This window comes from Dipodomys merriami, unplaced genomic scaffold (assembly GCF_024711535.1).
Source record: "Dipodomys merriami isolate MVZ:Mamm:240054 unplaced genomic scaffold, mDipMer1.0.p SCAF_115, whole genome shotgun sequence".
In the NCBI taxonomy this organism is placed as follows: Eukaryota; Metazoa; Chordata; class Mammalia; order Rodentia; family Heteromyidae; genus Dipodomys; species Dipodomys merriami.
In genome coordinates, this window is record NW_027202438.1 from 1,717,840 (window position 1) to 2,787,071 (window position 1,069,232).

Sequence of the window (1,069,232 nt, forward strand, 5' to 3'; positions counted from 1 at the left end):
CTAAAGGTGAGGTTTAGGGTGACGGTGAGGGTTAAAATAAGGGTGAGTGTTAGGTTTAGGCTTAGGTTTAGAGTAAGGTGTAGGATTAGGGTCAGGGTGATTGTTAGATTTAGGATTAGGGTTAGGGTTAGTGTGAGGTTTAGAGTGAGGATGAGGTTTAGGGTAAGGGTGAGGGTAAGGGTTAGAATTAGGGTTAGGGTGAGGGCTAGGGTGAGGGTGAGGGTTAGGGTAAGGGTTAGGCTTAGACTTAGGATTAGGCTGAGCGTGAGGTTGAGGGTGAGGGTTAGGGTTAGGGTGATGGTTAGGTTTAGGTTAGCTTAGGTTATGGTGAGGGGTTAGTATGAGGGTTAGAGTTAGGGTGCAGGTTAGCCTGGGTGTGACGGTAAGGGTAAATGTGATGGTTAGGATGAGGGTGAGGATTCCGGTATGGGTGAGTGTTAGTGTTAGGGTGAGGGTTAGTGTTAGCATTAGATTGAGGGTGAGGGTTAGATTGAGGATTAGTGTTAGGGTTACTGTGAAATTTAGGGTGAGGATGAGGGTTAGAGTTAGGGTGAATGCTAGGGTGAGTGTGAGGGTTAGGGTTAGGTTTAGGGTGAGGGTAAGTGTTAGGGTGAGGGTTAAGTTTATGGTGAGGGTTATGGTTAGGTTGAGGGTTAGGGTTAGGATTAGGTTTATTGTTATGTTTAGGGATAGGGTTACGGTTACTGTGAGGGTGAGGGTGAGGATTAGGGTTAGGGTTAGGTTGATGTTTAGGTTTAGGGTTAGGGTTAGAGTTAGGGTTAGGGTGAGGGTTAGGGTTAGGCTTAGGCTTAGGCTTAGGCTTAGGCGGAGCATGAGGGTGAGGGTTCGTGTTAGTGTTCGGGTGAGGGTTAGGGTTAGGTTTAGGGGTAGGTTGGAAGTTAGGTTAAGGTTTAGGGTTAGGATGTTTAAGGGTGAGGGCTAGGCTTAGAGTTAGCATGAGGGTTAGGGTTAGGGTTTGGGTTAGGGTGATGTTGAGGCTGAGGTTTAGTGTTAGGTTTAGGGTTAGGTTTAGGGTTAGTGTTAGTGTTAGGGTTTTGGTTAGGGTTAGGGTTAGGGTGAGGGTTAGGGTGAGGGTTATGGTTAGATTTAGGATTAGGGTTAGGCTGAAGGTTAGGGTGAGGGTGAGGGTTAGGGTGAGGATGAGGTTAGGTTTAGGGTGAGGGCTAGGGTTGGGTGAGGGTTAGGGATAGGGTTAGCGTGAGGTTTAGGGTTTGGGTAATGGTTAGTGTTAGTGTGAGGGTTAGTGTTAGGGTTAGGGTTATTGTTAGGGTTTGGCTAAGAGTTAGGGTGAGGGTTAGGGTTAGGGTGAGGTTTATGGTTAGGGTGAGGGTTAGGGTTATGCTTAAGGTTATTGTTAGGGTTAGCGTTAGGGTTACGGTTACGGTGAGGGTGAGGTTGGGGTTTACGGTTAGGGTTTGGGTTAGGGTTAGGTTGAAGGTGAGGTTTAGGGTTAGATTTAGGGTTAGTGTTAGGGTGAGGTTTAGTGTTAGAATTAGGGTTAGGGTGAGGCTGAGGGTGAGGGTTAGCTTTAGGATTAATGTTAGGGTTAGGCTTAAGGTGAGGGTTAGGTTGAGGGTGAGAGTTAGGGTTAGGTTTAGGAGTAGGATTAGGGTTAGGGTTAGGGTGAGTGTGAGGTTTAGGGTTAGGGTTAGGGTTACGGATAGGCTTAGGTTTAGGCTGAGGTTGAGGGTTAGGGTTGGGGTTAGGGTGAGGTATAGGGTTAGGGTTAGGGTGAGTGTGAGGGTTAGTTTTAGGGTTAAGCTTAGGTTTAGGCTGAGGGTGAGGGCATGGGTTAGGGTTAGGATGAGGGTTAGGGTTATGTTGAGGGTTAGGATGAGGGTTAGGGTTAGGATTAGTTTTGGGGTGCGGGTTAGTGTGTGTTTTAGGGTTAGGTTTATGTTTAGGCTTAGGTTTAGGCTGAGCGTGAGTTTGAAGGTTAGGGTTAGGGTTAGGGTAAGGGTTAGGGGGTGGGTTAGGAAGAGGGTTAGGGTTAGGTTTAGGGTTGGGTGAGGGCTAGGGTGAGGGTGAGGTTTAGGGTTAGGTTTGGGGTGAGGGTTAGGGTAAGGGTGAGAGTTAGGTTTCGGGATAAGTTTAGGGTTAGGTTGAGTGTTATGGTAAGTGTTATGGTGAGGGTGAGGGTTAGGGTTAGGTTGAGGGTTAGGGTTGGGATTAGGGTTAGGGTGAGGGTGACGGTGAGTGTTAAGTTTAGTGTTAGGGTGAGGGTTAGGATGAGGGTTAGCGGTAGGATTAGGGTTAGGGTGAGGTTGGGGGTGAGGGTTAGGTTTAGGGTGAGTGTGATTGTTAGGGTTAGGGTCAGGGTTCGGGTTAGGGTTACAGTGATTGTGAGGATTAAGGTTAGGTTGTGAGCTATGGTTAGAGTTAAGGTTAGGGTGAGGGTTAAGGTTAGGCCTAGGGTGAGGGTAAGTATGAGGATTAGGGTTAGGATTATGGTTAGGGTGAGGGCTAGGGTGAGGGTGAGGGTTAGGGTTAGTATTAGATTAAGGTTTAGGGTTATGGTTAGGGTTAGGGTGAGGATTAGGTTGAGGATTAGGGTTAGAGTGAGTGTGAGGATTAGGGTTGGATGAGGGTTAGGGTTAGGATTAGGGTTAGTTTGAGGGTGAGTGTTAGCATTAGGGTTAGTGTTAGGATTAGGTTTAGGGTTAGGATTAGTGTTATTATTAGGGTTAGGGTTAGAATTATTGTGAGGGTGAGGGTGAAGTTGAGGGTTAGGGTTAGGGTTAGGGTGAGGTTTAGGGTTAGGTTTAGGATTAGGGTTAGGGTGAGGGTGAGGTTTAGGGTGAGATTTAGGGTTAGTTGGAGGTTTAGGTCTAGGGTGATGTTTAGGGTTAGTTTTAGGGTTAAGGTTAGGGTGAGGGTTAGGTTGAGGTTTAGGCTTTTGGTTAGGATTAGGGTTAGGATTAGGGTGACGGTGAGGTTGAGTGTGAGGGATAGGAATATTGTTAGGCTTAGGTTTAGGCTGAGCGTAAGGGTGGGGGTGAGTATTAGGTTTAGGGTGATGGTTAGGATTAGGGTTACGGTGAGGTTTAGGATGATGGTTAGGATTAAGATTAATGTTAGGGTGAGGGCTAGGGTGAGGGTGAGGGTTAGGGTAAGGTTTAGGCTTAGGCTTAGGTTTAGGCTGTGTGTGAGGTTGAGGGTGAGGGTTAGGGTTAGGGTGATGGTTAGGTTTACAGTTAGGGTGAGAGTTAGATTGAGGTTTAGGTTTAGGGTGAGGGTTAGGGTGAGGTTTAGTGTTAGGGTTAGGGTTAGACTTAGGGTTATGGTGAGGGTGAGGTTCAGGAGTACAGTTAGGGTTAGGATGAGTTTTAGGGTTAGGGTGCAGGTTAGCCTGGAGTGACGGTAAGGATAAAAGTGAGGGTTATACTGAGGGTGAAGGTTCCAGTAAGGATGAAGGTTAGGGTTAGGGTTAGGGTTAGTGTTAGCGTTAGGGTGAGGTTGAGGGTTAGATTGAGGATTAATGTTAGGGTTAGTGTGAGGTTTATGGTGAGGATGAGGGTTAGGTTTAGGGTGAAAGCTAGGGTGAGTGTGAGGATTAATATGGTTAGTTTTAGGGTGAGGGTAAGTGTTAGGGTGAGAGTTAAGGTTAGGGTGAGGGTTATGGTTAGGGTGAGGGTTAGGGTTAGGGTTAGTTTTATTGTTAGGTTTAGGGGTAGGGTTACAGTTATTGTGAGGGTCAGCGTGAGGATTAGGGTTAGGGTTAGGATGAGGTTTAGGTTTAGCATTAGGGTTAGTGTTAGGGTTAGGTTGTGGGTTACCGTTAGGGTTAGGCTTAGCCTTAGGCCGAGCATGAGGGTGAGGGTGAGGGTGAGGGTTCCGGTGAGGGTAAGGGTTAGGTTTAGGATTAGGTTGAGAGTTAGGTTGTGGTTTAGGGTTAGGGTTAGGGTGAGGGTAAGGTTTAGAATGAGGGTTAGATTGAGGGTGAGGGTTAGGGTTAGGATAAGTTTAAGGGTGAGGGCTAGGCTGAGGGTTAGGGTGAGGGTTAGGGTTAGGGATAGGGTTAGATTTAAGTTTAGGTTTAGGGTGAGGGTGAGTGTGAGGTTTAGGATTAGGGTTAGGGTTAGGGTTAGGGTTAGGGTGAGGGTTAGGGTTAGGGTTTGTGTTAGGGTGAGGGTTAGTGTTAGGGTGAGGGTTATTGTTAGGTTTAGGCAAAGTGTTAGTGTGAGAGGTAGGGTTAGGGTGAGGGTTATCCTTAGGGTGATGTTTAGGGTTATGGTTAAGGTTATAGTTAGGGTTAGGGTTAGGCTTAGGGTTAAGGTGAGGGTGATGATGAGGGTTACGCTTAAGGTTAGGTTGAGGTTAAGGTTTAGAGTTAGGGTTAGAATTAGGGTTAGGGTGACAGTGAGTTTTAGGATTAGAGTTAGGGTTTGTAATAGGGTTAGTGTTAGGGTGAGGTTCAGGGCTAGGATTAGGCTTAGGCTTAGGCTTAGGTCGAGCATGAGGGTAAGGTTTAGGGTTAGGGTGATGGTTCTGTGTAGGATTAGTGTTATTGTTAGGGTTAGGTTTAGAGTTACGGTGAGGGTGAGGGTGCAGGTGAGGTTTAGGTTTAGGGTTAGGGTGGGGTTTACGGTTAGGGTTAGGGTTAGTGTTAGGTTGAGGGTGAGGTTTAGGTTTAGATTTAGGGTTAGTGTTAGGGTGAGGGTTAGTGTTAGCGTTAGGTTTACTTTTAGAGTGAGGCTAAGGGTTATGGTGAGGGTTTGGGTTAGGGTGAGGGTTATGGTTAAGCTGAGTGTTAGGAATCGGTTTAGAGTTATTGTTAGGGTTCGGTTTAAGTTTACGGTTACAGTGAGGGTGAGGATGAGGGTTAGGGTTAGGCATAGGTTGAGGTTTAGTGTGAGGGTGAGGTTTAGGGTTAGAGTCAGTGTGAGGGTTAGGTTGAGGTTTTGGGTTAGGGTTAGTGTTAGTGTTAGGCTTATGATGAGAGTTAGGGGGAGGGTAAGGGTTAGGGTTAAGTTTAAGATTAGGTTTAGGATGAGGGTGAGTGTGTATGTTAGGGTTTGGTTTAGGGTTAGGCTTAGGGTTAGCCTGAGGGTGAGGTTGAGGGTGAGGTTTAGGGTTAGGGTTAGGGTTAGGATTAGGGTTAGGTGGAGGGGTAGGGTGACGGTTAAGGTTAGGATTAGGGTTAGGGTGAGGGCTAGGTTGAGGGTAAGGTTTAGGGTTAGGGTTAGGGTGAGGGTTAGGGTTTTGTTTAGGGTGAGCGTTAGAGTTCGGGTTAAGTTTAGTGTTAGGGTGAGCGTTAGGGTAAGGGTTACATTGAAGGTGAGGTTTAGGCTTAAGTTGAGGGTTAGGGTTAGGATTAGTGTTAGTGTGAGGGTGTGGGTAAGGGTTAGGGTTAGGGTTAGGGTGAGGGTTAGGATGAGGGTTAGGGATAAGATTAGGGTTAGGGTGAGGGCTAGGGTGAGGGTGAGGGTTAGGGTAAGTGTAAGGCTTAGTCTTAGTGTTAGGCTGAGTGTGGGGTTGAGGGTGAGGGTTAGGGTTAGGGTGATGGTTAGGTTTACAGTTAGTGTTAGAGTTAGTATGAGGTTTAGGGTTAGGGGGATTTTTAGGGTGAGGATGATGGTAAGGGTAATGGTGAGGTTTAGGCTGAGGGTGCGGGTTAAGATAAGGGTGAGCGTTAGGGTTAGGTTTAGGGTTAGATTAAGGGCTAGGGTTAGGGTTAGTGTGAGGTTTAGAGTGAGGATGAGGGTTAGGGTGAGGGTTAGGGTTAGGGTGAGGTTTAGTGTTACGGTTAGGGTTAGAGTTAGGGTTAGGGTGAGGGTGAGGTTTTAGGTGGAGTTAGGGTTAGGGTGAGGGTTAGGATGAGGGTTAGTGTTAGAGTTAGGGTTAGGGTGAGGGTTAGGTAGAGTTTGAGGGTTAGGCTTAGGGTTAGGATTAGGATTTCTGTAAGGTTTAGGCTGAGTGTGAGGGTTAGGGTTAGGCTTAGGCTTAGGCTTAGATTTAGGCTGAGGCTGAGGGTGAGGTTGAGGGTTATGGTAAGTGTGAGGGTTTGGTTTAGGGTTAGGTGAGAGTTAGGGTTCGGTTAAGTTTAGGGTTAGGGTGAGGGTTAGGGTTAGGTTTAGGATGAGGTTTAGGTTTAGGATTAGCGTTGGGGTGAGGGCTATTGTGAGGCTTAGGGTGAGGGTTAGGGTTAGGGATAGGGTCAGGTTTAGGATTAGGTTTAGTGTGAGGGTGAGTGTGAGCATTAGGTTTAGGGTTCGGTTTAGGCTTAGGGTTAGAGTGAGGGATAGGGTTAGGGTTTGGGTTAGGGTGAGGTTGCGGCTGAGGATTAGGGTTAGGTTTAGGATTAGGGTTAGGGTTACATTTAGGGTTACAGTGAGGATTAGGGTTAGGTTAAGGTTGAGGGTTATGCTTAGTGTTAGGATTAGGATTAGGGTAAGTGTTAGGGTGACTGTGAGGGTTAGGGTTAGGTTTAGGGTTAGGCTTAGGTTTAGGCTGAGGGTGAGGGCGAGGGTGAGGGTTAGGGCAAGGGTGAACGTTAGGGTTAGGGTTAGGGTGAGAGTTAGGGTTTGGATAAGTTTAGGGTTAGAGTGAGGGTTAGGGTTATGGTATTGTTAGGGTTAGGGTTAGGGTTAGGTTTACAGTTACAGTGAGGGTGAGGGTTAGGGTTAGCGTTAGGATGAGGTTTAGGTTTAGGGTTAGGTTTAGAGTTAGGTTTAGGATGAGGGTGAGATTTAGGGTTAGAGTTAGGGTTAGTGTTAGAGTTAGGTTTAGGGTGAGGGTTAATGTTAGGGTTAGGCTTAGGCTTAGGCTTAGGACGAGCATGAGGGTGAGGGTTAGGCTTTGGGTTAGGGTGAGGGTTAGAGTTATGGTTAGGGTGAGGTATAGGATGAGGTTTAGGATTAGGATTAGAGTAATCGTGAGGGCTAGGGTGAGGGTTAGGGTCAGGGCTAGGGATAGGGATAATGTTAGGTTTAGGAATCTGGTTAGGGTGAGTGTGAGTGTGAGAGTTAGGGTTAAGGTAAGGTTTAGGCTTAGAGTTAGGGTGAGGGTTAGGGTTAGGGTTTTGGTTAGGGTGAGGGTGAGGCTGAGGATTAGGGTTAGGTTTAGGGTTAAGTTTAGAGTTAGGTTTAGGTTTAGGGTTAGTGTTAGGGTGAGGGTTTGGGTTAGGGTTACGGTGAGGGTTAGATTTAGGGTTAGGGTTAGGGTTCGGCTTAGGCTTAGGTTTAGGCTGAGGTTGAGGGTTATGGTGAGATTTAGGGTTAGGGTTATGGAAAGGGTTAGGGTTAGGGTGAGTGTTTGGATGAGGGTTAGGTTTAGGGTGAGTGTTAGGGTCAGGGTAAGGGATAGATTGAGTATTTGGGTTAGGGTTAGTGTGAGGTTTAGGGTGAGGATGAGGGTTAGGGTTAGGGTGAGGGTTAGGGTTAGAATTAAGATTAGGGTGGGGGCTAGGGTGAGACTGACGGTTAGGGTTAGGTTTAGGGTGAGTTTTAGGGTTAGGGTGAGAGTTAGGGTTACTGTGAGGGTTAGTGTTAGAGTTAGGGTTAGTGTTAGGGTGAGGGTAAGTGTTAGCGTGCGGGTTAGTGTTAGGTTGGGGGTTATGGTTAGCCTGAGGTTTAGGGTTAGTTTTAGGGTTATTGTTAGGTTTAGGGTACGGTGAGGGTGAGGATGAGGGTTAGATTTAGGGGAGTTTTAGGGTTAGGGGTAGGGTTAGAGTTAGGGTTAGGGAGAGTGTGAGGTTTAGGGTTAGAGTTAGGGTTCAGGTTATGGATAGGATGAGGGTTAGGGTTAGGGTTAGTTTTAGGTTTAGGATTAGGGTTAGGGTTAGGGTTAGTGTTAGATTTAGGGTGAGGGTGAAGGTTAGGGTTAGTGTTAGGGTGAGGGTTAGGATGAGGGCTAGGCCTAGGATTAGGGTTAGGGTGAGGGCTAGTGTGAGGGTGAGGTTTAGGTTTAGGGTTAGAGTGAGGTTTAGATTTAGGGTGAGGGTGAGATTTAGGGTTAGAGTTAGGGTTAGGGTTAGGTTTAGGGTTAGGTAAGGGTTACGGTGAGGGTGAGGGTTAGGTTTAGGTTGAGGGTTTGTGTTAGGATTACGGTTAGGGTCAGGGTGAAGGTTAGGGTTAGTGTTAGGGTGAGGGTTAGGATGAGGGTTAGGTTTAGATTTATTGTTAGGGTGAGGGCTAGTTTGAGGTTGAGGTTTAGGGTTAGCGTTAGGGTGAGGTTTAGGCTTTGGGTTAGGGTTAGACTGAGGGTTAGGTTGAGGTTGTGGGTTAGGGTTAGTGTGAAAGTTAGGGGGAGGGTTAGGGTTAGTGTTAGGGTTAGGTTAGCCTTTGGATTAGTGTGAGGTTGAGGTTAAGGGTTAGAATTAGGGTTAGGTTGAGGTTGAGGGAGAGGGTGTGGGTTAGGGTTAGGATTAGGATTAGGATTAGGGTTAGGGTTAGGGTGAGTGTGAGGGTTAGGGTTAGCCTTAGGTTTAGGCTGAGGGTGAGGGTGAGGGTAAGTGTTAAGTTTAGGGTTAGGGTTAGTGTTAGAGTTAAGGTTAGGTTGAGGGTGAGGTTTATGGGTAGAGTTAGGGTTAGGTTGAGGGTTAGGTTGAGTGTTAGGGTTAGGGTGAGTTTTAGGGTGGGGGTGATGGTAAGGGTAAAGGTGAGGATTAGGCTAAGGGTGATGGTTACTGTAAGGGTGAGGGTTAAGGGTTAAGGTGAGGGTTAGGGTCAGGGTTAGGGTGAGAGTTAGGGTTCAGGTTAAGTTTAGGGTTAGGGTGAGGATTAGGGTTAGGGTTACGGTGAAGCTTACAGTTAGGGTTAGGTTGAGGGTTAGGGTTAGGATTAGGGTTAGGGTGAGGGTGAGGGTTAGGGTTAGTGTTAGGGTGAGGGTTAGGATGTGGGATAGTGTTGGGATTAGGTTTAGGGTGAGGGCTAGGATGAGGGTGAGATTTAGGATTAGGGTTAGGGTGAGGTTTCGAGTTAGGGTGAGGGTTAGGGTTAGGGTGAGGTTGAGGTTTAGGGTTAGATTAAGGTTAGGTTGAGACTGAGGTTGAGGTTTATGGTTAGGGTTAGTGTTAGTTAGGGTTAGTGTGAGGGTTAGGTTGAGGGTGAGGGTTAGGCTTAGGTTTAGGATTAGGATTAGGGTAAGGGTTACGGTGAGTGTGAGGGTTAGGGTTGGGGTTAGGGTTAGGCTTAGGTTTAGGCTCAGGGTGAGGGTGAGGTTGAGGTTAGGATAAGTGTGAGGGTTAGGTTAGAGTTTTGGTGAGGGTTAGGGTTCGGATTAAGTTTAGGGTTAGAGTGAGTGTGAGGTTTAGGGTTAGGTTTAGGGTTATTGTTAGGGTTAGGCTTAGGGTTAGGGTTACAATTACAGTGAGGGTGAGGGTTAGGGTTAGGGTTAGGATGACGGTTAGGTTAAGGGTTAGGTTTAGAGTTAGGTTTAGGATCAGGGTGAGATTTATGGTTAGAGTTTGTGTTAGTGTTAGGGGTAGGCTTCGGGTTAGGGTGAGTGTCTGTGTTAGTGTTAGGTCGAGGTTTAGGATGAGGTTTAGGGTTAGGATTAGGGTAAGGGTGAGGGCTAGGTTGAGTGTTAGGGTTAGGGATAGGGTTAGGGATAGGGTTAGGTTTAGGATTAGTGTTAGGGTGAGGGTGAGTGTGAGAGTTAGTGTTAGGTTTAGTGTTAGGCTTAGAGTTAGGGTGAGGGTTAGGGTTAGGGTTTCGGTTAGGGTGAGGATTAGGCTGTGGATTAGGGTTAGGTTTAGGGTTAGGGTTAGTGTTATGTTTAGGGTTACAGTTAGGGTTACGTTGAGGGTTAGGGTTAGGTTTAGTGTTAGTTTTAGGGTTAGGCTTAGAGTTAGGGTTATTGTTAGGGTTATGTTTAGGTTTAAGTTTGCGGTGAGTGTGAGGCTGAGTGTGACCGTTAAACTTATGGTTAGGGTTATGGTTAGTGTTGTTACCGTTAGGTTTAGAGTTACGGTGAAGTTGAGGGAGAGTTTGAGGGTTAGGGTTATGGTGAGGTTTAGGATAAGGGTTAGGGTTAGGGTGAGGGTGAGGTTTAGGGTTAAAGTTAGGGTTAGGGGGAGTGTTAGGGAGAGGTTTAGGATTAAGGTTACTGATTTGGTTAGTGTGAGGGTGAAGGTTAGGTTGAGGTTGAGGGATAGGTTTACCTTTAGGATTAGGGTTAGGTTGAGGGTGAGTGTGAGGGTTAGGGTGAGGGTTAGGTTTACGGTTAGGGTGACGGTTAGAATGAGGTTTAGTGTTAGGGTGAGGTTAGGTTGAGGATGATGGTAAGGGTAAAGGTGAGGCTTACGCTTAGGGTGAGGGTGAGGTTTAGATATACAGATAGGGGGAGGGTTAGGGTGAGTGTTAGGACTAGGGTTAGTGTTAGGGTTAGGTTGAGGGTGAGGTTTAGGTTGAGGTTTAGGGTTAGGGTTAAGTTTAGGGTTAGTGTGAGGGTTAGTGTTAGGGTTAGGTTTAGTGTTAGGATGAGGGTGTTAGGTTTAGGATATGGGTTAGGGTGAGTGTTACGGTAAGGGTGAAGGTTAGGATTAGGGTTAGTGTTATTGTTAGGGTTAGGTTGAGGGTTACAGTTACTGTGAGGGTGAGGGATAGGGTTAGGGTTAGGTTGAGGTTTAGGTTGGGGTTAGGGTTGGAGTTAGGGTTTGGGTGAGGGTGAGGTTTAGGGTTATAGTTAGGCTTAGGGTGAAGTTTAGGGTTAGGGTTATGGTGATAGTTAAGGGGAGGGTTACAGTTAGGGTTAGGGATAGGATTAGGATTAGGTTGAGGGTGAGTGTGTGTGTTAGGGTTAGGTCTAGGGTTTATACTTAGGTTTAGGCTGAGGGTGAGGGTGAGGGAGGGTTAATATGAGTATTAGGGTTAGGATTAGGGTTAGGGTAAGGTCTAGGGTGAGGGTGAGGTTTATCGTTAGGGTTAGGGTGACGGTGAGGTTTAGGATTAGCGTTAGGTTTAGGTGAGGCTGAGGGTGAGGTTTAGGGTTAGGGTTACTGTTAGTTTTATGGTTAGGGTTAGGGTGAGGTTGAGGGTCAGGGATAGGTTTAGGATTAGGATTAGGGTTAGGGTTAGGCTGAGGGTGAGGGTGAGTGTGAGGGTTAGGGTGAGGATGAGGGTTAGTGTTAGGGTGAGGGCTAGGGTGAGGGTGAGGGTTAGGGATAGGGTTAGAGTGAGGGTTAGGGTTAGGGTGATGGTAAGTGTTAAGGTGAGGTTTAGGTTTAGGATGAGGGTTATTGTTAGAGTTAGGGTTAGGGTTACGGTTATGTTGAGGGTGAAGTTGAGAGTTAGGGTTAGGTTTAGGATGAGGTTTAGGTTAAGCTTTAGGTTTAGGGTTAGGTTTAGGGTTAGGTTGAGGTTTAGGGTTTGGATTAGGGTTAGAGTTAGGTTTAGGGTGAGCAGGAGGTTTAGGGTTAGAGTTAGGGTTAGGGTGACGGTTAGGTTGAGGGTTAGGGTTAGTGTTAGCATTAGGGTTATGGTGAGAGTTAGGTGGATGTTTAGGGTTAGGGTTAGGTTTGGTTTAGGATTAGGTTTAGGGTGAGGGTGAGTGTGTGTGTTAAGTTTATGTTTAGGGTTCGGCTTAGGTTTAGGCTGAGGGTGAGGCTGAGGGTGAGAGTTAGGGTTAGGGTGAGGGTTAGGGTTTGGGTTAAGTTTAGGGTTAAGGGGAGGGTTAGGGTAAGGGTTATGTTGAGGGTGAGGGTTAGGGTTAGGTTGAGGGTTTGGTTTCAGATTAGGATTAGGGTGAGGGTGAGGTTTAGGGTTAGAATTAGGGTTAGGGTGAGGCTGAGGGTGAGGATTAGGGTTAGGGTTAGTTTTAGATTTAGGGTTAGGTTGAGGGTTAGGGTGAGGTTTAGGGTTAGGGTTAGGCTTAGGGTTAGAGTTAGTGTTAGGGTGAAGGTGAGGATGAGTATTAGGATTAGGCTTAGGAATATGGTTTTTGTTATGGTTAGGTTTAGCGTTAGGGTGAGGGAGAGGGTTAGGTTTAGGTTTAGCGTTAGGATTATTGTTAGGTTTAGGGTTAGGGTGAGGATGAGGGTTAGGTTTAGTGTGAGAGTTTGGTTTAGGGTTAGGTTTAGGGTGAGGGTAAATGTTAGGGTGAGGTTTAGGGTAAGGTTGAACTTTAGGTTTAGAATTAGGGTGAGGGTTAAGGTTAGGGTGAGGGTGAGGGTGAGGGTTAGGTTTAGGGTGATCTTTAGGGTTAGGGCAAGGTTTAGGATTAGGTTTAGTTTTAGGATGAAGATTAGGCTGAGGGTTGGGATTAGGATTAGGATTAGGGTGAGGTTTAGGGTTAGGGTTATTGTTAGGGTTAGGCTTAGGGTTAGAGTTAGTGTTAGCGTGAGGGTGAGGATGAGTGTTAGGATTAGGCTTTGGAATATGGTTTTGGTTATGGTTAGGGTTAGGGTTAGGGTGAGGGTGAGGGTTAGGTTTCGGGTGTAAGATAGGGTTAGGGTTAGGTTTAGGGTGAGGGTAAAGGTTAGGTTGAGGGTTGGGGTAAGGTTGAGCTTTAGGGTTAGCATTAGGGTTAGGGTTAGGGTTAGTGTGAGTGTTAGGGTTAGGTTTAGGGTTAGGGTGAGGGTGAGGATGAGGGTTAGGGCTAAGTTTATGGTGAGGGTTAAGTTTAGGGTGAGGGTTAGGGTTAGGTTTAGTGTTAGGGTGAGGGTGAGGATGAGGGTTAGTGTGAGGGTGAGGTTGAGGGTGAGGGCTAGGTTTAGGTTAAGGGAGAGGGTGAAGATGAGGTTTAGGGTTAGGATTAGGGTTAGTGTTAGGATGAGGTTGAGGGTTAGGTTAAAGTTTAGGTTGAGGTTTAGGGTTAGTTTGAGGTTTGGGTGAGCGTGAGGGTAAGGGTTAGGTTGAGGGTTAGGGTGAGGGTGAGACTTAAGGTTAGGGTTAGTGTTAGGGTGAGGGTCATTATGAGGGTAAGGGTTAGGGTTTTGTTTAGGGTTAGTGTGAGGATTGGGATTAGGGTTAGGGGGAGGGGGAGGGTTAAGTTTAGTGTGAGGAATAGGGTGACGGTGAGCATAAGGGTTAGGGTGAGTGGTAGGGTTAGGTTTTGTGTTATAGTGGGGGTTAAGGTGATGGTTGGGGTTAGGGTTAGGGTTATGTTTAGCATGAGGTTTAGGGTGAGGGTGAGGGTTAGGGTTAGGGTGAGGTTTAGGGTTAGGATTCGCGTTAGGATGAGGGCTAGGGTGAGGGTGAGGGTTAGTGTTAGGGTTAGGGTTAGGTTGAGGGTTAGGGTTAGGTTGAGGGTTAGGGATAGGGTGAGGGTTCGGTTGAGGTGTACTTTTAGGGTTAGGTTTAGGGTGAGGGTAAAGGTTAGGATGAGTTTTAGGGTGAGGATGAGGTTTAGGGATAGGGTTAGGGTTAGGATGAGGGTTGGGGTTCGGATTATGGAGAGGGTATGTGTTAGGGTGAGGGTTAGGGTGAGGGTTAGGGTGAGGGTGAGGGTTAGGGATACGGTTAGGGTTATGGTTAGGGTAACGGTGAGGTTGAGGGTTAGTTTTAAGTTTAGGTTCAGGGTGAGGGTGAGGTTCCGCTTTAGGATTTGGGTTAGGGTCAGGATTAGGCTGAGGGTGAGGGTGAGGGTGAGTGTTAGGGTTAGGGAGAGGTTAAAGGAGAGGTTGAAGATGAGGTTTCGGGTTAGGATTAGGGTTAAGGTTACGGTGAGGTTGAGGGTTAGGGTTACCATTAGGTTGAGGTTTAGGTTTAGTTTGAGGGTTGGGTGAGTGTTACGGTAAGGGGTAGGGTAAGGGTTTTGGTGAGGGTGAGACTTAGGGTTAGGGTAAGTGTTAGGGTGAGTGTTAGTGTGAGGGTAAGGGTTAGGGTTAGTGTGAGGTTTTGGGTTAGGGTGAGGGTTAGGGTTAGTGTGAGTGGTAGGGTGACGGTGAGGGTAAGGGTTAGGTTGAGGGTCAGGGTGAGGCTGAGAGTTAGGGTTATTGTTAGGGTTAGGGTGAGGGTTAGGGTTAGCTTTAGGGTTAGAGTGAGGGTTAGGGTTAGGATTAGTGTTAGAATGAGGGCTAGGGTGAAGGTGAGGTTTAGGGTTAGGGTTAGGGTGAGGGTGAGGGTTAGGGTTAGGGTGAGGATTTGGATGAGGGGTAGGTTTAGGGTGAGGGTAAGCGTTCGGGTGAGGTTTAAGATGAGGGTGAGGTTTAGGGAGAGGGTCGGTGTTAAGGTGAGTGTTAGGGTGTGGGATAGCGTTAGGATTAGGATGAGGGTATGTGTTAGAGTGAGGGTTGGGTTTAGGGTTAGGATGAGGGTTAGCGATAGGCTTAGGTTTATGTTTTGGGTGACGATGAGGGTGAGGGTTAGTTTTAGGGTTAGGTTCAGGGTGAGGGTGAGGTTCAGGTTAGGATTAGGGTTAGGGTTACGGTTAGGCTAAGGGTTAGGGTAAGGCTGAGTGTTAGGGTTAGGGTGAGGGTGAGGATTAGGGTTGGGTTTAGGGTGAGGGTTAGGGTTAGTATGAGGATTAGGGTTCGGGATAGGGTGAGAGTAAGGGTTATGGTGAGGTTTAGATTTAAGGTTAGCGTTAGGGTTAGCATGAGGGTGAGGGAGAGGTTTAGGTTTAGAATTAGGGTTAGGTTTATGGTTAGGCTTAGGGTGAGTGTCATGGTGAGGGTGAGGCTTAGGGTGAGGGTTAGGGTTAGGGTTAGGGTGAGGGTTAGGGTTAGGGTGATACTTAGGGTGAGGGTTTGGGTTATGGTGAGGGTGACAGTTAGGGTGAGTGTGAGGTTTAGGTTGTGGGTTAAGGTTAGTGTGACGGTGAGGGTTAGGGTGAGGGTGGGGGTGAGGGTTTGGGTTAGCATTAGGGTGAGGGTTAGGGTTAGGGTGAGGGTGAAGGTTAGGATTAGGGTTAGGGTTATGGTGAGGTTTCGGGTGAGGAGTAGGTTTAGAGTTAGGGTTAGGGTGAGGGTAAGGGTTCGGGTGAGGTTTAGTGTGAGGGTGAGGTTTAGGGAAAGGATTAGGGTTTAGGTGAGGGTTAGGGTGAGGAATAGTGTTAGGATTAGCGTGCGGGTATGTGTTAGAGTGAGGGTTAAGGTTAGCGTTTGAATGAGGGTTAGGGATAAGTTTAGGGTTAGGGTTGGGGTGATGATGAGTGTGAGGGTTAGTTTTAGGGTTAGGATAAGGGTGAGGGTGAGGTTCAGGGTTAGGATTAGGGTTAGGGTTAGCGTTAGGCTAAGGCTTGAGGATTAGGGTTAGGGTGGGGGTGAGGGTTAGGTTTAGGTTTAGGGTGAGGGTTAGGGTGAGGGTTAGTGTGAGGATTAGTGTTAGGGTTAGGGTGAGAGTAAGGGTTATGGTGAGGTTTAGGGTTTAGCTTAGCTTTAGGGTTAGCATGAGGGTGAGGGAGAGGTTTAGGTTTAGGATTAGGGTCAGGTTTACAGTTAGGCTTAGGGTGAAGGTCATGGTGAGGGTGATGCCTAGGGTCAGGGTTAGGGTTAGGTTTAGGGTGAGGGTTAGGCTTAGGGTGATACTTAGGGTGAGGGTGTGGGTTATGGTGAGGGTGACGGTTAGAGTGAGTGTGAGGGTTAGGGTGTGGGTTGGTGTTAGGGTGATGGTGAGGGTTAGGATGAGGGTGAGGGTGATGGTGAGGGTTAGCATTAGGGTGAGTGTTAGGGTTAGGGTTAGAGTGAGGATGAGGGTTATGATGAGGGTTAGGGTTAGGGTTAGGGTTAGTGTGAGGATTAGAGTTAAGGTGAGGGTAAGTTTTAGGGTTAGATTTAGGGTAAGGTTTAGTGTGAGAGTTAGGCTGAGAGTGTGGGTTAGGTTTAGTGTGAGTGTTAGGGTGAGTGTTAGGGTGAGGGTGAGGGTGAGGGTTAGGGTTAGGGTGAGGCTGAGAGTAAGGGATAGGTTTAGGGTTAGTTTTAGGGGTATTGTTAGGGTTAGGGTTAGGTTTAGGGTTAGGGTGAGGGTGGGGGTTAGGGTTAGGGATAGCATTAGGGTTAGCATGAGGGTGAAGGAGAGAATTAGGTTTAGGATTAGGGTTAGGTTTACAGTTAGGCTTAGTGTTAGGGTGATGGTTAAGATGAGGTTTCAGGTCAGGGTTAGGGTTAGGGTTAGGGTGAGGGTTAGTGTTAGGGTGATATTTAGGGAAAGGTTGAGGGATAAGGAAAGTGTGAATGTTAGGGTGATTGTGAGGGATAGGGTTTGGGTGAGGGTTAGGGTGACGTTGAGGGTTAGTGTGAGGTTGAGGGTTAGGGTTAGCGTTTGGTGAGCGTTTGGGTTAGGGTTATGTTGAGGGTGAGTTTTAGGGTTAGGTTTATGTTGAGGGTGAGGGTTAGGGTTAGGGTTAACATTAGGGTTAGTGTGAGGGTGAGGGAGAGGGTTAGGTTTAGGATTAGGGTTAGGTTTGGGGTTAGGCTTAGGGTGAGGTTGATGGTGAGGGTGAGGCTAAGGGTCAGGGTTAGGGTTTGTGTTATGGTAAGGGTTAGTGTAAGGGTGATATTTAGGGAAAGGGTGAGGGTTAGGGTGACGGTGAGGGTTAGGGTTAGGGTGAGGTTTAGGGTAAGGGTTAACATTAGGGTGAGGGTTAGTGTTAGGGTTAGTGTTAGTGTGAGGATAAAGGTTAGGGTTAGGGTTATGGTTAGTGTGGGGGTAAGGTTTAAGGTGAGGTTTAGGTTGAGAGTGAGGTTTAAGGAGTGGGTTAGGTTTAAGGTGAGGGTTAGTTTTAGGGTTAGGTTTAGGATTAGGTTGAGGGTATGTGTTAGGGTGAGTGTTAAAGTTAGGGTGAGGGATAGGGATACGGGTAAGTTTAGGGTTAGGGTGATGGTGAGGGTGAGTGTTAGTTTTAAAGTTAGTTCCAGGGTGAGGGTGAGGTTCATGGTTAGAATTAGGGTTAGGGTTAGGGTTAGACTAGGGTGAGGGTGAGGGTGAGGGTTAGGGTTGGGGTGATCTGTAGAGTTAGGCCGAGGTTTAGGATTAGGTTTAGGTTTAGGATGAGGATTAGGCTGAGGGATGGGGTTAGTATTAGGGTTAGTGTGAGGGTTAGGGTTAGGGTTAGGGTTATTGTTAGGGTTAGGCTTAGGGTTAGAGTTAGGGTTAAGGTGAGAGTGAGGATGAGTGTTAGGATTAGGCATAGGAATAGGGTTTTGTTATGGTTAGGGTTAGCATTAGGGTGAGGGTGAGGGTTAGGTTTAGGGTTAGCGTTAAGATTATTGTTATGGTGAGGGTTAGGGTGAGGGTGAGGGTTAGGTTTAGTGTGAGGTTTAGGTTTAGGGTTAGGTTTAGGGTGAGGGTAAGGGTTAGGTTCAGGGTTAGGGTGAGGGTTAGGGTTAAGTTTAGGGTGAGGGTTAAGTTTAGGGTGAAGGTTAGGGTTAGGGTTAGTGTTTGGGTGAGGGTGAGGGTGAGTGTTAGGGTTAGGGTGAGAGTGAGGTTGAGGGTGTGGGTTAGGGTAAGGGAGAGGGTGAAAATGAGGTTTAGGGTTATGATTAGGGTTAGGGTTAGGGAGTGGTTGAGGGTTAGGTTAATGGTTAGGTTGAGGTTTAGGGTTACTGTGAGGGTTGGGTGAGCATGAGGGTAAGGGTTAGGGTGATGGTTAGGGTGAGTGTGAGACTTAATGTTAGGGTTAGTTTTAGAGTAAGGTTTAATGTGAGGGTAAGGGTTAGGGTTTGGTTTAGGGTTAGTGTGAGGATGAGGGTTAGGGTTACGGTTAGGAGGAGGGTTAGAGTTAGTGTGAGGGGTAGGGTGAAGGTGAGGGTAAGGGTTAGGGTGAGGGTTAGGGTTAGGTTTAGGGTTATGGTGGGGGTTAGGGTGAGGTTTGGGATTAGGGTTAGGGTTATGTTTAGGATGAGGTTTAGGGTGAGGGTGAGGGTTAAAGTGAGGGTGAGGGTTAGTGTGAGGGTGAGGGTTAGGGTTAGGGTGAGTGTTAGGGTTAGGATTAGGGTTAGGATGAGGGCTATGGTGAGGGTGAGGGTTAGTGTTAGGGTTAGGGTTAGGTTGAGGGTTAGGGTTAGGGTGAGGGATCGGGTGAGGGGTACGTTTAGGGTTAGGTTTAGGTTGAGGGTAAAGGTTAGGATGAGTTTTAGCCGGAGGATGAGGTTTAGGGAGAGGATTTCGGTTAGGTTGAGGGTTAGGGTTAGGATTAGGTGATGGTATGCTTTAGGGTGAGGGTTAGGGTGAAGGATAGCGTTAGGGTGAAAGTTAGGGATACGTTTAGGGTTATGGTTAGAGTGACAGTGAGAGTGAAGGTTAGTTTTTAGATTAGGGTTAGGGTTAGGGATACGGTTATGGTTAGGGTTAGGGTGACGGTGAGGGTTAGGGTTAGGTTTAGGGTTAGGGTGAGGGTAAGGTTTAGGGTGAAGTTTAGGGTGAGGTGAGGTTTAGGGTGAGTGTTAAGGTGAGGGTAAAGGTGAGGGTGAGGGTATGTGTTAGATTGAGGGTTAGGTTGAGGGTTAGGTTTAGGGTGAGGGTTAGTGATAGGTTTACGGTTAGGATTAGGGTGAGGGTGAGTGTGAGGTTTAGGGTTAGGGTTAGGTTCAGGGTGAGGGTGAGGTTCAGGGTTAGGATAAGGGTTAAGGTTAGGGTTAGGCTTAGGCTGAAGGTGAGGGTGTGGGTGAGGGTTAGGGTTTGGGTGAGGGTGAGAATTAGGGTGAGTTTTAGTGTGTGGGTTAGTGTTGGGGTTAGTGTGAGGATTAGGATTAGAGTTATTGTTAGGGTAAGGGTTAGGGTTAGATATAGGGTAAGGTTTAGTGTTAGGGTTAGGGTGAGAGTGAGGGATAGGTTTAGTGTGAGTGTTAGGGTGAGGGTTAGGTTTAATGTTAGCTTTAGGGTGAGGGTGAGGGTTAGGGTGAGTGTGAGGTTTAGGTTTTGGCTGAGGGTTAGGGTGAAGGTGAAGTTTACAGGAAGGGTGAGACTTAGAGTTAGGGTTAGGTTTAGGGTGAGGGTTAGTGTGAGGATAAGGGTTAGGGTTAGGTTTAGGGTTAGTGTGAGGATTAGGGTTAGGGAGAGGGTTAGAGTTATGGTGAGTGTGAGGGTTATGTTTAAGGTTGTGTGAGGGGTAGGGTTAGGGTGAGGGTTAGGGTTAGGTTTTGGGTTAGGGTGAGGGTGATGGTGATGGTGAGGGTTAGAGTGAGAGTGAAGTTGAGGGTGATGGTGAGGGTTAGGGTTAGGGTTAGGTTGAGGTTTAGGCTTAGTGTGAGGGTTGGGCGAGCATGAGCTTAAGGGATAACGTGAGGGTTAAGGTGAGGGTGAGAGTTAGGGTTAGGGTTAGTGTTTGGGTGAGGGTTCATGTGAGGGTTAGGGTTAGGGTTAGGGTTAGGGTTAGTGTGAGGATTACGGTTAGGGTGAGGGTAAGTGTTCGGGTGAGGGTTAGGATTAGGGTGAGTGTTATGATTAGGGTGAGGGTTTGGGTTAGGGTTATTGTTAGGGTAAGGTTTAGGGTTACAGTTACGGTGAGTGTGAGAGTGAGAGTTAGGGTTAGGGTTAGGGTGAAGTTTAGTGTTAGGGTTAAGGTTAGAGTTAGGGTTAAGGTGAGGGTGAGGTTTAGGGGTAGAGTTAGGATTAGAGTGAGGTTTAGGGTTAGGGTGTGTGTTAGGTTGGGATTGTAGGTAAGGGTAAATTTGAGTGTTAGCTTGAGGGTGAGCGTTACAGTAAGGGTGAGGGTTAGGGTTAGGGTGAGGGTTAGTGTTAGGATTAGGGTGAGGGTGAGGGTTAGTTTGAGGATTAGTGTTAGGGTCAGTGTGAGGTTTAGGGTGAGGATGAGGGTTAGGATTAGTGTTATGGTGAGGTTTACAGTGAGGGTGATGCTTAGGGTTAGTGTGAGTGTTAGTGTTAGCATTAGGGTTTATGTTAGGTTGATGGTAAGTGTTAGGGTGAGGGTTAGGATTAGGGTGAGGATTATGGTTAGGGTGAGTGTGAGGGTTAGGGTTAGGGTTATTGTTAGGTTTAGGGTTAGGGTTAGGGTTATGGTTATGGTTAGGGTTAGGGTGAGGTTTAGGGTTAGGGTTAGGATGAAGTTTAGTTTTAGGTTTATGGTTAGAGTTAAGGTTAGGGTGAGGGTGAGATTTAGGGTTAGAGTTAGGGTTAGTGTTAGTGTTAGGGTTAGGGTTCCGTTTAGGGTTCGGGTTAGGGCGAAATTTAAATTGAGGTTTGGAGTTAGGATTAGGGTAAGGGTGAGGGCTAGGGTTAAGCTTAGGATGAGGGCTAGGATTAGGGATACCGTTAGGTTTAGGATTAGGGTTAGGGTTTGGGTGAGTATGAGGTTTAGGGTTAGGGTTAGGCTTAGAGTTAGGGTGAGGATTAGGGTTAGGCTTTGGGTTAGTGTGAGGGTGAGGCTGAGGATTAGGTTTAGGGTTAGGTTTACTATTAGGGTTAGGATTAGGATTAGGGTGAGGGTATGTTTGAGGGTGAGGGTTAGGGTGAGGGTTAGGGTTAGGGATACGGTTAGGGTTATGGTTAGAGTGATGGTGTGAGTGAGTGTTAGTTTTAATGTTAAGCTAATGTTTAGTGTTAGGGTTATGGTGAGAGTGAGGGTTAGGCTTAGTGTGAGTGTTTGGGTGAGGTTTAGTTTTAGTGTTAGCTTTAGGGTGAGGGTGAGGTTTAGGGTGAGTGTGAGGGTTAAGGTTTGGGTGAGGGTTAGGGTTAAGGTGAAGGTTAGGGTGAGGGGGAGACTTAGAGTTAGGGTTAGGGTTAGGGTGAGGGTTAGTGTGAGCATAAGTGTAAGTGTTAAGTTTAGGGTTAGTGTGAGGATAAGGGTTAGGGTGAGGGTTAGGGTTAGGTTTTGGGTTAGGGTGAAGATGAGGGTGAGGGTGAGGGTTAGAGTGAGGGTGAAGTTTAGGGTGATGATGAGGGTGACAGTTAGGGTTAGGTTGAGTTTTAGGCTTAGTGTGAGGGTTGGGTTAGCATGAGTTTAAGGGATAGGTTGAGGGTTAAGTTTAGGGTGAGGGTTATGGTTAGGGTGAGTGTGAGGGTTAGGGTTATTGTTATGGTTAGGGTTAGAGTTATGGTTATGGTTATGGTTATGTTTAGTGTTAGGGTTAGAATGAAGTTTAGTTTTAGGGTATGTGTTAGAGTTAAGGGTAGGGTGAGGGTGAGATTTAGGGTTAGAGTTAGTGTTAGTGTTAGTGTTAGGGTTAGGGTGAGGTTCAGGCTTAGGCTTAGGCTTAGGCTTAGGCTTATGCGGAGCATGAGGGTTCGGGGTAGGGTTCGGGTTAGGGTTCGGGTTAGGGTGAAGGTTAGATTGAGGTTTAGGGTTAGGATTAGGGTAAGGGTTAGGGCTAGGGTTAGGTTTAGGGTGAGGGCTATGGTTCGGGATAGGGTTAGGTTTAGGATTAGGGTTAGGGTGAGGGTGAGTGTGAGGTTTAGAGTTAGGGTTAGGCTTAGAATTAGGGTGAGGGTTAGGGTTAGGCTTTGGGTTAGTGTGAGGGTGAGGCTGAGGATTAGGCTTATTTTTAGGGTTAGGTTTATTGTTAGGGTTAGTGTTAGGGTTAGGGTTAGGGTTATGGATAGAGTTAGGGTTAGAGTTAGGATTAGCCTTAGGGTTAGGATGAGGGTGAGGGTGGGTTTGAGGATTAGAGTTAGGGTTTGGGTAAGGCTTAGGTTTAGGCTTATTGTTAAGGTTATGCTTAGGGTTAAGTGACCATGAGGTGAGCATGAGGCTGAAGGTGAGGTTTATGGTTAGGGTTAGGGTTAGAGATACGGTAAAAATAAGGTTGAGGGTGAGGGTTAGGGTTAGGGTGCAGTTTAGGGATAGGTTTATGGTAAGGGTTAGGGTGAGGGTGAGGTTTACAATTAGAGTTATACTTAGGGGGAGGGTTAGGGTTAGGGTTTGGGTTAGGGTGAGGTTGGGGGTGAGGATTAGGGTTAGGTTTAGGGTTAGGGTTAGGGTTAGGTTTTTAGGTTAGGGTTAGAGTTAGGGTTATGGTGAGGGTTAGTGTTAGGGTTAGGTTTAGGGTTAGGCTGAGGGTGAGGGTGAGGGTGAGTGTTAGGATTAGTTTGAGGGTTAGGGTTAGGGTTAGGGTGAGGATTAGTGTTAGGGTTAGTGTTAGAGTTAGGGTTAGGGTGAGGGTGAGATTTTGGGGTAGAGTTAGGGTTAGGGTGAGAGTTAGTTTGAGTGTTAGGGTTAGGGTGAGGATTAGGATGGGGGTGAAGGTAAGGGAAAACGTGACGGTTAGGCTGAATGTGAAGTTTATTGCAAGGGTGAGGGTTAGGTTTAGTGTAAGGGTGAGGTTTAGAGTTAGTGTGAGAGTTAGGGTTTGGGTTAATTTTAGGATTAGGGTTAGGATTAGGTTAAGGGTTACGGTGAGGGTGAGGGTTAGTGTCAGTTTGAGAGTTAGGGTTAGGATTAGGGTTAGGTAGAGGGTTAGGGTTAGGGTTAGTGTTAGGGTGAGAGTTATGATGAGGGTTAGGGTTAGGATTAGGTTTAGGGTGAAGGCTAGGGGCGGGTGAGGTTTAGGGTTAGGGTTAGGGTGAGGTTTTCTGTTAGGGTTAGGGTTAGTTTGAGGGTTAGGATGAGAGTTAGGGTTACGGTGATGTGAGGGTTAGGGTTAGCGTGAGGTTTAGGTTTAGTATTAGGTTAGGGTGAGGGTGAGTGTTAGGATTAAGGTTAGGGTTAGTGTTAGCTTTAGGGTTAGGATTAGTGTTATTGTTAGGGTTAAGGTCACAGTAACAGTGAGGGTGAGGATGAGGATGAGGGTGAGGTTTTGGGAGAGTGTTAGGGTGAGGTTTAGGTTCATGGTTAGGATTAGGGTTAGGGTGAGGGTGAGGTTTAGGGTTAGATTTAAGTTTAGGGGGAGAGTTAGATCAAGGGTTAGGGTTAGGGTTAGTGTTAGGGTTAAGGTTAGGGTGAGGGTTAGTTTGAGGTTTAGGGTTAGGGTTATGGTTAGTGTTAGGATTAGGGTGAAGGTGAGGGTGATTGTGAGGGTGAGGTTTAGGCTTAGGCTTAGGCTTAGGGTTAGCCTGAGGGTGAGGATGGGATGAGGATTAGGGTTAGGGTGATGGTTAGGATTAGGGTAAGTGTGAGGGCTCGGGGGAGGGTGAGGGTTAGGGAAAGGCTTAGGCTTAGGCTTAGGGTTAGGCTGAGGGTGAGTTTGAGGATGAGCGTTAGGGTTACCGTGATGGTAAAGTTTACGGTTAGGGTGAGGGTTAGGATGAGGTTTAGGGTTAGGCTGAGGTTAGGGTGAGGATGATGGTAAGGGTAAAAGTGAGGTTTACACTGAGGGTGAGGGTTAATATAAGGGTGAGGGTTGGGTTAGGTTTAGGGTTAGTGTAAGGGTTAGGGTTAAGGATAGGATGAGGGTTAGAATGAGGATTAGTGTTATGGTTAGTGTGAGGATTAGGGTTAGGATGAGGGTCAGGTTTAGGGAGAGGGTGAGGGTTAGAATTAGGGTTAGTGTGAGGGCTAGGTTGAGGGTTAGGGTTAGTGTGAAGGTTAGTGTTAGCGTTAGGGTTAGTGTTAGGTTGACGGTTAGTGGTAGGGGGAGGGTTAGGGTTAGGGTGAGTGTTATGGTTACGGTGAGGGTTAGGGTTAGGTTGAGGGTGAATGTTAGGTTGAGTGTTAGGGTGAGGGTTAGGGTTAGGGATAGAGTTAGGTTTAGGATTAGGGTAAGGGTGAGGTTGGGTGTGAGGGTTAGGGTTAAGGTTAGGCTTAGGGTTAGGGTGCGGGTTAGGGTGAGGGTTTGGGTTAGGATGAGGGTGAGGCTGAGGATTAGGGTTAGGTTTAGGGTTATGGTTAGGGTTAGATTTAGGGTTAGGGTTAGGATTATGGTTAGGGTTAGGGTAAGGCTTAGGCTTATGGTTAGGCTGAGGTTGAGGCTGAGGGTGAGGGTTATGGTTATGGTTAGGGTTAGGATTAGGGTTAGGGGAAGTGTTATTGTTAGGGTTAGGGTTAGAGTTATGATGAGTTTGAGGGTGAGGGTTAGAATTAGAGTTAGGGTGAGGGCTAGGGTGTGGGTTAGTGTTAGGGTGAAGGTTAGGCTTAGGGTGAGGGTTATGATTAGGGTGAGCGTAAGGGTTAGGGTTATTGTTAGGGTTAGGGTTAGGGTTATGGTTACGGTGAGTGTGAGGGTGAGAGTTAGGGTTAGGGTTAGGGTGAAGTTTAGTGTTAGGGTTAGGGTTAGAGTTAGGGTTTAGGTGAGGGTGATGTTTAGGGGTAGAGTTAGGGTTAGGGTGAGGGTTAGGGTCAAGGTAAGTGTTAGGGTGAGGGTTAGGGTGGGGTTGAAGGTAAGGGTAAATTTGAAGGTTAGCCTGAGGGTGAGGGTTACAGTAAGGGTAAGAGTTAAGGTTAGGGTGAGGGTTAGTGTTAGGGTTAGGGTGAGGGTGAGGGTTAGATTGAGGATTAGTGTTAGGGTTAGTGTGAGGTTTAGGGTGAGGTTGAGGGTTAGGGTTAGTGTTAGGGTGAGGTTTATGGTTAGGGTGATGCTTAGGGTTAGTGGGAGCGTTAGTGTTAGCGTTAGGGTTTATGTTAGGGTGAGGGTAAGTTTTAGAGTGAGGGTTAGGGTTAGGGTGAGGTTTATGGTTAGGGTGAGTGTGAGGGTTAGGGTTAGGTTTATTGTTAGGGTTAGGTTTTGGGTTAGGGTTATGTTTAGGGTTAGGGTTAGGGTTAGGGTTAGATTGAGGTTTAGTTTTAAGGTTAGGTTTAGAGGTAAGGTTAGGATGAGGGTGAGATTTAGGGTTAGAGTTAGGGTTAGTGTTAGTGTTAGGGTTAGGGTGAGGTTAGGGTTAGGGTTAGGCTTAGGCTTAGGCTTGGGCTTAGGCCGAGCATGAGGGTGAGGGTTAGGGTGAGGGTTAGGGTTCGGGTTAGTGTGAAGGTTAGATTGAGTTTTAGGATTAGGATTAGGGTAAGGGTGGTGGCTAGGGTTAGGGTTAGGGTGAGGGCTAGGGTTAGGGATAGGGTTAGGTTTAGGATTAGGGTTAGATTGAGGGTGAGTGTGAGGTTTAGGTTTAGGGTTAGGCTTAGAGTTAGAGTGAGGGTTAGGGTTAGGGTTTGGTTTAGGGAGAGGGTGAGGCTGAAGATTAGGGTTAGGTTTATGGTTAGGTTTAGGATTAAGGTTAGTGTTAGGATTAGGGTTAGGGTTAGGGTTATGGTGAGGGTTAGGGTTAGAGTTAGGATAAGGCTTATGGTTAGGATGAGGGGGAGTGTGGGTTTGAGGATTAGAGTTAGGGTTAGGGTTAGGTTTAGGTTTAGGCTTATTGTTAGTGTTATGGTTAGGGTTAAGTTTGTGGTGAGCATGAGCCTGAAGGTGAGTGTAATAGTTAGGGTTAGGGTTGGGTTAGGGTTATTGTCATTCTTAGGGTGAGGGTTAGGGTTAGGGTGTGGTTTAGGGTTAGGTTTAGGGCTAGGTTTAGTGTGATGGTGAGGTTTAGGATTAGAGTTAGTGTTAGGGGGAGGGTTAGGGTTAGGGTTGGGGATAGGGTGAGTGTGGGGCTGAGGATTACGGTTAGGTTTAGGGTTAGGTTAAGTGTTAGGTTTTGGGTTAGGGTTAGGGTTATGGGGAGGGTTAGGATGAGAGTTAGGGTTAGGATTAGGGTTAGGCTGGGGTTGAGGCTGAGCGTGAGGCTTATGGTTAGGGTTAGGATTAGGGTTAGGGTAAGTGATATAGTTAGGGTTACGGTTAGACTTATGGTGAGGTGGAGGTGAGGGTGAGGTTTAGGGTTAGGGTGAGGTTTACGGTTAGAATTTGGGTTAGGGTTAGTTTTAGGTTGAGGGGGTCGTTAAGGTTAAAGGTGAGGGTTAGGCTGAGGGTGAGGTTTACGGTAAGGGTGAGGGTTAGGGTTAGGGTGAGGGTTAGGGTTAGGGTTGGGGTGAGTGTTAGGGTTCGGGTTAAGTTTAGGGTTGGGTTGAGGGTTAGGGTACGGGTTACGGTGAGGATGAGGGTTAGGGTTAGGTTGAGGGTTAGTGTTAGGATTAGGGTTAGGGTGAGGTGAAGTTTAGGGTTAGTGTTAGGATGAAGGTTATGATGAGGGTTAGGGATAGGATTAGGGTTAGTGTGAGAGCTAGTTTGAGGTTAAGGTTTAGGGTTAGTGTTAGGGTGATGTTTAGGGTTAGGGCTAGGGTGAGGGTGAGGGTGATGTTTACGGTTAGAGTTAGGGTTAGGGTGAGGCTGAAATTGAGGGTTAGGTTTATGTTAGTGTTAGAGTTAGGGTTAGTATGAGGGTTAGGTTGAGGGTGAGGGTTAGGCTTAAGGTTAGTATTAGGATTAGCATAAGGGTTAGGGTGAGTGTGAGGGTTAGGGTTAGGCTTAGGTGTAGGGTTAGGCTGAGGGTGAGGTTGAGAGTGAGGGTTAGGGTTAGGTTTATGGTGAGAGTTAGGGTTCGTTTAAATTTAGGGTTAGGGTGAGGGTTAGGGTTAGGTTTAAGGTGAGCTTGAGTTTTAGGGTAAGGTTGAGGCTTAGGGTTAGGATTAGGTTTAGGGTAAGGGTTAAGGTTAGGGTTAGGGTGAGGTTAAGGTTGAAGACTAGGGATAGGGTGAGGGTTAGGTTGAGGGTGAGGTTTAGGGTTAGTGTTAGATTAAGTTTGAGGGTTAGATTTAGGGTTATGGTGAGGGTTAGGTTGAGGGTTAGGGTGAGGTTGATGGTAAGGTTAAAGGTGAGGTTTAGGCTGAGGTTGAGGGTTAGGGTGATGGTTAGTGTTTGGTTTAGGGTAAAGGTAAGGGTGAGGGTTAGGGTCAGGGTGATTGTTAGATTGAGGATAAGGGTTAGGGTTAGTGTGCGGTTTAGGGTGAGGATGTGGGTTAGGGTTAGGGTGAGGGTGAGGTTTAAAATTAGGGTTAAGGTGAGGGCTAGGGTGAGGGTGAGTGTTAGGGTTAGGGTTAGGTTTAGGGTGAGGTTTAGGATTATGGTGAGGGTTAGAGTTAGTGTGAGGTTTAGTGTTCGGATTAGGGGCAGTGTTAGGGTGAGGGTAAGTGTTAGGGTGAGGGTTAGGTTTAGGGTGAGGGTTATGGTTAGGGTGAGGCTTATGGTTAGTGTTATTGTTAGGGTTAGGGTTACGGTTACGGTGAGTGTGACGGTGAGATTTAGGGTTAGGGTTAGGGTGAAGTTTAGTGTTAGGGTTAGGGTTAGATTTAGGGTTAAGGTGAGGGTGGGGTTTAGGGGTAGAGTTAGGTTTAGGGTGCGAGTTAGGGTCAGGGTTAGGGTTAGGGTGCGGGTTAGGGTGGGGTTGAAGTTAAGGGTAAATTTGAGGGTTAGGCTGAGGGTCAGGGTTACAGTAATGGTGAGGGTTAGGGTTAGGGTGAGGGTTAGTGTTTGGGTGAGGGTGATGGTGAGGGTTAGATTGAGGATTAGTGTTAGGGTTAGTGTGAGGTTTAGGGTGCGGATGAGGGTTAGGGTTAGTGTTAGGGCGAGGTTTATGGTTAGGGTGATGCTTCGGGTTAGTGTGAGCGTTAGAGTTAGCATTAGGGTTTATGTTAGTGTGAGGGTAAGTGTTAGGGTGAGGGTTAGTGTTAGGGTGAGGGTTATGGTTAGGGTGAGTGTGAGGGTTAGTGTTAGGGTTATTGTTAGGGTTAGGGTTAGGGTTATGGTTAGTGTTAGTGTTAGGGTTAGGGTTAGTGTTAGGGTTAGGATGAGGTTTAGTTTTACTGTTAGGGTTAGAGTTAAGGTTAGGGTGAGGGTGACAGTTAGGGTTAGTTAGGGTTAGTGTTAGTGTTAGGGTTAGGGTGAGGGTTAGAGTTAGGTTTAAGCTTAAGCTTAGGCTTGGGCTTAGGCCGAGCATGAGGCTGAGGGTTAGGGTTTGGGTTAGGGTTCGGGTTAGTGTGAAGGTTAGATTGAGGTTTAAGGTTAGGATTAGGGTAATGATGAGGGCTAGGGATAGGGTTAGGGTATGGTCTAGGGTTAGGGAAAGGGTTAGGTTGAGGATTAGGGTTAGGGTGAGTGTGAGTGTGAGGTTTAGGGTTAGGGTTAGCCTTAGAGTTAGGGTGAGGGTTAGGTTTAGGGTTTGGGTTAGTGTGAGGGTGAATCTGAGGATTAGGGTTAGTTTTAGGGTTAGGTTTAGGGTTAGAGTTATTGTTAGGCTTAGGCTTAGGATGAGGGTGAGGGTGGGGTTGAGGATTAGAGTTAGGGTTTGGGTTAGGCTTAGGGTTAGATTTATTGTTAGTGTTATGTTTAGGGTTAATTTTGCTGTGAGCATGAGCCTGAAGGTGAGGGTTATGGTTATGGTTATGGTTAGGGTTAGGGTTAGGGGGAGGGATAGGGTGATGTTTAGGGTTAGGGTTAGTGTTAGGGTAAGTGTGATGGTGAGGGTTAGGTTGAGGTTTAGGGATATGGTTAGGTTTAGGTTTAGGGTTAGGGTGAGACTGAGTGTGAGGTTTAGGGTGAGGATTAGGCTTCGGCTTATGGTTAGGCTAATGGTGAGGGCGGGGGTGAGGATTAGGGTTAGGGCTAGGCTTAGGCTTAGGTTTAGGCTGAGGGTGAGGGTGGTGGTGAGGTTTAGGGTTAGGGTGATGGTTAGGATTAGGGTAAGGGTGAGGGCTCCGGTGAGGGCTAGGGTTAGGGTAAGGCTTAGGCTTAGGCTTTGGGTTAGGCTGAGGGTGATTTTGAGGGTGAGGGTTAGGGTTAGCATGATGGTTAGGTTTACTGTTAGTGTGAGGGTTAGGATGAGGTTTAGGGTTCGGGTGAGGTTAGGGTGAGGATGATGGTAAGGGTAAAGGTGAGGTTTACGCTGAGGGTGACTGTTAAGATGAGGGTGAGGGTTAAGGTAAGCGTGAGGGTTAGTGTTAGGGTGAGGCTGAGTGTGAGATTTAGGGTGAGGATTAGGCTTAGGCTTACAGTTAGGCTAAGGGTGAGGGTGGGGGTGAGGATTAGGGTTAGGGTGATGGTTAGGGTTAGGGGTAGTGTTATTGTTAAGGTTAGGGTTAGAATTACCGTGAGGGTGAGTGTGGGGGTGAGGGTTAGTGTTAGGTTTAGGTTTAGGGTGGGGTTTAGGGTTGGTTTAGGATTATGGTTAGGGTTTGGGTGTGGTTTAGGGTTAGATATAGTGTTAGGGGGAGGGAAAGGGTGAGGGTCAGGGATAGGGTTATTGTTAGGGTTAGGGTGAGGGTGAGGGTTAGTTTGAGATTTAGGGTTAGGGTTAGGATTAGGGTTAGTGTGAGGGTTAATGTTAGGGTTAGGGTTAGTTTTAGGGTGAGGGTTGGTGTTAGGGTGAGGGTTTGGGTTATTGTGAGGGTTAGGGTTAGGGTGAGGGTTAGGATAAGGATTAGGGTTATTGTTAGGGTTAGGTTTAATGTTTCAGTTATGGTGAGGGTGAGGATGAGGGTTAGGGTTAGGGTTAGGTTGAGGTTTAGGTTTTGGTTTAGGGTTAGAGTGAGGGTTAGGGTGAGTGTGAGGATTAGGGTTAGATTTAGGGTTAGGGTGAATGTTAAATTGAGTTTTAGGGTTAGGGTTAGTGTTAGGTTTAGGGTTAGGGTGAGAGTAAGGGGTGGGTTAGGATTACAGTTTGGGTTAGGTTTATGGTAAGGGTTAGCCTTAGGGATAGGTGAGGCTGAGGTTTAGGGTTAGAATTAGGGTTAGGGTGAGGCTGAGGGTGAGGGTGAAGTTAGGATTAGGGTTAGGATTAGGATTTGGGTTTTGGTTAGGGTTAGGGTTAGCCTTAGGTTTAGGCTGAGGGTGAGGGTGCGGGTGAGGGTTAGGGTCAGTTTGAGGGTTAGGGTTAGGGTGAGGTTTAGTGTTAGGGTTAGTGTTAGAGTTAGGGTTAGATGGAGGGTGAGTTTTAGGGGTAGAGTTAGGGTTAGGGTGAGGGTTAGGTTGACGGTTAGGGTGAGGGTTATGCTGGGGGTGAAGGTAAGGGTAAACGTGATGGTTAGGCTGAGTGTGAGGGTTATGGCAAGGGTGAGCATTAGGGTTAGGGTGAGGGTTAGTGTTAGGGTTAGTGTGAGAGTTAGGGTTCGGGTTAAGTTTAGGGTTAGGGTTAGGGTTAGGGTAAGGGTTTCGGTGCCGGTGAGGGTTAGTGTCAGTTTGAGAGTTAGGGTTAGGCTTAGGGTTAGAGTGATGGTCAGTGTTAGGGTTAGTGTTAGGGTGAGGGTTAGGATGAGGGTTAGGGTTAGGATTATGGTTACGGTGAGGGCTAGTGGCAGGTGAGGTTTAGCGTTAGGGTTAGGGTGAGGTTTATGGTTAGGGTTAGGGTTAGGGTTAAGGTGAGGTTGAGGTTTAGGGTTAGAGTTAGGGTTAGAATGAGGCTGAGGTTGAGTGTTAGGGTTAGTGTGAGGTTTAGTGTTAGGATTAGTGTTAGTGTTAGGGTTAGAGCGAGGGTTAAGTTGTGGGTGAGGTTTAGGCTTAGCGTTAGGATTAGGTTTGGGATGAGGGTGAGGGTGAGTTTGAGGGTTAGGGTTAGGTTGAGGGTTAGGGTTAGGATTAGGGTTAGATTGAGGGTTAAATTTAGGGTTAGGGTGAGGGTAAGAATGAGGATTAGGGTTAGGATTAGCATTATGGTGAGGGCTAGGGTGAGGGCGAGGGTTAGGGTTAGTGTTAGATTAAGGTTTAGGGTTAGATTTAGCTTTAGGGTGAGGGTTAGGTTGAGGGTTAGGGTTACAGTGAGTGTGAGGGTGAGTGTTAGGGTAAGGGTTAGGGATAGGATTAGGGTTAGGGTGAGGGTTAGTGTTAGGATTAGGGTTAGGATTAGGGTTAGGTTTAGGTTTAGGTTTGGGATAAGGGTTAGGTTGAGGGTGAGGTTTAGGTTTAGATTTTGGGTTAGTTTGAGGTTTAGTTCGAGGGTGAAGTTTAGGGTTAGTGTTAGGGTTAAGGTTAGGGTGAGGTTTAGGTTGAAGTTTAGGGTTATGGTTAGGGTTATGGTTAGGATTAGGGTGAGGGTGAGGGTTAGGTTGAGGATTAGGGTTAAGGTGAGAGTGAGGGTTAGGGTTACAGTGAGTGTTAGGGTGAGGATTAGGGTTAGGGTGAGGGTGAGTTTTAGGATTATGGTTAGGGTTAAGGTTAGGTTTAGGGTTAGGATTAGGGTTAGGGTGAGGCTGAAGTTTAGGGTTAGGGTTAGGTTTAGTTGGAGTGTTAGGTCAGGGGTTAAGGTTAGGTTTAGTGTTAGGGTTAAGGTTAGGGTGAGGGTTAGGATGAGGTTTAGGGTTAGGGTTAGGGTTAGGGTTAGTGTTAGGTTTAGGATTAGGGTGAGGGTGAGTGTGAGGATTAGGGTTAGGGTTAGACTTAGGTTTAGGGTTAGGCTTAGGGTGAGGGTAGAGGTGAGGATTAGGGTTACGGTGATGGTTAGGGTTAGGGTGAGTGTTAGGGTTAGGATGAGGGTTAGGTTTAGGATTAGGGTTAGGGTGAGGGCTAGGGTGAGATTGAGGATTAGAATAAGGTTTAGGGTTAGGGTGAGGGTTTGGGTGAGCATGAAGGTAAGGGTAAAGGTGAGGTTTAAGGTGAGGGTGAGGGTTAAGATAAGGGTGAGGGTTAGGTTTAGGATTAGGGTTAGAGTAAGGGGACAGTTTAGGGTCAGGTTGATTGTAAGATTGAGGATTAGGGTTAGAGTTAGTGTGAGGTTTAGAGAGAGGATGAGGTTTAGGGTTAGGGTGAGGGTGAGGGTTAGAATTACGGTTAGGGTGAGGGCTAGGGTGAGGGTGAGGGTTAGGGTTAGGTTTAGGGTGAGGGTGAGGGTGAGGTTTAGGGTTAGGGTTAGTGTTACAGTTAGGGTGCGTTTGAGGGTTAGTTTGAGGTTTAGGGATAAGGTTAGGTTTAGGATTAGGGTTCGATTGAGGGTGAGTGTGAGGGTTAGGGTGAAGGTTAGGCTTAGGCTTCTGGTTAGGCTGAGGGTGAGGGTGGGGGTGAGGATTATGGTTAGGGTGATGGTTCGGGTTAGGTTTAGTGTTATTTTTAGGGTTTGGGTTAGAGTTACTGTGAGGGTGAATGTGCAAGTGAGGGTTAGGGTTAGGTTTAGGGTGGGGTTTAGGGTTAGGGTTAGAGTTAGGGTGAGGCTGAGGTTTAGGTTTAGAAATAGGGTTAGGGGTAGGGTTAGGGGGAGGGTTAGGCTTACGCTTAGGCTTAGGCTTAGGTCGAGCATGAGGGTTCGGGTAGGGTTCGAGTTTAGGTTCGGGATAGGGTTAGGTTGAGAGTTAGGTTGAGGTTTAGGGTTAGGATAAGTTTAAGGGTGAGGGCTAGGCTGAGGGTTAGGTTGAGGGTTATGGTTAGGGATAGGGTTAGGTTTAGGATTAGGGTTCATTTGAGTTTGAGGGTTAGGATTAGTGTTAGGGTTAGGCTTAGAGTAAGAATGAGGTTTAGGGTTAGGGTTTGGGTTAGGATGAGTTTGAGGCTGAGGATTAGGGTTAGGTTTAGGGTTAGGTTTAGGGGTAGTGTTAGTGTTAGGGTTAGGGTTAGGGTTAGGGTTAGGGTGAGGTTTAGATATAGGGTCAGGGGGAGGGTTAGGGTGAGGGTTACGATTAGGGGTAGTGTAAGGTTTAGGTTGAGGGTGAGGGTTAGGTTGACGTTTAGGGATAGGGTTAGGGTTATGGTCAGTTTGAGGCTTAGTGTTAGTGTTAGGGTTAGTGTTAGGGTGAGGGTAAGTGTTACGGTGAGGTTATAGGTTATGGTGACGGTTATGGTTAGGGTGATGGTTAGGGTTATGGTTAGGTTTATTGTTAGGTTTAGGTTTAGGGTTATGGTTACAGTGAGGGTGAGGGTGAGGGTTAGGGTTAGGGTTAGTTTGAGGTTTAGGGTTTGAGTTAGGGTTAGGGTTAGGGTGAGGGTGAGGGTGAGGTTTAGGGTTAGAGTTAGGGTTAGGGTGAAGCTTAGGGTTAGGGTTAGGGTGAGAGTTAGGGGGAGGGTAAGGATTATTGTTATGGTTAGGGATAGGATTAGGGTTAGGATTAAGTTGAGGGTCAGTGTGTTTGTTAGGGTTAGGTCTAGGGTTAGGCTTAGGTTTAGGCTGAGGTTGAAGGTGATGGTTAGGGTTAGGGTTAGGGTTAGGGATAGGGGGAGGGTTAGGATTAGGGTTAGGTTTAGGATTAGGGTTTCAGCAAGTGCTAGCGTGAGGGTGAGGCTTAGGGTGAGAGTTAGGGTGAGGTTTATGGTTAGGGTTAGGCTTAGGGTGAGGGTGAGCGATATGGTTATGGTTAGGGTTAGGCTTAAGGTTAGACTGAGGGTGAGGGTGGTGGTGAGGTTTAGGTTTAGGGTGAGTGTGAGGGTTACGGTTAGGTTGAGAGTTAGAGTTAGAGTTAGGGTTAGGGTGAAGGTTAAGGTTAGGGTTAGGGTGAGGGTAAGGATGAGGATTAGGGTTAGGATTAGGGTTAGCTTGAGGGCTAGGGTGAGTTTGAGTGTTAGGGTTAGTGTTAGATTAAGGATTAGGGTTAGGGTTAGGGTTCCGGTGAGGATTAGGTTGAGGGTTAGGGTTACAGTGAGGGTGAGGATTAGGGTTAGGGTGAGGGTTAGGATTAGGATTAGGGTTAGCTTGAGTGTGAGTATTAACATTAGGATTAGGGTTAGGGTTAGGATTAGTGTTATTTTTAGGGTTAGTGTTACCGTTATTGTGAGGGTGAGGGTGAGGGTGAGGGTTAGGGTTAGGGTTAGGTTGAGGTTTAGGGTTAGGGATTAGGATTAGGGTTAGGGTAAGGGTGAGGTTTAGGGTTAGATTTAGGGTTAGTTGGAGGGTTAGGTCGAGGGTGAGCCTTAGGTTTAGTTTTAGGATTAAGGTTAGGGTGAGCGTTAGGTTGAGGTTTAGGGTTACGGTTAGGGTTAGGGTTAGGATTAGGGTGAGGGTGAGGGTGAGTGTGAGGGTTAGGGTTAGGCTTAGGCTTAGGCTTAGGGTTAGGATGAGGGTGAGGGTGGGTGTGAGGTTTAGGTTTAGGATGATGTTTAGCGTTAGGGTTAGAGTGAGGGTTAGGATTAGGATTAGGGTTAGGGTGAGGGCTAGGGTGAGGGTGAGGTTTAGGGTAAGGGTTATGCTTAGGCTTAGGGTTAGGCTGAGCTTGAGGTTGAGGGTGAGGGTTAGGGTTAGGATGATTGTTAGGTTCACAGTTAGGGTGAGTGTTAGGATGAGGTTCAGGGTTAGAGTGAGTGTTAGGATGAGGTTTAGGGTTAGGGTGAAAGTTAGACTCAGGTTATGGTGAGGGTGAGGTTTAGGGGTACAGTTAGGGTTAGTATGAGGGTTAGGGTTAGGGTGCAGGTTAGCCTGGGAGTGATGGGACGGGTAAAGCTGAGGTTTAGGCTGAGGGTGAGGGTTCAAGTAAGGGTGAGGGTTAGGGTTAGGGTGAGGGTGAGTGTTAACATTAGGGTGAGAGTGAGGGTTAGATTGAGGATGAGCTTTAGGTTTAGTGTGAGGTTTAGGGTAAGGATGATTGTTAGGGTTAGGGTGAAGGCTAGGGTGAGTGTGAGGGTTAGGGTTAGTGTTAGGGTGAGGGTAAATTTTAGGGTGAGGTTAAGGTTAGGGTGAGGGTTATGGTTAGAGTGAGTGTTAGGTTTAGGGTTAGGTGTATTGTTAGGTTTCAGGGTAGGGTTACTGTTACTGTGAGGGTGAGCGTGAGGATTAGTTTAGGGTTAGGATGAGGTTTTGGTTTAGGGTTAGGGTTAGAGTTAGGGTTAGGGTGAGGGTTAGGGCTAGGGTTAGGCTTAGGTTTAGGCTTAGGCTTAGGCCAAGCATGAGGGTGAGTGTTCCGCTTCGGGTCCGGGTGACAGTTAGGGTTAGGTTGAGATTTAGGTTGAGGTTTAGGGTTAGGATAAGTTTAAGGGTGAGGGCTAGGCTGTGGGTTAGGGTGAGGGTTAGGGTTAGGGATAGGGTTAGGTTTAGGATTAGGGTTAGGGTAAGTGTGAGGGTTAGCATTAGGGTTAGGGTTAGGCTTAGACTTAGGATGAGGTTTAGGGTTAGGGTTTGGGTTAGGATGAGTTTGAGGCAGAGGATTAGGGTTAGGTGTAGGGTTAGGTTTAGGGGTATTGTTAGTGTTAGGGTTAGGGTTAGGGTTAGGGTGAGGGTGAGGTTTAGATATAGGGTTAGTGGGAGGGATAGGGTGAGGGTTAGGGTTAGGGGTAGTGTTAGGTTTAGGTTGAGGGTGAGGGTTAGGTTGAGGTTTAAGGGTAGTGTTAGGGTTAGGGTCAGTGTGAGGGATAGTGTTAGTGTTAGGGTTAGTGTTAGGGTGAGGGTAAGTGTTAGGGTGAGGTTATGGGTTAGGGTGACGGTTATGGTTAGAGTGAGGGTTAAGGTTAGGGTTAGGGTTATTGTTAGGTTTAGGTTTAGGTTTACAGTTAGGGTGAGGGTGAGGGTGAGGGTTAGGGTTAGGGTTAGGTTGAGGTTTAGGGTTTGGGGTAGGGTTAGATTTAGGGTTAGGGTGAGAGTGAGGTTTAGGGTTAGGGTGACGCTTAGGGTTAGGGTTACGGTAAGAGTTAGGGGAGGGTAAGGGTTAATGTTAGGGTTAGGGATAGGATTATGTTTAGGGTTAAGGTGAGTGTCATTGTGTTTGTTAGGGTTAGGTCTAGATTTAGGCTTAGATATAGGCTGAGGGTGAGGGTGACGTTTTAGGGTTAGGGTTAGGATTAGGGTTAGGGGGAGGGATAGGATTAGGGTTAGGGTTAGGATTAGGGTTTCAGCAAGCGCTAGGGTGAGGGTGAGGCTTAGGGTTAGAGTTAGGGTGAGGTTTATGGTTAGGGTTAGGGTTAGGGTGAGGGTGAGGTTTAGGGTTGGAGTTAGGGTTAGGGTGAGGCTGAGGGTGAGGGTTAGGGTTAGGGTTAGTGTTAGGTTTAGGTTTAGGGATAGGATGAGGGTTAGGGTGAGGGTTAGGGTTAGGTTTAGGGTTAGGGTTAGGCTGAAGGTGAGGATGAGGGTGAGGGTTAGGTTGAGGAATAGGGTTAGGGTTAGGGTGAGGGCTAGGGTTGGGTGAGGTTAGGGATAGGGTTACCGTGAGGTTTACGGTTACGGTGATGGTTAGGGTTAGTGTGAGGGTTAGTGTTAGGGTTAGGGTTATTGTTAGGGTTAGGGTAAGTGTTAGGGTGAGGGTTAGGTTTAGGGTGAGGGTTATGGATAGGGTGAGGGTTAGGGTTATGGTTAAGGATATTGTTAGGGTTAGGGTTATGGTTAAGGTGAGGGTGAGGGTGAGGGTTACAGTTAGGTTTAGGATGAGGTTTAGGTTTAGGGTTTTTGATAGAATTAGGGTTAGGGTGACAGTGAGGTTTAGGGTTAGAGTTAGGGTTTGTGATAGGGTTAGGGTTAGGTTGAGGGTTACGGTTTGTCTTAGGCTTAGGCTTAGGCTTAGGCTGAGCATGAGGGTGAGGGTTAGGGTTAGGGTGATGATTCTGTTTAGGATTAGTGTTATTGTTAGTGTTAGGGTTAGAGTTATGGTGAGGGCGCAGGTGCAGGTGAAGTTTAGGGTTAGGCTTAGGGTGGGGTTTACGGTTAGGGTTAGGATTAGGGTTAGGTTGAGAGTGAGGTTTAGGTTTAGATTTAGGTTTAGTGTTAAGGTGAAGTTTAGTGTTAGAGTTAGGGTTAGGGTGAGGCTGAGGGTGAGGGTTAGGTTTAGGATTAATGTTAGGGTTAGGCTTAAGGGGAGGGTTAGGTTGAGGGTGAGGGTTAGGGTTAGGGTTAGGAGTAGGATTAGGGTTAGTGTTAGGGTGAGTGTGAGGGATAGGGTTAGGGTTAGGGATAGGCTTAGGGTTAGGCTGAGGTTGAGGGTTAGGGTTATGGTTAGTGTGAGGTATAGAGTTAGGGTTAGGGTGAGTGTTAGGGTTAGGTTTAGGGTTAGGCTGAGGATTAGGCTGAGGATGAGGGTGTGGGTTAGGGTTAGGATGAGGGTTAGGGGAGGGTAAGGGTTAGTGTTAGGGTTAGGGATAGGATTAGGTTTAGGATTAGGGTGAGGGTCATTGTGTTTGTTATGGTTAGGTCTAGAGTTAGGCTTAGGTTTAGGCTGAGGGTGAGGGTGATGGTTATTGTTAGGGTTAGGGTTATTTTTAGGATTAGGGTAAGTGTTAGGGTGAGGGTTAGGTTTAGGGTGAGTGTTATGGTTATGGTGAGGTTTAGGGTTATGGTTAAGGTTATTGTTAGGGTTAGGGTTACGGTTAAGTTGAGGGTGAGGGTGAGGGTTACGGTTAGGGTTAGGATGAGGTTTAGGTTTAGGGTTAGGGATAGAATTAGGGTTATGCTGACAGTGAAGTTTAGGTTTAGTGTTAGGGTTTGTGATAGGGTTAGGTTTACGGTGAGGTTTAGGGTTAGGGTTAGGCTTAGGCTTAGGCTTAGGCCAAGCATGAGGGTGACGTTTTGGGTTAGATTGTTGGTTCTGTTTAGAATTAGTGTTATTGTTAGTGTTAGGGTTAGAGTTACGGTGAGGGTTAGCGTTAGGGTGCCATTTAGGGTTAGGGTTAGGGTGAGGGTGAGGTTTACGATTAGAGTTAGGGCTAGGGTGAGGCTGAAATTGAGGGTTACGTTTAGGGTTAGTGTTAGAGTTAGGGTTAGTGTGAGGGTTATGTTGAGGGAGAGGGTTAGGCTTAAGGTTAGGATTAGGATTAGCATATAGGTTAGGGTGAGTGTGAGGGTTAGGGTTAGGGTTAGGCTTAGGGTTAGGCTTAGGGTGAGGTTGAGAGTGAGGGTTAGGATTAGGTATACGTTGATTGAGGGTGACGGTGAGGGTTAGGTTTAGTGTTAGGGTGAGGGTTAGATGAGGGTTACGGTTAGGATTAGGGTGAGGATGAGGTTTAGGGTTAGGGTTAGGGTGAGGTTTAGGGTTAGGTTTAGTGTTAGGGTTAGGGTGAGTGTAAGGTTTAGGGTTAGAATTAGGGTTAGGGTGAAGCTGAGTTTGAGGTTTAGGTTTAGTGTTAGATTTAGGGTTAGGGTGAGGTTTAGTTTGAGTGTGAGGGTTAGGCTTAGGGTTAGGATTAGGTTTAGGATAAGGTTTAGGGTGAGTGTGAGCGATAATATTAGGGTTCGGTTTAGGCTTTTGGTTAGATTGAGGGTGAGGGTGGGGGTGAGGGTTAGGTTTACGTTGAGTGTGAGGCTTAGGGTTAGGTTGAGGGTTAGGGTTAGGGTTACGGTGAGCGTGAGGGTTAGGGTTAAGTTGAGAATTAGGGTTAGAGTTAGGGTTAGGGTGAGGGCTAAGGTTAGGGTTAGGGTGAGGGTAAGGATGAGGATTAGGGTTAGGATTAGGGTTAGGGTGAGGGCTAGGGTGAGGTTGAATATTAGGGTTAGTGTTCGATTATGATTTAGGGTTAGGGTGAATATTAGGTTGAGGGTTAAGGTTACAGTGAAGGTGAGGATTAGGGTTAGGGTGAGGGTTAGGGTTAGGGTTAGGCTTAGGCTTAGGCTTATGCTTAGGCCGAGCATAAGGGTGAGGGTTCGTGTTCGGGTCCGGGTGAGGGTTAGGATTAGGTTGAGAGTTACCTTGAGGTTTAGGGTTAGGATAAATTTAAGGGTGAGGGCTAGGCTGAGGGTTAGGGTGAGGGTTAGGGTTAGGGATATGGTTAGGTTTAGGATTAGGGTTAGGTTGAGTGTGAGGGTTAGGATTAGGGTTAGGGTTAGGCTTAGAGTTAGGATGAGGTTTAGGGTTTGGGTTTGGGTTAGGGTGAGGTTGAGGCTGAGGATTAGGGTTAGGTTTAGCGTTAGGTTTAGGGGTAGTGTTAGTTTTAGGGTTAGGGTTAAAGTTAGGGTGAGGGTTAGGTTTAGATATAGGGTTAAGGGGAGGGAGAGGGTGAGGGTTAGGGTTAGGGATAGTGTTAGGTTTAGGTTGAGGGTGAGGGTTAGGTTGAGGTTTAAGATTAGGGTTAGGTTTAGGGTCAGTGTGAGGGATAGTGTTAATGTTAGGGTTAATGTTAGGGTGAGGGTAATTGTTAGGGTGAGGTTTGGGATGGGGTGACGGTTATGGTTAGGGTGAGGGTTATGGTTAGGGTTAGGGTTATTGTTCGGTTTAGGTTTAGGGTTACGGTTACAGTGAGGGTGAGGGTGAGGGTTAGGGTTAGGGTTAGGTTGAGGTTTAGGGTTTGGGTTAGGGTTAGATTTAGGGTTAGGGTGAGGGTGAGGTTTAGGGTTAGGGTGATGCTTAGGGTTAGGGTTAGGGTCAGAGTTAGGGGAGGGTAAGGGTTAGTTTTTGGGTTAGGGATAGGATTAGGTTTAGGGTTAAGGTGAGGGTCAGTGTGTTTGTTAGGGTTATGTCTAGATTTAGGCTTAGTTTTAGGCTGAGGGTGAGGGTGATGGTTAGGGTTAGGGTTAGGGTTAGGGTGAGGGTTAGGATTAGGGTTAGGGTTAGGATTAGGGTTTCAGCAAGCGCTAGGGTGAGGGTGAGGCTTAGGGTTCGAGTTAGGGTGAGGTTTATGGTTAGGGTTAGGGTTAGGGTGAGGGTGAGTTTAAGGGTTAGAGTTAGGGTTAGCGTGAGGCTGAGGGTGAGGGTTAGGGTTAGGGGTAGTGTAAGGTTTAGGATGAGGGTTAGGGTGAGGGTTAGGCTGAGGGTTATGTTTAGGGTTAGGGTTAGGCTGGGGGTGAGGATGAGGGTGAGGGTTAGTGTGAGGATTAGGTTTAGGGTTAGGGTGAGGGCTAGGGTTGGGTGAGGGTTAGGGATGGGGTTAGCGTGAGGTTTAGGGTTATGGTGATGGTTAGGTTTAGTGTGAGGGTTAGTGTTAGGGTTAGGTTTATTGTTAGGTTTAGGGTAAGTGTTAGGGTGAGGTTTAGGTTTAGGGTGAGGGTTATGGTTATGGTTATGGTGAGGGTTTGGATTATGGTTAAGGTTATTGTTAGGGTTAGGGTTACGGTTAAGGTGAGGGTTAGGGTGAGGGTTACGGTTAGGGTTAGGATGAGGTTTAGGTTTAGGGTTAAGGATTGAATTAGGGTTAGAGTGACAGTGAGGTTTAGGGTTAGAGTTAGGGTTTTTGATAGGTATAGATTTAGGGTGAGTGTTAGGGTTAGGCTTAGGCTTAGGCTTAGGCTGAGCATTAGGGTGAGCGTTAGGGTTAGGGCGATGGTTCTGTTTAGGATTAGTGTTATTGTTAGTGTTAGGGTTAGAGTTACAGTGAGGGTGAGGGTGCAGGTGAGGGTTAGGGTTAGGGTTAGGGTGGGTTTTACTGTTAGTGTTAGGGTTAGGGTTAGGTTGAGGGTGAGGTTTAGGGTTAGATTTAGGGTTAATGTTAGGATAAGTTTTAGTGTTAGAGTTTGGGTTAGGGTGAAGCGGAGGGTGAGGGTTAGGGTTAGGATTAATGTTAGGGTTAGGCTTATGGTGAGGGTTAGGTTGAGGGTGAGCGTTAGGTTTAGGTTTAGGAGTAGGATTAGGGTTAGGATTAGGGTGAGTGTGAGGGTTAGGGTTAGGGTTAGGGATAGGCTTAAGATTAGGCTGAGTTTGAGGGTTAGGATTAGGGTTAGGCTTAAGATTAGGCTGAGGGTGAGGGTGTGGGTTAGGTTTAGGATGAGGGTTAGAGTTAGGGTTTGGGTTAGGGTGAGGTTGAGGCTGAGGATTAGGTTTAGGTTTAGGGTTAGGTTTAGGGGTAGTGTTAGTGTTAGTGTTAGGTTTATTGTTAGGGTGAGGGTGAGGTTTAGATATAGGGTTATGGGGAGGGATAGGGTGAGGTTTATTGTTAGGGGTAGTGTTAGGTTTAGGTTGAGGGTGAGGGTTAGCTTGAGGTTTAAGGTTAGGGTTAGGGTTAGGGTCAGTGTGAGGGATAGTGTTAGTTTTATGGTTAGTGTTAGGGTGAGGGTAAGTATTAGGGTGAGGTTTTGGGTTAGGGTGAGGGTGAGGGTTAGGGTTAGGGTTATTTTGAGGTTTAGGGTTTGGGTTAGGGTTAGATTTAAGGTTAGGGTGAGGGTGAGGTTTAGGTTTAGGGTGATGCTTAGGGTTAGGGTTAGGGTGAGAGTTAGGCGAGGGTAAGGGTTAGTGTTAGGGTTAGGGATAGGATTAGGTTGAGGTTTAGGGTGAGGGTCAGTGTGTTTGTTAGGGTTAGGTATAGAGTTAGGCTTAGGTTTAGGCTGAGGGTGAGAGTGATGGTTAGGGTTAGGGTTAGGGTTAGGGGGAGGGTTAGGATTAGGGTTAGGGTTAGGATTAGGGTTAGGGAAAGCGCTAGGGTGAGGGTGAGGCTTAGGGTTAGAGTTAGGGTGAGGTTTATGGTTAGGGTTAGGCTTAGGGTGAGGGTGAGGTTTAGGGTTAGATTTAGGGTTAGGGTGAGGCTGAGCGTGAAGGTTAGGTTTAGGGTCAGTTTGAGGTTTAGCGTTTGGGTTAGGGTTAGATTTAGGGTTAGGTTGAGAGTGATGTTTAGGTTTAGAATTACGTTTAGGGTGACGCTTAGGGTTAGGGTTAGCGTGAGATTTAGGGGGAGGGTAAGGTTTAGTGTTAGGTTTTGGGATAGGATTAGGATTAGGTTTAGGGTGAGGGTCAGTGTGTTTGTTAGGGTTAGGTCTGGGGTTAGGCTTAGGTTTAGGCTGATGGTGAGGGTGATGGTTAGGGTTAGGTTTAGGGTTAGGGTTTGGGGGAGGATTAATATTAGGGTTAGGGTTAGGATTAGGGATAACGCCAGGGCTAGTGTGAGGGTGAGGTTTAGGGTTAGAGTTAGGGTGAGGTTTATGTTTAGGGTTAGTGTTAGGCTGAGGTTGAGGTTTAGGTTTAGATTTAGGGTTAGGGTGAGGCTGAGGGTGAGGGTTAGGATTAGGGTTAGTGTTAGGTTTAGGTTTAGGGTTAGGGTGAGGGTTAGGGTGAGGTTTAGGGTTAGGGTTAGGCTGAGGGTGAGGGTGAGGGTTAGGGTGAGGAAGAGGGTTAGGGTTAGGGTGAGGGCTAGGGTTGGGTGAGGTTTAGGTATAGGTTAGTGTGAGGTATAGGGTTAGGGTGATGGTTAGGGTTAGTGTGAGTGTTAGTGTTAGGTTTAGGGTTATTGTTAGGGTTAGGGTAAGTGTTAAGGTGAGGGTTAGCTTTAGGGTGAGTGTTACGGTTAGGGTGAGGGTTAGAGTTATGGTCAAGGTTGTTGTTAGGGTTAGGGTTAGGCTTACGGTTACGGTGTGGGTGAGGGTGCGTGTTACGATTAGGGTTAGGATGAGGTTTAGGTTTTAGGATTAGGGTTAGATTTAGGGTTAGGGTGAGGGTTAGGGTTAGGGTTAGGCTTAGCCTTAGGCTGAGCATGAGTGTGAGGGAGAGGGTGAGGGTTCCGGTGAGGTTTAGGGTTAGGATTAGGGTCATGTTTAGAGTTAGGTTGAGGTTTAGGCTTAGGATAAGTTTAAGGGTGAGGGCTAAGCTGAGGCTTAGGGTGACGGTTAGGGTTATGGATAGGATTAGGTTTAGGAATAGGGTTAGGGTTAGGGTGAGTGTGAGGATTAGGATTAGGGTTAGGGTTAGGCTTAGAGTTATGATGAGGCTTACTGTTTGGGTTAGGGTGAGGTTGAGGCTGAGGCTCAGGGTTAGGTTTAGGGTTAGGTTTAGGGTTAGTGGTAGGGTTAGTTTTAGGGTTAGGTTAGGGTGAGAGTAAGGTTGAGGTTTTGATATAGGGTTAGGGGGAGGGTTAAGGTGAGGATTAGGTTTAGGGGTAGTGTTAGGTTTAGGTTGAGGGTGAGGGTTCGGTTGAGTTTGAGGATTTTGTTTGGGTTAGGGTCAGTGTGAGGGTTAGTGTTAGTGTTAGATTTAGTGTTAGGGTGAGGGTAAGTGTTAAGGTGAGGTTATGGGTTAGGGTGATGGTTATGGTTAGGGTGAAGGTAAGGGTTAGGGTTTTGGTTATTGTTAGGTTTAGGTTTAGGGTTACGGTTAAGGTGAGGGTAAGGGTGATGGTGAGGGTTAGGGTTAGGTTGAGGTTTAGGGTGTGGCTTAGGTGTAGAGTTAGGGTTAGTGTGAGGGTGAGGTTTAGGGTTAGAGTTAGAGTTAGGGTGACGGTTAGGGTTAGGGTTAGGGTGAGAGTTAGGGGGAGAGTAAGGGTTAGTGTTAGGGTTAGCTTAGGGTGAGGGTGAGTTTGTTTGTTAGTGTTAGGTCTAGGGTTAGGCTTAGATTTAGGCTGAGGGTGAGGGTGATGGTTAGGGTTAGGGTTAGGGTTAGTGTTAGGGGGAGGGTTCGGATGAGGCATAGGTTTAGGATTAGTGTTAGGGCAAGTGCCCTGGTGAGGGTGAGGTTTAGGGTTAGAGTTAGGGTGAGGTTTATGGTTAGGGTTAGGATTAGGGTGAGGGTGAGGCTTAGGGTTAGAGTTAGGGTTAGGTTGAGGCTGAGGTTGAGGGATAGGTTTAGGGTTAGTGTTAGGTTTAGGGTGAGGGTTAGGGTTAGGGTGAGTTTTAGGGTTAGGTTTAGAGTTATGCTGAGTGTGAGGCTGGGGGTGAGGGATAGGGTGGGGATGAGGGTTAGGGTTAGGGTGAGGTCTAGGGTTGGGTGAGGGTTAGTGAAAGGGTTAGCGTGAGGTTTAGGGTTAGGGTGATGGTTAGGGTTAGTGTGAGGGTTAGTGTTAGGGTTAGGGTTATTGTTAGGGTTAGGCTAAGTGTTAGGGTGAGTGTTAGGGTTAGGTTGAGGGTTAGGGTGAGGGTTAGGGTTATGGTTAAGGTTATTGTTAGGGATAGGGTTAGGCTTATGGTTTCGGTGAGGGTGAGGGTGAGGGTTACAGTTAGGGTTACGATGAGGTTTCGGTTTAGGTTTAGGGTTAGATTTAGGGTTAGGATGACAGTGAGTTTTAGGGTTAGAGTTAAGGTTTGTGATAGCATTAGGGTTAGGGTGAGGGTTAGGGTTAAGCTTAGGCTTAGGCTTAGACCGAGCATGAGGGTGAGGGTTAGGTTTGGGGTGATGGTTCTGGTTTGGATTAGTGTTACTGTTAGGGCTAGGTTTAGAGTTACGGTGAAGGTGATGGTGCAGGTGAGGGTTAGGGTTAGGGTTACTGTGGGGTTTATGGTTAGGGTTACGGTTAGGGTTATTGTTAGGGTTAAGGTGAGGATTAGGATTAGGATGAGGGTGAGTGTGTGTGTTAGGTTTAGGTTAGGGTTAGGGTTAGGGTTAGGGTTAGAAATAGGATTAGGGTTAGGGTGAGGGTGAGTTTGAGGTTTAGGTATAGGGTTAGGCTTAGGCTTAGGGTTAGGCTGAGGGTGAGGGTGGAGGTGAGGATTAGGGTTAGGGTGATGGTTAGGGTTAGGGTTAGGGTGAGGGTTAGGGTTAGGGTTAGGGTTAGAGTTAGGGTTAGGGTGAGCTTGAGGTTTCAGGGTAGAGTTAGGGTTATGGTGAGGGTGAGTGTTAGAGTGAGGGTTAGGGTGGGGGTGACAGTAAGTGTAAAGGTGAGGGTTAGGCTGAGGTTGAGGGTTACAGTAAGGGTGAGGGTTACCGTTATGGTGAGGGTTAGGGTTAGGGTTAGGGTGAGGGTGAGGGTTAGATTGAGGATTAGTGTTAGGGTTAGTGTGAAATTTAGGGTGAGGAAGAGGATTAGGGTTAGGGCGAGGTCTATGGAGAGGTTGAGGTTTAGTGTTAGTGTTAGTGTTAGGGTTAGGGTTAGGGTTATGGTGAGGGTTATGTTTAGGGTGAAGGTTAGGGTTAGGGTTATTGTTAGTGTTAGGCTTAGGGTTAAGGTTATGGTGAGGGTGAGGTTGAGTGTTAGGTCTAGGTCTAGGATGAGGTTTAGGGATAGGGCTAGTGTTAGGGTTAGGGTCAGGGTGAGCTTTAGTGTTAGGGTTAGGGTGAGGTTAAGGGTCAGGGTTAGGTTTAGGATTAATGTTAGGGTCAGGTTTAAGGTGAGGGTTAGATTGAGTGTGAGGGTTAATGTTAGGATTAGGGGCAGGCTTAGGGTTAAGCTGAGGTTGAGGGTGAGGCTTAGTGTTAGGGTGAGGTTTAGGTTTAGGGCCAGGGTGAGTGTAAGGGTTAGGGTTAGTGTTAGGCTTAGGATTAGGCTGAGTGTGAGGGTGTGGATTAGGGTTAGGGTTAGTGTTAGGGTGAGGTTTAGGGTTTGGGTTAGGGTTAGAGTTAGGGTTAGGGTGAGGGTGAGGTTTAAGGTTAGAGTTAGGGTTAGGGTGAGGTCTAGGTTGAGGGTTATGGTAAGGGTTAATTTTAGGGTTAGGTTTAGGGTGAGAGTTAGGGGAAGTGTTAGGGTTAGGGTTAGGGTTAGGGATAGGATTAGGGTTAGAGTGAGGGGGAATGTGTGTGTTAGGTTTAGGTTTAGGGGTAGGCTTAGGGTTAGGCTGAGGGTGAGTTCAGTGTGAGGGTTAGGGTTAAGCTTAGGCTTAGGGTGAGGCTGTGGGTGACGGTGGTGGTGAATATTAGGTTTAGGGTGATGGTTAGGGTTGGGGTTATGGTGAGTGTTAGGATGAGTGTTAGGTTTAGGATTAGGGTTAGGGTGAGGGCTAGGGTGAGGGTAAGGGTAAGTGTAAGGGTTAGACTTAGGTTTAGGGTAAGGCTGAGCATGAGGTTGAGGGTGAGGGTTAGGGTTAGGGTGATGGTTAGGTTTACGGTTAGGGTGAGGATTAGGATGTTTAGGGTTAGGGTGAGTGTTAGGGTGAGGATGATGGTAAGGGTGAAGGGGAGGTTTAGGCTGAGGGTGAGGTTTAAGATAAGGGTGAGCGTTAGGGATAGGGTTAGTGTAAGTGTTAGGGTTACGGTTAGGGTGAGGGTGAGGGTTAGATTGATTATTAGGGTGAAGGTTAGTGTGAGGTTTAGGGTGAGGATGAGGGTTAGGGTTAGGGTGAGGTTGAGGGTTAGAATTAGGGTTAGGGTGAGGGCTAGTGTGAGGATGAGGATTAGGGTTAGGCTTAGATTTAGGGTGAGGTTTAGGATTCGGTTGAGGGTTAGGAAGAGGGGTAGGGTTAGGATTAGGTTTAGGGTGAGGGCTAGGGTGAGGGTGAGGTTTAGGGTTAGGGTTAGGATTAGGGTTAGTGTGAGGGAGAGGTTAATGGTTAGATTTAGGTTTAGTTGGAAGGTTAGGTAGAGGGTTAGGGTTAGGTTAAGTGTTAGGGTTAAGGTTTGGTTGAGGGTTAGAATGAGGTTTAGGGTTAGGGTTAGGGTTAGGATTAGGGTTAGGGTGAAGGTGAGTGTGAGGTTTAGGGTTAGGGTGAGGCTTAGAATTAGGTTAAGGCTGACGGTGAGGGTGGGGTGAGGATTAGGGTTAGGGTGATGGTTAGGGTTAGGGTTAGGGTGAGGTTAGTTTGAGAGTTAGATTTAGGATTAGGGTTAGGGTGAGGGCTAGGGTGAGGGTGAGGGTTAGGGTTAGGGTGATGGTTAGGTTTATGGTTTGGGTGAGGGTTAGGATGAGGTTTAGGGTTAGGGTGAGGGTGATGGTAAGGGTAATGTTGAGGTTTATGCTGACGGTGATGTTTAAGATAAGGGTGAGTGTTAGTGTTAGGATTAGGGTTAGGGTAACGGTTAGGGTTAGGATTAGGGTGAGGGTTAGATTGAGGATTAAAGTTAGGGTTAGTGTGAGGTTTAAGGTGAGGATGAGTGTTAGGATTAGGTTGAGGGTGAGGGTTAGATTTAGGGTTAGGGTGAGGGCTAGGATGAGGGTGAGGATTAGGGTTAGGGATAGGGTTAGGGTGAGTTTTAGTATTAGGGTGAGGTTTAGGGTTAGTGTGAGGGTTAGTGTTAGGTTTACGGTTAGTGTTAGGGTGAGGATAAGTGTTAGCGTGAGGGTTAGGTTTAGGGTGCGGGTTATATTTAGGGTGAGGGTTAGGGTTAGGTTTAGGGTTATTGTTAGGTTTAGGTTTAGGGTTAAGGTTACACTGAGGGTGAGGGTTAGGGTTAGGGTTACAGTGAGATTTAGTATTAGGGTTAGGGTTAGAGTAAGGGTTAGGTTAAGGGTGAGGTTTAGGGGTACAGTTTTGGTTAGGGTGAGTTTTAGGTTTAGGGTGTGGGTTAGCGTGGGGGTGACGGTAACGGTAAAGCTGAGGGTTAGGCTGAGGGTGAGATTTACGGTAAGGGTGAGGGTTAGGGTTAGGGTGACGTTTAGTGTTAGCGTTAGGGTGAGGTTGTGGGTTAGATTGAGGATTAGGGTTAGGGTTAGTGTGAGGTTTAGGGTGAGGATGAGCATTAGGGTTAGGGTGAGGGTGCGGGTTAGAATTAGGTTTAGGGTGAGGTTTAGGATTAGGGTGAGGTTTAGGGTTAGTGTGATGGTTAGTGTTAGGGTCAGGGTAAGTGTTAGGGTGAGGGGTAGAGTTAGGGTGAGTGTTATGTTCAGGGTGAGGTTTTGGGTTAGGTTTAGGGTTATTGTTAGTTTTAGGGTTAGGGTTACGGTTACGGTGATGGTGAGGGTTAGAGTTAGGGTTACAGTATGGTTTAGTGTTAGGGTTAGGGTTAGAGTAAGGGTTAGGGTGAGGGTGAGGTTTAGGGGTACAGTTTTAATTAGGGTGAGGTTTAGGGTTAGGGTGCGGTATAGCCTGGGGGTGACGGTAAGGGTTAGGTGAGGGTGAGGCTGAGGGTGAGGGTTACGGTTAGGGTGAGGTTTAGGGTTAGGGTGAGGGTTAGTGTTAGCGGTAGGTTGAGGTTGAGGGTTAGAGTGAGGATTAGTGTTAGGGTTAGTGTGAGGTTTATGGTGAGCATGAGGGTTAGGGTTATTCTGAAGCCTAGGGTGAGGTTGAGGGTTAGAGTTAGTGTTAGGGTGAGTTTTAGGGTTAGGGTGATGTTTAGCGTTAGTGTGAGTGTTAGTGTTAGGTTTAGTGTTAGGGTGAGCGTAAGTGTTAAGGTGAGGGTTAGGGTTAGGGTGAGGGTTATGTTTAGGGTGAGGGTTAGGGTTAGGATAAGTGTAAGGGTTAGGGCTAGGCTGAGGGTTAGGGTGAGGGTTAGGGTTAGGGATAGGGTGAGGTTTAGTATTAGGTTTATGGTGAGGGTGAGTGTGAGGGTTAGGATTCCGGATAGCATTAGGCTTAGAGTTAGGATGAGGGTTAGGGTTAGGGTTTGGTTTAGGGTGAGGGTGAGGCTGAGGATTATTGTTAGGTTTAGGGTTAGTGTTAGTGTTAGGTTTAGTTTCAACGTTACAGTGAGCGTTGGGGTTAGGGTTAGGGTTAGGGTTAGGCTTAGAGTTAGGGTGAGACTTAGGATGAGGATTAGGTTTACAATTAGGTTTAGGGTGAGGGCTAGGGTGAAGGTGAGGATTAGGGTTAGTGTTAGTGTAAGGTTTAGGGTTAGGTTTAGGGTTAGGGTGAGGGTTAGGATGAGGGTTAATGTTACAGTGAGGGTGATGGTTAGGGTTAGGGTGAGGGTCAGGGTTAGGATTAGGGTTAGGGTGAGGTTAAGTGTTAGCTTTACGGTTAGGGTTAGGGTTATGGTTAGGATTACTGTCATTGTTAGGGTTAGGATCAGAGTTATGGTTAGGGTGAGGATGAGGGTGAGTGTTAGTGTTAGGGTGAGGTTTAGTGTTAGGGTTAGGTTTAGGGTTAGGGTGAGGGTGAGTTTTATGGTTAGATTTAGCTTATTTGGAGGGTTAGGTGGAGATTTAGGGTTAGGGTAAGTGTTACTGTTAAGGTTAGGTTGAGGGTTAGGTTGAGGCTTAGTGTTAGGTTTAGGGTTAGGGTTAGGTTTAGGGTTAGGGTGAGGGTGAGGGTGAGGTTTAGGGTTAGGCTTAGGCTTAGGCTGAGGGTTAGGCTGAGGGTGAGGGTTTGGGTGAGGATTAGGGTTAGGCTGATGGTTACGGTTAGCGTTAGGGTGAGGGTTAGTGTTAGGGTTAGGGTTAGAGTTATGGTTAGGCTGAGGGTGAGGTTTCAGCGTAGAGTTTTGTTTATGGTGAGGGTTAGGGTTAGAGTGAGGGTTATCGTGGGGGTGACGGCAAGGGTAAAGTTGAGGTTTAGACTGACGTTGAGGGTTACGATAAGGGTGAGGGTAAGGGTTAGGGTGAGGGTTAGTGTTAGTGTTAGGGTGAGGTTGAGGGTTAGATTGAGGATTAGTGTTAGGGTTAGTGTGAGGTTTATGGTGAGGATGAGAATTAGGGTTAGGGTAAAGGCTAGGGTGAGGGTGAGGATTAGGTTTAGTGTTAGGGTGAGGTTTAGGGTTAGGGTGATGTTTAGGGTTAGTGTGAGTGTTAGGGTCAGTGTTGGGTTGAGGGTAAGCGTTAGGGTGAGGGTTAGTGTTAGGGAGAGGTTTATGGTTAGGGTGAGGGTTAGGGTTAGGATAAGTGTATGGGTGAGGGCTAGACTGAGGGTTAGGGTGAGTGTTAGGGTTATGGAAAGGCTTAAGTTTAGGATTAGGTTTAGGGTGAGGGTGAGTGTGAAGGTTAGGATTAGGGTTAGAGTTAGGCTTAGAGTTAGGAGGAGGGTTAGGGTTAGGGTTTGGGTTAGGGTGAGGGTGAGGTTGAGGATTAGGGTTAGGTTTAGGGTTAGGTTTAGGTTTAGTGTTAGTGTTAGTGTTAGTGTTAGTGTTACAGTGCGGGTTGGGCTTAGGATTATCGTTAGGGTTAGGCTTAGAGTTAGGGTGAGGGTTAGGATGATTATTAGGTTAAAATTAGGGTTAGGGATAGGGCTAGGGTGAAGGGTTTAGGGTTAGTGTTAGGGTAAGGTTTAGGTTTAGGGTTAGGGTGAGGGTGAAGGTTAGGATGAAGGTTAGGGTTACAGTGAGGGTGATGGTTAGGGTTAGGATTAGCATGAGGGTTAGGAATGGGGTTAGGGTGAGGTTGAGTGTTAGCATTAGGGTTAGGGTTAGGGTTAGGATTACTGTTATTGTTAGGGTTAAGGTTAGAGTTATGGTGAGGGTGAGGGTGAGGGTGAGTGTTAGTGTTAGGGTGAGGTTGAGGGTTAGTGTTAGGATTAGGATTAGGATTAGGGTTAGTGTAAGGGTGAGTGTGAGGGTTAGGGTTAGGGATAGGCTTAGGGTTAGGCTGAGGTTGAGGGTGAGGGATAGGTTTAGGGTGAGGTTTAGGGTTAGGGATTGGGTGAGTGTGAGGGTTAGGTTTAGGGTTAGGCTTAGGATTAGGCTGAGGGTGAAGGAGTGGGTTAGGTTTAGGGTTAGTGTTAGGGTGAGGTATATGTTTTTGTTTAGGGTTAGAGTTAGGGTTAGGGTGAGTGTGAGCTTTGGGGTTAGAGTTAGGGTTAGGATGAGGTTTAGGTTGAGGGTTATGGTAAGGGTTAGTTTTAGAGTTAGGGTTGGGGTGAGACTTAGGGGGAGGGTTAGGTTTAGAGTTACGTTTATGGATAGGATTAGGGTGAGAGTGATGGGGAGTGTGTGTGTAAGGTTTAGGTTTAGGGTTAGGGTGAGCTATAGGCTGAGGGTGAGGGTTAGGTTTAGGGGGAGTGTTAAGGTAAGGGTTAGGGTTAGGGTAAGAGCTAGGGTGAGTGTGAGGTTGAAGTTTAAGGTTCGGCTTAGGTGTAGGGTTAGGGTGAGGGTGAGGTTTAGGGTTAGAGTTAGGGTTAGGGTGAGTGTGAGGGTTAGGGTTAGGGTTAGGCTTAGGATTAGGCTGAGGGTGAGGGTGAGGGTTAGGCTTAGGTTGAGGGTTATGGGGAGGTTTAGGATGAGGATTAGGTTTAGGATTAGGGTTAGGGTGAGGGTGACTGTGTGTTAGGGTTAGGTTTACAGTTAGGCTTAGGGTTAGTCTGAGGGTGAGTTTGAGGGTTAGGGTTAGGGTGAGGTGAGGGTTAGGGTAAGAGTTAGGGGGACAGTTAGGAAGAGGGTTAGGGTTATGGTTAGGGTTCGGTGAGGCCTAGGGTGTGGGTGAGGTTTAGGTTTAGGTTTGGGGTGAGGGTTAGGGTTAGGGTATGGATGATAGTTAGGGTTCGGTTTAAGTTTAGGGTTAGGTTGAGCGTTAGGGTAAGGGTTATGGTGAAGGTGAGGGTTAGGGTTCGGTTGAGGGTTAGGGTTCGGATTAGGGGTTGAGTGAGGGTGATGGAGAGGGTTAGGTTTAGTGTTAGGGTGAGGGTTAGGATGAGGTTTACGGTTAGGATTAGTGTGAGGGTGAGGACTAGGCTGAGGGTGAGGTTTAGGTTTAGGGTTAGTTTTAGATTTAGGGTGAGGGTGAGGTTTAGGGTTAGAGTTAGGGTTAGGGTGAGGCTGAGTTTGAGGGTTAGTGTTAGCGTTAGTGTTAGATTTAGGGTTAGGGTGAGTGTTAGGTTGAGTGTGAGGGTTAGGCTTAGGGTTAGGATTAGGTTTAGGGTAAGGGTTAGGGTGAGTGTGAGCGATATGGTTAGGGTTCGCTTTAGGCTTAGGGTTAGATTGAGGGTGAGGGTGGGGGTGAGCGTTAGGTTTAGTGTGAGTGTGAGGGTTAGGGTTAGGTTGAGGGTTAGGGTTAGGGTTACGGTGAGCGTGAGGGTTAGGGTTAGGTTGAGAGTTAGGGTTAGAGTTAGGGTTAGGGTGAGGGTTAAGGTTAGGGTTAGGGTGAGGGTAAGGATGAGGATTAGGGTTAGGATTAGGGTTAGCGTGAGGGCTAGGGTGAGGTTGACGGTTAGGGTTAGTGTTAGATTAAGGTTTATGGTTAGGGTTAGGGTGAGTATTAGGTTGAGGGTTAGGGTTACAGTGAAGGTGAGGATTAGGGTTAGGGTGAGGGTTAGGGTTAGGGTTAGGCTTAGGTTTAGGCTTAGGCTTAGGCTGAGTATGAGGGTGAAGGTTCGGGTTCAGTTCCGGGTAAGGGTTAGTGTTAGGTTGAGAGTTAGGTTGAGGTTTAGTTTTAGGATAAGTTTAAGGGTCAGGGCTAGGCTGAGGGTTAAGGTGAAGTTTAGGGTTAGGGATAGGGTTAGGTTTAGGGTTAGGGTTAAGGTCAGTGTGAGGGTTAGGATTAGGTTTAGGGTTAGGTTTAGATTTAGGATGAGGTTTAGGGTTAGGGTTTGGTTTAGGGTGAGGTTGAGGCTGGGGATTAGGGTTAGGTTTAGGGTTAGGTTTAGGGGGAGTTTTAGTGTTAGTGTTAGGGTTAGCGTTAGGGTGAGGGTGAGGTTTAGATATAGGGTTAGGCGGAAGGATAGGGTGAGGGTTAGGGATAGGGGTAGTGTTAGGTTTAGGTTGAGGGTGAGGGTTAGGTTGAGGTTTAAGGTTAGGGTTAGGGTTAGGGTCAGTGTGAGGGATAGTGTTAGTGTTAAGGTTAGTGTTAGGGTGTGGGTAAGTGTTAGGGTGAGGTTATGGGTTAGGGTGACGGTTAGGGTTAGGGTAAGGGTTATTGTTAGGTTTAGGTTTAGGGTTACGGTTATGGTGATGGTGAGTGTGTGGGATAGGTTTAGGGTTATGTTGAGGTTTAGGGTTTGGGTTAGGGTTAGATTTAGGGTTAGGGTGAGGGTGAGGTTTACTTTTAGGGTGACCCTTAGGGCTAGGTTTAGGGTGAGTGTTTTGGGGAGGGTAAGGGTTAGTGTTAGTGTTAGGGATAGGATTAGGGTTAAGGTTAGGGTGAAGATCAGTGTGTTTGTTAGGGTTAAGTCTGGGGTTAGGCTTGGGTTTAGGCTGAGGGTGAGGGTGATTGTTAGGGTTAGGGTTAGGGTTAGGGTTAGGGGGAGGATTAAGATTAGGGTTAGGGTTAGGATTAGGGTTAGGGAAAGGTCTAGGGTGAGGGTGAGGTTTAGGGTTAGAGTTAGGGTGAGGTTTATGGTTAGGGTTAGGGTTAGGGTGAGGGTGAGGTTTAGGGTTAAATTTAGGGTTAGGGTGAGGCTGAGTGTGAGGATTAGGTTTTGGGTTAGTTTGAGGTTTAGGTTTGGGTTAGGGTTAGAGTTAGGTTTAGGGTGAGCTTGAGGTTTAGGTTTAGATTTAGGGTTAGGGTGATGCTTAGGGTTAGGGTTAGGGTGAGAGTTAGGGGGCGGGCAAGGGTTAGTATTAGGGTTAGGAATAGGATTAGTGTTAGGGTGAGGGTGAGGGTCAGTGTGTTTGTTAGGGTTAGGTCTGGGGTTAGGCTTAGGTTTAGGCTGAGGGTGAGGGTGATGGTTAGGGTTAGGGTTAGGGTTAGGGGAAGGATTAAGTTTAGGGTTCTGGGTTAGGATTAGGAATAGGGCCAGGGCTAGAATGAGGGTGAGGTTTAGGGTTAGAATTAGCGTGAGGTTTATGGTTAGGTTTAGGGTTAGGGTGAGAGTGAAGTTTAGGGTTAGATTTAGGGTTATGGTGAGGCTGAGGGTGAGGGTTAGGGTTAGGGTTAGTGTTAGTTTTAGGTTTAGGTTTAGGCTGAGGGTGAGGGTGAGGGTTAGGGTGAGGATGAGGGTTAGGGTTAGCGTGAGGGCTAGGGTTGGATGAGGGTTAGGGATAGGGTTAGTGTGAGGTTTAGGGTTAGGGTGATGGTTAGGGTCATTTTGTGGATTAGTGTTAGGTTTAGGGTTATTGTTAGGGTTAGGGTAATTGTTAGGGTGAGGGTTAGCTTTAGGGTAAGTGTTATGGTTAGGGTGAGAGTCAGGGTTATGGTTAAGGTTGTTGTTAGGGTTAGGGTTAGGGTTACGGTTACGGTGTTGGTGAGGGTGCGGGTTACGGTTAGGGTTAGAATGAGGTTTAGGTTTAGGGTTAGGAATAGAATTAGGGTTAGTGTGACAGTGAGGTTTAGGGTTAGAGTTAGGGTTTGTGATAGGGTTAGGGTTACGGTGAGGGTTAGGGTTAGTCTTAGGCTTAGGCTTAGGCTTAGGCCTAGCATGAGGGTGAGGGTTCGGGTTAGGTGATGGTACTGTTTCGGATTAGTGTTATTGTTAGTGTTAGGGTGAGAGTTACGGTGAGAGTGAGGGTGCAGGTGAGGGTTAGGGTTAGGCTGGGGTTTACGGTTAGGGTTAGGGTTAGGTTTAGGTTGAGGGTGAGGTTTAGGGTTAGATTTAGGGTTAGTGTTAGGAAAAGGTTTAGTGTTAGAGTTAGGGTTAGGGTGAGGCTGAGGGTGAGGGTTAGGGTTAGGATTAATGTTAGGGTTAGGCTTATGGTTAGGGTTAGTTTGAGGGTGAGGATTAGGGTTAGGTTTAGGAGTAGGATTAGGTTTAGGATTAGGGTGCGTGTGAGGTTTAGGGTTAGGTTTAGGGATAAGCTTAGGGTTAGGCTTAGGTTGAGGGTTAGGGTTAGTGTTGGCGTGAGGTATAGGGTTAGGGTTAGGGTGAGTGTGAGGGTTAGGGTTAGGGTTAGGCTTAGGATTAGGCTGAGTCTGAGGGTGTGGGTTAGGGTTAGGATGAAGGTTAGGGTTATGGGGAGGGTTAGGATGAGTGTTAGGGTTAGGATTAGGGGTAGGATGAGGTTGATTGTGTGTGTTAGGGTTAGGTTTAGGGTTAGGCTTAGGGTTATTCTGAGGGTGAGTTTGAGGATTAGGGTTAGGGTTAGGGTGAGGGTTTGGGTAAGGGTTAGGAGGAGGGTTAGGAAAAGGGTTAGGGTAAGGATTAGTGTTTGTTGAGAGCTAGGGTGAGGATGAGGTTTATGGTTAGGTTTGGAGTGAAGGTTAGGTTTAGGGTAAGGGTGAGAATTAGGGTTTGGTTTAAGTTTAGGGTTAGGTTGAGGGATAGGGTAAGGGTTATGGTGAGGGTGAGGGTTAGGGTTAGGTTCAGGTTTAGGGTTCGGATTAGGGTTGGGGTGAATGTGACGGTGAGGGTTAGGTTTAGTGTTAGGGTGAGGGTTAGGATGAGGGTTAGGCTTAGGATTAAGGTTTTGGTAAGTGCTAGGGTGAGGGTGAGGTTTAGGGTTAATGTTAGGGTGAGGTTTAGGGTTAGGGTTAGTTTTAGATTTGGGGTGAGGTTGAGGTTTAGGGTTAGAGTTAGGGTTAGGTTGAGGCTGAGTTTGAGGGTTAGTGTTAGTGTTAGTGTTAGATTTAGGGTTAGGGTGAGGGTTAGGTTGAGTGTGAGGGTTAGGTTTAGGGTTAGGATCATGTTTAGGGTAACGCTTAGGGTGAGTGTGAGCGATATGGTTAGGGTTAGGGTTAGGCTTATGATTAGGCTGAGGGTGAGGGTGGGGGTGAGGTTTAGGTTTAGGGTGAGTGTGAGGGTTACGGTTAGGTTGAGAGTTAGGGTTAGATTTAGGGTTAGGGAGAGGGTTAAGTTTAGGGTCAGGGTGAGGGTAAGGATGAGGACTAGGGTTAGGATTAGGGTTAGGGTGAGGACTAGTGTTAGTTTGAGGGTTAGGGTTAGTGTTAGATTAAAGGGTTAGGGTTAGGGTTAGGGTGAGGATTAGGTTGAGTGTTAGGGTTACCGTGAAGGTGAGGATTAGGGTTAGGGTGAGGGTTAGGGTTAAGGTTAGCCTTAACCTTAGGCTTAGGCTTAGGCCAAGCATGTGGGTGAGGGTTCGGGTTCGTGTCAGGGTGAGGGTTAGGGTTAGGTTGAGAGTTAGGTTGAGCTTTAGGGTTAGGATAAGTTAAAGGGTGAGGGATAGGCTGAGGGTTAGGGTGAGTTTTAGGGTTAGGGATAGGGTTAGGTGTAGGATTAGGGTTAGGGTGAGTGTGAGTGTTAGGATTAGGGTTAGGGTTAGGCTTAGAATTAGGATGAGGTTTAGGGTTAGGTTTTCGTTTAGGGTGAGGTTGATGCTGAGGATTAGGTTAAGTTTAGGGTTAGGTTTAGGGGTAGTGTTAGTGTTAGTGTTAGGGTTAGGGTTAGGGTGAGGGTGAGGTTTAGATATAGGGTTAAGGAGAGGGATAGGGTGAGGGTTAGGGTTAGGGGTAGTGTTAGGTTTAGGTTGAGAGTGAGGGTTAGGTTGAGGTTTAAGGGTAGTGTTAGGGTTAGGGTCAGGGTGAGGGATAGTGTTAGTGTTAGGGTTAGTGTTAGGGTGAGGGTAAGTGTTAGGGTGTGGTTATGGGTTAGGGTGACGGTTAGGGTTAGGGTTAGGGTTATTGTTAGGTTTAGGTTTAGGGTTATGGTTACAGTGAGGGTGAGGTTGATGGTTAGGTTTAGGGTTATTTTGAGGTTTCGGGTTTGGGTTAGGGTTAGATTTAGGGTTAGGTTGAGGGTGAGGTTTAGGGTTAGGGTGATGCTTAGGGTTAGGGTTAGGGTGAGAGTTAGGGGAGGGTAAGGGTTATTGTTAGGGTTAGGGATAGGATTAGGGTTAGGGTTAAGGTGAGGGTTAGTGTGTTTGTTAGGTTTAGGTCTAGGGATAGGCTTATGTTTAGGCTGAGGGTGAGGGTGATATTTAGGGTTAGGGTTAGGTTTAGGGATAGGGGGAGGGTTATGATTAGGGTTAAGATTAGGATTAGGGTTAGGGCAAGGCCTAGGGTGAGGGTGAGGTTTAGGGTTAGAGTTAGGGTGAGGTTTATGTTTAGGGATAGGGTTAGGGTGAGGGTGAGGTTTAGGGTTAGATTTAAGGTTAGGGTGAGGCTGAGGGTGAGGGTTAGGGTTAGGGTTAGTGTTAAGTTTAGGTTTAGGGTTTGCGTGACGGTTAGGGTGAGGTTTAGGTTTAGGGTTAGGGTTAGGCTGAGGGTGAGGTTGAGGGTTAGGGTTAGGCTGAGAATTAGGGTGAGGGTAAGAGTTAGTGTTAGGGTTAGGGATAGGATTAAGCTTAGGGTTAGGGTGAGGGTCAGTGTGTTTGTTAAAGTTAGGTCTGGGGTTAGGCTTAGGTTTAGGCTGAGGCTGAGGGTGATGGTTAGGGTTTGGGTTAGGGTTAGGGTTAGGGGGAGGATTAAGATTAGTGTTAGGGTTAGGATTAGGGATAGGGCCAGGGCTAGGATGAGGGTGAGGTTTAGTGTTAGAGTTAGGGTTAGGTTTATGGTTAGGGTTAGGGTGAGGGTTAGGGTTAGGGTTAGTGTTAGGTTTAGGTTTAGGGTTTGGGTGAGGGTTAGGGTGAGGTTTAGGTTTAGCGTTAGGGTTAGGCTGAGGGTGAGGTTGAGGGTTAGGGTGAGGATGAAGGTTAGGTTTAGGGTGAGGGTTAGGGTTGGATGAGGGTTAGGGATAGGGTTAGTTTGAGGTTTATGGTTAGGGTGATGGTTAGGGTTAGTGTGATATTTAGTGTTAGGTTTAGGGTTATTTTTAGGGTTAGGGTAAGTTTTATGGTGAGGGTTAGCTTTAGGGTGAGTGTTATGGTTAGGGTGAGGATTAGGGTTATGGTTAAGGTTGTGGTTAGGGTTAGGTTTACGGTTACGGTGTTGATGAGGGTGCGGGTTATGGTTTGGGTTAGGATGAGGTTTAGGTTTAGGGTTAGGTATAGAATTAGGGTTAGGGTGACAGTGAAGTTTAGGGTTAGAGTTAGGGTTTGTGATAGGGTTAAGTTTAGGGTGAGGTTTAGGGTTAGGTTAGGCTAATACTTACGCACAGCATGAGTGTGAGGGTTAGGTTTAGGGTGATAGTTCTGATTAGGATTAGTGTTATTGTTAGTGTTAGTGTCAGAGTTATAGTGAGGGTGAGGGTGCAGGTGAGGGTTAGGGTTAGGGTTAGGGTGGGGTTTACGGTTAGGGTTAGGGTTAGGGTTAGGTTGAGGGTCAGGTTTAGGGTTATATTTAGGGTTAGTGTTAGGATAAGTTTTATTGTTAGAGTTAGGGTTAGGGTGAGGCTGAGGGTGAGGTTTAGGGTTAGAATTAATGTTAGGGTTAGGCTTCTGGTGAGGGTTAGTTTGAGGGTTAGTGTTAGGGTTAGGGTTAGGAGTAGGTTTAGGGTTAGGATTAGGGTGAGTGTTTGGTTTAGGGTTAGGGTTAGGGATAGGCTTAGGGTTAGGCTGAGGTTGAGGGTTAGGGTTAGGGTTAGCGTGAGGTATAGGGTTAGGGTTAGGGTGAGTGTGAGGGTTAGGATTAGGGTTAGGCTTAGGATTAGGCTGAGGGTGAGGGTGTGTGTTAGGGTTAGGATGAGGTTTAGGGTTAGGATTAGGGTTAGGATGAGTTTGATTGTGTGTGTTAGGGTTAGGTTTAAGGTTAGGCTTAGGGTTATTCTGAGGGTGAGTTTGAGGGTTATGGTTAGAGTTAGGGTGAGGGTTAGGGTAAGGCTTAGGGGTAGGGTTAGGAAGAGGGTTAGGGTAAGGATTAGTGTTTGGTGAGGGCTAGGGTGAGGGTGAGGTTTAGGGTTAGGTTTGGAGTGAGGGTGAGGGTTAGGGTAAGGGTGAGAATTAGGGTTCGGTTTAAGTTTAGGGTTAGGTTGAGGGTTAGGGTAAGGGTTACGGTGAGGATGAGGGTTAGGGTTAGGTTGAGGGTTAGGGTTCGGATTAGGGTTAGGGTGAAGGTGACGGTGAGGGTTAGGTTTAGTGTTAGGGTGAGGGTTACAATGAGGGTTAGGCTTAGGATTAAGGTTTTGGTGAGTGCTAGGGTGAGGGTGAGGTTTAGGGTTAGGGTTAGGGTGAGGTTTAGGGTGAGGGTTAGTGTTAGGGTTAGGGTGAGGGTGAGGTTTAGGGTTAGAGTTAGGGTTAGGTTGAGGCTGAGTTTGAGTGTTAGTGTTAGTGTTAGTGTTAGATTTAGGGTTAGGGTGAGGTTTAGGTTGAGTGTGAGGGTTAGGCTTAGGGTTAGGATTATGTTTAGGGTCTGGGTTAGGGTGAGTGTGAGCGATATGGTTAGGGTTAGGGTTAGGCTTAAGGTTAGACTGAGGGTGAGGGTGGGGGTGAGGTTTAGGTTTAGGGTGAGTGTGAGGGTTATGGTTAGGTTGAGAGTTAGGGTTAGAATTAGGGTTAGGGTGAGGGTTAAGGTTAGGTTTAGGGTGAGGGTAAGGATGAGGATTAGGATTAGGATTAGGGTTCGGGTGAGGGCTAGGGTGAGGTTGAGGTTTAGGTTTAGTGTTAGATTAAGGTTTAGGATTAGGGTTAGTGTTAGGGTGAGGATTAGGTTGAGGGTTAGGGTTAGAGTGAGAGTGAGGATTAGGGTTAGGCTGAGGGTTAGGGTTAGGATTAGGGTTAGCTTGAGTGTGAGTATTAGCATTAGGGTTAGGGTTAGGGTTAGGATTAGTGTTATAGTTAGGGTTAGTGTTAGAGTTATTGTCAGGGTGACAGTGAGGGTGAGGGTTAGGGTTAGGGTTAGATTGAGGTTTAGGGTTAGGGTTTAGGATTAGGGTTAGGGTGAGGTTGAGTTTTAGGGTTAGATTTAGGGTTAGTCGGAGGGTTAGGTCGAGGGTGAGGGTTAGGTTTAGTTTTAGGATTAAGGTTAGGCTGAGTGTTAGGTTGAAGTTTAGGGTTACGGTTAGGGTTAGGTTTAAGATTAGGGTGAGGGTGAGGGTGAGTGTGAGGGTTAGGGTTAGGGTTAAGCTTAGGCTTAGGGTGAGGATTAGGGTTAGTGTTAGAGTAAGGTTTAGGGTTAGGGTTAGGATTAGGGTGAGGATTAAGATGAGGGATAGTGTTACGGTGAGAGTTAGGGTTAGGGTTAAGGTTAGGGTTAGGGTTAGGTTTAGGTTGAGGTTGAGTGTTAGCATTAGGGTTAGGTTAGGGTTAGGGTTAGGTTTAGCGTTAGGATTACTGTTATTGTTAGGGTTAGGGTTAGAGTTATGTTGAGGGTGAGGGTCAGGGTGAATGTTAGGATTAGGTTGAGGTTTAGGTTGAGGCTTAGGGTTAGTGTTAGGGTTGGGGTTAGGATTCGGTTAGGGTGAGCCTGAGTTTGAGGTTTAGGGTTAGGCTTAGGCTTAGGCTTAGGGTTAGGCTGATGGTGACGGTGGGGGTGAGGATTAGGGTTAGGGTGAAGGTTACACTTAGGCTTCAGGTGAGGGTTAGTTTTAGGCTCAGTGTTAGAGTTAGGGTTAAGGTGAGGTTGTTTTTAGCTGTAGAGTTAGGGGTAGGGGGAGGGTTAGGCTTAGAGTGAGGGTTAGGGTGAGGGTGACGGTAAGGGTAAAGTTGAGGGTTAGGCTGAGGGTGAGGGTTACGGGAAGGGTGAGGTTTAAGGTTAGGGTGAGTGTTAGGGTTAGGGATAGGGTGAGGGTGAGGGTTAGATTGAGGATTAGTTTTAGGGTTAGTGTGAAGTTTAGGGTGAGGATGAGGGTTAGGGTTAGGGCGACGTCTAGGGAAAGGGTGAGTTTTAGGGTTAGTGTTAGGGTGAGGTTTATGGTTAGGGTAATGTTTAGGGTTAGTGTGAGGTTTAGTGTTAGGGTTAGGGTTAGTGTTAGGGTGAGGGTAAACGTTATGTTGAGGGTTAGGGTGTTGGTTAGGGTTAGGGTTAGGGTTAATGTTAGTGTTAGGGTTAGGGTTAAGATTATGGTAAGGGTGAGGGTGAGGGTTAAGATTAGGGCAAGGATGAGGTTTAGTTATAGGGTTAGCGTTAGGGTTAGGGTCAGTGTGAGTTTTAGTGTTAGAATTAGGGTTAGGGTGTGGCTGAGGGTGAGAGTTAGGGTTAGGATTAATGTTAGGGTTAGGCTTATGGTGACGATTAGTTTGAGGGTGAGGGTTAGAGTTAGGGTTAGGAGTAGGATTAGCGTTAGTGTTAGGGTGAGTGTGAGGGTTAGGGTTAGGGTTAGTGATAGGCATAGGGTTAGGCTGAGGTTGAGGTTGAGGGTTAGTTTTAGGGAGAGTTTTAGGGTTAGGGTTAGGGTGAGTGTGAGGGTTACGTTTAGGGTTAGGCTTAGGGTTAGGCTGAGGGTGAGGTTGATGGTAAGTTTTAGGGTTAGGTTGAGGCTTAGGGTAAGGGTTACTGGGAGGGTGAGGAAGAGTGTTAGGGTTAGGATGAGGGTTGGGTGAGGGCTAGGGTGAGGGTGAGGTTTAGGTTTAGGTATAGGGTGAGGTTTACTGTTAGGGTTACGGTGAGAGTTAGGGTTCGGTTTAAGTTTAGGGTTAGGTTGAGTGCTAGGGTAAGGTTTTCTGTGAGGGTGAGGGTTAGGTTGAGGGTTAAGGATTCAGATTAGGGTTAGGGTGAGGGTGAGGGTGAGGTTAAGTTTTGTGTTAGGCTGTGGGTTAGTTTGAGGGTTAGAGTTAGGATTAGTGTTAGGTTGAGGGCTAGGGTGAGGGTGAGGTTTAGGGTTAGGTTTAGGGTGAGGTTTAGGGTTATGGTTAATGTTAGGTTCAGGCTGAGTTTTAGGTTTAGAGTTAGGGTTAGGGAGAGGCTGAGGTTGAGGGTTAGGTTTAGAATTTGTGTTAGATTTAGGTTTAGGTTGAGGTTGAGGGTTAGGCTTAGTGTTAGGATGAGGTTTAGGGTAAGGGTTAGGGTGAGTGTGTGCGTTAGGGTTAGGGTTAGGGTTAGGCTTAGGGTTAGGCTGAGGGTGAGGTTGAGTGTGAGGGTTAGGGTTAATGTGAGGGTTAGGTTTAGGGTGAGAGTTAGGGTTCGGTTATGTTTAGGGTTAGGGTGAGGGTTAGGGTCAGGGTTACGATGAGCTTGAGTTTTAGGGTTAGGTTGAGAGTTAGGGTTAGGGTTAGGGTATGGGTGAGGGTTAAGTTTAGGTTTAGGGTGAGGGTTAAGGATAGGATTAGGCTTAGGGTGAGGGCTAGGGTGAGGGTGAGGGTTAGGGTTAATGTTAGATTAAGGTTTAGGGTTTGGTTTAGTGTTAGGTTTGGGTTAGGTTTAGGTTTAAGGTTAAGTTGAGGGTGAGGATTAGGGTTATGGTGAGGGTTAGGGTTAGGATTAGTGTTAGCATGAGGGTGAGTGTTAGTATTAGGGTTAGGGTTAGGGTGAGGGTTACGTTTAGGGTTAGGATTAGTGTCATTGTTAGGGTTAGGGTTAGAGAAATGTTGAGGGTGTAGGTGAGGGTGAGGGTGAGGTTTAGGGTTAGGGTGAGGTTTAGGGATAGGGTTAGTATGAGGGTTAGGGTAAGCTTGAGGTTTAGGGTTAGATTTACGGTTAGTTGGAGGGTTAGGTCGAGGGTTAGGGTTAGGGTTAGTTTTAGGGTTAAGGATGGGGTGAAGGTTAGGTTGAGGTTTAGGGTTGTGGTTAGGGTTAGGGTTAGGATTAGGGTGAGGATGAGGATGAGTGTGAGGGTTAGGGTTAGGGTTTGGCTTGGGCTTAGGTTTAAGCTGAGGGTGAGGGTGGGGGTGAGGATTAGGTTTAGGGTGATGGTTAGGGTTAGTGTTAGGGTGAGTGTTAGGATGAGGGTTAGAATTAGGATTAGGGTTAGGGTGAGGTCTAGGGTGAGGGTGAGTGTTAGGTTTAGGGTGATGTTTAGGTTTATGTTTAGGGTGAGAGTTAGGATGAGGTTTAGGTTTAGGGTGAGGTTTAGGGTGAGGATGATGGTAAGGGTAAAGGTGAGGTTTAGGCTGAGGGTGAGGTTTAAGTTAAGGGTAAGGGTTAGGGTTAGGTTTAGGGTTAGGGTGAGGTTTAGATTGAGGATTAGTGTTAGGGTTAGTGTGAGGTTTAGGGTGAGGATGAGGGTTAGGGTTAGTGTGAGTGTGAGGGTTAGTGTTAGGGTTAGGGTGAGGTCTAGCGTGAGGGTGAGGGTTAGGATTATGGTTAGAGTTAGGGTGAGGTTTAGGATTAGGGTGAGGTTTAGGGTTAGTGTGAGGGTTAGTGTGAGGTTTAGGGTTAGATTTAGGGTGAGATTTAGTGTTAGGGTGAGGGTTAGGGTTAGGGTGAGGGTTATGGTTAGGGTGCGGGTTAGGGTTATGGTTAGGGTTATTTTTAGGTTTAGGGTTATGGTTAGGTTGAGTGTGAGGGTTACGGTTAGGGTTAGGGTTAGCCTTAGTTTTAGGATGAGGGTTTGGGTGAGGGTGAGGGTTAGGGTTAGTTTGAAGGTAACGGTTAGGGTTAGGTTTAGTGTTAAGGATACGGTTAGAGTTATTGTTAGGGTGAGGGGGAGGTTTAGGGGTAGGGTTAGTTTTAGACTGAGGTTTAGGGTGAGTATTAGGGTTAGGGTGTTGGTTAGGGTAGGGCTGACGGTAAGGGTAAACGTGAGGGTTAGGTTGAGGTGAGGGTTACGGTCAGGTTGACTATTAGGGTTTAGTTGAGGGTTAGGTTTAGTTTTAGGGTGCGAGTTAGGGTTTGCGTTAAGTTTAGGGTTAGGTTGAGGTTTAGATTAAGGATTACAGTGAGGGTGAGGGTTAGGGTTATTTTGAGGGTTAGGGTTAGGATTAGGGTTAGGGTTAGGGTGAGGTTTAGGGTTAGTGTTAGGGTGAGGGTAAGGAAGAAGTATTGGGTTAGAATTAGGGTTAGGGTGAGGCCTAGGGTGAGGATGAGGTTTAGGGTTAGGATTAGGGTGAGGTTTAGGGTTAGGGTTATTGTTAGGGTGAGGGTGAGGGTTAGGTGTAGGGTTAGTGTTAGGGTTAAGGTTAGGGTGAGAGTTAGGTTGAGGTTTAGGGTTAGGGTTAGGATTAGGGTTAGGGTGAGAGTTAGGGTTAGATTGAGGATAAGTGTTAGGGTTAGTGTGAGGTTTAGTGTGAGGCTGAGGGTTAGGGTTAGTGTGAGAGCTAGGGTGAGGCTGAGGTTTAGGGTTAGTGTTAGGGTGAGTTTTAGGGTTAGGGTTATGTTTAGGGTTAGTGTGAGGGTTAGTTTTAGGGTGACGGTTAGTGTTAGGGTGAGGGTTACGGTTAGGTTGACGGTTATTTTTAGGGTGAGGGTGAGGGTTAGAATTAGGTTTAGGGTTATTGATAGGGTTCGGGTTAGGTTGAGGGTGAGATTTAGGGTTAGAGTTAAGGTTAGTGTAAGGGTTAGGGTTAGGGTAAGTGTTAGGGTTAGGATTAGGCTTAGGCTTATGCTTAGGCCGAGCATCAGGATGAGGGTTAGGATTCAGAATAGGGTGAGGGTTAAGGTTAGGGTTAGGGTGAGTGTTAGGATGAGGTTTAGGGTTAGGATTAGGGTTAGAGTGAGGGGTAGGGTGAGGGTTAGTGTGAGGCTTAGGTTTAGGGATGTGGATAGGTTTAGGATTAGTGTTTGGGTGTGGGTGAGTGTGAGGGTTAGGGTTAGGGTAAGGGTTAGGGTGAGAGTTAGGGTTCGGTTTAAGTTTAGGGTCAGGGTGACTTTTAGGGTAAGTGTTACGGTGATGGTGAGTGTTAGGGTTAGGTTGAGGGTTAGGGTTAGGATTAGGGTTAGGGTGAGGTTGAGGGTGAGGGTTAGGGTTAGTGTTAGGGTAAGGGATAGGATCCGGGTTAGGATTAGGATTAGGGTGAGGGCTATGGTGAGGGTGAGGTTTAGGTTTAGGTTTAGTGTGAGATTTAGGGTTAGGGTTAGGGTGAGGATGAGATTTAGGGTTAGACTTAGGGTTAGTGTTAGGGTTAGGATAAGGGTGAGCATTAGGGTTAGGGTTAGTGTTAGGCTTAGGCTGAGGCTTAGGCTGAGCATGAGGGTGAGGGTTAGGGTTAGGGATAAGGTAATGTTTATGGTTAGGGTAAGGATTAGGTTTAAGATGAGGTTGAGGTTTATGTTTATATTTAGGGTTACTTGGAGGGTTATGTCGAGGGTGAGGGTTAGGGATAGTGTTAGGGTTAAAGTTAGGGTGAGGGTTAGGATGAGGTTTAGGGTTATGCTTAGGGTTAGGGTTAAGATTAGGTTTAGGGTGAGTGTGAGGGTTAGGGTTAGGTTTCGGCTTAGGGTTAGGCTGAGGGTGAGGATGGGGGTGTGGATTAGGGTTAGCGTGTTGGTTAGGTTTAGGGTTAGAGTGAGGGTTAGGATGAGGGTTAGGTTTAGGATTAGGGTTAGGGTGAGGGCTAGGGTGATGGTGAAGGTTAGGTTAAGGGTTAGGCTTAGGCTTAGGATTAGGCTGAGCGTGTGGTTGAGGGTGAGGTTTAGGGTTAGGGTGATGGTTAGGTTTACGGTTACGGTGAGGGTTAGGATGAGGTTTAGGGTGAAGATGATGGTAAGGATAAAGTTGAAGTTTAGGCTGAGGGTGAGGGTTAAGATAAGGGTGAGTGTCAGGTTTAGGTTTAGGTTTAGGGTAACTGTTAGGGTTAGGGTTAGGGTGAGGGTTAGATTGAGAATTAGGGTTAGGGTTAGTGTGAGTTTTAGGGTGAGGATGAGGGTTAGGGCGAGGGCTAAAGGTGAGGGTGAGTGCTAGGTTCATGGTTAGGGTTAAGGTGAGGTTTAGGATTAGGGTGTTATGTTTAGTGTGAGGGTTAGTGTTAGGGTTAGGGTTATTGTTAGTGTGATTGTAAGTGTCAGGGTGAGGGTGAGGGGTAGGGTGAGTGTTATGATTAGGGTGAGGGTTAACGTTAGGTTTAGGGTTATTGTTAGGTTTAGGGAAAGGTTTACGGTTACAGTGAGGGTGAGGGTGAGGGTTAGTGTTAGGGTTAGGGTGAGGGTTAGTGTTAAGGTTATGGTTAGAGTTAGGGTTAGGGTGAGGTTGAGCTTTAGGGGTAGAGTTAGGGTTAGGGTGAGAGATAGGGTGAGGGTTAGGTTTAGGGTGCGGGTTTGGGTGGGGGTGACGTTACGGGTAAAGGTGAGGGTTAGGCTGAGGGTGAGGGTTACGGTAAGGGTGAGGTTTAGAGTTATGGTGAGGTTTAGAGTTAGGTTTAGGGTGAGGGTGAGGGTTAGATTGAGGATTAGTGTTAGGGTTAGTGTAAGGTTTAGGGTGAGGATGAGGGTTAGGGCTAGAGTGAGAACTAGGATGAGGGTGAGGGTTAGGTTTAGTGTTAGGGTGAGGTTTAGCGTTAGGGTGATGTTTAGGGTTAGTGTGAGGGTTAGTGTTAGGGTTAATGTTAGAGTTAGGGAGAGGGTAATGGTTAGGGTGAGGGTTGGGTTTAGTGTGAGGATTATGTTTAGGGTGAGGGTTAGGGTTAGGGTGAGGGTAAGGGTTAGGATTAGGGTTATTGATAGGGTTAGGTTTAGGGTGAGGGTGAGGGTGAGATTTAGGGTTAGAGTTAGGGTTAGTGTTAAGGTTAAGGTTAAGGTTAGGCTCAGGCTTTGGCCTAGGCTGAGCATCAGGGGTAGGGTTAGGGTTCGGGATAGGGTGAGGGTTAGGGTTAGGGGTAGTGTGAGGGTTGAGATGAGGTTTTTGTTTAGGATTAGTTTTAGGGTGAGGGCTAGGGTGAGGGTTAGGGTGAGGGTTAGGTTTACAGTGACAGATAGGGTTCGGGTTAAGTTTATGGTCAGGGTGACTGTTAGGGTAAGGTTACTGTTAGGGTGAGGGTTAGGGTTAGGTTGAGGGTTAGGGTTAGGGTGAGGGTGAGGGTGAGGGTTAGGGTTAGTGTTAGGGTGAAGGATAGGATGAGGTTTAGGATTAGGATTAGTGTGAGGGCTAGGGTGAGGTTGAGGTTTAGGGTTAGGGTTAGGGTGAGGTTTAGGTTTAGGGTTAGGGTTAGGCTTAGGATGAGGATGAGGTTTAGGGTTAGAGTTAGGGTAAGGGTGAGGCTGAGGTTGAGGGTTAGTTTTAAGGTTAGTGTAAGAGATAGGGTTAGGGTGAGTGTTAGGGTGAGGGTTAGGTTAAGGGTTAGGGTAAGGTTTAGGATTAGGTTTAGGATGAGGGTTAAATTTAGGTTTAAGTTTAGGATTAGTGTAAGGTTTAGTGTGAGGATGAGGATTAGGGTTAGGGTTAGGGTGAGGCTGCGGTTTTGGGTGGCATTAGGGTTAGGTTGATGGTTAGCGTGAGGGTTAGGGTTAGAGTAAGGTTTAGTGTGGGGGTGATGGTAAGGGTAAACGTGAGGGTTAGGCTGAGGGTGAGGTTTACATTGGGGTGAGGTTGAGGGTTAAGTTGTGGGTTAGGGTTAGGGGAAGGGTGTGGGTGAGGGTTAGATTGAGGATTAGTTTTAGGGTTAGTGTGAGGTTTAGGGTGAGGATGAGAGTTAGTTTTATTGTGAGGGCTAGGGTGAGGGTGAGGTTTAGGTTTAGGTTTAGGGTGAGGTTTAGTGTTAAGGTGATGATTAGGGTTAATGTAAGTGTTAGTGTTAGGGTGAGGGTTATGGTTAGGTTGAGGGTTAGGGTTAGTGTTTGGTTATTGTTAGGGTTAGGGTTACGGTTACGGTTACGGTGAGGGTGAGGTTGAGGGTTAGGGTTAGGGTTAGTATGAGGTTTAGGTTTAGGATAAGGGTTAGAGTTAGGGTTAGGGTGAGAATGAGGTTTACGGTTAAAGTTAGGGTTAGTGTTAGGGTTAGTATTAGGCTGAGGGTTTGGGTTAGAGTTAAGCTTAGGCTTAGGCTTAGGCCAAGCATGAGGGTAAGTGTTAGGGTTAGGTTTAGGGTTAGGGTTAGTGTTATTTTTAGGGTTAGGTTTAGAGTTATGGTGAGATTGAGGGTGAGGGTGAGGGTTAGGGTTAGGGTGAGGTTTAGCGTGAGGTTTAGGGTTAGGGTTAGGGTGAGGGTGAGGTTTACGGTTAGAGTTAGTGTTAGGTTAAGGGTTAGGGAGAGGTTTAGCGTTATTGTTAGTGTTAGGGTTACGGGGAGGTTGAGGGTTAGGTTGAGGTTTAGGGATTGGGTAAGGTTTAGTATTAGGGTGAGTTTGAGGGTGAGTGTGATGGTTAGGGTGAGGGCTAGGCTTAGGCTTAGGGTTAGGCTGAGTGTGAGGGAGGGGGTGAGGATTAGGGTTAGGGTGATGGTTTGGGTTAGGGTTAGTGTTATTGTTAGGGTTAGGGTTAGAGTTACGGTGAGTGTGAGGGTGCGGGTGAGGGTTAGGGTTAAGGTTAGGGTGGGGTTTAGGGTTAGGGTTAGGGTTAGTGTGATGGTGAGTTTTAGGGTTAGATATAGGGTTAGGGGGAGGGTTAGGGTGAGGGTTAGGGATAGGATTAGTGTTAGAGTTAGGGTGAGGGTGAGGGTTAGGTTGAGGTTTAGGGTTAGGGTTATGGTTAGGGTTAGTGTGAGGGTTAGTGTTAGGGTTAGGGTTAGTTTTAGGGTGAGGGTAAGTGTTAGGCTGAGGGTTTGGGTTAGGGTGAGTGTTATGGTTAGGGTGAATGTTAGGATTAGGGTTAGGGTTATTGTTAGGGTTAGGTTTAGGGTTTTGGTTATGGTGAGGGTGAGGTTTAGGGTTAGAATTAGGATGAGGTTTAGGGTTTGGGTTAGGGTTAGAGTTAGGGTTAGGATGAACGTGAGGTTTACGTTTAGAGTTAGGGTGATGGTGAGGGTTAGGGTTAGGATTAGGGTTTGGGTGAGGGTGAGTGTGTGTGTTAGGGTTAGGTTTAGGTTTAGGCTAAGGGTTAGGCAAAGGGTGAGGTTGAGTGTGAGGGTTAGGGTTAGGATTAGGCTTAGTGTGAGAGTGAGGGTGAGGGTTTGGTTTAGTGTTAGGGTGAGGGTTAGGATGAGTGTTAGGAATAGGGTTAGGGTTATGGTGAGCGTTAGGTTTAGGTTTTGGTTGAGGGTTTGATTTAGAATAAGGATGAGGGTTAATTTTAGGGTTAGGGTGAGGGTTAGGATGAGGAATAGGTTTACTATTAGTGTTAGGGTGAGTGCTAGAGTGAGGGTGAGAACTAGGATTAGTGTTAGGGTAAGTTTTGGCGTTATAGTTAGGGTTAGGGTGAGGGTTAGGATGAGGTTTAGGGTTAAGGTGAGGGTGAGGGTTATGGTTAGAATGAGGGTTAGGGTTAGTTTTAGGGTAAGGGTTAGGATGAGGATGAGGTTTAGGGTTAGTGTTAGGGTTAGGGTGAAGCGGAGGCTGAGTGTAAGGGTGACAGTTAGTGTTAGGTTTAGGGTTAAGGTAAGGTTCAGTGTTAGGGTGAGTGTGAGGATGAGGGTTAGGGTTACCGTGAGGGTTAGGTTTAGGGTTAGGAGGAGGGTTAGGGTGAATTTTAGGATTAGGATTAGGGTTAGGGTGAGGGCTAGGGTGAGGGTGAGGTTTAGGGCTAGGGTTAGGGTGAGGTTTAGGTTTAGGGTTAGGGTGAGGTTTAGTGTTAGGGTTTGGGTTAGGGTTAGGGTGAGGGTGAGGTTTAGGGTTAGAGTTAGGGTTAGGCTTAGGCTTAGGGTTAGGCTGAGAATGAGGGTGAGGCTGAGGGTTAGTGTTAGGGTGAGGGTTAGGGTAAGAGTTAGGGGTTGGGTTAGTGTTAGGGTGAGGGTGAGGTTTACGGTTAGAGTTAGGGGTAGTAGGATGAAGCTGAGGTTGAGGGTTTTGGTTAGGGTTAGTGTTAGATTTAGGGTTAGGGTGAGGGTTAGGTTGATGGTGAGTGTAAGGCTTAGGTTTAGGATTAGGTTTAGGGTAAGGGTGAGGGTGAGTGTGAGCATTAGGACTAGGGTTAGGGTTTGGCTTAGGGTTAGGCTGAGGGTGATGGTGAGGGTTAGGGTAAGTGTTAGATTAAGGTTTAGGGTTAGGGTTAGGGTGAGAGTTAGGGTTTGTGTATGTTTAGGGTTAGGGTGAGGGTTAGGATTACGGTTAAGGTGAGCTTGAGGTTTAGGATTATGTTGAGGATTAGGCTTAGGGTTAGGGCTAGGGTGAGGGTTAAGGTTCGGGTTAGGATGAGGGTAAGGATGAGGATTAGGGTTAGGAATAGGGTTAGGCTGAGGGCTAGGGTGAGATTGAGGGTTAGGGTGAGGGTAAGTTTGAGGGTTAGGTTTACCGTCAGGGTGATGATTAGGGTTAGGGTGAGGGTTAGGTTTAGGATTAGGATTAGCCTGAGGATGAGTGTTAGGATTAGGGTTAGGGTTAGGGTTAGGGTTAGGTTTCGGGTTAGGATTAGTGTTATTGTTAGGGTTAGGGTTAGAGTTATGGTGAGGGTGAGTGTGAGGGTGAGGGTGAGGATTAGGGTTAGGGTGAGGTTTAGTGTTAAGGTTAGGATTAAGGTTAGGGTGAGAGTGAGGGTTCGGGTTAGTGTGAGTGTTAGGGTTAGGGTTAGGGTGAGAGTTAGGGTTCGCTTATGTTTAGGGTTAGGGTGAGGGTTAGGGTTAGGGTTAGGGTGAGAGTTAGGGTTCAGTGATATTTAGTTTTAGGGTGAGGGATAGGGTTAGGGTTACGGTGAGCATGAGGTTTAGGGTTAAGTTGTGAATTCGGCTTAGGGTTAAGCCTAGGATGAGGGTTAAGGTTAGGGTGAGGGTGAGGGTAACGGTGAGGTTTAGGGTTAGGATTAGGGTTAGGGTGAGGGTGAGGTTTAAGCTTAGAGTCAGGTTTAAGCTGAGGCTGAGGGTGAGTGTTAGGGTTAGGTTTAGGATTAGCATTAGGGTAAGGTTTAGGGTGAGTGTGAGTGTTAGGGTTAGGGTTAGGCTTAAGGTTACATTGAGGGTGAGGGTGAGGGTGAGGTTAGGGTTAGGATTAGGGTTAGGGTGAGGGTGAGTGTGTGTGTTAGAGTTAGGTTTAGGGTTTGGCTTAGGGTTAGGCTGAGGGTGAGGTTGAGGGTAAGTGTTAGTTTTAGGGTGAGGGTTAGGGTAAGGGTTAGGGGGAGGGTTAGGATGAGGTTTAGTGTTAGGATTAGGGTTAGGCTGAGGGCTAGGGTGAGGGGGAGGTTTAGGTTTAGGGTCAGGGTGAAGTTTAGTGTTTGGGTTAGGGTTAGGGTGATGCTGAGGGTGAGGGTTAGGGTTTGGATTAATATTAGGCTTAGGCTTAAGGTGAGGTTTAGGTTGAGGGTTAGGGTGAGGGTTAGGAGTAGGATTAGGGTTAGGGTGATGGTGAGGATTAGGGCTAGGGTTAGGGAAAGGCTTAAGGTTAGGCTGAGGTGGAGGGTGAGGGTTAGGGTTAGGGTGAGGTTTAGGGTTAGGGTTAGGGTGAGTGTGAGGGTTAGGGTTAGGCTTAGGCTTAGGATTATGCTTAGGGTGAGGGTGTGGTTAATGTTAGGGTTAGGGTTAGGGTTAGGGGGAGGTTTAGGATGAGGGTTAGTGTTAGGGTGAGGTTTAGGGTGAGGGTGAGTGTGTGTGTTATGGTAGGTTTATGGTTAGGCTTAGGGTTAGGCTGCGGGTGAGGTTGAGGCTGAGGGTTAATGTTAGGGTGAGAGTTAGTATAAGGGTTAGGGGGAGGGTTAGGAAAAGGGATAGGGTCAGGATTAGGTTTGGGTGAGACTAGGGTGAGAATGAGGTTTAGGGTTATTGTTAGCTTGAGGGTTAGGATTATGGTAAGGGTGAGAGTTAATGTTTGGGTTAAGTTTAGGGTTAGGTTGAGGGTTAAGGTAAGGGTTACGTTAAGGGTAAGGGTTAGGGTTAGGATGAGGGTGAGGTTTCGGATTAGGGTTAGGGTGAGCGTCAGGGTTATGTTTAGTGTTAGGGTGAGGGTTAGGATGAGGGTTAGTGTTAGGATTAGTGTTAGGATGAGGGCTAGGGTGAGGGTGAGGTTTAGTGTTAGGGTTAGGGTTAGGGTGAGGTTTGGGGTTAGGGGTAGGGTTAGTGTTAGGTTGAGTGTGACGTTTACGTTTATAGTTAGGTGTAAGATGAGACTGAGGTTGAGGGTTAGGGTTAGGCTTAGTGTTAGATTTAGGGTTAGGGTGAGGATAAGGTTGAGGGTGAGGGTTAGGATTAGGTTTAGGGTAAGGGTTACGGTGAGTGTGAGCATTAGGGCTAGGGTTAGGTTTTGGCTTAGGGTTAGGCTGAGGGTGAGGGTGAGGATGAGGGTTAGGGTTAGTGTTAGTTTAAGGTTTAGGGCTAGGGTTAGTGTTAGGGTGAGGGTTAAGTTAAGCATGAGGTTTAGGGTGACGTTGAGGATTAGGCTTAGGATTAGGGCTAAGGTTAGTTTTAAGGTTAGGGTTAGGGTGAGGGTTAGGATGAGGATTAGGGTTAGGGTGAGGGCTAGGGCTAGGGTGAGTGTGAGGGTTAGGGTTAGTGTTAGATTAAGGTTTAGGGTTAAGTTTAGGGTTAGGGTGAAAGTAAGTTTGAGGGTTAGGGTTAAGGTCAGGGTGATGATTAGGGTTAGGGTGAGGGCTAGGTTTAGGATTAGGTTTAGCCTGAGGATGAGTGTTAGGATTAGTGTTAGGGTTAGGGTTAGGGTTAGGTTTCGGTTTTGGATTAGTGTTATTGTTAGGGTTAGGGTTAGAGTTATGGTGAGGGTGAGGGTGAGGGTGAGGGTGAGGGTTAGGTTTAGAGTGAGGTTTAGCGTTAGGGTTAGGATTAGCGTTAGGGTGAGGATGAGGGTTAGGTTTAGGGTGAGTGTTAGGGTTAGGGTTAGGGTGAGAGTTAGGGTTCGGTTATGTTTAGGGTTAGGGTGAGGGTTAGGGTTAGGGTTACGGTGAGCATGAGGATTAGGGTTAAGTTGAGGATTAGGCTTAGGGTTAATGCTAGGATGAGGGTTAAGGTTAGGCTTAGGATGAGGGTAAGGATGAGGATTAGGGTTAGGGTGAGGGCTAGGGTGAGCTTGAGGGTTAGGATTAGTCTTAGATTAAGGTTTAGGTTTAGGGTTAGGGTTAGGGTGAGGGTTAGGTTGAGGGTTAGGGTAACAGTGATGGTGAGGATTAGGGTTAGGGTAAGGGTTAGAGTTAGGATAAGAGTTAGCATGAGGTTGAGTGTTAGGATTACAGTTAGGGTTAGGGTTAGGGTTAGGTTTCGGTTTAGGATTAGTGTAATTGTTAGGGTTAGGGTTAGAGTTATGTTTAGGGTGAGGGTGAGAGTGAGGGTTAGGGTTAGGGTTATGGTGAAGTTTAGGGTTAAGGCTAGGATTAGGGTTAGTTTGAGGGTGAGGTTTAGGGTTAGATTTAATTTTAGTTGCAGGGTTAGGTCGAGGGTTAGGGTTAGGTTTAGTTTTAGGGTTAAGGTTAGGATGAGGGTTAGGTTGAGGTTTAGGGTTATGGTTAGTGTTAGGGTTAGGATTAGGATGAGGGTGAGGGTGAGTGTTAGGGTTAAGGTTAGGGTTAGCCTTAGGCTTAGGGTTAGGCTGAGTGTGAGGGTGGGTGTGAAGATTAGGTTTAGGGTGATGGTTAGCATTAGGGCTAGGTTGACGGTTAAGATGAGGGTTAGGATTAGGATTAGGGTTAGGATGAGGGCTAAGGTGAGGGTGAGGGTTAGGGTAAGTTTTCAGCTTAGGCTAAGAGTTAGGATGAGCATGAGGTTGAGGGTGAGGGTTAGGGTTAGGGTGATGGTTAGGTTTATGGTTAGGGTGAGGGTTAGGATGAGGTTTAGGGGAAGGGTGAGGGTTAGGGTGAGGATGATGGTAAGGGTAAACATGAGGTTTAGGCTGAGGGTGAGGGTTAAGATAAGAATGAGTGTTAGGGTTAAGTTTAGGGTTAGGGTAAGGGTTAAGGTTAGGGTTAGATTGAGGGTTAGATTGAGGATTAGGGTTAGCGTTAGTGTGAGCTTTAGGGTGAGGATGAAGGTTAGGGTTAGGGTCAGCATGATGGTTAGAATTAGGGTTAGGGTGAGGGCTAGCGTGAGGGTTAGAATTAGGGTTAGGGTTAGGGTTAGGGTGAGGTTTCTGATTAGGGTGAGGTTTATAGTTAATTTGAGGGTTAGTGTTAGGGGTAGGGTTAGCGTTAAGTTGTGGGTTATGGTTAGTGTGAGGGTTAGGGTTAGGGTTAGGGTTATTGTTAGGTTTAGGGTTAGGGTTACGGTTATGGTGATGGTGAGGGTTAGGGTTATGGTTAGGGTGAGGTTTAGTGTTAGTGTTAGGATTAGAGTTAGGGTTATGGTGAGGGTGAGGTTTAGGCGTACAGTTAGGGTTAGGGTGAGGGTTAATGTTAGGTGCGGGTTAGCGTGGGTGTGACAGTAAGGGTAAAGTTGAGGGTTAGGCTGAGGGTGAGGGTTACACTAAGGGTGAGGGTTAGGGTTAGGGTGAGGGTTAGTGTTAGCTTTAGATTGAGGTTGAGGGTTAGATTGAGGATTAGTGTTAGTGTTAGTGTGAGGTTTAGTGTGAGGATGAGGGTTAGGATTAGGGTGAAGGCTAGGGTGAGGGTGAGGGTTGGGGTTAGTGTTAGGCTGAGGTTTAGGTTTACGGTGATGTTTAGGGTTAGTGTGCGGGTTAGTGTTACGGTTAGGATTAGTGTTAGGTTGAGGGTAAGAGTTTGGGTGAGCATTAGGGTTAGGGTGAGGGTTATGGTTAGGGTGAGTGTTAGGGTTAGGTTTATGTTTATTGTTAGGGGTTGGGATAGAGTTACGGTTACTGTGAGGGTGAGGGTGAGGGTTAGGTTTAGGGTGAGGTTTAGGGTTATGTTTAGGGTTAGGGTGAGGTTGAGGTTTAGGGTTAAATTTAGGGTTAGTGTTAGTGTGAGTGTTAGTGTTAGCATTAGGGTTAGTGTTACAGTCAGGGTAAGTCTTAGGGTGAGGGGTTGGGTCAGGGTGAGGCTTATGGTTAGTCTGAGGGTTAGGATTAGGGTTAGGGTTATTGTTAGGGTTGCGTTTAAGTTTATGGTTATGGTACGGGTGAGGGTGAGGTTTAGTGTTAGGCTTAGGGTGAGGTTTAGAATGAGGGTGGGGTTTAGGGTTAGAGTTAGGGTTAGGGTGAGGGTTAGCTTCAGGGTTAGGTTTAGGGCTAGTGTTAGGTTTAGGGTTAGGGTGAGAGTTAGGAGGAGGTATAGGGTTAGTGTTAGGGTTAGGATTAAGGTTAGGGTGAGGGTGAGTGTGTGTGTTAGGTTTTGGTTTAGGGTTAGGCTTAGGGTTAGGCTGAGGGTGAGGTTGAGAGTGAGGGTTAGGTTTAGGGTTAGGGTAAGGGTGAGGGTGAGGTTTAGGGTTAGGGTTAGGGTGGGGTTAGGATTAGGGTTAGGGTGAGGGTGAGGGTGAGGTTTAGGTTTAAGGTTAGGATGAGGGTTAGGGTTAGGATTAGGTTTAGGGTGAGTACTAGGGTGAGGGTGATGGTTAGGTTTACGGTGACGGTTACTTTTACGCTTAGGGTGAAGTTTAGGATGAGGTTTAGGGTTAGGAGGAGGTTTAGGGTGAGGATGATGGTAAGGATAAAGGTGAGGTTTAGGCTGGGGGTTAGGGTTAAGATAAGGGTGAGTGTTAGGGTTAGGTTTAGGGTTAGGTTAATGGTTAGGATTAGGGTTATGATGAGGGTTAAATTGAGATTTAGGGTTAGGGTTAGTGTAAGGTTTTAGGTGAGGTTGAAGGTTAGGGTTAGGGTCAGGTTTAGGGTTAGGGTGAGGTTGAGTTTCTGTGGTGTCATTAGGGTTAGGGTGAGAGTTAGGGTGAGGGTTAGGTTTAGGGTAAGGGTTTGCGTGGGGGTGATGGTAAGGTTAAACGTGAGGGTTAGGCTGAGGTTCAGGGTTACAGTGGGGTGAGGTTTAGGGTTAGGGTGAGGGTTAGGGTTAGGGGAAGGGTGTGGGTGTGGGTTAGATTGAGGATTAGTGTTACGGTTAGTGTGTGGTTTAGGGTGAGGATGAAGGTTAGGGTTAGGGTGAGGGCTAGGGTGAGGGTGAGGGTTAGGTTTAGGTTTAGGGTGAGGTTTAGGGTCATGATTAGGGTTAGTGTGAGTGTTAGTGTTAGTTTTAGGGTTAGTGTTAGGGTGAGGGTAAGTGTTAGGGTGAGGGTTAGGGTCAGGGTGAGGGTTATGGTTATGTTGAGTGTTAGAGTTAGGGTTAGGGTTATTGTTAGGGTTAGGGTTACGGTTACGGTGAGGGTGAGGGTGAGGGTGAGGGTTAGGGTTAGTATGAGGTTTAGGTTTAGGGTATGGGTTAGAGTTAGGGTTAGGATGAGAGTGAGTTTTACGGTTAGAGTTAGGGGTAGTGTTAGGGTCAGTGTTAGGGTGAGGGTTTGGGTTAGAGTTACACTTAGGCTTAGGCTTAGGCTTAGGCCAAGCATGAGGGTGAGGGTTAGAGTTAGGGTTAGGGTGCGGGTTAGGGTTAGTTTTAGGGTGAGGTTTAGGATGAGGTTTAGGGTTAGGATTAGTGTTAGGGTGAGGACTAGTGTGATGGTTAAGGTGAGGGTTAGTTTTAGGAATAGGGTAAGTTTAGGGTTAGGGTTAGGTTGAGGATGAGTCTGAGGGTCAGTGTTAGGGTTAGGCTTAGGGTTAGGGTGAGGGTAAGGTTATGGTTTTGGTTAGGATGTGGGTGATGCTGAGGATTAGGGTTAGATTTAGGGTTGGGTTTAGTGTTAGTGTTAGGGTTAGGGTTATGGTTACAGTTAGGTTAGGGTTAGGGTTAGGCTTAGGTTTCGGCTGAGGGTGAGGGTGGGGTTGAGTATTAGGGTTAGGTTTAGGATTAGGGTTATTGTTAGTGTTATGGTTAGGGTTAAGTTTGCACTGAGGTTGAGGCTGATGGTGAGGATTATGGATAATATTAGGGTTAAGGTTAGGGTTAGTGTTATTTTTAGGGTTAGGTTTAGAGTTACGGTGAGATTGAGGGTGAGGGTTAAGGTTAGGGTTAGGGTGAGGTTTAGCGTGAGGTTTATGGTTAGGGTTAGGGTGTGGGTGAGGTTTAACGTTAGAGTTAGTGTTAGGGGGAGGGTTAGGGGGAGGTTTAGGGTTATTGTTAGTGTTAGGGTTAGGGGATGATGAGGGTTAGGTTGAGGTTTAGGGATAGGGTTAGGTTTAGTATTAGGGTTAGGGTGAGGGTGACTGTGACCGTTAGTGTGAGGGCTAGGCTCAGGCTTAGGGTTAGGCTCAGGGTGAGGGTGGGGGTGAAGATTAGGGTTAGGGTGATGGTTTGTGTTAGGGTTAGTGTTATTGTTAGGGTTAGGGTTAGAGATACCGTGAGGGTGAGGGTGAGGGTTAGGGTTAGGTTTAGGGTAAGGTTTAGGGTTAGTGTTAGGATTAGGGTTAGGGTGAGGGTGAGGTTTAGGTTAGATTTAGCGTTAGTTGGAGGTTTAGGTCGAGGGTTAGGGTTAGGGTTAGTTTTAGGGTTAAGTTTAGGGTGAGGGTTAGGTTGAGGTTTAGGGTTATGGTCAGGGTTAGTTTTAGGAGTAGTGTGAGTGTGAGTGTGAGGGTGAGGGTTAGGGTTAGTCTTAGAATTAGGCTTATAGTTAGGCTGAGGGTGAGGGTGGGGTTGAAGATTAGGTTTAGGGTGGTGGTTAGGGTTGGGGCTAGGGTGAGGGTTAGGATGAGGATTAGGTTTAGGATTAGAATTAGGGTTAGGTTGAGGGCTAGGGTGTGGGTGAGGTTTAGGGTAAGGGTTAAGCTTAGGCTTAGGGTTAGGCTGAGCGTGACGTTGAGGGTGAGGGTTAGGGTTAGGGTGATGGTTAGGTTTAGGGTTAGGGTGAGGGTTAGGTTGAGGTTTAGGGATAGTGTTAGGTTTAGTATTAGATTTAGGGTGAGGGTGAGTGTGACGGTTATGGTGAGGGCTAGGCTTAGGCTTAGGGTTAGGTTGAGGTTGTGGGTGCGGGTGAGGGTTAGGGTTAGGGTTAGGGTGTGGTTTAGGGTTAGGGTTAGTGTTAGTGTGAGAGTGAGGTTTAGGGTTAGATATAGGGTTAGGGGGAGGGTTAGGGTTAGGGTTAGGGATAGGGTTAGTGTTAGAGTTAGGGTGAGGGTGAGGGTTAGGTTGAGGTTTAGGGTTAGGGTTATGGTTAGGGTTAATATGAGGGTTAGTGTTAGGGTTAGGGTTAGTGTTAGGTTGAGGGTAAGTTTTAATGTGAGGTTTTGGGTTAGGGTGAGTGTTATGGTTAGGGTGAGCGTTAGGATTAGGGTTAGGGTTATTGTTAGGGTTCGGTTTAGGGTTTTGGTTACGGTGAGGGTGAGGCATAGGGTTAGGGTTAGGGTGAGGTTTAGGGTTTGGGTTAGGGTTAGAATGAGGATTATGATGAAGGTGAGGTTTGGGGTTAGAGTTAGGGTGACGGTGAGGGTTAGGGTTAGGATTTGGGTTAGGGTGAGGTTTAGTGTGTGTGTTAGGTTTAGGTTTAGGCTAAGAGTTAGGCTAAGGGTGAGGTTGAGGGTGAAGGTTAGGGTTTGGATTGGTGTTAGTATTAGAGTGAGGGCGACGGTTTGGTTTAGTGTTAGGGTGAGGGTTAGGGTGAGTGTTAGGATTAGGGTTAGGGTTATGGTGAGCGTTAGGGTTAGGGTTAGGTTGAGGGTTTGGATTAGGGTAAGAGTTAGGGTTCAGAAAACCCAGAAATGAACCTACAGACCTATAGCCATCTAATCTTCGATAAGGAAGCTAAAACAATAGAATGGACGAAAGACAGCCTCTTCAGTAATTGGTGCTGGTAAAATTGGTTAACTACATGTAGAAAACTAAAGCTAGCTCCTTATATATCACCCTGCACCAGAATCAACTCCAAATGGATCAAAGACCTTGAACTCAAAGCAGACACTCTGAAAACATTACAGGATGGAATAGGAGAAACCCTAGGTCTCCTTGGCTCAGGCCGAAATTTTCTGAATAGAGACCCAGAAACACAACAAATCAAAGAAAGGTTGGACAAATGGGATTACATAAGGTTGCAGAGCTTCTGCAGGGCAAATGACATAGCTAGCAAGATCAATAGAAAGCCCACCGATTGGGAGAAGATCTTTACTAGCCATACAACGGACAAGGGTCTCATATCTAAAATATACTTGGAACTCAAAAAATTAAGCCACCCAACAACAAATCCTCAAAGAAACAACTGCCCAATAAATAAGTGGGCGAAAGACTTAAAGAGAAGCTTCTCTGAAGAAGAAAGAAGGATGGCCAATAGACACATGAAGAAATGTTCAACATCCCTAGCCATAAAAGAAATGCAAATCAAAACAACATTGAGATATCACCTCACTCCAGTTAGAACAGCAAAAATCAAGAACTCTAACAACAACAGATGATGGAGGGGATGTGGACAGAAAGGAACCTTACTACATTGTTGGTGGGAATGTAAACTTGTTCAACCACTTTGGAAAGCAGTATGGAGGTTCCTCAAAAGACTTCACATAGATCTCCAGTATGATCCAGCAATCCCACTTTTGGGCATTTACCCAAATGTATACAAACAAGACCACACTAAAGCTACCAGCACAACTATGTTTATTGCAGCATTATTTACTATAGCTAAGATTTGGAACCAACCCAGATGCCCCTCAATAGATGAATGGATCAAGAAAATGTGGTATATATACACAATGGAATTCTATGCCTCCATCAGAAAGAATGACATTTCCCCATTTGTTAGGAAATGGAAAGGCTTGGAAAAAATTATATTAAGTGAAGTAAGCCAGGCCCAAAGAAACATAGGTCCCATGGTTTCCCTTATTTGCAATATCTAGTATAGGTATGAGTCAAGCAGAAAAGGTCAGATAATGTGATGTTAGGAAAATGAATCCTTAGTTATGTATTTTAATGTTTTCGTTTCTTTCATGCATGTGTTTCTAACGCATTTATAAGATTATTTTTTTGTTGCTTTGTATGTCCCTCCCCCACAGTGTAACCCCCGCTTTCACTTTATTTGATGTCAGTATAACATGTGGAGGAGATGGGGACAACAAGTCGTTTAAGGATTCAGGTGGACCTGTTGCAACAAGGAGAATTACAAAATGTCATGTCAAAGCAAGCTTTACAATGTCGGTGTGGGGGGGGGAGGGGGGTATGATTGGGTGGGGGGGGAGGGGGGAGGCTGAGAAGGGAGGTGAAGGGTAAACAAAGGAGGAGGCTGCAATGCTTGGTAAGAAATGTATGCATTATCCTGCCAATGTAATTGTAACCCCTCTGTACAGTATGTTCTCAAATAAAATAAAATTAAATTAAAAAAAAAATAGTTAGGGTTCAGTTAAGTTCAGGGTTAGGGTGAGGGTTAGGGTTAGGGATATGGTGAGCATTAGGGTTAGGGTTAGGTTGAGGTTCTGGTTTAGGTTAAGGATTAGGGTTAGTTTTAGGGTTAGGATGAGGGTTAGGATGACGATTAGGGTTATGATTAGTGTTAGGGTGAAGGATAGGGTGAGGGTGAGAACTAGGGTTAGTGTTAGGTTAAGGCTTAGGGTTAGGATTAGGGTGAGGGTTAGGATGAGGTTTAGGGTTACAGTGAGGGTGAGGGTTAGGGTTAGGGTGAGGGTTAGGGTTAGGATTAGGGTTAGGGTTAGGGTGAGGGTGAGGTTTACGGTTAGAGTTAGGGTTAGGGTGAAGCTGAGGTTGAGTGTTAGTTTTCCAGTTAGTGTTAGGTTTTAGGTTAGTGTAAGTGTCAGTGTTAGAGTGAGGGTAAGGGTGAGGGTTAAGGTTAGGGTGAGGGTTAGGGTTAAGGTTAGGGGGAGGGTTAGGATGAGGGTTAGGATTAGGATTAGGGTTAGGGTTAGGGTGCGGGCTAGGGTGAGGGTGAGGTTTAAGGTTAAGGTTAGGGTGAGGTTTAGGGTTAGGGTTAGAGTTAGGGTTAGGGTGAGGCTGAAGTTTAGAATTAGAGTTAGGGTTCAGGTGAGGCTGAGGGTGAGGGTTAGGATTAGGTTTAGGATAAGGATTACGGTAAGGGTTAGGGTGAGTGTGAGGGTTTAATGTTAGGGTTAGGGTTAGGCTTAGGGTTACACTGAGGGTGAGGGTGAGGGTTAGGGTTAGGATTAGGGTTAAGTTGAGGTTGAATGTGTATGTTAGTGTTAGGTTTAGGGTTAGGCTTCAGGTTAGGCTGAGGGTGAGGGTGAGGGTGAGGATTAGGGTTTGGGTGAGGGTTAGGGTAAGGGTTTGGGGGAGGGTTAGCATGAGGGTTAGTGTTAGGATTAAGGTTAGGGAGAGGGCTAGGGTGAGCGTGAGGTTTAGGTTGAGGGTCAGGGTGAGGTTTAGTGTTAGAGTTAGTGTTAGGGTGAGGCTGAGGGTGAGGGTTAGGGTTAGGATTAATGTTAAGCTTAGGCTTAAGGTGAGGGTTAGGTTGAGGCTGAGGGTTAGGATTAGGGTTAGGAGTAGGATTAGGGTTAGGGTGAGGGTGAGTGTGAGGGTTAGGCATAGGTTTAGGGATAGGCTTAGGGTTAGTCTGAGGTTGAGGGTGAGGGTTAGGGTTAGGGTGAGGTTTAGGTTTAGGGTTACGGTGAGTGTGAGGGTGAGAATTAGGGTTAGGCTTAGGATTAGATTGAGGGTGAGGGTGTGGGTTAGTGTTAGGGTTAGGTTTAGGGTTATGTGGAGGGTTAAGATGAGGGTTAGGGTTAGGGTGAGGTTTACGGTGAGGGTGAGTTTGTGTGTTAGGGTTAGGTTTAGTGTTAGGCTTAGGGTTAGTCTGAGGGTGAGGTTGAGGCTGAGGGTTAGTGTTAGGATGAGGGTTAGGGTAAGGGTTAGGGGGAGGGTTAGGAAAAGGGATAGGGTTAGGTTTAGGGTTGGGTGAGGCTAGAGTGAGGATGAGGTTTAGGGTTAGGTTTAGCTTGATCATTAGGATTATGGTAAAGGTGAGAGTTAGTGTTTGGGTTAAGTTTAGGGTTAGGTTGAGGGTTAGGGTAAGGGTTATGGTGAGGGTGAGTGTTAGGGTTAGGTTGAGGGTGAGGGATCGGATTAGGGTTAGGGTGAGGGTGAGGGTTATGGTTAGTTGTAGGTTGAGTGTGAGCGCTAGGGTGAGGGTGAGGTTTACGGTTAGGGGTAGGGTTAGTGTTAGGGTGATGGTGAAGTTTAGGGTTAGAGTTAGGGGTAGGATGAGGCTGAGGTCGAGGGTTAGGGTTGGGGTTAGTGTGACATTTAGGGCTAGGTTGAGGGTTAGGTTGAGGGTGAGGGTTAGGCTTAGGGTTAGGGTTAGGTTTAGGGTAAGGGTTAGGGTGAGTGTGAGCGTTAGGGCTAGGGTTAGGTTTTGGCTTAGGGTTAGGCTGAGGGTGAGGATGAGGGTTAGGGTTAGTGTTAGATTAAGTTTTAGGGTTAGGGTTAGGGTTAGGGTGAGAGTTAGGGTTCAGTTATGTTTATGGTTAGGGTGAGGCTTAGGGTTAGGTTTAAGGTGAGCATGAGGTTTAGGGTTACGTTGAGGAATAGGGTTAGGGTTAGGGCTAGGGTGAGGGTTAAGGTTAGGGTTAGGGTGAGGGTAAGGATGAGGTTTAGGGTTAGGATTAGGGTTAGGGTGAGGGCTAGGGTGAAGTTGAGGGTTAGGGTTAGTGTTAGATTAAGGTTTAGGGTTAGGGTGAGAGTTAGGTTGAGGGTTAGTGTTATGGTGAGGGTGATGATTAGGGTTAGGGTGAGGGTTTGGTTTAGGATTAGGGTTAGTGTGAGGATGAGTGTTAGGATTAGGGTTAGGGTTAGGTTTCGGTTTAGGATTAGTGTTATTGTTAGTGTTAGGGTTAGAGTTATGGTGAGTGTGAGGGTGAGGGTGAGGGTTAGGGTTAGGGTGAGGTTTAGGGTGAGGGTTAGGATTAGGGTGAGGTTAAGGGTGAGGGTTAGGGTAAGGATGAGGGTTAGGGTTATGGTTAGGGTGAGAGTTAGGGTTTGATTATGTTTAGGGATAAGGTGAGGATTATGGTTAGAGTTATGATGAGCATGAGTTTTAGGGTTATGATGAGGATTAGGCTTAGGGTAGGGCTACGGTGAGGTTTAAGGTTAGGGTTAGGGTGAGGGTAAGGATGAGGATTAGGGTTAGGATTAGGGTTAGGTTGAGGATGAGGGTTATGGTGAGAATGAGGATTAGGGTTAGGGTGAGGGTTAGGGTTAGGATTAGGCTTAGCATGAGAGTGAGTGTTAGGATTAGGGTTAGGGTTTGGGTTAGGTTTAGGGTTAGGATTAGTGTTATTGTTAGGGTTAGGCTTAGATTTGTGATGAGGGTGAGGGTGAGGGTGAGGGTTAGGGATAGGGATAGGGTGAGGTTTAGGGTTAGGGTTAGGATTAGGGTTTGGGTGAGGGTGAGATTTAGGGTTAGATTTAGGGTTATTTGGAGGGTTAGGTCGAGGGTTAGGGTTTTAGGTTTAAGGTTAGGGAGAGGTTTAGGTTGAGGTTTAGTGTTATTTTTAGGGTTAGGGTTAGGATTAAGGTGAGGGTGAGGGTGAGTGTGAGGGTTAGGGTTAGGTTTAGGCTTAGGCTAGGGTTAGGCTGAGTGTGAGGGTGGGGGTGAAGATTAGGTTTAGGGTGATTGTTAGGGTTAGGGCTAGGATGTGTGTCAAGATGAGGGTTAGGATTACGATTAGGGTTAGGTTGAGGTCTAGGGTTAGGGTGAGGGTCAGGTTAAGGGTTAGGCTTAGGCTTAGGGTTATGCTGAGGGTGAGGTTGAGGGTCAGGTTTAGGGTTAGGGTGATTGTTAGGTTTACGGTTGGGTGAGGGTTGGAATGAAGTTTAGGGTTAGGGTGACGGTTAGGGTGATGGTGATAAGGGTAAAGGTGATGTTTAGGTTGAGGTTGAGGGTTAAGGTAAGGGTGAGGGTTAGGTTAAAGTTTGGGGTTAGGGTAAGGGTTAGGGTTAGGGTTAGGGTGAGGGTTAGATTTGGGAATAGGATTAGGGTTAGTGTGAGATTTAGGGTGAGGATGAAATTTAGGGTTAGGGTGAGGGTGATGGTTAGAATTAGGGTTAGGGTGAGGGCTAGGGTCAGGGTGAGGATTAGGGTTATGTATAGGGTTAGGGTGAGGTTTAGGATTAGGGTGAGCTTTATTGTTAGGGTTAGGGTTAGCGTTAGTGTTAGGGTGAGGGTATGTGTAAGGGTGAGGGTTAGGGTTAGGGTGTGGGTTATGGTTCGTGTGAGGGTTAGGGTTAGGTTTACGGTTATTGTTACCTTTAGGGTTAGGGTTACGGTTATGGTGAGGGTGAGGGTTAGGTTTAGGGTTTGGGTCAGGTTTAGTATTAGGGTTAGTGTTAGAGTTAGGGTTATGTTGAGGTTGAAGTTTAGGGGTAGAGTTAGGGTTAGGGTAAAGGTAGGTTTAGGGTGTGCATTAGCGTGGGGGTGACAGTAAGGGTAAAGGCGAGGGTTAGGCTGAGGGTGAGGGTTATGGTAAGGTTGAGGGTTAGGGTTAGGGTGAGGCTTAGTGTTAGCTTTAGAGTCAGGTTGAGGATTAGATTGAGGATTAGTGTTAGAGTTAGTGTGAGGTTTAGGGTGAGGATGAGGGTTAGGGTTAGGATGAAGGCTAGGGTGAGGGTGAGGGTTGGGATTAATGTTAGGCTGAGGTTTATGGTTCGTGTGATGTTTAGGGTGAGTGTGAGGGTTAGGGTTAGGGTGAGGTTTAGGGTTATGGTTAGGGTTAGACTTAGTTAGGGTGAGGTTGAGGATTAGAGTTAGATTTAGGGTTAGTGTTAGTGTGAGGTTAGTGTTAGCATTAGGGTTAATGATATGGTGAGCGTAAGTCTTAACTTGAGGTTTTGGGTCAGGGTGACGGTTATGGTTATTGTGAGCGTTAGGATTAGGGTTAGGGTTATTGTTAGGGTTTGGTTTAAGGTTATGGTTATGGTGCGGGTGTGGATGAGGGTTAGGGTTAGTGTTACGGTGAGGGTGAGGTTTAGGGTTACAGTTAGGGTTAGGGTGAGGATTGGGATTAAGGTTAGGCTTAGGCTTAAGCCGAGCATGAGGGTGAGTGTTAGGGTTCGTGTTTGGGTGAGGGTTAGGGTTAGTTTAGGATTAGCGTGAATGTTAGTATGAGGTTTACGGTTAGGATAAGTGTAATGGTGAGGGCTAGGCTGAGGGTTAGAGTGAGGGTTAGGGTTAGGGATAGGGTGAGGTTTAGGATTAGAGTTAGGGTGATGGTGAGTTTGAGGGTTAGGATTAGGGTTAGGGTTAGGATTAGAGTAAGAATGAGGGTTAGGGTTTGGGTTAGGGTGAGGGTGAGTCTGAGGATTAGGGTTAGGTTTCGGGTTAGGTTTAGGGTTAGTGTTAGTGTTAGGGTTAGGGTTAGGGTTACAGTGAGGTTTGGGGTTAGGTTTAGGGTTAGGCTTAGAGTTAGGGTAAGGGTTAGGATGAGGATTAGGTTTACGATTAAGGTTAGGGTGAGGGCTAGGGTGAAGGTGAGGATTAGGGTTAGTGATAGGGTAACGTTTAGGGTTAGGGTTAGGGTTAGGGTGAGTGTTAGGATGAGCGTTAGGTTTACGATGAGGGTGAGGGTTAGGGTTAGGATGACGTTTAGGGTTTGGATTAGGGTTTGGGTGAGGTTGAGTTTTAGCATTAGGGTTAGGGTTAGGGTTAGGGTTAGATTTAGGGTTAGGATGTTAGGATTACTGTTATTGTTTGGGTTAGGGTTAGAGTTATGTTGAGAGTGATGGTGAGGGTGAGGATTAGGGTTAGAGTTAGGGTTAGGTTTAGGGTTAGGGTTAGTGTTAGGGTGAGGGTGCGGTTTATGGTTAGATTTAGGTTTAGTTGGAGGGTTAGGTCTAGGGTTAGGATTAGGGTAAGTGTTAGGGTTAAGGTTAGTTTCAGGGTTAGATGGAGGTTTAGGGTTAGGGTTAGTGTGAATTTTAGGGTGAGGATGAGGGTTAGGGTTAGGGTGAGGTTTATGTGTAGGGTGATGCTTAGGGATAGTGTGAGGTTTAGTGTTAGGGTTAGGATTCATGTTAGGGTGAGGGTAAGTGTTAGGGTGAGGGTTAGGGTTAGGGTGAGGGTTATAGTTATGGTGAGGCTAAGGGTTAGGTTTAGGGTTATTGTTAGCGTTACTGTTAGGGTTAAGGTTATGGTGAGGGTGAGGGTGACGGTTAGGATTAGGGCTAGGATGAGGTTTAGGGTTAGGGTTAGGGTTAGGTTTAGAGTTAGCGTGAGGTTTAGTGTTAGAGTTAGGTTTAGGGTGAGGCTGAGGGTGATGGTTAGGGTTAGGATTAATGTTAAGTTTAGGGTTAAGGTGAGGGTTAGGTTGAGGGTGAGGGTTAGGGTTAGGGTTAGGAGTAGGATTAGGGTTTGTGTTAGGGTGAGTGTGAGGGTTAGGGTTAGGATTAGGGATAGGCTTAGGGTTAGTCTGAGGTTGAGGGTGAGGGTTAGGGTTAGGTTGAGGTTTAGGGTTAGGTTTAGGGTGTGTGTGAGGGTTAGGGTTAGGCTTAGGATTAGGATTAGCCTGAGGGTGAGGGTGTGAGTTAGGGTTAGGATTAGTGTTAGGGTGATGTTTAGGGTTTTGGTTAGGGTTTGGGTGAGGTTGAGGTTTAGGTTTAGAGTTAGGGTTAGGGTGAGGTTTAGGTTCAGGGTTAGGGTAAGTGTTAGTTTTAGGTTTAGGGTTAGAGTGAGAGTCAGGGGGAGGGTTAGGGTTAGGGTTAGTGTTAGGGATAGGATTTGGGTTAGAGTGAGGGTGAGTGTGTTTTAGGTTTACATTTAGGGTTAGGCTTACGGTTAGGCTGAGGGTGAGTTTGAGGTTGACGGTTAGGGTTAGCCAGAGGTTTTTGGATGAGGGTTAGGGTTAGGATTAGAGTTAGAGTAAGGGCTAGGGTGAGTGTGAGGGTGAGGTTTAAGGTTAGGGTTAGGGTTAGGGGGAGGTTTAGTGTTAGGGTTAGGTGGTGAGGTTTAGGGGTACAGTTAGGGTTAGGGTGCGGGTTAGCTTGGGGGTGACGGTAAGGGTAAAGTTGAGGGTTAGGCTGAGGGTGATGGTTTCGGTAAGGGTTAGGGTTAGGGTTAGGGTGAGGGTTAGTGTTAGCTTTAGGGTGAGGGTGAGGGTTAGATTGAGGATTAGTGTTAGGGTTAGTGTGAGGTTTAGGGTGAGGATGAGTGTTAGGCTTAGGGTGCGGGCTAGGAAGAGGGCGAGGTTTAGGGTTAGTTTTAGGGTGAGGTTTAGTGTTAGGGTGATGGTTAGGATTAGTGTGAGGGTTAGTGTTAGGGTTAGAGTTAGTGTTAGGGTGAACGTAAGTGTTAGGGTGAGGGTGAGGGTTAAGGTGAGTGTTATGGTTAGGGTGAGGGTTAGGATTGTTTTTAGCATTAGGGTTAGGGTTACGGTTATGGTGAGGGTGAGGGTGAAGCTTAGATTTAGGACTAGGATGTGGTTTAGTTATAAGATTAGGGTTAGGGTTAGGGTCAGGATGAGGTTTAGTGTTAGAGTTAGGGTTAGGATGAGGCTGAGGGTGAGAGTTAGGTTTAGGATTAATGTTAGGGTTAGGCTTAAGGTGAGGGTTAGGTTGAGGGTGAGGGTTAGAGTTAGGGTTAGGAGTAGGATTACAGTTAGGGTTTGGGTGTGAGGGTTAGGTTTAGGGTTAGGGATAGGCTTAGGGTTAGGCTGAGGTTGAGGGTGAGTTTTAGGGTAAGGGTGAAGTTTAGGATTAGGGTTAGGAATAGGGTTAGGGTTAGGGTTAGGGTGAGTGTAAGGGTTAGGGTTAAGTTTAGGGTTAGGCTTAGGGTTAGGCTGAGGATGAGGGTGAGGGTGAGGGTTAGGTTTAGGGTGAGGGTTAGGGTTAGGTTTATGGGGAGTGTTAGGATGAGGGTTAGGTTTAGGATTAATGTTAGAGGTTGAGGTTAGGGTCAGGGTGAACTTTAGGGTTAAGTTTAGGGTTAGGGTTCTGTTGAGTGTGAGGTATAGGGTTAGAGTTAGGGTTAAGCTGAGGCAGAGTGTGAGGCTTAGGGTTAGGGTTAGGATTAGGATTATGGTAAGGGTTAGGGTGAGTGTGAGGGTTAATGTTCTGGTTAGGGTTAGGCTTAGGGTTACACTGAGGGTGAGAGTGAGGGTTAGGATTAGGATTAGGGTTAAGGTGAGGGTGAGTGATTGTGTTAGGTTAGGTTTAGGTTTAGGTTAAGGGTTAGGCTAAGGATGAGGTTGAAGTTGAGGGTTAGGGTTAGGGTATGGTTTAGGGTAAGGGTTAGAGGGAGGGTTAGGATGAGGGTTAGGGTTAGGATTATTGTTAGGGTGATAGTGAGGGTGAGGGTTAGGCTTAGTGTTAGGGTGAGGGTTAGGATGAGGTTTAGGATTAGGGTTAGGGTGAGGGGTAGGGTTAGGGTGAAGGTTAGGGTGAGTGTGAGGAATAGGGTTAGGGTTAGGATTAGGATTAGAGTAAGGATTAGGGTGAGTTTGAGTTTTAGGGTTAGGGTCAGGTTTAGGCTTAGGTTTAGGCTGAGGCTGAGGGTGAGGGTGAGGGTTAGGGGTAGGGTTAGGGTGGGGTTTAGGGATAGGGTTAGTGATAGGTTGGGGATTAGTGTGATTGTTAGGGTTAGGGAGAGTATTACGGTTATGGTGAGGGTGAGGGTGAGTGTGATGGTTCTGGTTAGAGGGATAGTTAGGTTTCGTTAAGTTTAGGGGTAGGGTGAGGGTTAGGGTTAGGGTGTGCGTCAGTGTTAGTGTTAGGTTGAGGTTTAGGGTTAGGGTGAGGATCAGGGTTAGTGTTAGGTTTAGGCTGAGGGCTAGGGTGAGCGTGAGGATTAGTGTTTGTTTTAGGGTAAGGTTTAGGGTTAGGGTTGGGGTTAGGTTGAGGGTAAGGATGAGGGTTAGGGTGAGGGTAAGGATGAGGGTTAGGGTTACGGTGAGGGTGAGGGTTAGGGTTAGGGTGAGGTTTACGGTTAGGATTAGGGTTAGGGTGAGGTTGAGTGTTAGCATTAGAGTTAGGGTTAGGGTTACGGTTAGGTTTAGGGTTAGGATTAGTGTTATTGTTAGGGTTAGGGTTAGAGTTATGGTGAGGGTGAGGGTTAGGGTTAGGGTTAGGGTTAGGGCAAGTGTTAGGGTGAGGGTTAGGGTTAGGGTGAGGGTTATGGTTAGGGTGAGGGTTAGGGTTAGCGTTAGGATTATTGTTAGCATTAGGGTTAGGGTTTCCGTTATGGTGTGGGTGAGGGTTAGATTTAGGGATAGGATGAGGTTTGGGGATAGGGTTATGGTTAGGGTTAGGGTCAGGTTGAGGTTTAGTGTTAGAGTTAGGGTTAGGGTGAGTCTGAAGGTGAGGGTTAGGTTTAGGATTAATGTTAGGGTTAGGCTTAAGCGAGGGTTAGGTTGAGGTTCATGGTTAGAGTTAGGGTTAGGAGTAGGATTAGGGTTAGGTTTAGCGTGAGTGTGAAGGTTAGGGTTAGGGTTAGGGATAGGCTTAGGGTTAGGCTGAGGTTGAGGGTAAGAGTTAGGGTTAGGGTTAGGTTTAGTGTGAGTGTGAGGGTTATTGGTAGGATTAGGGTTAGGGTGAGGGTTAGTGACTGTGTTATTGTTAGGTTTAGGGTTAGGCTTAGGGTTAGGCTGAGGATGAGGTTGAGGGTGAGGGTTAGGTTTAGGATTATGGTTAGGTTGAGGGTTAGGGTTAGGGTAAGTGTGAGAGTTAGGGTTCAGGTTAAGTTTAGGGTTAGGTTGAGGGTTAGGGTAAGGGTTAGGGTGAGGGTAAGGTTTAGGGTTAGGTTGAGGGTTAGGGTTCGGATAAGGGTGAGGGTGAGGTTTAGGTTTAGTGTTAGGTTGAGAGTTAGGATGAGGTTAGATTTAGGGTTAGGGTGAGAATTAGGGTTCGGTTATGTTTAGGGTTAGCGTGAGGGTTAGGTTTAGTGTTAGGGTTCGGTTGAGAGTTAGGGTTAGGTTTAGGGTTAGGGTGAGGGTTAAGGTTAGGGTTAGGTAGAGGTTAAGGATGAGGATTAGGGTTAGATTGAGGGCTTGGGTGAGGGTGAGGGTTAGGGTTAGTGTTAGATTAAGGTTTAGGGTTAGGGTTAGGGGTAGTGTGAGGGTTAGTTTGATGGTCAGGGTTACTGTGATGGTGAGGATTAGGGTTAGTGTTAGATTTAGGGCTAGGATTAGTGTTATTGTTAGGGTTAGGGTTAGAGTTACGGTGAGGGTTGAGGTTGAGGGTGAGGGTGAGGGTTGGTGTTAGGGTTAGAGTGAGGTTTAGGGTTAGGGATAGGATTAGGATTAGTGTAAGTGTGAGGTTTAGGATTAGATTTAGGGTTAGTTGGAGGGTGAGTTCGAGGCTTAGGGATAGGGTTAGGGTTAGTTTTAGGTTTAAGGATAGGGTGAGGGTTAGGATGAGGTTTAGGGATATGGTTAGGGTTAGGGTTAGGATTAGTGTGAGGGTGAGGGTGACTGTGAGGGTTTTTGTTAGGGTTAGGCTTAGGCTAAGATTTAGGCTGAGTGTGAGAGTGGGGGTGAGGATTAGGTTTAGGGTGATGGTTAGGGTTAGGGTTAGGGTGAGGTTTAGGATGAGGGTTATGCTTAGGCTTAGGATTAGGCTGAGCATGAGGTTGAGGTTGAGGGTTAGGGTTAGGGTTATTGTTAGGGTTACGGGGAGGGTGAGGGTTAGGTTGAGGGTTAGGGATAGCGTTAAATTTAGTATTAGGGGTATGGTGAGTGTGAGTGTGACAGTTATGGTGGGGGTTAAGCATAGGCTTAGGGTTAGGCTGAGGGTGAGGGTGGGGGTGAGGATTAGGGTTAGGTTGATGGTTTGGGTTATGGTTAGTGTTATTGTTATGGTGAGGCTTAGAGTTACTGTGAGGGGGAGGGTGCAGGTGAGGGTTAGGTTTAGAGTGAGGGTGAGGAATAGGGTTAGAGTTAGCGTTAGGGTGAGGCTGAGGGTGAGGGTTAGGGTTAGGGTTAGTGTTAGATTTAGGGTTACGGTGAGGGTTAGGGTGAGGTTGAGGATAAGGCTTAGTGTTAGGATTAGGATTAGGGAACTCTTAGGGTGAGTGTGAGGGTTAGGGTTAGGGTTAGGGTTAGGCTTAGGGTTAAGTTTAGGGTGAGGCTGAGGGTGAGTGTTAGGGTGAGGGTGAGATTTAGGCATAGGTTTACGGTGAGAGTTAGGGTTCGGGTTAAGTTTAGGGCCCAAGTGACGGTTAGGGTTAGGGTTACAGTGAGGTTGCGGGTTACGGTTAGTTTGAAGATTAGGGTTAGGCTTAGGATTAGGGTGAGGGTTACTGTAAGTGTTAGGGTGAGGGTTTGGGTGAGGATTAGGGTTATGATTAGGGTTCGGGTGAGGGCTAGGGTGTGGGTGCATGTTAGGATTAGTGTTTGGTTGCGGATTAGGGTTAAGTTTAGGGCGAGATTTAGGATAAGGCTTAGGGTTACAGTGAGGGTGAGGGTTAGGGTTAGGGTGAGGTTTAGGGTTAGTATTTGGGTTAGGGTGAGGGTGAGTTTTAGGATTATATTTAGGGTTAGGGGGAGGGTTAGGTGAACGGTTAGTGTTAGGGTTAGTGTTAGGGTTAAGGTTAGGTTGAGGGTTAGGTTGAGGTTTAGGTTTAGGGTTAGGGTTAGCATTAGTGTTAGGGTTGGGCTATGTGAGGGTTAGTGTTAGGGTTAGGGTTAGGGTTATGCTGAGGGTGAGGCTGGGGGTGAGGATTAGGGTTAGGGTGATGGTTAGGGTGAGGGCTAGGGTGAGGGTGAGGGTAAGGGTAAGGGTTAGGCTTAGGCTTAGGTTTAGGCTGAGCATGAGGTTGAGGGTGAGGGTTAGGTTTAGGGTGATGGTTAGGTTTACGGTTAGGTTGAGGGTTAGGATGAGGTTGAGGGTTAGGGTGAGTATGATGGTAAGGGTAAACCTCACGTTGAGGCTGAGGGTGAGGATTAAGATAAGGGTGAGGGTTAGGATTAGGTTTAGTGTTAGTGTTAGGGTTAGAGTGAGGGTTCGATTGAGCATTAGGGTTAGGGTTTTGGTTAGTGTGAGGTTTAGGGTGAGGATGAGGGTTAGGGTTAGGGTACGGGTGAGGGTTAGAATTAGCGTTAGGTTGAGTGCTAGGGTGAGGGTTAGGGATAGGTTAGGTTTACGATTTTTATTAGTTTGAGGTTGAGTGTGAGGGTTAGGGTTAGGGTTAGGGTTAGGCTTAGGGTTAGGGTGAGGGTTAGTGTTAGGGTTTGGGTTAGGGTTAGGTTGAGGCTGAGGCTGAGGGTTATGGTTAGGGTTAGGATTAGGGTTAGGTTTAGTGTTATTGTTAGGGTTAGGGTTAGAGTTACAATGAGGTTGAGGGTGAGGGTTAAGTTAGGGTGAAGTTTAGGGTTAGACTTAGGGTTAGGGGGAGGGTTAGTGTGATGTTTAGGGTTAGAGTTAGTGTTAAGGTGAGGTTGTGTGTTTGGTTGAGGTTTAGGGATAGGCTTAGGGTTAGGATTAGGTTTAGGGTGAGCATGAGTATGAGGGTTAGGTTGAGGGTTAGGCTTAGGCTTAGGGTTAGGCTGAGGGTGAGAATGGGGGTGAGGATGAGGGTTAGGGTGATTGTTAGGGTTAGTGTTATTGTTAGTGTTAGGGTTCGAGTTTCGGTGAAGATGAAAGTACGGGTGAGGGTGAGGGTTAGGGTTAGGGTGGGGTTTAGTGTTAGGTTTAGGGTTAGGGTGAAGGTGAGGGTGAGGTTTAGGGTTAGATATAGGGTTAGGGTGAGGGTTAGGGTTAGGGTTAGTGTTAGGGTTAGGGTGAGGATGAGGTATAGGCTTAGATATAGGGTTAAGGGGAAGGTTAGGGTTAGGGTTAGGGTTAGGATTGCGGTTAGGGTGAGGTTTAGGGTTAGGGTTAAGGTTAGGGTTAGAATTACAGTGAGTGTGAGGGTGCAGGTTAGTGTGAGGTTTAGGGTTAGAGTTAGGTTTAGGGTTAGGCTGAGTGTTAGGGTTAGGGTTAGTGTTAAAATTAGGGTTATGGTGAGGGTTAGGGTGAGGGTGAGGGTAAGGCTTAGTGTTAGGATTAGGATTAGGGTAAGGGTTATTGTGAGTGTGAGGGTTAGGGTTAGGGATAGTGTTAGGCTTAGGGTTAGGCTGAGCATGAGGTTGAGTGTGAGCATTAGGGTTAGGGATAGGGTGAGGTTTAATTTTAGGGTTAGGGTTAGACTTAGGGTTAGGTTGAGGGTGAGGTTTAGGGATAGGTTTCGGGTCAGGGTGGGGGTTAGGGTTAAGGTGAGGGTTAGGGTGAGAGTCAGGGTGAGGGTTAGGCTTAGTGTGAGAGTTAGGGTTCGGGTTAATTTTAGGGTTAGGGTGAGGGTTAGGTTAATGTTTACAGTGAAGGTGAGGATTAGGGTTAGGTTGAGGGTTAGGGTTAGGGTTATTGTTAGGGTGAGGTTTAGGATGAGGTTTAGGGTTGGGATTAGGTTTAGGGTGATTCCTAGGGTGAGGGTGAGGTGTTGGGTTAGGGTTATTGTGAGGTTTAGGTTTAGGGTTAAGGTTAGCATTTGGGTGAGGGTTCGATTGAGGATTAGGTTTCGGGTTAGGGTTAGTGTTAGGTTTAGGGAGAGAATGTGGATAGGGATAGGGTGAAGTTTAGGGTTAGTGTTAGGATTAGTGTTAGGGTGAGTGTGAAATTTAGGGTTAGATTTAGGGTTATTTGGAGGGTTAGGTCGAGGGTTAGGGTTAGGGTTAGTTTTAGGGTTAAGGTTAGGGAGAGGGTTAGGTTGAGGTTTAGCGTTATGGTTAGGGTTAGGGTTAGGGTAAGGGTGAGGGTGAGTGTGAGGGTTAGGGTTAGGGTTAAGCTTAGGCTTAGGGTTAGGCTGAGTTTGAGGGTGGGGGTGAAGATTTGGTTTAGGGTGGTGGTTAGGGCTAGGGCTAGGATGAGTGTCAAGATGAGGGTTAGGATTACAATTAGGGTTAGGGTGAGGTCTAGGGTTAGGGTGAGGGTTAGGGTAAGCATTAGTCTTAGGCTTAGGCTTAGGCTGAGCGTGAGGTTGAGCGTGAAGGGTAGGGTTACGGTGATGGTTAGGTTTACGTTTAGGGTGAGTGTTGGGATGAGGTTTAGGGTTAGGGTGAGAGTTAGGGTGATGAGATAAGGGTAAAGTTGATATTTAGGTTGAGGTTGAGTGTTAAGGTTAGGGTGAGTGTTAGGTTAAAGTTTGGGGTTATGGTAAGGGTTAGGGTTAGGGTTAGGGTGAGTGTTAGATTTAGGATTAGGATTAGGATTAGGGTTAGTGTGAGGTTTAGGGTGAGGATGAAGGTTAGGGTTAGGATGAGGGTGCTGGTTAGAATTAGGGTTAGTGTGAGGGCTAGGGTCAGGGTGAGGATTAGGGTTAGGTTTAGGGTTAGGGTGAGGTCTAGGATTAGGGTGAGGTTTAGGGTTAGTGTGAGGGTTAGTGTTAGGGTTAGCGTTAGTGTTAGGGTGAGGGTATGTGTTAGGGTGAGGGTTAGGGTTAGGGTGCGGGTTATGGTTCGTGTGAGGGTTAGGGTTAGGGTTAGGGTTATTGTTACCTTTAGGGTTAGGGTTACGGTTATGGTGAGGGTGAGGGTTAGGGTTAGGGTTTGGGTCAGGTTTAGTATTAGGGTTAGTTTTAGAGTTAGGGTTATGTTGAGGTTGAAGTTTAGAGGTACATTTAGGGTTAGGGTAAGGGTTAGGTTTAGGGTGCGCATTAGCGTGGGGGTGACGGTAAGGGTAAAGTCGCGGGTTAGGCTGAAGGTGAGGGTTACGGTAAGGGTGAGGTTTAGGGTTAGGTTAAGGGTTAGTGTTAGCTTTAGGGTGAGGTTGAGGATTAGATTGAGGATTAGTGTTAGGGTTAATGTGAGGTTTAGGGTGAGGATGAGGGTTAGGGTTAGGGTGAAGTCTAGGTTGAGGGTGAGGGTTGGGGTTAGTGTTAGGCTGAGGTTTATGGTTCGGGTGATGTTTAGGGTGAGTGTGAAGGTTAGGGTTAGGGTTAGGTTTAGGGTTACGGTTAGTGTTAGGTTTAGGGTGAGGTTGAGATTTAGGGTTAGATTTATGGTTAGTGTTAGTGTGAGGTTAGTGTCAGTGTTAGGGTTAGTGTTATGGTGAGCGTAAGTCTTAGGGTGAGGGTTTGGGTCAGGGTGACGGTTATGGTTAGGGTGAGCGTTAGGATTAGGGTTAGGGTTATTGTTAGGGTTCGGTTTAAGGTTACGGTTATGGTGCGGGTGCGGGTGAGGGTTAGGGTTAGTGTTAGGGTGAGGTTTAGGGTGAGGGTGAGGTTTAGGGTTACAGTTAGTGTTAGGGTGAGGATTGGGACTAAGGTTAGGTTTAGGCTTAGGCTTAGGCTTAGGCAGCATGATGGTGAGTGTTAAGGTTCGTGTTTGGGTGAGGGTTAGGGTTAGGTTTAGGGTTAGGTTGAATGTTAGGATGAGGTTTACGGTTAGGATAAGTGTAAGGGTGAGAGCTAGGCTGAGGGTTAGAGTGAGAGTTAGGGTTAGGGATAGGGTGAGGTTTAGAATTAGAGTTAGTGTGAGGGTGAGTGTGAGGGTTAGGATTAGGGTTAGGGTTAGGATTAGAGTTAGGATGAGGGTTAGGGTTTGGGTTAGGGTGAGGGTGAGGCTGAGGATTAGGGTTAGGTTTAGGGTTAGGTTTAAGGTTAGTGTTAGTGTTAGGATTAGGGTTAGGGTTAAATTGAGGGTTGGGGTTAGGGTTAGGGTTAGGCTTAGAGTTAGGGTTAGGGTTAGGATGATGATTAGCTTTACGATTATGGTTAGGGTGAGGGCTAGGATGAAGGTGAGGATTAGGGTTAGTGATACGGTAACGTTTAGGGTTAGGTTTAGGGTTAGGGTGAGGGTTAGGATGAGCGCTAGGGTTTCGGTGAGGGTGAGGGTTAGGTTTAGGGTGAGGTTTAGGGTTTGGATTAGGATTTGGGTGAGGTTGAGTGTTAGCATTAGGGTTAGGGTTATATTTAGGGTTAAGATTACTGTTATTGTTTGGGTTAGGGTTAGAGTTATGTTGAGATTGATGGTGAGGGTGAGGATTAGGGTTAGAGTTAGGGTTAGGTTTAGGGTTAGGGTTAGTGTTAGGGTGAGGATGAGTTTTATGGTTAGATTTAGGTATAGTTGGAGGGTTAGGTCTAGGGTTAGGATTAGGGTAAGTGTGAATTTTAGGGTGACGATGAGGGTTTGGGTTACTGGTTAGTTTCAGGGTTAGGTTGAGTTTTAGGGTTAGGGTTAGTGTGAATTTTAGGGTGAGGATGAGGGTTAGGGTTAGGGCGCGGTCTAGAGAGAGGGTGAGGTTTAGTGTTAGTGTTAGGGTGAGGTTTATGGTTAGGGTGATGTTTAGGGTTAATGTGAGGTTTACTGTTAGGGTTAGGGTTAGTGTTAGGGTGAGGGTAATTGTTAGGGTGAGGGTTACGGTTAGGTCGAGACTTATGGTTAGGGTGAGGCTTAGGGTTAGGGTTAGGATTATTGTTAGCGTTAGGGTTAGCGTTAATGTTATGGTGAGGGTGAGGGTGAGGGTTAGGGTTAGGGCTAGGATGAGGTTTACGGTTAGGGTTAGGGTTAGGGTTAGGGTGAGGTTTAGTGTTAGAGTTAGGGTTAGGGTGAGGCTGAGGGTGAGGTGTAGGGTTAGGATTAATATTAGGGTTAGGCTTAAGGTGAGGGTTAGGTTGAGGGTGAGAGTTAGGGTTAGGGTTAGGAGTAGGATTAGGTTTTGTTTTAGGGTGAGTGTGAGGGTTAGGGTTAGGATTAGGGATAGGCTTAGGGTTAGGCTGCGGTTGAGGGTGAGGGTTAGGGTTAGGGTGAGGTTTAGGGTTAGGGTTCGGGTGTGTGTGAGGGTTAGGTTTAGGCTTAGGATTAGCCTGAGGTTGAGGGTGTTGGTTAGGGTTTGGCTTAGTGTTAGGGTGACGTTTAGGGTTTGTGTTAGTGTTAGAGTTAGGGTTAGGGTGAGGTTGAGGTTTAGGTTTAGAGTTAGGGTTAGGGTGAGTTTTAGGTTGAGAGTTAGGGTAAGGGTTAGTTTTAGGTTTAGGGTTAGAGTGAGAGTTAGGGGGAGGGTTAGGGTTAGTGTTAGGGATAGGATTTGGGTTAGAGTGAGGGTGAGTATGTGTGTTAGTTTTAGGTTTAGGGTTAGGCTTATGGTGAAGCTGAGGGTGACGTTGAGGTTGACGGTTAGGGTTAGCAGGAGGTTTAGGATGAGGGTTAGTGTTAGGATTAGAGTTAGAGTAAGGGCTAGGGTGAGTTTGAAGGTGAGGTTTAAGGTTAGGGTGTTGGTTAGGGTTTGGCTTAGTGTTAGGGTGACGTTCAGGGTTTGTGTTAGTGTTAGAGTTAGGGTTAGGGTGAGGTTGAGGTTTAGGTTTAGAGTTAGGGTTAGGGTGAGTTTTAGGTTGAGAGTTAGGGTAAGGGTTAGTTTTAGGTTTAGGGTTAGAGTGAGAGTTAGGGGGAGGGTTAGGGTTAGTGTTAGGGATAGGATTTGGGTTAGAGTGAGGGTGAGTATGTGTGTTAGTTTTAGGTTTAGGGTTAGGCTTACGGTAAAGCTGAGGGTGACGTTGAGGTTGACGGTTAGGGTTAGCAGGAGGTTTAGGATGAGGGTTAGTGTTAGGATTAGAGTAACAGTAAGGGCTAGGGTGAGTTTGAAGGTGAGGATTAAGGTTAGGGTGAGGGTTAGGGTGAGGTTTAATGTTAAGGTTAGGGTTAGAGTTACGGTCACGGTGAGGATGAGTTTTTGGGGTACAGTTAGGGTTAGGTTGCGGGTTAGCTTAGGGGTGAAGGTAAGGATAAAGTTGAGGGTTAGGCTGAGGGTGACGGTTACGGTAAGGTTTAGGGTTAGGGTTAGGGTGAGGGTTAGTGTTAGCTTTAGGGTGAGGGTGAGGGTTAGATTGAGGATTAGTGTTAGGGTTAGTGTGAGGTTTAGGGTGCGGATGAGGGTTAGGCTTAGGGTGAGGGCTAGGAAGAGGGTGAGGTTTAATGTTAGTGTTAGGGTGAGATTTAGGGTTAGGGTGATGGTTAGGGTTAGTGTGAGGGTCAGTGTTAGGGTTAGAGTTAGAGTAAGGTTGAAGGTAAGTGTTAGGGTGAGGGTTAGGTTTAAGGTGAGTGTTATGGTTAGGGTGAGGATTAGGATTGTTTTTAGCATTAGGGTTAGGGTTACGGTTATGGTTAGGGTGAGGGTGAGGCTTAGGTTTAGGACTAGGATGAGGTTTAGTTATAAGGTTAGGGTTAGGGTTGGGGTCAGGGTGAGGCTTAGTGTTAGAGTTAGGGTTAGGATGAGGCTGAGGGTGAGAGTTAGGTTTAGGATTAATGTTAGGGTTAGGCTTAAGGTGAGGGTTAGGTTGAGGGTGAGGGTTAGAGTTAGGGTTAGGAGTAGGATTAGGGTTAGGGTTTGGGTGAGTTTGAGGGGTAGGTTTAGGGTTAGAGATAGGCTTAGGTTTAGGCTGCGGTTAAGGGTGAGGTTTAGGGTTAGGGTGAGGGTTAGGGTTAGGGTTAGGATTACGAATAGGTTTAGGGTTAGGGTGAGTGTGAGGGTTAGGGTTAGGTTTAGGGTTAGGCTTAGGTTTAGGATGAGGATGAGTGTGAGTGTGAGGGTTAGGGTTAGGGTGAGGGTTAGGTTTAGGGTTATGGGGAGGGTTAGGATGAGGGTTAGGGTTAGGATTATTGTTAGAGTGAGGGCTAGGAAGAGGTTGAGGTTTAGGGTTAGGGTTAGTGTGAGGTTTAGGGTTAGGTTTAGGGTTAGGGTTAGGGTGAGTGTGAGGTATAGGGTTAGAGTTAGGGTTAAGCTGAGGCAGAGTGTGAGGCTTAGGGTTAGGGTTACGATTAGGATTATGGTAAGGGTTAAGGTGAGGGTGAGTGAGTTTGTTAGGTTAGGTTTAGGTTTAGGTTAAGGGTTAGGCTAAGGATGAGGTTAAAGTTGAGGGTTAGGGTTAGGGTAAGGTTTAGGGTAAGGGTTAGGGGGAGGGTTCGGATGAGGGTTAGGGTTAGGATTAGTGTTAGGGTGATAGTGAGGGTGAGGGTTAGGCTTGGTGTTAGGGTGAGGGTTAGGATGAAGTTTAGGATTAGGGTTAGGGTGAGTTTTAGGGTTAGGGTGAAGTTTAGGGTGAGGGTGAGGATAAGCTTTAGGGTTAGGACTAAGATTAGAGTAAGGGTTAGGGTGAGTTTGAAGGTTAGGGTTAGGGTTAGGTTTAGGCTTAGGGTTAAGCTGAGGCTGAGGCTGAGGGTGAGGGTTAGGGGTAGGGTTAGGGTGGTGTTTAGGGATAGATTTATTGTTAGGTTGGGGATCAGTGTGAGTGTTATGGTTAGGGTGAGTATTATGGTTATGATGAGGGTGAGAGTGAGTGTGATGGTTAGGGTTAGGGTGAGAGTTAGGGTTCGGTTAAGTTTAGGGTGAAGGTGAGGGTTAGGGTTAGGGTGAGCGTCAAGTTTTAGGGTTAGGTTTAGGGTTAGGGTTAGGGTAAGAATGAGGGTTACTGTTAGGGTTCAAGTGAGGGTTAGGGTGAGGATTAGGGTTGCGATTAGGGTTAGGGTGAGGGCTAGGGTGAGCATGTGGATTAGGGTTTGTTTTAGGGTAAGGTTTAGGGTTAGGGTTGGGGTTAGGGTGAGGGTTAGGATGAGGGTTATGGTTACGGTGAGAGTGAGGGTTAGCGTTAGGGTGAGGTTGAGGGTTAGGATTAGGGTTAGGGTGAGGTTGAGTGTTAGCATTAGGGTTAGGGTTAGGGTTAGGGTTAGGTTTAGGGTTAGGATTAGTGTTATTGTTAGGGTTAGGGTTAGAGTTATGGTGAGGGTGAGGGTTAGGTTGAGGGTGAGGTTTATGTTTAGATTTAGGTTCAGTTGGAGGGTTGGTTCTAGGGTTAGGGTTAGGGTTAGTGTTAGGGTTAAGGTTAGGGTGAGGGTTAGGTTGAGGTTTAGGGTTAAGGTTAGGTTTAGGTTTAGGATTAGGGTTAGGGTGAGGGTGAGTGTAAAGTTTAGGGTTAGGGTTAGGGTTAGGCTTAGGGTTAGGCTGAGGTTTAGGGTGGGGGTGAGGATTAGGGTTAGGGAGATGGTTAGAGTTAGGGTTATGGTGAAGGTAAGTGTTAGGATTAGGGTTAGAGTTAGGGTTAGGGTGAGGATGAGGTTTAGGGGTTGAGTTAGGGTTAGGGTGAAGGTTAGCGTTAGAGTGAATGTTAGGGTGGCGTTGACAGTAAGGATAAAGGTGAGGGTTAGGCTGAGGGTGAGGGTTACAGTAAGGGTGAGGGTTAGGGTTAGGGTGAGGGTTAGGGTGAAGGTTCAGGTGAGGGTGAGGTTTAGATTGAGGATTAGTGTTAGGGTTATTGTGAAGTTTATGGTGAGGATGAGGGTTAGTGTTAGGGTGAGGGCTAGGGAGAAGGTGAGGTTTAGGGTTAGTGTTAGGGTGAGGTTTAGGGTTAGGATGATTGTTAGGGTTAGTGTGAGGATTAGTGTTAGGGTGATGGTAAATATTAGGGTGAGGGTTAGGGTTAGGGTGAGTGTTAGGGTTAGGGTGAGGGTTAGGGTTAGGGTTAGGATTATTGTTAGCATTAGGGTTAGGGTTTCAGTTATGGTGTGGGTTAGGGTTAGGGTTAGGGTTAGTTTGAGGGTTAGGGTTAGGGTTAGGGTGAGGTTTAGTGTTAGGGTTAGAGTAAGAGTTATGGTTAGTGTGAGGGTGAGATTTAGAGGTAGAGTTCGTTTTAGGCTTTGAGTTAGTTTGAGTGTTCCGGTTAGGGTTAGTGTTAGGCTAGGGGTGACGGTAAGGGTAAACGTGAGGGTTAGGCTGAAGGTAATGGTTACGGTAAGGTTGAGGGTTAGGGTTAGGGTGAGTGTTAGGGTTAGGGTTAAGGTGAGAGTTAGGGTTCGGTTTAAGTTTAGGGTTAGGGTGAGGATTAGAGTAAGGGTTATGGTGAGGGTGAGGGTTAGGATTAGGTTGAGGGTTATGGTTAGGTTGAGGGTTAGGGTTAGGGTTAGTGTTATTGTTAGCGTTAGGCTTAGGGTTACCGTTACGGTGAGGGTGAGGGTTAGGTTTAGGATTAGGATGAAGTTTAGGTTTAGAGTAAGGGTTAGAGTTAGGGTTAGTGTGAGAGTGAGGTTTAGGGATAGAGTTAGGGTTAGTGTTATTGTTAGGGTTAGGGTTAGGGTGAGGGTTTGGGTTAGAGTTAGGCTTAGGCTTAGGTTTAGGCCAAGCATGAGGGTGAGGGTTAGGGTTAGGGTTAGGGTGAGGGTTAAGTTTAGGGTTAGGGTGAGGGTTAGGATGAGGTTTAGATTTAGGATTAGTGTTAGGGTGAGGACTAGGGTGAGGGTTAGTGTGAGGGTTAGGTTTAGGGATAGGGTTAGGTTTAGAATTAGGGTTCGGTTGCGGGTCAGTGTGAGAGTCATGGGTAGGGTTAGGCTTAGGGTTAGAGTGAGGGTTAGGGTTACGGTTTTGGTTAGGGTGAGGGTGAGGCTGAGGATTAGGGTTAGGTTTATGGTTAGGGTTAGAGTTAGGGTTAGGGTTAGAGTTATTTTTAGGGTTAGGGTTAGATTTACGGTGAGATTGAGGGTTGGGGTGAGGGTTAGGGTTAGGGTGAGGTTTAGGCTGAGGTTTAGGGTTAGGGTTAGGGTGAAGGTGAAGTTTAGGGTTAGAGTTAGTGTTATGGGGATGGTTAGGTTGAGGTTTAGGGATAGGGTTAGATTTAGTATTAGGGGTATGGTGAGGGTGAGTGTGACAGTTAGGGTGGGGGTTAGGCATAGGTTTAGGGTTAGGCTGAGGGTGAGGGTGGAGGTGAGGATTAGTGTTAGGGTGATGGTTTGGGTTAGGGTTACTGTTATTATTACGGTTAGGCTTAGAGTTACTGTGATAGGGAAGGTGCTGGTGAGGGTTAGGGTTAGGTTTAGGGTGGGGTTTAGGGTTAGGGTTAGGGTTAGTGTGAGGGTGAGGTTTAGGGTTAGAAATAGCGTTATGGGGAGGGTTAGGATGAGGGTTAGTGATAGGGTTAGTGTTAGAGTTAGGGTGAGGCTGAGGGTTAGTTTGAGGTTTAGGGTTATGGTTTTGGTTAGGTTTACTGTGAGGGTTAGTGTTAGGGTTAGGGTTAGTGTTAGGGTGAGGGTAAGTTTTAGGGTTAGGGTTTGGGTTAGGGTGAGTGTTTGGATTAGGGTGAGGGTTAGGATTAGTGTTAGGGTTATTGTTAGGGTTAGGTTTAGGCTTTTGGTTTCCGTGAAGGTGAGGGTGAGGTTTAGGTTTAGGGTTAGGATGAAGTTTAGGGTTAGGGTTAATGTTAGGGTTAGGGTTTGGGTGAGAGTTAGGTGAAGAGTTAGGGTTAGGGTTAGGCTTAAGGTTAGAGTTAGGTTTAGGGTTTCGGTTACGGTGAGGGTGAGTTTCAGTATTAGGGTTAGGGTGAGTGTAAGGATTAGGGTTAGAATTAGGGTTAGAGTGAGGCTGAGCGGGAGGGTGAGGGTTAGGGTTAGGGTTAGGATTAGGTTTAGGGTTAGGTTTAGGGTGAGTGTGAGGGTTATGGTTAGGGTTAGGGTTAGCCTTAGGTTTAGGCTGAAGGTTTGCGTGAGGGTGAGGGTTATGTTTAGTTTGAGGGGTAGGGTTAGGGTCAGGGTGAGTTTTAGTGTTAGGGTTATGGTTAGAGTTATGGTTAGGGTGAGGGTGAGGTTTAGGGTAGAGTTAGTTTGAGGGTGAGGGTTATGGTGAATGTGAGGGTATGGTGAGGGTTAGGGTAGGGTGAAGGTAAGGGTAAACGTGAGGGTTAGGCTGAGGGTGAGGGTTACGGTAAGGTTGAGGGTTACGGTTAGGGTGACCGCTAGGGTTAGGGTTAGTGTGCGAGTTAGGTTACAGGTTAAGTGTAGGGTTAGGATGAGGGTTAGGGTAAGGGTTACGGTGAGGGTGAGGGTTAGGTTTAGGTTGAGGGCTAGGTTGAGGCTGAGGGTTAGGGTTAGGGATAGGGTGAGCGCTAGGGTGAGGGTTAGGGTGAGGGTTAGGTTTAGGGATAGGGTTAGGTTTAGGATTAGTGTTAGTTTGAGGGTGAGTGTGAGGGTTAGGTTTAGGGTTAGGGTTAGGCTTAGAATTAGGGTGAGGATTAGGGGTAGGGTTTGGGTTAGGGTGAGGCTGAGGCTGAGGATTAGGGTTAGGTTTATGCTTAGGGTTAGGCTGAGGGTGAGTGTGGTGGTTAGAATTAGAGTTAGGGTTAGGTTAGGCTTAGGTTTAGGGTTATTGTTAGTGTTATGGTTTGGGTTAAGTTTGCAGTGAGGGTGAGGCTGAGGGTGAGGGTTATGGTTAGAGTTACGGTTAGGGTTAGGGTTAGTGTTATTGTTAGGTTTAGGGTTAGATTTACGGTGAGGTTGAGGGTGAGGGTGATGTTAGGGTTAGGGTGAGGTTTAGGGTTAGGGTTTCGGTTAGTGTTAGGGTGACGGTGATATTTAGGTTTAGAGTTAGAGTTACGCGGAAGGTTTGGGTGAGGTTAGGTTTATGGTTAGGGTTAGGGATAGAATGAGGATTAGTGTTAGGGTTAGGGTGAGGTGAGGGTTAGTTTGAGGTTTAGGGTTAGGGTTAGGTTTACTATTAGGGTTAGGGTGAGGTTTAGGGTGAGGGTTAGGCTGAGGGTTAGGCTTAGGCTAATGGTTCGACTGAGGGTGATGGAGGGGGTTAAGATTACGGTTAGGGTGATTGTTTGGGTTAGGGTTAGGGGGAGTTTTAGGGTGAGGGTTAGGGTTAGGTTTAGTGTTAGGGTTAGGGTAAGGATGAGGGTTAGGGTTCAGGTTAGGGTTAGGGTTAGGGTAAGGGTGAGGTTTATGGTTATGGTTAGGGTTAGGGTTAGATTTATGGTGAGGGTGACGGTGCGGATGAGTGTGAGGTTTAGGGTTAGTCTTACGGTTAGGCTTAGGGTTAGTCTAAGGGTGAGGGTGAGGTTTAGGGATAGGGTGAGTGTTAGGGTTAAGGTTATGGGGGGGTTAGGATGAGGGTTAGTGTTAGGATTAGGTTTAGGGTGATTGCTAGGGTGAGGGTGAGGTTTAGGGTTAGGTTAGGGTGAGGTTTATGGTTAGGGGTAGGGTTAGGTTGACGTTGAGGTTTAGGGTTAGAGTTAGGATTAAGGTGAAGCTGAGGGTGAGGGTTAGAGTTAGGGTTAGGATTAGGATTAGGGTAAGGGTTAGGGTGAGTGTGAGTGAAAGAGTTAGGGTTAGGTTTAGGCTTAGGGTTACACTGAGGGTAAGGGTGAGGGTTAGGGTTAGGGTGAGAGTTAGGGTTCAGGTTAAGTTTAGGTTTAGGATGAGGGTTAGTGTTATGTTTAGGTTGAGTGTGAGGTTTAGAGTTAGGTTGAGTGTTAGGGTTAGGGTTAGGGTTGGGGTGAGGGGTAGGATTAGTGTTAGGGTGAGGTTTAGGGTTAGGGTTAGATTTAGAGTGAGGGTTAGGATGAGGGGAAGGTTTACGGTAATGGTGAGGGTTAGGGTTAGGGTGAGTTTGAGTGTTAGGATTAGGGTTAGGGTTAGGGTTATTTTTAGGGTTACGGTTACGGTGAGGGTGAGAGTGAGGGTTAGGGTTAAGGTTAGGTTCAGGTTTTTAGTGTTAAGGTTAGGGTTAGATTTAGGGTTAGGGTGAGGTTAGGTTTATGGTTAGTGTGAGGGTTAATGTTTGGGTTATGGTGTGCGTTACGGTGAGTGTTGTGGTTAGGGTTTGTGTTAAGATAAGGGTTAGGGTTACACTAATGGTGAGGTTTAGGGTGAGTGTGAGGGTTAGTATTAGGTTTAGGGTTTGGGTGAGTTTCAGGGTTAGGATAAGGGTTAGGGTTAGGGTTATTGTTAGGGTTAAGTTTATGGTGAAGTTGCTGGTGAGGATTAGGGTTAGGGGTATGTTGAAGTTTTTAGTGTTAGGGTTAGGTTTAGAGTTAGGGTTAGGGTGAGGTTAGGGTTAGGGTTAGTGTGAGGCTTAGTGTTTTGGTTAGGGTATGGGTTATGGTGAGGGTTGTGGTTTGGGTGAGGTTTAGGATTAGGGTTAGGGTTATTGTTAGGGTTAGGTTTAGGGTTACGGTTACGGTGAGGGTGAGGTTTAGGGTTAGGTTTAGTGTTAGAGTTAGGGTTATGGTGAGGGTTAGGGTGAGGGTGAGGGTGAGGCATAGTGTTAGAATTAGGATTATGATAAGGGTTAGGGTGAGTGTGAGGGTTAGGTTTAGGGTTAGCCTTAGGGTTAGGCTGAGCATGAGGTTGAGGGTGAGGGTTATTGTTAGGGATAGGGTGAGATTTAGTGTTAGGGTTAGGGTTAGAATTAGGGTTAGGTTGAGGGTGAGGTATAGGGGTAGGGTTAGGGTCAGGGTGAAGTTTAGGGTTAGGGTGAGGGTTAGCGTGGGTGTGACGGTAATGGTAAAGGTGAGGTTTGGACTGAGGGTGAGGGTTATGATAAGGGTGAGGGTTAGGTTTAGGGTGAGGGTTAGGGTTAGGATTAGGGTGAGGGTGAGGGTTAGATTGAGGATTAGTGTTAGGGTTAGTGTGAGGTTTGGGGTGAGAATGATGTTTAGGGTTAGGTTTAGGGTTAGGATTAATATTATGTTTAGGCTTATGTTGAGGGTTAGGGTAAGGGTGAGGGTAAGGCTTAGTGTTAGGATTAGGATTAGGGTAAGGGTTAGGGTGAGTGTGAAGGTTAGGTTTAGGGTTAGGGTTAGGTTTAGGGTAAGGCTTAGGGTGAGGGTGAGGGTGATGGTTAGGGATAGGGTGAGAGTTTGGGGTAGGGTTTTTGTGAGAGTTAGGGTTCGGGTTAAGTTTAGGGTTAGGGTGAGGGTTAGGGTTAGTGTTACAGTGAGGGTGAGTGTTAGGGTTAGGTTGAGGGTTAGGGTTAGGTTTAGGATTAGGGTGAGGGTTAGGGTTAGGGTTAGCATGAGGTTTAGGCTTAGGGTTAGAGTTAGGGTGAGGTTTAGGATGAGGGTTAGGGTTAAGGTGAGGGTGAGAGTTAGGGTTTTTTTGAGGGTTAGTGTTAGGATTAGGGTTACAGTGAGGGTGAGGGTTATTGTTAGGGTTAGCAATAGGGTTATGGTTACTGTGAGGGTGAGGGTTAGGTTTAGGGTTAGGGTGAGGTTTAGTGTTAGGGTTAGGGTAAGAGTTAGGGTTAGGGTGAGGGTTAGGGTGAGGGTGAGGGTGAAGGTGAGGGTGCGGGTTAGGCTTAGGGTTAGGATTAGGATTAGGGTAAGGTTTAGGGTGAGTGTGAGGGTTAGGGTTACACTTAGGCTTAGGCTTAGGGTTAGGCTGAGAGTGAGGGTGAGGGTGAGGGTTAGGGTTGAGGTGAGGGTTAGGGATAGGTTTAGGGTGAGAGTTAGGGTTCGGTTAATTTTAGGGTTAGGTTGAAGGTTAGGGCTAGGATTAGGGTTAGGGTTAAGATTATGGTTGGGGTGAGGGTGAGTGATAGGATTAGGGTTAGGGTTAGGGTTAAGTTTAGGGATAGGATTAATGTTATTGTTAGGGTTAGGGTTAGAGTTATGGTGAGGTTGAGGGTGAGTTTGAGGGTAGGGTTAGGGTTAGATTTAGGGTTAGTTGAAGGGTTAGTTCGAGGGTTAATGTTAGCATTAGTGTTATGGTTAAGGTTAAGGTAAGGTTTAGGTTGAGGTTTAGGGTTAGGGTAAGGATTAGGGTTAGTGTGAGGGTGAGTGTGAGGGTTATGGTTAGGGTTAGGCTTAGGCTTAGGATTAGGCTGAGTGTGAGGGTGAGGGTGAGGATCAGGGTTAGGGTGATGGTTATGGTTAGGGTTAGTGTGAGGGTTAGGATGAGGGTTAGGGGTAGGATTAGGGTTAGGGTGAGGGCTAGGGTGAGGGTGAAGTTTAGGGTAAGTGTTAAGCTTTGGCTTAGGGTTAGGCTGAGCATGAGACTGAGTGTTAGGGTTAGGTATAGGGTGAGGTTTAGTGTTAGTGTTAGGTATAGGGTGAGGTTTAGTGTTAGGGTTAGGGTTAGAGTTAGGGTTAGGTTGAGGGTGAGATTTAGGGGTAGGGTTAGGGACAGGGTGAGGGGTAAGTTTAGGGTGAGGGTGAGGGTGGGGGTGATGGTAATGGTAAAGATGAGAGTTAGGCTGAGGGTGAGGTTTATGGTAAGGGTGAGGGTTAGGTTTAGTGTGAGGGTTAGGGTTAGAGTGAGGGTGAGGTTTAAATTTAGGATTTGTGTTAGGGTTAGTGTGAGGTTCAGGGTGAGGATGAGGGTTAGGGTTAGGGTGAGGGCTAGGGTGAGGGTTCGGGTGAGGGTTACATTCAGGATTAGTGTTAGGGTTAGTGTGAGGTTTAGGGTGAGGATGAGGTTTAGGGTTCGGGTTACGGTTAGGATTAATGTTAGGGTTAGGCTTAAGTTTAGGGTGAGGTTGAGGGTGAGGTTTAGGGTTAGTGTTAGGATTAGGATTAGGGTTAGGGTTAGGGTGAATGTGAGGTTTAGGGTTAGGTTTAGGGTTAGGCTTAGTGTTTGGCTGAAGGTGAGGGTGAGGGTGAGGGTTATGGTTAGGGTGAGTGTTAGGGTTAGGGTGAGAGTTAGGGTTCAGGTTAAGTTTAGAGTTAGGGTGAGTGTTAGGGTAAGGTTAAATTGAGGGTGAGGGTTAGGGTTAGGTTGAGGGTTAGGGTTAGGTTTAGTTTTAGCGTTAGGGTGAGGGTGAGGGTGAGGGGTAGGTTTATTGTTAGGGTGAGGATTAGGATGAGGGTTAGCATTAGGATTAGGGTTAGGGTGAGGGTTAGGGTGAGGGTGAGGTTTAGGGGTAGGTTTAGGGTGATGTTTAGGGTTAGGTTTAGGGTTAGGGTTAGGGTGAAGTTGAGGTTTATGTTTAGAATTAGCGTTAGAGTGAAGCTGAGGGTGAGGGTTAGGGTTAGGGTTAGTCTTAGAGTTAGGTTTACGGTGAGGGTTAGGGTGAGGTTGAGGGTAAGGCTTAGTGTTAGGATTAGGATTAGGTTAAGTGTTAGGGTGAGTGTGAGGGTTAGGGTTAGTGTTATGGTTACGCTTAGGGTGAGGGTGACGGTGAGTGTTAGGGTTAGGGTGAGAGTTTGGGGTAGGGTTAGGGTGAGAGTTAGGGTTCGGGTTAAGTTTAGGGTCAGAGTGACGGTTAGGTTTAGGGTTACATTGAGGGTGAGGGTTAGGGTTAGGGTTAGGTTGAGGGTTAGGATTTGGCTTAGGATCAGGGTGAGGGTTAGTGTAAGTGTTAGGGTGAGGGTGAGGATGAGGTTTAGGGTTAGGGTTAGGGTTTGGGTGAGGGCTAGGGTGAAGTTGAGAGGTAGGGTTAGGGTTAGGGTGAGGTATAGGGTTAGGTTTAGGGTTAGGGTGAGGGTTAGGATGAGGGTTATGTTTAAGATGTGGGTGAGAGTTAGGGTTATGTTGAGGGTTAGGGTTAGGATTAGGATTACAGTGAGGGTGAGGGTTATTGTTAGGGTTAGGTTTAGGGTTATTTTTACTGTGAGGGTGAGGGTTAGGGTTAGGGTTAGGGTGAGGTTTTGTCTTAGGAAAAGGTTTAGTGTTAGGGTTAAGGTGAGCGTGAGGTTTAGGTTTAGAGTTAGGGTAAAGGTGAGGCTAAGGTTGAGGTTTTGGTTTAGGTTTAGTGTTAGAGTTAGGGTGAGGGTTAGGGTGAGGGTGAGAATTAGCCTTAGCGTTAGGATTAGGATTAGGGTAAGGGTAAGGTTGATTGTGAAGGTTAGGGTTACGTTTAGGCTTAGGCTTAGGGTTAGGCTGAGTGAGGGTGAGGGTGAGGGTTAAGGTTAAGGTGAGAGTTGGGTTTAGGTAAGGTGAGAGTTAGGGTCTGGTTAAGGTTAGGGTTATGGTGAGGGTTAGGGTTAGAATTAGGGTTAGGGTGAGGGCTAGGTTGAGGATGAGGTTTAGGGTTAGTGTTAGGGTAAGGTTTAGGTTTAGGGTTAGGGTTTGGGTTAGGGTTAGGATGAGGGTTAGGGTTAAAATTATGGTTGGGGTGAGGGTGAGTATTAGGATTAGGTTTAACGTTAGGGTTAGGTTTAGGGATAGGATTAGTGTTATTGTTAGGGTTTGGGTTAGAGTTATGGTGAGAGTGAGGGTGAGGGTGAGGTTGAGGGTTTGGGTTAGATTTAGGGTTAGTTGAAGTGTTGGTTCGAGGGTTAATATTAGCGTTAGTGTTAGGGTTAAGGTGAAGGTTAGGTTTAGGTTTAGGGTTAGGGTTAGGCTGAGGATTAGGGTTAGGGTGAGGGTGAGTGTGAGGCTTAGGGTTAGGATTAGGCTTAGGATTAGGCTGAGGGTGAGGGTGGGGATGAGGATTAGTGTTAGGGTGATGGATATGATTAGGGTTAAGGTGAAGGTTAGGATGAGGTTTAGTGTTAGGATTAGAGTTAGGGTGAGGGCTAGGGTGAGGGTGAAGTTTAGAGTAAGGGATAAGCTTAGGCTTAGGGTTAGGCTGAGCATGAGGTTGAGGGTGAGGGTGAGGTTTAGGGATAGGGTGAGGTTTAGTGTTAGGGTTAGGGTTAGAGTTAGGGTTCGGGTGAGGGTGAGGTTTAGGGGTAGGGTTAGGGTCAGGGTGAGGGGTAGGGTTAGGGTGGGCGTGTCGGTAAGTGTAAGGTGAGAGTTAGGCTGAGGGGGAGGGATATGGTAAGGGTGAGGGTTAGGTTTAGGGTGAGGATGAGGGTTAGGGTTAGGGTGAGGGCTAGGGTGAGGTGAGGGTGAGGGTTAGATTGAGGATTAGTGTTAGGGTTAGTGTGAGGTTTAGGGTGAGGATGAAGTTTAGGGTTAGGGTTAGGGTTAGGATTAATGGTAGGGTTCGGTTTAAGGTAAGGGTGAGGGTGAAGGTGAGGTTTAGGGTTATTGTTAGGATTAGGATTAGGGTTAGGGTTAGGGTGAGTGTGAGGTTTAGGGTTAGTTTTAGGGTGAGTCTTAGTGTTTGGCTGAAGATGAGGGTGAGGGTGAGGGTTATGGTTAGGGTGAGTGTTAGGGTTAGGGTTAGGGTGAGAGTTAGGTTTCACGGTAACTTTAGGGTTAGGCTGAGGGTAAGGGTAAGGGTAAATTGAGGGTGAGGGTTAGGGGTAGGTTGAGGGTTAGGGTTAGATTGAGGGTGAGGGTGAGGGTGAGAGTGAGGGTTAGGGTTAGGGTTAGGGTGAGGTTTTGATAAGGGTTAGGGTTAGGATTAGGGTTAGTGTGAGGGCTAGGGTGAGGGTGAGGTTTAAGGTAAAGGTTAGGGTGAGGTGTACGGTTAGGTTTAGGGTTAGGGTTAGAGTGAGGGTGAGGTATAGTGTTAGAGTTAGCGTTAGGGTGAGGTTGAGGATGAGGGTTAGGGTTAGGGTTAGTGTTATAGTTAGGGTTACGGTGAGGGTTAGGGTGAGGTTGAGGGTAAGGCTTAGTGTTAGGATTAGGATTAGGGTAACTTTTAGGGTGAGTGTGAGGGTTAGGGTTAGGCTTAGGGTTAAGTTTAGGGTGAGGCTGAGGGTGAGAGTTAGGGTTAGGGTGAGATTTAGGGATAGGGTTAGGGTGAGAATTAGGGTTCGGGTTAAATTTAGGGTCAGAGTTACGGTTAGGGTTAGGGTTACATTGAGGTTGAGGATTAGGGTTAGGTTGAAGGATAGGGTTAGGCTTAGTATTAGATTGAGGATTAGTGTAAGTGTAAGGGTGAGGGTTAGGATGAGGATTAGCATTATGATTAGGGTTCGGGTGAGAGCTAGGGTGTGGGTGAGTGTTAGGATTTGTGTTTGGGTGAGGTTTAGGGTTAGGATTAGGGTTATTTTTATGCTGAGGGTGAGGCTGGGGGTGAGGATTAGGGTTAGGGTGATGGTTAGGGTGAGGGCTAGGGTGAGGGTGAGGGTAAGGGTAAGGGTTAGGCTTAGGCTTAGGTTTAGGCTGAGTGTGAGGTTGAGGGTGAGTGTTAGGGTTAGGGTGATGGTTAGGTTTACGGTTAGGGTGAGGGTTAGGATGAGGTTGAGGGTTAGGGTGAGTATGATGATAAGGGTAAACCTCACGTTGAGGCTGAGGGTGAGGATTAAGATAAGGGTGAGGGTTAGGATTAGGTTTAGTGTTAGTGTTAGGGTTAGAGTGAGGGTTCGATTGAGCATTAGGGTTAGGGTTTCGGTTAGTGTGAGGTTTAGGGTGAGGATGAGGGTTAGGTTTAGGGTGAGGGTGAGAGTTAGAATTAGTGTTAGGTTGAGTGCTTGGGTGAGGGTTAGGGATAGGTTTAGGTTTACGATTTGGATTAGGGTGAGGTTGAGTGTGAGGGTTAGGGTTAGGGTTAGGGTTAGGCTTAGGGTTGGAGTGAGGGTTAGTGTTAGGTTTTGGGTTAGGGTTAGGTTGAGGCTGAGGCTGAGGGGTATGGTTAGGGTTAGGATTAGGGTTAGGGTTAGTGTTATTGTTAGGGTTAGGGTTCGAGTTTCGGTGAAGATGAAAGTACGGGTGAGGGTTAGGTTTAGGGTTAGGGTGGGGTTTAGGGTTAGGTTTAGTGTTAGGGTGAAGGTGAGGGTGAGGTTTACTGTTAGATATAGGGTTAGGGTGAGGGTTAGGGTGAGGGTTAGGGTTAGGGTTAGTGTTAGGGTTAGGGTGAGGATGAGGTTTAGGGTTAGATATAGGGTTAGGGGGAAGGTTAGGGTTAGGGTTAGGGTTAGGATTGCGGTTAGGGTGAGGTTTAGGGTTAGGGTTAAAGTTAGGGTTAGAATTACAGTGAGGGTGAGGGTGCAGATTAGTGTGAGGTTTAGGGTTAGAGTTAGGTTTAGGGTTAGGCTGAGTTTTAGGGTTAGGGTTAGTGTTAGAATTAGGGTTATGGTGAGGGTTAGGGTGAGTGTGAGGGTAAGGCTTAGTGTTAGGATTAGGATTAGGGTAAGGCTTATTGTGAGTGTGAGGGTTAGGGGTAGGGATAGTGTCAGGCTTAGGGTTAGGCTGAGCATGAGTTTGAGTGTGAGCGTTAGGGTTAGGGATAGGGTGAGGTTTAATTTTAGGGTTAGGGTTAGAGTTAGGGTTAGGTTGAGGGTGAGGTTTAGGGATAGGTTTCAGGTCAGGGTGAGGGTTAGGGTTAAGGTGAGGGTTAGGGTGAGAGTCAGGGTGAGGGTTAGGCTTAGGGTGAGAGTTAGGGTTCCGGTTAAGTTTAGGGTTAGGGTGAGGATTAGGTTAAGTTTTACAGTGAAGGTGAGGATTAGTGTTAGGTTGAGGGTTAGGGTTAGGGTTATTGTTAGGGTGAGGGTTAGGATGAGGTTTAGGGTTAGGATAAGGTTATGGTGAGGGCTAGGGTGAGGGTGAGGTTTAGGGTTAGGGTTATTGTGGGGTTTAGGTTTAGGTTTAGGGTTAAGGTTAGCGTTAGGGTGAGGGTTGGATTGAGGACTAGGGTTCGGGTTAGGGTTAGTGTTAGGTTTTGGGTGAGCATGAGGGTTAGGGTTAGGGTGAGGTTGAGGTTTAGAATTAGGCTTATGGTGACTGCTAGGGTGAGAGTTAGGATGAGGGTGAGGGTGGGGATGAGGATTAGGGTTAGGCTTAGAGTTATTGTTAGGGTGAGGGTGAGTTTTAGGGTTAGAGTTAGGTTTGGGGGGAGGGTTTGAGTGAGGTTTAATGTTAGGGATAGTGTTAGGGTTAGGGTGAGGGTGAGGGTTAGGTTGAGGTTTAGGGATAGTGTTAGGTTTAGGATTAGGGTTAGGGTGAGCATGAGTATGAGGGTTAGGTTTAGGGTTTGGCTTAGGCTTAGGGTTAGGGTGAGGGTGAGGGTGCGGGTGAGGATTAGGGTTAGGGTGATGGTTAGGGTTACGTTTAGTGTTATTGTCAGGGTTAGGGTTTGAGTTCCGGTGAAGGTGAGGGTGGGGGTGAGGGTTAGGCTTAGGGTTAGGGTGGAGTTTAGAATTAGGGTTAGTTTTCGAATGAGGGTGAGGTTTAGGGTTAGATATAGGGTTAGGGTGAGGGTTAGGGTTAGGGTTAGGGTTAGCGTTAGGGTGAGGGTGAGGGTTAGGGTTAGGTTTAAGGTTAGGCTTAGGGTGAAGTTTAGGGTTAGGGTTAGGGTTAGGGTTAGGGTGAGGGTGAGGGTTAGGGTTATGTTTAAGGTTAGGCTTAGGGTGACGTTTAGGGTTAGGGTTAGAGTTAGGTTTAGAATTTCGGTGAGGGTGAGGGTGCGGGTGAGTGTGAGGTTTAGGGTTAAGTTTATGGTTAGGCTTAGGTTTATGCTTAGGGTTAGGCTGAGAGTGAGGGTGAGTGTGAGGTTTAGGGTTAGGGTGAGGGTTAGGGTTAGGGTTATGGGGTGGGTTAGGATGAGGGTTAAGGTTAGGATTAGGGTTAGGGTGAGGGTTAAGTTTATGGTTAGGGTTAGGGTGAGGTTTAGGTTTAGGTTTAAGGTTAGGGTTAGGGTTAGGTTGAGGTTTAGAGTTAGAGTTAGTGTTAGGGTGAGGGTGAGGTTTAGGGTTAGAGTTAGGTTTAGGGTGAAGGCTAGGTTGAGGGTTAGCTTTAGGGTTAGTGTTAGGGTTAGGTTTAGAGTGAGTGTTAGGGAGAGGGTTTGGGTTAGGTTTAGGGTTAGGCTTAGGCTGAGGGTAAGGGTGAGGTTGAGGGTCAGAGTTACGGTTAGTGGGAGGGTTAGGATGAGTGTTAGTGTTAGGATTAGGGTTAAGGTAAGGACTAGGGTGAGGGTGAGGTTTAGGGTGAGGTTTAGCTTTAGGGTTAGGGTTAGGGATAGGGTCAGGTTGAGGTTTAGGGTTAGAGTTATGGTTAGGGTGAGGCTGAGTTTGAGGATAAGGTTTAGGGTTACAGTTAGAATTAGGGTGAGGTTTAGAGTGAGGGTGAGGGTTAGGGTTAGGGTTAGGTTTAGTGTGAGATTTAGGGTTAGGGTTAGGGTTAAGGTGAGGGTGAGGGTTAGGGTGATTGTTAGGGTTTTAGGGTTGGGGTGAGGGTTAAGGTTATGTTTCGGTTTAGGTTTAGGATTAGGGCTAGGGTGAGGGCTAGGGTGAGGCTGAGGGTTAGGTTTAGCATTAGGGTGAGGCTTATGGTTAGGGTTAATTTTAGAGTTACGGTGAGTGTTAGGGTTAGGGTTATGGTGAGGGTGAGGTTTAGGGTTAGATTGAGGGTTAGGGTTAGGGTTAGGGTGAGTTTTAGTGTTAGGGTTAGAATTAGGGTTAGGGGGAGGGTGAGGTTTAGGGTTAGAGTTAGGGTTAGGGTAAGGTTTAGGGTGAGTGTTAGGGTTAGGGTTATGGTGAGGGTTTGGGTTAGTGTTAGGGTTACGGTGAGGGTGAGGGTTAGGGATAGAGTTAGGGTAAGTTTTAGTGTTATTGTTAGGGTTAGTGTTAGAGTTACAGAGAGTGGGAGGGCGAGGGGGAGGTTTAGGGATAGAGTGAGTTTTAGGGTTATGGTTAGGGTTAGGGTGAGGGTGAGCGTGAAATTTAGGGTTAAAGTTAGGGTTAGGTTGAGGGTTATGGTGTGCGTTAGGGTAAGGGTTAGTGTAATCGTTAGGGTGGATTAAGGTTAGGGTAAGGTTTAGGGATAGGATGAGGGTTAGGGGGAGGGTGAGGGTTAGGATTAGTGTTAGGGTGAGGGCTAGGGTGAGGTTGAGGATTAGGTTTAGGTATAGGCTTAGGCTTAGTGTTAGTCTGAATGTGAGGTTGAAGGTGTGGGTTAGTGTTTGGGTGATGGTTAGGTTTAAGGTTAGAGTGAGGGTTCGGGTGAGGGTTAGGGTTAAAGTGAGGGTGATGTTAAGCCTAAAGGTGAGGGTTTGGCTGAGGGTGAGGGTTAAGATAAGGGTAAGGGTTATTGTTAGCGTGAGGTTTAGGGTAAGGGTTACGGTTAGGGTAGGGTGAGGGTGAGGGTTACATTGAGAATTAGGGTTAGGGTTAGTGTGAGGTTTAGGGTGAGGATGAGGGTTAGGTTTAGGGTGAGGGTTAGGGTTAGAATTAGGGTTAGGGTGAGGGGTAGGGTGAGCGTTAGGTTTAGGGTTAGGGTTAGGGTGAGGTTTAGGTTTAGGTTGAGGGTTAAGATTAGTGTGAAAGTTAGTTTTATGGTTAGGGTTAGTGTAATGGTGAGGGTAAGTGTTAGGGTGAGGGTTAGGGTTAGAGTTCTTTTTAGGGTTAGGGTTAGGGTTACCCTTACCGTGAGGCTGAGGTTTAGGGTTAAGTTTAGGGTGAGGTTTAGGATTAGGGTTAAGGTTAGAGTTTGGGTTAGGACTAGGATTAGGATTAGGGTGAAGGCTAGGTTGAGGGTGATGGTTAGGATTAGGGTTAGGCTTAGGATTAGGGTGAGGGTGAGGGTGAGTGTGTGGGTTAGGGTTAGGTTTAGGGTTGGGCTTAGGGTTAGGCTAAGGGTAATGTTGAATGTGAGGGTTAAGGTTAGGTGAGGGTTAGGTTTAGGGTTAGGGTGAGGGTTAGCATGAGGGTTAGGTTTAGGATGAGGGTTAGGGTGAGGATTAGGATTTGGATGAGGGCTAGCGTTAGGGTGAGGGTTAGGGTGAGGGTTACGGTGAGGTTTAGGTTTCGGATTAGGTTTATGGATAGGGTGAGGGTTAGGGTTAGAGTTACGGTGAGGGTCAGGTTTAGGGTTAGGTTGAGGGTTAGAATTAGGTTTACGGTTAGGAGGGTTAGGTTTAGGGTGAGGGTGAGGGTTAGGATGAGGGTTAGGGATACAATTACGGTTAAGGTGAGGGCTGGGGTGAGTGTGAGGGTAAGTGTAAGGGTTAGGGTGAGGTTTAGGGTTAGAGGTAGGGGTAGGTTTAGGTTTTAGTTTAGGGTTCAGGTTAGGGTTAGGCTTAGGGTGAGGGCTAGGGTGAGGGTGATGTTTTAGGTTAGGGTTAGGGTGAGGGTGAGGCTGAGCTTTAGGGTTAGAGTTAGGGTTAGGGTGAGGGACAGCGTGAGTTTTAGGTTTAGGGTTAGTGTTAGGGTTAGGGTTAGGGTGAGGGTTAGGGTTAGGGTGAAGGTTAGGTTTAGGGTTAGGATTGGGTTTACGGTTAGGGTGAGGGTGAGTGTGACGGTTAGGGTTAGAGTTAGTGTTAGGCTTAGTGAAACGCTGAGCATGAAGGTGAATGGGAGGGTTAGGGTGAGATTGAGGTTTAGGGTTAGAGCTAGTGTTAAGGTGAGGGATAGTGTGATGGTTAGTGTTAAGTTTAGGGTTAGGGTTAGGTTTAGAGTGAGGGTTAGGGTGAGGGTTAGGGTTAGTATAGGGTTAGGTTTAGGATTAGGGTTTTGGTGAGGGTGAGGATGAGGGTGAGGGTTAGGGTTAGGGTTCGGGTTAGGGTTAGCATTTAGGTGAGAGTTAGGTTTCGGGTTAAGTTTAGGGTCAGGGTGAGGGTTAGGGTTAGGGTTATGGTGAGGGTGAGGGTTAGAGTTAGGGAGAGGGTTAAGGTTAGGATTAGGGTTAGGGTGAGTGTTAGGGTTAGGGTTAGAGTAATAGTTAGGATGAGGATTAGGGTTAGGATTATGTTTAGGGTGAAGGCTAGGGTGAGGGTGAGGGTTAGGGTTAGTGTTAGGGTGAGGTTTAGCGTTTGTGTGAGGGTTAGGGTCAGGGTTAGGATGAGGGTTAGGGTTACGGTGAGGGTTAGGGTTAGGGTTAGGGTGAGGGTTAGGGTTAGGAATAGTGTTAGGGTGAGGGTGAGGTTTAGGATTAGGGTTAGGGTTAGGATTATTGTTATTGTTATGATTATGGTGACATTGCAGTGAGGGGGAGGCTGAGGAAGAGATTTATGGATAGGATTAGGGTTAAGGTTAGTTTTAGGGTTAGGATTAGTGTTATTGTTAGAGTTAAGGTTAGAGTTAATTGAGCGTGAAGGTGAGGGTAAGGGTGAGGATTAGGGTTAGGCTTAGGGTTAGGTTTAAGTTGAGGGTGAGTGTGAGGGTTAGGGTTAGTGTTAGGGTTAGGCTTAGGGTTAGGGTGAGGGTTAGGACTAGGGTTTGGTTTAGGGTGATGGTGAGGTTTAGGGTTAGGGTGAGGTTTAGGGTTAGTTTTAGGGTGAGGTTTAGGATGAGGGTTAGGGATACAATTAGGGTTAATGTGAGGGCTGGCGTGAAGGTTAGGGTAAGTGTCAGGGTTAGGGTAAGGTTTATAGTTAGGGGTAGGGTGAGGGTGAAGGTGTGGTTAAGGGTTAGGGTTTGGTTCAGGGTGAGCTTTTGGGTTATGGCGAGGGTGTGGGTTAGGTTTGGATTGAGGGTTATTGTGAGGACTAAGGTGAGGGTTAGGGTTAGGGTTAGGGTGAGGGTTAGGTTGAGGTTTAGGTTTAGGGTTAGGGTTAGGCTTAGGATTAGGGTTAGTGTGAGGGTGAGTGTAAGGTTTAGGGTTAGGGTTATCCTTAGGTTTAGGGTTAGGCTGAGGGTGAGTTTGGGGATGAGGCTTAGGTTTAGAATGATGGTTCGGGGTATGGTTAGGTTGAGTGTTATGATGAGGGTTAGGGTTAGGATTTGAGTTAGGGTGAGGGCTAGGGTGAGTGTGAAGTTGAAGTTTAGGTTTAGGTTTAGGCTTAGGGTTAGGCTGTGGCTGAATGTGAGGGTGAGGGTTATGGTTAGGGTGATGGTTAGTGTTACAGTAAGGGTGAGGGTTAGGATGAGGGTTAGGATTAGGGTGAGGGTTAGAATGAGGGTGACACTAAGAGTAAAGGTGAGGGTTAGGATGAGGGTTAGGGTTAGCATTAGGGTTAGGGTGAGGGCTAGGGAGAGGGTGAGGGTTAGGTTTAGGGTCATGGTTAGGTTTACAGTTAGGGTGACTGTTAGGATGATGTTTAGGGTGAGGGTGAGGATGATGGTAAGGGTAAAGGGGAGGTTTAGGCTGAGGGTGAGGGTTAAAATAAGGTTGAGGGTTACAGATAGGTTTAGTTTTAGGGTTAGTGTTAGGGTTAGGGTGATGGTTAATTAAATGATTAGGGTTAGGTTTAATGTGAGGTTTAGGGTGAGGAATTGGGATAGGGTTAGGTTGAGGGTGAGGGTTAGAATTAGGCTTAGGGTGAGGGCTAGGGTGAGGGTGAGGGTTAGGGTTAGAGTTAGGGTTAGGGTGAGGTTTAGGATTAGGGTGAGGGTGAGGGTTAGGGTTAGTGTAAGGGTTAGTGTTAGGGTTAGGGTTAGGGTGAGAGTAAGTGTTAGGGTGAGGGTAATGGTTAGGGTGAGGGTTAGGGTTAGGGTTATCATTAGGGTTAGGGTTAGGTTTACGTTTATAGTGTGGGTTAGTGTGAGGGTTAGGGTTAGCGTTAGAATGAGGTTTAATGTTAGGTTTAGATTTAGAGTTAGGGTTAGGTTGAGGGTGAGGTTTAGGTGTAGAGTTAGGGTTAGGGTGAGGGTTAGGTGAGTTTTAGGGTTAGGGTAAGGGTTAGGGTTGGGGTGACAGTAAGGGCAAACTTGAGGGTTAGGCTGAGGGTAATGGTTACGGTCCGGTGAGGGTTAGGGATATGGTGAGGGTTAGGGTTATGGGAAGGATGTGGGTGAAGGTTAGATTGAGGATTAGTGTTACGGTTAGTGTGAGGTTTAGGGTGAGGATGAGGGTTAGGGTTAGGGTGAGGTGTAGGGTGAGCGTGAGGGTTAGTGTCAGGGTTAGGGTGAGGTTTAGGGTTAGGGTGATGGTTAGATGTAGTGTGAGGGTTAGTGTTAGGGTTAGGGTTAGTGTTAGGGTGAGGGTAAGTGTTAGAGTGAGGGTTACGGTTAGGGTGAGGGTTATGGATAGGTAGAGGTTTAGGGTTAGGTTTAGGGTTATTGTTATGTTTAGTGGTAGGCTTATGGTTACAGTTAGGGTGATGCTGAGGGTTAGGTTAGGGTTAGGATGAGGTTTAGCTTTAGGGTTAGGGTGAGAGTTAGGGTTAGGTTGAGAGTGAGGTTTACAGCTAGAATTAGCGTTAATGTTACGGTTAGGGTGAGGGTGAGGTTTAGGGTTAGGCTTAGGCTTAGGCTTAGGCTTAGGCTTAGGCCGAGCATGAGGGTGAGGGTTAGGGTTAGGGTTAGGGTGAGGGGTAGTGTTAGGGTTAGGGTGATGGTTAGGATGAGGTTTAGGGTTAGGATTAGGGTTAGGGTGAGGGCTAGGCTGAGGTTTAGGGTGAGGGTTAGGTTTAGGTATAGGGTTAGGTTAGGATTAGGGGTAGGGTGAGAGTGAGGGTGAGGGAGAGGGTTAGGGTTAGGGTTACCATTAGGCTTAGGGTTATGGTGAGGTTTAGGGTTAGGTTTTGGGTTAGTGTGAGGGTGAATCTGAGGATTAGTGTTAGGTTTAGGGTTAGGGTTAGGGTTAGATTGAGGGTTACGCTTAGGGTTAGAGTGAGGGTTACGATGAGGGTTACAGATAGGGTGAGGGTTAGGCTTAGGGTTAGGCTGAAGGTGAGTGTGAGGGTTTGGTTAAGGGTTTGGGTTAGGGTGAGGGAGAGGCTGAGCATTACTATTAAGTTGATGGTTAGGCTTAGGGTTAGGTTTAGGTTTAGGGCTAGCGTTAGGTTGAGGGTTTGGGTTTGGGTTAGGGTTAGGGTTAGGTTTAGGATTTTGGTGAGGATGAGGTTTAGGGTTAGAGTTAGGGTTAGGGGCAGAGTTAAGGTGAGGTTTGGGGTTAGGTTTAGTGTTAGGGTGAGGGTGAGGGTGGGGGTTAGTTTGCGATTTAGGGATAGGGTTATGTTTAGGACTAGGGATAGTGTGAGGGTGAGGGTGTGGGTTAGCCTTAGGCTCAGGGTTAGCCTGAGGGTGAGGGTGGGGTTGAGGATCAGGGTTAATTTTAGGGTTAGGTTTAGGGTTAGGCTGAGTGTGAGTGTGGATGTGAGCATTAGGTTTAGGGAGATAGTTCGGGTTATGGTTAGTGTTATTGTTAGTGTCAAGGTTATAGTTACAGTGAGTTTGAGGGTGAGGGTGAGGTTTAGGGTTAGGGTTTGGGTGGGGTTTAGGGTTAGGTTTAGGGTGAGGGTGAGGTTTCGGTTTAGATATAGGGTTAGGTAGAGGGTTAAGGTGAGGGTTAGGGATCGGGTTAGTGTTAGGGTTAAGGTGAGGTTGAGGGTTAGGTTGAGGTTTAGGGTTAGGGTTAGTGTTAGTGTTAGCTTTAGGTTGAGAGTTAGGGGGAGGTTTAGGGTTAGGGTTAGGGTTAGGTTAGCATTAGCATTAAGATGTGGGTGCGGTTTAGTGTTAGAATTAGGATTCGGGTAAGGCTGAGGTTGAGGTTTAGGTTTAGGGTTAGTGTTAAGGTTAGGGTGAGGGTGAGGGTTAAGGTAAGGGTGTGGGTTAGGGTTAGGGTTAGGATTAGGGTTATGGTTAGGGTGAGTGTGAGGGTTAGGATTAGGCTTAGGCTTAGCCTTAGGTTTAAGCTGATTGTGAGGGTGAGGTTTCGAGGTAAAGTTAGGTTTAGGGTGAGGGTTAGGGTTAGGGTTAGGGTGAGGGTTAGTTTGAGGTTTAGGGATAAGGTGAGGTTTAGGACTAGGGTTAGGGTGAGGGTGAGGGTGAGGGTTAGGCTTAGACTTAGGGTTGGCTGAGGGTGAGGGTGGGAGGTGAGGATTAGGGATAGTTTTAGGGTTAGGTTTAGGTTTAGGCTGAGGGTGAGGGTGGCGGTGAGCATTAGGGTTAGGGTGATGTTTCGGGTTAGGGTTAGTGTTATTGTTAGGGTTAGGGTTAGAGTTACAGTGATGGTGAGATTGCGGTTGAGGGTTAGGTTTAGGGTTAGAGTGGGGTTTAAGGTTAGGGTAAGGGTTAGGTTTAAGGTTAAATATAGGGTTAGGGAGAGGGTTAGGGTGAGGGTTAGGGATAGGTTTAGTGTTAGGTTTAGGGTTATGGTTACTGTGAGGGTGAGGGTGAAGTTTAGGTTAGGGTCAGGGTGAGGATTAGGGTTTGGGTTTGGGTTAGAGTGAGGGTTAGGGTGAGGGTGAGGTTTAGGGATAGAGTTAGGGTTAGGGTGTGGGTTAGGTTTAGGTTTAGGGTTAGTGTTATTCTTAGTGTTAGGGTTAGGTTGAGAGTTAGGGGGAGGGTTAGGGTTATGGTTAGTGTTAGGTTAGGATGTGGTTGAGGTTTAGTGTTAAAATTGGGGTTAGTATGAGGCTGAGGTTGAGGGTTAGGTTTAGGGTTAGGAATAGGGTTAGGGTGAGGGTGAGGGTTAGGTTTAGGGTTAGGATAAGGATTAGGGTTAGTGTTAGGCTAAGTGTGTGGGTTAGGGTTAGGGTCAGTGTTAGCCTTAGGTTTAGGCTGAGGGTGAGGGTGAGGATGAGGGTTAGGTTTAGGGTGAGGGTTAGGTTTAGGTTGAGGGTGAGGTTTAGTTTTAGGTTTAGGGTTAGAGTTAGGGTTATGGTGAGGGTGAGGTTTAGGGGTAGAATTAGAGTTAGCGTGAGTGTTATGGTTAGGGGAAGGGTGTGGGTGAGGGTTAGATTGAGGATTAGCTTTAGAGTGAGGGCTAGGGTGAGGGAGAGTGTTAGCATTTGGGTTAGTGTGAGGTTTAGTATTAGGGTTAGGCTGAGGGTGAGGGTGGGGGTGAGGATTAGGGATAGTGTTAGGGTTAGGTTTAGGGTTGGGCTGAGGGTGAGGGTGGCGGTGAGCATTAGGGTTAGGGTGATGTTTTAGGTTAGTGTTAGTGTTATTGTTAGGGTTAGGGTTAGAGTTACAGTGAGGGTGAGGGTGCGGGTGAGGGTTAGGGTTAGGATTAGGGTGGGGTTTAGGGTTAGGGTTAGGGTTATGGTGAGTGTAAAGTTTAGGGTTAGATATAGGGTTAGGGAGAGGGTTAAGGTGAGGGTTAGGGATAGGGTTAGTGTTAGGGTTAGGGTGAGGTTGAGGGTTAGGTTGAGGTTTAGGTTTAGGGATAGGGTTAGTGTTAGTGTGAGGGTTAATGTTAGGGTTAGGGTTAGTGTTAGGGTGAGGTTAAGTGTTAGGGTGAGGGTTTAGGTTAGGGTGAGGATTATGGTTAGGATGAGGGTTAATATTAGGGTTAGGGCTATTGTTAGGGTTAGGTTTAGGGTTACGGTTACTGTGAGGGTGACAGTGAGGGTTAGGGTTAGGGTAAGGGTTAGGGTTGGGGTTTGGGTTAGGGTGAGGGTGAGGCTGAGGACTAGGGTTACGTTTAGGGTTAGGTTTAGGTTTAGGGTTAGGGTTAGGGTAACAGTGAAGGTTAGGGTTAGGCCTAGGGTTAGGCTTAGGTTTAGGCTGAATGGGAGGGTGGGGTGAGGATTAGGGTTAGAGTTAGGGTTTAAATTAGGGTTATTTTTAGTGTTATGTTTTGGGTTAAGTTTGTAGTGAGGGTGAGGCTGAGGGTGAGGGTTATGGCTAGGGTTAGGCTTAGGCTTATGGTTAGACTGAGGGTGATCTTGGAGGTTAGGAATAGGTTTTGGATGATGGTTAGGATTAGGGTTAGGGTGAGGGTTATGATGAGGGTTAGGGTTAGGATTAGGTTTAGGGTGAGGGTGAGTGTTAGGGTTAGGCTTTGGCTTAGGCTTAGGTTTAGGCTGAGGTTGAGTGTGAGGGTGAGTTTTAGGGTTAGGATGATGGATAGGGTTAGGTTTAGGGTGAGTGTTTGGATGAGGGTTCGGTTTAGGGTCAGAGTTAGGGTGAGGGTGAGGGATAGATTGAGCATTAGGGTTAGGGTTAGTGTGAGGTTTAGAGTGAGGATGAGGGTTAGGGTTAGGGTGAGGTTTAGGGTTAGGGTGAGAGTTTGGGTTACTGTGAGGGTTAGTGTGAGAGTTAGGGTTAGTGTTAGGGTGAGGGTAAGTGTTTGGTTAGGGTTAGGGTTAGGTTTAGGATTAGGGTTAGGCTGACGGTTAGGGTTAGGGTTTGGGTAAGGGTGTAGGTGAGGCTGAGGTTTAGGGTTAGGGTTAGGGTTAGGGTTAAGGTTAAGGTTAGGATTATGGTGAGGGTTAGGGTTAGGGTTAGGCTTAGGTCTAGGGTTAGGCTGAGGGTGAGGGTGAGGGTGCGGGTGCGGGTTAGGTTTAGGGTTAGGGTTAGGGTTTGGTTCATTGTTAGTGTTATGATTAGGGATAAGTTTGCGGTGAGGGTGAGGCTGAGGGTGAGTGTTATGGTTAGGGTCAGGTTTAGTGTTAGGGTTAGGGTTAGTATTAATGTTAGTTTTAGGGTTAGAGTTACGGTGAGGTTGAGGGTGAGGATGAGGGTTTTGGTTAGGGTGAGGTTTAGAGTGAGTTTTAAGGTAAGGGTTAGGGTTAGGGTGAGGGTGAGGTTTAGGGTTAGAGTTAGGGTGAGGGGGAGGGTTAGGGTGAGGGTTAGGGTTAGGGGGAGGTTGAGGGTTAGGTTGAGGTTTAGGGATAGGTTTAGGTTTAGGATTAGGGTTAGGGTGAGGGTGAGTATGAGGGTTAGTGTGAGTGTTAGTCTTAGGCTTAGGGAGAGGGTGGGGGTGAGGATTACGGTTAGGGTGATGGTTTGGGTTTGGGTTAGTGTTATTGTTAGGGTTAGGGTTAGAGTTACGGTGAGATGTAGGGTTAGATATAGTTTTATGGGGAGGGTTAGGGTGAGGGTTAAGTTTAGGGTTAGTGTTAGGGTTAGTGTGAGGGTGAGGGTTAGGTTGAGGCGTAGGGTAAGGATTCGGGTTAGTGTGAGGGTTAGTGTTAGGGTTACTGTTAGTGTTAGGTTGAGGGTATTTGTTAGGGTGAGGGTTTGGGTTAGGGTGAGGGTTATGGTTCGGGTGAGGGTTGCGGTTATTTTTAAGGTTAGGGTTAGAGTTACAGTTATAGTGAGGGTGAGAGTGAAGGTTATGTTTTGGTTTAGGATGAGGTTTAGGTTTAGGGTTAGGGTTAGAGTTAGGGTTAAGGTGAGAGTGAGATTTAGGGTTAGAGTTAGCCTTAGTGTTACAATTAGGGTTACGGTGAGGTTTAGGGTTAGGATTAGGCTTAGGCTTAGGCTTAGTCCGAGAATGAAGTTGAGGGTTAAGGTTAGGGTTAGGGTGAGGGTTAGGGTGAGGGTTAGGGTGAGGTTTAGGTTTAGAATTAGGGTTAGGATTAGGGCTAGGGTGAGTGTTAGGGTGAGGGTTAGGGTTAGGGATAGGGTTAGGGTTAGGATTAGGTTTAGGGTGAGGGTGAGGGTGAGGGTTAGGGTTAGGGTTAGGGTTAGGCTTAGGTTTAGGGTGAAGGTTAAGTTTAGAGTTTGGGTTAGGGTGAGGGTGAGGATGAGGTTTAGGATTAGGTTTAAGTTTATGGTGAGGTTTTGGGTTAGGGTTAGTGTTAGGGTTAGGCTTTCATTGAGAGGGTTAGGGTTAGGGTTATGGTTTGCCTGAGGGTGAGGGTGGGGTGAGGATTAGGATTAGGTTTAGTGTTTAAATTAGTGTTATTTTTAGTGTGATGTTTTGGGTTAAGTTTGCAGTGAGGGTGAGGCTGAGGGTGAGGGTTATGGCTAGGGATAGGCTTAGGCTTAGGGTTAGGCTGTGGGTGATCTTGGGGGTTAGGAATAGGTTTTGGGTGATGTTTAGGATTAGGGTTCGGGTGAGGGTTATGATGATGTTTAGGGTTAGGTATTGGTTTAGGGTGAGGGCTAGGGTGAGGGTGTGGGTGAGGTTTAGGGTTAGGGAGATGGATAGGGTTAGGGTTAGGGTGAGTATTTGGATGAGGGTTAGGGTTAGGGTGAGTGTAAGGGTGAGGGTGAGGGATAGATTGAGGATTAGGGTTAGGGTTAGTGTGAGGTTTATTGTGAGGATGAGGGTTAGGGTTAGGGTGTGGGTTACAGTTAGAATTAAGTTTGGGGTGGGGACTAGGGTGAGGCTGAGGGTTAGGGTGAGGGTGAGGGTTAGATTTAGGGTTAGGGTGAGAGTTAGGGTTACTGTCAGGGTTAGTGTTAGAGTTAGGGTTAGTGTTAGTGTGAGGGTAAGTGTTAGCATGAGGGTTAGTGTTAGGTTGGGGGTTATGGTTAGGGTGACGTTTAGGGTTAGTTTTAGGGTTTTTGTGAGGTTTAGGGTTAGGGTTACGGTGAGAGTGATGATGAGGGTTAGATTTAGGGGAGGTTTAGGGTTAAGGTTAGGGTTAGAGTTAGGGTTAGGGTGAGTGTGAGGTGTAGGGTTAGAGTTAGTGTTCAGATGAGGGTTAAGGATGAGGGTTAGGGTTAGGGTTAGTTTTAGTTTTAGGGTTAGGGTGAGGTTAAGTGTTAAAGTTATGGTTAGGATTAGGGTTAGGTTGAGGGTGAGTGGGTGGGTTAGTGTTAGGTTTAGGGTTAGGCTTAGGTTTAGGCTGAGGGTTAGGTTGAGGGGGAGGGTTAGGGTTCGGGTGAGGGTTAGGGTTAGGGTTAGAGTTAGTGTGAGGGTTAGGATGAAGGTTAGGTTTAGGATTAGGGTTAGGGTGAGGGCTAGGGAGAAGTTGAGGTTTATGGTTAGGGTTAGCGTGAGGTTTAGGGTTAGAGTTAGGGTCAGTGTGAGTTAGAGGTTTAGGGTTAGAGATAGGGTTAGGGTAAGTGTTAGGGTGAGCGTTTGGCTTAGTGTTAGTGTTAGAGTTAGGGTTAGGGTGAGGGTTAGGGTGAGGTTGTGTGTTAGGGTTAGGGTTAGGATTAGGATTAGGGTTAGGGAGAGGGGGAGTGTGAGGGTTAGAGATAGCCTTAGGTTTAGGCTGAGGGTGTGGGTGAGGGTGAGTGTTACGGTTAGTTTGGGGGTTAGGTTTAGCGTTAGGATGTGGTTTAGTGTTAGGATTAGTGTTAGAGTTAGGGTTAGGGTGAGGGTGAGGTTTAGGGGTAGAGTTAGGGTTAGGGTGAGTGTTAGATTGATTGTTAGGGTTAGGGTGAGGTTTAGGGTGGGGGTGACGGTAAGGGTAAACGTGAGGGTTAGGCTAAGGGTGACGGTTAGCGTTAGGGTTAGGGTGAGGGTTAGGTTTAGGTTTAGGGTTAGGGTGAGGTTTAGGATTAGGTTTAGGGTTAAGGAGAGGTGTAGGGTTTGGGTTAGGGTTAGGCTGAGGGTAAGTGTGGGGGTGCGGATTAGGGTTAGGGTGATGGTTAGGATTAGGGTAAGGCTGAGGGCTCGGGTGAGGGTGAGGGTTAGGGTAAGACTTAGCTTAGGCTTAGGGTTAGGCTGAGGGTGAGGTTGAGGGTGAGGGTTAGGGTTAGCGTGATGGTTAGGTTTACGGTGATGGTGAGGGTTGGGATGAGGTTTAGAGTTAGGGTGAGGTTAGGGTGAGGATGATGGTAATGGTAAAGGTGAGGTTTATGCTGAGGGTGAGGGTTAAGATAAGGGTGAGGGTTAGGGTTAGGTTTAGGGTTAGTGTAAGGGTTAGGGTTAGGTATAGGATGAGGGTTAGATTGAGGATTAGTGTTAGGATTAGTGTGAGGTTTAGTGTGAGGATGAGGGTCAGGTTTAGGGTGAGGGTGAGGGTTAGAATTAGGGTTAGGGTGAGGGCTAGGGTGAGGGTGAGGTTTAGGGTTAGTGTGAGGGTTAGTTTTAGGGTTAGGGTTAGTGTTAGGGTGACGGTAAGTGGTAGGGTGAGGGTTAGGGTTAGGGTGAGGGTTATAGTTAGTGTGAGGGTTAGGGTTAGGGTGAGGGTAAATGTTATGGTGAATGTTAGGGTGAGGGTTAGTGTTAGGGATAGGGTTAGGTTTAGGATTATGGTTAGGTTGAGGGTGAGTGTGAGGGTTAGGGTTAAGGATAGGCTTAGGTTTAGGGTGAGGGTTAGGTTTAGGGTTTGGGTCAGGGTGAGGGTGAGGCTGAGGATTAGGGTGGGTTTAGGATTAGGTTTAGGGTTAGGGTTAGGGTTAGATTTAGGGTTAGGGTTAGGATTATGGTGATGGTTAGGGTAAGGGTTAGGCTTAGGCTTACGTTTAGGATGAGTTTGACGCTGAGGGTGAGGTCTATGGTTAGGGTTAGGGTGAGGGTTAGGGTTATGGTGAGGATTAGGGTTAGGGTTAGGGTTAGGGTTAGGGTTATAGTGAGGGTAAGTGTTAGGATGAGGTTTAGGGTGAGGATGAGGTTTAGGGATAGCGTTAGAGTTAGGGTGAGGGTTAGGGTTAGGGTGAGGGGTAGGGTGAGGTGTAGGGTTAGGGTTAGTGTGAGGGTTAGGGTTAATGTGAGGATTAGGGTTAGGGTTAAGGTTAGTGTGAGGATAAGGATAAGTGTGAGGATTGGGATGAGATTGAGGTTTAGTGTTAGTGTTAGGGTTACGGTGAGTTTTAGGGTGAGGGTTAAGGTGAGGGTTAGTGTTAGTATGAGGGTGAGGGTTATAGTTAGGTTTAGGGTGAGGGTTAGGTTTAGGGTGAGGTTTAGGGTCGGGTTAGGGTGAGGGTTCGGGTTCGGGTTCGGGTGAGTTTTAGGGTGTGGGTGAGGGTTAGGGTTAGTGTGAGGGTTAGGGTTATGGTGAGGATTAGGGTTAGGGTTAGGGTTATAGTCAGGGTAAGTGTTAGGATGAGGTTTAGGGTGAGGGTGAGGTTTAGGGATAGCGTTAGAGTTAGGTTGAGGTTTAGGGTGAGGGTTAGGATCCAGGTTAGGTTAGGTGAGGGTGAGGGTTATCGTTCGGTTTAGGGTTAGGTTTAGGGTGAGGGTATGGTTTAAGGTGAGGGTTAGGGTGAGGGTGAGGGTTAGGGTTAAGTTGAGGGTTAGGGTGAGCGTTAGTTTGATGGTTCAGTTGAGGGTTTGGTTTAGGGTTAGGGTGACGTTGAGGGAGAGGGTGAGACTTAGGGTTAGATTCAGGGTGAGGATGGTGTTTAGGTTTAGTGTTAAGTTTAGGGTTAGGGTGAAGGATAGGGTCAGGGTAAGGGTTATAGGGAGGTTTAGCGGAAGGGTGAGGGTTAGGGATAGCATTAAGGTTAAGGATAGGTTTAGGGTGAGGGTTAGGGTTAGTGTTAGGGTTACGGTGAGGGTGAGGGTTAGGGTTAGGTTTAGGGTGAGGGTTAGGTTTAGGGTTAGGGTGACGGTGAGGGTAAGGGTTAGGTGAGTACTAGGGTTAGGGTTAGGGTTAGGGTAAGGTTTAGGTTTAGGGTGAGGGTGAGAGTGAGAGTTAGGTTTAGGATTAGGCTTAGGTGTAGGGTTAGGCTTAGGTTGAGGGTGAGGGTGAGTCTCAGAGTTAGGTTTAGTGTGAGGGTTAGGGTTATGGTTATTTTTAGGGTGTGGGTGAGGGTGAGGGTTAGGGTGAGGGTCAAGGTGAGTTTGAGGGTGAGGTTGAGGGTTAAGGTTTGGGTGAGGGATAGTGTTAGAGTTAAGGTTAGGGTGAGGATTAGGGTTATGGTTAGTGTTAGGATGAGGGTTAGGTTTAGGGTTAGGGTGAGGGTAAGTTTTAGGGTGAGGGTGAGGGTTAGGGTTATAAATAGGGTTTGGGTTAGGGTGAAGGTCAGGGATGGGTTAGGATTAGGGTGAGGGTTTTGTTTAGGGTTAGATTGAGAGTTAGGTTGAGAGTGAGTGTGAGGGTTAGCGTTTGGATTAGTGTTAGGGTTAGGGTTAAGGTGAGGTTGATTTTGAGGATGAGGTTTAGGGTTAATGTGAGGTTTAGCGTTAAGGTTAGTGTGAGGGTTAGGTTTAGGTTTAGGAAGAGGGTAAGGGTTAGTGTGAGGGCTAGGGTGAGGGTGAGGGTTAGGGATAGGGTTAGGTTGAGGTTTAGGGTTAAGGTGATGGTTAGGGTTAGTGTGAGGGTTAGTGTTAGGACTAGGGTTAGTTTTAGGGTGAGAGTTAGTGTTAGGGTGAGTTATAGCGTTAGGGTGAGGGTTATGGTTAGGGTTAGGGTTAGTGTTAGCTTTAGGATTATTGTTTGGGTTAGGGTTAAGGTTACGTTGAGGGTTAGGGTGAGGGTAAGTGTTAGGGTGAGGGTTACCGTTAGGGTGAGGGTTATGGTTAGGGTTAGGGTTAGTGTTAGGTTTAGGGTTTTTGTTAGGGTTAGGGTTAGGGTTAAGGTTACGGTGAGGATGAGGGTGATGTTTTGGTTTATGGTTAGGTTGAGGTTTGGGTTTAAGGTTAGGTTTACAGTTAGGGTTAGGGTGAGGGTGAGGTTTACGTTTAGAGTTAGTGCTGCGGGGAGGGTTAGGGTGAGGGTTAGGGTTAGGGTTAGGGTTAGTGTTAGGATTAGGGTTAGGATGAGGTTGAGTGTGAGGGTTAGGGTTAGGGTTAGTCTGTGGGTGAGGATGATTGTTAGGTTTAGGATTAAGGTGAGGTTTAGGATGAGGTTAAGGTTAGGATTAGGGTTAAGATGAGGTCAAGGGTGAGGGTGAGGGTTAGGGTTACCATTATGGTGAGGTTTAGGATTAGGATTAGGTTTATGGTTAGGGTGAGGGTTAATGTTAGGGTTACAGTGAGGGTGAGGTTTAGGGTTAGTGTGAGGGTTAGTGTTAGGGTTAGGGTGAGGGTGAGGTTTAGGGTTAAAGTGAGGGTTAGTGTTAGGTTTAGGGTTAGGGTGAGGGTTAGAGTTCGGGTTAGGCTTAGGCTTAGGCTTTGGCCGAGCGTGGGGGTGAGGGTTAGGGTTAGGGTTAGGGTGAGGGTTAGGGTTAGGTTTAGGGTGACTGTTAGGATGAGGTTTGTGGTTATGGTTATGGTTAGGGTTAGTTTTAGGGTTAAGATTAGGGTTAGGTTTAGGGTTAGGGTTAGGCTGAGGGTTTGGGTTAGGGTTAGGGTTAAGTTTAGGATTAGGGTTAGGGTTAGGGTTATTGTTAGTGTTATGGTTAGTGTTAAGTTTGCAGTGAGGGTGAGGCTCAGGCTGAGGGTTATGGTTAGTGTTAGGGTTTGGGTTAGGGTTAGTTTTATTCTTAGGGTTAGGTTTAGAGTTATGGTCATGGTGAGAGTGAGGGTGAGGGTTACGGTGAGGTTTAGGGTGAGGTTTAGCATTAGGGTTAGGGTTAGGATTAGGGTGCTGGTGAGGTGTAGGTTTAGAGTTAGGTTGAGGGGGATGGATAGGGTGAGGGTTAGGGTTAGGTTTAGTGTTAGCATGAGGGTGAGGGGGAGGGTTAGTTTGAGGTTTAGGGATAGGGTTAGGATTAATATTAGGTTTAGGGTGAGGGTGAGGGTTAGGGTTAGGTTTAGGCTTAGGGTTAGGCTGATGGTGAGGCTGGCGGTGAGGATTAGGGTTAGGGTGATGGTTAGGCTTAGGGTTAGTGTTATTGTTAGGGTCAGGGTTAGAGTTAAATTGAGGGTGAGCGTGAGGGTAGGGTTAGGGTTAGGTTTAAGCTGAGGTTTAGGGTTAGGTTTAGAGATAGGGTTAGGGTGAGGGTGAGGTTAGGGTTAAAGTTAGGGTTAATGTTAGGGTTAGGCTTAGAGTTAGAATGAGGCTGAGCGTGGGCGTGAGGATTAGGGTTAGGGTTAGGGTTAGAGTTAGGGTTAGGGTTAGGGTTATGGTTACGGTAAGGGTTAATATTAGTGTTATGGTTAGTGTTAGGTTTAAGTTTGCAGTGAGGGTGAGGCTGAGGGTGAGGTTTAGGGTTAGGGTTAGGGTTATGGTTAGTGTTATTTTTAGGGTTAGGTTTAGAGTTACGGTGAGGGTGAGGTGAGGGTGAGGGTTAGGGTTAGGTGAGGTTTAGGGTGATGTTTAGGGTTAGGGTTAGGTTGAGGGTGAGGATTAGGTTTAGAGTTAGGGTTAGTGGGAGGGTTAGGGTGAGGGTTAGGGTTAGGTTGATTTTTAGGGCTAGGGTTAGGGTTAGGATTAGGGTTAGGGTGAGGGTGAGTGTGAGGGTTAGAATTAGGGTTAGGCTTAGGATTAGGGTTAGGCTGAGGGTGAGGTTGGGAGTGAGCGTTTGTGTTACAGTGAGGGTGAGGATTAGAGTTAGGGTGAGCGTTAGGATGAGGTTTAGATTTACAGTGAGGGTGAGGGTTAGGGTTTAGGGTGAGGGTTAGGGTTAGGATTAGGGTTAGGGTGAGGGTGAGGGTTAGGATTAGGGTTATAGTTAGGTTTATTGTTAGTGTTATGGTTAAGGTTATTTTTGGAGTGAGGGTGAGGCTGAGGGTGAGGGTTAGGGTTAGGATTAGGAATAGGGTTAGGGTGAGTGTGAGATTGAGGGTGAGGGTGAGGGTTAGGGTTAGGGTTAGGGTGAGATTTAGGTTTAGGATTAGGGTTAGAGTTTGGGTTAGGATTAGGGTGAGGGTAAGTGTTAGGGTGAGGGTTAGGTTTAGGGTTAGGGTTACAGATAGGTTGAGGGTTAGGTTTCCTGCTAGGATTATTTTTAATTTTAAGTTTAGGGTTACTTTGAGGGTGAGGGTGAGGGTGAAGGTTAGGGTTAGGGTTAGGGTGAGGTTTAAGGTTAGGATTAAGGTTAGAGTTAGGGTTAGGGTTAGGGTGAGGTTTAGGGTTAGAGTTAGGCTTAGGGTGAAGGTTAGTGTGAGGGTTAGGGTTAGGGTTAGTGTTAGGTTAGGGTTAGGGTTAGGTTTAGGTTGAGGTTTAGGTATAGGGTTAGGGTTAGAGTTAGGGTTAGGTTGATTGTGAGGTTTAGGGTTAGAGTTAGGGTTAGTGTTAGGGTTAGGTTTAGGGTGAGGGTTAGGGTGAGGGTTAGAGTTCGGGTTAGGCTTACGCGGATTGTGAGGGTGAGGGTTAGGGTTAGGGTGAGGGTTAGCGTTAGGTTTAGGGTGAGGGTTTGGATGAGGTTTTGGGTTATGGTTAGGGTTAGTGTTACTTTTAGGGTTAGGGTTAGGGTTAGGGTTAGGTTTATGGTTAGGGTTAAGGTGCGGGTTAGGGTTAGGCTTAGGCTTAGGGTTAAGGTTAGGTTTATTGCTAGTGTTATGTTTAGTGTTTAGTTTGCAGTGAGGGTGAAGCTCAGGTTGAGGGTTATGGTTAGTGTTAGGGTTAGGGTTAGGGTTAAAGTTAGTGTTATTGTTAGGGTTAGGGTTAGAGTTACGGTCACGGTGAGAGTGAGGGTGAGGGTGCGGGTTAGAGTGAGGTTTAGGGTGAGGTTTAGGTTTAAGGTTAGTGTTAGGGTGCTGGTAAGCTTTAGGTTTAGAGTTAGGGTTAAAGGGAGGGTTTGTGTGAGGGTTAGGTTTAGGTTTAGGGTTACAGATAGGTTGAGGGTTAGGGTTCCTGCTAGGGTTATTTTCAATTTTAAGTTTAGGGTTACGTTGAGGGTGAGGGTGAGGGTTAGGGTTAGGGTTAGGGTGAGGTTTAAGGTTAGGATTAGTGTTAGAGATAGGGTTAGGGTTAGGGTGAGGTTTAGGGTTAGAGTTAGGCTTAGGGTAAGGGTTAGTGTGAGGGTTAGGGTTAGGGTTAGTGTTAGGTTAGGGTTAGGGTGAGGGTTAGTCTAAGGGTTAGGGTTAGGTTTAGGTTGAAGTTTAGGTATAGGGTTAGGGTTAGAGTTAGGGTTAGGTTGATCGTGAGGTTTAGGGTTAGAGTTAGGGTTAGTGTTAGGGTTAGGTTTAGGGTGAGGGTTAGTGTGAGAGTTAGAGTTTGGGTTAGGCTTAGGCGGATTGTGAAGGTGAGGGTTAGGGTGAGTGTTACTTTCAGGGTTAGGGTTAGGGTTAGGGTTAAGTTTACGGTTAGAGTTAAGGTGAGGGTTAGGTTTAGGGTTCGGCTTAGGGTTAAGGTTAGGGTTATTGTTAGTGTTATGGTTAGTGATAATTTTGCAGTGAGGGTGAGGCTCATTTGAGGGTTATGGTTAGTGTTAGGGTTAGGGTTAGGGTTAAGGTTAGTGTTATTGTTAGGTTTAGGCTTAGAGTTAAGGTCACGGTGAGAGTGAGGGTGAGGGTGAGGGTTAGGGTGAGGTTTAGGGTGAGGTTTAGGTTTAAGGTTACGGTTAGGGTGCTGGTAAGGTTTAAGTTTAGAGTTAGGGTGAGGGGGAGGGTTAGGGTGAGGGTTAGGTTTAGGTTTAGTGTTAGCTTTAGGGGGAGGGGGAGGGTTAGGTTGAGGTTCCGGGATAGGGTTAGGGTTAGGGTTAGGATTAGGGTCAGTGTGAGGGTGAGGGTTAGGGGTAGGGTTAGGCTTAGGCTTAGGCTTAGGCTAAGGGTGAGGATGGGAGTGATGATTAGGGTTAGGGTGATGGTTAGGCTTAGGGTTAGTGTTATTGTTAGGGTTAGGGTTAGAGTTACGGTGAGGGTGAGGGTGCGGGTGAGGTTTAGGGTTAGGGTTAAGGTGAGGTTTAAGGTTAGGTTTAGAGATAGAGTTAGGGTGAGGGTGAGGTTTAGGGTTAGAGTTAGGGTTAGTGTTAGGGTTAGGCTTAGGGTTAGGCTGAGGCTGAGGGTGGGGGTGAGGATTAGGGTTAGGTTTAGGTTTAGGGTTAGAGTTAGGGTTAGGGTTAGAGTTAGGTATTGGGTTATTGTTAGTGTTATGGTTAGGATTAAGTTTGCAGTGAGAGTGAGGCTGAGGGTGAGGTTTATGGTTAGGGTTAGGGTTAGGATTAGGGTTACTGTGACTGTGAGTGTGAGGGTTAGGGTTAGGGTTAGGCTTAGGCTCAGGGTTAGGCTGAGGGTGAGGGTGGGGGTGAAGGTTAGTGTCTTGTTGAGGATGAGGATTAGGGTTAGGGTGAGGGTTAGGATGAGGGTTAGTGTTATGGTGAGGGTATGGTTTAGGGTTAGGGTGAGTTTTAGGGTTAGGATTAGGGTTAGGGTGAGGGTTAGGGTTAGGGTTAGGGTTAGGGTTATTGTTAGTGTTATGGTTAAGGTTACCTTTGCAGTGAGGAGGAGGCTGAGCGTGAAGGTTAGGGTAAGGATTAGGGTTAGGTTGAGGTTGAGGGTTAGGGTGAGGTTGAGGGTTAGTGTGAGGTTTAGGGTTAGGGTGAGAGTTAGGGTTATTGTGAGGGTTAGTGTTAGGGTTATGGTTATTGTTAGGGTCAGAGTTAGGGTTAGGGTCAGGGTTAGGTTTAGGGTCAGGGTTAGGGTTATGGTTAGTGTTAGGGTTAGGGTTAGAGTGAGGGTTAGTTTGAGGTTTAGGGTTAGGGTTAGGTTTAGGATTAAGTTTCGGTGAGGGTGAGTGTGAGGGTTAGGGTTACCCTTGGGCTTAGGCTGAGGGTGAGGGTGGGGGTGAGGATTAGTTTTTGGTGATAGTTAGGTTTAGAATTAGAGTCACGTTTAGGATGAGGTTTAGGGTTACGATTAGGGTGAGGGCTAGGGTGAGGGTGAGCGTTACTGGTAGGGTTAGGCTTAGGCTGAGGTTTAGGCTGAGGGTGAGATTGAGGGTGAGAGTTACGGTTAGGTTGTTGGTTAGGGTTACGGTTAAATTGAAGGTTAGAATGAGGTTTAGGGATAGGTTGAGTGTTATGGTGAGGGTGATGGTAAGGGGAAAGATGAGGGTTAGGCTGTGGGTGAGGGTTAAGATAAGGGTGAGGGTTAGGGTTAGGGTGAGGGTTAGGGTAAGTGTGAGGGTTAGGGGTTAGGGTGAGGATGAGGGTTAGGTTTAATGTGAGGTTTAGGGTGAGGATGAGGGTTAGGGTTAGGTGAGGGTAAGGGTTAGAATTAGGGTTAGGGTGTGGGCTAGGGTGAGGGTGAGGGTTAGGGTTAGGGTTAGGGTTAGGGTGAGGGTTAGGGTTAGGGTGAGTGTTAGGGTTAATGTGAGGGTTAGTGTTAGGGTTATGGTTAGGGTTTGGGTCAGGGTTATGGTTAGGGTCAGGTTTAGGTTTTCGGGTCAGGGTTAGGGTTAGGGTTAGTGTTTGTTTTAGGGTTAGGGTGAGGGTTAGTTTGATGTGTAGGGTTAGGGTTAGGTTTAGGATTAGGTTTGGGTGAGCGTGAGTGTGAGGGTTAGGGTTACGCTTAGGCTTAGGCTGAGGGTGAGGGTGGGGGTGAGTATTAGTGTTTGGTGATAGTTAGGTTTAGAATTAGAGTGACGGTTAGGATGAGGTTTAGTGTTAGGATTAGGGTTAGCATGAGGGCTAGTGTGAGGGTGAGGGTTAGGGTTAGAATTATGGCGAGGTTTAGGATTAGGGTTAGGTTTAGGGTTAGGGTGAGGGTTAGGGTTGGGGTTAGTTTTAGGGTGAGGGTGAGGGTTAGGATTAGGTTTAGGGTTAGGGTTATTGTTAGTGTTATGATTAAGGTTAAATTTAAGGTGAAGGTGAGGCTGAGGGTGAGGTTTAGGGTTAGGGTTATGGTGAGGTTTAGGGTTAGGGTTAAGGTTAGGTTTAGGGTGAGGGCTTGGGTTGGGGTTAGGGTTACGGTGAGGGTAAGTGTTAGGGTTAGGCTTAGGCTTAGGGTTATTTTAGGGTTTGGGTAACGGTTAAGCTGAGGGTGAGGGTGAGGGTTAGGTTAAGGTTAGGGTGAGGTTTAGGTTTAGGGTTAGGGTTAGAGTTAGGTTTAGGGTGATAGTGAGGTTTAGGGTTAGAGTTAGGGTTAGTGTTAGTATTATGGTTAGTGTGAGGGTTAGAGTGTGGGTTAGGGTTAGGTTGAGGGTGATGGTTAGGGTTATGTTTAGGGTGAGGTTTAGGATGAGGTTTAGGGTTAGGTTTAGGGTTAGGGTTAGTTTTAGGGTGAGGGTTAGGGTGAGGGTGAGGGTTAGGGTAAGGGTTAGGGTTTGGCTTAGGGTTAGGGTTAGGGTTATTGTTAGTGTTATGGTTAGTGTTAAGTTTGCGGCGAGGGTGAGCTCAGGGTGAGGGTTATGGTTAGTGTTAGTGTTTGGGTTAGGGTTAGTATTATTATTAGGGTTAGGTTTAGAGTTACGGTCATGGTGAGAGTGAGGGTGAGGGTTAGGGTGAGGTTTAGGGTGAGGTTTAGGGTTAAGGTTAGAGTTAGGTTTAGGGTACTGGTGAGGTTTAGGGTTAGAGTTAGGGTGAGGGGGAGGGTTAGGGTGAGGGTTAGGGTTAGGATTAGGGTTAGGGTGAGGGTGAGGGTGAGGGTTATGGTTAGGCTTAGGCTTAGGGTTAAGGTGAGTGTGAGGCTGGGGGGTGAGGATTAGTGTTAGGTTGATTGTTAGGGTTAGGGTTAGTGTTATTGTTAGGGTTAGGGTTAGAATTACCATGAGGGTGAGTGTGTGGGTAGGGTTAGGGTTAGGGTTAGGCTGAGGTTTAGGGTTAGTGTTAGGGTGAGGGTAAATGTTAAGGTGAGATTTAGGGTTAGGGTGATGGTTATGGTTAGGGTTAAGGTTAGGGTTAGGGTTATTGTTAGTGTTCGGGTTAGGGTTATACGTTTAAGGAGAGAGTGAAAATGTGGGTTAGGGTTAGGGTGAGGGTGAGGTTTAGGGTTAGAGTTAGGGTTAGTGTTAGGGTTAGGGATAGGGTGAGGGTTAGGGTTAAGCTTAGGCTTAGGCTTAGGCTTAGGTCGAGCATGAGGGGGAGGTTTAGGGTTCGGGTTAGGGTGAGTTTTAGGGTTAGGTTTAGGCTGAGGGTTAGGATGAGGTTTAGGGTTAGGATTAGGTTTAGGGTGAGGGCTAGGGTGAGGGTTAGGGTTAGGGTTAGGGTTAGGATAGGGATAGGTTTAGGATTTGGGTTAGGGTGAGTGTGAGTGTGAGGGTTAGGGTTGGGTTAGGCTTAGGGTTATGGTGAGGGTTAGGGTTAGAGTTTGGGTTAGGGTGAGGGTGAGGCTGAGGATTAGGTTTAGATTTAGTGTTTGGTTTATGGTTAGGGTTGGTGTTACTTTTAGGGTTAGGTTAGTGTTAAGGTGAGGTTTAGGGTTACCTTTAGGGTTAGGGTTAAGTTAGGGTTAGGCTGAGGGTGAGGGTGGGGGTGAGGATTAGGGTTATGTTTAGGGTTAGGATTAGGGTTAGGGTTATTGTTAGTGTTATGGTTAGGGTTAAGTTTGTAGTGAGGATGAGGCTGAGGATGAGGGTTATGGTTAGGGTTAGGGTTACTGTTATTGTTAGTGTTAGGGTTAGAATTACAGTGAGGTTGAAGGTGAGGGTGAGGGTTAGGGTTAGTGTTAGAGTTAGGGTGAGAGTGAGGCTTAGGTTGAGGTTTAGCGATAGGGTTACGTTTAGGTTTAGGTTTAGGGTGAGCATGAGTGTGAGGGTTAGGTTGAGGGTTAGGCTTAGGCTTATGGTTAGGCTGAGGGTGAGGGTAGGGGTGAGGATTAGGGTTAGGGTGATGGTTAGGGTTAGAGTTACTGTTATTGTTAGGGTTAGGGTTAGCGTTTCGGTGAGGTTGAGCGTGGGGTTGAGGGTTAGGGTTAGGGTTAGGGTGAGGTTTAGGATTAGGGTTAGGGTTACGGTGAGGGTCAGGTTTAGGGTTAGATATAGATTTAGGGGAAGCGTTAGGGTGAGGGTTAGGTTTAGGGTTAGTGTTAGGGTTAGGGTTAATGTTAGGGTTAGGGTTAGGGTTAGGGTGAGGGTTTTTGTGAGGGTGAGGTATAAGGTTAGGGTTAGGATTAGGATTAGGGTTAGGGTGAGGGTTTTTGTTAGGGTTAGGGTTTGGTTTGGGCTTAGGGTTAGGCTGAGGGTGAGGGTGAGAGTGAGGGTGAGGGTTAGAATTTGTGTGATGGTTAGCATTAGGGTTACTGTGACAGTTAGGGTTTGGTTAAGTTTAGTGTTAGGGTGATGATTAGGTTTAGGATTAGGGTTAGGGTGAAGGCTAGGGCAAGGGTGAGGGTTTGGGTTAGTGTTAGGGTAAGGTTTAGGGTTAGGGTTAGGGTTCGGGTGAGGGTTAAGATGAGGGTTATGGTTACGGTGAGGGTGAAGGTGAGGGTTAGGTTTAGGGTAGGGTGAGGTTAAGTGTTAGGGTAGGGTTAGAGTTAGGGTTAGGGTGAGGGTGAGGTTTAGGGTGAGGATTAGGCTGGGGGTGATGTTAAGGGTAAAGTTGAGGGATAGGCTGAGTGTGAGGGTTAAGGTAAGGGTGAGGGTTAGGATTAGTGTTAGGTTGAGGGTGAGATTTAGATTATTAGTGTTAGGGTTAGTGTGAGGTTTAGGGTGAGGATGAGGGTTAGGGCTCGTGTGAGGGCTAGGATGAGGGTGAGGGTTAGGGTTAGTGTTAGGGTGAGATTTAGGGTTAGGGTAATATTTGGGTTAGTGTGAGCGTTAGTGTTGGAGTTTCGTTAGTGTTAGGATGAGGGTAAGAGTTAGGGTGAGAGTTAGGGTTAGTGTGAGGTTTATGTTTAGGGTGAGGTTGAGTGTTAGGGTTAGGTTTAGGAAGAGATTAAGTTTAAGGTTAGGGTTAGAGTTAGGGTTATGGTGAGGGAGAGGTTTAGGGTTATAGTAAGGGGTAGTGTTAGGGTTTGGGTGAGGGTGAGGGTTAGGGTTAGGGTTAGGCTTAGGTTTAGGCTTCGGCTGAGCATTAGGGTAAGGGTTCAGGTTCGGGTTAGGGTTCGGGTTTGGGTTCGGGTTAGGGTGAGTGTTAGGATGAGGTTTAGGGTTAGGATTAGGATTAGGGTGAGGGCTAGGGTGAGGGTTAGGGTGAGGTTTAGTGTTAGGGATATTGTTAGGTTTAGGATTTGGGTTAGGGTGAGGGTGATTTGAGGGATAGGTTTAGGGTTAGGGTTATGGTAAGGGTTAGGGTTATTGTTAGTGTTATGGTTACGGTTAAGTTTACGGTGAGGGTGTGGCTGAGGGTGAGGGTTATGGTTAGGGTTACTGTTAGGGATAGTGTTAGGGTTGTTGTTATTGTTAGGGTTAGGGTTAGAGCTAAGCTGAGGTTGAGGGTGAGGGTGAAGATTAGGGTTAGGGTGAGGTTTAGGGTTAGGGTTAGGGATAGGGTGAGGGTGAGTTTTAGGGTTAGAGTTAGGGTTAGGGGGAGGGTTAGGGTGAGGTTGAGGGTTAGGGTTAGTGTTAGGGTTAGGGTGAGGGTGAGGGTTAGGTTGAGGTTTAGAGATAGGGTTAGGTTTAGGATTAGGTTTATGGTGAGGGTGAGTGTGAGGGTTAGGGTGAGGGTTAGGCTTCGGCTTAGGTTTAGGCTGAGGGTGAGTGTGGGAGTAAGTATTAATGTTAGGGTGATGATTAGGGTTAGGGTTAGTGTTATGGTTAGGGTTAGGGTTAGAGTTACAATTAGGTTGAGGGTGCGGGTGAGGGTTAGCTTTAGGGTTAGGGTGGGGTTTAGGGTTAGGGTTAGGGTTAGGGAGAGGGTGAGGTTTAGGGTTAGATATAGGGTTAGGGGGAGGGTTAGGGTGATTGTTAGGGTTAGGGTTAGTGTTAGGGTTAGGGTGAGGGTGAGGTTTAGGTTTAGGTTTAGGGTTAGGCTTTGGTTTAGGCTGAGGGTGATGGTGAGGGTTAGGGTTAGGGTGAGGGTTAGGGTTGGGGTTATGGGGAGGGTCATGATGAGGATTAGGTTCAGGATTTGGTTTAGGGTGAGGGTTACGCTTACAGAAGGGTGAGGGTTAGGGTTAGGGTTAGGATTAGGGTTAGGGTTAGGGTTAGGGTTATTGTTAGGGTTAGGGTTAGGGTTATGGTTACAGTGAGGGTGAGGGTTAGGGTTAAGGTTAGGGTGAGGTTTTTAGTGTTAGGGTTAGGGTTAGAGTTAGGGTTAGGGTGAGGGTGAGGTTTAGGGGTAGAGTTAGGGTTAAGGTGAGGGTCAGAATGAGGGTTAGGGTTACTGTGAGGCTTAAGGTGGGGGTGATGTTAAGGGTAAAGATGAGGATAAGGCCTAGGGTGAGGGTTAGAGTTAGGGTGAGGGTTACAGTTAGGGTGAGGGTGAGGGTTAGGGTTAGGGTAAGAGTTAGTGTTCAGGTTAAGTTTAGGGTTAGGGTGAGTGTTAGGGTGAGGATGAGAGTTAGGGTTAGGGTGAGTGCTAGGGTGAGTGTGAGGACTAGGTTTAGTTTTAGGGTGATGTTAGGGTTAGTGAGGGTTATGGTTAGGGTTAGGGTTAGGGTTAGGTTTAGGTTTAGTTTTAGGGTTAGGTGTAGGGTTAGGGTAGGGTTAAGATTAGGGTTAGGGTTATTGTTAGGGTTAGGGTTAGGATGAGGTTTAGGTTTAGGTTTCGGGTTAGAGTTTGGGTTAGGGTAAGGGTGAGGTTTAGGGTTAGAGTTAGGGATAGTGTTAGGGTTAGGTTTAGCGTGAGGTTTAGGTTTAGGGTTAGGCTTAGGCTTTGGTTTATGCTTAGGCCCAGCATGTCGGTGAGGGTTAGGGTTAGGGTTAGGGTGAGGGTTATCGTTACGGAAGGGTGTGGGTTTGGGTTAGGGTGAGGGTTAGGGTTAGAATTAGGGTTAGGGTGAGGGTGAGGGTTAGGATTAGGGTTAGAGTTAGGGTTATTGTTAGGGTTAGGGTTAGGGTTACGGTGAGGGTGACGTTCAGGGATAAGTTTAGGGTGAGGTTTTTAGTGTTAGGCTTAGTGTTAGGGTTAGGGTTAGGGTTAGGGTGAGGTTTAGGGGTAGAGTTAGGGTTAGGGTGATGGTTAGGTTTAGGGTGATGGTTAGGGTGAGGGTTAAGTTGGTGTGACTGTAAGGCTAAAGATGAGGGTTAGGCCTAGGATGAGGGTTATGGTAAGGGTGAGGGTTAGGGTTAGGGTTAGGATTAGGGTGAGAGTTAGTGTTCAGGTTAAGTTTAGGGTTAGGGTGAGTTTTATTATGAGGATGAGGGTTAGGGTTAGGGTGAGGGCTAGGGTGAGCGGGAGGATTAGGGTTAGTGTTAGGGTGAGGTTAGGGTTAGGGTGAGGGTTATGGTTAGGGTTAGGATTAGGGTTAGAGTTAGGGTTAGGTTTAGTGTTAGGGTTAGGGGTAGTGTTAGGGTAGGGTTAAGGTTAGGGTTAGGGTTAGAGTTAGGATGAGGTTTAGGTTTAGAGTTAGGGTTAGTGTTAGTGTTAGGGTAAGGGTGAGGTTTAGGGTTAGAGTTAGGGTTTGTGTTAGGGTTAGGGTTAGGGTGAGGTTTAGGGTTAGGGTTAGGCTTCGGCTTTGGTTTAGGCTTAGGCCCATCATGTGGGTGAGGGTTAGGGTTAGGTTTAGGGTGAGGGTTAAGTTTAGGGTTCAGGTGAGGTTTAGGATGATTTTTAGGGTTAGGATTAGTGTTAGGGTGAGGGTTAGGATGATTATTCGGGTTAGGGATAGGGTTAGATTTAGGGTTAGCTTGATGGTTAGTGTGAGGGTTAGGGTTAGCATTAGGGTCAGGCTTAGGGTTATGGTGAGGGTTAGGTTTAGGGTTTGGTTAGGGTGAGGGTGAGGCTGAGGAGTAGGGTTAGGTTGAGATTTAGGTTTAGGGTTAGGTTTAGGGTTAGGTTTAGTGTTATGGTTAGCGTTAAGGTTAAGTTGAGGGTTAGGATTAGTGTTATTGTTAGGGTTAGGTTTACAGTTACAGTGAGGTTGAGGGTGAGGGTGAGGATTAGGTTTAGGGTGAAGTTTAGGGTTAGTGTTATGGTTAGGGTTAGGGTGAGGGTGAGGTTTAGGGTTAGAGTTAGGTTGAGAGGGGAAGGTTAGGTTAAAATTGAGGGCTAGGTTTAGTGTTAGGATTAGGGTGAGTGTGAGGTATAGGTTGAGGTTTAAGGATAGGGGTAGGTTTAGGATTAATGTTAGGGTGAGGGTGAGTGTGAGGGTTAGGTTGAGGGGTAGGCTTTGGCTTAGGTTTAGGCTGAGGGTGAGGGTGGGTGTAAGGATTAAAGTTAGGGTGATGATTAGGGTTAAGGTTAGTGCTATTGTTAGGGTTAGGGTTAGAGTTACAGTGAGGTTGAGGTTGCGAGTGAGGGTTACCTTTAGGGTTAGGGTGGGGTTTAAGGTTAGGCTTAGTGTTAGGGTTAGGGTGGGGGTGAGGGTTAGCTTTAGGTTTAGGGTTAGGCTTAGGGTTAGGCTGAGGGTGATGGTGAGGGTGAGGGTTAGGGTTAGGGTGAGGGTTAGGGTAAGGGTTATGGGGAGGGTTATGATGAGGGTTAGGATTAGGATTAGGCTTAGGGTGAGGGTTAGGATTACGGAAGGGTGAGGATTAGGTTTAGGGTGAGGGTTAGGGCTAGGATTCGGGTTAGGGTGTAGGTGAGGTTTAGGATTACGGTTAGGGTTTGGGTTATTGTTAGGGTTAGTTTTAGGGTTATGGTTACAGTGAGGGTGAGGGTTAGGTTTAAGGTTAGGGTGAGGTTTATATTGTTAGGGTTAGGGCTAGGATTAGGGTTAGGGTGTAGGTGAGGTTTAGGATTACGGTTAGGGTTTGGGTTATTGTTAGGGTTAGGTTTAGGGTTATGGTTACGGTGAGGGTGAGGGTTAGGTTTAAGGTTAGGGTGAGGTTTATATTGTTAGGGTTAGTGTTAGAGTTAGGGTTAGGGTGAGGGTGAGGTTAAGGGGTAGTGTTAGGGTTAGGGTGAGGGTTAGGGTGAGGTTTAGGGTTAGGGTGAGGGTTAAGGTGGGGGTGAGGGTAAGGGTAAAGATGAGGGTTAGGCCTAGGTTGAGGGTTATGGTATGGGAGAAGGTTAGGGTTAGGGTGAAGTTTAGGGATAGGGTTAGGGTGAGAGTTAGTGTTCAGGTTAAGTTTAGGGTTAGGATGAGGTTTAGGTTGAGGGTGAGAGTTAGGGTTAGGGTGAGAGCTAGTGTTAGTGTGAGGATTAGGGTTAGTTTTAGGGTGAGGTTAGGGTTAGGGTGAGGGTTATGGTTATGGTTATGGTTAGCGTTAGGGTTAGGTTTAGTGTTAGGATTAGGGGTAGGGTTAGGGTAGGGTTAAGGTTAGGGTTAGCTTTATTGTTAGGGTTAGGGTTAGGATGATGTTTAGGTTTAGGGTTAGGGTTAGAGTTAGGGTTAGGGTAAGGGTGAGTTTTAGGGTTAGAGTTAGGGTTAGTGTTAGGGTTAGTTTTAGGGTGAGGGTTAGGGTTAGGGTTAGGCTTAGGCTTTGGTTTAGGCTTAGGCCCAGCATGTGGGTGAGGGTTAGGGTTAGGGTTAGGGTGAGGGTTAGGGTTAGGTCGAGGGTTAGTGTTATTAGTAGGTTTAGTGTTAGAGTTGCGGTGAGGTTGAGGCTGAGGTTTAGGGTTAAGGTTAGGGTGAGGTTTTTAATGTTAGGGTTAGTGTTAAAGTTAAGGTTAGGGTGAGGGTGAGGTTTCGGGGTAGAGTTAGTGTTAGGGTGGGGTATAGGGTGAGAGTTAGGGTTAGGGTGAGTGCTAGGGTTAGAGTGATGGGTAGATTGAGGATTAGTGTTCGGTTAGTGTGAGGTTTAGGTTGAGGATGAGGGTTAGGGTTAGGGTGAGAGTTAGGGTTAGGATTAGGGTGAGGTTTAGGGTTAGGGTGATGTTTAGTGTTAGTGTGAGTGTTTGTGTTATGATTAGGGTTAGTGTTAGGGTCAGGGTAAGTGTTAGGGTGAGGGTTTGGGTTAGGATGAGTGTTATGGTAAGGGTGAGGGTTAGGATTAGTGTTAGGGTTACTGTTAGGGTTAGGTTTAGGATTTGGGTTGTATTGAGGGTGAGGGTGAGGGTTAGGGTTAGTGTTACTGTGAGGTTTAGTGCTTGGGTTAGGGTTGAGTTAGGTTTAGGGTGAGGGTGAAATTTAGGGTTATACGTAGGGTTACGGTGAGGGTTAGGATGAGGGTTGGTTTTAGGGTTAGTTTTATGGTTAGGTTAGTGTTAGGCTTAGGCTTAGCACGAGCATGTGGGTGAGGGTTAGGATTAGGGTTAGGGTGAAGGTTAGGTTTACGGTTAGGGTGAGGGTTAGGATGATGTTTATCGTTAGGATTAGGTTTAGGGTGAAGGCTAGGGTGAGGCTTCGGGTGAGGGTTAGTGGTAGGTATAGTGTTAGGTTTAGGATTAGGGTTAGGGTGAGGGTGAGGGTGAGGGTTATGGTTAGGGTTTGGCTTAGGGTTAGGGTGAGCGTTATGGTTACGGTTAGGTTTAAGGTGAGGGTAAGGCTGAGGATTAGGATTAGGTTTAGGTTTACGGTTAGGGTTAGTGTTATTGTTAGGGTTAGGGTTAGAGTTACGGTGAGGGTGAAGGTGAGGGTGAGAGTTAGGATGAGGGTTAGATTGGGGTTTAGGGTTAGGGTTAGGGTTAGGGTTAGTGTGAGGGTGAGGTTTAGGGTTAGATATAGGGTTAGGAGGAGGGTGAGTGTGAAGTTTATGGTGAGGGTCAGTGTTAGGGTTTGGGTTAGGGGGAAGTTGAGGCTGAGGATTAGTGTTAGGTTTAGGGTTTGGTTTAGGGTTACAGTTTGTGTTAGGTTAAGGGTTAGGGTTAGGGTTATGGTGAGGGTTAGGGTTAGGGTTACGGTTATGGTCAGGGTTAGGATTAGGGTTAGGGTTAAGTTAGGGTCAGGCTGAGGGTGAATGTGGGGGTGAGGATTAGGTTTATGGTTAGGGTTAGGGTTATTGTTAGTGTTATGGTTAGGGTTAAGTTTGCAGTGATGGTGAGGCTGAGGGAGAGGGTTATGGTTAGGGTTAGGGTGAGGGTTAGGGTTACTTTTATTTTTAGGGTTATGGTTAGAATTACAGTGTGGTTAGGGTTAGGGTGAGGGTTAGGGTTACTCTTACTTTTAGGGTTATGGTTAGAATTACAGTGTGTTTAATGTTGAGGGTGAGGGTTAGGGTTAGTGTTAGGGTGAGGGTGAGGTTTAGGTTTAGAGTTAGGGTTTGGGGGAGGGTTAGGGTGAGGGTTAGGGTTAGGGTTAGGGTTAGGGTGAGGGTGAGGTTAGGTTGAGGTTTAGGGATAGGGTTACGTTTAGGTTTAGGCTTTGGGTGAGCGTGAGTGTGTGGGTTAGGTTGAGGGTTAGGCTTAATCTTTGGGTTATGCTGAGGGTCAGGGTGGGGGTAAGGATTAGGGTTAGGGTTAGTGTTACTGTTAGGGTAAGTGTTAGAGTTACAGTGAGGGTGAGGGTGCTGGTGAGAGTTAGGGTTAGGGTTAGGGTGGGGTTTAGGGTTAGGGTAAGAGTTAGGGTTAGAGTTACTGTTAAGGTGAGGGTGCGGTTGAGTGTGAGGCTTAGGGTTAGGTTTAGGTTTAGGGTTAGAGTTAGGGTGAGGGCTAGGGAGAGGTTTAGGGTTAGGGTTAGGGTGAGGTTTAGGGGTAGGGTTAGATTTAGAGTTAGGGTTAGTGTGAGGTTTAGGGTTAGATTTAGGGTTAGGGTGAGGATGAGGGTGAGGTTTAGGGTTAGGGTTAGTGTGAGGCTGAGGGTTAGGGTTAGGGTTAGGGTGAGGTTTAGGGTGAGGGTGACGTTTAGGTTTAGGGTTAGGATTTGGGTTAGTGTTAGGGTGATTGTGAGGGTTAGGTTTAGGGTTAGGGTTAGGGTTAGTGTTAGGCTGAGGGTTAGGATTAGTGTTAGGGTTATTGTGAGTGTGAGGGTTAGGGTGAGGGTTAGGGTTAGGGTTAGGGTGAGAGTTAGGGTTCAGTTAATTTTACATTTAGGGTGAGGATTAGGGTTAGGATTAGGCTTAGGGTGGGGGCTAGGGGGATGGTGAGGGTTAGGGTTAGTTTTAGGGTAAGGTTTACGGTTAGGGTTAGGGTTCTGGTGAGGGTTAGGATCAGCTTTAGGTTTAAGGTGAGGATGAGGGTTAGGGTTAGGTTGAGGTTTAGGGTAAGTCTTAAGCTTAGGGTTAGGCTGAGCATGAGGTTGAGGGTGAGGGTTAGTGTTAGGGTGCTGTGTAGGTTTTAGGTTAGGGTGATTGTAAGGATGAGATTTAGGGTTAGGGTGAGGTTTAGCGTGATTATGATGGTAAGAGTAATGGTGAGGTTTAGGCTGAGGGTGAGGGTTAAGGAAGGGTGAGTGTTAGGGTTAAGTTTAGGGTTAGGTTAAGGTTTAGGTTTAGGGTTAGGGTGCGGGTTAGATTGAGGATTCGGTTTAGGGTTAATGTGAGGTTTAGGGTGAGGATGAGGGTTAGGGTTAGGGTGAGGGTTAGCATTAGAATTAGGGTGAGGGCTAGGGTGAGGGTGAGGGTAAGGGTTAGGGTTAGGCTGAGGGCTAGGGTGAGGGTTAGGGTGAGATTTAGGGTTAGTGATAGGGTTAGGTTTAGGGTTAGGGTTAGGGATAGGGTCAGGGTTACGGTGAGGGTTAGTGTTAGGGATAGGGTTAGGCTTAGGGTTAGGCTGAAGGTGAGGTGGGGTTGAGGATTAGGGTTAGGGTTAGTTTTAAGGTTATCGTTAGTGCTATGGTTAGGGTTAAGGTTGCTGTGAGGTTGAGGCTGAGGGTGAGGGTTATGGTTAGGGTTAGGGTTAGGTTTAGTGTTATTGTTAGGGTTAGGGTTAGAGTTACGTTTAGGTTGAGGGTGAGGGTGAGGGTTAGGGTTAGGGTGAGGTTTAGGGTTAGGGTTAGGTTTAGGGTGAGGGTGAGGGTGAGGGTTAGGGTATGGATGAGGTTTAGGTTTCTAGTTAGGGTTAGGGGGAGTGTTAGGGTGAGGTTTAAGGTTTGGGTTATTGTTAAGGTTAGGGTGAGGTTGAGGGTTAGGTTGAGGTTTAGGGATAGGGTTAGGTTTACGGTTAGGGTTAAGGTGAGGGTTACTGTGAGGGTTCGGGTGATTGTTAGGCTCAGACTTAGGGTTAGGCTGAGGGTGAGGGTTGGGGTGAGGATAGGGGATAGGTTGATGGTTAGGGTTATTGTTAGTCTTATTTTTAGGGTTAGGAATAGTGTTATGGTGAAGATGAGGTTGCGGGTGAGGTTTAGGGTTAGGGTTAGGGTGGGCTTTAGGGTTAGGGTTAGGGTGAGGTTGAAGTTTAGGGTTAGATATAGGGTTAGGGGGAGTGTTAGGGTGAGGTTTAGGGTTAGAGTTAGTGTTAGGGTTAGGGTGAGGTTGAGGGTTAGGTTGAGGTTTAGGGTTGGTGTGAGGGTTACGGTTATTGTGAGGGTGAGTGTGAGGGTTAGGGTTAGGGTTAGTGTGAAGATTAGTGTTAGGGTTAGGGTTAGTGTTAGGCTATGGGTAAGTGTTAGGTTGAGGGTTAGGGTTAGGGTGAGGATATTGTTAGGGTTAGGGTGAGGGTTACGGTTACTGTTTGGGTGAGTGTGAGGGTTAGGTTTAGGGTGAGTTTTAGTGTTAGGGTTATAGTTAGAATTAGGGTTAGTGCGAGAGTGAAGTTCAGGGGTAGAGTTATGTTTAGGGTTGGGGTTAGGGTGAAGGTTAAGGTTAGGGAGAAATTTAGGGTGGGGGTGATGATAAGGGTAAAGGTGAGGGTTAGGCCGAGGGTGAGGGTTAAGGTAAGGGTGAGGGTTAGGGTTAGGGTTAGGGTGAGGGTTAGGGTAAGGGTTAGGGTGAGGGTGAGGATTAGATCAAGGATTAGTGTTAGGGTTAGTGTAAGGTTTAGGGTGAGGATGAGGATTAGGGTTTGGGTGAGGGCTAGGGTGAGGTTGAGAGTTAGGGTTACTGTTAGGGTGAGGTTTACGGTTAGGGTGATGGTTAGGGTTAGTGTCAGGTTTAGTGTTAGGGTTAGGGTGAGTGTTGGGTTAGGGTTAGGGTTATTGTTAGGTTTAGGGTTAGGGTTACGGTTATGGTTAGGGTAAGGGTGAGGGTTAGGTTTGGGGTTAGGATGAGGTTTAGGTTTAGGGTTTTGGTTAGAGTTAGGGTTAGGGTTAGGGTGAGGGTGAGGTTTAGGGTTAGAGTTAAGTTTAGTGTTAGGGTTAGGGTTAGGGTGAGGGTTAGGGTTCGTCTTAGGGAGAGAGTTAGGATGAGGTTTAGGGTTAGGATTAGGGTTAGGGTGAGGGCTAGGGTGAGTATTAGGGTGAGGGTTAGGGTTAAGGATAGAGTTAGGTTTAGGATTAGGGTTAGCGTGAGGGTGAGTGTGAGCGTTACATTTAAGGGTAGGGTTAGGCTTAGGGTTAGGGTAAGGGTTAGGGTTTGGTTTTGTGTTAGGGTGAGTTTGTGGCTGATTATTAGGGTTAGGTTTAGGATTAGGGTTAGGGTTAGGGTTACGGTGAGGGTTAGGGTTAGGCCTAGGTTAGGCTTAGGGTTAGGCTGAGGGTGAGGGTGGGGGTGAGGAATAGGGTTAGGCCAAGGTTTAAAATTCGGGTTATTGTTAGTGTTTTGGTTTGGGTTTAGTTTGCGGTGAGGGTGAGGCTGAGGGTGAGGGTTAGGGTTAGGTTTAGGATTAGGCTTAGGTTTAGGCTGAGAATGAGGTTGGGGGTGGGGAATAATTTTTGGTTGATGGTTTGTTTAGGGTTAGGGTGAGGTTTAGGACGAGGGATCGGGTTAGGATTAGGTTTACGGTGAGGGCTAGGGTGAGGGTGAGTGTTAGGCATAGGGTAAGGCTTAGGCTTAGGTTTAGGTTGAGGGTGAGGGTGAGGGTGAGGGTTTGGGTTAGGGTGATGGACAGGGTTAGCGTTAGGGTGAGTGTTAGGATGAAGGTTAGGGTTAGGATGAGGATTCGGGTGAGCGTGATGGTAAGAGTAAAGGTGAGGCTTAGGCTGACAGTGTGTCTTCCCCTAAGGGTGAGGGTTAGTTTAGGGTGAGGGTTAGGGTAAGGGTTAGGGTGAGGGTTAGGATGAGGGTGAGGGTTAGATTGAGGATTAGGGTTAGGGTTAGTGTGAGTTTTAGGATGAGGATGAGGGTTAGGTTTAGGTTGAGGGTTAGGGTTAGAATTAGGATTAGGGTGAGGGCTAGGGTGAGGCTGAGGTTTAGGGTTAGGTTTAGGGTGAGGTTTAGGGTTAGGGTGAGATTTAGGGGTACTGTGAGGGTTAGTGTTAGAGTTAGGGTTATTGTTAGGGTGAGGGTAAATGTTAGGGTGAGGGTTAGGGTTAGGTTGAGGGTTTTGGTTAGGGTGAGGGTTATGGTTAGGGTGAGGGTTATGGTTAGGATGAGGGTTAGGGTTATGGTGAGGGTGAGGATGAGGGTTAGGGTTAGGGTGAGGTTTAGGGTTAGGGTTTGGGTTAGAGTTAGGGTTAGGTTGAGGGTGAGGTTTAGCGTTAGAGTTAGGGTTCGGTTGAAGGATAGGATGAGGGTTAGGGTTAGGGTTAGTTTTAGGTTTAGGGTTAGGTTGAGGTTTATGATTAGGGTTATGGTTAGGATTAGGGTTAGGGTGAGGGTGAGGGTGTGGGTTAGGGTTAGGTTTAGCGTTAGGCTTAGGGTTAGGCTGAGGATTAGGTTGAGGGTGAGGTTTAGGTTTAGGGTGAGGGTTAGGGTTAGGGTTAGGGAGAGTTTAAGGTTTAGGGATAGGTTGAGAGTTAGGTTTTGGGTTAAGTTTCGGGTTAGGGTGAGGGTTAGGGTGAGGGTGTCAGTGAGGTTAAAGGTGAGGGTTAGTCTGAGGGTGAGGGTTACGGTAAGTTTGAGGGATAGGGTTAGGGTGAGGTTTAGAGTGAGGATGAGGGTTACGTTTAGAGTGAGGTTTAGGGTTAGAGTTAGGGTTAGGTTGAGGGTTAGGGTTAGATTTAGGGTGAGGTTTAGGGTCATGTTGAGGTTTAGCATTAGTGTGAGGGTTAGTGTTAGGGTGAGGGTAAGTGTTATGGTGAGGTTTAGGGTTAGGGTGAGGGTTATGGTTAGGGTGAGGTTTAGGGTTGTGTTTAGGGTTATTGTTAGTGTTAGGGTTATGGTTAGTGTGAGATTTATGTTGAGGTTAAGGTTTAAGATTAGGGTGATGGTTAGGGTTAGAATTAGGGTTAGGTTGAGGGCTAGGGTGAGGGTGAGGGTTAGGGTTAGGATGAGGTTTAGGGTTAGGGTGAGAGTTAGGGTAACTGTGAGGGTTAGTGTTAGAGTTAGGGTTATTGTTAGGGTGAGGGTAAATGTTAGGGTGAGGGTTAGGGTGAGATTTAGGGTTACTGTCAGGGGTAATGTTAGAGTTAGAGTTAGGGTAAGGGTGAGGGTAAGTGTTAGGGTGAGTGTTAGGTTTAGGGTGAGGGTTATGGTTAGGGTGAGGGATAGGGTTAGGTTTAGGGTTATTTTTAGGTTTAGAGTTAGGTTTATAATGAGGGTGAGGGTGAGGGTTGGGGTTAGGGTGAGGTTTAGGTTTAGGGTTAGGGTTTGAATTAGGTTTAGGGTGAGTGTGTGGTTTAGGGTTAGAGTTAGGGTTAGGGTGAGTGTTAGGATGAGGGTTAGGGTTAGGGTTAATTTTAGGTTTATGTTTAGGGTGAGGTTTTGGGTGAAGGTTAGGGTTAGGTTTATGGTTAGGATTAGTGTTAGGGTGAGGGTGAGTGTGTGGGTTAGGGTTAAATTTATTGTTACGCTTAGGGTTAGGCTGAGCGTTAGGTTGAGAGTGAGGGTTATTGTTAGAATGAGGATTAGGGTTAGGGTTATAGTTACGGTTTGGTTGAGGGTGAGGGTGAGAGTTAGGGTTAGGGTTAGGTTGAGGTTTAGGTTTAACGTTAGGATTAGGGATAGGGTGAGGGTGAGGTTTAGAGTTAGATTTAGGTTGAGGGGGAGGGTTAGGGTGAGGGTTATGGTTAGGGTTAGTGTTAGGGTTAGTGCTAGGTTTAGCGCGAGGTTTAGGTTGAGTTTTAGGGTTAGGATTAGGGTTAGGATTAGGTTTAGGGTGAGGGTGAGTGTGAGGGTTAGGGTTAGGATTAGGCTTAGACTTAGGGTTAGGCTGAGGGTGACTGTGGGGGAAAGGATTAGATTTAGGGTGAGGGTTAGGATTAGGGTTAGGGTGGGGATTAAGGTGAGGGTGAGAGATAGGTTTAGGGTTAGGCTTAGGCATAGGTTTAGAATGAGGGTAATGGTTAGGTTGGGGTTAGTGTTATGGTGATGGATAGGGTTAGGGTTAGGGTTCGGGTTATTATGAGGGTTCGGGTTAGAGTTCGGGTTAGGATGAGCATGATGGTAAGAGTAACGGTGAGGGTTAGGCTGAGGTTGAGGGTTAGGTTAAGGGTTAGTGTTAGGGTTAGATTGAGGATTTTGGTTAGGGTTAGTGTGAGGTTTAGGGTGAGGATGAGTGTTAGGGTTAGAATTATGGTTAGGGTGAGGGCTAGCGTGAGGGTGAAGGTTAGGGTTAGGGTTAAGTTTACGGTGAGGGTTAGGGTGATGGGTAGGGTTACTTTTAGGGTGTGTGTTAGATTTAGTGTGAGAGTTACCGTTAGGGTGAGGGTGAGTGTGAGGTTAACGGTTATGGTGAGGGTTAGGGTGAGGGTGAGGGTTAGGCTTAGGATTAGGGATAGGGTTAGGGTTAGGCTGAGGGTGAGGGTGAGGGTGAGCGTAAGGTTTAGGGTTATGGTTAGGGTTATGGTTAGGGTGAGCGCTAGGGTGAGGGTGAGGGTTAGGGTGAAGTTGAGGGTTAGGCTGAGGGTCTTCGTTAGGTAATGTTTAGGGTTAGGGTGAGGATTAGGTGACGTTTAGGGTGAGGGTGAGCTTGAGGGTTTGGGTGTGGGTGTGGGTTATGGTTAGGGTGATGGTGAGGGTTAGGGTGATGTTGAAGGTTAGGGTTAGGGTTAGGTGAGGGTTAGGGTTAGGGTTAGGGTTAGAGTGAGAGTGAGGGTTAGTATTAGGTTTAGGGTTAGGGTGAGGTTTAGGGTGAGGGTGAGGTTTAAGGTTAAGGTTATGTTTGTGGTGTGGGTAAGTGATAGCATGAGGGTTAGGGTGAGTGTTAGAGTTAGCATTAGGGTTAGGGTGAGGGTTTGGGTGAGGGTGCGGGCGAGAGTGAGTGTTAGGGTGAGGATTACAGTGAGTTTTAAGGTTAGGGTGAGGGTTAGGTTTAGGGTGAGTGTTAGGGTGAGGGTTAGGTTTATGGTTATGCTTAGGGTTAGGGTGAGGGTTAGGCTGAGGGTTAGGGTTAGGATTAGGTTGAGGGTTATGGTGAGGGTGATTGTTAGGGTTCTTATTAGTGTTAGAGTAAGGTTTAGGGTGACAGTGAGGTTTAGGGTGAGGGTTGGGGTGAGGGTTAGTTTTAGGGTTAAGGTGAGGGTTAGAATAAGGGTTAGGGTTACCGTTAGGGTGAGGGTTAGGTTTAGTGTGAGAGTTAGGGTTAGGGTTAGGGTTAGGATTAGTGTGAGGGTAAGAATTAGGGTGATGGTTAAGGTGAGGGTGAGGTTTAGGTTTAGGAATAGTGATAGGGTTAGTGTTATGCTGCGGGTGAGGGTGAGGGTGAGGGTTACGGTTAGGGTTAAGGTGAGGGCTAGGGTGAGGGTTAGGGTTAGGGTGAGGGTAAGGGTGAGGGTGATGGTAAGGGTAAAGGTGAGGGTTAGGCTGAGGGTGAGCTTGAAGATAAGGGATAGGTTTAGGGTTAGGGTGAGGGTTAGGTTAAGCGTTCCGGTTAGGGTTAGGGTTAGGGTTAGATTGATGATTAGGGTTAGGGTTAATGTGAGGTTTAGGGTGAGGATGAGGTTTAGGTTTAGGGTTAGGGTTAGGGTGAGGTTTAGGGTTAGGGTGAGGGTGAGGTTAAGGTTCAGGGTGAGGTTTAGGCTGCGGGTGAGTGTTAGGGTTAGGGTTAGGGTGAGGGTAAGGGTGAGGGTTAGGGTGAGTGTTAGGGTGATGGTGAGGGTGAGTGTTAGGGTTGGGGTTAGGGTTAGGTTGAGGCTTAGGATTAGGGTTAGGGTGAGGATTAGGCATAGTGTGAGTGTTAGGGTTAGAGTGAGTTTAAGGGTTAGGGTGAGGGTTAGGGTTATGGTGAGGGTTAGCGTTAGGGTTAGGGCGAGGGTTAGTGTTAGGTTGGAGGTTAGGGTTATGTTGAGGTTTAGGTTGAGTGTTAGGGTTAGGGTGAGTGATAGGATTAGGGTTAGGGTCAGCGTTATGGTTAGGGTGATGTGTAGAATGAGAGTGAGGGTTAGGGTGAGGGTGAGAGTGAGGGTTAGGTTATGGATGAGGGTTAAGGTTAGGGTGAGGGTGAAGGTAACGTTGAGGGTTAAGGTGAGGGTGAGGTTAAGTTTTAGGATTCGGTTGAGGGTTGGGTTAGATTTAGGGTTATAGGTAGGGTGAGGGGTAGGGTGAGGAGTAGGGTTAGAGTTAAGGTTAGAGTTAGTGTGAGGGTTAGGGTTAGGGTGAGGATAAGGTAAGGGTGAGGGTTGGGGTGAGGGTGAGCGTTAGGGTTACACTTAGTGTGACGGTTAGGATTAGGGTTATGGTGAGGGTTAGGGTTAAGGTTATGTTTAGGGTGAGGGTGAGTGTTAGAGTGAAGATAAGGGTTCTGGAGAGTGTGAGGGTTAGGGTTTCAGTGACGGTTAGGGTTAGGGTGAGTGTTAGGGTGACGGTGACGGTGAGGTTTAGGGTTGGGATTAGGGTTAGAGTGGGGGGTAGGATTATGTTTAGGGTGAGGGTTAGGGTTACTGTGAGGGTTAGGATGAGGTTTAGGGTTACTGTGAGGGTTCAAGTTAGGGTTAGGCTTAGTGTTAGGGTGAGGTAAGGGTTAGGTTGAGAGGTAGGGTTAGGGTGAGGGTTAAGGTTAATGTGAGGGCTAGGTTTAGGGTGAGTGTTAGGTTTAGGATGATGTTTAGGGTGAGGATAAAGGTTAGGGTGAGGGTGAGGGTGAAGTTTCGGTTGAGTGTTTGGGATAGGGTTAGGCTGAGGTTGAGAGTGAGGGTGAGGCTTAGGGTTAGTTTTATGGTCATGGTGAGTGTGAGGGTGAGGGATAGTGTTAGGCTTAGGCTGAGGGTGAGGGTGAGGGTGAGGGTTAGGGTTAGGGTGAGGGTTAGCTTTAGGTTTATGGTGAGGGTTAGGGTTAGGTTGGAGGTTACGGTTAGGGTGATAGTCAGGGTTAAGGATAGGTTTAGGTTGAGGGTGAGGGTGAGGTTTCGTGTTAGGATTAGGATAAGGGTTATGTTGAGCCTGAGGGTGAGGTTGAGGGTGAAGATTAGGGTTAGGTTGAGGGTTAGGCTAAGGGTTAGGGTGAGGGTTAGGTTTAGGTTGAAGTTTAGGTTGAGTGTGAGGGTTAGTTTGAGTTTGAGGGTGAGGGTTCGTTTGGGAGTTTGCGTTAGGTTTAGGGTGAGGGTGAGGGTGAGGGATAGCTTTTGGGTTAGGGTTAAGCTTAGGTTGAGGGTGATTGTGAGGGTTAGGGTTAGGGTTATTGTTAGGCTTAGGTTTAAGCTGAGGGTGAGGTTGAGTGTGAGGGTTAGGGTTAGGGTGAGTGTGAGCGTTAGAGTTAGGGTTAGGGATAGGCTGAGGGTTAGATGAGGGTGAGGGTTAGGGTTAGAATGAGTGTTATGCTTAGGGTTAGGGTGAGGGTGAGCGTGAGCGTGACTGTTAGGTTGCAGGTGAGGTTTAGGGTTAGTTTCAGGGTCAGGATGGGAGTTTAGTTAGGGTTAGGATGATGGTTAGGATGAGGGGCAGGGTTAGAGTTAGGGTGAAGTTCAGGGTTAGTTTAAGGGTTATGGTTAGGGATTGGGTTAGGGTGAGGTTTAGGGTTAGGTTTAGAGTTAGGGTGAGGGTTAGGGTGAGGATAAGTTTTAGGGTGAGGGTTAGGGTGAGTGTGAGGTTAGGGTTAGGGTGAGGGTTAGTGTTATTGTTAGGGTTAGGGTTACGATTACGGTTAGGGTGAGGTTGCGGGTGATGTGAGGTTTAGCGTTAGCGTTAGGGTTAGGGTGAGGGTTAGGGTGAGGGTAAGTGTTGGGATGAGGGTTAGGGTTAGGGTGAGGTTTAGGGTGAGGGTGAGGGTTAGTTTTAGGGTTAGGGTTAGGATGAGGTTAAGGGTTAGGGTTAGGGTGAGGGTTAGGTTTAGCATAGGGTTAGGGTGAGGGCTAGGGTGAGGGTTAGGGTTAAGTTAGGATGAGGGTTAGGGTTAGGGTGAGGGTTAGGATGAGGGTAAGAATAAGGGTAAGGCTGAGTGTTAGGGTGAGTTTGAGGGTTACGGTAAAAGTGAAAGCTATGGTGAGGGTGAGGGTTAGGTTGAGGGTTAGGGTTAGGATGAGGGTGAGGTTGAGGGTTAGGGTGAGTGGTAGGGTTAGGGTTAGGGTGAGGGTTAGATGAGGGTGAGGGTTAGCGTTAGGTTGTGGGTTAGGTTTACGGTGAGGGTTAGGGTTAGGATTAGGGTTATTGTGAGGGGTAGTGTTAGGGAGAGGGTTAGGGTTAGGGTTAGGGTGAGGGTTAGGGTTATGGTGAGGTTAAGAGTTAGTGTGAGCCTTAGTGTTAGGGTTAGGCCTAGTGTTAGGGTGAGGGTAAGGGTTAGGTTGAGGGTTAGGGTTAGGTTGAGGGTTACAGTTAGTGTGAGGGTTAGGGTTGTGCTGAGGATTAAAGTGAGGGTTAGGGTTAGGCTGATGTTTAGGGTGAGGGATAGGGTTAGTGTGAGTGTCAGCGTAAGGGTTGTTTTGAGGGTTTGGGTTAGGGTTAGGGTGAGGTTGAGGGTGAGTTTGAGGCTTAGGGTTGGGGTTAGTGTGAGGGTGACTGTGAGGGTTAGGGTTAGGTTTAGGCTTAGGCTTAGGATTAGGCTGAGGGTTAGGGTTAGGGTGAGGGTTAGGGTTAGGGTTAATGATAGGGTGATGTTTAGGATGAGGATTAGTGTGAGAGTTAGTGTTAGGGTTAGGCTTACCGTTATGGTGAGGGTAAGGGTTAGGTTGAATGTTAGGGTAAGGGGAGGGTTAGGTTTAGGGTTAGGGTGAGGGTGAGGGTGAGGTTTAGGTTAAAGGTTAGGGTTAGTGTTATTTTTAGGTTTATGGTTACGTTGAGGGTGAGAGTTAGAGTTAGGGTGAGGTTTAGGTTTAGGGTTAGGTTTAGGGTTAGGGTTAGGATGAGGTTTAGGGTGAGTGTTAGGGTTAAGGTTAGGGTGAGGGTTAGGGTTATTGTGAAGGTTAGGGTTAGGGTTAGGGTGAGGTTTAGGGTGAGGGTAAGTTAAAGGTAATGGTGAGGTTTTTGTTGAGGTGAGGGTTACGGTAAGGGTGAGGGTTAGTGTTAGAGTGAGGGTTAGGGTTAGCAATAGGGTTAGTGTGAGGGCTAAGGTGAGTGTGAGGGTTAGGGTTAGGGTTAGGTTTCGGGTGAGGTTTGGGCTTAGGCTGAGGGTTAGGGATAGTGGGATGGTTGGTGTTAGGGTTAGGCTTAGTGTTAGGGTGAGGGCAAGGGTTAGGGTGAGAATTAGGTTTAGGGTGAGGTTCAGGATTAGGGTTACGGTTAGGCTGAGTGTTAGGTGAATGTTAGGGTTAAGATGAGGTTTAGGTTTAGGGTTAAGGTTAGGGATAAGGTGAGGGTTTGGGTTAAGTTAAGGGTTAGGATGAGGGTTAGGCTGAGGTTTAGGGTTAGGGTTAGGGTGAGGGTTAGGGTTAGTGTGAGGGTTAGGTTTAGGTTTAGGGTGAGGGTTAGTGTTAGGGTTAGGTTTAGGGTGAGGGTTAGGGTTAGGCTTAGGCTTAGTATTAGGCTGAGGGTTAGGGTGAGGGTTAGGTTTAGGTTTAATGATAGGGTGATGTTTAGGATGAAGGTTATTGTGAGAGTTAGTGTTAGGGTTAGGCTTACTGTTATGGTGAGGGTAAGGGTTAGGTTGAATGTTAGGGTAAGGGGAGGGTTAGGGTTAGGGTTAGGGTTAGGATGAGCGTGAAGGTTAGGGTAAACATTAGGGTTAGTGTTATTTTTAGGTTTATGGTTAGGTTTATGGTTACGTTGAGGGTGAGGGTTAGGGTTAGGGTGAGTTTTAGGGTTAGGGTTAGGTTTCGGGTTAGGGTTAGGATGAGGTTTAGGGTGAGTGTTAGGGTTAAGGTTAGGGTGAGGGTTAGGGTTATTGTGATGGTTAGGGTAAGGGTTAGGGTAAGGTTTAGGGTGAGGGCAAGGTAAAGGTAAGGGTGAGGTTTTTGGTGAGGTGAGGGTTATGGTAAGGGTGAGGGTTAGTGTTGGAGTGAGGGTTAGGGTTAGCAAAGGGCTAAGGTGAGTGTGAGGGTTAGGGTTAGGGTTAGGTTTAGGGTGAGGGTTAGGCTTAGGCTGAGGTTTAGGGTTAGTGGTAGGGTTGGTGTTAAGGTTAAGCTTAGTATTAGGGCGAGGGCAAGGGTTAGGGTGAGGGTTAGGGTTAGGGTGAGGGTCAGGATTAGGGTTGCGGTTAGGCTGAGGGTTAGGTGAGGGTTAGGGTTAGGGTTAGGGTAAGGGTTAGCGCTAGGTTGGGGTGTAGCGGTAAGATAAGTGTTAGAGTTAGGGTTAGGGTTAGGGTGAGGGTTTCGGATTAGGGTTAGGGTTAGGGCTAGGTTGAGGGTTACGGTGAGGGTGAGGGTTAGAGTTAGGTTTAGGTTTTTCGTGTGGATAAGTGATAGCATGAGGGTTAGTATGAGTGTTAGAGTTAGCATTAGAGTTAGAGTGAAGGTTAGGGTGAGGGTTAGGGTTAGGGTTTAGGTGAGTTTTAGGGTTAGGGTGAGGGTTAGTGTTAGTGTTAGCGTGATGGTAAGGGTGAGGGTGATGGTTAGGGTTAGAGTTAGGGTGAGGGTTGGGTATAGTGTGAGGTTTAGGGTGAGGATGAGGTTAAGGCTTAGGGTGAGGTTTAGGGTAAGGGTGAGGGTTAGGGTTAGGGTTAGGGTTAGGGTGAGGGTTAGGGTGAGGGTTAGGGTTAGGGATTGGATTAGGTGTAGGGTGAGGGTTAGGGTAAGGGGTAGGGTTATGGTTAGGGTGAGGGTTAGTTTTATTGTGAGTGTTAGGGTTAGGGTTAGGGTTAGGATTAGTGTAAAGGTAAGAATTACGGTGACGGTTAGAGTGAGGGTGAGGTTTAGGGTTAGGATTAGGGTTATGATTAGTGTTATGCTGAGGGTGATGGTGAGGGTGAGGGTGAGTGTGAGTTTTAGGTTTAGGGTTAGGGTGAGGGTTAGAGTGAGGGTTAGGGTTAGGGTGAGGTTAAGGTTAGGGTGAGGGTTAGGGTTATGGTTAGTTTGAGGGTGGTATGAGGTTGAGATTTAGGGTGAGGGAAAGGGTTAGGGTGAGGGCTAGGGTGAATGTGAGGGTTAGGTTTAGGATGAGGGTTTGAGTTAGGTTTAGTGTGAGGGTAAGGGAGAGGGGTAGGGTTAGGTTTAGGGTGAGGGTTAGGTTTAGTGTGAGGGTTACGGTTAGGGTTAGGGTGAGGTAAGGGTTATGGAGAGGTTGAGGTTGAGTGTGAGGGTTAGGGTTAGGATTAGGGATAGGGTTAGGGTTCGGCAGAGGGTGAGGATGAGGGTGCGGGTGAGGTTTAGGGTTACGGTTACGGTTAGGGTGATGGCTGGGCTGTGGGTGAGGGTAAGGGTGAAGGTGAGTGTGAGGGTGAGGGTATTGGTTAGGTAATGTTAGGGTTAGTGTGAGGATTAGGTGAGGGTTAGTGTGAGGGTGCAGGTTCGGGTGATGGTGAGGGTAAGGGTGAGGTTGAAGGTTAGGGTTAGGGTTAGGTGAGGGTTAGGGTTAGGGTTAGGTGAGGTTTAGGGTTAGGGTTAAAGTAAGGTTGAGGGTTAGGGGTAGGGGTAGGGTTACGGTTAGGGTGAGTATTAGTGTTAATGTGAGGGTTAGGGTTAGGGTGAGGATAAAGTAAGGGTGAGGGTTAGGGTGAGGCTGAGGTTTAGGGTTACTGTTAGAGTGAGGTTTAGGGTTAGGATTAGTGTTAAGGTGAGGGTGAGGGTGAGGGTTAGGCTTAGGCTTAGGTTGAAGGAGAGGGTGAGTATGAGCATGAGGGTTAGGGTTAGGGTGAACATTAGGGTTACGGTGGAGGTTAGGATTAGGGTTATGGTGAGGTTTAGGCTTAGGGTTAGGGTTGGGGTTAGGATTAGGGTGTGGGTTAGGCTGAGGATTATGGTTAGGATTAGGGTGAGGTTTAGGGTGAGGGTTAGGGTGAGGGTGAGGGTTAAGTTTAGGGTGAGGATTAGGGTTAGGATTAGGGTTAGGGTCAGGTTTAAGGTGACATTGAGGTTTAGGATGAGGGTTAGGGTTAGGGTTAGGGTGAGGTTTAGGGTAAGTGTTAGGGTTACAGTTATGAAGAGGGTTAGGTTTAGAGTGAGAGTTAGGGTTAGGGTTAGGATTAGTGTGAGGGTAAGAATTAGGGTAAGGGTGAGGTTTAGGTTTAGGAATATGGATAGGATTAGTGTTACGCTGAGAGTGAGGATGAGGGTGAGGATGATGGGTTAGGTTTAGGCTTAGGGTGAGGGCTAGGCTGAGGGTTAGGGTTAGGGTGAGGGTTAGGGTTAAGTTTAATTTGAGGCTGGTGTGAGGGTGAGGTTTAGGGTGAGGCTTTGGGTTAGGGTGAGGGCTAGGTTGAGGGTGAATTGTAGGGTTATGATGAGGGTTAGGGTTATGTTTAGGGTGAGGGTTAAGGTAAGGTTTAGGTTTAGTGTGAGGTTTACGGTTAAGGTTAGGGTGTGGGTGAGGGTAAGGGTTATGGTGAGGGTTAGGGTGAGGGTGAGGGTTAAGGTTATGATTAGAGATAGGGTTAGATTTAGGCTGAGGTTGAGGGTGAGGGTGCTGGTGAGGTTTAGAGTTAGGGTTAGGGTTAGGGTGAGGGTTTCCGTTAGTTTTACTGTTAGGGTGAGAGTGAGGGTTAAGATTAGGTTTAGGGTTAGGGTTATTGTTAGGGTTAGAGTGAGGGTTACAGTTCAGTTTAGGGTGAGGATGAAGGTGAGCGTTATGGTTAGGATGAGGTTTAGGGTGAGCCTGAGGGTGAGGGTGAGGGTGAGGGTTAGGGTTAGGGTGAGGGTTAGGCTAACTGTTAGGACGAGGGTTAGGTTTAGGGTGATGTTTATGTTGAGGGAGAGAGTTAGTGTGAGGGTGAGGGTGAGGGTTCGTTTGAGGGTTAGGTTTCGGGTTAGGATTAGGGTGATGATAAGGTTGAATGAGAAGGCTAGGTTTAGGGTTAGGATTAGTTTTGGGGAGAGGGTGAGTGTGAAGGTTAGGGTTATTTTTAGGCTTAGGTTTAAGCTGAGGGTGAAGGTGAGTGTGAGGGTTAGGGTTAAGTTGAGTGTGAGCATTAGGGTTAGGGTTGGGGTGAGGGTTAAGGTTAGGATTAATTTTAGGTTTAGGCTGAGGGTGAGGTTGAGGGTGAGGGTTATGTTTAGGTAAGTGTTAGACTTAGGGTTAGGGTGAGGTTTAGGGATAGGGTGATGGTTAGGGTGAGGGTGAGGCTTAGGGTGAGGGTGAAGGTGATGGTGAGTGTTAGGGTGCGGATGAGGTTTAGGGTTAGGTTTAGGGTTAGGGTGAGGGTTAGGGTTAGGGTTAGGATAATGGGTAGGATGAGGGGTAGGGTTAGGGTTAGGGTGAGGTTCAGGTTTAGTTTGAGGGTTACCATTAGGTTTGGGGTTAGGGTGAGGGTTAAGATGAGGGTTAGGGTTAGGTTTAGGGTTATGGTGAGGGTTAGGGTGAGGGTAAGTTTTAGGATGAGGGTTTGGGTGAGTGTGAGGGTTAGGGTTAGGGTGAGGATTAGGGTTATGGAAAGGGTGAAGGTTAGGTTTAGGGTGAAGTTGAGGTTGAGGGCGTGAGTTATGTTTAGGATTAGGTTTAGGTTTAGCGTTAGGTTTATTGTTAGGGTTAGTGTTAGGGTTACGGTTAAGGTGAGGCTTACGGTTAAGGTGAGGGTTAGGGTGAGGGTTAGGGTTAGGTTTAGGGTGAGGGTTAGATGAGGGTGAAGGTTAGGGTTAGGTTGAGGGTTAGTTTTAGGGTGAGGGTTAGGGTTAGGATTAGGGTTAGGGTGAGGGCTAGGGTGTGGGTGAGGTTTAGGGTGAAGGTTAGAGTTAGGGTTAGGGTGAGGGTGAAGTATAGGGTTAGTGTGAGGGTTAGTGTTAGGGTTATGCTTAGTGTTAGGTTGAGGGTAAAGGTTAGGTTGAGGGTTAGGGATAGGTTTAGGTTTTGGGTGAGGATAAGTGTTAGGGTGAGAATTAGGGTCAGGGTGTGTGTTAGGGTTAGAATTATGGTTAGGGTGAGGGTTAGGATAAGGGTTAGGGTTAGGTTTATTTTTAGGTTTAGGGTTAGGTTTAGGGTTATGTTGAGGGTGAGGGTGAGGGTGGGTGTTAGAGTTAGGGTGAGGTTTAGGGTTAGGGTTAGGTTTAGGATTAGAGTTAGGATGAGGTTTAGGGTGAGGGGTAGGGTTAAGGTTAGGGTGAGGGTTAGGATAACTGTGAAGGTTAGGGTTAGGGTTAGGGTTAGTGTGAGGGTTAGGTTGCGGGTTTGGGTTTAGATTAGGGTTAGGGTGAGAGTCAGTGTTAGGGGGAGGTTAAGGGTTAGCTTAGGGTTAGGGTTAGGGTGAGGGTTATTGTGAGGGTAAGGGTTAGGGTGAGGGTTAGGCTTAGGGTGAGGTTTAGGGTGAGGTTGAGGGTTAGGGTTAGGGTTATGGTGAGGTTAAGGGTTAGGGTGAGGTTTAGGCTGAGGGTGAGTGTTAGGGTTAGCATTAGTGTTAGGGTGAGTTTTAGTGTGAGTGTTTTGGTTAGGCTAGTGTGAGGTTTTGGGTTAGTGTGAGGGTTAGGTTGAGGGTAAGGTAAGGGTAACGGTGAGGTTTTTGGTGAGGGTGAGGGTTACGGAAAGGGAGAGGGTTAGGGTTAGGGTGAGGGTTAGGGTTAGGGTTAGGAAAAGGGTTAATGTGAGGGATAAGGTGAGGGTGAGGATTAGAGTTAGGGTTAGGTTTAGGTTGAGGGTTAGGTTTAGGCTGAGATTAAGGGTTAGTGTGAGGTTTGGTGTTAGGGTTAGGCTTAGTGTTAGGGTGAGTGTAAGGTTTAGGGGGAGGATTAGGTTTAGGGTGAGGGTTAGGGTAAGGGTGAGGATTAGGGTTAGTGTTAGGGTAAGGGTAAGAGTTAGGGTTAAGGCTAGGTTTAGGGTTATTGAGGGTTTTGGTGAGGTTTAGGGTTAGGGTTAGTGTAAGGGTTAGTGTTAGGGTTAGTGTGAGGATTAGTTTGAGGGTTAGCGTGAGCATTAGGGTTAGTGTGAGGGTTAGGGTTAGGCTGAGGGTGAGGGTGAGGATGAGAGTTAGGGTTAGAGTTAGGGTTAGAATTATGATGAAGGTGAGGGTTAGGGTTAGGATTAGGGTTAGGGAGAGGTTTTGGGTTAGGTTTAGGTTTAGGATGAGGGTTAGGGTGAAGGATAAGGTTAGGTTTAGGGTGATGTTAGATTTATTCTGAGGGTTAGCGTTAGGGTTAGGGTTAGGGTGAGGGTGAGGATAAGGTTTAGGGTGAGCGTTAGGGTGAGGAATAGGGTTAGGGATAGGGTGAGGGATAAGGTGACTGTTAGCTTGAGGGTTAGGTTTAGGTTTAGGGTTAAGGTTTCGGGTAAGGGTTAGGGTTCAGTTTAGGGCTAGGTTAAGGGTTTCGTGTTTGGGTTAGGGTTAGGGTTAGGGTGAGGCTTAGGGTGAGGGTGAGGGTGAGGGTTAGGTTTAGGTTCATGGTGTGGGTAAGTGATATCGTGAGAGATAGGCTGAATGTTATAGTTAGCAGTAGGGTTGTGGTGAGGGTGAGGGTTAGGTTTAGGGTTAGAGTGAGTTTTAGGGTTAGGGTGAGGGTTAGGGTTAGGGTTAGCGTGAGGGTGAGGGTGAGGGTGACGGTTAGGGTTAGAGTTAGAATGAGGTTTTGGTTTAGTGTGAGGTTTAGGGTGAGGATGAGGTGAAGGTTTAGGGTGAGGGTTAAGGTAAGGGTGAGGGTTAGGGTTAGGGTTAGTGTTAGGGTGAGTCTTAGGGTGACGGTTATGGTAGAATTAAATTTAGAGTTAGGGTGAGGGGGAGGGTTAGGCTTCGGGTTATGATGAGGGTTAGGTTTAGGTTGAGGGTTAGGGTTAGGGTGAGTGTTAGGGTTAGGGTTAGTGTTAGGGTTAGGGTTAGTTTGAGTGTGGTGTGAAGGTGAGCTTTAGCATGAGGGTTAGGATTAGGGTGAGGGCTAGGTTGAGGGTGAGGGTTAGCGTTAAGGTGAGGGTTAGGGTTAGGTTTAGGTCAAGGATTGGGGTGAGGGGTAGGGTTAGGTTTATGGTGAGTGTTAGGTTTAGTGTTAGGGTTACAGTTAGGTGTAGGGTGAGGGTGAGGGTAAGGGTTATGGTGAGGGCTATGATGAGGTTGAGGGTTAGGGCTAGGATTAGGGGTAAGCTTCTGGTAAGGTTGAGCATGAGGGTGATGGTGCGGGTGAGGTTTAGGGTTACGGTTACGTTTAGGGTTTGGGCTAGGGTGAGAGTGAGGTTTAGGATGAAGTTTAGTGTGAGGGTGAGGGTCTTTGTTATCTAATGGTTAAGGTTAGGGTAAGGATTAGATTAGGGTTAGGGTGTGGTTGAGCTTTAGGGTTAGGGTGTGGGTTTGTGTTAGGGTTAGGGTGAGGGTTCAGGTGATGGTGAGGGTTAGGGTAACGTTGAGAGTTAGGTTTAGGTTTAGGTGAGGGTTAGGTTTAGGGTTGGGTTAGAGTTAGGGTTCGGGTTCGGTTGAGGTGTACTGTTAAGTTTAGGGTGAGCATTAGGGTTAATGTGAGGGTTAGGGATAGGGTGAGGATAAAGTAAGGTTGACGGTTAGGGTGAGGGTTAAGGTTAGGTTTATTGTTAGGGTGAGGGTTAGAGTTAGCTTTAGTGTTAAGGTGAGGGTGAGGGTGAGGGTTAGGATTAGGCTTAGGGTTAAGGTGAGGGTAAGGGTGAGGACTAGGGTTAGCGTGAGTGTTAGGCTTAGGTTGAGGGTTAGGTTTAGGATTAGGGTTAGGGTTATTGTTAGGGTTAGATTTAGGGTGAGGGTGAGGGTGTGGGTTAGGGTTAGGGTTAGGTTTAGGGTGAGGGTGAGGGTTTGGGTTAGGGTTAGTGTTAGGCTTAGGGTGAGTGTTAGGTTTAGTGTGAGGCTTAGTGTTAGGGTTAGGATTAGTGTTAGGGTGAGTGTAAGGGTTAGGGTGAGGGTTAGGTTTAGGTTGAGGGTTAACATTAGGGTTCGGGTTAAGGTGAGAGTGAGGGTGATTCTTAGAGTTAGGGTTAGGTTGAGGGATAGGGTGAGGGTTAGGTTTAGGGTGAGGGTTAGGGTTAGGGTGAGAGTTAGCCTTAGTGTTAGTTTGAGGGTGGGGTGAGTGTGAGGTTTAGGGTGTGGGTTAGGTTTAGGGTGATGGCTAGATGAGGGTGATGATTAGTGTTAGGGTGAGGGTTAGGTTTAGGTTTAGGGAGAGGGATACAGAGAGGGTTAGGGTTAGGTTTAGTGTGAGGATTAGGGTTAGGGTTAGGGTTAGGGTGAGGGTAAGTGTTAAGGGTGAGGGTTAGGGTGATGGTGAGGGTTATGGTTAGGATTAGCTTTAGGGTTAGGGTTAGTCTGAGGGTGAGGGTGAGGGTGAGTATGAGGTTTAGGATTAGGGTTAGGTTTAGGGTGAGGGGTAGGGTGAGGGTGAGTGTTAGGGTGAAGGTGAGGGCGAGGTTGAGGGTGAGGGTCTCAGGTAGGGGTTAGGGTTAGGGTGAGGATTAGCTGAGGGTTAGGGTGAGAGTGAGGGTTATGGTTAGGGTTAGAGAGAGGGTTAGGTTAGGGGGTAAGGTTAGAATTAGGGTGAGGGTTAGGTTGAGGGGTAGGGTTAGGGTTAGATTGAGCATTATGGTTATTGTGAGGGTTAGGGTTAGGGTGGGGATAAAGTAAGGGTGAGCGTTAGGGTTATTGTTAGAATGAGGTTTAGGGTTAGGTTTAGTGTTAAGGTGAGGGTTAGGGTGAGGGTTAGGGTTAGGTTTAGGATTAATATTAGGGTGAGGGTGAGGGCGTGGGTTAGCGTGAGGGTTAGGGTTAGGGTGAGGGTTAGGTTCAGGGTTAGGTTTAGGGTCATTGTTAGGGTTACGGTTAGGATGAGGGTGAGGATAAGGGTGAGTGTGAGGGTTAGGGTTAGGATTGGGGTTAGGGTGAGCCTGAGGGTGAGGGTGAGGGTGAGGATTAGGGTGAGGGTTAGGCTAAGGGTTAGACTGAGGCTTAGGTTTAGTGTGATGTTTAGGGTGAGGGTGATGGTTACCGTGAGGGTGAGGGTGAGGGCTTGGTTGAGGGTTTGCCTTATTTTTAGGGTGAGGGTGAGTGTGAGGGTTAGGGTTTGGGTTAATGTTAGGCTTAGGTTTAGGGTGAGGGTGAGGGTTAAGGTTAGGGTTAGGGTTAGGATTAGGGTTAGGGTTAGGCTGACGGTGAGGGTGAGGGTGAGGGTGAGGTTTAGGGTTAAGGTGAGGGTTAGGCTTAGGGAGAGGGTGAGGGTTAGGGATAGGGTGATGGTTAGGGTGAGGGTGAGTGTTAGGGTGAGGGTTAGGGTGAGTGTTATGGTGCGGGTGAGGTTAAGGGTTAGGTTTAGGGTGAGGTTGAGGTTTAGGTTTAAGGTTAGGATGATGGTTAGGATGAGGGGTAGGGTTAGGGTTAGGGTGAGGGTTAGGGGTAGGGTGAGTGTTAGGGTGAAGTTTAGTGTTAGGATTAGGGTTAGGGTTAGGCTGAGGGTGATAGTGAGGGTGAAGTTTAGGGTTAGGGTGAGGGTTAGGCTTAGGGTTAGGGTGAGGGCTAGGGATAGGGTGATGGTTAGGTGAGGGTGAGCGTGAGTGTTAGGGTGCGGGTGAGGTTTAGAGTTAGGTTTAGGGCTGGGTGAGGGTTACGGTTAGGGTTAGGATGATGGTTAGGATGAGGGGTAGGTTAGGGTAAGGGTTAGAGTTAGCGTTAGTGTTAGGTTTAGGGTTAGGGTGAGGGTTAGGGTTAGGGTGAGGTTTAGGGTTAGGACTGGGATTAGGTTTAGGGTTAGGGTGAGGGTGAGTGTGAGGGTTAGTGTTAGGGTTAGGGTTAGGCTTAGGTTTCAGGTGAGGTTGAAAGTGAGGTTTAGTGTTAGGGTGAGGGTGATGTTTAGGGTTAGAGTTAGGGATAGGGTGAGGGCTAGTGTGAAGGTTAGTGTTGGGATTAGTGTTAAGGTTAGGGTTAGGGTGAGGGTTAGGGTGAGGGTTAGGTTTAGGAACAGGATTACATTTAGGATTATGGTTAGGGTGAGGGTGAGGGTGAGGGTTATGTTTAGGGTTAGGCTTAGGCTTAGGGTTAGGCTGAGGGTTAGGGGAGGGTTAGGGTTAGGGTGAGTGTTAGGGTTAGGGTTAGGGTGAGGGTTCAGATGAGGTATAGGGTTAGGATTCTGGTTAGGTTGAGGACTAGGGTGAGGGTTAAGGTTAGGGTTAGGTTTAGTGTAAGGTTTAGGGTTCGGGTTAGGTTTAGGGTTAGGGTGAGTGTTAGGGTTAGGGGTACTGTATGCGTGTGTGTTAGGGTTAGGTTGAGGGTTAGGGTTAGGGTTAGTGTGAGGTTTAGGTTTAAGGTTTAGGGTGAAGGTAGAGATGAGGGTTATGGTTTGGATTAGGGTTAGGGTGTGGACTAGGGTGATGGTGAGGGTTAGGGTTAGGCTTAGTCTTAAGCTTAGGATTAGGCTGAGGGTTAGGCTGGGGTGAGGAATAGGTTTTGGGTGATGGTTAGCGTTAGGGTTTGGGTGAGGATTAGGATGAGGGTTATTGTTAGGATTAGGTTTATGGTGAGAGCTAGGGTGAGGGTGAGGGTTATGTTTAGGATTAGGCTTAGGCTCAGGGTTAGGCTGAGGGTGAGGGTGAGGGTGAGGGTTAGTGTTAGGTTGATGGATAGGGTTAGGGTTAGGGTGAGTGTTAGGATGAGGGTTAGAATTAGGGTGAGGGTTAGGGTGAGGGTGATGGTAAGAGTAAAGTTGAGGGTTAGTCTGAGGGTGTGTTCCCCTAAGGGTGATGGTTAGGATTAGGGTGAGTGTTAGGATAAGGGTTGGGGTGACGGTTAGGGTGAGGGTGAGGGTTAGATTGAGGATTAGGTTTAGGGTTAGTGGGAGGTTTAGGGTGAGGATGAGGGTTAAGATTAGGGTGAGGTTTAGGATTAGAATTAGGGTTCGGTTGAGGGCTAGGGTGAGGGTGAGGTTAGGTTTAGGGTGAGGTTTAGGATTAGGGTGAGATTTAGGGTTACTGTCAGAGTTAGTGTTAGAGTTAAGGTTAGGGTAAGGGTGAGGGCAAGTGTTAGGGTGAGTGTTAGGTTTAGGGTGAGGGTTATGGTTAGGGTGAGGGTTAGGGTTAGGTTTAGGGTTATTTTTAGGCTTAACATTAAGGTTACAGTGAGGGTGAGGGTGAGGGTTAGTGTTAGGGTAAGGTTTAGGGTTAGGGTTAGAGTTTGAATTATGGTTAGGGTGAGTGTGAGGTTTAGGGTTAGAGTTAGGGTTAGTGTGAGGGTTAGGATGAGGGTTAGGGTTAGGGTTAATTTTAGGTTTATGGTTAGGGTGAGGGTAAGGGTGCAGGTTAGGGTTAGGTTTATTGTTAGGATTAGTGTTAGGGTGAGGGTGAGTGTTTGGGTTAGAGTTAGGTTTAGGGTTAGGGTTAGGGTTAGGCTGAGGGTTAGGTTGAGGGTGAGGGTTATTGTTAGAATGAGGATTAGGGTAGGGTTACGGTGAGGTTAGCGTTATTTTTAGGACTAGGGTTAGGGTGAGGGCTAGGGTGAGGTTGAGATTTAGAGTTAGGGTTAGGGTGAGGTTTAGGGTTAGGGTTAGGGATAGGGTCAGGGTGAGTTTGAGGGTTAGGGTTAGAGATAGGTTTAGGGTGAGGGTTGGGGTTAATGTTAATGTTAGTTTTAGGTTTAGCCTGTGGGTTAGGGTGAGGGTGTGTGTTAGGGTTAGGGTTAGAATTAGGATTAGGGTTAGGGAGAAGGTGAGTGTGAGGTTTAGGGTTAGGTTTAGGTTTAGGGTTAGGCTTAGGGTTAGGCTGAGGTTGTCGGTGAGGGTGAGGGTTAGGGTTAGGTTGAGGGTTAGGATTAGGGTGAGGGTTAGGGGAAGGGTTAGGGTTAGGTTAAGTGTGAGGGTGAGGGTTAGATTGAGGATTAGTTTTAGGGTTAGTTTGAGGTGTAGGGTGAGGATCAGGGTTAGGGTTAGGGTGAGGGTTAGGGTTACAATTAGGGTTATGGTGAGCGTTAGGGTTAGGGCTAGGGTTAGGATGAGGTTTAGGGTTATGGTGAGGGTTAGGGTTAGTGGAAGGGTTAGTGTTAGGGTGCGGGTAAGTTCTAGGGTGAGGGTTAGAGTTAGGGTGAGGGATATGGTTAGTGTGAGGTTTAGTGTTAGGGTTAGTGTTATTGTTAGGGTTAGGGTTAGGGTTAAGTTTATTGTGAGGGTGAGGTTGAGGGTGAAGGTCAGGGTTAGGGTTAGGGTATGATTTAGGGTTAGGGTTAGCGTTAGAGTTAGGGTTAGGGTGGCTGTGAGTTTTAGGGTTAGTGTTAGGGTTAGGGTGACTGTTAGGTTGAGGGTTACGGTTAGGGTTAGTGTTAGCGTTAGGGTTAGGGTTAGCATTAGGGCTAGGGTTAGGGTTAGGTTTAGGGATAGGTTTAGGATTAGGGTTAGGGTGAGGGTGAGTGTGAGGGTTAGTGTTAGGGTTAGGCTTTGGGTTAGGCTGAGGGAGAGCGTGAAGTTAAGTTTTAGGGTTATGGAAAGGTTTAGGCTTAGGGTTAGTGTAAGTGTTAGGCTTAGGGTTAGGGTTAGACTTAGCTTGAAGGCGAGGTTAGGGTTAGGGTTAGGGTTCTGGTAAGTGTGAGGTTTAGAGCTAGCATGAGGTTTAGGGTGAGGGGTAGGGTTACGGTTAGGGTGAGAGTTAGGTTTAATGTGAGGTTTAGGGTTAGGTTTAGGGTTAGGGTTAGGCTGAGGGTTAGGTTGAGCTTTAGGGTTTGGGTTACGATTAGGATGAGTGTAAGGTTTAGGGTGAGGTTTAGGTTAGGCTTAGTGTTAGGATTAGGGTGAGGTTAAGGGTTAGGGTGAGGGTTAGGTTTAGGGTTAGGGTGAGGGTTAATATGAAGGTTAGGGTTACAGTGAGGGTCAGGGTTATGGTTAGGGTGAGGGTGAGGGTTAGGCTTAGGGTTAGGGTGAGGGAGATGGTTAAGATTAGGGTTAGGGCCATTGTAAGTGTTATGGTTAGGGTTAAATTTGCAGTGAGGGTGAGGCTGAGGGTGAAGGTTAGGGTTAGGGTTCAGGTTAGTTTTAGGTTTAGGATTAGTGTTAATGTTAGGGTTAGGGTTATAGTTATGGTTTGGGTGAGGGTGAGGATGAGAGTTAGAGTTAGGGTTAGGGTGAGGTTAGGTTTAAGGTTAGGATTAGGGATAGGGTAAGGGTAAGTTTTAGAGTTAGAGTTAGGTTGAGGGGGAGGGTTAGGGTAAGGGTTATGGTTAGGGTTAGTGTTAGGTTTAGGGTGAGGTTTAGGTTGAGGTTTAGGGTTAGGTTTAGTGTTAGGATTAGGTTTAGGGTGAGGGTGAGTGTGAGGGTTAGGGTTAGGATTAGGCTTAGACTTAGGGTTAGGCTGAGGGTGACGGTGGGTGAGAGGATTAGGCTTAGGGTGATGGTTAGCCTTACGGTTAGGGTTAGAATTAGGGTTAGGGTTAGGGTTAGGATTAGGATTAGGGTTAGAGCTAAGGTGAAGCTGAGGGATAGGGGTAGGTTTAGGCTTAGGCATAGGTTTAGGATGAGGGTTCAGGTTAGGGTGAGTGTTAGGGTAAGCATGACAGTAAGAGTAACGGTGAGGGTTAGGCTGAGATTGAGGGTTAGGGGAAGGGTTAGGGTTAGGGTTAGATTGAGGATTAGGGTTAGGGTTAGTGTGGGGTTTATGGTGAGGATGAGGGTTAGGGTTTGAATTAGGGTTAGGGTGAGGGCTAGCTTGAGGGTGAAGGTTAGTGTTAGGGTTAAGTTTAGGGTGAGGGTTAGGGTGAGGGGTAGGATTAGGTTTAGGTTGAGGGTTAGGTTTAGTGTGAGGGTTACGGTTAGGGTGAGGGTGAGGGTGAGGTTAAGGGTTATGGTGAGGGTTAGGGTGAGGGTGAGGGTTAGGGTTAGGATTAGGGATAGGGTTAGGTTTAGGCTGAGGGTGAGGGTGAGGGTGAGCGTAAGGTTTAGTGTTAGGGTTATGGTTATGTTTAGGGTGAGGGCTAGGGTGAGGGTGAGGGTTATGGTGAAGTTGAGAGTTAGGATGAGGGTCTTGGTTAGTTAATGTTTAGGGTTAGGGTGAGGATTACGTGAGGTTTAGGGTGAGGGTGAGCTTGAGGGTTAGAGTGTGGGTGAGGGTTAGGGTTAGGGTTCGGGTACGGTTGATGGTGATGGTTAGGGTGACGTTGAAGGTTAGGGTTAGGTTTAGGTGAGGGTTAGGGCTAGGGTTAGGGTTAGAGTGAGGGTGAGGGTTAGGATTAGGTTTAGGGTTAGGGTGAGGTTTAGGGTGAGGGTGAGGTTTAAGGTTAAGGTTAGTTTTGTGGTGTCGGTAAGTGATAGCATGAGGGTTAGGGTGAGTGTCAGAGTTAGCATTAGGGTTAGGGTGAGGGTTAGGGTGAGGGTGTGGGTGAAATTTAGGGTTAGGGTGAGGATTACAGTGAGTTTTAGGGTTAGGGTGTGGGTTAGGTTTAGGGTGAGTGTTAGTGTGAGGGTTAGGTTTATGGTTATGCTTAGGGTTAGGGTGAGGGTTTGGCTGAGATTTAGGGTTAGGATTAGAGTGAGGGTTAGGGTGAGGGTTAGGTTTAGGAACAGGATTAAATTTAGGATTATGGTTAGGGTGAGGGTGAGGGTGAGGGTTATGTTTAGGGTTAGGCTTAGGCTTAGGGTTAGGCTGAGGGTTAGGGGAGGGTTAGGGTTAGGGTGAGTGTTAGGGTTAGGGTTAGGGTGAGGGTTAGAGTTAGGGGTAGGGTTAGGCTAAGGGTTAGGGTGATGGTTAGGTTTACCGTGATGTTTAGGTAGAGGTTTAGGGTGAGGGTTCGGGTTCGGGTTCGGTTGAGGGTATGGGTTAGGTTTAGAGTGAGGGTGAGGGTGAGCGTGAGTTAGAGGGTTAAGTTTAGTGTTAGGATTAGGTTTAGTGTGAGGGTGAGTATGAGGGTTAGGGTTAGGGTTATTGTTAGGTTTAGGTTTAAGCTGAGGGTGAGGGTGAGTGTGAGGGTTTTGGTTATGTTGAGTGTGAGCATTATGGTTAGGGTTATGGTGAGGGTGAGGGTTAGGGTTAGGGTTAGGATTGGGGTTAGGTTTAGGCTGAGGGTGAAGGTGAGGGTTATGATTAGGGGGAGTGATAGGCTTAGAGTTAGATTGAGGGTTAGGGATAGGGTGATGGTTAGGGTGAGTTTGAGTCTAAGGGTGAGGGTGTGGGTGAGTGTGAGTGTTAGGGTGCAGGTGAGGTTTAGGGTTGGTTTAGGATTAGGGTGAGGGTTAGGGTTAGGGTTAGGATGATGGTTAGGGTGAGGGGTAGGGTTAGGTTTAGGGTGAGGTTCAGGGTTAGTTTGAGGGTTACCGTTACTGTTGGGTTTAGGGTAAGGCTTAAGGTGAAGTTTAGGGTTAGGTTTAGGGTTAGAGTGAGGGTTAGGGTGAGGGTAAGTGTTAGGGTGAGTGTGAGGGTTAGGATTAGGGTGAGGATTAGGGTTATGGAGAGGGTTAGTGTTAGGGTTAGGGTGAAGGTGAGGGTGAGTGTGTGGGTTAGGGTAAGGATTAGGTTTAGGGTTAGGGTTATTGTTAGGGTTAGGGTTACGGTTAAGGTGAGGTTGCGGGTTAGGTGAGGTTTAGCGTTAGGGTTAGCGTTAGGGTGAGGGTTAGCGTGAGGGGAAGTGTTGGTGTGAGGGTTACGTTTAGGGTGAGGCTTAGGGTGAGGTTGAGGGTTAGTGTTAGAGTTAGGGTTAGGGTGAGGTTAAGGGTTAGGTTGAGGATTAGGGTGAGGGTAAGGTTTAGGGTTAGCATTAGGGTTAGGGTGAGGTTTAGGGTGAATGTTAGGGTTATGATAGGTTGAGGGTTAGGGTGAGGGTTAGGGTTAGGGTTAGGGTGAGGGTTGGATGAGGGTTAGGGTTAGGGTTAGGTTTAGGGTTAGGTTTAGGGTGAGGGTAGAGGTTAGGATTAGGGTTAGTGTGAGAGCTAGGGTAAGGGTGAGGGTTAGGTTGAGGGTTAGTTTTAGGGCTAGGGTGAGGGTTAGGTTGAGGTTGAGGTTTAGGGTTGGTGTGAGGGTTAGTGTTAGGGTTAGGCTTAGTGTTAAGTTGAGGGTAAGGGGTAGGTTGAGGGTTAGGTTTAGGTTCAGGGTTAGGGTTAGGGTGAGGGTTAGTGTTAGGTGAGGATTAGGGTGAGGTTTAGGGTTAGGGTTATGTTTGGGATGAGGGTTAGGGTGAGGTTGAGGGTGAGGGTTGGTTTGAGGGTTTGGGTTAGGGTTAGGGTGAGGTTGAAGGTGAGGGTGACGAGTAGGGTTATGGTTAGGGTGAGGGTGACTCTGAGGGTTAGGGTTAGGGTTAGGCTTAGGCTTAGGGTTAGGCTGAGGGTGAGGGTTAGGATGAGGGTTAGGGTTAAGGTTAGGGATAGGTTGATGTTTAGGGTGAGTGTTAGTGTGAGAGTTAGTGTTAGGGTTACGCTTAGTGTTAGTGTGAGTGTAAGGGTTAGGTTGAGGGTTAGGGTTAGGGTGAGCGTTAGCGTTAGTGTGAGGGTTAGGGTTACGGTAAGGGTTAGGGTGAGGTTTCGGGTGACGGTGAGGCTTAGGGTTAGGGTTAGGGGGAGGGTGAGTGTGAGGGTTAGGGTTAGGGTTAGGCTTAGGCTTAGGGTTAGGCTGAGGGTGAGGGTGAGGGTTTGACTGAGGGGTAGTGTGTGGGTAAGGGTTAGGTTTAATGAAAGGTTAAGGGTTACAGTGAGTGTTAGGGTGTAAGTGAATGGTTAGGGTTACAGTTAGGGTTAGAGTCAGGGTTAAGTTTAGGGTATGGTTGAGATTCAGGATGAGGGTTAGGGTGAGCATTAGGGTTAGTTTGAAGGTTAGTGTTAGGGAAAGAGTGAGGGTTAGGATGAGGGTTAGGGTGAGGGTAAGATTCAGGGTGAGGTTAGTGTGAGTGTGAGAGTAAGGGTTAGGGTAGGGTTAGGGTAAGGGTGAAGTTTAGGGTTACGGTTAGGGTTAGAGTTAGGGTTAGCATGAGGGTTAGAGAGAGAGTTAGGATTAAGGTTAAGGTTAGGGTTAGGGTGAGGGTTAGGGTTAGGGTGAGGGTGAGGGTGAGGTTGAGTGTTAGGATTAGGGTTAGGGTGAGAGTTAGGATGAGGGTGAGGGTTAGGGTTAAGATTAGGGTTAGGGTTAAGCTGAGGATTAGGGTGGGGGTGAGGGTGAAGTTTAGGGGTAGGGTGAGTGTTAGGGTTAGGGTTAGGGTGAGGTTTGGGGTTAGTGTTAAGTTTAGGATGTGTTAGGTTGAGGGGTACGGTTCATATTAGGGTGAGTGTTAGGGTGAGCGTTTTGGTTAAGAATAGGTTTAGGGTTAGGGTGAGGTATAGGATGAGGGTTAGGGTTAGGGTTAGTGTTAGGGTGAGGTTTAGAGTGAAGGTTAGGGTTAGGGTTAGGGTCAGGGTTAGGGTTAGTGTGAGGGTTAGTGTTTAGTTAGGGTTTGGGTGAGGGTTATGGTGAGGTTTATGGATAGGGTTAGGGTTAGGGTTATAGTTAGGCTGAGGTTGTGGGTCAGGATGTGGGTGAAGATTAGGTTCAGGGTGAGCTTTAGGGTTAGGGATAGCATTAGGATGTGGGTTTGGGTTAGTTTTAGGTTTAGTATGAGGGTTAGGGTGAGGGTTAAGTTTAGAGTGAGAGTAAGGGTTAGGGTGAGGGTTAGGATGAGGGTTAGGTTTAGGAATAGTTTTAGGGCTAGGGTGAGGTTTAGGGTGAGCGTTAGGGTTAGGGTTAAGGTGAGGTGTAGGGTGACGCTAAGGGTTAGGGTGAGGGTGAGGGTTAGGTTTTGGGTGACGTTTAGGGTTAGGTTTAGAGTGAGGGTGAAGGTAAGGGTTAGTGTGAGGGTTAGGGTGAGGGTAAGGGTTAGAATTAGCATTAGGGTTAGGGTGAGGTTTAGGGTGAAATTTAGGGTTAGGGTGAGGTTTAGGGTTAGGGTGATGGTTAAGTTTAGGGTCAGGGTTAATGTTAGTGTTAGGGTTAGCGTGAGGGTGAGGGTGATGATGAGGGTTAGAGTTAGGGTGAGGGTTAGGGCTAGGGTTAGGGTGAGAGTTACGGATAGGCTTAGGGTGAGGTTTAGGGTTAGATTTATGGTGAGGCTGAGGGTGAGGGGTAGGGTTAGGGTTGAGAGAGTGTGAGGGCTAGGGTGTGTGTGAGGGTTAGGGTTAGGGTTGGGGTGAAGATTATGGTGTGGGTGAGGGTTAGAGTTAGGGTGAAGGTTAGGGTTAGGTTTAGGGTGAGGTTTAGGGTTAGGGTTAGTGTGAGGGCTAGGGTGAGGTTGAGGGTTTGTGTTAGGGATAGGTGATGATTAGGGTTAGAGTTACGGTTAGGGTGAAGTTGAGGGTGAGGGTGAGTGTAGGTTTAGCATTAGGATTAGGGTGAGGGTGAGGGTTAGGGTTAGGGTTAGGGTGATAGCTAGGGTGAGGGTGAGGCTTAGGTTTAGGGTCAGGGATAGAGTGAGGATTAGGGGTAGGGTTAAAGTTAGGGTGAGGGTTAGGTTGAGGGTGAGGTTTAGGGTTAGCATTAGGGTTAGGGTTAGTATTAGGTTGAGGGTTAGTGATAGGTTTAGGTTTAACTTGAGGGTGAGGGTGAGGTTTAGCCTTAGAGGTAGAGTGAGGGTTAGGTTTAGGATGAGGGTTAGGGTCAGTGTTAGGGTGAATGTGATTTTGAGGGTTAGGGTTAGGGTGAGAGTGAGTGTGAGGGTGAGTGTTAGGGTTATCATTAAGGTTAGGGTGAGGTTGAGTTTTAGTGTTAGGGTTAGGATGAGGTTTAGGTTTACGGTGATGGTTAGGGTTAGTGTGAGGGTTAGTTTAAGGGTTAGGGTCAGTGTTAGGGTGAGGGTAAGTGTTAGTGTGAGGTTTAGGATTAGGGTGAGGTTTAGGGTTAGGGTTAAGTTTAGGATTAGAATGAGGGTGATGTTTAGGGTTAGAGTTAAGATTAGCGTGAGGGTTAGAGTAAGGGTTAGTGTTAGGGTTAAGGTTATGGTGAGGTTTAGGTTGGTGGTTAAGGTTAGGGTTAGGATTAGGATTAGGGATAAGGTGAGGGTGAGTGTGAGGGTTAGGGTTAGGGTTAGGGTTAGGATAAGAGTTATGAGTTAGTGTTAGTTTCAGGGTTAGGATGAGGGTTAGGATTAGGCTTAGGGTTAGGGCATGGGCTAGGGTGAGGGTGAGGGTTAGGGTCATGGTTAGTGTGAGGGTTAGTGTGAGGGTTAGGTTTAGGGTTAGTGTTAGGGTTAGGGTTGGGGTTAGGGATAGGCTTAGTGTTAGGCGGAGGGTTTGGGTGAGGGTAAGGTTTAGGGTTAGGGTGAGGATGAGGTTTAGGGTTAGAGTTAGCATTAGGGTGAGGGTTAGTGTTAGGGTTAGGGTTAGTGTTACAGTTAGGGTTAGAGTGAGTGTTAGGGTTAGGGTTAGACTTAGGGTGAGGGTGAGGGTTAGTGTTAGGGTTAGTGTGAGGGTTAGGGTGAGTGTGAGGGTTACAGTTAGTCTTAGGCTTAGGCTTAGTTTTAGGCCGAGCGTGAGTGTGAGGGAGAGGGTTAGGGTTAGGATGAGGGTTAGGGTTTTAGGGTTATGGTGAGGTTTAGGATGAGGTGTAGGGTTAGAATTAGGGTTAGGGTGAGGGCTAGAGTGAGGGAGAGGGTTAGGGTTAGCGTTAGGGTAAGGTTTAGGGTTAGGGTCAGGGTTACGTTGAGGGTGAGGGTTTGGGTTAGGGTGAGGGTTAGGGTTAGTGTTAGGGTGAGGGTGAGGGTTAGGATTAGGTTTAGGGTTAGGGTTATTGTTGTTTTATGGTTAGGGTTAAGTTTACAGTGAGGGGGAGGGGAAGGTTGAGGGTTAGGGTTAGGGTTAGGGTTAGGGTTAGGGTTAGGGTTAGGGTTACGGTGAGTGTGAGGGTTAGGTTTATGGTTAGGCTGAGGTTTAGGTTTAGGGTTAGGGTTAGCGTGAGGGTGAAGTTTAGGGTTTGAGTTATGCTTAGGGGAAGGGTTAGGGTGAGGTTTAGGGTTAGTGTTAGTCTTAGTGTTAGGGTTAGGGTGAGGGTTAGGTTGAGGTTTAGGGTTAGGTTTAGGGTTAGGTTTAGAATTAGGGTTACAGTCAGGGTGAGTGTGTGGATTAGGGTTAGGGTTAGGCTTAGGCTTAGTATTAGGCTGAGGGTGAAAGTGGAGATGAGGATTAGCTTTTGAATGATGGTTAGAGTTATGATTAGGTTGAGGGTTAGGATGAGGGTTAGGGTTAGGATTAGTGTTAGTGTGAGGGCTAGGATGAGGGTGATGTTTAGGGTTAGGGGTAGGCTTAGACTTAGGGTTAGGCTGAGGCTGAAGGTGAGGGTGAGGTTTAGGGTTACAGTTAGGGTGAGGGTTAGGATGAGGAGTAGGGTTAGGGTGAGGTTTAGTTTGAAGGGGACAGTAAGGGTAAAGTTGAGGGTTATGCTGAGGGTGAGTGTTATGGTAATGGTGAAGGTTTGGGTTAGGGTGAGGGTTAGGGTGAGGGTTAGGGTTAAGGTTAGGGGGAGGGGGAGGGTTAGTTTGAGTATTAGTGTTAGGGTTAGTGTGAGGTTTAGGGTGAGGATGAGGGTTAGGGTTAGGATGAGGGCTAGGTTGAGGGTGAGGTTTAGGGTTAGGGTTAGGGTGAGGTTTAGAGTTAGTTTGATATTTAGGGTCACTGTGAGGTTTAGTTTTAGGTTTAGGCTTAGTGTTATGTTGAGGGTTAGTGTTAGGGGGATGGTTAAGGTTAGGGTGGGGGTTATGGTTAGGGTGAGTGTTAGGGTTAGGGTTAGGGTTATTGTTAGGATTAGGGTTAGGGTTACATTTTCGGTGAGTGTGAGTGTGAGGGTTAGGGTTAGAGTTAGGGTGCGGTTTAGGTTTAGGGTTAGGGTTAGAGTTAGAGTTAGGGTGATGTTGAGGTTTAGGATTAGAGTTACGGTTAGTGTTAGGTTTATGGTTAGGGTGGGGGTTAGGGTTACGGTTATGGTTAGGCTTAGGCTTAGGCTTAGGCCGAGCTTGAGGGTGAGGGTTAGGGTGAGGGTTAGGGTTAGGGTTAGGATTAGGGGTAGGATGAGTTTTAGCGTTAGGGTTACGCTTAGGGTTATGTTTAGGGTTAGGATTAGGGTTAGAGTTATGTTTAGGGTTATAGTTAGGGTTAGGGTGAGGGTTAGGGTTAGGGTTTAGGTTAGGGTGAGCGTGAGGGTAACGATTAGCATTAGGGTTAGCGTTAGGTTTAGGTTAAGGGTTAGTGTTATGAGTAGGGTTAGTGTTAGGGTTAGGTTTAGGTTTATGGTGAGGGTTAGGGTTAGGGTTAGGGTTGTTGTTAGTGTTATGTTTAGGGTTTATATTGCGGTGAGGGTGAGGCTTAGGGTGAGGGTTATGGTTAGGTTTAGGGTTAGGGTGAGTGTGAGGGTTAGCGTTAGTATTAGGCTTATGCTTAGGCCTAGGCCCAGCTTGGGGGTGAAGGTGAGGGTTAGGGTTAGGGTGAGGGTCAGGGTTAGGATAATGGTTAGGGTTATGGCGAGGTTGAGGGTTAGAGTTAGGGTGGGTTTTAAGTTTAGGGTGTAGTTTTAGGTTAGTGTGAGTGTTAGGGTTAGGGTTAAGGTTAGTTTTATGGTGAAGGTAAGTGTCAGGGTGAGGTTTAGGGTTAGGGTGAGGTTTAGGGTTAGAGTTAGGGTTAGGGTGAGGGTTAGGTTTAGGATTAGTGTTAGTGTTAGGGTTAGGGTGAGGTTTAGGGTGGGTGTGAGTGTTAGGGTTAGGGTTAGGATTAGGATAACATGAGGGTGAGTGTGAGGGTTAGTGATAGGTTTAGGATTAGGATAAGAGTTATGGTAAGGGTGAGGGAGAGGGTTAGGTTTAAGGTGAGGGTTGGGGTTAGGGTTAGAGTGAGGGTATGGGCTAGGGTGAGGGTGAGGGTTAGGGGCAGGGTTAGAGTGAGGGTTAAAGTGAGGGTTAGGTTTAGGGTTAGTGCTAGGGTTAGGGTTGGGGTTAGGCATAGGATTAGTGTTAGGCAGAGGGTAAGGTTGGGGGTGGGGTTTAGGGTTAGTGTGCGGGTTAGGTTTAGGGTTAGTGTTAGTGTTAGGGTGAGGGTTAGTGTGAGGGTTCGGTTAGGGTGAGTGTTACTTTTAGGGTGAGGGTGAGTGTGAGAGTAAGGGTTAGTCTTAGTCTAAGGCTTAGGCTTAGTCTGAGCCTAAGGGTGAAGGTGAGGGTGAGGGTTAGGGTGATGGTTAGGGTTAGGGTGAGGGTTATGGACAGGGTGAGGGTTAGGGTTATTGTTAGGATTAGGGTTAGGTTTAAAGTTACTGTGAGGGTGAGGTTTAGGGTTAGGGTAAGGGTGAGGTTTAAATTTAAGGATAGGTTTAGAGTTAGCGTTAGGGTAAGGGTGAGGTTTAGCGTTAGAGTTAGAGTTAGTGTTAGGGTTAGGGTGAGTGTTAGAGTGAGGGTTAGGGTTATGGTTAGGCTTAGGCTTAGGCTCAGGCTTAGGCCGAGCATGAGGGTGAGGGTTAGGGTTAAGGTTAGTGTGAGGGTTAGTGTTAGGGTTAGGTTGAGGGTTAGGATGAGGTTTAGGGTTAGGTTTAGGTTTAGGTTCATGGTTAGGGTTAGGGTTAGGGTTAGGGTTAGGGCGAGGGTTAGGGTTAGGGTGTGGGTTAGGGTGAGGATGAGGGTGATGATTAGTGTTACTGTTAGTGTTTTAGTGTTATGTTTAGGGTTAGGGTTAGGGTTACAGTGAGGGTTAGGGTTAGGGTTAGGGTTAGGGTTAGGGTTAGGGTTATTGTTAGTGTTATGTTTAGGGTTAAAGTTGCGGTGAGGTTGAAGCTGAGGGTGAGGTTTCTGGTTAGTTTTAGGGTTAGGCTTAGTGTTAGGGTTAGGGTTAGGCTTAGTGTTATGGTTAGTGTTAGGGTGAGGTTTAGGGTGAGGTTTAGGGTTAGGGTTAGAATTAGGATTAGGGTTAAAGTGAAGGTGAGTTTGAGGATTAGGATTAGGGTTACACTTAGGATTATAGTTAGGGTGAGGGTGAGGGTTGGGATTAGGGTTAGAGTGAAGGTTAGGGTGAGGGTTAGGCTTAGGCTTAGGGTTAGGGTATGGGCTAGGGTGAGGGTGAGGATTAGGGTTAGGGTTAGGGTGAGGTTAGGGTGAGGGTTAGGGTTAGAGTTAGGGTTAGTGTTACGGTTAGGGTTGGGGTTAGGTTTAGGCTTAATATTAGGCGAAGGGTTAGTGTGAAGTTGAAGGTTAGGTTTAGGGTGAGGTAGAGGTTTAGGGTTAGAGTTAGGGTGAGGGGGAGGGTTAGGCTTAGGGTTAGGGTTAGGTTGATGGTGAGGTTGTGGTTTAGGGTAAGGTTTAAGTTTAGGCTTAGGGTTAGGCTGAGGTTGAGGTTGAGGTGAGGGTTAGGGTTAGGGTGAGGCTGAGGGTGAGGGTTGGGGTTAGGGTTAGAGTTAGGGGTAGGGTAAGGGTTAGGGTGAGGGTGAGGGTTAACCATAGGTTTAGGATTAGGTTTAGGGTGAGTGTGAGGTTTAGGTTTAGGGTTAGGGTTAGAGTTAGGATAAGGGTTAGGGTGAGGGTGAGTGTGAGGGTTAGGTTTAGGGTTAGCCTTAGACTTAGGGTTAGGCTGTGGGTGAGGTTGGGTGTGAGGATTAGGGTTAGGATGATGGTTAGGGTTACAGTTAGGGTGAGGTTTAGGATGTGGTTTAGGGTTAGGGTGAGGTTGATGGTAAGGGTAAAGGTGTGGTTTAGGCTGAGGGTGAGGGTTAAGATAAAGTTGAGAGATAGGGTTAGGTTTAGGGTTAGTGTAAGGGTTAGGGTTAGGTTTAGGGTGCGGTTGAGGGTGAGGGTTAGGTTGACATTTAGGGTTAGGGTTAGGGTTATGGTGAGGGTTATAGTGAGGATTAGGTTTAGGGGTAGGGTAGGGGTTAGGGTGAGGGTGAGGGGTAGGATTAGGGCTATGGTTAGGTTTATGGTGGTGGTTAGAGTTAGGGATAGGTTTAGGGTTAGAGTTACAGTTAGAGTGGAGGTTAGTGTGAGGGTGAGGAATAGGGTTAGGTTTAGGGTTAGGGAGAGCTTAAGGGTTACTGTGAGGGTTAGGGTTAGGGTTAGCGTTATGGTTAGGGATAGAGTGAGGGTGAGGGTGAGGTTTATGTTGAGAGTTAGTGATAGGGTTAGGCTAGGGGTTAGGGTGAGGGTTAGTGTTATGTTTAGGCTTAGCCTTAGGGTGAGGGTGAGGGTTAGGATTAGGGTTACGGTTAGGGTTTGGGTTAGCGTTATTGTTAGGGTTAGGGTTAGGGTTAGGTTGAGGGTGAGGGTGAAGGTGAGGGTTACAGTTAGGGTTAGGTTTAGGATGAGTGCTAGGTTGACGGTTACAGTTAGGTTTAGGGTGAGGGTAAGGGTTATGGTGAAGGTTACGGTGAAGGTGAGGATTAGGGTAAGGGTAAGGGTTATGGTGAGGGTTAGGTTGAGGGTTAGGTTTTGGTTGAGGGTTAGGATGAGGCTGAGGTTTATGGGGTGGGTTAGAGTTAGGGTTAGTGTTAGCGTGAGGGTTAGTGTGAGGGTAAGGTTTAGGGTGAGTGTTTTGGTTAGGGTGAGGGTTAGGGTTAGGATTATTGTTATGATGAGGGTGAGTGTGAGGGTTAGGGTTAGGCTTAGGCTTAGGCTTAGGGATAGGCTGAGGGTGAGGGTGGGAGTGAGGATTAGGGTTAGGATGATGGTTAGGTTTTCGGTTAGGGTGAGGTTTAGGATGAGGTTTAGGGTTAGGGTGAGGATGATGGTAAGTGTAAAGGTGTCGTTTAGGCTGAGGGTGAGGGATAAGATAAGGTTGAGGGTTAGGGTTAGGGTTAGGGTTAGTGTAAGGGTTAGGGTTAGGTTTTGGGTGCGGTTGAGGGTGAGGTTTAGGTTATCATTTAGGGTTAGGATTAGGGTTATGGTGAGGGTTATAGTGAGGGTTAGGTTTAGGGGTAGGGTAGGGGTTATGGTTAGGGGGAGGGGGAGGGTTAGGGTTAGGGTTAGGGTGATGGTTAGAGTTTGGGATAATGTTAGGTTAGAGTTACGGTTAGAGTGAAGGTTAGTGTGAGGGTGAGGAATAGGGTTAGGTTTAGGGTTAGGGTGAGCTTAAGGGATAGTGTGAGGGTTAGGGTTAGGGTTAGCATTATGGTTAGGGATAGGGTGAGGGTGAGGGTGAGGTTTATGGTGAGAGTTAGTGATAGGGTTAGGCTAGGGGTTAGGGTTTGGGTTAGGGCTAGGGTGAGGGTTAGGGTGAGGGTTAGGATGAGAGTGAGGGTTAGGGTAATCGTGAGTGTTAGGGTGATGGTTAGAGTGAGGGTTAGGGTAAGGGTTAGGCTTAGGGTGAATTTCAGGGTTAGGGTTTGGGTGAGGGTGAGTGGTAGTGTTATGTTTAGGGTTAGCCTTAGGGTGAGGGTGAGGGTTAGGATTAGGGTTAGGGTTAGGGTTTAGGTTAGGGTTATTGTTAGGGTTAGGGTTAGGGTTAGGGTGAGGGTGAGGGTGAAGATGAGGGTTATGGTTAGGGTTAGGTTTAGGATGAGTGCTATGTTGAGGGTTACGGTTAGGTTTAGGGTGAGGGTTAGGGTTAGTGTGAGTGTTAGGGTTAGGGTTAGGGTGAGGGTAAGGGTTATGTTGAGGGTTACAGTGAGGGTGAGGATTAGAGTAAGGGTTAGGGTTATGGTGACGGTTAGGTTGAGGGTTAGGTTTTGGTTGAGGGTTAGGATGAGTCTGAGGTTTATGGGGTGGGTTAGGGTTAGGGTTAATGTTAGCATGAGAGTTAGTGTGAGGGTAAGGGTAGGGTGAGTGTTAGGGTTAGGTTGAGGGTGAGGGTTAGGGTTAGGATTAGGGTGAGGTTAAGGGTTATTGTGAGTATTAGGGTTAGGTTGAGGGTTAGGGTGAGGGTGAGCTTTAGGGTTAGGGTTAGGCTGAGGTTGAGGGTGAGGGTTAGGGTTAGGATTTGGGTGAGGGTTAGGATGAGGGTTAGGGTTAGGAATATTGTTAGGGTTAGGGTGAAGGTGAGGGTTATGTTTATCTTTAGGGTTAGGGTTATGGTTAGGCTGAGGGTGAGCGTGAGGGTTAGTATTTGTGTGAGGGTTAGGGTTAGAATTAAGGTTAAGGTGAGGGTTAGGTTTAGAATTAGGGATAGTATGAGGTTTAGGGTAAAGGGTAAGGTTGGGTTTAAGGTTAGGGTTAGGGTTAGTGTCAGGGTTAGGTTAAGGGTTAGGTTTAGAGTTAGGTTGAGGTTAAGGGTTAGGGTGAGAGTTAGGGTGAGGGTAAAGGTTAGGTTTAGGGTTAGGGTTAGGGTGAGGGTTAGGGTGAGGGTTATAGTGTTAGGGTTAGGATTAGGGTGAGTGTTAGGGAGAGGGTTAGGGTTAGGGATAGGGTGAGGGTTAGGTTGAGGGTAAGAGTTCAGGTGAGGATTAGGGTGAGGGTGAGAGTTAGGGTTAGGGTTAGGGTGAGGGGTAGGGTGAGTTGTCGGATTAGTGTTAGGGTTAGGGTAAGATTTAGGCTGCGGGTTTTGCTTAGTGGTATGGTTAGGTTTAGGGTCAGGATTAGGTTGAGGGTGAGGGTTTGGGTTAGGGTAAGTGTAAGGATTAGGTTGAGGGTTGGGGTTAGGTTGAGGGTTATGGTGAGGGCTAGGGTGAGGGTGAGGGTTAGGGTTAGGGTTAGGGATAAGGTGATGATTAGGATTAGGTTTAGGTTTAGGGTTAGGTTAAGGGTTAAGGTGAGGTTTAGTGTTAGGGGAATGGAGAATGTTAGGTTTAGTGTTAGGGTGAGATGTAGGTTTAGTGTGAGGGGTAGGGTTAGGTTTAGGGTTAGAGTTAAGGTGAGGGTAAGTGTTCGGGTGAGGGTTAGGGTGATGGTGAGGGTTAGTTTGAGCATTAGGGTTAGGGTCAGGGTAGGTTTAGCTTTAGGTTTAGGGTGAGTATTAGGGTTAGTGTGAGGGCTAGGGTGAGGTTGAGGGTAAGGGTTAAGGTGAGGGTTAGGTTGAGGTTGAGGGTTACGGTAAGGGTGAGCTTTAGGGTCAGGGTTAGGGTTAGGATTAGGTTGAGTGATAGGCAGAGGGTTAGAGTTAATATTAGGATTAGGGTGAGGGTGAGGGTTAGGGTTAAGATTAGGGTGAGGTTAAGGGTTATTGTGAATATTAGGATTAGGTTGAGGGTTAGGGTGAGTGTGAGGGTTAGGGTTAGGCTGAAGGTGAAGATGAGGTTTAGGGTTAGGGTTTGGGTTAGGGTTAGGATGAGGGTTAGGGTGAGGAGTACGGTTAGGGTTAGGGTGAGGGTGAGGGTTACGTTTAGCTTTAGGGTTAGGGTTAGGGATAGGCTGAGGGTGAGGTTGAGGGTTAGGGTTAGGGTTAGGATGAGGGTGAGGGTTAGGGTTAGGGTGAGGGTGAGGGTGAGTTTTAGGGTTAGGGTTTTTTTTAGGCTGGGGGTGAGGGTGAGGGAGAGTGTTAGGGTTGGGGTTATGTTGAGGGTTAAGGTTAGTGTGATTGTTAGGGTGAGGGTGACTATAACGGTTAGGGTGATGATTAGGGTGAAGTGAGGGTTAGAGTTAGGGATATGGTTAGGGTGAGGGTTTGTGTTAGGGTGAGGGTTAGGTTGCATGTGAGGGTTAGGGTTAGGGTTAGGTTTAGGATGAGGGTTAGGGTTGGTGAGAGGGTTAGGGTGAGGGTGAGGGTTAGGGTTAGCATTAGGGTTAGGATGAGGGTGAGGGATAGGGTTAGTTTAGGCTGAGGGTGAGGGTGAGGGTGAGTGTGAAGGTTAGGGTTGGTGTTAGTTTTAGTGTTAGGGTTAGGGTGAGGGTTAGGGTGAGTTTGAGGGTTAGGTTTAGCATTAGGGTTAGGGTGAGGGTGAGGGTTACGGTTAGCATTAGGGTTAGGGTGAGCGATAGGGATAGGTTTAGGGTTAGTGTTAGGGTGAGGGTGAGGGTTAGGGTGAGGCTGAGTGTGAGGTTGAGGGTTAGGATTATGGTTAGGGTGAGGGTGAGGGTGTAGGTGAGGGTTAGGGTTAGGATTAGTGTTATTGTTAGGGTTAAGCTGAGGGTGAGCTTGAGGGTGAGGGTGAGGGTTTGGTTTACGTTTAAGGTGATGGTTAGGGTTAGTGTGAGGGTTAGGGTGAGGGGGAGGGTTAATGTTATGGTTAGGGTGAGTGTTAGTGTGAGGGTTAGGGTTAGGGTTAGGATTATTTTTATGTTTAGGGTTAGGGTTAGGTTTAGGTTGTGGATAAGTGTTGGAGTGATGGTTAGGATGAGGGTTAGGGTTAGTTTGAGGGTTAGAGTTAGGGTTAGGGTTAGGGTGAGGGTTAGGGTTAGTGTGAGCGTTAGAGTTAGGGTTAGGGCTAGGATGAGGGTAAGGCTTAGGTTAGGTTTAGGGTGAAGGTGAGGGTTAGTGTGAGGGTTATTGTTTGGTTTATGGTAAGGATTATGGTGAGGTCTAATGTGAGGTTGAGGGTTAGGGTGAGGCTGAGGGTGAGGGTGAGCGTTTCGGTTAGGTAAGGGTTAAGATTAGGGTTAGGGTGAGGATTAGGGTGAGGGTCAGGGATAGGATGAAGTTTAGGGTTAGAGTGATGGTTAGGGTTAGTGTGAGGTTTAGGGTTAGGGTTAGGGTTAGGGTGAGGTTTAGGGTTCGGGTTTGCATTAGGGTTAGGGTGAGGGTTAGGGTGTTTTTGAGGGTTAGGGGTAGGCTTAGGGTTAGTGTTAGGGTGAGGGTGAGGGTTAGATTTAGGGTTAGGATGAGGGTTAGGTTAAGGTGTAGGGTTAGGAGTAGGGTGAATGTTAGGATTAGGGTGACGGTTAGGTTAATGGTAAGGGTTAGGGTTAGGGTGACGTTAAGGATTAGGGTGAGGCTTAGGGTTAGTGTTAGGTTTAGGGTGATGGTGAGGGTTAAGGTTGAGGGTGAGGCTGAGGGTGAGTGTTAGGGTTAGGGTAATGATTAGTGTTAGGGTTAGTTTGAGGATTAGGGTGAGGTTTTGGGTTAGGGTGACTGTTAGGGTTAGGCTGAGTGTTAGGTTTAGGGTTAGGGTGAGGGTTAGGTTTAGTGTGATGTTTAGGGTGAGGGTTAGGGTGAGGTTGAAGGTTAGGGTGAACATGAGAGTTAGGGTTACGGTTTGGGTGAGGTTTAGGTTTAAGGTTAGTGTTAGGTGAGGGTTACAGGGAGGGATAAGGTTAGGGTTAGGGTGAGAGTTAGGATTACTGTGTGGGTTAGGGTTATGGTTAGGGTGAGGGTAAGGTTAGGGTTAGGTTTAGGGTGAGGTTGAGGATTAGGGTTAGGGTTATGGTGAGGGTTAGGGTTAGGTTTAAGGTTATGTTTAGGGTGAGGGTTTCAGTGAGGGTTAGGGTTAGGGCTAGGTTGAGGGTAAGGTTTAAAGTGAGGGTTAGAGTAAGGGTGATGCTTAGGGTTAGGTTTAGGGTGAGGGGTAGGGTGAGGGTTAGGGTTAGGGTGATTGAGAGGCTTAGGGTGAGGCTTTTGGTTAGTGTTAGGGTTAGTGTTAGGGTTAGGGTGAGGGTAATAGGGTTAGTGTTAGTGTTAGGGTGCGGTCTCGGGTGAGGGTGAGTGTTAGGGTTAGGGTTAGAGTTAGGGATAAGGAGAGGATTGGTGAGGGTAAAGGTTAGGGTGAGGGTTTGGGTGAGGGTGAATGTTAGGGTTAGCATTAGGGATAGGGGGAGGGTTAGCATGTGGGTAAGGGTTTGGGTAAGTGTTTGGGTGAGGGTGAGGGTGAGGTTTAGGGTTAGGGTTTTTGTTAGGCTGAGGGTGAGGGTGAGGGTGAGTGTTAGGGTTGGGGTTAAGGTGAGGGTTACGGTTAGTGTGATTGTTAAGGTGAGGGTGAGTCTTACGGTTAGGGTGATGGTTAGGGTGAAGTGAGGTTTAGGGTTAGAGATAGGGTTAGGGTGAGGGTTTGTGTTAGGGTGAGGGTTAGGTTGCATGTGAGTGTTAGGGTTAAGGTTAGGTTTGGGATGAGGATTAGGGTTGGTGAGGTGTTTTGGGTTACGGTGAGGGATAGGGTTAGCCTTAGGGTAAGGATGAGGTTGAGGGTTAGGGTTAGGTTAGGCTGAGGGTGAGGGTGAGGGTGAGGGTTAGGGTTGGTGTTAGTGTTAGAGTTAGGGTTACGGTGAGTGATAGGGTGAGGGTTAGGTTGTGGGTAAGTGTTAGAGTGAGGGTTAGAATGAGGGTGAGGGTTAGGGTTAGGGTGAGGGTAAGGGTTAGTGTGAGGATTAGGGTGAGGCTGAGGGTTAGGGTTAGCATTAGGGATAGGTTGAGCGATAGGAATAGGGTTATGGTTAGGGTTAGTGTAAGGGTGAGGTTTAGGGTGAGGCTGAGGTTGAGGTTGAGGGTTAGGATTAGGGTTAGGGTGAGGGTGAGGGTTTGGATTAGTGTTAGAGTTAGGGTTAGGCTGAGAGTGAGCTTGAGGTTTAGGGTGAGGGGTAGGGTTAGGGTTAGGATGAGGGTAAGGATTAGGGTGAGGTTTAGGGTGAGGGTGAGGGTTAGGGTTAGGATGAGGGTAACGGTTAGTGTGAGGGTTAGAGTTAGGGTTAGGTTTAGGGTGAGTGTAAGGCTTAGGGTTAGGTTTATGGTGAAGGTGATTGTTAGTGTGAGGGTTATTGTTAGGTTTAGGGTAAGGTTTATGGTGAGGTCTAATGTGAGGTTGAGGGATAGGGTGAGGGTGAGGGTGAGCGTTTCGGTTAGGTAAGGGTTAAGAGGGTTAGGGTGAAGATTAGGGTGAGGGTCAGGGATAGGATGAAGTTTATGGTTAGAGTGATGGATAGGGTTATGGTGAGGTTTAGGGTTTGGGTTTGCATTAGGGTTAGGGTGAGCGTTAGGGTGTTTTTGAGGGTTAGTGGTAGGGTTAGGGTTAGTGTTAGGGTGAGGGTTAGGGTTAGGGTTTGGGTTAGGATGAGGGTTAGGGTAAGGGGTAGGGTTAGGGTTAGGGTGAATGTAAGGATTTGGGTGAAGGTTAGCTTAAGGGTAAGGATTAGGGTTAGGGTGAGATTAAGGATTAGGGTGTGGGTGAGGGTTAGTGTTAGGTTTCGGGTGACGGTGAGGGTGAGGGTTAGGGCTAGGTTTAGACTTAGTTTGAGGGTTAGGATGAGGGTTTTGTTTAGTGTTCGTGTTAGGGTTAGCATGAGGTTTAGGGTTAGTGTGAGTGTTAGGGTGAGGGTGAAGGTGAGGGTAAGTGTTAGGGTGAGGGTGATGGTGAGGGTTAAAGTTCGGGCTAGGGCTAGGGTGATGGTTAGGGTTAATGTTATGTTTAGGGTCAGGGCGAGGGTGGGGGTGAGTATTAGGGTGAAAATGAGGGGTAGGGTGATGGTTTTGTTTAGGTAAGGATTAGGGTTAGGGTTAGGGTGAGTATTAGGGTGAGGGTTAGGGTTAGGATGAATGTTAGGGTTAGGGTGAGCATTAGGGTTAGGATTAGAGATAGGGTGAGGCTTAGGGTGAGGGTGAGGGTTAGGGTGAGAGTGAGCGTGAGGGTTCGGGTAAGGTTCAGGATTCGAGTTTGGGCTAGTGTTAAGTTTAGGGTGAGGGTTAGGGTGACGGTGAGGGTTAGGATTAGGGTTAGGTTGAGGGTTAGGTTTATGGTGAGGTTTAGGGTCAGGTGTAGGTTTAGGTTTAGGGAGAGGGTTAGGGTTAGTGTAAAGGTTAGGGTTAGTTTGAGGGTTAGGGTGAAGGTGAGTTTGAGGTTGAGGATTAGGGTGAGGGTGATGGTGATGGTGAGGGATAGGGTTAGGTTTCGGGTTAGGTTTAGGGTGAGGGTTAGGGTTAGGGTTAGGGTTAGGGTGAGGGTGAGGGTGAGGGTTAGGGTTAGGGTTAGGGTGAGGGTGAGGGTTAGGTTGTGGGGTAGGGTTAGGGAGAGCATAAGGTTTAGGGTTAGGGTGAGTGTTAGGGTTAGGTTAGGGTTAGGGTGAGGGTGAGGGTGAGGGTTAGGGTTAGGGTTAGGGTTAGGGTGAGTGTGATGCTGAGGATTAACGTTAGGGTTAGTGTGAGGTTAAGTGTTAGGGTGAGGATTAGGGTGAGGGTTAGGATTAGCATAAGGTTTAGAGTGAGGTTTAGGGTTGGGGTTAGGGTTACGGTAAGAGTTAGGGTTAGGGTAAGAGTTAGGTTTAGGCTTAGCGTTAGGGTTAGGGTTAGGTTTAGGCTTAGGGTTAGGGTTAGGGTAAGGGTTAGGTTTAAGGTTAGGTTAAGTTTAGGGTTAGCGTGAGGGTTAGGGTTAGGGTGATGTTTAGGGTGACGGTGAGGGTTAGGGTGAGGGTGAGGTTGAGTGGGAGGGTGTGGGTGAGGGTTAGGGTTAGGTTTAGGTTTAGTGTGAGGATTAGGGTGAGGGTGAGTGTGAGGGTTAGGCGTAGGTTGAGGATTAGGGTTAGGGATAGGTTTAAGGTGAAGTTTAGGGTGAGAGGTAGCGTTAGGGTTAAGATGAGAGTTAGGTTTATTGTGAGGGTTACGGTTAGGGTTTGGGTTAGTGTGAGGATAAGGTTTAGGGTGAGGGTTAGGTTGAGACTGAGGGTTAGGGTTAGCTTTACTGTAGGGTGAAGATTAGGTTGGGGGTTAGGGTGAGGGTTGGTGTTCGGGTTAGGGTTGGGTGAGTGTTAGGGTGACCGTAAGGGTTAGGGTGAGGGCTAGGTTGAGGGTGAGGGATAGGGTTATGGTGAGGGTAAGGATTAGGTTTAGGGTGAGAGTGAGGGTTAGGGTAAGGTTAAGGGTTAGGGTCAGGGTTAAGTTGAGGGTGAGGGTTAGGGTTAGCATTAGGGTTAGGGTTAGGTTTAGGTTGAGTGTTAGGGTTATTGTTAGGGTTATGGTGCAGATTAGGGTGAGGCTGAGGGTGAGGGTGAGGGTGAGGGTTAAGGTTAGGGTTAGGTTTAGGGTGAGGGCAAGGGTGAGGGTGATGTTTTTGTTTAGGAAACGTTTAGGGTTAGGTTTAGTGTGAGGATTAGTGTGGGGGTGAGGTTTAAGGTGAGGGTTAGGGTTAGGGAGAGGGTTAGGGTTAGGGTTAGGGTGAGGGTTAAGGTTAGGGTGATGTTTAGTGTGAGGGTGAATATGAGAGTGAGGGTTTTGGTGAGGGTTTGGGTTAGGTTGAGGGTTAGGGTTAGGGTTACGTTTTGGGTTAGTGTGAGGGTAAGGGTTATATTGACAGTTAGCTTGAGGGTGAGTTTTAGGGTTAGGTTTAGGCTTAGGGTGAGGGTGAGGGTTAGGGTTAGGATGAGGTTTATGGTGAGGGCTAGGGTGAAGTTTAGGGTTAGGGTTAGGGTTTGGGTTAGGGTGAGGAGAAGGGGTAGGGTGAGGATTAGGGAGAGGGTGAGGGATAGGATTATGGTGAGGGTAAGTGTTTGGCTGAGTCTTAGGTTGAGAAGGATCATTTGTCTTAGCACAGGGTTGGGTTGAGGGTGAGGGTTAGGGTTAGGCTGATGGGTAGATTTAGGGTTAGGGTTAGGGTTAGGGTGAGGTTAAGGGTTAGGGTGTGAGTGAGCTTGAGGGTTAGGGTTAGGGTGAGGCTTAAGGTTAGGGTTAGGGATAGGGATAGGGTGAGGTTTGGATGAGTGCTAGGGTGAGTGTGAGGGTTAGGTTTAGGGTTAGGGATAGGGTGAGGATTAGGTTTAGGGTTAGGGTTAGGGTTTGGGGTAGGGTTATGGTGAGGGTTAGGGTGAGTGTGAGGGTTAGGGATAGGTTTAGGGATAGGGTGAGGATTAGGGTTAGGGTTCTGGTTAGGGTGAGGTTTAGGCTGATGGGTAGGGTTATAGTTAGGGTGAGGGTTTGGTTGAGTGGAAGTGTTAGGGTAAGGTTTAGGGTGAGGTTTCGGGTGAGGGCTCGGGTTAAGGTGTGGGTGAGGGTTAGGGTTAGTGTGAGGACTAGGTTTAGGGTTAGGGGTACTGTTACGGTTAGGGTTAGGGTGAGGGTAAGGTAAGATTTAGGGTGATTGTGAGGGTAAGGGTTAGGGTTAGTGTTAAGGTTAAAGGTGAGGTTTCAGGTTAGTGTGAGGTTTAGGGTTAGGGTTAGGGTTAGGTGAATGTGAGGGTAAGGGTTAGTGTGAGGGTTAGGGTGAGGGTGAGGGTTATGATTAGAGTTAGGGTTAGGATTAGGGTTAGGGTGATGTTGAGGTTTAGTGTTAGGGTGAGGGTTAGGCTTATTGTTAGGGTTAGGATTCGGTTGAGGGTGAGGGTGAGGGTGAGTGTTAGGTTTAGGCTTAGGCTGAAGGTGAGGGTGAGGGTGAGGTTGATGATTAGTGTTAGGGTTAGGGTGAGTGTGACGTCTAGGGTGAGGGTGAGGGCTAGGGTGAGGGTGAGGTTGAGGGTTTCGTTTACTTCAGGGTTAGGGTTAAGCTGAGGTTAGGGTTAGAGTGATGGTTAGGGTTAGGGTGTGGGTGTGGGTTAAGGTTAGGGTGATGTTTAGGGTGAGGTTAAGGGTGAGAGTGAGGGTGAGGTTTAGGGTTAGTGTTAGGATTAGGGTTAATGTGAGGGTGAGGTTTACGGTTTGAGTTAGGGTTGTGGGGAGGGTTAAATTGAGGGTCAGGTTTAGGGTTAGTGTTAGGGTTAGGGTTAGCATGAGGGTTAGGTTGAGGTTTAGGTTTAGGGTTATGGTTAGGATGAGCGTTAGGCTGAGGGTTAGGGTTAGGGTTAGTGTGTGGGTTAGGGTTATAGTTAGGTTATAGTTAGTGTTAGGGTTCGGTTAGTGTGAAGGTTAGTTTTAGGTTTAGGGTTAGGATGAGGTTTAGGGTGAGGGTTAGGGTTAGGGTTCGTGTGAGGGTTAGGGTTAGGGTTAGGGTTAGGGTGTGGACTATGGTGAGGGTGAGGGTTAGGGTGAGGGTTAGGGTTATTGTTAGGGTTAGGGTCAGGGGTAGGTTGAGGGTTAGGATTAGGGTAAGTAGTAGGGTTATGCTGAGGGTGAGGGTAAGGTTGTGGGTGAGTGTTAGTGTTAGAGTGAGAATTAGAGTGAGGGTGAGGGGGAGGGGGAGAGTTTGGTTTAGGGTTAGAGTTAGTATGAGGGTGAGGGTTAGGTTTAGGCTGAGGCTGAGGGTGAGGTTGAGGTTGAAGTTTAGGGTTAGGGTGAGGGTTAGTGTGAGGGTGAGGGTGAGGTTGAGGGTTAGGGTTAGGGTGAGGGTGAGGGTGAGGTTAGTTTAGAGTTTAGTTAGAGTTAGGGTGAGGCTGAGGGTGAGGGGGAAAGTGAGGATGAGGGTTAGGGTTAGGGCTAGGGTGAGGGTTAGTTTGATAGTGAGGGTTATTGTGATGGTGAGGGTCAGCGTGAGGGTGAGGGTTAGAATGAGGGTGAGGGTGAGGTTGAGGGTTAGGGTTAGGATTAGGGTTAGGGTGAGTTTAAGGTTCAGGGTTAGGGTTAGAGTTATTGTTAGGGTTACTGTTAGGGTTAGGATGTGGGTGAGGGTTATTTTAGGGTTAGGGTTAGGTTTAGGGTAAGGGTGGGGTTGAGGGTTAGGGTTAGGATTAGGGTTATGGTTAGGGTAAGGCTGATGGGGAAGGGGAGGTGGAGGGTGAGAATTACGGTTAAGTTTAGGGTTAGGGTGAGGGCTTGGGTGAGGGTGAGGGTTAGGCTGAGGTTGAGGGTGATGGTTTCGGTTAGGTAAAGTTTAGGGTTAGGGTGAGCATTAGGGTGAGGGTGAGGATTAAGCTGAGGTTAGGTTTATGATGAGGGTTATTGTTAGGGTGGGGGTGAGGGTTAATTTTTTGGCAAGGGTTAGGGTTAGGGTGATGTTTAGGGTGTGGGTTAGGTTTAGGGTGAGGGTGAGGGTTAGGATTAGGAATAGGATGAGGCTTAGGGTTAAGCTGAGGGTGAGCAACAGGGTGAGGGTGAAGGTTTGTGTCAGGTTTAGGGTTAGGGTTAGAGTGAGGGTTACAGTTAGTGTGAGGTTTATTGTTAGGGTTAGGGTGAAGGTAAGTTTTATGGTTAGGGTAAGGGTTAGGTTGAGGGTTAGGGTGAGTGTGAAGGTTTGTAATAGGTTTGTGTTAGGGTTAGGGTGAGGGTTAAGTTTTGGGTGATGATTAGAATGAGGGTGAGAGTTATGGTGAGGATTAGGGTTAGGGTGAGGGTTAGTGTTAGGGGTAGGGTTAGGGATAGGTTGAGGGTTAGGGTTAGCGTTAGGGTTAGGGTGAGGGGTAGGGAGAGGGGAAGGGTTAGGTTTAGGATGAAGTTTAGGGTGAGTGTGAAGGTTAGGTTGAGAGTGAGGGTAGGGTTAGGGTTAGGGTTTGGGTTAGAGTTAGCGTGAGTTTGAGGGTGAGGGTTAGGTTTAGGATTAGGGTGAGGGTTAAGGTTAAGTTGAGGGTTAGGGATAGTGTTAGGGTTAGGATAAGGGTTAGAGTGAGTGTTAGGGTTAGGTTTAGTGTTAGAGTTAGGGTGAGTGTGAGCGGAAGGGTTAGGTTAGGATTAGGGTTAGACTGAGGGTGATGGGGAGGGTGAGGGTGAGGGTTAGGTTTAGGGTGAGGTTTAGGTTAGTGTTAGTGTTAGGGTTAGGGTGATGGTTAAGATTAGGGTGAGGGTTAGGATGAGGGTTAGGCTGAGGGTTAAGTTTAGGGTTAGGGTGAGGTTTAGGGCTAGGTTTAGGGTTAGAATAAGTGTTAGGCTGAGGGTTAGGGTTAGGGTTAGTGTGAGGGTTAGGTTTAGGTTTAGGGTGAGGGTAAAGTTTAGGGTGACGTTTAGGGTGAGTGTGAGGGTTAGGGTTAGGGTGACGGTTAGTTTGAAGTTTAGGTTTAGGGTTCGGCTTAGGGTGAAGGTTAGGGTGTGGGTAAGTGTTAGGGTGAGGATTAGGTTTAGGGTTAGGTTTAGGGTGAGTGTTAGGCGGAAGGGTAGCCTTAGGGTTAGGGTGAGGGTTAGGTTTAGTGTGAGGGTTAGAGTTAGGGTTAGAGTGACGGTAACAGTTAGGGTGAGGTTTAGGGTGAGTGTGAGGATTAGGGTTAGCATTAGGTTTAGCCTTAGGTTGAGGATGAGTGTTAGGGTTAGGTTTAGGGTTAGGGTGAAGGTGAGGGTGAAGGTTAGTAATAGGGTGAGGTTTAGGGTTAGGGTTAGGGTGAGGGTGAGGTTTAGGTTGAGGGTAAGTGTTACGGTGAGGGTTAGGTTGAGGCTGAGGTTTAGGGTTAGCATTAGGGTGAGGGTGAGGGTGAGGGTTAGGGTGAAGTTTTGGTTTAATGTTAAGGATAAGGTGAGGATTAGGATTAGGGTTAGGTTGAGGGTGAGGGTTAGGGTGAGGGGTAACATTAGAATTTGGGTGAGGGTTAGGTTTAGTGTGAGGGTTAGGGTTAGGGTTAGGGTGACGGTAAGGGTTAGGGTGATGGTTAGGGTGAGGGCGCGGTAGGGTGAGGGTTAGGGTTATGGTTAGGATTAGAGTTAGGGTGAGGGTAAGGCTTATGGTGAGGGTTAGGGTGAGGTTGAGGGTGAGGGTTAGGGTAAGGGTGAGGGTGAGGATAAGTGTTATTGTGAGGACTAGGGTTAGGGTTAGGGTTAGGGTGAGTGTTAGGGTTATGGTGAGGGTGAGGGTTAGGGTTAGGTTCAGTATTAGGGTTAGGGTTAATGTGAGGGTTAGTGATAGGGTTATGGTTATTGTGATGGTTAGAGTTAGGGTTAAGGTAAGGGTTAGTCTGAGAGGTAGGGTTAGGGTTAGGGTGAGGGTTAGGCTTAGTGTGAGGATTATGGTTAAGGTGAGCGTTAGGGTTAGGTTCAGGGTTAGGGTGAGGGTGAGTGTGAGGGAAAGGGCTAAGATGAGGTTTTGGGTAAGGGTGAGGGTGAGGTTTTCGGTTAGGTAAGGTTTAGGGTTAGGTTTAGTGTGAGGATTATGGTGAGTTTGTGGGTTAGGGTTAGGGTGAGGGTGAGGGTGAGGGTTAGTGTTAGGATGAGGGTTAGGGTTAGGGTTAGGGTGAGGGTGAGGGTGAGGGTTAGGCATAGGGTTAATGTGAGGGTTAGGGTTACGGTGAGGGTTATGGTTAGGGTGAGGGTTAGGATTAGGTTTATGGTGAGGATTAGGTTTAGGGTGATGTTTAGTGTGAGGGTGAGGGTTAGGGTGAGGGTGAGTATTTGAGTGAGAGTTAGGGTTAGGGTTAGCATTAGGGATAGGGTTAGGGTGAGGGTAAGGTTTAGTGTGAGAATTAGGGTGAGGGTGAGAGTGAGGTTGAGGGTGAGGTTTAGGGTTAGCGAGAGGGTTAGGCTTAGGTTTAGGTTTAGGGTAGTGTGAGGGTTCAGGTTAGGATGAGGGTTAGGGTTAGGTTTAGGGTTAGTATAAAGGATAGGGTGATGGTTAGGGTTACGGTTAGTGTGATTGTTAGGTTTATGGTTAGCATTTGGGTTAGGTTGAGGGTAAATGTTAGGGTGAGGTTTAGGGTGAGGCTGAGGATTAGGGTTAGGGTGAGGGTTAGGTTCAGGGTTAGGATTAGGGTTACGGTTAGTGTAAGGCTGAGGGGGAAGGGGAGGTTGAGGGTGAAAGTTAGAGTTAAAGTTAGGGATAGGGTGAGGATTTGGGTTACAGTTAGATTTAGGTTTAGGGTTAGGCTGAAGGGTAGGGTTAGGGTTAGGGTTGAATGTTAGGTTTAGTGTGAGGTTTAGGGTTAGGGTTAGGGTGAGGGTAAGGGTTAGGGTGAGGGTGAGGTTTAGGGTTAGCATTACGTATAAGGTTAGGGATAGGATGAGGTTTAGGGTTATGGAGAGGGTGAGGGCGAGGTTTAGGGTTAGGATGAGGGTTAGGGTTAGTGTGAGGGTGAAGGTTAGGTTTAGGGTGAGGGTTAGGTTTAGGGTAAGGGTTAGGCTCAGGGTGAGGTTGAGGGTGAGGGCGAGGGTTAGGATTAATGTGAGGGTTAGGGTTAGAGTTAAGGTTAGGGTGAGGGTTAGGGTTAGGTTTAGGTTTAGGATGAGGGTTTGGCTGAGGGTGAGGGTTAGGGTTCGTGTGAGGGTAAGTTTAGGGTGAGGGTGAGGGTTAGGGTGAGGGTGTAGGTGAGTGTTAGTGTTAGGGTGAGGGTTAGGGTGAAGGTTAGTGTTAAGGTTAGGGTGAGGGTTAGGGTGAGGGGAAGTGTTAGGGTGAGGTTAGTGTGTGGGTGAGGGATAGGTTAAGGTGAGTGTAAGGGTTAGGGCGAGGTTTAGTGTGAGGTTGAGGATTAATGTTAGCATTTGGGTTACGGTGAGGGAGAGGTTTAGTGTGAGTGTTAGTGTTAGGGTGAAGGTTAGGGTAAGGGTTAGAGTGACGGTTAGGGTTAGGGTTAGGGTTTCGTTTAGGCTTAGGCTTAGGGTTAGGCTTATGGTGAGGGTGGGGATGAGGATAAGGTTTAGAATGATGGATAGGGTTATGGTTACATTGAGTGTTAAGATGAGGGATTGTGTTAGGATTAGGGTTAAGGTGACTGCTAAGTTGAGGGTGAGGTTTAGGGTTAGGGTTAGGTTTAGGATTAGGGTTGGGCTGAGGCTGAGGCTGAGGGTGAGGGTTAGGTTTAGAGTGATGGTTAGGGTTAACTTTAGTGTGAGGACTAGGATCAAGGTTAGGGTTAGGGTGAGGGTTTGGGTGAGTGTTAGGATTAGGGTTAGGGTAAGTGTTAGGGTTAGGGTTAGGGTGAGGGTGAGGGTTAGATTGAGGGTTAGGGTTATGTTGAGTGTTATATTTAGGGTAAGGGTTAAGATTAGGTTTAGGGTTATTGTTAGCGTTAGGGTTAGGGTTACGGTTAAGGTGAGGGTGAGGGTGAGGGTTATGGTGAGGGTTAGGGTGAAGTTTAGGTTTAGGGTTAGGGTTAGAGTTAGGGTTAGGGTGAGGGTGAGGTTTAGGCTTAGAGTTAGGGTTAGTGTTAGGGTTAGGGTTACGGTGAGGGTTAGGGTGAGGGTTAGAGTTCAGGTTTGGCTTAGGCTTAGGCCGAGCATGAGGGTGAGGGTTAGGGTTAGGTTTAGGGTGAGGGGTAGGATGAGGTTTAGGGTTAGGTTTAGGGTTAGTGTTAGGGTTAGGTTTAGGTTTAGCGTTAAGTTTAGGAATAGGGTTAGGGATAGGTTGAGGGTTAGGGTTAGGGTTTGGGTTAGGGTGAGGGTGAGGTTGAGGATTATGGTTAGGGTCAGTGTTAGGGTTAGGGTTAGATTTAGGGTTAGGGTTAGGGTTAGGGTTACAGTGAGGGTTAGGGTTAGGTTTAGGGTTATTTTTAGTGTTATGGTTAGGGTTAAGTTTGGGGTGAGGGTGAGGCTCAGGTTGAGGGTTATGGTTAGTGTTAGTGTTAGGGTTAGGGTTAGGTTTAGCATTATTGTTGGGTTAGGATTAGAGTTACGGTCAGGGTGAGAGTGAGGGTGAGGTTTAGGGTTAGTGTGAGGTTTGGCGTGATGTTTAGGGTTAGGGTTAAGGTTAGGGTGCTGGTGAGGTTTAGGTTTAGATTTAGGGATGGGGGAGGGTTAGGGAAAGAGTTAGGGTTAGGTTTAGTGTTAGCACTAGGGCGAGGGTGAGGGTTAGGTTGAGGTTTAGGGATAGGGTTAAGGTTAGGATTAGGGTTAGTGTGATAGTGAGGGTGAGGGTTAGTGTTAGGGTTAGGGTTGGGTTTAGGGTTAGGCTTAGTTTTAGTTGGAGGGTGAGGGTGAGAGTTAGGGTTAGTGTTAGTGTTAGGGTGAGGGTGAGTGTTAGGGTAAGGTTTAGGTTTAGGGTGAGGTTTAGGATTAGGTTTAGTGTTAGGGTTAGGGTGAGTGTGAGGTTTAGGGTTAGAGTTAGGGTTAGGGTGTGGTTTCGGGTTAGGGTTAGGGTTAGATTTATTGTTAGCATTAGGGTTAGGCTGAGGTTTAGTATAGGGGTGAGGGTTAGTGTTAGGTTTATGATTAGTGTTAGGGTTAAGGTGAGGGTGAGTATGATGGTTACATTAGGGTTAGGGTTAGGATTAGAGTTAGCGTGAGGGTGAGTGTGAGGGTTACGGTTAGGGTGAGTGTTGGGGTTAGGGTTAGAGTGAGGGTTAAGGTGAGGGTTAGGCTTAGGCTTAGGGTTTGGGTATGGGCTAGGGTGAGGGTGAGGGTGAGGGTTAGGGTTGGGGTGAGGGGTAGGATGAGGGTTAGGGTTAGTGTTAGTGTTAGGGTTGGGGTTAGGGTAAGGCTTAATATTAGGTGGAGGGTGAGGCTGAGTGTGAGGGTTAGGGTTAGGGTGAGAGTGAGGTTTAGGGTTAGATTTAGCATTAGGGTGAGGGATAGTCTGAGGGTTAGGATTAGGGTTAGTGTTATGGTTAGGGTTAAGGTGAGGGTGAGTGTGAGTGTCAGGGTTAATCTTAGGCTTAGGCTTAGGATTAGGCTGAGTGTAAGGGTGAGGGTGGGGGTTAAGGTTAGGGTTTTAGGGTTAGGGTGAGTGTTAGGATAAAGTTTAGGTTTAGCATTAGGGTGAGGGTGAGGGTTAGAGTTAGGGTGAGGGTTAGGGTTAGCGTTAGGGTGAGGTTTATGGTTAGGGTTAAGGTTACAGTGAGGGTGAGGGTTAGGGTGAGGTTGAGGGTTAGGATTAGGGTTAGGGTGAGGGTTTGGTTAGCGTTAGAGTTACGGTGAGGGTCAGGGTTTGGGTTAGGGTTAGGGTTAGTGTTACAGTTAAGGTTAGGGTTAGAGTAACAGTGAGGGTAACGGTGAGGGTGAGGTTTAGGATCAGGGTTAGGGTGAGGTTTAGGATTAGGGTTATGGTTAGGGTGAGGGTGAGGTTTAGGGTTAGAGTTAGGGTTAGGGGGAGGGTTTGGCGGATGGTTAGGGTTAGGGTTAGAGTTAGAATTAGGGTGAGGTTTAGGTTGAGGTTTAATATTAGGGTTAGGGTTAGGTTTAGGATTAGGTTTGCATTGAGGGTGAGTGTGAGGGTTAGGGTTAGGGTTTGGCTTAGGCTTAGGGTTAGGCTTAGGGTATGGGTGGGGATGAGGATTAGGTTTAGAATGATGGTTAGGTTTAGGTTTAGGTTGAGGGCTAGGTTGAGGGTGAGGGTTAGGGTTAGGGTGAGGTTTAGGGTTAGGGTTATGGTTAGGGTTAGTGTGAGGGTGGGTGTTAGGGTGAGGGTTAGGTTTAGGGTGAAGGTTATGGTTAGGATGACGGTTTTTGTTAGGGTTAGGGTTAGGGTTAGGGTTATGTTGAGGGTGAGGGTGAAGGTTACGTTTAGGCTTAGGTTCAGGTTTCTGGTTAAGGTTAGAGTTAGGGTTAGGGTGACTGTGAGGTTTAGGGTTAGAATTACGATTAGTGTTAGTATTAGGGTTATGGTGAGGGTTAGGGTTAGGTTTAGGCTTATGCTTATGCTTAGGCTTAGGCTGAACATGAGGGTGATTGCTAGGGTTAGGGTTAGGGTGGGGTTTAGGTTTAGGGTTAGGGTGAGTGTGAGGGTCAGGTTGAGGGTTAGATATAGGGTTAGAAGGAGGGTTAGGGTGAAGGTTAGTTTTGGGGTTACAGTTAGTGTTAGGGTGAGAGTAAGTGTTAGGGTGAGGGTTTGGTTTTGGGTGAGGGTTATGGTTAGTGTGAGGGTTAGGAAAAGGGTTAGGGTTATTGTTAGGGTTAGGTTTAGAATTACGGTTAGGGTGAGGGTGAGGGTAAGGATGCGGTTTAGGATTAGGGTTAGGGTGAGGGTGAGATTTAGGGTTAGAGTAGGGTTAGGATGAGGGTTAGTTTGAGGGTTAGGGTTAGTGATAGCGTTAGGGTTAGGGTGAGAGTTAGGGGGAGGGTTAGGGTTAGGGTTAGCATTAGGATTAGGGTTAGGGTGAGGGTGAGTGTGTGTATTAGGGTTAGGTTTAGGGTTCGGTTTAGGGTTAGGCTGAGGGTGAGGTTGAAGGTGAGGGTTAGGGTTAGGGTTAGTGTTAGGTTTAAGGTTAGTGTGAGGGTTAGGTTTAGGGTTAGGATTAGGCTTAGGGTAAGGCTGAGGGTGAGAGTGAGGATGAGGGTTAGGGTTAGTGTGAGGGTTAGTGTTAGGGTTAGGGTGAAGTTTAGTGTTAGGGTTAGGGTTAGAGTTAGGGTTAGGGTGAGGGTGATGTTTATGGGTAGAGTTAGGTTTAGGGTGAGGGTTAGGGGTAGGGTGAGGGTTAGATTGAGGATTAGTGTTAGGATTAGGGTGAGGTTTAGGGTGAGGATGAGGGTTAGGGTTTAAGGTGAGGGCTTGGGTGAGGCTGAGGGTTAGTGTTAGGGTTAGGGTGAGTTTTAGGGTTAGGGTGATGGTTAGGGTTAGTTTGAGAGTTAGTGTGAGGGTTAGGATTAGTGTTAGGGTGAGGGTTATGGTTAGGGTGAGGGTTACTGTTAGGGTTAGGGGTACTGTTAGGGGTAGGGTTAGGGTTATGGTTCAGGTTAGGTTGAGGGTGAGGGTTAGGATGAGTTTTAGGGTTAAGGTTAGAGTTAGGGTTAGCGTGAGAGTGAGGTTTAGGGTTAGAGTTCAGGTTATTGGTAGCTTTAGGGTTCTGGTGAGGTTTAGGTTTAGGGTTAGGCTTAGGCCGAGCATGAGGGTGAGTGTTAGGGTTAGGGTTAGGATGAGAGTTAAGATGAGCTTTAGGGTTAGGATTAGGGTTAGGGTGAGGGCTAGGGTGAGGGTTACAGTGAGGGTTAGGTTTAGGGATAAGGTTAGGTTTAGGATTAGGTTTAGGGTAGAGTTTCTTTGAAGGTTAGGATTAGGGTTAGCGTTAGGCTTAGGGTTAGGGTAAGGGTTCGGATTAGGGTTTGCATTAGGGTGAGGGTGAAGCTGAGGATTAGGGTTAGGTTTAGGGTCAGGGTTAGGTTTAATGTTAAGGTTAGGTATAGGGTTAGGGTTAGGGTTAGGGTTATGGTGAGGGTTAGGGTTAGGGTTAGGCTTAGGGTTAGGCTGAGGATGAGGCTGAGGGTGAGGTTTATGGTTACCCTTAGGTTTACTGTTACGGTTAGGGTTAGTGTTACTGTTAGGGTTAGTGTTATTGTTAGGATTAGGGTTAGAGTTACGTTGAGGTGGAGGGTGAGGGTGAGGGTTAGTGTGAGAGTGAGGTTTAGGGTGAGGTTTAGGGTTAGGGTGAGGGTGAGGTTTAGGGTTAGAGTTAGTGTTAGGGGAAGGATTAGGGTTAGGGTGAGGGTTAAGATTAGGCTTAGTGTTAGGCTGAGGGTGAGGGTGGGGGTGAGGATTAGGGTTAGGGTGATAGTTAGGGTTAGGGTTAATGCTATTGTTATGGTTAGGGTTAGAGTTACAGTGAGCAAGAGGGTGCGGGTGAGGGTTAGGTTTAGGGTTAGGGTGGGGTTTAGGGTCAGGTTTAGAGTGAGGGTGAGGGTGAGGTTTACGGTTAGATATAGTGTTAGGGGGAGGGGGAGGGGGAGCTTTAGGGATAGGGTTAGTGTTAGGTTTAGGGTGAGGGTGAGGGTTACGTTCTAGTTTAGGGTTAGGGTTAGGGTTAGAGTTAGTGTGAGGGTTAGTTTTAGGGTTAGGGTTAGTGTTAGTGTGAGTGTAAGTGTTAGGGTGAGGGTTTGGGTTAGGGTGATGGTTATGGTTAGGGTGAGGGTTAGGATTAGGGTTAGGGTTATTGTTAGGGTTAGGTTTAGGGTTTGGGTTAGGGTTAGAGTTAGGTTTAGGGTGAGGGTGAAGTTTAGGGTTACAGTTAGCGTTAAGGTGAGGGTCAGGGTTAGGGTTAGTGTTAGAGTTAAGGTTAGTATTAGGGTGAGAGTTAGGGGGAGGGTTAGGGTAAGGGTTAGGTTTAGGGTTATGATTATGGTAAGGGTGAAGGTGAGTGCGAAGTTTAGGGTTAGCTTTAGGGATAGGGTTATTGTTAGTGTTAGGGTTAGAGTGAAGTTGAGGGTAAGGGTGAGGGTGAGGATTAGGTTTAGGGTTAGGGTGAGGGTTAGGGTTAGGGTTAGGGTGAGGGTTAGAATGAGGATTAGGGTTAGGATTCGGGTTAGGGTGAAGGCTAGGGTGAGTGTGAGGTTTAGGGTTAGGATGAGGTTGAGTGTTTGGATTAGGGTTAGGTTTAGGGTTAGGGCTAGGATTAGTGTTTTTGTTAGGGTTAGGGTTAGAGTTACTGTGAGGGTGAAGGTGAGGGTGAGGGTGAGGGTTAGGGTTTGCTTTAAGGTGAGGTTTGGGGCTAGGGTTAGGATTAGGGTAATGGTGAAGGTGAGGTTTAGGATTAGATTTAGGGTTGGGGGAGGGTTAGGTCGAGGGTTAGGGTTATGGATAGTGTTAGAGTTAAGGTTAGGGTGAGGTTTAGGTTGAGGTTTAGGGTTAGAGTTATGGTTATGGTTAGGATTAGGGTTAGGGTGAGGGTGAGTTTGAGGTTTAGGGATAGGGTAAGGCTTAGGCTTAGGGTTAGGCTGAGGGTGATTGTGGGGGTGAGGATTAGAATTATGGTTAGGGTTAGGCTTAGGGTTAGGGTTATTGTTAGTGTTATGGTTAGGCTTAAGTTTGTGGTGAGGGTGAGGCTGAGGGTGAGGGTGAGGGTTAGGGTTAGGGTTAGTGTTAGTGTTATTGTTAGGGTTAGGGCTAGAGTTAGGTTGAGGTTGTGGGTGAGGGTGAAGGTTAGGGATAGTTGAGTTTTAGGGTTAGGGTTAGTGTTAGGGTGAGGGTGAGGTTTAGGGTTAGAGTTAGGGTTAGCGTTAGGGTTAGGATGAGGTTTCGGGTTAGGGTTAGAGTTGGGGTTATGGTGAGTGTGAGGTTTAGGGTTAGAGTTAGGGTTAGGATGAGGCTGAAGGTGAAGATTAGCGTTAAGGTTAGTGTTAGTTTTAGGGTTAGGGTTAGGGTGAGGGTTAGGTTGAGGGTGTGGGTTAGGGTTAAAGTTAGGATTAGGGTTAAGGTTAGGGTGACTGTGAGGGTTAGGGTTAGGGTTAGTCTTAGGCTTAAGATTAGGCTGAGGGAGAGGGTGAGGGTGAGGGTTAGCTTTAGGTTGAGGGTTAGGGTTAACTTTAGCTTGACAGTTAGCGTTCAGTTTAAGTTTAGGGTTAGGGTGATGGTTAGCATAAGGGTTACAGTGAGCGTGAGGGTTAGGGTTAGATTGAGTGTTAGGGTTAGGTTTAGGGTGAGGGTTACAATTAGGGTTAGATTGAGGGCTAGAGTGAGGGTGAGGATTAGGGTTAGTGTTAGGGTAAGGTTTAAGGTTAGGGTTAGGTTTAGGGTGAGAGTTAGTATGAGGGTTAGGGTTACTGTGAGGGTGAGGGTTAGGGTTAGGAATAGGGTTAGGGTGAGGGTGAGTGTTAGCATTAGGGTTAGGGTTAGGGTTAGGTTTAGGGTTAGGATTAGTGTTATTGTCAGTGTTAGGGTTAGAGTTATGGTGAGAGTGAGGGTGAGGGTGAGGGTTAGGTTTAGGGTTAGGTTGAGGTTTAGTTTTTGGGTTAGGATTAGGGTGAGTCTGAGGGTGAGGTTTAGGGTTAGGTTTAGGGTTAGTTTGAGGGTTAGGTTGAGGGTTAAGTTTAGGGTTAGATATAGGGTTAAGTTTAGGGTGAGGGTTAGGTTGAAGTTTAGGGTTAGTGTTAGAGTTAGGGCGAGGATTATGGTTAGGGTTAGTGTGAGTGTGAGGGTTAGGGTTAGGCTTAGGGTTAGGCTGAAGGTTAGGGTGGGGTTGAGGATTAGAGATAGGGTGATGGTTAGGGTTAGGGTTAGGATGAGGATTAGGATGAGGGTTAGAGTTAGGATTAGGGTTAGGGTGAGGGCTAGGGTAAGGGTGTGGGTTAGTGTAAGTGTTAGGCTTAGGCTTAGGTTTAGGCTGAGCATTTGGTTGAGGATAAGGTTTAGGGTTAGGGTTAGGGTGAGGTTTAGTGTTAGGGTTAGGGTTGGAGTTAGGGTTAGGGTGAGAGTGAGGTTTAGGCATAGATTTAGGGTTAGGTTGAGGGTTAGGGTTAGGGTGAGGGTTATGGTGGGTTTGACGGTAAGGGTAAAGTTGAGGGTAGGCTGAGGTTGAGGGTTATGTTAAGGGTGAGGGTTAGGGTTAGGGTGAGGGTTAGGGTTAGGGTTAGAGAGAGGGTGAGGGTTAGATTGAGGATACGTGTTAGGGTTAGTGTGAGGTTTAGGGTGAGGATGAGGGTTAGGGTTATGGTGAGGGCTAAGGAGAGGGTGAGGTTTAGGGTTAGTGTTAGGGTGAGGTTTAGGTTTCGGGTGATGGTTAGGGTTAGTGTGAGGTTATGTGTTAGGGTTAGTGTTAGGGTGAGGGTGTTAGGGTGAGCTGAGGGTTATGGTTAGGGTGAGAGTTAGTGTTAGGTTTAGGGTTATTGTTAGCGTTAAGATTAGGGTTAGGCTGAGGGTGAGGGTGAGGGTGAGGGTTAGGGTTAGTGTTGGGATTAGGATTAAGGTTAGTGTTAGGGTGAGGATAAGTGTTAGGATGAGGGTTAGGGTTAGTGTGAGGGTTATGGTTATGGTTAGGGTTACATTGAGCGTGAGGGTTAGGGTTAGGTTGAGGTTTAGTTTTAGGGTTAGGGTTAGGGTGAGGTTAGGTTTAGGGTTAGTGTGAGCGTTGGTGTTGGGGTTAGTTTTAGTGTTAGGGTTAGGATAAGTGTTAGGGTCTGGGTTTGGTTTAGAGTGAGGATTATGGTTAGGTTGAGGGTTAAGATTAATGTTAGGGTTATTGTTAGGTTTAGTTTTAGGGTTAAGGTTATGGTGAGGGTGAGGGTGGGGGTTACGGTGATGGTTACGGTGAGTTTTAGTGTTTGCATTAGGGTTATAGTTAGGTTTTGGGTGAGGGTGAGGTTTAGCATTAGTTAGGGTTAGGGTGAGGGTTAAGTTGAGGGTTAGATTTAGGGTTAAGTTTAGGTTTAGGATTACAGTTAGGGTGAGGGTGAGTGTGTGTGTTAGGGTTAGGTTTAGGCTTAGGCTTAGGGTTAGGCTGAGGGTGATCTTGAGGGTGAGGGTTTGCGTTAGGGTGAGGGTTAGGGTAAGGGTTAGGTGGAGGGTTAGGATTAGTGTTAGGGTTAGGATTAAGGTTAGGGTGAGGGCTAGGGCGAGGGTGAGTTTTAGGGTTAGGGTTAGGGTGAGAGTTAGGTTTAGGGTTAGGGTGAGTGTTAGAGTTCGTGTTAAGTTTAGTGTTAGGTTGAGGGTTAGGTTAAGGGTTATGTTGAGGGTGAGGGTTAGGGTTAGGTTGAGGGTTAGGGTTAGGGGAAGGGTTAGGGTGACGGTGAGGGTGAGGGTGAGGGTTAGGTTTAGTGTTAAGGTGAGGATTAGGATGAGGGTTCCGGTTAGGATTAGGGTTAGGGTGCGGGCCAGGGTGAGGTTGAGGTTTAGAGTTAGGGTTAGGGTTAAGTTTCGGGTTAGGGTTAGGGTTAGAGTGAGTGTGAGGGTTAGGGTTAGGGTTAGGGTTAGGGTAAGGTTTATGCTGAAGGTGATAGTGAGGGTTACGTTTAGGGTTAGGGTAAGTGTTAGGGGTAGGGTTAGGGTAAAAGTTAGGGTTCAAGTTATGTTTAGGGTTAGGTTGAGGGTTAGGGTTATGGTTACGTAGAGTGTGAGGGTTATGGTTAGGTTGAGGGTTAGGCTTAGGCTTAGGTTTAGGATTAGGGTGAGGGTTAGGGTTAGGGTGAGGATTAGGATGAGGATTAGGGTTAGGGTTAGGATTAGGTTTAGGGTGAGGACTAGACTGAGGGTGAGGTTTAGGGTTAGTTTTTGGGTGAGGTTTAGGGTTCGCGTTAGGTTTAGGATGAGGGTTAGGGTTACGGTGAGGGTGAGGGTTAGTGTTAGGGTGAGGGTTAGGGTTAGGATTTGGGTTAGGGTTAGGGTGAGTTTTAGGGTTACATTTAGGTTTAGGGGGAGGGTTAGGTCGAGGGTTAGATTTAGGGTTAGTGTTAGGGTTAAGGTTAGGGTGAGGGTTAGCTTGAGGTTTAGGGTTAGTTTTAGGATTAGGGTTAGCATGAGGGTGAGTGTGAGGGTTAGGGTTAGGGTTAGGCTTAGGCTTAAGGTTAGGCTGAGGGTGAGGGTGGGGGTGAGGATTAGGGTTAGGGTGATGTTTAGGTTTAGGGTTAGGGTGAGGGTTAGGATGAGTATTACGTTTAGGATTAGGGTTAGGCTGAGGGCTAGGGTAAGGGTGAGCTTTAGGATTAGGGTTAGGGTGAGGGTTAGGCTGAGTGTGAGATTGAGGGTGAGAGTTAGGGTTAGGGTGATGGTTAGGTTTAAGGTTAGGGTGAGGGTTAGGATGAGTTTTAGGGCTAGGGTGAGGATGATGGTAAGGGTAAAGGTGAGGTTTAGGCTGAGGGTGAGGGTTAAGATAAAGGTGAGTTCTAGGGTTAGGTTTAGGGTTAGGGTTAGGGTTAGGGTAAGGGTTAGATTGAGGATTAGTGTTAGGGTTAGGGTTAGTGTGAGATTTAGGGTGAGGATGAGGGTTAGGGTTAGGGTGAGCGTGAGGGTTAGACTTAGTGCTAGGTTTAGGGTGAGGTTTAGGATTAGGCTGAGGGTTAGGGTTAGTGTGAGTGTTATTGTTAGGGTTAGGGTTAGTGTTAGGGTGAGGGTAAGTGTTAGGGTGAGGGTTTTGGTTAGGGTGAGGGTTAGGGTTAGCGTTATTGTTAGGGTTAGGGTTAGGGTTAAGGTTACGGTGAGGGTGATGGTGAGGGTTAGGTTTAGTGTTAGGGTGAGTTTTACTGTTAGGGTTAGTGTTAGAGTTAGGGTTAGGGTGAGGGTGAGGTTTAGGGTTAGAATTAGGTTTAGGGTGAGGGTTAGGGTGAGGGTTAGGGTTAGGGTGATGGTAAGGGTGGGGGTGATGGTAAGGGTAAAGATGAGGGATAGGCTGAGTGTGAGCGTTAAGGTAAAGATGAGGTTTAGGGTTAGGGTGAGGGTTAGGTTTAGGGTTAGGGTGAGGTTGAAGGTTAGATTGAGGATTAGTGTTAGGGTTAGTGTGAGTTTCAGTGTGAGGATGAGGGGTAGGCTTAAGGTGAGAGCTAGGGTGAGGCTGAGGTTTAGGGTTAGTGTTAGGGTGAGGTTTAGGGTTAGGGTGATGGTTCGCGTTAGTGTGAGCGATAGTGTTAGCGTAAGGGTTAGTGTTCGGGTGAGGGCAAGTGTTAGGGTGAGTGTTAGGGTTAGGCAGAGGGTTATGTTTAGGGTGAGGGTTAGGGTTATTTTTAGGGTTAGGGTTAGGGTTAGAGTTAGGGTTCGCATGAGGGTGAGATTTAGGGTTAGATTTAGGGTTAGGGTTAGGGTTAGAGAGGGTTAGGCTTAGGCTTAGGCTTAGGCTTAGGCTGAGCATGAGTGTGAGGATTAGGTTTTGGTTTAGGCTGAGGGTTAGGTTTAGGTTTAGGGTCAGAGTTAGGATGAAGTTTAGGGTTAGGATTAGGGTTTGGGTGAAGTCTAGGGTGAGGGTTAGGGTTAGGGATAGGGTTAGGTTTAGGATTAGGGCTAGGGTTAGAGTGAGTGTGAGGGTTAGGGTTAAGGTTAGGGTTAGACTTAGAGCTCAGGTGAGGGTTAGGGTTTGGGTTAGGTTGAGGGTGAGGCTGAGGATTAGGTTTAGGTTTATGGTAAGATTTAGGGCTAGGTTTAGGGTTAGTGTTTGTGTTAGGGTTAGGGTTATGGTGAGGGTTAGGGTTAGGGTTAGGCTTGGAGTTAGGCTTAGGGTTAGGCTGAGAGTAAGGGTGGGGTTAGGATTAGGGTTAAGTTTAGGGTTAGGCTTAGGGTTAGGGTTATAGTTAGTGTTATGTTTAGGGTAAAGTTTGTGGTGAGGGTGAGGCTGAGGGTGAGGTTTGGGGTTAGGGTTAGTGTTATTGTTAGTGTTAGGGTTAGAGTTACTGTGAGGTTGAGGGTCATGGTGAAGTTTAGGTTTAGGGTGGGGTTTAGGGTGAAGTTTAGGGTTAGGCTTAGGGTTAGGCTGTGGGTGAGACTGTGGGTTCTGGTTAGGGTTAGGGTGATGGTTCGGGTTAAGGTTAGTGTAATTGTTAGTGTTAGGGTTATACTTACAGTGAGGTTGAGGGTGCGGGTGAGGGTTAGATTTAGGGTTAGGGTGGGGTTTAGGGTTAAGGTTAGGGTTAGGGTGAGGGTGAGCTTTAGAATTGGGGTTAAGGTGAGGGCTAGGGTGAGGTTGAGGGTTGGGGTTAGGGTTAGGGTGAGATTTAGGTTTAAGGTGAGGGTTAGGGTTAGTGTGAGGTTTAGTGTTAGGATTAGGATTAGTGTTAGGGTGAGGGTAAGTGTTAGGGGGAGGGTATGGGTTAGGGTGAGGGTTATGGTTAGGGTGAGGTTTAGGATTAGGTTTAGCGTTATTGTTAGGATTAGGTTTAGGGTTAAGGTAGGTTGAGAATGAGGGTGAGGGTTAGGGTTAGGGTTAGGGTGAGGTTTAGGGTTTGGGTTAGTGTTAGAGTTAGGGTTAGGGTGAGGGTGAGGTTTAGGGTTAGAGTAAAGGTTAGGGTGAGGGTTAGGTTGAGGGTTAGGGTTAGGGTTATTGTTAGGGTTAAGGTTAGGGTGAGAGATAGGGGGTGGGTTAGGGTTAGGGATAAGATTAGGTTTAGGGTGAGGGTTAGGTTGTGTTTTAGGGTTAGGTTTAGATTTAGGCTTAGGGTTAGGCTGAGGGTGAGGTTTTGGGTGAGGGTTAGGTTTAGGGGAAGGGTTATGATGAGGGTTAGGGTTAGGATTAGGTTTAGGGTAAGGGCTAGCGTGAGATTTAGGGTTAGCATTAGGGTGAAGTTTAGGGCTATTTTAGGGTTAGGGGTAGGGTGAGGGTGAGGTTTAGGGTTAGAGTTAGGGTTAGGGTGAGGCTGAGGGTGAGGGTTAGGGTTAGGGTTAGTGTTAGGTTTAGGTTTAGGGTTAGGGTGAGGGTTAGGCTGTGGGTGAGGGTAGGGTTAGGGTTAGGATTAGGATTAGGGTTAGGGTTAGGGTGAGTGTGAGGGTTAGGGTTAGGGTTAGGCTTAGGCTTAGGGTTAGGCTGAGGGTTAGGGTGAGGGTGAGGGTTAGGGTTTGGGTCAGGGATAGTGTTAGGGTTATGGGGAGGTTTAGGGTGAGGATTAGGGTTAGGATTAGAGTTATGGTGAGGGCTAGGGTGAGGGTGAGGTTTAGGTTTAGGTTTAGGGTGAGGTTTAGGGTTAGGGTTAGGTTTAGGGGTAGGGTGAGGGTGAGGTTTAGGGTTAGAGTTAGGGTTAAGGTGAGGCTGAGGGTGAGGGTTAGGGTTAGTGTTAGGATTAGGATTAGGGTCAGGTTTAGGGGGAGTCTTAGGATGAGGGTTAGGGTTAGTATTAGGGTTATGGTGAGCATGAGAGTGAGGGTGAGGGTTAGATTGAGGATTAGTGTTAGGGTTAGCGTGAGGTTTACCGGGAGGATGAGTGTTAGGGTTAGGGTTAGGGCTAGGGTTAGGTTGAGGTTTAGGGTTAGTGTTAGAGTGAGGTTTAGGGTTAGGGTGATGGATAGGGTTAGTTTGAGGTTTAGTGTTCTGGTTATGGTTATTGTTAAGGTGAGGGTAAGTGTTAGGGTGAGGATTAGGTTTAGTGTTACGGTAATGGTTAGGGTGAGGGTTAGGGTTAGGTTTAGTGTTTTTGTTCGGTTTAGGGTTAGGGTTACAATTACTGTGAGGGTGAGGGTTAGGTTTAGGGTTAGGGTTAGGATTAGGGTTAGTGTTAGGGTGAGAGTGTTAGGGTGAAGGTTAGGGTTATGGTGAGGGTTATGGTTAGGTTGAAGGTCAGGTTTAGGGTTATGTTGAGCATGAGGGTTAGGCTTAGGTTGAGGGTTAGGCTTAGGGTTCGGGTTAAGGTGAGGTTAGGGTTAAGGTTAATGTGAGGGTTAGTGTTAGGGTTAGGGTTAGTGTTAGGGTGAGGTTAAGTTTTAGATTGAGGTTTAGGGTTAGGGTGAGGATTATGGTTAGGGTGAGTGTTAGAGTTATTGTTAGGGTTAGGTTTAGGTTTAGAGTTAGGGTTAGGGTTATTTTGAGATTTAGGGTTAGTGTTAGATTTAGTGTTAGGGTTAGTGTTAGGGTGAGGGTTAGGGTTAAGCTTAGGCTTAGGTTTAGGCTTAGGCGGAACATGAGGGTTAGGGTTAGGGTTTGGGTTAGGGTGAGGGTTAGGGTTATTGGTATGGTGAGGGTGATGTTTAGGGTTAGGTTGAGAATTTGCATTAGGGTTAGGGTGAGGGTGTCGGTTAGGGTAAATGTTCGGCTTAGGCTTAGGTTTAGGCTGAGGATTTGGTTGAGGATAAGGGTTAGGGTTAGGGTTAGGGTGAGTTTTAGTGTTATTGTTAGTGTTCGAGTTAGGGTTAGAGTGAGGGTGAGGTTTAGGGGTAGAGTTAGGGTTATGGTGAGTGTTAGGGTTAGGGTCAGGGTTAGGGTGGGGGTTACAGTAAGGGTAAAGGTGAGGGTTAGACTGAGGGTGAGGGTTAATGTAAGGTTGAGGGTTAGGGTCAGGGTGAGGGTTAGGGTTAGGGTTAGAGTGAGGGTGAGGGTTTGATTGAGGATAAGTGTTAGGGTTAGTGTTAGGGTGAGCTTAGGGTTAGGGTGAGGGTTATGGTGAGGGTGAGGGTGAGGGTTAGGGTTATTGTTAGCGTTAGGGTTAGGGTTATGGTGAGGGTAAGTGTTAGGATGAGGGTTAGGGTTAGGGTGAGGATTATGGTTAGGGTTAGGGTTAGGATTATTGTTAGGGTTAGAATTACAGTTAGAGTTAGGATTAGGGTGAGGGTGAGGGTGAGATTTAGGGTTAGAGTTAATGTTAGTGTTAGGGAAGGGTTAGGGTTCGGGTTAGTGTGCGGGTTAGGGTTATGATTAGTGTCAGGTTTAGGATGAAGTTTAGGGTTAGGGTGAGGTTGAGGGTGAGGGGTAGGGTTAGGGTAAGGGTTAGGGTTAGGGATAGGGTTAGGTTTAGGTTTAGGGTTAGGGTGAGGATGAGTGTGAGGCTTAGGGTTAGGGTTAGTGTTAGGCTTAGAGTTAGGGTGAGGGTTAGGTTTTGGTTTAGGGTGCAGGTGAGGTTGAGGATTAGGGTTAGTTTTAGGGTTAGATTCAGGGTTAGGTTTAGGGTTGGGGTTAGTGTTAGTGTTAGGGTTAGGGTTAGGGTTATGTTTAGGCTGAGGGTGATTGTGGGGGTGAGGATTAGAGTTAGGGTTAGGTTTAGGTTTATGGTTAGTGTTAATGTTATTGTTATGTTTAGGGTTAAGTTTGCGGTGAGGGTGAGGCTGAGGGTGAGGGTTAGGGTTTGGGATAGGGTTAGTATTATTGTTACGGTTAGGGCTAGAGTTACAGTGAGGTTGAGGGTGAGGGTGAAGTTTAGGGTTAGAGTAAGTTTTAGGGTTAGGGTTAGGGTTAGGGTGAGGGTGAGGTTTAGGGTTAGAGTTAGGGTTAGGGTCAGGTTTAGGGTGAGATTTCGGGTTAGGGTTAAGGTTGCGGTTATGGTGAGGGTGAGGTTTAGGGTTAGAGTTAGGGTTTGGGTGAGGCTGAGGGTGAGGGTGAGGGTTAGGGTTAAGGTTAGGATTAGGATTAGTGATAGGGTTAGGTTGAGTGTGAGGGTTAGGGTTAGGGTGAGTATTAGGGTTAGGCTTAGGGTTTGGCTGAGGTTGAGGTTGAGTGTGAGGAAAAGGGTTAGCGTGAGGGTTAGGTTTAGGATTATGGGGATGGTTAGGATGATTGTTAGAGTTAGGATTAGGTTTAGGGTGAAGGCTAGGGTGAGGGTGAGTTTTAGGGTTAGGGTTAGGGTAAGGGTGAGGGTGAGTTTTAGGTTTAGAGTTAGGCTTAAGGTGAGGCTGATGTTGAGGGTGAGGGTTAGGGTTAGGATTAGGATTAGGGTAAGGGTTAGGGTGAGTGTGAGTGTTAGGGTTAGGGTTAGGATTAGGCTTAGGGTTACACTGAGGGTGAGGGTGAGGGTGAGGGTAAGGGTTAGGTTTAGGGTTAGGGTGAGGGTGAGAATTATGGTAAGGGTTAGGGGGAGGGTTAGGATGAGGGTTAGGGTTAGGATTAGGGTTAGGGTGAGGTCTAGGGTGAGGGTGAGGTTTAGGGTTAGTGTTAGGGTGAGGGTTAGGTTTAGGGTTAGGTTTAGGGTGATAGTTAGGATTCGGGTTAAGTTTATATTTGGGGTGAGAGTTAGGTAAGATTTACGGTGAGGGGAGGGTGAAGGTTAAGGTTAGGTTGAGGGTTAGGGTTAGGATTAGGGTTTGGGTGAGGGGTAGGGTTATTGTTAGGGTGAGGGTTATGATGAGGGTTAGGATTAGACTTAGGGTGACGGCTAGGCTGAGGGTGAGGTTTAGGGTTAAGGTTAGGGTGAGGTTTAGGATTAGGGTTAGGGTGAGGGTGAGGTTTAGTTTTACAGTTAGGGTAAGGGTGAGGCTGAGGTTGAGGGTTAGGGTTAGGGTTAGTGTTAGAGTTAGTTTTAGGGTGAGGGTTAAGGAGAGTGTGAGGGTTAGGCTTAGGGTTATGTTTAGGATTAGGTTAATGTTTAGGGTGAGTGTGAGGTTTAGGGTTAGGGTTAGGCTTAGGCTTAGGGTTAGGCTGAGGGATAGGGTGAGGGTTAGCTTTAGGTTGACGGTTAGGGTTAGTGTTAGCTTGAGAGTTAGGTTTCAGGTTAAGTTTAGGGGTAGGGGTAGGGTTAGGGTTAGGGTTATGGTGAGGGTGATATTTAGGGTTAGGTTGAGAGTTTGCATTAGGGTTAGGGTGAGGGTTAGGTTTAGGGTTAGGGTGAGGGTTAGGATGAGGATTAGGTTTACGATTAGGGTTAGGTTGAGGGCTAGGGTGAGGGTGAGGCTTAGGGTTAGAGTTAGGGTAAGGTTTAAGGTTAGGGGTAGGTTTAGGGTGAGGGTTAGGATGAGTGTTTGGGTTACGGTGAGGGTGAGGGTTAGGGTTAGGATTAGGGTTAGGGTGAGGGTGAGTTTTAGCATTAGGGTTAGGGTTAGGGTTAGGTTTAGGTTTAGGGTTAGTGTTATTGTTAGGGTTAGAGTTTGAGTTATGGTGAGGGTGGGGGTGAGGGTGAGGGTGAGTGTTAGGTTTAGGGTTAGGGTGAGGTTTAGGTTTAGTGTTAGGATTAGGATTAGGGTGAGAGTGAGGTTTAGGGTTAGGTTTAGGGTTAGTTGGAGGCTTAGGTCGAGAGTTAGGGTTAGGGTTAGTTTTAGGGTTAATTTAGGGGGAGGGTTAGGTTGAAGTTTAGGGTTACTGTTAGAGTTAGGGTTAGGATTAGGTTTAGGCTGAGGGTGAGGGTGGGGGTGAGGATTAGCATTAGGGTGATGGTTAGGGTTAGGGTTAGTTTGAGAATTAGGATGAGGGTTAGGGTTAAGATTAGGGTTAGGGTGAGGGCTAGGGTGAGGGTGTGGGTTAGGGTAAGTGTTAGGCTTAGGCTTACGGTTAGGCTGAGCATTTGTTTGAGGATAAGGGTTAGGGTTAGGTTAGGGTGAGGTTTAGTGTTAGGGTTAGAGTGAGGATGAGTTTTAGGTGTAGAGTTAGGGTTAGGGTGAGGGTTAGGGTTAGGGTTAGGCTTAGGCTTAGGGTTAGGATGAGGTTGAGGGTGAGGTTTAGCTTTAGGTTGACAGTTAGGGTTAGGGTTAGCTTGACAGTTAGGGTTCAGGTTAAGTTTAGGGTTAGTGTGAGGGTTAGGGTTCGGGTTACGGTGAGGGTGCTGTTTAGGGTTAGGTTGAGGGTTAGGATTAGGGTTAGGGTTAGGGTTAGGATTAGAGTTAGGGTGAGGGTTAGGATGAAGATTAGGGTTAAGATGAGGGTTAGGTTGAGGGTGAGGATTAGGGTTAGTGTTAGGGTAAGGTTTAAGGTTACGGTTAGGTTTAGGGTGAGGGTTAGTATGAGGGTTAGGGTGATGGTGAGGGTGAGGGTTAGGGTTAGGGTGAGGGTCAGTGTTAGGATTAGGGTTAGGGTGAGGGTGAGTGTTAGCATTAGGGTTAGGGTTAGGGTTAGGTTTAGGGTTAGGATTAGTGTTATTGTTAGGGTTAGGTTTAGATTTATGGTGAGGGTGAGGGTGAGGGTGAGGGTGAGGGTTAGGTTTAGGGTTAGGGTGAGGTTTAGGTTTAGGGTTAGGATTAGGGTTAGGGTGATGGTGAGGTTTAGGGTTAGGTTTACGGTTAGTTGGAGGTTAGGTCGAGGGTTAGGCTTAGGGTTAATTTTAGGGTTAAGGTTAGGGTGAGGGTTAGGTTGAGGTTTAGGGTTAGTGTTAGAATTAGTGTTAGGTTTAGGGTTAGGGTGAGGGTGAGGGTGAGGGTTAGGCTTAGGCTTAGGTTTAGGCTTAGGGTTAGGCTGAAGTTGAGAGTGGGGCTGAGGATTAGATTTAGGGTGATGGTTAGGGTTAGGGTTAGGGTGAGGTTTATGATTAGGATTAGGGTTAGGGTGAGGGCTAGGGTGAGGGTCTGTGTTAGGGTAAGTGTTAGCCTTAGGCTTAGGGTTAGGCTGAGAGTTTGGTTGAGGATAAGGTTTAGGGTTAGGGTTAGGGTGAGGTTAAGTGTTATGGTTAGGGTTAGAGTGAGAGTGAGGTTTAGGGGTAGAGTTAGGGTTAGGGTGAGGGTTAGGGTTAGGGTCAGGATTGGGGTGGGGGTTACGGTAATGGTAAAGGTGAAGGTTAGACTGAGGTTGAGGGTTATGGTAAGGGTGAGGGTTAGGGTTAGGGTTAGAGTGAGGTGAGGGTTAGATTGAGCATAAGTGTTAGGGTTAGTTTGAGGTTTAGGGTGAGGATGAGTGTTAGGGTTAGGGTGAGGGCTAAGGTGAGTGTTAGGTTTAGGGTTAGTGTTAGGGTGAGGTTTAGGGTTAGGGGGATGGTTAGGGTTAGTTTGAGGGTTAGTGTTAGGGTTAGGGTTAGTGTTAGGGTGAGGGTAAGTGTTAGGCTGAGGGTTAGTTTTAGGTTGAGGCTTGTGGTTAGGGTGAGGCTTAGGGTTATGTTTAGGTTTATTGTTTGCGTTATTGTTATGGTTATGATTACGGTGTGGGTGAGGGTGAGGTTGAGGTTGAGGGTTAATGTTAGGGGAAGTGTTAGTATGAGGGTTAGGGTTAGGGCTAGGGTGAGGGTGAGCTTTAGGGTTAGCGTTAGGGTGAAGTTTAGGGTTAGGGTTAGATTTAGGGTGAGGGTGAGGTTTAGAGTTAGAGTTAGGTTTAGGGTGAGGCTGAGGGTGAGGTTTAGGGTTTGGGTTAGTGTTAGGTTTAGGGTTAGGGTTAGGGTGAGGTTTAGGCTGAGTGTGAGAGTTAGGGTTAGGATTAGGATTAGGATTAGGGGTAGGGTTAGGGTGAATGTGAGGGTTAGGGGTAGGGTTAGGGTTAGGGTTAGGCTTAGCGTTAGGCTGAGGGTTAGGTTGAGGGTGAGGGTTAGGGTTAGGGTGAGGGTTAGGTTTATGGTTATGGGGAGGGTTAGGACGAGGGTTAGGTTTAGTATTAGGGTTAGGGTGAGGGCTAGGGTGAGGGTCAGGTTTAGGGTTAGGGTTAGGGTGAGGTTTCGGGTTAGGGTTAGGTTTAGGGTTAGGGTGAGGGTGAGGTTAGGGTTAGAGTTAGTGTTAATGTGAGACTGAGTTTGAGGGTTAGGGTTAGGGTTAGGATTAGGATAAAGGTGAGGTTTAGGGTAATTGTGAGCCTTAGGGTTAGGGTTCTGGTTTGGCTTAGGGTTACACTGATCGTGAGGGTGAGGTTTAGGATTAGGGTTCAGGTGAGGGTGAATGTGTGTTTTAGGGTTAGGTTTAGTGTTAGGTTCAGGGTTAGTCTGATGGTGAGGTTGAGGTTGATGTTTAGGGTTAGTTTAAGGGATAAGTTAAGGGTTAGTGGGAGGTTTAGGATGAGGGTTAGGGTTAGGATTAGGGTTAGGGTGATGGCTAGGGTTAGGTTGAGGTTTAATGTTAGGGTTAGGGTGAGAGTTAGGGTTAGGGTTAGTGTGAGGTTTAGTGTTAGTTTTAGGGTTACAGTTAGGATTAGGATGAGGGTGAGGTTTAGGGTTAGAGTTAGGGTTAGGGTTAGGGTTAGGATGAGTGTTAGGGTGGGGGTTTCAGTAAGGGTAAAGTGAGGGTTAGGCTGAGGGTGAGGGTTATGATAAGGGTGAGGTTTATGTTTAGAGTGAGGGTTGGGGTTAGTTTTAGGGTGAGGGTGTGGGTTAGATTGAGGATTAGTGTTAGGGTTAGTGTGAGGTTTACCGTGAGGATGAGTGTTAGGGTTAGGGTTAGGGCTAGGGTTAGGTTGAGGTTTAGGGAAAGTGTTAGGGTGAGGTTTAGGGTTAGGGTGAAGGTTAGGGTTAGTGTGAGGCTTAGTGTTCGGGTTACGGTTAGTGTTAAGGTGAGGGTAATTGTTAGGGTGAGGGTTAGGTTTAGGGTAAGGGTAATGTTTAGGGTGAGGGTTAGGGTTAAGGTTAGGGTTTTTGTTAGGATTATGGTTTGGGTTACTGTTACTGTGAGGGTGAGTGTTAGCGATAGGGTTAGGATTAGTATTAGGGTTAGTGTTAGGGTGAGGGTAAGTGTTAGGGTGAGGGTTAAGGTGAGGGTAAGGGTTATGGTTAGGGTGAGGGTCAGGGTTAGGGTTAGGGTTACATTGAGCGTGAGGGTTAGGTTTAAGTTGAGGGTTAGGTTTAGGGTTAGCGTTAGGGTGAGTTTAGGGTTAGCCTTAGTGTGAGGGTTAGTGTTAGGGTTAGGGTTAGTGGTAGGTGAGGGTAAGTGTTAGTGTGAGGTTTAGGGTTAGGGTGAGGATTATGGTTAGGGTGAGGGTTAGGGTTATTGTTAGGGTTAGGATTAGGGTTAGAGTTAGGGTTAGGGTGAGGATAAGATTTAGGGTTAGAGTTAGGATTAGGGTGAGTGTTAGGGTTAGGGTTAGGGTTAGGCTTAGGCTTAGGCCAAGCATGAGGGTGAGGGTTAGGGTGCGGGTTAGGGTGAGGGTGAGGGTTATGGTTAGTGTCAGTTTAAGGATGAGGTTTCGGCTTAGGGTTAGGGTTAGGGTGAGGGCTAGTGTTAGGGTTAGGGTGAGGGTTAGGGTTAGGGATAGGTTTAGGTTTAGGATTAGGGTTAGAGTGAGGGTGAGTGTGAGGCTTAGGGTTAGGGTTAAGTTTAGGCTTAGAGTTAGGGTGAGGGTTAGGATTAGAGTTTGGGTTAGGGTGCAAGTGAGGCTGAGGATTAGGTTTAGGTTTAGGGTTAGATTTAGGGTTAGGTTTAGGGTTAGGTTTAGTGTTAGATTTAGGGTTACGGTGAGGGGTAGGGTAAGGGTGAGTGTTAGTGGTAGGGTTAGGTTTACTATTAGGGTTAGTGTTAGGATGAGGGTAAGTGTTAGGGTAAGGGTTAGGTTGAGGCTGAGGGTTATGGTTAGGGTGAGGGTCAGGGTTAGGTTTAGGGTTACATTGAGCCTGAGGTTTAGGGTTAGGTTGAGGGTTAGGTTTAGGTTTAGGGTTAGGGTGAGTTTAGGGTTAGGCTTAGTGTGAGGGTTAGTGTTAGGGTTAGGGTTAGTGGTAGGTGAGGGTAAGTGTTAGTGTGAGGTTTAGGGTTAGGGTGAGGATTGTGGTTAGGGTGAGGGTTAGGGTTATTGTTAAGGTTAGGTTTAGGGTTAGAATTAGGGTTAGGGTGAGGATAAGATTTAGGGTTAGAGTTAGGGTTAGGCTAAGGCTTAGGCTTAGGCTTAGGCTTAGGCTTAGGCCAAGCATGTGGGTGAGGGTTAGGCTGCGGGTTAGGGTGAGGGTTAGGGTTATGGTTAGTGTCAGTTTAAGGATGAGGTTTCCGCTTAGGGTTAGGGTTAGGGTGAGGGCTAGTTTTAGGGTTAGGGTTAGGGTTAGGGTTAGGGATAGGGTTAGGTTTAGGTTTAGGGTTAGGGTGAGGGTGAGTGTGAGGCTTAGGGTTAGGGTTAGGATTAGGATTAGAGTTAGGGTGAGGGTTAGCGTGAGAGTTTGGGTTAGGGTGCAGGTGAGGCTGAGGATTAGGTTTGGGTTTAGGGTTAGATTTAGGGTCAGGTTTAGGGTTAGGTTTAGTGTTAGGTTTTGGATTAAGGTGAGGGTTAGGGTGAGGGTTAAGGTTAGGGATAGTGTTAGGTTTAGGATTAGGGTTAGGGTTAAGGTTAGGGTGAGTGTGAGGGATTAGGGTTAGGGTTAGGGTTAGGGTTAGGGTTTGGCTGAGGGTGAGGGTGAGTGTGAGGATTAGGGTTAGAGTGAGGGTTAGGGTTAGGATTATGGGGAGGGTTAGGATGATTGTTAGATTTAGGATTAGGGTTAGGGTGAGGGCTATGTTGAAGGTGAGGTTTAGGGTTAGGGTTAGGGTTAGGGTGAGGGTGAGTTTTTGGGTTAGAGTTAGGCTTAAGGTGAGGCTGAGGGTGAGGGTGAGGGTTAGGGTTAGGATTAGGATTAGGGTAAGGGTTAGGATGAGTTTGAGTGTTAGGGTTAGGGTTAGGATAAGGCTTAGGGTTACACTGAGGGTAAGGGTGAGGGTAAGAGTAAGGGTTAGGTTTAGGGTTAGGTTGAGGGTGAGTGTGTGTGTTAGGGTTAGGTTTAGGTTTAGGCTTAGGCTTAGGGTGAGGGCTAGGATGAGGGTGAGGTTGAGAGTTAGGGTAAGGGTGAGGCTGAGGTTGAGGGTTAGCGTTAGGGTTAGTGTTAGGGTTAGGGTTAAGGTGAGGGTGAGGGTTAGGCTTAGGTTTAGGTTTAGGATTGGGGTAACGGTTGAGTGTGAGGTTTAGGGTTAGGGTTATGCTTAGGCTTAGGTTTAGGCTGCGGGAAAGGGTGAGGGTTATTTTAGGTTGACGGTTAGTGTTAGGGTTAGCTTGAGAGTTAGGGTTCAGGTTAAGTTTAGGGTTAGGGTGAGGGTTAGGGTTAGGGTGAGGGTTAGGGTTAGGATTAGGTTTAGGGTGAGGGTGAGTTTTAGCATTAGGTTTAGGCTTAGGGTTAGATTTAGGGTTAGGATTAGTGTTATTGTTATGGTTAGAGTTATGTTGAGGGTGAGGGTGAGGGTGAGGGTTTGGTTTAGGGTTAGGGTGAGGTTTAGGTTTAGGGTTAGGATTAGGATTAGGGTGAGGGTGAGGTTTAGGTTTAGGTTTAGGGTTAGTTGTAGGCTTAGGTCGAGGGGTAGGGTTAGGGTTAGTTTTAGGGTTAAGGTTAGGTGAGGGTGAGTGTGAGGGTTAGGGTTAGGCTTAGGCTTATGCTTAGGATTAGGCTGAGGGTGAGAGTGGGGTTGAGGATTACAATTAGGGTGATGGTTAGGGTTAGGGATAGGATGAGGATTAGGATGAGGGTTAGGGTTAGGATTAGGGTTAGGGTGAGGGCTAGGGTGAGGGTCTGGCTTAGGGTAAGTTTTAGGCTTAGGCTTAGGTTTAGGGTGAGCATTTCGTTGAGGATAACGGTTAGGATTAATGTTAGGTTGAGGTTTAGTGTTAGGATTAGTGTTAGGTTTAGAGTGAGGGTGAGGTTTAGGGGTAGAGTTAGGTTTAGGGTGAGGGTTAGGGTTAGGGTTAGGCTTAGGCTTAGGTTAGGATGAGGGAGAAGGTGAGGGTTAGCTTTAGGTTGTCGGTTAGGGTTAGGGTTAGCTTGACAGTTAGGGTTCAAGTTAAGTTTAGGGTTAGGGTGAGGGTTAGGGTTAGGGTTGCGGTGAGGGTGATGTTAAGGGTTAGGTTGAGGGTAAGGGTTTGGGTTACGGTGAGGGTTAGGATTAGGGTTAGGGTTAGGGTTAGGATGAAGATTAGGGTTACGATTAGGGTTAGGTTGAGGGCTAGGGTGAGGGTGAGGATTAGGGTTAGTGTTAGGGTAAAGTTTAAGGTTAGGGTTAGGTTTAGGGTGAGGGTTAGTATGAGGGTTAGGGTTACAGAGAGGGTGAGGGTTAGGTTTAGGGTGAGGGTTAGGGTTAGGATTAGGGTTAGGGTGAGGGTGAGTGTTAGCATTTGGGTTAGGGTTAGGTTTAGGGTTAGGATTAGTGTTATTTTTAGGGTTAGTGTTAGAGTTATGGTGAGGATGAGGGTGAGGGTGAGGGTGATGGTTAGGGTGAGGTTTAGGTTTAGGGTTAGGATTAGGGTTAGGTTGAGGGTGAGGTTTAGGGTTAGGTTTAGGCTTAGTTGGAGGGTTAGGTCGAGGGTTAGGCTTAGGGTTAATTTTAGGGTTAAGGTTAGGGTGAGGGTTCGGTTGAGGTTTAGGGTTAGTGTTAGAATTAGTGTTAGGATTAGGGTTAGGATGAGAGTGAGTGTAAGGGTTAGCGTTAGGCTTTGGCTTAGGCTTAGTGTTAGGCTGAAGGTGAGGGTGGGGCTGAGGATTAGATTTAGGGTGATGGTTAGGGTTAGGGTTTGGGTGAGGGTTAGGATTAGTATTAGGGTTAGGGTGAGGGCTAGGGTGAGGGTGTGTGTTAGGGTAAGTGTTAGGCCTAGGCTTAGGGTTAGGCTGAGAGTTTGGTTGAGGATAAGGTTTAGGGTTAGGGTTAGGGTGAGGTTTAGTGTTAGGGTTAGGGTTAGAGTGAGGGTGAGTTTTAGGGGTAGAGTTAGGGTTAGGGTGAGGGTTAGGGTTAGGGTCAGGATTAGGGTCGGGATTACGGTAATGGTAAAGGTGAAGTTTAGACTGAGGGTGAGGGTTATGGTAAGGGTGAGGGTTAGGGTTAGGGTTAGAGTGAGGGTGAGATTTAGGAGTAGAATTAGGTTTAGGGTGAGGGTTAGGGTTAAGGTCAGGGTTTGGGTGGGGGTTATGGTAAGGGTAAAGATGTAGTTTAAACTGAGGGTGAGGGTTATGGTAAGGGCGAGGGTTAGGGTTAGGGTGAGGGTTAGGGTTAGTGTTAGAGTGAGGGTGAGGGTTAGATTGAGGATAAGTGTTAGGGTTAGTGTGAGGTTTAAGGTGAGGACGAGGGTTAGGGTTAGGGTGAGGGCTAAGGTGAGGGTTAGGTTTAGGGTAAGTGTTAGGGTGAGGTTTAGGGTTAGGGTGATGGTTAGGGTTAGTGTGAGGGTTATTGTTAGGGTTAGGGTTAGTGTTAGGGCAAGGGTAAGTGTTAAGGTGAGGGTTAGTTTTAGGGTGAGGTTTATGGTCAGGGTGTAGGTCAGGGTTAGGTTTAGGGTTACATTGATCGTTAGAGTTAGGGTTAGGTTGAGGGTTATGTTTAGGGTTAGGGTTAGGGTGAGTTTAGGGTTAGGCTTAGTGTGAGGGTTAGTGTTAGGGTTAGGGTTAGTGGTCAGCGAGGGTTAGTGTTAGAGTGAGGTTTAGGGTTAGGGTGAGGATTATGGTTAGGGTGAGGGTTAGGGTTATTGTTTGGGTTAGGCTTAGGCTTAGAGTTAGGGTTAGGGTGAGGATAAGATTTAGGGTTAGAGTTAGGGTTACTGTTAGGGTTAGGGTGAGGTTTAGGCTTAGGTTTAGTTTTTGGATTAGGGTAATGGTTAGGGTGAGTTCGAGGTTTAGGGTTAGGGTTAGGCTTAGGCTTAGGCTTAGGCTGAGGGAAAGTGTGAGGGTTAGCTTTAGGTTGATGGTTAGGGTTAGGGTTAGCTTGAGAGTTAGGGTTCAGGTTAAGTTTAGTGTTAGGGTGAGGGTTAGGTTAAGGTGAGGGTTAGGGTTAGGATTAGGGTTAGGGTTAGGGTGAGGGTGAGTTTTAGCATTAGGGTCAGGGTTAGGTTTAGGGTTAGGATTAGTGTTACGGTTAGGGTTTGGGTTAGAGTTATGGTGAGGGTGAGGGTGAGGGTTAGGTTTAGGGTTAGGGTAAGGTTTATGTTTAGGGTTAGGATTAGGATTAGGGTGAAGTTGAGGTTTAGGGTTAGGTTAAGGGTTAGTTGGATGCTTAGGTCGAGGGGTAGGTTTAGGAATAATTTTACGGTAATGTTAGGGTGAGGGTTAGGTTGAGGTTTAGGGTTCAGGTTAAGTTTAGTGTTAGGGTGAGGGTTAGGGTTAGGGTGAGGCTTAGGCTTAGGTTTAGGCTGAGCATTTGGTTGAGGATAAGGGTTAGGGATCGGTTAGGGTGAGGTTTAGTGTTAAGGTTAGAGTTAGGGTTAGAGTAAGGGTGAGGTTTAGGGGTACAGTTAGGGTTGGGTGAGGGTTAGGGTTAGGGTTAGGCTTAGGCTTAGGGTTAGGATGAGGGAGAGGTTGAGGGTTAGCTTTAGGTTTACGGTTAGGGTTAGGGTTAGCTTGAGAGTTAGGGTTCAGGTTAAGTTTAGGGTTAGGGTGATGTTTAGGCTTAGGGTTATGGTGAGGGTTAGGATTAGGGTTAGGGTGAGGGTTAGGATGAGGATTAGGGTTACGATTAGGGTTAGGTTGAGGAATTGGGTGAGGGTGAGGATTAGGGTTAATGTTAGGGTAAGGTTTAAGGTTAGGGTTAGGTTTAGGGTGAGAGTTAGTATGAGGGTTAGGGTTACTGTGAGGGTGAGGGTTAGGGTTAGGATTACGGTTAGGTTGAGGGTGAGTGTTAGCATTAGGGTTAGGGTTAGGGTTAGGTTTAGGGTTAGGATTAGTGTTATTGTTAGGGTTAGGGTTAGAGTTATGGTGAGGGTGAGGGTGAGGGTGAGCGTGAGGGATAGGTTTAGGGTTAGGGTGAGGTTTAGGTTTAGGGTTAGGATTAGGGTTATGGTGAAGGTGAGGTTTAGGGTTAGGTTAAGGTTAGTTGAAGGGTTAGGTCGAGGGTTAGGGTTAGGTTTAATTTTAGGGTTAAGGTTAGGGTGAGGGTTAGGTTGAGCTTTCTGGTTAGTGTTAGAGGTAGGGTTAGGATTAGGGTTAGGGTGAGGGTGAGTGTGAGGGTTAGGGTTAGGGTTAGGCTTAGGTTTAGGGTTAGACTGAGGGTGAGGGTGGGGTTGAGGATTAGAGTTAGGGTGATGGTTAGGGTTAGTGTTAGGGTGAGGGTTAGGATGATTGTTAGGATTAGGATTAGGGTTACGTTGAGGTTTAGGGTGAGGGTGCGGGTTAAGGTAAGTGTTAGGCTTAGGCTTAGGGTTAGTCTGAGCGTTTGGTTGAGGATAAGGGTTAGGGTTAGGCATAGGGTGAGGTTAGTGTTAGGGTTAGAGTTAGAGTTAGGGTTAGAGTGAGGGTGAGGTTTAGGGGTAGAGTTAGGGTTAGGGTGAGGGTTAGGGTTAGGGTCAGGGTTAGGGTGGGGGTTACAGTAAGGGTAAAGGTGAAGGTTAGACTGAGGGTGAGGGTTATGGTAAGGGTGAGGGTTAGGGTTAGGGTGAGGGTTAGGGTTAGGGTTAAAGTGAGGGTGAGTGTTAGATTGAGGATAAGTGTTAGGGTTAGTGTGAGGTTTAGGGTCAGGATGAGGGTTAGGGTTAGGGTGAGGGCTAAGTTGAGGGTTAGGTTTAGGGTTAGTGTTAGGGTGAGGTTTAGGGTTAGGGTGAGGGTTAGGGTTAGGGCTAGGGTTATTGTTAGCGTTATTTTTAGGGTTATGGTTACGGTGAGGATTAGGGTGAGGTTGAGGGTGAGGGTTAGTGTTAGGGGAAGTTTTAGGATGATGATTACAGTTAGGATTAGGGTTAGGGTAAAGGCTAGGGTGAGGGTGAGCTTTAGTGTTAGTGTTAGGGTGAAGTTTAGGGTTAGGGTTAGGTTTAGGGTGAGGGTGAGGTTTAGAGTTAGAGTTAGGTTTTGGGTGAGGCTGAGGGTGAGTGTTAGGGTTAGGGTTAGTATTAGTTTTAGTGTTAGGGTTAGGGTGAAGGTTAGGCTGAGGGTGAGGTTTAGGGTTAGGTTTAGGATTAGGATTAGGGGTAGGGTTAGGGTGGATGTGAGGGTTAGGGTTAGGGTTAGGGTTAGGCTTAGCGTTAGGCTGAGGGTTAGGGTGAGGGTGAGGGTTAGGTTAGGGTGAGGGTTAGGTTTATGGTTATGGGGAGGGTTAGGATGAGGGTTAGGGTTAGTATTAGGGTTAGGGTGAGGGCTAGGGTGAGGGTCAGGTTTAGGGTTAGGGTTAGGGTGAGGTTTAGAGTTAGAGTTAGTGTTAAGGTGAGGCTGAGGGTGAGGGTTAGGGTTAGAGTTAGGATTAGGATTAAGGTGAGGTTTAGGGTGATTTTGAGGCTTAGGGTTAGGGTTCGGGTTTGGCTTAGGTTTACACTGAGGGTGAGGGTGAGGTTTAGGGTTAGGATTAGGGTTCAAGTGAGGGTGAGTGTTTCTTTTAGGGTTAGGTTTAGGGTTAGGTTCAGGGTTAGGCTGATGGTGAGGTTGAGGGTGATGTTTAGGGTTAGTTTAAGGGTTAGGTTAAGGGTTAGGGGGAGGTTTAGGATGAGGGTTAGGGTTAGGATTAGGGTTAGGGTGAGGGCTAGGATGAGGTTGAGGTTTAATGTTAAGGTTAGTGTGAGAGTTATGGTTAGGGTTACTGTGAGAGTAGGATTCGAGTTAAGTTTAGGGTTAGGGTGAGGGTTAGGGTAAGGGTTACGGTGAGGTTGAGGGTTAGGGTTAGGTTGAGGTTTAGGGGTTAGGGTTAGGGTAAGAGTTACGGTGAGGGTGAGGGTTAGGGTTAGGTTGAGGGTTAGGGTTGGATTTGTGTTAGGGTGAGGGATAGGGTGAGGGTGATTGTTAGAGTAAGGGTTTGACTTAGGGTTAAGCTGAGCATGAGGTTGAGGGAGAGGGTTAGTGTTAGGGTTAGTGTGAGGTTTAGTGTTAGTTTTAGGGTTACCGTTAGGATTAGGGTGAGGGTGAGGTTTAGGGGTAGTGTTAGTGTTAGGGTGAAGGTTAGCGTTAGGGTGAGGGTTAGGCTGGGGGTGACAGTAAGGGTAAGGTGAGGGTTAGGCTGAGGGTGAGGGTTATGGTAAGGGTGAGGTTTAGGTTTAGGGTGAGGGTTAGGGTTAGGGTGAGGGTGAGGGTGTGGGTTAGAATGAGGATTAGTGTTAGGGTTAGTGTGAGGTTTACCGTGAGTATGAGTGTTAGGGTTAGGGTTAGGGCTAGGGTTTAGTTGAGGTTTAGCGTTAGTGTTAGGATGAGATTTAGGGTTAGGGTGATGGTTAGGGTTAGTGTGAGGCTTAGTGTTCAGGTTAAGTTTAGTGTTAAGGTGTGGGTAAGTGTTAGGGTGAGGGTCTGGTTTAGAGTGAGGTTAAGGGTTAGGGTGAGGGTTAGGGTTAATGTTAGGGTTTTTGTTAAGATTATGGTTAGGATTACTGTTACTGTGAGGGTGAGTGTTAGGGATAGCGTTAGGATTAGTTTTAGGGTTAGTGTTAGGTTGAGGGTAAGTGTTAGGGTGAGGGTTAGGGTTAGGGTGAGGTTTATGGTTAGGGTGAAGGTCAGGGTGAGGGTTAGGGTTACATTGAGCGTGAGTGTTAGGGTTAGGTTGAGGGTTAGGTTTAGGGTTAGGGTGAGTTTAGGGTTAGGGTTAGTGTGAGGGTTAGTGTTAGGGTTAGTGTTACTGGTAGGGTGAGGGTAAGTGTTAGTGTGATGTTTAATGTTAGGGTGAGGATTATGGTTAGGGTGAGGGTTAGGGTTATAGTTAGGGTTAGGGTTAGGTTTAGAGTTAGGGTTAGGGTGAGTGTGATATTTAGCGTTAGAGTTAGGGTGAGGTTTAGGGTTAGGGTGAGGGTTAGGGTTAGGCTTAGGCTTAGGCTTAGGCCGAGCATGAGGGTGAGGATTAGGGTGCGGGTTAGGGTGAGGGTTAGGGTTATGGTTAGTGTCAGGTTTAGGATGAGGATTAGGGTTAGGGTGAGGGTTAGGGTGAGGGTTAAGGTTAGGGATAGGGTTAGGTTTAGGATTAGGTTTAGGGTGAGGGTGAGTGTGAGGCTTAGGTTTAGGGTTAGGATTAGGCTTAGAGTTAGGGTGAGGGTTAGGGTTAGAGTTTGGGTTAGGGTGCAGGTGAGGCTGAGGATTAGGGTTAGATTTAGGGTTAGGTTTAGCGTTAGGGTTAGTGTTAGGTTTAGGGTTACGGTGAGGGTTAGGGTAAGGGTTAGGGTTAGGCTTAGGGTTAGGCTGAGCGTGTCTGTGGGGGTGAGAATTAGAGTTAGGGTTAGGGTTAGGCTTAGGGTTAGGTTTATTGTTAGTGCTATGGTTAGGGTTAAGTTTGCAGTGAGGGTGAGGTTGAGGGGAAGGGTGAGGGTTAGTGTTAGGGTTAGTGTTATTGTTAGGGTTAGGGCTAGAGTTATGGTGAGGTTGAGGGTGAGGGTGAAGGATAGGGTTAGGGTGCGTTTTAGGGTTCGGGATAGGGTTAGGGTGAGGGTGAGTTTTAGGGTGAGGGTGAGGTTTAATGTTAGGGTAGGGTGAGAGTTAGGGTTAGGGTTAGGGTGAGAGTAGGATTCAGGTTAAGTTTAGGGTTAGAGTGTGGGTTAGTGTAAGGGTTACGGTGAGGTTGAGGGTTAGGGTTAGGTTGAGGTTTAGGGATAAGATTAGGTTTAATGGTGGGTGAGGGTTAGGGTTAGGGTAAGGTTTACGGTGAGGGTGAGGGTTAGGATTAGGTTTAGAGTTAGGATTTGTGTTAGGGTGAGGGCTAGGGTGAGGGTGAGGGTTAGGGTAAGGTTTTGGCTTAGGCTTAGGTTTAAGCTGAGCGTGAGGTTGAGGGTGAGCTTTAGGGTTAGTGTGAGGTTTAGTGTTAGGGTTAGGGTTAGAGTTAGGATTAGGGTGAGGTTTAGGGGAAGAGTTAGTGTTAGGGTGAATTTAGGCTTAGGGTGAGGGTTAGGTTGTGGGTGACTGTAAGGGTAAGGTGAGGGTTAGGCTGAGGGTGAGGGTCACGGTAAGGGTGAGAGTTAGGGTTAGGTCGAGGGTTAGGGTTAGGGTTAGGGTTAGGGTGAGGGTGAGGGTTAGATTGATGATTAGTGTTAGGGTTAGTGTGAAGTTTAACATGAGGATGAGTATTAGGGTTAGGGCTAGGGTTAGGTTGAGGTTTAGGGTTAGTGTTAGGGTGAGGTTTAGGGTTAGGGTGATTGTTAGGGTTAGTGTGAGGCTTAGTGTTTGGGTTAAGCTTAATGTTAAGGTGAGGGTAAGTGTTAGCGTGAGGGTTAGGTTTAGGGTGAGGGTAATGATTAGGGTGAGGGTTAGGGTTAGGGTTAGGGTTTTTGTTAGGTTTAGGGTTAGGGTTGTTGTTAGGGTTAGGGTTCCGGTTAAGGTGAGGGTGTGGGTTATTGTTAGGGTTAGGATTAGGGTTAGTGTTAGGGTGAGGGTAAGTGTTAAGGTGAGTTTTAGGGTTAGGGTGAGGGTTATGGTTAGGATGAGGGTCAAGGTTAGGGTTAGGGTTACTTTGAGCGTGAGGGTTAGGGTTATGTTGAGGGTTAGGGTTAGGGTGAGGTTAGGGTTCGGGTTATTGTGAGGGTTAGTGTTAGGGTTAAGATTAGGGGTAGGGTGAGGGTAAGTGTTAGGGTGAGGTTTAGGGTTAGGGTGAGGATTATGGTTAGGGTGAGGGTTAGGGTTATTGTTAGGGTTATGGTTAGGTTTAGATTTAGGGTTAGAGTGAGGGTGAGATTTGGGTTTAGAGTTAGGGTTAGTGTTAGGGTTATTGTTAGGGTGAGGGTTAGGGTTAGGTTTTGGCTTAGGCTTAGGCTTAGGCCGAGCATGAGGGTGAGGGTTAGGGTGAGGGTTAGTGTTAGGGTTATTGTTAGGGTGAGGGTTAGGGTTAGGTTTTGTCTTAGGCTTAGGCTTAGGCCGAGCATGAAGGTGAGGGTTAGGGTGAGGGTTAGGGTTTGGTTAGTATCAGGTTTAGGATGAGGTTTAGGGTTAAGGTTAGGGTTAGGGTGAGGGCTAGGCTGAGGGTTAGGGTTAGGGATTGGGTTAGGTTTAGGATTACGGTTAGGGTGAGGGTGAGTGTGAGGCTTAGGGTTAGGGTTAGGGTTAGGCTTCGAGTTAGGGTGAGGGTTATGGTTAGGGTTTGGTTTAGGGTTAGGGTTAGGGTTATGGTGAGGGTTAGGCTTAGGGTTAGGGTTAGGCTTAGGGTTAGGCTTATTGTTAGTGTTATGGTTAGGATTAGTGTTATTGTTAGGGGTAGGTTTAGAGTTATGGTGAGTGTGAGGTTGAGGGTGAGGGTAAGTATTAGTGTTAGGGTTAGGGTCAGGTTTAGGGTTAGGGTTAGGATTAGGACAAGGGTGAGGGCGAGGTTTAGTTTTAGATATAGTGTTAGGGGGAGGGTTACTTTGAGGGTTAGGGTTAGGGTGAGTGTCAGGGTTAGGGTAAGGTTGAGGGTTAGGTTGAAGTTTAGGGTAAGGGTGAGTGTTAGGGTTAGAGTTAGGCTTAGGCTTAGGGTTAGGCTGAGTGTGAGGATGGGGTGAGGATTAGGGTTAGGGTGATGGTTAGGGTAGGTTAGGGTGAGGGTTAGGAGGAGGTTTAGGGTTAGGATTAGGGTTAGGCTGAGGGTGAGGATGAGGTTATTGTTACGGTGAGGGTTAGGGTTAGGGTTATTGTTAGTGTAATGTTTAGGGTGAAGTTTGCGGTGAGGGTGAGGCTGTAGGTGAGGGTCATGGTTATGGTTATGGTTATGGTTAGGGTTAGGGTTAGAGTTAAGGTTAGGTTGTGGGTGAGGTTGAGTGTTAGGGTTAGGGTGAGTTTTAGGGCGAGGTTTAGGGTTAGGGTTTGGGTTAGGTTTAGGGTGAGGGTGAGGTTTAGGGTTAGAGTTAGGATTGAGGGGAGGGTTAGGGTGAGGTTTAGGTTTAGGGTTATGATGAGGGTGAGGGTTAGGTTGAGGTTTAGGGATAGGGTTAGGTTTAGGATTAGGGTTAGGATGAGGGTGAGTGTGAGGGTTAGGTTGAGGGTTAGGCTTAGGCTTAGGGTTTGTCTGAGGGTGATGGTGGGGGTGAGGATTAAGGTTAGGGTGATGGTAAGGGTTAGGGTTAGTGCAATTGTTAGGATTAGTTTTAGGGTTAGGATTAGGGTGAGGGTGAGGTTTAGGGTTAGAGATAAGGTTAGGGTGAGTGTTAGGCTTAGGGTGAGTGTTAGAGTGGGGGTGACGTTAAGGGTAAAGGTGAGGTTTAGGCTGAGGTTGAGGGTTACGGTAAGGGTTAGGTTTAGGGTCGGGGGAGGGATAGGGTTAGGGTTAGGGTGAGGGTGAGGGTTAGGGTTAGATTGGGGATTAGTGTTAGGGTTAGTGTGAGGTTTAGGGTGAGGATGCGGTTTAGGGTTAGGGTGAGGTCTAGGGTGAGGATGAGGGTTAGGGTTAGTGTTAGGGTGAGGTTTAGTGTTAGGGTTAGGGTTAGGATTAATGTGACGGTTAAGCTTAAGGTGAGGGTTAGGGTGAGGGTGAGGTTTAGGGTTAGGGTTTGGATTAGGAATAGGGTTAGGGTTAGGGTGAGTGTGAGGTTTAGGTTTAGCGTTAGTGTTAGGCTTAGGGTTAGGCTGAGGGTGAGGGTGAGGGTGAGGGTTATTGTTAGAGTGAGGGTTAGGGTTAGGGTTAGGGTGAGAGTTAGGGTTCGGGTTAAGTTTAGGGTTAGAGTGAGGATTAGGGTAAGTGTTACAGTAAGGGTGAGGGTTAGTTTTAGGTTGAGGGTTAGGGTGAGGGTTAGGATGAGGGTTAGGGTTTGGATTAGGTTTAGGGTGAGGGCTAGGGTAAGGGAGAGGTTTAGGGTTAGGGTTAGGGTGAGGTTTAGGTTTAGGTTTAGGGTTACGGATAGGGTGAGGGTGAGGTTTAGGGTTAGAGTTAGGGTTAGGTTGAGGCTGAGGGTGAGGGTTAGGGTTAGGGTTAGTTTATGGTGAGGGTTAGGGTGAGAATGAGGGTTAGGCTTAGTGTTAGGATTAGGATTAGGGTAAGGGTTAGCATGAGGGTGAGGGTGAGGGTGAGGGTGAGGGTTAGGGATAGGGTAAGGTTTAGGGATAGGGTTAGTTTGAGATTTAGGGTTCGGGTTAAGTTTAGGGTTAGGGTGAGGGTTAGGGTTAGGGTTATGGTGAGCGTGAGGGTTAGGGTTAGGTTGAGGGTTAGGGTTAGATTTAGGATTAGGGTGAGGGTTAGGTTTAGGGTTTGGGTGAGGTTTAGGGTGAGGTTTTGGGTTAGAGTTAGGTTTAGAGGCAGGGTTAGGGTGAGGTTTAGGGTTAGGGTTTGTGTTAAGGTTAGGGTGATTGTTAGGGTTAGGGTTAGGATTAGGGTTATTGTTAGTGTTATGGTTAGGGTGAAGTTTGCGGTGAGGGTGAGGCTGAGGGTGAGGTTTATGGTTATGTTTATGGTTAGGGTTAGGGTTAGTGTTATTGTTAGGGTTAGGTTTAGAATTAAAGTTAGATTGAGGGTGAGGGTGAGGGTGAGTGTTAGGGTTAGAGTGAGTTGTAGGGTGAGGTTTTGGTTTAGGGTTAGGGTTAGGGTTAGGGTGAGGGTGAGATTTAGGGTTAGAGTTAAGGTTGAGGGGAGGGTTAGGGTTAGGTTTAGGGTTTGGGTTAGGATAGGGTGAGGGTTAGGTTGAGGTTTAGGCATAGTGTTAGGTTTAGGATTAGGGTTAGGTTGAGGGTGAATATGAGGGTTAGGGTGAAGCTTAGGGTTAGGCTGAGGGTGATGTGGGTGAGGATTAATGTTAGGGTGATGGTAAGGGTTAGGGTTAGTGTTATTGTTAGGGTTAGGTTTAGAGTTAGGATTAGGGTGAGGGTGAGGTTTAGCGGTAGATATAGGGTTAGGGTGAGTGTTAGGCTTAGGGTGTGGGTTAGGGTGGGTGTGAGGGTAAGTGTAAAGGTGACGGTTAGGCTGAGGGTGAGGGTTACCGTAAGGGTTAGGGTTAGGTTTAGGGGGAGGGATATTGTTAGGGTTAGGGTGAGAGTGAGGGTTAGATTGAGGATTAGTGTTAGGGTTAGTGTGAGGTTTAGGGTGAGGATGCGGGTTAGGATTAGGGTGAGGTCTAGGGTGAGGATGAGGTTTAGGGTTAGTGTTAGGGTGAGGTTTAGGGTTAGGGTGATGGTTAGGGTTAGTGTTATGGCGAGGTTTAGTGTTAGGTTTAGGGTTAGCATTAATGTTAGGGTTAGGCTTAAGGTGAGGTTTAGGGTGAAGGTGAGGTTTAGGTTGAGGGTTAGGATGAGGGTTAAGGTGAGAATTAGGGTTAGTGTGAGGGCTAGGGTGAGGGTGAGGTTTAGGGTTAGGGTTAGGGTGATGTTTAGGGTTAGGGTTAGGGTTACTGATTGGGTGACGGTGAGGTTAAGGGTTATTGTTAGGGTTAGGGTGAGTCTGAGGTTGAGTGTTAGGTTTAGTGTTAGTGTTAGAGATAGGGTTACAGTGAGGATAAGGGTGAGGGTGAGGGTTATGCTTAGTGTTAGGATTAGGTTTAGGGTAAGGGTTAGGGTGAGTGTGAGGGTTAGGGTTACAGTGAGCATGATTGTTAGGGTTAGGTTGAGGGTGAGGGTTAGGCTTAGGATTAGGGTGAGGGTGAGGGTGAGGCTTAGGGTTATGGTAAAGGATAGGGGTAGGGTTAGGGTGAGAGTTAGGTTTCAGGTTAAGTTTAGGGTTAGGGTGAGGATTAGGTTTAGGATTAGGGTGAGCCTGAGGGTTAGGGTTAGGTTGAGGTTAGGGTTAGGCTTAGGATTATTGTGAGGGTTAGGGTTAGGGTTAGGGTGAGGTTTAAGGTGAGATTTTGGATTAGGGTTAGGGTTAGGTTTAGGGTGAGGGTGAGGTTTAGTGTTAGCGTTAGGTTTAGGGGCAGGTTTAGGGTGAGGTTTTAGTTTAGGATTACGGTGAACGTGCGGTTTAGGGTTAGGTTGAGTGTTAGGGTGAGGCTTAGGATTAAGGTGAGGGTTAGGTTTAGGGTTAGGGTGAGATTTAGGGTTAGGTTTTGGATTAGGGTTAGGGTTAGGGTTAGGGTGAGGGTGAGGTTTAGTGATAGAATTAGGTTTAGGAGCAGGTTTAGGGTGAGGTTTAGGGTTAGGGTTAGTGTTAGGGTTAGGGTGAGGTTTAGGGTTAGGGTTATTGTTTGGGTTAGGGTTATTGTTAGTGGTATGGTTAGGGTTAAGTTTGTGGTGAGGGTGAGGCTGAGGTTGAGGTTTATGGTTAGGGTTAGGGTTAGGGTTAGAGTTAAGGGTAAGTTGAGGATTAGGGTGAGGGGAGGGTTAGGGTGAGGTTTAGATTGAGGTTTAGGGTTAATGTTAGGATTAGGGTAAGCGTGAGGGTGAGGTTTAGGGGTACAGTTAGGGTTAGGGTGAGGTTTAGGTTTAGGGTTAGGTTGAGGATGAGGGTTCCCATGAGGTTCAGGGATAGGGTTAGGTTTAGGATTAGGGTTCAGGTGAGGGTGAGTGTGAGGGTTAGGGTGAGGGTTAGGCTTAGGCTGAGGTTTAGTCTGAGGGTGAGGGTGGAGGTGAGGATTAGGGTTAGGGGGATGGTAAGGGTTAGTGTTAGTGATATTTTTAGGGTTAGAGTTAGAGTTACTCTTAGTGTGAGCGTGGGGGTGATGGTTAGTGTTAGGGTTAGTGTGAGTTTTAGGTTTAGGGATATTTTTAAAGTTATTGTGAGGGTGAGGTTTAGCGTTAGTTATAGGGTTAGGGGGAGAGTTAGGGTGAGGGTGACGGTTAGGGTTAGTGTTAGGGTTATGGTGAGGTTGAGGGTTAGGTTGAGGTTTAGGGTTAGAGTTAGGGTTAAGGTTAGTGTGAGGGTTAGTGTTCAGATTAGGGTTATTTTTAGGGTGAGGGTTTGGGTTAGGGTGAGGGTTATGGTTAGGGTGAGGGTTAGGGTTAGGATTATTGTTAGGGTTTGGTTTAGGGTTATTCTGAGGGTGAAGGTGAGGATGAGGGTTAGGGTTAGGGTGAGGTTTATGGTTAGGGTTAGGGTTAGGGTTAGTGTTATTGTTAGGGTTATGGTTAGAATTAAGTTTAGGTAGAGGGTGAATGTGAGTGTTAGGGTTAGGGTGATTTTTAGGGTGAGGTTTAGGGTTAGGGTTAGGGTTAGGGTTAGGGTGAGTGTGAGGTTTAGGGTTAGAGTTTGGGTTGAAGAGAAGGTTAGGGTGAGATTTAGGGTTAGGGTTAGGATGAGGGTGAGGGTTAGGTTGAGGTTTAGGGATAGGGTTAGGTTTAGGATTAGGGTTAGGGTGAGGGGGAGTGTGAGGGTTAGGGTGAGGGTTAGGCTTAGGCTTAGGGTTAGGCTGATGTTGATGGTGTGTGTACGGATTAAGGTTAGGATGATGGTAAGGGTTAGGGTGGGTGGGACAGTAAGGGTAAAGGTGAGGTTTAGCCTGAGGGTGAGGGTTACTCTAAGGATTAGGGTTAGGGTTCGGGGGAGGGATAGGGTTTGGTTTAGGGTGAGGGTGAGGGTTAGATTGAGGATTAGTTTTAGTGTTAGTGTGAGGTTTAGGGTGAGGATGAGGATTAGGATTAGGGTGAGGTCTAGGGTGAGGATGAGAGTTAGGGTTAGTGTTAGGGTGAGGCTTAGGGTTAGAGTGATGGTTAGGGTTAGTGTTATGGTGAGGTTTAGTGTTAGGGTTAGGGTTAGGATTAATGTGAGGGTTAAGCTTTAGGTGAGGGTTAGGGTGAGGGTGAGGTTTAGGGTTAGGTTTAGGATTAGGAATAGGGTTAGGGTTAGGGTAAATGTGAGGTTTAGGGTTAGCGTTAGTGTTAGGCTTAGGGTTAGGCTGAGGGTGAGGGTGAGGGTGAGGGTTATTGTTAGGTTGAGGGTTAGGTTTAGGGTTAGGGTGAGAGTTAGTGTTCGGGTTAAGTTTAGGGTTAGAGTGAGGATTAGGGTAAGGGTTACCTGGAGGGTGAGGGTTAGGGTTAGGTTGTGGGTTAGGGTTAGGGTGATTGTTAGGGTGAGGGTGAGGGTGAGGGTTAGGGTTAGTGTTAGGGTGAGGGTTAGGATGAGGGTTAGGGTTCGGATTAGGGTTAGGGCGAAGGCTAGGGTGACGGTGAGGTTTAGGTTTAGGGTTAGGGTGAGGTTTAGGTTTAGGTTTAGTGTTAGGGAAAGGGTGAAGTTTAGGGTTAGAGTTAGGGTTAGGTTGAGGCTGAGCGTGGGGGTTAGGGTTAGTGTTAGTGTTAGAGTTAGTGTTAGAGTTAGGGATATGGTGAGGTTTAGGGTCAAAGTGAAGTTTAGGCTTAATGTTAGGATTAGGATTAGGGTAAGGGTTAGGGTGAGGGTGAGGGTGAGGGTTAGGGTTAGGGTAAAGGTTAGGGGTAGGGTTAGGGTGAGATTTAGGGTTCTGGTTAAGTTTAGGGATAGGGTGAGTGTTAGGGTTAGGGTTACGGTGAGCGTGAGGGTTAGGATTAGCTTGAGGGTGAGGGTTAGGCTTAGGATTTGGGTTAGTGTTAGGGTTAGGGTTAGGGTGAGGTTTAGGGTGAGGTTTTGGGTTAGAGTTAGGTTTAGGGGCAGGGTTAGGGTGATGTTTATTGTTACGGTTAGTGTTAAGGTTAGGGGGAGGGTTACCGTTAGGGTTAGGGTTATGGTTACTGTTAGTGTTATGGTTAGGTTGAAGTTTGCGGTGAGGGTGAGGGTTATGGTTATGGTTATGGTTATAGTTAGTGTTAGTGTTATTGTTTGGGTTAGGGTTAGAGTTAAGGTTAGGTTGAGGGTGAGGTTGAGTGTTAAGGTTAGGGTGAGGTTTAGGGTTAGGGTTAGGGTGAGGGTGAGGTTTAGGGTTAGAGTTAAGGTTGAGGGGAGGCTTAGGGTTAGGTTTAAGGTTAGGGTTAGGATGAGGGTGAGGGTTAGGTTGAGGTTTAGGCATAGGGTTAGGTTTAGGATTAGGGTTAGGGTGAGGGTGAGTATGAGGGTTAGTGTGAGGGTTAGGGTGAGGCTTAGGGTTAGGCTGAGGGTGATGTTGGGGGTGAGGATTAAGGTTAGGGTGATGGTAAGTGTTAGGGTTAGTGTTATTGTTAGGGTTAGGGTTAGAGTTAGGATTAGGGTGAGGGTGAGGTTTAGGGGTAGAGATAGGGTTAGGGTGAGTGTTAGGCTTAGGGTGAGGGTTAGGGAGGGTGTGAGGGTAAGGTTAAAGGTGAGGGTTAGGCTGAGGGTGAGGGTTACGGTAAGGGTTAGTGTTAGGTTTACGATTAGGGTTATGGTGATTGTGAGTGTGAGGGTTAGGGTGAGGGTTACCCTTAGGCTTAGGTTTAGGCTGAGGCTGAGGTTGAGGGTGAGGGTTAGCGTTAGGGTGAGGGTTAGGGTAAGGTTTAGAGGGAGGGTTAGGATGAGAGTTAGGGGTAGGATTAGGGTTAGGGTGAGGGCTAGGGTTAGGGTGAGGTTTAGGGTTAGGGTTTATGTTAGGATTAATGTTAGGGTTAGGCTTAAGGTGAGGGTAAGGGTTATGGTTAGAGTTATGGTGAGGGTGAGGTTTAGGGTTAGGGTTATGGTTACATTGAGCGTAAGGGTTAGGGTTAGGTTGAAGGTTAGGTTTAGTGTTAGGGTGAGGTTAGGGTTAGTGTGAGGGTTAGAGTTGGGGTTATGGTTAGTGTTACGGTGAGGGTAAGTGTTAGGGTCAGGGTTTGGGTTAGGGTGAGGGTAATGGTTAGGTTAGGGTTAGGATTAGGGTTAGGGTTATTGTTTGGGTTCGGTTTAGTTTTAAGGTTACAGTGAGGGTGAGGATTATGGTTAGGGTTAGGGTGAGGTTTAGGGTTAAAATTAGGGTTAGGGTGAGGGTTAGGTTGAGGGTTAGGTTTAGGGTTAGTGTTAGGGTTAGGGTTAGGGTGAAAGTTAGTAGGAGGGTTAGGGTTAGGATTAGGGTTAAGATTAGGTTAGGGTTAAGTTGAGGGTGTGTGTTAGGGTTAGGTTTAGGCTTAGGCTTAGGTTTAGGATGAGGGTGAAGTTGACGGTGAGGGGTAGGGTTAGGCTGAGGTTAAGGTTAAGGGTTAGTTGGAGGCTTAGGATGAGTGATAAGGTTAGGATTAGGGTTAGGGTGAGGGCTACGGTGAGGGTGAGGTTTAGTTTTAGGGTTAGGGTGAGGTTTAGGGTTAGGGTTAGGGTGAGAGTTAAGGTTCGGGTTAAGTTTACGGTTAGGTTGAGGGTTAGGGTAAGGGTTATTTTCAGGGTAAGGGTTAGGGTTAGGTTGAGGGTTAGGGTTAGGATTAGGGTTAGGGTGAGGGTGAGGGTGAGGGTTAGGGTTAGTGTTAGGGTAAGGATTAGGATGAGAGTTAGGGTTAGGATTAGGGTTAGGGTGAGGGCCAGGGTGAGGTTGAGTTTTCGGGTTAGGGTTAAGGTGAGATTTAGGGTTAGGGTTAGTGTTAGGGTGAGTGTGAGATTTAAGGTTAGAGTTAGGGTTAGGGTGAGGCTGAGCGTGAGGGTTAGGTTTAGGGTTAGTGTTAGAGTTAGGGTTAGGGTGAGGGTTAGGTCGAGGTTTAGGGTTAGGGTTAGTGTTATATTTAAGTTTAAGGTGAGGGTTAGCTTGAGGTTTAGGTTTAAGGTTAGGGTTAGGGTTATGATTAGGGTTAGGGTGAAGGTTAGGGTGAGTGTGAAGGTTAGGGTTAGGGTTAGGGTTAGACTTAGGTTTAGGCTGAGGGTGAGGGTGAGGGTTAGGGTTAGGGTGAGGGTTAGGTGTATGGTTAGGGTGAAATTTAGGGTTCAGGTTAAGTTTAGGGATAGGGTGAGGATTAGGGTTAGGGTTATGGTGAGGGTTAGGATGAAGATTAGGGTTAGGATTAGGCTTAGTGTGAGGGCTAGGGTGAGGGTGAAGCCTAGGGTTAGTTTTTCGGTGAGGTTTAGGTTTAGGGTTAGGAGTAGGATGAGGGTTAGAGTTACGATTTGGGTGAGTTTTAGGGTTAGGCTGAGGGTTAGGGTTAGGATTTGGGTTAGGGTAAGGGTGAGTTTTAGGGTTACAGTTAGGGTTAGGGGCAGTGTTAGGTAGAGGATTAGGGATAGGTGTAATGTTAGGGTTAAGGTTAGGGTTAGGGTTAGGGTCAGGGTTAGGGTTAGGATAAGGGTTAGGGTTAGGGTTAGGGTTAGGTTGAGGTTTAGGGTTAGGGTTAGGTTTTGCTTTAGGGTTAAGGTGAGTGTGAGGGTTAGGGTTAGGGTTACGCTTAGGCTTAGGGTTAGGCTGAGGGTGAGGGTGTGGGTGAGGATTAGGGTTAGGGTAATGGTTAGGTTTAGGGTTAGCGTGAGGGTTAGGATGAGGATTAGGGTTAGGGTGAGCGTTAGGTTGAGGGTGATAGTAAGTGTAAAGGTGAGGGTTAGGCTGAGGGTGAGGGTTAAGATAAGGGTGAGGGTTAGGATTAGGGTGAGGGTGTGGGTAAGGGTTCGGTTTAGGTTTAGGGTGAGGGTTAAATTGAGGAATAGGGTTTGGGTTAGTGTGAGATTTAGGGTGAGGATGAGGAATAGGGTTATCGTGAGGGTGAGGGTTAGAATTAGGTTTAGCATGAGGGATACCGTGAGGGTGAGGGTTAGGGTTAGGGTTAGGCTTAGGGTTAGGGTGAGGTTTAGGATTAGATTGAGAGTTAGGGTTAGTGTGAGGGTTAGTGTGAGGGTTAGGGTTAGTGTTAGGGGAGGGTAATTGTTAGGTTGAGGGTTAGGTTTAGGGTGAGGGTTACGGTTAGGGTTAGGTTTGGGGTTACATTTACGTTGAGGGTGAATGTGAGGGTTAGGGTTAGGCTTAGGTTTAGTGTTAGAGTATGGGTTACATTTAGGGTTAGGGTGAGGGTGAGGTTTAGGGGTAGAGTTAGAATTAGTGTGGGGGTTAGGGTGAGGTTAGGGTTAGGGTGGGGGTGACGGTAAGGGTAAAAGTGAGGGTTAGGCCGAGGATGAGGGTTAGGGTTAGGGTCAGGGCTAGGGTGAGGGTGAGGGATAGGGTTAGTTTTAGGGTGAGTTTTAGGGTTAGGTTGATGGTTAGGGTTGGTGTGAGGGTTAATGTTAGGGTTAGGTTAATGTTAGGGTGAGGGTTAGTCTTAGGGTGAGGGTTATGGTTAGGGTGAGGTTCAGGGTTAGTGTTAGGGTTAGAGTTAGGGTTAGTGTGAGGGTTAGGTTTATGGTGAGGGTAAGGTTGAGGGTTAGGGTTGGGGTTAGGATGAGGTTTAGGTTTAGGTTTAGGGTTAGAGTTAGGTTTAGGGTGAGGGTGATTTTTAGGGTTAGAGTTAGGGTTAGTGTTAGGGTTAAGGTTAGGGTGAGGGTGAGGGTGAGGGTTAGGCTTAGGCTTAGGCCTAGGCTTAGGCTTAGCCCGAGCATGAGGGTTAGGGTTAGTGTTAGGGTGAGTGTTATTGTTAGGGTGAGGGTTAGGGTTAGGGTTAGGTTTAGAGTTAGGTTTAGTGTTAGCGTTAGGGTTACGGTGAGGGTAAGTGTGAGGCTTACGGTTGGGGTTAGGATGAGGTTTAGGATTAGGTTTAGGGTTAGAGTTAGGTTTAGGGTGAGTGTAAGTTTTAGGGTTAGAGTTAGGGTTAGGGTTAGTGTTAAGGTTAGGGTTAGGATGAGTGTTAAGTTTAGGATGAGGTTTAGGGTGAGGGCTATTGTGAGGGTGAGGTTTAGGGTTAGGGTTAGGGTGAAGTTTAGGGTTAGGGTTAGGTATAGGGTGAGGGTTAAGTTTAGGGTTAGAGTTAGGGTTAGAGTGAGGCTGAGGCTGAGGGTTAGGTTTAGGGTTAGTGTTAGATTTAGGGTTAGGGTGAGGGTTAGGTTGAGGTTGAGGGTTAGGCTTAGAGTTAGGATTAGGATTATGGTAAGTGTTAGGGTGAGTGTGAGGGTTAGGGTTAGGGTTAGGGTTAGGCTTAGGGTTAGGTTGAGGGTGAGGGTGAGCGTGAGGGTTAGGGTGAGGGTTAGGGTTAGGGTTAGGGTGAGAGTTAGGGTTCAGGTTAAGTTTAGGGTTAGGGTGAGGGTTAGGGTTAGGGTTAGGTTGAGGGCTAGGATTAGAGTTAGGGTTACGGTGACGTGAGGTTTAGGGTTAGGGTGAGGCTTAGGTTTAGAATTAGGGTTAGGGTGAGCGTGAGTGTTAGGATTAGGTTTAGGTTTAGGGTTAGGGTTAGGTTTAGGGTTAGGATTAGTGTTATTGTTAGGGTTAGTGTTAGAGTTACAGTGAGTGTGAGGGTGAGGTTGAGGTTTAGGGTGAGGTTTAGGGTTAAGGTAAGGATTAGGGTTAGGGTGAGGTTGAAGTTTAGGGTTAGATTTACGGTTATGGGGAAGGTTAGGTAGAGGGTTTGGGTTAGGGTTGGTGTTAGGGTTAATGTTAGGGTGAGGGTTAGGTTGAGGTTTAGGGTTAGGGTTAAGTTTAGGATTAGGTTTAGGCTGAGGGTGAGGGTGCGCGTTACAGTTAGGCTTAGGCTTAGGGTTAAGCTGAGGGTGAGGGTGGGTGTGAGGATTAGGGTTATGGTGATGGTTAGGTTTAGGGTTAGGTGACGGGTAGGGTGAGGGTGAGGGTTAGGGTAAGGCATAGACTTAGGCTTAAGTTTAGGTTGATCTTGAGGTTGATGGTGAAGGTTAGGCTTAGGGTGATGTTTAGGTTTAAGATTAGGGTGAGTGTTAGGATGAGGTTTAAGGTTAGGGTGCGGGTCAGGGTGAGGATGATGGTAAGTGTAATGGTGACTTTTACGCTGAGGGTGAGGGTTAAGATAAGGGTGATGGTTAGGGTTAGGTTTAGGGTTAGGGTTAGGGTTAGGGTGAGGTTTAGATTGAGTATTAGGGTTAGGGTTAGTGTGAGGTTTACAGTGAGGCTGAGGGTCAGGGTTAGGTTGAGGGTGAGCATTAGAATTAGGGATAGTGTGAGGGCTAGTGTGAGGATGAGAGTTAGTATTAGGGTTAGGGTTAGGGTGATGTTTAGGGTGAGGGTGAGGTTTAGGGTGAGAGTTAGGGTTCAGGGAATGGGTAGGGTTAGGGTGTAGGTGAGGGTTAGTGTAAGGGTGAGGCTTAGGGTGACCATGAGGGTTAGGGTTCAGGGGAGGATTAGGGTTAGGGTTAGTGTTCGGGTTCAGGTTAGGGTGAGTGTTAGGGTTAGGTTTAGGATGAGGGTTAGGCTTTTTGGGAGGATTAGGGTTAGGGTTCGGTTTAGGGTTAATGTGAGGATAAGGGTTAGGGTAAGGGTTAGGGTGAGACTGAGGGTTAGGGTTAGCCTTAGGGTTAGGGTTAAGGTTAGGGTGGGGGTTAGGGTGAGGGTTAGTATGAGGGTTAGGGTTGGGTGAGGGTTAGGGTGATTGTAAGGTTTAGGGTGAGGGTTAGGTTGAGGTTGAGGAATAGGGTTTGTTTTTTTTTGTCTTTATTTTTTTAATTGTATTTTATTTTATTTGAGAACATACTGTACAGAGGGGCTACAATTACATGGGCAGCATAATGCATACATTTCTTACCAAGCATTGCAGCCTCCTCCTTTGTTTACCCTTCACTTCCCTTCCCCACCTCCCCCCTCCCCCCACCCAATTTTACCCCCCTCCCCCCACCCAAATATACCCCCCTCCCCCCCACACCGACATTGTAAAGCTGGTTTTGACATGACATTTTGTACTTCTCATTGTTGCAACAGGTCCACCTGAATCCTTAAACGACTTGTTTGTCCCCATCTCCTCCACATGTTATACTGACATCAAATATAGTGAAAGCGGGGGTTACACTGTGGGGGAGGGACATACAAAGCAACAAAGAAATAATCTTATAAATGCGTTAGAAACACATGCATGAAAGAAACGAAAACATTAAAATACATATTTAAGGGTTCATTTTCCTAACATCACATTATCTGACCTTTTCCGCTTGACTCATACCTATACTAGATATTGCAAATAAGGGAAACCATGGGACCTATGCTTCTTTGGGCCTGGCTTACTTCACTTAATATAATTTTTTCCAAACCTTTCCATTTCCTAACAAATGGGGAAATGTCATTCTTTCTGATGGAGGCATAGAATTCCATTGTGTATATATACCACATTTTCTTGATCCATTCATCTACTGAGGGGCATCTGGGTTGGTTCCATATCTTAGCTATGGTAAATAATGCTGCAATAAACATAGTTGTGCTGGTAGCTTTAGTGTGGTCTTGTTTGTATACATTTGGGTAAATGCCCAAAAGTGGGATTGCTGGATCATAGGGGAGATCTATGTGAAGTCTTTTGAGGAACCTCCATACTGCTTTCCAAAGTGGTTGAACAAGTTTACATTCCCACCAACAATGAAGTAAGGTTCCTTTCTGTCCACATCCCCTCCAGCATCTGTTGTTGTTAGAGTTCTTGATTTTTGCTGTTCTAACTGGAGTGAAGTGATATCTCAATGTTGTTTTGATTTGCATTTCTTTTATGGCTAGGGATGTTGAACATTTCTTCATGTGTCTATTGGCCATCCTTCTTTCTTCTTCAGAGAAGCTTCTCGTTAAGTCTTTCGCCCACTTATTTATTGGGCAGTTGTTTCTTTGAGGATTGGTTGTTGGGTGGTTTAATTTTTTGAGTTCCAAGTATATTTTAGATATGAGACCCTTGTCCGTTGTATGGCTAGTAAAGATCTTCTCCCAATCGGTGGGCTTTCTATTGATCTTGCTAGCTATGTCATTTGCCCTGCAGAAGCTCTGCAATCTTATGCAATCCCATTTGTCCAACCTTTCTTTGATTTGTTGTGCTTCCGGGTCTCTATTCAGAAATTTTCGACCTGAGCCAAGGAGACCTAGGGTTTCTCCTATTCCATCCTGTAATGTTTTCAGAGTGTCTGCTTTGAGTTCAAGGTCTTTGATCCATTTGGAGTTGATTCTGGTGCAGGGTGATATATAAGGATCTAGCTTTAGTTTTCTACATGTAGTTAACCAATTTTGCCAGCACCATTTACTGAAGAGGCTGTCTTTCTTCCATTCTATTGTTTTAGCTTCCTTATCGAAGATTAGATGGCTATAGGTCTGTAGGTTCATTTCTGGGTTTTCAATTCTATTCCATTGGTCCTGAGGTCTGTTCTTATGCCAATACCACGCTGTTTTGATTACTATGGCTTTATAGTAGAGTTTGAAATTTGGTATTGATATTCCTCCAGCAGTGTTCTTTCCGTTGAGGAGCGTTTTTGCTATTCGGGGTCTTTTATTGTTCCATATGAATTTTTGGATTGCCTCCTCTATTTCCTTGAAGAATGAGGGTGGAATTTTGATAGGTATCGCGTTGAATTTGTAGATAGCCTTGGGAAGTATTGCCATTTTCACGATGTTAATCTTGCCAATCCAGGAGCATGGGAGGTTTTGCCATTTTTTAAGTTCTGTGTTGATTTCCTTTTTCAAGATTTTAAAGTTTTCATCATAGAGGTCCTTCACTTCTTTGGTTAAGTTAATTCCTAGGTATTTTATTTTTTGTGGGGCTATTCCAAATGGAGTTGCTTTCCTAATTTCAGCCACACTTTTCTCATTGTTGGCATATAGAAAAGCCATTGATTTTTGGGGGTTAATTTTATAACCTGCTACTTTGCCAAAGTTTTGAATCAGCTTGAGTAATTTGGGAGTGGAGTCTATGGGATTCTTTAAATACAAGATCATGTCATCTGCAAAGAGGGAGAGTTTTATCTCTTCTTTCCCTATTTGGATCCCCTTTATGTCTGCATCTTGTCTTATTGCTCTAGCTAGGCATTCTAATACTAGATTGAAGAGAAGTGGAGAGAGTGGGCATCCTTGTCTTGTTCCTGAGTTAAGAGGAAATGGCTTTAGTTTTTCACCATTGAGTATAATGCTGGCTGTAGGTTTGTCATATACAGCCTTTATTGTATTGAGGAATGTTCCATGGATTCCTAATTTTTCCAGAACCTTCATCATAAAGGGGTGTTGGATCTTGTCAAATGCTTTTTCTGCATCTATTGAGATAACCATGTGGTTCTTATTCTTGCTCCTGTTGATGTGATGAATAATATTAATTGATTTGCGTATATTGAACCAGCTTTGCATCCCTGAAATGAATCCTGTTTGATCATGGTGTATGATTTTTTGGATGAATTGTTGAAGTCGATTGGCCAAAATTTTGTTGAGAAGTTTTAGGGTTATGGTTAGCATTAAGGGTAGTGTGAGGTATAGGGTTAGAGTTCGGGTGTTGGTTAGGTTGAGGGTGAGAGTTAGAGTTAGGGTTAGGGAGAGGGTTAGGGTTGGGGTGAGTGTTAGTGTTACAGTTAGGGTGAGGGTTTGGTTTCGGGTGAGGGTTAGGGTGTGGGTTAGGGTTAAGGTTGTGGTGAGGGTAAAGGTTAGGGTGAGATTTAGGGTGAGGGTTAGGGTTAGGTTGAGGGTTAGGGTGACGTTGAGGGTTAGGGTGACAGTGAGGATTAGGGTCAGGGTTAGGCTTAGTGTGAGGGTTAAAGTGAGGGTTAGGGTTAGGGTTGGAGTTAGTTTTAAGTTTATAGTGAGGGTAAGGGTTAAGGTGAGATTTAGGCTGATGGGTAGGTTTAGGGTAAGGGTGAGGGAGAGGGTGACGGTAAGGATTAGAGTGAGAGTTAGGGTGAGGTTGAGGGTTAGGGTTAGCATTAGGGTTAGGGTTTGGGTTAGGGTGAGGGGTAGGGTTAGGGTTAGGGTGAGGATGAAGTTTAGGGTTAGCATTAGGTTTAGGGTTAGGTTGAGGGTGAGGGTTAGGGTTAGGTTTAGGGTGAGTGTTAGGTTCAGGTTTAGGGTCAGGGGTAGAGTGAGGGTTAAGATTAAGGTGTGGGTTCCAATTAGGGTGAGGGTGAGGCTAAGGATTCGGGTGAGGTTTAGGGTATGGGTGAGGGTTAGGGTTTGAATTAGAGATAGGGTTAGGGTGAAGGTGAGGGTGAGGGTTAGGGTTAGAGTTAGGGTTTAAGTGAGGGTCAGGGTGAGGGTGAGGGTTAGGTTTAGGGTTCGGATTAGTGTAAGGTTGAGGGCTAGATGAGGGTGAGGGTTAGGGTTTGGGTTAGGGTGAGGGTAAGTATTAGGGTGACGGTTAGGGTTAGGGTTGGGATGAGGTTGGGGGTTAGGTTTAGTGTGAGGGTGTGGGTTAGGGTTAGGGTAAGGTTAAGGTTTAGAGTGAGGGTTAGGGTGAGAGTGAGTGTTAGGGTTAGCGTGAGTGTGAGGGTGAGGGTTAGGGTGATGTTTAGGGTGACAGTGAGGGTTAGGATGAGGGTTAGGTTTAGGTTTAGTGTTAGCGTTACAGTGAGGGTTAGGGTCAGGGTTAGGATTAAGATGAGGGTTAAAATGAGGGTGAGGGTTAGGTTTAGGTTTAAGGTGTGGGTTATGGTTAGGGTTAGGATTAGGGTGAGGTTTAGGGTGAGGGGTTGGGTCAGGGTTAGTGTGAGGTTTAGGGTTAGTGTGAGGTTTTGGGTTAGGGTTAGGGTAAGTATGAGGATAAGGGTTAGAGTGAGGGATAGGGTTATTTTTAGGGTTAGGGTGAGGGTGAGGTTGAGGGTGAGGTTTCGGTTAGGGTGAGGGTTAGGGTGAGGGTTAGGGTTAGGGTTAGGCACAGGGTTGGGGTTAGGGTAAGGGTGCGTGTGAGAGTGATGGTTAGTGTTAGGTTTATGGTGAAGGTGAGCGTTTGGTTTAGGATTAGGGTTAGGGTTAGTTTTAGGGTGAGGGTGAGGGTTAGGTTTAGGATTAGGGTTAGGGTTAGGCTTAAGGTGAGGGTGAGGGTGTGGGTGAGGGTTAGGGAGAGGATTAGGGTTAGGTTTAGGGTTAGGGTGAGAGTGAGGGTTAGGTTGAGGTGAGGGTTCGGGTTTGGGTGAGGGTGAGGGTTAGGGTTAGAGTTAGGGTGAGGATAGGGTTAATGTGAGGGGTAGGGTTGGGGTTAGGGTGAAGGTGAGGTTTAGGTTTAGTATGAGGGTTAGGGTTAGTATTAGGGTTATGGTAAGGTTAAGGGTTAGGGTGTGGTTTAGGGTAAGAGTGTGGGTTAGGGTTAGCGTGAGTTGGAGGGTGAGGGTTAGGGTTAGGGTGAGGGTTAGGGTGAGGGAGAGGCTTATGTTTATGGTTAAGGTGAGGGTTAGGATGAGGGTGAGGTTTAGGGTGAGGTTGAAGGTTAGGGTGAGGGTGAGGTTTAGGGTTAGGGTTAGGTTTAGGGTGTGGGTTAGGTTTAGGGTTAGTGTTAGGCTGATGGTTAGGTTTGGGGTTAGGGTAAGGGTGAGGGTGACGGTGAGGGTTAGGGCTAGGTTTAGGGTGAGTGTGAGGGTTAGGTTTAAGATTAGTTTTAGTATGATGGTGAGGGTGAAGTTTACAGTTAGTGTTAGCTTTGCGGCGAGGGTGAGCCTGAGGGTGAGGTTTAGGGTGTGGGTGACAGGTTTAGGGTAAGGGTTAGGGTGATGGTGAGGGTTAGATGAGGGTGAGATGTAGGTTTAATGTTAGAGTTAGGCTGAGGGTTAAGATCAGGGTCAGGATTAAGGTGAAGGTTAAGGTGAGGTTTAGGGTTAGGGTTAGGTTTAGGGTTAGTGTGAGGATTAGGTTTAGGGTGAGGGTAAGCTTTAGGGTGAGGGTTAGACTGAGGGTGAGGGATAGGTTTAGTGTTAGTGTTAGGGTGAGCATTTGGGTGAGGGTTAGGTTCAGGGTTAGGGTTAGGGTGAGTGTTAAGGTGAGGGCAAGTGTTAGGGTTAGGTTTAGGTGGACGGTGAGGGATAGGGTTATGGTGAGGTGAGGGTGAGAGTGAAGGTAAGGATTAGGGTTAGCGTTAGGTTGAGGGGAAGGTATAGGTTGAGGGTAAGTACTAGAGTTAGGCTGAGGGTGAGGGTGATGTTGAGGTTTAGGGTTAGGGTAAGGGTTAGGTTTAGTGTGAGGGTTAGTGTTAGTGTTAGGGTTAGGGTTAGTGTGAGGGTAAGTGTTAGGGTGAGGGTTTGGGTTAGGGGGAGTGTTATGGTTAGGGTGAGGGTTAGGGTCAGGTTTATTTTTAGGGTTAGTGTTATGGTAATGGTGAGGGTGAAGGTGAGGGTTAATGTTAGGGTTAGGATGAGATTTAGGTTTAGGGTTAGGATTAGCGTTATGCTGAGGGTTAGGTTTAGGGTTAAATGTGAGGGTTAGGGTTAAGGTTAGGGTGATGGGGAGGATTCGGGTTAGGGTTAGCTTGAGGTTAGGGTTAGAGTTAGGGTGAGCGTGAGGGTTAGGGTGAGGCATAGGGTTAGGGTTAGGGTGAGGGTGAGGGTTAGGATTAGGGTGAGGGTTACGGTTAGGTTTAGGGTGAGGGTCAGGGTTAGGTTTAGGGTGAGGGTTAGGGTTAGGGTTAGGGTGAGGGTGAGGGTTATGGTTAGGGTAAGGGTAAGGGTGAGGATGAGGGTGATTGTTAGGGTTAGGTTTAGGGTGAGGGTGAGCGTTAGATTTAGGATGAGGTTTAGGGTGAGGGTGAGGGTGAGGGTTCCGGTTAGGATTAGGTTTAGGGTGAGGCTTGGGATTCGGTTTAGGATCAGGGTTAGGGTTAGGCTTAGGGTGAGGGTCAGGGTGAGGGTGAGGTTGACGGTGAGGGTTAGGGTAAGGGTTAGGGTTACGGTAAGGGTGAGGGTGAGGGTTAGGGTTAAGGTGAGTGTGAGGTTTAGGGTTAGAGTTAGGGTTAGCGTGAGGGTTTTGATTAGGGTTAGGGTTAGGGTAATGGAGAGGGTTAGGGTGAGTTTGAGGTTGAGGTTTAGGGTGAGGGTGAGGGTTAGGGTGTGGGTTAGGGTTAGGGTTAAGGTGAGTGTTAGGGTTAAGGTGAGTGTGAGGGTTAGGTTTAGAGTTAGGGTTAGCATGAGGGTTATGGTTAGGGTTAGGTTTAGGGCGATGGTGAGGTTGAGGGTGAGGTTGAGGGTGAGGGTGAGGACGAGGGTTAGGGTGAGGGTGAGCGTTAGGGTGAGAGTGTGGTTTCCGGTGAGAGTGAGGCGGAGGGTTATGGTTAGTGTTCGGTTTAGAGTTAGGTTGAGGGTGTGGGTGAGGGTTAGGTTTAGGATTAGGGTTAGGTTTAGAGTTAGGCTGAGGGTGAGTGTGAGGGTGAGGTTAGGGTTCGGATTAGGGGGAGGGTTAGGTTAATGTTAGCGTTAGTGTTAGGGTGAGGGATAGGGTTAGGGTTAGGGTTAGGGTTAGGATGAGGGTTAGGCTGTGGGGTAGGTTTAGGGTTAGGGTGAGGGTTAGGTTTAGTGTGAGTTTTAGGGTTAAGGTTAGGTTCAGGGTTAGGTTTATGGTGAGGAGAAGGGTTAGGGTGAGGGTTAGGTTTAGTGTGAGGTTTAGGTTTTGGGATAGGGTTAGGGTATGTTTAGGGTGAGGGCTAGGGGGGGTGTGAGTGTTAGGGTTAGGGTTAGGGATAGGGCGAGAATTAGGTTTAGGTTTAGGGTTAGAGTTCGGGTGAGTCTTAGGCTGAGGGGTAGGTTTACGGATAGGGTGAGGGTTAGGTTTAGTGTGAGGTTTAGGGTTAGTGTTAGGATTAGGGTTAAGGGGAGGGTTAGATTGAGGGTCAGGGTTAGGGTTAGTGTTAGGGTTATGGTGAGGGTGATGTTTAGGGTGAGGGTGAGGGTTAAGGGGACGGTTAGATTGTGGGTCAGGGTTAGGGTTAGTGTTAGGGTTAGGGTTAGGATGAGGGTTAGGTTGACGTTTAGGGTTAAGGTTATTGTTAGAGTTAGGGTGAGGGTTAGGCTTAGGTTTATGGTTAGGTTGAGGGTTAGGGTTAGGGTTAGGATTATGGTAAGGGTTAGGGTTAGAGTGAGAGTTAGGTTTAGGGTGATGTTAAGGGTGACTTTGAGGGTTACGGTTAGGGTGAGGTAGAGCGTGAGGATTAGGGTGCGGGTGAGGGTGAGTGAGAGGGTGATGGTGAGGATTAGGGTTAGGGTTAGGTTTAGGTTGAGGGTAAGAGTTAGGGTTTGGATTAGGGTTAGTGTAAGCGATAAGCTGAGGTTGCGGGCGAGGGTGAGGTTAAGGGTGAGGCTTTCGTTTTGGTAAGGGTTAGGGTTAGGTTCAGGGTGAGGATTAGGGTGAGGGTGAGGGTTAAGGTTAGGTTGAGCGTTACGGTTAGGGATAGGGTTAGGGTGAGGGTTTGGGTGAGAGGTAGGGTTAGGGTTAGGATGAGGGTTAGGCTTTGTGTGACCGTTACGGTAAGGGTTAGGGTTATTGTGAGGATAAGGTTTAGGGTGAGGGTTAGGTTGAGACTGAGGGTTAGGGTTAGCGTTAGGGTTATGGTGAAGCGTTAGGTGGGGTTTAGGGTGAGGGTTAGGGTTTGGGTTAGGGTTGGGTGAGGGTTACGGTGAGCGTAAGAGTTAGGGTGTGGGTTAGGTTGAGGGTTAGGGATAGGGTTATGGTGAGGGTTAGGGTTAGGGTGAGAGTAAGGGTGAGGTTTAGGGTGAGGCTGAGGGTGATGCTAAGGGTGAGGGTGAGGATTAAGTTTAGGGTTAGGTTTATGGTGAGGGCTAGGGTGAGGGTGATATTTTTGGTTAGGAAAGGTTTAGGGTTAGGTTTAGTGTGAGGTTTAGGGTGAGGGTGAAGTTTAAGGTGAGGGTTAGGTTTAGGGTGAGGGTTAAGGTTAGGGTTAGGGTGAGGTTGAGGGTTCGGATGACAGTTAGGTTGAGGGTGAGGGTTAGGCTTAGGTTTAGTGTTAGGGTGAGGGTTAGGGTTAGGGTTAAGTTGAGGGTTAGGTGGAAGTTTAGGGTTAGGGTTAGGGTTCAGGTTAGGGTGAGGGATAGGGTGAGGGGAAGGGGTAGGGTGAGGGTTAGGGAGAGGGTGAGGGATAGGGTTATGGTGAGGGTAAGGGTTAGGCTGAGGCTTAGGTTGAGAGTGAACATTTGTGTTAGCATCAGTGTTGGGTTTAGGGTGAGCGTTAGGGTTAGGCTGAGGGGTAGTTTTAGGGTTAGTGTGAGGGTTAGGGTTAGGGTTAAGGTTAGTGTTAGGGTGAGGTTAAGGGTTAGGGTGAGTGTGAGGGTGAGGGTTGGTTAGGGTTAGCCTTAGTGTGAGGATGAGGGTTAGGGTTAGGTTTAGGGTGAGTGCGAGTGTGAGGGTTAGGTTTAGGATTAGGGTTAGGGTTAGGGTTAGGCTGAGGTTGAGGGTATGAGTGAGGCTCACGCTAGCCCTCATGGCTAGGGTTAGGGTGAGGGGTAGATTTAGGGTTAGAGTTAGGGTGAGGCTTTTGTTTAGTGTGAGGGTTAGGGTTTGGGTAAGGGTTAGGGTGATGGTAAATGTTAGGGTGAGAGTGAAGGTTAAGTTTAGCCTAAGTGTCACGTTGTGTGTTAGGGTAAGGGTTAGTGTTAGGGTTAGGGTTAGGGTGAGGGTGAGGGTTATGGTTAGGGTTAGGGTGAGTGTTAGGGTTAGGGTGATTTTTAAGGTGAAAATGAAAATTAGGGAGAGTGAGAGGGTTCGGGTGAGGGTGAGGGTTAGGTTGTGGGTGAGATTGAGGGTTTGGGTTTGGGTGAGGGTGAGGGTTAGGGTGATGTTTAGGTTGAGGGTGAGGTTTAGGGTGAGAGTTAGGCTTCAGGGAATGGAAAGGGATAGGGTGTATGTGAGGGTGAGGCTTAGGGTAACCATGAGTTTTAGGGTTCGGGGGAGGATTAGGGTTAATGTTATGGTTCGGGTTAGGGTTAAGGTTAGGGTTAGGGTGAGTATTAGGGTGAGAGGTAGGGTTAGGTTTAGGATGAGGTTTAGGCTTAGTGTGAGGGTTACAGTTAGAGTTAGTGTGAGAATAAGAGTTAGGGTGAGGGTTAGGGTGAGACTGATGTGTAGGGTTAGCCTTAGGGTTAGGGTGAATGTTAGGGTGGGGGTTAGGGTGAGGTTTAGGGTTAGGGTTACGGTTGGGTGAGGGTTAGGGTGAGTGTAAGGGTTAGGGTGAGGGTTAGGTTGAGGTTGAGGGATAGGGTTATGGTGAGGGTAAGGGTTAGGGCAACGGTTAGGATGAGGTTGATGTTTAGGCTTATCATTAATGTTAGGGAGATGGTGAGGGTTAGGGTGAGGATGAGGGTTAAGCTGAGGGGTAGGATTAGGGTTAGGGTAATAGTTAGGGTTAGGGTGAGTGTTAGGGTTACGGATAGGATGAGGGTGAGGGTTTGGGAAAGGATTAGGGTCAGGGTTAGGATGAGGGAGAGGGTTAGGGTTACCATTAGGGTTAGGGTTAGGTTTAGGTTGAGTGTTAGGGTTAGGGTTAGGGTGAGGTTGAAGGTTAGGGTTAGCATTACTGTTAGGGTTAGGCTTATGTTGCAGGTTAGGGTTAGGTTTAGAGTGAGGGTGAAGGTCAGGGTTAGGATTAGTATTAGGTTGAGTGTTAGGGTGACGCTGAGGGTGAGGGTGAGGGTGAGCGTGAGGGTGAGGGTTAAGTTTAGCGTTAGGTTTAGGGTGAGGGCTAGGGTGAGGGTCAGGGCTAAGGTGAGGGTTAGGGTGAAGGTGAGGTTTTCGGTTAGGAAAGGTTTAGATTTAGGTTTAGGGTGAGTATTAGGGTGAGGGTGAGGTTTAAGTTTAGGGTTAGGGTTATGGGGAGGGTTAGGGTTAGGGTTAGGGTGAGGGTGAGAGTGAGGATTCGTTTGAGGGTGTGGCTAAGGGTGTTGGTGAAGGTTAGGGTGAGAGTGAGGGTTCGGGTGAGGGTGAGAGTTAGGGTGTTGGTGAGGGGTAGGGTTAGGGTGAGGGTTAGGGTGAAGGTGAGGATTACGTTCAGGTTGAGGGTTAGGATAAGTGTAAGAGTGAGGGTTAGGTTTAGGCTGAGGAGTAGGGTGAGGGGTAGGGTTAGGGTTAGGGAGAGGGTTAGGTTTAGGGTTAGGATTATGGTGAGTGTTATGGTTAGAGTTAGGGTGACGGTTGGGGTGAGTGTTATGTTTAGGTTTAGGGTGAGGATTAGGTTTAGTGTAAGGGTTAGTGTTAGGGTTAGTGTAAGGATCAGGGTTAGGTTGAGGATTAGGGTGAGAGTGAGGGTGAGGGTTAGATTAAGGTTTAGGGTGAGGGTTAAAGTTAGGGTTAGCATGAGGGTTAGGGTTGGGGTGAGGGTTAGGGTTAAGGTGAGGGTGAGGTTTAGGGTGAGGGTGAGGGTTAGGGTTAGAGTGAGCGATAGGGTGAAGTTTAGGGTTAGGGTGAGTGTGAGAATTAGGGTTAGGGTTACTCTTAAGGCTATGGTGAGGGTTTGGTTTAGGGTGAAATTTAGGGTGAGGGTGAGGTTTAGGGTTAGCGTTAGGGTTAAGGTGAGAGTTAGGGTGAGAGTTAGGGTTAGGGTGAGGTTAAGGGTTAGGGTTAGGGTTAGGTTTAGGGTAATGTTTAGGGTTAGGGTGTGCATTAGGGATAGGTTTATGGTTAGGGTGAGGGTTAGGTTTACGGTTAGGGTTCAAGTTAAGGTGAGTGTGAGGGTGAGGGTTAGGGTTAGGCTTAGGGTTCGGGTTAGTGTTAGGCTGAGGGTGAGTGTGAGCGTTAGGGTTAGGGTAATGTTTTGGGTTAGGGTTAGTTTGAGGGTTAGGTTTAGGGTTAGGATAAGGTTTAGGGTGAGCATTATGGTTAGGGTTAGGGTGAGGGTTAGGTTTAATGTGAGGGTTATGGTTAGGTTTAGGGTGAGGGTGTGGGTAAAGGTTAGGGTGAGGGTCAGGGTGAGGGTGAGGTTTAGGGTAAAGTTTAGGGTGAGTGTTTGGGTGAGTTTTAGGTTTAGGGTTAGGGTTAGGGTGAGGGTTAGGATGAGAGTAAGGGTTTGGGTGAGGTTTAGGTTGTGGTTGAGTATTAGGGTTAGCATTAGTCTTAGGGTGAGGGTTAGGGTTGGGTATAGCATTAGGGTTAGGGTTAGGGTTAGGGTGAGGTTAGAATTAGGGTTAAAGTGAGGGTGAGGTTTAGGGTTAGCATTAGGTTTACAGTTAGGGTTAGAGTGAGGGTGAGGCTGAGGTTTAGGGTTAGGAATATCTTTAGGGTTAGGGTGAGGCTGAGGTTGAGGATGAGGTTGAGTTTGAGGGTTAGGGTTAGGGTTTGGCTTAGTGTGAGGGCTAGAGTGAGGGCGACGGTTAGGGTGAGGGTTAGGGTGAGGGTGCGGTTTTTTGTTAGGAAAGGGTTAGGTTTAAGTTTAGGGTGAGGATTAGGCTGAGGGTGTGGTTGAAGGTGAGGGTTAGGGTTAAGGTAAGGTTTAGGGTTAGGGTTAGGCTGAGGGTTAGGGTTAAGGTGATGTTTAAGGTGAGGATGAGGTTGGGGGTGAGGGAGAGGGTTAGGGTGTAGGTGAGGGTTAGGGTTAGGTTGATGCTGAGGGTTAGGTTGAGGGTTAGGGTTAGTGTGAGGGTTAGGATTAAGGTTAGTGTGAGGAAAGGGTTCGGGTGAGGATGAGGATTAGAGTAAGAGTTAGGGTTAGGTTTAGCCTTAAGGTTAGGGTGAGGTATAGGGTTAGAGTTCGGGTTAGGCTTAGGTTGAGGGTGAGGGTTAGACTTAGGTTTAGGGTGAGGGTTAGGGTTGGCGTGAGTCTTAGGCTTACAGTTAGGGTGAGGGTGAGGGTGACGGTGAGGATTCTGTTGAGGTTTAGGCTGTGGGTTAGGGTTAAGTTTATGGTTAGGGTAAGGGTTAGGGTGAGGTTTAGGGTGAATGTTAGGGTTAGGGTGACATTGAGGGTTAGGGTGACAGTGGGGGTTAGGGTGAGGGTGAGGTTTAGGTTTAGTGTTAGTGTTACAGTGAGGGTGAGGGTCAGGGTTAGGATTAGGGTGAGGGTTAAAGTGAGGTTTAGGGTTAGGCTTAGGTTTAGGGTTAGTGTGAGGATTAGGGTTAGTGTTAGGTTTATAGTGATGGTAAGGGTTAAGGTGAGGGTTAGGCTCATGTGTATGTTTAAGGTAAGGTTAGGGAGAGGGTGAGGGTAAGGGTTAGGGTGAGGATTAGGGTGAGGGTGAGGGTTAGGTTTAGCATTAGGGTTAGCTTTTGTGTTAGGATAAGTGGTAGGGTTAATGTTAGGGTGAGGATGAGGGTTAGGGTTAGCATTAGGTTTAGGGTTAGGGTGAGGGTGAGGGTTAAGGTTAGGGTTAGGGTGAGTGTGAGATTGAGGGTTAGGGTTAGGGGTAGGGTGAGGGTTAAGGTTAAGGTGTGGGTTCCGTTTAGGGTAAGGGTGAGGCTAAGGATTAGGGTGAGGTTTAGGGTCTGGGTAAGTGTTAGGGTTTGAATTAGTGTTAGGGTTAGGGTTAGGGTGAGGGTGAGGGTGAGGGTTAGGGTTAGGGTTAGGTTTAGGGTTAGGGTGAGGTTCAAGGTGAGGGTTAGGGTGAGAGTTAGTTTTAGGGTTAGGGTTAGGGTTAGGATTAGTGTTAGGGTGAGGGCTAGGTTGAGGGTGAGGGTTAGGGTTTGTGTTAGGGTGAGGGTAAGTGTTAGGGTGAGGGATAGTGTGAGGGGTAGGGTTATGGTTAGGGTTAGGGTGAGGGTTAGGGTTAGCGTGAGTGTGAGGGTCAGGGTTAGGGTGAGGGTTCGTGTTAAGTTTAGGATTAGGGTTGGGTTGAGGGTGAGGGTTATGTTTAGGGTTAGGGTGAGGGTTAGGTTTAGGGTGATGTTTAGGGTGAGGTTGAGGGTTAGGGTGACAGTGATGTTTCGGGTGAGGGTGAGGATTAGGGTGTGGATGAGGGTTAGGGTGAGGGTGAGGGTTAGGGTTAGATTTAGGGTGTAGGTTAGGGTTAGGATTAGGATTAGGGTGAGGGGTATGGTCAGGATTAGGGTGAGTTTTGGGGTTAGTGTGAGGTTTAGGGTAAGTGTGAGGATAACGGTTAGGGTGAGGGATAGGGTTATTGTTAGGGTTAGGGAGAGGATTAAGGTTAGGATTAGGGTTAGGGTGAGAGTGAGGGTTAGGTTGAGGTGAGGGTTCGGGTTTGGGTGAGGTTTAGGGTGATGGTGAGGGTTAGCGTAAATGTGAGGGTGAGGATCAGAGTAATGGTTAGTGTTAGCTTTAGGGTGAGGGTGATGTTTAGGTTTTGGATTAGGGTTAGGTTTAAGCTTAGTGTGAGTGTGAGGGTGAGGATGAGGGTCAGGGTTAGGATTAGGGTGAGGGTTAGGGTTATGGTTAGGGTTAGGGTGAGGATTATGGGTATGGTTAGGGTTAGGATTAGCGTTATGCTGAGGGTTAGGGTTAGGGTTAGTGTGCAGGTTAGGTTTAGGGTTAAGGTTAGGGTGAGGCTGAGGGTTTATTTTAAGTAAAGTTTAGGGTAAGATTAGGGTGACCTTTAGGATGAGGTTGAGGGTTATGGTGAGGGTTTCGGTTAGGGTGAGCGTTAGGGTTAGGATTAGGGTGAGGGTTATTGTTAGGGTGATGTTTATGGGGAGGGTGAGGGTGAAGGTTCGGGTGAGGGGGAGGGTTAGGGTTAGGGTGAGGGTTAGAGTGAGGGTGAGCGTTACGGTGAGAGTGAGGTTTCGGGGGAGGGTTCGAAGGAGGGGGAGGGTTATGGTTAGGGTTCTGTTTAGAGTTAGGGTGAGGGTGTGGGTGAGGGTTAGGTTTAGGATTAGGGTTAGGGTTATGGTAAGGCTGAGGGTGAGTGTGAGGGTGAGGGTGAGGGTGAGGGTTAGGGTGAGGGTTAGGGTTAGGGTTAGGGTTAGGTTGAGGGATAGGGTTAGGGTTAGGGTTAGGATGAGGGTTAGGCTGTGGGGTAGGGTTAGGTTTAGAGTAAGGGTTAGGTTTAGTGTGAGTTTTAGGGTAAAGGTTAGGGTCGAGTTAGGATTAGTGTGAGGAGAAGGGTTAGGGTGAGGGTTAGGATGAGGGTGAGGTTTAGGGTTAGTAATAGGGTTAGGGTGAGGTTAGGTTGAGGGCTAGGGTGAGTGTGAGGGTTAGGGTTAGGGTTTGGGATAGGGTGAGGTTTAGGTTTAGGGTTAGGGTGAGTCATAGGCTGAGTTTTAGGGTTAGGGATAGGGTGAGGGTTATGTTTAGTGTGAGGTTTAGGGTTTGGGGTAGGGTTAGGGTGAGGGCTAGGTTGAGTGTGAGGGTTAGGGTTAGGTTTAGGGATAGGGTGAGGTTTAGATTTAGGGTTAGGCTTCGGGTGAGGTTTAGGCTGATGGGTAGGGTTACAGTTAGGGTGAGTGTTAGGTTTAGTGGGAGTGTTAGGGTTAGTTTTAGCGTTAGGGTTAGGGTTCGGGTTCAGGTGAAAGTTTGGGTTAAGGTGTGGATGAGGGTTAGGGTTAGTGTGAGGACTAGTTTTAGGGTTAGGTTTACTGTTAGGGTTAGGGTTAGGGTGAGGGTAAGGGTTAGAGTTAGGGTGATTGTGAGGGTAAGGGTTAGGATTAGTGTTACGTTAGGGTGATGGTTCGGGTTAGTGTGAGGGTTAGGGTTAGGGTTAGGTGAAGGTGAGGGTAAGGGTTAGGGTGAGGGTTAGGGTGAGGGTGAGGGTGAGGATTAGAGTTAGGGTTAGAATTAGGGTTAGGGTGAGGTTGAGGTTTAGTGTTAGGGCGAAGGATAGGGTTATTGTTAGGGTTAGGGTGCAGGGGAGGATGAGGGCTAGGGTTAGGGTAGGGTTAGGTTTAGGCTGAGGGTGAGGGTAAGGGTGAGGTTGATGGTTAGGTTTAGGGTTAGGGTGAGGTTGAGGCCTCGGATGAGGGTGAGGGTTAGTGTGAGATTGAGGACGATGCTTTCTTTTACGTTAGGGTTAGGGTTAGGGTGAGGATTAGGGTGAGGGTGAGGGTGAGGATTTCGTTTACATCAGGGTTAGGATTAAGCTGAGGTTAGTGTTAGTGTGAGGGTTAGGGTTAGGGTTAGGGTATGGGTTAAGTTTAGAATGATGTTTAGGTTGAGGGGGAGGGTTAGGGTCAGAGTTAGGATGAAGTTTAGGGTTAGTGTTAGGATTAGGGTTAGGTTGAGGGTGAGGTTTAGGGTTAGAGTTAGGGTTATGGGGAGGGTTAAATTGAGGGTCAGGGTTAAGGTTAGTGTTAGGGTTAGGGTTAGCATGAGGGTTAGGCTGAGGATTAGGGTTAGGGTTAGTGAGAGGGTTAGGGTTCGGTTAGGGTTAGGGTTAGGGTTTGGTTAGGGTGAAGGTTAGTTTTAGGTTTAGGGTTAGGATAAGGTTTAGGCTGAGTGTTAGGTTTAGGTTTAGTGTGAGGGTTAGGTTTTGGGTTAGGGTGTGGACTATGGTGATGGTGAGGGTTAGGGTGAGGGTTAGGGTTAGGGCTGGGGTTAGCGTCAGGGGTAGGCTGAGGGTTAGGATTAGAGTATAGACTAGGGTTAGGGTGAAGTTGAGGGTGAGGTTAAGGTTGAGCGTTACTGTTAGAGTGAGGGTTAGAGTGAGGGTGAGGGGGAGTTGGAGTGATTTCTTTAGGGTTAGAGTTAGGTTGATGGTGAGTGTTAGGATTAGGGTTAGCACTAGGTTTAGGCTGAGGGTGAGTTTGAGGTTGAGGTTTTCGGTTAGGGTGAGGGTTAGGGTTAGGGTTAGTTTTAAGGTAAGGGTTAGGGTTAGGGTTAGGGTTAGGATGAGCATTAGACTGAGGGTTAGGGTTAGGGTTAGGGTTAGGGTTTGGTTAGGGTGAAGGTTGCTTTTAGGTTTAGGGTTAGGATAAGGTTTAGGATAAGGTGAGGGTGAGGGGTTAGGGTGAGGTTGTGGGTTTGGGTTATGGTTAGGTTTAGGGTTAGGGTTAGGGTGAGGGGAAGGGTTAGAGTGAGCTTTAGGCTGAGGGTAAGTTTTAGGGTTAGGGTTAGGATTAGGGTGAGGGCTAGGGTGACAATGAAGGTTAGTGTGAGGGTTAGGGTGAGGGTTTCTTTTAGCCAAGGTTTAGTGTTATGGTGAGGATTAGAGTGAGGGTGAGGATTAGGGTTAGGGTTAAGGTTATGGTGAGAGTTATGGCAAGGGTTAGGGTGAGAGTTAGGGTTTGGGTGATGTTTACTGTGAGGGTGAGGGTTAGGGTGAGGATGAGGGTTCGAGTGAGGGTAAGGGTTCGAGTGATGGTGAGAGTTAGGGAGTGGGTGAGTATTAGTGTTAGGTTGAGTGTTAGGGTTAGGTTTAGGATTAGTGTTAGGGTGAGGTTTAGGGCTAGGGTCAGGGTTAGGTTGACGGTTAGGATTAGGGTTAGGCTTAGTATGAGGGTTAGGGTGAAGGGTAGGGTTAGGGTGAGGGTGAGGGTTAGGGTGAGGGTGAAGTTTAGGGTGAGGGTGTGGGTGAGGTTTAGGTTTAGGTGTAGGGTTAGGGTGAATTTGAGGTTGAAGCTTAGGTTTAGGATTAGGATTATGGTTAGGGTTAGGAAGAGAGTTTGGGTGTCGGTGAGGGTTCGGGTGAGGGTCAGGGTTACGATGTGGGTGAGGGTTAGGTTTAGGGTGAGCATTAATGTTAGAGTTAGGTTTATGGTGAGGATAAGTGTTAGGGTGAGTTTTAGTGTGAAAGTTAGGGTTAAGTTTAGGCTGATTGTGAGGGTGAGGTATAGGGTTTGGGTTATGGTTAGGGTGAGGGTTAGGGTTAGGTTTAGGGTGAGGGAGAGGGTGAGGGTGAGGGTTAGGGATAGGTTTTGTGTTAGAGTTAGGGTGAGGGTGAGGGTTAGTATTAGGGTTAGTATTAGAGTTAGCCTGAGCGTGAGGGTAAGGTTTAGGTTTAGGGTGAGTGTTAGGGTTAGGGGTACGGTTAGGGTGAGGGTTAGGATTAGGGTTAGGGTTAGGATGAGCATTAGGCTGAGGTTTAGGGTTTGAGTTAGTGTGAGGTTTAGGGTTAGGGTTAGGGTGAGGGTTAGGGTTAGGTTTAGGTTTAGGATAAGGGTTAGGTTGAGGGTTATGTTTAGGGTTACTGTGAGGGTTAGGTTTAGGTTTAGGGTTAGGGTTAGGGTCAGGGTAAAGTTTAGGGTGAGGGTTAGGGTTAGGGTGAGAGTAAAGATTACTGTGAGGCTTGGGGTCAGGGTGAGGATTAGGGTGAGTGTGAGGGGGAGTGTGAGGGTTTGGTTTAGGGTTAGAGGTAGGGTGAGTGTGAGGGTTAGGATTAGGGTTAGCACTAGGTTTTGGGTGAGGGTGAGGGTGAGGTTGAGGGTGAGGTTTAGGGTTAGGGTCAGGGTTAGGGTTAAGATTAGTTTTAGGGTGAGGGTTAGTGTTAGGATTAGGATGAGCATTAGGCTGAGGGTTAGGGTTAGGGTTAGTGTGAGGGTGAGAGTAAGGGTTAGGGTGAGGGTTATGGTGAGGTTGAGGGTTAGGATTAGAGTTAGGGTTAGGATTAGGGTGAGGGTGAGTTGAGGGTTAGTGTTAGGGTGAGGTTTAGTGTTGGGGTGAGGGTTAGGGTTGGGGTGAGGGTGAGGGTGAGGTTTAGGGTTAGGGTTAGGATTAGGTTTAGGCTGAGGTTGAGGGTGAGGTTGAGGGTTATAGTTAGGGTTAGGGTGAGGGTGATGGCTCGGGTGAAGGTGATCGTTAGGGTGAAGGTGAGGATGAAGGTTAGTGTGAGGTTTAGGGCGAGGCTGAGGGTTAGGTTTAGGGTGAGGGTTATTGTGAGGGTTAGGGTGAGGGTAAGGGTTAGGGTGATGGTAAGATTGAGTTTGAGGGATAGCATTATGTTGTGGGTAAGGGTTAGGGTGAGGGTTATGGTGAGGGTTTATGTTAGAGTGGGGGTTAGGGTTAGGATTAGGTTGAGGGTTAGGGTTTAGGTGATGTTTAGTGTGAGAGTATGGTTTAGGGTGAGGGTGAGTGCTCGGGTGAGCATGAGGTTTAGGATGAGGGTGAGCGTTAGGGTTATAGTTAGGGTTAGGGAGAGGGGTAGGGTGAGCATTAGGGTTAGGATTAGGGTTAGGATTAGGGTTAGAGTGAGGATTAGTGTGAGATTTAGTGTGTGGGTAAGTGTTATGGTTAGGGTTAGTGTTAGGGCTAGGGTGAGGGTGAGTGTTAGTTTGTGGGTGAGGGTTTTGTTTAAGTTACGGTTAGGGATAGGGTGAGGATTAGGTTGAGGGTGAGGGTTAAGCTGAGGTTAGGTTTAGGGTGAGGGTTAGTGTTAGGGTGATATTTAGGGTGAGGGTGAGTGTTCCGTGAGGTTGAGGGTGAGGGTTAGTGTTAGCGTTAGGTTTAGGTTGAGGGTGATTGTGAGGGTTAGGATTAGGAATAGGGTTAGGGTTTGGGTGAGGGTAAGTGTGAGGGTGAAGCTTAGGGTTAGGGTTAGGGTTATGGTTATTTTGAAGGTTACGGTTAGTGTGAGGGTTATGATTAGGGTTAGGTTTAGGGTTACAGTAAGCGTAAGGGTTAGGGTGAAAGTTAGGGTGAAGGTGAGGGTTAGGGTTGGGTTAGGGTTAGGGTGAGGGTGATGTTTAGGCTGAGGGTGAGGGTTAGGGTGAGCGTGAGGGCTAGGGTTAGGGTTAGGGTTAAGCTTAGTGTGAGGATCAGGGTGAGGGTGAACGTTAGGGTCAGGTTTAGGGTTAGGGTTAGAGTGAGGGTTACGGTTATTGTGAGTGTTATGGTTAGGGTTAGGGTCAGGGTAAGGGTTAGGGTGAGGGTAAGGTTTAGGGTGAGGGTTAGGGTGAGTGTGAGGGTTTGGACTAGGGTATGTGTTAGGGTTGGGGTGAGGGTTAGTGTTTGGGTGACGTCTTGAGTGAGGGTGAGGGTTAGGGTGAGGATGAGGGTTTGGGTGAGGGTGAGGGCTCGGTTGACTGTGAGGGTTAGGGTGTGGGTGAGGATTAGGCTTAGGGTGAGGGTAAGCGTTAGGGGTAGGGTTAGGGTAGGTTTAGGGTTAGGGTAAGAGTTAGGGTGAGGGTAAAGGTAAGGGTGAGAGTCAGGGGAAGTGTGAGGGTTAGGGTTAGGGTGAGGGTTAGGATAAGGGTGTGGGTAAGTGTTAGAGTAAGGTTTATGGTGACGGTGCGGGTTAGCATCAAGGTTAGGTTTAGGGTTCGGGTTAGGGTGAGGGTTAAGTTTTGGGTAAGTGTTAGAGTGAGGTTTAGGGTGAGGGTTAGGGTTAGGGTGAGGGTAAGTGTTAGGGTTAGGGTTAGGGTGAGTCTTAGTATTAGGGTGAGGGTGAGGGTGAGAGTTAGGGTTAGGATTAGAGTTAGGGTGAGGGCAAGGCTTAGGGTGAGGGTTAGGGTGAGGTTGAGGGTTATGATTAGGGTGAGGGTGAGGGTAAGTGTTAGGGTGAGGACTACGGTTAGGGTTAGGATTAGGATGAGTGTTAGGGTTAGGGTGAGGGTGTAGGTAAGTGTTAGGGTGAGGGTTAGGGCGAGGTTGTGGGTTAGGTTTAGGGTATGGGTAAGGGTTAGGGTGAGGGTAAGGGTTAGATTGAGGGTTAGGTTGAGGGTGAGGGTTAGGGTTAGCATTAGGGTTAGGGTGAGGTTGAGGGTTAGGGTGTGGTTTAGTTTTAGTGTGAGGTTTAGGTTTAGGGTTAGGCTTAGGATGAGTGTTAGGGTTAGGTTGAGGGTGAGGGTGAGGGTGAGGGCTAGGGTTAGTGTTAGTTTGAGGGTTAGTGTTAGGGTGAGTGTTAGGTTTAAGGTGAGAGTTAGGGTTAAAGTAAAGTTTAGGGTGAGGGTTAGCGTTAGGGATAGGGTTAGGGTGAGGATTAGGGTGATTGTTAGGTTTAGGTTGAGGGTTAGGTTTAGGGTGAGGGTTAGGGTTAGGGTGAGCGTTAGGGTGATGTTGAGGGTTAGGGTTAGTGTTAGGGTTAGGGTTAGGTTTAGGGTGAGAGTTAGGGTGAGGTGTCAGGATACGGTTAGTTTGAGGGTTAGGGATAGTGTGAAGGTTAGGGTTAGGGTTAGTGTGAGGATAATGTTTAGGGTTAGGGTTAGTTTTAGGGTGAGAGTTAGATTGAACATTAGGGTTAGGTTAGGTGATGTTTAGGGTGAGGTTGAGGGTTAGTGTGAGGGTGACAGTGAGGTTGAGGTTTAGGGTTAGGATTAGGGTTAGGGTGAGTTTTAGGGTTAGGATTAGGGTTAGAGTTATTGTTAGGGTTAGGGTTTGGGTTAGGATGAGGGTGAGGGTTATTGTTAGGGTTAGGGTAAGGGTGAGGGTGGGGTTGAGGGTTAGTGTTAGGATTAGGGTTATTGTTAGGGTAAGGCTGAGGGGGAATGGGAATTTGAATGTGAGTGTTAGGGTTAAGGTTAGGGTTAGGGTGAGGGCTTGGGTGAGGGTGAGGGTTAGGCTGAGGGTGACGGTGAGGGTTTCGGTTAGTTAAAGGTTAGGGTTATGGTGAGGATTAGGGTGAGGGTGAGGATTAAGCTTAGGTTAGGTTCAGGGTGAGGGTTCGGGTTAGGGTTAGGGTGAGGGTTAGGGTTAGGGTGATGTTTAGGGTGAAGGTGAAGGTGAAGGTTAGAGTGAGGGTGAGGGTTAGGGTTAGGGTTAGGTTTAATGTGAGGCTGAGGGTTAGGAATAGGAATAGGATTAGGGTTAGGGTTCAGCTGAGGGTGAGGATCAGGGTGTGGGTGAAGGTCAGGGTCAGGGGTACGTTTAGGGCTAGAGTGAGGGTTACGGTTATTTTGAGGGTTATGGTTAGGGGTAGGGTGAGGGTAAGGGTTAGGGTGAGGGTAAGGGTTAGGGTGAGGGTTAGGGCGAGTGTGAGGGTTTGGAATAGGGTTTGGGTTAGGGTTAGGGTGAGGGTTAGGTTTTGGGTGATGTTTAGAGTGAGGGTGATGGTTAGGGTGAGGATGAGGGTTTGGTTGAGGGTGAGGGTTCGGTTGAAGGTGAGGGTTAGGGTGTGGGTGAAGATTAGGGTTAGGGTGAGGGTACGGTTGAGAGTGAGGGTGAGGGTTAGTGTTAGGGTTTGGGTTAGAGATAGTGTGAGTTTGAGAGTGAGGGTTAGGTTTAGGATTAGGGTGAGGGTTAGGGTTAGGTTGAGGATTAGGTATATTGTTAGGGTTAAGGTAAGGGTGAGGGTGGGTGTTATGGTTAGGTTTAGGGTTAGAGTTAGGGTGAGGGTGAGGGTGAGGGTTATGATTAGGTTAGGATTAGGGTTAGGCTGGAGGTGAAGGAGAGGGTGAGGGTGAGTGTTAGGTTTAGGGTGAGGTTTAGGTTTACGGTTAGGGTTAGGGTGAGGGTAAGGATTAGGGCTATGGTTAGGATGAGGGTTAGGCTGAGGGTTAGGGTTAGGATTAGGGTGAGGTTTAGGGCTAGGTTTAGGGTTAGGATAAGGGTTAGACTGAGGGTTAGGGTTAGGGTTAGTGTGAGGGATAGGCTTAGGTTTAGGGTAAGAGTTAGGGTGAGGGTAAAGGTTAGGGTGAGAGTTAGAGTGAGGGTGAGGTTTAGGGTTAGGGTAAAATTTAGGTTTAGGGTTAGGGTTAGGGTGAGGTTAAGGGTGTGAGTAAGTGTTAGGGTGAGGTTTAGGGTGAGGATGAGGGTTAGCGTCAAGGTTAGGTTTAAGATGATGGTTAGGGTTTGGGTAAGTGTTAGGGTGAGGTTTAGGGTGAGGGTGAGGGTTAGGGTTAGGGTGAGGGTAAGTGTTAGGTTGCGGGTTAGTGTGAGTCTGGGCGTTAGGGTTAGCATTAGGGTGAAGGTGAGGGTTAGGGTTAGGATTAGAGTTAGGGTGAGAGTAAAGCTTAGTGTGAGGGTTAGGGTGAGGTTGAGGTTTAGTGTTAGGGTTAGTGGGAGGGGAAGTTTTAGTTTGAGGACTAATTTTAGGGTTCAGATTAGGGTGAGTGTTAGGGTTATTGTGAGAGTGTGGGTGAGGGTTAAGTTCAGTATTAGGTTTAGGGTTAGTGTGAGGGTTAGTGATAGGGTTAGGGTTAGGGTGAGGGTCATAGTTAGGGTTAAGGTGAGGGTTAGTCTGAGAGGTAGGGTTAGGGTTAGGGTGAGGGTTAGGCTTAGTGTGAGGGTTAGGGATAGGTTTAGGGTTAGGGTGAGGGTGAGTTTGAAGGTGAGGGTTTGGGTTAGGGTGAGGGTTAGTGTTAGGGGGAGGGCTAGGTTGGGGGTTAGGGTTTGGGTGAGGGTGAGGTTTTCGGTTAGGTAAGGTTTAGGGTTAGGGTTAGGGTGAGGATTAGGGTGAGGTTGTGGGTTAGGTTTAGGGTAAGGGTGAGGGTCAGGCTTAGTGTTAGGATGAGGGTTAGCTTTAGGCTTAGGGTGAGTGTGAGGGTTCGGGTTCGGGTGAGGGTGAGGGTTAGGGTGTGGGTTAAGTTTCGGTTTAGGGTGAGGCTTAGGGTGACGGTGAGTGTTAGGGTGAGGGTGAGGGTTAGGATTTGGTTTAGGGATAGGATCAGGGTTAGGTTTAGGGTAAGGGTTAGGGTTAGGTTGAGGGTTAGGTTTAGGGTTAGGGTGAGCGTTAGGGTTTGGTTTAGGTTTAGGGTAATGGTTAGGGTTAGGATTAGGGTGAGCCTGAGGGTTAGGTTGAGGGGTAGGTTTAGGGATAGGGTAAGGGTTAGGGTTAGGGTGAGGGTTAGGTTTAGGGTTAGGGTTAAGATGAGGGTGAGGGTGAGGATTAGGGTTAGGGCTAGGGTTAGGGTGAGGGATAGTGTGAGGGTTAGGTTTAGGTTTAGGGTAAGGGTTAGGTTTATGGTGAGGTTTAGTTTCAGGTTTAGGGTTAGGGTGAGGTTGATGCTGAGGGATAGGGTTCGAGTTAGTGTGAGGATAAGGGTTAGGGTGAGGATTAGGGTGAGGGTGAATTTTAGGTTTAGCATAAGGTTTAGGGTGAGGGTTAGGGTTAGGGTTAGGGTTAGGGTAAAGGTTAAGGTTAGGGTAAGGGTTAGGGTTAGGCTTATGGTTATGGTTAGTGTTAGGGTTAGGGTGAGGGTTAGGCTTAGGGTTAGGTTTAGGGTGAGGGTTAGGCTGAGGGGTAGGGTTAGGGATAGAGTGAATCTTAGGTTTAGTGTGAGGATTAGGGTTAGGGTGAGGTTTAGGTTGAGGGTGAGGTTGAGGGTGAGGGCTATTGTTAGGGTTAGTTTGAGCGTTAGTGTTAGGGTGAGCGTTAGGTTTAAGGTGAGTGTTAGGGTTAAAGTAAGGTTTAGGGTGAGGGTTAGCGTTAGGGTTAGCGTTAGGGTGAGGGTCAGGGAGAGGGTTATGTTTAGGTTGAGGGTTAGGTTTAGGGTGAGTGTTAGGGTTAAGGTGAATATTAGGATGATGGTGAGGCTTAGGTTTAGGGTGAGAGTAAGTATTAGGGTTAGGGTTAGGATGAGGCTTAGGCTGAGGCTTAGGGTTAGGGTTAGGGTGAGGTTTAGGGGTAAGATAAGGGTTGGGCTGAGGGTTAGGGTTAGGGTTAGTGTGAGGGTTAGGTTTAGAGTTAGGGTAAGTGTTAGGGTGAGGGTAAATGTTAGGGTGAGAGTTAGGGTGAAGGTGAGGTTTAGGTTTAGGGTGAGGGTTAGGGTCAATTTCAAGTTTAGGGTTAGGGTTAGCGTGAGTGTAAAGTTGTTGGTAAGTGTTAGGGTGAAGTTTAACATGAGGGTGAGGGTTAGTGTGAAGGTTGGGTTTAGGGTTAGGGTTAGGGTGAGGGTTAGGGTTTGGGAAAGTTTTATGGTGAGGTTTAGGTGAGGGTGAGGGTTAGGGTTAGGGTGAGTGTAAGTGTTAGTGTGAGGGTTAGGGTGAGTCTGAGGCTTATGGTTAGCATTAGGGTGAGGGTGAGGGTGAGGGTTAGGGTTAGGATTAGAGTTTGGGTGAGGGTATAGCTTAGGGTGAGGGTTAGGGTGAGGTTGAGGGTGAGGGTAAGTGTTAGGGTGAGGACTACGGAAAGGGTTTGGATTAGGGTGAGTGTTAGGGTTATGGTGAGGGTAAGGGTTAGGTTCAGTATTAGGTTTAGGGTTAGTGTGAGTGTTAGTGATAGGGTTACAGTTAGGGTGAGGGTTAGTCTGAGAGGTAGGGTTAGATTTAGCATTAGGGTTAGGGTTAGGTTTAGGTTTAGGGTGAGGGTGAGTGTGAGGGTGAGGGTTAGGGTTAGGGTGAGGGTTAGTGTTGGGGGGGCTAGGTTGAGGGTTAGGGTTTGGGTGAGGGTGAGGTTTTCGGTTAGGTAAGGTTTAGGGTTAGGTTTAGGGTGAGGTTTTTGGTTAGGGTTAGGGTGAGGGTGAAGGTGAGGGTTAGTGTTAGGATGAGGGTTAGGTTTAGGGTTAGGGTGAGGGTGAGGGTGAGGGTGAGGGTGAGGGTTAGGGTGTGGGTTAAAGTTCGGTTTTGGGTGAGGGTTAAGGTGACGGTGATGCTTAGGGTGAGGGTGAGGATTAGGATAAGATTTAGGGTGAGGGTTAGGGTTAGGGTGAGGGTTAGGGCGAGGAGTAGGGTTAAGGTTAGGAAGAGGGTTAGGGTTTGTCTGAAGGTTAGGGTTAGGGTTAGAGTTAGGTTTAGTATGAGAATAAAGGTTAGGGTGAGGGTTAGGGTGAGAGTTAGGCTTAGTGTGAGGGTTAGGGTTAGGGTTAGGGTTAGGGTTAGGTTTAGGGTAAGTGTTAGAGTTAGGGTGAGGGTTAGGTTTAGGGTTAGCGTTAAGGTTAAAGTTAGGGTTAGGTTTAGGGTGAGGGTCAGGGTTAGGGTTTGGGTGAGTGTGAGGTTTAGGTTGAGGGGTAGGGTTAGGGTTAGGGTAAGGGACAGGGTTAGGGTAATGGTTATGTTTAGGGTCAGGTTTAGGGTGAGGGTGAGGGTTAGGGTTAGGTTTACGATTAGGGTGAGGGTTAAGGTTAGGTTCAGGCTTAGAGTCAGGGTTAGGGTTAGAGTGAGGGTTATGTTTATGGTTAGGGTTAGAGTGAGGGTGAGGCCGAGGTTTAGGGTTAGGGTTACTTTGAGGATAAGGATTAGGGTGAGGTTTAGGGTGAGGTTGAGGGTTAGGGTTAGCATTAGGGTTAGGGTGATTTTTAGGGTGATGGTGAGGGTTAGGGTGAGGGTGAGATTGAGCATGAGGGTTAGGGTGAGTGTGAGTGTGACGGTTAGTGTTAGGTTTAGGGTGAGGATAAGGGTTAGGGTTAGGATTAGGGTTAGTGTAAGGGTTACGCTGAGGTTGAGGGTGAGGGTTAGGGTGAGGGCTATGGTGAGAATGAGGGTTAGTGAGAGGATGAGAGTGAGGTTGATTGTTTCGATTAGGTAAGATTTAGGGTTATGGTTAGCATGAGGATTAGGGTGGGGTATGAGGTTTAGGCTGAGGGTTAGGGTTAGGGTGAGGGTTAGGGTGAGGCTGAGGTTTAGTGTGAGGGTTAGAATTACAGTGAGGGTTAGGGTTAGGGTTAGGTTGAGGATGAGGTTTAGGTATAGGTTAAGGGTTCGGTTACGCTGAGGGTTAGGGTTAGGGCAAATGTTAGGGTGAGGATGAGCATTAGGTTTAGGGTTAGGGTGAGGTTTAGGGTTAGGCTTAGGGTTTGTGTAAGAGTTAGAGTTAGGGTAAAGGTTAGGGTTAGGTTTAGGATTAGGGTTAGGGTTAGGGTTAGGGTGAGGGTTAGTGTTAGGGTTAAGGTTGGGGTTAGGTTGAGGGTACGTGTTAGGGTGAGGGTTAATGATAGGGTGAGGGTTATTGTTAGGTTGAGGGTTAGGATTACAGTTATTGTTAGGGTGAGAGTTTGGTTTAGGGTTACGGTTAGGGTAGGGGTTAGGGTTAGCGTGAGGGTTAGGTTTAGAGTGATGTTTAGGATGACGGTGAGCATTAGGGTGAGGGTGAGGGTGAAGGTGAGGGTTAGGGTGAAGGTTAGGGTTAGGGTTAGGGTTAGGGTTAGGATTAGGGTTAGTGTTAGGGTTAGGGTAAGGTTTAGGCTGAGGGTGAGGGAGAGGATGAGGTTGCGGGTGAGTGTTTCGGTTAGGTAAGGGTTAGGTTTAGGTTTAGGGTGAGGATTATGTTGCGGGGCAGGGTTAGCTTGTGGGTGAGGTTGAGTTTTAGGTTGAGGGTAAGTTTTAGGGTGATGTTTAGGGTGAGGGTGAGTTTTAGGGTGAGAGTTAGGGTTCAGGGAAGGGGAAGGGTTAGGGTGCAGGTGAGGGTTCGGGTTCGGGGGCAAATTAGGGTTAGGGTTAGAGTTCAGGTTAGGGTTCAGTTTAGGGTTAGGGTGATTGTTAGTGTGAGAGGTAGCGTTAGGGTTAGGATGAGGGTTATTCTTAGTGTGAGGGTTACGGTTAGGTTGATTGTTAGGGTTAGTGTGAGGATAAGAGTTAAGGTGAGGGTTAGGGTGAGACTGAGGGTTAGGGTTAGCCTTAGGGTTAGGGTAAAGGTTAGGGTGGGGGTTAGGGTGAGGGTTAGTGTTAGGGTTAGGGTTGGGTGAGGGTTTGGGTGAGTGTAAGGGTTAGGGTGAGGGTTAGGTTGAGGTTGAGGGATAGGGTTATGGTGAGGGTAAGGTTTAGGGTGACGGTTAGGGTGAGGTTGATATTTAGGGTTAGCATTAATGTTAGGAAGAGGGTGAGGGTTAGGGTGATGGTAAGGGTTAGACTGAGTGGTAGGATTAGGGTTAGGATTAGAGTTAGGGTTAGGGTGAGTGTTAGTGTTACAGATAGGGTGAGGGTGAGGGTTAGGGTAAGGGTTAGGTTCAGGGTTAGAGTTAGGGTGAGGGTTAGGGTTAACATTAGGGTTAGGGTTAGGTTTAGGTTGAATGTTAGGGTAAGGTTTAGGGTGAGGTTGAGGGTTAGGGTTAGCATTAGGGTTAGTGTTATGCTTATGGTGCAGGTTAGGATTAGGTTTAGAGTGAGGGTGAGGGTCAGGTTTACGGATAGGATTAGGTTTAGGGTTAGGGCTAGAGTTTGGTTTAGGGTTAGGGTGAGGGTGAGGTATAGAGTGAGTGTTAGTGTTAGGGTGAGGGTTAGGTATATGGTTAGGGTGAGTTTCATTGTTAGGTTTAGAGTTAGGGTGAGGGTGAGTGTTAGGATTAGGGTTAGGGTTAAGGTTAAGGATAGGGTGAGGATTAGGGTTAGGGTTAGGTTTAGGGTGAGTGTTAGGCTGAGGGGTAGGGTTAGGGATAGTGTGACTGTTAGGTTTAGTTTGAGGATTAGGGTTAGGGTGAAATTTAAGTTTAGTGTGAGGTTTTGGTTTAGGGTTACGGTTAGGATGAGTTAGGGTTAGGTTGAGGGTGAGTGTGAGGTTGAGGGCTAGGGTTAGGGTTAGTGTGAGGGTTATTGTTAGGGTAAGCATTAGGTTTAGGGTGAGGGTTAGGGTTAAAGTAAGGGTTAGGGTCAGGGTTAGCGTTAGGGTTAGGGTTAGGGCGAGGGTCAGGGTGAGGGTTATGTTTAGGTTGAGTGTTAGGTTTAGGGGGAGGGTGAGGGTTAGTGTAAGCATTAGGGTGATGGTGAGGGTTAGGGTGAGGGTGAGGGTGAGGTTTAGAGTTAGGGTTAGGGTGAGAGTTAGGGTGAGGTGTCGGGATACGGTTAGCTTGAGGGATAGGGTTAGTTTGAAGGTTAGGGTTAGGGTTTGGTTTAGTGTGAGGATAATGTTTAGGGTGAGGGTTAGTTTGTGGGTGAGAGTTAGGGTGAGCGTTAGGGTTAGGTTCATTGTGAATGTTAGGGTTAATGTGATATTTAGGGTGAGGTTGAGGGTGAGTGTGAGGGTGAGTGTGAGGTTGAGAGTTAGGGTTAGGATTAGGGTTAGGATGAGTTTTAGGGTTAGGGTTAGGGTTAGAGTTATTGTTAGGGTTAGGGTTAGGGTTAGGATGAGGGTGAGGGTTATTGTTAGGGTTAGGGTTAGGGTTATGGTGAGGTTGGGGTTGAGCGTTAGTGTTGCGATTAGGGTTATGGTTAGGGTAAGGCTGAGGGTGTAGGGGAGTTTGAGGGTGAGAGTTAGGGTTAAGGTTAGGGTTAGGGTGAGGTCTTCGGTGAGGGTGAGGGTTAGGCTAAGGGTGAGGGTAAGGGTTTCGGTTCGGTAAAGTTTAGGGTTAGGTTGAGGATTATGCTGAGTTTAGGTTCAGGGTGAAGGTTCGGGTTAGGGTTAGGGTGAGGGTTAGGGTTAGGGTGATGTTTAGGGTGAGGGTTAGGGTTAGGGTGAGGGTGAGGGTGAGGATTAGGGTTAGGGTTAGGTTTAGTGTTTAGGGTTAGGGTTAGGTTTAGGGTTAGGGTTAAGCTGAGTGTGATGATCAGGGTGTGGATGAAGGTTAGGGTGAGGGTTAGGGTTAGGGTTAGAGTGAGGGTTACGGTTATTGTGAGGGTTATGGTTAGGGTTAGGGTGAGGTAAGGGTTAGGGTGAGTGTACAGGTGAGGGTGAGGTTTTGGATTAGGGTGTGGGTTAGGGTTAGGTTGAGCGTTAGTGTTTGGGTGACATTTAGTGTCTGTGTGAGGGTTAGGGTGAGGATGATTGTTTGGGTGAGGGTGAGGGTTTGGTTGAGGGTGAGGGTTAGGTTGTGGGTGAGGATTAGGTTAGGGTGAAGATTAGCGTTAGGGATAGGGTTAGGGTTAGGTTGAGGGTTAGTTAGGGTTAGCATTAGGGTTAGGGTGAGGGGTAGGGAGAGGGGTGGGCTTAGGGTAAGGGTGAGGGTGAGTGTTAGGGTTAGGTTTAGGGTTAGAGTTAGGGTGAGGGTGAGGGTGAGTGTTAGGTTTAATATTAGGACGAGCGTTAGTGTTAGGTTGAGGGTTAGTGATAGTGTTAGGATTAGGGTAAGGGTGAGGGTGAGTGTTACGGTTAGGTTTAGGGTTAGAGTTAGGTTGATGGTGAGGGTGAGACTTATGATTAGGTTAGGATTAGGGTTAGGCTGAGGGTGATGGGGAGGGTGAGGCTGAGGGTTAGGGTTAGGGTGAGGTTTAGGTTTACAGTTAGGTTTAGGATGAGGGTTAGGATTAGGGTTAGGATTAGGATGAGTTTTAGGCTGAGGGTTAGGGTTAGGGTTAAGGTGAGGTTTAGGGCTAGGTTTAGTGTTAGGATAAGTGTTAGGCTGAGGGTTAGGGTTAGGGTTAGTGTGAGGGTTAGGTTTAGGGTTAGGGTAAGAGTTAGGGCGAGGGTAAACGTTAGGGTGAGAGTTAGGGTGAGGGTTAGGGTCAAGTTTAGGTTTAGGGTTAGGTTTAGGGTGAGGGTAAGGGTGTGGGTAAGTGTTAGGGTGAGGTTTAGGGTGAGGGTGAGGGTTAGCGTCAAGATTAGGTTTAAGGTTAAGGTTAGGGTGAGTGTTAGGGTTTGGGTAAGTGTTAGGGTGAGGTTTAGGTTGAGAGTAAGGGTTAGGGTTAGGGTGAGGGTAAGTGTTAGGGTGAGGGTTAGGGTGAGTCTGCTGGTTAGGTTTAGCATTAGGGTGAGGGTGAGGGTTAGGGTTAGGATTAGAGTTAGGGTAAGGGTAAGGCTTAGGGTGAGTGTTAGGGTGAGGTTGAGGGTTAGGTTTAGGGTGAGTTTGAGGGTAAGTGTTAGCGTGAGGACTACGGTTAGGGTTAGGAGTAGGGTGAGTGTTAGTGTTATGGTGAGGGTGAGGGTGAGGGTTAGGTTCAGTATTAGGGTTAGGGTTAGTGTGAGGGTTAGTGATATGCTTAGGCTTAGGGTGAGGGTTAGAGGTAGGGTTAAGGTGAGGGTTAGTCTGAGAGGTAGGGTTAGGGTTAGTGTAAGGGTTAGGCTCAGTGTGAGGGTTAGGGTTAAGGTGAGAGGGTTAGGTTTAGGGTTAGGGTGAGAGTGAGTGTGAGGGTTAGGGTTAGGTTGAGCATTAGTGTTAGAGGGAGGGCTAGGTAGAGGGTTAGGGTTAGGGTGAGGGTTACTGTTAGGTTTAGGCTTAGTATATGGGTTAGGCTGAGGGTAAGCCTTAGGGTTAGTTTGAGTGTTAGGTTTAGGGTTAGGGTTTGGCTTTTGTTGAGGGTAAAGGTTAGGGTCAGGGTTAGGGAAAGGGTGAGGATTAGATTTATGGTGAGGGTTCGGGTTATGGTTAGGATTAGGGTTATTTTTAGGGTTAGCGTGTGGGTAAGCGGAAGGTTAGGTTTATTTATAGGGTTAGGGTGATGGTTAGGGTGTCAGTAAGTGTTAGAGTGAGGGTTAGGGTGAGGTTAGTGATAGGGGGAGGGGGAGGGTTAGTGTTAGCATTAGGGTTAGGGTGAGGGTGAGGGTTAGGTTGAGGATTAGGGTTGAGTTTAGGGATAGGGTGTGGATTAGGGTTAGGGTTATATATAGGGTGAGGGTTAGGGTTAGGATTATGGTGAGGGTAAGGGTTAGGTTGAGGTTTAGGGTGAGCGTGAGGTTTAGGGTTAGCATTAGGTTTAGGTTTAAGGTTAGGATGAGGGTTAGGTTTAGGGTGAGGCTGGGTGTTAGAGTTAGAGTGAGGGTGAGGGTGAGGGTGAAGGTTAGGATTAGGGTTAGGGTTAGGGATAGGATCAGGTTGAGGATGAGGATTAGGGTGTTTTTGAGGGTTAGGGTTAGGGTGAGGGTGAGGGTTAGGGTTATGGTTAGGATGAGTGTTAGGGAAAGGGGTAGGGTTAGGGTTAGGCTGAATGTTAGGATTAGGGTGAGGGTTAGGGGCAAGGTAAGGGTTAGGGTTAGGGTGAGGTTAAGGATTAGTGTGAGGGTGAGGGTTAGGGTTAGGGTTAGGGTGAGGGTTATGTTGAGGGTGAGGGTGAGGGTGAGGGTGAGGGTGAGGGTGATGGTGAGGGTTAGGGTGTTGTTTAGTGTTCAGTTTAGGGTGAGGGTTAGGGTGACGGTGAGCGTTAGGGTTAGGGTGAGGGTTAGGATACAGGTTAGGGTGAGGGTTAGAGTGAGGGGTAGGGTTAAGTTTAGGGAGAGAGTTAGGGTTTGTGTGAGGGTTAGGGTTAGGGTTAGAGTTAGGGTGACTATGAGGATAAAGTTTAGGATGAGGGTTAGTGTGAGGGTTAGGGTTCAGATTAACGTTTGGGTTAGGGTTAGGGTTATGTTTAGGGTAAGTGTTAGGGTTACGGTGAGGGTTAGTTTTAGGGTTAGCATTAGGGTTAGAGTTAGGTTTAGGGTGAGGGTCAGGGTTAGGTTTTGGGTGAGGGTGATGTTTAGGTTGAGGGGTAGGTTTAGGGTTACGGTAAGTGTTAGGGTTAGGGTGAGGGTTATATTTAAGCTTAGGTTTATGATGAGGGTGAGGATGATGGTTAGTGTTAGGGTTACGGTTAGGGTGAGAATTAGGGTTAGGTTTGGGTTAGGGTAAGGGTTAGGGTTAGAGTAAGGTTTAGGTTTAGGGTTAGGGTTAGGGTGAGGGTGAGGCTGAGGGTGAGGTTTAGGGTTAGTGTGAGGATAAGGTTTACGGTGAGGTTTAGGTTGAGGTGGAGGGTAAGAATTAGCATTAGGGTTAGGGTGAGAGTTAGGGTTATGGTTAGGGTAAGGGTTAAGTTTTGGGTGAGGGTTAGGGTTAGGGTGATTTTTAGGGTGACGTTGAGGGTTAGGGTGAGGGTGAGGCTGAGCGTGAGGGTTAGGGTGAGGGTGAGTTTGAGTGTGAGTTTGACGGTTAGGGTTAGGTTTAGGGTGAGGATAAGAATTAGGGTTAGGTTTAGGGTTAGTGTTAGGGTTAGGGTTAGGGTGAGGGTGAGGGTGATGGTTAGGGTTAGACTTAGTTTTATTGTTAATGTTATGTTTAGGGTGAGAGTGAGGGTGAGGGTTAACATGTGGGTTAGGGTTAGGGTTATGGTTAGAGTGAGGGTGAGGGTGAGGGTTAGGGTTAGGATTAGTGTTAGGGATAGGTTTAGGATGAGGGTTAGACTGAGTGTTAGAGTTAGGGTTAGTGTGAGGCTTAGGGTTAGGTTTACAGTTAGGTTGAGGGCAAGGGTTAGGGTAAGGTTTAGGGTGGGTTTGAGGGTTAGGGTTAGGGTGAGGTTTATGGTGAGGGTTTGGGTGAGGGTTAGAGTTAGGGTGAGAGTTAGGGTTAGCGTTAGTGTTAAGATGAGAGTTAGGTTGAGAGTTACGGTTAGGGTGAGTGTGAGGGTTAGGGTTAGGGTTAGGGTGGTGTTTAGGGTTAGGGTGTAGGTTAGGGATAGGTTTATGGTTAGGGTGATGGTTAGGGTTAGAATTAGTGTGAGTGTGAGGGTGAGTGTTAGGTTTAGGATTAGGGTTAGGCTTAGTGTTAGGCTGAGGTTGAGGGTGAGGGTGAGGGTGGGGGTTAGGGTTTGGGTAATGTTTATGTTTAGGTTTAAGTTGAGGGTTATGTTTAGGGTTAGGATGAGGGATACGGTGAGGATTATGGTTATGGTTCAGGTGAGGGTTAGAATTAGTGTGAGGGTTAGGGTTAGGGTGAGGGTAAGTGTTAGGGTGAGGGTTAGGGTGAGGGTGAGCGATAGGGTGATTGTTAAGGTTAGGTTGAGCGTATGGATGAGGGCTAGGGTGAGGGTGAGGATTAGGGTTTGGGTTAGGGTTAGGGTAAGTGTTATTGTGAGGGGTAGGGTTAGGGTAATGGTTAGGGTGAAGGTTAGGATGAGAGTGAGGGTTAGGGTTAGTGTGAGTGTGAGGGTGAGGGTTATGGTGAGGGTTCGTGTTAGAGTTAGGTTTAGGGTTGGGGTGAGAGTGAGGGTTATGTTTAGGGTTAGGGTGCGGGTTAGGGTTAGGGTGATTTTCAGGGTGAGGTGAGTGTTAGGGTGACTGTGAGGGTTCGGGTTTGGGTTCAGATTAGGGTGTGGATGAGGGTTAGGGTGAGGGTGAGGGTTAGGGTTAGGTTTACGGTGTGGGTTAGGGTTAGGGTTAGGATTAGGGTGAGGTTTAGGGTGAGGGGTAGGTTCAGGGTTAGGGTGAGGTTTAGGGTTAGGTTTAGGGTAAGTGTGAGGATAATGGTTAGGGTGAGGGATAGGGTTATTGTTAGGGTTAGGGTGAGAATGAGGGTGAGGGTTATGGTTAGGGTAAGGGTTAGGGTGAGGGTTAGGGTTAGGGTAAGGCTTAGGGTTAGGGTTAGGGTAAGGGTGCGTGTGAGGGTGATGGTTACTGTTAGGTTATGGTGAAGGTGAGGGTTCGGTTTAGGATTAGGGTTAGGGTTAGGTTTATGGTGAGGGTGAGGGTTAGGATTAGGATTAGGTTTAGGGTTAGTCTTTAGGTGAGGTGAGGGTGAGGGTGAGGGTTAGGGAGAGGATTAGGGTTAGGTTTATGGTTAGGGTGAGAGTGAAGGTTAGGTTGAGGTGAGGGTTCAGGTTTGAGAGAGGGTTAGGGTGACGGTGACGGTTAGGGTGAGGGTGAGGTTTAGGTTTAGTGTTAGCTTTAGGGTGATGGTTAGGATCAGGTTTAGGATTAGGGGGAGGGTTAAGATGAGGGTTAGGGTTAGGGTTAGGGTGAGGGTGAGGGTTAAGTTTATGGTTAGGTTTAGGGTAAGTGTTAGGATTAGGGTAAGGGTGAGGGCTAGGGTGAAAGTGAGGGTTAGGGTTAGGGTTAGCATGAGGGTTAGGGTTAGGCTGAGGTTTAGGTTGAGAGGTAGGGTTAGGGTTAGTGTGAGGGTGAGGGTTAGGTTTAGTGTGAGTGTCATGGTTAGTGTTAGGGTTATGGTAAGTTTAAGGGTTAGGGTGAGGTTTATGGTAAGAGTGAGGTTTACGGTTAGCATGAGTTTGAGGGGGAGGCTTAGGTTTACGGTTAGTGTTTGGGTGAGGGTGTGAGTTATGTTTAGGTTTAGGGTGAGAGTTAGGGTTAGGGTGATGTTTAGGGTGAGGGTGAGGGTTAGGATGAGGGTGAGGTTTCGTGTGAGGGTGAAGGTAAGTGTGAGGGTGAGGTTTAGGGTAGGGTTAGGGTTAGGGTTAGGTTTAGGGGGAGGTTTAGGGTGAGGGTTAGGGTTATCATTAGGGTTAGGGTGAGGGGGAGTTTGAGGGTTATGGTGAGGGTTAGGGTTAGGCTGAGGGTTAGGTTTGGGTTTAGGGTAAGGGTGAGGGTGAGAGTGAGGGTGAGGTTTAGCGTGTGGGTGAGGGTTAGGTTTAGGGTGAGGGTTAGGGTGACGGTGAGGGTTAGGTGTGGGTGAGGTTTAGGTTTAGTGTTAGAGTTAGTTTGACAGTTAGGGTCAGGGTTAATATTAAGGTGAGGGTTAAGTTGAGGGTTAGGGTTAGGGTTAGGTTTAGGGTTAGTGTGAGGATTAGTTTTAGTGTGAGTGTAAGCATTAGTGTGAGGGTTAGACTGAGGGTGAGGGTTAGGTTTAGTGTTAGGGTTAGGGTGAGCATTTGGGTGACTGTTAGGTTCATGGTTATGGTTAGGGTGAGGGTTAGGGTGAGGGCAAGTGTTAGGGTCAGGTTTAGATTGAGGGTGCCGGATAGAGTTATGGTGAGGTGAGTGTGAGGGTGAGGGTGAGGGTTAGGGTTAGGGTTAGGGTTAGTTTGAGGGTGAGGTACAGGGTGAGGGTTAGGACAAGGATTAGGCTGAATTTGAGGGTGAGGTTTAGGGTGAGGTTTAGGGTTAGGGTGAGGGTTAGGGTGAGTGGGAGTCAGAGGGTGAGCGTTAGGTTTAGGGTTAGAGTAAGGGTTAGGTTGAGGGTTAGGATTAGGTTAGGACTAGGTTTAGGCTGAGGGTGAGGTTGAGGTTGAGGTTGAGGGTTAGGATTAGGGTGAGGTTTAGGGTTAGGGTTAGGGTTAGGGTTTGTTTAGGGTGAAGGTTAGTTTTAGGTTTAGGGTTAGGATAAGGTTTAGGCTGACGGTTAGGGTTAGGGTTAGTGTGAGGGTTATGTTTAGCGTTAGGGTAAGGGTGTGGGCTAGTGTGAGGATGAAGGTTAGGTTGAGGGTTTAGTTTAGGTAAGGGTAAAGGTTATGTTAGGGTGAGGATTAGCGTGAGGTTGAGGGTTAACGTGAGGGTTAGGGTTAGGGTGAGCGTTAGGGTTATGATTATGGTTAGGTTTAGTGTTAGGGTGCTGTTTAGGGTGAGGGTGAGTGTGAAGGTTCGGGTGAGAGGGAGGGTTAGGGTTAGGGTTAGAGTTAGGGTGAGCGTGAGGGTTAGGGTGAGGGGTAGGTTTAGGGTTAAGGTGAGGATGAGGGTTAGGTTTAGTGTTTGAGTTAGGGTTAGGGTGAGGGTCAGGGTGAGGGTTAGTGTGAGGATTATGGTTAGGGTGAGCATGCGCGTGAGATTGAGGGTGATGGTTAGGGTTAGGTTTAGGGTGAGGGTGAGCATTAGGGTGAGAGTGAGGGTTCAGTTGAGGGTGAGGGGTAGGGGGAGGGTTATGGTTTGGGTTCGGGTTAGAGTTAGGGTGAGTGTGAGGGTGAGGGTGAGGATTAGGGTTAGGTTGAGGGTTATGGTTAATGTCAGGGTTAGGGTTAAGTTGAGGGATAGGGTTAGGGTTAGGTTTAGGATGAGGGTTAGGCTGTGGGGTAGGGTTAGGGTTAGGGTGTGGGTTAGGTTTAGTGTGAATTTTAGGGTTAAGGTTAGGGTCAGGGTTAGGATTAGGGTGTAGGTAAGGGTTAGCTTGAGGGTTACATTGAGGGTGAGGTTTAGGGTTAGGGATAGGGTTAGGGTGAGGTTAAGGTGAGAGCTAGGGTGAGGGTGAGGGTTAGGGTTAGGGTTAGGGATAGGGCTAGGATTAGGTTTAGGGTTAGGGTTAGGGTTAGGGTGAGTCTTAGGCTGAGGGGTAGGGTTAGGTATAGGGTTAGGGTTAGGTTTAGTGTGAGGGTTACGGTTTGGTGTAGGGTTAGGGTGAGGGCTAGGGTGAGTGTGAGGGTGAGGGTTAGGTTTAGGGATAGGGTGAGGATTAGGGTTAGGTTTACAGTTAGGGTGAGGTTTAGGGTGATGGGTAGGGATACAGTTAGTGTGAGGGATAGGTTTAGTGGGAGGTTTAGGGTTAGGTTTAGGGTTAGTGTTAGGGTGAGGGTTCGGGTGAGGGTTCGGGTTAAGGTGTGGTTGAGGATTAGGGTTATTGTGAGGACTAGTTTTAGAGTTAGGGTGACTGTTAGGGTTAGGGTTAGGCTGAGGGTAAGGGTTAGAGTTAGGGTGATTGTGAAGGTAAGGTTTAGGGTTAGTGTTACGGTTAGGGTGAGGGTTCGGGTTAGTGTGAGAGTTAGGGTTAGGGTTAGGTGAAGTTGATGTAAGGGTTAGGCTTAGGGTTAGGGTGAGGGTGAGGGTTAGGATTAGAATTAGGGTTAGGATTAGGGTTAGGGTGAGGTTGAGGTTTAGTCTTAGGGTGAGGGTTAGGGTTATTGTTAGGGTTAGGGTGCGAGTGAGGGTGCGGGTGAGGGTGAGGTTTAGGGTTAGGGTAGGGTTAGGTTTAGGCTGAGGGTGAGGTTGATGGATAGTGTTCGGGTAAGGGTGAGGGCTAGGGTGAGGGTGAGGGTTAATGTGAGGGTGAGGGTGAGGGTTTCGTTTATGTCAGGTTTCGGGTTAAGGTGAGGATTAGGGTGAGGGTGTGGGTTTCGTTTACATCAGGTTAGGGTTAAGCTGAGGTTAGGGTTACACTGAGGGTTAGGGTTAGGGTTAAGGTGTGGGTTAAGGTTAGGGTGATGTTTAGGGTGAGGGTCAGGGTTAGGGTGAGAGTTAGGGTGAGGTTTAGGGTTAGTGTTAGGATTAGGGTTTGGGTGAGTGTGAGGTTTAGGGTTAGAGTTAGGGTTATGGGGAGGGTTAAATTGAGCGTCAGTGTTAGGGTAGTGTTAGGGTTAGGGTTAGGATGAGGGTTAGGTTGAGGTTTAGGGTTAGGGTTAGGTTTAGGGTTAGGATGAGCGTTAGGCTGAGGGTTAGGTTTAAGGTTAGTGTGAGGTTTAGGTTTAGGTTAGGGTTAGGGTTAGGGTTTGGTTAGGGTGAAGGTTAGTTTTAGGTTTAGGGTTAGCATTAGGTTTAGGCTGAGCGTTAGGGTACGGGTTAGTGTGAGGGATAGGTTTAGGGTTAGGTTTAGGGTGTGGACTATGGTGAGGGTGAGGGTGAGGGTTAGGGTTAGTGTTAGGGTTAGGGTTAGGTTCAGGGGTAGGTTAAGGGTTAGGATTAGGTTAAGGACTAGGGGTTAGGCTGAGGGTGAGGGTGAGGTTGAGGGTGAGGGTTAGGGTTAGAGTGAGGGTTAGATTAAGGGTGAGAAAGAGGGGGAGATTTTGGTTTAGGGTTAGAGTTAGGTTGAGGGTAAGGGTTAGGATTAGGGTTAGCACTAAGTTTAGGCGGAGGGTGAGGGTGAGGCTGAATGTGAGGTTTAGGTTTAGGGTGAGGGTTAGGGTTAGGGTTAGTTTTAGGGTGAGGGTTAGGGTTAGGGTTAGGGTTAGGGTTTGGTTAGGGTGAAGGTTAATTTTAGGTTTAGGCTTAGACTAAGGTTTAGTCTGAGGGTTAGGGTTAGGGTTAGTGTGAGGGTTAGGTTTAGCGTTAGAGTTAGGGTGTGGGCTAGGCTGACGGTGAGGGTTAGGGTGAGGATGAGGGTGAAGGATTAGTTTAGGTAAGTGTTAAGGTTAGGTTAGGGTGAGGATTATGGTGAGGTTGAGGGTTAAGGTGAGGGTTAGGGTTAGGGTGTGGGGTAGGGTTACTGTGAGGGTTAGGATTAGGGTTAGGGTGAGGGTGAGGGTAAGGGTTAGTGTGAGGGTTAGGGTGAGGGTGCGGTTTAGGGTTAGAGTTATGGTTAGGATTAGGGTGAGGGTGAGGATTAGGATAAGTGTTAGGGTGAGGGTTAGGGTTGGGGTGCAGTTTAGGGTTAGGGTTTGTGTTAGGGTGAGTGTGAGGGTTAGGGTTAGGTTTAGTGTTAGGAATAGGCTGAGGGTGAGGGTTAGGGTGACGTTGAGCGTTAGGGTTATGGTTAGAGTGATGGTGAGGGATAGGGTGAGGGCGATGGTTATTGTGAGGGTGAGGGTGAGGTTTTCGTTTACATCAAGGATAGGGTTAATCTGAGGTTAGTTTTAGGGTGAGGGTTAGGTTTAGAGGTAAGGTGAGGTTTAGTGTTAGGTGATGTTTAGGGTGAGGGTGAGGGTTAGGGTGAGGGTGAGGATTACGGTATGGGCAAGGGTGAGGGTTAAGATTGGGAATACGGTTAGGGTTAGGGTTAGACTGGAGTTGATGGTGAGGGTGAGGGTGAGGGTTTGGTTTAGGTTAGGTTTAGGGTTAGGGTGAGGGTTACGGTTTCTGTGAGGGTTATGGTTAGGGTTAAGGTTAGGGTTAGGGTGAGGGGAAGGGTTCGAGTGAGGTTTAGGGTGAGGGTGAGGTTTAGGGTTAGGGTTAGATTTAGGGTGAGGGCTTGTGGGAGGGTGAGGGTTAGTGTGAAGGTAAGGGTGAGGGGTTCTTTTAGCCAGGGTTTAGTGTTATGGTGAAGATTAGGGTGAGGGTGAGGGTTAGGTTGAGGGTTAGGTTTAGGGTGAGGGTTAGGGCAAGGGTTAGAGTGAGGGTTATGGTTTGGATGATGTTTAGCATGAGGGTGAGGGTTATGGTGAGGATGAATTTTCGGGTGAGGGTCAGGGTTCAAGTGATGGTAAGAGTTAGGGTGTGGTTGAGGATTAGTGTTAGGTTGAGTATTAGCATTAGATTTAGGGTTAGTGTGAGGGTGAGGGTTAGGGCTAGGATTAGGTTTAGGTTGACGGTTAGGATTAGGGTTAGGTTTAGTAGGATTGTTAGGGTGAAGGGTAGGGTTAGGGTTAGGGTTAGGAAGAGTGTTATGGTGTCAGTGAGTGTTGGGGTGAGGGTCAGGGTAAGGGTATGGGTGAGGGTTAGGTTTAGGGTGAGGATTAGGGTTAGAGTTAGGTTAATGGTGAGGGTAAGGGTTAGGGTGAGGTTTAGTGTGAGGCTTAGGCTTAGGGTTAGTGTTAGGGTTAGGTTGAGGGTGAGGGTGAGGTATAGGGTTTGGGTTAGGGTTAGGGTGAGGGTTAGTGATAGGTTTACGGTTAGGGTGAGAGTGAGGGTGAGGGTTAGGGTAAGGTTTAAGGTTAGAGTTAGGGTGAGGGTGAGGGTTAGTATTAGGGTTAATATTTGAGTTAGCCTGAGGGTGAGGGTGAGGGTTAGGTTTAGTGTAAGTGTTAGGGTTAGGGTTACGTTTAGGGTGAGTGTGAGTGTTAGCGTTCGGGTTAGGATGAGCCTTAGGCTGAGGTTTAGGGTTAGGGTTAGTGTGAGGGTAAAGAATTAGGGTTAGGGTTAGGGTTAAGTTGAGGGTTGGGGTTAGGTTTAGGATTAGGATAAGGGTTAGGTTCACAGTTAGGCTTAGTGTTAGTGTGAGGGTTAGGTTTAGGGTTAGAGTTAGGTTTAGGGTCAGGGTAAATGTTAGGGTGAGGGTTGGGGTGAGGGTGAGGGTTAGGGTTAGGGTGAGGGTTAGGGTGAGGGTTAGGGGGAGTGTGAGGGTTTGGTTTAGTGTTAGAGTTAGGGTGAGTGTGAGGGTTAGTAGTAGGGTTAGCTCTAGGTTTAGGCTGAGGGTGAGGGTGAGGTTGAGTGTGAGGTTTAGGGTTATGATGAGGGTTTGGGTTAGGATTAGGTTTAGGGTGAGGGTTAATGTTAGGGTTAGGGTTAGGATGAGTTTGTTAGGCTGAGGGTTTGGGTTAGGATTATTGTGAGGGTTAGGTTTAGGGTTAGGGTTAGGTTGTGGGCTACGTTGAGGGTGAGGGTGAGGGTTTAGTTTATGTAAGGGTTAAGGTAAGGTTAGGTTGAGGATTAGAGTGAGGTTGAGGGTTAAGGTGAGGGTAAGGGTTAGGGTTAGGGTTAGGTTTACTGTGAGATTTAGGGTTACGCTAAGCGTGAGGGTGAGGGTTAGGGTTAGGGTGAGGGTTACGGTGAGGGTGAGGGTTAGGATTAGAGTTAGGGTTAAGATTAAGGTGAGGTGGAGGGTGAGGGTTAGTGTTAGGGTGAAGGTTAGGGTTGGGGTGAGTCATAGGGTTAGGGTTAGGGTTGGGGTGAGGGTGAGGTTGAGGGTGAGCGTGAGGTTTTTGTTTACGTGAGGGTTAGGGTTAAGATGACGTTAGGGTTAGGGTAAGGGTTAGGGTTATGGTTAAGGTGAGGTTTACGGTTAGTGTAAGGTTTAGGGTGAGGGTGAAGGTTAGGGTGAGGGTGAGGGTTAGGGTAAGTGTCAGGGTGAGGGTTTGGATTGGGAATAGGTTAGGTTTAGGGTTGGGCTGAAAGTGAGGGTGAGGGTGAGGGTGAGGCTGAGGGTTAGGGTTAGGGTTAATGTTAGGTTTAGGGTTAGGGTGAGGGTAATGGTTACTGTGAGGGTTATGGTTAGGGTTAGGGTTAGGGTAAGGGTAAGGATTAGAGTGAGGTTTAGGGTGAGGGTGAGGTTTAGTGTTAGGGTTAGGATTAAGGTGATGGCTAAGGTGAGGGTGAGTGTTAGTGTGAGTTTTATGTTGAGGGTTTATTTTAGCCAAGGATTTGGGTTATGGTGAGGAATAGGGTGAGGTTGACAATTAGGTATTGGGTTAGGGTTAGGATGAGGGTTAGGGCTAAGGTTAGGGTGAGGGTTAGGGTTTGGGTGATGTTTAGCATGAGGGTGATGGTTAAGTGAGGGTGAGGGTCAGGGGGTGGGTGAGGATTAGGGTTAGGTTGAGTGTTAGTGTTAGGTTTAGGTTTAGTGTGAGGGTGAGGGTTATGGGTAGCATTAGGGTTAGGTTGAGGGTTTGGATTAGGGTTAGGGTTAGTCTGAGGGTGAGGGTGAATGGTAGGGTTAGGGTTTGGGTGAGGTTTAGGGTGAGGGTGAGTGTTAGGGTGAGGGTATGGGTGAGGGTTACTGTTAGGTGTAGGGTTAGGTTGAGTTTAAGGGTGAGGTTTAGGTTTAGAAATAGGGTTAGGGTTAGGGTGCGGGTGAATGTTAGGTTTAGGGTGAAGATTAGGGTTAGAGTTAGGTTTATGTTGAGGGTAAGGGTTAGGGTGAGGTTTAGTGTGAGGGTTATGGTTAGGGTTAGGGAGAGGGTGAGGTATAGGTTTTGGATTACCGTTAGGGTGAGTGTTAGGTATAAGTTTAGGGTTAGGTTGAGGGTGAGGGTGAGGGTTAGGGTTAGGTTTAGGGTTAGAATTAGGTAGAGGGTGAGGGTTAGGCTTAGTATTAGAGTTAGCCTGAGGGTGAGGGTGAGGGTTAGGGTTAGTGTGAGGGTTAGGGTTAGGGTTAGGGAGAGGGTTAGGTTTAGGGTTAGTGTGAGGGTTAAGTTAAGGGTTAGGGTAGGGTTAGGGTCAGAGTAAAGGTTAGGGTGAGGTTTAGGGTGAGGGTGAGGGTAAAGGTTAGTGTGAGGGTTAGGGTGAGGGTGAGGGTTAGGGTTAGGGTGAGGGTTAGGATAAGGGTTAGGGTGAGGGTACGGGTTAGGGTGACGGTAAGGTTGAGGGTGAGGGATAGGATTATGTTGTGGGTAAGGGTTAGGGTGAGGGTTAGCGTGAGGTTTAGGGTTAGGGTGGGGGTTAGGGTTAGGGTTAGATTGAGGGTTAGGGTTAGGGTGATGTTTATTGTGAGAGTATCCTTTAGGGTGAGGGTGAGTTTTCGGGTGAGCATGAGGGTTAGGATGAGGGTGAGGGTTAGGGTCACAGTTAGGATTAGGGAGAGGGGTAGGGTGAGCATTAGGGTTAGGATTAGGGTTAGAGTGAGGATGAGGGTGAGCGATAGGGTGTGGGTAAGTCTTATGGTTAGGTTTAGGGATAGGGCTAGGGTGAGGGTGAGGGTTAGTGTGAGGGTGAAGGTTTCCTTTACATTAGTGTTACGGTTAGGGTGAGGATTAGGTTGAGGGTGTGGGTTAAGCTGAGGTTAGGATTAGTGTGATGGTTAGGGTTAGGGTGATGTTTAGTGTGAGGGTGAGTGTTCGGTGAGGGTGAGGGTGAGGGTGAGGATTAGTGTTAGGGTTAGGTTTAGGTTGAGGGTGATTGTGAGGGTTAGGATTAGGAATAGGATTAGGGTTAGGGTTAAGCTGATGCTGCGGGTCAGGGTGAGGGTGAAGATTAGGGTCAGGTTTAGGATTAGGGTTAGAGTGAGGGTTACGGTTAGTGTGAGGGTAATGGTTAGGGTTAGGGTGAGGGTAAGGATTAGGGTGAGAGTAAAGGTTAGGGTGAGGGTTAGGGTGAGTGTGAGGGTTTGGATTATGGTTTGTTTTAGAGTTAGGGTGAGGGTTAGGATTTGGGTGATGTTTAGAGTGAGAGTGAGGGTTAGGGTGAAGATGAGGGTGAGGGTGAGGGTGAGGGTTCGGTTGAGGGTGAGGGTTAGGGTGTGGGTGAGGCTTAGTTTTAGGGTGAGGGTTAGCGTTAGGGGTAGGTTTAGGGTTAGGTTGAGGGTTAGGGTTAGAGTTAGGGTGAGGGGTAGGGACAGGGTTAGGGTCTGGTTTAGGGTGAGGTTTAGGGTGAGTGTGAGGGTTTGGTTGAGGGTGAGGGTGAGGGTTAGGGTTAGGGTTTGCGTTAGACTTAGGGTGAGTTTGAGGGTGAGGGTTAGGTTTAAGATTAGGGTGAGGGTTAGGGTTAGGTTGAGGGTTAGGGATAGTGTTAGGGTTAGGGTAAGGGTGAGGGTGAGTGTTAGGTTTAGGTTTAGGGTTAGAGTTAGGGTGATGGTGAGGGTGAGGCTTAGGATTAGGTTAGATTTAGGGTTAGGCTGTGGGTGATCGAGAGGATGAGGTTGAAGGTTAGGGTTAGGGTGAGGTTTAGGTTTCCGGTTAGGGTTAGGGTGAGGGTTAGGATTAGGGTTATGGTTAGGATGAGGGTTATGCTAAGGGTTAGGGTTAGGGTTAGGGTGAGGTTTAGGGCTAGGTTTAGGGTTAGGATAAGGATTAGGCTGAGGATTAGGGTTCGGGTTAATGTGAGGGTTAGGTTTAGTTTTAGGGTAAGAGTTAGGGTGAGGGTAAAGTTTAGGGTGAGGGTTAGGGTGAGGGTGAGGTTTAGGGTTAGGTTGAGGGTTAGGGTCAATTTTAGGTTTAGGGTTAGGGTTAGAGTGAGGGTAAGGGTGTGGGTAAGTGTTAGGGTGAGGTTTAGATTGAGGGTGAGGGTTAGCGTCAAGGTTAAGATAAGGATTAGGGTTAAGGTGAGGGTTAGGGTTTGGGTGAGTGTTAGGGTGAGTTTTGGGGTGAGGGTGAGGGTTAGGGTGAGGCTAAAGTGTTAGGGAGAGGATTACGGTGAGGCTGAGGGTTATGGTTAGCATTAGGGTGAGGGTGAGGGTTAGGGTGTAGTTTTGGGTTAAGGTTAAGGATAGGGTGAGGATTAGGATTAGGGTTAGGTTGAGGGTAAGGGTTATGGTGAGGGGTAACATTAGAGTTTGTGTGAGGGTTAGGTTTAGTGTGAGGGTTAGGGTTGGTTTACGGTGACGGTAAGGGATAGGGTGACGGTTAGGTTTTGTGTGAGGTAGGATGAGGGTTAGGGTTAGGGTGAGGGTTAGGGATAGGTTTAGGGTTAGAGTGAGGGTTAGGGTTAGGGTTAGGATTAGAGTTAGGGTGACGGTAAGGCTTCGGGTGAGGGTTAGGGTGAGGATGAGAGTTAGAGTTAGGGTGAGGGTGAGGGTAAGTTTTAGCATGAGGACTAGTGTTAGGTTTAGGATTAGGGTGAGTGTTAGGGTTATGGTGAGGGTGAGGGTGAGGGTTAGGTTCAGTATTAAGGTAAGGGTTAGTGTGAGGGTTAGTGATAGTGTTAGGGTTAGGGTGAGGGTTAGAGTTAGGGTAAAGGTGAGGGTTAATCTGAGAGGTAGGGTTAGGTTTATGGTGAGAGTTAGGCTCAGTGTGAGGGTTAGGGTTAGGGTGAGGGTTAGGGTTAGGTTTAGGGTGAGGGTAAGGGTGAGTGTGAGGGTGAGGGTTAGGGTTATGGTGAGGGCTAGTTTTGGGGGAGGGCTAGGTTGAGGGTTAGGTTGAGGGTGAGAGTGAGTGTGAGGTTTTCGGTTAGGTAAGTTTTAGCGTTAGGGTTAGGGTGAGGATTAGGGTGAGGTTTTGGCTTAGGGTTAGAGTGAGGGTGAGGGTTAGTGTTAGGATGAGGGTTAGGGATAGGGTTAAGGTGAGGGTGCGGGTGAGGGTGAGGGTTAGGCTTAGTGTTAATGTGAGGTTTAGGGTTACGGTTAGGGTGAGGGTTAGGGTTAGGGTTAGGTTGAGGGTTAGTGTTAGGTTGATGTTTAGTGTGAGGGTGAGGGTTAGGGTGTGGGAGAGTGTTTGGGTAGAGATAGAGTTAGGGTTAGGGATAGGGTTAGGGTTTGGGTAAAGTTTAGGGTGAGGGTGATGATTAGGGTTAGCGTGAGGGTTAGGGTTAGATTTAGGGTTAAGATGAGGTTTAGGCTGAGGGTTAGGGTTAGGTTTAGGGTTAGTGTGAGGGTTCAGGTTAGGGTGAGGGTTGGATTTAGGTTTAGGGTTAGTATAAGGGATAGGGTGAGGGTTAGTGTTACGGTTAATATGAGTGTTAGGTTTAGGGTTATGGTTTTGGTTAGGTTGAGGGTAATGGTTAGGGTGAGGGTTAGGGTGAGGCTGAGGGATAGGTTTAGGGTGAGGGTTAGGTTGAGTGTTAGGATTATGGTTATGGTTAGGGTAAGGCTCAGGGGGAAGGAGAGGTTGAGGGTGAGCATTAGGGTTAAGATTACTGATAGGGTGAGGATTTCGGTTAAGGTTAGATTTAGGGTGAGGGTTAGGCTCAGGGTATAGCGTTAGGGTTAGGTTGAGGGTTAGGTTTAGTGTGAGGTTTAGGGTTAGGGTTAGAGTGAGGGTTAGGTTTAGTGTGTTGGTTAGGGTTAGGGTTAGGTTGAGGGTAAGGGTTAGGGTGAGGGTTAGGGTGAGGCTGAGGTTTAGGGTTAGCATTAGTTTTAAGGTTAGGGTTAGGATGAGGGTTAGGGTGAGGAAGAGGGTGAGGGTGAGGTAAGGGTTAGGATGAGGGTTATATTTAGTGTGAGGGTGAAGGTTAGGTTTAGTATGAGGATGAAGTTTAGGTTTAGGGTGAGTATTAGGGTTAGGGTAAGGGTGAGGGGTAGGGTTAGGGTTAGGGTTAGGGTGAGGGTCAGGGTGAGGGATAGGTTTAGGTTGAGGATTAGATTTAGGGTGAGGTTTAGGGTTTGGATTAGGGTGAGATTTAGGGTTAGGGTGATGTTTATTGTGAGGGTGAGTGTTAGGGCGAGTGTGAGTGTTCGGGTGAGGGTGAGTGTTCGGGTGAGGGTGAGGATTAGGGTGTGCTTGAGGGTTAGGGTTAGTATGAGAGTCAGGGTGAAGTGTAGGGATAGGGTTAGAGTGTGGATTAGGGTTAGTGTGAAGGTTAGAGTTAGGGTTAGGGTTAGCGTTAGTGTGAGGATAAGAGTTAGGGTGTGGGTTAGTGTGAGGGTGAGGGTTAGGGTTAGCGTTAGGGTTAGGGTGAGCGTTACGGTGAGGTTTAGGGGTAAGGTGAGGGTTAGGATTAGGGTTAGTGTGAGGGTTAGTGTTGGGGTGATGTTTAGGGTGAAGTTGAGGGATAGTGTGAGGGTGAGAGTGAGGGTGAGGGTTAGTGTGAGGGTGCGCGTGCGGGTGAGGGTGAGGGTGAGGGTTAGGGTTAGGTTTAGGGTAAGGGTGAGGGTTAGGGTTAGGATTAGTGTTAGGGTTAGGCTGAGGGTGAGGATGAAAGTGAGGGTGAGGGTTAGGGTTAGGTTTAGGGTGAGGATTCGAGTTAGTGTGGGGGTTAGTGTGATGGTGAGGGTCAGGGTGAGGGTGAGTGTTAGAATGAGGGTGAGGGTGAGGGTTAGGGTTAAGATTAGGTTAAGGTGAGTTTTACGGTGAGTGTTAGGGTTAGGGTTTGGGTTAGGTGAGGGTGAGGGTGAGGGTTTGCGTTAGGGTTAGGTTTAGGGTTAGGGTGAGGGTGGGGTTCAGGTTTAGGGTTAGGATTATGTAAAGGGTAAGGCTGAGGGGGAAGTGGAGGTTGAGTGTGAGGTTTTGGGTTAGGGTTACGTTTAGGTTGAGGGTTACTGTTAGGTTTAGGTTTAGTCTAAGGTCTAGGCTGAGGGTAAGGGTTAGATTTAGTGTGAGTGTTAGGTTTAGGGATAGGGTTTGGGTTAGGTTGAGGGTAAAGTTTAGAGTGAGGGTTATGGAGAGGATGAGGGTTAGGGTTACCGTGAGAGCTCGGGTGAGGTTTAGGGTTAGGGTTATGGTTAGGGGTAACGTGAGGGTTAGGGTGAAGGTTAGGTTTAGGGTTAGGGTTCGGGTGTGGTTTAGGGTGTGGGTAAGTGTTAGAGTGAGAGTTAGGGTGAGGGTGAGGGTTAGGAGGAGGGTGATGGTTAGTGTTAGCATTAGGGTTAGGGTGAGGGTGAGGGTTAGGTTTAGGGTGAGGGTTAAGGTGAGGGTTAGGTTTAGTGTGAGGATTAGGGTTATGTTTAGGGTGAAGTTTAGGTTTAGTGTGAGGGTTAGGGTTAGTTTTAGGGTGAGGGTAAGGGTTAGGGTGAGGTTTAGGGTGAGGGTGAGGTTTAGGGTTAGCGTTAGGTTTAGGTTTAAGGTTAGGATGAGAGTTAGGGTGAGGGTGAGGGTGAGAGTGAGGGTGAAGCTTATGTTTAGGATGAGGGTTAGGGTTAAGGTGGGGGTTCGGGTTAGGTTTAGGGTGAGGGTTAGGGTCAGGGTAAGTGTTAGAGTGAGGGTTAGGGTTATGGTTATGTTTAGTGTGAGGGTCAGGGTGAGGGTTAGGGTTAGGTTGAGGGTTAGGGTTAGGGTTAGGGTGAGAGTTAGGGTTAGGGTTAGTGTTAGGTTGAGGGTGAGGGTTATGGTCAGGGTTAGGTGGAGGATTATGGTGAGGTTTAGGGTTAGGATAAGTTTGAGGGTTAGGGTTAGGCTGAGGGTGAGGGTGAAAGTGAGGGTGAGGGTTAGGGTTAGGGTTAGGGTGAGGGTTAGTGTGAGGGGTAGTGTTAGGTTTAAGGTGAGGGTTAGGGTTAGGGTGATGTTTAGGGTGAGGGTGAGGGTTAGGGTGAGGGTGAGGGTGAGGGTGAGGGTAAGGGTTAGGGTTTTGTTTTGGGTGAGGCAGAGGGTTAGTGCTAGGAATAGGATTAAGTTTAGGGTTAAGCAGAGCCTGAGGGTAAGTGTGAGGGTGAAGGTTAGGGTCAGGGTTAGGATTAGGGTTAGAGTGAGGGTTATGGTTAATGTGAGTGTTATGGTTAGGCTTAGGGTGAGGGTAAGGGTTAGGGTGAGAGTAAAGGTTAGGGTGAGTGTTAGAGTGAGTGTGAGGGTTTGGATTAGTGTTTGTGTTAGGGTTAGGGTGAGGGTTAGGATTTGGTTGATATTTAGTTTGAAAGTGAGGGTTAGGGTGTAGGTGAGGATTAGGTTTAAGGTGCGGGTTAGCGTTAGAGGTAGGTTTAGGGTTAGGTTGAGGGTTAGGGTTAGGGTTAGGGTGAGGAGTAGGGACAGGGTTAGGGTCAGGTTTAGGGTGAGGTTTAGGGTGAGTGTGAGGGTTAGGTTGAGGGTGAGGGTGAGGGTGAGGGTTAGGGTTAGAGTTTGCGTTAGACTTAGGGTGAGTTTGAGGGTGAGGGTTAGCTTTAGGATTAGGGTGAGGGTTAGGGTTAGTTTGAGGGTTAGGGTTAGTGTTAGGTTTAGGGTAAGGGTGAGGGTGTTTGTTAGGTTTAGGTTTAGGGTTAGAGTTAGGGTGAGGGTGAGGGTGAGGTTTAGGATTAGGTTATTATTAGGGTTAGGCTGAGGGTAATGGAGAGGGTGAGGTTGAGGGTTAGGGTTAGGGTGAGTTTGAGGGTGAGGCTTAGGTTTAGGATTAGGATTAGGTTTAGGGTTAGGGTGAGTGTTACAGTGAAGGTGAGGTTGAGGGTGAAGGTGAGGGTTAGTGTGTGGGTGAGGGTTAGGGTTAGGGTGAGGATTAGTTTTAGGCTTAGGGTTAAGGTTATGGTGAGGGTAAAGTTTAGGGTTAGGTTTAGTGTGAGGATGAGGGTTAGGGTTAATTTTAGGGTTAGGGTGAGGGTTACGGTTAGGGTTATGGTTAGGGTTAGGGTGAGGGTGAGGTATAGTTTGAGGGTTAGGGTTAGGATGAAGGTTAGGGATAGTGTTAGGTTAGGGTGAGGGTGAGGGTGAGTGTTAGGTTTAGGTTTAGAGTTAGGGTGAGGGTGAGGGTGAGGGTTAGGATTAGGGTTAGGGTTATGGTTAGGTTGAGGGTTAGGCTGAGGGTTAGTGTTAAGGTTAGTGTCACCGTTAGGGTTAGGGTTAGGTTTAGGGTTAGTGTGAGGGTTAGTGTTAGATTTAGTGTTAGCATAAGGTTTAGGCTGAGGGTTAGGGTTAGGTTTAGTGTGAGGGTTAGGTTTAGGGTTAGGGTAAGGATTAGTGTGAGGTTAAAGTTTAGGTTGAGGGTTACGTTGAGGGTGAGGGTTAGGGTCAGTGTGAGCGTTATGGTGAAGGTTAGGGTTAGGGTTAGGTTGAGGGTGAGGGTGTGGGTAAGTGTTAGGTAGAGTGTAAGGGTTAGGGTGAGTGTACTGGTGAGGCTGAGGATTAGGTTTAGCGTTAGGGTTAGGGTTAGGGTAAGGGTTAGTGTGAGGTTTTTTTTTTTTTTCACAGAAAAACAGAATTTATTTAAAATTTAAAAACAACAGTAAATTCTCAATATCATCAAGTGTCCAGATACTGTTGAAATTGTCTCATTTCATGAATCATTTTTTTCCCAGTTCATTTGTGTTATTACCCCCTAATAAACTCTGTAGCCTGCCTTGGCTGATAAATTGCTTAAGTTGCTTTTGATCTACAAGTTTTCTGTGTGTTTGTTACTTGTTTATCATTTGAGAGCTGCTTACAATTCAATTAATGATTGTACCCTTCTGGTGGGGTTTAACATGTTCTTTTTTTTTTTTAATTGTATTTTATTTTATTTGAGAACATACTGTACAGAGGGGCTACAATTACATGGGCAGGATAATGCATACATTTCTTACCAAGCATTGCAGCCTCCTCCTTTGTTTACCATTCCCTTCCCTTCCCCGCCTCCCCCCTCCCCCCACCCAATTTTACCCCCCTCCCCCCACCCAATTATACCCCCCTCCCCCCCCACACCGACATTGTAAAGCTGGTTTTGACATGATATTTTGCACTTCTCATTGTTGCAACAGGTGTGAGGTTTTGCCTTAAGCTTAAGGATATGGTGAGGATTGGGGTTAGGGTTAGGTTTATGGTGAGGTTTAGGCTGAGGGGAAGGCTTAGGGTTAGGGTGAGGGTGAGGTTTAGTGTTAGGTTTAGGGTTAGGGTTAGGGTGACGGTAAGTGTTAGGGTGAAGGTTAGGGTGATTGTGTGGTTTATGGTTTGCATTAGGTTTAGAGTTAGGGTTAGGATGAATGTTAGGGTTATGTTTAGGGTTAGGGTTAAGGTGATGGTGAGGGTTGGGGTTAGGTTTAGTGTTAGGGTTAGTTTTAGGGTGAGGGCAAGGGTGAGGGTGAGGTTTAGGGTGAGGGTGAGGGTGAGGGTGAGGTTTTCATTTAAGTAAGTGTTAGGGTTAGGGTTAGGGTGAGGTGTAGGGTGAGGGTGTGGGTTGGGGTTAGGGTTAGGGTGAGGCTGAGGGTGAAGGTTAGTGTTAGGATGAGGATTAGGGTTAGGGTGAGGGTGAGGGTGAGGGTAAGTGTTAGGGTTAGGATTAGTGTGAGAGTTAGGGTTACGGTGAGGGTTAGGGTTAGGGTGAGGAGTAGGGTTAGGGTTACGGTGAGGGTTAGGGTTGGGTGATGTTTAGTGTGCGGGTGACGGTTAGGGTGAGGGTGAGTGTTCTGTTGAGAATTAGTGTTAGGGTTAGGGATTGGGTTAGTGTGAGGGTAAGTGTTACGGTGAGGGTTAGGGTGAGGGTGAGGTTTAGGGTTAGGGTGAGTGTTAGGTATAGGGTTATGATGAGGGTGAGGGTTAGGGTGAGCCGTAGGTTTAGGGTTAGGGTTAGTTTGCGGGTTAGGGTGAGGGTAAGCGTTAGGGTGAGGTTAAGGGTGAGGGTGAGTTTTAGGGTTAGGGTGAGTGTAAGGTTTAGGGTGAGGGTTAGGGTTAGGGTGAGTGATAGGGTAAGGATTAGTGTTAGTGTGAGAGTTAGGGTGACGGTTAGGATTAGTGTTAGTGTGAGGATAAGTGTTAGGGTGAGGGTTAGGGTGAGGGTGAGGGTTAGGATTAAGTTTATTGTGAGGATAAGGGTTAGGGTGAGGGTTAGAGTAAGGGTGTGGTGTTGGGTTAGTGTTAGGGATAGGGTGAGCGTAAGGGTGAGGGTTAGGTTTAGGGTGAGGGTTATGTTTAGGTTTAGGGTGAGGGTGAGGGTGAGGTTCAGCATTAGGGTTAGGTTTAGGGTTAGGGTGAGGGTCGGTAGAGGGTTAGGGTTAGGATTAGTGTTAGGGTTAGGGTGAGGGCTAGGGTGAATGTGAGGTTTGGGTGAGGGTGAGGGTGAGTGTTTCAGTTATGTAAGTGTTAGGGTTAGTGTGAGGATTAGGGTGAGGGTGAGGGTTAACCTGAGGTTAGGTTTAGCCTGATGGTTAGGGTTAGGGTTAGGGTGAGGTTTAGGGTTAGGGTGATGGTTAGGGTGAGGGTGAGGCTGAGAGTTAGGATTAGGAATAGGGTTAGTGTTAGGGTCAGACTGAGGTGAGGGTCAGGGTGAGGGTGAAGGTTCGGGTTAGGATTAGAGTTAGGGTGAGTGTTAACCTTAGTGTGTGGGTTAGGGTTAGGTTTATGTTTAGGGTGAGGTTTAGGATTATATTTAGGGTTAGCATAAGGGTTAGGCTGAGGGTTAAGGTTAGGGTTAGTCTGAGGGTTAGGTGTAGGGTTAGGGTAAGTCTAACGTTTAGGGTGAGGGTTAGGATGAGTGTGAGGGTTAGGGTTAGGGTGAAGGTTAGAGTGAAGTTTAGGTTTACGGTTAGGGTTAGGGTGAAGTTTAGGGTGTGGGTTAGTGTAAGGGTGAGGGTTAGGGTGAGGGTTAGGATTAGGGTTAGCATTAAGTTTAGGGTGAGCATGAGGGTTAGGGTGAGGGTTTGGGTTAAGGTTAAAGATAGGGTGAGGATTAGCTTTAGGGTTAGGTTTAGGGTGAGGGTTAGAAGGAGGGGTAGGCTTAGGGTTAGGGTGAAGGTTAGGTTTAGTGTGAGAGTTAGGGTTAGTGTTAGGTTGATGGTAAGGTTTAGTGTGAGGGTTAGGGTGAGTGTGAGGTTTAGGGTTAGCATTACGTTTAGCGTTAGGTTTAGGATGAGTGTTAGGGTTAGGTTTAGGGTTAGGATGAGGGTGAGGGTGAAGGTTAGAGTTAGGATGAGGGTAGGGGTTAAGGGTAGGGTGAGGGTTAGGGTTAGGGTTACTGTGAGGGTTAGGATTATGGTGAGGTTTAGGGTGAAGGTGAGGGTTAGGTTTAGCATTAGGGTAAGAGTTAGCTTTAGGGTGATGTTTAGTGTCCGGGTGAGGGTTAGGATGAGGGTGAGTGTTCTGCTGAGATTTAGGATTAGGGTTAGGGTCAGGGATAAGTTTATTGTGAGGGTAAGGGTTAGGGTGAGTGTTAGGGTGAGGGTCAAGTTTAGGGTTAGGGTGAGCATTAGGGTTAGGGTTAGGGTTATGTTTAGGGTGAGGGTTAGGGTGAGCGGTAGGTTTAGGTTTAGGGTTAGTTTGCGGGTTATGGTGAGGGTAAGGGTTAGGGTGAGGTTTAGGTTGAGGAAGAGCGTTAGGGTTAGGGTAAGTGTAAGGGTTAGGTTGAGAGTGAGTGTGAAGGTGAGGGTTAGGGTTAGCATTAGAGTTAGGGTGAGGGTGAGGGTTAAGGTGAGGTTTAGTTTGAGGATGAGGATTAGGGTTAGTGTGAGGGTTAGGGTGAGTGTTAGGGTGAGGGTTAGGTTTAGGGTTTGGGTTAGGGTGAGGGTGAGGTATAGGGTGAGGGTTAGTGTTAGGGTGAGGGTTAGGGATAGGGTTAGGGTTAGGGTTAGGGTTAGGGTTAGGGTTAGGGTTAGGGTTACGGTGAGTGTGAGGGTGAGAGTTAGGATTAGCAATAGGGTTAGGGTTAGGGTTAGGCTGAGAGTGAGGGTCAGGTTTAGGGTGAGGGTTAGCGTTTGGGTGATGTTTAGGGTGAGGATGAGGGTTAGGGTGAGGATGAGGGTTTGGGTGAGGGTGAGGGATCGGGTTAGGGTGTGGGTGGGATTAGGGTTATGGTGAGGGTTAGCATTAGGTTTAGGGTTAGTGTGACAGTGAGGGTGAGGAGTAGGGGTAGGGTTAGATTGAGTGTTAGGGTTAGGGTTAGGGTGATGGTTAGGGAGAGGGGTAATATTAGGGTTAGGGTGAGGTTTAGGATGAGTGTGAGTGTTAGGGTTAGGTTGAGGGTTAGGTTTAGGGTGAGGGTTAGGGTTAGATTTAGGGGTAAGGTGAATTTGAGGGTGAGGGTTAGGTTAAGGTTTAGGCTTAGGGAGTAAGGTTATGGTGAGGGTAAGTGTTAGGGTGAGTTTTAGTGTGTGGATGAGGGTTAGGGTTATTATTAGGGCTAGGGTGAGGGTGAGGGTTAGGGTTAGGTTTAGTGTTAGGGTGAGGGTGAGGTATAGGGTGAGGTTTAGGGTTAGTGTGAGGGGTAGGGATAGTGTTAGGTTAGGGTGAGGGTGAGGATGAGTGTTAGGTTTAGGTTTAGGTTTAGAGTTAGGGTGAGGGTGAGGGTGAGGGTGAGGGTTAGGATTAGTGTTAGGGTTAGGGTTTGGATGAGGGTTAGGCTGAGGGTTAGGGTTAGGGTTAGGGTTAGCATAGTGTTTAGGCTGAGGATTAGGGTTAGGCTTAGGGATAGGTTTAGGGTGAGGGTTAGGCTGACGGTAAGTGTTAGGGTGAGGTTTAGGTTGAGGTTGAGTATTAGGCTTAGCATCATTCTTAGGGTGAGATTTAGGTTTAGGTATAGCATTAGGATTAGGGTTAGGATTAGGTGAGGATAAGGATTAGGGCTAAGGTGAGGGTGAGGTTTAGGGTTAGCATTAGGTTTAGGGTTAGGGTGAAGGTTAGGTTTAGTGTGAGAGTTAGGGTTAGGGTTAGGGTGATGCTAAGGGTTAGTGTGAGGGTTAGGGTGAGTGTGAGGTTTAGGGTTAGCATTAGTTTTAGCATTAGGTTTAGAATGAGTGTTAGGGTTAAGTTTAGGGTTAGGGTGAGGGTGAGGGTTAGGATGAGGTTTAGGCTGAGGGTTAGGATGAGGGTTAGGCTGAGGGTTAGGCTGAGGGTTAGCATAATGTTTAGGCTGAGGGTTAGGGTTAGGCTGTGGGATAGGGTTAGGGTGAGGGTTAGGCTGACGTTAAATGTTAGGGTGAGGTTTAGGGTGAGGTTTCCTATTAGGCTTAGCATCATTCTTAGGGTGAGGTTTAGGTTTAGGTATAGCATTAGGGTTAGGGTTAGCGTGAGGTTTAGGATTAGGGCTAAGGTGAGGGTGAGGTTTAGGGTTAGCATTAGGTTTATGGTTAGTGTTAGGGTGTGGGTTACAGTGAGGGTTACCTTTCATGTGAGGTTTAGGTTTAGGATGAGTGTTAGGGTTGGTGAGAGGGTTAGGCTGAGGGTGAGGGTTAGGGTTAACGTGAGCGTTAGGGTGAGGTTGAGGGTTAGGGTTATGTTAGGCTGAGGGTGAGGGTGAGGGTGAGGGTTAGGGTTGGTGTTAGTGTTAGTGTTAAAGTTAGGGTTAGGGTTAGGGTTAGGGTGAGGGTTAGAGTGAGGGTTAGAATGAGGGTGATGTTTAGGATAAGGGTGAGGGTAAGTGTTAGTGTGAGGGTTAAGGTGAGGGTGAGGGATAGGGTTAGCATTAGGGTTAGGGTTAGGGTTAGGCTGAGCGATCAGGATAGGGTTAGGATTAGGGTTAGGGTGAGGGTGAGGGTTATGGTGAGGCTGAGGGTGAGGTTGAGGGTTAGGGATAGGGTTAGGGTGAGGGTGAGGGTGTGGGTGAGGTTTAGGGTTAGGATTAGTGTTAGGGTTAGGGTTAAACTGAGGGTGAGCTTGAGGGTGAGGGATAGGGTTAGGTTTAGGTTTAGGGTGAGGGTTAGGGTTAGTGTGAGTGTTAGGATTAGGGTGAGGGTTAGGTTTACTGTTAGGGTGCTTGTTAGTGTGAGGTTTAGGGTTAGGGTTAGGTTTAGGTGAGGCTTAAGGTGAGGGTTAGGGTTAATTTTAGGGTTAGGTTGAGGATGAGGGTTAGGGTGATGGTAAGAGTTAGGGTTAGGTTTTAGAGTTAGGGTTAGTTATAGGGTGAGGCTTAGGGTGAGGGGTAGGGTTAGGGTTAGGAAGAGGCTTAGGGTTAGTGTGAGGGTTAGAGTTAGGGTTAGGGTTAGGGTGAGGGTATGGATTAGGGTGAGGTTTAGTGTGAGGGTGAGGGTTAGTGTGAGGGTTTTTGTTAGGTTTAGTGTAAGGTTTATGGTTAGGTCTAATATGAGGTTGTGGGTTAGGGAGAGGGAGAGGGTGAGGGAGAGCGTGTCAGTTAGGTAAGGGTTAGGATTCGGGTCAGGGTGAGGATTAGGGTGAGGGTTAGGGATAGGATGAATTTTAGAGTTAGGCTGATGGTTAGGGTTAGTGTGAGGTTTAGGGTTAGGGTTAGGGTTAGAGTGAGGTTGAGGGTTCGGGTTTGCATTAGGGTTAGGGGGAGAGTTAGGGTGTTTTTGAGGGTTAGGGATAGGTTTAGGGTTAGTGTTAGGGTGAGGGTTAGGGTTAGGATTAGGTTTAGGATGAGGGTTAGGGTAAGGGGTAGGGTTAGGGTTAGGGTGAATGTTAGGATTAGGGAGAGGGTTAGTGTAAGGGTAAGGGTTAGGGTTAGGGTGAGGTTAAGGATTAGGTTGAGGGTGAGGGTTAGTGTTAGGTTTAGGGTGATGTTGAGGGTGAGGGTTAGGGTGAGGGATAGGATGAGGGTTTTGTTTAGTGTTAGTGTTAGGGTTAGGGTGAGGTTTAATATTAGTTGTGAGGGTTAGGGTGAGGGTGAGGGTGAGAGTAAGGGTTTGGGTGAGGGTTAGGGTGAGTTTTAACGTTCCGGTTAGGGCTAGGGTGAGGCTAATGGTGAGGGTCAGGGTTAATGTTATGTTTAGGGTGAGGTTTAGGGTTAGGGTTAGGGTTAGGGTGAGGATTAGGGTGAGGGTGAGGGTTAGGATGAAGGTTAGGGTTAGAGTGAGTATTAGGGTTAGGGTTAGGGTTAGATTAAGGTTTAGGGTGAGGGTTAGGGTAAGGATTAGGGTTAGGGTAAGGGTGAGGATGAGGGTTAAAGTTAGGGTTAGGGTGAGATTTAGGGTTGGGATGAGGGTTAGGGTTTGGGTTAGGGTGAGGCTTTGGGTAAGGTTTCGGATGAGTGTGAGTGTTAGGGTGTGACGGTTAGGGTTAGGGTGAGGGCTAAGGTGACATTGAGGGTTAAGGTGAGGGTGAGGGTAAGGGTTAGGGTGAGTGTGAGGATTAGGGTTAGGGTTACCCTTAGGGTTATGGTGAGGTTATGGGTTAGGGTGAGGTTTAGGGTGAGGGTGAGTGTTAGGGTTAGTGTTATCCTTAGGGTTATGGTGAGGGTATGGGTTAGTGTGAGGTTTAGGGTGAGGGTGAGGGTTAGGGTTAGCGTTAGGTTTAAGGTGAGGGTTAGGGTTAGGGTTAGGCTGAGGGTTAGGGTTAGGTTGATGTTTAGGGTGAGGGTAAGTGTGAGGGTGAAGGTGAGGGTTAGGGAATAGGTGAGGGTTATGTTTAAGGTGAGGGTTAGGGTGACGGTGAGGGTTAGGGTGAGGGTGTTGAAAAGGGTTAGGTTAGGTTCAGGGTGAGGGTTACGGTTAGGTTTAGGGTGAGGGTTTGAGTTAGTTTACGGGTTAGCGTTAGGGTTAGTGTGAGGAAAAGGGTTAGGGTGAGGATTAGGATGAGAGTAAGATTTAGGGTTAGGTTTAGCTTTAGGGTTAGGGTAAGTTTTAGGGTTAGGGTTCGGGTTAGGGTTAAGTTGAGGGTGAGGGTTAGAGTTAGGGTTCGGGTTAGGGTTAGGTTTGGGGTGAGTGTTAGGGTTACGGTTAGGGTGAGGGTGAGGGTGAGTTTTGGGTTTCGGGTGAGGGTTAGGGTGTGGGTGACGGTTAGTGTTAGGGTTTAGAATTAGTGTATTAGGTTTAGGGTTAGGGTTAATGTTATGGAGAGGGTAAGGGTCAGGGTGAGGTTTAGGGTGAGGGTGAGAGTTAGGGTTAGCGTTAGGGTTACAGTGAGGGATAGGGTTCGGGTTAGGGTTAGGGTGAAGTTGAGGGTTAGGATTAGTGTTAGGATGAGGTTTAGGGTTAGGGTGAGGGTTAGGGATAGGGTTAGGGTTATGGTGAGGGTTAGGGTTAGGGTTACGTTTTGTGTTGGGTGAGTATGAGGTTGAGCTTTATGGTTAGGATTAGGGTTAGGGTTAGTGTTAAGCAGACGGTGAGGGTGAGGGTGAGGGTTAGGGTTAGGGTCAAGTTTAAGGATAGGGTTAGTGTGAGGGGTAGGGTTAGGGTTAGGGAGAGGGATAGGGTTAGGGTGAGGGATAGGGTGAGGGTTAGGGTCACGGGTAGGTTTAGGGTTAGGTTGAGGATTAGGGTTAGTGTGAGGGTTAGGGTTAGTGTTAGGGTGAGGGTAAGTGTTACTGTGAGTTTTAGGGTGTGGTTGACAGTTAGGGTTAGCTTTAGATTTAGGGTGAGGTGAGGTTTCGGGTTTGCATTAGGGTTACAGTGAGAGTTATGGTGAGGGTTAGGGTTAGGGTTAGGGTGAGGGGGAGGGTGAGGGTTAGGATTAGGGTGATGGTGAGGGTGAGGGTGAGGTTTAGGTTTAGGTTTAGGGTTAGGGTTAGGGTTAGATTTAGGGTGAGGGTGAGGGTGAGAGTTAGGATTAGGGTGAGGGTGAGAGTGAGGTTTAGGATTAGGGTTAGTATCAGTTTGAGGGTTAGGGTTAATGTGAGGTTTAGGGTGAGGGTGAGGGTAAGGGTTAGTGTGATTGTTAGGGTGAGGGTTAAGTTTAGGATGAGGGCTAGAGGTAGGGTTAGGGTTAGGTTTAGCGTTAGGATTAGGCTGAGGGTGAGGGTGAGGGTGAGGGTGAAGTTGAGGTTTAGAGTTAGGGTTAGGGTGAGGGTGAGGGTGAGGGTTAGGTTTAGGGTTATGGTGAGTGTTAGATTTAGGTTGAGTGTTAGGGTTAGGGTTAGGTTTAGGGTGAGGGTGAGGGTGAGGGTTAGGGTGAGGGTAAGGTTGCAGTTGAGGATGAGGGTTAGGGTTAGGTTTAGGGTGAGGGTGAGGGTGAAGGTAATGGTTAGGTTGAGGGTGAGGGTTAGGGTTAGGGTTAGTGTTAGTTTGAGAGTTAGGGTTAATGTGAGGTTTAGGGTGAGGGTGTGGGTAATGGTTAGTGTGAGGGTTAGGGTGAGGTTGAGGGTTAGGGTTAGGATCATGGTTAGCGTTAGGGTTCGTTTGAGGATTAGGGTGAGGTTTTGGGTTAGGGTGGCCGTTAGGTATAGGCTGAGTGTTAGGTTTAGGTTTAGGGTGAGGGTTAGGGTTAGTGTGATATTTAGGCTGAGGATGAGGCTGAGGGTGAGAGTTCGGGTTCTCTAACGGTTAGCTTTTGGGTGACGGTAAGGGTTAGGGTTAGGGTTAGGGTGAGGTTGAAGGTTAGGGTGAGGGTGAGGGGTAGGGTTAGGGTTAGGGTGATTTTTAGGTTTAGGGTTAGTGTTAGGTGAGGGTGAGGGTGAGGGTGAGGGTGAGGTTTAGGGTTATGTTTAATGTTAAGTTTAGGGTAAGGGTTACGTTGAGGTTTAGCGTTAGGGTTATGGTGAGGGTAAGGTTTAGAATGAGGGTTAGATTGAGGGTGAGGGTTAGGTTAGGGTTTGGGTGAGGGAACGGGTGAGGGTTAGGGTTAGGTTGGTGGTGATGGTTAGGGTGAGAATTTTGGTTAGTGTTAGGGTTAGGGTTAGTGTTAGTGTGAGGGTGATGGTTATGGTTAGGGTTAGTATTAGGGTGAGGTCTAGGGTGATGGTGAGGGTTAGTGTTAGTGTTAGGGTTAAGTATAGGGTGAGTATTAGTGTTATGATTTGGGTGAGGGTTAGGCTGAGTGGTAGGGTTAGGGTTAGGTTTAGTGTGAGGATTCGGATTAGGTTTAGGATTAAGGTGAGGTTTAGGTTAAGGGATAGCGTTAGGGTGAGGGTTAGGTTTAGGGTTACGTTGAGGGTTAGGGTTAGGTTTAGGTTTAGGGTGAGGGTTAGTGTTAGGATAAGGGTGAGGATGAGGGTTAGGTTGAGGGGCAGGTTTAGGGATAGGGTAAGGGTTAGGGTTAGGGTGAGGATTAGGGTAAAGTTTAGGGTTAGGGTGAGGGTGAGGGTGAGGGTTAGGGAGAGGGGTAATGTTATGGTTCGGGTGAGGTTTAGGGTGAGTGTGAGGGTTAGGGTTAGGTTGAGGGTTAGGGTTAGGGTGAGGGTTAGGGTTAGGGTGAGGTTTAGGGTTAGAGTTAGGGGTGGGTTGAGTTTGAGGGTGAGGGTTAGGTTTAGGATTAGGATTAGGGTTAGGGTTAGGGTTAGCTTAAGTGTGTGGGTGAGGGTTAGGTTTAGGGTTAGGATTAGGTTTAGGCTTAGGGTTAAGGTTATGTTGAGGGTAAGTGTTAGGGTGAGGTTTAGTGTGTGGATGAGTGTTAGGGCTATTGTTAGGGTTAGGGTGAGGGTTAGGGTGAGAGTAAGGGATAGTTTTAGGTTAGGGTGAGGGTGAGGGTGAGTGTTAGGTTTAGGTTTAGATTTAGAGTTAGGGTGAGGTTGAGGGTGAGGGTTAGGGTTAGAATTAGGGTTAGGGTTAGGGTTAGGATGAGGGTTAGGATTAGGGTTAGGATGAGGTTTAGGGTTAGGGTGAGGGTTAGGGATAGGGTTAGGGTTATTGTGAGGGTTAGGGTTAGGGTTACGGTTTGAGTTAGGGTGAGTATGAGGGTGAGATTTAGGGTTAGGATTAGGGTTATGGTTAGTGGTAGGCAGATTGTGAGTGTGAGGGTTAGGGTTAGGGTGAGGTTTAGGGTTAGGTTTAGGGTAAGGTTTAGAGTTAGGGTTAGGGAGAGGGATAGGGTTAGGGTGAGGGTTAGGGTCACAGGTAGGTTTAGGGTTAGGTTGAGGGTTAGGGTTAGTGTGAGGGTTAGGGTTAGAATTAGGATGAGGATAAGGGTTACTGTGAGGTTTAGGGTGAGGGTGACAGTTAGGGTTAGCTTTTGGTTTAGGGTGAGGTGAGGTTTCAGGTTTGCATTAGGGTTAGGGTGAGGGTTATGGTGAGGGTTAAGGTTAGGGTTAGGGTGAGGGTGAGGGTGAGTGTTAGGTTTAGGGTTATGTTGAGTGTTCGGTTTAGGGTGAGGGTTAGGGTTAGGGTTAGGATTAGGGTGAGGGTGAGGGTGAGGGTGAGGGTGAGGGTTAGGGTTAGGGTGAGGGTGCGGGTGAGGGTTAGGGTTAGGTTAAGGGTTAGGTTGAGAGTGAGGTTTAGGTTTAGGTTAAGTTTACGGTTAGGGTAATGTTTAGGGTTAGGGTTATCGTGAGGGTGAGGGTGATGGTTAGGGTTAGGGTGAGGGTGAGGGTGAGGGTTAGGGTTAGGGTTAGTGTTAGTTTTTGTGTTAGGATTAATGTGAGGTTTAGGGTGAGGGTGAGGGTAAGGCTTAGTTTGAGGGTTAGGGTGAGAGTTAGGGTTAGGGTGAGGGATAGAGGTAGGGTTAGGGTTAGGTTTAGGGTTAGGATTAGGCTGAGGGTGAGGGTGAGGGTGAGGGTGAAGGTGAAGTTTAGAGTTAGGGTTAGGGTGAGGGTGAGGGTGAGGGTTAGGTTTAGGGTTATGGTGAGTGTTAGGTTTAGGTTGAGGTTTAGGGTTAGGGGTAGGTTTAGGGTGAGGGTGAGGGTAAGGGTGAGGATCAGGGTTAGGTTTAGGGTGAGGGTGAGGGTGAATGTTAGGGTTAGGGTGAGGGTGAGGGTTAGGGTTAGGGTTAGAGTTAGGGTTAGGGTTAGTCTGAGTATTAGGGTGAAGTTTTGGGTTAGGGTGACCTTAGGTATAGGTTAAGTGTTAGGTTTAGGGTTAGGGTGAGGGTTAGGTTTAGTGTGATGTTTAGGGTGAGGGTGAGGCTAAGGGTGAGGGTTCCGTTTCTCATGAGGGTTAACGTTTGTGTGACAGTTAGGGTTAGGGTGCGGGTTAGGGTGAGGTTGAAGTTTAGGGTGAAGGTGAGGTGTAGGGTAAGGTTGAGGTTTAGGTTTAGGGTTAGTGTTAGGTGAGGGTTATAGGGAGTGGTAGGGTTAGGGTTAGGGTTAAGTGTAGGGTGAGGGTTATGGTGAGGGTTAGGGTTAGTGTTAGGGTGAGGGTAAGGTTTAGAGTGAGGGTTAGAGTGAGGGTGAGGGTTAGGGTTAGGGTTTGGGTGAGGGAAAGGGTGACGGTTAAGGTTAGGGTGAGGGTGATGGTTAGGGCGAGAGTTTTGGTTAGTCTTAGGGTTAGGGTTAGTGTGAGTGTTAGTGTGAGGGTGATGGTTAGGGTTAGGGTTAGTATTAGGGTGAGGTCTATGGTGATGGTGAGTGTTAGGGTTAGGGTTAGGGATAGGGTGAGGATTAGTGTTACGATTTGGGTGAGAGTTAGGCTGAGCGGTAGTGTTAGGGTTAGGTTTAGTGTGAGGATTTGGGTTAGGCTTAGGGTTAGGGTTAAGGTGAGGGTAAGGGTTAGGGTTAGATTTAGCATTAGGGATAGGGTGAGGGTTAGGGTGTGGGTAAGGGTCTGCGTAAGGTTTAGGGTGAGGGTGAGGGGTAGAGTTAGGGTTAGGAAGAAGGTTAGTGTTAGGGTGAGGTTTTGCGTTAGTTTGAGGGTTAGGGTGAAGGTGAATTTGAGGTTGAGAGTTAGGGTGAGGGTGATGGTGACGGTAAGGTTTAGGGATAGCAAATGGGTTAGGGTTAGGGTGAGGGTTAGGGTTAGGGTTAGGGTTAGGGTGAGGGTGAGGGTGAGGGTGAGGCTTAGGGTTAGGGTTAGGTTTAGGATTAGAGTTAGGTTTAGGGTAAAGGTTAGGGTTAGGGTGAGGTTTAGCTTTAGGGTTAGGGTTAGGGTTAGGTTTAAGGTGAGGGTTAGTGTTAGGATTAGGGTGAGGATGAGTGTTAGTTTGAAGGGCAGGGTTAGAGAGAGGGTAAGGGTTATGGTTAGGGTTAGGGTTTGGGTGAGTATGAGGGATATTTTTAGGGTGAGGGTTAGTGTGAGGGTTAGTGTGAGGTTTAGGTTTAGGGTTAGGGTAAGGGTTAGGTTTAGGGTGAGCGATAGTTTTACGTTTAGGAATAGGTTGAAGTTAATGCTGAGGGTTATCGTTAGGTTTAGTGTGAGGATAAGGGTTAGGGTGAGGATTAGGGTGAGGATGAGGGTTAGGGTTAGCATAAGTTTTAGTGTGAGAGTTAGGGTTAGGGTGAAGTTTAGGGTAAGGGTTAGGTTTAGGGTAAGGATTAGGGTTCGGCAGGTTAGGGTTAGGGTTAGGGTTAGGGTGATGTTTAGGCTTAGGGTTAGAGTTAGGTTGAGGGTTAGGGTTAAGTTTAGGGTTAGGGTAAGGTTTAGGGTTAGTGTGAGGTTTAGGGTTAGGGTGATGTTTAGGGTGATGGTGAGGGTTAGGGTGAGTGTGAATTTGAGAGTGAGGGTTAGGGTGAGGTTGAGGGTGAGAAGGATGGTGACGGTGAGGATTAGTGTTAGGTTTAGGTTTAGAGTGAGGGTAAGAGTTAGGGTTAGGATTAGGGTTAGGGTAAGGTTTAGGCTGAGGGTGAGGGAGAGGGTGCGGTTGAGGGTGAGGATTTTGGATAGGTAAGCGTTAGGATTAGGTTTAGGGTGAGGATTAGGGTGACTTGAGGGTTAGGGTTAGGTTGAGTGTTAGGGTTAGGGTGAGGGTTAGGGTGTGAGGTAGGGTTAGGGTTAGGATGAGGATTATGTTGAGGGTGAGGAATAGGGTTTTGGTGAGTGTAAGGGTTAGGGTTATGGTGAGAGTGAGGGTGAGGGTAAGGGTAAGGGTTAGGGTCAGGGTTAGGGTGAGGGTGAGGGTTAGGGGTAGCATTAGAGTTAGGGTTAGGGTAAGGTTGAGTGTTAGGATTAGGGTTAGGGTTAGGGTTAGGGTGCAGGTTAGGGTTAGGGTTACACTGAGAGTGAGGTTCAGAGTTAGGGATAGGATTAGGTTTAGGGTTAGGGTGAGGCTGAGGGTGAGGGTTAGAGTGAGGATTAAGTTTAGGGTTAGGTTTAGGTGAGGGCTAGGATGAGGGTGATATTTTTGGTTAGGAAAGGTTTAGGGTTAGGTTTAGGGTGAGGATTAGGGTGAGGGTGAGGTTTAAGGTGAAGTTTAGTGTTAGGGTTTGGGATAGGGTGAGGGTTACGGTGAGGGTTGGGTTGTGGGTAAGTGTTAGCGTGAGGGTTAGAATGAGGTTGAGGGTTAGGGTTAGGGTGAGGGTAAGGGTTATTGTGAGGGTTAGGGTGAGGGTGACGTTTATGGTTAGCATTTGGGTTAGGGTGAGGGTTAGGATGAGCGATAGGGATAGGGTTAGGGTTAGGGTGAGAGTGAGGGTTAGGGTGAGGATGAGGGTGAGTTTGAGGGTTAGGGTTAGGGTTAGGGAGACGGGGAGGGTTTGGATGAGGCTTAGCGTTAGGATTAGTGTTAGGGTTAGGTTTTTGGCTGAGGATGAGCTTGAGGGTGAGGGTGAGTGTTAGGTTTAGGTTTAGGGTGAGGGTTAGTGTTAGTGTGAAGGTTAGGGTTACGGTTAGGGTGAGTGTTAGTGTGAGGTTTAGGATTAGGGTTAGGTTTAGGTGAGGGTTAATGGTAATGTTAATGTTAGGTTGAGGGTGAGGGTTAATGTGACAATGAGAGTTAGGTTTGGGTTTAGGATAGGGTTAGTTATAGGGTGAGGCTTTGGTTGAGGGGTAGGGTTAGTGTTAGGATGAGGGTTAAGGTTAGTATGAGGGTTAGAGTTAGGGTTAGGGTTAGGGTGAGGGTAAGGATTGGTGTGAGGTTTAGGGTGAGGGTGAGGGTTAGGGTTAGCTTTCGGCTTAAGGTGAGGGTGAGGTTTAGGGTTTCCATTAGGGTTAGGTTGAGGGTTAGGGTGAGGTTTAGGTTTGTGTATAGTGTGAGGGTGCGGGTGAGGGTTAGGGTTAGGGTTATGGTGAGGGTTAAGATTAGGGTGAGGGTTAGGTTTAGGGTTAGGGGGAGAGTGAGGGTGAGGGTTAGGGTTAGGGTGATGGTGAGGGTGAGGTTGAGGCTTAGGTTTAGGTTTAGTGTGAGGGTGAGGGTTAGTGTGAGGGTTATTGTTAAGTTTAGTGTAAGGTTTATGTTGATGTCTAATGTGAGGTTGCGGGTTAGGGAGATGGAGAGGGTGAGGGAGAGCGTTTCAGTTAGGTAAGGGTTAGGATTAGGGTTAGGGTGAGGGTCAGGGATAGGATGAAGTTTATGGTTGGGGTGATGGTTACAGTTAGTGTGAGGTTTATGTTTAGGTTTATGTTTAGGGTTAGGTTGAGGTTTAGGGTTCGGGTTTGCATTAGGGTTAGGGTGAGGGTTAGGGTGTATTTGAGGGATAGGGATAGGGTTAGGGTTAGTGTTAGGGTGAGGGTTAGGGTTAGGGTTAGGTTTAGGATGAGGGTTAGGGTAAGGGGTAGGGTTAGGGTGAGGGTGAATGTTAGGATTAGGGTGAGGGTTCGGGTAAGTGTAAGTGTTAGGGTTAGGGTGAGGTTAAGGATTAGGGTGAGGGTGAGGGTCAATGTTAGGTTTGGGGTGATGGTGAGGGTGAGGGTTAGGGTAAGGTTTAGCCTTAGTTTGAGGGATACGATGAGGGTTTTGTTTAGTGTTAGTGTTAGGGATATGGTGAGGTTTAGGTTTAGTGTGAGGTTTAGGGTGAGGGTGAGGGTGAGTGTATGGGTTTTGGTGAGGGTTAGGCTGAGGGTTAAAGTTCGGGTTAGGGCAAAGGTGAGGGTTATGTTGAGGGTTAAAGTTAATGTTATGTTTAGGGAGAGGGTTAGGGTTAGGGTTATGGTGAGGGCGATGGTGAGAGTGAGCGTTAGGGTGCGGATGAGTGTGAGGATGAGGGTTTCGGTTAGGTAAGGATTAGGGTTAGGGTTAGGGTGAAGGCGAGGGTTAAGATGAATTTTAGGGTTAGGGTGAGTATTAGGGTTAGGGTTAGGGATAGGGTGAGCCTTAGGGTGAAGGGTAGGTTTAGGGTTAGTGTGAGGGTTATGGTTAGTGTGAGGGTTAGGGTTAGAGTTAGGGTGTGGGTAAGGGTTAGGGTGAGCTTTAGGGTGAGGGTGACTGTTAGGGTTAGCTTTAGGTTTAGGGTGAGGGTGAGGATTTGGTTTTGCATTAGGGTTAGGGTGAGGGTTATGGAGAGGGTTAGGGTTAGGTTTAGCGTGAGGGTGAGGGTGAGGGTTAGGGTTATTGTGAGTGTTAGGGTTAGGGTTAGGGTGAGGGTGAGGGTTAGGGTTAGGGTGAGTGTGAGGGTGAGGGTGAGGTTGTGGGTTAGGTTTAGGTGTAGGGTGAGGGTGAGGGTGAGGTTTAGGGTGAGGGTGAGGGTTGGAGTTAATGTGAGGTTTATGGTGAGGGTGAGGGTAAGGGTGAGGGTGAGTGTGAGGGTTAGGTTTAGGGGTAGGGGTAGATGTAGGTGTAGTGTTAGGTTTAGGGTTAGTATTAGGGTTAGGGTTAGGATTAGGGTGAGGGTGAGGGTGAGGGTGAGGGTGAAGGTGAGGTTTAGAGTTAGGGTTAGGGTTAGAGGTATAGTTAGGTTGAACGCTAGGATGAGGGTTAGGGTTAAGGTGAGGCTGAGGTTGAGAATATGATTAAGACTCACCCTAGCTTTCATGGTTATGGTTAGGGTGAGGGTTAGGGGGACGGGTAGATTTAGTGTTAGATTTAGGGTGAGGGTTAGGTTTAGTGTGAGAATTAGGGTTAAGGTTAGGGTTAGGGTGATGTTAAGTGTTAGAGTGAGGGTTAGGGTGAGAGTGAGGGTTAGGGTGATGTTTAAGGTGAAGTGAAATTTAGGGAGAGTGAGAGGTTTCGGGTGACGGTGAGGGTTAGGGTGTGGGTGAGGGTGAGGGTTAGGGTGAGCGTAAGTGTTAGGGTGAGGGTCAAGTTTAGGGTGAGAGTTTGGGTTCAGGGTAGAGGAATTGTTAGGGTGTAGGTGAGGGTTAGGGTAAGGGTGAGGCTTAGGGTGACAATGAGTGTTAGGGTTCACTTGAGGATTAGGGTTAGGGTTAGTGTTTGGGTTGGGGTTAGGGTTAGGGTTAGGGTGAGTGTTAGGGTGAGAGGTAGGGTTAGGGTTAGTATGAGGGTTAGGCTTAGTGTGAGGGTTTCGGGTTAGGGTTAGTGTTAGTGTGAGGATAAGGCTTAGGGTGAGGGTTAGGGTGAGACTGAGGTTTAGGGTTACCCTTAGGGTTAGGGTGAAGTTTAAGGTGGGGGTTAGCGTGAGGGTTAGGGTTAGGGCTAGGGTTGGGTGAGGGTTAGGGTGAGCGAAAGGGTTAGGGTGAGGGTTAGTTTGAGGCTGAGGGATAGGGTTATGGTGAGGGTAAGGATTAGGGAAACGGTTAGGGTGAGGTTGAGGATTAGGGTTAGCATTAGTGTTAGGGTGAGGGTGAGGGTTAGGGTGAGAGTGAGGGGTAGGCTGAGGGGTAGGGTTAGAATTAGGGTCAGGGTTAGGGTGAGGGTGAGGGTTAGGGTTAGCATTAGGGTTAGGGTTAGGTTTAGGGTGAGTGTTAGGGTTAGGGTTAGGGTAAGGTTGAGGGTAAGGTTTAGCATTAGGGTTAGGGTTAGGGTTAGGTTGCAGGTTAGGGTTAGGGTTAGAGTGAGGGTGAGGGTCCGGGTTAGGGTTAGGTTTAGGATTAGGTTTATGGTGAGGCTGAGGGTGAGGGTGAGCGTGAAGGTGAGGGTTAAGTTTACCATTAGGTTTAGGGTGAGGTCTAGGGTCAGGGGGAGGGCTAGGGTGAAAGTTAGGGTGAAGGTGAGGTTTTCGGTTAGGAAAGGGTTAGGGTTAGTTTTAGGGTGAGGAATAGGGTGAGGGTGAGGTTTATAGTGAGAGTTAGGGTTAGGGTGAGGGTTAGGGTTAGGGTGAGGGTGATGTTTAGGGTGAGGGTGAGGGTGTTAGTGGGGGTTCGGCTGAGGGTGTGGGTTAGGGTATTTGTGAGGGTTAGGGTGAGGGTGAGGGTGAGAGTGAGGGTTAGGATGTTGGTGAGGTTTCATTTTAGTGTGAGGTTTAGGGTGAGTGTTATGGTTAGGGTTAGGGTGAGGGATAGGTTTAGTGTGAGGGTTAGAGTTATACTTAGTGTAAGGATAAGGGTTAGGTTGAGGATTAGGGTGAGAGTGAGGGTTAGGGTTAGATTAAGGGTTAGGGTTAGGGTAAGGGTTAGGGATAGGGTTAGGGTTGGGGTGAGTGTGAGGATTAAAGGTAGTGTTAGGGTGAGGGTTAGGGTTGGGGTGAGGGATAGATTTAGGGTTAGGGTGAGGGTGAAGGTGAGGTTTCGGGTGAGTGTGAGTGTTAGGGTGTGGGTGACGGTTAGGTTTAGGGTGAGGGTTAAGGTGACGGTGAGGGTTAGGGTGAGGGTGAGGGTTAGGGTTAAGGTGAGCGGTAGGGTGATGGTTAGGGTTAGGGTGAGTGTGAGGATTAGGTTTAGGGTTACCCTTAGGGTTATGGTGAGGGTATGGGTTAGAGTGAGGTTTAGCGTGAGGGTGCGGGTTAGGGTTAGCGTTAGGGTTAAGGTAAGAGTTAGGGTGAGGTTTAGGTTTAGGGTGAGAGTGAGGGTTAGGGTTAGGGTTAGGGTGATGTTTAGGATTAGGGTGTGGGTTAGCTTTACGATTAGGGTTCGAGTTAGGGTGAGTGTGAGGGTGAGTGTTAGGGTTAGGATTAGGGTTAGGGTTATTGTTAGGCTGAGGGTGAGGGTGAGGGTTAGTGTTAATGTAATGTTTAGGGTTAGGGTTTGGTTGAGGGTTAGGGTTAGAGTTAGGAGGAGGGTTAAGGTGAGAATTATGGTTAGGTTAGGGTGAGGGTTAGGTTTAGTGTAACGGTTAGGTTTAGTGTGAGAGTAAGCGTTAGGGTGAAGGTTAGGGTGAGGGTGAGGGTGAGTGGGAGGGTGACGGAGAGGGTTAGGGTTAGGGTTAGGTTTAGGTTGAGGGTAAGAGTTAGGGTTAGGATTAGTGTTAGGGTCAGGGTTAGGCTGAGGGTGAGGGAGAGGGTGAGGTTAATTGTGAGGGTTTCGGTTACGTAAGGGTTAGGGTTAGGTTTAGGTTGAGGATTAGGGTGAGGGTGAAGGTTAGGGTTAGGTTGAGCGTTAGGGTTAGGGTTAGGGTTAGGGTGAGAGGTAGGGTTAGGGTTAGGATGAGGGTTATGCTTTTTGTGAGGTTTATGGTTAGGGTTAGGGTTAGTGTGAGGATAAGGGTTAGGGTGAGGGTTAGGTTGAGACTGAGGGTTAGGGTTAATGTTGGGGTTAGGGTGAAGGTTAGGCTAGGGGTTAGGGTGAGGGTTAGGGTTCCGGTTAGGGTTGGGTGAGGGTTAGGGTGAGAGTGAGGGTGAGGGTAAGGGTAAGTGTTAGGGTCAGTGTCAGGGTTAGGGTGAGGGTGAGGGTTAGGGTTAGGATTAGGTTTAAGGTTAGGGTAAGGTTGAGTGTTAGGGTTAGGTTTAGGGTTAGGGTGCAGGTTAGGGTTAGGGTTACAGTGAGGGTGCGGGTCAGGGTTAGGGTTAGGATTAGGTTTAGTGTTATTGTGAGGCTGAGGGTGAGGCTGAGGGTGAGGGTGAGTGTGATGTTTAAGGTTAGGGTTAGGTTTAGCGTGAGTGCTAGGTTGAGGGTGAAATTTTTGGTTAGGGTTAGGTTTAGGGTGAGGATTAGGGTGAGCGTGAGGTTTAAGGTGAGGGAAAGTTTTATGGTGAGGGTTAGGGTTAGGTTTAGGGTGAGGGTTAGGGTTACGGTGATGTTTAGGGTGAGGGTGCAGGTGAGAGTGAGGGTGAGGGTGAGGGTTAGGGTTAGGGTGAGGGTTAGGGTTTGGGTTAGGGTTAGGGTGAGAGTAAGGGTTAGGATGACAGTTGGGGTGAGGGTGAAGGTTAGGGTTAGGTTTAGGCTGAGGATGAGGGTTAAGGTGAGGGTTAAGTTTAGGGTCAGGGTGAGTGTTAGGGTGAGGTTTAGGGTTAAGTTTAGGGTTCGGGTTAGGGTAAAAGTTAGGGTTAGGGTGAGTGTTAGGGTGAGTGGTAAGCTTAGGGTTAGGATGAGTGTTAGGCCTATTGTGAAGGTCATGGTTACGGTAAGGGTTAGTGTGAGGATAAGGGTTAGGGTGATGGTTAGGGTGAGACTGAGGGTTAGGTTTAGCCTTAGGGTTATGGGGCAGGTTAGGGTGGGGTTTAGGGTGAAGGTTAGGGTTAGGGTTAGGGTTGGATGAGGGTTAGGGTGAGTGTAAGGTTTACGGTGAGGGTTAGGTTGAGGTTGAGGGATAGGGTTATGGTGAAGGTAAGGGTTAGAGCGACGGTTGGGGTGAGGTTGATGGTTAGGATTAGCATTAATGTTAGTGAGAGGGTGAGGATTAGGGTGAGTGTGAGGGTTAGGCTGAGGGATAGGATTAGGGTTAGGGTTAGATTTAGGGTTAGGGTGAGTGTAAGGGTTAGGGATAGAGTGAGGGTGAGGGTTAGGGTAAGGGTTATGGTCAGGGTTATGGTGAGGGTGAGGGTTAGGGTTAGCATTAGGGTTAGGATTAGGTTTAGTTTGAGTGTTATGGTTAGGGTTAGGGTGAGGTTGAGGGTTAGGGTAAGCATTAGGGTTAGGGTTAGGCTTAGGGTGCAGGTTAGGGTTAGGTTTAGAGTGAGCGTGAGGGGCAGGGTTAGGGATAGGATTAGGTTTAGGGTTAGGGTGAGACTGAGAGTGAGGGTGAGGGTGAGGGTGAGCATGAGGGTGAGGGTTAAGTTTAGCGTTAGGTTTAGGGTGAGGTCTAGGGTGAGGGTGAGGGATAGGGTAAGGGTTAGGGTGAAGGTGAGGTTTTCGGTTAGGAATGGTTTAGGATTAGGTTTAGGGTGAGGGTGAGATTTAAGTTGAGGGTTAGGTTTAGGGTGCGGGTTAGGGTTAGGGTTAAGTTGAGGGTTTGCGTTAGGGTGATGTTTAGGGTGAGGGTGAGGGTGAGAGTGAGGATTCGGTTGAGGGTGTGGCTTAGGTTGTTGGTGAGGGTTAGGGTGAGAGTGAAGGTTAGGGTGAGGGTTAGAGTTAGGGTGTTGGTGAGGGTTAGGGTTAGGGTGAGTGTTAGGTTGAAGGTGAGGGTTAGGGTGAGAGTGAGGGTTAGGTTTAGGGTTAGGATTAGGGTGAGGGTTAGGGTTAGGGTGAGGGTGAGGGTTATGGTTAGGGTTAGGGTGAGGATTTGGTTTAGTGTGAGGGTTAGGGTTAGGGTTAGTGTAAGGATTAAGGGTTAGTTTGAGGATTAGGGTGAGAGTGAGGGTTAAGGTTATATTAAGGGTTAGGGTGAGGGTTAGGTTAAGGGTTAGGGTTAGGGTTAGGGTGAGTGTGAGGTTTAAAGTTGGGGATAGGGTGAGGGTTAGTGTCGGTGAGAGGGTTAGGGTTAGGGTTACGGTGAGGCTGAGGGTGAGGGTGAGGGTGAGTGCGAGTGTTAGGGTGTGGGTCATGGTTAGGTTTAGGGTGAGGGATAAGGTGACGGTGAGGGTAAGGGTGAGGGTGAGTGTTATGGTTAGGGTGAGGGTGAGGGTTAGGGTTAGGTTTAGGGTGATGTTTAGGGTTAGGGTGTGGGTTAGGGATAGGTTTATGGTTAGGTTGAGGGTTAGGGTTACGCTTAGGGTTCGAGTTAAGGTGAGTGTGAGGGTGAGTGTTAGGGTTAGGATTAGTTTTAGGGGTAGTGTTAGGCTTAGGGTGCGGGTAAAGGGTTAGGGTTAGGGTGAGGGTGAGGGATACGGTTAGTGTTGGGGTTAGGGTGAGCGTTTGGATGAGGGTTTGGTTTAGGGTTAGGGTGAGGGTTAGGGTTAGGGTTGAGTTTAGGGTTAGAATTAGGATGAGGTGTAGGGTAAGGGTTAGTGTTAGTGTGAGGAAAAGGGATATGGTGAGGGTTAGGGTGAGGGTGAGGAATAGGGTTAGTGTAAGGGTTAGGGTGAATGTTTGGGTGAGCGTTAGGTTTAGGTTTAGGGTTAGGGTTAGAGTTAGGATGAGGCTAAGTGTTCAGGTGAGATTTAGGTTGTGGTTGAGTATTAAGGTCAGCATTAGTCTTAGGGTGAGGATTAGGTTTAGGTATAGCATTAGGGTTAGGGTTAGGGTTCCGGTGTGGGTTAGGATGAGTGTTAAGGTGAGGGTGAGTTTTAGGGTTAGCATTAGGTTTAGGGTTAGGATTAGTGTGAGGGTGAGGGTGAGGGTTAGGGTTAGGATTAGGTGTAGGGTTAGGGTGAGGCTGCGGTTGAGGATGAGTTTGAAGGTGAGGGTTAGGGTTTGGCTTAGGCTTATGGTTAGGGTGAGGGATAGGGTGAGGGCGAGGGTTAGGGTGAGGGTTAGGGTGAGGGTGCGGTTTTCTGTTAGGAAAGGGTTAGGGTTAGGTTTAGGGTGAGGATTAGGCTGAGGGTGAGGTTGAAGGTGAGGTTTAGGGTTAAGGTGAGGGTTAGGGTTAGCGTTAGGCTGAGCGTTAGGGTTTGGGTGATGTTTAGGGTGATGTTTAGGGTGAGGGTGGGGGTGAAGGTGAGGGTTAGGGTGTAGGTGAGGGTTAGGGTGAGGGTGAGGGTTAGGGTGATGGTGAGGGTTAGGTTTAGGGTTAGTGTGAGGAAAAGTCTTAGGGTGAGGATTAGGATGAGAGTAAGTGTTAGGGTTACGGTTAGAGTTAGGGTTAGGGTGAGGTATAGGGTTAGAGTTCGGGTTAGGGTTCAGTTGAGGGTAAGGGTTAGAGTTAGGGTTAGGGTTAGGGTTGGGGTGAGGGTTAGGGTTATGGTTAGGGTGAGGGTGAGGGTGAGGGTTCAGGTGAGGGTTAGGGTGTGGGTTAGGGTTAAGGTTATGGTGAGAGTAATGGTTAGGGTGAGGTTTAGGGTGAGGGTTAGGGTTAGGTTTAGGGTTAGGGTTAGTGGTAGTGTTAGGATGAGTGTTAGGATGAGGGTTCGGTTTAGGGTTAGTGTGAGGGTTAGGGTTAAGGTTAATGTTAGGGTTAGGGTTTGGTTAGGGTGAAGGTTAGTTTTAGGTTTAGGATAAGGTTTAGGCTGATGGTTAGGTTTAGGGTTAGTGTGGGGGTTATGTTTAGCGTTAGGTTAGGGTGTGGGCTAGGGTGAGGGTGAGGGTTAGGTTGAGGGTTTAGTTTAGGTAAGGGTTAAGGTTAGGTTAGGGTGAGGATTAGTGTGAGATTGAGGGTTAAGTTGAGGGTTAGGGTTAGGGTGAGCCTTAGGGTTATGATTAGGGTGAGGGTTAATGTTAGGGTGATGTTTAGGGTTAGGGTGAGGGTGAAGGTTCCGGTGAGGGTGAGGGTTAGGATTAGGGTTAGTGTGAGGGTTAGGGTTAGGTTTAGGGTTAGAGTTAGGGTGAACGTGAGGGTTAGGGTGAGGGGTAGGTTTAGGGTAACGGTGAGGGTGAGGGTTAGGTTTAGTGTGCGGGTTATGGTTAGGGTTAGGGTGAGGTTGAGGGTTAGGTTGAGGGTTAAGGTTAGGTTAAGGGTGAGGATGAGGATGAAGGTGATGGTTAGGGCTACGTTTAGGGTTAGGGTGAGGCTTAGGTTTAGGATCAGTGTGAGGGTGAGTGTTACGGTTAGGATTAATTTTAGGGTGAGGGTGAGGGTTAGGTTTAGGATTAGGCTTAGGGTGAGGGTGAGGGTGAGGGTTAGGGATAGGGTGAGGGTTAGGGTTATGGTTAGGTTTAGGGTGAGGGTTAGGGTTAGGGTTAGGTTTAGGATGAACGTTAGGCTGAGGATTAGGGTTAGCGTTAGTATGAGGTTCGTTTTAGCGTTGGGTTAGGGTGAGGGTGAGGGTTTACATTAGGTAAGGGTTAGGGTAAGTTTAGGGTGAGGATTAGGATGAGGTTGAGGGCTGAGGTGAGGGTTAGGGTTAGGGTGAGTGTTAGGGTTAGGATTAAGGTGAGGGTTATTGTTAGGGTGAGGGTGAGGGTGAAGTTTCAGGGGAGGGGAGGGGTTAGGTTTAGGGTTAGCGTGAGGTTTATGGTTAGGGTTAAGTTTAGGGTGATGGTGAGGGTTAGGGTGAGTGTGAGGTTGATGGTATGTGTGAGGTTTAAGGTTAGGGTGAGGGTTAGGGATAGGGTTAGGGTTAGGGTGAGGGTGAGTATTAGGGTGAGAGTGAGAGTTCGGGTGAGGGGGAAAGGGAGGGGGAGGGTTATGGTTAGTGTTCGGGATAGAGTTAGGGTGTGTGGGTGTGGGTTAGGTTTTGGATTAGGGTTAGGGTGAGGGTTAGGCTTAATATTAGGGTTAGGGTTAGGGTGAGGGATAGGGTTAGGATTAGTTTTAGGATGAGGGTTAGGCTGTGGGGTAGGGTTAGTGTTAGGGTGAGGGTTAGGGTTAGTGTGAGATTTAGGGTTAAGATTAGGGTCAGGGTTAGTTAGGGTGAGGGTAAGGGTTAGTGTGAGGGTTAGGATGAGGGTGAGGTTTAGGGTTAGGGATAGGTTTAGGCTGAGGTTAGGGTGAGGGCTAGGGTTAGTGTGAGGGTTAGGATTAGGGTTAGGGATAGGGTGAGGGTTATGTTTAGGTTTAGGTTTAGGGTTAGGGTGAGTCTTAGGCTGAGGGGTAGGGTTAGTGTTACGGTTAGGGAGAGGGTTCGGGTTAGTGTGAGGGTTAGGGATAGGTTTAGGTGAAAGTGAGGGTAAGGGTTAGGGTGAGGGTTAGGGTGAGGATGAGGGTTAGGATTAGAGTTAGGGTTAGGATTAGGGTTAGGGTGAGGTTGAGGTTTAGTATTAGGGTGAGGGTTAGGGTTATTGTTAGGATTAGGGTGCGGGTAAGGTTGAGGGTTAGGGTTAGGTTAGGGTTAGGTTTAGGCTGAGGGTGAGGGTGAGGGTGAGGTTGATGGTTAGTGTTAGGGTGAGGGTGAGGGTGAGGGCTAGGGTGAGGGTGCCGGTTAGAGTGAGGGTTAGGGTGAGGGTTTCTTTTACATCAGGGTTAGGGTTAGGGTGAGGATTAGGGTGAGAGTGAGGGTGAGGATTTCGTTTACATCTGGGTTAGGTTTAAGCTGTGGTTAGGGTGAGGGTGAGGGTTAGGGTTAGAGTTAGGGTGTGGGTTAAGCTTAGGGTGATGTTTAGGGTGAGGCTGAGGGTTATTGTGAGAGTTAGGGTGAGGTTTAGGTTTAGTGTTAGGATTAGGGATAGGTTGAGGGTGAGGTTTAGGGTTAGACTTAGGGTTATGGGGAGGGTTAAATTGAGGGTCAGGGTTAGGGTTAGTGCTAGGGTTAGGGTTAGGATGCAAGTTAGGTTGAGGTTTAGGGGTAGGGTTACAGTGAGGTTTAGAGTGAGGGTGAGGGGAAGGGGGAGAGTTTGGTTTAGGGTTAGAGTTAGGTTGAGGGTGAGGGTTAGGATTAGGGTTAGCACTAGGTTTGTGCTTAGGGTGAGTGTGAGGTTGAGGGTGAGGTTTAGGGTTAGGTTGAGGGTTAGGGTTAGGTTTAGCGTGAAGGTTAGGGTTATGGTTAGGGTTAGGATGAGCATTAGGCTGAGGGTTAGAGTTAGGGTTAGTGTGAGGGTTTGGGTTAGGGTTTGATTAGGTTGAAGGTTAGTTTTAGCTTTAGGGTTAGGATAAAGTTCAGACAGAGGATTAGGGTTAGGGTTACTGTGAGGGTTAGGTTTAGGGTTAGGGTTAGGGGGTGGGCTAGGTTGAGGGTGAGGTTTAGGGTGAGGGTTTAGTTTAGGTAAGGGTTAAGGTTAGGTTAGGGTGAGGATTAGGGTGAGGTGGAGGGTTAAGGTGAGGATTAGGGTTAGGGTGAGGGTTAGGATTACTGTGAGGGTTAGGGTTAAGGTTAGGGTGAGGGTGAGGGTAAGGGTTAGGTTGAGGTTTAGGGTGAGGGTGAGGGTTAGGATTAGAGTTACGGTTAGGATTAGGGTGATGGTAAGGATGAATGGTTAGTGTTAGTGTGAGGATTAGGGTTGGGTTGAGGGTGAGGGTGAGGGTTAGGGTTAGGTTTAGGGTTAGGTTTATGCTGAGGGTGAGGGTGAGTGTGAGGTTGATGTTTAGGATTAAGGTTAGGGTGATGGTGATGGTTAGGGTGAGGGTAGGGTTAGTATGAGGTTTACGGTGAGGGTTTCATTTACCTCAGGGTTAGGTTTAACCTGAGGTTAGGTTTAGGGTTAGGGTTAGGGTTAGGGTTAGGGTGAAGTTTAGGGTTAGGGTGATGTTTAGGGTGAGGGTGAGGGTTAGGGTGAGGGTGAGGGTTAGTGTAAGGGTGAGGGTGAGGTTTAGGTTTGGGAACAGGGTTACGGTTAGGGTTAGGCTGAAGGTGAGGGTGAGGGTGATGGTGAGGGTGAGGGTGAGTGTTTGGGTTAGGGTTAGGGTTAGGGTTAAGGTGAGAGTTACGGTTACTGTGAGGCTAATTGTTAGGGTTAGGGTTAGGGGAAGGGGAAGGGTTAGAGTGAGGTTTAGTGTGAGTGTGAGTTTTAGGGTTAGGGTTAAGATTAGGGTGAGGGCTAGGGTGAGGGTGAGGGTTAGTATGAGGGTTAGGGTGAGGGATTTTTTTTTTTAATTTTTTTTTGGGTCCGGTCATGGGGCCTGAACTCTGGGCGTGGGCGCTGTCCCTCAGCTCTTCAGCTCAAGGCTAGCGCTCTACCACTTGAGCCACAGTGCCACTTCAGGCTTTTTTCTTTTTGCTTATGTGGTGCTGAGGAATCGAACCCAGGGCCTCAGGCATGCAAGGCAAGCGCTCTACCACTGAGCCACCTTCCCAGCCCAGGGTGAGGGTTTCTTTTAGCCAAGGTTTAGTGTTATGATGAGGATTAACGTGAGGGTGAGGGTTAGGTTGAGGTTTAGGGTTAGGGTGAGGGTTAGAGCAAGGGTTACGGTGAGGGTTAGGGTTTGGTTGATGTTTAACGTGACGGTGAGGATTAGAGCGAGGATGAGGGTTCGGGTGAGGGTAAGGGTTCGAGTGAGGGTGAGAGTTAGGATGTGGGTGAGCATTAGTGTTAGGTTGAGTGTTAGCATTAGGTTTAGGGTTAGTGTGAGGGTGAGGGTAAGGGCTAGGGTTAGGATTAGGTTGACGGTTAAGATTAGGGTTAGGGTTAGTATGAGTGTTAGGGTGAAGTGTAGGGTTAGGGTTAGAATGAGGGTTAGGGTGAGGGTGAGAGTGAAGGTTTAGTTTAGGTAAGGGTTAAGGAAAGGTTAGGTTGAGGATTAGGGTGAGGTTGAGGGTTAAGGTTAGGGATAGGATTAGGTTGAGTGTTAGGGTTACTGTGAGGTTTAGGGTTACACTTAGGGTGAGGGTGAGGGTATGGTTTAGGATGAGGGTTATGGTGAGGGTGAGGGTTAGGATTAGAGTTATGGTTAGGATTAGGGTGAGGGTGAGAGTGAGGGTTAGTGTTAGGGTGAGGGTTAGGTTTGGGGTGAGGGTTAGGGTTAGGGTTAGGGTTGGGGTGAGGGTGAGGGTGAGGTTGAGGGTTATATTTAGGGTTAGGGTGAGGGTGAGGGCTAGGGTGAGGGTGAGGGATAGTGTGAGGTTGAGGGTGAGCGTTTCGTTTACGTCAGGGTTAGAGTTAAGATGAGGTTAGGGTTAGGGTAAGGTTTAGCGTTAGGGTTAGGGTGAGGTTTATTATTAGGGTGATGTTTAGGGTGAGGGTGAAAGTTAGGGTGAGGGTGAGGGTTAGGGTAAGTTTGAGGGAGAGTGTTAGGATTGGGAATAGGGTTAGGGTTAGGGTTAGGCTAAAGGTGAGGTTGATGGTGAGGGTGAGGCTGAGGTTTAGGTTTAGGGTTAGTGTTAGGCTTAGGGTTAGGGTGAGGGTAAGAGTTAGAGTGAGGTTTAGGGTGAGGGTGAGGGTTAGGGTTAGGGTTAGGATTAGGGTGATGGTTAGGGTGAGGGTGAGGGTTAGTGTGAGTTTCAGATTGAGAGTTTCTTTTAGCCAAGCGTTAGGGTTATGTTGAGGAATAGGGTGAGGTTTATGATTAGGCTTTGGATTAGGGTTAGGTGAAGGTTATGGCTAGGGTTAGGGTGAGTGTTAGGGTTTGGGTGATGTTTAGAGTTAGGGTGAGGGTTAAGGTGAGGGTGAGGGTTAGGGTGTGGGTGAGAATTAGGTTTAGATTGAGTGTTAGTGTTAGGTTTAGGTTTAGTGTGAGGTTGAGGGTTAGGGGTAGTTTTAGGGTTAGGTTGAGGGTTTGGATTAGGGTAAGGGTTAGTGTGAGGTTTAGGGTGAAGGGTAGGGTTAGGGTTAGGGTTAGGGTTAGGGTTAGGGTTAGGGTTAGGGTTAGGGTTAGGGTTAGGGTTAGGGTTAGGGTTAGGGTTAGGGTTAGGGTTAGGGTTAGGGTTAGGGTTAGGGTTAGGGTTAGGGTTAGGGTGAGGGTTAGGGTGAGGGTGAGGGTGAGGGTGTGGGTGAGGGTTAGGCGTAGGTCTAGGGTTAGGGTGAGTTTAAGGGTTAGATTTAGGTTGAGGAATAGTGTTAGGGTTAGGGTTAGGGTGAGTGTTAGGTTGTGGGTTAGGGTTCCGCTGGGGGTGAGGTTTAGGTTGTTGGTGAGGGTTAGGTTTAGGGTGAGGATTAGGGTTATAGTGAGGTTTATGGTGAGGGTAAGGGTTAGGGTGAGGTTTAGTGTGAGGGTTATGGTGAGGGTTAGGGTGAGGGTGAGGTATAGTTTTTGGGTTAGGGTTAAGGTGAGGGTTAGGGATATGTTTAGGTTTAGTGTTAGGTTGAGTGTGAGGGTTAGGGTTAGTATTAGAGTTAGCCTGAGGGTGAGGGTGAGGGTTAGGTTTAGTGTGAGTTTTATGGGTAGGGTTTGGGTTAGGGTGAAGGTTAGGGTTAGGGTTAGGGTTAGGATGAGCATTAGTCTGAGGGTTAGAGTTAGGGTTAGGTTGAGGGTTAGGGTTAACCTGATATTGATTGTGAGAGTATCGTTTAGGTTGAGGGTGAGTGTTCGGGTGAGCATGATGGTTAGGATGAGGGTGAGGGTTAGGGATACAGTTAAGGTTAGGGAGAGGGGTAGGGTGAGCATGAGGGTTAAGATTAGGGTTAGGATTAGGGTTAGAGTGAGGATGAGGGTGAGGGTTAGGGTGTGGGTATGTGTTATGGTTAGGGTTAGGTTTAGGGCTAGGGTGAGGGTTAGTGTGAGGGTGAGGGATTCGTTCACGTTAGTCTTAGGGTTAGGGTGAGGATTAGGTTAAGGGTGAGGGTTAATCTGAGGTTAGGTTAGGGTGTGGGTTATGGTTAGGGTGATGTTTATGGTGAGGGTGAGTGTTCAGTGAGGGTGAGGGTGAGGGTGAGGGTTAATGTTAGAGTTAGGTTTAGGTTGAGGGTTAGGAATAGGAATAGGGTTAGGTTTAGGGTTAGGGTTAGGGTTCGGGTTAGGGTTCGGGTTAGGTTTAGGGTGAGGGGTAGGATGAGGGTGAGGGTTAGTGTGAGGGTTAGGGTGAGGGTTCCTTTTAGGTCAGGGTTAGGTTTATGTTGAGGATTAGTGTGAGAGTGAGGGTTAGGTTTAGGGTGAGGGTTAAGGTTAGGGTTACCATGAGGGTGAGGGTTTGGGGGATGTTTAGGGTGAGGGTGAGGGTTAAGGTGAGGGTGAAGGTTATGGTGTGGTTGAGGATTAGGTTTAGTGTTTGGGTTAGGGTAATGGTGAGTGTAAGGTATAGGGTGAGGTTTATTGTGAGGATGAAGTTTAGGTTTAGTGTTAGGGTTAGGGTGAGATTTAGGGTGAGCATTAGGTTTTGGTTTAGGGTTAGGGTGAGGGTGTGGTATAGGGTGAGTGTTAGTGTTAGGGTGAGGGATAGGTATATGGTTAGGGTGAGGTTGAGGGTTAGGGTTAGAGTTAGGGTGAGGGTTAGGGTTAGGATTAGGGTAAGGATTAGGTTTTGGCTGAGTTTGAGGGTGACTGTAAGAGTGAGGGTTAGGTTTAGGGTGAGGGTTAGGGCTAGGGTTAGGGTTAGGGTAAGGGTGAGGGTTAGGGTTAGGGTGAGGGTATGGGTAAATGTTAGGGTGAGGGTTAGGGCGAGAGTGAGGGTTAGGGTTAGGGTCAGGTTAAGGGTTAGGTTGAGGGTAAGGGTTAGGTTGAGGGTTAGGGTGAGGGTGAGGCTTAGGGTTAGCATTAGGGTTAGGGTGAGGGTGAGGGTTAGGGTGAGGGTTAGGGTTAAGGTTAGGGATAGGGTGAGGATTAGGGTTAGGGTTAGGTTTAGGGTGAGGTTTAGGATGAGGGGTAGGGTTAGGGATAGAGTGATTTTTAGGTTTATTTTGAGGATTATGGTTAGGGTGAGGTTTAGTTTTACTGTGAGGTTTAGGTTTAGGGTTAGGGTTAAGATGAGTGTTAGGGTTATGTTGAGGGTGAGGGTGAGGGATAGGGCTAGGTTTAAGGTTAGTGTGAGTGTTATTGTTAGCGTGAGGGTTAGGTTTAGGGTGAGGGTTAGTGTTAAAGTAAGGGTTAGGGTGAGGGTTAGGGTTAGGGTTAGGGTGAATGTTAGGGTGATGGTGAGGGTTAGGGTGAGGGTGACTGTTAGGTTTAGAGTTAGGGTTAGGCTGAGTGTTAGGGTTAGTGTTAGGGTTAGGGTGAGAGTTAGGGTGAGGTGTCGGGATACGGTTAGACTGATGGTTAGAGTTAGTGTGAAGGTTAGGGGTAGGGTTAGGTTTAGTGTTAGGATAATGTTTAGGGTGAGGGTTAGTTTGAGGGTGAGGGTTAGAGTGAGCATTACGGTTAGGTTCAGTTTGAAGTTTAGGGTTAAGGTGATGTTTAGGATGATGTTGAGTGTTAGTGTGAGGGTGAGGGTGAGGGTGAGGCTGAGGAGGAGGGTTAGGGTGAGGGTAAGTTTTGTTTAGGATTAGGGTTAGAGTTAGGGTTGGGCTGAGGGTGAGGGGGAAAGTGAGGGTTAGGGTTAGGGTTAGGGCTAGGGTGAGGGTTAGGGTTAGTGTGTGGGTTAGTGTGATGGTGAGGGTCAGCGTGAAGGTGAGGGTTAGAATGATGGTGAGGGTGAGGTTGAGGGTTAGGGTTAGGATTAGGGTTAGGGTGAGTTTTAGGGTTAGGGCTAGGGTTAGAGTTATTGTTAGGGTTAAGGTTAGGATGAGGGTGAGGGTTATTGTTACGGTTAGGGTTAGGGTGAGGGTGAGGGTGGGCTTGAGGGTTAGGGTTAGGCTTAGGGTTATGGTTAGGGTAAGGCTGATGGGGAAGGGGAGGTTGAGGGTGTGTGTTAGGGTTAATTTTAGGGTTAAGGTGAGGGCTTGGGTGAGGGTTAGGGTTAGGGTGAGGGTGAGGGTGAGGGTTTTGGTTAGGTAAAGGTTAGGGTTAGGGTGAGGATTTGGGTGAGGATGAGGATTAAGCTGAGGTTAGGTTCAGGGTGAGAGTTAGTCTTAGGGTTAGGGTGAGGGTTGGGGTTAGGGAGATGTTTAGGCTGAGGTTGAGGTTTAGGGTGAGGGTTAGGCTGAGGGTGAGGGTTAGGGTTAGCATTAGGGTTAGGTTTAGGATTAGCTTGAGTGTTAAGGTTAGGGTTAGGGTTAGGGTTAGGGCTAGGGTGTAGGTTAGGGTTAGGTGAGTCTGAGGCTGAGGCTGAGGCTGAGGGTGAAGGTGAGGAGGAGGGAGAGGATTAAGGTTAGGGTTAGGTTTAGGGTGAGGACTAATGTGAGGGTGATGTTTTTGTTTAGGAAAAGTTTAGGGTTAAGTTTAGGGTGAGGATTAGGGTGAGGGTGAGGTTTAAGGTGAGGGTTAGGGTTAGGGTCATTGTTAGGGTTAGGGTTAGGGTGAGGGTGAAGGTTAGGTTGATGTTTAGGGTGACGGTGAAAGTGAGACTGAGGGTTCGTGTGAGGGTTAGGGTTAGGGTGAGGGTTAGGTTTAGGATTAGGTTTAGGTTTAGGGTGAGGGTAAGGCTTATGATGACAGTTAGGGTGAGGTTGAGGGTTAGGGTTAGGGTTAGGGTTAGGGTGAGGGTTGGGGTGAGGGTTAGGGTTAGGGTTAGGGTGAGGGTTAGGGTGAGGGATAGGGTTATGGTGAGGGTAAGGGTTAATCTAAAGGTTAGGTTGAGAGTGAGCATTTGTGTTAGCATCAGGGTTGGGTTGAGGGTTAGGGTTAGGGTTAGGCTGAGGGGTAGTTTTCGGGTTATGGTGAGGGTTAGGGTTAGGGTTAGCGTGAGGGTAAGAGTTAGGATGACAGCTAGGGTGAGGGTCAGGGTTAGGGTTAGGGTTAGGTTGAGGGTGAGGGTTAGGGTGAGGGTTAGGGTTAGGGTTAGGGTGAGGGTTAGGGTGAAGTTTAGGGTTAGGGTTAGGGTTTGGGGTAGGATGAGGTTTAGGGGGAGGGGAAGGGGTAGGGTGAGGGTTACGGAGAGGGTGAGGGATAAGGTTATGTTGAGGGTAAAGTTTAATCTAAGGGTTAGTTTGAGAGTGAGCATTTGTGTTAGCATCATGGTTGGGTTGAGGGTTAGGGTTAGGGTTAGTTTGAGGGGTAGTTTTAGGGTTAGGGTGAAGGTTTTGGTTAGCGTTAAGGTGAGGTTAAGGGTTTGGCTGAGGGTGAGGGTGAGGGTTAGGGTTAGTCTTAGGGTGAGGGTGAATGTTAGGGGTAGGGATAGCGTGAGTGTGAGAGTGAGGATTAGGTTTAGGATTAGGGTTAGGGTTAGGGTTAGGGTTAGGCTGAGGTTTAGGCTGATGGGTAGGGTTACAGTTAGGGTGAGGGTTAGGTTTAGTGGGAGTGTTAGGGTTAGGTTTATGGTTAGGGTTAGGGTGAGGGTTCAGGTGAGGGTTCGGGTTAAGGTGTGGGTGAGGGTTAGGGTTAGTGTGAGGACTAGCTTTAGGGTTACGGTTATTGTTAGGGTTAGGATTAGGGTGAGGGTAAGGGTTAGGGTTAGTTTTATGGTTAGGGTGAGGATTCGGGTTAGTGTGCTGGTTAGGGTTAGGGTTAGATGAAGGATCGGGTAAGGGTTAGTGTGAGGGTTAGGGTGAGGGTGAGTATTATGATTAGATTAAGGACTAGGGTTAGGCTGAGGGTGAGGGTGAGGTTGAGGTTTATGATTAGGGTTAGGGTGAGGGTTAGGTTTAGGGTGATGTTTAGGGTGAGGGTGAGGGTTAGGGTGAGGGTGAGGGTTCGGTTGAGGGTAAGGATTAGGGTGTGGATGAGGGTTAGCATGAGGGTGAGGGTTACAGTTAGGTTTAGGGTGTTGGTTAGGGTTAGGTTTTGGATTAGGGTGAGGTTTAGGGTGAGGGGTAGGGTCAGGGTTGGGGTGAGGTTTAGGGTTAGTGTGAGGTTTAAGGTTAGGTTTAGGGTAAGTGTGAGGATAAGGGTTAGTGTGAGGGATAGGGTTATTGTTAGGGTTAGGGTGAGGGTTATGGTTAGGGTTATGGTGAGGGTTAGGGTTAGGCTAAGGTTTAGGGTTGGGGATAGGGTAAGGGTGAGTGTGAGTTTGATGTTTAGAGGTAGATTTAGGGTGAAGTTGAGGGTTTGGTTTAGGATTAGGGTTAGGGTTAGGGTTAGGGTGAGGGTGAGGGTTAGGTTTAGGATTAGGGTTAGGGTTAGGCTTAAGGTGAGGGTGAGGTTGAGTGTTAGGGAGAGGATTAGGGTTAGGTTTAAGGTTAGGTTAAGGGTGAGGGTTAGGTTGAGGTGAGGGTTCGTGTTTGGGTTAGGGTTAGGTTGATGGTGAGGGTTAGGGTGAGGGTGAGGTTTAGGTTTAGTGTTAGCTTTAGGGTGAGGGTTAGGATCAGGGTTAGGATTAGGGTAAGGGTTAAGGTGAGGGTTAGGGTTAGGGTTAGGGTGAGGGTGAGGGGGAGGGGTAAGGTTAGGTTTAGAGTTAGGGTGATGGTGAGGGTGAGGGTGAGGGTTAGGTTTGGGGTGAGGTTTAGTGTTAATGTTAGTGTTAGTGTTAGGGTGAGGGATAGGGTTAGGGTTAGGGTTAGGATGAGGGTTAGGCTGTGGGGTAGGGTTAGCTTTAGGGTGAGGGTTAGGGTTAGTGTGAGTTTTAGGGTTAAGTTTAGGGTCAGGGTTAGGATTAGGTTAAGGGTGAGGGCTAGGTTGAGGGTGAGGGGTAGGGTGAGGGGTAGGGTTAATGTTAGGGTGAGGGTGAGGGTTAGGTTTAGTGTGAGGGTTAGGGTTAGTGTGAGTTTGAGGGTTAGGGTTAGGGTGAGGGTTAGGGTTAGGGTTAGGGATAGGGTGAGGGTGAGCGTTACGATTATGTTGAGGGTTAGGATGAGGGTAGGGTTAGGGTAAGGGTGAGGGTGAGGCTTAGGTTTAGTGTGAGGGTTAGGGTTAGTGTAAGGTTAAGGGTTAGGGTGAGGTTTAGGGTAACAGTGAGGCTTAGGGTTAGGGTGAGTTTGAGGGTGAGGGTGAGGTTTAGGGTTAGGTTTAGCGTTAGGTTTAGGGTTAAGGTGAGGGTGAGCCGTAGGGTGAGAGTGAGGGTTCGGGTGAGGGTTTGCGTGAAGGGGGAGGTATATGGTTACGGTTCGGGTTAGAGTTAGGGTGAGGCTGTGGGTGAGGGTTAGGTTTAGGATTAGGGTTAGTGTTAGGATTAGGCTGAGGGTGAGTGTGAGGGTGATGGTGAGGGTTAGGTTTTGGGTGAGGGTTCAGGTTAATGTTAGGGTTAGGGTTAGGTTGAGCGATAGGATTAGGGTTAGGGTTAGGATGAGGAATACGCTGTGGGGTAGGGTTAGGATTAGGGTGAGGGTTAGGGTTAGTGTGAGTTTTAGGGTTAAGGTTAGGGTCAGTGATAGGATTAGGTTAGGGGTAAGGGTTAGGGTGAGGGTTAGGATGAGGGTGAGGTTTAAGTTTAGGGATAGGGTTAGGATGAGGTTAGGGTGAGGGCTAGGGTGAGTGTGTGGGTTAGGGTTAGGGATAGGGTGAGGATTAGGTTTAGGATTAGGGTTAGGGTTAGGGTGAGTCTTAGGCTGAGGGGAAGGTTTAGGGATAGGGTGAGGGTTAGGTTTAGTGTGAGGGTTAGGGTTTGGGGTAGGGTTAGGGTGAGGGCTAGGATGAGTTTGAGGGTTAGGGTTTTATTTAGGGATAGGGTAAGGATTAGCGTTAGGGTTAGTGTTAGGTTGAGGTTTAGGCTGATGTGTAGGGTTACAGTTAGGGTGAGGGTTAGGTTTAGTGGGAGTGTTAGGGTTAGGTTTAGGGTTAGGGTTAAGCTGAGGTTTCGGGTGAGCGTTCGGGTTAATGTGTGGGTGAGGGTTAGGGTTAGTGTGAGGACTAAGTTTAGGTTTAGGGTTACTGTTAGGGTTATGTTTAGGGTGAGGGTAAGGGTTAGGGTTAGTGGTATGGTTAGGGTGAGGTTTCGGGTTAGTGTGAGGGTTAGGATTAGGGTTAGGAGAAGTTGAGGGTAAGGGTTAGGGTGAGGGTTAGGGTGAGGTTGAGGGTTAGGATTAGAGTTAGTGTTAGGATTAGGGTTAGGGTGAGGGTGAGGTTGAGGTTCAGTGTTAGGGTGAGGGTTAGGGTTATTGTTAGGGTTAGGTTGCGGGTGAGGGTGAGGGTGAGGGTGAGGGTTAGGGTTGGAGTAGGGTTAGGTTTGACTGAGGGTGAGGGTGAGAGTGAGGGTGAGGGTTAAGTTTAGGGTTAGGTTTAGGGTGAGGGCTAGGGTGAGGGTGATATTTTTGGTTAGGAAAGGTTTATTGTTAGGTTTAGTGTGAGGATTTGGGTGAGGGTGAGGTTTAAGGTGAGGGTTAGGGTTAGGGTGAGGGTTAGGGTTAGGGTTAGCGTGAGGTTTAGGGTTAGGGTGATGTTTAGGGTGAGGGTGAAGTTGAGAGTGAGGGTTCAGGTGAGGGTTAGGGTTAGGGTGAGGGTTAGGGTTAGGGTTAGGGTTAGGGTGAGGATAAGGTTTAGGATGACAGGGTGAGGGTGAGGGGTAGGGTTAGGTTTGGGTTAGGGTGATGTTTATGTTGAGGGTGAGGGAAAGAGTGAGGATTCGGTTGAGGGTGTAGCTTAGGGTGTTGGTGAGGGTTAGGGTGAGAGTGAGGGTTCGGATGAGGGTGAGAGTTAGTGTGTTGGTGAGGGTTAGGGTGAGGGTGAGTGTTAGGGTTAAGTTTAGGATTAGGATGAGGGTTAGGGTTAGGGTTAGGGTGAGGGTTAGGGTGAGGGTTATGGTTAGGGATAGGGTGAGGATTAGGGTTAGTGTGAGGGTTAGGGTTAGGGTTGGTGTAAGGATAATGTTTAGGTTGAGGATTAGGGTGAGAGTGAGGGTTAAGGTTAGATTAAGGGTTAGGGTGAGGGTTTGGCTAAGGGTTAGGTTTAGGGTTAGGGTGAGTGTGAGGGTTAAAGTTAGGGTTAGGGTGAGGGTTAGGGTTGGGGTGAGGGTTAGGGTTAGGGTTAGGGTGAGGGTTTGGGTGAGTGTGAGTTTTAGGGTGTCTGTGACGGTTAGGGTTAGATTGAGGGATAAGGTGACGGTGAGGGTTAGGGTGAGGGTGAGGGTTAGGGTTAGGGTGAGTTATAGGGTGAGGGTTAGGGTTAGGGTGAGTGTGAGGATTAGGGTTAGGGTTACCCTTAGGGTTATGGTGAGGGTATGGGTTAGGGTGAGTTTTAGGTTGAGGTTGAGGGTTAGGGTTAGCGTTAGGGTTAAGGTGAGAGTTAGGGTGAGGGTTAGGGTTAGGGTGAGGGTGAGGGTTAGGGTTAGGGTTAGGGTGATGTTTATGGTTAGAGTGTGGGTTAGGGATAGGTTTATGTTTAGGGGGAGGTTTAGGTTTATGGTTAGGGTTCCAGTTAGGGTGAGTGTGAGGGTGAGTGTTAGGATTAGGATTAGGTTTAGGGTTAGTGATAGGCTGAGGGTGAGGGTGAGGGTGAGGGTTAGGTTTAGGGTTAGGGTAATGTTTAGGTTTAGGTTTAGGTTGAGGGTTAGGGTTAGGGTTAGGATTAGGATTAGGGTGAGGATTATGGTTAGGGTTAGGGTGTGGGTTAGGGATAGGTTTATGGTTAGGGTTAGCATTAGGTTTACCATTAGGGTTAGAGTGAGGGTGAGGTTGAGGATTAGGGTTAGGATTAAGTTTAGGGTTAGGGTGAGGCTGAGGTTGAGGATATGTTTGAGGGTGATGGTGAGAGTGAGGGTTAGCTTTAGGCTTAAGGTGAGGGCTATGATGAGGGCGAGCGTTAGGTTGAGGGTTAGTGTGAGGGTGCAGCTTTCGGTTAGTAAAGGTTTAGGGTTAGGTTTAGGGTGAGGATTAGGCTGAGGGTGAGGTTGAAGGTGAGGGTTAGGGTTAAGGTGAGGGTTAGGGTTAGGGTTAGGGTTAGGTTGATGTTTAGGGTGAGGGTGAGGGTAAGGGCTGTGGTTAGGGTAATGTTTAGCCTTAGGGTTAGGTTGGGGGTTAGGTTTAGGGTTAGGATGAGGGTTAGGGTGAGGATTATGGCTAGGGTTAGTGTGTGGGTTAGGTTTAGTGTGACCGTTAGGGTTAGGGTGAGGGTAAGCTTTAGGGTGAAGGTTAGGATGAGGGAGCGGGATAGGGTTAGTGTTAGGGTTAGGGTGAGCGGTTGGATGAGGGTTAGGTGTAGGGTAAAGGTGTGGGTTAGTGTTAGGGTTCAGTTCAGTGTTAGCGTTAGGGTGAGGTGTAGGGTTAGGGTTAGGGTTAGTGTGAGGATAAGGGAATGTTGAGGGTTAGGGTGAGGGATAGGGTTAGTGTAAGGTTTAGGGTGAGTGTTTGTGTGAGGGTTAGGTTTAGTTTTAGGGTTACGTGAGGGTTAGCATGAGGGTAAGTTTTAGGGTGAGGTTTAGTATGAGGTTGAGTATTAGGGTTAGCATTAGTGTTAGGGTGAGGGTTAGGGTTAGGTATAGCATTAGAGTTAGGGTGAGGTTTAGGATTAGGGTAAAAGTGAGGGAGTGGTTTAGGGTTAGCATTAGGTTTACGGTTAGGTTTAGAGTGAGGGTGAGGGTGAGGAATAGGGTTAGGATTAGCTTTAGGTTTAGGGTGAGGCTGAGGTTTAGGGTGAGGGTGAGTGTTAGGGTTAGGCTTAGGGTGAGAGCTACGGTGAGGGCTAGGGTGAGGGCGAGGGTTAGGGTGAGAGTTAGGGTTGGGGTGAATGTTAGGATTACGGTTAGGGTGAGGGTAAGGGTGACGGTGAAGGTGAGGGTTAGGGTGTGAGTTAGGATTAAGGTTATGCTGAGGGTAAGGGTTAGGGTGAGGTTTAGTTTGAGGGTTAGGGTTAGGGTGAGGATTAAGGTGATGTTGAGTGTTAAGGTGACAGTGAGGGTTAGGGTGAGGGTGAGGTTTAGGTTTAGTGTTAGCATTAGGGTGAGGGTTAGGGTCAGTGTTAGGATTAGGGTGAGGGTTAAAGTGAGGGTTAGGGTTCGGGTTAGGTTTAGGGTTAGTATGAGGATTAGGGTTTGGGTTAGGTTTATAGTGAAGGTAAGGGTTAAGGTGAGGGTTAGGCTGAAAGGGTAGGTTTAGGGTAAGGGTGAGGGAGAGTGTGAGGGTAAGGGTTAGGGTGAGGGTTAGGGTGTGGGTGAGGCTTAGGGTTAGCATTAGTGTTAGGGTTAGGGTTAGAGTGAGTGTGAGGTTTAGGGTTAGGGTTAGGGTGAGGGTTAGGGTGAGGGTGAGGTTTAGGTTTAGGTTTAGGGTTATGGTTAGGATTAGTGTAAGGGTGAGGGCTAGTGTGAGGGTGAGGGTTAGGGTTTGGGTTAGGGTGAGGGTAAGGGTTAGGGTGAGGGGTAGGGTGAGGTGTAGTTTTAGGGCTAGGGTGAGGGTTAGGGTTAGCGTGAGGTTTATGGTGAGGGTTAGGGCTAGGGTTAGGTTGTGGGTTAAGGTTAGGGTGATGTTTAGGCTGAGGCTGATGGTTAGGGTGATAGCTAGGGTGAGGTTTAGGGTTAGTGTTAGGATTAGGGTTAGGGTGAGGGTGAGGTTTAGGGTTAGAATTAGGGTTAGGAGAGGTTTAAATTGAGGGTCAGGTTTAGGGTTATCGTTAAAGTTAGGGTTAGAATGAGCGTTAGGTTGAGGTTTAGGTTAGGGTTAGGGTTAGGTTTAGGATGAGCGTTAGGCTGAGGGTTAGGGTTAGGCTCAGGGTTAGGGTTAGGGTTAGTGTGAGGGTTAGGTTTAGGGTTCGGGTTAGGTTGTGGACTGTGGTGAGGGTGAGGGTTAGGGTGATGGTTAGGATTACGGTTAGGGTTAGGGTCAGGTATAGGTTGAGGGTTAGGATTAGAGTAAGGACTTGGGTTGGGCTGAGGGTGAGGGTGATGTTGAGGGTGAGGGTTAGGGTTAGAGTGAAGGTTAGAATGAGTGTGAGGGGGAGGGGGAGAGCTTGGTTTGGGGTTAGAGTTAGGTTGAGGGTGAGGGTTAGGGTTAGGGTTAGCACTAGGTTTAGGCTGAGGGTGAGGGTGAGTTTAGGGTTAGGGTGAGGGTTAGGGTTAGGGTTAGGTTTAGGTTGAGGGTTAGGGTTAGGGTTAGGGTTAGGATGATCATTAGGATCAGGGTTAAGTTTAAGATTAGTGTGAGGGTTAGGGTTTGGGTTAGGGTTAGGGTTTAGTTAGGGTGAAGGTTAGTTTTAGGTTTACGGTTAGGATAAGGTTTAGGCTGAGTGTTAGGTTTAGGGTTAGTGTGAGTGTTAGGTTTAGGGTTAGGGTTATGGTGTGGGCTAGGGTGAGGGTGAGGGTTAGGGTGAGGGTGAGGGTGAGGGTTTAGCTTAGGTAAGGGTTAAGGCTAGGTTAGGGTGAGGATTAGGATGAGGTTGAATGTTAAGGTGAGGGTTAGGGTTAGGGTTAGGGTTAGGGTTAGGGTTAGGGTTAGGGTTAGGGTTATGGTGAGGGTAAGGTATAGGGTGAGGTTTATTGTGAGGATGAATGTTAGGGTTAGTGTTAGGGTTACGGTGAGGTTTAGGGTGAGGGTTAGTGTTTGGTTTAGGGTTAGTTTGAGTGTGAGGTATAGGATGAGTTTTAGTGTTAGGATTAGGGTTAGGGATATGGTTTGGCTGAGGGTCAGGGTGACAGTAAGTGTGAGGGTTATGGTGAGGGTTAGTGTTAGATTGAGGGTGAGGGTGAGGATTAGGGTGAGAGTATGGGTTAGGTTGAGGATTAGTGTGAGGGTGAGGGTTACGGTTAGCCTTAGGGTTAGGGTGAGGGTTAGGGTTAAGGTTAGGGATAGGATGAGGATTAGGGTTAGTGTTAGGTTTAGGGTGAGGGTTAGGCTGAGGGATAGGGTTAGGGATAGAGTGACTGTTATGTTTACTGTGAGGATTAGGGTTAGGGTGAGGTATAGGTTTAGTGTGAGGTTTAGGTTTAGGGTTAGGGTTAGGATGAGTGTTAGGGTTAGGTTGAGGTTGAGGGGGAGGGTGAGGGCTAGGGTTAGGGTTAGTGTGAGGGTTACTGTTAGGATGAGGGTTAGGTTTAGGGTACAGGTTAGTGTTAAAGTAAGGGTTAGGTTGAGGGTCAGGGTGAGGATTAGGTTTAGGTTGAGGTTTAGGTTTAGGGTGAGGGTTAGGTTTAGGGTGAGCGTTAGGGTGATGGTGAGGATCAGGGTGAGGGTGAGGGTTAGGTTGAGAGTTATGGTTAGGGTGAGTGTTAGGGTTAGGGTTAGGTTTAGGGTGAGAGTTAGGGTCAGGTGTCGTGATACGGTTAGAGTGAGTTTTAGGGTTAGTGTGAAAGTTAGGGTTAGGGTTAGTGTGAGGATAATGTTTAGGGTGAGGGTTAGAGGGTGAGGGTTAGGGTGAGCGTTAGGGTTAGGTTCAGTGTAAGGGTTAGGGTTAAGGTTATGTTTAGGGTGAGGTTGAGGGTTAGTGTGAGGGTGAGGGTGAGGTTGAGGGTGAGGGGTAGGATGAGGGTGAGGGTGAGGTTAGTTTAGGTTTAAGGTTAGAGTTAGGATTAGGCTGAGGGTGAGGGGTAAAGTGAGGGTGAGGGTTAGGGTTAGGGCTAGGGTGATTGTTAGGGTTTTTGTGAGGGTTAGTGTGATGGTGAAGGTCAGCGTGAGGGTGAGGGTTAGAATGAGGGTGAGGGTATGGTTGAGGGTAAGTGTTAGGATTAGGGTTAGGGTGAGTTTTAGGGTTAGGGTTAGAGTAATTGTTAGGGTTAGGATTAGGGTTAGGATGAGGGTGAGGGTTATTGTTAGAGTTAGGGTTAGGGTTAGGGTGAGGGTGGGGTTGACGGTTAGGGTTAGGATTAGGGTTATGGGTAGGTTAAGGCTGAGGAAGGGGAGGTTGAGGGTGAAGTTTAGAGTTAAAGTTAGGATTAGGTTGAGGGCTTGTGTGAGGGTGAGGGTTAGGCTGAGGGTGTGGGTGAGGGTTTCGGTTAAGTAAAGGTTAGGGTTAGGGTGAGGATTAGGGTGAGGATGAGGATTAAGCTGAGGTTAGGTTCAGGGTCAGGGTTGGGGTTAGAGTGAGGCTTAGGGTTAGGGTGATGTTTAGGGTGAGGGTGAGGGTGACGGTTAGGGTGAGGGTGAGGGGGAGGGTTAGGGTTAGAGTTAGGTTTAGGGTGAGTGTGAAGTTTAGGATTAGGAATAGGATTAGGATTAGGGTTAAGCTGAGGGTGAGGGTCAGGTTGAGGGTGAAGGTTAGGGTCAGGGTTAGTGTTAGGATTAGAGTGAGGGTTACGGTTAGTGTGAGGGTTTTGTTTAGGGTTAGGTTGAGGGTTAGTGTTAGGGTGAGAATAAGGGTTTGGGTGTGGGTTAGGGTGAGTGTGAGTGTATGGATAGGGTTTGTGTTAGGGTTAGGGTGAGGGTTAGGGTTTGGGTGATGTTTAGAATTAGGGTGAGGGTTAGGGTGAGGATGACGGTTCAGTTGAGGGTGAGAGTTCCTTTGAGGGTGAGGGTTAGGGTGTGGGTGAGGATTAGGGTTAGGGTGAGGTTTAGCATTAGGGGTAGGGTTAGGGTTAGGTTGAGGGTTAGGGTTAGCATTAGGGTTAGATGAGGGGTAGGGAGAGGGTAGGGTTAGATTTAGGGTAGTTTTAGAGTGAGTGTGAGGGTTAGGTTGAGGCTGAGGGTGAGGGTTAGGGTTAGGTTTAGGATGAGGGTTTGGCTGACGGTTAGGTTTAGGCTTATGGTTAGGGTAAGGTTTAGGGTGACGGGGAGGGTTAGCTTTAGGATTAGGGTTAGGGTTAGTGTGATCGTTAGGGTTAGGGTTAGGGTGAGGGTTAAGTTGAGTATTAGGGTTAGTGTTGGGGTGAGGGTTAGGTTGAGGGTTAGGTTTAGAGTTAAGGTTAGTGTGAGGATAAGGGTTAGGCAGAGGGTAAGGGTGAGGGGGAGGATGATGGTGAGGGTTAGGGTGAGGGTGATGGTTACGGTTAGGTTTAGATTTAGGGTGAGAGTGAGGTTAAGGGTTAGGTTTTGGATTAGGGTTAGGCTTAGGCTAAGGGTGAGGCTGAGGGTCAGGGTGAGGGTTAAGGCTAGGGTGAGTGTTCGGGTTAGGGTTAGGGTTAAGGTTAGGTTGAGGGTTAGGGTTAGGGTTAGGATTAGGATGAGGGTTAAGCTGAGGGTTAGGTTTAGGTTTAGGGTGAGGGTAAGGTTTAGGGTGAGGTTTATGTTGAGGGTGAGGGTTAGGATTAGTCTTAGGTTTAGGGTGAGGGTTAGGGTTAGGGAAAGGTTTAGGGCTGAGTGAGGGTTAGGGTGAGGGAAAGGGTTAGGGTGAGAGTTAGGGTAAGGGTGCGGATAGGGTTATGGTGAGGGTAAGGTTTAGGGCAAGTTTTCGGGTGAGGTTGAGGGTTAATGTTAGCATTAGGGTTACGGTGAGCATGAGGGTTATGGTTAGGTTGAGGGCTAGTGTGAGGTGAGGGTTAGGGTGAGGGTGAGGGTTCTGTTGAGAATTAGAGTTAGGGTGATGGTTAGGGATAGGGTTAGTGTGAGCGTAAGTGTTAGGGGCAGGGTTAGGGTGAGGGTGAAGGTTAGGGTTAGGGTGAGGGTTAAGGTTAGGGTTTTGGTTTGGGGGAGGGCTTGGGTGAGCCGTAGGTTTAGGGTTAGGTTTAGTTTGCAGGTTAGGGTGAGGGTAAGGGTTAGGGTGAGGTTTAGGGTGAGGGTGAGGTTTAGGGTTAGGGTGAGGTTAGGGTGAGGGTTAGGGTTAGGGTTAGGGATAGGGTGATGATAAGGGTTAGTGTGATAGTTAGGGTAAGGTTGAGGATAAGTGTTAGTGTGAGGATAAAGGTTAGGTTGAGGGTTAGGGTGAGAGTGAGGGTTAGGTTTAGGGTGAGGTTATGGGTTAGGTTTATGGTTAGGGTGAGGTTTACAGTGCGCCGTAGGTTACGGTTAGGGTTAGTTGGCAGTTTAGGGTGAGGGTAAGGTTTAGGGTGAGGTTTAGCGTGAGGGTAAGAGTTAAGGTTGGAGTGAGGTTAAGGATTAGGGTGAGGGTTAGGGTTAGGATTAGTGATATGGTGAGGATTAGGGTTAGTGTGAGGGTTAGGGTGAGGTTTAGGATTAGGTTCATTGTGAGGAGAAGTGTTAGGGTGAGGGTTAGGGTGAGGGTGAGGTGTTGTGTTAGCATTAGGGATAGGGTGAGCGTTAGGGTGAGGGTTAAGTTTAGGGTGAGGGTAGGGTTAGGTTAAGGCTGAGGGTTAGGGTTAGGTTGATATTTATGGTGAAGTTGATTGTTAGGGTGAGGGTGGGGGTGAAGGTTAGGTTAAGGGTTAGGGTTAGGGTGAGGTGAGGGTGAGGATGAGGGTTAGGTTTAGGATTAGGGTTAGGGTTTTGCTTAGTGTTAATGTTGGTGTGAGGATGTGGGTTCAGGTGATGGTGAGGTTTAGGGTGTGTGTGTGGGTTAGGGTTAGGCTGAGGATTAGGGTTAGGGTTAGGATTATGGTGAGGTTAAGAGTTAGGGTGAGGTTTATGGTGAAGGTGATGGTTAGGGTTAGCATTAGAGTTAGGATGATGGTTAGGGTGAGGGTGAGGTTTAGGGTTAGGGTTAGGGTGAGTTTGAAGGTGATGGTGAGATTTACTGTTAGGATTAGTGTTAGGGTTATGGTTAGAGTGAGGTTGAGGGTTTTGGTTAGGGTGAGGGTTAGGGTGAGGGTTTGTTTAGGGTGAGGGTTAGGGTTAGGTTAAGGGTTAAGGTTAGGGTGAAGTTTAGCATTAGGGTGATGTTTATTGTGAGGGTGACTGTTAGGGTGAGGGTGAGTTTCAGGGTCAGGGTGAGGGTTTGGATGATCGTGAGGGTTAAGCTGTGGTTGAGAGTTAGGGTTAGAGTGAGGTAGGGTGACGGTGAGTGTTAGGGTGCAGGTTAGATTTAGTGTTAGGGTTAATGTGATGTGAGGGTGAGCGTGAGGGTGACGGTTAGGGTGAGGGTGAGTGTGAGGGTAGGGTTTAGGATTAGGGTTAGGGTGAGTTTTAGGGTTAGGGTTAGGGTTAGTGTGAGGATAAGGGTTAGGGTGAGACTGAAGGTTAGGGTTAGCGTTACGGTTAAGGTGAGATTTAGGGTGAAGGTTAGGGTCAGGGTTAGGGTTAGGGTTCGGGTGAGGGTTTGGGTGAGGGTGTTGTTACAGTGTGGGTGAAGTTTAGGGTTAGGGTGATCGTTAAGTTGATGTTGAGTGTTAGGGTGAGAGTGAGTGTTAGGGTTACGGTGAGCGTTAGGGTTAGGGTAAGGGTTAGGCGAAATGTGAGGATTAGGGTTAGAGTTAGGGTTATGGTGAGGGTACGGGTTAGGGTGAGGTTTGTGGTGAGGTTGAGGGTTAGGGTTAGCGTTAGGGTTAGGGTGAGGTTTAGGGTGGGGGTTAGGGTTAGGGTGAGGGTGCCTGTTAGGGTTAAGGTTAGGGTGAGGTTTAAGGTTAGGGTGAGGGCTAGGGATATGGTTAAGGTTTGGGTGAGGGTCAGAGTTAGCGGTAGGGTTAGAGTTAGGGAGAGGGTGAGGGTTAGAGTTAGGGTTAGGATTAGGTATACGGTTAGGCTGAGGGTGAGGCTTAGGTTTAGCGTGAGGGTTAGGGTTAGGTTTAGGGTTAGGGTTAGGTTGAGGGTTGGGGTTAGGTTTAGGATGAGGGTTTGGCTGAGGGTTAGGTTTAGGGTTAGGGTGAGGGTTAGTATTAGTGTGATGGTTAGGGTTAGTGTTTTGTTTACGGTGAGAGTGAGGGTTAGGTTTAGGTTTAGGGTGAGGTGAGCGATAGGTTGAGGGTTTGGGTTAGGTTTAGTATTAGGATGAGGGTTTAGTTAGGGTGAGGGTTAGTGTTAGGTTTAGGGTTTGGGTGAGGGTTAGGGTTAGGGTTAGAGTTCGGATGAGGGTGAGGTTGAGGGTTAGCGTTTGAATTAGGGTTAGGTTTAGGGTTATGCTGAGGGTGAAGTTGAAGGTGAGGGTGAGTTTTAGGGTTTGGGTGAGGGTTAGGGTTATGGTTAGGGTTAAGGTGAGGGTGAGGGTTAGGTTTAGGGTTAGGGTTAGGATGAGGGGTAGGCTGAGTGTTAGGTTTAGGCTTAGCGTGAGGGTAAGGGTTAGGGTGATGGTGAGGGATAGGTTTAGGATTCAGGTTAGGGTTAGGGTGATGGTTAGGGTTAGGGTTAGGCTTAGGGTGAAGGTTAAGGTGAGGGGTAGGGTTAGGGTTAGTGTTAGGGTGAGGATTAGGGTTAGGGTGAGGGTAAGGGTGAGGGGTAGGTTTAGGTTTAGGGTTAGTGGGAGGGTAAGGGTTAGGGAGAAGGTTAAGGTGAGGGTGAGGATGAGGGTGAGGGTTAGTGTGAGGGTGAAGTTAGGGTTAGGTTTAGAGTTAAGATGAGAGTGAGGGTGAGGATTAGGTTTTGGATTAGGGTTAGGTTTAGGTTTACTCTGAGGGTGAGGTTAAGGGTGAGGGTGAGTTTGAGGGTTAGGTTGAGAGTTAGGGTTAGGGTTAGGGTTAATGTTAGGGTGAGGGATAGGGTTAGGGTTAGGGTTTGGATCAGGATTAGGCTGAGGGTTAGGATTAGTGTTAGGGTGAGGATAAGGGTTAGGGTGAGGGTTATGGTGAGGGTGAGGGTTGGGGTTAGCTTAGGGTTAGGGTGAGGGTTAGGGTGAGTTTTAGGGTGAGGGTTAGGGTGAGAGTTAGTGTTAGGGTTAGGGATAGGGTTGGGTGAGGGAACGTGTTAGGGTGAGGGTTAGTGTGGGGATGAAAGATATGGTTATGGTGAGGGTAAGGGTTAGGGCGAGGTTTAGGGTGAAGTTGAGGGTTAATGTTAGCATTAGGGTTATGGTGAGCGTGAGGTTTAGCGTGAGCGTTATGGATAGAGTTAGGGTTAGGGTGAGGGTTAGGCTGAGGGGTAGGGTTAGGGTTAGGGTTATGGTGAGGCTTACTGTGAAGGGTAGGGTTAGGACGAGGGTGAGGGTTAGTGTTAGGGTTAAGGTGAGGTTGAGGGTGAGGGTAAGTGTTAGGGTGAGGGTTAGGTTGAGGTTGAGGTTTAGGTTTAGGATTAAGGTTAGGGTTAGGTTTATGGTAAGGGTTAGGGTTAAGTTTAGGGTAAGGGTGAGGGTGAGGGTGATGGTTAGGGTTAGGGTTAGGATTAATTGCTAGGATTAGGGTTAGCCTGAGTGTGGGGGTGAGGGTTAGGGTTAGGGTTAGGTTTATGGTTAGGTTATGGTGAGGGTGAGGGTTAGAGTTAGGGTGTTGGTTAGGGTGAGTGTTAGGGTGACTGTGAGGGTTAGGGTTAGGGTGAGGGTTAGGTTTAGAGTGAGTGATAGGGTTATGGTTAGGGTTAGGGTGAGGGTGAGGGTGTGGGATTGGGTGAAGGTTAAGTTTAGGGTTTGGGTTTAGGTTAGGTTGAGGGTTAGGCTGAGTGTTAGGTTTAGGGTTAGGTTGAGGATAAGGGTTAGGGTGAGGGTGAGGCTTAGGTTTAGGATTAGGGTTAGTTTTAGGGTGAGGGTAAGGAATAGGGCTAGAGTTAGGTTTAGAGTTAGGGTGAGGGAGAGAGTAAGGTTTAGGTTTTGTATTAGGGTTAGGTTTAGGGTTAAGCTGAGGGTGAGGTTGAGGGTGAGGGTGACGGTTGGGGTGAGGGTTAGGTTTAGGGTTAGGATGAGGGTTAGGCTGAGGTTTAGGGTTAGGGTTCGGTAAGGGTAAGGGTTAGGGTGAGACTGAGGGTTAGGCTTTGGCTTAGAGTTAGGGTGCCGGTTAGGGTGAGGTTTAGTGTTAGTGTTAGGGTTAGGGTTAAAGTGAGGGTTAGGGTGAGGGTAAGGGTTAGGGTTAGGGTTAGGTTGATGTTGATGGATAATGTTAAAGTGAGGGTAAGGTTTAGGGCGAGGTTTAGGGTGAGGCTGAGGGTTAATGTTAGCATTAGGGGTATGGTGAGGGTGATTGTTAGGGTGAGGGTTATAGTTAGGGTTAGGGATAGGGTGAGGATTAAGGTTAGGGTTAGGTTTACAGTGAGGGTTAGGCTGAGGGGTAGCGTTAGGGTTAGTGTTAGGGTGAGGGTTAGGGAGTGGGTTAATGTTAGGGTTAGGGTTAGGGTGAGGTTGAGGGTGAGGGTTAGGGTTAAGGTGAGGGCTATGGAGAGGTTGAGGTTTAGGGTTAGCCTTAGGGTTAGGCTTAGGTTTAGGGTTAGGGTGAGGGTGAGGTCTAGTGTTAGTATTAGGGTTAGGGTTAGGGTTAGGGTGAGGATGAGGTTTAGAGTGAGGGTAAGGGTTAGGGTGAGGTTTAGGGTGAGGTTGAAGATTAATGTTGGCATTAGGGTTACTGGGAGGGTGAGGGTTAGGGTGAGTGTTATGGTTATGCTTAGGGATACAGTGAGGATTAGGGTTAGTGTTAGGTTTAGGGTGAGGGTAAGTCTGAGGGCTAGGGTTAGGTTTAGCGTTACGGTGAGGGTTAGGGTTAGGGTGAGGGTTAGGATTAGGGTTAGGTTCAGGTTGAGGTTGATAATGAGGGTAACGGTTATGTTGAGGGTTAGAGTTAGGTTGAGGTTTAGGGTTAGCATTAGGGTTAGCGTTAGGGTTAGGGTGAGGGTTAGGGTTAGGCTTACGTTTAGGGTAAGGGTTAGGGTTAGGGTGAGGGTTAGGGTTAGGGTGATTTTTAGGGTGACGGTGAGGGTTAGGGTGAGGGTGAGGTTGAGCGTGAGGGTTAGGTTGAGGGTGAGTGTGAGTGTGAGGGTGACGGTGAGGGTTACCGTTAGGGTTAGGTTTAGGGTGAGGGTAAGAGTTAGGGTTAGCTTAGGGTTAGTGTAAGTGTTAGGCTGAGGATGAAGGTTAGGGTGAGGGTTAGGGTTAGGTTTAGGGTGAGGGTTAGGGGTAGTGTGAGGGTTATGGTTAGGGTGAGGTTGAGGGTCAGGGTGAGGTTGAGAGTGACGTTGAGGGTGAGGGTTAGGGTTACGGTTATATTTAGGGTGAGGTGAGGGTGAGGGTTAGGTTTAGGGTGAGGGTTAGGGTTTGGTTTATGGTTAATGTTTCGGTTAGGGTAAGGGTGAGGGTAAGGATTACATTGAGAATTATTTTGCGGGTGAGTGTTAGGGTTAGGGTGAGGGTAAGGGTTAGGCTGAGGGTTATTGTGAGGGTTTGGGTTCGGGTTAGCATTAGGGTTAGTTTGAGGGTGAGGGTTTGGGTGAGGGTTAGGGTTAAGGTTAGGGATAGCGTGAGGATTAGGTTTAGTGTGAGGGTGAGGGTCTGGGTAAGGATTAGGGTTAGATTTAGGGTGAGGGTGAGTGTGAGCATTAGAATTAAGATTAGGGTTAGGGTTAGAGTTAGGTGAGATTGAGGGTGAGGGTTAGGGTTTGGGATAGAATTAGCGTAAGGGTGAGCATGAAGTTTAGGTTTAAGATTAGGGTTAGGGTTATGGTGAGGGTTAGGGTGAGGGTGAGAGTGAGGCTTAGGCTTAGAGTTAGGGTGAAGTTTAGGTTTACGGTGAGGGCTACGGTGCGGGTGCGTTTTAGGGTGAGTGTGCGGGTGAGGTTGAGGTTTTTGGTTAGGTAAGGGTTATGTTTAGGGTTAGGGTGAGGATTAGGGTGAGGGTGAGGGTTAGGGTGAGGCTCAGGGTTAGGGTGAGAGTTAGGGTAACGGTGAGGGTTACGGTTAGGGTTAGGTTGAGGCTGAGGGTTAGGTATAGGGTAAGGGTTAGGGTTAGTTTGAGGCTGAGGGTGAGGTATAGAGTAAGGGTTAGGGTTATGGTGAGGGTTAGGGTTAGGGTAAGTGTTAGGGTGAGGGTGAGGTTTAGGGTTAGGGTTAGGGTGAGGTTTAGGGTTAATGTTAGGGTTAGTGTAAGGGTTAGAGTTAGGGTGAAGGTTAGATTTAGAGTTAGGATTAGGGTTAGGTTAAGGGTTAGGGTGAGGGTGAGGGTTAGGGTTAGGTTAAGGGTGAGGTTGAGGGTGAGGGTTAGGGTGAGTGTGAGTGTGAGGGTTTCGGTTATGTAAGAGTTAGGGTTAGGGTTAGGGTGAGGATTAGGGTGAGGGAGAGGGTTAGGGTTAGGGTTAGGTTTAGGATGAGGTTAAGTGTTAGGGTGAGGGTGAGGGTGAGGGTGAGTGTTAGGGTTAGGGTGAGTGTGAGTGTGAGTGTGAGTGTTTCGTTTAGGTAAGGTTTAGGGTTAGGGTTAGGGTCAGGATTAGGGTGAAAGTGAGGTTTAGGTTGAGAGTTAGGGTTAGGGTGAGGGTTAGGTTTAGGTTTGAGGTGAGGTTTAGGGTGACGTTGAGAGTTAGGATGAGGTTGAGGGTTAGGATTATGCTTAGGGTGAGGGTTAGATTTAGGGTGAGTGTTAGGGTGAGGGTTAGGGTTAAGGTTAGGGAGAGGGTTAGGGTTAGGGTGAGGGTTAGGGTTAGTTTGAGGGTTAGGGTGAAGTTGAGTTTGAGGTTGAGGCTTAGGGTGAGGGTGATGGTGACGGTGAGTGTTAGTGTTAGGATTCAGGTTAGGGTTAGGGTGATAGTTAAGGTTAGGTTTAGGGTTAGGGTGAGGTTGATGGTGAGGATGAGGTTTAGGTGTAGGGTTAGGTTTAGGATTAGGGTGAGATTTAGGTGAAGGGTTAGGGTTAAGGTGAGGGTTAGATTTAGGGTTAGGGTGAGGGTTAGGGTTAGGGTTAGGTTTAGGGTGAGTTTAAGTGTTAGGGTGAGTGTGAGTGTGAGGGTTAGGTTTAGAATTAGGGTTAGGTTTAGGGTTAGGCTCAGGTTGAAAGTATGAGTGAGGCTCACCCTAGCACTCACGGCTAGGGTTAGGTTGAGGGTTAGGATGCTGGGTAGATTTAGGGTTAGAATTAGGGTGAGGGTTAGGTTTAGTGTGAGGGTTAGGGTTAGGGTTAGGGTTAGGGTGATGGTAAGTGTTAGAGTGTGGGTTAGGGTGAGAGTGAGGGTTAGGCTGATGTTTAATGTGAAGGTCGAAGTTAGAGAGAGTGAGAGGTTTCGGGTGAGGTTGAGGGTTAGGATGTGGGTGAGGGTGAGGGTTAGGGTGAGGGTAAGGGTTAGGGTGATGTTTAAGGTGAGTGTGAGGTTTAGGGTGAGAGTTAGTGTTCAGGGAAGGGGAATTGTTAGGGTGTAGGTAAGGGTTAGGCTAAGGGTGAGGCTTAGGGTGACCGGGATGGTTAAGGTTCAGGGGAGGATTAGGCTTCGGGTTAGTCTTTGGGTTCGGGTTCGGGTTAGGTTTAGGGTGAGTGTTAGGGTGAGCGGTAGGATTAGTGTTAGGATGAGATTTAGACTTAGGGTGAGGGTTACGTTTAGGCATAAGGTTAGGGTTAGAGTGAGGATAAGGTTTAGGGTGAGGGTTAGTGTGAGACTGAGGGTTAGGGCTAGGCTTAGGATTAGGGTGAGGGTTAGGGTTAGGGTTAGGTTTCGGTGAGGGTTAGGGTGAGTGAAAGGGTTAGGGTGAGGGTTAGGTTGAGGTTGAGGGATAGGGTTATGGTGAGGGTAAGGGTTAGGGCGACGGTTAGGGTGAGGTTGAGGGTTAGGGTTAGCATTAGTGTTAGGGTGAGGGTGAGCGTTAGGGTGACGGTGAGGGGTAGGCTGAGGGGTAGGGTTAAGGTTAGGGTTAGGGTGATGGTTACATTTAGGGTTAGGGTGAGGGTGAGTGTTAGGGTAATGGTTAGGGTCAGGGTTAGGGTGAGGGTGAGGGTTAGGATTAGCATTAGGGTTAGGATCAGATTGAGTGTTAGGGTTTGGGTTAGGTTGAGGTTGAGGGTTAGGGTTGGCATTAGGGTTACGGTTACGTTTAGGGTGCAGGTTAGGTTTAGGTTTAGAGTGAGGGTGAGGGTCAGGGTTAGGGTTAGGATTAGGTTTAGGGTTAGGGTGAAGCTGAGGGTGAGGTTGAGGGTGAGGGTGAGCGGGAAGGTGAGGGTTAAGTTTAGCGTTAAGTTTAGGGTGAGGTCTAGGGTGAGGGTGAGGGCTAGGGTGAGGGTTAGTGTGAGGGTTATGGTTAGTGTTAGGTGAGTGTTAGGGTTAGGATTAGTGTAAGGATAAGGTTTAGGTTGAGGATTAGCGTGAGAGTGAGTGTTAGGGTTAGATTAAGATTTAAGGTGAGGGTTAAGGTAAGGGATAGGGTTAGGAATAGAGTGAGGGTGAGAGTTAAAGTTAGGTTTAGTGTGAGGGTTAGGGTTGGGGAAAGGGTTAGGGTTAGGGTTAGAGGTAGAGTTAGGGTTAGGTTGAGCAGTAGGATGAGGGTGAGGTTTAGGGTTAGCGTTAGTTTTAGGGTGAGGTTTAGGGTGAGAGTTGAGTGTTAGGGTTAGGGTTAGGGTGATAGTGTGGGTTAGAGTTAGTTTGAGGGTGAGGGTCTGTGTTAGGGTTAGGGTTAGGCTTCGATTTAGGATGAGGGTGATGGTGAGGGTTAGAATTAGGATTAGGGTTAGGGTTAGAGTTAGGTGAGAGTGAGGATGAGGGTTAGGGTTTGGGTTAGAATTAGGGTGAGGGTGAGCATGAGGGTTAGGGTTAGGATTAGGGTTAGAATTATGGTTAGGGTTAGGGTGAGAGTGAGGGTGAGGCTTAGGGTGAGGATGAGGTTTAGGTTGAGTGTTAGGTTGAGGGTGAGGGTTAGGATGAGGGTGAGGGTGAGGGAGAGCATGAGGGTTCGGGTGAGTGTGGGAGTTCGGTTGAGGTTGAGGGTTCGGGTGTGGGTCAGGTTTAGGTTTAGGGTGAGGGTTAGGGTGACGGTGAGGGATAGGGTGAGGGTGAGGTTTAGGATTGGGGTTAGGGTGAGGGTTAGGTTAGGGTGAGTGTTAGGATGAGGGGTAGGGTTAGGGTTAGGCAGAGTGTTAGGGTTAGGGTGAAGATTAGGGTTAGTTTGAGGGTTAGGGTGAAGGTGAGTTTGAGGTTGAGGGTTAGGGTGAGGTTGATGGTGACGGTGAGGGTTAGGGTTAGGATTCGGGTTAGGGTTAGGTTGAGAGTTAGGGTTAGGGTTAGGTTTAGGATGAGGATGAAGGTGAGGGTGAGGGTTAGGGTTAGGGTTAGGTTTAGGATTAGGTTTACGTTTAGGGTAAGTGTTAGGGTTAGGGTTAGGGTGAGGGTAAGGTTTAGGATTAGGGTGAGGGTTAGGGTTAGGGTTATGTTTAGAGTGAGGGTTAGGGTTAGGATTAGGACGAGGGTGAGGGTTAGGTTGAGGGGTAGGGTTAGGGGTCGGTTAAGGCTTAGTGTTAGGGTGAGGGTTAGGTTTAGGGTTAGGATTAGGGTGAGGGTGAGGGTGAGGGTTAGGGTTAGGGTTAGGGTAAGGGTTAGGTTTAGGGTGAGGGTTAGTTTTAGGTTTAGGTTTAGGGTGAGGGTGATGCTGAGGGTTAGGGTTAGGGTTAGGATTAGGGTGAGGGTGAGGGTGAGGGTTAGGGTTAGGGTTAGGGTCAGGGTTAGGTTTAGGGTGAGGGTTAGTTTTAGGTTTAGGTTTAGGGTGAGGGTGATGCTGAGGGTTAGGGTTAGGGTTAGTGTGAGGATAAAGTTTAGGTGAGGATTAGGGTGAGGGTGAGGGTTAGGGTTAGCATAAGTTTTAGGGTGAGGGTTAGGGTTAGTGTTAGGGTTAGGGTAAGGGTTAGGGTTAGGGTAAGGGTTAGTGTTAGGCTTACGGTTAGGGTCATGGTTAGGGTTAGGGTCAGGGTAAGGCTTAGGGTTAGGGTTAGGGTGAAGGTTAGGGTTAAGTTTAAGGTTAGGATAAGGTTAGGTTAGCGTTAGGGTTAGGGTTAGGGTGTTGTTTAGGATGATGTTGAGGGTTAGGGTGAGGGTGAAGTTGAGCGTGAGAGTTGGGTGAGTGGGAGGGTGATGGTGAGGGTTAGGGTTAGGGTTAAGTTTAGGGTGAGAATAAGTATTATTGTTAGGATTAGGATTAGGGTAAGTGTTAGGCTGAGGGTAGGGTGAGGGTGAGGTTTTCGGTTAGGGAAGGATTAGGGTTAGGTTTAGGGTGAGGATTAGGGTGAGGGTGAGAGTTAGGGTTAAAGTTAGGGTTAGGGTGAGGGTTAAGCTTAGGGTTAGGATGAGGGTTAGGCTTAGTGTGAGAGTTACAGTTAGGGTTAGGGTTAGTGTGAGGATAAGTGTTATGGTGAGTGTTAGGTTGAGACTGAGGGTTAGGGTTAGAGTTAGGGTTAGGGTGACGTTTAAGTTGGGTGTTAGGGTTCTGGTTAGGGTTGGGTGAGGGTTAGTGTGAGCCTAAGGGTTAGTATGAGGGTTAGGTTGAGGGTGAGGGATAGGGTTATGGTGAGGGTAAGGGTTAGGGTTAGGGTGAGAGTGAACGTGAGGGTAAGGGAAGGGTTAGGGTCAGGGTTAGGGTTAGGCTGAGGCTTAGGTTGAGAATGAGCATTTGTGTTAGCATCAGTGCTGGGTTGATGGTGAGGGTTAGGGTTAGGCTGAGGGGTAGTTTTTGGTTTGGGTGAGGGTTAGGGTTAGGGTTAGGGTTAGGGTGAGGTTAATGGTTAGGGTGTGGGTGAGTGTGAGGGTTGGGGTTAGCCTTAGGGTGAGTGTGAGGTTTAGGTTTAGGGTTAGAGTGAGTGTGAGTGTGAGGGTTAGGTTTAGGATTAGGGTTAGGGTTAGGATTAGGCTGAGGTTGAGGGTGAGGGTGAGGGTGAGGGTGAAGGTGAGGTTTAGGGTTAGGGTTAGGGTTAGAGTTAGTTTTAGGTTGTGCGCTAGGATGAGGATGAGGGTTAGGGTTAGTATTAGGGTGAGGTTTTTGGTGAGGGTTGAGGGTTAGGGTTAGGGTTAGGGTGAGGGTGAGGGTTAGGGTTAGGGTGATGGTGAGGATTAGGAATAGGGTGGGGGATAGAGTTACAGTGAGGGTGAGGGTGAGGGTGAAGGTTAGGATTATGTTTAGGGTTAGGGATAGTGTGAGTATGAGTGTTAGGGTGTTTTTGAGGGTTAGGGATGGGGTTAGGATTAGTTTTAGGGTGAGGGTTAGAGTTAGGATTAGGGTTAGGATGAGGTTTAGGGTAAGGGACAGGGTTAGGTTTAGGCTGAATGTTAGGATTAGGGTGAGGGTTAGGGTAAGGGTAAGTGTTAGGGTTAGGGTGAGGTTAAGAATTAGGGAGAGGGTGAGGGTTAGCGTTAGGGTAAGGTTGAGGGTTAGGGTGGAGCTTAGGGTTATGTTTAGAGTTACGGTGAGGGTTAGGGTTAGGGTTAGTGTGAGGTTTAGGTTGAGGGTGAGGGTGAGGGTGAGGGTGAGGGTAAGGTTTAGGGTGTGGGTTAGGGTTTGGTTTAAGGTGAGGGTTAGTGTTAAGGTGAGGGTTAGTGTGAGGGTGAGATTTAGGTTATGGTTTAGGGTGAGGGTTAGGGTTAGGGTGAGTGTTATGATGAGGGGTAGGTTTAGGGTTAGGGAGAGGGTTAGGGTTTGTGTGAGGGTTAGGGTTACGGTTAGAGTTAGGTTTAGTATGAGGATAAAAGTTAGGGTGAGGGTTAGGGTTAGGGTTAGGGTTAAGTTTAGGGTTAGGGTTAGGTTTAGGGTAAGTGTTAGGGTTAGGGTAAATATGAGGTTTAGGGTGAGGGATAGCGTTAGGGTGAGTATTATATTTAGGGTTAGGGTTAGGGTGAGCGTGAGGATTAGGTTTAGGGTTAGGGTTAGGGTGAGGGTGAGGGTGAGTTTTAGGGTTAGGGTGAGGATTAGATTTAGGTTTATGGTTAGGTTAAGAGTTAAGATTAGGTTGAGGGTTAGGTTTAGGGTTACGGTTAGGGTGAGGGTGAGTCTAGGGGTTAAGGTTAGTGTGAGGATAAGGGTTAGGGTGAGGATTAGAGTGAGGTTGAGGGTTAGGGTTAGCATTAGGGTTAGGGTGAGGGTTAGGGTTAGGGTTAGTTTAAGGGTTAGGGTTAGGGTTAGGGTAAGGGTTAGGTTTAGGCTTAGGGTTAGGGTTAGCATTAGGGTGAGGGTGAGGCTTAGGGATAGTTTTAGGTGAGGGTTAAGTTTAGGCTTAGGGTTAGGGTAAGGGTTAGGGTTAGGGTGAGGGTTAGGGTTAGGGTGATTTTTAGGGTGACGGTGAGGGTTAGGGTGAGGGTGAGGTTGAGCATGAGGGTTAGGTTGAGTGTGAGTGTGAGTGTGACAATGAGGGTTATGGTTAAGGTTAGGTTTAGGGTGAGGGTAAGGGTTAGGGTTAGGATTAGTGTTATTGTAAGGGTTAGGCTGAGGGTGAGGCTGAGGGTTAGGGTTAGGGTTAGGGTGAGGGTTAGGGGTAGTGTGAGGGTTAGGTTGAGGATGAGGTTTAGGGTCAGCGTGAGGTTGAGGGTGACGTTGAGGATGACGGTTAGGGTTAGGGTTATGGTTAGGGTGAGGGTGAGGGTGAGGTTTAGGGTTAGGGTTAGTGTTATTGTTATAGTTAGTGTTAGGGTTAGGATTAGTGTGAGAGCGAGGGTGAGGGTTAAGTTTAGATTTACGGTTAATGTGAGGGTGAGGGTGAGGGTTAGGGTTAGGATTAGGGTTAGTGTTAGGGTTAGGATGAGGGTTAGGCTGAGGGTTATAGTTATGTTTAATGTGAGGGTTAGATTTAGGGTTACGGTTCGGGTGAGGGCAAGGGTTAGGAAGAGGTTTAGGGTGAGTTTGAGGGTTAGGTTTAGGGTGAGGGTTAGGGTGAGATTTAGGGTTAATGTTAGGGTTAGGGTTAGGGTGAGGTTAATTGTTATAGTGAGAGGTATTTTGAGGGTGAGGTTTAGGGTAAGGGGGAGGTTAAGGGTTAGGGTGAAAGTTATTGTGACGGTTTGGGTTCGGGTTAGCATTCGGGTTAGGTTGAGGGTGAGGATTAGGGTGAGGTTTAGTGTTAGGGTTAGGGATAGGGTGAGGATTAGGGTTAGTGTGAGGGTGAGGGTCTGGGTAAGGGTTAGGGTTAGATTTACGGTGAGGGTGAGGGTGAGCCTTAGAATTAGGTTTAGGGTTAGGGTTAGAGTTAGGTGAGATTGAGAGTGAGGGTTAGGGTTTGGGTTAGAATTAGGGTGAGGGTGAGCATGAGGGTTAGGGTTAGGATTAGGGTTAGGGTTATGGTGAGGGTTAGGGTGAGGTTGAGGTTAAGGCTTAGGTTTAAGGGTAGGGTGAGGGTTAGGGTGAGGTTTAGTGTTAGTGTTGGGGTTACGGTTAGGGTGAGGGTTAGGGTGAGCCTAAGGATTAGAGTGAGTGTTAGGGTGATGGTGAGGTTTAGGTATAGCATAAGTCTTAGGGTTAGGATTACAGTGAGATTTAGGGTTCTGTTTAGGATTAGGTTGAGTGTGAGGGTTTTGGTTATCCTTAGTGTTAGCGTTAGGTTGAGGGTGAGGGTTAGGGTGAGGATTAGGGTGAGGGTTAGGGTTAGGGTGAGGGTTAGTGTTAGGGTGAGGGTGGGGGTAAGGGTTAGGGTGAGGGCTACGTTTAGGGTTAGGGTTATGTTGAGCTTTAGGTTTAGGGTGAGTGTGAGGGTGAGGGTTTGGTTTAGGATGAGGCTTAGGTGTAGGGTTAGGCTTTTGGTGAGGGTGAGGTTGAGGGTAAGTTTTAGGTTTAGGTTGAGGGTTAGGGTTATGTTTATTGTTAGGTTGAGGCTGAGGGTTAGGGTGCGGGTGATGGTGAAGGTGAGGGTGAGGGTGATGGTTAGGTTTAGGGTGAGGGTTAGGGTAATATTTAGGGTCAGGGTGAGGGTGAGTGTTAGGGTGAGGTTGAGGTTTAGGGTTAGCATTAAGGTTAGGGTTTGGGTTAGGCTGAGGTTTAGGGGTAGGGTGAGGGTTAGGGTGAGGTTCAGGGTTAGGGTTTGGGTGAGGTTGAGGTTTAGGGTTAGCATTAAGGTTAGGGTTAGGGTTAGGCTGAGGTTTAGGTGTTGGATTAGGGTTAGGGTGAGGTTGAGGTTGAGGGTGAGGTTGAGGGTGAGTGTGAGGTTTAGGCTGACATGTAGGGTTAGGTTTAGGGATAGGGTGAAGTTTACGGTTAGGGTTAGGTTTAGGGTGAGTGTTAGGCTGAAGGGTAGGTTTAGGGTTAGTGTGAGGGTTAGGGTGAGGTTTAGGGTTAGGGTTAGCGTTAGGGTGAGGTTGAGGGTGTGGGTAAGGTTTAGCGTGATGGTTAGGGTGATTTTGAGGTTTAGGGTTAGCATTAGATTTAGGGTTAGCCCTAGGCTGAGGTTTAGGGTTAGGATTAGGGTTGGGGTGAGGGTGAGGGCTAGTGTTAGCATTATGGTTAGGTTTAGGTTTAGGATTAGGGTTAGTGTGAGTGTTAGGGATAGGGTAACCGTAAGGATGAGGGTAAGGGTTAGGGTTACAGTAAGGGTGAGGGTGAAGGTTAGGTTTAGAGTTAGGATTAGGGTTAGGGTTAGGGTTAGGCTGAGGGTGGGGGTGAGGTTGAGGGTGAGGGTTAGAGTTAGGGTTAGTTTTAGCGTGAGGGCTAGGGTGAGGGAGAGGTTTAGTGTGAGGGTTAGGTTGAGGGTATGGGTTTCGGTTAGGAAAGGCTTAGGTTTAGGGTTAGCTTGAGGATTGGGATGAGGCTGAGGTTTAAGGTGAGGATTAGGGTTAGGGTGAGGATTAGGGTTAGGGTTAGGGTGAGGTTGAGGATTAGGATGATGTTTAGGGTGAGGGTGAGGGTTAGGGTGAGGGTGAGGGCTAGGGTGTAGGTGAGGGTTAGGGTTAGGTTGAGGTCTAGGGTTAGGGTTAGGTTTAGGGTGAGGTTTAGGTTTAGTGTGAGGGTGAACGTGAGGGTTAGGTTTAGGATTAGGCTTAGGTGTAGGGTTAGGCTTAGGGTGAGGGTGAGGGTCAGAGTTAGGATTAGGATGAGGTTTAGGGTTATGGTTAGGGTCAGGGTGAGGGTGAGGGTTAGGGTAAGAGTGATGTTGAGGGTGAGGGTTAGGTTTAGGGTGAGGGATAGTGTTATGGTTAGGGTTAGGCTGAGGGTGAGGGTGTGGGTTATGGTGAGGGTGATGGTGAGGTTGAGGGTGAGGGTGAGGATTAGCTTTTTGGTGAAGGTTAAGTTTAGGGTTTGGGTTAAGGTTAGGTTGAGGGTTAGGGTTAGGGTTAGGATGAGGGTTAGGCTGAGGTTTAGGTTTAGGGTTAGGGTGAGGGTGAGGTTTAGGGTGAGGGTGAGCGTTAGGATTAGGATTAGGGTTAGTTTTAGGGTGAGGGTAAGGGATAGGTTTAAGCTTAGGGTGAGGGTTTTGGTTAGGGTTAGTTTTAGAGTTAGGGTGAGGGTGAGGGTTAGGGTTAGGTCTTCTATTAGGTTTCGGGTTAGTGTTAGGCCGAGGGTGAGGTTGAGGTTGAGGGTGACAGGGTGAGGGTTAGGTTTACGGTTAGGGTTAGGATGAGAGTTAGGCTGAGGATTAGGATTAGGGTTCGGGTAAGGGTAAGGGTTAGGGTGAGATTGAGGGTTAGGTTTAGGCTTAGTGTTATGGTGACGGTTTGTGTGAGGTTTAGTGTTAGTGTTAGGGTTAGGGTTAGAGTGAGGGTTAGCGTGAGGGTAAGGGTTAGGGTGAGGGTTAGGCTGATGGTGAGGGAGAGGGTTAGTTTGAGGGTTAGGGTGAGGGTGAGGGATTTGGTTAGGAAAGGCTTTGGGTTAAGGTTAGGGTGAGTATTAGGGTTTGGGGTGAAATTTAACTTGAGGATTAGGGTTAGGGTGAGGATTAGGGTTAAGGTTAGGGTTAGGGTGATGTTTAGGGTGAGGGTGATGGTTAGGGTGAGGGTTAGGATGAGGGTGAGGGTGAGGGTGTAGGTGAGGGTTAGGGTCACGGTGAGGGTCACTGTGAAGTTGAGGGTTCGGGTTCGGTTTAGGTTTAGGGTAAGTGTTAGGGTTAGGGTTAGGGTGAGGGGTAGGGTGAGGTGTAAGGTGAGGTTTAGGGTTAATGTGAGGGTTAGGGTTAGGGTTAGTGTGAGGATAAGCGTTAGGGTGAGAGTGAGGGTTAGGTTTAGCGTTAGGGTTAGGGTGAGGGTTAAGTTGAGGGTTAGTATGAGTTTGAGGGTTAGAGTTAGGTTTAGGTTGAGGATTAGGTTTAGGGTGATATTTAAGGTAGGGTTAGGGTGAAGGTGAGGGTGAGGGTGAGGGTTAGGGTTATGGTGAGGATTATGTTATGGTTAGGCTTATGGTGAGGGAAATGGTTAGGATGAGGTTTAATGTGAAGGTGACGGTGAGGGATAGCGTTAGATTTAGGGTGAGGGTTAGGGTGAGGGTTAGGTTTCATGTTAGGTTGGGTGAGGGTGAGGGTTAGAGTTAGGTTTATGCTGAGGGTAAGGTTTAGGGTGAGGGTTAGCGTGAGGGTGAGGGTTAGGGTTACGTTGAGGGTTAGGGTGAGCATTAGGGGGAGGGTTAGATTTAGGATTAGGGTTAGGGTGAGGGTTAGGGTGAGGTTTAGTTTTAGTGTTAGGGTTAGGATTAGGGTAGGGGTTAGGGTGAGGGTAAGGGTTAGAGTGAGGTTCATGGAGAGGGTGTGTGTTAGGGATAGCATTAGGGTTAAGTTTAGATTTAGGGTGAGGGTTAGGGTTAGCATTAGTGTTAGGGTTAGGGTTAGGCTGAGGTTTAGGTTTAGGTGTAGGTTGAAAGTGAGTGTTAGGGTTAGGGTTAGGGTGAGGGTGAGGGTTAGGTTTAGGGTGACGGTGAAGGTAAGGGTTAGGGTGAGGGCTAGGGTTAGGGTTATGGTTAGGGTAAGGTTTAGGGTTAGGGTGAGGGTGAGTGTCAGAGTTAGGTTTAGGGGGAGGTTTACAGTAATGGTTAGGGTTAGGGTGAGGGTGAGGGTGAGGGTTAGAGTGACGGTGAGGGTGAGGGTTAGGGTTTGGGTTAGGTTTAGGGTTAAGGTTAGGGTGCGGGTTATTGTTAGGGTTATGGTTAGGATGAGTGTTAGGCTGCGGGTTAGGGTGAGTGTAAGGTTTAGGGTGAGTGTGAGGGTTGGGTTTAGGATTAGAGTTAGGGTTAAGGTGAGGGTTAGGATTAGGGTGAGGGTTTTGTACAGGGTTAGGTTTAGAGTTAGGGTGAGGGTGAGGGTGAGAGTTAGCGTTTGGATTAGGTTTAGTGTTAGGGTTAGGCTGAGGGTGAGTTTGAGGGTGAGGGTGAGGGTTAGGATTAATGTGAGTGTTAGGGTTAGGTTTAGCATGATGCTTAGGGTGAGCGTTAGGGTTAGAGTTAGGATGAGGTTTAGGCTAAGGGTTAGGGTTAGGGTTCGGGTGAGGGTTAGGTTTAGGGTGAGGGTTAGGGTGAGGGTTAGGTTTAGGGTTAGGGTTAGGGTTAGTGTGAGGGTTAGGGTTAGGGTTAGGGATAGGGTGAAGGTTAGGCTTAGGGTGAGGGTTAGGGTTAGCATTAGGGTGAGGGTTAGGTTTAGGATTAGGCTTAGGTGTAGGGTCAGGCATAGGGTGATGGTGAGGGTGAGGGTCAGAGTTAGGTTTAGTGTTATGGTTATGGTTATGGTTTGGGATAGGGTGAGGGTTATGGTGAGGGTGATGGTGAGGGTGAGGGTGAAGGTTAGGTTTAGGGTGAGGATTAGGGTTATGGTTAATGTTAGAGTGAGGATGAGTGTGAGGGTTAGTGTGAGTGTGAGGGTGAGGTTGAGGTTGAGGGTAAGGGTTAGGGTTTAGGTGAGGGTCAGGTTTACGGTTAGGGTAAGGTTAGGTTGAGGGTTAGGGTTAGGTTTAGGGTCAGGATTAGAGTTTGCGTTAAGGTTATCGTGAGGGTTAGGGTTAGGGTTAGGTTTAGGGTTAGGGTGAGGCGTAGAGTGAGGGGTAGGGTTAGGTTTAGGGTGAGGGTTAGGGTTAATGTGAGGATTAGGGTTAGGGTTAGTGTCAGTGTGAGGATAAGGGTAAGGGTGAGGGTTAGGGTGAGAGTGAGGGTTAGGGTTAGCGATAGGTTTAGGGTGAGGGATAAGGTGAGGGTTAGGGTTAGTATGAGGGTGAGGCTTAGAGTTAGGTTTAGGGTAAGGGTCAGGGTTAGGGTGAGGTTTAGGATAGGGTTTGGGTGAGGGTGAGTGTTTGGGTGAGGGTGAGTTTTAGGGTGTGGGTGATGGTTAGGGTTATGGTGAGGATTAGGGTTAGGGTTAGGGTTAGGTTTATGGTGAGTGTAAAGGTTAGAATGAGGTTTAGGGTGAGGGTGAGCTTTAGGGATACCGTTAGATTTAGGGTGAGGGTTAGGGTGAGAGTTAGGATCCAGGTTAGGTTAGGTGAGGGTGAGGGTTAGAGTTAGGTTTAGGGTTAGGTTTAGGGTGAGGGTAAGGTTTAGGGTGAGCATTAGGGTGAGGGTTAGGGTTAGGTTGAGGGTTAGGGTGAGCGTTAGGGTGAGGGTTAGGTTTATGTTTAGGGTTAGTATGAGGGTTAGGGTGAGGTTTAGTGTTAGTGTTAGGATTAGGGTTACTGTAAGGGTTATGGTGAGGGTAAGGGTAAGAGTGAGGTTTAGGATGAAGGTGAGGGTTAGGGATAGCATTAGGGTTAAGGATAGGTTTAGGGTGAGAGTTAGGGTTAGGGTTAGGGTTACGGTGAAGGTTAGGGTTAGCGTTAGGGTGACGGTGATCTTAAGGTTCAGGGTGAGGACTAGGGTTAGGGTTAGGTTTAGGTTAAGGTTTAGGTTTAGAGTGAGGGTGAGAGTGAGAGTTAGGTTTAGGATTCGGCTTGGGTGTAGGGTAAGGCTTAGGGTGAGGGTGAGGGAGTGTGTCAGAGTTACGTTTAGGGTGAGGGTTAGGGTTATCGTTATGGTTAGGGTGAGGGTGAGGGTGAGGGTGAGGATTAGGGTGAGGGTGAGGGTGAGGTTGAGGGTGAGGTTGAGGGTTAGGGTTTGGTTGAGGGTTAGGGTTAGAGTTAGGATGAGGGTAAGGGTTAGGGTGACGGTTAGGGTCAGGGTGAGGGTTAGGGTTAAGCTTAGGGTTAGGGTGAGGGGTAGGGTGAGGGTTAGTGTTAATGTTTGGGTTACGGATATGGTGAGGGTTAAGGTGAGTGTAAGGCCTGGGGTGAACGTTTGGGTGAGGGTGATGGATAGGCTGCAGGTGAGGGGAAGGGTTAGGGAGTGGTTTACGGTGAGGCTGAGTGTTAACATTAGCATTGGGGTGACGGTGAGTGTGAGGATTACGGTGAGATTTAGGGTTATGGTTAGGGATAAGGTGAGGATTAGGGTTAGGGTTAGGTTTCGGGTGAGGATTAGGTTTGAGGGGTAGGGTTAGGGTTAGAGTTAGGGTGTGGGTTAGGGTGAGGGTAAGTGTTAGGGTGAGCGTTAGGGTTAGGTTGAGGTTTAGGGTTATGGTGAGGGTGAGGGTGAGGTTGGGGGTGAGGTTGAGGGTGAGGGTTATGGTTAGGGTTAGTTTTAGGGTGAGGGCTAGTGTGAGGATGAGGGTTAGGGTGAGGTTTAGGGTAGGGTGAGGGTGAGTGTGAGGGTTTGGTTTAGTGTGAGTTTTAGAGTGTGGGTGACAGGGTTAGGGTGAGGGTTAAGGTGACGTTGAGGGTTAGGGTGAGGGTGAGGGTTAGGGTTAAGGTGAGGATTAGGGTTAGGTTTGGTGTTAGTGTTATGGTGAGGGTAAGGGTTAGGATGAGTTTTAGGGTGATGTTGAGGTTTAGGAATAGCTTTAGAGTTAGGGTGAGGGTTAGGGTGAGGGTTAGATTGGGGTGAGGGTGAGGGTTAGAGTTAGGTTTATGGTAAGGGTTAGGGTGAGGGTAAGGTTTTGGGTGAGTGTTAGGGTCAGGGTGAGGGTTAGAGTTAGGTTGAGGGTTAGGGTGAGCTTTAGGGTGAGGGTTTGGTTTAGGTTTAGCGTTAGGGTGAGGGTTAGGGTGAGGTTTAGTGTTAGTGTTAGGTTTAGGTTTAGGGCTTGGGTTAGGGTGTTGGTAAGGGTTAGAGTGAGGGTTAGGGTGAGGTTTAGTGTTAGTGTTAGGTTTAGGTTTAGGGCTTGGGTTAGGGTGTTGGTAAAGGTTAGAGTGAGGGTTAGGGTGAGGGTAAGGGTTAGAGTGAGGGTTAATTTTAGGGTGACGGTGAGGGTAAGGGTTAGTTTGAGGGCTAGTGTTAGGGTTAGGGTAAGGTTTAGGTTTAGGGTGAGGGTGAGGGTTAGGGTTAGGGTTATGGTTTGTTTGAGGGTTAGGGTTAGCGTTCGGGTTAAAATTAGGGTGATGGTTAGGGTTAGGGTTAGGATGAGGGTTAGGCTGAGGGTTAAGGTTAGGATTAGTGTGAGGGTAAGGGTTAGGGAGAGGGTGAGGGTAATGTTTAGGATTAGGGTTAGGCTTAGGGTGAGGGTGTGTGCTAGGGTTAGTATTAGGGTGAGGGTAATGGTTAGGGTTAGGTTTAGAGTTAGGGTGAGGGTGAGGGTTAGTGTTTGGAGTAGTGTTAGGGTTAAGTTTAGTCTGAGGGTGAGGTTGAGGGTGAGGACCAGGGTTAGGGTAAATGTGAGGGTTAGGGTTAGAGTTAGCATTAAGGTTATTGTCAGGGTTAGGGTTAGGGTTAGGTTTAGGATGAGGGTTAGGCTGAGGGTTAGGGTTAGGGTTCGTGTGAGGGTCAGGGTTAGGGTGAGGGTTAGGGTGAGGGTGAGGTTTAGGTTCAGGTTTTAGGTTAGTGTTAGGGTTTGGGTGAGGTTTAGGGTGAAGGTTAGTGTTAGGGTTAGGGTGAGAGTTAGGGTGAGGGTTAGGGTTAGGGTGAGTGTTAGTGTGAGGGTGAGGGATAGGGTTAATGTGAGTGTAAGGGTTAGGGCGAGGATTAGTGTGAGGTTGAGGATTAATGTTAGCATTAGGGTTAAGGTGAGGGAAAGGTTTAGGGTGAGTGTTAGGGTTATGGTTAGGGATACCCTGAGGATTAGGTTTAGGGTTAGGTTTAGGGTGAGGGTTAGGCTGAGGGGTAGGGTTAGGGTTAGGGTGAGGGTTAAGTTGAGGAGTAGTTTTAGGGTTAGAGTTAGGGTGAGGGTGAGTTTGAGGGTGAGGGTAAGGGTTAGTTTGAAGGTTAGGGTGTGGTTGAGGTTTAGAGTTATCATTAGGGTTAGGTTTAGGGTTAGGGTTATGATTAGAGTTAGGGTGAGGGTGAGGGCTAGTGTCAGCATTAGGGTTAGGGTTAGGGTTAAGGTTAGAGTGGGGGTGAGGGTGAGGTTTAGGCTTAGTGTTATGAATAGGGTTAGGGTTACCCTGAGGGTGGGGGTGACTTTGAGGGTGAGGATTAGGTTTAGGGTTAGTTTTATCGTGAGTGCTAGGGTGAGGGTGAGGTTTAGGGTGAGGGTTAGGGTGAAGTTGAGGTTTTTGGTAAGGAAAGGCTTAGGGTTAGTGTTAGTGTGAGGGTGAGGATTAGGGTGAGGGTGAGGTTTAAGGTGAGGTTTAGGGTTAGGGTTAGGATTAGGGTGAGGGTTAAGCTGAGGGTTAGGTTAGGGTGAGGGTTAGGGTGAGGCTGATGGTGAGGGTGTAGGTGAGGGTTAGTTTTAGGGTAAGGGTTAGGGTGAAGGTGACATTGAGGGGTAGTGCAAATTTGAGTGTTAGGGACAGGGCTAGGGTGAGGGTTAGGGTTAGGGTTATGGTGAGGGGTAGGGTGAGGGGTAGGTTTAGGGTGAGGGTGAGGGTTAGCATTAATGTGAGGATTAGGGTTAGGGTTATGGTTAGTGTGAGGATAAAGGTTACGGTGAGGGTTAGGGTGAGAGTGAGAGTTAGGGTTAGCTTTAGGGTTAGGGTGAGGGTTATGGTGAGGTTTAAGGTGAGGGTTTGGGTTAGTATGAGGGTGAGGTTTATAGTTCGGATTAGGGTGAAGGGTAGGGTTAGGGTGAGGTTTAGGGTATGGTTAGGGTGAGGGTTCGGGTTCAGGAGAGGGTGAGTTTTAGGGTGAGAGTGATGGTTTGGGTTAGGGTGCGGGTTAAGGTGACAGTGATTGTTAGGGTGATGTTCAGGCTTAGGGTTACTGTGAGGATTAGGGTGAGGTTTATCGTTAGGGTTAGGGTGAGGGTAAGTTTTAGGGTGAGGGTTAGGGTGAGGTTGTGGTTTAGGTTTAGGTTGAGTGTTAGGTTGAGCGTTAGCGTGAGGGTTAGGTTTAGGTTTAGGGATAGGGTGAGGGTTAGGGTGAGGTTTAGTGTTAGTGTTATGTTTAGGGTTAGGGTGAGGGTTAGGGTTAGGGTAAGGGTTAAGAGTGCGGCTTAGGGTGAGACTGAGGGTTACATATAGTATTAGGGTTAAGGTTAGGTTTAGGGTGAGGCTTAGGTTTAGGGTTATGTTGAGGGTGAGTGTTAGGGTTAGCATTAGAGATAGGGTTAATGTGAGGGTGAGGGTTAGGGTTAGGGTTAGGGTTATGGTGAGGGCTAGGATTATGGTTAGGTTAAGCTTTAGGTTTAGGGTGAGGTTAAGGGTGAGGGTTAGGCTTAGGTATAGGGTTAGGCTTAGGGTGAGGGTGACAGTAAGGGTAAAGTTGAGGGTTAGGCGGAGAATGAGGATTATGGTAAATGTGAGGTTTAGGTCTAGGGTGAGGGTTAGAGTCAGGGTTAGGGTGAGGGTGTGTTTTAGATTAAGGATTAGTTTTAGGGTTAGTGTGAGGTTTAGGGTGAGTATGATAATTATGGTTAGGGTGAGGGTTGGGGTGAGAGTGAGGGTTAAGTTTAGGGTGAGTGTTAGAGTTAGGGTGATGATTAGGGTTAGTGTGAGGATTAGTTTTAGGGTTAGGGTTAGTGTTAGGGTTAGTGTTAGGTTTAAGGTTAGGGTTAGGATGAGGGTTAGGGTTAGGATTAGGGTTAGGGTGAGTGCTAGGGTGAGGGTTATGGTTAGGGTTAGGCTTAGGGTTAGGCTTAGGCTTAGGCTGAGGGTGAGGGTGAGGTTGAAGTTTAGGGTTAGCGTGATGGTTAGGGTTACAGTTAGTCTGAGGGTTAGGCTGAGGGTTAGGGTTAGGGTTAGGGTTAGGGTTAGGATGAGGGTGACAGTAAGGGTAAAGGTGAGGGCTAGGGTTAGGGTGAGGGTTAGGGTGAGGATTAGATTTAGGGTTAGGGTGAGGGTGAGGGTTAGATTGAGTATTAGTGTTAGGGTTAGGGTGAGGGCTAGGGTGAGGGTGAGGGTTAGGGATAGTGTTAGGTTGAGGTTTAGGGTTAAGGTGATGGTTAATGTTAGTGTGAGGGTTAGTGTTAGGATTAGGGTTAGTTTTAGGGTGAGGGTAAGTGTTAAGGTGAGGGTTATGGTTAGGGTGAGAGTTATGGTTAGGTTTAGGATTAGTCTTAGGGTTAGGGTTATTTTTAGGGTTAGGGTTAGGCTTATGTTTAAGGTGACGGTGAGGGTGAGGTTTAGGGTTAGAATTAGGGTGAGGTTTACGTTTAGGGTTATGGTTAGAGTTCGGGTTAGGTTTAGGGTGAGGTTTAGAGTTAGGGTTAGGGAGAGGGTTATGGTGAGTTTTAGGGTTAGGGTTAGGGTTATTGTTAGGATAAGGGTTAGGGTGAGGGTGAGTGTGAGGGTTAGGGTTAGGGTTAGGCTTAGGCATAGGTTTAGGCTGAGGGTGAGGTTGAGGGCAAGGGTTAGGTTTAGGTTGAGTGTTAGGGTTAGGGTTAGGTTGAGGGTTAGGATGAGGTTAAGGTTAGGTTTAGGGTTAGAATGAGGGCAAGGGTGAGGGTGAGGTTTAGAGTTAGCATTATAGCGAGGTTTAGTATTAGGGTTAGGTTTAGGTTTAGGGTGAGGGTTAGGGTTAGGGTTAGGTTTAGAGTGAGGTATATTGTTAGTGTTATGGTTAAGGTTAAGTTTACAGTGAAGGTGAGGCTGAGGGTGAGATTTAGGGTTAGGGTTAGGGTGAGGTTTAGGGTTAGGGTTAGGGTTAGGGTTAGGGTGAGGGCTTCGGTTAGGGTTAGGTTTACGATGAGTGTGAGTGTTAGCGTTAGGGTTAGGGTTAGTGTAACTGTTATTCTTAGGGTTAGGGTTAGAGTTACGGTGAGGGTGAGGGTGAGGGTTAGGTTTAGGGTTAGGCTGAGGGTGAGGGTGGGGATGTGGATTAGGTTTAGGGTGATGGTTAGGGTTAGAGTTAGGTTTAGGGTTAGGATTAGGGTTAGGGTTAAGATTAGGGTTAGGGTGAGGTCTAGGGTGAGGGTGAGGGTTAGGGTTAGGGTTAGGCTTAGGGTTAGGGTTAGGCTGAGGCTGTGGTGTTGGTGAGGGTTAGGGTTAGGTTGATGCTTAGGGTTACAGTCAGGGTGAGGGTTAGGATGAGGGTTAGGGTTAAGGTGAGGGTTAGCGTGAGGGTGACAGTAAGGGTAAAGGTGAATGTGAGGATTACGGTAAGGGTGAGGGTTAGGGTTAGGTTGAGGGTTAGGGTTAGGGTTAGGGTGAGGGTGAGGTTAAGATTGAGGATTAGTTTTAGGGTTAGTCTGAGGTTAGGGTGAGGATGAGGGTTAGGTTTAGGGTGAGGGCTAGGTTGAGGGTGAGGTTTAGGGTTAGGGTTAGGGTTAGGGTTAGGGTGAGGGCTTCGGTTAGGGTTAGGTTTACGATGAGTGTGAGTGTTAGCGTTAGGGTTAGGGTTAGTGTAACTGTTATTCTTAGGGTTAGGGTTAGAGTTACGGTGAGGGTGAGGGTGAGGGTTAGGTTTAGGGTTAGGCTGAGGGTGAGGGTGGGGATGTGGATTAGGTTTAGGGTGATGGTTAGGGTTAGAGTTAGGTTTAGGGTTAAGATTAGGGTTAGGGTTAAGATTAGGGTTAGGGTGAGGTCTAGGGTGAGAGTGAGGGTTAGGGTTAGGGTTAGGCTTAGGGTTAGGGTTAGGCTGAGGCTGTGGTGTTGGTGAGGGTTAGGGTTAGGTTGATGCTTAGGGTTACAGTCAGGGTGAGGGTTAGGATGAGGGTTAGGGTTAAGGTGAGGGTTAGCGTGAGGGTGACAGTAAGGGTAAAGGTGAATGTGAGGATTACGGTAACGGTGAGGGTTAGGGTTAGGTTGAGGGTTAGGGTTAGGGTTAGGGTGAGGGTGAGGTTAAGATTGAGGATTAGTTTTAGGGTTAGTCTGAGGTTAGGGTGAGGATGAGGGTTAGGTTTAGGGTGAGGGCTAGGTTGAGGGTGAGGGTTAGGGTTAGGGTGAGGTTTAGGGTTTGAATGACGATTAGGGTTAGTGTGATGATTAGTGTTAGGGTTAGGGTTAGTGTTAGGGTGAGGGTTAGTGTTAGGGTGAGAGTTAGGGTTAGGGTTAGGGTTAGAATGAGGGTTAGGGTTAGGTTTAGGATTATAGTTAAGGTTAGGGTTAGGGTTACGGTTACAGTGAGGATGATGGTTAGGGTTATGTTTAGGGTGAGGTTTTTGTTTAGGGTTGGGGTTAGGGTGAGGGTGATGTTTAGGGTTAAAGTTAGCGTTAGTGTTAGTGTTAGGGTTAGGGTGACAGTGTGAGGGTTAGGTTAAGGTTTAGAGTTAGGGTTAGCATTACGGTTAGGATTAGTGTTAGGGTGACGGTGAGTGTGAGGGTTAGCGTTATGGTTAGGCTTCGGCTTAGGGTTAGCCTGAGGGTGAGGTTGGGGGTGAGGATTGGGGTTCGGGTGATGGTTAGGGTTAGGGATAGTTTCAGTTATAGGATCAGAGCAAGGGTTAGGATTAGGGTTAGGGTTAGGGCTAGGGTGAGGTTTAGGGTTAGGGTTAGGTTTAGGCTTAGGCTTAGGGTTAGTCTGAGGGTGATGTTGAGGATGAGGGTTAGGGTTAGTGTTAGGGTGAGGGTTAGGCTGAGTTTTAGGGTTAGGGTTAGGGTTAGGTTTAGGATTAGGGTTATGGTGAGGGTGAGTGTGAGGTTTAGGGTTAGGGTTAGGCTTAGGTTTAGGCTTAGGCTGAAGGTGAGGTTGGGGATGAGGATTAGGTTTAGGGTGATGGTTAGTTGTAGGGTTAGGTTTAGGGTTAGCATTAGGGTTAGGGTTAGAATTAGGGTTACAGTGAGGTCTAGGTTGACGGTGAGGTTTAGGGTTAGGGTTAGGCTTAGGTTTAGGATTAGGCTGAGGCTCTGGGTCAGGGTGAGGGTTAGGGTTAATGTGATGCTTAGGGTTACAGTCAGGGTGAGGTTTAGGATGAGGGTTAGGTTTAGGGTTAGGGTTAGGTTGAGGGTGACAGTAAGGGTAAAGGTGAATGTTAGGCTGAGAGTGAGGATTACGGTAAGAGTGAGGGTTAGGGTTAGGTTGAGGGTTAGGGTTAGGGTTAGGGTGAGGGTGAGGTTAAGATTGAGGACTAGTTTTAGGGTTAGTGTGAGGTTTAGCGTGAGGATGAGGGTTAGGGTTAGGGTGAGGGCTAGGGTGAGGGTGAGGTTTAGGGTTAGGGTTAGGATTAGGGTTAGGTTGAGAGGGAGGTTTAGGTTTAGAGTTAGGGTTAGGGGGAGGGTTAGGTTGAGGGTTAGGTTTAGGGTTAGTGTTAGGGTTAGGGTTAGGGTGAGGTTTAGGTTGAGGTTTAGGGTTAGGATTAGGGTTAGGATTAGTATTAGGTTTAGGGTGACAGTGAGTGTGAGGGTTAGGTTTAGGGTTAGGCTTAGGCTTAAGGTTAGGCTGAGCGTGAGGTTTGGGGTGAGGATTAGGGTTCGAGTGATGGTTAGGGTTAGGGTTAGATTGAGGGTTATGATGAGGGTTAGGGTTAGGATTAGGGTTAGGTTGAGGGCTAGGGTGGGGTTGAGGGTTAGGGTTAGGTTTAGCCTTAGGCTTATGTTTATTCTGAGGGTGATGTTGAGGGTGAGGGTTAAGGTTAGTGTTAGGGTTAGGATTAGGGTGAGGGTTAGGCTGAGGGTGATTACTAGGGTGGTGGTTAATGACAGGGTTAGAGTTAGGGATAGGGTTAGGTTTAGGATTAGGTTTAGATTGAGGGTGAGTGTGAGGGTTAGGGTTAGGGTTAGGGTTAGGCTTAGGGTTAGAATGAGTGTTAGGGTTAGGGTTGGGTTTAGGCTGAGAGTGAGGTTTAGGGTTAGGGTGGGGGTGAGGTTGAGGGTGAGGGTTAGGGTTAGGTTTAGTGTGAAAGTTAGGTTTATGGTGAGGGTTATGGTTAGGGGGAGGTTTATGGTTAGGATTAGGCTTAGGGTGAGGGCTAGGGTGAGAGTGAGGGTTAGGGTGAGGGTGAAGTTACGGTTAGGTTTAGAGTTAAGATGAGAGTGAGGGTGAGGATTAGGTTTTGGATTAGGGTTAGGTTTAGGTTTACTCTGAGGGTGAGGTTAAGGGTGAGGGTGAGTTTGAGGGTTAGGTTGAGAGTTAGGGTTAGGGTTAGGGTTAATGTTAGGGTGAGGGATAGGGTTAGGGTTAGGGTTTGATCAGGATTAGGCTGAGGGTTAGGATTAGTGTTAGGGTGAGGATAAGGGTTAGGGTGAGGGTTATGGTGAGGGTGAGGGTTAGGGTTAGGGTTAGTGTGAAAGTTAGGTTTATGGTGAGGGTTATGGTTAGAGGGAGGTTTATGGTTAGGATTAGGCTTAGGGTGAGGGCTACGGTGAGAGTGAGGTTTAGGGTTAGAGATAGGGTGAGTTTAGGGTGAGGGTGAGGTTTAGGGTTAGGGTTAGGGTGAGTTTTAGGGTTATGGTTAGGGTTACCTTTTAGGCGAGGGTGAGGGTTAGGGTTAGATTTAGGATTAGGGTGATTGTTAGGGTGAGGGTTAGGGTGAGGGTTAGGGTTAGTGTTAGTGTTAAGGGGAGGGTTAGGATGAGGGTTAGTGTGAGCGTGAGGGTTAGGGTAAGGTTTAGGATTAGGATTAGGGTTAAGGTGAGGGTGAGTGTGAGGGTTATTGTTAGGGTTAGTATTAGGGGTAGGGTGAGGGTCAGGGTTAACTTTAGGGTTATGTTTAGAGTGAGGGTTTATGTGAGGGTTAGGCTGAGGGTGATTGCTAGGGTCGTGGTTAATATGAGGGTTAGGGTTAGGGATAGGTTTAGGTTTAGGATTAGGTTTAGATTGAGTGTAAGTGTGAGGGTTAAGGTTATGGTTAGGCTTAGGCTTAGGTTTAGAGTGAGTGTTAGGGTTAGGGTTTGGTTTAGGGTGAAGGTGAGGGTTAGGGTTAGGGTTAGGGTGAGGGTGAGGGTGAGGGTGAGGGTTAGGGTTAGTGTGAAAGTTAGGGTTATGGTGAGGGTTATGGTTAGGGTGAGGGTTAGGGTTAGGGTTAGGCTTACGTGAGTGCTAGCGTGAGAGTGAGGTTTAGGGTTAGGGTTAGGGTGAGTTTAGGGTGAGGGTGAGGTTTAGGGTTGGGGTTAGGGTGAGTTTTAGGGTTATGGTTAGGGTTAGAGTTAAGGCGAGTGTTAGGTTTAGGGTTAGATTTAGGTTTAGGGTGAGGGTTAGGGTGAGGGTTAGGGTTAGTGTTAGTGTTAGGGGCAGGGTTAGGATGAGGGTTAGGGAGAGGGTGAGGATTAAGCTAAGGATTAGGATTAGGATTAGGGTTAAGGTGAGGGTGAGTGTGAGGGTTAGTGTTAGGGTTTGTATTAGTGGTAGGGTGAGGGTGAGGGTTAACTTTAGGGTTAGGTTTAGAGTGAGCGTTAGGGTGAGTGTTATGCTGAGGGTTATTGCTAGGGTGGTGGTTAATATGAGGGTTAGGTTTAGGGATAGGGTTAGGTTTAGGATTAGGTTTAGTTTGAGGGTAAGTGTGAGGGTTAGGGTTAGGCTTAGGCTTAGGCTTAGGGTTAGAGTGAGTATTAGGGTTAGGGATTGGTTTAGGGTGAAGGTGAGGGTTAGGGTTAGGGTTAGGGTGAGGGTGAGGGTGAGGGTTAGGGTTAGGGTTAGTGTGAAAGTTAGGGTTATGGTGACTGTTATAGTTAGGGTGAGGGTGAGGGTTAGGGTTAGGGTGAGTTTTAGGGTAAGGGTGAGGTTTAGGGCTAGGGTTAGGGTTAGTTTTAGGGTTATGGTTAGGGTTAGGGTTAAGGCGAGTGTGAGGGTTAGGGTTAGATTTAGGGTTAGGGTGAGGGTTAGGGTGAGGGTTAGGGTTAGTGTTAGTGTTAGGGGCAGGGTTAGTATGAGGGTTAGGGTGAGGGTGAGGGTTAGGGTAAGGGTTAGGATTAGGATTAGGGTTAAGGTGAGGGTGCATGTGAGGGTTAGTGTTAGGGTTAGGATTAGGTATAGGGTGAGGGTGAGGGTTAGCTTTAGGGTTAGGTTTAGAGTGAGAGTTAGGGTGAGGGTTATGGTGAGGGTTAGGGATAGGATTAGCGTTAAGGTATGTGCTAGGATGAGCGACAGTGTTAGGGTTAGGGTTAGAGTGAGAGTTAGGGTGAGGGTTAGGTTTAGGGTTAGTGTTAGGTTTAGGGTTGGTGTTAGGGTTAGGATTAGGGTAACGATGACTGTGAGTGTGACAGTTAGGGTTAGGGTTAGTGTTAGACTTAGGGTTAGGCTGAAGCTGAGGGTGAGGGTGAGGGTTATATTTAGGGTGACCGTGTTGTTTAGGGTTAGAGTGAGGGTTAGGGTGAGGGTTAAGGTTATGATTAGGGTTAGGGTATGTCCTAGGGTGAGGATTAGAGTTAGGGATACGTTTAGGGTAAGGTTTAGCACTAGGGTTAGGTTGAGGGCTAGGGTTAGGGTGAGGGTTTGGGTTAGGGTTAGAGTTACGGTGAGGGTGAGTTTTAAGTTTAGGTTTAGGATTATTGTTATTCTTAGGGTTAGGGTTAAGGTTAAGGTTAAGGTAAATGTGAGGGTGAGGGTGATGTTGAGGGTTAGGGTTAGGGTTAGGATGAGGTTTAGAGTTAGGGTTAGTGTTAGGGTGAGGGTGAGGTTTAGGGTTATTGTTAGGGTTAGGGTTAGGGTTAGTGTGAGTGTTAGGGCTAGGTGTAATGTTATGGTTTGGGTTATGGTGAGGGCTATTGTTAGGGTGAGGGTTAGGGTTAGGGTTAAGCTTAGGCTTAGGGTTAGGCTGAGGGTGAGGATGAGGGTTAGGTTTAGGGTGAGGGTGAGGTTTAGGGTTAGTGTTAGCGTTAGGGTGCGGGTTAGTGTGAGGGTTAGGGTTAGGGTTAGTGTTACGGTTACGGTGAGGGTGAGGGTGACTATGATGGTTAGGCTTAGCCTTAGGCTTAGGCTTATGCTTAGGCCGAGCTTGAGAGTGAAGGTGAGGGTAAGGCTTAGGGTGATTGTTAGGGTTTTAGGGTTAGGGTGAGGGTTAGGGTTAGGGTTAGGGTGAGGTTTAGGGTGAGGTTTAGTTTTAAGATTAGGGCTAGGCTGAGTGCTAGGGTGAGGGTGAGGGTTAGGGTTAGAGTTAGGGTGAGGTTTAGGGTTAGGGTTAGGGTGAGTGTTAGGGTGAGGATTACGGTGAGGGTGAGGGTTAGGGTTAGGGTGAGGGTTAGGGTTAGGGTGAGGGTGATGGTGAGGGTTAGATTAGGGTTAGGGTTAGTGTTATTGTTAGTGTTATGGTTAGGTTTAAGTTTACCGTGAGGGTGAGGCTGAGGGTGAGGGTTAGGTTTAGGGTTAGGGTGAGGTTTAGCTTAGGGTTAGGGTAAAGGTTAGGGTGAGGGTTTGGGTTAGGGTTAGGATTACGGTGAGGGTGAGTTTGAGGGTTAAGGTGATGGTTAGTGTTATTGTTAGGGTTAGGTTTAGAGTTACGCTGAAGGTGAGGGTGAGTGTGAGGGTTAGGGTTAGGGTGAGGTTTAGGGTTAGGGTTAGCTTTAGGGTGAGGGTGAGGATGAGGTTTAGGGTTAGATTTATGGTGAGGGTGAGTTTAAGTTGAGGTTTAGGGTTAGGGTTAGTGTTAGGGTTAGGGTTGGGGTGAGGGTTAGGATGAGGGTGAGGGTTAGGGTGAGGGTTAGGATTAGGATTAGGGTTAGGATTAGGGTTAGTGTTAGGGTGAGTGTTTGGGTTAGGCTTAGGGTTAGGGTTAGGCTTAGTGTTAAGCTGAGGGTGAGGGTGAGGGTGAGGTTTAGGGTTAGGGTTTGGGTTAGGGTTAGCGTTTGAGTTAGAGTTAGAGTTAGGGTGAGAGTTAGGATGAGGATTAGGGTTAGGATTAGTGTTAGGGTTAGGGTTAGGGTGAGGGTTATTTTGAGGTGATGTTTATTATTAGGTTAGGGTGAGTGTGAGGGTGAGTTTCAGGGTTAGGGTAAGGGATAGGGAAAGGTTTAGGGTTATGCTTAGTGTTAGGTTTAGCTTTAGGATGAGGGTTAGTTTTAGGGTGAGGGTAAGTGTTAGGGTGAGGGTTAGGGTTATGGTGACGGTTATGGTTACAATGAGGGTTAGGGTTAGGTTTAGGGTTATTGTTAGGGTTAGGGTTACGGTTAATGTGAGGGTTAGGGTTAGTTTTAGGGTGTGGTTTATATTCAGGGTTAGGGTTAGAGTTAGTGTTAGGGCGAGGGTGAGGTTTAGGATTAGATTTAGCGTTAGTGTTAATGTTAGGTTTAGGGTGAGGGTTAGTGTGAGGGTTAGGGTTAGGGTTAGGGTGAGTGTTAGGATGAGGTGTACGGTTAGGATTAGGGTTAGGGTGAGCGCTAGGGTGATGGTTAATGTGAGGGTTAGTGTTAGGGATAGGGTTAGGTTTAAGATTAGGTTTAGATTGAGGGTGAGTGTGAGGGTTAGGGTTAGGGTTAGAGTGAGTGCTAGGGTTAGGGTTTGGTTTAGGGTGAGGGTGAGGGTTAGGGTTAGGGTTAGGGTGAGGGTGAGGGTGAGGGTTAGGGTTAGGGTTAGTGTGAAAGTTAGGGTTATGATGAGGGTTATGGTTAGAGTTATGGTTAGGGTGAGGGCTAGGGTGAGGGCTAGGGTGAGAGTGAGGTTTAGGGTTAGGGTTAGGGTGAGTTTTAGGGTGAGGGTGAGGTTTGGGGTTAGGGTTAGGATAAGTTTTAGGGTTATGGTTAGGGTTCCGGTTAAGGCGAAGGTGATGGTAAAGGTTAGATTTAGGGTTAGGGTGAGGTTTAGGGTGAGGTTTATGGTGAGTGTTAGGGTTAGGAGTAGGGTTAGGATGAGGGTTAGGGTGAGGGTGAGGGTTAGGGTAACGGTTAGGATTAGGATTAGGGTTAAGTTGAGATTGAGTGTGAGGGTTAGTGTTATGCTTAGGGTTAGGGTTAGGATTAGGGGTAGGGTGAGGTTGAGGGTTAGCTTTAGGGTTATGTTTAGAGTGATGGTTATGGTGAGGGTTAGGGATAGGATTAGCTTTAGGCTATATGCTAGGATGAGCAACAGGGTTGGGTTAGGGTTAGAGTGAGGGTTAGGGTGAGGGTTAGGTTTAGGGTTAGGGTTAGGTTTAGGGTTGGTGTTAGGGTTAGGATTACAGTTACGATGACTGTGAGTGTGACAGTTAGGGTTAGGGGTAATGTTAGGCTTAGGGTTAGGCTGAGGCTGAGGATGAGGGTGAGGGTTAGATTTAGGATGAGGGTTTGATTTAGGGTTAGAGTGAGGGTTAGGGTGAGTGTTAGGGTTAGATTAGGGTTAGGGTATGTCTTAGGGTGAGGATTAGGGTTAGTGTTAGGTTTAGGGTAAGGTTTAGCGTTAGGGTTAGAGTCAGGGTTAGGGTTAATGTGAGGGTTTGGGATAGGGTTAGAGTTACGGTGAGGGTGAATTTTAAGTTTAGGTTTTGGGTTATGGTTATTCTTAGGGTTAGGGTTAAGTTTAAGGTTAAGGTAAGGGTGAGGGTGAGGGTGATGTTGAGGGTTAGGATTAGGGTTAGGGTGAGGGCTAGGGTGATGTTGAGGGTTAGGTTTAGGTTTAGGCTTAGGCTTATTGTTAGTCTGAGGGTGAGGTTGAGGTTGAGGGTTAGGGATAGTGTGATGGGTAGGGTTAAGTTTAGGGTGAGGTTTAGGATGAGGGTTAGGGTTAGGCTGAGTGTTACGGTGAAGGTGATGGTAAGCGTAAAGGTGAGGTTTAGGCTGTGGGTGAGGGTTAAGATAAGGGTAAGTGTTAGTTTTAGGGTTTGGGTTAGGGTAAGAGTTACTGTTAGAATTAGGATTAGGGTGAGGTCTAGAGTGAGGGTGAGGGTTAGGGTTATGGTGAGGTTTAGGGTTAGGGTGAGGTTTAAGATTAATGTGAGGGTTAATGTTAGGGTTAGGGTTAGTGTAAGGGTGAGGGTAAGTGTTAGGGAGAGCGTTAGGGTTAGGGTGAGTATTATGGTTAGGGTGAGTGTTAGAGTTAGGGTTAGGGTTATTGTTAGGGTTTGCGTTAGGGTTACCCTTACAGTGAATGTGAGGGTTAGTGTTAGAGTTAGGGTTAGTATTAGGGTTAGGGTGATGGTGAGTGTGTGGGTTAGGGTTATGTATAGGGTTAGGCTTAGGGTTAGGATAAGGTTGAGATTGAGGGTGAAGGTTAGGGTTAGGGTGAGGGTTAGGTTTAGGGTTAGGTTGAGGGTGAGTGTATGGGTTAGGGTTAGGTTTAGGTTTAGGCTTAGGGTTAGGCTAAGGGTGAGGTTAAGGTTGAGGGTTAGGGTTAGGGTGAGGGTTAGGTTTAGGTTTAAATTGAGGGTTAGGATGTGGGTTAAGGTTAGGATTAGGGTTATAGTGAGGGCTAGTGTGAGGGTGAGGGTTAGGGTTAGGGTTAGGGCGAGGTTTAGCGTTAGGGTTAGGTTTAGGGATAGGTTGAGGGATAGGGTTAGGGTTATGGTGAGGGTGAGGTTTAGGGTTAGGTTGAGGATTTGGATTAGGGCTAGGTTTAGGGTGAGGGTTAGTTTTAAGGTTAGGGTGAGGGTTATCATGAGGGTTAGGGTTAGGATTAGGGTTAGGATGAGGGCTAGGGTGAGGGTGAGTGTTAGGGTTAGGGTTACGCTGAGGTTTAGGGTTCGGGTTAGCTTTAGGGTTAGGGTGAGGGTTATGATTAGGGTGAGGGTGAGGGTTCACGTTAGGTTTAGGGTTAGGATTAGGGTTAGGTTGAGGGTGAGTGTGTGGGTTAGGGTTATGTATAGGGTTAGGCTTAGGGTTAGGCTAAGGGTGAGTTTGATGGTAAGGGTAAGGGTTAGGGTAAGGGTTAGAGTTAGGGTTAGGTTGAGGGAGAGTGTGTGGCTTAGGATTAGATTTAGGGTTAGGCTCAGGGTGAGGTTAAGGGTGAATGCTAGGGTTAGGGTGGGGGTTAGGTTTAAGGTTAGGGTGAGGGTTAGGATGAGGGTTAAGGTTAGGATTAGGTTTAGTGTGAGGGCTAAAGTGAGTGTGATGTTTAGGGTTAGGGTTAGGGGGAGGGGGAGGGAGAGGTTCAGCATTACAGTTACGGTTAGGGTGAGGGATAGGGTGAGGTTTAGGGTTAGGGTTAGTGTTAAGCTTAGGGTTATGGTGAGGGTTAAGGTTAGGGTGAGGGTTAGGTTTAGGGTTAGGATTAGGATTAGGGTTAGGGTGAGGGTGAGTGTGAGGGTTAGGGTTATGGTTAGGGTTAGGCTTAGGGATGGGCTGAGGGTGAGGGTGAGGGTGAGTGTTAGGGTGAGGGTGAGGGTGAGGTTTAGGGTTAGAGTTAATGTTAAGGTGAGGGTTAGGGTTAGGGTGAGCTTGAGGGTGAGTGTTAGATTGAGGATTAGTGTTAGGTTTAGTGTGAGGTTGATGGTGAGGATGAGGGTTACGGTTAGGGTGAGGGCTAGGTTGAAGTTGAGGATTAGGGTTAGGGTTAGGGTGAGGTTTAGTTTTAGGGTGATGGTTAGTGTTAGTTTTAAGGTTAGGGTTAGGATGTGGGTTAGGGTGAGGTTTAGTGTTAAGTATAGGGTTACGTTTAGGATTAGGGTTTGTGTGAGGGTGAGTGTGAGGGTTATGGTTAGGGTTAGGGTTAGGCTGAGGGTGAAGTTGAGGGTTAGGGTTAGAGTGAGGGTTAGGGTTAGGGTTAGGGTGAGGGTTAGGTTTAGGATTAGGTTTAGCAGGAGGGCTAGCATGCTGGTGAGGGTTAGGGTTAGGGTTAGGGTGAGGTTTAGGTTTAGGGTTAGGTTGAGAGTTAAGATTAGGGCTAGGTATAGGGTGAGGTTTAGGGTTAGGTTGAGGGTTAGCATGAGGTTTAGGGTTAGGATTAGGGTTAGGATGAGGGCAAGGGTGAGGGTGAGGGTTAGGGTTAGGGTTATGGTGAGGTTTAGGTTTCGGGTTAGGTTTAGTGTTAGGGTGAGGGTTAAGTTTAGGGTTATGGTGAGGGTCAGTGTTAAGGTATGGTTGAGGGATAGAATTAGTTTTAGGGTTAGGGTGAGGGTTAGGGTTAGGATTAGAATGAAGGTTAGGATGTGGGTTAGGGTTACAATTTGGATTAGGGTGAGGGGGAGTGTTAATGTTAGGGTTAGGGTTAGGTTTAGGGTTAGGGTTAGGGGTAGGGTTAGGGTGAGATTTAGGTTTCGGGTTTTGGGATGAGGGTTAAGTTGGAGGTGAGCTTTAGGATGAGGACTAAGGTGAGGGTGAGGGTTAGGGTTAGTGTTAGGGTTAGGGTGAGGGTTAGGTTGAGGTTTAGGTTTAGGTTTAGGGTTAGGGTTAGGATTAGGATTAAGGTGAGGGTTAGTGTGAGGATTAGGGTTAGGGTTAGGCTTAGGCTTAGGGTTAGGCTGAGGGTGAGGGTGGGGATGAGGATTAGGTTTAGAGTGATGATTCCAGTTATGGTTAGGTTGAGAGTTAGCATGAAGCTTAGGGTTAGGATTAGGTTTAGGGTTGAGAGCTAGGAAGAGTGTGAAGTTTAGGGTTAGGTTTAGCCTTAGGGTTAGACTGAGGCTGAAGGTGAGGGTGAGCATTAGGGTTAGGGTGATGGTTAGAATTACGGTTAGGGTGAGGGTTAGGATGTGGGTTAGGATTAGGGTGAGGGTTAGAATGAGTGTGACAGTAAGAGTAAAGGTGAGGGTTAGGCTGAGGGTGAGGGTTATGTTAAGGGTGAGGGTTCGGATTAGGGTTAGGGTGAGGGTTAGGGTTAGATTGAGGGTTAGTGTTAGGTTTATTGTGAGGTTTAGGGTGAGGATGAGGGTTAGGCTTTGGGTGAGGGCTAGGGTGAAGTTGAGGGTTAGGGTTAGGGTTACTGTTAGGGTTAGGGTTAGTGTGAGGTTTAGTGTGGGGGTGAGGCTTAGTGTTAGGGTTAGGATTAGGCTTAGGGTTAAAGTGAGGGTGAGTGTGAGGGTTACGGTTAGGGTGAATGTTGAGGTTAGGGTTAGAGTGAGGGTTGTGGTGAGGGTTAGGCTTAGGCTTAGGGTTTGGGTATTGGCTAGGGTGAAGGTGAGGGTTAGGGTTAGGGTTAGGGTGAGGTTTAGGGTTAGGGTGAGGATTAGGGTTAGTGTGAGGTTGAGGTTTAGGGTTAGAGTTAGGGTTAGGGGGAGGGTTAGGGTTAGGGTGAGTTTTAGGTTGAGGTTTAGGGTTAGGGTTAGTGTTAGTTTTAGGATTAGGGTTAGGGTGAGGGTGAGTGTGAAGGTTAGGGTTAGGCTTAGGCTTAGGCTCAGGTTTAGGCTGAGGGTGATGGTGGGGGTGAGGATAAGGGTTCGGGTGATTTTTAGGGTTATGATTAGGGTGAAGGTTAGGATGAGGGTTAGGTTGAGTGTGAGGGTTAGGGTTAGGGTGACGTTTAGGGTGACGGTTTGGTTGAAGGTTAGCCTGAGGTTTAGGGATAGGGTGAGGGTTAGGGTGAGTGTGATGGTAAGGGTAAAGTTGAGGGTTAGGCTAAGTGTGAGGGTTAAGTTAAGGTTGATTGTTAGGGTTAGGGTGAGGGTTAGGGTCAGGGTGAGGGTTAGGAGTTAGGGTGAGGGTGAGGGTTAGATTGAGGATGAGGGTTAGGGTTAGGGTGAGGGAAAGGGTTAGAATTAGGTTTAGGGTGAGGGCTAGGGTGAGAGTGAGGGTTAGGGTTAGGGTTAGGGTGAGGTTAAGTGTTCGGGTGAGGGTTATGGTTAGTGTTAGGGTTATTGTTATTGTTAGGTTTAGGTTTACGTTTAGGGTGAGGGTGAGGGTGAGGTTTAGGGTTACAGTTAGGCTTAGGTTGAGAGTTAGTGTATGGGTTAGGGTTAGGGATAGGGTTATGTTTAGGATTAGGGATAGGTTGAGAGTGAGTGTGAGGGTTAGGGTTAGGGCTAGACTTAGGTTTAGGGTTAGGGTTTGGTTTAGGGTGAGGGTGAGGTTTAGGTTTAGGGTTAGTGTTAGTGTTAGGGTTAGGCTTACAGTGATGGTTAGGGTTAGGGTTAGGTTTAGGCTTAGGCTTAGGTTTAGGCTGATGGTGAGGGTGGAGATGAGGATTAGGTTTAAAGAGATGGTGAGTGTTATAGTTAACTTGAGGGTTAGGATCAGGGTTAGGGTTAGGATTAGGCTTAGGCTGAGGCGGAGGTTGAGGGTGAGGTTTAGGGTTAGGGTGATGGTTAGGGTTAGGTTTAGGGTGAGGGTTAGGATGAGGGTTAGGGTTAGGGTGAGGGTGACGGTAAGGTAAAGGTGAGGGTTAATGTTAGGGTGAGGTTTACGGTAAGGGTGAGGATTAGGGTTAGGTTGAGGGTTAGGGTGAGGGTTAGGCTTAGGGTTAGGTTGAGTGTGAGGGTTAGATTGAGGGTTAGGTTTATGTTGAGGGTTATGGTTAAGGTGAGGGTTAGGTTTAGGGTTAGGGTTATTGTCACGGTTATGTTTAGGGTTACGGTTACGGTGAGAGTGAGGGTGAGGCTGAGGGTTAGGGTTAGGGTGAGCTTTAGGTTTAAGGTTCGGGTTAGAGTTAGGCTTAGTGTGAGGGTGAGGTTTAGGGTTAGAGTTAGGGTTAGTGTTAAGGTTAAGGTTAGGGTGAGGGTTAGGGTTTGTGTTAGAGTTCGGTAAGGCTTAGGCTTAGGCTTAGGCTGAGCTTCAGGGTGAGGGAAAGATTTAGGTCAAGGTTTATGGTTAGGATTAGGGTTAGGGTGAGGGTGAGGGTTAGGGTAAGGGTTAGGCTTAGGCTTTGGGTAACCTTAGGTGAGTGTGAGTGTGAGGATTAGCGTTAGGGTGATGGTTAGGGTTAGGATTAGTGTTATTGTTAGGGTTAGGGTTAGAGTTAAGGTGAGGGTGAGGGTGCGGTTGAGGGTTAGGGTTAGGGTTAGGGTGAGGTTTAGGGTTAGGGTTAGAGATAGGGTTAGGGTGAGGTTGAGCTTTAGGGTTAGAGTTAGGGTTAGTGTTAGGGTTAGGCTTAGGGTTAGGCTTAGGGTTAGGCTGAGGGTGAGGGTGGGGATGAGGTTTAGGGTTATGATTAGGGTTAGGGTTAGGTTTAGGGTTAGGGTGAGGGTTAGGTTTGGGGTTAGTGTTAGCCTTAGGGTGAGGGTGAGGGTTAGGTTGAGGTTTAGGGATAGAGTTAGGGTTAGGATTAGGGTTAGGGTGACTGTGAATGTGAGGGTTAGGGTTACAGTTTGGCTTAGGCTTATGGTTAGGATTAGGGTGAGGGTTAGGGTGAGGGTGAGGGTGAGAGTTAGCGTTAGGTTTAGGGTGAAGTTTAGGCTTAGAATACATGTGAGTGTTGGTGTTAGGGTTAGGGTTAGGGTTAGGTTTTGTGTTACGGTTACGGTGAGGGTGAGGGTGAGTGTGAGGGTTAGGCTTAGCCTTAGGCTTAGCCTTATGCTTAGGCCGAGTTTGAGGGTGAAGGTGAGGGTTAGGGTTAGGGTGATTGTTAGGGTTTTAGGGTTAGGGTGAGGGTTAGGATTAGGGTTAGGGTGAGGTTTAGGGTGAGGTTTAGGTTTAAGACTAGGGCTAAGGTGAGTGCTAGGTTGAGGGTGAGGGTTAGGGTTAGAGTTATGGTGAGGTTCAGGGATAGGGGCAGGTTTAGGGTTAGGGTTAGTGTTACGGTGAGGGTTACAGTGAGGGTGAGGGTTAGGTTTAAGGTAAGGTTTAGGGTTAGGGTGAGGTTGAGGGTAAGTTTAGGGGTACGGTTATTGTTATTGTTATGGTCATGGTTAGGTTTAAGTTTACAGTGAGGGTGAGGCTGAGGGTGAGGGTTAGGTTTTGGGTTAGGGTGAGGTTTAGGTTAGGGTTAGGGTAAGGATTAGGGTGAGGTTTTGGTTTAGTTTTATGATTATGGTGAGGGTGAGTGTTAGGTTTAGGGTGAGGGTTAGTGTTATTTTTAGGGTTAGGGTTAGCGTTACGGTGAAGGTGAGGGTGAGTGTGAGGGTTATGGTTAGGGTGAGGTTTAGGGTTAGGGTTAGGTTTAGGGTGAGGGTGAGGGTGAGGTTTAGGGTTAGATTTAGGCTTAGGGTGAGGTTTAGATTGAGATTTAGGTTTAGGGTTATTGTTAGGGTTAGTGTTAGGGTGAGGGTTAGTATGAGGGTGAGGTTTAGGTTGAGGTTTAGAGTTAGGGCTAGGATTAGGATTAGGGTTAGCATTAGGGTGAGTGTTTGGGTTAGACTTAGGGTTAGGGTTTGGCTTAGCATTAAGCTGAGGGTGAGGGTGAGGGTGAGGATTAGGGTTTTGGTTTGGGGTAGGGTTAGCATTTGGGTGAGAGTTAGGGTTAGGGTTAGGGTGACAGGATGAGGATTAGGGTTAGGATTAGTGTTAGGGTTAGGGTTAGGGTGAGGGTTAGGATGAGGGTGATGTTTAGGATTAGGGAAAGTTTTGGGTTGAGGTTTAGGGATAGGGTTAGGGTTAGGATTAAGGTTAGGTTGAGGTTGAGGGTTAACTTTAGGCTTAGGTTTAGAGTGAGGGTAAGGTTGAGGGTTATGGTGAGGGTTAGGGATAGGATTAGCGTTAGGGTATGTGCTAGGATGAGCAATAGGGTTCAGGTTAGGATTAGAGTAAGGGTTAGGTTGAGGTTTAGGTTTAGGTTTAGTGTTAGGGTTAGGGTTGGTGTTAGGGTGAGGAGTAGGGTTACGGTGACTGTGAGTGTGACAGTTATGGTTAGGGTTAGTGTTAGGCTTAGGGTTAGGCTGAGGCTGAGGGTGAGGGTGAGGGTTAGACTTAGGTTGAGGGTTTGGTTTAAGGTTAGAGTGAGGGTTAGGGTGAGCGTTAGGGTTAGATTAGGGTTATGGTATGTCCTAGGGTGAGGATTAGGGTTAGTGTTAGGTTTAGGGTGAGGGTGAGGGTGAGGTTTAGGGTGAGGTTTAGGGTGAGGTTTAGTGTTAGGTTTAGGGTTAGGGTGAGGGTTAGGATGAGGGTGAGGGTTAGGGTGAGGCTTAGTGTTAGGGCTAGGATTAGGATTAGGGTTAGCATTAGGGTTAGTGTTTGGGTTAGGCTTACGGTTAGGTTTAGGCTTAGTATTACGCTGAGGGTGAGGGTGTGGGTGAGGATTAGGGTTAGGGTTAGGGTTAGGTTCAGGATTAGGTTTTGGGTGAGGTTGAGTGTCAGGGTTATCGTTAGGGTTATGATTAGGCTTAGGGTTAGGCTGAAGGTGAGGGTGAGGGTTAGGGTTAGGGTGAGGGTTAGGTTTAGGGTTAGGTTGAGGGTTAGGATGAGGGTTAGGCTTAGGATTAGGATTAGGGTGAGGGCTAGCATGAGGTTGAGGGTTAGGGTTAGTGTTAGGATGAGGTTTAGGCATAGGGTGGGGGTTAGGGTTAAGGTTATGATGAAGATGAGGGTTAGGGTAAGGTTGAGGGTTAGGATTAGGTCTAGGTTTAGGGTGAGGTTTAGGGTTAGGGTGAGGGCTACAGTGAGGGTGAGGTTTAGGTTTAGGGTGAGGTTTAGGGTTAGGGTGATGGTTAGTGTTAGTGTGAGGATTAGTGTTAGGGTTAGGGTTAGTGTTAGTGTGAGGGTAAGTGTTAGGGTGAGGGTTAGGTTTATGGTGACGGTTATGGTTACAATGAGGGTTAGGTTTAGGCTTAGTGTTATTGTTAGAGTAAGGGTTAGGGTTACGGTTACTATGAGGGTGAGGGTTAAGGTTCAGTTTAGGGTGAGGTTTATATTAAGGGTTAAGGTTAGAGTTAGGGTTAGGGTGAGGGTGAGGTTTAGGGTTACAGTTAGCGTTACTGTTAGTGTTAGGGTTAGGGTGGGGGTTAGTGTGAGGGTTAGGGTTAGGCTTAAGCTTAGGGTTAGGCTTAGGCTTAGGCCGAGATTGAGGGTTAGGTTTAGGGTTAGGGTGAGGGCTAGGGTGAGAGTGAGGTTTATGTTTAGGGTTAGGGTGAGGTTTAGGATGAGGGTGAGGTTTAGGGTTAGGGTTAGTGTGAGGTTTAGGTTTATGTTTAGGGTTACGCTTAAGGCGAGGGTGAGGGTTAGGGTTAGAGCTAGGGTTAGGGTGAGGGTTAGGGTGAGGATTAGTGTTAGTTTTAGTGTTAGGGGTAGGGTTAGGCTGAGAGTTAGGGTGAGGGTTAGGGTTAGGGTAAGGGTTAGGATTAGGATTATTGTTAAGGTGAGGGTGAGTGTGAGGTTACTGTTAGTGTTAGGGTTAGGGTTAGCATTAGGGTTAGGGTGAGGGTGAGGGTTACCTTTAGGTTTCGGTTTAGAGGGAGGGTAAGGGTGAGATTTATGGTGAGGGTTGGGGATAGGATTAGCGTTAGGGTATGTGCTCTGATGAGCAATAGGGTTAGGGTTAGCTTTAGAGTGAGGGTTAGGGTGAGGGTTAGGTTTAGGTTTAGTGTTAGGGTTAGGATTAGGGTTAAGGTGACTGTGAGTGTGACAGTTAGTGTTAGGGTTAGTGTTAGGCTTAGGGTTAGGCTGAGGCTGAGGGTGAGGTTGAGGGTTAGATTTAGGGTGAGGGTTTGGTTTAGGGTTAGAGTGAGGGTTAGGGTGAGGGTTAGGGTTAGATTAGGGTTAGGGTATTTCCTTGGGTGACGATTAGGGTTAGTGTTAGCTTTAGGGTGAGGTTTAGCGTTAGGGTTAGGGTCAGGGTTAGGGTTAGGGTGAGGGTTTGGGTTAGGGTTAGAGTTACTGTGAGGGTGAAGTTTAAGTTTAGGTTTAGGTTCATGGTTAATCTTAGGGTTAGGATTAAGTTTAAGGTTAAGGTAAGGGTGAGGGTGAGGGTGATGTTGAGGGTTAGGGTTAGGGTTAGGATGATGTTTTGAGTTAGGGTTAGTGTTAGGGTGAGGGTGAGGTTTAGGGTTATTGTTAGGGTTAGGGTTAGTGTGAGTGTTAGGGTTAGGTTTAGTGTTATGGTTAGGGTTATGGTGAGGGCTATTGTGAGGGTGAGGGTTAGGGTTAGGGTTAGGCTTAAGCTTAGTGTTAAGCTGAGGGTGAGGGTGAGGGTTTGGGTTAGGGTTAGGGTTAGGCTAAGGCTTAGGGTTAGGCTGAGGTTGAGTGTGAGGGTTAGGGTTATGGTTAGGCTTCGTGTTAGGCGGAGTTTGAGGGATAGGGTGTGGGTTAGGTTTAGGTTGAGTGTGAGGTTTAGGGTTAGGGTGAGCGTTAGGGTGCGGGTTAGTGTGAGGGTTAGGGTTAGGGTTAGTGTTACGTTTACGGTGAGGGTGAGGGTGAGTGTTAGGGTTAGGTTTAGCCTTTGACTTAGGCTTATGCTTAGGCCGAGCTTGAGGGTGAAGGTGAGGCTTAGGGTTATGGTGATTGTTAGGGTTTTAGGGTTAGGGTGAGGGTTAGTGTTAGGGTTAAGGTGAGGTTTAGGGTGAGGTTTAGGTTTAAGATTAGGGCTAGGGTGAGTGCTAGGGTGAGGGTGAGGGTGAGGGTTAGAGTTAGGGTGAGGTTAAGGGTTAGGTTTAGGTTTAGGGTTAGGGTGAGTGTTAGGGTGAGGATTACGGTGAGGGTGAGGGTTTGGGTTAGGGTGAGGGTTAGGGTTAGGGTGAGGGTAAGATTGAGGGTTAGATTAGGGTTAGGGTTAGTGTTATTAGTGTTATGGTTAGGTTTAAGTTTACAGTGAGGGTGAGGCTGAGGGTGACGGTTAGGTTTAGGGTTAGGGTGAGGTTTAGGTTAGGGTTAAGGTAAGGTTTAGGTTGAGGTTTTAGGTTAGATTTAGGGTTACGGTGAGGGTGAGTTTTAGGGTTAGGTTGAGGGTTCGTGTCATTGTTAGGGTTAGGGTTAGAGTTATGGTGAAGGTGAGGGTGAGTGTGAGGGTTAGGGTTAGGGTGAGGTTTAGGGTTAGGGTTAGGTTTAGGGTGAGGGTGAGGGTGAGGTTTAGTATTAGATTTTGGGTTAGGTTGAATCTTTTGGTGAGGTTTAGGGTTAGGGTTAGTGTTATGGTTAGGGTTAGGGTGAGGGTTAGGATGAGGGTGAGGGTTAGGGTGAGGGTAAGGGTTAGGTTTAGGATTAGCAATAGGGTTAGTGTTAGGGTGAGTGTTTGGGTTAGGCTTATGGTTAGGGTTAGGCTTAGCGTTAAGCTGAGGGTGACGGTGAGGGTGAGGGTTAGGGTTAGCGTTTGGGTGAGAGTTAGGGTTAGGGTGAGAGTTAGGGTGAGTTTAGGGTTAGTGTTAGTGTTAGGGTTAGGGTTAGGGTGAGGGTTAGTGTTAGGGTGAGGGTTAGGTTTAGGGTTAGGATTAGGATTAGGATTAGGATTAGTGTTAGGGTTAGGTTTAGGGTGAGGGTTAGGATGAGGGTGATGTTTAGGGTTAGGGTTAGGGTGAGGGTGAGGGTGAGTTTAGGATTAGAGTTAGGGTTAGGGTGAGGGATAGGGTGAGGTTTAGGGTTAGTGTTAGTGTTAGGGTTAGGGTTAGGATGAGGGTTAGTGTTAGGGTGAGGGTTAGGTTTAGGGTTAGGATTAGGATTAGGGTTAGTGTGAGGGTGAGTATGAGGGTTAGGGTTAGGGTTAGGTTTAGGCAAAAGGATAGGCTGAGGGTGAGGGTTAGGGTGAGGGTTAGGGTTAGGGTGAGGGTGAGTTTTAGGGTTAGAGTTAGTGTTAAGTTGAGATTTACTGTGAGGGTTAGTGTTATGTTTAGTGTTAGGGTTAGGGTTAGGGTGAGGGTTAGGGTGAGGATTAGGTTTAGGGATAGGGTTAGGTTTAGGATTAGGTTTTGGGTGAGATTGAGTGTGAGGGTTATGGTTAGGGTTATGATTAGGCTTAGGGTTAGGCTGAGCGTGAGGGTGAGGTTTTTTGTTTAGGGTGAGGTTTAGGGTTAGGGTTAGGGTGAGCGTTCGGAGGATGAGGGTTAGGTTTAGGTTTATGGTTAGGGTGTGGGCTATCATGAGGGTGAGGGTTAGGGTTACAGTTAGGGTGAGGTTTAGGGTTAGGATTAGCTTTAGGCATAGGGTGGGGATTAGGGTTAAGGTTATGATGAGGTTGACGGTTAGGGTAAGGTTGAGGGTTAGGATTAGGTCTAGGTTTAGGGTGAGGTTTAGGGTTAGGGTGATGGTTAGGGTTAGTGTGAGAATTAGTGTTAGGGTTAGGGTTAGTGTTAATGTGAGGGGAAGTGTTTTGGTGAGGGTTAGGTTTATGGTGACGCTGAGGGTTACAATGAGGGTTAGGGTTAGGTTTAGTGTTATTGTTAGAATTAGGGTTAGTGTTATGGTTACTGTGAGGGTGAGGGTTAGGGTTCGGTTTAGGGTGAGGTTTATATTAAGGGTTAAGGTTAGAATTAGGGTTAGGGTGAGGGTGAGGTTTAGGGTTTGATTTAGCGTTAGTGTTACTGTTAGTGTTAGGGTGAGGGTTAGTGTGAGGGTTAGTCTGAGGTTTAGGGTTAGGCTTAAGCTTAGGTTTAAGTTTAGGCTTAGGCCGGGATTAAGGGTTAGGGTTATGGTTAGGGTGAGGGCTAGGGTGAGAGTGAGGTTTAGGGTTAGGTTTAGGGTGAGGTTTAGGGTGAGGGTGAGGTTTAGGGTTAGGGTTAGGGTGAGGTTTAGGGTTATGTTTAGGGTTACAGTAAAGGTGAGGGTGAGGGTTAGGTTTAGAGTTAGGGTTAGGGTGAGGTTTAGTGTGAGGATTAGTGTTAGTGTTAGTGTTAGGGGTAGGGTTAGGCTGAGAGTTAGGTTGAGGGTGAGGGTTAGGGTAAGGTTTAGAATTAGGATTACGGTTAAGGTGAGGGTGAGTGTGAGGTTAGTGTTAGTGTTAGCGTTAGGGTTAGCATTAGGGTTAGGGTGAGGGTGAGTGTTAGCTTTAGGGTTAGGTTTAGAGTGAGGGTAAGGTTGAGGCTTATGGTGAGGGTTGGGGATAGGATTAGCGTTAGGTTATGTGCTAGGATGAACAATAGGGTTAGGGTTAGCTTTAGAGTGAGGGTTACGGTGAGGGTTAGGTTTAGGTTTAGTGTTAGGGTTAGGGTTGGTGTTAGGGTTAGGAGTAGGGTTACGGTGATTGTGAGTGTGACAGTTAGGGTTAGGGTTAGTGTTAGGCTTAGGGTTAGGCTGAGGCTAAGGGTGAAGGTGAGGGTTAGATTTAGGGTGAGGGTTTGGTTTAGGGTTAGAGTGAGGCTTAGGGTGAGGGTTAGGGTTACATTAGGGTTAGGGTATGTCCTAAGGTGAGGATTAGGGTTAGTGTTAGGTTTAGGGTGAGGTTTAGCGTTAAGGTTAGGGTCAGGGTTAGAGTTAGGGTGAAGGTTAAGTTTAAGTTTAGGTTTAGTGTCATGGTTATTGTTAGGGTTAGGGTTAAGGTTATGATGAGGGTGAGGGTTAGGGTAAGGTAGGGGGTTAGGATTAGGTCTAGGTTTAGGGTGAGTGTTAGGGTTAGGGTGAGGACTAGGGTGACGGTGAGGTTTAGGGTTAGGGTGAGGTTTAGGGTTAGTGTGATGATTAGTGTTAGTGTGAGGATTAGTGTTAGGGTTGGGGTTAGTGTTAAGGTGAGGGTAAGTGTTAGGGTGAGGGTGAGGGTTATGGTGACGGTTATCTTTACAATGAGGGTTAGGTTTAGGTTTAGTGTTATTGTTAGGGTTAGAGTTAGGGTTACGGTTACTATGAGGGTTCGGGTTAGGGTGAGGTTTAGGGTGAGGTTTATATTAAGGGTTAGGGTTAGAGTTAGGGTTAGGGTGAGGGTGAGGATTAGGGTTAGAGTTAGCGTTAGTGTTAGTGTTAGGGTTAGGGTGAGGGTTAGTGTGAGGGTTAGGGTTAGGCTTAAGCTTAGGGTTAGGCTTAGGCTTAGGCCGAGAGTGAGGGTGATTGTTAGGGTTAGGGTTAAGGGTAAGGGTTAGGGTTAGGGTTAGGGTGAGTGTTAGGATGAGGTGAAGTGTTAGGATTAGGGTTAGGGTGAGCACTAGGGTGATGGTTAATGTGAGGGTTAGGCTTAGTTATAGGGTTAAGTTTAGGATTAGGTTTAGATTGAGGGTGAGTGTGAGGGTTAGGGTTAGTGTTAGGCTTAGGGTTAGAGTCAGTTTTAGGGTTAGGGTTTGGTTTAGGGTGAGAGTGAGGTTTAGGTTAGGGTTAGGGTGAGGGTGAGGTGAGCGTTAGGGTTAGGGTTAGTGTGAAAGTTAGGGTTATGGTGAGGGTTATGGTTAGGGTGAGGGTTAGGGTTAGGTTTAGGGTTAGGGTGAGGGCAATGGTAAGTGTGAGGTTTAGGGTTAGGGTTAGGGTGAGGTTTAGGTTGAGGGTGAGGTTTAGGGTTAGTGTTAGCGTGAGGTTTAGGGTTATGGTTAGGGTTACGGTTAAGGCGAGGGTGAGGGTTAGGGTTAGAATTAGGTTTCGGGTGAGGGTTAGGGTGAGGGTTTGTGTTAGTGTCAATGTTAGGGGTTGGGTTAGGATGAGGGTTATGGTGCGGGTGAGGATTATGGTAAGGGTTAGGATTAGGATTAGGTTTAAGGTGAGGGTGAATGTGAGCATTAGGGTTAGGGTTAGGATTTGCATATGGGTTAGGGTGAGGGTGAGGTTTAGCTTTAGGTTTAGGTTTAGAGTGAGGGTCTGGGTGAGGGTTATGGTGAGGGTTAGGGATAGGATTAGCGTTAGGGTATGTTCTAGGATGAGCAATAGGCTTAGGGTTAGGATTAGAGTGAAGGTTATTGTGAGGGTTAGGTTTAGGGTTAGTGCTAGGGTTAGATTTGGTGTTAGGGTTAGGATTAGGGTTAAGGTGACTGTAAGCATGACAGTTAGGTGTAGGGTTAGTGTTAGGCTTAGGGTTAGGCTGAGTTTGAGTGTGAGGGTTAAGGTTAGGTTTTGGGTTAGGGTTAGGCTTAGTGTTAGGCAGAGGGTGAGGGTGAGCGTGAGGGTTAGGGTGATTGTTAGGGTTTCAGGGTTAGGGTGAGTGTTAGGGTTAGGCTTAGGGTGAGGTTTAGGTTTAAGATTAGGGCTTGGGTTAGTGCTAGGGTGAGGGTGAGTGTTAGGGTTAGAGTTAGGGTGAGGTTTATTGTTAGGGTTAGGTTCAGGGTTAGGGTGAGTGTTACGTTGAGGGTGAGGGTTAGGGTTAGGGTGAGGTTTAGGGTTAGGGTGAGGTTTAGGTTATGGTTAGGGTAAGGGTTAGGTTCAGGGTTAGGGTTAGAGTTACGGTGAAGGTGAGGGTGAGTGTGAGGGTTAGGGTTAGGGTGAGTTTTAGGGTTGGTGTTAGGTTTAGGTTGAGGGTGAGGGTGAGGGTGAGGTTTAGGGTTAGATGTAGGTTTAGGGTTAGTGTTAAGGTGAGGTATAGGGTTAGGGTTAGTGTTAGGGTTTGGGTGAGGGTTAGAATGAGGGTTAGGGTTAGGGTGAGGGTTAGGGTTAGGGTTAGGATTAGGATCAGGGTTAGTGTTAAGGTGAGTGTTTGGGTTAGGCTTAGGGTTAGGGTTAGGCTTAACATTAAGCTGAAGGTGAGGGTGAGGGTGAGGGTGAGGGTTAGGGTTAGGTTTTGGGTTAGGGTTAGCATTTGTGTGAGAGTTAGGGTTACGGTTAGGGTGAGAGTTAGGATGAGGAATAGGGTTAGGATTAGTTTTAGGATTAGGGTGAGGGTTAGGATGAGGGTGATGTTTAGGGTTAGATTTAGGGTGAGGGTGAGGGTGAGGTTTAGGGTTAGAGTTAGTGTTAGGGTGAGGGATAGGGTGAGGTTCAGGGTTAGGGTTAGTGTTAGAGTTAGGGTGAGGGTTAGTGTTAGGGTGAGGGTTAGATTTAGGTTAGGATTAGGATTAGGGTTAGTGTGAGGGTGAGTATGAGGGTTAGGGTTAGGGTTAGGTTTAGGCTTAGGGATAGGCTGAGGGTGAGTGTGAGGGTGAGGGTTAGGGTTAGAGTTAGTGTTAAGTTGAGGTTTAGTGTGAGGGTTAGTGTTAGGGTTAGTGTTAGGGTTAGGGTTAGTGTTAGTGTGAGGGTTAGGGTGAGTGTTAGGGTTAGGGATAGGGTTACGTTTAGGATTAGGTTTTGGGTGAGGTTGAGTGTTAGGGTTATGTTTAGGGTTAGGATTAGGCTTACGGTTGGGCGTAGGGTGAGGGTGAGGTTTAGGGTTAGGGTGAGGGTTAGGATGAGGGTTAGGTTTAGGATTAGGGTTAGGATGAAGGCTAGCATGAGGGTGTTGGTTAGGGTTGGGATTAGGGTGAGGTTTAGGTTTAGGATTAGGTTTAGGCATAGGGTGGGGGTTAGGGTTAAGGTTATGATGAAGGTGAGGGTTAGGGTAAGGTTGAGGGTTAAGATTAGGTCTAGGTTTAGGGTGAGGGTTAGGGTTAGGGTGAGGGCTAGGTTGACGGTGAGGTTTAGGGTTAGGGTGAGGTTTATTGTTAGGGTGATTGTTCGGTGTTAGTGTGAGGATTAGTGTTAGGGTTAGGGTTAGTGTTAGGGTGAGGGTAAGTGTTAGGGTGAGGGTTAGGGTTATGGTGACAGTTATGGTTACAATGAGGGATAGGGCTAGGTTTAGCGTTATTGTTAGGGTTAGGGTTACCATTACGGTTACTGTTAGGGTGAGGCTTAGGGTTCGGTTTAGGGTGAGGTTTATATTAAGGGTTAGGTTTAGAGTTAGGGTTAGGGTGTGGGTGTGGTTTAGGGTTAGAGTTAGCGTTAGTGTTAGGGTTAGGGTGAGGGTTAGTGTGAGGGTTAGGGTTAGGCTTAAGCTTAGGGTTAGGCTTAGGCTTAGGACGAGAGTGTGGGTAATGGTTAGGGTTAGGGTGAGGGTGAGGGTTCGGGTTCGGGTTAGGGTTAGTGTGAGTGTTAGGATGAGGTGTAGGGTTAGGATTAAGTTTAGGGTGAGCGCTAGAGTGATGGATAATGTGAGGGTTAGGGTTAGGGATAGGGTTATATTTAGGATTAGGTTTAGATTGAGGGTGAGTGTGAGTGTTAAAGTTAGGGTTTGTTTTAGGGTGAGGGTGAGGGTAAGGGTTAGGGTTAGTGTGAAAGTTAGGGCTATGTTGAGGGTTATTTTTAGGGTGAGGGTTAGGGTTAAGGTTAGGCTTAGGCTTAGGTTTAGAGTGAGTGTTAAGGTTAGGGTTTGGTTTAGGGTGAGGGTGAGGGTGAGTTTTAGGGTTAGGGTTAGTGTGAAAGTTAGGGTTATGGTGAGGGTTAGGGGTAGGGTGAGCGTTAGGGTTAGGCTTAGGCTTAGGGTGAGGGCGAGGGTGAGAGTGAGGTTTAGGGTTAGGTTTAGGGTGAGTTTTAGGGTGAGGGTGAGGTTTAGGGTTAGGGTTAGGGTGAATTTTAGGGTTATGGTTATGGTTAGGGTTAAGGCGAGGGTGAGTGTTACAGTAAGGGTGAGGGTTAGGATGAGGGTTAGGATTAGGGTGAGGGTTAGGATGAGGGTGAAAGTAAGAGTAAAGGTGAGGGTTAGGCTGAGGGTTAGGGTTATGGTAAGGGTGACGGTGAGGGTTAGGGTTAGGGTGAGTGTGAGGGTTAGATTGAGGATTAGTGTTAGGGTTTGTATGAGGTTTAGGGTGAGGATGATGGTTAGGGTTATGGTGAGGGATAGGGTGAAGTTGAGGGTTAGGGTTAGGGTTTGGGTGAGGTTTAGGTTTAAGGTGATGGTTAGCGGTAGTGTGAGGGATAGTGTTAGGGTTAGTGTTAGTTTTAGGGTTATCGTAAGTGTTAGGGTAAGGTATAGTTTTAGGGTGAGGTTTAGGATTAGGGTTAGGGTTTGGGTTATGGTGAGGGTGAGGTTTAGGGTTAGAGTTAAGTTTAGGGTGAGTGTTAGGGTTAGGGTTAGGGTTAGGTTACTGTTCGGTTAGGGATAAGGTGAGGTTTATTGTGGGGGTGAGGTTTAGTGTTAGGGTTAGGATTAGGATTAGGGTTAAGGTGAGGTGAGTGTGAGTGTTAGGGTTAGGGTTAGGATTAGGATTAGAGTTAGGGTGAGGGTGAAGTTTACGGTTAGGGTGAGTGTTGGGGTTAAGTTTAGTTTGAGGGTTAGGGTGAGGGTTAATCTTAGACTTAGGATTTGGGTGTGGGCTAGGGTGAGGGTGAGGGTGAGGGTTAGGTTTGGGGTGAGAGTTAGGGTGAGGGTTAGTTTCGTGTTAGGTTTAGGATTGGGATTAGGGTTAGGCGAAATGTTAGGCTGAGGGTGAGGTTGAGGGTGAGGGTTATGGTGAGGTTGAGGGTTAGGGTTAGGGTTAGGGTGAAATTTAGTGTTAGGGTTAGGGTTAGTATTAATCTTAGGGTTAAGTTGAGAGTTAGGGGGAGGTTTAGGGTTAGGGTGAGACTTAGGTTTAGCATTAGGGTTAGGGTGAGGTTGAGGTTTAGGGATAAATTAGGGTTAGGGTGAAGCTGAGGGTGATGGTTAATGTTAGGGTTAGTGTTAGGGTTAGGGTTAGGGTGAGGGTTAGGGTGAGGGTGACGATTAGGGTTAGGGTTAGGATTAGGATTAGCGTTAGGGTTAGTGTGAGAGTTAGGGTTAGGGTTAGCCTTAGGTTTAGGCTGAATGTGAGGGTGAGGGTTAGGGTTAGGTTTAGGTTGAGGGTTAGGTTTAGGGTTAGGGTGAGGATTAGTGTTAGGGTTAGGGTTAGAATTAATGTTAGGGTGAGGGTGAAGTTTAAAGGTAGAGTAAGGGATAGGGTGAGGGTTAGGGTGAAGTTTAGGGTTAGGGTGAGGTTTAGGGTGTGGGTGACGATAAGGGTAAACATGAGGGTTAGGCTGAGGGTGAGAGTTACTGTAAGGGTGAGGGTTAGGTTTAGGGTGACGTTTAGGATGAGGATGAGTGTAAGGGTTAGGGTGGGTGCTAGGGTGAGGGTGAGGGTTAGGGTTAGGGTTAGGGTGAGGGTAAGTGTTAGGTTGAGGGTTGTGGTAAGGTTGAGGGTTATGGTTTGGGTGAGGGATAGGATTAGGGTTAGGGTTATTGTTATGTTTAGGGTTAGGGTTTAGGTTACGGTGAGGGTGAGTGTGAAGGTTAGGGTTAGGCTTAGGTTTAGGCTTAGGGTTAGGGTGAGGTTTAGGGTTACAGTTATGGGGAGGGTTAGGATGAAGGTTAGGGTTAGGATTAGGGTTAGAGTGAGGGCTAGAGTGAGGGTGAGGTTTAGGGTTAGGGTTATGGTGAGGTGTAGGGTTAGGTTTAGGGTTAGGGTTAGGGTGAGGTTGAGATTTTGGGGTTAGCATTAGGGTTAGGTTGAGCCTGAGGGTGAGGGATAGGGTTAGGGTTGGTGTTAGGGTGAGGATTAGGTTGAGGGTTAGTGTGAGAGTGAAGGTTAGGGTTAGGTTTAGGATTAGGATTAGGGTTAGTGTCAGGGTTAGGGTTAGGATTAGGGTTAGGGTGAGTTTGAGTGTTACGATTATGGTTAGGTTTAGGGTTAGGGTTATGTTTAGGGTTAGGATTAGTGTTATTGTTAGGGTTAGGTTTAGGGTTAGGCTGACCGTTAGGCTGAGTGTGAGGTTTAGGATGAGGATGAGCGTTAGGGTTAGGGTGAGGGCTAGGTTGAGGGTGAGGGTTAGGTTTAGTGTTAGGATGAGGGTTAGGATTAGGGTGATGGTTAGGGTTAGTGTGAGGGTTAGTGTTAGGGTTAGGGTTAGTGTTAGGTTGAGGGTTAGGGTTAGGGTGAGTGTTATGGTTATGGTTAGTGTGAGTGTTAGGATTAAGGTTAGGGTTATTGTTCGTGTTAGGGTTAGGGTTATGTTTAAGGTGAGGGTAAGGGTGTGAGTTAGGTTTGGGGATAGGATGAGGTTTAGGTTTAAGATTAGAGTTAGAATTAGGGTTAGGGTGAGGGTGAAGTTTAGGGTTAGAGTTAGGTTTAGTGTTAGGGTTAGGGTTAGGGTTAGGGTTAGGCTTAGACTTAAGCTTAGACTTAGGCCGAGCATGAGGGTGACTGTTAGAGTTAGGGTTAGGATGAGGGTTAGGGTTAGGGTTAGGATGAGGTTTACGTTTAGGATTAGGGTTGGGGTGAGTGCTAGGGTGAGGCTTAGCGTGAGGGTTAGGGTTAGGGATAGGGTTAGTTTTAGGATTAGGTTTAGGTTGAGGGTGAGTGTGAGCGTTAGGGTTAGGGTTAGGCTTAGGCTTAGGGTTACGGCTTGGGTTAGGGTGAGGGTGCGGCTGAGGGTTATGGTTAGGTTTAGGGTTAGGGTTAGTGTTCGGTTGAGGGTTACAATGAGGATTAGTGTTACGCCTAGGGTTAGGCTTAGGGTTAGGCTGAGGGTGGGGGTGGGGGTTAGGATTAGGGTTAGGTTTCGGGTTAAAATTAGTGTTATTGTCAGTGTTATGGTTTTGGTTAAGTTTGCGGTGAGGGTGAGGCTGAGGGTGAGGGTTATGGTTAAGTTTAGGCTTAGGCTTAGGGTTAGGCTGAGGGTGAGGTTGGGGGTGAGAAATAGGTTTTGGGTGATGGTTAGGGTTCGGTTTAGGGTGAGGGTTAGGATGAGGGTAAGGGTTAGGATTTGGTTTAGGGTGAGGGCTAGGGTGAGGTTGAGTGTTAGGGTTAGGCTTAGGCTTAGGCTTAGGTTTAGGCTGAGGGTGAGGGTGCGGGTGAGGGTTAGGGTTAGGGTGATGGATAGGGTTAGGTTTAGGGTGAGTGTTAGAATGAGGGTTAGGGTTAGGGTGACTGTTAGGGTGAGCGTGATGGTCAGAGTAAAGATGAGTGTTAGGCTGAGGGTGAATATTCCCCTAAGGGTGAGGGTGAGGATGAGGGTGATTGTTAGGGTAAGGATTAGGGTTAGGGTGAGGGATAGATTGAGGATTAGGGTTAGGGTTAGTGTGAGGTTTAGGGTGAGGATGAGGGTTAGTGTTAGGGTGAGGTTTAGGGTTAGAATTAAGGTTAGGGTGGTGGCTAGGGTGACGCTGAGGGTTAGGGTTAGGGTGAGGTTTAGGGTTAGGGTGACATTTAGGGTTACTGTGAGGGTTAGTGTGAGAGTTAGGGTTAGTGTTAGGGTGAGGGTAAGTGTTAGGGTGAGGGTTAAGGTTAGGTTAAGGCTTAGGTTTAGGGTGAGGGTTAGTGTTAGGGTTTGGTTTAGGGTGTGGGTGAGGCTGAGGATTAGGGTTAGGTTTAGGGTTAGGGTTAGGGTTGGGTTTAGGGTTAAGGTTTGGATTATGGTGAGGGTTAGGGTTAGGGTTAGGCTTAGGCTAAGGGTTAGGCTGAGGGTGAGGGTGAGGGTGGGGGTGCGGATTAGGTTTAGGGTTACGGTTAGGTTTAGGTTTATTGTTAGTGTTATGGTTCGGGTTAAGTTTGCGGTGAGGGTGAGGCTGAGGGTGAGGGTTATGGTTATGGTTAGGGTCAGGGTTAGGGTTAGGGTTAGGGTTAGTGTTATTGTTAGGGTTATGGTTAGAGTTACGGTGAGGTTGAGGGTGAGAGTGAGGGTTTTGTTTAGGGTGAGGGTGAAGTTTAGGGTTAGAGTTAGGGTGAGGGGGAGGGTTAGGGTGAGGTTTAGGGTTAGGTTTAGTGTTAGGGTTAGGGGGAGGGGGAGGGTTAGGTTGATGTTTAGGGATAGGGTTAGGGTTAGGATTAGGGTTAGGTTGAGGGTGAGTATGAGGGTTAGTGTGAGGGTGAGGCTTAGACTTAGGGTTAGGCTGGGGGTGAGGTTGGGTGTGAGGATTAGGGTTAGGGTGATGGTTCAGGTTTGGGTTAGTGTTATTGTTAGGGTTAGGGTTACAGTTACGGTGAGGGTGTGGGTGGGGGTGAGGATTAGGGTTAGGGTTTGGGTGAGGATTAGGATGAGGATTAGGGTTAGGATTAGGGTTAGGGTGAGTGCTAGGGTTTGGGTGAGGGTTAGGGTTAGTGTTAGGGTGAAGTTTAGGATTAGGATTAGGGTTAGAGTGAGGGTGAGTGTTAGGATTAGGGTTGGGTTTAGGGTTAGGTTTAGGTTTAGGGTTAGGATTAGTGTTATTGTTAGGGTTAGGGTTAGAGTTATGGTGATGGTGACGGTACGGGTGAGGGATTGGGTTAGGGTTATGGTGGGGTTTAAGGTTAGGGTTAGGGTTAGGGTTAAGGTGAGGGTGAAGTTTAGGGTTAGATAGAGTTTTAGTGGGAGGGTTAGGGTGAGGGTTAAGTTTAGGGTTATTGTTAGGGTTAGTGTGAGGGTGAGAGTTAGGCTGAGGTTTAGGGTTGGGATTAGGTTTAGTGTGAGGGTTAGTGTTAAGGTTAGGGTTAGTGTTAGGTTGAGGGTATTTGTTAGAGTGAGGGTTTTGGTTAGGGTGAGGGTTATGGTTCGGGTGAGGGTTCGGGTTAGGGTTAGGGTTATTGTTAGGTTTAGGGTTAGATTTACAGTTACGGTGATGGTGAGAGTGAGTGTTATATTTTGGGTTAGGATGAAGTTTAGGTTTAGGGTTAGGGTTAGAGTCAGGGTTAGAGTGAGAGTGAGGTTTAGGGTTAGAGTTAGCCTTAGTGTTACAGTTAGGGTTACGGTGAGGGTTAGGGTTAGGATTAGGCTTAGGCTTAGGCTTAGGCCGAGCATGAAGTTCAGGGTTAAGGTTAGGGTTAGGGTGAGGGTTAGGGTTAGGGTTAGGGTGAGGGTGAGGGAGAGGTTTAGGGTTAGAGTTAGGGTTAGGGGGAGGTTTAGGATGAGGGTTAGGGTTAGGATTAGGGTTAGGGTAAGGGCTAGTGTGAGGGTGAGTTTTAGGGTTAGGGTTAGGTTGAGGTTTAGGTTAGGGTTAGGGTTAGGGTTAGCCTGAGGCTGAGTGTGAGGATTAGGGTTAGGGTGAGTGTTAGGGTTAGGGATAGGTTGAGGGTTTAGCTGAGGGTGAGGGTTAGGGTTAGGGTTAGGATAAGGATTAGGGTTAGGGTTTCAGTGAGTGTGAGGGTTAGGGATAGTATTAGGTTGAGGGTTAGGTTTAGGGTGAGGGTTATGTTTAGGGCTAGGTTTACGGTTATGATGAGGGTGAGTGTGAGGTTTAGGGTTTGGGTGAGGTTTAGTTTTAGGGTTAGGGTTAGAGTTAGGCTTAGGATGAGGGTGAGGTTTAGGGGTAGAGTTAGGGTTAGGGAGGGGGGTTAGGGTGAGGGTTATAGTTAGCGTGCGGGTTAGGGTGGGGGTGACGGTAAGGCTAAAAATGAGGGTTATGCTGAGTGTGAGGGTTATGGTAAGGGTGAGGGTTAAGTTTAGGGTGAGGGTTAGGGTTAGGGTTCAGGTGAAGGTGAGGGTTAGATTGAGGATTAGTGTTAATGTTAGTGTGAGGTTTAAGGTGAGGATGAGAGTTAGGGTTAGGGTGAGGGCTAGGGTGAGGGTGAGGTTTAGGGTTAGTGTTAGGGTGAGGTTTAGGGTTAGGGTGATGTTTAGGGTTAGTGTGAGTGTTACGGTTAGGGTTAGCGTTAGTGTTAGGTTGAGGGTTAGGTTTAGGGTGAGGGTTATGTTTATGGTTATGGTTAGGGTGAGGGTTAGGGTTAGGGTTAGGGTTATTTTTAATGTTAGGGTTAGGGTTATGTTTACCGTGAGGGTAAGGGTGTGGGTTAGGGTTGGGGTTAGAATGAGGTTAGGTTTAGGATTAGGTTTAGAGTTAGGGTTAGGGTGAGGGTGAGGTTTAGGGTTAGAGTTAGGGTTAGTATTAGGGTTAGGGTTAGGGTTAGGGTGAGGGTTAGTTTTAGGATTAGTGTGAGGGTTAGGGTTAAGTTTGGGCTTAGGTTTAGGCTTAAGCTTAGGCTTAGGCTTAGCATGAGTGTGAGAGTTAGGGTGACGGTTAGGGTTAGGGTTAGGATGAGGTTTTGGTTTAGACTTACGGTTAGGGTGAGGGCTAGGGTGAGGGTTAGTGTGAGGGTTAGGGTTAGTGATAGGTTTAGGTTTCAGATTAGGGTTAGGGTGAGGTTTAGTGTGAACGTTAGGGTTAGGGTAGGTTTAGGCTTAGGGTAAGGGTGAGGGTGAGGCTGAGGACTAGGGTTAGGTTTACGGTTAGGTTTAGGGCTAGGGTTACGGTGAGGGTTAGGTTTAGGCCTAGGGTTATGCTTAGGGTTAGGCTGAGGGTGAGGGTGGGTTAAGGTTAGTGTTATTGATAGGGTTAGGGTTAGACTTTGGGTGAGGTTGAGGGTGAGGGTGAGGGTTTTGGTTAGGGTGAGGTTTAGGGTGAGTTTTAGGGTTAGGGTTAGTGTTAGGGTGAGGGTGAGGTTTAGCGTTAGAGTTAGGGTGAGGGTGAGGGTTAGGGTGAGCGTTAGGGTTAGGTTTAGTGTTAGGGTTAGGGGGAAGGTGAGGGTTAGGTTGAGGTTTATGGATAGGGCTAGGTGTAGGATTAGGGTTAGGGTGAGAGTGAGTATGAGGGTTAGTGTGAGGGTTATGCTTAGGCTTAGCATTAGGCTGAGGGTGAGGTTGGGTGTGAGGATAAGGATTAGGGTGATGTTTCGGTTTGGGATAGTGTTATTGTTAGGGTTAGGGTTAGAGTTACAGTGAGGGTGAGGTTGGGGGTGAGGGTTAGGGTTAGGGTTAGGGTGAGGGTTAGAATGAGGATTAGGGTTAGGATAAGGGTTAGGGTGAGTGCTAGGTTTTGGGTGAGGGTTAGGGTTAGTGTTAGCTTGAGGTTTGGGATAGTGTTATTGTTAGGGTTAGGGTTAGAGTTACAGTGAGGGTGAGGGTGGGGGTGAGGGTTAGGGTTAGGGTTAGGGTGAGGGTTAGAATGAGGATTAGGGTTAGGATTAGGGTTAGGGTGAGTGCTAGGTTTTGGGTGAGGGTTAGGGTTAGTGTTAGCTTGAGGTTTAGGGTTAGGATTAGGGTTAGGGTGAGGGTGAGTTTTAGAATTAGGGTTGGGCTTTCCGTTAGGTTAGGTTTAGGGTTAGGGGTAGTGTTATTGTTGGGGTTAGGGTTAGAGTTATGGTGAGGGTGACGGTACTGGTGAGTGTTTGGGTTACTGTTATTGTGTGGCTTAGGGTGAGGGTTAGGGTTAAGGTGAGGGTGAGGTTTAGGGTTAGATCGAGTTTTAGTGGGAGGGTTAGGGTGAGGGTGAAGTTTAGGGTTAGTGTTAGGGTTAGTGTGAGGGTGAGGGTTAGGTTGAGGTTTAGGGTTAGGATTAGGTTAAGTGTGAGGGTTAGTGTTAGGGTTAGGGTTAAGGTTAGGCTTAGTGTGAGGTTTAGGATGAGGATTTGGGTTAGGATTTGGGTTAGGGTGAGTGCTAGGGTGAGGGTGAGGATGAGGGTGTGGGTTAGGGTGAGGGTTAGGGTGAGGTTTAGGGTTAGGGTTAGGATTAGTGTTAGGGTGAGGGTGAGGTTTAGGGTTAAATTTAGGGTTAGGGGGAGTGTTAGGTCGATGGTTAGGGTTAGGGTTAGTGTTAGGGTTAAGGTTAGGGTGAGGGTTAGGTTGAGGTTTAGGGTTAGGGTTATTGTTAGTGTTAGGATTAGGGTGTGGTTGAGGGTGAGTGTGAGGTTTAGGGTTAGGTTTCAGCTTAGGCTTAGGGTTTGGCTGAGGGTGAGGGTGGGGGTGAGGATTAGGGTTAGGGTGATGGTTAGGATTAGGGTAAGGGTGAGGGCTCGGGCTCGGGTGAGGGTTAGGGTAAGGCTTAGGCTTAGGGTTAGGCTGAGGGTGAGGTTGAGAGTGAGTGTTAGGGTTAGCGTGATGGTTAGGTTTACGGTTACGGTGAGGGTTGGGATGAGGTTTAGGGTTAGGGTGAGTTTAGGGTGAGATTTATGGTAAGGGTAAAGGTGAGGTTTACGCTGAGGATGAGGGTTAAGATAAGGGTGAGGGTTAGGGTTAGTTTGAGGGTTAGTGTAAGGGTTAGGGTTAGGGATAGGATGAGGGTTAGATTGAGGATTAGTGTTAGGGTTAGTGTGAGGTTTAGGGTGAGGATGAGGGTCAGGTTTAGGGTGAGGGTGAGGGTTAGAATTAGGGTTAGGGTGAGGGCTAGGGTGAGGGTGAGGGTTAGGTTTAGTGTGAGGGTTAGTGTTAGGGTTAGGGTTAGTGTTAGGGTGAGGGTTATGGTTAGGGTGAGGGTTAGGGTTACGGTGAGGGTTATGGTTAGGGTGAGTGTTAGGGTTTGGGTGAGGGTGAGTGTGAGTGTGAGGGTTAGGCTTAAGTTTAGGTTTAGGGTTAGGGTGAGGGTTAGGGTTAGGGTTTGGGTTAGGGTGAGGGTGAGGCTGAGGATTAGTGTTAGGTTTAGGGTTAGGGTTAGGATTATGGTGAGGGTTAGGGTAAGGGTTAGGCTTAGGCTTACGTTTAGGCTGAGTTTGAGGCTGAGGGTGAGGGTTATGTTTAGGGTTACGGTGAGGGTTAGGGTTAGGGTAAGTGTTATTGTTAGGGTTAGGGTTCGAGTTATGATGAGGTTGAGGATGAGGGTGAGGGTGAGGGTGAGGTTTAGGTTTTGGGTTAGGGATAGATTTATGGTTAGGGTGAGCGGGTCGGAAAGGTTAAAGGTGAGGGTTAGGCTGAGGATGAGGGTTACGGTAAGGGTAAGGGTTAGGTTTAGTGCTAGGGTTAGGGTTAGGATTGGGGTGAGAGTTAGGATTTGGGTTAAGTTTAGGGTTAGGTTGAGGGTTTGGTAAGGGTTACGGTGAGTGTGAGGTTTAGGGTTAGGTTGAGGGTTAGTGTTAGGATTAGGGTTAGGGTGAGGGTGAAGGTTAGTGTTTTGTTAGGGTCAGGGTTAGGATGAATGTTAGGGTTAGGATTACGGTTAGGGTGAGGGCTAGTTTGAGTTTGCGGTTTAGGGTTAGCGTTAGGGTGAGGTTTAGGCTTTGGGTTAAGGTTAGAGTTAGGGTTACGGTGAGTGTGAGGTTTAGGTTTAGAGTTAGGGTTAGGGTGAGGGTTAGGTTGAGGTTGAGGGTTAGTGTTAGTGTTAGGGTTAGTGTTAGGGTGAAAGTTAGGGGGAGGGTTAGGGTTAGGGTTAGGGTTAGCCTTCGGTTTAGGGTGAGGTTGAGGTTTAGGATTAGATTGAGGCTGAGGGAGAGGGTAAGTGTTAGGGTTAGTTTTGGGTTAGGGTGAGTTTGAGGGTGAGCGTGAGGGTTAGGGTGAGTGTGAAGTTGAGGGTGAGGGTGAGGTTTAGGGTGAGGGTGAAATTGAGGGTGAGGGTGAGGGTTAGCGTTAGTGTTAGGTTGAGGTTTAGGCTTAGTGTGAGGGTGGGTTAGTGTGAGTTTAAGGGATAGGGTGAGGGTTAAGGTGAGGGTGAGAGTTAGGTTTAGGGTTAGGGTTAGGGTGAGGGTTCGTGTGAAGGGTAGGGTTAGGTTTAGGGTTAGTGTGAGGATTAGGGTTAGGGTTAGGGTGACAGTTAGGGTTAGTGTGAGGGGTAGGGTGAATGTAAGGGTAAGGGTTAGGGTGAGGCTGAGGGTTAGGTTGATTGTTAGGGTCAGGTTTAGGTTTAGGTTTAGGTTTATGGTGTGGGTTAAGATTAGGGTTGGGTTTAGGGTTGGGTTTATGGTTAGGATGAGTTTTAGGGATAGGGTAAGGGTGAAGGTCAGGGTGAGGGTTAGGGATAGGGTTAGGGATAGGTTTAAGGATATGATGAGGGCTAGGGTGAGGGTGAAGATTAGGGTTAGGGTGAGGGTTCAGGTGAGGGGTACATTTAGGGTAAGGGTTAGGGTGAGGGTAAAGTTTCGGGTGAGGTTTAGGGTGAGGGTGAGGTTTAGGGAGAGGCTGCGGTTAGGGTGAGGGATAGCATTAGGATTAGGGTGAGGATATGTGTTAGAGTGAGGGTTAGGGTTAGGGTTAGGATGAGGGTTAGGGATAGGCTTAGGGTTATGGTTGGGATGATGATGAGGGTAGGGTTAGTTTAGGGTTAGGTTCAGGGTGAGGGTGAGGTTCAGTGTTAGGATTAGTGTTAGGGTTAGGGTTAGGCTGAGGGTGAGGGTAAGACTGAGGGTTAGGGTTAGGGTGAGGGTGAGGGTTAGGGTTAGGTTTAGGGTGAGGGTTAGAGTTAGTGTGAGGATTAGGGATAGGTTTAGGGTGAGAGTAAGGGTTATGGTGAGGTTTAGGTTTAAGGTTAGCGTTAGGGTTAGCATGAGGGTGAGGGAGAGGTTTAGGTTTAGAATTAGGGTTAGGTTTACGGTTAGGCTTAGGGTGAGGGTCATGGTGAGGGTGAGGGTTAGGGTGAGAGTTAGGGTTAGTGTGTGGGTTAGGGTTAGGGTGATGGTAAGGTTTAGTGTGAGTGTTATTGTGAGAGTGTGGGTTAGGTTTAGTGTGAGTGTTAGGGTGAGTGTTAGGGTGAGGGTTAGGTTTAGTGTTATGGTTAGGGTGTGGGTGAGGGTTAGGGTTAGGGTGAGGGTGAGGGTTAGGGATAGGTTTAGGGTTAGGGTTAGGGTTATTGTTAGGGTTAGGGTTAGGTTTAGGGTTAGGGTGAGGGTGAGTGTTAGGGTTAGGGATAGCATTAGGGTTAGCATGAGGGTGAAGGAGAGAGTTAGGTTTAGGCTTAGGGTTAGGGTGATGGTTAGGGTGAGGCTTCAGGTCAGGGTTAGGGTTAGGGTTAGGGTGAGGGTTAGTGTTAGGGTGAGATTTAAGGAAAGGGTGAGGATTAAGGTGAGGGTGAGGGTTAGGGTGATTGTGAGCATTAGGGTTTGGGTGAGGGTTAGGGTGATTGTGAGGGTTAGGGTGAGGGTGAGGGTTAGGGTTAGCATTAAGGTGAGCGTTAGGTTTAGGGTTATGTTGAGGGTGAGTTTTAGGATTAGGGTTATGTTGAGGATGAGGGTTAGGGTTAGGGTTAGGGTTAGGTTTAGCTTTAGGGTTAGCGTGAGGGTGAGGGAGAGGGTTAGGTTTAGGATTAGGGTTAGGTTTGGGATTACGCTTAGGGTGAGGGTGATGGTGAGGATGAGGCTAAGGGTCAGTGTTAGGTTTAGTGTTAGGGTGAGGGTTAGTGTAAGTGTGATATTTAGGGAAAGGGTGAGGGTTAGGTTGACGGTGAGGGTTAGAGTGAGGGTGAGGTTTAGGGTTATGGTTAACATTAGTATGAGTGTTAGGGTTAGGGTTAGTGTGAGGTTTAGGGTTAGGGTTATGGTTAGTGTGAGGGTAAGTTTTAGGGTGAGGTTTAGGTTGAGAGTGAGGTTTAAGGAGAGGGTTAGGTTTAAGGTGAGGGTTAGTTTGAGGGTTAGGGTTAGGATTAGGTTGAGGGTCTGTGTTAGGGTGAGGTTAAAGTTAGGGTGAGGGTTAGGGATACGATTAAGGTTAGGGTTAGGGTGAAGGTGAGGGTGAGTTTTAGTTTTAATGTTAGGTTCAGCGTGAGGGTGAGGTTCATGGTTAGAATTAGGGTTAGGGTTAGGGTTAGGCTAGGGTGAGGGTGATGGTGAGGGTTAGGGTTGGGGTGATCTGTAGGGTTAGGGATAGGTTTAGGATTAGTTTTAGGATGAGGGGTGGGGTTAGGATAAGGGTTAGGGTGAGGGTTAGGGTTAGGTTTAGGGTTATTGTTAGGGTTAGGCTTAGGTTAGAGTTAGGGTTAGGGTGAGGGTGAGGATGAGTGTTAGGATTAGGCTTAGGAATAGGGTTTTTGTTAGGGTTAGGGTTAGCGTTAGGGTGAGGGTGAGGGTTAGGTTTAGGATTAGCGTTAGGATTATTGTTAGGGTTAGGGTGAGGGTGAGGGTTAGGTTTAGTTGAGGTTAGGTTAAGGGTTAGCTTTAGGGTGGGGTTAAGTTTTAGGGTGAGGGTTAGGGTAAGGTTGAGCTTTAGGGTTAGCATTAGGGTTAGGGTTGGGGTGAGGGTTAGGGTTAGGGTTAGGGTGAGCGTGAGGGTGAGGGTTAGGGTGAGGGTGAGGTTGAGGGTGTGGGTTAGATTTAGGTAAGGGAGAGGGTGAAGATAAGGTTTAGGGTTAGGTTTAGGGTTAGGGTTAGGGTGAAGTTGAGGGTTAGGGTAAAGGTTAGGTTGAGTTTTAGGGTTAGTGTGAGGGTTGGTTGAGCATGAAGGTAAGGGTTAGGGAGAGGGTTATTGTGAGGGTGAGACTTAATGTTAAGGTAAATGTTAGGGTGAGGGTTAGTGTGAGGGTAAGGGTTAGTGTTTGGTTTAGGGTTAGTGTGAGGATGAGGGTTAGGGTTAGGGTTAGGGGGAGGGTTAGGGTTAGTGTGAGGGTTAGGGTGAAGGTGAGGGTAAGGGTTAGGGTGAGGGTTAGGGTTAGGTTTAGGGTTATGGTTGGGGTTAGGGTGAGGTTTGGGGTTAGGTTTAGGGTTATGTTTAGGATGAGGGTTATGGTGAGGGTGAGGGTTAAGGTGAGGGTGAGGGTTAGTGTGAGGGTGAGGATTAGGTTTAGGTGAGTTTTAGGGTTAGGATTAGGGTTAGGATGAGGGCTATGGTGAGGGTGAGGGTTAGTGTTAGGGTTAGGGTTAGGTTGAGGGTTAGGGTTAGGGTGAGGGATCGGGTGAGGGGTACGTTTAGGGTTAGGTTTAGGGTGAGGGTAAAGGTTAGGATGAGTTTTAGGGTGAGGATGAGGTTTAGGGAGAGGAATAGGGTTAGGTTGAAGGTTAGGGTTAGGATTAGGGTGAGGGTATGTTTTAGGGTGAGGGTTAGGGTGAGGGTTAGGGTTAGGTTGAGGGTTAGGGATATGGTTAGGATTATGGTTAGAGTGACAGTGAGAGTGAGGGTTAGTTTTAAGGTTAGGGTTAGGATTAGGGTTAGGGTTAGGGATACGGCTAGGTTTAGGGTTAGGGTGACAGTGAGGGTTAGGGTTAGGGATAGGGTTATGGTGAGGGTAAGGTCTAGGGTGAGGTTTAGGGTGAGGGTGAGGTTTAGGGTGAAGGTTAGTGTGAGGGTTAAGGTGAGGGTGAGTTTATGTGTTAGATTGAGGGTTAGGTTGAGGGTTAGGGTTAGGGTGAGGTTAGTGATAGATTTACGGTTAGGGTTAGGGTTAGGGTGAGTGTGAGGGTTAGGGTTAGGGTTAGGTACAGAATGAGGGTGAGGTTCAGGGTTAGGATTAGAGTTAGGTTTAGGGTTAGGCTGAAGTTGAGGGTGTGAGTGAGGGTTAGGGTTCGGGTGAGGGTGAGGATTAGGGTGAGTTTTAGTGTGTGGTTTAGTGTTAGGGTTAGTGTGAGGATTAGGGTTAGGGTTATGGTGAGGGTAAGGGTTAGGTTTAGGTTTAGGGTAATGTTTAGTGTTAGGGTTATGGTGAGAGTGAGGGTTAAGTTTAGTGTGAGTGTTAGGGTGAGGGTTAGGTTTAGCGTTAGCTTTAGGGTGAGAGTGAGGGTTAGGTTGAGTATGAGGGTTAGGGTTTGGGTGAGGGTTAGGGTAAAGTTGAAGGTTAGGGTGAGGGTGAGACTTAGAGTTAGGGTTACGGTTAGGGTGAGGGTTAGTGTGAGGATAAGGGTTAGGGTTATGTTTAGGTTTAGTGTCAGGATTAGGTTTAGGGTGAGAGTTAGAGTTATGGTGAGGGTGAGGGTTACGTTTAAGGTTGTGTGAGGGTTAGGGTTAGAGTCAGGGTTAGGGTTAGGTTTTGGGTTAGGGTGAGGGTGAGGGTGAGGGTGAAGTTGAGGGCGATGGTGAGGGTTAGGGTTAGGGTTAGGTTGAGGTTTAGGCTTAGTGTGAGGGTTGGGTGAGGGTTAAGGTGAGGGTGAGAGTTAAGGTTAGAGTTAGGGTTAGGTTGAGGGTTCGTGTGAGGGTTAGGGTTAGGGTTAGGTTTAGGGTTAGTGTGAGGTTTAGGGTTAGGGTGAGGGTAAGTGTTAGGGTGAGGGTTAGGATTAGGGTGAGGGTTATGGTTAGGGTGATGGTTTGGGTTAGGGTTATTGTTAGGGTTAGGTTTAGGGTTAAAGTTAAGGTGAGTGTGAGGGTGAGAGTTAGGGTTAGGGTTAGGGTGAAGTTTAGTGTTAGGGTTAAGATTAGAGTTAGGGTTAAGGTGAGGGTGAGGTTTAGGGGTAGAGTTAGGATTAGGGTGAGGATTAGGGTGAGGATTAGGGTGAGGGTTAGTGTTAGGTTGCGGGTTAGGGTGGGGTTGAAGGTAAGGGTAAATTTGAGGGTTAGGCTGAGGGTGAAGGTTACAGTAAGGTTGAGGGTTAGGGTTAGGGTGAGCGTTAGTGTTAGCATTAGGGTTTATGTTAGGATGAGGGTAAGTGTTAGGGTGAGGGTTAGGGTTAGTGTGAGGGTTATGGTTAGAGTGAGTGTGAGGGTTAGGGTTATATTATTGTTAGGGTTAGGGTTAGGGTTAGGGTTATGCTTAGGGTTAGGGTTAGGGTTAGTGTTAGGATGAAGTTTAGTTTTAGGGTTAGGATTAGAGTTAAGGTTAGAGTGAGGGTGAGATTTAGGGTTAGAGTTACGGTTAGTGTTAGTGTTAGGGTGAGGGTTAGGTTTAAGCTTAGGCTTAGGCTTAGACTTAGGCTGAGCATGAGGATGAGTTTTAGGGTTCGGGTTAAGGTTCGGTTAGCCCGAAGGTTAGATTGAGGTTTAAGGTTAGGATTAGGGTAAGGGTGAGGGCTAGGGTTAAGGTTAGGGTGAGGGCTAGGATTAGGGATAGCGTTAGGTTTAGGATTAGGGTTAGGGTGAGGGTGAGTGTGAGGTTTAGTGTTAGGGTTAGGCTTAGAGTTAGGGTGAGGGTTAGGGTTAGGGTTTGGGTTCGTGTGAGGGTGAGGCTGAGGATTAGGGTTAGGTTTAGCTTTAGGGTTAGTGTTAGTGTTAGGGTTAGGTTTAGGGTTAGGATTAGGGTGAGGGTATGATTTAGGGTGAGGTTTAGGGTGAGGGTTAAGGATACGGTTAGGGTTATGTTTAGAGTGACGATGAGAGTGAGTGTTAGTTTTAAGTTTAGGGTTAGGGTTAGGCCTAGGGTTAAGGATACGTTTAGGGTTAGGGTGATGGTGAGGTTTAGGGTGAGGTTCAGTGTGAGGGTGAGGTTTAGGGTGAGGGTTAAGGTGAGGGTTAGGGTGAGGGTGAGGGTATGTGTTAGATTGAGGTTTAGGTTGAGGGTTAGGGTTAGGGTGAGGTTAGTGATAGGTTTACGGTTAGGGTTAGGGTGAGGGTGAGGGTGAGGTTTAGGGTTAGGGTTAGGTTCAGAGTGAGGGTGAGGTTCAGGGTTAGGATTAGGGTTAGAGTTAGGGTTCAGCTGAAGGTGAGGGTGTGGGTGAGGGTTAGGATTAGGGTGAGGGTGAGGTTTAGGGTGAGTTTTAGTGTGTGGGTTAGTGTTAGGGTTAGTGTGAGGATTAGGGTTAGGGTTATGGTGAGGGTAAGGGTTAGGTTTAGGTTTAGGGTAAGGTTTAGTGTTAGGGTTATGGTGAGAGTGATGGTTAGGTTTAGTGTGAGTGTTAGGGTGAGGTTTAGGTTTAGTGTTAGCTTTAGGGTGAGGGTGAGGTTTAGGGTGAGTGTGAGGGTTAGGGTTTGGGTGAGGGTTAGGGTGAAGGTGAAGGCTAAGGTGAGGGTGAGACTTAGAGTTAGGGTTAGGGTTAGGGTGAGGGTTAGTGTGAGGATAAGGGTTAGGGTTAGGTTTAGGGTTAGTGTGAGGATTAGGGTTAGGGTGAGGGTTAGAGTTATGGTGAGGGTGAGGGTTAAGTTTAAGGTTGTGTGAGGGTTAGGGTTAGGCTGAGGGTTAGGGTTAGGTTTTGGTTTAGGGTGAGGGTGAGGGTGAGGTGGAGGCTTAGAATGAGGGTGAAGTTGAGTGTGATGGTGAGGGTTAGGGTTAGGCTTTGGTTTAGTTTTAGGCTTAGTGTGAGGGTTGGGTGAACATGAGGTTAAGGGATAGGGTGATGGTTAGGGTTAGGGTGAGGGTTATGTTTAGGGTGAGTGTGAGTTTTAGGGTTATTGTTAGGGTTAGTGTTAGTGTTAGGGTTATGGTTATGGTTAGGGTTACAGTTACGGTTAGAATGAAGTTTAGTTTTAGGGTTTGGGTTAGAGTTAAGGTTAGGGTGAGGGTGAGATTTAGGGTTAGAGTTAGGGTTAGTGCTAGTGTTATGGTTAGGGTGAGGGTTAGGGTTAGGCTTAGGCTTAGGCTTAGGCCGAGCATGAGGGTGAGTGGTAGGGTTCTGGTTAGGGTTCGGGTTAGGGTGAAGGTTAGATTGAGTTTTAGGGTTAGGGTTAGGGTGAGGGCTAGGGTTAGGGATAGGTTTAGGTTTAGGATTAGGGTTAGGGTGAGGGTGAGTGTGAGGTTTAGGCTTAGAATTAGGGTGAGGGTTAGGGTTAGGTTTTGGGTTAGTGTGAGGGTGAGGCTGAGGATTAGGCTTATTTTTAGGGTTACGTTTATTGTTAGGGTTAGTGTGGGGTTAGGGTAAGGGTTATGGTGAGAGTTAGGGTTAGAGTTAGGATTAGGCTTAGGGTTAGGATGAGGGTGAGGGTGGGTTTGAGGATTGGAGTTAGGGTTAGGGTTAGGCATAGGGTTAGGCTTATTGTTTGTGTTATGCTTAGGGTTAAGTTTGCGGTGAGCATGACGCTGAAGGTGAGGGTTATGCTTATGGTTAGGGTTAGGGTTAGTGTTATTCTTAGGGTTAGGGTTAGAGATACGGTGAGGATGAGGTTGAGGGTGAGGGTTAGGTTTAGGGTGCGGTTTCGGGATAGGTTTAGAGTAAGGGTTAGGGTGAGGGTGAGGTTTAGAATTAGAGTTATTGTTAGGGGGAGGGTTAGGGTTAGGGTTTGGGTTAGGGTGAGGGTGGGGGTGAGGATTAGGGTTAGGTTTAGGGTTAGGGTTAGGGTTAGGTTTTTAAGATAGGGTTAGGGTTAGGGTTACTATGAGGGTTAGGGTTAGGGTTAGGCTTAGGGTTAGGCTGAGGGTGAGAGTGGGTGTGAGGATTAGGGTTAGGGTTAGTGTTAGTGTTAGGGTTATTTTTAGTGTTATGGTTAGGGTTAAGTTTGCTGTGAGGGTGAGTCTGAGGGCGAGGGTTTTGGTTATGGTTATGGTTAGGGTTAGGTTTAGAGGTATTGTTAGGATTAGGGTTAGAGTTACAGTGAGGGTGAGCGTGAGGGTGAGGTTTAGGGTTCAGATTAGGGTTCGGGTTAGAGTGAAGGTTAGATTGAGGTTTAGGGTTAGGATTAGGGTAAGTGTGAGGGCTAGGGTTAGGGTTAGGGTGAGGGCTAGGGTTAGGGATAGGGTTTTCTTTTGGATTAGGGTTATGGTGAGGGTGAGTGTGAGGTTTAGGATTAGGGTTAGGCTTAGAGTTAGGGTGAGGGTTAGGGTTAGGGTTTGGGTTAGTGTGAGGGTGAGGCTGAGGATTAGGGTTAGGTTTAGGGTTAGGTTTAGGGTTAGGGTTAGTGTTAGGTTTAGGGTTAGGATTAGGGTTATGGTGAGGTTTAGGGTTAGAGTTAGGATTAGGCTTAGGGTTAGGATGAGGGTGAGGGTGGGTTTGAGGATTAGAGTTAGGGGTAGGGTTAGGCTTAGTGTTAGGCTTATTTTTAGTGTTATGCTTAAGGTTAAGTGAACATGAGGTGATCATGAGGCTGAAGCTGAGGGTTATGGTAAGGGTTATGGTTAGGGTTAGGGTTAGTGTTATTCTTAGGGTTAGGGTTAGAGATATGGTGAGGATGAGGTTGAGGGTGAGGGTTAGGGTTAGGGTGCGGTTTAGGGATAGGTTTAGGGTAAGGGTTAGAGTGAGGGTGAGGTTTAGAATTAGAGTTATTGTTAGGGGGAGGGTTAGGGTTAGGGTTTGGGTTAGGGTGAGGGTGGGGCTGAGGATTAGGGTTAGGTTTAGGGTTAGGGTTAGGGTTAGGTTTTTAGGTTAGGGTTAGGGTTAGGGTTACGGTGAGGGTTAGGGTTAGGGTTAGGCTTAGGGTTAGCCTGAGGGTGAGGGTGGGTGTGAGGATTAGGGTTAGCGTAAGGGTTAGTGTTAGGGTTATTGTTAGTGTTATGGTTAGGGTTAAGTTTGCTGTGAGGGTGAGTCTGAGGTTGAGGGTTATGGTTATGGTTAGGGTTATTGTTAGAGTTATTGTTAGGGTTAGGGTTAGAGTTATGGTGAGGGTGAGGGTGAGGGTGAGGGTTAGGGTGAGGGTTAGGGTTCAGGTTATGGTGAAAGTTAACTTGCGGTTTAAGGTTAGGATTAGGGTAAGGGTGAGGTCTAGGGTTAGGGTTAGAGTTAGGGTTAGGGGGAGGGATAGGGTTAGGTTTAGGGTTAGTTTTAGGGTTAGGGTTAGGATTACGGTGAGGGTTAGGGTTAGGATTAGACTTAGGCTTACAGTTAGGCTGAGGTTGAGGCTCAGGGTGAGGGTTATGGTGATGGTTAGGGTTAGGATTAGGGTTAGGGTAAGTGTTATTGTTAGGGTTAGGGTTAGAGTTATTGTGAGGTTCAGGGTGAGGTTGAGGGTTAGGGTTAGGTTGAGGTTTAGGGTTAGGTTTAGTGTTGGGATAGTGTTAGGGTGAGGGTATCGGTAAGGTTAAAGTTGAGTGTTAGGCTGAGCATGAGGGTTACGGTAAGGGTGAAGGTTAGGCTTAGGGTGAGGGTTAGGGTTAGGGTTGGGGTGAGAGTTAGGGTTCGGGTTCAATTTAGGGTTAGGTTGAGGGTTAGGGTAAGGGTTACGGTGACGGTGAGGGTTAGGGTTAGGTTGAGGGTTAGTGTTAGGATTAGGGTTAGTGTGAGGTGAAGGTTAAGGTTAGTGTTAGGGTGAGGGTTAGGATGAGGGTTAGGGATAGGATTAGGGTTAGTTTGAGGGCTAATTTGAGTTTGAGGTTCAGGGTTAACGTTAGGGTGAGGTTTAGGGTTAGGGTTAGGGTTCGGGTTAGCGTGAGGGTGAGGTTTACGGTTAGAGTTATGGTTTGGGTTAGACTGAAATTGAGGGTTAGGGTTAGGGTTAGTGTTAGAGTTAGGGTTAGGTGAGGGTTAGGTTGAGGGTGAGGGTTAGGCTAAAGGTTAGGATTAGGATTAGCATAAGGGTTAGGGTGAGTGTGATGGTTAGGGTTACTGTTAGGCTTAGGGTTAGGCTGAGGGTGAGGTTGAGAGTGAGGGTTTGGGTTAGGTTTACTGTGAGAGTTAGGGTTCGGGTAAATTTAGGGTTAGGGTGAGGGTTAGGGTTAGGTTTATGGTGAGCTTGAGTTTTAGGGTAAGTTTGAGGCTTAGGGTTAGGATTATGGTTAGGGAAAGGGTTAAGGTTAGGGTTAGGGTGAGGTTAAGAATGAAGATTAGGAATAGGGTGAGGGCTAGGTTGAGGGTGAGCTTTAGGGTTAGATTAAGGTTTAGGGTTAGAGTTAGGGTTAGGGTGAGGGTTAGGTTGAGGGTTAGATTTACGGTGAGGGTGAGGGTTAGGGTTAGGGTGAGGGTTATGGTGAGTATGATGGTAAGGGTAAAGGTGAGGTTTAGGCTGAGGTTGAGTGTTAGGGTGAAGGTTAGGGTTAGGTTTAGGGTTAGGGTAAGGGATAGGGTTAGGTTCAGGGTGAGTGTTAGATTGAGGATTAGGGTTACTGTTAGTGTGAGGTTTAGGGTGAGGATGTGGGTTAGGGTTAGGGTGAAGGTGAGGGTTAAAATTAGGATTATGTTGAGGGCTAGGGTGAGGGTGAGTGTTAGGGTTAGGGTTAGGGTTATGGTGAGGTTTAGGATTAGGTTGAGGGTTAGCGTTAGTGTGAGGGTTAGTGTTCAGGTTAGGGTCAGTGTTAGGGTGAGGGTAAGTGTTAGGGTGAGGGTTATGTTTAGGGTGAGGGTTATGGTTATGGTGAGGGTTAAGGTTAGGGTTATTGTTAGGGTTATTGTTAGGGTTAGGGTTAAGGATACGGTTACGGTGAGTGTGAGTGTGAGAGTTAGGGTTAGGTTTAGGGTGAAGTTTAGTGTTAGGGTTAGGGTTAGGGTTAAGGTGAGGGTGAGGTTTAGGGGTAGAGTTAGGTTTAGGGTGAGGGTTAGGGTCAAGTTTAGGGTTAGGGTGCGGTTGAAAGTAAGGGTAAATTTGAGGGTTAGGCTGAGGGTGAGGGTTACAGTAATGGTGAGGGTTAGGGTTAGGGTGAGGGTTAGTGTTAGGGTTAGAATGAGGGTGAGGGTTAGATTGAGGATTAGTGTTAGGGTTAGTGTGAGGTTTAGGGTGAGCTTGAGAGTTAGGGTTAGTGTTAGGATGAGGTTTATGGTTAGGGTGATGCTTAGGGTTAGTGTGAGCATTGGTGTTAGCGTTAGGGTTTATGTTACGGTGAGGGTAAGTGTTAGGGTTAGGGTTAGGTTTATGGTGAGAGTTATGGTTAGGGTGAGTGTGAGGGTTAGGGTTAGGGTTATTGTTAGGGTTAGGGTTAGGGTTATGGTTAGTGTTAGTGTTAGGGTTAGGGTTAGGGTTAGGGTTAGGATGAGGTTTAGTTTTAGTCTTAGGATTAGATTTAAGGTTAGGGTGAGAGTGAGATTTAGGGTTAGAGATAGGTTTAGTGCTAGTGTTAGTGTTAGGGTGAGGGTTAGGGTTAGGTTTAGGTTTAGGCTTAGGCTTGGGCTTAGGCCGAGCATGAGGGTGAGGGTTAGGGATCGGGTTAGGGTTCGGGTTAGTGTGAAGTTTAGATTGAGGTTTAGGGTTAGGATTAGGGTAAGGGTGAGGGCTAGGGTTAGGGTTACGGTATGGGCTAGGGTCAGGGATAGGGTTTGGTTTAGTATTAGGGTTAGGGTGAGGGTGAGTGTGAAGTTTAGGGTTAGGGTTAGGCTTAGAATTAGGGTGAGGGCTCACACCAATACTCCTCCAACTCTTCAATGAAATTGAAAGAGAAAGCTCACTACCGAACACATTCTATGAAGCCATCATAACCCTCATCCCAAAACCAGGCAGGGACTCATCAAAGAAAGAGAACTATAGACCCATTTCTTTGATGAACATTGATGCAAAACTTCTCAACAAAATTTTGGCCAATCGACTTCAACAATTCATCCAAAAAATCATACACCATGATCAAACAGGATTCATTTCAGGGATGCAAAGCTGGTTCAATATACGCAAATCAATTAATATTATTCATCACATCAACAGGAGCAAGAATAAGAACCACATGGTTATCTCAATAGATGCAGAAAAAGCATTTGACAAGATCCAACACCCCTTTATGATGAAGGTTCTGGAAAAATTAGGAATCCATGGAACATTCCTCAATACAATAAAGGCTGTATATGACAAACCTACAGCCATCATTATACTCAATGGTGAAAAACTAAAGCCATTTCCTCTTAACTCAGGAACAAGACAAGGATGCCCACTCTCTCCACTTCTCTTCAATCTAGTATTAGAATGCCTAGCTACAGCAATAAGGCAAGATGCAGACATAGAGGGGATCCAAATAGGGAAAGAAGAAATAAATCTCTCCCTCTTTGCAGATGACATGATCTTGTATTTAAAGAATCCCATAGACTCCACTCCCAAATTACTCAAGCTGATTCAAAACTTTGGCAAAGTAGCAGGTTATAAAATTAACCCCCCAAAATCAATGGCTTTTCTATATGCCAACAACGAGAAAAGTGTGGCTGAAATTAGGAAAGCAACTCCATTTGTAATAGCCCCACAAAAAATAAAATACCTAGGAATTAACTTAACCAAAGAAGTGAAGGACCTCTATGATGAAAACTTTAAAATCTTGAAAAAGGAAATCAACACAGAACTTAAAAAATGGCAAAAACTCCCATGCTCCTGGATTGGCAAGATTAACATCGTGAAAATGGCAATACTTCCCAAGGCTATCTACAAATTCAACGCAATACCTATCAAAATTCCACCCTCATTCTTCAAGGAAATAGAGGAGGCAATCCAAAAATTCATATGGAACAATAAAAGACCCCGAATAGCAAAAACGCTCCTCAACGGAAAGAACACTGCTGGAGGAATATCAATACCAAATTTCAAACTCTACTATAAAGCCATAGTAATCAAAACAGCTTGGTATTGGCATAAGAACAGACCTCAGGACCAATGGAATAGAATTGAAAACCCAGAAATGAACCTACAGACCTATAGCCATCTAATCTTCGATAAGGAAGCTAAAACAATAGAATGGAAGAAAGACAGCCTCTTCAGTAAATGGTGCTGGCAAAATTGGTTAACTACATGTAGAAAACTAAAGCTAGATCCTTATATATCACCCTGTACCAGATTCAACTCCAAATGGATCAAAGACCTTGAACTCAAAGCAGACACTCTGAAAACATTACAGGATGGAATAGGAGAAACCCTAGGTCTCCTTGGCTCAGGTCGAAATTTTCTGAATAGAGACCCGGAAGCACAACAAATCAAAGAAAGGTTGGACAAATGGGATTGCATAAGATTGCAGAGCTTCTGCAGGGCAAATGACATAGCTGGCAAGATCAATAGAAAGCCCACCGATTGGGAGAAGATCTTTACTAGCCATACAACGGACAAGGGTCTCATATCTAAAATATACTTGGAACTCAAAAAATTAAACCACCCAACAACAAATCCTCAAAGAATCAACTGCCCAATAAATAAGTGGGCGAAAGACTTAACGAGAAGCTTCTCTGAAGAAGAAAGAAGGATGGCCAATAGACACATGAAGAAATGTTCAACATCCCTAGCCATAAAAGGAATGCAAATCAAAACAACATTGAGATATCACCTCACTCCAGTTAGAACAGCAAAAATCAAGAACTCTAACAACAACAGATGATGGAGGGGATGTGGACAGAAAGGAACCTTACTTCATTGTTGGTGGGAATGTAAACTTGTTCAACCACTTTGGAAAGCAGTATGGAGGTTCCTCAGAAGACTTCACATAGATCTCCCCTATGATCCAGCAATCCCACTTTTGGGCATTTACCCAAATGTTTACAAACAAGACCACACTAAAGCTACCAGCACAACTATGTTTATTGCAGCATTATTTACCATAGCTAAGATATGGAACCAACCCAGATGCCCCTCAGTAGATGAATGGATCAAGAAAATGTGGTATATATACACAATGGAATTCTATGCCTCCATCAGAAAGAATGACATTTCCCCATTTGTTAGGAAATGGAAAGGCTTGGAAAAAATTATATTAAGTGAAGTAACCCAGGCCCAAAGAAGCATAGGTCCCATGGTTTCCCTTATTTGCAATATCTAGTATAGGTATGAGTCAAGCGGAAAAGGTCAGATAATGTGATGTTAGGAAAATGAACCCTTAAATATGTATTTTAATGTTTTCGTTTCTTTCATGCATGTGTTTCTAACGCATTTATAAGATTATTTCTTTGTTGCTTTGTATGTCCCTCCCCCACAGTGTAACCCCCGCTTTCACTATATTTGATGTCAGTATAACATGTGGAGGAGATGGGGACAAACAAGTCGTTTAAGGATTCAGGTGGACCTGTTGCAACAATGAGAAGTACAAAATGTCATGTCAAAAACAGCTTTACAATGTCGGTGTGGGGGGGAGAGGGGGGTACAATTGGGTGGGGGGAGGGGGGTAAAATTGGGTGGGGGGAGGGGGGAGGCGGGGAAGGGAAGTGAAGGGTAAACAAAGGAGGAGGCTGCAATGCTTGGTAAGAAATGTATGCATTATCCTGCCCATGTAATTGTAGCCCCCCTGTACATTATGTTCTCAAATAAAATAAAATACAATTAAAAAAAAAAAGAATTAGGGTGAGGGTTAGGGTTAGGGTTTGGGTTAGTATGAGGGTAAGGCTGAGGATTAGGGTTAGTTTTAGGGTTAGGTTTAGGGTTAGAGTTATGGTTAGGCTTAGGCTTAGGATGAGGGAGAGGGTGGGGTTGAGGATTAGAGTTAGGGTTTGGGTTAGGCTTACGGTTAGGTTTATTGTTAGTGTTATGATTAGGGTTAAGTTTGCGGTGAGCATGAGGCTGAAGGTGAGGGTTATGGGTAGGGTTAGGGTTAGGGGAAGGGATAGGGTGAGGTTTAGGGTTAGGGTTAGTGTTAGGGTAAGTGTGAGGGTGAGGGTTAGGTTGAGCTTTAGGTATAGGGTTAGGTTTAGGATTAGGGTTAGGGTGAGACTGAGTGTGAGGTTTAGGGTGAGGATTAGGCTTAGGCTTATGGTTAGGCTAAGAGTGAGGGTGGGGGTGAGGATTAGGGTTAGGGTTAGGCTATGGCTTAGGCTGAGGGTGATGATGGATGTGAGGATTAGGGTTAGTGTGATCGTTAGGATTAGGGTAAGGTTGAGGGCTCGGGTGAGGGTAAATGTTAGGGTCAGGCTTTGGCTTAATCTTCCAGTTAGACTGAGGGTGAGTTTGAGGGTGAAGGTTAGGGTTAGCGTAATGGTTAGGTTTATTGTTAGGGTGAGGGTTAGAATGAGGTTTAGTGTTCGGTGAGGTTAGGGTGAGGATGATGGTAAGGGTAAAGGTGAGGTTTACACTGAGGGTAAGGGTTAAGATGAGGGTGAGGGTTGAGGTAAGGGTGAGGGTTAGGGTTAGGGTGAGGCTGAGTGTGAGGTTTAGGGTGAGGATTAGGTTTAGGTTTACAGTTAGGCTAAGGGTGAGGGTGGGGGTGAGGGTGGGGGTGAGGATTAGGGTTATGGTGATGGTTAGGGTTAGGGTTAGTGTTATTGTTAGGGTTAGGGTTAGAGTTACGTTGAGTGAGATGGTGCGGGTGAGGGTTAGGTTTAGGGTTAGGGTGGGGTTTAGGGTTGGGTTAGGATTATGGTTAGGGTGAGGGTGAGGTTTAGGGTTAGATATAGTGTTAGGGGTAGGGTTAGGGTGAGGGTCAGGGATAGGGTTATTGTTACTGTTAGGGTGAGTGTGAGGGTTAGGTTGAGTTTTAGGGTTATGGTTACGATTAGGGTTAGTGTGAGGGTTAATGTTATGGTTAGGGTTAGTTTTAGGGTGAGGGTGGTTGTTAGGGTTTGGGTTATTGTGAGGGTTATCGTTGGGATGAGGGTTAGGATAAGGGTTAGGGTTATTGTTAGGGTTAGGTTTAGTGTTTCGGTTACGGTGAGGGTGAGGGTTAGGGTTAGGTTTAGGGGGAGGTTTAGGGTTTGGTTTAGGGTTAGAGTGAGGGTTAGGGTGAGTGTGAGGATTAAGGTTAGAGTTAGGTTTAGGGTGAAGGTTAGGTTGACCTTTAGGGTTAGGGTTAGTGTTAGGGTTAGGGTTAGGCTGAGAGTTAGGGGGAGGGTTAGGATTACAGTTAGGTTTAGGTTTATGGTTAGGGTTATCCTTAGTGATAGGGTGAGGGTGAGGTTTAGAGTTAGAATTAGGGTTAGGGTGAGGCTGAGGCTGAGGGTGAGGGTTAGGATTAGGGTTAGCATTAGGATTAGGGTTTGGGTTAGGATGAGTGTGAGGGTTAGGGTTAGGGTTAGGGTTAGCCTTAGGTTTAGGCTGAGGGTGAGGGTGAGGGTGAGGGTGAGGGTTAGTTTAAGGGTTAGGGTTAGGGTTAGGGTGAGGTTTAGTGTTAGGGTTAGTGTTAGAGTTAGGGTTAGAGTAAGGGTGAGGTTTAGGGGTAAAGTTAGGGTTAGGGTGAAGGTTAGGTTGAGAGTTAGGGTAGGGTGAGGGTTAGGATGGGGGTGAAGGTAAGGGTAAACGTGACAGTTAGGCTGAGTGTGAGGGTTATGGCAAGGGTGAGGATTAGGGTTAGGGTGAGAGTTAGGGTTAGGGTTAGTGTGAGAGTTAGGGTTCGGGTTAAGTTTAGGGTTAGGGTTAGGGTTAGGCTAAGAGTTTCGGTGAGGGTGAGGGTTAGTGTCAGTTTGAGTGTTAGGGTTAGGATTAGGGATAGGGTGAGGGTTAGTGTTAGGGTTAGTGTTACGGTGAGGGTTAGGATGAGGGTTAGGGTTAGATTTAAGGTTAGGGTGAGGGTTAGGGTTAGGGTTAAGGTTAGGGTGAAGTTGAGTTTCGGGTTAGAGTTAGGGTTAGGGTGAGGCTGAGGTTGAGGTTTAGGGTTAGGGTGAGGTTTAGTGTTAGGATTAGTGTTAGAGTTAGGGTTAGAGCAAGGGTTAGGTTGGGGGTGAGGGTTAGGCTTAGCGTTAGGATTAGGTTTAGGCTGAGGGTGAGGGTGAGTTTGAGGGTTATGGTTAGGTTGAGGGTTTGGCTTAGGTTGAGGGTTAGGTTTAGGATTAGGATTAGGGTGAGGGTTAAGTTTAGGGTTAGGGTGAGGGTAAGAATGAGGATTAGGGTTAGGATTAGGGTTATGGTGAGGGCTAGGGTGAGCGTGAGGGATAGGGTTAGTGTTAGATTAAGGTTTAGGGTTAGGGATAGCTTTAGGGTGAGGGTTCGGTTGAGGTTAGGGTTATAGTGAGTGTGAGGGTTAGTGTCAGGGTGAGGGTTAGGGTTAGGATTAGGGTTAGGTGAGAGTGAATGTTAGGATTAGGGTTAGGTTTAGGTTTAGGGTTAGGTTTAGGGTTAGGGTGAGGGTTAGGGTTAGGATGATGGTAAGGGTAAAGGTGAGGTTTAGGGTGAGGCTGAGGGTTAAGATAAGGGTGAGGGTTAGGTTGAAGCTTAGGTTTAGAGTAAGGGGTAGGATTAGGGTCAGGGTGATTGTTAGATTGAGGATTAGGGTTAGGGTTAGTGTGAACTTTAGAGTGAGGATGAGGGTTAGGGTTAGGGTGAGGGTGAGGGTTAGAATTAGGTTTAGGGTGAGGGCTAGGGTGAGGGTTAGGGTAAGTGTTAGGCTTAGGCTTAGGATTAGGCTGAGCGTGAGATTTCAGGGTGAGGGTTAGGGTTAGTGTCATGGTTAAGTTTACAGTTAGGGTTAGGGTTAAAATGAGGTTTAGGGTTAGGGTGAGGGTTAGGATGAGGTTTAGTGTTAGGGTTAAGGTTAGACTTAGGGTTATGGTGAGGGTGAAGTTCTGGGGTACAGTTAGGGTTAGGATGAGGGTTACGGTTAGGGTGCAGGTTATCCTGAGGGTGACGGTTAGGGTAAAGGTGAGGGTTAGGCTGAGGTTGAAGGTTCCGGTAAATGTGAAGGTTAGGGTTAGGGTGAGGGTTAGTGTTAATATTAAGGTGAGGGTGAGGGTTAGATTGAGGATTAGTGTTAGGGTTAGTGTGAGGTTTAGGGTGAGGATGAGGGTTAGGGTTAGGGTGAAGGCTAGGGGAGAGTGAGGGTTCGGGTTAGGGTTAGGGTGAGGGTAAGTGTTAGGGTGAGGGTTAAGGTTAGAGTGAGGGTTATGGTTAGGGTGAGGGTTAGGGTTAGGGTTAGGTTTATTGTTAGGTTTAGGGGTAGGGTTACTGTTACTGTGAGGGTGAGCGTGAGGATTATGGTTAGGGTTAGGATGAGGTTTAGGTTTAGGGTTAGGGTTAGAGTCAGGGTTAGGGTGAGGGTTAGGCTTAGGCTTAGGCTTAGGCTTAGGCTTTGGCCAAGCATGAGGTTGAAAGTTCGGGTTCGAGTTCAGGTTTGGTTTAGGGTTAGGTTTAGGGTTAGGTTGAGAATTAGGTTGAGGTTTAGGGTTAGGATAAGTTTAAGGTTGAGGGCTAGGCTGAGGTTTAGGGTGAGGGTTAGGGTTAGGAATAGGGTTATGTTTAGGATTAGGGTTTGGGTGAGGATGAGTGTGAGGGTTAGGATTAGGGTTAGGGTTAGGCTTAGAGTTAGGATGAGTGTTAGGGTTAGGGTTTGGGTTAGGGTGAGGTTGAGGCTGAGGATTAGGGTTAGGTTTAGGCTTAGTGTTAGTGTTAGGGTTAGGTTTAGGGTGAGGGTGAGGTTTAGATATAGGGTTAGGGGGTGGGTTAGGGTGAGGGTTAGGGTTAGGGGTAGTGTTTGGTTTAGGTTGAGGGTGAGTGTTAGATTGAGGTTTAGTGTTAGTGTTAGGGTTAGGGTCAGTGTGAGGGTTAGTGTTAGTGTTAGGGTTAGTGTTAGGGTGAGGGTAAGTGTTCGGGTGAGGTTATGGGTTAGGGTGACGGTTATGGATAGGGTGAGGTTTACAGTTAGGGTTAGAGTTATTGTTAGGTTTAGGTTTAGGGTTACGGTTACGGTGAGGGTGAGTGTGAGGGTTAGGGTTAGTGTTAGGTTGAGGTTTAGGGTTTGGGTTAGGGTTAGAGTTAGGGTTAGGGTGAGGGTGAGGTTTAGTGTAAGAGTTAAGGTTAGGGTGACGGTTAGGGTTAGGTTAGGGTGAGAGTTAAGGGGAGGGTAAGGCTTAGTGTTAGGTTTAGGGATAGGATTAGGGTTACGGTTAGGGTGAGGGTCCGTGTGTTTGTTAGGGTTAGTTCTGGGGTTAGGCTTAGGTTTAGGCTGAAGGTGAGGGTGATGGTTAGGGTTAGGGTTAGGGTTAGTGTTAGGGTTAGGGGGAGGGTTAGGATGAGGGTTAAGGTTAGGATTAGGGTTAGGGCAAGGGCTAGGGTGAAGTTGAGGTTTAGGGTTAGAGTTAGGTTGAGGTTTATGGTTAGGGTAAGGGTTAAGGTGAGGGTGAGGTTTAGAGTTAAAATTAGTGTTAGGGTGAGGCTGAGGGTGAGGGTTAGGGTTAGGGTTAGTGTTAGGTTTAGGGTTAGGGTTAGGGTGAGGGTTAGGGTGAGTGTTAGGGTTAGGTTTAGGGTTAGGTTTAGGCTGAGGGTGAGGGTGAGGGTGAGGGTTTGGGTGAGGATAAGGGTTAGGGTTTGGATGAGGGCTAGGGTTGGGTGAGGGTTAGGGATAGGGTTATCGTGAGGTTTAGGGTTAGGGTGATGGTTAGGGTTAGTGTGAGGGTTAGTGTTAGGGTTAGGGTTATTAGGGTTGGGGTAAGTGTTAGGGTGAGGTTTAGGGTTAGGGTGATGGTTATAGTTAGGGTGAGGGTTAGGATTATGCTTAAGTTTATTGTTAGGGTTAGGGTTAGGATTATGGTGAGGGTGAGGGTGAGGGTTACGGTTAGGGTTAGGATGAGGCTTAGGTAAAGGATAGAATTAGGGTTCGGGGGACAGTGAGGTTTAGGGTTAAAGTTAGGGTTTTTGATAGGTTTAGGATTAGGGTGAGTGTTATGGTTAGGCTTAGGCTTAGGCTTAGACTGAGCATGAGGGTGAGGGTTAGAGTTAGGGTGATGGTTCTGGTCAGGATTATTGTTATTGTTAGGGTTAGGGTTAGAGTTACAGTGAGGGTGAGGTGCAGGTGAGGGTTAGGGTTAGAGTTAGGGTGGGGTTTACCATTAGGGTTAGGGTTAGGGTTAGGTTGAGGGTGAGGTTTAGGGTTAGATTTATTGTTAGTGTTAGGGAGAGGTTTAGTGTTAGAGTTATGGTTAGGGTGAGGCTGAGGGTGAGGGTTACTGTTCGGATTAGGTGTTGGGTTAGGTTGACGGTGAGCATTAAGTTTAGTGTTAGGGTGAGGGTTAGGATGAGGGTTAGGGTTAGGATTAGGGTTAGGGTGAGTGCTAGGGTGAGGGTGAGGTTTAGGGTTAGAGTTATGGTGAGGTTTAGGATTAGGGTTAATGTTAGGGTTAGGGTGAGTGTAAGGTTTAGGATTAGAGTTAGGGTTAGGGAGAGGCTGAGTTTGAGGGTTAGGGTTAGTGTTAGTGTTAGATTTAGGGTTAGGGTGAGGGTTAAGTTGAATGTGAGGGTTAGGCTAAGGGTTAGGATTAGGTTTAGGGTAAGTGTTAGGGTGAGTGTGAGCGATATGGTTAGGGTTAGGGTTAGGCTTAGGGTTAGACTGAGGGTGAGGGCTGGGGTGAGGGTTAGGTTAAGGGTGAGTGTGAGGGTTAGGGTTAGGGTGAGGGTTAGGGTTAGGGTTACTGTGAGCGTGAGGGTTAGGGTAGGTTGAGAGTTAGGGATAGTGTTAGAGTTGGGGTGAGGGTTCATGTTAGGGTTAGGGTGAGGGTAAGGATGAGGATTAGGGTTAGGATTAGGGTTATGGTGAGGGCTAGGGTGAGGTTGAGGGTTAGGGTTCGTGTAAGATTAAGGTTTAGGTTTAGGGTTAGGGTTAGGGTGAGGATTAGGTTGAGGATTATGGTTACAGTGAGGGTGAGGATAAGGGTTAGGGTTAGGGTTAGGGTTAGGATTAAGGTTAGCTTGAGGGTGAGTATTAGCATTAGTGTTAGTGTTAGGGTTAGGGTTAGGTTTAGGGTTAGGATTAGTGTTATTGTTAGGGTTAGGGTAAGAGTTATTGTGAGGGTGAGGGTGTGGGTGAGGGTTAGGGTTAATGTTAGGTTGAGGTTTAGGGTTAGAGATTAGGATTAGGGTAAGTGTGAGGGTGAGGTTTAGGGTTAGATTTAGGGTTAGTTGGAGGATTAGGTCGAGGGTGAGGGTTAGGTTTAATTTTAGTATTGAGGTTAGGCTCAGGGTTAGGTTGAGGTTTAGGCTTACCGTTAGGGTTAGGGTTAGGATTAGGTTTAGGGTGAGGGTGAGTGTGAGCGTTAGGGTTAGGCTTAGGCTTAGGCTTAGAGTTAGGCTGAGAGTGAGGGTGGGGGTGAGGATTAGGTTTAGGGTGATGGTTAGGGTTAGGGTTAGGGTTAGGGTTAGGATGAGGGTTAGGATTAGGATTAGGGTGAGGGTGAGGGATAGGGTGAGGGTGAGGGTTAGGGTAAGGGTTAGGCTTAGGATAAGGATTATGCTCAGCTTGAGGTTGAGGGTGTAGGTTATGGTTAGTATGATGGTTAAGTTTACAGTTAGGGTGATGTTTAGGATGAGGCTTAGGGTTAAGGTGTGGGTTAGGGTGAGGTTTAGTGTTTGGGTTAGGGTTAGACTTAGGGTTATGGTGAGGTTGAGGTTCTGGGGTACAGTTAGGGTTAGGATGAGGGTTAGGGTTAGGGTGCAGATTAGCCTGGGGTTGACGGTAAGGGTAAAGGTGAGGGTTAGGATGAGGGTGAGGGTTTCCCTATGGGTGAGGGTTAGGGTTAGGGTGAGGGTTAGTGTTAGCATTAGATTGAGGGTGAGGGTTAGATTGAGGATTAGTGTTAGGGTTAGTGTGAGGTTTAGGGTGAGGTTGAGGGTTAGGGTTAGGATGAAGGCTAGGGTGAGTGTGAGGGTTAGGGTTAGGGTTAGGGTGAGGGTAAGTGTTAGGGTGAGGGTTAAGGTTAGAGTGAGGGTTATGGTTAGGGTGTGGGTTAGGGTTAGGGTTAGGTTTATTGTTAGGTTTAGGGGTAGGATTACGGTTACTGTGAGGGTGAGGGTGAGGATTAGGGTTAGGGTAAGGTTGAGGTTTAGGTTTAGGGTTAGGGTTGGAGTTAGGGTTAGGGTGAGGGTTAGGCTTAGGCTTATGCTTAGGCCGAGCATGAGGTTGAGGGTTCGGGTTCGTGTTGGGATGAGGGTTAGGTTTAGGTTTAGGGGTAGGTTGGGAGTTAGGTTTAGGTTAAGGGTTAGGATTAGTTTAACGGTGATGGCTAGGCTGAGGGTTAGTGTGAGGGTTTGGGTTTGGGATAGGGTTAGGTTTAGGATTAGGGTTAGGGTGAGGGTGAGTGTGAGGGTTAGGATTAGGGTTAGGGTTAGGCTTAGAGTTAGGATGAGGGTTAGGGTTAGGGTTTGGGTTAGGGTGACGTTGAGGCTGAGGATTAGTGTTAGGTTTAGGGTTAGGTTTAGGGTTAGTGTTAGTGTTAGGGTTAGGGTTAGGGTTAGGGTTAGGGTGAGGGAGAGGTTTAGATATAGGGTTAGGAGGAGGGATAGGGTTAGGTTTAGTGTTAGGTTTAGGTTGAGTGTGAGGGTTAGGTTGAGGTTTAGGGTTAGGGTTAGGTTTAGGGTCAGTGTGATGGTTAGTGTTAGTGTTAGGTTTAGTGTTAGGGTGAGGGTAAGTATTAGGGTGAGGTTATGGCTTAGGGTGATGGTTATGTTTAGGGTGAGGGTAAGGGTTAGGGTTAGGGTTATTGTTAGGTTTAAGTTTAGGGTTATGGTTATGGTGAGTGTGAGTGTGAGGTTTAGGGTTAGGGTTAGGTTGAGGTTTAGGGTTTGGGTTAGGGTTAGAGTTAGGGTAAGGGTGAGGGTGAAGTTTAGGGTTAGAGTTAGGTTTAGGGTGACGGTTAGGGTTAGGGTTAGGGTGAGAGTTAGGGGGAGGGTAAGGGTTAGTGTTAGGGTTAGGGATAGGATTAGGGTTAAGGTTAGGGTGAGGGTCAGTGTGTTTTTTAGGATTAGGTCTAGGGTTAGGGTTAGATTTAGGCTGAGGGGGAGGTTGATGGTTAGGTTAGGGTTAGGGTTAGGGGGAGGGTTAGGATGAGGGTTAGGGTTAGGATTAGGGTTAGGGCAAGGCCTAGGGTGAGGGTGAGGTTTAGCGTTAGAGTTAAGGTGAGATTTATGGTTAGGGTAAGGGTTAGGGTTAGGGTGAGGGTGAGGTTTAGGGTTAGAGTTAGGGTTAGCTTGAGGGTTAGGGTTAGGGTTAGGGTTAGGCTTAGTGTTAGGTTTAGTGTTAGGGTTAGGGTGAGGGTTAGGGTGAGTATTATGGTTAGATTTAGGATTAGGGTTAGGCTGAAGGTTACGGTGTGGGTGAGGGTCAGGGTCAGGATAAAGGTTAGGTTTAGGGTGAGGGCTAGGTTTGGGTGAGGTTTAGGAACAGGGTTAGCGTGAGGTTTAGGGTTAGGTTTATTTTTAGGGTTAGGCTAAGTGTTAGGGTTAGTGTTAGGTTGAGGGTGAGGTTTAGGGTTAGATTTAGGGTGACGGTTAATGTTAGCGTTAGGTTCAGTTTTAGGGTGAGTCTAAGGGTTATGGTGAGGTTTTGGGTTAGGGTGAGGTTTATGGTTAGGGTGATGGTTAGGGTTAGTGTGAGGTTTAGTGTTAGGGTTAGGGTTAGTGTTAGGGTGAGGGTAAGTGTTAGGGTAAGGGTTAGGGTTAGGGTGAGGGTTATGTTTAGGGTGAAGGTTAGGGTTAGTGTTAGGGTTATTGTTAGTGTTAGGGTTAGGGTTAAGGTTATGGTGAGGGTGAGGTTAAGGGTTAGGGTTAGGTCTAGGATGAGGTTTAGGGATAGGGTTAGGGTTAGGGTTAGGGTCAGGGTGAGGTTCAGTGTTAGATTTAGGTTTAAGGTGAGGCTGAGTGTGAGGGTTAGGGTTAGGATAAATGTTAGGGTTAGGCTTAAGGTGAGGGTTAGGTTGAGGGTGAGGGTTAGCGTTAGGATTAGGAGTAGGATTAGGGTTAATGTTAGGGTGAGCCTGAGGGTTAGGGTTAGGGACAGGCTTAGGATTAAGCTGAGGTTGAGGGTGAGGGTTAGGGTTAGGGTGAGGTTTAGGGTTAGGGTTAGGGTGAGTGTGAGGGTTATTGTTAGGTTTAGGCTTAGGATTAGGCTGAGAGTTAGGGTGTGGATTAGGGTTAGGGTTAGTGTTAGGGTGAGGTTTAGGGTTTGGGTTAGGGTTAGAGTTAGGGTTAGGGTGAGGGTGAGTTTTAGGGTTAGAGTTAGGGTTACGGTGAGGTTTAGTTTGAGGGTTATGGTAAGGGTTAGTTTTAGGGTTAGGGTTAGGGTGAGAGTTAAGGGAAGGGTTAGGGTTAGGGTTAGGGTTAGGGATAGGATTAGGGTTAGAGTGAGGGGGAGTTGTGTGTTAGGTTTAGGTTTAGGGATAGGCTTAGGGTTAGGCTGAGGGTGAGGTTGAGGGTGATGGTTAGGGTTAGGGGAGGGTTAGGAGGAGGGTTAGGGTTAGGATTAGGGTTAGGGTAAGGTCTAGGGTGAGTGTGAGGTTGAGGTTTAAGGTTATGGTTAGGGTTAGCGTTAGGGTGAGGGTGAGGTTTAGGGTTAGATTTAGGGTTAGGATGAGGCTGAGGGTGAGGGTTAGAGTTAGGGTTAGGATTAGGTTTAGGGTAAGGCTTAGGGTGAGTTTGAGGGATACGGTTATGCTTAGGGTCAGGCTGAAGGTGAGGGTGAGGGTGAGGGTTAGGGTTAGGGTTAGAGTGAGAATTAGGGTTCATTTATGTTTAGGGTTAGGGTGAGTGTTAGAGTTTTTCGGAGCGTGAGGTTTAGGGTTTTGTTGAGGGTTATGGTTAGGGTTAGGGAGAGGTTTAAGGTTAGGGTTAGGGTGAGGTTAAGGGTGAGGATTAGGTTTAGCATTAGTGTTAGGGTGAGGGCTAGGTTGAGGGTGAGGGTTAGGGTTAGTGTTAGGTTAAGGTTTAGGTTTAGGGTTAGGGTTAGGGTGAGGGCGAGGGTGAGGTTGAGGGTTAGGGTTAGGCTTAGGCTTAGGCTTAGGGTTAGGCTAAGCGTGAGGTTGAGGGTGAGGGTTAGGGTTAGGTTGATGGTTAGGTTTATGGTTAGGGTGAGTGTTAGGATGAGGTTTAGCATTAGGGTGAGGGTTAGGGTGATGATGATGGTAAGGGTAAAGATGAGGTTTCGGCTGAGGTTGAGGGTTAAGGGTCAGGATTAGCTTTAGCACTAGTGTTAGGGTGAGGGCTAGGTTGAGGGTGAGGGTTAGGGTTAGTGTTAGGTTAAGGTTTAGGGTTAGGGTGAGGGTTAGGGTTAGGTTTAGGGTTAGGGTAAGGGTTAAGGTTACATTTAGAGTTAGGGTGAGGTTTAGATTGAGGATTAGGGTAGGTTTATTGTGAGGTTTAGGGTGAGGATGAGGGTTAGGGTTAGGGTCAGGGTGAGGTTTAGGATTACGGTGAGGGTTATTGTTAGTGTGAGGGTTAGTGTTAGGGTTATGGTTAGTGTTAGGGTGAGGGTAAATGTTAGGTTGAGTGTTAGGTTTAGGGTGAGGGTTATGGTTAGTGTGAGGGTGAGGGTTAGGATTAGGGTTAGAATGAGGTTTAGTGTTAGGGTTAGGGTAAGTGTTAGGGTTAGGGAGAGGGTGAGGTATAGGGGTACATTTAGGGTTAGGGTGAGGGTTAGGGTTAGGGTGCGGGTTAACATGGGGGTGATGGTAAAGGTAAAGGTGAGGGTTAGGCTAAGGCTGAGGTTTACGGTAAGGGTGAGTGTTAGGGTAAAGGTGAGGGTTAGTGCTAGCGTTAGGGTGAGGTTGGGGTTTCGATTGAGGATTAGTGTTAGGGTTAGTGTGAGATTTATGGTGAAGATGAGGGTTGGGGTTACCCTGAAGTCTAGTGTGAGGGTGAGGGTTAGGGTTAGAGTTAAGGTGAGGTTTAGGGTTAGGGTGATGTTTAGGGTTATTGTGAGAGTTATTGATAGGATTAGGTTTAGTGTTAGGGTGAGGGTAAGTGTTAGGGTGAGGTTTAGGGTTAGGATGAGGGTTATGGTTAGGGTGAGGGTTAGGGTTAGGATTAGATTAAGGGTGAGGGCTAGGTTAAGGGTTAGGCTGATGGTTAGGGTTAGGGATAGGGATAGGTTTAGGATTAGGGTTAGGGTGAGGGTTAGGACTAGGGTTATGGTTAAGCTTAGAGTTAGGATGAGGTTTAGGGTTAGGGTTTGGGTTAGGGTGAGGGTGAGGCTGAGGATTAGGGTTAGGTTTAAGGTTAGGTTTGGGTTAGGTTTAGCGTTAGTGTTAGTGTTAGGGTTAGTGTTAGGGATCCAGTGAGGGTTGGTGTTAGGGTTAGGGTTAGGTTTAGGCTTAAAGTTAGGGTGAAGGTTAGAATGAAGATTAGGTTTACGATTAGGGTTAGGGTCAGGGCTAGGGTGAAGGTGAGCATAAGGTTTAGTGTTACGGTAAGATTTAGGGTTAGTGTTAGAGTTAGGGTGAGGGTTAGGATGAGCGTTAGGGTTACAGTGAGGATGAGGGTTAGGGTGAGGGTGAGGATTAGGGTTAGGTTTAGGGTTAGGGTGAGGTTGAGTGTTAGCATTAGGGTTAGGGTTATGGTTAGGGTTAGGTTTAGGGTTAGGATTACTGTTATTGTTAGGGTTAGGATTAGAGTTATGGTGAGGGTGAGGGTGAGAGTGAGTGTTAGGGTTAGGGTGAGGTTTAGGGTTAGGGTTAGGATTAGGGTTAGGGTGAGGGTGAGGTTTATGGTTAGATTTAGGATTAGTTGGAGGCTTAGGTGGAGGGTTAGGTTTATGGTAAGTGTTAGGGTTAAGTTTAGGTTGAGGGTTAGGTTGAGGTTTAGGGTTAGGGTTAGGATTAGGTTTAGAATTAGGGTAAGGGTGAGGGTGAGGGTGAGGTTTAGTGTTAGGCTTAGGCTTAGGCTTAGGGTTCGGCTGAGGGTGAGGTTTTGGGTGAGGATTAGGGTTAGGGTGATGGTTAGTGTTAGGGTTAGTTTTAGAGTTAGGGTTAGGGTGAGGGTTAGGGTTAGGATTAGGGTTAGGGTGAGGTTGAGTGTTAGCATTAGGTTTACCGTTACGGATAGGGTTAAGTTTATTGTTAGGATTAGTGTTATTTTGAGGGTTAGGGTTAGAGTTATGGTGAGCGTGAGGGTTGGGGTGAGGGTTAGGGTTAGCGTTAGGGTGAGGTTTAGGGTTAGGGTTAGGATTAGGGTGAGGGTGAGGGTGAGGTTTAGGTTAGATTTAGGTTTAGTTGGAGGGTTAGGTCGAGGGTTAGGGTTAGGGTTATTGTTAGGTTTAAAGTTAGAGTCAGGATTAGGTTGAGGTTTAGTGTTAGGGTTAGGTTTAGGTTTGGAATTAGTGTTAGGGTGAGGGTGACTGTGAGTTTTAGGGTTAGGGTTAGGCTTAGGCTTAGGGTTAGGCTGGGGGTGAGGGTTGGGTTGAGGATTAGGGTTAGGGTGATGGTTAGGGTTAGGGTTATGGTGAGAGTTAGTGTAAGGGTTAGGTTTAGAGTTAGGGTTAGGGTGAGGGTGAGGTTTAGGGGTAGAGTTAGGTTTAGGGTGAGGGTTAGCGTTAGAGTGAGGGTTAGTGTGGGGGTGACGGTAAGGGTAAAGGTGAGGGTTAGGCTGAGGGTGAGGGTTACAGTAAGGGTGAGGGTGAGGGTGAGGGTGAGCGTTAGGGTGAGGGTTAGGGTGAGGGTTAGATTGAGGGTTACTGTTAGGGTTAGTGTGAAGTTTAGGGTGAGTTTGAAGGTGAGGGCTAGGGAGAGGGTGAGGTTTAGGGTTAAGGTTAGAGTGAGGTTTAGGGTTAGGGTGATGGTTAGGGTTAGTGTTAGGGTTAGGGTTAGTGTAAGGGTGAGTGTAGGTTTTAGGGTGAGGCTTAGCGTTAGGGTGAGAGTAAGTTTTAGGGTGAGGGTTTGGGTTAGGGTGAGGGTTATGCTTAGGGTGAGGTTAAGGGTTAGGGTTAGGTCTAGGATGAGGTTTAGGGATAGGGTTAGTGTTAGGGTTAGGGTCAGGGTGAGGTTCAGTGTTAGAGTTAGGGTTAGGTTGAGGCTGAGGGTGAGGGTTAGGTTTAGGATTAATGTTAGGGTTAGGCTTAAGGTGAGGGTTAGGTTGAGGGTGAGGGTTAGGTTTAGGATTAGGAGTAGGATTAGGGTTAATGTTAGGGTGAGCCTGAGGGTTAGGGTTAGGGACAGGCTTAGGGTTAAGCTGAGGTTGAGGGTGAGGGTTAGGGTTAGGGTGAGGTTTAGGGTTAGGGTTAGGGTGAGTGTGATGGTTAGGATTAGGTTTAGGATTAGGATTCGTCTGAGAGTTAGGGTGTGGATTAGGGTTAGGGTTAGTTTTAGGTTGAGGTTTAGGGTTTGGGTTAGGGTTAGAGTTAGGGTTAGGGTGAGGGTGAGATTTAGAGTTAAAGTTAGTTTTAGGATGAGGGTTAGGGTGAGTGTTAGTGTTAGGGTGAGGGTTAGGGTAGGGGTGATGGTAAGGGTAAATGTGAGGGTGAGGCTGAGGGTGATGGTTACGGTAAGGTTGAGGGTTAGGGTTAGGGTGAGGGTTAGATTTAGGGTTAGGGTGAGAGTTAGGGTTCGGGTCAAGTTTAGGGTTAGGGTGAGGGTTAGAGGAAGGGTTATGGTGAGGGTGAGGGTTAGGGTTAGGTTGAGGTTTAGGGTTAGGATTAGGGTTAGGGTGAGGGTGAGGGTTAGTGTTAGTGTTAGGGTGAGGGTACGTGTTAAGTTGAGGGTTAGGGTTAGGTTGAGGGTTATGTTTAGGTTGAGGGGTAAAGTTAGGGTTAGGGTTAATGTTAGGGTTAGGGTTAGGGTTAGGGTTACCATTATGGTGAGGGTGAAGGTGAGGGTTAGGGTTAGGGTTAGGCTGAGTGTGAGTGTGCGGGTGAGGATTAGAGTTAGGGATAGGGTTAGGGTTATTGTTAGTGTTATAGTTAGGATTAAGTTTGCAGTGAGGGTGAGGCTGAGGGTGAGGGTTATGGTTAGTGTTAGGATTAGGGTTAAGTTAGTGTTATTGTTAGGGTTAGGGTTGGAGTTACAGTGAGGTTGAGGTTGAGGGTTAGGTTTAGGGTGAGGTTTAGGTTTAGAGTTAGGGTTAGGGTTAGGGTGAGGGTGAAGTTTAGTGTTAGAGTTAGGGTTAGGGGGAGGATTAGGGTGAGGTTTAGGGTTAGTTTTAGGGTTAAGGGGAAGGTGTGTGTTAGGTTGAGTTTTAGGGATAGGCTTAGGTTTAGGATTAGGGGTAGGGTGAGCGTGAGTATGAGGGTTAGGGTGAGGGTTAGACTTAGGCTTAGGGATAGGCTGAGGGTGAGGGTGGGGGTGATGATTAAGGTTAGGGTGATAGATAGGGTTAGGGTTAGTGTTATTTTTAGGGTTAAGGTTCATGTCAGGGGGAAGATGAAAGTACGGGTGAGGGTTAGGTTGAGGGTTAGGGTGAGGGTTAGGATGAGGGTGAGGATTAGGGTTAGGTTAGGTTTAGGGTGACTTTTAGGATTAGTGTGAGGTTTAGGGTTAGTTTGAGGGTTAGTGTTAGGGTTAGGGTTAGTGTTGGGGTGAGGGTAGGTGTTAGGGTGAGGGTTAGGTTTAGGGTGAGTGTTATGTTTAGGGTGAGGGTTTGGGTTAGTTTTAGGGTTACTGTTAGGTTTAGGTTTAGGGTTACAGTTACGGTGAGGGTGAGCGTTAAGGTTAGGGTTACAGTGAGGTTTAGTGTTCGGGTTAGGGTTAGAGTAAGGGTTAGGTTGAGGGTGAGGTTTAGGGGTACAGTTTTAGTTAGGGGGAGGGTTAGGTTTATGGTGCGGGTTAGCGTGGGGGTGACGGTAATGGTAAAGGTGACGTTTAGGCTGAGGGTGAGGGTTACGGTAAGGGTGAGGGTTAGGGTTAGGGTGAGGGTTAGAGTTAGCGTTAGGGTGAGGTTGAGGGTTAGATTGAGGATTAGTGTTAGGGTTAGTGTGAGGTTTATGGTGAGGATGAGGGTTAGGGTTAGGCTGAAGGCTAGGGTGAGGTTGAGGGTTAGGGTTAGTGTTAGGGTGAGGTTTAGGGTTAGGGTGATGTTTAGGGTTAGTGTGAGTGTTAGTGTTACAGTTAGGGTTAGTGTTAGGTTGAGGGTAATCGTTAGGGTGGGGGTTAGTGTTAGGGTGAAGTTTATGGTTAGGGTGAGGGTTAGGGTTAGGATAAGTGTAAGGGTGAGGTCTAGGGTGAGGGTTAGGGTGAGTGTTAGGGTTAGGGATAGGCTTAAATTTAGGATTAGGTTTAGGTTGAGGGTGAGTGTGAGGGTTAGGATTAGGGTTAGAGTTAGGCTTGGAGTTAGGAGGAGGGTTAGGGTTAGGGTTTGGGTTAGGGTGAGGGTGAGGATGAGGATTAGGGTAAGGTTTAGTGTTAGGTTTAGGGTTAGTGTTAGGGTTAGGGTTAGTGTTAGTGTTACATTGAGGGTTGGGGTTAGGGTTAGGGTTAGGGTTAGGCTTAGAGTTAGGGTGAGTGTTAGGATGAGAATTAGGTTACAATTAGGGTTAGGGTGAGGGCTAGGGTGAAGGTGAGCTTTAGGGTAAGTGTTAGGCTAAGGTTTAGGGTTAGGGTTAGGGTGAGGGTGATGGTTAGGGTTAGGATTAGGGTTAGGGTTAGGATTAGTGTTAGGGTGAGGTTACTGTTAGCATTAGGTTTAGGGTTAGGGTTAGGGTTTGGTTTAGGTTTAGGATTACTGTTATTGTTAGGGTTAGGGTTAGAGTTATGGTGAGGGTGAGGGTGAGGCTGAGTGTTAGGGTTAGGGTGAGGTTGAGGGTTAGGGTTAGGGTTAGGATTAGGATAAGGGTAAGTGTAAGGGTGAGTGTGAGGATTAGGGTTAGGGTTAGGAATAGGCTTAGGGTTAGGCAGAGGTTGAGGGTGAGGGTTAGGGTTAGGGTGAGGTTTAGGGTTAGGGATTGGTTGAGTGTGAGTGTTAGGTTTAGGGTTAGCCTGAGGGTGAAGTTGTGGGTTAGGTTTAGTGTTAGTGTTAGGGTGAGGTTTAGGTTTTTGCTTAGGGTTAGAGTTAGGGTTAGGGTGAGGGTGAGGTTTAGCGTTAGAGTTAGGGTTAGGGCGAGGTTTAGGTTGAGGGTTAGGGTAAGGGTTAGTTTTAGGGTTGGGGTTGGGGTGAGAGTTAGGGGGAGGGTTAGGGTTAGAGTTAGGTTTAGGGATAGGATTATGGTTAGAGTGAGCGTGAATGTGTGTGTTAGGTTTAGGTTTAGGGTTAGGCTGAGGGTTAGGCTGAGGGTGAGGTTGAGGGTGAGGGTTAGGGTTAGGGGGAGTGTTAGGGTGAGGGTTAGGTTTAGGGTAAGGGCTAGGGTGAGTGTGAGGGTGAAGTTTAAGGTTAGGCTTAGGGTTAGGGTTAGGGTGAGGGTGAGCTTAAGGGTTAGAGTTAGGGTTAGGGTGAGGCTGAGGGTGAGGTTTAGCGTTAGGGTTATTGTTAGGTTTAGGGTTCGGTTTAGGGTGAGGGTTAGGGTGAGGGTGAGGTTTAGGATTAGGATTAGGGTTAGGGTTAGGGTGAGTGTGAGGGTTAGGGTTAGGTTTAGGGTTAGGCTTAGCGTTAGGCTGAGGTTGAGGTTGAGGGTGAGTGTTAGGGTTAGGGTGAAGGCTAGGGTGAGGGTGAGGGTTAGGGTTAGTTTTAGGGTGAGTGTTAGGGTTAGGGTGATGTTTAGGGTTAGTGTGAGAGTTAGTGTTAGGGTTAGGCTTAGTGATAGTGTGAGGGTAAGTGTTAGGGTGAGGGTTAGGGTTAGGGTGAGGTTTATGGTTAGGGTGAGGGTAAGGGTTAGGATAAGTGTAAGTGTGAGGGCTAGGCTGAGGGTTAGGGTGAGGTTTAGGGTTATTTATATTGTTAGGTTTAGGATTAGGGTTAGGGTGAGGGTGAGTGTGAGGGTTAGGATTAGGGTTAGGGTTAATCTTAGAGTTAGGATGAGGGTTAGGGTTATAGTTTGTATTAGGGTCAGGGTGAGGCTGAGGTTTAGGATTAGGTTTAGTGTTAAATTAAAGGTTAGGTTTAGGGTTAGGGTTAGTGTTATGGTTACAGTGAGCGTTGGGGTTAGGATTAGGGTTAGGCTTAGAGTTAGGGTGAGGGTTAGGATAAGGATTAGGTTTACAACTAGGGTTTTGGGTGAGGGCTATGGTGAAGTTGAGGATTAGGGTTAGTGTTAGGGTAAAGTTTAGCTTTAGGGTTAGGTTTAGTATGAGGGTTAGTATGAGGGTTAGGGTTACGGTGAGAGTTAGGGTTAGAGTTAGCGTGAGGTTGAGTGTTAGCATTAGGTTTAGGTTAGGGTTAGGGTTAAGTTTAGGGTTAGGATTACTGTTATTGTTAGGGTTAGGGTTAGAGTTATGGTGAGGGTGAGGGTGAGGGTGAGTGTTAGGATTGTGGTGAGGTTTAGGGTTAGGGTTAGGAATAGCGATAGGTTGAGCTTGAGGTTTAGGGTTAGATTTAGGTTTAGTTGGAGGGTTGCGTCGAGGGTTAGGGTTAGGGTAAGTGTTAGATTTAAGGTTAGGTTGAGGGTTAGGGTGAGGTTTAGGGTTAGGTTTAGGGTTAGGATTAGGTTAGGGTGAGGGTGAGTGTGAGGTTTAGGGTTAGGTTTAGGCTTAGGCTTAGGGTTAGGCTGAGGGTGACGGTGGGGGTGAGGATTAGGGTTAGGGTGATGGTTACAGTTAGGGTTAGGGTGAGGGTTAGTTATAGGCTCAGGGTTAGAGTTAGGGTTAGGGTGAGGGTGAGGTTTAGGGGTAGAGTTAGGGTTAGGGTGATGGTTACAGTTAGGGTTAGAGTGAGGGTTAGGTTGGGGGTGATGGTAAGGGTAAAGATGAGGGTTAGGCTGAGGGTGAGGGTTATGGGAAGAGTGGCTTTTAGGGTTAGGGTGAGGGTTAGGGTTAGGGATATGGTGAGGGTGAGGGTTAGATTGAGGATTAGTGTTAGGGTTAGTGTGAAGTTTAGGGTGAGGATGAGTATTAGGGTTAGGGCGAGGTCTAGCAAGAGGGTGAGGTTTAGGGTTAGTATTAGGGTGAAGATTATGGTTAGGGTAATGGTTAGGGTTAGTGTGAGGTTTAGTGTTAGGGTTAGGGTTAGTATTAGGGTGTGGGTAAGCATTATGGTGATGGTTAGGGTTAGGGTGAGGGTAAGGGTTAGGGTTAGGTTTATTGTTAGTGTTATTGTTAGGGTAAAGGTTATGGTGAGGGTGAGGGTGAGGGTTAGGGATAGGGCTAAGATGAGGTTTAGGGATAGGGTTAGGTTTAGGGTTAGGGTCAGGGTGAGGTTTAGTGTTAGAATTAGGGTTAGGGTGAGGCTGAGGGTGAGATTTCGGGTTAGAATTAATGTTAGGGTCAGGCTTAATGTGAGGGTTAGGATTAGGGTTAGTGTTAGGGTTAGGGTTAGGGTGAGTGCTAGGGTGAGGATGAGGTTTAGGTTTAGGGTCAGGGTGAGCTTTAGTGGTATAGTTAGTGTTAGGGTGAGGCTGAAGGTGAGGGTTACGGTTAGGATTAATGTTAGGCTTAGCCTTAAGTTGAGGTTTAGGTTGAGGGTGAGGTTTAGGATTAGGGTTAGTAGTAGGATTAGGTTTAGGGATAGGGTTAGGGTTAGGCTGAGGTTGAGGGTGAGGGTTAGGGTTAGGGTGAGGTTTAGGGTTAGGTTTTGGGTGAGTTTGAGGGTTAGGGTTAGGGTTAGGCTTAGGATTATGCTGGGGGTGAGGGTGTTGGTTAGTGTTAGGGTTAGGGTTAGGGTTATGGGGAGGGTTAGGATGAGGGTTAGGGTTAGGGTGAGGTTTAGGGTGAGGGTGAGTGTGTGTGTTAGGGTTAGGTTTAGGGTTAGGCTTAGGGTTAGGCTGAGGGTGAGGTTAGAGTTAGGGTTAGGCTTAGGCTTAGGCTTAGGGTAAGGCTGAGACTGAGGGTGAGGCTGAGGGTTAGTGTTAGGGTGAGGGTTAGGGTAAGGGTTAGGGGGAGGGTTAGGAAAAGGGATAGGGTTAGGATTAGGGTTGGGTGTGGTTAGGGTGAGAATGAGGTTTAGGGTTAGGGTTAGCTTGAGGGTTAGTATTATGGTAAGGATGATAGTGTTCGGGTTAAGTTTAGGTTTAGGTTGAGGGTTAAGGTAAGGGTTACAGTGAGGGTGAAGGTTAGGGTTAGAATGAGGGTGATTGTTTGGATTAGGGTTAAGGTTAGCGTGAGGGTTATGGTTAGTGTTAGGGTGAGGGTTAGGATGAGGGTTAGGGTTAGGATTAGTGTTAGGGTGAAGGCTAGGGTGAGGGTGAGGTTTAGGGTTAGGGTTAGGGTTAGGGTGAGGTTTAGGTTTAGAGGTAGGGTTAGTGTTAGAGTGAGGGTGACGTTTTAGGTAAGAGTTAGGGGTAGGATGAGGCTGAGGTTGAGGGTTAGGGTTAGGGTTAGTGTTAGATTTAGGGTTAGGGTGAGGGTTAGGTTGAGGGTGAGGCTTAGGCTTAGGGTTAGGATTAGGTTTAGGGTAAGGGTTAGGGTGAGTGTGAGAATTAGGGCTAGGGTTAGGGTTTGGCTTAGGGTTAGGCTGAGGGTGAGGGTGAGGGTTAGGGTTAGTGTTAGATTAAGGTTTAGGGTTAGGGTTAAGGTTAAGGTGAGAGTTAGGGCTTGGTTATTTTTATGGTTAGGGTGAGGGTTAGGGTTAGCGTTAAGGTGAGCATGAGGTTTATGGTTACTTTGAGGATTACCCTTAGGGTTAGGGCTAGGGTGAGGGTTAAGTTTAGGGTGATGGTGAGGTAAGGATGAGGATTAGGGTTAGGATTAGGGTTAGGGTGAGTGCTAGGGTGAGTGTGAAGGTTAGGGTTAGTGTTAGATTAAGGTTTAGGGTTTGGGTTAGGGTGAGGGTAAGTTTGAGAGTTAGGGTTCCGGTCATGGTGATGATTAGGGTTAGTGTGAGGGTTAGGTTTAGGATTAAGGTTAGTGTAAGGGTGAGTGTTAGGATTAGTGTTATGGTTAGGGTTAGGGTTTCGGTGAGTGTGAGGTTTAGGGTTACAATGAGAATTAGGGTTAGGTTTAGGGCTAGGGTGAGGGTTAAGGTTAGGGTAGGGTGAAGGTAAGGATGAGGATTAGGGTTAGGCTTAGGGTTAGGGTGAGGACTAGGGTGAGGTTCAGGGTTAGGGTTAGTGTTAGATTAAGGTTTAGGGTTAGGGTTAGGGTTAGGGTGAGGGTTAGGTTGAGTATTATGGTTATGGTCAGGGTAATGATTAGGGTTAGGTTGAGGCTTTGGTTTAGGATAATGGTTAGCTTTAGGGTGAGTGTTAGGATTAGGGTTAGGGTTAGTGTTAGCGTTTGGATTAGGGTTAGGGTGAGGGTGAGGGTTAGGGTTAGGGTGAGTGTTAGGGTTAGGGTTAGGGTGAGATTTAGGGTTCGGTTATGTTTAGGGTTAGGGTGAGGGTTAGGATTAGGGTTAATGTAAGCATGAGGTTTAGGGTTACATTGAGGATTAGACTTAGAGTTAGGGCTAGGGTGAGGGTTAAGGTTACAGTTAGGGTGAGAGTAAGGATGAGGATTAGGTTTAGGATTAGGGTTAGTGTGAGGGCTAGGCTGAGGGTGAGGGTTAGGGTTAGTGTTAGATTAAGCTTTAGGGTTAGGGTTAGGGTTAGGGTGAGGGTTAGGTTGAGGGTTAGGGTTACCGTGAGGTTGAGGATTAGGGTTAGAGTGAGGGTTAGGGTTAGGATTAGGGTTAGCATGAGAGTGAGTGTTAGGATTACAATTAGGGTTAGGATTAGGATTAGTATTAGTGTTATTGTTAGGTTTAGGGTTTTAGTTATGGTGAGGGGGAGAGTGAGGGGGAGGGTTAGGGTTAGGGTTAGGGTGAGGTTTAGGGTTAGGGGTAGGATTAGAGTTAGAGTGAGGGTGAGGATGAGGGTTATTGTTAGGGTGAGGGTTAGGGTTAGGGTTAGGGGCAGGGTTAGGATGAGGGTTAGGGAAAGGATTAGGGTTAGGGTGATGGCTAGGGTGAGGGAGAGGTTTAGGGTTAGGGTTAGGGTGAGGTTTAGGGTTAGGGTTAGTGTTAGGGTGAGAGTGAGTTTTAGTGTTAGAGTTAGGGTTAAGCTGAGGCTGAGGGTGAGGGTCAGTGTTAGGTTTAGGATTAGGATTAGGGTAAGGGTTAGGGTGAGTGTGAGGTTAGGGTTAGGGTTATGGTTAGGCTTAGGGTTACAGTGAGGATGAGGGTGAGGGTGAGGTTTAGGGTCAGGATTAGGGTTATGGTGAGGTGAGTGTGTGTGTTAGAGTTAGGTTTAGGGTTAGACTTATGGTTAGGCTGAGGTTGAGGTTGAGGGAAAGGGTTAGGGTTAGGGTGAGGGTTAGGGTAAGGGTTAGGGGGATGGTTAGGATGAGGTTTAGTGTTAGGGTTAATGTTAGGGTGAGGGCTAGGTTTAGGTTTAGGTTTAGGGTCAGGGTGAGGTTTAGTGTTAGAGTTAGTGTTAGGGTGAGGCTGACGGTGAAGGTTAGGGTTAGGATTAATATTAGGGTTATCCTTAAGTTGAGATTTAGGTTGTGGGTTAAGATTAGGGTTAGGAGTAGGATTAGGGTTAGGGTGAGGGTGAGGATTAGGGTTAGGGTTAGGGAAAAGCTTAAGCTTAGGCTGAGGTTGAGGGTGAGGGTTAGGGTTAGAGTGAGGTTGAGGGTTAGGGTTAGGGTTAGGATTATGATTAGGGTTAGGGTTAGGGGGAGTGTGAGGTTTAGGGTTAGGTTTAGGGTTAGGCTTAAGATTAGGCAGAGGGTGAGGGTGAGGGTGAGGGTTAGGGTTAGGGTGAGGGTTAGGGTTAGGGTTATGGGGAGGGTTAGGATTAGGGTTAGGGTTAGGATTAGGGTTAGGGTGAGGGCTAGGGTGAGGGTGAGGTTTAGGGTTAGTGTTAGGGTAAGGTGTAGGTTTAGGGGGAGGGTTTGGGTTAGGGTTAGGATGAGGGTTAGTGTTAAGATTATGGTTAGGGTGAGTTTTAGGATTAGGGTTAGGGTTAGGGTTATGTTTAGGGATAAGATTAGTGTTTTTTTTAGGGTTAGGTTTAGAGTTATGGTAAGGGTGAGGGTGAGGGTTAGGGATAGGGTTAGGGTGAGGTTTAAGGTTAGGTTTAGGATTAGAGTTAAGGTGAGGGTGATGTTTAGTGATAGATTTAATGTTAGTTGGAGGGTTAGTTCGAGCGTTAATGTTAGGGTTAGTGTTAGGGTTAAGGTTAGGGTTAGGGTTAGGCTGAGGTTTAGGGATAGGTTTAGGTTTAGGCTTAGGGTTAGGATTAGGCTTAGGGTTAGATTGAAGGTGAGTGTGAGGGTAGGGTTAGGCTTAGGCTTAGGCTTTGGGTTAGGCTGAGGGTGAGGGTGCTGCTGAGGATTAGGGTTAGGGTGATGGTTATGGTTAGGGTTAGGGCGAGGGTTAGGATGAGGGTTAGGGTTAGGATGAGGGTTAGGGTTAGGATTAGGGTTAGGGTGAGTGCTAGGATGAGGGTGAAGTTTAGGGTAAGGGATAACCTTAGGCTTAGGGTTAGGCTGAGCATGAGGTTGAGGGTTAGGGATAGGGTAAGGTTTAGAGTTAGGTTTAGGGTTAGAGTCAGGGTTAGTGTGAGAGTGAGGTTTAGGGATAGGTTTAGGGTCAGAGTGAGGGGTAGGGTTAGGGTGAGGGTTAGGGTGGGGGTGACGGTAAGGGTAAAGTTGAAATTTAGGCTGAGGGTCAGGGTTATGGTAAGAGTGAGGGTTACCTTTAGGGTGAGCGTTAGTGTTAGGGTGAGGGTGAGGGTGAGGGTGAGTGTTAGATTGAGGATTAGTGTTAAGGTTAGTGTGAGGTTTAGGGTGAGGATGAGGGTTAGGGTTAGGGTGATGGCTAGGTTGAGGGTGAGGTTGAGGGTTAGATTGCGGATTAGTGTTAGGGTTAGTGTGAGTTTTAGGGTGAGATTGAGATTTAGGGTTAGGGTTAGGGTTAGGATTAATGTTAGGGTTAGTCTTAACATGAGGGTTAGGGTGAGGGTGAGGTTTAGGGTTAGTGTTAAGATTAGGATTAGGGTTGGGTTTAGGGTGAGTGTGAGGGTTAAGGTTAGGATGAGTGTTAGGGTTAGGGTTATGGTGAGGTTAAGTGTTAGGTTTAGGGTTTGGGTTAGGGTGAGCGTGAGGTTTAGGGTTAGATGTAGCTTTAGGGTGAGGCTGAGGGTGAGGGTTAGGGTTAGAGTTAGTGTTAGAGTTATTGTTACTGTGAGGGTTAGGGTGAGGGTGAGGGTAAGGCTTCGTGTTAGGATTGGGATTAGAGTAAGGGTTTGGGTTAGTGTGAGGGTTAGGGTTAGGGTTAGGGTTAGGCTTAGGGTTAGGCTTAGGGTGAGGGTGAGGGTGAGGGTTAGGGTTAGGGTGAGGGTTAGGTGTAGGGTTAGGGTGAGAGTTAGGGTTCTGGGTAAATTTAGGTTTAGGGTGAGGGTTAGAGTTAAGGTTACAGTGAGGGTGAGGGTTAGGGTTAGTTTGAGGTTTAGGGTTAGGCTTAGGATTAGGGTGAGGGTTAGGGTTAGGGTGAGGGTGAGGTTTAGGGTTAGATATAGGGTTAGGGTGAAGATTAGTGTTAGGGTTAGGGTTAGGGTGAGGTTTAGTGTTAGGGTTAGAGTTAGCGTTAGAATTACAGTGACGGTGAGGGTGCAGGTTAGTGTGAGGTTTAGGTTTAGAGTTAGGGTTAGGGTTATGCAGAGTGTTAGGGTTAGGGTTAGTGTTAGAGATAGGGTTATGGTGAGGGAGTAGGGTGAGGGTTAGGTTAAGGCTTAGTGTTAGGATTAGCAATAGGGTAAGGGTTAGGGTGAGTGTGAGGGTTAGGTTTAGGGTTAGTGTTAGGCTTAGGGTAAGGCTGAGCATGAGGTTGAGTGTGAGGGTTAGGGTTAGGGATATGGTAAGGTTTAGTGTTAGGGTTAGGGTTAGATTTAGGGTTAGGGTTAGGATGAGGGTGAGGGTGGGTCTGAGGATTAGGTTTAGGCTTAGGGTTATTGTTAGGGTGATGGTGAGTTTTAGGGTTAGAGTTAGGATTGGGGGAGGGTTGGGGTGAGGTTTCGTGTTAGGGTTAGTGTTAGGGTTAGGGTGAGGGTGAGGGTTAGGTTGAGGTTTAGGGATAGGGTTAGGTTTAGGATTAGGGTTAGGTTGAGCATGAGTATGAGGCTTAGGGTAAGGGTTAGGCTTAGGCTTAGGGTTTTGCTGAGGGTGAGGGTGGGGGAGAGGATTAGGTTTAGGGTGATGGTTAGGGTTAGGGTGAGTGTTATTGTTAGGGTTAGGGTTTGCGTTCCGGTGACAGTGAGGGTGTGTGTGAGGGTTAGGTTTAGGGTTAGGGAGGGGTTTAGGGTTAGGGTTACGTTTAGGGTGAGGGTGAGGTTTAGTTTTAGATATAGGGTTAGGGGGAGGGTTGGGGGAGCGTTAAGTCTAGGGTTAGTTTTAGGGTTAGGTTCAGGTTGAGGGTTAGGTTTTGGGTTAGGGTTAGGGTGAGGGAAAGTGTGCATATGAGTGTGAGGTTTAGGGTTAGGTTTATGCTTAAGCTTAGGTTTATGCTTAGGGTTAGGCTGAGGGTGAGTGTTAGGGTTAGGATGAGGGTTAGGTTTAGGTTTATGGTTAGGGTTAGGATGAGGGTTAGGGTTAGGATTAGTGTTAGAGTGAGGGCTAGGGTGAGGGTTATGTTTAGGCTTAGGATTAGGGTGAGGTTTATGGTTAGGGTTAGGGTGAGGGTGAGGTTTAGGGTTAGACTTTGGGTTAAGGTGAGGCTTAGGGTGAGGTTTTGGATTAGGGTTAGGATTAGGATTACAGTAAGGGTTATGTTGAGTGTGAGTGTTAGGGTGAAGTTTAGGTTTAGGATTAGGGTTAGAGTCAGGGTTAGGATGAGGTTTAGAGTTACATTGAGGGTGAGGGTTAGGGTTAGGTTGTTGGTTAGGGTTAGGGTTAAGGTGAGGTTTAGGGTTAGGGTTATTGTGAGGGATAGGATGAGTATTAGGGTTACGATTAGGGTTAGGGTGAGAGCTAGGTTGAGTGTGAGGTTTAGTGTTAGTGTTAGGGTGAGGTTTAGGGTTAGGGTTAGGGTTAAGGTGAGGGTTAGGGTGAGAGATATGGTTAGGGTGAGGGTTAGGTTTAGGGTTAATGTTATTGTTAGGGTTAGGGTTACTGTTATGGTGAGGGTGAGGGTTACGCTTAGGGTTAGGATAAGGTTTAAGTTTAGGGTTAGTGTTAGAGTTAGGTTTAGGGTGAGGGTGAGACTTAGGGTTAGAGTTAGGTATAGTGTTAGGGTTAGGGATAGGGTGAGGGTTAGGGTTAGACTTAAACTTAGGCTTAGGCTTAGGCCTAGCATGAGGGTGAGGTTTAGGGTTAGGGTTAGGGTGAGGGTTAGGTCAGGGTTTGGGTGAGGTTTATGATGAGGTTTAGGGTTAGGATTAGGTTTAGGGTGAGGGCTAGGATGAGGTTTAGGAATAGGTTTAGGTTTAGCATTTGGGTTAGGGTGAGGGTGAGTGTGAGGGTTAGGAGTAGTGTTAGGGTTAGGCTTAGGGTTAGGGTGAGGGTTAGTGATAGGATTTGGGTTAGGGTGAGGGTGAGGCTGAGGATTAGGGTTAGGTTTAGGGTTTGGTTTAGGGTTAGGGTTAGGGTTAGGGTTAGTATTACCTTGAGTGTTAGGGTTAGGGTTAGGGTTAGGCTGAGGGTGAGGGTGGGTGTGAGGATTAGGGTTAGGGTTCGGGTTAGGGTTATTGTTAGTGTTATGGTTAGGGTTAAGTTTGCTGTGAGGGTGAGGATGAGTGTGAGGGTTATGGTTAGGGTTAGGATTAGGGTTAAGTTTAGTGTTATTGTTCGGATTAGGGTTAGAGTTAAAGTGAGGTTGAGGTTGAGGGTGAGGGTTAGGTTTAGGGTGAGGTTTAGGGTTAGAGTTAGGGTTAGGGTTAGGGTGAGGGTGAGGTTTCGGGTTAGAGTTAGGGTTAGGGGAAGGGTTATGGTGAGGTTTAGGGTTAGGGTTATGGTTAGGGTGAGGGTGAGGGTGAGGGGTAGGTTGAGGTTTAGGGATAGGGTTAGCGTTAGGATTAGGTTTAGGTTGAGAATGAGTATGAGGGTTACCCTGAGGGTTAGGCTTAGGCTTAGGGTTAGGCTATGGGTGGGGGTGGGGGTGAGGATTAGGGTTAGGGTGATGGTTAGGGTTAGGGTTAGTGATATTGATAGGGGTAAGGTTCGAGTTACGATGAAGTTGAGAGTGCGGTTGAGGGTTAGGGTTAGGGTTAGGCTGGGATTTAGAGTTAGGGTTAGGGTTAGGGTAAGCGTGAGGGTGAGGTTTATGGTTAGATAAAGGGTTAGGATGAGGGTTAGGGTGAGGGTTAGGGTTAGAGTTAATGTTAGGGTTAGGGTGAGGGTGAGTTTTAGGGTTAGACATAGGGTTGGGGGAGGGTTAGGGTTAGGGTTAGGGTTACGGTTAGGGTGAGGTTTAGGGTTTGGGTTAAGGTTAGGGTTAGAGTTACTGTGAGGATGAGGGTTAGGGTTAGGATTAGAGTTAGGGTGAGGTTTAGGGTTAGTGTTAGGGTTAGGTTTAGAATTACAGTGATGGTGAGGGTGCAGGTGAGTGTGACGTTTAGGGTTAGAGTTAGGGTAAGGTTTAGGCTGAGTGTTAGTGTTAGGGTTAGTGTTAGGCTTAGGGTTAGGCTGAGCATGAGGTTGAGTGTGAGGGTTAGCGTTAGGGATAGGGTGAGGTTTCGTGTTAGGGTTAGGGTTAGATTTAGGGTTAGGTTGAGGTTGAGGTTTAGGGGTAGGGTTAGGTTCAGGGTGAGGGTTAGGATTAGGGTGAGGGTGAGGGTTAGATTGAGGATTAGTGTTAGGGTTAGTTTGAGGTTTAGGGTGAGGTTGAGGGATAGGGTTAGGGTGAGTGCTAGGGTGAGTATGAGGGTGAGTGTTAGATTGAGGATTAGTGTTATGGTTAGTGTGAGGTTTACGGTGAGTATGAGGTTTAGGGTTAGGGTTAGGATTATGATTAATGTTAGGGTTAGGCTTAAGGTGAGGGTTATGATGAGGGTGTGGATTAGGGTTAGTGTTAGATTTAGGATTAGGGTTAGGTTTAGGGTGAGTATGAGGGTTCGGGTTAAGGTTAGGGTTAGGCTTAGTGTTAGGCTGAAGGTGAGGGTTAGGGTGAAGGTTAGGGTTAGGGTGAGTGTTAGGGTTAGGATTAGGGTGAGAGTTAGTGTTCGGGTTAAATTTAGGGTTAGGGTAAGTGTTAGGGTATGGGTTACAGTGAGGGAGTGGGTTAGGGTTAGGTTGAGGGTTAGGGTTATGGTTAGTGTTAGGGTGAGGGTTAGGATGAGGGTTAGGGTTAGGATTAGGTTTATGGTGAGGACTAGGGGGAGGGGGAGGTTTAGAGTTAGGGTTAGGGTGAGGTTTAGGGTTAGGTTAAGCGTTAGGGTTAGGGTGAGTGTGAGGTTTAGGGTTAGAGTTAGGGTTAAGGAGAGTCTGAGGGTGAGGGTTAGGGTTAAGGTTAGTTTTAGAGTTAGGGTTATGGTGAGGGTTAGGGTGAGGGTAAGGCTTAGTCTTAGCATTAGGATTAGGGTAAGGGTTAGGGTGAGTGTGAGGGTTAGGGTTAGGGTTAGGCTTAGGCTTAGGGTTAGGCTTATGGTGAGGGTGAGGGTGAGGGTTAGGGTTAGGGAGAGAGTTAGGGGTAGGGTTACGATGAAAGTTAGGGTTCGGGTTAAGTTTAGGGTTAGGGTGAGTGTTAGGGTTAGGGTTCCATTGAGGGTGAGGGTTAGGGTTTGGTTGAAAGTTAGGGTTAGGGTTAGGATTAGGGTGAGTGTTAGGGTTAGGTTTATGGTGAGGGTTAGGATGAGGATTAGGGTTAGGATTAGGGTTCAGGTGAGGGCCAGGGTGAGGGTGAGGGTTAGGTTTAGTGTTTGGGTGAGGTTTTGGATTAGGGTTAGGGTTAGCGTTAGGGTTAGGGTTAGGTTGAGGGTCAGGGTGGGGGTGAGTATTAGGGTTAGGCTTAGGGTTATTGTTAGGGTGAGGGTGAATTTTAGGGTTAGAGTTAGGTTTAGGGGGAGTTTTAGGGTGAGGTTTATGGTTAGGGTTAGTGTTAGGGTTAGGGTGAGGGTGAGGGTTAGGTTGAGATTTAGGGATAGAATTAGGTTTGGGATTACGGTTAGGTGAGCATGAGTATAAGAGTTAGTTTGAGGGTTAGGATTAGGCTTAGGGTTAGGCTGAGGATGAGGGTGGGCGTGAGAATTATAGTTAGGGTGGTGCTTAGGGTTAGGGTTAGTGTTATTGTTAGGGTTAGGGTATTAGTTTTGGTGAGGGTGAGGGTGCGGGTGAGGGTTAGAGTTAGGGTTAGGTTTAGGGTGAGGGTGAGGTTTAGGGTTAGATATAGGTTTAGGGAGAGGGTTAGGTTGAGGTTGAGGGTGCGGGTGAGTGTGAGGTTTAGGGTTAGGTTTATGCTTAAACTTAGGTTTATGTTTAGGTTTACCTGAGGGTGAGGGTGAAGGTGAGGGTTAGGGTTAGGGTGAGGGTTAGGTTTAGGGTTATGGGGAGGGTTAGGATGAGGGTTAGGGTTAGGATTAGGGTTAGGGTGAGGGCTAGGGTGAGGGTGAGGTTTGTTTAGGGTTAGGGTTAGAGTGAGGTTTAGGTTTAGGATTAGGGTGAGGGTTAGGATGAGTGTTAGAGTTACATTAAGGGTGAGAGGTTTACGGTGAGTATTAGTGTTAGGATTAGGTTTAGGGTGAGTGTGAAGTTTAGGATTAGGGTTAGGGTTAGGGTTATTGTGAGGGTTATGGTTAGGGTTACTGTGATGGTGAGTTTGAGGATTAGGGTTAGGGTTGGGTTGAGGTTTAGGGTTAGAGTTAGTATTAGGGTGAGGGTGAGGTTTAGGGTTAGAGTTAGGTTTATGGTGAGGGTTGGGTTGAGGGTTGGGGTTAGGGTTATTGTTAGGGTTTGGTTTAGAGTGAGAGTTACGGGGAGGGTTTGGGTTAGGGTTAGGTTTAGGGATAGGATTATTGTTAGGGTGAGGGTGAGTGTGTGTTTAGGGTTAGGTTTAGGCTTAGGCTTAGGGTTAGGGTGAGGGTTCAGTTGAGGGTGAGAGTTAGGGTTAGGGTGAGGGTTAGGGTTAGGGTTAGGGTTAAGGTTAGGATTAGGGTTAAGTTAAGGACTAGGGTGAGGGTGAGGTTTAGGGTTAGGTATAGGATGAGGTTTAGCTTTAGGGTTAAGGTTAGGGATAGGGTGAGGTTGAGGTTTAGGGTTAGAGTTAGGGTTAGGGTGAGGCTGAGGGTGAGGGTTAGGTTTAGGGTTAGTTTTAGGGTTAGATTTAGGGATAGGGTGAGGGCTATGGTGAGAGTGAGGGTTAGGGTTACGGTTAGGATTACGATTAGGGTTAGGGTTAGGTTGAGTGTGAAGGTGAGTGTTAGGTTTAGGGTTAGGCTTAAAGTTAGGCTGAGGCTGAGGGTGAGGGTGAGGATTAGGGTTAGGGTGAGGGTTAGGGTTAGGGTTATGGGGAGGGTGAGGATGAGGGTTAGGGTTAGGATTAGGGTAGGGTGAGGGCTGGGGTGAGGGTGAGGTTTAGAGTTAGGGTTAGGGTGAGGTTTAGGGTTAGGGTGAGAGTGAGGTTTAGGGTTATTGTTATTGTAAGGTTGAGGCTGAAGTTGATGGTTAGTGTTAGGTATAGTGTTAGAGTTAGCGTTAGGATGAGGGTGAGGGTTAGGCTTAGTGTTACGATTAGGATTAGGGTAAGGTAAGGTTGAGTGTGAGGATTAGGGTTAGGCTTAGGTTTAGGCTTATGTTTAGGCTGAGGGTGGGGGTGAGGGTGAGGGTTAGGGTTAGGGTGATGGTTAGGGTTAGGGCTAGAGTGAGAGTTACGGTTCGGTTAAATTTAGGGTTAGGGTGAGGATTAGGTTTAGGGTGAGGGCTAGGGTGAGGGTGAGGGTTAGGGTTAGTGTTACAGTAAGATTTAGGTTTAGGTTTAGGGTTAGTGTGAGGGTTAGGATGGGGGTTAGGGTTACGGTGAGGGTGAAGTTTAGGGTGAGGGTGAAGGTTAGGGTTAGGATTAGGGTTAAGATGAGGGTGAGGGTTATTGTTAGGGTTAGGGTTATGGTTGGGGTTACAGTGAGGGTGAGGGTTAGGGTTAGGGTAAGGGTCAGGTTTAGTGTTAGGGTAGGGTTAGAGTTAGGTTTAGGGTGAGGGTGAGATTTAGGGGTAGGGTTAGGGTCAGGGTGAGGGTTAGGTTTAGGTGAAGGTTAGGTTTAGGGTTAGGGTGAGGGTGAGGGTTAGGATGAGGGTTAGATTTAGGGTTAGGGTGAGGGTGAGGGTTAGATTGAGGATTAGTATTAGGGTTAGTGTGAGGTTTAGGGTGAGGATGAGGGTTAGGGTTAGGGTGAGGGCTAGGGTGAGGGTTAGATTGAGGATTAGTGTTAGGGATAATGTGAGGTTTAGGGTGAGGATGATGTTTAGGGTTAGGATTAGGGTTAAGATTAATGTTAGGGTTAGGCTTAAGGTGAGGGTTGGGGTGAGGGTTAGGTTTAGGTTTAGTGTTAGGATTAGGATTAAGGCTAGGGTTAGGGTGATTGTGAGGCGTTGGGTTAGGGTTAGGGTTAGGCTTAGTATTAGGCTGAAGGTGAGGGTGAGGGTTATGTTTAGGGTGAGTGTTAGGGTTAGGGTTAGGGTGAGAGTTACTGTTCAGATTAAGTTTAGGGTTAGGGTGAGGGTTAGGGTAAGGGTTACAGTGAGGGTGAGGGTTAGGATTAGTTTGAGGGTTAGGGTTAGGGTTAGGGTGAGAGTGAGGGTTAGGGTTAGGGATAGGGTGATGGTTAGGATGAGGGTTAGGGTTAGGATTAGGGTTAGGGTGAGGGCTATTGTGAGGGTGAGGTTTAGGGTTAGGGTTTGGATTAGGATTAGAGTAAGGGTTAGTGTGAGTGTGAGGGTTAGGATTAGGGTTACAGTTAGGCATAGGATTAGGCTGAGCATGAGGTTTAGTGTGAGGTTTAGGGTTAGGGATAGGGTGAGGTTAAGTGTTAGGGGTAGTGTTAGAGTTAAGGTTAGGTTGAGGGTGAGGTTTAGTGGTAGGGTTAGGGTCAGGGTGAGGTTTATGGTTAGGGTGAGGGTGAGGGTGAGGTTTAGGGTTAGTGTTAGGATTAGGATTAGATTTAGGGTTAGGGTGAGTGTGAGGTTTAGGGTTAGGGTTAGGGTTAGGCTTAGTGTTAGGCTGAAGGTGAGGGTGAGAGTGAGGGTGAGGGTTAGCGTAATGGTGAGTATTAGGATTAGGGTTAGGGTGAGAGTTAGGTTTCGCGTTAAGTTTAGGGTTAGAGAGAAGGTTAGTGTAAGGGTTAGAATGAGGGTGAGTGTTAGGCTTAGGTTGAGGGTTAGGGTTATGGTTAGTGTTAGGGTGAGTGTTAGGATGAGGGTTAGGGTTAGGATTAGGGTTAGGGTGAGGGCTAGGGTGAGGGTGAGCTTTAGGCTTAGGGTTAGAGTGAAGTTTAGGGTTAGGTTTAGGGTTAGGGTTAGGGTGAGTGTGAGGTTTAGGGTTAGAGTTAGGGTTAGGTTGAGTCTGAGATTGAGGGTTAGGTTTAGGGTTAGTGTTAGAGTTAGGGTTACAGTGAGGGTTAGGGTGTGGTTGAGGGTAAGGCTGTTAGGATGAGGATTAGGGTAAGGGTTAGGGTGAGTGTGAGGGTTAGGGTTAGGGTTAGGGTTAGGCTTAGGGTTAGGTTTAGGGTGAGGGTGAGGGTGAGGGTTAGGGTTAGGGTGAGAGTTAGGGGTAAGGTTAGGGTGAGAGTTAAGGTTCGAGTTAAATTTAGGGTTAGGGTAGGGTTAGGGTTAGGGTTACAGTGAGAGTGAGGGTTAGGGTTAGGTTGAGGGTTAGATTTAGGCTTAGGATTAGGGTGAGGGTTAGGGTTATTGTTAGGGTTAGGGTTAGGATGAGGATTAGGGTTACGATTAGGGTTCTGGTGAGGGCTAGGGTGAGGGTGATGTTTAGGATTAGTGTTTGGGTGAGGTTTAGGGTTAGAGTTAGGGTGTGGGTTAGGATATGGGTTAGGGTCACAGTGACGGTGAGGGTTAGGGTTCGGGTGAGGTTTAGCGTTAGGATTTGGGTTAGGGTGAGAGTGAGTTTAGGGATTGTATTTAGGGTTAGGGAGAGGGTTAGGTCAAGGGTTAGTGTAACTGTTATGGATAAGGTTAGGGTGAGGGTTAGGTTGAGTTTAGGGTTAGGGTTAGGGTTAGGATGATGGTTAGGATTAGGGTATATGAGGCTTAGGGTTAGTGTTAGGCTTAGGGTTAGGGTTACTCTGAGGGTGAGGGTGGGTTGAGGTTCAGGGTTAGCCTGTTGGTTAGGGTTAGGGTTAGGGGGAGCGTTAGGATGAGGGATAGGGTTAGGATTATTGTTAGGGTGAGGGCTAGGGTGAGGGTGAGGCTTAGGCTTAGGTTTAGGCTGAGCATGAGATTGAGGGTGACGGTTAGGGTTAGGGTGATGGTTAGGTTTAGTTAGAGTGAGGGTTAGGATGAGGTTTAGGGTTAGGGTGAGGATGATGGTAAGGATAAAGGTGAGGTTTAGGCTGAGGGTGAGGATTAAGATAAGGGTGAGGGTTAGGATTAGGTTTAGGTTTAGGGTTAGGGTTAAGATGAGGGTTCGATTGAGCATTAGGGTTAGGGTTAGAGTTAGTGTGAGGTTTAGGGTGAGGATGAGGGTTAGGGTTATGGTGAGGGTGAGGGTTAGAATTAGGATTAATGTGAGGACTAGGGTGAGGGTATGGGTTAGAGCTAAGGTTAGGGTTAGGGTGAGGTTTATGATTCGTGTGAGGGTTAGTTTTAGTGTGAGGGATAAGGTCAGGGTTAGGGTTAGTGTTAGGGTGAGGGTAAGTGTTAGGGTGAGGGTTAATGTTAGGGTGAGGATTATGGTTAGGTTGAGGATTAGGGTTAGGTTTGGGGTTATTGTTAGGTTTAGGATTAGGGGTAAGTTTACGGTGAGGGTGAGGGTGAGGGTTAGGGTTAGGGTTAGGTTTAGTGTTAGGGTTAGGGTTAGAGTTAGGGTTAAGGTGAGGGTGAGGTTTAGGGGTAGAGTAAGGGTTAGAGTGAGTGTTAGGGTTAGGGTGAGGGTTAGGGTGGGGGTGACGGTAAGGGTAAAGGTGAGGGTTAGTCTGAGGGTGAGGGTTACAGTTAGGGTGAGGGTTAGGCTTACGGTGAGGGTTAGGGTTTGGGTTAGGGTGAGGGTGAGGGTTAGATTGAGGATTAGTGTTAGGGTTAGTGTGAGGTTTAGGGTGAGGATGAGGATTAGGTTTAGTGTGAGGGCTACGGTGAGGGTGAGGGTTAGGGTTAGTGTTAGGGTGAGGTTTAGGGTTAGGTTGATGGTTAGCCTTAGTGTGAGCATTAGTGTTAGCGTTAGGGTTATTCTTAGTGTGAGCGTAAATGTTAGGGTTCGGGTGAGTGTTAGGGTGAGTGTTATGGTTAGGGTGAGGTTTAGGGTTAGGTTTAGGGTTATTGTTAGGGTTAGGGTTAGGGTTACTGTTACGGTGAGGGTGAGGTTTTGGGTTAGGTTTAGGATGAGGTTTAGGTTTAGGGTTAGGGTTAGAGTTAGGTTTAGGGTGAGGGTGAGGTTTAGGGTCAGAGTTAGGGATAGAATTAGGTTTAGGGATAGGGTGATGGTTAGGGTTAGGCTTAGGCTTAGTCTTAGGCTTAGGCCGAGCATGAGGGTGAGGGTAAGGGTTAGGGTTAGGGTGAGGGTTAGGCTTAGGCTTAGGGTTAGGCTGAGGTTGAGGCTGGGAGTGAGGATTAGGGTTAGGGTGATGGTTAGCGTTAGGGTTAGTGTTATTGTTAGGGTTAGGGTTTGAGTTATGGTGACACTGAGGGTGCGGGTGAGGGTTAGGGTTAGGGTTAGGGTGGGGTTTAGGTTTAGGGTTAGGTTTACGGTGAGGGTGAGCTTTAGGGTTAGATATAGGGATAGGGGGAGGATTAGGGTGAGGGTTAGCTTTAGGGTTAGTGTTAGGTTTTCAGTCAGGTTGAGGGTTAGGTTTAAGGTTAGGGTTAGGTTGAGGGTGAGAGTGCGGGTGAGTGTGAGGTTTAGGGTTAGGTTTAGGCTTAAGCTTATGTTTATGCTTAGGGATAGGCTGAGGGTGAGGGTGAGGGTGAGGGTTAGGTTTAGCGTCAGGGTTAGGGTTAGGCTTATGGGGAGGGTTACGGTTAGGATTAGGGTTAGAATGAGGGCTAGGATGAGGGTTATGTTTAGGGTTCGGGTGAGGGTGAGGTTTAGGGTTAGGGGTAGCGTTAGGCTTAGGCTTAGGGTGAGAGTGAGGTTAATGATTAGGGTTAGGGTGAGAGTTATGTGTAGGGTCAGAGTGAGAGTTAGAGTTCGGGTTAAGTTTAGGGTTAGGGTGAGGGTTAGGGTTAGGGTTACAGTAAGGGTGAGGGTTAGGGTTAGGTTGAGGGTTAGGTTTAGGCTTAGGATTAGGGTGAGGGTTAGGGTTAGTGTTAGGGTGATGGTTAGGATGAGGATTAGGGTTATGATTAGGGTTCGGGTGAGGGCTAGGTGAGGGTGAGGGTTAGGATTAGTGTTTGGGTGAGGTTTAGGGTTAAAGTTAGGGTGAGGGTTAGGGTATGGTTTAGGGTCTCAGTGAGGGTTAGGGTTAGGGTTAGGGTGAGGGTTAGGGTTAGGGTTTGGGTTAGGGTGAGGCTGAGTTTTAGGATTATATTTAGAGTTAGGGGGAGGGTTAGGTCAAGGCTTATGGTTAGGGTTAGTGTTAGGGTTAAGGTTTAGGGTTAGGGTTAGGATTACAGTAATTATTAGGGTATGTGAGGGTTGGGGTTAGGGTTAGGCTTAGGGTTATGGTTATGCTGAGGGTGACGGTGGGGATGAGGATTAGGGTTAGGGTGATGGTTAGGGTTAGGGATAGGGTGAGGGTTAGGATGAGGTTAGAGTGAGGATTATTGTTAGGGTGAGGGCTAGGGTGAGGGTGAGGGTAAGCTTAGGGTTAGGCTTAGTCTTAGGTTTAGGCTGAGCGTGAGTTTGAGGGTGAGGGTTAGGGTTAGGGTTAGGGTTAGGGTGAGGGTGAGTTTGAGGGTTAGAGTTAGGGTAAGGTGGCGGCTGAAGTTGTGGGTTAGTGTTAGGGTTAGTGTTAGAGTTAGGGTTAGGGTGAGGTTTAGTTTGAGGGTGAGGGTTGGGCTTAGGGTTAGGATTAGGATTAGAGTAAGGTAAAGGTGAGTGTGAGAGTTAGGGTTAGGGTGAGGGTTAGTGTTAGGATTATGGGGAGGGTTAAGGTGAGGGTTAGGGTTAGGATTAGGGTTAGGTTGAGGGCTAGGGTGAGGGTGATATTTAGTGTTAGGGTTAGGGTGAGGTTTATGTTTAGGGTGAGTGTTAGGATTAGGGTGAGTGTGAGGTTTAGGGTTAGATTTAGGGTTAAGGTGAGGCTGATAGTTAAGGTTAGGATTAGGGTAGGGATTAGGATTTGGGTAAGGGTTAGGGTGAGTGTGAGCGTTAATTTTAGGGTTAGGGTTATGCTAAGCTTTACATTGAGGGTGAGGGAGAGGGTGAGGTTTACGGTTAGGGTGAGGGTTAGGATGAGAGTTAGATTTCAGGTTAAGTTTAGGGTTAGGGTGAGGGTTAGGGTTAGGGTTACGTTGAGGGTGAGGGTTAGGGTTAGGTTGTGGTTTAGGGTTAGGGTTAGGGTTAGGGTGAGCTTTAGGGTTAGGGTTAGGGTGAGGGTTAGGTTGAGGATTAGGGTTAGGATTAGGGTTAGGGTGAGGGCTAGGGTGAGGGGAAGTTTTAGGGTTAGTGTTAGGGTGAGGTTTAGGGTTAGGGTTAGGGTTAGGGTGATGGTTAGGTTGAGGGTTAGGGGTACAGTAAGGGTTAGGGTTAGGGTTAGGATTAGGGTTAGGTTTAGAGTTAGGGTTAGGGTTAGGGTTAGGGTGAGGGTTAGTTTTAGGATTAGGGTTAGGGTGAGGGTGATGGTTAGGATTAGGGGTAGAGTTAGGGTTATTGTTAGGGTTAGGGTTAGGGTTATGGTGAGGGTTAGCGTTAGCGTTATTGTTAGGTTTAGGGTTAGGCTGAGAGTGAGGGTGGGGGTGGGGGTGAGGATTATGGTTAGGGTTAGGGTTATTGTTAGTGTTATTGTTAGGGTTAAGTTTGCGGTGAGGGTGAGGCTGAGGGTGAGGGTTATGGTTATGGTTAGGGTTAGAGTTAGGGTTAGTGTTATTGTTAGGGTTAATGTTAGACTTATGGTGAGGTTGAGGGTGAGGGTGAGGGTTAAGTTTATGGTGAGGTTTAGGGTATGGTTTAGGGTTAGAGTTAGTGTAAGTGTGAGGGTGAGGTTTAGGGTTAGAGTTAGTGTTAGGGTGAGGGTTATGTTGAGGGTGAGGTTTAGGGTTAGTATTAGGGTTAGGTTTAGAGTGAGAGTTAGGGGGAGTGTTTGGGTTAGGGTTAGGGTTAGGGATAGGATTAGGGTTAGGGTGAGGGTGAGTGTGTGTGTTAGGGTTAGGTTTAGGGTTAGGTTTAGGGTCAGGCTGAGGGTGAGGTTGAGGGTGAGGGTTAGGGTTAGAGTGAGGGTTAGGGTTAGGGTTAGTGAGAGGGTTAGGATGAGGTTTAGGGTTAGGATTAGGGTGAAGGCAAGGGCAAGGGTGAGGGTGAGGTTTAGAGTTAGTGTTAAGGTGAGGTTTAGGGTTAATGTTAGGGTTAGGATTAGGTTGAGCTTGAGGTTTAGGGTTAGAGTTAGGGTTAGGGTGAGGCTGAGGGTGAGTGTTATGTTTAGGGTTAGTGTTAGGATTAGGGTTAGGGTTAGGTGAGGGTTAGGGTTAGTGTGAGTCTGAGGGTTAGGGTTAGGTTTAGGGTTAGGGTTAGGGTGCCGTGAGTATGAGGATTAGGGTGAGGGTTTGGCCTAGGCTTAGGGTTAGCCTGAGGCTGAGGGTGAGAGTGCGGGTGAGGGTTAGGTTTAGGATTAGGGTGGGGTTTAGGGTTAGGGTTAGGTTTAGGGTGAGGGTGAGGTTTAGGGTTAGATATTGGGTTAGGGTGAGGGTTAGGGTGAGGGTTAGTGTTAGGGATAGTGTTAGGGTTAGGGTGAGGGTGAGGGTTATGGTTAAGTTTAGGGTTAGGGTGAGGTTTAGGGTTAGGGTTAGTGTTATGGTTAGAATTATGGTGAGAGTGAACGTGCGGGTGAGTGTGAGGGTTAGGGTTAGATTTAGGTTTAGGCTTAGGGTTAGGCTTAGGGATAGGCACTGTGAGGGTTAGGGTTACGGTGAGGGTTAGGGTTAGAGTTATGGGGAGGGTTAGTGTGAGGGTTAGGGTAAGGATTAGGGTTAGGGTGAGGGCTAGCGTGAGGGTGATGTTTATGGTTAGGGTTAGGGTGAGGTTTAGGGTTAGGGTTAGGGTAAGGGTGAGGGTAAGATTTAGGGTTAGACGTAGGGTTAAGGTGAGGCTTAGGGTGAGGTTTAGGATTAGGGTTAGGATTAGGATTAGGGTAAGGTTTCGGGTTAGTGTTTGTGTAAAGGTTAGGGTGAGGGTTAGGTTGAGGTTTAGGGTTAGGGTTAGGGTTAGGATTAGGGTTAGGGTGAGGGTGAGTGTGATTGTTAGGGTTAGGGTTAGGCTTACGCTCAGGCTGAGGGTGAGTGTGGGGGTGAGGATTAGGGTTAGGGTGATGTTTAGGGTTAGAGTTAGGGTGAGGGTTAGGATGAGGGTTAGGGTTAGGGATAGGGTGAGGTTTAGTGTTAGGGTTAGGTTTAGAGTTAGGGTCAGGGTGAAGGTGAGGTTTAGGTGTAGGTTTAGGGTCCGAGTGAGGGTTAGGGTTAGGTTGAGTGTTAGGGTTAGTTTTAGGGAGAGGGTTAGGATGAGGTTTAGATTTAGGATTAGGGTAAGGTTAAGGGCTACAGTGAGGGTGAAGTTCAGGATTAGGGTTAGGGTGAGGTTTAGGGCTAGGGTTACGGTTCAGGTTAGGGTGAGGGTGAGGTTTAAGGTTAGGTTTAGGGTTAGGTTGAGGTTTAGGGTGAGGGTTAGGATGAGGATTAGGGTTAGGATTAGCGTTAGGGTGAGGGCTAGGTTGAGGGTGAGGTTTAGTGTTAGTGTTAGGGTGAGGTTCAGGGTTAGGGTTAGTGTTAGGGTGAGGGTTAGGGTGAGGGTTAAGGTTACAGTAAGTGTGAGGGTTAGGGTTATGGTGAGGGTTAGTGTTAGGATTAGGGTTAGTGTTAGGGTTATTGTTAGGGTTAGGGTTAGGGTTACAGTGAGGGCTAGGGTTAGTGTTAGGGTTAGGTTTAGGCTGAGGTTGAGTGTGGGGGTGGGGTTGAGGATGAGGATTAGGGTTAGGGATAGGGTTATTGTAAGTGTTATGGTTAGGGTTAAGTTTGCGGTGAGGTTGAGGCTAAGGGTGAAGGTTATGTTTAGGGTTAGGGTTAGGGTTAGGGTTAATGCTATTTTTAGGGTTAGGTTTAGAGTTACGTTCAGGTTGAGGGTGAGGGTGAAGTTTAGGTTTAGGGAGAGTTGTAGGTTTTGGGTTAGGGTTAGAGTTGTGTTAGTGTGAGGGTGAGGTTTAGGGTTAGAGTTAGGGTTAGAGTGAGGGTTAAGTTGAGGGTTACGTTTAGGGTTAGTGTTAGGGTTAAGTTTAGATTGAGAGTTAGGGGGAGTGTTTGGGTTAATGTTAGGCTTAGGGATAGGATTAGGGTTAGGATGAGGGTGAGTGTGTGTGTTAGGATTAGGTTTAGGGTTAGGTTAAGAGTTAGGCTGAGAGTAAGTTTGAGGGTGAGGGTTAGGGTTAGGGTGAGGTTTAGGGTTAGTGTTAGGGGGAGGGTTAGGATGAGGGTTAGTGGTAGGTTTAGGGTTAAGTTAAGGGCTATGGAGAGGGTGAGGTTTAGGGTTAGGGTTAGGGTGAGGTTTAGGTTTAGGGTTAGGGTTAGGGTTAGGGTGAGGGTGAGGTTTAGTGGTATGGTTAGGGTTAGAGTTAGGGTTAGGGTGAAGATGAGGTTCAGGGTTAGAGTTAGGGTATGTTGAGGCTGAGGTTGAGGGTTAGATTTAGTGTTAGTGTTAGAGATAGGGTTAGGGTGAGGGTTAGGGTGGGGTTGAGTTTGAGGGTGAGGGTTAGGCTTAGGTTTAGGATTAGGATTAGGGTAAGGGTTAGGGTGAGTGTGATGGTTAGAGTTAGTGTTAGGCTTAGGCTTAGGGTTAGGCTGAGAGTGAGGGTGAGTGTGAGGGTAAGGGTTAGGGTGAAGGTTAGGGTTAGATTTAGGGTGAGAGTTACAGTTCTGTTAAGTTTTGGGTTAGGGTGAAGGTTAGGATTAGGGTTAGGGTGAGGGCTAGGGTGAAGGTGAGGGTTAGGTTTAGTTTTAGGGTAAGGTTTAGATTTAGGGTTAGGGCTTGGGTTAGGGATAGGATGAAGGTTAGGGTTACGGTGAGGGTGAGGGTTAGGGTTAGGTTGAGGGTTAGGGTTAAGATTATGGTTAGGGTGAGGGTGAGTGTTAGGATTAGGGTGGGTTGAGGTCTAAGGTGGGGGTGAGTGTTAGAGTTAGGGTTAGAATTAGGGTGAGGTTTAGGATTAGGGTGAGGGTTAGGGTTAGTGTGAGGGTTAGTGTTAGGGTTAGGGTTAGTGTTAGGATGAGGTTAAGTGTTAGGGTGAGGGTTAATGTTAGGGTGAGGGTTATGGTTAGGGTGAGGGTTAGGGTTAGGGTTATTGTTAGGGTTACGGTTACGGTTACGGTTAAGGTGAGGGTGAAGTTGAGAGTTAGAGTTAGGGTAAGGTTTAGATTAGGGTTAGGGTTAGAATTAGGGTTAGGATGAGGGTGAGGTTTAGGGGTAGAGTTAGGGTTAGGGTGAGGGTAAGGGTTAGGGTGAGCGTTTGGGTGGGGTTATGGTAAGGGTAAAGGTGAGGTTTAGGCTGAGGGTGAGGGTTAAAGTAAGGGTGAGGGTTAGGGTTAGGGTGAGGGTTAGGTTTACGGTTAGGATGAGGGTGAGGGTTAGTTTGAGGATTAGTGTAAGGGTTAGTGTGAGGTTTAGGATGAGGATCAGGATTAGCATTATGGTGAGGGCTAGGGTGAGGTTGAGGGTTAGGGTTATTTTAGGGTGCGGTTTAGGGTTAGGGTGATAGTTAGATTTAGTGTGAGCATTAGTGTTAGTGTTAGGGTTGGTGTTAGGGTCAGGGTAAATGTTAGGATGAGGGTAAGTGTTAGAGTGAGGGTTATGGTTAGGGTGAGGATTAGGAATAGGGTTAGGGTTAATGTTAGGTTTTGGGTTACTGTTACTGTGAGGGTGAGTGTGAGGGTTAGGTTTAGGTTTAGGATGAGGTTTAGGTTTAGGGTAGGGTTAGAGTTAGGGTTAGGGTGAGGGTGAGGTTTAGGGTTAGAGTTAGGGATAGTGTTAAGGTTAGGTATAGGGTGAGTGTTAGGGTTAGGCTTAGGCTTAGGCTTAGGCTTAGGCTGAGCATGAGGGTGAGGGTTAGGTTTAGGGTGAGGGTTAGGATGAGGTTTAGGGTTAGGATTAGGTTTAGGGTGAAGGCTGGGTTGAGGGTTAGGGTAAGGGTTAAGGTTAGGGATAGGGTTAGGTTTAGGATTTGGGTTAGGGTGAGGGTCAGTGTGAGGGTTAGTGTTAGGGTTAGGGTGAGGTTTAGTGCTGGGATTGGTTAGGGTTAGGGTGAGACTGAGGATTAGGGTTAGGTTTATGGTTAGGTTTAGGGTTTGGTTTAGGGTTAGGGTTAGTGTTAGGGTTAGGATTAGGGTTAGGGTTAGGGTTAGGCTGAGGGTGAGGGTGGGTGTGAGGATTAGGGTTAGGTTTAGGTTGATTGTTAGGGTGAGGGTGAGGTTTAGGTTTAGAGTTAGGTTCAGGGGGAGGGTTAGGGTGAGGTTTATGGTTAGGGTTATTTTTAGGGTTCAGGGGAGGGAGAGGGTTAGGTTGAGATTTAGGGATAGTATTAGGTTTAGGATTAGGGTTAGGGTGCGGTGAGTTTGAGGATTAGGGTGAGAGTTAGGCTTAGGCTTAGGGTTAGGCTGAGGGTGATGGTGGCTGTGACGATTAGGGTTAGGGTGATCGTTAGGGTTAGGGTTAGGGTTATTGTTAGGGTTAGGGTTCGAGTTCCGGTGAGGGTGGGGGTGAGGTTTAGGGATAGGGTTAGGGTGAGGGTGAGGTTTAGGGTTAGATATTGCGTTAGGGTGAGGGTTAGTGTTCGGGATAGTGTTAGGGTTAGGGTGAGGGTGAGGGTTAGGTTTAGGGTTAGGGTTAGAATTATGGTGAGGGTGAGGGTGCGGGTGTGTGTGAGGGTTAGGGTTAGGTTTAGGGTTAGGTTTAGGGTTAGGCTTAGGTTTAGGCTGACTGTGAGTTTGAGGGTGAGGTTTAGGGTTGATGAGGGTTAGGGTTAGAATTATGGGGAGGGTTAGGGTGAGGGTTAGGGTTAGTATTAGGGTTAGGGTGAGGGCTAGGGTGAGGGTGATGTTTAGGGTTAGTGTTAGGGGGAGGTTTAGGGTTAGGGTTAGGGTTAGGTTGAGGGTGAGGTTTAGGCTTAGACTTAGGGTTAAGGTGAGGCTTATGGTGAGGTTTAGGATTAGGGTTAGGATTAGGATTAGGGTAAGGTTTAGGGTTAGTGTTTGTGTTATGGTTTGGGTGAGGGTTAGGGTTAGGGTTAGGGTTAGGATTAGGGTTAGGATGAGGGTGAGTGTGATTATTAGGTTTAGGGTTAGGGTTAGGTTTAGTTAGGCTTAGGCTGAGGGTGAGTGTGGGGGTGAGGATTAGGGTTAGGGTGATGTTTAGGGTTAGGGTTAGGGTGAGAGTTAGGATGACGTTTAGGGTTAGGATTAGGATTAGGGTGAGGGTTTGGGTGAGAGTGAGGCTTAGGGTTAGGGTTAGGCTTAGGTTTAGGGTTAGGCTGAGCATGAGGTTGAGGGTGAGGTTTAGTGTTAGGGTTAGGGTTAGAGTTAGGGTTAGGGTGAGGGTGAGGTTTAGGGGTAGGGTTAGGTTCAGGGTGAGGGGTAGGGTTAGGGTGAGGGTTAGGGTGGGGTTGATGGTAAGTGTAAGGTTTAGGTTTAGGCTGAAAGTGAGGGTTATGATAAGGGTGAGGGTTAGGTTTAGGGTGAGGGTTATGGTTAGCGTTCGGATGAGGGTGAGGGTTAAGTTTGAGGATTAGTGTTAGGGTTAGTGTGAGGTTTAGGGTGAGAATGAGGGTTAGGTTTAGGGTGAGGTCTAGTGTGAAGGTGAGGGTGAGGGTTAGATTGAGGATTAGTGATAGGGTTAATGTGAGGTTTAGGTTGAGGATGTGGTTTAGTGTTAAAGTTAGGTTTAGAATTAATATTAGGGTTAGGCTTAAGGTGAGGGTTAGGGTGAGGGTGAGGTTTAGGATTAGTGTTAGGATTAGGATTAGGGTTAGGGTAAGGCTGAATGTGAGGGTTAGGTTTGGGTTAGGTTTAGGCTTAGTGTTAGGCTGAAGGTGAGGGTGAGGGAGGAGGCTTATGGTTAGGTTGCAGGTTAGGATTAGGCTTATGGTGAGGGCTAGGGTGAGGGTGAGGTTTAGGGTGAGCTTGAGGTTTAGGTTTAGGTTTAGGGTTATGGTGAGGTTGAGGTTTAGGGTTAGAGTTAGGGTTAGGGTGAGGCTGAGCTTGAGGGTTAGGGTTAGGTTTAGTGTTAGAGTTAGGGTTACGCTGACGGTTAGGTTGAGGGTGAGGGTTAGGCTTAGTGTTAGGATTAGAATTAGGGTAAGGTTTACGTTGAGTGTGAGGGTTAGGGTTAGGGTTAGGGTTAGGTTTAGAGTGAGGGTTAGGATGAGGATTAGGGTTAGGATTAGGATTAGGGTGAGGACTCGTGTGAGAGTGAGGGTTAGGGTTAGAATTTGCATAAGGTTTAGGGTTAGGGTTAGAGTTAGGGTGAGGGTTAGGATGAGGGTTATGGTTACATTGAGGATGAGAGTTAGGGTTAGGGTGAGCTTTAGGGTTTGGTTTAGGGTTTCGGTGAGGGTGAGGGTTATTGTTAATGTTAGGGTTAGGGTTACGGTTAAGGTGAGGGTGAAGGTTAGGATTAGGGTTAGGGTGAGGTTTAGTGTTAGGGTTAGGGTTAGGGTTAGGGTTAGGGTGAGGGTAAGGTGTAGGGTTAGAGTTAGGGTAAGGGTGAGGCTGAGTTTGAGGATTAGGTTTAGGGTTAGTGTTAGAGTTAGGGTTAGGGTGAGGTTTAGGGTGAGGGTGAGGGTGATGGTGAGTCTTAGGCTTATGTTTACGATTAGGATTAGGGTATGGGTTATGGTGAGTTTGAGGGTTAAGGTTAGGCTTAGGGTTAGGGTTAGGCTGAGAGTGAGGGTGAGAGTGAGTGTTAGAGTTATGTTGAGGGTTAGGTTTAAGGTTAGGGTGAGAGTTAGTGTTCGGTTAAGTTTAGGCTTAGGTTGAGGGTTAGGGTTAGGATTAGGGTTAGGGTGAGGGCTAGGGTGAGTTTGAGGTTTAGGATTAGTGTTAGGGTAAGGTTTATGGTTAGGGTTAGTGTTTGGGTGAGGGTTAGGATGAGGGTTAGCTTTAAGATTATGGTTAGGGTGAGGGTGAATGTTAGGATTAGGGTTAGGGTTAGGGTTAATTTTAGGGTTAGGATTAGTGTTATTGTTAGGGTTAGAGTTAGAGTTATAGTGAGGGTGAGGGTGAGGGTTAGGGTTAGTGTTAGGGTTAGGGTGAGTTTTAGAGTAGGGTTAGTATTAGAGTTAGGGTGTGGGTGAGGTTTAGGGTTAGATTTAGGGTTAGGTGGAGCGTTAGGTCGAGGGTTAATGTTAGGGTTAGCGTTGGGCTTATGGTTAGGGTGATGGTTAGGTTGAGGTTTAGGGTTAGGGTTAGGTTTACGGTTAGGGCTATGGTGAGGGTGAGTTTTAGTGTTAGATTTAGCGTGAGGTTTAGCATTAGGTTTAGGGTTATGGTTAGGTAGAGGTTGAGGTTAAGGTTAGAGTTAGGGTTAGGGTGAGGCTGAGTGTGAGCTTTAGGGTTAGGCTTAGTTATAGAGTTAGGGTTAGGGTGAGGGTTAGGGTGTGGGTGAGGGTTAGGCTTTGTGAAAAGATTATGATTAGATTAAGGGTTAGGGTGTTGTGACAGTTAGGGTTAGGAAGAGGTTTAGGGTTTGGGTTAGGGTTAGAGTTAAGGTAAGGGTGAGGGTGAGGTTTAGGGTTAGAGTTAGGGTTAGTGTTCGGGTTAGGGTTAGGGTGAGGTTTAGGCTTTGGTTTAGGCCTAGGTTTAGGCTTAGGCTTAGTCTTTGGCTGAGCATGAGGGTGAGGGTTAGGGTTAGGGTGAGGGTTAGGGTTAGGGTTAGGGTTAGGGTTAAGATGAGGTTTAGGGTTAGGATTAGGTTAGGGTGAGGGCTAGGTTGAGGCTGACTGTGAGGGTTGGGGTTAAGGATAGGGTTAGGATTAGGATTAGGGTTAGGGGGAGGGTGAGTGTGAGGGTTAGGGTTAGGGTTAGGCTTAGGGTTAGGGTGAGGATTAGGGTTAGGGTTTGGTTTAGTGTGAGGGTGAGGCTGAGGATTAGAGCTAGGGTTAGAGTTGCAGTGATGATTATGGTTATGGTTATGGTTAGGGTTATGTTTAGGTTTACGGTGGGTGTTAGGGCTAGGGTTTGGGTTAGGGTGAGGGTGAGGCTGAGGATTAGGGTTAGGTTTAGGGTTAGGGTTTGGTTTAGGTTTAGGGTTAGTGTTAGGTATAGGGTTAGGGTTACGGTGAGCGTTAGGGTTAGGGTTGGCTTAGAGTTAGGCTGAGGGTGAGGGTGGGGGTGAGGATTAGGGTCCGTGTTAGGGTTAGGGTTATGGTTAGTGTTATGGTTAGGGTTAAGTTTGCTGTGATGGTGAGGCTGAGGGTGAGGGTTATGGTTATGGTTAGGGTTAGGGTTAGGGTTAGTGTTAGGTTTAGAGTTAGAGTTACATTGAGGGTGAGGGGTAGGGTTAGGGTGAGGTTTAGGGTTAGGGTGAGGGTGAGGTTTAGGGTTAGTGTTCGGGATAGGGGGACGGTTAGTGTGAGGTTTAGGGTTAGAGCTAGATTTAGGGTTAGGGTGAGGGTGAGGTTTAGGTTGAGGTTTAGGGATATGGTTAGGATTAAGATTAGGATAAGTATTAGTGTCAGTGTGAGGGTTAGGGTGAGGGTTAGGTTTAGGCTTAGGGTTAGACTGAGGGTGAGGATGATGTTGAGGGTTAGGGTTAGGGTGCGGGCTAGGGTTAGGTTTATGTGGAGTGTTTTGATGAGCGTTAGGGTTAGGATTAGTATTAGGGTGAGGGCTAGGTTGAGGGTGAGTTTTAGGGTTAGGGTTACAGTGAGGTTTAGCATTAGGTTTAGGGTTAGGGTTAGGGTGAAGTTGAGGTTTAGGGTTAGAATTAGGGTTAGGGTGAGGCTGAGGGTGAGGGTTAGGATTAGTGTTAGAGTTAGTGTTAGGGTGAGGATTAGGGTGTGGGTGAGGGTTAGGCTTAGTGATTGGATTTGGATTAGGTAAGGTTTAGGGTGTGTGTGAGGGTTAAGGTTAGGATGAGGTTTAGGTTTATGGTTAGGGTTAGAGTTAGGGTTAGGATGAGGGTGTGGTTTAGGGTTTGAGTAAGGGATAGTGTTAGGGTTAGGGTTAGGGTGAGCGTTAGGCTTAGGCTTAGGCTTAAGTTTAGGCTTAGGCTTAGGCTTAGGCTGAGCATGAGGGTGAGGGTGAGAGTTAGGGTGAGGGTTAGGTTTAGGGTTAGGGTTAGAGTTAGGGTTAGGATGAGGGTGTGGTTTAGGGTTTGAGTAAGGGATAGTGTTAGGGTTAGGGTTAGGGTGAGCGTTAGGCTTAGGCTTAGGCTTAAGTTTAGGCTTAGGCTTAGGCTTAGGCTGAGCATGAGGGTGAGGGTGAGAGTTAGGGTGAGGGTTAGGTTTAGGGTTAGGGTGAGTGTTAGGATGAGTTTTAGGGTTAGGATTAGGGTTAGGGTGAGGGCTAGGTTGAGGCTGACTGTTAGGGTTAGGGTTAGGGATAGGGTTAGGTTTAGGATTAGGGTTAGGGTAAGGGTGAGTGTGAGGGTTAGGGTTAGGGTTAGGCTTAGGGATAGGGTGAGGGTTAGGTTTAGGGTTTGTATTCGGGTGAGGGTGAGGCTGAAGATTAGGGTTATCCTGAGGTTTAGGGTTAGGCTGAGGGTGAGGGTGGGGGTTAGTATTAGGGTTATGTTATGGTTTTGGTTATTGTTATTGTTATGCTTAGGGTTAAGTTAGTAGTGAGGGTGAGGCTGAGGATGATGGTTACGGTTAGGGTTAGGGTTATTGTTAGGATTAGTGTTATTGATAAGTTTAGGGTTAGAGTTATGGTGAGGTTGAGGGTGCGGGTGTGGGTTACGGTTAGGGTGAGGTTTAGCGTGAGGTTGAGTGTTAGGGTGAGGGTGACTGTGAGGTTTAGGGTTAGAGTTAGGGTTAGGGTGAGGGTTAGGGTGAGGTTTAGGGTTAGGGTTAGTGTTAGGGTTAGGGTGAGGGTGAGGATTAGGTTGAGGTTTAGGGATAGGGCTAGCTTTAGGATTAGGGTTAGTGTGAGGGTGAGTGTGAGGGTTAGGGTTGAGGATTAGGCTTTGGCTTAGGGTTAGGCTGAGGATAAGGGTAAGGCTGAGGATTAGGGTTAGTGTGATGGTTAGGGTTAGGGTTAGTGTTACTGTTAGGGTTAGGGTTAGAGTTATGGTGAGGGTGAGGGTGGGGGTGAGGGTTAGGTTTAGGGTTAGGGTGAGGTTTAGTGTAAGGGTTATGGTGAGGGTGAGGGTTAAGATTAGGTTGAGCTTTAGTGTTAGGTTAGGTATAGGGTTAGGGTGAGTATGAGGGTTAGGGTTAGTGTGAGGTTGAGAATTAGGTTGAGGGTAAGGTTTAGGATTAGGGTTAGTGTGAGGGCTAGGGTGAGTGTGAGGTTTAGGGTTAGGTTTAGGATGAGGTTTAGGGTTAGGGTTAGGGTGAAGGTGAGGTTTAGGGTTAGAGTTATTGTTAGGATGAGGCTGAGGGTGAGGGTTAGGGTTAGGGTTAGTGTTAGAGTTAGGGTTAGAGTGAGGGTTAGGATGAGGGTGAGGGTTAGGTTTAGGGTTAGGCTTAGGGTTAGGGTAAGGGTTCGTGTGAGTGTGAGGGTTAGGGTCAGTGTTAGGCTTAGGCTTAGGGTTAGGCTGAGGGAAGGGGGAGGTTGAGTGTTAGGGTTAGGGTGAGGGTTAGGTTTAGTGTTATTGTTAGGGTTAAGGTTAGATTTACTGTGAGGGTGACGGTTATGGTTAGGTTTTGGGTGTGGTTGACGGTTAGGGTTAGGGTTAGGCTGAGGGTGAGGTTTAGGATTAGATATAGTGTTAGGGGCAGGCTTAGGGTGAGGGTTAGTTTTAGGTTTAGTGTTAGTGTCACTGTTAGGGTTAGTGTTAGAGTTGGGATTAGGGTGAGTTTTAGGGTTAGGTTTAGAGTAAGTGTTAGGGTGAGGGTGAGGGTTAAGTTGAGGTTTAGGGAAAGGTTTAGGTTTAAGATTAGGGTTAGGGTGAGGGTGAGTGTGAGTTTTAGGGTGAGGGTTAGGCTTAGGCTTAGGGTTAGGCTGAGGGAGAGGGTGGGGGTGAGGACTAAGGTGATGGTGATGGTTCGGGTTAGGGTTAGTGTTATTGTTAGGGTTAGGCTTAGTGTTAGGGTTAGGGTGAGGGTGAGGGTTAAGTTGAGGTTTAGGGTTAGGGTTACAGTTAGGGTTAGTGTGATGATTAGTGTTAGGGTTAGGGTTAGTGTTAGGGTGAGGTTAAGTGTTAGGGTGAGAGCTTGGTTTAGGGTGAGGGTTGTGGTTAGGGTGAGGTTTAGGATTAGGGTTAGGGTTATTGTTAGGGTTAACTTTAGGGTGAGGTTTAGGGTTTAGGTAAGGTTAGAGTTAGGTTTAGGTTGAGGGTGAGGTTTAGGTTTAGAGTTAGGGTTAGGGTGAGGCTGAGGTTGAGCATTAGGTTTAGGCATAGTGTTAGGTTTAGGGTTAGGGTAAGAGTTAGCGTGAGGTTTAGGGTTAGGGTTAGGGATAAGTTTAGACTTAGGGTGAGGGTGAGTTTGTGTGTTAAGGTTATTTTTAGAGTTAGCCTTAGGGTTAGGATGAGGGTGAGGTTGAGGGTGAGGTCTAGGGTTAGATTCAGGGTTAGAGTTAGTTTTCGGGGGAGGGTTAGTATGAGGGTTAGAGTTAGGATTAGGGTTAGGGTAAGGGCTAGGGTGAGGGTGAGGTTTAGGGTTAGGGTTAGGGTGAGGTTTAGGGTTAGGGTTAGGGTTAGGGTGAGGGTGCGGTTGAGGTTTAGGTTAAGAGTTAGTGTTAGGGTGAGGCTGATGGTGAGGTTTAGGGTTAGGGTTAGTTTTAGGGTTAGGGTTAGGTTGAGGGGTAGGGTGAGGGTTAGGGTGAGGGTGTGGTTTGGGATGAGGATTAGGGTTAGGTTTAGGCTGAGTGGGAGCGTTAAGGTTAGTGTTAGTGTTAGAGTTAGGGTTAACGTGAGGGTTAGTTGAGGGTGAGGGTTAGATTTAGTGTTGGGTTAGGCTTAGGTTTAGGCTGAGGTTGAGTGTGAGGGTTAGGATTAGTGTTAGAGTGAGGGTTATTGTTAGGATCAGTGTTAGGGTGAGGGTTAGGGTTAGGGTTAGGGTGAGTTTAAGGATGAGGATTAGGTTTAGGATTAGTGTTAGGGTGAGGGCTAGGCTGAGGGTTAGGATGAGGGTTAGGGTTACAGTAATGGTGAGGGTTAGGGTTAGGGTGAGGATTATGATTAGGATTACGGTTAGGGTGAGGATGAGGGTTAGGTTTAGGGTTAGTGTTAGGGTTAGGGGTAGGTTTAGGGTTAGGATTAGTGTTATTGTTAGGGTTAGCGTTAGAGTTATGGTGAGGGTGAGGGTGAGGGTTAGTTTTAGTGTGAGGGTTAGTGATAGGGTTAGGGTTACTGTTAGAGTGAGGGTAAGTGTTATGGGGAGGGTTAGGGTTAGGGTGAGGGTTATGGTTAGGGTGAGGGTTAGGGATAGGGTTCGGGTTAGGGTTAATTTTAGGGTTAGGGTTAGGGTTACGGTTATGGTGAGGGTGAGGTCATGGATTAGGCTTAGGCTTAGGGTGAGGTTTAGTGTTAGGGTTAGGGATAGAGTTAGGGTTAGGGTGAGGCTGAGGGTGTGGCTTAGGGATAGGGTTAATGTTAGAGTTAGGGTTAGGGTGAAGGTTAGGTTGAGGGTTAAGTTTAGGGTTAAGATTAGGGTTAGGTTGAGGGTTAGGTTTAGGGTTTGGGTTAGGGTGAAGGTGATGCTGAGTATTAGGGTTAAGTTTAGGGTTAGGGTTAGATTTAGGGTTAGGGTTAAAGTTACAGTGAGGTTTAGGGTTAGGGTCAGGCTTAGGTTTAGGCTGAGGGTGAGGGTGGGGTTGAGGATTAGGGTAGGGGTTAGGGTTAGGGTTAGGGGAAGGTTAGGATGAGCATTACGGTAAGGCTTAGGGTTAGAGTGAGGGCTAGGATGAGGGTGAGATTTAGGGTTAGATTAGGGTGAGGTTTAGGGTTAGGTTTAGGGTTAGGGTGAGGCTGAGGGTTAGGATTAGGGTTAGGGTTAGTGTTAGAATTAGGGTTAGGGTGAGGGTTAGGGTGAGGGTGAGGTTTAGACTTATGTTTAGGATTAGGATTAGGGTAAGGGTTAGGTTGAGTGTGAGGGTTAGGGTTAGGGTTAGGGTTGTGCTTAGGATTAAGCTGAGGGTGAGGTTGAGGGTTAGGTTTAGGGTTAGGTTGAGGGTAAGGGTTAGGGTTAAGGTGAGCGTGAGGGTTAGGTTTAGGTTGAGGTTTAGGGTGAGGGTAAGCGTTAGAGTTAGTGTGAGGGTTAGGTTTAGGGTTAGGGTTAGGCCTCTGGTTACACTGAGGGAGAGGGTGAGCATGAGGTTTAGGGTTAGGGTGAGGTTTAGCGGTAGAGTTAGGGTTAGGGTGAGGGCTAGGGTGAGGGTTAGGGTTAGCGTGAGGATTAGATTAGGGGTAGGGTGAGGGTGAGGGCTAGACTGAGGATTAGTGTTAGGGTTATTCTGAGGTTCAGGGTGAGAATGAGGGTTAGGTTTAGGTTGAGGGTGAGGGTTAGGTTTAGGGTGAGTGTGAGAGTTAGGGTTAGGTTGATGGTTTGTGTTAGGGTTAGAGTTAATATTAGGGTGAGGGTAAGTGTTAGGGTGAGGGTGAGGGTTAGGGTGAGGGTTATAGTAAGGTTGAGGATTAGGGCTAGGGTTAGGGTTACTGTTAGGGTTAGGGCTACGGTTACGGGGAGGGTGAGGGTGAGAGTTAGGTTTAGGGTTAGGATGAGGTTTAGGGTTAGGGTTAGAGTTAGGGTTAGGGTGAGGGCTAGGGTGAGGTTTAGGGTGAGGGATAGGTTTAGGGATAGGGTTAGGTTTAGGATTATGGTGAGGGTGAGTGTGAGGGTTAGGGTTAGGGTTAGGGTTAGGCTTAGGGTTAGGGTGGGGGTTAGGGTTAGTGTTTTGGTTAGGGTGAGGGTGAGGCTGAGGTTTAGGGTTAGGTTTGGGTTAGGGTTTGGGTTAGGTTTAGGGTTAGGTTTAGGTTTAGGGTTAGGGTTACACTGAGTGTTAGGGTTAGGGTTAGGGTTTGGCTTAGGGTTTGGCTGAGGGTGAACATGGGGGTGAGGATTAGGGTGAGTTTTACAGTTAGGGTTATTGTTAGTGTTATGGTTAGGGTTAAGTTTGCCGTGAGGGTGAGGCTGAGGGTGAGGGTTATGGTTAAGTTTAGGGTTAGGGTTTGGGTTAGTGTTATTGTTAGGTTTAGAGTTAGAGTTACTTTGAGGTTTTGGGTGAGGGTGTGGGTTAGGGTTAGGGTTAGGTTTAGTGTGAGTCTTAGGTTTATGGTTAGGGTGAGGGTGAGGTTTAGGGTTAGAGTTAGGGTTAGGGGGATAGTTAGCGTGAGGTTCAGCGTTAAGGTTAGTGTTAGGTTTAGGGTGAGGTTGAGGTTCAGGTTGAGGTTTAGGGATAGGGTTAGGTTTAGAATTAGGTTTAGGGTGAGGGAGAGGTTGAGGGTTAGGGTTAGGGTGAGGGCTAGGGTTAAGCTTATGTGGAGGGCTTGCATGAGCGTTAGGGTTAGTATTAGGGTTAGGGTGAAGGCTAGGGTGAGGGTGAGTTTTAGGGTTAGGGTTAGGGTGAGGTTTAGCGTTAGGTTTAGGTTTAGGGTTAGGGTGAGGTTGAGGTTTATGGTTATAGTTAGGGTTCGGGTGAGGCTGAGGGTGAGGGATAGTGTTGGGGTTAGGGTTAGTGTTAGGATTAGGGTGAGGGTTAGGGTGTGGGTGAGGGTTAGGCTTAGTGAAAGGATTAGGATTAGGGAAAGGGTTAGGGTGTGTGTGAGGGTTAGGGTTAGGATGATGTTTAGGTTTAGGGTTAGGATTAGAGTTAGGGTTAGGGTGAGGGTGAGGTTTAGGGTTAGGGTTAGGGTTAGTGTTAGGTTTAGGGTTAGGGTGAGGGTTAGGCTTAGGGTTAAGCTTAGGTTTAGGCTTAGGCGTAGGCTTTGGCTGAGCATGAGAGTTAGGGTTAGGGTTAAGGTTAGGGTGAGGTTTAGGGTTAGGGTTAGGGTGAGGGTTAGGATGAGGTTTAGGGTTAGGATTAGGTTAGGGTGAGGGCTAGGTTGAGGCTGACTGTGAGGGTTGGGGTTAGGGATAGATTTAGGTTTACGATTAGGTTTAGGGTGAGTGTGAGTGTGAGAGTTAGCGTTAGGGTTAGGCTTAGGCTTAGGCTTAGGGTGAGGGTTAAGGTTAGGATTTTGGTTATGATGAGGGTGAGGCTGAGGATTAGTGTTAGGTTTAGGGTTAGTGTTAGGGTTAGATTTACAGTGAAGTTTATGGTTATGGTTAGGTTTAGGGTTAGGGTGGGGGTTAGGGTTAGGGTTTGGGTTAGGGTGAGGGTGAGGCTGAGGATTAGGGTTAGGTTTAGGTTTAGGGTTTGGGTTAGGTTTAGGGTTAGGTTTAGGTTTATGGTTATGGTTATGGTGAGGTTTAGGTTTAGGGGTTAGCTTACGGTTAGGCTGAGGTTGAGGGTGGGGGTGAGGATTAGGGTTAGTGTTAGGGTTAGGGTTATTTTTAGTGTTATGGTTAGGGTAAAGTTTGCTGTGAGGGTGAGCCTAAGGGTGAGGGTTATGGTTAGGGTTAGGGTTAAGTTTAGGGTTATTGTTAGGTTTAGAGTTAGACTTACTTTGAGGTTTTGGGTGAGGGTGAAGCTTAGGGTTAGTGTGAGGTTTAGGGTGAGGTTTAGGTTTAGGGTTAGGGTTAGGGTGAGGGTGAGGTTTAGGGTAAGAGTTAGAGTTAGGGGGACAGTTAGCGTGAGGTTTAGGGTTAGGGTTAGTGTTAGGTTTAGGGTGAGGGTGAGGTTTAGGTTGAATTTTAGGGATAGTGCTAGGTTTAGGATTAGGGTAACGTTGAGGGTGAGTGTGAGGGTTAGGGTGAGGTTTAGGTTTAGGCTTAGTGATAGGCCGAGGGTGAGGGTGAGTTTGTGGGTTAGGGTTAGGGTGAGGGCTAGGGTGATGGTGAGTTTTAGGGTTAGGGTTAGGGTGAGGTTTAGCGTTAGGTTTAGGGTTAGGGTTAGGGTGAGTTTCAGGTTTAGGGTTGGAGTTAGGGTTAGGGTTAGGCTGAGGGTGAGGGTTAGGCTTAGTGATAGGATTAGGATTGTGGTAATGGTTACACTGTTTGTGAGGATTACGGTTAGGATGAGGTTTCGGTTTACGGTTAAGGTTAGGTTTACGGTTAGAATGAGGATGAGGTTTAGTGTTAGAATTAGGGTTAGTGTTAGGGTTAGGGTTAGTGTGAGGTTTAGGGTAGGGTTAGGGTTAGGGTGAGGGTGAGTTTTAGGTTGAGGTTTAGGGAAAGGGCTAGGTTTAGGATTAGGGTTAGGGTGAGGGTGAGTGTGAGGGTTAGGGTGAGGGTTAGGCTTAGGCTTAGGGTTAAGCTGAGGATGAGGGTGAGGGTGAGGATTAGGGTTAGGGTGATGGTTAGATTTAGGGTTAGTGTTATTGTTAGGGTTAGGGTTAGATTTATGGTGAGTGTGAGGGTGGGGGTGAGGGTTAGGTTTAGGGTTAGGGTGAGGATTAGGGTAAGGGTAACGGTGAGGGTGAGGTTTTGGGTTAGTTTGAGCTTTAGTGTTATGTTTAGGGTTAGGGTGAAGTTGTGGATTAGGGTTAGTGTGAGCGTGAGGGTTAGGATGAGGGTTAGGTTTAGCAATAGGTTTAGGGTGAGGGCTAGTCTGAAGGTGAGGTTTAGGTTTAGGTTTAGGGTATGATTTAAGATTAGGGTTAGGGTGAAAGTGAAGTTTAGGGTTAGAATTAGGGTTTAGCTGAGGCTGAGGGTGAAGGTTAGGTTTAGGGTTAGTGTTAGAGTTAGGGTTAGGTTGAGCGTTAGGATGAGGGTGAGGGTTAGTTTTAGGGTTAGGATTAGGATTAGGGTAAGGGTTAGGGTGAGTGTGAGGGTTAGGGTCAGGGTTAGGGTTAGGCTTAGCTTTAGGCTGAGGGTGAGGGTGAGGGTGAGTGTTAGGGTTTGGGTGAGGGTTAGGGTTAGGGAAGGTTCGGATGAGCATTATGGTAAGGATTAGGGTTAGAGTGAGGGCTAGGATGAGGGTGAGATTTAGGGTTATGCTTAGGGTGAGGTTTAGGGTTAGGTTTAGGGTTAGGGTGAGGCTGAGCGTGAGGGTTAGGGTTAGGGTTAGTGTTAGAGTTAGGGTTAGGTTGAGGGTTAGGGTGAGGTTGAGGTTTAGGCTTAGATTTAGGATTAGGATTAGAGAAAGTGTTAGGTTGAGTGTGAGGGTTAGGGATAAGATTAGGGTTATGCTTAGGAGTAAGCTGAGGGTGAGGTTGAGGGTGAAGGTTAGGGTTAGGGTGAGGGTAAGTCTTAGGGTTATGGTGAGCGTGAGGATTAGGTTTAGGTTGAGGGTTAGGGGGAGGGTAAGCATTAGAGTTAGTGTGAGGGTTAGGGTTAGGGTTAGGGTTAGGCTTAGGGTTACACTGAGGGAGAGGGTGAGCAAGAGGGTTAGGGTTAGGGTGAGGTTTAGCGGTAGAGTTAGGGTTAGGGCTAGGGTGAGGGTTAGGGTTAGCGTGAGGATTAGATTTAGGGGTAGGGTGAGGGTGAGGGCTAGATGGAGGATTAGTGTTAGGGTTATTGTGAGGTTCAGGGTGAGGGTGAAGGTTAGGTTTTGGGTGAGGGTTAGGTTGAGGGTTAGGGTTAGGGTTAGGTTGAGTGTGAGGATTAGGGTTAGGGTGATGGTTTGTGTTAGGGTTAGAGTTAGTATTAGGGTGAGGTTAAGTGTTAGGGTGAGGGTGAGTGTTAGGGTGAGGGTTATAGAAAGGTTGAGGTTTAGGGCTAGGGTTAGGGTTACTGTTAGGGTTAGGGCTATGGTTATGGTGAGGGTGAGGGTGAGGGTTAGTTTTAGGGTTAGGCTGAGGTTTAGGCTTAGGGTTATGATTAGAGTTAGGGTTAGGATGAGGGCTAGGGTGAGGGTTAAGGTGAGGGTTAGGTTTAGGGATAGGGTTAGGTTTAGGATTATGGTGAGGGTGAGTGTGAGGGTTAGGGTTAGGGTTAGGCTTAGGCTTAGGTTTAGGGTTTGGGTTAGGGTTAGTGTTTGGGTTAGGGTGAGGGTGAGGCTGAGGATTAGGTTTTGGTTTGGTTTAGGGTTTGGGTTAGGTTTAGGGTTAGGGTTAGGGTTAGGGTTAGGGTTACAGTGAGGGTTAGGGTTAGGGTTAGGGTTTGGCATAGGGTTAGGTTGAGGGTGATCATGGGGGTGAGGATTAGGGTGAGTTTTACGGTTAGGTTTATTGTTAGTGTTATGGTTAGGGTTAAGTTTGCGGTGAGGGTGAGGCTGAGGGTGAGGGTTATGTTTAGGTTTAGGGTTAAGGTTAGGGTTAGTGTTATTGTTAGGTTTAGAGTTAGAGTTACTTTGAGGTTTTGGGTAAGGGTGAGGGTTAGGGTGAGGGTTAGGTTTAGGGTGAGTCTTAAGTTTATGGTTAGGGTGAGGGTGAGGTTTAGGGTTAGAGTTAGGGTTAGGGGGATAGTTAGGGTGAGGTTCAGCGTTACGGTTAGTGTTAGGTTTAGGGTGAGGGTGAGGTTTAGGTTGAGGTTTAGGGATAGGGTTAGTTTTAGGATTAGGGTTAGGGTGAGGGTGAATGTGAGTGTTAGGGTGAGGGTTAGGTTTAGGCTTAGGGTTAGGCTGAGGGTGAGGGAGAGGTTGAGGGTTAGGGTTAGGGTGAGTGCTAGGGTTAAGGTTATGGGGAGGATTTGCATGAGCATTATTGTTAGTATTAGGGTAGGGTGAGGGCTAGGGTGAGGGTGAGTTTTAGGGTTAGGGTTAGGGTGAGGTTTAGCGTTAGGTTTAGGGTTAGGGTTAGGGTAAGTTTGAGGTTTATGGTTATAGTTAGGGTTAGGGTGAGGCTGAGGGTGAGGGTTAGGGTTAGGGTTAGGGTTAGAGTTAGGGTTAGGGTGAGGGTTAGGGTGTGCATGAGGGTTAGGGTTAGTGATAGGGTGAGAGTTAGGGTGACAATAAGGTTTAGGGTGAGTGGTAGGGTTAGGCTGAGGTTGAGGGTGAGGTTGAGTGTTAGGGTTAGGGTGAGGGTTAGGGTGACAGTAAGGGTAAAGGTGATGGTGAGGATTAGAGTGAGAGTGAGTATTACTGTAAGGGTGAGGATTGGGTGCGAGTGAGGGTTCCGGTGAGGGTTAGAGTTAGGATTAGGCCGAGGGTGAGGGCAAAGGTAAGGGTGAGTGTGAGGGTGAGGGTGAGGTATAGCGTTAGGGTTAGTGTTACAGTTAGGGTGAGGGCTAGAGTGAGGGGTAGGGATAGAGTTCGATTGATGGTTAGGTTTAGTAAGAGCATTAGGGTTACAGTTAGGGTTAGGATTAGTGTGAGGGTAAATGTTTGGGTGAGGGTTAGGGTGAGAGTGAGGGTTAGGGTTACCGTGAGAGTTACGGTGAGAGTTAGTGTGAGGGTTAGGGTTAGGGTTAGTATTAGGGTGAGGGTTCGGGTTAGGGTGAGGGTCAGTATGAGCATTGGGGTGATAGTAACGTTTAGGGTTAGGTTGAGGGTGAGGGTTAGGGTAAGGGTGAGGATTAGGGTTAGGGTGAGGTTTAGGGTAAGGGTTAGGGTTAGGGTTAAATTGAGAATTAGGGTTAGGGTTAGTGTGAGGTTTAGGGTGAGCATGAGGGTTAGGGTGAGGGTTAGGGTAAGAATTAGGGTTAGGGTGAGGGCAGGCGTGAGGGTGAAGGTTAGGGTTAGGGTTAAGTTTGGGGTGAAGTTTAGGGTGAGGGGTAGGGTTAGGTTTAGGTTGAGGGTTAGGTTCAGTGTGAGGGTTACAGTTAGGGTGACGGTTTGGGTGAGGGTGAGGTTTAGGGTTAGGAAAAGTGATAGGGTTAGTGTTACACTGAGGGTGAGGGTGAGTGTGAGGGTGAAGGTTAGGGTTAGGGTGAGGGGTAGCGTGAGGGTTAGGTTAAGGATGAGGGTTAGGGTGAGGGTGATGGTAAGGGTAAAGGTGAGGGTTAGGCTGAGGGTGATTGTTAAGATAAGGTTGAGGGTTAGTGTTAGGGTGAGGGTTCGGTTAAGGGTGCGGGTTAGGATTAGGTTGAGGGTTAGATTGAGGATTAGGGTTAGGGTTAGTTTGAGGTTTATGATGAGGATGAGGGTAAGGGTTAGGTTGAGGGTTAGGGTTAGAATGAGCGTTAGGCTGAGGGCTAGGGTGAGGGTGAGGTTTAGGGTTAGGGTTATTGTTAGGGTGAGGTTTAGGATTAGGGTGAGGGCTATGGTTAGTGTGAGGGTTAGTGTCAGAGTTAGGGTTAGTGTTAGGCTGTGGTAAGTGTTAGGGTGAGGGTTAGGGTTAGGTTGAGGGTTAGGGTTAGTGTTAGGGTGAGGTTGCGGGTGAGAGTGAGGGTTAGCGTGAGGATTAGTGTGAGTTTTAGGGTTAAGGTGAGGGTTAGGGTTAGGGTTAGCGTGTGGGTGATGATGAGGGTGAGATTTAAGGTTAGAGTTACGATGAGGTTTCGGATAAGTGTGACGTTTAGGGTGAGGATGAAGTTAAGGGTTAGGGTGAGGGTTAGAGTGAGGGTGAGGGATAGGGTTAGGTTTGGGTTAGGGTGATGCTTAAGGTTAGGAGTTTGCTTAGGGTTAGGGTTAGGGTGAGGGTGTGGGTGAGAGTGAGGGTTAGCATGAGTGTTAGGGTGAGGGTTAGATTTAAGGTTAAGGTGAGGGTTAGGGTAAGGGTTAGGGTTACTGTTAAGGTGAGGGTTAGGTTTAGTGTGAGAGTTAGGGTTAGGTTTAGGGTTAGGGGTAGGGGTAGGGTTAGGGTTAGGGTTAGGGTTAGGGTTAGGGAGAGCGTTAGGGTGAGGGACAGTTTCAGGGTTAGGGTTAGGGGTATTGTGAGGGTTAGGTTGAGGGTTAGTGTTTGGGTTAAATTTAGTGTGAGGGTTAGGGTGAGGATGAGGATAAGGGTAAGGGTGGGTGTGAGGGTGAAGGTTAGGGTGAGGTTTAGGGTTAGTGTTAGGGTGAGGGGCAGGTTTAGTGTGAGGGTTAGGGTTAGGTTTAGGCTGAGGGTAAGGGTTAGGATGAGGGTTAGGGTGTGGTTGAGTGTTAGGGTTAGGGTAAGTGTTAGGGTGAAGGTAAGGCTTAGGGAGAGCATTAGGATGAGGGACATTTTCAGGGTAAGAGTTAGGGCTATGTTAAGGGTTAAGTTGCGTGTTAGGGTTTGGGTTAAGGTTAGGGTGATGGTGAGGGTGAGGCTTAGGGTTAGGATTAGGTTGAGGGTGAGTGTTAGGTGGAGGGTGAGCGTGAGGGTTCGGTTTAGGTTGAGGTTGAGGGTGAGGCTGAGGGTTAGGGTGAGGGTTAGGGTTAGGATTAGGGTTAGGGTGAGGGTGAGGGAGAGGGTTATATTTAGGATTAGGGTTAGGTTGACCATGAGGGTGATCGTTAGGGTTAGGGTTAGGGTTAGGTTTTTTGTTATGGTTAGGTTTAGGGTGAGGTTGAGGATGAGGGTGAGGTTTAAGATTGGGGTTAGGCTGAGGGTGAGGGTGAGGGTGAGGGTTAGGGTTAGGGTGGAGGTTAGGGTTAGGGTGAGGGATAGTGTTTGGATTAGAGTATTGGTGAGGGTAAGGGTGAAGGTGAGGTTTAGGGTTAGGGTTAGGGATATTGTGAGGGCTAGGGTGAGGGTGAGGGTTAAATGAAGGTGAGGGTGAGGGTTTTGTTTAGGTAAGGGTTATGGTTAAGGTGAGGATCAGGTGAGGGTGAGGGTTAGGGTGAGGGTTAGCTTTAGGATGAGGTTTAGGTTTAGGGTTAGGGTGAGTGTTAGGGTTAGGGTGATGTGTAGGGTGATGTTGAGGGTGAGGGTGTGGAAGATCGTTAGTGTTAGTGTGAGGGTTAGCCTGACAGTGTGAGTTAGGGTGAGGGTGAGGATTATGGTTACGTTTATGGTGAAAGTTAGGTTTAGGGTTAGGGTTAGAGATAGGGTGAGGGGTAGGATGAGGGGTAGGTTTTGGGTTAGTGTTAGGGTTAAGGTTAGGGTGAGGATAAGGTAAGTGTGAAGGTTAGGGTTAGGGTGAGCATTAGGGTTAGTGTGAGTGTTAGGTTTAGGGTTAGGGTTTGGGTAAGGGTTAGGATGAGGTTTGAGGTGAGGGTGAGGGTTAGGGTTAGTGTGAGAGTAAGGGTTGGGGTGAGGGTTAGGGTGAGGGTGAGGTTTAGGCTTAGGGTTAGGGTTAAGGTGAGGGTTAGTTTGAGGGTTAGGGTTTAGGTTAGGGTTAGGGTGAGGGTGAGGGTTAGGGTGAGGTTTTGGGTTCCGGTTAGGTTTAGGGTGAGGGTTAGAGTCAGGGTATGGTTTAGGGTGAGGTTTAGGGTTAGGGTGAGGTTTAGGGTTAGGGTTAGGGTGAGGGCTATGTTGAGGGTGAATTTTAGGTTGAGGGTTATGGTGAGGGTGAGGGTTTGTGTTAGGTAAGGATTATAGTTAGGTTTAGGGTTAGGGTGAGGGTTAGGTTTAGGGTGAGTGTTAGCTTGAGGGGTACGGTTAGGGTTAGGGTGAGGATTAGGTTTAGTGTGAGGGTAAGGGTGATGGTGAGGATTAGAGTGAGGGTGAGGGTTACTGTAAGGGTGAGGATTGGGTGAGGATGAGGGTTAGGGTGAGGGTCAGGGTTAGGATTAGGCCGAGGGTGAGCTCAAGGTTTAGGGTTAGGGTTAGGGTTCGGGTGAGGTTTAGCGTTAGGGTTAGTGTTACAGTTAGGGTGAGGGCTAGAGTGAGGGGTACCGATAGATTTCAATTGATGGTTAGGTTTAGTAAGAGCATTAGGGTTACAGTTAGGGTTAGGATTAGTGTGAGGGTAAGGGTTAGGGTGAGGGTTAGGGTGAGAGTGAGGGTTAGGGTTACCGTGAGTGTTAGGGTGAAGGTTAGTGTTAGGGTGAGGATTAGGGTTAGGGTTAGTGTTAGGGTGAGGGTTAAGGTAAGGCTAAGGGTTAGGGTGAGGTTTATGGTTAGGGTGAGGTTTAGGGTGAGGTTGAGTGTTAGGGTTAGTGTTAGGGTTACGGTGAGGGCTAGGGTGAGAGTGAGAGTTAGGGTTAGGTTTAGGGTTAGGGTGAGGGTGAGGTTTAGGTTTAGTGTGAGGGTTAGTGTTAGGGTTAGGGTGAGTGTTAGGGTGAGGGTAAGGATTAGGGTGAGTGTTAGGGTCAGGGTGAGGTTTAGGTTTAGGATTAGGGTTAGTGTCAGGGTTAGGGTTACAGTGGAGGTTAGGGTTCGGGTGAGACTTAGGGTTAGGGGTAGGATTAGGTTTAGAGTGAGGGTGAGGTTTAAGGTTAGGATTGGAGTTAGGGTTAGGCTGAGGGTGGGGGTGAGGGTGAGGGTTAGGGTTAGGGTGGAGGTTAGGTTTAGGGTGAGGGCTAGACTTTGGGTTAGAATATTGGTGAGGGTGAGGGTGAAGGTGAGGTTTAGGGTTAGGGTGAGGGATATTGTGAGGGCTAGGGTGAGTGTGAGGGTTAAGGTGAAGGTGAGGTTGAGGGTTTAGTTTAGGTAAGGGTTATGGTTAAGGTGAGGATTAGGTGAGGGTGAGGGTGAGGGTGAGGGTTAGGTTGAGTGTAAAGGTTAGAATTTGCATTAGGGTTAGGGAGAGGGTTGGGGTGAGGGTTAGGGTTTAGATGAGGGTGAGAGTTAGGGTTAGGGTGAGGGTTAAGTTTTGGGTGAGGTTTAGTGTTAGGGTTAGGGTTAGGGTGAGGGTGAGGGTGATGGTGAGGGTTAGGGTTAGGGTGAGTGTGAGGGCTAGGGTTAGAGTGAGGGTTATGGTTAGGCTTAGGGTGAGGTTTAAGGTTAGGTTTAGGGTGATGGTTAGGTTGAGGGGTAGGTTTAGGGTTGAGTTAGTGTGAGGGCTACGGTGAGTGTAAGGGTTAGGGTGTGGGGGAGGGTTAGGGTTACGGTGATGGTTTGGGTTAGGTTTAGGCTGACTGTTAGGGTGAGGGTTAGTGTTAGTGTTAGGCTTAGGGTGCAGGTTAGGGTTAGGTTTAGGGTTACGGTTCAGGTGAGTTGTAGGGTTAGGGTTAGTGTTAGTGTGAGGGCTAGGGTGAGGGTGAGGGTTAGGATTAGGAATAGGGTGAGAATCAGGTTTATGGTTAGGGTTAGGGTGAGGTTGAGGGTGAGGGTGAGTGTAAGGGTTAGGATTAGGTTTAGGGTGAGGGTTAGTGTGAGGGTGAGTTTAAGGTTAGCATTAGGGTTAGTGTGAGGGTGAGGGTTAGGATTAGGTTTACGGTGAGAGCTAGGATGAGGGTGAGGGTTAGGGTAGGGATAGAGTGAGGATTAGGGTTAGGGTTAGGGTGAGGGTTAAGGTGAGGGTGAGGGTTATGGTTAGCATTAGGGTTAGGGTTAGTATTAGGCTGAGGGTTAGGGTTAGGTTTAGGTTTAGGTTGAGGGTGAGGGTGAGGTTTAGCCTTAGAGTTAGGTTGAGGGTTAAGTTTAGGATGAGGGTTAGGGTTAGTGTTAGGTTTAGGGTGAAGTTGAGGGTTAGGTTTAGGGTAAGGTTTAGGTTTAGGGTTATGGTTAGGTTAGTGTGAGGGTTAGTGTTGGGGTTAGGGTTAGTGTTAGGTTGAGGGTAAGTGTTAGTGTGTGGTTAAGGATTAGGGCGTGGTTTAGGGTTAGGGTTAAGTTTAGGATTAGGGTGAGGGTGATGTTTAGGATTAGAGTTAAGGTTAGGGTGAGGGTTAGGGTAAGGTTTAGTGTTAGGGTTTGGTTTATGGTGAGGTTTAGGGCGTGGGTGAGGGTTAGGGTTAGGGTTAGGATTAGGATTAGGATTAGGGTTAAGGTGAGGGTGAGTGTGAGGTTTAGATTTAGGGTTAGGATTAGACTTAGGGTGAGGGTGAGGGTGAGGGTTAGGGTGAGGTTTAGGCTTAGGCTTAGGGATAGAGTATGGGCTAGGGTGAGGGTGAGGGTTTGGGTTAGGGTTAGGGTATGGGTTAGGGTGAGGGTTAGGGTTAGGGTTATTGTTGGGGTTAGGTTTGGGGTTAGGTATAGGCTTAGTGTTAGGTGGAGGGTGAGGGTGAGAGTGAGGGTTAGGGTTAGTGTCAGGCTTAGGGTAAGGGTTAGGGTTAGGGTTAGCGTGAGGTTAAGGGTTAGGTTGAGATTTAGTGTGAGGGTGAGGGTTAGGGTTAGGCTAAGGGTGAGGGCTAGGGTGAGGTTTAGGGTTAGGTTTAGGGTGAGGTTTAGGGTGTGCTTTAGGGTTAGGTTTAGGGTGAGCTTTTGGGTAAGGGCAAGTGTTCGGGTGAGGTTTAGGGTGAGGATGAGTGTTAGGTTTACGGTTAGGGGTAGGGTGAGGGTTAGAGTTAGGGTTTAGGGTTAGTGTGAGGGTTTTGTTTAGTGTTAGGGTTACGGTTATGGTGAGGTTTAGGGTGGGGTGAGGTTTAGGGTTAGGATTAGGATTAGGGTTAAGGTGAGGGTGAGTGTGAGGGTTTGGGTTAGGGTTAATGTTAGGATTAGACTTAGGATTAGACTTAGGGTGAGGGTGAGGGTGAAGGCAAGGGTTAGGTTTAGGGTGAGGTTTAGGGTTAGGGTTAGGGTGAGGGTTAGGGTGAGGGTGAGGGTGAGGGTGAGGGTGAGGGTGAGGGTTAGGGTGTTGATGACGGTTAGTGTTAGGGTGAGGTTTAAGGTGACGGTGAGGGATAGGGTGAGGGTGGTGGTTAAAGTTAGTGTGAGTATTAGGTTTAGGGTTAGGGATAAGGTTATGGTGAGGGTAAGGGTTAGGGTTAGGTTTAGAGTGAGGGTGAGGGTTAGGGTTAGGGTTAGGTTTACGGTGAGGTATAGGGTTTGGGTAAGGGTTATGGTGAGGTTGAGTGTTAGATTTAGGGTTTGGATGAGGTTTAGGGTTAGGGTGAGGGTTAGGGATAGGGTTAGGGTTACGGTGAGGGTTATTGTTAGGGTTCGGGTTTGAGTTAGGGTGAGTATGAGGGTGAGGATTAGTGTTAGGATTATGGTTAAGGTTAGTGTTAGGCAGAGGGTGAGGGTGAGGGTGAGGGTTAGGTTTAGGGTTAGGGTTAGGGTGAGTGGTAGGGTTAGGGTTAAGGTGAGGGTTAGGGTTAGGATTCGGGTTAGGGTTAGGTTGAGGGTGAGGGTTGGGGTTAGGTTTAGGGTGAGAGTGAAGGTGAGTGTTAGGGTTAGGGTTAGTTTTAGGATTAGGGTTAGGTTTAGGGTAAGGGTAAGGGTTAGGGTGAGGGTTAGGTTTATGGTGAGTGTGAGGGTTAGGTTTAGGGTTAGGGTTAGGGTGAGGGTGAGGGTTACGTTTATGGCTAGTGTTAGGGTGTGGACTATGGTGAGGGAGAGGTTTAGGGTGAGGGTTAGGGTTAGGGTTAGGGTCAGGGGTAGGTTGAGGGTTACGATTAGGGTAAGGACTATGGTTAGGCTGAGGGTGAGGTTGAAGTTGATGGTGAGGGTTAGGTTTAGAGTGAGGGTTAGTGTGAGGGTGAGGGGGAAGGGGAGAATTTGGTTTTGGGTTAGAGTTAGGTTGAGGGTGAGTGTTAGGATTAGGGGTAGCAGTAGGTTTAGGCTGAGGTTGAGGGTGATGCTGAGGGTGAGGGTTAGGTTAGGGTGAGGGTAAGGGTTAGGGTGAGGATGAGGGTTAGGGTTAGGGTGATTTTTAGGGTGAGGGTGAGTTTGAGTGTGAGGTTTAGGGTGAGTGTGAGGGTGAGTGTGAGTTTGACGATTAGGATTAGGTTTAGGATGAGGGTAAGGGTTATCGTTAGGATTGGGATTAGTGTAAGGCTTAGGCTGAGGGTGAGGGTGAGGGTGACGTGAGGGTTAGGGTTAGGGTTAGGTTGAGGGTTAGGGTTAGTGTGAGGGTTAGGGTGAGGGTGAGCTTGAGGTTCAGGTTGAGGTTGAGAGTGACGTTGAGGTTGAGGGTTAGGGTTAGGATTACGGTTAGGGTGACGGTGAGGGTGAGGGTTAGGGTTAGGGTTAGTGTTATTTTTATAGTTAGGGTTAGGGATAGTAATAGGGTTAGAGTGAGGGTGAGGGTTAGCATGAGGGTAAGGGTTAGGGTTATGGTTAGGGTGAGGGTGAGGGTGATACTTAGGGTTAGGTTTAGGGTTAGGGTAAGGGTTCAGATGAGGGTTAGGTTGAGGGTTAGAGTTAGGCTTAGTGTGAACTTTAGGTTTAGGGTTATGGTTAGGGTGAGGGCAAGGTTTATGGTGAGGGTTAGGTTGAGTTTGAGGGTTAGGGTTAGGGAGAGGGTTAGGGTGAGATTTAGGGTTAATGTTAGGGTTAAGGTTAGGGTGAATCTAATGGTTATAGTGAGAGTTATTGTGAGGGTGAGGGTTTGGGTTAGGGTGAGGGTAAGTGTTAGGGTTAGGGTTAGTGTGAGGGTTTGGTTCGGGTTAGCATTAGGGTTAGGTTCAGGGTGAAGGTTAGGTTGATGTTTAGGGTTAGTGTTCGGGATAGGGTGAGTATTAGGGTTAGTGTGAGGGTGAGGGTCTGGATTAGGGTTAGGGTTAGATTTAGGGTGAGGGTGAGGGTGAGGGTTAGGGTTAGGTAACATTGAGGGTGAGGGTTAGGGTTTGGTTTAGAATTAGTGTGAGGGTGATTGTGAGGGTTAGGGTTAGGATTAGGGTTATGGTTATGGTTAGGTTTAGGATGAGGGTGAGGGTGAGGCTTATGGTTAGGGTTAGGGTGAAGTTTAGGTTTAGGGTGTGGACTATGGTGAGTGTGAGTGTTAGGGTGAGTGTGAGGTTGAGGTTGAGGGTTTCGATTAGGTAATGGTTAGGGTTAGGGTTAGGGTGAGGATTAGGGTGAGGTTTAGGTTGAGGGTTACAGTTAGGGTGAGGATTAGGGTGAGGCTGAGGGTTAGGGTGAGGGTTAGTGTTATGGCGAGGATTAGGGTTAGGCTTATGTTGATGCTGAGGGTTAGGTATACGGTAAGGGTTAGGGTTACGGTGAGGGTTAGGGTTAGGGTTAGGGTTAGGGTGAGGGTGAGGGTGAGGGTGAGGGTTAGGGTTAGGGTGAGGTTTAGCGTTAGGGTTAGGGTTAGTGTAAGTTTTAGAGTTAGGGTGAAGGTTAGGATTAGGGTTAGGGTGAGGTTTAGGGTGAGGGTGAGGGTTAAGGTGAGGGTGAGGGTTAGGGTGTGGGTGAGGATTAGGGTTAGGTTGAGTGTTAGTGTTAGGTTTAGGGTTAGTGTGAGGGTGAGGGTTAGGGTTAGCGTTAGGGTTAGGTTGAGGGTTTGGATTAGGGTTAGGGTTAGTTTGAGGGTTAGAGTGAAGGGTAGGGTTAGGGTTAGGGTGAGGGTTAGGGTGACAGTGAGGTTTAGGGTGAGGGCGTGTGTGAGGGTAAGGGTTAGGTGTAGGGTTAGGGTGAGTTTAAGTGTGAGGCTTAGGTTTAGGAATAGGGTTAGGCTTAGGGTTAGGGTGAGTGTTAGGGTGTGGATGAGGCTAAGGTTTAGGGTGAGGATTAGGGTTAGAGTTAGGTTTATGGTGAGGGTAAAGTTAGGGTGAGTTTCAGTATGAGGGTTAGGGTTAGGGTTAGGGTGAGGGTGAGGTATAGGTTTTGGGTTAGGGTTAGGGTCAGGGTTAGGGTTAGGTTTAGGGTTAGGGTGAGGGTGAGGGTGAGGTTTAGGATTAGGTTTAGGGTTAGAGTTAGGGTGAGGGTGAGGGTTAGGGTTAGTATTAGAGTTAGCCTGAGGGTGAGGGGGAGTGTTAGGGATAGGGTGAGTTTTATGGGTAGGGTTATGGTTAGGGTGAGGGTTAGGGTTACGGTTAGGGTTAGGATGAGCGTTAGGCTGAGGTTTAGGTTTAGGGTTAGTGTGAGGGTTAGGTTTAGGGTTTGGGTGAGGGTTAGGGTTAGGTTTAGGGATAGGATAAGGGTTAGGTTGAGGGTTAGGTTTAGGGCTAGTTTGAGGGTTAGGTTTATGTTTAGGGTTAGCATCAGGGTAAAGGTTAGGGTGAGGATTAGGGTGAGGGTGAGGATAAAGGTTAGGGTGAGGGTTATGGCAAGCGTGAGGGTTAGGGTTAGGGTGAGCGTTAGGTTGCGGGTTAGGGTGAGGGTTCGGGTGAGGGTAAGGGTTTGGATGATTGTAAGTTTGTGAGTGAGGGATAGGAATATGTTGTGTGTAAGGGTTAGAGTGAGGGTTATGGTGAGGGTTAGGTTTATGGTGGGGGTTAGGGTTAGAGTTAGGTTGAGGGTTAGGTTTAGGGTGATGTTTATTGTGAGAGTATGGTTTCGGTTGAGGGTGAGTATTCGGCTGAGCGTGAGGGTTAGGATGAGGGTGAAGAGTAGGGTTACAGTTAGGGTTAGGGAGATGGGTAGTGTGAGCATTAGGGTTCGGATTAGGGTTAGGATTAGGGTTAGAGTGAGGAGGATGGTGAGGGTTAGGGTGTGGGTAAGTGTTATGGTTAGGGATAGGGTTAGTGCTAATGTGAGGATGAGGGTTAGTGTGAGGGTGAGGGTTACATTTACGTTTGGGTTAGGGTTAGGGTGAGGATTAGGTTGAGGGTGAGGGTTAAGCTGAGCTTAGGGTTAGAATGAGGGTTTGGGTTCGGTGAGGGTGAGGGTTAGTGTTAGGGTTAGGTTTAGGTTGAGGGTGATTGTGAGGGTTAGGATTAGGAATAGGTTTAGGGTTACGGTGAGGTTGAGGGTCAGTGTGAGGGTGAAGGTTAGGGTTAGGTTTAGGGTTATGTTTAGGGTGAGGGTTACGGCTAGTGTGAGGGTTATGATTAGGGTTAGGGTTAGGGTCAGGGTAAGGGTAAGGGTTAGGGTGAGGGTTAGGGTGAAGGTGAGGATTAGGGTTCGGGTTACGGTTAGTGTTTGGGTGAGGGCTAGGGTCAGGGTGAGGGTCAGTGTGAGGGTTAGGTTGAGGGTTTCTTTTCGGTCAGGGTTAGGGTTATTGTGAGGATTAGCGTGAGGGTGAGTGTTAGTGTTAGGGTGATGTTTAGGGTGCGGATGAGGGTGAGGGTGAGGGTGAGGGTGAAGGTTCAGGTGAGGGTGAAGTTAGGTGTGGTTGAGGATTAGTGTTAGGGTTAGGGTTATGGGGAGGGTAAGGTATAGGGTGAGGTTTATTGTGAGGATGAGGGTTATGGTTAGTGTTAGGGTTAGGGTGAAGTTTAGGGTGAGGAATTGGTTTTGGTTTAGGGTTAGGGTGAGGGTGACATATAGGGTGAGTTTTAGTGTTAGGGTGAGTGTTAGGGATATGGTTAGGGTGAGGGCGAGGGTTAGGGTTAGGGTTAGAGTTAGGGTGAGGGTGAGGGTTAGGATTAGGGTAAGGATTAGGGTTGGGCTGAGGGTGAGGGTGACTGTAAGAGTGAGGGTTTGGGTGAGGGTTAGGGTTAGGGTGAGGGTTAGGGTTAGGGTGAGGGTGAGGGTGAGGATTAGGGTTAGGGTGAAGGTGTGGGTAAGTGTTAGGGTGAGGGTTAGGGCGAGGGTGAGGTTTAGGCTTAGGGTGAGGGTAAGGTTTAGAGTGAGGGTAAGGGTAAGTTTGAGGGTTAGGGTGAGGGTGAGGGTTAAGGTTATCATTAGGGTTATGGTGAGGGTGAGGGTTAGGGTGAGGTTTAGGGTTAAGATTAAGGATAGTGTGAGGATTAGGGTTAGGGTTAGGTTTAGGGTGAGGGTTAGGCTGAGGGGTAGGGTTAGGCATAGAGTGACTTAGGTTTAGTGTGAAGTTTAGATTTAGGGTTAGGTTTAGGATTAGTGTTAGGGTTAGGTTGAGGGTGAGGGTGAGGGCTAGGGTTAGGGTTATTGTGAGGGTTAGTGTTAGGGTGCGGGTTAGGTTTAGGGTGAGGGTTAGGATTAAAGTAAGGTTGAGGGTGAGGGTTAGGGTTACGGTTAGATTTAGGGTGAGGGTCAGGGTGAGGGTTAGGTTTAGGTTGAGTGTTAGGTTTAGGGTGAGGGTTAGGGTTAGGGTGAGCATTAGCGTGATGGTGAGGTTTAGGGTGAGGGTGAGGGTTAGGATTAGATTTAGGGTTAGGGTGAGTGTTAGGGTTAGAGTTAGGGTGAGATTTAGGTTGAGGTGGAGGGATATGGTTAGGTTGAGGGTTAGGATTAGTGTGAAGGTTAGGGTTAAGGTTAGGTTTAGTGTGAGGATACTGTTTATGGTTAGGGTTAGTTTGAGGGTGAGGGTTAGGGTGAGCGTTAGAGTTAGGTTCAGTGTGAGGGTTAGGGTTAAGGTGGTGCTTAGGGTTAGGTTGAGGGTTAGTGTTAGGGGGAAGGGGAGTTTGAGGGTTAGGGTTAGGGTGAGGGTGCGGGTGAGGTTAGTTTAGGATTAGGGTTAGAGTTAGGGTTAGGCTGAGTGTGATGGGGGAAGTGAGGGTGAGGGTTAGGGTTAAGGCTAGGGTGAGGATTAGGGTTAGTGTGAGGGTTAGTGTGATGGTGAGGTTCAGAGTGAGGTTGAGGTTTAGAATGAGGGTGAAGGCGAAGTTGAGGGTTAGGGTTAGGATTAGGGTTAGGATGAGTTTTAGGGTTAGGGTTAGGGTTAGAGTTATTGTTAGGGTTAGAGTAAGGCTGAGAGAGAAGGGGCGGTTGAGGGTGAGGGTGAGGGTTAAGGTTAGGGTTAGGGTGAGGGCTTCGGTGAGGGTGAGGGATAGGCTGAGGGTGAGGGTGAGAGTTTCTGTTAGGTAAAGGTTACGGTTAGGGTGAGGATTAGGGCGAGAGTGAGGATTAAGCTGAGGTTAGGTTCAGGGTGAGGTTTAGGGTTAGGTTGAGGGTGAGGGTTAGGGTTAGGGTGATGTTTAGGGTGAGGGTGAGGGTTAGGTTGAGGGAGAGGGTGAGGGTGATGTTTAGGGTTAGGGTTAGGGTTAGGTTTAGGGTGAGGGTGAGTGTTAGGTTTAGGAATAGGATTAGGGTGAGGGTCAGGGGGTGAGGGGGAAGGTTAGGGTCAGCGTTAGGGTTAGGGTTAGAGTGAGGGTTACGGTTAGTGTGAGGGTTATGGGTAGGTTTAGGGTAAGGGAAAGGGTTAGGCTGAGGGTTAGGGTGAGTGTGAGGGTTTGGATTAGGGTTTGTGTAAGTGTTAGGGTGAGGGTTAGGGTTTGGGTGATGTTTAGAGTGAGGGTGAGAGGGTGAGTATGAGGCTTCGGGTGATGGTGAGGGTTAGGGTGTGGGTGAGCATTAGGGTTAGGTTGAGGGTTAGCGTTATGGGTAGGTTTTGGGTTAGGTTGAGGGTTAGGGTTAGCATTAGGATCAGGGTGAGGGGTAGGGAGAGGGGTAGGTTTAGGTTTAGGGTGAGGTTTAGGGTGAGGCTGAGGGTTAAGTTGAGGGTCTGGGTGAGGGTTAGGGTTAGGTTTTGGGTTAGAGTTAGGGTGAGTTTGAGGGTGAAGGTTAGGTTTAGGATTAGGGTGAGGGTTAGGTTTATGTTGAGGCTTAGGGACAGTGTTAGGGTTAGGGTAACTGTGAGGGTGAGTGTTAGGTTTAGGTTTAGGGTTACAGTTAGGGTGAGGGTAAGGGTTAGGATTAGGGTTAGGGTTAGGATGAGGGTTAGGCTGAGGGTTAGGAGTAGGTTAGGGTGAGGTTTAGGGCTAGGTTTAGGGTTAGGATAAGGGTTAGGCTGAGGGTTAGGGTTAGGGTTAATGTGAGGGTTAGGTTTAGGGTTAGGGTAAGGGTTAGGGTGAGGGTAAATGTTAGGGTGAGAGTTAGGGTGAGGGTGAGTTTTAGGGTTAGGGTGAGGGTTAGGGTCAATTTAAGTTTAGGTTTAATGTTAGGGTGAGGGTAAGGGTGTGGGTAAGTGTTAGGGTGAAGTTTAGGTTGAGGGTGAGTGTTAGTATCAAGGTTAGGTTTAGGTTTAGGTTTTGGGTGAGGTTTAGGGTTTGGGTAAGTGTTAGGGTGAGGTTTAGGGTGAGGGTGAGTTTTAGGGTTAGGGTGAGGGTTAGGGTCAAGTTTAAGTTTAGGTTTAGGGTTAGGGTGAGGGTAAGGCTGTGGGTAAGTGTTAGGGTGAAGTTTAGGTTGAGGGTGAGTGTTAGCATCAAGGTTAGGTTTAGGTTTAGGGTTTGGGTGAGGTTTAGGGTTTGGGTAAGTGTTAGGGTGAGGTTTAGTGTGAGGGTGAGGGTTAGGGTTAGGGTGAGGGTAAGTGTTAGGGTGAGGTTTAGGGTGAGGCTGAGTGTTAGGGTTAGCATTAGGGTGAGGGTGAGGGTGAGGCTTACGGTGATTTTTGGGTTAAGATTAAGGATAGGGTGAGGATTAGGGTTAGGGTTAGTTTGAGGGTGAGGGTTAGGGTGAGGGGTAACATTAGAGTTTGGGTGAGGGTTAAGTTTAGTGTGAGGGTTAGGGTTAGTTTTAGGGTCACAGTAAGGGTTAGGGTGAGGGTTAGGGTGAGTGTGAGGTAGGGTGAGGGTTAGGGTTAGGGTGAGGGTTAGGGATAGGTTTAGGGTTAGGGTGAGGTTTACGGTTAGGGTTAGGATTAGAGTTAGGGTGAGGGTAAGGCTTAGGGTGAGGTTTAGGGTGAGGTAGAGGGTTATGGTTGGGGGAGTGTGAGGGTGAGGGTGAGGGTTAGTGTTAGGATGAGGGTTAGGGTTAGGGTTAGGGTGAGGGTGAGGTTTAGGGTGAGGGTTAGTGTTAGGGTTAGGGTGAGTGTTAGCTTTAGGGTTATGTTTAGTGTGAGGGTGTGTGTTAGGGTGAGGGTGAGTGTTAGTGTGAGAGTTAGAGTTAGGGTTAGGTTTAGGGATACGTTTAGGGTGAGGGTAAGGTTTAGGGTGAGGGTTAGCTTGAGGGTGAGGGTGAAGGTTAGTGTGAGTGTTAGGGTTATGGATAGTGTTAGGATGAGGTTTAGGGTCAGGGTTAGGTTTAGGGTTAGTGTGAGGATTCCGGTTAGGTTGAGGGTTAGTATAAAGTATAGGGTGAGGGTTAGGTTTACAGTTAGTGTGAGTGTTAGGTTTAGGGTTTGGGTTTGGGTTATGTTGAGGGTAAAGTTTATGGTGAGGGTTAGGGTGAGGCTGAGGGTTAGGGTTATGGTGAGGTTTAGGTTGAGTGTTAGGATCAGGTTTACGGTTAGGGTAAAGCTGAGGGGGAAGGGGAGGTTGAGGGTGAGGATTAGGGTTAAGGTGAGGGATAGGTTGAGGATTTGGGTTACGTTTAGATTTAGGGTGAGGGTTAGGCTGAGGGGTAGGGTTAGGTTTAGGTTGAGGCTTAGGTTTAGTGTGAGGTTTAGGGTTAGGGGTAGGGTGAGGGTTAGGTTTAGGGTGTTGGTTAGGTTTAGGGTTAGGGTGAGGTTTAGGTTTTGTGTGAGGGTTACAGTTAGGGTTAGGGTGAAGGTAAATTTTAGGGTGAGGTTTAGGGTTAGGATGATGTTTAGGGTTAGCTTTAGGTTTAGGTTTAAGGTTAGGATGAGGGTTAGGGTTAGGGTGAGGGTGAGGGTGAGGGTGAGGGTGAGGCTTAGGTTTAGGATTATTGTTAGGGTTAGGTTAAGGGTTCGGGTTAGGTGTAGTGTGAGGGTTATGGTCAGGGTAAGTGTTAGGGTGAGGGTTAGGGTTATGGTTAGGTTTAGTGTGAGGGTCAGGGTGAGGGTTAGGGTTAGTTTGAGGATTAGGGTTAGGGTGAGGTTTAGGGTTAGCATTAGGGTGAGAGTTAAGGTTAGGGTTAGTGTTAGGGTTAGAGTGAGGTTTATGGTCAGGGTTAAGTGGAGGATTACGGTGAGGGATATGGTTAGGGTAAGTGTTAGGGTTAGGGTTAGGCTGAGGGTGAGGGTGAAAGTGAGTGTGAGGTTAGGGTTAGGGTTAGCGTGAGGGGTAGTGTGAGGGGTAGGGTTAGGGTTAGGGTGAGGTTTAGGGTTAGTGTGAGGGTTAGGGTTAGGGTGAGGGTTATCGTGTGGATTAGCGTTAGGGTTAGGTTTAGGGTGAGGGTCGGATTGAAGGTTAGGGATTGGATTAGAGTTAAGGTTAGTATAATGCTGAGGGGGAAGGGGAGGTTGAGGGTGAGGGTTAGGGTGAGGTTTAGGGTCAGGGTGAGGGTGAGGGTTTCGGTTAGGTAAGTGTTAGGGTTAGGATTAGGATGAGGGTGGGGGTTAAGCTGAGGTTAGGTTTAGGGTGAGGGTTTGGGTTAGGGTTAGGGTGAGGGTTAGGGTTAGGGTGATGGTTAGGGTGATGGTGAGGGTTAGGGTTAGGGTTAGGATGAGGGTTAGGGTGAGCGGTAGGTTTAGGGTTAGGGTTAGTTTGCGGGTTATTCTGAGGATAAGGGTTAGGGTGAGGTTTAGGTTGAGGGTGAGGGTTAGTATTAGGGTAAGGGTAAGGCTTAGGTTGAGGGATAGGGTGAAAGTGAGGGTTAGGGTTAGCATTAGAGTTAGGGTGAGGGTGAGGGTTAGGGTGAGGTGTAGTGTGAGGATGTGGGTTAGGTTTAGTGTGAGGCTTAGGGTGAGGGTTAGAGTTAGGATTAGGGTTAGGGTGTGAGTGAGGTGTAGGGTGAGGTTTAGGGTTAGGGTGAGGGTTAGGGATAGGGTTAGGGTGAGGATGAGGGTGAGTGTTAGGGTTAGGTTTAGGGTAAGTGTGAGTTTGAGAGTTAGGATTAGGAATAGGGTTAGGGTTAGGGTTAGGCTGAGGGTGAGGGTCAGGGTGAGGGTGAAGGTTAGGGTTAGGGTTAGGTGAGGGTAAGTGTTACGGTGAGGGTTAGGGTTAGAATCAGGGTTAGGGTGAGGGTTAGGATTTGGGTGATGTTTAGGGTGAGGGTGAGGTTTAGGGTGGGGATGAGGGTTTGGATGAGGGTGAGGTTTCGGGTGATGGTTCCGGTTAGGGTGTGGGTGATGATTAGGTTTAGGGTGAGGGTTAGCATTATGTTTAGGGTTAGTTTGACGGTGAGGTTGAGGGGTAGGTTTAAGGTTAGGTTGAGGGTTAGGGTTATGGTTAGGGTTAGGGTGATGGTTAGGGAGCGGAGTAATGTTAGGGTTAGCATGAGGTTTAGGGTGAGTGTGAGGATTAGGGTTAGGTTGAGGGTTAGTGTTAGGGTTAGGGTTTGGTTGAGGATGAGGTATAGGGTGAGGTTTAGGGTTAGGGTGAGGGTTATGGATAGTGTTAGGTTAGAGTTAGGGTGAGTGTTAGGTTTAGGTTTAGGTATAGAATTAGGGTGAGGGTGACGGTGAGGGTTAGGATTAGGGTAAGGGTTAGGGTTAGTGTGAGGGTTAGGTTTAGGTTTAGGGTTCGTGTGAGGGTTAGGGTTTGGTTGATGTTTAGGGTGAGGGTGAGGTTTAGGGTGAGTATGAGAGTTTGGGTGTGGTTGTGGGTTCAGGTGAGTTTTCGGGTTAGGGTGTGGGTTGAGGATTAGGGTTAGGGTGAGGGCTATCATTAGTTTTAGGTCTAGTGTGAGTGTGAGGGTGAGGGGTAGGGTTAGGTTGAGGGTTAGGCTTAGGTTTAGGCTGAGGTGAAGGTCATCGTGAGGGTGAAGGTTAGGGTTAGGTTTGTAGTTAGGGTGAGGTTTAAGGTTAGTGTAAGGGTTATGGTTATGGTTATGGTTAGGGTTATGGTGAGCGTAAGGTTTAGGGTGAAGGATAGGGTTAGGGTGAGGGGTAGGGTTAGGGTTAGGGTTAGGGTGAAGGTTTGGGTTTGGGTGATGTTTAGGGTGAGGGTGAGGTTTTGGTTGAGGATGAGAGTTTGGGGGTGGGTGTGGGTTCAGGTGAGATTTCGGGTTAGGGTGTGGATGAGGATTAGGGTTAGGGTGAGGGTTCTCATTACGTTTAGGTTTAGTGTGAGGGTGAGGGTGAGGGGTAGGTTTAGCTTGAGGGTTAGGGTTAGGGTGAGGTTTAGGATGATGGCTAGAGTGAGAGTTAGGGTTAGGGTGATGTTTATTGTGACTTTGAGTGTTAGAGTGAGGGTGAGTGTTCGGGTGAGGGTTCGGGTTCGGGTTAGGGTGAGGATTAGGGTGTGGTTGAGGTTTAGGTTTAGGATGAGAGTCAGGGTGAGGTGAAAGGATAGGGTTAGGGTGAGGGTTAAGGTTAGTGTGAAGGTTAGGGTTAGGGTTAGGGTTAGTGTGAGGTTAAGATTTAGGGTGTGGGTTAGTGTGAGGGTGAGGGTTAGGGTTAGCGTTAGGGGTAGGGTGAGGGTTAGGATGAGGTTTATGGTTAGGGTGAGGGTTAGGATTAGGGTTAGTGTGAGGGTTTGAGTTAGCGTGATGTTTAGTTTGAAGTTGAGGGTTAGTGTGAGGGTGAGGGTGAGGGTGAGGGTTAGGGTGAGTGTGTGGGTGCGGGTGAGGGTGAGGGTGAGGGTTAGGGTTAGGTTTAGGGTGAGGGTGAAGTTTAGGGTTAGGGTTAGGGTTAGGATTGGGCTGAGGGTGAAGGTGAAAGTGAGGGAGGGGGTTAGGGTTAGGGTTAGGGTTATTGTTAGTGTTAGGGGTAGTTGAGGGTGAGGGTGAGAGTTAGCATTAGGGTTAGGATTAGGTTTAGGTTTAGGGTAAGGTTGAGGGGTAAGGGGAGGTTGAGTGTGAGGTTTAGGGTTAGGGTTTGGTTCAGGGTGAGGGTTAGTGTTAGGTTTAGGGTTAGTATAAGGGTTAGGCTGAGGGTAAGGGTTAGGGTTAGTGTGTGGGTTAGGTTTAGGGTTAGGGTTTGGGTTAGGTTGAGGGTAAAGGTTAGGTTGAGGGTTAGGGAGAAGGTGAGGGTTAGGGTTACAGTGAAGGTTCGGGTGAGGTTTAGAGGTAGGGTTATATTTAGGGTTGGCGTGAGGGTTATGGTGAAGGTTAGGTTGAGGTTTAGGGTTAGGGTGAGGTTTATGGTGTGGGTAACTGTCAGAGTGAGGTTTACGGTGAGGGTGAGGGTTAGGAGGAGGAGGAGGGTTAGTGTTAGAATTAGGGTTAGGGTGAGGTTGAGGGTTAGGGTGAGGGTTAGGGTTAAGTTTAGGGATAGGGTGAGGATTAGTGTTCGGATTAGTCATAGGGTGAGGGTTATGCTGAGTGTTAGGGTTAGATTTAGTGTGAGGGTTAGGTTTAGTGTGAGGATTAGGGTTAGGGTTAGGGTGAGGTTTAGGTTTAGTGTGAGGGTTAGGGTTAGTGTTAGGGTGAGGGTGAGGGTTTGGGTGAGGTTTAGGGTGAGGGTGAGGTTTAGGATTAGCATTAGATTTAGGTTCAAGGTTAGGATGAGGGTTAGGGTTAGAGTGAGAGTGAGGCTTAGGTTTAGGATGAGGGTTAGGGTTAGGGTGAGGTTCGGGTTAGGTTTAGGGTTAAGGTTAGGGTCAGGGTAAGTGTTAGGGTGAGGGTTAGAGTTATGGTTAGGTTTAGTGTGAGGGTCAGGATGAGGGTTAGGGTTAGGTTGAGGATTAGGGTTAGGGTGAGGTTTAGGTTTAGGGTTAGGGTGAGAGTTAGGGTTAGGGTTAGTGTTAGGGTGAGGGTGAGGGTTATGGTCAGGGTTAGATGGAGGATTAAGTTTAGGGTTAGGGTTAGGTAAGTGTTAGGCTTAGGGTTAGGCTGAGGGTGAGGGTGAAAGTGAGGTTTAAGGTTAGGGTTAGGATTAGGGTGAGGGGTAGAGTGACGGGTAGGGTTAGGGTTAGGGTGAGGTTTAGGGTTAGTGTGAGGGGTAGGGTTAGGGTTAGTGTGAGGATAAGGGTTAGGTTGAGGGTTAGGTTGAGGGTGGGGTTTAGGGTTATCGTTAGGTTTAGGGTGAGTGTTAGTGTGAGGGTTAGGGTTCAGGTTAGTGTTAGGATTCAGGTTAGGGTGAGGATTAGGGTTAGGGTGATGTTTATGGTGAGGGTGAGGGATAGGGTGAGGGTGAGGATTAGGGTTAGTGTTAAGGTTAGGATGAGAGTTATGGTGAGGATTAAGGTTAGGTTTAGGGTTAGGTTGAGGGTGAGGTATAGGGTGAGGGTTAGGCTTAGGGTGAGGGTTAGGGATAATGTTAGGTTAGGGTGAGGGTGAGGGTCAGTGTTAGGTTTAGGTTTACGTTTAGATTTAGGGTGAGTGTGAGGATAAGGGATAGGATTAGTGTTAGGTTTAGGGTTAGGATGAGGATTAGGCTGAGGGTTAGGTTTAGGGTTAGTGTGAGGGTTAGGGTTAGGGTTAGGGATAGATTTAGGCTTATCATAAGGTTTAGGCTGAAGGTTAGAGTTAGGGTTAGTTTGAGCGTTAGGTTTAGGGATAGGTTAAGTGTCACGGTGAAGGTAAGGTTACGGTGAGGTTTAGGGTGAGGGTGAGGGTTAGAATTAGGGTGAGCGTTGTGGTGAAGTTTTAGGGTGAAGTTTTGGGTTAGGTTCAGGGTGAGGGTGAGGGTGTGGGTAAGTTTTAGGTTGAGGGTTGTGTTGAGGGTGAGTTTTAGGTTTAGAGTGAGGGTAAGGGTTAGCGTGAGTGTTAGGGTCAGGGTGAGGGTTAGGGTTAGCATTAGGTTTAGGGTGAGGGTTATGGTGAGTTTTTGCCTTAAGGTTAATGATAGGGTGAGGATTAGGGTTAGGGTTAGGTTTGTGGTGAGCATTAGGCTGAGGGGAAGGGTTAGGTTTAGGGTGAGTGTTAGGTTTATTGTGAGGGTTAGGATTAGGGTTAGCGTGACGGTAAGGGTTAGGGTGAAGGTTAAGGTGAGTGTGAAGTTTAGGGTTAGCATTAGTTTTAGAGTTAGGGTTAGGATGAGTGTTAGCATTAGGTTTAGAGTTAGGGTTAAGGTGAGGGTGAGGATTCGGGTGAGGGTGATTTTTTCATTCAGGTAAGGGTTAGGGATAGGGTTAGGGTGAGGTTTAGGGTGAGGGTGAGGGTTGTCGTTAGGGTTAGATTTAGGGTGGGTGAGGGTGAAGGTTAGTGTTAGGATGAAGGTTAGGGTTAGGGTGAGGGTGAGGGTGAGGGTGAGAGTTAGGGTTAGGGTTATGGTGAGGGTTAGGTTTGGGTGATGTTTAGTGTGAGGGTAAAGGTTAGGGTGAGGGTGAGTGTTCTGTTGAGAATTAGGGTTAGGGATTGCGTTAATGTGAGGGTAGGGGTTAGGATGAGGGTTACGGTGAGGGTGAGGTTTATGGTTAGGTTGAGTGTTAGGTTTAGGGTTAGGGTTATGGTGAGGGTGAGGGTTAGGGTGAGCAGAAGGTTTAGGGTTAAGTTTAGTTTGCAGGTTAGGTTGAGGGTAAGGGTTAGGGTGAGGTTAAGGGTGAGGGTGAGTTTTAGGGTTAGGGTGAGGGTAAGGGTTAGGGTGAGGGTTTGGGTTAGGGTTAGGGTTAAGGTGAGAGCTAGGGTGAGGGTGAGGTTTAGGGTTAGTGTTAGGGTGAGTTTTAGGGTTAGGGTTAGGGTTAGGGTGAGTTTTAGGATGAGGGTTAGGGTTATGGTGAGTGTTAGGGTTAGGGTTAGGGTGAGGGTTAGGGTTAGGATAAGGGTTAGGGTGAGGTTGAGTGTTAGGGTTAGGGTTAGGGTGAGGGTTAGGGTTAGGATAAGGGTTAGGGTGAGGGTGAGTGTTAGGGTTACGGTTAGGGTTAGGATTATTGTTAGTGTTATGGTTATGGTTACGTTTGCAGTGTGGGTTAGGGTTAGGGTTAGGGTTAGGTTTAGGGTGAGGTTAAGGGTGAGGGTGAGTTATAGGATTAGGGTGAGGGTAAGGGTTAGGGTGAGGGTTAGGGTTAGTGTTAGGGATAGGGTGAGGATTAGTGTTAGTGTGAAGGATAGGGAGAGGGTTAGGATTAGGGTTAGTGTTAGGATAAGGGTAAGGTTGAGGGTTAGTGTGAGGGTGAGGGTTAAGGTTAGGGTGAGGGTTAGGGTTAGGGTTATGGTCAGGGTGAGGGTTAGGGTGAGCCATAGGTTTAGGATTAGGGTTAGTTTGCAGCTTAGGGTGAGGGTAAAGATTAGGGTGAGGTTTAGGGTGAGGTGAGGTTTAGGATTAGGGTGAGGTTAAGGGTTAGGGTTAGGGTTAGGTTGAGGGTGATGGTGAGGTTTAGGTTTAGGGTTAGGGTTATGGTGAGGGTTACGATTAGTGTGAGTGTTAGTGTTATGGTGCGAGTCAGGGAGAAGTTGAGGGTTAGAATGAGGGTGAGGGTGAGGGTGAGGTTTAGGGTTAGGATTAGGGTTAGGTTTAATTTTAGGGTTTGGGTTAGTTTTAGGGTTATTGTTAGGGTTAGAGTTTGGGTTAGGGTGAGGGTTAGGGTGAGGTTCAGCATTAGGGTTAGGTTTAGGGTTAGGGTGAGCACGAGGGTGAGTGTGAGGGTTTGGATGAGGGTGAGGGTGTTTCGGTTATGTAAGTGTTAGGGTTAGGGTGAGGATTAGGGTGAGGCTGAGTTTTAAGCTGATGTTAGGTTTAGTGTGATGGTTAGGGTTAGGGTTAGGGTAAGGATTAGGGTTAGGTTGATTGTTACGGTGATGGTGAGGGTGAGAGTTAAGATTAGTAATAGAGTTAGTGTTAGGGTTAGGCTGAGGTGAAGGTCAGTGTGAGGGTGAAGGTTAGGGTTAGGGTTAAAGTTAGGTTCAGGGTTACGGTTAGTGTGAGGGTGAGGGTGAGGGTTAGGGTGAGGTTGAGAGTTAGTTTTAGGGTGAGGGTTAGGATTAGGATGAGTGTTATGGTTAGGTTGAGTATGAGGGTTAGGGTTAGGTTGAGGATTAGGGTTAGGTGAGGTTTAGGGTTAGGGTTATGTGAGAGTTAGGGTTAGGGTGATGTTTATTGTGAGGGTGAGGGTGAGTGTTCGGTTCAGGATGAGGGTTCTGTTGAGGGTGAGAGTTAGGGTGTGGTTGAGGGTTAGGGTTACGGTGAGAGTTAGGTTGAGGTGTTGGGATAGGGATAGGTTAGGGTTTGTGTGAGGGTAAGGGTTAGGGTGAGAGTGAGGGTGAGGGTGCCAGTGTGGGTGAGGGTGAGAGTGAGGGTTATAGTTAGGGTTATGGTGGGGCTGAGGGTTAGGGTTAGGATGAGGGTTCAGGTTAGTGTGAGGGTTAGTGTGATGTTGAGGTTCAGGGTGAGGGTGAGTGTTAGAATGAGGTTTAGGTGAGGGTTAGGGTTAGGATTAGGATTAGGTTGAGTTTTAGGGTTAGGGTTAGTGTTAGGGTTATGGTTATTGTTATGGTTAGGGTTAGGGAGAGGTTGAGTGTGATGCTGAGGTTTAGCGTTAGGGTTAGGGTTAGGGTTAGGGTGAGAGTGGGGTTGAGGGTTAGGGTTAGGATTTGGGTTAGGGTTACAGTAAGGCTGAGGGGGAAGGGGAGGTTGAAGGGGAGGGTTAGGTTTAGGGTTAGGTTTAGGGTGAGGGTTAGGGTTAGGTTTAGGTTTATTATAAGGGTTAGGCTGAGGGTAAGGGTTAGGGTTAGTGTGAGTGTTAGGTTTAGGGTTAGGTTTTGGGTTAGGTTGAGGGTAAAGCTTAGGGTGCGGTTTAGGGAGAGGGTGAGAGTTAGGGTTAGGGTGAGGGTTAGGGTGAGGGTTAGGTTTAGGGTTATGGTTAGGTTTAGGGTGAGGGTTAGGGTGAAGTTTAGGTTTAGTTTTAGGGTTAGCGTGAGGCTTAGTGTGTCGGTAAGTGTTAGGGTGAGTGTTAGAATGAGGATGAGGGTTAGGGTTAGGGTGAGGTTTAGGGTTAGGGTGAGTGTTATGGTGAGGGTAAGGGATAGGGTTAGCATTAGGGTTAGGGTGAGGGTGAGGGTTAGGGTGAGGTTTATGGTTAAGGTTAGGTATAGGGTGAGGATTAGGGTTAGGGTTAAGTTTAGGGGGCGGGTTAGGCTGAGGTTTAGGGTTATGGTTAGGGTGAGGGTTAGGTTTAGTGTGAGGGTTAGGGTTAGCATTAGGTTTAGGGTTAGGTTTAGGATGAGGATTAGGGTTACGGTTAGGGTGAGGTTGAGGGTGAGGGTTAGGGTTAGGATGAGGGTTAGGGTTAGGGAGAGTGTGAGGGATAGTTTTAGGGTGAGGGTTAGGTATAGGATGAGGATTAGGGTTAGGGTGAGGGTGAGGGTTAAGGTTAAGTTGAGAGTTAGGGTTAGGGTGAGGTTTAAGGTTAGTGTTAGTGTGAGAGTTAGGGTTAGTTTGAAGTTTATTGTGAGGGTGAGTGTTATGCTGAGGCTGAGTGTTCCAGTGAGGGTGAGGTTTCGTGTGAGGGTTAGAGTGTGTTTGAGGGTTAGGGTTAGTATGAGAGTTAGGGTGAGGTGTTGGGATAGGGTTAGGTTTAGGGTTAGTGTGAGGATAAGGGTTTGGGTGAGGGTTAGGTTGAGCGTGAGGGTTATGGTTAGCGTTAGGGTTAGGGTGAGAGTTAGGTTTAGGGTGATGTTTAGGGTGAGATTGAGGTTAGTGTGAGGGTCAGGGTGAGGGTGAGGGTTAGGTTGAGGGTGGGGGTGAGTGTGAGGGAGAGGTTGAGGGTGAGGGTTATCTTTCGGGTTATGATGAGGGTGAGGGTGAGGGTTAGGATTAGGTTTTGGGTTATGGTTAGGCTGAGGGTGAGGGTGAATGTGAGGGTGAGGGTTAGGGTTAGGGTTAGGGTGAGGGTTAGGTTTAGTGTGGGGGTTAGTGTGATGGTGAGGGTCAGGATGAGGGTGAGTGTTAGAATGAAGGTGATGGTGAGGGTGAGGGTTAGGGTTAGGATTAGGGTTAGCGTGAGTTTTAGGGTTAGGTTTAGTGTTAGGGTGAGGGTTATTGTTAGGATTAGGGTTTTGGTGAGGGTGAGGGTTAGCGTTAGGGTTAGGATTAGGTATAGTGTGAGGGTGGGGTTGAGGGATAGGGTTAGGATTAGGGTTAGGTTTAGGGTAAGGCTGAGGGGCAAGGGGAGGTTGAGGGTGAGGTTTAGGTTTAGTGTTAGGGTTAGGTTGAGTATTAGGATTAGGTTTATGGTTAGTATAAATGTTAGGCTGAGGGTAAGGGTTAGGGTTAGTGCGAGTGTTAGGTTTAGGGTTAGTGTTTGGGTTAGGTTGAGGATGAGGGTTAGGGAGAGGTTGAGGGTTAGGGTTATGGTTAGGTTTAGGGTTAGGGTGAAGGTTAGGGTGAAGGTTAGGTTTAGGTTTAGGTTTCGGGTGAGGGTTAGGGTGTGGGTAAGTGTTAGGGTGAGTGTTAGGGTGTGGGTGAGGGTTACATTTAGGGTGAGGGTAAGGGTTAGGGTTAGCGTTAGGGTGAGGGTGAAGGTTAGGGTTAGCATCACGGTTAGGGTGAGGGTGAGGGTTAGGGTTAAGCTTAGTGATAGGGTGAGGGTTAGGTTTAGGGTTAGGTTTAAGGTGAGGGTTAGGCTGAGGGGTAGGATTAGGGTTAGGGTGAGGGTTAGGTTTAGTGTGAGGATTAAGGTTATGGTTAGGGTTAGGGTAAGTGTTAGGTTGAGGGTTAGGGTGAGAGTGCGGTTTAGGGTTAGCATTAGGCTTGGGGTTATGGTTAGGATGAGGGTTATGGTAAGTGTGAGGGTGAGGTCGAGGTTAGGGGTAGGATAAGGGTTAGGGTGAGGGTTAGGTTTAGGGAGAGTGTAAGTGTTAGGCTGATGGTTAGGGTTAGGTTTAGGGTGAGGGTCAGGGTGAGGGTTAGGGTGAGAGTTAGGGTTAGGGTTAGAGTTAGCGTGAGGGTGAGTGTTTTTGTCAAGGTTAGGTGGAGGATTAGTGTGAGGGTTAGTGTTAGGGTTAGTCTTAGTTTTAGGGTTAGGCTGTGGGTGAGGGTGAAAGTGAGGGTGAGGGTTAGGTTTAGGGTTAGGGTGAGGGGTAGTGTGATGTGTATGGTTAGGGTTAAGGTGAGGTTTAGGGTTAGTGTGAGGGTTAGGGTTAGGGTTAGGTTTAGGGTTAGTGTGAGGATAAGGGTTAGGTTGAGGGTGAGATTGAGGGTGAGGATTAGGTTTATCGTTAGTTTTAGGGTGAGGGTTAGTTTGAGGGTTAGGTTTAGGGTTAGGGTGAGGGTTACAGTTAGGGTGATGTTTAGGGTGAGGGTTAGGATGAGGGTGAGTGTGAGGGTTAGGGTGAGGGTGAGTGTGAGGGTTAGGTTTATGATTAGGGTTAGGTTTAGGGTTAGAGTTAGGGTGAGGCTTAGGTTTAGTGTGAAGTTAGGGTTAGGGTTAGGGTGAGGGTGAGGGTAAGTGTTTGGGTGAGGGTTAGGGTGAGTGTTAGGGTGATTTTTAGGGTTAGGGATTGGGTTAGGGTTAGGGTTAAGGTTATTGTTAGAGTTAGGTTTATGGTTAGGTTGAGGGTGAGGTTTAGCGTTAGGGATAGGTTTAGGGTTAGGGTGAGCGTGGGATTGAAGGTTAGGGTTAGGATTAGGGTTAGGGTTAGGGTAATGCTGAGGTTGAAGGGGAGGTTGAGGTTGAGGGTTAGGGTTAGGGTTAGGGTTTGGCTGAGGCCTTGGCTGAGGGTGAGGTTGAGGGTGAGGGTTTCGGTTAGGTAAGTGTTAGGGTTAGGGTAAGGATTCGGGTGAGAGTGAGTGTTAAGCTGAGTTTATGTTTAGGTTGAGGGTTAGGGTTAGGGTGACGGTTAACATTAGGTTTATGGTTAGTTTGAGGGTGAGGGTGAGGGGTAGGATTAGGGTTAGGTTAAGGGTTAGGGTTAGGGTTAGCGTTAGGGTTATGGTTAGGGAGAGTGGTAATGTTAGTGTTAGGGTCAGGTTTAGGTATGTGTGCCGGTTAGGGTTAGGTTTAGGGTTAGGTTGAGGGTTAAGGTTTAGGGTTAGGGTTAGGGTGTGGGTTAATGTTAGAGTTAGGGTTAGGGCTAGTTTGAGGTGAGGGCTAGGTTTAGGAATAGGGTTAGGGTGAGGGTTAGTGTTAGTGTGGGATTAGGGTGATGGTTAGGAGAGGGGTAATATAAGGTTTAGGGTGAGGTTTAGGTGAGTGTGAGGGTTAGGGTTAGTGTTATGGTTAGGGTTATGGTTAGGTAGAGGTTTAATGTCAGGATTAAGCTTAGGTTTAGGTGAGTTTGAGTGTTAGCGTTAGGGTTAGGGTTAGGTTGAGGGTTAGGGTTAGTGTTATGGTTAGGGTGATGGTTAGGTAGAGGGGTAATGTTAGGGTTAGGGTGAGGTTTAGGTGAGTGTGAGGGTTCGGGTGAGGGTGAGGTTTAGTGTGTGGGTGAGGGTTAGGGTTAGGGTGAGGATTAGTTTTAGGCTTAGGGTTAAGTTTATGGTGAGAGAAAGGGTTAAGGTGAGGTTTAGTGTGAGGATGAGGGTTAGGATTAGTGTTAAGTTTAGGGTGAGGGTTAGAGTGAGGGTTAGGGTTAGGGTTAGGATGAGCGTGACATATAGGGTGAGGGTTAGGGTTAGGATGAGGGTTAGGAATAGTGTTAGGTTAAGGTGAGGGTGAGGGTAAGTGTTTTGTTGAGGGTTAGGGTGAGGGTGAGGGTGTGGGTTAGTGTGTGGGTGAGGGTTAGGGTTATGGTGAGGATTAGGTTTAGACTGAGGGTTAAGGTTATGGTCAGGGTAAGGGTTATGCTTTCGTTTAGTGTGAGGGTGAGGGTTAGAGTTAGCGTTAGGGTTAGGGTGAGTGTTAGGGTTAGGGTTAGGGTGAGGGTGAGATATAGGGTGAGGTTTAGGGATAGTTTTCGGTTAAGGTGAAGATGAGGGTGAGTGTTAGGTTTAGGTTTAGGTTTAGAGTTAGGGTGAGGGTGAGGGTGAAGTTAGGATTAGGGTTAGGTTTAGGGTTAGGATGAGGGTTAGGCTGAGGGTTAGGTTTAGGTTTAGTGTGAGGGTTAGGGTTAGGGCTAGGTTTAGGGGTTTGGTGAAGGTTAGGGTTAGATTTAGGGTTAGCATAAGTTTTAGGCTGAGGGTTAGGCTTAGGTTAGTGTGAGGGTTAGGTGTAGGGTTAGGGTCAGGGTTAGGGTGAGGGTAACGGTTAGGGTGAGGGTTAGGGTGAGAGTGAGGGTTACGGTTAGGGTGAGCGTTAGGGTGAAGTATAGGTTTAGGGTTAGTGTTAGGGTGAAGGTGAGGGTGTGGGCAAGTGTTAGGGTGAGAGTTAGTGTGAGGGTCAGTTTTAGGTTTAGGGTTAGGTATAGGGTGAGTGTTAGGCTGAGGGGAAGGTTTAGGGCTAGTGTGAGGGTTAGGGTTAGCGTTAGGGTGACTGTAAGGGATAGGGTTCGGGTTAGGGTGAGTGTGAGGTTTAGGGTTAGCATTAGGTTTAGAGTTAGGGTTAGGGTGTGTGTTAGGGTTAGGTTTAGGGTTAGGGTTAGGGTGTGGGTGAGGCTTAGGTTTAGGGTTAGGGTGAGTGTTCGTTTTAGGGTGAGGGCTAGGGTGAGGGTGAGGATTAGGGTGAGGGTGAGTGTGAGGGTGAGGTTTTCAGTTAGGTAAGGGTTAGGGTTAGGGTTAAGGTGAGGTTTAGGGTGAGGGTGTGAGTTGGGGTTAGGGTAAGGTTTAGGGTCATGGTGAGGGTTAGGGTGAGGTTGAGGGTTAGGGTTAGGGTTTGGGTGAGTGTTAGGGTTAGGGTGATGTTTAGTGTGAGGGCGAGGTTTAGCGTGAGGGTGAGTGTTCTTTTGAGAATAAGGGTTAGGTTTAGGGTGAGGGATAGGGTTATTGTGAGTGTAAGGGTTAGGGTGAGGGTTAGGGTTTTGGTGAGTGTGAGGGTTAGGCTGTGCCGTCGGTTTAGGGTTAGGGTTAGTTTGTGGATTAGGGTGAGGGTAAGGGTTAGGGTGAGATTTAGGGTGAGGGTGATGGTTAGGGTTACGGTGCGGGTAAGAATTACGGTGAGGGTTAGGGTGAGGGTTTGGGTTAGGGTTAGGGATAGGGTGAGGATTAAGGTTAGTGTGAGGGTTAGGGTGAGGATTAGGATTAGGGTAAGTGTGAGGATAAGGGTTAGTGTGAGGGTTTGGGTGATGGTGAGGTGTTGGGTTAGTGTTAGGGATAGGGAGGGCATAAGGGTGAGGATTAAGTTTAGGGTGAGGTTTAGGGTTAGGTTTAGGGTGAGGGTTAGGGTTATGGTGATGTTTTTGGTCAGGGTGAGTGTTAAGGTGAGGGTGAGTGTTAGGTTTAGGGTTAGGGTTAGGGTGACGGTGAAGTTGAGGGTGAGGGTTAGGTTTAGGATTAGGGTTAGGGTTAGCGTTACGGTGAGTGTTAGGGTGAGGATAAGGGTTCCGGTGAAGGTCAGGATTAGGGTGTGTGCGAGGGTTAGGGTTAGGGTGAGTATTAGGGTTAGTGTTAGGGTTAAGGTTATGGTGAGTTTAAGGGTTAGGGTGAGATTTAGGGTGAAGTTAAGGGTTTGGGTTATCATTAGAGTTAGGATGAGGGTTTCGGTTAGGGTTAGGTTTAGGGTGAAGTTGAGGGTGAGGGTGAGGGTTAGGATTCGTGTTAGTGTGAGGGTTAGGGTTAGTGTGAGGGTGAGGGTGAGGGTGAGGTTTAGGGATATGGTAAGTGTTAGGATGAGGTCTAGGGTTAGGTTTAGCATTAGGGTTAGGGTTAGGGTGAGGATAACAGTGAGGGTTAGGGTTAGGTTCAGGGTTATAGTTAGGGTAAGGGCTAGCGTTAGCATGATGTTGATTGTGAGGGTGAGGTTTAGGGTGAGGGTGAGTGTTAGGGTGAGGGTGAGGGTTCGGTTGAGGGGGAGGATTAGTATGGGGTTGAGGGTTAGGGTTAGAGTGAGGGTTAGGGTGACTGTGATGGTTAGGGTGAGGGTTAGTGTTAGTGTTAGGGTTAGTGTGATAGTGAGGGTGAGGGTAAGGGTGAGGGTTAGGTTGAGGGTGAGTGTGAGGTTTAGGGTAAGGATTAGGGTTAGGGTGAGTTTCAGGGTTAGGGTTAGGTTGAGGGAGAGGGTTAGGGTTAGGGTTAGATTTATTTTTAGGTTAAGAGTTAAGGTTAGGGTGAGTGTGAGAGTGAGGTTTAGCGTTAGGGTTAGTGTTATGGTTCGGGTGAGGTTGGGGATGAGGGTTAGGGTTAGGATTAGTGTTACGTTTAGGGTTCGGTTGAGTGGAGGCAGAAATTTAGGGTGAGGGTTTGGGATAGGGATAGGGTGAGGGTTATGCTGAGGGTGAGTGTTAGGGTTATCTTAGTGATAGGGTGAGGGTTAGGGTGAGGGTAAGGGTTAGGGCGAGGTTTAGGGTGAGGGTTAGGGTTAGGGCGAAGTTTAGGGTGAGGTTGAAGTTTAATGTTAGCATTAGGCTTAGGGTGAGCATGAGCTTTCGCGTAAGGGTTAGGGTTTGTGTTAGGGATAGGTGATGATTAGGGTTAGGGTTAGGGTGAGGGTGAGGTTTAGGATCTGGGGTAGGGTTAGGGTTAGGGTTAGGGTGAGGGTGAGGGTTAGGCTGAGCGTTAGGGTGAGGGTAAGGGTTTCAGTTAGGAAAGGCTTAGAGTTACGGTTAAGGTGAGGATTAGGTTGAGGGTGAGGTTTAAGGGGAGGATTAGGGTTAGGTTGAGGATTTGTGTTAGGATTAGGGTGAGGGTGAGGATTAGAGTTAGGGTTAGGGTTAGGGTTATGTGAGGGAAAGGGTTAGGGTGAAGTTTAGGGTGAGGGTGAGGGTTAGGGTTAGTGTTAGGGTTAGGGTGAGGGTTAGGGGGAGGGTTTGTGTTAGGGGGAGGGTTACTGTTAGGGTTAGGCTTGGGGTGAGGGTAAGGGTTAGTGTTAGGCTTGGGGTAAAAGTTAGGGTTAGGGTGAGGGTTAGGGTGAGAGTGAGGATTAGGGTTAGTGTTAGGGTGAGGGTGAGGGTTTCCGTTAGGAAAGCCTTAGGGTTAGGGTTAGTCTGAGGGTGAGTATTAGGGTGAGGGTGAGGTTTAAGGTGAGATTTAGGGTTAGGGTGAGGATTACAGTTAGGTTTAGGGTGAGGGTTAGGATTAGGGTGATGTTTAGCGTGAGGGTGAGGGTTAGGGTGAGGGTGACGGTGAGGGTGAGGGTGTAGGTGATTATTAGGGTTAGGGTGAGGGTTAGGGTGACAGTGACATTGAGGGTTAGTGGGAATGTGAGGGTTACGGATAGGGCTAGGGTGAGGGTTAGGGTTAGGGTTAATGTGAGGGGTAGGGTCAGGGGTAGCATTAGGGTTAGTGTGAGTGTTAGGGTTAATGTGAGGATTAGGGTTAGGGTTAGTGTGAGGATAAGGGTTAGGATGAGGGTTAGGGTGAGAGTGAGAGTTAGGGTTAGCTTTATGGTTAGCATGAGGGTTAGGGTGAGGTTTAAGGTGAGGGTTTGGGTTAGTATGAGGGTTAGGTTTAGAGTTAGGGTTTGGGTGAGGATTAGGATTCGGGTGAGGTTTAGGGTAGGGTTAGGGTGAGGGTTCGGGTTAGGGAGAGGGTGAGTTTTAGGGTGAGAGTGACGGTTAGGGTTAGGGTGAGGATTAAGGTGACGGTGAGTGTTAGGGTGAGTTTCAGGGTTAGGGATATGGTGAGGATTAGTGTTAGGGATAGGGTGAGGGTAAGTTTTAGGGTGAGGGTGAGGGTTAGGTTTAGATTTAGGAATAGGGTGAGGGTTAGGGTGAAGTTTAGTGTTAGTGTTAGGGTTAGGGTTAGGGTGAGGGTTATGGTTAGGGTAAGGGTTAGAGTGAGGTTTAGGGTGACGGTGAGGGTTACGGATAGTATTAGGGTTAAGGTTAGGTTTAGGGTGAGGGTTAGGATTAGGTTTACTGTGACGGTGAATGTTAGAGTTAGCATTAGGGTTAGGGTTAAGGTGAGGGGGAGGATTAGGGTTAGTGTTAGGCTGAGGGCTAGGGTTAGGGTTAGGTTAAGGTTTAGGTTTAGGGTGAGGGTGAGGGTGAGGTTTAGGTGTAGGATTAGGCTTAGGTGCAGGTTTACGCTTAGGGTGAGTGTGAGGGTGAGTGTCAGAGTTAGGTTTAGGGTGAGGGTTAGGGTTATGGTTAGGATTATGGTGAGGGTGAGTGTTAGGGTGAGGGTGATGGTAAGGGTGAGGGTGAGGCTGAGGTTGAGGGTGAAAGTGAGGTTTTGGGTGAGGGTTAGGGTTAGGGTTAAGGTTAGGGTGAGGGTTAGGTTTAGGGTGAGGATTAGTTTTAGGATTAGGTTTAGGGTTAGCATGAGGGTTAGGGATAGGGTTAGGTTTAGGGTGAGGGTTTTCGTTAGGTTTAGAGTTAGGGTGAGGTTGAGGGTGAGGGTTACGGTTTGGATTAGGGTTAGGGTTAGGGTTAGACTGAGGGTGAGGTTGAGTGTGAGTGTGAGGGTTAGGGTTAATATGAGGGTTACCTTTATTGTTAGCGTTAAGGTTAGAGTGAAGGGTAGGGTTAGGGCTAGGGTTAGGATGAGGGTTAGGCTGAGAGTTAGTGTTCGTGTGAGGGTAAGGGTTAGGGTGATTGTTAGCGTGAGAGTGAGGTTTAGGGTTAGGCTTAGGGTTAGGGTGAGGGTTAGGGTGAGGGTAAGTGTTAGGGTGAGGTTTAGGGTGAGTGTGAGTGTGAGGGTTAGGGTTAGGGTTAGGCTTAGACTTAGGGTTAGGCTGAGGGTGAGGGTGGGGGTGAGGATTAGGGTTAGGGTCATGATTAGGTTTAGGGTTAGTGTTATTGTTAGGGTAAGGTTAGATTTTCGTTGATGGTGACGTTGCGGGTGAGGGTTAGGGTTAGGGTTAGGGTGAGGTTTAGGTTTAGGGTTAGAGTTAGGGTTAGGTTTAGGGTGAGATTTAGGTTTAGGGTTAGGGTTAGTGTTAGGGTTAGATTTAGGGTTAGGCTGAGGTTGAGGGTGAGGTTGAGAATTACGGTTAGGTTTAGGGTTAGGGTTAAAGTTAGGGTTAGGGTTAGGGTTATTGTTAGTGTTATGGTTAGGGTTTAGTTTCTGATGAGGGTGAGGTTTATGGTTAGGGTGGTTTAGGTTTAGGGTTAGTGTTAGTGTTATTGTTAGGGTTAGGGTTAGAGTTAAGTTGAGGGTGAGGGTGAGGGTTAGGTTTAGGGTGAGATTTATGGTGAGGTTTAGGGTTAGGTTGAGGGTGAGTTTTAGGTTTAGAGTTAGGTTTAGGGAGAGGTTTAGGTGAGGGTCAGGTTTAGGTTGAGGTTTAGGGATAGGCTTAGGGTTAGGATTAGGATTAGGGTAAGCATGAGTGTGAGGTTTAGGTTTAGGGTTAGGCTTAGGCTTAGGGTTAGGCTGAGGGTGAAGGTAGGTGTGAGGGTTAGGGATATGGTTAGGGTGAGGATTAGTGTTAGGGTGAATTTAGAATTTGGATTAGGCTTAAGGTGAAGGTGAGGGTTAGGTTTAGGGTGAGGGTTAGGGTTAGGATTAGGGTTAGGGTGAGTGTGAGGTTTAGGATTAGGTTTTGGGTTAGGGTTATTGTTAGTGTTATGGTTAAGGTTACCTTTACTGTGAGGGTAACCCTGAGGGTGAGGTTTAGGTTTAGGATTAGCGTTAGGGTTAGGGTTAGGTTTAGAGTTAGGATTAGTGTTATTGTTAAGTTTAGGGTTAGAGCTATGGTGAGGGTGAGGGTGAGGGTGAGGGTTAGGTTTAGGGTTAGGGTGAGGGTTTGGATGAGGGTCAGGGTTAGGATTAGGGTTAGGGTGAGGGCTAGGGTGAGGGTTAGGGTTAGGGTTAGGGTTAGGGTTACGGTTAGCTTTAAGGTTAGCATGAGGTTTAGAGATAGGGTTAGGGTTAGGGTGAGCGTGATATAAGGGTAAAGTTGAGGGTTAGGCTGAGGGTGAGGGTTAAGATAAGGGTGAGGGTTAGGGTTAGGGTGAAGGTTACGGTAAGGTTGAAGGTTAGGGGTTAAGGTGACGGTGAGGGTTAGATTGAGGATTAGGGTTATGTTGAGGGATATGGTTAGAGTGAGGGTTAAGTTTAGGGTTAGGGTTATTGTTAGGGTTATGGTTTGGGTTAATTTTGCAGTGAGGGTTAGGCTGAGGGTGAGGGTTATGCTTAGGGTTAGGGTTAGGGTTTCTGTTAGTGTTAGGGTTAGGGTGAGGTTAAGGTGAGGGTGAGGGTTAGCGATAAGTTTAGGATTAGGTCTAGGGTTAAGGTGAGGGTGAGTGTGAGGGTTAGGGTTAGTTAGGGTTAGGATTAGAGTTAGGGTCAGGGTGAGGGTTAGGATTAGGGTGAGGGTTGGGGTTAGGGTTAGAGTGAGAGGGTGAGGGTTAGGCTTAGGCTTAGGTTTAGGGTGTGGGCTAGGGTGAGGTTGAGGGTTAGGATGAGGGTTAGAGTTAGTGTTCGGGTTAGGGTTAGGGTTGGAGTTAGGGTTAGGCTTAGTGTTAGGCAGAGGATGAGGGTGAGGGTGAGGGTTAGGGTTAGGTGAGGGGGAGGTTTAGGGTTAGATTTAGTGTTAGATGGAGGGCTAGTGTGAGGGTAAGGGTTTTAGGGTTAGGGTGAGGGTTAGGATGAAGTTTAGGGTTATGATAAGGGTTAGTATTAGGGTTAGGGTAAGGGCCAGAGTGAGGGTGAGGCTTATGGTTAGCATTAGGGTCTGCTTTAGTTTAGGGTTAGGGTTAGAGTTACTGTGAGTGTGAGGGTTAGGGTTAGGTTTAGGGTTAGGGCTATTGTTAGTGTTAGGTTTAGGGTTTAATTGAGGGTAAGGGTTAGGGTTAGGTTTAGGGTTTGGGTTTCTTGTTAGGGTTAGGGTTAGAGTTAAGTTGAGGGTAAGGTTGAGGGTGAGGTTTAGGTTTAGGGTTAGGGTGAGGGTTAGGGTGAGGGTTAGGGTTATTGTTACTGTTATGGTGTGGGTTAAGTTTGCGGTGTTGGTGAGGCTGAAGGTGAGGGTTATGATTTTGGTTAGGGTTAGGGTTAGTGTTAGGGTTAGGGTTAGGGTGAGGTTTAGGGTTTGGGTTAGGGTTAGCCTTAGGGGTAGGCTGAGGGTGAGGTTGAGTGTTAGAAAGTTAGGGTTACGGTGAGGGTTAGTCATAAGTTTAGATGGAGGTTTAGAATGAGGTTTAGGGTTAGGATTAGGGTTTGGGTGAGGGCTAGGGTGAGGGTGAATGTTATGGTTCGGGTGAGGGTGAGGTTTAGGTTGAGGGTTAGATTGAGGGTTAGGGTGAGTGTTAGGGTTAGCGTTAGGGTGAGGATGAGGTTTAGGATTAGAGTTAGGGTTAGGGTGAGGCTGATTGTGAGGGTTAGGGTTAGGGTTAGTTTTAGAGTTAGGGATAGGTTGAGGGTTAGGATGTGGGTGAGGGTTAGGCTTAGGGTTAGGATTAGGTTTAGGGTAAGGTTAGGGTGTATGTGAGGTTTAGGGTTAGGGTTAGGGTTAGGTTTAGGGTAGGATCAGGGTGAGGGTGAGGGTTAGGGTTAGGGTGAGTGTTAGGGTTAGGGTTATGGTGAGAGTTAGGGTTCAGGTTAAGTTTAGGGTTAGGATGAGGGTTAGGGTTAGGGTTAGTGTTCTGGTGAGGGTTAGGGTTAGGTTTAGCGTGAGTGTGAGGGCTAGGAATAGGATTAGGGTTAGGATTAGGTTTAGGGTGAGGGCTATGATGAGGGTGAGGGTTAGGGTTAGTGTTAGCATGAGGTTTAGGTTTAGGGTTAGGGTGAGTGTTAGGATGAGGGTTAGGGTTACAGTGAGGGTGAGGGTTAGCATTAGGTTTAGGGTTAGGATTAGGGTAAGGGTTAGGGTGAGTGTTTGTATTAAGGTTAGGTTTAGGGTTATATTTAGGGTTCGGATTATTGTTATTTTTATTGTTAGGGTTAGAGTTAAGGTGTGGGTGAGGGAGAGGGTGAGGGTGTGGGTTACGGTGAGGTTTAGGGTTAGGGTTAAGATTAGGGTTACAGTGAGGGTGAGGTTTAGGGTTAGATTTAGGGTTAGGGGGAGGGTTAGATCGAGGGTTAGGGTTAGGGTTAGTGTTAGGGTTAAGGTTAGGGTGAGGGTTAGCTTGATGTTTAGATTTAGGGTTAGGGTTAGGATTAGGGTTAGGGTGAGCATGAGTGTGAGGGTTAGGGTTAGGGTTAGGCTGAAGGTGAGGCTGGGGGTGAGGATTAGGGTTAGGCTAATGGTTAGCGTTAGGGTGATGGTGGAGGTTAGTTTGAGGGTTAGAGTTAGGATTAGGGTTAGGGTGAGTGCTAGGGTGAGGTTGAGGGTTAGGGTAAGGCTTTGGCTTAGGCTTAGGCTTAGGCTGAGTTTGAGGTTGAGGTTCAGGGTTAGGGTTAGGGTGATGGTTAGGTTTACGATTAGGGTGTTGGTTAGGATGAAGTTTCGGTTTAGGGTGAGGGTTAGGGTGAGGAGGATGGTAAGGGTAAACGTGAGGGTGAGGGTTAAGATAAAGTTGAGTGTTAGGTTTAGGTTTAGGGTTAGGGTAAGGGTGAGGTTTAGGGTTAGGGTGAGGTTTAGATTGAGAATTAGGGTTAGGGTTAGTGTAAGGTTTCGGGTGAGAATTAGGGTTAGGGTTAGGGTGAGGGTGAGGGTTAGAACTAGGGTTTAGGTGAGGGCTAGGGTGAGGGTGATGGTTAGTGTTATGCTTAGTGTTAGTGTTAGGGTGAGTGGATGTGTTAGAGTGAGGGTTAGGGTTACGGTGAGGGTTATGGTTAGGGTTAGGTTTAGGGTTTGGGTTAGGGTTTTTGTTAGGGTTAGGGTTACGGTTACGGTTACGGTGAAAGTGAGGATGAGGTTTAGGGTTATTTATAGTGGTAGGGTTATGGTGAGGGTTACGTTGAGGGTTGGGTTTAGGGTTAGTGTTAGTTTTAGATATAGGCTGAGAGTTAGGGGGAGGCTGAGGGTTAGGGTTAGGGTTAGGGTTAGGATTAGTGTTAGGGTGAGGGTGAGTGTATGTGCTATGGTTAGATTTAGGGTTAGGCTTAGGATTAGACTGAGTGTGCGGTTCAGGGTGAGGCTAAGGGTTAATGTGAGGGTTAGGTTGAGGGTTTGGATGAGGGTTAGGGTTACAATGAAGGTGAGGTTTAGGGTTAGTGTGAGGGTTAGGGTTAGGATTAGGGTTAGGTTGAGGGTAGGTTTTAGGATTAGGGTTAGGTTTAGGGTTAGGGTTTGGTTTAGGGTTAGTATTAGTGTTATTGTTAGGGTTAGGATTAGAGTTACTGTGAGGGTGAGGGTGAGGGTGAGCGTTAGGGTAATGTTTAGGGTGAGGTTTTGGGTTAGGCTTAGGATTAGGGCTAGGGTAAGGTTAGGTTTATGGTTAGACTTAGGGTTAGGGGAAGGGTTAGGATGAGTGTTAGGGTTAGGGTTAATGTTAGGGTTAAGGTTAAGTTGAGGGTTAGGTTGAGGTTTAGGGTTAGGGTTAGGGTGAGGATTAGGGTTAGGGTTAGGGTTAGGGTGAGGGTTGGGTTTAGGGTTAGAGTTAGGGTTAGGGTGAGGCTGAGCGTGAGGGTTAGGGTTAGGGCTAGTGTTAGAGTTAGGGATAGTGTGAGGATTATGGTGAGGGTGAGGGATAGGCTTAGGGTTAGGATTTGGTTTAGGATAAAGATTAGGGTGAGGGTTAGGGTGAGGGTTAGGGTTAGGGATAGGGTTAGGTTTAGGATTAGGGTTAGGGTGAGTGTGAGTGTGAGGGTTAGGTTTAGGGTTAGTGTTAGGTTTTGGGTTAGGGTTAGTGTTAGTGTTAAGGTGAGGGTTAGGGTTAGGTTTATGTTTAGCATTAGGCTTAGGTTTAGGCTGAGGGTGACAGTGGGGGTTAGGATTAGGTTTAAGGTTATGGTTAGGGGTAGGGATAAGGTTATTGTTAGTGTTATGGTTATGGTTAAGTTTGTGGTGAGGGTGATGCTGAGGGTGAGGGTTATGTTTAGGTTTAAGGTTAGGGTTAGGATTACAGTTAGACTTAGGCTTAGGCTGAGGGTAATGGTGGGGGTGAGGATTAGATTTAGGGTTAGGGTTATTTTTAGTGTTATGGTTAGGGTTAAGTTTGCAGTGAGGGTGAGGCTGATGGTGAGGGTTATGTTTAGGGTAAGGGTTAAATTTAGGCTTAGTGTTATTGTTAGGGTAAGGTTTAGAGTTATGGTGAGTTTGAGGGTGAGGGTGAGGGTTAGGGTTAGGGTGAGGTTTAGGGTTAGTGTTAGGGTTAGGGTGAGGGTGAGGTTTAGGGATAGAGTTAGGGTTAGGGTGAGAGTTAGATTGAGGTTTAATGTTAGGGTTATTGTTATTGGTAGGGTTAGGGTGACAGTTGGGGGGTTATTGTTAGCGTTAGCGTTAGGGTTACGGTGTGGGTGACGTTTAGTGTTAGAATTAGGGTTAGGGTGAGGCTGAGTGTGAGGGTTAGCTTTAGGGTTAGTTTTAGGGTTAGGGTGAGGGTTAGGGTGAGGGCGAGGGTTAGGTCTAGGGTTAAGATTAGGATTAGGTTTAGGGTTAGAGTGAGTGTGATGGTTAGGGTTAGGGTTTGGGTTAGCCTTATGTTTAGGCTGAGGGTGAGGGTGAGGGTTAGGTTTAGGGTGAGGGTTAGAGTTAGGGTTAGGGTAAGGTTTAGTGTTAGGTTTAGGGTTAGGATGATGGTGAGGTTTAGGGGTAGAGTTAGGATTAGGGTGAGGTTGAGTGTGAGTATTAGGGTTAGGGTTAATATTAGGCTTAGGTTTAGGCTGAGGGTGAGGGTGACTTTTAGGGTTAAGTTTAGGATGAGGTTTAGGTTTAGGGTTAAGGTTAGAATTAGTGTTATGGTGAGATTAATTGTAGGGTTAGAGTTACGGTCAGTGTTAGGGTTAGGGTTAGGGTGAGTGTTAGGGTTAGGCTTAGGCTTAGGCATAGTCCGAACATGAGGGTGAAGGTTAGGTTTAGGGTTAGGGTGATGGTTCGGTTTAGGGTTAGTGTTATTGATAGTGTTAGGGTTAGAGTTATGGTGAGGGTGAGGGTGAGGGTGCGGGTGAGTTTTAGGGTTAGTGTTAGGTTGGGGTTTACGGGTAGTGTTAGGGTTACGGTTAGGGTGAGGGTTATGGTTAGGATTATGGTTAGGGTGAGGGCTAGGGTGAGATTGAGGGTTAGGGTTAGGTTTAGGCTTAGGCTTAGGGTTAATCTGAGGGTGAGGTTGAGGGTGAGGGATAGGGTTAGGGTAATGGTTAAGGTTACGGTTAGGGTGAGGGTAAAGATGAGGGTTAGTGTTAGGGTGAGGTTTAGAGTGAGGGTGATGGTAAGCGTAAAGGTGAGGATTAGGCTGAGGCTAGGGTTAAGATAAGGGTGAGGGTAAGTGTTAGGGTGAGGGTTAGGGTTAGAGTGAGTTTTATGGTTAGGGTGAGGGTTAGAGTTAGGGTTACAGTTATTGTTAGGGTTAGGATTAGGGTTACCCTTACAGTGAGGGTGAGTGTAAGGGTTATGTTTAGGGTGAGGTTATGGTTAGGGTTATGGTTAGAATTTGGGTTAGGTTTAAAGTTAGGGTTAGGGTGAAGGCTAGGGTGAGGATGAGGGTTAGGGTTAGGGTTAGATTTAGGGTTAGAATTAGCTTTAGGGTGAGGGTGAGTGTGTGGGTTAGGGTTAGGGTTAGGGTTAGGCTTAGGGTTAGACTAAGGGTGAGGTTAGGGGTGACTGTTAGGGCTAGGGTGAGGGTTAGGTTTAGGGTTAGGGTGAGGGGTAGGATGAGGATTAAGGTTAGGATTAGGGTTAGGGTGAAGACTAGGGTGAGGGTGAGGTTGAGGGTCAGGGTTAGGGTTACCATGAGTGTCAGGTTTAGGGTTAGAGTTAGGGTTAGGGTGAGGGATAGAGTGAGGTTTAGGGTTAGGATTAGTGTTAGGGTTAGGGTGAGGGTGAGGGCTAGTTTTAGGATGAGGGTTAGGTTTAGGGTAAGGGTTAGGGTTAGGGTTACGGTGGGGTCTGGGTTAGGGTTAGTTTGAGGGTTAGAATTAGGTTTAGGGTTAGGTTGAGGGTTAGGGTTAGGATTAGGGTGAGAGTTTGGATGGGGTTTAAGGTTACAATTAGTTTTAGGGTGAGTCCTAGGGTGAGGGTGAGGGTTATTGTAAGGGTTAGGGTGAGGTTTAGGGTTAGGTTTAGGGTTAGGTTTGCAGTGATGGTGAGGGTTAGGGTTAGGGTTAGAGTTACAGTGAGGGTGAGGGTAAGGATCAGGGTTAGTGTCAGGTTTAGGGTTAGGGTTATGGTTAGGGTGAGGGTGAGGTTTAGGTTTAGTGTTAGGGTTAGGGGGAGGGTTAGGGTGAGCGTTAGAGTTAGGGTTAGGGTTAGGGTTAGGGTTATCGTGAGTGTTAGATTGAGGTTTAATGTTAGGGTTTGGGTTATGTTTAGGATTGGGTTTAAGGTATGGGTGAGTGTGAGGGTTAGGGTGAGGTTGAGGGTTATGGTTAGGGTTACAGTGAGGGTGAGGGTTAGGGTAAGGGTGAGAGTTAGGGTTAGGTTCAGGGTGAAGGTGATGGTTAGTATTCGGGTTAGGTTTAGAGTTACAGTGAGTGTGAGGGTGAGGGTGAGGGTAAGGATCAGGGTTAGGGTGAGGTTTAGGTTTAGGGTTATGGTTAGGGTGAGGGTGAGGGTTAGGGTTAGAGTTAGGGTTAGGGGGAGGGTTTGTGGGAGGGTTAGGGTTAGGGTTAGTGTTAGGCTGAGAGTTCGATTGAGGTTTAATATTAGGGTTAGGGTTACATTTAGGATTAGGTTTACGGTGAGGGTGAGTGTGAGGGTTAGGGTTAGAGTTCGGCTTAGGCTTAGGGTTAGGCTGAGGATATGGTTGGGGATGAGGATTAGGTTTAGAAAGATGGTTAGGTTTATGGTTAGGTTAAAGGTTAGGATGAGGGTTAGGGTGAGGGCTTGGGTGAGGGTGAGTGTTAGGTTTAGATTTAGGCTTAGGCTTAGGTTTAGGCTGAGGCTGAGGGTGAGGGTGTGGGTAGAGTTAGGGTGATGGTTGGGATTCCCGTTAGGGTGAGGGTTAGGATGAGGATTAGGGTTAGGGTGAGGGTTAGTGTGAGGGTGACGGTAAGGTTAAAATTTATCATTAGGCTGAGGGTGAGGGTTATGGTAAGTGTGTGGGTTAGGGTTAGGGTGAGGTTGAGGGTTAGGGTTAGCATGATGGTTAGGGTTAGTGTGAGGGTTAGTGTTAAGGTGAGTGTTAGTGTTAGGTTGAGGGTAAGTGTTAGGGTGAGGGTTAGTGTTAGGGTGAAAGTTATCCTTAGGATGAGGATTAGGGTTAGGGTTAGGGTTATTGTTATGTTAGGGTTAGGGTTACGGTTAAGTTGAGGGTGAGGGTGAGTTTGAGGTTTAGGTTTAGGATGAGGTTCAGGTTTAGGGTTAGGGTTAGAGTTAGGGTTAGGGTGATGGTTAGGGTTTGAGTTAGGTTTAGTGTTATTGTTGGGGTTAGGGTGATGTTTAGGGTTAGTGTTAGGATTAGGCTTAGGCTTAGGCTTAGGCTGAGCATGAGGGTGAGGGTTAGGGTTAGGGTTAGGGCGGGGTTTAGGGTTAGGGTTAGGGTGAGGGTGAGGTTGTTAGATATGGGGTTGGGGGAGGGTTAGGGGGAGGGTTAGGGTTAGTGTTAGAGTGAGTGTAAGTGTTAGGGTGAGGGTTAGGAATAGGGTTAAGGTTATTTTTAGGGTTAGGTTTAGGGTTACGGTTACCTTGAGGGTGAGGATGAGGGTTAGGGTTAGGGTTAGGGTGAGGTTTAGGGTTTGGGTCAGTGTTAGAGTTAGGTTTAGGGTGAGGGTGTGGTTTAGGTTAGAGTTAGGGTTAGGGTAAGGGTTAGGGTGAGTGTTAGGGTTAGTGTTCCTTTTTAGGTTAGGGTTAGTGTGAAAGTTAAGGGTAGGGTTAGAGTTAGGGTTAGGATTAGGAATAGAGTTAGGGTGAGGGTGAGGGTTATGTTTAAGGTGAGTATTGGGATTAGGGTTAGAGTGAGGGTTAGGGTGAGGGTTAGGCTTAGGCTTAGGGTTTGGTTATGGGCTATGTTGAGGGTGAGGGTTACGGTTAGGTTTAGGGTGAGGGTTAGGTTGAGGGTTTGTCTTAGTGTTAGTGTGGGGATTGGGGTTAGGTTTAATTTTAATATTAGGTAGAGGGTGAGGTGACTGTGAGATTAGGGTTAGGGTGAGGGTGAGGTTTAGGGTTAGAGTTAGCGTTAGGGTGAGGGTTAGTGTGAGGTTTAGGGTTAGGGTAAGTGTTACAGTTAGGGTTAGGGTGAGGGTGAGTGTGAGGGTCAGTGTTAGTCTTAGGCTTAGGCTTAGGCTTAGGCAGAGCATGAGGGTGAGGTCAGGTTTAGGGTTAGCATTCGGGTTAGGGTGAGGGTTAGATTGAATGTGACGGTTAAGTTAGCGTTAGTGTGAGGTTTAGGGTTAGGGTTAAGGTTATGGTGAGGGTGAGAGTTAGGGTTAGGGTTAGGGTTAGGGTGAGGGTGAGGGTTAGGATTAGGGAAAGGGTTAGAGTTACAGTGAGGGTGAAGATGAGGGTGAAGGTTAGGATCAGGGTTAGGGTGAGGTTAAGGGTTAGGGTTATGGTTAGGGTGAGGGTGTTGTTTAGGGTTAGATTTATGGTTAGGGGGTGGGTTAGGGTGAGGGTTAGGTTTAGGGTTAGTGTTAAGGTTAGGGTTAGTGTGAGGGTCAGGTTGAGTTATAATGCTAGGATTAGTGTTACGTTTAGGATTAGGTTTACGGTGAGGGTGAGTGTGAGGGTTACGGTTAGGGTTCGGTTTAGGCTTAGGGTTAGGCTGAGGGTATGGGTGGGGATGAGGATTAGGTTTAGAAAGATGGTTAGGGTTATGGTTAGATTAAGGGTTCGGATGAGGGTTAGGGTTAGGATTAGGGTTAGGGTGAGTGTGAGTGTTTGTGTTAGGGTTAGGCTTAGGCTTAGGGTTAGGTTGAGCCTGAGGTTGAGGGTGAGGGTTAGGATTAGGGTGATGGTTGGGGTTACCGTTAGGGTGAGGGTTAGGATGAGGATTAGGGTTAGGCTGAGGGTTAGGTTGAGGCTGAAGGTAAGGGTAAAGGATGAGGGTTAGGCTGAGGGTGAGGGTTAGGGTAAGGGTGAGGGTTAGGGTTAGGGTGAGGGTGAGGGTTAGATTGAGGATTAGTGTTAGGGTTAGTGTGAGGTTTAGGGTGAGGATAAGGGTTAGCGTTAGGTTGAGGGCTAGTTTGAGCGTGAGGTTTAGGGTTAGGGTGAGGTTAAGGTTTAGGGTGAGGGTTAGGGTTAGTGTGAGAGTTAGAGTTAGGGTCAGGGTTTGTGTTAAGATGAGGGTAAGTGTCAGGGTAAGGGTTAGGTTTAGGGTTAAATTTATGGTTAGGGTGAGGGTTAGGGTTAGGGTTAGGGTTATTGTTAGGTTTAGGGTGACGGTTACGGTTACGGTGAGGGTGTGGTTGACGGTGAGGGTTAGGGTTAGATAGAGGCTTAGGTTTAGGGTTAGTGTTAGAGTTAGGTTTAGGGTGAGGGTGAGGTTTAGAGTTAGGGTTTGTGTTAGTGTTCGGGTTATGGTGAGGGTTAGGGTTAGTGTTAAGATTAGGCTTAGGCTTAGGCTGACCATGAGGGTGAGGGTTAGTGTCAGGGTTAGGGTGGGGTTAGGGTTAGGGTTAGGGTGAGGGTGAGGTTGAGTTTGAGGGTTAGGTATAGGTTGAGGGGAAGGGTTAGGGTCAGGGTTATGTTTAGGGTTATTGTTAGGGTTAGGGTTAGGGTTAGGTCTTCGATTAGTGTGAGGGTTAGTGTTAGGTTTAGGGTTACAGTTAGGGTGAGGGTAAGTGATAGGGTGATGGTTTGGGTTAGGGTGAGGGTTATGGTTAGGGTGAGGGATTGGAATAGGGTTAGGGTTACTGTTAGGGTTAGGTTTAGGGTTAGGGTTAGGGTGAGGGTGAGGATGAGGGTTAAGGTTAGGGTAAGGGTGAGGTTTAGGGTTTGGCTTAGGGTTAGAGTAAGGGTTAGGGTTATGGTTAGGTTGAGGGTTAGGGTTAGGGTGAGAGTTAGGGGGAGGGTTAGGGTTAGGGTGAGGGTTACGGTTAGTGTAAGTGTGAGGGTTTGGATGAGGGTGAGGTTTAGGGTTAGGGTTAGTGTGAGGTTTAGGTTTAGGGTGAGGGTAAGTGTGTGTTAGGGATAGGTTTAGGGTTAGGCTTAGGGTTAGGCTGAGGGTGGGGGTGAGGTTGAGGGTTAGGAGTAGGATTAGGGTTAGGGTGAGGTTTAGGGTTAGGATTAGGGTTAGGGTGAGGGCTAGGGTGAGGGTTACGGTGAGGGTTAGGTTTAGGGGTACTGTTAAGTTTACGGGTAGGGTTAGGGGTAGGGTGAGGGTTAGGGTGATGGTTCGGGTGAGTGTGATGGTAAGCCTAAAGGTGAGGATTAGGCTGAGGCTGAGGGTTAAGATAATGGTGAGTGTAAGTGTTAGGGTGAGGGTTAGGGTTAGGGTGAGTGTTATGGTTAGGGTGAGGGTTAGATTTAGGGTTATGGTTATTGTTAGGGTTAGGGTTAGGTTTACCCTTACAATGAGGGTGAGGGATAGGGTTAGGTTTAGGGTGAGGTTTAGGGTTAGGGTTATGGTTAGAGTTTGGTTTAGGGTTAGGATTAGGGTTAGGGTGAAGGCTAGGGTGAGGGTGAGGGTTAGGGTTAGGGTTAGGGTTTGGGTTAGGATTAGGGTTAGGGTGAGGGTGAGTGTGTGGGTTCGGGTTAGGTTTAGTGTTAGGCTTAGGGTTAGGCTAAGGGTGAGGTTGATGATGAGGTTTAGGGTTAGGGTGAGGGTTAGGTTTAGGGTTAGAATGAGGGTGAGTGTGTTGGTTAGGGTTAGGTTTAGGATTAGTTGTAGGGTTAGACTAAGTCTGAGGTTAAGGGTGAGGGTTAGGGTTAGGGTGAGGGTTAGGTTTAGGTTTAGGGTGAGGGTTAGGATGAGGGTTGAGTTAGGATTAGGATTAGGTTGAAGGCTAGGGTGACGGTGATGTTTAGGGTTAGGGTTACGGTTAAGGTGAGGGTCAGGATTAGGGTTAGAGTTATGGTTAGGTTGAGGGATAGGGTGAGGTTTAGGGTTAGGATTAATGTTAGGGTTAGGGTGACGATGAGGGTTAGGGTTAGGATGTGTGTTAGGTTTAGGGTGAGTGTTAGGGTTAGGGTTACGTTGGTGTCTGTGTTAGTGTTAGGTTGAGGGTTAGAATTAGGTTTAGGGTTAGATTGAGGGTTAGGTTTAGGGTTAGGGTGAGGTTTAGGGTTAGATATAGGGTTAGGGGAGGGTTAGGGTAAGGGTTAGGAATAGGGTTAGTGTTAGGGATTGGGTGAGGGTGACGGTTAGGTTGAGGTTTACGGTTAGGGTTAGTGTGAGGGTTAGTGTTAGGGTGAGGGTAAGTGTTAGGGTGAGGGTTTGGGTTAGGGTGAGGGTTATGGTTAGGGTGAGGGTTAGCATTAGCTTTAGGGTTATTGTTAGGTTTAGGTTAACGTTACGGTTATTGTGAGGGTGAGTTTGAGGGTTAGGGCTAAGGTTAGGGTGAGATTTAGTGTTTGGATTAGGGTTAGAGTTGGGGTTAGGTTGAGTCTGAGAGCTAGCGTTAGGGTTAGGGTTAGTGTAAGAGTTATGGATAGGGTGAGGGTTAGGGTGAGGGTAAGTGTTAGGGTGAGGGTTAGGTTTAGGGTGAAGGATATGGTTAGGATGAGGGTTAGGGTTAGGGTTATTGTTATTGTAAGGTTTAGGGCTAGGGTTATGGTTACGGTGAGCGTGAGGGTTAGGATTAGGGTTAAGGTGAGGTTGAGGTTTAGGTTTAGGGTTAGATTTAGGGTTAGGGTGAGGGTTAGGATGAGTGTTAGGGTTAGGGTTAGGGTGAGAGTTACGTGTAGGTTAAGGATTAGGGATAGGGTTAGGATTAGTGTTAGGGTGAGGGTGAGTGTGTATGTTAGTGTTAATTTTAGGGTTAGTCTTAGGGTTAGGCTGAGGGTGAGGGTGAGGGTTAGGGTTAAGATGAGGGTTAGGTTTAGGGTTAGGGGGAGGGTTAGGATGAGGGTTAGAATTAGGATTGGGGTTAGGTTGAGGGCTATGGTGAGGGTGAGGGTGAGGTTTAGGGTTAGGGTTAGGATGAGGTTTAGGGTTAGGGTTAGGGTGAGGGTGAGATTTAGGTTTAGATTTTGTTTTATGTTGAGGCTTAGGGTGAGTGTTATGGTTAGGGTTTGTGTTAGGGTTAGGGTTAAGGTGATGGTTAGGCTGAGGGTGAGGTTTAGGGTTAGGGTTAGGATTAGGTTTAGGGTAATAGGGTGAGTGTGAGGGTTTTGGTTAGGGTTAGTTTTAGGCTTAGGGTTAGGCTAAGTTTGAGGGTGAGGATGAGGGTTAGGGTAAGGGTGAGGGTTAGGGTTAGGGTTAGGGTTAGGGTGAGAGTTTGGGTTCAGGGTCAGTTTAGGGTTAGGATGAGAGTTAGGGTTACAGTTACGGTCAGCGTGAGGGTTAGGGTTAGGTTGTGGGTTAGGGTTAAGATGAGGGTTAGGGTGAGGTTAGGATGAGGATTTGGGTTAGGATTACGGTTAGGGTGAGGGCTAGGGTGAGGATGAGCTTTAGTGTTAGTGTTAGTGTGAGGTTTAGGTTTAGAGTTAGGGTTAGGGTGAGGTTTTGGATGAGGGTTAGGGTAACGATGAGGGTCAGGTTTAGGGTGAGGGTGAAGGTTAGGGCTAGGATTAGGGTTAGGTTGAGGGTGAGTTTTAGGATTAGGGTTACGGTTAGGTTTAGGGTTAGGTTTAGGGTTACCATTAGTGTTATTGTTAAGGTTATGGTTAGAGTTACGGTGAGGGTGAGGGTCAGGGTCAGGGTGACGTTTAGAGTTAGGGTGAGGTTTAGGGTTAGGGTTAGGGTCAGGGTGAGGTTTAGGGTTAGATTTAGGGTTAGGGGGAGGGTTAGTTCGCGGGTTAGTGTTAGTGTTAGTGTTAAGGTAAAGGTTAGGTTGAGGTAAAGGTTTAGGGTTAGTATTGGTTAGGGTGAGGGTGAGTGTGAGGTTTAGTGTTAGGGTTAGGCTTAGGCTTAGGGTGAGGCTGAGGGTGAGGGTGGGGCTGAATATTAGGGTTAAGTTGATGGTTAGGGTTTGGGTTAGGGTTTGGGTTAGTGTTAGAGTTAGGTTTAGGGTGAGGTTGAGTTTTATGTTTAGAGTTACGGTTAGGGTGAGTGTTAGGTTGAGGGTTAGGGTTAGGGTTATTTTTAGGGTTATGTTTAGGGTGAGATTTAGGGGGAGGGTTAGGGTTAGGGATAGGGTTAGGATTAGGGTTACAGTGAGGGTGAGTGTGTATGTTTGGTTTAGGTTTAGGTTTAGGCTTAAGTTTAGGCTGAGGTTGAGGTTGAGGGTGAGGGTTAGGGTTAGGTGAGGCTTAAGGGGAGGGGGAGGTTTAGGGTTAGAGTTGGGGTTAGGGTGAGGGTGAGCGTGAGGTTTAGGGTTAGTGTTAGAATTAGGGTTAAGGTGAGGGTTAGGGTGAGTGTCCTGTTTTGGGTTAGGGTTAGGATTAGGATTAGGATTAGGCTTAGGGTGAGTGTGAGGATTAGGTTTAGGGTTAGGCTTAGGCTTAAGCTTAGGCTGAGGGTGAGGGTGAGGGTGAGGGTTAGGGTTAGGGTGAGGGTTAGGGTTAGGGTTAGGGTGTGAGTTAGGGTTCAGGTTAAGTTTAGGGTTAGTGTGAGGGTTAGGGTAAGGGTTACTGTGAGGTTTAGAGTTAGGGTTTGGTTGAACGTTAGGGTTAGTGTTAGTGTTAGGGTGATGATGAGGGTTAGGTTTAGGATTAGGTTAGGGTGAGGGTGTGTGCTAAGATCAGGATTAGGGTTGTGGTTAGGGTTAGGTTTATGGTTAGGATTAGTGTTATTGTTAGGGTTAGAATTAGAGTTAAGTTGAGGGTGATGGTCAGGGTTAGGTTTAGGTTGAGGTTGAGGTTTAGGTTTAGGGGTAGGATTAGTGTTAGGGTGAGGGTGAGGTTTATGGTTCGATTTAGGGTTAGGGGGAGGGTTAGTTCTTAGATTAAGGTTAGGGTTAGTGTTAGGGTTAAGGTTAGGGTGAGGATTAGGTTGAGGTTAAGGGATAGGGGTAGGGGTAGGTTTAGGATTAGGGTTAGGGTGGGGGTGAGTGTGAGGGTTAGGGTTAGGGTTAGAATTATGCTTAGGGTTAGGCTGAGGGTGAGGGTGAGGGTGAGGGTTAGGGTTAGGTTTAGGGTGAGGTTTAGTGTTAGGTTTAGGATTAGGTTCAGGGTGAGGTTTAGGGTTAGAGTTAGGTTTAGGGTGAGGGTGAGTGTGAGGGTTAGGGTTAGGGTTAATGTTCGGCTTAAGTTTAGGCTGAGGGTGAGGGTGAGTGTTAGGGTTAGTGTAAGGATGAGTTTTAGGGTTAGAGTTAGGGTTAGAATTAGTGTTAGGGTGAGAGTGAGGTTTAGGGATAGAGTTAGGGTTAGTGTTAGGGTTAGGGCTAGGGTGAGGGTTAGGGTTAGGCTTAGGCTTAGTCCGAGCATGAGGGTGAGGGTTAGGGTTAGGGTTATGTGATGGTTTGTGTTAGGCTTAGTGTTATTGATAGGTTTAGGGTTAGAGTTACCGTGAGCGTGTGGGTGCGGGTCACAGTTAGGGTTAGGGTTAGGGTGGGGTTTACGGGAAGGGTTAGGGTGAGGGTTAGGGTGAGGGTTCGTGTGAGTGTGATGGTAAGCCTAAAGGTGAGGTTTAGGCTGAGGCTGAGGGTTAAGATAAGGGTGAGTGTGTTAGGTTGAGGGTAATGGTTAGGGTGAGTATTATGGTTAGGGTAAGGGTTAGAGTTAGTGTTACGGTTATTGTTAAGGGTTAGGGTGAGGTTTAGGGTTAGAGTTAGGGTTAGGGGGAGGGTTAGGGTGAGCGTTAGAGTTAGGGTTAGTATTAGGGTTAAGGTTAGGGTGAGTGTTAGATTGAAGTTTAATGTTAGGTTTTGGTTTATGTTTAGGATTAGGTTTACGGTGAGGGTGAGTGTGATGGTTAGGGTGAGGGTGAGGGTTAGATTGAGGATTAGTGTTAGGGTTAGTGTGAGCTTTAGGGTGAGGATGAGGGCTAGGGTTAGGTTGTGGGCTATGTTGAGGGTGAGGGTTAGGATTAGGGTGAGGTTTAGGGTTAGGGTTATGCTTAGGGTTAGTGTGAGGGTTAGTGCTAGGGGGAGGGTTAGTGTTAGGATGAGGGTAAGTGTTAGGGTGAGGGTTAGGTTTAGGGTGAAGGTTATGGTTAGGATGAGGGTTAGGGTTCGGGTTCGCGTTATTTTTAGGGATAGGGTTAGGGTTACGGTTACGGTGAGGGTGAGAGTGAGGGTTAGTTTTAGGATGAGGTTTAGGTTTAGGGTTAGGGTTAGTGTAAGGGTTAGGGTGAGGGTGAGGTTTAGGGTTGGAGTTAGGTTTAGTGTTATTGTTGGGGTTAAGGTGAGTTTTAGGGTTAGTGTTAGACTTAGGCTTAGGCTTAGGCTTAGGCTGAGCATGAGAGTGAGGGTTAAGGTCAGGGGTAGTGTGCGGTTTAGGGTTAGGGTTAGGGTGAGTGTGAGGTTGAGGGTTAGACATAGGGTTAAGGGGAGGGTTATTGTGTTGGTTAGGGTTAGTGTTAGGGTGAGGGTAAGTGTTAGGGAGAGGGTTAGGAATAGGGTTAAGGTTATTCTTAAGGTTAGGTTTAGGGTTACGGTTACGGTGAGGGTGAAGATGAGGGTTAGGGTTAGGGTTGGGGTGAGGTTTAGGGTTTGGGTTAGTGTTAGAGTTAAGTTTAGGTTGAGGGTGAGGTTTAGGTTAGAGTTAGGGTTAGGGTGAGGGTTAGGTTGAGGGTTAGGGTTAGTGTTCGTGTTAAGGTTAGGGTTAGGGTGAGAGTTCAGGGGAGGGTTAGGGTTAGGGTTAGGGTTAGGATTAGAGTAAGGGTGAGGGTGAGGTTTATGTTTAAGGTGAGTGTTGGGGTTAGCGTTAGAGTGAGGGTTAGCGTGAAGTTTAGGCTTAGGCTTAGGGTTTGGTTATGGGCTATGGTGAGGGTGAGGGTTAGGGTTAGGGTGAGGGTTAGGGTGAGGGTTAGTCTTAGTGTTAGCATTAGGGTTGGGGTTAGGGTTAGGTTTAATATTAGGCAGAGGGTGAAGATGAGGGTGAGGGTTAGGGGTAGATTTAGTGTTAGGGTGAGGTTTAGAGTTAGGAGTAGGGTTAGGGTGAGGGCTAGAGTGAGGGTGAGGTTTAGGGTTAGGGTTGTGGTGAGGTTTAGGGTTAGGGTTAGGGTTAGAGTTAAGGTTAGGGTGAGGCTGATTGTGAGGTTTAGGGTTTGGGTTAGTGTAAGATTTAGGGATAGGTTGAGTGCTAGGGTGAGGGTGAGGGTTACACTTACCTTATGATTATTGTTAGGGTAAAGGTTAGGGTGAGTGTGAAGGTTAGGATTAGGGTTAGGGTTAGGGTTAGTTTGAGGGTGAGGTTGAGGTTGAGGGTTAGGGTTAGGGTGAGGTTTAGGGTTAGGGTTAGGGTGAGAGTTAGATTTCTGGTTAAGTTTAAGATTAGGGTGAGGGTTAGGGTTAGGGTTACGGTGAGCATGAGGGTTAGGGTTAGGTTGAGGGTGAGGGTTAGTGTTAGGGTTAGGGGGTAGGTTAGTGTTAGGTTTAGGGTGAGGGTTAAGAGGAGAATTAGGGTTACCATTATGGTTAGAGTGAGGGCTAGGGTGAGGTTGAGGGTTAGGTTTTGTGTTAGGGTGAGCTTTCGGGTTAGGGTTAGGTTTAGTGTGAGGTTTTGGTTGAGGGTTAAGGTTAAGTTGAGGGTGAGATTTCGGGTTAGGGTTAGGGTTAGGGTTATTGTTAGGATTAGGGTTCAGGTTATGGTTATGGTTAAGGTGCGGGTGAAGTGTAGGATTAGGGTAAGGATTAGGATGAGGTTTAGGTTTAGAGTTAGGGTTAGGGTGAGAATAAGGTTTAGGGTTAGATTTTGGGTTAGTGTTAGGGTTAGCGTTAGGGTGATGGTTAGGGTTAGGGTTCGGCTTAGGCTTAGGCCGAGCTTGAGGGTGAGGGTTAGGGTTAGGGTGAGGGTTTCAATGATGTTTATGGTTAGGATTAGGGTTAGGGTGAGGGCTAGGATGAGGGTTAGTGTGGGCGTTAGGGTTAGGGATAAGGTTAGGTTTAGGATTAGGGTTAGGGTGAGGGTTAGGTTTAGGGTTTTGGTTAGGGTGAGGGTGAGGCTGAGGATTATGGTTAGGTTTAGGGTTAGGGTTAGGTTTAGGGTTATGGTTAGGGTTAAGGTGAGGTTTAGGGTTAGGGTTAGGGTTAGGATTAGGCTTAAGGTTAGGCTGAGGTTGACAGTGGGGGTGAGGATTCGGGTTAGGTTTAGGGTTAGGGTTATTGTTAGTGTTATGGTTAGGGTTAAGTTTGCTGTGAGGATGTGGCTGATGGTGAGGTTTATGGTTAGGTTTAAGGTTAAGGTTAGGGTTAGGGTGAGGCTTAGGGTTAGGCTCAGGGTGATGGGGGTGAGGATTAGGGTTAGGGTTAGTGTTAGGGTTATTGTTAGTGTTATGGTTAGGGTTAAGTTTGCGGTGAGGTTGAGGCTGAGGGTGACGCTTATGGTTAGGGTTAGGGTTTGGGTTAGAGTTAGGGTTATTGTTAGGTATAGAGTTAGAGTTACAGTAAGGTTGAGGGTGAGAGTGAAGGATAGGGTTACAGTGAGTTTTAGGGTGAGGTTTAGGGTTGGGGTTAGGGTTAGGGTGAGGGTGAGGTTAAGGGTTAGATTTAGGGTTAGGGGGAGGATAAGGGTGAGGTTTAGGGCTAGGGTTAGTATTAGGGTTAGGGTGAGGTTTAGGGTTAGTGTTAGGGTTAGGGTGAGGGTGAAGTTTTTAGTGTTAGGCTTAGGGTTAGTGATAGGGTTAGGGTGAGTTTGAGATTTAGGGGTAGAGTTAGGATTTTGGTGAGGGTTAGGTTGAGGGTTAGGGTTAGGGTGAGGGTTAAGCTGGGGTTGATGGTAAGGGTAAAGTTGAGGGTTAGGCCTAGGGTGAGGGTTACAGTAGGGTGAGGGTTAGGTTATGGGTGGGGGTTAGGGTTAGGGTGAGGGTCAGGGTGAGCGTTAGATTGAGGATTAGTGTTAGTGTTAGTGTGCGGTTTAGGGTGAGGATGACCGTTAGGGTTAGGGTGAGGGCTAGGGTGAGGGTGAGGATTAGGTTTAGTGTTAGGGTGAGTTTAGGGTTAGTATGAGGGTTATGGTTAGGGTCAGGGTTAGGGTTAGGGTTAGTTTTAGTGTTAGTGTTAGGGTTAGGGTTAGGTTAAGGTTAGGCTTATGGTTATTGTTAGGCTTAAGGTTAGGATGAGGTTTCAGTTTCGGTTTAGGTTTAGAGTTAGGGTTAGTGTGAGGGTGAGGTTTAGGGTTAGAGTTAGGGTTAGTCTTAGGGTTAGGGTTAGGGTGAGAGTTAGGTTTAGCGTTAGGCTTAGGCTTTGGCTTTGGTTTAGTTAGGCCCAGCATGTGGATGAGGGATAGGTTTAGGGTTAGGGTGAGGGTTAAGGTTAGGGTTAGAGTGAGGATTAGGATGAGGTTTAGGGTTAGGATCAGGGTTAGGCTGAGGGTTAGGGTGAGGGTTAGGATTAGGGATAGTGTTAGGTTTAGGATTAGGTTTAGGGTGAGAGTGAATATGAGGGTTATAATTAGGGTTAGGGTTAGGCTTAGGGTTAGGGTGAAGGTTAGGGTTAGTGTTTGGTTAGGGTGAGGGTGGGCTGAGGATTACGGTTAGGTTTAGGTTTAGGGTTAGTGTTAGTGTTAGTGTTAGGCTTAGGGTTACAGTGAGGGTTAGGCTTAGGGTTAAGGTTATTGTTAGAGTTAGGGTTAGGGTTACAGTTACAGTGAGGGTGCGGGTGAGGTTTAGCGTTAGGATTATGGTGAGATTTAGTGTTAGGGTTAGGTTTAGAGTTAGGGTTAAGGTGAGGGTGAAGTTTAGGGGTAGAGTCATGGTTAGGGTGAGGGTTAGTGTTAGGGTGAGGGTTAGCGTGTGGGTGACGGTACAGGTAAACGTGAGGCTTAGGCTGAGGGTGGGGGTTATCAAAAGGGTGAGGGTTAGGGTTAGGGTGAGAGTTAGGGTTAGAGGTAGGGTGAGGATGAGGGTTAGATTGAGGATTAGTGTTAATGTTAGTGTGAGGTTTAGGGTGAGGATGATTGTTAGGGTTAGGGTGAGGGCTAGGTTGAGGGTGAGGTTTAGGGTTAGGTTTAGGGTAAGGTTTAGGGTTTGGGTGATGGTTAGGGTTAGTGTCAGTGTTAATCTTAGGGTTAGGGTGAGGGTTAGGATGAGGTTTATGGTTAGGATTAGGGTTAGAGTGAGGGCTAGGATGAGGCTTAGGGTGAGGGTAAGGGTAAGGTATAGGGTTATGTTTAGGATTAGGGTTAAGGTGAAGGTGAGTGTGAGGGTTAGGTTTAGGGTGAGGGTGAGCGTTACGGTTAGGGTTGCAGTGAGGTTTCGGCTTAGGGGTAGGGTTAAGCTTAGGGTTAGGCTGAGGGTGAGGGTGGGGGTGAGGATTAGGTTTCGGTTAGGGTTAGGTTTAGGGTTATTGTTAGTGTTAGGGTTAATTTGCGGTGAGGGTGAGGCTGAGGGTGAGGGTTATGTTTGGGTTAGGTTTAGTGTTAGGTTTAGTGGTAATGTTAGGTTTAGGGTTAGAGTTACGGTGAGGTTGAGGTGAGGGTGAGGGTTAGGGTAAGGGTGAGGTTTAGGGTGATGTTTAGGGTGAGTGTTAGGGTTAGGGTTAGGGTGAGTGTAAGGGTTAGGTTGAAGGTTAGGCTTAGGTTTAGGGTTAGGATGAGGGTGAGGGTGGGGGTGAGGATTAGGGTAAGGGTGATGGTTTGGGTTAGTGTTAGTGTTATTGTTAGGGTTAGGGTTAGAGTTCCTGTGAGGGTGAGGGTGCGGGTGAGGGTTAGGGTTAGGGTTTGGGTGGGGTTTAGGGTTAGGGTTAGGGTTAGTGTTAGTTTGAGGGTGAGGTTTAGGTTTAGATATATGGTTCAGGAGAGGGTTTGGTATAGGGTTAGTGTTAGGGTTAGTGTTAGGGTTAGGTTGAGGGTGATGGTTAGATTGAGGTTTAGAGTTAGGTTTAGGGTTAGTGTGATGGTTAGTGTTAGGGTTAGGATTAGTATTAGGGTCAGGGTAAGTGTTAGGGTGAGGGTTTGGGTTAGTGTGAGGTTATGTTTAGGGTTAGGGTGAGGTTTAGGTTTTGGGTTAGAGTTAGGTTTAGGGTGAGTGGTAGGTTGAGGGTTAGGGTTAGGGTTAATGTTAGGGTTAGGGTTATGGTGAGAGTCAGGGGGAGGTTTAGGGTTAGGGTTAGGGTTCGATTAGGGTTAGGGTGAGGGTGAGTGTGTGTGTTAGGGTTAGGTTTAGGTTTAGGCTTAGTTTTAGGCTCAGGGTGAGGTTGAGGATGAGGGTTAGGGTTAGGGTGACGGTTAGGCTTCGGGTTAAGTTTAGGGTTAGGGTAAAGGTTATGGTGAGGGTGAGGGTTAGGGTTAGGTTGAAGGTTATGGTTAGCGTGAGGGTGAGGGTGAGGGTTAGCGTTAGGGTTAACGTGAGAGTTAGGATGAGGGTTAGTTTTAGGACTAGAGTTAGAGTGAGGGCTATTGTGTGTGTGAGGTTTAGGGTAAGGGTTAGGGTGAGGTTTAGGGTTACGGTAAGGGTTAGGGTTAGGATGAGGGTGAGGTTTAGGGTTAGAGTTAGTGTTAGGGTGAGGCTGAGTTTGAGGATTAGGGTTAGGTTAGTTTTAGATTTAGGGTTAGGATGAGGGTTAGGGTTAGGCTTAGGGTAAGGCTTAGGGTTAGGATTAGGATAAGGGTAAGGTTTCAGGTAAGTCTGAGGGTTTGGGTTAGGTTTAGGGTTAGGCTTTGGGTTAGGCTGAGGGTGAGGGTGAGGGTGAGAGTTAGGGTTAGGGTGAGGTTTAGGGTTAGGGTTAGAGTGAGTGTTAGGGTTAGATTGAGGGTTAGGCATAGGGTTATGGTGAGGGTTAGGGTTAGGGTTAGGGTGATGGTTAAGATGAGGATTAGCGTTAGGATTTGAGTTAAGGTGAGGGTGAGGGTTAGGGTTAGGGTTAGGGTGAGGTTTAGAGTTAGGGTTAGGGATAGCGTGAGGGTTAGGATGAGGGTTAGGTTTACGGTGACATGAGGGTTAGGGTTAGGGTGGGGCTTAGGCTTAGGGTTAGGCTGAGGGTGAGGGTGGGGTGAGGATTAGGGTTAGTGTGTTGGTTAGGATTAGGGTTAGGATGAGGGCTAGTGTGATGGTGAGGTTTAGGGTAAGGCTTAGGATTAGGCTTAGGTTTAGGCTGAGTGTGCGATTGAGGGTGAGGCTTAGGGTTAGGGTGATGTTTAGGTTTAAGTTTAGGGTGAGGGTTAGGATGAGTTTTAGTGTTAGGGTGAGCGTAAGGGTGAGGATGATTGTAAGGGTAAAATGAAGTTTAAGCTGAGGGTTAGGGTTAAGATAAGGCTGAGGGTAAGGGTTAGGTTTAGGGTTAGGGTAAGGGTTAGGGTTAGGGTTAGGGTGAGGGTTAGATTGAGTATTAGGGTTAGGGTTAGTGTGAGGTTTAGGGTGAGCATGAGGGTCTGGTTTAGGTTGAGGGTGAGGGTTAGAATTAGGTTTAGGGTGAGGGCTAGGGTGAGGGTGAGGGTTAGGGTTAGGGTGAGGTTTATGAGTAGGGTGAATGTTAGGGTTAGTTTGAGGCTTAGTGTTAGGGTTAGGGTTAGTGTTAGGGTGAGTGTAAGTTCTAGGGTGAGGATTACCGTTAGGGTGAGGGTTATGGTTAGGGTGAGGGTTAGGGTTAGGGTTAATGTAATTGTTAGAGTTAGGGTTAGGTTTAAGGTTACGGTGAGATTGAGGGTGATGGTTAGGTTTAGGGTTAGGGTGAGGTTTAGTGTTAGGGTTAGGGTTAGAGTTAGGGTTAGGTGAGGGTGAGGTTTAGGGGTAGATTTAGGGTTAGGGTGAGGGATAAGGTGAGGGTGAAGTTTATGTTTAGTGTAGGGTTATGGTTAGTGTTAGGGTGAAGGTAAGAGTTAGGGTGAGGGTTAGGGTAGGGTTTAGGGTGAGGGTTAGGCTTATGGATAGTGTTAGGTTTAGGATTAGGGTTAGGGTGAGGGTGAGTGTGAAGTTTAGTGTTAGGGTTAAGCTTAGGGATTTCATTGATGGTGAGGGTGAGGCTAAGGATTAGGGTTAGGTTGAGGGTTAGGGTTAGGATTATGGTGATGGTTATAGTTAGGGTTAGGCTTAGGCTGAGGGTGAGGGTGATGGTGGTGGTGCAGAATAGGGTTAGGGTTAGGGTTAGGTTTATTGTTAGTGTTATGGTTAGGGTTAAGTTTGCTGTGAAGTTGAAGCTGAGGGTGAGGTTTATGTTTAGGGTGAGGGTTAGGGTTAATGATATTGTTAGGGTTAGGGTTAGCGTTCAGATGAGGTTGAGGGGGAGGGGAGGTTTAGGGTTAGGGGGAGGGTTAGGGTGAGATTTAGGGTTAGAGTTAGTGTTAGGGTTAGGGTGAGGGTGAGGTTTAGGGATAGGGTTAAGTTTAGGATTAGGGTTAGGGTGAGGATGAGTATGTGGGTTAGGATGAGGGATAGGCTTAGGCTTAGGGTAAGGATGAGGTTGAGTGTGGGGGTGAAGATTAGGGTTAGGGTGATGGTTTGGGTTAGGCTTAGTGGTATTGTTAGGGTTAGGATTAGAGTTCCGGTGATGGGGAGGGTCCGGGTGAGGGTTAGGGTTAGGGTTAGTGTGGGGTTTACGGTAAGGATTAGGGTAAGGGTTTGGGTGAGGGTGAGATTTAGGGTGAGATATTGCTTAAGGGGGGTTAGTGTTAGGGTTAGTGTTAGGGTTAGGGTGAGGGTCAGGATTAGGTTGAGGTTTTGGGTTAGGGTTAGGGTTAGTTGGAGGGTTAGTGTTAGGGTTATGGTTAGTGTTAGGGTGAGGGTAAGTGTTAGAGTGAGGGTATGGGTTAGGGTGAGGGTTATGGTTTGTGTGCGGGTTAGGATTAGGGTTATGGTTTTTGTTAGGTTTAGGTTTAGGATTAGGCTGAGGGTGATGTTGAGGGTGAGGGTTACTGTTAGGATGAGGGTTAGAGTTAGGGTTAGGGTGATGGTTAGGGTTAGTGTTAGGGTTAGAGTGAGTGTTAGGTTGAGGGTAAATGTTAGGTTGAGGCTTATGGTAAGGATAAGGGTTAGGGTTAGGGTTAGAGATACTGTTAGATTTAGGTTTAGTGTTAGAGTTAGGGTTAGGGTGAGAGTGAGGTTTAGGGTTAGAGTTAGGCTTAGTGTTAGGGTTAGGGTTAGGGTGAAGGTTAGGGTTAGGACTAGGCTTAGGCTTAGGCTTAGGCTTAGGCTTAGGCCGAGCTTGAGGGTGAGGGTTAGGGTCAGGGTGAGGGTTAGGGTTAGGGTTAGGGTTAGGGTGAAGTTAAGGATGATGTTTAGGGTTAGGATTAGGGTTAGGGTGAGGGCTAGGGTGAGGCTTAGGGTGAGGGTTAGGGTAAGGTATAGGTTGACATTTAGGATTAGGGTTAGGGTGAGGGTGAGTGTGAGGGTTAGGGTTAGGATTAGGGTGAGGTTAGGTTTAGGGTTAGGGTTATGGTTACAGTGAGGGTTAAGGTTAGGGTTAGGGTTAGGCTTAGGGTTAAGCTGAGGGGGAGGGTGGCGGTGAGGATTAGGGTTAGGGTTAGGGTTATTGTTAGTGTTATGGTTAGGGTTAAGTTTGCAGTGATGGTGAGGCTGAGGGTGAGGGTTATGATTAGGGTTAGGGTTAGGTTAGGCTTAGGGTTAGGCTGAGGGTGTGGTTGAAGGTGAGGATTAGGGTTAGGGTTAGTGTTAGATTTAGGTTTAGTTTTAAGGTGAGGGTTAGGGTGAGGGTTAGGGTTAGGGTTAGGGTAAGGTTTAGGGTTCGGGTTCAGGTTAGGTTTAGCGTTAGGGTTAGGGTGAGGTTGAGGTTTTGGGTTAGAATTAGGGTTAGGTTGAGGCTGAGGGCGAGGGTCAGGTTTACATTTAGGCTTAGGATTAGGCTTAGGCTTAGGCCGAGTATGAGGGTGAGGTTTAGGGTTAGGGTTAGTTTTAGGGTTAGGGTTAGGTGAGTGTTACGGTGAGTGTAAAGCGTTAGTGTTAAGGTTAGGTTTAGCCTTAGGTTTAGGAAGAGGGTGAGGTTCAGTTTTAGAGTTAGTGTTAGGGTTAGCGTTAGGGTTAGGGTGAGTGTCAGGTTTCCTGTTAGGGTTAGGATTAGGCTGAGGCTTAGGCCAAGCATGAGGGTGAGGTGTAGGGTTAGGGTGAGGTTTAGGGTTGGGTTGTCGGTAAGGGTAAACGTGAGGGTTAGGCTGACGGTGAGGGTTACTGTAAGGGTGAGGTTAGCATTAGGGTGAGGTTTAGGGTTAGGGGTAGAGTGAGGGTGAGGGTTACATTGAAGATTAGTATTAGGGTTAGGGTGAGGTTTAGGGGGAGGATGAGGGTTAGGGTTATGGTGAGGGCTAGGGTGAGGGCTAGGTTTAAGGATAGGGTTAGATTTAGGGTTAGGGTGATGGTTAGGGTTAGTGTGAGGGTCAGTGTTAGTGTTAGGTTTTGTGTGAGGGTGAGGGTAAGTGTTAGGGTGACGGTGAGTTTTAGGGTGAGGGTTAAGGTGAGGGTGAGGGTGAAGGTTAGGATTAGGATTAGGATGAGGTTTAGGTTTAGGTTTAGGGTTAGAGTTAGGGTTAGGGTGAGAGTGAGGTTTATGTTTAGAGTTAGGGTTAGTGTTAGGGTTAGGGTTAGAGTTAGGATTAGTGTTAGGGTTAGGGTTAGGTTTAGGGTTAGGATTAGGGTTAAGATGAGGGTTTGGTTTAGGATTAGGGTTATGTTGAGGGCTAGGATGAGGTTGAGGTTTAGTGTTAGGTTTAGGGTGAGGTTTAAGGTTAGGTTTAAGGTTAAGGTCGGTGTGAGTTTGAGGTTTAGGGTTAGAGATAGGGGAAGGGTGAGGGTTATGGTGAGGGTTAGGGTTAGGGTTAGTGTTAGGGTTAGGGTTAGGGTTAGGGTGAGGGTGAGTGTGTGTGTTAGAGTTAGAGTTAGGATTAGGATTAGGATTAGTGAGAGGGTGAGTGTGAGGATGAGTGTTAGGGTTACGGTGAGGCTTAGGTTTATCGTTAGGGTGAGAGTTAGGGTTAGGGTTTAGGGTTAGGGTGAGGGTTATTTTTAGTGTTATGATTACGGTTAAGTTTGTGGTGAAGGTGAGGCTGAGGGTGAGGGTGAGGGTTAGGTTTATTGTTAAGGTTAGGTTTAGGGTTAGGATTAGTGTTATTGTTAAAGTTAGGGTTAGAATTAGGGTGAGGGTGGGGGTGAGGGTTAGGGTTAGGGTTAGGGTGAGTTTTAGGGTTAGGGTTAGTGTTAGTGTGAGGGTTAGTGTTTGGGTTCGGGTTAGTGTTTGGTTAAGGTAAGTGTTAGGGTGAGGGTCAGGGTTAGGGTGAGGGCTATGGTGAGGGTGAGGGTGAGGGTTAGGGTTAGGCTTAGGCTTAGGGTTAGACTGAGGCTGAGGTTGAGGTTGAGGTTTAGGGTTAGTGTGATGGTTAGGGTTACGGTTAGGGTGAGGGTTAGAATGTGGGTTAGGGTTAGGGTGAGGTTTAGGGTGAGGGTGACAGTAAGGGTAAAGGTGAGGGTTAGGGTTACGGTGAGGATTAGGTTTATTGTTAGGGTGAGGGTTAGGATGAGATTTAGGGTTAGGATTAGTGTTAGGATGAGGGCAAGGGCGAGGGTGAGGTTTAGGGTTAGCATTATGTAGAGGTTTAGGATTAGGGTTAAGTTTAGGGTTAGGGTGAGGTTTAGGGTTAGGGTTACGGTGAGGGTGAGGGTGAGGGTTAGGGTTAGGGTTAGGGTGAGGGTGAGGGTTAGATTTAGTGTTAGGGTTAGGATTTTTGTTAGTGTTATCGTTAAGGTTAATTTTACAGTGAGGTTGAGGCTGAGGGTGAGGGTTAGGGTTAGGGTTAGTTTGAGGTTTAGGGTTAGGGTTAGGGTTAGTGTTAAGGTGAGGGGTTGGGTTAGGTTGAGGGTTATTGTGAGGGTGAGGGTTAGGGTTAGGTTTATGGTTTGTGTTATTTTTAGGGTTAGGGTTAGAGTTACTGTGAGGATGAGGGTGAAGGTGAGTGTGAAGTTTAGGGTTAGGGTTAGCCGTAGTCTTAGGCTTAGGCCGAGCGTTAGGATGAGGGTAAGGGTTAGGGTTAGGGTGATTGTTAGGGTTTTAGGGTTAGGGTGAGGTTTAGGTTTAGGATTAGGGCTATGGTGAGGGCTAGGGTGAGGGTGAGGGTTAGGGTTAGCCTTAGGTTGAGGTTTAGGGTTAGGGTTAGTTTTAGGGTTAGGGTGAGTGTTAGGGTGAGAGTTACGGTGAGGGTGACGGTTAGGGTTAGGATGAGGGTTAGGGTTAGGGTTAGGGTGAGGATTAGGGTTAGGTTTAGTGTTAGGGTTTGGGTTAGGGTTAGGTTAGGATTAGGGTTAGGATTATTGTTAGGGTTAAGGTTAGGATGAGGTTTAGGTTTAGGTTTAGTGTTAGAGTTAGAGTTAGTGTGAGGGTGAGGTTTAGGGTTAGAGTTAGTGTTACGGGGAGGGTTATGGGGAGGGTTATGGTTAGGGTTAATGTTAGGGTTAATGTTACGGTGAGGGTTAGGTTGAGGTTTAGTGTTAGTGTTAGGGTTGGGTTTAGGATTAAGGTTATGGTGAGGCTGAGTGTGTGGGTCAGGGTTAGGATTAGGCTTAGGCTTAGGGTTAGGCTGAGGGTGAGGGTGGGGTTGAGGATTTGGTTAAGGGTGATGGTTAGGGTTAGGGTTAGGGTTAGGATTAGGGTTAGGGTGATGTCTAGGTTGAGGGTGAGGGTTAGGGTTAGGGTTAGGCTTAGGGTTACAGTCAGGGTGAGGGTTAGGATGAGGGTTAGGCTTAGGGTGAGGGTTAGGGTGAGGGTGACATTAATGGTGAAAGTGAGAGTTAGGCTGAGAGTGAGGATTAAGGTAAGGGTGAGCGTTAGAGTTAGGGTGAGGGTTAGGGTTAGGGTTAAGTTGAGGGTGAGGTTTATATTGAGGATTAGTTTTAGGGTAAGTGTGAGGTTTAGGGTGAGGATGAGGGTTAGGGTTAGGGTGAGGGCTAGGGTGAAGGTGAGAGTTAGGGTTAGTGTGAGTGCTAGTGTTAGGGTTAGGTTTAGTGTTATGGTGAGTTTAAATGTTAGGGGGAGAGTTAGGGTTAGGTTGAGTGTTATGGTTAGAATGATGGTTAGGGTTAGGGTTATTGTTAGGGTTAAGATTAGGGTTACGGTTACGGTGAGGGTGAGGGTTAGGGTGAGGGTGAGGGTTAGGTTTATGTTTAGGGTTAGAGTTAGAGTTACTGTTAGGGTGAGGGTGAGGTTTAGGGTTAGTGTTAGCTTTTGTGTTAGGGTTAGGGTTACGGTGAGCGTTAGTGTGAGGGTTAGGGTTAGGCTTAAGCTTAGGCTTAGGGTTAGGCTTAGGCCGAGCATGAGGGTGAGGGTTAGGGTTAGGGTTAGGGTGAGGGTTAGGGTTAGGGTGAGCACTAGGATGAGGTTTAGGGTTAGGATTACGGTTAGGGTGAGCGCTAGGGTGAGGGTTACTGTGAGGGTTATTGTTAGGTTTAGGATTAGGTGTAGATTGAGGGTCATTGTGAGGGTTAGGGTTATTGTTAGGGTTAGGCTTAGGGTTAGAGTGAGGGTTAGGATTAGGGTTTGGTTTAGGGTGAGGGTGAGGGTTAGGGTTAGGGTTAGGGTGAGGATGAGGGTGAGGTTAGGGTTAGGGTTAGTGTGAGTGTTAGGGTTACAGTGAGGGTTATGGTTAGGGTGAGGGTTAGGGTTAGGTTTAGGGTGAGGGTGAGGGATAGTGTGAGGGTGAGGTTTAGGGTTAGGGTGAGGATGAGGTTTAGGGTTAGGGTGAGGATTTGTGTTAGTGTTACCGTGAGGTTTAGGGTTATGTTTAGGGTTAGGGTTAGGGCGAGTGTGAGGTTTAGGCTTAGATGGGTTAGGGTGAGGGTTAGGGTGAGGTTAAGGGTTAGTGTGAGGGTTAGGGGTAGGGGTAGGGTGAGGGTTAGCGTTAGGGTGAGTGTTAGGGTTAGGATTAGGGTTAGGGTATGTGCTAGGTTGAGTGTTAGGGTTAGGGCCAGTGTGAAGTTGAGGGTTAGGGTTAGGGTTAGCGTGCAGTTTAGGTTTAGGGTGATGGTTAGCGTTAGTGTGAGGGTTAGTGTTAGTGTTAGTGTTAGGGGGAGGGTAAGTGTTAGGGTAAATTTTAGGTTTAGGGTAAGGTTTAGCATTAGGCTTAGGGTTAGGGTTTGGGTGTGGGTGAGGTTTAGGGTTAGAGTTAGGGTTAGGGTGAATGTTAGGGTTAGTGTTAGGGTTAGGGTTAGGGTGAGGTTTAGGGTTTGGTTAAGGGTTAGAGTTAGGGTTAGGGTGAGGGTGAGATTTAGGGTTAGAGTTAGGGTTAGGGTGAGGGTTAGGTTGAGGGTTAGGGTTAGGCTTAGAGTTAGGTTAGGGTGAGGGTGAGAGTTAGGGGGAGGGTTAGGGTTAGGATTAGTGTTAGGTTTAGGATTAGGGTTAGGGTAAGGTTGAGTGTGTGTGTTAAGGTTAGGTTTAGGGTTAGGCTTAGGGTTAGGCTGAGGGTGACGTTGAAGGTGAGGGTGAGGGTTAGGGTTAGGTTTAGGGTTCGGGTTAGGGTTAGTTTAGCGTTTTGGTGAGGTTGAGGTTTTGGGTTAGAATTAGGGTTAGGGTGAGGCAGAGCATGAGGATTAGGGTTAGGGTTAGTGTTAGGGTTAGGGTTAGGGTGAGTGTTAGGGTGAGTGTGAGGGTTAGTGTTAAGGTTAGGTTTAGCCTTAGGTTTAGGCTGAGGGTGAGGTTGAGGTTTAGAGTTAGTGTTAGTGTTAGGGTTAGGGTTAGCATGAGGGTCAGGTTTACATTTAGGCTTAGGATTTGGCTTAGGCTTAGGCCGAGCATGAGGGTGAGGTTTAGGGTTAGGGTGAGGGTTAGGGTGTGGGTGACGGTAAGGGTAAAAGTGAGGGTTAGGCTGACGGTGAGGGTTACTGTAAGGGTGAGGGTTAGCATTAGGGTGAGGTTTAGGGTTAGGGGTAGAGTGAGGGTGAAGGTTACATTGAAGATTAGTGTTAGGGTTAGGGTGAGGTTTAGGGGGAGGATGAGGGTTAGGGTTAGGTTGAGGGCTAGGGTGAGGGCTAGGTTTAAGTTTAGGGTTAGCTTTAGGGTTAGGGTGATGGTTAGGGTTAGTGTGAGGGTCAGTGTTAGTGTTAGGGTTTATGTTAGGGTGAGGGTTAGGGTTAGGGTGAGGTTACGGTGAGGGTGAGGGTGAAGGTTAGGATTAGGATTAGGATGAGGTTTAAGTTTATGTTTAGGTTTAGAGTTAGGGTTATGGTGAGTGTGAGGTTTATGTTTAGAGTTAGGGTTAGTGTTAGGTTTAGGGTTAGATTTAGGATTAAGGTTAGGGTGAGGGTGAGTGTGAGGGTTAGGGTTTGGGTTAGGCTTATGCTGAGGGTGAGGATGGGGGTGAGGATTAGGGTTAGGGTGATGGTTAGGGTTAGGGTTAGGTTGAGGGTTAGGATGAGCGTTAGATTTAGGGTGAGGTTTAGGGTGAGGGTGAAAGTAAGTGTAAAGGTGAGGGTTAGGCTGAGGGTGCGTGTTCCCTTAAGGGTGAGAGTTAGGATTAGGGTGAGGGTTAGGGTAAGGGTTAGGGTGAGGTTTAGGGTGAGGGTGAGGGTTAGATTGAGGATCAGTGTTGGGGTTTGTGTGAGGTTTAGGGTGAGGATGAGGGTTAGGTTTAGGTTGAGGGTTAGGGTTAGAATTAGGGTTAGGGTGAGGGCTAGGGTGAGGCTGAGGGTTAGGGTTAGGGTTAAGGTGAGGTTTAGGGTTAGGGTGAGAGTTAGGGTTACTGTGAGGGTTAGTGTTAGAGTTAGAGTTAATGTTAGGGTGAGGGTAAGTGTTAGGGTGAGGCTTAGGGTTAGGGTGAGGGTTATGTTAGGGTGAGGGTTAAGGTTAGGTTTAGGGTGTTTGTTAAGTTTAGAGTTAGGGTTAAGGTGAGGGTGAGGGTGAGGGTTAGGGTTAGAATGAGGTTTAGGGTTAGGTTTAGGGTGCAAGTGAAGGTTAGGATGAGGGTGGGGGTGAGGTTTATTGTTAGGTTTAGGGTTAGGGTGAGGCTTAGGGTTAGGGTGAGAGTTAGGGTTAGTGTGAGGGTTAATGTTAGGGTTTGTGTTAGGGTGAGGTTAATTGTTAGGTTGAGGGTTAGGTTTTGGGTGAGTGTTATGGATAGTGTTAAGGTTAGGGCTACGGTTACGTTGAGTGTGATTGTGAGGGTTAGGGTTAGGGTGAGGTATAGGTTTCGGGTTAGGGTTAGGTTTAGCATTAGGGTTAGTGTGAGGTTGAGGTTTTGGGTTAGAATTAGGGTTAGGGTGAGGCTGAGGGTGTGGATTAGGGTTAGGGTTAGTGTTAGGGTTAGGGTTAGGATGAGTGTTAGGGTGATTGTGAGAGTTAGTGTTAAGGTTAGGTTGAGCCTTAGGTTTAGGCTGAGGGTGAGGGTGAGGGTGAGGTTGAGGTTTAGAGTTAGTGTTAGTGTTACAGTTAGGGTTAGGGCGAGGGTCAGGTTTACAGTTAGGCTTAGGCTTAGGCCGAGCATGAGGATGAGGTTTAGGGTTAGGGTGAGGGTTAGGGTGGGGGTGACGGTAAGGGTAAACGTGAGGGTTAGGCTGAGCGTGAGGGTGACTGTAAGGGTGAGGGTTAGCATTAGGGTGAGCTTAAGGGTATTGGTAGAGTGAGGGTGAGGGTTAGATTGAGGATTAGAGTTAGGGTTAGGGTGAGGGTTAGGGTGGGGGTGACGGTAAGGGTACATGTTAGGGTTAGGCTGAGCGTGAGGGTTACTGTAAGGGTGAGGGTTAGCGTTAGGGTGAGGTTTATGGTTAGGTGTAGAGTGAGGGTGAGGGTTAGATTGAGGATTAGTGTTAGGGTTAGGGTGAGTTTTAGGGGGAGGATGAGGGTTAGGGTTAGGGTGAGGGCTAGGGTGAGGGGTAGGGTTAAGGTTAGGTTTAGCTTTAGGGTTAGGGTGATGGTTAAGGTTAGTGTGAGGGTCAGTGTTAGTGTTAGGGTTTGGGTTAAGGTGAGGGTAAGTGTTAGGGTGAGGGTTAGGGTTAGTGTGAGGGTTACGTTGAGGGTGAGGTTAAAGGTTAGGATTAGGATTAGGATGAGGTTTAAGTTTAGGTTTAGGGTTAGAGTTAGGATTAGGGTGAGAGTGAGGATTATGTTTAGAGTTAGGGTTAGTGTTAGGGTTCGGGTTAGGGTGAGGGTCAGGTGTACGGTTAGGCTTAGGCGTAGGCTTAGGCCGAGCATAAGGGTGAGGTTAGGGTTAGGGTTTGGGTGAGTGTTAGGATGAGGTTTAGGGTTAGGATTAGGGTTAGGGTGAGGGTTAGGGTTAGGATTAGGGTTAGGGTGAGGGCTAGGGTGAGGATGAGGGTTAGGGTTAGTGTGATGGTTAGGTTTACGGTTAGGGTGAGGGTTAGAATGTGGGTTAGGGTTAGGGTGAGGGTTAGGGTGAGGGTGACATTATGGGTAAAGGTGAGGGTTAGGCTTAGGTTGAGGGTTAGGATGAGGATTAGGTTTAGGGTTAGGCTGTGCGTGAGGGTTAGATTGAGTATTAGTGTTAGGGTTAGTGTGAGGTTTAGGGTGAGGATGAGGGTTAGGGTTAGTGTGAGGGCTAGGGTGAGGTTGAGGCTTAGGTATAGGGTTAGGTTGAGGTTTAGGGTTAAGGTGATGGTTAGGGTTAGTGTGAAGGTTCGTGTTAGTATTAGGGTGAGTTTTAGGCTGAGGTTTAGCATTAGGGTGAGGGTTATGTTTAGGGTTATTGTTAGGGTTAGGGTTAGGGTTATTGTTAGGGTTAGGGTTACTGTTACGGTGAGGGTGACGGTTAGGGTTAGGGTTAGGGTGAGGTTTAGGTTTATGGTCAGGTTTAGAGTTAGAGTTAGGGAGAGGGTGAGGTTTAGGTTTAGGGTTAGGCTTAGTGGGAGGGTTAGGGTGAGGGTTAGGGTGAGTGTTAGTGTTAGGATTAGGGTTAAGGTGAGGGTGATTGTGAGGGTTAGGGTAGGCTTAGGATTAATGTTAGGCTGAGGGTGAGGGTGAGGGTGAGGGTTAGGGTTAGCTTGAGGGTTAGGGTTAGGGTTAGGTTGAGGGTTAGGGTTATTGTTAGGGTGAGGGTTAGGATGAGGTTTAGGGTTTGGATTAGGGTTAGGATGAGGGCAAGGGTGAGGGTGAGGTTTAGGGTTAGCATTATGGTGAGGTTTTGGATTAGGGTTGGGTTTAGGGTTTGGGTGAGGGTTAGGGTTAGTGTTATGGTGAGGGTGAGGGTTAGGGTTAGGTTGAGGGTTAGGGTTAGGTTTAGGGTGAGGGTTAGTGTTAGTGTTAATGTTAGAGTTAGTGTTATTATTAGGTTTAGGGTTAGAGTTACGGTGAGGTGGTGGGTAAGGGTGAGAGTTAGGGTTAGGGTGAGGTTTAGGGTGAGGTTTAAGGTTAGGGTCAGGGTTAGGGTGAGGGTGAGGTTTAGGGTTAGAATTAGGGTTAGGGGGAGGGTTAGGGTGAGGTTTAGGGTTAGGGTTAGTGTTAGGGTTAGGGTGATGGTGAGGGTTAGTTTGAGGTTTAGAGATAAGTTTATGGTTCGGATTAGGGTTAGGTTGAGGGTGACTGTGAGGGTTAGGGTGAGGGTTAGTCTTAGGCTTAGTGTTAGGCTGATGGTGAGGGTAGATGTGAGGATTAGGTTTAGGGTGATGGTTAGGTTTAGGGTTAGTGTTATTGTTAGGGTTAGGGTTACAATTATGTTGAAGTTGATGGTGTGGGTGAGGATTAGTTTTAGGGTTAGGGTGGTGTTTAGGGTTAAGGTTAGGGTTAGGGTGAGGGTGAGGTTTATGGTTAGATATTGGGTTAGGGGGAGAGGGAGAGTGAGGTTTAGGGCTAGGGTTAGTGTTAGGGTTAGGGTGAGGGTCAGGGTTAGTTTGAGTTTTAGGGTTAGGGTTAGGGTTAGGGTTAATGTGAGGGTTAGGGTTAGGGTTAGTGTTAGGGTGATTGTAAGTGTTAGGTTTAGTGTTTGGGTTAGGGTGAGTGTTATGGTTAGGGTGAGGGTTAGGATTAGGGTTAGGGTTATTGTTAGGGTTAGGTTTAGGGTTACAGTTACGCTGAGGGTGAGGGTGAGGGTTAGGTTTAGGGTTAAGGTGAGGTTTAGGATTTGGGTTAGGTTTAGAGTTAGGTTTAGGGTGAGGGTGAGTTTTAGGGGTAGAGTTAGGGTTAGGGTTAGGGTTAGGTTGAGGGTTAGGGTTATGGTTAGGGTTAGGGTTAGGGTGAGGGTGAGTGTGAGGGTTAGGGTTAGTGTTAGGGTGAGGGTTAGTGTGAGGGTTAGGGTTAGGCTTAGGGTTATTGTTAGGGTTAGGGTTAGGGTGAGGGTGAGGTTTAGGTTTATAGCTAGGTTTAGGGTGAGGGTGAGGGTGAGGGTTAGGGTTAGGGTTATTGTTGGAATTAGGGTTAGGGTGAGTGTTACGATGAGGGTGAGGGTTAGGCTTAGGGTTAGGAGGAGGGTAAGTGTTAGGGTGAGGGTTAGGGTCAGTGTGATGGATATGGTTAGGATGAGCGTTAGCGTTAGGGTTAGGGTTATTGTTAGGGTTAGGGTTAGTGTTATTGTTAGGGTAAGTTTTATATTTATGGTTAAGGTGAGGGTGAGGTTTTGGTTTATGGTTAAGGTGAGGTTTAGGGTTTGGGTTAGGGTTAGAGTTATGGTTAGGGTTAGGGTGAGGTTTAGGATTAGAGTCAAAGTTAGGTTGAGGGTTAGGTTGAGGGTTAGGGTTAGGGTTAGTGTTTGGGTTAGGGTTAGGGTGAGATTTAGGGGGAGGTTTAGGGTTAGGGTTAGGCTTAGGCTTAGGGTTAGGCTGAGGGTGAGTGTGTGTGTTAGGGTTAGGTTTAGGCTCAGGCTGAGGGTGAGGTTGAGGGTGAGAACGCTAGGGTTAAAGTGAGGGTTATGCTTAGGTTTAGAGGGAGGGTTAGGATGAGATTTATGGTTAGGATTAGGGTTAAGGTGAGGGCTAGGGTGATTTTGAGGTTTAGGTTTAGGGTTAGGGTGAGGTTTAGGGTTAGGTTTAAGGTTAGGGTCAGGGTGACCTTTAGGTTTAGAGTTAGGGTTAGTGTGAGACTGAGGGTGTGGGTTAGGTTTAGGTTTAATGTTAGGGTTAAGGTTAAGGTGAGGGTTAGGGTGAGGGTGAGGGTTAGGGTTATGTTCAGCATTAGGATTAGGGTTAGGGTTAGGGTGAGTGTGAGGGGTAGGGTTAGGGTTAGGCTTAGGCTTAGGCTGAGGGTGAGGGTGAGTGTGAAGTTTAGGGTTAGGGTGAGGGTGAGGGTTAGGGTTAGGGTGAGGGTTAAGGTTCGGATTAGAGGGAGGGTTAGGATGAGGGTTAGGGTTAGGATTAGTGTTAGGGGGAGGGCTAGGGTGAGGGTGAGGTTTATGGTGATGATTAGGGTGAGTTTTAGGGTTAGGGTTAGATTGAGGTTGAGATTTAGGGTTAGAGTTAGGGTTAGGGTGTGGCTGAGGGTGAGGGTTAGGTTTAGGGTTAGTGTTAGGGTTAGGGTTAAGATGAGTGATAGAGTGAGGGTGAGGTTTAGGCTTAGGGTTAGTATTAGGATTAGGGTTAGAGTTAGGGTGAGTGTGAGGTTTAGTGTTAGGGATAGGCTTAGGCTTAGGCTGAGGCTGAGAGTGAGGGTTAGGCTTAGGGTGAGTGTTAGGGATAGGGTTAGGGTGAGAGTTAGGGTTAGTGTTAAGTTTAGGCTTAGGGTGAGGGGTACGGTAAGGGTTTTGTGAGGGTGATGGATAGGGTTAGGGTTAGTGTTAGGGTGAGGATTAGGGTTAGTATTTTCGTTAGGGTGAGGGCTAGGGTGAGGATGAGGTTTAGGGTTAGGGTTATGGTGAGGTTTATGGTTAGGGTTAGGTTTAGGGTGAGATTGAGGTTTAGGGTTAGAGTTAGGTTTAGGGTGAGGCTGATTGTGAGGGTTTGGGTTAGGGTTATTTTCAGATTTAAGTTTTGGGTGAGGTTTAGGGTAAGGGTGAGTGTTAGGCTTAGAGTTAGGATTAGGATTCATGTTAGTGTTAAGCTGAGGGTGAGGGTGACAGTGAGGGTTAGGGTTAGGATGTGGTGTAGGGTTAGGATTAGGGTTAGGGTGAGCACTAGGGTGAGGGTTACTGTGAGGGTTAGGTTTAGGTTTAGGATTAGGTTTAGGTTGAGGGTGAGTGTGAGGATTAGGTTTAGGGTTAGGGTTAGGCTTAGGGTTAGGGTGAGAGTTAAGGTTAGGGTTTGGTTTAGGGTAAGGGGGATGGTTAGACTTAGGGTGAGGGTGAGGGTTAGGGTGAGGTTTAGGGTTAGGGTTAATGTGAGTGTTAGGGTTACGGTGAGGGTTATGGTTAGGTTGAGGGTTAGGGTTAGGGTTAGGGTTAGGGTGAGGGTTAGTGTGAGGGTGAGGTTTAGTGTTAGGGTGAGGGTGAGGTTTAGGGTGAGGTTGAGGTTTAGGGTTAGGGTTCGGGTGAATTTTAGGGTTACGGTTAGTGTTAGGGTTAGGGCAAGTGTGAGGTTTAGGTTTAGAGTTAGGGTTAGTGTGAGGGTTAGGGTGAGGTTTAGGGTTAGTGTGAGGGTCAGGGGTAGGGTTAGGTTGAAGCTTAGCATTTGAGTGAGGGTTAGGTTTAGGTTTAGGTTTAGAGTGAGTGTTAGGGTGAGTGTTAGTGTTAGGATTAGGATTAGGGTATGTGCTAGGGTGAGTGTTAGTGTTAGGGTTAGTGTTATGTTGAGGGTTAGGGTTAGGGTTAGTGTTAGGTTTAGGGTTGGGGTTAGGGTTAGGATTAGGGTTAAGGTGAAGGTGAGTGTGAGGGTTAGGGTTAGTGTTAGCCTTAGGGTTAGGCTGAGGCTGAGGGTGAGGGTGAGGTTTAGATTAAGGGTGAGGTTTAGGTTTAGGGTTAGAGTGAGGGTTAGTGTGAGTGTTAGGGTTAGGATTAGGGTTAGGGTATGTGCTAGGGTGAGGGTTTGGGTTAGGGTTCGGCTGAGCGTGAGGGTGGTGATAAGGATGAGGTTTAGAGTGATGGTTCAGGTTATCGTTAGTTTGAGAGTTAGGATGAGGGTTAGGGTTAGGATTAGGGTTAGGGTGAGGGCTAGGCTGAGTGTGAGGTTAAGGGATAGGTTTAGGCCTAGGCTTAGGTTAGGCTGAGGCTGAAGGTGAGGGTGAGGTTTAGGGTTATTTTGATGGATAGGGTTATGGTTAGGGTCACGTTTAGGATGAGGGTTTGGATTAAGGTGAGGGTTAGGATGAGGGTGACAGTAAGAGTAAAGGTGAGGGTTAGGCTGAGGGTGAGGGTGCGGGTTAGATTGAGGATTAGTTTTAGGGTTAGTGTGAGGTTTAGTGTGAGAGTGAGCGTTAGGGTCAGTGTGAGGGCCAGGGTGAAGTTGAGGGTTAGGGTTAGTGTTAGGGTGAGATTTAGGTTTAAGGTGATGGTTAGCGTTAGTGTGAGGGTTAGTGTTAGTGTTAGTGTTAGGGTGAGGGTAAGTTTCAGGGTAAGGTTTAGGTTTAGGGTGACGTTTAGCATTAGGCTTAGTGTTAGGGTTAGGGTGAGGGTGAGGTTTAGGGTTAGAGTTAGGGTTAGGATGAATGTTAGCGTTAAGGTTAGGGTTAAGGTTAGGGTGAGGTTTAGGGTTTGGTTTAGGGTTAGAGTTAGGGTTAGGGTGAGGGTGAGATTTAGGGTTAGAATTAGGGTTAGGGTGAGGGTTAGGTTGAGGGTTAGGGTTAGGCTTAGTGTTAGGGTTAGGGTGAGGGTGAGAGGTAGGGGGAGGGTTAAGGTTACGGTTAGGGTTAGGGTTAGGATTAGGGTTAGGGTGAGGGTGACTGTGAGGGATAGGTTTAGGGTTAGTCTTTGGCTTAGGGTTAGGCTGAGGGTGAGGGTGGGGATAAGGATGAGGTTTAGAGTGATGCTTCAGGTTATCGTTAGGTTGAGGGTTAGAATGAAGGTTACGGTTAGGATTAGGGTTAGGGTGAGGGCTAGTGTGAGTGTGAGGTTTAGGGATAGTGAGGGTGAGGGTTAGGGTTAGTGTGATGGTTAGGGTTATGGTTAGGTTGAGGTTTAGGATGAGTGTTTGGTTTAAGGTGAGGGTTAGGATGAGAGTGACAGTAAGACAAAAGGTGAGGGTTAGGCCGAGGGTGAGGGATATGGTAAGGGTGAGGGTTCGGTTTAGTTTTAGGGTGAGGGTGAGGGTTAGATTGAGGATTAGTGTTAGGGTTAGTGTGAGGTTTAGTGTGAGGGTGAGGCTTAGGGTTAGGGTGAGGGCCAGGGTGAAGTTGAGGGTTAGGGTTAGGGTTAGGGTGAGGTTTAGGTTTTGCGGTATGGTTAGCGTTAGTGTGAGGGTTAGTGTTAGTGTTAGTGTTAGTGTTAGGGTGAGGGTAAGTGTTAGGGTAATGTTTAGATTTAGGGTGATGTTTAGCATTGGGTTAGGGTTAGGGATAGGGTGAGGGTGAGGTTAAGGTTATAGTTAGGGTTAGGGTGAATGTTAGGGTTAGGGTTAGGGTTAGGGTTAGGGTGAGGTTTAGGGTTTGGTTTAGGGTTAGAGTTAGGGTTAGGGTGATGTTGAGATTTAGGGTTAGAGTTAGGGTTAGGGTGAGGGTTAGGTTGAGGGTTAGGGTTAGGCTTCGTCTTAGGTTTAGGGTGAGGGTGAGAGTTAGGAGCAGGGTTAGGGTTAGGGTTAGGGTTAGGATTAGGATTAGGTTTAGGGTGATGGTGAGTGTGAGGGTTAGGTTTAGGGTTAGTCTTTGGCTTAGGGTTAGGCTGAGGGTGATTGTGGGGATAAGGGTTAGAGTTAGGGTTAGGGTAAATGTTAGGGTTACAGTTATGGTTAGGGTTAGGGTGAGGTTTAGGGTTTGGTTTAGGGTTAGAGTTAGGGTTAGGATGAGGGTGAGATTTAGGGTTAGAGTTAGGGTTAGAGTGAGGGTTAGGTTGAGGGTTAGGGTTAGGCTTAGTCTTAGGGTTAGGGTGAGGGTGAGAATTAGGGGGATGCTCAGTGATAGGGTTAGGATTAGGGTTAGGGTAAGTGTGAGTGTGTGTGTTAGGGTTAGTTTTAGGGTTAGGCTTAGGGTTAGGCTGAGAGTGAGGTTGAAGGTGAGGGTAAGGGTTAGGGTTAATATTAGGGTTAGGGTTACGGTGAGGTTTAGGGTGAGGGTGAGGGATAGGGTTAGGGTTAGGATTAGGTTTAGGTTTAGGGTTAGGGTTAGTGTGAGGTTTAGGGTTAGGTTTAGGGTTAGGCTTAGGGTTAGGCTGAGGGTGAGGGTGAGGGTGAGGGTGAGGGTTAGGGTTAGGGTGAGGGTTAGGGTTAGGGTTAGGGTGAGGTTTAGTTTTAGGGTTAGGGTTAGAGTTAAGGTTAGTGTTAGTGTTAGGGTTAGGGTGAGAGTTAGGGGGAGCGTTAGGGTTTGGGTTAGGTTTAGGGTTAGGTTTAGCATTAGGGTTAGGGTGAGGGTGAGGTTTAGGGTGATAATTAGGGTTAGTGTGAGACTGAGGGTGAGGGTTAGGGTTAGGGTTAGTTTTAGGTTTAGGGTTAGGGTGAGCTTTAGGGTGAGGGTGAGGGTTAGGGTTAGGGTTAGGATTAGGATTAGGGTTAGGGTTATTGTGAGTGTGAGGGTTAGTTTTAGGGTTAGGGTTAGCCTTAGGATTATGGTGAGGGTGAGGGTTAGTGTGCGGTTTAGGTTTGAATTAGGGTTAGTGTTAGGGTTAGGGTAATGTTTAGCTTAGTGTGAGGGTCAGTGTTAGTTTTAAGTTTTGGGTTAGGGTGAAGGTAAGTGTTAGGTTGAGGGTTAGGTTTAGGGTGAGGGTTACGGTTAGGGTGAGTGTGAATGTTACAGTTAGGGTAGGATGAGGTTTAGGGTTAGAGACAGGCTTAGGGTGAGAGTGAGGTTTAGGTTTAGAGTTCAGGTTAGTGTTAGGGATAGGGTTAGGGTGAGGTTCAGGTGTACGGTTAGGCTTAGTTTTGGGCTTAGGCTTAGGCCGAGCATGAGGGTGAGGGTTAGGTTTAGGGTTAGGGTGAGTGTTAGGATGAGGTTTAGGGTAAGGATTAGGGTTAGGGTGAGGGCTATGGTGAGGGTTAGGGTTAGGGTGATGTTTAGAGATAAGGTTAGGTTTAGGATTAGGGTTAGGGTAGAGTCAGTGTGAAGGTTAGGGTTAGGCTTAGGCTTAGGCTTAGAGTTAAGGTTCGGGTTCGGGTTAGGGTTTGGATTAGGGTGAGGGTAAAGCTTAGGATTAGTGTTAAATTTAGGTTTACGTTCAGATTTAGGTTTAGGGTTAGGGTTAGGGTTAAGCTTACTCTGAGGGTTAGGGTTAGGGTTATAGTTAGGCTTAGGGTTAGGCTGAGGATGAGGGTGGGGGTGACGATTAGGGTTAGGCTTAGGGTTATGGTTATTGTTAGTGTTATGGTTAGGGTTAAGATTGCGGTGATGGTGAGGCTGAGGGTGAGGGTTATGGTTAGGGTTAGGGATAGTGTAAGGGTTATGGTTAGTGTTATTATTAGGGTTATGGTTAGAGTTACTTTGAGGTGGTGGGTAAGGGTGAGGGTTAGGATTAGGGTGAGGTTTAAAGTTAGGGTTAGTGTTAGGGTGAGGGTGAGATTTAGGGTTAGAGTTAGGGTTAGGGGGATGTTAGGGTGAGGTTTAGCGTTAGGGTTAGGGTGAGGGTTAGGGTTAGGGTGAGGTTGATGTTTAGGGTTAGAGTTAGGGTTAGGGGGAGGGTTAGGTTGAGATTTAGGGTTAGGGTTAGGGTTAGGTTTAGGGTGAGGGTTAGGTTGAGCTTTAGGGATATGGTTAAGGTTAGTTTTAGGTTTAGGGTGAGGTTGAGTGTGATGGTTAGGGTGAGGGTTAGGCTTAGGCTTAGGGTTAGGCTGAGGGTGAGGGTGGAGGTGAGGATTATGTTTAAGGTGATGGTTAGGGTTAGGGTTAGGGTTACTGTTAGGGTTAGGGTTATAGATATTGTGAAGTTGAGAGTACTGGTGTGGATTAGGGTTAGGGTTAGGGTGGTGTTTAGGGTTAAGGTTAGGGTTAGGGTTTGTGTGAGGTTTACGGTTAGATATAGGGTTATGGGAAGAGGGAGGGTGAGGTTTAGGCTTAGGGTTAGTGTTAGGCTTAGGGTGAGGGTGAGGGCTAGGTTGAGGTTTAGGTTTAGCGTTAGGGTTAGGGTTAGTGTGAGGGTTAGCTTTAGGGTTAGGGTTTGTGTTTGGGTGAGGATAAGTGTTAGGGTGAGGGTTTGGGTTAGGGTGAGGGTTATGGTTAGGGTGAGGGTTAGGATTAGGGTTAGGGTTATTGTTAGGTTTAGGTTTAGGGTTACAGTTACTGTGAGGTTGAGGGTGAGGATTAGGGTTAACGTTAGGGTGAGGTTTAGGGTTTGGGTTAGGGGTAGCGTTAGGTTTAGGGTGAAGGTGAGGTTTAGGGTTACAGTTAGGGTTAGGGTGAGAGTTAGGTTGAGGGTTAGTGTTAGGGTTAGGTTGATGGTGTGGTGAGGGTTAGGTTTAGGGTGAGTGTTAGGGTTAGGGTTAGGTTGAGAGTTAGGATTCAGGTTTAGTTTAGAATTAGGTTGAGGGTTAGGATAAGGGTTATGGTGAGGGTGAAGTTTAGGTTTAGGTTGAGGGTTAGGGTTAAGGTTAGGGTTAGGGTGAGGGTGAGTGTGAGGGTTAGGCTTAAGGTTAGCATTAGGATTAGGGTAAAGTTTAGGGTGAGTGTGAGGGTTAGGGTTAGGGTTAGGTTGAGGGTAAGTGTTAGGGTGAGGGTGAGGGTTACGGTGAAGAATATGGTTAGGATGAGGGTTAGAGTTAGGGTTATTGTTTGGGTTAGGGTTAGGTTTATTCTTAGGGTAAGGTTTATATTTACGGTTACGGTGAGGGTGAGGGTTAGGGTTAGGGTTAGGCTTTGTTTAAGGGTTTGGGTTAGGGTTTGAGTTAGGGTTAGGGTGAGGGTGAGGTTTAGGGTTAGACTCAGGGTTAGGGTGAGGGTTAGGTTGAGGGTTAGGTTTAGGGTTAGTGTTAGGTTTAGTGTTAGGGTGAGAGTTAGGGGGAAGGTTAGGGTTAGGGTTAGGGTTAGTATTAGGTTTAGGGTGAGGGTGAGTGTGTGGGTTAGGGTTATATTTAGAATTAGGCTTAGATTTATGCTGAGGGTGAGTGTGTGTGTTAGGGGTAGGTTTAGGGTTAGGCTTAGGGTTAGGCTGAGGGTGAGGTTGAGGGTGAGAACGTTAGGGTTAAGGTGAGCATTATGCTTAGGTATAGGGGAGGGTTAGGATGAGTTTTACGGTTAGGATTACAGCTAGGGGGAGGGCTAGGGGGAGGGTGATGGTTAGGTTTAGGGTTAGGGTTGGGTTTAGGGTTAGGTTAGGGTTAGGGTCAGGGTGACGTTAATGGTTAGAGTTAGGGTTAGGGTGAGGCTGTGGGTGTGGGTTAGGGTTAGGGTTAATGTTAGGTTAGGGTTAAGGTGAGGGTTTGAGTGAGGGTGAGGGTTAGGGTTAGTGTCAGCTTTAGGATTAGTGTTAGGTTTAGGGTGAGTGTGATGGTTAGGGTTAGGGTTAGGCTTAGGCTTAGGCTGAGGGTGAGGCTGAGGGTGAGAGTTAGGGTTAGGGAGAGGGTTAAGGTTAGGGTTAGGGGGAGGATTAGGATGAGGGTTAAGGTTAGGGGGAGAGCTAGGTTGAGGGTGAGGTTTATGGTTATGGTTAGGGTGAGGTTTAGCGTTAGGGTTAAGGTGAGGGTGAGATTTAGGGTTAGAGTTAGGTCTAGGGTGAGGCTCAGGGTGAGGGTTAGGTTTCGGGTTAGTGTTAGGGTTAGGGTTAAGGTGAGGGATAAGGTGAGGGTGAGGGTTAGGGTTAGGATTAGGATTAGGGTTAGGGTTAGGGAGAGTGTAAGGGTTAGTGTTAGGGTTAGGCTTAGGCTTAGGCTTAGGCTGAGGCTGAGGCTGAGTGTGAGGGTTACGCTTAGGGTGAGGGTTAGTGTTAGGATTAGGGTGAGAGTTAGGGTTTGGGTTAAATTTAGGGTTAGGTTGAGGGGTATGTTAAGGGTTTTGGTGACGGTGAGGTTTAGGGTTAGGGTGAGGGTTAGAATGAGGGTTAGGGTTAGGATTAGGGTGAGGGTGAGGGCTAGGGTGAGGATGAGGATTAGGGTTAGGGTTAGGGTTAGGGTGAGGTTAAGGGTTAGGGTTAGGGTTAGGGTTAGGGTGAGAATCATTTTTAGGGTTAGAGTTAGGGTTAGGGTGAGGCTGATTTTGAGGGTTTGGGTAAGGGTTATTGTTAGATTTAGGGTTAGGGTGAGGGTTAGGGTGATGGTGAGGGTTAGGCTTAGGGTTAGGATTAGGATTAGGGTAAGGGTTAGCGTGACTGTGAGGGTTAGGATTAGGGTTAGGGTTAGGATGAGGGTTATGGTTAGGCTTTTGGTTAGTGTTAATGTTATGGTGATTGTGAGGGTTAGGTTGAGGTTTTGGGGTAGGTTTAGGTTTAGATTTAGGGTTAGGGTAAGGGTGAGTGTGTGTGTTAGGGTTAGGTTTAGGGTTAGGCTTAGGGTTAGGCTGAGGGTGAGGTTAAGAGTGGGGGTTAGGATTAGGGTGAGGGTTAGGGTTTGGGTTAAGTTCAGGATTAGGGTGATGGTTAGGGATAGGGTTATGGTGAGAGTGAAGGTTAGGATTAGGTTGAGGGTTAGGGATAGGGTTAAGGTGAGGGTTAGGGTTAGGGTTAGGGTGAGGGTTATGATGAGGATTAATGTTAGGATTAGGGTGAGGGCTGGTGTGAGGGTGAGGGTTAGGGTTAAGATGAGGTTTAGAGTTAGGATTAGGGTTAGGGTGATGTTTAGTGTTAGAGTTAGGGTTAGTGTTCAGGTTAAGGTTAGGTGAGGGTTACGGTTAGGCTTAGGCTTAGGCTTAGGCCTAGCATGAGGGTGAGTCTTAGAATTAGGTTTAGGGTGAGCGTTAGGCTTAGGGTGAGGGTTAGGTTGAGGTTTAGGGTTAGGATAAGGTTTAGGGAGAGCACTAAGTTGAGGGTTAGTGTGAGGGCTAGGGTTAGGGATAGGATTAGTTTTAGGATTAGGTTTAGGTTGAGGGTGAGTGTGAGGGTTAGGGTTTGGGTGACGCTTAGGGTTAGGGTTTGATTTAGGGTGAGGGTGAGGGTTAGGGTTAGGGTGAGGGTGTGGGCGAAGGTGAGGGTTAGGGTTAGGGTTAGGGTTAGTGTGAGTGTTAGGGTTAGGGTGAGGGTTATGGTTAGGATGAGGGTTAGTGTTAGGTTTAGGCTTAGGCTTAGTCTTAGGGTAAGGCTGAGTGTTAGGGTTAGGGTGAGTGTGACTGTTAGGGTTTGGGTTAGGTTTAAGCTTAGGGATAGGCTGAGGGAGAGGGTGAGGGTGAGGGTTAGGGTTAGGGTGAGGGTGAGGTTTAGAGTTAGAGTTTGTGTTAAGGTGAGGGTTAGTGTGAGGGTTAGTGTTAGGCTTAATATTAGGTTTAGGGATAGGGTGAGTTTTAGGGTGAGGTTTAGTGTTAGGGATAGGGTTAGTTTTAGGATTAGGGTTTGGGTGAAGGTGAGTATGAGGGTTAGGGTTCGGGTTAGTGTTAGGGTTAGGCTTAGGGTTAGGCTGAGTGTGAGGTTGAGGGTTAGGATGAGGGTTAGGTTTAGGATTAGGTTTAGTGTGAGGGCTATCGTGAGGGTGAGGTTTAGGGTTAGGTTTAGGGTGAGGTTTAGGGCTCCGGTTAGGTTTAGGGTTAGGTTGAGGATTAGTGTTAGGGTTATGGTGAGGGTCAGGGTTAGGTTTAGTTTGAGGGTTAAAATTAGGTTTAGGGTTAGGATGAGGGTTCGGGTGAGGGTTAGGATGAGGTATAGAGTTACAATTAGAGTTAGGTTGAGGGCTAGGGTGATTGTGAATTTTAGTGTCAGGGTTAGGGTGAGGTTTAGGGTTAACTTTAGGTGTAGGTTTAGGGTGAGGGTTAAGGTTCGGGTTTGGGTGAGGGTGAAGGATAGGTTTGGTGTGAGGGTTAGGGTGAGGACTAAGGTGAGGGTGAGGGTTAGGGTTAGTGTTAGGTTTAGGGTGAGGGTTAGGTTGAGGTTTAGGTTTAGATTTAGGGTTAGTGTTAGGATTAGGGTTTGGGTGAGGGTGAGTTTGAGCCTTAGGGTTAGGGTTAGGCTTAGGCTTAGTGTTAGGCTGAGGGTGAGTGTGGGGATGAGGATTAGGTTTAGAGTGCTGGTTTAGTTCATGGTTAGGTTTAGGGTTAGGATGAGGGTTAGGGTTAGGATTAATGTTAGGGTGAGGGCTATGGTGAGTGTCAGGTTTAGTGATTGGTTTAGGCTTAGGCTGAGGGTTAGGCTGAAGCTGAAGGTGAGGGTGAGGGCTAGGTTTAGGGTGATGGTTAGGGTTACTGTTAGGCTGAGGGTTAGGGTTAGGGTTAGGTTTAGGGTAAGGGTGACAGTAAGGGTAAAGGTGAGGGCTAGAGTTAAGTTGTGGGTTAGGGTGAGGATTAGGGTTAGGGTTACGGTGAGGGTGAGGGTTAGATTGAGTATCAGTATTAGGGTTAGTGTGAGGTTTAGGGTGAGGATTAGGTGTAGGTTTAGGGTGAGGGCTAGGGTGAGGGTGAGGGTTAGGGATAGGGTTAGGTTGAGGTTTAGGGTAAAGGTGATGGTTAGGTTTAGGGTGAGGGTTAGTGTTCGGATTAGGGTTAGTTTTAGGGTGAGGGTAAATGTTAGGGTGAGGGTTAGGGTTAGGGTGAGAGTTATGGTTAGGGTTTGGATTAGTATTAGTGTTAGGGTTATTTTAGGGTTAGGGATAGGTTTATAGTTACGGTGAGTGGGAGGGGGAGGGTTAGGGTTAGGGTTAGGGTGAGGTTTAGGTTTTGGGTTATGATTAGAGTTAGGGTTAGGTTGAGGGTGAGGTTTAGGTTTAGATTTAGGATTAGGGGGAGGGTTAGGGTGAGGGTTAGGGTTAGGGTTAGTGTTAGGATTAGGGTGAGGGTGAGTGTGAGTGTTAGGGTTAGGGTTAGGCTTAGGCATACGGTTACGCTGAGGGTAAGGTTGAAGGTGAGGGTTACGGTTAGGTTGAGGTTAGGGTTAGGGTTAGGGTGAGGGTTAGGATGAGGTTTAGAGTTAGGTTTAGGGTTAGGATGAGGGCAAGGGTGAGGGTGAGGTTTAGAGTTAGCATTATGGCGAGGTTAAGATTAGGGTTAGGTTTAGGGTTAGTGTTAGGGTTACTGTGATGGTGAGGTTTAGGGTTAGGGTGAAAGTTAGGGTTAGTTTGAGGTTGAAGGTTAGGATTAGGGTTAGGGTTTTGTTATTGTTATGGTTAAGTTTAAGTTCACAGTGAGGGTGAGGCTGAGGTTGAGGTTTACGGTTAGGGTTAGGGTGAGGTTTAAGGTTAGGGTTAGGGTTAAGGTTAGTGTTATTGTTAGAGTTATGTTAGAGTTATTGTGAGGGTGAGGGTGAGGGTCAGGTTTAGGGTTAGGGTTAGGTTTAGGGTGAGGGTGAGATTTAGGGTTAGAGTAAGGTTTAGGGTAAGTGTTATGGTTAGGGTTAGGGTGAGGGTTAGGTTGAGTTTTAGGGTTAGGTTAAGGTTAGGTTGAGGATTAGGGTTATGGTGAGGGTGAGTGTGAGGGTTAGGGTTAGGGTTAGGCTTAGGCTTAGGGTTAGGCTGAGAGTAAGGGTGGGGATGACGATTAGGTTTAGGGTGACGGTTAGGGTTATGGTTAGAGTTACGGTTAGGATTAGGGTTAGGGTTAGGATTAGGGTTTGGGTGAAGGCTAGGGTGAGGGTGAGTGTTAAGGTTAGGTTTAGGCTTAGGGTTAGGTTTAGGCTGAGGCTGTGGGTGAGGGTGAGGTTTAGGGTTACGGTGATGCTTAGAGTTACAGTCAGGGTGTTGGTTAGGATGAGGGTTAGGGTTAGGGTGAGTGTTAGAATCAGGGTGATGGTAAGGGTAAAAGTGAAGGTTAGGCTGAGAGTGAGGATTATGGTAAGTCTGAGGGATAGGGTTAGGTTTAGGGTAAAGTTTAGGGTTAGGGTGAGGGTGAGGTTAAGATTGAGGATTAGTTTTAGGTTTAGTCTGAGGTTTAGGGTGAGGATGAGGGTTAGGGTTAGGGTGAGGGCTAAGGTGAGGGTTAGGGTTAGGGTGAGGTTTATGGTTAGGGTGACGGTTAGGGTTATGGTGAGGATTAGTGTTAGTGTTAGGTTTAGTGTTAGGGTGAGGGTTAGTGTCAGGTTGAGGTTTAGGTTTAGGGTGAGGGTTATAGTTAGAATGAGGGTTAGGGTTTTGTTTAGGGTTATTGTTAGGGTTAGGGTTACGGTTACAGTGAAGGAGAGGTTTAGGGTTAGGTTTAGGGTGAGGTTTATGTTTAGGGTTAGGGTTAGAGTTAGGGTTAGGGTGAGGGTGAGGTTTAGGGTTAGAGTTAGCGTTAGTGTTAGTGTTAGGGTTAGGGTGACAGTTAGTGTAGGGGTAGGGTTAGGCTTAAGCTTAGGTTTAGGCTTAGGCTTAGGCCGAGCATGAGGGTGAGGGTTAGGGTTAGGTTGAGTGTGAGGATTAGTGTTAGTGTTAGTGTTAGGGTTAGGGTTAGTGTTAGGATGAGGTTTAGGGTTAGGATTAGGGTTAGAGTGAAGGCTAGGTTGAGGGTGAGTTTTAGGGTTAGGCTTAGGCTTAGGTTTAGGCTGAAGGTGAGGGTGAGGGTGAGGGTTATGGTCAGCGTGATGGTTAAAGTTACAGTTAGGCTGAGGGTTAGGATGAGGGTCAGGGTTAGGATGAGGGTTAGGGTGAGGGTGACAGTAAGGGTAAAGGTGAGGATTAGGGTTAGGGTGAAGGTTAGGGTGAGGATTAAGGTTAGGGTTAGGGTGAGTGTGAGGGTTAGATTGAGTATTAGTGTTAGGGTTAGTGTGAGGTTTAGGGTGAGGATGAAGGGTAGCGTTAGGGTGAGGGCTCGGGTTAGGTTCAGGGTTAGGGATAGGGTTAGGTTGGTTAAGGTTAGGATTAGTGTTATTTTTAGGGTTAGGGTAAATATTATGGGTACAGTGAGGTTGAGGGTGATCATCAGGGTTATGCTTAGCCTGAGGTTTAGGTTTAGGATTATGGTTAGAGTTAGGGTTAGGTTGAGGGTGAGGTTTAGGTTTAGAGTTAGGGTTAGTGGGAGGGTTAGGGTGTGGGTTAGGGTTAGGGTTAGGGTTAGTGTTAGGATTAGGGTTAGGGTGAGGGTGAGTGTGAGGATTAGGGTTAGCGTTAGGCTTAGGCTTAGGGTTAGGCTGAGGTTGAGGGTGAGGGTGAGGGTTAGTGTTAGGGTGAGGGTGAGGGTTAGGTTTAGGTTTAGGGTGAGTGTGAGGTTTAGGGTTAGGATTAGGGTTAGAGTTAGGGTTAATGTGAGGGTGAGGTTTAGTGTTAGATTTAGACTTAGGGTGAGGGTTAGTGTGAGGGTTAGGTTTAGGGTTAGTGTTAGGTTAGGGTTAGGGTGAGGGTTAGTGTGAGGGTTAGGGTTAGAGTTAGGGTTAGGGTTAGGATTAGGGTTAGGTTGAGGGTGAGTGTGTGGGTTAGGATTAGGTTTAGGGTTAGGCTTATGTTTAGGCTGCGGGTGAGGTTGAGGGTAAGGCTTAGGTTTAGGTTGATGGTTAGGATTAGGGTTAGGGTGAGAGTTAGGATGAGGGTTAGGGTTAGGATTAGGGTTAGAGCTAGTGTGAGGGTGAGGTTTAGGGTTAGGGTTAGGGTGAGGTTTAGGGTTTGGGTTATGGTGAGGGTGAGGTTTACTGGTGGATTTAGGGTTAGGGTGAGTGTTAGGGTTAGGGTTTGTGTTAGGCTTAGGATTATTGTGAGTGTTAGGTTTAGTTTGAGGGTTATGTTTATGGTTAGGATTAGGATTAGGGTTAGGGTGAGGGTGAGTGTGAGGATTAGGGTTAGGGTTAGGTTAGGCTGAGAGTGAGGGTGAGGGTTAGGGTTAGGTTGAGGGTGAGGTTTAGGGTTAGACTTAGTGTTAGTGTGAGCAGTAGTGTGAGGTTTAGTGTTAGGTTTAGGGTGTGGGTGAGGTTTATGGTTAGGGTGATGCTTAGGTTTACGGTCAGGGTGAGGGTTAGGATGAGGGTTAGGGTTAGTGTGAGGTTTAGGGTGAGGGTGACAATAAGCGTAAAGTTGAGGGTTAGGCTGAGAGTGAGGATTAGGGTAAATGTTAGGATTGGGTTTGGGTAAAGGTGAGTGTTAGGGTTAGGGTGAGGGTGTGGTTTAGGTGGAAGATTAGTTTTAGGGTTAGTGTGAGGTTTAGCGTGAGGATGAGGGTTAAGGTTAGGGTGAGGGCTAGTGTGAGGGTGAGGGTTAGGGTTAGGGTTAGGGTGAGTGTTAGGGTTAGCGTGATGGTTAGGGTTAGTGTGAGGGTTAGTGTTACGGTTAGGGTTAGTGTTAGGGTGACAGTAAGTGTTAGGGCGAGGGTTAGGGTTAGGGTTATGGTTATTGTTTGTGTTAGGGTTAGGATGAGGGTTAGGGTTTGGTTTAGGTTTAGGGTGAGGGTGATGGTTAGGGTTAGGGTTAGGCTTAGTGTTATTCTGAGGGTGAGGGTCAAGTTGAGGGTTAGTGTTAGGGTCATGGTTGGGTTACGGTTAGGATGAGGGTTAGAGTTTGTCTTAGTGTTAGTCTGAGGGTGAGGGTCAGGTTGAGGGTTAGTGTTAGGGTGATGGTTTGGGTTACGGTTAGGATGAGGGTTAGGATGAGGGTTAGGTTTAGGGTGAGGGTTAGGGTGAAGGTGACAGCAAGGGTAAAGTTGAGGGTTAGGGTTAGGGTGAGTGTTATGGTTAATGTTAGGGTTAGGGATATTGTTATGGTTAGGGTTATGGTTACTGTTACGGTGAGGGTGAAGGTGAGGTTTAGGGTTAGGGTTAGGGTGAGGTTTAGGTTTAGGGTTAGGGTTAGAGTTAGTGTTTGGGTGAGGGTGCGGTTTAAGGTTTAGAGTTAGAGTTAGGGGGAGGGTTAGGGTGAGTGTTAGGGTTAGGGTTAGTGTTAGGATTACGGTTAGGGTGAGGGTGTGTGTGAGGTTTAGAGTTAGGTTTAAGCTTCGGCTTAGGTTTAGGCTGAGGGTGAGGATGAGGGTGAGGTTTAGGGTTAGGGTTACTGTGAAGTTGAGGGTTAGGGTTCGGGTGAGAGTTAGGGATAGGGTTAGGGTTCGGGTGAGGGTTAGGATTAGGGATAGGATTAGGGTTATTGTTAGTGTTATGGTTAAGGTTAAGTTTACAGTGAGGATGAGGCTGAGGGTAAGGGTTAGGGTTAGGATTACGGTTAGGGTGAGGGCTTGGGTTAGGTTTAGGGTTACGGTGAGGGTGAGGGTTAGGGTTAGGTTTAGGGTTAGTGTTATCGTTAGGGTTAGGTTTAGGGTTAGAGGGTGAGGATGAGGGTGAGGTTTAGGGTTAGGTTTAGATTTAGGGTGAGCGTGAGGTTTAGGGTTAGAGTTAGGTTTAGGTGGAGGGTTAGGGTGAGGGCTAGGGTTAGGGTTAGTGTTAGGGTTAGGATTAGGGTGAGGGTTAGGTTGAGGTTTAGGGTTAGAGTTAGGGTTAGATTTAGGATTAGGGTTATGGTGAGGGTGATTGTGAGGTTTAGGGTTGGGATTAGGCTTAAGCTTAGGGTTAGGCTGAGGGTGAGGGTGGGGATGAGGATTAGGTTTAGTGTGATGGTTAGGGTTAGGGTTAGGTTTAGGGTTAGGATTAGGGTTAGGGTTAGGATTAGGGTTATGGTGAGGGCTAGGGTGAGTGTGAGGATTAGGGTTAGGTTGAGGTTTAAGGTTAGGATGATGGATAGGGTTAGTGTGAGGATTAGTGTTAGGGTTAGGATTAGTGTTAGGGTGAGGGTACGTGTTAGGATGAGGGTTAGGGTTAGGGTGAGGGTTATGGTTAGAATGAGGGTTAGTCTTAGGTTTAGGGTTATTTTTAGGGTTAGGGTTAAGGTTACCGTTTCGATGAAGGTGAGGGTTATTGTTAGGGTTAGAGTTAGGGTGAGGTTTAGGGTTAGGATTAGGGTTAGAATTAGAGTTAGGGTGAGGGTGAGGTTTAGGTTTAGAGCTAGGATTAGGGTGAGGGTTAGTGTGAGTGTTAGGGTTAGGGTTAGTTTTAGGTTAGGGTTAGGGTTAGGGTTAGTGTGAGGGTTAGGGTTAGAGTGAGGGTTAGGGTTAGGATTAGGGTTAGGGTGAGTGTGAGTGTGTGAGTTAGGGTTAGGTTTAGGGTAAGGCTTAGGGTTAGGCTGAGGCTGAGGGTGAGGGTTAGTGTTAGGGTTAGGCTGTGGGTTAGGTTTAGGTTTAAGTTGAGGGTTAGGATGAGGGTTAGGGTTAGGATTACTCTTAGAGTGAGCGCTGGGGTGATGGTTAGTTTGAGGGTTAGTGTTAGGGATAGGATTAAGTTTATGATTTGGGTTAGGTTGAGGGTGAGTGTGAGGTTTAGGGTTAGGGTTAGGGTTAGGTTTAGGATTAGGGTTAGGGTGAGGGCTAGGGTGAGGGTTAGGTTTAGGTTTAGGGTTAGGCTTAGGCTTAGGGCTAGGCTGAGGCTGAGGGTGAGGGTGAGGGTTAGGGTTAGGGTGATGCCTAGGGTTACAGTCAGGGTGAGGGTTAGGATGAGTTTTAGGGTTAGGGTGTGGGTTAATGTGAGGAAAACGGTAAGGGAAAAGTTGAAGTTTAGGCTGAGAGTGAGGATAAAGTTAAGGGTGAGGATTAGGGTTAGGTTCAGGGTTAGAGTTAGGGGTAGGGTTAGGGTGAGGTTAAGATTGAGGATTAGTTTTAGGGTTAGCTTTAGGTTTAGGCTAAGGATGAGGGTTACGGTTAGGGTGAGGGCTGGGTGAGGGTGAGGTTTAGGGTTAGGGTAAGGTTTAGTGTTAGGGTGATGTGTAGGGTTAGTGTGAGGATTAGTGTTAGGGTTAGGGTTAGTGTTAGGGTGAGGTTAAATATTAGGGTGAGGGTTAGGGTTAGGGTGACGTTTATGGTTACAATGAGGGTTAGGGTTAGGTTTAGGGTTGTTGTTTGGTTTAGGGTTAGGTTTACAGTTACTGTGAGTGTGAGGGTTAGGGTTATGTTTATGGTGAGGTTTATGTTAATGGTTAAGTTTAGAGTTAGGTTTAGGGTGAGGATGAGGTTTTGGGTTAGATTTAGCGTTAGTGTTAGTGTTAGGGTTAGGGTGAGGGTTAGTGTAAGGGTTAGGGTTAGGCTTAAGCTTAGGGTTAGGCTTAGGCTTAGGCCGAGAGTGAGGGTGAGGGTTAGGGTTAGGGTTAGGGTGAGGGTTAGGGTTAGGTTTAGGGTGAGTGTTAGGATGAGGTGTAGGGTTAGGTTTAGGGTTAGGGTGAGGGCTAGGATGAGGTTGAGGGTTAAGGTTAGCGGTAGGGTGAGGTTTAGGCTTAGGGTGAGGGTGAGGGTTAGTGTGAGGGTTAGTGTTAGTGTTAGAGTTAGGGTGAGGGTCAGTTTTAGTGTGAGGGTGAGGGTGAGGGTCAGGGTTATAGTTAGGGATAGGGTTAGGTTTAGGTTTACGTTTATTGTTAATTTTAGGTTTTGGCTTATGTTGAGGGTGAGGGTGAGGGTGAGGTTTAGGGTTAGGGTTAGGGTGAGGTTTAGGGTTAGGTTTAGTGTTAGAGTTAGGGTTAGGGTGAGCGTGAGGTTTAGGTTTAGAGCTAGGCTTAGGGTGAGGGTTAGTGTGAGTGTTAGGGTTAGGGTTAGTGTTAGGTTAGTGTTAGGGTGAGGGTTAGTGTGTGGGTTAGGGTTAGAGTTAATGTTATGGTTGGGATTAGGGTTACGGTGAGGTTGAGTGTCTGGGTTAGGTTTAGGTTTAGGGTTAGGCTTGGGATTAGGCTGAGGGTGAGGTTGAGGGTGATGGTTAGGGTTAACGTGAGGGTTAGGATTAGGGTTACTGTGAGGGATAGGACGAAGGTTAGGGTTAGGATTAGGGTTCGAGTGAGGGCTAGAGTGAGGGTGAGGTTTAGTGATAGGGTTAGGGTTAGGGTTAGGATTAGGGTTAGGGTGAGGGTGAGGTTTATTGTTAGAGTTAGGTTTAGGTTGAAAGTTAGGATTAGGATTAGTGTTAGGGTTAGGGTTAGGGTGAGTGTTAGGCTTAGGGTGAGGGTTATGGTGATGGTTTGGATTAGGATTAGGGTAGGGTTAGGGTGAGTGTGAGGGTTAGGGTAAGGGTTAGGCTTAGGTTAGCCTGAGAGTGAGGGTGAGGGTGAAGGTTAGAGTTAGGGTGAGGGTGTGTGTGAGGGTTAGGGTTTGTTTTAGGGTTAGCCTTAGGTTTAGGCTGAGGGTGAGGGTGAGGGCGAGGGTTAGGGTTAGGGTGAGTGTTAGGGTTAGGGTTAGGGTGAGGTTTAGTTTTAGAGTTAGGGTTACAGTAAGGGTTAGGGTGAGGGTGAGTGTTAGGGTTAGTGTTAAAATTAGGGTGTGGGTGAGGTTTAGGGTTAGGGTGATGCTTAGGGTTACGGTCAGGGTGAGGGTTAGGATGTGGGTTAGGTTTAGTGTGAATATTAGGGAGAGGGTGACAGTAAGGGTAAAGTTGAGGGTTAGGCTGAGAGTGAGGATTACGTTAAATGTAAGGTTTAGGGATAGGGTGAGGTTTAGGGTCAGGGTTAGGGTGTGGGTGTGGTTTAGATTGAGTATTAATTTTAGGGTTCGTGTGAGGTTTAGGGTGAGGATGAGGGTTAGGGTTAGGGTGAGGGCTAGGGTGAGGGTGAGGTTTAGAATTACGGTTAGGGTGAGTGTGAGGATTAGGGTGAGTGATAGGGTTAGCCCTAGGTTTAGGCTGAGGGTGTGGGTGAGGGTGAGGTTTAGGGTTAGGTTGAGGGTTAGGGTTAGGGGAATGATGAGGTTTAGTGTTAGTGTTAGGGTTAGGGTGAGGGTGAGGTCTAGGGGTAGAGTTGGGCTTAGGGTGAGGTTTAGGGTTAGGGTGAGGGTTAGGGTGGGGGTGACGGTAAGGGTAAACTTTACGGTTAGGCTGAGGGTGAGATTTACTGTAAGGGTTAGTGTTAGGGTTAGGGTGAGGGTTAGGGTTAGGGGTAGGGTGAGGGTGAGGGTAAGATTGAGGATTAGTGTAAGGGTGAGGTTTAGGGTGAGGATGAGGGTTGGGTTAGGGTTAGGGTTATTGTTAGTGTTATGATTACATTTAAGTTTGCGGTGAGGGTGAGGCTGAGGGTGAGGTTTATGGTGAAGGTTAGGTTTAGGGTTAGGTTTAGGGTTAGTATTATTTTTAGGGTTAGGGTTAAATTTACAGTGAGGGTTTGGTGAGGGTTAGGGTTAGGGTGAGTTTTAAGGTGAGGTTTAGGGTTAGGGTTATGTTGAGGGTGAGGTTTAGAGTTAGAATTAGGTTTATGGGGAGGGTTATGGTAAGAGGAAGGGTTAGGGTTAGTGTTAGTCTTAGGGTGAGGGTGAGGGTTAGGTTGAGGTTTAGGGATAGGCTTAGGGTTAGGATTAGGGTTAGGGTGAGTGTGTGTGTGAGGGTTAGGTTTAGGCTTAGGCTTAGGGTTAGGTTGAGGGTGAAGTTAGGTGAGGGTTGAGGGTTATAGTTACGGTGAGCGTGAGGATTAAGGTTACAGTGAGGGTTAGGTTGGGTTCGGATAAAGGTGAGTGTGAGGGTTAGGGTTAGGGTGAGGTTTAGGGTTAGGATTAGGATTAGGGTGAGGTTAAGTGTGAGGTTAGGGTTAGGGTTAGTGTTAGATTAGGGTTAGGGTGAGGCTTAGGATGAGGGATAGGGTGAGGATTAAGGTTAGTGTGATGGCTAGGGTGAGGGTGAGTTTTAGGGTTAGGGTTAGGGTGAGGTTTAGTGTTAGGGTTAGGGTGAGGGTGAGGTTGAGTGTTAGAGTTAGGGTTACGTTTAGGGTTAGGGTTTGGGTTAGTGTTAGGGTTAGGGTTAGGGTGAGTGATAGGTTTAGGGTGAGGGTTATACTTATGGTCAGGATTAGGATTAGCGTTATGGTGAGGGTGAGTGTGTGGGTTAATGTTAGGTTTAGTGTTAGGCTTAGGGTTATGTTTAGGTTGAGGTTGAGGCTGAGGGTTAGGTTTAGCGTGAGTGTTTGGGTTACAGTGAGGGTTATGTTTAGGGTGACGGTTATGGTTAGGTTTAGGGTTAGGTTCAGGGCTACATTGAGGGTGAGGTTTAGGGTTAGGTTTTGGGTGAGGTTTAGGGTGAGGGTGAGGTTTAGGGTTAGGGTTAGGCTGAGGTTTAGGATTATAGTTAGGGTTAGGGTTAGGGCGAGTGTGAGGTTTAGGGTTAGAGTTAGAGTTAGGATGAGGATTAGGGTAAGGTTTAGGGTTAGAGTTATTGTTAGGTGGAGGGTTAGTGTGAGTGTTAGGTTTACGGTGAGGGCTAGGTTGAGGGTGAGGGTTAGGTTTAGGCTTAGGCTTAGGCTTATGGTTAGGCTGAGGGTGAGGTTGAGGTTGAGGTTTAGGTTTAAGGTGATGGTTAAGGTTACGGTTAGGTTAAAGTTTAGCATGAGGTTTAGGGATAGGGTGAGGGTTAGGGTGAGGGTGATGGTAAGGGTAAAGTTGAGGGTTAGGCTGAGGGTCAGGGTACAGATAAGTGTGAGGGTTAGTGTTAGGGTGAGGGTTAGGGTAAGTGTGAGGGTTAGGGGTAAGGGTGAGGGTGAGGGTTAGATTGAGGATTAGGGTTAGGGTTAGTGTGAGGTTTAGGGTGAGGATGTGGGTTAGCGTTAGGGTGAGGGTTAGGGTTAGAATTAGGGTTAGGATGAGGGCTACGGTGAGGGTGAAGGTCAGGGTTGGGTTAGGGTTAGGGTGAGTTTTAGGGTTAGGGTGAGGGTTAGGGTTAGTGTCAGGGTTAGTGTTAGGGTTAGGTTTAGTGTTAGGGTGAGGGTAAGGGTTAGGGTGAGGGTTAGGGTTAGGGTGAGGGTTAGGGTTAGGGTGAGGGTTAGTGTTAGGGTTATTGTAATTGTTAGGATTAGGATTACATTGCGGGTGAGTGTGAGGGTTAGGGGTAGAGTTAGGGTGAAGTTTAGGTTTAGGATTAGGAGTAGAGTTAGGGTTAGGGTGAGGGTGAGTTTTAGGGTTAGATTTAGGCTTAGGGTGAGGGTTAGTGTTAGGATTAGGGTTAGGGTTAGTGTTAAGTTAGAGTTACGGTGTGGGTTAGTGTAAGGGTTAGGGTTAGAGGGAGGGTTAGGGTTAGGCTGAGGCTGAGGTTGAAGGTGAGGGTAAGGTTTAGGGTTAGGATGAGGGTTAGGTTGAGGGTTAGGTTTAGGATTAGGGTTAGGGTGAGGGTGAGTGTGTGGGTGAGGGTTATGTTTAGAGTTAGGCTTAAGGTTAGGCTGAGGCTGAGGTTGAGGGTGAGTTAGGGTTAGGGTGAGGTTTAGAGTTAGGGTTGGAGATAGGGTTAGGGTGAGGGTGATGTTTATAATTAGAGTTAGGGTTAGTGTTAGGGTTGGGCTTTGGGTTAGGCTGAGTGTGAGAGTGGGGGTGAGGATTAGGGTTAGGGTTAAGGTTAGAGTTAGGGTTTGGGTTAGGTTTAGGGTTATTGTTAGTGTTATATTTAGGGTTAAGTCTGCAGTGAGGGTGAGGCTCAGGGTGAGTTATATGGTTAGGGTTAGGGTTAGTGTTAGGGTTAGTGTTAGTGTTATTGTTAGGGTTAGAGTTACGGTGAGGTGCGCGTGAGGGTGAGGGTTAGGGTTAGGGTGAGGTTTGGGGTGACGTTTAGGGTTAGGGTTAGGTTGAGGGTGAGGTTTAGGTTTAGAGTGAGTGTTAGTGGGAGGGTTATGGTGAGGGTTAGGTTTAGGTTTAATGTTAGACTTAGGGTGAGGGTGAGGGTTAGGTTGAAGTTTAGGGATAGGGTTAGGGTTAGGATTAGGCTTACAATGTTGGTGAATGTGAGGGTTAGGGTTAGGTTTAGGCTTAGGCTTAGGGTTAGGATTAGGATGAGGGTGAGATTTAGGGTTAGGGTGAGATTGAGGTTTATGGTTAGGGTGAGTATTAGGGTTAGTGTGAATGTTAGTGTTAGGGTTAGGTTTAGTGTTAGGGTTAGGGGGAGGGTTAGGGTCAGGTTTAGAGTAAGGTTTAGTGTTAGGGTTAGGGGGAGGGTTAGGGTTAGTTTGAGGTTTCGGGTTAGGGTTATGTTAAGGATTAGGGTTATGGTGAGGGTGAGGGTGAGTGTTAGGGTTAGGGTTAGGCTTAGGCTGAGGGTGAGGGTGAGGGTGACCATTAGTTTTCGGGTGATGGTTAGACTTAGGATTAGGGTGAGGGTTAGGATGAGGGTTAGGGTTAGGATTAGGGTTAGGGTGAGGACTAGGGTGAGGGTGAGGGTTTTGGTTAGGGTAAGGGTGAGATTTAGGGTTAAGGTGAGGGTTAGGGTTAGTGTGAGTGTTAGTGTTAGGGTTTGGTTTAGTGTTACGTTTAGGGAAAGGGTTAGGGTCAGGGTTAGGGTTAGGGTTAGTGATAGGGTTAGGGTTAGGGTGATGGTTAGGGTTACTGTTAGCTTGAAAATTAGGATGAAGTTTCGGGATAGGGTGAGGGTTAGGGTAAGGGTGATGGTAGGGATAAATTTGAGGGTTCGGCTGAGGGTGAGGGCTAAGGTTAGAGTGAGGGTTACAGTTGGGATGAGGGTTAGGGTAAGGGTGAGGTTTAGGGATTAGGGTGAGGGTGATGGTTAGATTGAGGATTAGGGTTAGGGTTAGTATGTGGTTTAGGGTGAGTATGAGGGTTAGGGTTAGGTGAGGGTAAGTGTTAGAATTTGGGTAAGGGTGATGGTGAGGGTTAGGGTTAGGTTTAGGGTGAGGTTTAGGCTTAGGGTGAGGGTTAGGGTTAGTGTAAGGGTTAGTGTTAGTGTTCGGGTTACTGTTAGGGTGAGGGTAAGTATTAGGGTGAGGGTTAGGGTTAGGGTGAGGGTTATAGTTAGGGTGAGGGTTAGGGTTAGGGTTAGGGGAATTAGTTTTAGGTTTAGTGTTACCTTGAGGGTGAGGGTGAGGATGAGGTTTAGGTTTAGGGTTAGGGTAAGGTTTAGGATTAGGATTAGGGTGAGAGTTAGGGTTAGGGTGAGAGTGAGGTTTAGGTTTAGATTTAGGCTTAGGGTGAGGGTTAGTGTTAGAGTTAGTGTTAGGTGTGGGTTAGGGTGAGGGTTAGTGTGAGGGTTATGGTTATGGTTAGGGTTAGGCTTAGCGTTAGGCTGAGGGTGAGGTTGAGTGTTAGGGTTGGGGTTAGGGTTAGGGTTAGGGTTAGGGTTAGGGTGAGGGTTAGGATGAGGGTTAGGGTTATGATTAGGATTGGAGTGAGGGCTAGGGTGAGGGTGACGTTTACTGTTAGGGTAAGGGTAAGGTTTAGTGTTAGGGTGAGGGTGAAGGTAAGGTTTAGTGTTAGAGTTAGGGTTAGGGTGAGGGTTAGGGTTAGGGATAGTCTTAAGGTTAGGGATAGGGTGAGTGTTAGTTTTAGGGTGAGGGTTATGGTTTTGGTTAGGATTAGGATTAGGGTTAGGGTGAGGGTGAGTGTGAGGGTTAAGTGTTAGGCTTAGGTTTAGGTTGAGGGTGAGGGTTAGGTTTAGGGTGAGGGTGAGTGTGAGGGTTAGAGTTAGTGTTAGGGTTAGGGTGAGGGTTAGTGTGAGGGTTAGTCTTAAAATTATGGTGTGGGTGAGGGTTAGGGTTAGGGTGAGGCTTAGTGTTACTGTCAGGGAGAGGGTTAGCATGACGTTGAGAGTTAGTGTGAGGGTTAGGATGAGGGTGACAGTAATGGTACAGTTGAGGGTTAGGCTGAGAGTGAGGATTACCGTAAATGTGAGGGTTAGGGTTAGGGTTAGGGAGAGGGTTAGGGTTAGGGGTAGGGTGAGGGTGAGGGTAAGATTGAGGATTAGTGTTAGGGTGAGGTTTAGGGTGAGGATGAGGGTGAGGGTTAGGGTTATCGTTAGTGTTATGGTTACAGTTATGTTTGCGGTGAGGGTGAGGCTGAGGGTGAGGTTTATTTTTAGGTTTAGATTCAGCGTTAGAGATAGCGTTAGTATTATTTAGAGGGATAGGATTAGATTTACAATGAGGGTGAGGGTGAGGTTTAAGGTGAGGGTGAGTTTTATGGTGAGGTTTAGGGTTAGGTTTACGTTGAGGGTGAGGTTTAGAGTTAGAATTAGGTTGATGGGGAGGGTTAGGGTGACAGGTAGGGTTAGGGGTAGTGTTAGTCTTAGGGTGAGGGTGAGGGTTAGGTTGAGGTTTAGGGATAGTCTTAGGGTTAGGATTAGGGTTAGGGTGAGGTTGATTGTGAGGGTTAAGTTTAGGCTTAGGCTTACGGTTAGGTTGAGGGTGAAGGTAGGTGTGAGGGTTATGGTTACAGTGAGGGTGAGGATTAGGGTTAGGGTGAGGGTTAGAATTTGGGTTAGGATTAAGGTGAGGGTGAGGGTTAGGGTTAGGGTGAGGGTTAGGGTTAGGATTAGGATTAAGGTGAGGGTGAGGGTTAGGATTAGGGTTAGGGTTATTGTTAGTGTTATGGTTAAGGTTACCTTTGCAGTGATGGTGAGGCTGAGGGTGCGGGTTAGGGTTAGTATTAGGGTTAGGGTTAGGTTTAGGGTTAGGATTAGTGATTTTGTTAAGGTTAGGGTTAGAGTTATGGTGAGGGTGAGGGTGAGGGTGAGGGTTAGGGTTAGGGTTAGGGTGAGGTTTAGGGTTAGGGTGAGGATTAGGGTTAGGGTGAGGGTGTGGTTTAGGGTTAGAGTTAGGTTTAGGGCGATGGTTAGGTTGATGGTTAGGGTTAGGGTTAGGGTTTTGTTTAGCTTTAGGATTAGGGTTAGTGTGAGGGTGAGTGTGAGGGTTAGGTTTAGGCTAAGGCTTAGGGTTAGGCTGAGGATGACGGTGGGGTTGAGGATGAGGGTTCAGGTGATGGTTAGGGTTAGGATTAGGGTGATGGTTAGGATGAGGGTTAGGGTTAGGATTAGGGTTAGGCTGAAGACTAGGGTGAGGGTGAAAGTTAGTGTTAGGCTTAGGCTTAGGCTTAGAGTTAGGCTGAGGTTGAGGTTGAGGGTGAGTGTTAAGGTAAGGGTGATATTAGGGTTATCCTTAGGTTGAAGGTTAGCATGAGGTTTAGGGATAGGGTGAGGGTTAGAGTGAGGATGATGGTAAGGGTAAAGCTATGGGTTAGGCTGAAGGTGAGAATTAAGATACGGGTGAGAGTTAGTGTTAGGGTGAGGGTTAGTGTAAGGGTGATGGTTAGGGTTTATGGTGAGTTTGAGTGTTAGATTGAGGATTAGGGATAGGTTTCGTGTGAGGTTTAGGGTGAGGATGTGGGTTAGCATTAGGGTGAGGGTTAGGGTTAGAATTAGGTTTCGGGTGAGGGCTAGGGTGAGGGTGAGGTTTACTGTTAGTGTTAGGGTTAGGGTGAGTTTTAGGGTTAGGATGAGGGTTAGGGTTAGTGTGAGAGTTAGTGTTAGGTTTAGGGTTAGTGTTAGGGTGAGGGTAAGTGTTAGGGTGAGGGTTAGGGTTAGGGTGAGGGTTATAGTTAGGGTGAGGGTTAGGGTTAGGGTTATTGTCATTGTTAGGTTTAGGGTTACGTTGACGGTGAGAGTGAGGGTAAGGGTTAGGTTTAGGGTTAGGGTTAGGGTGAGATTTAGGGTTAGGATTCGGGTTATAGTTAGGGTTAGGGTGAGTGTTAGTGTGAGGGTTAGGTTTAGGGTTAGTGTTACGTTAGGGTTAGGGTGAGGGTGAGTGTGAGGGTTAGGGTTAGGTTTAGTGTTAGGCTTAGGGTTAGGGTGAGGGTGAGTTTGAGGGTGAGGGTTAGGGTTATGGTGAGGGTTAGAGTTAGGGTTAGATTGAATGTTAGGCAGAGGGTTAGGGTTAGGAATAGGGTTAGTTTGAGCGCTGCTGTGACGGATAGTGTGAGTGTTAGGGTTACGATAGGGTTAGGTTGAGGGTGAGTGTGAGGGTTATGGGCAGGGTTAGGGTTAGGCTTAGGGTTAGGTTCGGGTTAGGGTTTGGTTTAGGGTGAGGGTGAGGGTGATTATTAGGGTTAGGGTTAGGGTTAGGGTTAGGGTTAGGCTAAGGGTGAGGTTGGGGGTGAGGATTAGGATTAGGTTGATGGTTAGGTTTATGGTTAGTGTTATTGTTAGGGTTAGGGTTAGAGTTAAGGTGAAGGTGAGGGTGAGGGTGCGGGTGAGGTTTAGGGTTAGGGTTAGGTCAGTTTTATGGTTAGGGTTAGAGATAGGGTTAGGGTGAGGGTGAGGTTTACGGTTAGATTTAGGCTTAGGGTGAGGGTTACTGTTAGGGTTAGGGTTAGGATTAGTGTTAGGTTTGGGTTAGGGTGAGGGTTAGGTTGAGGGTTATGGTTAGATTTAGGGTTAGGGTTAGGATTTGGGTTAGGGTGAGGTTTAGTGTGTGGGTTAGGGTTATGTTTAGGGTTAGGCTTAGCGTTAGGCTGAGCGTGAGGTTGAGTGTGAGGGTTTGGGTTAGGCTGAGGGTTAGGATTAGGGTTAGTGTTAGGGTTAGGATGAGGGTTAGGGTTAGTATTAGGATTAGAGTGAGGGCTAGGGTGAGGGTGCCCTTTACTGTTAGGGTTAGGGTGAGGTGTAGGGTTAGGGTTAGGGTGAGCATGAGGTTTAGTGTTAGAGTTAGGGTTAGGGTGAGGTTTAGGGTTAGGGTTAGTGTTAGTGTTAGGGTTAGGTTGAAGGTTATGGTTATGGTTAGGATTAGGATTAGGGTTAGGGTGAGGGTGAGTGTGAGGGTTAGGGTAAGCTTTAGGCTTAGGGTTAGGTTGAGGGTGAGGGTTAGGTTTAGAGTGTGGGTGAGTGTGAGGGTTAGGGTTAGTGTTAGTTTTAGGGTGAGGGTTAGTGTGAGGGTTAGGTTTAGGCTTAGGCTTAGGATTAGGTTGAGGTTGAAGGTAGGTGGGAGGGTTATGGTTACGGTGAGGGTGAGGATTAGGGTTAGGGTGAGGGTTAGGATTTGGGTTAGGATTAAGGTGAGGGTGAGGGTTAGGATTAGGGTGAGTGTTTGGGATAGGATTAGGATTAGTGTGAGGGTGAGGGTGAGGGTTAGGATTAGGGTTAGGGTTATTGTTAGTGTTATGGCTAAGGGTACCTTTGCAGTGATGGTGAGGCTGAGGATGAGGGTTAGGTTTAGGATTAGAGTGAGGGTTAGGTTTTGGCTTAGTTTTAGTGTTTTTGTTATAGTTAGGGTTAGAGTTATGGTGAGGGTGAGAGTGAGGGTGAGGGTTAGGGTTAGGGTGAGTTTAGGGTTAGTGTGAGGATTAGGGTTAGGGTGAAGGTGAGGTTTAGGGTTAGAGTGAGGGTTAGGGGGAGAGTTAGGGTGAGGGTTAGGGTTAGGGTTAGGGTTAGGTTTAGGATTAGGTTTAGGGTGAGGGTGAGTGTGAGGGTTAGGGTTAGGCTTAAGCTTAACCTTAGGGATATGCTGAGGATGAGGGTGGGGTTGAGGATTATGGTTTGGGTGTTGGTTACGGATAGGATTTGGGTGAGGGTTAGGATGAGGGTTAGGGTTATTATTAGGGTTAGGCTGAGGGCTATGTTGAGGGTGAGGGTTAGGGTTAGGTTTAGGCTTCAGTTTAGGGTTAGGCTGAGGGTGAGGTTGAGGGTGAGGGTTAAGGTTAGGGTGATGTTTAGGGTTACAGTTAGGTTGAAGTTTAGCATGAGGTTTAGGGATAGGTTGAGGGATAGAGTGAGGATGATGGTAAGGGTAAAGTTGAGGGTTAGGCTGAGGGTGAGAATTAAGATAACGGTGAGGGTTAGGGTTAGGGTGAGGGTTAGAGTAAGGGTGAGAGTGAGGGTTAGATTGAGGATTAGGGTTAGGTTCAGTGTGAGCTTTGGGGTGAGGATGAGGGTTAGGGTTAGGTTGAGGGTTAGTGTTAGGTTTAGTGTTATTGTTAGGTTAAGGATTAGATTTACGGTGAGGGTGAGGTTGCGGGTCCTGGTTAGGGTTATGGTTAGGGTGAGGTTTAGAGTTAGGTTTGGAGATAGGGTTAGGTTGAGGGTGATGTTTAGGGTTAGATTTCAGGTTAGTGTTAGGGTTGGGCTTAGGGTTAGGCTGAGGGTGAGAGTGGGGGTGAAGATTAGGGTTGGGTTTAGGGTTAGGGTTAGAGTTAGGGTTAGGGTTAGGTTAGGGATTAGGGTTAGGGTTAGGGGGAAGGTGAGGGTGAGTGTTAGAGTTAGGGTTAGGCTTAGGCTGAGAGTGAGGGTGGGGGTGAGGATTAGTTTTCGGGTGATGGTTAGGCTTAGGATTAGGGTGAGGGTTAGGATGAGGGTTAGAGTTGCGATTAGGCTTAGGGTGAGGGCAAGGGTGAGACTGAGGTTTAGGGTTAGGGTTAGGGTGAGGTTTAGGGTTAAGGTGAGGGTTAGGGTTAGTGTGAGTGTTAGTGTTAGGTTTAGGTTTAGAGTTAGGGTTAGGAGGAGGGTTAGGGTCACGGTTAGGGTTAGGGTTAGTGTTAGGGTTATGGTTAGGGTGATGGTTAGGCTTACGGTTAGCTTGAAGGTTAGGATGAGGTTTAGGGATAGGGTGAGGGTTAGGGTAAGTGTGATGGTAAGGGTAAATTTGAGGGTTAAGCTTTGGGTGAGGGTTAGGATAAGTGTGAGGGTTACGTTTAGGGTGAGGGTTAGGGTAAGGGTGAGGGTTAGGGATTAAGGTGTGGCTGAGGGTTAGATTGAGGATTAGGGTTAGGGTTAGTGTGTGGTTTAGGGTGAGGATGAGGGTTAGGCTTAGGTGAAGTTAAGTGTTAGAATTAGGGTTATGGTGAGGACTAGGGTGAGGGTGAGGGTTAGGTTTAGGGGTAGGGTGAGGTTTAGGCTTAAGGTGAGGATTAGGGTTAGTGTGAGGGTTAGTGTTAGGGTTAGGGTTAGTGTTAGGGTGAGGGTAAGTGTTAGGGAGAGGGTTAGGTTGAGGGTGAGGGTTATAGTTAGGGTGAGGCTAAGGGTTAGGGTTAGGGTTATTGTTAATTTTAGGTTTAGGTTTATGTTGAGGGTGAGGGTGAGGGTGAGGTTTAGTGTTAGGTTTAGGGTGAGGTTTAGGGTTAGATTTATCTTAGGGTTAGGGTAAGTGTTATGGTTACCGTTAGGATTAGTGTTATGTTAGGGTTAGGTTTAGGGTTATGGTGTGGTTGAGTGTGTGGTTTAGGGTTAGGTTTAGGGGTAGGCTTGGGGTTAGGCTGAGGGTGAGGTTGAGGGTGATGGTTACGGTTAGTGTGAGGGTTAGGATTAGGGTTAGTGTGAGGGTTAGGATGAAGGTTAGGGTTAGGATTAGGGTTAGAGTGAGGGCTAGGGTGAGCGTGAGGTTTAGTGTTAGGGTTAGGGTGAGGTTTAGGGTTAGGGTTAGTGTGAGGGTGAGGTTTAGTGTTAGAGTTCGTGTTAGGTTGAGGGTTAGGATTAGGGTTAGTGTTAGTGTTAGGGTTAGGGTGAGTGTTGGGGTTAGGGTGAGTGTTATGGTGATGGTTAGGATTAGGATTAGGGTAGGGTTAGGGTGAGTGTGAGGGTGAGGGTAAGGGTTAGGTTTAGGGTTAGCCTGAGGGTGAGGGTGAGCGTGAGGGTTAGGGTTAGGGTGAGGGTGAGTGTGAGGGTTAGGGTTAGTTTTAGGGTTAGCCTTAGGTTTAGGCTGAGGGTGATGGTGAGGGAGAGGGTTAGGGTTAGGGTGAGGGTTAGGTTAGTGTTATGATGAGGGTTAGGGTTAGGGGTATGATGAGTTTTAGTGTTAGGGTAACGGTTAGGGTGAGGGTGAGGTCTAGGGTTAGAGTTGGGCTTAGGGTGAGGGTTAGCCTGAGGGTTAGGGTTAAGGTGAGGTTTAGGGTGGGGGTGACAGTAAAGGTAAACTTTAGGGTTAGGCTGAGGGTGAGAGTTACTGTAAGGGTTTGGGTTAGGGTTAGGGTGAGGGTTAGGTGTAGGGGTAAGGTGATGGTGAGTGTAAGATTGAGGATTAGTGTTAGGGTGAAGTTTAGGGTAAGGATGAGGGTTTGGGTTAGGGTTTTTGTTAGTGCTATGGTTATAGTTAAGTTTGCAGTGAGGGTGAGGCTGAGAGTGAGGTTTATGGTGAGGGTTAGATTTAGGTTAGGGTTAGGGTTAGTATTATTTTTAGGGTTAGGGTTAGATTTACAGTGAGGGTGAGGGTGAGGGTTAGGGTTAGGGTGAGGTTTACGGTAAGGTTTAGGGTTAGGGTTACGTTGAGGGTGAGGTTTAGATTTAGAATTAGGTTTATGGGGAGGGTTAGGGTGAGAGGTAGGGTTAGGGTTAGTGTTAGTCTTAGGGTGAGGTTGAGGGTTAGGTTGAGGTTTAGGGATAAGCTTAGGGTTAGGATTAGGGTTATGGTGGGGTTGAGTGTGAGGGTTAGGTTTAGGATTAGGCTTAGGTTTAGGTTGAGTGTGAAGGTAGGTTTGAGGGTTATGGTTACGGTGAGGGTGAGGATTAGGGTTACAGTGACGGTTAGGATTTGGGTTAGGATTAAGGTGAGGGTGAGGGTTAGGGTTAGGGTGAGGGTTAGGGTTAGGTTTAGGATTAGGGTGAGGGTGAGAATTAGAGTTAGTGTTAGTGTTAGGTTTAGGGTTAGGCTGAGGGTGAGGGTGGCGGTGAGGATTAGTGTTAGGGTGATGGTTAGAGTTAGGTTTAGTGTTATTGTTAGGGTTAGGGTTAGAGTTACGGTGAGGGTGAGGTTCTGGGTGAGGTTTAGGGTTAGTGTTAGGGTGAGGTTTAAAGTTAGGGTTGGAAATAGGATTAGGGTGAGGGTGATGTTTAGGGTTAGAGTTGGGGTTAGTGTTAGGGTTGGGCTTAGGGTTAGGCTGAGGGTGAGAGTGGGGGTGAGTATTAGGGATACGGTTAAGGTTAGGGTTAGAGTTAGGTTTATGGTTAGGGTTAGGGTTATTGTTAGTGTTATGTTTAGGATTAAGTTTGCAGTGAGGGTGAGGCTGAGGGTGAGGTTTATGGTTAGGGTTAGGTTTTGGGTTAGGGTTATTGTTAGTGTTAGTGTTAGGTTTAGGGTTAGGGTTAGAGTTATGGTGAGAGTGAGTCTTAGGGTTAGGTTGAGGTTTAGGGTGACGTTTAGGGTTAGGATTAGGTTGAGGGTGAGGTTTATGGTTAGAGTGAGGGTTAGTGGGAGGGTTAGGGTTAGGATTAGGGATAGAGTTAGGTTTAGGGTTAGGATTAGTGTTTTTTTTAAGGTTAGGGTTAGACTCATGGTTAGTGTTAGGGTGAGGGTGAGGGTTAGGGTTACGGTTAGGGTGTGGTTTAGGGTTAGGGTGAGGATTAGGGTTAGGGTGAGGGTGAGGTTTAGGGTTAGAGTTAGGTTTAGGCAGAGGGCTAGGGTTGAGGGTTAGGGTTAGGGTTAGGGTTAAGTTTAGGAATAGGGTTAGGGTGAGGGTGACTGTGAGTGTTAGGGTTAGGCTTATTCTTAGTTTTAGGGTTAGGCTGAGGATGAGGGTGGGGGTGAGGATTAGGGTTCGGTTGATTGTTATGTTTAGGATTAGGGTGACTGTTAGGATGAGGGTTAGTGTTAGGATTAGGTTTAGGGTTAAAGCTAGGGGGAGGGTGAGGGTTAGGGTTAGGCTTAGGCTTAGGGTTAGGCTGAGGGTGAGGTTGAGGGTGAGTGTTAAGTTTAGGGTGATGTTTAGGGATACGGTTAGGTTGAAGGTTAGCATGAGGTTTAGGGATAGGGTGAGGGTTAGCGTGAGGGTGATGGTTAGGGTAAAGTTGAGTGTTAGGCTTAGGGTGAGAATTAAGATAAGGGTGAGGGTTGGCGTTAGGTTGAGGGTTAGGGTTAGGGTTAGTGTTAGGGTAAGGATGAGTGTTAGGGTTAGGGTGAGGGTTATGGTTATGTTTAGGATTAGGATTAGGGTTAGGGTGAGGATGAGTGTGAGGTTAAGGTAAGGGTTTGGCTTAGGGTTAGGTTGAGGGTGTGGGTTAGGTTTAGGGTGAGGGCGAGTGTGAGTGTTAGGATTAGTGTTAGGGTTAGGGTGAAGGTTAGTGTGAGGGTTAGTGTTAAAGTTAGGGTGTGGTTGAGGGTTAGGTTTAGGGTCATGCTTAGCGTTACGGTCAGGGAGAGGGTTAGCATGAGGGTGAGAGTTAGTGTGAGGGTTAGGGTGAGGGGGACAGTAAGGGTAAAGTTGAGGGTTTGGCTGAGAGTGAGGATTATGGTAAATGTGAGGGTTAGGGTTAAGGTGAGGGTGAGGTTTAGGGTTAGAGGTAGGGTGAGGGTGAGTGTAAGATTGAGTATTAATGTTAGGGTGAGGTATAGGGTGAGGATGAGGGTTAGGGTTAGGGTTATTGTTAGTGTTATGGTTACAGTTAAGTTTGCAGTGAGGGTGAGGCTGAGGGTGACGTTTATAGTTAGGGTTAGGTTTAGGTTTAGGGTTAGGGTTAGTATTATTTTTAGGGTTAGGGTTAGATTTACAGTGAGGATGAGGATGAGGGTTAGGGTTAGGGTGAGGTTTACGGTGAGGTTTAGGGTTAGTGTTAGGTTGAGCGTGAGGTTTAGAGTTAGAATTATGTTTATGGGGAGGGTTAGGGTGAGAGATAGGGTTAGGGTTAGAGTTAGTCTTAAGGTGAGGGTGAGGGTTAGGTTGAGTTTTAGGGATAGGTTTAGGTTTAGGATTAGGTTTTGGTTGAGGATAAGTGTGAGAGTTAGGTTTAGGCTTAGACTCAGGGTTAGGTTAAGGGTGAAGGTAGGTGTGAGCGTTATGGTTAGGGTGAGGGTGAGGATTAGGGTTAGGGTGAGGGTTAGAATTTGGGTTAGGATTAAGGTGAGGGTGAGGGTTAGGGTTAGGGTGAGTTTTAGGTTTAGGATTAGGATTAAGGTGAGGGTGAGTGTTTGGATTATGGTTAGGGTTATTGTTAGTGTTATGGTTAAGGTTAGCTTTGCAGTGATGGTGAGGCTGAGGGTGAGGGTTAGGTTTAGGATTAGGGTTAGGGTTAGGTTTAGGGTTAGGATTAGTGATTTTGTTAAGGTTAGGGTTAGAGTTATGGTGAGGGTGAGGGTGAGGGTTAGGGTTAGGGTTAGGGTGAGCTTTAGGGTTAGGGTGAGGATTAGGGTTTTGGTGAGGGTTAGGTTTAGGGTTAGAGTGAGGGTTCGGGGGAGGGTTAGGGTGAGTATTAGGGTTTGGGTTAGGGTTAGGTTTAGGAGTAGGGTTAGGTTGAGGGTGAGTGTGAGTGTTAGGGTTAGGCTTAGGCTTAGGCTTAGGGTTAGGCTGAGGATGAGGGTGGGGGTGAGGATTAGTGTTCGAGTGATGATTAGGGTGAGGATTAATGTGAGGGTTAGGATGAGGGTTAGGGTTAGGATTAGGGTTAGGGTGAGGGCTAGGGTGAGGTTGAGGGTTAGGGTTAGGGTTAGGTTTAGGGTTAGGCTGATAGTGACGTTGAGGGTAAGGGTTAAGTTAAGGGTAATGGTTAGGGTTAAGGTTAAGTTGAGGATTAGCATGAGGTTTAGGGATAGGGTGAGGGTTAGAGTGAGGGTGATGGTAAGGGTAAAGTTGAAGGTTAGGCTGACTGTGAGAATTAAGATAAGGGTGAGGGTTAGGGTTAGGGTGAGGCTTAGGGTAAGGGTGTGGGTTAGGGTTTATGGTGAGGGTTAGGGTTAGGTTGAGGGTTATAGTTAGGGTGAGGGTTAGGGTTAGGGTTATTGTTATTGTTAGGTTTAGAGTTAGGTTGAGGGTGAGGGTGACAGTGAGGGTTAGGTTTAGGGTTAGGATTAGGGTGAGATTTAGGGTTAGGATTAGTGTTAGAGTTATGTTTAGTGTGAGGGTGAGGTTTAGGGTTAGAATTAGGCTTCGGTTGAGTGTTAGTGTGAGGGTTAGGGTTAGGGTAAGTGATAGGTTAGTGTTAGGGTGAGGGTTAAGTTTAGAGTGATAATTAGGTGTAGTATTAGGGTTAGGGTGAGGTTGAGTGTGTGGATTAGGCTTAAGTTTAATGTTAGGCTTAGGGTTAGGCTGAGGGTGAGGTTGAGGGTGAGGGTTATGGTTAGGGTGAGAGTTAGAGTTAGGGTTAGATTGAGGGTTAGGATGAGGGTTAGTGTTACGATAAGTGTTAGGTTGAGCGCTGGGGTGATGGTTAGTGTGAGGATTAGGGTTAGGGATAGGGTTAGGTTTAAGATTAGGGTTAGGTTTTGGGTGAGTGTGAGGGTTAGGCTTAGTGTTAGGGTTAGGATTAGGGTTAGGGTTATGGTTAGGGTTTGATTTAGAGTGAGGTTGAGGGTAAGAATTAGAGTTAGTGTTAATGTTAGTGTTAGGGTTAGGCTAAGGGTGAGTGTGGGGTGAGGATTTGGGTTAGGGTGATGGTTAGGGTTAGGATTAGTGTTATTGTTAGGGTTAGGGTTAGAGTTAAGGTGAGGGTGAGGGTGAGGGTGCGGGTGAGTTTTAGGGTTAGTGTTAGGTGAGGTTTAGGGTTAGTGTTACAGATAGGGTTAAGGTGAGGGTGAGGTTTAGGGTTAGAGTTCGGGTTAGTGTTAGGGTTACGCTTACCGTTAGGCTGAGGTTGAGGGTGGGGGTGAGGATTAGTGTTAGCGTTAGGGTTAGTGTTAGAGTTCGGGTTAGGCTTAGGGTTAGGGTTATTGTTAGTGTTATGGTTAGGTTTAGTTTGCAGTGAGGGTGAGGCTGAGGGTGAGGTTTATGGTTAGGTTTAGGTTTAGGATTAGGGTTAGTGTTAGTGTTATTTTTAGGGTTAGGGTTAGAGTTATGGTGAGGATGAGGGTGAGGGTGAGGGTTACGGGTAGGGTGAGGTTTAGGGTGAGGTTGAGGGTTAGGGTTAGGTAAGGTGTGAGGTTTAGGTTTAGAGTGAGGGTTAGTGGGAGGGTTAGGGTGAGGTTTAGGGTTAGGTTGAGGGTTAGGGTTAGTGTGAGTGTTAGGTTTAGGGTTATTGTTAGTCTTAGGGTGAGGGTGAGGTTTAGGTTAAGGTTTAGGGATAAGTTTAGGGTTAGGATTAGGGTTAGGGTGAGGGTGAATGTGAGCTTTAGGGTTAGGGTTAGGCTTAGGCTTAGGTTTATGATTATGGTGAGGGTGAGTGTTAGGCTTAGGATTAGGGTGAGGTTTAGGGTTAGGTTGAGGGTTAGGGTTAGTGTGAGTGTTAGTGTAGGGTTAGGTTTAGTGTTAGGGTTAGGGGGAGGGTTAGGGTCAGAGTTAGGGTTAGGGTTAGTGTGAAAGTTATGGTTAGGGTGAGGGTTTAGTTGAGGTTTAGGGTTAGGGTTAGGGTTAGGTTTAGGATTAGGGTTAGGTTGAGGGTATTTGTTAGTGTTAGGGTTAGGTTTAGGCTTAGGCTGAGGGTGAGGGTGAGGGTGAGGCTTAGCGTTTGGGTGATGGTTAGGGTTAGGATGAGGGTGAGGGTTAGGATGAGGGTTAGGGTTAGGATTAGGTTTAAGGTGAAGGCTAGGGTGAGGGTGAGGGTTAGGTTTAGTGTTAGGGTGAGGTTTAGGCTTAGGATGAGGGTTAGGGCTATTGTGAGTGTTAGTGGTAGGGTTAAGTTTAGTGTTAGGGTTAGGGGGAGGATTAGGGTCAGGGTTAAGTTTAGGGTTAGTGTTAGGAATAGGGTTAGGGTGATGGTTGGGGTTATGGTTAGCTTGAAGGTTAGGATGTTTAGGGATAGGGTGAGGGTTACGGTGAGGGTGATGGTAAGGCTGAAGTTGAGGGTTAGGCTGAGGGTGAGGGTTAAGATAAGGGTGAGGGTTAGGGGTTATGGTGAGGGTGAGGGTTAGATTGAGGGTTACGGTGAGGGCTAGGATCAGGGTGAGGGTTAGGGTTAGTGTTAGCGTTAGGGTGAGGGTGAGGCTTAGGGTGAGTGTTAGGGTTAGTGTGAGGGTTAGTATTAGGGTTAGTGTTAGTGTTAGTGTTAGGGTGAGGGTAAGTGTTAGGTTGAGGGTTAGGGTTAGGGTGAGGGTTATACTTAGGGTGAGGGTTAGGGTTAGGGTTAGGGTTTGTGTTAATTTTAGGTTTAGGGTTATGTTGAGGGTGACGGTGAGGGTTAGGGTTAGGGTTAATATTAGGTTAGGGTTAGGGTGAGTGTGTGGGTTAGGATTAGGTTTAGGGTTAGGCTTAGTTTTTGGCTGAGAGTGAGGTTGAGGGTGAGGGTTAAGGTTAGGGTGAGGGTACGGATTTCGGTTATGGTGAGGGTTAGGATGAGGGTTAGGTGATGGCTAGGGTGAGGGTGAGGTTTAGGGTTAGGTTTAGGGTGAGGTTTAGTGTTAGGGTTATGGTGAGGGTGAGGTTGAGTGTTAGAGTTAGGGTTAGAGTGAGGGTTAGGGATCTGGTTAGTGTTAGGTTTAGGGTTAGGGTGAGTGATAGGGTTAGGGTGAGGGTTATGGTTATGGTTAGGATTAGGATTAGGGTTACGGTTAGGGTTAGTGTGTGGGTTAATGTTAGGTTTAGTGTTAGGCTTAGGGTTAGGCTGAGGGTGAGGTTGAGGCTGAGGGTTAGGTTTAGTGTGAGTGTTTGGGTTACAGTGAGGGTTATGTTTAGGGTGACGGTTACGGTTAGGTTTAGGGTTAGGTTGAGGGCTACGTTGAGGGTGAGGTTTAGGGTTAGCTTTAGGGTAAAGTTTATGGTGAGGGTGAGGTTTAAGGATAGGGTTAGGCTGAGGTTTAGGGTTATATTTAGGGTTAGGGGTAGGGTGAGTGTGAGGTTTAGGGTTAGAGTTAGGGTTACAGTGAGGGTTAAGGTGAGGTTTACTGTTAGAGTTAGGGTTAGGGGGAGGGTTAGGGTGAGGGTTAGGTTTAGGGTGAGGGCTAGGTTGAGGGTGAGGGTAAGGGTTAGTGTTAGGCTTAGGCTTATGGTTAGGCTGAGGGTGAGGTTGAGGGTAAGGTTAGGGTTAGGGTGAGGTTAGGGGTTACGGTTAGGTTGAAGGTTAGCATGAGTTTTAGGGATAGGGTGAGGGTTAAGGTGAGGGTGATGGTAAGGGTAATGTTGAGGATTACGCTGAGGGTCAGGGTAAAGATAAGGGTGAGGGTTAGGGTTAGGGTGAGGGTTAAGGTAAGGTTGAGGGTTAGGGGTTGGGGTGAGGGTGAGGGTTAGATTGAGGATTAGGGTTAGGGTTAGTGTGAAGTTTAGGGTGATGATGAGGGTTAAGGTTAGGGTGAGGGTTAGGGTTAGAATTAGGGTTAGGATGAGGGCTAGGGTGAGGGTGAGGGTTAGGGTTAGGTTGGGGTTAGAGTGAATTTTAGGGTTAGGGTGAGGGTTGGGGTTAGTGTGAGGGTTAGTGTTATGGTTAGGGTTAGTGTTAGGGTGAGGGTAAGTGTTAGGGTGAGGGTTAGGGTTAGGTTTAGGGATATTGTTATTGTTAGGTTTATGGTTACATTGAGGGTGAGGGTGAGGGTGAGTGTTAGGGTTAAAGTTAGGGTGAGGTTTAGGTTTAGTATGACGGGTAGAGTTATGGTGAGGGTGAGGTTTTGGGTTCGAGTTAGGCTTAGGGTGAGGGTTAGTGTGAGGATTAGGGTTAGGGTTAGTGTTAGGTTAGGGTTAGGGTGAGGTTAGTGTGAGCGTTAGGGTTAGAGGGAGGGTTAGGTTTAGGATTAGGGTTAGCGTGAGGTTGAGTGTTTGGGTTAGGGTTAGGTTTAGAGTTAGGCTTAGGGTTAGGCTGAGGCTGAGGTTGAATGTGAGGGTGAGGGTTAGGTGAGGGTTAGGTTTAGGGTAAGTTTGAGGGTTAGGATGAGGGTTAGGGTTAGGATTAGGGTTAGTGTGAGGGTCAGTGTGTGGGTTAGGGTCAGGTTTAGATTTTTGCGTCGTGTTAGGCTGAAGCTGAGGTTGAGGGTGAGGGTTAAGGTTAGTGTGAGGCTTAGGGTTAGGGATAGGGTTAGGTTTAGGATTAGGGTTAGGTTGAGGGTCAGTGTGAGTTTTAGGGTTAGAGTTAGGGTTAGGCTTAGGGTTAGGGTTAGGTTTAGGGTTAGAGTTTGGTTTAGGGTGAGGGGTAGGGTGAGGATTAGGGTTAGTGTTAGTGTTCCTGTTAGGGTTAGGCTGAGGGTGAGGGTGGGGGTGAGTTTTAGGGTTAGGGTGATGGTTAGGTTTAGGGTTAGTGTTATTGTTAGGGTTAGAGTTAGAGTTACTATGAGGCTGAGGTTGTGGGTGAGGGTTAGTGTTAGGGTTTGGGTGAGGTTTAGAGTTAGGGTTGGAGATAAGGTTAGGGTGAGGATGATGTTTAGGGTTAGAGTTAGGGTTAGTGTTAGGATTGGGCTTAGGGTTAGGCTCAGGGTGAGAGTTGGGGTGAGGATTAGGGTTAGAGTTATTGTTAGGGTTAGATGTAGGGTTAGGGTTAGGGTTAGAGTTATTGTTAGTGTTATGTCTAAAGTTAAGTTTGCAGTGAGGGTGAGGCTGAGGGTGAGGTTTATGGTTAGGGTTTGCTTTAGGGTTAGGGTTAATGTTAGTTTTAGTGTTAGTGTTAGGGTTAAAGTTACGGTGACAGTGAGCGTGAGGGTGAGGGTTAGGGTTAGGGTGAGATTTAGGGTTAGATTTAGGTTGAGGGTGAGTTTTAGGTTTAGAGTGAGGGTTAGTGGGAGGGTTAGGGTGAGGGTTAGGTTTAGGGTTAGTGTTAGTCTTAGGGTGAGGTTGAGGGTTAGGTTGAGGTTTAGGGATAGGGTTAGGTTTACGATTAGGGTTAGGGTGAGGGTGAATGTGAGGATTAGGATTAGGTTTAGGCTTAGGCTTATGGTTAGAATTAGGATGAGGGTGAGTGTTAGGGTTAGGGTTAGATTGAGGTTTAGGGTTAGGGTGTGGTTTAGGGTTAGTGTGTTAGTGTTAGGGTTTGGTTTAGTGTTAGGGTTAGGGGGAGGGTTAGGGTCAGGTTTAGGGTTAGGGTTAATATTAGGGTTATAGTTAGTTTAAGGGTTAGGGTTAAGGTGAGGGTGAGGGTGAGTGTTAGGGTTAGGCTTAGGCTTAGGCTGAAGGTGAGGGTGTGGGTCAGGATTCGTTTTCGTGTGATGGTTAGGGTTAGGTTTAGGGTGAGGGTTAGGGTGAGGTCTAGGGTGAGAGTGAGGGTTAGGGTTAGAGTGAGGTTTAGGATTAAGGTGAGGGTTAAGGTTAGTGTGAGTGTTAGTGTTAGGTTTATGTTTAGTGTTACGTTTAGGGGGAGTGTTAGGGTCAGGCTTAGGGTTAGGGTTAGGGTTAGGGTTAGGGTTAGGGTGATGGTTAGGGTTACGGTTAGCTTGAAAGTTAAGATGAGGTTTAGGGATAGGGTGAGGGTTAGGGTAAGGGTGATGTTAAGGGCAAATTTGAGGGTTACGCTGAGGGTGAGGTTTAGGATAAGTGTGAGGGTTATGGTTAGGGTGAGGGTTAGGTTAAGGTTGAGGGTTAGGTATTAGGGTGAGGGTTAGATTGAGGAGTAGGGTTAGGGTTAGTGTTGTTGTTTAGGGTGAGGATAAGGGTTAGGGTTAGGTGAGGGTAAGGGTTAGAATTAGGGTTAGGGTGAGGGCTAGGTTGAGGGTGAGGATTAGGGTTAGGGTTAGGGTGAGGTTTAGGCTTAGGGTGAGGTTTTGGGTTAGTGTAAGGGTTAGTATTAGGGTTAGGGTTAGTGTTATTTTGAGGGTAAGTGTTAGGGTGAGGGTTATAGTTAGGGTGAGGGTTAGGGTTAGGGTTAGGGTTATTGTTAGATTTAGGTTTAGATTTACGTTAAGTATGAGGGTGAGGGTGAGGGTTAGGGTTAGGGTTAGGGTGAGGTATAGGTTTAGGATTAGGGTTAGAGTTAGGGTTAGGGTTTGGGTGAGGTTTAGGGTTAGATTTAGGCTTAGGGTGAGGGTTAGTGTTAGGTTTTGGTTAGGGTAAGGGTCAGTGTGAGGGTTATGGTTAGAGTTCGGTTAGTGTTATGATTAGGGTTAAGGTGAGGTTCAGTGTGTGGGTTAGGGTTAGTTTTAGGGTTACGCTTAGCGTTAGGCTGAGGGTGAGGTTGAGGGTGAGGTTAGGGGTTAGGGTGAGGGTTAGGATTAGGGTTAGTGTGAGGGTTAGGATGAGGGTTAGGGTTATGATTACGTTTAGAGTGAGGGCAAGGGTGAGGGTGACGTTTACGGTTAGGGTTAGGTTGCGGTTGTGGGTTAGGGTTAGGGTGAGGGTGAGGTTTAGTGTTAGAGTTAGGGTTAGGGTGAGGGATAGGGTTAGGGTTAGTGTTAGGTTTAGGGATAGGGTGAGTGTTAGGTTTAGGGTGAGGGTTATGGTTATGGTTAGGATTAGAATTATGGTTAGGTTGAGGGTGAGTGTGTGGGTTGGGGTAAGGGTTAGGGTTAGTTTGAGCATGAGGGTTAGGTTTAGGGTGAGGGTGAGTGTGAGGGTTAGGTTTAGTTTTAGGGTTAGGGTGAGGTTTAGTGTGAGGGTTATTATTAAAGTTAGGGTGTGGGTGAGGGTTAGGGTTAGGGTGATGCTTAGGTTTACGGTCAGGGAGAGGGTTAGCATGAGGGTGAGATTTAGTGTGAGGGTTAGAGTGAGGGAGACAGTAAGGGTAAAGTTGAGGGTTAGACTGAAAGTGAGGATTACTGTAAATGTGAGGGTTAGGGTGAGGGTTAGGGTTAGGGTTAGGGTTAGGGTGAGGGTGTGGTTTAGTTTGAGGATTAGTTTTAGGGTTAGTGTGAGGTTTAATGTGAGGATGAGAGTTAGGGTTAGGGTGAGGGCTAGGGTGAAGGTGAGGGTTAGGATTTGGTTTAGGGTGAGTGTGAGAGTTAGGGTGAGTGTTAGGGTTAGGGTGAGGGTTAGTGTGAGGGTTAGTGTTAAAGTTAGGGTGTGGGTGAGGGTTAGGGTTAGGGTGATACTTAGCGTTATGGTCAGGGAGAGGGTTAGCATTAGGGTGAGTGTTAGGGTGAGGGTTAGGGTGAGGGTGATAGTAAGGGTAAAGTTGAGGGTTAGGCTGAGAGTGAGGATTACGGTAAATGTGAGGATTAGGGTTACGGTTATGGTGCGGGTTAGGGTTAGGGGTAGTGTGAGGGTGAGGGTAAGATTGAGGATTAGTGTTAAGGTGAGGTTTAGGTTGAGGATGATTGTAAAGGTTAGGGTTAGGGTTATTGTTAGTGTTATGGTTACAGTTAAGTTTGCAGTGAGGGTGAGGCTGAGGGTGAGGTTTATGGTTATGGTTAGGTTTAGGGTTAGGGTTAGGATTAGTATTATTTTTAGGGTTAGGGTTAGATTTACAGTGAGGGTGAGGGTGAGGGTTAGGTTTAGGGTGAAGTTTATGGTGAGGTTTAGGGTTAGGGTTAGGTTGAGGGTGAGTTTTAGAGTTTGAATTTGTTTTATTGTGAGGGATAGCGTGAGAGGTAGGGTTAGGGTTACAATTAGTGTTAGGGTGAGGGTGAGGTTTAGGTTGAGGTTTAGGGATAGGCTTAGGGTTAGAATTAGGGTTTGGGTGAGCATGAGTGTGAGGGTTAGGTTTAGGTTTATGCTTAGGTTTAGGTTGAAGGTGAAGGTAGGTGTGAGGGTTATGGTTACAGTGAGGGTGAGGATTACAGTTAAGGTGAGGGTTAAGATTTGGGTTCGGATTAAGGTGAGGGTGAGGGTTAGGGTTAGGGTGATGGTTAGGGTTAGGATTAGGATTAGGGTGAGGGTGAGTGTTTGGATTAGGGTTAGGCTTATTTTTAGTGTTATGGTTAAGGTTACCTTTGCAGTGATGGTGAGGCTGAGGGTGAGGTTTAGGATTAGGATTAGGGTTAGGGTTAGGTTTAGGGTTAGTATTAGTGTTTTTGTTAAGGTTAGGGTTAGAGTTATGGTGAGGGTTAGGGTGAGGGTGAGGGTGAGGCTTATGTTTAGGGTTAGGTGACGGTTTAGGGTTAGGGTGAGGATTAGGGTTAGGGTGAGGGTGAGATTTAGGGTTAGAGTTAGGGTTAGGGGGAAGGTTAAGGTGAGGGTTAGGGTTAGGGTTAGGTTTAGGATTAGGGTTAGGGTGAGGGTGAGTGTGAGTGTTAGGGTAGGCTTAGGCTTAGGCTTAGGGTTAGGCTGAGGATGAGGGTGGGGGTGAGGTTTAGGGTTCGGGTGATGGTTAGGGTTAGGATTAGGGTGAGGGTTAGGATGAACGTTAGGGTTAGGATTAGGGTTAGGGTGAAGGCTAGGTTGAGGGTGAGCATTAGGGTTAGGCTTAGGCTTAGGCTTAGGGTTAGGCTGAGGTAGAGGTTGAGGATGAGGGTTATGGTTAGGGTGATGGTTAGTGTTACCGTTAGGTTGAAGGTTTGCATGATATTTAGTGATAAGGTGAGGGTTAGAGTGAGGGTGATGGTAAGGGTAATGTTGAGGTTTAGGCTGAGAGCGAGAATTAAAATAAGGGTGAGTGTTAGGGTTAGGGTGAGGCTTAGGGTAAGAGAGAGGGTTAGGGGTTATGCTGAGGGTGAGGGTTAGATTGAGGATTAGGGTTAGGTTTATGGTGAGGATGAGGGTTAGGGTTATGGTGAGGGTTAAGGTTAGAATAAGGTTTAGGTTGAGAGCTAAGGAGAGGATGAGGGTTAGGGTTAGTGTTAGGGTTAGGATGAGTTTTAGGATTAGGGTGAGGTTTAAGGTTAGTGTGAGGGTTAGTGTTAGGGTTAGGGTTAGTGTTAGGGTGAGGGTAAGTGTTAGGGTGAGGGTTAGGGTTCGGATGAGGTTTATAGTTAGGGTGAGGGTTAGGGTTAGGGTTATTGTTATTGTTAGGGTTACATTGAGGGTGAGGGTGAGGGTGAGGGTTAGGTTTAGGATTAGGGTTAAGGTCAGATTTAGGGTTAGGATTAGGGTTAGATTTAGGGTTAGTGTGAGGGTGAGGTTTCCGGTTAGAGTTAGGCTTAGGGTGAGTGTTAGTGTGAGGGTTAGGGTTAGGGTTAGTGTTAGGTTAGGGTTAGGGTGAGGGTTAGTTTGAGAGTTTGGGTTAGAGTGATAGCAGTAGTATTAGGGTTATGGTGAGTGTGAGTGTTTGGGTTAGGGTTAGGTTTAGTGTTAGGCTTAGGGTTAGGCTGAGGGTGAGGTTGAGGGTGAGGATTAGGGTTAGGGTGAGTGTTAGAGTTAGGGTTAGATTGAGGGTTAGGATGAGGGTTAGGGTTAGGATGAGGGTTAGGTTGACCGCTGGTGTGAAGTTTAGTGTGAGGGATAGGGATAGGGTTAGGATTAGGATTAGGGTTAGTTTGAGGGTGAGTGTGATGGTTAGGCTTAGGGTTAGGGTTAGGCATAGGGTTAGGGTTTGGATTAGGGTTTGGTTTAGAGTGAGGGTGATGGTGAGGATTAGGATTAGTGTTAGGGTTAGGGTTAGGCTAATGGTGAGAGGGTGGGGTTGAGGATTAGGGTTAGGGTTAGGTGAGGTTTAGGGTTAGTGTTAGAGATAGGGTTAGGGTGAGGGTAAGGTTTAGGGTTAGAGTTAGGGTTATTTTTAGCGTTAGGCTTAGGTTTAGGCTGAGGGTGAGCGTGGGGGTGAGGATTAGGTTTAGGATTAGGGTTAGGGTTAGAGTTCGGGTTAGGGTTAGGGTTAGGGTTATTGTTAGTGTTATGGTTAGAATTAATTTTGCAGTGAGGGTGAGGCTGAGGGTGAGGTTTATGGTTAGGGGTAGGTTTAGAGTTAGGGTTAGTGTTAGTGTTGTTAGGGTTAAGGTTAGAGTTAAGTTTAGGGTGAAGGTGAGGGTGAAGGTTAGGGTTAGGGTGAGTTTTAGGGTGAGGTTTAGGGTTAGGATTAGGTTGTGGGTTAGTGTTATTCTTAGGGTGAGGGTGAGGGTTAGGTTGAGGTTTAGGGATAGGTTTAGGGTTAGGATTAGGTTTAGGGTGAGTGTGAATGTGAGTGTTAGGGTTAGAATTAGGCTTAGGCTTAGGTTTGGGATTATGGTGAGGGTGAGTGTTAAGCTTAGGTTTAGGGTGAGGTTTAGGGTTAGGGTGAGGGTTAGAGTTAGGGTGAGGGTTAGGTTTAGTGTTAGGATTAGGGGGAGGGTTAGGGTCAGCATTAGGGTTAGGGTTACTGTGAGGGTTAGGGTTAGTATGAGGGATAGGTTGAGGTTTAGGGTTAGGGTTAGGGTTAGGTTTAGGATTAGGGTTAGAGTGAGGGTGAGTGTGAGTGTTAGGGTTAGGTTTAGGCTTAGGCTGAGTGTGAGGGTGAGGGTGAGGCTTAGTGTTTGGGTGATGGTTAGGGTTAGGATGAAGGTGAGGGATAGGATCAGGGTTAGGGTTAGGATTAGGTTTAGGGTGAAGGCTAGGGTGAGGTTGAGGGTTAGGTTTAGGGTTAGGGTGAGGTTTGGGCTTAGGGTGAGGTTTACGGTTAGTGTGAGTGTTAGTGTTAGGGTTAAGTTTACTGTTAGGGTTAGGGTTAGGGTTAAGGTTAGAGTGATGGCTAGGGTGAGGGTGAGGTTTAGGTTTAGGGTTAGGGTGAGGTTTAGTGTTAGGTTTAGGGTGAGGTTGAGTGTTAGAGTTAGGGTTAGGGTGAGGGTTAGGGATCGGGTTAGTGTTAGGGTTAGGGTTAGGGTGAGTGATAGTGTTCGGGTGATGTTATGGTTATGTTTAGGATTAGGATTAGGGTTAGGGTGAGGGTGAGTGTGTGGGTTAAGGTTAGTTTTAGTGTTAGGCTTAGGGTTAGGCAGAGGGTGAGGTTGAGGCTGAGGGTTAGGTTTAGTGTGAGTCTTTGGGTTACAGTGAGGGTTATGTTTAGGGTGACGGTTACGATTAGGTTTTGGGTTAGGTTGAGGGCTACGTTGAGTGTGAGGTTTAGGGTTAGGGTTAGGGTGAAATTTATGGTGAGGGTGCTGTTTAGGGTTAGGGTTAGGCTGAGGTTTAGGGTTATAGTTAGGTTTAGGTTTAGGGCGAGTGTGAGGTTTAGGGTTAGAGTTAGGGTTAGGGTGAGGTTTAAGGTTAGAGTTAGGGTTATGGGGGAGGGTTAGGTTGAGGGTTAGGTTTAGGGTGAGGGCTAGTTTGAGGGTGAGGGTTAGGGTTAGTGTTAGGCTTAGGCTTATGTTTAGGCTGAGTGTGAGTTTGAGGGTGAGGGTCAGGGTTAGGGTGAGGTTAGAGTTACGGTTAGGTTGAAGGTTAGCCTGAGGTTTAGGGATAGGGTGAGGGATAGGTTGTTGGTGATGGTAAGGGTAAAGTTGAAGGTTAGGCTGAGGGTCAGGGTAAAGATAAGGGTGAGGGTTAGGGTTAGGATGAGGGTTAGGGTAATGGTGAGGGTTAGGGGTTAGGGTGAGTGTGAGCATTAGATTGAGGATTAGGGTTAGGTTTAGTGTGAGGTTTAGGGTGAGGATGATGTTAGGGTTAGGGTGAGGGTTAGGGTTAGAATTAGGGTTAGGATGAGGGCTAGGCTGAGGGTGAGGGTGAGGGTAAGGTTAGGGTTATGGTGAGTTTTAGGGTTAGGGTGAGGGTTAGGTTTAGTGTGCAGGTTAGTGTTATGGTTGGGTTAGTGTTATGGTGAGGGTAAGTGTTAGAGTGTGGGTTAGGGTTAGGGTGAGGGTTATAGTTAGGGTGAGGGTTAGGGTTAGGTTTAGGTTTAGGGTTAGTGTGATTTTTAGGTTTAGGGTTACATTCAGGGTGAGGGTGAGTGTGAGGGTTAGGGTTAGAGTTAGGGTGAGGTTTAGGTTTAGGGGTAGAGTTAGGGTTAGGGTGAGGGTGAGGTTTAGGGTTACAGTTAGGCTTAATGTGAGGGTTAGTGTGAGGATTAGTGTTAAGGTTAGTCTTAGGTTAGGGTTAGGGTGAGGTTTATTGTGAGGGTAAGGGTTAGAGGGACTGTTAGGGTTAGGATTAGGGTTAGGGTGAGGTTGGGTGTGTGGGTTAGGGTTAGATTTAAAGTTAGGCTTAGGGTTAGGCTGAGGCTGAGGCTAAAGGTGAGGGATAGGGTTATGTTAGGGTTAGGTTTAGGGTAAGGTTGAGGGTTAGGATGAGGGTTAGGGTTAGGATTAGTGTTAGGGTGAGGATGACTCTGTGGGTTATGGTGCGGTTTAGTGTTATGGTTAGGGTTACAGTTAGGGTTATGGTGAGGGTGAGGTTTAGGGGTACAGTTGGGGTTAGGTTGAGGGTTAGGGTGAGGGTTAGGGTTAGCGTGAGTGTTAGGGTGGTGGTGAAGGTAAGAGTAAATGTTATTGTTGGGCTGAGGGTGAGAGTTACTGTAAGGCTGAGGGTTAGTGTTAGGGTGAGGGTTAGGTTTAGGGTTAGTGTGAGGGTGACGTTTAGATTGAGGATTAGTGTTAGGATTAGGGTGACGTTTAGGGTGAGGATTAGGGTTAGGGTTAGGGTTATTGTTAGTGTTATGGTTAGGGTTAAGTTTGCGATGAGGGTGAGGCTGAGGGTGAGGTTTATGGTTAGGGTTAGTTTTAGGGTTAGGGTTTGGGTTAGTGTTATTGTTAAGGTTAGGGTTGGTGTGACAGTGAGGGTGAGGTGAGTGTGAGGGTTAGGTTGAGGGTTAGGTTTAGGATTAGGTTGAGGGTGAAGATAGGTGTGAGTGTTAGGGTTATGGTGAGGGTGAGGATTAGGTTTAGGGTGAGGTTTAGGATTTGGGTTAGGATTAAGTTGAGGGTGAGGGTTAGGGTTAGGGTGAGGGTTAGCATTAGGATTGGGGTTAGGGTAAGGGTGAGGGTTAGGATTAGAGTTAGGGTTAGGGTTATTGTTAATGTTATGGTTAAGGACACCTTTGCAGTGATGGTGAGGCTGAGGGTGATGTTTAGGGGTAGGATTACGGTTAGGGTTAGGTTTAGGGTTAGGATTAGTGTTATTGTTAAGCTTATGGTTAGAGTTATGGTGAGGGTGAGGGTGAGGGTGAGGGTGAGGGTTCGGCTTAGGGTGAGGTATAGGGTTAGGGTTAGTGTGAGTTTTAGGGTGAGGATGAGAGTTAGCGTTAGGTTGAGGGCTAGGTTGAGGGTGAGGGTAAGGGTAAAGGAAAGGTTTAAAGTTAGGGTTATGGTTAGTGTTAGTGTGAGGGTTAGTGTTAGGGGGAGAGAGTGTTAGGGTGAGGGTTAGGGTTAGGGTTAGAGTTAGGATTAGGGAAAGGGTTACGGTGAGGGTTAAGGTGAGGGATAGGTGGAGGTTTAGGGTTAGGGTTGGGGTTAGGTTTAGGATTAGGTTTAGGGTGAGGGTGACTGTGAGGGTTAGGGTTAGGCTTCGGCTTAGGCTGAGGGTTAGGCTGAGGGTGAGGGTGGGGGTGAGGATTAGTTTTTGGGTGATGGTTAGGATTACGATTAGGGTGAGGGTTAGGATGAGGGTTAGGGTTAGGATTAGTGTTAGAGTGAGGGCTAGAGTGAGGGTGAGGGTGAGGGTTAGGGTTAGGGTTAGGCTTAGGTTTAGGCTGAGGGTAATGTTGAGGGTGAGGGTTAAGGTTATGGTGATGGTTAGGGTTACAGTTAGGTTGACGTTTAGCATGAGGTTTAGGGGTAGGTTGAGTGTTAGAGTGAGGATGATGGTAAGGGTAAAGTTGAGGGTTAGGCTGAGAGGGAGGGTTAAGTTAAGCGTGAGGGTTAGGTTTAGGGTAAGCGTGAGGGTTAGGGTTTATTGTGAGGGTGAGGGTTACATTGAGGATTAGGGTTAGGTTTAGTGTGAGGTTTAGGTTGAGGATGAGGGTTAGGGTTAGGGTGAGGGTTAGGGTTAGGGTTAGTGTTATTGTTAGGGTTAGGGTTAGAGTTATGGTGAGGGTGTGGTTGCGGGTCCGGTTTAGGGTTAGGGTGAGGGTGAGGTTTAGGGTTAGAGTTAGGCTTAATGTGAGGGTTAGTGTGAGGATTAGTGTTAAGGTTAGTCTTAGGTTAGGGTTAGAGTGAGGTTTATTGTGAGGGTAAGGGTTAGGGGGACTGTTAGGGTTAGGATTAGGGTAGGGTGAGGTTGAGTGTGTGGGTTAGGGTTAGGTTTAAAGTTAGGCTTAGGGTTAGGCTGAGGCTGAGGCTGAAGGTGAGGGATAGGTTTAGGTTAGGGTTAGGTTTAGGGTAAGGTTGAGGGTTAGGATGAGGGTTAGAGTTAGGATTAGGGTTAGGGTGAGGGTGACTCTGTGGGTTATGGTGCGGTTTAGTGTTAGGGTTAGGGTTAGAGTTAGGGTTATGGTGAGGGTGAGGTTTAGGGGTACAGTTGGGGTTAGGTTGAGGGTTAGAGTGAGGGTTAGGGTTAGCGTGATTGTTAGGATGGTGGTGAAGGTAAGAGTAAATGTTATTGTTGGGCTGAGGGTGAGAGTTACTGTAAGGCTGAGGGTTAGTGTTAGGGTGAGGGTTAGGTCTAGGGGTAGTGTGAGGGTGAGGTTTAGATTGAGGATTAGTGTTAGGATTAGGGTGAGGTTTAGGGTGAGGATTAGGGTTAGGGTTAGGGTTATTGTTAGTGTTATGGTTAGGGTTAAGTTTGCGATGAGGGTGAGGCTGAGGGTGAGATTTATGGTTAGGGTTAGGTTTAGGTTTAGTGTTTGGGTTAGTGTTATTGTTAAGGTTAGGGTTAGACTTACAGTGAGGGTGAGGTGAGGGTTAGGGTTAGGTTGAGGTTTACAGTGAGGTTTAGGGTTAGGGTTAGTTTGTGGGTGAGGTTTAGGTTTCGGGGGAGGTTTAGGGTGAGGGGTAGGGTTAGGGTTAGTGTTAGTCTTAGTGTGAGGGTGAGGGTTAGGTTGACGTTTTGGAATAGGCTTAGGGTTAGAATTATCGGTTAGGGTAAGGGTGAGTGTGAGGGTTAGGTTGAGGATTAGGTTTAGGATTAGGTTGAGGATGAAGATAGGTGTGAGTGTTAGGGTTATGGTGAGGGTGAGGATTAGGTTTAGGGTGAGGTTTAGGATTTGGGTTAGGATTAAGTTGAGGGTGAGGGTTAGGGTTAGGGTGAGGGTTAGCATTAGGATTAGGGTTAGGGTGAGGGTGAGGGTTAGGATTAGATTTAGGGTTAGGGTTATTGTTAATGTTATGGTTAAGGTTACCTTTGCAGTGATGGTGAGGCTGAGGGTGATATTTAGGGTTAGGATTACGGTTAGGGTTAGTTTTAGGGTTAGGATTAGTGTTATTGTTAAGCTTATGGTTAGAGTTATGGTGAGGGTGAGGGTGAGGGTGAGGGTGAGGGTGAGGGTTCGGCTTAGGGTGAGGTTTAGGATTAGGGTTAGTGTGAGGTTTAGGGTGAGGATGAGGGTTAGGGTTAGGTTGAGGGCTAGGTTGAGGGTGAGGGTAAGGGTTAGGTTGAGGTATAGGGTTAGGGTTAGGGTTAGGGTTAGTGTGAGGGTTAATGTTAGGGGGAGAGAGTGTTAGGATGAGGGTTAGGGTTAGGGTTAGAGTTAGGATTAGGGAAAGGTTTACTGTGAGGGTTAAGATGAGGGATAGGTGGAGGTTTAGGGTTAGGGTTGGGGTTAGGTTTAGGATTAGGGTTAGGGTGAGGGTGACTGTGAGGGTTAGGGTTAGGCTTCGGCTTAGGCTGAGGGTTAGGCTGAGGGTGAGGGTGGGGGTGAGGATTAGTTTTTGGGTGATGGTTAGGGTTACGATTAGGGTGAGGGTTAGGATGAGGGTTAGGGTTATGATTAGTGTTAGGGTGAGGGCTAGAGTGAGGGTGAGGGTGAGCGTTAGGGTTAGGGTTAGGCTAAGGGTTAGGCTGAGTGTGACGTTGAGGGTGAGGGTTAGGCTTATGGTGATGGTTAGGGTTACAGTTAGGTTGAAGGTTAGCATGAGGTTTAGGGATAGGGTGAGGGTTAGAGTGAGGGTGATGGTAAGTGTAAAGTTGAGGATTACGCTGAGGGGGAGGGTTAAGATAAGGGTTAGGGTTAGGGTTAGGGTGAGGGTTAGTGTAAGGTTGAGGGTTAGGGTTTATTGTGAGGGTGAGGGTTAGATTGAGGATTATGGTTAGGTTTAGTGTGAGGTTTAGGGTGAGGATGTGGGTTAGGGTTAGGGTGAGGTTTAGGGTTGGGGTTAGTGTTATTGTTAGGGTTAGGGTTAGAGTTACGGTGAGGGTGAGGTTGCGGGTCCGGGTTAGGGTTAGGGTTAGGGTGAGGTTTAGAGTTAGGTTTGGAGATAGGGTTAGGTTCAGGGTGATGTTTAGGTTTAGAGTTCGGGTTAGATTTAGTGTTGGGCTTAGGGTTAGGCTGAAGGTGAGAGTGGAGGTGAGGATTAGGGTTGGTTTTAGGGTTAGGGTTAGAGTTAGCGTTAGGGTTTGGGTCGGGATTAGGGTTAGGGTGAAGGTGAGGGTGAGTGTTAGGGTTAGGTTTAGGCTTAGGCTGAGGGTGAGGGTGGGGGTGAGGATTAGTTTTTGTTGAGGATTAGTGTGAGGTTTAGGGTTAGAATTAGGGTTAGGGTGAGGTCTAGGGTTAGTGTTAGTGTTAGGGCTAGGGTTAGGCTGAGGGTGAGTGTGATTGTGAGGGGTAGGGTTAGGGTTAGGCTTAGGATTAGGCTGAGGGTGAGGGTGAGGGTAAGGTTTAGTGTGAGGGTTAGGGTGAGGGTGAAAGTATGGGTAAAGTTGAGGGTTAGGCTGAGAGTGAGGATTACGGTAAATGTGAGTGTTAGTGTTAGGGTGAGGATTAGAGTTAGGGTTAGGGTGAGGGTGTGGTTTAGATTGAGAATTAGTTTTAGGGTTAGTGTGAGGTTTAGGGTGAGGATGAGGGTTAGGGTTAGGGTGAGGGTGAGGGTTAGGGTTAGGGTTAGGGTGAGTGTTACGGTTAGGGTGATGGTTAGGGTTAGTGTGAGGGTTAGTGTAAGAGTTAGGGTTAGTGTTAGTGTGAGGGTAAGTGTTATTGTTCGGGTTAGGGTTCGGGTGAGGGTTATGGTTAGAATGAGGGTTAGGGATAGGGTCAGGGTTATTGTTAGGGTTAGTGTTCGTGTTAGGATGAGGGTTAGTGTTAGCATTAGGTTTAGGGTGAGGACAAGGGTGAGGGTGAAGTTTAGGGTTTCAGTCAGGCTTAGATTTAGGGTTAGGCTGAGGCTGAGGGTGAAGTTGAGGGTTAGGGTTAGCGTGATGGTTAGGGTTACAGTTAGGCTTAGGGTTAGCATGAGTGTTAGGGTTAGGGTGAGGGTTAGGCTGAGGGTGACTGTAAGGGTAAAGGTGATTATTAGGTTTAGGGTGAGGGTTAGGGTGAGGATTAGGGTAAGGGTTAAGGTGAGGTTGAGGGTTAGATTGAGGATTAGTGTTATGGTTAGTGTGTGGTTTAGGGTGAGGATGAGGGTTAGGGTTAAGGTGAGGGCTAGGGTGAGGTTGAGGGTTAGGAATAGAGTTAGGTTCAGGTTTAGGTTTAAGGTGATTTTTAGGGTTAGTGTGAGGGTAAGTGTTAGGATTAGTGTTACTGTTAGGGTGAGGGTAAGTGTTAGCATGAGGGTTAAGCTTAGGGTGAGGGTTATGGTTAGGTTTAGGCTTAGTGTTAAGGTTAGGTTTATTGTTAGGGTTAGGTTTAGGGTTACGGATACTGTGATGGTGAGGGTGAGGGTGAGGGTTGGGGTTAGGGTTAGTGCTGGGGTTATTGTTAGGGTGAGGGTTAGGTTGAGTTTTAGGGTTAGGTTTCCGGTTAGGTTTAGGATTAGGGTTATGGTGTGGGTGAGTGTGAGGGTTAGGGTTAGGGTTAGGCTTAGGCTTAGGGTTAGGCTGAGGGTGAGGGTGGGAATGAGGATTAGCTTTAGGGTGATGGTTAGGTTTAGGGTTAGGTTTAGGGTTATGGTTAGGGTTAGGATTAGGGTTAGGGTGAGGGCTGGGGTGAGGGTGAGGGTTAGGCTGAGAGTTAGGCTGAGTCTGAGGGTGAGGGTGAGGGTGAGGATTAGGGTTAGGTTGAGGTTTAGGGTTAGGGTTAGGGTGAGTTTGAGGTTAAGAATGAGGATTAGTTTTAGGGTTAGTGCGAGGTTTAGGGTGAGGATGAGGGTTAGGTTTAGGGTGAGGGCTAGGGTGACGTGAGTGTTAGGGTTAGGGTGAGGCTTAGGATGAGGTGTAGGGTTAGGATTAGGGTTAGGGTGAGCGCTAGTGTGATGGTTAGTGTGAGGGTTAGGGTTAGGGATAGGGATAGGTTTAGGATTAGGTTTAGATTGAGGGTGAATGTGAGGGTTAGGTTTAGGGTTAGGGTTAGGCTTAGGGTTAGGGTGAGTGTTAGGGTTAGTGTGAATGTTAAGATTATTGTGAGGGTTATGGTTATGGTGAGGGTTAGAGTTAGGTTTAGGGTTAGGGTTAGGGTGAGGTTTAGGGTGAGGATGAGGTTTAGGGTTAGGGTTAGGGTGTGGTTTAGGGTTATGTTTAGGGTTATTGTTAGGGCGATGGTGAGGGTTAGGGTTAGAGTTAGGGTTAGGTGAGGGTGAGGGTGAGGGTTAGGTTTAGTGTTAGTGTTAGGGGTAGGGTTAGGATGAAGGTTAGGGTGACGGTGAGGGTTAGGGTAAGCGTTAGGATTAGGATTAGGGTTAAGGTGAGGGTGAGTGTGAGGGTTAGTGTTAGGGTTAGGGTTAGGTTTAGGATTAGGGTTAGGGTGAGGGTGAGGGTTAGGGTTAGGGTTGTGTTTAGAGTGAGGGTTAGGGTGAGGGTTATGGTGAGGGTAAGGGTTAGGATTACCATTAGGGTATTTGCTAGGATGAGCAATAGGGTTAAAGTTAGGGTTAGGGTGAGGGTTAGGGTTAGGGTTAGGGTGAGGCTTAGGATGAGGTGTAGGGTTAGGATTAGGGTTAGGGTGAGCGCTAGGGTGATGGTTAGTGTGAGGGTTAGGGTTAGGGATAGGGATAGGTTTAGGATTAGGTTTAGATTGAGGGTGAATGTGAGGGTTAGGTTTAGGGTTAGGGTTAGGCTTAGGGTTAGGGTGAGTGTTAGGGTTAGTGTGAATGTTAGGGTTAAGGTGAGGGTTATGGTTATGGTGAGGGTTAGAGTTAGGTTTAGGGTTACGGTTAGGGTGAGGTTTAGGGTGAGGATGAGGTTTACTGTTAGTGTTAGGGTGTAGTTTAGGGTTATGGTTAGGGTTATTGTTAGGGCGATGGTGAGGGTTAGGTTTAGTGTTAGGGTTAGGTGAGGGTTAGGGTGAGGGTTAGGGTTAGTGTTAGTGTTAGGGGTAGGGTTAGGATGAAGGTTAGGGTGAGGGTGAGTGTTAGGGTAAGGCTTAGGATTATGATTAGGGTTAAGGTGAGGGTGAGTGTGAGGGTTAGTGTTAGGTTTAGGATTAGGGTTAGGGTGAGGATGAGGGTTAGGGTTAGGGTTATGTTTAGAATGAGCGTTAGGGTGAGGGTTATGGTGAGAGTAAGGGTTAGGATTAACGTTAGGTTATGTTCTAGGATGAGCAATAGGGTTAGGGCTAGGGTTAGGGTGAGGGTTAGGTTGAGGGTTAGGGTTAGGGTTAGTTTTAAGGTTAGGGTTGGTGTTAGGGTTAGTATTAGGGTTATGGTGACTGTGAGTGTAACAGTTAGGGTTAGGGTCAGTTTTAGGCTTAGGGTTAGGCTGAGGCTGAGTGTGAAGGTGAGGGTTAGATTTATGCTGAGTTTTTGGTTTTGTGTTAGAGTGAGGGTTAGGGTGAGGGTTAGGGTTAGAATTAGGGTTAGTGTATGTCCTAGGGTGAGGGTTAGCCTAACACTAACGTTTAGGTTTAGGGTGAGGTTTAGCTTTAGGGTTATGATCAGGATTAGGGTTAGTGTGAGGGTTTGGGTTAAGGTTAGAGTTACGGTGAGGGTGAGGTTTAAGTTTAGGTTTAGGGTTATGGTTATTGTTAGGGTTAGGGTTAGGGTTAAGGTTAAGGTAAGGGTGAGGGTCAGGGTGATGTTGAGTGTTAGGATTAGGGTTAGGATTAGGTTTAGTGTTAGGGTGAGGGTGAGGTTTAGGGTTATTGTTAGGGTTAGGGTTAGGTTTAGTGTGAGTGTTAGGGTTAGGTTTAGTGCTATGGTTAGGTTTATGGTGAGGGCTAGTGTGAGGGTGAGGGTATTGTTAGGGTTAGGCTTAGGCTTACGGTTAAGCTGAGGGTGAGGGTTAGGGTTAAGCTTAGGCTTAGGGTTAGGCTGAGGTTGAGTGTGAGGATTAGGGTTAGGGTTTGGGTTAGGGTTAAGCTTAGTGCTAGGCGGAGGGTGAGGGTGAGGGTGAGGGTTATCTTTAGGGTGAGGGTGAGGATTAGGTTTAGGGTTAGCGTTACGGTGCGGGTTAGTGTGAGGGTTAGGGTTAGTGTTACGGTTACGGTGAGGGTGAGAGTGAGTGTGAGGGTTAGAGTTAGGTTTAGTGTTATTTTTAGTGTTATGGTTAGGTTTAAATTTACAGTGAGGGTGAGGATGAGGGTGAGGGTTAGGTTTAGGGTTAGGGTGAGGTTTAGGTTAGGGTTAGGGTAAGGGTTAGGGTGAGGGTTTGGGTAAGGGTTACGGTTACGGTAAGGGTGAGTGTTAGGGTTAAGGTGAGGGTTAGTGTGATTGTTAGGGTTAGAGTTAGGTGAGGGTTTGGATGAAGTTGATGGTTAGGGTCTGGATTAGCTTTAGGGTTAGGACTTGGATTAGATTTAGTGTTAGGTTGAGTGCTTGGGTTAGGCTTAGGTTTAGGGTTAGGCTTAGTGTTAAGCTGAGGGTGAGGGTGAGTTTGAGGTTTAGCGTTAGGGTTTGGGTTAGGTTTAGCGTTTGGGTGAGAGTTAGGGTTCGGGTTAAGTTTAAGTTTAGGGTGAGGGTTAGGGTTAGGGTTATGGTGAGGTTGAGGGTTAGGGTTAGGTTGATGGTTAGTGTTAGGATTATGGTTAGGGTGAGGGTTCCGGTTAGGTTTAGGGTGAGAGTGAGGATGAGGATTAGGGTTAGGATTAGTGTTATTGTGAGAGCTAGAGTGAGGGTGTGGGTTAAGGTTAGTGTTAGAGTGAGGTTTAGGGTTAGGGTGAGGGTTAGGATGAGGATTAGGGTGAGGGTTAGGGTTAGGGTTAGGGTGAGGGTTAGGATGAGGGTGATGTTTAGGTTTAGGGTTAGGGTGAGGGTAAGGTTTAGGGTTAGAGTTAGCGTTAGGGCTTGGGATAGGCTGAGGTTCAAGATCAGGGTTAGTGTTAGGGTTAGGTTTAGCTTGAGGGTTACTGTTAGTGTGAGGGTTAGATTTAGGGTTAGGATTAGGATTAAGGTTAGGGTGAGGGTGAGTATGAGGGTTAGGGTTAGGTTTAGGCTTAGGGATAGGCTGAGGGTGAGGGTGAGAGTGAGGGTGAGGGTGAGGGTGAGGGTGCGGTTTAGGGTTAGAGTTAGTGTTAAGTTGAGGGTTAGTGTGAGGGTTAGTATTGGGGTTAGGTTTAGGGTGAGGGTTAGGTTGAGGGTTAGGGTTAGGGACAGGGTTAGGTTTAGGATTAGGTTTTGGTTGAGGGTGGTTGTGAGGGCTATGGTTAGGGTTAGGATTAGGCTTAAGGTTAGGCTGAGGGTGAGGGTGAGGGTTCGGGTTAGGGTGAGGGTTAGGTTTAGTGTTAGGGTGAGGGTTAGGATGAGGGTTAGGTTTAGGATTAGAGTTAGGGCGAGGGCTAGCATGAGAGTGAGGGTTAGGGTTAGGGTGAGGTTTAGGGTTAGGGTTAGGTTTAGGTATAAGGTGAGGGTTAGGGTTAGGGTTATGTTGAGGGTGAGGGTTAGGGTTAGGTTGAGGATTAGGATTAGGTCTAGGTTTAAGGTGAGGTTTAGGGTTAAGGTGAAGTTTAGCATTAGGGTCGGGGTTAGGATTAGGGTTAGGATTAGTGCTAGATTGAGGCTGAGTGTTAGGGTTAGGGTTACAGTGAGGTTTAGGGTTATGTTTAGGTTTAGGGTGAGGTTTAGGGTGAGTGTCACGGTGAGGGTCAGGGTTAGGGTTAGGGTGAGGGTTAGAACTTGGTTTAGGGTTAGGATGTGGGTTAGTTTTAGGGTTAGGGTGAGGGTTAGTATGAGGGTTAGGGTTACAATTTGGGTTAGGGTGAGGTCTTGGTTGAGGGTGAGGTTTAGTGTTAGGGTTAGGGTGAGGGTTAGGATTAGGTTTAGGGGTAGCGTTAGGGTTCGGGTTACAGTGAGGGTGATGGTTAGGTTTGGGGTGAGGGTTAGTGTTAGGACTAAGGAGAGGGTGAAGGTTAGGGTTAGGGTTAGGGTGAGGGTTGGGTTTAGGTTTAAGTTTAGAGTTAGGGTTAGGGTTAGGATTAGGGTGAGGTTTTGTGTGAATGTGAGGGTTAGTGTTAGAGTTAGGCTTAGGTTAGGGTTAGGCTGAGGGTGAGGGTTGGGATGAGGATTAGGTTTAGAGTGATGGTTCCGGTTTTGGTTAGGTTGAGGGTTAGGATGAGGGTTAGGGTTTGGATTAGGGTTAGGGTGAGGGCTAGGTTGAGTGTGAGGTTAAGGGTTAGGTTTAGGCTTAGGCTTAGGTTTTGGCTGAGGCTGAAGGTGAGGATGAGGGTTAGGTTTAGGGTGATGGTTAGAGTTACGGTTAGGGTGAGGGTTAGGATGAGGTTTAGGATTGGGGTGAGCATTAGGATGAGGTTGACAGTAAGAGTAAAGTTGAGGGTTAGGCTGAGAGTGAGAGTTATGTTTAGGGTGAGAGTTCGGGTTAGGGTTAGGTTGAGGGTGAGGGTTAGATTGAGGTTTAGTGTTAGGGTTAGTGTGAGGTTTAGGGTGAGTATGAGGGTTAGTGATAGGGTGAGGGATAGGGTGAAGTTGAAGGTTAGGGTTATGGTTAGGGTGAAGTTTAGGTTTAGGGTGATGGTTAGCGTTAGTGTGAGGGTTAGTGTTAGGGTTAGTGTTAGTGTTAGGGTGAGGTTAAGCTTTAGGGTAAGGTTTAGGTTGAGAGTGAGGTTTAGAATTCGGGTTAGGGTTAGGTTTAGGGTGAGGGTGAGGTTTAGGGTTAGAGTTAGGGTTAGGGTGATGGTTAGGGTTAGGGTTAGGGTTACTGTTAGGATTAGGGTTAGGGTGAGGTTTAGTGTGGGGGTGAGGGTTACTGTTAGGGTTAGGATTAAGATTAGGTTTAAGGTGAGGGTGAGTGTGAGGGTTAGGATTAGGGTTAGGATTAGGATTAGAGTTTGGGTGAGGGTGAGGGTGAGGGTTCCCGTTAGGGTGAGTGTTGGGTTTAGGGTTAGAGTAAGGGTTAGGGTCAGGGTTAGGCTTAGGCCTAGGGTTTGATTATGGCCTGTTTTGAGGGTGAGGGTTAGGGTTAGGGTGATGGTTAGGGTGGGGGTGACGTTAAGGCTAAAGGTTAGGGTTAGGCTGCGGTTGAGAGTTACTGTAAGGGTTAGGATTATGGTTAGGGTGAGGGTTAGGTTAAGGAGTCGGGTGAGGGTGAGGGTTAGATTGAGGATTAGTGTTAGGGTTAGGGTGAACTTTAGGGTGAGGATGAGTGTTAGGGTTAGGGTTAGGGTTATTGTTAGTGTTATGGTTAGGGTTAATTTTGCGGTGAGGGTGAGGCTCAGTGTGAGGTTTATGGTTAGGGTTAGGTTTAGGGTTAGGGTTAGGGTTAGTGTTATTGTTAGGGTTAGGGTTAGAGTTACAGTGAGTGTTAGGGTGAGGGTTAGGGTTATAGTGAGGTTTACGGTGAGGTTTAGTGTTATGGTTAGGTTGAGGGTGAGAGTTAAGTTTAGAATTAGGTTTAGGGTGAGGGTTAGTGTGAGGGGTAGGGTTAGGGTTAGTGTTAGTCTTAGGGTGAGGGTGAGGGTTAGGTTGAGGTTTAGGGATAGGCTTAATGTTAGGATTAGGGTTAGGGTGAGGGTGAGTATGAGGGTTAGGGTTAGGCTTAGGCTAAGGGTTAGGTTGAGGGTGTAGGTAGGTGTGAGGGTTAGGGTTACAGTAAGAGTTAGAATTCTTGTTTTGGTGAGGGTTAGGATTTGGTTTAGGTTTAAAGTGAGGGTGAGGGTTAGGGTTAGTGTGACGGTTAAGGTTAGGATTAGGGTTAGGGTGAGGGTGAGGGTTACGATTAGGGTTAGGATTAGGGTGAGGGTGAGGGATAGGATTAGGGTTTGTGTTATTGTTATTGTTATGGTTAAGGTTACCTTTGCTGTGATGCTGAGGCTGAGGGTGAGGATTAGGGTTAGGATTAGGGTTAAGGTTAGGTTTGGAGTTAGGATTTGTGTTATTGTTAAGGTTAGGGTTAGAGTTATGGTGAGGGTGAGGGTTAGGTTTAGGGTTTTGGTTAGATTTAGGGTTAGGGTGAGGATTAGTGTTAGGGTGAGTGTGAGGTTTAGGGTTAGATTTATGGTTAGGGGGAGGGTTAGGGTGAGGTTTAGGGTTAGAGGTATGGTTAGGGGGAGGGTAAGGGTGAGGGTTAGGTTGAGGTTCAGGGTTAGGGTTAGGGTTAGGTTTAGGATTAGGGTTAGAGTGAGGGTGAGGGTGAGGGTTAAGGTTAGGCTTAGGCTTAGCGTTAGGCTGAGGGTGAGGGTGGTGGTGAGGATTAGGGTTCGGGTGATGATTAGGTTTAGGATTAGGGTGAGGGTTAGGATGAGGGTTAGGGTTAGGATTAGGATTAGGGTGAGGGTTAGGATGAGGGTTAGGGTTAGGTTTATTGTTAGGGTGAGGGCTAGGGTGAGGGTGAGGGCTAGGGTTAGGGTTAGGTTTAAGGTGAGTTTTAAGGTTAGGGTGAGGGTTAGGGTTAGTGTGAGGGTTAGTGTTAGGGTTAGGGTTAGTGTTAGGGTGAGGGTAATTGTTAGGGTGAGGGTTAGGTTTAGGGTGAGTGTTATAGTTAGGGTGAGGTTTAGTGTTAGGGTTAGGGTTTTTGTTAATTTTAGGTTTGGTGTTATGTTGACGGTGAGGGTGAGGGTGAGGGTTAGGTTTAGGGTTCGGGTGAGTTTTTGAGTTAGGATTAGGTTAGAGTTATGGTTAGGGGGAGGGTGTGGTTTAGGGTTAGATTTAGGCTTAGGGTGAGGGTTAGTGTGAGGGTTAGGGTTAGGGTTAGTGTTAGGTTAGGGTTAGGGTGTGGGTTTGTGTGAGGGTTACGGTTAGAGTTAGGGTTAGGTTTACTATTAAGGGTAGGGTGAGGGTGAGTGTGTGGGTTAGGGTTAGGTTTAGGGTTAGTCTTAGGGTTAGGCTGAGAGTGAGTTTGAGTGTGAGGGTTCGGGTTAGAGTGAGGGTTAGGTTTAGGATTAGGGTTAGGGTGTTGGCTAGGGTTAGGGTGAGGTTTAGGGTTAGGGTTAGTTTGAGGTTTAGTGTTAGGGTTAGGGTGAGGGTGAGATTGAATGTTAGAGTTAGGGTTAGGGTGAGGCTTAGGGATAGAGTTAGTGTTAGGGTTAGGTTTAGGGTGAGTGATAGGGTTACGTTAGGGTTAGGGTGAGGGTTAGGTTGAGGTTGAGGTTTACGGTTAGTGTTAGTGTTAGTGTTAGGTTTAGAGTTAGGGGGAGGGTTAGGGTTAGCGTTAGTGTTAGCATTAGGGTTAGGATGTGGGTGAGGTTTAGTGTTAGAATCAGGGTTAGGGTGAGGCTGAGTGTGAGGCTTAGGTTTAGGGTTACTGTTAGGGTTAGGGTGAGGGTGAGGGTTAGGGTGAGTGTGAGGGTTAGTGTCAGGTTTAGGATTAGGATTAGGGTTATGGTTAGGGATAGTGTTAGGGTTAGGTTAGGGTGAGGGTGAGGGTGAGGGTTAGGTTTAGGGTGAGGGTAAGGGTTAGGGTTAGGTTGAGGTTTAGTGCTGGGGTTTGGGTTAGAGTTAGGGTTAGGGTGAGGGTGAGGTTTAGGGGTAATGTTAGGGTTAGCATGAGGGTTAGGTTGAGGTTTAGAGTTAGGGTCTAGGTTATGTTGGGTGTTACGGTAAGGGTGGTCCTGAGGGTTAGGCTGAGGGTGAGGTTTACGGTAAGGGTGAGGATTAGGGTTAGGGTGAGTGTTAGGTTTAGGGGAAAGTTGTGCTTGAGGTTTTGATTGAGGATTAGGGTTAGGGTGAGGGCTAGGGTGAGGGTGAGGTTTACGGTTAGAGTTAGGGTGAGGTTTAGGGTTAGGGTGATGGTTAGGGTTAGTGTGAGGGTTAGTGTTAGTGTTAGGATTAGTGTTAGGGTGAGGGTTAGGGTTAGGGTGAGGGTTATGATTAGGGTTATGGTGAGCGTGAGTATTAGGTTTAGGTTGATGGTTAGGGTTAGGGTTAGGGTGAGGGTTATGTTTAGGTTTAGGCTGAGGGTTATGAGGAGAATTAGGGTTAGGGTGAGGGCTACGGTGAAGGTTAGGGTTAGGGTGAGGGTTATGATTAGGGTTACGGTGAGCGTGAGAGTTAGGTTTAGGTTGATGATTAGGGTTAGGGTTAGGGTGAGGGTTATGTTTAGGATTAGGCTGAGGGTTATGAGGAGAATTAGGGTTAGGATTAGGGTTAGGGTGAGGGCTAGGGTGAGGGTTAGGGTTAGGGTGAGGGTTATGATTAGGGTTACGGTGAGCGTGAGAGTTAGGGTTAGGTTGATGGTTAGGGTTAGGGTTAGGGTGAGGGTTAGGTTTAGGTTTAGGCTGAGGGTTATGAGGAGAATTAGGGTTAGGATTAGGGTTAGGGTGAGGCTAGGGTGAGGGTTAGGGGTAGGTTTAGCGTTAGAGTGAAGTTTAGGGTTAGGGTTAGTGTTAGGGTCAGGGTTTGGATGAGGGTTAAAGTTATGCTGAGGGTGAGGGTTAGGGTTTGGGTGAGAGTTAGGTTTAGGAATACAGTTAGGTTTAAGGTTAGTTTTAGGATTAGGGTTAGGGTTAGCGTTAGGTTTAGGGTTATAATTAGTGTTATTGTTAGGGTTAAGGTTAGAGTTAAGGTGAGGTTGAGGGTTAGGGTTAGGGTTAGGGTGAGGTTTAGGGTTAGGGGGAGGATTAGGGTTAGAGTGAGGGTGAGGTTTCTGGTTAGGTTTGGGTTAGGGGGAGGTTTCGTTCGTGGGTTATGGTTAGGGTTCGCGTTAGGGTTAAGGTTAGTGTTAGGGTGAGGGTAAGTGTTAGGTTAAAATAAGTGTTAGGGTGAGGGTTCGGGTAAGGGTGCGGGTGAGGGTTAGGGTTAGGGTTAGGGTGGGTTTTAGGGTTAGGGATAGGGTTAGGGTGAGGGTGATGGTGAAGTTTAGGGTTAGATATAGGGTTTGGGAGAGGGTTAGGGTGAGGGTTAGGGATAGGGTTATTGTTAGGGCTAGGGTGAGGGTGAGGGTGAGGTTGAGGTTTAGAGTTAGGTTTAGGGTTAGGGTTAGTGTGAGGGTTAGTGTTAGGTTTAGGGTTAGTGTTAGAGTGAGGGTAAGTGTTAGGGTGAGGGTTTGGGTTAGGGTGAGGGTTATGGTTAGGGTGAGGTTTAGGATTAGGGTTAGGGTTATTGTTAGGTTTAGGTTTAGGGTTACAGTTACTGGGACGGTGAGGTTGAGGGTTAGGTTTAGGGTTAGGATGAGGTTTAGGGTTTGGGTTAGGATTAGAGTGAGGGTTAGTGTGAGGGTGAGGTTTAGGGATAGAGTTATGGGTAGGGTGAAGTTTAGGTTGAGGTTTAGGTTTAGGTTCAGTGTTAGTGTTAGGGTTAGGTTTAGAGTTAGGGGGACGGTTAGGGTTAGCGTTAGTGTCAGGATTAGGGTTAGCATGTGGGTGAGGTTTAGTCTTAGAATTAGGTTTAGGGTGAGGGAGAGGGTTAGGGTGAGGGTGAGGGTTAGGGTTAGGTTTACGATTAGGATTAGGGTTAGGGTTAGGGGTAGTGTTAGGGTTAGGGTTTGGGTTAGGGTTAGGGTGAGGGTGAGGGTTAGGTTTAGGGTGAGGGTAAGGGTTACGGTTATGTTGACGATTAGTGTTAGGTTTTGGGTTAGAGTTAGGGTTAGGGTGAGGGTGAGGTTTAGGATTAGCTTTAGGGTTAGGATGAGGGTTTGGTTGAGGGTTAGAGTTAGGGTGAGGGTTATGTTGGGGGTGACAGAAAGGGTAACCCTGAGGGTTAGGCTGAGGGTGAGGGTAGGGTAAGGGTGAGAATTAGGGTAAGGTTGAGTGTTAGGGTTAGGGGAAGGTTGAGGGTGAGGGTTTGATTGAGGATTAGGCTTAGGGTTAGGGCTAGGGTGAGGGTGAGGTTTAGGGTTAGGGTTAGGGTGAAATTTAGGGTTAGGGTGATGGTTAGGGTTAGTGTGAGGGTTAGTGTTAGTGTTAGTGTTAGTGTTAGGGTTAGAGTGAGGGTAAGTGTTAGGGTGAGGTTTAGGGTTAGGGTGAGGTTTAAGTTTAGGGTTACGTTTAGCGTGAAGGTTATGGTTAGGTTGATGGTTAGGGTTAGGTTTAGGGTGAGGGTTAGTTTTAGGTTTAGGCTGAGGGTTATGATGAGAATTAGGGTTAGGATTAGGGTTAGGGTGAGGGCTAGGGTGAGGGTTAGGGTTAGGGTTAGTGTTAGAATGAGGTTTAGGGTTTGGGTTAGTGTTAGGGTGAGGGTTATTTATATGCTGAGGTTTAGGGTTAGGGTTTGGGTGAGAGTGAGGTTTAGGATTAGGGTTAGCGTTAGGGTGAGTGTTAGGATTAGGGTTACGGTTAGCATTAGGTTTATTGTTAGTATTAGTGTTATTGTTAGCATTAAGGTTAGAGTTAAGGTGAGGGTGAGGGTGAGGGTGAGGGTTAGAGTTAAGGTTAGGGTGAGGTTTATGGTTAGAGGTAGGATTATGGTTAAAGTGAGGGTGAGGTTTTGGGTTATATTTGGTTTAGGGGGAGGGTTAGTTGGTGGGTTAGGTTTCATGTTAGGGTTAAGGTTAGTGTTAGGGTGAGGGTAAATGTTAGGTTGAGGGTAAGTTTTAGGGTGAGGGTTAGGGTTAGGGTGCGGTTTATGGTTAGTGTGAGGGTTCGGGTAAGGGTTTGGGTTAGGGTGAGCGTGAGGCTGAGGATTTGGGTTAGGTTTAGGGTTAGGGTTAGGGTTAGGGTTAGTTTTAGGGTTAGGGTTAGGGTTAGGGTGAGGTTAGGGTTAGGCTTAGGCTTAGGGTTAGGGTGAGGGTGAGGGTGAGTGTTAGGGTTAGTGTTTGGGTTAGGGTGAAGGTGAGGTTGAGGATTAGTGTTAAGTTTAGGGTTAGGGTTAGTGTTAGGTTTAGGGTTAGGGCTAGGGTTAGGGTTAAGGTGAGGTTTAGGGTTAGGGTTAGGGTTAGGTTTAGGGTTAGGGTGAGGTTTAGGGTTAGAATTAGGGTTAGGGGTAGGGTTAGGTTGAGGTTTAGGGTTAGAATTATGGTTAGGGTGAGGGCTAGGCTGAGGTTTAGGGTGAGGGTTAAGGTTAAGTGTAGGGGTAGTTTTAGGATTAGGGTTAGGGTTAGGGTGAGTGTGAGGATTAGGTTTAGGGTTAGGTTTAGGCTTAGAGTTAGGGTGAGGGTTAGGGTTGGGTTTGCTTTAGAGTGACGGTGAGACTGAGGATTAGGTTTAGGTTTAGGGTTAGGTTTAGGGTTAGGATTACTATTAGGGTTTGGGTTAAGGTTAGGGTTACTGTGAGGTTTAGAATTAGGTTTAGAGATAGGCTTAGGGTTATGCTGAAGGTGAGGGTGTGGGTGAGGGTTAGAGTTATGTTTAGGGTTAGGCTTAGGGTTAGGGTTATTGTTAGGGTTAGGGTTAGAGTTACGTTGAGGCTGAGGGTGTGGGTGAGGGTTAGGGTGAGGGCTAGGGTGAGGGTGAAGTTTAGGGTAAGAATTAGGGTGAGGTTTAAGCTTAGGCTTAGGGTGAGGTGTAGGGTGACGGTGAGGTTTAGTGTTAGGGTTAGGGTTAGAGTTAGGGTTAGGGTGAGGGTGAGGTTTAGGTGTAGAGTTTGGGTTAGGGTGATGGTTAGGATTAGGCTGAGGGTTAAGGTGGGGGTGACGGTAACGGTAAAGTTGAGGGTTAGGTTGAGGGTGAGGGTTATGTTAAGGGTGAGGGTTAGGGTTAGGGTGAGGGTTAGGTTTAGAATGAGGTTGAGGCATAGTGTTGGGTTTAGTGTTAGGGTCATGGTGAGGTTTAGTGTTAGACATAGGGTTAGGGTGAGGCTGAGGGTGAGGGTTAGGGTTAGGATTAATGTTAGGGTTAGGCTTAAGGAGAGGGTTAGGTTGAGGGTGAGGGTTAGGATTACGGTTAAGTGTAGGAGTAGGGTTAGGGTTAGGGTGAGTGTGAAGGTTCGAGTGAGGATTAGGGTTAGGCTTAGGTTTAGGCTGAGGGTGAGGGTGAAGTTGAGGTTTAGGGTTAGTGTGAGGATTAGGGTTAGGGTTAGGGTGAGTGTGAGGGTGAGGGTTAGGGTTAGAGTTAGGCTTAGGGTGAGGGTGAATGTTAGGGTTAGGGTGAGGGTTAGGGTTAGTGTTATGGGTAGGGTTAGGATGAGTGTAGGGTTAGGATTAGGGTTAGGGTGAGGGCTGGGGTGAGGGTGAGGTTTAGGGTTAGGGTTAGGGTTAGAGTTAGGGTTAGTGTGAGGGTGAGGTTTAGGGTTAGAGTTTGGGTTAGGGTTAGAGTTAGGGTTAAGCTGAGGCTGAGGGTGAGGGTTAGGGTTAGAGTTACCATTAGGATTAGGGTAAGGGTTAGGGTGAGTGTGAGGGTTAGGATTAGGGTTAGGGTTAGTGTTAGGCTTAGGGTTAATCTGATGGTGAGTTTCAGGTTTAGGGTTAGGGTGAGTGTTAGGATGAGGATTATTGTTAAGAGTAGGGTTAGGGTGAGTGCTAGGGTGAGGGTTAGGTTTAGGTTTAGTTTTAGGGTAAGGTTTAGGGTTAGGGTTATGGTTAGGGTGATGGTTAGGATGAAGGTTAGGGTTAGGATTATGGTTAGGGTGAGAGTGATTGTTAGCATTAGGGTTAGGCTTAGGGTTCGGTTTAGGGTTAGAATTAGTGTTATTGTTAGGGTTAGGTTTAGAGTTATGGTGAGGGTGAGGGTGAGTGTGCATGTGAGGGTTATGGTTAGGGTTAGGGTGAGGTTTAGGGATAGGGTTAGGATTAGGGTTAGGGTGAGGGTGAAGTTTAGTGTTAGATTTAGGGTTAGTTGGAGGGTTAGGTTGCAGGTTAGGTTTAGGGTAAATGTTTGGGTTAAGATTAGTGTGAGGGTTATGTTGAGGTTTAGGGTTAGGGTTAGGGTTAGGATTAGGTTTAGGGTGAGTGTGAGTGTGAGGGTTAGGGTTAGGGTTAGGGTTAGGCATAGGCTTAGGGTTAGGCTGAGGGTGAGGGTGGAAGTGAAGATTAGGGTTAGGGTGATGGTTAGGGTTAGGTTTAGTGTGAGGGTTAGGATGAGCGTTAGGGTTAGGATTAGGTTTAGGGTGAGGGCTAGGGTGAGGGTGAGGGTTAGGGTAAGGGTTAGGGTTAGTCTTAGGAACAGGCTGAGCTTGATATTGATAGTGAGGTTTAGAGTAAGGGTTAGTGTTAGGTTTAGTGTTAGGGTTAGGGTGACGGTGAGGGTTTGGTTTAGGGTTAGGATTAGGATTAGGGTTAGGGTTACTGTGAGTGTGAGGGTTAGGGTTAAGGTTAGTGTTAGCCTTAGGTTTAGGCTGAGGGTGAGGGTGAGGGTTAGATTGAGGATTAGCATTAGAGTGAGGGCTAGGGTGAGGGTGAGTTTTAGGTTTAGGGTTAAGGTGAGGTTTAGGGTTTGGGTGATGTTTAGGGTTAGTGTGAGATTTAGTGTAAGGTTTAGGGTTAGTGTTATTGTGAGGGTAAGTGTTAGGCTGAGGGTTAGGGTGGGTGTGAGGATTAGGGTTAGGATGATGGTTCGGTGTAGGGTTAGTGTTATTGTTATGGTTAGGGTTATAGTTACAGTGAGGGTGAGGATGCGTGTGAGCGTTAGTTTTAGGGTTAGGGTGGGGTTTAGGGTTACGGTTAGGTTAGGGTTAGGGAGAGGGTGAGGTTTAGGGTTAGATATAGGGTTCAGGAGAGGGTTAAGGTGAGGGTTAGGGATAGGGTTAGTGTTAGGGTTAGTGTGTGGGTGAGGGTTAGTTTGAGGTATAGGTTTACTGTTAGGGTTAGGTTTAGTGTGAGGGTTAGTGTTAGGGTTAGGGTTAGTGTTAGGGTGAGGCTAAGTGTTAGGGTGAGTGTTTGGGTTATGGTGACGTTTACGGTTATGGTGAGGGTTAATATTAGGGTTAGGGCTATTTTTAGGTTTAGGTTTAGGGGTAACCTACTGTTACTGTGAGGGTGAGGGTGAGGGTTAGGGTTATAGTTAGGGTTTGGGTTTGGGTTAGAGTGAGGGTTAGGGTGAGGGTGAGGTTTAGGTATAGATTTAGGGTTAGGGTGAAAGTTAGGTTGAGTTTTAGGGTTAGGGTTATTTTTAGTGTTAGGGTTAGGTTGAGAGTTAGGGGGAGTTTTAGGGTTAGGGATAGGGTTAGCGTTAGGGTTACGATGTGGGTGCGGTTTAGTTTTAGAATTAGATTCTGGTAAGGCTGAGGTTGAGGGGTGAGGGTTAGGATAAGCGTTAGGGTTAGGGTTAGGGTTAGGGTTAAAATAAGTGTTATTGTTAGGGTTAGGTTTAGAGTTAAGGTGAGGGTGAGGGTTAGGGTTAGGGTTACGGTAAGGTTTATGTTTAGGGGTAGGATTAGGCTTAGGGTGAGTATGAGGTTTAGGTGTAGAGTTAGGGTTAGGGTGAGGGTTAGGGTGAGCGTTAGGGTTAGGGAACATGTTAGGGTGGGGTGATGGTAAGTGTAAACATGAGGGTTAGGCTGAGTGTAAGGGTTACTTTCGGGTGAGGATTAGGATTTGGGTAATGGTTAGGGTTAGAGGAACGTTGTGGGTGAGGGTTAGAATGAGGATTAGTGTTAGGGTTAGTGTGAGGTTTAGGGTGAGGATGAGGGTTAGGGTTCGGGTGAAGGCTAGGGTGAGGGTGAGGTTTAGGTTTACGTTTAGGTTGAGGTTTGGGGTTAGGTTGATGGTTAGAGTTAGTGTGTGGGTTAGTGTTAGCGTTAGGGTTAGTGTTAGGTGAGGGTAAGTGTGAGGGTGAGGTTTAGGGTTAGGGTTATTGTTATGGTTAGGGTTAGGGTTATGGTTATGGTGAGGGTGATGTTGAGGGTTAGGGTTAGAGTTAGGATTAGGTTTAGATTTAGGGTTAGGGTGAGAGTTAGGCTTAGGGTGAGAGTGAGGTTTACGGTTAGAGTTAGGGTTAGTGTTAGGGTTAGGGTTAGGGTGAGGGTTAGTGTTTGGGTTAGGTTAGGCTTAGGCTCAGGCTTAGGCTTAGGCCAAGCATGAGGTTGAGGGTTAGGTTTAGGGTTAGGGTTAGGGTGAGGGTTAGGATGAGGTTTAGGTTTAGGATTAGGGTTAGGGTGAGTGCTAGGCTGAGGGTTAGGGTGAGGGTTAGGTTTAGGGATAGCTTAGGTTTAGGATTAGGGTTAGGCTTAGGGTGAGTTTGAGGGTTAGGGTTAGGGTCAGGGTTAGGCTTAGGGTTAGGGTGAGGCTTAGGGTTAGGTTTGGGTTAGGGTGAGGGTGAGTCTGAGGATTAGGATTAGGTTTAGGTTTAGGGTTAGGGTTAGGGTTAGGTTTAGGGATAGGGTTAGGGTTATGGTGAGGCTTAGGATTAGGGTTAGGCTTAGGCTTAGGTTTAGGCTGACGGTGAGGGTCAGGGTTAGGGTTTGGTTTTGGGTTAGGGTGAGGTTGAAGCTTATGATTAGTGTTAGGTTTAGGGTTAGGGTTATTGTTAGGTTTAGGGTTACTGCTCTGGTTATGGTTACATTGAGGATTAGGATTAGGGTTAGGGTTTGGCTTAGGGTTAGGGATAGGGTTAGGGTTAGGGTGAGGGTGAGGTTTAGGGTTAGAATTAGGGTTAGGGGCAGGGTTAGGATGAGGTTTAGGGTTAAGGTCAGTGTTAGGGTTAGGGTGAGAGTGAGGCTTAGGTTGAGGTTTAGGGATAGGGTTTGGTTTAGGACTAGGGTTAGGGTGAAGTTGAGGGTGAGGGTTAGGCTTAGGCTGAGGGTGAGGGTGGGGGTGAGGATTAGGGTTAGGGTGATGGTTCGGGTTAGGGTTAGTGTTATTGTTAGGGTTAGGGATAGAGTTACGATGAGGGTGTCGGTGCAGGTGAGGGTTAGGTTTAGGGTTAGGATGGGTTTTAGTGTTAGGGTTAGGGTTAGGGTGAGGGTGAGGGTGAGGTTTAGGGTTAGATATAGGGTTAGGGAGAGGGTTCAGGTGAGGGTTAGGGATTGGGTTATTGTTAGGGTTAGGGTTAGGGTGAGTGTTAGGTTGAGGTTTAGGGTTAGTGTTAGGGTTAGGGTTAGTGTTTGGGTGAGGGTAAGTGTTAGGGTGAGGGTTTGGTTTAGGGTGAGGGTTATGGTTATGTGAGGGTTAGGATTAGTGTTAGGGTTATTGTTAGGTTTAGGTTTAGGGTTACAGTTACTGTGAGTGTTAGGGTGAGGTTTAGGGTTAGGGTTAGGGTGAAGTTTAGTGTTTGGGTTAGTATTAGAATGAGAGTTAGGGTGAGGGTGAGGTTTAGGGATTGAGTTAGGGTTAGGGTGAGGGTTAGGTTGAGGTTTAGGTTTAGGGTTAGTGTTAGGGTTAGGGTTCGGTTTAGAGTTATGGGGAAGGTTAGGGTTAGCGTTAGTGTTAGCATTACCGTTAGGATGTGGGTGAAGTTTAGTGTTAGAATTAGTATTAGGGTGAGGCTGAGGGTGAGGGTTAGCTTTAGGGTTCCTGTTAGGGTTAGGTTGAGGATGAGGGTTAAGGTTAGGTTTAGGATTAGGGTTAGGGTTATGGTTAGGGGTAGTGTTAAGGTTAGGGTTAGGGTTAGGGTTAGGGTGAGGGTGAGGGTTAGGTTTAGGGTGAGGGTAAGGGTTAGGGTTAGGGTGAGAGTTAGGGTTAGGGGAAGGTTGAGGGTTAGGGTTTGATTGAGAATTAGGGATAGCATGAGGGCTAGGGTTAGAGTGAGGTTTAGGGTTAGGATGATGGTTAGGGTTAGTGTGAGGGTTAGTGTTAGTGTTAGGGTTATTGTTAGGGTGAGGGTAAGTGTTAGGGTGAGGGTTAGGGTTGGGGTTAGCATTATGATTAGGGTTACGGTGAGCGTGAGTGTTAGGTTTAGGTTGATGGTTAGGGTTAGGGTTAGGGTGAGGGTTAGGTTTAAGTTTAGGCTGAGGGTTATGAGGAGAATTAGGGTTAGGATTAGGGTTAGGGTGAGATTTATTGTTAGAATTAGTGTTATTGTTAGGGTTAAGGTTAGAGTTAAGATGAGGGTGAGGGTGAGGGTTAGGTTTAGGGTTAGTGTGAGGGTTAGGGTGAGGGTGAGGGTTAGGTTGAGATTTAGGGATAGGTTTAGGTTTAGGGTTAGGTTTAGTGTTAGTGTGAATGTAAAGCTTAGGGTGAGGGTTAGGCTTACGCTTATGGTTATGCTGAGGGTGAGGGTGGGGGTGAGGAATAGGGTTAGTGTGATGTTTAGGGTTAAGGTTAGTTTTATTGTTAGGGTTAGTGTTAGAGTTAAGGTGAGGGTGAGGTTGCGGGTGAGGGTTAGGGTGAGGGTTAGGATGAGGGTTAAGGTTAGGATTAGGGTTAGGGTGAGGGCTAGGCTGAGGGTGAGGTTTAGGATTAGGATTAGTGTGCGGTTTTTTGTTAGGGTTAGGGTGAGGGTGAGGTTTAGGGTTAGATTTTGGGTTAGGGTGAGACTGAGGTTGAGGGTTAGCGTTAGGGTTAGTGTTAGAGTTAGGGTTAGGGTGAGGGTTAGGTTGAGGGTGAGGGTTAGGCTTAGAGTTAGGATTAGGATTAGGGTAAGGGTTAGTGTGGCTGTGAGGGTTAGGGTTAGGGTTAGGCTTAGCTTTAGGCTGAGGGTGAGGGTAAGGGTGAGGTTTTGGGTAAGGGTGAGGGTTATGGTGAGAATTAGGGTTCGGTTAATTTTAAGGTTAGGGTGAGGGTGAGGGTTAGTTTTAGGGTTATTGTTAGGGTTAGGGTTAGGATGAGGTTTAGGTTTAGGTTATGTTTAGAGTCAGGTTTAGGATGAGGGTGAGATTTAGAGTTAGAATTAGGGTTAGTGTTAGGTTTAGGTTTTGGGTGAGGGTTAACATTAGAGTTAGGGTTAATCTTAGGCTTAGGCTTAGGCTGAATATGAGGGTGAGTTTTAGGCTTCGGGTTAGGGTGAGGTTTAGGGTAAGGGTTAGGGTGAGGTTATTTATGAGGATTAGGGTTAGGATTAGGGTAAGGGTGAGGGCTAGGGTGAGGGTTAGGTTAAGGGCTAGGGATAGGGATAGGGTTAGGTTTAGGATTAGGGTTAGGGTGAGGGTGAGTGTGAGAGTTCTGGATAGGGTTAGGTTTAGGCTTAGAGTTAGGGTGAGGCTTAGGGTTATGGTTTAGGTTAGGGTGAGTGTGAGGCTGAGGATTAGGGTTAAGTTTAGGGTTAGGTTTAGGGTTAGGTTTAGGTTTAGGTTTAGTGTCTCGGTTAGGCTTAGGCTTAGGGTTAGGGTTATGGTGAGGGTTAAGGTTAGGATTAGGGTTAAGGTAAGGTTTATGCTTAGGGTTAGGCTGAGGGTGAGGGTGAGGGTGAGGGTTAGGATTAGGGTTAGGGTGAAGTTTAGGATGAAGTTTTGTGTTAGGATTAGGGTAAGGTGGAGGGCTATGGTGAGGGTTAGGGTGAGGTCTAGCGGTAGGAATAGGTTTAGGTTTTGGATTAGGGTTAGGGTGAGGGTGAGTGTGAGAGTGAGGGTTAGGGTTAGGTTTAGGGATAGAGTTAGGGTAAGGGTTAGCGTTAGGGTTTGGGTTAGGGTGTGAGGGTGAGGCTGAGGATTAGGGTTAGGTTTATGGTTAGGTTTAAGTTTAGGGTTAGTGTTAGGGTTAGGGTTTGTGTTAGGCTTAGGGTTACAGTGAGGGTGAGGGTGGGGGGTTAGGATTAGAGTTAGGATTAGGGATAGGGTTAGGTTTAGGGTTATTGTTAGGGTTATGTTTAGGTTTCAGTTTGTGGTGAGGGTGAGACTGAGGGTGAGGTTTATCTTTAGGGTTAGGGTTAGGGTTAGTGTTATTGTTAGGGTTAGGGTTAGAGTTATGGTGAGATTGAAGGGGAGGGGGAGGGTTTGGGTTAGGGTGAGGTTTAGGGTTAGGGTTAGGGTTAGGGTGAGTGTGAGATTTAGGGTTAGAGTTAGGGTTACTTTGAGGTTTAGAGTTAAGGTTAGTGTTTGGGTTAGTGTGGGGTTGAAGGTTAGGTTGAGGTTGAGGGTTAGGGTTAACTTTAAGATTAGGGTCAGCTTGAGGGTTAGTGTGAGGCTTAGGGTGAGGGTTAGGCTTACACTTGGGGTTAGGCTGAGGGTGAGGATGGGGTGAGGATTAGGGTTAGGGTGATGGTTCGGGTTAGGGTTAGTGTTATTTTTAGGGTTAGGTTTAGAGTTAAAGTGAGGGGGAGGGTGCGGGTGAGTGTTAAGGATAGGGTTAGGTTTGGGTTTAGAGTTAGGGTTAGGGTTAGGGTGAGGGTGAGGGTTAGGTTGTGGTTTAGGGTTAGGGTTAGTGTGAGGGTTAGTGTTAGGGTTAGGGTTAGTGTTAGGATGAGGTTCCGTTTTCGGTTGAGGGTATGGGTTAGGGTGAGGATTATGGTAAGGGTGAGGGTTAGGATTAGTGTTAGGGTTATTGTGTTGATTAGGTTTAGTGTTACAGTTAATGTGAGGGTGAGGGTTAGTGTTAGGGTTAGGTTGATGTTTGGTTGGGGTAAGGGTTAGAGTTAGGGTTTGGGTGAGGGTGAGGTTTAGGGATATAGTTAGGGTTAGGATGAGGGTTAGGGTGATAGTTAGGGGGAGGGTTATGGTTAGGGTTAGGGTTAGGGATAGGATTAGGATTAGGTTGAGGGTGTGTGTGTTAGCGTTAGGTCCAGCGTTAGGCTTAGGTTTAGGCTGAGGGTGAGGGTCAGGTTGAAGGTTAGGTTTAGGGTGAGGGTTAGGGTTAGGGTTTGTGGGAGGGTTAGGATGAGGGTTAGGGTTAGGATTAGGGTTAGGGTAAGGGCTAGGGTGAGGGTGAGGTTTAGGGTTAGGTTTAGGGTGAGGTTTATGTTTAGGATTAGTGTTAGGATTAGAGTGACAGTGAGGTTTAGGTTTAGAGTTAGGGTTAGGGTGAGGTTGAGGGTGAGGGTGAGGTTTAGGGTTAGTGTTAGTATGAGGGTTAGGGTTAGGATGAGAGTGAGGTTTAGGGATAGGTTTAGGATTAGGATTAGGGTTAGAGTTAGCCTGAGGGTGAGGGTGAGGGTGAGTGTTAGGGTGAGGATGAGGGTTAGTGTTAAGGTGAGGGCTAGCCTGAGGGTGAGGGTTAGGGATAGGGTTAGAGTGAATGTGAGGGTTGGGTGATGTTTAGGGTTAGTTTGAGGGTTAGTGTAAGGGTTAGAGTTAGTGTTAGTGTGAAGGTAAGTGTTAAGGTGATGGTTAGGGTTAGGCTGATGGTTATTGTTAGTGTTAGGGTTAGGGTCAGGGTTAGGGTTAGGGTTAGTGTTATTGTTTGGTTTAGGGTTAGAGTTATGTTGAGGTTGAGGCTGAGGGTTTTGGTTAGGGTGAGGTTGAGTGTGAGGTTAAGGGTTAGGGTTAGTGTTAGGGTTAGTGTGAGGGTGAGGTTTAATGTTAGAGTTAGGGTTAGGGGAAGGTTTAGGATGAGGGTTAGGGTTAGGATTTGGGTTAGGGTAAGGGTTAGGTTGAGGGTGAGTTTTAGGGTTAGGGTTAGGTTGAGGTTTAGGGTTAGGGTTAGGTTTAGGGTGAGGGTGAGGTTTAGGGTTAGAGTTATTGTTAGACTGAGGCTGAGGGTGAGGATTAGGGTTAAGTTGAGTGTTAGGGTTTGGGGTAGGGTGAGGGTTAAGCTGAGGGTGAGGGTTAGGGTTAGGGTTAGGATTAGGATTAGGGTTAGGGTTTCGGTGAGTGTGAGGGTTAGGGATAGTGTTAGGTTGAGTGTTAAGATTAGCGTGAGAGTTATGGTTAGGGCTAGGAATACGGTTAAGCTGAGGTTGAGTGTGAAGATTAGGGTTAGGTTGAGGTTTAGTGTTTGGTTTAGGGTTAGAGTTAGGCTTAGGTTTAGGGTAAGATTTAGGGGTAGAGTTAAGGTTAGGGAGGAGGGTTTGGGTGAGGGTTATGGTTAGGGTGACGGTTAGGTTGGGGGTGATGGTAAGGATAAATTTTAGGGTTATGCTGAGGGTGAGGGTTACGGTTAGGGTGAGGGTTAGGGGTAGGGTGAGGGTAAGGGTTAGGTTTAGGGTGAAGGTTAGGATTAGATTGAGGATTTGTGTTAGGGTTAGTGTGACGTTTAGGATGAGGATGAGAGTTAGGGTTAGGGTGAGGGCTAGGGTGAGGGTGAGGGTTAGGGTTAGTGTGAGGGTTAGTGTTAGGGTTAGGGTTAGTGTTAGGTTGAGGGTTAGGGTTAGGGTTAGGGTTAGGTTTAGTGGTAGGGTTAGGGTTAGGGTTACGGTGAGGCTAAGCAGGTGGGTTTGGGTTGGGGTTAGGATGAAGTTCAGGTTTAGCATTAGGTTAGGGTTAGGGTTAGCATGAGGGTGAGGTTTAGGGTTAGAGTTAGGGTTAGTGTTAGGGTTAGGGTCCGGTTATTGTTAGGATTAGGGTAAGGGATAGGGTTAGGGTTAGGCTTAGGCTTAAGCTAAAGCTTAGACTGAGCATGAGTGTGAGGGTTAGGATTAGGGTTAGGGTTAGGTTGAGGTTTTGGTTTAGGTTTAGGGTTAGGGTGAGGGTTAGTGTTAGGGATAGGGTTAGGTTTAGGATTAGAGTTAGGGTGAGGTTGAGTGTGAGCATTAGGGTTAGGGTGAGAGTTAGGGTTAGGTTTTGGGTAGGGTGAGGGTGAGGCTGAGGACTAGGTTTAGGTTTAGGTTTAGGGTTAGGGTTAGGGTTACAGTGACGGTTAGGTTTATGGTTAGGGTGAGAGTTAGGGTTAGGTTGAGGGTTAGGGTTAGGATTAGGTTTAGGGTGAGGGTGAGGGTTAGGGTTAGTTTTAGGGTGAGTTTTAGGATGAGGGTTAGGGATAGGATTAAGGTTAGGGTGAGGGCTAGGCTGAGGGTGAGGTTTAGGATTAGGGTTAGGGTGAGTTTTAGTGTTAGTGTTAGGGTTAGGGTGAGGTTTAGGTTTATTGTTAGGTTTAGGTTTGGGGTTAGGGTTATAGTTGTAGTGAGGGTGAGGGTTAGGGTTAAGGTTATGATGAGGTTTAGGTTTTGGGTTAGGGTTAGAGTTAGGTTTAGGATGAGGGTGAGATTTAGGGTTAGAGTTAGGGTTAGTGTTAGGGTTGGGTTTAGGGTGAGGGTTAACGTTTGGGTTAGAGTTAGGCTTAGGCTTAGACTTAGGCAGAGAATGAGGGTGAGGTTTAGGGTTAGGGTTAGGGTGAGTGTTAGGGTTATTGTTAGGGTGAGGCTTATGATGAGTTTTAGGGTTAGGATTAGGGTTAGTGTGAGGGCTAGTGTGAGGGTTAGGGTGTGGGTTACGTTAAGGGGTAGGGTTAGATTTAGGATTAGGGTTAGGGTGATGGTGAGTGTGAGGGTTAGGGTTAGGGTTAGGCTTAGGGTTAGGGTGAGGTTTTGGGTTAGATTGAGGGTGAGGCTGAGGATTAGGGTTAGGGTTAGGGTTAGGTTTAGGGTTAGGGTTAGGGTTAGGGTTAGGGTTAGGGTTAGGGTTAAGTAGAGGGTTAGGCTTAGGCTTAGGCTTAGGCTGAGAGTGAGGGTGGGGGTGTGGATTTGTGTTAGGGTTAGGGTTATGGTTAGGCGTATTGTTAGTGTTATGATTAGGGTTTATTTTGCCTTGTGAGTGAGGCTGAGGGTGAGGGTTATAATTAGTGTTAGGGGTAGGGTTAGGGTTAGTGTTATTGTTAGTGTTAGGGTTAGAGTTACGGTGACTTTGAGCGTGAGGGTGAGGGTTAGGGTTAGGTTGAGTTTTAGGGTGAGGCATAGGGTTAAGGTTAGGGTTAGTGTTAAGGTGAGGGTGAGGTTTAGGGTTAGAGTTAGGGTTAGGGGGAGGGTTAGGTTGAGGTTTAGGGTTAGGGTTAGTGTGAGGGTTAGGGTGAGGGTGAGGGTTAGGTTGAGGTTTAGGGATAGGTTTAGGTTTAGGGTTAGGTTTAGTGTTAGGGTGAATGTAAGGCTTAGGGTGAGGGTTACGCTTACGCTTAGGGTTATGCTGAGGGTGAGGGTGGGGGTGAGGAATAGTTTTAGGGTGATGTTTAGGGTTAAGGTTAGTTTTATTGTTAGGGCTAGTGTTACAGTTAAGGTGAGGGTGAGGGTGCGGGTGAGGATTCGGGTGAGTGTTAGGATGAGGGTTAGGGTTAGGATTAGGGTTAGGGTGAGGGCTAGGCTGAGGGTGAGGTTTAGGATTAGGATTAGTGTGCGGTTTTTTGTTAGGGTTAGGGTGAGGGTGAGGTTTAGGGTTAGATTTAGGGTTAGGGTGAGACTGAGGTTGAGGGTTAGGGTTAGGGTTAGTGTTAGAGTTAGGGTTAGGGTGTGGATTAGGTTGAGGGTGAGGGTTAGGCTTAGAGTTATGATTAGGATTAGGGTAATGTTTAGGGTGGCTGTGAGGCTTAGTGTTAGGGTTACGGTTAGGCTTAGGTTTAGGCTGAGGATGAGGGTAAGGGTGAGGGTTTGGGTAAGGGTGAGGGTTAGGGTTAGGTTTAGGGTGAGAATTAGGGTTCGGTTAAGTTTAGGTTTAGGGTGAGGGTTAGGGTTAGTGTTAGGGTTATTGTTAGGGTTAGGGTTAAGATGAGGTTTAGGTTTAGGTTATGTTTAGAGTTAGGTTTAGGATGAGGGTGAGATTTAGGGTTAAAGTTAGGGTTAGTGTTAGGGTTAGGATTAGGGTGAGGGTTAACCTTTGGGTTAGGGTTAGGCTTAGGCTTAGGCTGAGCATGAGGGTGGGGTTTTGGGTTAGGGTTAGTGTGAGGTTTAGGGTGAGGTCATTGATGAGTTTTAGGGTTAGGATTAGGCTAAGGGTGAGGGCTAGTTTGAGGGTTAGGGTGAGGGCTAGGGATAGGGATAGGGTTAGGTTTAGGATTAGGGTTAGGGTGAGGGTGAGTGTGAGAGTTAGGGTTAGGGTTAGTTTTAGGCTTCGAGTTAGGGGGAGGGTTAGGGTTATGGTTTGGGTTAGGATGAGGGTGAGGCTAAGGATTAGGGTTAAGTTTAGGGTTAGGTTTAGGGTTAAGTTTAGGTTTAGGGTTAGTGATAGGGTTAGGGTTAGGGTTACGGTGAGGGTTAAGGTTAGGGTTAGGGTTAGGTTTAGGCTTAGGTTTACGGTGAGGGTTAAGGTTAGGATTATGGTTAGGCTTAGGGTTAGGCTGAGGGTATGGATGGGGTGATGATTAGAGTTAGGTTTAGGGTTAGGCTTATTGTTAGAGTTATATTTAGGTTTAAGTTTGTGGTGAGGGTGAGGCTGAGGGTGAGAGTTATCGTTAGGGTTAGGGTTAGGGTTAGGGTTAGTGTTATTGTTAGGGTTAGGGTTAAAGTTACGGTGAGTTTGAGGGTGAGGGTAAGGGTTAGGGTTAGGGTGAGGATTAGGGTTAGGGTTTTGGTTAGGGTGAGGGTGAGGTTTAGGGTTAAAGTTATTGTTAGGGGGAGGGTTAGGGTAAGTTTTAGAGTTAAGGTTAGTGTTTATCTTAGTGTGAGGGTGAATGTTATGTTGAGGTTGAGGGATAGGGTTACCTTTAGAATGAGGGTCAGTTTGAGGGTGAGTGTGATTGTTAGGGTGAGGGTTAGCCATACGCTAAGGGTTAGGCCGAGTGTGAGGGTGGGGGAGGATTAGGGTTAGGGTGATTGTTCGGGTTAGGGTTAGTGTTATTTTTAGGGTTAGGTTTAGAGTTAAAGTGAGGGTGAGGGTGCGGGTGAGGGTTAGGGTTAGGGTTAGGTTGGGGGTTAGGCTTAGCATTATGATTAGGTTGAGGGTAAGGTTTAAGGTTAGAATTAGGGTTAGCATGAGGCTGAGGGAGAGGGTGAGTGTTAGGGTTAGGGTTAGGATTAGACTTAGGATTAGGGTTAGGGTGAGTGTGAAGTTTAGTGTTAGCCTTAGGTTTAGGCTGAGGGTGAGGGTGAGGGTGAGTGTTAAGGTTAGTTTGAATGTTAGGGTTAGGGTTAGGGTGTGGTTTAGTGTTAGGGTTAGTGTTAGAGTTAGGGGTAGGGTGAGTGTGAGGTTTAGGTGTAGAGTTAGGGCTAGGGTAAGGTTTAGGTAGAGTGTTAGTGTTAGGGTGAGTGTTAAGGTGGGGGTGATGGTAAGAGTAAACGTCAGGGTTAGGCTAAGGTTGAGGGTTAAGGTAAAAGTGAGGGTTAGGGTGAGGGTTATGGTTAGGGTTATGGTGAGAGTTTGGGTTCAGGTTAAGTTTAGGGTTAGGGTGAGGGTTAGGGTGAGGGTTACGGTTAGGGTGAGAGTTAGGGTTAGGTTGAGGGTTAGGGATACGATTAGGGTTAGGGTGAGGGTGAGGGTTAGGGTTAGTGTTAGGGTGAGGGTTAGGATGAGGGTTGGGGTTAGGATTAGGGTTAGGGTGAGGGCTAGGCTGAGGGTGATGTTTAGGATTAGGGTTAGGGTGAGGTTTCGCGTTAGGGTTAGGGTGAGGGTGAGGGTGAGGGTGAGGTTTAGGGTTAGATTTAGGGTTAGGTTGAGACTGAGGTTGAGGGTTAGGATTAGGGTTAGTGTTAAGTTAGGGTTAGGGTGAGAGTTAGGTTGAGGGTTCAGGTTAGGCTTAGGGTTAGGATTAGGATTAGGATTAGAGTAAGGGTTTTGCTGAGTGTGAGGGTTAGGGTTAGGGTTAGGCTTAGGTTTAGTCTGAGGGTGAGGGTGAGGTTGAGGCTTAGGTTAAGGGTGAGGTTTAGGGTTAGGGTTAGGGTGAGAGTTAGGGTTCGGTTAAGTTTAGGGGTAGGGTGAGGGTTAGGGTTAGGGTTTGGGTTAGGGTGAGGGTGAGGCAAAGAATTAGGCTTAGGTTTAGGGTCAGGTTTAGGTTTAGGGTTAGTGTTAGGTTTATGGTTATGGTTAGGGCTGCGGTGAGGGTTAGGTTTAGGGTTAGGTTTACGGTTAGACTTAGGGTTAGACTGAGGATGAGGGTGAGGGTGAGGGTTAGGGTTAGGGTTAGGGTGAGGTTTAGGATAAGGTTTAGTGTTAGGATTAGGGTATGGGTGAGGGCTATGGTGAGGGTTAGGGTGAGGGCTAGGGATAGGGATAGGTTTAGGTTTAGGATTAGGGTTAGGGTGAGGGTGAGTGTGAGAGTTAGGGTTAGGGTTAGGGTTAGGTTTAGGGTTAGTGTTAGGGTTAGGGTTAAGGTGAGGGTTAGGGTTAGGGTTAGGCTTAGGCTTAGGGTTAGGCTCAGGGTGACGTTGGGGCTGAAGATTAGAGTTAGGGTTAGGCTTAGGCTTAGGGCTAGGCTTCTTGTTAGGGTTATGTTTAGGTTTAAGTTTGCGGTGAGGGTGAGACTGACTGTGCGTGTTATCGTTAGGGTTAGGTTTAGGGTTAGTGTTATTCTTAGGGCCAGGGTGAGAGTTATGGTGAGGTTGAGCGTGAGGGTGAGGGTTAGGGTTAGGTTGAGGTTTAGGGTTAGAGTTAGGGTTAGGGGGAGGGTTAGGGGGAGGTATAGGGTTAGGGTTAGTGTTAGGGTTAAGGTGAGGGTGAGGGTTAGGTTGAGGTTTAGGGATAGTGTTAGGTTTAGGATTAGGTTTAGGCTGAGAGTGAGTGTAAGGCTTAGGGTGAGGGTTAGGCTTAGGCTTAGGGTTAGGCTTAGGGTGAGGGTCGGGGTGGGAATAGGGTTAGGGTGATGATTAGGAATAAGGTTAGTTTTATTGTTTGGGTTAGTGTTAGAGTTAAGGTGAGGGTGAGGGTGCGGCTGAGGGTTACGGTGAGGGTTAGGATGAGGGTTATGGTTAGGATTAGGTTTAGGGTGAGTGCTAGGCTGAGGGTGAGGTTTAGGATTAGGTTTAGAGTGAGGTTTAGGGTTAGGGTTAGGTTTAGGTTTAGGGTTAGGGTTACGGTGAGGGTTAAGGTTATTGTTAGGGTTAGGGTTGGAGTTAGGGTTACAATTGTAGTGAGGGTGAGGGTTAGGGTTAAGGTTAGGATGAGGTTTAGGTTTTGGGTTAGGGTTAGCGTTAGGTTTAGGATGAGGATGAGATTTAGGGTTAGAGTTAGGGTTAGTGTTAGGGTTAGGTTTAGGGTGAGGGTTAACGTTTGGGTTAGGGTTAGGCTTAGGCTTAGACTTAGGCAGAGAATGAGGGTGAGGTTTATGGTTAGGGTTAAGGTGAGTGTTAGGGATAGGGTTAGGGTGAGGCTTATGATGAGTTTTAGGGTTAGGATTAAGGTTAGGGTGAGGGCTAGTGTGAGGGTTAGGGTGTGAGTTACGTTTAGGGGTAGGGTTAGATTTAGGATTAGGTTTAGGGTGAGGGTGAGTGTGAGGGTTAGGGTTAGGGTTAGGCTTAGGGTTAGGGTGAGGTTTTGGGTTAGGTTGAGGGTGAGGCTGAGGATTAGGGTTAGGGTTAGGGTTAGGATTAGGGTTAGGGTTAGGGTAACGGTTAAATTGAGGGTTAGGCTTAAGCTTAGGCTTAGGCTGAGCGTGAGGTTGAGGGTGTGGATTAGGGTTAGGGTTAGGGTTATGGTTAGGGGTATTTTTAGTGTTATGGTTCGGGTTTAGTTTGCGTTGAGGGTGAGGCTGAGTGTGAGGTTTATAATTAGTGTTAGGGGTAGGGTTAGGGTTAGTGTTATTGTTAGTGTTAGGGTTAGAGTTACGGTGAGTTTGAGCGTGAGGGTGAGGTTTAGGGTTAGGGTGAGTTTTAGGGTAAATTATAGGGTTAGGGTTAGGGTTAGTGTTAAGGTGAGGGTGAGGTTTAGGGTTAGAGTTAGGGTTAGGGGGAGGGTTAGGTTGAGGTTTAGGGTTAGGGTTAGTGTGAGGGTTAGGTTGAGGGTGAGGGTTAGGTTGAGATTTAGGGATAGGGTTAGGTTTAGGGTTAGATTTAGTGTTAGGGTGAATGTAAGGCTTAGGGTGAGGGTTAGGCTTACGCTTAGGGTTATGCTGAGGGTGAGGGTGGGGGTGAGGAATAGGGTTAGGGTGATGTTTAGGGTTAAGGTTAGTTTTATTGTTAGGGTTAGTGTTAGTTTTAAGGTGATGGTGAGGGTGCAGGTGAGGGTTAGGGTGAGGGTTAGGATGAGGTTTAGCGTTAGGATTAGGGTTAGGGTGAGGGCTAGGCTGAGGGTGAGGTTTAGGATTAGGATTAGTGTGCGGTTTTGGGTTAGGGTTAGGGTGAGTGTGAGGTTGAGGGTTAGGGTTAGGTTTAGTGTTAGAGTTACTGTTAGGGTGAGGGTTAGGTTGAGGGTGAAGGTTAGGCTTAGAGTTAGGATTAGGATTAGGGTAAAGTTTAGGGTGGTTTTGAGGGTTAGGGTTAGGCTTAGGTTTAGGCTGAGGATGAGGGTAAGGGTGAGGTTTTGGGTAAGGGTGAGGGTTTGGGTAAGGGTGAGGGTTAGGGTTAGGTTTAGGGTGAGAATTAGGGTTCGGTTAAGTTTAGGGTTAGGGTGAGGGTTAGGGTTAGGGTTAGGGTTACTGTTAGGGTTAGGGTTACAGTTACAGTGAGGGTGAGGGTTAGGTTTAGGCTTAGGATGAGGTTTAGGTTTAGGTTATGTTTAGAGTTAGGTTTAGGATGAGGGTGAGATTTAGGGTTAGAGTTAGGGTTAGTTTTAGGGTTAGGTTGAAGGTGAGGGTTAACGTTAGGTTTAGGGTTAGGCTTAGGCTTAGACTGAGCATGAGGGTGAGGTTTAGGGTTAGGGTTAGGGTGAGGGTTTGGGTTAGGTTTAGGGTGAGGTCTTTGATGAGTTTTAGGGTTAGGATTAGGCTAAGGGTGAAGGCTAGTTTGAGGGTTAGGGTGAGGGCTAGGGCTAGGGATAGGGTTAGGTTTAGGATTAGGGTTAGGGTGAGGGTGAGTGTGAGAGTTAGGGTTAGGGTTAGGTTTAGGCTTAGAGTTAGGGGGAGGGTTAGGTTTATGGTTTGGGTTAGGGTGAGGGTGAGGCTAAGGATTAGGGTTAAGTTTAGAGTTAGGTTTAGGGTTAAGTTTAGGTTTAATGTTAGTGTTAGGCTTAGGGTTAGGGTTACTGTTAGGGTTAAGGTTAGGGTTAGGGTTAGGCTTAGGCTTAGGCTTAGGGTTAGGCTGAGGGTGAGGGTGAGGGTGAGGTTTAGGGTTAGGGTTACGGTGAGGTTTAGGTTGAAGTTTAGTGTTAGGATTAGGGTAAGTGTGAGGGCTATGGTGAGGGCTAGGTTGAGGGCTATGGATAGGAATAGAGTTAGGTTTAGGATTAGGGTTAGTGTTAGGGTGAGTGTGAGAGTTAGGGTTAGCGGTAGGTTTTAGGCTTAGAGTTAGGGTGAGGATTAGGGTTAGGGTTTGGGTTAGGGTGAGGGTGAGGCTGACGATTAGGTTTAGGTTTAGCGTTAGGTTTAGGTTTATGGTTAGGGTTAGTGTTAGGGTTAGGGTTACGGTGAGGGTAGGGTTAGGGTTATGGTTAGGCTTAGCGTTAGGCTGAGGGTGAGGGTTGGGGTGAGGATTAGAGTTAGGGTTAGGCTTAGGCATAGGGTTAGGTTTATTGTAAGAGTTATAATTAGGTTTAAGTTTGCGGTGCGGGTGAGGGTGAAGGTGAGGATAATCGTTAGGGTTAGGGTTAGGGTTAGGGTTAGTGTTATTGTTAGGGTTAGGGTTAAAGTTACGGTGAGTTTGAGGGTGAGTGTGAGGGTTAGGGTGAGTGTGAGGTTTCGGGTTAGAGTTATTGTTAGGGGGAGGGTTAGGTTGAGGTTTAGAGTTTAGGTTAGTGTTTTGGTTAATGTGAGGGTGAAGGTTATGTTGAGGTTGAGGGATAGGGTTACCTTTAGAATGAGGGTCAGTTTGAGGGTGAGTGTGAGGGTTAGGGCGAGTGTTAGGCTTACGCTTAGGTTTAGGCCGATGGTGAGGGTGGGGTGAGGATTAGGGTTAGGGTGATTGTTCGGGTTAGGTTTAGTGTTATTTTTAGACTTAGGGTTAGAGTTACGGTGAGGTTGAGCGTGAGGGTGAGGGTTAGGGTTAGGTTGAGCTTTAGGGTTAGAGTTAGGGTTAGGGGGAGGGTTAGGGTGAGGTTTAGGGTTAGGGTTAGGGTTAGGGTTAGGGTGAGGGTTAGTTTGAGGTTTAGCGATAGGGTTAGGTTTAGGATTAGGTTTAGGGTGAGGATGAGTGTAAGGCTTAGGCTTATGCTTAGGTTTAAGCTTAGGGTGAGGGTGGGGGTGAGGAATAGGGTTAGGGTGATGGTTAGGGTTAAGGTTAGTTTTATTGTTAGGGTTAGTGTTAGAGTTAAGGTGAGGGTGAGGCTGCGGGTGAGGGTTACGGTGAGGGTTAGGATGAGGGTTATGTTTAGGATTAGGGTTAGGGTGAGGGGTAGGCTGAGGGTGAAGTTTAGGATTAGGTTTAGGGTGAGGCTTAGGGTTAGGGTTAGGTTTGGGGTTAGGGTGAGGGAAAGGATTAGGGTTAGATTTAGGGTTAGGTTGAGACTGAGGTTGAGGGTTAGGGTTAGGGTTAGTGTTAGAGTTAGTGTTAGGGTGAGGGTTAGGTTGAGGATGAGGATTAGGCTTAGAGTTAGGAATAGGATTAGGGTAAGGGTTAGGGTGACTGTGCGTGTTAAGGTTAGGTTTTGGTTTAGGCTTAGGTTTAGGCTGAGGGTGAGAGTACGGGTCAGGGTTAGGGTAAAGTTGAGGCTTAAGGTTAGTGTTAGGGTGAGAGTTAGGGTTCAGTTAAGTTGAGAGCTAGGGTGAGGTTTAGGATTAGGTTTAGGGTTATTTTTAGGGTTAGGGTTACAATTACAGTGAGGGTGAGGGTTAGGGTTAGGGTTAGGATGAGGCTTAGGTTTAGGTTATGTTTAGAGTTAGGTTTAGGATGTGGGTGAGATTTAGGGATAGAGTTAGGTTTAGTGTTAGGGTTAGGTTTAGAGTGAGGGTTAACATGAAGGTTAGGGTTAGGGTTAGGGTTAGGCTTAGAGTTAGTTTGAGGGTTATGGTTACGGTTTGGTTTAGGGTGAGAGTGAGGCTGAGCTTTGGGGTTAAGTTTAGGGTTAGGTTTAGGGTTAGGTTTAGGTTTAAGGTTAGTGTTAGTGTTAGTGTTAGGGTTAGGGTTAGGGTTACGGTGAGGTTTAGGGTTAGGGTTAGGCTTAGGCTTAGGGTTAGGCTGAGGGTGAGGTTTAGGGTTAGGGTTAGTGTGAGTTTTATGATGAGGTTTAATGTTAGCAATAGGGTAAGGGTGAGATCTATGGTGAGGGTTAGGGTGAGGGCTAGGGATAGGAATAGGGTTAGGTTTAGGATTAGGGTTAGGGTGAGGGTGAGGGTGAGGGTTAGGGTGAGGGTTAGGGTGAGGGTTAGGGTTAGGGTATGGTTGAGGTTGAGGTTTAGGGTTATAGGTTTATAGGGTTAGGGTTAGGGTGAGGGTTAGGGTTAGGGTTAGGGTGATAGTTAGGGGGAGGTTTAGGGTTAGGGTTAGGGTTTGGGATAGGATTAGGATTAGGTTGAGGCTGAGTGTGTGTGTTAGCTTTAGGTCTAGGTTTAGGCTTAGGTTTAGGCTGAGGGTGAGGGTGAGGTTGAGTTTTAGGATTAGGGTGAGGGTTAGGGTTAGGGTTAGTGGGAGGATTAGAATGAGGGTAGGGTTTAGGATTAGGGTTAGGTTAAGGGCTAGGGTGAGTGAGGTTTAGGTTTAGGTTTAGGTTTAGGGTGAGGTTTATGTTTAGGCTTAGGGTTTGGGTTAGGGTGACCCTGAGGTTTAATTTTAGAGTTAGGTTTAGGGTGAGGCTGAGGGTGAGGGTTAGGTTTAGGGTTAGTGTTAGTTTTAGAGTTAGTGTTAAGGTGAGGGTTAGGGTGAGGTTGAGGTTTAGGGATAGGTTTAAGATTAGGATTAGGATTAGGGTTAGGCTGAGGGTGAGGGTGAGGGTTAGGGTTAGGGTGAGGATGAGGGTTAGGGAAAGGGTTAGATTGCGGGTGAGGTTTAGGGTGATGTTTAGGGTTAGTTTGAGGGTTAGTGTTAGGGTTAGAGTTAGTGTTAGTGTGAGGGTAAGTGTTAAAGTGAGGGTTCGGGTTAGGGTGAGGGTTATTGTTAGGGTTAGGGTTTGGGTCTGCGTTAGGGTTAGGGTTAGTGTTATTGTTATGTTTAGGGTTAGAGTTACGTTGAGGTTGAGGGTGAGAGTGAGGGTTTTGGTTAGGGTGAGGTTTAGGGTGAGGTTTAGGGTTAGGGTTAGGGTTATGGTTAGGGTGAGGGTGAGGTTTAGGGTTAGAGTTAGGGTTAGGGGGAGGTTTAGGATGAGGCTTAGCGTTAGGATAAGGGTTAGGGTAAGGGCTAGGGTGAAGGTGAGTTTTAGGCTTAGGGTTAGGTTGAGGTTTACGGTTAGGGTTACTCTTAGGGTGAGGGTGAGTTTTAGGGTTAGAGTTAGGGTTAGCGTGAGGCTGAGGGTGAGGATTAGGGTTAGGGTGAGTGTTAGGTTTAGGGTTAGGGTGAGGTTTAAGCTGAGGCTGAGGGTTAGGTTTAGGGTTAGGATTAGGATTAGGGTTTGTTTTTCGGTGAGTGTGAGGGTTAGGGATATTATTAGGTCGAGGGTTAGGGTTAGGGTGAGGGTTATATTTAGGTCTAGTATTATGGTTACGGTGAGGGTGAGTGTGAGGGTTAGGGTTAGGGTGAGGTTTAGTGTTTGGGTTAGGGTTAGAGTTAGGCTTAGGGTTAGGGTGAGGTTTAGGGGTAGAGTTAGGGTTAGGGAGGAGGGTTTGGGTTAGGGTTATGGTTAGGGTGAGTGTTAGGGTGGGGGTGATGGTAAGCCAAAAATGAGGGTTATGCTGAGGGAGAGGGTTATTGTAAGGGTGAGGGTGAGGGTTTGGGTTTGGGTTAGGGTGAGGGTTAGGGTTAGGGTTAAGGTGAAGGTGAGGGTTGGATTGAGGATTAGTGTTAGGGTTAGTGTGAGTTTTAGGGTGAGGATGTGAGTTAGGGTTAGGGTGAATTCTAGGATGAGTGTGAGGGTTAGGGTTAGTGTTAGGGTGAGGTTTAGGGTTAGGGTGATGGTTAGGGTTAGTGTGAGGGTTAGTGTTAGGGTTAGGGTTAGGGTTAGGTTGAAGGTTAGGGTTAGGGTTAGGGTTAGGGTTAGGTTCAGGGTTACGGTGAGGGTAAGGGTGTGGATTAGGGTTGGGGTTAGGATGAGGTTTAGGTTTAGGATTAGGTTTATGGTTAGGGTTAGGGTGAGGGTGAGGTTTAGGGTTAGAGTTAGGGTTTGTGTTAGGTTTAGGGTGAGGGTTAGGGTTAGGATTAGTGTAAGGGTTAGGTTTAGGGTTAGGGTTAGGCTTAGGCTTAAGCTTAGGCTTAGACTGAGCATGTGTGTGAGGGTTAGGGTTAGTGTTAGGGTTAGGGTTAAGTTGAGGTTAAGGTTTAGATTTAGGGTTAGGATGAGGGCTAGGGTGAGGGTTAGGGTGAGGGTTAGGGTTAGGGATAGGGTTAGGTTTAGGATTAGGGTTAGGGGTAGGTTGAGTGTGAGCGTTATGGTTAGGGTTAGGGTTAGGTTGAGGGTTAGGGTTAGGTTTTGGGTTAGGGTGAGGATGAGGCTGAGGACTAGGCTTAGGTTTAGGGTTAGGGATAGTTTTAGGGTTACAGTGAGGATTAGGGTTCGTCCGAGGCTTAGGCTTAGGTTTAGGCTGAGTGTGAGGGTGGGGGTGAGGATTAGGGTTAGGATTAGGGTTTAAATTAGGGTTATTTTTAGTGTTATGTTTTGTGTTAAGTTTGCAGTGAGGGTGAGGCTGAGGGTGAGGGTTATGGCTAGGGTTAGTTATAGGCTTAGGTTTTGGCTGACAGTGATCGTGGGGGTGAGGAATATATTTTGGTTGATGTTTAGGATTAGGGTTAGCGTGAAGTTTATGATGAGGGTAGGGATAGGATTAGGTTTAGCCTGAGGGCTTGGGTGAGGGTGAGTGTTAGGGTTAGGGTTAGGCTTAGGCTTAGGTTTAGGCTGAGGGTGAGGGTGAGGGTGAGTGTTAGGGTTAGGGTGAAGGATAGGGTTAGGTTAAAGTTGAGTGTTTGGATGAGGGTTAGGGTTAGGGTGAGTGTTAGGATGAGTGTGATCATAGGAGTAAAGGTGAGGGTTAGGCTGTGGGTGAGTGTTCCCCTAAGCGTCAGAGTTAGGATTAGGGTGATGGTTAGGGTAAGGGTTAGGGTGAGGGTTAGGATGAGGGTGAGGGAATGATTGAGGATTATGGTTAGGGTTAGTGTGAGGTTTAGGGTGAGGATGAGGGTTAGGTTATGGTGAGGGTTAGGGTTATAATTAAGTTTATTGTGGGGGCTAGGGTGAGGCTGAGGGGTAGTGTTAGGGTTAGGGTGAGGTTTAGGGTTAGGGTTAGAATTAGGGTTACTGTGAGGGTTAGTGTTAGGGTGAGGGTTATGGTTAGGGTGAGGTTTACGGTTAGTTTTAGAGTTATTTTTAGGTTTAGGGTTAGGGGTACAGTGAGGGTGAGGATGAGGGTTAAGGTTAGGGGAGGTTTAGGTTTAGGGTTAGGGTTAGAGTTAGGGTTAGGGTGAGTGTGAGGTTTAATGTTAGATTTTGGGTTCAGGTGAGGTTTAAGATGAGGGTTAGAGTTAGGGTTAGTTTTAGGTTTAGGGTTAGGGTGAGGTTAAGTGTTAGGGATATGGTTAAGATTAGGGTTAGGGTGAGGGTGAGTGTGTGGGTTAGGGTTAGGTTTTGGGTTAGGCTTAGGTTTAGGCTGAGGGTTAGGTTGAGCGGGAGGGTTAGGGTTCGGGTGAGGGTTAGGGTTAGGGTTAGTGTGAGTGTTAGGATGAAGGTTTGGTTTTGGATTAGGTTTAGGGTGAGGGCTAGGTTGAAGGTGAGGTTTAGGGTTAGGGTTAGGGTGAGGTTTAGGGTTAGGGTTAGGGTCAGTGTGAGTTTGAGGTTTAGTGTTACAGATCGGTTTAAGGTGAGTGTTAGGGTGAGGGTTTGGCTTAGTGTTAGTGTTAGAGCTAGGTTTAAGGTGAGGGTGTCTCTTAGGGTTAGGGTTAGGATTAGGATTAGGTTTAAGGAGAGGGGGAGTGTCAGGGTTAGAGTTAGGGTTAGGTTTAGGCTTAGGGTCAGGGTGAGGGTGAAATTTAGGGGGAGGGTTAGGGTTAGGGTTAAGGTTATGGTTAGGGATAGCGTTAAGGTTAGGGTGAGGTTGAGGTTTAGAGTTAGAATTAGGGTTAGGGTGAGGCTGAGGCAGAGGGTGAGGGTTAGGGTAAGTGTTAGGATTAGGATTAGGGTTAGGGTTAGGGTCAGTGTGAGTTTGAGGTTTAGTGTTACAGATAGGTTTAAGGTGAGTGTTAGGGTGAGGGTTTGGCTTAGTGTTAGTGTTAGAGCTAGGTTTAAGGTGAGGGTGTCTCTTAGGGTTAGGGTTAGGATTAGGATTAGGTTTAAGGAGAGGGGGAGTGTCAGGGTTAGAGTTAGGGTTAGGTTTAGGCTTAGGGTCAGGGTGAGGGTGAAAGTTAGGGGGAGGGTTAGGGTTAGGGTTAAGGTTATGGTTAGGGATAGCGTTAGGGTTAGGGTGAGGTTGAGGTTTAGAGTTAGAATTAGGGTTAGGGTGAGGCTGAGGCAGAGGGTGAGGGTTAGGGTAAGTGTTAGGATTAGGATTAGGGTTAGGGTTAGGGTGAGTGTGAGGGTTAGGGTTAGCCTTAGGTTTAGGCTGAGGGTGAGGTTGAGGGTGAGTGTTAGGGTTAGTTTGAGTGTTAGGGTTAGTTTTAGGTTGTGGATTAGTGTTAGGGATAGTGTTAGAGTTAGGGTTATGGTGAGGGTGAGGTTTAGGAGTAGAGTTAGGGTTAGGGTGAGTGTTAGGTTGAATGTTAGGGTAATGGTGAGGTTTAGGGTGGGGGTGAAGGTAAGGGTAAACGTGAGGGTTAGGCTAAGTGTGAGGGTTAGGGTGAGGTTTAGGGTTGGGGTTACGGTGAGTGTTAGGGATCGGGTTAATTTTAGGGTTAGGGTGAGGGTTAGGGTATGGGTTAGGGTGAGGGTGAGAGTTAGGTTTAGGTTGAGGGTTAGGGTTAGGATTAGGGTTAGGGTAAGGGAGAGTGTTAGGTTTAGTGTTAGGGTGAGGGTTAGGATGAGGGTTAGTGTTAGTATTAGGGTTAGGGTGAGGGCTAGGGTGAGGGTGAGGTTTAGGTTTAGGGTTAGGGTGAGCTTTATGGTTAGGGTTAGGTTTAGGGTTAGGGTGAGGGTGAGGTTTAGGGTTAGGTTTAGGGTTAGGTTGAGACTGAGGTTGATGGTTAGGGTTTGGGTTAGTGTTAGAGTTAGGGTTAGGGTGAGGGTTAGGTAGAGGGTGAGGGTTAGCCTTAGGGTTAGGATTAGTATTAGGGTAAGGGTTAGGGTGATTGTGAGGGTTAGGGTTAGGGTTAGGCTTAGATTTAGGATGAGGGTGAGTGTGAGGTTTAGGGTTAGTGTGAGGGTTAGGGTTAGGGTGAGAGTTAGGGTTCACTTAAGGTTAGGGTTAGGGTGAGGGTTAGTGTTAGGGTTAGGGTTATTGTTAGGGTTAGGGTTAGGGTTAGGGTTACAGTTACAGTGAGGGTGAGGGTTAGGGTTAAGGTTACGATGAGGTTTAGGTTTGGGGTTAGGGTTAGAGTTAGGTTTAGGATGAGGGTGAGATTTAGGGTTACAGGTAGGGTTAGTGTTAGGGTTATCTTTACCATGAGGGTTAACGTTAGGGTTAGGGTTAGGCTAGGTTTAGGCTTAGGCAGAGAATGAGGGTGAGGTTTAGGGTTAGGGTTAGGGTGAAGGTTAGGGTTAGGGTTAGGGTGAGGCTTAGGATTAGTTTTAGGGTTAGGATTAGGGTTAGGGTGAGGGCTAGGATGAGGGTAGTGTGTGGGTTACGTTTAGGGATAGGGTTAGGTTTAGGATTAGCTTTAGGTTGAGGGTGAGTGTGAGAGTTAGGTTTAGGGTTAGGCTTAGGCTTAGGGTGAGGTTGTGGGTTAGGTTGAGGGTGAGGCTGAGGATTAGGGTTAGGTTTAGGGTGATGGTTAGGTTTAGGTTTAGGGTTATGGTTATGGTTAGGGTTAAGTTGAGGGTTAGGCTTAAGCTTAGGCTTAGGCTTAGGCTAAGGTTGAGGGTGGGGTGTGGATTAGGGTTAGGTTTAGGGTTAGCATTAGGGGTATTGTTAGTTTTATGGTTAGGGTTAAGTTTGTGATGAGGGTGATGCTGAGGGTGAGGGTTATGATTAGTGTTAGGGGTAGGGATAGGGTTAATGTTATTGTTAGGATTAGAGTTAGAGTTACGGTGAGGTTGAGCATGAGGGTGAGGTTTAGAGTTAGGTTGAGTTTTAGGGTGAGGTTTAGGGTTAGGGTTAGGGTTAGTGTGAGCGTGAGGTTTAGGATAAGAGTTAGTATTAGTTGGAGGGTTAGGGTGAGGTTTAGGGTTAGGGTTAGTGTTAGGGTTAGGGTGAGGGTGAGGGTTAAGTTGAGGTTTAGGGATAGGCTTAGGTTTAGGATTAGGTTTAGGGTGAGGGTGAGCGTAAGGCTTAGGGTGAGGGTTAGGCTTAGGCTTAGGGTTAGGCTGATGGTGAGGGTGGGGGTGAGTAATAGTGTTAGGGTGATGGTTAGGGAGAAGGTTAGTTTTATTGTTAGCGTTAGTGTTAGAATTAAGGTGAGGGTGAGGGTGCGGGGGAGGGTTAGGGTTAGGATTAGACTTAGCGTGAGGGTGAGGTTTAGGGTTAGATATAGGGTTAGTTGGAGGGTTAGGGTGAGGGTTAGGGATAGGGTTAAGTTTAGGCTTAGGGTTAGGGTGAGGGTTAGGGTTAGGGTTTGGGGTAGGGTGAGGGTGAAGCTGAGGATTAGGGTTAGGTTTAGGGTTAGGTTTATGGTTAGGTTTAGGTTTAGGGTTAGTGTCATGGTTAAGGTTAGGGTTAGGGTTACAGTGAGGGTTAGGGTTATGGTTCGGGTTAGGCTTAGGGTTAGGCTGAGTGTGAGGGTGAGGGTGAGGGTTAGGGTTAATGTCAGAGTGAGGTTTAGGATGAGGTTTAGTGTTAGGATTAGGGTAAGTGTGAGGGCTATGGTGAGGGTTAGGGTGAGGGCTAGGTATAGGAATCGAGTTAGGTATAGGATTAGGGTTAGGGTGAGAGTGAGTGTGAGAGTTAGGTTTAGGGATAGGTTTAGGCTTAGAGTTAGGGTGAGTGTTAATGTTATGGTTTGGGTTAGGGTGAAGGTGAGGCTGAGGATTAGGGTTAAGTTTAGGGTTAGGTTTAGGTTTAGGGTTACTCATAGGGTTAGGGTTAGGGTTAGGGTTCCGGTGAGGGTTAGGGTTAGGGTTAAGCTTAGGGTTAGGGTTATTGTTAGGGTTATGTTTAGGTTAAAGTTTGCGGTGAGGGTGAGGCTGAGGGTGAGTGTTATTGTTAGGGTTAGGGTTAGGATTAGTGTTATTCTTAGGGTCAGGGTTAGAGTTATGGTGAGTTTGAGGGTGAGGGTGAGGGTTAGGGTTAGGGTGAGGTTTAGGGATAGGGTTAGGGTTAGGGTGAGGGTGAGGTTGAGGGTTAGAGTTATTGTTTGGGGGAGGGTTAGGGTGAGGTTTAGGGTTAGGATTAGTGTTTGGGTTAGTTTGAGGTTGAAGTTTAGGTTGAGGTTGAGGGTTGAGGATTAGGGTTAGATTGAGGGTGAGTGTGAGGGTTTGGTTGAGGGTTATGCTTACGCTTAGGGTTAGGCTGAGGGTGAGGGTGGGGTGAGGATTAGGGTTAGGGTGATGGTTCGGGTTAGGGTTAGTGTTATTTTTAGGGTTAGGGTTAGAGTTACAGTGAAGGTGAGGGGGCGGGTGAGGGTTAGGGTTAGGGTTAGGGTGGAGGTTAGGTTTCGATATACCGTTTGGGGGAGGGTTAGGGTGAGTGTTAGGATTAGGCTTAATGTTAGGATTAGGTTGAGGGTGAGGGTTAGGTTGAGGTTTAGGGTTAGGTTTAGGGTTAGTGTGAGGGTTAGTGTTAGGGTTACGGTTAGTGTTAGGATGAGGGTAAGTGTTAGGTTGAAGGTATGGGTTAGGGTGAGGGTTATGGTAAGGGTGAGGGTTAGGATTAGGTTTAGGTTTATTGTTAGGGTTAGGTTTAGGGTTACGGTTAATGTGAGGTTGAGGGTTAGGGTTAGTGTTAGGTTGAAGTCTAGGTTGGGGTTACAGTTATAGTTAGGGTTTGGGTGAGGGTGAGGTTTAGGGTTATAATTAAGGTTCGGGTGAGGTTTAGGGTTAGGGTTAGGGTGATAAGGGGATGGTTATGGTTAGTGTTAGATTTAGGGATAGGATTAGGATTAGGTTGAGGGTGAGTGTGTTTGTTAGGGTTAGGTCTAGGGTTAATCTTAGGTTTAGTCTGAGGGTGAGCATGAGGTTGAGAGTTAGGGTGAGGGTTAGGTTTAGGGTTAGGGGGAGGTTTAGTATGAGGGTTAGGGTTAGGATTAGAGTTAGGGTAAGGGCTAGGGTGAGGGTGAGGTTTAGGGTTAGGGTTAGGGTTGACGTTCGGATTTAGATTTAGGGTTAGGGTGAGGGTGATGGTGAGGGTTAAGTTTAGGGATAGTGTTAGTTTTAGGGTTAGGGTTAGGGTGAGGGTTAGGGTGAGGGTGAGGGTTTGGGATAGGTTTAGGATTAGGTTTAGGGTTAGGGTTAGGCTTAGGGTGAGGGTGAGGTTGAGGGTTAGGGTGAGGATGAGGGTTAGTGTTAGGGTGAGGGCTAGGGTGAGGATGAGGGTTAGGGATAAGGTTAGAATGAGGGTTAGGGTTAGGGTGATGGTTAGGGTTAGTGTGAGGGTTAGTGTTAGGGTTAGGGTTAGTGTTAGTGTGTGGGTAAGTTTTAAGGTGAGGGTTAGGGTTAGGGTGAGGTTATTGTTAGGGTTAGGGTTAGAGTTACGGTTATGGTGAGGGTGAAGTTGAGGGTTCGGGTTAGGGTTAGGATGAGGTTTAGGTTTAGGGTTAGGGTTAGGGTGAGGGTTTGTTTTAGGCTTAGGGTTACGGCGAGGTTTAGGGGTTTGGGTTAGTGTTAGAGTTAGGTTTATTGTGAGCGGGAGGTTTAGAGTTAGTTAGGGTTAGGGTGACGGTTAGGAAAAGGTTAGGGTTAGTGTTAGCATTAGGGTTACAGTGAGAGTAAGGGGGAGGGTTAGGGTTAGGGTTAGGGTTAAGTTTAGGATTTGGTTCAGGGTGAGGGTGAGTGTGTGTGTTAGGGTTAGGTTTAAGTTTAAGCTTAGGGTTAGGCTGAGGGTGAGGTTGAGGGTGAGGGTAAGGGTTAGGGTGAGGGTTAGGTTTTGGGTTAAGTTTAGGGTTAGGGTGAGGGTTATGGTAAGGGTTATGGTGAGGGTGAGGGTTAGGGTTATGTTGAGGGTTAGGGTTAGGTTTAGAGTTAGGGTGAGTGTGAGGATGAGATTTAGGATTAGGTTTAGGGTGAGGGTTAGGATAAGGGTTAGGGTTAGGATTAGGTTATGGGGAGGGCTATTGTGAGGGTGGGGTTTAGGGTTAGAGTTAAGGTGAGGCTTAGGTTTAGGGTTAGGGTTAGGGTGAGGGTGAGGTTTAGGGTTAGAATTAGGGTTAGGGTGAGGCTGAGGGTGAGGGTTAGGGTTAGGGTTAGTTTTAGATTTAGGTTTAGGCTGAGGGTTAGGGTGAGGGTGAGGTTTAGGCTTAAGGTTAAGATTAGGATTAGGATACGGGTTAGGGTGAGTGTGAGGGTTAGGTTTAGGATTAGGGTTAGGCTACCTTTAGACTGAATGTGTGGGTGAGGGTTAGGGTTAGGGTTTGGATGAGAGTGAGGGTTAGGGTTAGGGTGAGACTTAGGGTTCGGGTTAAGTTGAGGGTTAGGGTGAGTGTTAGGGTTAATATTAGGGTTAGGTTGAGGGTTAGGATGAGGATTAGGGTTAGGATTAGGGTTAGGTTGAGGGCTAGGGTGAAGGTGAGGATTCGGGTTAGTGTTAGGATGAGGTTTAGGTTTAGGGTTAGGTTTAGAGTGAGGGTTAGGATGAGAGTTAGTGTTATGGTGATGTGAGGGTTAGGGTTAGAGTGATGTTCAGTGTTAGTATTAGGGTTAAGGTGAGGGTGAGTGTTAGGATTAAGGTTAGTGTTAGAGTTAGGTTTACGTTTAGCGTTAGGATTAGTGTTATTGTTAGGGATATGGTTAGAGTAACAGTGAGTTTGAGGGTGAGGGTGAGGATGAGGGTTAGGATGAGGTTTAGGGTTAGGGTTATTGTTAGTGTTAGGATTAGGGTGAGGGTGAGGTTGAGTGTGAGGCTTAGGGTTAGGTTTAGGCTTAGGCTTAGGGTTAGGCTGAGGGTGAGGTTGGGGGTGAGGTTTAGGGTTTGGGTGATGTTTAGGTTTACGTTTAGGGTGAGGGTTAGGATGAAGTTTAGGGTTAGGGTGAGGTTAGGTTGAGGATGATTTTAAGGGTAAAGATGAGGTTTATGCTGAGGGTAATGGTTAAGATAAGGGTGAGGGTTAGGGTTAGGTTTAGGGTTAGTTTAAGGGTTAGGTTTAGGGATAGGAAGAGTGTTATATTTAGCATTAGTGTTAGAGTTAGTGTGAGGTTTAGGGTGACGATGAGGGTCAGGTTTAGGGTGAGGGTGAGGGTTAGAATTAGGGTTAGGGTTAAGGTTAAGTTTAGGGTTAGGGTTAGGATTATGGTGAGGGTTAGGGTTAGGGTTAGTCTTAGGCTTACATTTAGGCTGAGGTTGAGGCTGAGGGTGAGGGTTTTGGTTAGGGTTAGGGTTAGGGTTAGGTTTAGGGTAAGTGTTATTGTTAGGGTTAGGTTTAGAGTTATGGTGAGGTTGATGGTGAGTGTGAGGTTTAGGGTTAAGGTGAGGTTTAGGGTTAGGGATAGGGTTATGGATAGAGTTAGGGTGAGCGTGTCGGTAAGGTTAAAGGTGAGCGTTAGGCTGAGGCTGAGCGTTAGTAAGGGTTGGGGTGAGAGGGTTCGGGTTAAGTTTACGTTTAGGTTGAGGGTTAGGTTAAGGGTTATGTTGAGGATGAGGGTTAGGGTTAGGTTGAGGGTTAGTGTTAGGATTAGGGTTAGGGTGAATGTGAAGGTTAGGGTTAGTGTTAGGGTGAGGGTTAGGATGAGGGTTAGGTTTAGGATTAGGGTTATGGTGAGGCCTGGTTTGAGGTTGAGGTTTCGGGTTAGCGTTAGGTTGAGGTTTAGGGTTAGGTATAGGGTTAGGGTGAGGGTGTCGGTAAGGTTAAAGGTGAGGGTTAGGCTGAGGGTTAGGGTTACGGTAAGGTTGAGGGTTAGGGTTAGGGTGAGGGTTAGTGTTAGGGTTGGGGTGAGATGGTTCGTGTTAAGTTTAGGGTTAGGTTGAGGGTTAGGGTAAGGGTTAAAGTGAGGGTGATTGTTAGGGTTAGGTTAAGGGTTAGTGTTATGGTTAGGGTTAGGGTGAGGGCTAGTTTGAGGTTGAGCTTTAGGGTTAAAGTTAGGGTGAGATTTAGGGTTAGGGTTAGGGGTAGGGTTAGGGTGAAGGTGAGGTTTACGGTTAGAGTTAGAGTTAGGGTGAGGCTGAGATTGATGTTTAGGTTTAATGTTAGAGTTAGGGTTAGGGTGAGGGTTAGGTTGAGGTTGAGGGTTAGGCTTAAGTTTAGGATTAGGATTAGCATAAGGGTTAGGATGAGTGTGAGGGTTATGGTTAGGGTTAGGCTTAGGGTTAGGCTGAGGGTGAGGTTCAGAGTCAGGGTCAGGGTTAGGTTTATGGTGAGAGTTAGGGTTTGGTTAAGTTTAGGGTTAGGGTGAGGGTTAGGGTTAGATTTATGGTGAGCTTGAGTGTTACGGTTAGGTTGAGGCTTAGGGTTAGGATTAGGGTTACGGTGAGGGTTAAGATTAGGGTTAGGGTGAGGGTAAGGATGAGGATTAGGGATAGGGTGACGGCTAGGTTGAGGGTGAGGTTTAGGGTTAGTGTTAGATTAAGGGTTAGGGTTAGAATTAGGCTTAGGGTGAGGGTTAGTTTGAGGGTTAGGTTTACGGTGAGGATGAGGGTTAGGGTTAGGGTAAGGTTGATGGTAAGGGTAAAGGTGAGGTTTACGCTGAGGGTGAGGGTTAAGATAAGGGTGAGGTTTAGGGTTAGGTTTAGGGTTAGTGTAAGGGTTAGTGTTAGGTATAGGATGAGGGTTAGATTGAGGATTAGTGTTAGTGTTAGTGTGAGGTTTAGGGAGAGGATGAGGGTCAGGTTTAGGGTGAGGGTGAGAGTTAGAATTAAGGTTAGGGTGAGGGCTAGGGTAAGGGTTAGGGTTAGGGTTAGTGTGAGGTTTAGTGTAAGCGTTAGGATTAGGGTTTGGGTGAGGGAGACTGTTAGGATTAGGGTTAGGGTTAGGTTTAGGGTTAGGATTAGTGTTATTGTTAGGGTTAGGTTAGAGTTATGGTGAGGGTGAGGGTGAGGGTGAGGGTTAGGGTTAGGGTTAGAATGAGGTTTAGGGTTAGGCTTAGGATTAGGGTTATGGTGAGGGTGAGGTTTAAGGTTAGATTTAGGGTTAGTTGGAGGGTTAGGTCGAGGGTTAGTGTTAGGGTTAGTTTAAGGGTTAAGGTTGGGGTGACGGTTAAGTTGAGTTTTAGGGTCATGATTACGGTTTGGGTTAGGATTAGGGTGAGGGTAATGGTGAGTGTGAGGGTTAGGGTTAGGGTTAGGTTTAGGCTTAGGATTAGTCAGAGAGTGAGGTTGGGGGTAAGGATTAGGTTTAGGGTGATGGTTAGGGTTAGGATTAGGGTTAGGGTGAGGGCTAACGTGAGGGTGAGGCTTAGCTAAGGGTTAGGCTTAAGCTTAGGCTTAGGGTTAGGCTGAGCATGAGATTGACGGTGATGGTTAGGGTTAGGGTGATGGTTAGGTTTACGGTTAGGGTGAGTGTTAGGATGAGGTTTAGGGTTAGGGTGAGGGTTAGGGTGAGGATGATGGTAAGGTTAAAGGTGAGGCTTAGGCTGAGGGTGAGGGTTACTGTAAGGGTCAGGGTTAGGGTTACGTTTAGGCTTAGGGTTAGGGTTAGGGTGAAGTGTAGGTTTAGGTTTAAGGTTAGAGTGAGGGTGAGGTTTAGGGTAAGAGTTAGGGTTAGGATGAGGCTGAGTTTGAGGGTTAGGGTTACTGTTTGAGTTAGGGTTAGCATGAGGGTTAGGTTCAGTGTGATGGTTACACTTAGGTTTAGGATTAGGTTTAGGGTAAGGGTTAGGGTGAGTGTGACTGTATGGGTTAGGGTAAAGTTTAGGCTTAGGGTTAGTCTAACATAGAGGGTGAGGGTGAGGGTTAGGGTTCGGGTGAGTTAGGGTTAGGGTTAGGGTGAGAATTAGGGTTCGGTTAAGTTTAGGGTTAGGGTGAGGGTTAGGGTTAGGGTTATCGTGAACGTGAGGGTTAGGGTTAGGTTGAGGGTTAGCGTTAGGTTTAGGGTTAGGGTGAGGGTGAGGATGAGGATTAGGGTTAGGATGAGGGCTAGAGTGAGGGTGAGGGTTAGGGTTAGTTTTAGATTAAGGTTTAGGTTTGGGTTAGGGTTAGGGTGAGGGTTAGCTTGAGGGTTAGGGTTACAGGGAGGGTGAGGTTTAGGGTTAGGGTGAGGGTTAGGGTTAGGATTACGGTTAGGGTGAGGGGGAGTGTTAGGATTAGGGTTAAGTTTAGGGTTAGGGTTAGGTTTATGGTTAGGTTAGTGTTGTTGTTAAGGTTTGGGTTAGAGTTATGGTGAGGTTGAGGGTGAGGGTGAGGGTTAGGGTTAGGGTTAGGGTGAGGATTAGGGTTAGGTTTAGGATTAGAGTTAGGATGAGGGTGAGGTTTAGTGTTAGATTTAGGGTTAGTTGGAGGGTTAGTTCGAGAGTTGGGGTTAGGTTTAGTATTAGGGTTAACGTTTGAATGAGGCTTAGATTGAGGTTTAGGGTTATGTTTAGTGTTAGGTTTAGGATAAGGTGAGGGTGAGGGTGAGTGTGAGGGTTAGGATTAGGGTTAGGCTTAGGCTGAGAGTGAGGGTGGGGGTAAGGATTAGGTTTAGGGTGATGGTTAGGGTTAGGGTTAGGGTGAGGGTTAGGATGAGGGTTAGGTTTAGAATTAGGATTAGAGTGAGGGCTAGGGTGAGGGGGAGGGTTAGGGTAAGTGTTAGGCTTAGTCTTAGGGTTAGGCTGAGCATGAGGTTTAGGGTTAGGTTCAGGGTTAGGGTTAGGGTATGGTTTAGGATTTGGGTGAGGGTTAGGGTTAGTGTGAGGGTTAGTGTTAGGGTTAGGGTGAGGGTAAGGGTTAGGATGAGGGTTAGGCTTAGGGTGAGGGTTATGGTTAGGTTGAGGGTTAGGGTTAGTGTTAGGGTTATTGTTAGGTTTAGGGTTAGGGTTTCGGTTACGGTGAGGATGAGGGTTAGTGTGAGGGTTAGGGTCAGGTTTAGTGTTAGGGTTAGAGTTAGAGTTAGGATTAGGTTGAGGATGACGTTTAGGGTTAGAGTTAGGTTTGGTGTTAGGGTTAGGGTGAAAGTTAGGTTTAGGGTTAGGCTTAAGCTTAGGCTGATCATGAGGTTGAGGGTTAGGGTTCCGGTTAGGGTGACGTTTAGGGCTAAGGTTAGGGGAGTTTTAGGATGAGTGTCAGAGTTAGTGTTCGGGTTAAGTTTACGGTTAGGTTGAGGGTTATGATTAGGGTTAGGGTGAGGGTGAGTGTGAGGGTTAGGGTTAGGCTTAGGCTTAGGCTTAGGGTTAGGCTGAGTGTGAGGTTGGGGTGAGGATTAGGGTAAGAGTGATTGTTAGTGTTCGAGTTAGGGTGTTAGGGTTAGAATGAGGGTTAGGGTTAGGCTTAGGGTTAGGGTGAAGGCTAGGATCAGGGTGAGGGTTATGGCAAGGGTAAGGGTAAGGCTTAGGCTTGGGGTTAGGCTGACCATGAGTTTTAGTGTGAGGGTTAGGGTTAGGGATAATTTGAGGTTTAGTGTTAGGGTAAGGGTTAGAGTTAGGGTTAGGGTGAGGGTGAGGTTTAGGTGTAGGGTTAGGGTCAGGGTGAGGGTTAGGGTTCAGGTGAGGATTAGGGTGGGGGTGACGGTAAGGGTAAAGATGAGGGTTAGGCTGAGGTTGAGTGTTATCGTAAGGGTGAGGGTTAGGTTTAAGATGAGCGTTAGGGTTAGGGTTAGGGTGATGGTGAGGGTTAGATTAAGGATTATTGTTATGATTAGTGTGAGGTTTAGGTTGAGGACGAGGGTTAGGGTTAGGGTGAGGGGTAGGGTGAGGATGAGGGTGAGGTTTATATTGAGGACTAGTGTTAGGGTTAGTGTGAGGTTTAGGGTGAGGATGAGGTTTAGGATTAGGGTTAGGTTTAGGATTAATGTTAGGGTTAGGCTTATGGTGAGGGTTACGGTGGGGGTGAGGCTTAGGGTTAGTTGTAGGATTAAGATTAGGTTTAGGGTTTGGGTTAGGGTTGGGGTGAGGGTTAGGTTGACCATTGGGGTTAGGGTTAGTGTCAGGGTTAGGGTTAAGTTTAGGGTGAGGGTTAGTTTGAGGCTGACCTTTAGGGTTAGGGTTATGGGAAGGGTTAGGATGAGGGTTAGAGTTAGGATTAGGGTTAGGGTGAGGGCTAGGTTGAGGGTGAGGTTTAGTTTTCGGGTTAGGGTGAGGTTTAGGGTTAGGGTTAGAGTTAGGGTAAGGTTGAGGTTTAGGTTTAGAGTTCGGGTAAGGGTGATGCTGAGGTTGAGGGTTAGGTTTAGGGTTAGATTTAGAGATAGGGTGAGTGTTAGGTTTGTGGTGAGGGTGAGGGTGAGGGTTAGGTTTAGGGTGAGGGTTAGGGTTAGGATTAGGTTTAGGTTGAGGGCTAAGGTGAGGTTGAGTGTTAGTGTTAGGGAAAGGTTTAGGGTTAGGGTTAGTTTTTGGGTTAGGGTTATGATGAGGGTTAGGGTTACAGTGAGGGTGAGGGTTAGGTTTAGTTTGAGGTTTAGGGTTAAGATTATGGTTAGGGTGAGGGTGAGTTTTAGGATTAGGGTTAGGGTTAGGGTTAGGGTTAGGATTAGTGTTATTGTTAGGGTTAGGGTTAGAGTTATGGTGAGGGGGAGGGGGAGAGTGAGCATGAGGGTTAGGTTTAGGATTAGGGTGAGGTTTAGGGTTAGGTTTAGGGTTAGGGTTAGGGTGAGGGTGAGGTTTAGGGTTAGAGTTAGGGTTAGGGTAAGCCTGAGGTTGAGGGTTAGGGTTAGGGTTAGTGTTAGAGTTAGGGATACGATGAGGGTTAGGTTGAGTGTGAGGGTTAGGGTTATTATTAGGAATAAGATTAGGGTAAGGATTAGTGTGTGTGTGATGGTTATGGTTAGGTTTAGGTTTAGTGTTAGGGTTAAGATGAAGGTGAGGGTTCAGTTTAAGTTTGGGTTAGGGTGAGGGTTAGGGTTAGGGTTAAAGTGAGCATGAGGGTTAGGGTTAGTTTGAGGGTTAGGCTAGGCTTAGGATTAGGGTGATGGTTAGGGTTAGGCTTAGGGTGAGGGTTAGGATGAGGATTAGGGTTAGGATTAGGGTTTGGGTGAGGGCTAGGGTTAGAGTCAATGTTAGGGTTAGTGTTTGGTGAGGTTTAGGTGTAGGGTTAGGGTTAGGGTGAGAGTTAGGTTGAGGATTAGGGTTACAGTGAGGGTGAGGGTTAGGGTAATGGTGAGGGTTAAGGTTAGAATCTGGGTTGTTTTGAGGGTGAATTTTAGGGTTCAATTTAGTTTTAGGCCGAAGGTTTAGAACGAAGGTTAGGGTTAGTGTTAGGGATAAGGTTAGGGTGAGGGTTAGGTTGAGGTTTAGATTTAGGGTTAGGTCTAGGGTTAGGGTAAGGGTGAGGGTATGTGAGGGTTAGGGTTAAGCTTAGAGTTAGGGTAGGTATGAGACTGAGGGTGCGGGTGAGGATTAGGGTTAGGGTGATGGTTAGGGTTAGGCTTAGGGTGAGGGTTAGGATGAGGGATAGGGTTAGAATTAGGGTTCGCGTGAGGGCTAGGATGAGGATGAGGTTAAGAGTAAGGGTTAGGCTAAGGCTTAGGTTTAGGCTGAACGTGAGTTTGAGTGTGAAGGTAGGAATAGGGTGAAGGTTAGGTTTACAGTTTTGGTGAGGGTTAGGGTTAGTGTGAGGGTTAGTGTTAGTGTTAGGGTTAGTATTGGGGTGAGGGTACGTGTTAGGGTAAGAGTTAATGTTAGGGTGAGGTTTATGTTTAGGGTGAGGGTTAGGGTAGGTTTAGGGTTATTGTTTAGGTTAGGGTTCGGTTAAGTTTAGGGTTAGGGTGAGGGCTAGGTTTAGGGTTAGGGTTAGGGTGAGGTTTAGGGTTAGGCTTAGGGTTAGGGTGAGGCTGAGGGTTTGGGTTAGGGTTAGGGTTACGGTGAGGGTGAAGGTGAGGTTTAGGGTTAGGGTGAGGTTTAGGGTTATGGTTAGGGTTAGTGTGAGGGTGAGGGTGAGGTTTAGGGTTAGAGTAAGGGTTAGGGTGAGGGTTAGGGTGAGGGTTATGGTTAGGGTTAGTGTAAGGGTTAGGGTGAATATTAGGATGAGGGTTAAGTTTATGGTTTTGGGAGGTTTAGGGTTCGGGTTACAGTGAGGGTGAGGGTTAGGGTTAGGTTTAGGGTGAGGTTTAGGATTAGGATTAGGGTTAGGATTAGGGTTAGGGTGAGGGCTAGGGTGAGGGTGAGGTTTAGGGTTAGTGTTTGTGTGTGGTTAGGGTGAGGGTGAGGGTTAGGTTGAGGGTGAGGGTTACAGTGAGGGTGAGGGTTAGGGTTAGGGTAATGGTTAGGCTTTGGATTTGGGTTAGGGTGATGGTGAGTTTTAGGGTTAGATTTAGGGTTAGTTTTAGGGTTAGGGTGAGGTTTAGGTCGAGGATTAGGGTTAGGATTAGTGTTAGGGTTAAGTTTAGGTTGAGGGTTAGGTTGATGTTTAGGGTTAGGGTTAGGGTTAGTGTTAGGATTAGGATTAGGGTTAGGGTATGTGAGGGTTAGGGTTAGGTTTAGGGTGAGAGTTAGGGTTCAGTTAAGTTTAGGGTTAGGGTGAATGTTACGGTAATGGTAACAGTGAGGATGAGGGATATGGTTAGGTTGAGGGTTAGGGTTAGGGTTAGGGTTAGGGTGAGGGTGAGGGTGAGGGTTAGGGTTAGTGTTAGGGTGAGGCTTAGGATAAGGTTTAGGGTTAGGATTAGGGTTAGGGTGAGGGTTATGGTTAGTGTGAGGTTTAGGGTTAGGGTTAGGGTGAGATTTAGTGTTAGATTTAGGGTTAAGTTTAGGGTGAGGGTGAGGTTTAAGGTTAGAGTTAAAGTTAGGGTGAGGCTGAGGGTGAGGGTTAGTGTTAGAGTCAGTGTTAGAGTTTGGGTTATGGTGAGGGTTAGGATGAGGATTAGGGTAAGGATTAGAGTTAGGGTGAAGGCTAGTTTGAGTGTGAGGATTAGAGTTAGAGTTTGAGTGAGGTTTAGGTTTGGGTTAGAATTAAGGTTAGGATGAGGGGGAGGTGTAGGATTAGATTTAGGGTTAGATGTAGGGTTAGGTTGAACGTTAATGTTAGGGTTAGTGTGAGGGTTAAGGTTAGCGTGAGGTTTAGGTTGAGGATTAGTGTGATGGATAGAGTGAAATTTAGGGTTTAGGATGAGGTTTAGGGTTAGGGTTAGGGTTAGGATTAATGTTAGGGTTAGGCTTAACTTGAGGGTTTGGGATAGGGTGAGATTTAGGGTTAGGGGTAGGATTATGATTAGGGTTAGGGTTAGGGTGAGGGATGCGATGAGGGTTAGGTTTAGGGATACGGTTAGGCTTAGTGTTAGGCTGAGGGTGAGGGTGAGGGTGAGGGTGACGGTTAGGGTGAGGGTTAGGTTTAGGGTTAGGGTGAGAGTTAGGGTTCAGGTTAAGTTTAGGGTTAAGTGAGGGTTAGGGTAACGGTTACAGTGAGGTTGAGGGTTAGGGTTAGGGTTAGGGTTAGGGTTAGGGTGAGGGTGAGGGTGAGTTTTAGGGTTAGTGTTAGGATGGGGGTTGGGGTTAGGATTAGGGTTAGGGTGAGGGCTAGGTTGAGGGTGAGGTTTAGGGTGAGGATTAGGGTGAGGTTTAGGGTTAGGTTTAGGGTTAGGGTAGCCTGAGGTTGAGGGTTAGGTTTAGGGTTAGTGTTAGAGTTAGGGTTACCATGAGGGTTAGGGTGATTGTGAGGGTTAGGGTTATTGTTAGGAATAGGATTAGGGTAAGGGTTAGTATGAGTGTGAGGGTTAGGGTTATGTTTAGGTTTACCCTTAGGGTTAGGCTGAGGGTGAAGTTGAGGTTAAGGGTTAGGTTTAGGGTGAGAGTTAGGGGTATCGTTAGGGTGAGGGTTAGGGTTCTGTTTAAGTTTAGGGTTAGGGTGAGGGTTAGGGTTAGGTTTACAGTGAGCATGAGGGATAGGGTTAGGTTGAGGGTTAGGGTAGGTTTAGGATTAGGGTGAGGGTTAGGGTTAGGCTAAGGGTGATGGTTAGGATGAGGATTAGCGTTAGGGTTAGGGTGAGGGCTAGGGTGAGGGTGATGGTTAGGGTTAGTGTTTGGGTGAGGTTTAGGTTTAGGGTTAGGTTTAGGGTGAGGGTTTTGAGGGTTAGGGTTACAGTGAGGTTGAGGGTTAGGGTAAGGATTAGGGTTAGGTTTAGGATTTGAGTTGTGGTGAGGGTGAGTTTTAGGGTTAGATTTAGTGTTAGGGGGAAAGTTAGGTCGAGGGTTAAGCTTAGTGCTAGGGATAAGTTTAGGGTGAGGGTTAGGTTGAGGTTTAGGGTTAGGGTTAGGGTTAGCGTAACGGTGAGAGTATGTAATGGTTATGGTTAAGCTTAGGGTTAGGGTTAGGCTGAGGGTGAGGGTGCGGGTGAGGATTAGGGTTAGGGTGATGGTTAGGGTTAGGCTTATGGTTAGGGTTAGGATGAGGGATAGGGTTAGGATTAGGGTTAGGGTGAGGGCTAGGTTGAGGGTGATTGTTAGAGTCAGGGTTAGGCTTAGGGTTAGGTTTAGGCTGAGTGTGAGTTTGAGGGTGAAGATAGGGTTAGGTTGATGTTTAGGGTTACGGTTAGGGTGAGGGTTAGGGTTAGTGTGAGGGTTAGTGTTAGGGTGAGGATTAGGGTTAGGGTTAGTGTAAGGGTTAGGGTGACGATTAGGATGAGTGTTAAGTTTATGGTTTGGGTGAGGTTTAGGGTTTGGGTTACAGTGAGGGTGAGGTTTAGGGTTAGGGTTAGGTTGAGGGTTAAGATGAGGATTAGGGTTAGGATTAGGGGTAGGGTGAGGGTGAGGGTTAGGGTTAGTGTTTGGGTGAGGTTTAGGGTTAGGGTTAGGGTTAGGGTGAGGGTTAGTATGAGGGTGAGGGTTACAGTGAGTGTGAGGTTTAGGGTTAGGGTGAGGGTTAGGGTTAGTATTTGGGTTAGGGTTGGGGGAGGGTTAGGTCGAGGGTTAGGGTTAGGATTAGTGTTAGGGTTAAGGTTAGGTTGAGGGTTAGGTTGATGTTTAGGGTTAGGGTTAGGATTAAGGTTAGGGTATGTGAGGGTTAGGGTTAGGGTTAGGCTTAGGGTTAGGGTGATGCTGAGGGTGAGGGTGGGGCTGAGGATTATGGTTAGGGTGATGGTTAGGGTTAGGGCTAGGGTGAGGGTAAGCATGAGGGATAGGGTTAGGATTAGGGTTCGGGTGAGGGCTAGCATGAGGGTGAGGGTTAGAATAAGATTAGGCTTAGGCTTAGGGTTAGGCTGAGCATGAGCTTGAGGGTGAGGGTTCGGGTTAGGGTGAGGTTTAAGGTTAGGGTGAGGGTTAGGATGAGGTTTAGGATTAGGGTGAGGTTTAGGGTGAGGATGATGGTGAGGCTAATGATGAGGTTTAGACTGAGGTTGAGGGTTAAAATAAGTGTGAGGTTTAGGGTTAGGTTTATGGTTATGGTTAGGGTTAGGGTGAGGGTTAGATTGAGGATTAGTGTTAGGGTTAGTGTGAGGTTTAGGGTGAGGTTGGGTTTTAGGGTTAGGGTTAGGGTTAGGATTAATGTTACGGTTAGGGTTAAGGTGAGGATTAGGGTGAGGGTGAGGTTTAGGGTTAGTGTTAGTATTAGGATTAGGTTTAGGGTTAGCTTGAGTGTGAGGGTTAGGGTTAGGGTTAGGGTTAGGCTTAATGTTAGGCTGAAGGTGAGGGTGAGGGTGAGGGTTAAGGTAAGGGCGAGTGTTAAGGGTAGGGTTAGGGTGAGAGTTAGGGTTCGGGTTAAGTTTAGGGCTAGGCTGAGGGTTAGAGTTAGGGTTACAATGAGCATGAGGGTTAGGGTTAGGGTGAGGGTTAGGATTAGGCTTAGGATTAGGGTGAGGTTTAGGTTTAGGGTTAGGATCAGGGTTAGGATGAGGATTGGGGTTAGGGTTAGGCTTAGGATGAGGGCTAGGGTGAGGGTGAGGTTTAGGGTGAGTGTTTGGGTGATGTTAAGGTTTATGGTTATGTTTATGGTGAGGGTATGTGAGGGTTAGGTTTAGGGTTAGGGTTAGGCTGAGGGTGAGGGTGGGGGTGAGGATCATCGTTAAGTTAGGGTTAGGGTGAGGGTTACAATGTGGGATAGGTTTAGGATTAGGGTTAGAGTGAGGGCTAGGGTGAGGGTGAGGGTTAGAGTAAGGGTTTGGCTTAGGCGTAGGGTTAGGCTGAGCATGAAGTTGAGTGTGAGGGTTAGGGTTAGGGTGATGGTTAGGTTTATGGTTAGGGTGAAGGTTAGGATGAGGTTTAGGGTTAGGGTGAGGATGATGGGAACGGTAAAGGTGAGGTTTAGGCTGAGTGTGAGGGTTAAGATAAGGGTGAGGGTTAGGGTTAGGTTTAAGGTTAGGGTTAGAGTTAGCGTGAGGGTTAGATTGAGGACTAAGGTTAGGGTTAGTGTGAGGTTTAGGGTGAGGATGAGGGTTAGGGTTAGGGTGAGGGTGAGGGTTAGAATTAGGGTTAGGTTGAGGGCTAGGTTAAGGGTGTGGGTTAGAATAAGGGTTAGGGTTAGGGTGAGGTTTTAGATTAGGGGGAGGGTTAGTCTTAGTTTGAGGGTTAGTGTTAGGGTTAGTGTTAGTGTTAAAGTGATGGTAAGGGTTAGGGTGTGGGTTAATATTAGGGTGAGGGTTATAGTTAGAGAGAGGGTTAGGGTTAGGATTAGGGTGAGGTTCAGTGTTAGTGTTAGTGTTAGAGTTAGTGTTAGAGTGAGGGTGAGGTTTAGGGTTAGAGTTAGGGTAAGGGTGAGGCTGAGTTTGAGGGTTAGTCGTAGGGTTACTGTTAGGGTTAGGGTTAGGTTGAGGGTTTGGGTGAGGGTGAGGGTGATGGTGAGGGTTAGGATTAGGTTTAGAATTGGGATTAGGGTAAGGTTTAGGGTGAGTGTGAGTGTTAGGTTTAGGTTTAGGCTCAGGCTTAGGCTTAGGGTTAGGCTGAGAATGAGGGAGATGTTGAGGGTTAGGTTTTGGTTTAGGGTGAGAGTTAGGTTTCGGTTAAGTGTTAGTGTTAGGGTTAGGGTGAGTGTTAGGATGATAGTTAGCATTAGGATTAAGGTTAGGTTTAGGGCTAGGGTGAGGGTGAGGATTAAGGTTACGGTGATGGTTAGGTTAACTGTTAGGGTGAGGGTTAGGATGAGGTTTAGGGTTAAGGTGAGGGTTAGGGTGAGGATGGTGGTAAGTGTAAAAGTGAGGTTTAGGCTGAGGGTGAGGGTTAAGGTAATGGTGAGTGTTAGGGTTAGGTTTAGGTTTAGGGTAAGGGTTAGTGTTAGGGTGAGGGTGAGTTTGAGATTGATGATTAGAGTTAGGGTTAGTGTGAGGTTTAGGGTGAGGAAGAGGGTTAGGGTTAGAGTGAGTGTGAGGGTTAGAATTAGGTTTAGGGTGAGGGCTAGGATGAGGGTGAGGATTAGGGTTAGGGTTAGGGTTAGGGTGAGGTTTAGGATTAGGGTGAGGGTTAGGGTTAATGTGAGGGTTAGTGTTAGGGTGAGGATAAGTGTTAGGTTGAGGGTTAGGGTTAGGGTGCGGGTTATGTTTAGGGTGAGGTTTAGGGTTAGGGTTAGGGTTATTGTTAGGTTTGGGGTTAGGGTTATGGTTACGGTGAGGGTGAGGGTTATGGTTAGAATTACAGTGAGGTTTAGTGTTAGGGTTAGGGTTAGAGTAAGTGTTAGGGTGAGGGTGATGTTTAGTGGTACATTTAGGGTTAGAGTGAGGGTTAGGGTTAGGGTGCGGGTAAGCGTGGGGGTGATGGTAAGGGTAAAGGTGAGGGTTAGGCTGAGGGTGAAGGTTACCGTAAGTGTGAGTGTTAGGGTTAGTGTGAGGGTTAGTGTTAGTGTTAGGGTGAGGTTGAGGGTTAAATTCAGGATTAGTGTTAGGGTTAGTGTGAGGTTTATTGTGAGGATTAAGGTTAGGGTTAGGATGAAGGCTAGGGTGATGATGAGGGTTAGAGTTTGTGTTAGGGGGACGTTTAGGGTTAGGGTGATGTTTATGGTTAGTTTGAGGGTTAGTGTTAGGGTTAAGGTTAGTGTTAGGGTGAGGGTAAGTGTTAGGGTGAGGGTTAGGTATAGAGTGAGGGTAATGGTTAGGGTGAGGGATAGGGTTAAGATAAGTGTAAGGGTGAGGGCTAGGCTGAGGGTTAGGGTGAGGGTTAGGGTTAGGGATAGGGTTAGGTTTAGGATTAGGTTTAGGGTGGGGACGAGTGTGAGGGTTAGGATTAGGGTTAGGGTTAGGCTTAGAGTTAGGATGAGGGATAGGATTAGGTTTTGGGTTAGGGTTAGGGTGAGGCTGAGGTTTAGGGTTAGATTTAGGGTTAGGTTTAGGGTTAGTGTTAGTGTTAGGGTTAGTGTTAGTGTTACAGTGAGGGTTGGGGTTAGGGTTAGGGTTAGGCTTAGGCTTAGATTTAGGGTGAGGGTTAGGATGACGATTAGGTTTTCGATTAGGTTTAGGGTGAGGGCTATGTTGAAGGTGAGGTTTAGGGTTAGTGTTAGGGTAAGGTTTAGGGTTAGGGTTAGGGTGAGGGTGAGGGTGAGGTTAGGGTTAGGGTTAGGAGTAGGATTAGGATTAGTGTTAGGGTGAATGTGAGGGTTAAGGTTAGGGTGAAGTTTAGGGTTAGGATTAGGGTGAGTGTGAGGTTTAGGGTTAGGGTTAGGCTTAGAATTAGGCTGAGGCTGAAGGTGTGGGTTAGGGTTAGGTTTAGTGTTAGGGTGAGGTTTAGGGTTTGGGTTAGGGTTAGAGTTTGGGTTAGAGTGAGGGTGAAGTTTAGGGTTAGTGTTAGGGTTAGGGTGAGGCTGAGAATGAGGGTTAGGGTTAGGGTTAGTGTTAGGTTTTGGGTTAGTGTTAGGTTTAGGGTTAGGTTTAGGGGGAGAGTTAGGGTGAGGGTGAGGTTTAAGATTAGGATTAGGGTTAGGGTTAGGGTGAGTGTGAGTGTTAGGGTTAGATTTAGGGTTATTCTTAGGGTTAGGCTGAGGGTGAGGGTGAGGGTGAGGTTCAGGGTTAGGGTGAGGGTTAGGGTTAGGGTTATGGGGAGGGTTGGGATGAGTTTTAGTGTTAGGATTAGGGTTACGGTGAGGGCTAGGGTGAGGTTGAGGTTTAGGGTTAGTGTTAGGGTGAGGTTTCGGGTTAGGGTTAGGGTGAGTGTGAGGTACAGGGTTAGAGTGAAGGTTAAGCTGAGGCTGAGGGTGAGGCTTAGGGTTAGGGTTAGGATTAGGATTAGCTTAAGGGTTAGGGTGAGTGTGAGTGTTTGGGTTAGGTTTAGGCTTAGGCTTACACTGAGGGTGAGGGTTAGGATGAGGGTTAGGGTTAGGATTAGGATTAGGGTGAGGGTTAGGTTAGTGTGAGGTTTAGTGTTACGGTTAGGTTTAGTGTTTGGATTAGTGTTAGGGTGAGGGTGAGGTTTATGGTTAGATTTAGGTTTAGTTGGAGGGTTAGGTCGAGGGTTAGGGTTAGGCTTATTGTTAGGATTATGATTAGGCTGCGGGTGAGTTTGAGGTTTAGGGTTAGGGTTAGGTTTAGGTTTAGGATAAGGCTGAGGATGAAGGTGGGGGTGAGGATTAGGGTTAGGGTGATGGTTATGGTTAGGGTTATGGTGAGGGTTAGTGTTAGTGTTAGGGTTAGAGTTAGGGTTAGGGTGAGGTTGAGGTTTAGGGGTAGAGTTATAGTTAGGGTGAGGGTTAGCGTTAGAGTGAGGGTTAGTTTGAGGGTGACGGTAAGGGTAAGGTTGAGGGTTAGGCTGAGGGTGAGGGTTACGGTAAGGTTAAGGGTTAGGGTTAGGGTTAGGGTGAGGTTTAGGGTGAGGGTGAGAGTTAGATTGAGTATTAGTGTTAGTGTTAGTGTGAAGTTTAGGGTGAGGATGAGGGTTAGGTTTAGGGTGAGTTCTAGGGAGAGGGTGAGGTTTAGGGTTAGGGTTAGGGTAAGGTTTAGGTATAGATTGATGTTTAGGGTTATTGTGAGGGTTAGTGTTAGTGTCAGGGTTAGTGTTAGGGTGAGGGTCAGTGTTAGGGTGAGGGTTAGGGTTAGGGTAAATGTTAGGGTGAGGGGTAGGGTTAGGGTGAGGGTTATGGTTAGGGTGAGGGTTAGGGTTAGGTTTAGGATAATTGTTAGCATTAGGGTTAGGGTTCCGGTTATTGTGAGTGAGGGTGAGGGTTAGGTTTAGGGCTAGGATGAGGTTTAGGGATAGGGTTAGGTTGAGTGTGAGGGTTAGGGTTAGGTTTAGGCTTACGATTAGGCTGAGGGTGATGGTTAGGTTTAGGTTGAGGGTTAGGGTTATTTGGAGGGTTAGGATGAGGGTTAGGGTTAGGATTAGGGTTAGGGTGGGGGTGAGTGTGTGTGTTAGCATTAGGTTTAGGGTTAGGGTTAGGGTTAGGCTGAGGGTGAGGTTGAGAGTGAGGGCTAGGGTGAGGGTGATTTTTCGGGTTAGGGTTAGGGTGAGGGTTATGGTTAGGGTAAGTGTGAGATTTAGGGTTCAGTTTAAATTTAGGGTTAGGTTGAGTGTTAGGGTACGGGTTATGGTGAGGGTGATGGTTAGGGTGAGATTGAGGGTTAGGTTTCGGATTAAGGTTAGGGTGAGGGTGAGGGTGAGGTTTAGGTTTAGTGTTTGGGTGAGGGATAGGTTGAGGATTAGGGTAAGGATTAGGGTTAGGGTGAGGCCTAGGGTGAGGGTGAGGTTTAGGGTTAGGGTTAGGGTTAGGCTTAGGCTTAGGGTTAGGCTGAGGGTGAGGATGGGGGTGAGGATTATGTTTAGGTTTGATCGTTAGGGTTAGGGTTATGTTGAGGGTTATGATGAGGGTTAGGATTAGGATTAGGGTTAGGGTGAGGGCTAGGGTGAGGGAGAGGGTTAGGGTTAGGATGATGGTTAGGTTTATGCTTAGGGCGAGGGTTAGGATGAAGTATAGGTTTAGGGTGAGGTTGAAGGTAAGGGTAAAGGTGAGGTTTAGGCTGACGGTGAGGGATAAGATAAGGGTGAGGGTTAGGGTTAGTTTTAGGGTGAGGGTTAAAGTTAGGGTACGTTTTATGTTTAGGGTGAGGGTTAGGGTTAGGTTTAGGGTTGTTCTTAGGTTTAGCGTTAGGGTTATGTTTAATGTGAGGGTAAGGGTTAGGTTTAGGGTTACAATGAGGTTTAGTGTTAGGGTTAGGGTTAGAGTTAGGGTTAGGGTGAGGGTGAGGTTTAGGGGTACATTTAGGGTTAGGGTGAGGGTTAGGGTGAGGATGAGTGTTAGCATTAGGTTTAGGGTTCGGGTTAGGTTTAGGTTTAGGATTAGTGTTATTGTTAGGGCTAGAGTTAGGGTTAGTGTGAGGGTTAGGGTGAGGGTTAGGGTTAAAGTGAGGTTTATGGTTAGGATGAGGGTTAGGGTTAGGGTGAAGGACAGGGTGAGGGTGAGGGTTAGGGTTAGACTTAGGGTGAGTTTTAGGGTTAGGGTGATGTTTAGGGTTAGTGTGAGGGTTAGTGTTAGGGTTAGGGTTAGTGTTGGGTGAGGGTAAGTCTTAGGGAGAGGGTTAGGGTTAGGGTGAGGGTTATGGTTAGGGTGAGGGTTAGGGTTAGGATAAGTGTAAGGGTGAGGGCTAGGCTGAGGGTTAGGGTGAGGGTTAGGGTTAGGGATAGGGTTAGGTTTAGGATTAGGGTTAGGGTGAGTTTGAGTGTGAGGGTTAGGATTAGGTTTAAGGTTAGGCTTAGAGTTATTATGAGGGTTAGGGTTAGGGTTTGGGTTAGGGTGTTGGTGAGGCTGAGGATTAGGGTTAGGTTTAGTGTTAGTTTTAGGGTTAGCTTTAGGGTTAGTGTTAGTGTTAGGGTTAGTGTTAGGGTTAGAGTTAGTTTTGGGGTTAGGGTTAGGATTAGAGTTAGGCTTAGAGTTTGGGTGAGGGTTAGGATGAGGATTAGGTTTACCAGTCGGTTTAGGGTGAGGGCTAGGGTGAAGGTGAGGATTAGGGTTAGTTTTAGGGTAAAGTTTAGGGTTAGGGTTAGGGTTAGGGTGATGGTTACGATGAGGGTTAGGGTTACGGTGAGGGTGAGGGTTAGGTTTAGGGTGAGGATTAGGGTTAGGTTTGGGGTGAGGGTGAGGGTGAGTGTTAGGGTTAGCGTGAGGTTTAGGGTTAGGTCTAAGATTAGTGTTATGGTGAGGGTTAGTTTTATGGTTAGACTTAGGTTTAGTTGGAGTGTTAGGTGGAGGGTTAGGGTTAGGGTAAGTATTAGGGTTAAGGTTAGGTTGAGGGTTATGTTGAGGTTTAGGGTTAGGGTTAGGGTTAGGGTGAGGGTGAGTGTGAGGTTTAGGGTTAGGGTTAGACTTACTTAGGGTTAGGATGAGGGTGAGGGTGGTGGTGAGTATTAGGGTTAGGGTGATGGTTAGGCTTAGGGTTAGGTTGTGGGTTATTGTTAGGGTTAGTGTTAGAGTTAGGGTTAGGGTGAGTGTTAGAGGTAGAGTGAGGGTTAGGGTGGGATTGACGATACGTGTAAAGGTGAGGGTTAGGCTGAGGGGGAGGGTAATGGTAAGGGTGAGGGATAGGGTGAGGGTGAGGTTTAGGGTTAGTGTTCGATTTAGGGTTAGGTTGAAGGTGAGGGTTAGGCTTAGGGTTAGGATTAGGTTTAGGGTAAGGGTTAGGGTGTGTGAGCGTTAGGGTTAGGGTTAGGCTTAGGGTAAGGCTGAGGGTGAGGGTGAGGTTGGGGGTTAGGGTTAGGGTGAGGGTTAGGTTTAGGGTGAGGGTGAGAGTTAGGTATAGGTTAAGGGTGAGGGTTAGATTGAGGATTAGGGTTTGGGTTAGTGTGCAGTTTAGGGTGAGATTGAGGGTTAGGGTTAGGGCGAGGTCTAGGGAGAGGGTGAGGTTTAAGGTTAGTGTTATGGTGAGATTTAGGGTTAGGGTGATGGTTAGGGTTAGTGTGCGGTTTAGTGTTAGGGTTAGGGTTAGTGTTAGGGTGAGCTATGGTGAGGGTTAGGGTTAGGGTGAGGTTATGTTTAGGGTGAGGTTTAGGGCTCGGGTTAGGTTTATTTTAGCTTTAGGGTTAGGGTTAAGGTTATGGTGAGGGTTAGGGTTAAGGTTAGGGCTAGGATGAGGTTTAGGGATAGGGTTACGGTTAGGGTTAGGGTCAGGGTTAGTTTTAGTGTTAGAGTAGAGTTAGGGTGAGGCTGAATGTGAGGGTTAGGGTTAGGATTAATGTTAGGGTTAGGCTTAAGGTGAGAGTTAGGTTGAGGGTGAGGTTTTGGTTTTGGGTTAGGAGTAGGATTAGTGTTAGTCTGAGGTTGAGGGTGAGGGTGAGGTTTACGGTTAGGTTTAGGGTGAGTGTGAGGGTTAGGGTTAGGGTTAGGCTTGGATTAGAATGAGGGTGAGGGTGTGGGTTAGTGTTAGGATTAGTGTTAGTGTGAGGTTTAGGGTTTGGGTTAGGGTTAGAGTTAGGGTTAGAATGAGGGTGAGGTTTAGGTTTAGAGTTAGGGTTAGGGTGATGTTTAGGTTGAGGGTAAATCTAAGGGTTAGTTTTAGGATTAGGGTTAGGGTGATAGTTAGGGGGAGGGTTAGGGTTAGGGACAGGATCAGGGTTAGAGTGAGGGTGAGTGTGTGTGTTAGTTTTAGGTTTAGGGTTAGCCTTAGGGTTAGGCTGAGGGTGAGGTTGAGGGTGAGGGTTAGGTTTAGGGGGAGCGTTAGGATGAGGGTTAGGGTTAGGATTAGGGTTAGGGTAAGGGCAAGGGTGAGTGTGAGTGTGAGGTTTAAGGTTAGGGTTAGGGTTAGGTTTACTGTGAGTTTGAGGTTTAGGGTTAGAGTTAGGGTTAGGGTGAGACTGAGGTTGAGGTTTAGGGTTAGGGTTAGGGGTATTGTTAGGTTTAGGTTTAGGTGTAGGGTGAGCGTTAGGGTGAGTGTGAGGGATAGGGTTAGGATTAGGTTTATGGTAAGGTTGAGTGTGAGGGTTAGTGTTAGGTTTAGTGTTAGGCTTAGGTTTAGGCTGAGGTTGAGGGCGAGTTTGAGGGTTAGGGTTAGGGTGAGGGTTAGGGTTAGGGTTATGGGTGGGGTTAGGATGAGGTTTAGGGTTAGGATTAGGGTTAGGGTGAGTGCTAGGGTGAGGTTGAGGTTTAGGGTTAGTGTTAGGATGAGGTTTAGGTTTAGGGTTAGGGTTAAGGTTAAGGTGAGTGTGAGGTATAGGGTTAGAGTTAGGGTAAAGTTGAGGCTGAGGGTGAGGCTTAGGGTTAGGGTTAGGATTAGGATTAGGGTAACGGTTAGGTTGAGTGTGATGGTTAGGGTTAGGGTTAGGCTTAGGTTTAGACTGAGGGTGAGGGTGAGGGTGAAGGATAGGGTTAGGATTAGGGTTAGGATGAGGGTGATTGAGGGTGTTAGGTTTAGTTTTAGGTTTAGGCTTAGGCTTAGGCTGAGGTTCAGGGTGAGTTTGAGGGTTAGGGTTAGGGTGAGGGGTAGGGTTAGGGTTATGGGGAGGGTTAGGATGAGGTTTAGGGTTAGGGTTAGTGTTAGGGTTAAGGTGAGTGTGAGGTATAGGGTTAGAGTTAGGGTAAAGGTGAGGCTGAGGGTGAGGCTTAGGGTTAGGTTTAGGATTAGGTTTAGGGTAAGGGTTAGGGTGAGTGTGATGGTTAGGGTTAGGGTTAGGCTTATTTTTACACTGAGGGTGAGGTTGAGGGTGAAGGTTAGGGTTAGGATTAGGGTTAGGGTAAGGGTGAGTGAGTGTGTTCGGTTTAGGTTTAGGTTTAGGCTAAGGTTTAGGCTAAGGTTGAGGTTGACTTTGAGGGTTAGGTTTGGGTGAAGTTTAGGGTAAGGGTTAGGGGGAGGGTTAGGGATAGGATTAGACTTAGGGTGAGAGTGAGGCTGAGGGTTAGGGTTAGTGTTAGGGTTAGGGTTAGGGTGATAGTTATGGGGAGTGTAGGAGTTAGAGTTAGGATTAGGGTCAGGGTGAGGGTGCGTTTGTGTGTTAGGGTTAGGTTTAGGGTTAGGCTTAGGGTTAGGCTGAGGGTGAGTTTGAGGGTGAGGGTTATGGTTATGGTGAGGGTTATTTTTACGATTAGAGTGAGGGTTAGGATGAGGTTTAGGGTTAGGGTGAGGGTTAAGGTGAGGATGATGGTAAGGGTAAAGGTGAGGTTTAGGCCGAGGGTGAGGGTTAAGATAAGGGTGAGGGTTAGGGTTTGGTTTAGGTTTAGGTTGAGGGCTAGATTGAGGATTAGGGTTAGCGTTCGTGTGAGGTTTAGAGTGAGGATGAGGGTTAGGGTTAGGGTTAGGGACAGGATCAGGGTTAGAGTGAGGGTGAGTGTGTGTGTTAGTTTTAGGTTTAGGGTTAGGCTTAGGGTTAGGCTGAGGGTGAGGTTGAGGTTGAGGGTTAGGGTTACGGTGAGGGTTAGAGTAAGGTTTCGGGGGAGGGTTATTATGAGGGTTAGGTTTAGGATTAGGGTTAGGGTGAGAGTTAGGGTGAGGGTGAGGTTTAGGTTTAGGGTTAGGGTGAGGGTTATGGTTAGGGTGAGGGTTAGGATTAGCCTTAGGTTTATTGTTAGGGTTCGGTTTAAGGTTACGGTTATGGTGCGGGTGAGGGTGAGGGTTAGGGTTAGGGTTAGGGTGAGATTTAGTGTGAGGGTGAGGTTTAGGGTTAGAGTTAGAGTTAGGGTGATGGTTAGGTTGAGGGTTAGGATTAGTGTTAGTGTTAGGGTTAGGGTGAGAGTTAGGGGGAGGTTTAGGGTTAGGGTTAGGATGAGGGTGAGGTTGAGTGTGAGGGTTAGGTTTAGGGTGAGAGTTAGGTTTAGGGTTAGGAGGATGGTTAGGATGAGGGTTAGGTTTAGGATTATGGTTAGGGTGAGTGCTAGGGTGAGGATGAAGTTTAGCGTTAGGGTTAGGGTGAGGGGTAGGGTTAGGTTTAGGGTGAGAGTTCGGTTTTGGGTTAAGTTTAGGGTTAGGGTGCGTGTCAGGGAAAGAGTTACTGTGAGGGTGAGGGTTAGGATTAGGTTGAGGCTTAGGGTTAGGATGAGGGTTAGGGTGAGGGTGATGGTGAGGGTTAGGATTAGGTTTAGGGTGAGGGTTAGGATGAGGGTTAGGGTTTGGATTAGGGTTAGAGTGAGGGCTAGGGTGAGGGTGACGATTATGGTAAGGTTTAGGCTTAGGCTTAGGGTTAGGCTGAGGGTGAGGTTGAGGTTGAGGGTTAGGGTTAGGGTGAGGGTTAGGTTTATGGTTAGGGTGAGGGTTACGATGAGGTTTAGAGTTAGGGGGAGGTTTAGGGTGAGGATGATAGTAAGGGTAAAGGTGAGGATTAGGCTGAGTATGAGGATTAAGATAATGGTGAGTTTTAGGGTTAGGTTTAGGGTTAGGGTAAGGGTTAGGATTAGGGTTAGGGTGAGAGTTAAATTGAGGTTTAGGGTTAGCGTTAGTGTGAGGTTTAGGGTGAGGATGAGGGATAGGGTTAGGGTTAGGGTTAGGGTTAGGTTGAGCGTGAGGTTTTGGGGTGGAATTAGGGTTAGGGTGAGGATTAGGGTGAGGGTTAGGTTTAGGGTAAGGTTTAGCGTGGGGGTGATGGTAAGGGTAAACGTGAGGTTTAGGCTGAGGATGAGGGTTACAGTGGGGTGAGGGTTAGGGTTAGAGGGAGGGTTAGGGTTAGGGGAAGGGTGTGGGTGAGGGTTAGCTTGAGGATTAGTGTTAGGGTCAGTGTGAGGTTTAGGGTGAGGATGAGGATTAGGGTTATTGTGAGGGCTAGGGTGAAGGTGAGGGTTAGGTTTAGGTTTAGGGTGAGGTTTAGGGTTAGGGTGATGGTTAGGGTAAGTGTGAAGGTTAGTGTTAGGATTAGTGTTAGTTTTAGGGTGAGGGTAAGTATTAGGGTGAGGGTTAGGGTTAGGGTGAGGGTTAGGGTTAGGTTGATGATTAGGGTTAGTGTTAGGGTTATTGTTAGGGTTAGGGTTAGGGTTAGGATTACAGTGAGGGTGAGGTTTAGGATTAGTGTTAGGATGAGGTTTAGTTTTAGGGTAAGGGTTAGAGTTAGGGTTAGTGTGAGAGTGAGGATTAGGTTTAGAGCTAGGGTTAGCGTTATGTTGAATGATTGGGTTAGATTTAGGCTTAGCCTTAGGCTTAGGCCAAGCATGAGGGTGAGGGTTAGGTTTAGGGCTAGGGTGAGGTTTAGGGTTACGGTTAGGGTGAGGGTTAGGATGAGGTTTAGGGTTAGGATTAGTGTTAGGGTGAGGGTTAGGGTGAGGTTTAAGTTTAGGGATATGATTAGGTTTAGGGTTAGGGTTAGGTTGAGGGTGAGTGTGAGGGTCAGGGTTATGGCTTAGGGTTAGGGTGAGGGTTAGGGTTAGGGATTTGGTTAGGGTGAGGGTGAGGCTGAGGATTAGGGTTAGGTTTATGGTTAGGTTTAGGGTTAGGGTTACGGTTAGGGTTAGGGTTACAGTTAGGTTTAGGGTTAGGTTTAGGCTTAGGGTTAGGCTTAGGATTCGGCTGAGGGTGAGGGTGGGGTTGAGGATTAGGGTTAGGTTTAGTATTAGGGTTATTGTTTGTGTTATGTTTAGGGTTAAGTTGGAGCTGAGGGTGATTCTGATGGTGAGGGTTATGGTTATGTTTATAGTTAGGGTTAGTGTTAGTGTTAGGTTTAGGGTTAGGTTTAGAGTTATGGTGAGATTGAGGGTGAGGGTGAGGGTTAGGGTTAGGGTGAGATTTAGGGTGAGGTTTAGGGTTAGGTTTAGTGTTAGGGTTACGGGGAGGGGGAGGGTTAGGTTGAGGTTTACGGATAGGGTTAGATTTATTATTAGGGGTAGGGTGAGGGTGAGTGTGACAGTTAGGGTGAGGGCGATGCTTAGGCCTAGGTTTAGGCTGAGTGCGAAGGTGGGGGTGAGAATTAGGGTTAGGCTGATGGTTTGGGTTAGGGTGAGTGTTACTGTTAAGGTTAGGGTTAGAGTTACGGTGAGGGTGAGGGTGGGGGTGTGGAGTAGGGTTAGGGTTAGGGTATGGTTTAGGTTTAGGGTTAGGGTTAGTGTGAGGGTGAGGTTTAGGGTTAGATATAGTGTTATGAGGAGGGTTAGGGTGAGGGTTAGGGATAGGGTTAGTGTTAGAGTTAGGCTTAGGGTGCGGGTTAGTTTGAGGTTTAGGGTTAGGGTTATGGTTGTGGTTAGTGTGAGGGTTAGTTTTACGGTTAGGGTTAGTGTTAGGGTGAGGGTAAGTTTTACAGTGAGGGTTTGGGTTAGGATGAGGGTTATGGTTAGGGGGAGGGTTAGGATTAGGGTTAGGGTTATTGTTAGGGTTAGGTTTAGGGTTTTGGTTACGGTGAGGTTGAGGGTGACTTTTAGCGTTAGGGTTAGGGTAAGGTTTATGGTTTGGGTTAGGGTTAGAGTGATGGTTAGGATGATGGTGAGGTTTACAGTTAGTGTTAGAGTTAGGGTGAGGGTTAGGGTGAGGTTAAGGGTTAGGGTTAGTGTTAGGGTTAGGGTTAGGGTGAGAGTTAGGGATAGGGTTAGGGTTAGGGTTAGGTTAAGTTAAGGGTTAGGTTTAGGTTTTCCGTTATGGTGAGGGTCAGTTTTAGGATTAGGGTTAGGGTCAGTGTGAGGTTTATGGTTAGAATTAGGTTTAGGGTGAGGCTGTAGATTCGGGTTCGGGTTAGGTTTAGGGTTAGGATTAGGATTAGGGTTCGGTTACGGAGAGTGTGAGGCTTATGGTTAGGGTTAGGGTTAGCCTTAGGTTTAGGCTGAGGGTTTGCGTGAAGTTGAGGGTTAGGGTTATTCTGAGGGATAGGGTTATGGTTAGGGTGAGGTTTAGTGTTAGGGTTAGGGTTAGAGTTATGGTTTGGGTGAGGGTGAGGTTTAGGGGTAGAGTTAGTTTTAGGGTGAGGGTTAGGGTGAGTGTGAGGGTTATGGTGAGGGTTATGGTAGGGGTGATGGTAAGGGCAAACTTGAGGGTTAGGCTGAGGGTGAGGGTTATGGTAAGGTTGATGGTTAGGGTTAGGGTGAGTGTTAGGGTTAGGGTTAGAGTGAGAGTTAGGGTTTGGGTTAAGTTTAGGGTTAGAGTGAGGGTTAGGGTAAGGGTTAAGGTGAGGGTGAGGTTTAGGGTTAGGTTGAGGGCTAGGTTGAGGGTGAGGGTTAGGTTTAGGGTTAGGGTAAGCGCTAGGGTGAGGGTTAGGGTGAGGGTTAGGGTTAGGGATTGGGTTAGGTTTAGGATTAGGGTTAGTTTGAGGGTGAGTGTGAGGGTTAGGGTTAGGGTTAGGTTTAGAGTTAGGGTGAGTGTTAGGTTTAGGGTTTGGGTTAGGGTTAGGGTAGGTGTGAGGTTTAGGGTTTAGGTTAGGGTTAAGGTTAGAATGACGGTGAGGTTGAGGGTGCAGATGAGTGTGAGGGTTAGGGTTAGGTTTAGGGTGAGGCTTACGGTTAGGCATAGGGTTAGGTTAAGGGTGAGGGTGAGGTTTAGAGTTAGGGTGACTGTTAGAGTTAGGGTTATGTGGAGGGTTAGGATGAGGGTTAATGTTTGGACTAGGGTTAGGGTGATAGCTAGTTTGACGGTGAGGTTTAGGGTTAGGTTAGGGTGAGGTTTAGGGTTCGGGTTCGGGTTAGGATTAAGGTGAGGTTAAGGTTTAGGGTTAGAGTTAGGGTTAAGGTGAGGCTGAGGGTGAGGGTTAGGGTTAGTGTTAGGATTAGGATTAGTGTAAGGGTTAGGGTGACTGTGAGGGTTAGGGTTAGGTTTAGGCTTAGGCTTAGGGTTACACTGAGGGTGAGGGTGAGGTTTAGGTTTAGGATGAGAGTTAGGGTTCAGGTTAAGTTTAGGGTTAGGTTGAGGGTTAGGGTTAGGTTTACATTGATTGTGAGGGTTAGAGTTAGGGTTAGGGTGAGGTTTAGGGTTAGGGTTAGGGTGAGGGTTAGGATGAGGATTAGACTTAGAGTTAGGGTGAGGGTTAGGATGAGGTTAAGGGTTAAGGTAAATGTGAGGGTTAGGGTTAGGTTGAAGTTTAAGTTTAGGTTTAGGGTTAGGGTAATGGTTATGGTTAAGGTTAGGGTGAGGGTTAGGATAAGGATTAGGTTTAGGATTAGGGTTAGGGTGAGGGCTAGTGTGAGGGTGAGGGTTAGGGTTAGTGTTAGGGTCAGGTTTAGGGTTAGGGTTACGTTTATTTTGAGGGTTAGGATGAGGGTTAGGGTTACGGTAAGGGTGAGGGTTAGGGTTAGGGTGAGGGTGAGCGTTAGGGTTAGGTTTAGGGTTAGGGTGAGGGTGAGGGTTAGGGTTTGGGTTAGGGTTAGGGTTATTTTTAGGGTTACATTTAGGTGAGTTTGAGGGTTAGGGTTAGGGTTAAGTTGAGGTTTTTAGTGTTAGGGTTAGGGTTAGAGTTAGGGTTAGGGTGAAGGTAGGGTTAGTGTTACTGTGAGGTTTAGTGTTTGGGTTAGGCTATGGGTTACGGTGAGGGCTGTGGTTAGCGTGAGGGTTAGGATTAGGGTTAGGGTTTTTATTTGGGTTAGGTTTTGGGTTAAGTAACATTGAGGGTAAGGGTGAGCCTTAGGGTTTAGGGTTAGTGTGAGTTTTAGGTTTTGGGTTAGGGTTATAGTTAGGGTTAGGGTGAGGTTGAGGTTTAGAGTTAGAGTTAGGGTTAGGGTGAGGGTTAGGTTGAGGGCTTGGGTTAGGGTTAGTGTTAGGGTTAGAGTTAATGTTAGGGTGAGAGTTAGGTTGAGAGTGAGGTTTAGGTTTAGGGTTATGGGAAGGTTTAGGATGAGGGTTAGGGTTAGGATTAGGGTTAGGGTGAGTGCTAGTTTGAGGGTGAGGTTTAGTGTTAGGTTTAGGGTTAGGTTTAGGTTTAGGGTTAGGTTACGGTAAGGGTGAGGTTTAGGTTTGGAGTTAGGTTAAGGGTTAGGCTGAGGTTGAGGGTTAGGGTTAGTGTTAGAGTTAGTTTTAGGGTGAGGGTTAGGATTAGGATGAGGATGAGGGTGAGGATTAGGCTTAGGTTTAGGATTCGGATTAGGGTAAGGGTTAGGGTCAGTGTGATCGTTAGGGTTAGGGTTAGGGTTAGGTTTAGGGTTAGGCTGAGAGTGAGGGTGAGGGTTAGGGTTAGGGTGAAAGTTAGGGTTAGGTTTAGGGTGAGAGTTAGGGTTCGATTATATTTAGGGGTAGGGTGAGGGTTAGGGTTAGGATTAGGGTTAGAATGAGGGCTAGGGTGAGGGTGAGGGTTAGGGTTAGTGTTAGGATAAAGTTTAGGGTTAGGGTTAGGATTTGGGTTAGGGTTAGGTGAGGGTTAGTGTTACTGTGAGGATGAGGGTTAGGGTTAGGTTGAGGGTTAGGGTTAATATTATGGTTAGGGTGAGGGTGTGTGTTAGGTTTAGGTTTAGGGTTAGAGTTCGCTTTAGGGTTAGGATTAGTGTTATTGTTAGGGTTAGGGTCAGAGTTATGGTGAGGGTGAGGGTGAGGTTGAGGGTTAGGTTTAGGGTTAGAGTGAGGTTTAGGGTTAGGGTTAGGATTAGGTTTAGGATGAGGGGGCAGTTTAGGGTTAGATTTAGGGTTAGTTGTAGGGTTAGGTTGAGTGTTAATGTTAGGGTTAGTGTTAGGATTAAGGTTAGGGTGAGGTTTCGGTTGAGGATTAGTGTGAGGGTTAGTGTGAGGTTTAGGGTTTAGGCTGAGGTATAGGGTTAGGGTTAGGTTTAGGATTAATGTTAGTGTTAGGCTTAAGTTGAGGGTTAGGGTGAGGGTGAGGTTTAGGGTTAGGGTTAGGATTAGGATTAGGTTTAGGGTTAGGTTGAGGGATAGGATGAGGGTTAGGGTTAAGGATAGGGTTAGGCTTAGGTTTAGGCTGAGGGTGATGGTGAGGGTGAGGGTTAGGGTTAGTGTGACGGTTAGGGTCAGGTTTAGGGTGAGAGTTAGGGTTCGGGTTAAGTTTAGGGTTAGGGTGATGGTTAGGGTAATGGTTACATTGAGGGTGAGGGTTAGGGTTAGGTTGAGGGTTAGGGTTATGGTTAGTGTGAGGGTGAGGGTGAGAGTTAAGATTAGGGTTAGTCTGAGGGTTAGGATGAGTATTAGGGTTAGGATTAGGGTTAGGGTGAGGACTAGGGTGAGGGTGAGGTTTAGGGTTAAGGTTATGTGGAGGGTTAGGATGAGGGTTAGTGTTAGGATTAGGGTTAGTGTAATGGTCAGGGGTGGGTGAGGTTTAAGGTGAGGTTAGGGTGAGGTTTAGGGTTAGGGTTAGGGTTAGGGTGAGGCTGAGGGTGAGGGTTAGGTTTAGAATTAGCATTAGGGTAAGGGTTAGGGTGAGTGTGAATGTTAGGGTTAGGGTTAGGGTTAGGCTTAGGCTTACACTGAGGGTGAGGGTGAGGGTTAGGGATATGGTGAGAGTTAGGGTTCAGGTTAAGTTTAGGGTTAAGTTGAGGGTTAGGGTTAGGTTTACGTTGAGTGTGAGGGTTAGACTTAGGTTGAGGGTTAGGGTTAGGTTTAGGTTTTGGGTGAGGTTTAGGGTTAGGGTTAGGGTGAGGGTTAGGATGAGGATTAGGTTTATGATTAGGGTTAGGTTGAGGGCTAGGTTGAGGGTGAGGGTTAGGGTTAGTGTTAGGGTGAGGTTTAGGTTCATGGGTAGAGTTAGAGTGAGGGTTAGGATGAGGGTAAGGGTTACGATAAGGGTGAGGGTTAGGGTTAGGTTTAAGGTTAGGATGGGGGTGAGTGTTAGGATTAGGGTTAGGGTTAGGGTTATTGTTAGGGTTATGGTTATGGTGAGGGTGAGGGTGAGGGTTAGGGTTACGTTGAGGTTTTTAATGTTAGAGTTAGGGTTAGAGTTAGGGTTAGGGTGAGGTTAGGGTTAGGGTTAGTGTGAGTGTTAGTGTTTGGGTTAGAGTATGGGTTACGGTGAGGGTTCTGGTTAGGGTGAGGGTTAGCATGAGGGTTAGGTTTACAGTAAGTGTGAGGGTTAGGTTAGGGTGAGGGTTAAGTTTCGGTTTAGGGTTAGGGTGACTGTGAGGGTTAGGATTAAGGTTAAGGTTATTGTTAGGGTTACAGTTATGGTGAGGTTGAGGGTGAGGATTAGGGTTAGGGGTAGGTTGAGGTTTTTAGTGTTAGGGTTAAGGTTAGAGTTAGGGTTAGGGTGAGGTTAGGGTTAGGGTTAGTGTGAGGGTTAGTGTTTGGTAAGGGTATGGGTTACGGTGAGGGTTTTTGTAAGGGTGAGGGTTAGGATTAGGGTTATGGTTATTGTTAGGGTTATGTTTAGGGTTACAGTTACGGTGAGGGTAAGGGTAAGGGTTATGGTTTAGGGTTAAAGTGAGGTTTAGGGTTTGGGTAAGTTTTAAATTAGGGTTAGGGTGAGGGTGAGGTTTAGGGTTAGAGTTAGGCTTAGCGTGATGTTTAGGTTGAGGGTTAGGATTAGGGTTAGGGTTAGGGTTAGGGTGAGGGTTAGGTTGAGGGTGAGGGTTAGGATTAGGGTTATGGGGAGGGTTAGGATGATGGTTAGGGTTAGGATTAGGGTTTAGGCTGAGGGCTAGGTTGAGGGTGAGGTTTAGGGTTACGGTTAGGGTGAGGTTTAGGCTTAGGGTTAGGGTTAGTCTTAGGGTTAGGGTTAGGGTTAGGGTTATGGTGAGGGTTAGGGTTAGGGTTACGGTTAGGTTTAGGCTGAGGGTTCATGTGGGATTGAGGATTAGGGTTAGGGTTAGGGTTAGCGTTATTTTTAGTTTTATGGTTAGGGTGAAGTTTGCAGTGAGGGTGAGGCTGAGGGTGATGGTTATGTTTAGGGTTAGGGTTAGCGTTAGGGTTAGTTTTATTGTTAGGGTTAGGGTTAGAGTTACGGTGAGGTTGAGGGTGAGGGTTTGGGTTAGGGTTAGGGTGAGGTTTAGAGTAAGGTTTAGGGTTAGGTTTAAGGTGAGGTTGAGTTTTAGGTTTAGAGTTAGGGTTAGCGGGAGGGTTAGTGTGAGGTTTAGGTTTAGGGTTAGTGTTAGGGTTAGGGTGAGGGTGAGGGTTAGGTTGAGGTTTAGGGATAGGGTTAGGTTTAGGATTAGGGTTAGGGTGAGCATGAGTGTGAGGGTTAGGGTAAAGTTTAGGCTTAGGCTTAAGGATAGGCTGAGGGTGAGGGTGGGGTGAGGATTCGGGTTAGGGTGATGGTTAGGGTTAGGTGTAGTGATATTTTTTGGGTTAGGGTTAGAGTTATGGTGAGGGTGAGGGTGCGGTTGAGGTTTAGGGTTAGGGTTAGGGTGGGGTTTAGGGTTAGGGTTAGGGTTGGGATGAGGTTTAGGGTGAGGTTTAGGGTTAGATATAGGGTTAGGGTGATGGTTAGGGTGAGGGTTAGGGTTAGGTTTAGTGTTAGGGTTAGGGTGAGGATGAGGGTTAGCGTTAGGGTTAGGTATAGGGTAAGGCTGTGGTTTATGGTTAGGGTTAGAGTTATGGTGAGGGTGAGGGTGCAGAATGAGTGTGAGGGTTGTGGTTAAGTTTAGGGTTAGGCTTAGGGTTAGGCTTAGGTTTGGGCTAAGGGTGAGCTTGAGGTTTAGGGTTATTGTTTGGGTTAGAGTTAGGGTTATGGAGAGGGTTAGGATGAGGGTTAGTGTTAGGATTAGGGTTAGGGTAATGGCTACGGTGTGGGTGAGGTTTACGGTGAGGTTAGGGTGAGGCTTAGGGTTAGGGTTAGGGTTAGGGTGAGGGTGAGGGTAACCGTTAGGGTTCGGATTAAGATTGGGGTAAGGGTTAGGGTGAGTGTGAGGGTCAAGGTTAGGGTTAGCGTTAGGCTTAGGGTTACATTGAGCGTGAGCGTGAGGGTGAGGGTTAGGGGGAGAGTTAGGGTTCAGGTTGTTTCGAGTTAGGGTGAGGGTTAGGGTTAGGTTTACGTTGAGTGTGAGGGTTAGGGTTAGGTTGAGGATTAGGGGTAGGGTTTGGGTTAGGGTGAGGTTTAGGGTTAGGGTTAGGGTAAGTGTTAGGATGTGGGTTAGGGTTACGGTAAGGGTGAGGGTTAGGGTTAGGGTGAGTGTTAGGGTTAGGTTTAGGGTTAGGGTGAGGGTGAGGGTTAGGATTAGGGTTAGGGTTAGGGTTATTTTTAGGGTTACCGTTATGGTGAGGGTGAGGGTGAAGGTTGGGGTTAGGGTTAGGTTGAGGTTTTTAGTGTTAGGGTTAGGGTTAGAGTTAGGGATAGGGTGAGGTTAGTGTTAGGGTTACTGTGAGGGTTAGTGTTTGGGTTAGGTTATGGGTTACGGTGAGGGTTTTGGTTAGGGTGAGGGTTAGGATTAGGGTTAGGGTTATTGTTTGTGTTGGGTTTTGGTTTAAGGTAACGTTGAGAGAAAGGGTGAGCGTTAGGGTTTAGGGTTATGGTCAGGTTTAGGTTTTGGGTTAGGGTTAGAGTTAGGGTTAGGGTGAGGGTGAGGTTTAGAGTTAGAGTTAGGGTTAGGGTGAGGGTTATGTTGAGGGTTAGGGTTAGGGTTAGGGTTAGTGTTAGGGTTAGGGTTAAGTTTAGGGTTAGGGTTAGGTTGAGGGTGAGGTTTAGGATTAGGGTTATGGGGAGGGTTAGGATGAGGGTTAGTTTTAGGATTAGGGTTAGGGTGAGAGCTAGGTTGAGGGTGAGGTTTAGTGTTAGGTTTAGTGTAATGTTTAGGTTTAGGGTTAGTGTTAGAGTTAGGGCAAGGGTGAGGTTTAGGTTTAGAGTTAGGGTAAGCGTGGGGCTGAGTTTGAGGGTTAGGGTTAGGGTTAGTGTTTGAGTTAAGGTTAGGGTGAGGGTTAGGATTAGGGTGATTTTGAGGGTGAGGGTTAGGCTTAGGCTTAGGGTTAGGATTCGGATTAGGGCAAGGGTTAGGGTGAGTGTGATGTTTATGGTTAGGGTTAGGCTTAGGCTTAGGTTTGGGCTGAGAGTGAGGGTGAGGGTGAGGGTTAAGGTTACGGTGAATGTTAGGGTTAGTGTTAGCTTGAGAGTTAAGGTTCTATTATGTTTAGGGTTAGGATGAGGGATTGGGTTAGGATTGGGGTTAGGGTGAGTGCTAGGGTGAGGGTGAGAGTTAAAGTGAGCGTTAGGCTTAGGCTTAGGGTTAGGCTGAGCATGAGGTTGACGGTGAGGGTTAGGGTTAGGGTGATGGTGAGGTTTAAGTTTAGGTTGAGGGTTAGGATGAGGTTTAGGGTTAGGGTGACAGGGTGAGGATGATGGTACGGGTAATGGTGAGGTTTAGGCTGAGGTTGAGGGTTAAGATAAGGGTGAGGGTGAAGGTTAGAATTCGGTTTAGGGTGAGGGCTAGGGTGAGGGTGAGGGTTAGAGTTAAGGTTAGGATTAGGGTGAGGTTTAGGATTACGCTGAGGGTTAGGGTTAGTGTAAGATTTAGTGTGAGGGTTAGGGTTAGTGATAGGGTGAGGGTAAGTGTTAGGGTGAGGGTTAATGTTAGGGTGAAGGTTATGGTTAGGGTGAGGGTTAGGGTTAGGGTTATTGTTCGGGTTAGGGTTACGGTTACTGTGAGGTTGAGGGATAGGGTTAGGGTTAGGGTGAGGTTTAGTGTTAGGGTTAGGGTTAGAGTTAGGGTAAGTTTGAGGGTTAGGTTTAGGGTTAATGCTAGACTTAGGGTTACGGTGAGGGTTAGGGTGAGGGTGAGGTTTAGTCTAAGGGTTAGGATTAGGATTAGTGTAAGGGTTCGGATGAGTGTGAAGGTTAGGGTTAGGGTAAGGCTTAGGCTTAGGGTTAGGCTGAGAGTGAGGATGAGGGTGAGGGTTAGGGTTTGGGTGACGGTTAGGGTTAGGGTTAGGGTGAGATTTAAGGTTCGGTTAAGTATAGGGTTAGGGTGAGTTTGAGGGTTAGGATTAGGGTGAGGGTGAGGGCTAGGGTGAGTGTGAGGTTTAGAGTTAGGGTGAGGGTGAGGTTTAGGGTTAGGGGTAGGGTTAGGGTTAGGTTTAGGATGAGGCTGAGGTTTAGTGTTAGAGTTAGGGTTAAGGTGAGGCTGAGGCTGAGGGTTAGGGTTAGGGTTAATCTTGGAGTTAGCCTTACGGTGAGGGTTAGTGTGAGGGTGAGGGTAAGGCTTAGTGTTAGGATTACATATAGGGAAAGGTTTAGGGTGAGTTTGAGGGTTAGGATTAGGTTTAGGGTTAGGCTTAGGGTCAGGGTTATTGTGAGGGTGAGGGTGATGGTTAGGGTTAGGGTGAGAGTTAGGGGTAGGGTTAGGGTGAGATTTAGGGTTTGGGTTAAGTTTAGGGTTAGGGTGAAGGTTAGGGTTAGGGTTACAGTGAGGGTTAGGGTTAGGGTTAGGTTGAGGGTTAGGGTTAGGCTTAGGATTAGTGTGAGGGTTAGGGTTAGGGTTAGGGTGAGGTTTAGGATGAGGATTAGGGTTAATATTAGGGTTAGGGTGAGGGCTAGGGTGAGGGTGAGAGTTAGGGTTAGGGTTAGGGTGAGGTTTAGGGTTAGGGTTAAGGTGAGGTTTAGTATGAGTGTTAGGGTTACGGTGAGGGTGAGAGTTAGGTTTAGGGTGAGGGTTAGGGTTAGGTTTAGGGTTACAGTGAGGGTGCGTGTTATTGTTAGGGTTAGGGGTAGGGTTATGTTTATGGTGAGGGTGAGGGTTAGGGTTAGGTTTAGGGTGAGGTTTAGTGTTAGGGTTAGGGTTAGCGTTAGGCTTAGGCTGAGGGTGAGGTTTAGGTTTAGAGTTAGGGTAATGGTGAAGCTGAGGTTGAGGGTTGGGTTTAGGGTTAGTGTTAGAATTAGGGTTAGGGTGAGGGTTAGGGTGACGGTGAGGGTGAGAGTGAGGGTTAGGCTTAGGGTTAGGTTTAGGATTAGGGTAAGTGTTAGGGTGAGTCTTAGGGTTAGGGATAGGGTGAGGTTTAATATTAGGGTTATGGTTAGGGTTAGGATTAGGGTGAGGGTGAGGTTTAGGAGTAGGTTTAGGGTGAGTGTGAAGGGTAGGGTTAGGGTGAGTGTTAGGGTAGGGTTGACGGTAAGGGTAAAGGTGAGGGTTAGGCTGAGGGTGATGGTTATGGTAAGGGTGAGAGTTAGGTTTAGGGTGAGTGTTAGGGTAGGGTTGACGGTAAGGGTAAAGGTGAGGGTTAGGCTGAGGGTGATGGTTATGGTAAGGGTGAGAGTTAGGTTTAGGGTGAGTGTTAGGGTAGGGTTGACGGTAAGGGTAAAAGTGAGGGTTAGGTTGATGGTGAGGGTTATGGTAAGGGTGAGAGTTAGGTTTAGGGTGAGGGTTAGGGTTAGGGTTAGGGTGAGGGTGAGGTTTAGTGTTAGTGTTAAGTTTAGAGTTAGGGTTAGGGTGAGGGTGAGGTTTAGGTTTAGAGTTAGGGTAAGTGTGAGACTGAGGTTGAGGGTTGGGTTTAGGGTTAGTGTTAGAGTTAAGGTTAGGGTGAGGGTTAGGATGAATGTGAGGGTGAGGGTGAGTGTTAGGCTTAGGTTTAGGATTAGGATTAGGGTAAGAGTTAGGGTGAGTGTGAGGCTTAGGGTTAGAGTTAGGCTCAGGCTTAGTGTTAGGCTGAAGGTGAGGGTGAGGTTGAGGGTTAGGGTTAGGGTGAGCGTTAGGGTTAGGATTAGGGTAAGTGTTAGGGTGAATGTGAGGGTTAGGGTTAGGCTTAGGGTGAGAGTTAGGGGTAGTGTTAGGGTGAGAGTTAGGGTTCGGATTAAATTTAGGGTTATGGTGAGCGTTAGGGTTAGAGTTACAGTAAGGGTGAAGGTTACGGCTAGGTTGAGGGTTAGGGTTAGGCTGAGGATTAGGGTGAGGGTTAGGGTTAATATTAGGGTGAGGGTTAGGATGAGGATTAGGGTTAGGATTAGGGTTCGGTGAGGGCTAGGGTAAGGGTGAGGGTTAGGGTTAGGGTTAGGCTGAGGCTTAGGTTTAGGGTGAGGGTTAGTGTGTGGGTTTGGGTTAGGGTGAGGGTGAGGCTGAGGCTGAGGGTTAGGGTTAGGGTGAGGGCTAGGGTGAGGGTGAGTGTGATGGTTAGATTGAGGATTAGTGTTAGGTTTAGTGTGAGCTATAGGGTGAGGATGAGTTTTAGGGTTAGGGTTAGGGTTAGGATTAATGTTTGAGTTAGACGTCAGGTGAGGGTTAGGGTGAGGGTGAGGTTTAGGGTTAGCGTTAGGCTTAGTGTTAGGCTGAAGGTGAGGGTGAGGGTGAGGTTTAGGGTTAGGGTTAGTGTTATTTTTAGGGTTAAGGTGAGAGTTAGGATTCGGGTTAACTTTAGGGTTAGGGTGAGGGTTAGGGGAAGGGTTACATTGAGAGTGCGGGTTTTGGTTAGGTTGAGGGTTAGGGTTAGTGTTAGTGTTAGGGTGAGGATTAGGATGAGGGTTAGGGTTAGGATTAGGGTTAGGGTGAGGGCTAGGGTGAGGGTGAGTTTTAGGGTTAGGGTTAGGGCGAGGTTTAGGGTTAGGTTTAGGGTTAGGGTTAGGGTGAGTGTGAGGTTTAAGGTTAGAGTTAGGGTTAGGGTGAGGCTGAGGATGAAGGTAACTGTTAGGGTTAGTGTTAGAGTTAGGTTAATGGTGAGGGTTGGGTGAGGGTGAGGGGAAGGCTTAGTGTTAGGATTAGGATTAGGGTAAGAGTTAGGGTGAGTGTGAGGGTTAGGGTTATGGTTTAGGTTTAGTCTTAGGGTTAGGCTTAGTGTGAAGGTGAGGGTGAGGGTTAGGGTTAGGGTGAGACTTAGCGGTAGGTTTAGAGTGAGAGTTAGGGTTCGGATTAAATTTAGGGTTAAGGTGAGGGTTAGGGTTAAGTTTACAGTGAGGGTGGGTTTTAGGGTTAGGTTGAGGGTTTGGGTTAGGCTTAGGATTAGAGTGAGTGTTAGGGATAGTGTTAGGGTGAGGGTTAGGATGAGGATTAGGGTTAGGATTAGGGTTCGGGTGAGGGCTGGGGTGAGGGTGAGAGTTAGGATTAGGGTTAGGGTGAAGGTTAGGTTTAGGGTTAGGGTGAGGGTTAGTATGAGGGATGGGGTAGGATTATTGTTAGGGTGATGGCTAGGGTGAGGGTGAGGATAAGCATAAGGGTTAGGCTTAGGCTCAGGTTTAAGCTGAGCATGAGGTTGAGGGTGAGGGTTAGGATTATTGTGATGGTTAGGTTTATGGTTAGGGTGAGGATTATGATGAGGTTTAGGGTTAGGGTGAGGATTATGGTAAGGATGAAGTTGAGGTTTAGGCTGAGGTTGAGGATTAAGATAAGGGTGAGGGTTCGGATTAGGTTTAGGTTTAGGTTTAGGGTTAGTGTTAGTGTGAGGGTTTGATTGAGCATTAGGGTTAGGGTTAGGGTTAGTGTGAGCTTTATGGTGAGGATGAGGGTTAGGGTTAGGTTGAGGGTGAGGGTTAGAATTAGGATTAGTGTGAGGGCTAGGATGAGGATGAAGGTTAGAGTTAGGGTTAGGTTTAGGGTGAGGTTTAGGATTAGGGTGATGGTTAGGGTTAGTGTGAAGGTTAGGGTTAGGGTTAGGGTTAGTGTGAGGGTGAGGGTAAGTGTTAGGGTGAGGTTTAATGTTAGGGTGAGGGTTATGGTTAGGGTGAGTTTTAGGATTAGGGTTCGCGTTATTGTTAGTGTTAGGGTTAGTGTTACATTTACGGTTAGGGTGAGGGTGTGGGTAAGGGTTAAGTTTGGGGTGAGGTTTAGTGTTATTGTTAGGGTGAGGGTTAGGGTGAGGGTGAGGTTTAGGGGTAGAGTTAGGCTTAGGGTGAGGTTTAGGGTTAGGGTGAAGGTTAGGGTGGGGGTGACGGTAAATGTAAAGGTGAGGGTTAGGCTGAGGATGAGGGTTACAGTAAGGGTGAGGTTTAGGGTTAGGTTTAGGATTAGTTTTAGGTTTAGGGTGAGAGTGAGGGTTAGATTGAGGATTAGTGTTAGGGATAGTGTGAGGTTTAGGGTGAGGATGAGGATTAGGTTTAGGGTGAGGGCTAGGGTCAGGGTGAGGCCTAGGGTCAGGGTGAGGGTCAGGGATAGTGTTAGGCTGAGGTTTAGGTTTAGGGTGATGGTTAGTGTTAGTGTGAGCATTAGTGTTAACGTTAGGGTTAGTGTTAGAGTGAGGGTAAATGTTAGGGTGAGGGTGAGGGTTAGGGTGAGGGTTATGGTTAGGGTGAGGTTTACGGTTAAGGTTAGGTTTATTGTTAGTGTTAGGGTTAATGTTACACTGAGGGTGAGGGTTAGGGTTAGGTTTAGGGTTAGGATGAGGTTTAGGTTTAGGGTTAGGGTCAGAGTTAGGGTTAGGTTGAGGATGAGGTTTAGGGTTAGAGTTAGGGATAGTGTTAGGGTTAGGCTTAGGCTTAGGCTTAGGCTTAGGCTGAGGCGGAGCACGAGGGTGAGGGATAGGGTTAGGGTGAGGGTTAGGGTTAGGGTTAGTGTGAGATTTAGGATGAGGTTTAGGGTTAGGATTAGGTTTAGGGTGAGGACTAGGGTGAGGTTTAGAGTGAGGTTTAGGGATAGGTATAGGTTTAGGATTTGGTTTACGGTGAGGGTGAGTGTGAGGTTTATGGTTAGGGTTAGGGTTACCTTGAGGGTTAGGGTTAGGGTTAGGGTTAGGGTTAGGCTGAAGGTGAGGGTGGGTGTGAGGCTTAGGTTTAGGTTTAGGGTTAGGGTTATTTTTAGTGTCATGGTTAGGGTTAAGTTTGCAGTGAGGGTGAGGCTCAGGGTGAGGGTTATGTTTAGGGTTAGAATTAGGGTTAGGGTTAGTGTTATTGTTAGGGTTAGGTTTAGAGTTACAGTGAGGTTGAGGTTGAGGGTGAGGGTTAGGTTTAGGGTGAGGTTTAGGGTTAGGGTTAGGATTCGGGTTAGGGTTCGGGTGAGGTTTATGTTTAGAGTTAATGGGGAGGGTTAGGGGGAGGTTTAGGGTAAGGGTTAGTGTTAGGGTTAGGGTGTGGGTGAGGGTTAGGCTGAGGTTTAGGGATAGGGTTAGGGTTAGGATTAGGGTTAGGGTGAGCGTAAGTATGATGGTAAGGGTGAGGCTTAGGCTTAGGCTTATGGTTAGGCTGAGGGTGAGGGTGGGGGTGAGGATTAGGGTTAGGGTGATGGTTAAGGTTAGGTTTAGTGGTATTGTTAGGGTTAGGGTTCGAGTTATAGTGAAGGTGAGGGTGCGGGTGAGGGTTAGGGTTAGGGTTAGGGTTAGGGTCAGTGTGAGGTTTAGGGTTAGATATAGGGTTAGGGGGAGGGTTATGGTTAGGTTTAGAGTTAGGGTCACGGTGAGGGTGAGGTTTAGGTTCAGATATAGGATTTGGGGGAGGGTTAGGGTTAGCTTAGGGTTAGGTTTATAGTTAGGGTGAGGTTTACAGTTAGGGTTAGGGTTAGGGTTAGAGTTACTGTGAGGGTGAGGCTTAGGGTTATGGTTACGGTTAGGGTGAGGTTTAGGGTTAGGGTGAGGGTTAGATTTAGAATTACGGTGAGGGTGATTGTGCGGGTGAGTGTGAGGTTTAGGGCCAGAGTTAGGATGAGGGTGAGAATGAGGGTTAGGGTTAGGGTTAGTGTTAGAATTAGGGTTATGGTGAGGGTTAGGGTGAGGGTGAGGGTAAGGCTTAGTGTTAGAATTAGGATTAGGGTAAGGGTTAGGGTGAGTGTGAGGGTTAGGTTTAGGGTTAGGCTTAGGGTTAGGCTGAGTATGAAGTTGAGGGTGAGGGTTAGGGTTAGGGTTAGAGTTGGGGTTTGGTTGAGGGTGAGGTTTAGGGGTAGGGTTAGGGTCAGGGTGAGGGGTAGGGTAAGGGCGAGGGTTAGGGTGGGGGTGACGGCAAGGGTAAAGGTGAGGGTTAGGCTGAGGGTGATGGTTATGGTAAGGGTGAGGGTTAGGTTTAGGGTTAGGTTTAGGGTTAGTATGAGGTTTAGGATGAGAATGAGTGTTAGGGTTAGGGTGAGACTAGGGTGAGGGTGAGGGTGAGGGTTAGATTGAGGATTAGTGTTAGGGTTAGTGTGAGGTTTAGGGTGAGGATGAGGTTTAGGGTTAGGTTTAGGGTTACGATTAATGTTAGGGTTAGGCTTAAGGTGAGGGTTAGGGTGAGGGTGAGGTTTAGGGTTAGTGTTAGGATTAGGATTAGGGTTAGTGTTAGGGTGAGTGTGAGGGTTAGGGTTAGGGTTAGGTTTAGGCTTAGTTTTAGGCTGAAAGTGAGGGTGAGTGTGAGGGTTAGGATTAGGGTGAGTGTTAGGGTTAGGGTTAGGGTGAGAGTTAGGGTTCAGGTTAAGTTTAGGGTTAGGTTGAAGATTAGGGTAATGGTTACAGTGAGGGTGATGTTTAGGGTTAGGTTGAGAGTTAGGGTTAGGGTTAGTGTTAGGCTGAGGGTTAGGATGAGGATTAGGGTTAGGATTAGGGTTAGGGTGAGGGCTAGGGTGAGTGTGAGGTTTAGGGTTAGGGGTAGGGTGAGGGTGAGGTTTAGGGTTAGAGTTAGGCTTAGGGTGAGACTGAGGGTGAGCGTTAGGGTTAGGGTTAGGGTTAGAGTTAGGTTACAGTGAGGATTAAGGTGAGGGTGAGGGTAAGGCTTAGTGTTAGAGTTAGGATTAGGGTGTTAGGGTGAGTGTGAGGGTTAGGGTTAGGCTTAAGGCTAGGATGTGGGTGAGGGTGGGGGTGAGGATTAAGGTTAGGCTGATGGTTAGGGTTAGGGTGAGGGTTAGGATGAGGGTCCGGGTTAGGATTAGGCTTAGGGAGAGGGCTAGGGTAAGGATGAGGTTTAGGGTAAGGGTTAGGCTTAGGCTTAGGTTTAGGATGAGCATGAAGTTGAGGGTGAGTATTAGGCTTAGTGAGGGTGAGGGTGAGGGTTATGGTTATGGTGAGTTTTAGGGTTAGGGATAGGGTGAGGTATAGTGCTAGGGTTAGGTTTAGAGTTAGGGTTAGGTTGAGGGTGATGTTTAGGGGTAGGGTTAGGGTCAGGGTGAGGGGTAGGGTTAGGTTGAGGTTTAGGGTGGGGGTGACGGTAAGGGTAAAGGTGTGGGTTAGGATGAGTTTGAGGGTTATGTTAAGGGTGAGGGTTATGTTTAGGCGGAGGGTTAGGGTTAGGGTTAAGGTGAGTGTAAGTGTTAGTTTGAGGATTAGTTTTAGGGTTAGTGTGAGATTTAGGGTGAGGATGAGTGTTAGGGTAGGGTGAGGGCTAAGGTGAAGGTGAGGGTAAGGGGTAGATTGAGGATTAGTGTTAGGGTTAGTGTGAGGTTTAGGGTGAGGTTGAGGTTTAGGGTTAGGGTTAGGGTTAGGATTAATGTTAGGGTTAGGCTTAAGGTGACGGTTAGGGTTAGGCTGAGGTTTAGGGTTAGTGCTAGGATTAGGATTAGGCTTAGAGTTAGGGTGAATGTGAGGATTACGGTTAGGGTTAGTGTTAGGCTTAATGTTAGGCTGAAGCTGAGGGTGAGGGTGAGGGTTAGATTGAGGATTAGTTCTAGGGATAGTGTGAGGTTTAGTGTGAGGATGAGTTTTAGGCTTAGGGTTAGTGCTAGGATTAATGTTAGGGTTAGGTTTAAAGTGAGGGTTAGGGTGAGGGTGAGATTTAGGGTTAGTGTTAGGATTAGGATTAGGGGTAGGGTTAGGGTAAGTGTGAGGGTTAGGGTTAGGGTTAGGCTTAGTGTTAGGCTGAAGGTGAGGGTGAGGGTGAGGTTTAGGGTTATGGTGAGTTTTAGGGTTTGGGTTAGTGTTAGGGTAAGGGTTAGGATGAAGGTTAGCGTTAGGATTAGGGTTAGGGTGAGGGCTAGGGTGAGGTTGAGGTTAGGGTTTGGGGTAGTTTGAGGTTTAGGGTTAGGTTTAGGTTTAGGATTAGGGAGAGGCTGAGGTTTGGGGTTAGATTTAGGGTTAGGGTGAGACTGAGGGTGAGGGTTAGGGTTAGGGTTAATCTTAGAGTTAGCGTTACGGTGAGGGTTAGGGTGAGGGTGAGGGTAAGGCTTAGTGTTAGATTAGTATTACGGAAAGGGTTAGGGTTAGTGTGAGTGTTAGGATACAGGTTAGGGTTAGGCTTAGGGTTAGGCTTAGGGTGAGGGTGAGGGTGATGTTTAGGGTTAGAGTGAGAGTTAGGTATAGGGTTAGGGTATGAGTTAGGGTTTGGGTTAAGTTTATGGTTAGGGTGAAGGTTAGGGTTAGGGTTAGAGTGAGGGTGAGGGTTAGGGTTAGGTTGAGGGTTTGGGTTGGGCTTAAGATTAGGGTAAGTGTTAGGGTTAGGGTTAGGATGAGGGTTAGGATGAGGATTAGGCTTAGGATTAGGGTTAAGGTGAGGGCTAGGGTGAGGGTGAGAATTAGGGTTAGGGTTAGGGTGAGGTTTAGGGTTAGAGTTAGCATGAGGTTTAGGGTGAGGGTTAGGGTTACGGTGAGGGTGAGGGTTAGGGTTAGGGTGAGGGTTAGGGTTAGGATTAGGGTTACGGTGAGGCTGAAGGTTATTGTTAGGGTTAGGGTTAGGATTATGATTACAGTGTGGGTGAGGGTTAGGGTTAGGGTGAGGGTTAGGGTTAGGATTAGGGTTACGGTGAGGCTGAAGGTTATTGTTAGGGTTAGGGTTAGGATTATGATTACAGTGTGGGTGAGGGTTAGGGTTAGGGTTAGGGCGAGGTTTAGTGTTAGAGTTAGGGTTAGGGTGAGGGTGAGGTTTAAGTTTAGATTTAGGGTAAGGGTGAGGCTGAGGTTGAGTGTTGGGTTTAGGGTTAGTATTAGAGTTAGGTTTAGAGTGAGGTTTAGGGTGGGGGTGAGGGTGAGGGTTAGGCTTAAGTTTAGGATTAGGATTAGGGTAAGTGTTAGGGTGAGTGTGAGGGTTAGTGTTAGGCTTAGGCTTAGGCTTAGGGTTAGGCTGAGAGTGATGGTGAGGGTGAGGGTTAGGGTTAAGTTGAGGGTTAGGGTTAGGGTTAGGGTGAGTGTTAGGTTTCGCTTAAGTTTAGGGTTAGGGTTAGGGTTAGGGTAAGGGTGAGGGCTAGGGTGAGGGTGAGGTTCAGGGTTAGTGTTAGGGTAAAGTTTAGGGTTAGGGTTAGGGATTAGGATGAGGGTTAGGGTTAAGATTATGGTTACGGTGAGGGTGAATGTTAGGATTAGGGTTAGAGTTAGGGTTATGTTCAGGGTTAGGATTAGTGTTATTGTTAGGGTTAGAGTTAGAGTTATGGTGAGGATGAGGGTGAGGGTGAGGGTAAGCGTTAGGGTTAGCTTTAGGGTGAGGTTTAGGGTTAGGGTTAGCATTAGAGTTAGGGTGAGGGTTAAGTTTAGGGTTAGATTTAGGGTTAGTTGGAGGGTTAGGTCAAGCGTTAATGTTAGGGTTAGTGTTAGGGTTAAGGTTAAGGTGAGGGTTAGGTTGATGTTTAGGGTTATGTTTAGGGTTAGGATTAGAGTTAGGGTGAGGGTGAGTGTGAGGTTTAGGGTCAAGGTTACGCTTAGGCTTAGGTTTAGGCTGAGGGTGAGGGTGGGGGTGAGGATTAGGGTTAGCGTGATGGTTAGGGTTAGGGTTAGGGTGAGGGTTAGGATGAGGGTTAGGGTGGGGGTGAGGATTAGGGTTAGGTTGATGGTTAGGTTTAGGGTTAGGGTGAGGGTTAAGATGAGGTTTAGGGTTAGGATTAGGGTTAGAGTGAGGGCTAGGGTGAGGGTGAGGGTTAGGGAAAGGTTTAGGCTTAGGCTTAGGGTTAGGTTGAGCATGAGGTTGAGGGTGAGGGTTAGGGTTAGGGATAGGGTGTGGTTTAGTGTTAGGGGTAGTGTTAGAGTTAGGGTTAGGGTGAGGGTGAGGTTTAGGGGTTGGGTTAGGGTCAGGGTGAGGTGTAGGGTTAGGGTTAGGGTAAGTGTTGGGGTGACGGTAAGGGTAAAGGTGAGGTTTAGGCTGAGGGTGAGGGTTATGATAAGGGTGAGTGTTTGTTTAAGTGTGAGGGTTAGTGTTAAGTTTAGGATGAGGGTGAAGTTTAGATTGAGGATTAGTGTTAGGGTTACTGTGAGGTTTAGGGTGAGGATGAGGGTTAGGGTTAGGGTGAGGGCTAGGTTGAGATTGAGGGTGAGGGTTAGATGGAGGATTAGTGTTAAGGTTAGTGTGAGGTTTAGGGTGAGGTTAAGATTTAGGTTTAGGTTTAGGGTTAGGTTTAATGTTAGGGTGAGGCGTTAGGTGAGGGTTAAGGTAAGGGTGAGGTTTAGGGTTAGTGTTAGGACTAGGATTAGAGTTAGGGTTAGGGTGAGTGTGAGGGTTAGGGTTAGGCTTAGGCTTAGTGTTAGGCTGAAGGTGAGGGTGAGGTTGAGGTTTATGGTTTGGGTGAGTGTTAGGGTTAGTGTTAGGTTGATAGTTAGGGTTCAGGTTAAGTTAAGGGTTAGGGTGATGGTTAGGGTAAGGGTTACAGTGAGGGTGAGGGTTAGGGTTAGTTTGAGGGTTAGGGTTAGCGTTAGTGTTAGTCTTAAGGTGAGGGTGAGGGTGATGGTTAGTGTTAGTTTTAGGGTGAGGGTTAGGATGAGGTTTAGGGTTAGGATTAGGGTTAGGGTGAGGGCTAGGTTGAGGGTGAGGTTTAGGGTTAGGGTTAGGGTGAGATTTTTGGTTAGGTTTATCTTTAGGGTTAGGGTGAGGTTGAGGTTTAGTGTTAGAGTTAGGGTTAGGATGAGGCTGAGGGTTAGGGTGATGGTTAGGGTTAGTGTTAGAGAGGGTTACAGTGAGGATTAGTGTGAGTGTGAGGGGAAGGTTTTGTGTTAGGATTAGGATTAGGGTAAGTGTTGGGGTGAGTGAGGTTTAGGGTTAGGATTAGGTTTAGGCTTATGTTTACGCTTAGGGTGAGGGTGAGGGTGAGGGTTAGGGTTAGGGTGAGAGTTAGGAGTAGGTTTAGGGTGAGAGTTTGGGTTCAGGTTAAGTTTAGGGTTAGGGTGAAGGTTAGGTTTAGGGTTACAGTGAGGGTTAGGGTTAGGCTTAGGATTAGGATGAGGGTTAGGGTTAGTGTTAGGGTCAGGGTTAGGGTTCGGATTAGGGTTCGGCTGAGGGCTAGGTTGAGGGTGAGGGTTGGGATTAGTGTTTTGGTGAGGTTTAGGGTTAGGGTTAGGGTGAGGGTTAGGACATGGGTTAGGGTTACAGTGAGCATGAGTGTTAGGGTTAGGGTGAGGTTTAGGGTTAGTATTTGGGTTAGGGTGAGGGTGAGTTTTAGGATTATATTTAGGGTTAGGGGGAGGATTAGGTCAAGTGTTAGGGTTAGGGTTAGTATTAGGGTTAAGGTTAGGGTGAGGGTTAGGTTGAGGTTTAGGGTTAGGGTTAGGGTTAGGATTAGGATTAGCGATAGGGTATGTGAGGGTTAGGGTTAGGCTTAGGCTTAGAGTTAGGGTTATGCTGAGGGTGAGGGTGGGTGTGAGTGTTAGGGTTAGGGTGATGGTTAGCGTTAGCGTTAGGGTGAGGATTATAATGAGGGATAGGGTTAGGATTATTGTTAGGGGGAGGGCTAAGATGAGTGTGAGGGTAAGGATAAGGGTTAGGCTTAGGCTTAGGTTTCGGCTGAGCATGAGGTTGAGGGTGAGGGTTAGGGTTACGGTGATTGTTAGGTTTACGGTTAGGGTGAGGGTTAGGATGAGGTTTAGGGTTAGGGTGAGTATGATGGTAAGGGTAAAGCTGAGGTTTAGGCTGAGGGTGAGGATTAAGATAAAGGTGAGGGTTAGCATTAGATTTAGGATTAGGGTTAGGGTTAGGGTGAGGTTTTGATTGAACATTAGGGTTAGGTTTAGTGTTAGTGTGAGGTTTAGGGTGAGGATGAGGGTTAGGGTTAGGATGAGGGTGAGGATTAGAATTAGGGGTAGAGTGACGGCTAGAGTGAGGGTGAGGGTTAGAGATAGGGTTAGGGTTAGGGTGAGGTTTAGGATTAGGGTGAGGGTTAGGGTTAGTGTGAAGGTTAGGGTTTGGTTAGGGTTAGTGTTAGGTGAGGGTAAGTGTTAGGGTGAGGGTTAATGTTAGGGTGAGGGTTATGGTTAGGGTGAGGTTTAGAGGTCGGTTTAGGTTTATTGTTAGGGTTAGTGTTAGGGTTACGTTTACGGTGAGGGTGAGGGTGAGGGTTAGGCTTAGGGTTAAGGTGAGGTTTAGTGTTTGGTTTCAGGTTAGAGTTAGGATTAGTGTGAGGGTGAGGTTTAGGGGTAGAGTTAGGGCGAGGGTGAATGTTAGGGTTAGGGTGAGTTTTAGCGTGGGGGTGATGGTAAGGGTAAAGTTGAGGGTTAGGCTGAGTGTGAGGGTTACCTTAAGAGTGAGGGTTAGGGTTAGGGTGAGGGTTAGGTTTAGGGTCAGGTTTAGGGTGAGGGTTAGATTGAGGATTAGTGTTAGGGTTAGTGTGAGGTTTAGGGTGAGGATGAGGATTAGGTTTAGGGTGAGGTCTAGGGTGAGGGTGAGGGATAGGGTTAGTGTTAGGGTAAGGTTTAGGGTTAGGGTGATGCTTAGGGTTAGTGTGAGCATTAGTGTTACGTTAGGGTTAGTGTTAGGGTGAGGGTAAATGTTAGGGTGAGGATGAGGGTTAGGGTGAGGGTAATGGTTGAGGTGAGGTTTAGGGTTAGGGTTATTGTTAGGGTAAGGTTTAGGGTTACTGTTACAGTGAGAGTTAGGGTTAGGTTTAGGATGAGGTTTAGTTTTAGGGTTAGGGTTAGAGTTAGGGTTAGGGTGAGGGTGAGGTTTAGGGTTAGAGTTAGGGATAGTGTTAGGGTTAGGAATAGGATGAGGGTTAGGGTTAGGGTGAGTTTTAGTATGAGGTTTAGGGTTAGGATTAGGTTTAGGGTGAGGACTAGGGTGATGGTTAGGGAGAGGTTTAGGGATAGGTTTAGGTTTAGGATTTGGGTTAGGGTGAGGGTGAGTGTGAGTGTTAGGGTTAGGGTTAGGGTGAGGCTTAGGGTTAGGGTGAGGGATATTGTTAGGGTTTGGATTAGGGTTAGGATGAGGCTGAGGATTAGGGTTAGGTTTAGGTTTAGGTTTAGTGTTTAAATTAGGTTTAGGATTAGTGTTAGTGTTAATGTTATGGTTAGGGTTACCTTGAGGGTTAGGTTTAGGGTTAGGGTTAGGGTTACGCTAAGGATGAGGTGGGAGTGAGGATTAGGGTTAGGGTTAGGGTTAGGGTTATTGTTAGTGTTATGGTTAGTGTTAAGTTTGGGGTGAGGGTGAGGCTGAGGGTGAGGGTTATGTTTAGGTTTAGGATTAGGGTTAGGGTTAGTGTTATTGTTAGTGTTAGGGTTAGAGTTACAGTGAGGTTAAGGTTGAGGGTCAGGGTTAGGTTTAGGGTGAAGTTAAGGATTATAGTTAGGGTTAGGGTTAGGGTGAGGGTGAGGGTGTGGTTCAGGGTTAGAGTTAGTTTAGGGGGAGGGTTAGAGTGACGTTTAGTGTTAGGGTTAGTTTTAGGGTTAGGGTGAGGGTGAGGGTTAGGTTGAGGTTTAGGGATAGGTTTAGGGTTAGGATTAGAGTTAGGGTGAGCATGAGTATGAGGGTTAGGGTGAGGCTTAGGCTTAGGATTAGGCTGGGGGTGAGGGTGGGGGTGAGGATTAGGGTGAGGGTGATGGTTGGAGTTAGGGTTAGTGTTATTGTTAGGGTTAGGGTTCGAGTTTCAGTGAAGGTGTGAGTGCTGGTGTGGGTTAGTTTTAGGGTTAGTGTTAGGCTTAGTGTTAGGCTCAGCATAAAGTTGAGTGTGAGGATTATTTTTAGGGATAGGGTGAGGTTTAGTGTTATGGTTAGGGTTAGAGTTAGGGTTAGGTTGAGGGTGAGGTTTAAGGGTAAGCTTAGGTTCAGGGTGAGGGTTAGGGTTAGGCTTAGGGTGAGGGTTAGACTGAGGATTAGTGTTAGGGTTAGTGTGAGGTTTAGGTTGAGGATGAGGTTTAGGGTTAGGGTTAGGTTTAGGATTAATGTTAGGGTTAGGTTTAAGGTGAGGGTTAGGGTGAGGGGGAGGTTTAGGGTTAGAGTTATGGTTAGGATTAGGGTTAGGGTTAGTGTGAGCGTGAGGGTTAGATTTAGGGTTAGGGTGAGGTGAGGGTGAGGGTTAGGGTAAGGGTGAGTGTTAGGGTTAGGTTTAGGGTGAGGGTTAGTGTTCGGGTTAAGTTCAGTGTGAGGATGAGAGTTAGGGTTAGGTTGAGGGTTAGGGTGAGGTTTAGGGTTAGGATTAGGGTGAGGTTTAGGGTTAGGTTTAGGGTTAGGGTTAGCGTTATGATGAGGGTTCGATTGGGGTTTAGGTTTCTGGTTAGGGTTTGTGTTACGTTTAGTGTGAAGATGAAGGTTAGGGTTAGGGTGAGGATGAGGGTTAGAATTAGGGTTAGGGTGAGGGCTAGGTTGAGGGTTAGGATTAGGGTGAGACTGGGGGTGAGGATTAGGGTTAGGGTTAGGGTTATTGTTAGGGTGAGGGTGAGTTTTAGGGTTAGAGTTAGGTTTTGGGGGAGGGTTAGGGTGAGTTTTAAGGTTAGGGTTAGTGTCAGTGTTAGGGTCAGGGTGAGGGTTAGTTTGAGGTTTAGGGATAGGTTTAGGGTTAGGATTAGAGTTAGGGTGAGCATGAGTATGAGGGTTAGGGTGAGGCTTAGGCTTAGGTTTAGGCTGAGGGTGATGGTGGTTGTGAGGATTAGGGTTAAGGTGATTGTTAGGTTTAGGGTTAGTGTTATTGTTAGGGTTAGGGTGTGAGTTTCAGTGAGGGTTCGGGTTCGGGTGAGAGTTAGTTTTAGGGTTAGGGTGGGGTTTAGGGTTAGGGTTAGGTTTAGGGTGAGGGTGAGGTTTAGTGTTAGATATAGGGTTAGGGGTAGGTTTAGGGTGAGGGTAAGGGTTAGGGTTAGTGTTAGGGTGAGGGTGAGGGTTAAACTTAGGGTTAAGGTGAGGCTTAGGGTGAGGTTTAGGATTAGGGTTAGGATTAGGATTACTGTAACGATTAGGTTGAGTGTGAGTGTTAGGGTTTTGGTTAGGGTTAGGCTTAGGGATACACTGCGGGTGAGGGTGAGTGTTAGGTTTAGGGTGAGGGTTAGGTTTAGGGTTAGGGTGAGAGTTAGTGTTCAGGTTAAGTTTTGGGTTAGGGTGAAGGTTAGGGTTACATTGAGGTGAGGTTTAGGGTTAGGTTGTTGGTTAGGGTTAGGGTTAGGATGAGGTTTAGGTTTAGGGTTAGTGTGAGGCTTAGGATGAATATTAGGGTTAGGATTAGGGTTAGGGTGAGGGCTAGTGTGAGTGTTAGGGTTACATTAAGGTGAGAGTTAGGGTTAGGGTGAGGGTTAGTGTTAGGATTAGGGTTAGGTTGAGGGTGAGGGTTCAGATTAGGGTTAGGGTTAAGGTTATTATTGGAGTTAGGGTTAGGGTTATGGTGAGGGTGAAGGTGAGGGTTAGGGTTATGGTTATGTTGAGGTTTAGGGTTAGAGTTAGTGTTAGGGTGAGGGTGAGGTTTAGGGTTAGAGCTAGGTTTAGAGTGAGGGTTAGGTTTAGATTTAGTGTTAGGGTTAGTGTTAGGGGAAGGGTATGGGTTATTGTTAGGGTTATGGATAGGATTATTGTTAGGGTGAGGGTGAGTGTGTGTTTTAGGGTTAGGTTTAGGGTTAGGCTTAGGGTGAGGCTGAGGTTGAGGTTGAGGGTGAGGGTTAGGGTTAGGGTGAGGGTTAGGGTTAGGTTTAGTGGCAGGGTTAGGATGAGTGTCAGGTTTAGGATTCGGGTTAAGGTAAGGGCTAGGGTGAGGATGAGGTTTAGGGTTAGGTTTAGGCTTAGGTTTAGCTTTAGGGTTAGGGTGAGGGATAGGGTGAGGTTGAGGTTGAGGTTGAGGGTGAGGGTTAGGGTTAGGGTGAGGGTTAGGGTTAGGTTTAGTGGCAGGGTTAGGATGAGTGTCAGGTTTAGGATTCGGGTTAAGGTAAGGGCTAGGGTGAGGATGAGGTTTAGGGTTAGGTTTAGGCTTAGGTTTAGCTTTAGGGTTAGGGTGAGGAATAGGGTGAGGTTGAGGTTTAGGGTTAGAGTTAGGGTTAGGGTGAGGCAGAGGGTGAGGGTTAAGTTTAGGGTTTGAGTTAGGGTTAGAGTCAGGGTTAGGGTGAGGGTTAGGGTCAGGGTTAGGGTGAGGGTGAGGGTTAGAGTTATGGTTAGGATTACGTTTAGTGTTAGGGTGAGTGTGAGGGTTAGGTTTAAGTTTAGGTTTAGGACTAAGGTTAGGCTGAGGGTGAGGGTGAGGGATAGGGTTAGGGTGAGGGTTAGGTTTAGGGTTATGGGGATGTTTAGGATGAGGTTTAGGGTTAGGATTACGGTTAGGGTGAGGGTGAGGTTTAGGGTTAGGGTTAGGGTGAGGTTTAGGGTTAGGTTTAGGGTTAGGGTGAGGGTGAGGTTTAGGGTTAGATTTATGGTAAGGTTGAGGCTGAAGTTCAGGGTTAGTGTTAGGGTTAGAGTTACAGTTAGAATTAGGGTGAGGGTTAGGCTGAGTGTGAGGGTCAGGGTGAGGGTTAGGGTTAGGGTTAGGGTTAGGTTTAGGTTTAGGGTGAGAGTTAAGGATTGGTTAAATTTAGGGTTAGTGTGAGGATTAGCATTAGGGTGAGGGCTATGGTGTGGGTGAGAGTTACGTTTAGTGTTATGGTAAGGTTTAGGCTTAGTATTAGGGTTAGGGTGAGGGTTGGGATGGGGGTTAGTGTTACGGCGAGGGTGAGGGTTAGGGTTAGAGTGACGGTTAGGGTTAGAATTAGGGTTATGGTGAAGGTGAGTGTTATTGTTAAGGTTAGGTTTAGGGTTGGGGTTACGGTGAGATTGAGGTTTAGGGTTAGGGTAAGGGTGAGGTTTAGTGTTAGGGTTAGGGTTAGAGTTAGGTTTAGGGTGAGGGTGAGGTTTAGGGTTAGAGTTAGGGTAAGGATGAGGCTGAGGTTGAGGGTTAGAGTTAGGGTAAGGGTGAGGCTGAGGTTGAGGGTTAGGTTTAGGCTTAGGGATAGGTTTAGGATTAGGGTAAGGGTTAGGGTGAGTGTGAGGTTTAGGTTTAGGTTTAGGTTTAGGCTTAGGCTTAGGGTTAGGCTGAGAGTCATGGTGAGGGTGAGGGTTAGGGTTAGGTTGAGGGTTAATGTTAGGGTTAGGGTGAGAGTGAGGGTTCTGTTAAAGTTAGGGTTAGAGTGAGGGATAAGGTAAGGATCAGGGTTAGGGTGAGGGCTAGGGTGGGGGTGAGGATTAGGGTTAGTGTTAGGGTAATGTTTAGGGTTAGGGGTAGGTTTTGCATTAGGGTTAGGATGAGGGTTAAGGTTAACATTATGGTTAGGGTGAGGGTGATTGTTAGGATTAGGGTTAGGGTTAGGGTTAGGTTTAGGGTTAGGATTCGTGTTATTGTTAGAGTTAGGGTTAGAGTAATGGTGAGTGTGAGGGTGAGGGTTAGGTTGAGGTTTAGGGATAGGGTTAGGGTTAGGGTTAGGATTAGGGTTAGGCTGAGGGTCAGTGTGAGGTTTAGGGTTAGGTTTAGGCTTAGGCATTGTGTTAGGCTGAGGGTGAGGGTGGGGGTCAGTATTAGGGTTAGGGTGATGGTTAGGGTTAGGGTTAAGGTGAGTGTTAGGATGAGGGGTTGGGTCAGCATTAGGGTTAGGTTGAGGGCTAGGTTGAGGGTGAGGGTTAGGTTAATGGTTAGGCTTAGGCTTAGGGTTAGGGTGAGCATGAGGTTGAGGGTGAGGGTTAGGTTTAGGGATAGCATGAGGTTTAGTGTTAGGGTTAGGGTTAGAGTTAGGGTTAGTGTGAGGTTGAGGTTTAGGTGTAGGTTTAGGGTCAGGGTGAGGGGTAGGTTTAGGGTGAGGGTTAGGGTGGGGGTGACGGTAAGTGTAAAGGTGAGGGTTAGGCTGAGGATGAGGGTTATGGTAAGGGTGAGGGTTACGTTTAGGGTGATGTTTAGGGTTAGGGTTAGGGTGAGGGTGAGGGTTAGATTCAGGATTAGTGTTAGGTTTAGTGTGAGGTTTAGGGTGAGGATGAGTGTTAGTGTTAGGATGAGGGCTAGGGTGAAGGTGAGGGTGAGGGTTAGATTGAGGATTAGTGTGAGGGTTAGTGTGAGGTTTTGGGTGAAGATGAGGTTTAGGGTTAGGGTTAGGTTTAGGATTAATGTTAGGGTTAGGCATAAATTGAGGGTTAAGGTGAGGGTGAGGTTTAAGGTTAGTGTTAGGATTAGGATTAGCATTATGGTTAGGGTGAGTGTGAGGGTTAGGCATAGGGTTAGGGTTAGGGGTAGTGTTAGGCTGAAGGTGAGGGTAAGTTTGAAGGTTAGGGTTAGGGGGAGGGTTATGTTTAGGATTAGGGTGAGAGTTTGGTTTCAGTTTAAGTTTAGGGATAGGGTGAGGGTGAGGGTAAGGGTTAAATTGAGGGTGAGGGTTAGGGTTAGGTTGAGGGTTAGGGTTAGGGTTAGGGTTAGGTTGAGGGTTAGGTTTAGGGTTAGATTTAGGGTGAGGTTGAGGGTGAGGGTTAGGGTTAGTGTTAGGGTGAGGGTTAGGATGAGGGTTAGGGTTAGGATTAGGTTTAGGGTGAGGGTTAGGGTGAGGATGAGGTTTAGGTTTAGGGTTAGGGTGAGGTTTTGGGTTAGGTTTAGGGTTAGGGTTAGGGTGAGGGTGAGGTTTAGGCTTAGACTTAGGGTTAACGTGAGGCTGAGGGTGAAGTTTAGGATTAGGGTTAGGATTATGGTTTGGGTAAGCATTAGGGTGCGTGTGAGGGTTAAGGATAGGGTTAGGATTAGGCTAAGCATTACACTGAGGGTGAGGGAGAAGGTGAGCTTTAGGGTTAGGCTTAGGATTAGGGCTAGCTTTAGGGTTAGAGTTAGGGTTCAGGTTAAGTTTAGGGTTAGTGTGAGGGTTAGGGTGAGGGTTAGGATGAGGATTAGAGTTAAGATTTGGGTTATGTTGAGGGCTAGGGTGAGGGTGAGGTTTAGGGTTAGTGTTAGGGTGAGGTTTAGGTTTAGGTTTAGGGTTAGAGTGATGGTTAGGGTGAGGGTTAGGGTTACAGTAAGGGTGAGGGTTAGGGTGAGGGTGAGGGTTAGGATTAGGGGTAGGGTTAGGGTTATTGTTTGGTTTACTGTGAGGGTTACGGTGAGGGCTAGAGTTAACGTTAGGGTTAGGTTTAGGCTTAGGCTGATGGTGAGATTGGGGGTGGTGGTGAGGATTAGGATTAGGGTTATGGTTAGGGTTACTGTGATTGTTATGGTTAGGGATAAGTTTGCGGTGAGGGTGAGGCTGAGGGTGAGGGTTATGGTTATGGTTAGTGTTAGCCTTAGTGTTATTGTTAGGGTTAGGGTTATAGTTACGGTGAGATTGAGGGTGAGGGTGAGGGTTAGGTTTAGGGTGAGGGTTAGGGTTTGGGTTAGGGTTAGAGTTAGTGTTAGTGTGAGGGTGAAGTTTAGGATTAGAATTAAGCTTAGAGTGAGGGTTAGGGTTAGTGTTAGGGTTAGCTTTAGAGTGAGAGTTAGGGGGAGGGTTTGGGTTAGGGTTAGGGTTAGGGATAGGATTAGGGATAGGTCGAGGGTGAGTGTGTGTGTTAGGGTTAGGTTTAGGTTTAGGTTTAAGGATATGCTGAGGTTGATGTTGAGGGTGAGGGTTAGGGTTAAGTTGAGTGTTAGGGTTAGGGTTAGGGGGAGGGTTAGGATGAGGGTTAGGGTTAGGATTAGGGTTAAGGTAAGGGCTAGGGTGAGGGTGAGGTTTAGGGTTAGGTTTCGGTTGAGGTTTAGGGTTAGCGTTAGGGTTAGTGTTAGGGTGAGTGTGAATTTTAGGGTTATAGTTAGGGTTAGGGTGAGGCTGAGGGTGAGGGTTAGGTTTAGGGTTAGTGTTAGGGTTAGGGTTAGGTTTAGTTGAGGTTTAGAGTGAGGGTGAGCTTTAGGGTTGGGGTTAGGATTAAGATTAGGATTAGGGTTAGGGTGAGTCTGAGGGTTAGGGTTAGGTTTAGGGTTAGGATTAAGTTTAGGCTGAGAGTGAGGGTTAGGTTGAGGGTTAGGGTTAGGGTGAGATTTAGGTTTAGGTTTATGGGGAGGTTTAGGATGAATGTTAGTGTTAAGATTAGTGTTAGGGTGAGGGCTAGGGTGAGGGTGAGGTTTAGTTTTAGGGATACGGTGAGGTTGAAGGTTAGGGTTAGGGTTAGGTTTAGGGTGAGTTTGAGGTTTAGGGTTAGAGTTAGGGTAAGGTTGAGGCTGAGGGTGAGGGTTAGGTTTAGGGTTAGTGTTAGAGTTAGGGTTAAGGTGAGGGTTAGGATGAGGGTGAGGGTTAGGCTTAGTGTTAGGATTAAGATTAGGGTAAGTGTTAGGGTGAGTGTGAGGGTTAGAGTTAGGGTTAGGCTTAGGCTTAGGGTTAGGCTGAGAGTGAGGGTGAGTGTGAGGGTAAGGGTTTGGGTGACGGTTAGGGTTAGGTTTAGTGTGAGAGTTAGGGTTTGATTAATTTTAGGGTTAGGTTGAGGGTTAGGGTTAGGATTAGTATTAGGGTGAGTGCTAGGGTGAGGGTGAGGGTTAGGGTTAGGGTTAGGGTGAGGTTTAGAGTTAGGATTAGGGTTTGGGTTAGGGTTAGGATGAGGGTTAGGGTTACGGTGAGGGTGAGGGTTAGGGTTAGGTTGAGGGTTAGGGTTACGATTATGGTTAGGGTGATGGTGAGTGTTAGGATTAGGGTTAGGATGAGGGCTAGGGTGAGGGTGAGTGTTAGAGTTAGTGTTAGGTTTAGGGTGGGGTTTAGGATTAGAGTGGGTGTTAGGGTTAGTGCCAGGGTTAGTGTTAGGTTTAGGGTTAGTGTTAGGATGAGTGTAATTGTTAGGGTGAGGGTTAATGTTAGGGTGAGGATTATTGTTAGGGTAAGGGTTAGGGTTACGGTTACGGTTATTGTTAGGGTTAGGTTTAGGGTTACGATTACGGTGAGGGTGAGGGTGAGGGTTAGGTTTAAGTTTAGGGTGAGGTTTAGTGTTAGGGTTAGTTTTAGAGTTAGGGTTAGGGTGAGGGTGAGGTTTAGGGGTAGAGTTAGGGTTAGGGTGATGGTTAGGGTTAGGGTTAGTGTTATTGTTAGGGTTAAGTTACGATTTATGGTGAAGGTGATGGTGCGGTTGAGGGTTAGGGTTAGGGTTAGGGTGGGGTTAAGGGTTAGGGTTAGGATTAGGGTGAGGGTGAGGTTTAGGGTTAGATATAGGGTTAGGGGGAGGCTTAGGGGGAGGGTTAGTGTTAGGGTTAGTATTAGGGATAGGGTGAGGGTGAGGGTGAGGGTTAGGTTTAGGGTTAGGGTGAGCCTGAGGTTTAGGGTTAGGGTTAGGGTTAAGGTTAGAATTATGGAGAGGGTGAGGGTTCGGGTGAGTGTGAGGGAAAGATTTAAGTTTAGGGTTAGGCTTAGGGTTAGGTTTAAGGTTAGGCTGACGCGAGGGTGATGGTGCGGGTTAGGGTTAGGGTGAGGGTTAGGGTTAGGGTTATGGGGAGCGTTAGGATGAGCGTTAGGTTTAGGATTAGTTTTAGGGTGATGGTTAGTGTGAGGGTGATTGTTAGGGTTAGGGTTAAGGTGAGGCTTAGGGTGAGGTTTAGGATTAGGGTTAGGATTAAGATTAGAGATTTAGGGTTACTGTTAGGGTTAAGGTTAGGGTGAGGGTTAGGTTGAGGTTTAGGGTTAGGATTAGTTTTAGGGTTAGGATTAGGGTTAGGGTTAGTTTTAGTGTTAAGGGATAGGGTTAAGGTTAGCCTTAGGCTTAGTGTTAGGCTGAGGGTGAGGGTGGGGGTGAGGATTAGGGTTAGGGTGATGGTTAGGGTTAGGGTTAGGTTGAGGATTAGCATTAGGATTAGGGTTAGGGTGAGGGCTAGGGTGAGGATGAGGGTTATTGTAAGGGTTACTCTTAGTCTTAGGGTTATGCTTAGCATGAGGTTGAGGGTGAGGGTTAGTGTTAGGGTGAGGGTTATGGTTAGGGTGAGGGTTATGGTTATGGTTACGGTTATTGTTAGGGTTAGGGTTAGGGTTACGATTACAGTGAGGTTGAGGGTTAGCGTTAGGTTTAGGGTGAGGTTTAGTGTTAGGGTTAGGGTTAGAGTTAGGGTTAGGGTTAGGGTGAGGTTTAAGGGTAGGATTAGGGTCAGGGTGAGGGGTAGGGTTAGGGTGAGTTTTAGGGTGGGGGTGACGGTAAGGATAAAGGTGAGGGTTTGGCTGAATGTGAGGGTTATGGTAAGGGTGAGGGTTAGGTTTGGGGTAATGTTTCGTGTTAGGGTTAGGGTGAAGGTGAGGGTTAGATTGAGGATTAGTGTTAGGGTTAGTGTGAGGTTTAGGGTGAGGATGAGGGTTAGGGTTAGGGTTAGTGTTAGGCTTAATGTTAGGGTTAGGCTTAAGGTGAGGGTTAGGTGAGGGTGAGGTTTAGGGTTAGTGTTAGGATTAGGATTAGGGTTATGGTGAGGGTTAGTGTGAGGTTTATGGTTAGGGTTAGGTTTAGGCCTAGTTTTAGGCTGAAAGTGAGAGTGAGGGAGGAGGATTAGGGTTTGGGTGAGGGTTAGGGTTAGAGTTAGGCTGAGAGTTAAGGTTCGGGTTAAGTTTTGGGTTAGGGTGAGTGTTAGAGTAAGGGTTACAGTGAGGGTGAGGGTTAGGGTTAGCTTGAGGGTTAGGATTAGGGTTAGGGTGAGGGCTGTGGTGAGGGTAAGGTTTACGGTTAGGGTTAAGTTGAGGTTTAAATTTAGGTTTAAGGGTAAGGTTAGGGTAAGGGTGAGGGTGATATTTAGGGATAGAGTTAGGGTTAAGGTGAGGTTTAGGTTGAGGGTTAGGTTTAGGGTTAGTGTTAGATTAAGGTTTAGGTTTAGGGTTATGGTTAGGGTGAGGGTTAGCTTGAGGGTTAGGGTTACGGTGAGGGTGAGGGTTAGGGTTATGGTGAGGGTTAGGTTTAGATTTAGGGTTAGGGTGAGGGGGAGTGTTAGGAATAGGGTTAGGGTGAGAGTTAGGCTTAGGTTTCGGTTGAGGGTGAGGGTGAGGGTTAGGGTTAAATTTAGGGTGAGGGTTAGGATGAGGATTAGGGTTAGGATTAGGGTTAGGGTGAGGGTAAGTGTTAGGGTTAGTGTTTGGGTGAGGTTTAGGGTTAGGGTTAGGGTGAGGGTTAGGATGAGGGTTAGAGTTATGGTGAGTGTGAGTTTTAGGGTTAGGGTTAGGGTTAGGGTTAGGATTAGTGTTACGGTGAGGGTGAGGGTTATTGTTAGGGTTAGGCTTAGGGTTAAGGTTAAGTTGAGGATGAGGGTTATGTTTAGGGTCAATTTGAGGTTTAGTGTTAGGGTTAGGGTTAGAGTTATGGTTAGGGTTCGGGTGAGGTTTAGGATTAAAGTTAGGGTAAGTGTGAGGCTTAGGTTGAGGTTTATGTTTAGGGTTAGTGTTAGAGTTAGGTTTAGGGTGAGGGTTAAGGTGAGGGTGAGGCTTAGGCTTAGGTTTACGTTTAAGATTAGGGTAAGGGTTATGGTGAGTGTGAGAGTTAAGTTTAGGATTAGGCTTAGGGTTAGGCTGAGAGTGAGGGTGAGGGTGAATGTTAGGGTTTTGGTGAGGGTTAGGGTTAGTGTTAGCGTGAGAGTTAGGGTTTGGTTAAGTTTAGGGTTAGGGTGAGGGTTACGGTTAAAATTAGGATAAGGGTGAGGGTTAGAGTTAGGGTTTGGGTGAGGGTGAGTGTTAGGGTTAGGCTTAGGGTGTGGTTTAGTATTAGGGTGAGGGTTAGGGTTAGTGTGAGTGTTAGGGTTAGGGTTAGGGTTAGGGTTTGGGTTAAGGTTAGGGTTAGGGTTAGGTTTAGTTTTAGGGTTAGATTTAGGGTAGGGTTAGAGTTAGGGTTAGGGTTATTTTTAGTTTTAGGTTTAGGATGAGGTTTACGTTTAGGGTTAGGTTTAGAGTTAGGGTTTGGATGAGGGTGAGGTTTAGGTTTAGAGTTAGTGTTAGGTTTAGGGTTAGGCCGAAGCTGAGGGTTAGGGTTAGGGTTAGACTGTGGCTTAGGCTTCTGCCCAGCATGTGGGTGAGCGATAGGTTTAGGTTTAGGGTGAGGGTTAAAGTTAGGGTTAGGCTGAGGGTTAGGATGAGATTTACGGTTAGGAATAGGGTTAGGGTAGGGGCTTGGTTGAGGGTTAGGGTAAGGGTTAAGGTTAGGGATAGGGTTAGGTTTAGGATAAGGGTTAGGATGAGGGTGAGTGTGAGGATTAGGGTTAGGGTTAGGGTTAGGCTTAGGGTTAGGGTGAGGTTTAGGGTTAGGGTTTGGTTAGGGTGAGGGTGAGGCTGAGGATTAGTTTTAGGTTTCGCGATAGGTTTAGGGTTAGGGTTAGTGTTAGTGTAAGGGTTAGGCTTACAATGAAGTTTAGGGTTATGGATAGGGTTATGGTTAGGTTTAGGGTTAGTGTTATTGTTAGGGTTAGAGTTACGGTGAAGTTGAGGGTGAGGGTGAGGGTTAGGGTTAGGGTGAGGTTTAGGGTTAGGGTTAACGTTAGGGTGAGGGTGAGGGTGAGGTTTAGGTTTAGAGTTAGGGTTAGGTTTTGGGTTAGGGTGAGGATTAGATTGAGGATTAGGGTTATGGTTAGTGTGAGGTTTAGGTTGAGGATGAGGGTTAGGGTTAGGGTGAGGGTTAGGGTTAGAATTAGTGTTAGGGTGAGGGCTTGGGTGAGGGTGAGTGTTAGGGTTAGGCTTAGGGTGTGGTTTAGTATTAGGGTGAGGGTCAGGGTGAGTGTTAGGATGAGGGTTAGATTTATTGTAAGGGTGAGGTTTAGCATTAGGGTGAGGGTTGGGTTAGGATTAGGGTTAGGGTGAGGGTGAGGGTGAGTGTGAGGATTAGGGTAGGGTTAGGTTTAGGGTTATTTTTAGGCTTAGGATTAGTTTTATTGTTTGGGTTAGGGTTAGAGTTACAGTGAGGGTGAGGGTTAGGCTTAGGCTTAGGCTTATGCTTAGGGATAGGCTGAGCTTGAGGTTGAGTGGGAGGGATAGGTTTAGGGGGATGGTTAGGTTTATGGTTAGGGTGAGGTTTAGGATGAGGTTTAGGGTTAGGGTGAGGTTTAGGGTGAGGAAGATGCTAAGGGTAAAGGTATGGTTTAGGCTGAGGGTGAAGGTTAAGATAAGGGTGAGGGTTAAAGTTCAGTTTAGGGTTATGGTAAGGGTTAGGGTTAGAGGTAGGGTGAGTGTTAGATTGAGGATTACGGTTAGGGTCAGTGTGAGGTTTAGTGTGAGGATGAGGGTTAGGTTTAGGGTGAAGGTGAGGGTTAGGATAAGGTTTAGGGTTAGGGTGAGGTTTAGGGTGAGGAAGATGCTAAGTGTAAAGGTATGGTTTAGGCTGAGGGTGAAGGTTAAGATAAGGGTGAGGGTTAAAGTTCAGTTTAGGGTTAGGGTAAGGGTTAGGGTTAGAGGCAGGATGAGTGTTAGATTGAGGATTAGGGTTAGGGTCAGTGTGAGGTTTAGTGTGAGGATGAGGGTTAGGTTTAGGGTGAGGGTGAGGGTTAGAATCAGGGTTAGGGTTAGGGCTACGGTGAGGGTGAGGGTTTGGGTTAGGGTTTGGGTGAGGTTTAGGATTAGGTTGAGGGTTAGGTTTAGTGTGAGTGTTAGTGTTAGGGTTAGGGTTAGTGTTAGAGTGAGGGTAAGTGTTATGGTGAGGGTTAGCCTTAGGGTGAGGGTTATGGTTAGGGTGAGGAATAGGGATAGGGTTAGGGTTATTTTTAGGGTTAGGGTTAGGGTTACAGTTACGATGAGGGTAAGGGTGAGGGTTAGGTTTAGGCTTAGGCTTAGGGTGAGGTTTAGTGTTAGGGTTAGGAATAGAGTTAGGGTTAGGGTGAGGCTGAGGGTGAGGGTTAGGGTTAGGGTTAATGTTAGAGTTAGGGATAGGGTGAGGTTTAGTTTTAGGGTTAAGTTAGGCTTAGGATTAGGGTTAGGGTGAGGGTTAGTGTGAGGGTTATGGTTATGTTAGGTTTAGGCTTAGGGTTAGGGTGAGGATTACGTTTGGGGTTTGGGTTAGGGTGAAGGTGATGCTGAGGATTAGGGTTAGGTTTAGGTTTAGGTTTAGGTTTAGGGTTAGCATTAGGGATAGGGTTAGGTTTACAGTGAGGGTTAGGGTTAGCGTTAGGGACAGGGTTAGGCTTAGGGTTAGGTTGAGTGTGAGGGTGTGGTTGAGGATTAGGGTGGGGGTTAGGGTTAGGGTTAGGATGAGCATTACGGTAAGGATTAGGGTTAGGTTGAGGGCTAGGATGAGCGTGAGATTTAGGGTTAGGCTTAGGGTTAGAGTTAGGGTGAGGGTGAGGTTTATGGTTAGAGTTAGGGTTAGGGTGAGGCTGAGGATGAGGGTTAGGTTTAGTGTTAGGGTTTAGGGTTTAGTTTAGGGTTAGGGTGAGTGTTAGGGTGAGGGTGAGGGTTAGGGTTAGGGTTGGGCTTAAGCTTAGGGTTAAGCTGAGGGTGCGTGTGATGGTGAAGGTTAGGGTGAGGGTGAGGGTAAGTGTTAGGGTTACAGTGAGCGTGAGGGCTAGGGTTAGGTTGAGGGTTAGGTGAGGGTAAGGGTTAGAGTTAGTGTGAGGGTTAGGGTTAAGGTTAGGGTTAGGGTTAGGCTTAGGGTTACACTGAGGGAGAGGGTGAGCGTGAGGGAGAGGGTTAGGGTGAGGTTTAGGTTTAGAGTTAGGGTTAGGGTGAGGGTTAGTGTGAGGTTTAGGGTTAGGGTGAAGGTTAGGTTTAGGGGTAGGGTGAGGGTGTGGGTTAGATTGAGGATTAGTGTTAGAGTTATTGTGAGGTTTAGGGTGAGGATGAGGGTTAGGTTTATAGGTTTATTGTGAGTGTTAGGTTGAAGGTGAGGGTTAGCGTTAGGGTTAGGGTGAGGATTAGGTTTTTGGTGATGGTTAGGGATAGTGTGAGTGTTAGTGCTAGGGTTATAGTTAGTGTTAGGGTGAGGATAAGTGTTAGGGTGAGGGTTAGTGTTAGGGTGGGGGTTATGGTAAGGGTGAGGGTAAGGTGTAGATTTAGGGTTACTGTTAGGGTTAAGGCTATGGTTACGGTGAGGGTGAGGGTGAGGGTTAAGTTTAGGGTTAGGATGAGTTTTAAGTTTAGGGTTTGAGTTAGATTTAGGGTTAGGGTGAGGGCTAGGTTATGGCTTAGGGTGAGGGTTATGGTTAGGGATAGGGTTAGGTTTAGGATTTAGTTTACGGTGACGGTGAGTGTGAGGGTTAGGGTTGGGTTAGGGTTAGGGATAGGGTTAGGGTTATTGTTAGTGTCATGGTTAGGGTTAAGTTTACTGTGTGGGTGAGGCTAAGAGTGAGGTTTATGGTTAGGGTTAGGGTTAGAGTTAGTGTTATTGTTAGGTTTAGCGTTAGAGTTACTTTGAAGTTTTAGGTGAGGGTGAGGGTTAGGGTTAGGGTGAGGTTTAGGGTGAGGTTTAGGGTGAGGTTTAGGGTTAGGATTAGAGTTAGTGTGAGGGGGAGGATTAGGGTTAGAGGTAGGGTTAGGGGGACAGTTAGGATGAGGTTCAGGGTTAGTGTTAGGGTTCGGTTTAGGGTGAGGGGGAGGTTTAGGTTGAGGTTTAGGGATAGGGTTAGGTTTAGGATTAGGGTTAGGGAGAGGTTGAATGTGAGGGTTAGCGTGAGGGTTATGTTTAGGCTTAGGGTTAGGCTGAGGGTGAGGGAAATTTTGAGGGTCAGGGTTAGGGCTAGGTTTAGGGTTATGGGGAGGGTTTGGATGAGCGTTAGGGTTAGGATTAGGGTTAGGGTGAGGGCTAGGGTGAGGGTGAGTTTTAGGGTTAGGGTTAGGGTGAGGTTTAGCGTTAGGTTTAGGGTTAGGATTAGGGTGAGGCTGAGGTTTAGGGTTAGAGTTAGGGTTAGTGTTAGAGTTAGGGTTAGGGTGAGGTTTAGGGTGTGGGTGAGGGTTAGCCTTAGTGAAAGCATTAGGATTAGGGTAAGGGTTAGGGTGTGTGTGAGGGTTAGGTTTAGGATGACGTTTAGGTTCAGGGTTAGGTTTAGAGTTAGGTTTAGGGTGAGGGTGAGGTTTAGGGTTAGAGTTAGGTTTAGGGTTAGGGTTAGGGTTTGGCTTAGGGTTAGGCTGAGGGTCGAGGTGAGGATTAGAGTTAGTGTTACCGTTAGGGTTATTGTTAGTGTTATGGTCAGAGTTAAGTTTGCGGTGAGGGTGAGGGTTATGTTTAGGGTTAGGGTTAGGGTTAGGGTTAGTGTTATTGTTAGGTTTAGAGTTAGAGTTACTTTGAGGTTTTGGGTGAGGGTGAGGGTGAGTGTGAGGTTTAGGGTAAGGTTTAGGGTTCAGGTTAGGGTTAGGGTGAGGGTGAGGTTTAGAGTTAGAGTTAGGGTTAGGGGGAAGGTTAGGGTGAGTTTCAGGGTTAGGGTTAGTGTTAGGTTTAGGGTGAGGGTGAGGTTTAGGTTGAGGTTTAGGGATAGGTTTACGTTTAGGATTAGGGTTAGGGTGAGGGTGAGTGTGAGGGTTAGGGTGAGGTTTAGGTTTAGGTTTAGGTTTGGGCTGAGGGTGAGTGTGAGTTTGAGGTTTAGGGTTAGGGTGAGGGCTAGTGTTAGGGTTATGGGGAGGGTTTGGATGATTGTTAGGGTTAGGATTAGGGTTAGGATCAGGACTAGGGTGAGGGTGAGTTTTAGGGTTAGGGTTAGGGTGAGGTTTAGCGTTAGGTTTAGGGTTAGGGTTAGGGTGAGGTTGAGGTTTAGGGTTAGGGTCAGGCTGAGGGTGAGGGTTAGGGTTAGGGTTAGTGTTAGAGTTAGGGTTAGGGTGAGGTTTAGCGTTAGGTTTAGGTTTAGGGTTAGGGTGAGGTTGAGGTTTAGGGTTAGGGTGAGGCTGAGGGTGAGGGTTAGGGTTAGGGTTAGTGTTAGAGTTAGGGTTAGGTTGAGGTTTAGGTGTAGAGTTAGGATTAGGGTGAGGGTTAGGGTGAGGTTTAGGGTTAGGGTGAGGTTTAGGTTTAGGGGTAGGGTGAGGGTGAGGGTTAGATTGAGGATTAGTGTTACGGTTATTGTGAGGTTTAGGGTGAGTATGAGGGTTAGGTTTAGGGTGAGGGTTAGGTTGAGCGTGTTAGATAGGGTTAGGGTTAGGGTGAGGATAAGGTTTAGAGTGATGGTTAGGAATAGTGTGAGGGTTAGTCTTAGGGTTAGAGTTAGTGTTAGGGTGAGGTTAAGTGTTAGGTTGAGGGTTAGGGTTAGGGTGAGGATTATGGTAACTGTGAGGAATAGGGCTAGAGTTAGGGTTACTGTTAGTGTTAGGGCTACGGTTACGGTGAGGGTGAGGGTGTGGCTTATGTTTAGGTTTAGGATGTGGTTTAGGTTTAGGGTTAGGGTTAGATTTAGGTTTCTGGTGTGGGCTAGGTTGAGGCTTAGGGTGAGGTTTAGGGTTAGGGATAGGTTTAGGTTTAGTATTAGGTTTAGGGTGAGGGTGAGTGTGAGTGTTAGTGTTAGGCTTAGTGTTAGGCTGGGGGTTAGGGTTAGGGTTTGGGTTAGGGTAAGGGTGAGGCTGAGGATTAGGTTTAGGTTTAGGGTTAGGGTGAGTGTTAGGGTGAGGGTGAGGGTTAGGCTTAGGGTTAGGATTAGGATTAGGGTAAGGTTTAAGGTGAGTGTGAGTGTTAGGGTTAAGCTTAGGCTTAGGGTTAAGCTGAGGGTGAGGGTGAGGGTGAGGGTTAGTGTTAGGGTGAGGGTAAGGCTTAGAGTTAGTGTGAGGGTTAGGATTAGGGTTAGGGTTAGGCTTAGGGTTACAGTGATGGAGAGGGTGTTCCTGAGGGTTAAGGTTAGGGTGAGGTTTATGCGTAGAGTTAGGGTTAGGGTGAGGGTTAGGTTGAGGGTTAGGGTTAAGGTGAGGGTTAGGTTTAGGGGTAGGGTAAGGGTGAGGGTTAGATTGAGGATTAGTCTTAGGGTTATTTTGAGGTTTAGGGTGAGGATGAGGGTTAGGTTTAGGGTGAGGGTTAGGTTGAGGGTGAGGATTAGGGTTAGGGTTAGTTTGAGGATTAAGGTTAGGGTGATGGTTAGGGATAGTGTGAAGGTTAGTGTTAGGGTTAGAGTTAGTGTTAGGGTGAGGGTAAGTGTTAGGGTGAGCGTTAGGGTTAGGGTGAGCGTTATGGTAAGGGTGAGGGTTAGAGCTAGGGTTAGGGTTACTGTTAGAGTTAAGGCTACGGTTATGGTGAGGGTGAGTGTGAGGGTTAGGTTTATGGTTACGATGAGGTTTAGGTTTAGTGTTAGGTTTAGATTTAGGGTTAGGGTGAGGGCTAGGTTGAGGCTCAGGGTGAGGGTTAGGGTTAGGGTTTGGGTTAGGTTTAGGATTAGGTTTAGGGTGAGGGTGAGTGTGAGGGTTAGGTTTAGGTTTAGGGTTAGGCTTAGGGTTAGTGTGTGGGTTAGGGTTAGGGTGAGGTTGAGGCTGAGGATTAGGGTTAGGTTTAGGGTTAAGGTTTGGGATAGGTTTAGGGTTAGGGTTAGGTTTAAAGTTAGGGTTACAGTAAGGGTTAGCTTTAGGGTTAGGGTTACGCTTTGGCTTAGGGTTAGGCTGAGGGTGAGGGTGGGGGTGAGGATTAGGGTTAGTGTTAGGGTTAGGGTTATTGTTAGTGTTATGGTTAGGGTTAAGTTTTCGGTGAGGGTGAGGGTTATGGTTAGGATTAGGTTTAGGGTTAGTGTTATTTTTAGGTTTAGAGTTAGAGTTACTTTGAGGTTTTGGATGAGTGTGAGTTTTAGGGTTAGGGTGAGGTTTAGGGTGAGGTTTAGGGTTAGGGTTAGGATTAGGGTGAGGGTGAGGTTTAGGGTTAGAGTTAGGGTTAGGGGCAGGGTTAGGGTGAGGTTCAGGTTTAGGGTTATTGTTAGGCTTAGGGTGAGGCTGAGGTTTAGGTTGAGGTTTAGGGATAGGGTTAGGTTTAGGATTAGGGTTAGGGTGAGGTTGAGTGTGAGGGTTAGGGTGTGGGTTAGGTTTAGGCTTAGGGTTAGGCTGAGGATGAGGGAGACTTTGAGGGTTAGGGATAGGGTGAGGGCTAGGTTTAGGGTTATTGGGAGGGTTTGGATAAGCGTTAGGGTTAGGATTAGGGTTAGTGTGAGGGCTAGCGTGAGGGTGAGTTTTAGGATTAGTCTTAGGGTGAGGTTTAGGTTTAGGGTTAGAGTTAGGGTTAGGGTGAGGCTGAGGGTGAGGTTTAGGGTTAGGGTTAGTGTTAGAGTTAGGGTTAGGGTGTGGGTGAGTGTTAAGCTTAGTGAACGGATTACGATTAGGGTAAGGGTTAGGGCGTGTGTGAGGGTTAAGGTTAGGATGAGGTTTAGGTTCACTGTTAGGGTTAGAGTTAGGGTTAGGGAAAGGGTGAGGTTTAGGTTTAGAGTTAAGGTTAGTGTTAGGGTAAGGGTTAGGGTGAGGGTTAGGGTTAGGTTTAGGCTTAGGTTTAGGCTTAGGCGTAGGCTTTGGCTGAGCATGAGGGAGAGGGTTAGGTTTAGGGTTAGGGTGATGGTTAGGTTTAGGGTTAGGGTGAGGGTTAGGATAAGGTTTAGGTTTAGGATTAGGGTTAGGGTGAGGGCTAGGTTGAGGCTGACTGTGAGGGTTGGGGATAGGGATAGGGTTAGGTTTATGTTTAGGGTTAGGGTGAGGGTGAGTGTGAGGGTTAGGGTTAGGGTTAGACTTAGGGTTAGGGTGAGGGTTAGGGTTAGGTTTTGGGTTAGGGTGAGCTTGAGCCTGAGGATTAGGGTTAGGTTATTGTTATGGTTAGGGTTAGTTTTAGAGTTACAGTGAGGGTTATGGTTATGGTTAGGTTTAGGTTTAGGTTGGGGATTAGGGTTAGGTTTTGGTTTAGGGTGAGAGTGACGCTGAGGATTAGATTTAGGTTTAGGGTTAGGGTTTGGCTTAGGTTTAGGTTTAGGATTAGGTTTAGGGTTAGGGTTATGGTGAGTGTTAGTGTTAGAGTAACGGTTAGGGTTTGGCTTAGGGTTAGTCTGAGGGTGAGGGTGGGGGTGAGGATTACGGTTAATGTTAGGGTTTGGGTTATTGTTAGTATTATGGTTAGAGTTAAGTTTGCGGTGAGGATGAGGCTGAGGGTGAGGGTTATGGTTAGGATTAGGGTTAGTGTTATTATTAGGTTTAGAGTTAGAGTTACTTTGAGGTTTTGGGTGAGGGTGAGGGTTAGGGTTAGGGATAGGTTTAGGTATAGGATTAGGGGTAGGGAAAGGGTGAGTTTATGGGTTAGGTTTAGGGTTAGGGTTAGGATTAGGGTTAGGGTGAGGGTTAGGGTTAGTGTTTGGGGTAGGGTGAGGATGAGGCTGAGGCTTAGGGTTAGGTTTAGTGTTAGAGTTAGGGTTAGGGTTAGAGTTACAGTGAGGGTTATGTTTAGGGTTAGGGTTAGGTTTAGGGTTAGGCTTAGGGTGAGAGTGGGTGTGTGTATTAGGGTTAGGGTTAGGATTAGGGTTATTGTTTGTGGTATGGTTAGAGTTAAGTTAGTGGTGAGGGTTAGGCTGAGGTTGCGGTTTATGGTTATGGTTAGGGTTGGGGTTAGTGTTATTGTTATAGTTAGGGTTAGAGTTACGGTGAGGTTGAGGATGGGGGTGAGGGTTACGATTAGGGTGAGGTTTAGGGAGAGGTTTAACGTTAGGGTTTGGGTTAGGGTGAGGGTCAGTGTGATGTTTATTGTTAGAGTTAGCGTTAAGGGGAGGGTTAGGATGAGAATTAGGGTTAGGATTAGTGTTAGGGTTAGGGTGAGGGTGAAGTTTAGGTTGAGGTTTAGGGATAGGGCTAGGTTTAGGATTAGGGTTAGGGTGAGGATGAGTGTGGGGGTGAGCATTAGGGTTAGGGTGATGGTTGGGTTAGGGTTAGTGTTATTGTTAGGGTTAGGGTTAGAGTTACGGTGAGGGTGAGGGTGAGGGTGAGGGTTAAGTTTAGGGTTATAATGGGGTTTAGTGTTAGGGTTAGGGTTAGAGTGAGGGTGAGGTTTAGGGTTAGATATACGGTTAGGGGGAGGGTAGGGTGAGGGTGAGTGTGATGGTTAGGGTTAGGGTTACGTTTAGGTTTAGGGTTATGCTGAGGTTTAGGGTTAGTGTGAGAGTTAGGATTCGGATTAAGTTTATGGTTAGGGTGAGTGATAGGGTTAGGGTTAGGGGGAGGGTGAGAGTTAGGCTTAGGGTTAGGGTTAGGTTGAGGGTGAAGTTTAGGGTTAGAGTTAGGGTTATGGAGAGGTTAAGGGTTAGGGTTAGTGTTGGGTTTAGGGTGAGGGTGAGGTTGAGGTTGAGGTTTAGGGATAGGGTTAGGTTTAGGATTAGGGTTACTGTTAGGGTGAATGTGATGGTTAGTGTGAAGGTTAGTGTTAGGCTGAGAGTGAGGTTGAGGGTGAGGGTTAGGTTTAGGTTGAGAGCTAGGGTTAGGGTTATGGGGAGGTTTTGGATGAGCTTTTTTTTTTTTAAATTGTATTTTATTTTATTTGAGAACATACTGTACAGAGGGGCTACAATTACATGGGCAGGATAATGCATACATTTCTTACCAAGCATTGCAGCCTCCTCCTTTGTTTACCCTTCACTTCCCTTCCCCGCCTCCCCCCTCCCCCACCCAATTATACCCCCCTCCCCCCCCACACCGAAATTGTAAAGCTGGTTTTGACATGACATTTTGTACTTCTCATTGTTGCAACAGGTCCACCTGAATCCTTAAACGACTTGTTTGTCCCCATCTCCTCCACATGTTATACTGACATCAAATATAGTGAAAGTGGGGGTTACACTGTGGGGGAGGGACATACAAAGCAACAAAGAAATAATCTTATAAATGCATTAGAAACACATGCATGAAAGAAACGAAAACATTAAAATACATATTTAAGGGTTCATTTTCCTAACATCACATTATCTGGCCTTTTCCGCTTGACTCATACCTATACTAGATATTGCAAATAAGGGAAACCATGGGACCTATGCTTCTTTGGGCCTGGCTTACTTCACTTAATATAATTTTTTCCAAACCTTTCCATTTCCTAACAAATGGGGAAATGTCATTCTTTCTGATGGAGGCATAGAATTCCATTGTGTATATATACCACATTTTCTTGATCCATTCATCTACTGAGGGGCATCTGGGTTGGTTCCATATCTTAGCTATGGTAAATAATGCTGCAATAAACATAGTTGTGCTGGTAGCTTTAGTGTGGTCTTGTTTGTAAACATTTGGGTAAATGCCCAAAAGTGGGATTGCTGGATCATAGGGGAGATCTATGTGAAGTCTTTTGAGGAACCTCCATACTGCTTTCCAAAGTGGTTGAACAAGTTTACATTCCCACCAACAATGAAGTAAGGTTCCTTTCTGTCCACATCCCCTCCAGCATCTGTTGTTATTAGAGTTCTTGATTTTTGCTGTTCTAACTGGAGTGAGGTGATATCTCAATGTTGTTTTGATTTGCATTTCTTTTATGGCTAGGGATGTTGAACATTTCTTCATGTGTCTATTGGCCATCCTTCTTTCTTCTTCAGAGAAGCTTCTCTTTAAGTCTTTCGCCCACTTATTTATTGGGCAGTTGTTTCTTTGAGGATTTGTTGTTGGGTGGTTTAATTTTTTGAGTTCCAAGTATATTTTAGATATGAGACCCTTGTCCGTTGTATGGCTAGTAAAGATCTTCTCCCTATCAGTGGGCTTTCTATTGATCTTGCCAGCTATGTCATTTGCCCTGCAGAAGCTCTGCAATCTTATGCAATCCCATTTGTCCAACCTTTCTTTGATTTGTTGTGCTTCCGGGTCTCTATTCAGAAAATTTCGACCTGAGCCAAGGAGACCTAGGGTTTCTCCTATTCCATCCTGTAATGTTTTCAGAGTGTCTGCTTTGACTTCAAGGTCTTTGATCCATTTGGAGTTGATTCTGGTGCAGGGTGATATATAAGGATCTAGCTTTAGTTTTCTACATGTAGTTAACCAATTTTGCCAGCACCATTTACTGAAGAGGCTGTCTTTCTTCCATTCTATTGTTTTAGCTTCCTTATCGAAGATTAGATGGCTATAGGTCTGTAGGTTCATTTCTGGGTTTTCAATTCTATTCCATTGGTCCTGAGGTCTGTTCTTATGCCAATACCAAGCTGTTTTGATTACTATGGCTTTATAGTAGAGTTTGAAATTTGGTATTGATATTCCTCCAGCAGTGTTCTTTCCGTTGAGGAGCGTTTTTGCTATTCGGGGTCTTTTATTGTTCCATATGAATTTTTGGATTGCCTCCTCTATTTCCTTGAAGAATGAGGGTAGAATTTTGATAGGTATCGCGTTGAATTTGTAGATAGCCTTGGGAAGTATTGCCATTTTCACGATGTTAATCTTGCCAATCCAGGAGCATGGGAGGTTTTGCCATTTTTTAAGTTCTGTGTTGATTTCCTTTTTCAAGATTTTAAAGTTTTCATCATAGAGGTCCTTCACTTCTTTGGTTAAGTTAATTCCTAGTTATTTTATTTTTTGTGGGGCTATTACAAATGGAGTTGCTTTCCTAATTTCAGCCACACTTTTCTCATTGTTGGCATATAGAAAAGCCATTGATTTTTGGGGGTTAATTTTATAACCTGCTACTTTGCCAAAGTTTTGAATCAGCTTGAGTAATTTGGGAGTGGAGTCTATGGGATTCTTTAAATACAAGATCATGTCATCTGCAAAGAGGGAGAGTTTTATTTCTTCTTTCCCTATTTGGATCCCCTCTATGTCTGCATCTTGCCTTATTGCTGTAGCTAGGCATTCTAATACTAGATTGAAGAGAAGTGGAGAGAGTGGGCATCCTTGTCTTGTTCCTGAGTTAAGAGGAAATGGCTTTAGTTTTTCACCATTGAGTATAATGCTGGCTGTAGGTTTGTCATATACAGCCTTCATTGTATTGAGGAATGTTCCATGGATTCCTAATTTTTCCAGAACCTTCATCATAAAGGGGTGTTGGATCTTGTCAAATGCTTTTTCTGCATCTATTGAGATAACCATGTGGTTCTTATTCTTGCTCCTGTTGATGTGATGAATAATATTAATTGATTTGCGTATATTGAACCAGCTTTGCATCCCTGAAATGAATCCTGTTTGATCATGGTGTATGATTTTTTGGATGAATTGTTGAAGTCGATTGGCCAAAATTTTGTTGAGAAGTTTTGCATCAATGTTCATCAAAGAAATGGGTCTATAGTTCTCTTTCTTTGATGAGTCCCTGCCCGGTTTTGGGATGAGGGTTATGATGGCTTCATAGAATGTGTTCGGTAGTGAGCTTTCTCTTTCAATTTCATTGAAGAGTTGGAGGAGTATTGGTGTGAGCTCTGCTTTGAAGGCCTTGTAAAATTCCGCTGTAAAACCATCTGGTCCTGGGCTTTTCTTAGCTGGGAGGTCTCTTATTGCTGTTTCTATTTCAATGCTTGATATGGGCCTGTTAAGCTGGTTTAACTCATCTTGGTTTAGTTTTGGCATGTCAATATTTGCTAGGAAAAGGTCCATTTCTGTCAAGTTCTCAAACTTATTAGCATAAAGTTTTGAGAAGTATTCCCTTATAATGTTCTGAATCTTGGTTGTTTCCGTGGTGATGTTTCCATTCTCATCTGTGAGTTTATTAATTTGGGTGTGCTCTCTCCTTTTTCTGATAAGGTTTGCTAAGGGTCTGTCAATTTTGTTAAGTTTTTCGAAGAACCAACTCTTTGTTTTGTTGATTCTTTCTATCGTTTTTTTGGATTCTAATTCATTTAATTCTGATTTAATTTTGATTATTTCTTTCCGTCTACTGGATTGGGGTTTATCTTGCTGCTCTTTTTCAAGGAGGTTTAGATGTGTCATTAAATTGTTAGTTTCAGATCTCTCCAATTTGTTGATGTAGGAACTCAGAGCTATAAACTTGCCTCTGAGTACTGCCTTTGCTGTGTCCCAGAGGAGCTGGTAATTTGTGTGTTCATTTTTGTTGAATAGCATGAACATTTGAATTTCCTTTCTAATCTCTTCCATGACCCACTCATGATTCATCAGTGTGTTGTTCAGCCTCCATGTGATACCGGACTTTCTTTGGTGGCTTTTGGTGTTGAGTTCTAATTTTATTCCCTTGTGGTCAGAGAGAATGCAAGGTATAACTTCAATGTTTCTGAATTTAGACAAGTTTGCTTTGTGGCCTAAAATGTGGTCTATTTTAGAAAACGTTCCATGTGCTGCTGAGAAGAACGTGTATTCTGATGCTGCTGGGTGAAATGTTCGGTAAATGTCTGTTAAGTCTAGTTGATCTATGCAGCTGTTTAGATCTGCGGTTTCTCTGTTGAGTTTTTGCCGAGTTGATCTATCTAGTGGGGAGAGTGGTGTGTTAAAATCCCCAACGATTAATGTCTTTGGATCTATCTGGGATTTGAGGGAAAGTAGTGTTTCTTTGATAAATTTGGGTGCTCCATTGTTTGGCGAATAGATATTTAGAATTGTAATATCCTCCTGAAGGAGAGATCCTTTAATTAGTATGTAGCGACCTTCTTTATCTCTTCTCACGAATTTTAATTTGAAGTCTATTTTATCTGATATTAGGATTGCAACTCCCGCCTGTTTATGAGGGCCGTTTTCTTGGTAGATTTTGTTCCAGCCTTTAACCTTGAAAATATATTTGTTTTTACGGGCAAGATGTGACTCCTGCAGGCAGCAGATAGAAGGGTCTTGTTTTTTAATCCTACTAGACAGTCTATGTCGCTTAATTGGAGAGTTCACTCCGTTAACGTTAAGAGATGGGACTGAGAGGTATTTGGGAGTTCCTGCCATGTTATCCACCTTCTTGGGGGCTGTGAAAACTGGGTTCTTCCTAAGGTTCTTGGATTCTCAGTTTGGGTGCAGTTTCTTGGCCTTTGTTGCGTTCTTGTTGGTTTTCTATGTGTAGGACATCTTTAAGAATCTTTTGCAGGGCTGGTTTGGTGGAGATGTATTGTTTCAATTTTTCTTTGCTATGGAAGGTTTTTATTTGGCCTTCAGTTATGAAGGAGAGTTTAGCTGGGTACAGTATTCTTGGTTGATAGTTGTTTGTTTTTAGGATGAGCTTTAAGGTTAGGATTAGGTTTAGGGTGAGGGCTAGGTTGAGGGTGAGGTTTAGGGTTAGGTTTAGGGTAAGGGTTAGGATGAGATTTAGGATTAGGATTAGGGTTAGGATTAGGGCTAGGGTGAGGGTTAGGGTGAGGGTTAGGGTTAGGGTTAGTATTAGGGTTAGGGTGAGGGTGAGTGTGAGGCTTAGGGTGAGGATTAGGCTTAAGGTTAGGGTGAGGGTTAAGTTTAGGGATTGGGCAAGGGTGAGTGTGAGGATGAGGATTAGGGTTAGGTTTAGGGTTAGGGTTAGGGTTAGGTTTAAGGTTAGGTTTAGGATTAGGGTTAGGGTGAGAGTGAGTGTAAGGGTTAGGTTGAGGGTTAGGCTTAGGCTTATGGTTAGGCTGAAGGTGAGGGTGGGGGTGAGGATTAGGTGTAGGGTGATGGTTCAGTTTAGGATTAGTGTTATTTTTATGGTTAGGTTTAGCGTTACAGTGAGGGTGAGGGTGCGGTTGAGGGTTAGGGTTAGGGTGAGGTTTAGGGTTTGGGTTAGGGTTAGAGTTAGGTTTAGGGTGAGGGTGAGGTTTAGGGTTAAAATTACGGTTCGGGTGAGGGTTAGGTTGAGGTTTAGGGTTAGTGTTAGTGTTAAGATTAGGTTTACAGTGAGAGTTAGGGGGAGGGTTAGGGTTAGGATTAGAGTTAGGGTGAGTGTGAGTGTGTGTTAGGGTTAGGTTTAGGGTTAGGCTTAGGGTTAGGCTGAGGGTGAGGTTGAGGGTGAGGGTTAGGATTAGGTTGAGGGGTAGGGTTCGGGTTAAGTTTAGGGTTAGAGTGAGGGTTAGGGTAAGGGTTATGGTGAGGGTGAGGGTTAGGGTTAGGTTGACGGTTAGGTTTAGGTTTAGGGTAAGGGTGAGGATGAGTGTTAGGCTTATGGTGAGGGTTAAGATGAGGGTTAGTTTTAGGATTAGGGTTATGGTGAGGGCTATTGTGAGGGTGAGGTTTAGGGTTAGGGTTAGGGTTAAGGTGAGGATGAGTGTGATGTTTAGGGTTAGAGTTAGGGTTAGGGTGAGGCTGAGGTTGAAGTTTAGGTTTAGGGTTAGTGTTACATTTATGGTTAGGGTGAGGGTTAGGCTAAGGGTTAGGATTAGGATTATGGTAAGCGTTAGGGTGAGTCTGAGGGTTATGGTTAGGCTTAGGATTAGGCTTAGGTTTAGGCCGAGGGTGAGGGTGAGGTTGAAGTTTAGGGTTAGGGTGAGTTTTAGGATTAGGGTTAGGGTGAGAGTTAGGGTTTGCCTTAAGTTTAGGGTTAGGCTGAGGGTTACGGTTAGTCTTACAGTGAGCATGAGAGTTAGGGTTAGGTTGAGGGTTAGGATTAGGGTTAGGGTTATTGTGACGGTTAGGGTTAGAGTTAGGGTGAGGGTTAGGATGAGGTTTAGTGTTAGGATTAGGGTTAGGGTGCGGGCTAGTGTGTGGTTGAGGGTTAGGGTTAGTGTTAGGGTGAGGATTAGGGTTAGGGTTAGTTTTAGGGTGAGGGTTAGGATGAGTGTTAGGGTTATGGTGACATGAGGGTTAGGGTTAGAGTTTAGGTTAGGGATAGAATTAGTGTTAGGGTGAGGGTGAGTGTTAGGATTAGGGTTAGGGTTAGGGTTAGGTTTAGGTTTAGGGTTAGGATTAGTGCTAGTGTTAGTGTTGGAGTTACAGTGAGCGTGAGGGTGAGGGTGAGGTTGAGGGTTAGGTTTGGGGTGAGGTTTAGGGTTATGGTTAGGATTATGGTTATGGTGAGGGTGAGGTTTAGGGTTAGATGTATGGTTAGGGTGCGGGTTATGTCGAGGGTTAGGATTAGGGTCAGTGTGAGGGTTAAGGTTAGGGTGAGGGTTAGGTTGAGTTTTAGGGTTAGGGTTAAGTTTAGGGTTTGGATTTGGGTTAGGGTGAGGGTGATTGTGAGGTTTACGGTTAGGTTTAGGCTTAGGCTGAGGGTGAGGGTGGGGATGAGGATTAGGTTTAGGGTGATGTTTAGGATTAGGGTTAGGATGTTGGATAGGGTGAGGGTGAGGATTAGGGTAAGGCTTAGGATTAGGCTTAGGGTTAGACTGAGTGTGAGGTTTAGTGTGAGGGTTAGGGTTAGGGTGATGTTTAGGTTCACGGTTACAGTGAGGGTTAGGATGAGGTTTAGGGTTACAGTGAGGGTTAGGGTGAGGATGACAGTAAGGGTTAAGTTGAGGTTGAGACTGAGAGTGAAGGTTAAGATAAGGGTGAGTGTTAGGGTTAGGTTTAGGGTTAGGGTATGGGTTAGGGTTAGGGTTAGGGTGAGGGTTGGATTGAGGATTAGGGTTAATGTTAGTGTGAGGTTTCGGTGAGGATGAGGGTTATTTTTAAGGTGAGGGTTAGAATTAGGGTTAGTGTGAGGGCTAGCATGAGGGTGAGGTTTAGGATTAAGGTTAGGGTTCAGGTGAGTTTTAGGATTAGGGTGAGGTTTAGGGTTAGTGTGAAGGTTAGTGTTAGGGTTAGGGTTAGTTTTAGGGTGAGGGTAAGTGTTAGGGTGAGGGTGAGGCTGAGGGTGAGGGTTATTGTTAGGTTTAGGGTTAGGGTTAGGGTTTGGGTAAGGTTTAGTGTTAGTGTTAGTGTTAGAGTTAGGGTGAGGGTGAGGTTTAGGGTAGATTTAGGATTTGGTGGAGGGTGAGTGTGAGGGTTATGGAGAGGGTTAGGCTTAGGCTTAGGGTTAGGCTGAGAGTAAGGCTGGGTGTGAGGATTAGGGTTAGGGCGATGGTTAGGGTTAGGATTAATGTAATTGTTAGTGTTAGGGTTAGAGTTACGGTGAGGGTGAGGGTGCAGGTGAGGTTTAGGGTTAGGGCTAGGGTGGGGTTTAGAGTTACGGTTAGGGTTAGGGTTAGGATGAGGGTGAGGTTTAGGTTTAGATATAGGGTTAGGGGGATGGTTAGCGTGAGGGTTAGGGTTAGGGTTAGTGTTAGGGCTAGGGTGATTGTGAGGTTTAGGTTGAGGATTAGGGTTAGGGTTAGGGTTTGGGTTAGTGTGAGGGTTAGTGTCAGGGTTAGGGTTAGTGTTAGGGTGAGGGTAAGTGTTAGGGTGAGGGTTTGGGTTAGGGTAAGTGTTGTGGTTATGGTGAGGGTTAGGGTTATGTTTATTGTTATGGTTAGGGTTAGTGTTACAGTTACAGTGAGGGTGAAGGTGAGGTTTAGGGTTAGGGTTAGGGTGAGTTTTAGGTTTATGTTTAGGGTTAGAGTTAGGGTTAGTGTGAGAGTGAGGTTTACGTTTACAGTTAGGGTTAATGTCAGGGTTAGTGTTAGGGTAAGTGTTAGGATTAGTGTTAGGCTTAGGCTTAGTTTTAGGCTTAGTCCGAGGATGAGGGTGAGGGTTAGGGTTCGGGTTAGGGTCAGGGTTAGGTTTAGGGTTATGGTGAGGGATAGGATGAGTTTTAGGGTTAGGATTAGGGTTAGGGTTAGGGCTAGGGTGAGGGTTATGGTGAGGGTTAGGTTAAGGGATAGGATTAGGTTTACGGTGAGGGTGAGTAGGAGGGTTAGGGTTAGGGTTAGGATTAGGCTTAGGGTTAGGTTGAGGGTTAGGGTTAGGGTTTGGGTTAGGGTGAGGGTTATGGTTAGGGTTAGGGCTAGGATGAGGGTGATGGTTAAGATCAGGGTTAGGATCATTGTAAGTGTTATGGTTAGGGTTACATTTGCAATTAGGGTGAGGCTGAGTGTGAAGGTTAGCTTTAGGGTTAGGGTTAGTTTTAGGGTTAGGATTAGTGTTAATGTTAGTGTTAGGGTTAGAGTTACGGTTTGGGTGAGGGTGAGGGTGAGAGTTAGGGTTAGGGTTAGTGTGAGGTTTAGGGATAAGGTTAGGATTAGGGATAGGGTGTGGGTGAGGTTTAGAGTTAGAGTTACGTTGAGGGTGAGGGTTATGGTGATTGTTAGGGTTAGTGTTAGTGTTAGGGTTAGTGTTAGGATTAGGGTGAGGTTTAGGTTGAGGTTTAGGTTTAGGATTAGGTTTAGGGTGAGGGTGAGTGTGAGGGTTAAGATAAGGATTAGGCTTAGGCTTAGGGTAAGGTTGAGGGTGATGGTTGGGGAGAGGATTAGGCTTAGGGTGACGTTTAGCCTTAGGGTGAGGGTGAGGGTTAGGGTTAGGGTTAGGGTTAGGATTAGGGTTAGGGTGAGGGCTAGGGTGAAGGTGAGGGATATGGTTAGGGTTAGGCTTAGGCATAGGGTTAGGATGAGGGTGATGGTGAGGGTGGGGGTTAGGGTTATAGTGATAGATTAGGTTAGGTTTAGGGTGAGGGTTAGGATGAGAATGACGGTAAGAGTTAAGGTGAGGGTTAGCTTGAGGTTGAGGGTTAGGGTTAGGGTTAGGGTTAGGGTTAGACTCACGATTTGGGTTAGGGCTAGTGTGAGGTTTAGGGTGAGGATGAGGGTTAGGGTTAGAATTAGGGTTAGGGTGAGGGCTAGTGTGAGGGTGAGGTTTAGGGTTAGGGTTATGTTTCGGGTGAGGGGTAGGGTTAGGTTTAGAATTAGGGTTAGGTTTAGTGTGAGGGTTAAGTTTAGGGTGAGGGTGAGGGTGGGGGTAAGGTTTATGGTGAGGGTTAGTGAGAGGGTGAGGGTTAGGGTTAGGATTAGGGATAGGGTTAGGTTTAGGCTGAAGGTGATCGTGAGGGTGAGGGTAAGGTTTAGGTTTAGGGTTATGTTTATGGTTAGGGTGAGGTCTAGGGTGAGGGTGAGTGTTAAGGTGAAGTTGAGGTTTAGGCTGAGGGTCTTGGTTAGGTAATGGTTAGGGTTAGGGTGAGGATTAGGTGAGGTTTAGGGTGAGGGTGAGCTTTAGCGTTAGGGTGTGGGTGAGGGTTAGGGTTAGGGTGAGGGTTCGGGTAATGGTTAGGGTTAGGGTGAAGTTGAAGGTTAGGATTAGGGGTAAGTGAGGGTTAGGGTTAGGGTTAGGGATAGGGTGAGGGTGAGGGTTAGGATTAGGTTTAGGGTTAGGGTGAGGTTTAGGGTGAGGGTGAGGTTTAAGGTTAGGCTTAGGTTTGGGGTGGGGGTAAGTGATAGCTTGAGGGTTAGGGTGAGTTTTAGAGTTAGCATTAGGATTAGGTTGAGGGTTAGGGTGAGGGTTAGGGTGAGGGTGAGTGAGAGAGTGAGCGTTAGGGTGAGGATTAGGGTGAGTTTTAGGGTTAGGGTGAGGGTTAGGTTAAGGGTGAGTGTTAGGGTGTGGGTTAGGTTTACGGTTATGCTTAGGGTTAGGGTGAGGTTTAGGGTTAGGATTAGGTTGAGGGTTAGGGTGATGGTTAGGGTGAGGGTTAGGGTTAGGGGTCGGGTGAGGGTTATGTTTATTATTATGGTTAGGGTCAGGTTTAAGATGATGGTGAGGTTTAGGGTGAGGGTTAGGGTTAGGGTTAAGATGAGGGTTATGATAAGGGGTAGGGTTACGGTTAGGGTGAGGGTTAGGTTTAGTGTGAGAGTTAGGGTTAGGGTTAGGTTTAGGATTAGTGTGAGTGTAAGAATTACGGTGATGATTAGGGTGAGGGTGAGGTTTAGGGTTAGGAATAGTGATAGGGTTAGTTTTATACTGAGGGTGAGCGTGAGGGTGAGGGTTAGGGTTAGGGTTAGTGTTAGGGTGAGGTCTAGGGTGAGGGTTAGGGTTAGGGTGAGGATTAGGTTGAGGGTGATGGTACTTGTAAATGTGAGGGTTAGGCGGAGGGTGAGGGTTAAGATAAGGGTGAGGTTTAGGGTTAGGGTGAGGGTTAGGGTAAGGTTTCCGGTTAGGGTTAGGTTGAGGATTAGATTGAGGATTAGGTTTAGGGTTAATGTGAGGTTTAGGGTGAGGATGAGGGTTAGGATTCGGTGGAGGGTTAGGGTTAGAATTAGGGTTAGGGTGAGGACTAGGGTGAGGTTTCAGGTAAGGGTTAGGGTTAGGGTGAGGTTTAGGGTTAGGGTGACGGTGAGGTTATGGTTCAGGGTGAGGGTTAGGCTGAGAGTGAGTTTTAGGGTTAGGGTTAGGGTTAGGGTGAGAGGAAGGGTGAGGGTTAGGATGAGTGTTAGGGTGATGGTGAGGGTTAGGGTTAGGATTGGGGTCAGGGTTAGGCTGAGGGTTAGGGTGAGGGGTAGGGTTAGGGTAAGGGTGAAGATTAGGGACAGTGTGAGTGTTAGGGTTAGAGTGAGGGTAAGGGTTAGGTTCAGGGTTATGGTTAGGGTGAGGGTTAGCGTTAGGGTTAGAGTGAGGGTTAGTGTTAGGTTGGAGGTTAGGGTGAGGGTTAGGGTGGGTGTTAGGGTTCTGGTGAGAGAGAGGATTAGGGTTAGGGTGAGGGTTATGGTTAGGGTGATGTGTAGAATGAGGCTGAGGGTTAGGGTGAGGGTGAGTGTGAGGGTTAGGGTATGGGTGAGGGTTAAGGTGAGGGTGAGGGTTACAGTAACAGTGGGGGTTAGGGTTAGGGTGAGGTTAATTGTTAGGATTAGGGTGAAGGTTACGGTTACGGTTATGGTGAGGGTTAGGGTTAGGGTTATGTTTAGGGTGAGGGTGAGTGTTAGAGTTAGGATGAGGGTTTTGGAAAGTATGAGGGTTAGGTTTTTCCGTGAGGGTTAGGGTTAGGGTGAGTGTTAGGGTTAGGGTGAGGATAAGGTAAGGGTGAGGGTGAGGGTTAGGGTTACTCTTAGTGTGAGGTTTAGGGTTACGGTTATGGTGAGGGTTAGGGTTAGGGTTATGTTTAGGGTGAGGGTGAGTGTTAGAGTGAGGATGAGGTTTTTGGAGAGTGTGAGGGTTAGGGTTGCGGTGAGGGTTAGGGTTAGGGTGAGTGTTAGGGTGACGGTGAGGGTGAGGTTTAGGGTTGATGTTAGGGTTAGAGTGAGGGGTAGGGTGAGGGGTAGGGTTATGGTTAGGGTGAGGGTTAGGGTTACTGTGAGGGTTATGGTTAGGGTGAGCTTTAGGGTTACTGTGAGGGTTCAAGTTAGGGTTAGCCTTAGTGTTAGGGTGAGGGTAAGGGTTAGGTTGAGGGTTAGGGTTAGGTTGAGGGTTAGGGTTAATGTCAGGGTTAAGGTTAGGGTTAGTGTTAGGGTGAGGGTGAGGGTTAAGATTAGGTTTAGGGTTAGAGTTATTGTTAGGGTTAGAGTGAGGGTTACAGTTCAGTTTAGGGTGAGGGTGAAGGTGAGGGATATGGTTACGGTTAGGGTGAGGTTTAGGGTTAAGGTTAGGGGTAGTGTTAGGAGGAAGTTTAGGGTGAGGGGTAGGGTTAGGGATAGGGTAGGGGTAGGGTTTTGGTTAGGGTTAAGGTGAGGGTTTGGCTTAGGGTGAGCTTTAGGTTTAGGGTTAGTGTTAGGGTGAGGGATGGGTTAGCACTAGGATTAGTGTGAGGGCTAAGGTGTGGGTGAGGGTTACGGTTAGGGTTAGGTTTAGGGTGAGGGTTAGGCTTAGGCTGAGAGTTATGGTTATTGGGAGGATTGGTGTTAGGGTTAGGCTTAGTGTTAGGGTGAGGATAAGGGTTAGAGTGAGGTTTAGGTTTAGGGTGAGGGTTAGGGTTAGGGTGAGGGTCAGGTTTAGGGTTAGGGTTAGGCTGAGGGTTAGGTCAGAGTTAGAGTTAGGGTTAGGGTAAGGGTTAGCGTTAGGGTGAGGTTTAGGTTTAGGATTAGTGTCAGAGTTATGGTTATGTTTAGGGTGAGGCTTTCGGATTAGGGTTAGGGTTAGGGTTAGGTAGAAGGTTAAGGTGAGGGTGACGGTTAGGGTTAATTTTAGGTTTATCGTGTGAGTAAGTGATAGTGTGAGAATTAGGGTGAGTGTTAGAGTTAGCATTAGGGTTAGAGTGAAGTTTAGGGTGAGGGATATGGGTAGGCTTAAGGTGAGCTTGAGGGTGAGGGTTAGGGTTAGGGTTAGGGTGGGTTTTAGGGTTAGGGTGAGGATTAGTGTTAGTGTTAGAGTGAGGGTAAGGGTAAGGGTGAGGGTGAAGGTTAGGGTTAGAGTTAGGCTGAGGGTTAGGTTTAGTGTGTGGTTTAGGGTGAGGATCAGATTAAGGCTTATTGTGAGGTAAGGGTGAGGGTTAGGGTTAGTGTTAGGGTGAGGGTTAGGGATAAGGTTAGGGTTAGGGATAGGGATAGGGTTAGGGTGAGGGTTAGGGTAATGGGTATGGTTATGTTAGGGTGAGGGTTAGGTTTAGTGTAAGTATTAGGGTTAGGGTTAGGTTTAGGATTAGTGTGAAGGTAAGAATTAGGGTGACGGTTAGGGTGAGGGTGAGGTTTAGGGTTAGGATTAGGGTTATGGTTAGTGTTATGCTGAGGGTGATGGTGAGGTTGAGGGTGAGTGTGAGTTTTAGGGTTAGGGTTAGGTTGAGGGTTATGGTTAGGGTTAATTTGAGGGTGGTATGAGGGTGAGGTTTAGGGTGAGGGAAAGGGTTATGGTGAGGGCCTGGGTGAGTGTGAGGTTTAGGGTTAGGGTGAGGGTTTGAGTTAGGTTTAGTGTGAGGGTTATGGTGAGTGGTAGGGTTAGGTTTAGGGTGAGGTTAGGTTTAGTGTGAGGGTTACGGTTAGGGTTAGGGTGAGGGTGAGGTAAGGGTTATGTTGAGGGTTAGGGTGAGGGCAAGGGTTAGAGATAGGAATAGGGATAGTGTTAGGGTTAGGCTGAGGGTGAGGATGAGGGTGCGGGTGAATTTTAGGGTTAGGGTTACGGTTAGGGTGAGTGCTAGGGTGAGGGTGAGGGTTAGGGTGAAGGTGCGTGTAAGGGTGAGGGTCTTGGTTAAGTAATGTTAGGGTTAGGGTGAGGATTAGGTGAGTGTTAGGGTGAGGGTGCAGGTTCAGGTGATGGTGAGGGTTAGGATGAGGTTGAGGTTTAGTAACCCTAACCGGGTTAGGTGAGGGTTAGGGTTCAGGTTAGGGTTAGGGTTAGGTTAGGGTTAGGGTTAGGCTTAAAGTTAGGGTAAGAGTTAGAGTTAGGGGTAGGGTTATGGTTAGGGTGAGTATTAGGTTTAATGTGAGGGTTAGGGTTAGGGTGAGGATAAAGTAAGGGTGAGAGTTAGGGTGAGGGTGAGGTTTAGGGTTACTATTAGAGTGAGGGTTAGGCTTAGGTTTAGTGTTAAGGGGAGGGTTAGGATGACGGTTAGGGTTAGGCTTAGGGTTAAGGAGAGGGTGAGTGTGAGCGTGAGGCTTAGGGTGAACGTTAGGGTTAGGGTGGAGGTTAGTATTAGGGTTAGTGTGAGGGTTTGGGTTAGGCTTAGGGTTACGGAGAGGGTGAGGGTGACCGTGAGGGTTAGGGTTAGGGTTAGGGTTAGGGTGAACGTTAGGGTTAGGGTGGAGGTTGGTATTAGGGTTAGTGTGAGGTTTAGGGTGAGTGTTAGGCTGAGGGTGAGGGTTAGGGTTAGGGTTAGCATTAGGGTTAGGGTCAGGTTTAGGGTGACTGTGAGGTTTAGGGTGAGGTATAGGGTTAGGGTTAAGGTGACAGTTAGGTTAATGGGTAGCCTTACAGTTAGGGTGAGGGTTAGGTTTAGTGTGAGAGTTAGGGTTAGGGATAGGGTTAGGTTTAGCGTGAGGGGTAGGGTAAGGGGTAGGGTTATGATTAGGGTGAGGGTTAGGTTTAGTGTGAGTGTTAGGGTTAGGAGAAGGTTTAGGGTTAGGGTTAAGCTTAGGGTTAGGGTCAGGTTTTGGGTTAGGTTTAGGTGTAGGATGAGGGTTAGGCTGAGGGGTAGGTGTAGGGTTAGGTGAGGGTTAGGGTTAGTGTGAGGGTTAGGTTTAGGGTTAGGTTGAGGGTAAGGATTAGTGTGAGGGTTAGGGTGAGGGTGAGTGTTAGGGTTAGGCGGAGGGTAGGGGTTAGGGTGAGGGTTAGATTGATGGTGAGGTTTATGGTTAGCATTAGTGTAAGTGTTAGGGTGAGAGTTAGGGTTAGGGTTAGGGATAGGGTGAGTATTAGGATTAGGATTAGTGTTAGGGTGAGCATTAGGCTGAGGGGTAGGGTTAGGGTTAGGCTTAGTCTTAGGGTTAGGCTTAGGGTGAGGGTGGGGTTGAGGATTAGGGTTAGGGTGATGGTTAGGGTTAGGGTTAGGGTGAGGGTTAAGATGAGGGTTAGGGTGAGGGTAAGGGTTAAGGTGAGGGTTAGGGTGAGGGTGAGGGTTATGTTTACCATTAGGGTTAGGGTAAGAGTTAGCGTGAGGGTTAGGTTTAGTTTTAGGTTTAGGGTGAGTGTGAGGGTGAGGGTTAGGTTTAGGGTTCGGGTGAGGGTTAGGTTTAGTGTTAGGGTTATGTTGTGGGTTATGGTTAGGGTTAGTGTGAGGGTGAGGGTGAGGGTTAGGGTGTGGGTGAGGTTGAGGTTTAGGGTTAGGAATAGGGTGGGGCTGAGTGTGAGTGTGAGGTTTAGGGTGAGGAATAGGGATAGGGTGAGGGTGAGTGTTAGGGTGAGGTTTAGTGGTAGGTTAGGGTGAGTATTAGAGTTACGGTGATGGTTAGTATGAGGGTTAGTTTAAGGTTAAGGGTGAGGGTTAGGGTGAGGGTTAGTGTTAGGAGGAAGTTTAGGGTGAGGGGTAGGGTTAGGGTTAGGGTGAGGATTAGGGTTATTTTGACCATTAGGGTAAGGGTTAGGGTTAGGGTTAGGTTGAGGGTTAGGGTTTTGGTTAGGGTTAAGTTGAGGGTGAGGGTTAGGGTGAGGTTTAGCGTTAGGGTTAGGGTTAGGGTGAGGGTAAGAGTTAGGGTGGAGTTTAGGATTAGTGTTAGGGTTATGGTTAGGGTGAGGCTTAGTGTTAGGGTTAGGGTTAGTGTTAGGAGGAAGTTTAGGGTGAGGGTTAGTGTTAGGTTGAGGGACAGGGTTAGCAATAGTGTTAGTGTGAGGGCTAAGGTGATGGTGAGGTTTAGGGTTAGGGTTAGGTTTAGGGTGAGGGTTAGGCTTAGGCTGAGGGTAGGGTTATTGGGAGCATTGGTGTTAGGGTTAAGCTTAGTGTTAGGGTGAGGGTAAGGGTTAGGCTGAGGTTTAGGTATAGGGTGAAGGTTAGGGTTAGGGTGAGGGTCAGAGTTAGTGTTAGGGTTAGGCTGAGTGTTAGGTGAGGGTTAGGGTTAGGGTTAGAGTTAGGATTAGTGTTAGAGTTAGGGTGAGGGTTAGGGTGAGGGTTTCGCGTTAGGGTTCGGGTTAGGTTGAGGGTTACGGTGAGGGTGAGGATTAGGATTAGGTTTAGTTTTATCGTGTTGGTATGTGATAGTGTGCGGTTAGGGTGAGTGTTAGATTTAGCATTAGGGTTAGAGTGAAGGTTAGGGTGAGTGTTAGGGTTAGGGTTAAGGTGATCTTGAGGGTGAGGGTTAGGGTTAGGGTTATGATGAATTTTAGGTTTAGGGTGAGGGTTAGGGTTAGTGTTAGTGTGAGGTTAAGGGTGAGGGTGACGGTTAGGTTTAGTGTAAGGGTGAGGATTAGGTTTAGTGTGAGGTTTAGGGTGAGGATGAGGTTAAGGCTTTGGGTGAGGTTTAGGGTAAGGTTGAGTGTTAGGGTTAGGGTTAGCGTAAGGGTGAGGGTTAGGGTGAGGGTTAGGGTTAGGATAGGGTTAGGTTTAGGGTGAGGTTTAGGGTAAGGGGTAGGGTTATGATTAGGGTGAGGGTTAGGTTTAGTGTGAGTGTTGGGGTTAGGATTAGGGTTAGGATTAGTGTGAAGGTAAGAATTAGGGTGACGGTTAGGGTGAGGGTGAGGTTTAGGGTTAGGATTAGGGTTATGGTTAGTGTTATGCTGAGGGTGATGTTGAGGGTGAGGGTGAGTGTGAGTTTTAGGGTTAGGGTTAGGGTGAGGGTTAGGGTGAGGGTTAGGTTTAGGGTGAGGGAGAGGGTGAGGTTGAGGGTGAGTGTTAGGGTTAGGAGAAGGTTTATGGTTAGGATTAAGCTTAGGGTTAGGGTGAGGTTTTGGGTTAGGTTTAGGTGTAGGATGAGGGTTAGGCTGAGGGGTAGGTGTAGGGTTAGGTGAGGGTTAGGGTTAGTGTGAGGGTTAGTTTTAGGGTTAGGTTGAGGGTAAGGATTAGTGTGAGGGTTAGGGTGAGGGTGAGTGTTAGGGTTAGGCGGAGGGTAGGGGTTAGGGTGAGGGTTAGATTGTTGGTGAGGTTTATGGTTAGCATTAGTGTTAGTGTTAGGGTGTGGGTTAGGGTTAGTGTTAGGGATAGGGTGAGTATTAGGATTAGGATTAGTGTTAGGGTGAGCATTAGGCTGAGGGGTGGGGTTCGGGTTAGGCTTAGTCTTAGGGTTAGGCTTAGGGTGAGGGTGGGGTTGAGGATTAGGGTTAGGGTGATGGTTAGGGTTAGGGTTAGGGTGAGGGTTAAGATGAGGGTTAGGGTGAGGGTAAGGGTTAAGGTGAGGGTTAGGGTGAGGGTGAGGTTTATGTTTACCATTAGGGTTAGGGTAAGAGTTAGCGTGAGTGTTAGGTTTAGTTTTAGGATCAGGGTGAGTGTGAGGGTTCGGGTTAAGTTTAGGGTTCGGGTGAGGGTTAGGTTTAGCGTTAGGGTTAGGCTGTGGGTTAGGGTTAGGGTTAGTGTGAGGGTGAGGGTGAGGGTTAGGGTGTGGGTGAGGGTGAGATTTAGGGTTAGGAATAGGGTGGGGTGAGTGTGAGTGTGAAGTTTAGGGTGAGGAATAGGGATAGGGTGAGGGTGAGTGTTAGGGTGAGGTTTAGTGGTAGGTTAGGGTGAGTGTTAGAGTTAGGGTGATGGTTAGTATGAGGGTTAGTTTAAGGTTAAGGGTGAGGGTTAGGGTGAGGGTTAGGGTTAGGATTAAGTTAGGGTGAGGGTGAGGGTGAGCGTTTGGGTTAGCGTTAGGGTTAGGGATAGGTTTAGGGTTAGGGTGAGTTTTAGGATGAGGGTTAGGATTAGGGTTAGGGTTAGGGTTTACGTGAGGGTTAGGGTCAGGGTGAGGGTAAGGGTTAGGGTTAGATTTACGGTGAGAGTAATGGTTAGCATGAGGTTTACGGTGAGTGTGAGGGTTAACGTTAGCATTAGGGTTAGGGTGATGTTTAGGGTGAGGGTTAGGGTTAGGTTTATGGTTAGGGTGAGGTGAGGGTGAGGGGGATTGTGAGGTTTATGGGTAGGGTGAGAGATAGGTTTAGGGTGAGGGTTAGGCTTTGGGTTAGGGTGCACATGTGCGTGAGGGTGACAGTGAGGCTTAGGGTGAGGGTGAGTGTGAGTGTGGGGGTTATGCTTAGAGTTAGGTTTAGGGTTAGGGTTAGTGTGAGGGTGAAGGTGAGGGTTAGGGTTAAGAGTAGGCTTAGGTTTAAATTTAGGCTGAGGGTGAGCGTGATGGAGAGGGTAACGGTTAGGCTTAGGGTTAGGGTTGGTGTGAGGGTTAGGGTGAGGGTAAGGTTAAAGGTTAGGGTGAGGGTGAGGGTTAGGGTTAGGGTTAGGGTGAGGATTAGGATTAGGGTGAGGTTAGAGTTAGGGTGAGGTTTATTGTTAGTGTGAGGGTTAGTGTTAGTGTTAGCTTGAGGGTAAAGGTTAGGTTGAGGGTTAGGATAGGGTTAGGTTTAGGGTGAGGTTTCGGGTTAGGGTGAAGGTTAGGGTCAGTGTGAGTGTTAGGGTTAGCATTATGGTTAGGGTGAGGGTTAGTGTGAGGGTTAGCGTAAGGTTAGTGTGAGGGTTAGGTTTAGGGTGAGGGTTAGGTTGAGGGTGAGAGTAATGTTAAGTGTGAGGGTTAGGGTTATGGTGAGGATGATGGTAAGCTTGTGGGTTAGGGTGAGGGTTAGGTTTAGGTTTACAGTAAGGGTGAGGGTTAGGGTGAGTGTTAGGTTTGGGGTTAGGGTTAGGTTGAAGGTGAGATTGAGGGTTGGGAATAGGGTGAGGGTTAGGTTTAGGGTGAGGGTTAGGATTAGGATTAGGTTTAGGGTGAGGCCTAGGGTGAGGGTGAGGGTTAGGGTTAGGGATAGGGTTAGGTTGAGGGTTAGGGTTAGGCTGAGGATTAGGGATAGTGTAATGGCTAGTTTTAGGGTTAGGGTTAGTGTTAGGGTGAGCGTAAGTTTTAGGGTTAGGTTTAGGGTTACGGTGAGGTTGAGGGTTAGGTTAAGGGTGAGGGTTAAGGTTAGGGTGAGGGTGAAGGTGAGGGTTAGGATAAGGGTTAGGGTTAGGGTTATTTTTAGGTTTAGGGTTAGGTTTATGGTTATGTTGAGGGTGAGGGTGAGGGTGAGGGTTAGGGTTAGTGTGAGGTTTAGGGTTAGGGTTACGTTTAGGGTTAGGGTTAGGATGAGGTTTAGGGTGAGGGGTAGGGTTAAGGTTAGGGTGAGGGTTAGGGTTAGTCTGAAGGTTAGGGTTTGGGTTAGGATTAGGTTACGTTGAGGTTTAGGTTTTAGATTAGGGTTAGGGTGAGAGTGAGGGTTAGGGTGAGATTAAGGGTTAGATTAGATTTAGGGTTAGGGTGAGGGTAAGGGTTAGGATGAGGGTTAGGCTTAGGGTCAGGTTTAGGTTGAGGTTGAGGTTTAGGGTTAGTGTTAGGTTGAGGTGAAGTTTTAGGGTGAGGTTTAGGGTGAGGGTGAGTGTTAGGGTTAGCATTAGGGTTAGGGTGTGGTTTAGTGTGAGTGTTTTGGTTAGTTTAGGGTGAGGTTTTGGGTTAGTGTGAGGGTTAGGGTGAGGGTACGGTAAGGGTATGGGTGAGGTGTTTGGTGAGGGTGAGGGTTACGGAAAGTGAGAGGGTTAGCGTTAGGGTGAGGGTTAGAGTTAGGGTTAGGAAAAGGGTTAGTGTGAGGGATAAGGTGAGGGTGAGGATTAGGGTTAGGGTTAGGTTTAGGTTGAGGGTTAGGTTTAGGCTGAAGGTTAGGGTTAGTTTGAGTGTTGGTGTTAGGTTTAGGCTTAGTATTAGGGTGAGGGTAAGGTTTAGGGTGAGGGTTAGGTTTAGGGTGAGGGTTAGGGTTAGGGTGAGGGTGAGGGTTAGGTTTAGGGTGAGGGTAAGTTTTAAGGTAAGGTCTAGGTTTAGGGTTATTGAAGGTTTTGTTGAGGTTTAGTATTAGGGTTAGTGTAAGGGTTAGGGTTAGGGTTAGTGTGAGGATTAGGTTGAGGGTTAGCTTGACGTTTAGGGTTAGTGTGAGGGTTAGGGTTAGGCTGAGGGTGAGGGTGAAGGTGAGAGTTAGGGTTAGGATTAGGGTTAGGGAGAGGTTTTGGGTTTGGTTTAGGGTTAGGATGATGGTTAGTGTGAGGGGTAAGTTTAGGTTTAGGGTGAGGTTAGATTTATTGTGAGGGTTAGCGTTAGGTTTAGGGTTAGGGTGAGGGTGAGGATATGGTTTAGGGTGCGGGTTAGGGTGAGGGTTAGGGTTAGGGATAGGGTTAGGTTTAGGGTGACTGTTAGCTTGAGGGTTTGGTTTAGGTTTAGGGTTAAGGTTTCGGATGAGGGTTCGGACTCAGTTTAGGGTTAGGTTAAGGGTTTCGTGTTTGGGTTACTGTTAGTGTTAGGGTGAGGTTTATGGTGAGGGTGAGGGTTAGGGTTATGTTTAGGTTTATGGTGTGTTTAAGTGATAGCGTGAGGGTTAGAGTGAGTGTTAGAGTTATTAGTAGGGTTTGGGTGAGGGTGAGGGAGAGGGTTAGGGTTTGGGTTAGCATGAGGGTGAGGGTGAGGGTGACGGTTAGGGTTAGAGTTCGGGTGAGGGTTAGGTTTAGTGTGAGGTTTAGAGTGAGGATGAGGTTAAGGGTTAGGGTGAGGGTTAAGGTAAAGGTGAGGGTTAGGGTTAGGTTTAGTGTTAGGGTGAGGGTTAGGGTTAGGTTTAGGTTTAGGGTGACGGGGAGGTTTAGGGTTAGGTTTAGGGTGAGTGATAGGGTGCGGGTTAGGGTTAGGGTGAGGGTTAGGGTTAGGGTGAGGGTTAGGGTTAGGGTTAGTTTGTGGGTGGTGTAAGGGTGAGGTTTAGGATGATGGTTAGGATTAGGGTGAGGGCTAGGGTGAGGGTTAGGGTTAGCGTTAGGGTGAGGGTTAGGGTTAGGTTTAGGTTGATGTTTGGGGTGAGGGGTAGGGTTAGATTTAGGGTGAGGGTTAGGTTTAGTGAGAGCGTTATGGTTAGGCTTAGGGTGAGGATGGCGGTAAGGTTTATGGTGAGGGTTATGATGGGGTTGATGGTTAGGGTTAGGATTAGGGGTAGGGTTAGGGTAAGGCTGAGCATGAAGGTGAGAGTGCGGGTGAGGTTTAAGGGTAAGGTTACGTTTAGGGTGAGGGCTGGGGTGAGGGTGAGGGTTAGGGTGAAGGATAGGGTGAGGGTGAGGGCCTTTGTTAGATAATGGTTAGGGTTAGCGTGAGGATTAGGTGAGGGTGAGGGTGAGGGTGAGCTTTAGGGATAGGGTGTGGGTGCGTGTTAGGTTTAGGGTGGGGGTTCAGGTGATGTTGAGTGTTAGGGTAAGGTTGAGATTTAGGGTTAGGTGAGGGTTAGGTTTAAGGTTAGGGTTAGAGTTAGGATGAGGGTTTGGGTGAGGGATACTGTTAAGGTTAGGGTGAGCATTAGGGTTAATGTGAGGGTTAGGGTTAGGGTGAGGTTAATGTTAGAGTGACGGTTCGGGTGAGAGTTAGGGTTAGGTTTACTGTTAGTGTGAGGGTTAGGGTTAGATTTAGTGTTAAGTTGAGGGTGAGGGTGAGGGTTAGGGTTAGGCTTAGGGTTAAGGTGAGGTTGAGGGTGAGGATGAGGGTTAGCTTGAGTGTTAGGGTTAAGGTGAGTGTTAGGTTTACGATTAGGGTTATTGTTAGAATTAGGTTTAGGGTGAGGGTGAGGATGAGGGTGAGGGTGAGGGTGTGGGATAGGGTTAGGGTTAGGTTTAGGGTGAGCATGAGGGTTGGGGTTAGGGTGAGGGGTAGGGTTAAGTATAGGGTGAGGGTTAGGGTTAGTGTGAAGGTTAAGGTTATGGTTAGGGTGAGGTTTAGGCTGAGGGTTAGGGTTTGGATTAGGGTTAGGATGAGGGTGAGGGTTAGGGTGAGGTTTATGGTTAGTTTAGGGTTGGGTTTATGGTGAGGGTTAGGGTGAGGGTAAGGATTAGGTTGAGGGTTAGGGTTAGCGTGAGGTTTAGGGTGAGATTGTGGGTTAGGGTTAGGGTTAGAGTGAGGTTCATGTTTAGGGTGAGGGTTAGGGTGAGGGTGAGTGTTAGGGTTAGCATTAGGGTTAGGGTGAGGTTTAGTGTGAGTGTTTTGGTTAGGTTAAGTTGAGGTTTTGGCTTAGTGTGAGGGTTAGTGTGAGGGTAAGGTAAGGGTAAGGGTGAGATTTTTGGTGACGGTGAGGGTTACGGAAAGGGTGAGGGTTAGGGTTAGGGTTAGGGTTAGGGATAGGAAAAGGGTTAGTGTGAGGGATAAGATGAGGGTGAGGATTTGGGTTAGGATTAGTTTTAGGTTGAGGGTTAGGTTTAGGCTGAGGTTTAGGGTTAGTGTGAGGGTTTGTGTTAGGGTTAGGCTTAGTGTTAGGGTGAAGGTTAGGGTTAGGGTGAGGGTGAGGGTTAGGGTGAGTTTTAGGGTTAGCTTAGGGTTAGGTTTAGGGAGAGGGTTAGGGTGAGGGTAAGGATTAGGGTGAGGGTTGGGGTTAGGGTGAGGTTTAGGGTGAGGTTGTGGGTTAGGGTTAGGGTTAGAGTGAGGTTCAGGTTTAGGGTGAGGGTTAGGGTGAGGGTGAGTGTTAGGGTTAGCATTAGGTTTAAGGTGAGGTTTAGTGTGAGTGTTTTGATTAGGTTAGGTTGAGGTTTTGGGTTAGTGTGAGGGTTAGGGTGAGGGTAAGGTAAGGGTAAGGGAGAGGTTTTTGGTGAGGGTTAGGGTTACTTAAAGGGTGAGGGTTAGGGTTAGTGTTAGGAAAAGGGTTAGTGTGAGGGATAAGTTGAGGGTGAGGATTTGGGTTAGGGTTAGGTTTAGGTTGAGGGTTAGGTTTAGGCTGAGGGTTAGGTTTAGTGTGAGGGTTTGTGTTAGGGTTAGGCTTAGTATTAGGGTGAAGGTTAGGGTTAGGGTGAGTGTTAGGGTTAGGGTGAGGGTAAGGGTTAGGGTTAGGACTAGATTTATGGTTATTGAGGATTTTGGTGATGTTTAGGGTTAGGGTTAGTGTAAGGGTTATGGTTAGGTTTAGTGTTAAGGATTAGGTTGAGGGTTAGCGTGATGGTTAGGGTTAGTGTGAGGGTAAGGGTTAGGCTGAGGGTGAGGGTGAGGTTGAGAGTGTTAGGGTTAGGGTTAGTTATGATGAGGGCGAGGGTTAGGGTTAGGATTAGTGTTAGGGATAGGTTTTGAGTTAGATTTAGGGAGGATGAGGGTTAGGGTGAGGGGTAAGGTTAGGTTTAGGGTGAGGGTTAGAGTTATTGTAAGCGTCAGCGTTAGGGTTAGGGTTAGGGTGAGGGTGAGTATAAGGTTTAGGGTGAGGGTTAGGGTGAGGGTTAGGGTTTGGGATAGGGTTAGGGATAGGGTGACACTTAGCTTGAGGGTTAGGTTTAGGGTTAGGGTTAAGGTTTCGGGTGAGGGTTAGGGTTCAGGTTAGGGTTAGGCTTTCGTGTTTGGGTTAGGGTTAAGTTTAGGGTGAGATTTAGGGTGAGTGTGAGGGTGAGGGTTAGGTGTGGGTGTGGTAAGTGATAGCGTGAGGGTTAGGGTGAGTGTTAGAGTTACCAGCAGGGTTAGAGTGAAGGTTAGGGTAAGGGTTAGGGTTAGGGATAAGGTGAGCTTGAGGGTGATTGTTAGGGTTAGGGTTAGGGTGAGTTTTAGGGTTAGGGTGAGGGTTAGGGTTAGGGTTAGCATGAGGGTGAGGGTGAGGGTGACGGTTAGGGTTAGAGTTTGGGTGAGGTTTAGGTTTAGTGTGAGGTTTAGGGTGAGGATGAGGTTAAGGTTTAGGGTGAGGGTTAAGGTAAGGGTGAGGGTTAGGGTTAAGGTTAGTGTTAGGGTGAGGGTTAGGGTGAGGGTTAGGGTTAGGGTTAAGGTTAGGATTTGGGTGAGGGGGAGGGTTAGGGTTCAGTTTAAGGTGAGGGCTAGTGTGGGGGTTAGGGTTAGGGTTAGGGTGAGTGTTAGGGTTACGGTTAGTTTGAGGGTGGTGTGAGGGTGAAGTTTAAGATGAGGGTTAGGATTAGGGTGAGGGTTCGGGTGAGGGTGAGGGTTAGTGTTAGGGTGAGGGTTAGGTTTAGGTTAGGTTGAGGTTTGGGGTGAGGGGTAGGGTTAGGTTTAGGGTGAGGGTAAGGTTTAGTGTGAGGGTTAAGGTTAGGGATATTGTGAGGGTGAGGGTAAGGGTTATGGTGAGTGTTATGATCAGGTTGAGGGTTAGGGTTAGGATTAGGGGTAGGGTAAGGTAAGGCTGAACACGAGGGTGAGGGTGCGGGTGAGGATTAGAGTAAGGGTTACGTTTAGGGTGAGGGCTAGTGTGAGGGTGAGGGTTAGGGTGAAGTTTAGGGTGAGGGTGAGGGTGAGGGTCTTTGTTAGATAATGGTTAAGGTTAGTGTGAGGATTAGGTGAGGGTTAGGGTTAGGGTGAGCTTGAGGATTAGGGTGTGGGTGAGCGTTAGGGTTAGTGTGAGGTTTCGAGTGATGGTAAAGGTTAGGGTAACGTTGAAAATTAGGGTTAGGTTTAGATGAGGGTTAGGTTTAGGGTTAGGATTAGAGTTAGGGTGAGGGTGAGGGTGAGGTGTACTGTTAAGGTTAGGGTAAACATTAGGGTTAATTTGAGGGGTAGGGATAGGGTGAGGATAAAGTTCGGGTGACGGTTAGGGTGAGGGTGAGGGTTAGGGTTACTGTTAGGGTGAGGGTTAGAGTTAGCTTTAGTGTTAAGTTGAGGGTGAGGGTTTGGGTTAGTGTTCGGCTTAGGGTTAAGGTGAGGGTGATGGTGAGGATGAGGGTTAGAGTGAGGGTTAGCATTAGGGTGAGGGTTAGGTTTAGGTTTAGGGTTAGGGTTATTGTTAGGGTTAGATTTAGGGTGAGGGTGAGGATGAGGGTGAGGGTGAGGGTGTGGGTTAGGGTTAGGGTTAGGTTTAGAGTGAGGGTGAGGGTTAGGGTTAGGGTTAATGTTAGGCTTAGGGTGATTGTTACGGTTAGTGTGAGGCTTAGTGTTAGGGTTAGGGTTGGTGTTAGGGTGAGGGAAAGTGTTAGGGTGAGGATTAGGGTTAGGGTGAGGGTTAGGAATAGGTTGAAGGTTTGGATTAGGGTTCTGGTTAAGGTGAGGGTGAGGGTGATGTTTAGGGTTAGGGTTAGGTTGAGGGTTAGGGTGAGGTTTAGGTTTAGGGTGAGGGTTAGGGTTAGGGTGAGAGTTAGCCTTAGTGTTAATTTGAGGGTGGGGTGAGGGTCAGGTTTAGGGTGTGGGTTAGGGTTAGGGTGATGGCTAGATTAGTGTGATGATTAGGGTTAGGGTGAGAGTTAGGGTTAGGTTTAGGGTGAGGGATACGGTGAGGTTTAGGTTTAGGATTAGAGTGAGGGTTAGGTTTAGTGTGAGGGTTACGGTTAGGGTTAGGTTGAGGGTGAGGGTTAGGGTTAAGGGTGAGAGTTAGGGTAATGCTGAGGGTTATGTTTAGGATTAGCTTTAGAGTTAGGTTTAGGCTGAGGGTGAGAGTGAGGGTGAGTGTGAGGTTTAGGATTAGGGTTAGGTTTAGGGTGAGGGGTAGTGTGAGGGTGAGTGTTAGGGTAAAGATGAGGGCGAGGTTGAGGGTGAGGGTCTCGGTTAGGTAGAGGTTAGGGTTAGGGTGAGGATTAGGTGAGAGTTAGGGTGAGGGTGAGGGTTAGGTTTAGGGTTAGAGAGAGGGTTATGTTAGGGGTTAAGGTTAGAATTAGGGTGAGGGTTAGGGTGAGGGTGAGTGTTAGGATTAGGGTTAGAGAGAGGGTTAGGTTAGGGGTTAAGTTTAGAATTAGGGTGAGGGTTAGGGTGAAGGGTAGGGTTAGAGTTAGGGTGAGCATAAAGGTTAATGTGAGGGTTAGGGTTAGGGTGAGGATAAAGTAAGGGTGAGGGTTAGGGTTACTGTTAGGGTGAGGTTTAGTGTTAGGATTAGTGTTAAGGTGAGTGTAAGGGTGAGGGTTACGGTTAGGCTTAGGGTTAAAATGAGGGTGAGGGTGAGGGCGAGGGTTAGTGTGAGGTTTAGGGTTAGGGTGATTGTTAGGTTTAGGGTTAGGGTTTGGGTTATTTTTAGGGTTAAGGTTAGGGTGAGGGTGAGGATAAGGTTTAGTGTGATGTTTAGGGTGAGTGTGATGGTTAGGGTGAGGGTGAGGGTGAGGTTTTGGTTGAGTGTTTGGGTTAGGTTTAGGGTGAGAGTGAGTGTGAGGGTTAGGGTCAGTGTTAATATTAGGCTTAGGATTAGGCTGAGGGTGAGGGTGAGTGTGAGAGTTAGGGTTAGGGTTAGTGTGAGGCTTAGGCTTAGGGTGAGGGTGAGGGTTAGGGATAGGGTCATGGTTAGGGTGGGGGTGAGGGTGAGGCTTAGGGTGAGGGTGAGGGTGAGTGTTAGGGTGCGGGTAAGTTTTAGGGTTAGATTTAGGGTTAGGGTGAGGGTTAGGATGATGGTTAGGATGAGGGGCAGGGTTAGGGTTATGGTGAGGTTCAGGGTTAGTTTGAGGGTATCCGTTACGGTTGAGTTTAGGGAGAAGGTTAAGGTGGGGGTTAGGGATAGGTTTAGGTTTAGGCTGAGGGTTAGGGTGAGGGTAAGTTTTAGGGTGAGGGTTAGGGTGAGTGTGAGGGTTAGGTTTAGGGAGAGATTTAGGTTGATGGAGAAGATTAGAGTTCCGTTTAGGGTGAAGTTCAGAGTGATGGTGTGGGTTAGGGTAAGGATTAGGTTTAGGGTTAGGGTTAGGGTTATTGTTAGGGTTAGGGTTACGGTTAAAGTGAGGTTGCCGGTGAGGTGAGGTTTAGCGTTAGGGTTAGCGTTAGGGTCAGGGTTTTGGTGAAGGTAAGTGTTGGGGTGAGGGTTAGGGTTAGGGTGAGGTTGAGGGTGAGGTTGAGAGTTAGTGTTAGGTTTAGGGTTAGGGTGAGGTTTAGGGTGAGGTTGAGGTTTAGTGTTAGGGTTAGTGTTAGGATGAGATTAAGGGTTAGGTTGAGGGTTAGGGTGAGTGTTAGGGTTAAGTTAGGGTGAGGGTTAGGGTTAGGGTGAGGTTTAGGGTTAGTGAAGGTTAGTGTTAGGGTTAGGCTTAGTGTTAGGTTGAGGGTAATGTTTAGATTGAGGTTTAGGTTGCGGGTGAGGGATAGGGTTTGTGTGAGGGTTAGGGATAGGGTGAGGATTAGGCTTAGGTTTAGGGTGAGGGTGAGTGTGAGGGTTAGGGTTAGGGTTAGGCTTAGGCATTGGGTTAGGCTGAGGGTGGGGTTGAGTGTGAGTGTTAGGGTTAGGGTGAGGGTTAGGGTTAGGGTTAGGGATAGGGTGATGTTTAGGGTGAGGGTTGTTGTAAGAGTAGGTGTTAGGGTTACACTTAGTGTTAGGGTGAGTTTAAGGGTTAGGTTGAGGATTAGCATTAGGGTGAGGGTTAGGGTTAATGTGAGGGTTAGGGTTTCGGTAAGGGTGAGGTTGAGGGTGATGGTGAGGCTTAGGGTTAGGGTGAGTGTGAGGGTGAGTGTGAGTGTTAGGGTGAGGTTTAGGCTTAGGCTGAGGGTTCGGCTGAGTGTGATGGTGAGGGTGTGGGTGAGGATTAGAGTTAGGGTGAGTTTTAGGGTTAAGGTTAGCGTGAGGGTTTGGGTTAGGCTTAAGTTTAGGATGAGGGTTAGGTTGAGGGGAACGGTTATGGTTAGTGTGAGCGTTAGGGTTAGCGTTAGGGTTAGGGATAGGTTTAGGGTTAGGGTGAGGTTTAGGATGAGGTTTAGGGTTATGGTTAGGGTTAGGGTTAGGTTTAGGATGAGGGTTAGGGAGAAGGTTAGGATGAGGGTTTGGGTGAGGGTTCGGTTTAGGGTTCGGGTTAGGGTATGGTGAGGGTGGAGGTGAGGGTGAGAGTGAAGTTTAGGGTTAGAGTTAGGATGAGGGTGAGGATTAGGGTTAGGGTTAGGGTTAGGTTTTGGCTGAGGATAAGGCTGAGGGTGTGGGTGAGGATTAGGGTTAGGTTGAGTGTTAGGGTTAGTGTTAACGTAAGGGTTTGGGTTAGGGTTAAGTTTAGGATGAGAGTTAGTTTGAGGGGTATGGTTACAGTTAGATTGAGCATTAGGGTTAGCGTTAGGGTTAGGGATAGGGTTAGGGTTAGGGTGAGGTTTAGGATGAGGGTTAGGGTTAGAGTGAGGGTTAGGGTGAGGGTTAGGGTGAAGGTTATGGTTATGGTTAGGGTTAGGGTAAGGGATAGGGTCTGTGCGAGGGATAGGGTTAGGGTTAGATTTATGCTGAGAGTAAGGGTTAGCGTGAGGTTTAGCGTGAGTGTGATGGTTAGAGTTACATTAGGTTAGGGTAGGTTTAGCTTGAGGGTTAGGGTTAGGTTTAGGGTTAGGGTGAAGTGAGCGTGAGGGTGATTGTGAGGTTTATTGTTAGGGTGAGGGATAGGTTTAGGGTGAGGGTTAGGTTTAGGGTGAGGGTAAGCGTGAGGGTGACAGTGAGGTTTAGGGTGAGGGTGAGGGTGAGTGTGAGGGTTAGGATTAGGTTTAGGTTTAGGGTTAGGGTTAGTGTGAGGGTGAAGGTGAAGGTTAGTGTTAGGAGTAGGGCTAGGTTAAAAGTTAGGCTGAGGGTGAGCGTGAGGGTGAGGGTGATGGTTAGGGTTAGGGTTAAGTTGAGGGTTAGAGTTAGTGTGAGGGTTAGGGTGAGGGTAAGATTAAAGGTTAGGGTGAGTGTTAGGGTTAGGGTTAGGGTGAGGTTTAGGGTTAGGGTGAGGGCGAGGGTTAGGGTTAGGTTAAGGGTGAGTGTTAGGGTGAGGGTTAGGGTTAGGGTGATGTTTAGGGTTAGGATTAGGGTTATGGTGAATACTAGCTTGTTAGTGAGGGTTAGGGTTAGGATGAAGGTGAGGGTTAGGTTTAGGGTTAAGTTGAGGGTTTGGGTGAGGTATAGGTTTAGGAGTAGTGTTAGGTTTAGAGTTAGACTGAGGTTGAGGGTGAGGGTGAGGGTGACTGATAGGGTTAGGGTTAGGGTGAGGGTTAAGGTGAGGATAAGGGTGAGTGTTAGAGTGAGTGTGAGGGTTCGGGAGAGTATGAGGGTTAGGGTTTGGGTGAGGGTTAGGGTTGGGTGAGTGTTAGGATGATGGTGAGGGTGAGGGTTAGGGTTGTGTTTAGGGTCAGAGTGAGGGTTAGGGTGAGGGGTATGGTTAGGGTTAGGGTGAAAGTTAGGGTTAGTGTGAAGATTAGGGTTGGGGTGAGGTTTACGGTTACTGTGAAGGTTCATGTTAGGTTTAGACTTAGTGTTAGGGTGAGAGTAAGGGTTAGGTTGACGGTGAGGTTTATGGTGAGGTTTAGGGTTAGTATGAGGGTTAGGGCTAGGGTGAGGGTAATTGTGAGGGTTAGGGTTAGGGTGATGTTTATGGTGAGGGTGAGGGTTAGGATGAGGGTGAGGGTGAGGGTTCACTTGTGGGTTTGGGTTAGGGTTAGGGTGAGGTTGAGGGTGAGGGTGAGACTTAGGGTTAGGTTTAGGGTGACGGTGAATGTGAGGATTAGGGATAGGGTTAGGCTTAGGTTTAGGGTTAGGCTGAGGGTGACTGTGAGCGTGAGGGTTAGGGTTAGGGTGAGGGTTAGGTTTAGGGTGAGGGTTAGGTTGAGGGTGAGTGTGAGGGTTAGGTTTAGGATTGCGTTTAGGGTGAGCCTGTGGGTGAGGCTGAGGGTGAGGGTTATAGTTAGGGTGAAGGTTAGGCTAAGGTTTAGGGTGAGGGTTAGGTTTAGGGTGATGTTTAGGTTGAGGGTTTGGGTTAGGGTTAGGGTGAGTGTGAGGGTCAGTGAGAGGGTTAGGATTAGGTTTAGGGTTAGGTTTAGGGTGAGGGTGAGTGTGAGGTTTAGGGTTATGTTGAGTGTGAGCATTAGGGTTAGGTTTAGGGTGAGGGTGAGGTTGAGGGTTAGGGTGAGGGTTAGGGTTTGATTTAGGGTGAGGGTTAAATGAGGGTGAGGGTTAGGGTTAGGGTGAGGGTTAGGGTTAGGTTGAGGGTGAGGAATAGCGTTAGGGTGAGGGTTAGGGTTAGGGTGATGTTTAGGGTGAGTGTGAGGGTTGGTTTGAGAGTTTGCGTTAGGTTTAGGGTGAGGTTGAGGGTGAGGGTGAGGCTTAGAGTTAGGGTTAGGGTGAGGTTGACTGTGAGGGTTAGGTTTAGGGTTAGGTTTTAGGCTGAGGGTCAGGCTCAGGGTGAGAGTGAGGGTGATGGTTATGGTTAGGGTGAGGTTTAGGGTTAGGGTTCGGGTGAGGGTTAGGGATAGTTTGTGGGTTAGGGTTCGGGTGAGGGTTAGGGTTACTGTGAGGGTTCATGTTAAGTTTAGGCTTAGTTTTAGCTTGAGGGTAAGGGTTAGGTTGAGGGTCAGGTTTAGGGTGAGGTTTAGGGTTAGTATGAGGGTTAGGGCTTGGGTGAGGTTAAGGGTGATGGTTAGGGTTAGGGTGATGTTTAGGGTGAGGGTGAGGGTTAGGGTGAGGGTGAGGGTGAGGGTTCAGTTGAGGGTTTGGTTAGGTTTACGGTGAGGTTGACACTTAGGGTTAGGTTTAGGGTGAGGGTGAGTGTTAGGTTTAGGGATAGGGTTAGGGTTAGGTTTAGGGTTAGGCTGAGGGTGACTATGAGCTTGAGTTTTAGTGTTATGGTGAGCATTAGGTTTGGGGTTAGGGTGAGGTTATTGTTCGTGTGAGTGTTAGGGTTTGAGTGAGGGTTAGCGTTAAGTTTAGGGTTAAGGTTAGGTTGGAGGTTAGGGTTAGGGTGAGGGTTAGCGTTAGTGGTAGGGTTAGGTTGATCGTGAGGGTGAGGGTTAGGGTTAGGATTAGGTTTAAGGTGAGCCTGAGGGTGAGAGTGAGGGTTAGGGTTAGGGTGCGGGTTAGTCTAAGGGTTAGGGTGATGTTTAAGTTGAGGGTTTGGGTTAGGGTTAGGGTGAGTGTGAGAGTGAGTGAGAAGGTTAAGATTAGTGTTAGGGTTAGGTTTAGGGTGAGGGAGAGTGTGAGGGTTAGGGTTCGGGTTATTGTTAGGCTTAGGTTTAAGCTGAGTTTGAGGGTGAGAGTGAGGGTTAGGGTTATGTTTAGGGTGAGGGTGAGGTTTAGGGTTAGGGTGAGATTTAGGGTTTGGGTTAGGGTTAGGGTTAGATGAGGGTGAGGGTTAGGGTTAGGGTGAGGGTGAGGGTGAGGATTAGCGTTATGGTGAGGGTTAGGGTTCTGGTGCGGATTAGGGTGAGGGTTAGGGTGAGGGTGATGTTTAGGGTGAGTTTGAGAGATGGTTTGTGGTTTTGCGTTAGGTTTAGGGTGAGGTTGAGGGTGAGGGTGAGGCTTAGACTTAGGGTTAGGGTGAGGGTGAGTGTGAGGATTAGGCTTAGGGTTAGTCTTAGGCTTTGGGTTAGGTTGAGGGTGGGGGTGAGTGTGAGGGTTAGGGTTAGGGTGAGGGTTAGGGTTAGGGTTAGGGATAGGGTGATGTTTAGGGTGACGGTTATTGTGAGATTAAGTTTTAGGGTTACACTTAGTGTTAGGGTGAGTGTAATGGTTAGGTTGAGGCTTAGCATTAGTGTGAGTGTTAGAGTTAATGTGAGGGTTAGGTTTTCAGTAAGGGTGAGGTTGAGGGTGATGGTGAGGCTTAGGTTTAGGGTGAGTGTGAGGGTGAGTGTGAGTGTTAGGGTTAGGTTTAGGCTTAGGCTGAGGGTTAGGCTGAGTGTGATGGTGAGGGTGTGAGTGAGGATTAGAGTTAGGGTGAGTTTTAGGGTTAAGGTTAGCGTGAGCTTTTGGGTTAGGCTTAAGTTTAGGATGAGGGTTAGATGGGGGTACGGTTATGGTTAGTGTGAGCGTTAGGGTTAGCGTTAGGGTTAGGGATAGGTTAAGGGTTAGGGTGAGGTTCAGGATGAGGTTTAGGTTTACGGTAAGGGTTAGGGTTAGGGTTAGGATGAGGGTTAGGGAGAAGGTTAGGATGAGGGTTAGGGTGAGGTTTCAGTTTAGGGTTCGGGTTAGGGTTATGGTGAGGGTGGGGGTGAGGGTGAGGGTGAAGTTTAGGATTAGATTTAGGATGAGGGTGAGGATTAGGGTTAGGGTTAGGGTTAGGGTTAGGTTTAGGCTGAGGATAAGGCTGAGGGTGTGGGTGAGGATTAGGGTTAGGTTGAGTGTTAGGGTTAGTGTTAATGTAAGGGTTTGGGTTAGGGTTAAGTTTAGGATGAGAGTTAGTTTGAGGCGTACGGTTACAGTTAGATTGAGCATTAGGGTTAGCGTTAGGGTTAGGGATAGGGTTAGGGTTAGGGTGAGGTTTAGGATGAGGGTTAGGGTTAGGGTGAGGGTTAGGCTGAGGGTTAGGGTGAAGGTTATGGTTATGGTTAGGGTTAGGGTAAGGGAGAGGGTCAGTGCGAGGGTTAGGGTTAGGGTTAGATTTATGCTGAGAGTAAGGGTTAGCGTGAGGTTTAGCGTGAGTGTGAGGGTTAGAGTTACATTAGGGTTAGGGTAGGTTTAGCTTGAGGGTTAGGGTTAGGTTTAGGATTAGGGTGAGGTGAGCGTGAGGGTGATTGTGAGGTTTATTGTTAGAGTGAGGGATAGGTTTAGGGTGAGGGTTAGGTTTAGGGTGAGGGTGAGCGTGAGGGTGACAGTGAGGCTTAGGGTGAGGGTGAGGGTGAGGGTGAGGGTTAGGGTTAGGATTAAGTTGAGGGTTAGAGTTAGTGTGAGGGTTAGGGTGAGGGTAAAGTTAAAGGTTAGGGTGAGGGTTAGGGTTAGGGTGAGGGTAAGGGTTAGGGTGAGGGTAAGGGTGAGTGTTAGGGTGAGCGTTAGGGTTAGGGTGAGGGTTAGGGTTAGGATTAGGGTTATGGTGAATACTAGCTTGTCAGTGAGGGTTAGGATTAGGGTGAAGGTGAGGGTTAGGTTTAGGGTTAAGTTGAGGGTTTGGGTGAGGTATAGGTTTAGAAGTAGTGTTAGGTTTAGAGTTAGGCTGAGGGTGAGGGTGAGGGTGAGGGTGACTGATAGGGTTAGGATTAGGGTGAGGGTTAGGGTGAGGATGAGGGTGAGAGTTAGAGTGAGGGTGAGTGTGAGGGAGAGTATGAGGGTTAGGGTTTGGGTGAGGGTAAGGGTTGGGTGAGTGTTAGGATGATGGTGAGGGTGAGGGTTAGGGTTGGGTTTAGGGTCAGAGTGAGGGTTAGGGTGAGGGGTATGGTTAGGATTAGGGTGAGGGTTAGGGTTAGTGTGAGGGTTAGGGTTAGGGTGAGGTTTACGGTTACTGTGAGGGTTCATGTTAGGTTTAGGCTTAGTGTTATGGTGAGAGTAAGGGTTAGGTTGAGGGTTAGGATTATGGTGAGGTTTAGGGTTAGTATGAGGGTTAGGGCCAGGGTGAGGGTAATTGTGAGGGTTAGGGTTAGGGTGATGTTTATGGTGTGGGTGAGGGTTAGGGTGAGGGTGAGGGTGAGGGTTCACTTGTGGGTTTGGGTTAGGGTTAGGTTGAGGTTGAGGGTGAGGGTGAGACTTAGGGTTAGGTTTAGGGTGAGGGTGAATGTGAGGATTAGGGATAGGGTTAGGCTTAGGTTTAGGGTTAGGCTGAGGGTGACTGTGAGCGTGAGGGTTAGGGTTAGGGTGAGGGTTACGGTTAGGGTGAGGGTTAGGTTGAGGGTGAGGGTGAGGGTTAGGGTTAGGATTGCGTTTAGGGTGAGCCTGTGGGTGAGGCTGAGGGTGAGGGTTAGGTTTAGGGTCAGGGTTAGGCTAATGGTTAGGGTGAGGGTTAGGTTTAGGGTGATGTTTAGGTTGAGGGTTTGGGTTAGGGTTAGGGTGAGTGTGAGGGTCAGTGAGAGGGTTAGGATTAGGGTTAGGTTTAGGTTTAGGGTGAGAGTGAGTGTGAGGTTTAGGGTTAGGGTGATTGTTAGGCTTAGGTTTAAGCTGAGGGTGAGGGTGAGTGTGAGGGTTAGGGTTATGTTGAGTGTGAGCATTAGGGTTAGGTTTAGGGTGAGGGTGAGGTTTAGGGTTAGGGTGAGGGTTAGGTTTTGATTTAGGGTGAGGGTTAAATGAGGGTGAGGGTTAGGGTTAGGGTGAGGGTTAGGGTTAGGGTGAGGGTGAGGATGAGGTTGAGGGTGAGGTTGAAGCTTAGAGTTAGGGTTAGGGTGAGGCTGACTGTGAGGGTTAGGGTTAGGGTTAGGCTTTAGGCTGAGTGTTAGGCTCAGGGTGAGAGTGAGGGTGATGGTTAGGGTTAGGGTGAGGTTTAGGGTTAGGGTTAGGGTGAGGGTTAGAGATAGTGTGAGGGTTAGGGTTCAGGTGAGGGTTAGGGTAACTGTGAGGGTTCATGTTATGTTTAGGCTCTGTGTTAGTGTGAGGGTAAGTGTTAGGTTGAGGGTCAGGTTTAGGGTGATGTTTAGGGTTAGTATGAGGGTTAGGGCTTGGGTGAGGTTAAGGGTGATGGTTAGGGTTAGGGTGATGTTTAGGGTGAGGGTGAGGGTGAGGGTGAGGGTGAGGGTTCAGTTGAGGGTTTGGGTTAGGTTTAGGGTGAGGTTGAGACTTAGGGTTAGGTTTAGGGTGAGGGTGTGGTTGAGGTTTAGGGATAGGGTTAGGTTTAGGTTTAGGGTTAGGCTGAGGGTGACTATGAGCTTGAGGTTTAGGGTTATGGTGAGCATTAGGGTTGGGGTTAGGGTGAGGGTAAGTGTTGGGGTGAGTGTTAGGGTTTCGGTTAGGGTTAGCATTAGGTTTAGGGTTAGGGTTATGTTGGAGGTTAGGGTTAGGGTGAGGGTTAGGGTTAGGGGTAGGGTTAGGTTGAGCGTGAGGGTGAGCGTTAGGGTTAGGATTAGGTTTAAGGTGAGCCTGAGGGTGAGAGTGAGGGTGAGGGTTAGGGTTAGGGTGAGGGTTAGGCTAAGGGTTAGGGTGAGGGTTAGGTTTAGGGTGATGTTTAGGTTGAGGGTTAGGGTTAGGTTGAGGGTGAGGTTGAGTGAGAAGGTTCGGTTTAGGGTTAGGATTAGGTTTAGGTTGATGGTGAGTGTGAGGTTTGGGTTAAGGTTATTGTTAGGCTTAGGTTCAAACTGAGGGTGAGGACTGAGTGTGAGGGTTAGGATTATGTTGAATGTGAGCATTAGGGTTAGGTTTAAATGAGGTTGTGTTTGAGGGTTAGGGTGACGGTTAGGGTTTGGGTTAGGGTGAGAGTTAGATGAGGGTGAGGGTTAGGGTTAGGGTGAGGGTGAGGGTTAGCATTAGGGATAGGGTTAGGGATAGTGTCAGGGTTAGGGTTAGGGTGAGGTTTAGGGTTACTGTGTGGGTTCATGTTAGGTTTAGCCTTAGTGTTAGGGTGAGGGTAAGGGTTAGGTTGAGGGTCAGGTTTAGGGTCAGGTTTAGGGTTAGTATTAGGGTTAGGGCTAGGGTGATGGTGAGGGTGAGGGTAAGGGTGAGGGTGAGGGTGAGGGTGACTGTGAGGGTTAGGGTTAGGGTTAGGCTTTAGGCTGAGGGTTAGGCTGAGGTTGAGGGTGAGGGTGATGGTTAAGGTTAGGGTGAGGGGTAGGGTTAGGGTTAATTTGAGGGTTAGGTATAGTGTGAGGGTTAGGGTTAGGGTGAGTTTTAGGATTACTGTGAGGGTTCATGTTAGGTTTAGGCTTAGTGTTAGGGTGAGGGTAAGGATTAGGTTGAGGGTCAGGTTTAGGGTGAGGTTTAGGGTTAGTATGAGGGTTAGGGATAAGGTGAGGGTAAGGGTGAGGGTTAGTTTAAGGCAGATGTTTAGAGTGAGGTTGAGGGTTAGGGTTAGGGTGAGGGTGAGGATTCAGTTGAGGGTTTGGGTTAGGGTTAGGGTGAGGTTGAGACTTAGGGTTGGGTTTAGGGTGAGGGTGAGTGTGAGCTTTAGGGATAGTTTTAGGCTTAATTTTAGGGTTAGGCTGAGGGTGACTGTGAGCGTGAGGATTAGGGTTAGAGTGAGGGTTAGGTTTAGGGTGAGGGTTAGCATTAGGTTTAGGGTTATCGTTAGGTTGCAGGTTAGGTTTAGGGTGAGGGTTAGAGTTAGGGGAAGGGTTAGGTTGAGGGTGAGGGTGACAGCTAGGGTTAGGATTAAGTTTAGGTTGAGCCTGTGGGTGAGGATGAGGGTGAGGGTTAAGGTTATGATGAGGGTTAGGCTAAGGGTTAGGGTGAGGGTTAGGTTTAAGGTGATGTTTTGGTTGAGGGTTTGGGTTAGTGTTAGGGTGAGTGTGAGGGTGAGTAAGAGGGTTAGGATTAGTGTTAGGGTTAGGTTTATGGTGAGGGTGAGTGTGAGGGTTAGGGTTCGCGTTATTGTTAGGCTTAGGTTTAAGCTGAGTGTGAGGGTGAATGTGAGGGTTAGTGTTAGGTTGAGTGTGAGAATTAGGGTTAGGTTTAGGGTGAGGGAGTGTTTGAGGGTTAGGCTGAGGGTTAGGGTTTGGTTTAGGGTGAGGGTTAGATGAGGGTGAGGGTTAGGGTTAGGGTGAGGGTTAGATGAGGGTGAGGGTTAGGGTTAGGGTGAGGGTTAGATGAGGGTGATGGTTAGGTTGAGGGTGAGGATTCGCGTTAGGATGAGGGTTAGGGTTTTGGTGCGGATTAGGGTGAGGGTTAATGTTAGGGTGATGTTTAGGGTGAGGGTGATCGTTGATTTGACGGTTTGCGTTAGGTTTAGGGTGAGGTTGAGAGTGAGGGTGAGGCTTAGATTTAGGGTTAGGTTTAAGGTGACTCTGAGGGTTAGTGTTAGGTTTAGGCTTTAGGCTGAGGGTTAGGTTGAGGGTGAGGGTGAGGGTTAGGGTTAGGGTTAGGGCTAATGAAAGGGTGATATTTAGGGTGAGGGTTAGTGTGAGAGTTAATGTTAGGGTTAGGCTTAGTGGTAGAGTGGTGTAAGTGTTAGGTTGAGGGTTAGGGTTAGGGATAGGGTGAGGGTTGGGATGAGGATTAGGGTGAGGGTAAGGTTTAGGGTGAGGGTTATGGTGAGTGTGAGGCTTAGGGTTAGGGTGAGGGTGAGAGTGAGGGTGATGGTTCAGTTGAGGGTTTGGGTTAGGGTTAGGGTGAGGTTGAGGGTGAGGGTGAGACTTAGGGTTAGGTTTAGAGTGATGGTGAGTGTGAGGTTTAGGGATAGGGTTAGCCTTAGGTTTACGGTTAGGCTGAGGGTGACTGTGAGCATGAGGGTTAGGGTTAGGGTGAGGGTTAGGTTTAGGTTGAGGGTTAGCGTTAGGGTTAGTGTTAGCGTTAGGTTGGAGGTTAGGTTTAGGGTGAGGGTTAGCGTTAGGAGTAGGGTAAGGTTGAGCGTGAGGTTGAGGGCTAGGGTTAGGATTAGGTTTAGGTTGAGCCTGTCGGTGAGGGTGAGGGTGAGGGTTAATGTTTTGGTGAGGGTTAGGTTAAGGGATAGGGTGAGGGTTAAGTTTAGGGTGATGTTTAGGTTGAGAGTTGGGGTTAGGGTTAGGGTGAGTGTGAGGGTGAGGGAGAGGGTTAGGATTAGGGTTAGGGTTAGGTTTAGGGTGAGGGTGAGTGTGAGTGTTAGGGTTCTGGTTATTTTTAGGCTTAAATTTTAAGCGGAGGGTGAGAGAGTGTGTGTGAGGTTTAGTGTTATGTTGAGTGTGAGCATTAGGGTTAGGTTTAGGGTGAAGGTGAGGTTGAGGGTTAGGGTGAGGGTTAGGGTTTGAGTTAGGGTGAGGGTTAGATGAGGGTGAGGGTTAGGGTTAGGGTGAGGGTTAGGGTTAGGGTGAGGATGAGGATTAGCGTTAGGGTGAGGGTTAGGTTTTTGGTGCGGAGTAGGGTGAGGGTTAATGTTAGGGTGATGTTTAGGGTGAGGGTGAGGGTTGGTTTGAGGGTTTGCGTCAGGTTTAGGTTGAGGTTGAGGGTGAGGGTGAGGCTTTGATTTAGGGTTAAGGTGAGGGTGACTCTGAGGGTTAGGGTTAGGGTTAGGCTTTAGGCTGAGGGTTAGGCTGAGGGTGAGGGTGAGGGTGATGGTTAGGGTTAGGGTGAGGGTTAGGGTTAGGGTTAGGGTGATGATTAGGGATAATGTGAGGGTTAGGATTAGGGTGAGGTTTAGGGTTACTGTGAGGGTTCATGTTAGGGTTAGGCTGAGTGTTAGGGTGAGGGTATGTGTTAGGATGAGGGTGAGGTTTATGGTAAGGTTTAGGGTTAGTATGAGGGTTAGGGCTAAGTTGAGGGTAAGGGTGAGGTTTAGTGTTAGGGTGATGTTTAGGGTGAGGGTGAGGGTTAGGGTGAGGGTGAGGGTTCAGTTGAGGGTTTGGGTTAGGGTTAGGGTGAGGTTGAGACTTAGGGTTAGGTTTAGGGTGAGGGGGAGTGTGAGGTTTAGGGATAGGGTTAGGCTTAGTTTAGGGTTAGGCTGAGGGTGACTGTGAGCTTGAGGGTTAATATTATGGTGAGCATTAGGGTTGGGGTTAGGGTGAGGTTAAGTGTTGGGGTGAGTGTTAAGGTTTGGGTGAGGGTTAGCGTTAGGTTTAGGGTTAGGGTTAGGTTGGAGTTTAGGTTAGGTGAGGGTTAGCATTAGACGTAGGGTAAGGTTGAGCGTGAGAGTGAGGGTTAGGGTTAGGATTAGGTTTAAGGTGAGCCTGAGGGTGAGGGTGAGGGTGAGGGTTAGGGTTAGGGTCAGGGTTAGGCTAAGGGTTAGGGTGAGGGTTAGGTTTAGGGTGATGTTTAGGTTGAGGGTTAGGGTTAGGTTGAGGGTGAGGGTGAGTGAGAGAGTTAGGTTTATGATTAGGATTAGGTTTAGGGTGAGGGTGAATGTGATGGTTAGGGTTAGGTTTATTGTTAGGCTTAGGTTTAAGCTGAGGGTGGGTGAGGGTGTGTGTGAGGGTGAGGGTTATGTTGAGTGTGAGCATTAGGGTTAGGTTTAGGTTGAGGGTGTGTTTGAGGGTTAGGGTTTGGGTTAGGGTGAGGGTTAGATGAGGGTGAGGGTTAGGGTTAGGGTGAGGGTTCGGGTTAGGGTGACGGTGAGGGTTAGCGTTACGGTGAGGGTTAGGGTTATGGTGCAGATTTGGGTGAGTGTTGTTACCCTGATATTTATGGTGAGGGTGAGTGTTGGTTTGAGGGTTTGCATTAGTTTTAGGTTGAGGTTGGGTGTGAGGGTGAGGGTTAGGGTTAGTTTTAGGGTGAGGGTGACTCTGAGGGTTAGTGTTAGGGTTAGGCTTTAGGCTGTTGGTTAGGCTGAGATTGAGGGTGAGAGTTAGTGTTAGGGTTAGGGTTAATTATAGAGTGATATTTAGGGTGAGGGTTAGTGTGAGAGTTAGTGTTAGGATTAGCCTTAGTGTTAGAGTGAGTGTAAGGGTTAGGTTGAGGGTTAGGTTTAGGGATAGGGTGAGGGTGGGGATGAGGGTTAGGGTGAGGGTAAGGTTTGGGGTGAGGGTTATGGTGAGTGTGAGGGTTAGGTTTAGGGTTAGGGTGAGGGTGAGGGTGAGGGTTCAGTTGAGGGATTCTGTTAGAGTTAGGGTGAGGTTGAGGGTGAGGGTGAGACTCAGGGTTAGGTTTAGGGTGATGGTGTGAGGATTAGGGATAGGGTTAGGCTTAGGTTTAGGGTTAGGCTGAAGGTGACTGTGAGCGTGAGGGTTAGGGTTAGGGTGAGGGTTAGGTTTAGGGTGAGGGTTAGCGATAGGGTTAGGGTTAGGTTTAGGTTGGAGGTTAGGTTTAGGGTGAGGGTTAGCGTTAGGGGTAGGGTTAGGTTGAGGGGGAGGGGGAGGGCTAGAGTTAGGATTAGGTTTAGGGTGAGCCTGTGGGTGAGGGTGAGGGTGAGGTTTAGGGTTAGGGTGAGGGTTAGGCTAAGGTTAAGGGTGAGGGTTAGGTTTAAGGTGATGTTTAGGTTGAGAGTTTGGGTTAGGGTTAGGGTGAGTGTGAGGGTGAGTGAGAGGGTTAGGATTAGGGTTAGGGTTAGGTTTAGGTTGAGGGTGAGTGTGAGGGTTAGGGTTCGTGTTATTGTTAGGCTTAGGTTTAAGCTGAGGGTGATGGTGAGTGTGAGGTTTAGGGTTATGTTGAGTGTGAGCATTAGGGTTAGGTTTAGGGTGAGGGTGAGGTTGAGGGTTAGGGTGAGGGTTAGGGTTTGGGTTAGGTTGAGGGTTAGATGAGGGTGAGGGTAGGGTTAGGTTGAGGGTTAGGGTTAGGGTGAGTGTGACGGTTAGTGTTACGGTGAGGGTTAGGTTTATGGTGCGGATTAGGGTGAGTGTTAGGGTTACGGTGATGTTTATGGTGAGGGTGAGGGTTGGTTTGAAGGTTTGCGTTAGGTTTAGGGTGAGGTTGGGGGTGAGGGTGAGGCTTAGGGTTAGGGTTAGGGTGAGGGTGACTCTGAAGGTTAGGGTTAGGGTTAGGCTTTAGGCTGAGGGTTAGGCTGAGCGTGAGGTTGAGTGATAGGGTTAGGGTTAGGGTTAATGATAGGGTGATATTTAGGGTGAGGGTTAGTGTGAGAGATAGTGTTAGGGTTAGGCTTAGTGTTAGAGTGAGTGTAAGGGTTAGGTTGAGGGTTATGGTTAGGGATAGGTTGAGGGTTGGGTTAGGGTTAGGGTGAGGGTAAGGTTTAATTTGAGGGTTACGGTGAGTGTGAGGGTTAGGGTTAGGGTGAGTGTTAGGGTGAGGGTGAGGGTTCAGTTGAGGGTTTGGGTTAGGGTTAGGGTGAGTTTGAGGGTGAGGGTGAGACTTAGGGTTAGGTTTAGGGTGACTGTGTGAGGATTAGGGATAGGGTTAGGCTTAGGTTTAGGGTTACGCTGAGGGTGACTGTGAGGGTGAGGGTTAGGGTTAGGATGAGGGTTAGGTTTAGGGTGAGGGTTAGAGATTGGGTTAGGGTTAGGTTTAGGTTGGAGATTAGATTTAGGGTGAGGGTTAGCGTTAGGGGTAGGGTTAGGTTGAGGGTGAGGGTGAGGGCTAGGGTTAGGATTAGGTTTCAGGTGAGGGTTATGGTCAGAGTGAGTGTTAGGGTTAGGTTTAGATTTACGGTGAGAGTAAGGGTTAGCATGAAGTTTAGGGTGAGTGTGAGTGTTAGAGTTCGCATTAGGATTAGGGTGACGTTTAGGGTGAGGGTTAGGTTTAGGTTTAGGGTTAGGTTGAGGTGAGGGTGAGGGTGATTGTGAGGTTAATGGTTAGGGTGAGAGATAGGGTTAGCGTGAGGGTTAGGGTTAGGGTTAGGGTTATTGTGAGGGTGAGCATGAGGGTGACAGTGAGGCTTAGGTTGTGGGTGAGGGTGAGTGTGAGGGTTAGGCTTAGGGTTAGGGTTAGGGTTAGTGTGAGGGTGAAGTTGAGGGTTAGTGTTAGGAGTAGCGTTAGGTTTAAAGTTAGGCTGAGGGTGAGCGTGAGTGTGAGGGTGACGGTTAGGGTTAGGGTTAGGCTGAGGGTTGGGTTTAGTGTGAGTGTTAGGGTGAGGGTAAGTCTAAAGTTTAGCGAGAGGGTGAGGGTTAGGTTTAGGGTTAGGGTGAGGGTTAGGGTGAGGTTTAGGGTTAGGTTGAGGGTTAGTGTGAGGGTGAGGGTTAGGGTTAGCATTAGGGTTAGTGTGAGGGTTAGGGTGAGTGTTAGGGTTAGGTTAGGGTGAGGGTTAGGGTTAGGCTGAGGGTTAGGCTGAGGGTTAGGGTTGGGTTAGGGTGAGGGTTAGATGAGTGTGAGGGTTAGGGTTAGGTTGAGGGTTAGGTTTAGGGTGAGGGTTATGGTTAGGATTAGGGTTAGCATTAGGGTTAGTGTGAGGGTTAGGGTGAGTGTTAGGGTTAGGTTAGTGTGAGACGTAGGGTTAAGGTGAGGGTTAGGGTGAGGGTTATGTATGGGTTAGGGTGAGGGTTAGATGAGGGTGAGAGTTAGGGTTAGGTTGAGGTTTAGTTTTAGGGTGAGGGTTATGGTTAGGATTAGGGTTAGGGTGAGGGCTATGGTGAGGGTGAGATTTAGGGTGAGGGTGAGGGTTAGGGTGAGGGTAAGGTTAAAGGTTAGAGTGAGGGTGAGTGTTAGGGTTAGGGTTAGGGTGAGGTTTAGAGTTAGAGTTATGGTTAGGGTTAGGGTGAGGGTGAGCGTGAATGTGACAGTGAGGCTTAGGGTCAGGGTGAGGGTGAGGGTGAGTGTGAGGCTTAGACTTAGGGTTGGTTTAGGATTAGGGTTAGTGTGAGGGTGAAGGTGAAGGTTAGTGTTAGGAATAGGGTTAGGTTTACAGTTAGGCTGAGGGTGAGGGTGACGGTTAGAGTTAGGGTTAGGTTGAGGGTGAGGATTTGTGTGAGGGTTAGGGTGAGCGTAATGTTAAAGGTTAGGGTGAAAGTGAGGGTTAGGCTTAGGGTTAGGGTGTGGGTTAGGGTGAGGCTTAGGGTTAGGGTTACAGTTTGGTTTAGGTTGAGGGTGAGGGTTAGGTTGAGGGTAAGGGTGAGGTTACAGTGAGCGTTAGGGTTAGGGTGAGGTTTAGGGTGAGGATGAGTGTGAGTGATAGAGTGAGGGTTAGGGTTCGGGAAAGTATGAGGTTTAGGGTTTGGTTGAGTGTTAGGGTTGGGTGAGTGTTAGGGTGACGGTGAGGGTGAGGGTTCAGCTTGGGTTAAGGGTTAGAGTGAGGGGTAGGGTGAAGGGTAGGTTTAGTATTAGGGTTAGGGTGAGGGTTAGGGTTAGTGTAAGAGTTAGGGTTAGGGTGAGGTTTAGGGTTACTTTGAGGGTTTAGGCTTAGTGTTAGGGTTAGGGTTACGGTTAGGATGAGGGTTAGGTTTAGGGTGAGGTTTAGGGTTAGTATGAGGGTGAGGGTAAGGTTGAGGGTTAGGGTTAGGGTGATGTTTAGGATAAGGGTGAGGGTTAGGGTTAGGGTGAGTGTGAGGGTTAAGTTGAGTGTTTGGGTTAGCGTTAGGGTGAGGTTGAGGGTGAGGGTGAGTCGTAGGGTTAGGTTTAGTGTGAGGGTGTGTGTGAGGGTTTGGTATGGGGTTAGCCTTAAGTTTAGGGTTAAGCTGAGGGTGACTGTGAGCGTGAGGGTTAGGGTTAGGGTGAGGTTTAGGGTTAGGTTGAAGGTAAGGGCTGGGGTGAGTGTTAGGGTTAGGCTGAGGGTTAGCATTAGGGTGAGGTTAGGGATAGGGTTAGGTTGGAGTTTAGGGTTAGGGTGAGTGTTAGCGTTAGGGGTAGGGTTAGGTTGAGGGTTAGGGTGAGTGTTAGGGTTAGGTTGAGGGTGAGGTTGAGGGTGAGGTTGAGGGTGAGGGTTCGGTTAAGGGTTTCGGTTAGGGTTAGAGTGAGGTTGAGGGTGAGTGAGAGGGTTAAGTTTATGGTTAGGATTTGGTTTAGGGTGAGGGTGAGTGTGAGGGTTAGGGTTAGGGTTATTTTTAGGCTTAGGTTTAAGCTGAGGGTGAGTGTGAGTGTGACCTTTATGGTTATGTTGAGTGTGAGAATTAGGGTTAGGTTTAGGGTGAGGGTGAGGTTGAGGGTTAGGGTGAGGTTTAGGATGAGGGGTAGTGTGAGAGTTAGGTTTAGTGTTAGTGTTAGAGTTAGGGTTGGGGTTAGGGATAGGCTTAGTGTTAGGCAGAGGGTGAAGGTGAGGGTGAGGGTTAGGGTTTGGGTGAGGATGCGGTTTAGGTTTAGAGTTAGCATTAGGGTGAGGGTTAGTGTCAGGGTTAGGGTTAGTGTTACAATTAGGTTTAGGTTGAGGGTGAGTGTGAGGGTTAGGGTTAGTATTAGACTTAGGGTGAGGGTGAAAGTGAGGGTAAGGGTGAGGGTTAGGCTTAGGCTTAGGCTTAGGCCGAGCATGAGTGTGAGGGAGAGGGTTAGGGTTTGGATGAGGGTTAGGGTTTTAGGTTTAGGGTGAGGGTTAGGATGAGGTTTAGGGTTAGAATTAGGGTTAAGTGAGGGCTAGAGTGCGGGTGAGGGTTCGGGTTAGCGTTAGGGTGAGGTTTAGGTTTAGGGTTAAGTTGAGGGTGAGGGTTAGGGTTAGGGTGAGGTTTAGGGTTAGGGTTAGGGTGAGGGTGAGGTTTAGGATTAGGTTTAGGGTTAGGGTTAGTTTTAGGATAAGGGTTACAGTGAGGTTGAGTGTGTGGATTAGGGTTAGGCTTAGGATTAGGCTGAGGGTGATAATGGGGATGAGAATTCGCTTATGAGTGATGGTTAGGGTTATGGTTAGGTTGAGGGTTAGGATGAGGGTTAGGGTTAGGATTAGGGTTAGGGTGAGGGCTAGGATGAGGGTGATGTTAAGGGTTAGGGTTAGGCTTAGGCTTAGGGATAGGCTGAGGCTGAAGGTGAGGGTGAGGGTTACGGTTAGGGTGATGGTTAGGGCTACAGTTAGGGTGAGTGTTAGGATGAGGATTACGGTTAGGGTGAGGGTTAGGGTAAGGGTGACAGTAAGGGTAAAGGTGAGGAATAGTCTGAGGGTGAGTGTTATGGTAATGGTGAAGGTTCAGGGTTAGGGTGAGGGTTAGGGTGAGGGTTAGGGTTAGCGTTAGTGTTAGCGTTAGGGTGAGGGTTAGTGTGATGGTTTGGGTTAGGGTTAGGGTAACGATTAGGGTTAGGGTGAGGGTGAGTGTGAGAGTTAGGGTTAGTCTTAGGCTTAGGCTTAGGCTTAGGCCCAGCTTGAGGTTGAGGGTGGGGGTTACGGTTAGGGTGAGTGTTAGGGTTAGGGTAATGGTTAGGGTTAGGGCAAGGTTAAGGGTTAGGGTTAGGGTTAGGGTGAGTTTTAAGTTTAGGGTGATGGTTAGGGTTAGTGTGAGGGTTAGTGTTCGGGTTAAGGTGAGTTTTAGTGTGAAGGTAAGTGTTAGGGTGAGGTTTAGGGTTAGGGTGATGTTTAGGTTTAGATTTAGTGTAGGGTGAGGGTTAGGGTAATGGTTAGTGTTAGGGTTAGGGTTAGGTTTGAATTAGGGTTAAGGTGAGGGTGAGTGTGAGGGCTAGGGTTAGGGTTAGGGTTAGGATTAGAGTTATGGTGAGGGTGAGGTTAGGGTTAGGGTTAAGGTGAGGGTTGGGGTTAGGGTTAGAGTGAGGTTTAGGGTGAGGGTTAGGTTTAGGCTTAGGGTTAGGGTATGGGCTTAGGTGAGGGTGAGGCTTACGTTCAGGTTTAGAGTGAGTATTAGGGTGAGGGTCACGTTTAGGGTTAGTTTTAGGGTTAGGGTTGGGGTTAGGGATAGTCTTAGTGTTAGGCGGAGGGTGAGGGTGAGGGTGAGGGTTAGGGTTGGGGTTTGGGTGAGGTTTATGGTTAGTGTTAGTGTTACGGTGAGGGTTAGTGTGAGGGTTAGGGTTAGTGTGACTGTTACTTTTAGGGTTAGGGTGAGGGTGAGTTTGAGGTTAAGGGTTAGTCTTCGTCTTAGGCTTAGGCTTAGTCTGAGCCTAAGGGAGAGGGTGAGGGTTAGGGTTAGGCTGAGGGTTAGGGTTAGGGTGAGGTTTATGGACAGGGTGAGGGTTAGGGTCAGGGTTAGGGTTATTGTTAGGATTAGGGTTAGGTTTAAAGTTAATGTGAGGTTGAGGGTTTGGGTTACAGTTAGGGTTAGAGTGAGGGTTAGGATGAGGGATAGGGTTTGGGTTAGGGTGAGGGTTAGGGTTAATGTGAGGGTTAGGGTTAGGGTGAGGTTTAAGGATACTGTGAGGTTTCATGTTAGGTTTAGGCTTAGTGTTAGGGTGAGTGTAAGGGTTAGGTTGAGGGTTAGGTTGAGGGTGAGGTTTAGGGTGAGATTTAGGGTTAGTATGAGGGTTAGGGCTAGGGTGAGGGTAAGGGTGAGGGTTAGGGTTAGTGTTAGTGTTATCGTTAGGGTTAGGGTTAGAATAACGGTGAGGGTGAGGATTAGGGTTAGGGTTAGGGTGAGTTTTAGGCTTAATGTTATTCATTGTGTTTGGGTTAGGTTTAGGGTGAGAGTTAGGAGGAGGGTTAGGGTTAGGGTTAGGCTTAGGATTAGGGTTAGGGTGAGGGTGATTGTGAGGTTTAGGGATAGGGTTAGGCTTAGGTTTAGGGTTAGGCTGAGGGTGACTGTGAGCTTGAGGGTTAGGGTTATGGTGTGCATTAGGTTTGGGGTTAGGGTGAGGTTAACGGTTGGGGTGAGTTTTAGGGTTTGGGTGAGGGTTAGCGTTAGGTTTAGGGTTAGGGTTAGGTTGGAGGTTAGTGTTAGTGTGAGGGTTAGCATTAGGGGTAGGTTTAAGTTGAGGGTGAGGATGAAGGTTAGGGTTAGGATTAGGTTTAAGGTGAGCCTGAGGATGAGGGTGAGGGTGAGGGTTAGGGTTAGGGTGAGGGTTAGGCTAAGGTTTAGGGTGAGGGTTAGGTTTAGGGTGATGTTTAGGTTGAGCGTGAGGGTTAGGGTTAGGGTGAGGGTGAAGTTTCAGTTGAGGGTTTGTGTTAGGGTTAGGTTGAGTGTGAGGTTGTGTGAGTGGATTAGGTTTAGGGTTAGGATTCGGTTTAGGGTGAGGTTGAGTGTGAGTGTTAGGGTTAGGTTTATTGTTAGGCTTAGGTTTAAGCTGATGGTGAGGGTGAGTGTGAGGTTTAGGGTTATGTTGAGTGTGAGAATTAGGGTTAGGATTAGGGTGAGGGTGTGGTTGAGGGTTAGGGTGAGGGTTAGGGTTTGGGTTAGGGTGAGGGTTAGATGAGGGTGAGGGTTAGGGTTAGGGTCAGGGTTAGGGTTAGGGTGAGGGTGAGGGTTAGGGTTAGGGTGAGGGTTCGGGTTATGGTTTGGATTAGGGTGAGTGTTAGGGTTATGGTGATGTTTATGTTGAGGGTGAGGGTTGGTTTGAGGATTTGCGTTAGGTTTAGGGTGAGGTTGAGGGTGTGGGTGACGCTTAGCGTTTGGCTTAGGGTGAGGGTGACTCTGAGGGTTAGGGTTAGGCTTAGGCTTTAGGCTGAGGGTTACCCTGAGGGTGAGCGTGAGGGTTAGGGTTAGGGTGAGGGTTAGGTTTAGGGTTAATGATAGGGTGATATTTAGGGTGAGGGTTGGTGTGAGAGTTAGTGTTAGGGTTAGGTTTATTGTTAGAGTGAGGGTATGGGTTAGGTTTAGGTTTAGGGTTAGTGATACTGTGAGGGTTGGGATGAGGGTTAGGGTGAGGGTAAGGTGTAGGGTGAGGGTTATGGTGGGTGTGAGGGTTAGTGTTAGGGTTAGGGTTAGGGTGAGGGTGAGGTTTAATGTCATGGTAAGGGCTAGGGTCAGGGTTAGGATGAGGGTTAGGGAGAGGGTTAGGATGAAGTTTAGGGTGAGGGTTCGGGTTAGGGTTCAGGCTAGTGTTAGGGTGAGGGTTAGGGTTAGGGTTAGTTTTAGGTTGAGGGTGATGTTTAGGGTTATGGTAAGGGCTAGGGTTAGGGTTAGGATGAGGGTTAGGGAGAGGGTTAGGATGAGGGTTAGGTTGAGGGTTTGGTTTAGGGTGCGGGTTAGGGTTAGGGTGAGGGTTTGGGATAGGGTTAAGTTTAGGATGAGAATTAGTTTGAGGGGTATGGTTACGGTTAAGATGAGCGTTAGGGTTATGGTTAGGGTTAGGGTTAGGGTGAGGGTTAGGGTCAGGGTGAGGGTTAGGGTTAGTGATAGCTTTATGGTGAGAGTAAGGGTTAGCGTGAGGTTTAGGGTGAGTGTGAGGGTTAAAGTTAGCATTAGGTTTAGGGTGAGGTTTAGGGTAAGGTTTAGGGTTAGGGTGAGGTGAGGGTGAGGGTGATTGTGAGGTTTATGGTTAGGGTGAGAGATAGGTTTAGCATGAGGGTTAGGGTTAGGGTTACGGTGAGGGTGAGCCTGAGGGCTTAGGGTGTGGTTGAGGGTGAGTGTGAGGGTTAGGGTTAGGGTTAGTGTGAGGGTGAAGTTGAGGTTTAGTTTTAGGAGTAGCGTTAGGTTTAAAGTTAGGCTGAGGGTGAACGTGAGGGTGAGGGTGACGGTTAGGGTTAGGGTTAGGTATAGGTTGAGAGTTAGGGTTAGTGTGAGGGTTATGGTGTGGGTCAGGGTTAAGGTTAAGGTTAGGGTTACAGTGAGGGTTAGGGTTAGGGTTAGGGTTATTTTTAGTGTTAGGTTAGTGTTAAGTTTGCGGTGAGGGTGAGGCTGAGGGTGAATTTTATGGTTAGATTTAGGGTTAGGGTTTTTGTTAGGGTTAAGGTTAGTGTGAGGTTTATGGTGAGGGTTAGGTTTAGGGTTAGGATTAGAGTTATGGTGAAGGTGAGAGTGAGGGTTAGTGTTAGGGTGAGGGTTGGGGTTAGGGTTAGAGTGAGGCTAAGGGTGACGGTTAGGATTAGGCTTAGGGTTAGGGTATGGCCTAGGGTGAGGGTGAGGGTTAGGTTTAGGGTTAGTGTTAGGTTAAGGGTTGGGGTTAGGGATAGGCTTAGTGTTAGGTGGAGGGTGAGGGTGAGGGTGAGGGTTAGGGTTAGGGTGCGGGTGAGGTTTAGGGTTAGTTTTAGCATAGGGTGAGGTTTAGTGTAAGGGTTAGGGTTAGGGTGAGTGTTACTGTTAGGGTTAGGGTGCGGGTGAGGTTTAGGGTTAGTTTTAGCATAGGGTGAGGTTTAGTGTAAGGGTTAGGGTTAGGGTGAGTGTTACTGTTAGGGTTAGGGTGCGGGTGAGTGTGAGGGTAAGGGTTAGTCTTAGGCTTAGGCTTAGGTTTAGGCTGAGCCTAAAGGAGAGGGTGAGGGTTAGGATTAGAGTGAGGGTTATGGACAAGGTGAGGGTTAGCGTTAGGGTTAGGGTTATTGGTAGGTTTAGGTTTAGGTTGAAATTTACTGTGAGGGTGAGTGTTAGGGTTAGAGATAGGGTGAGATTTAGGTTTAGGGAAAGGGTTAGAGTTAGGGTTAGGGCAAGGGTGAGATTTGGGGTTAGAGTTAGGGTTAGTGTTAGGGTTAGGGTTAGGGTGAGGGTTAGGGTGAGGGTTAAGTTTAGGCTTAGGCTTAGGCTGAGGCTTAGGCTTAGGCTTAGGCTTAGGCCTAGCATGAGGGTGAGTTTTAGGTTTAGTTTTAGTGTGAGGGTTAGGGTTAGGGTGAAATTGAGTGTGAGGTTTAGTGTTAGTCTTAGCCTTAGGCTTAGGCCGAGCATATGGGTGAGGGTGAGGGTTAGGGTTAGGGTCAGGGTTAGGGTGAGGGTTAGTGTGAGTGTTAGGTTTAAGGGTAGTGTTAGGGTTAAGGTTGGGGTTAGGGATAGTCTTAGTGTTATGTGGCAGGTGAGGGAGACGGTGAGAGTTAGGGTTATGGTTAGGGTTAGGGTGTTAGGATTTGTGTGAGGGTTAGGATGAGGTTCAGGGTTAGGATTGGGGTTAGGGTGAAGGCTAGTGTGAGGGTGAGGATTAGAGTTAGCATTAGGGTGAAGTTAGGGTTAGGGTTAGGGTTAGGGTTACATTGAGGATGAGTTTTAGGGTTAGGGTGAGGGTTAGGGTTAGGGTTAGGGTGATGGTGAGGGTTAGAATTAGGGATATGGTTAGGGTTATTGTTAGTGTTATGGTTAGGGTTAAGCTTATTTTGAGGGTGAGGCTGTGAGTGAGCGATAGGGTTAGGGTTAGGGTGACGTTTAGGGTTAGGGTTAGGGTTAGGGTTAGGAGGAGGGTTTGGTTTAAAGTGAGGGTGAGGGTAAGGGTTAGGGTTAGGGTTAGTGTTATCGTTATGTTTAGGGTTAGAATAACAGTGAGGGTGAGGATTAGGGTTAGGGTTAGGATGAGGTTAAGGGTTAGTGTTAGTGTTAGGGTTAGGGTTAGGGTTAGGGTTAGGGTTAGGGTGAGAGTTAGGAGGAGGGTTAGGTTTAGGATTAGGGTTAGGATTAGGGTTAGGGTGAAGTTGAGGGTGTCGTTTAGGGTTACGGTTGGGGTTAGGCTTAGGGTTAGGCTGAGTGTGAGGCTGAGGTTGAGGGTTAGGGTTAGGCTTAGTGTTAGAGTTAGGGTTAGGGTGAGGGTGAGGGTTAAGTTTAGGGTTAGGATTAGTGTTAGGTGAGTGTGAGGTTTAGGGTTAGTGTTAGGGTTAGGCCTAGGTTTAGGCTGAGGGTGAGCGTTAGGTTGAGGGTAAGGATTAGGTTTAGGGTTAAGGTATGGGCTAGGGTGAGTGTGAGGGTTAGGGTCAGGGTTAGGGTGAGGGTTAGTGTGAGGGTTATGTTTAGGGTTAGTGTTAGGGTTAGGGTTGGGATTAGGGATAGTCTTAGTGTTAGGCGGAGGGTGAGGTTGAGGGTGAGGGTTAGGGTAAGGGTTAGGGTGAGGATGAGGTTTAGGGTTAGAGTTAGCATTAGGGTGAGGTTTAGTGTTAGAGTTAGGGTTAGTGTTAAAGTTAGGGTTAGGGTGAGGGTGAGTGTGAGGGTTAGGTTATGTTTAGACTTAGGGTGAGGGTGAGGGTTAGGGTGGGGGTTAGGCTTAGGCGTAGGATTAGAGTATGGGCTAGGGTGAGGGTGAGGGTTAGTGTTAGGTTTAGGGTGAGGGTTAGGGTGAGTGTCAGGTTTACAGTTAGTCTTAGTCTTATGCTTAGGCGGAGCATGAGTGTGAGGGAGAGGGTTAGGTTTCGGAAGAGGGTTAGGGTTTTAGGGTTAGGGTGAGGGTTAGGATGAGGTTTAGGGTTAGGATTATTGTTAGTTTGAGGGCTAGAGTGAGGGTGAGGATCAGGGTTAGCGTTAGGGTGAGGTTTAGTGTTAGGGTTAGGATTACGTTGAGGGTGAGAGTTAGGGTTAAGGTGAGGGTTAAGTTTAGGGATACGGTGAGGGTGAGGGTTAGGATTAGGTTTAGGGTTAGGGTTATTTTTAGTTTTATGGTTAGGGTTAAGTTCACAGTGAGGGTGAAGCTGAGGGTGAGGGTTTAGGTTTAGGGTTAGGGTTAGGGTGTGGGTTAGGCTGAGGGTTAGGGTTAGGCTGAGGGTGAGTGTGGGGATAAGGATTAGCTTTTGAGTGATGGTTAGGGTTATGGTTAGGTTGAAGTTTGGGATTAGGATTAGGGTTAGGATTAAGGTTAGGGTGAGGGCTAGGATGAGGGTGAGGGTTAGGGTTAGGGTGAGTGTGAGTTTCGGTTGAGTGTTTGGTTTAGGTTTAGGTTGAGGGTGAGGGTGAGTGAGAGGGTTAAGTTTAGGGTTAGGGTTAGGGTTAGGGTGAGGGTGAGTGTGAGGGTTAGGGTTCGGTTTATTGTTAGCCTTAGGTTTAAGCTGAGGGTGAGGGTGAGTGTGAGGTTTAGGGTTATGTTGAGTGTGAGCATTAGGGTTAAGTTTGGGGTGAGGTTGTGGTTGAATGTTAGGGTGAGGGTTAGGGTGAAGGTTAGATGAGGGTGAGGGTTAGGGTTAGGGTGAGGGTGAGGGTTAGCGTTAGGGTGAGGGTTAGGGATAGTGTGAGGGTTAGGGTTAGGCTGAGGTTTAGGGTTACTGTGAGGGTTCGTGTTAGGTTTAGCCTTAGTGTTAGGGTGAGGATAAGCATTAGGTTGAGGGTTAGGTTAGGGTGAGGTTTAGGGTTAGTATGAGGGTTAGGGCTAGGGTGAAGGTAAGGGTGAGGGTTAGGGTTAGGGTGATGTTTAGGGTGAGGGTGAGGGTTAGGGTGAGGCTGAGGGTGAGGGTTCAGTTGAGGGTTTGTGTTAGGATTACTGTGAGTTTGAGACTTAGGGTTAAGTTTAGGGTGAGGATGAGTTTTAGGGTTAGGGTTAGTGTTATCATTAGGGTTAGAGTTAGAATAAGGGTGAGGGTGAGGATTAGGTTAGGGTTAGGGTGAGTTTTAGGATAATGTTAGTGATAGTGTTAGGGTTAGGGTTAGGGTGAGAGTTGGGAGGAGCGTTAGGGTTAGGGATAGGTTTACGATTAGGATTAGGGTGAGGGTGAGTGTGAGGTTTAGGGATAGAGTAAGGCTTAGTTTTAGGGTTAGGCTGAGGGTGATTGTGAGCTTGAGGGTTAGGGTTATGGTGAGAATTAGGTTTGGGGTCATGGTGAGCTTAAGGTTAGGTGTGAGTATTAGGGTTTGGGTGAGGGTTAGGGTTTGGGTTAAGGTTAGGGTTAGGTTGGAGGTTAGTGTTAGGGTGAGGGTTAGCGTTAGGGTTAGGGTTAGGTTGAGGGTGAGGGTGAGGGTTAGGGTTAGGATTAGGATTACGGTGAGCCTGAGGATGAGGGTGAGGGTGAGGGTTAGGTTTAGGGTGAGGGTTAAGCTAAGGGTTAAGCTGAGTGTTAGGTTTAGGGTGATGTTTAGGTTGAGGGTGAGGGTGAGGGTTAGGGTTAGGGTGAGGGTGAAGATTCGGTTGAGGGTTTGGGTTAGATTTAGGTTGAGCGTGACGGTGAGTGAGAGTGTTAGGTTTAGGGTTAGGATCAGGTTTAGGGTGAGGGTGAGTGTGAGGGTTAGGGTTATGTTGAGTGTGAACATTAGCGTTAGGTTTAGCGTGAGGGTGTGGTTGACGGTTAGGGTGAGGGTTAGGGTTTGGTTTAGGGTGAGGTATAGATGAGGGTCAGGGTTAGGGTTAGGGTGAGTGTTAGGTTTAGGGTGAGGGTGAGGGTTTGCGTTAGGGTGAGGGTTCGGGTTATGGTTTGGATTAGGGTGAGTGTTAGAGTTACGGTGATGTTTATGGTGAGGGTGAGGGTTAGTTTGAGGGTTTGCTTTAGGTTTAGGGTGAGGTTGAGGGTGAGGGTGAGGCTTAGGGTTAGGATGAGGGTGAGGGTGACTCTTAGAGTTAGTGTTAGGGTTAGGCTTTAGGCTGAGTTTTAGGCTGAGGGTGAGGGTGAGGGTTACGGTTAGGGTGAGTGTTAGGATTAGGGTTAATGATAGGGTAATATTTAGGGTGAGGGTTAGTGTGAGAGTTAGTGTTAGGGTTAGGCTTAGTGTTAGAGTGAGTGTAAGGGTTAGGTTGAGGGTTAGGGTTAGGGATATGTTGAGGGTTGGGATGAGTGTTAGGGTGAGGGTAAGGTTTAGGGTGAGGGTTATGGTGAGTGTGAGATTTAGATTTAGGGTTAGGGTTAGGGTGAAGGTGAGGTTTAGGGTTATGATAAGGGATAGGGTTAGGGTAAGAATGAGGGTTTGGGAGAGGGTTAGGATGAGGGTTAGGGTGAGGGTTCGTTTTGGGGTTCGGGTTAGGGTTCGGGTGAGGGTGGGGGTAAGGTTGAGGGTGAAGTTTAGGGTTACAGTTAGGATGAGGGTGAGGATTAGTTTAAGATTAGGGTTAGGGTTAGGTTTAGGCTGAAGATGAGTCTGAGGGTGTGGGTGAGGATTACGGTTAAGTTGAGTGCTATGGTTACGGTTAGGGTGAGGGTTAGTGTTAGGGATAAGTTTAGGATGAGAGTTAGTTTGAGGGGTACGGTTATGGTTAGGATGAGCGTTAGGGTTAACGTTAGGGTTGGGGATAGGAATAGGGTTAGGGTGAGGTTTAGGATGAGGGTTAGGGTTAGGTTTAGGGTTAGGGTCAGGGTTCGGGTGAAGGGTTCGGGTAAGTGTTAGGGTGAGAGTTAGGGTCAGGGTGAGGGTTAGGGTTAGGGTTAGATTTATGGTGAGAGTTAGGATTAATGTGAGGTTTAGGATGAGTGTGAGGGTTACAGTTAGCATTAGGGTTAGGGTGAGGTTTAGGGTGAGGGTTAGGATTAGGTTTAGGTTTTGGGTGAGGTGAGGGTGAGGGTGATTGTGAGGTTTATGGTTAGGGTGAGAGATAGGTTTAGTGTGAGGGTGAGGGTGAGGGTTAGGGTGAGGGTGAGCGTGATGGTGACAGTGAGGCTTAGGGTGTGGGTGAGGGTGAGTGTGAGGGTTAGGGTTAGGGTTTTGTTAGTGTTAGGGTGAGGGTGAAGTTGAGGGTTAGTTTTAGGAGTAGCGTTAGGTTTCAATTTAGACTGAGGTTGAGCGTGAGGGTGAGGGTGACGGTTAGGGTTAGGGTTAGGTTGAGGGTTAGGGTTATTGTGAGGGTTATGGTGAGGGTAAGGCTAAAGGTTAAGGTTAGGGTTACAGTGAGGGTTAGGGTTAGGGTTAGGGTTATTGTTAGTGTTAGGTTAGTGTTAATTTTTGCGGTTAGGGTGAGGCTGAGGGTGAGGTTTATGGTTAGGTTTAGGGTTAGGGTTAGGGTTAGGGTTAGGATTAGGCTTATGGTTAAGGTATGGGCTAGGGTGAGGGTGAGGGTTAGGGTGAGGGTTAGTTTTAAGTTTAGGGTTGGGGTTAGGGATAGGCTTAGTGTTAGGCGGAGGGTGAGGGTGAGGGTGAGGGTTAGGGTTAGGGAGAGTGTTACTATTAGAGTTAGGGTGATGGTGAGTGTGAGGGTAAGGTTGGTCTTAGGCTTAGGCTTAGGTTTAGGCTGAGCCTAAGGGTGAGGGTGAGGGTTAGGGTTAGGTTGAGGGTTATGGACAGGGTGAGGGTTAGCGTTAGGGTTAGGGTTATTGGTAGGATTAGGCTAGGTTGTAAGTTACTGTGAGGGTGAGTGTAAGGGTTAGGGTTAGGGTGAAGTTCAGGGTTAGGGATAGGGTTAGAGTTAGGGTTAGGGTAAGGGTGAGGTTTAGGGTTAGAGTTAGGTATAGTTTTAGGGTTAGGTTTAGGGTGAGGATGAGTGTGAGAGTGACAGGCTTAGGGTTTGGGTTAGGTTTAGTGTGAGGGTGAAGTTGAGGGTTAGTTTTAGGAGCAGCGTTAGTTTTAAAGTTAGGCTGAGGGTGAGCATGAGGGTGAGAGTGAGGGTTAGGGTTAGGTTTAGGTTGAGGGTTAGGGTTATTGTGAGGGTTATGTTGAGGGTAAGGCTAAAGGTTAAGGTTAGGGTTACAGTGAGGGTTAGGGTTAGGGTTAGGGTTATTGTTAGTGTTAGGTTAGTGTTAAGTTTACAGTGAGGGTGAGGCTGAGGGTGAGGTTTATGGTTAGGTTTAGGGTTAGGTTTAGTGTTAGGGTTAGGGTTAGGCATAGGGTTAGGGTATCGGCTAGGGTGAGGTTGAGGGTTAGGATGCGGGTTAGGTTTAGCGTTAGTGTTAAGTTTAGGGTTGGGGTTAGGGATAGGATTAGTGTTAGGCGGAGGGTGAGGGTGAGGGTGAGGGTTAGGGTTAGGGTGCGGGTGAGGGTTAGGGTTAGGGTGCGGGTGAGGTTTAGGGTTAGTGTTAGCATTAGGGTGAGGGTTAGTGGGAGGGTTAGGGTTAGGGTGAGTGTTACTGTTAGGGTTAGGTTGAGGGTGAGTGTGAGGGTAAGGGTTAGTCTTAGGCTTAGGGTTAGGTTTAGGCTGAGCCTAAGGGTGAGGTTTAGGGTTAGGTTTAGGGTTAGGGTTATGGACAGGGTGAGGGTTAGCTTTAGGGTTAGGGTTATTGGTAAGATTAGGGTTAGGTTGAATGTTACTCTGAGGGTGAGGGTTAGCGTAAGGGATAGGGTGAGGTTTAGGTTTAGGAATAGGGTTAGAGTTAGGTTTAGGTTAAGGGTGAGGTTTAGGGTTTGAGTTTGGGTTAGTTTTAGGGTTAGGGTGAGGGTTAGGGTGAGGCTTAGGCTTAGGCTTAGGCTTAGGCTTAGGCCGAGCATAAGGGTGAGTATTACGGTTAGGGTTAGTGTGAGGGTTAGGGTTAGGGTTAGTCTTATGGTTAGGGTTAGGGTGAAGGTGAGTGTGAGGTTTAGGGTTAGTCTTAGGCTTAGGCTTAGGCTTAGGCCGAGCTTAAGGGTGAGGTTGAGGGTTAGGGTTAGGGTGAGGGTTAGGGTGTTAGGATTTGTGTGAGGATTAGGATGAGGTTTAGGGTTAGGATTAGGGTTACAGTGAGGGTTATAGTGAGGGTGAGGGTTAGGGTTAGCATTAGGGTGAAGTTAGGGTTAGGGTCAGGGTTACATTGAGGGTGAGGTTTAGGGTTAGGGTGAGGGTTAGGTTTAGGGTTAGGGTGATGGTGAGGGTTAGGATTAGGGATATGGTTAGGGTTATTGTTAGTGTTATGATTAGGGTTAATCTTATGTTGAGGGTGAGGCTGAGGGTGAGGGTTAGGCTTATTGTTAGGGTGACGTTTAGGGTTAGAGTTAGGGTTAGGGTTAGGAGGAGGGTTTGGGTTATGGTGAAGGTGAGGGTTAGGGTTAGGGTTAGTGTTATGGTTAGGGTTAGGGTTAGAATAACGATGAGGGTGAGGTTTAGGTTTAGGGTTAGGATGAGGTTAAGGGTTAGTGTTAGTGTTAGTGTTAGGGTTAGGGTTTGGGTGAGAGTTAGGAGGAGGGTTAGGGTTAGGGTTAGGGTTAGGATTAGCGTTAGGGTGAGTGTGAGGGTGTGGTTTAGGGTTATGGTTGAGGTTCGGCTTAGGGTTAGGCTGAGGGTGAGGTTGAGGGTGAATGTGAGGGTTAGGGTTAGGTTTAGGGTTAGGTTTAGGGATAGGATGAGGGTGAGGGTGAGTGTGAGGGTGAGGGTTAGGGTTAGTGTTATCATTAGGGTTAGGGTTAGAATAACGGTGAGGGTGAGGATTAGGGTTAGGGTTAGGATGATGTTAAGGTTTAGTGTTCATATTAGTTTTAGGGTTAGTGTTATGGTGAGAGTTAGGAGGAGGGTTAGGGTTAGGATTAGGGTTAGGGTGAAGGTGAGGGTGTGGTTTAGGGTTAGGTTTGGAGTTAGGCTTAGAGTTAGGCTGAGGGTGAGTTTGAGGGTGAGGGTTAGGGTTAGCCTTAGTGTTAGAGTTAGGGTTAGGGTGAGGGTGAGTGTTAAGTTTAGGGTTAGGATTAGGGTAAGGGTGAGTGTGATGTTTAGGTTAGGGTTAGGCTTAGGTTAAGGCTGAGGGTGAGGGTGAGGGTGAGGGTTAGGGTTACGGTGAGGGTTGGGGTTAGGGTTAGAGAGGGTCAGGGTGAGGGTTATGATTAGGCTTAGGGTTAAGGTATGGGCTAGGGTGAGGGTGAGGTTTAGGGTCAGGGTTAGGGTGAGGGTTAGTGTGAGGGTTAGGCTTAGGGTTAGTTTTAGGGTTAGGTTTGGGGTTAGGGTTAGTCTTAGTGTTAGGCGGAGGGTGAGCGTGAGGGTGAGGGTTATGGTTAGGGTGAGGATGAGGTTTAGGGTTAGAGTTAGCATTAGGGTAAGGGTTAGTTTTAGGGTTAGGGTTAGTGTTACAGTTAGGGTTAGGGTGAGGGTGAGTGTGAGGTTTAGGTTTAGGATTACACTTAGGGTGAGGGTGAGGGTTAGGGTGAGGGTTAGGCTTAGGCGTAGGGATAGAGTATGGGCTAGGGTGAAGGTGAGGGTTAGTGATAGGTTTAGGGTGAGTGTTAGGGTGAGTGTGAGGTTTACAGTTAGTCTTAGTCTTAGGCTTAGGATTAGTCTGAGCATGAGTGTGAGGGAGAGAGTTAGGGTTAGGATGAGGGTTAGGGTTTGAGGGTTAGTGTGTGGGTTAGGATGAGGGTGAGTGTTAGGGTTAGCGTTAGGAAGAGGTTCAGGGTTAGTGTTAGGGTTATGTTGAAGGTGAGGGTTACAGTTAGGGTGAGGGTTAGGGTTAGTATTAGGCTGAGGGTGATGGTTAGGATTAGGTTTAGGGTTAGGGTTATTGTTAGTTTTATGGTTAGGGTTAAGTTTACAGTGAGGGTGAAGCTGAGGGTGAGGGTTACGATTAGGGTTAGGGTTAGGGTGTGGGTTAGGCTGAGGGTTAGAGTTAGCCTGAGGGTGAGTGTGGGGATGAGGGTTAGCTTTTGAGTGATGGTTAGGGTTATGGTTAGGTTGAGGGTTAGGATGAGGGTTAGGGTTAGGATTAGGGTTAGGGTGAGGGCTAGGATGAGGGTGAGTGTTAGGGTTAGGGTGAGGGTTAGGGTTAGGGTTATGGTGAGGGTTAGGGATAGTGTGAGGGTTATGGTTAGGGTGAGGTTTAGGGTTACTGTGAGAGTTCGTGTTAGGTTTAGGCTTAGTGTTATGGTTAGGGTAAGGGTTAGGTTGAGGGTTAGGTTAGGGTGAGTTTAGGATTACTTTGAGGGTTAGGGCTAGCCTGAGGGTAAGGGTGATTGTTAAGGTTTGGGTGATTTTTAGGGTGAGGGTGAGGGTTATGGTGAGGGTGAGGGTGAGGGTTCAGTTGAGGGTTTGGGTTAGGGTTAGTGTGAGCTTGAGGGTTAGTGTTATGTTGGGGGTTAGGATGAGGGTTAGGGTTAGGATTATGGTTAGGGTGAGGGCTAGGATGAGGGTGAGGGTTAGGGTTAAGGTTAGGCTTAGGCTTAGGGTTATGCTGAGGCTGAAGGTGAGTGTGAGGGTTAGGGTTACAGTTATGGTGAGGGTTAAGATGAGTATTAGGGTTAGAGTGAGGGTTAGGGTGAGGGGGACAGTAAGGGTTAAGGTGAGGGTTAGGCTGAGGGTGAGTGTTATGGTAATGTTGAAGGTTAGGGTTAGGGTGAGGGTTAGGGTGAGGGTTAGGTTTAGGGTTAGGGTTAGGGTTAGCGTTAGGGTGAGGGTTAGTGTGAGCGTTAGGGTTAGGGTTACGGTTACGGTTAGGGTTAGGGTGAGGTTGATTGTGAGGGTCAGGGTTAGTCTTAGGCTTATGCTTAGGCTAAGGCCCAGCTTCAGGGTGAGGGTGGGGGTTACGGTTAGGGTGAGGGTTAGGGTTAGGGTAATGGTTAGGGTTAGGGCGAGGTTGAGGGTTAGGGTTAGGGTTAGGGTGAGTTTTAAGTTTAGGGTGATGATTAGGGTTAGTGTGAGGGTTAGGGTTCGGTTTAAGTTTAGTTTTAGTGTGAAGGTAAGTGTTAGGATGAGGTTTAGGGTTAGGGTGACGTTTAGGTTTAGAGTTAGTGTTAGGGTGCGGGTTAGGGTTAGGGTTAGGTTTAGGGTTAGAGTGAGGGTTAGGGTGAGGTTTAGTGTTACTGTTAGGTTTAGGGTTAGGTCTTGGGTTAGGGTGAGGGTAAGGGTTAGAGTGAGGTTTAGGGTTAGGTTTAGGGTTAGGGTGAGTGTTAGGGTTAGGGTGATGGTGAGGGTAAGTTTTAGGATGAGAACTAAGGTTAGGGTTAGGGTTAGGGTTAGGGTAAGGTTTAGGTTTAGGGTAAGTGTGAGTGTGAGAGTTAGGTTTAGGATTAGGCTTAGCTGTAGGGTTAGGCTTAGGGTGAGCGTGAGGGTGAGTGCCAGAGTTAGGTATAGGGTGAGGGTGAGCCTTAGGGTGAGGGTGAGTGTGAAGTTGAAGGTGAGGTTGAGGGTTAGGGTTTGGTTGAGTGTTAGGTTTAGGGTTAAGGTTAGGGTGAGGGTTAGGGTTAGGGTTAGGGTAAGGATGAGGGTTAGGCTTGGGTTAGGTTTAGGGTTAGGGTGAGGGTAAGTTTTAGGGTCAGTGTGAGGGTTAGGTTTAGGATTAGGTTTAGGATTAGGGTGAGGGTTAGGGATAGGGTTAGTTTTAGGGTGAACGTTTTGGTTATGGTTAGGCTTAGGATTATGTTGAGGGTGAGGGTGAGGGTTAGGGTTAATGTGACTGTTAGGGTTAGTGTTAGGGTTAGGATGAGGGTTAGACTGAGAGTTAGGGTTAGGTTTGGGTGATGGTAAGAGTTAGGGTGAGGGTTAGGGTGAGGGTGAGGTTTAGGTTTAGGCTTGGATTAGGGTGTGGGTTAGTGTTAGGGTTAGGGTTGGGGTTAGGGTGTGGTTTAGGGTGTGGGTAAGGGTTAGGGTGTGGGTAAGGGTTAGGGTGTGGGGAAGGTTTAGAGTGAGGGTTAGGGTGAGGGTGAGTGTTAGGGATAGCATTCGGGTTAAGGTTAGGTTTAGGGTGAGGGTTAGGGTTAGGGTTACAGTGAGAGTGAGGGTTAAGGTTAGCATTAGGGTTAGGTTTAGCGTAAGGTTGAGGTTTAGGGTTAGGTTGAGGGTGAGGGTGAGGCTTAGGGTTACGTTTAGTGTGAGGGTTAGGGTTAGGGTGAGGGTTATGGTTAACTTTAGGGTGAGAGTTAGGTTTAGGATTAGGCTTAGATGTTGGGTTAGGCTTAGGGTGATGGTGAGGGTGAGGTTCAGAGTTAGGTTTAGGATTAGGGTTATGGTATGGTTAGGGATAGGTTGAGGATGAGGGTGAGGGTTAGGGTGAGGGTGATGGTGAGGGTGAGGGTGAGGGTAAGGGTTAGGTTCAGGATGAGGAATAGGGTTATGGTTAGGGTAAGAGTGAGGGTGAGTGTGAGGGTGAGGTTGAGGGTGAGAGTGAGTGTTAAGGTTTAGGTGAGGGTCAGGTTTAGGGTTAGGGTGAGGGTTAGGGTTAGGTTTCGGGTTAGGATGGGGGTTAGGCTGAGAGTTAAGTTTGGGGTTAGGATAAGGATGAGGGTTTTCGTTAGGGTTAGGTTTAGAGTTAGGGTGAGGGTTAGGGTTAGTGTTTGGATGAGAGTTAGGGTTAGGCTGAGGGTGAGGTTGAGGGTGAGGGTGAGGTTAGGGTTAAAGTGAGGGCTAGGGTTAGGGTTAGCGTTAAGGTTAGGGTGAGGGTTAGGTTTAGGGTTAGGGTTAGGATGAGGGTTAGTCTGAGAGTTGGGGTTAGGATTTGGGCGAGGGTAAGGGTTAGGGTGAGGTTTAGGGTGAGGGTGAGGGTTAGGTTTAGGCTTAGGGTTAAAGTGAGAGTTATGGTTAGGGTGAGAGTGAGGGTTAGGGTTAGGGTTAGTGTGAGTGTTAGGGTTAGGTGAGGGTTAAGGATAGGGTGGGGGTTAGGGTTAGGGTCAGGGTTAGGGTAAGGGTTAGAGTTACGGTGAGGGTGAATGTGAGGGTTAGGGTTAGGTTTAGGGTTAGGATTAGGGATAGGATGAGGGTGAGGGTGAGTGTGAGGGTGAGTTTTAGGGTTAGGGTGAGGGTTAAGGTTAGGTTTAGGGTTAGGGTTGGGTTAAGGTTTAGGGTTAGCGTAAGGAAGAGGGTTTGGCTCAGGGTTAGTTTTATGATTAGGGTGAGGTTTAGCGTTATTGTGAGGGTTAGGATGAGGGTTAGGCTGAGGGTTAGGGTTAGGGTTAGGGTGAGGTTAAGGGTTAGGGTGAGGGTGAGGAATAGTTTTAGGATTAGGGTTAGGGTTAGGGTGTAGTTTAGGGATAGGTTTAGGATTAGGGTGAGGGTTAGGGTGAGGGTTAGTGTTAGGGTGAGGATTAGGGTGAGGGTGAGGTTTAAGGTGATGGTTAGGGTTAGGGTGAGGCTGAGGGTTATAGTTAGGTTGAGGTTTAGGATTAGGGTGATGTTTAGGGTGAGGGTGAGGTTTAGGGTGAGGATGAGTGTGAGGGTTAGGGTTAGGGTTTAGGTGAGGTTTAGGGTTAGGGTGAGGGCTAGGGTTAGGTTTAGGGTTAGGGTGAGGTTTAGGTTTAGTGTGAGGGATAGGGTGAGTGTTAGCTTTAGGTTTAGGCTTAAGTGTAGGGTTAGGCTTAGGGTGAGGGTGAGGGTGAGGGTCAGAATTAGGTTTAGGGTGAGGGTTAGGATTATGGATAGGGTTAGGGTGAGGGTGAGGGTTAGGGTGAGGGTGATGTTGAGGGTGACGGTAAGTGTTAGGTTTAGAGTGAGTGATAGGGTTATGTTTAGTGTTAGGGTGAGGGTGAGGGTGTGGGTTTCGGTGAAGGTGATTGTGAAGCTGAGGGTGAGCATGAGGGTTAGGGTTTTGGTGAAGGTTAATTTTAGGGTTTGGGTTAAGGTTAGGTTGAGGGTTAGGGTTAGGGTTAGGATGATTGTTAGGGTGAGGGTTAGGTTTAGGGTTAGGGTGAGGGTAAGGTTTCGGGTGAGGGTGAGCGTTAGGATTAGGATTAGGGTTAGTTTTAGGGTGAGGGTAAGGGATAAGATTAGGTTGAGGGTGAGGGTTTTTATTAGGGTTAGGTTTAGAGTTAGGGTGAGGGTGAGGTTTTGGGTTAGGTTTTGGATTAGGGTTAGGGTTAGGCTGAGTGTGAGGTTGAGGCTGAGGGTGAGGGTTAGGGTGAGGGTTAGGGTTTGGGTTAGTCTTAGGATGAGGGTTAGGCTGAGGGTTAGGGTTAGGGTTCGGGTGAGAGTGAGGGTTAGGGTTAGGCTTAGGGTTAGGGTGAAGGATAAGGTGAGGTTTAGTGTTAGGTTTAGGGTTAGGGTTGGGATTAGATTGAGCGTTACGTTGTGGGTAAGGGTTAGGTTGAGGTTGAGGATGATGGTGATGGATAGGTTTAAGGAGAGGGTAAGGGTTATGGCGAGGCTTATGGTGAGGCTGAGGGTTAATGTAGCATTAGGGTTACGGTGAGGGTGAGGGTTAGGGTGAAGGATAGGGTTAGGGTTAGGGATAGGGTGAGGATTAGGTTTAGGGTTAGGTTTAGGGTGATGGTTAGGCTGAGGGGTAGGGTTAGTGTTAGTGTTAGGGTGTGGGTTAATGTTAGGGTTAGGGTTAGGGTGAGGTTGAGGGTGAGGGTAAGGGTTAGGGTGAGGGTGATGGTGAAGTTGAGGTTTAGTGTTAGCATTAGGGTTAGGTTTAGGGTTAGGGTTAGGATTAGGGTTAGGGTGAGGGTGAGGGTTAGGATGAGGGTGAGTTTTAGGGTGTATGTGACAGTTGGGGTTAGGGTGAGGATTAAGGTGATGGTGAGTGTTAGGGTGAGGGTTAGGTTTAGGGTCATATTTAGGGTGAGGGTGAGGTTTAGGGTGAGGATTAGTGTAAGGGGGAGGATTACAGTTAGGGTTAGGATGAGGGTTATGTTTAGGTTTATGTTTAGGGTGAGGGTTAGGTTTAGGATGACCGTGAGGCTGAGGGTGAATATTTAGGTGAGGTTTAGGGTTAGGGTTAATGTTAGGGTGAGGGTGAGGGTTAGAGTTAGGGTTATGGACATTGTTCGGGTTACCGTGAGGTTTAGGGTTAGGTTTAGGGTGAGGGTGAGGCTGAGGGTTACGGTTACGGTGAGTTTTAGGGTGAGGGTTAGGGTGAGTTTATGTGTGAGGATTAGTGTTAGGGTTAGGGTTATGTTGAGGGTAAGGGTTAGGGTGAGGTTTAGGGTGAGAGTGAGGGTTAGGGTTAGCGTTAGGGTTTGGGTGAGGGTTTGGGTTAAGGTTAGGTTGAGGGTTAGGGTTAGGGTGATATTTAGGCTGACAGTGAGGTTTCGGCTGAGTATTAGGGTTAGGGTGAGGATTATGGTTAGGGTGAGGGTGAGGGTGAGGATTAGGGTTATGTTTAGGGTGAGGGTAAGGGTTAGGGTGATGGTGAGGATGAACGTAAGTGTGAAGGTGTAGGTGAGGGTTAGGGTTACGGTGAGGGTAACGGTGATGGTGAGGTTTAGGGTGAAGGTGATGGTTAGGGTTAGGTTTAGGGTGAGGGTTAGGGTTAGGTTTAGGCTGAGGGTTTGGGTGAGGGGTAGGGTTAGGGTTAGGGTGAGGATTATGTTTAATGTGACAGTTAGGGTTAGGGTTAGGGTTAGAGTTAGTGTGAGGTTAGGTGGGGCTTAGGGTGAGAGTGGGGATTAGGGTTAGCTTTAGTGTTAGGGTGAGGGTTAGGGTGAGGGTTAGGATGAGGGTGAGGCTTAGGTTGAGGGTGAGGGTTAGAGTTAGGTTTAAGTGAGGGTTAGGGTTATGGTGAGGTTTAGGATTAGGTTTAGTGTGAGGATTAGAGTTCAGGTGAGCTTGAGTGTTAGGTTGTGGGTGATGGTTAGGATTAGGTTGAGGGTTAAGGTGACGGTTAGGGTTAGGGTGAGGGTGACAGTTACGGTTAAGGTGAGCATTAGGGTGAGGGTTAGGATTAGGGTATGTGTGAGGATTAGGGTTAGGGTTAGCGTTATGGTGATGGTAATGGTTAGGGTGAGGTTTATGGTTAGGTTGAGGTTGAGGGTTGGGTTAGTTTTATGGTTAGGGTGATGTTACGGTGAGGTTTAGGCTTATGGTGAGGGTGAGGATTACGGTTAGGGTTAGGGTGAGGGTTGGAGTTAGTGTGAGTGTTCGGGATAGGGTTGGGTTTAGGGTGAGGGTCAGGGTTATGGTGAGGTTTAGAGTTAGGTTGAGCGTGAGGGTGAGGTTTAGGGTTAGGATTAGGGTTAGGGTCAGGGTTAGGCTGAGGGTGAGTCTGAAGGTGAAGGATAGGGATAGGTTGAGGATTAGGGTTAGTGTAAGGGTCAGGTTGAGGCTTAGGGTTAGAATTAGGAAGAGGGTTTGGTTGAGGGTTAGGGTTAGGGTGAGGGTGAGGGTTAGGGTTAGTGTGGGGGTTAGGGTGAGGGTTAGTTTGAGAGGTAGGTTTAGGGATAGGGTTAGGGTGAGGTTTAGGTTTAGGGTCAGGGTTAAGGTTAGGGTTAGGGTGAGGGTTAAGTTGAGCATTAGAGTGAGGGTTAGGGTTAGGTTTAGGGTTAGGGTGAGGGTTAGGGTGAGGTTTAGTGTTAGTGTTAGGGTTAGGGTTAGTGTGAGCGTTAGGGGGAGGTTTAGGGTTAGAGTGAGGGTTAGGGAGAGACTGAAGGTTAGGGATAGTGTAAGGGTTAGGATTAGTTTTACAGTTAAGGTTAGGGTTAGGTTTGGGATTAGGTTGAGGGTGAGGGTTATGGTTATCCTTATGGTTAGGGTTAGGTTTAGGATGAGGGTTAGGGATAGGGTTAGGGTTAGGATGAGGGTGAGGGTGAGGGTTAGGGTTAGGTTTAGGGTGAGGGTTAGGATTAAGGTGAGGGTTAAGGTTAGGGTGACGGTGAGGGTAAGGGTTAGGGTGAGGGCTAGGTTTAGGGTTAGGGTTAGGTTGAGGTTAAGGTTTAGGGTGAGTGTGAGGTTGAGGGTTTGGTTTAGGATGAGGCTTAGGTTTAGGGTTAGGCTTTGGGTGAGGGTGAGGTTGAGGGTAAGAGTTAGGTTTAGCGTGAGGGTTAGTGTTATGGTTAGGGTTACGGTGAGGGTGAGGGTTTGGGTGATGGTAAGGGTGAGGGTGAGGTTGAGGGTTAGGTATAGGGTGAGGGTTAGGGTTATGGTTAAAGTGAGGGTGAGGTTTAGGGTGAGTGTTAGGGTGAGTTTGAGGTTTAGGGTTTGCATTAGGATAAGGGTTAGAGTTAGGCTGAGTTTTAGCGTTAGGATTAGGGTGAGGGTGAAGTTGAGGATGAGTGTGAGGTTTAGGCTGAAGTGTAGGGTTAGGGTTAGGGATAGGGTAAGGATTAGGGTTAGGGTTAAGTTTAGGGTGAGTGTTACGCTGAAGGTTAGGTTTCGGGTTAGGGTGAGGGTTAGGGTTAGGGTTAGGGTTAGGGTTAGCATTAGGGTGAGGTTGAGGGTGAGGGTAAGGTTTAGGGTGATGGTTAGGGTGAGGTTGAGGTTTAGGGTTAGCATTAGGTTTAGAGTTAGCCTTAGGCTAAGTTTTAGGGTTAGGATTAGGGTTGGGGTGTGGGTGAGGGCTAGTGTTAGCAATAGGGTTAGGTTTAGGATTTGGGTTAGTGTGAGGGTTAGGGATAGGCTTATGGTAAGGATGAGGGTAAGGGTTAGGATTATGGTGAGGGTGAGGGTGAGGGTTATGGTTAGGGTTAGTTTTAGCCTGAGGGCTAGGGTGAGGGTGAGGGTTTGGTTGAGGGATATTGTGAGGGTATTGGTTTCGGTTAGGAAAGGCTTAGAGTTAGGGTTAGGGTGAGGATTTGGGTGAGGCTGAGGTTTAAGTTGAGGATTAGGGTTAGGGTGAGGATTAGGGTTAGGGTTAGGTTAAGGGTGAGAATTAGGGTGATGTTTAGGGTGAGGGTAATGTTTAGGGCGAGGGTGAGGGTGAGGGTGAGGGTTAAGTGTAGGTGAGGGTTAGGGTTAGGGTGAGGGCTAGGGTTAGTATTATGGTTAGGGTGAGGTTTAGGTTTAGCGTGAGGGTGAGGGTGAAGGTTAGGTATAGGATTATGCTGAGGTGTAGGGTTAGGCTTAGTGTGAGGTCAGAGTTAGGGTTTAGGATGAGGTTTAGGGTTATGGTTCGGGTTAGGGTGAAGGTGAGGGTTAGGGTTAAGGTTTGGGTTAGGGTGAGGTTTAGGGTGAGGGTGAGGGTTAGGATTGGGATAATGGTTAGTTTTAGGGTGAGGGTAAGTGATAGGGTTAGGGTTAGTCTGAGGGTGAGGGTTAGGGTTAGGTTTAGAGTTAGGGTGAGGGTGAGGGTGAGGGTTAGGTTTTGTATTAGGTTTAGGGTTAGTGTAAGGCTGAGGGTGAGGTTGAGGATGAGGGTGACGGTTAGGGTGAGGGTTAGGTTTAGGTTTAGGTTTAGGATGAGGGTTAGGCTGAGCGTTAGGGTTATTGTTCGTGAAAGGATAAGTGTTAGGGTGGGAGTGAGGTTTAGGGTTAGGCTTAGGGTTAGGGTGACGGTTAGTGTGAGGTTTAGTGTTAGGTTTAGGTTTAGGGTTAGTGTTAGTGTTAGCGTTAGTGTAAGGGTTAGGATGAGTGTTAGGGTGATGGTGAGGGATAGGGTTAAGTTGAGGGTAAGGGTTACGGCGAGTTTTAGGGTGAGGCTGAGGGTTAATGTAGCATTAGGTGTACGGTGATGGTGAGGGTTATGGTGAGGCTTAGCATAAGTGTTAGGGATTGGGTGACTATTAGGGTTAGGGTTAGGTTTAGGGTGACGGTTATGCTAAGGGGTAGGGTTAGGGTTAGTGTTAGGGTGAGGGTTAGGGTGTGGGTTAACGTTAGGGTTAGGGTTAGGGTGAGGTTGAGGGTGAGGGGAAGGGTTAGGGTGAGGGTTATGGTGAGGTTGAGGTTAAGGGTTAGCATTAGGGCTAGGTTTAGGGTTAGGGTTAGGGTTAAGATTAGGGTTAGGGTGAGGGTGAGGGCTAGTGTTATCATTAGGGTTAGGATTAGGGTTAAGGTGAGGGTGAGGTTTAGGGTGAGGGAGAGGGTTAGTTTGAGGGTTAGGGTGAGGGTGAGGTATTTGGTTAGGAAAGGCTTAGTGTTAGGGTTAGGGTGAGGATTAGGGAGAGGGTGTGGTTTAAGTTGAGGATTTGGGTTAGGGTGAGGATTGGGGTTAAGGTTAGGGTTTGGGTTAGGGTTAGGGTGATGTTTAGGGTGAGGGTGATGGTTAGGGTGAGGGTGAGGCTGAGAGTGCGGGTGAGGGTGTAGGTGAGGGTTAGGGTGATGTTGATGGTTGGGGTGATGGTGAGGGTTAGGGTAAAGGTGAGGGTTAGGGTTCGGTTAGGGTTAGGGTGAGGGTTAGGGTTAGGGTTAGGGTTAGTGTGAGGATACGTGTTAGGGCGAGGGTTAGGGTGAGAGTGAGGGTTAGGGTTAGCGTTAGGGTTAGGGTTAGGTTTAGGATGAGGGTTAAGGTGAGGTTTAGGGTTAGTATGAGGTTGAGGTTTAGAGTTAGGTTTAGGGTGAGGGTTAGGGTTATGGTTAGGGTGAGTGTGAGGGTTAGTGTGAGGGTTAGGGTTAGGACGAGGGTTAGGCTGAGAGTTAAGTTTTGGGTTAGGGTGAGGGTGAGGGTTAGGTTTTGGATTAGGGTTAGGGTTAGGGATAGGGTTATGATTAGTGTGAGGGTTTTGGTTAGGTTTAGGTTTAGAGTTAGGGTGAGGGTTAGAGTTAGTGTTTGGATTAGTGTTAGGATTACGGTTAGGCTGAGGGTGAGGTTGAGGGTGAGGGTGAGGGTTAGGGTTAATGTGAGGTTTAGGGTTAGGATTAGCTTTAAGGTTAGGGTGAGGGTTAGGTTTAGGTTTAGGGTTAGAATGAGGGTTAGGCTGAGTGTTAGGTTTAGGTTTCAGGTGAGGGTAAGGGTTAGGGTGAGTTTTAGCGTGAAGGTGAGGGTTAGGTTAAGGCTTAGGGTTAGGTTGAGGGTTAGGGTTAGGGTAAGGGTGAGGGTGAGGTTTAGGGTGACGGTGAGGGTGAGGGTTAGGTTTAGGTGAGGTTTAGGGATAGGGTTGGGGTTAGGTTGAAGTTTAGGGTTAGGGTTAGGGTTAGAGTTAGGGTGAGGGTGAGTGTGAGGTTTAGGGTTAGGTTTAGGGTTAGGTTAGGATTAGGCTGAGGGTGAGGGTGAGGGTGAGGTTTAGGGTTAGGATGAGGGTTAGATTTTGGGTTAGGGTTAGGGTTGGGTTGAGGGTTTGGTTTAGGGTTAGGAAGTGGGTTTGGCTGAGGGTTATGTTTATGGTTAGGGTAAGGTTTAGGGTTAGTGTGAGGGTTAGGATGAAGGTTAGGCTGAGTGTTAGTGTTAGGGTTGGAGTGAGGGTAAGGGTTAGGGTGAGAGTGAAGTTTAGTTTTAGGATTAGGTTTATGATTAGGGTGAGGGTAAGGGATAGGGTTAGGATTAGGGTGAGGGTTAGGGTTAGGGTTAGGATTAGGGTGAGGGTGAGGTTTAAGGTGAGGGTTAAGGTTAGGATGATGACTAGGATTAGGTTTAGGGTGAGGTTTATGATTAGGGTGATACTTAGGGTGAGGGTGAGTTTTAGTGTGAGGGTGAGGGTGAAGGTGTAGTTGAGGGTTAGGGTTAGGGTGAGGGTTAATGTGACAGTGACGGTGAGGGTTAGGGTGAAGTTGAGGGTTTGGGATAGGGTTAGTGTGTGGGTTAGGATTAGGGTTAGGATTAGGGTGAGGGGTAGGGTTCGGGTTAGGTTGAGGGATAGGGTTAATGTGAGGATTACGGTTAGGGTTAGTGTTAGTGTGAGGATAAGGATAATATTGAGGTTTTGGGTGAGAGTGAGGTTTAGGGTGAGCATTAGGGTTAAGGTGAGGGTTATTGTGAAGATTAAGGTGAGGGTTAGGTTTAGTATGAGGGTGAGGGTTAGAGTTAGGTTTAGATTGAGGGTTAGGGTTAGGGTGAGGTTTAGGTTCCGGTTAGGGTGAGGGTTCGGGTTCGGGTTCGGGTGAGTTTTAGGGTGTGGGTGACGGTTAGGGTTAGGGTGAGTGTTAGGGTTACCGTGAGGATTAGGGTTAGGGTTAGGGTTAGGGTTATAGTGAGGGTAAGGGTTGGGATGAGGTTTAGGGTGAGGGTGAGTTTTAGGGATAGCTTTAGTGTTAGGGTGAGGGTTAGGATCCAGGTTAGGTTAGGTGAGGGTAAGGGTTATCGTTAGGTTTAGGGTTAGGTTTAGGGTGAGGGTAAGGTTTAGGGTGAGCGTTAGGGTGAGGGTGAGGGTTAGGGTTAAGTTGAGGGCTAGGGTGAGCGTTAGGGTGAGATTTCAGTTGAGGGTTAGGGTTAGGGTTAGGGTGAGGTTGAGGTTGAGGGTGAGACTTAGGGTTAGGTTTAGGGTGAGGATGAGGTTTAGATTGAGGTTTAGTGTTATTGTTAGGATTAGGGTTAGGGTGAGGGTAAGGGTTAGAGTGAGGTTTTTGGTGAGGTTGAGGGTTAGGGATAGCATTAGCTTTAAGGATAGGTTTAGGATGAGGGTTAGGGTTAGTGATAGGGTTACGGTGAGGGTGAGGGTTAGGGTTAGGGTTAGGGTGAGGGTTAGGGTTAGGGTTAGGTTGACGGTGAGGGTAAGGGCTAGGGTGAGGACTAGGATTAGGTTTAGGTTTAGGGTAAGGTTTAGGTTTAGGGTGAGGGTGAGAGTGAGAGTTAGGTTTAGGATTAGGCTTAGGTGTAGGGTTCGGCTTAGGGTGAGGGTGAGCGTGAGTGTCAGAGTTAGGTTTAGGGTAAGGGTTAGGGTTAGTGTTAGGGTTACGGTGAGGGTGAGAGTTAGGGTTAGGGTGACGGTGAGGGCAAAGGTCAGAGTGAGGGCTAGGTTTAGGGTTAGGGTTAAGTTGAGGTTTAGGTTTAGGGTGAGTGTGAGGTTGTGGGTTTGGTTTAGGATGAGGCTTAGGTCTAGGGTTCGGCTTAGGGTGAGGGTGAGGGTGAGTGTCAGAGTTAGGTTAAGGGTGAGGGTTAGGGTTATGGTTATTTTTAGGGTGAGGGTGAGGGTGAGGGTTAGGGTGAGGTGAGGGTCAGGTTGAGGGTGAGGGTGAGGGTTAGGGTTTGGGTGAGGGTTAGGGTTAGGGTTAAGTTTAGGGTGAGGGTTTGGGTTAGTGTTAGTGTTAGGATTATGATTAGGCTGAGGGTTAGGTTTAGGTTTAGGGTGAGGGTAAGTGTTAGGGTGAGGGTGAGGGTTAGGTTTAGGATTAGGGTTAGGGTTAGGGCGAGGGTTAGGGATAGGGTTAGGATTAGGGTGTGCGTTTTATTTAGGGTTAGGTTTAGAGTTAGGGTGAAGGTGAGGGTGAGGGTTAGCGTTTGGATTAGGGTTAGGGTTAGGCTGAGGTTGATGTTGAGCGTGAGGGTTAGGGTTAATGTGAGGGTTAGAGTTAGGGTTAGCTTTAAGGTTAGGGTGAGGGTTAGGGTTAGGGTTAGGATGAGGGTAAGGGTTAGGGTGAGGGTTACGGTGAGGGTGAGGGTTAGGTTTAGGCTTAGGGTTAGGGTGAGGGTTAGTGTTAGGGTTAGAGTTAGGGTTAGTGTGAGGGTAAGGGTTAGGGTGAAGTTTTGGGTATGAGTGAGGGATAGGCTTAAGGTCAAGGGAAGAGTTAGGGGTGAGGTTTCGTGTGAGGTTGAGGGCTATTGTTAGCATTAGGGTTATGGTGAGTGTGAGGGTTAGGGTTAGAGTTAGGTTTATGTTTTGGGATATGGTGAGGATTAGGGTTAGGATTAGTTTTCCGGTGAGGGGTAGGTTGAGGGGTAGGGTTAGGGTTACAGTTAGGGTAAGGGTTAGAGTTAGGGTGACAGTAAGGGTAAAGGAGAGGTTTAGGATGAGGATTAGGGTTAGGGTTAAGGTGAGGGTGAGGATTAGATTGAGGATTAATGTTAAGTTTAGAGTGAGGTTTAGGGTGAGGATGAGGGTTAGGGTTAGGGTGAGGGCTAGGGTGAGGGTGAGGTTAGGGATAGGGTTAGGTTTAGGTTTAGGGTTAAGGTGAAGGTTAGGGTTAGTGTGAGGGTTAGTGTTAGGACTAGGTTTAGACTTAGGGTGAGGGTAAATGTTAGGGTGAGGGTTAGCGTTAGGGTGAGGGTTATAGATAGGGTTAGTGTTAGGGTTAGGTTCAGGGTTATTGTTAGGATTAGGGTTAGGGTTACAGTTACGGTGAGGGTGAGGGTGAGGGTTAGGGTTTATGTGCGGGTTAGGGTTAGGGTGAGGGCTAAGGTTAGGTTTAGGGTTATGGTGTGGTTTAGATTTAGTGTGAGAGTGAGGGTGAGGGTCAGAGTTAGTTTAGGGTGAGGGTTAGGTTTATGGATAGCGTTAGGGTGAGGATGAGGGTTAGGGTGAGGGTGATGGTGAGAGTGAGGGTGAGGGTTAGGTTTACGGGGAGGGATAGGCTTATGGTTACGGTTAGGGTGAGTGTGAGGGTGTGGGTTACGGTGAGCTTGATGGTGAGGTTAAGGGTGAGGGTGAGGGTTAGGATTTGGGTGAAGGTTAAGTTTAGGGTTTGGGTTAATGTTAGCTTGAGGGTTAGGGTTAGGGTTAGGATGAGGGTTAGGCTGAGGGTTAGGTTTAGGGTTAGGGTGTGGGTAAGGGTTAGGGTGAGGGTGAGGGTTAGGATTAGGGTTAGGGTTAATTTTAGGGTGAGGGTTTTGGTTAGGGTTAGGTTTAGAGTTAGGGTGAGGTTGAAAATTAGGTTTAGGTTTTGGATTATGGTTAGGGTTAGGCTGAGTGTGAGGTTGAGGGTTAGGGTGAGGGTGACGGTTAGGGTGAAGGTTAGGGTTAGGGTTAGTGTTAGGATGAGGGTTAGGCTGAGGTTTAGGGTTAGGTTTCGGGTAAGTGTAAGGGTTCGGGTGAGAGTGAGGGTTAGGGTTAGGCTTAGGGTTAGGGTGACGTTTAGGGTGAGGTTTAGTTTTAGGGTTAGCGTTAGGGTTAGATTGAGCTTTAGGGTGTGGGTAAGGGTAAGGGTGAGGTTGAGGATGATGGTGAGGGATAGGGTTAAGGTGAGGGTAAGGGTTACAGCGAGGCTTAGGGTGAGGCTGAGTGTTAATGTAGCATTAGGGGTACGGTGAGGGTGAGGGTTAGGGTGAAGTTTAGGGTTAGGGTTAGGGATAGGGTGAGGATTAGGGTTAGGGTTAGGGTTAGGGTGACAGTGAAGCTGAGGGGTAAGGGTTAGGGTTAGTGTTAGGGTGAGGGTTAGGGTGTGGGTTAATGTTAGGGTTAGGGTTAGGGTGAGCTTGAGGGTGAGGGTAAGGATTAGGGTGAGGGTTATGGTGAGGTTGAGGTTTAGTGTTAGCATTAGTTTTAGGTTTAGTGTTAGGGTTAGGGTTAGGATTAGGGTTAGGGTGAGGGTGAGGGTTAGGATGAGGGTGAGTTTTAGGGTATATTTGATGTTTATTGTTAGGGTGAGCGTTAAGGTGACGGTGAGGGTTAGGGTGAGGGTGAGGGTTAGGGTTAGGGTGAGGGTTAGGGTTAGGGTGATGTTTAGGGTGAGGGTTAGGTTTAGGGTGAGGATTAGTGTAAGGGGAAGGATTAGGGTTAGGGTTAGGTTGAGGGTTAGGTTTATGTTTAGGGTGAGGGTGAGGGTTAGGATGAGGGCGAAGGTGAGGGTGAAGGTTTAGGTTAGGATTAGTGTTAGGGTTAATGTTAGGGTGAGGGTGAAGGTTAGAGTTAGGATTAGGGACAGGGTTAGGGTTAGGGTGAGGGTGAGGGTGAGGGTTACGGTTACGGTGAGCTTTAGGGTTATGGTTAGGGTGAGTTTATGTGTGAGGATTAGTGTTAGGGTTAGGGTTATGTTGAGGGTAAGGGTTAGGGTGAGGTTTAGGGTGAGAGTGAGGGTTAGGGTTAGGGTGAGGGTTAAGATTAGGGTAAGGGTTAGGATGATGGTTAGGCTGAGGTTTAGGGTTAGGTTTAGGGTGAGGTTTAGGGCTAGGTTTAGGGTTAGAATAAGTGTTAGGCTGAGGGTTATGGTTAGACTTAGTGTGAGCGTTAGGTTTAGGGTTAGGGTGAGGGTAAAGTTTAGGGTGACGGTTAGGGTGAGTGTGAGGGTTATGGTTAGGGTGACGGTTAGGGTGAAGGTTAGGTTTAGGGTTCGGCTTAGCGTGATGGTTAGGGTGTGCCTAAGTGTTTGGGTGAGGGTTAGGGTGAGGGTGAGGGTTAGGGTTAGCATTAAGGTTAGGGTGAGGGTGAGGGTTAGGGTGAGGGTTTGGGTTAAGGTTAAAGATAGGGTGAGGATTAGGTTTAGGTTTAGGTTTAGGGTGAGTGTTAGGCAGAATGGTAGCCTTAGGGTTAGGGTGAGGGTTAGGTTTAGTGTTAGGGTTAGGGTTAGGGTTAGAGTTATGGTAAGGGTTAGGGTGAGGTTTAGGGTGAGTGTGAGGATTAGGGTTAGCATCATGTTTAGCCTTAGGGTTAGGATGAGTGTTAGGGTTAGGGTGAAGGAGAGGGTGAAGGTTAGTATTAGGGTGAGGTTTAGGGTTAGGGTTAGGGTGAGGGTGAGGTTTAGGGTGAAGGTAAGTGTTACGGTGAGGGTTAGGGTGAGGCTGAGGTTTAGGGTTAGCATTAGGGTGAGGGTGAGGGTGAGGGTTAGTGTGAAGTTTTGGGTTAAGTTTATGGATAGGGTTAGGAATAGGGTTAGGGTTAGGTCGAGGGTGAGGGTTAGGTTCAGGGGTAACATTAGAATTTGGGTGAGGGTTAGGTTTAGTGTGAGGGTTAGGGTTAGGGTTAGGGTGACGGTAAGGGTTAGGGTGATGGTTAGGGTGAGTGTGAAGTAGGGTGAGGGTTAGGGTTAGGGTGAGAATTAGGGATAGGTTTAGGGTTAGGTTGAGGGTTAGGGTTATGGTTAGGATTAGAGTTAGTGTGAGGGTAAGGCTTAGGGTGAGGGTTAGGGTGAGGTTGAGGTTTAGGGTTAGGGTGAGGGTGAGGGTAAGTGTTATTGTGAGGACTAGGGTTAGGGTTAGGGTTAGGGTGAGTGTTAGGGTAATGGTGAGGGAGAGGGTGACGGTTAGGTTCAGTATTAGGGTTAGGGTTAATGTGAGGGTTAGTGATAGGGTTATGGTTATTGTGAGGGTTAGAGTTAGGGTTAAGGTGAGGGTTAGTCTGAGAGGTATGGTTAGGGTTAGGGTGAGCGTTAGGCTTAGTGTGAGGATTATGGTTAGGGTGAGCGTTAGGGTTAGGTTCAGGGTTAGGGTGAGGGTGAGTGTGAGGGGGAGGGCTAGGTTGAGGGTTTGGGTATGGGTGAGGGTGAGGTTTTCCGTTAGGTAAGGTTTAGGGTTAGGTTTAGGGTGAGGATTATGGTGAGTTTGTGGGTTAGGTTTAGGGTGAGCGTGAGGGTGAGGGTTAGTGTTAGGATGAGGGTTAGGGTTAGGGTTAGGGTGAGGGTGAGGGTGAGGGTTCGGCATAGGGTTAGTGTGAGGGTTAGGGTTATGGTGAGGGTTATGGTTAGGGTGAGGGTTAGGGTTAGGGGTAGTGTGAGGGTTAGGTTTAGGGTGATGTTTAGTGTGAGGGTGAGGGTTAGGTTGAGGGTGAGTGTTCGGGTGAGAGTTTAGGGTTAGTGTTAGCTTTAGGGATAGGGTTAGGTTGAGGGTAAGGTTTAGAGTGAGATTTTGGGTGAGGGTGAGAGTTAGGTTGAGGGTGAGGTTTAGGGTTAGCGAGAGAGTTAGGGTTAGGTTTAGGTTTAGGGTAGTGTGAGGGTTCAGGTTAGGTTGAGGGTTAGGGTTATGTTTAGGGTTAGTATAAAGGATAGGGTGATGATTAGGGTTACGGTTAGTGTGATTGTTAGGTTTATGGTTAGGATTTGGGTTAGGTTGAGGGTAAATGTTAGGGTGAGGGTTAGGGTGATGCTGAGGGTTAGGGTTAGGGTGAGGGTTAGGTTCAGGTTTAGGATTAGGGTTACAGTTAGGGTAATGCTGAGGGGGAAGGGGAGGTTGAGGGTGAAGGTTAGGGTTAAAGTTAGGGATAGGGTGAGGATTTGGGTTACAGTTAGATTTAGGTTTAGGGTTAGGCTGAGGGGTAGGGTTAGGGTTAGGGTTGAGTGTTAGGTTTAGTGTGAGGTTTAGGGTTAGGGTTAGGGTGAGGGTTAGGTTTAGTGTGTTGGTTAGGGATAGGGTTAGTGTGAGGGTAAGGGTTAGGGAGAGGGTGAGGTTTAGGGTTAGCATTAGGTATAAGGTTAGGATTAGGATGAGGTTTAGGGTTATGGAGAGTGTGAGGGTGAGGTTTAGGGTTAGGATGAGGGTTAGGGTTAGTGTGAGGGTGAGGTTTAGGTTTAGGGTGAGGGTTAGGGTTAGGGTGAGGGTTAGGGTGAGGGTTAGGCTTAGGGTGAGAGTCAGGGTGAAGGTTAGGTTTATGTTGAGGCTTAGGGTTAGGGGGAGCGTTAGGGTTAGCGTTAGGCGAGAGTTATGGGTAGGGTGATATTTATTGTGAGGGTTAGTGTTCGTGTGAGGGTGGGTGTTCGTGTGAGGGTGAGGGTTCTGGTTAGGGTGAGGATTAGGGTGTGGTGAGTGTTAGGTTTAGGATGAGAGTCAGGGTGAGGTGTAGGGATAGGGTTAGGGTTAGGGTTAGTGTGAAGATTAGGGTTAGGGTTAGGGTTAGGGTTAGTGTGAGGATAAGAGTTAGGGTGTGGTTTAGTGTGAGGGTGAGCGTTAGGGTTAGCTTTAGGGTTAGGGTGAGGTTTAGGATGAGATTTAGGGTAAGGGTGAGTGTTATGTTTAGGGTTAGTGTGAGGGTTAGGGTTAGGGTCATGTTTAGGGTGAGGTTGAGGATTAATGTGAGGGTGAGGGTGAGGGTGCGGGTGCGTGTGAGGCTGAGGGTGAGGGTGAGAGTTAGGGTAGTGTGAGGGTTAGTGTTAGGATTAGGGTTAGAGTTAGGCTGAGGGTGAGGATGAAATTGAGGGTGAGGTTTAGGGTTAGAGTTAGGGTGAGGTATCAGGTTAGTGTGAGGGTTAGGGTGAGACTGAGTGTGAGGTTGAGGGTTAGGATTATGGTTAGGGTGAGGGTGAGTGTTTGGTTTAGGTTTAAGGTGAGGGTTAGGGTTAGTGTGAGGGTTAGGGGGAGGGGGAGGGTTAGTGTGATGTTGAGGGTCAGGATGAGGGTGAGTGTTAGAATGAGGGTGAGGGTGAGGGTGAGGGTAAGGGTTAGGATTAGGTTAGGGTGAGTTTTAGTGTTAGGGTTAGGGTTATTGTTAGGGTTGGGAATAGGGTTAGGTGAGGGTAAGGGTGAGTGTTAGCGTTTTGGTTAGGGTTAGGGTTAGGGTGAGGGTGTGGTTGAGGGTTAGGGTTAGGATTAGGGTTAGGGTTAGGGTAAGGCTGAGGGGGAAGGGGCTGTTGAGGGTGAGGTTTACGGTTAGGGTTAGGGTTAGCATGAAGGTTACTGTTAGGTTAAGGGTTAGTATAAGGTTTAGGCTGAGGGTGAGGGTTATGGTTGGTGTGAGTGTTAAGTTTAGGGTTAGGGTTTGGGTTAGGTTGAGGGTAAAGATTAGGGTGAAAGTTAGGGAGAGGGTGAGGTTTAGGGTTATGTTGAGGGTTCGGGTGAGGGTTAGGGTTAGGGTTATGGTTAAGGTTAGCGTGAGGGTTAGGGTGAAGGTTAGGTTTAGGTTTAGGGTGAGGGTGAGACTTAGGTTTATGATGAGGGTTAGGGTGAGTGTTCGGGTTTGGGTTAGGGTTAGGGTGAGGGTGAGTGTGAGGTTTAGGGTTAGGGTTTTTGTTAGGCTGAGGTGAGGGTGAGGTGAGTGTTAGGGTTGGGGTTAGGTTGAGGGTTGTGTTAGTGTGATTGTTAGTGTGAGGGTGACTATAACGGTTAGGGTGATGATTAGGGTGAAGTGAGGGTTAGGTTTAGGGATATGGTTAGGGTGAGGTTTTGTGTTAGGGTGAGGGTTAGGTTGCATGTGAGGGTTAGGGTTAGGGTTAGGTTTAGGATGAGGGTTATGGTTGGTGAGAGGGTTAGGGTGAGGGTGAGGGTTAGGGTTAGCATTAGGGTTAGGATGAGGGTGAGGGTTAGGGTTAGGTTAGGGTGAGGGTGAGGGTGAGGGTGAGAGTGAGGGTTAGGGTTGGTGTTAGTTTTAGTGTTAGGGTTAGGGTGAGGGTTAGGGTGAGGTTGAGTGTTAGGGTTAGCATTAGGGTTAGGGTGAGGGTGAGGGTTAGGGTTAGCATTAGGGTTAGGGTGAGCGATAGGGATAGGTTTAAGGTTAGGGTTAGGGTGAGGGTGAGTTTTAGGGTGAGGCTGAGTGTGAGGTTGAGGGTTAGGATAATGGTTCGGGTGAGGGTGAGGGTGTAGGTGAGGGTTAGGGTGAGGTTGAGTGTTAGGGTTAGCATTAGGGTTAGGGTGAGGGTGAGGGTTAGGGTTAGCATTAGGGTTAGGGTGAGCGATAGGGATAGGTTTAAGGTTAGGGTTAGGGTGAGGGTGAGTTTTAGGGTGAGGCTGAGTGTGAGGTTGAGGGTTAGGATAATGGTTCGGGTGAGGGTGAGGGTGTAGGTGAGGGTTAGGGTTAGGATTAGTGTTAGCGTTAGGGTTAAGCTGAGGGTGAGCTTGCCGGTGAGGGTGAGGGTTTGGTTTAGGTTTAAGTTGAGGGTTAGGGTTAGTGTGAGCGTTAGGCAGAGGGGGAGGGTTAATGTTACGGTTAGGGTGAGTGTTAGTGTGAGGGTTAGGGTTAGGGTTAGGGTTAGGTTGTGGATAAGTGTTAGAGTGATGGTTAGGATGAGGGTTAGGGTTAGTTTGAGGGTTAGAGTTAGGTTTAGGGTTAGGGTGAGGGTTAGGGTTAGTGTGAGCGTTAGAGTTAGGATTAGGGCTAGGATGAGGGTAAGGCTTAGGGTTAGGTTTAGGTTGAAGTTGAGGGTTAGTGTGAGGGTTATTGTTAAGTTTAGGGTAAGGTTTATGGTGAGGTCTAATGTGAGGTTGAGGGTTAGGGTGAAGGTGAGGGTGAGGGTGAGCTTTTCGGTTAGGTAAGGGTTAAGATTAGGGTTAGGGTGAGGATTAGGGTGAGGGTCAGGGATAGGATGAAGTTTAAGGTTAGAGTGATGGTTAGGGTTAGTGTGAGGTTTAGGATTAGGGTTAGGGTTAGGGTGAGTTTTAGGGTTCGGGTTTGCATTAGGGTTAGGGTGAGGGTTAGGGTGTTTTTGAGGGTTAGGGTTAGGGTTAGGATTAGTGTTAGGGTGAGGGTGAGGGTTAGGGTTAGGGTTAGGATGAGGGTTAGGATAAGGTGTAGGGTTAGGATTAGGGTGAATGTTAGGATTAGGGTGAAGTTTAGGGTAATGGTAAGGGATAGGGTTAGGGTGAGGTTAAGGATTAGAGTGAGGGTTAGGGTTAATGTTAGGTTTAGGGTGATGGTGAGGGTTAAGGGTGAGGGTGAGGCTGAGGGTGAGTGTTAGTGATAGAGTAATGTTTAGTGTTAGGGTTAGTTTGAGGATTAGGCTGAGGGTGATGGTGAGGGTGAGGGTGGGGTTGAGGTTAAGTGTGAAGGTTAGGATTAAGGTTAGTTTTAGGGTGAGGGTAGGGTGAGGATGAGGGTTAGGGTGAGGTTTAGGGTAGGGTTATGGTGAGCGTGAGGGTTCGGTTAGTGTGAGTTTTAGGGTGTGGGTGACAGGGTTAGGATGAGGGTTAAGGTGATGTTGAGGGTTAGAGTGAGGTTGAGGGTTACGGTTACGGTGAGGATTAGTGTTCGGGTTGGTTTTAGGGTTATTGTGAGGTAAGGGTTAGTATGAGGTTTAGGGTGAGGCTGAGGTTTAGGGATAGCGTTAGAGTTAGGGCGTGGGTTAGGGTGAGGGTTAGATTAGGGTGAAGGTGAGGGTTAGAGTTAGGGTTAGTGTTATGGTTAGGTGAGGGTTAGGTGAGCTTTAGGGTGAGGGTTAGGTTTAGGTTTAGGTTTAGGGTGAGGGTTAAGGTGAGGTTTAGTGTTAGTGTTAGGATGAGGGTTAGGCTGAGGGTTAAGGTTAGGATTAGTGTGAGGGTAAGGGTTAGGGTGAGGGTGAGGGTTAGGTTTAGGATTAGGGTTAGGCTAAGGATGAGGGTGGGGAATTGGGTTAGGTTTAGGGTGAGGGTTTTGGTTATGGTTAGGTTTAGAGTTAGGGTAAGGTTGAGGGGTTGTGTTTGGATTAGTGTTAGGGTTAGGGTTAGGCTCAGGGTGAGGTTGAGGGTGAGGGCGAGGGTTAGGGTTAAGGTGAGGGTTAGGGTTAGGGTTAGAGTTAAGGTTAGGGTGAGGGTTAGGGTTAGGTTTAGGTTTAGGATGAGGGTTTGTGTGAGGGTGAGAGTTTGGGTTCGTGTGATGGTAAGGGTTAGGGTGAGGTTTAGGGTGAGGGTGAGGGTTAGGGTGAGGGTGCAGTTGAGTGTTAGTGTTAGGGTGAGGGTTAGGGTGAAGGTTAGGGTTAAGGTTAGAGTGAGGGTTAGGGTGAGGGGAAGCGTTAGGTTGAGGGTTAGTGTGTGGGTAAGCGATAGGATTAAGGTGAGTGTAAGGTTTAGGGCGAGGTTTAGTGTGAGGTTGAGGATTAATGTTAGCATTTGGGTTAAGGTGAGGGAGAGGTTTAGAGTGAGTGTTAGGGTTATGGTTAGGGATACCTTGAGGATTAGGGTTAGGGTTAGGTTTAGGGTGAGGGTTAAGCTGAGGGTTAGGGTTAGGGTTAGGTTGAGGGTTAGGGTGAGGTTTAGGGTTAGGGTTAAAGTTATGGTGAGGCTGAGGTTGAGGGTGAGTGTAAGGGTTAGGATGAGGGTTAGGGTGAGTTTGAGGTTTAGTGTTAGCATTAGGGTTAGGTTAAGGGTTAGGGTGAGGGTTAGGGTTATGATTAGGGTTAGGGTGAGGGTGAGGGATTGTGTTAGCATTAGGGTTAGGGTTATGGTTAGGGTTAGAGTGGGGTTCAGGGTGAGGGTTAGGGTTAGGGTTAGGATTAGTTTTAGGGTTAAACTGGGGTGGGTGAGGTTGAGGGTGAGGATTAGGTTTAGGCTTATTTTTAGCCTGAGGGCCAGGGTGAGGGTGAGGTTTAGTGTGAGGGTTAGGTTGAGGGTTTGGGTTAGGAAAGGCTTAGGGTTAGGGTTAGTGTGAGGGTGAGGATTAGGGTGAGCTTTTAGGTGAGCATTAGTGTTAGGGTGAGGGTTGCGGTTAGGTTTAGGGTGATTGTTAGGATTAGGGTAACGTTTAGGGTGAGGGTATGGGTTAGGGTGAGGGTGAGGGTGAGGGTGAGTGTGATATTGAGGGTAGTGCGAAGGGGAGGGTTAGGGATAGGGCTAGACTGAGGGTTAGATTTACGGTTAGGGTGAGGGGTAGGATGAGGGGTAGGGTTAGTGTTAGGATGAGGATTAGGGTGAATTTGAGGCTTAGGGTTAGGGTAAGTGAGAGGATAAGGTTTAGTGTGAGGGTTAGGGTGAGAGTGAGAGTTAGGTTAGCCTTAGGGTTAAGGGTGAGGGTTAGGGTGAGGTTTATGGTGAGGTTTTGGGTTAGTATGAGGGTGAGGTTTAGAGTTAGGTTTAGGGTGAGGGTTAGGGTTAGGGTGAGGTTTAAGGTAGGGTTAGGGTGAGGGTCGGGTTCTGGAGAGGGTGAGTTTTAGGGTGAGAGTGACGGTTAGGGATAGGGTGAGGGTTAAGGTGACGGTGAGGATTAGAGTGAGGTTCAGGGTTAGGGTTTCGGTGAGGATTAGGGTTAAGGTTAGTGTTAGGGTTAGGGTGAGGGTAAGTTTTAGGGTGAGGTTTAGGGTGCGGCTGTAGTATAGGTTTAGGTGAGGGTTAGGGTGAGCGTTAGGGTGAGGTTAGGTTTAGGTTTAGTGATATTGTGAGGTTTAGGGTGAGGTTTAGTGTTAGTGGTCAGGTTAGGTTTAGGGTGAGGGTTAGGGTTAGGGTAAGGGTTAGAGTGAGGATTAGGGTGAGGGTGAGTGTTACGGATAGTATTAGGGTTAAGGTTTGGTTTAGGGTGAGGGTTAGGGTTAGGGTTATGGTGAGGGTGAGTGTTAGGGTTAGCATTCGGGTTAGGGTTAGAGTTAGGGTGAGGGTTAGGTTTAGGGTTAGGTTTAGGGTGAGGGCTAGGTTTAGGCTTAGGGTAAGGTTTACGTTTAGGGTGAGAGTGAGGGTGAGGGTTAGGTGTAGGATTAGGCTTAGGTGTAGGTTTAGGCTTATGGTGAGGATGAGGGTGAGTGTCAGAGTCAGGTTTAGTGTGAGGGTTAGGGTTATGGTTAGGGCTAGGGCAAGGTTGAGGGTGAGGGTTAGGGTGACGGTGAAGCTGAGGTTGAGGGTAAGTTGAGGGTAAGTTAGGGTTTGTGTGAGGGTTAGGGTTAGGGTTAAATTTAGGGTGAGGGTTAGGGTTAGGGTTAATATTAGGGTGAGTGCTAGGGGGAGGGTATGGTTTAGGTTTAGGTTAAGGGTTAGCGTGAGCTTTAGGGTGAGGGTTAGGTTTAGGTTTAGGGATAGTGTGAGGGTTAGGGTGAGGTTTAGTGTTAGTGTTAGGGTTAGGGTTAGAGTGAGGGTTAGGGTTAGGGTAAGGGTTAGAGTGAGGTTTAAGGTGAGGGTTAGGTTTATGGATAGTATTAGAGTTAAGGTTACGTTTAGGGTGAGAGTTAGTGTTAGGGTTACAGTGAGGGTAAGTGTTAGGATTAGCATTAGGGTTAGGGTGTGGGTGAGGGTTAGGGTTAGGGTTAGGGTTAGGGTGAGGGTGAGGTTGAGGGTTAGGGTTAGGGTTAGGGTGAGGTTTAGGGTTAAGATTTGGGTTCGAGTTAGGGTTAGGGTGAGGGTGAGGGTGAGGTTTAGTGTTAGAGTTAGTCTTAGGGTGAGGGTTAGTTTGAGGGTTAGGGTTAGGGTTAATGTTAGGGTTAGGTTGAGGGTTAGAGTGAGGGTTAGGGTTAGAGTTAGGGTTAGGGTTAAGATTTGGGTTCGAGTTAGGGTTAGGGTGAGGGTGAGGGTGAGGTTTAGTGTTAGAGTTAGTCTTAGGGTGAGGGTTAGTTTGAGGGTTAGGGTTAGGGTTAATGTTAGGGTTAGGTTGAGGGTTAGAGTGAGGGTTAGGGTTAGAGTTAGGGTTAGGGTTAGGGTGAGGGTGAGGGTGTGTCTGTGGGTTAGGGTTAGGTTAAGGTTAGGCTTAGATTTACACTAAGGGTGAGGTTGAGGTTGAGGGTTAGGTTTAGAGTGAGGGTTAGGCTTAGGGTTAGGTTGAGGGTTAGGATGAGGGTTAGGTTTAGGATTATGGTTAGGGTGAGCGCTGGGGTGACATTTCGTGTGAGGGTTAGGTTTAGGGATAGTGCTAGGTTTAGGATTAGGGTTAGGGTGAGGGTGAGTCTGAGGGTTAGGGTTAGGGTTAGGATTAGGCTTAGGCTTAGGGTTAGGGCTAGGGTTTGGTTTAGGGTGAGGGTGAGGTTGAGGATTAGGGTTAGTGTTAGTGTTAGTGTGAGGGTTAGGTTTAGGGTTAGAGTGACGGTTAGGGTTAGTGTTAGGGTTAGGTTTAGGCTTAGGCTTAGGGTTAGGCTTATGGTGAGGGTGGGGATGAGGTTAAGGTTTAGAATGATGGATAGGGTTATGGTAACATTGAGTGTTAAGGTGAGGGTTTGTGTTAGGATTAGGGTTATGGTGACTGGTAAGGTGTGGGTGAGGTTTAGGGTGAGGGTTAGGTTTAGGATTAGGGTTATGCTGAGGCTGAGGCTGAGGGTGAGGGTTAGGTTTAGAGTGATGGTTAGGGTTACCTTTAGGGTGAGGACTAGGATTAAGGTTAGGGTTAGGGTGAGGGTTTGGTTGAGTGTTAAGCTTAGGGTTAGGGTAAGGGTTAGGGTGAGTGTTAGGGTTAGGGTTAGGGTGAGATTGAGGGTTAGATTGAGGGTTAGGGTTATGTTGAGGGTTATGTTTAGGGTAAGGGTTAGGTTTAGGTTTAGGGTTATTGTTAGCATTAGGGTTAGGGTTACGGTTAAGGTGAGGGTGAGGGTGAGGGTCAGGGTGAGGGTTAGGGTGAGGTTTAGGTTTAGGGTTAGGGTTAGAGTTAGGGTTAGGGTGAGGGTAAGGTTTAGGGTTAGAGTTAGGGTTAGTGTTAGGGTTAGGGTTATGGTGAGGGTTAGGGTGAGGGTTAGAGTTCAGGTTAGGCTTAGGCTTAGGCTGAGCATGAGGGTGAGGGTTAGGGTTAGGTTTAGGGTTACGTTTAGGTTGAGGGTTAGGATGAGGTTTAGGGTTAGGGTTAGGGTTAGTGTTAGGGTTAGGTTTAGGGTTAGGGTTAGGTTTAGGATTAGGGTTAGGGATAGGGTTAGGGTTAGGGTTAGGGTTTGGGTTAGGGTGAGGGTGAGGATCATGGTTAGGGTTAGTGTTAGGGTTAGGGTTAGGGTTAGGGTTACAGTGAGTGTTACGGTTACGTTTAGGGTTATTTTAGTGTTATGTTTAGGGTTAAGTTTGGGGTGAGGGTGAGGCTCAGGGTGAGGGTTATGGTTAGTGTTAGGGTTAGGGTTAGGTTTAGCATTATTGTTGGGTTAGGATTAGAGTTACGGTCAGGGTGAGAGTGAGGGTGAGGTTTAGGGTTAGGGTGAGGTTTAGTGTGAGGTTTAGGGTTAGGGTTAGGGTGCTGGTGAGGTTTAGGTTTAGAGTTAGGGATAGGGGGAGGGTTAGGGAAAGAGTTAGATTTAGGTTTAGTGTTAGCATTAGGGTGAGGGTGAGGGTTAGGTTGAGGTTTAGGGATAGGGTTAGGGTTAGGATTAAGGTTAGCGTGAGATTGAGGGTGAGGGTTAGGGTTAAGATTAGGCTTAGGGTTATGGTTAGGCTGAGGGTGAGTGTGGGGGTGAGGATTAGGGTTAGGTTGATGGATAGGTTTAGGGTTAGTGTTATTGTTAGGGTATGGGTTAGAATTACGGTGAGGGTGAAGTTGCAGGTGAGGGTTAGGGTTAGGGTTAGGGTGAGGTTTAGGGTTAGGGTTAGAGATAGGGTTAGGCTGAGTGTGAGGGTGGGGGTGAGGATTAGGGTTAGAGTTTGCTTCAGGGTTAGAGTTATTGTTAGTGTTATGGTTAGGGTTAATTTTGCAGTGAGGGTGAGTTTGAGGTTGAGGTTTATGGTTAGGTTTAGGTTTAGGGTTAGGGTTAGGGTTACTGTTATTGATAGGGTTAGGGTTATAGTTATGTTGAGGGTGAGGGTGAGGTTTAGGGTTAGGGTTAGGTTGAGGGTGAGGTTTAGGGTTAGAGTGAGGGTTATTGGGACAGTTAGTGTGAGGGTTCGGTTTAGAGTTAGTGTTAGTCTTAGGGTGAGGGTGAGTGTTAGGTTGAGGTTTAGGGATAGTGTTTGGGTTAGGATTAGGGTTAGGTCGAGTGTGAGTGTGAGGGTTAGGGATAGGCTTAGGCTTAGTCTTAGGGTTAGGCTGAGGGTGAGGGTGGGGGTGAGGGTTAGTGTTATGGTGAGGGTGAGGATTAGTGTTAGTGTGAGGGTTAGGATGAAGGTAGTGTTAGGGTTAGGATTTGGTTTAGGGTGAGGGTGAGGGTGAGGATTAGGGGTAGGGTTATGGTTAGGGTTAGGGTTACAGTGAGGGTTAGGTTTAGGTTTAGGGGTATGGTAGGCTTAGGTTAGGCTGATGGTGAGTGTGGGGATGAGGATTAGGTTTAGAGTGATGGTTAAGGTTATGGTTACGTTGAGCGTTAGGGTGAGGGTTAGGGTTAGGATTAGGGTTATGGTGAGGGCTAAGGTATGGGTGAGGGTTAGGGTTAAGGGTAGGCTTAGGATTAGGGTTAGGCTGAGACTGAGGTTGAGAGTAAGTGTTAGGGTTAGGGTGATGGTTAGGGTTACGGTTAGGGTGAGGGTTAGGATGAGAGTTAGGGTTAGGGGGTGGGTTAGGGTGAGGGTGACATTAAGGGTAAAGATGAGGGTTAGGATTAGGGTGAGGGTTAAGGTGAGGATGAGGGTTAGGGTTAGGCTGAGGGTTAGGGTGAGTTTGAGGGTTACGGTTAGGGTGAGGGTGAGGTTTAGATTGAAGTTTAGGGTTATGTTGAGGGTTATGTTTAGGGTGAGGGTTAGGTTTAGTTTTAGGGTTATTGTTAGGGTTAGGGTTAGGGTTACAGTTAAGGTGAGGTTGATGGTGAAGTTTGGGTTAGGGTTAGGGTGAGGTTTAGGTTTAGTGTTAGGGTTAGAGTTAGGGTTAGGGTGATGGTGAGGTTTAGGGTTAGGGTTAGAGTTAGGGTTAGGGTGATGGTGAGATTTAGGGTTAGAGTTAGGGTTAGGTTTAGGGTGAGGTTTAGGGTGAGGGTTAGAGTTCAGGTTAGGCTTAGGCTTATGCTTAGGCTTAGGCCGAGCATGATAGTGAGGGTTAGGTTTAGGGTTAGGGTGAGGGTTAGCGTTAGGTTTAGGGTGAGTGTTAGGATGAGGTTTATGGTTAGGCTTAGGGTTAGGTTTAGGTTTAGGATTAGGGTTAGGTTTGGGTTTAGGGATAGGGTTAGGGTTTGGGTGAGGGTTAGGGTTAAGGTTAGGGTTAGGGTTAGGGTTATTGTTAGTGCTATGGTTAGTTTTAAGTTTGCAGTGAGGGTGATGCTCAGGGTGAGGTTTATGTTTAGTGTTAGTGTTAGGGTTAGGTTTAGTGTTAGGGTTATGGTTGGGTTTAGGGTTAGGCTTAGTGTTAGGTGGAGGGTGAGGGTTAGCGTTAGGTTTAGGGTGAGTGTTAGGATGAGGTTTATGGTTAGGGTTAGGGTTAGGGTTTGGGTGAGGGTTAGGGTTAGGGTTAGGGTTAGGGTTAGGGTTATTGTTAGTGCTATGGTTAGTTTTAAGTTTGCAGTGAGGGTGATGCTCAGGGTGAGGTTTATGTTTAGTGTTAGTGTTAGGGTTAGGTTTAGTGTTAGGGTTAGGGTTGGGTTTAGGGTTACGCTTAGTGTTAGGTGGAGGGTGAGGGTTAGGGTGAGGGTTAGGGTTAGGGATATGGTTAGGGTGAGTGTTAGGGTTCGGGTTACGGTGAAGGTGTGGGTAAGTTTTGAGCTGAGGGTTAGGGTGAGGACTAAAGTGAGGGTGAGGGTTAGGGTTAGGGTGAGGGATAGGTTGGGGTTTAGGTTTAGGTTTAGGGTTAGGATTAGGGTTAGGGTTAGGATTAGGGTTAGGCTGAGGGTGAGTGTGAGGGTTAGTTTAAGGGTTAGGCTTAGGCTTAGGGTTAGGCTGATGGTGAGGGTGGGGATGAGGATTAGGTTTAGAGTGATGGTTCTGGTTATGGTTAGGTTGAGCGTTAGGATGAGGGTTAGGGTTAGGATTAGTGTTAGGGTGAGGGCTAGGGTGAATGTGAGGTTTAGGGATAGTTTTAGGCTTAGGCTTAGTGTTAGGCTGAGGCTGAAGGTCAGGGTGAGCGTTAGTGTTAGGGTGATGGTTAGGGTTATGGTTAGGGTGAGGGTTAGGATGAGGGTAAGGTTTAAGCTGAGGGTTAGGATGAGGGTGACAGTAATAGTAAAGATGAGGGTTAGGGTGAGGATGAGGGTTATTGTTAGCGTGAGGGTTAGGGTTAGGGTGAAGGTGAGGGTTAGATTGAGGATTAGTGTTAGCATTAGTGTGAGGTTTAGGGTGAGGATGAGTGTTAGTTTTAGGTGGGGCTAGGGTGAAGTTGAGGGTTAGGGTTAGGATTAGGGTTAGGTTTAGGTTTAGCGTGATGGTTAGCATTAGTGTGAGCGTTAGTGTTAGGTTCAGTGTTAGTGTTAGGGTGAGGGTAAGTGTTAGGGTAAAGTTTAGGTTTAGGGTGAGGTTTAGGATTAGTGTTAGTGTTAGGGTTAGGGTGAGGGTGAGGTTTAGGGTTAGAGTTAGGGTTAGGGTGTGGTTTCGGGTTAGGCTTAGGGTTAGGTTTATTGTTAGCGTTAAGGTTAGGGTGAGGTTTAGTGTAGGGGTGAGGGTTACTGTTAGGATTAGGATAAGGGTTAGGGTTAAGGTGAGGGTGAGTATGAGGGTTACAGTTAGGGTTAGGGTTAGGATTACAGTTAGGGTGAGCGTGAGTGTGAGGATTATGGTTAGGGTGAGTGTTGGGGTTAGGGTTAGAGTGAGGGTTAAGGTGAGGGTTAGGCTTAGGCCTAGGGTTTGGGTATGGGCTAGGCTGATGGTGAGGGTTAGGGTTAGGGTTAGAGTGAGGGGTAGGGTGAGGGTTAGGGTTAGTGTTAGTGTTAATGTTGAGGTTAGGGTAAGGCTTAATGTTAGGCGGAGGTTGAGGCTGAGTGTGAGGGTTAGGGTTAGGGTGGGAGTGAGGTTTGGGGTTAGATTTAGCATTAGGGTGAGGGTTAGTCTAAGGGTTAGGGTTAGGGTTAGTGTTATGGTTAGGGTTAAGGTGAGGGTGAGTGTGAGGGTTAGGGTTAATCTTAGGCTTAGGCTAAGGCTTAGGCTGAGTGTGACGGTGAGGGTGAGGGTTAAGGTTAGGGTTTTAGGGATAGGGTGAGTGTTAGGATAAGGTTTAGGGTTAGCATTAGTGTGAGGGTGAGGGTTAGAGTTAGGGTGAGGGTTAGGGTTAGCGTTAGGGTGAGGTATATGGTTAGGATTTGGGTTAGGGTTACAGTGAGGGTGAGGGTTAGGGTTAGGGTGAGGGTTAGGATTAGGGTTAGGGTGAGGGTTTGGGTGAGCGTTAGAGTTACGGTGAGGGTCAGGGTTTGGGATAGGGTTAGGGTTAGTGTTACTGTTAGGGTTAGGGTTAGAGTAACAGTGAGAGTGAGGGTGAGGGTGAGGTTTAGGATCAGGGTTAGGTTGAGGTTTAGGATTAGGGTTATGGTTAGGGTGAGGGTGAGGTTTAGGGTTAGAGTTAGGGTTAGGGGGAGGGTCTGGCGGATGGTTAGGGTTAGGGTTAGAGTTAGAATTAGGGTGAGGTTTAGGTTGAGGTTTAATATTAGAGTTAGGGTTAGGTTTAGGATTAGTTTTGCAGTGAAGGTGAATGTGACGGTTAGGGTTAGGGTTTGGCTTAGGCTTAGGGTTAGGCTTAGGGTGTGGGTGGGGATGAGGATTAGGTTTAGAATGATGGTTAGGTTTAGGGTTAGGTTGAGGGCTAGGTTGAGGGTGAGGGTTAGGGTTAGGGTGAGTTTTAGGGTTAGGGTGATGGTTAGGGTTATTGTAAGGGTGGGTGTTAGGGTGAGGGTTAGGTTTAGGGTGAAGGTTATGGTTAGGATGAGGGTTGTTAGGGTTAGGGTTAGGGTTAGGGTTATGGTGAGGGTGAGGCTGAGGGTTAGGTTTAGGTTTCGGGTTAGGGTTATAGTTAGGGTTATGGTGAGTGTGAGGTTTAGGGTTAGAGTTAGGGTTAGTGTTAGTATTAGGGTTAGGGTGAGGGTTAGGGTTAGGGTTAGGCTTATGCTTATGCTTAGGCTTAGGCTGAACATGAGGTTGAGTGCTAGGGTTAGGGTTAGGGTGGGGTTTAGGGTTAGGGTTAGGGTGAGGGTGAGGGTCAGGTTGAGGGTTAGATATAGGGTTAGGGGGAGGGTTAGGGTGAAGGTTTGTTTTTGGGTTAGAGTTTGTGTTAGGGTGAGGGTAAGTTTTTGGTTGAGGGTTTGGTTTTGGGTGAGGTTTATGGTTAGGGTGAGGGTTAGGAATAGGGTTAGGTTTATTGTTAGGGTTAGGTTTAGGGTTAAGGGTAGGGTGAGGGTGAGGGTAAGGATGCGGTTTAGGATTAGGGTTAGGGTGAGGTTTAAGGTTTGGGTTAGGGTTAGAGTTAGGGTTAGGCTGAAGGTGAGATTTAGGGTTAGAGTAGGGTTAGGATGAGGGTTAGGTTGAGGGTTAGGGTTAGGGTTAGTGATAGCGTTAGGGTTAGGGTGAGAGTTAGGGGGATGGTTAGAGTTAGGGTTAAGTTTAGCGTTAGGATTAGGATTAGGGTGAGGGTGAGTGTGTGTATGAGCGTTAGATTTAGCGTTCGGTTTAGGGTTAGGCTGAGGGTGAGGTTGAAGTTGAGGGTTAGGGTTAAGGTTAGTGTTAGGTTTAGGGTTAGTTTGAGGGTTAGGGTTAGTGTTAGGCTTAGGCTTAGGGTAATGCTGAGGGTGAGAGTGAGGGTGAGTTTTAGGGTTAATGTGAGGGTTAGTGTTAGGGTTAGGGTGAAGTTTAGTGTTAGGGTTAGGGTTATAGTTAGGGTTAGTGTGAGGGTGATGTTTATGGCTAGAGTTAGTGTTAGGGTGAGGGTTAGGGGTAGGGTGAGGGTTAGATTGAGGATTAGTGTTAGGATTAGGGTGAGGTTTAGGGTGAGGATGAGGCTTAGTGTTTAAGGTGAGGGCTTGGGTGAGGGTGAGGGTTAGTGTTAGGGTTAGGGTGAGTTTTAGGGTTAGGGTGATGGTTAGGGTTAGTTTGAGAGTTAGTGTGAATGTTAGTATTAGTGTTAGGGTGAGGGTTATTGTTCGGGTGAGGGTTACTGTTAGGGTTAGGGGTACTGTTAGGGTTAGGGTTAGGGTTACGGTTCAGGTTAGGTTGAGGGTGAGGGTTTGGATGAGGTTTAGGGTTAGGGTTAGATTTAGGGTTAGCATGAGAGTGAGGTTTAGGGTTAGAGTTCGGGTTAGTGGTAGGTTTAGGGTTCTGGTGAGGTTTAGGGTTAGGGTTTGGCTTAGGTTTAGGCTTAGGCCGAGCATGAGTGTGAGGGTTAGGGTTAGGGTTAGGGTGAGAGTTAAGATGAGGTTTAGGGTTAGGATTAGGGTTAGGGTGAGGGCTAGGTTGAGGGTTACAGTGAGGGTTAGGTTTAGGGATAAGGTTAGGTTTAGGATTAGGTTTAGGGTAGAGTTTGTTTGAAGGTTAGGATTAGGGTTAGGCTTAGGCTTAGGGTTAGGGTGAGGGTTCGGATTAGGGTTTGCATTAGGGTGAGGGTGAAGCTGAGGATTAGGGTTAGGTTTAGTGTCAGGGTTAGGTTTAGTGTTAAGGTTAGGTATAGGGTTAAGGTTAGGGTTAGGTTTATGGTGAGGGTTAGGGTTAGGGTTAGGCTTAGGGTTAGGCTGAGGATGAGGCTGAGGGTGAGTTTTATGGTTACCCTTAGGGTTACTGTTACGGTTAGGGTTAGTGCTACTGTTAGGGTTAGTGTTATTGTTAGGATTAGGTTTCGAGTTACGGTGAGGTGGAGGGTGAGGTTTAGGGTTAGAGTGAGGTTTAGGGTGAGGTTTAGGGTTAGGGTAAGGGTGAGGTTTAGGGTTAGAGTTAGTGTTAGAGGGAGGGTTAGGGTGAGGTTTAGGGATAGCATTAGTGTTAGGGTTAGGGTGATGGTGAGGGTTAGGTTGAGGTTTAGGGATAGGATTAAGTTTAGGATTAGGGTTAGGGTGAGGTTGACTGTGAGGGTTAGGGTGAGGGTTAAGTTTAGGCTTAGGGTTAGGCTGAGGGTGAGGTTTGGGGTGAGGATTAGGGTTAGGGTGATGGTTAGGGTTAGGGTTAATGCTATTGTTAGGGTTAGGGTTAGAGTTACAGTGAGCGTGAGGGTGAGGGTTCGGGTTAGGTTTAGGGTTAGGGTGGGGTTTAGGGTTAGGTTTTGAGTGAGGGTGAGGGTGAGGTTTATGGTTAGATATAGTGTTAGGGGGAGGGGGAGGGTGAGCTTTAGGGATAGGGTTAGTGTTAGGTTTAGGGTGAGGGTGAGGGTTACAATGAAGTTTAGGGTTAGGCTTAGGGTTAGACTTAGTGTGAGGGTTAGTTTTAGTGTTAGGTTTAGTGTTAGTGTGAGTGTAAGTGTTAGGGTGATGTTTTTGTTAGGGTGATGTTTATGGTTAGGGTGAGGGTTAGGATTTGTGTTAGGGTTATTGTTGGGGTTAGGTTTAGGGTTTGGGTTAGGGTTAGAGTTAGGTTTAGGGTGAGGGTGAAGTTTAGGGTTAGTATTAGCGTTAGGGTGAGGGTCAGGGTTAGGGTTAGTGTTAGGGTTAGGGTTAGTATTAGGGTGAGAGTTAGGGGGAGGGTTAGGGTAAGGGTTAGGTTTAGGGTTATGATTCAGGTAAGGGTGAAGGTGAGTGCGAAGTTTAGGGTTAGGTTTAGTGATAGGTTTATTGTTAGTGTTAGGGTTAGAGTGAAGTTGAGGGTAAGGGTGAGGGTGAGGATTAGGTTTAGGGTTAGGGTGAGGTTTAGGGTTAGGTTTAGGGTTAGGGTGAGGGTTAGGTTTAGGGTTAGGGTTAGTGTGAGGGTTAGGATGAGGATTAGGGTTACAATTAGGGTTAGGTTGAGGGCTAGGGTGAGGGTGAGGATTAGGGTTAGTGTTAGGGTAAGGTTTAAGGTTAGGATTAGGTTTAGGGTGAGAGTTAGTATGAGGGTTAGGGTTACTGTGAGGGTGAGGGTTAGGGTGAGGATTAGGGTTAGGGTGAGGGTGAGTGTTAGCATTATGGTTAGGGTTAGGGTTAGGTTTAGGGTAAGGATTAGTGTTATTGTCAGTGTTAGTGTTAGAGTTATGGTGAGGGTGAGGGTGAGGTTGAGGCTTAGGTTTAGGGTTAGGGTGAGGTTTAGTTTTAGGGTTAGGATTAGGGTGAGGCTGAGGGTGAGGTTTAGGGTTAGGTTTAGGGTTAATTTGAGGGTTAGGTTGAGGGTTAGGGTTAGGGTTAGTTTTAGGGTTAAGGTTAGGGTGAGGGTTAGGTTGAGGTTTAGGGTTAGTGTTAGAGTTAGGGCTAGGATTAGGGTTAGGGTTAGGGTGAGTGTGAAGGTTAGGTTGACGGTTAGAGTTAGGGTGATGTTTAGGATTAGGGTTAGGGTGAGTATTACGGTTAGGGTGAGGGTGAGGGTTAGGATTAGGGTTATGTTTAGTGTGAGGGTAAGGGTTAGGGTGAGGGTTATGGAGAGGTTGAGGTTTAAGGTTAGCATTAGTGTTAGGTTTAGGATTAGGGTTAGGGTTCTGATTAGGGTTAGGGTGAGGGTGAGGGATTTGCTTAGGAAAGGCTTAGGGTTAGGGTTAGGTTGAGGATTAGGTTGAGGGTGAGGTTTAAGTTGAGGATTAGGGTTAGGGTGAGGATTAGGGTTAACGTTAGTGTTTGGGTTAGGGTTAGAGTGATGTTTAGGGTGAGGGTGGTGGTTAGGGTGGGGGTGAGCCTGAGAGTGAGTGTGAGGGTGTAGGTGAGTGTTAGGGTGGTGGTGATGGTTGGGGTGATGGTGAGGGTTAGGGTAAAGGTGAGGGTGAGGGTTCGGTTAGGGTTAGGGTGAGGGTTAGGGTTAGGGTTAGGGTTACTGTGAGGATAAGTGTTAGGGTGAGGGTTAGGTTGAGAGTGAGGGTTAGGGTTAGCGTTAGGGTTAGGGTTAGGTTTAGGATGAGCGTTAAGGTGAGGTTTAGGGTTAGTATGAGGGTGAGGGTTATAGTTAGGTTTAGGGTGAGGATTAGAGTTAGGGTTAGGGTTAGAGTGAGGGTTAGTGTGAGGGTTAGTGTGAGCATGAGGGTAAGGGTGAGGGTGAGGTTGAGGGTTAGGGTTTAGGTGAGGGTCAGGTTTATGGTTAGGGTTAATGTTAGGGTGATGGTTAGGGTTAGGATGAGGGTAAGGCTGAGGGTTACGTTTAGGGTTATGGTAAGGGTAAGGTTTAGAGTGAGGGTAAGGGTTAGAGTGAGGGTGAGGGTTAGGTTTTGGATTAGGGTTAGGGTTAGGGTGAGGGTTTAGGGTTAGATTTATGATTAGTGTGAGGGTTTTGGTTTGGTTTAGAGTTAGGGTGAGGGTTAGAGTTAGTGTTTGGATTAGGGGTAGGGTTAGGGTTAGGATGTGGGTGAGGTTGAGGGTGAGGTTGAGGGTTAGGGTTATTGTGAGGGTTAGGGTTAGGATTAGCGTTAAGGTTGGGGTGAGGGTTAGGTTTAGGGTTAGGGTTAGGATGAGGGTTAGGCTGAGGGTTAGGTTTAGGGTTCAGGTGAGGGTAAGGGTTAGGGTGAGGTTTAGGGTGAGGGTGAGGTTTAGTTTAAGGCTTAGGTTTAGGGTGAGTGTTAGGGTTAGGATTAGGGTGAGAGTGAGGTTTAGGTTTAGGGTGAGGGTGAGGGTTATTGATAGGGTTGGGGTTAGGGTCAGGGTCAGGGTTAGGATTAGCGTTAGAGTTAGGGTGAGGATGAGTGTGAGGGTTAGGTTTAGGTTTAGGTTTAGGGTTAGGGTTAGGCTGAGGGTGAGGGTGAAGGTGAGGGTGAGGTTTAGGGTTAGGATGAAGGTTAGGGTTAGGGTTAGGGTTAGGGTTGGGTTGAGGGTTAGGGTTAGGTTTAAGAATCGGGTTTGGCTGAAGGTTACGGTTATGGTTAGGGTGAGGTTTAGGGTTAGTGTGAGGGTTAGGATGATAGTTAGGCCCAGTGTTAGTTTTAGTGTTAGGGTGAGGGTAAAAGTTAGGGTGAGGGTGAGGGTTAGGGTTAGGGTTAGGGTGAGGGTTAGGTTTAGGGTTAGGGTGACGGTGAGGGTAAGGGTTAGGGTGAGTACTGGGGTGAGGTTTAGGGATAAGGTAAGGTTTAGGTTTAGGGTGAGGGTGAGAGTGAGAGTTAGGTTTAGGATTAGGCTTAGGTGTAGGCTTAGGCTTAGGTTGAGGGTGAGGGTGAGTGTCAGAGTTAGATTTAGTGTGAGGGTTAGGGTTATGTTTATTTTTAGGGTGAGAGTGAGGGTGAGGGTTAGGGTGAGGTTGAGGGTGAGGTTGAGGGTTAAGGTTTTGGTGAGGGATAGTATTAGGGTTAAGGTTAGTGTGAGGGTTAGGGTTATGGTTAGTGTTAGGATGAGGGTTAGGTTTAGGGTTAGGGTGAGGGTAAAGTTTAGGGTGAGGGTGAGGGTTAGGGGTAGGATTAGGGTTTGGGTTAGGGTGAAGGTCAGGGATAGGGTTAGGATAAGGGTGAGGATTTTGTTTAGGGTTAGGTTTAGATTCAAGGTGAGAGTGAGGGTGAGGGTTAGCGTTTGGATTAAGGTTAGGGTTAGGGTTAAGCTGAGCTTGATGTTGAGGATGAGGGTTAGGGTTAATGTGAGGTTTAGCGTTAAGGTTAGGGTGAGGGTTAGGTTTAGGGTTAGAATGAGGGTAAGGGTTAGGGTGAGGGCTAGGGTGAGGGTGAGGGTTAGGAATAGGTTTAGGTTGAGGTTTAGGTTTCAGGTGATGGTTAGGGTTAGTGTGAGTGTTAGTGTTAGGACTAGGGTTAATTTTAGGGTGAGGGTTAGTGTTAGGGTGACTTATAGCGTTAGGGTGAGTGTTATGGTTAGGGTTAGGGTTAGTGTTAGCTTTAGAGTTATTGTTTGGGTTAGGGTTAAGGTTATTTTGAGGGTGAGGGTGAGGTTAATTGTTAGGGTGAGGGTTACCATTGGGTGAGGGTTATGGTTAGCATTAGGGTTAGTGTTGGGTTAAGGGTTTTTGTTAGGGTTAGGGTTAGGGTTAAGGTTACGTTGAGGGTGAGGGTGAGGGTAAGTTTTAGGGTTAGGTTGAGGTTTAGGTTTAAGGTTAGGGTTAGAGTTAGGGTTAGGGTGAGGGTGAGGGTGAGGGTGAGGTTTAGAGTTAGTGTTAGGGGGAGGGTTAGGGTGAGGGTTAGGGTTAGGGTTAGGGTTAGTGTTAGGATTAGGCGTAGGGTGAGGTTGAGTGTGAGGGTTAGGGTTAGGGTTAATCTGAGGGTGAGGATGAGGGTTAGGTTTAGGATTTGGGTGAGGTTTAGGATGAGGTTAAGGTTAGGATTAGGGTTAGGATGAGGGCAGGTGTGAGGGTGAGGTTTAGGGTTAGCATTATGGTGAGGTTTAGGATTAGGGTTAGGTTTATGGTTAGGGTGAGGGTTACTGTAAGGGTTACAGTGAGGGTGAGGTTTAGTGTTAGGGTGATGGTTAGTGTTAGGGTTAGGGTGAGGGTGAGGTTTAGGGTGAGAGTTAGGGTTAGTGATAGGGTTAGAGTTATGGTGAGGGTTAGGGTGTGGGTTAGGGTGAGGGTTAGAGTTCGGGTTAGGCTTAGGCTTAGGCTTAGGCTGAGCGTGGGGGTGAGGTTTAGGGTTAGGTTTAGGGTGAGGGTTAGGGTTAGATTTAGGGTGAGGTTTAGGATGAGGTTTGTGGTTATGGTTATGGTTAGGGTTAGTTTTAGGGTTACGATTAGAGTTAGTTTTAGGGTTTGGGTTAGGGTGAGGTTTTGGGTTAGGTTTAGGGTTAAGTTTAGGATTAGGGTTAGGGTTAGGGTTATTGTTAGTGTTATGGTTAGTGTTAAGTTTGCGGTGAGGGTGAGGCTCAGGGTGAGAGTTATGGTTAGTGTTAGGGTTTGGGTTAGGGTTAGTATTATTGTTAGGGTTCGGGTTAGAGTTACGGTCATGGTGAGAGTGAGGGTGAGGGTTAGGGTGAGGTTTAGGGTGAGGTTTAGGGTTAGGGTAAGGGTTAGGGTGCTGGTGAGGTTTAGGGTTAGAATTAGGGTGAGGGGGAGTATTAGGGTGACGTTTAGGGTTAGGTTTAGTGTTAGCATTAGGGTGAAGGTGAGGGTTTGGTTGAGGTTTAAATATAGGGTTAGTGTTAGGATTAGGGTTAGGGTGATGGTGAGGGTTAGGGTTAGGCTTAGACTTAGGGTTAGGGTTAGGCTGAGGGTGAGGCTGGGGGTGAGGATTAGGTTTAGGGTGATGGTTAGGGTTAGGGTTAGTGTTATTGTTAGGGTTAGGGTTAGAGTTAAAGTGAGGGTGAGGGTGCGGGTAGGGTTAGGGTTAGGGTTAAGCTGAGGTTTAGGTTTAGGTTTAGAGATAGGGTTAGGGTGAGGGTGAGGTTTAGGGTTAAAGTTAGGATTAATGTTAGGGTTAGGCTTAGGGTTAGAATGAGACTGAGCGTGGGCATGAGGATTCGGGTTAGGGTTAGGGTTGGGGTTAGAGTTAGGGTTAGGGTTAGGGTTAGGGTAAGGGTTAATATTAGTGTTATGGTTAGTGTTAGGTTTAAGTTTGCAGTGAGGGTGAGGCTGAGTGTGAGGTTTATGGTTAGGGTTAGGGTTAGGGTTAGTGTTATTGTTAGGGTTAGGGTTAGAGTTAGGTGAGGGTGAGGGTGAGGGTGAGGGTTAGGGTTAGGTGACATTTAGGGTGAGGTTTAGGGTTAGGGTTAGGTTGAGGGTGAGGATTAGGTTTAGAGTTAGGGTTAGTGGGAGGGTTAGGGTGAGGGTTAGGGTTAGGTTGATTTTTAGGGATAGGGTTACGGTTAGGATTAGGGTTAGGGCGAGGGTGAGTGTGAGGGTTAGGTTTAGGGTTAGGCTTAGGCTTAAGATTAGGCTGAGGGTGAGGGTGGGAGTGACCGTTTGTGTTACAGTGACCGTGAGGATTAGAGTTAGGGTGAGGGTTAGGATGAGGGTTAGGGTTACAGTGAGGGTGAAGGTTAGGGTTAGAGTGAGGGTTACGTTTAGGATTAGGGTTAGGGTGGGGGTGAGGGTTAGGATTAGGGTTAGAGTTAGGTTAATTGTTAGTTTTATGGTTAAGGTTACTTTTGGAGTGAGTGTGAGGCTGAGGGTGAGGGTTAGGGTTAGGATTAGGTTTAGGGTTAGGATTAGTGTTGGGGTGAGGGTGAGATTGAGGGTGAAGTTTAGGGTAAGAGTGACGTTTAGTGTTACAGTTAGCTTGAATTTTACGATGAGGGTTAGGGATAGATTGATTGTTAGGGTGAGGGTGAAGGTAAGGGTAAAGTTGAGGGTTAGGCTATGGGTGAGAGTTAAGAAAAGGGTCAGGGTTAGGGTTAGGGTGAGGGTTAGGGTAAGTGTGAGGGTTAGGGGTTAGGGTGAGGGTGAGGGTTAGATTGAGGATTAGGGTTAGGGTTAGTGTGAGGTTTAGGGTGAGGATATGGGTTTAGGGTTAGGTGAGGATAAGAGTTAGAATTAGGGTTAGGGTGAGGCTGGGGGTTAGGGTTAAGGTTAGGGTTAGGGTGAGGTTTAGGGTTAGGATGAGTGTTAGGGTTAGTGTGAGGGTTAGTGTTAGGGTTATGGTTAGTGTTAGGGTGGGGGTATGTGTTAGGTGATGGTTAGGGTTAGGGTGAGGGTTGCAGTTAGGTTGAGGGTTAGGGTTCGTGTTAGGGTTATTTTTAATTTTAGGTTAAGGGTTAGGTTGAGGGTGAGGGTGAGGGTGAGGGTTAGGGTTAGTGTGAGGTTTAGGGTTAGGATTAGGGTTAGAGTTAGGGTTAGGGTTAGGGTGAGGGTTAGCGTTAGAGTTAGGGTTAAGGTTAGGGTGAGGGTTAGTGTGAGGGTTAGGGTTAGAGTTAGGGTTAGGGTTAGGGTTAGGATTATGGTTAGGGTGAGGGTGAGTGTGTGGGCTAGGCTTAGGTTTAGAATAAAGCTTAGCATTAGGCTGAGGGTGAGGTTGAAGATGAGGGTTAGGTTAAGGGTGAGTGTTAGGATTAGGGTTAGGGTGAGGGTGGGTGAGAGTTAGGGTTAGGATTAGGGTTAGGCTGAGGGTGAGGTTTAGGTTTATGGTTAGGGTGAGGTTTAAGGTTAGGTTTAGGTTGAGGGTGAGGTTTAATTTTAGAGTTAGTGTTAGGGTGAGGGTTAGTGTTAGGGTTAGTGTTAGGGTAAGGGTGAGGGTTAGGGTTATGGTTAGGATTAGCATTAGGGTTACTGTGAGGGTGAGTGTGAGGGTTACGGTGAGGGTTAGGGTTGGTCTTAGGGTTAGGCTGAGGGTGATGATGAGGGTGAGGGTTAGGGTTAGGGTGAGGTTGAGGTTTAGGGTTAGAGTTAGTGTTAGTGTGAGGGTTAGTGTGAGAGTGAGTGTTAGGTTTAGGTTGTGGGTGAGGGTTAGGATTAGGGTGATGCTTAGGGTTATGATCAGGGTGAGGGTTAGGATGAGGGTTAGGGTTAGTGTGAGGGTTAGGGTGAGGGTGACAGTAAGGGTAAAGTTGAGGGTTAGGCTGAGAGTGAGGATTACGGTAAGGGTGAGTGTTGGGGCTAGGGTGAGGGTTAGGGTTAGGGTTAGTGTTAGGGTGTGGTTTAGATTGAGGATTCGTTTTTGGGGTTAGTGTGAGGTTTAGGGTGAGTATGAGGGTTAGGGTTGGGTTGAGGGCTAGGGTGAGGATGAGGGTTAGGATTAGGGTTAGGGTGAGTGTTAGGTTTTGGGTGATCGTTAGGGTTAGTGTGAGGGTTAGTGTTAGGTTTAGGGTTAGTGTTAGGGTGAGGGTAAGTGTTCGGTGAGGTTTAGGGTTAGGGTGAGTGTTATGGTTAGAATGAGGGTTAGGGCTAACCCTAACCCTCATTTGGATTTGGGTGAGGTTTAGGGTTATTTTTAGGGTTAGGGTTAGGGTTAGGATGAGGGTCAGGGTTAGGATTAGGGTTACCGTGAGCGCTAGGGTGAGAGTGAGGATTAGGTTTAGGGTTAGGCTTAGGCTTAGGGTTAAGCTGAGGCTGAGGGTGAGGTTGAGGGTTCGGGTTAGCATGATGGTTAGGGTCATGGTTAGGGTGAGGGTTAGGATGAGGGTTAGGTTTAGGGTGAGGTTTAAGGTGAGGGTGACAGTAAGGGTCAAGATGAGGGTTAGAGTGAGGATTAGGGTTAGGGTTAGGGTGAGGGTGAGGATAAGATTGAGGATAGTGTTAAGGTTAGAGTGAGTTTTAGGGTGATAATGAGGGTTAGGGTTAGGGTGAGGGCTAGGGTGAGGGTGAGGATAAGATTGAGGATAGTGTTAAGGTTAGAGTGAGTTTTAGGGTGATAATGAGGGTTAGGGTTAGGGTGAGGGCTAGTGTGAGGTTGAGGGTTAGGGATAGGTTTAGGTTGAGGTTTAGGGTTAAGGTGATGATTAGGGCTAGTGTGAGGGTTAGTGTTAGGACTAGGGTTAGTTTTAGGGTGAGGGTTAGTGTTAGGGTGAGTTATAGCATTAGGGTGAGGGTTATGGTTATGGTTAGGGTTAGTGTTAGCTTTAGGGTTATTGTTTGGGTTAGGGTTAAGGTTACGTTGAGGGTGAGAGTTAGGGTAACTGTTAGGGTGAGGGTTACCGTTAGAGTGAGGGTTATGGTTAGGGTTAGGGTTAGTGTTAGGTTTAGGGTTATTGTTAGGGTTAGGGTTAGGGTTAAGGTTATGGTGAGGGTGAGGGTGAGGTTAAGGTTTAGGGTTAGGTTGAGGTTTAGGTTTAGGGTTAGGGTTAGAGTTAGGTTTAGGGTGAGGGTGAGGTTTAGGTTATAGTTAGGGTTAGGGGGAGGGTTAGGGTGAGGGTTAGGGTTAGGGTTAGGGTTAGTGTTAGGATTAGGTTTAGGGTGAGGTTAGGGTTAGGGTTAGGGTTAGGGTTAGTCTGAGGGTGAGGGTGAGGGAGAGGTTTAGGATTTGGGTGAGGTTTAGGATGAGGTTAAGGTTAGGATTAGGGTTAGGATGAGGGTAAGTGTGAGGGTGAGAGTTAGGGTTAGCATTATGGTGAGGTTTAGGATTAGGGTTAGGTTTATGGTTAGGGTGAGGGTTACTGTTAGGGTTACAGTGAGGGTGAGGTTTTGGGTTAGGGTGAGGGTTAGATTTAGGGTTAGGGTGAGGGTGAGTTTAAGGGTTAGAGTTAGGGTTAGTGTTAGAGTTAGGGTTAGGGTGAGGGTTTGTGAGGGTTAGGGTGAGGGTTAGGGTTCGGGTTAGGCTTAGGCTTAGGCTTAGGCCGAGCGTGGGGGTGAGGGTTAGGGTTACGTTTAGGGTGAGGGTTAGGGTTAGGTTTAGGGTGAGGGTTAAGATGAGGTTTGTGGACATGGTTATGGTTAGGGTTAGTTTTAGGGTTACGATTAGGGTTAGTTTTAGGGTTAGGGTTAGGGTGAGGGTTTGGGTTAGGGTTAAGGTTAAGTTTAGGATTAGGGTTAGGTTTAGGGTTATCGTTATTGTTTTGGTTAGTGTTAAGTTTGCGGTGAGGGTGAATCTCAGGTTGAGGTTTATGGTTAGTGTTAGGGTTTGGGTTAGGGTTAGTATTACTGTTAGGGTTAGGGTTAGAGTTACTGTCATGGTGAGAGTGAGGGTGAGGGTTAGGGTTAGGATTAGGGTTAGGGTGAGGGTGAGGGTTAGGGTTAGGCTTAGGCTTAGGGTTAGGCTGAGGGTGAGGCTGGGGGTGAGGATTAGGGTTAGGGTGATGGTTAGGGTTAGGGTTAGTGTTATTGTTAGGGTTAGGGTTAGAGTTAAAGTGAGGGTGAGGGTGCGGCTAGGGTTAGGGTTAGGGTTAAGCTGATGTTTAGGGTTAGGTTTGAGATAGGGTTAGGGTGAGGGTGAGGTTTAGGGTTAATGTTAGGGTTAGGCTTAGGGTTAGAATGAGGCTGAGCGTGGGCGGGAGGATTAGGGTTAGGTTTAAGGTTAGGGTTAGAGTTAGGCTTCGGGTTAGAATGAGGCTGAGCATGGGCGTGAGGATTAGGGTTAGGTTTAGGGTTAGGGTTAGAGTTAGGGTTAGGGTTACGGTTAGGGTTAGTGTAAGGGTAAATGTTAGTGTTATGGTTAGTGTTAGGTTTGAGTTTGCAGTGAGGGTGAGGCTGAGGGTGAGGTTTATGGTTAGGGTTAGGGTTATTGTTAGTGTTATTGTTAGGGTTAGGGTTAGAGTTACGGTGAGGGTGAGGGTGAGGGTGAGGGTGAGGGTTAGGTGAGATTTAGGGTGAGGTTTAGGGTTAGGGTTAGGTTGAGGGTGAGGATTAGGTTTAGAGTTAGGGTTAGTGGGAGGGTTAGGGTGAGGGTTAGGGTTAGGCTGATTTTTAGGGATAGGGTTAGGGTTAGGATTAGGGTTAGGGTGAGGGTGAGTGTGTGGGTTAGGGTTAGGGTTAGACTTAGGTTTAGGGTTAGGCTGAGGGTGAGGGTGGGAGTGAGCGTTTGTGTTACAGTTTCGGTGAGGATTAGAATTAGGGTGAGGGTTAGGATGAGGGTTAGGGTTACAGTGAGTGTGAGGGTTAGGGTTAGTGTGAGGGTTAGGGTTAGGATTAGGGTTAGGGTGAGGGTGAGGTTTAGGATTAGGTTTAGAGTTAGGTTTATTGTTAGTGTTATGGTTAAGGTTATTTTTGGAGTGAGCGTGAGGCTGAGGGTGAGGGTTATGGTTAGGATTAGGGTTAGGGTTAGGATTAGTGTTAGGGTGAGTGTGAGATTGAGGGTGAGGGTGAGGGTTTGGGTTAGGGTTAGGGAGAGATTTAGGTTTAGGATTAGGGTTAGAGTTAGGGTTAGGGTTAGGGTGAGGGTAAGTGTTAGGGTGAGGGCTAGGTTTAGGGTTAGGGTTACAGATAGGTTGAGGGTTAGGTATCCTGCTATGATTATTTTTATTTTTAAATTTAGGGTTACGCTGAGGGTGAGGGTGAGGGTGAAGGTTAGGGTTAGTGTTAGGGTGAGGTTTAAGGTTAGGATTAGGTTAGAGTTAGGGTTAGGGTTAGGGTCAGGTTTAGGGTTAGTGTTAGGCTTAGCGTGAGGGTTAGTGTGAGGGATAGGGTTAGGGTTAGTGTTAGGTTATGGTTAGGGTGAGGGTTAGTGTGAGGGTTAGGGTTAGGTTTAGGTTGAGGTTTAGGTATAGGGTTAGGGTTAGAGTTAGGCTTAGGTTGATTGTGAGGTTTAGGGTTAGAGTTAGGGTTAGTGTTAGGGTTAGGTTTAGGGTGATGATCAGTGTGAGGTTTAGAGTTCGGGTTCGGCTTAGGCAGATTGTGAGGGTGAGGGTTAGGATTAGGGTGAGGGTTAGCGTTAGGTTTAGGGTGAGGTTTTGGATGAGGTTTTTGGTTATGGTTAGGGTTAATGTTACTTTTAGGGTTAGGGTTAGTGTTAGGTTTAGGTTTATGGTTAGGGTTAAGGAGAGGTTTAGGGTTAGGGTTAGGCTTAGGGTTAAGGTTAGGTTTATTGTTAGTGTTATGGTTAGTGTTAATTTTGCAGTTAGGGTGAAGTTCAGGTTGAGGGTTATGGTTAGTGTTAGGGTTAGGTTTACGGTTAAGGTTAGTGTTATTGTTAGGGTTAGGGTTAGAGTTACGGTCACGGTGAGAGTGAGGGTGAGGGTGAGGGTTAGAGTGAGGTTTAGGGTGAGCTTTAGTTTTAAGGTTAGGATTAGGGTGCTGGTGAGGTTTAGGTTTAGAATTAGGGTTAAGAGGAGGGTTAGGGTGAGGGTTAGCTTTAGGATTAGGGTTAAAGATAGGTTGAGGGTTAGGGTTCCTGCTAGGGTTATTTTCAATTTTATGTTTAGGGTTATGTTGAGGGTGAGGGTGAGGGTTAGGGTTAGGGTTAGGGTTAGGGTTACGCTTAGAGTGAGGGTTAGTGTGAGGGTTAGGGTTAGGGTTAGTGTTAGGTTAGGGTTAGGGTGAGGGTTAATCTGAGGGTTAGGGTTAGGTTTAGGTTGAAGTTTAGGTATAGGGTTAGAGTTAGAGTTAGGGTTAGGTTGATCGTGAGGTTTAAGGTTAGAGTTAGGGTTAGTGTTAGGGTAAGGTTTAGGGTTCGGGTTAGGCTTATGAGGATTTTCAACGTGAGGGTTAGGGTTAGGGTGAGGGTTAGCCTTAGGTTTAGGGTGAGGTTTTGGATGAGGTTTTTGGTTATGGTTAGGGTTAGTGTTACTTTCAGGGTTAGGGTTAGGTTTATGGTTAGGGTTGAGGTGAGGGTTAGGTTTAGGTTTAGGTTTAGGGTTAAGGTTAGGGTTATTGTTAGTGCTATGGTTAGTGTTAATTTTGCAGTGAGGGTGAGGCTCATTTGAGGGTTATGGTTAGGGTTAGGTTTAAGGTTAGTGTTATTGTTAGGGTTAGGGTTAGAGTTACGGTCACGGTGAGAGTGAGGGTGAGGGTGAGGGTTACAGTGAGTTTTAGGGTGAGGTTTAGGTTTAAGGTTAAGGTTAGGGTGCTGGTGAGGTTTAGGTTTAGAGTTAGGGTTAAGGGGAGGGTTAGGGTGAGGGTTAGGTTTAGGTTTAGTGTTAGCATTAGGGTGAGGGTGAGGGTTAGGTTAAGGTTCAGGGATAGGGTTAGGGTTAGGGTTAGGGTTAGGGTCAGTGTGAGGGTGAGGGTTAGGGTTAGGCTTAGGCTTAGGCTTAGGCTTAGGCTAAGGGTGAGAATGGGAATGATGATTAGGGTTAGTGTGATGGTTATTCTTAGGGTTAGTGTTATTGTTAGGGTTAGGGTTAGAGTTACGGTGAAGGTGAGGGTGCGGGTGAGGTTTAGGGTTAGGGTTAAGGTGAGGTTTAGGGTTAGGTTTAGAGATAGAGTTAGGGTGAGTGTGAGGTTTAGGATTAGAGTTAGGGTTAGTGTTAGGGTTAGGCTTAGGGTTAGGCTGAGGCTGAGGGTGGGGGTGAAGATTAGGGTTAGGTTTAGGGTTAGGGTTAGAGTAAGGGTTAGGGTTAGGGTTAGGGTTAGGGTTTGGGTTATTGGTAGTGTTATGGTTAGGGTTAAGTTTGCAGTGAGAGTGAGGCTGAGGGTGAGGTTTATGGTTAGGGTTAGGGTTAGGATTAGTGTTACTGTGACTGTGAGTGTGAGGGTTAGGGTTAGGGTTAGGCTTAGGCTTAGGGTTAGGCTGAGGGTGAGGGTGGGGGTTAGGGTTAGTGTCATGTTGAGGGTGAGGATTAGGGTTAGGGTGTTAGGATGAGGGTTAGTGTTATGGTGAGGGTAAGGTTTAGGGTTAGGGTGAGGGTTAGGGTTAGGATTAGGGTTAGGGTGAGGGTGAGAGTTAGGGTTAGGGTTAGGGTTATTGTTAGTGTTATAGTTAAGGTTACCTTTGAAGTGAGGGTGAGGGTTAGGGTTAGGATTAGGGTTAGGGTGAGGTTGAGCATTAAGGGTGAGGTTGAGGGTTAGGGTTAGGTTTAGGGTGAGATTTAGGTTTAGGGTGAGGGTTAGGGTTAGTGTGAGGGTTAGTGTTAGGGTTATGGTTAGGTTTAGGGTCAGGGTTAGGGTTAGGGTCAGGGTTAGGGTTAGGGTTAGGCTTAGGCCGAGGGTGAGGGTGGGTGTGAGGATTAGTGTTTGGTGATAGTTAGGTTTAGAATTAAAGTGACGGTTAGGATGAGGTTTAGGGTTACGATTAGGGTGAGGGCTAGGGTGAGGGTGAGGGTTAGTGTTAGGGTTAGGCTTAGGCTGAGGTTTAGGCTGAGGGTGAGATTGAGAGTGAGGGTTACGGTTAGGTTGATGGTTAGGGTTACGGTTAGCTTGAAGGTTAGAATGAGGTTTAGGGATAGGGTGAGTGTTAGGGTAAGGGGAAAGTTGAGGGTTAAGGTGTGGGTGAGGGTTAAGATAAGGGTGAGGGTTAGGGTTAGGGTGGGGGTTAGGGTAAGTGTGAGGGCTAGGGGTTAGGGTGAGGATGAGGGTTAGGTTTAATGTGAGGTTTAGGATGAGGATGAGGGTTAGGGTTAGGTGAGGATAAGGGTTAGAATTAGGGTTAGGTTGTGGGCTAGGGTGAGGGTGAGGGTTAGGGTAAGGTTTAGGGTTAGGGTGAGGTTTAGGGTTAGGGTGAATGTTATGGTTAGTGTGAGGGTTAGTGTTAGTGTTAGGGTTAGGGTTAGGGTGAGGGTAAGTTTTTGGGTGAGGGTTAGGATTACGGTGAGGGTTACAGTTAGGGTGAGGTTTAGGTTTAGTGTTAAGGTTATTTTTAATTTTAGGTTTAGGGTTCCATATAGGGTGAGGGTCAGGTTGTGGGTTAGGGTTAGGGTTAGGGTGAGCTTTAGGGTTAGGATTAGTGTTAGAGTTAGGGTTAGGTTTAGGGTGAGGTTTAGGGTTAGAGTTAGGCTTAGGGTGAGGGTTAGTGTGAGGGTTAGGGTTAGGGTTAGTGTTATGTTACGGTTAGAGTGGGGGTTAGTGTGAGGTTAGGGTTAGAGTTAGGGTTAGTGTTAGGATTAGGGTTAGTGTGAGGGTGAGTGTGTGGGTTAGAGTTCGGTTTAGGGTTAGGCTTAGGTTTAGGCTGATGATGAGGTTGATGGTGAGGTTTAGGTTTAGGGTGAGTGTTAGGATTAGGGTTAGGGTGAGGGTTAGGATGAGGGTTAGGGATAGGATGAGGGTTAGGGTGATTGCTGGGGTGAAGGTGAAGTTTTGGGTTAGTGTTAGGGTGAGGTGTAAGGTTAGGGTTAGGGTGAGGGTGAGGTTTAATTTTAGAGTTAGGGTTAGGGTAAGGGTTAGGGTTAGGGTTAGTGTTTAGGTTAGGGTTAGGTTTAGTGTTAGTGTTAGGTTGAGGGTTAGGGTTATGGTTAGGATTAGGTTTAGGGTGAGGGTGAGGGTGAGTGTGACGGTTAGGGTTATGGTTAGGCTTAGTGTTGGGTTGAGGGTTAGGGTGAGTGTGAGGTTTAGGGTTTGGGCGAGGTTTAGGGTTAAAGTTAGTGTTAGTGTGAGGGTTAGTGTTAGGGTTAGGTTTTGTGTGAGGTTTAGGGTTAGGGTGATGCTTAGGGTAACGGAAAGGGTGAGGTTTAGAAGGATCGTTAGGGTTAGTGTGAGGGTTAGGGTGAGGGTGACTGTAAGGTTAAAGGTGAGGGTTAGGCTGAGAATGAGGATTACAGTAAGGATGAGGGTTAGGTTTACCGTGAGGGTTAGGGTTAGGGTGAGGTTTATGGTTAGAATGAGGGTTAGGGTTAGGTTTAGTGTTATTTTTAGGGTTAGGGTTAGGGTTAGGTTTAGGGTTAGGCTGAGACTGAGGGTGAGGTTGAGGGTTAGGGTTAGCATGATGGTTAGGCTTATGGTTAGGATTATGATGAGGTTTAGGGTTAGGGTGAGGGTTAGGATGAGGTCTAGGGTTAGGATTAGGGTTAGGATGAGGGCAAGGGTGAGTTTGAGGGTTTGGGTTGGAATTATGGCAAGGTTTAGGATTAGGGTTAGGTTTAGGGTTAGGGTGAGTGTTAGGGTTAGGGTTATGGTGAGGTTGAGGTTTAGGGTTAGGGTGAGGGTTAGGGTTAGGGTTAGGGTGAGGGCTTGGGTTAGGTTTAGGTTTACAGTGAGGATGAGGGTTAGGGTTAGTGTTAGGTTTAGGTTTATTTTTAGGGTTTGGGTTAGAGATAGGGTGAGCGTGAGGGTGAGGGTGAGGTTTAGGATTAGGGTGATGGTGAGGTTTCGGGTTAGAGTTAAGGTTAGGGGAAGAGTTAGGGTGAGGGTTATGGTTAGGGCTAGTGTTAGTGTTAGGTTTAGGGTTATTGTTAGGGTTAGGGTTAGCGTTAAGTTTACGGTGAAGGTGAGGGTGAGGGTAAGGGTTAGGATTAGGGTGAGGCTTAGGTTTAGGATTAGGGTTAGAGTTAGGGTTAGGGTGAGGGTGAGGTTTAGGTTTAGAGTTAGGGTTAGGGTGAACGTTAGGGTTACTATAAGGGTTAGCGTTAGGGTTAGGTTTAGTGTTAGGATTAGGGTTAGGGTGAGGTTGAATTTGAGGGTTAGTGTTAGGGTTAGGCTGAGTGTGAGGTTGAGGGTTAGGGTTAGGGTGAGGGATTGGGTTAGGGTTAGGATTAAGGTGAGGTTTAGGATGAGGTTTAGTGTTAGGATTAGGGTTAGCATGAGGGCAAGTGTGAGGGTGAGCGTTAGGGTTAGAATTATGTTGAGGTTTAGGATTAGGGTTAGGTTTAGGGTTAGGGTGAGGGTTAGGGTTGGGGTTAGTGTTAGGGTGAGTGTGAGGGTTAGGATTAGGTTTAGGGTTAGGGTTATTGTTAGTGTTATGATTAAGGTTAAATTTAAGGTGAGGGTGAGGCTCAGGGTGAGGTTTAGGGTTAGGGTTATGGTGAGGTTTCGGGTTAGGTTTAAGGTTAGGTTTAGAGTGATGGCTTGGGTTAGGGTTAGGGTTACGGTGAGGGTGAGGTTTAGGGTTAGGGTTTGGGTTAGGGTTATTTTAGGGTTTGGGTAACGGTTAAGCTGAGGGTAAGGGTGAGGGTTAGGTTAGGGTTAGGGTGAGGTTTAGGTTTAGGGTTAGGGTTAGAGTTAGGTTTAGGGTTATGGAGAGGTTTAAGGTTAGAGTTAGGGTTAGTGTTAGGGTTAGGGTTAGTGTGAGGGTTAGGGTGTGGGTTAGAGTGACGGTTATGGTTAGCTTTAGGGTGAGGGTTAGGGTTATGTTTAGGGTGAGGTTTAGGATGAGGTTTAGGGTTAGGTTTAGGGTTAGGGTTAGTTTTAGGGTTAGGATTAGGGTTAGGGTTAAGGTTAGGGTGAGGGTTAGGTTTAGGGTAAGGGTTAGGGTTTGGCTTAGGGTTAGGGTTAGGGTTATTGTTAATGTTATGGTTAGTGTTAAGTTTGCGGCGAGGGTGAGGCTCAGGGTGAGGGTTATGGTTAGTGTTAGTGTTTGGTTTAGGGTTAGTATTATTATTAGGGTTTGGGTTAGAGTTACGGTCATGGTGAGAGTGAGGGTGAGGGTTAGGGTGAGGTTTAGGGTGAGGTTTAGGGTGAGGGTTAGGGTTAGGTTTAGGGTACTGGTGAGGTTTAGGGTTAGAGTTAGGCGGAGGGGGAGGTTTAGGGTGAGGGTTAGGGTTAGGTTTAGTGTTAGTATTAGGGTGAGGGTGAGGGTTAGGTTTTGGTTTAGGGATAGGGTTAGGGTTAGGATTAAGTTTAGGGTGAGGGTGATGGTGAGGGTTATGTTTAGGCTTAGGCTTAGGGTTAAGCTGAGGGTGAGACTGGGGTTGAGGATTTGGTTTAGGGTGATTGTTAGGGTTAGGGTTAGGGTTAGGGTAAGGGTTAATGTTAATGTTATGGTTAGGTTTAAGTTTGCAGTGAGAGTGAGGCTGAGGGTGAAGTTTATGGTTAGGGATAAGGTTATGGTTAGTGTTATTGTTAGGGTTAGGGTTAGAGTTTGGTAAGGGTGAGGGTGATGGTGAGGGTTAGGGTTACGGTGAGATTTATTGTAAGGTTTAGGGTTAGGCTTAGGTTGAGAGTGAGGATTAGGTTTAGAGTTTGGGCTATTGGGAAGGTTAGGTTGAGGGTTAGGGTTAGGTTGAATTTTAGGGATAGGGTTAGGGTTAGGATTAGGGTTAGGGTGAGGTTGTGTGTGAGGGTTAGGGTTAGGGTTAGGGTTAGGCTCAGGCTTAGGCTGAGGGTGATGTTGGGGGTGAGGGTTAGTGTTACACTGAGGGTGAGGATTAGGGTTAGTGTGAGGGTTAGGATGAGGGTTAGAGTTACAGTGAGGGGGACCGTTAGGGTTAAGGTGAGGGTTAGGGTTAGGATTAGGGTTAGGGTGAGGTTGAGGGTTAGTATTGGGGTTAGGGTTAGGTTTATTGTTAGTGTTATGGTTAAGGTTACTTTTGGAGTGTGCATGAGGCTGAGGGTGAGGGTTATGGTTAGGATTAGGGTTATGGTTAGGATTAAGGTTAGGGTGAGGGTGAGATTGAGGGTGAGGGGTAGGGTTAGGGTGATGGTTAGTGTTATGATTAGCTTGAAGGTTAGGATGAGGTTTAGGGATACATTGAGTGTTAAGTTGAGGGTGAAGGTAAGGGTAAAGTTGAGGGTTAGGCTGTAGGTGAGGGTTAAGATAAGTGTGAGGGTTAGGGTGAGGGTTAGGGTAAGTGTGAGGGTTAGGGGTTAGGGGGAGGGGGAGGGTTAGATTGAGGATTAGGGTTAGGGTTAGTGTGAGGTTTAGGGTGAGGATAAGGGTTGAGTGTTAGGTGAGGGTAAGAGTTAGAATTAGGATTAGGGTGAGGGCTAGGGTGAGGTTGATGGTTAGGGTTAGAGTTAGGGTTAGGGTGAGGTTTAGGGTGAGGGTGAGTGTGAGTGTTAGGGTTACAGTGAGGGTTAGTGTTAGGGTTACGGTTAGTGTTAGGGTGATGGTTAGGGTTAGGGTGAGGGTTACAGTTAGGTTGAGGGTTAGGGTTCGTGTTAGGGTTATTTTTAATTTTAGGTTTAGGGTTACGTTGAGGGTGAGGGTGAGGGTGAGGGTTAGGGTTAGGGTTAGTGTGAGGTTTAGGGTTATGATTAGAGTTAGAGGTAGGATTAGGGGTAGGGTGAGGTTTAGGGTTTGATAGGCTTGTGGTGAGGGTTAGGTTGACGATTAGGGTTAGGGTTAGTGTTAGGTTAGGGTTAGGATGAGGGTTAGTGTGAGGGTTAGGTTTAGAGTTAGGGTTAGAGTTAGGATTAGGGTAAGGGTGAGGGTGAGTGTGTGGTTTAGGGTTAGGTTAAGGGTTAGGCTTAGGGTTAGGCTGAGGGTGAGGTTGAGGGTGAGGTGTAGGTTTAGGATGAATGTTAGAATTAGGTTTAGGGTGTGGGTTAGGGTGAGGGTTAGGGTGAGGTTTAGGGTGAGGGTTAGGTTTAGGATTAGTGTTAGGCTGAGAGCTAGGTTGAGGGTGAGGTTTAGGGTTAGGTTTATGTTAAGGTTTAGGGTTAGGGTTAGGTTGAGGGTGAGGTTCAATTTTAGAGTTAGTGTTAGGGTGAGGGTTAGGGTTAGGATTAGTGTTAGGGTTAATGTTATGGTTAGTGTTAAGGTTAGGGTGAGGGTTAGGGTTATGTTTAGGATTAGGTTTAGGGTTACTGTGAGGGTGAGTGTGAGGGTTAGGGTGAGGGTTAGGGTTAGGTTTAGGGTTAGGCTGAGGGTGAGTGTGAGGTTGAGGTTTAGGGTTAAGGTGAGGGTGAGGTTTAGGGTTAGTGTTAGTGTTAATTTGAGCGTTAGTGTGAGAGTGAGTGTTAGGGTTAGGTTGTGGGTGAGGGTTAGGATTAGGGTGATGCTTAGGGTTATGATCAGGGTGAGGGTTAGGATGAGGGTTAGGGTTAGTGTGAGGGTTAGGGTGAGGGTGACAGTAAGGGTAAAGGTGAGGGTTAGGCTGAGAATGAGGATTACAGTAAGGGTGAGGGTTAGGGTTAGGGTGAGGTTTAGGGTTAGGGTTAGGGTGTGCTTTAGATTGAGGATTCGTTTTTGAGGTTAGTGTGAGGTTTAGAGTGAGGATGAGGGTTAGGATTAAGTTGAGGTCTAGGGTGACGATGAGGGTTAGGTTTAGGGTTAAGGTGAGTGTTAATGTTAGGGTGATTGTTAGGGTTAGTGTGAGGGTAAGTGTTAGGGTGAGATTTAGTGTTAGAGTGAGTTTTATGTTTAGAATGAGTTTTAGGGTTAGGTTTAGGGTTATTTTTAGGGTTAGCGTTAGGGTAAGGTTGAGAGTCAGGGTTAGGATTAGGGTTAGGGTGAGGGCTAGGGTGAGGGTGAGGATTAGGGTAGAGTTAGGCATAGGCTTAGTGTTAGGCTGAGGCTGAGGGTGAGGTTGAGGGTTAGGGTTAGCATGATGGTTAGGGTCATGGTTAGGGTGAGGGTTAGGATGAGGATTAGGGTTAGGGTGAGGGTGATATTAAGGGTCAAGTTGAGGGTTAGGGTGAGGATTAGGGTTAGGGTTAGGGTGATGGTGAGGATTAGATTGAGGAGTAGTGTTAAGGTTAGAGTGAGGTTTAGGGTGAGGATGAGGGTTAGGGTTATGGTGAGGGTTAGTGTTAGGACTATTGTTAGTTTTATGGTGAGGGTTATGGTTATGGTTAGGGTTAGTGTTAGGTTTAGGGTTATTGTAAAGGTTAGGGTTAGGGTTAAGGTTACGGTGAGGGTGAGGTTAAGGGTAAGGTTTAGGGTTAGGGTGAGGTTTAGGTTTAGCGTTAGGGTTAGGGTTATTGTTAGTGTTATGGTTAGTGTTAAGTTTGCGGTGAGGGTGAGGCTCAGGGTGAGGTATACGGTTAGTATTAGGGTTAGGGTTAGTGTTAGGGTTAGTATAATTGTTAGGGTTAGGGTTAGAGTTAAGGTCATGGTGAGAGTGAGGGTGAGGGTTTGGGTGAGTTTTAGGGTGAGGTTTAGGGTTAGGGTTAGGGTTATGGTTAGGGTGCTCGTGAGGTTTAGGGTTATAATTCGGGTGAGGGTGAGGGTGAGTGTGAGGGTTAGGGTTAGGTTTAGTGTTAGCATTAGGGTGAGGGTGAGAGTTAGGTTGAGTTTTAGGGATAGGGTTATTGTTACAATTACGGTTAGGGTGAGGGTGAGGGTTAGGTTTAGGCTTAGGCTTAAAGATAGGCTGCGGGTGAGGCTGTGGGTGAAGATTAGGGTTAGGGTGATGGTTAGGGTTAGGGTTAGTGTTATTGTTAGGGTTAGAGTTAGAATTACCATGAGGGTGAGTGTGCGGGTAGGGTTAGGGTTAGGGTTAAGCTGAGGTTTAGGGTTAGGTTTGAGATAGGGTTAAGGTGAGGGTGAGGTTTAGGGTTAAAGGTAGGGATAGGGTTAGGGTTAGACTTAGGGTTAGGCTGAGGGTGAGGGTGGGGTGAGGATTAGAGTTAGGGTTAGGGTTAGAGTTACCGTTAGGGTTAGGGTTAGGGTAAGGGTTAATATTAGTGTTATGTTTAGGTTTAAGTTTGCAGTGAGGGTGAGGCTGAGGGTGAGATTTATGGTTAGGGTTAGGGTTATGGTTAGTGTTATTGTTAGGGTTGGGGTTAGAGTTATGGTGAGGGTGAGGGTGAGGGTGCGGGTTAGACTTACGGTGAGATTTAGGGTGAGGTTTAGGGTTAGGGTTAGGTTGAGGGTGAGGATTAGGTTTAGAGTTAGGGTTAGTGGGTGGGTTAGGGTGAGGGGTAGGCTTAGGGTTAGCGTTAGGCTTAGGGTTAGGCTGAGGGTGAGGATGAGGGTGAAGGTTAGGGTTAGGTTGAGGGTGAGGTTTAGGTTTAGAGTTAGGTTTGGGGGAGGGTTAGGGGGAGGGCTAGTGTTAGGGTTAGTGTTAGTGTTAGGATTAGGATTAGGGTTAGGATGAGGTTGAGTGTGAGGGTTAGGGTTAGGGTTAGGCTTAGGGTTAGGCTGAGGGTGAGGGTGAGGGTTAGGTTTAGGGTGAGGTTTAGGGTTAGGATTAGGGTGAGGGATAGGATGAGGTTTAGGGTTAGGATTAGGGTTAGGATGAGGGCAAGGGTGTGTTTGATGGTTAGGGTTAGCATTATGGCAAAGTTTCGGATTAGGATTAGGTTTAGGGCTAGGGTGAGTGTTAGGATTAGGGTTACGGTGAGGTTGAGGTTTAGGATTAGGGTGAAGGTTAGGGTTAGGTTTAGGGTGAGGGTGATGGTTAGGATTAGGGTTAGGATTAGCGTTATTGTTAGTGTTATGGTTAAGTTTTCAATGAGGGTGAGGCTGAGGGTGAGTGTTAGGTTTAGGGTTAGGGTTAGGGTGAGGGCTTGGGTTAGGTTTAGGGTTACGGTGAGGGTGAGGGTTAAGGTTAGTGTTAGGGTTAGGGTTATTGTTAGGGTTAGGTTTAGAGTTATGGTGAGGGTGAGGGTGAGGGTGAGGTTTAGGGTTAGGGTGAGGGTTAGGTTTATTGTTAGAATTAGGGTTAGGGGGAGAGTTAGGGTGAAGGATAGGGTTAGGTTTAGTGTTAGGGTTAGGGTTTTTGTTAGGATTAGGGTTAGAGTTATGGTGAGGGTGAGGGTGAGTTTGAGGTTTAGGTTGAGGGTGAGGGTAAGGTTTAGGTTTAGAATTAGGGTTAGGGAGATAGTTAGGGTGAGGGTTAGGGTTAGGTTTTGTGTTAGGGTTAGGGTTAGGGTGAGGGTTAGGTTGAGGTTTAGGGTTAGGGTTAGGGTAAGGTTTAGGATTAGGGTTATGGTGAGGGTGAGTGTGAGGGTTAGGGTTAGGGTTAGGCGTAGACTTAGAGTTAGGCTGTGGGTGAGAGTGGGGATGAGGATTAGGTTTTGGGTGATGGTTAGTGTTAGTGTTATGTTTAGGGTTATGATTAAGTTTAGGGTTAGGATTAGGGTTAGGGTGAGGGCTAGGGTGAGGGTAAGGGTTAGATTTAGGGTTAGGCTCAGGCTTTAGGGTTAGGCTGATGGTGAGGTTGAGGGTCAGGGTTAGTGTTAGGGTGATGCTTAGGATTATGGTCAGGGTGAAGGTTAGGATGAGGGTTATGGTTAGGGTGAGTTATTTGGGTGAGGGTGATGGTAAGGGTAAAGCTGAGGGTTAGGCTGAGTGTGAGGATTAAGGTAAGGTCTAGGGTTAGGGTGAGGGTTAGGGTTAGGGTGAGGGTGAGGTTAAGATTGATGATTAAGTTTAGGGTTAGTGTGAGGTTTAGAATGAGGATGAGGGTTAGGGTTAGGGTGAGGGTAGGTTGAGGGTGAGGGTTAGGGTTAGGCTAAGGGTGAAGTTTAATGTTAGGGTGATGGTTAGGGTTAGTGTGAGTGTTATTGTTAGGGTTAGGGTTAATGTTAGGGTGAGGGTAAGAGTTAGTTTGAGGGTTAGGTTTAGGGTGAGGGTTATGTTTAGAATGAGGGTTAGGGTTAGGGTAAGGGTTATTGTTAGGTCAGGGTTAGTGTTACATTTACGGTGAGGGTGAGAGTTAGGGTTTGGGTCAGGGTGTGGTGTATGTTTAGGGTTAGGGTTAGAGTTAGGTTTAGGGTGAGGGTTAAGTTTAGATTTAGAGTTAGCGTTAGTGATAGTGTTAGGGTTAGGGTGAGGGTCAGTGTGAGGGTTAGGGTTAGGCTTAAGCTTACGGTTAGGCTTAGGCTTAGACCGAGCGTGAGTGTGAGGGTTAGGGTTAGGGTTAGGGTGAGGTTTAGGTTTATGGTTACGGTGAGGATTGGGTTAGGGTTAGTGATAGTGTTAGGGGTAGGGTTAGGGTGAGGGTGACAGTAAGGGTAAATGTGAGGGTTTGGGTAAGGATCAGGTTTAGATTGAAGGTGAGTGTGAGGGTTATGGTTAGGGGTAGGGTTAGGCTTAGGGTTAGGGTGAGAGTTAGGGTTAGGGTTAGGGCTGGTGTTGGTGTTAGGGGTAGGGTTAGGGTGAGGGTTAGGGTGAAGGTGAGGATTAGTGTTAGGATTAGGATTAGGATTAAGTTGAGGGTGAGTGTGAGGGTTCGTGTTAGGGTTAGGGTTAGGGTGAGCTTGAGGGTTAGGGTTAGGGTTAGGGTGAGGTTTAGGGTTAGGGTCAGTGTTAGTGTTAGGGTTAGGGTGAGGGTTAGGGTAAGGGTTAGTGTTAGGGTTAGGGTTAGGTTGAGGGTTAGGATGAGGGTGAGGGTTAGGGTTAGGGTTAGGATTATGATTAGTGGTAGTGTTAGGGTGAGTGCTTGGGTTAGGCTTAGGGTTAGGAATAGGCTTAGCATTAAGCTGAGGGTGAGGGTGAGTGTTAGGTTTAGGGTTCAGGTTAGGGTTAGCATTTGGGTGACAGTTAGTGTTTGGGTTAAGTTTAGGGTTAGGGTGATGGTTTTGAATTAGGTTTTCGGTTAAGGCTTAGGGGGAGTGTTAGGATGAGGATTAGGTTTAGGATTAGGGTCAGGGCGATGGCTAGGTTGAGGGTGAGGATTAGGGTTATTGTTAGGGAGAGGTTAAGGGTTAGGGTTAGGGTTAGGGTGAGGGTTAGGATGAGGGTTAGGGTTATGGTGAGGGAGAGGGTTAGGGTTAGGGTGAGAGTTAGGTTGAGGATGAGGGTTAGGGTGAGGGTGAGTGTTAGGATTAGGGTTATGTTTAGGATTATTGTTAGTGTTATGGTTCTGGTTACCTAGGCAGAGATGGTGAGGCTGAGGGTGAGGGTTAGGGATAGGATTAGGGTTAGGTTTAGGTTTCGAGTTAGGATTAGTGTTATTGTTAGGGTTAGGGTTAGAGTTCCGGTGAAGGTGAGGGTGAGGGTAAGCATGAGGGTTAGGGTTAGGGTTAGGGTGAGGTTTAGTGTCAGGGTTAGGATTAGGTTTAGGGTGAGGGTGAGTATGAGAGTTAGGGTTATGATTAGGGTTTGGCTTATGTTTAGGCTGAGGGCGAGGGTGAGTGTGAGGGTTGGTGTTAGTTTGAGTTTTAGGGTTAGGATTACAGTGAGTGTCAGGTTTAGCATTAGTTTGAGGGTTACAATTAGGTTTAGGATTAGGTTGAGGTTTAAGGTTAGGGTTAGGGTTTGGGTTAGAATGAGTTTTAGGGTTACAATTAGGGTTAGGGTGAGGGCTAGGGTGAGGGTGAGGTTTAGTGTTAGGGTTAGAGTGAGGTTTAGGTTTAGGGGGAGGGTTAGGGGGAGGGTTAAGTTTCGGGTTACATTGAGGGTGTGGGTTAGGTTTGAGGTGAGGGTTATGTTGAGTACTAAAGTGAGGGTGAGGGTTAGGATTACGGTTAGGGTGAGGGTTAGGTTGAGGTTTAGGTTTAGGGTTAGGGTTAGGTTTAGGAATAGGGTTGTGTTGAGGGTGATGTTGAGGATGAGGATTAGGTTTAGAGTGATGGTTCCGTTAATGGTTAGGTTGAGAGTTAGGATGAGGGTTAGGGTTAGGCTTAGGCTTAGGGTTAGGCTGAGGCTGAAGTCGAGGGTGAGGGTTAGGGTTAGGGTGATGGTTAGGGTTACGGTTAGTGTGAGGGTTAGGATGAGGGTTAGCTTTGGGGTGAGGGTTAGGATGAGGGTGACAGAGTAAAGGTGTGGGTTAGGCTGAGGGTGAGGGTTATTGTAAGGGTGAGGGTTCTGGTTAGGGTTAGGGTGAGGGTGAGGGTTAGATTGAGGATTAGTGTTAGGGTTAGTGTGAGGTTTAGGTTGAGGATGCGTGTTAGGTTTAGGGTGAGGGCTAGGGTGATGTTGAGGGTTAGGGTTTGGGTTAGGGTGAGGTTTAGGTTTAGGGTGATTGTTAGCGTTAGTGTGAGGGTTAGTATTAAGGTTAGTGTACATGTTAGGGTAAGGGTAACTGTTAGGGTAAGGTTTAGTTTTAGGGTGAGGTTTAGGATTAGCGTTAGGGTTAGGGTTAGGGTGAGGGTGAGGTTTAGGGTTAGAGTTAGGGTTAGGGTGAGGCTGAGGTTTAAGGTTAGGGTTAGGGTTAGTGTTAGGGTTAGAGTTAGGGTGAGGTTTAGTGTGGGTGTGAGGGTTAGTGTTAGGGTTAGGATTAGGGTTAGCGTTAAGGTGAGGGTGAGTGTGAGGGTTAGGGTTAAGGTTAGGTTTAGGTTTAGAATTAGGGTGAGGGTGAGGGTGAGGGTTACGGGTAGGGTGAGTGTTGGGGTTAGGGTTAGAATGAGGGTTAGGTTGAGGTTTAGGCTTAGGCTTAGGGTTTGGGTATGGGCTAGGTTGAGGGGAAGGGTTAGTGTTAGGGTTAGTGTGAGGGGTAGGGTGAGGGTAAGGGTTAGTGTTAGGGTTAGGGTTAGGGATAGGGTGAGTTTTAGTGTGGGGTTGAGGGTTAGTGTTAGTTTGGATTAGGGTTAGGGTTAAGGTGAGGGGGAGTGTGAGGGTTAGGGTTAGGGTTAGGGTTAGGGTTAGGTTTAGAGTTAGGGTGAGGGTGAGGGTGAGGGTTACGGTTAGGGTGAGTGTTGGGGTTAGGGTTAGAGTGAGGCTTAGGGTGAGTGTTAGGCTTAGGCTTATGGTTTGGGTATGGGCTAGGGTGAGGGTGAGGGTTAGGTTTGGGTGAGGGGTAGGTTAATGGGTAGGGTTAGTGTTAGGGTTAGGGTTGGGGTTAGGGTTAGGCTTAATGTTAGGCGGATGGGGAAGGTGTGGGTGAGGGTTAGGGTTAGGGTGAGGGTGAGGTTTAGGGTTAGAGTTAGCATTAGGGTAAGGGTTAGTGTGAGGGTTAGGGTTAGGGTTAGTGTTACTGTTAGGGTTAGGATGAGGGTGAGTGTGAGGGTCAGGGTTAGTCTTAGACTGAGGCGGAGGCTTAGGCAGAGCGTGAGGGTGAGGGTGAGGGTTAGGGTTTGGGTGAGGGGTAGGTTAAGGGGTAGGGTTAGTGTTAGGGTTAGGGTTGGGGTTAGGGTTAGGCTTAATGTTAGGTGGATGGGGAAGGTGTGGGTGAGGGTTAGGGTTAGGGTGAGGGTGAGGTTTAGGGTTAGAGTTAGCGTTAGGGTAAGGTTTAGTGTGAGGGTTAGGGTTAGAGTTATTGTTACTGTTAGGGTTAGGATGAGGGTGAGTGTGAGGGTCAGGGTTAGTCTTAGACTGAGGCGGAGGCTTAGGCAGAGCGTGAGCGTGAGGGTGAGGGTTAGGGTTAGGGTTTTAGGGTTAGGGTGAGTGTTAGGATGAGGTTTAGGTTTAGCATTAGGGTTAGGGTGAGGGCTAGAGTTAGGGTGAGGGTTAGGGTTAGCCTTAGGGTGAGATTTAGGGTTAGGGTTAGGTTAAAGGTTGAGGTGAGGCTGAGGGTAAGGATTAGGGTTAGAGTTACAGTGAGGGTCAGGGTTTGGGTTAGGTTTAGGGTTAGTGTTATAGTTAAGGTTAGGATTAGATTTACAATAAGGTGAGGGTGAGCGTGAGGGTTAGGATCAGGGTTAGGGTGAGGTTTAGGGTTAGGATTATTGTTAGGGTGAGGGTGAGGATTAGGGTTAGAGTTATGGTTAGGGGGAGGGTTAGGTTGAGGTTTAGGTTTAGGGTTAGTGTTAGGCTTAGGCTTAGGGTTAGGCTGAGGCTGAGGGTATTGTGAGGGTTAGGGTTAGGGTGATGGTTGGGTTTGCCTTTACGGTGAGGTTTAGGATGAGGATTTAGGTTATGGTGAGGATTAGGGTGAGGGTGACCGTAAGGGTAAAGGCTGAGGGTGAGGATTACGGTAAGGGTGAGGGTTAGGGTTAGGGTGAGGGTGAGGGTTAGATTCAGTAATAGTGTTAGGGTTAGTGTGAGGTTCAGGGTGGGAATCAGGGTTAGGGTTAGGTTGAGGGCTAGGTTGAGGGTGAGAGTTAGTGTTAGGGTGAGGTTTAGGGTTAGGGTGATGGTTAGGGTTAGTGTTATGGTTAGGGTTAGTGTTAGGGTGAGGGTAAGTGTTAGGGTGAGGGTTAGGTTTAGGGTGAAGGTTATGGTTAGGCTGCGGGTGAGGGTGAGGGTTAGGGTTTGGATTAGGATTAGGGTAAGGGTTAGGGTGAGTGTGAGGGTTAGGTTTAGTGTTAGGATTAGACTTAGGTTTACACTGAGAATGAGGGTGAGGGTGAGGGTAAGGTTTAGTATTAGGGTTAGGGTGAGGGTGAGTGTGTGTGTTAGGGTTAGGCTTAGGTTTATGCTTAGGGTTAGGGTGAGGGTGAGGTTGAGGGTGAGGTTTAGGGTTATGGGGAGGGTTAGAATAATGGTTAGGATTAGGATTATGGTTATGGTGAGGGTGAGGTTTATGGTTAGTGTTAGTGTGAGGGTTAGGGTTAGGGTGAGGGTTGGGATTCAGGTTAAGTTTATGTTTAGGGTAAGGGTTAGAGTAAGGGTTATGGTGAGGGTGAGGGTTAGGGTTAGTTTGAGGGTTAGGGTTAGTTATTAGCGTTAGGGTGAGGGTGAGGGTGTGGGTTAGGGTTAGTGTTAGGGTGAGGGTTAGGATGAGGGTTAGGATTAGGGTTAGGCTGAGGGTGAGGTTTAGGGTTAGAGTTAGGGTAAGGGTGAGGCTGAGGTTGAGTGTTAGGTTTAGGGTTAGTGTTAGAGTTAGGGTTAGGGTGAGGGTTAAGGAGAGGGTGAGGGTTAGGCTTAGGGTTAGGATTAGGATTAAGGTAATGGTTAGGGTGAATGTTAGGTTTAGGGTTAGGGTTAGGCTTAGGCTTAGGGTTAGGCTGAGGGAGAGGGTGAGGGTGAGGGTTAGCTTTAGGTTGAGGGTTAGGGTTAGGGTTAGCTTGAGAGTTAGGTTTCAGGTTAAGTTAAGGGTTAGGGTGAGAGTTAGGGTTAGGGTTACGGTTAGCGTGAGGGCTAGGGTTAGGTTGAGGGTTACAGTTAGGTTAGGGTGAGGTTAGGATTAGGGTTAGTGTTAGGGTAAGGTTTAAGGTTAGGGTTAGGTTTAGGGTGAGGGTTAGGATGAAGGTTAGGGTTACCGTGAGTTTGAGGTTAGGTTTAGGGTGAAGGTTAGGGTTAGGATTAGGGTTAGGGTGAGGGTGAGTGTTAGCATTAGGTTTAGGGTTGGGTTAGGTTTAGGGTTAGGGTTAGTGTTAATTTTATGGTTAGTTTTACAGTTATGGTGAGGGTGATGGTGAGGGTGAGGCTGAGGTTGAGGGTTAGGTTTAGGGTTAGGGTTAGGGTTAGGGTTAGTGTGAGGTTTAGGGTTAGATATAGGGTTAGGAGAGGGTTAGGGGAAGGGTTTGGTTTAGGGTTAGTGTTAGGGTTACGGTGATGGTAAGTGTTAGAGTTAGGGTTAGGGTTAGGGTTAGAGTGAGCTTTAGGGTTAGGGGTTGGGTTAGGGTTAGAGTTACGGTGAGGGTGAGGGTGTGGGTGAGTGTGAGGGTTAGGGTTAGTTTTAGGTTTAAGGTTAGGGTGAGGGCTAGGGTGAAGATGAGGTTTAGGGTTAGGTTGAGGGTAAGGTTTAGTGTTAGTGTTAGGGTTAGGGTTAGGGTGAGTGTGAGGTTTAGGTTTAGAGTTAGGGTTAAGGTGAGGCTGAGGGTGAGGGTTAGGGTTAGGGTTAGGGTTACTGTTAAGTTTAGGGTTAGGGTGAGGGTTAGCGTGAGGTTTAGGGTTTGGGTTAGGATTAAGCTTAGGGTTAGGGTTAGGGTGAGTGTGAGGGTTAGGGTTTGGGTTAGGCTTAGGCTTAGGGTTAGGCTGAGGGTGAGGGTGAGGTTGAGGGTTAGGGTTAGGTTGAGGGTTACAGTTAGGTTTAGGGTGAGTGTTAGGTTTTGGTTAATTTTAAGGTTAGGGTGAGGATGAGGGTTAGGATTAGGGTTAGGGTGAGGACTAGGGTGAGAGTGAGGGTTAGGGTTAGTGTTAGGGTAAGGTTTAGGGTTAGGATTAGGATTCGGGTGAGGGTTAGGATGAGGGTTAGGATGAGGGTTAGGGTTATGGTGAGGGGTAGAGTTAGCTTGAGGGTTAGGGTTAGGATTAGTGTTAGGGTTGGGTGAGTGTTAGGATTATGTTTAGGATTTCGGTTAAGGTTAGGTTTAGGGTTAGGATTAATGTTATTGTTAGGGTTAAGTTTAGAGTTATGGTGAGGGTGAGGGTGAGGATTAGTGTTTGGGTTAGGGTCAGGTTTAGGGTTAGGGTTAGGATTAGGATAAGGGTGAGGGAGAGGTTTAGTTTTATATATAGGGTTAGGGCGAGGGTTACTTTGAGAGTTAGGGTTAGGGTTAGTGTTAGGGTTAGGGTAAGGTTGAGGGTTAGGTTGAGGTTTACGGTAAGGGTGAGTGTTAGGGTTAGAGTTAGGCTTAGGCTTAGGGTTAGGCTGAGGGTGAGGTTGGGGGTGAGGATTAGGGTTAGGGTGATGGTTAGGGTTAGGTTAGGGTGAGGATTAGGATGAGGGTTAGGGTTAGTATTAGGGTTAGGCTGAGGGTGAAGTTGAGGTTATTGTTAGGGTGAGAGTTAGGTTTGGGGTTAGGGTGAGAGTTAGGGTTTCGGTTAAGTTTAGGGTTAAGTTGAGGGTTAGGGTAAGGGTTACGGTGAGGGTGAGGGTTAGGGTTAGGTTGAGGGTTAGGGTTCGGATTAGGGTTAGGGTGAGTGTGACAGTGAGGGTTAGGTTTAGTGTTAGGGTGAGGGTTAGGATGAGGGTTAGGGTTAGGATTAGGGTTAGGGTGAGGGCTAGGGTGAGGGTGAGGTTTAGTGTTAGGGTGAGGTTTAGGGTTAGGGTTAGTGATATGGTTAGGGTGAGGGTGAGGTTTAGTGTTAGAGTTAGGTTTAGGTTTAGGCTGAGGTGAGGGTTAGGGTTAGGGTTAGTGTTAGAGTTAGGTTTATGATGAGGGTTAGGGTGAGAGTGAGGGTTAGGCTTAGTGTTAGGATTAGGATTAGGGTAAGGGTTAGGGTGAGGGTGAGGGTGAGGGTGAGGGTCAGGGTTAGGAATAGGGTAAGGCTTATTGGTAGGGTTAGTTTGAGATTTAGTGTTCGGGTTAAGTTTAGGGTTAGGGTGAGGGTTAGGGTTAGGGTTACGGTGATCGTGAGGGTTAGGGTTAGATTGAGGGTTAGGGTTAGGCTTAGGATTAGGGTGAGGGGTAGGGTTAGGGTTAGGGTGAGTTTTAGGGTGAGGTTTGGGTTAGAGTTAGGTTTAGGGGCAGGGTTAGGGTGAGGGTTAGGGTTAGCGTTAGTGTTAAGGTTAGGGTGAGGTTTAGGGTTAGGGTTAGGGTTATTGTTAGTGTTATGTTTAGGGTGAAGTTTGCGGTGAGGGTGAGGCTGTGGGTGAGGGTCATGGTTATGGTTATGGTTATGGTTAGGGTTAGTGTTAGTGTTATTGTTAGGGTTAGGGTTAGAGTTAAGGTTAGGTTGAGGGTGAGTGTTAGGTTTAGGGTGTGTTTTAGGGTGAGGTTTAGGGTTAGGGTTTGAGTTAGGTTTAGGGTGAGGGTGAGGTTTAGGGTTAGAGTTAGTTTTGAGGGGAGGGTTAGGGTGAGGTTTAGGGTTAGTGTTAGGATGAAGGTGAGGGTTCGGTTGAGGTTTAGGGATAGGGTTAGGTTTAGGATTAGGTTTAGGGTGAGGGTGAGTGTGAGGGTTAGGGTGAGGGTTCGCCTTAGGCTTAGGGTTTCTCTGAGGGTGATGGTGGGGGTGAGGATTAAAGTTAGGGTGATGGTAAGGGTTAGGGTTAGTGTTATTGTTAGGGTTAGGTTTAGAGTTAGGATTAGGGTGAGGGTGAGTTTTAGGGGTAGAGATAGAGTTAGGGTGAGTGTTAGGCTTAGGGTGAGTGTTAGAGTGGGGGTGACGGTAAGGGTAAAGGTGAGGTTTAGGCTGTGGGTGAGGTTTACGGTAAGGGTTTGGGTTACCGTTAGGGTGAGGGATAGGGTTAGTGTTAGGATGAAGGTGAGGGTTAGGGTTAGATTGAGGATTAGTGTTAGGGTTAGTGTGAGGTATAGGGTGAGGATGCGGGTTAGGGTTAGGGTGAGGTCTAGGGTGAGGATGAGGATTAGGGTTAGTGTTAGAGTGAGGTTTAGGGTTAGGGTGATGGTTAGGGTTAGTGTTAGGGTGAGGTTAAATGTTAAATTTAGGGTTAGGATTAATGTGAGGGTTAGGCTTAATGTGAGGGTTAGGGTGAGGGTGAGTTTTAGGGTTAGGGTTTGGATTAGGTATAGGTTTAGGGTTAGGGAGAGTGTGTGGTTTAGGGTTAGCGTTAGTGTTAGGCTTAGGGTTAGGCTGAGGGTGAGGGTGAGGGTTATTGTTAGAGTGAGGGTTAGGGTTAGGGTTAGGGTGAGAGTTAGGTTTTGGTTTAAGTTTAGTGTTAGAGTGAGGATTAGGGTAAGGGTTACAGTAAGGGTGAGGGTTAGTTTTAGGTTGAGGGTTAGGGTTAAGGTTAGGGTGAGGTTTAGGATGAGGATTAGGGTTTGGATTAGGTTTAGGGTGAGGGGTAGGGTGAGGGTGAGGTTTAGGGTTAGGGTTAGGGTGAGGTTTAGGTTTAGGTTTAGGGTTACGGATAGGGTGAGGGTCAGGTTTAGGGTTACAGTTAGGGTTAGGTTGAGGCTGAGGGTGAGGGTTTGGTTTAAGGTTAGTGTTAGAGTTAGGTTTACGGTGAGGGTTAGGGTGAGAGTGAGGGTTAGGCTTAGTGTTAGTATTAGGATTAGGGTAAGGGTTAGCATGAGGGTGAGGGTGAGGGTGAGGATGAGGGTTAGGGATAAGGTAAGATTTAGGGATAGGGTTAGTTTGAGATTTAGGGTTCGGGTTAAACTTAGGGTTAGGGTGATGTTTAGGGTTAGGGTTATGGTGAGCGTGAGGGTTAGGGTTAGGTTGAGGGTTATGGTTTGGTTTAGGATTAGGTTGAGGGTTAGGTTTAGGGTTAGGGTGAGGTTTAGGGTGAGGTTTTGGGTTAGAGTTAGGTTTAGGGGCAGGGTTAGGGTGAGGTTTACGGTTAGGGTTAGTGTTAAGGTTAGGGTGAGTGTTAGGGTTAGGGTTAGGGTTAGGGTTATTGTTAGTGTTATGGTTAGGGTGAAGTTTGCAGTGAGGCTGAGGCTGAGGGTGAGGGTTATGGTTATGGTTATGGTTATGGTTATGGTTAGGGTTAATGTTATTGTTAGGGTTAGGTTTAGAGTTAAAGTTAGATTGAGGGTGAGGGTGAGGGTGAGTGTTAGGGTTAGAGTGAGTTGTAGGGTGAGGTTTAGGGTTAGGGTTAGGGTTAGGGTTAGGGTGAGGGTGAGGTTTAGGGTTAGAGTTAAGGTTGAGGGGAAGGTTAGGGTTAGGTTTAGGGTTTGGGTTAGAATGAGGGTAAGGGTTAGGTTGAGGTTTAGTCGTAGGGTTAGGTTTAGGATTAGGGTTAGAGTGAGGGTGAGTATGAGGGTTAGGGTGAGGCTTAGGGTTAGGCTGAAGGTGATGTTGGGGGTGAGGATTAAGGTTAGGTTGATGGTAAGGGTTAGGGTTAGTGTTAATTTTAGGGTTAGGGTTAGAGTTAGGAATAGGGTGAGTGTGAGGTTTAGGGGTAGATATAGGGTTAGCGTGAGTGATAGGCTTAGGGTGAGGTTTAGGGTGGTTGTGAGGATAAGGGTAAAGGTGAGGGTTAGGCTGAGGGTGATGGTTACGGTAAGGGTTAGTGTTAGGGTTAGAGTGAGGGATAGGGTTAGGTTTAGTGTGAGGGTGAGGGTTAGATTGAGGATTAGTGTCAGGGTTATCGTGAGGTTTAGGGTGAGGATGAGGGTTAGGATTATGGTGAGGTCTAGGGTGAGGATGAGGTTTAGGGTTAGTGTTAGGGTGAGGCTTAGGGTTAGGATGATGGTTAGAGTTAGTGTTATGGTGAGGTTTAGTGTTAGGGTTAGGGTTAGGATTAATGTTAGGGTTAGGCTTAAGGTGAGGGTTAGGGTGAGGGTGAGGTTTAGGGTGAGGGTTAGGATGAGGGTTAAGGTTAGAATTAGGGTTAGGGTGAGGGCTAGGGTGAGGTTGAGGTTTAGGGTTAGGGTTAGGGTGACGTTTAGGGTTAGGGTTACTGTTACTGATGGGGTGACGGTGAGGTTAAGGGTTATTGTTAGGGTTAGGGTGAGGCTGAGAGTGAGTGTTAGGTTTAGTGTTAGTGTTAGAAATAGGGTCACATTGAGGATTACAGTGAGGGTGAGGGTTAGGCTTAGTGTTAGGATTAGGTTTAGGGTAAGGTTTAGGGTGAGTGTGAGGGTTAGGGTTACAGTGATCGTGATTGTTAAGTTTAGGTTGAGGGTTAGGGTTAGGCTTAGGATTAGGGTGACGGTGAGGGTGAGGGTTAGGGTTATGGTAAGGGATTGGGGTAGGGTTAGGGTGAGAGTTAGGTTTCGGGTTAAGTTTATGGTTAGGGTGAGGATTAGGTTTAGGATTAGGGTGAGCATGAATGTTAGGGTCAGATTGAGGTTAGGGTTAAGCTTAGGATTATTGTGAGGGTTAGGGTCAGGGTTAGGGTGAGGTTTAAGGTGAGTTTTTGGATTAGGGTTAGGGTTAGGGTTAGGGTGAGGGTGAGGGTGAGGTTTAGGGATAGAGTTATGTTTAGGGGCAGGGTTAGGGTGAGGTTTAGGATTAGGGTTAGTGTTAGGGTTAGGTTGAGGGTTAGGGTTAGTGTTATTGTTTGGGTTATTGTTATTATTAGTGGTATGGTTAGGGTTAACTTTGCAGTGAGGGTGAGGCTGAGGGTGAGGTTTATGGTTAGGGTTAGGGTTAGGGTTAGTGTTATTGTTAGGGTTAGGGTTAGAGTTAAGGGTAGGTTGAGGGTTAAGGTGAGGGTTAGCTTTAGGGTGAAGTTTAGATTGAGGTTTAGGGTTAGGGTTAGGGTTAGGGTTAGGGTGAGGGTGAGGTTTAGGGGTAGAGTTAGGGTTAGGGGGAGGGTTAGGGTGAGGTTCAGGTTTAGGGTTAGTTTGAGGATGAGGTTTCGCTTGAGGTTAAGGGATAGGGTTAGGTTTAGGATTAGGGTTCAGGTGAGGGTGAGTGTGAGGGTTAGGGTGAGGGTTAGGCTTAGGCTGAGGGTTAGGCTGAGGGTGAGGGTGGGGGTGAGGATTAGGGTTAGCGGGATGATAAGGGTTAGTGTTAGTGGTATTGTTAGGGTTAGGGTTAGAGTTACTCTTAGTGTGAGGGTGGGGGTGAGGTTAGTCTTAGGGTTAGTGTGAGGTTTAGGTTTAGGGTTATTGTTAGGGTTATTGTGAGGGTGAGGTTTAGGGTTATTTAAAGGGTTAGGGTGAGGGTTTGGGTTAGGGTGAGGGTTATGGTTAGGTTGAGGGTTATGGTTAGGTTGAGGGTTAGGGTTAGGATTATTGTTAGGGTTAGGTTTAGGGTTATTCTGAGGGTGAGGGTGAGGGTGAGGGATAGGGTTAGGGTGAGGGTTTTGGTTATGGTTAGGGTTAGGGTTAGTGTTAGTGTTATTGTTAGGGTTAGGGTTAGAATTAAGGTTAGGTTGAGGGTGAGTATGAGTGTTAGGGTTAGGGTGATTTTTAGGGTGAGGTTTAGGTTTAAGGTTAGGGTTAGGGCTCGAGTGAGTGTGAGGTTTACGGTTAGAGTTAGGGTTGAAGAGAGGGTTAGGGTGAGATATAGGGTTAGGTTTAGGATGAGGGTGAGGGTTAGGTTGAGGTTTAGGGATAGGGTTAGTTTTAGGATTAGGGTTAGGGTGAGGGGGAGTGTGAGGGTTAGGGTGAGGTTTAGGCTTAGTCTTAGGGTTAGGCTGAGGGTGATGGTGGGTGTACGGATTAAGGTTATGGTGACGGTAAGTGTCAAGTGAGGTTTAGGCTGAGGGTGAGGGTTACGCTAAGGGTTAGTGTTAGGGTTAGGGAGAGGGATAGGGTTTGGGTTAGGGTGAGGGTGAGGGTTAGATTGAGGATTAGAGTTAGGGTTAGTGTGAGGTTTAGGGTGAGGATATGGGTTAGGATTATGGTGAGGTCTAGGGTGAGGATGAGGGTTATGGTTAGTGTTAGGGTGAGGCTTAGCGTTAGGGTGATGGTTAGGTTAGTGTTAGGTTGAGGTTTAGTGTTAGGTTTAGGCATAGGATTAATGTTAGGGTTAGGCTTAAGGTGAGGGTTAGGGTGAGGGTGAGGTTTAGGGTTTGGGTTAGGATTAGGAATAGGGTTAGGGTTAGGGTGAGTGTGAGATTTAGTGTTAGCGTTATGGTTAGGCTTAGGGTTAGGCTGAGGGTGAGTGTGAGGGTGAGGGTTATTGTTAGGGTGAAGGTTAGGTTTAGGGTTAGGGTGAGAGTTAGGGTTCCGGTTAAGTTTAGGGTTAGAGTGAGGATTAGGGTAAGGGTTACAGTGAGGATGAGGGTTAGGGTTAGGTTGAGGGTTAGGGTTAGGCTTAGGATTAGGGTTAGGGTTCGGATTAGGTTTAGGGTGAAGGCTAGGGTGACGGTGAGATTTAGGTTTAGGGTTAGGGTGAGGTTTAGGTTTAGGTTTAGTGTTAGGGATAGGGTGAAGGTGAGGTTTAGGGTTAGAGATAGGGTTATGTTGAGGCTGAGGGTGAGGGTTAGGTTTAGGGTTAGTGTTAGAGTTAGGGATACGGTGAGGTTTAGGGTGAGAGTGAGGTTTAGGCTTAATGTTAGGATTACGATTAGGGTAAGGGTTTGGGTGAGGTTGAGGGTGAGGTTTAGGGTTAGGGTAAAGTTTAGGGGTAGGGTTAGGGTGAGATTTAGGGTTCTGGTTAAGTTTAGGGTGAGAGTGAGGATTACTGTTAGGGTTACGGTGAGCGTGAGGGTTAGGGTTAGGTTGAGGGTTAGGGTTAAGCTTAGGATTAGGGTTAGGGTTAGGGTTAGGGTTAGGGTGAGGTTTAGGGTGAGGTTTTGGGTTAGAGTTAGGTTTAGGGGCAGGGTTAGGGTGAGGTTTAGGGTTAGGGTTAGTGTTAAGGTTAGGGTGAGGGTTACGGTTAGGGTTAGGGTTTGGGATATTGTTAGTGTTATGGCTAGGGTGAAGTTTGCGGTGAGGCTGAGGCTGCGGGTGAGGGTTATGGTTATGGTTATGGTTATAGTTAGTGTTAGTGTTATTGTTTGGGTTAGGGTTAGATTTAAGTTTAGGTTGAGGGTGAGGATGAGTGTTAAGGTTATGGTGAGTTTTAGGGTTAGGTTTAGGGTTAGGGTTAGGGTTAGGGTTAGGGTGAGGGTGAGGTTTAGGGTTAGAGTTAAGGTTAAGGGGAGGTTTAGGGTTAGGTTTAGGCTTAGGGTTAAGATGAGGGTGAGGGTTAGGTTGAGGTTTAGGGATAGGGTTAGGTTAAGGATTAGTGTTAGGGTGAGGGTGAGTATGAGGGTTAGGGTGAGGCTTAGGGTTAGACTGAGGCTGATGTTGGGGGTGAGGATTAAGGTTAGGGTGATGTTAAGGGTTAGGTTTAGTGTTATTGTTAGTGTTAAGTTTAGAGTTAGGATTAGGCTAAGGGTGAGGTTTAGGGGTAGAGATAGGGTTAGGGTGAGGGTTAGGCTTAGGGTGAGGGTTAGGTTGTGTGTGAGGGTAAAGGTAAAGGTGAGGGTTAGGCTGAGGGTGAGGTTTACGGTAAGGGTTAGGGTTAGGGTTAGGGGGAGGGATAGGGTTAGGGTGAGGGTGAAGGTTAGGGTTAGATTGAGGATTAGTGTTAGGGTTAGTGTGAGGTTTAGGGTGAGGATGCGGGTTAGGATTAGGGTGAGGTCTAGGGTGAGGATGAGGTATAGGGTTAGTGTTAGGGTGAGGTTTAGGGTTAGGGTGATGTTTAGGGTTAGTGTTAGGGTGAGGTTTAGTGTTAGGGTTTAGGTTAGGATTAATGTTAGGGTTAGGCTTAAGGTGTGGGTTAGGTTGAGGGTGAGGATTATGGTGAGGGTTAGGACGAGGTTTAGGGTTAGAATTAGGGTTAGGATGAAGGCTAGGGTGAGGGTGAGGTTTAGCGTTAGGGTTAGGGTGACGTTTAGGGTTAGGGTTACGGTTAGGGATAGGGTGATGGTGAGGTTTAGGTTTAGAGTTAGGGTTTGGGTGAGGCTGAGGGTGAGTTTTAGGTTCAGTGTTACTGTTAGACATAGGGTTTCAGGGAGGGTTAGGGTGAAGGTTAGGCTTAGTGTTAGGATTAGGATTAGGGTAAGGCTTAGGGTGCGTGTGAGGATTAGGGTTACTGTGAGCGTGATTGTTAATTTTAGGTTGAGGGTTAGGGTTAGGCTTAGGATTAGGGTGAGGGTGAGGGTGAGGGTTAGGGTTATGGTAAGGTTTAGGGGTAGGGTTAGGGTGAGAGTTAGGTTTCAGGTTAAGTTTAGGGTTAGTGTGAGGGTTAGGTAGGGTTACCGAGAGCATGAGGGTTAGGGTTAGGTTGAGGGTTAGGGTTAGGCTTAGGATTAGGGTGAGAGTTACGGTTAGGGTTAGGGTGAGGTTTTGGATTAGGGTTAGGGTTAGGGTGAGGGTGAGGTTTAGTGTTAGCGTTAGGTTTAGGGACAGGGTTAGGGTGAGGTTTAGGGTTACGATTACGGTAAGCTTGGGGGTTAGGGTTAGGTTGAATTTTAGGGTTAGGCTTAGGATTAGGGTGAGGGTGAGGTTTAGGGTTATAGTTAGGTTTAGGGGCAAGGTTAGGGTGAGGTTTACGGTTAGGGTTAGTGTTAGGGTTAGGGTTAGAGTTAGGGTTAGGGCTGTTGTTTTTTTTAGGGTTATTGTTAGTTTTATTGTTAGGGTTAAGTTTGCGGTGAGGGTGAGGCTGAGGGTGAGGGTTATGGTTAGGGTTAGGTTTAGGGTTAGTGTTATATTTAGGGTTAGAGTTAGAGTTAAGGGTAGGTTGAGGGTGAGGGTGAGGGTTAGGGTTAGGGTGAGGTTTAGAGTGAGGTTTAGGGTTAGGGTTAGGTTGAGGATGATGTTTTGGGGTAGAATTAGGGTTAGGGGGAGGGTTAGGGGGAGGTTTAAGTTTAGGGTTAGGGTGAGGATGAGGGTTCCTTTGAGTTTCAGGGTTAGGTTTAGGTTTAGGATTAGGGTTCAGGTGAGGGTGAGTGTGAGGGTTAGGGTGAGAGTTATGCTTAGGCTGAGGGTTAGGCTGAGGGTGAGGGTGGGGGTGAGGATTAGGGTTAGGCAGATGGTAAGGGTGAGGGTTAGTGTTGTTAGGGTTTGGGTTAGAGTTACTCTGAGGGTGAGGGTGGGGGTGAGGGTTAGTTTTAGGGTTAGTGTGAGGTTTAGGTTTAGGGTTATTGTTAGGGTTATTGTGAGGGTGAGGTTTAGGGTTAGGTATAGGGTTAGGGGGAGGGTTAGTGTGAGGGTGAGGGTTAGGGTTAGTGTTAGGGTTATGGTGAGTTTGAGGGTTAGGTTGAGGTTTAGGGTTAGGGTTAGGGTTAGGGTTAGTGTGAGGGTTAGTGTTAGTGTTAGGGTTAGTTTTATGGTGAGGGTAAGTTTTAGAGTGAGGGTTTGGGTTAGGGTGAGGGTTATAGTTAGGGTGAGGGTTAGGGTTAGGATTATTGTTAGGGTTATTCTGAGTTTGAGGGTGAGTGTGAATTTTAGGGTTACGGTGATTTTTAGGGTGAGGTTTAGGGTTAGGGTTAGGGTTAGGGTTGGGGTGAGTGTGAGGTTGAGGGTTAGAGTTAAGGTTGAAGAGAGGGTTAGGGTGAGATTTAGGGTTAGGGTTCGGATGAGGGTTCGTATGAGGATTAGGGTTTGGATTAGAGTTAGGGTGAGGGCTAGGGTGATGGTGACGTTTAGGTTTACTGTTGGGGTGAGTTTTAGGTTTAAGGTGAGGGTTAGGATGAGAGTTAGGGTTACCGTGACATGAGGGTTAGTGATAGGGTGAGGGTGAGGGTTAGAATTAGGGTTAGGGTGAGGGTGAGTTTTAAGATTAGGGTTAGTGTTAAGTTTAGTGTTAGGATTAGTGTTATTGTTAGGGTTAGGGTTAGACTTACAGTGAGGTTGAGGGTGAAAGTGAGGGTGAAGGTGAGGGTTAGGGTGAGGGTTTGGGTGAGGTTTATGGTTAGGGTTATTATTAGGGTTAGGGTGAGGGTTAGGGTTATATTTGGGGTTAGGTTTAGTGTTATTGTTAGGGTTAGGGTTACAGTTACGAATAGGTTGAGGGTGAGGGTGAGGGTTAGGCTTAGGCTGAGGTTTAGGGTGAGCTTTAGCATTAGGTTTAGGGTTAGGGTAAGGTTGAGGATGAGGTTTAGTGTTAGAGTTAGGTTTAGGGGGAGGGTTAGGGTGTGGATTAGGGTTAGGGTTAGTGTTCGGGTTAGGGTGAGGGTGAGGGTTAGGTTGAGGTTTAGGGATAGGGTTAGGTTTACGATTAGGGTTAGGGTGATTGTGAGTGTGAGGGTTAGGGTGAGTGTTATCCTTAGGCTTAGGTTTAGGCTGAGGCTGAGGTTGAGGGTGAAGGTTAGGGTTAGGGTGAGGGTTAGGGTAAGGTTTAGAGGGAGGGTTAAGATGAGAGTTAGGGGTAGGATTAGGGTTAGGGTGAGGGCTAGGGTTAGGGTGAGGTTTAGGGTTAGGGTTAGGGTGAGGGTTAGGGTTAGGTTTAGGGTGAGAGTTAGGATTCGAGTTAAGTTTATGTTTAGGGTGAGGGTTAGGGTAAGGGTTACGGTGAGGGTTAGGGTTAGGGTTCGGTTGAGGGTTAGGGTTTGTGTTAGGGTGAGGGTTAGGATTAGGGTTAGGGTGAGGGTTAGGATGAGGATTAAAGTTACGATTAGGGTTAGGTTGAGGGCTAGAGTGAGAGTGAGGATTAGGTTTAGTGTTAGGGTAAGCATTAAGTTTAGGGTTACGTTTAGGGGGAGGGTTAGGATGAGGGTAAGGGTTACAGTGAGAGTGAGGGTTAGTGTTAGGGTGAAGGTTAGGGTTAGGATTAGGGTTAGGGTGAGGGTGAGTGTTAGTATTAGGGTTAGGTTTAGGGTTAGGTTTAGGGTTAGAATTAATGTTATTGTTAGGGTTAGGGTTAGAGTTATGGTGAGGGTGAGGGTTAGGTTTAGGTTTAGGTTGAGGTTTAGGTTTAGGCTTAGGAGTAGGGTTAGGGTGAGGGTTAGGTTTAGGGTTAGGTTTAGGATTAGTTGGAAGGTTAGTTCGAGGGTTAGGGTTAGGGTTAGTTTTAGGGTTAAGGTTAGGGTGAGGTTTAGGTTGAGGTTTAGGGTTAGTGTTAGAGTTAGGGTTAGGATTGGTGTTAGGGTGTGGGTGAGTGTGAGGGTTAGGGTTAGGCATAGGCTTAGGCTTAGGGTTAGGCTGAGGGTGAGGTTGGGAGTGAGGATTAGATTTAGGGTGATTGTTAGGGTTAGTGTTAGGATGAGGGTTAGGATGAGGGTTAGGGTTAGGATTAGGGTTAGGGTGACGGTGAGGGTTAGTGTGAGTGTTAGTGTTAAGTGAGTGTTAGGGTTAGGCTTAGTGTTAGGCTGAGGGTTTCTTTTATGGTGAGGCTTAGGGTTATGGTTAGGGTGAGCTTTAGTGTTAGGGTTAGGGTTTGATTTAGGGTTCGGGTGAGTGTGAGGTTTAGGGGTAGAATTAGGGTTAGGGTGAGGGTTAAGGTTAGGTTGAGGTTTAGGTTGGGGGTGATGGTAAGGGTAAAGGTGAGGTTTAGACTGAGAGTTAGGGTTATGATAAGGGTGAGGGTTAGTGTTAGGGTGAGGGTTAGTGTTAGGGTGAGTGTGATGGTTAGATTGAGGATAAGTGTTAGGGTTAGTGTGAGGTTTAGTGTGAGGATGAGGGTTAGTGTTAAGGTGAGGGTAAGTGTTAGGATGGGGGTTAGGTTTAGGGTGAGGGTTATGGTTAGGGTGAGGGTTCGGGTTAGGATTAGGGTTATTGTTAGCCTTTCGTTTAGGGTTACAGTTAAGGTGAGAGTGAGGGTGAGGTTCAGGATTAGGGTTAGGGTTAGTGTTAGGCTGAGGGTAAGTTTTAGGATGAGGGTTAGGATTAGTGTGAAAGTTATGGTAAGGGTGAGGTTTAGGGTTAGGGTTATGGTTATGCTGAGCTTAAGGGTTAGGGTTAGGTTGAAGGTTAGGTTTAGGGTTAGGGTGAGGTTAGGGTTAGTGTGAGGGTTAGAGTTGGAGTTAGGGTTAGTGTTACTGTGAGGGTAAGTGTTAGGGTCAGGGTTTGGGTTAGGGTGAGGGTTATGGTTAGGTGGAGGGTTAGGATTAGGGTTAGGGTTATTGTTAGGGATAGGTTTAGGTTTAAGGTTACAGTGAGGGTGAGGGTGAGGGTTAAGGTTAGGGTTAGGGTGAGTTTTAGGTTTTGCGTTAGGGTTAGAGTTAGGTTTTTCGTGAGGGTGAGGTTTAGGGTTAAAGTTAGGGTTAGGGTGAAGGTTAGGTTGAGGGTTAGGGTTAGGGTTAGTGTTAGGGTTAGGGTTAGGTGAGAGTTAGTAGGAGGGTTAGGGTTAGGGTTAGGTTTAGGATTAGGTTTAGGGTTAAGTTGAGTGTGTGTGTTAGGGTTAGGTTTAGGCTTAGGCTTAGGTTTATGATGAGGGTGAGGTTGAGGGTGAGGGTTAGGGTTAGGGTGAGGTTTAGGGTAAGGGTTAGTTGGATGGTTAGGATGAGTGTTAAGGTTAGGATTAGGGTTAGTGTGAGGGCTAGGGTGAGGGTGAGGTTTAGTGTTAGGGTTAGGGTGAGGTTTAGGGTTAGGGTTAGGGTGAGAGTTAGGGTTTGGTTTAAGTTTACGGTTAGGTTGAGGGTTAGGGTAAGGGTTATATTCAGGGTAAGGGTTGGGTTAGGTTGAGGGTTAGGGTTAGGATTAGGGTAAGGGTGAGTGTGAGGGTAAGGGTTAGGGTTAGTGTTAGGGTGAAGATTAGGATGAGGGTTAGGGTTAGGATTAGGGTTAGGGTGAGGGCCAGGGTGAGGTTGAGTTTTCGTGTTAGAGTTAAGGTGAAATTTAGGGTTAGGGTTAGGGTTAGTGTTAGGTTGAGTGTGAGATTTAAGGTTAGAATTAGGGTTAGGGTGAGGCTGAGCGTGAGGGTTGGGTTAGGGTTAGGGTTAGAGTTTGGGTTAGGGTGATGGTTACGTCGAGGTTTAGGGTTAGGGTTAGTGTTAGGTTTAAGTTTAGGGTGAGGGTTAGCTTGAGGTTTAGGTTTAAGGTTAGAGTTAGGGTTAGGATTAGGGTTAGGGTGAGGGTTAGGGTGAGTGTGAGGTTTAGTGTTAGGGTTAGGCTTAGGCTTAGGTTTAGGCTGAGGGTGTGGGTGATGGTTAGGGTTAGGGTGAGTGTTAGGGGCAGGGTTAGGGTGAAATTTAGGGTTCAGGTTAAGTTTAGGGATAGGGTGAGAGTTAGGGTTAGGGTTATGGTGAGGGTTAGGATGAGGATTAGGGTTAGGATTAGGCTTAGTTTGAGGGCTAGGGTGAGGGTGAGGGCTAGGGTTAGTGTTTGGGTGAGGTTTAGGATTAGGGTTAGGGGTAGGATGAGGGTTAGGGTTCCAGTTTGAGTGAGGTTTAGGGGTAGGGTGAGTGTTAGGGTTAGGATTTGGTTTAGGGTTAGGGTGAGTTTTAGGGTTACATTTATGGTTAGGGGGAGTGTTAGGTAGAGGATTAGGGTTAGGTGCAATGTTAGGGTTAAGGTTAGGGTTAGGGTTAGGTTCAGGGTTATGATTAGGGTTAGGGTTAGGGTTAGGGTGAGGATTAGGTTGAGGTTTAGGGTTAGGGTTAAGTTTTGCGTTAGGGTTAAGGTGAGTGTGAGGGTTAGGGTTAGGGTGACGCTTAGGCTTAGGGTTAAACTGAGGGTGAGGGTTAGGATGAGGCTTAGGGTTAGGGTGAGCGTTAGTTTGAGGGTAATATTAAGTGTAAAAGTGAGGGTTAGGCTGAGGGTGAGGGTTAAGATAAGGGTGAGGGTTAGGTTTAGGGTGAGGGTTTGGGTAAGGGTTCGGGTTAGGTTTAGGGTGAGTGTTAAATTGAAGATTAGGGTTAGGGTTAGTGTGAGGTTTAGGGTGAGGATGAGGATTAGGGTTAGCCTGAGGGTGAGGGTTAGAATTAGGGTTAGCATGATGGATAGTGTGAGGGTGAGGGTAACGGTTAGGGTTAGGGTGAGGTTTAGGATTAGGGTGAGAGTTAGGGTTAGTGTGAGGGTTAGGGTTAGTGTTAGGCGAGGGTAATTGTTAGGTTGAGGGTTAGGTTTAGGGTGAGGTTTATGGTTAGGGTTAGGTTTGGGGTTACATTTACGTTGAGGGTGAATGTGAGGGTTAGGGTTAGGCTGAGGTTTAATGTTAGGGTTAGATTTAGGGTTAGGGTGAGGGTGAGGTTTAGGGGTAGAGTTAGGGTTAGGGTGGGGGTTAGGGTGAGGGTTAGGATTAGGGTGAGGGTTAGGGTGGGGGTGACGGTAAGGGTAAAATTGAGGGTTAGGCCGAGGATGAGGGTTAGGGTTAAGGTGAGGATGAGGGTTAGGGTTATTGTTAAGGTGAGGTTTAGGGTTAGAGTGATGGTTAGGGTTGGTGTGAGGGTTAGTGTTAGGGTTCGGGTTAATGTTAGGGTGCGGGTTAGTCTTAGGGTGAGGGTTATGGTTAGAGTGAGGGTCAGGGTTAGTGTTAGGGTTAGAGTTAGGGTTAGTGTGAGGGTTAGGGTTATGGAGAGGGTAAGGTTGACGGTTAGGGTTGGGGTTAGGATGAGGTTTAGGTTTAGGTTTGGGGTTAGAGTTAGGTTAGGGTGAGGGTGAGGTTTAGGGTTAGAGTTAGGGTTAGTGTTAGGGTTAGGGTTAGGGTGAGGGTGAGGGTTAGGGTTAGGCTTAGGCTTAGGCTTAGGCTTAGCCTGAACATGAGGGTTAGGTTTAGTGTTAGGGTGAGTGTTATTGTTAGGGAGAAGTTTAGGGTTAGTGTTAGGGTTAGAGTTAGGTTTAGTGTTAGCGTTAGGGTTACGGTGTGGGTAAGGGTGAGGCTTACGGTTGGGGTTAGGACTCGGTTTAGGATTAGGTTTAGGGTTAGAGTTTGGTTTAGGGTGAGTGTAAGGTTTAGTGTTAGAGTTAGGGTTAGGTTTAGTGTTAGGGTTAGGCTTAGGATGAGTGTTAGGTTTAGCATGAGGTTTAGGGTGAGGGCTATTGTGAGGGTGAGGTTTAGGGTTAGGGTTAGCTGAGGTTTAGGGTTAGGGTTAGGGTTAGGGTGAGGGTTAGGTTTAGGGTTAGAGTTAGGGTTAGAGTGAGGCTGAGAGTGAGGGTTAGGTTTAGGGTTAGTGTTAGATTTAGGGTTCGGGTGAGGGTTAGTTTGAGGTTGAGGGTTAGGCTTAGAGTGGGGATGCGGATTAGGGTTAGGGTTAGTGTTAGTGTTAGTGTTAGGTTTAGGGTTAGAGTTACGTTGAGGTTGACGGTGAGGGTGAGGGTGAGGGTTAGGGTGAGGTTTCGGGTGAGGTTTAGGTTTAGGGTTAGGGTGAGGTTTAGGTTTTGGGTGAGGGCTACGGTGAGGGTTAGGGTTAGGGTGAGTGTGAGGGATAAGGTAAGGGTTTTGGTTAGGTAAGTGTTAGGGTTTGGTTTGGGGTGAGGTTTAGGGTTAGGGTTAGGGTGAGGGTGAGTGTTCGGTTTCGGGTGAGTGTGAGTGTTAGGGTGTGGGTTACGGTTAATGTTAGAGTGAGGGTTAAGGTGACAGTAAGGGTTAGTGTGAGGATTAGGGTTAGGGTTATTCTTAGGGTTATGGTGAGATTATGGATTAGGGAAAGTTTTAGGGTGAGGGTGAGGGTTAGGGTTAGCTTTAGGGTTAAGGTGAGAGTTAGGGTGAGGTTGAGGGTTAGGGTGAGGGTGAGGGTTAGGGTTAGGGTTAGGGTTAGGGTTCGGGTGACGTTTAGAGTTAAGGTGTGGGTTAGGGATAGGTTTATGGTTAGGGTGAGGGTTAGGTTTTCGGTTAGGCTTCAAGTTAGGGTGAGTGTGAGGGTGAGCATTAGTATTAGGATTAGGGTTAGGGTTAGTGTTAGGCTGAGGGTGCGGTGAGGGTGAGTATTAGGTTTAGGGTAATGTTTAGGGTTAGGGTTAGGTTGAGGTTTAGGTTTAGGGTTAGGATGAGGGTTAGGGTGAGGATTATGGTTAGAGTTAGGGTGAGGGTTAGGTTTAGTGTGATTGTTAGGGTTAGTGTGAGGGTGAGCGTTAGGGTGAGTTTTAGGGTTACGGTTAGGGATACGTTTAGTGTGAGGGTTAGTGTGAGCGTTTGGGTGAGGGTTAGGTTTAGGGTTAGGGTGAGGGTTAGGGTTAGGTTTGAGATTAGGGTTAGGGTTAGCGTGAGATATAGGGTTAGGGTTAGGTTCAGGGTGAGGGTGAGGGTTAGGGTTAGTGTGAGGTTTAGGGTTCTGGTTAGGTTTATTGTTAGGATAAGGGTTAGGGTGAGGGTTAGGGTGAGGGTGAAGGATAGGGTTAGTGTAAGGGTTAGGGTGAGTGTTTGCTGAGGGTTAGGTTTAGGTTTTAGGTTAGGGTGAGGGTTAGGCTGAGGGTAAGTTTTAAGGTGAGGTTTCTGGTGAGGTTGAGTATTAGGGTTAGCATTAGTCTTAGGGTGAGAGTTAGGGTTAGGTATAGCATTAGGGTTAGGGTGAGGGTTAGTATTAGGTTTATGGTGAGGGTGAGGTTTAGGGTTAACATTAGGTTTAGGGTTAGGGTTATAGTGAGGGTGAGGGTGAGGGTTAGGATTAGGTTTAGGGTTAGGGTGAGGCTGAGGTTGAGAATGAGGTTGAGGGTGAGGTTTAGGGTTAGGGTTAGGTTTAGGGTGAGGTCTACGGTGAAGGTGAGGTTTAGGGTGAGGGTTAGGGTGAGGGTGACGTTGACGGTGAGGTTTAGGCTTAAGGTCAGGGTAAGGGTTAGGGTTAGGCTTGAGGGTTAGAGTTAGGGTGATGTTTAGGGTGAGGGTGAGGGTGAGGGTGAGGGTATAGGTGAGGGTTAGGTTCAAGGTGAGGGCAGGGGTGACGGTGAGGGTTAGGTTGAGTGTGTGGAAAAGGGTTAGGGTTAGGATAAGGGTTAGGGTTAGGGTAAGGTTTAGGGTTAGGCTTAGGGTTAGGGTTAGGGTTAGGGTGAGGGATAGGTTTAGGGTTAGAGTTAGGATGAGTGTTATGGTTAGTGTGAGGGTTAGGGTTAGGGTGATGTTTAGGGTGACCGTGAGGGTTAGGGTGAGGGTGAGGTTGAGCGTGAGGGTTAGTGTGAGGGTGAGCGTGAGTGGGAGTGTGACGGTGAGGGTTAGGGTTAGGGTTTGGTTTAGGGTGAGGGTAAGATTTAGGGTTACTATCAGGGTTAGGGTAATGGTTAGGCTGAGGGTTAGGGTGACGGTGAGGTTCAGGGTGTGCGTTTCTGTTAGGTAAGTGTTAGGGTTATGTTTAGGGTGACGATTAGGTTGAGTGTGAGGCATAGGGTTAGGTTGAGTGTTAGGCTTAGTTTAGGGTGGGGGTTAGGGTGAAGGTAAGGGTTAGGGTTAGGGTTGGGTGAGGGTTAGGATGAGTGTTAGGTTTATGGTTAGGGTTAGGTTTAGGGTGCATGTTAGGGTTAGGGTTAGAGTGAGGGTGAAGGTCAGGGTTAATGTTAGGATTAGGTTTAGGGTTATGGTGGGGATGAGGGTGAGGCTGAGGGTGAGGGTGAGGGTGAGGGTGAGGGTTAATATGAGGGTTAGTTTTAGGGGGAGGGCTATTGTGAGGGTTAAGGTTAGGGTGAGTGTTAGGGTTAGGGTTAGGGTGAGGGTTAGGGTTAGGATTAGGGTAAGGGTTAGGGTGAGGGTAAGGGTTAGGATGACATTTACGGTGAGGGTGAGGGTTAGGGTTAGGTTTAGGGTTAGGGTGAGGGTTAAGGTGAGGGTTAGAGTGAAGCTTAGGGTGAAGGTTAGGGTTAGGGTTAGGGTTTGGGTTAGGGTGAGGGTTAGGTTGAGTGGAAGGGGTAGGTTGAGGTTTAAGGAGAGGGTGAGGGATAGGGTTATTGTGAGAATAAGTGTTAGGCTTAGGCTTAGGTTGAGAGTAAGCATTTGTGTTAGCATCAGGTTTGGGCTGATGGTGAGGGTTAGGGATAGGCTGAGGGGTAGTTTTAGGGTTAGGGTGAGGGGTAGGGTTTGGGTTAGGGTGAAATTAAGGTTTAGGGTGAGGGTGAGGGTGAGGGTTAGGGTTAGCTTTAGGGTGAGGGTGAGGGTTAGGGTTAGGGTTAGGGTGAGTGTGAGTGTGAGGGTTAGGTTTAGGATTCCGGTTAGGGTTAGGGTTACGCTGAGGTTGAGGTTATGAGTGAGGGTGAGGGCTAGGGTTAGGTGTAGATGTAGGGTTAGGGTTAGGTTTAGGGTTAGTATTAGTGTTAGGGTTAGAATTAGGCTGAGAGTCATGGTGAGGGTGAGGGTGAAGTTGAGTTTTAGGGTGAGGGTTAGGTTTAGAGTTAGGGTTATGTTGAGTGCTAGGATGAGGGTGAGGGTTAGGGTTACCGTTAGGGTTATTGTGAGGCTTAGGGTGAGGGTTGAGTGTTAGGGTTACTGTTAGCGTGAGGGTGAGGGTTAGGATTAAGGTGAGGGTGAGGGTTCGGTTTAGGGTGGGGTTTAGAGTTACACTGAGGGTGAGGGTGAAGGTTAGGATTAGGGTTAGGTTTAGGGATAGGATCAGGGTGAGGGTTAGGGTGTTTTTGAGAGTTAGGGTTAGGTTGAGGGTGAGGGTTAGGGTTAGGGTTAGGGTGAGGTTTAGCTTTAGGGTGAGGGCTACGGTGAGGGTGAGGTTTAGGGTGAGTGTGAGCGTGAGGGTGAGGGATTTTTTTTAGGTAAGGGTTAGGGTTAGGGTTAGGGTGAGGATTAGGTTGAGAGTGAGGCTTAGGTTGAGGGTAACGGGTAGTGTGAGAGTTAGTGTGATGCTGAGGGTTAGGGTGAGGGTGAGGGTTCAGGTGAGGGTGAGGGTTCGGGTGAGAGTGAAGTTTCGGGTGTGGGTTAGGGTTATGTTTAGGGTGAGGTTTAGTGTGACATTGAGGGTTAGGATGAGGGTGAGGGTTAGGATTAGGGTTAGGGTGAGTGTTAGGTTTAGGTTGAGGGTTAGGGTGAGGGTTAGGGTTAGGGTTAGGGTAAGGGTTAAGGTTCGGGTGACTGTTAGGGTTAGTTTGAGGGTTAGGGTGAAAGTGAGTTTGAGGTTGAGGGTTAGGGTCAGGGTGATGGTGACGGTGAGGGTTGGGGTTAGGATTCGGGTTAGGGTTAGGGTGACGTTTAGGGTTACGGTTAGGGTTTGGGTGAGGGTAAGGGTGAGGGTGAGAGTTAGGGATAGTTTTAGGGTTAGGGTTAGATATAGGGTAAGGGTTAGGTTTAGGGTGACGGTTAGGTTTAGGGTTAGGGTGAGGGTTAGGGTTTGGGTTTGGTTTAGGGTGAGGGTTAGGGTTAGGATTAGGGTGAGGGTTAGGGTTAGGGTTAGGGTTAGGCTGAGGTTGAGGGTATGAGTGAGTTTCACCCTAGCCCTCACGGCTAGGGTTAGCGTGAGTGGTAGGTTTAGGGTTAAATTTAGCGTGAGGTTTAGGTTTAATGTGAGGGTTAGGGTGATTGTAAGTGTTAGAGTGAGGGTTAGTGTGAGAGTGAGGTTTAGGGTGATGTTTAAGCTGAAGGTGAAACTTAGGGAGTGTGAGACGTTTTGGGTGAGAGTGAGGGTTATGGTTTGGTTGAGGGTGAGGGTTAGTGTGAGAATAAGTGTTAGGGTGATGTTTAGGTTGAGAGTGAGGTTTAGGGAGAGAGTTAGGGTTCAGGGAATGGGTAGGGTTAGGGTGTAGGTGAGGGTTAGTGTAAGGGTGAGGCTTAGGGTGACCGTGGGGGTTAGGGTTCAGGGGAGGATTAGGGTTAGTGTTAGGGTTCGAGTTCAGGTTAGGGTTAGGGTTAGGGTGAGTGTTAGGGTGAGAGGTAGGGTTAGGTTTAGGATGAGGGTTAGGCTTTTTGTGAGGGTTACGGTTAGGATTAGGGTTAGGGTTTATGTGAGGATAAGGGTTAGGGTGAGGGTTATGGTGAAACTGAGGGTTAGGGTTAGCCTTAGGGTTAGGGTTAAGGTTAGGATGGGGGTTAGGGTGAGGGTTAGTATGAGGGTTAGGGTTGGGTGAGGGTTAGGGTGATGGTAAGGGTTAGGGTGAGGGTTAGGTTGAGATTGAGGAATAGGGTTTTTGTGAGGTTAAGGTTTAGGGCGACGGTTAGGGTTAGGTTGAGGGTTAGGGTTAGCATTAGTGTTAGGGTGAGGGTGAGAGTTAGGGTGAGGGTGAGGGGTAGACTGAGGGTTAGAGTTAGGTTTATGGTTAGTTTTAGGGTGTGGTTTAGAGTTAGGGTTAGGGTGAGGGTGAGGGTTAGGGTAAAGTTAGGGTCACTGTTAGGGTGAGGGTGAGGTTTAGGGTTAGCATTACGGTTAGGGTTAGGTTTAGGTTGAGTGTTACAGTTAGGGTGAGGTTGAAGGTTAGAGTTAGCATTAGGGTAAGGGTTAGGGTTAGGAAGCAGGTTAGGGTTAGGGTTAGAGTGAGGGTGAGGGTAAGGGTTAGGGTTAGGATTAGGTGTAGGTTTAGGGTGAGGCTGAGGATGAGGGTGAGCATTAGGGTGAGCATGAAGGTGAGGGTTAAGTTTATGGTTATGTTTAGGGTGAGGTATAGGGTGAGAGTGAGGGCTAGGGTGAGGGTGAGGGTGAAGGTGAGGTTTTCGGTTTGGAAAGGGTTAGGGTTAGGTTTAGGGTGAGGATTAGGGTGAGGGTGAGTTTTAAGGTGAGGGTTAGGGTTAGGGTGAGGGTTAGGTTTAGGGTTAGGGTGAGGGTTAGGGTTAGGGTGATGTTTAGGGTGAGGGTGAGGGTGAGAGTTAGGGTTCGGGTGAGGGTGTGGGTTAGGGTGTTGGTGAAGGTTAGGGTGAGAGTGATGGTGAGAGTGAGGGTGAGGGTTAGGGTGTTGGTGAGGTTTCGGATTAGGATGAGTTTTAAGGTTAGGGTGAGGTTTAGGGTGAGGGTGAGGGTTAAAGTTAGGGTTAGGATTAGGGTTAGGGTTAGGGTGAGGGTTAGGGTGAGGGTTATGGTTAGGGTTAGGTTGAGGATTAGGGTGAAAGTGAGGGTTAGGATTTGATTAAGTGTTAGGTTGAGGTTTAGGGTAAGGGTTAGGGTTAGGGTTAGGGTGAGTGTGAGGGTTAAATTAGGGTTAGGGTGAGGGTCATGGTTGGGGTTAGGGTTAGGGTTAGGGCTAGGGTGAAGTTTATGATGAGGGTGAGGGTGAGTGTGAGTGTTAGGGTGTGGGTTACGGTTAGGTTTATGGTGAGGGTTAAGATGACGGTGAGTGTTAATGTGAGGGTCAGTGTTAGGGTTAGGGTGAGTGATAGGGTGAGGGTTAGGGTCAGATTGAGTGTGAGGATTAGGGTTAGGATTACCCTTAGGTTAATGGTGAGGGTATCAGTTAGGGTGAGATTTAGAGTGAGGGTGAGGGTTAGGGTGAGAGTTAGGGTTAAGTTGAGATTAGGGTGAGGGTTAGAGTTAGGGTGAGGATTTGGGCTAGGGTTAGGGTGACGTTTAGGGTTAGGGTGTGGGTTAGGGATAGGTTTATGTATAGGGTGGGAGTTAGGTTTATGGTTAGGGTTCAAGTTAGGGTGAGTGTGAGTGTGAGCGTTAGGGTTAGGATTAGGGTTTGTGTTACTGTTAGGCTGAGGGTGTGGGTGAGTGTGACGGTGAGGGTTAGGTTTAGGGTAATGTTTAGGGTTAGGGATAGTTTGAGGGTTAGGGTTAGGGTTAGGATGAGGGTTAGGGTGAGGATTATGGTTAGGGTTATGGTGATGGTTAGGTTTAGTTTGATTTTTAGGGTTAGTGTGAGGGTAAGCGTTAGGGTGAGGGTTAGGGTGAGGGTGAGGTATAGGTTTAGTGTTAGGGTGAGGGTGAGCGTTTGGGTGACGATTAGGATTGGGTTTAGGGTGAGGGTTAGGGTTAGGGTTGAGTTTAGAGTTAGGGTTAGTGTGAGGTTTAGTGTTAGGTTTTGGGAGAGGATTAGAGTTAGTGTGAGGGTAAGGGTTAGGGTGAGGGTTAGGGTGCGGGTGAGGGATAGGGTGAGTGTAAGGGTTAGGGTGACTGTTTGGTGAAGGTTAGATTTAGGTTTAGGTTTAGGGTTAGGGTGAGGGGTAGGCGGAGGGTAAGTGTTAGGGTGAGGTTTCGGGTGAGGTTGAGTATTAGGCTTAAAATTAGTCTTAGGGTAAGTGTTAGGGTTAGGTATAGCATTAGGGTTAGGGGTAGGGTGAGGGTGAGGGTTAGGATTAGGGTAAAGTTGAGGGTGAGGTTTAGGGTTAGCATTAAGTTTAAGGTTATCGTTAGAGTGAGGGTTAGGGTGAGGATTAGGTTTAGGATTAGGTTTAGGGTTAGGGTGAGGCTGAGGTTGAGGATGAGCTTGAGGGTGAGTTTTTGGGTTAGGGTTAAGTTTAGGGTGAGGGCTAGGGTGAGGGTGAGATTTAGGGTGAGGGTTAGTGTGAGGGTGAGGTTGAAGGTGAGGTTTAGGGTTAGGGTGATGTTTAGGGTGAGGGTGAGGGTGAGGGTGAGGGTGAGTTTTAGGGTACAGGTGAGGGTTAGTTTTAGGGTGAGGGTTAGGGTGACGGTGAGGGTTAGGGTGAGGGTGTGGAAAAGGGTTAGGGTTAGGTTCAGGGTGAGGGTTAGGGTTAGGGTTAGGATGAGTGTTCTGGTTAGTGTGAGGGTTAGGGTTCGGGTTAGTGTGAGGAAAAGGTTTAGGGTGAGGATTAGGATGAAAGTAAGAGTTAAGGTTAGGTTTAGTGTTAGGGTTAGGGTGAGGTTTAGGGTTAGGATTAGGGTTAGGGTTAAGTTGAGGGTGAGGGTTAGAATTAGGGTTAGGTTGAGGATTAGGTTTGGGGTGAGTGTTAGGGTTTCGGTTAGGGTGAGGGTGAGGTAGAGGTTTCGGTTTCGGGTGAGGGTTAGTGTGTGTGTGATGGTTAGTGTTCGGGTGAAGTTTAAGGTGACGGTGAGGGTTAGGGTGAGGGTGATGGTTAGAGTTAGTGTGAGTATTAGGTTTAGGGTTAAGGTTATGGTGAGGGTAAGGTTTAGGGTGCGGTTTAGGGTGAGGGTGAGGGATAGGGTTAGCATTAGGGTTACGGTGGGGGATAAGGTTAGGGTTAGGGTGAGATAGAGGGTTAGGTTTAGGGTTAGGATGAGGTTTAGGATTAGGGTGAGAATTAGGGATAGGGTTAGGGTTAGGGTTAGTGTTTGAGTTAGGGTGAGTATGAGGGTGAGAGTTAGGGTTAGGATTAGGGTTACGGTTAGTGTTAGGCAGAGGGTGAGGGTGAGGGTGAGGGTTAGGGTTAGGGTGATATTTAGGGTTAAAGTTAGGGGGAAAGGTAGGGTTAGGGTTAGGGAGATTGTTAGGGTTAGGGTGAGGGTTTGGGTTAGTTTGAGGGTTAGGGTGAAAGTAAGTTTGAGATTGAGGGTTAGGGTGAGGGTGATGGTGATGGTGAGGGTTAGGGTTAGGATTCTGGTTAGGGTTAGGGTGAGGGTTAGGGTTAGGTTTAGGGTTAGGGTGAGGGTAAGTTTGAGGGTAAGGGTTAGGGTTATGGTTAGGTTTAGCGTTAGGGTTAGGTTTCAGGTAAGGTTTAGGGTTAGGATGAGGGTTAGGTTTAGGTTTAGGGTGAGGGTTAAGTTTAGGGTGAGGGTTAGTGTTAGGGTTAGGGTGACGGTGAGGTTTAGGTTGAGGGGTAGGGTTATGAATAGGCTAAAGGTTAGGGTTAAGGTGAGGTTTAGGTTTAGGGTGAGGGTTAGAGTGAGGGTTAGGGTGAGGGTTAGTGTGAGGTATAGGTTTAGGGTAAGGGTAAGGGTTAGGTTCAGGTTGAAAGTTAGTTTTAGGTTTAGGTTTAGTGTTAGGGTGATGCTGAGGGTTAGGGTTAGGGTTAGTGTGAGGATAAGGGTTAGGGTGAGGTTTAGGGTGAGGATGAGAGTTAGGGTTAGCATAAGGTTTAGGGCGAGGGTTAGGGTTAGGGTTAGGGTTAGGGTAGGGTAAGGGTTAGGGTTAGCGTGAGGGTTAGGGGTAGGGTGATGTTTAGGTTGACGGTGAGGGTTAGGGTGAGGGTGAGGTTGAGAGTGAGGGTTAGGGTGAGGGTGAGCATGAGTGGGAGGGTGACCATGAGGGTTAGGGTTAGGGTTAGATTTAGGGTGAGGATAAGAGTTAGGGTACTATTAGGGTTAGGGTAAGGGTTAGGCTGTGGGTGAGGGTGAGGGTGAGGTTTCGGTTTCGGTTAGGTAAGGGTTACGGTTATGTTTAGGGTGAGGATTATGGTGAGGGAGAGGATTAGGGTTAGGTTGAGGGTTAGGCTTAGTGTGAGGGTTATGGTTAGGATTAGGGTTAATGTGAGGATAAGTTTTAGGATGAGGGTTAGGTTGAGAGTGAGGGTTAGGGTTAGCGTTAGGGTTAGGGTGAAGGTTAGTGTGGGGGTTAGGGTGTGGGTTAGGGTTCGGGTTAGGGTTGGGTGAGGGTTAGGCTGAGCGTAAGGTTTAGGGTGAGGGTTAGGTTGAGAGTGAGGGATAGGGTTATGGTGAGGGTAAGGGTTAGGTTTAGGGTGAGAGTGAGGGTGATGGTAAGGGTAAGGGTTAGGGTTCAGGTTAGGGTGAGGGTGACGGTTAGGGTTAGCATTAGGGTTAGGGTTTGGTTTAGGTTGAGTGTTAGGGTTAGGGTTAGGGTTAGGGTGAGGGTAAGGGTTAGGATGACAGTTAGGGTGAGGGTGAGGGTTAAGTTTAGATTTAGGGTTAGGGTGAGTTTGAGGGTGAGGGTTAAGGTTAGGGTTAGGGTGAGTTTTATGGTGAGGCTTAGGGTGAAGGTTAGGATTAGGGTTAGGCTTTGGGTTAGGGTGAGGGTTAGGGTGAGGGGAGGGGGTAGGGTGAGTGTTAGGGAGAGGGGAGGGATAGGGTTATGGTGAGGGTAAATGTTAGACTGAGGCTTAGGTTGAGAGTGAACATTTGAGTTAGCATCAGGTTTGGGTTGAGGGTGAGGGTTAGAGTTAGGCTGAAGGGTAGTTTAAGGGTTTGGGTTAGGGTTAGGTTTCGGGGGAGGTTAAGGGTTGGGGTGAGGGTGAGGTTTAGTGTTAGACTTAGGGTGAGGGTGAGGATTAGGTTTAGGGTAAGGGTGAGTGTGAGTGTGAGGGTTAGGTTTAGGATTAAGGTTAGGGTTAGGCTGAGGTTGAGCGTATGTGTGAGGGTGAGGGCTAGGGTTCGGGGTAGAGGTAGGGTTAGGGTTAGGTTTAGAGTTAGTATTAGGGTTAGGGTTAGACTGAGGGTGAGGGTGAGGGTGAGGGTGAAGATGAGGTTTAGGGTTAGAGTTAGGATTAGAGTTAGGGTTATGTTGACCGCTAGGATGAGGGTGAGGGTTAGGGTTTGTGTTAAGGTTAGGGTGAGGCTTAGGGTGAGGGTTGAGTGTTAGGGTTTGGCTTAGGTTGAGGGTGACGGTTAGGATTAGGGATAGGGATAGGGTTAGGCTGAGGTTGAGGATGAGGGTGAGGTTTAGGCTTAGGGTTACGGTTAGGGTGAGGGCTAGGGAGAGGGTGAGTGTTAGGGTGAAGGTGAGTGTGAGGGTGAGGGTCTTGGTTAGGAAATGTTAGGGTTAGGGTGATGATTAGGTGAGTGTTAGGGTGAGGGTGTGGGTTCGGTTGATGGTGAGGGTTTGGGTTAGCATTAGTGTTAGGGCTAATGTTAGGTTGAGTGTTAGGGTTAGGGTTAGGGTTAGGGTGAGGGTATGCGTTAGGGTGAGGGTTACGGTGAGGGTGAGGGATAAGGTTAGTGTGAGGGTTAGGGTGAGCATTTAGATGAGGATTAGGTTCAGGTTTATGGTTAGGGTGGGGGTTAGTTTTAGGGTTGAGTTAAGGGTTAGCGTTAGTGTGAGGTGTAGGGTTAGGGTTAGGGTTAGTGTGAGGATAAGGGATATGGTGAGGGTTAGGGTGAGGGTGAAGGATAGGGTTACTGTAAGGGTTAGGGTGAGTGTTTGGATGAGGATTAGGTTCTGGTTTAGGGTTAAGGTGAGGGTTAGAATGAGGGTAAGTGTTAGGGTGATGTTTAGGTTGTGGTTGAGTATTAGGGTTAGCATTAGTCTTAGTTTGAGGGTTAGGGTTAGGTATGGCATTAGGGTTAGGGTTAGGGTGAGGGTTAGGATTAGGGCTAAGGTGAGGGTGAGGTTTAGGGTTAGGGTAGGTTTTGGTTTAGCCAGAGGGTGAGGGTGAGGTTGATGGTTAGTGTTAGGATTAGGGTGAGGGTGAGGTTTAGGGTGTGGGTGAGGGTTAGGTTTAGGGTGAGGGTTAGGTTGATGGTGAGGATTAGGTGAGGGTGAGATTTAGATTTAGTGTTAGAGTTAGGCTGAGGGTTAAGATCAGGGTCAGGATTAAGGTGAGGGTTAAGGTGAGGCTTAGTGTGAAGTTGAGGGAGAGCGTTTCCTTTACATCAGGGTTAGGGGTAGGTTAGGGATTAGGGTGAGGGTAAGGGTGAGGGTTTAGTTTACATCAGGGTTAGGGTTAAGCTGAGGTTAGGGTTAGGGTGAGGTTTAGGGTTAGTGTTAGGGTTAGGTTTAGGGTGAGGGTGATGTTTAGGGTGAGGGTGAGGGTTAAGGGGAGGGTTAGATTGAGGGTCAGGGTTAGGGTTAGTGTTAGGGTTATGGTGAGGGTGAGGGTTAGGTTGATGTTTAGGGATAGGCTTATTGTTAGAGTTAGGGTGAGGGTTAGGCTTAGGTTTAGTGTTAGGGTGAGGGTTAGGGTTAGGGTTAGGATTATGGTAAGGGTTAGGGTTAGCGTGAGAGTTAGGTTTAGGGTGATGTTAAGGGTGACTTTGAGGGTTAGGGTTAGCGTAAGGTAGAGCGTGAGGATTAGGGTGCGGGTGAGGGTGAGTGATAGGGTGACGGTGAGGATTAGGGTTAGGTTTAGGTTGAGGGAAAGAGTTAGGGTTTGGATTAGGGTTAGTGTAAGGGTTAAGCTGAGAGTGAGGGCGAAGGTGAGGTTAAGGGTGAGGCTTTCGGTTTGGTAAGGGTTAGGGTTAGGTTCAGGGTGAGGATTAGGGTGAGGGTGAGGGTTAGGGTTAGGTTGAGCATTACGGTTAGGGATAGGGTTAGGGTGAGGGTTTGGGTGAGAGGTAGGTTTAGGGTTAGGATGAGGGTTAGGCTTAGTGTGACCGTTACGGTAAGGGTTAGGGTTAGTGTGAGGATAAGGTTTAGGGTGATGGTTAGGTTGAGATTGAGGGTTAGGGTTAGCGTTAGGGTTATGGTGAAGGTTTGGGTGGGGTTTAGGGTGAGGGTTAGGGTTCGGGTTAGGGTTGTGTGAGGGTTAGGGTGAGCGTAAGAGTTAGGGTGTGGGTTAGGTTGAGGGTTAGGTATAGGGTTATGGTGAGGGTAAGGGTTAGGGTTAGGGTGAGAGTAAGGGTGAGGTTTATGGTGAGGCTGAGGGTGAGGCTAAGGGTGAGGGTGAGGGTTAAGTTTAGGGTTAGGTTTATGGTGAGGGCTAGGGTGAGGGTGATATTTTTGGTTAGGAAAGGTTTAGGGTTAGGTTTAGGGTGAGAATTAGGGTGAGGGTGAAGTTTAAGGTGAGGGTTTGGTTTAGGGTGAGGTTTAGGGTTAGGGTTAGGGTGAGGATGACAGTTAGGGTGAGGGTGACGGTTAGGCTTAGATTTAGAGTTAGGGTGAGGGTTAGGGTTAGCGTTAGGGTGAGGATTAGGGTGAGGGTTAGGTGGAAGTTTAGGGTTAGGGTTAGGGTTTGGGTTAGGGTGAGGGATAGGGTGAGGGGAAGGGGTAGGGTGAGGGTTAGGGAGAGGGTGAGGGATAGGGTTATGGTGAGGGTAAGGGTTAGGCTGAGGCTTAGGTTGAGAGTGAACATTTGTGTCAGCATCAGTGTTGGGTTTAGGGTGAGCGTTAGGGTTAGACTGAGGGTTAGTTTTAGGGTTAGTGTGAGGGTTAGGGTTAGGGTTAGGGTTAGGGTTAGGGTGAGATTAAGGGTTAGGGTGAGTGTGAGGGTGAGGGTTGGTTAGGGTTAGCCTTAGTGTGAGGATGAGGGTTAGGGTTAGGTTTAGGGTGAATGTGAGGGTTAGTTTTAGGATTAGGGTTAGGGTTAGGGTTAGGCTGAGGTTGAGGGTATGAGTGAGGCTCACGCTAGCCCTCACGGCTAGGGTTAGGGTGAGGGGTAGATTTAGGGTTAGAGTTAGGGTGAGGCTTAGGTTTAGTGTGAGGGTTTGGGTTTGAGTAAGGGTTAGGGTGATGGTAATTGTTAGGGTGAGGGTTAGGGTGAGAGTGAGGCTTAAGTTTAGCCTAAGTGTTACCTTGTGGGTTAGGGTAAGGGTTAGGGTTAGCGTTAGGGTGAGGGTGAGGGTTATGGTTAGGGTTAGGGTGAGTGTTAGGGTTAGGGTGATGTTTAAGGTGAAAGTGAAAATTAGGGAGAGTGAGAGGTTTCGGGTGGGGGTGAGGGTTAGGTTGTGGGTGAGATTGAGGGTTTGGGTTTGGGTGAGGGTTTGGGTTAGGGTGATGTTTAGGTTGAGGGTGAGGTTCAGGGTGAGGGTTAGGCTTCAGGGAATGGGAAGGGATAGGGTGTAGGTGAGGGTTAGGGTGAGGGTGAGGCTTAGGGTGACCATGAGTTTTAGGGTTCGGGGGAGGATTAGGGTTAATGTTAGGGTTCGGGTTAGGGTTAAGGTTAGGGTTAGGGTGAGTATTAGGGTGAGAGGTAGGGTTAGGCTTAGGATGAGGTTTAGGCTTAGTGTGAGGGTTACAGTTAGGTTTATGTTTAGGGTTAGTGTGAGGATAAGAGTTAGGGTGAGACTGAGGTTTAGGGTTAGCCTTACGGTTAGGGTGAATGTTAGGGTGGGGGTTAGGGTGAGGGTTAGGTTTAGGGTTAGGGTTGGGTGAGGGTTAGGGTGAGTGTAAGGGTTAGGGTGACAGTTAGGATGAGGTTGAGGGATAGGGTTATGGTGAGGGTAAGGGTTAGGACGACGGTTAGTGTGAGGTTGATGTTTAGGCTTATCTTTAATATTAGGGAGATGGTGAGGGTTAGGGTGAGGATGAGGGTTAGGCTGAGGGGTAGGATTAGGGTTAGTGTTAGAGGTAGGGTTAGGGTGAGTGTTGGGTTACGGATAGGGTGAGGGTGAGGGTTAGGTAAAGGGTTAGGGTCAGGGTTAGGATGAGGGAGAGGGTTAGGGTTACCATTAGGGTTAGGGTTAGGTTTAGGTTCAGTGTTAGGTTTAGGGTTAGGGTTAGGGTGAGGTTGAGGGTTAGGGTTAGCATTACTGTTAGGTTTAGGCTTATGTTGCAGGTTAGGTTTAGGTTTAGAGTGAGGGTGAGGGTCAGGGTTAGGGTTAGGATTAGGTTTAGGGTTAGGGTGAGGCTGAGGGTGAGGGTGAGGGTGAGGGTGAGCATGAGGGTGAGGGTTAAGTTTAGCGTTAGGTTTAGGGTGCAGGCTAGGGTGAGGGTCAGGGCTAAGGTGAGGTTTAGGGTGAAGGTGAGGTTTTCGGTTAGGAAAGGTTTAGATTTAGGTTTAGGGTGCGGATTAGGGTGAGGGTGAGGTTTAAGTTTAGGGTTAGGGTTAGGGGGAGGGTTAGGGTTAGGGTTAAGTTGAGGGTTAGGGTTAGGGTGATGTTTAGGGTGAGGGTGAGGGTGAGTGAGGATTCGTTTGATGGTGTGGCTAAGGGTGTTGGTGAAGCTTAGGGTGAGAGTGAGGGTTCGGGTGAGGGTGAGAGTTAGGGTGTTGGGGAGGGGTAGGGTTAGGGTGAGGGTTAGGGTGAAGGTGAGGGTTACGGTCAGGTTGAGGGTTAGGATAAGGGTAAGAGTGAGGGTTAGGTTTAAGGTGAGGGGTAGGGTGAGGGGTAGGTTTAGGGTTAGGGAGAGGTTTAGGTTTAGGGTTAGGATTAGGGTGAGTGTTATGTTTAGGGTTAGGGTGAGGGTTATATTTAGGTTTAGGGTGAGGATTAGGTTTAGTGTGAGGGTTAGTGTTAGGGTTATTGTAAGGGTCAGGGTTAGGTTGAGGATTAGGGTGAGAATGAGGGTTAGGGTTAGATTAAGGTTTAGGGTGAGGGTTAAAGTTAGGGTTAGTGTGAGGTTTAGGTTGGGGTGAGGGTTAGAGTTAGGATTAGGGTGAGGGTTAAGGTGAGGGTGAGGTTTTGGGTGAGGGTGAGGGTTAGGGTTAGGGTGAGTGTGAGCATTAGGGTTAGGGTTACTCAGGGCTATGATGAGGGTTTGGGTTAGGGTGAGGTTTAGGGTGAGGGTGAGGTTTAAGGTTAGCGTTAGGGTTAAGGTGAGTGTTAGGGTGAGAGTTAGCGTTAGGGTGAGGGTGAGGGTTAGGGTTAGGGTTAGGGTAATGTTTAGGGTTAGGGTGTGCGTTAGGGATAGGTTTATGGTTAGGGTGAGGGTTAGGTTTACGGTTAGGGTTCAAGTTAAGGTGAGTGTGAGGGTGAGTTTTAGGGTTAGGATTATGGTTCGGGTTAGTGTTAGGCTGAGGGTGAGTGTGAGGGTTGGGTTAGGGTAATGTTTTAGGTTAGGGTTAATTTGAGCGTTAGGTTTAGGGTTAGGATGAGGTTTAGGGTGAGGATTATGGTTAGGGTTAGGGTGTGGGTTAGGTTTAGTGTGAGGGTTATGGTTAGGTTTAGGGTGAGGGTGTGGGTAAAGGTTAGGGTGAGGGTCAGGGTGAGGGTGAGGTTTAGGGTAAAGTTTAGGGTGAGTGTTTGGGTGAGGTTTAGGTTTAGGTTTAGGGTTAAGTTGAGGGTTAAGATGAGGGTAAGGGTTAGGGTGAGGTTTAGGTTGTGGTTGAGTATTAGGGTTAGCATTATTCTTATTGTGAGTGTTAGGGTTACATATAGCATTAGGGTTAAGGTTAGGGTTAGGGTGAGGGTTAGAATTAGGGTTAAGGTGAGGGTGAGGTTTAGGGTTAGCATTAGGTTTACAGTTAGGGTTAGAGTGAGGGTGAGGGTGAGGGTTAGGGTTAGGAATATGTTTAGGGTTAGGGTGAGTCTGAGGTTGAGGATCAGGTTGAGTTTGAGGGTTAGGGTTAGGGTTTGGCTTAGGGTGAGGGTTAGGGTGAGGGCGAGGGTTAGGGTGAGGGTTAGGTTGAGGGTGCGGTTTTCGGTTAGGAAAGGGTTAGGTTTAAGTTTAGGGTGAGGATTAGGCTGAAAGTGAGGTTGAAGGTGAGGGTTAGGGTTAAGGTGATGTTTAGGGTGAGGGTGAGGGTGAGGGTGAGGGAGAGGTTTAGGGTGTCGGTGAGGGTTAGGGTTAGGGTGAGGGTTAAGGTGATGCTGAGGTTTAGTTTGAGGGTTAGGTTTAGTGTGAGGGTTAGGATTAGGGTTAGTGTGAGGAAAAGGGTTAGGGTGAGGATTAGGATGAGAGTAAGAGTTAGGGTTAGGTTTAGCCTTAGGGTTAGGGTGAGGTATAGGGTTAGAGTTCGGGTTAGGGTTAGACTTAGGGTTAGAGTGAGGGTTAGGGTTGTGGTGAGTCTTAGGCTTACAGTTAGGGTGAGGGTGAGGGTGACGGTGAGGGTTCGGGTGAGGTTTAGGGTGTGGGTTAGGGTTAAGTTTATGGTTAGGGTAAGGGTTAGGGTGAGGTTTAGGGTGAGGGTTAGGGTTAGGGTGACATTGAGGGTTAGGGTGACAGTGGAGGTTAGGGTGAGGGTGAGGTTTAGGTTTAGTGTTAGTGTTACAGTGAGGGTGAGAGTCAGGGTTAGGATTAGGCCGAGGGTAAAGTGAGGGTTAGGGTTAGGCTTAGGTTTAGGGTTAGTGTGAGGATTAGGGTTAGTGTTAGGTTTATAGTGAGGGTAAGGGTTAAGGTGAGGGTTAGGCTCATGTGTATATTTAAAGTAAGGGTTAGGGAGAGGTTGAGGGTAAGGGTTAGGGTGAGGGTTATGGTGAGTGTGAGGGTTAGGTTTAGCATTAGGGTTAGGTTTTGGGTTAGGGTGAGGTGTAGGGTTAATGTTAGGGTGAGGATGAGGGTTAGGGTTAGCATTAGGTTTAGGGTTAGGGTGAGGGTGAGGTTTGGGGTTAGGGTTTGGGTGAGTGGGAGGTTGAGGGTTAGGGTTAAGGGTAGAGTGAGGGTTAAGGTTAAGGTGTGGGTTCCGGTTAGGGTGAGGGTGAGGCTAAGGATTAGGGTGAGGTTTAGGGTCTGGGTGAATATTAGGGTTTGAATTAGAGTTAGGGTTAGGGTGAGGGTGAGGGTGAGGGTTAGGGTTAGGGTTAGGGTGAGGGTCAAGGTGAGGGTTAGGGTGAGGGTAAGGTTTAGGGTTAGGGTTAGGGTTAGGCTTAGTGTTAGTGTGAGGGCTAGGGTGAGGGTGAGGGTTAGGGTTTGTGTTAGGGTGAGGTTAAGTGTTAGGGTGAGGGGTAGTGTGAGCGGTAGGGTTAGGGTTAGGGTGAGGGTGAGGGTTAGGGTTATCGTGAGTGTGAGGGTCAGGGTTAGGTTGAGGGTTCATGTTAGGATTAGGATTAGGGTTGGGGGGAGGGTGAGGGTTATGTTTAGGGTTAGGTTGAGGGTTAGGTTTAGGGTGATGTTTAGGGTGAAGGTGAGGGTTAGGGTGACAGTGATGGTTCGGGTGTGGATGAGGGTTAGGGTGAGGGTGAGGGTTAGGGTTAGATTTAGGATGTGGGTTAGGTTTAAGGTGAGGGGTAAAGTCAGGGATAGGGTGAGTTTTGGGGTTAGTGTGAGGTTTAGGGTTAGGTTTAGAGTAAGTGTGAGGATAACGGTTAGGGTGAGGGATAGGGTTATTGTTAGGGTTAGGCAGAGGGTTAAGGTTAGGTTTAGGGTTAGGGTGAGAGTGAGGGTTAGGTTGAGGTGAGGGTTCGGGTTTGGGTGAGGTTTAGGGTGATGGTGAGGGTTAGGGTTAGGGTTAAGTTGAGGGTGAGGATCAGAGTAATGGTTAGTGTTAGGTTTAGGGTGAGAGTGATGTTTTGGTTTAGGATTAGGGTTAGGGTTAGGCTTAGTGTGAGGGTGAGAGTGAGGATGTGGGTGAGGGTTAGGGTTAGGGTGAGGGTTAGGGTTATGGTTATGGTTAGGGTGAGGATTATGGGTATGTTTAGGGTTAGGATGAGCATTATGCTGAGGGTTAGGGTTAGGGTTAGTGTGCAGGTTAGGTTTAGGCTTAAGGTTAGGGTGAGGGCGAGTGTTTAGTTTAGGTAACGTTTAGGGTAAGATTAGGGTGACGTTTAGGATGAGGTTGAGGGTTAAGGTGAGGGTTTCGGTTAGGGTGAGCGTTAGGGTTAGGATTAGGGTGAGGGTTATTGTTAGGGTGATGTTTAGGGTGAGGGTGAGGGTGAAGGTTCGGGTGAAGGGGAGGCTTAGGGTTAGGGTTAGCGTAAGGGTTATGGTTATGGTTAGGGTGATGGTGAGGGTTAGGGTGAGTGTGAGGTTTAGGGTGAGGGTTAGCATGAGAGTTAGGGTGAGGGTTAGAGTGAGGGTGAGCGTTAGGGTGAGAGTGAGGGTTCGGGGGAGGGTGCGGGGGAGGGGGAGGGTTATGGTTAGGGTTCGGTTTAGAGTTAGGGTGAGGGTGTGGGTGAGGGTTAGGTTTAGGATTAGGGTTAGGGTTATGGTAATGCTGAGGGTGAGTGTGAGGGTAAGGGTTAGGGTTAGTGTTACCGGTAGGGTGAGGGTTCAGGTTAGTGTGAGGGTTAGGGTTAGGTTTAGGTCAAGGTGAGTGTAAGGGTTAGGGTGAGGGTTAGGGTGAGGGTGAGGGTTAGGATTAGAGTTAGTGGTAGAATTAGGGTTAGGGTGAGGTTGAGGTTTAGGGTTAGGGCGAGGGTTAGGGTTATTGTTACGGTTAGGGTGCAGGGGAGGGTGAGGGTTAGGGTTAGGGTAGGGTTAGGTTTAGGCTGAGGGTGAGGGTGAGGGTGAGGTTGATGGTTAGTGTTAGGGTTAGGGTGAGGGTGAGGCCTAAGGTGAGGTTGAGGGTTAGTGTGAGATTGAGGATGATGCTTTCATTCAAGTCAGGGTTAGGGTTAGCGTGAGGATTAGGGTAAGGGTGAGGGTGAGGGTTTCGTTTACATCAGGGTTAGGATTAAGCTGAGGTTAGGGTTAGGGTGAGGGTTAGGGTTAGGGTTAGGGTATGGGTTAAGTTTAGGGTGATGTTTAGGGTGAGGGTGAGTGTTAGGGTCAGAGTTAGGATGAAGTTTAGGGTTAGTGTTAGGATTAGGGTTAGGGTGAGGGTGAGGTTTAGGGTTAGAGTTAGGGTTATGGGGAGGGTTAAATTGAGGGTCAGGGTTTATGTTAGTGTTAGGGTTAGGGTTAGCATGAGGGTTAGGCTGAGGATTAGGGTTACGGTTAGTGTGAGGGTTAGGTTTAGGTTAGGGTTAGGGTTACGGTTTGTTTAGGGTGAAGGTTAGTTTTAGGTTTAGGGTTAGGATAAGGTTTAGGCTGAGGGTTAGGTTTAGGATTAGTCTGAGGGTTAGGTTTAGGGTTAGGGTGTGGACTATGGTGAGGGTGAGGGTTAGGGTGAGGGTTAGGGTTAGGGCTGAGGTTAGCGTCAGGGGTAGGCTGAGGGTTAGGATTAGGGTATAGACTAGTGTTAGGCTGAAGTTGAGGGTGAGGTTGAGGGTGAGGGTTACTGTTAGAGTGAGGGTTAGAGTGTGGGTGAGGGGGAGTGGCAGTGTTTGGTTTAGGGTTAGAGTTAGGTTGAGGGTGAGTGTTAAGATTTGGGTTAGCACTAGGTTTAGGCTGAGGGCTAGGGTGAGTTTGAAGGTGAGGTTTAGGGTTAGGGTGAGGGTTAGGGTTAGGGTTAGTTTTAGGGTAAGTGTTAGGGTTAGGGTTAGGGTTAGGATGAGCATTAGACTGAGGGTTAGGGTTAGGGTTTGGTTAGGGTGAAGGTTGCTTTTAGGTTTAGGGTTAGGATAAGGTTTAGGATAAGGTGAGGGTGAGGGGTAGGGTGAGGTTGTGGGTTTGGGTTATGGTTAGGTTTAGGGTTAGGGTAAGGGTGAGGGGAAGGGTTAGAGTGAGCTTTAGGCTGAGGGTGAGTTTTAGGGTTAGGGTTAGGATTAGGGTGAGGGCTAGGGTGAGGGTGAAGGTTAGTGTGAGGGTTTCTTTTAGCCAAGGTTTAGTGTTATGGTGAGGATTAGGGTGAGGGTGAGGTTTAGGGTTAGGGTTAAGGTTATGGTGAGAGTTAGGGCAAGGGTTAGGGTGAGGGTTAGGGTTTGGGTGATGTTTAGTGTGAGGGTGAGGATGAGGGTTCGAGTGAGGGTAAGGGTTCGAGTGAGGGTGAGAGTTAGGGTGTGGATGAGGATTAGTGTTAGGTTGAGTGTTAGGGTTAGGTTTAGGATTAGTGTTAGGGTGAGGGTTAGGGCTAGGGATAGGGTTAGGTTGACGGTTAAGATTAGGGTTAGACTTAGTATGAGGGTTAGGGTGAAGGGTAGGGTTAGGGTGAGGGTGAGGGTTAGGGTGAGGGTGAAGATTAGGGTGAGGGTGTTGGTGAGGTTTAGGGTTAGGTGTAGGGTTAGGGTGAATTTGAGGGTGAGGCTTAGGTTTAGGATTAGGATTATGGTTAGTGTTAGGAAGAGAGTTTGGGTATTGGTGAGGGTTCGGGTGAGGGTCTGGGTTAAGGTGTGGGTGAGGGTTAGTTTTAGGGAGAGCATTAATGTTAGAGTTAGGTTTATTGTGAGGATAAGGGTTAGGGTGAGGTTTAGTGTGAGAGTTAGGGTTAGGGTTAGGGTGATGGTGAGGGTGAGGTATAATGTTTGGGTTAGGGTTAGGGTGAGGGTTAGGGATAGGTTTAGGGTTAGGGTGAGGGTGAGGGTGAGGGTTAGGGTTAGGTTTAGTGTTAGAGTTAGGGTGAGGGTGAGGGTTAGTATTAGGGTTAGTATTAGAGTTAACCTGAGCATGAGGGTAAGGTTTAGGTTTAGGGTGAGTGTTAGGGTTAGGGGTACGGTGAAGGTGAGGGTTAGGATTAGGGTAAGGGTTAGGATGAGCGTTAGGCTGAGGTTTAGGGTTTGAGTTAATGTGAGGTTTAGGGTTAGGGTTAGGGTGAGTGTTAGGGTTAGGTTTAGGTTTCGGATAAGGGTTAGGTTGAGGGTTAGGTTTAGGGTTAGTGTGAGGGTTTGGTTTAGGTTTAGGGTTAGGGTTAGGGTCACGGTAAAGGTTAGGGTGAGGGTTAGGGTGATGGTGAAGGTAAAGATTACGGTGAGGCTTAGGGTCAGGGTGAGTTTCAGGGTGAGTGTGAGGGGGAGTGTGAGGGTTTGGTTTAGGGTTAGAGTTAGGGTGAGTGTGAGGGTTAGGATAAGGGTTAGCACTAGGTTTAGGGTGAGGGTGAGGTTGAGGTTGAGGGTGAGGTTTTGGGTTAATGTGAGGGTTAGGGTTAGGATTAGGTTTAGGTTGAGGGTTAGGGTTAGGATTAGGATGAGCATTAGGCTGAGGGTTAGGGTTATGGTTAGTGTGAGGGTTAGGGTTAGGGTGAGGTTTAGGGTTTGGTTAGGGTGAAGATTTGTTTTAGGTTTAGGGTTAGGATAAGGTTTATTCTGAGGGTTATGGTTAGGGTTAGTGTGAGGGTTAGGTTTAGCGTTAGGGTTAGGGTGTGGGCTAGGGTGGGGGTGAGTGTTAGGGTGAGGGTAAGGGTGACGGTTTAGTTTAGGTAAGGGTTAAGGTAAGGTTAGGTTGAGGATTAGGGTGAGGATGAGGGTTAAGGTGAGGGTTAGGGTTAGGGTGAGGGTCAGGGTTACTGTGAGGTTTAGGGTTACGCTTAGGGTGAGGGTGAGGGTAAGGGTTAGGGTGAGGGTTATGGTGAGGTTGACGGTTAGTATTAGAGTTAGGGTTAGGATTAGGGTGAGGGTGAGGGTGAGAGTTAGTGTTAGGGTGAGGTTTAGTGTTGGGGTGAGGGTTAGGGTTGGGGTGAGGGTGAGGGTGAGGTTTAGGGTTAGGGTTAGGATTAGGTTTAGGCTGAGGTTGAGGGTGAGGTTGAGGGTTATAGTTAGGGTTAGGGTGAGGGTGATGGCTCGGGTGAAGGTGAGAGTTAGGGTGAATGTGAGGATAAAGTTTAGTGTGAGGGTTTGGGCGAGGCTGAGGTTTAGGTTTAGGGTGAGTGGTATTGAGAGGGTTAGGGTAAGGGTAAGGGTTAGGGTGATGGTAAGATTGAGTTTGAGGGATAGGATTATGTTGTGGGTAAGTGTTAGGGTGAGGGTTTGGGTTAGAGTGGGGGTTAGGGTTAGGGTTAGGTTGAGGGTTAGGGTTAAGGTGATGTTTAATGTGAGAGTATGGTTTGGGGTTAGGGTGAGTGCTCGGGTCAGCATGAGGTTTAGGATGAGAGTGAGCGTTATGTTTACAGTTAGGGTTAGGGACAGGGGTAGGGTGAGCATTAGGGTTAGGATTAGGGTTACGATTAGGGTTAGAGTGAGGATGAGTGTGAGAGTTAGTGTGTGGGTAAGTGTTATGGTTAGGGTTAGTGTTAGGGCTAGGGTGAGGGTGAGTGTTAGTGTGTGGGTGAGGGTTTTGTTTAAGTTAGGGTTAGGGATAGGGTGAGGATTAGGTTGAGGGTGAGGGTTAAGCTGAGGTTAGGTTTAGGGTGAGGGTTAGGGTTAGGGTGATATTTAGGGTGAGGGTGAGTGTTCCGTGAGGTTGAGGGTGAGGGTTAGTGTTAGAGTTAGGTTTAGGTTGAGGGTGATTGTGAGGCTTAGGATTAGGAATAGGGTTAGGGTTTGTGTGAGGGTCAGTGTGGGGGTGAAGCTTAAGGTTAGGGTTAGGGTTATGGTTAGTGTGAAGGTTATGGTTAGTGTGAGGGTTATGATTAGGGTTAGGTTTAGGGTTACAGTAAGGGTAAGGGTTAGGGTGAAGGTGAGTGTTAGGGTTCGGGTTAGGGTTAGGGTGAGGGCTAGGGTGAGGGTAAGGGTGTGAGGGTTTCTTTTAGGTCATAGTTAGGTTTATGGTGAGGATTAGCTTGAGGGTGAGGGTTAGATTTAGGGTAAGGGTTAGGGTTAGGGTTAGGGTGAGAGTTAAGGTTTGGCTGATGTTTAGGGTGAGGGTGAAGGTTAGGGTGTGTTTGAGGATTAGGGTTAGAGTTAGGTTTAGGGTTATGTTGAGGGTACGGTATAGGATGAGGTTTATTGTGAGGGTTAGTGTTAGTGTTTGGTTTAGGATGAGGTTTAGGGTGAGGTTTAGGCTGAGAGGTAGGGTTAAGGATAGAGTGACTGTTAGGTTTAGTGTGAGGATTAGGGTTAGGGTGAGGTTTAGGTTTAGTGTAAGGTTTAGGATTAGGGTTAGGGTAAGGATGAGTGTTAGGGTTAGGTTGAGGGTGAGGGTGAGGTTGAGGGCTAGGGTTAGAGTTAGTGTGAGGTTTAGTGTTAGGGTGAGCGTTAGGTTTTGCGTGAGGGTTAGGGTTAAAGAAAGGGTTAGGGTGAGGGTTAGAGTTAGGATTAGGGTTAGGGTGAGGGTCAGGGTGAGGGTTAGGTTTAGGGTGAGGGTTAGGTTTAGGGTGAGGGTTAGAGTTAGGGTGAGCGTTAGGGTGATGGTGAGGGTTACGGTGAGGGTGAGGGTTAGGTTTAGAGTTAGGTTTAAGATGATGTTTGGGGTGAGGTTGAGGGTTAGTGTGAGGGTGAGGGTGAGGGTGAGGGTTAGGGTTAGGATTAGGGTTAGGGTGAGTTTTAGGGTTCGGGTTAGGGTTAGAGTTATTGTTAGGGTTAGGGTTAGGATGAGGGTGAGGGTAATTGTTAGGTTTAGGGTTAGGGTTCGGGTGAGGGTGATGTTGAGGGTTAGTGTTAGGATTAGGGTTATGGTTAAGGTAAGGCTGAGGGGGAAGGGGAGTTTGAGGGTGAGGGTTAGGTTAAGGTTAGGTTTAAGTTGAGGGCTTGAGTGAGGGTGAGGGTTAGGCTGAGGGTGAGGGTGAGGTTTTATGTTACATAAAGTTTAGGGTTAGGGTCAGGATTAGGGTGAGGATTAAGTTGAAGTTAGGTTCAGGGTTTGGGTTCGGGTTAGCGTTAAGGTGAGGGTTAGGGTTAGGGTGATGTTTAGGCTGAGGGTGAGGGTTAGGGTGAGCGTGAGGGCTAGGATTAGGGTTAGGGTTAAGCTTAGTGTGAGGATCAGGGTGAGGTTGAACGTTAGGCTCAGGGTTAGGGTTGGGGTTAGAGTGAGGGTTACGGTTATTATGAGTGTTATGGTTAGGGTTAGGGTGAGGGTAAGGGTTAGGGTGAGGGTAAGGGCTAGGGTGAGGGTTAGGGTGAGTGTGACGGTTTGGATTAGTGTTTGTGTTAGGGTTAGGGTGAGGGTTAGTGTTTGGGTGATGTTTTGAGTGAGGGTGAGGGTTAGGGTGAGGATGAGGGTTTGGGTGAGCGTGAGGGTTCGGTTGACTGTGAGGGTTAGTGTGTGGGTGAGGAATAGGCTTAGGGTGAGGGTAAGCGTTAGGGGTAGGGTTAGGGTTAGGTTTAGGGTTAGGGTAAGAGTTAGGGTGAGGGTAAAGGTAATGGTGAGAGTCAGGGGAAGGGAGAGGTTTAGGGTTAGGGTGAGGGTGAGGGTAAGGGTATGGGTAAGTGTTAGGGTAAGGTTTAGGGTGAGGGTGAGTGTTAGCATCAAGGTTAGGTTTAGGGTTTGGGTTAGGGAGAGGGTTAGGTTTTGGGTAATTGTTAGGGTGAGGTTTAGGTTGAGGGTGAGGGTTATGGTTAGGGTGAGGGTAAGTGTTAGGGTGAGGGTTAGGGTGAGTCTTAGGGTTAGGGTTAGCATTAGGGTGAGGGTGAGGGTTAGTGTTAGGGTTAGGATTAGAGTTAGGGTGAGGGTAAGGCTTAGGGTGAGAGTTAGGGTGAGGTTGAGGGTTAGGGTTAGGGTGAGGGTGAGGGTAAGAGTTAGGGTGAGAACTATGGTTAGGGTTAGCATTAGGGTGAGTGATAGGGTTAGGGTGAGGGTGTGGGAAAGTGTTAGGGTGAGGGTTAGGGCGAGGTTGAGGGTTAGGGTTAGGGTGAGGATAAGGGTTAGGATGAGGGTAAGGGTTAGGTTGAGGGTTAGGTTCAGGGTGAGGGTTAGGTTTAGCATTAGGGTTTGGGTGAGGTTGAGGTTTAGGGTGAGGGTTAGGGTTAAGTTTAGGGATAGGGTGAGGATTAGGGTTAGGGTGTGGTTTAGTTTTAGTGTGAGGTTTAGGTTTAGGGTTAGGCTTAGGATGAGTGTTAGGGTTAGGTTGAGGGTGAGGGTTAGGTTGAGGGCTAGGGTTAGTGTTAGTTTGAGGCTTAGTGTTAGGGTGAGCGTTAGGTTTAATGTTAGAGTTAGGGTTAAAGTAAGGGTTAGGGTGAGGGTTAGCGTTTGGGTTAGTTTTAGGGTGAGGGTCAGGGTGAGGGTTAGGTTTAGGTTGAGGGTTAGGTTTAGGGTGAGGGTTAGGGTTAGGGTGAGCGTTAGGGTGATGTTGAGGGTTAGGGTGAGTGTTAGGGTTAGGGTTAGGGTGAGAGTTAGGGTGAGGTGTCGGGATATGGTTAGGTTGAGGGTTTGGGTTAGTGTGAAGGTTAGGGTTAGGATTAGTGTGAGGATAATGTTAAGGGTGAGGTTTAGGTTTAGGGTGAGAGTTAGAGTGAACGCTCGGGTTAGGTTCAGTGTGAGGGTTAGGGTTAAGGTGATGTTTAGGGTGAGGTTGAGGGTTAGTGTGAGGGTGAGGGTGAGGTTGAGGTTTAGGGTTAGGATTAGGGTTAGGGTGAGTTTTAGGGTTAGGATTAGGTTTAGAGTTATTGTTAGGGTTAGGGTTTGGGTTAGGTTGAGGGTGAGGGTTATTGTTAGGGTTAGGGTTAGGGTGAGGGTGGGGTTGAGGGTTAGTGTTAGGATTAGGGTTATTGTTAGGGTAAGGCTGAGGGGGAAGGGGAATTTGAATGTGAGTGTTAGGGTTAAGGTTAGGGTTAGGGCTTGGGTGAGGGTTAGGGTTAGGCTGAGATTGAGGGTGAGGGTTTCGGTTAGTTAAAGGTTAGGGTTATGGTGAGGATTAGGGCGAGGGTGAGGATTAAGCTGAGGTTAGGTTCAGGGTGAGGGTTCGGGTTAGGGTTAGGGGGAGGTTTAGGGTTAGGATGATGTTTAGGGTGAAGGTGAAGGTTAGAGTGAGGGTGAGGCTTAGGGTTAGGAATAGGAATAGGATTAGGGTTAGGGTTCAGCTGAGGGTGAGGATCAGGGTGTGGGTGAAGGTCAGGGTCAGGGTTACGTTTAGGGCTAGAGTGAGGGTTACGGTTATTTTGAGGGTTATGGTTAGGGTTAGGGTGAGGTTAAGGGTTAGGGTGAGGGTAAGGGTTAGGGTGAGTGTTAGGGTGAGTGTGAGGGTTTGGAATAGGGTTTGGGTTAGGGTTAGGGTGAGGGTTATGTTTTGGGTGATGTTTAGAGTGAGGGTGATGGTTAGGGTGAGGATGAGGGTTCGGTTGAGGGTGAGGGTTCGGTTGAGGGTGAGGGTTAGGGTGTGGGTGAAGATTAGGGTTAGGGTTAGAGTTTGGGTTAGAGATAGGGTGAATTTGAGAGTGAAGGTTAGGTTTAGGATTAGGGTGAGGGTTAGGGTTAGGTTGAGGTTTAGGTATATTGTTAGGGTTAAGGTTAGGGTGAGGGTGGGTGTTAGGGTTAGGTTTAGGGTTAGAGTTAGGGTGAGTGTGAGGGTGAGGGTTATGATTAGGTTAGGATTAGGGTTAGGCTGAAGGTGAAGGAGAGGGTGAGGGTGAGGTTTAGGTTTAGGGTGAGGTTTAGGTTTACGGTTAGGGTTAGGGTGAGAGTTAGGATTAGTGTTAGGCTTAGGATGAGGGTTAGGCTGAGGGTTAGGGTTAGGATTAGGGTGAGGTTTAGGGCTAGGTTTAGGTTTAGGATAAGGGTTAGGCTGAGGGTTAGGGTTAGGGTTAGTTTGAGGGATAGGCTTAGGGTTAGGGTGAGGGTAAAGGTTAGGGTGAGAGTTAGAGTGAGGGTGAGGTTTAGGGTTAGGGTGAGGGTTAGGGTAAAATTTAGGTTTAGGGATAGGGTTAGGGTGAGGGTAATGGTGTGAGTAAGTGTTAGGGTGAGGTTTAGGGTGAGGATGAGGGTTAGCGTCAAGGTAAGGTTTATGGTGATAGTTTGGGTTTGGGTAAGTGTTAGGGTGAGGTTTAGGGTGAGGGTGAGGGTTAGGGTTAGGGTGAGGGTAAGTGTTAGGGTGAGGGTTAGTGTGAGTCTGAGGGTTAGGGTTAGCATTAAGGTGAGGGTGAGGGTTAGGGTTAGGATTAGAGTTAGTGTGAGAGTAAAGCTTAGTGTGAGGGTTAGGGTGAGGTTGAGGGTTAGTGTTAGGGTGAGTGGGAGGGTAAGTGTTAGGGTGAGGACTAATTTTAGGGTTAAGATTAGGGTGAGTGTTAGGTTTATTGTGAGGGTGAGGGTGAGGGTTAGGTTCAGTATTAGGTTTAGGGTTAGTGTGAGGGTTTGTGATAAGGTTAGGGTTAGGGTGAGGGTCATAGTTAGGGTTAATTTGAGGGTTAGTCTGAGAGGTAGGGTTAGGGTTAGGGTGAGAGTTAGGCTTAGTGTGAGGGTTAGGTTTAGGTTTAGGATTAGGGTGAGGGTGAGTTTGAGGGTGAGGGTTTGGGTTAGGGTGAGGGTTAGTGTTGGGGGAGGGCTAGGTTGAGGGTAAGGGTTTGGCTGATGGTGAGGATTTCGTTTAGGTAATGTTTAGGGTTAGGGTTAGGGTGAGGATTAGGATGAGGTTGTGGGTTAGGTTTAGGGTAAGGTTGAGGGTCAGTGTTAGTGTTAGGATGAGGGTTACCGTTAGCCTTAGGGTGAGTGTGAGGGTTCGGGTGAGGGTGAGGGTGAGGCTTAGGGTGTGGGTTAAGGTTCGGTTTAGGGTGAGGGTTAGGGTGACGGTGAGTGTTAGGGTGAGGGTGAGGTTGAGGATGAGGGTTAGGGTTTGGTTTGGGGATAGGATTAGGGTTAGGTTTAGGGTAAGGGTTAGGGTCAGGTTGAGTGTTAGGTTTAGGGTTAGGGTTTGGTTTAGGTTTAGGGTGAGGGTTAGGGTTAGGATTAGGGTGACCGTGAGGGTTAGGTTGAGGGGTAGGTTTAGGGATAGGGTAAGGGTTAGGGTTAGGGTGAGGGTTAGGTTTAGGGTTAGGGTTAAGATAAGGGTGAGGGTGAGGATTAGGGTTAGGGCTAGGGTTAGGCTTAGGTTTAGGGTAAGGGTTAGGTTTATGGTGAGGGTTAGTTTCAGGTTTAGGGTTAGGGTGAGGTTTATGCTGAGGGATAGGGTTAGAGTTAGTGTGAGGATAAGGGTAGGGTGAGGATTAGGGTGAGGGTGAGTGTTAGGTTTAGCATAAGGTTTAGGGTGAGGGTTAGGGTTAGGGTTAGGGTTAGGGTAAGGGTTAGGGTTAGGCTTATTGTTACGGTTAGTGTTAGTGTTAGGGTTAGGGTTAGGCTTATGGTTACGGTTAGTGTTAGGGTTAGGGTGAGGGTTAGATTAGGGTTAGGTTTAGGGTGAGGGTTAGGCTGAGGGGTAGATTTAGGGATAGAGTGACTGTAAGGTTTAGTGTGAGGATTAGGTTTAGGGTGAGGTTTAGATTGAGGGTGAGGGTGAGGGTGAGGGCTATTTGTAGGGTTAGTTTGAGCGTTAGTGTTAGGGTGAGCGTTAGGTTTAAGGTGAGTGTTAGGGTTAAAGTAAGGGTTAGGGTGCGGGTTAGCGTTAGGGTTAGGGTTAGGGTGAGGGTCAGAGTGAGGGTTATGTTTAGGTTGAGGGTTAGGTTTAGGATGAGGGTTAGGGTTAGGGTGAGGGTTATGTTTAGGTTGAGGGTTAGGTTTAGGGTGAGGGTTAGGGTTAGGGTGAGGGTTAGGGTGAGCGTTAGGATGATGGTGAGGTTTAGGTTTAGGGTGAGAGTTAGTATTAGGGTTAGGATTAGGATGAGGGTTAGGCTGAGGCTTAGGGTTAGTGTTTGGGTGAGGTTTAGGGTTAGGATAAGGGTTGAGCTGAGGATTAGGGTTCGGGTTAATGTGAGCGTTAAGTTTAGAGTTAGGGTAAGAGTTAGGGTGAGGGTAAATGTTAGGGTGAAAGTTAGGGTGAAGGTGAGGTTTAGGGATAGGGTGAGGGTTAGGGTCAAGTTTAGGTTTAGGGTCAGGGTTACCGTGAGTGTAAGGGTGTTGGTAAGTGTTAGGGTGAAGTTTAAAATGAGGGTGAGGGTTAGCGTCAAGGTTGGGTTTAGGGTTAGGGTTAGGGTGAGGGTTAGGGTTTGGGAAAGTGTTAGGGTGAGGTTTAGGTGAGGGTGAGGGTTAGGGTTAGGGTGAGGGTAAGTGTTCGTGTGAGGGCTAGGGTGAGTCTGAGGGTTATGGTTAGCATTAGGGTGAGGGTGAGGGTGAGAGTTAGGGTTAGGATTAGAGTTAGGGTGAGGGTATAGCTTAGGGTGAGGGTTAGGGTGAGGTTGAGGGTGAGTGTAAGTGTTAGGGTGAGGACTACGCATAGGGTTTGGGTTAGGGTAAGTGTCAGGGTTATGGTGAGGGTGAGGGTTAGGTTCAGTATTAGGGTTAGGGTTAGTGTGAGTGTTAGTGATAGGGTTAGGGTTAGGGTGAGGGTTAGTCTGAGAGGTAGGTTTAGGGTTAGCAATAGGGTTAGGGTTAGGTTTAGGGTGAGGGTGAGGGTGAGTGTGAGGGTGAGGGTGAGGGTTAAGGTGAGGGTTAGTGTTGGGGGGGCTAGGTAGAGGGTTAGGGTTTGGGTGATGGTGAGCTTTTCGGTTAGGTAAGGTTTAGGGTTAGGGTTAGGGTGAGGCTTTGGGTTAGGGTTAGTGTGAGGGTGAGGGTGAGGGTTAGTGTTAGGATGAGGGTTAGGTTCAGGTTTAGAGTGAGGGTGAGGGTGAGGGTGAGGGTGAGGGTTAGGGTGTGGGTTAAAGTTCGGTTTAGGTTGAGGGTTAAGGTGACAGTGATGGTTAGGGTGAGGGTGAGGTTTAGGATAAGGGTTACGGTGAGGGTTAGGGTTAGGTTGAGGGTTAGGGAGAGGAGTAGGGTTAAGGTTAGTGAGAGGGTTAGGGTTTGTGTGAGGGTTAGGGTTAGGTTTAGAGTTAGGTTTAGTATTAGGATAAAGGTTAGGGTGAGGGTTAGGGTGAGGGTTAGGCTTAGTGTGAGGGTTAGGGTTAGGGTTAGGGTTAGGGTTAGGTTTAGGGTAAGTGTTAGAGTTAGGGTGAGGGTTAGGTTTAGGGTTAGCGTTAGGGTTAAGGTTAGGGTTGGGTTTAGGGTGAGTGTCAGTGTTAGGGTTTGGGTGAGTGTGAGGTTTAGGGTGAGGGGTAGGGTTAGGGTTAGAGTAAGGGACAGGTTTAGGGTGAGGGTTATGTTTAGGGTTAGGTTTAGGGTGAGGGTGAGGGTTAGGGTTAGGGTTATGGTTAGGGTGAGGGTTAAGGTTAGATTCAGGCTTAGAGTAAGGGTTACGGTTAGAGTGAGGGTTATGTTTTTGGTTAGGGTTAGAGTGAGGGTGAGGTCGAGGTTTAGGGTTAAGGTTAGTTTGAGGATAAGGATGACGGTGAGGTTTAGGGTGAGGTTGAGGGTTAGGGTTAGCATTAGGGTTAGGGTGATTTTTAGGGTGATGGTGAGGGTTAGGGTGAGGGTGAGGTTGAGCATGAGGGTTAGGGTGAGGGAGAGGGTGAGTGTGAGGGTGACGGTTAGGGTTAGGTTTAGGGTGAGGATAATGGTTAGGGTTAGGATTAGGGTTCGTGTAAGGGTTAGGATGAGGGTGAGGGTGAGGGTTAGGGTGAGGGCTATGGTGAGAATGAGGGTTAGGGAGAGGGTGAGGGTGAGGTTGAGTGTTTCGGTTAGGTAAGATTTAGGGTTAGGGTTAGTGTGAGGATTAGGGTGAGGGTGAGGTTTAGGCTGAGGGTTAGGTTTTGGGTGAGGGTTAGGGTGAGGCTGAGGTTTAGGGTGAGGGTTAGGGTTACAGTGAGGGTTAGGGTTAGGGTTAGGTTGAGGATGAGGTTTAGGTATAGGTTAAGGGTTCGGGTTATGGTGAGGGTTAGGGTTAGGGCAAGTGTTAGGGTGAGGATGAGGGTTAAGTTTAGGGTTAGGGTGAGGTTTAGGGTTAGGCTTAGGGTTTGTGTAAGAGTTAGAGTTAGGGTAAAGGTTAGGGTTAGGGTTAGAATTAGGGTTAGGGTGAGGGTTCGGGTGAGGGTTAGTGTTAAGGTTCAGGTTGGGGTTAGGTTGAGGGTAAGTGTTAGGGTGAGGGTTAATGTAAGGGTGAGAGTTTGGTTTAGGGTTAGGGTTAGGGTAGGGGTTAGGTTAGCGTGAGGGTTAGGTTTAGAGTGATGTTTAGGGTGACGGTGAGGGTTAGGGTGAGGGTGAGGGTGAGTGGGAGGGTGACGGTGAGGATTAGGGTTAGGGTTAAGTTTAGGGTGAGGGTAAGAGTTAGGGTTAGGATTAGGGTTAGGGTAAGGTTTAGGCTGAGGTTGAGGGAGAGAATGAGGTTGTGAGTGAGCGTTTCGGTTAGGTAAGGGTTAGGGTTAAGTTTAGGGTGAGGATTATGGTGGGGGGCAGGGTTAGGTTGTGGGTGAGGTTGAGTTTTAGGTTGAGGGTAAGTGTGAGGGTGATGTTTAGGGTGAGGGTGAGTTTTAGGGTGACAGTTAGGGTTCAGGGAAGGGGAAGGGTTAGGGTGTAGGTGAGGGTTCGGGTTCAGGGGCGAATTAGGGTTAGGGTTAGGGTTCAGGTTAGGGTTAAGGTTAGGGTTAGGGTGAGTGTTAGGGTGAGAGGTAGGGTTAGGGTTAGGATGAGGGTTAGTCTTAGTGTGAGGGTTACGCTTAGGGTTATTGTTAGGGTTAGTGTGAGGATAAGAGTTAGGGTGAGGGTTAGGGTGAGACTGAGGGTTAGGGTTAATATTAGGGTTAGGGTGAAGGTTAGGGTGGGGGTTAGGGTGAGGGTTAGTGTTAGGGTTAGGTTTGAGTGAGGGTTAGGGTGAGTGTAAGGGTTAGGGTGAGGGTTAGGTTGAGGTTGAGGGATAGGGTTATGGTGAGGGTAAGGTTTAGGGCGACGGTTAGGATGAGGTTGATATTTAGGGTTAGCATTAATGTTAGGGAGAGGGTGAGGGTTAGAGTGAGGGTAAGGGTTAGGCTGAGTGGTAGGATTAGGTTTAGGATTAGAGTTAGGGTTAGGGTGAGTGTTAGTGTTATAGATAGGGTGAGGGTGAGGGTTAGGATAAGGGTTAGGTTCAGGATTAGAGTTAGGGTGAGGGTTAGGGTTAACATTAGGGTTAGGGTTAGGTTTAGTTTCAGGGTTAGGGTTAGGTTTAGGGTGAGGTTGAGGGTTAGGGTTAGCATTAGGGTTAGGGTTATGCTTAGGATGAGGTTTAGAGTGAGGGTGAGGGTCAGGTTTACCGTTAGGATTAGGTTTAGCGTTAGGGTTAGGGTTTGGTTTAGGGTTAGGGTGAGGGTGAGGTATAGAGTGCGTGTTAGTGTTAGGGTGAGGGTTAGGTATATGGTTAGGGTGAAGTTGAGGGTTAGGTTTAGAGTTAGGGTGAGGGTGAGTGTTAGGATTAGGGTTAGGGTTAAGGTTAGGGATAGGGTGAGGATTAGGGTTAGGGTTAGGTTTAGGGTGAGTGTTAGGCTGAGGGGTAGGGTTAGGGATAGAGTGACAGTTAGGTTTAGTGTGAGGATTAGGGTTAGGGTGAAGTTTAAGTTTAGTGTGAGGTTTAGGTTTAGGTTTAGGGTTAGGATGGGTGTTAGGGTTAGGTTGAGGGTGAGGGTGAGGGTGAGGGCTAGGGTTAGGGTTAGTGTGAGGGTTATTGTTAGGGTGAGCATTAGGTTTAGGGTGAGGGTTAGGGTTAAAGTAAGGGTTAGGGTGAGGGTTATCGTTAGGGTTAGGGTCGAGGGTCAGGGTAAGGGTTATGTTTAGGTTGAGGGTTAGGTTTAGGGTGAGGGTTAGGGTTAGGGTAAGCGTTAGGGTGATGGTGAGGGTTAGGGTGAGGGTGAAGTTTAGGTTTAGAGTTAGGGTTAGGGTGAGTGTTATGGTTAGGGTTAGGGTTAGGGTGAGAGTTAGGGTGAGGTGTCGGGATACGGTTAGCTTGAGGGTTAGGGTTAGTGTGAAGGTTAGGGTTAGGGTGTGGTTTAGTGTGAGGATAATGTTTAGGCTGAGGGTTAGTTTGTGGCTGAGAGTTAGGGTGAGCGTTAGGGTTAGGTTCATTGTGAAGGTTAGGGATAAGGTGATATTTAGGGTGAGGTTGAGGGTTAGTGTGAAGGTGAGGGTGAGGTTGAGATTTAGGGTTAGGATAAGGGTTAGGATGAGTTTTAGGGTTAGGTTTAGGGTTAGAGTTATTGTTAGGGTTAGGGTTAGGGTTAGGATGAGGGTGAGGGTTATAGTTAGGTTTAGTGTTAGGGTTAGGGTGAGGTTGGGGTTGAGCGTTAGTGTTACGATTAGGGTTATGTTTAGGGTAAGGCTGAGGGTGTAGGGGAGTTTGAGGGTGAGGGTTAGGGTTAAGGTTAGGGTTAGGGTGAGTTATTCGGTGAGGGTGAGGGTTAGGCTAAGGGTGAGGTTGATGGTTTCGGTTAAGTAAAGGTTAGGGTTAGGTTGAGGATTATGCTGATTTTAGATTCAGGGTGAAGCTTCGGGTTAGGGTTAGGGTGAGTGTTAGGATTAGGGTGATGTTTAGGGTGAGGGTTAGGGTTAGGGTGAGGGTGAGGGTGAGGTTTAGGGTTAGGGTTAGGTTTAGGGTTTAGGGTGAGGGATAGGTTTAGGGTTAGGGTTAAGCTGAGTTTGAGGATCAGGGTGTGGATGAAGGTTAGGGTGAGGGTTAGGGTTAGGGTTAGAGTGAGGGTTACGGTTATTGTGAGGGTTATGGTTAGGGTTAGGGTGAGGATAAGGGTTAGGGTGAGGGTAAGGGTGAGGATGAGGGTTAGGTTTAGAGTTAGGGTGAGGGTGAATGTTTGGATTAGGATTAGGGTTAAGGTTAGGGATAGGGTGAGGATTAGGGTTAGGGTTAGGTTTAGGGTGAGGGTTAGGCTGAGGGTTAGGTTTAGGGATAGAGTGACTGTTAGGTTTAGTGTGAGGATTAGGGTTAGGCTGAAGTTTAAGTTTAGTGTGAGGTTTAGGTTTAGGGTTAGGGTTAGGATGAGTGTTAGGGTTAGGTTGAGGTTGAGGATGAGGGTGAGGGCTAGGGTTAGGGTTAGTGTGAGGGTTATTGTTAGGGTGAGCATTAGGTTTAGGGTGAGGGTTAGGGTTAAAGTAAGGGTTAGGGTGAGGGTTAGCGTTAGGGTTAGGGTTAGGGCGAGGGTCAGGGTGAGGGTTATGTTTAGGTTGAGGGTTAGGTTTAGGGTGAGGGTTAGGGTTAGGGTAAGCGTCAGGGTGATGGTGAGGGTTAGGGTGAGGGTGAGGGTTAGGTTTAGAGTTAGGGTTAGTGTGAGTGTTAGGGTTAGGGTTAGGGTTAGGGTGAGAGTTAGGGTGAGGTGTCGGGATACGGTTAGCTTGAGGGTTAGGGTTAGTGTGAAGGTTAGGGTTAGGGTTTGGTTTAGTGTGAGGATAATGTTTAGGCTGAGGGTTAGTTTGTGGGTGAGAGTTAGGGTGAGCGTTAGGGTTAGTTTCATTGTGAAGGTTAGGGTTAAGGTGATATTTAGGGTGAGGTTGAGGGTTAGTGTGAGGGTGAGGATGAGGTTGAGATTTAGGGTTAGGATTAGGGTTAGGATGAGTTTTAGGGTTAGGGTTAGGGTTAGAGTTATTGTTAGGGTTAGGGTTAGGGTTAGGATGAGGGTGAGGGTTATAGTTAGGGTTAGGGTGATGTTGGGCTTGAGCGTTAGTGTTACGATTAGGGTTATGGTTTGGGTAAGGCTGAGGGTGTAGGGGAGTTTCAGGGTGAGGGTTAGGGTTAAGGTTAGGGTTAGGGTGAGATCTTCGGTGAGGGTGAGGGTTAGGCGATGGGTGAGGGTGAGGGTTTCGATTAGGTAAAGGTTAGGGTTAGGTTGAAGATTATGCTGAGTTTAGGTTCAGGGTGAAGCTTCGAGTTAGGGTTAGGGTGAGTGTTAGGATTAGGGTGATGTTTAGGGTGAGGGTTAGGGTTAGGTTGAGGGTGAGGGTGAGGTTTAGGGTTAGTGTTAGGTTTAGGGTTTAGGGTGAGGGTTAGGTTTAGGGTTAGGGTTAAGCTGAGTGTGAGGATCAGGGTGTGAATGAAGGTTAGGGTGAGGGTTAGGGTTAGGGTTAGAGTGAGGGTTACGGTTATTATGAGTGTTATGGTTAGGTTTAGGGTGAGGGTAAGGGTTAGGCTGAGGGTTAGGGTGAGGGTGAGGGTTTGGATTAGGGTTTGGGTTAGGGTTAGGTTGAGGGTTAGTGTTTGGGTGACATTTAGAGTGAGTGTGAGGGTTAGGGTGAGGATGAGTGTTTGGGTGAGGGTGAGGGTTCGGTTGAGGGTGAGGGTTAGCTTGTGGATGAGGATTAGGTTAGGGTGAGGGTTAGCGTTAGGGGTAGGGTTAGGGTTAGGTTGAGGGTTAGGGTTAGGATGAGGGTTAGGGAGAGGGGAGGGCTTAGGGTAAGGGTGAGGGTGAGTGTTAGGGTTAGGTTTAGGGTTAGAGTTGGGATTAGGGTTAGGCTGACGGTGATGGGGAGGGTGAGGGTGAGGGTTAGGGTTAGGGTGAGGTTTAGGTTTACGGTTAGGTTTAGGATGAGGGTTAGGATTAGGGTTAGGGTTAGGATGAGGGTTAGGCTGAGGGTTAGGGTTAGTTTTAAGGTGAGGTTTAGGGCTAGGTTTAGTGTTAGGATAAGTGTTAGGCTGAGGGTTAGGGTTAGGGTTAGTGTGAGGGTTAGGTTTAGGGTTACGGTAAGAGTTAGGGAGAGGGTAAACATTAGGGTGAGAGTTAGGGTGAGGGTTAGGGTCAAGTTTAGGTTTAGGGTTAGGTTTAGGGTGAGGGTAAGTGTTTGGGTAAGTGTTAGGGTGAGGTTTAAGGTGAGGGTGAGGGTTAGCGTCAAGATTCGGTTTAGGGTTAGGGTTAGGGTGAGTGTTAGGGTTTGGGTAAGTGTTAGGGTGAGGTTTAGGGTGAGGGTGAGGGTTAGGGTTAGGGTTTGGGTAAGTGTTAGGGTGAGGGTTATGGTGAGTCTGCTGGTTAGGGTTAGCATTAGGGTGAGGGTGAGGGTTAGGGTTAGGATTAGAGTTAGGGTGAGAGTAAGGCTTAGGGTGAGTGTTAGGGTTAGGTTGACGGTTAGGGTTAGGGTGAGTTTGAGGGTAAGTGTTAGCGTGAGGACTACGGTTAGGGTTTGTATTTGGGTGAGTGTTAGTGTTATGGTGAGGGTGAGGGTGAGGGTTAGGTTCAGTATTAGGGTTAGGGTGAGTGTGAGGGTTAGTGATACGGTTAGGCTTAGGGTGAGGGTTAGAGTTAGGGTTAAGGTGAGGGTTAGTCTGAGAAGTAGGGTTAGGGTTAGGGTGAGGGTTAGGCTTAGTGTGAGGGTTAGGTTTAGGGTGAGGGTTAGGGTTAGGTTTAGGTTTAGGGTGATGGTGAGTGTGAGGGTTAGGGTTAGGGTGAGCATTAGTGTTAGAGGGAGGTCTACGTTGAGGGTTAGGGTTAGGGTGAGGGTTACTGTTAGGTTTAGGCTTTGTATATGGCTTAGGCTGAGGGTAAGGCTTAGGGTTAGTTTGAGTGTTAGGTTTAGGGTTAGGGTTTGGGTTACGTTGAGGGTAAAGTTTAGGGTGAGGGTTAGGGAAAGGGTGAGGATTAGAGTTATGGTGAGGGTTCGGGTTATGGTTAGGATTAGGGTTATTTTTAGGGTTAGCGTGAGGGTAAGAGGAAGGTTAGGTTTATTTTTAGTGTTAGGGTGACGGTTAGGGTGTCAGTAAGTGTTAGAGTGAGGGTTAGGGTGAGGTTAGTGTTAGGGGGAGGGGGAGGGTTAGTGTTAGCATTAGGGTTAGGGTGAGGGTGAGGGTTAGGTTGAGGATTAGGGTTGAGTTTAGGGATAGGGTGTGGATTAGGGTTGGGGTTATGTATAGGGTGGGGTCAGGGCTGAGGGTTAGGGTTAGGTTTACGGTGAGGGTTAGGTTTAGTGTGAGGGTTAGGGTTAGGGTTATGGTGAGGGTAAGGGTTAGGTAGAGGTTTAGGGTGAGCCTGAGGTTTAGGGTTAGCATTAGGTTTAGGTTTAAGGTTAGGATGAGGGTTAGGTTTAGGGTGAGGCTGGGTGTTAGAGTTACAGTGAGGGTGAGGGTGAGGATGAAGGTTAGGATTAGGGTTAGGGTTAGGGATAGGATCAGGTTCAGGATAAGGGATAGGGTGTTTTTGAGGGTTAGGGTTAGGGTGAGAGTGAGGGTTAGGATGAGTGTTAGGGAAAGGGGTAGGGTTAGGGTTAGGCTGAATGTTAGGATTAGGGTGAGGGTTAGGGTCAAGGTAAGAGTTAGGGTTAGGGTGAGGTTAAGGATTAGTGTGAGGGTGAGGGTTAGGGTTAGGGTTAGGATTAGGGTGAGGGTTCGGTTGAGGGTGAGGTTGAGGGTGAGGGTGAGGGTGAGGGAGATGTTGAGGGTTAGGGTGTTCTTTAGGGTTCAGTTTAGGGTGAGGGTTAGGGTGAAGGTGAGCGTTAGGTTGAGGGTGAGGGTTAGGATAAGGGTTAGGGTGAGGGTTAGAGTGCGGGGTAGGGTTAAGTTTAGGGAGAGAGTTAGGGTTTGTGTGAGGTTTAGGTTTAGGGTTAGATTTAGGGTGACTATGAGGATAAAGTTTAGGATGAGGGTTAGGGTGAGGGTTAGGGTTCGGATTAACGTTTGGGTTAGGGTTAGGGTTACATTTAGGGTAAGTGTTAGGGTTACGGTGAGGGTTAGTTTTAGGGTTAGCATTAGGGTTAGGGTTAGGTTTAGGGTGAGGGTCAGGGTTAGGTTTTGAGTCAGGGTGATGTTTAGGTTGAGGGGTAGGGTTAGGGTTAGGGTAAGGGTTAGGATTAGGGTGAGGGTTATATTTAGGCTTAGGTTTATGGTGAGGGTGAGGGTGATGGTTGGTGTTAGGGTTACAGTTAGGGTGAGGGTTAGGGTTAGGTTTGGGCTAGGGTAAGGGTTAGGGTTAGAGTGAGGTTTAGGTTTAGGGTTAGGGTTAGGGTTAGGGTGAGGCTGAGGGTTAGGTTTAGGGTTAGTGTGAGGATAAGGTTTACGGTGAGGTTTAGGTTGAGGTGGAGAGTTAGAGTTAGCATTAGGGTTAGGGTGAGAGTTAGGGTTAGGGTTATGGTAAGGGTTAGGGTTATGGTTAGGGTAAGGGTTAGGGTTAGGGTGAGGGTTAGGGGTAGGGTGATTTTTAGGGTGACGGAGAGGTTTACGGTGAGGGTGAGTTTGAGCGTGAGTGTTAGGGTGAGGGTGAGGTTGAGTGTGAGTTTGACGGTTAGGGTTAGGTTTAGGGTGAGTATAAGAATTAGGATTAGGTTTAGGGTTAGTGTTAGGGTTAGGGTTAGGGTTAGGGTGAGGGTGATGGTTAGGGTTAGGCTTAGTTTTATTGTTAATGTTAGGTTTAGTGTGAGAGTGAGGTTGAGGGTTAACATGTCGGTTAGGGTTAGGGTTATGGTTAGAGTGAGGGTGAGGGTGAGGGTTAGGGTTAGGATTAGTGTTAGGGTTAGGTTTAGGATGAGGGTTAGGCTGAGGGTTAGAGTTAGGGTTAGTGTGAGGCTTAGGGTTAGGTTTACATTTAGGTTGAGGACAAGGGTTAGGGTAAGGGTTAGGGTCCGTTTGAGGGTTAGGGTTAGGGTGAGGTTTATGGTGAGGGATTGGGTGAGGGTTAAAGTTAGGGTGAGGGTTAGGGTTAGCGTTAGTGTTAAGATGACAGTTAGGTTGAGAGTTAGGGTTAGGGTGAGGGTGAGGGTTAGGGTTAGGTTTAGGGTTAGGGTGATGTTTAGGTTTAGGGTGTAGGTTAGGGATAGTTTTATGTTTAGGGTGATGGTTAGGTTTATGGTTAGGTTCGAATTAGGGTGAGTGTGAGGGTGAGTGTTAGGTTTAGGATTAGGGTTAGGGTTAGTGTTAGGCTGAGATTGAGGGTGAGGGTGAGGGTGGGGGTTAGGGTTAGGGTAATGTTTAGGTTTAGATTTAAGTTGAGGGTTATGTTTAGGGTTAGGATGAGGGATACGGTGAGGATTATGGTTATGGTTCGGGTGAGGATTAGATTTAGTGTGAGGGTTAGGGTTAGGGTGAGGGTAAGCGTTAGGGTGAGGGTTAGGGTGAGGGTGAGCGATAGGGTGATTGTTAAGGTTAGGTTGAGCGTATGGATGAGGGTTAGTGTGAGGGTGAGGATTAGGGTTTGGGTTAGGGTTATGGTAAGTGTTATTGTGAGAGGTAGAGTTAGGGTAATGTTTAGGGTGAAGGTTAGGATGAGAGTGAGGATTAGGGTTAGTGTGAGTGTGCGGTGAGGGTTACGGTGAGGGTTCGTGTTTGAGTTAGGATTAGGGTTGGGGTGAGGGTGAGGGTTATGTTCAGGGTTAGGGTGCGGGTTAGGTTTAGGGTGATTTTCAGAGAGAGGTGAGTGTTAGGGTGACTGTGAGGGTTCGGGTTTGGGTTCAGATTAGGGTGTGGATGAGGGTTAGGGTGAGGGTGAGGGTTAGGGTTAGGTTTAGGGTGTGGGTTAGGGTTAGGGTTAGGATTCGGGTGAGGTTTAGGGTGAGGGGTAGGGTCAGGTTTAGGGTGAGGTTTAGGGTTAGTGTGAGGTTTAGGGTTAGGTTTAGGGTAAGTGTGAGGATAATGGTTAGCGTGAGGGATAGGGTTATTGTTAAGGTTAGGGTGAGAATGAGGGTGAGGGTTATGGTTAGGGTAAGGGTTCGGGTGAGGGTTAGGGTTAGGGTAAGGCTTAGGATTAAGGTTAGGGTAAGAGTGCGTGTGAGGGTGATGGTTACTGTTAGGTTATGGTGAAGGTGAGGGTTCGGTATAGGATTAGGATTAGGGTTAGGTTTATGGTGAGGGTGAGGGTTGGATTAGGATTAGGTTTAGGGTTAGGCTTTAGGTGAGGTGAGGGTGAAGGTGAGGGATAGGGAGAGGATTAGGGTTAGGTTTATGGTTAGGGTGAGTGTGAAGATTAGGTTGAGGTGAGGGTTCAGGTTTGAGTGAGGGTTAGGGTGACGGTGACGGTTAGGGTGAGGGTGAGGTTTAGGTTTAGTGTTAGCTTTAGGGTGATGGTTAGGATCAGGTTTAGGATTAGGGGGAGGGTTAAGGTGAGGGTTAGGGTTAGGGTTAGGGTTAGGGTGAGGGTGAGGGTTAGGGTTAGGGTTAGATTTAGGGTGAGGGTGAGGGTGAGGGTTAGGTTTATGGTTAGGGTTAGGGTAAGTGTTAGGATTAGGGTAAGGGTGAGGGCTAGGTTTAGGGTGAGGTTTAGGGTTAGGCTGAGGTTTAGGGTGAGGGGTAAGGTTAGGGTTTGTGTGAAGGTGAGGGTTAGGTTTAGTGTGAGGCTCATGTTTAGTGTTAGGGTTATGGTAAGTTTAAGGGTTAGGGTGAGGTTTAAGATAAGAGTGAGGTTTAGGGTTAGCATGAGTTTGAGGGGGAGGGTTAGGGTTAGGGTTAGTGTTTGGGTGAGGGTGAGAGTTATGTTTAGGGTTAGGGTGAGAGTTAGGGTTAGGGTGATGTTTAGGGTGAGGGTGAGGGTTAGGATGAGGGTGAGGTTTCGTGTGAGGGTGAAGGTTAGGCTGAGGGTGAGGTTTAGGGTAGGGTTAGGTTTAGGGTGTGGGTTAGGGTTAGGGTTAGGATTAGGGTGAGGTTTAGGGTGAGGGTTAGGGTTATAATTAGGGTTAGGGTGAGGGGGAGTTTGAGGGTTAGGGTGAGGGTTAGGGTTAGGCTGAGGCTTAGGTTTGGGTTTAGGGTAAGGGTGAGGGTGAGGGTGAAGCTGAGGTTTAGCGTGTGGGTGAGGGTTAGGTTTAGGGTGAGGGTTAGGGTGACGGTGAGGGTTAGGTGTGGGTGAGGTTTAGGTTTAGTGTTAGAGTTAGGGTGACGGTTAGGGTCAGGGTTAATATTAATGTGAGGGTTAAGTTGAGGGTTAGGGTTAGGGTTAGGTTTAGGGTTAGTTTGAGGATTAGGTTTAGTGTGAGGGTAAGCGTTAGTGTGAGGGTTAGACTGAGGGTGAGGGTTAGGTTTAGTGTTAGGGTTAGGGTGAGCATTTGGGTGACTGTTAGTTGCATGGTTAAGGTTAGGGTGAGGGTTAGGGTGAGGGCAAGTGTTAGGGTCAGGTTTAGGTTGAGGGTGACGGATAGAGTTATGGTAAGGTGATGGTGAGGTTGAGGTTGAGGGTTAGGGTTAGGGTTAGGGTTAGTTTGAGGGTGAAGTATAGCATGAGGGTTAGGACGAGGATTAGGCTGAGTATGAGGGTGAGGTTTAGGGTGAGGTTTAGGGTTAGGGTGAGGGTTAGGGTGAGTGGGAGTCAGAGGGTGAGGGTTAGGTTTAGGGTTAGAGTAAGGGTGAGGTTGAGGTTTAGGTTTAGTTTAGGACTAGGTTTAGGCTGATGTTGAGGTTGAGGTTGAGGTTGAGGGTTAGGATTAGAGTGAGGTTTAGGGTTAGGGTTAGGGTTAGGGTTTTTATAGGGTGAAGATTAGTTTTAGGTTTAGCGTTAGGATAAGGTTTAGGCTGACGGTTAGGGTTAGGGTTAGTGTGAGGGTTATGTTTAGCGTTAGGGTTAGGGTGTGGGCTAGTGTGAGGGCGAAGGTTAGGTTGATTGTTTAGTTTAGGTAAGGGTAAAGGTTATGTTAGGGTGAGGATTAGCGTGAGGGTGAGGGTTAAGGTGAGGGTTAGGATTAGGGTGAGTATTAGGGTTATGATTCGGTTTAGTGTTAGGGTGATGTTTAGGGTGAGGTTGAGTGTGACGGTTCGGGTGAGAGGGAGGGTTAGGGTTAGGGTTAAAGGTAGGGTGAGCGTGAGGGTTAGGGTGAGGGGTAGGTTTATGGTTAGGGTGAGGGTGAGGGTTAGGTTTAGTGTTTGGGTTAGGGTTAGGGTGAGGGTGAGGGTTAGTGTGAGGATTAGGGTTAGTGTGAGCATGAGCGTGAGATTGAGGGTAATGGTTAGGGTTAGGTTTAGGGTGAGGGTGAGCATTAGGGTGAGAGTGAGGGTTCAGTTGAGGGTGAGGGATAAGGGAAGGGTTACGGTTTGGGTTCGGGTTAGAGTTAGGGTGAGGGTGTGGGTGAGGGTTAGGTTTAGGATTAATGTTAGGGTTAGGGTTAGGCTGAGTGTGAGTGTGAGGGTGAGGGTGAGGTTTAGGGTTAGGTTGAGGGTTATGGTTAATGTCAGGGTTAGGGTTAAGTTGAGGAATAGGGTTAGGGTTAGGTTTAGGATGAGGGTTAGGCTGTGGGGTAGGGTTAGGGTTAGGGTGTGGGTTAGGTTCAGTGTGAGTTTTAGGGTTAAGGTTAGGGTCAGGGTTAGGATTAGGGTGAGGGTAAGGTTTAGCTTGAGGGTTACATTGAGGGTGAGGTTTAGGATTAGGGGTAGTATTAGGGTGAGGTTAAGGTGAGAGCTAGGTTGAGTGTGAGGGTTAGGGTTAGGGTTAGGAATAGGGTTAGGATTAGGTTTAGGGTTAGGGTTAGGGTTAGGGTGAGTCTTAGGCTGAGGTGTAGGGTTAGGTATAGGGTGAGAGTTAAGTTTAGTGTGATGGTTAGGGTTTGGTGTAGGGTTAGGGTGAGGGCTAGGGTGAGTGTGAGGGTGAGGTTTAGGTTTAGGGATTGGGTGAGGATTAGGGTTAGGTTTAGGGTTAGCGTGAGGTTTAGGCTGATGGGTAGGGATACAGTTAGTGTGAGTGATAGGTTTAGTGGGAGGGTTAGGTTTAGGTTTAGGGTTAGTATTAGGGTGAGGGTTCGGGTGAGGGTTCGGGTTAAGGTGTGGTTGAGGAATAGGGTTAGTGTGAGGACTAGTTTTAGGGTTAGGGTTACTGTTAGGGTTAGGTTTAGGCTGAGGGTAAGGGTTAGGGTCAGCGTGATTTTGAGGGTAAGGGTTAGGGTTAGTGTTACTGTTAGGGTGAGTGTTTGGGTTAGTGTGAGGGTTAGGTTTAGGGTTAGGTGAAGGTGAGGGTAAGGGTTAGGGTGAGGGTTAGGGTGAGGGTGAGTGTTAGGATTAGAATTAGGGTTAGGTTTAGGGTTAGGGTGAACTTGAGGTTTAGTTTTAGGGTGAGGGTTAGGGGTATTGTTAGGGTTAGGGTGCGGGTGAAGGTGCGGGTGAGGGTGAGGGTTAGGGTTAGGGTAGGGTTAGGTTTAGGCTGAGGGTGAGGGTGATGGACAGTGTTCGGGTAAGGGTGAGGGCTAGGGTGAGGGTGAGAGTTAGTGTGAGGGTGAGGGTGAGGGTTTCGTTTATGTCAGGTTTCGGGTTAAGGTGAGGATTAGGGTGAGGGTGAGGGTGAGGGTTTCGTTTACATCAGGTTAGGGTTAAATGAGGTTAGGGTTACAGTGAGGGTTAGGGTTAGGGTTAAGTTGTGGGTTAAGGTTATTGTGATGTTTAGGGTGAGGGTGAGGGTTAGGGTGAGAGTTAGGGTGAGGTTTAGGGTTAGTGTTAGGATTAGGGCTAGGGTGAGGGTGAGGTTTAGTGTTAGAGTTAGGGTTATGGGGAGGGTTAAATTGAGTGTCAGGGTTAGGGTTAATATTAGGGTTAGCGTTAGGATGAATGTTAGGTTGAGGTTTAGGGTTAGGGTTAGGTTTAGGGTTAGGATGAGCGTTAGGCTGAGGGTTAGGGTTAGGGTTAGTGTGAGGGTTAGGTTTAGGTTAGGGTTACGTTTAGGGTTTGTTTAGGGTGAAGTTTAGTTTTAGGTTTAGGGTTAGCATAAGGTTTAGTCTGAGGGTTAGGGTACGGGTTAGTGTGAGGGATATGTTTAGGGTTAGGTTTAGGGTGTGGACTATGGTGAGGGTGAGGGTTAGGGTTAGTGTTAGGGTTATAGATAGGTTCAGGGGTAGGTTAAGGATTAGGATTAGGTTAAGGACTAGGGGTTAGGCTGAGGGTGAGGATGACGTTGAGGGTGAGGGTTAGGGTTAGAGTGAGGGTTAGATTAAGGGTGAGAAAGAGGGGGAGATTTTGGTTTAGGGTTAGAGTTAGGTTGAGGGTAAGGTTTAGGATTAGGGTTAGCACTAGGTTTAGGCGGAGGGTGAGGGTGAGGTTCAGGGTGAGTTTTAGGGTTAGGGTGAGGTTTAGGGTTAGGGTTAGTTTTAGAGTGAGGTTTAGGGTTAGGGTTAGAGTTAGGGTTTGGTTAGGGTGAAGGTTAATTTTAGGTTTAGGCTTAGATTAAGGTTTAGGCTGAGGTTTAGGGTTAGGGTTAGTGTGAGGGTTAGGTTTAGGGTTAGAGTTAGGGTGTGGGCTAGGCTGATGGTGAGGGCTAGGTTGAGGATGAGGGTGAAGGTTTAATTTAGGTAAGTGTTAAGAGTAGGTTAGGGTGAGGATTATGGTGAGGTTGAGGGTTAAGGTGAGGGTTAGGGTTAGGGTGCGGGTGAGGGTGAGGGTAAGGGTTAGTGTGAGGGTTAGGGTGAGGATGCTGTTTAGGATTAGAGTTACGGTTAGGATTAGGGTGAGGTAGAGGATTAGGGTTAGTGTTAGGGTGAGGGTTAGGGTTGGGGTGAAGGTTAGGGTTAGGGTTAGGGTTAGGGTGAGGGTGAGGTTTAGGGTTAGGGTTAGTGTTTGGAATAGGCTGAAGGTGAGGGTGAGGGTGACGTTGAGCGTTAGGATTATGGTTAGAGTGATGGTGAGGGATAGGGTGAGGGTGATGGTTATTGTGAGGATGAGGTTGAGGTTTTCGTTTATGTCAAGGATAGGGTTAATCTGAGGTTAGGTTTAGGGTGAGTGTTAGGTTTAGAGGTAAGGTGAGGTTTAGTGTTAGGTGATGTTTAGGGTGAGGGTGAGGGTTAGGGTGAGGGTGAGGATTACGGTATGGGTGAGGGTGGGGGTTAAGATTGGGAATACGGTTAGGGATTTGGTTAGACTGAAGTTGAGGGTGAGGGTGAGGGTGAGGGTTTGGGATAGGTTACGTTTAGGGTTAGGGTGAGGGTTACGGTTTCTGTGAGGGTTATGGTTAGGGTTAGGGTTAGGGTTAGGGTGAGGGGAAGGGTTCGAGTGAGGTTTAGGGTGAGGGTGAGGTTTAGGGTTAGGGTTAGATTTAGGGTGAGGGCTTGTGTGAGGGTGAGGGTTAGTGTAAAGGTAAGGGTGAGGTGTTCTTTTAGCCAGAGTTTGGTGTTATGGTGAGGATTAGGGTGAGGGTGAGTGTTAGGTTGAGGGTTAGGTTTAGGGTGAGGGTTAGGGCAAGGGTTAGAGTGAGGGTTATGGTTTGGGTGATGTTTAGCATAAGGGTGAGGGTTATGGTGAGGATGAGTTTTCGGGTGAGGGTCAGGGTTCGAGTGAGGGTAAGAGTTAGGGTGTGGTTGAGGATTAGTGTTAGGTTGAGTATTAGCATTAGATTTAGGGTTAGTGTGAGGGTGAGGGTTAGGGCTAGGATTAGGTTTAGGTTGACGGTTAGGATTAGGGTTAGGTTTAGTAGGATTGTTAGGGTGCAGGGTAGGGTTAGGGTTAGTGTTAGGAAGAGTGTTAGGGTGTCGGTGAGTGTTAGAGTGAGGATCAGGGTAAGGGTATGGGTGAGGTTTAGGTTTAGGGTAAGGATTAGGGTTACAGTTAGGTTAATGGTGAGGGTAAGGGTTAGGGTGAGGTTTAGTGTGAGGCTTAGGGTTAGGGTTAGGGTTAGGGTGAGGGTGAGGGTGAGGTATAGGGTTTGGGTTAGGGTTAGGGTGAGGGTTAGCAATAGGTTTACGGTTAGGGTGAGAGTGAGGGTGAGGGTTAGGGTAAGGTTTAGGGTTACAGTTAGGGTGAGGGTGAGGGTTAGTATTAGGGTTAATATTTGAGTTAGCCTGAGGGTTAGGTTTAGGGTAAGTGTTAGGGTTAGGGGTACGTTTAGGGTGAGGGTTAGGGTTAGGGTTAGGGTTAGGATGAGCGTTAGGCTGAGGTTTATGTTTAGGGTTAGTTTGAGGGTTAAGAATTAGGGTTAGGGTTAGGGTTAGGGTGAGGGCTGGGGTTAGGTTTAGGATTAGCATAAGGTTTAGTTTGAGGGTTAGGTTTAGTGTTAGTGTGAGTGTTAGGTTTAGGGTTAGAGTTAGGTTTAGGGTCAGGGTAAATGTTTGGGTGAGATTTAGGGTGAGGGTGAGGGTTAGGGTTAGGGTGAGGGTTAGGGTGAGGGTTAGGGTGAGGGTGAGGGGGAGTGTGAGGGTTTGGTTTAGGGTTAGAGTTAGGGTGAGTTTGAGGGTTAGTAGTAGGTTTAGAACTAGGTTTAGGCTGAGGGTGAAGGTGAGGTTGAGTGTGAGGTTTAGGGTTAGGGTGAGGGTTAGGGTTAGTTTTAGGTTTAGGGTGAGGGTTAGTGTTAGGGTTAGGGTTAGGATGAGCGTTAGGCTAAGGGTTAGGGTTAGGGTTAGTGTGAGGGTTAGGATTAGGGTTAGGGTTAGGATTAGGTTTAGTTAGGGTGAAGTTTTCTTTTAGGTTTAGGGTTAGGATAAGTTTTATCCTGAGTCTTATGGTAAGGATTATTGTGACGGTTAGGTTTAGGGTTAGGGTTAGGGTGTGGGCTAGGGTGAGGGTGAGGGTTTAGTTTATGTAAGGGTTAAAGTAAGGTTAGGTTGAGGATTAGGGTGAGGTTGAGGGTTAAGGTGAGGGTAAGGGTTAGGGTTAGGGTTAGGTTTACTGTGAGGTTTAGGGTTACGCTAAGCGTGAGGGTGAGGGTAACGGTTAGGGTGAGGGTTACGGTGAGGGTGAGGGTTAGGATTAGAGTTAGGGTTAAGATTAGGGTGAGGTTGAGGGTGAGAGTTAGTGTTAGGGTGAAGGTTAGGGTTGGGGTGAGTCATAGGGTTAGGGTTAGGGTTGGGGTGAGGGTGAGGGTGAGGGTGAGGGTGAGGTTTTTGTTTACGTGAGGTTTAGGGTTAAGATGACGTTAGGGTTAGGGTAAGGGTTAGGCTAAGGTTTAACCTGAGGTTTACGGTTAGTGTGATGTTTAGGGTGAGGGTGAAGGTTAGGGTGAGGGTGAGGGTTATGGTAAGTGTCAGTGTGAGGGTTTGGATTGGGAATAGGTTAGGGTTAGGTTTGGGCTGAAAGTGAGGGTGAGGGTGAGGTTGACGCTGAAGGTTAGGTTTAGGGTTAATGTTAGGTTTAGGTTTACGGTGAGGGTAATGGTTACTGTGAAGGTTATGGTTAGGGTTAGGGTTAGGGTTATTGTTAGGGTTAGGGTGAAGGCTAGGGTGAGGGTGAGTGTTAGGGTGAGTTTTAGGTTGAGGGTTTATTTTAGCCAAGGATTTGGGTTATGGTGAGGAATAGGGTGAGGTTGAGAATTATGTTTTGGGTTAGGGTTAGGATGAGGGTTAGGGCTAGGGTTAGGGTGAGCGTTAGGGTTTGGGTGATGTTTAGCATGGGGGTGAGTGTTAAGGTGAGGGTGAGGGTCAGGGGGTGGGTGAGGATTAGGGTTAGGTTGAGTGTTAGTGTTAGGTTTAGTTTTAGTGTGAGGGTGAGGGTTATGGGTAGCATTAGGGTTAGGTTGAGGGTTTGGATTAGGGTTAGGGTGAGTCTGAGGGTGAGGGTGAATGGTAGGTTTAGGGTTTGGGTGAGGTTTAGGGTGAGGGTCAGGGATAGGGTGAGGGTGTGGGTTAGGGATAATGTTAGGTGTAGGGTTAGGGTGAGATTAAGGGTGAGGTTTAGTTTTAGGAATAGGGTTAGGGTTAGGGTGCGGGTGAATGTTAGGTTTAGGGTGAAAATTAGGGTTAGAGTTAGATTTATGTTGAGGGTAAGGGTTAGGGTGAGGTTTAGTGTGAGGGTTAGGGTTAGGGTTAGGGTGAGGGTGAGGTATGGGTTTTGGGTTACAGTTAGGGTGAGGGTTAGGGATAGGTTTAGGGTTAGGTTGAGGGTGAGGGTGAGGGTGAGGGTTAGGGTTAGGTTTAGAGTTAGAGTTAGGCTGAGGGTGAGGGTTGAGTTAGCCTTAGGGTGAGTGTGAGGGTTAAGGTTAATGTGAGGGTTAGGGTTAGGGTTAGGGCGAGGGTTAGGTTTACGTTTAGGGTTAGGATCAGGGTTAGGTTGAGGGTTAGGTTTAGGGTTAGTGTGAGGGTTAAGTTAAGGGTTAGGGTAGGGTTAGGGTCAGGGTAAAGTTAGGGTGAGGTTTAGGGTGAGGGTGAGGGTAAAGGTTAGTGTGAGGGTTAGGGCGAGGGTGAGGGTTAGGGTTAGGGTGAGGGTTAGGGTGAGGGTTAGAATAAGGGTTAGGGTGAGAGTAAGTGTTAGGGTGATGGTAAGGTTGAGGGTGAGGGATAGGATTATGTTGTGGGTAAGGGTTAGGGTGAGGGTTAGCGTGAGGTTTAGGGTTAGGGTGGGGGTTAGGGTTAGGGTTAGATTGAGGGTTAGGGTTAGGGTGGTGTTTATTGTGAGAGTATCGTTTAGGGTGAGGGTGAGTTTTTGGGTGAGCATGAGGGTTAGGATGAGGTTGAGGGTTAGGGTTACAGTTAGAATTAGGGAGAGGGGCAGGGTGAGCATTAGGGTTAGGATTAGGGTTAGAGTGAGGATGAGGGTGAGGGTCAGATTGTGGTTAAGTGTTATGGTTAGGGTTAGGGATAGTGCTAGGTTGAGGGTGAGGGTTAGTGTGAGGGTTAGTGTGAGGGTGAGGGTTTCCGTTACATTAGTGTTACGGTTAGGGTGAGGATTAGGTTGAGGGTGAGGGTTAAGCTGAGGTTAGTGTTAGGGTGATGGTTAGGGTTAGGGTGATGTTGATTGTGAGGGTGAGTGTACGGTTAGGTTGAGGGTGAGGGTGAGGGTTAGTGTTAGGTTTAGGTTTAGGTTGAGGGTGATTGTGAGGGTTAGGATTAGGAATAGGATTAGGGTTAGGGTTAAGCTGATGCTGAGGGTCAGGGTTAGGGTGAATGTTAAGGTCAGGGTTAGGATTAGGGTTAGAGTGAGGGTTACGGTTAGTGTGAGGGTAATGGTTAGGGTTAGGGTGAGGGTAAGGATTAGGGTGAGAGTAAAGATTAGGGTGAGGGTTAGGGTGAGTGTGAGGGTTTGGATTAGGGTTTGTGTTAGAGTTAGGGTGAGGGTTAGTATTTGGGTGATGTTTAGAATGAGCGTGAGGGTTAGGGTGAGGATGATGGTTCGGGTGAGGGTGAGGGTTCGGTTAAGGGTGAGGGTTAGGGTGTGGGTGAGGATTAGGTTTAGGGTGAGGGTTAGCATTAGGGGTAGTTTTAGGGTTAGGTTGAGGGTTAGGGTTAGGTTTAGGGTGAGGGGTAGGGACAGGGGTAGGGTCAGGTTTAGGGTGAGGTTTAGGGTGAGTGTGAGGGTTAGGTTGAGGGTGAGGGTGAGGGTTAGGGTTAGGGTTTGCGTTAGACTTAGGGTGAGTTTGAGGGTGAGGGTTAGGTTTAGGATTAGGGTGAGTGTTAGGGTTAGGTTGAGGGTTAGAGATAGTGTTAGGGTTAGGGTAAGGGTGAGGGTGAGTGTTAGGTTTACGTTTAGGGATAGAGTTAGGGTGAGGGTGAGGGTGAGGGTTAGGATTAGGTTAGATTTAAGGTTAGGCTGAGGTTGATCAAGAGGATGAGGGTTAGGGTGAGGTTTAGGTTTCCGGTTAGGGTTAGGGTGAGGGTTAGGATTAGGGTTATGGTTAGGATGAGGGTTAGGCTAAGGGTTAGGGTTAGGGTTAGGGTGAGGTTTAGGGCTAGGTTTAGGGTTAGGATAAGGATTAGGCTGGGGATTAGGGTTCGGGTTAGTGTGAGGGTTAGGTTTAGTGTCAGGGTAAGAGTTAGGGTGAGGGTAAAGTTTAGGGTGAGGGTTAGGGTGAGGGTGAAGTTTAGGGTTAGGTTGAGGGTTAGGGTCAATTTTAGGTTTAGGGTTAGGGTTAGAGTGAGGGTAAGGGTGTGGGTAAGTGTTAGGGTGAGGTTTAGAGTGAGGGTGAGGGTTAGAGTCAAGGTTAAGATTAGGATTAGGGTTAAGGTGAGGGTTAGGGTTTGGGTGAGTGTTAGGGTGAGTTTTAGGGTGAGGGTGAGGGTTAGGGTGAGGGTAAAGTGTTAGGGAGTGAGTTACGGTGAGGCTGAGTGTTATGGTTAGCCTGAGGGTGAGGGTGAGGCTTAGGGTGTAGCTTTGGGTTAAGGTTAAGGATATGGTGAGGATTAGGGTTAGGTTGAGGGTGAGGGTTAGGGTTAGGGGTAACATTAGAGTTTGGGTGAGGGTTAGGTTTACTGTGAGGGTTAGGGTTGATTTAGTGTGATGGTAAGGGTTAGGGTGACGGTTAGGTTGAGTGTGAGGTAGGATGAGGGTTAGGGTAAGGGTGAGGTTTAGGGATAGGTTTAGGGTTAGGGTGAGGGTTAGGGTTAGGGTTAGGATTAGAGTTAGGGTGACAGTAAGGCTTCGGGTGAGGGTTAGGGTGAGGATGAGAGTTAGGGTTAGGGTGAGGGTGAGGGTAAGTGTTAGCATGAGGACTAGTGTTAGGTTTAGTATTAGGGTGAGTGTTAGGTTTATGGTGAGGGTGAGGGTGAGGGTTAGGTTCAGTATTAAGGTTAGGGTTAGTGTGAGGGTTAGTGATAGGGTTAGGGTTAGGGTGAGGGTTAGAGTTAGGGTAAAGGTGAGGGTTATTCTGAGAGTTAGGGTTAGGTTTAGGGTGAGAGTTAGGCTCAGTGTGAGGGTTAGGGTTAGGGTGAGGGTTAGTTTTAGGGGGAGGGCTAGGTTGAGGGTTAGGTTGACGGTGAGATTGAGTGTGAGGTTTTAGGTTAGGTAAGTTTTAGGGTTAGGGTTAGGGTGAGGATTAGGGTGAGGTTGTGTGTTAGGGTTAGGGTGAGGGTGAGGGTGAGGGTCAGGGTTAGTGTTAGGATGAGGGTTAGGGATAGGGTTAGGGTGAGGTTGCGGTTGATGGTGAGGGTTAGGCTTAGGGTTAGTGTGAGGTTTAGGGTTATGGTGAGGGTTATGGTTAGGGTGAGGGATAGGGTTAGGGTTAGGTTGATTGTTAGTGTTAGGTTGATGTTTAGTGTGAGGGTGAGGATTAGGGTGTGGGTGAGTGTTCAGGTAGAGTTAGGGTTAGGGTTAGGGTTAAGGATAGGGTTAGGGTTTAGCTAAATTTAGGGTGAGGGTGATGATTAGGGTTAGCTTGAGTTTTAGGGTTAGGTTTAGGGTTAAGATGAGGTTTAGGCTGAGGGTTAGGGTTAGGTTTAGGGTTACTGTGAGGGTTCAGGTTAAGGTGAGGGTTGGATTTAGGTTTTGGGTTAGTATAAGGGATAGGGTGAGGTTTAGGGTTACGGTTAATATGAGTGTTAGGTTTAGGTTAGGTTGAGGGTAATGGTTAGGGTGAGGGTTAGGGTGAGGCTGAGGGATAGGTTTATGGTGAGGGTTAGGTTGAGTGTTAGGATTATGGTTATGGTTAGGGTAAGGCTGAAGGGGAAGGAGAGGTTGAAGGTGAGCGTTAGGGTTATGGTTACAGATAGGGTGAGGATTCAGGTTAAGGTTAGATTTAGGGTGAGGGTTAGGCTCAGCGGTAGGGTTAGGGTTAGGTTGAGGGTTAGGTTTAGTGTGAGGTTCAGGGTTAGGGTTAGAGTGAGGGTTAGGTTTAGTGTGTTGGTTAGGGTTAGGGTTAGGTTGAGGGTAAGGGTTAGGGTGAGGGTGAGGTTTAGGGTTAGCATTAGGTTTAAGGTTAGGGTTAGGATGAGGGTTAGGTTGAGGTAGAGGGTGAGGGTGAGGATAAGGGTTAGGATGAAGGTTAGGTTTAGTGTGAGGGTGAGGATTAGGTTTAGTGTGAGGGTGAGGGTTAGGTTTAGGGTGAGTATTAGGGTTAGGGAAAGGGTGAGGGTTAGGGTTAGGGTTAGGATTAGGGTGAGGGTCAGGGTGAGGTATAGGTTTAGGTTGAGGATTAGATATAGGGTGAGGTTTAGGGTTTGGGTTAGGGAGAGATTTTGGGTTAGGGTGATGTTTATTGTGAGGGTGAGTGTTAGGGCGGGTGTGAGTGTTCGGGTGAGGGTGAGTGTTCAGGTGAGGGTGAGGATTAGGGTGTGGTTGAGGGTTAGGGTTAGTATGAGTGTCAGGGTGAAGTGAAGGTATGGGGTTAGAGTGAGGGTTAGGGTTAGTGTGAAGGTTAGAGTTAGGGTTAGGTTTAGCGTTAGTGTGAGGATAAGAGTTAGGGGGTGGGTTAGTGTGAGGGTGAGGGTTAGGGTTAGCGTTAGGGTTAGGGTGAGCATTATGGTGAGGTTTAGGGTTAGGGTGAGGTTTAGGATTAGGGATAGTGTGAGGTTTAGTGTTAGGGTGATGTTTAGGGTGAGGTTGAGGGTTAGTGTGAGGGTGCGGGTGCGGGTGAGGGTGAGGGTTAGTGTTAGGTTTAGGGTGAGGGTGAGGGTTAGGGTTAGGATTAGTGTTAGGGTTAGGCTGAGGGTGAGGATGAAAGTGAGGGCGAGGGTTAGGGTTAGGGTTAGGGTGAGGATTCGAGTTAGTGGGAGGGTTAGGGTGATGGTGAGGGTCAGGCTGAGGGTGAGTGTTAGAATGAGGTTGAGGTTGGGGGTGAGGGTTATGGTTAGGAATAGATTAAGGTGAGTTTTAGGGTGAGGGTTAGGGTTAGGTTTATTGTTAGGTTTAGGGTTTGGGTTAGGTGAGGGTGAGGGTGAGGTTTAGCGTTAGGGTTAGGGTTAGGGTTAGGGTGAGGGTGGGGTTCAGGGTTAAGGTTAGGATTATGTAAAGGGTAAGGCTGAGGGGGAAGTGGAGGTTGAGTGTGAGGTTTTGGGTTAGGGTTACGGTTAGGGTGAGGGTTACTGTTAGGTTTAGGGTTAGTATAAGGGCTAGGCTGAGGGTAAGGGTTAGGGTTAGTGTGAGTGTTAGGTTTAGGGAAAGGGTTTGGGTTAGGTTGAGGGTAGAGTTTAGAGTAAGGTTTATGGAGAGGATGAGGGTTAGGGTTACCGTGAGGGTTCGGGTGAGTGTTAGGGTTAGGGTTATGGTTAGGGGTAGCGTGAGGGTTTGGGTGAAGGTTAGGTTTAGGGTTAGGCTTCGGGTGTGGGTTAGGGTGTGGGTAAGTGTTAGAGTGAGGGTTAGGGTGAGGGTGAGGGTTAGGAGGAGGGTGAGGGTTAGTGTTAGCATTAGGTTTAGGGTGAGGGTGAGGGTTAGGTTTAGGGTGAGTGTTAAGGTGAGGGTTAGGGTTAAGGTTAGGGATAAGGTGAGGATTAGGGTTAGAGTTAGGAATAGGTTGAGGGTTAGGCTGAGGGGTAGTGTTAGGTTTAAGGTGAGGGTTAGGTTTAGTGTGAGGATTAGGGTTAGGTTTAGGGTGAGGTTTAGGTTTAGTGTGAGGGTTAGGGTTAGTGTTAGGGTGAGGGTAAGTGTTAGGGTGAGGTTTAGGGTGAGGGTGAGCTTTAGGGTTAGCGTTAGGTTTAGGTTTAAAGTTAGGATGAGGGTTAGGGTTAGGGTTAGGGTGAGGGTGAGGGTGAGGCTGATGTTTAGGATGAGGGTTAGGGTTAAGGTGAGGGTTCGGGTTAGGTTTAGGGTGATGGTGAGGGTAAGTGTTAGGGTGAGGGTTAGGGTTATGGTTAGGTTTAGTGTGAGGGTCAAGGTGAGGTTTAGTGTTAGGTTTAGGGTTAGGGTTAGGGTGACGGTAATTGTTAGGGTGAAGGTTAGGGTGATTGTGTGGTTTATGGTTAGCTTTAGGTTTAGAGTTAGGGTTAGGATGAATGTTAGGGTTATGTTTAGGGTTAGGCTTAAGGTGAGGGTGAGGGTTAGGGTTAGGTTTAGGGTTAGGGTTAGTTTTAGGGTGAGGGCAAGGGTGAGGGTGAGGGTTAGGATGAGGGTGAGTTTAAGGGTGAGGGTGAGGGTTAGGGTGAGGTTTTCATTTAATTAAGTGTTAGGGTTAGAGTTAGGGTGAGGTGTAGGGTGAGGGTGTGGGTTGTGGTTAGGGTTAGGGTTAGGGTGAGGCTGAGGGTCAAGGTTAGTGTTAGGATGAGGATTAGGGTTAGGGTTAGGGTGAGGGTGAGGGTAAGGATTAGGGTTAGGGTTAGTGTGAGATTTAGGGTTTCGGTGAGTGTTAGGGTTAGGGTGAGGAGTAGGGTTAGGGTTACGTTGAGGGTTAGGGTTGGGTGATGTTTAGTGTGAGGGTGACGGTTAGGGTGAGGGTGAGTGTTCTGTTGAGAATTAGGGTTAGGGTTAGGGATTGGGTTAGTGTGAGGGTAAGTGTTAGGGTGAGGGTTAGGGTGAGGGTGAGGTTTAGGGTTAGGGTGAGTGTTAGGTTTAGGGTTATGATGAGGGTGAGGGTTAGGGTGAGCCGTAGGTTTAGGGTTAGGGTTAGTTTGCGGGTTAGGATGAGGGTAAGGGTTAGGGTGAGGTTAAGGGTGAGGGTGAGTTTTAGGGTTAGGGTGAGATTAAGGTTTAGGGTGAGGGTTAGGGTGAGGGTTAGGGTGAGTTTAGTGATAGGGTAAGGATTAGTGTTAGTGTGAGAGTTAGGGTGAGGGTTAGGATTAGTGTCTGTGTGAGGATAAGTGTTAGGGTGAGGGTTAGGGTGAGGGTGAGGGTTAAGGTTAGGGTGATGGTTAGGGTTAGGGTTATGCTTAAGGTGAGGGTTAGGGTGAGCTGTAGGTTTACCGTTAGGCTTATTTTGCGAGTTAGGGCGAGGGTAAGGATTAGGGTGAATTTTAGGTTTAGGATGAGGTTTAAGGTTAGGGTCAGGGTAAGGGTTAAGGTGAGGGTTAGGGTGAGGTTTCGGGTCAGGGTTAGGGATAGGGTGAGGATTACGGTTAGTGTGAGGGTTAGGATTAAGTTTATTGTGAGGATAAGGGTTAGGGTGAGGGTTAGAGTGAGGGTGTGGATTTGGGTTAGTGTTAGGGATAGGGTGAGCTTAAGGGTGAGGGTTAGGTTTAGGGTGAGGGTTATGGTTAGGTTTAGGGTGAGGGTCAGGGTGAGGTTCAGCATTAGGGTTAGGTTTAGGGTTAGGTTGAGGGTCGGTTGAGGGTTAGGGTTAGGATTAGTGTTAGAGTTAGGGTGAGGGCTAGGGTGAGTGTGAGGTTTGGGTGAGGGTGAGGGTGAGTGTTTCAGTTATGTAAGTGTTAGGGTTAGTGTGAGGATTAGGGTGAGGGTGAGGGTTAACCTGAGGGTAGGTTTAGCCTGATGGTTAGGGTTAGGGTGAGGGTGAGGGTTAGGGTTAGGGTGATGGTTAGGGTGAGGGTGAGGCTGAGAGTTAGGATTAGGAATAGGGTTAGTGTTAGGGTCAGGCTGAGGTTAGGGTCAGGGTAAGGATGAAGGTTCGAGTTAGGGTTATAGTTAGAGTGAGGGTTAAGCTTAGTGTGTGGGTTAGGGTTAGGTTTATGTTTTGGGTGAGGGTTAGGATTTTATTTAGGGTTAGCATAAGGGTTAGGCTGAGGGTTAAGGTTAGGGTTAGTCTGGGGTTAGGTGTAGGGTTAGGGTAAGTCTAATGTTTAGGGTGAGGGTTAGGGTGAGTGTGAGGGTTAGGGTTAGGGTGAGGGTTAGGGTGAAGGTTAGGTTTACGGTTAGGGTTAGGGTGAAGGTTAGAGTGTGGGTTAGTGTAAGGGTGAGGGTTAGGGTGAGGGTTAGGATTAGGGTTAGCATTAAGTTTAGGGTGAGGATGAGGGTTAGGGTGAGGGTTTGGGTTAAGTTTAAAGATAGGGTGAGGATTAGCTTTAGAGTTAGGTTTAAGTTGAGGGTTAGGAGGAGGGGTAGGATTAGGGTTAGGGTGAAGGTTAGGTTTAGTGTGAGAGTTAGGGTTAGGGTTAGGGTGATGGTAAGGTTTATTGTGAGGGTTAGGGTGAGTGTGAGGTTTAGGGTTAGCATTAGCTTTAGCGTTAGGTTTAGGATGAGTGTTAGGGTTAGGTTTAGGGTTAGGATGAGGGTGATGGTGAAGGTTAGATTTAGGATGAGGGAAGGGGTTAGGGGTAGGGTGAGGGTTAGGGTTAGGGTTACTGTGAAGGTTAGGATTATGGTGAGGTTTAGGGTGAGGGTGAGGGTGAGGGTTAGGTTTAGCATTAGGGTGAGGGTTAGCTTTAGGGTGATGTTTAGTGTCCGGGTGAGGGTTAGGATGAGGGTGAGTGTTCTGCTGAGAGTTAGGATTAGGGTTAGGGTCAGGGATAAGTTTAGTGTGAGGGTAAGGGTTAGGGTGAGTGTGAGGGTGAGGGTCAAGTTTAGGGTTAGGGTGTTCGTTAGGGTTAGTTTTAGGGTTATGTTTAGGGTGAGGGTTAGGGTGAGCGGTAGGTTTAGGGTTAGGTTTACTTTGCGGGTCATGGTGAGGGTAAGGGTTAGGGTGAGGTTTAGTGTGTGGATGAGGGTTAGGGTTATTATTAGGGCTAGGGTGAGGGTTAGGGTGAGGGTTAGGGTTAGGGTTAGCGTTAGGGTGAGGGTGAGGTATAGGGTGAGGTTTAGGGTTAGGGTGAGGGTTAGGGATAGTGTTAGGTGAGGGTGAGTGTTAGGTTTAGGTTTAGGTTTAGAGTTAGGGTGAGGGTGAGGGTGAGGGTTAGGATTAGTGTTAGGGTTAGGGTTAGGATGAGGGTTAGGCTGTGGGTTAGGGTTAGAGTTAGGGTTAGCATAATGTTTAGGCTGAGGTTTAGGGTTAGGCTTAGGGATAGGGTTAGGATGAGGGTTAGGCTGACAGTAAGTGTTAGGGTGAGGTTTAGGGTGAGGTTGAGTATTAGGCTTAGCATCATTCTTAGGGTGAGGTTTAGGTTTAGGTATAGCATTAGTGTTAGGGTTAGGATTAGGGTGAGGGTAAGGTGAGTGTGAGGTTTAGGGTTAGCATTAGGTTTAGGGTTAGGGTGAAGGTTAGGATTAGTGTGAGAGTTAGGGTTAGGGTTAGGGTGATGGTAAGGGTTAGTGTGAGGTTTAGGGTGAATGTGAGTTTTAGCGTTAGCATTAGTTTTAGCGTTAGGTTTAGGATGAGTGTTAGGGTTAGGTTTAGGGTTAGGGTGAGGGTGAGGGTGAAGGTTAGAGTTAGGATGAGGGTAGGGGTGAGGGGTAGGGTGAGCGTTAGGGTTAGGGTTACTGTGAGGGTTAGGATTATGGTGAGGTTTAGGGTGAGGGTGAGGGTTAGGTTTAGCATTAGGGTGAGGGTTAACTTTAGGGTGATGTTTAGGGTCCGTGTGAGGGTTACGATGAGGGTGAGTGTTCTGCTGAGAGTTAGGATTAGGGTTAGGGTCAGGGATAAGTTTATTGTGAGGGTAAGGGTTAGGGTGAGTGTTAGCGTGAGGGTCAAATTTAGGGTTAGGGTGATCGTTAGGGTTAGGTTTAGGGTTATGATTAGGGTGAGTGGTAGGTTTAGGGTTACGGTAGTTTGCGGGTTATGGTGAGGGTAAAGGTTAGGGTGAGGTTTAGGTTGAGGATGAGGGTTAGGGTTAGGTTAAGGGTAAGGGTTATGTTGAGAGTGAGTGTGAAGGTGAGGGTTAGGCTTAGCATTAGAGTTAGGGTGAGTGTGAGGGTTAAGGTGAGGTTTAGTTTGAGGATGAGGATTAGGGTTAGTGTGAGGGTTAGGGTGAGTGTTAGGGTGAGGGTTAGGGTTAGGGTTTGGGTTAGGGTGAGGGTGAGGTATAGGGTGAGGGTTAGGGTTAGGTTTAGGGTGAGTGTTAGGGTGAGAGTTAGGATTAGGAATAGGGTTAGGGTTAGGGTTAGGCTGAGAGTGAGGGTCAGGGTTAGGGTGAGGGTTAGGGTTTGGGTGATGTTTAGGGTGAGGATGAGGGTTAGGGTGAGGATGAGGATTTGGGTGAGGGTGAGGTATCGGGTTAGGGTGTGGGTGGGATTAGGTTATGGTGAGGGTTAGCATTAGGTTTAGCGTTATTGTGACAGTGAGGGTGAGGGGTAGGGGTAGGGTTAGGTTGAGTGTTAGGGTTAGGTTTAGGGTGATGGTTAGGGAGAGGGGTAATGTTAGGGTTAGGGTGAGGTTTAGGATGAGTGTGAGTGTTAGGGTTAGGTTGAGGGTTAGGTTTAGGGTTAGGGTTAGGGTGAGGTTTAGGGTTAGAGTTAGGGGTAAGGTGAATTTGAGGGTGAGGGTTAGGTTTAGGTTTAGGCTTAGGGTTAAGGTTATGGTGAGGGTAAGTGTTAGGGTGAGGTTTAGTGTGTGGATGAGGGTTAGGGTTATTATTAGGGCTAGGGTGAGGGTTAGGGTGAGGGTTAGCATTAGGATGAGGGTGAGGTATAGGGTGAGGATTCGGGTTAGGGTGAGGGTTAGGGATAGTGTTAGGTTAGAGTGAGAGTGAGGGTGAGTGTTAGGTTTAGGTTTAGGTTTAGAGTTAGGGTGAGGGTGAGGGTGAGTGTTAAGATTAGTGTTAGGGTTAGGGTTAGGATGAGGGTTAGGGTTAGGGTTAGGGTTAGCATAATGTTTAGGCTGAGTGTTAGGTTTAGGCTTAGGGATAGGGTTAGGGTGAGGGTTAGGCTGAAGGTAAGTGTTAGGGTGAGGTTTAGGGTGAGGTTGAGTATTAGGCTTAGCATCATTCTTAGGGTGAGGTTTAGGTTTAGTTATAGCATTAGGGTTAGGGTGAGGGTTAGGATTAGGGCTAAGGTGAGGGTTAGGTTTAGGGTGAGCATTAGATTTAGGGTTAGGGTGAGGGTTTGGGTTACGGTGAGGCTTACCTTTCATGTGAGGGTTAGGTTTAGGTTGAGGGTTAGGGTTGGTGAGAGGGTTAGGGTGAGAGTACAGGTTAGGGTTAGCGTCAGCGTTAGGGTGAGGGTGAGGGTTAGGATTAGGTTAGGATGAGGGTCAGGGTGAGGGTGAGGGTTAGGGTTGGTGTTAGTGTTAAGGTTAGGGTTAGAGTTAGGGTTAGGGTTAGGGTTAGCATTAGGGTTAGGGTTAGGGTTAGGGTGAGCGATCGGGATAGGGTTAGGGTTAGGGTTAGGGTGAGTGTGAGTGTTATGTTGAGGCTGAGGGTGAGGTTGAGGGTTAAGGATAGGGTTAGGGTGAGGGTGAGGGTGTGTGTGAGGGTTATGGTTAGGATTAGTGTTAGGGTTAGGGTTCCCTGATGGTGAGCTTGAGGGTGAGGGATAGGGTTAGGTTTAGAATTAGGGTGAGGGTTAGGGTTAGTGTGAGTGTTAGGATTAAGTTGAGGGTTAGGTTTACGGTTAGGGTGCTTGTTAGTGTGAGGTTTAGGGTTAGGGTTAGGTTTAGGTGAGGGTTAGGGTTAGGGTTAGGGTTAATGTTAGGGTTAGGTTGAGGGTGAGGGTTAGGGTGATGGTCAGAGTTAAGGTTAGGTTTTAGGGTTAGGGTTAGTTATAGGGTGAGGCTTAGGGTGAGGGGTAGGGTTAGGAAGAGGGTTAGGTTTAGTGTGAGGTTTAGAGTTAGGGTTAGTGTTAGGGTGAGGGTATGGATTAGGGTGAGGTTTAGTGTGAGGGTGAGGGTTAGTGTGAAGGTTTTTGTTAGGTTTAGTGTAAGGTTTATGGTGAGGTCTAATATGAGGTTGGGGGTTAGGGAGAGCAAGAGGGTGAGGGAGAGCGTGTCAGTTAGGTAAGTGTTAGGATTCGGGTCAGGGTGAGGATTAGGGTGAGAGGGATAGGATGAAATTTAGGGTTAGGCTGATGGTTAGGGTTAGTGTGAGGTTTAGGGTTAGGGTTAGGGTTAGAGTGAGGTTTAGGGTTCGGGTTTGCATTAGGGTTAGGGTGAGGGTTAGGGTGTTTTTGAGGGTTAGGGATAGGGTTAGGGTTAGTGTTAGGGTGAGGGTTAGGGTTAGGATTAGGTTTAGGATGAGGGTTAGGGTAAGGGGTAGGTTTAGGGGTAGGGTGAATGTTAGGATTAGGGAGAGGGTTAGGGAAAGGGTAAGGGTTAGGGTTAGGGTGAGGTTAAGGATTAGGGTGAGGGTGAGGGTTAGTGTTAGTTTTAGGGTGATGGTGAGCGTGAGGGTTAGAGTTAGGTTTAGGCTTAGTTTGAGGGATAGGATGAGGGTTTTGTTTAGTGTTAATGTTAGGGTTAGGGTGAGGTTTAATATTAGTTGTGAGGGTTAGGGTGAGGGTGAGGGTGAGATTAAGGGTTTGGGTGAGGGTTAGGGTGAGTTTTAACGTTCTGGTTAGGGCTAGGGTGAGGCTTACGGTGAGGGTCAGGGTTAATGTTATGTTTAAGGTGAGGTTTACGGTTAGAGTTAGGGTTAGGGTGAGGATTAGGGTGAGGGTGAGTGTTAGGATGAAGGTTAGGGTTAGAGTGAGTATTAGGGTTAGGGTTAGGGTTAGATTAAGGTTTAGGGTGAGGGTTAGGGTAAGGGTTAGGGTTAGGGTAAGGGTGAGTATGAGGGTTAAAGTTAGGGTTAGGGTGAGGGTTAGGGTTGGGGTGAGGTTTAGGGTTAGGTTTAGGGTGAGGCTTAGGGTGAGGTTTCCGGTGAGTGTGAGTGTTAGGTTGTGGGTGAAGGTTAGGGTGAGGGTGAGGGTTAAGGTGACGTTGAGTGTTAGGTTGAGGGTGAGGGTTAGGGTTAGGGTGAGCGATAGCGTGAGGGTTAGGGTTAGGGTGAGTGTGAGGATTAGGGTTAGGGTTACCCTTAGGGTTATGGTTAGGTTATGGGTTAGGGTGAGGTTTAGGGTGAGGGTGAGGTTTAGGGTTAGTGTTACCCTTAGGTTTATGGTGAGGGTATAGGTTAGTTTGAGGTTTAGGGTGAGGGTGAGGGTTAGGATTAGCGTTAGGGTTAAGGTGAGAGTTAGGGTTAGGGTTAGGCTGAAGGTTAGGTTTAGGTTGATGATTAGGGTGAGGGTAAGTGTGAGGGTGAGGGTGAGGGTTAGGGTATAGGTGAGGGTTAGGTTTAGGGTGAGGGTTAGCGTGACGGTGAGGGTTAAGATGAGGGTGTGGAAAAAAGTTAGGTTCGGTTCAGGGTGAGGGTTAGGGTTAGGTTTAGGGTGAGGGTTTGAGTTAGTGTACGGGTTAGGTTTAGGGTTAGTGTGAAGAAAAGGGTTAGGGTGAGGATTAGGGTGAGAGTAAGATTTAGGGTTAGGTTTAGCTTTAGGGTTAGGGTGAGGTTTAGGGTTAGGGTTCAGGTTAGGGGTTCGTTGAGGGTGAGGGTTAGAGTTAGGGTTCGGATGAGGGTTAGGTTTGGGGTGAGTTTTAGGGCTACGGTTAGGGTGAGGGTGATGGTGAGGGTTGGGTTTCGGGTGAGGGTTAGGGTGTGGGTGACGGTTAGTGTTAGGGTGAGGTTCAAGGTGACAGTGAGGGTTAGGATGAGGGTGATGGTTAGAGTTAGTGTGAGTATTAGCTTTAGGGTTAGGGTTAAGGTTATGGAGAGGGTAAGGATCAGGGTGAGGTTTAGGGTGAGGGTGAGAGTTAGAGTTAGCGTTAGGGTTACGGTGAGGGATAGGGTTAGGGTTAGGGTTAGGGTGAAGTTGAGGTTTAGGATTAGGGTTAGGATGAGGTTTAGGGTTAAGGTGAGGGTTAGGGATAGGGTTAGAGTTATGGTGAGGGTTAGGGTTAGGGTTACGTTTTGAGTTGGGTGAATATGAGGGTGAGCTTTAGGGTTAGGATTAGGGTTAGGGTTAGTGTTAGGCAGAGGGTGAGGGTGAGGGTGAGGGTGAGGTTTAGGGTTAGGGTCAGGTTTAGGGTTAGGGTGAGGGTGAGGGGTAGGGTTAGGGTTAGGGAGAGGAATAGGGTTAGGGTGAGGGATAGGGTGAGGGTTACAGTCACGGGTAGGTTTAGGATTAGGTTGAGGATTAGGGTTAGTGTGAGGGTTAGGGTTAGTGTTAGGGTGAGGGTAAGGGTTACTGTGAGGTTTAGGGTGAGGTTGACAGTTAGGGTTAGCTTTAGGTTGAGGGTGAGGTGAGGTTTTGGGTTTGCATTAGGGTTAGTGTGAGGGTTATGGTGAGGGTTAGGGTTAGGGTTAGGGTGAGGGTGAGGGTGAGGGTTAGGATTAGGGTGAGGGTGAGGGTGAGGGTGAGGTTTAGCGTGAGGGTGAGTGTGAGGTTTAGGTTTATGTTTAGATTTAGGGTTAGGGTTAGATTTAGGGTGAGGGTGAGGGTGAGAGTTAGGATTAGGGTGAGGGTGAGAGTGAGGTTTAGTGTTAGGGTTAGTATCAGTTTGAGGGTTAAGGTTAATGTGAGGTTTAGCGTGAGGGTGAGGGTAAGGGTTAGTGTGAGGGTTAGGGTGAGGGTTAAGTTTAGGGTGAGGGGTAGAGGTAGGGTTAGGGTTAGGTTTAGCGTTAGGATTAGGCTGAAGGTGAGAGTGAGGGTTAGGGTGAGGTTAAAGTTGAGGGTGAGGGTGAGGGTTAGGGCTAGGTTTAGGGTGAGGGTGAGGGTGAAAGTAAGGGTTAGGGTGAGGGTGAGGGTTAGGGTTAGGGTTAGTGTTAGTTTGAGGGTTAGGGTTAATGTGAGTTTAGGGTGAGGGTGTGGGTAAGGGTTAGTGTGAGAGTTAGGGTGAGGGTGAGGGTTAGGGTTAGGGTCATGGTTAGCGTTAGGATTAGTTTGAGGATTAGGGTGTGGTTTTGGGTTAGGGTGGCCGTTAGGTATAGGCTGAGTGTTAGGTTTAGGGTTAGGGTGAGGGTTAGGGTTAGTGTGATATTTAGGCTGAGGGTGAGAGTTCGGGTTCTCATGAGGGTTAGCTTTTGTGTGACGGTTAGGGTTCGGGTTAGGGTCAGGGTGAGGTTGAAAGGGTGAGGGTGAGGGGTAGGGTTAGGGTTAGGGTGATTTTTAGGTTTAGGGTTAGTGTTAGGTGAGGGTGAGGGTGAGGGTGAGGGTTAGGGTTAGGGTTAAGTTCATGTTGAGGGTTACGGTGAGGTTTAGGGTTAGGGTTATGGTGAGGGTAAGGTTTAGAATGAGGGTTAGATTGAGGGTGAGGGTTAGGTTAGGGTTTGGGTGAGGGAAAGGGTGAGGGTTAGGGTTAGGTTGATGGTGAGGTTAGGGTGAGAATTTTGGTTAGTGTTAGGGTTTAGGGTTAGTGTTAGTGTGAGGGTGATGGTTATGGTTAGGGTTAGTATTAGGGTGAGGTCTAGGGTGAAGGTGAGGTTTAGTGTTAGTGTTATGGTTAGGTATAGGGTGAGTATTAGTGTTATGCTTTGTGTGAGTGTTAGGCTGAGCGGTATGGTTAGGGTTAGGTTTAGTGTGAGGATTCGGATTAGGGTTAGGATTAGGGTTAAGGTGAGGGTTAGGGTTAGGTTGAGGGTTAGGGTGCGGGTGAAGTTTAGGGTTAGCATTAGGGATAGGGTGAGGGTTAGGGTGTGGGTAAGGGTCTGGGTAAGGGGTAGGGTGATGGTGAGGTGTAGGGTTAGGGGTAGGTAGAAGGATAGTGTTAGGGTGAGGGTTTGGGTTAGTTTGAGGGTTAGGGTGAAGGTGAGTTTGAGGTTGAGAGTTAGGGTCAGGGTGAGGTGACGATAAGGTTTAGGGATAGCATACGGGTTAGGGTTAGGGTTAGGTTTAGGGTTAGGGTGAGGTTGAGGGTGAGGGTGAGGGTTAGGGTTAGGGTTAGGTTTAGGATTAAGGTGAGGTTTAGGGTAAGGGATAGAGTTAGGGTGAGGGTTAGGTTTAGGGTTACGGGGAGTGTTAGGGTTAGTTTTAGGTTTAGGTGAGGGTTAGTGTTAGGATAAGGGTGAGGATGAGGGTTAGGTTGAGGGGCAGGGTTAGGGATAGGGTAAGGGTTAGTGTTAGGGTGAGGGTTAGGGTAAAGATTAGGGTTAGGGTGAGGGTGAGGGTGAGGGTTAGGGAGAGGGGTAATGTTAGGGTTCGGGTGAGGTTTAGGGTGAGTGTGAGGGTTATGGGTTAGGTTGAGGGTTAGGGTTAGGGTGAGGGTTAGGGTTAGAGTTAGGGGTAGGTTGAATTTGAGGGTGAGGGTTAGGTTTAGGTTTAGGCTTAGGGTTAAGGTTATGTTGAGGGTAAGTGTTAGGGTGAGGTTTAGTGTGTGGATGAGTGTTAGGGTTATTGTTAGGGTTAGGGTGAGGGTTAGGTTGAGGGTTAGAGTTAGGGTTAGCATTAGGGTGAGTGTGAGGTATAGGGTGAGTTTTAAGGTTAGGGTATGGGTTAGGGATATTTTTAGGTTAGGGTGAGGGTGAGGGTGAGTGTTAGGTTTAGGTTTAGGTTTAGAGTTAGGGTGAGGGTGAGGGTGAGGGTTAGGGTTAGAATTAGGATTAGGGTTAGGATGAGGTTTAGGGTTAGGATGAGGTTTAGGGATAGGGTTAGGGTTATTGTGAGGTTTAGGGTTAGGGTTACGGTTTGAGTTAGGGTGAGTATTAGGGTGAGTTTTAGGGTTAGGATTAGGGTTATGGTTAGTGGTAGGCAGATGGTGAGTGTGAGGGTTAGGCTTAGGGTGAGGTTTAGGGTTAGGTTTAGGGTGAGGGTTAGGGTTAGGTTTAGGGAGAGTGATCGGGTTAGGGTGAGGGATAGGGTGAGGGTTAGGGTCACAGGTAGGTTTAGGGTTAGGTTGAAGGTTAGGGTTAGTGTGAGGGTTAGGGTTAGAGTTAGGGTGAGGGTAAGGGTTACTGTGAGGTTTAGGGTGAGGGTGACAGTTTGGGTTAGCTTTTGTTTTAGGGTGAGGTGAGGTTTCGGGTTTGCATTAGGGTTAGGGTGAGGGTTATGGTGAGTGTTATGGTTAGGGTTAGGGTGAGGGTGAGGGTGAGGGTTAGGTTTAGGATTATGTTGAGTGTTAGGTTAAGGGTGAGGGTTAGGATTAGGGTTAGGATTAGGGTGAGGGTGAGGGTGAGGGTGAGGGTGAGGTTTAGGGTGAGGGTGAGGGTGAGGGTGAGGGTTAGAGTTAGGTTTAGGGTGAGGGTGAGAGTGAGGTTTAGTTTTAGGTTTAGGTTTAGGGTTATGGTAAGGGTTAGGGTTAGGGTTAGGGTGAGGGTGTGGGTGATGGTTAGGTTTAGGGTGAGGGTGAGGGTGAGGGTTAGGGTTAGGGTTAGGGTTAGTTTTTGTGTTAGGATTAATGTGAGGTTTAGGGTGAGTGTGAGGGTAAGCATTAGTTTGAGGGTTAGGTTGAGAGTTAGGGTTAGGGTGAGGGATAGAGGTAGGGTTAGGTTTAGGTTTAGGGTTAGGTTTAGGCTGAGGATGAGGGTGAGGGTGAGGGTGAAGGTGAGGTTTAGAGTTAGGGTTAGGGTGAGGGTGAGGGTGAGGGTTAGGTTTAGGGTTGTGATGAGTGTTAGGTTTAGGTTGAGGTTTAGGTTTAGGGGTAGGTTTAGGTTGAGGGTGAGGGTGAGGGTGAGGGTCAGGGTTAGTGTTAGGGTGAGGGTGAGGTTGAAGTTTAGGGTTAGGGTGAGGGTGAAGGTTAGGGTTAGGGTTAGGGTTAGGGTTAGTTTGAGTATTAGGGTGAAGTTTTGGGTTAGGGTGACCGTTAGGTATAGGCTGAGTGTTAGGTTTAGGGTTAGGGTGAGGGTTAGGGTTAGTGTGATGTTTAGGGTGAGGGTGAGGCTAAGGGTAAGGGTTCGGTTTCTCATGAGAGTTAACGATTGTGTGACGGTTAGGGTTAGGGTGCGGGTTAGGGTGAGGTTGAAGGTTAGGGTGAGGGTGAGGGGTATGGTTAGGTTGAGGTTTAGTTTTAGGGTTAGTGTTAGGTGAGGGTTATGGGTAGGGTTAGGGTTATGGTTAGGGTTAAGTTTAGGGTGAGGGTTATGGTGAGGGTTAGGGTTAGGGTGAGGGTGAGGGTAAGGTTTAGAGTGAGGGTTAGAGTGAGGGTGAGGGTTAGGATTAGAGTTTGGGTGAGGGAAAGGGTGACGGTTAGGGTTTGGGTGAGGGTGAGGGTTAGGGTGAGAGTTTAGGTTAGTGTTAGGTTTAGGGTTAGTGTGAGTGTTAGTGTGAGGGTGATGGTTAGGTTTAGGGTTAGTATTAGGGTGAGGTCTAGGGTGAGGGTGAGTGTTAGGGTTAGGGTTAGGGATAGGGTGAGGATTAGTGTTATGATTTGGGTGAGAGTTAGGCTGAGCGGTAGTGTTAGGTTTAGGTTTAGTGTGAGGATTCGGGTTAGTCTTAGGGTTAGGGTTAAGGTGAGGTTAAGGGTTGGGTGAGGGTTAAGGTTAGATTTAGCATTAGGGATAGGGTGAGGTTTAGGTTGTGGGTAAGGGTCTGGGTAAGGTTTAGGGTGAGGGTGAGGGGTAGAGTTAGGGTTAGGAAGAAGGTTAGTGTTAGGGTGAGGGTTTGGGTTAGTTTGAGGGTTAGGGTGAAGGTGAGTTTGCGGTTGAGAGTTAGGGTGAGGGTGATGGTGACGGTAAGGTTTAGGGATAACATACGGGTTAGGGTTAGGGTGAGGGTTAGGTTTAGGTTTAGGGTTAGGGTGAGGGTGAGGGTGAGGGTTAGGGTTAGGGTTAGGTTTAGGATTAGAGTTAGGTTGAGGGTAAGGGTTAGGGTAAGGTTGAGGTTTAGGTTTAGGGTTAGGATGAGGGTTAGGGTTAGTGTTAGGTTTAAGGTGAGGGTTAGTGTTAGGATTAGGGTGAGGATGAGGGTTAGTTTGAGGGGCAGGGTTAGAGATAGGGTAAGGGTTATGGTTAGGGTTAGGGTTAGGGTGAGTGTGAGGGATAATTTTAGGGTGAGGGTTAGTGTGAGGGTTAGTGTGAGGTTTAGGTTTACGGTTAGGGTAAGGGTTAGGTTTAGGGTGAGCGATAGTTTTACGTTTAGGAATAGGTTGAAGTTAATGCTGAGGGTTATGGTTAGGTTTTGTGTGAGGATAAGGGTTAGGGTGAGGATTAGGGTGAGGATGAGGGTTAGGGTTAGCATAAGGTTTAGTGTGATAGGGTTAGGGTTAAGTTTAGGGTAAGGGTTAGGGTTAAGGTAAGGATTAGGGTTTGGCTTAAGGTAAGGGTTAGGGTTAGGGTTAGGGTGATGTTTAGGCTTAGGGTTAGAGTTAGGTTGAGGTTTAGGGTTAATTTTAGGGTTACGGTAAGGGTTAGGGTTAGTGTGAGGTTTAGGGTTAGGGTGATGTTTAGGGTGACGGTGAGGTTTATGGTGAGTGTGAATTTGAGAGTGAGGGTTAGGGTAAGGTTGAGGGTGAGTGGGGTGGTGACGGTGAGGGTTATGGTTAGGTTTAGGTTTAGGGTAAGGGTAAGCCTTAGGGTTAGGATTAGGGTTAGGGTAAGGGTTAGGCTGAGGGTGAGGGAGAGGGTGCGGTTGAGGGTGAGGTTTTTGGATAGGTAAGCGTTTGGTTTAGGTTTAGGGTGAGGATTAGGGTGACGTTAGGGTTAGGGTTAGGTTGAGTGTTAGGGTTAGGGTTAGGGTTAGGGTGTGAGGTAGGGTTAGGGTTACGATGAGAATTATGTTGAGGGTGAGGAATAGGGTTTTGGTTAGGGTAAGTGTTATGGTTATGGTGAGAGTGAGGGTGAGGGTAAGAGTAAGGGTTAGGGTCAGGGTTAGGGTGAGGGTGAGGGTTAGGGTTAGCATTAGAGTTAGGGTTAGGGTAAGGTTGAGTGTTAGGATTAGGGTTAGGGTTAATGTTAGGGTGCAGGTTAAGGTTAGGGTTACGCTGAGAGTGAGGTTCAGAGTTAGGGATAGGATTAGTTTTAGGGTTAGGTGGAGGCTGAGGGTGAGGGTGAGAATGAGGATTAAGTTTAGGGTTAGGTTTAGGGTGAGGGCTAGGATGAGGGTGATATTTTTGTTTAGGAAAGGTTTAGGGTTAGGTTTAGGGTGAGGATTAGGGTGAGGGTGAGGTTTAAGGTGAAGTTTAGGGTTAGGGTTAGGGATAGGGTGAGGGTTACGGTGAGGGTTGGGTTGTGGGTAAGTGTTAGCGTGAGGGTTAGAATGAGGGTGGGGGTTAGGGTTAGGGTGAGGGTAATTGTTATTGTGAGGGTTAGGGTGAGGGCGATGGTTAGGGTTAGCTTTGGGGTTAAGGTGAGGGTGAGGGTTATGGTTAGGGTTATGGTGAGTGTTAGGGTTAGGGTTAGGGTGAGGGTTAGGGTTAGGGTGAGTGCGAGGGTGAGGGTGATGGTGAGGTTGTGGGTTAGGTTTAGGTGTAGGGTGAGGGTGAGTGTTTGGTTTAGGGTGAGGGTGAGGATTGGATTTAATGTGAGGTTTAGGGTGAGGGTGAGGTAAGGGTGAGGGTGAGGGTGAGGTTTAGGGTTAGGGGTAGGGGTAGATGTAGGTTGAGTTTTAGGTTTAGGGTTAGTATTAGGGTTAGGGTTAGGATTAGGCTTAGGGTGAGGGTGAGGGTGAGGGTGAAGGTGAGGTTTAGAGTTAGGTTTAGGTTAGAGTTATGGTTAGGTTGAGCGCTAGGATGAGGGTTATGGTTAGGGTGAGGGTGAGGTTGAGGATATGATTGAGACTCACCCTAGCTTTCATGGCTATGGTTAGGGTGAGGGTTAGGGGGACTGGTAGATTTAGTGTTAGATTTAGGATGAGGGTTAGGTTTAGTGTGAGAGTTAGGTTTAGTGGTAGGGTTAGGGTGATGTTAAGTGTTAGAGTGAGGGTTAGGGTGAGAGTGAGGGTTAGGGTGATGTTTCAGGTGAAGGTGAAATTTCGAGACAGTGAGAGGTTTCGGGTGACGGTGAGGGTTAGGGTGTGGGTGAGGGTGAGGGTTAGGGTGAGGGTAAGGTTTAGGGTGATGTTTAGAGTGAGGGTGAGGTTTAGGGTGAGAGTTAGGGTTCAGGGTAGAGGAATTGTTAGGGTGTAGGTGAGGGTTAGGGTAAGGGTGAGGCTTAGGGTGACCGTGAGTGTTAGGGTTCAGGTGAGGATTAGGGTTAGGGTTAGGGCTTGGGTTGGGGTTAGGGTTAGGGTTAGGGTGAGTGTTAGGGTGAGAGGTAGGGTTAGGGTTAGTATGAGGGTTAAGCTTAGTGTGAGAGTTTCGGGTTAGGGTTAGTATTAGTGTGAGGATAAGTCTTAGGGTGAGGGTTAGGGTGAGACTGAGGGTTAGGGTTACCCTTAGGGTTAGGGTGAAGTTTAGGGTGGGGGTTAGCGTGAGGGTTAGGGTTAGGGTTACGGTTGTGTGAGGGTTAGGGTGAGCGAAAGGGTTAGGGTGAGGTTGAGGGATAGGGTTATGGTGAGGGTAAGGGTTAGGGAAACGGTTAGGGTGAGGTTGAGGATTAGGGTTAGCATTAGTGTTAGGGTGAGGGTGAAGGTTAGGGTGAAGGTGAGGGGTAGGCTGAGGGGTAGGGTTATTGTTAGGGTCAGGGTTAGGGTGAGGGTGAGGGTTAGGGTTAGCATTAGGGTTAGGGTTAGGTTTAGGTTGAGGGTTAGGGTTAGTGTTAGGGTAAGGTTGAGGGTAAGGTTTAGCATTAGGGTTAGGGTTAGGGTTAGGTTGCAGGTTAGGGTTAGGGTTAGAGTGAGGGTAAGGGTCCGGGTTAGGGTTAGGTTTAGGTTTAGGGTTATGGTGAGGCTGAGGGTGAGTGTGAGCGTGAAGGTGAGGGTTAAGTTTAGCATTAGGTTTAGGGTGAGGTCTAGGGTTAGGGGGAGGGCTAGAGTGAAAGTTAGGGTGAAGGTGAGGTTTTCGGTTAGGAAAGGGTTAGGGTTAGTTTTAGGGTGAGGAATAGGGTGAGGGTGAAGTTTAAGGTGAGAGTTAGGGTTAGGGTGAGGGTTAGGGTTAGGGTGAGGGTGATGTTTAGGGTGAGGGTGAGGGTGAGAGTGAGAGTTCGGGTGAGGGTGTGGGTTAGGTTGTTGGTGAGGGTTAGGGTGAGGGTGAGGGTGAGAGTGAGGGTTAGGATGTTGGTGAGGTTTCAGGTTAGTGTGAGGTTTAACGTGAGTGTTATGGTTAGGGTTAGGGTGAGGGATAGGGTTAGTGTGAGGGTTACAGTTAGGCTTAGTGTAAGGATAAGTGTTAGGTTGAGGATTAGGGTGAGAGTGAGGGTTAGGGTTAGATTAAGGGTTAGGGTTAGGGTAAGGGTTAAGGATAGGGTTAGGGTTAGCGTGAGTGTGAGGCTTAAAGGTAGGGTTAGGGTGAGAGTTAGGGTTGGGGTGAGTGATAGGGTTAGGGTTATGGTGAGGGTGAGGGTGAGGTTTCGGGTGAGTGTGAGTGTTAGGGTGTGGGTGAAGGTTAGGGTTAGGGTGAGGGTTAGGGTGACGGTGAGGGTTAGGTTGAGGGTGAGGGTTAGGGTTAACGTGAGTGATAGGGTGATGGTTAGGGTTAGGGTGAGTGTGAATATTAGGTTTAGGGTTACCCTTAGGGTTATGGTGAGGGTATGGGTTAGGGTGAGTTTTAGCGTGAGGGTGAGGGTTAGGGTTATCGTTAGGGTTAAGGTAAGAGTTAGGGTGAGGGTTATGGTTAGGGTGAGGGTGAGGGTTAGGGTTAGGGTTAGGGTGATGTTTAGGGTTAGGGTGTGAGTTAGGGTTAGTTTTATGGTTAGGGTGTGGGTTAGGTTTACGATTAGGGTTCGAGTTAGGGTGAGTGTGAGGGTGAGTTTTAGGGTTAGGATTAGGGTTAGGGTTATTGTTAGGCTGAGGGTTAAGGTGAGTGTTAGGGTTAGTGTTAATGTAATGTTTATGATTAGGGTTAGGTTGAGGGTTAGGGTTAGGCTTAGGATGAGGGTTAAGGTGAGGATTATGGTTAGATTTAGGGTGACGGTTAGGTATAGTGTCACTGTTAGGTTTATTGTGAGAGTAAGTGTTAGGGTGAGGGTTAGGGTGAGGGTGAGGGTCAGGGTTAGGGTTAGGATTAGGTTTAGTGTTATTGTGAGGCTGAGGGTGAGGCTGAGGGTGAGGGTGAGTGTGAGGGTTAAGGTTAGGGTTAGGTTTAGGGTGAAGGCTAGGGTGAGGGTGAAATTTTTGGTTAGGGTTAGGTTTAGGGTGAGGATTAGGGTGAGCATGAGGTTTGAGGTGAGGGAAAATTTTAGGGTGAGGGTTAGGGTTAGGTTTAGGGTGAGGGTTAGGGTTAGGCTGATGTTTAGGGTGAGGGTGCAGGTGAGAGTGAGGGTTCGGGTGAATGTTAGAGTTAGGGTGAGGGTTAGGGTTTGGGTTAGGGTTAGGGTGAGAGTAAGGGTTAGGATGACAGTTGGGGTGAGGGTGAGGGTTAGGGTTAGGTTTAGGCTGAGTATGAGGGTTAGGGTGAGGGTTAGGTTTAGGGTCAGGGTGAGGGTTAGGGTGAGGGTTAGGGTTAGGGTCAGGGTGAGGGTTAGGGTGAGGTTTAGGGTTAGGGTTAGGGTTCGGGTTAGGGTAAAAGTTAGGGTTATGGTGAGTGTTAGAGTGAGTGGTAAGCTTAGGGTTAGGATGAGGGTTCGGCCTATTGTGAAGTTTATGGTTACGGTTAGGGTTAGTGTGAGCATAAGGGTTAGGGTGATGGTTAGGGTGAGACTGAAGGTTAGGGTTAGCCTTAGGGTTATGGTGAAGGTTATGGTGGGGGTTAGGGTGAAGGTTAGGGTTAGGGTTAGGGTTGGATGAGGGTTAAAGTGAGTGTAAGGTTTACCGTGAGGGTTAGGTTGAGGTTGAGGGATAGGGTTATGGTGAGGGTAAGGGTTAGAGCGAAGGTTAGGGTGAGTTTGATGATTAGGGTTAGCATTAATGTTAGTGAGAGGGTGAGAATTATTGTGAGTGTTAGGGTTAGGGATAGAGTGAGGGTGAGGGTTAGGGTAAGGGTTATGGTTAGGGTTATGGTGAGGGTGAGGGTTAGGGTTAGCATTAGGGTTAGGATTAGGTTTAGGTTGAGTGTTATGGTTAGGGTTAGGGTGAGGTTGAGGGTTAAGGTAAGCATTAGGGTTAGATTTAGGCTTAGGGTGCAGGTTAGGGTTAGGTTTAGAGTGAGGGTGAGGGTCAGGGTTAGGGATAGGATTAGGTTTAGGGTTAGGGTGAGACTGAGAGTGAGGGTGAGGGTGAGGGTGAGCATGAGGGTGAGGGTTAAGTTTAGCGTTAGGTTTAGGGTGAGGGCTAGGTGAGGGTGAGGGATAGGGTGAGGGTTAGGTTGAAGGTGAGGTTTTCGGTTAGGAATGGTTTAGGATTAGGTTTAGGGTGTGGGTGAGGTTTAAGTTGAGGGTTAGGTTTAGGGTGCGGGTTAGGGTTAGGGTTAAGTTGAGGGTTTGGGTTAGGGTGATGTTTAGGGTGTGGGTGAGAGTGAGCATTCGGTTGAGTGTGTGGCTTAGGTTGTTGGTGAGGGTCAGGGTGAGAGTGAAGGTTAGGGTGAGGGTTAGAGTTAGGGTGCTGGTGAGGATTAGGTTTAGGGTGAGAGTTAGGTTGAAGGTGAGGGTTAGTGTGAGGGTGAGGGTTAGGATTAGGGATAGGATTAGGGTGAGGGTTAGGGTTAGGGTAAGGGTGAGGGTTATGGTTATGGTTAGGGTGAGGATTTGGTTTAGTGTGAGGGTTAGGGTTAGGGTTAGTGTAAGGATAAGGGTTAGGTTGAGGATTAGGGTGAGAGTGAGGGTTAAGGTTAGATTAAGGGTTAGGGTGAGGGTTAGGGTAAGAGTTAGGCTTAGGGTTAGGGTGAGTGTGAGGGTTAAAGTTAGGGTTAGGGTGAGGGTTAAGGTCGGGGTGAGGGTTAGGCTTAGGGTTAGGGTGAGGTTGAGGGTGAGGGTTCGGGTGAGTGTGAGTGTTAGGGTGTGGGTCTCGGTTAGGTTTAGGGTGAGGGATAAGGTGACGGTGAGGTTAAGAGTGAGGGTGAGTGTTATGGTTAGGGTGAGGGTGAGGGTTAGGGATAGGTTTAGGGTGATGTTTAGGGTTAGGGTATGGGTTAGGGATAGGTTTATCGTTAGGTTGAGGGTTAGGTTTACGGTTAGGGTTCGAGTTAGGGTGAGTGTGAGGGTGAGTGTTAGGGTTAGGATTAGTTTTAGGGGTAGTGTTAGGCTTAGGGTGAGGGTAAAGGGTGAGGGTTAGGGTGAGGGTGAGGGATACGGTTAGTTTTGGGGTTAGGGTGAGCGTTTGGATGATGGTTAGGTTTAGGGTTAGGGTGAGGGTTAGGGTTAGGGTTGAGTTTAGGGTAAGAATTAGGATGAGGTGTAGGGTAAGGGTTTGGGTTAGTGTGAGGAAAAGGGATATGGTGAGGGTTAGGGTGAGGGTGAGGAATAGGGTTAGTGTAAGGGTTAGGGTGAGTGTTTGGGTGAGCGTTAGGTTTATGTTTAGGGTTAGGGTGAGGGTTAGGATGAGGGTAAGTGTTAGGGTGAGATTTAGGTTGTGGTTGAGTATTAAGGTCAGCATTAGTCTTAGGGTGAGGGTTAGGTTTAGGTATAGCATTAGGGTTAGGATTAGGGTTCGGGTGTGGGTTAGGATTAGTGTTAAGGTGAGGGTGAGTTTTAGGGTTAGCAATAGGTTTAGGGTTAGGATTAGTGTGAGGGTGAGGGTGAGGGTTAGGGTTAGGATTAGTTTAGTGTTAGGGTGAGGCTGCGGTTGAGGATGAGGTTGAAGGTGAGGGTTAGGGTTTGGCTTAGGCTTAGGGTCAGGGTGAGGGCTAGGGTGAGGGCGAGGGTGCGGTTTTCTATTAGGAAGGGGTAGGGTTAGGTTTAGGGTGAGGATTAGGCTGAGGGTGAGGTTGAAGATGAGGTTTAGGGTTAAGGTGAGGGTTAGGGTTAGCGTTAGGCTGAGCGTTAGGTTTTGGGTGATGTTTAGGGTGATGTTTAGAGTGAGGGTGAGGGTGAAGGTGCGGGTTAGGGTGTAGGTGAGGGTTAGGGTGAGGGTGAGGGTTAGGGTGATGGTGAGGGTTAGGTTTAGGGTTAGTGTGAGGAAAAGGCTTAGGGTGAGGATTAGGATGAGATTAAGTGTTAGGGTTACGTTTAGAGTTAGGATTAGGGTGAGGTATAGGGTTAGAGTTCGGGTTAGGGTTCAGTTGAGGGTGAGGGTTAGAGTTAGGGTTAGGGTGAGGGTTAGGGTTGGGGTGAGGGTTAGGGTTAGGTTTAGGGTGAGGGTGAGGCTGAGGGTTCAGGTGAGGGTTAGGGTGTGGGTTAGGATTAAGGTTATGTTGAGAGTAAAGGTTAGGGTGAGGTTTAGGGTGAGGTTTTGGTTTAGGGTTAGGGTTAGGGTTAGGGTTAGGATGAGCAATAGGCTGAGGGTTCGGTTTAGGTTTAGTGTGAGGGTTAGGGTTAAGGTTAATGTTAGGGTTAGGATTTGGTTAGGGTAAAGGCTAGTTTTCGGTTTAGGATAAGTTTTCGGCTGATGGTTAGGTTTAGAGTTAGTGTGAGGCTTACATTTAGCGTTAAGGTTAGGGTGTGGGCTAGGGTGAGGGTGAGGGTTAGGTTGAGGGTTTAGTTTAGGTAAGAGTTAAGGTTAGGTTAGGGTGTGGATTAGGGTGAGATTGAGGATTAAGTTGAGGGTTAGTGTTAGGGTGAGACTTAGGGTTACGATTAGGGTGAGGGTTAATGTTAGGGTGATGTTTAGGGTGAGGGTGAGGGTGAAGGTTCGGGTGAGGGGGAGGGTTAGGTTGAGGGTTAGTGTGAGGGTTAGTGTTAGGTTTAGGGTTAGAGATAGGTTGAGCATGAGGGTTAGGGTGAGGGGTAGGTTGAGGGTTACGGTGAGGGTGAGGGTTAGGTTTAGTGTGAGGGTTACGGTTAGGGTTAGGGTGATTGTTAGGGTTAGGTTAAGGGTGAGGATGAGGATGAAGGTGATGGTTAGGGCTACGGTTAGGGTTAGGGTGAGGCTTAGGTTTAGGATGAGGGTTAGGATAAGGGTGAGTGTGAGGGTTACGGTTAGGATTAATTTTAGGGTGAGGGTGAGGGTTAGGTTTAGGATTAAGGTTAGGGTCAAGGTGAGGGTGAGGGTTAGGGATAGGGTGAGGGTTAGGGTTATGGTTAGGGTTAGGGTGAGGGTTAGGATTAGGGTTAGGTTTAGGAGGAACGTTAGGCTTAGGATTAGAGTTAGGGTTAGTTTTAGGTTAGTTTTAGGGTTGGGTTAGGGTGAGGGTGAGGATTTACCTTAGGTAAGGGTTAGGGTAAGTTTAGGGTGAGGATTAGGATGAGGTTGAGGGCTGAGGTGAGGGTTTAGGGTTAGGGTGAGTGTTAGGGTTAGGATTAAGGTGATGGTTATTGTTAGGGTGAGGGTGAGGGTGAAGTTTCAGGTTAGGGGAGGGGTTAGGTTTAGGGTTAGCGTGAGGTTTATGGTTAGGGTTAGGGTTAGGGTGGTGGTGAGGGTTAGGGTGAGTGTGAGGTTGATGGTGAGTGTGAGGTTTAAGGTTAGGGTGAGGGTTAGTGATAGGGTTAGGGTTAGGGTGAGGGTGAGCATTAGGGTGAGAGTGAGAGTTCTGGTGACGGGGAAGGGGATGGGGAGGGTTATGGTTAGTGTTCGGGATAGAGTTAGGGTGAGTGTGTGGGTGAGGTTTAGGTTTAGGATTAGGGTTAGGGTTAGGTTTAGGCTGAGGGTGAGTGTGAGGGTGAGGGTGAGGGTTAGGGTTAGTGTGAGAGTTAGGCTTAATGTTAGGGTTAGGGTTAGGGTGAGGGATAGGGTTAGGATTAGTTTTAGGATGAGGGTTAGGCTGTGGGGTAGGGTTAGTGTTAGGGTGAGGGTTAGGGTTAGTGTGAGATTTAGGGTTAAGATTTGGGTCAGGGTTAGTATTAGGGTGAGGGTAAGGGTTAGTGTGAGGGTTAGGATGAGGGTGAGGTTTTTGGTTAGGGATATGGTTAGGCTGAGGTTAGGGTGAGGGCTAGGGTTAGTGTGAGGGTTAGGATTAGGGTTAGGGATAGGGTGAGGGTAAGTGTTTGGGTTACTATTAGAGTTATGGTAAGGGTTAGGTTGATTGTGAGGTTGAGGATGAGGGTGAGGGTGAGGGTCTCGGTTACGTAAGTGTTAGGGTTACGTTTAGGTTGATACTGAGGGTTAGGGTTAGCGTTAGTGTTAGGGTGAAGGTTAGGATGGGGGTTAGGGTTCGGGTTAGGGTTTGGGTTAGGGTTGGGTGAGGGTAAGGGTGAGCATAAGGTTTAGGGTGAGGGTTAGGTTGAAGGTGAGGGATAGGTTTATCGTGAGGGTAAGGGTTAGGGTTAGGTTGAGAGTGAGAGTGAAGGTAAGGGTAAGTGTTAGGGTCAGAATTAGGGTGAGGGTGAGGGTTAGGGTTACCATTAGGGTTAGGTTTAGGATTAGGTTGAGTGTTAGGGTTAGGGTTAGGGTTAGGGCTAGGGTGCAGGTTAGGATTACGGTTAGAGTGAGGGTGAGGTTCAGGGTTAGGGTTAGGATTAGGTTTAGGGTTAGGGTGAGGCTGAGGCTGAGGCCGAGGGTGAAGGTGAGGGTGAGGGTTAGGATTAAGGTTAGGGTTAGGTTTAGGGTGAGGACTAATGTGAGGGTGATGTTTTTGTTTAGGAAAAGTTTAGGGTTAGGTTTAGGGTGAGGATTAGGGTGAGGGTGAGGTTTAAGGTGAGGGTTAGGGATAGGGTCAGTGTTAGGATTAGGGTTCGGGTGAGGGTTAGGGTTAAGTTGATGTTTAGGGTGACGGTGAAGGTGAGACTAAGGGTTCGGGTGAGGGTTAGGGTTAGGGTGAGTGTTAGGGTTAGGGTTAGGTTTAGGTTTAGGGTGAGGGTAAGTGTTATGATGATGACAGGTAGGGTGAGGGTGAGGGATAGGGTTAGGGTTAGGGTTAGGGTGAGGGTTGGGGTGAGGTTTAGGGTTAGGTTTAGGGTGAGGGTTAGGGTGAGGGTTAGGGTGAAGGTTAGGGTTAGGGTTAGGGTTTGGGGTAGGGTAAAGGTTAGGGGGAGGGGAAGGGGTAGGGTGAGGATTAAGGAGAGGGTGAGGGATAGGGTTATGCTGAGGGTAAGGGTTAATCTAAAGGTTAGGTTGAGAGTGAGCATTTGTGTTAGCATCAGGGTTGGGTTGAGGGTTAGTGTTAGTGTTAGGCTGAGGGGTAGTTTTAGGGTTATGTTGAGGGTTAGGTTTAGGGTTACGGTGAGGGTAAGAGTTAGGATGACAGCTAGGGTGAGGGTCAGGGTTAGGGTTAGGTTTAGGGTTAGGGTGAGGGTTAGGGTGAGGGTTAGTTTTAGGGTTAGGGTGAAGTTTAGGGTTAGGGTTAGGGTTTGGGGTAGGGTGAGGTTTAGGGGGAGGGGACGGGGTAGGGTGAGGGTTAAGGAGAGGATGAGGGATAGGGTTATGTTGAGGGTAAAGGTTAATCTAAGGGTTAGGTTGAGAGTGAGCATTTGTGTTAGCATTATGGTTGGGTTGATGGTTAGTTTTAGTGTTAGTTTGAGGGGTAGTTTTAGGGTTAGGGTGAGGGTTACGGTTAGGGTTAAGGTGAGGTTAAGGGTTTTGGTGAGGTTGAGGGTGAGGGTTAGTGTTGGCCTTAGGGTGAGGGTGAATGTTAGGGTTAGGGATAGGGTGAGTGTGAGTGTGAGGATTAGGTTTAGGATTAGGGTTAGGGTTAGTGTTAGGCTGAGGTTTAGGCTGATGGGTAGGGTTACAGTTAGGGTTAGGGTTAGGTTTAGTGGGAGTGTTAGGTTTAGGTTTAGGGTTAGGGTTAGGGTGAGGGTTCGGGTGAGGGTTCGGGTTAAGGTGTGGATGAGTGTTAGGGTTAGTGTGAGGACTAGCTTTAGGGTTAGTGTTACTGTTAGGGTTAGGATTAGGGTGAGGGTAAGGGATAGGGTTAGTTTTATGGTTAGTGTGAGGGATCGGGTTAGTGTGCGGATTAGGGTTAGGGTTAGGTGAAGGATCGGGTAAGGGTTAGGGTGAGAGTTAGGGTGAGGGTGAGTATTATGATTAGGTTAAGGACTAGTGTTAGGCTGAGGGTGAGGGTGAGGTTGAGGTTTATGATTAGGGTTAGAGTGAGGGTTAGGTTTAGGGTGATGTTTAGGGTGAGGGTTAGGGTGAGGATGAGGGTTCGGGTGAGGGTGAGGATTAGGGTGTGGATGAGGGTTAGCATGAGTGTGAGGGTTACAGTTAGGTTTAGGGTGTGGGTTAGGGTTAGGGATTGGATTAGGGTGAGGTTTAGGGTGAGGGGTAGGGTCAGGGTTGGGTGAGGTTTAGGGTTAGTGTAAGGTTTAGGGTTAGGATTAGGGTAAGTGTGAGGATAAGGGTTAGTGTGAGGGATAGGGTTATTGTTAGGGTTAGGGTGAGGGTGAGGGTGCGGGTTATGGTTAGGGTTACGGTGAGGGTTAGGGTTAGGCTAAGGCTTAGGGTTGGGGATAGGTTAAGGGTGAGTGTGAGGGTGATGTTTAGAGGTAGGTTTAGGGTGAAGGTGAGGGTTCGGTTTAGGATTAGGGTTAGGGTTAGGGTTAGGGTGAGGGTGAGGGTTAGTTTTAGGATTAGGGTTAGGGTTAGGGTTAAGGTGAGGGTGAGGGTGGGGGTTAGGGAGAGGATTAGGGTTAGGTTTACGGTTAGGGTGAGAGTGAGGGTTAGGTTGAGGTGAGGGTTCATGTTTGGGTGAGGGTTAGGGTGATGGTGGGGGTTAGGGTGAGGGTGAGGTTTAGGTTTAGTGTTAGCTTTAGGGTGAGTGTTAGGATCAGGGTTAGGATTAGGGTAGGGGTGAGGGCTAGGTTGAGGGTGAGGGGTAGGGTGAAGGGTAGGGTTAAGGTTAGGGTGAGGGTGAGGGTTAGGTTTAGTGTGAGGGTTAGGGTTAGTGTGAGTTTGAGGGTGAGGGTTAGGGTTAGTGTGAGGGTTAGGGCTAGGGGTAGGGGCAGGGTGAGTGTTAGCGTTACGTTTAGATTGAGGGTTAGGGTGAGGGTAAGGTTACGGTAAGGGTGAGGGTGAGGCTTAGGTTTAGTGTGAGGGTTAGGGTTAGTGTAAGTTTAAGGGTTAGGGTGAGGTTTATGGTAACAGTGAGGCTTAGTGTTAGCATGAGTTTGAGGGTGAGGGTGAGGTTTAGGGTTAGGTTGAGGGTTAGGGTTATGGTTAAGGTGAGGGTGAGCCGTAGGGTGAGAGTGAGGGTTCGGGTGAGCGTTTGGGTGAAGGGGGAGGTTTATGGTTAGGGTTGGGTTTAGAGTTAGGGTGAGGCTGTCGGTGAGGGTTAGGTTTAGGATTAGGGTTAGTGTTAGGATTAGGCTGAGGGTGAGTGTGAGGGTGAGGGTAAGGGTTAGGTTTTGGGTGAGGGTTCGGGTTAATGTTAGGGTTAGGGTTAGGTTGAGGGATAGGATTAGGGTTAGTATTAGGATGAGTGATAGGCTGTGGGGTAGGGTTAGGTTTAAGCTGAGGGTTAGGGTTAGTTTGAGTTTTAGGGTTAAGGTTAGGGTCAGGGATAGGATTAGGTTAGGGGTAAGGGTTAGGGTGAGGGTTAGGATGAGGGTGAGGTTTAAGTTTAGGGCTAGTGTTAGGATGAAGTTAGGGTGAGGGCTAGGGTGAGTGAGTGGGTTAGGTTTAGGGTTAGGGATAGGGTGAGGATTAGGTTTAGGGTTAGGGTTAGGGTTAGGGTCAGTCTTAGGCTGAGGTGAAGGGTTAGGGATAGGGTGAGGGTTAGGTTTAGTGTGAGGATTAGGGTTTGGGGTAGGGTTAGGGTGAGGGCTAGGGTGAGTGTGAGGGTTAGGGTTTTATTTAGGGATAGGATAAGGATTAGAGTTAGGGTTAGTGTTAGGGTGAGGTTTAGGCTGATGTGTAGGGTTACAGTTAGGGAGATGGTTAGGTTTAGTGGGAGTGTTAGGATTAGGTTTAGGGTGAGGGTTCGGGTGAGCGCTTGGGTTAATGTGTGGGTGATGGTTAGGGTTAGTGTGAGGACTAGGTTTAGGTTTAGGGTTACTGTTAGGGTTAGGGTTAGGGTGAGGGTAAGGGTTAGGGTTAGTGGTATGGTTAGGGTGAGGGTTCGGGTTAGTGTGAGGGTTAGGGTTACGGTTAGGTAAAAGTGAGGTTAAGGGTTAGGGTGAGGGTTAGGGTGAGGGTGAGGGTTAGGATTAGAGTTAGGGTTAGGATTAGGGATAGGGTGAGGGTGAGGTTGAGGTTCAGAGTTAGGGTGAGGGTTAGGGTTATTGTTAGTGTTAGGTTGCGGGTGAGGGTGAGGGTGAGGGTGAGGGCTAGGGTTAGGGTAGGGTTAGGTTTGGCTGAGTGTGAGGGTGAGAGTGAGGGTGAGGGTTAAGTTTAGGGTTAGGTTTAGGGTGAGGGCTAGGGTGAGGGTGATATTTTTGGTTAGGAAAGGTTTATTGTTAGGTTTAGGGTGAGGATTTGGGTGAGGGTGAGGTTTAAGATGAGGGTTAGGGTTAGGGTGAGGGTTAGGGTTAGGGTTAGCGTGAGGTTTAGGGTTAGGGTGATGTTTAGGGTGAGGGTGAAGGTGAGAGTGAGGGTTCAGGTGAGGGTTAGGGATAGGGTGAGGGTTAGGGTTAGGGTTAGGGTTAGGGTGAGGATAAGGGTTAGGATGACAGTTAGGGTGAGGGTGAGGGGTAGGGTTAGGTTTGGGTTAGGGTGATGTTTATGGTGAGGGTGAGGGTGAGAGTGAGGATTCAGTTGAGGGTGTGGCTTAGGGTTGTGGTGAGGGTTAGGTTGAGATTGAGGGTTCGGGTGAGGGTGAGAGTTAGTGTGTTGGTGAGGGTTAGGGTGATGGTGAATGTTAGGGTTAAGGGTAGGATTAGGATGAGGGTTAGGTTTAGGGTTAGGGTGAGGGTTAGGGTGAGGGTTATGGTTAGGGATAATGTGAGGATTAGGGTTAGTGTGAGTGTTAGGTTAGGGTTGGTGTAAGGATAAGGGTTAGGTTGAGGATTAGGGTGAGAGTGAGGGTTAGGGTTAGATTAAGGGTTAGGATGAGGGTTGGGGTAAGGGTTAGGGTTAGGGTTAGGGTGAGTGTGAGGTTTAAAGTTAGGGTTAGGGTGAGGGTTAGGGTTGGGGTGAGGGTTAGGGTTAGGGGTTGGATGAGGGTTCGGGTGAGTGTGAGTGTTAATGTGTGGGTGACGGTTAGGGTTAGGTTGAGGGATAAGGTGACTGTGAGGGTTAGGGTGAGGGTTAGGTTTAGGGTGAGGGTAGGGTTAGGTTTAGGCTGAGGGTTAGGGTTAGGTTGATATTTATGGTGAAGGTGAGTGTTAGGGTGAGGGTTAGGGTGAAGGTTAGGTTAAGGGTTAGGGTTAAGGTTAGGGTGAGTGTGAGGATGAGGGTTAGGTTTAGGATTAGGGTTAGGGTTTTGCTTAGTGTGAATGTTAGGGTCAGGATGTGGGTTCGGGTGATGGTGAGGGTTAAGGTGTGTGTGAGGGTTAGGGTTAGGCTGAGGATTAGGGTTAGGGTTATGATTAAGGTGAAGGTTAGAGTGAGAGGTAGGCTTAGGGTTAGGATGAGGGTTAGGCTCACTGTGAGGGTTAAGGTGAAGATGATGGTTAGGGTTAGCATTAGAGGTAGGATGATGGTTAGGGTGAGGGTTAGGTTTAGGGTTAGGGTTAGGGTGAGTTTGAAGGTGAGGGTGAGATTTAGTGTTAGGATTAGTGTTAGGGTTATTGTTAGAGTGAGGTTGAGGGTTTTGGTTAGGGTGAGGGTTAGGGTTAGGGTGAGGGTTATCGTTAGGGTGAAGTTTAGCGTTAGGGTGATGTTTATTGTGAGGGTGAGTGTTAGGGTGAGGCTGAGTTTCAGGATGAGGTTGAGGGTTTGGTTGATCGTGAGGGTTAAGCTGTGGTTGAGAGTTAGGGTTAGAGTGAGGGTAGGGTGACAGTGAGTGTTAGGGTGCGGGTTAGATTTAGTGTTAGGGTTAGTGTGATGCTGAGGGTGAGCGTGAGGGTGACGGTTAGGGTGAGTGTGATTGTGAGGGTTAGGTTTAGTATTAGGGTTAGGGTGAGTTTTATGGTTACGGTTAGGGTTAGGGTGTGGGTGAGGCATTACGGTTAGGGTTAGGGTTATTTTTAGGGTTAGAGTTAGGGTTAGGGTGAGGGTGAGGGTGAGGTTCAGCATTAGCGTTAGTGTTAGGGTTACCGTGAGGATGGGGGTGAGGGTTAGGGTTAGGTTTAGGGTTAGGCTGAGTGGGAGGGGGAGATTTAGGGTGAGGGTTAGGATTATGGTTAGGTTAAGGCCTAGGGTGAGGGTGAGGGTTAGGCTGAGGGTGAGGGTAAGAGTTTCGGTTAGGTAAGGTTTAGGGTTAATTTTAGGGTGAGGATTAGGTTGAGTTTGAGGGTTAGTGTGAGTGTTAGTGTTAGGTTGAGGGTTAGGGTTAGGATTTGGGTGAGTGTTGGTGTTAGGGTTATGTTTAGAGTGAGGTTTAGAGTTAGGGTGGGGTTAGGGGTCCGGTGAGGATGAGGGTTAGGGTGTGGGTGAGGGTTAGGTTTAAGTTGAATGTTAAGGTGACGGTGAGGGTTAGGTTGAATGTGAGGGTTAGGGTTAGGTTGAGGGTGAGGTTTAGGGTTAGGGTGAGGGTTAGGGTGAGGGTTAGTGTGAGGGGGTAGGGTTAGGGTTAGGGTGAGGGTTAGGATTAGTGTGAGGGTTAGGGTTACGGTGAGGGTAAGTGTTAGGTTGAGGGGTATGGTTAGGGATAGGGTGAGGGCTAGGTTGAGGGTGAGGTTTAGGTTGAGTGTGAGGGTGAGTGTTTCGGTAGGCAAGGGATAGGGTTAGGGTTAGGGTGAGGGGTAGGGTTAGGGTTAGGGTGAGGTTTAGGTTTAGTGTGAGGGTTAGGGTTAGCGTTAGGGTTAGGGTTAGTGTGAGGATAAGGGTTAGGATGAGGGTTAGGTTGTGGGTGAGGTTTAGGCTTATCGTTTGTTTTAGGTTGGGTTAGGGTGACGTTTTGGGTCAGGGTTAGGGTAAGGGTTAGGGTTAGGGTTAGGGTTAGTGTGAGGGTTAGTTTTAGGGTTAGGGTTTGTGTGAGGATAAGGGTTAGGGTGAGGGTTAGGGTGAGAATGAGGGGTAGGGCTAGCGTTAGGTTTATGGTAATGGTCAGGGTAAGGTTTAGGGTTAGGGTTAGGGTTAGGGTGAGGGTGTGGGTTAGAGTTAGGGTTAGGGTTGGGTGAGGGTTCGGGTTAGGCTTAGGGTGAGAGTGAGGGTTCGGGTGAGGGTTCGGGTTCGGGTGAGGGTGAGTGTGTGGGTGACAGTTAGGTTTAGGGTTTAAGTGATGGTAAGGTTTAGGATGAGGGTGAGGATTAGTGTTAGGGTGACGGTGAGGGTGCCGGTTAGTGTTAGGGTTAGTGTTAGATTTAAGGTTAGGGTTAGGGTTTTTGTTATGGTGAGGGTAAGTGCTAGGGTAAGGTTTAGGGTGAGTGTGAGTGTTAGTGTTAGAGTTAGGGTGAGGGTTAGGATTAGGGTGAGTGTTAGTGTTAGGGTGAGGGTGAGGGTAAGGTTTAGGGTTAGGGTTAGTGTGAGTGTTAGGATTAGGGTGAGGGTTAGGGATAGGGTTAGGGTTAGGGTGAGATTTAGGGCTGGACTTAGGTTTAGAGTCAGGGTATGGGTAAGGCTTAGGGTGAGGGTTAGGTTCAGGTTGAGGGTTAAGGTTAGGTTGAGGTTGAGGGTAAGTTTTAGGGTGAGGGCTAGGGTTAGGTTTACGGTTAGAGAGAGAGTTAGGGTTATGGTGAGGGTGAGCTTGATGGTTAGGTTTAGGATTAGGGTTAGGGTGAGGGTGAGGTTTAGGGATAGGCGTAGGGTTAGGGTTAGGGTTAGATTTAGAGTTAGGGTGAGGTTCAGTGTGAGGGTTAGTGTTTGGATTAGAGTTAGAGATAGGGTTAAGGTGAGGCTTAGACTGAGGGGTTGGATTAGTGTTAGAGTGAGGGAAAGGGGGATGGTAAAGGTTACGGTGAGGGTTAGGGTGAGGGTGAGGTTTAGGGATAGCATTAGGTTTAGTGTTAGGGTTAAGGTGAGGGTTAGTGTTAGAGTTAGGTTGAGGGTGACATTTAGAGTTAGCATTAGGGTTACGGTTAGGTTTAGTTAGAGGGTTAGGATTAGGGTAGGGTTAGGATTATGGTTAAGGTTAGGCTTAGCCTGATTATGGGGATGAGGGTGAGGGTTAGGGTTAGGGTTTGGTTTATGGTGTGGGCTAGGGTTAGGGTTAGGGTGAGGGTGAGGTTTTAGGTTAGGAAAGGCTTAGGGTTCGGTTTACGGTGAGGATTAGTGTGAGGGTGAGGTTTAAGGCGAGGATTATGGTTAGGGTGAGGATTAGGGTTAGGTTTAGGGTGAGGTTTAGGTTTAGGGTGATGTTTAGGGTGAAGGTGAGGGTTAGGGTGGGGGTGAGGGTGAGGGTGAGGTTGTTGGTGAGGATTAGGGTTAGGGTTAGGGTTAGGGGACAGTGAGGTTTAAGGTGAAGGTGAGGATTACGGTTAGGTTTAGGGTGAGGGTTAGGGAAAGAATTAGGGTGAGAGGGAGGGTTAGGGTTAGGGTGAGGGTTAGGTTTAATGTGACGTTAGGGTTAGGGTTAGGGTTAGTGAGAGGATAAGGGTTCGGGTGAGGGTTAGGATGAGACTGAAGGTTAGGGTTAGCGTTACGGTTAAGGTGAAATTGAGGGTGAGGGTTAGGGTGAGGGTTAGGGTGAGGGTGAGGGTGAGGGTGAGGGTGTGTTTTACAATGTGGGTGAAGTTTAGGGTTAGGGTGATCGTTAAGGTGATGTTGAGTGTTAGGTTGAGAGTGAGTGTTAGGTTTAGGGTTAGGGTTAGGCGAAATGTGAGGATTAGGGTTAGAGTTATGGTTATGGTGAGGGTACGGGTTAGGGTGAGGTTTATGGTGAGGGTGAGGGTTAGGGTTAGCGTTAGGGTTAGGGTGAGGTTTAGGGTGGGGGTTAGGGTTAGGGTGAGGGTGCCTGTTAGGGTTAGGGTTAGGGTGAGGTTTAGGGTTAGGGTGAGGTCTAGGGATAAGGTTAGGGTTTGGGTGAGGGTCAGAGTTAGGGGTAGGGTTAGAGTTAGGGAGAGGGTGAGGGTTAGAGTTAGGTTTAGGATTAGGCATATGCTTAGGCTGAGGGTGAGGGTTAGGTTTAGCGTGAGGGTTAGGGTTAGGTTTAGGGTTAGGGTTATGTTGATTGTTAGGGTTAGGTTTAGGATGAGGGTTTGGCTGAGGGTTAGGTTTAGGGTTAGGGTAAGGCTTAGTGTTAGTGTGATGGTTAGGGTTAGGGTTTTGTTTACAGTGAGAGTGAGGGTTAGGGTTAGGTTTAGGGTGAGGTGAGCGATTGGTTGAGGGTTTGGGTTAGGTTTAGTATTAGGATGATGGTTACGGTGACGGTTAGTGTTAGGGTTAGGGTTTGGGTGAGGGTTAGGGTTAGGGTTAGAGTTAGGATGAGGGTGAGGTTGAGGGTTAGCGTTTGAATTAGGGTTAGGTTTAGGGTTATGCTGAGGGTGAGGTTGAGGGTGAGGGTGAGTTTTAGGGTTTGGGTGAGGGTTAGGGTTATGGTTAGGGTTAAGGTGAGGGTGAGGGTTAGGGTTAGGGTTAGGGTTAGGATGAGGGGTAGGCTGAGTGTTAGTTTTAGGCTTAGGGTGAGGGTAAGGGTTAGCGTGATGGTGAGGGATAGGTTTAGGCTTCAGTTTAGGGTTAGTGTGATGGTTAGGGTTAGGTTTATGCTGAGGGTGAAGGTTAAGGTGAGGGGTAGGTTTAGGGTTAATGTTAGGGTGAGGATTAGGGTTAGGGTGAGGGTAAGGGTGAGGGGTAGGTTTAGGTTTAGGGTTAGTGGGAGGGTAAGGGTTAGGGAGAAGGTTAAGGTGAGGGTGAGGATGAGGGTGAGGGTTAGTGTGAGGGTGATGGTTAGGGTTAGGTTTAGAGTTAAGATGAGAGTGAGGGTGAGTATTAGGTTTTGGATTAGGGTTAGGTTTATGTTTACTCTGAGGGTGAGGATAAGGGTGAGGGTGAGTTTGAGAGTTAGGGGTAGGGTTAGGGTTAATGTTAGGGTGAGGGATAGGGTTAGGGTTAGGGTTTGGATCAGGATTAGGCTGAGGGTTAGGATTAGTGTTAGGGTGAGGGTTATGGTGAGGGTGAGGGTTAGCGTTAGCTTAGGGATAGGGTGAGGGTTATGGTTAGGGATAGGGTTGGGTGAGGGAAAGTGTTAGAGTGAGGGTTAGTGTGGGGATGAAGGATATGGATATGGTGAGGGTAAGGGATAGGGCTAGGGTTAGGGTGAGGGTTTTGGTTAGGGTTACGTTTAGAGTGAGGGTGAGGGTGAGGGTAAGGGATAGGTTTTGTATTAGGGTTAGGTTTAGGGTTAGGCTGAGGGTGACGTTGAGGGTGAGGGTGACGGTTAGGGTGACGGTTAGGTTTAGGGTTAGGATGAGGGTTAGGCTGAGGTTTAGGTTTAGGGTTCGGTAAGCGTAAGGGTTAGGGTGAGAGTGAGGGTTAGGCTTAGGCTTAGGGTTAGGGTGCCGGTTAGGGTGAGGTTTAGTGTTAGTGTTAGGGTTAGGGTTAGAGTGAGGGTTAGGGTGACGGTAAGGGTTAGGGTTAGGGTTAGGTTGATGGTGATGGATAATATTAAAGTGAGGGTAAGGGTTAGGGCGAGGTTTAGGGTGAGGCAGAGGGTTAATATTAGCATTAGGGGTATGGTGAGGGTGAGGGTTAGGGTGAGGGTTAGAGTTAGGGTTAGGGATAGGGTGAAGATTAAGGTTAGGGATAGGTTTAGAGTGAGAGTTAGGCTGAGGGGTAGGGTTAGGGTTAGTGTTAGGGTGAGTGTTAGGGAGTGGGTTAATGTTAGGGTTAGGGTTAGGGTGAGGTTCAGGGTGAGGGTTAGGGTTAATGTGAGGGTTATTGAGAGGTTGAGGTTTAGGGTTAGCATTAGGGTTAGGCTTAGGATTAGGGTTAGGGTGAGGGTGAGGGCTAGTGTTAGTATTAGGGTTAGGGTTTGGGTTAGGGTGAGGATGAGGTTTAGAGTGAGGGTAAGGGTTAGGGCGAGGTTTAGGTTGAGGTTGTGGAATAATGTTAGCATTAGGGTTACTGGGAGGGTGAGGGTTAGGGTGAGTGTTATGGTTATGCTTAGGGATACAGTTTGGATTAGGGTTAGGGTTAGGTTTAGGGTGAGGTTAAGGCTGAGGTCTAGGTTTAGGTTTAGCGTTACGGTGAGGGTTAGGGTTAGTATGAGGGTTAGGATTAGGGTTAGGTTCAGGTTGAGGTTGATAGTGAGGGTAACGGTTATGTTGAGGGTTAGAGTGAGGTTGAGGTTTAGGGTTAGCATCAGGGTTAGAGTGAGGGTTAGGGTTAGGCTTACGGTTAGGTAAGGGTTAGGGTTAGGGTGAGGGTTAGGGTTAGGGTGATTTTTAGGGTGACAGTGAGGGTTAGGGTGAGGGTGAGGTTGAGCGTTAGGGTTAGGTTGAGGGTGAGGGTGAGTGTGAGGGTGACGGTTAGGGTTAGGTTTAGGGTGAGGATAAGGGTTAGGGTTAGCTTAGGGTTAGTGTAAGTGTTAGACTGAGGGTGAGGGTGAGGGTGAGGGTTAGGGTTAGGTTTAGGGTGAGGGTTAGGGGTAGTGTGAGGGTTAGGTTGAGGTTGAGGGTCAGCGTGAGGTTGAGAATGACGTTGAGGGTGAGGGTTAGGGTTACGGTTATATTTAGGGTGAGGTGAGGGTGAGGGTTAGGGTTAGGGTGAGGGTTAGGGTGAGGTTTAGGGTTAATGTTTCGGTTAGGGTAAGGGTGAGGGTAAGGATTACAGTGAGAGTTATTTTGAGGGTGAGTGTTAGGGTTAGGGTGAGGGTAAGGGTTAGGGTGAGGGTTATTGTGAGGGTTTGGGTTCGGGTTAGCATTAGGGTTAGTTTGAGGGTGAGGGTTTTGGTGAGGGTTAGGGTTACGGTTAGGGATAGGTTGAGGATTAGGGTTAGTGTGAGGGTTAGGGTCTGGGTAAGGGTTAGGGTTAGATTTAGGGCGAGGGTGAGGGTAAGCATTAGAATTAAGATTAGGTTTAGGGTTAGAGTAAGGTGAGATTGAGGGTGAGGGTTAGGGTTTGGGATAGAATTAGGGTGAGGGTGAGCGTGAGGTTTAGGTTTAAGATTAGGGTTAGGGTTATGGTGAGGGTTACGGTGAGGGTGAGAGTGAGGCTTAGGCTTAGAGTTAGGATGAAGGTTAGGTTTACAGTGAGGGCTACGGTGCGGGTGAGTTTTAGGGTGAGTGTGCGGGTGAGGTTGAGGGTTTTGGTTAGGTAAGGGTTATGTTTAGGGTTAGGGTGAGGATTAGGGTGAGGGTGAGGGTTAGGGTGAGGCTCAGGGTTAGGGTGAGAGTTAGGGTTACGGTGAGGGTTACGGTTAGGGTTAGGTTGAGGCTGAGGGTTAGGTATAGGGTAAGGGTTAGGGTTAGTTTGAGGCTGAGGGTTAGGTATAGTGTAAGGGTTATGGTTAGTTTGAGGCTGAGGGTTAGGTATAGGGTAAGGGTTAGGGTTATGGTGAGGGTTAGGTTTAGGGTAAGTGTTAGGGTGAGGGTGAGGTTTAGGGTTAGGGTTAGGGTTAGTGTAAGGTTTAGTGTTACAGTGAAGAGTTAGTATTAGGGTTACGGTGAGGGTGAGGGTTAGGGTTAGGGTTAGGGTGAGGTTGAGGGTGAGGGTTAGGGTGAGTGTGAGTGTGAGGGTTTCGGTTATGTAAGGGTTAGGGTTAGGGTTAGGGTGAGGATTAGGGTGAGGGTAAGGGTTATGGTTAGGGTCAGGTTTAGGGTGAGGTTAAGTGTTAGGGTGAGGGTGAGTGTGGGTGTGAGTGTGAGGGTGAAGATGAGGGTTTCGGTTAGGTAAGGTTTAGAGTTATGGTTAGGGTGAGGATTAGGGTGAGAGTGAGGTTTAGGGTGAGGTTAGTTGAGGCTCAGGGTTAGGGTGTGGGTGAGGATTCAGGTGAAGGTGAGGGTTCGGGTGAGTGTGAGAGTTAAAGTTAGGTTTAGGGTGAGGGTTAGGGTTGAGGTGAGGGTTAGGGTTAGGGTTAGGGTGAGGATGAGGATTCGGGTTCGGGTGAGTGTGAATGTTAGGGTGTTGGTGACGTTTAGGGTTAGGGTGAGGGTGATGCTGAGGGTTAGGGTTAGGGTTAGTTTGAGGATAAGGGTTAGGGTGAGGATTAGGGTGAGTGTGAGGGTTAGGGTTAGCATAAGGTTTAGGGTGAGGGTTAGGGTTAGGGTTAGGGTAAGGATTAGGGTTAGTTAAGGGTTAGGGTTAGGGTTAGGGTTAGTGTTAGGTTTAGTGTTAGTCTTAGGGTTAGGGATAGGGTGAGGGTTAGGGTTAAGGTTAGGGTTAGGGTAAGGTTAGGGTTAGCATCAGGTTTTGGTTTAGGGTGATGTTTATGTTGACGGTGAGGGTTAGGGTGATGTTGAGGTTGAGCTCGAGGGTTAGGGTGAGGGTGATGGTTAGGTTTAGGGTGAGGGTAAGATTTAGGGTTAGGATTAGGGTTAGGGAAAGGGTTAGGCTGAGGGTGAGGGTGAGGTTAGGTAAGTGTTAGGGTTAGGTTTAGGGTGAGGATTAGGATGAGGGTGAGGGTTAGTGTTAGGTTGAGGGTTAGGGTTAGGGTTAGGGTGAGGGTTAGGGTGAGAGTTAGGGTTAAGGTTAGGATGAGGGTTAGGCTTAGTGTGAGTGTTCTGGTTAGGTTTAGGGTTAGTGTGAGGATAAGTGTTAGGGTGAGTGTTAGGTTGAGACTGATTGTTAGGGTTAGCGTTAGGGTTAGTTTGAAGGTTAGAGTGGGGGTTAGGGTGAGGGATAGGTTTCGGGTTAGGGTTGGGTGAGGTTTAGGATGAGGGTAAGGGTTAGGTTTAGGGTGAGTGAGGGTGAGCGTAAGGGTTAGGGTTAGGGTCAGGGTTAGGGTGAGGGTGAGGTTTAGGGTTTGCATTAAGGTTAGGGTTAGGGTTAGGTTGAGTGTTAAGTTTAGGGTTAGGGTGCAGGTTAAGGTTAGGGTTAGAGTGAGGGTGAGGGTCAGGGTTAGGGTTTGGATTAGGTTTAGTGTTAGGGTGAGGCTGAAGGTGAGGCTGAGGGTGAGGGTGATGGTGAGGGTTAAGTTTAGGGTTAGATTTAGGGTGAGGGCTAGTGTGAGGGTGATGTTTTTGTTTAGGATAGGTCTAGAGTTAGGTTTAGCGTGAGGATTAGTGTGGGGGTGAGGTTTAAGGTGAGGGTTAGGTTTAGGGTTAGGGTGAGGGTTAGGGTTTGGGTGAGGGTTAGGGTTAGGGTGATGTTTAGGTTGAGGGTGAAGATGAGAGTGAGGGTTCGGGTGAGGGTTAGGTTTAGGGTGATGGTTAGTGTTAGGGTAACGGTTAGGTTTAGGGGGAGCGTAAGTGTTAGGATGACAGTTAGGGTGAGGGTGAGGGTTAAGTTTAGGTTTAGGATTAGGGTGAGTGTTAGGGTGAGGGTTAGTTTTAGGGTTAGCGTGAGGGTTAGGGTGAAGGTTAGGGTGAAGGTTAGGTTTAGGGTTTGGGTTAGGGTGAGGGTTGGGTGAGAAGGAGTAGGGTGACGGTTAGGGAGAAGGTGAGGGATAGGGTTATGGTGAGGGTTAGATTTAGGCTGAGGCTTAGGTTGAGAATGAGCATTTGTGTTAGCATCAGGGTTGGGTTGAGGGTGAGTGTTAGTGTTAGGCTGAGGGGTAGTTTTAGGGTTAGGGTGAGGGTTAGGGTTAGGGTTAGGGTTAGGGTTAGGTTAAGGGTTAGGGTGTGGGTGAGGGTGAGGGTTCAGGCTAGACTTAGGGTGAGGATGAGGGTTAGGTTTAGGGTTAGGGTGAGTGTGAGTGTGAGGGTTAGGTTTAGGATTAGGGTTAGGGTTAGGCTGAGGTTGAGGTTATGATTGAGGGTGAGGTCTAGGGTTAGGGGTAGAGGTAAAGTTAGGGTTAGATTTAGGCTTAGTATTAGGGTTAGGGTTAGCATTAGGCTGAGGTTGAGGGTGAGGGTGAGGGTGAAGGTGATGTTTAGGGTTAGGGGTAGGGGTAGAGTTAGGGTTAGGTTGAGCGGTAGGATGAGGGTGAGGGTTAGGGTTAGCGTTAGTTTTAGGGTGAGGTTTAGGGTGAGATTTGAGTGTTAGGGTTAGGGTTAGGGTGAGCGTGTGGGTTAGGGTTAGTGTGAGGTTGAGGATCTGTGTTAGGGTTAAGGTTAGGCTTAGATTTAGGATGAGGGTGATGGTGAGGGTTAGAATTAGGATTAAGGTTAGGGTTAGAATTAGGTGAGAGTGAGGATGAGGGTGAGGGTTTGGGTTAGAATTAGGGTGAGGGTGAGCATAAGGGTTAGGGTTAGGATTAGGGTTAGAATTATGGTTAGGGTTAGGGTGAGAGTGAGGGTGAGGCTTAGGTTTAGGATTAGGGTTAGGGTTAGTGTGAGGATCAGGGTTAGGGTGAGAATTAGGGTGAGGGTGAGAAGGAGGTTGAGGGTTAGGGTGAGCTTTAAGGTTAGGGTTAGGGTGAGGGTTAGGGTGAGTTTTAGGGTTATGGTGAAGGTTAGGGTTAGGGTTAGGTTGAGGCTAAGGTTTAGGCTGAGGGTTAGGGTAGGTTTAGGGTGAGGTTTAGGTTTAGGGTGAGGGCTTTGGTGAAGGTGAGTGTTAAGGTGAGTGTGAGGGTGAGGTTGAGGGTTTTGGTTAGGTAAGGGTTACGGTTAGGGTTAGGGTGAGGATTAGGGTGAGGATGAGGTTTAGGTTGAGTGTTAGGTTGAGTGTGAGGGTTAGGGTGAGGGTGAGGGTGAGGGAGAGCATGAGGGTGCGGGTGAGCGTGAGAGTTCGGGTGAGGTTGAGGGCTGGGGTGTGTGTCAGGTTTAGGTTTAGGGTGAGGGTTAGGGTGACGGTGAGGGTTAGGGTGAGGGTGAGGTTTAGGATTGGGGTTAGGGTGAGGGATAGGTTTAGGGTGAGTGTTAGGGTGAGGGGTAGGGTTAGGATTAGGAAGAGGGTTAGGGTTAGGGTGAAGGTTAGGGTTCGTTTGAGGGTTAGGGTGAAGGTGAGTTTGAGGTTGAGGGTTAGGGTGAGGGTGATGGTGACGGTGAGGGTTAGGGTTAGGATTCGAGTTAGGGTTAGGTTGAGAGTTAGGGTTAGGGTTAGGTTTAGGATGAGGGTGAGGGTGAGGGTGAGGGTTAGGGTTAGGGTTAGGTTTAGGATTAGGTTTACGTTTAGGGTAAGGGTTAGGGTTAGGGTTAGGGTGAGGGTTAGGGTTAGGGTTATGTTTATAGTGAGGGTTAGGCTTAGAATTAGGACAAGGGTGAGGGTTAGGTTGAGGGGTAGGGTTAGGGATAGGGTAAGGGTTAGGTTTAGGGTGAGGGTTAGGTTTAGGGTTAGGGTTAGTGTGAGGGTGATGGTGAGGGTTAGGGTGAGGATTAGTTTTAGGTTTAGGTTTAGGGTGAGGGTGATGCTGAGGGTTAGGTTTAGGGTTAGTGTGAGGATAAGGGTTAGGGTGAGGATTAGGGTGAGGGTGAGGGTTAGGATTAGCATAAGGTTTAGGGTGAGGGTTAGGGTTAGTGTTAGTGTTAGGGTTAGGGTAAAGGTTAGTGTTAGGCTTAGGATTAGGGTTATGGTTAGGGTTAGGGTCAGGGTTAGGCTTAGGGTTTGAGTTAGGGTGAGGGTTAGGGTTAAGTTTAGGGTTAGGGTAAGGTTAGGGTTAGCGTTAGGGTTATTGTTAGGGTGATGTTTAGGATGATGTTGAGGGTTAGGGTGAGGGTGAGATTGAGCGTGAGAGTTAGGGTGAGGGTGAGTTGGAGGGTGACAGTGAGGGTTAGGGTTAGGTTTAGGGTGAGAATAAGAGTTATTGTTAGGATTAGGTTTAGGGTAAGGGTTAGGCTGAAGGTAGGGTGAGGGTGAGGTTTTCGGTTAGGGAAGGGTTAGGGTTAGGTTTAGGGTGAGAATAAGAGTTATTGTTAGGATTAGGTTTAGGGTAAGGGTTAGGGTGAAGGTAGGGTGAGGGTGAGGTTTTCGGTTAGGGAAGGGTTAGGGTTAGGTTTAGGGTGTGGATTAGGGTCAGGGTGAGGGTTAGGGTTAGAGTTAGGGTTAGGGTGAGGGTTAAGCTTAAGGTTAGGATGAGGGTTAGGCTTACTGTGAGAGTTACGGTTAGGGTTAGGGTTAGTGTGAGTGTAAGTGGTAGGATGAGTGTTAGGTTGAGACTGAGAGTTAGGGTTAGAGTTAGGGTTAGGGTGAAGGTTAAGTTGGGGGATAGGGTTCTGGTTAGGTTTGGGTGAGGGTTAGGGTGAGCGTAAGGGTTAGTGTGAGGGTTAGGTTGAGGGTGAGGGATAGGGTTATGGTGAGGGTAAGGGTTAGGTTTAGGGTGAGAGTGAGGGTGGGGGTAAGGTAAGGGTTAGGGTCAGGGTTAGGGTTAGGCTGAGGCTTATGTTGCGAATGAGCATTTGTGTTAGCATCAGTGTTGGTGTGAGGGTGAGGGTTAGGGTTAGGCTGAGGGGTAGTTTTAGGGTTGGGTGAGTTTTAGGTTTAGGGTTAGGGTTAGGGTGAGATTAATGGTTAGGGTGTGGGTGACTGTGAGGTTTAGGGTTAGCCTTAGGGTGAGTGTGAGGTTTAGGGTTAGGGTTAGAGTGAGTGTGAGTGTGAGGGTTAGGTTTAGGATTAGAGTTAGGGTTAGGATTAGGCTGAGGTTGAGGGTGAGGGTGAGGGTGAAGTTGAGGTTTAGGGTTAGGGTTAGGGTTAGAGTTAGATTTAGGTTGTGCGCTAGGATGAGGATGAGGGTTAGGGTTAGTGTTAGGGTGAGGTTTTTGGTGAGGGTTGAGTGTTAGGGTTAGGGTTAGGGTGAGGGTGAGGGTTAGGGTTAGGGTGAGGGTGAGGATTAGGAATAGGGTGGGGGTTAGAGTTACAGTGAGGGTCAGGGTGAGGGTGAAGGTTAGGATTATGTTTAGGGTTAGGGATAGGGTGAGGGTGAGGGTTAGAGTGTTTTTGAGGGTTAGGGATAGGGTTAGGATTAGTTGTAGGGTGAGGGTTAGGGTTAGGATTAGGGTTAGGATGAGGGTTAGCGTAAGGGATAGGGTTAGTGTTAGGCTGAATGTTAGGATTAGGGTGAGGGTTAGGGTAAGGGTAAGGGATAGGGTTAGGGTGAGGTTAAGAATTAGGGAGAGGGTGAGGGTTAGCGTTAGGGTTAGGTTGAGGCTTAGGGTTATGGTTAGGGTTAGGGTGAGGGTTAGGGTTAGGGTAAGTGTGAGGTTTAGGTTAAGGGTGAGGGTGAGGGTGAGTGTAAAATTTAGGTTGTGGGTTAGGGTTTGGTTTAGGGTGAGGGTTAGTGTTAAGGTGAGGGTTAGTGTGAGGGTGAGATTTAGGTTATGGTTTAGGGTGAGGGTTAGGGGTAGGATGAGGGTTATGGTGAGGGGTAGGGTTAGTGTTAGGGAGAGGGTTAGGGTTTGTGTGAGGGTTAGGGTTACGGTTAGAGTCAGGTTTAGTATGAGGATAAAATTTAGGGTGAGGTTTAGGGTTAGGGTTAGGGTTAGGGTTAAGGTTAGGGTTAGGGTTAGGTTTAGGTTAAGTGTTAGGGTTAGGGTGAATGTGAGGTTTAGGGTGAGGGATAGGGTTAGGGTTAGGGTAAGGGTTAGATTTAGGGTGAGTATTAGGTTTAGGGTTAGGGTTAGGGTGAGGGTGAGGATTAGGGTTAGGTTGAGGGTGAGGGTGAGTTTTAGGGTTAGGGTTACAGTTAGGGTGAGGATTAGGTTTAGGTTTATAGTTGGGGTAAGAGTTAGGGTTAGGTTGAGGGTTAGGTTTAGGGTTACGGTTAGGGTGAGGGTGAGTCTGGGGGTTAGGGTTAGTGTGAGGATAAGGGTTAGGGTGAGGATTAGGGTGAGGTTGAGGGTTAGGGTTAGCATTAGGGTTAGGGTGAAGGTTAGGGTTAGTTTTAGTTTAAGGGTTAGGGTTAGGGTTAGGGTAAGGGTTAGGTTTAGGCTTAGGGTTAGGGTTAGCATTAGGGTGAGGGTGAGGCTTAGGGATAGTGTTAGGTGAGGGTTAGGGTTAGGCTTAGGGTTAGGGTAAGGGTTAGGGTTAGGGTGAGGGGGATTTTTAGGGTGACGGTGAGGGTTAGGGTGAGGGTGAGCTTGAGCATGAGGGTTAGGTTGAGTGTGAGTGTGAGTGTGAGGGTGACGATGAGGGTTATGGTTAAGGCTAGGTTTAGGGTGAGGGTAAGGTTTAGGGTTAGGATTAGGGTTAGTGTAAGGGTTAGGCTGATGGTGAGGGTTAGGGTTAGGGTGATTTTTAGGTTGACGGTGAGGGTTAGGGTGAGGGAGAGCTTGAGCATGAGGGTTAGGTTGACTGTGAGTGTGAGTGTGAGTGTGACGATGAGGGTTAGGGTTAAGGTTAAGTTTAGGGTGAGGGTAAGGGTTAGGGTTGGTATTAGGTTAGTGTATGGGTTAGGCTGAGGGTGAGGCTGAGGTTTAGGGTTAGGGTTAGGGTGAGGGTTAGGGGTAGTGTGAGGGTTAGGTTGAGGGTGAGGTTGAGGGTCAGGGTGAGGTTGAGGGTGACGTTGAGGGTGAGGGATAGGGTTAGGGTTATGGTTAGGGTGAGGGTGAGGGTGAGGTTTAGGGTTAGGGTTGGTGTTATTGTTATGGTTAGGGTTTTAGGTTTAGGATTAGTGTGAGAGCGAGGGTGAGGGTTAAGTTTAGAGTTACGGTTAGGGTGAGGGTGAGAGTGAGGGTTAGGGTTAGGGTTATGGTGAGGGGTAGGGTGAGGGGTAGGATTAGGGTTAGGGTGAGGGTTTGCATTAATGTGAGGATTAGGGTTAGGGTTTTGGTTAGTGTGAGGATAAGGGTTATGGTGAGGTTTAGTGTGGGAGTGAGAGTTAGGGTTAGCTTTAGGGTTAGGGTGAGGGTTAGGGTGAGGTTTAAGGTGAGGGTTTGGGTTAGTATGAGGGTGAGGTTGATAGTTCGGATTAGGGTGAAGGTTAGGGTTAGGGTGAGGTTTAGGGTATGGTTAAGGTGAGGGTTCGGGTTCAGGAGAGGTTGAGTTTTAGGGTGAGAGTGATGGTTCGGGTTCGGGTGAGGGTTAAGGTGACAGTGATGGTTAGGGTGATGTTCAGGCTTAGGGTTACTGTGAGGATTAGGGTGAGTGTTATTGTTAGGGTTAGGGTGAGTGTAAGTTTTAGGGTGAGGGTTAGGGTGAGGTTGTGGTTTATGTTTAGGTTGAGGGTTAGGTTGAGCGTTAGCGTGAGGGTTAGGTTTAGGTTTAGGGATAGGGTGAGGGTTAGGTTGAGGTTTAGTGTTAGTGTTAGGGTTAGGGTTAGGGTGAGGGTTATGGTTATGGTAAGGGTTACAGTGCGGTTTAGGGTGAGAGTGAGGGTTACATATAGTATTAGGGTTAAGGTTAGGTTTAGGGTGAGTCTTAAGGTTAGGGTTATGTTGAGGGTGATTGTTAGGGTTAGCATTAGAGATAGGGTTAATGTGACGGTGAGGGTTAGGGTTAGGGTTAGGGTTAGGATTAGGTGAGGGCTAGGATTATGGTTAGGGTAAGCTTTAGGTTTAGGGTGAGGGTAAGGGTGAGGGTTAGGTGTAGGATTAGGCTTAGGTATAGGGTTAGGCTTAAGGTGACGGTGAGGGTGAATGTCAGAGGTAGGTTTAGGGTGAGGGTTAAGGTTATGGTTACGGTTAGGGTGAGGGTGAGGGTGAAGGTTAGGGTGAGGTTGAGGGTGAGGTTGAGGGTGAGGGTTCGGGTTAGGGTTTGGGTGACAGTTAGGGTTAGGTTTAATGTTAGGGTGAGGGTTAGAGTTAGGGTTAGGTTTAGGAGGAGGGTTAGGCTGAGGGTTAGGGTTAGGGTTAGAGTGAGCATAAGGTATATGATGATGGTGAGGGTTAGGTTTAGGATTAGGTTTAGGGTTAGCATGAGGGTTAGGGATAGGGTTAGGATTAGGGTGAGGGTTTTGGTTAGGGTTAGGTTTAGAGCTAAATGAGGTTGAGGGTGAGGGTTAGGGTTTAAATTAGGGTTAGGGATAAGGTTAGGCTGAGGGTGAGGTTGAGGGTGAGGGTGAGGGTTAGGGTTAATATGAGGGTTAGGTTTATGGTTAGTGTTAAGGTTAGGGTGAGGGGTAGGGTTAGGGTTAGGGTTAGGATGAGGGTTAGGCTGAGAGTTAGGGTTCGTGTGAGGGTAAGAGTTAGTGTGAGGGTTAGGGTGAGGGTTAGGATTATTGTTGTTGTTAGGTTTAGTGTTATGTTGAGTGTGAGGTTGCTGGTGAGGGTTAGGGTTAGGGTTAGGGTGAGGTTTAGGGTTAGGGTTAGAGTTAGGGTAAGGGTGAGGGTGAGGTTTAGGGTTAGAGTTAGGGTTAGTGTTAGGTTTAGGCTTACCGTTAGGCTAAGGATGAAGGTGGGGGTGAGGATTAGGGTTAGGTTTAGGGTTAGGATTAGAGTTAGGGTTAGGGTTAGGGTTCGGGTTATTGTTAGTGTTATGGTTAGGGCTAAGTTTGCGGTGAGGGTGACGCTGAGGATGGTTTATGGTTAGGGTTAGGGTTAGGGTTAGGGTTAGTGTTATGGTTAGGGTTAGGTTTAGAGTTACAGTGAGGGTGAGGGTGAGTGTTAGGTTTAGGGTGGGGTTTACGGTGAGGTTTAGGTTTAGGGTTAGGTTGAGGTTGAGGTTGAGGTTTAGGGTTAGAGTAAGGGTTAGTGGGAGGGTTAGGGTGAGGGTTAGGTTTAGGGTTAGTGTTAGACTTAGGGTGAGGTTGAGGTTAGGTTGGGGTTTAGGGATAGGTTTAGGGTTAGGCTTAGGATTAGGGTTAGGCTGAGGGTGAGTGTGGGGGTGAGGGTTAGTGTTACAGTGAGGGTGAGGATTAGGATTAGGGTTAGGGTTAGGTTGAGGGTTAGGTATAGGTTTAGGGTTAGGGTTTGGTTTAGGGTGAGGGTTAGTGTTAGGGTTAGGGTTAGGCTTAGGCTTAGGGTTAGGCTGATGGTGAGTGTGGTGATGAGATTAGGTTAGTCTGATGGTTAGGATTATGGTTACTTTGAGGATTAGGATGAGGGTTAGGTTTAGGTTTAGGGTTACGGTGTGGGCTAAGGTGAGGATGAGGGTTAGGGTGAGTGTTAGGCTTAGGATTAGGGTTAGGCTGAGGCTGAGGGTGAGGATGAGGGTTAGGGTTAGCATGATGGTAAGGGTTAGGGTTAGGGTGAGGGTTAGGATGAGGGTGAGGGTTAGGATTAGTATGAGGATTAGGGTTAGGTTTAGGGTGAGGGTGAGGCTTTGATTGAGGGTTAGGGTTATGTTGAGTGTTATGGTTAGGGTGAGGGTTAGGTTTAGGGTTAGGGTTAGTGTTAGGGTTAAGGTTAGGGTTACAGTTACGGTGAGGATGAGGGTGAAGGTTAGGGTTAGGGTTAGGGTGAGTTTTAGGTTTAGGGTTAGGGTTAGAGTTAGGCTTAGGGTGAGGGTGAGGTTTAGGGTTAGAGTTAAGGTGATTGTTAGGGTTAGGTTTAGGGTGCGGGTTAGGGTGAGGTTTAGACTTTGGGTTAGGTTTAGGGTTAGGAATAGGCTTAGGCCCAGCGTGAGGGTGAGGGTTAGGTTTAGGGTTAGGGGGATGTTTAGGGTGAGGTTTAGTGTTAGGGTTATGTTGAGGATGAGGGTTAGAGTTAGAGTGAGTGTTAGTGAGAGGGTTAGGGAGAGGGTTAGGTTTAGGTTTAGTGTTAGTCTTAGGGTGTGGGTGAGGTTTAGGTTGTGGTTTAAGGATAGAGTTAGGGTTAGCATTAGGCTTAGGGTGAGGGTTAGTGTGAGGGTTAGGGTTAGGTTTTAGGCTCTGGCTAAGGGTTAGGCTGAGGGAGAGGGTGGGTGTGAGGGTTAGTGTTACGGTGAGTGGGAGAATTAGGGTTAGGGTGAGGGTTATGATGAGGGTTAGGGTTAGGGTTAGGGTTTGGTTTAGGGTGAGGGTGAGGGTGAGGATTAGGGTTAGGGTTAGGGTTAGTGTTAGGGTGAGGGCTAGGGTGAGGGTGAGGGTTAGGGTTAGGGTTAGTGTTAGGATGAGGGTAAGTATTAGGGTGAGGGTTAGTGTTAGGGTGAGGGTTATAGTTAGGGTGAGGGTTAGGGTTTAGTGTTAGGGTTATTGTTATTGTTAGGTTTAGGTTTACTTTGAGGGTAAGGGTGAGCATGAGGTTTAGGCTTAGGCTTAGGGTGAGGTTTAGGGTTTGGATTAGGGTAAGATTTAGGGTTAGGGTTAGGGTGAGGGTTAGGGTTAGGGTTTGGGTTAGGGTGACGGTGAGGGTGAGGATTATGGTTAGGGTTATTGTTAGGGTTAGGTTTAGTTTTAGGGTTAGTTTTAGAGTTATTGTTAATGTGAGGATTAGGTTTAGGGTTGGGCTTAGTTTTAGCCTGAGGTTGAGGTTGAGGGTGAGGTTTAGGGTTAGGGTGAGTGTTAGGTTTAGGGTTAGTTTGAGGGTTAGGATGAGGGTTAGGGTTAGGATTAGGTTGAGGGTAAGAGCTGGGGTGCCAGTTAATGTGAGTGTTAGGGTTAGGGATAGGGTTAGGTTTAGGATTAGTGTTAGGTTGAGAGTGAGTGTGAGGGTTAGGGTTAGGGTTAGGGTTAGGGTTATGTTTAGGGTTAGGTTTTGGTTTAGGGTGATGGTGAGGATTAGGGTTAGGGTTAGGTTTAGGGTTACAGTGTGGGTTAGAGTTAGGGTTAGGAATAGGCTTAGGCTTAGGGTTAGGCTGATGGTGAGGGTGGGGATGAGGATTAGGTTTAGAGTGATGGTTAGGGTTATGGTTACATTGAGGGTTAGGATGAGGGTTAGGGTTAGCATTAGGGTTACGGTGAGGGCTAAGATGAGGGTGAATGTTAGGGTTAGGGTTAGGCTTAGGATTAGGTTTAGGTTGAGCCTGAGGCTGAGGGTGAGTGTTAGGGTTAGGCTGATTGTTAGGGTTACGGTTAGGGTGACAGTTAGGATGAGGGTTAGGGTTAGGGTGAGTGTTAGGGTGAGGGTGACGGTCAGTTTGAATGTGAGGGTTAGGGTTAGGGTGAGAGTTACGGGAAAGTTGAGGGTTAGTGTTAGGGTGAGGTTTAGGGTGAGGGTTAGGGTTAGGGTTAGGGTGAGGGTGAGTGTTAGATTGAAGGATAGAATTATGTTGAGGGTTATGGTTAGGGTGAGGGTTAGTGTTAGGGTTATTTTTAGTGTTAGGGTTAGGGATACGGTTACGGTGAAGGTGAGGTGTAGGGTTAGGGTTAGGGTGAGGTTTAGGTTTAGGGTTAGAGTTAGGGTGAGGGTGTGGTTTAGGGTTAGAGTTAAGGTTAGTGTTAGGTTTAGGTTTAGACTTAGGCTTCGGGTTAGGCTGATGGTGAGGGTGGGGATGAGGTTTATGTTTAGAGTGATGGTTAGGGTTAAGGTTACGTTGAGGGTTAGGATGAGGGTTTGGGTTAGGATTAGGGTTACGGTGTGGGCGAAGGTGAGGGTGAGGGTTAGGGCTAGGTTTAGGCTTAGGATTAGGGTTAGGTTGAGGCTGAGGGTGAGGATGAGGATTAGGGTTAGGTTGATGGTTAGGGTTATGGTTAGGTTGAGGATTAGGATGAGGGTTAGGTTTAGGGTGAGGGTTTGGTGAGGGTGAAGGTAAGTGTAAAGGTGAGGGTTAGGTTTAGGGTGAGGGTTAGTGTTAGATTGAGGGCTAGGGTTATGTTGAGGTTTATATTTAGGGTGAGGGTTAGGTTTAGGGTTAGAGTTATTGTTAGGGTTATGTTTACGGTGAGGGTGAGGGTTAGGGTTAGGGTTACGGTGAGGTTTAGGATTAGGGTTAGTGTTAGAGTTAGGCTTAGGGTGAGGGTTAGATGTAGGGTTAGTTAGGTTTAGTGTTAGGAATATTGTGAGGGTGAGGGTTATGGTGAGAGTTAGAGTTCGATTTAGGCTGAGGCTTAGGTTTAAGCTGAGCGTGAGGGTGAGGGTTAGGGTTAGGGTTAGGGTGAGGGTTAGGGTTAGGTTTAGGGTGAGGGTTAGGATGAGGTTTAGGGTTAGGGTTAGGGTTAGGGTTAGGTTTATGTTTAGCGTTAGGGTTAGGTTTAGGATTAGGTTAGAGTTAGGGTGAGGATTAAGTTTAGGGTTTGGTTTGGGGTGAGGGTGAGAGTGAGGATTATGGTTGGGGTTAATTTTAGGGTTAGGTTTAGGTTTAGGTTTAGGGTTAGGGTTACATTGAGGGCTAGGGTGAGGGTTATTGTTACTGTTTTGGTTAGGGTTAAGTTTGCGGTGAGGGTGAGGCTGAGGGTGAGGGTTATGGTTAATGTTAGGGTTAGGGTTAGGGTTAGTGTTATTGTTAGGGTTAGGGTTAGAGTTACGGTGAGGTTGAGAGTGAGGGTGAGGGTGAGCGTTAGGGTGAGGTTTAGGGTTAGGGTTAGGGTAAGGGTTAGGGTGCTGGTGAGGTTTCGGATTAGATTTAAGGTTAGGGGGAGGGTTAGGGGGAGGGTTAGGGTTAGGTTTAGTGTTAGCATTAGGGTGAGGGTGAGTGTTAGGTTGAGGTTTAGGGATAGGGTTAGGATTAGGGTTAGGGTGAGGGTGAGTGTGAGGGTTAGGGTTAGGGTTAGGCTTAGGCTTAGGGTAAGGCTGAGGGTGAAGGTGGGGGTGAGTATTAGGGTTAGGGTGATGGTTAGGGTTAAGGTTAGTGTTATTGTTAGGGTTAGGGTTAGATTTACAGTGAGGGTGAGGGTGCGGGTGAGGGTTAGGTTTAGGGTTAGGTTGAGGTTTAGGATTAGGGTTAGACAAAGGGTTAGGGTGAGGGTGAGGTTTAGGATTAGAGTTAGGGTTAGTGTTAGGGTTAGGCTGAGTGTGTGTGAGGGGGTGAGGATTAGGGTTTGGGTTTGGGTTTGGGTTAGAGATAGGGTTAGGTTTAGGGTTATTATTAGTGTTATGGTTAGTGTTAAGTTTGCAATGAGGGTGAGGCTGAGGGTGAGGTTTATGATTAGGGTTAGGTTTAGGGTCCGTGTTATTGTTAGGGTTAGGGTTAGAGTTATGGTGAGGGTGAGGGTGAGGGTGAGGGTGCAGGTTAGGGTTAGGGTGAGGAATAGTTTTAGGTTAAGTGTTAGGGTTAGGTTGAGGGTGAAGTTTAGGGGTAGAGTGACGGTTAGTGGGAGGGTTAGCTTGAGGGTTAGTTTTAGGGTTTGTGGTTGTCTTAGGGTGAGGCTGAGGGTTAGGTTAAGGTTTAGGGATAGGGTTAGGGTTAGGATTAGGGTTAGGGTGAGGGTGAGTGTGAGGGTTAGTCTTAGGTTTAGGCTTAGGCTTAGGTTTAGGCTGAGGGTGAGGGTGAGGGTTAATATTAGGGTGATGTTTAGGATTAAGGATAGGGTGAGGGTTAAGATGATGGTTAGTGTTAGGGTTATTAGGGTGAGGGTGACGGTAAGCATAATGGTGAGGGTTAGGGTTAGGTTGAGCGTTACACCAAGGGTGAGTGTTAGGGTTAGGGTGAGTGTTAGGGTGAGGGTGAGGGTGAGGGCTAGATTTAGGGTTAGGATTATGTTGAGGGTTATGGTTAGGGTGAGGGTTAGGTTTAGGGTTAGGGTCATTGTTAGGGTTAGGATTTGGGTTAGAGTTAGGGTGAGTGTTAGAGTTCGGATTAGGTTTAGGCTTAGGCTTAGGCCAAGCGTGAGGGTGAGGGTTAGGGTTAGGGTTAGGGTGAGGGTTAGGGTTAGGTTTAGGGTGAGAGTTAGGATAAGTTTTAGGGTTAGGGTTAGGCTTAGGTTTAGGGTTACCGTGAGGGTTAGGGTTAGGATTAGGGTTAGGGTTAGGGTTATTTTTATTGTTATTGTTATGGTTAGAGTTAAGTTTGGGGTGAGTTTGAGGATGAGGGTGAGGGTTATGGTTAGTGTTAGGGTTGTGGTTAGGGTTAGGGTTAGTGTTATTGTTAGGGTTACGGTTAGAGTTATGTTGAGTGTGAGGGTGAGGGTTAGAGTGAGTTTTAGGGTGAGGATTAAGGTTAGGGTTAGGTTTAGAGTGATGATGAGGTTTAGGGTTAGATTTAGGGTTAGGAGAACGGTTAGGGTGAGGGTTAGGTTTAGGGTTAGTGTTAGTCTTAGGGTGAGGGTTAGGTTGCGGTTTAGGAATAGGGTTAGGGTGGGATTAGGGTTAGGGTGAGGGTGAATGTGAGGGTTAGGGTGGGATTAGGGTTAGGGTGAGGGTGAATGTGAGGGTTAGGGTGAGGGTTAGGGTTAGGGTTAGGGTAAGGTTTAGGGTGAGGCTGAGGGTGAGTGTTAGCATTAGATTTAGGGTGAGGTTTACGGTAATGGTTAGGGTTAGGTTGAGGGTGAGGGTGAAGGTTAGGGTGAGAGTGAGGGTGAGGTTTTGTGTGAGGGTGAGGGTTAGGTTTTGGGTTAGGTTTAGGGATAAGTTTAGGGTGAGGGTTATTGTAAGTGTTAGGGTAAGGATGAGGGTTAGGGTGAGGGTTAGGGTGAGGTTAAGGGTTAGGGTGAGGGTGAGGGTTAGTTTTAGGATTAGGGTACGGTTTAGGGTGAGGGTTTGGGATAGGGTTAGGATTAGGGTGAGGGTTTTGGTTAGGGATAGGTTTAGAGTTAGGGTGAGGGTGAGGGTGAGGGTTAGAGTTTAGATTAGGTTTAGGGTTAGGGTTAGACTGAGGGTGAGGTTGAGGCTGAGAGTGAGGGTTAGGATTAATGTGAGTGTTAGCATGATGGTTAGGGTAAGGGTTAGGGTTAGGGTTAGGATGAGGGTTAGGTTGAGGGTTACCGTTAGGGTTCGGGTGAGGGTAAGGTTTAGGGTGAGGTTTAAGGTGAAGGTTAGGCTTATTGTTAGGCTTAGGTTTAGGGTGAGGGTTAGGGTGAGGGTTAGTGTTAGGGTTAGGGTTAGCGTTAGGGTGAGGGTTAGGGAGTTGGTAAGGGTTAGAGTGATAGTTAGGGTGAGGGTGAGGGTTAGGGATAGCATTAGGGTTAGGGTTAGGGTTAGGGTGAGTTTAGGGTTAGGGTTAGGGATAGCATGAGGGTTATGATTAGGGATAGGGTGAGGGTTAGGCTTAGGGTGAGGGTGAGGGTTAGGGTTAATGTGAGAATTAGGGTTAGAGTTAGGGTTAGTGTGAGGATAAGGGTAAGGGTGAGGGTTAGGGTGAGAGTGAGGTTTAGGGTTAGCATTAGTGTTAGGGTTATGGTTAGGGTGAGGTTTAGGATCAGGGTTATGGTTAGGGTGAGGGTTAGAGTCAGGTTTAGGGTGAGAGTTAGGGTTAGGTTGAGGTTTAGGGTAGGGTTAGGGTGAGGGGTAGGTTTCGGGAGAGGGTGAGTTTTAGGGTGTGGTTGACGGTTAGGGTTAGGGTGAGGTTTTAGGTGAGGGTGAGGGTTAGGGTGAGGGTGAGGGTTAGGGCTACGGTGAGGATTAGTGTTAGGTTTACGGTTAGGGTTATGGTGAGGGTAAGGGTTATGATGAGGTTTAGGGTGAAGGTGAAGTTTAGGGATAGCGTGATATTTAGGGTTCGGGTTACTGTTAGGGTTAGGATCCAGGTTAGGTTAGGTGAGGGTGAAGGTTAGTGTTAGGATTAGGGTTAGGTTTAGGATGAGGGTATGTTTTAGGGTGAGCGTTAGGGTGAGGGTGAGGGTGAGGGTTAGGTTATGGGTTAGGGTGAGCATTAGGGTGAGGGTTAGGTTTAGGTTTAGTGGTAGGGTGAGGGTTAGGGTGAGGTTTAGTGTTAGTGTTAAGGATAGGGTTAGGGTGAGGTTTAGGGTAAGGGTTAGAGTGAGGTTTAGGGTGAGGTTGAGAGTTAGGGATAGCATTAGGGTTAATGGTAGGTTTAGAGTGAGGGTTAAGGTTAGGCTTAGTGTTACGGTTATGGTGAGGTTTAGGGTTATGGTTATGGTGAGGGTTAGGTTTAAGGTTAGGGTAAGGTTTAAGTTTAGAGTGAGGGTGAGAGTGAGAGTTAGGTTTAGGATTACGCTTTAGTGTAGGGTTAGGCATAGGGTGAGGGTGAGTGTCAGAGTTAGGTTTAGTGTGAGGGTTAGGTTTATGATTATGGTTAGGGTGAGGGTGAGCGTGAGGGTTAGGGTGAGGGTGAGGGTGAGGTTGAGGATGAGGTTGAGGGTTAGGGTATGGTTGAGGGTTAGGTTTAGGGTTAAAGATAGGGTGTGGGTTAGAGTTAGGATTAGGGTTAGGATGAAGATTAGGCTGAGGGTTAAGTTTAGGTTTAGGATGAGGGTTAGGGTTAGGGTTTGGGTGAGTCTGAGGGTTAGGGTTAGCATTAGGGTGAGGGTGAGGGTGAGGGTTAAGTTTAGGTTTAGGGTTAGGGTTAAGATTAGGGTGAGGGTGAGGTTTAGGTTTAGAGTTAGGTTTACGGTTAGATTTACTGGGAGTGTTAGGGTTAGGTTTAGTGTTACAGTTATGGTTATGGTGAGGGCAAGAGTGAGGGTGAGGTTTAGGGTTAGGGTTAGGCTTAGGTTTCAGCTGAGGGTTAGGGTGAGGGTTAGGGTTAGGTTAAGGATTAGTGTTAAGATTAGAGTTAGGGTGAGGGTTATGTTTAGGGTTAGGTTAGTGTTAGGTTGAGGATTAGGGTTAGGATTAGGGTTAGGGAGAGGACAAGGGTTAGGGTGAGGGTGAGGGTGAGGATGAGGGTTAGGGTTATGGTGAGGGTGAGGGTTAGGGTTAGGGTGAGTGTTAGGGGTAGGATGAGTGTTAGGGTGAGCGTAAGGATTAGGATGAGGGTTACGGTTACAATTATTGTTACTGTTATGGTTATGTTTACGTTTGCAGTGAGGGTGAGACTGAGGGTGAGGTTAGGGCTAGGATTAGTGTTAGGGTTAGGTTTAGGGTTAGGATTAGTGTTATTGTTAGGGTTAGGGTTAGAGTAACAGTGAGGGTGTGGGTGAGGGTACAGTTGAGGTTAGGCTTACGGTTAGGGTGAGGTGAGGGTTAGGGTTAGGATGAGTGTGAGGTTTAGAGTTAGAGTTAGTGTTAGTGGGAGCGTTAGGGTTAGGGTTAGTGTTAGGGTTAGGGATAGGGTGAGGGTTAGGTTGAGGTTAAGGGTTATGGTTAGGGTTATGGTTAGGATTAGGGTTAGGGTGACGGTGAGTGTGAGGTTTACTTTTAGGGTTAGGCTTAGGCTTAGGTTAGGCTGAGGGTGCGGTTGGGTGTGAGGATTAGGGTTTGGGTGATGGTTAGGGTTAGGGTTAGGTTGAGGGTTAGGATGAGGGTTAGGGTTAGAATTAGGGTTAGGGTGAGGTCTAGGGTGATGTTGAAGGTTAGGTTTAGGTTTAGGCTTAGGCTTATTGTTTGTCTGAGGGTGAGGTTGAGGGTGAGGGTTAGGGTTATTGTGATGGGTAGGGTTAAGTTTAGGGTGAGGTTTAGGATGAGGGTTAGGGTTAGGCTGAGTGTTACGGTGAAGGTGATGGTAAGCGTAAAGGTGAGGTTTAGGCTGTGGGTGAGGGTTAAGATAAGGGTAAGGGTTAGGGTTAAGGGTTTGGGTTAGGGTAAGGGTTACTGTTAGAATTAGGATTAGGGTGAGGGCTAGAGTGAGGGTGAGGGTTAGGGTTAGGGTGAGGTTTAGGGTTTGGTTGAGGGTTAAGATTAATGTGAGGGTTAATGTTAGGGTTAGGGTTAGTGTAAGGGTTAGGGTTTTAGGGAGAGCGTTAGGGTTAGGGTGAGTATTTTGATTTGAGTGAGTGTTAGAGTTAGGGTTAGGGTTATTGTTAGGGTTTGGGTTAGGGTTACCCTTACAGTGAATGTGAGGGTTAGTGTTAGAGTTAGGGTTAGTATTAGGGTTAGGGTGATGGTGAGTGTGTGGGTTAGGGTTATGTATAGGGTTAGGCTTAGGGTTAGGCTAAGGGTGAGGTTGAGGGTGAAGGTTAGGGTTAGGGTGAGGGTTAGGTTTAGGGTTAGGTTGAGGGTGAGTGTATGGGTTAGGTTTAGGTTTAGGTTTAGGCTTAGGGTTAGGCTAAGGGTGAGGTTAAGTTTGAGAGTTAGGGTTAGGGTGAGGGTTAGGTTTAGGTTTAGATTGAGGGTTAGGATGTGGGTTAAGGTTAGGATTAGGGTTAGAGTGAGGGCTAGTGTGAGGGTGAGGGTTAGGGTTAGGGTTAGGGCGAGGTTTAGCGTTAGGGTTAGGTTTAGGGATAGGTTGAGGGATAGGGTTAGGGTTATGGTGAGGGTGAGGTTTAGGGTTAGGTTGAGGGTTTGGATTAGGGTTAGGTTGAGGGTGAGGGTTAGTGTCAGGGTTAGAGTGAGGGTTATCATGAGGGTTACGGTTAGGATTAGGGTTAGGATGAGGGCTAGGGTGAGGGTGAGGGTTAGGGTTAGGGTTACGCTGAGGTTTAGGGTTCGGGTTAGGTTTAGGGTTAGGGTTAGGGTGAGGGTTAGGGTTCATGTTAGGTTTAGGGTTAGGATTAGGTTTAGGTTGAGGGTGTGTGTGTGGGTTAGGGTTATGTATAGGGTTAGGCTTAGGGTTAGGCTAAGGGTGAGTTTGATGGTGAGGGTTAGGGTTAGGGTAAGGGTTGGATTTAGGGTTAGTTTGAGGGAGAGTGTGTGGCTTAGGATTAGTTTTAGGGTTAGGCTAAGGGTGAGGTTAAGGGTGAATGATAGGGTTAGGGTGGGGGTTAGGTTTAAGGTTATGGTGAGGGTTAGGATGAGGATTAAGGTTAGGATTAGGTTTAGTGTGAGGGCTAAAGTGAGGGTGATGTTTAGGGTTAGGGTTATGAGGAGGGGGAGGGGGAGGTTCAGCGTTACAGTTACGGTTAGGGTGAGGGATAGGGTGAGGTTTAGGGTTAGGGTTAGTGTTAGGGTTAGGGTTAGGGTGAGGGTTAAGTTTAGGGTGAGGGTTAGGTTTAGGGTTAGGATTAGGATTAGGGTTAGGGTGAGGGTGAGTGTGAGGGTTAGGGTTAGGGTTAGGGTTGGGCTTAGGGATAGGCTGAGGGTGAAGGTGAGGGTGAGTGTTTGGGTGAGGGTGAGGGTGAGGTTTAGGGTTAGAGTTAATGTTAAGGTGAGGGTTAGCGTTAGGGTGAGCTTGAGGCTGAGTGTTAGATTGAGGATTAGTGTTAGGGTTAGTGTGAGGTTTATGGTGAGTATGAGGGTTACGGTTAGGTTGAGGGCTAGGTTGAAGTTGAGGATTAGTGTTAGGGTTAGGGTGAGGTTTAGGTTTAGGGTGATGGTTAGTGTTAGTGTTAGTGTTAGGGTTAGGATGTGGGTTAGGGTGAGGGTTAGTGTTAGGTATAGGGTTAGGTTTAAGATTAGGGTTTGTGTGAGGGTGAGTGTGAGGGTTATGGTTAGGGTTAGGCTTAGGGTTAGGCTGAGGGTGAAGGTGAGGGTTAGGGTTAGAATGAGGGTTAGGGTTAGGGTTAGGGTGAGGGTTAGGATGAGGGTTAGGTTTAGGATTAGGTTTAGCGTGAGGTCTAGCATGCTGGTGAGGGTTAGTGTTAGGGTTAGGGTGAGGTTTAGGTTTAAAGTTAGGTTGAGATTTAAGATTAGGGCTAGGTATAGGGTAAGGGTTAGGGTTAGGTTGAGGGTTAGCATGAGGTTTAGGGTTAGGATTAGGGTTAGGATGAGGGCAAGGGCGAGGGTGAGGGTTAGGATTGGGGTTAAGGTGAGGTTTAGGTTTCGGGTTAGGTTTAGGGTTAGGGTGAGGGTTAGGTTTAGGGTTATGGTGAGGGTCAGGGTTAAGGTTTGGTTGAGGGTTAGAATTTGTTTTAGGGTTAGTGTGAGGGTTAGCGTTAGGATTATGATGAAGGTTAGGATGAGGGTTAGGGTTACAATTTGGATTAGGGTGAGAGCTAGGGTGAGGGGGAGTGTTAGTGTTAGGGTTAGGGTGAGGTTTAGGGTTAGGGGTAGGGGTAGGGTTAGGGTGAGATTTAGGGTTCGGGTTACGGTGAGGGTGAGGGTTAAGTTGGGGGTGAGGTTTTGTGTGAGGACTAAGGTGAGGTTGAGGGTTAGTGTTAGGGTTAGGGTTAGGGTGAGGGTTAGGTTGAGGTTTAGGTTTAGGTTTAGGGTTAGGGTTAGGATTAGGATTAGGGTGAGGGTTAGTGTGAGGGTTAGGGTTAGGGTTAGGCTTAGGCTTAGGTTAGGCTGAGGGTGAGGGTGGGGATGAGGATTAGGTTTAGAGTGATGATTCCAGTTATGTTTAGGTTGAGATTTAGCATGAAGCTTTGGGTTAGGATTAGGTTTAGGCTTGAGGGCTAGGATGAGTGTGAAGTTTAGTGTTAGGTTTAGGCTTAGGGTTAGGTGGAGGCTGAAGGTGAGGGTGAGCATTAGGGTTAGGGTGATGGTTAGGATTATGGTTAGGGTGAGGGTTAGGATGTGGGTTAGGATTAGGGTGAGGTTTAGAATGAGTGTGACAATAAGAGTAAAGGTGAGGGTTAGGCTGAGGGTGAGGGTTATGTTAAGGGTGAGGGTTCGGATTAGTGTTAGGGTGAGGGTGAGTGTTAGATTGAGGGTTAGTGTTTGGTTTATTGTGAGGTTTAGGATTAGGATGAGGGTTAGGGTTTGGGTGAGGGCTAGGGTGAAGTTGAGGGTTAGGGTTAGGGTTACTGTTAGGGTTAGGGTTAGTGTGAGGTTTAGTGTGGGGGTGAGGCTTAGTGTTAGGGTTAGGATTAGGCTTAGGGTTAAGGTGAGGGTTAGTGTGAGGTTTACAGTTAGGGTGAGTGTTGATGTTAGGGTTAGAGTGAAGGTTAGGGTGAGGGTTAGGCTTAGGCTTATGGTTTGGGTATTGGCTTGGGTGAAGGTGAGGGTTAGGGTTAGGGTTATGGTGAGATTTTGGGTTAGTGTTAGGTTTAGGGTTGGTGTTAGGGTTAGGCTTAATGTTAGTCAGAGGGGGAGGGGGAGGGGGAGGGTTAGGGTTAGGGTGAGGATGAGGTTTAGGATTAGAGTTAGCATTAGGGTGAGGGTTAGTGTGAGAGTTAGGGTTAGGGTTAGTATTAAGGTTAGGGTTAGGGTGAGAGTGAGTGTGAGGGTCAGGATTAGTCTTAGGCTTAAGCTTAGGCTTAGGCCGAGCAAGAGGGTGAGGGTGAGGTTAAGGGTTAGGGTTATGCTTAGGATGAGGCAGATGTTTAGGGTTAGAGTTACGGTTATTGGGAGGGTTAGGGCGAGGGTTAGGGTTAGGGTTAGTGTTAGGGTTAGTGCTAGTCTTATGGTGAGGGTGAGGGTTAAGTTGAGGTTTAGGGAAAGCTTAGGGTTAGGATTAGGGTTAGGATGAGGGTAAGTGTGAGGGTTAGGATTAGGTTTAGGGTTAGGGTGAGTATTAGGGTTAGTGTGAGGGTGAGGTTTAGGGTTAAAGTTAGGGTTAGAGGGAGGGTTAGGGGGAGGATTAGGGTTAGGGTGAGTGTTAGGTTGAGGTTTAGGGTTAGGGTTAGGGTTAAGTTTAGGATTAGGGTTAGGGTGACGGTGAGTGTGAAGGTTAGGTTTAGGCTTAGGCTTAGGTTCAGGGTTAGGCTGAGGATGATGGTGGGGGTGAGGATAAGGGTTCAGGTGATGGTTAGGGTTATTATTTGGGTGAGGGTTAGGATGAGGGTGAGGTTGAGGGTGAGGGTTAGGGTTTGGGTGATGTTTAGGGTGACGGTTAGGTTGAAGGTTAGCCTGAGGTTTAGGGATAGGGTGATGGTTAGGGTGAGGATGATGGTAAGGGTAAAGTTGAGGGTTAGGCTAAGTGTGAGAGTTAAGTTAAGGTTGAGGGTTAGGGTTAGGGTGAGGGTTAGGGTAAGGGTGAGGGTTAGGTGTTAGGGTGAGGGTGAGGGTTAGATTGTTTATGAGGGTTAGGGTTAGGGTGAGGGAAAGGGTTACAATTAAGGTTTAGGGTGAGGGCTAGGATGAGAGTGAGGGTTAGGTTTAGGGTTAGGGTGAGGTTAAGTGTTCGGGTGAGGGTTAGGGTTAGTGTTAGGGTTATTGTTATTGTTAGGTTTAGGTTTACGTTTAGTCTGAAGGTGAGGGTGAGGTTTAGGGTTACAGTTAGGCTTAGGTTGAGGGTTAGTGTGAGGGTTAAGTTTAGGGATAGGGTTAGGTTTAGGATTAGGTTTAGCTTGAGAGTGAGTGTGAGGGTTAAGGTTAGGGCTAGGCTTAGGTTTAGGGTTAGGGTTTGGTTTATGGTGAGGGTGAGGTTTAGGTTTAGAGTTAGTTTCAGTGTTAGGGTTAGGGTTAAAGTGATGGTTAGGGTTAGGGTTAGGTTTAGGCTTAGGCTTAGGTTTAGGCTGATGATGAGGGTGGAGATGAAGATTAGGTTTAAAGAGATAGTGTTATAGTTACCTTGAGGGTTAGGATGTGGTTTAGGGTTAGGATTAGGGTTAGGCTGAGGTGGAGGTTGAGGGTGAGGTTTAGGGTTAGGGTGATGGTTAGGGTTACGTTTAGGTTGAGGGTTAGCATGAGGGTTAGGGTTAGGGTGAGGGTGACGGTAAGGGTAAAGGTGAGGGTTAATGTTAGGGTGATGTTTATGGTAAGGGTGAGGATTAGAGTTAGGGTGAGGGTTAGGGTGAGGGTTAGGGTTAGGGTTAGGGTGAGTGTGAGGGTTAGATTGAGGGTTAGGTTTATGTTGAGGGTTATGGTTAGGGTGAGGTTTAGGTTTAGGGTTAGGGTTATTGTCACAGTTATGTTTAGGGTTACGGTTACGGTGAGGGTGAGGGTGAGGGTTAGGCTTAGGGTTAAGGTGAGGTTTAGGTTTAAAGTTAGGGTTAGAGTTAGGCTTAGTGTGAGGGTGAGGTTTAGGGTTAGAGTTAGAGTTAGTGTTATGGTTAGGGTTAGGGTGAGGGTTAGGGTGAGTGTTAGAGTTCGGTAAGGCTTAGGCTTAGGCTTCTGCCGAGATTGAGGGTGAGGGAAAGTGTTAGGTTGAGGTTTATGGATAGGGTTAGAGTTAGGATTAGGGTTAGGGTGAGGGTGAGGGTTCGGGTAAGGGTTACGCTTAGGCTCTGGGTAACCTTTGGGTGACGGTGAGTGTGAGGATTAGGGTTAGGGTGATGGTTAGGGTTAGGGTTAGTGTTATTGTTAGGGTTAGGGTTAGAGTTAAGGTGAGGGTGAGGGTGCGGGTGAGGGTTAGGGTTAGGGTTAGGGTGAGGTTTAGGGTTAGGGTTAGAGATAGGGTTAGGGTGAGGGTGAGATTTAGGGTTAGAGTTAGGGTTAGTGTTAGGGTTAGGCTTAGGTTTAGGCTGAGGGTTAGGCTGAGGGTGAGTGTAGGAAGAGGATTAGGGTTACGATTAGGGTTAGGGTGAGGTTTAGGTTTAGGGTGAGCATTAGGTTTAGGGTTAGTTTTAGCCTTAGGGTGAGGGTGAGGGTTAGGTTGAGGTTTAGGGATAGAGTTAGGGTTAGGATTAGGGTTAGTGTGACTGTGAATGTGAGGTTTAGGGTTACGGTTTGGCTTAGGCTTAGGGTTAGGATTAGGGTGAGGGTTAGGGTGAGGGTGAGGGTGAGAGTTAGGGTTAGGGTTAAGATGAAGTTTAGGGTTAGAATACGTGTGAGTGTTGGTGTTAGGTTTAGGGTTAGGGTTAAGGTTAGTGTTAGGGATAGGGGGAGGGTTAGGTTTAGGTTTAAGGTTAGGGTTAGTCTTAGGGTTAGGATTAGGGTAAGGGTTAGTTTAAGGTTCAGGTTTAGGGTTAGGATTAGGTTTATGAATAGTTTTAGTCTGATGGTGAGGTTGAGGGTGAGGGTTAGTTTTAGGGTGATGGTTAGGGTTAGGGTTAGAGTGAGGTTTAGGATGATGGTTAACGTTAGGATTAGGATTAGGGTGAGGGCTAGTGTGAGGGTGAGGGTGAGGGTTAGGTTTAGGGTGATGGTTAGGGTTACGGTTAGCTTGAAAGTTAGGATGAGGTTTAGGGATAGGGTGAGGGTTAGGGTGAGGGTGATGGTAAGGTTAAAGTTGAGGGTTAGGCTGAGGGTGAGGGTTAAAATAAGGGAGAGTGTTACAGTTAGGGTGAGGGTTATGGCAAGGGTTTGGGTTAGGGATTAGGGTGAGGCTGAGGGTTAGATTTTGGATTAGGATTAGGGTTAGTGTGAGCTTTAGGTTGAGGATGAGTGTTAGTGTTATGTGAAGGTAAGGGTTAGAATTAGGGTTAGAGTGCGAGCTAGGGTGAGGGTGAGGGTTAGGGTTAGTGTTAGGGTTAGGGAGAGGTTTAGGCTTAGGGTGAGGTTTAGGGTTAGTGTGAGGGTTAGTGTTAGGGTTAGGGTTAGTTTTAGGGTGAGGGTTAGGGTTAGGGTGAGATTTATAGTTACGGTGCGGGTTAGGGTTAGGTTTAGGGTGAAGTTCAGGGTTAAGATTAGGGTTAGAGTTAGAGTTAGGGTGAGGGTGAGGTTTATGGTTAGATTTAGGCTTAAGGTGAGGGTTACAGTTAGGGTTCGGTTTAGAGTTAGTGTTAGGGTGAGGGTTAGTGTGAGTGTTAGGGTTACAGTTAGGTTTAGGATTAGGGTAAGGTTGAGGGTGAGCGTGTGGGTTAGGGTTAGGTTTAGGGTTAGGCTTAGTGTTAGGATGAGGGTGAGGTTGAGGGTGAGATTTAAGGTTAGGGTGAGAGTTAGGATTAGGTTTAGGTTGAGGGTTAGGATGAGGGTTAGGGTTAGTATTAGTGTGAGGTTGGGCTCTAGCGTGAGAGTGAGGTATAGGGTTAGGGTTAGGGTGAGCTTTAGGGTTAGGATTAGGGTGAAGGTGAGGTTTAGTGTTAGAATTAGTGTTAGGGTGAGGGTTAGGGTTAGGGTGAGTGTTAGGGTAAGGGTTATGGTTATGATTATGTTTAGGATTAGGATTAGGGTTAGGGTTAGGCTGAGGGTGATGTTTACGGTTAGAGTTAGTGTTACTGTGAGGGTTAGTGTTATGGTGAGGGTGTGTGTGAGGGTTAGAGTTAGGGTGATGCTTAAGGTTATGGTCAGGGTGAGGGTTAGGATGAGGGTTAGGGTTAGTGTGAGGGTTAGCATGAGTGTGATAGTAAGTGTAAAGTTGAGGGCTAGGCTGAGAATGAGGATTACGGTAAATGTGAGGGTAAGGGTTAGAGTGAGGGTTAGAGTTAGGGTTAGGGTGAGGGTGTGGTTTAGATTGAGGATTAGTTTTAGGGTTAGTGTGAGGTTTAGGGTGAGGATGATAGTTAAGGTTGGGTGAGGGCTAGGGTGAGGGTGAGGGTTAGGTTTAGGGTTAGGGTGATTGTTAGGGTTAGGGTGAGTGTTAGGGTTAGTGTGAGGGTTAGTGTTAGGGTTAGGGTTAGTGTTAGGGTTTGGGTAAGTTTTAGGGTGAGGGTTAGGGTTACGGTTAGGTTTATGGTTAGAATGAGGGTTAGGTTTAGTTTTAGGGTTATTGTTAGGGTTGGGTTTAGGGATAGGATGAGGGTTAGGGTTAGGATTAGGGTTAGGGTGAGGGCTAGGGTGAGGGTGAGTGTTAGAGTTAGGCTTAGGCTTAGGTTTAGGATGAGGTTGAGGGTTAGGGTTAGCGTGATGGTTAGGGTTACGGTTAGGCTGAGGGTTAGGATGAGGTTTTGGGTTAGGGTGAGGGTTTGGTTGAGGGTGACAGTAAGGGTAAATGTGAGGGTTAGGGTTAGGGTGAGGATTAGGGTTAGGGTTAAGGTGAGGGTGAGGGTTAGACTGAGTATTAGTATTAGGGTTAGTGTGAGGTTTAGGGTGAGGATGAGGGGTAGGGTTAGGATGAGGCCTAGGGTGAGGTTGAGGGTTAGGGATAGGGTTAGGTTGAGGTTTAGGGTTAAGGTGATGGTTAGGGTTAGTGTGAGGGTTAGCGTTAGGATTAGGGTAAGTTTTAGGTTGAGGGTAAGTGTTAGGGTGACGGTTAGGGTTAGGGTGAGAGTTATAGTTAGGATTAGGATTAGTATTTGGGTTAGTGTTATTTTTAGGTTTAGGGAGAGGGGGAGGGTTAGGTTTAGGGTTAGCGTGAGGTTTAGTTTTAGGGTTATGGTTAGAGTTAGGGTTAGGTTCAGGGTGAGGTTTAGGTTTAGATTTAGGGTTAGGGGAGGGTTAGGGTGAGGGTTAGTGTTATACTTAGGGTTAGTGTTGGGATTAGTGTTAGGATGAGGGCGAGTATGAGGGTTAGGGTTAGGCTTAGGCTTAGGCATAGGGTTAGGCAGAGGGTGAGGGTGAGAGTGAGGGTTAGGGTTAGGGTGAGGGTTAGGGTTAGGTTTTGGGTGAGGGTTAGGATGAGGTTTAGAGTTAGGATTAGGGTTAGGATGAGGGCAAGGGTGAGGGTGAGGTTTAGAGTTAGCATAATGGTGAAGTTAAGGATTAGGATTAGGTTTATGGTTAGGGTGAGGGACAGGGTTATGGTTACTGTGAGGATTAGGGTTAGGGTTAGTGTGAGGGTAAGGGATAGAATTAGGGTTAGGGTTATTTTTAGTGTTAGGGTTAAGGTTAAGTTCACAGTGAGGGTGAGGCTGAGGGTGAGGTATAGGTTTAGGGTTAGGGTGTGGTTTAGGGTTAGGTTTAGGTTTAGGGTTAGGGTGAGGGCTTGGGTTTAGGTTAGGGTTACGGTGAGTGTGAGCGTTAGGGTTAGGGTTAGGGTTAGTGTTATTGTTAGGGTTAGGGTTAGAGTTACGGTGAGTGTGAGGGTGAGGGTGAGGTTTAGGTTTAGGGTGAGGGTGAGGTTTAGGGTTAGAGTTAGGTTCAGGGGAGGGTTAGGGTGAGGGTTAGGGTTAGAGTTAGTGTTAGGCTTATGGTTAGGGTGAGGGTTAGGTTGTGGTTTAGGGTTGGGGTTAGGTTTAGGACTAGGGTTTTGGTGAGGGTGAGGGTGAGGGTTAGAGTTAGGCTTAGGATTAGGCTTAGGGTTAGGCTGAGGGTGAGTGTGGGGATGAGGATTAGGTTTAGGTTGATGGTTAGGGTTACGGTTAGGTTTAGGGTTAAGATTAAGGTTAGGGTTAGGATTAGGTTTAGGGTGAGGGCTAGGGTGAGGGTGAGGATTAGGGTTAGGGTTAGGCTTAGGGTCAGGGTAAGCGTTAGTGTTAGGGTGAGGGTAAGTGTTAGGGTGAGGGTTAGGTTTAGGCTTAGGGTTAGGGCTAGTGTTAGGGTGAGTGTTAGGGTTAGGGTGATGGTTAGGGTTAGTGTGAGGGTTAGTGTTAGGGTTAGCGTTAGTGTTATGGTGAGGGTAAATGTTAGGGTGAGGGTTAAGGTTAGGGTGAGGCTTATGGTTAGAATGAGGGTTAGGGTTAGGGTTAGGGTTATTGTTTGTGTTAGGTTTAGGGTTAGGATGAGGGTTAGGGTTAGGATTAGGGTCAGGGTGAGGGCTAAGGTGAGGGTGAGGGTTAGGGTTAGGTCTAGGCGTAGGCTTAGGTTAGGGCTGATGCTGAGGGTGAGGTTGAGGGTTAGGGTTAGCGTGATGGTTCGGTTATGGTTAGGCTGAGGGTTAGGATGAGGGTTAGGGTTAGGGTTAGGGATAGGTTGAGGGTGACAGTAAGGTTAAAATTGAGGGTTAGGTTTAGCACTAGGGTTAGGGTGAGGGCTAGGTTTAGGGTGAGGGTTTGGGTTAGGGTTAGAGTTACGGTGAGGGTTAGTTTTAAGTTTAGGTTTAGGATTATTGTTCTTCTTAGGGTTAGGGTTAAGTTTAAGGTACAGGTGAGGGTGAGGGTGAGGTTGAGGGTTATGGTTAGGTTTAGAATGAGGTTTAGAGTTAGGGTTAGTGTTAGGGTGAGTGTGAGGTTTAGGGTTATTGTTAGGGTTAGGGTTAGGGTTAGTGTGAGTGTTAGGGTTAGGTTTAATGTTATGGTTTGGGTTATGGTGAGGGCTAGTGTGAGGGTGAGAATTAGGGTTAGGCTTAGGCTTAGGCTTAGTGTTAAGCTGAGGGGGGGGTGAGGGTTAGGTTTAGGATTAGGCTTAGGGTTAGGCTGAGGGTGAGGGTGAAGGATAGGTTTAGGGTGAGGGTGAGGTTTAGGGTTAGGGTTAGCGTTAGGGAGCGGGTTAGTGTGAGGGGTAGGGTTAGGGTTAGTGTTACGGTTACAGTGAGGGTGACGGTGACTGTGATGGTTAAGCGTAGCCTTAGGCTTAGGTTTATGCTTAGGCCGAGCTTGAGGGTGAAGGTGAGGGTAAGGGTTAGGGTGATTGTTAGAGTTTTAGGGTTAGGGTGAGGGTTACGGTTAGGTTTAGGGTGAGGTTTAGGTTTAAGATTAGGGCTAGGGTCAGTGCTAGGGTGAGGTTGAGGGTTAGGGTTAGAGTTAGGGTGAGGTTTAGGGTTAGGGTTAGGGTGAGTGTTAGGGTGAGGATTACGGTGAGCGTGAGTGTTAGGGTTAGGGTGAGGGTTAGGGTTAGGGTGAGGGTGATGGTGAGGGTTAGATTAGGGTTAGGGTTAGTGTTATTGTTAGTGTTATGGTCAGTTTTCAGTTCACAGTGAGGGTGAGGCTGAGGTGAGGGTTAGGTTTAGGGTTAGGGTGAGGTTTAGATTAAGGTTAGGGTAAAGGTTAGGGTGAGGGTTTGGGTTAGGGTTAGGATTAAGGTGAGGGTGAGTGTTAGGGTTAAGGTGATAGTGTTATTGTTAGTGTTAGGGTTAGAGTTACGGCGAAGGTGAGGGTGAGTGTGAGGGTTAGGGTTAGGGTGAGGTTTAGGGTTAGGGTTGGGTTTAGGTTGAGGGTGAGGGTGAGGTTTACGGTTAGATTTAGGGTGAGGGGGAGGTTTAGGGTGAGGTTTAGGGTTAGGGTTAGTGTTAGGGTTAGGGTTAGGGTGAGGGTTAGGATGAGGGTGAGTGTTAGGGTGAGGGTTAGAGTTAGGGTTAGGATTAGGATTAGGTTTAGTGTTAGGGTGAGTGTTTGGGTTAGGCTTAGGGTTAGGGTTAGGCTTAGCGTTAAGCTGAGGGTGAGGGTGAGGGTGAGGTTTAGGGTTAGGTTTTGGGTTAGGGTTAGCGTTTGAGTGAGAGTTAGGGTTAGGGTGAGAGGATGAGGATTAGGGTTAGGATTAGTGTTAGGGTTAGGGTTAGGGTGAGGGTTAGGATGAGGTGATGTTTCAGATTAGGGTTAGGGTGAGGGTGAGGGTGAGTTTGAGTGTTAGGGTAAGGGATAGGGAGAGGTTTAGGGTTAGGGTTAGTGTTAGGTTTAGGGTTAGGGTGAGGGTTAGTGTTAGGGTGAGGGTAAGTGTTAGGGTGAGGGTTAGGGTTATGGTGACGGTTATGGTTACAATGAGGGTTAGGGTTAGGTTTAGGGTTATTGTTAGGGTTAGGGTTATGGTTAATGTGAGGGTTAGTGTTAGGTTTAGGGTGAGGTTTATATTAAGGATTAGGGTTAGAGTTAGTGTTAGGGTGAGGGTGAGGTTTAGAATTAAAGTTAACGTTAGTTTTAATGTTAGGGTTAGCGTGAGGGTTAGTGTGTGGGTTAGGGTTAGGGTTAGGGTGAGTGTTAGGATGAGGTGTAGGGTTAGGATTAGGGTTAGGGTGAGCGCTAGAGTGATGGTTAATGTGAGGGTTAGTGTTAGGGATAGGGTTAGGATTAAGATTAGGTTTAGATTGAGGGTGAGTGTGAGGGTTAGGGTTAGGGTTAGGGTTAGAGTGAGTGTTAGGGTTAAGATTTGGTTTAGGGTTAGGGTGAGTGTTAGGGTTAGGGTTAGGGTGAGGGTGAGGGTGAGGGTTAGGGTAAGGGTTAGTGTGAAAGTTAGGGTTATGGTGAGGGTTATGTTTAGGGTGAGGGTTAGGGTTAGGGTTAGGGTTAGGGTGAGGGCTAGGGTGAGGGCTAGGGTTAGAGTGAGGTTTAGGTTTAGGGTTAGGGTGAGTTTTAGGGTGAGGGTGAGGTTTTGGGTTAGGGTTAGGATGAGTTTTAGGGTTATGGTTAGGGTTCCGGGTAAGGCGAAGTTGAGGGTAAGGGTTAGATTTAGGGTTAATGTTAGGTTTAGGGTGAGGTTTATCGTTAGGCTTAGGGTCAGGGTTAGGGTTAGGGTGAGGGTTTGGGTTAGGCTTAGAGTTACGGTGAGGGTGAATTTTAAGTTTAGGTTTTGGGTCATGGTTATTCTTAGGGTTAGAGTTAAGGTTAAGGTTAAGCTAAGCGTGAGGGTGAGGGTGATGTTGAGGGTTAGGTTTAGGGTTAGGATGAGGTTTAGAGTTAGGGTTAGTGTTAGGGTGAGGGTGAGGTTTAGGGTTATTTTTAGGGTTAGGGTTAGGGATAGTGTGAGTGTTAGGGTTAGGTTTAGTGTTATGGTTTGGGTTATGGTGAGGGCTAGTGTGAGGGTGAGGGTTAGGGTTAGGGTTAGGTTTAGGCTTAGTGTTAAGCTGAGGGTGCGGGTGAGGGTTAGGGTTAACCTTAGGCCTAGGCTTATGCTTAGGCTGAGCTTGAGGGTGAAGGTGAGGGTTAGGGTTAGGGTGATTGTTAGAGTTTTAGGGTTAGGGTGAGGGTTAGGGTGAGGGTTAGGGTGAGGCTTATGGTGAGGTTTAGGTTTAAGATTAGGGCATGTCAAAACCAGCTTTACAATGTCGGTGTGGGGGGGGGAGGGGGTATAATTGGGTGGGAGGCTGTGAAGGGAGTTGAAGGGTAAACAAAGGAGGAGGCTGCAATGCTTGGTAAGAAATGTATGCATTATCCTGCCCATGTAATTGTAGCCCCTCTGTACAGTATCTTCTCAAATAAAATAAAATTAAATTAAAAAAAGAAAAAGAAAAACCAAAAAAAAAAAGATTAGGGCTAGGGTGAGTGCTAGGGTGAGGGTGAGGGTTAGGGTTGGAGTTAGGGTGCGGTTTAGGGATAGGGTTAGGTTTAGGGTTAGGGTGAGTGTTAGGGTGAGTGTTACATTGAGGGTGAGGGTTAGGGTTAGGGTGAGGGTTAGGGTTAGTGTGAGGTTGAGGGTAAGATTAGGGTAGGGTTATTGTTATTGTTAGTGTTATGGTTAGGTTTAATTTTACAGTGAGGGTGAGGCTGAGGGTGAGGGTTAGATTTAGGGTTAGGGTTAGGTTTAGGTTAGGGTTAGGGTAAGGGTTAGGGTGAGGGTTTGGGTCAGGTTTATGATTATGGTGAGGGTGAGTGTTAGGTTTGGGGTGAGGGTTAGTGTTATTGTTAGGGTTAGGGTTAGAGTTACGGTGAAGGTGAGGGTGAGGGTGAGGGTTAGGGTTAGGGTGAGGTTTAGGGTTAGGGTTAGGTTTAGGGTGAGGGTGAGGGTGAGTTTTAGGGTTATATTTAGGGTTAGATTGATGGTTAGGGTGAGGTTTAGGGTTATGGTTAGTGTTAGGGTGAGGGTTAGGATGAGGGTGAGAGTTAGGGTGAGCTTTAGAGTTAGGGTTAGGATTAGAATTAGGGTTAGTGTTAGGGTGAGTGTTTGGGTTAGGCTCAGGGTTAGGGTTAGGCTTAGCGTTAAGCTGAGGGTGAGGGTGAGGGTGAGGATTAGGGTTAGGGTTTGGGTTAGGGTTAGCGTTTGGGTGAGAGTTAGTGTTAGGGTTAGGATGAGGATTAGGGTTAGGATTAGTGTTAGGGTTAGGTTTAGGTTGAAGTTTAGGATGGGGGTAATGTTTAGGATTAGGGTTAGGGTGAGGGTGAGGGTGAGTTTTACGGTTAGAGTTAGGGTTAGGGTAAGGGATAGGGTGAGGTTTAGGGTTAGGGTTAGTGTTAGGGTTAGGGTTAGGGTGAGGGTTAGTGTTAGGGTGAGGGTTAGGTTTAGGGTTAGGATTAGGATTAGGGTTAGTGTGAGGGTGAGTATGAGGGTTAGGGTTAGGGTTAGGTTTAGGCTTAGGGATAGTCTGAGGTTGAGGGTGAGGGTGAGGGTTAGCGTTAGGGTGAGGGTGAGGTTTAGGGTTAGAGTTAGTGTTATTTTGAGGTTTATTGTGAGGGTTAGTGTTAGGGTTAGGGTTAGGGTTAGGGTTAGGGTGAGTGTTAGGGTTAGGGTGAGGGTTAGGGTTAGGGATAGCGTTAGGTTTAGGATTAGGTTTTGGGTGAGGTTGAGTGTGAGGGTTATGATTAGGGTTATGAATATGCTTAGGGTTAGGCTGAGGGTGAGGTTGAGGGTTAGGGTTAGGGTGAGGGTTATTATGAGTGTTAGATTTAGGATTAGGATTAGGGTAAGGGCTAGAATGAGGGTGAGGTTTAGGGTTAAGGTTAGGGAGAGGTTTAGGGTTAGGATTAAGTTTAGGCATAGGGTGAGGGTTAGGGTTAAGGTTATGATGAAGGTGAGGGTTAGGGTAAGGTTGAGGGTTAGGATTAGTTCTAGGTTTAGGGTGAGTGTTAGGGTTAGGGTGAGGGCTAGGGTGAGGGTGAGGTTTAGGGTTAGGGTGAGGTTTAGGGTTAGAATGATGGATAGTGTTAGTGTGAGGATTAGTGTTAGGGTTGGGGTTAGTGTTAGGGTGAGGGTAAGTGTTATGGTGAGATTTAGGGTTATGTTGACATTTATGGTTACAATGAGGGTTAGGGCTAGATTTAGGGTTATTGTTAGGGTTAGGGTTAGGTTTTCAGTTATTGTTAGGGTGAGGGTTAGGGTTCGGTTTAGGTTGAGGTTTATATTAAGGGTGAGGGTTAGAGTTAGGGTTAGGGTGATGGTGTGGTTTAAGGTTAGAGTTAGCGTTAGTGTTAGTGTTAGAGTTAAGGTGAGGGTTAGAGTGAGGTTTAGGGTTAGGCTTAATCTTAGGGTTAGGCTTAGGCTTAGGCCAAGACTGAGGGTGAGGGTTAGGGTTAGGGTTAGGTTGAGGGTTAGGGTTAGGGTTAGAGTGAGTGTTAGGATGTGGTGTAGTGTTAGGATTAGGGTTAGGGTGAGCGCTAGGGTGATGGTTAATTTGAGGGTTAGGGTTAGGGATAGGGTTAGGTGTAGGATTAGGTTTAGATTGAGGGTGAGTGTGAGGGTTAGTGTGAGGGTTAGGCTCAGGCTTAGGGTTAGAGTGAGTGTTAGGGTTAGGGTTTGGTTTAGGGTGAGGGTGAGGGTTAGGGTTAGGGTTAGGGTGAGGGTGAGGGTGAGGGTTAGGGTTAGGTTTAGTGTGAAAGTTAGGGTTATGGTGAGGGTTAGGGTTAGGGTTAGGTGAGGGTGAGGGTGAGGGTTAGGGTTAGGTTTAGTGTGAAATTTAGGGTTATGGTGAGTGTTAGGGTTAGGTTTAGGTTTAGGGTGAGGGCTAGGGTGAGAGTGAGGTTTAGGGTTAGGGTTAGGGTGAGGTTTAGGTTGAGGGTGAGGTTTAGGGTTAGGGTTAGGGTGAGGTTTAGGGTTATGGTTAGGGTTACGGTTAAGGCGAGGTTGAGGGTTAGGATTAGAGTTAGGTTTAGCGTGAAGTTTAGGGTGAGGGTTAGTGTTAGTGTTAGTGTTAGGGGTAGGGTTAGGATGAGGGTTAGTGTGAGGGTGAGGGTTATGGTAAGGCCTAGGTTTAGGATTAGGGTTAAGGTGAGGGTGAGTGTGAGGGTTAGTGTTAGTGTTAGTGTTAGGGTTAGCATTAGGGTTAGGGTGAGGGTGAGGTTTAGCTTTAGGGTTAGGTTTAGAGTGAGGGTTAGGGTGAAGGTTATGGTGAGGGTTAGGGATAGGATTCGCGTTAGGGTATGTGCTAGAACCAGCAACACTGTTAGGGTTAGGGTTAGAGTGAGGGTTGGGGTGAGTTTTAGATTTAGGGTTAGTGTTAGTGTTAGGATTAGGATTAGGGTTACGGTGACTGTGAGTGTGACAGTTAAGGTTAGGGTTAGTGTTAGGCTTAGGGTTAGGCTGAGGCTGAGGGTGAGGGTGAGGGTTAGATTTAGGGTGAGTGTTTGGTTTAGGGTTAGAGTGAGGGTTAGGGTGAGGGTTAGGGTTGGATTAGGGTTAGGGTATGTCCTAGGGTGAGGATTAGGATTAGTTTTAGGTTTAGGGTGAGGTTAAGCATTAGGTTTAGGGTCAGGGTTAGGGTTAGGGTGACGGTTTGGATTAGCGTTAGAGTTACGGTGAGGGTGAGTTTTAAGTTTAGGTTTCGGGTTATGGTTATTCTTAGGGTTAGGGTTAAGTTTAAGGTTAAGGTAAGGGTGAGGGTGAGGGTAATGTTGAGGGTTAGGGTTAGGGTTAGGATGAGGTTTAGAGTTAGGGTTAGTTTTAGGGTGAGGGTGAGGTTTAGGTTTATTTTTAGGGTTAGGGTTAGGGCTAGTGTGAGTGTTAGGGTTAGGTTTAGTGTTATGGTTAGGGTTATGGTTTCGGCTAGTGTGAGTGTAAGGGTTAGTGTTAGGCTTAGGCTTAGGCTTAGTGTTAAGCTGAGGGTGAGGATGAGGGTTAGGTTAAGGCTGAGGGTGAGGTTTAGGGTTAGGGTTAGCGTTAGGGTGCTAGTGTGAGGGTTAGGGGTAGGGTTAGTGTTACGGTTACGGTGAGGGTGAGGGTGAGTGTCAGTGTTAGGCTTAGCCTTAGGCTTAGGCTTATGCTTAGGCCGAGCTTGAGGGTGAAGGTGAGGGTTAGGTTTAGGTTGATTTTTAGGGTTTTAGGGTTAGGGTGCGGGTTAGCTTTAGGGTTAGGGTGAGGTTTAGGGTGAGGTTTAGGTTTAAGACTAGGGCTAGGTTGAGTGCTAGGTTGAGGGTGAGGGTTAGGGTTAGAGTTAGGGTGAGTTTCAGGGTTAGGTTTAGGGTTAGGGTGAGTGTTATGGTGAGGGTTACAGTGAGGGTGAGTGATAGGTTTAGGGTGAGGGTTAGGGTTAGTGTGAGGTTGAGGGTAAGTTTAGGGTTACGGTTATTGTTATTGTTATTGTTATGGTGAGGTTTAAGTTTACAGTGAGGGTGAGGCTGAGGGTGAGGGTTAGGTTTAGGGTTAGGGTGAGGTTTAGGTTAGGGTTAGGGTAAGGGTTAGGGTGAGGTTTTGGTTTAGTTTTATGATTACGGTGAGGGTGAGTGTTAGGTTTAGGGTGAGGGTTAGTGTTATTGTTAGGGTTAGGGTGAGTTACGGTGAAGGTGAGGGTGAGTGTGAGGGTTAGGGTTAGGGTGAGGTTTAGGGTTAGGGTTAGGTTTAGGGTGAGGGTGAGGGTGAGGTTTAGGGTTAGATTTAGGCTTAGGGTGAGGTTTAGATTGAGATTTAGGGTTTGTGTTAGGATGAGGGTTAGTGTTAGGGTGAGGGTTAGGATGAGGGTGAGGGTTAGGTTGAGGTTTAGAGTTAGGGCTAGGATTAGGGTTAGCATTAGGGTGAGTGTTTGTGTTAGACTTAGGGTTAGGGTTTGGCTTAGCATTAAGCTGAGGGTGAGGGTGAGGGTGAGGATTAGGATTTGGGTTTGGGTTAGGGTTAGCGTTTGGGTGAGAGTTAGGGTTAGGGTTAGGTTGAGAGTTAGGATGAGGATTAGGGTTAGGATAAGTGTTAGGGTTAGGGTTAGGGTGAGGGTTAGGATGATGTTGATGTTTAGGATTAGGATTAGGGTGAGGTTGAGGGTGAGTTCTAGGGTTAGATTTATGGTTAGAGTAAGGGATAGGGTGAGGTTTAGGGTTAGGGTTAGTGTTAGGGTTAGGGTTAGGGTGAGGTTTAGTGTTAGGGTGAGGGTTAGGTTTAGGGTTAGGATTAGGATTAGGGTTAGTGTGAGTGTGAGTATGAGGGTTATGGTTAGGGTTAGGTTTAGGCTTAGGTATAGGCTGAGGGTGAGGTTGAGGGTGAGGTTTAGGGTTAGGGTGACGGTGAGATTTAGGGTTAGAGTTAGTGTTAAGTTGAGGTTTTGTGTGAGGGTTAGTGTTAGGGTTAGTGTTAGGGATAGGGTTAGGTTTAGGATTAGGTTTTGGGTGAGGTTGAGTGTGAGGGTTATGGTTAGGATTATGATTAGACTTAGGGTTAGGCTGAGGGTGAGGGTGAGGTTTAGGGTTTGGGTGAGTGTTAGGTTTATTGTTAGGGTGAGGGTTAGGATGAGGAATAGGTTTTGGATTAGGATTAGGGTGAGGGCTAGCATGAGGTTGAGGGTTAGGGTTAGGTTTAGGGTGAGGTTTAGGGTTAGGATTAAGTTTAAGCATAGGGTGGGGGTTATGGTTACGGTTATGATGAGGGTGAGGTTTAGGGTAAGTTTGATGGTTAGGATTAGGTCTAGGTTTAGGGGGAGGGTTAGGGTTAGGTTGAGGGCTAGGGTGAGGGTGAGGTTTAGGGTTAGGATGATGATTAGTGTTAGAGTGAGGATTAGTGTTAGGGTTAGGATTAGTGTTAATGTGAGGGTAAGTGTTAGGGTGAGGGTTAGGTTTATGGTGACGGTTATGGTTACAATGAGGGTTAGATTTAGTTTTAGTGTTATTGTTAGGGTTAGGGTTAGGGTTGCGGTTACTGTGAGGGTGAGGTTTAGGGTTCTGTTTAGGGTGAGGTTTATATTAAGGTTTAGGGTTAGGGTTGGTGTTAGGTTTAGGAGTAGGGTTACGGTGACTGTGAGTGTGACAGTTAGGGTTAGGGTTAGTGTTAGGCTTAGGGTTAAGCTGAGGCTGAGGGTGAGGGTGAGGGTTAGATTTAGGGTGAGGGTTTTGTTTAGGGTTAGAGTGAGGGTTAGTGTGAGGGTTAGGGTTAGATTAGGGTTAGGGTATGTCCTAGGTTGAGGATTAGGGTTAGTGTTAGGTTTTGCGTGAGGGTGGGGTTGAGGTTTAGGGTTAGATGTAGGGTTAAGGTGAGGTTTAGGGTGAGGTTTAGGGTTAGGGTTAGTGTTAGGTTTAGGGTTAGGGTGAGGGTTAGGATGAGGGTGAGGATTAGGGTGAGGTTTAGTGTTAGGTCTAGGATTAGGATTAGGGTTAGCATTAGGGTGAGTGTTTGGATTAGGCTTAGGGTTAGGGTTAGGCTTAGCATTAAGCTGAGGGTGAGGGTTAGGGTGAGGGTGAGGATTAGGTTAGGGTTAGTGTTTGGGTGAGAGTTAGTGTTAGGGTTAGGGTGAGAGTTAGGATGAGGATTAGGGTTAGGATTAGTGTTAGGGTTAGGTTTAGTGTGAGGGTTAGGATGAGGGTGATGTTTAGGGTTAGGGTTAGGGTGAGAGTGAGGGTGAGGTTTAGGATTAGAGTTAGGGTTAGGGTGAGGGATAGGGTGAGGTTTAGGGTTAGGGTTAGTGATAGGGTTAGGGTTATGGTGAGGGTTAGTGTTAGGGTGAGGGTTAGGTTTAGGGTTAGGATTAGGATTAGGGTTAGTGTGAGGGTGAGTATGAGGTTTAGGGTTAGGGTTAGGTTTAGGCTTAGGGATAGGTTGAGGGTGAGGGTGAGGGTGAGGGTTAGAGTTAGGGTGAGGGTGAGTTTTAAGGTTAGAGTTAGTGTTAAGTTGAGATTTACTGTGAGGGTTAGTGTTCGGTTTAGTGTTAGGGTTAGGGTTAGGGTGAGGGTTAAGGTGAGGGTTAGGGTTAGGGATAGGATTAGGTTTAGGATGAGGTTTTGGGTGAGGTTGAGTGTGAGGGTTATGTTTAGTGTTATGATTATGCTTACGGTTAGGCTGAGGGTGAGGGTGAGCTTTAGGTTTAGTGTGAGGTTTAGGTTTAGGGTTACGGTGAGGGTTAGGATGAGGGTTAGGTTTAGCATTAGGATTAGGGTGAGGGCTAGCATGAGGGTGAGGTTTAGGGTTAGGTTTAGGTTGAGGTTTAGAGTTAGGATTATTTTTAGGCATAGGATGGGTGTTAGCGTTACGGTTATGGTGAGGGTGAGGTTTAGGGTAAGTTTGAGGGTTAGGATTAGGTCTAGGTTTAGGGTGAGGGTTAGGTTGAAGGCTAGGGTGAGGGTGAGGTTTAGGGTTAGGGTGAGGTTTAGGGTTAGGGTGATGGTTAGGGTTAGTGTGAGGATTAGTGTTAGGGTTAGGGTTAGTGTTAGGGTGAGGGTAAGTGTTAGGGTGAGGGTTAGGGTTATGGTGACGGTTAAGATTACAATGAGGGTTAGGTTTAGGTTTAGTGTTATTGTTAGGGTTAGGGTTAGGGTTACAGTTACTGTGAGAGTGAGGGTTAGGGTTCTGTTTAGGGTGAGGTTTATATTAAGGGTTAGGGTTAGAGTTAGGGTTAGGGTGAGGTTTAGGGCTAGAGTTAGCTTTAGTGTTAGTGTTAGAGTTAGAGTGAGGGTTAGTGTGAGGGTTAGGGTTAGGCTTAAGCTTAGGGTTAGGCTTAGGCTTAGGCCGAGAGTGAGGGTGAGGGTTAGGGTTAGGGTTAGGGCAAGGGTTAGGGTTAGCGTTAGGCTGAGTGTTAGGATGAGGTGTAGGGTTAGAATTAGGGTTAGGGTGAGTGCTAGGGTGATGGTTAATGTGAGGGTTAGGGTTAGGGATAGGGTTACATTTAGGATTAGGTTTAGATTGAGGGTAAGTGTGAGGGTTAGGGTTAGGGTTAGGCTTAGGTTTAGAGTCAGTGTTAGGGTTAGGGTTTGGTTTAGGGTGAGGGTGAGGGTTAGGGTTAGGGTTAGGTTGAGTATGAGGGTTAGGATTAGGGTTAGTGTGAAATTTAGGGTTATGGTGAGGGTTATGGTTAGGGTGAGGGTTAGGGTTAGGGTAGGGTTAGGGGAGGGCTAGGGTGAGAGTGAGGTTTAGGGTTAGTGTTAGGGTGAGGTTTAGGGTGAGGGTGAGGTTTAGGGTTAGGGTTAGGGTTACGGTGAGGGTGAGTGTCAGGGTTAGGGTGAGGGTTAGTGTTATTGTTAGGTTTAGGGTTAGATTTACTGCGAAGGTGAGGGTGACTGTGAGGGTTATGGTTAGGGTGAGGATTAGGGTTAGGGTTAGATTTAGGGTGAGGGTGAGGGTGAGGTTTAGTGTTCGTTTTAGGGTTAAGGTGAGGGTTAGGGTAAGGTTTAGGATTACGGTTAGAGTTAGGGTTTGGGTTTGTGTGAGGGTTAGGATGAGGGTGAGGGTCTTAGGTGAGGGTTTGGGTTAGGGTTAGGATTAGGATAAAGGTTAGTGTTAGGGTGAGTGTTTCGGTTAGGCTTAGGTTAAGGTTAGGCTTAGGGTTAAGCTGAGGGTGAGGGTGAGGTTGAGGGTTAGGGTTAGGGTTTGTGTTAGGGTTAGCGTTTGAGTGAGAGTTAGGGTTAGGGTTAGGGTGAGAGTTAGGATGAGGATTAGGTTTAGGATTAGTGTTAGGGTTAGTGTTAGGGTGAAGGTTAGGATGAGGGTGATGTTTAGGATTAGGTTTAGGATGAGGGTGAGGGTGAGGTTTAGGGTTAGAGTTAGGGTTAGAGTGAGGAATAGGGTGAGGTTTAGGGTTAGAGTTAGTGTTGAGATTTACTGTGAGTGTTAGTGTTAGGTTTAGTGTCAGGGTTAGGGTTAGGGTGAGGGTTAGGGTGAGGGTTAGTGTTAGGGATAGGTTTAGGTTTAGGATTAGGTTTTGGGTGAGGTTGAGTGTGAGGGTTATGGTTAGGGTTATGTTTAGGCTTAGGGTTAGGCTGAGGGTGAGGGTGAGGTTTAGGTTTAGGGTGAGGTTTAGGTTTAGGGTTAGGGTGAGTGTTAGGATGAGGGTTAGGTTTAGGTTTATGGTTAGGGTGTGGGCTATCATGAGGATGAGGTTTAGGGTTACAGTTCGGGTGAGGTTTAGGGTTAGGATTAGGTTTAGGCATAGGGTGGGGATTAGGGTTAAGGTTATGATGAGAGTGAGGGTTAGGGTAAGGTTGAGGGTTATGATTAGGTCTAGGTTTAGGGTGAGGTTTATGGTTAGGGTGATGTTTAGGGTTAGGGTGAGAATTAGTGTTAGGGTTAGGGTTAGTGTTAACGTGAGGGGAAGTGTTAGAGTGAGGGTTAGGTTTATGGTGATGCTTAGGGTTAAAATGAAGGTTAGGGTTAGGTTTAGAGTTATTGTTAGAGTTATGGTTAGGGTTACGGTTACTGTGAGGGTGAGGGTTAGGGTTCGGTTTAGGGTGAGGTTTATATTAAGGGTTACGGTTAGAATTAGGGTTTGGGTGAGAGTGAAGTTTAGGGTTAGAGTTAGCGTTAGTGTTACTGTTAGTGTTAGGGTGAGGGATATTGTGAGGGTTAGTTTGAGGGTTAGGGTTAGGATTAAGCTTAGGTTTAGGTTTAGGCTTAGGCTGAGATTGAGGGTTAGGGTTAGGGTTAGGGTGAGGGCTAGGGTGAGAGTGAGGTTTAGGGTTAGGGTTAGGGTGAGGTTTAGGGTGAGAGTGAGGTTTAGGGTTAGGGTTAGGGTGAGGTTTAGGGTTAGGGTTAGGGTTACAGTTAAGGCGAGGGTGAGGGATAGCATTAGAGCTAGGGTTGGGGTGAGGGTTAGGGTGAGGATTAGTGTTAGTGTTAGGGGTAGGGGTAGGGTTAGGCTGAGAGTTAGGGTGAGGGTGAGGGTTAGGGTAAAGTTTAGGATTAGGATTAGGGATAAGGTGAGGGTGAGTGTGAGGTTAGTGTTTGTGTTAGGGTTAGGGTTAGCATTAGGGTTAGGGTGAGGGTGAGGGTTAGCTTTAGGTTTAGGTTTAGAGCGAGGGTAAGGTTGAGGCTTATGTTGAGTGTTAGGGATAGGATTAGCGTTAGGTTATGTGCTAGGATGAGCAATAGGTTTAGGGTTAGCTTTAGAGTGAGGGTTAGGGTGAGGGTTAGGTTTAGGTTTAGTGTTAGGGTTAGGGTTGGTGTTAGGGTTAGGATTAGGGTTACGGTAACTGTGAGTGTGACAGTTTTTGTTAGGGTTAGTGTTTTGCTTAGGGTTAGGCTGAGGCTAAGGGTGAGGGTGAGGGTTAGATTTAGGGTGAGGGTTTGGTTTAGGGTTAGAGTAAGGGTTAGGATGAGGGTTAGGGTTGGATTAGGGTTAGGGTATGTCCTAGGGTGAAGATTAGGGTTAGTGTTAGGTTTATGGTGAGGTTTATCGTTAGGGTTAGCGTCAGGGTTAGGGTTAGGGTGAGGGTTTGGGTTAGGGTTAGAGTTACGGCGAAGGTGAAATTTAAGTTTAGGTTTAGGGTTATGGTTATTCTTAGGGTTAGGGTTAAGGTTATGATGAACGTGAGGGTTAGGTTAAGGTAGAGGGTTAGGATTAGGTCTAGGTTTAGGGTGAGGGTTAGGGTTAGGGTGAGGGCTAAGGTGACGGTGAGGTTTAGGGTTAGGGTGAGGTTTAGGTTAGGGTGATGGTGAGGGTTAGTGTGAGGATTAGTGTTAGGGTTGGGGTTAGTGTTAGGGTGAGGGTAAGTGTTAGGGTGAGGGTTAGGGTTATGGTGACGGTTATGGTTACAATGAGGGTTAGGTTCACTTTTAGTGTTATTGTTAGGGTTAGGGTTAGGCTTACGGTTACTATGAGGGTGAGGGTTAGGTTTCGGTTTAGGGTGAGGTTTATTAAGGGTTAGGGTTAGAATTAGGGTTAGGGTGAGGGTGAGGTTTAGGGTTAGAGTTAGCGTTAGTGTTACTGTTAGGGTTAGGGTGAGGGTTAGTGTGAGGGTTAGGGTTAGGGTTAGGGTGAGTGTTAGGATGAGGTGAAGTGTTAGGATTAGGGTTAGGGTGAGCACTAGGGTGATGGTTCATGTGAGGGTTAGGCTTAGGGATAGGGATAGTTTTAGGATTAGGTTTAGATTGAGGGTGAGTGTGAGGGTTAGGGTTAGAGTTAGGCTTAGGGTTCGAGTCAGTGTTAGGGTTAGCGTTTGGTTTAGGGTGAGGGTGAGGATTAGGTAAGGGTTAGGGTGATGATGAGGGTGAGGGTTAGGGTTAGGTTTAGTGTGAAAGTCAGAGTTATGGTGAGGGTTATGGTTAGGGTGAGGGTTAGGGTTAAGGTTAGGGTTAGGGTGAGGGCTAGGGTGAGAGTGAGGTTTAGGGTTAGGGTTAGGGTAAGGTTTAGGGTTAGTGTTAGGGTGAGGTTTAGGGTTATGGTTAGGGTTACGGTTAAGGCGAAGGTGAGGGTTAGGATTAAAATTAGGTTTAGGTTGAGGGTTAGGGTGAGGGTTTGTGTTAGTGTTAGTGTTAGGGGTTGGATTAGGATGAGGGATAGGGTCAGGGTTAGGGTTAGGGATAGGGTTAGTTTTAAGATTAGGTTTAGGGTGAGGGTGAGTGTGAGCGTTAGGGTTAGGGTTAGGCTTAGGCTTAGGGTTAGGGTGTGGGTTAGGGTGAGGGTGCGTCTGATGATTAGTGTTAGGTTTAGGGTTAGGGTTAATGTTATGTTTAGGGTCACAATCAGGATTAGTGTTACGCCTAGGGTTAGGCTTAGGGTTAGGCTGAGGGTGAGGGTGGGGGTTAGGATTAGGGTTAGTTTTCGGGTTAAAATTAGTGTTATTGTCAGTGTTATGGTTTTGGTTATGTTTGCGGTGAGTGTGAGGCTGAGGGTGAGGGTTACGTTTAAGTTTAGGCTTAGGCTTAGGGTTAGGCTGAGGGTGAGATTGGGGGTGAGGAATAGGTTTTGGGTGATGGTTAGGGTGCGGGTTAGGGTGAGGGTTAGGATGAGGGATAGGGTTAGGATTAGGTTTAGAGTGAGGGCTAGGGTGAGGTTGAGTGTTAGGGTTAGGGTTAGGCTTAAACTTAGGTTTAGGCTGAGGGTGAGGGTGAGGGTGAGTGATAGGGTTAGGGTGATGGATAGGGTTAGGGTTAGGGTGAGTGTTAGAATGAGGGTTAGGGTTAGGGTGACTGTTAGGGTGAGCGTGAAGGTCAGAGTTAAGATGAGGGTTAGGCTGAGGTTGAATATTGCCCTAAGGGTGAGGGTTAGGATTAGGGTCATTGTTAGGGTAAGGATTAGGGTTAGGGTGAAGGATAGATTGAGGATTAGGGTTAGGGTTAGTGTGAGGTTTAGGGTGAGGATGAGGGTTAGTGTTAGGGTGAGGGTTAGGGTTAGAATTAAGATTAGGGTGGGGGCTAGGTTGACGCTGAAGGTTAGGGTTAGGGTTAGGGTGAGGTTTAGGGTTAGGGTGACAGTTAGGGTTACTGTGAGGGTTAGTGTGAGAGTTAGGGTTAGTGTTAGGGTGAGGGTAAGTGTTAGGGTGAGGGTTAAGGTTAGGTTAAGGCTTAGGTTTAGGGTGAGGGTTAGGGTTAGGGTTTGGGTTAGGGTGTGGTTGAGGCTGAGGATTAGGGTTAGGTTTAGGGTTAGGGTTAGGGTTAGGTTTAGGGTTAAGTTTAGGATTATGGTGAGGGTTAGGCTTAGGCTAAGGGTTAGACTGAAGTTGAGGGTGAGGGTGGGGTTGCGGATTAGGTTTAGGGTTATGGTTAGGTTTAGGTTTATTGTTAGTGTTATGGTTCAGGTTAAGTTTGCGGTGAGGGTGAGGGTGAGGGTGAGGGTTATGGTTATGGTTAGGGTCAGGGTTAGGGTTAGGGTTAGGTTTAGTTTTATTGTTAGGGTTAGGGTTAGAGTTACGGTGAGGTTGAGGGTGAGAGTGAGGGTTTTGTTTAGGGTCAGGGTGAAGTTTAGGGTTAGAGTTAGGTGAGGGGGAGGGTTAGGGTGAGGGTTAGGTTTAGGTTTAGTTTTAGGGTTAGGGGAGGGAGGAGGGTTAGGTTGAGGTTTAGGGATAGGGTTAGGTTTAGCTTTAGGATTAGGGTGAGGGTGAGTATGAGGGTTAGTGTGAGGGTTAGGCTTAGGCTTAGGGTTAGGCTGGGGGTGAGGATTAGGGTTAGGGTGATTGTTCAGGTTAGGTTTAGTGTTATTGTTAGGGTTAGGTTTCGAGTTACGGTGAGGGTGTGGGTGCGGGTGAGGGTTAGGGTTAGGGTTAGGGTGAGGGTTAGGATGATGATTAGGGTTAGGATTAGAGTTAGGGTGAGTGCTAGGGTTTGGGTGAGGGTTAGGGTTAGTGTTAGGGTGAAGTTTACGGTTAGGATTAGGGTTAGGGTGATAGTGAGTGTTGCTATTAGGGTTGGGCTTAGGGTTAGGGTTAGGTTTAGGGTTAGGATTAGTGTTATTGTTAGGGTTAGGGTTAGAATTATGGTGATAGTGAGGGTACGGGTGAGGAATTTGGTTAGGGTTATGGTGGGGTATAGGGTTACAGTTAGGGTTAGGGTTAAGGTGAGGGTGAGGTTTAGGTTTAGATCCAGTTTTAGTGGGAGGGTTAGGGTGAGGGTTAAGTTTAGGGTTAGTGTTAGGTTTAGTGTGAGGGTTAGAGTTAGGTTGAGGTTTAGGGTTGGGATTAGGGTTAGTGTGAGGCTTAGTGTTAGGGCTAGGGTTAGTGTTAGGTTGAGGGTATTTGTTAGGGTGAGGGTTTGGGTTAGGGTGAGGGTCATGGTTCAGGTGAGGGTTAGGGTTAGGGTTAGGGTTATTGTTAGGGTTAGGTTTAGTGTTACAGTTACGTTGATGGTGAGAGTGAGTGTTATATTTTGGGTTAGGATGAGGTTTAAGTTTAGGGTTAGGGTTAGCGTTAGGGCTAGAGTGAGAGTGAGGTTTAGGGTTAGAATTAGCCTTAGTGTTACAGTTAGGGTTACGGTGAGGGTTAGGGTTAAGATTAGGCTTAGGCTTAGGCTTAGGCCGAGCATGAAGTTGAGGGTTAAGGTTAGGGTTAGGGTGATGGTTAGGGTTAGGGTTAGGTTGAGGGTGAGGGAGAGGTTTAGGGTTAGATTTAGGGTTAGGGGGAGGTTTAGGATGAGGGTTAGGGTTAGGATTAGGGTTAGGGTAAGGGCTAGGGTGAGGGTGAGTTTTAGGGTTAGGGTTAGGTTGAGGTTTAGGTTAGGGTTAGGGTTAGGGTTAGCATGAGGCTGAGTGTGAGGATTAGGGTTAGGGTGAGTGTTAGGGTTAGGGTTACGTTGAGGGTTTAGCTGAGGGTGAGGGTTAGGGTTAGATTTAGGATAAGGATTAGGGTTAGGGTTTCAGTGAGTGTGAGGGTTAGGGATAGTATTTTGTTTACGGTTATGGTTAGAGTGAGGGTTATGATTAGGGCTAGGATTACGGTTATGATGAGGGTGATTGTGAGGTTTAGGGTTAGGGTGATGTTTAGTGTTAGGGTTAGGTTTAGAGTTAGGCTTAGGGTGAGGGTGAGGTTTAGGGGTAGAGTTAGGTTTAGGGAGGGGTGTTAGGGTGAGGGTTATGGTTAGCCTGAGGGTTAGATTTGGGGTGAAGGTAAGGCTAAAAATGAAGGTTATGCTGAGTGTGAGGGTTATGGTAAGTGTGAGCGTAAAGTTTAGGATGAGGGTTAGGGTTAGGGTTAAGGTGAAGGTGAGGGTTAGATTGAGGATTAGTGTTAAGGTTAGTGTGAGGTTTAGGGTGAGGATGAGAGTTAAGGTTAGGGTGAGGGCTAGGGTGAGGGTGAGGGTTAGGGTTAGTATTAGGGTGAGGTTTAGGGTTAGGGTGATGGTTAGGGTTAGTGTGAGTGTTAGGGTTAGGGTTAGGGTTAGTGTTAGGTTGAGGGTTAGGTTTAGGGTGAGGGTTATGGTTATGGTTATGGTTAGGGTGAGGGTTAGGGTTAGGGTTAGGGTTATTTTTAGTGTTAGGGTTATAGTGTTATATTTACCGTGAGGGTAAGGGTGTGGGTTAGGGTTGGGGTTAGAATGAGGTTTAGGTTTAGGATTAGGTTTAGAGTTTGGGTTAGGGTGAGGGTGAGGTTTAGGGTTAGAATTAGGGTTTGTGTTAGGGTTAGGGTTAGGGTGAGGGTTAGTGTTCGGATTAGTGTGAGGGTTAGGGTTAGGCTTAGGCTTAGGCTTAAGCTTAGGCTTAGGCTTAGCATGAGGGTGAGGGTTAGGGTTAGGGTTAGGGTGAGGGTTAGGGTTAGGGTTAATATGAGGTTTAGGTTTAGACTTAGTGTTAGGGTGAGGGCTACGGTGAGGGTTAGGTTGAGGGTTAGGGTTAGGGATAGGTTTAGGTTTCAGATTAGAGTTAGGGTGGGGTTGAGTTTGAACGTTAGGGTTAGGTTTAGGTTTAGGCTTAGGGTTAGGGTGAGGGTTAGGGTTGGGGTTTGGATTAGGGTGAAGGTGAGGCTGAGGACTAGGTTTAGGTTTAGGGTTAGGTTTAGGGCTATGGTTACAGTGAGGGTTAGGGTTAGGCCTAGGGTTATGCTTAGTGTTAGGCTGAGAGTGAGGGTGGGTGTGAGGATTAGGGTTAGGGTTAGGGTTTAAATTAGGGTTATTGTTAGTGTTATGGTTTGCTTTAAGTTTGCAGTGAGGGTGAGGTTGAGGGTGAGGGTTATGGCTAGGGTTAGGCTTAGGCTTAGGGTTAGGCTGAGGGTGATCTTGGGTGTGAGGAATAGGTTTTGGGTGATATTTAGGATTATGGTTAGGGTGAGGGTTATGATGAGGGTTAGGGTTAGAATTAGGTTTAGGGTGAGGGCTAGGGTGAGGGTAAATATTAGGGTTAGGGTTAGGCTTAGGCTTGGGTTTAGGCTGAGGGTGAAGGTGAGGGTGAGGTTTAGGGTTAGGGTGATGGATAGGGTTAGGGGTAGGGTGAGTGTTTGGATGAGGGTTAGGGTTAGGGTGAGTGTTAGGGTGAGGGTGAGGGATAGTTTGAGGATTAGGGTTATGGTTAGTGTGAGGATTAGGGTGAAGATGAGGGGTAGGGTTAGGGTTAGGGTGAGTGTTAGGTTTAGAATTAAGTTTAGGGTGTGGGCTAGGGTGAGGCTGAGGGTTAGGGTTAGGGTGAGGGTGAGGTTTAGGTTTAGGGTGAGAGTTAGGGTTACTGTGAGGGTTAGTTTTAGAGTTAGGGTTAGTGTTAGGGTGAGGGTAAATGTTAGGGTGAGTTTTACGGTTAGTTTTAGGGTTATTGTGAGGTTTAGGGTTAGGGGTATGTTGAGGGTGAGGATGAGGGTTAGAGTTAGGGGAGGTTTAGGGTTAGGGTTAGAGTTAGGGTTAGGGTGAGTGTGAGGTTTAGGGTTAGAGTTAGGGTTCAGGTGAGGGTTAGGATGAGGGTTAAGGTTAGTGTTAGTTTTAGATTTAGGGTTAGGGTGAGGTTAAGTGTTAGGGTTATGGTTAGGATTAGGGTTAGGGTGAGGGTGAGTGTGTGGGTTAGGGTTAGGTTTAGTTTAGGCTTAGGGTTAGGCTGAGGGTTAGGTTGAGGGGGAGGGTTAGGGTTCGAGTGAGGGTTAGGGTTAAGGTTAGTGTGAGGGTTAGGATGAAGGTTAGGTTTAGGATTAGGGTTAGGGTGAGGGCTACGGTGAAGGTGAGGTTTAAGGTTAGGGTTAGGGTGAGGTTTAAGGTTAGGGTTAGGGTCAGTGTGAGTTTGAGGTTTAGGGTTAGAGATAGGGTTAGGGTGAGTGTTAGGGTGAGTGTTTGGCTTAGTGTTAGTGTTATAGTTATGGTTAGGGTGAGGGTTACGGTGATGGTGTGTGTTAGGGTCAGGGTTAGGATTAGGATTAGGGTTAGGGAGAAGGGGAGTGTGAGGGTTAGAATTAGCCTTATGTTTAGGCTGAGGTTGAGGGTGAGGGTGAGTGTTAATGTTAGTTTGACGGTTAGGTTTGGGTGTGGTTTATTGTTAGGGTTAGTGTTAGAGTTAGGGTTTGGGTGAGTTTTAGGTTGAGTGTTAGGGTTAGGGTGAGGTTTAGGGTGGGGGTGACGGTAAGGGTAAACGTGAGGGTTAGGCTAAGGGTGAGGGTTAGGGTTAGGGTTAGGGTGAGATTTAGGGTTCGGGTTAAGTTTAGGGTTAGGGTGAGGATTAGGGTAAGGGTTAGGGTGAGGGTGAGAGTTAGGGTTAGGTTGGGGTTAGGGTTAGGATTAGGTTTAGGGTGAGGGCTAGTGTGAGAATGAGTGACAGGGTTAGGGTTAAGCTTAGACTTAGGTTTAGGCTGAGGGTAAGGGTGAAGCTGAGGTTTAGGGTTAGCGTGATGGATAGGTTTAGGGTTAGGGTGAGTGTGAGAATGAGGGTTAGGTTTAGGGTGACTGATAAGGGGAGCGTGACAGTAAGAGTTAAGGGGAAGGTTAGGCTGAGGGTGAATGTTCCCCTAAGGGTGAGGGTTAGGATTAGGGTCATTGTTAGGGTAAGGGTTAGGGTGAGGTTTAGTGTGAGGGTGAGGGATAGATTGAGGATTAGAGTTAGGCTTAGTGTGAGGTTTAGGGTGAGGATGAGGGTTAGGGTTAGGGTGCGTGTTAGGGTTAGAACTAAGGTTAGGGTGGGGGCTAGGGTGACGCTGAGGGTTAGGGTTAGGGTTAGGGTGAGGTTTAGGGTTAGGGTGAGAGTTAGGGTTAATGTGAGTGTTAGTGTGAGAGTTAGGGGTAGTGTTAGGGTGAGGGTAATTGTTAGGGTGAGGGTGAGGGTTAGGGTTAGGCTTAGGGTTAGGGTGAGGATTAGGGTTAGTGTTTGGGTTAGGGTGTGGTTGAGGCTGAGGATTAGGGTCAGGTTTAGGGTTAGGGTTAGGTTTAGGTTTAGGGTTAAGGTTGGGATTATGGTGAGGGTCAGGGTTAGGTTTAGGCTTAGGCTTAGGGTTAGGCTGAGGGTGAGGGTGAGGGTGGGGGTGCGGATTAGGTTTAGCATTAGGGTTAGGGTTAGGTTTATTGTTAGTGTTATGATTAGGGTTAAGTTTGCGGTGACGGTGAGGCTTAGGGTGAGGGTTATGGTTAGGGTCAGGGTTAGGGTTAGGGTTAAGGTTAGTGTTATTGTTAGGGTTAGGGTTAGAGTTATGGTGAGGTTGAGGGTGAGGGTGAGGGTTTTGGTTAGGGTGAGGTTTAGAGTGTGTTTTAGGGTTAGGGTTAGTGTTAGGGTGAGGGTGAGGTTTAGGGTTAGAGTTAGGGTGAGGGGCAGGGTTAGAGTGAGCGTTAGGGTTAGGTTTTTTGTTAGGGTTAGGGGGAGGGTGAGGGTTAGGTTGAGATTTATGGATAGGATTAGGTTTAGGATTAGGGTTATTGTGAGGGTTATGCTTAGGCTTAGGGTTAGGCTGAGGGTGAGGTTGGGGGTGAGGATTAGGATTAGGGTGATGTTTCGGGTTTGGGTTAGTGTTATTGTTAGGGTTAGGGTTAGAGTTACGGTGAGGGTGAGACTGGAGGTGAGGGTTAGGGTTAGGGTTAGGGTGAGGTTTAGAAGGAGGATTAGGGTTAGGATTAGGGTTAGGGTGAGTGCTAGGGTTTGGGTTAGGGTTAGGGTTAGTGTTAGCTTGAGGTTTAGGGTTAGGATTAGGGTTAGGGTGAGGGTGAGTGTTAGAATTAGGGTTAGGCTTTCCGTTAGGGTTAGGTTTAGGGTTAGGGGTAGTGTTATTGTTGGGGTTAGGTTTAGGGTTATGGTGAGGGTGACGGTACTGGTGAAGGTTTGGGTTATTGTTATGATGTGGTTTAGGGTTAGGGTTAGGGTTAGGGTTAAGGTGAGGGTGAGGTTTAGGTTTAGATAGAATTTTAGTGGGAGGGTTAGGGTGAGGGTTAAGTTTAGGGTTAGTGTTAGAGTTAGTGTGAGGGTGAGGGTTAGGTTGAGGTTTAGGGTTAGGATTAGGTTTAGTGTGAGGGTTATTGTTAGGGTTAGGGTTAGTGTTAGGTTGAGGGTATTTGTTAGGGTGAGGGTTTGGTTTAGGGTGAGGGTTTTGGTTCGGGTGAGGGTTAGGGTTAGGGTTAGGGTTATTGTTAGGGTTAGGGTTAGAGTTACAGTTATGGTGAGGGTCAGAGTGAGGGTTATGTTTTGGGTTAGGATGAGGTTTAGGTTTAGGGTTAGGGTTAGAGTTAAGGTTAGGGTGAGAATGAGGTTTAGGGTTAGAGTTAGCCTTAGTGTTACAGTTAGGGTTACGGTGAGGGTTAGGGGTATGATTCGGCTTAGGCTAAGGCTCAGGCCGAGCATGAAGTTGAGGGTTAAGGTTAGGGTTAGGGTTAGGGTTAGGGTTAGGGTGAAGGTTAGTGTGAGGTTTAGGGTTAGAGATAGGGTTAGGGTTAGGAATAGGTTTAAGGTGAGGGTGAGTGTGAGGGTTAGTGTTAGGTTAAGGATTAGGCTTAGGTTTAGGGTGAGGGTTAAGTTTAGGGTTTCGGTTAGGGTGAGGGTGAGGATGAGGATTAGGATAAATTTTAGGGTTAGGGTTAGGTTAGGCTTTCATTGAGAGGGTCAGGCTTAGGATTAGGCTTAGGCTTAGGTTAAGGGTGAGGGTGGGGGTGAAGATTAGTGTTAGGGTTAGATTTCGGTTATTGTTAATGTTGTGGATAGGGTTAAATTTGTGGTGAGGGTGAGGCTGAGGGTGAGGGTTATGGTTATGGTTAGGGTTAGGGTTAGTGTTATTGTTAGGGTTATGGTTAGCGTTTCGGTGAGTTTGAGGGTGAGGATGAGGATTTTCGTTAGGGTGAGGTTTAGGGTGAAGTTTAGGGTTAGGGTTAGGGTTAAGTTTAGGGTGAGTGTGAGGTTTAGGGTTAGAGTTAGGGTTAGGGGGCAGTTTATGTTGAGGGTTAGGGTTAGAATTAGGGTTAGGGTAAGGGCTAGGATGAGGGTGAGTTTTAGGGTTAGAGTTAGGTTGAGGTTTAGGGTTAGGGTTAGGGTTAGGGTGAGGGTGAGGTTTAGGGTTATAGTGAGGGTTAGCATGAGGCTGAGGGTGAGGATTAGGGTTAGGGTGAGTGTTAGGGTTAGGGTTAGGGTGAGGGTTTAGCTGAGGGTGAGGGTTAGGGTTAGGGTTAAGGTGAAGGTGAGGGTTAGATTGAGGTTTAGTGTTAAGGTTAGTGTGAGGTTTAGTGTGAGGATGAGAGGTAGAGTTAGGGTGAGGGCTAGGGTGAGGGTGAGGTGTAGGGTTATTGTTAGGGTGAGGTTTAGGGTTAGGGTTATGGTTAGGGTTAGTGTGACGGTTAGGTTTAGGGTTAGGCTTAGTGTTAGGTTGAGGGTTAGGTTTACGGTGAGGGTTATGGTTATGGTTATGGTTAGGGTGAGGGTTAGGGTTAGGGTTAGGGTTATTGTTAGTGTTAGTGTTAGGGTTATGTTTACCGTGAGGGTAAGGGTGGGGGTTAGGGTTGGAGTTAGGATGAGGTTTAGGTTTAGGATTAGGTTTAGAGTTTGGGTTAGGGTGAGGGTGAGGATTAGGGTTAGAGTTAGGGTTAGTGTTAGGGTCAGGGTTAGGGTGAGAGTTAGGGTTAGGATTAGGTTGACGGTTAGGGTTAGGGTTAGGTTTACGCTTAGGCTTAACTTAGGCTTAGGCTTAGCATGAGGGTGAGGGTTAGGGTTAGGGTTAGGATGAGGTTTAGGTTTAGGCTTAGGGTTAGGGTGAGGACTTCTGGTTAGGGTGAGGGTTAGTGTTAGGGATAGGGTTAGTTTTCGGATTAGGGTTAGGGTGAGGTTGAATGTGAGCATTAGGCTTTGGGTTAGGGTTAGGCTTAGGGTGATCTTGGGAATGAGGAATAGGATTTAGCTGATGGTTATGATTAGGGTTAGGGTGAGTGTTATGATGAGAGTTAGGGTTAGGAGTAGGTTTAGGGTGAGGGCTAGAGTGAGGTTGAGTGTTAGGGTTAGTGTTAGGCTTAGGCTTAGGTTTAGGCTGAGGGTGAGGGTGAGGGTGAGGTTAGGGTTAGGGTGATGGATAGGTTTAGGATTAGGGTGAGTGTTTGGATGAGGGTTAGGGTTAGGGTGAGTGTTAGGGTGAGGGTGAGGGATAGATTGTGGATTACGTTTAGGGTTAGTGTGAGGATTAGGGTGAGGATGAGGGTTAGGGTTTGGGTGAGTGTTAGGGTTAGATTTAAGTTTAGGGTGGGGGCTAGGGTGTAGCCGATGGTTAGGGTTAGGGTGAGGGTGAGGTTTAGGGTTATGGTGAGAGTTAGGGTTACTGTGAGCGTTAGTGTTAGAGTTAGGGTTAGTGTTAGGGTGAGGGTAAGTGTTAGCGTGAGGGTTAGTGTTAGGTTGAGCGTTATGGTTAGGGTGAGGTTTAGGGTTAGTTTTAGGGTTATTGTGAGGCTTAGGGTTAGGGGTAGGGTGAGGGTGAGGATGAGGGTTAGAGTTAGGGGAGGTTTACGGTTAGGGTTAGGGTTATAGTTAGGGTTAGGGTGAGTGTGAGGTTTAGGGTTAGAGTTAGGGTTCAGGTGAGGATTAGGATGAGGGTTAGGGTTAGGGTTAGTTTTAGGTTTAGGGTTAGGGTGAGGTTAAGTGTTACGGTTATGGTTAGGATTAGGGTTAGGGTGAGTGTGAGTGTGTGGGTTAGGGTTAGGTTTAGGTTTGGGCTTAGGGTTAGGCTGAGGGTTAGGTTGAGGGGGAGGGTTAGGTGTCGGGTGAGGGTTACGGTTAGAGTTAGTGTGAGGGTTAGGATGAAGTTTAGGTTTAGGATTAGGTTTAGGGTGAGGGCTAGGGTGAAGTTGAGGTTTAGGGTTAGCGTTAGGGTGAGGTTAAGGGTTAGGGTTAGGGTCAGTGTGAGTTTGAGGTTTAGGGTTAGAGATTGGTTTAGGGTGAGTGTTAGGGTGAGGGTTTGGCTTAGGGTTAGTGTTATAGTTAGGGTTAGGGTGAGGTTTAGGATGAGGGTGTGTGTTAGTGTTACGGTTAGGTTTAGGATTAGTGTTAGGGAGAGGGGGAGTGTGAGGGTTAGAGTTAGCCTTAGGTTTAGGCTGAGGGTGAGGTTGAGGGTGAGTGTTAGGGTTAGTTTGAGTGTTAGTGTTAGGTTTAGGGTGTGGTTTCGTGTTAGGGTTAGTGTTAGAGTTAGGATTAGGTTGAAGGTGAGGTTTAGGGGTAGAGTTAGGGTTAGGATGAGTGTTATGTTGAGTGTTAGGGTTAGGGTGAGGTTTAGGGTGGGGGTGACGATAAGGGTAAACGTGAGGGTTAGGCTAAGGGTGAGGGTTAGGGTTAGGGTTAGGGTTATGGTTAGGGTGAGATTTAGGGTTCGGGTTAAGTTTACGGTTAGGTTGAGGGTTATGGTAAGGGTTAGGATGAGGCCTAGGGTGAGGGTGAGGTTTAGGTTTAGAGTTAGGGTGAGGTTTAGGTTTAGGGTTAGGGTTAGGGTTAGGATGAGTGTGACCTTTAAGGTTAGATTTAGGTTTAGGTTGAGACTGAGGTTGAGCGTTAGTGTTTGGGTTAGTATTAGAGTTAGGGTTAGGGTGAGGGTTAGGTAGAGGGTGAGGGTTAGGCTTAGGGTTAGGATTAGGATTACGGTAAAGGTTATTGTGAGTGTGAGTGTTAGGGTTAGGGTTAGGGTTAGGCTTAGATTTAGGCTGATGGTAAGGGTGAGGGTGAGGGTTAGGGTAAGTGTGAGGGTTTATGTTAGGATTAGGGTGAGAGTTAGGGTTCGGTTAAGTTTAGGGTTAGGGTGAGGGTTAGGGTTAGGGTTAGGATGAGGTTTAGGTTTAGACTTAGGGATGGGGTGAGGGCTAGGGTGAGGCTGAGGGTGAGGGTTAGGGTTAGGGATAGGGTTAGGTTTAGGAATAGGTTTAGGGTGAGGGTGAGTTTGAGCATTAGGTTTTGGGTTAGGGTTAGGCTTAGGGTGAGGGTGAGGGTTAGGGTTAGTATTTCGGTTAGGGTGAGGGTGCGGCTGAGGATTAGGGTTAGGTTTAGGGTTAGGGTTAGGGTTAGGGTTACAGTGAGGATTAGGGTTACGTTAAAAATCAGGGTTATGCTTAGGGTTAGGGTGAGGGTTAGGGTTCGGATTAGGGTTACAGTTACATTGAGGGTGAGGGTTAGGGTTATGGTTAGAATGAGGTTTAGTTTTAGGGTTAGGTTTAGAGTTAGGTTTTGGATGAGGGTGAGATTTAGGGTTAGAGTTACGGTTAGTTTTAGGGTTAGGTTTAGGTTGAGGGTTAATGTTAGGGTTAGGCTTAGGCTTAGGCTTAGGCCGAGCATGAGGGTAAGGGTTAGGCTTCGGGTTATGGTGAGGGTTGGAGTTAGGTTAGGTTGAGGTTTAGGATGAGATTTAGGGTTTGGATTAGGGTAAGGGTGAGGGCTAGAGTGAGGGTTTTGGTGAGGCTAGGTATAGGGGTAGGGTTAGGTTTAGGAATAGGGTTAGGGTGAGTGTGAGTGTGAGAGTTAGGGTTAGGTTTAGGATTAGGCTTAGAGTTAGGGTGAGGGTTAGGGTTAGGGTTAGGGTTAGGGTGAGGGTGAGGCTGAGGATTAGGGTTAGGTTTAGGGTTACGTTTAGGGTTATGTTTAGGTTTTGGGTTAGTGTTAGCGTTAGGGTTAGGTTTAGGGTTACGGTGAGGGTTAGGGTTAGGGGTAGGGTAAGAGTTAGAATTAGGCTTAGGTTTAGGCTGAGGGTGAGGGTGAGGGTAAGGGTTAGGGTTAGGTTTATTGTGAGGGTTAGGTTTAGGTTTAGGGTTAGGGTGAGGGTTAGGATTAGCGTTAGGTTTAGGGTGAGGTTTAGGGTTTGGGTTAGGGTTAGAGTTAGGTTTAGGGTGAGCGGAAGGTTTAGGGTTAGGGTTAGGGTTAGGGTTAGAGTCACGGTTAGGTTGAGGGTTAGGTTTAGTGCTAGGGTTAGGGTTACAGTGAGAGTTAGGTGGAGGGTTAGGGTTTGGGTTAGGTTTAGGTTTAGGATTAATTTTAGGGTGAGGGTTCCTGTGTGTGTTAGGGTTAGGTTTACGTTTAGGCTTATGGTTAGGCTGAGGGTGAAGTTGAGGTTGAGGGTTAGGTTTAGGGTGAGGGGTAGGGTTTGGGTTCAGTTTAGGGATAGGGTGATGGTTAGGGTAAGGGTTATGGTGAAGTTGAGGGTTAGGGTTAATTTGAGGGTTAGGGTTAGAATTAGGGTGATGGTGAGGGTGAGGTTTAGCGTTAGGTTAAGAGTGAGGGTTAGAATGATTGTTAGGGTTAGGATTAGGTTATGGTGAGGGCTATAGTGAGGGTGAGGTTTAGGGTTAGGGTTAGGGTGAGGTTTAGGTTTAGGGTTAGGGTTAAGGTGAGGGTGAGGTTTAGGGTTAGAATTAGGGTTAGGGTGAGGCTGAGGGTGAGGGTTAGGGTTAGGATTAGGATTAGAGTAAGGGTTCGGGTGAGTGTGAAGGTTAGGTTTAGGATTAGGGTTTGGATAGTTTTAGACTGAGGGTGAGGGTGAGGGTGAGGGTTAGGGTTTGCGAGAGGGTTAGGTTTAGTCTTAGGGTGAGACTTAGGGTTCGGGTTAAGTTGAGGGTTAGGGTGAGGATTAGGGTTAATAATAGGGTTAGGGTGATGGTTAAGGTTTGGCTTAGTGTGAGGGTTAGGATGAGGATTAGGGTTAGGATTAGGGTTAGGGTGAGGGCTAGGGTGAGGGTGAGGGTGAGGATTAGTGTTAGGATGGGGTTTAGGTTTAGGGTTAGGGTTAGGGTGAGGGTTAGGATGAGAGTTAGGGGTACGGTGATGTGAGTGTTAGGGTTAGGGTGAGGTTTAGGGTTAGTGTTAGGGTTAGGTTGATGGTGAGTTTTAGGATTAAGGTTAGGGTTAGGGTTGGGGTTAGGTTTAGGGTTAGGATTAGTGTTATTTTTAGGTTTATGGTTAGAGTAACAGTGAGGGTGAGGATGAGGGTGAGGGTGTGGGTTAGGGTGAGGGTTAGGGTGAGGTTTATGGTTAGGGTTAGGATTAGGGCTAGGGTGAGGGTGAGGTTTAGGGTTAGATTTAGGGTTAGGGGGAGTGTTAGGTCGAGGTTTAGGGTTAGGGTTAGTGTTAGGGTTAAGGTTAGGGTGAGGGTTAGGTTGAGGTTTAGGGTTAGGGTTATGGTTAGTGTTAGGATTAGGGTGAGGGTTAGGGTTAGGTTTCAACTTAGGCTTAGGGTTAGGCTGAGGGTGAGGGTGGGGGTGAGGATTAGGGTTAGGGTGATGGTTAGGATTAGGGTAAGGGTGAAGGCTCGGGTGAGGGTGAGGGTTAGGGTAAGGCTTAGGCTAAGGCTTAGGTTTAGGCTGAGGGTGAGGTTGAGGGTGAGGGTTAGGGTTAGGATGATGGTTAGGTTTACCCTTAGGGTGAGGGTTGGGATGAGGTTTAGGGTTAGGGTGAGGTTAGGGTGATATTGATGGTAAGGGTAAAGGTGAGGTTTACGCTGAGTGTGAGTATTAAGATAAGGGTGAGTGTTAGGGTTAGGTTTAGGGTTAGTGTAAGGGTTAGGGTTAGCGATAGGATGAGGGTTAGATTGAGGATTAGTGTTAGGGTTAGTGTGAGGTTTAGTGTGAGGATGAGGGTCAGGTTTAGGGTGAGGGTGAGGTTTAGAATTAGGGTTAGGGTGAGGGCTAAGGTGAGGGTGAGGATTAGGGTTAGTGTGAGGGTTCGTGTTAGGGTTAGGTTTAGTGTTATGGTGACGATAAGTGGTAGGGTGAGGATTAGAGTTAGGGTGAGGGTTATGGTTAGGGTGAGGGTGAGGGTTTGGTTGAGGGTGAGGGTGAGTGTGAGAGTTAGGGTTAAGGTTAGGCTTAGGGTTAAGCTGAGGGTTAGGGTTAGGATTTGGTTTAGGGTAGGGTTCTGCTTAGGGTTCGCGTAAGGGTGAAGGTTAGATTGAGTTTTAGGGTTACGGTTAGGGTGAGGTCTAGGGTTAGGGATAGGTTTAGGTTTAGGATTAGGGTTAGGGTGAGGGTGTCGGTAAGGTTAAAGGTGAGGGTTAGCCTGAGCGTGAGGGTTACGGTAAGGGAGAGGGTTAGGTTTAGGGTTGGCTTAGGGTGAGGGTTAGGTTTAGGGTTGGGGTGAGAGTTAGGGTTCGGGTTCAATTTAGGGTTAGGTTGGGGGTTAGGGTAATGGTTACGGTGACGGTGAGGGTTAGGGTTAGGTTCAGGGTTAGTGTTAGGATTAGGGTTAGTGTGAGATCATGTTTAAGGTTAGTGTTAGGGTGAGGGTTAGGATGAGGGTTAGGGATAGGATTAGGGTTAGGGTGAGGGCTAGTTTGAGGTTGAGGTTTAGGGTTAGCATTAGGGTGAGGTTTAGGGTTAGGGTTAGGGTTCGGGTTAGGATGAGGTTGAGGTTTACGGTTAGAGTTATGGTTAGGGTGAGGCTGAAATTGAGGGTTAGGGTTAGGGTAAGTGTTAGAGTTAGTGTTAGGTTGAGGGTTAGGTTGAGGCTGAGGGTTAGGCTAAAGGTTAGGATTAGGATTAGCATAAGGGTTAGGGTGAGTGTGAGGGTTAGGGTTAGGGTTAGGCTTAGGGTTAGGCTGAGGGTGAGGTTGAGAGTGAGGGTTAGGGTTAGGTTTACGGTGAGAGTTAGGGTTCGGGTAAATTTAGGGTTATGGTGAGGTTTAGGGTTAGGTTTATGGTGAGCTTGAGTTTTAGGGTAAATTTGAGGCTTAGGGTTAGGATTATGGTTAGGGTAAGGGTTAAGGTTAGGGTTAGGGTAAAGTTAAGAATGAAGATTAGGGATAGGGTGAGGGCTAGGTTGAGGGTGAGGCTTAGTGTTAGTGTTAGATTAAGGTTTAAGGTTAGAGTTAGGCTTAGGGTGAGGGTTAGGTTCAGGGTTAGGTTTATGGTGAGGGTGAGGGTTAGGGTTAGGGTGAGGGTTAGGGTGAGGTTGATGGTAAGGGTAAAGGTGAGGTTTAGGCTGAGTTTGAGTGTTAGGGTGAGGGTTAGGGTTAGGTTTAGGGTTAGGATAAGGGTTAAGGTTAGGTTCAGGGTTAGTGTTAGATTGAGGATTAGGCTTAGGTTTTAGGGTGAGGATGAGGGTTAGGGTGAAGGTGAGGGTTAAAATTAGGGTTATGGTGAGGGCTAGGTTGAGGGTGAGTGTTAGGGTTCGGGATAGGGTTATGGTGAGGTTTAGGATTAGGTTGAGGGTTAGGGTTAGTGTGAGGGTTAGTGTTCGGCTTAGGGTCAGTGTTAGGGTGAGGGTAAGTGTTAGGGTGAGTGTTAGGTTTTGAGTGAGGGTTATGGTTGGGTGAGGGTTAGGGTTAGGGTTATTTTTAGGGTTAGGTTTAGAGATACGTTTACGGTGAGTGTGAGGGTGAGAGTTAGGGTTAGGTTTAGGATGATGTTTAGTGTTAGTGTTGGGTTAGGGTTAGGGTTAAGGTGAGGGTGAGGTTTAGGAGTAGAGTTAGGTTTAGGGTGAGGGTTAGGGTAAAGGTTATGGTTAGGGTGCGGGTTAGGGTGGGGTTGAGGGTAAGGGTAAATTTGAGGGTTTGGCTGAGGGTGAGGGTTACAGTAATGGTGAGGGTTAGGGTTAGGGTGAGGGTTAGTGTTAGGGTTAGGATGAGGATGAGGGTTAGATTGAGGATTAGTGTTAGGGTTTGTGTGAGTTTTAGGGTGAGCTTGAGGGTTAGGGTTAGTGTTAGGATGAGGTTTACTGTTAGGGTGATGCTTAGGGTTAGTGTGAGCGTTAGTGTTAGCGTTAGGGTATATGTTAAGGTGAAGGTAAGTGTTTGGGTGAGGGTTAGGTTTAGGGTTAGAGTTATGGTTAGGGTGAGTGTGAGGGTTAGGGTTAGGGTTATTGTTAGGGTTAGGTTTAGGGTTATGGTTAGTGTTAGTGTTAGTGTTAGGGTTAGTGTTAGGATGAGGTTTAGTTTTAGTCTTAGGATTAGAGTTAAGCTTAGGATGAAGGTGAGATTTAGGGATAGAGTTAGCTTTAGTGTTAGTGTTAGTGTTAGGGTGAGGGTTAAGGTTAGGTTTAGGCTTAGGCTTAGGCTTAGGCATTGGCTTAGGCCGAGCATGAGGGTGAGGGTTAGGGTTCGGGTTAGGGTTCGGGTTAGTGTGAAGTTTATATTGAGGTATAGGGTTAGGATTAGGGTAAGGGTGAGGGCTAGGGTTAGGGATAGGGTTAGGTTTAGTATTAGGGTTAGGGTGAGGGTGAGTGTGAAGTTTATGGTTAGGGTTAGGCTTAGAATTAGGGTGAGGGTTACTGTTAGGGTTTGGGTTAGTGTGAGGTTGAGGTGAGGATTAGGGTTAGTTTTAGGGTTAGGTTTAGGGTTAGAGTTATGGTTAGGCTTAGGCTTAGGATGAGGGTGAGGGTGAGGTTGAGGATTAGAGTTAGGGTTTGGGTTAGGCTTAGTGTTAGGTTTATTGTTATTGTTATGATTAGGGTTAAGTTTGCGGTGAGCATGAGGCTGAAGGTGAGATTTATGGGTAGGGTTAGGGTTAGGGGGAGGGATAGGGGGAGGTTTAGGGTTAGGGTTAGTGTTAGGGTAAGAGTGAGGGTGAGGCTTAGGTTGAGGTTTAGGGATAGGGTTAGGTTTAGGATTAGGGTTAGGGTGAGACTGAGTGTGAGGTTTAGGGTGAGGATTAGGCTTAGGCTTATGGTTAGGCTAAGAGTGAGGGTGGGGGTGAGGATTAAGGTTAGGGCTAGGCTTGGGCTTATGGTTAGGCTGAGTGTGAGGATGGAGGTGAGGATTAGGGTTAGTGTGATCGTTTGGATTAGGGTAAGGGTGAGGGCTTGGGTGAGGGTAAGGGTTAGGGTAAGGCTTAGGCTTAAGCTTCCAGTTAGGCTGAGGGTGAGTTTGAGGGTGAGGGTTAGGGTTAGCGTGATGGCTAGGTTTATTGTTAGGGTGAGGGTTAGGATGAGGTTTAGGGTTCGGGTGAGGTTAGGGTGAGGATGATGGTAAGGGTAAAGGTGAGGTTTACGCTGAGGGTAAGGGTTAAGATGAGGGTGAGGGTTAAGGTGAGGGTGAGGGTTAGGATTAGGGTTAGGGTGTGGGCTAGTGGCAGGTGAGGTTTACGGTGAGGGTTAGGGTGAGGTTTACGGTTAGGTTAGGGTTAAGGTTAGGGGGAAGTTGAGTTTAGGGGTAGAGTTAGGGTTAGGGTGAGGCTGAGGTTGAGGGTTAGGGTTAGGGTGAGGTTTAGTGTTAGGATTAGTGTTAGAGTTAGGGTTAGAACAAGGGTTAGGTTGTGGGTGAGGGTTACGCTTAGCATTAGGATTAGGTTTAGGCTGAGGGTGAGGGTTAGTTTGAGGGTTAGGGTTAGGTTGAGGGTTAGGGTTAGGTTGAGGGTTAGGGTTAGGATTAGGGTTAGGGTGAGGGTTAAGTTTAGGGTTAGGGTGAGGGTAAGGATGAGGATTAGGGTTAGGATTAGGGTTATGGTGAGGGCTAGTATGAGGGTGAGGGTTAGGGTTAGTGTTAGATTAAGGTTTAGGGTTAGGGATAGCTTTAGGTTGAGGGTTAGGTTGAGGTTAGGGTTACAGTGAGTGTGAGGGTTAATGTTAGGGTGAGGGTTAGGGTTAGGATTAGGGTTAGGGTGAGAGTGAGTGTTAGGATTAGGGTTCGGTTTAGGGTTAGGTTTAGGTTTAGGGTTAGGGTGAGGGTTAGGGTGAGGATGATGGTAAGGGTAAAGGTGAGGTTTAGGGTGAGGGTGAGGGTTAAGATAAGGGTGAGGGTTAGGTTTAGGCTTAGGTTTAGAGTAAGGGGTAGTATTAGGGTCAGGGGGATTGTTAGATTGAGGATTAGGGTTAGGGTTAGTGTGAGGTTTAGAGTGAGGATGAGGGTTAGGGTTAGGGTGAGGGTGAAGGTTAGAATTAGGGTTAGGGTGAGGGCTAGGGTGAAGGTGATGGTGAGGGTAAGGGTTAGGCTTAGGCTTAGGATTAGGCTGAGCGTGAGATTGAGGGTGAGTGTTAAGGTTAGGGTGATGGTTAGGTTTACAGTTAGGGTGAGGGTTAGGATGAGGTTTAGGGTTAGGGTGAGGGTTAGGTTGAGGTTTAGAGTTAGGGTTAGGGTTAGACTTAGGGTTATGGTGAGGATGAGGTTCAGGGGTACAGTTAGGGTTAGGATGAGGGTTAGGGTTAGGGTGCAGGTTAGCCTAGGGGTGACGGTAAGGGTAAAGGTGAGGGTTAGGCTGAGGGTGAGGGTTCCGGTAAGGGTGAAGGTTAAGGTTAGGGTGAGGGTTAGATTGAGGATTAGTGTTAGGGTTAGTGTGAGATTTAGGGTGAGGATGAGGGTTAGGGTTAGGGTGAAGGCTAGGGTGAGTGTGAAGGTTAGGGTTAGGTTTAGGGTGAGGGTAAGTGTTAGGGTGAGGGTTAAGGTTAGGGTGAGGGTTATGCTTAGGGTGAGGGTTAGGGTTAGGGTTAGGTTTATTGTTAGGTTTCGGGGTAGGGTTACGGTTGCTGTGAGGGTGAGGGTGAGGATTAGGGTTAGGGTTAGGATGAGGTTTAGGTTTAGGTTTAGGTTTAGAGTCAGGGTTAGGGTGAGGGTTAGGCTTAGGCTTAGGCTTAGGCTTAGGCTTTGGCCGAGCATGAGGTTGAAGGTTCAGGTTCGGGTTCGGGTGAGGGTTAGGGTTAGGTTTAGGGTTAGGTTGAGAATTAGGTTGAGGTTTAGGGTTAGGATAAGTTTAAGGGTGAGGGCTAGGCTGAGGTTTAGGGTGAGGGTAAGGGTTAGAGATAGGGTTAGGTTTAGGATTAGGGTTAGGGTGAGGGTGAGTGTGAGGTTTAGGATTAGGGTTAGCGTTAGGGTTAGGGTGAGGTTTAGGGTTAGGATTTCGGTTAGGGTGAGGATTAATGTTAAGTGAAGGTTATTTTTAGGGTTAGGCAAAGTGTTCGGGTGAGAGTTAGGGTTAGGTTGAGGGTTATGGTTAGGTTGAGGGTTAGGGTTATGGTTAAGGTTATTGTTAGGGTTAGGGTTAGGCTTAGGGTTAAGGTGAGGGTGAGGGTGAGGGTTACGGTTATGGTTATGTTGAGGTTATGGTTTAGGGTTAGGCTTAAAATTAGGGTTAGGGGGACAGTGAGTTTTAGGATTAGAGTTAGGGATTGTGATAGGGTTAGGGTTAGGGTGAGGTTTAGGGTTAGGGTTAGGCTTAGGCTTAGGCTTAGGCCGAGCATGAGGGTGAGGTTTAGGGTTAGGGTGATGGTTCTGGTTAGGATTAGTGTTATTGTTAGGGTTAGGTTTAGAGTTACAGTGAGGTTGAGGGTGCAGGTGAGGGTTAAGGTTAGGGTTAGGGTGGGGTTTACGGTTAGGGTTAGGGTTAGTGTTAGGTTGAGGGTGAGGTTTAGGGTTAGATTTAGGGTTAGTGTTAGGTTGAGGGTTAGTGTTAGCGTTAGGTTTAGTTTTAGGGTGAGGCTAAGGGTTATGGTGAGGGTTTGGGTTAGGGTGAGGGTTATGGTTAAGCTGAGGTTTAGGAATTGGTTTAGAGTTATTGTTAGGGTTCGGTTTAATTTTACGGTTACAGTGAGGGTGAGGATGAGGGTTAGGTTTAGGCTTAGGGTGAGGTTTAGTGTGAGGGTGAGGTTTAGGGTTAGAATCAGTGTGAGGGTTAGGTTGAGGGTTGGGTTAGGGTTAGTGTTAGTGTTAGGGTTAGGGTGAGAGTTAGGGGGAGGTTTAGGGTTAGGGTTAAGTTTAAGATTAGGTTTAGGATGAGGGTGAGTGTGTGTGTTAGTGTTTGGTTTAGGGTTAGGCTTAGGGTTAGGCTGAGGGTGAGGTTGAGGGTGAGGGTTAGGGTTAGGGTTAGCGTTAGGATTAGGTTTAGGGGGAGGGTTAGGATGAGGGTTAAGGTTAGGATTAGGGTTAGGGTGAGGGCTAAGGTGAGGGTAAGGTTTAGGGTTAGGGTAAGTGTGAGGGTTAGGGTTTTGTTTAGGGTGAGCGTTAAGGTTTGGCTTAAGTATAGGGTTAGGGTGAGCGTTACGGTAAGAGTTACACTGAGGGTGAGGTTTAGGATTAGGTTGAGGGTTAGGTTTAGGATTAGGGTTAGTGTGAGGGTGTGGATAAGGGTTAGGGTTAGGTTTAGGGTGATGGTTAGGATGAGGTTTAGGGTTAAGATTAGGGTTAGGGTTAGGGCTAGATTGAGGGTGAGGGTTAGCGTAGTGTAAGGCTTACTCTTAGTGTTAGGCTGAGTGTGAGGTTGAGGGTGAGGGTTAGGGTTAGGGTGATGGTTATGTTTACAGTTAGTGTTAGAGTTAGTATGAGGTTTAGTGTTTGGAGGATTTTTAGGGTGATGATGATGGTAAGGGTAATGGTGAGGTTTAGGCTGAGGGTGAGGGTTAAGATAAGGGTGAGCGTTAGGGTTAGGTTTAGGGTTAGATTAAGGGCTAGAGTTAGGGTTAGGGTGAGGGTTAGATTGAGGATTAGGGTTAGGGTTAGTGTGAGGTTTAGAGTGAGGATGAGGGTTAGGGTGAGGGTGAGGGTTAGGGTGAGAGTTATTGCTAGGTTGAGGGTTAGGGTTAGGGTGAGGGTGAGGTTCAGTGTTAGGGTTAGGGTTAGAGTTAGGGTTAAGGTGAGGTTGAGGTTTAAGGTGGAGTTAGGGTTAGGGTGAGGGTTAGGATGAGGGTTAGTGTTAGTGTTAGGGTTAGGGTGAGAGTTAGGGGGAGGGTTAGGGTTAGGGTTAAGTTTAAGATTAGGGTTAGGATGAGGGTGAGTGTGTGTGTTAGGGTTTGGTATAGGGTTAGGCTTAGGGTTAGGCTGAGGGTGAGGTTGAGTGTGAGGGTTAATGTTAGGATTAGGGTTAGGGGGAGGGTTAGTATGAGGGTTAAGTTTAGGATTAGGTTTAGGGTGAGGGCTATGTTGAGGGTAAGGTTTAGGGTTAGGGTTAGGGTGGGGGTTAGGGTTTTGTTTAGGGTGAGCGTTAGGGTTCGGGTTAATTTTAGTGTTAGGGTGAGCGTTAGGGTAAGGGTTACAGTGAGGGTGAGATTTAGGGTTAAGTTGAGGGTTAGGGTTAGGATTAGGGTTAGTGTGAGGTTGTGGGTGAGGGTTAGTGTTAGGGTTAGGGTGAGGGTTTGGATGAGGGTTAGGGTTAAGATTAGGGTTTGGGGGAGGGCTAGGGTGAGGGTTAGGGTAAGTGTAAGGCTTAGTCTTAGTGTTAGGGTGAGTGTGAGGTTGAGGGTGAATGTTAGGGTTAGGGTGATGGTTAGGTTTACAAGTAGTGGTAGAGTTAGTATGAGGTTTAGGGTTAGGGGGATTTTTAGGGTGAGGATGATGGTAAGGGTAATGGTGAAGTTTAGGCTGAGGGTGAGGGTTAAGATAAGGGTGAGCGTTAGGGTTAGGTTTAGGGTTAGATTAAGGGCTAGAGTTAGGGTTAGGGTGAGGGTTAGATTGAGGATTAGGGTTAGGGTTAGTGTGAGGTTTAGAGTGAGGATGAGGGTTAGGGTGAGGGTTAGGGTTAGGGTGAGAGTTATTGTTGGTTGAGGGTTAGGGTTAGGGTTAGGGTGAGGTTCAGTATTAGGGTTAGGGTTAGAGTTAGGGTTAGGGTGAGGGTGAGGTTTAGGGTGGAGTTAGGGTTAGGGTGAGGGTTAGGATGAGGGTTAGTTTTAGAGTTAGGGTTACCGTGAGGTTTATGGTTAGGGTTAGTGTTAGTGTTAGGTTGAGAGTTAGGGGGAGGTTAGAGTTAGGGTTAGGGTTAGGGTTAGGTTTAGGTTTTCGGTGAGGGTGAGGGTGAGGGTTAGGATTAGGGTTAGGGTGAAGATGAGGTTTAGGGTTAGAATTAGGGTTAGGGTGAGGCTGAAGGTGAGGGTGAGGGTTAGGGTTAGGGTTAGGATTAGGATTAGGGTTAGGGTTAGGGTGAGTGTGAGGGTTAAGTTTAGGGTTAGGGTTAGCATTAGGTTTAGGCTGAGGGTTTGGTTGAGGGTGAAGTTTAGGGTTAGTTTGAGCGTTAGAGTTAGGGTTAAGGTGAGGTTTAGTGTTAGGGTTAGGGTTAGAGTTATGGTTTGGGTGAGGGTGAGGTTTAGGCGTAGAGTTAGTTTTAGGGTGAGGGTTAGGGTGAGTGTTTGGGTTAGGGTGAGGGTTAGGGTAGGGGTGACGATAAGGGTAAAAGTGAGGGTTTGGCTGAAGGTGAGGGTTACGGTAAGGTTGAAGGTTAGGGTTAAGGTGTGGGTTAATGTTAGGGTTAGGGTTAGAGTTAAGGTTCGGGTTAAGTTTAGGGTTAGGGTGAGGGTTAGAGTAAGCGTTACGGTGAGGGTGACGGTTAGGTTTAGGTTGATGGTTAGGGTTAGGATTATGGTTAGGGTGATAGTGAGGTTTAGGATTAGTGTTAGGGTGAGGGCTAGGAAGAGGTTTAGGGTTAGGATTAGGGTTAAGGTGAGGGCTAGGGTGAGGGTGAGGTTTAGGGTTAGGATTAGCGTGAGGTTTAGGGTTAGGGTTAGGGTTAGGGTGAGGGTGAGGTTTAGGGTTAGATTTAGGGTTAGGGTTAGGCTGACGTTGAGGGTTAGAGTTAGGGTTAGTGTTAGAATTAGGGTTAGGGTGAGGGTTTGGATGAGTTTTCGGGTTAGGATTAGGGTAAGGGTGAGGGCTAGGGTGAGGGTTAGGGAGAGGGCTAGGGTTATGGATAGGGTTAGTTTTAGGATTAGGGTTATGGTGTGGGTGAGTGTGAGGGTTAGGGTTAGGCTTAGGTTTAGGCTTAGAGTTAGGGTGAGGGTTAGGGTTAGGGTTTGGTATATGGTGAGGCTGAGGCTGAGGATTATGGTTAGGTTTAGGGTTAGGGTTAGTGTTAGTGTTAGGGTTAGGGTTAGGGTGAGAGTTACGATTAGGGTGAGGGTTGGGGTTAGGACTAGGATTAGGGTTAGGGTTAGGCTGAGGGTGAGAGTGAGGGTGAGGGTTAGGGTGAGGATGAGGGTTAGGGTTAGAATGAGGGCTAGGGTGAGGTTGAGGGTTAGGGATAGGGTTAGCTTGAGGTTTGGCGTTAGGGTGATGATTAGGGTTAGTGTGAGTGTTAGTGTTAGGGTTAGGGTTAGTGTTAGGGTTAGGGTAAGTTTTAGGGTGAGGGTTAGGTTTAGGGTGAGTTTAGGGTTAGGATGAGGGTTAGGGTTAGGGTGAGGGTGAGGTTTAGATATAGGGTTAGTTGGAGGGTTAGAGTGACGGTTAGGTTTAGGGGTAGTGTTAGGGTTAGGTTGAGGGTGAGGGTTATGTTGAGGTATAGGGTTAGTGTTAGGGTTAGTGTGAGGGTTAGTGTTAGGGTTAGGGTTAGTGTTAGGGTGAGAGTAAGTGTTAGGGTGCGGTTATGGGTTAGGGTGGGAGTTATGTTTAGGGTGAGGGTTTGGGTTAGGAATAGGGTTATTGATAGGTTTTGGTTTAGGGTTACGGTTACGGTAAGGGTGAGGTTGAGGGTTAGTCTTAGGGTTAGGTTGAGGTTTAGGGTTTGGGTTAGGGTTAGAGTTAGGGTTAGGCTGAGGGTGAGGTTTAGGGTTAGAGTTAGGGTTAGGGTGAGGGATAGGGTTAGTGTTAGTTTGAGAGTTAGTTGGAGGGTTATGGTTATGATTAGGTTTAGGGATAGGATTAGGTTTAGTGTGAAGGTGAGTGTGTGTGTTAGGGTTAGGTCTAGGGTTAGGCTTAGGGTTAGGCAGAGGGTGAAGTTGAGGGTGAGGTTTAGGGTTAGGGTGAGGTTTAGGGTTAGGATGAGGGATAGGGTTAGCATTAGGGTTAGGGCAAGGGCTAGGTTGAGGGTGAGTTTTAGGGTGAGGGTTAGGGTGAGGTTTATGGTTACGGTTAGGGTGAGAGTGAAGTTTAGGGTTAGATTTAGGGTTAGGGTGAGGCTGAGCTTGAGGGTTATTGTTAGGGTTAGTGTTAGGTTTATGGTTAGGGTTAGGGTGAGGGTCAGGTTTAGGGTTAGTGTTACGTTAAGGGTTACGGTTAGGGTGAGGGTTAAGGTTAGGGTGAGGATTATGCTTAGGATTAGGATTAGGGTTAAGGTTAGGCTGAGGGTGAGGGTGAGGGTGAGAGTGAGGGTTAGGGTGAGGATGAGGGTTAGGGTGAGGGTGAAGGCTAGGGTGAGGGTGAGGTTTAGGGATACAGTTAGCGTGAGGTTTGGGTTTAGGGTGATGGTTAGGGCTAGTGTGAGGTTTAGTGTTAGGGTTAGGGTTAGTGTTAGGGTTAGGGTAAGTGTTAGGGTGAGGGTTAGGGTTTGTTTTATGGTTAGGATTAGGGTTAGGGTTTAGGTTTTAGTGAGGATGAGGGTGAAGTTTAGGGTTAGGTTTAGGATGAGGTTTAGGTTTAGGTTTATGGTTAGAATTAGGGTTAGGTTGATAGTGATGTTTAGGGTTAGAGTTTGGGTTTGTGATAGGGTTAGGGTTAGTGTGGGGTTTACAGTTAGGGTTAGGATTAGGGTTAGGTTGAGGGAGAGGTGTAGGGTTAGATTTAAGGTTTGTGTTATGTGGGGGTTAGGGTTAGGGTTAGAGTTAGTGTTAGGGTTAGGTAAAGAGTTAGGGTGAGGGTTTGGGTTAGGGTGAGGGTTATGGTTAGGGTGAGGGTTAGGATGAAGGTGAGGGTTATTGTTAGGGTTCGGTTTAAGGTTAAGTTTACTGTGAGGGTGAGGATGATAGTTAGGTTTAGGGTGAGGTTTAGGGTGAGTGTGAGGTTTAGGGTTAGTGTTAGGTTTAGGGTGATGGTTAGGTTGAGGGTTAGGGTTTGGGTTAGGGTTAGGGTGATAGTTAGGGGGAGGGTTAGCGTTAAGGTTAGGGTTAGGGTTAGGGTGAGGGTGAAGGTGAGTGTGTGTGTTATGTTTAGGTTTAGGTTTAGGCTTAGGGTTGGGCTGAGGGTGAGGTTTAGGGTGAGGGTTAGTTTTAGGGTGAGGGTTAGGTTTAGGGTTAGGGTTAGGGTGAGGGTTAAGTTTAGGATTAGGGTTAGGGTGAGGGTTAGAGTGAGGGTGAGGGTAAGGGTTAGGGTTAGGGTGAGGGTTAGGGTTAGATTTAGGGTGAGAGTTAGGGTTCGGGTTAGGTTTAGGTTTAGGGTGAGGGTTAGGGTAAGGGTTATGGTGAGGGTGAGGTTTAGGGTTAGGTTGAGATTTAGGGTTAGGATTAGGATTAGGGTGAGTGTGAGTTTGAGGATTAGGTTTAGGGTTAGGGTGAGGGCTAAGGTGAGAGTGAAGGTTAGAGTAAGGGTTAGGCTTAGTCTTAGGTTTAGGCTGAGTGTGAGGTTGAGGGTAAGGGTTAGGGTTAGGGTGATGGTTAGGATTACGGTTTGGGTTAGGATGATGTTTACGTTTAGAGGGAGGTTTATGGTGAGGATGATTGTAAGGGTAATGGTGAGGTTTAGGCTTAGGGTGATGTTTAAGATAAGTGTGAGACTTAGCTTTAGGTTTAGCGTTAGGTTAAGGGTTAGGGTTAGGGTTAGGGTTAGTGTTAGATTGAGGATTAGGGTTAGGGTTAGTGTGAGGTTTAGAGTGAGGATGAGGGTTAGGGTGAGGGTTAGGGTTAGGGTGAGGGTGATGGTTATGGTGAGGGTTAGCATTAGTGTTAGGGTGAGCTTTAGGGTTAGGGTGACGTTTTTAGGGTGGGGGTGATTATAAGTGTAAACGTGAGGGTTAGGCTGAAGGTGAGGGTTATGGTGGGGTGAGAGTTAAGGTTAGGGTGAGGTTAGGGTTAGGGGAAGGGTGTGGCTGAGGTTTAGATTGAGGATTAGTTTTAGGGTTAGTTTGGGGTTTAGGGTGAGAATGAGGGTTATGGTTAGTGTGAGGGTTAGGGTGAGGGTGAGGGTTAGGTTTAGGTTTAGGGTGAGGTTTAGGGTTAGGGTGATGGTTAGGGTTAGTGTGAGGGTTAGTGTTAGGGTGAGGGTAAATGTTAGGGTGAGGGTTAGGGTTAGGGTTATGGTTAGGTTGAGGGTTAGGGTTAGGTTTAGGATTATTGTTAGGGTTAGTTAGGTTTACGTTTACGGTTATGGTGAGGGTGAGGGTGAGGTTGAGGGTTAGTGTTAGGCTTAGGGTTAGTGTTAGGGTGAGGGTAAATGTTAGGGTGAGGGTTAAGGTTAGGGTGAGGGTTATGGTTAGGTTGAGGGTTAGGTTTAGGGTTAGGATGAGGTTTAGGTTTAGGGTTAGGGTTAGAGTTAGGGTCAGGTTGAGAGTGAGGTTTATGGTTAGATTGAGGGTTAGTGTTAGGGTTAGGGTGAGAGTGAGGGTTAGGGTTAGGCTTAGGCTTAGGCTTAGGCCGAGCATGAGGGTGAGGGTTAGGGTTAGGGTTAGGTGAGGGTTAGGTTTAGCGTTAGGGTGAGTGTTAGGATTAGTTTTAGTGTTAGGATTAGGGTTAGGGTGAGGACTAGGGTGAGGGTTATGGTGAGGGTTAGGTTTAGGGTTAGGTTCAGGATTAGGGTTAATGTGAGAGTGAGAGTAAGTTTTAGGGTTGGGGTTAGACTTAGGGTTAGGGTGAGGGTTAGGGTTAGGGCTTGGTTTGGGTCAGGGTGAGGCAGAGGATTAGTGTTAGCTTTAGGGTTAGGGTTAGGGTTAGGTTTAGGTTTAGGGTTAGGGTTAGGGTTACAGTGAGGGTTAGGGATAGATTGAGGGTTAGGCTTAGTGTTAGGCTGAGGATAAGGGTGGGGGTGCGGATTCGGGTTAGGGTTAGGGTTAGGGTTAGGGTTAAGTTTGCAGTGAGGGTATGGCTGAGGGTGAGGGTTATGGTTAGGGTTAAGATTAAGGTTAGGGATAGGGTTAGCGTTATTGTTATTGTAAGGGTTAGAGATACAGTGAGGTTGAGGGTAAGGGTGAAGTTTAGGTTTAGGGTGAGGTTTACTGTGAGGTTTAGGGTTAGGGTTAGGGTTAGGGTGAGGGTGAGGTTTAGGGTTAGAGTTAGGATTAGGGGAAGGGTTAGGGTGAGGTTTAAGGTTAGGGTTAGTGTTAGGGTTAGGGTGAGGGTGAGGCTTAGGTAGAGATTTAGGGATAGGGTTACGTTTAGGATTAGAGTTAGAGTGAGGGTGAGTATGAGTGTTAGGGTGAGGGTTAGGCTTAGGCTTAGGATTAGGCTGAGGGTGAGGGTGGGTGTGAGGATTAGGGTTAGGGTGATGGTTTGGTTTAGGGATAGTGTTATTTTTAGGGTTAGTTTTAGAGTTACGGTGAGTGTGAGGGAGATGCTTAGGGTTAGATTTAGGGTTAATGTTAGGGTGAGTGTTAGTGTTAGTGTTAGGGTTAGTGTTAGGGTGAGGTAAGTCTTAGGATGAGGGTTTTGGTTAGGATGAGGGTTATGGTTAGGTTGAGCGTTAGGATTAGGGTAAGGGTTATTTTTAGGTTTCAGTTTAAGGTTAAGGTTACGGTGAGGGTGAGGGTTAGGCATAGGGTTAGGGTGAGGTTTAGGGTGAGGGCGAGTTTTAGGGTTAGAGGTAGGTTTAGGGTGAGGGTTAGGTTGAGGTTTAGGGTTAGGGTTAGTGTTAGTGTTAGGGTTAGGGTGAGAGTTAGAGGGAGGGTTAGGATTTAGGTTAGGGTTAGGATTTGCGTTAACATGAGGGTGAAGGTTAGGGTTAGGATTAGTATTAGGGGTAGGGTTAGGCTGAGTGTGAAGGTTAGGGTTAGGGTTAGGCTTAGTGTTAGGCTGAGGGTGAGGGTGAGGGTGAGGGTTAGGGTTAGGGTGAGGTTTAGGTCAAGGGTGAGGGTTAGGTTTAGGGTTAGGCGGAAGGTTAGGATGAGGGTTAGGGTTAGGATTAGGGTTAGGGTGAGGGCTCGGGTGAGGGTGAGGCTTAGGGTTAGGGTTAGAGTGAGGTTTATGGTTAGGGTTACTATAGGATTAGGGTGAGGGTGAGTTTTAGGGTTATAGTTAGGGTTAAGGTGAGGCTGAGATTGAGGGTTAGGGTTAGGGTTAGGATTAGGATTAGGGTAAGGTTTCGGGTGAGTGTGAGTGTTAGGGATAGGGTTAGGTTTAGGCTTAGGGTTACACTGAGGGTGACGGTGACGGTGAGGGTTAGGGTTATTCTTAGGGTTAGGGTGAGGGTGAATGTGTGTGTTAGAATTAGGTTTAGGGTTAGGCTTAGGGTTAAGCTGAGGGTGAGGTTGAGGGTGAGGGTTAGGGTTAGGTTGAGGGTGAGGGTTATGGTTAGGTTTAGGGTGAGGGTTAGGGTTAGGATTCTGGTTAGGGTGAGGGCTAGTTTGAGGGCGAGGTTTAGGATTAGGTTTCAGGGTGAGGTTTAGTGTTAGAGTTAAAGTTAGGGTGAGGCTGAGTCTGAGGGTTAGGGTTAGGATTAATGTTAGGCTTTGGCTTAAGATGAGGGTTAGTTTGAGGGTGAGGGTTAGGATTAGGATTAGGAGTAGGATTAGGGTTAGTGTGAGGGTGAGTGTTAGGATGAGGATTAGGGTTAGATTTAGGTTGAGTGTGAGGGTTCGGGTTAGGGAATGGGTTAGGCTTAGGTTTAGGATGAGGGTGAGGGTGAGGGCTAGGTTTAAGGTGAGGGTTAGGGTTAGAGTTAGTGTGAGGGTTAGGGTTAGGGTTAGGGTGAGGGTTAGGATGAGGATTAGGGTTAGAATTAGGGTTAGGGTGAGAGCTAGGGTGAGGGTGACGGTTAGGGTTGGTGTTTGGGTGAGGTTTAGGGTTAGTGTTAGGGTGAGGGTGAGGGTTAGGATGAGGGTTAGAGTTACAGTGAGGGTGAGGATTAGGTTTACCGTGAGGGTTAGTGTTAGGATTAGGGTTAGGGTGAGGTTGAGTATTAGCATTAGTGTTAGGGTTATGGTTAGGGTTAGGTTGAGGGTTAGGATTACTGTTATTGTTAGGTTCAGGGTTAGAGTTATGATGAGGTTGAGGGTGAGGTTGAGTGTTACCGTTAGGGTGAGGTTTAGGGTCAGGGTTAGGATTAGGGTTAGTGTGAGGGTGAGGTTTATGGTTAGATTTAGGTTTAGTTGGAGGATTAGGTCGAGGGTTAGGGTTAGGGTAAGTGTTAGGATTAAGGTTAGGTTGAGGGTTAGGTTAAGGTTTAGGGTTAGGGTTAGCATTAGGGTGAGGGTGAGTGTGAGGTTTAGGGTTAGGGTTAGGCTTAGGTTTAGGGTTAGGCTGAGGGTGAGGGTTGGGGTGAGGATTAGTGTTAGGGTGATTGTTAGGTTTAGGGTTATGGTGTGTGTTAGTGTTAGGGTTATGGTTAGAGTTAGGCTTAGGGTGAGGGTGAGGTTTCGGGGTAAAGTTAGGATTAGGGTGAGGGTTAGGGTTAGAGTGAGGGTTAGGGTTGGAGGGACGGTAAGGGTAAATGTCAGGTTTAGGCTGAGGGTGAGTGTTATAGTAAGGGTGAGGGTTAGGTTAGGGTGAGGGTTAGGGTTAGGGTTAGGGCGAGCGTGACGATTAGATTGAGGATTAGTGTTAGGTTTAGTGTGAAGTTTAGGGTGAGGATAAGCTTTGGGGTTTAGGGTGAGGTCTAGGGAGAGTTTGAGGTTTAGGGTTAGTATTAGGGTGAGGTTTATGGTTAGGGTGATGGTTAGGGTTAGTGTGAGGTTTAGTATTAGTGTTAGGGTTAGTGTTAGGGTGATGGTAAGGGTTAGGGTGAGGGTTAGGGTGAGGGTGAGGGTTATGTTTAGGGTGCAGTTTAGGGTTAGTGTTAGGGTTATTGTTAGTGTTAGGGTTAGGGTTAAGGTTATGGTGAGGGTGAGGTTGAGGGTTAGGTTTAGGTCTAGGATGAGATTTAGGGATAGGGTTAGGGTTAGGGTCAGGGTGAGGTTCAGTGTTAGAGTTAGTGTTCGGGTGAGGCTGAGGGTGAGGGTTAGGGTTAGGATTAATGATAGGGTTAGGCTTAAGGTGAGGGTTAGGTTGAGGGTGAGGGTTAGGGTTAGGCTTAGGAGTAGGATTAGGGTTAATGTTAGGGTAAGCCTGAGTGTTAGGTTTAGGGACAGGCTTAGGGTTAAGCTGAGGTTGAGGGTCAGGTTTAGGGTTAGGGTGAGGTTTAGGGTTAGGGTTAGGGTGAGTGTGAGGGTTAGAGTTAGGGTTAGGGTGAAGTTTAGGTTGAGGGTTATGGTAAGGGTTAGTTTTAGGGTTAGGGTTAGGGTGAGAGTTAAGGGAAGAGTTAGGGTTAGGGTTAGGGTTAGGGATAGGATTAGGGTTAGAGTGAGGGGGAGTTGTGTGTTAGGTTTTGGTTTAGGGATAGGCTTAGTGTTAGGCTGAGGGTGAGGTTGAGTGTGAGGGTTAGGATTAGGGGGAGGGTTAGGATGAGGGTTAGGGTTAGGATTAGGGTTAGGGTAAGGTCTAGCGTGAGTGTGAGGGTGAAGTTTAAGGTTATGGTTAGGGTTAGGGTGAGGGTGAGGGTGAGGTTTAGGGTTAGATTTAGGGTTAGATTGAGGCTGAGGGTGAGGGTTAGAGTTAGGGTTAGGATTAGGTTTAGGGTAAGGGTTAGGGTGAGTGTGAGGGTTACGGTTATGCTTTGGGTCAGGCTGAGGGTGAGGGTGATGGTGAGGTTTAGGGTTAGGGTTAGAGTGAGAGTTAGGGTTCGTTTATGTTTAGGGATAGGGTGAGGGTTAGAGGTACAGGGAGCGTGAGGTTTAGGGTTTGGTTGAGGGATATTGTTAGGGGTAGGGTGAGGGTTAGGGTTAGAATTAGGGTTAGCAAGTGGGTGAGTGTTAGGATTACAGTTAGAGTTAGTGTTAGGGTTAGGTTTAGGTTTAGGATTAGTGTTATTGTTAGGGTTAGGGTTAGAGTTATGGTGAGGGTGAGATTGAGGGTGAGGGTGAGGGTTAGGGTTAGGGTTAGGGTGAGGTTTAGGGTTAGGGTTAGGATTAGGGTTAGGGTGAGATTGAGGTTTAGGGTTAGATTTAGTGTTAGTTGGAGTGTTAAGTCGAGGGTTATGGTTATGGTTAGTTTTAGGCTTAAGGTTAGAGTGAGGGTTAGGTTGAGGTTTAGGGTTAGGGTTAGGATTAGGGTTAGGATCAGGGTGCGGTTGAGGGTTAGGGTTAGGCTTAGGCTTAGGCTAAGGGTTAGGCTGAGCATGATGTTGAGGGTGAAGGTTAGTGTTAGGGTGATGGTTAGGTTTACAGTTAGGGTGAGGGTTAGGATGAGGTTTAGCGTTAGGGTGAGAGTTAGGGTGATGATAATGGTAAGGGTAAAGATGAGGTTTAGGCTGAGGTTGAGGGTTAAGATAAGGGTGAGGATTAGGGTTAGGTTTAGGTTTAGGGTAAGGATTAGGGTTAGGTTAGGGTTAGGATGAGGGTTAGATTGAGGATTAGGGTTAGGGTTAGTGTGAGGTTTAGTATGAGGATGAGGGTTAGGGTTAGGGTTAGGGTTAGGTTGAGGTTTAGGATTAGGGTGAGGGTTAGGGTAGTGCGAGGGTTAGTGTTAGGGTTAGGGTTAGTGTTAGGGTGAGGGTAAGTGTTAGGGTGATGGTTAGGATTAGGGTGAGGGTTATGGTTAGGGTGAGGGTAAGGGTTAGGATTAGGGTTAGAGTGAGGTTTAGTGTTAGGGTTAGGGTTAGAGTTAGGGTTAGGGACAGGGTGAGGTTTAGGGGTACATTTAGGGTTAGGGTGAGGGTTAGGGTTAGGGTGCGGGTTAGCGTGGGGGTGATGGTAAGGGTAAAGGTGAGGTTTAGGCTGAGGGTGATGGTTAGGATTAGGGTTAGGAGTAGGATTAGGGTTAGGGTGAACGTGAGTGTGAGGATGAGGATTAGGGTTAGATTTAGGATGAGTGTGAGGGTTTAGGTTAGGGTGTGGTTTAGGCTTAGGGTTCGGTTGAGGGTGAGGGTGAGGGTTAGTGTTAAGGTGAGGGTTAGGGTTACCGTTACCATGAGGCTTAGGTTTAGGATTACGGTGAGGGTTAAGTTGAGGATTAGGGTTAGAATTAGGGTTAGGGTGAGGGCTAGGGTGAGGGTGACGGTTAGGGTTAGTTTTTGGGTGAGCTTTAGGGTTAGGGTTAGGGTGAGGGTGAGAGTTAGGATGAAGGTTAGGGTTAGGGTGAGGGTGAGGATTAGGGTTAGGGTGAGGGTTAGGGTTAGGATTACCGTTAGGGTGAGGTTGAGTGTTAGCATTAGTGTAAGGGTTATGGTTAGGGTTAGGTTGAGGGTTAGGATTACTGTTATTGTTAGGTTTAGGGTTAGAGTTAGGGTGAGGGTGAGGGTGAGGGTGAGTGTTACGGTTAGGTTGAGGTTTAGGGTCAGGGTTAGGATTAGGGTTAGTGTGAGGGTGAGGTTTATGGTTAGATTTAGGTTTAGATGGAGGGTTAAGTCGAGGGTTAGGGTTAGGGTAAGTATTAGGATTAAGGTTAGGTTGAGGGTTAGGTTGAGGTTTAGGGTTAGGGTTAGCATTAGGTTTAGGATTAGGGTGAGGGTGAGGGTGAATGTGAGTTTTAGGGGTAGGGTTAGGCTTATGCTTAGGGTTAGGCTGAGGGTGACGTTGGGGGTGAGGATTAGGGTTAGGGTGATGGATAGGGTTAGGGTTATGGTGAGGGTTAGTGTTAGGGTTAGGGCTAGAGTTAGGGTTAGATTGAGGGTGAGGTTTAGGGGTAGAGTTAGGGTTAGGGTGAGTTTTAGGGTTAGAGTGAGGGTTAGGGTGGGGGTGATGATAAGGGTAAAGGTCAGGATTAGGCTGAGTTTAAGTGTTACAGTAAGGGTGAGGATGAGGGTTAGGGTTAGGGCGAGGTCTAGTGAGAGATTGAGGGTTAGGGTTAGATTTAGGGTGAGTTTTATGGTGAGGGTGATGGTTAGGTTTAGTGTGAGGTTTAGTGTTAGGGTTAGGGTTAGTGTTAGGGTGAGTGTAAGGGTTAGGGTGAGGGTTAAGGTTAGGGTGAGGGTTATATTTAGGGTGAAGTTTAGGGTTAGTGTTAGGGTTATTATTAGTGTTAGGGTTAGGGTTAAGGTTATGGTGAGGGTGAGGATGAGGGTTAGGTTTAGGTCTAGGATGAGGTTTAGTGATAGGGTTAGGGTTAGTGTGAGTTTTAGTGTTAGTGTTAGGGTTAGGTTGAGGCTGAGGGTGAGGGTTAGGGTTAGGATTAATGTTAGGGTTAGGCTTAAGGTGAGGGTTAGGTTGACATTGAGGGTTAGGGTTAGGATTAGGAGTAGGATTAGGGTTAGTGTTAGGGTGAGGTTTAGGGTTAGGGTTAGGGTTAGGGTTAGGGACAGGCTTAGGGTGAAGTTGAGGTTGAGGGTGAGGGTTAGGGTTAGGGAGAGGTTTAGGGTTAGATTTAGGGTGAGTGTGAGAGTTAGGGTTAGGGTTAGGCTTAGGATTAGGCTTAGTGTTAAGGTGTGGATTAGGGTTAGGCTTAGTGTTAGGGTGAGGTTTAGGGTTTGGATTAGGGTTAGAGTTAGGGTTAGGGCGAGGGTGAGGTTTAGGTTTAGAGTTAGGGTTAGGGTGAGGTTTAGGTTGAGGGTTATGGTAAGAGATAGTTTTAGGGTTAGGGTGAGAGTTAGGGGAAGGGTTAGGTTTAGGGTTAGGGTTAGGTATAGGATTAAGTTTAGAGGGAGGGGGAGTGTGTGTGTTATGTTTAGGTTTAGGGATAGGCTTAGGTTAGGCTGAGGGTGAGGTTGAGGGTGAGGGTTAGGGTTAGGGGGAGGGTTAAGATGAGGGTTAGGGTTAGGATTAGGATTAGGCTAAGGTCTAGGGTGAGTGTGAGAGTGAGGTTTAACGTTATGGTTAGGGTTAGGGTTAGGGTGAGAGTGAGGTTTAGGTTAGAGTTAGGGTTTCGGTGAGCCTGAGGGTGAGGGTTAGAGTGAGGGTTAGGATTAGGTTTAGGGTAAGGGTTAGGGTTTGTGTGAGGGTTACGGTTACGCTTAGGGTCAGGCTGAGGGTGAGGGTGAGGGGGAGGGGGAGGGTTAGGTTTATGGTTAGGGTGAGTGTTAGGGTTCGTTTATGTTTAGGGTTAGGGTGAGGCTTAGAGTTAAGTGGAACATGAGGTTTAGCGTTATGGTTAGGGTTAGGGTGAGGGTTAAGTTTAGGGTTAAGGTGAGGGGAAGGATGAGGATTAGGTTTAGCATTAGGGTTACGGTGAGGGCTAGGATGAGGGTAAGGGTTAGGGTTAGTGTTAGGTTACGTTTTAGGGTTAGGGTTAGGTTGGGGTGAGGGTTAGGTTGAGGGTTAGGGTTACAGTGAGGGTGAGGATTAGGGTTAGGGTGAGGGTTAGGGTTAGGATTAGGGTTAGCAAGAGGGTGAGTGTTAGAATTACAGTTAGGGTTAGGGTTAGGTTGAGGGTTAGGATTAGAGTTATTGTTAGGGTTAGGGTTAGAGTTATGGTGAGGGTGAGGGTGAGGGTGAGGGTGAGGTTTAGGGTTAGGGTGAGTTTTATTGTTAGGGTTAGGATTAGGGTTAGGGTGAGGGTGAGGTTTAGGGTTAGATTTAGGGTTAGTTTTAGGGTTAGGTCGAGGGTTAGGGTTAGTTTTAGGGTTAAGGTTAGAGTGAGGTTTAGGTTGAGTTTTAGGGTTATGGTTAGGGTTAGGGTTAGGATTAGGGTGAGGGTGAAGGTGAGGTTGAGGGTTAGGTTTAGGCTTAGGCTTAGGCTTAGGGTTAGGCTCAGCATGAGGTTGAGGGTGAGGGTTAGGGTTAGGGTGATGGTTAGGTTTACAGTTAGGGTGAGTGTTAGGATGAGGTTTAGCGTTAGGGTGAGGGTTAGGGTGATTATGGTGGTAAGGGTAAAGATGAGGTTTAGGCTGAGGTTGAGGGTTAAGATAAGGGTGAGGGTTAGGGTTAGGTTTAGTGTTAGGGTAAGGATTAGTGTTAGGTTAGGATTAGGGTGAGGGTTAGATTGAGGATTAGTGTTAGGGTTAGTGTGAGGTTTAGGGAGAGGATGAGGGTTAGGGTTAGGGTTAGGGTGAGTTTTAGGATTAGGGTGAGGGTTAGGGTTAGTGTGAGGGTTAGTGTTAGGGTTAGGGTTAGTGTTAGGGTGAGGGTAAGTGTTAGGGTGATGGTTAGGGTTAGGGTGAGGGTTATGGTTAGGGTGAGGGTAAGGGTTAGGATTAGGGTTAGAGTGAGGTTTAGTGTTAGGGTTAGGGTTAGAGTTAGGGTTAGGGAGAGGGTGAGGTTTAGGGGTACATTTAGGGTTAGGGTGAGGGTTAGGGTTAGGGTGCGGGTTAACGTGGGGATGACGGTAAGGGTAAAGATGTGAGTTAGGCTGAGGGTGAGGGTTAGGATTAGATTTAGGAGTAGGATTAGGGTTAGGGTGAACGTGAGTGTCAGGATGAGGATTAGGGTTAGATTTAGGGTGAGTGTGAGGGTTCGGGTTAGGGTGTGGGTTAGGCTTAGGGTTAGGATGAGGGTGAGGCTGAGGGTTAGGGTTATGGTGAGGGTTAGGGTTAGGATTACCATGAGGGTTAGATTTAGGGTTAGGGTGAGGGTTAGGTTGAGGATTAGGGTTAGAATTAGGGTTAGGGTGAGGGCTAGGGTGAGGGTGATGGTTAGGGTTAGTGTTTGGGTGAGCTTTAGGGTTAGGGTTAGGGTGAGGGTGAGTGTTAGGATGAAGGTTAGGTTTAAGATGAGTTTGAGGATTAGGGTTAGGGTGAGGATTAGGGTTAGGATTAGAGTTAGGGTGAGGTTGAGTGTTAGCATTAGTGTTAGGGTTATGGTTAGGGTTAGGTTGAGGGTAGGATTACTGTTATTGTTAGGTTTAGGATGAGAGTTATGGTGAGGGTGAAGGTGAGGGTGAGTGTTACGGTTCGGGTGAGGGTTATGTTTAGGGTGAAGGTTAGGGTTAGTGTTAGGGTTATTGTTAGTGTTAGGGTTAGGGTTAAGGTTATGGTGAGGGTGAGGATGAAGGTTAGGTTTAGGTCTAGGATGAGGTTTAAGGATAGGGTTTTGGTTAAGCTTAGGTTTAGGGTGAGGTTTATTGTTAGTGTTAGTGTTAGGGTGAGGCTGCGGGTGAGGGTTAGGGTTAGGATTAATGTTAGGGTTAGGCTTAAGGTGAGGGTTAGGTTGAGAATGAGGGTTAGGATTAGGATTAGGAGTAGGATTAGGTTTAGTGTTAGGGTGACGGTTAGGGTTAGGGTTAGGGTTAGGCTTAGGGACAGGCTTAGGGTCAAGCTGAGGTTGAGGGTGAGGGTTAGGGTTAGGGTGAGGTTTAGGGTTAGGATTAGGTTGAGTGTGAGGATTAGGGTTAGGGTTAGGCTTAGGATTAGGCTTAGTTTTAGGGTGTGGATTAGGGTTAGGCTTAGTGTTATGGTGAGGTTTACGGTTTGGATTAGGTTTAGAGTTAGGGTTAGGGTGAGGGTGAGTTTTAGGGTTAGAGTTAGGGTTGGGGTGAGGTTTAGGTTGAGGGTTATGGTAAGGGTTAGTTTTAGGGTTAGGGTTAGGGTGAGAGTTAGGGGAAGGCTTAGGAATATTGTTAAGGTTAGGTATAGGATTAAGATTAGAGTGAGGGGGAGTGTGTGTTAGGTTTAGGTTTAGGGATAGGCTTAGAGTTAGGCTGATGATGAGGTTGAGGGTGAGGGTTAGGGTTAGGGGGAGGGTTAGGATGAGGGTTAGCGTTAGGAATAGGGTTAGGGTAAGGTCTAGGGTGAGTGTGAGGGTGAGGTTTAAGGTTATGGTTAGGGTTAGGGTTAGGGTGAGGGTGAGGTTTAGGTTAGAGTTAGGGTTACAGTGAGGCTGAGGGTGAGGGTTAGAGTTAGGGTTAGGATTAGGTTTAGGGTAAGGGTTAGGGTGAGTGTGAGGGTTACGGTTACACTTAGGGTCAGGCTGAGGGTGAGGGTGAGGGTGAGACTTAGGGTTAGGGGAGGGTTAGGTTTAGGGTTAGGGTGAGAGTTTGGGTTCGTTTATGTTTAGGGTTAGGGTGAGGGTTAGAGTTACGGTTTGCGTGAGGTTTAGGGTTTGGTTGAGGGTCAGGGTTAGGATTAGGGTTAGGGTGAGGCTTAAGGTTAGGGTTAGGGTGAGCGTAAGGATGAGGAGAAGGTTAAGCATTATGGATAGGGTGAGGGCTAGGTTGAGGGTGAGGGTTAGGGTTAGTGTTAGGTTAAGGTTTAGGGGTAGGGTTAGGGTTAGGGTGAGGGTTAGGTTGAGGGTTAGGGTTACAGTGAGGGTGAGGATTAGGGTTAGGGTGAGGGTTTGTGTTAGGATTAGGGTAAACATGAGGGTGAGTGTTAGGATTACAGTTATGGTTAGGGTTAGGGTTAGGTTGAGGGTTAGGAGTAGTGTTATTGTTAGGGTTATGGTTAAAGATATGGTGAGGGTGAGGGTGAGGGTGAGGGTTAGGGTTAGGGTGATGTTTAAGTTTACGGTTAGGGTGAGTGTTAGGATGAGGTTTAGCGTTAGGGTGAGGGTTAGGGTGATGATGATGGTAAGGGTAAAGATGAGGTTTAGGCTGAGGTTGAGGTTAAGATAAGGGTGAGGGTTAGGGTTAGGGTTAGGTTTAGGGTTAGGGTAAGGGTTAGGGTTACGGTTAGAGTTAGGGTGAGGTTTAGATTGAGGATTAGGGTTAGTGTGAGGTTTAGGGTGAGGATGAGGGTTAGGGTTAGGGTTAGGGTGAGGTTTAGGATTAGGGTTAGGGTGAGGGCTAGGGTGAGGGTTAGTGTTAGGGTTATGATTAGTGTTAGAGTGAGGTTAAATGTTACGTTGAGTGTTAGGATTAGGGTGAGGGTTATGGTTAGGGTGAGGGTGAGGGTTAGGATTAGGATTAGAGTGAGGTTTAGTGTTAGGGTTAGGGTAAATGTTAGGGTTAGGGAGAGGGTGAGGTATAGGGGTACATTTAGGGTTAGGGTTAGGGTTAGGGTTTGGGTGCCGGTTAACGTGGGGGTGACGGTAAAGGTAAAGGTGAGGGTTAGGCTGATGCTGAGGGTTACGGTAATGGTGAGTGTTAGGGTTAGGGTGAGGGTCAGTGCTAGCGTTAGGGTGAGATTGGGATTTCGATTGATGATTAGTGTTAGGGTTAGTGTGAGATTTATGGAGAGGATGAGGGTTGGGGTTACCCTGAAGTCTAGTGTGAGTGTGAGGGTTAGGTTTAGTGTTAGGGTGAGGTTTAGGTTTACGGTGATATTTAGGGTTAGTGTGAGAGTTAGTGTTAGGGTGAGGGTAAGTGTTAGGGTAAGGTTTAGGGTTAGGGTGAGTTTTATGGTTAGGGTGAGGGTTAGGGTTAGTATAAGTTTAAGGGTGAGGACTAGGCTAAGGGTTAGGCTGATGGTTAGGGTTAGGGATAGGGATAGGTTTAGGAGTAGGGTTAGGGTGAGGGTTAGGACTAGGGTTATGGTTAGGCTTAGAGTTAGGATGAGGTTTAGGGTTAGGGTTTGGGTTAGGGTGAGGGTGAGGCTGAGGATTAGGGTTAGGTTTAGGGTTAGGTTTGGGTTAGGTTTAGCGTCAGTGTTAGTGTTAGGGTTAGTGTTAGGGATCCAGTGAGGGTTGAGATTAGGGTTAGGATTAGGTTTTGGCTTAGAGATAGGGTGAAGGTTAGAATGAAGATTAGGCTTATGATTAGGGTTAGGGTCAGGGCTAGGGTGAAGGTGAGGATTAGGGTTAGTGTTAGGGTAAGATTTAGGGTTAGTGTTAGAGTTAGGGTGAGTGTTAGGATGAGCGTTAGGGCTACAGTGAGTATGAGGGTTAGGGTGAGGGTGAGGATTAGGGTTAGGTTTAGGGTTAGGGTGAGGTTGAGTGTTAGCATTAGGGTTAGGGTTATGGTTAGGGTTAGGTTTATGGTTAGGATTACTGTTATTGTTAGGGATAGGGTTAGAGTTATGGTAAGGGTGAGGGTGAGGGTGAGTGTTAAGGTTAGGGTGAGGTTTAGGGTTAGGGTTAGGATTAGGGTTAGGGTGAGGGTGAGGTTTATGATTAGATTTAGGTTCAGTTGGAGGCTTAGGTGGAGAGTTAGTGTTATGGTAAGTGTTAGGGTTAAGTTTAGGTTGAGGGATTAGGTTGAGGTTTAGGGTTAGGGTTATAATTAGGTTTAGAATTCGAGTAAGGGTGAGGGTGAGGGTGAGGTTTAGCGTTAGGCTTAGGCTTAGGCTTAGGGTTAGGCTTATGGTGAGGGTGGGGGTGAGGATTAGGGTTAGGGTGATGGTTAGTGTTAGGGTTAGGTTTAGAGTTAGGGTTAGGGTGAGGGTTAGGGTTAGGATTAGGTTTAGTGTGAGGTTGAGTGTTAGCATTAGGGTTACGGTTAGGGATAGGGTTAAGTTTAGGGTTAGGATTATTGTTAGTGTTAGGGTTAGGGTTAGAGTTATGGTGAGGGTGAGGGTTGGGGTGAGGGTTAGGGTTAGGGTTAGGGTGAGGTTTAGGGTTAGGGTTAGGATTAGGTGAGGGTGAGGGTGAGGTTTTGGTTAGATTTAGGTTCAGTTGGAAGGTTAGGTCGAGGGTTAGGGTTAGGGTTAGTGTTAGGTTTAAAGTTAGCGTCAGGGTTAGGTTGAGGTTTAGGGTTAGGGTTAGGTTTAGGGTTAGTATTAGGGTTAGGGTGAGGTTGAGTGTGAGGTTTAGGGTTAGGGTTAGGCTTAGGCTTATGGTTAGGCTGAGGGTGAGGGTTGGGGTGAGGATTATGGTTATGGTTATGGTTAGGGTTAGGGTTATGGTGAGGGTTAGTGTTAGGGTTAGGATTAGAGTTAGTTTTAGGGTGTGGGTGAGGTTTAGGGGTAGAGTTAGGGTTAGGGTGAGGGTTAGAGTTAGAGTGAGGGTTAGGGTTGGGGTGATGGTAAGTGTAAAGGTGAGTGTTAGGCTGAGGGTGAGGGGTACAGTAAGGGTGAGGGTGAGGGTTAGATTGAGGATTACTGTTAGGGTTAGTGTGAAGTTTAGGGTGAGTATGAGGGTGAGGTCTAGGGAGAGGGTGAGGTTAGGGTTCAGGTTAGAGTGAGGTTTAGGGTTAGGTTGATGGTTAGGGATAGTGTTAGGGTTATGGTTAGTGTAAGGGTGAGGTTTAGCGTTAGGGTGAAGGTAAATGTTAGGGTGAGGGTTAGGGTTAGGGTGAGGGTTATGCTTAGGGTGAGGGTTAGGGTTAGGGTTAGGATTATTGATAGCATTAGGGTTAGGGTTAAGATTATGGTGAGGGTGAGGGTGAAGGTTAGGTTTAGGGCTAGGAAGAAGTTTAGGGATAGGGTTCTAGTTAGGGTTAGGGTCAGGGTAAAGTTTAGTTTTAGAATTAGGGGTAAGGTGAGGCTGAGGGTGAGGGTTAGGGTTAGGATTAATGTTAGGGTTAGGCTTAAGGTGAGGGTTAGGTTGATGGTGAGGGTTAGGGTTAGGGTGAGGAGTAGGATTAGGGTTAGGGTTAGGGTGAGTGTGAGGGTTAGGGTTAGGGTTAGGGATAGGCTTAGGGTTAGGCTAAGGTTGAGGGTTAGGTTTAGGGTTAGGGTGAGTTTTAGGGTTAGGGTTAGGGTGAGTGAGAGGGTTAGGGTTAGGCTTGTGAGGATTAGGGTTAGAGTTAAGGTTAGGGTGAAGCTGAGGGTGAGGGTTAGGGTTAGGGTTAGGATTAGGATTAGGGTAAGGTTTAGGGTGAGTTTGAGGGTTACAGTTAGGCTTAGGGTTAGGCTGAGTGTGAGGGTGAGGGTGAGGGTTAGGGTTACAGTGAGCGTGAGTATTAGGGTTAGGTTGAGGGTTAGGTTTAGTGGTAGGGTTAGGGTGAGGGTTAAGGTTAGGGATAGGGTGAGGGTAAGCATAAGGATTAGGGTAAGGATTAGGGTTAAGATCAGGGCAAGTTTGAGGGTGAGGGTTAGGGTTAGTGTTAGATTAAGGTTTAGGGTTAGGGTTAGGGTTAGGGTGAGGGTTAGGTTGAGGGTTAGGGTTATGGTGAGGGTGAGGATTAGGGGTAGGGTGAGGGTTAATTTTAGGATTAGGGTTAGCATGAGCGTGAGTGTTAGCATTACAGTTAGGGTTAGGGTTAGGGTTAGGTTTAGGGTTAGGATTAGTGTTATTGTTAGGGTTAGCCTTAGAGTTATGATGAGGGTGAGGGTGAGGGTGAGGGTTAGGCTTAGGGTTAGGGTGAGGTTTAGGTTAGGATTAGGATTAGGGTTAGCGTGAGGGTGAAGTTTAGGTTAGATTTAGGGTTAGTTGCAGGGTGAGGTTGAGGGTTAGGGTTAGGGTTAGTTTAAGGGTTAAGGTTAGGGTGAGAGTTAGGTTGAGGTTTAGGGTTATGGTTAGGGTTAGGGTTAAGAGTAGTGTGAGGGTGAAGGTGAAGATGAGTGTGCGGGTTAGGCTTAAGCTTAGGCTTAGGGTTAGGCAGAGGGTGACAGTGGGGTTGAAGATTAGGTTTAGGGTGATTGTTAGGGTTGGGGCTAGGGTGAGGGTTAGGATGTGGGTTAGGTTTAGGATTAGTGTTAGGGTGAGGGCTAGGTTGAGGGTCAGGGTTATGGTAAGGATTAGGCTTCGTTTTAGGGTTAGGCTGAGCATGAGGTTGAGGTGAATGTTAGGGTTAGGGTGATGGTTAGGTTTACAGTTAGGGTGAGGATTAGGATGAGGTTTAGGGTTAGGGTGAGTCTTAGGGTGAGGATGTTGGTAAGGGTAAAGGTTAGGTTTAGGCTGAGGGTGAGGGTTAAGATAAGGGTGAGGGTTACTGTTAGGGTTAGGGTTAGGGTAAGTGTTAGGGTTAGGGTTATGGTGAGCGTGAGGGTTAGATTTGGGATTAGGGTTAGGGTTAGTTTGAGGCTTAGGGTGAGGATGAGGGTTAGGGTGAGGGTTAGGGTTAGAATTAGGGTTAGGGTGAGGGCTAGTGTGAGGATGAGGATTAGGGTTAGGCTTAGAGTTAGGGTGAGGGTTAGGATGAGGGTTAGGGTTAGCATTAGGGTTAGGGTGAGGGCTAGGGTGAGGGTGAGGTTTACGGTTAGGGTTAGGATTAGGGTTAGGGTGAGGGTGAGGTTTATGGTTACATTTAGGTTTAGTTGGAAAGTTAAGTCGAGGGTTAGGGTTAGGGTAAGTGTTAGGGTTAAGGTTAGATTGAGGGTTAGGTTGAGGTTTAGGGTTAGGTTTAGGGTTATAATTAGGGTTAGGGTGAGGGTGAGTGTGAGGTTTAGTGTTAGGGTTAGGCTTAGGATTAGGCTTAGGCTGAGAGTGAGGGTGGGGGTGAGGATAAGGGTTACGGTGATGGTTTGGGTTAGGGTTAGGTTGAGGGATAGTTTTAGGGTTAGGTTTAGAGTTAGGTTTAGTGTGAGGGTGAGGTTTAGGCGTAGAGTTAGGGTTAAGTTGAGAGTTAGGGTTAGAGTGAGGATTAGGGTGGGGGTGACCGTAAGGTTAAATGTGAGGATTAGGCTGAGTGTGAGGTTTATGGTGAGAGTGAGGGTTAGGGTTAGGGTGAGGGTTAGGGTTAGGGTGAGGGTTAGGGTGAGGGTTATGTTTAGGGTGAGGGTTAGGGTTAGGGTTAGCGTTATTGTTAGCGTTAGTGTTAGGGTTAAGGTTATAGTGAGGGTGAGGTTGAGGGTTAGGTTTGGGGCTAGGATGATTTTTTAGGGATAGGGTTAGGGTTAGGGTTAGGGTCAGGGTGAGGTTTAGTGTTAGAGTTAGGGTTAGGGTGAAGCTGAAGGTGAGGGTTAGGGTTAGGATTAATGTTAGGGTTAGGCTTAAGGTGAGGGTTAGTTTGAGGGTGAGGGTTAGGGTAAGGGTTAGGAGTTGGATTAGGGTTAGTGTTAGGGTGAGTGTACGAGTTATTGTTAGGGTTAGGGATAGGCTTAGTGTTAGGCTGAGGTTGATGATGAGGGTTAGGGTTAGGGTGAGATTGAGGGTTAGGGTTAGGGTCAGTGTGAGGTTTAGGGTTAGGGTTATGCTTAGGATTAGGCTGAGGGTGAGGGTGTGGTTTAAGTTTAGGGTGACGGTTAGGGTTATGGGGAGGGTTAGGATGAAGGTTCGCGTTAGGATTAGGGTTAGGGTGAGGGTGAGTGTGTGTGTTATGGATATGTTTAAGGTTAGGCTTAGGTTTAGGCTGAGGGAGAGGTTGAGGATGAGGGCTAGGGTGAGGGTGAGGTTTAGGGTTAGGGTTAGGGTGAGGGTTAGGTTTAGGTTAAGGGTGAGAGTTAGGGTTCGGTTTAAGTTTAGGGTTAGGTTGAGGGTTTGGGTTCAGATTAGGGTTAGGGTGCGGGTGAGGGTGTGGGTTAGGTTTAGTGTTAGGGTGAGCTTTAGGGTTAGGATTAGGGTTAGGGTTAGGGCTATTGTGAGGGTGAGGTTTAGAGTTAGGGTTAGCGTTAGGGTTAGTGTTAGATTTAGGGTTAGTGTTAGATTTAGGGTTAAGTTGAGGGGGAGGTTTAGGCTTAGTGTAAGGATTAGTTTTAGGGTAAGGGTTAGGGTTGGTGTGAGCGTTATGATTAGGGTTAGGCTTAGTGTTAGGCTGAGCTTGAGGTTTAGGGTTAGGTTGAGAATTAGAGTTAGGGTTAGGGTTTGGGTGAGGTTTAAGGTTAGGGTTAGGGTGAGGGTATGGATGATGATTAGGGTTAGGATTACAGTTAGGGTGAGGGCTAGGGTGAGGCTGAGGGTTAGGGTTAGTGTTAGATTAAGGTTTAGGGTTAGGGTTAGTGTTAGGGTGAGGGTTAGGTTGAGGGTTAGGGTTACAGTGAGGGTGAGGATTAGGGTTAGTGTGAGTGTTAGGGTTCGGATTAGGGTTAGGGTTAGGGTTAGGTTTCCGGTTAGGGTTAGTGTTATTGTTAGGGGTATGGTTAGAGTTATGGTGAGGGTGAGGGTGAGGGTTAGGGTTAGGATTAGGGTGAGGTTTAGAGTTAGGGTTAGGATTAGGGTTAGGGTGTGGGTGAGGATTAGGGTTAGATTCAGGTTAGTTGGATGGTTAGGTCGAGGGTTAGGGTTAGGGTTAGTTTTAGGTTTAAGGATAGGGTGAGGGTTAGGGTGAGGTTTAGGGTTATGGTTAGGATTAGTGTTAGGATAGGGGTGAGGGTGAGTTTGAGGGTTATGTTTATGGTTAGGTTTAGGTTTAGGGTAAGGCTGAGGGTGTGGGTGGGAGTGAGGTTTACGTTTAAGGTGATGGTTAGGGTTAGGGTTAGTTTGAGTTTAGGATGAGGTTTAGGATTTGGATTAGGGTTAGGGTGAGGGCTAGGGTGAGGGTGAGGTTTAGGGTTAGGGTGATGGTTAGGTTTACGGTTGGGGTGAGGGTTAGGATGAGGTTTAAGGTTAGGGTGAGGGTTGGGGTGAGGATGATGGTAAGGGTAATGGTGAGGTTTCGGCTGAGGGTGAGGGTTAAGATAAGGGTGAGTGGTAGGGTTAGGTATAGGGTTAGGGTAAAGGTTAGGGTTAGGATTAGTGTGAGGGTTAGATTGAGGATTAGGGTTAGGGTTAGTCTGAGGTATATGGTGAGGATGAGGGTTAGCATTAGGGTAAGGGTGAGGGTTAGGATGAGGGTGAGGATTAGGGTTAGGGTTAGGTTTAGGGTGACTTTTAGGATTAGTGTGAGGATTAGGGTTAGTTTGAGGGTTAGTGTTAGGGTTAGGGTTAGTGTTAGGGTGAGGGTAAGTGTTAGGGTGAGGGTTAGGTTTAGGGTGAGTGTTATGTTTAGGGTGAGGGTTTGGGTTAGTTTTAGGGTTACTGTTAGGTTTAGGTTTAGGGTTACGGTTACGGTGAGGGTGAGCATTAGGTTTAGGGTTACAGTGAGGTTTATTGTTAGGGTTAGGGTAAGAGTAAGGGTTAGGTTGAGGGTGAGGTTTAGGGATACAGTTTTAGTTAGGGTGAGGGTTAGGGTTAGGGTGCAGGTTAGCGTCGGGTTGACTGTAAGGGTAAAGTTGACGGTTAGGCTGATTTTGAGGGTTACGGTAAGGGTGAGGGTTAGGGTTAGGGTGAGGGTTAGTGTTAGCGTTAGGCTGAGTTTGAGGGTTAGATTGAGGATTAATGTTAGGTTTAGTGGGAGGTTTATGGTGGGGATGAGGGTTAGGGTTAGGCTGAAGGCTAGGGTGAGGTTGAGGGTTAGGGTTAGTGTTAGGGTGAGGTTTAGGGTTAGGGTGATGTTTAGGGTTAGTGTAAGGGTTAATGTTAGGATTAGGGTTAGTGTTAGGTTGAGGGTAAGTGTTAGGGTGAGTTTTAGGGTTAGGGTGAGGGTTATGGTTAGGGTGAGGGTTAGGGTTAGGGATAGGGTGAGGTTTAGGATTACGTTTAGGGTGAGGGTGAGTGTGAGGGTTAGGATTCGGGTTAGCATTAGGCTTAGAGTTAGGATGAGGGTTAGGGTGAAGGTTTTGGTGAGGGTGAGGCTGAGGCTGAGGATTAGGGTTAGGTTAAGGTTTAGTGTTAGTGTTAGGGTTAGTGTTAGCGTTACAGTGAGGGTTGGGGTTAGGGTTAGGGTTAGGGTTAGGGTTAGGCTTAGAGTTAGGGACAGGGTTAGAATGAGGATTAGGTTTATGATTAGGTTTAAGGTGAGGGCTAGGGTGAAGGTGAGGATTAGGGTTACTGTTAGGGTAAGGTTTAGGTTTAGGGTTAGGGTTAGGGTAAGGGTTATGATGAGGGTTAGGCTTATGGTTAGGGTGATGGTTAGGGTTAGGGTGAGGGTTAGGGTTAGGATTAGGGTTAGGGTGAGGTTGAGTGTTAGCTTTATGGTTAGGGTTAGGGTTAGGTTTAGGGTTAGGATTACTGTTATTGTTAGGGTTAGGGTTATAGTTATGGTGAGGGTGAGGGTGAGGGTGAGTGTTAGGGTTAGGGTGAGGTTTAGGGTTAGGGTTAGGTTTAGGGTTAGGGTGAGGGTGAGGTTTATGGCTAGATTTAGGTTATTTGGAGGTTTAAGTCGAGAGTTAGGGTTAGGGTAAGTGTTGAGGTTAAGGTTAGATTGAGTGGTAGGTTGTGGTTTAGGGTTAGGTTAGGCTTAGGGTGAGGGTAAGGTTTATGGTTTAGGGTTAGGATTAGGGTTAGGGTGAGGGTGAGTGTGAGGTTTAGGGTTAGGTTTAGGCTAAGGCTTAGGGTTAGGCTGAGGGTGAGTGTGGGTGTGAGGTTTAGGGTTAGGGTGATGGTTAGTTTTAGGGTTAGGTTGAGGTTTATGGTGAGGATGAGAATTAGGGTTAGTGTGAAGGCTATGGTGAGGGTGAGGGTTAGGTTTAGTGTTAGGGTGAGGTTTAGGTTTAGGGTGATGTTTAGTGTTAGTGTGAGTGTTAGTGTTAAGGTTAGTGTTAGTGTTAGGTTGAGGGTAAGCGTTAATGTGAGGGTTAGTGTTAGGGTGAGGTTTATGGTTAGTGTGAGGGTTAGGGTTAGGATAAGTGTAAGGGTGAGGGCTAGGCTGAGGGTTAGGGTGAGTGTTAGGGTTAGGGATAGGCTTAAGTTTAGGATTAGGTTTAGGTTGAGGGTGAGTGTGAGGTTTAGGATTAGGGTTAGATTTAGGCTTAGAGTTAAGAGGAGGGTTAGGGTTAGGGTTTGAGTTAGGGTGAGGGTGAGTCTGAGGATTAGGGTTAGGTTTAGTTTTAGGTTTAGGGTTAGTGTTAGTGTTAGGGTTAGTGTTAGTGTTACAGTGAGGGTTGGGCTTAGGGTTAGGGTTAGGGTTAGGCTTAGAGTTAGGGTGATTGTTAGGATGAGAATTAAGTTACAATTAGGGTTAGGGTGAGGGCTAGGGTGAAGGTGAGGTTTAGGGTAAGTGTTAGGCTAAGGTTTAGGGTTAGGGTTAAGGTGAGGGTGATGGTTAGGTTTAGGATTAGGGTTAGGTTTAGGATTAGGGTTAGGGTTAGGATTAGGGTTAGGGTGAGGTTGAGTGTTAGCATTAGGTTTAGGGTTAGGGTTAAGGTTTGGTTTAGGGTTAGGATTACTGTTATTGTTAGGGTTAGGGTAAGAGTTATGGTGAGGGTGAGGGTGAGGGTGAGTGTTTGGGTTAAGATGAGGTTGAGGTTTAGGGTTAGGTTTAGGAGTAGGATTAGGATTAGTGTAAGTGTTAGTGTGAGGGTTAGGGTTAGGTTTAGGAATAGGCTTAAGGTTTTGCTGAGGTTGAGGGTGAGGGTTAGGGTTAGGGTGAGGTTTAGGGTTAGGGATTGGGTGAGTGTGAGGGTTAGGTTTAGGGTTAGGCTCAGGATGAAGGTGTGGGTTAGGTTTAGGGTTAGTGTTAGGGTGAGGTTTAGGTTTTGGGTTAGGATTAGAGTTAGGGTTAGGGTGAGGGTGAGGTTTAGGGTTAGAGTTAGGGTTAGGGTGAGGTTTAGGTTGAGGGTTAGGGTAAGGGTTAGTTTTAGGGTTGGGGTTGCGGTCAGAGTTAGGGGGAGTGTTAGGGTTAGACTTAGGTTAGGGACAGGATTATGGTTAGAGTGAGCGTGAGTGTGTGTGTGGTAGGTTTAGGTTTAGGGTTAGGATGAGGGTTAGGCTAAGGGTGAGGTTGAGGGTGAGGGTTAGGGTTAGGGGGAGTGTTAGGGTGAGGGTTAGGTTTAGGGTAAGGGCTAGGGTGAGTGTGAGGGTGAAGTTTAATGTTAGGCTTAGGGTTAGAGTTAGGGTGAGGGTGAGGTTTAGGGTTAGTGTTAGGGTTAGGGGGAGGGTTAGCGTTAGGGTTATTGTTAGGTTTAGGGTTTGGTTTAGGGTGAGGGTTAGGGTGAGGGTGAGGGTTAGGATTAGGATTAGGGTTAGGGTTAGGCTGAGGTTGAGGATGAGGGTGAGGGTTAGGATTAGGGTGAAGGCTAGGGTGAGGGTGAGGGTTAGGGTTAGTGTTAGGGTGAGGGTTAGGGTTAGGGTGACGTTTAGGGTTAGTGTGAGAGTTAGTGTTAGGGGTAGGCTTAGTGATAGTGTGAGGGTAAGTGTTAGGGTGAGGGTTAGGGTTAGGGTGAGGTTTATGGTTATAGTGAGGGTAAGGGTTAGGATAAGTGTAAGGTTGAGGGCTAGGCTGAGGGTTAGGGTGAGGTTTAGGGTTACTTATAAGGTTAGGTTTAGGATTATCGTTAGGGTTAGGGTGAGTGTGAGGGTTAGGATTAGGGTTAGGGTTAATCTTAGAGTTAGGATGTGGGTTAGGGTTACGGTTTCTATTAGGGTGAGGGTGAGGCTGAGGATTAGGATTAGGTTTAGTGTTAAATTTAAGGTTAGGTTTAGGGTTAGGGCTAGTGTTAGGGTTAGTGTTAGGGTTACAGTGAGGGTTGGGGTTAGGATTAGGGTTAGGCTTAGAGTTAGGGTGAGGGTTAGGATAAGGATTAGGTTTACAACTAGGGTTTTGGGTGAGGGCTATGGTGAATTTGAGGATTAGGGTTAGTGTTAGGGTAAGGTTTAGCTTTAGGGTTAGGTTTAGGGTGAGTGTTAGGATGAGGGTTAGGGTTACAGTGAGAGTTAGGGTAAGGGTTAGTCTTAGGATTAGGGTTAGGGTTAGGGTTAGGGTGAGGGTGAGTGTTAGCATTAGGTTTAGGTTATGTTTAGGTTTAGGATTACTGTTATTGTTAGGGTTAGAGTTAGAGTTATGGTGAGGGTGAGGGTGAGGGTGAGGGTGAGTGTTAGGATTAGGGTGAGGATTAGGGTTAGGGTTAGGATTAGCGTTAGGTTGAGCTTGAGGTTTAGGGTTAGATTTAGGTTTAGTTGGAAGGTTATGTCGAGGGTTAGGGTTAGGTTAAGTGTTAGGGTTAAATTTAGGTGAGGGTTAGGTTGAGGTTTAGGGTTAGGTTTAGGGTTAGGATTAGGTTAGGGTGAGGGTGAGTGTGAGGTTTAGGTTTAGGTTTAGGCTTAGGCTTAGGGCTAGGCTGAGGGTGATTGTGGGGGTGAGGATTAGGGTTAGGGTGATGGTTACAGTTAGGGTTAGGGTTAGGGTTAGTATTAGGCTCAGGGTTAGAGTTAGGGTTAGGGTGAGGGTGAGGTTTAGTGGTAGAGTTAGGGGTAGGGGGAGGGTTAGGGTTAGAGTGAGGGTTATGGTGTGGGTGACAGTATCGGTAAAGATGAGGGTTAAGCTGAGGTTGAGGGTTACGGGAAAGGTGACCTTTAGGGTTAGGGTGAGGGTTAGGGTTAGGGATAGGGTGAGGGTGATGGTTAGATTGAGGATTAGTGTTAGGGATAGTGTTAAGTTTAGGGTGAGGATGAGGATTAGGGTTAGGGCAAGGTCTAGCAAGACGGTGAGGTTTAGGGTTAGTGTTAGGGTGAAGTTTATGGTTAGGGTAATGTTTAGGGTTAATGTGAGGTTTAGTGTTAGGGTTAGGGTTAGTATTAGGGTGAGGGTAAGCGTTATGGTGATGGTTAGAGTTAGGGTGAGGGTTAGGGTTAGGGTTAGGGTTATTGTTAGTGTTAGGTTTAGGGTTAAAGTTATGGTGAGGGTGAGGGTTAGGGATAGGGATAGGATGAGGTTTAGGGATAGGGTTAGGTTTAGGGTTAGGGTCAGGGTGAGGTTTAGCGTTAGAGTTAGGGTTAGGGTGAGGCTGAGGGTGAGAGTTCGTGTTAGAATTATTGTTTGGGTCAGGCTTAAGGTGAGGTTTAGGGTTAGCGTTAGTGTTAGGGTGAGGGCTAGTGTGAGGATGAGGTTTAGGTTTAGGTTCAGGGTGAGGTTTAGTGTTATAGTTAGTGTTAGGGTGAGGCTGAAGGCGAGGGCTAGGGTTAGGATTAATGTTAGGCTTAGCCTTAAGTTGAGGTTTAGGTTGAGGGTGAGGTTTAGGATTAGGGTTAGTAGTAGGATTAGGGTTAGGGATAGGCTTAGGGTTAGGCTGAGGTTGAGGGTGAGGGTTAGGTTTAGGGTGAGGTTTAGGGTTATGTTTAGGGTGAGTGTGAGGGTTAGGGTTAGGGTTAGGCTTAGGTTTATGCTGGGGGTGAGGGTGTTGGTTAGTGTTAGGGTTAGGGTTAGGGTTATGGGGAGGGTTAGGATGAGGGTTAGGGTTAGGGTGAGGTTTAGGGTGAGGGTGAGTGTGTGTGTTAGGGTTAGGTTTAGGGTTAGGCTTAGGGTTAGGCTGAGGGTGAGGTTAGTGTTAGGGTTAGGCTTAGGCTTAGGCTTAGTGTAATGCTGAGAGTGAGGGTGAGGCTGAGAGTTAGTGTTAAGCTGAGAGTTAGGGTAAGGTTTAGGGGGATGGTAAGGAAGAGGGATAGGATTAGGATTAGGGTTGGGTGGGGCTAGGGTGAGAATGAGTTTTAGGGGTAGGGTTAGCTTGAGGGTTAGGATTATTTTAAAGGTGAGAGTTAGTGTTCGGGTTAAGTTTAGGGTTAGGTTGAGGGTTAAGGTAAGGTTTACAGTGAGGGTGAGGGTTAGGGTTAGACTGAAGGTGAGGGTTCGGATTAGGGTTAGGGTGAGCGTGAGAGGTTATGGTTAGTGTTAGGGTGAGGGTTAGGATGAGGGTTAGGGTTAGGATTAGTGTTAGGGTGAGGGCTTGGGTGAGGGTGAGGTTTAGGGTTAGGGTTAGAGTTAGGGTGAGGTTTAGGTTTAGAGGTAGGGTTACTGTTAGGGTGAGGGTGACGTTTAAGGTTAGAGTTAGGGGTAGGATGAGGCTGAGGTTGAGCGTTAGGGTTAGGGTTAGTGTTAGATTTAGGGTTAATGTGAGGGTTAGGTTCAGGGTGAGGGTTAGGCTTAGGGTTAGGATTAGGTTTAGGGTAAGGGTTAGGGTGAGTGTGAGCATTACTGCTAGGGTTAGGGTTTGGCTTAGGGTTAGGCTGAGGGTGAGGGTGAGGGTTAGGGTTTGGTTATGTTTATGGTTAGGGTGAGGGTTAGGGTTAGGGTTAAGGTGAGCATGAGGTTTATGGTTACTTTGAGGATTACCTTTAGGGTTAGGGCTAGGTTGAGGGTTAATTTTAGGGTGATGATGAGGGTAAGGATGAGGATTAGGGTTAGGATTAGGGTTAGGGTGAGGGCTAGGGTGAGGGTGAGGGTTAGGGTTAGTGTTAGATTAAGTTTTAGGGTTAGGGTTCGGGTGAGGGTAAGTTTGAGGGTTCGGGTTCCAGTCAGGGTGATGATTAGGGTTAGGGTGAGGGTTAGGTTTAAGATTAGGTTTAGCCTGAGGATGAGTGTTAGGATTAGTGTTAAGTTTAGGGTTAGGGTTAGGTTTAGGGTTAGGATTAGTATTATTGTTAGGGTTAGGGTTAGAGTTATGGTGAGGGTGAGGGTGAGGGTGAGAGTAAGGGTTAGGGTTAGGGTGAGGTTTAGGGTTAGGGTTAGGATTAGGGTTAGAGTGAGGGTGAGGGTTAGGGTTAGGGTGAGTGTTAGGTTTAGGGTTAGGGTGAGAGTTAGGGTTTGGTTATGTTTAGGGTTAGGGTAAGGGTTAGAGTTAGGGTTATGGTGACCATGAGGTTTAGGGTTATGTTGAGGATTAGTCTTAGGGTTAGGGCTAGGGTGAAGTTTAAGGTTAGAGTGAGGGTAAGGATGAGGATTAGGGTTAGGATTATGGTTAGGGTGAGGGCTAGGGTGAGGGTGAGGGTTAGGGTTAGTGTTAGAATAAGGTTTTGGTTTAGGGTTAGGTTTAGGGTGTGGGTTAGGTTGAGGGTTAGGGTTACGGTCAGGGTGATGATTAGGGTTAGGGTGAGGGTTAGGTTTAGGATTATGGTTAGTGTAAGGGTGAGTATTAGGATTAGGGTTAGGGTTAGGGTTAGGGTTACAGTGAGCATGAGGTTTAGGGTTACATTGAGTATTAGGGTTAGGTTTAGGGCTAGGGTGAGGGTTAAGGTTAGGGTTAGGGTGAGGGTAAGGATGAGGATTAGGGTTAGGATTAGGGTTAGGGTGAGGGCTAGGGTGAGGTTCAGGTTTAGGGTTAGTGTTAGATTAAGGTTTAGGTTTAGGGTTAGAGTTAGGGTGAGGGTTAGTTGGAGGGTTATGGTTATGGTCTGGGTAATGATTAGGGTTAGGTTGAGGGTTTGGTTTAGGATTAGGGTTAGCTTGAGGGTGAGTGTTAGGATTAGGGTTAGGGTTAGTGTTAGGGTATGGATTGGGGTTAGGGTGATGGTGAGGGTTAGGTTTAGAGTGAGTGTTAGTGTTAGGTTAGGGTGAGAGTTAGGGTTCGGTTATGTTTAGGGTTAGGGTGAGGGTTAGGGTTAGGGTTACAGTGAGCATGAGGTTTAGGGTTACGTTGAGGATTAGACTTAGGGTTAGGGCTAAGGTGTGGGTTAAGGTTACTGTTAGGGTGAGGGTAAGGATGGGGATTAGGTTTAGGATTAGGGTTAGGGTGAGGGCTAGGCTGAGGGTGAGGGTTAGGTTTAGTGTTAGATTAAGGTTTAGGTTTACGGTTTGGGTTAGGGTGAGGATTAGGTTGAGGGTTAGGGTTATAGTGAGGGTGAGGATTAGGGTTAGGATGAAGGTTAGGGTTAGGATTAGGGTTAGTTTGAGGGTGAGTGTTAGTATTAGGGTTAGGGATAGGGTTAGATTTAGGGTTAGGATTAGGGTTAGCATGAGAGGGAGTGTTAGGATTACAGTTAAGGTTAGTACTAGGATTAGTGTTATTGTTAGGTTTAGGTTTTGAGTTATGGTGAGGGGGAGAGTGAGGGTGAGGTTTAGGGTTAGGGTTAGGGTGAGATTTAGGGTTAGGGTTAGAATTAGAGTTAGGGTGAGGGTGAGGATGAGGGTTATTGTTAGGGTGAGGGTTTGGGTTAGGGTTAGGGGCAGGATTAGGTTGAGGGTTAGGGTAAGGATTAGGGTTAGGGTGATGGCTAGGGTGAGGGTGAGGTTTTGGGTTAGCGTTAGGGTTAGGGTGAGGGTGAGGTTTAGGTTTAGAATTAGGGTTAAGCTGAGGCTGAGGGTGAGGGTTAGGGTTAGGTTTAGGATTAGGATTAGGGTAAGGGTTAGGGTGAGTATGAGGTTAGGTTTAGGATTAGGGTTAGGTTTAGGGTTACACTGAGGATGAGGGTGAGGGTGAGGTTTAGGGTTAGGATTAGGGTTATGGTGAGGTGAGTGTGTGTGTTAGAGTTACGTTTAGGGTTAGGCTTAGGGTTAGGCTGATGTTGAGGTTGAGGGTAAGGGTTAGGGTTAGGGTGAGGGTTATGGTAAGGGTTGGGGGAGGGTTAGGATGAGGTTTAGTGTTAGGATTAAGGTTATGGTGAGGGCTAGAGTGAGGGTTGGTTTAGGTTTAGGGTCAGGGTGAGGTTTAGTGTTAGAGTTAGTGTTAGGGTGAGGCTGACGGTGAGGGTTAGGGTTAGGATTAATGTTAGGGTTATGCTTAAGCTGAGGTTTAGGTTGAGGGTTAGGATTAGGGTTAGGAGTAGGGAAAGGCTTAGTGTTAGGCTGAGGTTGAGGGTGAGGGTTAGGGTTAGAGTGAGGATTAGGGTTAGGGTTAGGGTAAGTGTGAGGGTTAGGGTTAGGCTTAAGCTTAGGATTATGCTGAGGCTGAGGGTGAGGTTTAGTGTTAGGATTAGTGTTAGTGTTATGGGGAGGGTTAGGATGAGGGTTAGGTTTAGGTTGAGGGTGAATATGTGTGTTAGGCTTACATTTAAGATTATGCTTAGAGTTAGGCTGAAAGTGAGCTTGAGGCTGAGGTTTAGTTTTAGGGTGAGGGTTAGGATAAGGTTTAGGGGGAGGGTTAGGAAAAGGGATAGGGTTAGGATTAGGGTTGGGTGAGGTTAGGGTGAGAATGAGGTTTAGGGTTAGGGTTAGCTTGAGGGTTAGGATTATGGTAAGTGTGAGAGTTAGTGTTCGGGTTAAGTTTAGGGTTAGGTTGAGGGTTAAGGTAAGGGTTACGGTGAGGGTGGGGGTTAAGGTTAGGTTGAGGGTGAGGGTTCGGATTAGGGTTAGGGTGATCATGAGGGTTATGGTTAGTGTTAGGGTGAGAATTAGGATGAGGGTTAGGGTTAGGATTAGTGTTAGGGAGAGGGCTAGGGTGAGGGTGAGTTTTAGGGTTAGGGTTAGGGTTAGGGTGAGGTTTAGGTTTAGGGTTAGTGTTAGTGTTAGATTTAGATTTAGGCTGAGGGTTAAGTTGAGGGTAAGGGTTAGGGTAAGTTTAGGATTAAGGTTAGGGTAAGGGTTAGGGTAAGTGTGAGCATTAGGGCTAGGGTTAGGGTTTCGCTTAGGATTAGGCTGAGGGTGATGGTGAGGATGAGGGTTAGGGTTAGTGTTAGATTAAGGTTTAGGGTTAGGGTTAGGGTTAGGGTGAGAGTCAGTGTATGGTTATGTTTTGGGTTAGGGTGAGTGTTAGGATTAGGGTTAAGGTGAGCATGAGGTTTAGGGTTACGTTGAGGATTAGGCTTAGAGTTAGGGCTAGGGTGAGGGTTTAAGTTAGGGTTAGGGTGAGGGTAAGGATGAGGATTAGGGTTAGGATTAGGGTTAGGGTGAGGGCTAGGGTGAGGGTGAGGGTTAGGGTTAGAGTTAGATTAAGGTTTAGGGTTAGGGTTGCGGTTAGGGTGAGGGTTAGGTTGAGGGTTAGGGTTTCGGTGAGTGTGAGGATTATGGATAGTGTGAGGGTTAGGGTTAGGATTAGGGTTAGCATGAGAGTGAGTGTTAGGATTAGGGTTAGGTTTTGGATTAGGTTTAGGGTTAGGATTAGTGTTATTGTTAGGGTTAGGGTTAGAGTTGTGGTGAGGGTGAGGGTGAGGGTGAGGCTTACGGATAGGGTTAGGGGGAGGTTTAGGATTAGGTTTAGGATTAGGGTTAGTGTGAGGGTGAGGTTTAGGGTTAGATTTAGGGTTATAGGAGGGTTAGGTCGAGGGTTAAGTTTAGGGTTAGTTTTAGGTTTAAGGTTAGGGAGAAGGTTAGGTTGAGGTTTAAGGTTATGGTTAAGGTTAGGGTTAGGATTAGGATGAGGGTGAAGGTGAGTGTGAGGGTTAGGGTTAGGGTTAGTCTTAGGCTTAAGGTTAGGCTGAGTGTGAGGGTGGAGGTGAAGATTAGGTTTAGGGTGATGTTTAGTATTAGGGCTAGGATGAGTTTTAAGATGAGGGTTTGGATTACTATTATGGTTAGGGCGAGGTCTAGGGTTAGGGTGAAGGTTAGGGTAAGGTTTAGGCTTAGGCTTAGGGTTAGGCTGAGCATGAGGTTGAGAGTGAGGTTTAGGGTTAGGGTGATGGTTAGGTTTACGGTTAGGGTGAGGGTTGGGCTGAAGTTTAGGGTTAGGTTGAGAGTTAGGGTGAGGATCATGGGTAGGGTAAGGGTGATGTTTATGTTGAGGTTGAGTGTTAATGTGAGGGTGAGGGTTAGGGTAAAGTTTAGGGTTAGGGTTAGGGTTAAGGTTAGGGTTAGGGTGAGGGTTAGGGTTAGGATTAGGTTTAGGGTGAGGTTGAGTGTTAGCATTAGGGTTAAGGTTAGGGTTAGGGTTAGGGTTAGGATTAGTGTTCTTGTTAGGGTTAGGGTTAGAGTTATGGTGAGGGTGAGGGTTAGGGTTAGTGTTAGGGTTAAGGTTAGGGTGAGGATTAGGTTGAGGTTTAGGGTTAGGGTTAGGTTTAGGGTTAGGATTAGGGTTAGGGTGAGGGTGAGTGTGAGTTTTAGGGTTAGGGTTAGGCTTATGCTTAGGGTTAGGCTGAGGGTGAGGGTGGGGGTGAGGATTAGGGTTAGGGTGATGTTTAGGGTTAGGGTTATAGTGAAGGATAGTGTTAGGGTTAGGGTTACAGTTAGGATTAGGGTGACGATGAGGTTTAGGGGTAGAGTTAGGGTTAGGGTGAGGGTTAGCATTAGAGTGAGGGTTAGGGTGGCATTGACGGTAAGGATAAAGGTGAAGGTTAGGCTGAAGTTGAGGGTTACAGTAAGGGTGAGGGTTAGGGTTAGGGTGAGGGTTAGGGTGAGGGTTCAGGTGAGGGTGAGGGTTAGATTGAGGATTAGTGTTAAGGTTAGTGTGAAGTTTAGGGTGAGGATGAGGGTTAGGGTTAGGGTGAGGGCTTGGGAGGGTCAGGTTTAGGGTTAGTGTTAGGGTGAGGTTTAGGGTTAGGATGATGTTTAGTGTTAGTGTGAGGGTTAGTGTTAAGGTTAGGGTTAGTGTTAGGGTGAGGGTAAGTGTTAGGGTGAGGGTTAGGGTTAGGGTGAGTTTTATGGTTAGGGTGATGGTTATGGTTAGGGTTAGGATTATTGTTATTTTTAGGGTTAGGGTTTCGGTTATGGTGAGTATGAGGATTACATTTAGGGCTAGGATGAGTTTTAGGGATAGGGTTATGGTTAGGGTTAGGGTCAGGTTGAGGTTTAGTGTTAGAGTTACGGTTTGGGTGAGGCTGAGGGTGAGGGTTAGGGTTAGGATTAATGTTAGGGATAGGCTTAAGGTGAGGGTTAAGTTGAGGGTGAGGGTTAGAGTTAGGGTTAGGAGTAGGATTAGGGTTACGGTTAGGGTGAGTGTGAAGGTTAGGGTTAGGGTTAGGGATAGGCTTAGGGTTAGGCTGAGGTTGAGTGTAAGGTTTAGGGTTAGGGTTAGGGTTAGGATGAGTGTGAGTGTTATTGTTAGGATTAGGGTTAGGGTGAGGATGAGTGTGTGTGTTAGTTTTAGGGGTAGGGTTAGGGTTAGGTTTAGGCTGAGTGTGAGGTTTAGTGTGAAGGTGAGGTTTAGGGTTAGGTTTAGGTTGAGGTTTGAGGTTTGGTTTAGGGTTACAGTTAGGTTTATGGTGAGGGTGAGGTTTAGGGTTAGGCTGAGGGTGAGGGTGGGTTTGAGGATTAGAGTTAGGGTTAGGATTAGGCTTAGGGTTAGGGATATTGTTAGTGTTATGTTTAGGGTTAAGTTTGTGGTGAGGGTGAGGCTGAGGGTGCAGGTGAGGGTGAGGGTTAGGGTTAGAGTTAGGATGAGGTTTAAGGTGAGGGTGATGTTTAGGGTTAGATTTAGGGTTAGGGTGAAGTTTAGGTTGAGGTTTAGGGTTAGTGTTAGTGTTAGGGGTAGGGTTAGCGTGAGAGTTAGTGGGAGGTTTAGGGTTAGGGTAAGGGTGAAGGATAGGATTAGGGTTAGGGTGCAGGTGAGTGTGTGTTTTAGGGTCAGGTTTAGGGTTAGGCTTAGGGTTAGGCTGATGGTGAGGTTGAGGGTGAGGGTTAGGGTTCGGTTTGGGGTGAGGGTTAGGGTTAGGTTTAGGGGTAGGTTGAGGGTTAGGATGAGGTTTATGGTTAGGATTTGGATAAGGCTGAGGGCTAGGCTGAGGGTTAGGTTGAGGGTTAGGTTTAGAGATAGGTTTAGGTTTAGGATTAGGGTTAGGGTGAGGTTGAGTGTGAGGGTTAGTGTTAAGTTTAGGGTTAGGCTTATAGTTAGTGTGAGGGTTAGGGTTAGGTTTTGGTTTAGCGTGAGGGTGAGGCTGAGGAATAGGTTTAGGGTTAGTAATAGGGTTAGGGTTAGTGTTAGGGTTAGGGTTAGTGTTAGGGTTATGTTAAGGGTTAGGAATAGGATTAGGGTTAGGGTTAGACTTAGGGTTAGGCTGAGGGTGAGGGTGGGTGTGATGATTAGAGTTAGGGTTAGGGTTAGGCTTAGGGTTAGGGTTATTGTTAGTGTTATGTTTAGGGTTAAGTTTGTGGTGAGGGTGAGGCTGAGGGTGAGGGTTATGTTTATGGATAGGGTTAGGGTTACGGTTAGTGTTAGGGTTATTATTATTGTTAGGGTTAGAGTTAGATTTACGGTGAGGGTGAGGATGCGGGTGAAGGTTAGGTTTAGGGTTAGGGTGGGTTTTACCGTTAGGGTTAGGATTAGGGTTCGGGTGAGCTTGACGTTTAGGGTTAGATTTAGGGTTAGTGTTAGTGTGAGGGTTAGTGTTAGTGTTAGGGTTAGTGTTACAGTGAGGGTAAGACTTAGGGTGAGGGTTTGGGTTAAGGTGACGGTTATGGTTAGGGTGAATTTTAGCATTAGGGTTAGGGTTGTTGTTAGGTTTCGGTTTAAAGTTACTGTTATGGTGCAGGTGAGGGTGAGGTTTAGGGTTAGGGTTAGGGTGAGGTTTAGGGTGAGGGTGAGGTTTAGGGTTAGAGTTAGGGTTAAGGTAAGGGTTAGGTTGAGGGTTAGGGTTAAGGTTAGGGTTAGGGTGAGATTAGGGCTAGGTTTAGGGTTAGGGTTAGGGTGAGGGTTAGGATTAGGGTTAGCATGCGGGTGAGTGTGTGTGTTAGGGTGAGGTTTAGGGTTAGGTTAAGGTTTAGGCTTAGGCTTAGGGTTAGGCTGAGCGTGAGGTAGAGGTTGAGGGTTAGGGTTATGGTGATGGTTAGGTTTATGGTAAGGGTAAGGGTTTGGATGAGGTGTAGGTTAGGGGGAGGTTTAGGGTGAGGATGATGGTAAGGGTAAAGGTGAGGTTTAGGCTGAGGGTGAGGGTTAAGATAATGGTGAGTGTTAGGGTTAGGTTTACGGTTAGGGTGAGGGCTAGGATTAGGCTTAGGGTGAGGGTTAAATTGAGGTTTAGGGTTAGGGTTAGTGTAAGGTTTAGGGTGAGGATGAGGGTAAGGGTTAGGGTTAGGATTATTTTTAGGTTTAGGGTGAGGGTGGGGTTTTCTGTTGGAAAGAGGGTTAGGGTGAGGGTTAGGGTGAAGGTTAAGGTTAGGTTAAGGGTTATCATGGGGGTGATGGTAAGGGTAAACGTGAGGGTTAGGCTGATTGTGAGGGTTACAGTGGGATGAGGGTTAGGGTTAGGGTGAGGGTTAGGGTTAGGGGAAGGGTGTGGGTTAAGGTTAGATTGAGAATTAGAGTTAGGGTTAGTGTGAGGTTTAGGGTGAGGATCAGGGTTAGTGATAGGGTGATGGCTAGGGTGAGATGAGGGTTAGGTTTAGCTTTAGGGTGAGGTTTCGGGTTAGGGTGATGATTAGGGTTAGTTTGAGGGTTAGTGTTAGGCTTAGGGTTAGTGTTACGGTGAGAGTAAGTGTTAGGGTGAGTGTTATGTTTAGGGTGAGTGTTGTGGTTAGGTTGAGGGTTAGGGTTAGGGTTAGGGTTATTGTTAGGGTTAGGGTTACAGTTATAGTGAGGTTGAGGGTGAGGGTCAGGGTTAGGGTTAGGATGAGGTTTAGGTTTAGGGTTAGGGTTAGAGTTAGGGTTAGGGTGAGAGTGAGGTTTATGGTTAGAGTTAGGGTTAATGTTAGGGTTAGGGTTATGGTGATTGTTTGTGTTAGAGTTAGGCTTAGGCTTAGGTTTATGCCAAGCATCAGGGTGAGGGTTAGGCTTATGGTTAGGGTGAGGTTTAGGGTTCGGTTTAGGTTGAGGGTTAGGATGAGGTTTAGGGTTAGGATTTGTGTTAGGGTGAGTGTTAGGGTGAGGGTTAGGTTTAGGGAGACGGTTAGGTTTAGGAGGGTTAGGGTTAGGCTTAGGATGAGTGTGAAGGTCAGGGTTAGGGTTAGGCTTAGGTTTAGGGTGAGGGTTAGGGTTAGGGGTTTGGTTAGGGTGAGGGTGAGGCTGAGGATTAGGGTTAGGTTTAGGGTTAGGTTTTGGGTTAGGTTTAGGGTTATGGATTGGGTTACAATTAGGGTTAGCGTTAGGGCTAGGGTTAGGCTTAGGTGAGGGTGAGGTTGTGGTTGAGGTTTAGAGTTAGGGTTAGGATTACGATTATTGTTAGTGTTATGGTTAGGGTTAAGTTTGCAGTGAGGGTGAGGATGAGGGTGAGGGTTTATGGTTATGGTTAGGGTTAGGGTTAGTGTTATTTTTAGGGTTAGGGTTAGAGTTACGGTGAGATTGAGGGTGAGGGTGAGGGTTGGAGTTAGGGTGAGGTTTAGGGTGAGGTTTAGGGTTAGGGTTAGGGTGAGGGTGAGTTTTAGGGTTAGATTTAGTGTTATGGGGAACGTCAGGCTGACGTTTATGGTTAGGGTTAGTGTTAAGGGGAGGGTGAGGTATAGGTTGAGGTTTAGGGATAGGGTTAGGTTTAGTATTAGGTTTAGGGTGAGGGTGAGGGTGAGTGTGAGGGTTAGGGTGAGGTTTAGGCTTAGGCTTAGGTTTAGGCTGAGGGTGAGGGTGGGGGTGAGGATTAGGGTTTGGGTGATGGTTCATTTTAGGGTTAGTGTTATTGTTAGGGTTAGGGTTAGAGTTACGGTGAGGGTGAGGGTGCGGGTGAGGATTAGGCTTAGGGTTAAGTTGGGGTTTAGGGATAGGGTTAGGGTTAGTGTGAGGGTGAGTTTTAGGTTTAGATTTAGGGTTAGGGGAAGGTTAGGGTTAGGGTTAGGCATAGGGTTAATATTCGGGTTAGGGTGAGGGTGAAGGTTAGGTTGAGGTTTAGGGTTATGGTTAGGGTTAGTGTGAGGTTTAGGGTTAGGGTTAGGGTTAGTGTTAGGGTGAGTGTAAGTTTTAGGGTGAGAGTTTTGGTTAGGGTGAGCATTATGGTTTGGGTGAGGGATAGGATTAGGTTACGGTTATTGTTAGGGTTAGGTTTAGGGTTTTGGTTACGGTGATGGTGAAGTTGAGGTTTAGGGTTTGGGTTAGGTTTAGAGTGAGGGTTAGGATGAGGGTGAGGTTTACGGTTGGATTTAGGGTTAGGGTGAGGGTTAGGTTGAGGATTAGGGTTTGGGTTACTGTTATGGTTAGGGTTAGGGTGAAAGTTAGTTGGAGGATTAGGGTAAAGTTTAGGGTTAGGTTTAGGTTTAGGGTTTCAGTTTCCATGAGTGTGAGGGTTAGGATTAGGGTTAGGGTGAGGGTGAGGTTTAGGGTTAGACATAGGGATAGGGTGAGGCTGAGGGTGAGGGTGAGGATTAGGGTTAGGGTTAGGATGAGGTTTAGGGTTAGGTTTAGGTTGAGTGTGAGGGTTATGGTTAGGGTTAGGGTTAGCCGTAAGTTTAGGCTGAGGGTTTGGCTGAGGGTGAGGGTTAGGCTTAGTTTGAGGGTTAGGGTTAGGGTTAGGATGAGGTTTAGTGTTAGGGTTAGGGTTAGAGTTATGCTTAGGGTGAGGGTGAGATTTAGATGTACAGTTAGTTTTAGGATGAGGGTTAGGGTGAGTGTTAGGGTCAGGGTGAGGGTTAGATTAGGGGTGACGGTAAGGTTAAATGTGAGGGTTAGGCTTGAGGGTGATGGTTACGGTAAGGTTGAGGGTTAGGGTTAGGGTGAGGGTTAGGGTTAGTGTTAGGGTGAGAGTTAGGGTTCGGGTCAAGTTTAGGGTTAGGGTGAGGGTTAGAGTAAGGGTTATGGTGAGGGTGAGGCTTAGGGTTAGGTTGAGGGTTAGGGTTAGGATTAGGGTTAGGGTGAGGGTGAGGGTTAGTGTTAGTGTTAGGGTGAGGGTAAGTCTTAAGTTGAGGGTTAGGGTTAGGTTGAGGGTTATGTTTAGGTTGAGGGGTAGAGTTAGGGTTAGGGTTATTGTTAGTGTTAGGGTTAGTGTTACAATTACGGTGAGGGTGAGGGTGAGGGTTAGGTTTAGGATTAGGATGAGGTTTAGGTTTAGAGTAAGTGTTAGAGTTAGGGTTAGTGTGAGAGTGAGGTTTAGGGATAGAGTTAGGGTTAGTGTTATGCTTAGTGTTATGGTTAGGGTTAGGGTTAAGGTGAGGGTTTGGGTTAGAGTTAAGCTTAGGCTTATTCTTAGGCCAAGCATGAGGGTGATGGTTGGGGTTAGGGTTAAAGTGAGGGTTAATATGAGGTTTAGGTTTAGGATTAGTGTTAGGGTGAGGACTAGGGTGAGGGTTAGGTTTAGGGATAGGTTTAGGTTTAGAATTAGGGTTGGGTTGAGCGTCATTGTGAGAGTCAGGGTTATGGTTAGGCTTAGGGTTAGGGTGAGAGTTAGGGTTAGGGTTTTGGTTAGGGTGAGGGTGAGGCTGAGGATTAGGGTTAGGTTTAGGATTAGGTTTTGTGTTAGGTTTAGGCTTAGGCTTAGAGTTAGGGTTAGGGTTAGGGTTAGGGTTAGTCTTAGGATTAGGCTGAGTGTGAGGTTGGGGTTGAGGATTAGGGTAAGGTTTAGGATTAGAGTTATTGTTATTTTTATGGTTAGGGTTAAGTTTGCACTGAGGGTGAGGCTGAAGTTGAGGCTTATGGTTAGGGTTAGGGTTAGGGTTAGTGTTATTTTTAGGGTTAGGGTTAGATTTACGGTGAGATTGAGGGTTAGGGTTAGGGTGAGGTTTAGGGTGAGGTTTAGGGTTAGGGTTAGGGTGAGGTTTAGGGTTAGAGTTAGTGTTAGGGGGATGGTTAGGTTGAGGTTTAGGGTTAGGATTATTGTTAGGGTTAACGGGGAGGGTGAGGGTAAGGTTGAGGTTTAGGGATAGGGTAGATTTAGTATTAGGGGTAGGGTGAGGGTGAGTGTGACAGTTAGGGTGAGGGTTAGGCATAGGCTTAGGGTTAGGCTGAAGGTGAGGTTGGGGGTGAGGATTAGGGTTAAGGTGATTGTTTGGGTTAGGGTTAGTGTTATTGTTAGGGTTAGGGTTAGAGTTATGGTGAGGGTGAGGGTGCGGGTGAGGTTAGGCTTAGGGTTAGGGTGGGCTTTCGGATTAGGGTTTGGGTTAGTGTGAGGGTGAGGTTTAGGGTTAGAATTAGGGTTATGATTAGGGTTAGGGTGAGGGTTAGGGATAGGGTTAGTGTTAGAGTTAAGGTGAGGGTGAGGGTTAGGTTGAGGTTTAGGGTTATGGTTATGGTTAGGTTTAGTGTGAGGGTTAGTGTTAGGGTTAGGGTTAGTGTTAGGGTGAGGGTAAATTTTAGGGTGAGGTTTTGGGTTAGGGTGAGGGTTATGGTTAGGGTGAGGGTTAGGATTAGGGTTAGGGTTATTGTTAGGGTTAGGTTTAGGCTTTTGGTTTCAGTGAGGGTGAGGTGAGGTTTAGGGTTAGGGTTAGGGTGAGGTTTAGGGTTAGGGTTACTGTTAGGGTTAAGGTTAGGGCGAGAGTTAGGAGTACAGTTAGGGTTAGGGTTAGGCTTAAGGTTAGAGTTAGGTTTAGGGTTTCGGGTACGGTGAGGGTGAGTTTCAGTATTAGGGTTAGCGTGAGTGTGAGGTTTAGGGTGAGAATTAGGGTTAGGGTGAGGCTGAACGTGAGGGTGAGGGTTAGGGTTAGGGTTAGGATTAGGATTAGGTTTAGGATTAGGGTGAGTGTGAAGGTTATGGTTAGGTTTAGTGTTAGCCTTAGGTTTAGGCTGAGGGTTTGCGTGAGGGTGAGGGTTATTGTTAGTTTGAGGGGTAGGGTTAAGTTTAGGATGAGGTTTAGTGTTAGGGTTATGGTTAGAGTTATGGTTAGGGTGAGGGTGAGGTTTAGGGCTAGAGTTAGTTTTAGGGTGAGGGTTATGGTGAGTGTGAGGGTTAGGGTAGTGGTGAAGTTAAGGGTAAACATGAGGGTTAGGCTGAGGGTGACCATTACTGTAAGGTTGAGGGTTAGGGTTAGGGTGACATTTAGGGTTAGGTTTAGTGTGCGAGTTAGGGTACACTTTAAGTGTATGGTTAGGGTGAGGGTTAGGGTAAGGGTTACAGTGAGGATGAGTGTTAGGTTTAGGTTGAGGGCTAGGTTGAGGGTGAGGGTTAGGGTTAGAGTTAGGGTGAGCGCTAGGGTGAGGGTTAGGGTTAGGGATAGGGTTAGGTTTAGGATTAGTGTTAGGTTGAGGGTGAGTGTGAGGGTTAGGGTTAGGGTTAGAGTTAGGCTTAGAGTTGGGGTGAGGATTAGGGGTAGAGTTTGGGTTAGGGTGAGGCTGAGGCTGAGGATTAGTGTTAGGTTTAGGGTTACGGTTACGCTTAGGGTTAAGCTGAGGGTGAGGGTGATGGTTAGGATTAGAGTTAGGGTTAGGTTAGGCTTAATTTTAGGGTTATTGCTAGTGTTATGGTTCGGGTTAAGTTTGCAGCGAGGGTGAGGCTGAGGGTGAGGGTTATGGTTAGAGTTAGGGTTAGGGTTAGGGTTAGTGTTATTGTTAGGTTTAGGTTTAGGGTTACGGTGAGGGTCAGGGTGAGGGTTAGGGTTAGGGTTAGGGTGAGGTTTAGGGTTAGGGTTAGGATTAGGGTTAGGGTGAGTGTGAAGTTTAGGGTTAGATTTAGACTTAGTTGGAGGGTTAGGTCGGGCGTTAATGTTAGGGTTAGTGTTAGGGTTAAGGTTAGGGTGAGGTTTAGGATGAGGTTTAGGGTTAGGTTTAGGGTTAGGATTAGGGTTAGGGTGAGGTGAGTGTGAGAGTTAGGGTTAGGCTTAGGCTTAGGCTGAGGGTTAGGCTGAGGGTGAGGGAGTGGGTGAGGATTAGGCTTAGCGTGATGTTAGGATTCAGGTTAAGGTGAGGGCTAGGATGAGGGTTAGGGGTAGGCTTAGGGTTAGGGTGAGGGCTAGGGTGATGGTGAGGGTTAGAATAAGTGTTATGCTCAGGCTTAGGGTTAGGCTGAGCATGAGGTTGAGGATGAGGGTTAGGGTTAAGGATAGGGTGAGATTTAGTGTTAGGTTTAGTGTTAGAGTTAGGGTTAGGACGAGAGTGAGGTTTAGGAGTAGGGTTAGGGTCAGCGTGAGGATTGGGGTTTGGGTGAGGGCTAGGGTGGGGGTGACGGTAAGGGTAAAGGTGAGAGTTAGGCTGAGGGTGAGGGTTATGGTAAGGGTGGGGGTTAGGTTTAGGATGAGGGTTAGGGTTAGGGTTAGGGTGAGGTTAAGGGTTAGATTGAGGTTTAGTGTTAGGGTTAGTGTGAGGTTTAGGGTGATGATGAGGGTCAGGGTTAGGGTGAGGGTGAGGGTTAGGGTTAGGTTTAGGGTTTGGGTGAGGTTTAGGATTAGGGTGATATTTAGGGTTAGTGTGAGGGTTATGGTTTGTGTTAGGATTAAGATTAGGGATAGGGTTAGGGTGAGTGTGAGGTTTAGTGTTAGGGTTAGGGTTAGGCTTAGTGTTAGGCTGAATGTGAGGGTGAAGTTGAGGGTTACGGTGAGGGTGAGGGTTAGCTTTAGGGTTAGGGTGAGAGTTAGGGTTAGGGTTAGGGTTAGGGTTAGGATGAAGGTGAAGGTGAGGGTGAGGGTTAGTGTTAGGGTGAGGGTTAGGATGAGGATTAGGGTTAGGATTAGGGTTAGGGTGAGGGCTAAGATGAGGGTGAGGTTTAGGGTTAGGTTTAGGGTGAGGTTTAGGGTGAGGATGAGGGTCAGGGTTAGGGTGAGGGTGAGGGTTAGGGTTAGGTTTAGGGTTTGGGTGAGGTTTAGGATTAGGGTGATGTTTAGGGTTAGTGTGAGGGTTATGGTTTGTGTTACGATTAAGATTAGGGTTAGGGTTACGGTGAGTGTGAGGGTTAGTGTTAGGGTTAGGGTTAGGCTTAGTGTTAGGCTGAATGTGAGGGTGAAGGTGAGGGTTACGGTGAGAATGAGGGTTAGGTTTAGGGTTAGGGTGAGAGTTAGGGTTAGGGTTAGGGTTAGGGATAGGGTGAAGGTGAGGGTGAGGGTGAGGGTTAGTGTTAGGGTGAGGGTTAGGATGAGGGTTAGGGTTAGGATTAGGGTTAGGGTGAGGGCTAAGGTGAGGGTGAGGTTTAGGGTTAGGTTTAGGGTGAGGTTTAGGGTTAGGTTTAGGGTTAGGGTTAGGGTGAGGGTCAGGTTTAGGGTTAGAGTTAAGTTTAGGGTGAGGCTGAGGTTGAGGGTTAGGGTTAGGGTTAGTGTTAGAGTTAGGGTTACAGTGAGGGTGAGGGTGAGTGTGAGGATTAGGCTTAGTGATAAGATTAGGTTTAGGGTACACGTTAGGGTGAGTGTGAGGGTTAAGGTTAGGGTTAGGGTGAGAGTTAGGGTTAGGGTGAGGGTTAGTGTTAGGGTTATGGTTAGGGTGTGGGTTAGTGTTAGTGTTAGGGTGAGGGTTAGGATGAGGATTAGGGTTAGGATTAGGGTTACGGTGAGGGCTAGGGAGAGTGTGAGGGTTAGGGTTAGTGTTAGGGTGAGGTTTAGGTTTAGGGTTTAGTGTTAGGATCAGGGATAGGATGAGAGTTAAGGTTACTGTAACTGTGAGGGTTTGCATTAGGGTGAGGGTTAGGGTTCGGATTAGGCTTAGAGTGAGGGTGAGTATTAGGATTAGGTTAGGGTTAGGCTTAGGGTTATGTTTAGGCTTAGGATTAGTTTATTGTTTGGGTTAGGGTTAGAGTTACAGTGATGGTGAGCTTGAGGGTGAGGGATAAACTTAGGCTTATGCTTAGGGATAGGCTGAGCTTGAGGTTGAGGTTGAGGGTTAGGGTTAGGGTGATGGTTAGGTTTATGGTTAGTGTGAGGGTTAGGTTGAGGGTTAAGGTTAGGGTTAGGTTTAGGGTTAGGTTTAGGTTTTGGGTTAGGATGAGGATGATGCTCAGGATTACTGTTAGTTTTAGGGTTAGGGTTAGGTTTAGGGTTAGGGTTAGTTGTAGGGTTACGGTGAGGGTTTGGGTTAAGTTTAGGGTTATGGTTAGGTTTAGGGTGAAGGCTAGGATGAGGCTTAGTGTGAGGTTTAGGGTTAGGGATAGGGTTAGGGTGAGGGTTAGTTTGAGGGTTATGGTTAGGGTTAGTGTTACGGTTAGGGTTAGGGTGAGAGTTAGGCGGAGTGTTAGGGTTAGGGATAGGGTTAGGATTAGGGTTAGGGTGAAGATGAATATTTGTGTTTAGATTAGCTTTACGGTTAGGCTTAGGTTTAGGCTGAGGGTGATGTTGAGGATGAGGGTTAGGGTTATGCTGAGGGTTAGGGTTAGGGTTAGTGGGAGTGTTAGGGTGAGGGGTAGTTTTAGGATTAGGGTTAGGGAGAGGGCTAGGTTTTGGGTGAGGTTTAGGGTTAGTGTTAGGGTGAGATTTAGGGTTAGGGTTAAGGTTAGGGTGAGGGTTAGGATTAGGCATAGAGTTAGTGTTATGGTGAGGCTGAGGGGGAGGGTTAGGGTTAGGGTGAGTGTTAGATTTAAGGGTAGGGAAAGGGTTAGCTGAGGGTGAGGGTTAGGGTTAGGGTTAGGGTTAGGCTTAGGGTTAGGCTGAGGGTGAGGGTGAGAGTGAGGGTTAGGGTTAGGGTGAGCATTAGGGGGAGAGTTAGTGTTCGCATTAAGTTTAGGGTTAAGGTGAGGGTTACGGTTAGGCTTACATCGAGCATGAGATTTAGGGTTAGGTTGAGGGTTAGGATTAGGGTTAGGATTAATGTGACGGTTAGTGTGAGGTTTAGGATGAGGATTAGGGTTAGGATTATGGTTAGTGTGAAGGCTAGTATGAGGTTGCGGGTTAGGGTTACTGTTAGGTTACTGTTAAGTTTAGGTTAGGGTTAGGGTTAGGGTGAGTGTTAGGATGAGGGTTAGGGTTATGGTGATATGAGTGTTAGGGTTAGGTTTGGGGTTAGGGTTAGAATTAGTGTTAGGGTAAGGGTGAGTATTAGGATTAGGGTTAGGGTTAGGGTTAGGGTTAGGTTTAGGATTAGGATTAGTCTTATTGTTAGTGTTAGTGTTAGAGTTAAGGTGAGGGTGAGGGTGAGGGTGAGGTTGAGGGTCAGGGTTAGGGTGAGGTTTAGGGCTAGGGTTAGGGTTAGGCTTAGGGTGAGGGTGAGGTCTAGGGTTAGATTAAGGTTAGGGTGAGGGCTAGGGTGAAGCACAGGGTGAGGGTTAGGGCTAGGGATCGGATTAGGTTTAGGATTAGGGTTAGGGTGTGGGAGAGTGTGAGGGTTAGGTTTAGGGTTAGGGTTAGGCTTAGGGTTAGGGTGAGGGTTAGGTTTAGGTATTGGGTTTTGGTTGAGTGTGAGGCTGAAGATTAGGTTTAGGCTTAGGGTTAGGGTTAGGTTTAGGTTTAGGGTTAGATTTATGGTGAGATTTAGGGTTAGATTAGGTTTAGGGTTATTGTTAGTTTTTTGGTTAGTGTTAAGTTTGGTGTGAGGTTGAGGCTGAGGTTGAGGGTTATGGTTAGGGTTAGGGTTAGGGTTTGGGTTAGTGTTATTGTTAGGTTTAGAGTTAGAGTTACTTTGAGGTTGAGGCTGAGGGTGAGGGTTAGGTTTATGGTGAAATTTTGGGTGAGGTTTAAGGTTAGTGTTCGGGTTATGTTTAGGATTAGTGTTAGGTTGAGGGTGAGTGTGAGGGTTACAGTTAGGTTTAGGCTTAGGTTTAGGGTTAGGGTGTGGGTGAGGTGTGGGTGAGGATTAGGTTTAGGGTGATGGTGAGGATTAGGGATAGAGTGTTGGATAGGGTGGGGGTGAAGGTTAGGGAGAGGGATAGGCTTAGTTTTAGTCCCAGCATAAGGGTGAGGATTAGGGTTAGGGTTAGGGTGAGGGTTAGGCTTAGGGTTATTGTGAGGGATAGGATGAGGTTTAGGGTTAGGATTAGGGTTAGGGTTAGGGTTAGGGCTAGGGTGAGGGTTAGGGTGAGGGTTAGGGTTAGGGATAGGTTTAGGTTTACAATTAGGGTTAGGGTGAGGGTAAGTGGGAGGGTTAGGATTAGGTTTAGGTTTAGGGTGAGGGTTAGGATTAGGGTGAGGCTGAGCCTGAGGATTAGGTTTAGCTTTAGGGTTAGGGTTAGTTTTAGGTTTAGGGTTAGGGTTAGGTTTATGTTTAAGTTTAGGGTTACGGTGAGGGTTAGGGTTAGGTTTAGGCTTAGGGTTAAGCTGAGGCTGAGGGTGGGGGTGAGGTTTAGAGTGAGGGTTAGAGTTAGTGTTAGGGTTATTGTTAGTGTTATGGTTAGGGTTAAATTTGCGGTGAGGGTGAGGCTGAGTGTGAGGGTTATGTTTAGGGTTAGGGTTAGGGATAAGGTTCGTGTTATTGTTAGGGCTAGGATTAGGGTTACAGTGAGTTTGAGGGTGAGGGTGAGGGTTGTTTAGGTTAAGGTGGGGTTTAGGGTTAAGGTTAGGGTTAGGGTTTGGGTTAGGGTGAGGTTTACCGTTAGATATAGGGTTATGGGGAGGGTTAGGAGGAGGGTTAAGGTTAGGGTTAGGATTTGCGTTAGTGTGAGAGTTAGTGTTAGGGTAGGGTTAGTGTTAGGGTGAGGGTAAGTGTTGGGGTGAGGGTTTGGGTTAAGGTGAGGGTTAGGGTTAGGTTAGGGTTAGGGTAATGGTTAGGGTTAGGGTCAGGTTGAGGGTTACATTGAGGATTAAGGTTAGGTTTAGTGTGAGGTTAGGGTGAGGATGAGGGTTGGGGTTACGGTGAAGGTGAGGGTTAGAATTAGGATTAGGGTGAGGGCTAGGGTGATTGTGAGGGTTAGGGTTAGGGTTAGCATTATGGTGAGGTTTAGGATTCGGGTAAGGGTTAGGGTTAGTGTGAGGATTAGTGTTAGGGTTAGGGTTAGTGTTAAGGTGAGGATAACTGTTAGTTTGAGATTTAGGGTTAGGGTGAGGGTTACGGTTAGGGTGAGGGTTAAGGTTAGGTTTTGGGTTATTGTTAGGGTTAGGGTTACGGTTACGGTGAGGGTGAGGGTGAGGGTTAGGGTTATGGTTTGGGTGAGGGTTGGGTTAGGTTTAGGGTGATAGTTAGGGTTCGTGTTAAGTTTAGGGTTAGTTTGAGGGTTTGGGTAATGGTTACTGTGAGGATGAGGGTTAGGTTTAGGTTTAGGGTTAGGGTTAGGATTTGGGTTAGGGTGAGGGTGAGGGTTAGAATGAGGGTTAGGGTTAGGATTAGTGTTAGGGTGAGGGCTAGGGTGAAGGTGAGGGTTAGGGTAAGGGTTAGGCTTAGGATTATTTTTAGGCTGAGCATGAGGTTGAGGGTGAGGGTTAGGATTAAGGTGATGGTTAGGTTTAAGGGTTGGATGAGGGTTAGAATGAGGTTTATGGTTAGGGTGAGTTTTAGGGTGAGGATGATGGTAAGGTTGAAGGTGAGGTTTAGGCTGAGTGTGAAGGTTAAGATAAGGGTGAGGGATAGGGTCAGGTTTAGGGTTAGGGAAAGGGTTAGGGTTAGGGTTAGGGTGAGGGTTAGATTAAGGACTAGGGTTAGGGTTAGTGTGATGTTTATGGTAAGGATGAGTGTTAGGGAGAGGTTTAGGGTTAGTGTGGGGGTTATGATTAGGGTGAGGATTAGGGTAAGGGTGAGGTTTAGTGTTAGGGTTAGGGTTAGTGTTAGGGTTAGGGTGAGGGTGAGGTTTAGAGGCAGAGTTAGGGTTAGGGTGAGGGTTAGGGTGAGGGTTAGGGTAAGGTTTAGGGAGGGGGGTGATGTTAATGTTAAACGTGAGGTTTAGGCTGAGGGTGAGGGTTACAGTGGAGTGAGGGATAGGGTTAGGGTTTGGGGAAGGGTGAAGGTGAGTGTTAGGGTTAAGGTGATGGTTAGGGTTAGTGTGAGGGTTAGTGTTAAGGTTAGGGTTAGTGTGAGGGTGAGGGGAAGTGTTAGGGTGAGGGTTAGGGTGTGGGTGAGGGTTATGTTTAGGTTGAGGGTTAGGGTTAGGGTTCGGGTTATTGTTAGGTTTAGGATTAGGGTTAGGGTTACAGTGAGTTTGAGGGTGAGGGTTAGGTTTAGGGTTAGGATGAGGTTTAGATTTAGGGTTAGGGTTAGATTTAGAGTTAGGGTGAGAGTGACGTTTACGGTTAGAGTTAGGGTTAGTGTTAGGGTGAGGGTTAGGGTGAGGGTTGGGTTTAGGGTCAGGCTTAGGCTGAGGCTTAGGCCGAGCATGAATGTGACGGTTAGGGTTAGGGTTATGGTGAGGGTTAGGCTTAGGGTTAGTGTGTGGGTTAGGATGAGGTTTAGAGTTAGGATTAGGGTTAGGGTGAGGGTGAGTGTGAGGGTTAGGGTTAAGGTTAGGCTTATGTTTAGGCTGAGGTTTAGGGTTAGGTTTTGGGTTAGGGTGGGCATGAAGCTGAGGATTAGGGTTAGGTTAAGGGTTAGGGTTAGGGTTAGGGTTAGGGTTAAGGTGAGGGTTAGGGTTAGGGTTAGGATTAGGCTTAGGGTTAGGCTGAAGAGGAGGGTGGGAGTGAGGATTAGGGTTAGGGTTAGGGTTAGGTTTATTGTTAGTGTTAGGTTTGCCGTGAGGGTGTGGCTGAGGATGAGGGTTATGTTTAGGGTTAGGGTTAGGGTTAGTGTTATTGTTAGGGTTAGGATTAGATCTATGGTGAGGTTGAGGGTGAAGGTGAGGGTTAGGGCTAGGGTGAGTTTTAGCGTTAGGGTTCGTGTTAGGGTTAGGTTGAGGGTGAGGTTTAGGTTTAGAGTTAGGGTTAGGGGGAGGTTTAGGTTTAGGTTTAGGGTTAGGGTTAGTGTTATGGTTAGGGTGAGGGTGAGGGTTAGGTCGAGGTTTAGGGATAGGGTTAGGTTTAGGATTAGGGTTAGGGTGAGTGTGAGTGTGAGGGTGTGGGTGAGTGTTAGGCTTAGGCTTAGGGTTCGGTTGAGGATGAGGATGGGGGTGAGGAGGAGGGTTAGGGTGATGGTTCGGTTTAGGTTTAGTGTTATTGTTAGGGTTAGGGTTAGAGTTACTGTGAGGGTGAGTTTGGGGTTGGGTGTTATGTTTAGGGTTAGGGTGGGGATTAGGGTTAATATTAGGGTTACGTTGAGGGTGAGTTTTAGGGTTAGATATAGGGTTAGGGGGATGGTTAGGGTGAGGGTTAGAGTTAGGGTAAGTGTTATGGTTAGGGTTAGAGTGAGGGTTAGATTGAGGATTAGGTTTAGGGTTAGTGTGAGGTTTAAGGTGAGGATGAGGGTTAGGGTTAGGATCAGGATGAGGGTTAGAATTAGGGTTAGGGTGAGGGCTAGGGTGAGGGTGAGGGTTAGGTTTAGGGTTAGGGTTAGGGTGAGGTTTAGGATTAGGGTGAGGCTTAGTGTTAGTGTGCGGGTTAGTGTTAGTGTTAGGGTGAGTGTTAGGGTGGGAGTAAGTGTTAGGGTGAAGGTTAGGGTTAGGGTTAGGGTTAGGGTGAGTGTTAGGGTTAGGTTTAGGGTTAGGGTGAGTGTTTGGGTTATTGTTAGGCTTTGGCTTAGGCTTAGGCTTAGGCCGAGCATGAGGGTGAGGTTTAGGGTTAGGGTTAGGGTTAGGGTGAAGGTTAGGATGAGTTTTATGGTTGGGATTAGGGTTAGGGTGAGGGCTATGATGAGTGTTAGAGTGAGGGTTAGAGTTAGGGCTAAGGTTAGGTTTAGGATTAGGGTAAGGGTGAGCGTGAGTGTGAGGGTTAGGTTAGGGTCAGGGTTAGGCTTAGATTTAGAGTGATGGTTAGGGCTAGGGTTTGGGTTAGGGTGACGGAGAGGCTGAGGATTAGGGTTAGGTTTTGTGTTAGGTTTAGAGTTAGGGTTAGTTTTTGGGTTAGGGTGAGTGTTAGGGTTAATTTGTGGGTTAGATTTAGTGTTAGGGTTAGGGTTAGGCTTAGGCTTAGGCTGAGGGTGAGTTTGGGGGTGAGGTTTAGGGTTATGGTTAGGGTTAGGCTTGGGGTTAGGTTTATTTTTAGTCTTATGGTTAGGGTTAAGTTTGAGGTGACGGTGAGGCTGAGGGTGAGGGTTATGGTTATGGGAAGGTTAGGGTTAGTGCTATTTTAGGGTTAGGGTGAGAGTTACAGTGAGATTTAGGGTGAGGGTGAAGGTTAGGTTTAGGGTGGGGTTTAGAGTTAGGGTTAGGGTGAGGGTGAGGGTGAGGTTTAGTGTTAGAATTAGGGTTACGGGGTGGGTTAGGGTGAGGTTTAGGTTTAGGTTTAGGGTTAGGGTTAGTCTTAGGGTGAGGATAAGTGTTAGGGTGAGGGTATGGGTTTGGGTGAGGGTTATGTTTAGGGTGAGGTTTAGGATTAGGGTTATTGTTAGGGTTAGGTTTAGGGTTATGGTTGCGGTGAGATTGAGGGTGAGGGTGAAATTTAGGGTTAGATATAGGGTTAGGGTGAGGGTTAGGGTTAGGCTTAGTTTGAGGGTGAGGGTAAAGTTGAGGTTTAGGGTTAGGGTTAGGGTTAGAGTTAGTGTTAGGGTTAGTGTTAGGGTTAGGTTTAGTCTTAGGGTGAGGGTAAGTGTTATGGTGAGGATATGGGTTAGGGTGAGGGTTAATGTTAGTGTGAGGGTATGGGTTAGGGTGAGGGTCATGGTTAGGGTGAGGGTTAGGATTACGGTTAGGGTTATTTTTAGGGTTAGATTTAAGGGTATGTTTGCAGTGAGGGTGAGGGTTACGGTTAGGGTGAGGTTTAGGTTTTGGGTTAGGGTTAGAGTTAGGGTTAGAGTGAAGGTGAGGTTTAGGGTTAGGGTTAGGGTTAGGGTGAGGGTTAGGTTGTGGTTTAGGGTTAGGGTTAGTGTTAGGGTTAGGGTTAGGTGAGTGTTAGGGAGAGGATTAGGATTAGGGTTAGTTTTAGGGATAGGATTAGGGTAAGGATGAGAGTGAGTGTGTGTGTTAGGGTTAGGTTTAGGTTTAGGCTCTTAGGGTTAGGCTGAGAGTTAGGTTGAGGTTGAGGGTTAGGGTTAGGGGGAGTGTTAAGATGAGGGTTAGGGTTAGGATTAGGGTTAGGGTAAGGGCTAGGGTGAAGGTGAGGTTTAGTGTTAGGGTTAGGGTGAGGTTTAGGGTTAGGGTTATGGTTAGGGTGAGCATGAGGTTTAGTGTTAGGGTTAGGGTGAGGTTTAGGGTTATGGTTATGATTAGGGTGAGGGTGAGGTTTAGGGTTAGAATTAGGGTTAGGGTGAGGCTGAAGGTGAGGTTTAGGGTTATCGTTAGGGTTAGTGTTAGTGTTAGGTTTAGGTTTAGGTTTAGGTTGAGGGTGAGGGTGAGGGTGAGTGTTAGGTTTACGGTTATGCTTAGGGTTAGGGTGAGTGTGAGGGTTAGGTTTAGGGTTAGAGTGAGGGTTAGGGTTAGTGTTATGAGGAGGGTTAGGATGATGGTTTGGGTTAGGATTAGGGTTGGGGTGAGGGCTAGTGTGAGTGTGAGGTTTAGGGTTAGGGTTAGGGTGAGGTTTAGGTTTAGGGTTAGAGTTAGGGTTAAGGTGAGGCTGAGGATGAGGGTTAGGGTTAGGGTTAGGATTAGGATTAGGGTAAGGTTTAGGGTGAGCATGAGGGTTAGGGTTAGGGTTAGGGTTAGTCTTAGGGTTACACTGATTGTGAGGGTGAGGGTGAGGCTTAGGGTTAGGATTAGGGTTAGGGTGAAGGTGAGCATGTGTGTTAGGGTTAGGTTTAGGGGTAGGCTTAGGGTTAGGCTGAGGGTGAGGTTGAGGGTGAAGGTTAGGTTTAGGGTGAGGGTTAGGGTAAGGGTTAGAGGGAGGGGTAGGATGAGGGTTAGGGTTAGGATTAGGGTTAGGGTGAGGGCTAGGGTGAGGGTGAGGGTGAGGGTTAAGATGAGGATTAGGGTTCAGATTAGAGTTAGGGTGTGGGCTAAGTTGAGGGTGATGTTTAGGGTTAGTTTTAGGTTGAGGTTTAGGTTTAGGGTTAGGGTTAGTGTGAGGGTTTGGATCAGAGTTAGGGTTACGCTGATGTGAGGGTTAGGCTTAGGTTGAGGGTTAGGGTTAGAATTAGGGTTAGGGTGAGGGTGAGTATTAGGATTAGGGTTAGGCTTAGGGTTAGGGTTAGGTGTAGGTTTAAGATTAGTATTATTGTTAGGGTTAGGGATAGAGTTACAGTGAGGGTGAGGTTGAGGGTTAGGGTTAGGTTTAGGGTGAGGTTTATGGTTAGTGTTAAGATTAGGGTTAGGTTGAGATTGAGGTTTAGGGTTAGATTTAGGGTTAGGGGGAGGGTTAGGTCTAGGTTTAGTGTTAGGGTTAGTGTTAGGGTTAAGGTTAGGGTGAGGGTGAGGGTGAGGGTGAGGGTTAGGTTTACGGTTAGGCTTATGCTTAGGGTTAGGCTGAGGGTGAGGGTGGGTTTGAGGATTAGGGTTAGGGTGATGGTTAGGATTAGGGTTAGGGTGAGGGCTGGGGAGAGGGTGAGGTTTAGGGTAAGTCTTAGGCTTAGGCTAAGGGTTAGGCTGAGCATGAGGTTGAGTGTGAGGGTTCGTGTTAGCATGATGATTAATTTATGGTTAGGGTGAGGGTTAGGATGAGGTTAGAGTTAGGGTGTGGGTTAGGGTGAGGATGATGGTAACGGTAAAGGTGACTTTTAGGCTGAGGGTGAGGTTTAAGATAAGGGTGAGGGTTAGGGTTAGGTTTAGGGTTAGGGTAGGTTTAGGTTTAGGTTTACCGTGTGGGTTATATTGAGGATTAGGTTTAGGGTTAGGGTGAGGGTTATGGTTAGGGTAAGGGTTAGGGTTCGGTTTAGGATTATTGTTAGTGTTAGGGTTAGGGTTATGGTTATGGTCAGGGTGAGGGTGAAGGTTAGGGTTAGGGTGAGGTTTAGTGTTAGGGTTAGGGTGAGGTTGAGGTTGAGGGGTAGAGTTAGGGTTAGGGTGAGGGTTAGGGTGAGGGTTGTGGTTAGGGTGCGGGTTAGGGTGGGGGTGACGGTTAGAGTAAAGGTGAGGGTTAGGCTGAGAGTGAGGGTTACGGTAAGGGTTAGGGTTACGGTTAGGGTGAGGGTTGGGATTAGGGTTAGTTTTAGGCTTAGGCCCAGCATGAAGGTGAAGGTTAGGGTTCGGGATTGGGTGAGGGTTAGGGTTAGGGTTAGGGTGAGGGTTATGATGAGGTTTAGGGTTAGGATTAGCGTTAGGGTGAGTGCTAGGGTGAGGTTTAGGGTGAGGGTTAGTGTTAGGGATAGGGTTAGGGTTACGATTAGGGTTAGGGTAAGCGTGAGTGTCAGGGTTAGGGTTATGGTTAGGCTTAGAGTTAGGGTGAGGGTTAGGGTTAGGTTTTGGTTTAGGCTGAGTTTGAGGCTGAGGATTAGGGTTAGGTTTAGGGTTAGGTTTAGGGTTGTGTTTAGGTTTAGGGTTAGTATTAGGGTTAGGGTTAGGGTTAGGGATACGGTGAGGGGTAGTGTTAGGGTTAGGCTTAGGTCTAGGCTTTGGGTTAGGCTGAGGTTGAGGGTGGAGTTGAGGATTAGGGTTAGGGTGATGGTTAGGATTAGGGTTAGGGTGAGGGCTGGGGAGAGGGTGAGGTTTAGGGTAAGACTTAGGCTTAGGCTTAGGGTTAGGCTGATCATGAGGTTGAGTGTGTGGGTTAGGGTTAGCATGATGCTTAGGATTACCGTTAGGTTGAGGGTTAGGATGAGGTTAGGGTTAGGGTTTGGGTTAGGGTTAGGAAGATGGTAAGGGTAAAGGGGAGGTTTAGGCTGAGGGTGAGGTTTAAGATAAGGGTGAAGGTTAGGGTTAGGATTAGGGTTAGGGTAGGGTTAGGTTTAGGGTAAGGGTGAGGGTTACATTGAGGATTAGGTTTAGGGTTAGGGTGTGGGTTATGGTTAGGGTGAAGGTTAGGGTTCAGGTTAGGGTTATTGTTAGAGTTAGGGTTAGAGTTACAGTGAGGTTGAGGGTGAGGGTGAAGGTTAGGTTTAGGGTGGGGTTTAGAGTTAGAGTTAGGGTTGGGTGAGGGTGAGGTTTAGGGTTAGAATTAGGGTTACTGGGTGGATTAGGATGAGGTTCAGGTTTAGGGTTAGTGTTAGAGTTAGGTTGAGGGTGAGGATTAGGTTGAGGTTTTGGGATAGGGTTAGGTTTAGGATTAGCGTTAGGGTTAGGGTGAGTGTGAGGGTTAGTGTGAGGGTTAGGCTTAGGCTTAAGGTTAGGCTCAGGGTGAGGGTGGGAATGAGGATTAGGGTTAGGGTGATGTTTCGGGTTAGGGTTAGTGTTATTGTTAGGGTTAGTGTTATAGTTACGGTGAGGGTGAGGGTGTGGTTGACGGTTAGGGTTAGGGTGGGGTTTAGGGTTAGGTTTATGGTGAGGGTGAGTTTTAGGGTTAGATATAGGGTTAGGGTGAGGGTTAAGGTGAGGATTAGGGTGAGGGTTAGGGTTAAGGTTAGTGTTAGGGGTAGGTTGAGGGTGAGGGTTAGGTTGAGGTTTAGGGTTAGGATTAGGGTTAGGCTTAGTATGAGGGTTAGTGTTAGCGTTAGGGTTACTCTAATGGTGAGGGTAAGTGTTAGGGTGAGTGTTTGGGTTAGGGTGAGGGTTATGGTTAGGGTGAGGTTTAGGATTAGGGTTAGAGTTATTGTTAGGGTTAGGGTTAGGGTTAAGATGAGAGTGAGGGTGCAGTTGAGGGTTAGGTTTAGGGTGGGGTTTAGAGTTAGGGTTAGGGTTAGGGTTAGGGTGAGGGTGAGGTTTAGGGTTAGATATAGGGTTAGGATGAGGGTTAGGGTGAGGGTTAGGGTTAGGGTTTGTGTTAGTGTTAAGTGGAGTGTGAGGGTTAAGTTGAGGTTTAGGGTTAGGGTCAGGGTTGGGGTAAGTGTGACGGTTAGTGTTAGGGTTAGGGTTAGTCTTAGGGTCAGGGCTATGGTTAGGGTGAGGGTTAGGATTTGGGTTAGGGTTATTGTTAGGGTTAGGTTTAGTGTTATGGTTGCAGTGAGAGTGAGGGTGATTGTTAGGGTTAGGGTTAGGGTGAGGTTCACGTTTTGGGTTAGGGTTAGAGTTAGGGTCAGAGTGAGGGTGAGGTTTAGTGTTAGGGTTATGGTTAGGGTGAGGGTTAGGTTGAGGGTTAGGGTTAGCATTAGTGTTAGGGTTAGGGTTAGGTGAGAGATAGGGAGAGGATTAGGATTGGAGTTAGTCTTAGGGATAGGATTAGGGTTAGGGTGAGGGTGAGTGTGAGTGTTAGGGTTAGGTTTAGGTTTAGGCTTAGCGTTAGGCTGAGGGATAGGTTGAGGGGGAGGTTTAGGTTTAGGGGGAGGATTAGGATGAGGGTTAGGGTTGGGATTAGGGTTAGGGTAAGGGCTAGGGTGAGGGTGAGGTTTAGTGTTAGGGTTAGGGTGAGGTTTAGGTTTAGGGTTAGGGTTAGTTTGATGGTGAGGTTTAGGGTTAGAGTTAGGGTTAGGGTGAGGCTGAAGTTGAGGATTAGGGTTATCGTTAGTGTTAGGGTTAGTGTTAGGCTTAGGTTTAGGGTTAGGGTTAGGGTGAGGGTTACGCTTAGGGTTAGGTTTAGGTTTAGGGTGACTGTGAGAGTTTGGGTTAGGGTTAGAGTTAGGCTTAGGGTTAGGCTGATTGTGACGGTGAGGGTTAGGGTTAGGGTGAGGGTTAGGGTTAGGGTTCTGAGGAGCTTTAGGATGATGGTTGGGTTAGGATTAGGGTTAGGTTGAGTTCTAGTGTGAGGGTGAGGTTTAAGTTTAGTTTTAGGGTGAGGTTTAGGGTTCAGGTTAGAGTTAGGGTTAAGGTGAAGCTAAGGGTGAGTTTTAGGGTTAGGGTTAGGATTAGGATTAGGGTAAGGGTTAGTGTGAGCATGAGGGTTAGGGTTAGGTTTAGGTTTAGGCTTAGGGTTACACTGATGGTGAGGGTGAGGGTGAAGGTTAGGGTTAGGATTAGGGTTAGGGTAAAGGTGAGCATGTGTGTTAGGGTTAGGTTTAGGGGTAGGCTAAAGGTAGGGCTGAGGGTGAGGTTGAGGGTGACGGTTAGGGTTAGGATAATGGTTAGTGTAAGGGTTAGAGGGACTGTTAGGATGAGGGTTAGGTTTAGGAATAGGGTTAGGGTGAGGGCTAGGGTGAGGGTGAGGTTTAAGTTTAGGTTTAGGGTGAGGGTTAGGGTTAGGGTTATGTTGAGGGTTTTGGTTCGGGTTATGTTTAGGTTTAGCATAAGGGTTACGGTGAGGGTGAGGGTTAGGGTTAGGTTAGGGTTAGGATTAGGGTTAGGGTGAGGGTGAGTTTGAGGGTTAGGGTTAGTGTTAGTGTGAGGGTTAGGATGAGGGTTAGGATTAGGGTAAGGGTGAGGGCTAGTGTGAGGGTGAGGTTTAGGGTTAGGGTTAGGGTGACGTTTAGGTTTAGGGTCAGGGTTAGGGTTAGGGTGAGGGAGAGTTTTAGGGTTAGATTTAGGGTTAGTGTTATGGTGAGGTTTAGTGTTATGGTTAGGGTTAGTTTTAGATTTAGGGTTAGAGTGAGGGTTAGGGTGAGTGTGAGGGTTTGGCTTAGGGTTAGTATAGGGTTAGGGTAAGGGTTAGGGTGAGTGTGAGGGTTAGGGTTAGGGTTAGGGTTAGGCTAGGTTTAGGCTTAGGGTGAGGGTGAGGGTGAAGGTTAGGGTTAATGTGAGGGTTAGGGTTAGGGTTATGGTGAGCGTGAGGATTAGGTTTAAGTTGACAATTAGGGTTAGGGTTAGTATTAGGGTTAGGGTAAGGGTTAGGGTGAGGGTGAGGGTTAAGATGAGGATTAGGGTTCGGTTTAGAGTTAGGGTGAGGGCTAGGTTGAGGCTGAGGGATAGGGTTTGTGTTAGCTTGAGGTTTAGGGTTAGGGTTAGGGTTAGGGTGAGGGTTTGGATGAGATTTAGGGTTACAGTGATGTGAGGGTTAGGGTTAAGTTGAGGGTTAGGGTTAGAATTAGGGTTAGGTGAGGGTGAGTGTTAGGATTAGGGTTAGGCTTAGGCTTAGGGTTAGGGTTACGATTAGGGTTATTGTTAGGGTTAGGGTTAGAGTTACAGTGAGGGTGAGGGTGAGGGTTAGGGTTAGTTTTAGGGTGAGGTTTAGGGTTAGGGTTAGGATTAGGGTTAGGGTGAGAGTGAGGTTTAAGTTTAGATTTAGGGTTAGGGGGAGGGTTAGTTCGAGGGTTAGTGTTAGGGTTAGTGTTAGGTTTAAGTTTAGGGTGAGGGTTAGGTTGAGTTTTAAGGTTAGGTTTAGGGTTAGGGTTAGAATTAAGGTTAGGCTGAGGGTGAGTGTGAGGGTTCGGTTTAAGGTTAGGCTTAGGGTTAGGGTTAGGCTGAGCGTGAGTGTGTGGTTGAGTATTAGGGTTAGGGTGATGGTTAGGATTAGGGTTAGGGTGAGTGCTGGGGAGAGGGTGAGGTTTAGGGTAAGTCTTAGGCTTAGGCTTAGGGTTAGGCTGAGCATGAGGTTGAGTGTGAGGGTTAGTGTTAGCATGATGGTTAATTTTAAGGTTAGGGTGAGGGTTAGGATGAGGTTAGGGTTAGGGTGTGGGTTAGGGTGAGGAGGATGGTAAGGGTAAAGTTGACTTTTAGGCTGAGGGTGAGGGTTAACATAAGGGTGAGGTTTAGGGTTAGGTTTAGGGTTAGGGTTAATGATAGGGTGAAAGTGAGGGTGAGTTTTAGGATTAGAGTTAGGTTTAAGGAGAGGCTGAGGGTGAGGGTTAGGGTTAGGGGTAGGATTAGGATTAGGGTAAGGGTTAGGGTGAGTGTGAGGGTTAGGGTTAGTGTTAGGGTCAGGCTTTTGGTTACACTGAGTTTGAGGGTGAGGGTGAGGGTTAGGGTCAGGATTTGGATTAGTGTGAGGGTGATTGTGTGTGTTAGGGTTGGTTTAGCGTAAGGCTTAGGGTTAGGCTGAGGGTGAGGTTGAGGTTGAGGGTTAGGTTTAGGGTGAGGGTTGGCTTAAGAGTTAGGGATAGGGTTACGATGAGGGTTAAGGTTAGGATTAAGGTTAGGGTGAGGGCTAGGTTGAGGGTGAGGTTTAGCGTTAGGTTTAGGGTGAGGTTTTAGGTTTGGGTTAGTTTTAGGTTGAGAGTTACGTTTCGGGTTATGTTTAGGGTTAGGATGAGGGTTAGGGTAAGGATTAAGGTGAGGGTGAGGGTTAGGGTTTGATTGAGGGTTAGGCTTACGATTGGGGTTAGGATGAGGTTTAGGGTGAGGGTGAGGTTTAAGGTTAGGTTTAGGATTAGGATTACGGTTACGGTTAGTGTGAGTGTGAGGGTTATGGATAGATTTAGGGTTAGGCTGAGGGTGAGGGTGAAGGTGAGGTTAGGGTTAGGTTGAGGTTTAGGTTTAGGGTTAGGTTTAGGGTTAGGGTGATCATGAGGTTTAGTGTTAAAGGTAGGGTTAAGTTGAAGCTGAGGGTGAGGGTTAGGGTTAGGGTTAGGTTTAGGCTTAGGGTTAGGCTGAGGGTGAGGGTCGGGCTGAGGATTAGAGTTAACCTTAGGGTTAGGCTTCCTGTTAGGTTTATTTCTAGTGTTATGGTTAGGGTTAAGTTTGCGGTGAGGCTGAGGCTGAGTGAGAGAGTTATGGTTAGGGTTATTGTTAGGGTTAAGGTTTGTGTTATTGTTAGGGTTAGGCTTAGATTTACGGTTAGGTTGAGGGTTAGGTTGAAGTTTAGGGTTAGGGTGCGGTTTAGGGTTATTGTTAGGGTTAGACTGAAGGTGAGGGTGGGGGTGAGGATTAGGGTTAGGATGAGGCTGATTGTGTGTGTTAGGGTTTGGTTTAGGGTTAGGCTTAGGGTTAGGCAGAGTGGGAGGTTGAGGGGGAGGGATAGAGTTAGAGGGAGTCTTAGTATGAGGGTTAGGTTTAGGATTAGGTTTATGGTAAGGGCTAGGGTGAGGGTGAGGTTTAGGGTTAGGGTTAGGGTGAGGGTTAGGGTTATGGTTAGGGTTAGGTTGAGGGTGAGGGTGAGGTTTAGGGTTAGAGTTAGGGTTCGGGTGAGGCTGAGGGTGAGGGTTAGGGTTAAGGTTAGTGTTAGTGTTAGGGTTAGGGTTAGGGTGAGGGTTAGGGTGAGGGTGAGGGTTAGGGTTAGGGTTAGGATTAGGATTACGGTTAGGGTTAGGGTGAGTGTGAGGGTTATGGTTAGGTTTAGGCTGAGGGTGTGGGTGAGGGTGAGGTTAGGATTAGGGTGAGGTATAGGTTTAGGGTTAGGGTGAGCATGAGGTTTAGTGTTAGAGGTAGGGTTAAGGTGAGGCTGAGGGTGAGGGTTAGGGTTAGGGCTAGGATTAGGATTAGGGTAAGGGTTAGGTTGAGCTTGAGGGTTAGGGTTAGGGTTAGGGTTATGCTTAAGGTTACAGTGTGGATGAGGGTGAGTGCTAGTGTTAGGGTTAGGATTAGGATTAGGGTAAGGGTTAAGGTGAGGTTTAGGGTTAGGCATAGGTTAGGGAGAGGGTGAGGTTTAGGGTTTGAATTAGGGTAAGGTGAGGCTGAGGGTGAGGGTTAGGTTTAGGGATAGGATTAGGATTACAGTAAGGGTTAAGGTGAGTGTGAGGGTTAGGGTTAGTGTCAGCTTTAGGGTTAGGGTGAGATTTATGGTTCAGGTTAATCTTAGGATTAGAGTGAGGTTTAGGTTTAGGGTTACCTTGAGCATGAGGTTTAGGGTTAGGTTGAGGTTTAGGGTTAGGTTTAGGGTTCTGGTGAGGATAGGCTTAGGGTTATTGTTAGGGTTAGGGTTAGTGTTAGGGTGAGGCTAAGTTTAGGGTGAGGGTTTTGGTTAGGGTGAGGGTTAGGATTAGGGTTTGGGTTATTGTTAGGGTTAGGGTTAGGCTTAGGTTAAGAGTTAGGGGGAGGGTTAGGGTTAGGATTAGGGTTAGGGTTAGGATTAGGGTTAGGGTGAGGGTGAGGGTGTGTGTTAGGTTTAGGTTTAGGTTTAGGGTTAGGGTTACGTTGAGGGTGAGGTTGAGGGTGAGGGTTAGGGTTAGGGTGAGGGTAATGGTAAGGGTTAGGGGGAGGGTTAGGATGAGGGTTAGTGTTAGGATTAGGGTTAGGGTGAGGGCTCGGGTGAGCATGAGGTTTAGGTTGAGAGTTAGGGTGAGGGTTAGGGTTAGGTTTAGGGTGAGAGTTTTATTTCGGGTTAGTTGAGGGTTAGGGTAAGAGTTACGGTGAGGGTCAGGGTTAGGTTTAGGTTGAGGGTTAGGGTTCGGATTAGCGTTAGGGTGAGGGAGAGGCTGAGGGTTAGGGTTAGTGTTTTGATGAAGGTTAGGATGAGGGGTAGGGTTAGGATTAGTGTTAGGGTGAGGGCTTGGGTGAGGGTGAGGTTTAAGGTTAGGGTTAGGGTGAGGTTTAGGGTTAGGTTGAGTTATAGGGATAGGGTTAGGTTTAGGGTAGTGTCAGGTTGAGGTTTAGGGTTAGAGACAGTTTTAGGTTGAGGCTGAGCATGAGGGTTAGGGTTAGGATTAATGTTAGGGTTAGGCTTAAGTTGAGGGTTAGGGTGAGGGTGAGGTTTAGGGTTAGGGGGAGGGTTAGGATGAGGGTTAGTGTTAGGATTAGGGTTAGGGTTTGGGCTAGGGAGAGGGTGAAGTTTAGGGTTAGGGTTAGGGTTAGGGTTGGGGTTAGGGTGAAGTTGAGGTTTAAGGTTAGAGTTAAGGTTAGGGTTCACCTGAGGGTGAGGTTTAGGGTTAGGGTTAGGGTTAGGTTGAGGGTGAGGTTTAGTTTGAGGTTTAGGGATAGGATTAGGTTTAGGATTAGGGTTAGGGTGAGGCTGAGTTTGAGGGTTAGGGTGAGGGTTAGGCTTAGGCTTAGGGTTAGGCTGAGGGTGAGGGTGGGTGTGAGGATTAGGGTTAGGGTGATGGTTAGGGTTAATGTTATTGTTAGTGTTAGGATTTGATTTAGCGTGTGAGTGGGGTTGCGGCTGAGGTTTAGGGTTAGGGTTAGTGTGGGGTTCATGGTTACGGTTAGGTTTAGGGTTAGGTTGAGGATGAGGTTGAGGGTTAGATATAGGATTAGAGGGAGAGTTACGGTGAGGGTTAGGATTAGGGTTAGGGTGAGGCGGAGTGTTAGCATTAGGGTATGGTTATTGTTTGGGTTAGGTTTAGGGTTAGGATTAGTGTTATTGTTAGGGTTAGTGTTAGAGTTATGGTGAGGGTGAGTGTGAGGGTGTGGGTTAGGTTTAGGGTTAGGGTTAGGCTTAGGCATAGTTTTAGCCTGAGTGTGAGGGTGGGCGTGAGGATTAGGGTTAGGGTGATGTTTAGTGTTAGGGATAGGGTGAGGGTTAGTGTTAGGGTTAGGGTTAGAGTTAGGGTTAGAGTGAGGGTGTGGTTTAGGGGTACAGTTATGGATAGGGTGAGGGTTAGGTTTAGGGTTAGGGTTATGGTGGAGTTGACCGTAAGGGTAAAGGTGAGTTTTAGGGTGAGGGTGAGGGTTAAGGTATGGTTGAGAGTTAGGGTTAAGGTGAGGTTTAGCATTAGGGTCAGGGTGAGGGTGAGGGTTAGATTGAAGATTAGTGTTAGAGTTAGTGTGAGGTTTAGGTTGAGGATGAGGGTAAGGGTTAGGGTGTGGGCTAGAGTGAGGGTGGGTTTAGGGTTAGTGTTACGGTGGGGTTTATGGCTAGGGTGATGGTTAGTGTTATTGTGAGGGTTAGTTTTAGAGTTAGCGTGAATGTTAGGTTTAGGGTTAGTGTTAGGGTGAGGGTGAGGGTGAGGGTTAGAGTTAGGGTTAGGATGAGGTTTAGTGATAGGGTTAGGGTTAGGGTTAGGTTCAGGATTAAGTTCAGTGTTTGAGTTAGGTTTAGGGTGAGGCTGAGGGTGAGGTTGAGGGTTAGGATGAATGTTAAGGTTATTCTTAAGATGAGGGTTAGGTTGAGGGTGAGGGTTTGGGTTAGGGTTAGGAGTAGGATTAGGCTTAGGTTTAGGGTGAGTGTGAGGATTAGGGTAAGGGTTAGGGTTAGGCTTAGGGTTAGGATGAGGGTGAGGGTCAGGGTCAGGGTTAGGGTGAGGGTGATATTTAGGGTTAGGATTAGGGTGAGTGTGAGGTTTAGGGTTAGGTTTAGGTTTACGTTTAGGCTGAGCATGAGGGTGAGGGTTAGGGTTATGGTGAGGTTTAGGGTTAGGGTTATGGGGAGGGTTAGGAGTAGAGTTAGGGTTAGGATTAGGGTTAGAGTTAGGGTTAAAGTGAGGCTGAGGGTGAGGCTTAGGGTTAGGGTTAGGATAAGGATTAGGGTAAGGGCGAGGTTGAGTGTGAGGGTTAGGGTTAGGGTTAGGTTTAGGCTTAGGGTTACACTGATGGTGAGGGTGAGGGTGAGGGTTAGGGTTAGGATTAGGGTTAGGGTGAGAGTTAGGGTTCAAGTTAAGTTTAGGTTTAGGGTGTGGGTTACGGTTAGGGTTACGTGGAGTGTGAGGTTTATGGTTTGGTTGAGGGTTAGTGTTAGGGTTAGGGTTAGGATGAGATTACGGTTAGGGTTAGTGTGAGGGTTAGTGTTAGGGTTAGGTTTAGTGTTAGGGTGAGGGTAAATGTTAGGGTGAGGGTTTGCGTTAGGGTGAGGGTCATGGTTAGGTTGAGGGTTAGGATTAGGGTTCGGGTTATTGTTTGGGATAGGTTTAGGTTTATGGTTATGTTGAGGGTGAGGTTGAGGGTTAGGGTTAGGGTTAGGTTGAGGTTTAGGGTTTGGTTTAGGGTTAGAGTTAGGTTTAGGGTGAGGGTGAGGTTTAGGTTTATAGTTAGGGTGAGGGTTAGGTTGAAGTTTAGGTTTAGGGTTAGGGTTAGGATTAGGGTTAGGGTGATGGTGAGTGTGTGTGTTTGGGTTAGGTTTAGGGTTAGGCTTAGGGCTAGGCTGAGGGTGAGGTTTAGGGTTAGAGTTAGGGTAAGGGTGAGGCTGATCTTGAGGTTTAGGGTTAGGTTTAGTGTTAGATTTCGGGTTACTCTGAGGGTTAGACTGAGTGTGAGGGTTATGCTTAGTGTTAGGATTAGGTTTAGGGTAAGGGTTAATGTGAGTGTGAGGGTTAGGGTTAGGTTTAGGCTGAGGCTTAGGATTAGGCTTAGGGTGAGGGTGAGGGTGAGTTTAGGTTTACGATTAGGGTGAGAGTTAGTGTTCGGTTAAGTTTAGGGTTAGGGTGTGGGTTAGATTTAGGGTAAGGGTTAGGGTTAAAGTTAGGTTTAGGGTGAGGTTTAGGTTTGGGTTATGATCAGAGTTAGGGTTAGGGTGAGGGTGAGGTTTAGGGTTAGAGTTAGGGGTAGTGTTTGGGTTAGGGATAGGGTTAGGGTTAGGGTTAGGGTTAGGGTTAGGCTAAGGTTTAGGCTTAGGCTTAGGCCGAGCATGAGGGGGAGGGTTAGGGTTAGGGTTAGGGTGAGGGTTAGGGTGAGGATTAGGTTTAGGGTGAGGGTAAGGATTAGGGTTAGGCTTAGGTTTAGGGTGATGGTTAGGGTTAGGGTTTGGGTTAGGATGAGGGTGAGGCTGAGGATTAGGGTTAGGTTTAGTGTTAGGTTTAGAGTTTGGTTTAGGGTTAGTGTCAGTGTTGGGGTTTGTGTTAGGGTTACAGTGAGGGTTAGGTTTAGGGTTAGGGTTAGGTTTAGGCTGAGGGTGAGGGTGGGGGTAAGGATTAGAGTTAGGTTTAGGGTTAGGGTTGGGGTTATTGTTAGTGTTATGGTCAGGGTTAAGTTTGTAGTGAGGGTGAGGCTGAGGTTGAGGGTTATGTTTAGGATTAGGGTTATGGTTAGTGTTATTGTTAGGGTTATGGTTAGACTTATGGTGAGGTTGAGGGTGAAGTTGAGGGTTAGGGTTAGGGTGAGGTTTAGGGTTAAGGTTAGGGTTAGGTTGAGGTTGAGATTTAGCGTTACAGATAGGGTTGGGGGAGGGTTAGGGTGAGGTTTAGGGTTAGCGTTAGTGTTAGGGTTAGGGTGAGGGTTAGGGTTAGGTTGAGGTTTAGGGATAGGGTTAGTTTTAGGATTAGAGTTAGGATGAGGGTGAGTGTAATGGTTAGGGTGAGGGTTAGGCTTAGGTTTAGGGTTAGGCAGAGGATGAGGTTGGGGGTGAGGATTACGGTTAGGGAGATGTTTCATTTTAGGGTTAGTGTCATTGTTAGGGTTAGGGTTAGAGTTACAGTGAGGGTGAGGGTGCGGGTGAGTGTTAGGTTTAGGGTTTTGATGGGGTATAGGGTTAGGGTTAGGTTTACAGTTAGGGTGAGGTTGAGGTTTAGGGTTTGATATAGGGTTAGGGAGAGGGTTCGGGTGAGGGTTAGGGTTAGGATTAGTGTTAGGTTTAGGGTGAGGGTGTGGTTTAGGGTTAGATATAGAGTTACGGGGAGGGTTAGGGTTAGGGGGAGGTTTAGGGTTAGGGTTAGGGTGAGGGTTAGGATTAGGGTTGGGGTTAGAGTTACAGTGAGGGTGAGGTTGATGTTGACTGTGAGGGTTAGGGTTAGGTTTAGGGGTAGGCTTAGGTTTAGGCTTAGGATTAGGCTGAGGGTGAATGTGAGGGTGAGGGTTAGGGTTAGGGTGACGGTTAGGGTTAGGGTTATGGGGAAGGTTAGAATGAGGGTTAGGGTTAGGATTAGGGTTAGGGTGAGGGCTAGGGTTAGGGTTAGGGTTAGGTTGAGGATGAGGTTTAGGGTTAGAGTTAGGGTTAAGGTGAGGCTGAGGTTGAGGGTGAGGGTTAGGGTTACGGTTAGGGTTAGGATTAGGATTTGGGAAAGGGTTAGTGTGAGTGTGAGGGTTAGGGTTAGGGTTAGGCTTAGGCTTAGGATTACACTGAGAGTGAGGGTGAGGTTTAGGGTTAGTGTATGGGTTAGGGTTAGGGTTAGGGTGAGAGTTAGGGTTCCGGTTATTTTAGGTTTAGGGTGAGGTTTAGGGTTAGGCTTAAATTGTGCATGAGTGTTAGGGTTAGTTTGAGGGTTAGGGTTAGGGTTAGGGTTAGGGTGAGGTTTAGTGTTAGAGTTAGGATGAGGGTTAGAGTGACGATTAGGGTTAGGATTAGGGTTAGGTTGAAGGCTAGGGTGAGGGTGAGGGTTAGGGTTAGTGTTAAGGTGAGGTTTAGGTTTAGGGTTAGGGTTAGGGTTAGGGTTAGGATTAGGGTTAGGGTGAGGGCAAGAGTGAGGGTGAGGGTGAGGGTTAGAGTTAGGGTTAGCGTGAGGTTTAGGGTCTGGGTTAGGGTTAGAGTTAGGGTTAGGGTGAGGGTGAGGTTTAGGGTTAGAGTCAGGGTTAGGGTGAGGGTTAGTTTGAGGGTTAGTGTTAGGGTTAGTGTTAGGGTTAGGGTTACGTTGAGATTTAGAGGGAGGGTAAGGGTTAGTGATAGGGTAAGGGATAGGATTAGGGTTAGGGTTAGGATTAGGTTTGGTGTAAGGGCTAAGTTGAGGGTGAGGTTTAGGGTTAGGGTTATGGTGAAGTTTTGGGTTCGGGATAGGGTTAGGTTAAGTGAGAGGGTGAGGTTTAGGGTTAGAGTTAAGGTTTGGGTGAGGCTGAGAGTGAGGGTTAGGTTTAGGGTTAGTGTGAGGGTTAGGGTTAGGTTTAGGGTGAAGGTGAGTTTGAGGATGAGGGTTAGGATTAAGGTGAGGTTGAGGGTTTGGTTTAGGTGGAGGGTTAGGTTGAGGTTAGGGTTAGGGTTAGGGTTAGGCAAAGGATGAGGATGTGGGTGAGGGTTAGGTTTAGGTTGAGGGAAGGTTTTAGGATTTTGGGGAGGGTTAGGATGAGGGTTAGGGTTAGGATTAGGGTTAGGGTGAGGGCTAGGGTAAGGGTGAGGTTTAGGTTTAGGTTTAGCGGAAGCATTAGGGTTAGGGTTAGGGTTAGGGTGAGGCTAAGATTTAGAGTTAGGGTTAAGCTTAGGCTTAGGTTTAGGCTGAGGCTGACGTTGAGGGTGAGGGTTAGGGTTAGGGTGAGGATGAGCGTTAGGATTAGGGTGAGGTTTAGGGTGAGGGTGAGGTTAAGGCTTAGGGTTAGGATTAGGATTATGATATGGGTTAGGGTTAGTGTGACAGTTAGGGTTAGGGTTAGGCTTAGCCTTAGGTTTAGGCTGAGGGTGAGGGTGAGGGTGAGGGCTAGGGTTAGGGTGCGGCTTAGGGTTAGGGTTAGGGTGAGAGTTAGGGTTCGGTTAAATTTAGGGTTAGGGTGAGCATTAGGGTTAGGATTCGGTTTAGGGTGAGGGCTAGGGTGAGGCTGAGGGTTAGGGTTAGTGTTAGGGTAAGATTTAGGCTTAGGGTTAGAGTTAGTGTGAGGGTTAGGGTTAGGATTAGGGTTAGGGTGAGTGTGATAGTTAGAATTAGGTTTAGGTTTAGCAATAGGGTTATGTTTATCGTAAGGATTAGTGATATTGTTAGGGTTAGATTTACTATTAGGTTTAGGGTGAATTTGAGGTTTAGGGTTAGATTTAGGGTTAGTTGTTGGGTTAGGACGAGGGTTAGGGTTAGGGTTACTGTTAAGCTTAAGGTTAGGTTGAGTGTTAGGTTGAGGTTTAGGGTTAAGGTTAGGGTTAGGTTTAGGATTAGGGTTAGGGTTAGGGTGAGTGTGATGGTTAGGGTTAGGCTTAGGCGTAGGGTTAGGCTGAGAGTGCAGGGGGTGAGAATTAGGGGTATGGTGATGGTTAGGTTTAGGCTTAGTGTGAGGGTTAGGATGAGGGTTAGGGTTAGGATTCGGTTTAGGGTGAGGCTAGGGTGAGGGTGAGGGTTAGGGTTAGGGTTAGGGTGTGGTTTAGTGTTAGGGATAGGATTAGAGTTAAGGTTAGCCTGAGGGTGAGGTTTAGGGGTAGAGTTAGGGTTAGGGTTAGGGTTAGGGTTAGGGTGAGGGTTAGAGTGGGGGTGAAGGTAAGGGTAAACTTGAGGATTAGGCTAGGGTGAGATTTAGAGGGAGGGTAAGGGTTAGTGTTAGGGTAAGGGATAGGATTAGGGTTAGGGTTAGGATTAGGTTTGGTGTAAGGGGTAAGGTGAGGGGGAGGTTTAGGGTTAGGTTTATGATGAGGTTTAGATTTCAGGTTAGGGTTAGTGTTAGTGAGAGGGTGAGGTTTAGGGTTAGAGTTAGGGTTAGGGTGAGGCTGAGAGTGAGGGTTAGGGTTAGGGTTAATGTGAGGGTTAGGGTTAGGTTTAGGGTGAAGGTGAGGTTGAGGATGATGGTTAGGGTTAGGGTGAGGTTGAGGGTTTGGTTTAGGTGGAGGGTTAGGTTGAGGGTTAGGGTTAGGGTTAGGGTTAGGCTAAGGATGAGGATTTGGGTGATGGTTAGGGTTAGGGTGAGGAATTGGTTTAGGGTTTTGGGGAGGGTTAGGATGAGGGTTAGGGTTAGGATTTGGGTTAGGGTGAGGGCTAGGGTGGGGGTGAAGTTTAGCGTTAGGTTTAGGGTAAGCTCTAGGGTGAGGGTTAGGGTTAGGTTTAGTGTGAGGTTGAGGTTTAGATTGAGGATTAGTGTTAGGGTTAGTGTGAGGTTTAGGGTGAGGATGAGGGTTAGTGTTAGGTTGAGGGCTAGGGTGAGGGGGATGGGTAGGGTTAGTGTTAGGGTGAGGTTTAGGGTAAAGGTTTTGGTTACGATTAATGTTAGGGTTAGGCTTAAGGTGATGGTTAGGGTGAGGGTGAGGGTTAGGTTTAGGTTTACTATTAGGATTAGGGTTAAGGTTAGGGTGAGTGTGAGGGTTAGGGTTGGGGTTACGGTTAGGCTGAGGGTGAGGGTGAGGCTTAAGGTTAGGGTGAGGTTTAGGGTTAGAGTTAGGGTGAGAGTTAGGTTTCGGGTTAAGTTAAGGGTTAGGGTGAGAGTTAGGTTAAGGGTTACAGTGAGGGTGAGCGTTAGGGTTAGTTTGAGGGTTAAGGTTAGGGTTTTTTTTTAAGATGAGAGTGAGGTTTATGGTTAGAGTTAGGTTTAGGGTGAGGCTGATGGTGTGGGTTGGGGTTAAGGTTAGTGTTAGAGTTAGGGTTACGGTGAGGATTAGGGTGAGGTTGAGGGTTAGCCTTAAGGTTAGGTTTAGGATTAGGGTAATTGTTATGGTGAGTGTGAGTTTAGGGTTAAGGGTTAGGTTAAGGTTTAGGGTTAAGGTGAGGGGGAGGGTTAGAATTAGGGTTAGGGTTAGGGCTAGGGTGAGGGTGAGGGTTAGAGTTATGGTTAGGGTTAGGTTTAGGGTTAGGATTAGGGTTACTGTGAGGGTATGTTAGGGTTAGGGTTAGGGTTAGGCTTAGGCTTAGGGTTAGGCTGAGGTTGAAGGTGGGGTTGAGGATTAGGGCTAGAGTGATGGTTGGGGTTAGGGTTAGGGTAATAATTAGGATGAGGGTTAGTCTTAGGATTAGGGTTAGGGTGAGGGCTACGGTGAGGGTGAGGGTTAGCGTTAGGGTGAAGGTTAGATTGAGGATTATGGTTAGTGTTAGGTTTAGTGTGAGGTTGAGGGTTAGGATGAGGTTTTGGGTTAGGGTGAGGATGATGGTAAGGTTAAAGGTGAGGTTTAGGCTGAGGGTTAGAGTTAAGAAAAGGGTGAGGATTAGGGTTAGGTTTAGGATTATGGTAAGGGTTAAGTGCAGGGTTAGGGTGAGAGTTAGATTGAGGATTAGGTTTAGTGTTAGTGTGAGGTTCAGGGTGAGGTTGAGGGTTAGGGTGAGGGTGAGGGTTAGGGTGAAGGTTATGATTAGGGTGAGGGTTAGCATTAGGGATAGGGTTATTGTTAGGTTTGGCGTTACGGTTACGGTGAGGGTGAGGGTGAGATTTCTGGTTAGGGTGTGGTTTAGTGTTAGTGTTAGGGTTAGAGTTAGGGTTACGGTGAGGTTGAGGTTTAGGGGTAGAGGTAGGGGAAGGGTGAGGGTTAGGATGAGGGTTCGGTTAGGGTGAGGTTTATGGTGGGGGTAAAGGTAAGGGCAAAGCTGAGGGTTAGGCTGAGGGTGAGGGTTACGGTTATGGTGAGGTTTAGGGTTAGGTGGAGGGTTAGGTTTAGTGTTAGGGTGAGGGTAAGGGTTAGATTGAGGATTATTGTTAAGGTTAGTGTGAGGTTTAGGGTGAGGATGAGGTTTAGGGTTAGGGTGAGGGCTAGGGTGAGGTCAGGGTTAGGGTTAGTGTTAGGGTGAGGTTTAGGTTTAGGGTGATGGTTAGGGTTAGTGTAAGCATTAGTGTTAGAGTTAGGGTTAGTGTTAGGGTGAGGGTAAATATTAGGGTGAGGGTTAGGGTTAGGGTGAGGGTTATGCTTACGGTGAGGGTTAGGGTTAGGCTTAGGGTTATTGTTAGGGTTAGGGTTAGGGTTAGGGTTAGGGTGAGGGTGAGGATTAGGGTTAGGGTTAGTTTGAGGTTTAGGTTTAGGGTTAGGGTTAGATTTAGGGTTAGGTTGAGGGTGAGGTTTAGGGTTAGAGTTAGGGTTAGTGTTAGGTTTAGGAATAAGGTGAGGGTAAGGGTTAAGGTGAGGCTTAGGCTTAGGCTTAGGCTTAGGCCAACCATGAGGGTTATGGTTAGGGTTAGGTTTAGGATGAGGGTTAGGTTTGGGGTGAGGTTTACAATGAGGTTTAGGGTTAGGATTAGGTTTAGGGTGAGGGCTAGTGTGAGGGTTAGTGTGAGGGTTCGGGTTAGGGATAGGGTTAGGTTTAGGATTTGCGTTAGGGTGAGGGTGAGTGTGAGTTTTAGGGTTATGGTTAGGGTTATTGTTAGTGTTATGGTTAGGGTTAGGTTTGCGGTGAAGTTGAGGCTGAGGGTGAGGTTTATGTTTAGGTTTAGGGTTAGGGTTAGGGTTAGTGTTATTGTTAGGGTTAGGGTTAGTGTTAGGATGAGGGTAAATGTTAGGATGAGGGTTAAGGTTAGGGTGAGGATTATGATTAGGGTGAGGGTTAGGGTTAGGTTTAGGGTTTTTGTTAGGTTTAGTGTTACAGTTAGGTTTACAGTGAAGGTGAGGGTGAGGGTTAGGATTAGGATGAGGCTTAGGTTTAGGGTTAGGGTCAGTTAGGGTTAGGGTGAGGGTGAGGTTTAGGGTTAGAGTTAGGGATAGTGTTAAGGTTAGGGATAGGGTGAGGGTTAGGGTTAGGGTTAGGCTTAGGGTTAGGCTTAGGCTTAGGCGGAGCATGAGGGTGAGGTTTAGGGTTAGGGTTAGGGTGAGGGTTAGGATGAGGTTTAGGGTTAGGATTAGGTTTAGGGTGAGGGCTAGCATTAGGGTTAGGCTTAGAGTTAGGGTGAGGGTTAGAGTTAGGATTTGGGTTAGGGTGAGAGTGAGGCTGAGGTTGAGGGTTATGGTTAGGTTTAGGCTTAGGCTTAGGGTTAGGCTGAGGGTGAGGGTGGAGGTGAGGAATAGGTTTTGGATGATGGTTAGGGTTATCGTTATGGTGAGGGTTAGGATGAAGTTTAGGGTTAGGATTAGGTTTAGGGTGAGGTTGAGGGTTAGGGTTAAAGTTATGCTTAGGCTTAGGGTTAGGCTGAGGGTGAGAGTTGGGGTTAGGGTGATGGATACGGGTAGGGTTAGGTTGTGTGTTAGGATGATGGTTAGGGTTAGGGTTAGGGTGAGTGTTAGGGTTCGGTTTAAATTTAGGGTTAGGGTTATAGTTAGTGTTAGGGTGAGGGTGAGTGTGTGGGTTACGGTTAGGTTTAGGGTTAGTCTTAGGGTTAGCCTTAGGGTTAGGTTGAGTGGGAGGTTTAGGGTTAGGTTGAGGGTTAGGTTTAGGGTTAGGTTGAGGGTTAGGATGTGGGTTAGGTTTAAGATTAGGGTTAGGGTGACGGCTAGGGTGAGGGTGAGGTTTAGGGTTAGGGTTAGGGTGAGGTTTAGGGTTAGGGTTAGGTTTAGGGTCACTGTGAGTTTGTAGTTTAGTGTTAGATATAGGGTTAGGGTGAGGTTTAGGGTGAGGGTTCGGGTTAGTGTTAGGTTTAGGTTTAGGGTGATGGTTAGGGTGAGGGTGTGTGTTAGGGTTAGGGTTAGGATTAGGATTGGGGTTAGGGAGAGGGTCAGTGTGAGGATTAGGATTAGGTATAGTGTTAGTCTTAGGGTTAGGCTGAGGGTGAGGGTGAGGGTTAGGTTTAGGGTTAAGGTGAGGGTTAGGGTTAAGGTTATGGTGAGAGTTAGGTTTCGGTTAAGTTTAGGCTTAGGGTGAGGGTTAGGTTGCGGGTGTCGTTAAGGTTAAAGGTGAGTGTTAGGCTGAGGGTGAGGGTTACTGTAAGGGTGAGGGTTAAGGTTAGGCTGAGGGTTAGGTTAAGGGTTAGGGTTAGGGTTATTGTGAGGGTGAGGGTTAGATTTAGGATTAGGGTTAGGGTTAGTGTGAGGTTTATGGTGAGGTGGAGATTTATGCTTAGGGTGAGGGTTAGGGTTAGAATTAGGGTTAGGGTGAATGTTAGGGTTAGGCTTAGTGTTAGGGTGAGGTTTAGGGTTATGGTTAGGGTTAGGGTTAGTGTGAGGGTTAGTGTTAGTTTGAGGGTATGTTTTAGGGAGAGTTTTAGGGTTAGGGTGAGGGTTATGGTTAGGGTGAGGTTTAGGGTTAAGGTAAGGGTTATTGCTAGGTTTAGGGTTACCGTTACTGTGAGGGTGAAGGTGAAGGTGAGGTTTAGGGTTAGGGTTAGGGTGAGAAATAGGTTTAGCGTTATTGTTAGAGTTAGGGTTAGGGTGAAGGTGAGGATGAGGTTTAGGGTTAGGCTTAGGGTGAGGTTTCGGGTTTGGGTTAGGGTTAGAGTTAGGTTTAGGTTGAGGGTGAGGTTTAGGGTTAGAGCTAGGGTTAGGGTGAGGGTTTGGTTGAGGGTTAGGGTTAGTGTTAGGGTTAGCGTTAGGATGAGAGTTAGGCGGAGGTTTATGGTTACATTTAGTTTTAGGATTAGGGTTAGGGTGAGGGTGAGTGTGTGTGTGAGTGTTAGGTTTAGCGTTAGGCTTAGGGTTAGGCTGAGGGTGAGTTTGATAGTGAGGGTTAGGGTTAGGGTTAGTGTTAGGGTTAGGGTTCGGGTGAGTGTTAGTGTGAGGGTGAGGGATAGGGATAGGGTTAGGATTAGGATTAGGGTTAGGGTTAGGGTGAGTGTGAGGGTTAGGGTTAGGATTAGGTTTAGTCTTAAGGTTAGGCTGAGTGTGAGGGTGAGGGTTAGGGTGATGGATAGGGATAGGGTTAGGGTTAGGTTGAGGTTTACTGTTAGGGTTAGAGTTAGCGTTAGTGTTAGTGTTAGGGTTAGGGTGAGAGTTAGGGAGAGGGTTTGGGTTAGGGTTTCGGTTAGGGTTAAGTTTTAGCATTAGGGGTAGGGTGAGGGTGATATTTAGCGATAGAATTAGGGTTAGGGTGAGGCTGAGGGAGAGAGTTAGGGTTAGTTTTAGGTATACACTTAGGGTTAGGCTGAGGGTGAGTGTGTGTGTTAGGGTTAGGTTTAGGGTTAGGCTTAGGGTTAGGCTGAGGTTGAGGTTGAGGGTGAGAAAGGTAATGTTAAGGTGAGGGTTAGTCATAGGGTTAAGGGGAGGTTTAGGGTTAGGATTAGGGTTTGGATGAGCGCTAGGTTGAGGGTGAGGGTTAGGGTGAGGGTGAGGATGAGGTTTAGGTTTAGGGTTAGGGTTAGGGTGAGGCTGAGGGTGTGGTTTAGGGTTAGGGTTAATGTTAGGGTTAGGGTTAAGGTGAGGGTTGGGGTTAGGGTAGGGTTAGGGTTAGGGTTAGGGTTAGGATTAGGGTAAACGTGAGGGTGAGTATGTGTGTTACGGTTAGGTTTAGGGTTAGGCTGAGGGTGAGGTTGAGGGTGAGGGTTAACGTTAGGGTAAGTGTTAGGGTGAGGTTTAGGGTTAGGGTTAGGGGGAGGGTTAGGATTAGGGTTAGGGTTAGGGTTAGGGTTAGGGTGAGGTCTAGGTCGAGGGTAAGGTTTAGGTTGAGGGTTAAATGAGGTTTAGGTTTAGGGTGAGTGTTAGGATGAGGATGAGGTTTAGGGTTCCAGTTAGGGTTAGGATGAGACTGAGATGAGGGATAGGGTTAGCGTTCGTGTTAGGGTTAGGGTTAAGGTGAGGGTTAGGTTGAGGGTGAGGGTTACGGTTAGGGTTAGGATTAGGATTAAGGTTAGGTTTAGGGTGAGGTTTAGTGTTAGGATTAGGGTTAGGGTTATGGTGATGGTTAGGTTGAGGGTAATGTTTAGGGTTATGGTTAGGCTTAGGCTTAGGGTTAGGCTGAGGGTGAGAGTTCGGGTGAGGGTTCGGGTTAGGGTGAGGGTTAAGGTTAGGTTGAGAGTTAGGGATTTGGTTAAGTTTACGGTTAGATTGATGTTTAGGGTAAGGATTTTGGTGATGGTGATGGTTAGGGTTACTTTGAGGGTCAGTGTGAGGTTTAGGATAAAGTTTAGGGTTAGGTTTTGGCTTAGGCTTAGGCTGAGTGTGAGGTTGAGGTTGAGGGTTAGGGTTACGGTGATGGTTAAGTTTAAGTTTATGGTGTTGGTTAGGATGAGTTTTAGGGTTAGGGTGAGGTTTAGGTTGAGGTTTAGGCTGAGGTTGAGGGTTAAGATAAGGACGAGTGTTAGGGCTAGGTTTAGGGTTAGGGTAAGGGTTAGGGTTAGGGTTAGGGTGAGGGTTAGATTGAGGATTAGGTTTAGGGTTAGTGGGAGGTTTAGGGAGAGGATGAGGGTTAGGGTTAGGGTGAGCATGAGGGTTAGAATTAGGGTTAGGGTGAGGGCTAGGGTGAGGATGAGGGTTAGGGTTAGGTTGAGGGCTAGGTTGAGGGTGAGGGTTATAATTAGGGTAAGGGTGAGGGCTAGGGTGAGGTTGAGGTTTAGGGTTAGGGTGAGGTTTAGGATTGGGGTGAGGGTTAGGGTTAGTGTGAGGGTTAGTGTTAGTTTTAGGGTTAGGGTTAGGGTGAGGGTAAGTGTTAGGGTGAGGGTTAGGGTTAGGGTGAGGATTATGCTTAGGGTGAGGGTTAAGGTTAGGGTTATTGTTAGGGTTAGGGTTACGGTTACTTTTTCGATGAGCGTGAAGGTTAGGGTTAGGGGGAGGAGGAGATTTAGGGTTAGAGTTAGGGTTTGGATGAGGCTGAGGTTGAGGGTTAGGGTTTGGATTATTGGGTTAGGGGAGGAGGAGATTTAGGGTTAGAGTTAGGGTTAGGATAAGGCTGAGGTTGAGGGTTAGGGTTTGGGTTATTGTTAGGGTTAGGGTGAGGGTGAGGGTTAGGGTGAGGGTTAGGGTTATGTTGAGTGTTAGGATAAGTTTTAGGGTTATTATTAGGGTTAGGTTGAAGGCTAGCATGAGGGTTAAAGTGAGGGTAAGGTTTAGGGATAACATTAGGATTAGGATTAGAGTTATGGTGAAGGTGAGTGTGGAGGTTAGGTTTAGGGTCAGGCTTAGTGTTAGGGTGAGAGTTAGGGTTAGGGTTTCGGTTAGGGTAAGGGTAAGGCTGAGATTTAGGGTTTGGTTCTGGTTTAGTGTTAGGTTTAGGGTTAGGTTTAAGGTGATGGTTAGGGTTAGGGTTAGGGTTAGGCTTAGGGATAGGCTGAGGATGAGGGTGTGGGTTAGGGTTAGTGTTTGGGTTAGGGTGAGGGTCAGGCTTTGGATTAAGGTTATGTTTAGGGTTAGGGTTAGGTTTAGTGTTAGGCTTAGGCTTAGGGTTAAGGTTAGCGTGAGGTTTAGGGTTAGATATAGGGTTAGGGGGAGGGTTAGGACAAGGTTTAGGAATACGGTTAGTGTTAGGGTTAGGGTAAGGGTGAGGGTTAGGTTGAGGTTTAGGCTAATGGTTAGGGTTAGGGTTAGTGTGAGGGTTAGTGTTAGGGTTAGGGTTAGTGTTAGCGTGAGGGTAAGTGTTAGGGCGAGGGTTTGGGTTAGGGTGAGGGTTATGGTTTGGTTGAGGGTTAGGATTAGCTTTAGGGTTATTGTTAGGGTTAGGTTTAGGGTTATGGTTAAGGTGAGGGTGAGTGTGAGGGTTAGGTTTAGGGTTAGGGTGAGGTTTAGTGTTTGGGTTAGGGTTAGAGTAAAGGTTAGGTTGATGGTGAGGATTAGGGATAGATTTAGGGTTTTGCTGAGGGTTAGGTTGAGGTTTGTGGTTAGGGTTAGTGTTAGGTTTAGGGTTAGGGTTAGCGTTAGGGTTATGGTGTGGGTGAGGTTTAGTGTTAGAATTAGGGTTAGGGTATGGCTGAGTGTGAGGGTTAGTTTCAGGGTTAGATTTAGGGTTAAGGTGAGGGTTGGGGTGAGGGTGAGGTTTAGGGCTAGGGTTAGAATTAGGATTAGGTTTAGGGTTAGGGTGAGTGTGAGGGTTAGCTTTAGGGTTAGGGTTATCCTTAGGTTTAGTCTGAGGGTGAGGGTGAGGGTTAGGTTTGGGGTGAGGTTAGGGTTAGGGTTAGGGTGAGGTTTAGTATTAGATTTAGGGTTAGGGTGATGGTGAGGTTTAGGGTTAGAGTTAGGTTTAGGGTGAGGGTGAGTGTGAGGGTTAGGTTTAGGGTTAATATTAAGCATAGGTTTAGGTTGAGGGTGAGGGTGAGTCTTAGGGTTAAGGTTAGGATGAGGTTTAGGTTTAGGGTTAGGGTTAGAATTAGTGTTAGGGTGAGAGTGAGATTTAGGGTTAGAGTTAGGGTTAGGGTTCGGGATAGGGTTAGGTTGAGAGTTAGGTTTAGGGTTAGGCTTAGGCTTAGGCTTAGTCTGAGCATGAGGGTGAGGGTTAGCATTAGGTTTAGGTTGATGGTTGAGGTTAGGTTTAGTGTTATTGATAGGGTTAGGGTTAGAGTTACGGTGAGGGTGAGGGTGCGGGTGAGGGTTAGGTTTAGGGTTAGTGTGGGGTTTATGGGTAAGGTTAGGGTTAGGGTTAGTCTGAGGGTGAGGTTGAGGGTGAAGAATAGGGTTAGAGTGATGGTTAGGCTTATGGTGAGGGTGAGGGTAAGGATTAGGGTTAGGACTAGGGTGAGGGTTAAGGTGAGGGTGATGGTAAGCATAAAGGTCAGGATTAGGCTGAGGCTTAGGGTTAAGATAAGGTTGAGGGTAAGTGTTAGGATGAGGGTTAGGTTTAGGGTGATTGTTATGGTTAGGGTGAGGGTAAGAGTTAGGGTTACGGATATTGTTAGGGTTAGGATTAGGGTTACCCTTACAGTGAGGGTGAGGGTAAGGGTTAGGTTTAGGGTGAGGTTTAGGGTTAAGGTTATGGTTAGAGTTTGAGTTAGGTTTAGGTTCGGGTTAGGGTGAAGGCTATGGTGAGGGTGAGGGTTAGGGTTAGGGTTAGGATTAACATTAGGGTGAGGGTGAGTGTGTGTGTTAGGTTTAGGTTTAGGGTTAGGCTTAGGGTTAGGCTAAGGGTGAGGTTGAGGATGAGGGTTAGGGTTAGGGTGAGGGTTAGGGTTAGGGTAAGGTTGAGGGTGAGTGTGTGGGTTAGGGTTAGGTTTAGGGTTAGGCTTAGGGTTAGACTAACGGTGAGGTTAGGGGTGAGGTTTAGGGTTAGGTTGATGGTTAGATTTAGGGTTAGGGTGAGGGTTAGGATGAGGGTTAAGGTTCGGATTAGGGTTAGGGTGAAGGCTAGGTTGAGGGTGAGTTTTAGGGTTAGGGTGAGGGTTAGGGTGAGGGTCAGGTTTAGGGTTAGAGTTAGGGTTAGGGTGAGGTAAAGGTTGAGGTTTAAGGTTAGGATTAGTGGTAGGGTTAGGGTGAGGGTGAGAGTTAGGGTTAGGATGAGATTTAGGTTTAGGGTGAGAGTTAGGGTTAGGGTTACGTTGGGGTCAGGTTTAGGGTTAGGTTGAGGGTTAGAATTAGGTTTAGGGTTAGGTTGAGGGTTAGGGTTAGGTTTAGGGTGAGGTTTTGGAATAGGTTTAAGGTTACAATTAGGTTTAGGGTGAGTGCTAGGGTGAGGTTGAGGGTTATTGTTAGGGTTATGGTGAGGTTTAGGGTTTATGTTAGTGTTACGGTGAGTGTGAGGGTTAGGTTAAGGGTGAGGGTTAGGGTTATGATTAGGGTGAGGGTGAGGGTTAGGATTAGGGTTAGGGTTAGAGTTACAGTGAGGGTGAGGGTGAGGGTGAGGTTAAGGATCAGGTTTAGGGTGAGGTTTAGTGTTAGGGTTATGGTTAGGGTGAGGGTGACGTTTAGGGTTAGAGTTAGGGTTAGTTGGAGGGTTAGGGTGAGCATTAGTGTTAGGGTTAGGGTTAGGGTTAGGGTGAGTGTTAGACTGAGGTTTAATTTTAGGGTTAGATTTAGGTTTAGGATTAGGTTTTTGGTGAGGGTGAGTGTGAGCGTTAAGGTTAGGGTTCGGCTTAGGGTTAGGGTTAGGCTGAGGGTATGGGTGGGGATGAGGATTAGGTTTAGAAAGATGGTTAGGTTTATGGTTAGGTTAAGGGTTAGGAAGAGGGTTAGGGTTAGGGTAAGGGTGAGTTTTAGGGTTAGGCCAAGGCTTTGGCTTAGGTTTAGGCTGAGGCTGAGGGTGAGGGTGAGCGTTAGGGTTAGGGTGATGGTTGGGGTTACCGTTAGGGTTAGGGTTAGGATGAGGATTAGTTTTATGTTAAAGGTTGGTGAGAGGGTGATGGTAAGGGTAAAGGTGAGTGTTAGGCTGAGGGTGAGGTTTACGGTAAGGGTGAGTGTTAGGGTTAGTGTGAGGGTGAGGTTGAGATTGAGGATTACTGTTAGGGTTAGTGTGAGGTTTAGGGTGAGGATGAGGGTGAGTGTTAGGTTGAGGGCTAGGTTGAGGTTGAGGGTTAGGGTTAGGGTGAAGTTTAGGGTTAGGGTGATGGTTAGGGTTAGTGTGAGGGTTAGTGTTAGGTTGAGTGTTAGTGTTAGGGTGAGGGTAAGTGTTAGGGTGAGGGTTAGGGTTACGCTGAAGGTTATGCTTAGGATGAGGGTTTGGGTTATGGTTAGGGTTATTGTTAGAGTTAGGGTTAGGGTTACGCTCACCGTGAGGGTGAGGGTTAGAGTTAGGATGAGGTTTAGGTTTAGGGTTAGGGTTAGAATTAGGGTTAGGGTGAGGGTGAGGTTTAGGGTTAGAGTTAGGTTTAGTTTTATTGTTGGGGTTAGGGTGATGTTTAGGGTTAGTGTTAGGCTTAGTCTTAGGCTTAAGCTTAGGCCGAGCACAAGGGTGATTGTTAGGGTTCGGGTTAATGTGGGGTTTAGGGTTAGGTTTAGGGTGAGTGTGAGGTTGAGGGTTACATATAGCGTTAGGGAGAGGGTTAGGGTGAAGTTTAGGGTTAGTGTTAGGGTGAGGGTAAGTGTTAGGATGAGGGTTAGGAATAGGGTTAAGGTTATTCTTATTGTGAGGTTTAGGGTTGCGGTTACGGTGAGGGTGAGGATGAGGGTTAGGGTTAGGGTAAGAGTGAGGTTTAGGGTTTGGGTTAATGTTAGAGTTGGGTTTAGAGTCAGGGTGAGGTTTAGGTTAGAGTTAGGATTAGGGTGAGGGTTAGTTTGAGGGTTAGGGTTAGTGTTACTGTTAAGGTTAGCGTTCGGGTGAGAGTTAAGGGGAGGGTTAGAGTTAGGGTTAGGGTTAGGATTAGAGTTAGGGTGAGGGTGACGGTTATGGTTAAAGTGAGTGTTGGGGTTAGGATTAAAGTGAGGGTTAGGGTGAGGGTTAGGCTTAGGCTTAGGGTTTGGTTATGGGCTATGGTGAGTGTGAGTGTTAGGGTTAGGTTTAGGGTGACGGGTAGGTTGAGGGTTACTCTTCTTGTTAGGGTTAGGGTTAGGGTTAGGTTTAGGTTTAATATTAGGCAGAGGGTGAGGGTGAGGGTGAGGGTTAGGGTTAGGGTGAGGGTGAGGTTTAGGTTTAGAATTAGCGTTAGGGTGAGGGTTAGTGTAAGGGTTAGTGTTAGGGTTAGTGTTACGGTTAGGGTTAGGGTTAGGGTGAGGGTCAGGGTCAGGGTTAATCTTTGGCTTAGGGTGAGGTCAGGGTCAGGGTTAATCTTTGGCTTAGGCTGAGCATGAGGGTGAGGGTGAGGTTTAGGGTTAGCATTAGTGTTAGGATGAGGGTTAGAGTGAGGGTGAGGGTTAGGGTTAGCATTAGGGTGAGGTTTAGGGTTAGGTTTAGGGTTAGCGTTATGGTGAGGGTGAGAGTTAGGGTTAGGGTTAGGGTTAGGGTGAGGGTGAGGGTTAGTATTAGGGATAGGGTTAGAGTTACACTGAGGGTGAGGGTGACGGTGAGGGTTACGATCAGGGTTAGGGTGAGGTTTATTGTAAGGGTTATGGATAGGGTGAGGGTGTGGTTTAGGGTTAGAGTTACGGTTAGGGGGAGGGTTAGGGTTAGGGTTAGTGTTAGGGTTAGGGTTAGGGGGAGGGTTAGGTTGAGGTATAATGTTAGGATTAGGGTTAGTTTTAGGATAAGGTTTACAGTGAGGGTGAGTGTGAGGGTTAGGCTTAGGGTTCGGCTTAGGCTTAGGTTAGGCTGAGGGTATGGGTGGGGATGAGGATTAGGTTTAGAAAGATGGTTAGGGTTATGGTTAGGTTAAGTGTTAGGATGAGGGTTAGGTTTAGGATTATTGTTAGGGTGAGGGCTAGGGTGAGGGTGAGGGTTAGGGTTAGGGTTAGGCTTAGGCTTAGGGTTAGGTTGAGGCTGAGGGTGAGGGTGAGGGTTAGGATTAGGGTGATGGTTTGTGTTATCATTAGGGTGAGTGATTGGATGAGGATTAGGGTTAGGGTGAGGGTGAGGTTCAGGGTCACGGTAAGGGTAAAGGTGAGGGTTAGGCTGAGCGTGCGGTTTAGGTCAAAGGTGAGGGTTACGGTTAGGGTGAGGTTGAGGGTTAGATTGAGGATTTGTGTTATGTTTAGTGTGAGTTTTAGGGTGAGGATGAGGGTTAGGGTTTGGTTGAGGGCTAGGTTCAGGGTGAGGTTTAGGGTTAGGGTGAGGTTTTTGGTTAGTGTGAGGGTTAGGTTTAGTGGGAGGGTTAGTGTTAGGGTTAGGGTTAGTGTTAGGATGAGGGTAAGTGTTAGGGTGAGGGTTACTGTTAGGGTGAAGGTTATGGTTAGGATGAAGTTTAGGGTTAGTGTTAGGGTTATTGTTAGGTTTTGGGTTAGGGTTACACTTACGGTGAGGATGAGGGTGAGGGTGAGGGTTAGGGTTAGGATGAGGCTTAGGTTTAGGGTTATGGTTAGTGTTAAGGTTAGGGTGAGGGTGAGGTTTAGGGTTAGAGTTAGGTTTTGTGTTAGTGTTGGGGTTTTGGTGAGGGTTAGGGTTAGGGTTAAGCTTAGGCTTAGGCTTAGGCTGAGCATGAGTGTGAGGGTTAGCGTTAGGGTTAGGGTGGGGTTTAGGTTTAGGGTTATGGTGAGTGTGAGGGTGAGGTTGAGGGTTAGATATAACTTTAAGGGGGGGTTAGGGTGAGGGTTATGTTTAGGGTTAGGGTGATGGTCTGGGTTAGGTTGAGATTTAGGGTTAGGGTTAGGGCTTGGATTTGTGTGAGGGTTATTGTTAGGGTTAGGGTTAGTGTTAGGGTGAGGGTAAGTAATAGGGTGATGGTTTGGGTTAGGGTGAGAGTTATGGTTAGGGTGAGGTTTTGGAATAGGTTTAGGGTTATTGTTAGGGTTAGGTTTAGGGTTATGGTTACAGTGAGGTTAGGGTGAGGGTTAGGTTTAGGAGTAATGGTAGGTTTAGGATTAGGTTTAGGGTAGAGTGAGTGTGAAGGTTAGGGTTAAGGTTAGGGTTGGGCTTAGGGTTAGGGTGAGTGTTCGGGTTAGAGTTTAGGGTAGGGTGGGGGTGAAGCTGATAATGAGGGTTAGGGTTAGGGTGAGGTTTAGGGTTTGGGTTAGGGTTAGAGTTATGGTTAACATGATGGTGAGGTTTAGGTTTAGAGTTAGGGTTAAGGTGATGGTTAAGTTGAGGGTTAGGTTTAGTGTTCGTGCTAAGGTTAGGTTTAGGGTGAGAGTTAGGGGGAGGGTTAGGGTTAGGGTTAGCATTAGTGTTAGTGTGAGGGTGAGTGTGTGTTAGGGATAGGTTTAGGGTTAGGCTTAGGGTTAGGCTGAGGGTGATGGTGAGGTTTAGGGTTAGGGTGAGGGTTAGGGTTAGGTTTATTGTGAGGTTTAGTGTTAGGGTTAGAGTTAGGGTTAGGGTGAGGTTGAGGTTTAGGGGTAGATTTAGGGTTAGTTTGAGGTTTAGGTTTAGGATTAGGGTTAGGGTGAGGGCTAGGGTGAGGGTTATGGTGAGGGTTAGGTTTAGGAGTAATGGTAGGTTTAGGATTAGGTTTAAGGTAGAGTGAGTGTGAAGGTTAGGGTTAAGGTTAGGGTTGGGCTTAGGGTTAGGGTGAGTGTTCGGGTTAGAGTTTAGGGTAGGGTGGGGGTGAAGCTGATAATGAGGGTTAGGTTTAGGGTTAGGGTTAGGTTTAGGGTTAGGGTTAGGGTTAGGGTTTCGGTGAGGGTTAGTCTGAGAGTTATGGTTAGGCTTAGGGTTAGGCTGAGGCTGAGGGTGGGGGTGAGGATTAGGGTTAAAGTGATGGTTAGGGTTAGGGTTAGTGTTAGTGTTAGGGTTTTGGTTAGAATTATGGTGAGGTTGAGGGTGCGGGTTAGGGATAGGTTGGGGTTTAGGGTTAGGGTCAGGGTTAGGGTTAGGCTGAGGGTGAGGTTTAGGGTTAGATATAGGCTTAGGGTTAGGGTGAGGTTTAGGGTTAGGGTTTGGGTTACGGTGAGGTTGAGGCTGAGGATTAGGGTTAGATTTAGGGTTAGGGTTAATTCTCTTTAGGGTTAGGGTTAGGGTTACGGTGAGGTTTAGGGTTAGGCTTAGGGTTAGGGTTAGTGTGAGAGTTAGTGTTAGGGTTAGCTTTAGTTTTAGGGTGAGGGTAAGTGTTAGGGTTAGATTTTGGGTTAGGGTGATCGTTAGGATTAGGGTGAGGGTTAGGATTAGTGTTAGGGTTATTGTTAGGGTCAGGTTTAGTTTTAGGCTGAGGGTGAGGGTGAGGGTTAGTTTTGTGGTGAAGTTTAGGGTTTGGGTTAGGGTTAGAGTTAGGTTTAGGGTGAGGGTGAGGTTTAGGGTTAGAGTTAGGGTTAAGGGTGAGGGTTAGGTTGAGGGTTAGGGGTAGTGTTAGTGTTAGGGTTAGGGTTAGGGTGAGAATTAGGGGAGGCTTAGGTTTAGGGTTAGGATTAGGGTAAAGTTGAGGGTGAATATTTGTGTTAGGGTTAGGTTTAGGGTTAGGCTTAGGGTTACGCTGAGGATGAGGTTGAGTGTGAGCATTAGCATTAGGGTGAGGGTTAGGGTTAGGATTAGGGTTAGGGTGAGTGCTAGTTTGAGGGTGAGGTTTAGTTTTAGGGTATGGGGGAGATTTAGGTTTAGGGTGAGGATTAGGATGAGGGTGGGGTTTAGGGTTACAGTTATGGTTAGGATGAGAGTGAGGGTGAGGGTTAGTGTTAGGGTGAGTGTTAGGGTGAGGGTGAGGGTTAGGTTTAGGGTTAGGATTAAGATTAAGGTTAGGGTTAGAGTGAGGTTTAGTGTTAGGATTAGGATTAGGGTGAGGGCTAGGGTGAGGGTGAGGTTTAGGGTTAGGTTTTGGGTGATGTTTAGGGTTAGGGTTAGGGTTAGGGTGGGGGGAGGAGGAGCTTTAGGGTTAGAGTTAGGGTTAGAGTGAGGCTGAGGGTGAGGGTTAGGGTTAGGGTTAGTGTTAGAGTTAGGTTTAGGGTGAGGGTTAGGGTGAGGGTGAGGGTTAGGCTTAGGGTTAGGATTAGGATTAGGGTGAGGGTTAGGGTGAGTGTGAGGGTTAGGGTTAAGGTGAGGATAAGCTTTAGGATGTGGGTTAGGGTTAGGGTGAAGGATATGGTTCGGATGAGGTATAGGGTTAGGGTTAGGGTTATTGTAAGGGTTAGGTTTAGGGTTATGGTGACTGTGAAGGTGAGGGTGAGGGTTAGGATTAGGGTTAGGGTCAGGTTTAGGTTTAGGGTTAGGGTTAGGGTTAGGTTTAGGTTTAGGTTTAGGGTTAGGTTGAGGGTGAGTGTTAGGGTAATTGTTAGTGTTATGGTTTGGGTTAAGTTTGCTGTGAATGTGAGGCTGAGGGTTAGGGTTATGTTTAGGCTTAGGGTGAGGTTTTGGGTGAGGGTGAGGGTTAGGGTTAAGGTTAGGATTAGGTCTACGGTTAAGGTGACTGTGTGTGTGAGGGTTAAGGTTAGGGTTCAGGTTAGGATTAGAGTTAGGCTGAGGGTGAGGTTGAGGGTTAGGTTTCGGTTGAGGTTTGGGGTTAGGTTTAGAGTGAGAGTTAGGGTGAGGGTTAGGCTTAGGCTTAGGTTTAGTGTGTGGGCTAGGGTGAGGTTTAGGGGTAGGGGTAGGATTAGGATTAGGGTGAGGGTTAGGGTTATTGTTAGTGTTATGGTTTGGGTTATGTTTGCTGGGAATGTGAGGCTGAGGTTGAGGGTTATGATTATGGTTATGTTAGGGTTAGTGTTAGGGTAAGGGTGAGGGTTAGGGTATAGGGTGAAGGTAAGGGTTAGATTGAGGATTAGTGTTAGGGTTAGTGTGAGGTTTAGGGTGAGGGTTAGTGCTATGGTTAGGATTAGGGTTAGGGTGAGGGTGTGTGGTAGGATTAGGTATAGGGTTAGGGTTAGGGTTAGGTTTAGGTTTAGGATTAGTGTTATTGTTAGGGTTCGAGTTAGAGTTAAAGTGAGGCTGAAGGTGAGGGTGAGGTTTAGGGTTAGGGTTAGGGTGAGGCTTAGGATAAGGTTTAGGGTTAGGATTAGGGTTAGCGTGAGGGCTAGGCTGAGGGTTAATATGAAGCATAGGTTTAGGGATAGGGTTAGGTATAGGATTATGGTTATGGTGAGGGTTAGTGTGAGCGTTAGGGTTAGGGTTAGATTTAGGGTTAGGGTGAGGGTAAGGGTTAGGGTTTGGGTTAGGGTGAGCTTGAGGCTGAGGATTAGGTTTTGGTTCAGGGTTAGGGTTTGGGTTAGGGTTAGGGTTAAGGTGATGGTTAGGGTTAGGGTTAGGTTTAGGCTTAGGTTTAGGCTGAGGGTGAGGGTGTGGGTGAGGATTAGTGTTTGAGTTAGGGTGAGGGTGAGGGTGAGGATTAGGGTGAGGTTTACTGTTAGGGTAAGGTTTAGAGTTATGGTGAGTGTGATGGTTAGGGTTAGGTTTAGGTTTAGGTTTATTGTTAGGTTAAGGGTTAGAGTGAAGTTGAGAGTAAGGGTGAAGGTGAGGATTCGGTTTAGTGTTAGGGTGAGGTTTAGGTTTAGAGTTAGGGTTAGTGTGAGGGTTAAGGTTAGGGTTAGTGTGAGGTTTAGGATTAGGTTTAGGGTTAGGATTAGGGTCAGTTTGAGGGCTAGGGTGAGGGTTAGGTTTAGGATTAGGGTTAGGGTGAGGGTGAGTGTGAGGGTTAGGGTTAGGGTTAGGCTTAGGATTAGGGTGAGGGTTAGGGTTATTGTTTGGGTTAGGGTGACATTGAGGTTGAGGATTAGGGTTAGGGTTAGGTAAGGGTTAGGGTTAGGTTTGGGGTTAGTGTTAGAGTTTCGGTTAGGGTTAGGGTTAAGTTTAGGGTTTGGGTTATGGTGAGGTTTAGGGTCAGTGTTATGGTTAGGCTTAGGGTTAGTCTGAGGGTGAGGTTGGGGGTGAGGATTAGGTAAGGGTTAGGGTTAGGATTAGGGTTAGTGTTAGGGTTAGGTTGAGTGTGCGGTTTAGGCTTAGGGTTAGAATTAGGATTAGGGTTAGGCTTAGGGTGAGTGTGAGGGTTAGGGTTAAGGTTATGATTAAGCTTAGGCTTAGGCTGAGGCTGAGGGTGATGGTGAGGATTAGGGTTAGGGTGAGGTTTAGGGTTAGCTTTAGGGTGAGAGTTAGGGTTCGGGTTAAATTTAGGATTAGCATGAGGGTTAGGGTAAGGGTTTTGGTGAGGGTGAGGGTTAGAGTTAGTTTGAGAGTTTGGGTTAGGCTTAGGGTGATGGTGAGGATGAGGGTTAGGGTTAGTGATAGGGTGAGGTTTAGGATGAGGGTTAGGGTTGGGATTAGAGTTAGGGTGAGGGCTAAGGGGAGGGTGAGCTTTAGGGTTAGGGTTGTGGTGAGTTTTAGGGTTAGAGTTTTGGTTAGGTTTAGGGTGAGGGTGAGGTTTAGGGTTTGAGTTAGTATTAGGTTGAAGCTGATTTTGAGGGTTAGGGTTAGGGTTAGTGTTAGGTTTAGGTTGAGGGTTAGGAGGAGAATTAGGGTTAAGATTAGGGTTAGGGTGAGGGTTTGGATGAGGGTTAAGGTTATGGTGAGGGTGAGGGTTAGGGTAATGGTTAGGATTAGGTTTAGGGTGAAGGTGTGTTTTAGGATTACGGTTAGGGTTAGATTTAGTTTTAGGATTAGTGTTATTGTTAGGGTTAGAGTTAGAGTTAAATTGAGGGTGAGGGTGAGGGTGAGGCTTAGGGTTAGTGTTAGGGGAGGTTTAGGGTTAGGGTTAGGGTTAGGATTAGGGTTAGGGTGAGTGTCAGGTTTATGGTTATATTTAGAGTTGGGGGAGGGTTAGTTCGTGGGTTAGGGTTACGGTTAGTGTTAGCGTTAAGTTTAGGGTGAGGATTAGGTTGACGTTAAGGGTTAGGGGTAGATTTAGGTTTATGATTAGTGTTAGGGTGAGGGTGAGGGTTAGGGTTATTTTTAGGCTTAGGTTTTGGGTTACAGTTACGGTGACAGTGAGGGTGAGGGTTAAGGTTAGCTATAGAGTTAGGGTTAGGTTGAGGCTTACGTTGAGGGTTAGGTTTAGGGTTAGTTTTAGGGTTAGATTTAGGGTGAGAGTTAGGGGGAGGTTTAGGGTCATGGTTTGGGTTAGGGTTAGGATTAGCTTTATGGTGAGGGTGAGTGTGTGTGTTAGGGTTAGGTTTAGGGTTTGGCTTAGGTTTAGACTGAGGGTGAGGTTGAGGGTGAGGGTAAGGGATAAGTTGAGGGTTAGGTTTAAGGTTCGCGTGAGGGTTTGCGTGAGGGTTAGGGTTACAGTGAGGTTGAAGTTTAGCATTAGTGTGAGGGTTAGGGTTAGGATTAGGGTTAGGGTGAGTGTAGGTGTTAGGATTAGGCTTAGGTTTAGGGTTAGGGTTAGGTTTAGGGTTAGGATTAGTTTTATTGTTACGGTTAGGATTAGAATTACTGTGAGGGTTAGGGTGAGGGTGAGGGTTAGGGTTAGGTTTAGGGTGAGGTTTAGGTTTAGGGTTAGGATTAGGGATAGGGTAAAGGTGAGGTTTATGGTTATACTTAGAGTTAGGGGGAGGTTTAGGATGAGGGTTAGGGTTAGGGTTAGTGTTATGGTTAGGGTTAAAGTGAGGGTTAGGTTGAGGTTTAGGTTTAGGGTTAGGGGGAGGTATAAGGTTAGGGTTAGGGTTAGGGTGAGGGTGGGGTTTAACGTTAGAGTTAGGGTTAGGGTGAGTCTGAGGGTGAGGGTTAGGTTTAGGCTTAGTGTTAGGGATAGGGTGAGGATTAGGGTGAGGGTGAGGGTTAGGCTTAGGGATAGGGTTTGGTTTAGGATTAGGATTAGGCTGAGGGTGAGTGTGAGAGTTAGGGTTAGGGTTAGAGTTAGGATTAGGGTTAGGATGAGGGTTAGGGTTCGGGTTCGGGTTAGGGTGCGGGTGAGGCTAAGGGTTATGGTTTGGTTTAGGGTTATGGTTATGGTTAGGGTTAGGGTTAGTTTTAGTGTTACAGTGAGGGTTAGGGTTAGGTTTAAGGTTAGGATTAGGCTTAGGTTTAGGCTGTGTGTGACAGTGGGGGTGAGGATTAGGGTTAGGGTTAGGGTTAGTGTTAGTGTTACGGTGAGGGTTAGGGTTAGGTTTAGGGTTAGGATTAGGCTTAAGTTTAGGGTTAGTGTGACAGTGGGGGTGACGATTAGGGTTAGGGTTAGGGTTAGGGTTAGTGATAGGGTTATTTTTAGTGTTATGGTTTGGGTTAAGTTTGCGGTGAGGGTGATGCTGAGGGTGAGGTTTATGGTTAGGGTTAAGGTTAGGGTTAGGATTAGGGTTAGGTTTAGTATTAGGCTGAGTGTGATTGTGGGGGTGAGGATTAGAGTTAGGGTTAGGGTTATTTTTAGTGTTGTGGTTAGGGTTAAGTTTGCAGTGAGGGTGAGGCTGAGGGTGAGGGTTATGGTGAGGGTTATGGTAAGTTTAGGGTTAGTGTTATTGTTAGGGTAAGGGATAGAGTTATGGTGAGGTTGGGGTTGAGGGTGAGGGTTAGGATTAGGGTTAGGGTGATGGTTAGGTTTAGGTTTGGGATGAGGGTTAGGGTTAGGATTAGAGTTTGGGTGACAGCTAGGTTGAGGGTGAGGGTTAGGGTTAGGGTGATAGTTAGGTTTACGGTTGGGGTGAGTGTTAGGATGAGGTTTAGTGTTAGGTTGAGGGTTATGGTGAGGATGATGGTTAAGGCAAAGGTGAGGTTTAGGCTGAGGGTGAGGGATTCGTTAAGGGTGAGGGTTAGGGTTTGTTTTAGAGTTAGGATAAGGGTTAGGGTTAGGGTTAAGATAAGGGTTAGATTGGGGATTAGGTTTAGGGTTAGTGTGAGGTTTAGGGTGAGGATGAGGTTTAGGGTTAGGGTGAGTGTGAGAGTTAGAATTAGGGTTTGGTTGAGGGCTAGGGTGAGGGTAAGGGTGAGGGACATGCTTAGGGTTAGGCTGAGGTTTATGGTTTGGGTTAGGGTTAGAGTTAGTTTTAGGATGAGGGTGAGGTTTAGGGTTAGAGTTAGGGTTAGGGTTAGGGTTAGGGTGAGGTTTAGGATTAGGGTGAGGGTTAGGATTAGTGTGATCGTGAGTGTTAGGGTGAGAGTTAGTGTTAGGGTGAGGGTAAGCTTTATGGTGAGGGTTAGGGTTAGGGTGAGGGTTCTGTTTAGGGTTAGGATTATGGTGAGGTTGAGGGTGAGGTTTAGGGTTAGATATAGGTTTAGGGGGAGGGTTAGGTTTAGGGTGAGGGTTAGGCTTACAGTTAGGATTAGGATTAGGATAAGGGTTAAGCTGAGTGTGAAGGTTAGGGTTCTGGTTAGGCTTAGGGTTAGGCTGAGGGTGAGGGTGATGGTTAGGGTTAGGGTTAGGGTTCGGGTTAAGTTTAGGGTTAGGATGAGGGATAGGGTTAGGTTGAGGATTAGTGTTAGGGTTTGGGTTTAAGGTGAGCGTTAGGGTTACGGTTAGTGTTATTGTTAGGGTTAGGGTTAGAGTTTCGGTGAGGGTGAGGTTGAGGGTGAGGGTTAGGGTCATGTTTAGGGTGAGGTGTAGGTTTAGGGGTAGGATTAGGGTTAGGATGAGGGTTAGGTTTAGGGTTATATTTAGGGTTAGGGGGAGGGTTAGTTCATGGGTTACGGTTAGTGTTAGGGTTAAAGTTAGGGTGAGGGTTAGGTTGAGGTTAAGGTGTAGGGTTAGCTTTAGGGTTAGGATTAAGGTTAGGGTGAGGGTGAGGGTGTGAGTTAGGGTAAGCTTAGACTTAGGCTTAGGGGTAGGTTGAGGGTGAGGGTGGGGTTGAGGATTAGGATTAGGATGATGGTAGGGTTAGGATTAGAGTAAGGGTAAGGATGAGAGTTAGGGTTAAGATTAGTGTTATGGTGAGGGCGAGGGTGAGGGTGAGGGTTAGGGTAAGGGTTAGGCTTCGCTTAGGGTTAGGCTGAGCATAAGGTTGAGGGTGAGTTTTAGGGTTAGGGTGAAGTTTTGTTTTACGGTTAGGGTGAGGGTTAGAATGAGGTTTAAGGTTAGGGGGAGGGTTAGGGTGGGGATGATGGTAAGGGTAATGATGAGCTTTAGGCTGAGGCTGAGGGTTAAAAGAAGGGAGAGTGTTAGGGTTATGCTTACTGTTAGGTAAGGGTTAGGGTTAGGGTTAGGGTGAGGGTTAGATTGAGGATTAGGATTCGGCTTAGTGTGAGGTTTAGGGTGAGGATGAGGGTTAGGGTTAGGGTGAGCATGAGGGTTAGAATTAGGGTTAGGGTGAGGGCTAGGGTGAGGGTGAGGGTTAGGGTTAGTTTTAGGGCTAGGGTGAGGGTTAGGTTGAGGGTGAGGGTTAGGATTAGTGTGAGGCTGAGTGTTTGGTTTATGGTTAGTTTTAGGGTGTGGGGAAGTGTTATGGTGAGGGTTAGGGTTAGGGTGAGGTTTATGGTTAAGGTGAGGCTTAGGGTTAGGGTTAGGGTGAGGGTGAGGGTGAGGTTTAGGGTTAGATTTAGGGTTAGGGGGAGGGTTAGGTTGATGTTTAGTGTTAGTGTTAGTTTTAGGGTTAGTGTTAGGGTGAGGGTAAGTGTTAGGGTGAGGGTTTGGGTTAGGGTGAGGTTTATGGTTAGGGTGAGGGTTAGGATTAGGTTTAGAATTATTGTTTGGTTTAGAGTTTCGGTTGTGCTGAGGGTTAGGGTGAGGGTTAGGGTTAGGGTTAGGGTGAGGTTTAGTTTTTGTGTTAGGGTTAGTGTTAGGTTTAGGCTGAGGGTGAGGTTTAGGGTTAGAGTTAGGGTTAGAGTGAGGGTTAGGTGGAGGGTTAGGTTTAGGGTTAGTGTTAGGTTTAGGGTTAGGGTGAGATTTAGGGGGAGCATAAGGGTTAGGGATAGATTTAGGATTAGGGTTAGGGTGAGGGTGAGTGTTTGTGTTAGGGTTAGGTTTAGGTTTAGGCTTAGGTTTAGGCTGAGAGTGAGTTTGAGCGTGAGGGTTAGCGTTAGGGTGTGGGTTAAGCTTAGTGTTAGGGGGAGGGTTATGATGAGTGTTAGGGTTAAGATTAGGGTTAGGGTGAGGGCTATGGTGAGTGTGAGATTTAGGGTTAGAGTTAGGGTTAGGATGAGGCTGAGGGTGAGGATTAGAGTTAGGGTTAGTGTTAGGGTTAAGGTGAGGGTTAGGGTGCGGTGAGATTTAGGGTTAGAGTTAGGGTTAGGATTAGGGTTAAGGTTAGGCAGCGTGTAAGGGTTAGGGTTACAGTTAGGCTTAGGCTTAGGGTTAGGTTAGGCTTAGGCTTAGGCTGAGTGTGAGGGTGAGGTTGAAGTTTAGGGTTAGGGTGAGGTTTAGGGTTAGGGTGAGGTTTAGGGTTAGGGTTATGGTGAGAGTTAGGGTTCTGGTTAAGTTTAGGGTTAGGGTGAGGGTTAGGGTAAGGTTTATGGTGATGGTGAGGGTTAGGATTAGGTTTAGTAATAGGGTTTGGATTAGGTTGAGGGTTAGGTTAGGATTAGGGTTAGGGTGAGGGCTAGAGTGAGGGTGAGGCTTAGGTTTGGGGTGAGGGTGAGGTTGAGGTTTAGGTTTAGAGTTAGGTTTATGGTGAGGCTGATTGTGATGTTTAGGGTTAGGGTTAATGTTAGAGTTAGGGTTAGGGTGAGGGTTAAGGTGAGGGTGAGGGTAAGGCTTAGGTTTAGGGTTAGGATTAGGGTAAGGTTTAGGGTGAGTGTGAGGGTTAGGGTTATGTTTAAGCTTAGGGTTATGCTGAGGGTGAGGGTGAGGGTTAGTGTTAGGGTGAGTGTTAGGGTTAGGTTTAGTTTGAGAGTTAGGGTTCGGGTTATGTTTAGGGTTAGCCTGAGGGTTATGGTTATAGTTAGGGTGAGCATGAGGGTTACGGTTAGGTTGAGGTTTAGAGTTAGGTTTAGGGTTAGGGTGAGGGTTTGGGTTAGGGTTAGGGTGAGGGTTAGGTTGAGGATTAGGGTTAGGTTTAGGGTTAGGGTGAGGGCTAGTGAGAGGGTGAGGGTAAGGTTGAGGGTTTGGATAAGGGTTAGTGTTACAGTGAGGGTGAGGGTTAGGGTTCGGGTGAGGGATAGGGTAAGGTTTAGGCTTAGGTTTAGGCTGAGGGTGAGGATGGGAGTGAGGATTAGGGTTAGGGTTAGGGTGAGAGTTAGGGTTCGGGTTATGTTTGGAGTTTGGTTGAGGGTTAGGGTTAGGGTTACTGTGAGTGTGAGGGTTAGGGTTAGGTTGAGGGTTAGGGATAGGTTTAGGGTTAGGGTTTGTGTTAGTGTTAGGTTTAGGGTGAGGGTTAGGAGGAGAATTAGTGTTAGGATTAGGGTTATGGTTAGAGTGAGTGCTAGGGTGAGGGTTAGGGTTAGTGTTAGGGAGAGGTTTAGGGTCAGGGTTAGCGTTAGAATGAGGGTTTGGATGAGGGTTAAAATTATGGTGAGGGTGAGGGTTAGGGTTATGGTTAGGATTAGGGTTAGGGTTAGGTTTAGGGTTAAGATTAGTGTTATTGTTAGGGTTAGAGTTAAAATGAGGGTTCGGTGAGGGTTAGGGTTAGGATTAGTATTAGGGTGAGGGTGAGTGTTAGGATTAGGGTTATGGTTAGGGTTAGGTTTAGGATTAGGGTTAGGATTAGTGTTATTGTTAGGGTTATGGTTAGAGTCATGCTGAGGGTAAGGGTGAGGGTGAGGGTTAGGGTTAGGGTTAGGGTGAGGTTAGGGTTAGGGTTAGGATTAGGGTTAGGGTGAGGGTGAGGTTTAGGTTTAGATTTGTGTTAGGGTGAGGGTTAGTTCGTGGGTTAGGGTTAGGGTTAGCGTTAGGGTTAGGGTTATTGTTAGGTTTAAGTTTACGGTGAGGGTTAGGTTGAGGTTAAGGGTTAGGGTTAGGGTTAGGATTAGGGTAAGGGTGAGGGTGAGTGTGAGGGTTAGAGTTACGGTTAGGTTGAGGCTGATTGTGAGGGTTAGGGTTAGGGTTCGTGTTATAGTTAGGGTTAGGATGAGGGTTAGTTTGAGTGTGAGGGTTAGGATTAGGGTTAAGATTAGTATTAGGATAAGGGTTAGGGTGATTGTGAGGGTTAGGGATAGGGTTTGGTTTAGGCTTAGGCTTAGGCTAAGGGTGAGGATGGGAGTGAGTATTAGGGTTAGGTTTATGGTGAGAGTTAGGGTTCGGGTTATGTTTGGAGTTTGGGTGAGGGTTAGGGTTAGGGTTACTGTGAGTGTGAGGGTTAGGGTTAGGTTGAGGGTTAGGGATAGGTTTAGGGTTAGGGTGTGGGTTAGTGTTAGGTTTAGGGTGAGGGTTAGGAGGAGAATTAGGGTTAGGATTAGGGTTAGGGTGAGGTCTAGGGTGAGGTTGAGGGTTAGGGTTATGGTTAGGGTGAGGTTTAGGGTTAGGGTTTGGGTTAGAGTGAGGGTTTGGATGAGGGTTAAAATTATGGTGAGGCTGAGGTTTAGGGTTATGGTTAGGATTAGGGTTAGGGTGAGGGTGTATGTTAGGATTAGGGTTATGGTTAGTGTTAGGGTTAAGTTGAGGGTTAGGATTAGTGTTATTTTTAGGGTTAGAGTTAGAGTTAAAGTGAGGGTGAGGGTGAGGGTTAGGGTTAGGTTTAGGCTGAGGTTTAGGGATAGGGGTAGGATTAGGGTGAGGTTGAGGGCGAGGGTAAAGGTTAAATTTAGGGTCAGGGGGAGGGTCAGTTCGTGGGTTAGGGTTAGGTTTAGTGTTAGGGTTAAGGTTAGGGTGAGGGTTAGGTTGAGGTTAAGGGTTAGTTGTAGGGTTAGTGTTAGGGTTAGGGTGAGGTTGAGTGTGAGGGTTAGGTCTAGGGTTAAGCTTAGGCTTAGGGTTAGACTGAGGGTGAGGATGGGGGTGAGGATTATGGTTAGGGTGAGGGAGAGTGTATGTGTTAGGTTTAGGTTTAGGGTTAGGTTTAGAGTAAGGCTGAGGTTGAGGTTGAGGTTGAGGTTTAGGGTTAGGGTGAAGGTAAGGGTTAGGTTTAGGGGGAGGGTGAAGTTTAGGGTTAGAGTTAGGGTTAGGGTGAGGCTGAGGGTGAGGGTTAGGGTTAGGGTTAGTGTTAGGGTTAGACTTAAGGTGAGTGTGAGGGTTAGGGTTAGATTTAGGATTAGGCTTAGGCTTAGGCTGAGAGAGAGATTGAGTTTGAGGGTAAGGGTTAGGGTGAGGGTTAAGTTTAGGGTTTGGGTGAGAGTTAGGGTTCGAGTTAAATTTAGGGTTAGGGTGAGGGTTAGGGTAAGGGTTACTGTGTGGGTGAGGTTTAGGGTTAGGTTGAGTGTTAGGGTTAAGTTTAGGGTTAGCGTGATGGTGAGGGTGAGGGTTAGATTTAGTGGTAGGGTGAGGGTTAGGATGAGGTTTAGGGTTAGGATTAGGGTTAGTGTGAGGGCAAGGGTGAGGTTGAGGTTTAGGGTTAGGGTTTTGGTGAGGTATATGGTTAGCCTTATTGTTAGGTTTAGGGTAAGGGTGAGCTTTAGGGTTAGAGTTAGTGTTAGGTTAAGGCTGATTGTGAGGGTTAGGGTTAGGGTTCATGTTAGATTTAGGTTTAGGATGAGGGTTAGGGTGAGGGTGTGGCTTAGGGTTAAGGTTAGGATTAGAATTAGGATAAGGGTTAGGGTGATTGTAAGGGTTAGTGTTAGGGTTAGGGTTAGACTTAGGGTTAGGCTGAGGGTGAGGGTGAGGGTTACGGTGAGCGTTTGGATTAGGGTTAGGGTGAGAGTTAGGGTTCTGGTTAAGTTTAGGGTTTGGGTGAGGATTAGGGTTAGGGTTATATTGAGCGTGCGGGTTAGGGTTAGGTTGAGGTTTAGGGTTAGGTTTAGGGTTAGTGTTAGGTTGAGGGTGAGGGTAGGAGAATTAGGGTTAGGGTGAGGGCTAGGGTGAGGGTGAGGTTTAGGGTTAGGGTTAGGGTTACGGTGAGGGTTTGGGTGAGGGTTAAGGTTATGGTGAGGGTGAGGGTTAGGGTTATGGTTAGGATTAGGGTTAGGGTGAGGGTGTGTGTTAGGATTCGGGTTATGGTTATGGTTAGGGTTATATTTAGGGTTAGGATTAGTGTTATTGTTAGGGTTTGAGTTAGAGTTAAAGTGAGTGTGAGGGTTATGGTTAGGGTTAGGGTGAGGTTTAGGGATATGGGAAGGATTAGGGTTAGGGTGAGGGTGAGGTTTATGGTTAGATTTAGGGTTAGGGGGAGGGTTAGTTCGTGGGTTAGGGTTAGGGTTAGTGCTAGGGTTAAGGTTAGGGTGAGGGTTAGGTTGAGGTTAAGGGTTAGGTGTAGGGTTAGTGTTAGGTTTAAGGTGAGGTTGAGTGTGAGGGTTAGGGCTAGGGTTAAGCTTAGGCTTAGGGTTAGACTGAGGGTGAGGATGGGGGTGAGGATTATGGTTAGTGTGAAGGAGTGTATGTGTTAGGGTTAGGTTTAGGGTTAGGTTTAGAGTTAGGCTGAGGTTGAGTTTGAGGGTGAGGTTTAGGGTTAGGGTGAAGGTAAGGGTTAGGTTTAGGAGGAGGGTGAGGTTTAGGGTTAGAGTTAGGGTTAGGGTGAGGCTGAGGGTGAGGGTTAGGGTTAGGGTTAGTGTTAGGTTTAGGGTTAAGGTGAGGGTTAGTGTGAGGGTGAGGTTTAGGCTTAGGGTTAGGATTAGGATTAGGGTTAGGCTTAGGGTGAGTGTGAGGGTTAGTTTTAGGGTTAGGCTTAGGCTTAGGCTTAGGCTGAGAGTGAGTGTGAATTTGAGGGTTAGGGTTAGGGTGAGGGTTAAGTTTAGGGTTTGGGTGAGAGTTAGGGTTCGAGTTAAATTTAGGGTTAGGGTGAGGGTTAGGGTAAGGGTTACTGTGAGGGTGAGGGTTAGGGTTAGGTTGAGTGTTAGGGTAAAGTTTAGGGTTAGTGTGATGGTCAGGGTGAGGGTTAGAGTTAGTGTTAGGGTGAGTGTTAGGATGAGGGTTAGTGTTAGGATTAGGCTTAGTGTGAGGGCAAGGGTGAGGTTGAGGTTTAGGGTTAGGGTTTTGGTGAGGTATATGGTTAGCCTTATGGTTAGGTTTAGGGTAAGGGTGAGCTTTAGGGTTAGAGTTAGTGTTAGGTTAAGGCTGATTGTGAGGGTTAGGGTTAGGGTTCATGCTAGATTTAGGTTTAGGATGAGGGTTAGGGTGAGGGTGTGGGTTAGGCTTAGGGTTAGGATTAGGATTAGGATAAGGGTTAGGGTGATTGTGAGGGTTAGTGTTAGGGTTAGGGTTAGACTTAGAGTTAGGCTGAGGGTGAGAGTGAGGGTTACGGTGAGGGTTTGGATTAGGGTTAGGGTGAGAGTTAGGGTTCCGATTAAGTTTAGGGTTTGGGTGAGGGTTAGTATTAGGGTTATGTTGAACGTGCGGTTTAGGGTTAGGTTGAGGTTTAGGGTTAGGTTTAGGGTTAGGGAGTGGGTTAGTGTTAGGTTGAGGGTGAGGGTTAGGATGAGAATAAGGTTAGGATTAGGGTTAGGGTGAGGGCTAGGGTGAGGGTGAGGTTTAGGGTTAGGGTTAGGGTTACAGTGAGGGTTTGGGTGAGGGTTAATATTCTGGTGAGGGTTAGGGTTATGGTTAGGATTAGGGTTAGGGTGAGGGTGTGTGTTAGGATTCGAGTTATGGTTAGGGTTACGGTTAGATTTAGGGTTAGGATTAGTGTTATTGTTAGGGTTTGAGTTAGAGTTAAAGTGAGGGTTATGGTTATGGTTAAGGTTAGGGTGAGGTTTAGGGATAGGGGTAGGATTAGGGTTAGGGTGAGGTGAGGTTTATGGTTAGATTTAGGGTTAGGGGGAGGGTTATTTCGTGGGTTAGGGTTAGGGTTAGTGTTAGGGTTAAGGTTAGGGTGAGGTTTAGGTTGAGGTTAATGTTTAGGGGTAGGGTTAGGATTAGGGGTAGGGTGAGGGTGAGTGTGAGTGTTAGGGATAGGGTTAAGTTTAGGCTTTGGTTTAGGCTGAGGGTGAGGATGGGGGTGAGGATTAGGGTTAGGGTGATGGTTAGGTTTGGGGTTAGGGTGAGGGTTAGGGTTTGTGTTTGGGTTAGAGTTAGGTTTAGGGTGAGGATGAGGTTTAGGGTTAGAGTTAGTTTTAGGGTGAGGGTTAGGTTGAGGGTTAGGGTTAGGATTAGTGTTATGGTTAGGGTTAGGGTGAAAATTTGAGGGAGGGTTAGGGTTAGGGAAAGGTTTAGGATTAGTGTTAGTGTGAGGGTGAGTGTGTGTGTTAGCGTTAGGTTTAGGGTTAGGTTTAGGGTTAGGCTGAGGTTGAGGTTGAGGGTGAGGGTTAGGCTTAGGTTGAGGGTAAGTGTTAGTGTTAGGGGGAGGGGGAGGTTTAGGGTTAGAGTTAAGGTTAGGTTGAGGCTGAGGGTGAGGTTTAGGGTTAGGGTTAGTGTTAGGGTTAGGGTTAAGGTGAGGGTTAGTGTGAGGGTTAGAGTTAGAGTTAGGATTAGACTTAGGCTTAGGATGAGGGTGAGGGTGAGTTTGAGGCTTAGGGTTAGGGTGAGGGTTAAGTTTAGGTTTTATGTGAGAGTTAGGGTTCGGGTTAAATTTAGGGTTAGGGTGAGGGTTAAGGTAAGGGTTACGGTGAGGTTGAGGGTGAGGGTTAGGTTGAGCATTAGGTTTAGGTTTAGGGTTAGGGTGATGGTGAGGGTGAGGGTTAGGGTTAGTGTTAGGATGAGGGTTAGGATGAGGGTTAGGGTTAGAATTAGGGTTAGGGTGAGGGCTAGGTTCAGGGTGAGGTTTAGGGTTAGGGTTGTGGTGAGGTTTAGGTTTAGCGTTATGGTTAGGTTTAGGGTGAGGGTGAGATTTAGGGTTAGAGTTAGGGTTAGGTTGAGGCTGAATGTGAGGGTTAGGGTTAGGGTTCGTGTTAGAGTTAGGTTTAGGATGAGGGTTAGGGTGAGGGTGAGGGTTAGGCTTAGGGTTAGGATTAGGATTAGGATAAGGGTTAAGGTAATTGTGAGGGTTAGGGTTAGGTTTAGGTTTAGGCTTAGGGTTAGGATGAGGGTGACGTTCAGGTTTAGGGTGAGGGTTAGGATTAGGGTTAGGGTGAGAGTTAGGGTTTGTGTTAAGTTTAGGGATTGGATGAGCGTTAGAGTTAGGGTTACCTTGAGTTTGAGGGTTAGGGTTAGGTTGAAGGTTAGGGTTAGGTTCAGGGTTAGGGTGTGAATTAGTGTTAGGTTTAGGGTGAGGGTTAAGAGGAGAATTAGGGTTAGGATTAGGGTTAGGGTGAGGTCTAGGTTGAGGGTGAGGTTTAGGGTTAGTGTTAGGCTGAGGTTCAGGGTTAGGTTTAGGGTTAGGGTGACGGTTTGGATGAGGGTAAAGTTTATGGTTAGGGTGAGGGTTAGGGTCATGGTTAGGATTAGGGTTAGGGTGAGGGTGTGTGTTAGGATTAGTGTTATGGTTAGTGTTAGGGTTAGGTTAAGGGTTAGGATTAGTGTTATTGTTAGGTTTAGAGTTAGGGTTAAAGTGAGGGTGAGTGTGAGGGTTATGGTTAGGGTTAGGGTGAGGTTTAGGGTTAGGGGTAGGACTGGGTTAGGGTGAGGGTGAGGTTATGTTTAGATTTAAGGTTAGGGGGAGGGTTAGTTCGTGGGTTAGGGTTAGGGTTTGTGTTAGGGTTAATGTTAGGGTGAGGGTTAGGTTGAGGTTAATGGTTAGAGATAGAGTTAGGTTTAGGATTAGGGTTAGGTTGAGCGTGAGTGTGAGTGTTAGGGTTAGGGTTAGAACTCGGCTTAGGGTTAGGCTGAGGGTGAGTGTGGGCTTGAGGATTATGGTTAGGGTGATGGTTATGTTTAGGGTTAGGGTGAGGGTTAGGATGAGGGTTAGGGTTATGATTAGGGTTAGGGTGAAGGCTAGGGAGAGGGTGAGGTTTAGGGTAAGGGTTAGTCTTAGGCTTAGGGTTAGGCTGAGCTTGAGGTTGAGGGTGAGGGTTAGGGATAGGGTGATGTTTAGGTTTACGGCTAGGGTTAGGGTTAGGATGAGGTTTAGGGTTAGGGGGAGTGTAAGGGTGAGGATGATGGTAAGTGTAAAAGTGAGGTTTAGGCTGAGGGTGAGGTTTAAGGTAAGTGTGTGGGTTAAGGTTAAGTTTAGGGTTATGGTAAGGGTTATGGTGAGGGTTGGATTGAGGATTAGGGTTAGGGTTAGGGTGAGGCTTAGTGTGAGGATGACGGTTTGGGTTAGGGTGAGGATGAAGATTAGAATTAGGGTTAGGGTGAGGGCTAGGGTGAGGGTGAGGTTTAGGGTTAGCGTGAGGTTTAGTGTTTGGGTTAGGGTTAGAGTGAGGGTTAGGTTGAGGGTGAGGTTTAGTGTTAGATTTAGGCTTAGTGTTAGTGTTAGGGTCAGGGTGAGGATTAGCGTTAGGGTTATAGTGTGGGTGAGGTTTAGTGTTAGAATTAGGGTTAGGTTGAGGCTGAGTGTGAGGGTTAGTTTCAGGGTTAGTTTTATGGTTAGGGTGAGGTTTGGGGTGAGGGTGAGGTTTAGGGCTAGGGTTAGAATTAGGATTAGGTTTAGGGTTAGGGTGAGTGTGAGGGTTAGGTTTAGGGTTAGGGTTATCCTTAGGTTTAGGCTGAAGGTGAGGGTGAGGTTTAGGTTTAGGGAGAGCTTAAGGTTAGGGTTAGGGTGAGGTTTAGTGTTAGATTTAGGGTTAGGGTGATGGTGACGTTTAGGGGTAGAGTTAGGTTCAGGGTGAGGTTGAGTTTGAGGGTTAGGATTAGGGTTAATGTTAAGCATAGGTTTAGGTTGAGGGTGAGGGTGAGTCTTAGGGTTAAGGTTAGGATGAGGTTTAGGTTTAGGGTTAGGGTTAGAATTAGTGTTAGGGTGAGAGTGAGATTTAGGGTTAGAGTTAGGGTTAGGGTTAGGAACAGGGTTAGGTTGAGAGTTAGGTTTAGGGTTAGGCTTAGGCTTAGGCTTAGTCTGAGCATGAGGGTGAGGGTTAGGGTTAGGTTTAGGGTGATGGTTCGGGTTAGGTTTAGTGTTATTGATAGGGTTAGGGTTAGAGTTACGGTGAGGGTGAGGGTGCGGGTGAGGGTTAGGTTTAGGGTTAGGGTGGGGTTTATGGGTAAGGTTAGGGTTAGGGTTAGGGTGAGGGTTAGGGTTAGGATTATGGTTAGGATGAGGGCAACGGTGAGGTTGAGGGTTAGTGTTAGGTTTAGGCTTAGGCGTAGGGTTAGTCTGAGGGTGAGGTTGAGGGTGAAGAGTAGGGTTAGAGTGATGGTTAGGGTTATGGTGAGGGTGAGGGTAAGGATTAGGGTTAGTATTAGGGTGAGGGTTAGGGTGTGGGTGATGGTAAGCATAAAGGTCAGGATTAGGCTGAAGCTTAGGGTTAAGATAAGGTTGAGGGTAAGTGTTAGGATGAGGGTTAGGTTTAGGGTGATTGTTATGGTTAGGGTGAGGGTAAGAGTTAGGGTTACGGTTATTGTTAGGGTTAGGATTAGGGTTACCCTTACAGTGAGGGTGAGGGTAAGGGTTAGGTTTAGGGTGAGGTTTAGGGTTAGGGTTATGGTTAGAGTTTGAGTTAGGTTTAGGATTCGGGTTAGGGTGAAGGCTATGGTGAGGGTGAGGGTTAGGTTTAGGGTTAGGATTAGCGTTAGGGTGAGGGTGAGTGTGTGTGTTAGGTTTAGGTTTAGGGTTAGGCTTAGGGTTAGCTAAGGGTGAGGTTGAGGATGAGGGTTAGGGTTAGGGTGAGGGTTAGGGTTAGGGTTAGGTTGAGGGTGAGTGTGTGGGTTAGGGTTAGGTTTAGGGTTAGGCTTAGGGTTAGACTAAGGGTGAGGTTAGGGGTGAGGTTTAGGGTTAGGTTGAGGGTTAGGTTTAGGGATAGGGTGAGGGTTAGGATGAGGGTTAAGGTTCGGATTAGGGTTAGGGTGAAGGCTAGGGTGAGGGTGAGTTTTAGGGCTAGGGTGAGGGTTAGGGTGAGGGTCAGGTTTAGGGTTAGAGTTAGGGTTAGGGTAAGGTATAGGGTGAGGTTTAAGGTTAGAATTAGTGTTAGGGTTAGGGTGAGGGTGAGGGTTAGGGTTAGGATGAGGTTTAGGTTTAGGGTGAGAGTTAGGTTTATGGTTACGTTGGGGTCAGGGTTAGAGTTAGGTTGAGGGTTAGAATTAGGTTTATGGTTAGGTTGAGGGTTAGGGTTAGGGTTAGGGCGAGGTTTTGGATGAGGTTTAAGGTTACAATTATTTTTAGGGTGAGTGCTAGAGTGAGGTTGAGGGTTATTGTTAGGGTTATGTTGAGGTTTAGGGTTAGGGTTAGGGTTAGTGTTACGGTGAGGGTGAATGTTAGGTAAGGGTGAGCGTTAGGGTTAGGGTTAGGGTGAGGGTGAGGTTAGGATTAGGGTTAGGGTTAGAGTTACAGTGAGGTTGAGGGTGAGGGTAAGGATTAGGTTTAGGTTGAGGTTTAGGGTTAGTGTTAGGGTTAGGGTGAGGGTGACGTTTAGGTTTAGATTTAGGGTTAGGGGGAGGTTCAGGGTGAGCATTAGGGTTAGGGTTAGGGTTAGGGTTATGGTGAGTGTTAGACTGATGTTTAATTTTAGGGTTAGGGTTAGGTTTAGGATTAGGTTTACAGTGAGGGTGAGTGTGAGGGTTAAGGTTAGGGTTCGGCTTAGGGTTAGGGATAGGCTGAGGATATGGGTGGGGATGAGGATTAGGTTTAGAAAGATGGTTAGGTTTATGGTTAGGTTAAGTGTTAGGATGAGGTTTAGGGTTAGGGTGAGGGTGAGGGTTGGGGTTAGGCCAAGGCTTTGGCTTAGGTTTAGGCTGAGGCTGAGGGTGAGTGTGAGGGTTAGGGTTAGGATGTTGGTTGGGGTTACCGTTAGGGTGAGGGTTAGGATGAGGATTAGTTTTAGGCTGAGGGTTAGTGTGAGGGTGATGGTAAGGGTAAAGATTAGTGTTAGGCTGAGGGTGAGGTTAACGGTAAGGGTGAGTGTTAGGGTTAGGGTAAGGGTGAGCGTTAGATTGAGGATTACTGTCAGGGTTAGTGTGAGTTTTAGGGTGAGGATGAGGGTTAGGGTTAGGTTGAGGGCTAGGTTGAGGTTGAGGGTTAGGGTTAGTGTGAGGTTTAGGGTTAGGGTGATGGTTAGGGTTAGTGTGAGGGTTAGTGTTAGCGTGAGTGTTAGTGTTAGGGTGAGGGTAAATGTTAGGATGAGGGTTAGGGTTAGGGTGAAGGTTAGGGTTACGGTGAAGGTTATGCTTAGGATGAGGTTTAGGTTTAGGGTTAGGGTTATTGTTAGGGTTAGGGTTAGGGTTACGGTTATGGTGAGGGTGAGGGTGAGGGTGAGGGTGAGGGTGACTGTTAGGGTTAGGATGAGGTTTAGGTTTAGGGTTAGGGTTAGAATTAGGGTTAGGATGAGGGTGAGGTTTAGGGTTAGAGTTAGGTTTAGTGTTATTGTTGGGGTTAGGGTGATGTTTAGGGTTAGTGTTAGGCTTAGTCTTAGGCTTAGGCTTAGGCCGAGCATAAGGGTGATGGTTATAGTTATGGTTAATGTGGGGTTTAAGGTTAGGTTTAGGGTGAGTGTGAGGTTGAGGGTTACATATAGGGTTAGGGAGAGGGTTAGGGTGAGGTTTAGGGTTAGTGGTAGGGTGAGGGTAAGTGTTAGGGTGAGGGTTAGGAATAGGGTTAAGGTTATTCTTATTGTTAGGTTTAGGGTTGCGGTTACGGTGAGGGTGAGGAGGAGGGTTAGGGTTAGGGTTAGAGTTAGGTTTAGGGTTTGGGTTAATGTTAGAGTTGGGTTTAGAGTCAGGGTGAGGTTTAGGTTAGAGTTAGGATTAAGGTGAGGGTTAGGTTGAGGGTTAGGGTTAGTGTTCCTTTTAAGGTTAGGGTTAGGGTGAGAGTTAAGGGGAGGGTTAGAGTTAGGGTTAGGGTTAGGATTAGAGTTAGGGTGAGAGTGAGGGTTATGGTTAAAGTGAGTGTTGGGTTTAGGATTAGAGTGAGGGTTAGGGTGAGGGTTAGGCCTAGGCTTAGGGTTTGGTTATGGGCTATGGTGAGAGTGAGTGTTAGGGTTAGGGTTATGGTGAGGGTTAGGGTGAGGGTTACTCTTATTTTTAGGTTTAGGTTTAGGGTTAGGATTAGGTTTAATATTAGGCAAGGGGTGAGGGTGAGGGTGAGGGTTAGGGTTAGGGTGAGGGTGAGGTTTAGGTTTAGAGTTAGTGTTAGGTTGAGGGTTAGTGTGAGGGTTAGGGTTAGGGTTAGTGTTACGGTTAGGGTTAGGGTGAGGGTCAGGGTCAGGGTTAATCTTTGGCTTAGGCTTAGGTTTAGGTTTAGGGTTAGGGTTAGGGTTAGAATTAGGGTTAGGGTGAGGGTGAGTTTTAGGGTTAGAGTTAGGTTTAGTGTTATTGTTGGGGTTAGGGTGATGTTTAGGGTTAGTGTTAGGCTTAGGCTTAGGCTTAGGCTTAGGCCAAGCATAAGGGTGATGGTTATAGTTAGGGTTAATGTGGGGTTTAAGGTTAGGTTTATGGTGAGTGTGAGGTTGAGGGTTACCTATAGGGTTAGGGAGAGGGTTAGGGTGAGGTTTAGGGTTAGTGGTAGGGTGAGGGTAAGTGTTAGGGTGAGGGTTAGGAATAGGGTTAAGGTTATTCTTATTGTTAGGTTTAGGGTTGCGGTTATGGTGAGGGTGAGGATGAGGGTTAGGGTTAGGGTTAGAGTTAGGTTTAGGGTTTGGGTTAATGTTAGAGTTGGGTTTAGGGTCAGGGTGAGGTTTAGGTTAGAGTTAGGATTAAGGTGAGGGTTAGGTTGAGGGTTAGGGTTAGTGTTCCTTTTAAGGTTAGGGTTAGGGTTAGAGTTAAGGGGATGGTTAGAGTTAGGGTTAGGGTTAGGATTAGAATTAGGGTGAGAGTGAGGGTTATGGTTAAAGTGAGTGTTGGGTTTAGGATTAGAGTGAGGGTTAGGGTGAGGGTTTGGCCTAGGCTTTGGGTTTGGTTATGGTCTATGGTGAGAGTGAGTGTTAGGGTTAGGGTTATGGTGAGGGTTAGGGTGAGGGTTACTCTTATTTTTAGGGTTAGGTTTAGGGTTAGGATTAGGTTTAATATTAGGGAAGGGGTGAGGGTGAGGGTGAGGGTTAGGGTTAGGGTGAGGGTGAGGTTTATGTTCAGAGTTAGTGTTAGGTTGAGTGTTATTGTGAGGGTTAGGGTTAGGGTTAGTGTTACGGTTAGGGTTAGGGTGAGGGTCAGGGTCAGGGTTAATCTTTGGCTTGGGCTTAGGCTTAGGCCGAGCATGAGGGTGAGGGTGAGGTTTAGGGTTAGCATTAGGGTTAGGATGAGGGTTAGAGTGAGGGTGAGGGTTAGGGTTAGCATTAGGGTGAGGTTTAGGGTTAGGTTCAGGGTTAGCATTATGGTGAGGGTGAGTGTTAGGGTTAGGGTTAGGGTTAGGGTGAGGGTGAGGGTTAGTATTAGGGATAGGGTTAGAGTTACAGTGAGGGTGAGGGTGATGGTGAGGTTTAGGATCAGGGTTAGGGTGAGGTTTAGGTTTAGGGTTATGGTTAGGGTGAGGGTGTGGTTTAGGGTTAGAGATACTGTTAGGGGGAGATTTAGGGTGAGGGTTAGGGTTAGTGTTAGTGTTAGGGTTAGGATTATGGTGAGGGTTAGGTTGAGGTATAGTGCTAGGATTAGTGTTTGTTTTAGGATAAGTTTTACAGTAAGGGTGAGTGTGAGGGTTAGGGTTAGGGTTCGGCTTAGGCTTGGGGTTAGGCAGAGGGTATGGGTGTTGATGAGGATTAGGTTTAGAAAGATGGTTAGGGTTATGGTTAGGTTAAGGGTTAGGATGAGGGTTAGGGTTAGGATTAGTGTTAGGGTGAGGGCTAGGGTGAGGGTGAGGGTTGGGGTTAGGGTTAGGCTTAGGCTTAGTGTTAGGTTGAGGCTGAGGCTGAGGGTGAGGGTTAGGATTAGGGTGATGGTTGGGGTTACCATTAGGGTGAGGGATAGGATGAGGATTAGATTTAGGGTGAGGGTGAGTTTGAGGGTCACGGTAAGTTTAAAGGTGAGGGTTAGGCTGAGCGTTCGGGATAGGGTAACAGTGAGGGTTAGGGTTAGGGTGAGGTTGAGGGTTAGATTGAGGATTCGTGTTATGGTTAATGTGAGTTTTAGGGTGAGGATGAGGGTTAGGGTTTGGTTGAGGTCTAGGTTCAGGTTGAGGTTTAGGGTTAGGGTGAGGTTTTGTGTTATTGTGAGGGTTAGGTTTAGTGTGAGGGTTAGTGTTAGGGTTAGGGTTAGTGTTAGGAAGAGGGTAAGTGTTATGGTGAGGGTTAGGATTAGGGTGAAGTTTATGGTTAGTATGAGGTTTAGGGTTAGTGTTAGTGTTATTGTTAGGTTTAGGGTTAGGGTTACAGTTACGGTGAGGGTGAGGGTGAGGGTGAGGTTTAGGATGAGGCTTAGGTTTAGGGTTAGGGTTATTGTTAGGGTTAGTTTGAGGGTGAGGTTTAGGTTTAGAGTTAGGTTTTGTGTTAGTGTTGGGGTTATGGTGAGTGTTAGGGATAGGGTTAACTTTAGGCTTAGGCTTAGGCTGAGCATGAGGATGAGGTTTAGGGTTAGGGTTAGGGTGGGGTTTAGGGTTAGGGTTAGGGTGAGTGTGAGGGTGAGGTTGAGGGTTAGATATAACTTTAAGGGGGGGTTAGGGTGAGGGTTATGTTTAGGGTTATTTTTAGGGTTAGGGTGAGGGTCTGGGTTAGGTTGAAGTTTAGGGTTAGGGTTAGGGATTGGTTTAGTGTGAGGGTTAGTGTTAGGGTGAGGGTTAGTGTTAGGGTGAGGGTAAGTGATAGGGTGATGGTTTGGGTTAGGGTGAGGGTTATGGTTAGGGTGAGGGTTCGGAATAGGTTTAGGGTTATTGTTAGGGTTAGGTTTAGGGTTATGGTTACGGTGAGGGTGAGGATGAGTGTTAGGGTTAGGGTTAGGGTGAGGTTTAGGGTTTGGGTTAGGGTTAGAGTTAGGGTTAGCATAATGGTGAGGTTTAGGTTTAGAGTTAGGGTTAGGGTGACGGTTAAGTTGAGGGTTAGGGTTAGTGTTCGTGTTAAGGTTAGGGTTAGGGTGAGAGTTAGGGGAAGGGTTATGGTTAGGGTTCGGATTAGTGTTAGATTGAGGGTGAGTGTGTGTTAGGGATAGGTTTAGGGTTAGGCTTAGCGATAGGCTGAGGGTGTGGGTGAGTTTTAGGGTTAGGGTGAGGGTTAGGGTTAGGGTTATGGTGAGGTTTAGTGTTAGTGTTAGGGTTAGAGTTAGGGTTAGGGTGAGGTTGAGGATTAGGGGTAGATTTAGGTTTAGTTTGAGGTTTAGGTTTATGATTAGGGTTAGGATGAGGGCTAGGGTGAGGATTATGGTGAGGGCTAGTTTTAGGAGTAGTGTTAAGTTTAGGATTAGGTTTAGGGTAGAGTGAGTGTGAAGGTTAGGGTTAAGGTTAGGGTAGGGCTTAGGGTTAGGGTGAGTGTTCGGGTTAGAGTTTAGGTTAGGGTGGGGTTGATGCTGATAATGAGGGTTAGGTTTAGGGTTAGGGTTAGGTTTAGGGTTAGGGTTAGTGTTAGGGTTAGGGTTTCGGTGAGGTTAGTCTGAGTGTTACGGTTAGTCTTAGGGTTAGGCTGAGGCTGAGGGTGGGGGTGAGGATTAGGGTTAAAGTGATGGTTATGGTTATGGTTAGTGTTAGTGTTAGGGTTAGGGTTAGAGTTATGGTGAGGTTGAGGGTGCCGGTGAGGGTTAGGGTTAGGGTTAGGGTTAGGCTGAGCGTGAGGTTTAGGGTTAGATATAGGCTTAGGGTTAGGGTGAAGTTTAGGGGTAGGGTTAGGGTTAGTGTGAGGGTTAGTGTTAGGGTTAGGGCTAGTTTTAGGGTGAGGGTAAGGGTTAGGGTGAGGTTTTGGGTTAGGGTGAGCATTATGGTTAGGGTGAGGGTCAGGATTAGTGTTAGGGTTATTGTTAGGGTCAGGTTTAGTTTTAGGCTGAGGGTGAGGGTGAGGGTTAGTTTTCTGATGAGGTTTAGGGTTTGGGTTAGGGGTAGAGTTAGGTTTAGGGTGATGGTGAGGTTTAGGGTTAGAGTTAGGGTTAGAGTGAGGGTTAGGTTGAGGGTTAGGGGTAGTGTTAGTGTTAGGGTTAGGGTTAGGGGGATAATTAGGGGGAGGGTAAGGTTTAGGGTTAGGATTAGTGTAAAGGTGCGGGTGAATATTTGTGTTAGGGTTAGGTTTAGGTTTAGGCTTAGGGGTAGGTAGTGGGTGAGGTTTAGTGTTAGAGTTAGGGTTAGGGGGAGTATTAGGGTTAGGATTAGGGTTAGGGTGAGTGCTTGGGTGAGGGTGAGGATTAGGGTTAGGGTAGGGGGGAGGTTTAGGTTTAGGGTGAGGGTTAGGGTGAGAGTGGGGTTTAGGGTTACAGTTATGGTTAGGATTAGAGTGAGGGTGAGGGTTAGGTTAGGGTTAGGGTTCAGGTGA